At 38.7% G+C, this 1,153,433-nt stretch overlaps 2 protein-coding genes and 1 pseudogene across 3 annotated transcripts; 2 read left to right on the top strand and 1 right to left on the bottom strand.

The window, feature by feature from the left end:
* Positions 1 to 200,103: 200,103 nt before the first annotated feature.
* Positions 200,104 to 206,704, top strand: LOC148775933 (histone-lysine N-methyltransferase SETMAR pseudogene; annotated as a pseudogene).
* A 311,202-nt stretch (positions 206,705 to 517,906) lies between these two features.
* ZP4 (zona pellucida glycoprotein 4) lies at positions 517,907 to 525,239 on the top strand. 2 transcript variants are annotated; one of them, XM_055424268.2, is made up of 12 exons: positions 517,907 to 518,165; positions 518,443 to 518,564; positions 518,643 to 518,745; positions 519,843 to 519,989; positions 520,738 to 520,925; positions 521,405 to 521,502; positions 522,547 to 522,677; positions 522,858 to 523,047; positions 523,122 to 523,269; positions 523,578 to 523,653; positions 524,811 to 524,927; positions 525,136 to 525,239. In XM_055424268.2, exons 1-12 carry the CDS (start codon positions 517,910 to 517,912, stop codon positions 525,237 to 525,239), a joined length of 1,680 nt encoding a protein of 559 aa, XP_055280243.2. In that variant the 5' UTR covers positions 517,907 to 517,909. The 2 variants fall into 2 exon arrangements, with proteins under 2 accessions (XP_055280243.2, XP_088698588.1); XM_088842462.1 differs by having other exon boundaries at positions 517,982 to 518,165; positions 518,643 to 518,751.
* Positions 525,240 to 608,421: 83,182 nt separating this feature from the next.
* RYR2 (ryanodine receptor 2) lies at positions 608,422 to 1,145,425 on the bottom strand. The gene is made up of 103 exons (XM_088842508.1): positions 1,145,294 to 1,145,425; positions 1,142,966 to 1,143,067; positions 1,107,248 to 1,107,262; positions 1,094,162 to 1,094,236; positions 1,091,027 to 1,091,105; positions 1,088,023 to 1,088,135; positions 1,078,189 to 1,078,288; positions 1,077,389 to 1,077,485; positions 1,058,901 to 1,058,975; positions 1,053,294 to 1,053,450; positions 1,037,496 to 1,037,660; positions 1,034,525 to 1,034,646; positions 1,022,336 to 1,022,519; positions 1,018,806 to 1,018,941; positions 1,001,175 to 1,001,270; positions 987,440 to 987,558; positions 986,763 to 986,896; positions 985,306 to 985,547; positions 978,221 to 978,413; positions 976,919 to 977,135; positions 975,108 to 975,212; positions 966,796 to 966,899; positions 953,843 to 953,926; positions 940,514 to 940,673; positions 938,128 to 938,275; positions 919,725 to 919,933; positions 916,114 to 916,288; positions 898,952 to 899,160; positions 897,964 to 898,316; positions 896,213 to 896,327; positions 893,850 to 894,010; positions 891,381 to 891,540; positions 890,775 to 890,861; positions 887,153 to 887,379; positions 884,297 to 885,101; positions 880,978 to 881,178; positions 875,062 to 875,167; positions 873,231 to 873,374; positions 869,370 to 869,643; positions 864,358 to 864,472; positions 862,533 to 862,665; positions 862,225 to 862,328; positions 859,114 to 859,249; positions 858,400 to 858,586; positions 856,591 to 856,696; positions 853,110 to 853,230; positions 845,269 to 845,438; positions 843,568 to 843,788; positions 842,031 to 842,121; positions 839,509 to 839,649; positions 837,909 to 838,072; positions 835,613 to 835,691; positions 827,614 to 827,703; positions 826,723 to 826,860; positions 818,079 to 818,156; positions 816,314 to 816,389; positions 810,690 to 810,813; positions 810,046 to 810,161; positions 806,696 to 806,760; positions 804,172 to 804,293; positions 796,469 to 796,518; positions 784,152 to 784,212; positions 782,299 to 782,537; positions 780,728 to 780,809; positions 777,358 to 777,488; positions 773,034 to 773,354; positions 771,212 to 771,452; positions 770,079 to 770,166; positions 768,225 to 768,317; positions 747,249 to 747,419; positions 746,092 to 746,151; positions 743,486 to 743,620; positions 740,297 to 740,341; positions 739,455 to 739,567; positions 736,840 to 736,936; positions 734,853 to 734,956; positions 733,145 to 733,196; positions 719,863 to 719,916; positions 704,562 to 704,661; positions 703,232 to 703,311; positions 698,770 to 698,846; positions 697,194 to 697,267; positions 687,161 to 687,241; positions 685,858 to 685,946; positions 684,398 to 684,526; positions 672,539 to 672,643; positions 669,140 to 669,221; positions 665,359 to 666,656; positions 664,481 to 664,548; positions 661,355 to 661,502; positions 657,490 to 657,576; positions 656,502 to 656,720; positions 654,674 to 654,804; positions 653,365 to 653,407; positions 650,603 to 650,736; positions 646,745 to 646,805; positions 645,021 to 645,167; positions 641,861 to 641,995; positions 624,557 to 624,713; positions 623,071 to 623,135; positions 620,956 to 621,056; positions 619,972 to 620,023; positions 608,422 to 609,848 (listed from the first exon to the last, which is right to left on the bottom strand). Exons 1-103 carry the CDS (start codon positions 1,145,423 to 1,145,425, stop codon positions 609,753 to 609,755), a joined length of 14,853 nt encoding a protein of 4,950 aa, XP_088698634.1. The 3' UTR covers positions 608,422 to 609,752.
* Positions 1,145,426 to 1,153,433: the final 8,008 nt, after the last annotated feature.

Below are 1,153,433 nucleotides of genomic sequence, written 5' to 3'. Positions count from 1 at the left end.
TCCTTTTAAATTCCTGTACTACTGGAAATCAAGTCAATTTCCTCTTTACTTCTGATTCATTGTTTTTAGATTTCCCAATAGTAATATAATGCAAAGTATGTATATAATGATATATTTTCTACTGGTAACATGGAGTAAAGGAAAAAGGGAAATTAATTTTAATTGTATAATATTTAATTCAGTATATTTAAAATACAGTCTGAATATATAATCAATACAAAAAAAATTTTAAAGAGATATTTTATATTCCTGATATATCTTCTAACTTCATGGTCTATTTTATATTTATAGAATACTTCTATTTGGGCTGCTAGTGATATTTCAAGTTCTCAAGAGCCACATTTGGCTAGTGGTTGCCATAATTAACACTGCATTTTTTTAAGTTATAACAATGGTCCATTATAATAACATTCTATATACAAAATATTATATACATTTTTTAGTTTCATATTGTGCCTATGATTTGGTCATTTTCCCTCCAAGTAACTTAACAGTTCTATGAAAGTGAAAGTGTCACTCAGTTGTGTCTGACTTTGCCATCCCATGGACTGAAGCCAGCTGGGCTCCTCTGTCCATGGAATTCTCCAGGAGAATACTGAAGTGGGTTGCCGTACTCTCCTTCAGGGAATCTTCTTAACCCTGGGATCAAACCCAGCTCTCCTGCATTACAGGCAGGTTCTAAATGTTTACTTTGTACAGAATCTGTTATATTTCTCAAATTCAATAGCTTTCTCTCTACTTATTTTTTCCTTTGATACAGTTTTGAAAAGGGATTCTTGAGTTAAAGTTAGCTCATTTGGAAATATTTATTTAGTTCCTTTCATATACAATGTATACACTATTATCAAACGTTTCTTTTTTATATGCAAACACTTAAAAAGCACTAGCTTCTAAAACTCCACAAAAACCTTTAGGAGCTAGTGCATTTTGAGTGAGTGTATGCATATTAAAAATAAACAAAACGTGGTTAAAAAAATGATACAGTCAGGATGTAGTTATGAATTGTCAAAATATAATTGAAGAGGCCATCAGGAAAAGCTGCAGAGAAAGAAACCTTTCATATAGACCTAGCAGGAAGGTTTTAGCATGAGTAGAGGCAAAATAGTGAAAAGTTTATTTTAAGTAGTATAGCCCAATAATTTTAACACTGCCTGTTGTATGCTTACTTTCCACGTGGTAAAGAATCTACCTGCCAATGCAGGAGACATGGATTCAATCCCTGGGTAGGAAGGATCTGCTGGAGAAGGAAATGGCTACCCACTGGAGTATTCTGGCCAGGAAAAATCCCATGACAGAGGAGCTTGATGGGCCACAGTCCATGGGGTCACAAAGAGTTGGGCATGACTCAGGGACTGAGCAAACACATACACTTACCAAGGCTCTTCATTTTATTTTATTTATTTTTTTGATTTTTCATTTTTTTAAATTATTATTATTATTTTTTATTGGAGACTAATTATTTTACAATATTATATTGGTTGGTTTTGCCATATATTGACATGAATCCACCCCAGGTGTACGAGTTCCCCCTCCCGAACCCCCCTCCCACCTCCCTCCTCCCCTTATCCTCCCTCTGGGTCATCCCCGCATACCAGCCCTAAGCAACCTGTAACATGCATCAACCCTGAACTGGCGATTCGTTTCACATATGATAATATACATGTTTCAATGCCATTCTCCCAAACCATCCCACCCTCACCCTCTCCCACAGAGTCCCAAAGACTGTTCTATACATCTGTGTCTCTTTTGCTGTCTCATATACAGGGTTATCATTTGCATCTTTCTAAATTCCATATACATGTGTTAGTATATTGTATTGGTGTTTTTCTTTCTGGCTTACTTCACTCTGTATAATAGGCTCTAGTTTCATCCACCTCATTAGAACTGATTCAAGTGCATTCTTTTTAATGGCTGAGTAATACTCCATTGTGTATATGTACCAAAGCTTTCTTATCCATTCATCTGCAGATGGACATCTAGGTTGCTTCCATGTCCTGGCTATTATAAACAGTGCTGCAATGAACATTGGAGTACATGTGTCTCTTTCAATTCTGGTTTCCTCTGTGTGAATGCCCAGGAGTGCGATTGCTGGATCATATGGCAGTTCTTTTTCCAGTTTTTTGAGGAATCTCCACACTGTTCTCCATAGTGGCTGTACTAGTTTGCATTCCCACCAACAGTGTAAGAGGGTTCCCTTTTCTCCACACCCTCTCCAGCATTTATTGCATGTAGACTTTTGGATAGCAGCCATTCTGACTGGTGTGAAATGGTATCACATTGTGGTTTTGATTTGCATTTCTCTGATTATGAGGGATGTTGAGCATTTTTCCATGTGTTTGTTAGCCATATGTATGTCTTCTTTGGAGAAATGTCTGTTTAGTTCTTTGGTCCATTTTTTGATTGGGTCATTTATTTTTCTGGAATTGAGCTGCAGGAGCTGCTTGTATATTTTGAAGATTAATCTTTTATCAGTTGCTTCATTTGCTATTATTTTCCCCCATTCTGAAGGCTGTCTTTTCACCTTGCTTATAGTTTCCTTTGCTGTGCAGAAGTTTTTGATTTTAATTAGGTCCCATTTGTTTCTTTTTGCTTTTATTTCCAATATTCTGGGAGGTGGGTCTTGGAGGGTCCTGCTGTGATTTATGTTGGAGAGTGTTTTGCCTACGTTCTCCTCTAGGAGTTTTATAGTTTCTGGTCTTACATTTAGCTCTCTAATCCATTTTGAGTTTATTTTGGTGTATGGTGTTAGGAAGTGTTCTAGTTTCATTCTTTTACAAGTGGCTGACCAGTTTTCCCAGCACCACTTGTTAAAGAGACTGTCTTTTCTCCACTTTATATTCTTGCCTCCTTTGTCAAAGATAAGGTGTCCATAGGTGAGTGGATTTATCTCTGGGCTTTCTATTTTGTTCCATTCATCTATATTTCTGTCTTTATGCCAGTACCATACTGTCTTGATGACTGTGGCTTTGTAGTAGAGCCTGAAGTCCAGCAGGTTAATTCCCCCAGTTGCATTCTTCTTCCTCAAGATTGCTTTGGCTATTCGAGGTTTTTTGTATTTCCATACAAATTGTGACATTATTTGTTCTAGTTCTGTGAAAAATATCATTGGTAGCTTGATAGGGATTGCATTGAATGTATAAATTACTTTGGGTAGTATACTCATTTTTACAATATTTATTCTTCCAATCCATGAACACGGTATATTTCTCCACCTATTAGTGTCCTCTTTGATTACTTTCACTAGTGTTTTATAGTTTTCTATGTACAAGTTTTTTGTTTCCTTAGGTAGATATATTCCTAAGTATTTAATTATTTTCGTTGCAACAGTGAATGGAATAGTTTCCTTAATTTCTCTATTTTCTCATTATTAGTGTATAGGAATGCAAGGGATTTCTGTGTGTTGATTTTATATCCTGCAACTTTACTGTATTCATTGATTAGCTCTAGTAGTTTTCTGGTAGAGTCTTTAGGGTTTTCTGTGTAGAGGATCATGTCATCAGCGAACAGTGAAAGTTTTACTTCTTCTTTTCCAATTTGTATTCCTTTTATGTCTTTTTCTGTTCTGATTGCTGTAGCCAAAACTTCCAGAACTATGTTGAATAGTAGTGGTGAGAGTGGGCACCCTTGTCTTGTTCCTGACTTTAGGGGAAATGCTTTCCGTTTTTCACCGTTGAAGATAATGTTTGCTGTGGGTTTGTCATATATAGCTTTTATTATGTTGAGATATGTCACTTCTATTCCCACTTTCTGGAGCATTTTTATCATAAATGGATGTTGAATTTTGTCGAAGGCTTTCTCTACATCTATTGAGACAATCATATGATTTTTATTTTCAGTTTGTTAATGTGGTGAATAACGTTGATTGATTTGCGGATATTGAAGAATCCTATAAAGCCGACTTGGTCATGATGTATGATCTTCTTAATGTGTTGTTGGATTCTGATTGCTAGAATTTTGTTAAGGATTTTTGCATCTATGTTCATCAGTGATATTGGCCTGTGGTTTTCGTTTTTTGTGGGGTCTTTACCAGGTTTTGGGATTAGGGTGATGGTGGCCTCATAGAATGAGTTTGGAAGTTTCCCTTCCTCAGCAATTTTCTGGAAGAGTTTGAGTAGAATAGGTGTTAGCTCTTCTCTAAATTTTTGGTAGAATTCAGCTGTGAAGCCATCTGGACCTGGGCTTTTGTTTGTTGGAAGATTTCTGATTACAGCCTCTAGTTCCATGCTTGTGATGGGTCTGTTCAGATTTTCTATTTCTTCCTGGTTCAGTTTTGGAAAGGTGTATTTTTCTAGGAATTTGTCCATTTCTTCCAGGTTATTCACTTTATTGCCATATAATTGCTGATAATATTTTCTAATAATCCTTTGTATTTCTGTGTTGTCAGTTGTGATCTCTCCATTTTCATTTCTAATTGTATTGATTTGGTTCTTCTCCCTTTGTTTCTTGATGAGTCTAGCTAGTGGTTTGTCAATTTTATTTACCTTTTCAAAGAACCAGCTTTTGGCTTTGTTGATTTTTGCTATGGTCTCTTTTGTTTCTTTTGCATTTATCTCTGCCCTAAGTTTTACGATTTCTTTCCTTCTACTGACCCTGGGGTTCTTCATTTCTTCCTTTTCTAGTTGCTTTAGATGTAGAGTTAGGTTATTTAGTTGACTTTTTTCTTGTTTCTTGAGGTGTGCCTGTATTGCTATGAACTTCCCCCTTAGCACTGCTTTTACAGTGTCCCAGAGATTTTGGGTTGTTGTGTTTTCATTTTCATTAATTTCTATGCATATTTTGATTTCTCTTTTGATTTCTTCTATGATTTGTTCATTATTCAGCAGCCTGTTGTTCAGCCTCCATATGTTGGCATTTTTAGTAGTTTTTCTCCCGTAATTGAGATCTAATCTTACTGCATTGTGGTTAGAAAAGATGCTTGGAATGATTTCAATTTTTTTTGAATTTACCAAGGCTAGATTTATGGCCCAGGATGTGATCTATCCTGGAAAAGGTTCTGAGTGCGCTTGAGAAAAAGGTGAAATTCATTGTTTTGGGGTGAAATGTCCTATAGATATCTATTAAGTCTAACTGGTCTATTGTATCATTTAAAGTTTGTGTTTCCTTGTTAATTTTCTGTTTAGTTGATCTATCCATAGATGTAAGTGGGGTATTAAAATCTCCCACTATTATTGCATTGTTGTTAATATCCCCTTTCATACTTGTTAGTAATTATCTTACATATTGTGGTGCTCCTATGTTGGGTGCATAAATATTTATAATTGTTATATCTTCTTCTTGGATTGATCCTTTGATCATTATGTAGTTTCCTTCTTTGTCTCTTTTCACAGCCTTTGTTTTAAAGTCTATTTTATCTGATATGAGTATTGCTACTCCTGCTTTCTTTTGGTCTCTATTTGCATGGAATATCTTTATCCAGGCCTTCACTTTCAGTCTGTATGTGTCCCTCATTTTCAGGTGGGTCTCTTGTAGACAACATATATGGGGGTATTGTTTTTGTATCCATTCAGCCAGCCTTTGTCTTTGGTTGGAGCATTCAATCCATTTAAGTTTAAGGTAATTGTTGATAAGTATGATCCTGTTGCCATTGTCTTTGTTGCTTTGGGTTTGAGTTTATACACCCTTTCTGTGTTTTCTGTCTAGAGAAGATCCTTTCACATTTGTTGGAGAGCTGGTTTGGTGATGCTGAATTCTCTCAGCTTTTGCTTGTCTGTAAAGCTTTTGATTTCTCCTTCATGTTTGAATGAGATCCTTGCTGGGTACAGTAATCTGGGCTGTAGGTTATTTTCTTTCATCACTTTAAGTATGTCTTGCCATTCCCTCCTGGCCTGAAGAGTTTCTGTTGAAAGATCAGCTGTTATCTTTATGGGAATCCCCTTGTGTGTTGTTTGCTGCTTTTCCCTTGCTGCTTTTAATATTTGTTCTTTGTGTTTGATCTTTGTTAATTTGATTAATATGTTTCTTGGAGTATTTCACCTTGGGTTTATCCTGTTGGGGACTCTCTGGGTTTCTTGGACTTGGGTGATTATTTCTTTCCCCATTTTAGGGAAGTTTTCAACGATTATCTCCTCAAGTATTCTCTCATGGTCTTTCTTTTTGTCTTCTTCTTCTGGGACTCCTATGATTCGAATATTGGAGCGTTTAACATTGTCCCAGAGGTCTCTAATATTGTCCTCATTTCTTTTAATTCGTTTTTCTTTTTTCCTCTCTGTTTCATTTATTTCTACAATTCTATATTCTAGCTTGCTTATCCTGTCTTCTGCCTCTGTTATTCTACTGTTTGTTCCTTCCAGAGTGTTTCTGATCTCATCTATTGCATTATTCATTGTATATTGACTTTTTTTTTATTTCCTCTAAGTCCTTGTTAAACCTTTCTTCCATCTTCTCAATCCTTTTCTCCAGGTTATTTATCTGTAATTCCATTTTGCTTTCAAGATTTTGAATCATTTTCACCATCAAAATTCGAAATTCTTTATCAGGTAGATTCCCTATATCTTCCTCTTTTGTTTGTCTTGGTGGGAATTTATCTTGTTCCTTTACTTGCTGGGTGTTTCTCTGCCTCTTCATCTTGCTCATATTGTTTTACTTGGGGTGGCCTTTCCCTCTTTTGGCCATTTGTGGAGTTCTCTTTATTATGTAGTTTCCTCGCTGTGTGTGGGGTTGGACGGGTGACTTGTCAACGTTCCCTGGTTAGGGAAGCTTGTGTCGGTGTTCTGGTGGGTGGAGCTGGATTTCTTCTCTCTGGAGTGCAATGAAGTGTCCAGTAATGACTTATGTCAGTGGGTTTGGAGTGACTTTGGGGAGCCTGTATATTGAAGCTCAGGGCTATTTTCCTGTGTTGCTGGAAAATTTGCATGGTATGTCTTGCTCTGCAACTTGTTGACCCTTGGGTGGTGCTTGGTTTTAGTGTAGGTATGGAGGCATTTGATGAGCTCCTATTTCTTAATGTTCCCTGGAGTCAGGAGTTCTCTGGTGTTCTCAGGATTTGGGCTTAAGCCTCTTGCCTCTGGTTTTTGGTCTTATTCTTGGAGTAGTCTCTAGACTTCTCTGTCATTTCCAAGGTGGTTCCCTCTGTTTTAGCTTCTGTTTGCTGGTCTCTTCAGTGTCTGATTTCCGCCCTGACACTAGGGGGCAGGTGGACACTTTTTAAGGCTCAGTTGTTCAGTCCTGTTCTGGGAAGGGAGGGACGCTGCAGACAAATATCTCTGGCGTCTGTGGGGAGTGCTTGCAGCGTCTTGGTCACACTGGGCTTGCCCCCGCTCACAGCGCATGTGTTGTCCCAGTCTACACTGCACAGGCTCTAGGTTTCTCTGCCTGGAACTGTCTGAAGCCGGCGTTGGGTTTTATGCACTTCCCAGGTCTGAGCAGCTCAAGTTCAGTTTCTTGGGTACTCCACGAAGGCGCAGACTTGGTTGGGCCTGCGTTTTGTGCCTTCCCCGGTCTGAGCAGCTCAGGTGACCAGGTTTTTGGCGAGCACGGTCGCTGCGACTTATCGCCTCCCCAGTCCCTGCCACTCGGTTTTCTGGGTGTATGACCGATGCACCTTCTCAGGTGGATATTAACCAGCCTGAGCCCAAGAAGTGTTGATTAGCAACAAGCCTGCTTGCAGTTTGTATCGGATGCCTTTCTGGGGCCGCGGTTGCCCCCTCCAGCTCTGGCTTACCTCCCTGCCTGTTTCGGTGGGGGATGGGGGATGGGCCAACCACAGCCAGCTTGCTCTGCTCAGCCCTTTGTTCTGTGAGCGGGGCTGGTGGAGTCTTAGGTTAGAGCTTTCTGCCTTTTCATGGGGAAATTATCCCAGTCTGTTTTGCTATCCCCAGTTAGTTCTTTCAGATTGTTCTCACAGCATTCAAGCCCAGTCCTCTCTCTAAGCAGTTCAGCTGGCTCCTCCCTGCCCAGCCCCTGCTTGCTAATGGCATATGCAGGTATCTGCCCTGCTTCTCCTCTGGGAGTTACCGTTTGGCGGGTAATCTGTGGGTTTTAATTATTTCTTTCTTTTCCCTCCTGGTTATGTGGCCCTCTGAGGTTCCAAGGCTCGCCACAGACTCATCAGTGAGAGTGTTTCCTGGTGTTTGGAAACTTCTCTCTTTTTAAAGCCTCCCTTCCTGGGATGGAGCTCTGTCCTTACCTCTTTTGTCTCTCTTTTTATCTTTTATGTTTTTTCCAACCTCCTTTTGAAGACAATGGGCTGCTTTTCTGGGTGCCTGATGTCCTCCGCCACCATTCAGAAGTTGTTCTGTGGACTTTACTCCACGTTCAAATGTTCTTTTGATGAACTTGTGGGGGAGAGATTGGTCTCGCCATCCTATTCCTCCCTCATCTTGTTCCTTCCCTTCACCAAGGCTCTTCTATGTGATCTTACCACATTTAGTTCCTGGAAAAACTCTCCCAGGTGAAGTATGATTTTACCTTTATGTTTCCAATGATGGAACTTAGACAAAGTGAATAATCCCCTAGGACATACAACTAGTAAACTGAACCAGGTGTAAAGTTACAAATAATTCATTCAGAGACAATAGTCCTTGCATTACTGTGGGACTGTCGTGATGGCTCCCATAAATGACATGCAGACATGCTGTGATTCCCATCATTTCATTTTTCTAAGAGAATCTGATCCAGCTGTGTCTTTCAGTTGTTGATTGAGTTGATTGTTAATCAAGCAACAAAGACCTGCAGACTGACAACTACAGTCTGGAAGAGAGAGATAAATGTGTTTTTAAGTCCAGAAGTGACAAAGCCTTAGAGTGAAAGAAGTTTGCCAGTAGGGTAGGTTTAGATTGACAAAGGAAAGGGACAGCACGATCAAAAAGATAACAAAGAAGACTCAATGGCAAAACTGAAGTCATAATGATAATTAACAAAACTGATGAATGAAAATAATGATAGATGGGACTGCCCTGGTGATACAGTGGTTAAGAATCCATCTTCCAGTGCAGGGGACTCAGGTCCGATCCCAGGTCCAGGAAGATCCCACATGCTGCAGGACAACTAAGCCCCCATGCCACAACTACCTAGCCTGCACACCAATGGAGAACCCAAATGCCACAGCTACATGCCCACATGCTCTGGAGCCTGTGTGTCACAACTAAAGAAAAGCCCGCACACCACAGTGAAAGATCCCACGTGCCGCAACTAAGATCTGACACAGCCAAAACTAGCTAAACAAATTAATATTAAAAATAAAGAATCCTAAGCATTAAACTGTTTTCAGTAACCAGGTGTTTTAAAAAAGAGAGTAATAATAAAGGAAAAAATAAAACTGATAAATGAAAGTGAGGAGAATCACTAAGATAAGGGAAGAGTTTGTAAAGTTAAACAGTTCATGGAAATGCTACCATGGAAATGCTGTTTTATTTTTCTGTGTGAAGTTCTATGTAGAATCATCTACGGAATATAATAATAGAGGTGGCAGAGATGTATTTGACAATAATATGGGGGTTTAAAATAACTCGTTGAAATTTTGGAAAAATGGATAAGGTAATGTTAAGACTTTCAAGTCTTGTGAGATATTGATACAATCCCAGATTGCCAGATACAGTCTGTAAGCTGTCTGAATTCTCCTCAGATGTCTTCTTGCCAGGTGCTGGTGTCATTGGAATAATGAGGGAAGAAAGCTGATAATAGTAACATGGGAGTAGTTGAGGTTATAAATCATGAAATGTATAATTTACAAGAAGAAAATGAAATCAGATGGGGATTAATGAAGAAAAGATAGTAGGTGTCAATGAGGGTAAAAATCCACTTCACCCATTTGATGAGCCAGACCCCACCGGACCTTCCTTCCCTTGCAAGAAAAATCTGTGGAAAATGTATGCAGAAACAAGAAATTAAGAAAGAAAAGCGTAACTTAAAATCCCAAGATAAACTCCACATTAAAAAACAACGAAATTACAAATTTTCAAATTCAAACAGAAAATGATCTGAAATAAACTTTTCCCTATACTATCATGCTAATATTCATTTCAATAGAAAAATTATCTCTCTGTGGTTAGTAGAAAGTGATTTTAATTTTGAACATGTAAGAACTACTTGATGGACGTATATTTCAAGCTTTTTACCTTTTCAAAGAACTTGACTGATTTCATTAACAAAATCCAACATATGCTGAAAAGATCAATTCTTTTAATTCTTCTCTATTGGTACTATTTGTTTAGTAAAATATGTAAAATTAATAGCTCATAACTTTTCTCAAACCTTTTCTGTGTAAGTTATCAGCACTTCACTTCCAGTCCCTGGTGACTTGGTTTCTGTCAAGCTGATAGGGTTTCATAAGTTTTAATGGACAGTGACATTTATCTTTACAATCTTAAAACTAATTGCAGCCCAGTTTTGCACAAAATCATGAAAACCAGGAGTTTCACAAACATGTTCAACATTTTAATTACTGCTTCATAAAGTAAATTTCTCATTTTATATAGGGCAAATTCACATTAAAAAGTACTGACTTGAAGAGCCACTCACATGTGAATACAAAATAAATTCTCTTAAAATTTTTTTAAGAGAAAATTTTTCAAGAGTTTAAAATGCTGTTTGGAAGACTAGATCAGAAAATTTTAACTCTTATGAACACTTTTCGTATTTAGCATACATCTTATGACAATACCAAAAGAACTAATGAGAACAAACTGCATAGCACAAGGAACTCTACCCAATGCTCTGTGGTGACCTAAATGGAAAGGAAATCCAAGGAAGAGGGGTTACACGTGTACACGTGGTTGATTTACTTTGCTGTACAGAAGAAACTAACACAGCATTGTAAAGCAACTCTACCCCAATTAAAAAAATTTTTTTTGTTTTTTAACTTTCATGTAAATATACATACATTCAAGCAGCCATTCCCATATACATGCAGAAAGTCAAATTATATTACCTTATAACCGGAGAAGGGCAAGGCAATCCACTACAGTATTCTTCCCTGGAGAATCCCATAGACAGAGGAGCCTGATGAGCTACAATCCATGGGAGCACAAAGAGTCAGACAGGACTGAGTGACTATACTTTATAACTGAACAAAGCTATAGAGTAGGGAGGGCTTCCCTGGTGGCTCAGTGGTAAAGAATCCACATGAAATGTTGGAGACCCAGGTTCAGTCCCTGGGTAGGAAGATCCCCAAGAAAAGAGAATAGCAACTCACTCCAGTATTATCTGGAAAATTCTAAGGACAGAGGAGCCTGGCAGGCTACAGTCCATGGGTGGCAAAGAGTCAGACATGACTAAGCAGGACGATAGAGTGAGGAAGTAATTTGTGGCCCTTGTGGCCTTTTTGAACATAAAGTCAACCCTTGAAAGAGGAAAAACTGAAAAAATATTCATGTAAATATTTATGATTTTTATTCTTCTTGCAGCAGATTTGACCACACTATGGTGATTTTGGTCATTCTTGCACTGTCGCATTGAATTTCAAGTCTTCCATATTTTGATGTCACTGCTCTGCTTCATTGACTATGCCAAAGCCTTTGACTGTGTGGATCACAATAAACTGTGGAAAATTCTGAAAGAGATGGGAATACCAGACCACCTGACATGCCTCTTGAGGAACCTGTATGCAGGTCAGGAAGCAACAGTCAGAACTGTACATGGAACAACAGACTGGTTCCAAATAGGAAAAGGAGTATGTCAAGGCTGTATATTGTCACCTTGTTTATTTAACTTGTATGCAGAGTATATCATGAGGAATGCTGGGCTGGAAGAAGCACCAGCTGGAATCAAGATTGCTGGGAGAAATATCAATAACCTCATATATGCAGATGACACCACCCTTATGGCAGAAAGTGAAGAGGAAATCAAAAGCCTCTTGATGAAAGTGAAAGAGGAGAGTGAAAATGTTGGCTTGAAGCTCAACATTCAGAAAACAAAGATCATGGCATCTGGTCCCATGACTTCATGGGAAATAGATGGAAAAACGGTGGAAACAGTGTCAGACTTTATTTTTTGGGGCTCCAAAGTCACTGCAGATGCTGATTGCAGCCATGAAATTAAAAGACGCTTGCTCCTTGGAAGGGAAGTTATGACCAACCTTGATAGTATATTGAAAAGCAGAGACATTACTTTGCCAACAAAAGTCCATCTAGTCAAGGCTATGTTTTTTCCCGTGGTTATGTATGGATGTGAGAGTTGGACTGTGAAGAAAGCTGATCACCGAAGAATTGATGCTTTTGAACTGTGGTGTTGGAGAAGACTCTTGAGAGTCCCTTGTACTGCCAGGAGATCCAACCAGTCCATTCTAAAGGAGATCAGTCCTGGGTGTTCATTGGAAGGCCTGATGCTAAAGCTGAAACTGCAATACTTTGGCCACCTCATGCGAAGAGTTGACTCACTGGAAAAGACTCTGATGCTGGGAAAGGTTGGGGGCGGGAGGAGAAGGGGACGACAGAGAATGAGATGGCTGGATGGCATCACCGACTCTGTTGACATGAGTTTGAGTGAACTCCGGGAGTTGGTAATGGACAGGGAGGCCTGGCGTGCTGTGATTCATGGGGTCGCGGAGAGTCGGACATGACTGAGCGACTGAACTGAACTGAACTGAACTGGGGGAGTATTAGAAAAAGAATCTAGTAGGGAAAATCAGGATATAGGTGAATTACCCAGGTATGAAACAGAGTTATTTGTATACAATTTTAAATGGATGTTTATTCAAGTTATAAAGGATATATTGTTCCTAAGTGTGTGTCTTGGGTTAGATTCTCCAAGATATTGAGATGAGGAAATTGTTACAGTGGTTTATTTGGCAAGTAATCCCGAGAAGGAAAGGGAAGGTCAGTACCTGTCAAGCCAGGTAACACTCCGAGCAACTGGAGCTCAATACCACTGAGAATTCTGGAAAAAGGAGAGCTTATGTGTTGGAGGGATCTTTGGTGACTGATGAAGACACTGGAGTTTTAATCAACCAGTTCACCATCTTTTTTTAGTTGAGACCCAGTTCCAGAATTAGATCTTTGGCACTAACAGTTTTGCCTGTGCTCAAGGGCAGATTGTTCCTGAAAATTAGAAAAAAAAAAAAAAAAAAACTTCAGTCAGAGTTGTGCGCAGGTGTTTCTAGCCAAGCCTTTAGCTTTGAAGATGTGTGCTGAGGGGCCAGAAGCCAAGTACCTATGGTATCTGCTACAGCCCACACTTTGTACTACTCATATCTATTGATGTCCCGTGCTAAGTCCACTTGATTTCTCTCTGAGAGGTTTCCTATTAATGCCTTGTTAAAGTTCCAGAAAAATGGCTTGTAATATGAAAGATAGTGGATTCTAAGAATGAATTTTAATAGCCATGACCTCCATGTTCTATCAGCCAGTCTAAATTTCTTTTCCAACTTTCAGCACTGCTTGACATCATGGACTCCAATTGTGCCCTCCAAATGTTACACCATTTATAGGTACAATACATAAGTTTGAAGCTGGCTGAAGGTAGAGGTTGGATGAGCTTCTATACTCAAGTCATTCTATCCATGTGGTTGTTCAGTGGCTCCACTGTTGGGGACACATTTTGGTGAACATTAATAGGAAGTATAAAGATACACACATTTTCCACCCACTCCCATGGCTCCATGTACATGTCTATTCTCAGTCTCCCTTGTTTCCAATCTTACAATTTTTTTTTTTTAACCCTGGTCAATTGAGGCAAAACAATTTATCCCTGCCCGAGAGCCAGTGTATATTTTTCTTTTTCTCAAACCATTTTTCCATTTACATCATGTAAAGAGAATTTTCCTTTTACATCCTTCTCTAAGGGACACCTCTGAGTTGGGTTGTTTTATAGTAACAACCATTTTCTGCTCATATCATTCTACAGAACTTACCTTTCTGTAAACCAGGTTTACTTCTTCATCACCATCTGGTTGTAATCCTGTAAAAAGGACTTAAATGTGAACTGGGGAAGAAATGTTTGTGCAATAGGAGAGGTGACAACTGTTTGTGCTTTCATCAGTGCCTTTTAAGCCTGTTTGAACCAGTTCCTGATGTACTATTTCCATCACATGACGGATTGTTGCTGTGCATTGTTGTTTTTCAGTTGCTAAGTCTTGTCTGACCCTTTGTGACTCTTGGACTGAAGCATGCCAGGCTTCCCTGCCCTTCATCATCTCCCAGAGTTTGCCCAAACTCAAGCCCATTGGGCTGATGGTGTGATCCAACCGTCTCATCCTCTGTCATCCCGTTCTCCTCCTGCCTTCCATCTTTTGCAACATCAGGGTGTTTTCCAATGAGTTGGCTCTTCGCATCAGGTGGCCAAAGTATTGGAGCTTCAGCATCAGTTCTTCCAATGAGTATTGAGGGTTGACTTCCTTTAGGATTAACTGATTTGATCTCCTTCCAAGGGACTCTCAAAAGTCTTCTCCAGCACCAAAGTTCAAAAGCATCAGCTTTCTGCACTCAGCCTTCTTCATGGTCCAACTCTCATGTCTGTACATGACTACTGGGGCCCAAAGTCATGAATTTATGGATCTGACCCTACTATGCTCAAGATGACCAGTTCTAGTTGCATATTTATTTGAAGGTTCTTGATCAGTGATTGCTGTGTTTGATGCTACCAAATCTTGAAGCTGCTTTATAAATATATATATATATATATACATATATATATATCAAAGAAAATATACATATGGGAAATAAAGATATGAAAAAATGTTTCATATCAGGGAAATACAAATTAAAGCAACAATAAGATACCATTAGATACCAATTAGTGTTGCAACATGGATACAGAACAACAAGAACTTTCATACATTGCTGATGAGGATGCAAAATGGTACAGTCACATTGGAAGACAGTTTTGGAAGTTTCTTACAAAATTGTTTCTTTCCATACGATACAGCAATCACACTTCTTGGTATTTACCCAAAGGAGTTGAAAACTTATCCTCATAAAGTCTACAAATGTATGTTTATAGCAACTTTATTCACAATTTATAAAACTTGGAATCAGATGTTCTACAAGTAGATGAATGGGTTAAAAAAAAAGTGGGATATTCAAACAATGGAATATATTCAACACTAAAAAAAAAAAGGAAGCCATGAGAAGACATGGAGGAATCTTAAATGCTTATTACAAAATGAAGCCAATCTGAAAAGGCTATATACTTTGAATCCAAGTGTATGACATTTTGGAAATGGCAGAACTATGAAAACAATAATAAGATCAGTGGTTGCAGAGGGTAAGGAAGATAAATAAACAGAACACAGAGGATTTTAGGTCTGCCAAATACTCTGTATGCTATTATAATGATAGAGTACATCATTATATTTTTTTATCAAATCCATAGAATATTGCGAATCAAGAGTGAACCTTTAGACTATAGACTTTGACTGATAATTATGTCAGTGTCGGATCATTCTTGTTTAAAAAAATGGCTCTAATTTTGTCAAGGAGAGAGTCTTTGTCAGTATGTTTTATGAAAGTTATAAATGTTCAATATATATATATTTTGTTCTTATAATTAGTATCTCTTCAGAGTTATATACCTTTTAAAATACTTTTTATTATTTCTAAGACTTCTTTTAAAATATATAGATTGTCTGTTGTGTTTTGTGTTTTATTTTATGGATTTCTTTTTTTAATTTGTTTATTTATTTTAACTGGAAGCTAATTACTTTACAATATCGTGGTGGTTTTTGACATACATTGATATGAGTTAGCCAATGTGTGTACATGTGTCACCCATCCCAAAAACCCCCTCTCACCTCCCTCCCCATCCCATCCCTCTGATTTATCCCAGTGCACCCTGTTTCATGCATCAAACTTGGACTGGTCACCTATTTCACATATATATATTTCAATAATATTCTCTCAAATCATCCCCCCCCCCTTTCCTTCTCCCACAGAGTCCAAAAGTCTGTTCTTTATATCTGTGTCTCTTTTACTGTCTCACATATAGTGTCATCGTTGCTGCTGCTAAGTCACTTCAGTAGTGTCCGACTCTGTGTGACCCCATAGACGGAAGCCCACCAGGCTCTCCCGTCCCTGGGATTCTCCAGGCAAGAACACTGGAGTGGGTTGCCATTTCCTTCTCCAATGCCTGAAAGTGAAAAGTGAAAGTGAAGTCGCTCACTCCATCCATGGGATTTTCTAGGTAATAGTACTGGAGTCGGAGAAGGCAATGGCAAGCCACTCAAGTACTCTTGCCTAGAAAATCCCATGGATGGAGGAGCCTGGTAGGCTGCAGTCCATGGGGTCACTAAGGGTCGGACAGGACTGAGCGACTTCACTTTCACACATTGGAGAAGGAATGGCAACCCACTCCAGTGTTCTTGCCTGGTGAATCCCAGGGACGGGGGAGCCTGGTAGGCTTCCGTCTATGAGGTCACACAGAGTCAGACAAGACTGAAGTGACTTAGCAGCAGCAGCAGTACTGGAGTGGCTTGCCATTGCCTTCTCCAAGTGTCATCATTACTATCTTGCTAAATTCCATACGTGTGTGTTAATATACTGTATTGGTGCTTTTCTTTCTGACTTACTTTGCCCTGTATAATAGGATCCAGTTGCATCCACCTCATTAGAACCGATTCAAATGCATTCTTTTTAATAGCTGAGTAATATTCCATTGAGTATATGTACCAAATTTTCTTATCCATTTGTCTGCCACTGGACATCTAGGTTACTTTCACATCCTAGCTAGTGTAAACAGTGCTGCAACATTGGGGTACATGTGTCTCTTTCAATTCTGGTTTCCACAGTGTGTATGCCCAGCAGTGGGATTTCTGGGTCATATGGCAGTTCTATTTCCAGTTATTTAAGAAATTTCCACATTGTTCTCCACAGTGGCTGTACTAGTTTGCATTCCCACCCACAGTGTGAGAGGGTTCCCTTTTCTCCACACCCTCTCCAGCATTTATTGTTTGTAGACTTTTGGATAGCAGCCATTGAGGTATGTTCCTTTTATGCCTTCTTTCTGGAGGGTTTTTTTCATAAATGGGCGTTGAATTTGTCAAAGGCTTTCACTGCATCTATTCAGATAATCATATATGGTTTTTATATTTCAATTTGTTAATGTGGTGTATCACATTGATTGATTTGTGAATATCGAAGAAGCCTTGCATCCCTGGGATAAAGCTCACTTGGTCATGATGTATGATCTTTTTAATATGTTGTTGGATTCTGTCTGCTAGAATTTTGTTGGGGATTTTTGCATCTATGTTCATCAGTGATATGGGCCTGTAGTTTTATTTTTTTTATGGCATCTTTGGTTTTTGTATTAGGGTGATGGTGGCAGAATAGAATGAGTTTGGGAGTTTACCTTCCTCTGCAATTTTCTGGAAGAGTTTAAGTAGGAGGTGTTAGCTTTTCTCTAAATTTTGGTAGAATTCACCTGTGAAGCCATCTGATCCTCGACTTTTGTTTGTTGGAAGATTTTTTATTACACTTTGATTTCCGTGCTTGTGATGGGTCTGTTAAGATTTTCTATTTCTTCCTGGTTCAGTTTTAGAAGGTTATACTTTCCTAAGAATTCGTCCATTTCTTCCACTTTGTCCATTTTATTGTCATATAGTTACTGATAGTAGTCTCTTATGATCCTTTGTATTTCTGTGCTGTCTCTTGTGATTTCTCCATTTTCCTTTCTAATTTTGTTGATTTGATTCTTCTCCCTTTTTTCTTGATGACTCTGGCTATTGGTTTGTCTATTTTATTTACCTTCTCAAAGAACCAGCTTTTAGTTTTGATTATTTTTGCTATAGTCTCTTTTGTTTCTTTTTCATTTGTTTCTGCCCTATTTTTTTATGATTTCTTTCCTTCTACTAACCCTGGGGTCCTTCATTTCTTCTTTTTCTGGTTGCTTTAGGTTTAAAGTTAGGTTATTTTTTTTATTTTTCTCTTGTTTCTTGAGGTAAGCTTGAATTGCTATAAACCTTCCCCTTAGAAATGCTTTTACTGAGTCCCATAGGTTTTGGGTTGTCGTGTTTTCATTTTCACTTGTTTCCATGCATATTTTGATTTCTCTTTTGATTTCTTCTGTGATTTGTTGGTTGTTCAGAATCGTGTTGTTTAGCCTCCTTATGTTTGTATTTTTAATAGTTTTTTCCTGTAGTTGATAACTAATCTTACTGCATCGTGATCAGAAAAGATGCTTGAAATGATTTTAATTTTTTTTTAATTACCAAGGCTAGATTTATGGCTCAGGATGTGAACTATCCTGGAGAAGGTTCCGTGTGTGCTTGAGAAAAAGGTGAAATTCATTGTTTGGGGGTAAAATGTCCTATAGATATCAATTAGGTCTAACTGGTCCATTGTATCATTTAAAATTTGTGTTTTCCTTGCTAATTTTCTGTTTGGTTGACCTATCCATGGGTGTGAGTGGGGTATTAAAGTCTCCCACTATTATTGTGTTACTGTTAATTTCACTTTTCATACTTATTAGCATTGGCCTTCATATTGAGGTGCTCCTATGTTGGGTTCATATATATTTACAATTGTTATATCTTCTTCTTGGATTGATCCTTTGATCATTATGTAGTGTCCTTCTTTGTCTCTTTTCATGGCCTTTATTTCAAAGTCTATTTTATCTAATACGAGTATTGCTACTCCTGCTTTCTATTGGTCTCCATTTGTATGAAATATCTTTTTCCAGCCCTTCACCTTCAGATTTTATTTGTCCCTTGGTTTGATGTGGGTCTCTTGTAGACAGCATATATAGGGGTCTTGTTTTTGTATCCATTTAGCCAGTTTTTGTCTTTTGGTTAGGACATTCAACCCATTTACATTTAAGGTAATTATTGATAAGCATGATCCCATTGCCATTTACTTTGTTGTTTTGGATTCAAGTATATGAACCTTTTCTTTGTTTCCTGTCCAGAGAAGATCCTTTAACATTCGTTGAAGAGCTGGTTTGGTGGTGCTGAATCCTATCAGCTTTTGCTTGTCTGTAAATCTTTTGATTTCTCCTTCATATTTGAATGAGATACTTGCTGGGTATAGTAATCTTGATTGTAGATTTTTCTCATTCATCACTTTAAGTATGTCCTGGCATTCCTTTCTGGCTTGAAATGTTTCTATTGAAAGATCTGCTGTTACACTTATGATAATCCCCTTGTGTGTTATTTGTTGTTTTTCCCTTGCTGTTTTTAATATTTGCTCTTTGTGTTTGATCTTCATGAATTTGATTAATATGTGTCTTGCAGTATTTTGCCTTGGGTTTATTCTGTTTGGGACTGTTTGGGTTTCTTGGACTTGGGTGACTATTTCCTCACCTATTTTAAGGAAGTTTTCAACTATTATCTACTCAAGTATTTTCTCAAGCCCATTCTTTTTGTCTTCTTCTTCTGGATCCCTTATGATTCGAATGTTGGAGCATTTAACATTATCCCAGAGGTCTCTGAGGTTGTCCTCATTTCTTTTCTTTTTTCTTTTTCCCTCTCTACTTCATTTATTTCCACCATTCTATCTTCCACCTCAATTACCCTATCTTCTGCATCAGTTATTCTATGTTGGTTCCCTCCAGAGTGATTTTGATTTCAGTTATTGCATTATTCATTATTGATTGACTCTTCTTTATTTCTTCTAGGTCCTTGTTACACATTTCTTGCATCTTCCCAATCCTTGTCTTGAGTCTATTTTTCTGTAACTCCATTTTGTTCTCAAAATTTTGTATCATCTGTACTATCATTATTCTGAGTTCTTTTCCAGGTAGACACCTTGTCTCCTGCTCTTCTGTTTGGCTTGGTGGGCATTTATCATGTTCCTTTACCTGCTGAATATTTCTTTGCCTTTTTATTTTGTTAGGATTGCTGTGTTTGGGGTCCCCTTTCTGTAGGCTAGAAGTTCAAGGTTCCTCTTCACTGTGGAGAGTTCTCCCTGTGGGTGGGGTTGTATTAGTGGCTTGTCAAGGTTTCCTGGTTAAAGGAGCTTGTGTCTGTGTTCTGGTGGGTGGAACTGGATATATTCTCTCTGAAGTGCAATGAAGTGTCCAGTAGTGAGTTTTGGGGAGTCTATGGGTTTGGTATGGCTTTGGGCAGCCTGTCTTTTAATGCTCAGGGCTGTGTTCCTGCTTTGCTGGAGAGTTAGCATGTTATGTCTAGCTCTGGAACTTGTTGGCTCTTGGGTTGGTCCTGGTTTCAGTGTAGGTATGGAGGCTTTTGGGTGAGCTCTTGTCTATTAATGTTCCCTGGACTCAGGAGTTCCCTGATGTTCTCATGTTTTGGAGTTAAACCTCCTGCCTCTGGCTTTCAGTCTTATGCTTATAGTAGCCTCAAGACATCTTCATCCATACAGAACAGATGGTAAAACATCCAGGTTAATGGTGAAACAATTCTCCACAGCAAGAGCAGGTTCACAGAGTTACATGGAGAAGATAAGAGGGAAGAGGGAGATAAAGGTCACCAGGATGAGAAGAGGGGAATCAAAAGGGGAGAGACCAATCTAGCCAGTAATCAGTTCCCTAAGTGTTATCCACAGCCTGGAACACTCAGAGAGATTCACAGAATTAAATAGAGAAGAGAAGGGGAAGGAGGAGATAGAAGTGGTTGGAGGACAAAATGGAGAGTCAAAAGGGGAGAGAGAGCAATCAAACCAGTAATCACACCCCTAAGTTAAAATGGATACTGAAGATTAGATTCTTAAACGTACAAAATTGATAAAAATACCTATAAGCAATGATTAAAAATCTAGAGTAGAGGTTAGACTCTCAAAAATACAACATTAAATTAAAAAGACAAAATCAATCACAAAAATTATTTTAAAAATATATATGAAATTTGCTTTAAAATAGGGTTTTTATTTTGCAAGGTAATAGTAGGTTATAAAAATGAAAATTAAAGGAGCAATAAAGAACTTAAATTAAAAACATTAAAAAGTGATAGTGAAAATATATCTAGGAATTTCTCTGGAGCTGTTGTGGGAAGTGTGGGGTCAGTTCAGTTTCAGATAGTTCCTTGTTCTAGCTTGTGCTCTTTCTCAAGGTCTTAAGCCCCCTGAAATACTTAGTCAATGTTGACTACAGGGTTTTAATCTGTTGCTCCTGTCACTTCTAGAGCAGTTCCCTCTTCTTTATTTTGAGTTCCTCTGTTTGCAAGTCTCTTCAGTGTCTAATTTCTGCCCTGACACAAGGGTTCAAAGGTGTTCACTTCTTTATGCTCACTTTTTCAGTTGTGTTGTGGGGAGGTAGGGACACTGCAAACAAATATCACTGTTGTGTGTGGGGAGTGCTCAAAGTGTATGGACAACACTGGGTTTGCCCCAGTTCAGTGTGGTGTGTGCTTCCCAGGTCTGCACTGCTCAGGCTCCAGCGTGCTCTGCAGGGGCACTGTCCAAGGTGGGCCCTGCATTTCATGCACTTCCTAGATCCAAGCTGCTCAGGTTCTCAGGTACTCCGCAAGGGCTAAGACTTGGTTGGGCATGCATTTTGTGGACTTTCCAGCTCCTAGCAGCTCAGGAGACCAGGTGCTTTGGGAGCACACTGTCCCAACTGGGGCGAGTGTCTTAATCACCTCCCCCGTCCCAGGCTCTTGGTTTCCCATGTGTGCCGTGATAGCACCATCTCAGGTGTGCCGTGTGTCTCCTCTGGGGGCCTGATCTCAGACTGCAACCCTCTTGGCAGATGTCAACCATCCAGGATCCCAGGAAGACATGATTAGCAAGTGGGAGCCTGTTCACAGTTTTGTGGAGGATGCTGGTCTCTAGGGCCAAGATTGCAGGAGCCCCTTGCCTTCTGACTCTGGCTGTCGCATGCCTGCCTCGCTGCCTCCAATGGGTGGCAGTGGGGGAGGGGTAACAGGGAGAGACCTGTAAGCAGCTGGCTAGCTCTTAGTGGGCCAGGCTGCACATTAGAGCCTTTCATGGGAAAGTTCTCTTTTTTCTCTCTGGTGATCCCACTGTTTGGGTTGCTTTCTCACTTTAATTCCCTTAGCTTGCCCTCAGGGCATTCAGGCCCGGTCCTTACCCTAAGCACCGATTCTGCAGCCCGCGCATCCCTGTCTAGCCCACACTGGCTGGTGGTGATCACGAGAGTCTGGGCTGCTTCTCCACTGGCAGTTGCTGTTTGGCACGTATTCTGTGGGTTTTTTTTTTTTTTCTCTCCCAATTAGGTTGCCATTTGAGATTCCAAAACTCCCCGAAGACCTGCTTATGAGAGGGTTTCCTACTGTGTGCAAACTTCTCCTCCTTCAGAACTCCCTCCTCAGGACGGGTCTCTGTCCCTAACTCTTCTGTCTCTCTTTTTGTCTTTTCTATTTTGTCCTACCTCCTCTCAAAGAGAATGGGCTGCCTTTCTGGGTTCCTGATGTCCTCTGCCAGCATTCAGAAGTTGTTTTTTGGAAGTTGGTCAGCATTCAAATGGCTTTTTGATGAATTTGCTGGGAAAAAAGTGGTCTCCCCATCCTATTCCTCCGCCATCTTGGAACTGCCCCTCTACATGTGGATTTCTTTATACTTGTCCTATTTTAGATTTTGCTTGCTTCTTTTCATTGTTTGTTCTTTTGTTTTTCCTTTTTTAATCAACTGGAAAATTCATAATTATGTTCTATAAAATATTTACTTTTCCTTGGTATTTCCTTCTCATTTTATTATATTAGTATGTTTATAACTTCAACTCATGTCACTAAAACAAAAGAATTATATCTCAAAATTCCAATATGTGAAGTGTTTTGGTGCCTTCTATTATTTTTGCTGATTCTTGCTTAGTGTCTTTGGTGTTTTGAATCTCTGATTTTCATAAATTTTATCAGCTAGGAGGCTATTACATTTTTTTCAGAATGGTAAATTTTCCTTAGAATGTGTTGATTGATTCCTATAACTAAAAGTGTAAAGACTTTTACAAACATAAAATCTATGAATACATGATGTATATTTGTAGGTGTGTGTGTGTGTGTGTGTAAAACAGAGCAGAGTGTATTCTGTGAATTACAGAGCTGCTTCCAGAAATGAAAGTACAACTTAATCATTGAACTTCATTTATTTTATGAGTCAGAAACTCAAAAGGAAGCTCTATGACTTGGGAATGTTATGACTTGCAAACTCCTCTACTATGCTATTTAGATTATTAAAATATTTATCACCATATTATTGATGATAAAATTAAGGATTAAGGAGGTATAGAGTTTATCCATACACAGTAGTAATATGAAGAATCAGTCCTATTGTCTCTTAGCAAATCAGATTGTAAAAAGAGAACTGTTTTGATGATATTAATGAAGCAATGATCTCCTAATTAGGGCTTCCCAGGTGGCTCAGTGGGTAAGGAATCTGCCTTCAATGCAGGAGACAGCAGATTTGATCCCTGAGTCAGGAAGATCCCCTGGAGGAGGGCATGGCAATCCAATTCACTGTTCTTGCCTGGAGAATCCTATGGACAGAGGAACCAGGCAGGTACGTACTGTCCACAGAGTTACAAGTCAGACACAACTGAAGCAACTGAGCATGCACTCATGATCTCCTAATTATTCCAGAGATCTTCTAACCATCTGTGATACTTTTAAATTTCTATACAATATTTTCAGAGATATAAGAAATTTTATTATTCCAAATTTAATATTAAACTGTCTTGTGTATGTTGTTTTAACTGTGATTGTTAACAAGATCTGTGTCCCTATAACAGAGATCACGTCCACAAAGCTTCTCCTCCAGCTGCACTGCTCTGCTCTGATCATCCAGTCCATCGTCTCAAGTTTCTCTGTCTCCTTGGAATTGCACCTAAGTCATTTTCCCTACATAGTTTCTCACTGTAATTGTTTTCTAGCACTGGAATTGTCAAGAGTCATTGCAGGTGTCAGGGGAAGCACACAGAATGATAAATGTGTGAATTCTCCACTCTGTCACCCTGTCACCTGCAGCAGAATTATTACAAGTGAGATCTGCAAGCAGGTCAAATCCATTCAAACAAGCAAAACACAGTTAGCTTAGTCAAACAGAGGCTAAAAACCAAGTAATTCTGGCCAGGAGTAAATGAGAGATATTGTTTTTATAAAAATATTTAGTAATGCTTTGTGATGTAGTTTAGTTTTTATGAGAATTTTAATGTCAAAAACTCATTTTTTAAAAAACTCATTATTTGTTCATGGTAAAATGTATCATACTGTCCTTGATTTACAGCTTATTCACATTTCTTAGGACATTTTCTACCAAGGGCTTACAACTGTGAGTTCTCCCTTTGTCTCCTTGAATTGTACCTCCTGCAACTCGAGTGTCCTGTAGGATCTAAAAGTCATTTCTTTGGAATGTAATAATCAGGATGGATGGAGCCTCTGTTTCTCAGTCTCTGTAAAAGAGTATAGAATCCTAACTTTGGGGTTTTCCAGCTGGCAGACACAGGTGGCCTAACTGGCATTTGCACTGACCAACCTCCTTGTACAATTATTTTTGGGATATCTTTAAGACCGATGATAAATTATCTGTATTCTTCCAGACAGGATTTGTTTCTGACAAAACATCTAAGGCCATGAAAGATCTAGGTGATATGAAGTCACATAAAGGCAAACTGATTGGATTTTATTTCTGTGTGCAGTCCAATGACCAGGTAACTTTCTCTTTTATTGCCTAGATGAAATGAATAGGTAGATTAACTTAGGCTCTCTTTTTACCCTAAAGGTGTAGCTCTCGGATTAATAGATGGGGAGACAAGGGTCTCCTGACACACTGTCCATCATGGACAAGCAAGGGATTTGTCTTGAGGTGTACTTGTCTCCAGTGAGACCAGCAACTCCCAATGTTAGTTTGGCAAATTCAGTTCAGTGATGTTAGTCTTCAAGGATCTCTAGCCCTAACCTACATTGAGGAATGATGATTTCTCATCTAAACAGATTTGTCTGATTTTTGATGATTTAACAACATTTAGAAATATTTCATTGACCAGTTTTTATTGTTTTCAGTGAAAGAACTGGTGAATAATTTGATATACCATATTACCACTAGACATGAATTTTCTGAAAACCTGTGTGTATATATATATATAACTGAATCAGTTTGCTATACAGCAGAAGATAGCACAACATTGTAAATCAACTCTACTTCAATAAAATATATTTTTTTAATGTTTTTGAAAATACATTGTAATCACTGATGCTTTGGAAAATAATAAAACATTTGGGACTATTTTAAGTAGAAAAAATTCTACTATTTTAAGTAGAATTTGGAAAAAAGTGATGAAAAGGTACACACTTCCAAATATAGGATAACTAAGTCCTGAAATGTAATGTACAGAAAGGTGACTATAGTTAACTGCTGTTATACATGCTAAGGAAATAGATCTTAAAAGTTCTCACCACAAGAAAAAATTATTGTTATGTAAGGTGATGGATGTTAACGAAACTTGGTCTTGTGATCATTTTTCATTATATACATATATTAAATCATTAGGTTCAGTTCAGTTCAGTTCAGTTCAGTTCAGTCGCTCAGTCGTGTCCGACTCTCCGCGACCCCATGAATCACAGCACGCCAGGCCTCCCTGTCCATCACCAACTCCCGGAGTACACTCAAACTCATGTCCACAGAGTCGGTGATGCCATCCAGCCATCTTATTCTCCGTCGTCCCCTTCTCCTCCCGCCCCCAACCTTTCCCAGCATCAGAGTCTTTTCCAGTGAGTCAACTCGTCGCATGAGGTGGCCAAAGTATTGCAGCTTCAGCTTTAGCATCAGTCCCTCCAATGAACATCCAGGATTGATCTCCTTTAGAAGGTAGTACACCTAAAAACTAATATAGTGTTATATGTCAATTGTATGTTAATTTTAAAAAAGATTTTTAAAAGATAATTTAAGCTTTTTTGTTTTTGCTGCTGTTGTTAAGCAATAATTAATCAATAGCAGCAATCTTTAGAATATTTAGCTACTTCAGGATTTCAGACTATTTGTCCATACTAGAATAAGCCCCAAACTGATTTAGCCATGGCTCTAGCATTGACAGTTAACAAATATGAATCATTGACTTATTTGTTTGTTCCATGTCTGCCATTATTTTTGCTACATTAAAAGTCTAGAGAAGAGTGATGTAGCACCTAACAAATAGCAAAAATGCTGCTGTTAAGCCATCTGTTCAGATGTAGCCATTTTTCAACCAAAACTGTACAAGGTATTTATATTTCAATTGATATTTCTTTTTTGGTGGGTGAATACAATTGAAACAGATATTACTGAGGCATTGCCAAATTTAAACAAAGGTTCAAAATAGCACATAGTGTTGTGACAAAATATTACTTAATTGATATTAATATTCACTGTGTCATAGTGTAGACCTAGTGCATTTTACACCATACTTTTAATATACTAAGTGTATTTTCAATGCTTAGTATTCTAGGGATGACAATAGAATATTAAGAATTATTTCATATTCTAATAAATTAAAAAGTCAAGTAAAATTAGGATTTGGGGGTATTGCTGTCTCTTCATATTTCACACAGGAGTTTTAAGGGACTAAGGCACAAAGTGCTTTGAGAATTTTCAATAGATCTGGCTTAGATCTACAAGACCAATACAAGTACTACATTTTGAGAAAAAAAAAAAATAGTCTGAAGATTCATTAAGCAATTACTTGCAATACAAAAAGCCCTATACTTCGACTTCTGGAATAATTTATCCTGGTCTAAGTGACTGTATTTTACCTTTTATCTATTCTACAATTAAAACAGTAAATTTTTAGAAAATGTGTGTTCTACTTTACAATTTTGTATTCTTATTGCTTAGCATTAAGATTTTCCTCAAAGGGGAAAAAAAAAGATTTTCCTCTGAAATTAAATACATTATTGCCTTAGAGTAGACCCCTGTCAATATCACTGAGTCAAAGAATTCTTAAGATTCTTCGTATACAAGTAAAATGCAACCTCCCATCACCTTTCTCTGAGAATGCCATTCTCATCACACTTTTCAGAAGTTTTTAAAAAATTTTTTTAAATTATGTAGATTTTTTAAAAGTCTCATATATTTCCAATGATTCAGTTCAGTTCAGTTCAGTCGCTCAGTCGTGTCCGACTCTCCGCGACCCCATGAATCACAGCACGCCAGGCCTCCCTGTCCATCACCAACTCCCGGAGTACACTCAAACTCATGTCCACAGAGTCGGTGATGCCATCCAGCCATCTCATTCTCTGTCGTCCCCTTCTCCTCCCGCCCCCAACCTTTCCCAGCATCAGAGTCTTTTCCAGTGAGTCAACTCGTCGCATGAGGTGGCCAAAGTATTGCAGTTTCAGCTTTAGCATCAGTCCCTCCAATGAACATCCAGGATTGATCTCCTTTAGAATGGACTGGTTGGATCTCCTTGCAGTATAAGGGACTCTCAAGAGTCTTCTCCAACACCACAGTTCAAAAGCATCGATTCTTCGGCGATCAGCCTTCTTCACAGTCCAACTCTCACAACCATACATGACCACGGGAAAAACCATTGCCTTGACTAGACGGACCTTGGTTGGCAAAGTAATGTCTCTGCTTTTTAATATACCATCAAGGTTGGTCATAACTTTCCTTCCAAGGAGCAAGCGTCTTTTAATTTCATGGCTGCAATCAGCATCTGCAGTGATTTTGGAGCCCAAAAAAACAAAGTCTGACACTGTTTCCACTGTTTTTCCATCTATTTCCCATGAAGTGATGGGACCAGATGCCATGATCTTTGTTTTCTGAATGTTGAGCTTCAAACCAACCTTTTCACTCTCCTCTTTCACTTTCATCAAGAGGCTCTTGAGTTCCTCTTCACTTTCTGCCATAAGGGTAGTGTCATCTGCATATCTGAGGTTATTGATATTTCTCCCAGCAATCTTGACTCCAGCTTCTGCTTCTTCCAGCCCAGCGTTCCTCATGATGTACTCTGCATATAAGTTAAATAAGCAAGGTGACAATATACAACCTTGACGTACACCTTTTCCTATTTGGAACCAGTCTGTTGTTCCATGTCCAGTTCTAACTGTTGCTTCCTGACCTGCATACAGGTTTCTCAAGAGGCAGGTCAGGTGGTCTGGGATTCCCATCTCTTTCAGAATGTTCCACAGTTTATTGTGATCCACACAGTCAAAGGCTTTGGCATAGTCAATGAAGCAGAAATAGATGTTTTTCTGAAACTCTCTTGCTTTCTCCATGATCCAGCGGATGTTGGCAATTTGATCTCTGGTGCCTCTGCCTTTTTTAAAACCTGCTTGAACATCTGGGAGTTCACGGTTTACATATTGCTGAAGCCTGGCTTGGAGAATTTTGAGCATGACTTTGTTAGCGTGTGAGATGAGGGCAATTGTCCGGTAGTTTGAGCACTCTTTGGCATTGCCTTTCTTTGGGATTGGAATGAAGACTGACCTCTTCCAGTCCTGTGGCCACTGCTGAGTTTTCCAAATCTGCTGGCATATTGAGTGCAGCACTTTCACAGCATCATCTTTCAAGACTTGTAATAGCTCAACTGGAATTCCATCACCTCCACTAGCTTTGTTAGTAGTGATGCTTTCTAAGGCCCACTTGACTTCACATTCCAAGATGTCTGGCTCTAGGTCAGTGATCACGTTATCGTGACTATCTTGGTCGGGAAGATCTTTTTTGTACAGTTCTTCTGTGTATTCTTGCCACCTCTTCTTAATATCTTCTGCTTCTGTTAGGTCCATACCATTTCTGTCCTTTATCGAGCCCATCTTTGCATGAAATGTTCCCTTGGAATCTCTAATTTTCTTGAAGAGCTCTCTTGTTTTTCCTATTCTGTTGTGTTCCTCTATTTCTTTGCATTGATCACTGAGGAAGGCTTTCTTATCTCTCCTTGTTATTCTTTGGAACTCTGCATTCAGATGCTTATATCTTTCCTTTTCTCCTTTGCTTTTCGCTTCTCTTCTTTTCACAGCTATTTGTAAGGCCTCCTCAGACAGCCATTTCGCTCTTTTGCATTTCTTTTCCATGGGGATGGTCTTGTTCCCTGTCTCCTGTACAATGTCACGAACCTCCATCCAGAGTTCATCAGGCACTCTATCTATCAGATCTAGTCCCTTAAATCTATTTCTCACTTCCACTGTATAATCATAAGGGATTTGATTGAGGTCATATCTGAATGGTCTAGTGGTTTTCCCTACTTTCTTCAATTTAAGTCTTTCCAAATAAACTTTTATAATAATATTTCTATACTTATCTCCCTGGAAATAAACATTTTAGATGTTACTAAGTTTCTATTTTTTTCTATGAAGATTCGGCATTGTAAATCTTAGTAAGCTTCTGAAATCCTGCCTTCCAATCTTTTCTTTCTGTTTACCATCTCTTATCCTGACACATTCCACACTGTCAAAAAACCTTTCTTCATTGAGACATCCAGGGCGTTAAAGCCAGTAGCATGTTCTTATCTGTCACACCCCTTTACCCTCACATTCCAGCATGGATTCAAGGACAAATATTTTAAAGTCTTCATTTCCATTGTACTTGCACAACAACCCAATCCTGAAGAATGCCTCCACATAAAAAAAGCAGCTGAAGAGAAAGAACAAAAACACTGGTCTACTGACAAGGCTCACTCAAAATTCATGACTACAGTTTTCAGCTGCATACTCAACAGTATACCACAATGTGACCTATTGATTGAGTTTAGAGTTTTCAATTAGCAATAATCGCGCCTCAGATAAACCTCAGTTCAGTTCAGTTTAGTCGCTCAGTCGTGACCGACTCTTTGCGACCCCATGAATCACAGCACGCCAGGCCTCCCTGTCCATCACCAACTCGCAGAGTTCACTCAAACTCATGTCCATCGAGTCGGTGATGCCATCTGGCCATCTCATTCTCTGTTGTCCCCTTCTCCTCCCACCCTCAATCCCTCCTAGCATCAGACTCTTTTCCAGTGAGTCAACTCATCGCATGAGGTGGCCAAAGTATTGGAATTTCAGCTTTACGATACTGCCACTGCGCAAAGCTGATTGAGTTTAGAGATTCTGCTTTTACTTGAGCTACCTGAACAACTTTTATACCATATCTTCATCTCAAAATGGGGATGATAAAAGCAGAATTTGCCACAGAATCATTGTGAGTGGAAAAGCATTTATAAGTGTTCTGCATATAGACAGTGCTGTACACATTATAGTTGTTGTTTCTGTGTTCTCTGTACTTTATAAAAAATTAAGTTTCTTTTCTTCTTAGAGCTCCAACCCTACCTCTCACCCTCACTCTCAGCTGATAACCATGCCATGTCTCCTTGACAAGAGAAGCATTAGGGGGAACTCTTACTATTCCCACCACCAAACATATCTACCCAACTCCCACTTTTCCCACTCAAAACAACCTGATCCAGTTACACCAAGGCATGTGGCGTGTGAATGGATGAAAAAGTGCCTGTGGGGCTCCACACAATAAAGTGTCCATGGGCACACTCTGTACTTCAGCTCTTTCCACATCCATTTACTACAATCACCATAGACAAGCTATTATTATCAACAGAAATAGAATCTTTAGATAGAGAAAAGCGAGATTCTAAACAACATTGAGTACAATGAACACCGACGGAAGACTAGTTCCAGGAGCAGGAGGCAAAATACTCTCCTGCATTGCAGGCAGATTCTTTACCAGCTGAGCTCCCTATATACATACCCCATCCAAAAAACAAATAAAAGTTATTTTGAGATTTTCAAGTGAGAAGATGAACTACCAAACCAAAACATTCTCACAGAATACATCATTATATTTAATAATTATATCTAAAAAAGAGATAGCTTATATTTTAAGAAATATTTAAAGAAAATATTTTAAGAAATATTCTGAGTAGATTCAGACATTTAAATATCCATGTCAGAATGGTTTTGGAACAGAATAAAAAGTGACTAGAACAAACTAAAATAATAAAAATAATATAATAACTTTTTAGGCAGTTAAAAGACTGGCATTAACTTCTGATTGAATAGGTGGTAGAAAAGATTAGTGAGAACAATATGTTGAAATTTCAATCCATTTATTCTTTATCAGAGAATGATCTAGACCTCTCACGGTGTCTCTATTTCTCATTCAAAACACTTGCAGAGTTTCCCTGTGAAATATTTACAGAATACCTTCTTTTGCTTTGGTCACCATTCTACCATACTGTACATTGAACCCCTAGAACTTATCTTAGAATGTTTTTAACACAGGTTTCATTTTAGATGACAGCAATCAGAAGTTGAATTAAGACAAATCACCTGACCTTGGGAATTTGTTAATTGGCATGTCTATAATATCTTACTAGTGAGTCTGTAAAAACTATGACAAACCTAGATAGTGTATTAAAAAGCAGAGACATCACATTGATGACAATGATCCATATAGTCAAAGCTATAATTTTTCCAGTAGTCATGTATGGATGTGAGAGTTGGATCATAAAGAAGGCTGAATGCCACAGATGCTTTAAAACAGTGGTGTTGGAAAAGACTCTAGAGAGTCTCTTGGACTCTCAAGCAAGGAGATCAAATCCTAAAATCAACCCTGAAGGAAATCAACCCTGAATATTCATTGGAAAGACTCATGTAGAAGCTCCAATACTTTGGCCACCTGATGCCAGGAGCTTATTCATTGGAAAAGACCCTGAAGCTGGGAAAGGTCGAGGGCAGGAGGAGAAGGGGCTGACAGACGATGAGATAGTTGGATGGCATCACAGATACAATGTACATGAGTTTGAAAAAACTCCAGGAGATGGTGAAGGACAGGGAAGCCTGGTGTACTGTAGTCCATAGGGTCACAAACAATTGGATATGACTGAGCAACTGAACAACAACTCAGAAAGTGTTGCCAGTTCTTCTGCATTGCTATTTATCTCTACCTGCATCCTATCTCACCTGGATTGCTAAGACATCCCTGTCCACCATATAAGATGTAATTGCTACTTCCTGTCTTAGCATCTCTTGGTGCTAGCATGAGGATCTTACTAAAATGCAAATTGGGTGATATCCATTCTGTTTAAAACTTCGTTCAATAACTGCCCCATTTCTCTTAGGAATAACCCCAAAGTATTGAATATGGTTTGTAAGAACTTGAAAAATCTGGGCTCTGTTTATATCTCTAGTTTTACCACTGACATCTAACCCCCTTAAATAATGATCCAATAACAACCAATGTCTTTAGTTTCTACATGTACTGTTCTTTCTTATCTTGTGTAAATCAATGCACTGCTATTGGCCTGTAATTTTCTTTTTGTGTGTGATATCTTCTGGTTTTGGTGTCAGGGTGATGTTGACCATGTAGAATGAATTTGGAAGGATTTCTTCCTTTGCAATTTTTTGAAATAGTTTGAGAAAAATAGATGCTAATTCTTCTCTAATGTTTGGTATGGTTTACTTCTGAAGCTATCTGGTGTTTGAATTTTTTGTTGGGATTATTTGATGTTACTAATTCAATTTCATTACTGGTAATCAGTCTAATTATATTTTCTGTTTCTTCCTGGTTCAGTCTTAAGAGATTGTACTTTTCTAATAATTTTCTCATTTCTTCTAGCTTGTCCATTTTATGATGAATAATTGTAGTAATCTCTTATGATACTTTGTATTTCAATGATGACAGTTATAACTTCTCCTTTTTCATTTCTGATTTTATTGTTTTGAGCCCTCTTTTTTCTTGATAGTCTGGTTAAGGATTTAACAATTTTGCTTATCTTTTTCTTTTTTTTTTGATGTTTCTTTGTATGTTTGTGAATGTATATTTTTAATTTATATGTATTTTAATTATATATACACACAAATATATATAGCTTTATAAAAACTAATATACATAATTTAACATTAACAAATTTATTTTTTTCATATTCATATTTTTATTTTAATGCCATAGGAGTCTTCTGAGATTTCAAGTCATAATTTTGCTTATCTTTTCAAAGAAACTACTCATACCTTCATTCCTTTATTGATCTCTTTGATTACTTTTTTAAAATTTACTGTCTTTTTATTGAAGTACATTTGATTTATGCTGTTCTGCTTTATTCCTTTCATAGTCTCTATTTCATTTATTTCTTCTGGGATCTTTATGATTTCATTACTAACTTTGGGTTTTGTTTGTTCTTTTTCTAGTTCCTTTAGGTATAAGATAAGGCTTTTTATTTCAGATTTTTCTTGATTCTTAAGGTAGATAGGTATCATTACAAACGTCCATCCTAGTACTGCTTTGGCTGTGTCCCATAGATTTTGAATCATTGTGTTTTTATTTTCATTTGTCTCTAGGTATTGTCTGATTTCCTCTTTGACTTCTTCAGTAACCTGTTGACTGTTTGGTAGCATATTCTTTATCCTACACATGTTTGTGAGGGTGTTTTGTTTCTCGGGTTTTGTTTGCAGTTTTTTTTTTTTTTTCTTCTTCTTGTAGTTGATTTGGTCTCATATGTTACAATTGGAAAACATCCCTGATATGATCTCTTAAATTCACTGACACCGATTTTGTGGGTGAGCATGTGATATAGCCTGGAGAATGGTTACTGTGTATTAAAAAGAATGTATATTCTGTTACTTTCCATGAAATATTAGATTTCAAGAATATTTGCTTAAAATTAAAAAGTAATTATCTCACTGAGAAACTATTCTTAGATTAATTAATATTGAGTTAAAGAGGAAAATAAAATATTTATTGCATGCATTTTAGTTATTCAACTTTTTAAGTTTTCTTAAACAACATTAAAGAGTAATTTCCTCATATTATATTAATTATACCTAATTACTATGTTGTTGGAGAAGACTCTTGAGAGTCCCTTGGACTGCAAGGAGATCCAAACAGTCCATCCTAAAGGAAGTCAGTCCTGAATATTCATTGGAAAGACTGATGCTGAAGCTGAAACTCCAGTACTTTGGCCATGTGATGCGATGGACTGATTCATTGGAAAAGACCCTGATGCTGGAAAAGATTGAAGGCGAGAGGAGAAAGGAATGACAGGATGAGATGGTTGGATGGCATCACTGACTCGATGGACATGAGTTTGAGCAAGCTCCAGAAGTTGGTGATGGACAGGAAGCCTGGCATGCTGCAGTCCATGCGGTCACAAAGAGTCAGACACGACTGAGCAACTGAACAGACTGACATGGGGGAGACAGGGAAAAGAAGAGTTTTGTAAATAAACTATATATTTAAATAAAGAATCACATTAACAATTAGGAGAAAAAACATAATAGGGAAAACCATATTGTATTTGCTTGTCTAATCATTATTCAGTTTTATGTTAAGTGAAAAACAGTATATTGGTAGTAATTCATTCCTCAAACCTCATTTTACATAAACTCTTTTCAAGCATGTTTCAAAAGAGAAAAAGAAATCAAATACCAGTGTTTACAATTCAAGGAATAAGAGAGTCTTAGTGGCAAAAGCAATAAGTTTTTTAAAGTGAAACATTCTTTGAAGTGTTATTGTCAAAGATTAAAGCTTTCCATATGTTGAGAACTAGAATAAGAACTAGGATAAAAGAGTTTCTAATGTAAACTTTTTGTTAAGAAAAAGGAAATTAACAAGGTATTATGTTAGCTTAAAAAGTTAATAGCAAAAATTAAGTTAGAGCAAAACTATGTCACTTAGGAATTTAGTTAATGGCAACCCACTCCAGTGTTCTTGCCTGGAGAATCCCAGGGACGGGGGAGCCTGGTGGGCTTCTGTCTATGGGGTCACACAGAGTCGGACACGACTGAAGTGACTCAGCAGCAGCAGCAGCAATTTCATATTTAGAAAGTGTCATACTTGTAAATAATTTAGGGTTTTGCATTTGGCAGAACTAATCTCACTGTTAATTTAGTAGGCGATTTGTCTTTTGCTCAGGATGGTTTTCCTCTGACTGGAAAAGGATTTGATTTACTTTTCTAGTTCATGTGATTTAATCATCACTGAATTTAAGCTATCATAGAGAGAGTTGCTCAGCTTATTTTCTGTGAAATAAGTGGAGGGGAGATAAATAAGATTGCAGTGACTTCTGAGTGTTTCAAATCATAATATGCCACCCACCTTTCCACAGCATTATTTTCTTCCCTCAGGATATAATTTTGCATTGATAACAGTGTTCAGGGTGTGCATCTCAATTTAGTGGAAAAGAGTAAAGGGAGCTTCTGATTTTCAGAAGCCATATTCTATCTCCTTTCAGTGAACTAAACACTAAGAATTAACATTACCAGCACTATTTTGGCCAAAGTTATTTTCATTCCAGCTCAAGATAAGACAATAACTATTTTCTATCTACAAATTTGGAATCATTCTTGTATTCATTGTCACAAATGGATTTATCGAATACAAAGACATTCCAAAAAGCATAGTTTGACATAGAAGTAGACATAATTTGGATCTTTGTCCAAGAATATCTCCAAAGGACTTTCTCTATATTAGTCACTTGTATGCAGTTACATTTCTGTTAGTAGTCTTATGTTTCCCACACAAAGCCTAATACCAAAAGCAAATATGTTGTTTAACTTTCAGCAAACTTTGCTCTGATCATAATTCTTTGCATTTACAAAACAAATTCATTCTTTCATTCTGGATCATACATTGGTTAAATTCATCAAACAGATCTGAATCACCTCTGCACAGCCTCTCTTAACTTACCCAGTGCTTCTTTGTCCTAGATAATAGTCACTACTTTAATTTTTTTCTTTTTCTTGACTACTGTGTCAATATCATTTTGGAAGGATTAATGCTCACAAGATAGTGAAGGAAAATGGTGACAACCCTGAAGTGAGAATGCAGGATATCTACCCAGATTTTTTTTTAAGTTACTCTCTAAATGTCTCAATTTGACGTCCAATCACTTTGATTTAAATCTTGACTCAGAAAATTATAAGTTACTATGGTCATTTACCTTCTGGATTACTCAAAAATAATAAAACCCACAAATTTTCAACTTCCTTAAGTTTATGTAGCACATATATACTAGGGTGAAAATCACATCTAAAGTCATTATTGACTATCATGATTATGACATCACCTAAATGTACCTATTAGCACCATTCCTTGTAACCATATCCGTTTTCTCACTGACTCTTGATACCAACTGCTTGTAGTTGCCCAGAGCCTTCCAGGTTTTGGCCAGTTTACCTAAGAGGCACATCTAATCCAGAATTTTAATAACAAACTACAGCCAACAACTGAAAGTTTTTTCTCCACTCTTTGTGGTCTGAGATTTATAATGAATGGATTTATTTTATGATATTTATTATCATATCTTTTGGAGATAAGGATTTGTATATTCTATACAAGAAAACATATGCATATTTATTTATTTAGGCTGTACATGTGGCCTGTGTGATCTTAGTTACCAACCAGGGATCAAACCTGTGCCCCCTGTGTTAGAAGCACAAAACACTAACCACTAGACACCAGAGAAGTCCCAAGAAAACATACACATACATAGACTTATTCTTCAAATCAATTTAGTGTTTTGTTTTTAAGATAATTTCAGTAAAAGTAGAAAGCTCATGACATTAAAATTAGAAGTATCCTGGGATTCCACGCTCTCTAGTCACATCAGGGAGGCTTGTTCTGGTTACTTCTTCTAACACAGGTCAGCCATTTCTCAGGCCACGACTCCAAATGAAAGCTTTTCAAGCTCCAGAAATGTTTGAAGTAAAACTGCAAGATTATTTCTTACCTGTAAAACTGGAAATCTAGTGAACAGCTAAAGCATGTGACTAGAACCCTGTTACTTGATGCTCATTTCCATTATAAGCTGACTCTGGCCTATAGATACATTTCCTGATTTATAAGCCACTTAAGAGAGCCTGGTTTGACTTTGTCAACTCAGACAATTATCTAAGTTTTAGATACAGTTAAGAAATATCTTGGAATCCTGAAAAGTTTTTCTCTCCATTTTTTCAATCAACATTAATTTAGTTTCTTCTTTTGGAAAAATTATATAGCTTTGGCCAGTTTGCAGTAGTTTAAAAACATGCTTTTCCAAATTGTATGCGTGTGTATGTGTGTATATTTTCAACTGTAAAGTGAAATTTTTGGACTGACTGATCCCAAGGACCCTTCTCCCTATATGGTTACACTTTCTATTAATTTGTATACCACTCCAAGGGGAAGAAATGCTGCTATAAACTCAAATTAGCATCTAGTCTCACCATTATTCTAACATTGTTGAACAAAGAAGTCTTCAGGTATTTGATTAGTCGGTAGAAGGAAACATAAAGAAAAATGTGTGATATGGCGTAGAGACAGACTATTTGGTCTAGCATTCTAACTCCATATTTTAGTAACTATGTGGCTTTAAGTCACTTAAACACTTTGACCCACAGATTTAGATAACATTATCTATGTGGAGGCATCACAGTGTTAAGTAAAACAAGAGAGAAATGCCTATTCAAATGTTTGCAATTCAAATGATTATAGAGCAATATAGTCAGTCAGTCAATTCAGTCACTCAGTCGTGTCCAAATCTTTGTGACCCCATGGACTGCAGGACACCAGGTCTCCCTGTAAATTGCCACCTCCCAGAGTTTACTCAAACTCATGTCCATTGAGTCAGTGATGCCATCCAAACCACCTCATCCTGTGTCATCCCCTTCTCCTCCCACCTTAAATCTTTCCCAGCATCAGGGTCTTTTCAAATGAGTCAGCTCTCCGCATCAGGTGGCCAAAGTATTGGAGTTTCAACTTCAACATCAGTCCTTCCAATGAATATTCAGAACTGATTTCCTTTAGGATGGACTGGTTAGATCTCCTTGCAGTCCCAGGAACTCTCAACAGTCTTCTCCAACACCACAGTTCAAAAGCATTAATTCTCTGGCACTCAGCTTGATTTATAGTCTAACTCTTACATCTATACATGACAATTGGAAAAACCATAACCTTGACTAGACAGACTTTGTTGGCAAAGTAACGTCTCTGCTTTTTAATACGCTGTCTAGGTTGGTCATAACTTTTCTTCCAAGGAGCAAGCGTCTTTTAATTTCATGGCTGCAGTCATCATCTGCAGTGATTTTGGAGCCCCCCAACAACAACAAAAAAATGTCTGCCATTGTTTCCACTGTTTCCCCATCTATTTGCCACGAAGTGATGGGATCGGATGCCATGATCTTCGTTTTCTGAATGATGGGCGTTAAGCCAACTTTTTCACTCTCCTCTTTAGCTTTCATCAAGAGGCTCTTTAGTTCTTCTTCACTTTCTGCCATAAGGGTGATGTTATCTGCATATCTGAGGTGATTGAAATTTCTCCCAGCAATCTTGATTCCAGCTTGTGTTTCATCCAGTCCAGCATTTCTCATGATGTACTCTGCATGTAAGCTAAATAAGCAGGGTGACAAAATAGAGCCTTGACGTACTCCTTTTCCTATTTGGAACCAGTCTGTTGTTCCATGACCAGTTCTAACTGTTGCTTCCTGACCTGCATACAGGTTTCTCAAGAGGCAGGTCAGGTGGCCTGGTATTCCCATCTCTTTCAGAATTTTCCACAGTTTGTGGTGATCCATACAGTCAAAGGCTTTGGCATAGTCAATAAAGCAGAAATAGACATTTTTCTGGAAATCTCTTGCTCTTTTGATGATCCAGCAGACACTGGCAATTTGATCTCTGGTTCCTCTGACTTTTCTAATACTAGCTTGAACATCTGGAAGTTCATGGTTCATGTACCATTGAAACTTGGCTTGGAGAATTTTGATCATTACTTTGCTAGTGTATGAGATGAGTGGAATTGTGCAGTAGTTTGAACATTCTTTGGTGTTGCCATACAAATGCTAGTTAATTGTTTATTCATTCATTCAAGCATATTGCCTCATCTAAATTTCTCTCGTGAAAGTTCTGAGGGTGATTGGAGTGGATGATAAATAAATAAAGTTAATAAAAAGCAGGAAAGTGAGCTTACTGGGAAAGAGAAAGAATTCTTATAAGAAATAAAGCTAATATAACTGTTATTGTATATAAGAATTCCAAGATGTCAATGATGTCTATAAAAATAATTATGTGATAAATAAATGGGTAAAATGATGGCCACAGTGAAGGTATGAGGAAAATGAACCACACTATATCACTATACCCATATTAAAACTGAATATAAGCTTCCAGTATAAGTTACCAACATGATGGTATCAGGAAATTATCTAAACACATTAAGCAAATATATTGCTTCACAGAAAAATATTTTAGACAATATGAGGTTTTACATGAAAAATTAAGTGGGAAATATTTTTATTTCATATCCACATTTATGACTAGAGCCTTATGTATCTGTAATCCAAACATATTTTTCTAACACAAAAGTGAAATTATGCACAAATAAAAATTCAAAGAATGAAAAAGATAATTAAAATGATAAACGGAGAAGTTTCCATATAAAGTGAGTCAAAATAAAAATCAGAACTCTTCAGCTAAGAAGATTTTGTAAATGGCAAAGGATATGAGTCATGAGAGTAGGTAAGGTAAATATGGGTATTTTTAAAGCTAGTTCTAAGATAGAGTAATAAGAGGATCAGTTCAGTTCAGTTCAGTTCAGTCACTCAGTCGTGTCTGACTCTTTGCGACCCCATGAATCACAGCACTCCAGGCCCCACTGTCCATCACCAACTCCCAGAGTTCACTCAAACCCACCATCATCGAGTCAGTGATGCCATCCAGCCATCTCATTCTCTGTCGTCCCCGTCTCCTCCCACCCCCAATCCCTCCCAGCATCAGACTCTTTTCCAGTGAGTCAACTCGTCGCATGAGGTGGCCAAAGTATTGGAGTTTCAGCCTTGGCATCAGTCCTTCCAATGGACACCCAAGACTGATCTCCTTTAGAATGGACTGGTTGGATCTCCTTGCAGTACAAGGGACTCCCAAGAGTCTTCTCCAGCAACACAGTTCAAAAGCATCAATTCTTCGGTGATCAGCTTTCTTCACAGTCCAACTCTCACATCCATACATGACCACGGGAAAAACCATAGCCTTGACTAGACGGACCTTGGTTGACAAAGCAATGTCTCTGCTTTTTAATAAGATAGGAAGGCTTAATACTGCAGGTCTCACTGCTTCTTAGTTGGATATACTTAGTCATATTTTCTCATCTTTCTGTTCTTCAGGTTCCCTGCTGCTACTGCTAAGTCACTTCAGTCGTGTCCGACTCTGTGTGACGCCATAGACGGAAACCCACCAGGCTCCCCCGTCCCTGGGATTCTCCAGGCAAGAACACGGGAGTTGCCATTTCCTTCTCCAATGTGTGAAAGTGAAAAGTGAAGTCGCTCAGTCATGTCCGACCCTTAGCGACCCCATGGACTGCAGCCTACCAGGCTCCTCCATCCATGGGATTTTCTAGGCAATAGTACTGGAGTGGCTTGCCATTGCCTTCTCCGCTTCAGGATCCCTACTTGCAACAAAAAGATAAAACTTAAACCTCTTCTGGATTGTTTGTGACCATTAAGGGAGTAGTAAGCAGTTAGAACAGAACCAAGTACATAAAGGATGCCCATTTTTTTTTAAAGGAAGGGAAAACATAAAGTTTGAAATAGGTCAGTTCACAGAGAGAAAGAAGTGAAAAAAGGAACTTTTTGACACATTGAATGTTAACATTATATAAACTTTCCTCATAGCTCAGTCTTTAAGAATCTGACTGCAATGCGGGAGACCCAGTTTTGATTCCTGGGTTGGGAAGATTCCCTGGAGAAGGAAATGGCAACCTGCTCTAGTATTCTTGCCTGGAGAATCCCATGGACAGAGGAGACAACCAGGTTACATTCTATGGGGTCGCAAGAGTCAGACATGTCTGAGTGACTAAGCATACACACACACACACACACACACACACACACAAACAGTTATTTTGATGGCAGACTTGAAATAACTTGGGAACCCAAATGGAAACTAAATCCACATAAGATTTAAATAATTATTTAATATATATCTCTAGTTTTTGAGAATGTCATCAAAAAGTAAGTCATAAATATCTGTTTGTACCCATCAGAAACAAGATAATCATGTTGCTGGATTATAGGACTGACTCTGTAGAACATAACTAGGGTCATTACATCAGTTCAGTGAATAAAGCAGATGGTCCTGTCTTTTTCACAACCATAATATTGCTCTTGAGAAACCTGTATGCAGGTCAGGAAGCAACAGTCAGAACTATACATGGAACAACAGACTGGTTCCAAATAGGAAAAGGAGTACGTCAAGGCTGTATATTGTCACCTTGCTTATTTAACTTATATGCAGAGTACATCATGAGGAACGCTGAGCTGGAAGAAGCACAAGCTGGAATCAAGATTGCTTGGAGAAATATCAATAAACTCAGATATGCAGATGACACCACCCTTATGGCAGAAAGTGAAGAGGAACTCAAAAGCCTCTTGATGCAGGTGAAAGAGGAGAGTGAAAAGGTTGGCTTGAAGCTCAACATTCAGAAAACAAAGATCATGGCATCTGGTCCCATCACTACATGGGAAATAGATGGAAAAACAGTGGAGACAGTGTCACACTTTATTTTTTGGGCTCCAAAACCACTGCAGATGCTGATTGCAGCCATGAAATTAAAAGACGCTTGCTCCTTGGAAGGAAAGTTATGACCAACCTAGATAATATATTAAAAAGTAGAGACATTACTTTGCCAACAAAGGTCCGTCTAGTCAAGGCTATGGTTTTTCAAGTGGTCATGTATGGATGTGAGAGTTGGACTGTGAAGAAAGCTGATTGCCGAAGAATTGATGCTTTTGAACTGTGGTGCTGGAGAAGACTCTTGAGAGTCCCTTGGACTGCAAGGAGATCCAACCAGTCCATTCTAAAGGAGATCAATCCTGGGTGTTCATTGGAAGGACTGATGCTAAAGCTGAAACTCCAATACTTTGGCCACCTCATGCGACAAGTTGACTCACTGGAAAAGACTCTGATGCTGGGAAAGTTTGGGGGCGAGAGGAGAAGGGGACGACAGAGAATGAATTGTCTGGATGGCATCGCCAACCTTATGGACATGAGTTTGAGTGAACTCCGGGAGTTGGTGATGGACAGGGAGGCCTGGCGTGCTGTGATTCATGGGGTTGCAAAGAGTCGGACACGACTTAGCAACTGAACTGAACTGAACTGAATATTGCTTCATGAGCCTCCAAGGAGATCTAGTTTTACAAGTATAACATTTGCTATAATACCACCTAGAAAATTCAGCCTGTCTTTTCAGTTGACAGAACAGTTTATGTTCAAAATCGGACTCTGAATATGAAGGGCTTCCTGGTGGTAAGCAAGACAGAAATTTTAGTACCAGTCTTTGCAATAGTAATCTAAGGTAATTTGCATGGACAAAGAAAAATAAATGAGTAATGCTACTTTTTGTTACAAAGATACAGCTAAAATATAGGAATGTATCCAGTAAAATACATAAAATAGGACTTTTTAAGTTTCTAAGGGAAAGAAAAAAATCAAATCTTGTTAGAATTAGATTTTTTTTTCCTTTTACACTGGAAACTCTTATTTCCTGGTTCAAGGTATAATAATTTCTTTAAATTTAAATATTCAAGTTCCTCTTAAATTTAAGAACTTTAAAATGGCATTCCTTGTTTTTACTTGTAGTAGTGAAATGTATGGAAAGGCGGGACTTATAGGTGATTTTGTTGTTTAGTTGCTCAGTTGTGCCCAACTCTTTGCAACCTCGTGGACTACTGCACATCAGGATTCCCTGTGCTTCACCATCTGCCAGAGCTTGCACAAACTCATGTTCATTGAGTCGTGATGCCATCCAACCATCTCATCCTCCATTGTCCCATTCTCCTCCTGCCTTCAATCTTTTCCAGCATCAGGGTCTTTTCCAATGAGTCAGTTCTTCACATCATGTGCCCAAAGTATTGGAGTTTCAGCATCCATTCTCCCAGTGAATAGTCAGGACTGATTACCTTTAGGATTGACTGGTTTGATATCCCTGCAGTCCAAGGGACTCTCAAGAATCTTCTCCAACACCACAGTTCAAAACCATCAATTCTTTGGTATTCAGCTTTCTTTATGGTCCAACTCTCACATCCACAGATAACTATTGGAAAAATCATGGCTTTGACTATACGGACCTTTGTCAGCAAAGTACTATCTCTGCTTTTTAATATGATGTCTAGGTTTTTCACAGTTTTTCTTCCAAGGAGCAAGTGTCTTTTAATTTCATGACTGCAGTCACCATCTGCAGTGATTTTGGAGCCCAAGAAAAGAAAGTCTGCCACTGTTTCCATTGTTTCCCCATCTATTTGCCATGAAGTGATGGGACCTATAGACCAACAAGCCTATAGGTGATATACATGGTTATATACAAAATATAATTTTCCTTTTAAAATCTTATGGGAAATTCAGTTTCAAATAATAAATGCTTTGAGAGTTTTGACACGAGAGCTCAACAGAAATGTATTCACTAATGATAATACAAAACATCCTCCAATTCACTCTCATACTATCCCATTTTAAATTATCTACCACTTACTACTTGATCTTTTTTTTTCCCCTAAATATACTTTCAACAAATTTTTGTTGACCACTTACTGCATCTAATGTCCTAAGTATTTTGCATCTATCAGTGAGCAAAATAATCCCTGTCTTAAGAGATTTATAACAATTGATATTTTTCTTTTCTTAATTTATTTATTTTTAATTGAGGATAATTGCTGCATAATATTGTGTTGGTTTCTGGCATAGATCAACATGAATCAGCCATGGGTATACATATGTCCCCTTCTTCTTGAACCTCCATTCTACCTTCTCTCCCACACCAGAATTTTGATATGTAAGTGTAAATGTTCTTATTTTTTCTTACAATTACATAGAATTCAAGTTGTATGATGGCTGGTACTAATTTTGTCCTGATCACTACTTGATCCCTGTCCCCTAGAATAATCTTCCCAAAATAGCCACTTATGAAATATTTGCTGCAAAATTAAATGATTGTGTTCTCAAGATCATCCCCATAATTAATTTATTCATTCAAATAATTCATAAATACATTGAGTGCCTCCTATAGACATCCTATTTTTAGGCATCATACTAACTCTTAAAGATGCAAATGAATCCCAGGAAAAAATGAGAAAGTTTACCAACGAATGAAGAAAATTTTGTAAATAAACTATCATTGAACTACATTCAACTAAAATAACAAAGCCAAATAAAAGTTATCCCTAGAGAAAAAAAGTGATAATACATGTCACCAAAAGAGGAGGCCAGGGAAGACTTCGCAGAAGTGAAAACAGAGTTGGTATATAAGTTCACAAAACAAGGAGAGCTCTGTAATGGAAATCAATTATTGATACAGATACAACTGAGAAATTATTGCTGTGGATTTCCGGGGCCTTCTCTTCCCTAAAAAGTCATAGGAAACAGCTAAACAAATGAAAAATAGAGGCTAATTGCATCTTCAATGAAACAAAGCTGAAGGCACAACTTCAAACCATTAACTATGAAGCATTTCCCCAAAAAACTGTCATCTCTGAACCAAAATGAAGCAAGAGGCTGAGACACATCATAGGCCTCAGGTAAAAGCATATTTGACCAAGAAGAAAGGCATAATTCTTGAAAGCCTGTCAAGATCTTTTTGATTATTAACAGACAGATATCAACAGGCTCTGGAAGATGGGAAGTGGTATCTGTATAGTACTGAAACATTAAAACTGCATGCATTAAACTGCAACATTAAAAGAAGAAATCTTCTACAATCTAAAGAAATAGATTAAATGATGGATAATAAAGTAAAAAATGCCATACTTAGGGGATTCTGGAAACTACCCTATAATAACAAACCTGAAAGAAACTATGACTGGCAGTAAAAGAGCATCAAGCTAATGAGAGAGATTTCCGCAGTGGTGGGGATGGGGAATTGGAATCAGTGCTGGAGCCTGCCTCAGGTTATTCCTTGCTAACTCCTCAACCCAGAGTTTAGGAAAGACTTATCTCATTTCACAAAGATCCATATAGTCAAAGCTATGGTTTTTCTAGTAGTCATATATGGATTTGAGAGTTGGACCATATGTTGAGCACTGAAGAATTGATGCTTTTGAATTGTGGTGCTGGAGAAGACTCTTGAGAGTCCCTTGGACTGCAAGGAGACCAAGCAAGTCAATCCTAAAGGAAATCAATCCTGAATATTCATTGGAAGGACTGATGCTGAAGCTGAAGCTCCAATATTTTGGCTACCTGATGCAAAGAGCCTCATGACTGAAAAAGACCCTGATTCTGGGAAAGATTGAATGCAGGAAGAGAAGGGGCTGACAGAGTATAAGATAGTTGGATGGCATCATCCACACAATGGACATCAGTTTGAACACACTCTGGGGGATACTGAAGGACAGGGAAGCCTGGCATGCTGCAGTCCATGGGTTCACAAAGAGTGGGACACAATTTAGTGACTGAACAGCAGCATCCCATTCCACAGGGATTCCCCAGTGCCTTAAGAGGTGAAGAATCTCCCTTCCAATGAAGGAGACGCAGGAGACACAGGTTTGATCCCATTCCACAATAAATGTTACTAAGAAAAGAACGAGTGGAGAAGTTATACATAAATAACTCAGACAAAGTGGAGGGCATGGTTTTGACAAATATTTCTCCATAATTTCAAAAATTGTACAGACAGCAGACTGAATCTCCTAATAAAAGAAGGAAAAAAAGGTGAAGGAAGAAACATAAGGCTTCAGAGAAGAAATTATAAAGCAACTCAAGGAAATTTTTTAAAACCTTGGGAAATTTCAGGATAACACTGAAAGGCAAAATAGAAACATTGCAGAGATGAAACATATTTAAAGCAACAAAATAGAATTTTATAAATCTGCAATGACAGACTGGCTTCAGGAAGCTACACAGACACAATGGAAAAAAGATTAAAAAGTAACTAGAGGAAAATACATATGACAAATATACACACATTATTATTTTTGGAGAAGTAGAAGAATAGATTTGAAAAATATTAAAATATAAGTCAATCAATATGATTTAATGAGAAATCCTTATAAATAAGTTTGGCAAAATATGTAATGTCTGCTAACTGAACCCCAAGTGTTTCAAGATGTAGGAAATGTATCATATAGGCTGATTCTAAATAAGGGCAGGGGATAATAGTTATATTAGTGTTTAAACTAGCATTAAAAATCAAATGCTTTAATTATTTAAAGAAATATTACATTCATATAGCACCTGAGATTATTTAAAAAGCTAATTTAGCTTTAAATTAAAAGGCTGGAATTTTAAACAATATAATTTGAAAAATGCTATACCAATAAGAACAAACTCAATGAGGAAAAAACTTATAAACCGTAAAATGCTGTCCAAAAATCCATAACACCAAATAAAAATACTCAGAAGTATAGAATGCTCAATAGTGGTAAACATAGAATCAATTTAAATATAAAGTTTTAAAATACTGAAAATTTTGAAAACTAGAGAATGCATGATACAAACCCTAAAAAGTTTAAACCAACGATATATGCAATAACATAGAGAGTTGGGAGGATGGAAAAACAGGAATTAATAAATACTGTTTAACATTGTAGCTAAAAACACCTAAAGAGTTTATATTCTTAATGTTCTCATAATTTTGTCATTGTTGTTGTTTAGTCACTAAACCATGTCCAACTTTCTGTGACCACATGGACTGTAGCCTGCCAGGTTCCTCTGTCCATGTGATTTCTCAGGCAACAATACTTGAGTGGGTTGCCATTTTCTTCTTCAGGGATCTTCCCGACACAGAGATCCAACCTACATCTCTTCTTGGCAGGCAGATTCTTTACCTCCAGAATCCACCTGCCAATGCATATACGTGTGTGTATATACACTTAGAAATATACTAGTAATTATGTCAAATAAAAGTTTAAAATGTTTCTGCTAGGAGAATTTTGAGGATTGCGGAATAGAAGTTTGCCTTGTTTGTGCTTCTTACAATGCCTAGTTTTAAAATGTTTAGGTAATACATGTGGTTTTTATAATACTGATAATGTAATTTTATCTTTAAAGGAGAGATAGTTGAAACATGTATCAGTTCAGTTCAGTCGCTCAGTGGTGTCCGAATCATTGGAACCCCACGGACTACAGCAAGCCAGGCCTCCCTATACATCCCAAATCCCCGAGTTTACTCAAACTCATGTCCATTGAGACAGTGATGCCATCCAACCATCTCATCCTCTGTCATACCCTTCTCCTGCCTTCAATCTTTCCCAGCATCAGGTCAAATGAGTCAGTTCTTCGCATTAAGTGGCCAAAGCATTGGAGTTTCAGCTACAACATCAGTCCTTCCAATGAATATTCAGGACCGATTTCCTTTAGGATGGACTGGTTGGATCTCCTTGCAGTCCAAGGGACTCTCATGAGTCTTCTCCAACACCACAGTTCAAAACCTTCAATTCTTCAGCATTCAGCTTTCTTTATAGTCCAACTCTCACATCCATGCATGACTACTGGAAAAATCATAGCTTTGACTAGATGGAATTTTATTGGCAAAGTAATGTCTCTGCTTTTTAATATGCTGTCTAGGTTGGTCATAACTTTCCTTCCAAGGAGTAAGTGTCTTTTAATTTCATGGCTGTAGTCACCATTTGCAATGATTTTGAATCCCCGCAAAAATGAAGTCTGTAACTGTTTCCATTGTTTCCCCACCGATTGGCCATGAAGTGATGGGACTGGATGTCATGATCTTAGTTTTCTGAATGTTGAGTTTTAAGCCAGCTTTTTCACTCTCCTCTTTCACTTTCATCAAGAGGCTCTTTAGTTCTTTTCTTTCTGCTGTAAGGGTGGTGTCATCTACATATCTGAGGTTATTTATATTTCTTCCAGCAATCTTGAATCCAGTTTGGGCTTCATCCAGCCTGGCATTTCACATGATGTACTCTGCGTATAAGTTAAATAATCAGGGTGACAATATACAGCCTTGTGGTACTCCTTTTCCTATTTGGAACCAGTCTGTTGTTCCATATCCAGTTCTAACTGTTCCTTCTTGACCTGTATATAGATTTCTCAGGAAGTAAGTAAGGTGATCTGGTATTCCCATCTCTTTAAGAATTTTCCACAGTTTGTTGTGATCCAGACAGTCAAAGGCTTTGGCATAATCGATAAAGCAGAAGTAAGTGTTTCTCTGGAACTCTTGCTTTTTCAATGATCCAACGGATATTGACAATTTGATCTCTGGTTCCTCTGCCTTTTCTGTGACCAGCTTGAACATCTGGAAGTTTGCAATTCATGTACTATTGAAGCCTGACTTGGAGAATTTTGAGCATGACTTTGCTAGTGTGTGAGATGAGTGCAATTGTGCAGTAGTTTGAGCATTCTTTGGCATTGCCTTCCTTTGGGACTTGAATAAAAACACCTTTTCCTGCCCTGTGGCCACTGCTGAGTTTTCCAAATTTGCTGGCGTATTGAGTGCAGCAGTTTCACAGCATCATCTTTCGAGATTTGAAATAGCTCAACTGGAATTCCATCACCTCTACTATCTTTGTTTATAGTGATGCTTCCTAAAGCCCACTGACTTCGTATTCTAGGATGTTTGTACTAGATGTGTGATCACACTATCGTGGTTATCTGTGTCATGAAGATCTTTTTTGTACAGTTCTTCTGTGTATTCTTGCCACCTCTTTTTAATATCTTCCGTTCCGTTAGGTCCATATAATTTGTGTCCTTTATTTTAAGCACTTTTGCATGAAATGTTCCCTTGGTATCTCTAATTTTCTTGAAGAGATCTTTAGTGTTTCCCATTATATTGTTTTCCTCCATTTCTTTGCACTGATTACTGAGGAAGGCTTTCTTATTTCTCCGTGCTATTCTTTGGAACTCTGCTTTCAAATGGATATATCTTTCCTTTTCTCCCTTGCCAAGGCAAAGGAGAAAAATGGAATATATATATAATAAACATTCAAATGATTTCAGCCATGAAATTAAAAGACGCTTACTCCTTGGAAGGAACGTTATGACCAACCTAGATAGTATATTAAAAAGCAGAGACATTACTTTGCCAACAAAGGTCCATCTAGTCAAGGCTATGGTTTTTCAAGTGGTCATGTATGGATGTGAGTGTTGGCCTGTGAAGAAAGCTGATCACCGAAGAATTGATGCTTTTGAACTGTGGTATTGGAGAAGACTCTTGAGAGTCCCTTGTACTGCAAGGAGATCCAACCAGTCCATTCTAAAGGAGATCAATCCTTGGTGTTCATTGGAAGGACTGATGCTAAAGCTGAAACTCCAATACTTTGGCCATGTCATGCGACGAGTTGACTCACTGGAAAAGACTCTGATGCTGGGGGGAATTGGGGGTGGGAGGAGAATGGGACGATAGAGAATGAGATGGCTGGATGGCATCACTGACTCGATGGACCTGAGTTTGAGTGAATTCCAGGAGTTGGTGATGGACAGGGAGGCCTGGCGTGCTGTGATTCATGGGGTCGCAAAGAGTCAGACAGGACTGAGCGACTGAACTGAACTAAACTGAACTGAAACATTCATATATAAAATGTGTAGGGCATAATTTAATGACAGTAAGGATGGAGACATAGTGCTAGGTTCTGGAGATATTTTATGTATAGCACTTAAAATATTTCATGAACATTTAGGTATTTGGAAAGTTGAGAAGAATAGCAATAAGAAGCTGAACATACTGAGGAAGACACATCAGATTAGGATGACTGAATAGTGATAGTCTTTATAAGAAGAAAATTATTTGTGGTGTTGTTAAAATGTAGGTGTTTATGAAGCAGCTGGATATATTTTATTGCATGCCAGGAGAAATCTAGGCATGGTGTCGGTGTGTGTGTGTTAATCGTGTCAGACTCTTTGCAACCCATCAACTGTAGCCCACCAGGCTCCTCTGTCCATGGGATTCTCCAGGCAAAAATGCTGGAGTGGGTTGCCATGCCCTCCTCCAGGGGATTTTCCCAACCAATAAATTAAACTGGCATCTTAGTCTCCTACATTGGAAGGCAGTTTCTTTCCACTAAGGCATGTGGGAAGTCTCCAGGTGTTTATTCATAGAACATGTTAATTGCATGTGCTCATTCATCTTAAAATCAGAAATGCTTGGATTCTCTTTGTTTTATTATTGTTTATAAAGAATCTATCTTGGGCTTATTGATTATTTCTATTTCATTTTTAATTCTTGACTTCATTTATCTCTGCTATACTATTTTGATTTCATCAACTTCCTCTGGCTACTTGTTCTGGATGTTGTTTATATGGATAGCTCTATTTAGTGTTACCTGAGCACCAGACCATAAAAGCGGAAGTGAAGTGAAATCGCTCAGTCGTGTCCAACTCTGCAACCACATGGACTGTAGTCTACCAGACTCCTCTGTCCCTGGGATTTCCCAGGCAAGCATACTGGAGTAGATTGCCATTTCCTTCTCCAGGGGATCTTCTCAACCCAGGGATCAAACCCAGGTCTCCTTCATTGCAGGCAGGCTCTTTACCATCTGAGCTACCAGGGAAGCCCAAAAAACAGAGGGTGAATATTATTTATAATAGAATGGACAATGAAAATTAGAAAAGTCTTGCCAATGCAGATGGAAGGATGCTGAATAATTAAAACATAGTTAATGATCAATTAAAAAAGAATTTGCCTAATTTAACATTCTTAACCTTTATTTTATAAAACCAAAGCTTATGTTTTTGCTCGAGATACTCAGATACATCCCAAAATATTTTGCCAATTAATTGTCACTTTATTTCAAAGCCTGTTCTCAACATTAAGACTGTTGGAACACTAGTTTTTGGTGAACAAAAAGTTATTCAAAGTCATTTAAATAATCGCCTAGCACCTGAAGTCTTATTTTGAGCAATCCCCATTCTTTACTTTCATGAAAAACTACATTTTTCTCATGTATAGATCTCTCTTCAGTTGGAGCATAAGCAGTAGATTAGTGAATGACACATCTTTGTTGGTAGGAATATGTAGCAACTTTTTGACATAAATATTTATCATCTCACACTGAAGAAGAGTAAAATTAAAGGTAGCTAATGGGGGTTGGTGATGGACAGGAAGGCCTGGCATGCTGTGATTCATGGGGTCGCGGAGAGTCGGACACGACTGAGCGACTGAACTGAACTGAACTGAACTGAATATAGCAGAAATGTGCAAAGAAGGTTTGGACATTCATCCATTTTTTGTCACTCTTAAGAAAAGCTGGCTTTTCACTGATTACTTGTATATTTGGCACTGTATTTCAGATCAAGGTTAACACACATATTGTGAGTTTTTTTTTTTTTTTTTGGCAAGCTTTCCTCACCCACAGGCCACAGTGAACAAAGAAATGTGAGGGGTTTTTGAGGGATGGGGGGACATTGTGGCATTTTTTTTTTTTTTTTTTTTTTGCTTATTTTGGCAAGGACAAATGGATAAGGAAGGAAAGATTTTTTATTAATGCATTTATTAGAATATTTGCTTTACTTGCTATCTATTACTCATTTTATCATATTCTGATAACAGCACACATGCGTTTCTTTGCTTATATCTTCCTTCCCACAGTTTTTCCCATGGCATATGAATTTATTAATTCTACCCATAGATCTAGAGCTGGGCATTCATTAAAATTTCTAATCCCTTGGCAAAACTGATAGATTCAGAGATGTACATTATCCACATTGGTTCATTTATCTATCAGGAAAATATTATCCTTCTGCTGAATTAGAACCCCCATGTAGCTTGGCAATATAATTTTTCAGTTTTAAAATTTCCATAAAATCGTTATACCAGATGGTCTTGAATCAATGCAAAGTTAACTTTATGGTTAGTCAAAATTAATATATTTGTGTTCAACATAAATTTGTTAAAATTCATGTTTTGTCATTCATGAAGTGCAACAAAATTGCTTATAATTGAAGAACAGTACATGTAGGCCTATCTTCAGAAACAAGGGGAAAAGGGACAGTCACACTACAATTAATGATTTACTTTATGCTTTATAAAATTACCAATTTAACTCTTAAAATTAGGTTTTTAAATAAAATTTTCTAACTTTTGTAAAACAAACTCACTCTTTTTTTTTTTTTCAAGTCATTTAATTTTTTCTGAGCTGAAGTAAAGTTAAGTCACCAAGGCATAATCAACTATTTAAAATGCATAGCTAATTTCCAGGGAGACAATCCGAGACTTTCAAGGAAGTCAGTCTCTCATATTTTCTTTATCCTTGGGAAAACCAATCCTAAGAAGAAAGTGACAAAATGTTCTTTTCCTCTTTTCTAAATCCTATTTGCTCCCATGCACAATACAATACACTTGTGCATCCACATAGTTGTCCATAATACTTGCCGAAATTATTTCCTTGCAAGTTAATGGATGTAGAATATACTAATTGCTAGCTGAAAATTAGAAATGATCCCAGGTGAATACAATACTTCAAAACTAGATTTTTTAACATAAGGGAATTTGTTTTTTTTTTAATGAAATTTTCTTACCAATATTATTTCATCACAAGTTTTTAGTGTACTTAACAGTCACCATATTTTTTAATTTATAGAAATATAGTTGATTTACAATGTTGTATTAGTTTCAGATGTACAGCAAAATGATTCAGATATATGAGTATATATATATATTCTTTTTAGATTATTTTCCATTGCAGGTATTAAAAGATATTGAGTATAATTCCCTGTGCTATACAGTAGGTCTTTGTTGGTTTTCTATATTACATATAGTAATATATATATTTTAATATCAAACTCCTAATTTATTCCTCCTCCCTTTTCACCTTTGGTAACTGTAAATTTGATTTCTATGTCTGTGAGTCTACTTCTGTTTTGTAATTAAGTTCATTTGTATCATTTTTTTAGATTCCACATATAAGTGATATAATATGATATTTGTCTTTGTCTGAGTTACTTCACTTAGTATGATAATCTCTAGGCCCATTCATACTGCTGCAAATGGCATATCTACTTTATATGTTCATCTTTCAATGGACATTTAGGTTATTTCCATGTCCTGGCTATTGTAAATAGTGATACTATGAATATTTAGGTGTATGTATCTTTCTGAATTATAGTTTTCTTAGGATATACACCCAGGAATAGGATTGCTGGCTCATACAGTAACTCTGTTTTTAGTTTCTCAAGGAAAAATTTACCATATGTAGACATAGAGCCCTGAGACACTTTTTAAAATCTTAGCATCTGAATAATCATCAACAGGCCTTTCTGGACACCTAAGAAACAGCAACGATCAGTAGGGTTTTTCTCATCCTACTCGAGGCTTCACCTCAAGAGGATGTTCCTCTGATGGGCAAGTGCTAAAGGCCTTGAGTATTACCACTGACTAACAAATCTTCTGCTTCATCTCATCAAGCAACTCCAATTCTAGTTACTCTCTCTCTTTCTCATCATTCTGTCTTTTCCTCTAGTTCTGTCTGCCTCTGTTTCTCTCTTCCTTTTCCCTCCTCTTTCTTCCTTTCTCTGTTTCTCATCTTTATCTATACACCACAACAGTCTTCACAGTGTCTCTTCCAACCATATTAATAGATATGATCTTTGGAAGTTAGGCTTACAAGCCAATATACTGGAAAGAAAATTTCTCTTTGTTATTGCTGCATGCTCACAAATCTCTGTTGAAACATAAAAAATAAAAAAAAAGGATAACCATGCTTCACCTCAAGTTTTTATATTCTTAGACTTTCTGTCCATTGAACTCCACAGAACTTCACAAAGATTACTAACTGAGGGTACCTGAAGGATGACAGAATAATACTTGAAGACTTTCCTATTAAATCTTTTTATTAGGAGGCTTAGAAGGAGAAAGTTCATTTGCTTCCCAATCTTGGCTAAAATTAGCCCCAAATAAAATTCTAAGTGTATAACAGATATTCCAGAAAATACCAGCCTATACCTAGAAATACATATCTGCTGAGATCTCAAAGGAATAAATATTCCAGAAATATTTCTCACACAACATGAGAAAGGCACTTAATACTGCTTTCAATTAGAGAATCTTAAAAAAGATACCTAATTAAGCCCTCAGTCAATGCAGGAACCATGTGTTTCATAAGTGACATTTCAGCAAACACAAGGTATGCATCAACTTGTGATGTGTATCAGGGCTATGTATTGAAAGACATTTAAAATTATATTCTCAATATTCTCTCCTGTATCTATTTTTATCAGTATCAGTAAATGAGAATATTTCTACCAATTAAATTAATTCCCCAAAGGGATTACAGAGGGAAAAATCATGTATGGTCTACTTCCACAGAAATTCAAACTTTAGAAAGTATTTGCAAAGTAAGGAAGTTATGAAATGTTTGATGTGGAAATGGCTTAAACAACTCAGCATGAAATTGACTTTGAGATCTTTTGGTCATGTTAACTGTGAATTCGTTCACAAAATTATCCTTTTGAAGTGCCAAATCGTCCACTCCCTTTATACCCTGTCCTACGATAAAGAGAAACAAATGCTAAACAGCCAGCCATAGAGCTTAACAATATTTTATCCAAGTGACTTTGTTTATCCTGTTATGAGTGACCATTTCACACTTCAATATGTTTCATCCAGAGTTGAAAGTATTCAGCAATAAAGTATGGCGATGACCCTGTTGGAAATGGTTCTAGAACTAAATGCAGTGACAGGGTGGACATTGAATGGGCACTAATGCAGTTTCTTACTTGCACTCTGGTATAATTAGCAACATTTCCATCACATACACTTAGATCATTAAGGATTATACATTTTCTACACTCCTATACTACCAGACCAAAAAAACAAAAACAAATCGGTGTCCCACTTTCTCTTCTAAGTTACTCTTCTGCTCTATCAGTTCAGTTCAGTTAGGTGGCTCAGTTGTGTCCGACACTTTGCGACCCCATGAATCGCAGCATGCCAGGCCTCCCTGTCCATCACCAACTCCCGGAGTTCACTCAAACTCCTGTCCATCAAGTCGGTGATGCCATCCAGCCATCTCATCCTCTGTTGTCCCCTTCTCCTCCTGCCCCCAATTCCCCCCAGGATCAGGGTCGTTTCCAATGAGTCAACTTTTCGCATGAGGTAGCCAAGATATTGGAGTTTCAGCTTCAGCATAAGTCCTTCCAATGAGAACCCAGGACTGATCTCCTTTAGGATGGACTGGTTGGATCTCCTTGCAGTCCAAGGGACTCTCCAGAGTCTTCTCCAACACCACAGTTCAAACGCATCAATTCTTTGGTGCTCAGTTTTCTTCACAGTCAAACTCTCACATCCATACATGACCATTGGAAAAACCATAGCCTTGACTAGATGGACATTTGTTGACAAAGTAATGTCTCTGCTTTTCAATATGCTGCCTAGGTTGGTCATAACTTTCCTTCCAAGGAGTAAGCATCTTTTAATTTCATGGCTGTAGTCACCATCTGCAGTGATTTTGGAGCCCAAAAACATAAAGTCTGACACTGTTCTATACACCACCATAAATGTCTGGTCAGAGTGAATAGGGAAAACCTAAAGAAGTGTCTACTACCCCAGGAAAGAGATTTGCAGCAATCAACAACATCTTTCGAAGTTCAAGCCTAAGGGAGATCATCTCAGCCTTCAGATCACGGTCATAAATCAGGAGCTTTCCATGGCTTAGGATCAAAGTTGGAGAATGTTGTGATGGTTGCTGTGGGAAGGAAACAAGGTGTATATCTGGACTAGAAAAGAGGAAGAGCTACTGGAAAATGTAAAGGCAAGCATGAAAGAGGGAATTATAATCTATTCCTGAGTAAAACCTCCCCTTCCAAAACAAGAAAAGGACTCTGCACCTGAAGAAACTGTTAAGAGACTCTTTTAGTTAAAGAGCTATATTTAATTATTATGAAATAATTGAGATGCCAAAAATGTATACAGAGTTGTTTCAAACAAGAAAACCTGAGAAAAAGGGAGGTTTATTTTCACTAACTGGATAGAGAAGAGAGACTCTAAAATAAACTGCTTAAGAACAATTAGCAGGGGAAGAATTTTATAGGTTTTGAAGAGGCTGAACACACTCTGAGGATGAGTAACAGAGGTTCTGGGAATAGAAACATGTTTCAAGAACTTGTGACTGTTCAGCAAAAACAAGACGTTGGTTGTGTGAAGGTGAACAAAATGACACTTCCGCTGTTCCCTTGCAAAAGACACAGTCATGTATAGGATCCTTCATCCTTGTGTTGGCTGTATCAGGTTGGTTTACTTCTCTCCCTCGGTTCTTCTCTCATTGTTGCAAGGATTCAAAACAACAGACTAATTATAGTTCAGTTACAGCTCAAGCAGACAGATCTTTTATTAAACAAACAGCAGATAGTACACTTCCAAGACGTGGGAGCAAGCTGACCCAGAGGGAATGGTGATGATCCCTCTTGGGTTCCCTTTTTATGCTCCCTGTCTCCTCCTCTTGGTTCTGCCTTTTGCAAAAGGCAAATGGGTATATGCTTAAGGCCAATCACGGAACGGGGGATGTGTGTATGGGCATATGCAAAATAAGGCATATTCATCTGTGTGGGCGTGGACTGAGATTTTTGATTGACGGTTGCAAGTTACATAACAACAGGCTCTACTGTGCATGTCTTTTCATAATTCAGTTTGTTGCAATTAGACGTGTGTATGTATAGGATATTTATGAACCCTTAATGGGTGGCAACCCACTCCAGTATTCTTGTTTGGAGAATTCCATGGACAGAGGCTGCAGTCTATAGGGTTCCAAGAGTTGGACATGACTGAGCGACTAACACTAATGGGCTCCTAGCTGACTAAGGTTACTTGAGGACACAGCTTTGCATAGTTTGTATCCACTGTATTCCTAGGGCAAATGGGCAGGAGTTGAAAAGTCTCCGTGGAAGTCTCCATGGTAGTCTCCATGGTAATTTTGTAGTATATCTGTGAGCTCTCCTGGCATGTCTGGGGTGGACTTTAGAGATCGGCTTGCATATTTTTCCACTAAGCCACTTCCCTGGTGACTCAGATGGGAAAGAATCCGCCTGCAATGCGGGACACCTGGGTTCGATCCCTGGGTTGGGAAGATACCCTGGAGGAGGGCATGGCAGCCCACTCCAGTATTCTCGCCTAGAGAATCCCCATGGACAGAGCAGCCTGGCAGGCTGCAGTCCGAGGAGTCGCAAAGAGTCGGACACGACTGAGTGACTAAGCACAAGCACACACCGCTCATTGCTCATGCCTAACTTCCTACCTAACAAGTCTTTACCTGAAAAAAAAATACTTCTCTCTTCTGAGATTGATTAGCGTTTTTAATGTAATGGTGTAGAAAAAGGCATACCCACTACATCAGCTAGAGCTAAAAATTATCTTCCTAATATCTATCTCCCTTCCTCCCTCCGCTTCTCTCTGTCTCTCTCTCTTTCACTCACACACATACACAGGAAGGAGTTTGAATCTAGGATGCATATGACTAAAAAATCAGCTATTTTATTAAGTAGCAACCATCCACACTACTATTCTGGTTCCAAGGCAAACCATTCAATAGCATAGTAATTTAAATCTATGCCCCAAACAGTAACGCCGAAAAGCTGAAGTTGAACAGTTTTATGAAGATCTAGAAGACCTTTTAGAACTAACACCCAAAAAAAAGATGTCCTTTTCATTATAGGGGACTGGAATGCAAAAGTAGGAAGTCAAGAAACACCTGAGTAACAGGCAAATTTGGCCTTGGAGCACGGAATGAAGCAGGGCAAAGGCTAATAGAGTTTTGCCAAGAGAACACACTGGTCATAGCAAACACCCTCTTCCAAAAACACAAGAGAAGACTCTACACATGGACATCACCAGATGGCCAATACCGAAATCAGATTGATTATATTCTTTGCAGCCAAATATGGAAATGCTCTATATAGTGAGCAAAAACGAGACTGGGAGCTGACTGTGGTTCAGATCATGAATTCCTTATTGCCAAATTCAGACATAAATCGAAGAAAGTAGGGAAAACCACTCGGAGAAGGCAATGGCACCCCACTCCAGTACTCTCGCCTGGAAAATCCCATGGACGGAGGAGCCTGGTAGGCTGCAGTCCATGGGGTGGCTAGGAGTCGGACACAACTGAGCGACTTAACTTTCCCTTTTCCCTTTCATGCATTGGAGAAGGAAATGGCAACCCACTCCAGTGTTCTTGTCTGGAGAATCCCAGGGACGGGGGAGCCTGGTGGGCTGCTGTCTATGGGGTCGCACAGAGTCTGACACCACGGAAGTGACTTAGCAGCAGCAGCAGCAGGGAAAACCACTAGACCATTCAGGTATGACCTAAATCAAATCCCTTATGATTGTACAGTGTAAGTGACAAATAGATTTAAGGGACTAGATACTATAGATAGAGTGTCTGATGAACTATGGACAGAGATTCGTGACATTGTACAGGAGACCATCCCCAAGAAAAATAAATGCAAAAAAGCAAAATGGCTGTCTGAGGAGGCCTTACAAATAGCTGTGAAAAGAAGAGGAGCAAAAAGCAAAGGAAAAAAGGAAAGATATAATTACTTGAATGCAGGGTTCCAAAGTATAGCAAGGAGAAATAAGAAAGCCTTCCTCAGTGATCAGTGCAAAGATATAGAGGGGAAAAAATTGAATGGGAAAGACTAGAGTTCTCTTCAAGAAAATTAGGGATACCAAGGGAACATTTCATGCAAAGATGGGCTCAATAAAGGACAGAAATGATATGGACCTAACAGAAGCTGAAGATATTAAGAAGAGGTAGCAAGAATACACAAAAAAAACTTACAAAAAAGATCTTCATGACCCAGATAATCACGATGGTATGATCACTCGTCTAGAACCAGACATCCTAGAATATGAAGTCAAATGGGCCTTAGAAAGCATCACTATGAACAAATCTAGTCGAAGTGATGGAATTCCAGTTAAGCAATTTCAAATCATCAAAGATGATATTGTGAAAGTGCTGCACTCAATATGCCAACAAATGTGGCCACAGGACTGGACAAGGTCAGTTTTCATTCCAACCCCAAAGAAAGGCAATGCCAAAGAATGCTCAAACTACCACACAATTGCACTCATCTCACACGCTAGTAGTCATGCTCAAAATTCTCCAAGCCAGGCTTCAGCAATATGTGAACCGTGAACTTCCAGATGTTCAAGCTGGTTTTAGAAAAGACAGAGGAACCAGAGATCAAATTGCCAACATCCACTGGATCATCAAAAAAGCAACAGTTCCAGAAAAACATCTATTTCTGCTATTGACTATGCCAAAGCCTTTGACTGTGTGGATCACAATAAACTGTGGAAAATTCTGAAAGAGATGGGAATACCAGATCTGACCTGCCTCTTGAGAAATCTGTATGCAGGTCAGGAAGCAAAAGTTAGAACTGGACATGAAACAACAGACTGGTTCCAAATAGGAAAAGGAGTACATCAAGGCTGTGTATTGTCACCCTGCTTATTGAACTTATATGCAGAGTACATCATGAGAAACGCTGTCCTGGAAGAAGCACAAGCTGGAATCAAGATTGCTGGAAAAAATATCAGTAACCTCAGATATGCAGATGACACCACCCTTATGGCAGAATGTGAAAAAGAACTAAAGAGTCTCTTGATGAAAGTGAAAGAAGAGAGTGAAAATGTTGGCTTAAAACTCAACATTCAGAAAATTAAGATCATGGCATCTGGTCCCTTCACTTCATAGCAAATAGATGGGGAAACAGTGGCTGACTTTATTTTGAGGGGCTCCAAAATCACTGCAGATGGTGACTGAAGTGATGAAATTAAAACACACCTACTCCTTGGAAGGAAAGTTATGACCAACCTCGACAGCATATTAAAAAGCAGAGACATCACTTTGCCAACAAAGGTCCGTCTAGTCAAGGCTATGGTTTTTCCAGTACGGGTGTGAGAGTTGGACTGTAAAGAAAGCTGAGCACTGAAGAATTGATGCTTTTGAACTGTGGTGCTGGAGAAGACTCTTGAGAGTCCCTTGGACTGCAAGGAGATCCAACCAGTCCATCCTAAAGGAGATCAGTCCTGGGTGTTCGTTGGAAGGACTGTTGCTGAAGCTGAAACTCCAATACTTTGGCCATCTGATGCAAAGAGATGACTCATTTGAAAAGACCCTGATGCTGGGTAAGATGAAGGCATGAGAAGGGGATAACAGAGGATGAGATGGTTGGATGGCATCACCGACTCAATGGACATGAGTTTGGGTGGACTCCGGGAGTTGGTGATGGACAGGGAGGCCTGGTGTGTTTCAGTCCATAGGGTCACAAAGAGTCGGACACAACTGAGCAACTTAACTGAACTGAACTGATCCATACTATGGAGCTACAGCACAGATAATGAGATGGAATAAGAAAAAAATCCCAGGTACAAGGACAAATATATAATAAAGGAAGGAACTTCCCTGGCAACCAGTGGTTAAGAATTCACCTTCCAATCTCTGGTTGGGGAGCTAAGATCCCATAGTCTCACAGCCAAGAAACCAAGGCAAAACAGAAGCAATCTTGCACAAATCTAATAAAGACTTTAAAAATGGTCTACATCAAAAAATATATTTAAAATTATAATACAAGAAGATTTTATTATAGTGAAAGTCAACGTCTTATAAATAGTGTTGTAATAACAATTTGATTAATGATTATAATACTTTGGGAAAAATATTCTCTATCTAACATAAGTCAAATCATTTCCAAAGCATTATGAAAACTGAATGAATGATATAACTCAAAGAAAGTTATAATATTTAACAGCTACTTGAGTTGGAATGATTTTAAAGAATAAATTCAATGGTAGTATAAAATGATATGTTTAAATATATAAAAATTGAAAATGTGTATACAAAAAACACCATGAATTAATTAAACACCAATTAGAGCTGACAATTATTTGCAAAAATGTTAAAGCAAAGTATTTTATGTAGTATATATCATATAAAATTAATAATGCTCATAAACTATGAAACATATAATATAAACCTACTAATATATACATAATATATTATATATTTAGTATTACATTAAAATACAACATATAAGCTATATAACAACTATTTCATAAATATATTACTTTATATTATATAAATGCATTAAACTAAATTATATAAAAGCTATGTGTAATATCCACTTTTATTATAAAATATACTATCTTTAAGACATATAGAATTATAAAATATTACTTATTGCAATTTTACTTTTATCTTTAATATAAGTTATTTCTTCAAATTAGTGCAAAAGCAGTGAAAGATCTTTAAAGAGCATTTAGAAAAGCCCATGAATGAAATAATCATCCATGCTCTGTAAATCAAAGATTAAAAATACATATTTAAAAAATATGTACACATTTAAAATATTTTACCATACTGTTAGTCAAGTAAATGGAAAACAATATATTAATATTGTGGAGTTCAGATATTTAAACAAAATATGCAATGTTAAAGTGTCCATAGTTAAAAGGTAATGATATATTCTTGTGGTGGTACAATTTTATATGAACATTCTATAATATTTAATTAAGATCCATTTACTATATATATTTTATAAAGGAAATTATTTTAAAAAAATAACCAGATGGCCCTGAAGACATATGATTGGAAATCTTCATTAAAGTTACATAAAAATACTACATAAACAAGTTATATTGGAAATCAGCTAAATTTTGACAGAAATTAGAGAAAATAGTGATAGATAAAAGAATATCTGTGCATTATAAAACCATGAAATGAAAGCTATCCCTATTATTTAGGATAATACATGTATATAAAGTTTTACTTATCCTTTTCAGATAATTGCATGCGCAATTAGTTAATTTTTTTTTACACATGCACACTCTCAACAGAAAAGATTTTTCTTTTTCCTGGTCCACAGAAGACGTTTATTTGATGTAATAAAACTATACAGCTAGCATTAGACACAACCAATGATAAGGAACAAAATAAATGAAAAATTTGTACAGTGCATATAGAAAAATAGGATGTTTTCTGTGAAAACAATTATTTCTAAAACATAAAACATATTTAATATCTAAATATTATTTCTATTCAATATTGAAAACATATTTCTAAAGTTACTGAACTACTGAAATCGATATGAAAATAGCAGGATTTTAACAGTGACTAAGTACATAAAGCAATATGTGAACCGTGAACTTCCAGATGTTCAAGCAGGTTTTAAAAAAGGCAGAGGAACCAGAGATTAAATTGCCAACATCCGCTGGATCATGGAGAAAGCAAGAGGGTTCCAGAAAAACATCTATTTCTGCTTCATTGACTATGCCAAAGCCTTTGACTGTTTGGATCACAATAAACTGTGGAAAATTCTGAAAGATGGAAATACCAGGCCACCTAACCTGTCTCTTGAGAAACCTATATGCAGGTCAGGAAGCAACAGTTAGAACTGGACATGGAACAACAGACTGGTTCCAAATAGGAAAAGGAGTATGTCAAGGTTGTATATTGTCACCCTGCTTATTTAAATTATAGGCAGAATACATCATGAGGAACGCTGGGCTGGAAGAAGCACAAGCTGGAATCAAGAAATATCAATAACCTCAGATATGCAGATGACACCACCCTTATGGCAGAAATTGAAGAGGAACTCAAAAGCCTCTTGATGAAAGTGAAAGAAGAGAGTGAAAAGGTTGGCTTGAAGCTCAACATTCAGAAAACAAAGATCATGGCATCTGGTCCCATCACTTCATGGGAACTAGATGGGGAAAGAGTGGAAACAGTGTCAGACTTTATTTTTTTGGGCTCCAAAATCACTGTGGATGCTGATTGCAGCCATGAAATTAAAAGACGCTTACTGCTTGGAAGGAAAGTTATGACCAACCTAGATAGCATATTGAAAAGCAGAGACATTACTTTGCCAGCAAAGGTCCGTCTTGTCAGGGCTATGGTTTTTCCCATGGTCATGTATGGATGTGAAAGTTGGACTGTGAAGAAAGCTGATCGCGAAGAATTGATGCTTTTGAACTGTGGTGCTGGAGAAGACTCTTGAGAGTCCCTTGGACTGCAAGGAGATTCAACCAGTCCATTCTAAAGGAGATCAATCCTGGGTGTTCATTGGAAAGACTGATGCTAAAGCTGAAACTGCAATACTTTGGCCACCTCGTGCGACGAGTTGACTCACTGGAAAAGACTCTAATGCTGGGAAGGATTGGGGGCAGGAGGAGAAGGGGATGACAGAGAATGAGATGGCTGGATGGCATCACCGACTCGATGGACATGAGTTTGAGTGAACTCCAGGAGTTGGTGATGGACAGGGAGGCCTGGCGTGCTGTGATTCATGGGGTCGCAAAGAGTTGGACATGACTGAGTGACAGAACACCAAAAACAGCATAATAAACCATTTTGCTAGCAAAGCGTGATTTTGTCTCTTGTTCATAACTTGCTTAAAACATCTTCATACCAACAGGGTGGGCAGAACATTTAAGTTTAATATCTATTACACATATGAGCATAAACTTCCATGACTACAGATTTCTTCTGAACTGATAAAGTGACTATTAGATAGTTGTCTGAAATGCTTTACCCTTTGGAAATTTTAACCAAGGTGTTCACAAGCCAAACATTTCCGTACAATGTATTTTCCTAATTGACAGTCCTCCCATCTTTACCTTCTTTCTAAATCATTTTACTTTTAATAAGTGCTTATTGAGCACATACTATTTTTAAGTATCTATTATCGTATAGCAGGATCTGAGATAAACATCTAGAATGAGTATGTTTATTCAGAAATTGTATTTATTCAAGTTGTATTTATAACTAACATTGAATTAAGGAAACCAGGGTTTTCTTCAACTCTGACTTCTTCACCACATTAAATGCTTCACAACTGTAGCTAAATGAAAACTTTGTAGGGCTCTATTTTTTATTCCTAGTTTAAAATAGGCACTCAAAAATCTAGACTCAATATTTATTACTAAGTGTACACTTCATTGTATTTAAATGTCAACAGATGATGCATCTTGTTATAATTTAAACCTCAAGTAAGTTTTACTTTTGGAATTATTTTATTAAAAAATAGAAAATAGAATTTAAGAAAGTTTTCTCACACAAAGAAAATTGTTCAGTTACTATTAAATAATAAAAATCAATATTTGTTTCAATTTGAGATTGAAAGAGGCTTGGTGAGGATACTGATACTTTAATTATTGTCACTTTCCCCTGTAAATCATTGAATAAATAAATAGTGAAGATATCTTACAATTGATGGAGTAGAGAATAATCAGAAAAAATTATTTGAATGAATGTATTTTGAATGTTTACTTTCCTTTGAGAACAATGATACCAACATATTTTTTTATATATTATAATGAAAGCAAATTTAAATTTCATAGTTAGGCATTTTGAACATTTAGCATATAAATTTACATCTGATTTCTTCATCGATTTTTAGCCTGTCTATTTGGCAGATACTGACTTTTGCTTCCATCTCTCTGGACCTGTAATTAATCTGATTCCTTTGTCTGGGCACTCAGCGATATGGTTGAGTGGTTTAATCTCTATCCCCAGGAGTATAACCTAATTCATCTTCACTAAAATCTTGACTCCTCTGTGACTTGGCTTTGCATCTGTGTTTCCATCTGTCAGACATTTCACTGGGTTTTCATTCTTTTCTGGGAGGCTATTTGAAGACTGTAAGGAAAAAATCATCATGGACCCAGAGATTCTCGGCTACTACAATCATAGTAAGGCACCTCAAGATTGCAGTGATCCCCATCCATTAGATAAATAATAAATGGAACACAAGAAATGTTACAAGTTAATCAGTGAACTGATTTGTATTGAGTATTCTGGAAGGGTGTTTGCTTTTTTTCTCTCCACTAAGTAGAAGTTTAAATTTTAAGTTTAATGCATTTTTAAAATTCTCATTTGTGTCTGAAATCATTTAATTAAGAATCTATTAGCAAAACTTACTTCTCTCAAAACTTTAATATTAAGTTACTGCAGGCCTCTGATATTATCACAATCAATGCGAGGATTTTTTAATATCACTCAGGAGAACAGTGTGGTGATATATTCCTGACATAACGAGTACTTATTCCTTTGTTAAATTTTTATAGTAATAATAAGAGGAATAATGATAATCTGAGAGGAATTAGAATATCTATGCCGCTGTTTGGAGAAGGCAATGGAGACCCATTCCAGTACTCTTGCCTGGAGAATCCCATGGATGGAGGAGCCTGGTGGGCAGCAGTCCGTGGGGTCGCGAAGAGTCGGACACGACTGAGTGACTTCACTTTCCCTTTTCCCTTTCATGCATTGGAGAAGGAAATGGCAGCCCACTCCAGTGTTCTCGCCTGGAGAATCCCAGGTACGGCGGAGCCTGGTGGGCTGCCGTCTATGGGGTCGCACAGAGTTGGATACGACTGAAGCGACTTAGCTGCAGCAGCAGCAGCATGCTGCTGTTTATACTTTGAGATACTGAATTCAGTGTTACATTCACATCAATGCCCAAATGTTACATATGATTTAATATTCAGTTTATGTGATGCCAAAATGCTCTATTAAATATGCAAAAATCAATTTGCTGACTATGCCATAAAATTTGAAAAACTAGTCAGATCATCCCATATTTTTGCTCTGGATATAATCTTGAGTGGAATTTTAATTTAATCAGTGCCAAAGTGAACTGTTATATAATTTTGTCTATAATTTTGTCTACATAAAAGTTATAGCTTTTATGTATCAGCAATTTTTAATTTGCTAGTTCTATTGTGGATAACATATCTGCATTAATATCTACATGTGTCAGGAACTATACAAAGGAAATTCAAGGGAAATGAACAAGGTTAAAGGGACATAATCTCTCATAGCTGAATGAGGAATAGGAAGCATTCATACCTGCCAGGCTCTCTGGCAGTGTCAGAACTATCTCATTACGTTATGGAAGCTTTTAACTAACTCGCTCTCTGTCTCTCTCTCTCTCTTGCGCTCTCTTTATTGTTTTTATCTGTCTGCCTATCGTTTTTAAAGTGCTATCGATTTTTTTGGATTAGAAAACAGTTTGACTTTATGGCTTTTTGCCTAAAGTTTTTCTTTCTACACATATGCTAGAAATCTGGCAGATATAGAATTATCTGGACTACAGGCAAAACTAGAACCATCATGTAACTCCTGGCTGGTGCTCATTTCTGTAGCTTATCTGGGAGGAGATTTTTTCATTGTCTGTGGGGTGATCGGACAGCACATGTGTACATGCTAGAAAGGAACAAGGGACTACAGTTGACAACATAGAAAAATTTCCCCAGATAATTTTTTCTTTGCGAAATCCATATTAGTGTGGAGTCTGAGCTCTGAGCAACCTCATACAAAAGAAATCTCATATTCCACATAGTGTTAACCCTTTGCATATTGTAACTTAGAAATCCGTTTTGAAATATCAGTTCAGTAGTTCTGTTTCTAACTTTTCCATTAAAAAATAAAGGAATGCTTCCAGCTAGCCCTTGTTTATCCTCTCATGTGAAATGTGTTTTCTGGGTTTTTCCTTGCAAAATCTGATCTTCTTTTTTCTGTCAGCTACAAAGTGTTAGAATGTTAAATGGCTGTGTTTCTCAATATCACACTGAATTCTAGAAACATAGACTGCCAAAAGTTACAGAAGTGGCATGTTATCAAGTTTCTAGCATAGGAATGTTGGCACATCAAAGAATCTGATTCATTATTACAGTAACACAGAGCATGTTTTCAAACTTAACAACAAATTGACAATTTGAAATAAGTAAACTATGGAATACTGATCTGCTTTGACTCTGCAGTAAGGATTACAGGAAGATGTCCTATTCTGAGGAATGAGTGGAAACCAGCAAATGAAAAAGCATGACATACTCTTTCCCTCAAGTGTACTTGCTGGCCCTATTCCTCTGCATTGAGAACCTAAACTCATTAAACAACTGAATACAAAGCAGTGTATTCCACAGTTAATCATGCTGTTTTAATCATATTAAATTAACCCTGTTCAGAAAGGCATGATTTTCACTAAAAGTCCACAGCTGCAGAAAATCATACCTGGTAATTGGGAGTGTCTTATGGGTTGAAAATCAATCAGAAAGAAAATGAAAATGGAAAAGTCCGTCCATTTTTTTTAGTTAGAATATATAAAATCTTCAACATCAGCTTGATTTCTTGTTGGGTTAGATTAATTTTTATTGGCATTAATTTATTTGAATATCATGTAATCAGAGAATAAGTAGAATAACTATTATGCCACACACACCATACAATAATGACCATTATACAATGCTTAATGCTCTATATCTGTAAATATAGAATACAGAAACCAGTAAAGAATAATAAAACATTTCCAAAGTTGTAGCCTTTATAGATAGTACCTAGGTAAAGAGACATGAGATGGGAAGAGGATAAGTAGAGAAACCTGATTTGAAGTATATTTTGAAATGAGGAAACAAAGACAATTGGTATAAAAAAGAGAAATAAATTTCACATTAATTCATACTTATCAAGTACATAGTATGTGCCATGCATTGATCTAGATATTAGGGATACAGCTTAAGTTGTACTTTATCCGTCTAATAACAGACATAAAGGAAAAAGAAAAAACTTGTCATATTTAGAATAGTATAAGAATTTTTGCTTGAATGATGAATTAACATTGGCGGTAGAAAGAAATAAAACAGAAAAAATAGGAAACTTCATCTAGAACATGTACTTGACATTTTAAATAGCCATGTAATTACAGATGAGACCAAATCGATTGGCCTGGAAATACATTTGAACATTGTGTCATTAGAATGACGCTCAATTGGCAATGGCATGGTGGATTCTGTAATCAAGGCCCCATCAATGTTCAATGATCACTCAGTCTGTCACAATTACCATATGGCAATTCCAATCAATCCTTAAGGAAGCCAGGATAACACATGTTTCTAACGAGATGTATTCCAGCATGGCCTGGTGTACTTCCCTTCACGAAACGGGTCTGCCAACTCTGACTCTATTGGGCAGAAACCAATGTGAAGAGTCCAAAATTATAAGGAAAACATTTCTTCTCCATATTACTACTAGAAAGCAAGTAGCAGGCAGGCAGATACTAAATGTACACTTCATAACCGAATAAAAGAATGCTTTTCACAGATGGCTGAGCACTGCAGGGGTGTGAACTGTCATAAGCTAAGCTAACTTCTTCACCTTAGGTAGGAGGAATTTGCTTCAATTCTGTGCCTCAGTCCTTCTCCAGCAATACTGTATAATAGAATCAAGGCTAATGCCATTTGCAAGTTAGATGCTGCCACATCTTAGCACCATGGTCAACCTCTCAGGACAAGTTCCCTACACTAAAGAAGTAGCTTTGCATGATACAATGCAAATCCATACCCTAAGGGAATCACACCAGTGGTCCTGACATCTGAGCTATGCTGATGTGTTTAGGGAGCAATATTCAGACTTTCTGAAATATTTTAACACAAGTATATACTTTGAAAAAAAATTTAAGATAAACCAAATGTCATTATGCCAAAACATCATTATAATAAAAAATGGGTTAACTTATTTGGTGACTGAAACCTAAAAGGCATTTAACACAAAGTAGGCCAAGAATATTATAGTGCAGTTCTCAAAAGACTTTTTTGCATGTCAATATTTTATTTAACTTATTAATGAATGAACCAACAGGTCAATTAAGGATCTATTTTAAGAAGCACTTGAAAATGGAGATTTACATAGTTTTAAAGGGGTTGCCTTGGTATCTCTAATTTTCTTGAAAAGATCTCTAGTCTTTCCCATTCTGTTGTTTTCCTCTATTTTTTGCATTGATTGCTGAGGAAAGCTTTCTTATCTCTCCTTGCTATTCTTTGGAACTCTACCTTCAGATACTTATATCTTTCCTTTTCTCCTTTTCTTTTCACTTCTCTTCTCTTCACAGCTATTTGTTGAGCAACTGAACTGAACTGAAAGGGGTTGCCTAAATAAGATGCTAGTTAGAAGCCTGGCCCACTTCTTACAAGTCACGAAGTTACAGCATCTTATCAATTTTCGCAGATTAAATTCTAAATTTGGAGGATGTATTTGGCTGAGGAATTTTGGCCAAATTGACTGTCACAGTGGGTTTTTTAAAGGTTTAAGCAGACTTACTAGACCATGCATGAACTTGATAGAACATGCACCTTATAATCATCATTTCTCTCTTTCCTTGTGTGGGATAACATTTTGTTTTACATAAGAAAATCTCCTTGATTGTTTTCATTTTCTTGTTTCCACCATATATGTTCCTAACAATACAGACACAGCTTCAGGCTCAGAAGACTTTGCACACTAAACTACAAAAGTCACTGCAATCTTTGAAGAAACTTTGTCATCTCCTACATTTTTCTCATGTGAAAGTTTATGGCAAGAGTAATATGTTACCAAGTAATGTGTTACCAAGATGCACAGCTTTTCAAAAGCAGGAATGGAATTGAACTTGAGGGTTCTTGATTTGTCTTTAGGATTCTATCCAATGTACCATGCTGCTCATTTGTGTAAAAATTTTAAAAATTAATGAATATCATGTAGGATTAAGGATGAAAGAATCTTTATAGTAGAGTTCTGTGTGTGTGTGTTCAGTTGTGTCCGACTCTTTACAAACCAAATGTCATTATGCCAAAAATGTGCTGTAGTCCACCAGGCTCATCTGTAGTCCACCAGGCTCATCTGTTCATGGGATTCTCCAGGCACAAATACTGGAATGGGTTGCCATTTCCTCTCCCATGGGATCTTTCTGAACCCATGTCTCCTGTCTCCTGCACTGACAGGAGACTCCTGAATTACCACTGAACCACCTAGGAATCACAATAGAGTTCTACCATACTCTATTTTTCTCATGATGCTTCATTTCTGTACTTCTTCAGTACATTATAACTATGTTTTTGAAGCTGAAATAAAAGGGTTAAGCAGGTAAACAGATCGTTCTTATTGCAAACATGAATGGCTAGAAAGTAAACCATAGACAATGGTGTCCTATAAGGATTTAGTCCTCAAAATTCATATTTTGGACCCTAATAACTGTATTGGTGGAGAAGGCAATGGTAACCCACTCCAGTACTCTTGCCTGGAAAATCCCATGGATGGAGGAGCCTGGTAGGCTGCGGTCCATGGGGTCACAGAGTCAGACACGACTAAAGCGACTTAGCAGAAGCAGCAATAGCAGCAGCAACTATATTAGCTTCCCTGGTGGCTCAGCAGTAAAGAACCCATCTGCTAATGCAAGAGACATAAGAGATGAGGGTTGGATGCCTGGGTTGGGAAGATCCCCTGGAGGAGGAAATGGCAACCCACTCCAGTGTACTTGCCTGGAGAATTCCATGGACAGAGGAGTCTGGTGGGTTACAGTCCATGGTGTTGCAAAGAGTCATACATGACTGAGGCAACTTAGCATGCATGCAACTCTATATTCCAAGGAGAGTATAGCTAAAAACAAACACTAAAACACTGGGAGTCATAAAACTCCTAGTACATTTCAAGACATGTAGTTCTGAGAAAAATGGCTACAGTGGTGAATCATCTATTAGCATATCAATGCTCTAAACTATTGCCTTTAGAAAGAAAAAGAAACATCCTAATTTCTCAGTCTTAAATTTCAAGGGCTTCTTGCCCTGTATTTTAATATCATTTTCTCAGAAAAAATAATCAAGTGGTTTATTTCCTCTAGTTGTATCATGAGATAGAGTGTCAAAACCTTATATTAAATCAGTTCTAAACTAAATAAATGACTACTTTAATAAGGAGTAAAAGTCCATACATATTGAACAAGTAGTAATGAGGGTATAAATACAAAAGTATTTTGCAAACTTACTTACAGAAATTAACACTATAGGATCCCTAGGTTCTCTTCATATTTTGCTTTCTTTTGTTGGGGAGTAGATTTTTATTATAGTTAAAAAAAAACCTTTATCTATTGAATGATCCTTGTGACTATAAATGGTTACTAAAACTTATTTTATTTTATAATAATGTAATTGAAGGAAAATGAACTATTCTAGAATTCTGAAACGGAAAAAAGGAGAGGAGAAACTTCAAATGAAAGTCTAAATCTCACTTTATTCATCTACATTGTTAGTAATTATTTATCTATAATAATTCAACTTCCCTTGTCTATCTCTTTATCAGCTAATAAAATCAAATTTACATATCAAAATATATGTAAAAAGAATGCATATAATTAACCTTCCTATAAATGATACAATATAGAAAGTGAAAGTCACCCAGTTGTGTCTGACTCTTTGTCAGACACAGTCCATGGACTCTATACAGTCCATGGAACTCTCCAGGCCAGAATACTGGAGTGGTTAGCCTTTCCCTTCTCCAGGGGCTCTTCCCAACCCAGTGATCAAACCCAGGTCTCCCGCACTGCAGGTGAATTCTTTACCAGCTGAGCCCAAGGGAATCCCAAGAATACTGGAGAGGGTAGCCTATGCCTTCTCCAGCAGATCTTCCCAACCCAGAAATCTAACCAGGTCTCCTGCATTGCAGGCGGATTCTTTACCAACTGAGCTATCATGGAAGCCCAATACAATACAATACAATATAGAAGTCCATCTAATTATGTGTTTTTTTATTATATGTACCATTTTAAATAACTAACTTGACTATTAAGTGCCCACAACAAAAAACAAGGTATTAAACAACTCATAACAGATATTTAAAATTGTGTATAGACATCATCACCATTATCATCATAATTATCACTAGGAAATAAAATGCTTTTTGAAATAGCTCCCTATAACTTCAGCAGTTTTTCACTTCTTAGAATTTCTGCTGTCTATGGAGAGATCAACATAGGCTATTACTGATGGGTAAAGCAGTCAAGTATTGCTTGAAATGATCAAACAGATATACTTTTATTTCCGGTCTTATGACACCAGTGAGAAATATAACATTCACTGACTGTTAGTTATAACAACTGTTCACATCCAACACTTTTTATACAGTCTTGGGCCCAGCGCATAGACACCTTCATCTTATACAAATGTGTACCAGGCAACTGCATTTTGTCTTTTGTAGTGTTAATCACAGTAAGTCCTCCTTTCATTCATATCACTGGTCTAACAAAACACCAAAGTTGCAAGTCCTCTTGGACTATATTCCTTTTTATTTTTAGCTCTGAAATTCCTGATATCCCTTGATAATACTATATTTCACTTATCAATTCCACAGATATTTATTGACACACACTATATGCTAACACTGTGAATAAGAAAAAGAAAGATCCAGGGTTCCCTGAGTTGACATTCTAGCTGGAGAGATACAACTTAAGACACCGATTAGTGCTCGGAGGAAAAAAATAGATAAATCAACAAGAAGTAACCTACCAATGTGGAGAAAAAAGCTATTTTATATAGTGTCTTCATGGAATACCCCCTACACAGCAAGGGAACAATATGTACATAGAGACCCAATTGAAGTAAAAGAATAAACTAAATCTTGAGGAAGAGAGTTCAGAGGGTGAGAACAGCCAATGTGGGGCTGGGAAGAAGGGATCTCAGTGGGTGGGAGGCAGAAAGGGTACACACAGCATAAGATGTCTGAGATTTAGGAAAGGATAATTTCAAACAGAATTTAGAAGCTGTACAAAAAGTTTGGATTGTATTCCAAATGTGCTGGCAAATCATTGAGGATTTTGAAGCAGTGATGTAGTCTGATTTACATTTTTAAAAGATCACACTGCTGTTCTGTATAACATTGAATGTAGAAGGGAAGAGCAGAAGGATGAATACAAATTAAAATTTCAGTAGATGAGAATGATGATAGGTTAATCTAAAAATTTGGCAATGAAATACAGTTGATTGCTGGAAGCATTTTTGAGGTAAGCTCACAGGACTGACAGAAATTTAATATCAAGTGGTAAGCAGGAAAATGGAATTCAAAATAACACCTAGATTTTTGGCTTGGGTAACTGGGTCGGTGCCATTTATTGAGATAGAAAGACTGAGATTTGAAAATCAGGTGGAAGGAGGTATACATAATTCTGATTCTGATGTATTGGGTGTAGGAAACTTCATAGACAAAAGTGAATATTTTTGAGGAGATTATATTCAGAGAACTTTGTGTGATAACAGATAGAGTCCTATTACCACCTGTGGTTATTAAGCATTAGAAATGTGACTCACATGTGACTGAGGGAATTTGATCTTAATTATGTTTATTTTAATTAGTTGAGATCTAATTAGATATATATGCTACTGGACAGATCAAGTTTAGAAAAACAGAAGAGGAGGAAGAACCAGCAAAGGAAAATATGGAGGTTCAAGAAAGTAGCATGAAAATCACAAATATGTGACACATGCAAAAGCATGTTGCCAAAGGGAAGTAAAGAGAAACGTGGCGGAAATGAGGTCCTGTTGATCCCTGAACAACAGAATCTGTGGATGTGAAGGAACTCCAGTTAAGGAAGCCAGTTATAAGCTATAGGCAGATTAATTCCTGTATTGTTCAAGGGTCAGCTGTACATTTGTGGGGCCAAACGTAAAATATATAATATATATATTGACTTCACACGTGGTGCTAGTGGTAAAAATATACCTGCCAATGCAGGAGACATAAGAGAGGAAGGTTTGGGAAAAATCCCTAGGTTGGGAAAATCCCCTGCAGGAGGGAATGGCAATCTACTCTAGTAGTCTTGCCTGGAGAAGCCCACGAATAGAACAGCCTGGTGTGCTAGAGTCCATAGGGTCACACAGAGTCAGACACATCTGAAGCGATTTAGCATGCATGCATGCACATGTATTAGTTGAAATTGCAGTATTTGTTGGCATTTGGAGACAAGTCACTGGTGAATAAATAAAACTTTGACAATGTCAGTGGCAAAAAAATGACCTGGTTTTTTTTTCTCTTTTTATTGATTATAAATTCCTCAGGAAACTAAATCCTTTAGTTTAGGATTTGAGAGTGAAGCTCTGAATCTACAGTACACCTTTTGCAATCCTAACTCCACCTCAGCTACTTTTCAGAGAATCCAACATCACAGAGTATCAGGAGTGGGCCAAGAAAACAAGTGGTAAAATGGTGTTTGGGAAGCAGACTGTGTCCTGCAGAGCTGGTAGAGGGGACCCCGTCCTGTTGATAGTGGGTGATAACCTTCACTCTTCAACACCCCAACTCTTAGAAATTTTTTCCCTATAATCAATGCTTTTTATGTTGCAATTTTTTGTCATAAGATAATGTGACTTCAGCATAACATTCCAGAGATAATGTTGTATTTTTCTTCTTGAAATATTCTTGTGTTTTTGGGCATAGTGTCACTTTCTTTCCCTGTTCTTTCAGATTCTTCTTTATTCTCTTCTTCCACCCAACTGCTAATGATGTCACTCTTCAGGGATTGTTCTAAGTCTCTTCTTATTCAATCCTACAACTTCCATGATTGTGTCCTGTCCTTGTTTATCCAATATCAAGATTATCATTCTGAAAAAAACCTAAATAAGATGATAATGTTACACTAAGTAAAGTCCTCCAGTAGATTGAAATACATATCCAGTCAAGTTCCATCGCTCAGTCGTGTCCGACTCTTTGCTACCCCATGAACCACAGCACACCAGGCCTCCTGGTTCATCACCATCTCCCAGAGTTCACCCAAATACATACCCATTGAGTCGGTGGTGACATTCAACCGTCTTGTCCTCTGTCAGCCCCTTCTCTTCCTGCCTTCAATCTTTCCCAGCATCAGAGTCTTTTCAAATGAGTCAGCTCTTCACAACAGGTGGCCAAAATATTGGAGTTTCAGCTTCAACATCAGCTCTTCTAATGAACACCCAGGATTGATCTCCTTTAGGATGGAATGATTGGATCTACTTGCAGTCCAAGGGACTCTCAAGAGTCCAACACTACAGTTCAAAAGAATCAATTCTACGGCGCTCAGCTTTCTTTATAGTCCAACTCTCACATCCAGACATGACCACTGGAAAAACCACAGCCTTGACTAGACGGACCTTTGTTGACAAAGTAATGTCTCTGCTTTTCAATATACTGCCTAGGTTGGTCATAACTTTCCTTCCAAGGAGTAAGCATCTTTTAATTTCATGGCTGCAGTCACCATCTGCAGTGATTTTGGAGACCAGAAAAATAAAGTCAGTCACTGTTTCCACTGTTTTTCCATCTATTTCCCATGAAGTGATGGGACCAGATGCCATGATCTTAGTCTTCTGAATGCTGAGCTTTAAGCCAACTTTTCCCCTCTCCTCTTTCACTTTCATCAAGAAGCTCTTTAGTTTTTCTTCACTTTCTGCTATAAGGGTGGTGTCATCTGCATACCTGAAGTTATTGATATTTCTCCCAGCAATCTTGATTCCAGCTTGTGCTTCTTCCAGCCCAGCATTCCTCATGATGTACTCTCCATATAAGTTAAATAAGCAAGGTGACAATACACAGTCTTGACATACTCCTTTTCCTATTTGGAACCAGTCTGCTGTTCCATGTCCAGTTCTAACTGTTGCTTCCTGAATTGCATACAAGTTTATCAAGAGGCAGGTCAGGTGGTCTGGTATTCCCATCTCTTTCAGGATTTTCCACAGTTTATTGTGTTCCACATAGTCAAAGGCTTTGGCATAGTCAATAAAGCAGAAATAGATGTTTTTCTGGAACTCTCTTGCTTTTTCAATGATCCATCGGATGTTGGCAATTTGATCTCTGTCAAGAGGGCCCTGTTAAGCCTCATATTCGATGGTATCGCTGGTCCCTCATGATATGCCACAATCCCTCACCCACTTTGGGCTTCTTTCTGTTGCTTGAATGTGCCATGTTTTGTTCAGTTCAGGATCTTTGTTTAGGATCTTCATTCACACTATTAACACTGCCTTAAGTGATTTAAGTGAAAGTCACTCAGTTGTGTCCAACTCTTTGTAACCCCCTGGACCATACAATTCATGGAATTCTCCAGACCAGAATACCAGAGTCAGTAGCCTTTTCCTTCTCCAGGGGATCATCCTATAATATCCTTTTCGCCAAATTTCACATGAATCATCCTTTAGTTATCAGTGTACTAGTTCCTATAATGTGACCAATCCATGTAAATAAGTTCCTTTTCTCTATTCATTGACCTTCTGGTCAGATAGGGTTGGAAGGCACTCTTCATGGGTTGGGGCAGGACTGTGTGTGTGTGCTGTGACTCATCACCTTGCCTAGGTATGGGCAAACTAGGCTCTAGTGTCAGCAGAACTCCTGATTTGAGCATCTGGATTAGACAGATCTCTACCCTACTGAGCTCCCTGGTCAGAGTCCGCCTCCCAATGGTTCTGCAGGTGACCAAAGTTTCTGATTGGGATTACTACCTGGGCACTGCTGTTATGAACTCTATCTGTGAAGATCCATGTGCTGGTTGTTGTAAGCCTCTCTCCCCTGCTCCAATACATGGGATTCTCAGTGACTGATCCCCACATAGTGCTATATCCATAGTGAGAGCGGAGTAGGGGCTCCATAAAAGCAATCCACAATGCTGGTGGGGAACTGGTTTTCCCCTCTGGGTTCTCTTTTTCACAGGAAGAACAAGAGGCTAAGGAGAGACCTTTCCACATGGTTCCATGTTGGCCTGAGGAACAGTGAGGTTAAGGCGTAGCTCCTTCTCTTACCCTTCTAATACAGTTTGCCTTGATCTCTAGGTGCAAGGGGATGGTTCAGTCTCATTCCTGGGTTCTATGGTTCTCAGTGGTATATGCTCTTGAAATGTTGTTGGTTGCTCTTGTGAGAGGGAGGAAAGTCAGTAATGATCTGTCTTTGTGATGTCACCTCCTACTTCTATCTTCATTGGATAAATTCAGACCAGAGCCAAGGGAAGAATGTTTATTATCCATAAGTGATCAGGAATAAAACATTCTTAAAAAGGCAATCAAAAATCAAGCCAAGCCTGATTTTTCTCCTTTAATTTTCTTGAAATCATGGTTTGCAATACTGAAGACAGTAGTTCTTTAGGACCACTGTTCCTCTTTCTGATTTCTTTTCTTGTTTTTCTATTTTGGCTTTATTGGGTTTTTGTTGTGGTGCATGGGCTTTCTCTAGTTGTGGCATGTGGGCTTTCTAGTTGTGGAGAGCTGGCTTAGTTGGCCTGCAGCATGTGGGACCTTAGTTCTCTGACTAGGGATAAAACCTGTGTCCCCCACATTGGAAAGCAGATTCTTAATGACTAGACCACCAGGGACATCCCTGCTTTTCTGTTTGAACCCCAAAAAATTCACACATTCAATTCTTCTAATTCCTGGAGGCAGAGGTGTACCTCAGCCCTATCTTCAACCAAAGGACTAGGTATTTGGCATCTGTAGCAGGTAATCTGGAGGGACATCCACAGATGTCTGGGTCTTAGAAGCAATTCTCAATTGAGACTAAGACATATTGAATTGAAAAAAATAATCTAAATATATGGGGAAACAATGGAAACAGTAAGAGACTTTCTTTTTTATGGGCTCCAAAATCCCTGCAGATGGTGACTGAAGCCATGAAATTAAAAGCTGCTTGCTCCTTGGAAGAAAAGCTACGACCAACTGCCAGGAGCCAGCGAGGGAAATCCTACCCATGGCAAAGGTCAATTGGGGAAGAGGCCTGACGGGTAAAGGCTAATCAGGACTGAAGGAACCCCCTGGACTTACCCGAGCATCTACCCCAAAGAAAACCGGAGTCTGACTGCCTTACTATCTTACGCCTCTTACCAAGTCCTCTAATACTTACAGGGGCTTCCCCCCAGCCACCTTTCTCTGAAAACATTAATTCAGAGCTGTAGTTAAAAGGTTCTCCTCAGCTTAATAGGAGTGTTCCAATCCAAGCCCCTCTGATAGCTTTCTAACTTGCCTGACAAGTTTGTCCGGGCTCTTACAACTACGAATGTGACTGTTTACAGTCATGCAAGGACAGAAAGCCTAATATTCTAAAATACAGAAATCTGCTGAAGAAGTTAAAATCATTAGAATAGTACTAAAAAAGATTTCATTGTTGAATCAATGCTTGCTGCGAAGTTTCCATATTTTCTATCTATTGGATCCTTGGAAATATATTAATCACATATAGAGAAAATAAGTAGTAGCCTTTGATTTAACCACATCAGATCTTAAGTTAATAAATTCCTTTCTTGTAGCTCACTACACCCTTGCCTTATAGGAATGTAACCTTGTCATGTGTCTTTGGAGAATAGCACCTGACTTTAGGAAAATCACCTTGAAAGAATATAAGCCTTTTTCTAGCTGACTAGCCTTTGTTATTGGAGAAGGAAATGGCAACCCACTCCAGTATTCTTGCCTGGAGAATCCGAGGGATGGAGGAGCCTGGTGGGCTACCGTCTATGGGGTCACGCAGAGTCGGACACGACTGAAGCGACTTAACAGCAGCAGCAGCAGCAGCCTTTGTTAGGAGAGAGGACCATAAACTGTTAGCAGGCCTCCTGGCCAGAAGATGATGTAAACCACTTAAAACTTTTGTATATCATGAGACATACAAAAATAAGCCCTGATCCTGATAAGGGTCAAGATTGCTGACCCCGTGTGATTTTGGCATGACTCTATACTTCCCTTTCTCTATTTTTTTATGTGCACAACTTAGGGTATAAAAATAGCACTGGAAAATATAGTTTTGGGCCTTGCTCACTGAAGCTTGGTCTCCCCGTGTCGTTTTTTCTCCTTTTCTCTATTCTCCTTTTTCTGGTTGAGATCGTTGGAGTACTGGGCCCTCTGCGTTTACTTATCTGCCTGGGCTTCTAAGACCCACTCGAAGTGGTGCCCTGGTGGGGTGCCTCCAGTGATTCGAGAGGGCGCCTGCGGCCTACGTAAACAGAGCAAACCCCATGCTGGGGTTTTATTGGTTTCCTGAGTAAACCAAGGAATTATCAGCCCCTGTCTCTCTCTCTCTTTCTCTCTCTCTCGCTGACGCCGACGCCGTTCATCCCAAGGATACCCTGGGTCCATATCGAGGCAGGTCCCCGATAACCAACATAGACAGCATATTAAAAAACAGAAACATTACTTGGCCGACAAAGGTCTGTCTAGTCAAAGATATGGTTTTTCCAGTAGTCATATATGGATGTGAGAGTTGCACCACAAAGAAAGCTGAGCACCAAAGAATTGATGCTTTTGAATTGTGGTGTTGAAGAAGACTCTTGAAAGTGCCTTGGACTGCAAGAAGATCCAACCAGTCCATCCTAAAGGAAATCAGTCCTGAATATCCATTGGAAAGGCTGATGCTGCAGCTGAAACTCCAATACTCTGGCCACCTAATGTGAAGAACTGACTCATTGGAAAAGACCCTGATGCTGGGAAAGATTGAAGGCAGGAGGAGATGGGGATGTCAAAGGATGAGATGGTTGGATGACATCACCAACTCTATGGACATGAGTTTGCGCAAGCTCCGGGAGTTGGTGATGGACAGGCAAGAATGGTGTACTGTAGTCCATGAGGTCGCAAAGAGTGGACATGACTGAGCGACTGAACTGAACTGATGTATGGATGTGAGAGTTGGATTGTAAAGAAAGCTGAGTGCCAAAGAATTGATGTTTTTGAACTGTGGTGTTTTAGAAGACTCTTGAGAATCCCTTGGACTGCAAGGAGATCAAACCAGTCAATTGTAAAGGAAATCACTCCTGCATATTCATTGGAAGGACTGATGTTGAAGCTGAAGCTGAAATATTTTGGCCACCTGATGTGAAGAATTGACTCTTTGGAAAAGACCCTGATGCTGGGTAAGACTGGAGGCAGGAGGAGACGGGGATGACAAAGGATGAGATGGTTGGATGGCATCACTGACTAGATGGACATGAGTTTGAGCAATCTCTGGGAGCGGGTGATGGACAGGGAAGCCTGGCATGCTGCTGTCCAAGGGGTTGCAAAAGGTCAGACATGACTGAGCGACTGAACTGTACTGAACTGATGAGCTTTCGTTGGTGTTTTTTCTTCCCTTGCTATTTTCTCAGAGAAAAATGCCTAAAATTCAATAATGACTCTTCTTCAGTTCAGTCGCTCAGTCGTGTCTGACTCATTGGAACCCCATGAACCACAGCACACCAGGCCTCCCTGTCCGTCACCAACTGCCAGAGTTTACCCAAACTCATGTCCGTTGAGTCAGTGATGCCATCCAACCATCTCATCCTCTGTCATCCCTTTCTCCTCCTGTCCTCAATCTTTCCCAACATCAGGGTCCTTTCAAATGAGTCAGCTCTTCATATCAGGTGGCCAAAATATTGGAGTTTCAGCTTCAACATCAGTCCTTCCAATGAACACCAGGACTGATTTTCTTTAGGATGGACTGGTTTGATCTCCTTGCAGTCCAAGGGACTCTCAAGAGTCTTCTCCAACACCACAGTTCAAAAACATCAATTCTTCTGACTCTTCTAGATGTATAACAAATTTAACTAGGAACATATCTGTTTGTAGATACAGGTATTGATATGCCATTCTGATGCTCAAATGTGCTCTCTGTCATTGGTAGTAACAAGCATTTTCTAGTCTTTGAATTAATCACTTGGAAAAACAATCTCTGATCAACGTATGCAAGGCTACTTCTAGATGTTCAACTAACCGTAGAGTACTAGGCAATTTAATACTTGTTTTCTACAATAAGAAAACTGTTTCTTACTTGAGTGTAGCATTAGATAAGTTGCTTTCCTTGACCAGTAAATATGTCAGTGGCAGCTTTGTAGCATGGAAATGCTTTTCACTTACCATCATTTGATGAGGCTTTGTTCCCTGGGCAATCCTTCCTGTCACCAAGGAAGCACCCCATGCAGCCTGATTATTGCTAAGTTGAACCAAGCCCAACTGAATTTATTTCCTTTGTACCACTCACAATACTGTCACATTATCTCTTCCCTCCATACTCCTACTCCCATAGGATCCATAGAATAAAGAGTAGGCTGAACAGAAAGTAGTAAGATGTTCAGCTGTTAGGAAGTGTTTTCTTGCGTAAAACATCTTGATAGCATTGCTTGCTGAGAAACGTTGTTAATAATAATTCAGCAACTTCAGTATCTATTAACTTATTTTCCAGAAAATATTCATCTTTCTTGGCCTAATGGCAAATTATAGTTCTCAATTTTTAGTGGTTCTGGTAAAAGTGGCATTATTACCATGATAGAATATAAAAGGTGATTCCTTCAAGTCATACATTTATTTTATACTCAGCATCTGATTCCATTCACATTATTCCAGTAAACATGCTATTAACCTATAGTTGACTGATATGTAATAATAACATACAAGTATAGATAAAATATTCAAAGTATAAATTTATTTAGTGTATTTATTTAGAGGTTTTCATTTTATTTTTTAGCAAGTCAAAAATTTAGTAACATAAATATATTTTGGTCAATATTATTCCTGCTCCAGGCTATTTGAAGTATAATATTCAAACTCTTATTTTCCTAATTTTGAATTTGACCTGGAAGTCTCATTAACTTTCTATTTTTTAGCCAAATACATAAAAATACTAGCATAATTGAATATGGAAAATTAGTAAATATTTTCCATGTGGCAGAAAAAATCAGGGCCAGATAAAAGATAGAATGATTTTAAAGTCTATTTCTTTGTGTCTGAGTTTTGTGTGGAAAATGCTATTTCATCTCTTGAGTGTATATCAGGGATAACTTTGATTGTTTGTGTTCCCAGAGTCACTGCATCTTATTTTAGGAAGTGTTGATTTAACACTTATGAACTTCTAACAGTAACAAATTCCAAGCTTTCCTGTATTTCTTTAATTTGGCTGATGCTTTATTATTGGAAGATATACTTTGTATTATTTTTGATCTTTTTATTCATCAATTCTAGGATTTATCTAATTTTCTTGAGATAATAACATATTTGCTCTCTTAACTCATTTTTGTTTTTGTTGTTTCCTGAAAGAGATCTTGGTTCAAAGATGGAAATCAATACAGATAAGATCTAGTACATTTTCCTTTAACATTTGAAAGGCAAAGGAGAACAATGGGCACCAGCATGTTTTCAAACATACTATTATTTTTTAAAGTAAGCTATTCATGTCAATGTATGGCAAAACAAACCAATATAATATTGTAAAATGATTAGCCTCCAATAAAAAATAAACAAATTAAAAAATAAATAAATAAAATAAAAATAAATGAAAAAATAAAAATTAAAAAATTAAAAAAATAATAAAGTAAGCTATTTACTCAGGTTTTTTTTTCTTCTTAATTGTGTCCTCTTCCCAATCTACTGTATGAAAAGATATAGGACTTTTTTTTACTTTATTAAATAATATATACATTGTTATTATTGTTTAGTCACCAAGTCATGTCCATCCAACTCTTTTGTGTCCCCACGGACTGTAGGCCACCAGGCTCCTCTGTCCATGAGATTTCCCAGGCAAGAATACTGGAGTGGATTACCATTTCCATCTTCAAGGGATCCTCCTAACCCAGGGATCAAACTTGTGTCTCCTGTATTGGCAGGCAGATTCTTTACCACTGAGCCACCAGGGAAGCCCTACTATCTACAAATTTTCATGTAAATTGGATATCTTGAGCTAAACTTATTGCTTCTGTGATTATTAAAAGTACATATACTTAGTTTCGAAGAAGGCAATGGCAACCCACTCCTGTACTCTTGCCTGGAAAATTCCATGGACGGAGGAGCCTGGTAGGCTGCAGTCCACGGGGTTGCTAAGAGTCAGACGCGACTGAACGACTTCACTTTCACTTTTCACTTTCATGCATTGGAGAAGGAAATGGAAACCTACTCCAGTGTTCTTGCCTGGAGAATCCCAGGGACAGGGGAGACTGGTGGGCCGCCATCTCTGTGGTCACACAGAGTCGGACATGATTGAAGCAACTTAGCAGCAGCAGCATACTTAATTTAAAATTAAAATATGAAATTATGAAGCTAATGAGTATTTTTTGTTATTCAGTTGCTAAGTCGTGTCTGACTCATTGACCCCATGAACTGCAGCACAACAGGCTTTGCTGTTATTCACTATCTCCCTGAGTTTAGTGATGTTAGCTTTTGCTTCGGAGAAGGCAATGGCAAGCCACTCCAGTACTCTTGCCTAGAAAATCCCATGGATGGAGGAGCCTGGTAGGCTGAGTCCATGGGGTCACTCAGTCGGACACGACTGAGAGACCTCACTTTCACTTTTCACTTTCACGCATTGGAGAAGGAAATGGCTACCCACTCCAGTGTTCTTGCCTGGAGAATCCCAGGGACGAGGGAGCCTGGTGGGCTGCCGTCTATGGGGTCGCACAGAGTCGGACACGACTGAAGCGACTTAGCAGCAGCAGCAGCAGCAGCTTTTGCTTATGCTGAAATAACAAAAATTTTTCTAAAGTAACTTGAAAATAATGCATTCACTTATGAGATACAGTCTCTTAATTTATGATTTATATTTGTTTTATATTCCCTCTTTAGATGGTATATTAATAACTCTAATATCTCTGCTTTAGGGATTATAAGAATTCAATCAGTAAAGTCCAAATTTGTGGGATTTACATGTATATTGTCACCTTGCTTATTTAACTTATGCAGAGTACATCATGAGGAATGCTGGGCTGGAAGAAGCACAAGCTGGAATCAAGATTGCTGGGAGAAATATCAATAATCTCAGATATGGTGATGACACTACCCTTATGGCAGAAAGTGAAGAGGAGCTCAAAAGCCTCTTGATGAAAGTGAAAGAGGAGAGTGAAAAGGTTGGCTTGAAGCTCAACATTCAGAAAACAATGATCATGGCATCTGGTCCCATCACTTCATGGGAAATAGATGGGGAAACAGTGGAAACAGTGTTAGACTTTATTTTTGGGGGGTCCAAAATCACTGCAGATGCTGATTGCAGCCATGAAATTAAAAGACGCTTGCTCCTTGGAAGGAAAGTTATGACCAACCTTGACAATATATTAAAAAGCAGAGACATTACTTTGCCAACCAAGGTCCGTCTAGTCAAGGCTATGGTTTTCCCCGTGGTCATGTATGGATGTGAGAGCTGGACTGTGAAGAAAGCTGATCGCTGAAGAATTGATGCTTTTGAACTGTGGTGTTGGAGAAGACTCTTGAGAGTCCCTTGTACCGCAAGGAGATCCAACCATTCCACTCTAAGGGAGATCGATCCTGGGTGTTCATTGGAAGGACTGATGCTAAAGCTGAAACTGCAATATTTTGGCCACCTCATGCGACGAGTTGACTCACTGGAAAAGACTCTGATGCTGGGAAAGGTTGGGGGTGGGAGGAGAAGGGGACGACAGAGAATGAGATGGCTGGATGGCATCACTGACTCTGTGGACATGAGTTTGAGTGAACTCCAGGAGTTGGTGATGGACAGGGAGGCCTGGCGTGCTGTGATTCATGGGGTCGCGGAGAGTCGGACATGACTGAGCGACTGAACTAACTAACTAACTAACCATTTTCATAGATTTGCTTATCTCATATATTTGAGCTTGGATGAGAAAGGAAAGTAGCCTCTTTCCCGTTGAATTGTGAATTCTAATTTATTGAGATTGACATACATAGGTGTTGATTTTCCCTCTCTTGGTTACTTATTGTAGATATGTCAAAGCTCAAAATTTGGAAAGGAGTTAGTTTCTCTCTGAACATTAAGCTCCTTAAGCAAATACACAATTGGCTGCACTGACTGCCATCCATGTGAGAAAATGTGAAAACAAAACTTAGAACTGTATTTTTAATGCAGTCTATTACAGGTTTTTTAATGCTTTGTAATTATAAAGGAATAGTTGATATGCTGCTGCTGCTGCAAAGTCACTTCAGTCTTGTCCGACTCTGTGTGATCCCATAGACGGAAGCCCACCAGGCTCCCCTGTCCCTGGGATTCTCCAGGCAAAAACACTGGAGTGGGTTGCCATTTCCTTCTCCAATGCATGAAAGTGAAAAGTGAAAGTGAAGTTGCTCAGTCGTGTCCGACCCATAGCAACCCCACGGACTGCAGCATACCAGGCTCCTCCATCCATGGGATTTTCTAGGCAAGAGTACTGGAGTGGCTTGCCATTGCCTTCTCCGAGTTAATATGCTGCTGCTGCTGCTAAGTCACTTCAGTCGTGTCCGACTCTGTGTGACCCCATAGACGGAAGCCCACCAGGCTCCCCCATCCCTGGGATTCTCCAGGCAAGAACACCGGAGTGGGTTGGAGTTGATATGCTAGGTAGTTGGTATTTGAACACTTTCTGTTTGTCCAAGCGTTTTACGTATAACTATTTCTTTAAAGATTATGTTTCCACTTTTATTTCTTATGATTTTTGTATAATCTCAGTTTTACCTTGAGACAAAATTTTCGTTATTTTTAATAGAAATAACACAAAAGTTATGTCATAGTGTTAAATATTTTTTTTCAATGTTTTTTTTTCTACATAATTTTTTTTTTAATTTTTATTGGAGGCTAATTATTTTACAATAGTATATTGGTTGGTTTTGCCATACATTGACATGAATCTGCCCCGGGTATACATGAGTTCCTCCTCCCAAACCCCCCTCCCACCTCCCTCTTCCCGGAATCCTCCCTCTGGGTCATCCCCGCATACCAGCCTCCATAGTGTTAAATATTCTCGAACATTTTTCAAATTGAATTTTCATTTTAGTAATAAAGAAGAGCTGAGTAATAAAGTTTCAACAATGGAAGTAATTTCATCAAATACTTCCATTTTACACAGACATTAAAGTATATGTTAGAAGGTCACATGGTTCATTCAAGACAGAGGAAGTCTTGAGCTGATTAAACTTTTTTCTATTGTTCTTATATATGTTTTCCAAAATCTGAACCAAAATTCACCTCACATTACTTCCAATTCAATAAATATTTATTGAATTTTATATAGCAACAAAACAACAACACTTTACATACATAATGCTACTATTTTAAGACTTCAACATAAATTTTAAAACGTTGTGGTCTCTTTTTTTCAAATAAATCCTTCAAAGTGAAAATGCAAATAGATGCAAAGAAATAGAGATGAGTGGTAAACTGAGTTAAAGAGAGCAAACAGCAAGTCAACCTTAGTAAGTATTTTGGATTTTTATTTTTTGCTGTATGGTTCCATTTATGTGAAGTCCCTCGAATGGCCAGTTAGTAGGAACAGAAATTAAAACCATGGTGCCAAGGGGAGGGGGGGGGCAGTATGTGTTTAGTGGGGCAGAGTTTCAGTTTTGCAAAACAAAAACATTCCAGAAATTCATTGAACAATATTGTGAATAAAATTACTACTAATATTTGCACAAATAATGGTGTTTGAAAACTGCTTGCAAATCTGCTTTAGAATAAGAAGACCATAGTTAAGAAGCTTAAATTTAAATAAATCATAACTTTTAGAAATTCATCTCTTAAGAATTTCAAAGTATACCAACTATAAAGTATATCCTATATTTGACTTTAAATGTATTTTTGTGTACTTATATTTCCCATCTCTTACATTTTACATGACTTAACGTCTTCACTTTTTATGGTTGAAGCAACCAGCACTGGCATGATTACCAGTAATTTAGAAGCATATAGTGAATTAAAATAATTTTGCTAACTTTGAAATTATTTGGCCAAATTATCAAATGAACATAAAATTCATGGCTAACTAGTTCATGAAAACAGCTGCATTAAAGGTCATCCATGCATTTCCATATTCAAATATTCTTTCTCAAATTTTCAGCCTCTGAAAATCTTTTCCAATCAATTATTTTTAATTTTTAAGAAGCTTTAATAGAGGCAGCAATAGATACTGGGTGATGATTGTGATCTGGTTTAGCATTCTTCTGTTTTGCTTGTCATCAAATAACTGACATTTACACTAAGAATTCATATTATCAGTGACTTGAAATAAAAGAGTTTTTTGGAACTTTTTGTTAACTTAAAGTTTTATAAGCAATTAAATGGGGCTAGACGTTGCATTTGGAGAAGGAAATGGCAACCCACTCCAGTGTTCTTGCCTGGAGAATCCCAGGGACGGGGGAGCCTGATGGGCTGCCGTCTATGGGGTCACACAGAGTCGGACACGACTGAAGTGACGCAGCAGCAGCAGCAGCAGCAGACGTTGCATTACAAATGGAAATACAAGGGAGTCAGTCTTTAATCATGTTTTTTAATGAATTATATATCTCTTAGCAGTAATGAATCCAATAACATGAATAAAAATGGATATCAAAACCAAAAGATAGATAGCAAGAAGCAACGAATCTCTTATAATGTTTCATTTGGTTGCCAAGTGATGAGTATTTATTTTTTGCTTATTTTTTAATTTATTTTTTGTTAACTTAAAAAGAATTATATGTATAATATTTGGATGCAAAATATTTTCACTTTATATTTAAATATAAAAAGCATTTATTAATAAGCTGGGTAGCTATGATAGACTATTTTTATGCTACCAATATAAAAGCTACAGTCCGTTTTGACTTTGTAACTGCAGTGTTGTCTTGAGGCTCTAAAATCTTCTTAAAAGTACAACAGTAAATTATGTTTTACTGCCAATTTAAATGTTTTTTATGTAAAATTTTCTCCCTCTTAGTTTCACTTTATGTTGCCAAGATTATTAACAATCAGGACGAATTTTTATAAAATGCAAGTTTCTTATTCCAACTCTAAGAAAAAGAGGGTGAATTTCACATGTACAGAGCTTGCATTTGATTTACCACAAAACACACTAGATTCATTCATTTAATATACATGCATTGAGAATCTACTAAATGTCATTCATGGATTTAACCACTGAGAAAAACCACCATCACATTTTACTGACAAATCAGTTTATTCATAATGTGCTGATTTGGTTATGATGTGTCACCCCACTAGAATATAAGTAGGTAATAGGTCCCTGATATGTTTGCAGATTGAAGGAATGAAATATGTCAATATAACTGTAGTTTTTAGTACAATATTTATGTTCACATCTGTGTTAAGAGACACAGATTCAGCTAAAAACATACCATAAACTCAGTCTCCTTTAATGGTTATGTTTTTTCTTATAGTTCCATTATACTCTTTATTAACTACTACTATTTTCTATTTGAAACGTTTTCCAAGTCTGCACATTTTTAAAAGATTTTTAAAAATTAGTTTGGGTTGTGACAGAAGGATATTGAATCCAGCAATTCTTAATAAGGTTACATTCAACAACTTTTAAAATGTATGATTACAGCTGTGTAATGACACAAAGCCAAAACAGCAAGGCACTATTACTACACACACACACTTACGCACACTTAAATAGTGTTATTGATAGTCTCACAATTGTAAAGGTGGTTGAAATGTAGAGATCAACTATGTTTATAGTATAATTCTTTTGAACAAAATGTCAAGGTATCACTACTGCCCACAGGACTTATGGATTAGCCCCAATAAAAATGTGAAATATTATATAATTTTCATCAAATAAACAGAGAATGGTCAGATCACTATTTTAATCCATGAGCACAAAAGAATTCTACCCTATTTTACACCCTATTAATTTGTAGATTTCACCATAGTCAGTGCTCATCTCAGTAAGTGCAACAATTTAAAAATGCCAAAACAGGAAGGACTTAAAATATTTTATTCCTACATATGGTTTGTCATTCTATATAATATAGTAGATTAAATTTTCTGACCTCAGTGGTATATAATTGTAATGGAAAATGAATAAACTTTCCTTTACACTGATAGCACTGAAGTTAGAAAATGTTAACTATTAAATAAAATGACCTCAATAAAATGGTGACATGTTCCAGGCAATCCACTTAAAGGAATTTGTAAAATACTTAGAGGAATTACGTTGACACATTTACCTAAAGACTGAACCCTGCTCCCCCCCCACACACACACAAAGTTGTTATATCTTGGGATTACAGGTAAAATTTACCAAAAAATACGACTTAAAGGAGTGAAACAAACTTACTCAGAAGAAGTAATGGTGAATATAAATCAAAGATGAAATGACAGTTAAAAGTATCTTAATGAGTTGCTATGAGGAAAATCTATGATATATGTAAGAAAATCTAGGATCTGATACACTGTGTAATAGGAAGACATGATACCATCTTAAAGAGAAAGGCAAAAGTCAGTCTCATGATCAAGAAAGAAAGTGTAAGTAGAGAAACTAAAGGTCACTTGGGCACCTGGCAAAAAATATATTTTGGCCTTAGATATAACCTTAGATTGATGTTTTATTCAAAGAGAACAAGGCAACCAAGGAATAAAGTGAGATAGGAAGGAAGAAAATAATGAAGTAAAATTATCTGTCTTTTCAAGCAAGTTCATAATGAATGAGAATAGTCACTGAAAATTACATTTCAGCTACCTGATTGGAATGAGATTAATGATGTATATTTATATCATCTGCCAATTTGAAGACAAGGATATTTACAAAAATACAATACAAAAGAGTTGAGCAATTATATTTTTATGTTTATGATTAGAATTGTGGGTCGCATATTGAATTTCAGCTGTCCAGCAGACAGAGTCACTTTAGCTTGAAATTGTTTTAATAGACTATTTCATTAAAAGTCTATAGAGAATTTTATATTCTTGGCTTTCTTTTAATAACTAGTCTATAATTAAATATGGGGCTTTAATGATGAAGAACAAAGATTCAAGTTGATAAATAGAACAAAATTATTTATGTGCTAACCAAGAGTGTCAGAGCAATGAATTGAAAACAATCAGAATTGCTCTGATCTAATGGGAATAAGAACACTGAGTTATACTGGCATGTAGAGGTACACAGATCACATTATAATTGCAATTCTTGATTAGACTTGGGCAATGTGTCCCAGTATGCTTGCTTATCCCTCTATGAAATATATCAAAGATTTAGCTTTCTTCCTTTAGTTATGAACAAATCCATGTTGATATCTTGAAAATCCTCAAAGGACTTTCTTTAAAATGGAATTTAATTATTGAATGTGCAAATGAGAAATTTTTAGTTTTTTTCACCAAGAAAAGGCAACAAGGAAGAGAATAGCTGGAGAATTTAAAGAAATATTTTGATATTTAAACTTAGGTAAAACAAATGTAAAATGAACTGATTATGCCTTATTCATATTTGGCTCATTAAAAATGTGAAGGAAGAGCTGAAATACATGAGAAAAATATATGGGGAAAATGTAGCATGATACCATGAGTATATGAAATTTGACAGGTAAAATGAAAATAGATAAAAAGTTGGAAAGCAGATAAAAATCACAGGGAACACAAAATCAGTTGTTTCACATACATTTGGTGAAGAAAAGAAAATAAAAAATCAATACTGGGTACTCAAGCAAAGCAGAACAAAATGGAAATAAACATATTAGTTGAAGATAAATGGACCGTGGTCTTAATGATTGGAATAAACCTACCCTGTTACCTATTGTGTTATGCTGTTCATATTCACTGAAGCAAACTTGACAGCATATTAAAAAACAAAGACATTACTTTACCAACAAAGTTCCCTCTAGTCAAAGCTATGGTTTCCAGTAGTCATGTATGGATGTGAGAGTTGGACTATAAAGAAAGCTGAGGGCCAAAGAATTGATGCTTTTGAACTGTGGTGTTGGAGAAGACTCTTGAGATTCCCTTGGACTGCAAGGAGATCCAACCAGTCAATCCTAAAGAAAATCAGTCCTGAATATTCATTGGAAGGGCTGATGCTGAACCTGAAGCTGAAATACTTTGGCCACCTGAACCGACTCATTGGAAAAGAACCTAACGTTGGGAAAGATTGAAAGCAGGAGAAGAAGGGGACGACAGAGGATGAAATGGTTGTATAGCATCACTGACGCGATGGACATGAGTCTGAGTAGGCTCCGGGAGTTGGTGATGGACAGGGAAGCCTGACGTGCTGCAGTCCATGGGGTCGCAAAGAGGAGTCAGACATGACTGAGCAACTGAACTGACTGACTGAAGCAAAATGTCTATGCTTTTATGTTCTTGTGAATTCTCTTTCCCAGAAGTTAACTTTATAGTTTTGTAAACATTCAAATAACTCTCATCTCAATTTCCTTTCAATTGCCAATCCTTCTGCAATGCCATTAAATGATTTGCTATTTAAAATTTGCCATTCATTCTCTCTAGAATTATTCAATTATCTCAGAATTACTTGCCAATGGTTGAAGAGCATTCATTCTCTTAATTGAGTTTCTTTTATCATTCCCTTTTATGTTTATTAAATTATATAAAATTTCCTGTGTTTTAAATTGATGGACAAGGAGATTTACACAATACTTACTCTCTATTTTAATTGCACCAAATCAGTTTTGATGACAAGGTTATTAGAAAAAAAATTCTGTCAAAGTAAATTCCCAAAACCCGCAGGCTCCAATTTACTTTCTGGCCTACATCTTTTTAGTTTAGACAGACAGTTTCTTCCTTTTCTCTTGATGTGAGGAACACATGCCAGCTCCAATTGATTAAACACTCTCCCTCATATTCCATATGCTTCTGCCTACACACACACACACACACAATTTGTTCAGTAATTATAACTTTGAGTTTCAATATATATATTTAACATTAAACTGTAATGTGATATGTCAGGTATATCACAAAGCTGAAAAATTAAACATTATTTTTTTTCTTTTTTTTTTTTGTAGTTACTGAAAAAACATGTGTGTGTTTGCATATAATTTGGGCCTCCCTGGTGAGTCAGTGGTAAAGAATCCGCATGCAATGCAGGATCCACAGTGTTTGACCCTTGGGTTGGTAAGATCCCCTGGGGGAGGACATAGCAACCCACTCCAGTAGTCTTGCCTGGAGAATCCCATGGACAGAGGAGCCTGGTGGGCTACAGTGCATAGGGTCGCAAAGAGTAGGACACAATTGAAGGGAGAAGGCAATGTCAAGCCACTCCAGTACTCTTGCCTAGAAAATCACATGGACAGAGGAGCCTGGTGGGCTGCAGTCCATGGGGTTGCTACTAGTCGGACACGACTGAGTGGCTTCACTTTCACTTTTCACTTTCACACGTTGGAGAAGGACATGGCAACCCACTCCAGTGTTCTTGCCTGGAGAATCCCAGGGATGGCGGAGCCTGGTGGGCTGCCATCTATGGGGTCGCACAGAGTCGGACACGACTGAAGCGACTTAGCAGCCGCAGCAGCAGCACACACATACATGTCACTTATGGCAATGGTCCTATTGGACAATATGAGTTGTCAAGCATATGTTTACATTGATGAACATAAACTACAAGCAGGGATGTAATTTTACTGAGTTTCGTGATGTTTATGTTACTGGCTGAAAGGGGGAGATGCTGCCCTGCCCAAAGCCTGTCATCTCAGGCATAATACTCAGCTCAGAGAAGGGCAAACGTTCCCAAGAAATGGGATTTCTTTTTATCAGATTGTCCCTCAGCAGAATTCTATTATTTTTCCTAGATAATAGAATGAGTTACTTCAGCTCCAACTCATCTATACACCTAGTAGTAAACTCCACAATAAAACTTCACCCTAGCTTTGCTGAAGTAATGCCGAGTCCTTCTGTTCCCAGATGGGGAAAAAATGGTCTGTTTCTCAAGAGAGAAGCTCAGTTTTAAAGATAAATTTATGACAGGTAGCCTGTCTGTTAAATAAATAAATACATTTATTACATATATCAAATATTGCCTCTTTGCCCTTAGAGAGAAAATAAAAGAAAGTTCCAAAGTAAGAAAGCCAAAATAATTGACTTCACTTTTGTAGCCTCCCAGGGCAGTCAGATCACAGGCATTGCTTCAAGCAATTGCTACAAAGCATGGACACCTTTAATTGCTCCCCTCAGGTGCTAGAGATCTATAGCCTTCAAATTTCCCTTTCCTAGGAAAATAAAATCCTGGGTGTTTTCCTATCTTCTACAGAAATGACCAGTTTCAAGGTTGAAATGTATTTTCAATTTTTGAAGCACCAACAGATGGGCCCCGGCCTCCACTTTCTCACCCTTAATTTGGTGTTCTGGGTTTTACCAGTGTGCTTGTCTGAGTTGCTCCATGAAGTGAACAGACTATGACTACATTCAAAGCAGTTTGTGTGTTGCTTTCATTAGCATGAAATCAAGCTTAGATCAACAAATTATAATCCTGCAAAATATTTCAAGTAATCTTCTTTGCACATAATATAAAAAGTGTAAGAATTTGTCACAGTAAGTATAAATGACTCAAAAGGTAGGTAGGGTAACTACAAAACATGAGCGTAATCTCTTATTTCATTAGCTATCTCACAGTCTGAATAGAACAGCCCTCAATATTGATCTCAGAGAGACAGCAGTGAGAAGTCCTGAAAAGAGATTTCATTTCCCTGCCCAGGAATTGAACCTTGGTAGTCCAGAATGGCTACCCCATCCAGTATCCTTGCCTGGAGAATTCCAGGGACAGAGAAGCCTGGCAGGGTGCAGCTCACAGAGTTGCAAAGAGTCAGACACAACAGAGTGAGCATGCGTGCATGAGGACATTAAACCACCACATTTCTTGACAAATGATTCTGGGAACCAAACCAGGGTTTTAGAGACAATACTCTCTTTGAAGTGCAAGAGTATTATTATTCCTTTCCTCACTTTATAACATACCTGGACTGTCAAATCTGATGTAACAATAGTATATTACTCCTTGTTGCTTTTAACGATGATCTAACATGACAAAAAACTCAAGGGATTTTAACATTTTGAGATCTAAATATGGATTATACACATAAGCCCTTCATGAGAAAAAAAACAAAAATATCTCAAATCACTAAGATTATTTGGAAAATTTTTGCATTTTTTATTAAATTGGTGTGAAATTCCCATACAGAAATGTACAAGATTTGAAGAGCACAGCTGCCCTTGTGCAACCTTGCAGAGACCCACCAATGAAGTTATCCTTGTGACTAAAATGAAGAAGAACCAACTTGCTAAAGGACTACTGGATGAAGATGCTTTAAGAAGTTCAGTGATTGTGGGTACAAGTATTCTAGATTCCTGGTTTAGGGAATTACTCACTGAACATTTGCAGGAGTATTATGGACATTGCTAGCATTTCAGTTTCAAAATCTTCCATGTAAATGTCTTCTTTGCAAAGGGATCTCTTAGGGAATAGTTATGTGTTTTTCCCAGGGGGTTAAATTTCACAATTGAAAGGCTAGAGGATCGTCTCTGCAGAACATCAGCTCCTGCTTCTTACTTCTTTACTCTTACACTAAGTCTGTGGTGTTCTGATTCCCACTCTGCTATCTACAGGTGCCTGTGGTGCTTAGAAGACGATAACAAAAGAAACCATGTGAGAGACATTTGATTGACTCTCATCACCTTGTAATCTGATTCAGAAGGGATGTCTGCTCTGCAGAACAACTGGTAGGTTGCCAATAATATTCTACTGAGGAGACAATCTAAAATGGCTTATGGCGCATGCATGCAGCAACCTGGATAAAGACAGCACTGATTATAAGGCCTATAGAACCACAGATGATTCAAAGAGCCAACTACAACGTGTGAACTGACTCCTTCATTGTCAGTTTCATTGTTATTTCTGTTTCAATTGAGAAAATATAGCTAAATGCTTTGCTTTCCATTTCCAGCCCAAATGTGCCATTTTAATTCCCATACTCTTCTTTTCAATTAAAAAATTCAACTTTATTGAGGTATAATTACATGAATAACTGTAGTTGTATAAAATATGCAATTTAATATGATTTGACAAACGTGTACACCTGAGTTCTCTGCTTCCCCCAGTCAACTCTCCCCACCATCAAAGAAGAATAATTTAATTGTTACCACTTCCAGGCACGGAAGCTTCTAATTCTCACTCTATGACAGTCTGGAGCAAGGAATAGTGACTTAATTCAGAAAGTCAGCAGATCAAGAACATGGTGAACTCATGTATCCCAGAGAATCATCTTGCTCCCCTCAGGAGAGGATTGTGGTTGCAAACTTCTTGGTGTCAGAATCCTTTGCTCTTGTAGCTGTCTAAGTAGGTCAGGTCATGATGTTTCTGCAAACCACCAACGATTGTTACTCTCTGTTCTGAAACTTTTTATTTCTATGTGAATGGAAAAGTGCTATACCTTTCAAGGTCAGAGCCTTGAGAAGGAGCTATCCTATATCTCTCAGACTGTAGCCAATATTCTTAACTTGTAGGAAAAGTAATAGAATACAAAGATTAAAGTAAAAGAAACAGATCTAATATGGAGTCAGATTTTTTCTTCCCCATTACGTCATCACTCACTAAAATTTCCTAGAACTCCTTGAGAGTCTACTTCTATGTGCATGTTTGCAAAGTTGCTTCAGTTGTGTCCAACCCTGTGAACCTGTGGACTATAAACCACCAGGCTCCTCTGCCTATGGGATTCTCCAGGCAAGAATACCAGAGTGGGTTGTCATGCCCTCCTGCAGGGGATCTTCCTGATGCAGAAATCAGACCTGAGTCTTCTACGTCCACTGCATTGGCAGCGCCACCTGGGAAGCCTATACTTCTGTGAGTAACAGTCTTTATTATTTTGTCAAGGTTCAGTATCAGGCTATGTTGGGTTCTTAAAATGAGTTCAGCAGAGTTCTTTTTTCCTTTATGTTTTGAAAGAGTTTGTACTTGATTGGTGGTAATTTTGCTGTTTTCCTTGACTGATAAATATACTAATGATATTGTTGGAGTACGGCATTTTCTTTAGGGGAGGTTTGAGGTAACAAATTTGTTTTCTTTAATAGAGATAGAGCTCTTCAAATTTGTTGCATCTTATGTCAATTTTGGTAAACTGTGTTTTTCAGGCAATTTTTTTGTTTCACCAGGGTTTGCCAGTGTTGGCATAATTTTCATGATATTGTTTATTACTCTATCATGAAGGATATTAGGTGAGAACTCGCTTTTACCTAATATGAAGATTTATGCTCTCTTTCCTTTCTTGATCAGTGCATCTAGACATATATACATATTATTGCTTTTTTTAAAAATCAGCTTTTTGTTTAAATTCTCTGTTCCTTATTTTGCTGATTTCTGTTCTTATCTTTATATTCCCTTTCTTCAAATTACTTTGTATTTATTCTGTCCTTTTTTTCCCTCTCGCTGCTTCAAATATAACCTTATGCTACTGATTTTGGGTTTCTCTTCTTTTAAAGTAAAAATTTTTATTATAAATTTCTCTGAAGTTCTGCTTTTGCTGCATCCTCAAAATTTTAATATGTTTTATTTTCACTATCATTTAGTTCAAATTATTTTTATAGTTTTCCTTGCTATACTTTGTCTTTAATTCATTATTTACAAATTTGTTTGAAAATATTTGTTATTTTGACATGTCTTTTGTTTATCGACATTTTATTTGATTCAGTGATATTCTGAAAATATTCTCCATACAAACTTCAATTGCTATCAGTAAGACTTTTTTATAACCTAGAACATAATCCCCTTATTTCTATCTATCTTCCTCCCCATCCTGATCCCAGGCAGTGGTGATGTGATGATCTCTAGCAAGAATGCCTGTGCAGTGCACTTAGGGAGACTGCAACCTAACACACATGTCACCAGTCCCACCAAAGATTTATCTTCCCCAGTGGTGGCCTAGAAGCAGACGACCTCAAGGTTTTGGGTAAATTCAAGGCATGGGGAACTAGGTTTCCTCAGACCACACCAGGGTCCTCTCAAGTGTCCAGTGCTATAGATCATGACCTCAGTGAAAAACAAATATTGAAGAACAGAGTGAATTGACTAAGACTGAATTTCCTGACAGTATAAGTTCATCAGTGGAAGATGAAGCCTGGATATCTGAGATAAGTTGAACTTTAAAAAAAAAAAAAAAGGAAATCCCTATTTATCATACAACCCCAAAGAGATAGATTGAGATTCCTATCCACTCTGTCATCTGAAAAACTCAAAGAGAAATTCAAAACAAATTTTTTCTTGAAAAATTCAAGAATTTTACCTCTATTGTTTTGTTTCTAGTGAGTGTCCGATAAATATATTTTTATGCTTCTGAAGTAGATTGAATTTACTTACAGGTGAAGGAATCCACTGCCTTATTTCTGACTTAAGGTTGTGGGAATGTTATAGAAATATGCTCATGCCTCAGATTAATTTGTTTATATAGTGAGATATTCTGTGCATAATAGGTGCTCCTCAAAACTCATTACTTCAAATCTAACCAAAACTCTTTCACATTTTAATGACATGTAATTTAGTCATACAGTTTTCTGTAAATAATGTATTGAATTATTCTTCTCTTAATGAAGTGATAAAGTAAAATAGTGAGTGATTTTGGAGCAAAGAAACTTGAATATGGACTCATTAATAAGATTTTGGATAGCTGGAAAATGGCAAAAGAGAACAGGAGAATAGCAAGTATTCACTGACAAATGGAAAGGGAGAAAAGAGAAAGAAGACGGGAAATATGGCATAAATTGGGAAAACACAAGATTACTATTTCAATTTTGCTGAAGGCTAGTATTGCTGACTGCTAAAGTTAAGCTGCAAACAAGAGTGAGGTCTCCTCCAGACCCTACGCTGCCAGTTATCTAAAGTTTAGCAACATGGACATGAAATGTAAAATCAAATGATCTCGAATTAAAAAAAAAAAAAAAAGCATGAGAAGGATTCAAGGATAAATGAGAAAACAGTAAGCTTTGATAGAGCCCAAACTGGCTTCTGTTGAATTTAACAGCACCCTCTAGTGCCTGGGAACCGATGGTTCCTTTTATCTTCCCTTGTGCTTTGTCATGACTGCAGGCACCATCTGCAGTGATTCTGGAGCCCCCAAAAATAATATCTGTCACTGTTTCCACTGTTTCCCCATCTATTTACCATGAAGTGATGGGACTGGATGCTATGATCTTAGTTTATGAATGTTGAGGTTTAAGCCAACTTTTTCAATCTCCTCTTTCATTTTCATCAAGAGTCTCTTGTCCTTCTTCGCTTTCTGCCATAAGGGTGGTGTCATCTGCATATCTGAGGTTATTGATATTTCTCCCAGCACCCTTGATTCCAGCTTGTACTTCATCCAGCCCAGCATTTCTTATGATGTATTCTGCAAATAAGTTTAATAAGCAGGGTGGCAATATACAGCCTTGACGTACTCTTTTCCTGATTTGGAACCAGTCTGTTGTTCCATGTCCAGGTCTAACTGTTGCTTCTTGACCTGCATACAGATTTCTCAAGAAGCAGGTCAGGTGGTCTGGTATTCCCATCTTCATGGAATTCTACTTCATGGCAAATAGATGGGGAAACAATGGAAACAGTGACAGACTTTATTTTGGGGGGCTCCAAAATCACTGCAGACGGTGATTGCAGCCATGAAATTAAAAGAGGCTTGATCCTTGGAAGAAAGATTATGACACACCTAGACAGCATATTAAAAAACAGAGACATTACTTTGCCAACAAAGGTCCATCTAGTCAAAGCTATGGTTTGTCCAGTAGTCATGTATGGATGTGAGAGTTGGACTACAAAAAAAGCTGAGTGCCGAAGAATTAATGTTTTTGAACTGTGGTGTTGAAGAAGACTATAGAGAGTCCCTTGGACTGCAAGGAGATCCAACCAGTCCATCCTAAAGGAAATCGGTCCTGAATATCCATTGGAAGGACTGATGCTGAAGCTGAAACTCCAATGCTTTGGCTACCTTATGTGAAGAACTGACTCATTGGAAAAGACCCTGATGTTGGGAAAGATTGAAGGCAGGAGGAGAAGGGGATGACAGAGGATGAGATGGTTGGATGGCATCACCGACTCAATGGACATGATTTTGATTAAGCCCCAGGAGTTGGTGATGGACAGGGAAGCCTGACGTGCTGCAGTCCATGGGGTTGCAAACAGTCGGACACGACTGAGCGACTAAACTGAACTGTACTTTGTCAATTTTGAATGCCTAGTTGAGGTGTGCTTACTCTTCATCAGGTTTCTGAGTAGTGATTCAAAAGCCAATTCTTGGTCAAAATATTTGAAGCCTATTGTGAGACGTTTACATGCTTTGGACGATCTTTTCTCCTCCATAGGTAATTAGAAATGACAGTTGTTTTCCATTGTTGCTTACTTCTTTAGAAAGTAAAGGTTGAAAATAGAGAAAGAAAAATAAGAGGAAAGAAAAGGAAATGAAATGAAATAAAAATTATTATTAGAAAGTTTAATATGCATTTCTTCATTCTATGTCATATTCAGAGATCATTCTTCAACTGCATACCCTGCTCTAATTGTATAGCAAAAAAATTGAGTTCAAAAATTAGTAAGAATAATCAACATCAGTAGATTTAATAAAAGTTCCTCAGCCCACTCATGTTTTCCAAAACACTGTTAAACTGCTCAACGAAATTACACTTCCTCTTGTAAAGAAGAGGTTTAAGGAAACAAGTGCTTTTACTTGTAGATTTAACAAGTAGATTTTCCTTTGCCAATCCTTTCTTTGGGCTTCCCTTGTGACTCAGCTGGTGCAGACTCTGCCTGCAATGTGGGAGACCTGGGTTTGATCCCTGGGTTGGGAAGATCTCCTGGAGAAGGGAACGGCTACCCACTCCAGTATTCTGGCCTGGAGAATCCCATGGATTGTATAGTCCATGGGGTCGCAAAGAGTCGGACACGACTGAGTGACTTTCACTTTTCACTTCACTTTATGCATTCTTTAAAATTTACTTTTGAAAAGTTTCCTTGAAGAAAATAGCAATAGATATACATTCAACCTGTTAAAGTGCCATTACACCTCATTTAATTACTTCTTTTTTAAGTTTACTCTTTAAATGGAGGGAAATTGCTTTACAATATTGTGTTGGTTTCTGCCATACAGCAATGAAGTTCAGCCATAATTATACATATATCACCTCCCTCCTGAGCTTCCCTTCCCTCCCGCCGAGTCACCCCTCTAGGTCATCACAGAGTGCCAGGCTGAGCTCCTTGTGTTATATAGCAACTTATCACCAGTTATCTATTTTACGCAAGATAGTGTATGTACATCGATGCTACTTGCTCCATTAGTTGAATTACTTCTGGTGACTTAGAAAAGATAGAGGCCAAAAACAAAAAGAAATCAATGATACACATGACATTGAGTGTTGAAAAATAGTTCAATATAAAAGTGAACTTGTAAAAGTTCAATGAGATGTATTGAAGTTTAAAAATACAATGGTTTAGTGCAGTGCACATTCCAGCCCTTCAAACTCATTTCAATACTGATGGATAAAAGAGAGTTTTAAAAGATTTAAAATGTCAAATTAACAAACCTCCATATTTTAGAGATGATATATTTTCCTAATGGTAACCTTGATATTTTCTGTGCTCTGAAGTCCATATACCTTCCTTTGAGAATGAATTTTTGGATTAAATCTTAATGGATCTTCAGAGAAGATTGATGTGTAAGAGCATAAAACAAAATGAATTACTTAATGAGTTTCCTCATGACTGCAGATTGATGGCTTCCTTATTGCCTGTTTGACTGAGACTGGCTTCTTAAAGAGTTTGAAGGCATCAAGTGATTGAAATAATACACATTTTAAGAAATCTTTAAAGATTCATGTGTGTGTTCAGATAATCATTCATTTATCCTTCTTGGTGAATCACAGAAACTCATAAAATCTTCAGTGTTTTCTTATTGATAAAACAACTTAAGGAGCAATTAAACAGAGAAACACAGATCAGTAAAAATAGTTTCTTCCTTTCCTGGCACGTATCACTTCCTGACAGTAAATTTTGTACCTATTTGGTCAGTTATATTTTGTCATAGTGTTAGTCACTCAGTTGTGTCAGACTCTCTGCAATTCCCCAGACTATAGCCCTCCAGGCACCTCTGTCCATGGAATTCTCCAGGCAAGAATACTGGATTGAGTTGCCATTCTCTTCTCCAGGGGATCTTCCCTGACACAGGGGTCGAAGCCAGGTCTCCTGCATTGCAGGCAGATTCTTTACCATCTGAGCCAGTAGGGAAGCCCAGTAGTTTGTCAGTCTCACTAGAATTAAGTGTCAAGAGGGGAGATTTTGCTGTGCTTTGAGCTATATCTCCAATACCTGGAATACTGTTAGTCACACAGTAGATGCTCAGAAATTTATGAATAAATCAAACAATATTTTCTAAATTAAAACAAGGAAAGAAATCTAACTAGTTATTTATAATTTTTGCTTCTGTTACTGGTAAAGAGAAGATAATTGGTGTTTATAACTTTACTCCTCTGCTACCCAATCCATGTTCCCTTAGCTTTAGCCTACCTCTCAATTGGTTAAAGATCTTTACCTTGTGGGGTAACCCAGGTTTTTAATTGTTGAAGAGTCTGAGTCTGTAGTGGTTCTGCTACTAGATTGCTGTGGGCTACTGTTAAATTTTGGGCTTTCCTGGTGCCTCAGACGGTAAAGAATCTGCTGGCAATGTGGGAGACCTTGCTTCGATCCCTTGGTTTGGAAGACCCCCTGGAAGAGGGGATGGCAAGCCACTCCAGTATTCTTGCCTGAAGAATTCCCATGGACAGAGGAGTCTGGCAAGTTACAGTCCATGGGCTCATAAAGAGTCAGACATAACTGAACAACTAAGAACATACTCTGCCCACTGGACATAGAAATATCGGGAGGAATTCTAGAGGATAACTTCATTCTTTTCACTGTGCCCATTGTATAGTGGCAGTTTCCCCTTGATATTCAAAGGTAATAGTCCCTGCCAAAATAGTAAACACTGTTTATATCTATTGATTCAGTGACATAAGGCTTCAAAATGTCCAGGTAGTAGTCTTAATCTCCAATTCAGTGCAACTGTTGTATATCCTGCAGTGGAAGTTGTTTTGTTTTGCTCACATCCATAAGACTACTGATAAAATCCTAACTTTGACTATATGGAACTTTGTCCTCAAAGTAATATCTCTGCTTTTTAAAACGCCGATTAAGTTTGTCATAGCTTTACTTCCAGGGAGCAAGCTTCTTTTAATTTCATGGTTGCAGTCACCATCTGCAGTGATTTTGCAGCCCAAGAAAGTAAAGCCTGTCTCTGTTTCCATTCAGTTCAATTTAGTTCAGTCACTCAGTCGTGTCCGATTCTTTGCGACCCCATGAATCACAGCATGCCAGGCCTCCCTGTCCATCACCAACACCCGAAGTTCACTCAAACTCATGTCCATCGAGTTGGTGATGCCATCCAGCCATCTCATTCTCTGTCATCCCTGTCTCCTCCCACCCCCAATCCTTCCCAGCATCAGAGTCTTTTCCAGTGAGTCAACTTGTCCCATGAGGGGGCAAAAGTATTGGAGCTTCAGTTTTAACATCAGTCCTTCCAATGAATACCCAGGATTGATCTCCTTTAGAATGGACTGGTTAGATCTCCTTGCAGTACAAGGGACTCTCAAGAGTCTTCTCCAACACCACAGTTTAAAAGCATCAATTCTTAGGCAATCAACTTTCTTCACAGTCCAACACTCACATCCATACATGACAACGGGAAAAAACATAGCCTTGACTAGACAGACCTATATTGGCAAAGTAATGTCTCTGTTTTTTAATATACTATCTAGGTTGGTCATAACTTTCCTTCCAAGGTGTAAGCGTCTTTTAATTTCATGGCTGCAATCAGCATCTGCAGTGATTTTGGAGCCCCCTAAAATAAAGTCTGACACTGTTTCCACTGTTTCCCCATCTATTTCCCATGAAGTGATGGGACCAGATGCCATGATCTTCATTTTCTGAATGTTGAGCTTCAAGCCAAACTTTTCACTCTCCTCTTTCACTTTCATCAAGAGGCTTTTGAGTTCCTCTTCACTTTCTGCCATAAGGGTGGTGTCATCTGCATATCTGAGGTTATTGATATTTCTCCCGGCAATCTTGATTCTAGCTTGTGCTTCATCCAGCCCAGCGTTCCTGATGATGTACTCTGCATATAAGTTAAATAAGCAGGGTGACAATATACAGCCTTGTCGTACTCCTTTTCCTATTTGGAACCAGTCTGTTGTTCCATGTTCAGTTCTAACTGTTGCTTCCTGACCTGCATACAGGTTTCTCAAGAGGCAGGTCAGGTGGTCTAGTATTCCCATCTCTTTCAGAATTTTCCACAGTTTATTGTGATCCACACAGTCAAAGGCTTTGGCATAGTCCATAAAGCAGAAATAGATGTTTTTCTGGATCTCTCTTGCTTTATCCATGATCCAGCGGATGTTGGGAGTTTGATCTCTGGTGCCTTTGCCTTTTCTAAAACCAGCTTGAACATTGGAAGTTCATGCTTCACGTATTGCTGAAGCCTGGTTTGGAGAAATTTGAGCATGTCTTTACTAGCGTGTGAGATGAGTGCAATTGTGCAGTAGTTTTAGCATTTTTTGGCATTACCTTTCTTTGGGATTGGAATGAAGACTGACCTTTTCCAGTCCTGTGGCCACTGCTGAGTTTTCCATATTTGCTGGCATATTGAGTGCAGCACTTTCACAGCATCATCATTCAGGATTTGAAATAGCTCAATTGGAATTCCATCACCTCCACTAGCTTGCTCTCTAAGGCCCACTTTACTTCACATTCCGAGATGTCTGGCTCTAGGTCAGTGATCACACCATCGGATTATCTTGGTCATGAAGATCTTTTTTGTACAGTTCTTCTGTGTATTCTTGCCACCTCTTCTTAATATCTTCTGCTTCTGTTAGGTCCACACCATTTCTGTCCTTTATCGAGCCCATGTTTGCATGAAATGTTCCCTTGGTATCTCTAATTTTCTTGAAGTGATCTCTTGTCTTTCCTATTCTACTGTTTTTCCTCTATTTCTTTGCATTGATCGCTGAGGAAGGCTTTCTTATCTCTCCTTGCTATACTTGCCTTGAGAACCCCATGAATAGCATGAAAATGCAAAATGATAGGATACTGAATGAAGAACTCCCCAGGTCAGTAGGTGCCCAATATGCTACTGGAGATTAGTGGAGAAATAACTCCAGAACAACTGAAGGAATGGCGCCAAAGCAAAAATAATACCAGTTGTGGATGTGACATGATAGAAGCAAGGTCTGATGCTGTAAAGAGCAATATTGCATAGAAACCTGGAATTTAGGTCCATGAATCGAGGCAAATTGATAGTGGTCAAACAAGAGATGGAAAGAGTGAATGTAGACATTCTAGGAATCAGTGAACTAAAATGGACTGGAATGGGTGAGTTTAACTCAGATGACTATTATATCTACTACTGTGGGCAGGAATCCCTTAGAAGAAAAGGAGTAGCCATCGTGTTCAACAAAAGAGTCTGAAATGCAGTACTTGGATGCAATCTCAAAAACGACAGAATGATCTCTGTTTGTTTCCAAGGCAAACCATTCAATATTACAGTAATCCAAGCCTATGCCCCAACCAGTAATGCTGAGGAAGCCGAAGTTGAATGGTTCTATGAAGATCTACAAGATTTATTTCTACTTTTAGAAATAACACCCAAAAAAGATGTCCTTTTCATTATAGGGGACTGGAATGCAAAAGTAGGAAGTCAAGAAACACCTGGAGTAACAGACAAATTTGGCCTTGGAGCACGGAATGAAGCAGGGCAAAGGCTAATAGAGTTTTGTCAAGAGATCGCAGTGGTCATAGCAAACACCCTCTTCCAACAACACAACAGAAGACTCTACACATGCACATCACCAGATGTTCAACACTGAAATCAGATTGATTATATTCTTTACAGCCAAAGATGGAGAAGCTCTATACAGTTAGCAAAAACAAGACCAGGTGCTGACTGTGGCTCAGATTATGAACTCCTTTTTGCCAAATTCAGACTTAAATGAAGAAAGTAGGGAAAACCACTAGACAATTCAGATAATACCTAAATCAAATCCTTTATGATTATACAGTGGAAGTGAGAAATAGATTTAAAGGACTAGATCTAATAGAGTGCCTGATGAACTATGGACGGAGGTTCATGACATTGTACAGGAGACAGGGATCAAGACCATCCATATGGAAAAGAAATGCAAACGTTCCCTTAGTATCTCTAATTTTCTTGAAGAGATCTCTAGTCTTTCCCATTCTATTATTTTCCTTTATTGAAATTATATTGGCCTTTGAGTTTATGACCTGAGGGCCATGGGAGTGTAGATATCCTGTCCTATTTGGTATTACATATTGGAGAAAAGGGCTTCCCAGGTGGTGCCAGTGGTAAAGAATCACCTGCCAATGCAGGAGACTTAAGAGATATGTGTTCAATCCCTAGGTGGGGAACAGTCCCTGGAGGAGGGCATGACAACCCACTTCAGTATTCTTGCCTGTAGAATCCCATGCAGAGAAGAGCCAGTGGGCTACAGTCTCAGGGTTGCAAAGGCCTGGATACAACAGAAGTGACTTAGCACACACAAACACATTGGAGAAAAGCCCATTTATTTTTTATATTTTAGTTTAATTTTATTGAAATATGGTTGATTTACAATATTAGTTTCCGGTATACAGCATAGTGATTCAATATTTTATAGATTATACTCTATTTAAAATTATCATAAAATAATGGCTCTTTCCCCTTATGCTGTACAGTATATCCTTGCTGCACATTTATTTTGCACATAGTTGTTCATGTCTCTTAATCCCATACCCCTATCATGCCCCAAAGCCAATTTAAATAGAGGAAAGGAAATGAACCCCAATGGAGAGAGCCTGACACCTCAGCACTCCCATTGTCAACTTTAATTGCTATCACTCTTTCAGATAATTTCTGTGGTAAGGATTATAAGCCTTTAAGAGGATAAACCCTCAAGGTAAAGAAACAATAGCTGGAAGCAGTCTCAAAAGTTTTAAATTTGCTCAGAAAAGAATGTAGGAAGTGAATGCCCAAGGGCAGCCAGTCAGTTTCCATCAGTTCTTATCAACTCTTCATTTGAGCAGAGTTTTTGTGAGGCATTGATATTATAAGTAGGGCTTAAGTTCCAGTGATCTAGGTCATTCCTATCCATTTATTCAGTGAAAGGTGAAGCAATGACAAAAGTTCTGTTGGAGGAAAGGATGTCCCTGTATGCTATTTAAATTTTGATCCCAAATGAAGGGTTTTTAGAACATTTTGAGGAAATAAGCTGCATAGCTCGTTTTGTGGCATTTTACACAAGGATAATGTCTGTAAAGTTGTTATATAAAGTTTGTCTTCTTATAGTTTACCATGAGACATCAAAGTCACAGCTTCTAAAAGGGGTATTGAAGAACAGATAACAATCATGTTTTATGGAAGTTGATCTATCACAGTCTATTATATTGTTGCTGTTGTTTTATATGGAACCCCATATATACAATAGTTCAGTGGACATTTCTGAGTGCAAGCATAAATTCTGAAATGATTAATTTGTGTCTGCTCCATCGTTGCAGTCAATATCACACCTGAAATTTAGCGTCTAGTGTTTGAAAAGACTAATAAATGATTAAATAGATCTGTTATGGAACCAGGGTCTGGTTCTTCACCACTCAAAAATTATTAAAGAGGAAAGGTTGGTAAAAAGTTTGCTTTCATTTGGCTCCTGCAATAGTGGGAGGTGGTGGTGTGTGGGGCAGGGATAGACACCTGTTCAAAGACTGACATCCCCCCACTGAGAGTCAGCTGGCAAGAGCTTTTGAAGGCTAAGGGAGGGGGTTACATGCAGAAACAGCACAGTCTGCACCAACAGCCATCTTGAAATGGTCATCGGTGGTGGTCTGACCAGCATCATCTTGTTTTAGGTACAGTTAACGTTCAATTCCAGGTGTAAGGTCGGACCCTGGTGGCCTTCTTGGCTTCCCCTTCCCGGTGGCTATCTTGGCTCCTTCTTCCCCTCTCCATCCCCCGCCGGAGGGAAAAAGTCCCTCCAAACCGCTGAGGAATTTCTGATGTAATAATCCTCTGCCGAGATCTACCTCCCTTCCTGACCTCCAGAGTGACCAACCCGGTCTAGCTGACCACTCACAATCTCGCATTCCCGAGCTTAACCTTATTTTAGGCCTGTCCAGGTTATATGATGCCACTTCTTGCCCCGAAGGCATAAAAATCGCACCCTGCCTTTGTTCAGGGCAGAACTCCTCGTGGCCATTCTTGTGGTCAGTGGGTTCTGCCTGGGAGCGCACTGCCAATAAAGCCTATTACTTTCCCTTGGTGTCTGGGTTATTTCCTTATAGCTTGAGATGCCCGTTTCCGCGACCTTACATTTGGCGCCCAACATGGGGCTCGAGGTGAGAGCCCTCCCCCACTGGCCATGGGGCTTACGGCTCCCTCGGGCCCGGCCCACACCCTGGGTTGATCCACCACCTCGCTGAGACTGTTCAACCGTCCGACAGGATACGGGGTAAGTTCCCTAGGCTAAATCCTGGAGTAGCTCTCCCCCTTGGCGAGTAATCCGTGGGAGTCCAGTCCTTGCGGGCCAGGCCCATCACGAAAATCACAGTGCTGTGTCTGGCTCCCTCCTCTGGCACCAGTTGAGTCGGAGACATCTGCCTCAGCTGCGATAGCCCCCTCCACAGGCCAGGTCCTGCATCCTGGGCACCAGTCGATCTTGGAGACGTCCATTTCGGCTGCGGTTAGCCTCCTCCGCTGGGGTGATAGATCTCCTGGGGATACCTGGTTGATCTACCCCTAAGCCTATCCTCCGTCGCTCGCCAATGGGGACAACTGCCTCCAAGCCTGACTGGGGTTGGTCAACTCCTCTAGATTGTCTTTTGGCCAACCTTAAAACTCTGCATCTCTCAAATGACATACGACGCAAACAATTGATTTTTCTCTGTTCTGAGGCCTGGCCCCAATATTCTCTTGATAATGGCTCAAAATGGCCCTCAGTGGGAACTTTTGATATTAATATCCTCCGTGATTTAGATAATTACTGTCAAAGGACGGGAAAATGGTCTGAGGTACCTACCCTATGTACAGGCTTTTTGGCTGCTGCGCTCCCACCCCTCCCCCTATTCTTTCTTTCCCCTCCTCCCAAATCCTTCTTTCCTTTTCCCCTTCTGGCCCCTCACCGCCAGCTAAAACATCTGTCCAAACAGATCAAGAAAAACTCTGCCCCTCTCCCCCGCCCCCGGTAATTGTTTCCCGTCAACTCCAAGCTCTCTCTCTTCCGATAACACCCGAGCTCAAACGCGGCAACCCGCTGATGAGAGTTCTGCTTTCACAGTCCCTCCAGAAGACCTGGTGGCCCCTCCTCCTCCTCCATATGCTGCGGCCCCTGCCGCATCTCCTCCTCCCCTAACACCTCCTACCTCTCCAATTCCACCAGATCCTCCTGTAATTGCTACTCCCGCTCCTCGATCTCCCTCTCCAATAAAAACAGATCAAAGACCCCTGTCCGTTCCTTCTCTCTATCCACCCCTTCCAAAAATACCTCCTCCCGTGGATTCGCCTGTTAGTTCCTGCTGCTACTACTACTACTAAGTCACTTCAGTCATGTCTGACTCTGTGCGACCCCATAGATGGCAGCCCACCAGGCTCCGCCATCCCTGGGATTCTCCAGGCAAGAACACTGGAGTGGGTTGCCATTTCCTTCTCCAAGTTCCTGCTGGAGGAGATGAAAAATACCTCTCTCAAGGTTCTTCCCTCTTACGGGAGCACTCTGACTCCTTCCCAGATCTCAGTGATAGGTATAGATGGCAAGCCTTCACACCCCCTACAGACTGGACTACAGCCTTGTCAGCTCGACCATCACCTATTCACCCACTCCTTCCTAATACTTCTTTCATGTCCCACTCAGCTATTAGGACGAGACGTTCTAACTAAGCTCAAAGCCACCATACCTCTACCCTTCTCACACCCTTACTCCCCAACTCTATCTCTACTCCTCCTTTATGCCTCTGAATCTTCCTTTATAGACCCCACAATATGGGACACTGAGGTCCCCACTTAAGAGAAGTAAGATATATATGTTCAGTAAAGAAGGTTTAATGGAAAGTCAGAAGATTGTTTCTTACTTTAACAAATGTGTGACTGAGCCTGTGATATAATGCTGATATGCAATTCCATATGAGATCAATGATTGTAATAATGTAACTCTAGATATGGGAAGAAGCAACAAGAGGATATATTTTCCTGGACCAAGAGGCTAGTAAGACAGTGGTCCAGAGACTTTTGCTACTTGCAAGGCCTGGTCCAATTTTAGCACACTGAGTTGCCCATCCATGGAATCTTCCCTAGACCTGGGAATGAGCCTTCCCAGCACCGTGGGACACAATGGCCATGAAATGGCCCCCAAACATGGTCAAATATGTGGCTATGAAGGGACCCTGCTGACTAGAAGTTGGTACTTGCCAGATGCCTCTACAGAGACTACATCATGACCACTGCAAGCTGCTGACTTTCAACACCCCCTGAAGGGAATTCAGGGTGGAAATCAGAAATAAGGCACTCTGTGCTCTGGGAAAAACCCAGAAGAACCAGCCTTCAGATAGTCAGATGTCTTCAGGTAAAGTTTTTATGAGCCCAAATTCTTGCATCTTCTCATACCTAGAAAAACATTAGTGTCATAAACCAATGTGTGGTCCTGGTTCTCCTGATAGCCCCTGAGCAGCTTTTCTACTTCTGTTAATCTTTGGGCCACGTACCTTTAACTTTCTTGTTAAGTTTGTTTCTTCCAGGATGCAACAAATCTCCAAATGATAGTATGACAAGAATATTCCCTGACCAACCCCTAGACAATGCTGAAACAAGTCGCCTTCTGCCGGCAACACTCACACACATCTGAACGACTCCCCACTCCAAGACAGGCCTCATGCCATTCAAGCTGCTATACGGTAGGCCATATCTGCTTGCCAATCTCCCAGACCCCCACTACCACCTCTCAAAGCCTATCTGCCTTATCTCACACTCCTCCGATCCCTTCTATGGGAACACGTAGACCGCACCCTGCCCCAGTCCGCTAGCAACGCAGATTGGGAGCCTCCATTAACTACCTCGGCTCCGAGAGACCAGGTTCTCTTAAAGACGCTGACACCTAACCCCCTCCAACCGCAATGGACTGGCCCTTTCATGGTGATTCTCACCAATCCCACAGCAGCCAAACTCTTGGGACACAGACCATGGTATCACATCACCAGGCTTAAACAGGTCCCCTTGCACGGCTTGCCCCCTCCTCAGTCCACAAATACCCGTAGCTGCATTTCCAAAATTTCCAGGCCTGCCAGACTCACTATAACCAAAATACCCCTTCCACCCATAGGTGAGTTATGACTATTGAGCTCGACTGGTAAAACTTGCTTCTAGCCATCCTCCTGGCCATACTTTTTGCCATAAGCCTTGCTTCAATCGCCCCACCGGAATGGTCCTTTGCTCTCCGCCTCTTTCTGGCCCTCACCTACATCGCGTAGGTTGCGCTATACTTCTGGGGTGCTATCTATGTCTCTCACCTTAGCCAATCTTGAAAACTTTATGTCTGACCTGCAAGACCTCTGACTTGCCACTCCTATAACTGACTTCAATTCTCTCACCGAGGCTATCATTGAACTTTGGCTACAGAGAACCTTCCTTCTTTATACGGACACCCAGATCAACTTTTATACCTTGGTTTTCCTCTGCCTAATATCTTAATCAGCCATCAGAATTAAACCTGTTTTTATTCTTGCAGTCACTTTACTCACATTGCTCTTCAGCCCACATACCAACAGCTGCAAAAGATGACCTGAAATGTCAACAGACAGAAAATGATGATGACCACCAATTCCAGACTCCTGCCTAAAGACCCTGAGCCCCTGGGAACACCGGGGTCCGGCCATGACCCAAAATCCCCACGACGCCCCTTTTCAGCAGGAAGTAGCTGGAGACGACTACCTCACCCCTTATCCTATCAAAAGGGTCAGAATGTAAGGTTGGACCCTGGTGGCCTTCTTAGCTTCCCCTTCCCGGTGGCTATCTTGGCTCCTTCTTCCCCTCTCCATCCCCACCGGAGGGAAAAAGTCCCGCCAAACCGCTGAGAAATTTCTGATGTAATAATCCTCTGCCAAGATCTACCCCGCTTCCTGACCTCCAGAGTGACCAACCCGGTCTAGTTGACCACTCACAATCTCGCATTCCCGAGCTTTACCTTATTTTAGGCCTTTCCAGGTTATATGATGCCACTTCCTGCCCCGAAGGCATAAAAATCGCACCCTGCCTTTGTTCGGGGCAGAACTCCTCGTGGCCATTCTTGCGGTCAGTGGGTTCTGCCTGGGAGCGCACTGCCAATAAAGCCTGTTACTTTCCCTTGGTGTCTGGGTTATTTCCTTACAGCTTGAGACGCCTGTTTCCGCGAACTTACACCAGGGTCCATTTGTTTCCATTTCCTCAAGGCCAGTTCTTGGAATTGTGGCAGCTTGTCTCATGGCTACAGTCTGGTCACCATATAGTTAACTTCTTCACCAAGTGTTTCAGTATCTGTAAGACAGCTCACAGGATATGGCTCAGAATATTATGTCCCTTGAGAAGGAACTAAAGGTCCTTGACTACACTTAATGACTAAACTATTATTATTTGGTCTCCTTTGTTTTCCTTCATTTCTTCCTGTTCTCGTTTCTCTGATTAAACTTAATCTTTGGCTAAAAGTTTTCCACAGAAAAATGGCAGGCAGAGGAATGCGGTGGGGTCAGGGGAAGAACCACAGTATCTTTCTCCCTTTCAATTCCAAAGACCAAAAGGAATTGGAATAAAACAATGCACCTATCCTTAAATTGTGTGTTTTATATTGTATTGTAATTATTAAGGCAACAGTTGCAGAGTATGAATACATTAGTTTGTTTATCTTAGAATACTTACATCAAGATTTCCCTTAGCATGTACGTTGTGCTGTGCTGTGCTAAGTTACTCAGTTGTGTCCGACTTTTTGTGATCCCATGGACTGTAGCGGGTTGCCATGCCCACCTCCAGGAGATCTTCCCAACCCCGGCATTAAACCCACATTGCAGGTGGATTCTTTACTGCCTGAGCCACCAGGAAAGTCCAGTATCTATAATGATTAAGACTTAATTTAACATTATACATAGTAGATTGATTGCATCCGTGGCCCTAATTCTTTATCCTTCATCTATCCCTTCCCTCTGTCACATCTTTGTAGTGCCTTCTAAACTGGCTCTGTACCATTATGGGACTTGCTTTAGTTAGTGTGGCATTAACAAATAATGATTTAAGCAGAGTCTTGCAGATGGTTTTTCCTTGTGGGTCTTTCTTGCTCTTACACATTTGCCACCTATCATGGCAATAGGTAACCGACACAGTAAAGGACCTTTAGTCCAGTATAAATATCCAGAGAATATCAAGTATATCCAGAGAATACCAAATAGAGATCATTCCTGGTGAATACATGATAACCAGTCAGTGGAGAAAATAAACCTTCATATAATGACCAAAATTAACATCACTAATAAGGAACAAATGAACACATGTGCCTCTGGATATGATACCCTGAGAATATTTAATGTGTGGTGATGTTTTCCCTAGGGAGAGAGCACAGTTTACAAGATATTTTGTGAACATGTTTGCTGAGATTTGAGAAGTGTTGACATACAAGTCAAAGAAGATGATAGGAATATATCTTTAGGAATTTGTTTTCTTTTTAAAACTGTATTTTGTTATTACTTTTATTACTGGAGCATAACTGCTTTACAATATTGTGTTCACTTCTGCCATACAAAGTGAATCAGCTGTAAGTATACATACAAACCCTCCCTCTTGAGCCTCCCTCCGACCCCACTCCCATCCCACACCTCTAGATCATCACAGAGCACTGAGCTGAGCTCCCTGTGCTATACAGCAGCTTTCCACTAACTGTCCATTTTACACACGGAAGTGTATGTATGTTAATGCTACTCTCCCAATTTGTCCCACCCTCCCTTTCCCCCACTGTGTCCACATGTCCATTTTCTATGTCTGCATCTTGCAAAAGGAATTTGTACTCTCTGAGCTACCATAATGCTTTATGCCTCCTGTTGTAGTACACATTAGTCCTTGTGACTTGTTTCTCCATTGAAGTGTATTCTCCATTAAGGGAGAACCACTTGGAACCTGTTCATTCTCACTACTTCTTTGAACACCTCCAATAGAATCTGCAGCCTAATCCACTTAGTAAATACTTATGAAAATAATAACCTAGGGGACTTCCCTGATGGTCCAGTGGCTTAGACTTTCACGCTCACAATGCAGGAGATCCAGGTTCAATCCCTGTTCGGGGAGCTAGATCCTCCATGACACAAGCAAGACCCAGCACAGTCAAATAAACAAATATAAATATTAATATTAAAAAAGATAATAGCTTGATAAACATATATTAAGATAAAAAAATGAATTAAAGGAAAACTTAAGAAAACCATCACCTAATACAAGCACTTATTATGTGACATACAGTCATATAACCAATACATTTGCATGAATTCTATTTTTTAATCTACTCAACTACACTATGAATATATAATATCATCATTTTCATTTCCAAGATAAAGAAATTAAGGGCAAAATCAGTTATAGAAGTTGCTAAGGTCACACAGTTGACAAGTGGTGATCTGTGTTCCCAAGTGCTCTGCTACAAACTAATTTAAGGTGTGTCAGTTTTAAGAGAATGCACTGGTCATAGCAAACACCCTCTTCCAACAACACAACAGAAGACTCTACACATGCACATCACCAGATGGTCAACACCGAAATCAGATTGATTATATTCTTTGCAACCAAAGATGGAGAAGCTCTATACAGTTAGCAAAAACAAGACCAGGAGCTGACTGTGGCTCAGATCATGAACTCCTTATTGCCAAAATCAGACTGAAATTGAAGAAAGTAGGGAAAACTATTAGACCATTCAGATATGAGCTAAATCAAATCCCTTATGATTATACAGTGCAAGTAAGAAATAGATTTAAGGGACTAGATCTGATAGATACAGTGCTGATGAACTCTGGAAAGGTTCGTGACATTGTACAGGAGACAAGGACCAAGACCATCCCCATGGAAAAGAAATGCAAAAAAGCAAAATGGCTGTCTGAGGAGGCCTTACAAATAGCTGTGAAAAGAAAAGAAGTAAAAAGCAAAGGAGAAAAGGAAAGATATAAACGTCTGAATGCAGAGTCCAAAGAATAGCTAGGAGAGATAAGAAAGTCTTCCTAAGCAATCAGTGCAAAGAAATAGAGGAAAACAATACAATAGGAGAAACAAGAGATCTCTTCAAGAAGATTAGAGATATCAAGGGAACATTTCATGCAAAGATGGGCTCGATAAAGGACAGAAATGGTATGGACCTAAAAGAAGCAGAAGATATTAAGAAGAGGTGGCAAGAATACACAGAAGAACTGTACAAAAAAGATCTTCACAACCAAGATAATCACGATGGCGTGATCACTCACCTGGAGCCAGACATCGTGGAATGTGAAGTCAAGTGGGCCTTAGAGAGCATCACTACAAACAAAGCTAGTGGAGGTGATGAAATTCCAATTGAGCTATTTCAAATCCTGAATGATGATGCTGTGAAAGTGCTGCACTCAATATGCCAGCAAATTTGGAAAACTCAGCAGTGGCCACAGGACTGGAAAAGATCAGTCTTCATTCCAATCCCAAAGAAAGGCAATGCCAAAGAATGCTCAAACTACCACACAATTGCACTCATCTCACACACTAGTAAAGTCATGCTCAAAATTCTCCAAGCCAGGATTCAGCAATATGTGAACCGTGAACTTCCAGATGTTCAAGAAGCTTTTAGAAAAGGCAGAGGCACCAGAGATCAAATTGTCAACATCCACTGGATCATGGAGAAAGCAAGAGAGTTCCAGAACAACATCTATTTCTGCTTCATTGACTATGTCAAAGCCTTTGACTGTGTGGATCACAATAAACTGTGGAAAATTCTGAAAGAGATGGGAATACCAGACCACCTGACCTGCCTCTTGAGAAACCTGTATGCAGGTCAGGAAACAACAGATAGAACTGGACATGGAACAACAGACTTTTTCCAAATAGGAAAAGGAGTATGTCAAGGTTGTATATTGTCACCTTGCTTATTTAACTTATATGCAGAGTACATCATGAGGAACGCTGGGCTGGAAGAAGCACAAGCTGGAATCAAGATTGCCGGGAGAAATATCAATAACCTCAGATATGCAGATGACACCACCCTTATGGCAGAAAGTGAAGAGGAACTCAAAAGCCTCTTGATGAAAGTGAAAAAGGAGAGTGAAAAGGTTGGCTTGAAGCTCAACATTCAGAAAATGAAGATCATGGCATCTGGTCCCATCACTTTATGGGAAATAGATGGGGAAACAGTGGAAACAGTGTCAGACTTTATTTTTGGGGGGTCCAAAATCACTGCAGATGCTGATTGCAGCCATGAAATTAAAAGACGCTTACTCCTGGGAAGGAAAGTTATGACCAACCTAGATAGCATATTAAAAAGCAGAGACATTACTTTGCCAACAAAGGTCCGTCTAGTCAAGGCTATGGTTTTTCCCGTGGTCATGTATGAATGTGAGAGTTGGACTGTGAAAAAAGCTGATCACCGAAGAATTTATGCTTTTGAACTGTGGTTCTGGAGAAGACTCTTGAGAGTCCCTTGGACTGCAAGGAGATCCAACTAGTCCATTCTAAAGGAGATCAATCCTGGGTGTTTATTCTAGGGACTGATGCTAAACCCGAAACTCCAATACTTTGGCCACCTCATGCAACGAATTGACTAATTGGAAAAGACTCTGATGCTGGGCGGGATTGTGGGTGGGAGGATACGGGGACGACAGATAATGAGATGGCTGGATGGCATCACTGACTCGATGGACATGAGTTTGAGTGAACTCTGGGAGTTGGTGATGGACAGGGAGGCCTGGCGTGCTGTGATTTATGGGGTTGCAGAGTCGGACACGACTGTGCGACTGAACTGAACTGAACTGATAATAGTAACTGAAGGGAGGTGTTATACATAGAGCAAATATGGATGGAGGTTGATAGGGTAGGTCTGTCAGTGCATCTTCAAATTATGGAGAGATATATTGATGAACAGGTTTGGGGGCAGGATTTTGGGGTAACTGTCCCAACCTGGTTATTGGGAACATGCATTGTCACCTAGCAATAAATGGTTATTTGACATCCTACAAAGCTGTATTTGCAAACTTACTATAGTTCAGAAATGAATTGTTAACCAGTTGCAATGCATGAAAGTTGTATTTTTCCTGGCAACTGACACTGTTATCTTACAAGTTTTTTTAACAGACAGAAGTTCTTTACGTTGCTTAACTCTGCATCAGTTTAATAGAATTCTTAACATCAAAAACCTGAGAAATAGTTCCAACTATGATAAGGATGCCTGGTGTAAAACAGTATCTCACTTTATCTGCCACAAGTTATGTTAGTGCTATTTAGCATTTTGGATGAGCAACAATTGTGAACAAATGCTTTTAAGGATTCAGAATAAAATTATCAATTTCTTTCTTACTTTCTTCATTGCACCTGGAAAGCATGAGTTTTTTAAAGAGTAGGATTAGGAATGATTAAATAGAACAGACTACAACACTGCAGTAACAGTCTGCACACCTAACTACACATGTGTGTCCATCAGGGAGTCTCCAGTCCTGTTTACTTAGTTGAATGTGTATGTATGTGTTTGTACAGTTTTAACCTAAGTACTGCAGTAGAGGAAACATTGCACTTATAAAAAGGGAAATACTGATAGAAGAAAAAATTGAACTAGTTAACATTCTCTACTTATAATGAATTAAGGATTAAAGAGATGCAGTCCTCTGCTGCTGCTGCTGCTAAGTCACTTCAGTCGTGTCCGACTTTGTGTGATCCTATAGACGGAAGCCCACCAGGCTCCCCCGTCCCTGGGATTCTCCAGGCAAGAACACTGGAGTGGGTTGCCATTTCCTTCTCCAATGTGTGAAAGTGAAAAGTGAAAGTGAAGTCGCTCAGTCGTGTCCGACCCTTAGCGACCCCACAGACTGCAGCCTACCAGGCTCCTCCATCCATGGGATTTTCTAAGAGGGGAATAATCCTTATTAAATTGTTTTCTTCTCAGTAAATGAGTGAATACATTTTTTTTCCATTAAGTAAAGATAATTGACTAGAACACTTGAAAATTTGTGCAGATCACTTTGGGGCTCTTGACAACTTAAAATGGAAGCAGGGAAGGTGCCAACCAAAGCCCTTGAATCTAACATATCTCTTAGAGAAAATTGGTTGGTCACATTTTAAACACAGAAGCACATTTCTCTGATATGTTACTTTATAAGTTTCTCTGGGGTAGAACCTGTGTTTTATTCTTCTCCCCCTTCCCCACTGTCACTTGTAAAGTACTCTACACAGAATAGCTGTTCACTCTACATCTCTTGATTTGCCCATTTGCCGTGACTACAAGAAAATGATGGTAGTCTATACTACATAAATGATCTGGAGTCAATGATACCATGAATCTTATTCCTATCATTTCACAGCTAGCTTGCATCACATCATGAATTAATAAAAGCTTCTGAGTCTCTTAAAGAAATAGATGTTAAAGACTTTCTATTTAGAATAATATTTCTAGAGTTCCCTTGTAAGTATGGAGCGGCCAGAGACATAAAACAGAATTCACTGAAGAGATGCATAGTTGTTTGAGAAAAATATTTTAACACAACATGCTTTGATTTACCAAACAACAAAATCAAGATATTTCTGTAAATTATGCTTTAAGGATTCTCTATTACAGTTACAACAGTTACAAGTTCACTTTCAAAAATTCCTAAAAGAATGGCACATTTCTGCTTTATACTGGCTCTATGACCCCCTGTTTCCTGTATTCTGCTTAAATCAGTATTCTGGAGGTGGGATTCTGGACTCAGGGGAAGCACAAAACAGCAATGATTCTGACTGTCAATCAAAGGGCAACCTCAGACATTGAAATGAGTCACCACCTATGCAGTCTCTGAGTGGCTGCAGCATTCAGGGGGAGCAAGGTGCCTACCTCCTTCTTTTCAGGAGCCCTACTTCCTACTGGTTCTAGATTTTTCAATGTGACTCATGAGACAGTTGTGTTGTTGTTAACACTGGCATAACTTACTATGAGAGACTTCCATACCACTGGCACTGAATAAAGTTAATAAATGTCAATCAAATCAGTATTAATTGAATACTATTTAATAGTCAACATTGTGTGCTTCAAGAAAACCAGCATCACTTCTAAGTCATTCTATATTCCTCAGTAACCTGCAACCTCTAATCTTACCTGTGCCCTCTGTCACAGGTTACACATAGCATGTGGCTATTGTGTTTGGACTTGAAAGTTTCTTCTTTCGGCTACATTTTTTTTTTAAATTATTCAATAACATATGAGTCTTTCTTTTTAAAACTTAGGCTCCAAACTCTCCAGTCTCCCATCCAGTTTCTACTTTGAGAGCTTTGTAAACTGATTTCTGCACCTCATTTCATCCGCCTTCTTCTTTAAGGAATGCCTTTCTCTCTTTCCTTTCTCATCACCTTTGTTGGACTCCTGCCCATTTTGTAAAACACTGCAGCACATTTAACAAGGACATTGTTTTCTCTCTTTCTCTCCCCTACCAACCTGCACTCTCAACAGAAGATGCTCTTTCCTTTTTCCTTCTTTAGACATCCTCAAAGCACTGCAAACATCCTTAATCAAATTTTCCATCATCAGCCTTGTACTGGAGATTTGTTTGTGCTTGTCTAAGTTTTTTTCACCTTCATACGGAAAGAGACTGAGTCCTGATTATCTATAAGTTCCCTAGAGGAATTTGGTGTCCTACACAAATTTTCAAAACAGAATTTGTTGAATTGAATTCCCCTCTCCAACCTGAGCTTTGTATGCATCTTACCTAGCCTATGAAGCTCCCCAAGGACATCAACCTTAATGTACTATCTTTTGAAAAATTATGGCTTAGAGTGAAGAGGGAAAGGTTTTGATTGGGATATACCTAAGGATAAAATTCTACTGCATTTTTTTTTTATCACACTGGGTTATTTGGCAAGTTCTTTAGCCACTATAAACCTCTCTTCACATTATATTCAAAACTGAGCTGTCTTGAGGATTAAATGAAATAATGCATGTAAAGTAGCACCATGTGCTGTGCTTAAGTCACTCAGTGTGTTCAACTCTTTGTGATCCCATGGACTGTAGTCTGCCAAGCTCCTCTGCCAATTGGGATTCTCCAGGCAAGAATACTGGAGTGGGTTGCCATGCCCTTCTCCAGGGGATCTTTCCTACCCAGGGATCGAACCCAGGTCTCCCACTTTGCAGATGGATTCTTTACCATCTGAGCCACAAAGGAAGCGCAAAGTAGCACTACTGCCACCGAAAAAAAAATCATTATTTACTAGTTAGTTCGCAGTCAGTATCATTTAACTGCTTGTGATTAGCACTTTAAATATGTCTCAACAATTCTACACATACACACATACATGTTAGCTGCTCAGCCATGTCTGAGTCTTTATGACCCCATGGACTGAAGACCACCAGGTTCCTCTGTCCATGGAATTCTCTAGGGAAGAATACTGTAGTGTATTCTGTGAAAAGGTAACCATTCCTTTCTCCAGGGGCTCTTCCCAACCCAAGAATAGAATGCGGGTCTTTTGTGTTGCAGGCAGATTCTCTATCATCTGAACCACCAGGGAAGCCCTATATATATAATATGTATATATTATATATGTATATTGACTGCACCACATGGTATGCCAGATCTTACTTCCCAGACCACCTGCATTGAAAACATGGAGTCTTAACCACTGGACTGCCAGGGAATTTCATCCACTTTTCATATTCTTATCAATTTATATGTCATTAATTTGGTAATAGTATATTGAGAAGAGCTTATTGCTAAATGTTATAGGGCTAGGCTGCACTGGGCCAGTGAAAACTTGAAAGTGACATCTGAGAGGTGGTTAGACAAACTAACATCAAGAGGCCTCAGACTGTAATGTGCATTTTGTTCATTCTTTGATAAGGATTTTTAAATACCATTATGTAATTCACAGGAATTTACTCATGTAATCTTCTGGCACTCTGCTAGACCTATGCAGTTACCAAGACTGAATAAGATACAACGTCTGACCTTCGGAAGTACACAGTTCCTTTGTAGTTTGCAACCTGCTAGGTTTAAATTCTTTAGCTCACTTCTAGAGATAGCATTGAAAGACGGTGTGCATAACATGAAGTAGCTAGGTTGTGGAGCTAGAATTAGCAAACTTCAATAAAAGTTTTTGCTAAGTTTACGGATCACAATAATTTTAGTGAGTCAGGGGCGATAGAGGAAAGAAGTAAATTTTTTCTGAGACGAGAACATTCGTGAGGGTATCTGAATGAAAGCACAGTTGAAATTACTCAGAAACACACAATGCAACTCGTTTCTATTTACAGCTAGAAACAATTGGGTTCACAATTCTGCCTCTCTGAACACTTGCTGAATTATATAAATGAGACAGCTGCAGTGCACTGGCCAAGAAGACAATGGGTTCCGAGAAGGCAGGCAGGGATAGAGACAATCAGTGCAGTTAAAGGAAGGTCAAAGATTTGTATCCAAAAAAGAGAGCAACAAGCTTTTGCCTAAAAATAGTGGGAACCTCCTATTAGTATCTATGTCTACCATATAATTTTTAGAAAATATCCTATAATCAAAGTCAAGGAGTATTCAGAAGTGGGAAAAACTTGAATAATGGGAGGTTAGAAACATAAAAAAAATATGAAAAGAATGGAAATATAAATAGTGAAAGAACCAGGGACACATTGCATTGTTGTTCCAGAGCTGATAGATCTTTGTGTATTTAACACCTGCTCCCAAATCTCACTGGATTCACCCCAATCCTTTCTTCATCCTGACCTTAGTAGTTCTTGATTTCATTGCTTTTCACATTACCTGCTTTCCTGCATTTTTATGAAAATTTAATAGGTCATCCTTTATCTCTAGGAAAAGCATTCAAAAGACAGTTTTTAGTGGTTTAAAACTAAAGGATCTTGCAAACATAAAGATTTTAACATATAAGTAGTTATTTTGAACATGCTTATGAATGAAAATAATGTTAGACATAGGCCTTCCGTATGTCTAACAGAGATAGCAAAATTCTTAAGAATAAATCCCATGAATTTCATACTGTTCTATCTCCAGTGTTAACTCAGGGTAGCACTCAATAGTCTTTAATTAATCAATTTTAAATGCTGAGAAAAAAAAGGAAGAAAGAAACAGTATATGTAGAACTCTTTTTTTTATACCATTCAATAGGCAAAAGTTCAGATGGATTTTCTCCAAATTTCAAAAGTAAAAAGTTATTTATATTTTCATTGAATTATGCAACATAGATTTAGTAACATGGATTTAGACAGATAGGATTAAGGACTGTCTAACTATACACAAGTCAATTAACTCTTTATAGTAGATTATTTATACATGATTTAGATATGAATTTTTATAATGTAAGTTATAGTTTTGTTATGAGGTTAGAATAAGCTTATATTGTAAAAATGTTAACAAACTGGAAAGTACAACATTAGAAGATGTGGAAAAAAGAAACAAAAATTTTAGTCATTCTTTCAACAAATAATTTTGAGAACTATTCTGTTTTGGGGACCATCCATTTATAGAATGTTCTTTAAAGCAATAAGGCTAGATGAGACCACCAGAAGAATAACAGTCAGAAAAAGAAAGCCATCAGAAATACAAATGATGTGACATTTGAATATTTAGAATAAATGAGGAGAAATCTGCCGAAGCAGATCAACCGAAGAAAACTCCAGAGAGTAGGATGTTCTAGAAGCCAACTGAAGATAGTCTTTTAACGAGGGATAAGTGTTCTTGAACCCAAGTTCAGGTGCCTGGTGTACAGTGAGACCAAACAAACCTAAATATCAGAGTTTGGAGCAGAGAAGGGTTTATTGCAAGGGATGAGCAAGGAGAATGGGCCCCTCATGTTCAAAAGACTGAAACTTCTTGATGGTTTTCAGGGAAGCATTTTTAAAGGTCACACATTTGGGAATGAGAGTTGCAGGATGCATGACATTCTTCTCATTGGTTGGTGGTGAGGTAGCAGGCTGATGGCTCTGGAGACTCAATAATCAGACTTCTGTTTCCAATCAGTCTGGCATCCATGTGTTTGATGTCAGCATGTAGTCACAACCCTCCAGTTGTGTGGGGGCCTTAGTTCCTATGTGTGTGTTGAGTCATTCAGTCATGTATGACTCTTTGCGATCCTACAGGTCAGTAAAGGACTGTAGCCTGCCAGGGTCCTCTGTCCATGGGATCCTCCAAGCAAGAATACTGGAGTGGGTTTCTATGCCCTCTACCAGGGATCTTCCTAACCCAGGGATTGAACCCATGGCTCTTGTGTCTCCTGAATTGCAGGCAGATTCTTTACCACTAGTGCCAGCTGGGAGACCGTTAGTTCCTATACAAGAACTCAAAGATTTGTGTCAGATTATTTTGTACATCTCCTCAGGAGGAACTAGGACTGCTTTAAAGCTGAATTGTTGTTTCCTAATTTGACTGTAAGGATCACAATAAACTGTGGAAAATTCTGAAAGAGATGGGAATACCAGATCACCTGACCTGTCTCTTGAGAAACCTGTATGCAGGTCAAGAAGCAACAATTAGAACTGGACATGGAACAACAGACTGGTTCCAAATAGGAAAAGGAGTGCGTCAAGGTTGTATACTGTCACCCTGTTTATTTAACTTATATGCAGAGTACATCATGAGGAATGCTGGGTTGGAAGAAGCACAAGCTGGAATAAAGATTGCCGGGAGAAATATCAATAACCTCAGATATGCAGATGACACCACCCTTATGGCAGAAAGTGAAGAGGAACTCAAAAGCCTCTTGATGAAAGTGAAAGAGGAGAGTGAAAAGGTTGGCTTGAAGGTCAACATTCAGAAAACGAAGATCATGGCATCTGGTCCCATCACTTCATGGGAAATAGATGGGGAAACAGTGGAAACAGTGTCAGACTTTATTTTTTGGGGGTCCAAAATCACTGCAGATGCTGATTGCAGCCATGAAATTAAAAGACGCTTACTCCTGGGAAGGAAAGTTATGGCCAACCTAGATAGCAAAGTAAAAAGCAGAGACATTACTTTGCCTACCAGGGTCCATCTAGTCAAGGCTATGGTTTTTCCCGTGGTCATGTATGGATGTGAGTGTTGGACTGTGAAGAAAGCTGATCGCCAAAGAATTGATGCTTTTGAACTGTGGTTCTGGAGAAGACTTTTGAGAGTCCCTTGGACTGCAAGGAGATCCAACCAGTCCATTCTAAAGGAATTCAATCCTGGGTGTTCATTGGAAGGAGTGATGCTAAAGCTGAAACTCCAACACTTTGGCCACCTCATGAGACGAGTTGACTCTCTGGAAAAGATTCTGATGCTGGGAGGGATTGGGGGCGGGAGGAGACAGGGATGACAGAGAATGAGATGGCTGGATGGCATCACCAACTCGATGTACCTGAGTTTGAGTGAACTCCGGAAGTTGGTGTTGGACAGGAAGGGCTGGCGTGCTGTAATTCATGGGGTCTCAAAGAGTCGGACACGACTGAGCGACTGAACTGAACTGAATGGTCTTTCCTTTGCCTCTGCATTCCCTTACTTGCACAATCAGTAATTCTTTGAATCTGCCCTTTAGAACTCAAGGAACTTCTAGGAGGCTTCAATATTTTCCCTACAAACAAGAATCAGGGAACCCTGAAAGGCCTTTGTACTCAGGAGCACCCTTTAGGGTCTATCGGGTTTTGCAAGGTATACTGTTAAGACACATCATATGCTAGTAAATCAAGTATGATAGCAGAGGAAAACTGATTATTGGATTTCAATGTAAATATTATGGAAATCATGAAAAGATCAGTTTAGTGTAAAGGAGGAAAATCAATTGGAATTTAATCCAGAAAGGAGAGGAGTTGAAGAAACAAAATACGGTAACTCTGTAACCCTTTGATGAAGTTTTATTTCAGAGATGGGAGTGGATGGGAGACACAAACGGGTCGAAGGCTGAAGGGACTGTGGCATTTTGTTTTTAGATGAAAAATATTGCAGTGTTGATAGCAGTGACCCAGCAGTGTAAGAAAATGTGATGATGCATAGAGACAAAAGGATGAATAGGTAAAGTGATGACCTTGAGTGGTAGATGCATTGCAGTTTAAAATTGCAAAGATTGGCTCTAGATAGGAACAAAGATGTTTACAAGAGGACCAGCATCAGATACTGGCAGTAAGTGTCGTCCAACAATAGAGCATAAGGAAGCGTTCACCTGATTGAGTCTACAGTGAAATAAGAATCCCAGTCATCAATTTCCATAGTTCTTGCTATGCTTCCAGCATTATTCTAAGGGTTATATTTTTATTAGCTTTTATAAAAATGCTGTTAAACTCCCTTGGGGTGAATAGTATTATTATTCTTGTTTTATAGATGAGAAAACCAAAGACAGAGTGTGTGACTTGCCTGGAGTCACACAGCTAGTCAGTGACAGCCAACTAGGGAAAAGGGACATGACAGATATGAAAAGTATAAGAGGTTATAGTGAGGGTCTCTGCTAGTTTCGAGATTGTGAAATTAGAGGCATGGGTGTAATTTACTATGAAAAGTGAAAATGAAACTCGTTCAATCGTGTCCAACTCTTTGTGACCACATGGACTACAGTCCTTAGAATTCTCCAGGCCAGAATACTAAAGAGGGTAGGCTTTCCCTTCTCCAGGGGATCTTCCCAAGCAAGGTATTGAACCCAGGTCTCCTGCATCTTAGGCAGATTCTTTACAAGCTGAGCCACAAGGGGAGCCCATTTACTATGGGAAATTTACTAAGGGAAGCCATTTACTATGAAAAATGGAGTTTAATTGTGGACCAGCCACTTGCTATTAATACATGTTTCACACTGGGTATAAAACTTTATTTCAATTTAATCATTTGTAAAAACTTGTAAAAATGTAAAGATTAAAAGTAACAGCATATGTTAACTGAGTAGGTTCTCAATTTGTATGAGCTTTCCTGTTATTTTTATTATGAATGGCAGAGTTTCTGTATTTCAATTCAGACAAACTTGCCCTTGCCAGTTATGTTTTTGACTTTTTACTGACCAAAAGCCCAAAACTTGCTTTATTACTTAGGTTAAGTATTTTTCTTTTAGCATATATTTCAGAAGTGGCATTTTGTTTTCAAGACTTTTCCACAAATAATGGCAACTCACTCCAGTGTTCTTGCCTGGAGAATCCCAGGGATGGGGGAGCCTGGTGGGGTCACTCAGAGTCAGACACGATTGAAGCGACTTAGCGGCAGCAGCAGCAGCAGCTTTTCAGGGTAAATTAGTTCTCAGGTGCCCCAGTGGATTAGGAGGCACAAAATTGTGACTGGATCTAAGTTTAAGCCTGGGGAGTTTGCTGACAAAATTTTAAGGACTTTTGCCTCCGAGCTCCAGCACTGTGCAGAAGCACTGTGTTTGAGTGATGCTCTTCAGGTGTGCAGAACGTGGCTCTCTGCCTCTCTGCCTCACACGAGAAGCACTTGCTCTGAGCCGGCTTATTCACACTCTGATGGAGTTTCCAAATCTCCTTGAGAAATGAACATAATTCATTTATTAGTTTATCTACTGTTCTTAACAGCCTTGCAAGATTGAGGTGAGCATTGTTATTATTCTCAGTTTATGGACGCTTAGTAATCTAAAAATCCATAGTAATAGAGCTTATTATTATTCTCCTTTTGGGTTTAGAGTGGTATAGCAATTCTGGCTTCGTTAATTTCAGGAAACACAGAGCCAGCAGCCAAGTATGTTATAAAAATGATAACAGAAAAAGAAAAAAATCCCAACAACCATTAATTAACATTTTGGCAACTCTGAAAGTGATTCTGAGAAAAGAATATTTGTGTTACACTAGCAAAAAATAAAGATGAGCAAAAGCAAAAACATAAAATCTTAAACCTCTGTGGCTCATCTGGAATAGAGACAGCTCACTTATTCAACTTGACATTTAATTTGTCTTTATATAATTGAAGGTTAATTTCTCAAATAATTTATAGAATTATAGAGCCATTTATCATTTGACAGTGAAGTTACTAGAATTTGATTTTAGTCACCTCAATTCAAAATTCATCATTTATTATTAATTCTTTCACACATACTATCAAATCCCTCAAATACCTATTGATTTTAAAGAGACACTTAATGCGCAATGTTGATGAAAATTTAAAGTTCATGTATCACTTAATTTTCCAAACTGTACTAGAAATAGTACTGACACAGGTGTAGAAAGTAGATGCTATTTAAGCATCTATTAGTGTCATCTCTGACTTCTTTCACCAGTGTTTTATACTTTTCTATATATAGGTCTTTTGTTTCTTTAGGTAGATATATTCCTAAGTATTTTATTATTTTCTTTGCAACGGTGAATGGAATTGTTTCCTTAATTTCTCTTTCTATTTTCTCATTATTAGTGTATAGGAAAGCAAGGGATTTCAGTGTGTTGACTTTATATCCTGCAACTTTACTGTATTCATTGATTAGCTCTAGTCATTTTCTGGTAGAGTCTTTAGGGTTTTTTATGTAGAGGATCATGTCATCTGCAAACAGTGAGAGTTTTACTTCTTCTTTTCCTATTTGGATTCCTTTTATGTCTTTTTCTGCTCTGATTGCTGTGGCCAAAACTTCCAAAATATGTTGAATAGTAGTGGTGAGAGTGGGCACCCTTGTCTTGTTCCTGACTTTAGGGGAAACGCTTTCAATTTTTCACCATTGAGGATAATGTTTGCTGTGGGTTTGTCATATATAGCTTTTATGATGTTGAGAAACGTTCCTTCTATTCCCTCCTTCTGGAGGGTTTTGATCATAAATGGATGTTGAATTTTGTCAAAGGCTTTCTCTGCATCTATTGAAATAATCATATGGTTTTTATTTTTCATTTTGTTAATGTGGTGTATTACATTGATTGATTTGCAGATATTGAAGAATCCTTGCATCCCTGGGATAAAGTCCAGTTGGTCATGATGTATGATCTTTTTAATGTGTTGTTGGATTCTGATTGCTAGAATTTTGTTAAGGATTTTTGCATCTATGTTCATCAGTGATATTGGCCTTTAGTTCTCTTTGTTTGTGGCATCTTTGTCAGGTTTTGGTATTAGGGTGATTGTGGCCTCATAAAATGAGTTTGGAAATTTACCTTCCTCTGCAATTTTCTGGAAGAGTTTGAGTAGGATAGGTGTTAACTCATCGATTGGAAGTATAGTTATTGTGAAAATGAATATATTGCCCAAAGTAATTTATCAGTTCAGTGAAATCCCTATCAAGCTACCAATGGTGTTTTTCACAGAGCTAGAACAAATAATCTCACAATTTGTATGGAAATACAAAAAACCTCGAATAGCCAAAGCAATCTTGAGAAAGAAGAATGGAACTGGGGGAATCAAACTGCCAGACTTCAGGCTCTACTACAAAGCCACAGTCATCAAGACAGTATGGTACTGGCATAAAGACAGAAATATAGATCAATGGAACAAAGTAGAAAGCCCAGAGATAAATCCATGCACCAATGGACACCTTATCTTTGACAAGGGAGGCAAGAATATTCAACAGAGAAGAGACAATCTCTTTAACAAGTGGTGCTGGCAAAACTGGTCAACCACTTGTAAAAGAATGAAACTAGAACACTCCCTAACACCATACACAAAAATAAACTCAAAATGGATTAAAGATCTAAATGTAAGACCAGAAACTATAAAACTCCTAGAGGAAAAAATAGGCAAAACACTCTCCAATATAAATCACAGCAGGATCCTCCATGACCCACCTCCCAGAATATTGGAAATAAAAGCAAAAATAAACAAATAGGACCTAACTTAAATTAAAGTTCTGCACAGCAAAGGAAACTATAAGCAAGGTGAAAAGACAGCCTTCAGAATGGGAGAAAATAATAGCAAATGAAGCAACTGACAAAGGATTAATCTCAAAAATATACAAGCAACTCCTGCAGCTCAATTCCAGAAAAATAAACGACCCAATCAAAAAATGGGCCAAAGAACTAAACAGATATTTTTCCAAAGAAGACATACAGATGGCTAACAAACACATGAAAAGATGCTTAACATCACTCATTATCAGAGAAATGCAAATCAAAACCACAATAAGGTACCATTTCACGCCAGTCAGAATGGCTGCTATCCAGATATCTACAAGCAATAAATGCTGGAGAAGGTGTGGAGAAAAGGGAACCCTCTTACACTGTTGGTGGGAATGCAAACTAGTACAACCACTATGGAAAGCAGTGTGACGATTCCTTAAAACTCTGGAAACAGAACTTCCATACAACCCAGCAATCGCACTCCTGGGCACACACACCAAGGAAACCAGAATTGAAAGAGACACATGTACTCCAATGTTAACCGCAGCACTGGTTATAATAGCCAGGACCTGGAAACAACCTAGATGTCCATCTGCAGACGATGGGTAAGTAAACTGTGGTACACTTACACAATGGAGTATTACTCAGCAATTAAAAAGAATACATTTGAATCAGTTCTAATGAGGTGGATGAAACTGGAGCCTATTATACAGAGTGAAGTAAGCCAGAGACAAAAACACCAATACAGTATACTAACGCATACATATGGAATGTAGAAAGATGATAATGATAACCCTGTATAGGAGACAACAAAAGAGACACAGATGTATAGAACAGTCTTTTGGACTCTGTGGGAGAGGACGAGGGTGGGATGATTTGGGAGAATGGCATTGAAACAGGTATATTATCATATGTGAAATGAATCGCCAGTCCAAGTTCGACGCATGATACAGGATGTTCGGGGCTAGTGTACTGGGATGAGCCAGAGGGATGGGATGGGGAGGGAGGTGGGAGGGGGGTTCATATGGGGAACATATTGACACCCGGGGCAGATTCATGTCAATGTATGGCAAAACCAATAAAATAATGTAAAGTAATTAGCCTCCAATTAAAATAGTTTTTAAAAAAATAAAATGCTGAAATAAAAAACATCAAAAAAAAAAAACTAGAAGCTATTTAAGGACTTGTTTAAATACTATTTAAAACTTTTGAGGTGAGTATCATTATTATTCTTGCTTTGTGATGAGAAAATGAGAACTATAACAATAATATAATTAATATTATATTATTTATAAGTCATCATTATAATAAAATAATTATAGTAGCAAAAACAAGAATAGGAGCGGACTGTGCCTCAGATCATGGACTCCTTATTGACAAATTTAGACTTAAATTGAAGAAAGTAGGGAAAACCACTAGACCATTCAGATATGATCTAAATCAAATCCCTTATGATTAAACAGTGGAAGTAAGAAATAGATTTAAGGGACTAGATCTGATAGATAGAGTGCCTGATGAACTATGGACAGAGGAATGTAACATTGTACAGGAGACAGGGACCAAGACCATCCCCATGGAAAAGAAATGCAAAAGAGCGAAATGGCTGTCTGAGGAGGCCTTACAAATAGCTGTGAAAAAAAGAGAAGTGAAAAGCAAAGGAGCAAAGGAAAGATATAAGCATCTGAATGCAGAGTTCCAAAGAATAGCAAGGAGAGATAAGAAAGCCTTCCTCAGCAAGCAATGCAAAGAAATAGAGGAAAACAACAGAAAAGGAAAGACAAAAAATCTCTTCAAGAAAATTAGAGATACCGAGGGAACATTTCATGCAAAGATGGGCTCGATAAAGGACAGAAATGGTATGGACCTAACAGAAGCAGAAGATATTAAGAAGAGGTGGCAAGAATACACAGAAGAACTGAACAAAAAAGATCTTCACGACCAAGATAATCACGATGGCATGATCACTCACTTAGAACCTGACGTCTTGGAATATGAAGTCAAGTGGGCCTTAAAAGCATCACTACGAACAAAGCTAGTGGAGGTGATGGAATTCCAATTGAGCTATTTCAAATCCTGAAAGATGATGCTGTGAAAGTGCTACACTCAATATGCCAGCAAATTTGGAAAATGCAGCAGTGGCCACAGGACTGGAAAAGGTCAGTTTTCATTCCAACCCCTAAGAAAGGCAGTGCCAAAGAATGCTCAAACTACTGCACAGTTTCACTCATCTCACACGCTAGCAAAGTCATGCTCAAAATTCTCCAAGCCAGGCTTCAACAATACGTGTACCATGAACTTCCAGATGTTCCAGCAGGTTTTCAAAAAGGCAGAGGCACCAGAGATCAAATTGCCAACATCCACTGGATCATGGAGAAAGCAAGAGAGTTCCAGAAAAACATCTATTTCTGCTTCATTGACTATGCCAAAGCCTTTGACTGTGTGGATCACAATAAACTTTGGAAAATTCTCAAAGAGATGAGAATACCTGACCACCTGACCTGCCTCTTGAGAAACCTGTATGCAGGTCAGGAAGCCACAATTAGAACTGGACATGGAAAAACAGACTGGTTCCAAATAGGAAAAGGAGTATGTCAGTTGTATATTGTCACCCTGCTTATTTAACTTATATGCAGGGTACATCATAAGAAACACTGGGCTGGAAGAAGCACAGGCTGGAATAAAGATTGCCGGGAGAAATATCAATAACCTCAGATATGCAGATGACACCACCCTTATGGCAGAAAGTGAAGAGGAACTAAAAAGCCTCTTGATGAAAGTGAAAGAGGAGAGTGAAAAGGTTGGCTTGAAGGTCAACATTCAGAAGACAAAGATCATGGCATCTGGTCCCATCACTTCATGGGAAATAGATGGGGAAACAGTGGAAACAGTGTCAGACTTTATTTTTTGGGGCTCCAAAATACTAAGGATGCTGATTGCAGCCATGAAATTAAAAGACGCTCGCTCATTGGAAGGAAAGTTATGACCAACCTAGATAGTATATTAAAAAGCAGAGACATTACTTTGCCAACCAAGGTCCGCCTAGTCAAGGCTATGGTTTTTCCTGTGGTCATGTATGGATGTGAGAGTTGGGCTGTGAAGAAAGCTGATCACCGAAGAATTGATGCTTTTGAACTGTGGTGCAAAAAGAAGACTCTTGAGAGTCCCTTGGACTGCAAGGAGATCCAACCAGTCCATTCTAAACGAGTTTAATCCTGGGTTTTCATTGGAAGGACTGATGCTAAAGCTGAAACTCCAATACTTTGGCCACCTCATGTGACGAGTTGATTCACTGGCAAAGAATCTGATGCTGGGACGGATTGGGGGCAGGAGGTGACGGGGACGACAGAGAATGAGATGGCTGGATGTCATCACCGACTCTATGGACATGATTTTGAGTGAATTCCAGGAGTTGGTGATGGACAGGGAGGCCTGGCGTGCTGTGATTCATGGGGTCGCAGAGAGTCGGACAGGACTGAGCGACTGAACTAAACTGAACTGAATATTATAAAATTACTATTCTCAAAAGCATGGAAGTCAAGTGTGGAAGCAAACATCTGTATCTGAAATCCAGCTCTGACACTTACATGCTCTGTGACTTCAATTCCATGACTTGACTTGTCTGTGCCTCGATTTTCTAAACTGTAAAATAAGAAAAATAACTACTACAACTTCAGAGAATCGCTAAAAGGACTAAAAGAGGTCATACATCTAAAACACTTAAAACACCCCCAGCCCATAGTAAATACTTAATAAGAATTAGCTGATTTTAAAAAAAAATCATTATTTAATTATTACTACTTGGCTATGCACCCCAGTGACTTACCACATTCTTATACATTTGATATGAAAATGAAAGTGTTAGTCTCTCAGTCATGTCCAGCTCTTTGGAAACCTATAGATTGCAGCCTCCCAGGTCCCTCTCTCGATGGGATTCTCCAGGCAAGAATACAGAAGTGGGTTGCCGTTCCTTTCTCCAGGGGATCTTCCCAAACCAGGGATCGACCCAGGGTCTCCTGCATTGCAGATTCTTTACCATATAAGTCACCAGGCAAGTTGACTTTGAATCAAATGTGGAAAAGAATCATGACAGAAAGGTGCTGTCACGAGACAGATCACACGGACACCCAAAGTAAAAGGAGTACATCTTTCATGTTGGAGGGACACATCAGGATGTACAGACAAATTGTGCCTTTTTGGAGCAAACTCTCAATGAGGAGGCAGCAAGGTTGTCCTTGGGTACTCTTTCCTAGGTTACCCTCTCTGCCTCACAGCATCCTATGGAATAACTGTGTGTGTGTGTGTGTGCATGCGCACATGTGCATGTGTGTTTGTGTGTATGTGGTGGGGGCTGAAGTTGAGAAGGGTGGCGCAATATACCACTAGAGAGATTGTATAAAGTTAAAACTAAGCTTACCGACTCTGTGGACATGAGTTTGAGTGTACTCCGGGAGTTGGTGATGGACAGGGAGGCCTGGCGTGCTGTGATTCATGGGGTCGCGGAGAGTCGGACACGACTGAGCGACTGAACTGAACTGAACTGAAGCTTACCATCAAGAAAAGCACCATATTGTGCTAATGATAAGACATAGAATTATAGCATTATCAATAATATTGTATTATTTTTAAAAAGCATAATAGATTTCAAATAATAGTATAAATATGAAGAAGTGAATTATACATGTATTGGTACAGTTTAGTAAATAAAATGACCATGCATGTAAACACTGCCTGGGTCAAGAAAAAGAACACGACAAGCGCCCCCCCACCGCAGAAAAAGAAGTGGAAAAAGGCAAAATGGTTGTCTAATGAGGCCTTACAAATAATGGTGAGGGACCATTATCCTCCAGTTTGTATTGATCTTTTCATATTTGTTGTATTGTTTTAACAATTAGGTATGAACTGCTAGTCAATATAGATTAGCTTTACCTATTTTCGAACTATGAATGACTCATGCCATTTATTTTGTTTTGTTTCTTATTATTTTGTTTAACATTATGTTTACTTTCATCCAGTTTGGTTTGTTGGTTTGTTGATTATTGCATTTTTTTAGGGAAAAGGCCAGAGTGTACAAAGCTGATAGAAATTTTATTACATAAACAGTTTGGTGCATATAAGTGAGATTTTCTTCTAATGCATGCAAATAGAGACTGAGTTGTTATGCCATAGACTGTGACTCTATTTGATTTAATAGATAATGCCAAATAATTTTCCCCAAATGATTTTACCAAATACTAGCAATGTAAAATAATTTCATTGATCTACATATTCAATAGCATGATGTGTTATAGACTTTGTAATTTTACATGGTCTGTTGTGATGCCCATGATTTCTTGCTATGGTTTTAATGTATATTTCAAATGTTAATAAATAAAACTCCTGATTGCCAAATTCATACTTAAAGAAACACTTGACCATTCAGGTATGACCTAAATCAAATCCCTCATGATTATACAGTGGAAGTGACAAATAGATTCAAGGGATTCGATCTGATAGACAGAGTGCCAGAAAAACTATGGACAGAGGCTCGTGGCATTGTACAGGAGGCAGTGATCAAGACCATCCCCAAGAAAAAGAAATGGAAAAAGACAAAATGGTTGTCTGACGAGGCCTTACAAATAGCTGAGAAAAGAAGAGAAACTACAAGCAAAGGAGAAACTGAAAGATATACCCATTTGAACGCAGAGTTCCAAAGACTATCAAGGAGAGATTAGAAAGCCTTTGTCAGTGATCAATGCAAAGAAATAGAGGAAAACGATAGAATGGGAGAAACTAGAGATGTCTTCAAGAAAATTAGAGCTACCAAGGGAACATTCCATGCAAAGATGGGCTCAATAAAGGACAGAAATTGTATGGACCTAACAGAAGCAGAAGATATTAAGAGGTGGCAAGAATACACAGAAGAACTATACATAAAAGATCTTCATAACCCAGATAACCACAATGGTATGATCACTAACCTAAGGCCAGACATCCTGGAATGAGAAGTCAAGTGGGCCTTAGGAAGCATCACTACAAACAAAGCTAGTGGAGGTGATGGAATTCCAGCTGAGCTCTTTCAAATCCTGAGAGATGATGAAAATGCTCAATATGCCAGCAAATTTGCTGCCAGCACATTTGGAAAACTCAGCAGAGGCCACAGGACTGGACAAGGTCAGTTTTCTTTCCAATCCCAAAGAAAGGCAATGTCAAAGAATGTTCAAACTACCACACAATTGCACTCATCTCATATGCTAGCAAAGTAATGCTCAAAATTCTCCAAGCCATGCATCAAAGTACATGAACTATGAACTTGCAGATGTTCAAGCTAGATTTAGAAAAGGTAGAAGAACCAGAATTTTAACATCCATTGCATCATTGAAAAAGCAAGAAGGTTCCAGAAAAATATCTACTTTTGCTTTATTGACTAAGAGATGGGAATACCACACCACCCAACCTGACTCCTGAGAAATCTGTATGCAGGTCAAGAAGCAACAGTTAGAACTGGACATGGAATAACAGATTGGTTCCAAATTGGGAAAGGAGTAAGTCAAGGTTCTGTATTGTCACCCTGCTTATTTTATTTATATGCAGAGTACATCATGTGAAATGCTGGGCTGGATGAAGCACAGGCTGGAATCAAGATTGCTGGGAGAAATATCAATAACCTCAGATACACAGATGATACCACCCTTATGGTGGAGAGTAAAGATCTAAAGAGCCTCTTGATGAAAGTGAAAGAGGAGAGTGAAAATGTTGGCTTAAGATGCAACATTCAGAAAGCCAAGATCATGGAATCCAGTCCCATCCCTTTATGGCAAATAGATGGGGAAACAGAGGCACACTTTATTTTTTTGGTCTTCAAAATCACTGCAGATGGTGGCTGCAGCCATGAAATTAAGACACCTGCTCTTTGTAAGAAAAGCTATGACCAACCTAAACAGCATATTAAAAAAACAGAGACATTACTTTGCCAACAAAGGTCCATCTAGTCAAAGCTATGGTTTTCCAGTAGTCATGTATGAATGTGAGAGTTTGACTATAAAGAAAGCTGAGCACCGAAGAATTTATGCTTTTGAACTATGATGTTGGAGAAGACTCTTGAGAGTCCCTTGGACTGCAAGGAGATCCAACCAGTCCATTCAAAAAGAGATCAATCCTGGGTGTTCACTGAAAGGACTGATGCCAAAGCTGAAACTCCAGTACTCTGGCCACCTGATGTGAAGAAATGACTCATTGGAAAAGACCCTGATGCTGGGAAAGATTGAAGGCAGGAGGAGAAGGGGATGAGATGGTTGGAGGGCATCACAGATACCATGGACATAAGTTTGAGTAGTCTCCAGGAGTTGGTGATGGATAGGGAAGCCTGGCATGCAGCAGATCCATGGGGTCACAAAGAGTTAGACACAACTGAGTGACTGAGCTGAACTGGAAAATTATTTTAATTGAATTTTGTTGACATGTCCACTCAAATGTTTTGCTTAATTTTTCTTTTGTGTTGCTTGGTCATTTTTAAAAATTATTTTTTAAGAATTATTTCATTTGGAAGCAGTTTCTTTGTCAATTATATGTTTTGCAAATATCATATCGCACTCATTGGCTCATCCTTTTGCTGTATTAATGCTGTCTTCTGATGAATAGAAGTTATTGAATTTAAGCCACTACTTTATGGTTCATTTTCTTTATGTCCTGTTCTAGACAAGAAATCCACAGTGTCATAAAGGTATTTTTAATATTAAGTTTTAAAATATTTCTAATTTTTGTTATAACATTTTCCCCTTTGTACTGATTTTTTCCTAAGTTTATTATGAACAATTTCAACTATAGAGCAAAACAAATAATTTTACACTAAATACTTGTATATCTTCCACTTAGATCTTCTACATTAATGTAGTATTATACATTTTATCAAGTACCCATTCATCCAGCTATTTACCCCGTAATCTATTAATCATCCTCCTCCTTGATACATTTCAAATTAAATTTCAGACAGCCCAAGACCTCCACATAGTGCTAATTTGTGTTTAATACTTATTTAGTTTTGTCTAGAAGGGAAACTTGAGTGAAATGAATAAGTCTGATGTGTTCATTCACTGAATTTTGAAAAACATATACAGGTCTGAAAGTCAAACCTCTATCAAGATGCAAAATACTACCAGAAACATCATTTACCAAATATTACCAGAAATATCATTACCAAAATATTACTCAGGAAATATCATTTTCCTTTCCTGTCAATCCCCATGCCTAAAACAACTGAAAAAAAAATACATTTCTGATATTTTCATTGTAGATTAGTTTTGCTTGTTCTAGAACTTAATGTAAATGGAATTAAATACTATGAAGATGTATCATTCAGAAAATCAATTTTTAAGATTCACTTACATTGTTCTGTTGGAGAAGGAAAGGGCAACCAACTCCAGTATTCTTGCTTGGGAAATCCCAGGATAGAGGAGCCCGATGGGCTACATTCCATGGGTTCACGAAGAGCCAGACAAGACTGAGCAACTTTCACTCACACTCACACTACATTGTTCTGTACATCGGTAGTTGTTCCTACAATTGCTAAATAGCTTTTTGTTCTGTGAATATGCTACAGTCTACTATTTCTGTTAATACAGGTCTGCTGGCAATGGCTTTCATCTTCATGTTTGAAAGATATTTTTCCTGGGTATAGAATTGTAGGTTGATTTTTTTTTTTTTTTTTTGTACTGCAAAAACTCTGTGACAGTGTCTTCAGAATTTCATAATTTCTGACAAGAAGTCTTTTATAACTGTTATTATTATTCTTCCATATGTAATTTTTTGCTGCCTATTTTAAGATTTTTTTTCTTTATCATGTAACTTAAATGACAGATTATTATATGATTTAGTGCAGTTTTTTCATATTTCTCTTCCTGGGCTTTTCCAAGCATTTTGGTTTTATACAGCTAAAGGTTCATCAAATTTACAAAATTTTGGCCAATATTTCTTCAAATATCTTTCAGGCCTCCTCCTTTTTTCTGTAACTCCAATTATATGCATTTCTTCCTTGTCTTTTTACTATACTTTCATATTTTCCAATTTCTTTTGTTTCCATGTGTTACATTCTTTATCATTTTTCTGATCTACCTTTCACTTTACCACTTTTCTTGTCAGTGGATTCTATTCAGTTATTAATTCTTCCACTTACTGAATATTGAATTTCAGATTGTCTTAAATTTCCATTTTAATTTCTAGAAGCTCTACTTTTTCAAATACTAAAGTTTTTAGTTTTCTATCCTACAGATAGGACTTCCCAGGTGACTCAATGGTAAAGAATCTGCCTGCAGTGAAGGAGACATGGGTTCACTCCTGGGTTAGGAAGATCCACTGAAGAAGGAAATGGCAACCCACTCCAATATTCTTACCTGGGAAATCTTGTGGACAGAGGATCCTAGTGGGCTTTAATCTGTGGGGAGGCAAAAGAGTCAGACACAACTTAGTGACTAAAATAGCAACAAAAAATCCTACAGATATATTCAAGCTTTTATTTTTCCTCTATACATAATAAACTAGTTGTTGCATTATCTATTATAAGTTCAATATCTAGAGTCCTTATAAGTAAAAATGTTATTTTTATTGTTTCTACAGGTTTTCCTTCACTGTGACTTCTTAGTTCTTCTCATCTTGATTTTTTGTTTGTTTGTTTTTCTCTTTACTCTCCTTTAAAAATATATAGGTGGGGATTTATCAGGTGTAGGATAATAAACTCCCTTTTTGTAATATATTTAATTCCCTTCTACCAGGCTCTTGGAGACACTACTAGTCTAGAACTACTTAAAGCAAATTCACGTGAAAAATTCCTTGGACCACAGAGAGATACTGTGTATACAAGATATAAATTCACGTCAAAACTAGATCTTTATCACAAGGACTCAGGATCAAGTTTTCCCTTTCCTTTTTCACTTTGCTCACATAGAATGAAGGTATAGTAAATAGCATTGATGCCGTGATCACATCCAAAATTCATCATTCCCATTCATGACATTGCCCTATTACTCCAAGGAAGGAATTCCATCTCTAACCATGGAAAAGTGCTGTGTCTTTCAAATGATGTAGAGGGCATGACAATTGACAACTCTAAAAATAATCCTCAATCAATGATGTATAAAAGTGGGTGTGAAAACCCATTTCCTTGTCTCTCTGAGGAAATTCTGCATCATTTCACAGGGCTCCCCAGTCATGTTGAGCCACAGTTGCCCTAAGCAGTATTCAGCAGCTTAACAAAACCCATATTGACCCTCTTACCTACCCTGGCTCATATACATATGCTCTAGGACATATGACAGTACACTTCCTGTCAGTTTGTTCTCCCAGGAAACAAATTTTTTCTGAGACCCTGAGATTTTAAATAAAAAAGGCTTATTGGGGAGTACTTCTGGGAATTCCCCAATAGTCCAGTGGTTCATACTTGGCACTCTCACTCCTGGGGCCTGGATTTAAACCCTGGCTGGGGAACTATGATCCTGCAAGCCATGTAGTGCAGCCAAACAAAGAGAGAATACTTTTACCATATTTAAAGATTGATCAAGCAGGACTGGGCAGAGAGAAAAGTTGAACCTTAATGTAATTGCCCCAGAGACCCCAAATGACTCCTTGGAAGGCTCTGGAGTTATTGGGTTGGCCAAAAAGAGTTCGTTCTGGTTTTTCCATAAAGTGTTGCAGAAAAACTCAAATGAACTTTTTGGTCAACCCAATAGACCAGCCTTTAGAGATTTTCCACTTTGAGACAAAGATGACACAATCCAGCCATTAGATGTGGGCTACAGACAGGGAGGGGATGACCTTGCATGAGTAGCTCTCTTCAGCTGAGTGCAAATCCTGAAGAGAGACTCAGGAATCAAGAGTCTGTTCCATCCCACATTCATAGGTGTAGTAGAATGAGTGTGTCATTCTTGAATGGGGACATAGGCCACATAGTATAGCATCCACTACACCTGCCAGTAAACTGCATGCATGTGCCAGGTCACTTCAGTTGTGTACAACTCTTTGCAACCCTATGGACTGTAGCCCACCAGGCTTCTCTGTCCATGGGATTCTCCAGACAAGAACACTGGAGTGGATTGCCATGCCCTCCTCCAGGGGATCTTCCCAACCCAAGCATTATCAAACCTGCATCTCCTACATTGGCAGGCAGATTCTTTAATACTAACAGCACATGGGAAGCCCGTCAATAAACTACTTGCACTCAAATCTGACTCTCAAGCTAGCTCCTGTGGAAACCAGATCTAAGGCACAGAGCACCTCTTACCCTGATGCTCCCTGTGGTGGGTGGTGTTGGTATAGATCTAATTCATCTCTTCTCAGATCCATGTAGAGATTCTCTGTTGCTTGTGTTTGAGAAGCCATGGACCCATGATCCCTGAGATCCACCAGTAACCTCAAAGCTAAAGTGGCTGTGATCACCTGGTTTTTCTCTCCTTCATTTACTCTTAGGTGTTGGCCAAGGAGTTCCTTAATTTCTTGTCAGTTATTTGATATTTCTAAGTAGTTTTTAAGCATCATTGAAGGTTTGATTTGAATATCCCAATTTGACATTGCTGGAAATGAGAATCTCTGACAGAAATCCTAAATGAAAGATTTTTAGTAGTCAATCAATAGTAAAATGGGTCAGTTGGTATTGAAAAATGCTGCACATCATTCAGTGCTTTCTAACACAAATCTCTACCAGCTTAAAAAAGAAATTGCTCCATTTTCCTGACCCAGTGCCAAGAAAAGAAACTATTTTTACCCTTCCTATACCACCAAGAAACAATGATTAGATTTCTGAGGAAAGGACATATAAGACTCTGTAAAATCAAGTTATATTTTAGAGATGAGATAAACCTTTGTGGGGATTATTAAAAGGGTTTAGAATATATGACCTATGTATTTTCTGCAAGCAATATGTTGCAAGCAAAGCCCTGAGCTGGAACTGAACAAATATGACTCTGAATATAAAAGTATGCTAATGAATAATATTATATCTTTTAAGTATTGTGACATATTTTAAAAAATAATAGCAAGAAGTCACGTTATCAGTTGTAGTGTCATCTCTACTATAGTTCTGCATGCTTTGCAGGTTCTCCTTTATGATTTCTATTTTTTAAATTAATTATTGGTCTGGCTATGCCAGGTCTTCATTGCAGCATGCAGGATCTTTAGTTGTGGCATGAGGGCTCTAGTTCCCTGACGAGGGATTGAACCCAGGCCCCCTGCATTGGGAACATGGAGTCTAAGATACTGGCCCACCAGATAAGCCCTTATTTTATGATTTAGTGTAAGAATTGAACCGTTATTTTGCTGTCTGTATATCTTTCTCTCTCCTTACTCTCTCAGTGTAGCATAAGCAATTTACAAGCTCCAAGTACATGTCCACTGAGTTAAAATATAGAGAAAATCAATTAATAATTAAATAAATAGCATTCTATAAAGATATAACTTCAAAAATATTGGAAAGGATGGTATGAAAAAACAAAATGAATTAGGAAGAAATTTTTGATGGCAGATTAGTGATTTGCCTGTTCAGTGTTTCCTAGAGTAGAATGTTTTTTCTTTTGTCTTTTAGATTTTAATGCCAATAAATCAGAACCAAAAATCAAATGGTCTAATGTCCCATTTTTAACTTGTTCATCTCTGGTTTCCTTTGTTACTTTGATTCTAATAACTTATTTGCTTTACTAGAAAATATGGAAATATTTTTAAAGCAATAGAATTCTAGTTTCATTATTTTTGTCGGTAGCAAGAAGTGCATTTTCTATAGATGCATTTCATGATGAACTTTTCACAAATAAGCCTATTATAGTAACCGTAAAACTCACGTGATGACATATCACACATAAAACAAAGGCTCCTCTTTCCCTGAGTCATTGTAAGCATGCACATAAGAGCCTTTCCTCTGAGTGCTCGCTGTTTGCTGGGTGTGCACTCTGTACTGCCTCATGCAATCCTGACTCTCATCCCCTGAGTAACTGACTAGTGTGTATAGGCCTGAACTTGAGGGGTACTGTGCACAGGGAAGGCTGAGAATCAGAAGAAAATGGCAAAAGGTTGTTAATACTGACGCATTCAGCTGTCAATATCCTTGATTTCAAAGCTGTGTGTTAGAGAGGAGGTGAGTTTCTCCAAGAGGCACTCCTCACACATTACACACAGACAGCATTTTCTGCACTGCAGCTTCTCAAAAGGGGCAGTGGACTTTGTTTAACATCTCAAGGCCCTGTCACCTTTTCCAACTATACATCTAACTTGACTCTTGTGGCCATCTCCTTGTTAAGGGCTGATTTCATTTAATAGCATCCAGATTTCATTTAATAACACAAATGCACATGTGTTCTTGCCAAATGGTGAAAGTGTAGCCCTCATCAAGAGCCTTCTTTCCTTGCTTTGCATGCCTCTCAGAGGTGCTATATCCTCATATGGGCCTCACTTTTAAAGGCAAATTTCAAAGCCTTCCTGATCTTGCCCCATACCATCTCCACCCATGACATCTCTGTGAGGATGTTCTTGGGAACCTCACCTACCAATCAGAACCAGGGTAGGGAGTACACCTTCTATGCCTTGATAGAAAGAGACCAAATGTCTTCACATTCCTACTGCCTGACTCTCTTTACTCCTATGAAATTTCTCAAGTTCTCTAGTCTTCTCTCCTTAGAAGCCTGTGGGAATGGGAGGTTGAAGGTCACAGAAAACCCTGGAGAGGTTCCTAGGCTCAGCTTAATTTTTAGAATAAAAGAGGATTCATTAATCACCTATTGTTCTCAGATTTGAAAATTTTGATGAAATTCCAAGGTAATAGAAAAAGTGTCCTTTAATAATCAAATAAGGGAATAATTATTATCCCATTTTATTCCTAAGAAAACTGATGTCCAAATGATGAAAGAATATTTCAAGGTCAGTTGATTATCAGCATCTCATATGGTCTCCACTTCAACAAACTTCAGGCTTTCAGTCACATTAAATTTCAGAAAAAAATTAAAAAGCTGTATGAACAGCAAGCATTCACAAATAAATATTTGTTGAAGGCAGCCATTTACTGGGCTTCACTGTGGCTCAGATGGTAAAGAATCCTTCAGTGCAGGAGATCCAGATCCAATCCCTGGGTTAAGAAGATTTGCTGGAGAAGGGAAGAGCTACCCACTCTAGTATTCTTGCCTGGAGAATCCCATGAATGGAGGAGTCTGGCAGGCTACAGTCCATAGGGTCATAAATAGTCAGGCACGACTGAGTGACTAACACAGGCATGTACTACTTACAAACTTCTCTGTAGGTCTTTCCAACTTGGATTTGGATATGTGCCTTTAGATGGCTTTTTAAAACAGAAAGATCTTTATATAACCTATCTCAGAATTGAAAGATTTATTTGCTCGATAGGCTACCATTAGTATCCACCCACCCTCCTCTATGATTTCTATTGCTGGTATGGGATAGCACAGCTCTCCCCCTTTTCCTCACAAGCAGAGAACTAATTCAATTTCAGTGAGACTCCCCAGATTGAAATCCTGAGCTTGCCTGACCTATCTAATGATTGTTCTTTCCAGCAGCCTGTGAGCTCTGAAACTGCAGTGTCGGAGCCAGTCTGAACAACTTTCACCAGCATTTCCACTCGTTTCATTTAACAGAAAGTGTCAGGACAAAGCCCTCAGTAAATGAGGTTCTGAATTGTCATCAGTTCTAAGAATTAAAGGGCAAGTATATTGGTCTCTGGCTATACGACACTAAACATGTTTAGAAAAAATAAGGTGAAACCTTAACACAGAGACATCCATCTTGATGAATTGAATGAAGGCAATTGGACAAAAGTCAGGAAGGAGAAATGTGTAAAGAATATACCATAACACAGTTCAACAGGGTCACAGGAATATTCATCATCAAAAAATTGGAGCCACTCTACCCCCATTCATATAGCTGTCAGAGTGCTTTCCTTTTCCTCTGGGCCAGAGCTCTGAACTCCCTAGGGTTCTGGTTACAGCAGATTCCTCAGCAAGCCCAGAGAAAGCTGCTCAGAAAATAAGGAGCCATCAATAGTAAATTGTGAAACTATATCATAGTCCTGTACATATAGTCAAATTACTTCTCATGTGATGAGTTGACTCACTGGTAAAGACTCTGATGCTGGGAGGGATTGGGGACGGGAGGAGACGGGGACGACAGAGAATGAGATGGCTGGATGGCATCACTGACTCGATGGACATGAGTTTGGGTGAACTCTGGGAGTTGGTGATGGACAGGGAGGCCTGGCGTGCTGTGATTCATGGGGTCACAAAGAGTCGGACACGACTGAGTGACTGAACTGAACTGAAGACAAATTTAGCCATTCACTTCTTTATCTCAACAAATAAAAAATTTTTGTGGACTCTCTATGTCCAAGACTGTGAGCTCACACTTTGACAGAAACAAAGATAAAAATATGTTTCCTTCCCTTTAATGTTTAATTTGGGAGCAGTGACATAATGACACTATCATAATATGTGTAACTATTTTTAATGCTTTAAAGCAATTACTTCATCATCATATTGACTTGAAGGCAATATTTTCCTTTCTCAGAAGTCATGAAATTATCTGAAATCCAAGACTGCATATGGAGATATGGAGACCTTCTGGATGATTTGCACTTGTAAATTCTTTTCACCTTGACTAAACCCAGTAATGTTTTTCCACATTTCCAGTTCATGAAACCTAAAGTACCTTGATTCCCACTGACCTGGCACTGACACTACAATCAACAAAACTCTATAAGTTTGGTGAGGATAATTAGCATAATTCTCAGACTTAAGGTTGATATCGACATGATCCTGTTGGCTTTGTGGGCAATCTCCTTCCCCTTTCACAAAACAACTGCCGTATTTATATCAGTTTCCTAGGTCCATTTTTCACCAAGCAGGAAAACTTCTAGAGCAGGGAGAAATTCCTTGTTTTGACCAGATAACTTATTTTTCCAGAGTTCTTCCAGAGGATTCTCAGCTCACTAAGTTACCCAATACTAATACTTTGCATATTACTGTCTTATAATGGTAGAACAGAAATTTCAATGTTGTATATTTATATCAGCCATTTTTCTAACTTTTTATAACACAGAAGAGTTTCTGCCCTTTTTGACAAATGAGATAATAGGAATTCAGGGAGGTAAGGAATTGCGTATCCTCACAGAAATTAATAATTAGTAAAGTTAGCATGAAAACAATGTTCTCTGCTGTAAATCTTATCTTGCAATGCAGCAGAAGTTAGAATGTGATCCACTGTGTTGACTCAGTTGATGATGGAACTCTCAGGAGCAGTGCGTTAACCTTGAAGAAGGGAGTGAGGTTCTGATGGGAGGAGCTTGAGCACTAGATGGGGTGAAAGCAGAAAATGCAGCCCATATTCTCCTCCAAAGTCTCTTTGTGTCAGACTTCATGGGCTTCTTTCTAAATGCTAGTGAAAATGGGGCTGCAAACTCAAATCAAGAGCTGTGTTTCTTTTGGGAGTCATGGAATGCAGACCCATGTAACATATACATTGTGTGCTCAGTCATGTTTGACTCTTTGCATGGACTATAGTCCACCAGGCTTCTCTGTCCATGGGCTTTTTCAGGCAAGAGTACTGGAGTACATTGTCATTTCTTCCTCCAGGGGGGTCTTCCTGACTCAGGGATCGAGTCCACGTCTCCTATGTCTCCTGCATTGGCAGACAGATTCTTTGCCACTGCGTCACCTGTACATCCATGTAACAAGGTGTCAAACCAGTTCTTGGTAGAGGCTGCATTCTCCCCACACAGCACAGCTCCATCATTCTGTCGGTGATTCTGGAGACCAAGGATGTGCTTCTTTGACACTGTGAAGCATCTGCAGTGGTATTGGTAGTGGTGACAGCAGAAGCAGGAATTGAGCCAAAATGGGAGAGTCAACTTAGGATTACATTTGGAAGTTAATAAGACCATTTCATAAGCATCTTTGAAACATGAACTAGAGACTCACAAAAATAAATTCTGATACTACATGAAGATTGAAGCTTCTGAAACTGTTTGTGGGGGCACATGTCAAAGGAATAAGAGATGATTGCTAGCTTGGCCTCATTTTAACTCCAAGATTATATGATTTGAGGCCTAAAGTTTAAAAAGATTCAAAGAAACTGTAGAGATTCATAGTGTTTGAATGAAACCCTATCATCATCCTCATTATCACCGTAACTAGTGACAGAAAGACTTGTGTCTGAGAGGGTTATAGATATTTTTATAATTTAATACTTTAACTTTTAAATTAAAGAAGAAAAGTAAAGTGTATGTTAAGGGCAGTTAAAGTTTATCATCCTTAATTCTATTTTCTTTTTGTGCCTGTTCACCTCTACCCTGGATCCCCTCAGCACAGAGCATTCTCACATGACAAAGGTCTTAGATGCTTGCTGAATATGAGTCTTTGTAGTTTTGCTCTTGCTGTAGCCTCCACAAATCGATAAACTCAAAGCACAGTTCGGGAGAATCATGCCTATGTTGTTGGAAAGCAAAAACTTTCCCTTGAACAGACTTCAAAGGGAAATTTCAGTACACTCACAGCATACTAAGTGACCTTCCTTCATGTGGATTAGTCTGCAGATCCACACAATATTCTGACTTGTAATTCAGTCAGAAATAAGAGAATCAAAGGCACACTCCTCCAAGTGTAAGTGTGCCTGACAGCCTCCCTGAATAACGGAGGTGGGAATAAAATGCTCACTTATATAAACATCCAGGAGAATAACTCTCCTTGTGTAATTAATGAGAGTCTCTGTACAGCATGGATGGATTTGATTTCATGCTAATACCCACAGTTTATTAGAGAAGAATTCTTAATTTCTCTGTGATCTTTTTTTCAGTGATTTTCATAGTTTTACCATAGGTTTACCACAAATTTCCATAGGTTAGCCCCTGGTAAGGGGCTAAAATATAACATCCTGATTACTTGTTTTTAACAGATCCAATATATTGGGGGAAAAGTCTTGTTGATGATGAAAATATAGTTTCATTACTTATCTGAATTTCCCAGTCAGTTTTTTTTTTCAGCTTCCATTGCAACAGGAGCAAAATATGGAACAACATTTATATCACTAACTGACCAAATGTAGCATCCATAGAAGTATTTGCATCAAAAATAAATAAATAAATAAAGCATGTTTAATCACTAGTTCAGTTCAGTTCAGTTCAGTTGCTCAGTCGTGTCCGACTCTCCGCGACCCCATGAATCACAGCACGCCAGGCCTCCCTGTCCATCACCAACTCCCGGAGTTCACTCAAACTCATGTCCACAGAGTCGGTGATGCCATCCAGCCATCTCATTCTCCGTCGTCCCCTTCTCCTCCCGCCCCCAACCTTTCCCAGCATCAGAGTCTTTTCCAGTGAGTCAACTCGTCTCATGAGGTGGCCAAAGTATTGGAGTTTAATCACTAACAAGGCATTAAAGTTATTACAGAAAATGTGAGAATATATAAATGAAGAATGAACTTTATAATCATCTGTAGTTTCATTATCTAGAAAATGACTCTTGGTACATTTCTTCATAGATTTCTTACTCATGGTTTTTCAAATTGCTGCAATCTTGTCAAAAATTATAATGGTTAGGTGCCGACCTGGAGTAGTTGATACATGGTAAAAAAGACTCAAAAAGGTAATACACAGAAATGGGATTAGCATAGTTACTGCATTTGAATCAATGAATAAGATCTAATGAAGAAAACATTCTAAATGTTATGAATTTATTATTTCAGTAAATATTTATTGTGTCTACTACATCCCCTGGTATGGTACTGGGTGTGCATGCATGCTGAGTCATGTCCTAATCCTTGCAACCCCATGGACTGTAGCCTGCCAGGCTCCACTGTCCATGGAATTTTCCAAGCAAGGATACTGGAATGGATTGCCAGTTCCTATTCCAGGAGGTCCTGGGTGTATTTAATATTTAACTGAATGTTTTATGAATCATAAAAGAAAGTGTTGATTCTTATGAGCACTACGTCTGGAGCTTTCTGATAACATTACTCTTTATCACATAATAATAATACTTATATTGATTGTACTAATCCTCTTGTTTGGGAAGGGTTGAGTGGAGCATTTAACTTGCCCCATGTCTAACTCTTGCTGAGCCAAAGGATGCCTGTATAAATAGGTAGTTAACAGAGACTTCATGGAATACAAAAGTTTATGGAAACCTAAGACTCTGATGCTAGGAGGGATTGGGGGTGGGAGGAGATGGGGACAACAGAGAATGAGATGGCTGGATGGCATTACCGACTCGATGGATGTGAGTTTGAGTGAACTCCGGGAGTTGGTGATGGACAGGGAGGCCTGGCGTGCTGTGATTCATGGGGTCGCAAAGAGTCGGACACGACAGAGCAACTGAACTGAACTGAACTGAAAGGTTTTCTTTTCCCCTCTAATGAGGCAAGAATATTAGGATTCTAATATCTTAGACAAATGGAATATTTGAAGCATGATGTTCTAATTGCATAGTTCATAGTGACCAATACCAAAAGCACAAGTGGATTATACAAGTAGGCTATTGCTTATACTTTATGCCAAAAACCTCAAATTCAAACACCTCTATTGCCAGCCTAGTTTATATTCCTTCTGCTCTAAAAAGAAAATGTGAAGTGAAATTCCCATCAAAGAGGTACTTTTTGCATTACAAAACAAAACCCACCAAAGCTGAAACAATTTGAACAACAAAATATGTAAAATGGTGTTGGATTATAACCCAAAGTATAAAGTAAATATCCACGAGCCCATACTGGTATTTTTTAAATGATTCAATAAATAAATAAATGTAGGAAAAGAGACAAATATCCCTTCTAGAATTCCAAATATGTATGTAGATATTCTGCTCTCAAGGAAATTGTGCATTAACCTCCTACTAATTAAGTATATGGACTGGGCAGTGGCTTCCTTCCAGTGAGTGCAGTGTAGACCTGGGTGTGGGAGTATCTTTATCCTGGAGGAATCTGGCAAACACTACCCTGACCAAGTGATTGAGAGTAAAAACAGTGAGAAGTCATGTTGATAGTATGGACCCTTGACATGATGTGAAAAAAATAACTCTTTATATCTGTGATCTTCCTCTTCAAAACTAAACCTCAGTCTGGGACTCTTCTGGTCATCCAGTGGTTAAGACTTCACACTCCCAATGCAGGCAGCCCAGGTCTGATCCTTCATCAGGGAACTAGATCTGACATGCCACAACTAAGACCCATTGCAGCACCCCCTCTCCCCCAACACACACACAAAAAATTGAACAAACAAAAAACTCAACCTCAGTCTAATCATGAAAAAAAAAAAATCAGAAAATTCTTACTGAGGGACACTCTACAAAAGAGTTGACCATTACTCTTCAAAACTGTCAAGTTTACCCTAAGCAAGGAAACCCTGAAAAACTGTCATAGCCAAGAGAAGCCCACAGAGACATGACAATTAAATGAAATGTGTCACCCTTAACAGGATACTGGAACAGGAGTTTTTTAATTTAAAAGACCAAGGAGAAAATAAATTTAAAATATTATTTATTATTTTTTAAAATCTGGAGATTTTCCCAAAAAAGAGGGTGCCCCTCTGCTGAGCCCTAACAGAACAGTGGAGCTGTGCCTCTTAAGTTAACCCATCCACATGATACATGAACTGGCAGGAACTTTATCTTCCAATAACCAGACTCACTCTGACAAGTGAGAGCACCACAGAAGGAGTTAGGACCCGAGAAGATTTTTGTTGTTGTTGTTGCTGTTATTTTAACAAAGGAAAGAAAAGGAAAATTATTTGACTTATGAAAAATAGGACTATTACATCCTGTCCTGAGATGAATGACAAAGTTAGGGGAAATGCTGGCTAGCTAAAGGGATGCCAGTAGAATCGAGATGCATTATTTACTACAGAAATCAAAATCAGGCATAGATTGATGGGCGATGTGAAATTCTGACCCAGCAGAAGAGCTGTGGTGAGCACCGGAAAAATCATTCACCTCCTGTATGAGGTGCAGGAGACAAGGGATGAGACAACAGGTCAGGAGACAGGGCAACCAGGGCAAATAAAGAACCTGAGTACAAAGCTTGACAAGGGAAAATGGTTCAGAATACAAGGCATGGATAAAGCAGGACTCTTGACATCTCATCACTGTTTGGATTCTGCCAGCTTGGTGTCCAGGGTTTTCATATCGGCTGATTTCAAAGTCTGAGGTGCGAATGGAAAACAGCAGAAAACAGTATAACACCAGAATGTGAATTACAGACATCACACACTTCTTACGACTTAGTCTCATGATGAGTGGCTAGGGAAAGAAAGAGCCATTTTCTGGTGCTAATTTAGCAAATATTATTCAGTTACTGTGGTCTTGTACAAATGGCTTCAGTAAAATCTCATCATTCTCTCTTGTGTACACCTCCACCCTCCCCTCTAAGTGTGATTTGTGCAATTTGGACAAAACTGTTTGGAAGCAAAGATTGTTTTCAAGAAACAAGGGCTTTATGGTTTCTTTTCCCCTCTTCTCTTAAATTCTGTCAGGTTCATCTTCATGCATTCATCATTTCTACAGTGATTCAGTCTCTGTCTTCAATACCTAGTCTATTGATGAAGAAAAACATTGATAGAAAATACAGAAACATGAATTGAATAATTTTGTGTAGGTCTATCTAATGTAAAAAAAAAAAAAATACTGACAGTAAATTCAAAATGAAAACTAGTTTAGGTCCATTTTGTGGGTAGTGGCTGCTGGAGATCTCAGTGGAGAATTTGTAAAATGATGTTAGTCTTTGGTGAAGAAGGATTATACAGTCAAGCAGCCGAACCTGCTATGGATGTGAGGGGAGCAAGTGAAAGCACTTGGGTCACAATTTACAATAATTGTATTACAATACAGTTCTTTAGCAATTTACACTTGCTAAAATAAGGAAAATATTTTAAATTCATTCTTAAAACTTAGATTCTCATTTTTTATATTATTTTTTTCACAGTTTAGACCACTATTTAAAGATTGACTAAATTTATGGTCCTAAATATTCCTAATAAACCACACTGTTGATGTATGATAGTATCTATGTACAGAAGCATCATGATGGAGCCACATACAGTGACATGTTAGACCATGTCTTGGTAAAACAAATTATCTCTTCTTTTATTCCAAATGCATGTAGTGTAACACCCTAATGAGACTCCTCAGTGGTACAGTAGAGCATGTAATGGTAATTGCTTAGAGTGATGTCTGGTAGGGTATATTTGCAGAAAGAATTATTTTTTTCACTTTGCATTATAGCTGTTTGGGGTAAAAACATAAAACACACCCCTGGATCTGTTAGCTTTATACCCAATTTGTAAACTGGATTGGCTTGATTGCTACATTACAAATAATTCACATCAATATTTGTCTTCCTCTTCCCTCCCCCATCTGCCCTCAACTGTTAAAAATTTTAGATAACTATTAATTAGATAACTGATTAATTCAACTCAGATGAAGTATATTTGCTACCTAATGATAAAGAAGAAGCAATGAGGCTTCAAATCAAAAACACTCAGCCACAAATGAATCTATACAGCTCATTGGGTGTTCACCACTATGGAACAAATCCTGTGGTTTGTATTCATTCTCTGACCAAAATTCTGTAGATCTACGTTTGCTTTCTACCAATTCAGCAGGGATTTTCATCAGAATATCAGTGATTAATTAAGCTCATTTATAGATTATTTAAATAATGTGGCGTACTATAATTTTTTTAAACCCCATTAAGACAGGGCATTACAAATGAATAATATATACAGTATTGGAGTGGGTAGCCATTCCCTTCTCCAGGGGATCTTTCTCACCCGGGGATTGACCCTGAATCTCCTGTGGCTCTTGTATTGCAGGCATATTCTTTAACACTGTGCCATCCTGGGAAGCCCAAATACAATTCAGCTTGGGTATATCTCGAAGTCAGGCTTCAACAGTACATGAACCATGAAATTCCAGATGTTCAAGCTGGATTTAGAAAAGGCAGAAGAATCAGAGATCAAATTTCTAACATCTGTTGGATCATCAAAAAAACACGAGAGTTCCAGAAAAACATATACTTCTGCTTTCTTGACTACGCCACAGACTTTAAGTATGTGGGTCACAACAAACTGTGGAAAATTCTTAAAGAGATGGGAATACCAGACTACCTTACTTCCCTCCTAAGAAATCTGTATGCAGATCAAGAAGAAACAGTCAGAACTTACATGGAACTACAGACTGATTACAAATTGGGAAAGGAATAGGTCAAGGCTATATATTGTCACTCTGCATTGTTAACTTATATGCAGAGTACATCATGTGAAATCCCAGGCTGAATGAAGCACAAATTGGAATCAAGATTGCCAGGGGAAATATCAATAACCTCAGATATGCAGATGACACCACCCTTATGGCAGAAAGTGAAGAAGAACTAAAGAACATCTTGATGAAAGTTAAAGAGGAGAGTGATAAAGTTGGCTTAAAGCTCAACATTCAGAAAACTAAGATCATGGCATCCAGTCCCATCATTTCATGGCAAATAGATGGGGAAACAATGGAAACAGAGACAGACTTTATTTTTTGCTCTCAACAATCACTGCAGATGGTGACTGCAGCCATGAAATTAAAAGAAACTTGCTCCTTGGAAGAAAAGCTGTGACAAACCTAGACATATTAAAAAGCAAAGACATTACTTTGCCAACAAAAGTTTGTCTAGTCGAAGCTATGGTTTTTCCAGTAGTACATGTGACAGTTGTACTTTAAACAAAGCTGAGCGCTGAAGAATTGATCCTTTTGAACTGTTGTGTTTGAGAAGACTCTTAAGAGTCCCGTGGACTGCAAGGAGATCCAACCAGTCCATCCTAAAGGAAATTAGTCCTGAATATTCATTGGAAGGACTGATGCTGAAGCTGAAACTCGAATACGTTGGCCACCTAATTTGAAGAACTCACTCATTTGAAAAGTCCTGATGCTGAGAAAGATTGACAGTGGGAGAAGAAGGGGACAACAGAGGATGAGATGGTTGGATGGCATCACTGACTCGACGGACATGAGTTTGAGCAAGCTCCGAGAATTGGTGATGGACAGGGAAGCCTGGTGTGCTGCAGTCTGTGCGGTACAAAGAGTTGGACACGACTGAGTGACTGAACTGAACTGGTAGATTCCTGATGTGGGGATGTTTGTTACTTTGAATCTGTTTCCACTCTGCTGATTTCTTCTTCTATTGCTCACTCTTGAGTTTTGTTGGTCATCTTTCATATACCAGGATGACACATACATTTCCACTTGAACTGAGCATATTCTTGGGCTACTATCAATACACCAACAACAGGCAAATATCCAAAACCCTCACTTAAACACATTCTTCCAAGTCAAATTCTTCCAGTGTACATTCTGTTAGGTTGTATGTGGAGCATGTCTGCATGTGTGCTCAATCGTGTCCGACTCTTCGTGATCCTATGGTCTGCATATCTACAGGCTCCTCTGTCCATGGGATTCTCTCTGCAAGAACAATGAAGTGGGCCTCCTCCATTAGTAGTAGTAGGAAGACCTCCGGGGGTCTTTAATATTTTAAACTTTGTTCTATCCTTTTCTATTATGTCTACAAATGGTGGGCAGATTTTACACTAGCAGGAAAATATCTTCTAAATGAAATAAATGAAGTCATTTGATCTGTAGCAAATGATTATTGATTAGTGATCTGTAGCAATATCATGGAGAAGGCAATGGCACCCCGCTCCAATACTCTTGCCTGGAAAATCCCATGGACGGAGGAGCCTCGTAGGCTGCTGTCCATGGGGTCACTAAGAGTCAGACACGACTGAGCAACTTCACTTTCACTTTTCACTTTCCTGCATTGGAGAAGGAAATGGCAACCCACTCCAGTGTTCTTGCCTGGAGAATCCCAGGGACGGGGGACCCTAGTGGGCTGCCATCTATGGGGTCGCACGGAGTCAGACACCACTAAAGAGACTTAGCAGCAGCAGCAGCAGCAGCAATATCAAGTAACATGTTACCTCAAAATTCTCTAGGCTAATAATTGACCATCTGAAAGTTTCCTTCTGGTTTATAAACATCTTTGAAGGGAAGTCCAAGAGGGAAAGGATATATGTAAACATATGGCTGTTTCTCTTCATTGTACAGCAGAAACTGACACAACATTGTAAAGCAATTATGCTCCAATTAAAATATATATATATATATATATATATATATCTCCTTGCTAGACTCTGGAGATTTAAGACCTAAATGACATAGCCTCTTACGGCATTGAAAACCCATTAAAGGAAATAAGTACCAAATTATAAAGTTTTGCCAACCACAAGAAAGTTATCGAAAAAATTTGAATATTTCCCTCAAAATTTGGTTTAAAGAATAATCACTTTGTGTGCCTCTTAAAAACGCAGCTTCTACATGCCCCAGAATTGGAAGACTATAGATTTGGATTCTGTCATCTATCTGCCTAAAGCCTACTCAATCCAAATAATAATGGTATTTGATATCAAACATTGTTCTTATATAATATCTGTATAAACTGCCATTAGGAAAAATTGGTGTTTTTATTAATCTGTATCACACAATCCATGTACTAGTAATATCTATAGTATGTTGATGCTACATTAAGTCAGGTCCTTCAACCACTGTGACCCTCAAAAACATAAGAGAGTATCAAAGCCTTTGATTGTGTGGATCACAATAAACTGTGGAAAATTCTGAAAGAGATAGGAATCCCAGACCACCTGACCTGCCTCTTGAGAAACCTGTATGCAGGTCAGGAAGCAACAGTTAGAACTGGACATGGAACAACAGACTGGTTCCAGATAGGAAAAGGAGTACTTCAAGATTGTATATTGTCACCTTGCTTATTTAACTTATATGCAGAGCACATCATGAGGAACGCTGGGCTGGAAGAAGCACAGGCTGGAATTTAGATTGCTGGGAGAAATATCAGTAACCTCAGATAGGCAGATGACACTACCCTTATAGCAGAAAGTGAAGAGGAACTTAAAGGCCTCTTGATGAAAGTGAAAGAGGAGAGTGAAAAGTTTGGCTTAAAGCTCAACATTCAGAAAATGAAGATCATGGCATCTGGTCCCATCACTTCATGGGAAATAGAGGGGGAAACAGTGGAAACAGTGTCAGACTTTATTTTGGGGGGCTCCAAAATCACTGCAGATGCTGAAAAAATCACTGCAGCCAGGAAATTAAAAGACACTTACTCCTTGGAAGGAAAGTTATGACCAACCTAGATAGTATATTAAAAAGCAGAGACATTACTTTGCCAACAAAGGTCTGTCTAGTCAAGGCTATGGTTTTTCCCGTGGTCAATATATGGATGTGAGAGTTGGACTGTGAAGAAAGCTGATCACCGAAGAATTGATGCTTTTGAACTATGGTGCTGGAGAAGACTCTTGAGAGTCCCTTGGACTGCAAGGAGATCCAACCAGTCCATTCTAAAGGAGATCAATCCTGGGTGTTCATTGGAAGGACTGATGCTAAAGCTGAAACTCCAATACTTTGGCTACCTCATGCGACGAGTTGACTCACTGGAAAAGACTCTGACGCTGGGAGGGATTGGGGGTGGGAGGATACGGGGACGACAGAGAATGAGATGGCTGGATGGCATCACCGACTCGATGGACATGAGTTTGAGTGAACTCCGGGAGTTGGTGATGGACAGGGAGGCTTGGCGTGCTGTGATTCATGGAGTCTCAAAGAGTCAGACACGACTGAGCAAATGAAGTGAATTGAACTGATTTTCTATGAGTACTTTTTATCGGAGTTCTCAGTTGCCTCCAGAACATGAAGTCTGTATTTTTTTACTTAATTTATTTTTTATTGAAGGATAATTGCTTTACCGAATTTTGCTGTTTTCTGTCAAATCTCAACATGAATCAGCCATAGGTATACATACATCCCCTCTCTTTTAAACCTGCTTCCCATGTCCCTCCCCATCCCAACCCTCTGGGTTGATGCAGAGCCTCTGTATGATTTTCCTGAGCCATATAGCAAATTCTTGTTGGCTATTTAATTTTTATACAGTAAGCCAAGCCTATGCCCCAACCAGTAACACTAAAGAAGCCGAATTTGAATGGTTCTATGAAGACCTACAAGACCTTTTAGAACTAACACGCAAAAAAGGTGTTCTTTTCATTATAGGGGACTGGAATGCAAAAGTAGGAAGTCAAGAAACACCTGGAGTAACAGGCAAATTTGGCCTTGGAGCACGGAATGAAGCAGGGCAAAGGCTAATACAGTTTTGCCAAGAGAACGCAATGGTCATAGCAAACACCCTCTTCCAACAACACAAGAGAAGACTCTACACATGGACATCACCAGATGGTCAACACCAAAATCAGATTGATTATATTCTTTGCAGCCAAAGATGGAGAAGCTTGTCAAATTCAGACTTAAATTGAAGAAAGTAGGGAAAACCACTAGACCATTCAGATATGACCTAAATCAAATCATTTATGATTATACAGTGGAAGTAACAAATAGATTTAAGGGACTAGATATGATAAAGTGCCTAATGAACTATGCACAGAGGTTCATGACATTGTACAGGAGCCAGGGATTAAGACCATCCCCAAGAAAAAGAAATGCAAAAAAGCAAAATGGCTGTCTGAGGAGGCCTTACAACTATCTGTGAAAAGAAGAGGAGTGAAAAGCAAAGGAGCAAAGGAAAGATATAAGCATCTGAATGCAGAGTTCCAAAGAATAGCAAGGAGAGATAAGAAAGCCTTCCTCAGTGATCAATGCAAAGAAATAGAGGAAAAAAACAGAATAGGAAAGACTAGCGATTTCTTCAAGAAAATTAGAGATACCAAGGAAACATTTCATGCAAAGATGGGCTCGATAAAGGACAGAAATGGTATGGACCTAACAGAAGCAGAAGATATTAAGAAGAGGTGGCAAGAATACACAGAAGAACTGTACAAAAAAGATCTTCACGACCAAGATAATCATGACGGTGTGATCACTCACTTAGAACCTGACATCTTGGAATGTGAAGTCAAGTGGGCCTTAGAAAGCATCACTACGAACAAAGCTAGTGGAGGTGATGGAATTCCAATTGAGCTATTTCAAATACTGAAAGATGATACTTTGAAAGTGCTGCACTAAATATGCCAGCAAATTTGGAACACTCAGCAGTGGCCACAGGACTGGAAAAGGTCAGTCTTCATTCCAATCCCAAAGATAGGCAATGCCAAAGAATGCTCAAACTACCGCACAATTGCACTCATCTCACACACTAGTAAAGTCATGCTCAAAATTCTCCAAGTCAGGGCTCAGCAATACATGAACTGTGAACTTCCAATGTTCAAACTGGTTTTAGAAAAGGCAGAGGAACCAGAGATCAAATTGCCAACATCCACTGGATCATGGAAAAAATAAGAGCATTCCAGAAAAACATCTATTTCTGCTTCATTGACTATGCCAAAGCCTTTGACTGTGTGGATCACAATAAACTGTGGAAAATTCTTAAAGAGATGGGAATGCCAGACCACCTGACCTGCCTCTTGAGAAACCTGTATGCAGGTCAGAAAGCCACAGTTAGAACTGGACATGGAACAGACTGGTTCCAAATAGGAAAAGGAGTACGTCAAGGCTTTATATTGTCACCCTGCTTATTTATCTTATATGCAGAGTACATCATAAGAAATGCTGGACTGGAAGAAGCACAAGCTGGAATCAAGATTACTGGGAGAAATATCAATAATCTCAGATATGCAGATGACACCACCCTTATGGCAGAAAGTGGAGAATAATTAAAGAGCTTCTTGATGAAAGTGAAATAGGAGAGTGAAAAAGTTGGCTTAAAACTCAACATTCAGAAAAGTTAGATCATGGCATCTGGTCCCATCACTTCATGGGAAATAGATGGGGAAACAGTGGAAACAGTGTCAGACTTTATTTTTTGAGCTCCAAAATCACTGCGGATGCTGATTGCAGCCATGAAATTAAAAGACACTTACTTCTTGGGAGGAAAGTTATGACCAACCTAGATAGTATATTAAAAAGCAGAGACATTACTTTGCCAACAAATGTCCATCTAGTCAAGACTATGGTTTTTCCAGTGGTCATGTATGGATGTGAGAGTTGGACTGTGAAGAAAGCTGATTGCCAAAGAACTGATGCTTTTGAACTGAGGTGTTGGAGAAGACCCTTGAGAGTTCCTTGGACTGAAAGGAGATCCAACCAGTCCTTTCTAAAGGAGATCAGTCCTGGGTGTTCACTAGAAAGACTGATGCTAAAGCTGAAACTCCAATACTTTGGCTACCTCATGGGAAGAGCTGATTCACTGGGAAAGACTCTGATGCTGGGACGAATTGGGGGCAGGAGGAGAAGGGGATGATAGAGAATGAGATGGCTGGATGGCATCACCGAGTCGATGGACGTGAGTTTGAGTGAACTCCAGGAGTTGATGATGGACAGGGTGGCCTGGCGTGCTGCGATTCATGGGGTCGCAAAGAGTCAGACACGACTGAGCGACTGAACTGACTGAACTGAATGTAAATTTTCATGTTACTCATTCCATACAGCTCACCCTTTTCTCCCCTCTCCCCATGTCCTTAAGTCTATTCTTTATGTTTGTTTCTCCACTTTTGCCCTGTCAAGAAATTCTTCAGTACCATTTTTCTGGATTCTGTATATATGCATTAGAATATGATATTTATCTTTCTCTTTCTGACTTACTTCACTCTGTATAATAGGCTCTAGGTTCATCCACCTCATTAGAATTGATTCAAATGTGTTCCTTTTTATGTCTGAGTAATATTCCATTGTTTATATGTACCACAACTTCTTGTCCATTCATCTGTCAATGGACATCTAGGTTGCTTCCATGTTCCAGCTATTTTAAATAGTGCTGCATTGAACAATGGCATACATGTGAATTTTTCAAATTTGATATCCTCAGGGTATATACCTAGGAGTGGGATTGCTGGGTCATATGGTGGTTTTATTCCTAGTTTTTAAAGGAATCTCCATACCTTCTTCCACAGTGGCTGTATCTGTTTACATTCCCACCAACAGTGCAAGAGCATTCCCTTTTCTCAACACCCTCTCCAACATTTATTGTTTGTAGACATTTTGATGATGACCATTCTGACTGGTGTGAGATGATATCTCCTTGTGGTTTTGATTTGCATTTCTCTAATAATGAGCAATGATGAACAGCTTTTCATGTGTTTCTTAGCCATCTGTATGTCTTCTTTGGAGGAATGTCTGTTTAGCTCATTTTCCCACTTTTTTATTGGGTTGTTTGTTTTTCTGGTATTGAGTTGTATGAGCTACTTGTGTATTTTGGAAGTTTATCCTTTGTCAGTTGTTTCATTTGCTATTATTTTCTCCCATTCTAAGGGTTATCTTTTCACCTTGTTTCTAGTTTCCTTTGCTGTGCAAAAGATTTTAAGTTTAATCAGGTCCAAACTTTTTACTTTTGTTTTTATTTCCATTACTTTAGGAGGTGGGACATAGAGGATCTTGCTTTGATTTATGTAATCGAGTGTTCTACCTATGTTTTCCTCTAAGAGTTTTATAGTTTCTGGTCTTCCATTTAGGTCTTTAATCCATTTTGAGTTTATCTTTGTGCTAGGTGTTAGGAAGTGTTCTAATTTCATTCTTTTACATGTAGCTGTCCACTTTTCCCAGCACCACTTATTGAAGAAACTGTCTTTTCTCCAGTGTATATTCTTGCACCCTTCTCAAAAGTAAAGTACCCATAGGTGCATGGGTTTATTAGTGGGTTTTCTATCTTGTTCCGTTGGTCTATATTTCTGTTTTTGTGCCAGTACCATACTGTCTTGATGACTATAACTTTGCAGTATAATCTGAAGTCAGGAAGGTTGATTCCTCCAGCTCCATTCTTTTTCTCAAGACTGCTTTGGCTATTCAAGGTCTTTTGCTTTTCCATATGAATGGTGAAACTTTTTGTTCTAATTCTGTGAAAAATTTCATTGGTCATTTGATAGGGATCACATTGAATCTGTAGATTGCATTTGGTAGTATAGTCATTTTCAGAATATTGATTCTTCCTACCAAGAACATGGACTATCTCTTCATCTGTTTATGTCATCTTTGATTTCTTTCATTTAATGTCTTATAATTTTCTGTGTACAGTTGTTTTGTCTCCTTAGGTAAGTTTATTCCTAGATATATAATTCTTTTAGTTGCAGTGGTGAATGAAATTGATTCCTTAATTTCTCTGATTTTTCATTGTTAGTATATAGAAATGCAATTTCTGTGTATTGATTTTGTATCCTACAACTTTGCTAAATTCACTGATTAGTTCTAGCAATTTTCTGATACTATCTTTAGGGTTTTCTGTATACAGTATCATATTATTTGCAAAGAGTAAGAGCTTTACTTCTTTTCTGATCTGGATTGCTTTTTTTTTTCCTTCTCTGATTGCTGTAGCTAGGACTTCCAGAATTATGTTGAATAATAGTGGCAAAAGTGGACACTCTTGTCTTTGTCCTGATCTTAGGGTGAGTGCTTCTAGTTTTCACCATTGAGAATCATGTTTGCTGTAGACATCATATATGGCCTTTACTATGTTGTGATAGGTTGCTTCTGTACCCATTTTTTAAAGAGTTTTAATCATAAATGGGTGCTGAATTTTGTCAATGGCTTTTTCTGCATCTATTGAGATGATCTTATGGTTTTTATCTTTCAGTTTGTTAGTATGTCAGTATGTATCACATTGATTGATTTGCATATATTGAAGAATCCTTGCATTCCTGGAATGATCCCCATCAGTGATACTGGCCTGTAGTTTTCTTCCTTTGTGTTGTCTTTGTCTGGTTTTTGTATCAGGGTGACAGTGGCCTCATAGAATGAGTTTGGAAATGTTCCTTCCTCTACAATTTTTGAAAGAGTTTTAGAAGGATAGGCATTAGCTCTTCGCTAAATGTTTGATAGAATTCTCCTGTGTAGCCTTCTGGTCCTGGGCTTTTGTTTTTTGGGAGATTTTTGATCACAGCTTCAATTTCTGTGCTAGTAATTGGGCTGTTTATAATTTCTATTTCTTCTTGGTTCAGTCTTGGAAGATTGAACTTTTTTAAGAAGGTGTCCATTTCTTCTAGGTAATCTATTTTAGTGCCATATAGTCGTTCATAATAGTCTCATATAATTCTTTGTATTTCTGCAATGTCTGATGTAACCTCTCATTTTTCATTTCTAATTTTGTTGAATTGATTTTCTCTCTTTTTTTCTTGATGAATCTGGCTAAAGGTTTTTCAATATTGTTTATCTTTTCAAAGAACCAGCTTTTAGTTTTATTGTTTACTATTGTTTCTTTCATTTCTTTTTCATTTATTTCTGCTCAGATCTTTATGATTTTTTTCCTTCTACTAACGTTGGGTTGCTTTTTTTTTTTTTTTTTAGTTCTTTTTTCAATTGTTTTAGGTGTAAAGTTAGGTTGTCTATTTGATGTTTTTATTGTTTCTTGAAGTACGATTGTATTGCTATAAACTTCCTTCTTAGAACTGCTTTGGCTGCACCCCGTAGGTTTTGAGTTGTCATGTTTTCATTGTCATTTGTTTCTAGAAATTTTTTGATTTCCCTTTTGATTTCTTCAGTAAACTGTTGGTTACTTAGGAATGTGTTTTTTTAATCTTCACGTGTTTGTGTTTCTTACAGTTTTCTTCCTTGTAATTGATATCTAGTCTTACAGCATTGTGGTCAGAGAAGATGCTTTATACAATTTCAATTTTCTTAAATTTCCTGAGGTTTGATTTGTGACCCAAGATGTGATCTATCCTGGAGTATGTCCCATATGCACTTGAGAAGAAGGTATATTCTTCTGCATTTGGATGGAATGTCCTGAAGATATCAATGAGATCCATCTCATCTAATGTATCATCTAAGACTTGTGTTTCCTTATGAATTTTCTGTTTTGATGATCTGTCCATTGGTGTGAGTGGGGTGTTAAAGCCTCCTACTATTTTGTGTTACTGTAAATTTCTCCTTTTATGTCTGTTAGTGTTTGTCTTGTGTATTAGGGTGCTTCTAAGTTGGGTGCATAGATATTCACAATTGTTATGTCTTCCTCTTGGATTGATCCCTTGATCATTATGTAGTGTCCTTCCTTATCTCTTGCAATCTTTATTTTAAGGTCTATTTTGTCTGATATAAGGATTGCTACTACAGCTTTCTTTTGCTTCCCATTTGCATGGGATGTATTTTTCCATCCTCTCACTTTCAGTCTATATGTGTTTTTAGGTCTGAAGTGGGTTTCTTGTAGACAGCATATATATGGGTCTTGTTTTTGTATACATTCAACCAGTCTGTGTCTTTTAGTTGGAGGATTTAGTCCATTTATATTTAAAGTGATTATTGATATATATGTTCCTATTGCCATTTTCTTAATTGTTTGGGGTTGATTTTGTAGATCTTTTTTCTTCTCTTGTACTTATTGACTATAAAGTTCCCTTTAACATTTGTTGTAAAGCTGGCTTGGTGTTACTTAATTCTGTTAACTTTTGCTTGTCTGAAAACCTTTTTATTTCTCCATCAATTTTGAATGAGATCCTTGCCTGGTACAGTATCTTGGTTGTAGATTTTTCCCTTTCAGTACTTTAAATATACCCTGCCATTCCCTTCTAGCCTTCAGAGTTTCTGCTGAAAGATCAGCTGTTAATTGTATGGGGTTTCCCTTGTATGTTACTTGCTGCTTCTCCCTTGCTACTTTCATTATTCTTTCATTGTGTTTATTCTTTGTTAGTTTGATTAATATGTGTCTTGGTGTGTTTTTCCTTGAGTTAATCCTGTGTGAGACTCTTTGCTCCCTTGGACTTGATTGACTATTTCCTTTTCCATGTTGGGGACATTTTCAACTATAATCTCTTCAGAAATTTTCTCATACCCTTTCTTTTTCCCTTCTTCTTCTGGGACCCCTATAATTCAAATATTGGTGTATTTGATATTGTCCTAGAGGTCTCTGAGACTATTCTCAGTTCTTTTCATTCTTTTTTGTTTGTTTGTTTTAATTGGAGGCTAATTGCTTTACTATATTGTAGTGATTTTTGCCATACATTGACATGAATCAACTATGGGTATACATGTGTTCCCCATGTTGAACCAACTTCCCACCTCCCTTCCCATCCCATTACTTTATTCCGCTCTTCAGAAGTTATTTCCATCATTTTATCTTCCAGCTTACTGATTCGTTCTTCTGCTTCAGATATTCTGCTACTTATTCCTTCCACAGTATTTCTGATTTCAGTAATTGTGTGGTCTGTCTCTGTATGTTTCTTCTTTAATTCTTCTAAGTGTTTGTTAATTGATTTTTACATTTTCTCTATTTTGTTTTCAAGGTTTTTTTAATCATCTCTAGTATCATTATTCTGAATTCTTTTTCAGGTAGTTTGGCTATTTCCTCTTCATTTATGTGGACTTCTGTGTTTCTAGTTTATTCCTTCATTTGTGTAGGAAATTTCTCTGACTTTTCTTATTTGAGGTTTCCTTTTCCCAGGCTTCAAGGGAAGAGTCTGCCTAGCTGATCATGTGGATTGAATCTGCAGCTTGTACAGCTGGTGGAAAAGTTTTGGGTCTTCTTCCTTAGCCACACTGCCCCTGAGTTTCAAGTGTGGTTTTATTTCCACTTATGCATATGGGTTGTCCACTGGGGTTTGCTCCTGAGGCTGCCCTGGAGGACTTGGGTTTGCCCCTGTGAGGGCCAGGTGTTGAGGTGGTGCAGCTGTTTGGGTCACAGGGCTTCTAGCAGTGCCAAGTGCTCAGGGGAGTTGGCGGTTAGGGAAGCAGGAAATATAGTGCTCTAGAAAGGTATGGCAACAAGTATTGGCCAATATACTCCAGCATTCTTGCCTTGAGAACCCCACTCTTTGACAGAGAAGTCTGGCAGGCCGCAGTCTACAGGGCTAGAGTTGGGCACTACCAAAGTGACCTTGCACACATAGATGCAAGACTTTTTTTGCCTGTGGCAGCTCTGCCCCAGTGAGAGTTGAGCATGAAGGTGGTGCAGTTGCTTGGGTTGCAGGGATCCTGGTGATGCAACATGCACAGGGACACATACTGCCTCTGCTACAGGAGTTGTGGCCCTATCAGAGACTTTTTTCGATCCTCTTGCAGCTGGCTATCAGAAGGCCTCTTTGGTCAGTCTTTTTCCATTGCTCCACCCATTCAGGCACTTAGAAGGTTCCCTTGCCTGTGGTCCTTCTCTGTTGTTTGGTACATCAGGCACATAGAGGGAGCCCCCCTGGCTGGACGCCTATTCTGTAGATCAGTGCATCAGTCACTTAAAGGAGCACCCTGAATGCGGTCCTGATCTGTAGTTCAGTGCGTCAGGACTTGATGGGCCAGCATCTCTTGTTCAGCTGCTGATGCTGGTGTGTGGGAGGAGAGAGGCTATAGTGATTTCTCCACCCACTACATGTGAGTCAGCAGTATCACCTTGCTTCCATGGCTGCCTGGCTTTCCTCCACTGGCATTTCCCGCTATGATCTCCTCCCTCACATCCCCTCAATCTGTCTCTCTGCAGTTAACATCAATTCTTGCTTTGGGATTGCTCCACAATCCCTAAACTCCAGCTCCCAGCTGCTGTGCCTTCCAGGGGACCAGTTTTCCTGTCCAAGATATGTATGGTTGTGGCAAGGACTGTCTGATTCTCATTCCATTTAGGCTACCACAGATCAGCTGTTTCACTCTCAGCCTTGAATGTTCCTCCTCTGACCCAGACAATAGCCCCAATGTGGAGATCAGATCCCTGCTTCAGTTCCCCCACCCAGTCTTACTAACACTCCTGTTTTTCTCCCTATTTCCTTTGTCCTACCAAGTTTTGTGTGATTCTATATATTCTTTTCCACTGGTCAGGTACTCCTGTCCACTCTCAACTGATGTTCTACATGCAGTTCTGTGTCTGAAGGTGTTTCCTGTTGTATCCATGGAGACAGATATACTCCACATCCACCTACTCCTCTGCCATCTTGTTCTCACCAAGAAGTCTGTACTTTTAATATGCTTCTTCCTGCCTTGTTTCAGGTGAGCCTTGTGCCAACTGGAAAAAAAAATTGCATAACCTAGACTTTGAGAGTTTTGTTTTATTCCACAGAAAACACCGAGGACTTACGCCCAGGACACAGCATCTCAGATAACTCTGAGAGAATGCCTCAAAGAGCTAAGAAAGGAGCCTCTATATGTAGGAGTTTTTGCAACAAAGACCAGGTAGTCAGAACATCAAAGATGTTTAAAGAAACAGACACAAATTAGTGAATTTAGCACTTTTCTATGTGTGGGAAGATACAAGATTCTGGACTTACTGAGACCATTCCTTTGTGTGCACCTTAGCGATCTGGGGCTAATATCCTATGCATTCTCATCCTGAGTTTCCTCAGGGTTAACCATCAGGGTGACTGTAATATGATGGCTTGTTGACTGCAACATCCTTTGTTTACTGATATGGTAGGCAATGTTTTTCATTCATACTGGGAAAACCTAGGGTAGAGAGAGCAGCAAAATCTTCATAGACATGTAGAAAATTTGCACTTGAGGAATTTCATGGAAGTGAGACCATGCAATGTGTTCAGAAAAAGTAAATAGATTAATTTATCTAGAGTGTAATTCAAAGGCTCTATGGTGAAGTAGCCATGAAAAGGTAAATTGCAGACACAGGACAGATGATCTTGGGCACAAATCTACAGCTTGGTCCATGAGGAAACTGGAATTTTGAGCAGGTGAATGACACAATCAGCAGTATGCATTAGAAACTGCAGGTGGCTGGATTGGAATGGCAAGAAAACAGATGGAAATACTGGTTTCAGTGTCCATTGCCACTCTTACTTATGAGAGAGCAAAGGCATAGAGTCAGGGAGAAAGGAAAGTGGTAGGTGGTTATGAGACAAAGGTTCAGGTGAATCTGATCCCCATTATCCAAAAGAGGCCTCACAGCTGGGCAGACATTGGCTTCCCCAAATAGGAACCACTTCAAAAGTGTATTGTCTAAAGTATTGGTGCTTAACTGCTTTTCTCTTTGAGAAAATTGGTTTCTCTTTGCCTTAAGGTGGGCTCTTTGATCAGTGTGTCAAGGTCCCCATTGAGTTCAGTTCAGTCGCTCAGTCGTGTCTGACTCTTAGCGACCCCATGAACCACAGCACGCCAGGCCTCCCTGTCCATCACCAACTCCCGGAGTTCACTTAAACTCATGTCCATCGAGTCGGTGATGTCATCCAGCCACCTCATTCTCTGTCGTCCCCGTCTCCTCCCACCCGCAATCCCTCCCAGCATCAGAGTCTTTTCCAGTGAGTCAACTTGTCGCATGAGGTGGCCAAAGTATTGGAGTTTCAGCTTTAGCATCAGTCCTTTCAATGAATACCCAGGATTGATCTCCTCTAGAATGGACTGGTTGGATCTCCTTGCAGTCCAAGGGACTCTCAAGAGTCTTCTCCAGCACCACAGTTCAAAAGCATCAATTCTTCAGCGATCAGCTTTCTTCACAGTCCAACTCTCACATCCATACATGACCACGGGAAAAACCATAGTCTTGACTAGATGGACCTTGGTTGGCAAAGTAATGTCTCCGCTTTGAAGTCTTAATTGGAGAAACAGCAAGTATTTTCATTTCAGGACAGAAATGTTTCAAGAAGAACACTATATGTTTGTGTGTTTTTTTGCCAGTTTTTTTTTTTTAATTGACGGATAATTACTTTGCAGAATTTTGTGTTTTTCTGTCAAACGTCAACAAGCAGCAGTCATAGGTACACCCATTTTTATGGTCAGGCAAAGAGCAGTTTTTGCCTCCCAATTGTGGTTTGTGGACTGCTCAAGTAATACTTAACCTCAGAATAGAGACATTTTCTGAAATGTCAGGAAGGACAAATTGAAAATGCCTTAATCATGTTTGGTTACACTCCACCACTTGAATTCACTTTCCAGCATTCATTTTTAATGTCACAACCTCGCAACTGAAGAGCAACATGGGTAAGTTCTGGGCAGAAGTTTACACATGATATTCTAGGATCACAGAGATTATCTAAAAACTTTTTAAACTTTTTTAAAAATTGAAGTGCAGTTGATTGACAATGCTGTTAGGTTCAGATGTACAGTAAAGTCATACATATATCCATTCATTTTCAGATTCTTTTTTATAGGTTGTTATAAAATACTGAATATAGTTCCCTGTGCTATACAGCAGGATCTTGTTGTTTGTCTATTTAGATATAGTTGTGTGTGTATGTTAATCCCAAACTCCTAATTTATCCTTCCTCCCCACTTTCCCCACTTTGCTAACCATAGTTTTTTTTCTATGGCTGTGAATCTACTTCTGTTTTGTGAATAAGTTCATTTGTGTCAGTTTTTTAGATTCCACATATAAATCATAACGTGATATTTGTCTTTGTCTGACTTTCTTCACTTAGCATGACTATCTGTAGGTCCATCCATGTTGCTGCAAATGGCATTATTTCATCCCTTTTTATGGCTGAGTTATATTCCATTGTGTGTATATGTATATGTCACATCTGCTTTATCCTTTCATCTGTCAATGGACATTTAGGTTATTTCCACTTACAGCACTTCCATTTAGTGCTATAAATATTGGGATGCATGTATCTTTTAAAATTAGAGTTTTCTCCAGATATATATCCAGGAGTGGATCCGTGGATCATAAGGTAGTTCAGGAGCCTGTTGAATTTAGGTGAAGGCTTTAGGAGGAGACAGCTGAGCTGAGGCTAAAAGAAGGGACAGGAAAAGAGTTGTGAGATGGAGGATGTCCTTGTAGAGACAACAATGAGTAGAACTGACAAGCAGCATGTTATAAACAGAGGAAATGCAAGTGCTTTTGTCTGGATAAAGCACGATTTCTTTGCAAAGTGGCCTTAGATGAAACAAAATATAAGAAAGAGTAAGACCTTGAGGGATCTTGAGTGCCCTGCTTAAGACCTTTGACTTTATCCTAGAAACAAGGGGAGCCATTGAAGGATTTTAAGCAGAGAAGTAACTCTATGATCTGTCTTAAATACATCACTATGAGGGAAAAGTGACACTAAACGTATAAAAGGACAATGGATAAACCACATGCAAAAACTGAACTCTGACCCATAACTTGAAGTATCCTGCCAAGAAAACCAACCCCATATTCTGTCAGCTTTCAAATTCTGATGTTTTATGCCCCAAATATGTTACCACTATCATTTTCATCTCACATCTGACTTGACTACCTCTCCGTATAGCTGACAGGATATGGTTGGTGGCAGAGAGTTGGGTAAGGAATCTAAGGTAATTCCATGCCCTCAGTGGCTGGTTGGTCTCCAATTTACCATCCCCCACAGACGTCCCCCAGCTCACCTACAAGTTCAGAGAGAGGAACAGGGGCTTAAGGGGTATGTTTCACTGGGGCCTTGGCTAAGTCACTTTGTTTCTCTAAATATCAATTTCATCTATAAAATGGGAGGAATGATTGCATTGCCTATCTCTCCTAATTGTTTTCCATATAAAATAAAACAATGCCTATGAAAAGTTATATGCATATACATGTTTCAGATAACTTATGATAATTTCTTATAAAAAGTGTTTTATAATATATCTGATGATATATTCTTGAGAGTTCCTTGGACTGCAAGGAGATCCTACCAGTCCATCCTAAATGAGATCTGTCCTGGGTGTTCATTGGAGGGACTGATGTTGAAGCTGAAACTCCAATATTTTGGCCACCTGATGCAAAGAGATGAATCATTTGAAAAGACCCTGATGCTTGGAAAGATTAAGGGCAGGAAAATAAGGGACGACAGAGGATGAGATGGTTGGATGACATCAACGACTCAGTGGACACGGGTTTGGGTAGACTCCAGCAGTTGGTGATGGACAGGGAGGCCTGGAACACTGCGGTTCATGGGGTCACAAAGAATCAGACACAACTGAGTGACTGAACTGAACTAAACTGATTTTATATAATAAGGGTTACATTGTTGTTCAAAATTAAGATTGATTTTAAAAAAATTAATATATCTATTTCTCACAAGATTATGTAATTTAATGATTGCTTTTATTTTGCATGGTCACTTTTGTCTTTTGTTTACATACTAAGGATCTAAGAAATTCCCTGAAAATAGTTTTGCTTTCCTAGCAAGTAAATCCAGCTGTAAATTCTGATACAAGATTATATAAAATGACAAATCTCACTTACCCAATGATAGGAAAATAGAGCAATTTAAAAGATATAAGCACACAGAACCACCAAACATGTAAGGTTTTGCCTCAGTATTTGACCTTTCTCTTGCTTGACTATTTACCTTGCCTTCCTTGTCACAATACAGTCTCTATTTTCCACAGTAGTAAGTAGATAGTGATATGGATTTGTGTGTGTGTGTATATATGGGTATGTAGATACAGACATATAAATTATTTTCCAAACTAAGTAGAATATATAAAAATATACACATGTGAACACACACACACACACACATTCCTTTTTTCTAATTCAACATTCAGTTCAAAACTGCTTATAAAATCCAATCAAAACTGGGCACCCAGAATACAAACAGACAATATAATAAAATTTCCTTTAGGAACTACTTTTTAGGTAACCTCAGACCTATTGGTCTGAATCATGTGTTCTATGAATTCTTTCTCCTGTTTAGGCCAGATACCAGATGTCAGAAGCAAGGCTAAGTCACACAATGATTGGGTATCAAAGGATTATAATGCTGACAACAGCAACAACAACTATATTGTACAACAACTGCACCATTCCATTTAATTTTTTTCTTATCTCATTAGGTCTTAATAACCCTAAGAACTAGATGCTATATTTTCCACTATTGTGTAGTTAAAGAAAGAAAATAAGAGAAGTTGGGCAATTAGCTGAAGTTCACAGAGCTTGTAAATTGTGAAGCAGGTGTGTGAACCATTTGTAAGTCAGAAAGGGTAGGTTATTTTGCTTCACATCATAAAACCCAAAATTTCAGTGACTTAGAACAATAAAAGTTTGTTTCTCTTTCATGCTATATGCCCAATATGGGCTGATAGCAGTGTTTTTCTCATCACATTTTTTTTCAAGCATCTAGGCTAGTGGAGCAACTACCATCTCCAAGTTTACAATATCTTGTAATACAGGGACAGGAAATCTTAAAACAACAATTAAATGCTCCAGCACAGAATAAACTAAGTTAACTCACTGACTAGAGCTTATCACATGATCCCATATTTGACTCACAGAGAGGTCAGAAAGTACAATCCAGAAAGCTGGAAAAATTTGGGGAAAAACACTAACAGTTATCATAACTCAAATCTATCTAGAAACCATAGCAGTGCTCTTTCCACTATACCACGTCAGACAGAATAATCATTCCATAAAGCATCTGAGTCTTCTACAGCATGAAAAACATTCTCATTTGGAGTCCGACCTGAAATACATAGACTGCCAAATGGTTTACTTGGGGTCAGCAGAAAATTGGGCATCCCTGGTGGTTCAGATAGTAAAGAATCCGTCTGCAATGAGGGAGACCTGGGTTCAATCCCTGGGTTGGAAAGATGCCTTGGAGGAGGAAACTACAACCCACTCCAGTATTCTTGCCTGGAGAATCCCCATGGACAGAGCAGCCTGGAAGACTACAGTCAATGCGGTCGCAAGAGTCAGACATGACTGAGTGACTAAGCACAGTACAGCTCAGCACAGAAAATTGCAGTTCAGGGTCTGCAAACATGGTGAGCTATGAGCCAGTTTATACACAACAAGGAGAGAAGAAAGGCTATAGTAAATAAACTCCAAGATTTTCATTGACTGATTCCTTGCCAGGAAAGGAGTCTCTCCTTCCTTTTGGGCTCTGCTAGCTTCGCAGGCTTGAGAGTTTCCCAATCTGGTCTTCTGATTCTATTTAACTGAAAGTGAAAAGTTAAAGTGCAGTCTTGACTGATTCTTTGGGACCCCGTGGACTGTACCTGCCACTCTCTTCTGTCCATGGAACTCTACAGGCAAGAATACTGGAATGGGTAGCCGTTCCTTTCTCCAGAGGATCTTCCTGACCCAGGCATCGAACTCAGGTCTCCAGCACTGAAGGCAGATTCTTCATTATCTGAGTCATCAGGGAAACCCCTACTTAACTGAAGTTTCTGTTATTAGTTTTTATAATTTTAATACATATGACAATAATTTTCTGCCTTTATTTGCATATAAACAATAATTGTTCAACATAAAGATCTAATTGGATCAATTATTTTCCTTTTACTCCCCTTAAACTTAACTTTTTTTTTTCAGATAGATCATTCCAAAAATATTGTTTTCAACTGTATTTGATTTTTATTTCCATGTAACAGATGATCACAAACCTAGTGGTATAAAGATGCACATTATCTCACAGATTTCATGGGCCAGGAATCTGGGTTTGGCTTAGCTGGGCCTTCTTAATAGGGTCTCACAAGATTGCAGTCAAGATGATGTTCTCATCTGGAGGCTTCAATGGGGAAGATTCCTCTTCCAAGCTCAATCAGATTACTGGCAGAATTCACTTCATTGGCACTGTATGATGGAGGGCCCTGGCGTTTTGCAGACTGCTGCCTTAGGGGTGCCCTTAAGTTCTTCTGCCACGTTCCTCTATATATGTAGTTCAGAACTTGACAACTTGCTTCTTCAATTTTCAGCAAGAAAGTCCTCAACAGTCTGCTCAGACAGATTTTTATAATGTAATGAAATCATGGAAATTATATTCCATCACCTGTGTCATTTAATAGGTTAGAATCAAGTCACAGATTTCACTGTTTGGATTACACTAAATTGGGAGAGGGGCACCAGAAGGCAGGGATTACTGGGAATTATCTTATTTTCAAAAATGGTGATATACATGTGATTATAATAACAGAGGAGAGGAAATCTTAAAAGAAGTCTGGGGAGAAGGAAAGCTTAATTATAGACGGAAAAAAAGAATAATATATTAAGTGGCTATATTGTCAGCAATGATACAAACAAAAGAATAAATCAAATACAAAAGTTAAAAGAAAAAAAATCAGGAAAATTGTTAACAGTAGAAAGCAAAATAAAGACTTTCTCAGACAAACAAAAACTGATGGAATTCATCGTCATCAGACTTTCTTTCAGTAAATGTTAAATGGTTTTCCAGTGAAATGGAAATGATATAAGTAAGAGACTTGGTTTTACACAAAGAAAAGAAGTACAACCAAAAGGAATAAGTGAAGGTAAAATAAAATATATTTTTCTTTTCCCTAATTTTTCAAAAATACAATTTTTTAAAGTAATGCAAGTATCATGTGAATATAGCATATGGATAAGTGAAAGAAGCTTATTAAAATCAGACTCCTTGTTCTGGAGGCAGCTTTAGCACTTCTATAAAAAGTGCTCACAGAAGACACCCTCTTAAAATGCTTTTGGGAGTTACAGTGTTTGAAAGACATGACCTAATGTAGCATCAACATATTATAGACACTGCATGTACTGGATTGGATGATACAGATTAATAAAAATACCAAAGATTCCTAATGGCAGTTTATGCAGACCTTATATAAGAGCAGTGTTTGATATCAAATACTATTATTATTTGGATTGGGTGGGCTTTTAGGAGATAGATGACAGCATACAAATAAATGCAGAGAATTGTATACTCATTAGCACAATCCACTTTAGAACATTTCACAAACCATAAAAGAAATCTTATACACCTTGAACATCACCCTACTGTTATCAATTTTATTGAATTTTCAAAGAACAAGGCTTTGTTTTTCTTGAATTTCTTTATTGTTTTCCTGTTTTTAACTCATTAATATTGCTGTAACATTAAAAACAATATCTTTCAAATCCTCTACATCCATACTAATTTTCTGTCTGGTTTATTATTACTGACAGAGAGTATTGAAGTCTCAATTATAGTAATGAGAATTAGTTGCAGTATGGTATACCCTTACTTTTAAACTTCATATTTAAAGGGTGTTTTTTTTTTTTGTAGACAACATAAGATTGGGTCTTATTCTATATCCACTCTGATAATTTCTTTTAATTACTGTATGTTTGTCTGTATGTTTGTCTATATATTTAAAGATATCTTTGATGTTGTTCAGTTGGTATCTACTAATTTAACTAATTCTTAGCAATTAAATTTTTTGTTTAACATTTTTCCCAATTTTCCTCCCTTCTTAGGGCTTAATTGAATATTGTGTGTTTCAATTTTACCTATTTGCTTAATGTATCAATTATACTTTAAAATAATCTGCTCTTTAGAATGATCATAGATGGATAACCCTAAGCCCTCCTTCAAATAACACATACCGATTTCTGTGCAGTGCCAGTGTATTATAACAGAATTTTTTCCCAATTCTTCCATCACATTTGTCAGAATATGGTTATCAATCATTTCTCTTATCCATCAACAGATGAATGGATAAAGAAGATGTGTCAGAGTACATATATAGAATAAGATATTGTTGCTGTTCTGTCACTCAGTCATGTCTGATTCTTTGCTACCCCATGGACTGCAGCATGCCAGGCTTCCCTGTCCTTCAAAATCTCCCAGAGCTTGTTCAAACTCAAATCCATCTAGTCAGTGATGCCATCCAACCATTTCGTCCTCTGTTGTCCCCTTCTCCTGTCTTTAATCTTTGCCAGCATCAGGGTCTTGTACAATCAGTCAATTCTTCCCATCAGGTGGTCAGAATGTTGGAATTTTAACCTCAGCATCAGTCCTTCCAATGAATATTCTGGGTTGATTTCTTTTAGTATTGACTGATTTGATCTCCTTGCAGTCCAAGGAACTCTCAAGAGGTTTCTCCAACACCACAATTCAAAACCATCAATTTGTCAAGGCTCAGGCTTCTCATATCAATACATGACTACTGGAAAAAACATTGCTTTGACTAGACAGACCTTTGTACTCAAAATAATACCTATGCTTTTTTATATACTATGTCTAGGTTTCTAGTAGCTTTTCTTCCAAGAAGCAAGCATATTTAATTTCATGGCTGCAGTCCATCCGCAGTGATTTTTGGAGCCCAGAAATATAAAGTCTGTCACTGTTTCCATTGTTTCCCCATCTATTTGCCATGAAGTGATGGGACAAGAAGTCATGATCTTAGTTTTCTGAATGTTGAGTTTTAAACCAACATTTTCCACTCTCCTCTTTCACATTTATCAAGAAGACCTTCAGTTCCTATTTGCTTTCTGCCACAAGGGTAGTGTCATCTAAATATCTGAGGTTATTGATATTTCTCCCAGCAATCTTGACTTCAGTCTGTGCTTCATCCAGCCCAGCATCTCACAGGATGTACTCTGCATATAAGTTAAATAAGCAGGGTGACAATATACAGCCTTGATGTACTCCTTTCTCAGTTTGGAACCAGTCTATTGTTTATGTCTGGTTTTAACTGTTACTTCTTGACTGCAAACAATTTTCTCAGGAAGCAGGTAAGGTGGTCTGGTATTCCCATCTCTTGAAGAAATTTCCACAGTTTGTAGCGATCCACACAGTCAAAGGCTTCAGCATAGTCAATGAAGCAGACGTAGATGTTTTTCTGGAATTCTCTAGTTTTTTTCTAAGATACAACGGATGTTGGCAATTTAACCTCTGGCTCCCCTGCCTTTTCTAAGTCCAGCTTGAACATCTAGAAGTTCTTGCTTCACATACTATTGAAGCTTCACTTGCAGAATTTTGAGTATTGCTTTGGTAGAGTGTGACATGAGTGTAATTGTGTGGAAGTTTGCACATTCTTTGGCATTGCCTTTGTTTGGGATTCCCAGAGAAGGCAATGGCACCCCACTCCAGTACTCTTGCCTGGAAAATCCCATGGACAGAGAAGCCTGGTAGGCTGCAGTCTATGGGGTCACTAAGAGTCGGACACAACTGAGCAACTTCACTTCACTTCACTTTGTTTGGGATTAGAATGAAAACTGACATTTTTAAGTCCTGTGGCCACTACTGGGTTTTCCAAATTTGCTGGCATTTTGATTGAAACACTTTCACAGCATCATTTTTTAGGATTTGAAAGAGCTAAGCTGAAATTTCATCACCTCCACTAGCTTTGTTCATAGTGATGCTTCCTAAGGCCCACTTGACTTCACACTCCAGGATGTCTGGTTCTAGGTGAGTGATCACATCATTCTGGTTATCTGGGTCATGAAGATCATTTTAGGATAGTTCTTCTGTGTATTCTTGGCACCTCTCCTTATTATCTTCTGCTTCTGTTAGGCGCATAGCATTTATGTCCTTCATTGTGCCATCTTTGCATAAAATGTTCCCTTGGTATCCCTAATCTTCTTGAAGAGATCTCTAGTCTTTCCCATTGTATTGTTTTCCTCTATTTCTTTGCACTGATCACTGAGGAAGGCTTTCTTATCTCTCCTTGCTATTCTTTGGAACTCTTCATTCAAATGGGTATATCTTTCTTTTTCTCTTTTGTCTTTAGATTCTCTTCTTTTCTCAGCTATTTGTAAAGCCTCATCAGACAACTGGAGAAGGCAATGGCACTCCAGTACTCCTGCCTGGAAAATCCCATGGACAGAGGAGCCTAGTAGGCTGCAGTCCATAGGGTCGCAAAGAGTCGGACACAACTGAGCAACTTCACTTTCCTGCATTGGAGAAGGAAGTGGCAACCCACTCCAGTGTTCATGCCTGGAGAACCCCAGGGACAGGGGAGCCTGGTGGGCTGCCATCTATGGGGTCGCACAGAGTCAGACATGACTGAAGTGACTTTGCAGCAGCAGACAACCATTTTGCCTTTTTGTATTTCCTTTTCTTAGGGATGGTTTTGATCACAGCCTCCTATACAATGTTACAAAACTTTGTCCATAGTTCTTCAGGCACTCTGTCTATCAGATCTAATCCCTTGAATCTGTCACTTCCACTGTATGATCATAAGGGATTTGATTTAGGTCATACCTGAATGGTCTAGTGGTTTTCCCTACTTTCATCAGTTTCAGTCTGAATTTGGCAATAAGGAGTTCATGTCTGAGCCACTGTCAGCTCCTGGTCTTGTTTTTGCTGCCTGTACAGAGCTTCTCCACCTTCAACTGCAAAGAATGTAATCAATCTGATTTTGGTATTGACCATCTGGTGATGTCCATGGGTAGAGTCGTCTCATGTGTTATTGGAAGAGGGTGTTTACAATGACCAGTACGTTCTCTTGGCAAAACTCTGTTCACCCTGGTTCACTTTCTACTGTAAGGCCAAATTACCTGTTTTTCCACGTATCTCCTGACTTCCTACCTTTGTGTTCCAGTCCCCATGATGATAAGGACATCTTTTTTTGCTGCTAGTTCTAGAATTTCTTGTACTCTTTTGAAAGTGAAAGTTGCTCAGTCATGTCCAACTCTTCGCAACCCCATGGACTATAGTCCATGGAATTCTCCAAGCCAGAGTACTGAAGTGGGTAGCCTTTCCTTTCTCCAGGGAATCTTCCCAACCTAGGTATCAAACCCAGGATTCCCACATGGCAGGCAGATTCTTTACCAACTGTGCTATCAGGCAGTCTTTTAGAGCTATGAAAATTATGAAATATTTGCCAAATTGATTTTTTTTTTTTTACTACAGTCCTATGTAATGAGTCCTTATGCAATGATTTATGCTGGATATCATTGAAATGATATTGTCTAACTCTAATCTTATGGGTTTAAATTGTCTCATTTTAATGTGTGGATAAGTAGGAATTTAAATCTGAATTTCAAGTAACTACCTATCAAAGAAACTATTTAGATTGAGCTTGCAAATTGCAACATGTGTCTAAAATGACATTCCAATAATTTAATTCTTATTATGATGATACTGTGGATTCTGGAGATTGGAGTCCTAATGCATAATGATAAATACCTTAGAAGACAGAAGGGAATAAATGTGAAACTTCATGACTTTTCATGTGGTCTTTATCGAGAAAAAGAAGCTTTTTTGATGAAAAGAATTGAAATTGCTTCAGCTTTGAGGTGTCAAACTGAGGAAAGTTTTCTCATCTCTCTCTTTTTTTTCTAAAAGTGTGAGCTTATATTAATTACTTCACGGATTTCCTTAATTAAATCTCCAATGAGACATTCTGGTGTGTTTTTACAAATCCTGCTATTAACAGTCTTTATGTGGTCTACTGAGAAGGGGATGACAGAGAATGAGATGACTGGATGGCATCACCGACTCGATGGACATGAGTTTGAGTGAACTCTGGGAGTTGGTGATGGACAGGGAGGCCTGGCGTGCTGTGATTCATGGGGTCGCAGAGTCGGTCACGACTGAGTGACTGAACTGAACTGAACTGAACTAAACTGATGTGGTCTACTCTGATCTTACTGATTACTGGAAATCATAAAGTTATAATAAGCATTATTGCTTTCTTTATTATTATTCTTTTTTATTTCTTATTGCCTTAAAGCTGAAATCTAAGCACAGTAATAATTATGAAATAGGTAAACTTTAAGTTTGATCAGTGAATACTAAATGTCCCAATGAAGCAAAAACATTGATAAATAGAGCTGGAGTAACAGGCAAATTTGACATTGAAGTACAAAACAAAGCAGGTCAAAGGCTAACAGGGTTTTGCCAAGGGAATGCACTGGTCATAGCAAACAACCTCTTTCAACAACACAAGAGAAGACTCTACACATGGACATCACCAGATGGTCAATACCAAAATCAGATTGATAATATTCTTTGCAGCCAAAGATGGAGAAACTCTATTCAGTCAGCAAAAAAAGACCAGGAGCTGACTGTGACTCAGATCATGAACTCCTTATTGCCAAATTCAGACTTAAATTGAAGAAGGTAGGGAAAACCACTAGACCATTCAGTATGATGTAAATAAAATCTCTTATGATTATTTAGTGGAAGTGACAGATTCAAGGGATTAGATATGATAGAGTGCTTGAAGAACGATGGATGGAGGTTTGTGATAGGTTTGTGATGGAGGTTTGAAGGCAGTGATCAAGACCATCCCCAAGAAAAAAAAAATGCAAAAAGGCAAAATGGTTGTCTGACGAGGCCTTACAAATAGCTGAAAAAAGAAGAGAAGCTAAAGACAAAGGAGAAAAGGAAAGATATACCATTTGAATTCAGAGTTCCAAAGAACAGCAAGGACTGAAAAGAAAGCCTTCCTCAGTGATCAATGCAAAGAAATAGAGGAAAACAATAGAATGGGAAAGACTAAAGATCTCTTCAAGAAGATTAGAGATACCAAAGGAACATTTCATGCAAAGATGAGTACAATAAAGGACAGAAATGGTATGGACCTAACAGACGCAGAAGATGTGAAGAAGAGGTGCCAAGAATACATACACAGAATAACTATCCAAAAAAGATCTTCATGATCCACATAACCACGATGATGTGATCACTCATCTAGAGCCAGACATCCTGGAATGTGACGTCAAGTGGGCTATAGGAAGTATCACGACAAACATGATTAGTGGAGGTGATAGAATTCCGGTTGAGCTATTTCAAATCCCAAAAGTTGATGCAGTTAATACACCAAAAATTTTGGAAAACTCAGCAGTGGCCATGGGACTGGAAAAGGTCAGCATTCATTCTAGTCCCAAAGAAAGGCAATGCCAAAGAATGCTCAAACTACTGCACAATTGCATTCATCCCACATGCTAGTAAAGTAATGCTCAAAATTCTCCAAGGCAGGCTTCAACAGTACATGAACAGTGAACTTTCAGATGTTCAAGATGGATTTAGAAAAGGCACAGAAAACAGAGATCAAATTGCCAACATCCATTGGATCACTGAAAAAGCAACAGAGTGCCAGAAAAAACATCTACTTTTGCTTTATTGACCATACCAAAACTTTGACTGTGTGGATCACAACAAACTGGAAAATTCTTAAAGAGATGGGAGTACCAGATTACCTTACCTACCTCCTGAGAAATCTGTATGCACGTCAAGAAGAAACAGTTAGAACTGGATGTGGATCAGCAGACTGGTTCCAAATTGGGAAAGGAGTCTGTCAAGGCTCTGTATGCAGAGATATGCAGATGACACCCCCTTTTGAGCCCCTTGATGAAAGTGAAAGAGGAGAGTGAAAACGTTGGCTTAAAACTCAGCACTTATAAAACTAAGATCATGGCATCTGGTCCCATTATTTCGCGGCAAACAGTTGGGGAAACAAGGGAAACAGTGACAGCTACAGTCCATGGGGTTGCAAAGAGTTGGACACGACTGGGCGACTGAACTGAGCTGAAGAAAATAATTGTAAAATTATTAATCATGAAGGAAATTAACCAGAAAGTAACTATAAGGGAAATTAACTAGAAAGTCATTATAAGGGAAAACAATTCTCATCAGAAGAAACACTAACATGCAGAACTAAAGAATATGCTTCTAAACAGCAAATGGGTCAATGAAGAAATGAAAGAAAAAAATTTAAAAATACCTGGAGACAAATGAAAATGAAAATACAATGAATGAGATGCAACAAAAGCAGTACCAGGAAGGAAATTTACAGTGATAAAAACCTATTTCAGAAACAAACCAAAACCTTAAACAACCTTACCTTATGACTAAAGAAACTAGGAAAAGAACAAAAATACCCTAAGTTAGTAGAAGGAGATAACTCATAAAGATCAGAGCTGAAATAAATGAAATAGAGGCTAAAATACAATAAAAAATATCATTGAAACTCTATAAAGATAAACAAAATCGATAAAACTTTAACCAGACTTGTCAGGAAATAAGAAAGTGAAAGTTGAAGTTGCTCAGTCATGTCTGACTCTTTGTGACCCATGGGCTATAGCTTACCATGCTCCTCTGTCCCTGGGATTTTCCAGGTAAGAGTACTGGAGTGGTTTGCCATTTCCTTCTCCAGGATCTTCCCCACCCAAGGATCGAACCTGGGTCTCCCGCATTGCAGGCAGATGCTTTACTGTCTGAGCCACCAGGGAAATAAGAAAGGGGACCCAAATCAATAGAATCAGAAATGAAAAAGGTAAAGTTACAAACAAAAATGCTGAATTGCAAAGGATCACAAGAAACTACTACAAACAACTACAAATCGAATAGTTTGACAATCTAGAAGAAATGGACAGATTCCTAGAAAAGTACAGTCTCCAAGGTTTGTGGTATCAGATTGGGTGGGCTGAGGCTGGGTTGCAGGGAGGGAAGATTGGATGAAGGTGATCAAAATGTATAAACTTTCAGTTATAAGATAAATAAGTACTAGGAATGTAATCTACAACATAAATATAATTAACTGTTGTATATTATACATAAAAATTTTTAAGCAAGTAAATCCTAAGAGTTTTCATCAAGAGGTACTTTTTTTTTCCCATTTAATTCTGTATCCATATGAAATGATGGATGTTCACTAAACTTATTGTGGTAATCATTTCATGATGTATATAATTCGAATCACTATGTTGTACACCTCAAAATTATACAGTGCTGTATGTCAATTACATCTCAATAAAACTGGGGGGAAAAAGAAATATTTCTTTCAACAAATACAACATCACTGGGCTTCCCAGGTGACACCAGCAATAAAGCACCCGCCTGACAATGCAGTTTCGATCCCTGGGTTGGGAAGATCCCCTGGTGGCAGGCATGGCAACCTGCTATGGTATTATTCCCTGGAGAATCCCTTGGACAGAGGAGCCTGTCAGACTACAGTCCAGTTCAGTTCAGTTCAGTCATTCTGTTGCGTCCGACTCTTTGCAACCCCATGGACTGCAACACACCAGGTTTCCCTGTCCTTCACCATCTCCCAGAGTTTGCTCAAAGACATGTCCATTGAGGCAACGATGCCATCCAACCATCTCAGCCTCTGTCCTCCCCTTCTCCTCCTGCCCTCAATCTTTCCCAGCATCAGAGTCTTTTCCAGTGAGTCGATTCTTCTCATCAGGTGGCCAAAGTATTGGAGTTTCAGCTTCAGCAACAGTCCTTCCAATGAATATTCAGAACTGATTTCCTTTACCATTTACTGGTTGGATCTCCTTGCAGTCCAAGGGACTCTCAAGAGTCTTCTCCAACACCACAGTTCAAAAGCATCAATTATTCAGCACTCAGCTTTTTTTTTTTCTTTCACTTGCGTATTCTTACACAAATATCAACATTCCTTATACAAATGTAACTCTATAGAGCTCAATTTTCTCCCCAAGATTCAAATGTTGAGTTCCTAACCTCCCTCTTATGTGACTGTATTTAATGATAGGGTATTTAAGTGTGTGCATGTTCAGTCACTCTTTGCTGTCCCAAGGACTGCAGCTCATCAGGCTCCTCTGTCCATGGGATTTTTCCAGGCAAGAATACTGGAGTGGGTTGTCATTTCCTCCACCACAGGATCTTCCTGACCCAGAGATCAAACCCTCTTCTCCTGCGTCTCTTGCACTGGCAGACAGATTTTTACCACTGAGCCATATGAGAAGCCCCATTTAAAGAAATAATTAAGGCTGATTGAAGTTATTAAGAGGGCTTCCTAGGTGGTGCTAGTGGTAGAGAACCTGCCTGTCAATGCAGGAGACATAAGAGACATAGGTTTGATCCCTGGGTCAGAAAGATTTCCTGGACGAGGGCATGGCAACACACTTCAGTATTCTTGCCCAGGAAATCTCATGGACAGGGCAGCCTGGAAGGCTTAGCACGCAGGCAAAATTATTAAGGTCAGCCCTAATCCAGTATGGCTGGTTTCTTACAGAAGATGAGATTAGGACAGAGACACACACATGGAGGGAAGGCCATGTGAAGACACAGGGAGAAGACAGCCATCTACTTGTCAAAGAGGAAAGCCTCAGGAGAAACCAATCCTGCTGACTCCAAGCTTCCAGAATTGTGAGAAAATAATTTTCTGTTGTATAAATCATTCAGCCTGTGTTATTTATTATTGTAGCCATAGCAGACTAATACACTACCCATGTAAAGAATGATACTCTATTAGAAGAAAGTTTACATAGAATCTTAATCACTTGAAAAAATTAAACACGTTTATCCATGAAAAGTTTAAAATACAAAATGCACAAAGTTACCACAACAGAAGTACTATTACTCTTAGCAACAATATTCTTGGTATCCATCTTCTGTCTATGAAGACCAACTTGTACAGTATTATCCCTAGCTTTTCAGATCTTTCTCAGCCCTTTAGGCTATGCACTACTGTACATCTTAGAATCATCCTGGACTTTGGGAGAAAGTTATTTAAGATATTTCACAGAAAATAAATTCAGTTCTATTCACTTCATAACTTATAGATGTTTACTGAACTGTTAAATTTATACCATTTTGATAAGACTAACTTTCTCATAAACTTAAATCAAAACAGTGCAAATATCTATGCTTCTAATTATGCATAAAACTTGTAAAACAAATTTCAAATGGCAATATAGTATACTTAGGGAAAATTAAAAAGATATATATATTTGGCAATTTACCCCAGAATTAACCACAGGGCAATTGCAATATGATTTAATTGATAATATTAAACATACCCAGAACTTTTCAAGAATATGCCCTTTAGGGCTTCCCTAGTGGCTCAGTGGTAAAGAATCTGCCTGCCAATGTAGGAGACATTGGTTTGATTCCTGGTCCAGGAAGATCCCACATGCAGCAGAGCAACTAAGCCCGGTGTACAATTACTGAGCCTGTGCTCTAGAACATGAGAGCCACAACTCTTGAACCCATGTGCCACAACTCCTGAAGCCCACACACCCTAGAGCCTGTGCTCTGCAACAAAAGAAGCCACTTCAATGAGAAGCCTGTGCACCCCAACTAGAGAGTAGCCCCCACTCACTACAAAAAGAGAAAACCTGTGCAGCAGTGAAGACCCAGCATAACCAAAAATAAAATTAATTAATTAATTGAAAAAAAAAAAAAGAATATGTCCTCTAAAGTCAAGGTAGACCTCTCAGCCCAGAGGTTCATCTCAGATTTATAGATTGCTTAGCTTCTAGCCTCCAAACTTCAGTTCTTCCACTCTGATTTTGATAACCACATACTTCAGTTCAGTTCAGTTCAGTTCATTTCAGTCGCTTAGTCGTGTCCGACTCTTTGCGACCCCATGAACCACAGCACACCAGGCCTCCCTGTCCATCACCAACTCCCGGAGTTCACTCAAACCCATGTCCATCGAGTCGGTGATGCCATCCAGCCATCTCATTCTCTGTCGTCCCCATCTCCTCCCGCCCCCAATCCCTCCTAGCATCAGACTCTTTTCCAGTGAGTCAACTCGTCGCATGAGGTGGCCAAAGTATTGCAGTTTCAGCTTTAGCATCAGTCCTTCCAATGAACACCCAGGATTGATCTCTTTTAGAATGGACTGGTTGGATTCCTTGCAATCCAAGGGACTCTTAGGATACAATAAATTACACCTATTTAAAGGCTTAATATTTTGATGTTGCAAATGTTTATATGACATAGAAAACTGATTTGAAATTTATTTTTATAATTACTTTGTAATTATTTGTATTATCTTTAATCTACATAAGTCAGAAAGCTTCTATACTAGTTTACTCAGCTACTGGAACAAATTGCCACAGATTGGATGGTTTAAAACAACAGAAATGCATCCTCTCACCATTCGGAATAACTTAGGTTCAAAATCAAGATATTAGAAAGACCACACTCCTTTTGGAAGTTCCAGGAAAAAAACTATACTTTGCCTCTACCAGCTTCTGGTAACTGTCTGCATGCCTTGACTTTCAGCCTCATCACTTCAAATTCTGCCTTTATAGTCACATTGCCTCCTCCTCTTCTGTCTGCATTATCTCCTTTTGCTTCTCTCTTATGAGGACATGTGATTGCATTTATGGTCCACTTGAATAATCCAGGATAATCCATCCATCTCAAGATCTTAATCCTATTTGCATCTGCAAACACCCTTTTGCAATTAATGTCTCCATGTTCCACAATCATGACTTGATATCTTGACATGTCCATTATTCAGCCTTTTTTAGGGTCGCGAAGAGTTGGACACAACTGAGCAAATTCACTTTCACTTTTCACTTTCATGCATTGGAGAAGGAAATGGCAAACCACTCCAGTATTCTTGCCTGGAGAATCCTAGAAACAGAGGAGCCTGGTAGGCTGCCATCTATGGGCTCGCCCAGAGTCAGACACAGATGAAGTGACTTAGCAGCAGCAGCATAGCTTCTTCTTTCACTTCAGAAAAAGTAAAAATACTTCAATGCTGATTACATTATTTTTCAAATTATGTGTATTATTGTATTAGATAAAATGCAGTAATGTCAAAATCTTTACTGATTGAAAAGATTGATGAGCTAAATTTTCTAGCCTAATACATAATTCTCCTGCTCTACTGGGGCTCTGATATGTAATTTCCCACTTTTAATTTATTCCTGTTACATTTTCCCTAAACGTTGAAGTTTAATACATGAAGTTTAAATACACGAGAAGGTTGTAATCACTTTTATATTTTTTTGATTTCTTCTCCAAATTCCTTTGCAGATGCTAGAGAATTCTCTCACCTCATTTTCAAAACTTCCAACACCCTGATAAGGATTTGTTTTTATAGGAAATATCTTATAATTGATAACATTTAATACAGGTCAAATCTTGTTAAAAACAAACACTGTAACAGTCAGTTCAGTTCAGGTGCTCAGTCATGTCCGACTCTTTGCGACCCCATGAACAGCAGCATGCCAGGCCTCCCTGTCCATCACTAACTCCCAGAGTTTACCCAAACCCATGTCCATTGAGTCGGTGATGCCATCCAACCATATCATCCCCTTTTCCTCCTGCCTTCAATCTTTCCCAGCATCAGGGTCTTTTCAAATGAGTTAGCTCTTCACATCAGGTGGTCAAAGCATTGGAGTTTCAGCTACAACATCAGTCCTGCCAACGAACACCTAAGACTGATCTCCTTTAGGATGGACTGGTTGGATCTTCTTGCAGTCCAAAGGACTCTCAAGGGTCTTCTCCAACACCACAGTTCAAAAGCATCAATTCTTCAGTGCTCAGCTTTCTTTATAGTCCAACTCTCATATCCATATATGACTACTGGAAAAACCATAGCCTTGACTAGACAGACCTTTGTTGGCAAAGTAATGTCTATTAATATGCTATCTAGGTTGGTCATAACTTTCTTTCCAAGAAGTTTTAATTTCATGGCTGCAATCACCATCTGCAGTGATTTTGGAGTCCCAAAAATTAAAGTCAGTTACTGTTTCCACTGTTTCCCCATCTATTTGCCATGAAGTTATGGGACTGGATGCCATGATCTTTGTTTTTTGAATGTTGAGCTTTAAGCCAACTTTTTCACTTTCCTCTTTCACTTTCATCAAGAGGCTCTTTAGTTCTTCTTCACTTTCTGCCATAAGGGTGGTGTCATCTGCATATCTGAGGTTATTGATATTTCTCCCAGCAATCTTGATTCCAGCTTGTGCTTCATCCAGCCCAGCATTTCTCATGATGTACTCTGCATATAAGTTAAATAAGCAGGGTGACCATATACAGCCTTGAAGTACTCCTTTTCCTGTTTGGAACCAGTCTGTTGTTTGTTCAGTTCTAACTGTTGCTTCCTGATCTGCATACAGTTTGCTCAAGAGGCAAGTCAGGGGGTCTGGTATTCCCATCTCTTTCAGAATTTTCCACAGTTTATTGTGATCCACACAGTCAAAGACTTTGGCATAGTCAAACTACAACACTATACATCTCTATACTATACAAACTATAACACTAAACATCTCTAATTAGTGCAAGAATTACCAAAAATTTCTTACTGAAATATTTCAAATAGTTCCTGATATGACAAATACAGTGCAACACAGAAAGTTTGGAAATAAATCTATGCATATTATGATATAATTTTGTGATATTTCATGTAATTGATCTTTTCTTATCTCTTATCTCCAGTTCAGTTTAACTCCCAGTTTCTATTTCATTTCATAAATATTTTTCTCAGATTTTGCTGCATTTGCCTAAAAGGCAAAAGATTCATTTCTAAATTAAAAGGACTTTAAGCCTAAATTTTAAGGACAATGCTGCAAAGATGAATCATATTAGATAGCATTCCCACTTTCAAGGGGCCCACTATTTGGGAGTTGATACTGTCATCCACCTCCACAGTTACATTATAAAGCAATCAAGGATAATTGATACAATAAATCTGAGCAAAGTACAGAAGAATGGTAACAGATTTTGACTAAAGAGACTGGAGAAGGCTTAACAGAAGACATTCCATGTCTTCTTAATCTGTTAAATGCTTTTTATGCTTCAATGTCTGTATCAAATATAACATATCCCTATGAAACCTTCTCCAATGTCTTCAATGACAACTGATTGATAATATCGTGATACTCATTTTGCAAATAATTTTGCAAGTAACATATGCCAATTAGTATTAACATATAATCAGTTCAGTTCAGTCACTCAGTCGTGTCTGACTCTTTGCAACCCCATGGAATGCAGCATGCCAGGATTCCCTGTCCATCACCAACTCCTGGAGCTTACTCAAACTCATGTCCCTATAGTTAACATATAATGTATCTCATTAAACTTATTACGGTGTATACCTGTTTGCTTTGTTTGCCCTGAGATTTAAAATCCTTGAATAAGGAGATTATATATTATTTATATCCAAATCAACATATGCTGGCATAGTGCCACGTTTGGTGAGGAATTAAATGCACATTTAATTTGTTGAATAAATCACTAAAGAATACATGAGACTTTCACTTTTGCCCATAAAGTGTTCATAGCTGTAGGAATTTCTCACTCACTGCTCTGAACTACTAACTCAGAAAAAATTTATGCAACAACTACTTAGAAAGGAAGTAAAGGATGTGAGTTTTGCCGTCATCCCCTTACTGCCTGGAGGAAGTTTCCATACCACAGTGCAGAGAGTAAGAAACCATAGAGAACAGGGGTATGTGGTAGTGGACTCCTTGAAGTGCAAAGCTGGGGACCATTGTTTCAGAGGCAGAGGTGACCAGAGAAATGCTTGCAGGAATGAGCACATATTTAGCCAATAAGAAAGGTAAGTTTAGAGAAGCTCAGTGACTAAGCCCAAGTAAAACTATTTATATTAGGTTTAACAATTTCAAATACATTATTTCATCAACTCTTTGAGTTAAGAATCCTTTGGGTTGTCATTTCACAAACCAGGAAAAGAACATTCAGAGAGTACATAAGCTGCCCAAATATATGGTAATACTAGACCAGAACAAGCACTTAAACCCAGATATTCTGCTATCAAGTTTATCCTTTGATACTAAGGGCATTTTGACTTCTAATTTCTCTTCATATGACTAATCTTTAAATATTAGAATACAAATTTCTGTCTCAGCTTCTCAAGATGAATATCCTCAATTGATTTCATCGCATTAACTTTTTTGACAACTACATCAAAATTCTGAATTTTATTAGTTTTTTGGCAGACTAATACTCATAAGTGCATTTTACTTATTGACTCAAGGGAAGTCAATAAACTCAAATGTTCCACTGCATATGTATAGCATGAACTTGCTGAGTAGTGACAGTGTGAATTAGGCCTAATGGCAGTAATTGATTATTAAATATTAACTCAATCTGAGATAACTCTGTTGCCTAACTCCTGAAAATATCCACTGTAACCTTCAATAGCATTACAGGTGGACAACAAAGTCTTTAATATGGAAGTAATAATCCCATTTCCTCTGAGAAGAAACAACTAGTTTGTAATGTTCATCTTTTATTTAATTTATTTTATTGAAGTATAGTTGATTACAATGTTGTGTTAGTGTCTGATGTACAGCAAAGTGTTTCAGTTTTATTAATATATATTTATATATGCAACGTTGTTTATTCATTCTATATATAATAGTTTGCATCCACTAATCCCAAATCCCAATCCATCCTTCCCCCGTCAGTCCTCCCCTTGACAACATAAATCTGGTCTCTATAGGTATAAGTTTGCTTTTGTTTCTTAGGTAAGTTCATTTGTGTCATATTTTGGATTCCACATATAAGTGATATATGGTATTTGTCTTCCACTTTCTCACTTACTTAACTTAGTATAATCATCTCTAGGTCTACCCATGTTTCTTCAAATTAAATTATTTCAATCATTTTATGGTTAAGCAGTATTCTTTTGTTTAGATGTATGACAGTTTCTTTATCCATTCATCTGCTGATGGACATTTATGTTGCTTCCATGTTTTGGCTATTGTAAATAGTGCTGCAGGGAACATAGGGGTGTCTTCATTTTTTTTGAGTTATAGTTTTTTCCAGTGATGTTCAATTCCAGGTAACACACAGACTGAAATATGTGCAGAGAGTGTGTGCAAATATGAGGACAGGTTTCATTGTAGGGATTCTTGAAAAAGAATTGAGATGCTTAAACTGATAAAGGAAAAGTCTGAGGAGCACTAAGTGATGATATTAAATATTTTAAAGTGTTTCTATGAAAGAAGTATCAAGTTTATTTTATGTAATTCCCTCAGTTAAATGTACATTTAGAAGTGCCAAAAAGAGAATTTGGGATCAATATGAATGGTAGCTTCCTAACAAAGAAATAAAAAATTAGTTCCCATTTTGTTCCTGGAAACATCCAAACAGAGGCTGTGTGATTTTTCAGAAATGTAATGTAGTGAACCATTTCTTTTCTTCACTCTCACCAAAGCTTCCTTAAGCTAGTCTGAAACATCCAGAGATACCACTTGCCCACATGTGAGCCACAGCCACAGAGCTTTCTTTGTTTCAAATATGCCTAGTTTCTTACTCCTGGCTCCATCTCCTACTTAAAAAGGCTCCTGTCTTTCAGATTTGTTACTGATATTTGGATTCTCAGATCTGACATCTTGTTCAGAGTTAGTCCTACTCAATCTTTCCTCTCTGAAAACTCCTTAGTAAAATGTGATGCAGTCTAAGGAGCAAATATAAAAAATGGGATTGTATTAAAGAGTCCAGCATGACAGATTGCTTTCATAACCTGCAAAGTCCCCACTTAGTCTAGGTTTACATCATTGTACCGCAAGGAGATCCAACCAGTCCATTCTAAGGGAGATCGATCCTGGGTGTTCATTGGAAGGACTAATGCTAAAGCTGAAGAAACTGCAATACTTTGACCACCTCATGCGACGAGTTGACTCACTAGAAAAGACTCTGATGCTGGGAAAGGTTGGGGGCGGGAGGAGAAGGGGATGACCGAGAATGAGATGGCTGGATGGCATCACCGACTCTGTGGACATGAGTTTGAGTGAACTCTGGGAGTTGGTGAGGGACAGGGAGGCCTGGCATGCTGTGATTCATGGGGTCACGGAGAGTCGGACACGACTGAGCAACTGAACTGAACTGAACTGAACTGATGGTTAATATCCCCTACATTTTAATTAATGTGGCTTCCTTCTTAAAAAAGATTAATAATTTAATTGAAAAAACTATACTTATATACCTATACACCTTAAAATAATGACTTAGGTTATTGTTTTTACAATTAAAATTTCAACAAGGATATTTATAAATTCACTTTGTCTTTTCTCAACACAATACCTCCAATGAACATCATTGACTTGATTTCTGTTGTTAGTCAATTAAATATAAAGTGGTGTCTAGAATAGCTCTGGCTCCTGAAAAAGTAGTTTCCCTTAACTTGCTCTCCTTATCCTCTTCTCCCTTCTCCATTCCTTTCTTACCCTACATACTTGGATTTGTCTCTTTTCCACACTGATCCTTTATTGTATGTCATCTTCCTATAAATCATGGTCTCCAATCTCCAACCTCTGGGATCTAATGCTTGAAGATTTGACATATAACTGATGTAATAATAATAGAAATAAAGTGCACAATAGATGTAATGTACTTGAATCACTGCAAAACCATCCTCCCCACCATCCCCAGTCCATGGAAAAATTGTCTTCCGTGAAACTAGTCCCTGATGCCAAAAAGGTTGGGGATCATTGCTATAAATGACTGAAACTTTCATTCTCTCTGCGATTAATAAATAACACAGTCTTTATTATCTCTTTATAGTATAAGATTTTTCTGCAGATCTATTGACCTCAGCTAAGTTTTCCATAAGTTTTAGCAAATTTATTGGGAACTTCATTCTCCACTAATGTAATAAAGTAAATAGCATGCCATATTTTAATGGTGTTTTTAACACTTATGTAAGAATTTTCTTCTAAATTTTTCAAAAATATAATTCATAAAATTTTTCTTATATCATTTCTTTCAATATTTCCAGGACTTCTTGTTCTAGTTGGGTCAAAGGTTTTACACAGTGCTAAATTAATGAGTTTACTCAAGTTCTTTGTAACTAAAGAGGAAAGAAGAACTATCTATAAAGGCTTTCTCTAGGTTATTTTTTAAGTATTTAATACGACATTTCAATTCATGCAAACCTTTGAATGATCTAGAATCTTTGCATAAATATTTTTGTAAGGATGGCAAATTAGAAAAGATAAATCATAAAAAGTTTTCAAAATCCTAAGATTCATTGGTTTTTCTGATGAGGACAATAGTAAAAAAGAAAAATAAATAAAAAATATATATAATTAGTAAGCTCAGATTACAGGTATCACCTACAAGTTTAATTCTTAAAGTTGTTTTGATTCTGCTCTGACTTTTGTGTTATCATGTAGGGTAGAAGCAAACTTTATACTCTTTGATCCATATTTGAAGTTATTCTACAACTGAGATTAACCAACTATTTAACTTCTATTTTTGAGCTAAGGAGAGTCACTAATTTTGTTATCCCATTGGCAGTGGTGGTTTAGTTGCTAAGTTGTGTCCAACTCTTGAGACCCCATGGATTGTAGCCTGCCAGACTCCTCTGTCCATGGGATTCTCCAGGCAAGAATACCGAAGTGGGCTTGCCATTCCCTTCTTCCCATCACAGGGATTGAACGCAGGTCTCCTGCATTGCAGGCAGATTCTTTACCAATTGAGCTATGAGGGAAGCCCTTGTTATCCCATTATTACTCAATAAATGGATACTCTAGGATTTTTTCCCTATACCTATACCACCCATATTTTCATATAAAATATTTGTTCTGAAAATCTTCATTGGACGACCTAAGATGGCTCACTAACTTGTGTGTGTGTGTGTGTGTGTGTGTGTGTGTGTGTAAATTATGCCTATAATGCACTGTTTGTGATTTTTAAGCTTCAGTTTCTGGTGTATAGGATAGGAAGTTGGAGAAAATTGCAAAGGTATCTGGAATCCTAGGGTGGTTTTTTATTCTTTAATTTTTGTAGGATTTTCATACCTAATTCAACAACAGTATTTTAGATCCTTGATTTTATTGTTTTTTTATAGAATCACTATGACATTTTTGTTGTTGCACTCACATGTCCAAACTGATCACATGGATCACAGCCTTGTCTAACTCAATAAAACTATGAATCATGCCATATAGGGCCACCCAAGATGAACAGGTCATGGTGGAGAGATTTGACAAAATGTGGCCTACTGGAGAAGGGAATGGCAAACCACTTCAGTTTTCTTGGTTGTAAACCCCATGAACAGTATGAGAAGGCAAAAAGATATGAAACTGAAAGATGAACTCCCAAGGTTGGTAGGTGCCCAATATACTACTGGAGAAGAGAGGAGAAATACTACCAGAAAGAATGAAGAGACAGAGCCAAATCAAAAACAACACTCAGTTATGCATGTGGCTGGTGATGGAAGTAAAGACCAATGTTAAAAGCACAATATTGCATAGGAACCTGGAATGTTAACTCCATTAATCAAGGTAAATGGAAAGTGTTCAAACAAGAGATGGCAAGAGTGAACATTGACATTTTAAGAATCAGTGAACTAACATGGACCAGAATGGGTGAATTTAATTCAGATAATCATTATACCTACTAATGTGAGCAAGCATCCATTAGAAGAAATGGAGTAGCCCTCATAGTCAACAAGAGTCCGAAATGCAACACTTGGTTGCAATCTCAAAAATGACAGAATGATCTCTGTTTGTTTCCAAGGCAAGCCACTCAGTGTCACAGTAATCCAAGTCTATGTCCCAAAAACTAATGCTGAAGACTGAAGTTGAACGATTCTATGAAGACCTATAAGACCTTCTAGAACTAACACCAAAAAAAATATGTCCTTTCATCATAGGGGGGCTGGAATGCAAAAGTAGGAGGTCAAGAGATACCTGGAATGACAGGTAATTTGGCTTGGAGTACAAAATGAACACTAGTCATAGCAAATACCTACCTCCAGCATCATAAGAGACAACTTTACACATGGACATCACCAGATGCTCAATACTGAAATCAGACTGATTATATCCTCTGCACCCAAAGGTGGAAAAGCTCTGTACAGTCAGTAAAAATGAGACCAGAAGCTGATTGTGGCTCAGATCATGGAATCCTTAGTGCCAAATTCAGACTTAAATTGAAGAAAGTAGGGAAAAGCACTAGATGAAGAACTATGGACAGAGTTTTGTAACAATGTGTATGAGGCAAAAAGAAATGCAAAAAGGCAAAATGTTGTCTGAGGAGGCCTTACAAATAGCCAAGGAAAGAAGAGAAGTGAAAGGCAAAGGAGAAAAGGAAAGCTACATCCATCTGAATGTAGAGTCCCAAAGAATAGTAAGGAGAGAAAAGAAACCCTTCTTAAGTGAACAATGCAAAGAAATAGAGGAAAACAATAGAATGGGAAAGACTAGAGACCTCTTCAAGAAAATTAGAGATACCAAGTGAACTTTTCATGCAAAAATGAACACAATAAAGGCCAGAAATGGTATGGAATTAATAGAAGAGGAAGATATTAAAAGAGGTGGCAAGAACACAGAATAACTATACAAAAAAGATTTTCATGACCTAGATAACCACAATGGTGTGATCACTTGTCTAGAGCCATACGTCCTAGAGTGTGAAGTAAAGTGCACCTTAGGAAGCATCACTCAAACAAAGCTGGTGGAGGTGATGGAATTCCAGCTGAGCTATTTCAAATCCTAAAAGATGATGCTGTGAAAGTGCAGCACTCAATACGCCAGCAAATTTGGAAAACACAGCCATGGCCACAGGACTGGAAAAGGTCAGCTTTCATTCCAATCCCAAAGAAAGTCATTATCAAAGAATGTTCATACTACTGCACAATTGCACTCATCTCACGTGCTAGCAAAGTACTGCTCAAAATTCTCCAAGTTAGGCTTTAATGGTACATGAACCAAGAATTTCCAGATATTCAAGATGGATTTAGAACAGGCAGAGGTACAAGAGATCAAATGGCCAACATCTGTTGGATCATAGAAAAAGCAAGAGAGTTCCAGAAAAACATCTACTTCTGCTTCACTGACTACGCTAAAGTCTTTGACTGTGTGGATAACAACAAACTGTGTAAAATTCTGAACGAGGTTTGACTACCAGACCATGTTAACTGCCTCCTGAGAAATCTGTATGCAGGTCAAGAAGCAACAGTTAGAAGGGAACATGGGACAAACTGATTCCAAACTGGGAAAGGAGCATGTAAAGTCTGTATAATGTCCCCCAGCTTATTTAACTGATGTGCAGAGTATATCATGTGTGTGGATGAAACACACACTGGAATCAAGTTTGCTGGGAGAAATATCAATCACCTCAGATATGGATATGCAGATGACACAACCCTTATGGCAGAAAGCCAAGAGGAACTAAAAAGCCTCTTGATGAAAGTGAAAGAGGAAACTGAAAACGTTGGCTTAAAGCTCAACATTCCAAAAACTAGGATCATGGCATCCGGTCCCATCACTTCATGGCAAAATAGATGGGGAAACAATGCAAACTGTGACAGAGTTTATTTTCTTGGACTCCAAAATCACTGCAGATGGTGACTGCATCCATGAAATTAAAAGACGCTTGCTCTTTGGAAGAAAAGCTGTTACCAACCTAGACAGTTTCTTAAAAAGTAGAGACATTAGTTTGGCAAAAAAGGTTCATCTAGTCAAAGCTATGGTTTTTCCAGTAGTCATGTATGAGAGAGTTGGATCATAAAGAAGGCTGAGCACGGAAGAATTGATGCTTTTGAAGTGTGTTGGAGAAGACTCTTGAGAATCACTTGGAATGCAAGGAGATCCAACAACTCCATCCTAAAGGAAATCAGTCCTGAATATTCATTGGAAGGACTGATGCTGAAGCTGAAGCTCCAGTACTTTGGCCACATGATGTGAAGAACCGACTTATTGGAAAAGACCCTGATGCTGAGAAAGGCTGAAGGCTTGAGGAGAAGGGGACAACAGAGGATCAGATGGTTGGATGGCATCACCAACATGATGGACTTGAGTTTGAGCAAACTTTGGGATTTGATGATGAACAGGGAAGCTGGCATGGTGCAGTCCATGTGGTCGCAAAGGGTTGGATTCAACTGAGTAATTGAACTGAACTGAACTCACATGCCATCATTGTTTTTAAGTATATAATTAAATTGAATACTGACATAATAAAAGCAATCAACATTGAGGATTAGGAACAACAGCACTGCCTTTACATCTTATAAAGTAGAAATGTTCTAGAGCAGGAATTGAAAAACTTTCTGTTAAATTTGTTAATAAATAGTTTTTGCTTTGTGGCAAAGAAGGTCTCTGTCACAGCAATTCAACTCTGCTGTTTTTATGCAAGAGTCATAGACAAGCAAATGAATGGTGGTAGATATGTTCCAATAGCATTTTACTTATTTAAAATGGGCAGGGGGCTGTGTTTTGATCACAGGCCATATTTGCCAACCCTTGTCCTAGGGCATAGAGCTCTAATCACAGGTTTCATTGTGTCATTATCTTTTAGACAGGAAACACACAGAATCAATTAATCAGAAAGCAAATTAAGGGAAGTACAGTTCAGATTTTTCTACTGTATTTAGTATCAAGACACAGAGCTTCATTCACTCTGCCAGAAAAAAGTGACCTTGATGTTTAGTAGTGTCAGTGTAAGTAAGATGCTGATTCATAACTTGCTCATTTTCCAGTCTGAAATATTTGACCCTTATTTTTCCTTTGGCCCATGGCCTAATAAAATTAAACAAACGCTTCACAAAGTTGTTTTGTGTTTAAACTTTATTTTTTAAAACATAGGTTTTTAAAAAGTAAAACCAAAAGTTTAACTTTCTTTAGGCATATGGGGTGAAGTTTAAGAAATGACCCTTCAAAACATTTGCAAGAGGGAAGCTTGGCTGCCACGCAGCTTCAGTTTTATGATGCATCAGTCATCACTTCATTAGAGATGGTGCTTAATCTTTAGGATGTGAGTCATCTCATACTCATAGCCTCCAGAAATTTATCATAGAGACATATGATATAGGAAGCCATTAGCCGAGGAACAGCAACTTTAAAATGATGCATATGTGCTATTGCCAGCCCCTATATTGTGCTGCTTTGGCAGAGCCCTATCACATTTCCGGTGCCCTCTATATTGAAAAACATTTCTGTGCTGATGGAACCCTTATCTAACTGAAATGTTTCCTTGGATCTGTTAGCCTTCAACAACCCATTTTGTTGCTCAAGTTTTCTCTTTTTCAACATACAGTTTGAAACTCCCACCTTACCTTAGAGATCATGTTCCTACAAAAGTTGACCACATTAAGATCTGAATTTAAACTAAAAGGCTGTAATTTTCAGAACTCAGGGCTGCTTTTATAAGGGCAAAACTCTAGACTCATAGGCTATTTATTCAACAAATGTATGTATTCATTGCCAGCTATGTAGCACCATCTTTTCACATGCTGAGGGGTCAATACATTGCCCCTGACCTCACAATGCATAGTAACATATGTGTATCTGTGTGTGAGAAATAAACATGTCAATCAATGATGACAGTAACATTACAATATTATAGCATAACATTGTGTGGTAAACAGCTAAACAGTGAGAGTGCAGACATTAAATCATTATCATCCTGGCCTAGAGCAGTGCAGAGAGATATAAGTTTGAGAACTCACAAAGGAAATGAAATAGACTGAGATTTAAAGATAAGAAGGATCCAGGAACTTCCCTGGTGGTCTAGAGGTTGAAACACAGCCGTTCCACTGCAGGGGGCATGGGTCCGATCCCTGGTTGGAGAACTAGGATTCCACATGTCACAGGACCCAGCCCCCGGGCCAACCAAAAAAAGAAAGATGAGGAAGATGGAGCAACAAAATATAAAGAACTACATGGGACTAAAAATAATTGCATGCATCAGCAGTTAGGGCAAGTTCTGGACAAAATATACAAAGAGACCAAAAAACCCAACTGCCACTTCTAAAGAGTCTAGAACAAGTCTAGACTTGAGTCTAGCAGGTTTCTACACATGCCCCCTGCACACAACACCACCTAAGGGGTGGGCAAATCACCTAAGCCATCCCTCCAGCCCCATCCCTTGACAAACCGCTACCCTCACCCCATGCAAGGAACAAGCTCAATCCCTGCTAAGGAGCGGAAAAACAAGGGAACCTGTTGTTTGTTCTCCCTCCCTCCTGCTGCATCAGGAACCCCAATAAAGCCTTGACTGAAAAATAAATAAAGATGAAAAGGAATTCAAAGAGAAAAGAGTATTTCAGAAAGAGGAAGCAACATGCACAAAAGCTTAGAGGTGTGACATAGCATGGTGTGATTTCATATAGAAATGAAAAATAACTAGTATCAGTGAGCTCAGAGTAAAGGTAAAGAACAAACAAGAAATAAAGCTGGAAAAATGAACAGGGCTTAGAATTAATGGGTTAATAACTTTTCGGCTAAAAGTAATAGGGAACTCTGAAAACTTGAGGCAGGTTCATGTGGTTAGCTTGGCAATTTATACTGATTAGTAAATGATATCCAAATAAATGTGTTGGAGGTAGAACTCACCAAAGAGGATTCCAGATTGGAGATTTGGGGTTTGGGAGTCATCTGCATATAATGCTTATTTAACTTGTATGCAGAGTACATCATGAGAAACGCTGGGCTGAATGAAGCACAAGCTGGAATCAAGATTGCCAGGAGAAATATCAATAACCACAGATATGCAGATGATACCACCCTTAAGGCAGAAAGTGAAGAAGAACTAAAAAGCCTCTTGATGAAAGTGAAAGAGGAGAGTGAAAAAGTTGGCTTGAAGCTCAACATTCAGAAAACTAAGATCGTGGCATCTGGTCCCATCACTTCATGGGAAATAGATGGGGAAACAGTGTCAGGCTTTATTTTGGGGGGCTCCAAAATCACTGCAGATGGTGATTTCAGCCATGAAATTAAAAGACACTTACTCCTTGGAAGGAAAGTTATGACCAACCTAGGTAGAATATTAAAAAGAGACACTACTTTGTCAACAAAGGTCCATCTAGTCAAGGCTATGGTTTTTCCAGTGGTCATGTATGGATGTGAGAGTTGGACTGTGAAGAAAGCTGAGTGCTGAAGAATTAATGCTTTTGAACTGTGGTGTCGGAGAAGACTCTTGAGAGTCCCTTGGACTGCAAGGAGATCCAACCAGTCCATCCTAAAGAAGATCAATCCTGGGTGTTCATTGGAAGGACCGATGCTGAAGTTGAAACGCCAATACTTTGGCCACCTCATGCGAAGAACTGACTCATTGGAAAAGACCCTGATGCTTGAAGGGATTGGGAGGAGGAAGAGAAGGGGATGACAGAGGATGAGAGGCCTGGATGGCATCATCGACTCGATGGACATGAGTTTGAGTGAATTCCAGGAGTTGGTGATGGACAGGGAGGCCTGGCGTGCTGTGATTCATAGGGTCGCAAAGAGTCAGACATGACTGAGTGACTGAACTGAACTGAACTGAACTGAACTGCATATACATGATTTCTGAAAACATTGACTTAAAGAGTAAATACATAAATGAAAAATACACATAGAGCAAGAAATGAAATTTTAAGGAACACATTCCTCTAGACTGTACAAAAGAAACAGGTGAGCAGTGACTATAAGACAAAGAAAGAGAGAAAACCAGGGAAGAACATTTCTAGAATGTGGTCATAACTAACAGTTAACATAAAAGATGTTAATGTGAAAAGATGACACAAAATGAACCCTTACTTTGTCAAGACAGTTATATGAAATGAGAAGCATGAATGTTAATCTGTTGAGAGATGGGTTGGGGTAAGACAGTATAAACAACAATTTTAAGCTACCCTACTTAAACTTTCAAAAATCAATGTTATTCATCATATTAAACATGAATGAAGAAAAAAAATATGACCTTTTCAATAGATACAGAAAAATCATTTGACAAAAATTCAGCATTCTTTATAAAACAAACAAAACAACTGTAGCCATCAGGAATAGAAGTAAACTTTCTAACCTGATAAAAGGTATCTGCAAAATACTTTAGATTTAACAATATACTTAATGGAGAGACTAAAATTTTTCTATTGAGTTTGGGAGCAAGAGAAGGATGTCTTCTCTCAAAAGCCCTATCTTACATTGTATTGGAAGTTCTCGTCAATGTGCCAGTAAAAAGATTCAGCACTCATTGGCAAAAAGGTTGATTTCAGAACTGCAGCAGGAAAAAGATGTTTCTGGAATGTAGTGTATGTTGTAAAGTAAGGAAGTGTCCAAAAATCAGAGAGATAGAGACCAAGACTTGTAGAGGAACAGAGACAAAGAGAAACAAAAAGTCACCATTTATATACACCCCAGTAATAATGGCCACAGACAGGATCCACCAATGAACACTAAAGTCTAATTTTGAGCTACATCTGTACTAATGCAATAAAATCACTGTGGTGATGTTGCACCAAACAATAAGTTCAAATAATCCATTGAAAATACATTTCAAAATCTATTTAGAAATAGCTATTAGAACATCTGTTAGAAACAGAAGAACAATGGACAATTCAGAATTACTTAATACATATATGACAAATATTGGGTTTCAATTCAGTTCAGTTCAGTTCAGTCGCTCAGTCGTGTCCGACTCTCCGCGACCCCATGAATCACAGCACGCCAGGCCTCCCTGTCCATCACCAACTCCCGGAGTTCACTCAAACTCATGTCCACAGAGTCGGTGATGCCATCCAGCCATCTCATTCTCCGTCATCCACTTCTCCTCCCGCCCCCAACCTTTCCCAGCATCAGAGTCTTTTCCAGTGAGTCAACTCGTCTCAGGAGGTGGCCAAAGTATTGCAGTTTCAGCTTTAGCATCAGTCCCTCCAATGAACATCCAGGATTGATCTCCTTCAGAATGGACTGGTTGGATCTCCTTGCAGTATAAGGGACTCTCAAGAGTCTTCTCCAACATCACAGTTCAAAAGCATCGATTCTTCGGTGATCAGCCTTCTTCACAGTCCAACTCTCACATCCATACATGACCACGGGAAAAACCATTGCCTTGACTAGATGGACCTTGGTTGGAAAAGTAATGTCTCTGCTTTTTAATATACTATCAAGGTTGGTCATAACTTTCCTTCCAAGGAGCAAGCGTCTTTTAATTTCATGGCTGCAATCAGCATCTGCAGTGATTTTGGAGCCCAAAAAAACAAAGTCTGACACTGTTTCCACTGTTTTTCCATCTATTCCCCATGAAGTGATGGGACCAGATATTTGAAAATTGCATGGATTAAATGATTGACTAATTTCATGATCATTTAATTTCAAACTTGATTTTACATAAGTAAAGTCTATAAAGAGTCATATAAAATTATTTACTTCTAATACACTGAGGACGGAGAAGGCAATGGCAAGCCACTCCAGTACTCTTGCCTACAAAATCCCATGGCTGGAGGAGCCTGGTAGGCTGCAGTCCGTGGGGTCACTAAGGGTCAGACACGACTGAGTGACTTTACTTTCACTTTTCACTTTCACACATTGGAGAAGGAAATGGCAACCCACTCCAGTGTTCTTGCCTGGAGAATCCCAGGGAAGGGGGAGCCTGGTGGGCTTCCGTCTATGGGGTCACACAGAGTCGGACACGACTGAAGTGACTTAGCAGCAGCAGCAGCAATACACTGAGGAAGTCTATCTGGTTCATTCATTGACTAGAAATAATGATTCAGTTCAGTTCAGTTGCTCAGTCGTGTCTGACTCTTTGCAACCCCATGAATCACAGCACGCCAGGCCTCCCTGTCCATCACCAACTCCTGGAATTCCCTGAAACTCATGTCCATCGAGTCGGTGATGCCATCCAGCCATCTTATTCTCTATCTTCCCCGTCTCCTCCTGCCCCCAATCCCTCCCAGCATCAGAGTCTTTTCCAGTGTTAAACAAGTGAAATGACCTTAAATGACACCATCCTCTATTTCTGTGCCCACACTCCCTCCCCCTAAGTCTATGCTTCTTCCTGCATTCCTTATTTGGTGAACAATAATGCCACCTACTGAAACGTTCCAGCCAGAAATCTTGACTCATTTATGTCTTCCTGAGTTCATCCCCTATGTTTCCAAGTTTTGTGGATTCTCATTAAGCAAATCACAGATCTCTATCCATGGTCTAAAATTTCAGCTTGAGATTTTGTTTCTTTACTGGTTTATAGCAGCCACCTCATAACTTATCCTTCTGATTCCTCTCTCACTCCACTCAATTGTCAAAGTGATCCTTCAAAGATACTAATCTGAATGTTCCACTCTCTTGCTTGAAAACTTCCAGTTACTTCATGCATGACGACTCCTTAGAGGTCACCCTTCCATATCACTTCTATTCATACTGCCAGCCATTTTTGCAATTCCCTGAAGGTCACATTTTCCTAAAATGGCCTCTGTACCTGCTCTTCTCCAAGGAGACCTTTCAATACCCTCTCCCTACTGCCAGTGGCTGTCAAAATCCAGCATTCCTTTAAAGTTCTGCATGGCTATTAGCTCCCCTCAAGTCCTCTCTTGGGATCCATCAGTCACGAATTGGCACCCCATTTACAGAACCCATTCCACTCACACCTATCATATCAGCTTCTCACACTGTTTTATAACTGCTTGCTTATTTATCCACTCCCCCTCAAGACTGTGAAATCTAAAATAATCCATATTTGTTATTATGTTTAATCAACTGAGACTAGAACTGTGCCAGTCTTAATACACTTTTAACAATTTAAGAAAAGAGTTTAAAATTTATAAGGCATGTTGTGAGCAAATCTGTTACTACAGTTTGTCACCACTCCAAATCTGTTACTTTAATCTGCAATACTAGAATGATTTAAAATAACAATTTTATCATTAATATGGTTGCAATTATCTTTAATAATCAAGATTTTCTTATAGACCCCAAATTAAAATAGACAAGTTTTTTTAATACATGGATTATTTTCTCACCATTGGTCTCTAAGAAAGTTACTGTTGGACGTTATCCCAAATGAAGAGTGTTAGCTTGGTTCTACTAATTAAAGCACTTATGCAACACTTCCTTAAATTACATTAAACTTTATTCACCTTAATTACTAAGCTTACAACTTTTTAATTTAGCAATATGCTCCAAAGGTCTACTGGAATATTCTCTTTTTTAAAAGCTGGAGGATTGAAGAAAGGGATTTACATCCATAGACTAAAGACCTTGTAAAAGATGCACCATGAATCTTAAGTGCATTCTTCCATTGAAATCCCAAGCTTTTTATTCTCTTGAGCTCCCCACTCTGCTGTTCTAGTTCTGAGTAGGCTCTGTATTGCACAGATGCAGTCTATCAGGACCTCCCATCCTGCCTTCCTGGCCGATTTCTAGCCTGTCACACTTCTAACTTCCCTCTCAGTGATGCTTTGAGATTCTGTTTGATGCTCATGCTGGCTCATGCAGGCACAGCTTGGAAGTTCAGAGAGATTTGTGTCCTGGAGGATAAACATTTAACCAATAGAAAAGGGGGTTTGGTAGTTAAAGGGGGTTAGTAGATCAGTTCCCCTTTGTGTTCCCAAGCAATGGTCCTGAGCTGTGTTGTGCCTTAGAACCAGTAGTAAGTCACCCTAGAAGTGGCCAGTTCTGTGATTCACCTTTGTGTTGATTTTTCTCCTTCCCTGACTCCGTCCCCTCACCCTTTTCTTCTGCTTCCTGTATTGGGCTTTCCACTAGAGTTACTAAACCCTCTGCCTCCACATGTGCTTTCTGGGAATCCCAGACTTAGACAGCTTGTCTAGGAAATATTTTATCTCTCAATGTGTCTGTTCTTTGGGTTAACACAGGAGTCAAAAAAATGTTAAGTATCAGCAAAAATCTTCAACAAAGGGTCATTTCTTCCCTTGCCTGGCATTCCAAAATCTGGATTTACTTTCCATCCCTGATTCAAAAGAAGTAGACCATCACTTTGCACCCTATTTTCATTGGCATTTAACACTATTCTATGAAGCTCAGTTTCAAAGATCTGCTCAAGACCTATTCTTCCTTCTCTTTTTGATAGGACTTCTAGACATGGCCCACATCTCTAAAATTCTGCATTGACATGGAATTTAATTCCACATAAATGCAGTTCAGTTTGGCATTGTTGTTGTTAATACTGTTGATGTTATTGCTATTTCTAAATGCAAGATATTTGTCAGTTCGAGATGTGGATTGCAACACTGAATCAGGGACTCTTCCTCTGCCCTCAGCGAGTTCTCAATACAGAGCAGGGAGCGGTAGTATATACAACTCCACAAAGCAGGCAGACATGCTGTAACAGGTACCTGAAAAGGGAGCCTAAAGGAACGGAGAGGGTGTGGGGCTTCTTCACTCAAAGTGACTAGAGAAATCAGAGAGAATTTCAAGGGTGGGAGGGCCTGTTAAACAGTTTTCCTACATGTACACAGGAAGGCTATCAGTTCAGTTCCGTTCAGTTCAGTCGCTCAGTTGTGTCCGACTCTTTGCGACCCCATGAATCACAGCACGCCAGGCCTCCCTGTCCATCACCAACTCCCGAAGTTCACTCAATCTCATGTCCATCGAGTCAGTGATGCCATCCAGCCATCTCATTCTCTGTCATCCCCGTCTCCTCCCACCCCCAATTCCTCCTAGCATCAGACTCTTTTCCAGTGAGTCAACTCGTCGCATAATGTGGCCAAAATATTGGAATTTCAGCTTTAGCATCAGTCCTTCCAATGAATAGTTAGTAAATATTGAACAATGATCCGCATAATGCAAAAGTCAGCTGAACTGCTGACATGACCTTAACTCCCAAGTAGTCCCTATATAGCACAAATGAAATGTTTCTTGAAGTTCAAGACAATATCTTAGGTATCTTTGCAGTCTCCACAGAAAAAACAGCATGTGTTGTCCTCTGCATACTAACAGGACATTGATTGTTTATTGGATAGAATCATGTGTAAGCAGTAACAGAAACATACACAGTAGCCTCTCCCCTCAATGCCAATCTCCCCATGGCAACCTGCAGCCCAACACTCGTGCTTCTTGCCACCCTACCTGTCAGTCATAATCATCAGGTTTAGTCCTGCAAGGTTTGAATGATACCAGCTGTGCTTGGTGCAAAGCAAAAGAGAAAGCAAAAACTTTTCATGCTACTCAGAAAGACTCAAAGGAGATATTGAGTAAATGTTAGACACTCTCTCTGGATTTTTTTCCCCCTCTGTAAAAAAAAAACAAAAACAACAACTGGTATTTATTTGAAGATTAGAGCCATGTAATGCTGATTTCAAAAGCTAAGCTGGGAAGATTATTTGGATAACATATAACACAACTGAACTCTGATCCTTAATGTTTAAAATGTCTTTAATTTAAAGGGTTGTCAACATTTCCCCAGTCACATCTTGCCATTTTCTAATTTTGCTTCTGTGTAGAACTTTGGAAAATGTAAGCTCAATTTTTTTTTTTTTTTTGCTTTTCTTATTCACAATATGTTCATTGTTGTTGGCTAACTTAGTGTTCTTACTAAATTTGTTATTCTGTTGTGTTAATTCTTTTATCCTCCTAGGTACTAGGTAGCTATGAATACTCTGAATAGTCTATGGACAGTCTTGATATTGGGAATAAAATACCCTTATGATCCTTGGTATCCTCTCCTAAAGGATCAGTGTGGGTTGTTTGAGACCACTAGTCTTAAACAGAATATCAAACAATGATAAGAGACTTGTAAAACTTATCCTACATCATACTGTACTAAATATCCCATTTTCTTCTTTGAACTGACCTTCACTGGAAAGGGAGGAGTCATGGAGGTGGGGTTCCACGAAACATTTTGACTTGCTTCAGCCAATGACATGTGAGAGTAATGGTGTCATTTCTGGGCAGAAGTGTTTGATGACTCAGAATTTCCCTTTTTACTCTACCTTGATCACTGGTGATGTTCCAGATAAGGGATGCTTTGTCACTTTGGGTCACAGAGAAAAGATGATGCAGGGCAGCAGAAATCAAACGATGATGAAGCATGATTCAAAATCAAATCTTCGTTTTCATAAGCCATGGAGATTTTGAGGTCACTTACTATTACAAAACAATCAAACCAATTCTTAAATATATGCTGCTGCTGCTAAGTCACTTCAGTCGTGTCCGACTCTGTGTGACCCCATAGACGGAAGCCCACCAGGCTCCCCCGTCCCTGGGATTCTCCAGGCAAGAACACTGGAGTGGGTTGCCATTTCCTTCTCCAATGTGTGGAAGTGGAAAGTGAAAAGTGAAAGTGAAGTCGCTCAGTCGTGTCCGACCCTTAGCGACCCCACGGACTGCAGCCTACCAGGCTCCTCCATCCATGGGATTTTCTAGGCAATAGTACTGGAGTGGCTTGCCATTGCCTTCTCCGTCTTAAATATATACTTTTCTTCAAAGAATTTTCTAAGAAAGGTGTCCTACCAGGTGTCGTAGGTAGACAGAATGGTGCCAGGATGTCCATCCCAAAGATGTTCCCTAATTTCTAGAACCTGTGAATGTGTTACCTTACTCAGAAAAAGGGACTTTGTAGATGTAACTAAAGCAATGAAACTTAAAAGAATGAGGATTTCTAAATATTAAAGTTCAGTTCAGTTTAGTCGCTCAGTCTTGTCCAAGCCTTTGCGACCCCATGAACAGCAACACGCCAGGCCTCCCTGTCCATCACTAACTCCCGGAGTTTACCCAAACCCAAGTCCATTGAGTTGATGATGCCATCCAACCATCTCATCCTCCACCGTCCCCTTCTCCTCATGCCCTCAATCTTTCCCAGCATCAGGGTCTTTTCAAATGAGTCAGCTCTTCGCATCATGTGGCCAAAGTATTGGAGTTTCAGCTTCAACATCAATCCTTCCAATGAAAACCCAGGACTGACCTCCTTTAGGATGGACTGGTTGAATCTCCTTGCAGTCCAAGGGACTCTCAAGAGTCTTCTCCAACACCACAGTTCAAAAGCATCAATTCTTCTGTGCTCAACTTTCTTTATAGTCTAGCTCTCACATCCATACATGACTACTAGAAAAACCATAGCCTTGACTAAATGGACCATTCTTGATAGTAATGTCAAAAAAAAAGGTAAGTAATGCCTCTGCTTTTTAATATGCTGTCTAGGTTAGTCATAACTTTCCTTCCAAGGAGTAAGTGTCTTTTAATTTCATGACTGAAATCATCATCTGCAGTGATTTTGGAGCCCAGAAAAATAAAGTCAGCCACTGTTTCCACTGTTTCCCCATCTGTTTGCCATGAAGTGATGGGACCTGATGCCATGATCTCAGTTTTCTGAATGTTGAGTTTTAAGCCAACTTTTTTACTCTCCTCTTTCATCAAGAGGCTCTTTAGTTCTTATTCACTTTCTGCCATACGGATGGTGTCATCTGCATATCCGAGGTTACTGATACATCCAGCCCAGTGTTTCTCATGATGTACTCTGCATATAAGTGAAATAAGCAGGGTGATGCTATACAGCCTTGACATACTCCTTTTCCTTTTTGGAACCAGTCTGTTCTATGTCCAGTTCTAACTGTTGCTTCCTGACATGCATACAAGAGGCAGGTCAGGTGGTCTGGTATTCCCATCTCTTTGAGAATTTCCCACAGTTTATTGTGATCCACACAGTCAAAGGCTTTAAAAAAAAAATAAAGCAGAAATAGATGTTTTTCTGGAACTCTTGTTTTTCCCATGATCCAGCAGGTGTTGGCTATTTGATCTCTGGTTCCTCTGCCTTTTCTAAAACCTGCTTGAAAATCTGGAAGTTCACAGTTCACGTATTGCTGAAGCCTGGCTTGGAGAATTTTGAGCATTACTTTACTAGTGTGTGAGATGAGTGCAATTGTGTGGTAGTTTGAGCATTCTTTGGCATTGCCTTTCTTTGGGATTGGGATGAAGACTGACCTTTTCCAGTCCTGTGGCCACTGCTGAGTTTTCCAAATTTGCTGGCATATTGAGTGCAGACTTTCACAGCATCATCTTTTAGGATTTGAAAGAGTTCAACTGGAATTCCATCACCTCCACTAGCTTTGTTCGTAGTGATGCTTCCTAAGGCCCACTTGACTTCACACTCCAGGATATCTGGCTCTAGGTGAGTGATCACAACATCATGATTATCTGGGTCATGAAGATCTTTGTATAGTTCTTCTGTGTATTCTTGCCACCTTTTCTTAATATCTTCTGCTTCTGTTAGGTCCATATCATTTTTCTTCTTTATTGAGCCCATCTTTGCATGAAATGTTCCCTTGGTATCTCTAATTTTCTTGAAGAGATCTCTAGTTTTTCCCATTCTATTGTTTTCCTCTATTTCTTTTCATTGATCCCTGAGGAATGCTTTCTTATTTCTCCTTTCTAGTCTTTGGAACTCTTCATTCAGATGGGTATATGTTTCCTTTTCTCCTTTGCTTTTCACTTCTCTTCTTTTCATAGCTATTTGTAAGGCCTTCTCAGACAGACAGCCATTTTGCTTTTTTGCATTTCTTTTTCTTGGAGATGGACTTGATCTCTGTCTCCTGTAAAATGTCACGAATGTCCATCCATAGTTCATCAGGCTCTCTGTCTATCAGATCTAGTACCTTAAATCTATTTCTCACTTCCACTGTATAATCATAAGGGATTTGATTTAGGTCATAACTGAATGGTCTAATGGGCCTTTAATAACATGAGCCTTTAAAAACAGAAGTTTCTCTCACTTGAGTTAAGTGCAGCTGAAGATGAAGTCAGAGAGATGATTTAAGGAGTGAGATGGACTCCAATGGGGCTTCCCTGGTGGCTCGGCAGTAAAAAATTCATCTGCCAATGCAGGAAACATGGGTTCCATCCCTGGGTAGGAAAGATTCCCTGGAAGAGGAAATGGCAATCGATTCCAGTATTTTTGCTTGGAAAATTCCATGGACAGAGGAGTCTGGTAAGCTATAGTCCATGAAGTCACAAAGAGTTGGACTCGACTTAGTGACTAAACAACAAGGATTCCATGGAGCAGATGCTGATTTGAAGATAGAGATTGAGGGGGAGGGGAGTTGCAACTAGGATCTCAGGTGGTCTGAAGGAGCTGAGAGAACTTTCCAATGACAGCCAGCAAGGAAAAGGGACCCCTAGTTCCATGACCACAAATAACTAAGCTTAGCTAACAACCTGTATAAGTTTATGAATGGATTTATTCTTAGAGCCTCAAGAAAGAATGCATACATCATGAAAAGTTGAGATGTAGATCTTATGATATTCTAAGCAAAGAGACTAGCTGAGCCACATTGGACCCAGCATTCTAACCTACAGAATTATGAGATAATAAATTTGTGCTTTATTTTACAACTGCATTTGTGTTCATTTGTATGACAGTGATAGATAATGAATACACTAATTTTGTGATTCAGGTAGTAATATGCATTGACACATATTTTTCTAATATGATTAAATGATGTAATGGAATGGTTGTTGAACCTGGTAGGAAAAAACAAAGGCTAATAACAGGCTAAAAATTTCATCCCTCACTTTCTGGCCACTACACCTCTGGCAAATTGTGTATTTATAAGAATTTCCTAACCTACAAAAGAAAATTTGATTTGCTTACTTCACAAAGTTGATAGATTTTTTTTTAAAGTAAACATGCATAATCTAGTCCTTGATATATTAGGTTGATGAAAAAATAATTGTGGTTTTGCATTGTTGAATTTTGTCATTTGATATATGAATACATTCTTAAATAAATGTGGTTATGTTATACATCATTTTATTGTGCATTTCTTGCTTTGTTTTTTCTAATAAATGATTACTTACTGTTTATTTTATATGTATGTTAGACTAGGGAAATGACATTAGACAAAAACAAATTCGATCAATTTTCTTATTTGAGTTCAAAATGGGTCATAAAGCAGTGGAAACAGCTTGCAACATCAATAATACATTTGGCTCAGATGGTTCAAGGAGTTTTGCAAAGGAAATGAGAGCGTTGAAAATGAGAAGCATCGTGGCTGGCCATAGGAAGTTGACAAAGACCAGTTGAGAGACATCATGAAAGCTGATCCTCTTACAACTGCAGAAGTTGATGATGAACTCAACATTGACCATTCTATGGTCTTTGGGCATTTGAAGCAAATTGGAAAGGTGAAAAAGTTTGATAAATGGGTGCCTCATGAGCTAACAAAATTAAAAAAAATAAATACTATCATTTTGAAACATTGTCTTCTCTTACTCTCACTTCAGTTCAGTTCAGTCACTCAGTCGTGTCCGACTCTCCGTGACCCCGTGAATCACAGCATGCCAGGCCTCCCTGTCTAAGCAACATCAATGAACCATTTCTTGGTCAGATTGTGATACACGATGAAAAGTGGATTTTCTACAACAACCTGGAAAGACTGGCTCAGTGGCTAGATGGAAAAGAAACTCCGAAACACTTCCCAAAGCCAAACTTGCACTAAAAAAAAGGGTGATGGTCACTGTTTGGTGGCCTGCGGCCCATCTGATCCACTACACCTTTCTGAATCCCGGTGAAATCATTACATCTAAGAAGTATGTTCAGCAAATCAATGAGATGCACCAAAAACTGCAATGCTTGCAGCCAGCTTTGGTCAACAGAAAGGGCTCGATTCTTCTCCACAACAACACGCAACAGAATGTCACACAACCAACACTTCATTGAACAAACTGGGCTACAAAGTTGATCTCTTGCTAACCGACTATCACTTCTTCAAGCAACCCGACACCTTTTTGCAGGAAAAATGCTTCTACAACCAGCAGGAGGCAGAAAATGCTTTCCAAGAGTTTGTTGAAACCCAAATCACAGGTTTTTATGCTACAGAATAAACAAACATATTTCTCATTGGCAAAAAATGTGTTGATTGAAATGCTTTCTATTTTGATTAATAAAGATATGTTTGTAGCCAATGGGAATTTGCTGTATGACTCAGGGAACTCAAAACAGGGCTCTGTAACAACCTAGAGGTGTGTGAATGGGAGGGAGTAGGGAGGGAAGTTCAAGAGGAAGGGGGAATATGGCTGATTCATGTTGATGTTTGACAGAAACCAATACAGTATTATAAAACAATTATCTTTCAATTACAAATAAATAAATTTCTTTTTTAAAGATGTGTTTGAGCCTAGTTATAGTGATCAACAATCAGAAAAAAAAAAGATCATGGCATCTGGTCCCATTACTTCATGGGAAATAGATGGGGTAACACAGTGTCAGACTTTATTTTTGGGGGCTCCAAAATCACTGCAGATGCGATTGCAGCCAGGAAATTAAAAGACGCTTACTCCTTGGAAGGAAAGTTATGACCAACCTAGATAGTATATTAAAAAGCAGAGACATTACTTTGCCAACCAAGGTCCATCTAGTCAAGGCTATGGTTTTTCCCGTGGTCATGTATGGATGTGAGAGTTGGACTGTGAAGAAAGCTGATCGCCGAAGAATTGATGCTTTTGAACTGTGGTGCTGGAGAAGACTCTTGAGAGTCCCTTGGACTGCAAGGAGATCCAACCAGTCCATTCTAAAGGAGATCAGTCCTGGGTGTTCATTGAAAGGACTGATGCTAAAGATGAAACTCCAATACTTTGGCCATCTCATGAGACGAGTTGACTCACTGGAAAAGACTCTGATGCTGGGAAGGATTGGGGGCGGGAGGAGAAGGGGACGACAGAGAATGAGATGGCTGGATGGCGTCACCGACTTGATGGACATGAGTTTGAGTGTACTCCGGGAGTTGGTGATGGACAGGGAGGCCTGGTGAGCTGTGATTCATGGGGTCACAAAGAGTCGGACATGACTGAGTGACTGAACTGAAATGATAGTGATTTACAATTCAGGGTCTGAAACAGCTATTACTTTTGCACCAATCTAATACAATAAGTGATCAGTTATTGATAGTTAAATAAATGAAAAAATTAATCAGTAAATAAATGAAAAGTATCTATCTTGCCAAATGACCCAACTTATAGGAATATTCTGTTTGCTCTATCAAGACTGAGCAATTCTCTATCCCAATCAGTGTCTGTCTTTGATATTTATAAAAGACCTGCTCAGCAGAAAGAGAACACTGCAGTTTTTAAAGTAGACAAGAATTTCTTAAGAATATCACACAAATTAAAATCTGAATTTATCTATTAGCTTTATAAAATTCACCTTATCATGAAACTAATAGTGATGTCAACATTTGTCATGCCTTCAGGAAATGTTTACAAATGAGACTGTATCACCATTCTAACCATACCAGGTTAGCCTTTTAATTGCAAATATTTACCAAAATTCTGAAGGAATACAATGAATAGAAATGCTAAAGTTTACCTATCACTGAATTGCAGTTTCTTACTTAAAATTTATCCTTTCCCTCAACTAGCAATTATTTAGCACCTAGTATTTACTAGGTGCTATTGTAGGTATGGACAGGGAGGCCTGGCGTGCTGTGATTCATGGGGTCGTAGAGAGTCGGACACGACTAAGCGACTGAACTGAACTGAACTGATTGTACGTATTAGGGTCTGCAAAAAATAAAATATGCTCCTTGCCACAGTAAAGATTATGTTTTAATTAGGAAGCCAAACACTTAAACAACTATTAATGTTTCCATTGTTAGAAGAGTGCTCTATAGCACAAAGGAGAAGGAAATTTAACTTTGTTGAGAGAATAGGGAAAATCTTACAGAAGAGTAGAAATTAGATTTAATTCTTGAGTATTTGCACTGCTATTCATTTGCATTTGCCAACTCAAAAGTGTTGTCTTGTATAGTATATAAATGGTAGATGGCTAACAACATATAAGACTTTCTGTCATAATATCTCCTCCTTATATCTGGGCTGGGAAAACTTTTCTGTAGAAAATTTTAGATAGTAAATAGTAGATAGTAAATATTTTAGACTTTGCAATTGCATGGTCTCTGTCACAACTACTCAACTCTGCAGTCCCAGGGAAAGGGAAGCCACAATGTATAAACAAAAATATGTAAACAATTGGATGTGGCCATGTTCCAATAAAACTTTATTTATAAAAACTGGTAGCTAGTCACATTTTCTCTGCAAGCTGCAGATTACCAACCACTGTCTTAGATAAATAATATACACATAAAAATAATTGACAAGTACTATTCTTTGTGCCAGGGCACATAAGACACATAGAAAGAAAATGAATAGTTCAAACCTTCAGAAATTTACTATACAATATTCATGTTAAAAGAATTCTACAGAGATTTGAGTTTATAATTTTAGCCTCAGAATCTAAGTAACCAAATTGAAAAAGATTGAGGGCAGGAGGAGAAGGGGACAACAGAGGATGAGATGGTTGGAAGGCATCACTGACTCAATGGACATGGGTTTGGGTGGACTCCGGGAGTTGGTGATGGACAGGGAGGCCTGGCGTGCTGCAGTTCATGGGGTTGCACAGAGTTGGACACACCTGAGTATCTGAAATGAACTGAACCAAATTGAATTAAGAAACCATACTTAATCTGGTTTCATCTAATTTTGATATATTGCTTCAGATATTAACTAACATATTAGGGATTGTTGGCTCATTTGTCTAGTTCAATGAATCTACATCTGTTCTAGAAACTTCAGTTTCTCTTGGTTTCAGGAAAAAATTCATACCCTTTTATTGAGTCATTACACCCCAGATAATCAAGTCAGGCACAGTTTTAGATAAGATTGTGTTTCTAGATTAGAATCGAAGCAGAGATGAGAGAGAAGATTCAAAAGGAATTTCATTTTCATGGGTAGTCAGATTTGATAAAGGAAGGAAAGTTTGCCTTAGAGGGACAGAAGAAGGCTGGAGAGGCATGTCACCAGTCAGTAAGGTGTGGAGGCCTAGAGTGCCAGGATCTAGCAGACTCCAGGGTAAACTTTACATGCCAGGGAACATTTCAGTATATAATACTAACACTAACTTTTTTTTAAAATTGAAGTATAATTGCTTTACAGTGTTGTGTTAGTCTCTGCTGTACAATGAAGTGAATTAGCTATGTGTGTACATATATCTTCTCCCTCTTGGACCTCCCTCCCCGTCCCCCACCCCACCCCTCTAGGTCATCATAGAGCACAGAGTTGAGCTCCCTGTGCCATACAGCAGCTTCCCATAGCTATATGTTCTACACATGGTAGTGTATGTCAATCCCAATCTCCCAATTTGTCCCACCCTCCCTTTCCCCCCTCCACCCTGTGTCCACATCATGTTTTAACACATACATGTGGAATCCAGAAAAAATGGTATAGATAAACCTGCTTCCAAGACAGGAAGAGACGCTAACACTATCCTAAGGTTATGATTCCATGCCTACAATTCAATGCCTATCTTAGGGATGGGGTTATTAAAGGAGTTAATAGATGTGAAGAACTTGAAAAGCAGGGTAGTTGTCTAGGCTTCAAATTTGAGAATCAGGGCATTGAGGAATATAAAGAATTTAATGAAAAAGAAAGAACGCTAAATTTGAGGAGAACAAAGAGATTGGCCCTATCAGTGTAGAAGCTTCACATTGGAAAACACTGAGAAATAAGATGAAAAATAGGACACATTGAAGTTGTGAGACATTTGCAAGAAGGATCTTGACTTAAAAACATTACAGATGCACAATGAAGTACTTCAGCAGAAAAGTGACATGTTGCTTGAGAGATACTTATTTGGTGTCATAATTAGAGATGGGTTGTGGTGTAGCAACAATCTTCCTGAAATCCAGTCAGCTGGTTTGCTGAGTGGAAGGAAAATGAATCTGGATTTAGAAGATGTCAGTAGGAACAGCGAGAAATTTTTAATTTTTGACACAGTGAGGAAAGGAGAGAAAGGTGTCACAGAGAACTCCTAGGTTCTGAGTGAAAGTAATTGGAAAAATGGTAATATCTTTAGAAAAGACAAGGAAATTGAGGGGCAAATCTAATTTGGAGCATAGAAGGCAGATTCACCTAAAAAGATGTCTAGAGGAAGAACTTTTTATTAACTTTCAATCCGGTGCAAATGTGCAAGAGACTATTTTTAATAGAGAAGTAAACTTGGTGGTAGGCTGGGGGTCGGGGGGAAGCACTGACTTTCCAAGCAGCCTCTCTATCCAACATCAAGAGCATTTGGTTACAAAAGGTGATTTGGTAATACATGGCTAGCGCTCAGGCTTGACAAACCCACTTCACACAGACTGCTGTTAGCAGGACGTGGACCAAATACTGCTTCAGGGCACAGGAAATGCTAGTGTGGGGTGGCGGAGTGCTGTGCAGCCAAATGTCAGCTCTTCCAGTTGTCCAGATGCAACAAGCTGAATCATTTGTTATCTGAGTAAATATCTAAATAAATATCTGTGTCTCAGTGTTTTCATCATGATATACAATTCAAAACTGTTCAATGCCCACTATTAAAGGGAGCATGGTGATTAATTTTTTAACTTTATGTACATATATATATATATATATAGTTGGATGTGCTGGATCTTTGCTGCAGTGCACAAACCACTCTCTAGTTGTGGTGCCCAGGCTTCTCATTATGGTGGCTTCTCTTACTAAAGAGCAAGGACTCTAGGGACATGGGCTTCAGTAGTTGCAGCTTGTAGGCTGTAGAGCTCAGGCTCAGTACTTATGGAGCTCAGGTTTAGTTGCCCCATTGTTCAGTCACATCCAACTCTTTGCAACCCTGTGGATTGCAGCATGCTAGACTTCCCTGTCCTTTAGCATCTCCTGGAGTTTGCTCAAAGTCATGTCCATTGAGTTGGTGATGCCATCCAAACATTGCATCTTCTGCCTCTCCCTTCTCCTCCTGCCTTCAATCTTTCCCAGCATCGAGGTCATTTCCAATGAGTCAGCTCTTCGCATGAGGTGTCCACAGTACTGGAGCTTCAGCTTCGGCATCAGTCCTTCCAATGAATATTCAGGACTGATTTCCTTTAGGATGGACTGGTTGGATCTCCTTGCAGTCCAAGGGACTCTCAAAAGTCTTCTCCAACACCACAGTTCAAAAGCATCAATTCTTTGGCGCTCAGCTTTCTTTATGGTCCAACTCTCACATTCATACATGACTACTGGAAAAACCATAGCTTTGACTAGACGGACCTTTGTTAGCAAAGTAACATCTCTGCTTTTTAATATGCTGTCTAGGTTGGTCATAGTTTTTCTTCCAAGAAGCAAGCGTCTTTTAATTTCATGGCTGCAGTCACTGTCCACAGTGATTTTGGAGACCAAGAAAATAAAATCTGCCACTGTTTCCACTTTTTCCCCATCTATTAGCTATGAAATGATGGGACCAGTTGCCATGATCTTTTTTTTGAATGTTGAGGTTTCTTTATTTTTTAAGATTATCCATTTTTATTAGGAAATATATCAGTATATTTTATTGTCATATTTTTCTATGAATAGTTACTTTATATTTTTCAAAGTTATTCAGTGGATAAATATTGAAAATAAACATTTTTAATATTTATACCATGTTGTTGAACTGCTCAAATGTTTTCACCAAAATCAAGTTTTAAAAAGATATTTTTACCAAATAAGAAAAAAAAAAGCTGACAACCATTTCAAAATTAAGCAGAAGACTTGAACAGATGTTTCTCCAAAGAAGATATACAGAGGTACAATAAACAAGAACTCAACATCACTAGTTGTCAGGGAAATAGATATCAAAAACACAGTTATCACTTCATACTGTTAGTATAGTTATTATTAAATAAATGGAAGATAAGGATTGGTAAGGATGGAAAAATTAGAATCCTAATCCATTTATGGTAGGGATATAAAATGGTGCAGTCACTTTGAGAAACCACGTAGTGGTTCCTCAAAAAGCTAAATTTGGCATTACTATATGATCCAGAAATTCTGCTTCTTGGTATATACCCAGAAGAACTGAGAGTGGAGATTCAAACAGATATATGGACACAAGTATTCATAGCAGCATTATTCACATTAGCCAAAATGTGTAAACAAACCAAATGTCCATCAACCAGTGACTAAAAAAGTGTATACAATTAAGATGTATACATATAATGGAATATGATTCAACTTTAAAAAGGAATGAAATTCTACTACAAGATGTATGAACCTTGAAAACATTGTGTTAAGTGAAATATGCTAGACACAAAAAGTAAAGTACCTAGAATAAGCAAATTTATGGCAACAGAAAGTAGACAGGTTATCAGAGACTGGGGGAACTGGGGAATGGGAGAGTTATTGTTTAATGGATTCAGAATGTTGAGTTTTAAGACAGCTTTTTCACTCTCCTCTTTCACCTTCAAGATGCCCTTTAGTTCCTCTTTGCTTTCTGCCATTACAGTGGTATCATCTGCATGCAGAATTTTCGGAGACCAGGAAACAAACCCACATCCATTGCATTGTCAGGTGGATTCTTAACCACTGGACCATGAGAGAAATCCAGTTATTAATATTATGCATACTTATTAAGAAAAATTACATAAAAATGTAAAGGTCCCATGTATATATTAAGGCATAAGAACAGACATTATCTAAGGTGTGAAGGCTAGAATCATATATTTGGGTAACCATGGAATTTGAAACTACAGAAGTGGGTGAATTCTTTAAGTTGTAGAGAGAGGAGCAGAGAAGTGGGGACTGAACACTGGAAATGGTTTCACTGAAGTGTTCTCTAAATGAAATCTGTATACAAGGGAAATCATAAGAGGAAGTTCTGATACAAAGAGCAAACATTACCAGGAAAAAAAAAAGACAATTGAAATGTACTGAATGAAGTCTGTAAAGCTTAAATAAGATTACATGATTATTACCTATAAAAGTGAACTGTTTTTTCACTGAAAATTTTCTAACAATTTTAATTATTTGAGCAACATTTAGTGAAATAGAGTTAGAAATCAACTGTACACATCTTTAGGTGTCTTACTATCCTGGTATCATAAACTTTTTGAGGCAATAATGAATTTTCTGAATGATACTCTTAAAATCTTTATTAATAGGATTAAGTGAGTAAAAGGAATACTTTCTTAATGAGAGAGGAAGAGAAGATGGAGACAGCTAGAAAGTAGAGAGGTTGAGACTAAAAATCTCAGGGAATAAATCAGAAAGACATAGACTCATCCCAACCAATTTGGTGTTGCTTCTACACTTCTCTGCCATATTTATTTTGCTCAGATTTTTCCTGGATTTACATCCTGCCATAGAAGACACTTGAATTTACATTTGCCTCATTTAACAAACTATCAAACTGTGGTCCAAAAAGATGTATGTTTGTTCCATAGGCAGATTGGATATTAAAATATGTATTGGTGATGCTGCTTTGTCTAAAGAATAATCAGATATTATTTTTGGAACAAAATTGTCTGTTGAAAATACCTTTTGCTAAGAATAAATATATTTTTTCAAGTTGTACATTTTCCCCAACTGACTTAAAAGAGAATTGACTTTATCTTTCATAAAATCAGTATCCATGGTTGAGAGAACTAGCTCCTCAAGTGGTCCTAGTGAACATAAAATATGTGTGCTGTCAACCACCCATATGTTTCCTTTCTCTTGAACTTGAACAGAATCTATGTTGTCATATTTTATCATGACAATTCTCACTTCAGTCAGAAACCAAAGTTCCTCTGAAAACATTGAAAGAACAAATGGAAAAATATGAACAACTTTATTTACTAAAATAAAAAGAAAGTGCAGTTAAAAGCTGCAAAATGTTAGAAGGTGGAAATAGTTTTTATTAGACTGATTTGCTAAGGGAGTGGAGGGTGTGAAGAGAGAAAAGATGTTATGTTGCTGTAAGAAAGTGAGTGGTTAAAGAGAAAAAATTAAATTAAAAAGTGAAGTTGGAAAAGACAGGAAAATTTTTGTACATACCTGTGAAATAAAATAAAAATAAAGGGGAGGAAAAAGCTTGTTGATTTGATGAAGAGCTAGTAGTAAGGCAAATTTAAGGTGTAACAGAAAACGAAAAAGGAGAATGTTTGATGGATTTAGGTCCAGAGTAATGAAGAGAGTAGGCAGATGTCTAAACTTTAGAAAGGAAACTGTCTCTTTATGTTTTGAGATGAAGAAGGTAGAGTAATTAATGGCAATGACACTAGGGAATTTTGAACTGGAAGGGGAAACTTTTTTTTTTTTTTTTAATTTGACTGTGCCAGGTCTTAGCTGCAGCATGTGGGATCTAGCTCCCAGACCAGGGATCGAAACCAGGCCCCCTGAATTGGAAGTGCAGAGTTTTAACCACTAGCCCACCAGGGAAGTCTGGGGAATTTTCAAAAGTTCAAATCAAACTGTTTCTTTCTCTTCTTATAGGAGTAGGAAGCGAGGCCGTGATGGAAAATGGGATTGGCCCTTTGAGGAGAATGAAAAACAAACCAAGTAGACATTATAGAGTGTGGCATAGAAATACTATAGAACAACTTCAAAAATGGCTATTGAGAAGAAAGGTGGTTTGCCTGAGATTAGATATAGACATGGTAGCCAGTACACTACAGGAATAGAAGGGATCAGAGGAAACACAGACACAGACCACAGTTAGTGGGAGGGAAGCAGTGGCAAGTGGCAAAGAGGGGAGTCTTCGTGGAGAAAGGTCAAGGTCCCTCAGAGCACTGAGAGAGAAGGAAAATACACATTATTGAAATTGAAGAATTTGAGGAATTGTCAATTTACATAAACATTCTAACTGAAACAGTGGAGCCTGCATGTGAGTGCACATGCCCATCCACCTGTGCCCTTTACAACGACATGAAGGCCCCCACTTCTGATCTTAGTGCTTTCTCTGGGCTAAAGGTATACAAGTTCCTCAAAAGTTTATTCACTAGTGTGTATTACCTTGGTTTGATGCTTATCTGCACCTCTGTGCTGTAGACCTTGAATCTGCTCATTCATTCTGGATGATCTGGTCCTGATTCCAGTATCTCTTTCTGCTAAGTAGGTCTCTCCCCTCCCCAGCCTCTAGCTGACATGCAGAGAATAATAGCATCGGTGTGATGCTACAGTATCCTAGAATGATGACAGGAGATAGATGATAGAAACAGTGGATAAGAACCAAAAGTGTTCAAGAAATATGGAGGCTTTCTCTAGAGATGAGCAGAAGCTGGTTCTAAAGAATGACTAGCAAAAACAAATTAGCATGGACTTAAATGGAGAATGGTAAAGAGTATAGAAACTTAGATTGGGTTAAAATTATGTCGTCCTCTCCTAGTATCTGAAAATACATGCAAATTTCCACATACATCTTTTCTTATATACTCAAAACTTTAGTACATAGTCCTTCCACTTTAAACAAGAGTCAAATTTTCTCTCATCAAGAAAAACAGAATCTGGAAAACTATTTAAAGGTAAATGATACATAAAACTTATTTATAAAGTAATAATTTGGATGAAATTAAAAGGAACAAGCAGGGATTTCCCTGGCAGTCTATTGGTTAATACTCCACACTTCAAATGCATGTTGAGCAGGTTTGATCCCTGCTCCGGAAACTAATATCTCACAAGCCAAGAGGTGTGGACAAAAAAAAAAAAAAAAAGAGAGAGAAATAAATAGTTACAGGCTTTGTAAAGGTGTTAAAAAAGTTGTTTGTTTGTTTGTTTTTTTTCAAGAAACAAGCAAATTCTATATCCAACTCTACAGAGGCTCCACACCAACTGTTCTAAAATCTTTATCTGATTATTTCCCTGCCCTCCTTCAAAGATCTCCAATAACACTCCATGGCTTATAAGAGTCAACCCCCTTAGACAGTACAGAGTAACTCATATCCCAGTGTCTTAGGACAGTCCCATTGGTAACAACTGTATTGTCATAATTACCAATAGCTTCCTCTTCACTCTAAAAGGCATACCAGGCAAGAAAATAAATCACATGGACCACACATTTGAAGATTTTGATATCTTCTCCCAACCCAACTTTTCAGCCTCATATGCTGATATTCTTCAAAAGTCCTTCAGATACAGGGGCTATTTTGTGCCTACTGAACACACTTAGTCCTTCCACATTTGTATTCCTTTTAATGCACAATGTCCACTCTTTCTACTGCCCTAGTGCTTCTTTCCGACCCTTAACCCTATTTTTATTTATCTATCCAATGAATGACAACTTACTTTTCAAATCCTGGGTCAGCTGATACCTTCACTGGAAGGGCTTCTCAAAGCTTTAATTGAAAGGGTCAGAAACTAGATGTCATTCTTGACCTTTCTGTCTCACTCACCCTTCCCTTTTTCACTCCACCAAAACATCTTGCAAATTTTATCTTTATTTACGGGGTGCAAGTCCTGACACCCTTGCCTCAATCAAAACAGCTCTGAATAACTATGTTAGCTTGCTATAACTGCAGTAACAAAGTACCACGAACTAAATGGCACGAACAGGGGAAACATATTGTCTCACAAGTATGTGGTCAAGATGTGAAAGGTAGGTTCTTTCTGAAGATTTTGAGGAAGAATCTGTTCCATGATTTTAATGGTTTCCTGGCAATCTTTGGGGTCCTTTGATTTCTTCTGCATCATGTGACCTCCACCTTCATCTTCATACAACTTTCTCCTTCTGTGCATATTTGTATCCAGGTTTTCCCTTTTTATAGACATAAGTAATATGGGATTACAAACCTTCCCCAAGTCTTCCCCAATGGGTCAGCAGTAAAAAAATCCTCTTGCAATGCAGGAGATGCAGGTTCAATACTTGGGTTGGGAAGATCCCCTGGAGAAGGGCACGGCAACCCATTCCAGTATTCTTGCTAAAAAAATACCATGGACAGAAGAGCCTGGCAGTTTACAGTCTATAGGGTCACAAAGAATTGGATATGACTGAAGTGACTGAGCATGCACACCATTCCAGTATGACCTCATCTTTAACTAATTACAATTGCGGGGATGCTATTTTCGATTAGAGTCACACCCTGAGGTACTATTAGGGTTAGAAAATCAACATATACATATGGGGATACAATACAACCCATAATATAATATTAATTATTAACATTAATTACTAATTCAGTTCAGTTCAGTTCAGTCGCTCAGTCGTGTCTAAATCTTTGTGACCCCATGAATCACAGCATGCCAGGCCTCCCTGTCCATCACCAACTCCTGCAGTTCACTCAAACTTATGTCCATCGGGCTGGTGATGCCATGCAGCCATCTCATTCTCTGCCGTCCCCGTCTCCTCCCACCCCCAATCCCTCCAAGCATCAGAGTCTTTTCTAAAACACCCTCTTCCAACAACATAAGAAAAGACTCTACACACGGACATCACCAGATGGTCAACACCAAAATCAGATTGATTATATTCTTTGCAGCCAAAGATGGAGAAGCTCTATACATTTAGCAAAAACAAGACCAGGAGCTGACTGTGGCTGAGATCATGAACTCCTTATTGCCAAATTCAGACTTAAATTGAAGAAAGTGGGGAAAACCACTAAACCATTCAGGTATGACCTAAATCAAATCCTTTATGATTATACAGTGGAAGTGAGAAATAGATTTAAGGGACTAGATCTGATAGATAGAGTGCCTGATGAACTATGGACGGAGGTTCGTGACATTGTACAGGAGACACGGACCAGGACCATCCCCATGGAAAAGAAATGCAAAAGCAAAATGGCTGTCTGAGGAGGCCTTACAAATAGCTGTGAAAAGAAGAGAAGAGAAAAGCAAAGGAGCAAAAGAAAGATATAAGCATCTGAATGCAGGGTTCCAAAGAATAACAAGGAGAGATAAGAAAGCCTTCCTCAGCGATCAATGCAAAGAAATAGAGGAAAACAACAGAATAGGAAAAACAAGAGATCTCTTCAAGAAAATTAGAGTTACCAAGGGAACATTTCATGCAAAGATGGGCTCGATAAAGGACAGAAATGGTATGGACCTAATAGAAGCAGAAGATATTAAGAAGAGGTGGCAAGAATACACAGAAGAACTGTACAAAAAAGATCTTCATGACCAAGATAATCATGATGATGTGATCACTGACATAGAGCCAGACATCTTGGAATGTGAAGTTAAGTAGGCCTTAGAAAGCATCACTATGAACAAACCTAGTGGAGGCAATGGAATTCCAGTTGAGCTATTTCAAATCCTGAAAGATGATGCTATGAAAGTGCTGCACTAATATGCCAGCAAATTTGGAAAACTCAGCAGTGGCCACAGGAATGGAAAAGGTCAGTCTTCATTCCAATCCCAAAGAAAGGCAGTGCCAAAGAATGCTCAAACTACCGCACAATTGCACTAATCTCACATGCTAGTAAAGTCATGCTCAAAATTCTCCAAGCCAGGCTTCAGCCATATGTAAACCGTGAACTTCCAGATGTTTAAGCAGGTTTTAGAAAAGGCAGAGGCATCAGAGATCAAATTGCCAACATCCGCTGGATCATGGAGAAAGCAAGAGAGTTCCAGAAAAACATCTATTTCTGTTTCATTGACTATGCCAAAGCCTTTGACTGTGTGGATCACAATAAACTGTGGAACATTCTGAAAGAGATGGGAATACCAGACCTGACCTGCCTTTTGAGAAATCTGTATGCAGGTCAAGGAAGCAACAGATAGAACTGGACATGGAACAACAGACTGGTTCCAAATAGGAAAAGGAGTACGTCAAGGCTTTATATTGTCACCCTGCTTATTTAACTTATATGCAGAGTACATCATGAGGAACGCTGGGCTGGAAGAAGCACAAGCTGGAATCAAGATTGCTGGGAGAATATCAATAACCTCAGATATGCAGATGACACCACCCTTATGGCAGAAAGTGAAGAGGAACTAAAAAGCCTCTTGATGAAAGTGAAAGAGGAGAGTGAATAAGTTGGCTTGAAGCTCAACATTCAGGAAACAAAGATTATGGCATCTAGTCCCATCACTTCATGGGAAATAGATGGGGAAACAGTGGAAACAGTGTCAGACTTTATTTTTTTAGGCTCCAAAATCACTGCAGATGGTGATTGCAGCCATGAAATTAAAAGACTCTTACTTCTTGGAAGGAAAGTTATGACCAACCTAGATAGTATATTAAAAAGCAGAGACATTATTTTACCAACCAAGGTCCGTCTAGCCAAGGCTCTGGTTTTTCCCATGGTCATGTATGGATGTGAGAGTTGGACTGTGAAGAAAGCTGATCGCCGAAGAATTGATGCTTTTGAACTGTGGTGCTGGAGAAGACTCTTGAGAGTCCCTTGGACTGAAAGGAGATCCAACCAGTTCATTCTAAAGGAGATCAATCCTGGGTGTTCATTGGAAGGACTGATGTTAAAACTGAAACTCCAATACTTTTTCCACCCCATGCAACGAGTTGACTCACTGGAAAAAACTCTGATGCTGGGAGGAATTGGGGGCAGGAGGAGAAGGGGACGACAGAGAATGAGATGGCTGGATGGCATCACCGACTCGATGGACATGAGTTTGAGTGAACTCCGGGAGTTGGTGATGGACAGGGAGGCCTGGCATGCTGTGATTCATAGGGTTGCAAAGAGTCGGACATGACTGAGCGACTGAACTGAACTGAATATGACAAATCTAGTGTTCCCTGGTGGCTCAGTGGTAAAGAATCTGCCTTCAGTGCAAGAAAAGCAGGAGACATGGGTTCAATCCCTGGGTTGGGAAGATTGCCTGGAGGCGGAAATGGCACCCTTTTCCGTATTCTTGCCTGGAAAATCCCAAGGACAGAGGAGACTGGTAGGCTACAGCCCTTGTGGTTGCAAAGAGTCGGACATGACTGAAGTGACAGAGCATGCACATGCAATATGACAAATCTATATCTTAGTATTTGTTTCCCAAAAATTCAACATAAGACAAATCGCCACCAATGTAATAATGTTTGTGGAACATAAAGTGTTATATAGATCTGTATCAAATACAAACACAAATACTGTATCAAATAAAATGCAAATATTGATAAAAATATCAAATGAAAATACTGCATCAAATACATTATTTTATTTTTAGGCTTTCAATAAAATTTACCAGATATCTGCAATACTCTAGGAATTGTCTTAATATTTGGAGAAATCAATGGATAACAAATAGACTAGGCCTTTACTAACAGTTTACATTTTAGTAAGTAAGAGACAATAAACCAGTATACTAATTAATTACAATAAGTCTTGCACCAAATTGAAATAAAGTGATGTATTAGTAAATGATTGGATGGTTACATTATACTAAAGTAGTAATTAGCTTTTTCTAAGTAATATTAAATACATCATGAGAAAATAATAATTATTAGCAGTTAATATGAGTCAGTAATTAGTCATTGCTGGATTACTTTCTTCTAAGGTGATATTTAAACCTAGAATCTAAAGAGCAAGAAGGAGCCAGCCAGGCAAAAGGAGCTTTTATAGAGACAGCGGCTACAGTAAAGGCTTGCCAATAGAATGAGCTTATCACCTATAAGGAAGGAAAATAAAGCCAGTGTTTCTGGAGAGTGGTTGCGGGAGAGACAAAGTAGACAAGCTGAGGCTGGAGAGGAATGAAGGACTTGTCTCATGTGGGCATCAATTAGCAGGTTAAAGAAATCAGATACTAATATAAATATGATATTAGTAGCTGGAAGTATTGAAGTTTCAGCTTCAGCATCAATCCTTCCAATGAATATTCAGGACTGATTTTCTTTAGGATGGACTGGTTGGATCTCCTTGCTGTCCAAGGGACTCTCAAGAGTCTTCTCCAACACCACAGTTCAAAAGCATCAATTCTTTGGCTCTCAGCTTTCTTTAAAGTCCAACTTTCACATCCATACATGACTCCTGGAAAAACCATAGCTTTGACTAGACTGACCTTTGTTGGCAATCCTAAAGGTAATCAATCCTGAATATTCATTGGAAAGACTAATGCTAAAGCTGAAACTTCAATACTTTGGCCACCTGATGAAAAGAACTGACTCACTGGAAAAGACTCTGATGCTGGGAAAGATTGAAGGCAGAAGGAGAAGGGGATAACAGAGGATGAGATGGTTGGATGGCATCACCGACTTGATGCACATGAGTTTGAGTAAGCTCCAGGAGTTGGTGATAGACAGGGAAGCCTGGCATACTGCATTCCATGGAGTTGCAAAGAGTTGGACACAGCTGAGCAGCTGAACTCACTGAGCTGGGAGTAATACAGTCTGCCTTACTTTTATACATAATAATGGGTTAATGACAAGTGCTGCAAAAATGGAAACAGGAAGACCTGTGGAGGCCTTTTTGCAATAACCTAGCCTAGTAATCATGCTGTTCTTTCCTGGATGATATCAAGGATGGAGAGATGTAAGTGGATCCACTTACAAAAAGTGTCAAAGCTACACTTAACAGGAGTCAGCATGACTTGCTGATAGATTGAATGTAGGGGTGAGGAAATGAGATGAATTGAGATTAATTCATTAACTGGTCAATTTAGTGGATAGTGGTACCAATTACTGACTTGAAGACCAGTAGAAAAGCAGGATCTTTTGGAATGGATTAAGAATTCTTCATTGGTTATGATATGTTACAGATACAAATTGGATAGTAAAATAAATATATCAAGTGTGAGTGTTTGATATATGAGTCTAGAGTTCTGGGAAATGGTCTTGGCTGGAGATATAGCTTTGGGTGGTATTTGTATATTAAAAAAGTACTTAAAGCCTTGCGTTTGGAATGAGATCACCTACGAAGGGAATATAGTGAGAGAAGCCCTCAGGCACTCCAGGATTTAGAGGATAACTGTTCATAAAATTAAAACATCAAAAATGAATTTGCCAACATGTAAGGTCTTTGACAATGTCTGTAGAGTGCTGGAGATGGAAGTTCTATCAAATGGGATGGAAGACAGAAATTGAAAACAAGAAAGCAAAGAGGGTATAAACTCCAAGTTTTAAATGGCATAAGAGAATTGTGTGGTAGTTAAAAAGGAACGTAGGAGGGTCAAAGAAAAATTCTGTGCTGTTTTTTATTTTTTAAGATGGCATCACTGATGGCATTGATGTCTACTAGATTACTGGGGGTAGAATGCACAGATGTAGAAGAGGTAACAATTTCAGGATGAGCTTCTTTACAGTGTGAAAATAGGTTCTCTTTATCTGTCATAAGCTGATGCATTTATATTGAATTTCAGATTTTAGAATTTTTATTTCTGAAATTTACCCATTGACAGTTTTTAAATTTCTCTGTCACCATGGTGACAGTTATAAACACAAGACCTTAGTATCTAACTTGAGTTTCCACACCCAACTTCTCTCCTCATTAGAAGGCATGTACCAGTTAGCATCCTGCCAGGAAACAGAAGGCACACAGAAACAGGAGTCTCTCTGAAGAAGTTTGAATGCTGTTAGAAACCTGGGTGATAGAGAGGCAAAGGGGTGAAGCAAGTATTCTTTGATAGTTTTTGTTGTTGTTCTTTATGACAAGAGATGTAAAAGAATGGAAGTATGTTTATATACTAACAGTAATGATCTAATGAAAGAAGAGAAATTGTTAGGAGGGAGAAATAAAAATTTCAGAAGTAGAGTTCCTGATAAGTTGAGCAAGTACAGAGCACAAGTGAAGGGGTTTGTATTTTACAGGAACAAGAATACTTCATCCGTAATGTGGCCCATTGAGCACCAAGCCATTTCTTCTTTCTGAGCACACAACTGTATTTTCTGTTTGTCTTGGGTATAGATAGGAACATATGATTAGTTTCCACAAAAGGATCATAGTAATAAATAAAATGCTGCATCTGAACTAAAGCAGTTAAGTCTGTTCTATCACTTCTCTCTTGCCTCTGTGGTGATCACAGAGGCCATGTGTTGAAAATGGTCTCCAATGGGAATGTGACCTGAATCTCTAAAGGATTGCTGGAAGGAAAGGTGCCCAGGAAAGCCACACTGGAAGGGCACTGTTGGACTTACTTTGCATGATACCATGATACATAGCCTTTCACATGGGAAGTGATTGCAAGGCTGGATTCTTGCTCTTATTTGTCAAGCTACATTAGTTATATGCAAAGGATAAGATAGAAGGTATACCTAGGGATACACATGGCTTGGTAGCCCTCATAGACAGCAGATGGGGACAGTTACTAAATCTGTGTTATTGAAAAACATGAAGCAAGTTTAATAAGTCAAGAAAGCTGCAAAGGAGAGTTGGCATTGGACGTTTGAGGAGGAGGAGAGTAGCATAAATATGATGAATGAGAAAGTGAACATACTGGAGTTTAGTAGGATTACCAGGTAATGGAAAAGTTATATTTGAAATTTGAGTTCACAAATTGAAAGTCTCTAGCATTACTTGTAAGACAATCTACTTTGAAGCATTAAAATAAATAAACAAATAAACACAAGCTTGTCTTAGAATTCCTGGTGGCTCAGTTGTAAAGAATCCACTGGTGATGCAGGAGACCTGGGTTGGGAAGATCCCCTGGAGAAGGAAATGGCAACCTGTTCCAGTATTCTTGCCTGGGAAATCCCATGAACAGAGGAGACTGGCGGGCTATGACACATAGGGTTGCAAAGAGTTGAACACAACTTAACTACAAAGAATACAGGCTTCATTTAGTTACACGTTGATGAAAAAAGAAGATACTATAAGATAAAAGGATAGGATAACTCAGGTGGACCAAAGGAAAGGTCAAGAAAGGCAGATCAGGGGACACTGGCCTTTGCTGTTATAAATAGCCTTGGGGAATGCAAGGGACTCTCAAAGGAGAGAAAGTGGTGCAGCAAGTTTGAAATATCTGCTGAAGACCTTGTCTTCTCCAGGCACTATCTATGATCAGTTGCTTCCCTCATATTAAGCCTGCCGACAGCACTCTGCTCTTCATTGCTAATTAACTTTCTATATAACAAACCTTCCCAAGGTATTCTAATAACTCCTTGGTTGACAGAGATGATATAGAAAACTTCTTTGTGTTTTTCAGTACCAACAATTCTATCTTGAAGAAGTACTCAAAAACACTTTCTTGGGAGAACATTTCTTGGGGAATTATAGCATCTCCAGTTTGCTGAATAATGCCACATGCCAGTGGTTCCCTGAGTAGGTTACAAATATCACTCTATATAACCCTCCATGTAAACCTGTGAAGTTAGTATTGATTTTCATGTACTAATTTTAAACATGAGAAAATGAAGGCTTACTGGGGTTAAGAGATTTGTTCAACGATAAAGTATTAGAAATTAGTAGAATGAGATTCCACCCCCTACAACTGATGATAGAAACAGGTGATTTTTCCAAAGCATTAATATGGATGCACCAACCCATGTTCCACCAACTATTAAACAGCTCAAGCCCAGATCAACTCAACTCCCAACCCTGTGATTCCAGATTCTGCTTCATCTCTCACTTTAGCTCTCTTTGAGCAATCTGGGCATTTTTTAAAGTAGAGAAATGAGTGGGGGGAAAAAAAAAAAGCTCACTAACTCTTGATTGAGGGCTTTTTGGTAAGAGACTCAGCACTTAATTTTTCATTATGTCACTACTCTGAGGCCAGCAAGGGGGCTGAGGGCAGTGGGAAGCATGCAAGAAAAATTGTGCTTCCATTGGCATCTCCACAAAAAGAAATGAAACTTTAACCTTGAAAAAATCATTAAAAAGCACAGAAGATGCTGATACTATTCTTATCTCCCTATTTCATTCCCCTAGCAAGTTCCTCTAAAATTTAAAAAAGAAAAACTGCTTATGAAGGTTATTTTTTTAATAAGGAAGCTATATTTAATCTATGTGGGCTTACTTTTTAGTCAAAATACACTTAAGTCTCCTACTCAATCATCTTCTCACTGCTTAAAAGTAATTAACTTTGTTATGTCAATTTTAATGTAAAATAATTTGCTGTAGAATGATTTTGTTTCTTGAAAATTAGCTAGAAAATCAGGTGTTATGAGCCCAGCCGTGTGTCTTCTGTCAAGCATACATCAATAAAGTGAAAATTTCAAGAATTTTTGGTGAACAAAGTTTGCCAAGATTAAAATTGACATTATGACCTTAGTAACCACCTGTGTAAAGAATTCACAAAAAAAAACAATGGCACTATCAAATGTTTCCTCTACTTCTGGCACCCTCTCCTATCAAATATTTTAATCTTGAAGGAGCTAAGATTTCAGTATTACCTTTCCTCTTCTGTCCTCCATATCTATAATTCTTTTCCTCCATTCATGTCCTCTGATGTACATTTTTTAGAAGTTGAACTATAGCTGATTTATAATATCATATTAGTTTCAGGTATATAGCACAGTGATTCAGATGTATACATATGTGTATATACATATTCAGATATATATTTATATATGATACAGATTCTTTTCCTTTATAGGCTATTACAAAATATTAAGTATAGTTCCCTGTGCTATTACAGTTAAGTCCTTGGTGGTTATCTATTTTACATAGAAATATATGTTAATACTAACCTCTTAATTTATTTCTCCCCTGGTTGTTTTACATCTATCAAGTTAACTTTTGTGACTGGTATAAGGTAAGGATCCAGTTTTATTCTGCTGTGTATGGCTATCAGCGTTTCTCAGCACCATTTATTGAAGAGATTATCTTTTCCCAATTAAGTATTCTTGGCTCCTTTACCAAACATCCATTGAACATACATGTGTGGATTTATGAGTGGGGTCTTGCATCTGTTTCTTTGGTCTATGTGTCTGTTTTCATGCCAGCAACATGCTGTTTTGATTGCTATAGCTTTGTAATACAGTGTGAAATCAGGAAGTGAGATACCTCCTACTTTGCTCTTTCTCGAGATTGCTCTGGTAATTTGGAGTCTTTTTTGGTTCCAAATGCTTAGGTGGCTTAGCGGTAAAGAGTCCATCTGCAATGCAGGAGGCACAGGAGACGTGGGTTCAATCCCTGGGTTGGGAAAATCCTCTGAAGAAGGGCATGGTTATCCACTCCAGTACTCTTGCCTGGAGAATCCCATGGACAGAGGAGGCTGGCGGGCTATAGTCCATGGGATTGCAAAGATGACACAACTGAAGTGACTTAGCACACCTGCACAAAAATAGTTCAAGGTTGAAAAACTCTGGGGTATCAGTAATGGAACACCATAATCTCAGCTTCCCAAGGTGGATCTTCACTTGCTACCTTATCTCTCATCGTTCCTTTTCCAAGCATCCCTTGATTCTTTAAAAATAAACTGCTTCCTGACTCAATGTGTCTCTTATGATTTTCCTTCTGCTTGCATGCCATCTGAAGCATTTCAGATTTCCTTCAAAGCCTGTCGAATAATCCACCAGTTCCTTTCTTCCTTACCCAATTCCTCTCAATCAATAGGGAAGGAAGGCAATTAACTTGTAACTGGAAAAGTGAATGTTTGGTAAACAAATATTTGCTAGGTCATGCAGAGACAATGGAACACAGACAATGGAACACTCTGAGCTTCTCTCACCACACATAGCCCACATTTTTTATAGATATCTCTGGTAATATATCTGGTAGGCCCTCTTTCTAAATTCTTTTGAGGCAGTTAGGGGGAAAGGTAGAGTTTCTTCCTGAGTGTTTCGGGTCTTGATTGTTTTCATCACGAAAAACTCTGCTTTCCAAAGAGACAGTTTGTGGTGGCAAATTTTGCTCCACTATCAGTGGCATTAATTGCATTCATAATCCTATGTACCCATTACCACTGTCTATGTCCAAAACTTTTTCACTATTCTCAACACACATAAACTCAGCATTCATTAAATAATAATTAGTTTTTCTTTCCTTACAGACTTTGATAATCTTATTCTGCTCTGTTCTATGAATTTTCCTATTCTGCAGGCCTCGTGTAAGTGAAATTATTTAACATCTGTCAGTTTATGTCTGGCTTATTTCACTTGTTTAGTTGCTAGATTGCGTATGACTCTTTTTCAATCCCCATGGACTCTAGCCTGCCAGGCTCCTCTGTTCAGGGGATTTCCCAGGCAAGAATACTGGAGAGACTTGCCATTTCCTTCTCCAAGGGATCTTCCCAACCCAGGGATCGAACCAATGTCTCCTACATTGGCAGGCAGATTCTTAACCACTGACTCACCAGGGAAGTTCTTATTTCACTTAGTGTAATGTTTTCAGGGTTCATCTGCATTGTAGCATATGTCAAAGTTTTTTCCTTTTTATAACTTAATAGTAGTATATTGCATGTATTTGCTACAATTTGTTTATCCAGTCATCTGTTGATGAGCACACAGGGCCCACATTTGGCTACTGTGAACATTACTGCAGTGAACATGATTGTACAGATATCTGTTCTAGTTTGTGTTTCAGTTATTTTGGATATATACTTATATTGATGAAAAATTAGTGAATCAATCTAGGAAAGAAATGGAAACTTTTATTTGAGCCAAATTTGAGGATTGTAATGCCTCTCAGGATGCTATGAGAACTGTTCTACCCATTAGAAGTCAAGACATAGATACGTGAGTCTTTTGAGTAGGGGAGTTGTACGTTAAATGATGTGTTATTGACAGCTTACATAATCCAGATCTAAGCCCTGAGTGACCCCTTATGAAATCAAGAAGGAATGCTATTTTTTTTTTTTTTTAATTTTTAAAATGTTTGACTGTGCTGGGTCTTCACTGCTGCATGAGGGCTTCCTCTAGTCATGAGGATCCAGGGCTGCTCTTCAGTTGCAGAGTGTAGGCTTCTCACTGGGGTTGCTTCTCATATTGTAGATCATGGGCTCTAGGGCATGCGAACTTCAGTAGTTATGCATGGGCTCAATTGCCCTGTGGCATGTGGAATCTTCCTGGTGCAGGGATTGAGCCCGTGTCCCCTGCATTAGCAGGCAGATTCAGGAATGTTATTTTTAAGGAGCTATCTTATTGATTCTAGGAAAACGTTGGTCTTTATGATTGAGCAGGTATCTCTGCAGTGGAAATATTGGTCCACAAACAATGCAGATACACAATGCAGTCAGGGGAGAAAAGAGGCCAAAGGACAGAGATTTTTTTTGCTTAAATTTTTCTTGTTTTGCTAAAAAGTATGAATTTTATTTCACACCTAGGAGTATAGGAGTATATTGCTGAGTCAATATGGTAGTTTGATGTTTAACTTTTAAAGAAATTGCCAAACTGTTTTTCATAGTGGCTACACCATTTTACAAGGGAAAATAAAAACATTAAAACATTTTTTCTAATTGATATATGCATTTCAAACGAAGTTTGCTTTCTTTTACTGATTGTTTACAACATTCCTAGAATCATGAAAATATGTTATTTTTATTTAACCTCCTGTTCTTAAAGAGGATGGGTAACAAATATATCTTTTAAAGTGTTGATATGCTGATAGTCTATGGTTTTAATGATAATAACATGGAGATGATGCTGTGAAAGTGCTACACTCAATATGCCAGCAAATTTGGAAAACTCAGCAGTGGCCACAGGACTGAAAAAGGTCAGTCTTCATTCCAATCCCAAAGAAAGGCAGTGCCAAAGAATGCTCAAACTAACACAAAATTGCACTCATCTCACACGCTAATAAAGTCATGCTCAAAATTCTCCAAGGTAGGCTTCAGCAATATGTGAACCATGAACTTCCAGATGTTCAAGCTGGTTTTAGAAAAGGTAGAGGAACCAGAGATCAAATTGCCAATAAACTATGGAAAATTCTGATGAGATGGGAATACCAGACCACCTGACCTGCCTCTTGAGAAACCTGTATGCAGGTCAGGAAGCCACAGTTAGAACTGAACATGGAACAACAGACTGGTTCCAAATAGGAAAAGGAGTACGTCAAGGTTGTATATTGTCACCCTGCTTATTTAACTTATATGCAGAGTACATCATGAGGAACGCTGGGCTGGAAGAAGCACAAGCTGGAATCAAGATTGCCAGGAGAAATATCAATAACCTCAGATATGCAGATGACACCACCCTTATGGCAGAAAGTGAAGAGGAAGCCTCTTGATGAAAGTGAAAGAGGAGAGTGAAAAGGTTGGCTTGAAGCTCAACATTCAGAAAACAAAGATCATGGCATCTATCCCATCACTTCATGGGAAATAGATGGGGAAACAGTGGAAACAGTGTCGGACTTTATTTTGGGGGCTCCAAAATCACTGTGGATGCTGATTGCAGCCATGAAATTAAAAGACGCTTACTCCTTGGAAGGAAAGTTATGACCAACCTGGATAGCGTATTAAAAAGCAGAGACATTACTTTGCCAACCAAGGTCCATCTAGTCAAGGCTATGGTTTTTCCCGTGGTCATGTATGGATGTGAAAGTTGGACTGTGAAGAGGGCTGATCGCTGAAAATTGATGCTTTGAACTGTGGTGTTGGAGAAGACTCTTGAGAGTCCCTTGTACTGCAAGGAGATCCAACCAGTCCATTCTAAAGGAGATCAGTCCTGGGTGTTCATTGGAAGGACTGATGCTGAAGCTGAAACGTCAATACTTTGGCCACCTCATGCGAAGAGTTGACTCCCTGGAAAAGACTCTGATGCTGGGAAGGATTGGGGGCAGCAGAAGGGGATGACAGAGAATGAGATGGCTGGATGGCATCATCGACTCTATGGACATGAGTTTGAGTGAACTCTGGGAGTTGGTGATGGACAGGGAGGCCTGGCGTGCTGTGATTCATGGGGTCGCAAAGAGTCGGACACGACTGAGCGACTGAACTGAACTGAATATGGAGATAACTACAGCAATCCCAAAGTAGCTAAAGTAACTACATAAAATGCATCTTTAGTAAACTATATCATGTATGGGTAATGAACACATAAAAAGGCATAAAAATATCCAATGGCTCAAAACAAACAATCTGAATATTGGATGTGTCTTGAAAAAGGTATAGTTGAAAGCCACAAAACTCCATTTAACTTTTGTTATATATAGTTTAGCAAATTTTAATAAACTGAGAAATGCACAGTGTTAAACATTCTGTAATTTTCTTCCAGTTAGTTCAATTTATATCTTTTCTTATGCAAAATGAGTTATTATGTTCATTCTGATATAATAGAGAATAGGAAGACATTCAGTCTAATTAATTGTTGGTCTAATTAATTTTAGTTGCATTGTCATAGTTAAGTGAGAAGTCAAATATTTTAATTAAATGATAGTATCATGGACTTTTTTTATGCTGCACTTTCTGACTTTAAAAAATTCTAGCATATTATTGAATATAATTTTTAAAAATTAAGACATTAGTGTCTTGACTCTCCAAGAATAAATATTAAAATAATAGAAATGTACTGTCTAGATCAACAGTCCTATGCCACTGTCCTATGCCATTGAGGTATAATAACAAAATTATCTTTTATATTTTCTTCAGAGGTCAGTATAAGCAAATTACTCACATATGCTTAAGAAGTCTGAATATTTTGAATTCAGAATGTCACAAGGACTAATTTACTGTAAAGTCTCCTCCTTCAATAAGTAGAAAGCATTTACACTGCTTAAAAAAATGTTTCCAGCTGGTTAACCATTTCTGAAAACTGTAGATGGTTGTGCATTCAATCACTTATAGCTATAGCTACTGGTGACTTTTGCTTCCAGACTTGAACTTGCCCTGGTACTAAGCCAATCTTGGTCAGTAAGGAGGCTGCTTCGGTAATCCTGGACCGACCAACTAGAAGAGTCTGAATTAGTCTGCTATCAGCCTGGTATCTGAATCACTAAGGATGAGCCCTGGGTTTCCATGTACAGTCAAGGGGTTCCATCATTCCCTACTCCTGACAAACTAGATCCAGCAACTAACTGAATTTATCTGAAAGCACTTCTGTGTTCCATAACGAGCTGACACTTTGCCCAGCTTCCTTGTTGAAACCCTGTTTTGTTTGTGGTTGAAAAAAAATGGAAAGGTGGATAAACTGTTATAATAGCATATGTAATTGTTTCAACCACATGGATCTCGTTCTTCTCACCTGACCCTTTTCTTGACTTTATAAACTTCAAAGTGAAAGTAATACTTTGACATAAAGCCAAGGAGAAAGGCCTTAGCTGACAATAATTGTATCCTGACTGTCACTGAACCCAAGCTTGTACTGCTCACCACACAACAGGCCAGTAAGTTGAATGACATCAGGCTTCTTTTATGCTAGAAGCAGAGGGGCGTGGCTGGTTGGCACAAACTTATTGGTGCTAGAAGCCTTTTTCCTTGCATCTGTCCATGTACATGGTCACAATGTTTCTATAAATCTCCAACAAGGCAAATGTTATTCTCTGTTCTGCAACTTTTTATCTCTATTTGAATGGAAAAGTGTTATACTTTTAAAGCTTAGAACCTTGAGAAAGGGGTATCCTATATATTTCGGGCTATAGACAACATTCTTTTACAAAAGGTGCTGCTACTGCTGCTGCTAAGTCACTTCAGTTGTGTCCGACTCTGTGTGACCCCATAGACGGAAGCCCACCAGGCTCCCCCATCCCTGGGATTCTCCAGGCAAGAACACTGGAGTGGGTTGCCATTTCCTTCTCCAGTGTGTGAAAGTGAAGTCGCTCAGTTGTGTCCGACCCTTAGTGACCCCACGGACTGCAGCCTACCAGGCTCCTCCATCCATGGGATTTTCTAGGCAAGAGTACTGGAGTGGAAGGTGCAGAGCCAGCATAACCATGCACAGACAAGCAGAGCGTGAGGGTTAGAGCTAAAAGAATAGATTAAGTATGGAGTCAGGATTTTTTCTTCTCTGTGATATCGCCAGTAAGTTTATCTCTTCAGAACTTCGTTCAAAAGGGAGACTAATTATTTATGCCACTCTCTTCTGTCCAGCCTTATCCACTGAGCAGCCTTATCCTCATTTTGCACCTTTCCCTTTAGCATTCTCTGTACTTCTCTTCCCACTGCGTTCCTGATACTGCTTTGATTTCACCCCCAAGGCTATCTTGCCTTTTTACTTCTGATTTAGTTTGGCCAATGGGGTATATCTGCAAGAGACTTGGGGTAGGAGACAGAATTCTGGATACTTTTCCCCCGGAAATTTCCATGTTCTGGCATCATGTTTCTGGAGGTAGCTATATCCAAACAACCAGTACTTATGAGGGCAGCACCTCTCCATGCTTCCATCGTTTAACTCTTAAAGGCCTAAGAATTAAAAGTGTTCCCAGTTTTCACAGTCACTAATTCCTGGATGCCTTAGCATCCTCTGTTGATTTCCCAATCTCTGAACATGGCTTTGTAACTCATTCCTTTATTAATTTGTCTTCAGAATCTAATCCCCTGTGCCCTGTGCTTCCTGTCAGAACTCAAGTCAATCTCCCAGAAGATCTTCCTTGGAGGGAAGAACTTCGACTTGAAATTCAAGTTAGATCTCTAAGGTCTTTAATCTGTATTCAGGACACTTAGGATAGAAAACAAAAGGAATTGATGGGAAAGTTTCAAATGTAATATCGAGATAACATTCAACGCGAAGGCATCAGACTATGGTGGAGAGCACACAGAATACATATTTTCACACTGTGCAAAGCCCAACCAACTGACATGGAGAAAAAAACAAACAGCACATTCACTGAATACACTTCACCTCCCTTCAATCCCAGTATGTCATGCTCTGAATGTGTTAGCTCTGACAGGTCTCAAATGTACAACTGTGCCAACCTCACTTGTCAGCATTTTTGAACTACCTGTAACCATAACCCTTTCAAAAGCCCTTTTAATAAGAAACTCACAACTATTCACTGTGTTTAAAAATTTGCTATTAATCCTGGCTAAAGTAGGTCTTGCATTGTAAGTAACATTCAATTTTACACCCCCTCATGACTTTATAATTTAACACTTGACAGATATTTAATGAGGATTTTGCCTTTCTCTCCCTGTAAAGCTCTTCTCAGTAATATGTGGTTATCTTATTCACCAGGTGTCTGCCCAAGCAATAAAAAGGAATACAAATGATTTTCCATTATGCTAGTAATTTGAATCATAATTCTGTTTCCCTTCCATTTACAGAAGCAGCATGGTGAAATGAAATCAGTGTCCTCTAGACAAAATATCATTACAATTGGAACTTAAAACATCCTCTCATTTTTGCTGTGTTAATAAATTGCTTTATGGTTACCATTGCCTGATTCGTTTAAAGGAATTATTAAGTGATGGGGACTAGTTTTGGTGATGTCATCAATACCTTGCCTGTCACGGATACAGTATTGTGTAAACACTGTGCACAAGATCAATAAGGACCAAAAAGTGCACGTGCATTTACAAGGAATGCTCCCCAAGAAGGGGCCGGTGCATGTGTGTGACCGGCACAGCGTATTTCACTGCAAATACTGTTGAGATCCTAGTGCCATTCACTTCAGTCAGTTCAGAGGGTAGTGAATTTTTAAAAAAAAATAATAAAGAAAGCCTTCCAAGCTGAATCAGCCAGTGGACCTAAATGGAAAGATGCAAAGACAGCTTTATGTTCCTCAGGGAGTCTTTCCAGCTCTCATCCTCCGGACCCTGAATTGTCAGTCTGGTGACTACACAGCATTCCACTAGCCCAGACTCTCATAAACTGGAGTCAGAATCATGGGGGGACCCTTTACAAAGGAATGGGAATTTTATTCTCAGTGGATGAAGGGCTATATCTTTAACCATTTCATTCCTTTGGTTGTTCTGTGTTTCTCCCAATATGTGCAATTGAAGCAATACTCTGCCTATGCCAGTCTGCAGTCACTTCCGTGAAAGAATCCATGAAATCTTATGTGATTATGGCACAGAGTCTGGTTCATCAAAGACCACATAGGTCATCAAATTTCTTACCATCTTGAATGTTACCAAGATGAATTTGATAAACATTAATTTCAGATCAAATGAACTAAGTATTTCACTTAACAGTACTTTCTTAATACAGTCACATGAATAATGTCTATTAAGTCTTTGATGTACTGAAAATATCTAAAATAATGAGGATCCTTGAGTGACTAATTAACACAGACTAGAATTATACACTACTCCTTTTCTTAATAGATATAGTTTCTTGGTATTCCTGGATGATTTAGAGTCAGAAAAAGACCTGTTTGATCAAAACATACTTTAAAATGTGACTAATCATGAGCAATTTACCACACCACAGGGAACAGCCTGACAGCCTTCTGTGTATCTCCTCTGAACCCATTGCTCCCTTAACGTAGTGCACAGAGAGCAAGAGGGAGCTATCCCTGGTGCTGTCCTGTTCTGCGCCTCCTGGACATAGGATTTTCCATAGTGAACACAACCACTGTCAGGATTTGGGGCTGTCAGTTAATCTAAGGTGCACGTTTCAGTATTACATTTTTCCTATCAAGTTTCTTTCATCCAAAAGAAAGAGCAGACACCTCTTAAATAAATTAACTGAGGCATCAGAAATACAAAAAGAATAACAGGAAAGTCATTCTGATTTTAGAAGAAAGTATAAAACTATTGTACCTTCATCAGAGTTCCCCTAACTTACTTTAACCATCAAGCTTCTGTATGACTACTGATATTCCTTAATACCTAACATTCTAGGATATACTCTTCTCTGTCTTTAAGTGCCTGTAATGGACTTTGCAGGTTGTTCAGTGGTGAAGAATCTGCCTACCAGTGCAGGAGGTGTGGGTTCAATCCCTGGGTTGGGAAGATGCCCTGGAGAAGGAAATGGCAGTCCTTTCCAGTGTTCTGGCTGGAAAAATCCCATGGACAGAGGAGCTTGGTAGGTTACAGTCCATGAGGTCCCAAAGAGTCAAATACAGAGTCTGACATGACTGAGCATGCATAGAAATGCAACTACAGTTCATGCTTGCCTTGTCCTTTCTGCTCAAATTTTATTCCTGTATCACCTCTGATTTACTCATATGATTCTCCACTAGACTAGGTGTTCCCTCAGGAAAAGGACCGTGTCTTTTTTTTTTTTTTTTTTGACTGTGCTGGGTCTTCGTTGCTGCACACAGGCTTTTTCTAGTTGCAGTGTGCAGGGACTACTCTTCACTTCAGTTTGCAGGCTTCTCATTATGGTGGTTTCTCTTGCAGAGCACAGGCTCTAGACACAAGGGCTTCAGTAGTTGTAGCTCATGAGCTCAGGAGTTGCAGCTCTAGGGCACAGGCTTTTGTGGTTGTGGTACATGGGCTTTAGTTGCCTGTAGCATGTGGAATCTTCCTGGACCAGGGATCGAACCTGTGTCCCCTGCCTTGGCAGGCAGATTCTTATCCACTGTACCACCAGGGAACTCTAACAGGACTGTGTCTTATCACTAGTGACATTAAATAACAAAATGATGGATAAGATGGAATCTCAAGTAGTTGTCTTAGCAAAGTATATTTAAACAAATTAAAAATGGCATTTTTATTTCAAAAGAGAGTCTGGGTTGTAGCCTCCTCTGCCTGATTAACATCTGGAGTCAAGTTAAAACAAGGGTGCTTTTTATGCAACCTCCCCTCCAGATGCTGCCCAGTAATAGAAATGAACATTACACGAATAATGCAAAGAAACTTGGAAAGTCATGTAATTTAACAAATCAGAAAAGCACAGAGAATTATGATGTGATTGGTCAGGTCCACAATGGCCCTTCTCACTGAGTCAGGTAGGGACAGGTTACAGGCAGGTAATAGTATATGGTGAGCTGGGGAAGGAGGGTAGGGCAGTGGTAACACTAGCTCCTCTCCTACAGCAGCAACCCTTGAACTTGTTCCTCCTAGTTTCTTTCTTTCTTTGTCATGGAGCATGACTCTCTGACTTGCCAAGAGTATGATTATTTGCTACAAATTTTAAAATATAGAAAGACTTGAGTTACACATTATTTTTGTCTATTTGCCTGCCTCTGGTTTGTTTAGATAGTTGTTAGGGGTTACTGGTTTGGAAAACTAATTGTTTCACACTTGAATGTGCATCAGACTCAATAAGCTTGTTAAAACACAAATGGGCCTTAAAATCAGAGTTTCTGACTCAGCAGGTCTGATTTGGGACCTGACAAGTCCATTTCTAACCAGGTTCTGGGTAATGCTAATTCCATGGATGTGGGAACTATGCTTTGAGAACCACTTGTGAAGAGTTGACTCACTGGAAAAGACTCTGATGCTGGGAGGGATTGGGGGCAGGAGGAGAAGGGGATGACAGAGAATGAAATGGCTGGATGGCATCACCGGCTCTATGGACATGAGTTTGAGTGAACTCTGGGAGTTGGTGATGGACAGGGAGGCCTGGCGTGCTATGATTCATGGGGTTGCAAAGAGTCAGACATGACTGAGTGACTGAATTGACTGACTCACTGACTGTCTAAACCTCTCAGTATAATCTATTGCCATTGGTTTAGTCATGGATTTATGGAATAACTCTGATGCAGTCACTCATTAAATATTTACTGTGTGCATATTATGTATCAGATATTGCCCTGTGCACTGTGCCCATCAGTCAGTAAAGCAAAGATCCTTGCTCTGTGGATCTTATATTATGATAAGAGAAACAGACAATGAATAATAAACATAAAAAATAAATTTTTTAAATAATGGAAAAAAGAAAAAGTAGAACCAGGTCCTTTTACTTGGCTCAAGAAAAATGGAGAAGCAGGTGGTGCAGTTTGTGGAACTGAGTGTGGTGATAAGTATCCATCATACTGAGAGACTGAGACAGCTTGAAGGAGAGGAGGAAATTTGACAAGAGGTTATCTGGGGAGGAGCATGCCGGGCAGAGGGAATGGGTAAGAGCAAAGGCCTGCTATGGACTGAATGTTTGTGTGACCCCCTAAAATCCATATGTTGAAGCTCTCCCTCCCAATGTGATGGTCTTTGGAAGAAGAGCTTTTGGAAGGTCACTGGGCTTAGATGAAGTCAGGAGAGTGAAGCCCCCATGATGGGAGCTTATACTAAAAAGGTGAAGAGATTGGAACACTATCTCTCTCACCATGTGAAGACTCAGCAAGAAGGTGATGGCCTGCTGGTCAGGAAGAAAGCCCTCACCAGGGCTCAACCATACTGACACCTTGATCTTGGAATTTTCAGCCTCCAGAATTGGGAAAGTAAATGTTTGTTGTTTAAGCCACCCAGTTTATGATAACTTGTTATAACAGCCTGAAAAGACGAGGATAAACCCTTAGGCTGGAGTATGCTTGGTATGTCAGAGGAACAACAAAGAGGGGGTGTGGCAGAATTAAGGCAAGGAGCATACAATGCTAGGGCTCCATACTCTGCAGGACTGATAGACTGATCAGCAAAGGGAGTGTAAGTGTGCCCCACTGTATGCTTAGGGCTTCCTAGGTGGTCCAGTGGTAAAGACTCTGCTTGCCAATGCAGGAGACACAAGAGATGCAGGTTTGATCCCTGGGTCTGGAAGATCCCCTGGAGAAGGAAATGGCAACCCACTCCAGTATTTTTGCCTGGAGAATCCCATGGACAGAGGAGCCTGTTGGGCTACAGTCCATGGGGCCGCAAAGAGTCGGACACAACTGAGCAACTAAACACACACAATATATACTAACCATCCCATCAAATGTAGACAGCTGCATTTATGAGGCTCCATGAACCAAATGCAGGATTCCTACATAGCAGCTGTTGAGGAGCAGCGGCTGGGAGTCCAAAGTACACATAATGATTCTGCCATTAATTACACAGCTGATATTAGGAAAATTACTTCAGCTCTCTGGAATCCACTTTGCTCAATTATAAAATGAAAGAGTTGGACTGCATCATCTTACAAGTTCCCTTGTAGTTCCAGCATGCTCATTCACCCCTAACAATTCTGTCAGGGCTGTAGTATACTTAATACAGCAGTGAAATTGTAAATATACTGTTAAAGAGGACTTCCCTGGTGGTCCAGTGGCTAAGACTCCATGCTTCCAATCCTGGGGACCCAGGTTTGATTCTTGGTCAGGGAACTAGATCCTACATGATGCAACTAAAGATCCCGCAAGCCACAACTTAAAAAAAAAAATTCCTGCATGACAATGATGATCAAAGATTTTTGCATGCTGCAACTAAGACCCAGCTCAGCCAATTAAATAAAAAAATAAATATTGAAAAAAAATAGCAGCTAAACATTAAAAGCAAAAGTATATATAAAAAGAGTATACCATTACAGTTCCACAGAATCAACTGCACATGCTCTGGCCTGACTGTGTGTGTCCAGGATGGGAAAGGCCAGAGGCTGATGGATCATAACTCTGAGAGATATAGTCACATTGTCAAGAAGACTTCAGGTCAAATTTAAAAGCGAAGTCAGAAATAAGAAAAGGCATCCCAGTGAATATTGTCAGTGGTAACAAAATTACAAATTGTGCTGAAATGTGATAATGAATATTGATTCTGAGTTAGATTTTCAATTTCCAATTGCACCTACAGATCTTAGTCAATACCACCGTATTTTAAATAGGTTATACAAAGAATTCTCCAGCTATTAACTCTCAATTCCATATATAATATATATGTATTTATGTCCGTCATTAGCTGCCTTTTTCTGAGCCATATAACAAGTTATAGTTGGGATGCCCCATTACCCTTACTGTATAACCCTTCAAATTAGGAAATCATAATTGATATGACATCATCTTCTAATCCTTACATAGCATTCAAATTTCACTAACTATGCAAGTCAAATCTCCTGTCTTCTAAGTTCAGTATTCCATTCAGGAGTACTTATTTCATTAAATTGTTATTGTTTCTTTTGCTTTCTCCTAAGTGGAAGACTTCCTCTCTTGTCTGTGTTCTTGAGCCTCACAGCTTTAAAAAATGTAGATCAAAGACCTCCTTGATGGTCCAGTGGCTAAGACTCTGAGCTGCCAGTATAAGAGGCACAAGTTTGATTCTTGGTCAGAACACTAGATCCCACATGACACATGGCATGGTCAAGTAAAACAAATAATATATAAAAACAACAAACAAACAAAAAGCAAAATAAAAAATGTTGGTTTTAAATATTGTTGAATGACCCTGAATTTGTGTCCATGACTGAAGCAACTTAGCAGCAGCAGCAGGAGAGGTTTCCTCATTACTGGACTCAAGATGTGCTTTCACGGTAGAGAAACCACAGAAATCATGCACTTTTCTCCGTCCTTCACGTGAGAGGACCACAATGTTGATGCTGCCTACCAGTGGGGATGTTAACCTTTAACACCTGGTCATATTCTTTTAACCAGGTTTCCCCACATAATCACCTTCCTTCCCTACCTTTTGTAACTGATATATTCAATTTATGGAGACATAATCCAGGATTATATTAATATCCTATTTCCCACAAAAATCAACACCCATCAGCTCGGTTTCCATTGAACAATTCTCTTCTGAATCAATTACCACAATAATAGTAGGCCTGTAGTGTCTTTGTAGTCTATTGTTTTTTCTACATTTATTATTAGCATTCTACTATACAGAAAAGCTTTTCATTTTTCCCAATTATTTTCTGATTCATGCATTTTAATTCATTTAGTTATATCAGTATAAATATCAGTTCAGTTCAGTTGCTCAGTCATATCCAACTCTTTGCGATCCCATGGACTGCAGCACACCAGGCTTCCCTATCACTAACTCCCGGAGCTTGCTCAAACTTATGTCCATCGAGTCGGTGATGCCATCCAACCATCTCATCCTCTGTCGTCCCCTTCTCCTCCTGGTTCAATCTTTCCCAGCATCAGGGTCTTTTCCAATGAATCAGACATATTTATATAGTATACATATATATTTATATATTCATATAATAGTCATAAAAGTATAGACATTTTATATTTTTATTCAGTGGAGTATATTCCTTTCCTACCATTATCTATTTTGAGGCTCCAATTTTCCTAAATTTGGCGAGTGAGAATCCTGAAAGTGATATTGCAACACATTCCTATCATTCTTTGAATTTTTTTTTACTTTCTGTCACTGCAAGATGTTCTAAGAAAAGTTGGAATTTCAATGCCCTCGCCCAGAATCAACAGTTTCTCCAATCTTGGTTCTTTCAGTGTAGGTTTTGTATTTGGAAACCAAAGACTAGGTGTTTATTATGCTCATTGCTATCCAAGTCTCAATGCTCTTAGGCCTTCTTGGTGGACAGAGCCAGACAGTATATGTAAAAACATATACATGTACATGCGTACATACATATATAACCACACACACACACACACCTCTAGCTAATTCAGTATCTCTTGACAAAGATCTAGTTCCTTATATAGATATATTTTTAAGCCATGAGTTCACAGTGATATGTATATCCAATTTTAATCCATCACCTCATGATTCTTTTTAGCCTTAATTTACCTTTAACAGTGGTAAACTTAGCTCTCATCATTCTTAACATATTGACTTATGTGATCACTTTATGAATCTGCTTCATCTGAGCAGATTCCCTATGCAGATGATAATACTCTAATGGTAGAAAGTGAAGAGGAACTAAAGAGCCTGTTGGTGAAAAAGAGGGTGAAAGAAGAGAGTGAAAAAGCTGGTTTAAAACTCAACATCCAAAAAACTAAGCTAATAGCATCTGGTCCCATCACTTCATGGCAAATAGATGGGGAAAAAGTAGAAACAGTGATAGATTTTATTTTCTTGGGCTCCAAAATCACTGCAGATCGTGACTGTAGCGATGAAATTAAAAGACACTAGCTCTCTGGAAGAAACGCTATGACAAACCTAGACAACATATTAAAAATCAGAAACATAACTTTTCCATATAGTCAAAGTTATGGTTTTTCCAGTAGTCATGTATGGATGTGAGAGTTGGACCACAAAGAAGGTTGAGCACTGAAGAACGGATGCTTTTGAATTGTGGTGCTGGAGAAGACTCTTGAGAGTCCCTTGGACAGCAAGTAGATCAAACCAGTCAACCCTAAAGAAAATCAACTTGAAATATTCATTGATGAATATTTGATGACTGATGCTGAAGCTTCAATATTTTGGCCACCTGATGTGAAGAGCTGACAAAAAGACCCTGAAGCTGGGAAAGGTTGAGGGCAGGAGGAGAAAGGGTTGACAGGGGATCAGATAGTTGGACGGCATCACTGACTCAATGGACATGAGTCTGAACAAACTCTAATATATAGTAAAGGACAGGGAAGCCAGTGCTGCAGTGCATGGAATTGCAAAGAGTTGGACACTACTTAGTGACTGAACATCAACAGCAAACCAGATTCCCTACTTACCTCAGTAGTACATGAGACAGCTATCAGCTCTGAGGCTAATCTAGGTTACCTCTCCTGTTAGTCTAGGTCACCTCTATTATAACTGGTCACATCCACTATAACCTCTCTACTCCCACTGACCTTACCCCTCCTCCCTTTTCAGTCAGTTCAGTTCAGTTCAGTCGCTCAGTCATGTCCAACTCTCTGCGACCCCATGAATCACAGCATGCCAGGCCTCCCTGTCCATCACCAACTCCCGGAGTTCACTCAAACTCATGTCCATCGAGTCGGTGATGAGATCCAGCCATCTCATTCTCTGTCATCCCCTTCTCCTCCTGCCCCCAATCCCTCCTAGCATCAAAAACTATTATAACTAAACATCAATATCAACACAGGATTTTTGCCAAAGTTTATAAAAACACAAGGTAAATCTTAATACACTGACAACATTGCTATATCCTGTGTTGGATGGAAACCAACCCTCATCCCCCCCAATCAAATTATGACATTTTTGCCTTCTTTAGCCCATCAAACTCCTCTGTCCATGGAATTCTCCAAGTAAGAATACTGGAGTGGGTTGCCATGCCCTCCTCCAGGGGATCTTCCCAACCCAGGGATCAAACCCAAATCTTTTACATCTCCTTCTCTGGCAGGCAGATTCTTTACCTAATGAGCCACTGGGGAAGCCCCTAAAGTGACACTTCAGTTCAGTCGCTCAGTCGTGTCCGACTCTTTGCGACCCCATGAATCACAACACACCAGGCCTCCCTGTCTATCACCAACTCCCGGAGTTCACTCAAATTCATGTCCATCAAGTCAGTTATGCCATCCAGCCATCTCATTCTCTGTCGTCCCCTTCTCCTCCTGCCACCAATCCCTCCCAGCATCAGATTCTTTTCCAGTGAGTCAACTCTTCACATGAGGTGGCCAAAGTACTGGAGTTTCAGCTTTAGACACTAAGTAATCCTAAATGAGTTTTTCTGAATTTGTGCCAAATTTATCTAATAAGCATATAGATACAAATTATTCCTACCATCATTTATGTAAATGATTTGTTTTTACATTTTCCCTCCCCTTGTGTCATTACTAGTACATTAGGTATAGTAATTAGAAAGTAAATGTCTAGTATTATTTAAATAATAATATTTTCTCAAATTTTTCTTACCTATTATAAGCCAGAACCAATAAATTTATTTTTATATTATCCCCCAATGCTTAGATATTATTATAATCTAATATTTATAACAGAATTGAGGTTTATAAAAGTTAAAAATAATTTTCTCAAAATTATGCATGCATAAGACTTTGTTTTTCCCTCTGCTCTATCCTATGCATTAAATAATATTTGCACATGGTAAGATGACCATAAATATTTGTTTAATGAATAAATGAATGTTAGTGAATACAGGTTTGGCTATGTCTAGTCCCTTTACTTATCCTAGTCTCTGTTCGACTTCATCCTTTTGTGTCCAGTAAACATTTTAACAATCAAATGGTAAAATGGAAGCATAATTCTAAATAAAGAAACAAATGCACTAATATATGGGTTACTGATGTGAAAATATTCTAATTTACAGTATCACAATCAAAATGCATTCTGTGTTTGTCCATTCAGTATATTTTTCAAGGAAATTGCAAACTAGAATTTGAAACCATCAATGAACCATGACCAGCAGTCCACACTCCATCATAGATCAGCACCCTGGTCTATGATCTATAACTGAACCATGTTTCCATAGTTCAGGAGCCCTACCTGTTAGCCAATAGTAGCCGGTACTGCTAACATCAAGGTTTTTACAGATCAGTTATTTATGGCTCTCAAAGAGGAGATGGTGTGTAATTCAGCAGTCTAAGCCTTTTCTTGGCATCAGAAATTTTTGTTGCTCCTATGATCAAAGTTATTAGAGAAAGAACTTGACAGTAATGAAAAGAGTTACAAGTTTTCCACCTGTGTACATTAGTCAGACCAATCAAGAAAACAACATACAGGAACACAAGCAAAGAATGGTTTTCTAGCTTGACAGTGCTTTTTGGTAGAGTTGGAATCAAAACCTTAGCTCAGTCAGTAAAGAATCTGCCTGCAGTGCAGGAGACCCGGGTTTGAACCCTGGATTGGGAAGATCACCTGGAGAAGGAAAAGGGCAACACACTCCAGTATCCCTTGCCTGGAAAATCTCACGGACAGATGGAGCTTGGTGATCCCCAGTCCATGGGGTCGCAAAGAGTCGGGCACGACTGAGTGACTAACACTTACTTACACTACTGAAACTGACCTGCCCTACTTGAAGGATTCTATTATAGACAGTGTTGATTTCCTCTCCCTGGATGGATGGATGGGAAACTGGACACTTTATCATGTCCAGTTCTCTTCATGGGCATACTGCACCCCCAGAGGACCCACTCACTGACAGGTCTCCTGAGCTGCCCACAAGTCTGTTGACAAGAGAGAGAACACATCAATAAGCTGCAAAGGAAAAACAAGCTTGCCACCTCTTTTATATTTTGAAATGACAATTTTATGTTATAAGAAAATATTAGGCAGAGTTTTGTTCTTTATCAGCTATAAATAGGGCCATCCAGATTCTGACTACGACAAGATGATTATACATGGATTGGGATGGTAATTTTCTCTAATGTTCTGATTTTTTGTCATATAGAAAATGTATTTCCTCTAATTCATCCTAAAATATTACTTTTAAGGGGAGAGAAGTACAGACACTGTCTTCTTTAGTAAATAGTCACTATTATTACAGTTGCAAAAACACAGAAACCCACCATATTTTCACGAGAATTTCTCATTTTAGAAGTAATGTTGGTTTTTCTGTCACTCAAGGCATAAGTTCTACGAATTGGAAAGTTGAGAGTATACTGGTTATTTTCATTGCAAAGGTTCTATTAAGATGTCACAGGTGAAAAATATTGTTTTTATAGAATGCAGAAATATGAAACAAATCTATAATAAATCTGTATCAAACAAAGGTACAGATATTTTCAAAATGGATAAAAAAGGATTGAAAGTATTTTATTTCCCTTTTATATCTATATTTAAATTTCTATTTTGAAATTTAAAAAGTGGAATACATTGGCTATTTTGTACAGCAAAAAACCAGTCAACTTATTTTTTTTTTTACCTTTTAAAGTCTAAATGCTTTTCCATTTCATGTAAACAGCTACAAATATCTCTTGCTTTTTAGAGAAACTGGTTGTAGAAAACGATCTTAAACAAACACATGAGGAAATATTTGTTAGGACTCAAATTTAGTGTGTGTGTTCACACACACATACCTTTCTGGTTTGTGATATTATGCCCAATGAACCTAAGAATGATCTATTCTCCTCCTAGTTACCTTTTTTCCCCAGCAGAGTTCTTAATCAAGCTATGTAGGAAAAACAATAGGACCATAGACATGAAGTGACCACTGTATTCACTTCTGTGACAGTGCCTAAGAACCCAGTGGAGAGTCTAATAGGATGTGATTTGAAAACACATCATGTCTGAGGGGAAATTGCTGCCTCCTTCTCACCTCAAGTTGGGATGGGTACATCCTGACCTGACAATATTCAAAAGCAACACAGACTCAGTTTTGCCATGCTGACATGCTGATGCAAGAAAAACAGCCTAGTCATGTGGCTACCCATACGGATTTTAAAGGCAGTTTTTGAAAACTTCTTGTGCGATCTTGAGCAAGTAAGTTATTTATACCTGATTCAAATTACTGGAGGCATTTATGTAAAAGGGAACTACAAATATACACCCATACTACACACTTCTGCCTATACATAATGTATTATGTAAGATTGTTTTAAAATGTAGGTTTCACTACTATTCAGATGTGATGAGGCCAGCAGATTAGGAGACATCTGCTATTGAAAAGATAGCTTGTTTCAGTTCCCAAGGTGAGGGCAAGAGGGGTGGGGGTCGCACACATGAAGAAATATCAGACTCAATCAAGAGGCAGAGTGGAGCAGGAAGAAAACATGAGAAGCCTCTTCATTAAGTTATATGTGGGAAGAAATATGTGAGTAAGTGAAAACAGGCTTAGAATCATCTAGTTTGAATGAATTCAGTGGGCTCTCAGGTATTGGGGCTGTACTTTGTCTGATACTGACCCTCTGATACCAGACAGGACATGCAATGTATGAGCCTCCTGAGAAGCCAATAAAGAAAGTAATGGGGGACTTGGGCTTTGCATTCGTTGGTTTGCATATGGAAGTTGCACTCACAAGAAAGTAGTTTGCTATCTCTAGAAATTAGTTAACACTGGGAGATGAAAACTCCCAGGCCCTAGATGTCAAAGAATCAAAAAATACAAAATAATTAAAATCATGATTAATACAAAGACACTTTGTACTTTTTGTATTGCTGTATTAGAGCCACAGTTATACTACACTGGTTAGACACAATTTAGGGTCTATTTTTAAGGTGATATAATGAGTAATTTCACTCCAATATTACCTAATTTATAGCTTTTTCTGTCCACAAATGAGAAAAAAAAAAAAGCCATATTTGAGTTGGTATTGGAGTTGATTAATTTGGCAAGACCTACCAATGTCTGCTTTGATTATATTTTTTTAAAGTATAATTCTACAAAGTTAAGCTGAATATTTCAAATACACTACAGTTAAGCAGTAACACAACAAAATGAATCCCTCTGAAGATAACTGTTGAAAGTTTCCAAGTGACCAATTTTTTACTGAATTTCTGAATGATTTTGGAAATTGTGATGGGCAAATTTTATGTGTCAGGTTGAATGAGCCACAGGATACCCAGATATTTGGTCAAATATTATCCTGGGTATGTCTGTGAGGGTGTTTTTTGATGAGTTTAACATTTAAATAGATAGATTAAGTAAAGCAGACTGCTTTCCCTAATGTAGGTGTACCTCACCCAATCAGTGGAAGGCCTGCATAGAACAAATAGCCTGATCATCCCCCAAGTAAGAGAGAATTCTTCCTTCAGATGGCTATGAACTGAAACACTGGTTTCTTTGTTCTCCATCTTGCCTTACACATCTTGAGACTTGCAGGCCTCCATAGTCAAATGACTCAATTCCGTACAATAAATTTACTTTTATATTATATATGTAAATATAAAATATATGTATTAATTATAAATACATAATAATAAATGTAAACATATAATATATATATATATATATATATATACACATATATGCTATTGGTTCTGTTTCTTAAAAGAACCCTGAGTAATGCAGTGCTAATGATTCATGCCTAATAAAACCGATAATATCATAGTGAGCAGACAATCTGGCTTTTGACTTTGTGGACCCAAATTCTATTAAGATGCCTCTCAAGTTTGTGATTTGATGCCAATTAAATTCTTGCCTGGAGAATCTCATGAACAGAGGAGCTTGGTGGGCTACAGTTCATGGAGTCACAAAGGGTTGGACACAACTGAGCGACTAAGCACACACACACGCGCGCACACACACACACACACACACACACACACAATTCTAAAACTACCAAGGTAAAAGTGGCTCTTTTTTACGTCTGTTAACTATTCGTTGAGGAAGCAACATAAATATTCAGTTCAGGTCAGTTCAGTCGCTCAGTCATGTCTGACTCTGAGACCCCATGAATCGCAGCACGCCAGGCCTCTCTATCCATCACCAACTCCCGGAGTTTACCCAAACTCATGTCCATCGAGTCAGTGATGCCATCCAGCCATCTCATCCTCTGTCATCCCTTTCTCCTCCTGACCCCAGTCCCTCCCAGCATCAGGGTCTTTTCCAGTGAGTCAACTCATCGCATGAGGTGGCCCAAGTATTGGAGTTTCAGCTTTAGCATCAGTCCTTCCAATGAACACCCAGGATTGATCTCCTTTAGAATGGACTGGTTGGACCTCCTTGCAGTCCAAGGGACTCTCAAGAGTCTTCTCCAACACCACAGTTCAAAAGCATCAATTCTTCGGCACTCAACTTTCTTCACAGTCCAACTCTCACATCTATACATGACCATTGGAAAAAAACACAGCCTTGACTAGATGGACCTTTGTTGACAAAGTAATGTCTCTTCTTTTTAATATGCTATCTAGGTAGGTCATAACTTTCCTTCCAAGGAGTAAGCGTCTTTTAATTTCATGGCTGCAATCACTGTCTGTGGTGAAAAATATTTATAAGTAAGTAAAATTATCATAATCACCAATTTTGGAACAAGAATGTGCTAACTCACAGCTACAAATTTCATCAAGGAAACACTAGTCAAAGATCTTGATGACAATTGTAAGACTACTTATATATTATAGACACAAGTACAATACTTAAGACGTTTGATTAATAAAGATATCTGTTAAGCATAACAATAGATGGGCTTCCCAGGTTGTGCTAGTGGTAAAGAATCCACCTGCCAAAACAGGAGACACAAGAAACACAGTTCAACCCCAGGGTCAGGAAGATCCTCTGGAGTAGGACATGGCAACCCATTACAATATTCTTGCCTAGAAAATTCCATGGAATTAAGAACTTGGTGGGCTACAGTCCATGAGGCCGCAGAGACGGACATGACTGAATGCACACACACATAACAATAGATATGCTAAATAATTGTATTTCAGTTTCTCAGTAAGTCTTACTAAGTTTTTGGTGCTGTTGTTACTTTTCCCATATAACTGTTTTAAGTTGACATGTTGCATTTTCACTTTCATTTGGTTCAAAAAATTTTCTTTATTTTCTTTTGTTTTTTGATCTTGCAGCAGCAGGATCTTAGTTTTGCAACCAGGTATCAAACCTGTGCCCACTGCAGTGGAAGTACAGAGTCTTAACTAGTGAACCTGTAGGGTAGTCCCAGTAAGTTTTGCTTATAAGTCAGTCCTCACTTTCATAAGAACCTCTCATGATCGAATAAGTGAAAGAGAATAATCATCACTGAAATTGAAAGCCACAATTGGAAGCACAAAGAACAAACACCATTAGAATACGCACAGTAGAATTGAGAAGCAAGAGGCTTAATTTACAAATGAAATTTTGTAGTGTTAAAATAAAAATAGAGATCTGAAAGAAAGAAATGGAGAGTTCACATACACAAAACTGAAAGTGCAAAAAAATGGGTAAGACAAAAGAGAAAATATTCAAAGATGTACTAATCTACTCAGGTTTTTTATTGACATCCTAATTAAAGACTTTGTACTTTTTGATTACATGTCCCATCTAAACGTTAAGCTCCTCCATTGCAAACCCCAGCCTTGTATCCACCACAAGATCTGGCCAAGTCATACGCATGAGAGTCAATGTATTGAATTAATACAGTGACCAACCTTGATAGTATATTAAAAAGCAGAGACATTACTTTGCCGACCAAGGTCCGTCTAGTCAAGGCAATGGTTTTTCCCGTGGTCATGTATGGATGTGAGAGTTGGACTGTGAAGAAGGCTGATCGCCTAAGAATCGATGCTTTTGAACTGTGGTGTTGGAGAAGACTCTTGAGAGTCCCTTATACTGCAAGGAGATCCAACCAGTCCATTCTAAAGGAGATCAATCCTGGATGTTCATTGGAGGGACTGATGCTAAAGCTGAAACTGCAATACTTTGGCCACCTCATGCGATGAGTTGACTCACTGGAAAAGACTCTGATTCTGGGAAAGGTTGGGGGCGGGAGGAGAAGGGGACGACAGAGAGTGAGATGGCTGGATGGCATCACCGACTCTGTGGACTTGAGTTTGAGTGTACTCCGGGAGTTCGTGATGGACAGGGAGGCCTGGCGTGCTGTGATTCATGGGGTCGCGGAGAGTCGGACACGACTGAGCGACTGATCTGATCTGATCTGATCTGAGTCTGAAACTCAACTCATATTGTTTAGATTTTCTTTATTAAAAGTTAGAAGTTGGTATTAAGCACATCCAGTAATTTTTGAAATTAATATGTTAACAGGAAAGCTGCCAGGAAACATAACATGAATTTTATAATTTGAAATCTACTGAGATACAGAAGCATAATTTTATTTTATTGCAGACATTTTCAATTACACAGCATACTCACTTCCCAGTTTAATAATGGAAAGCAGGCTAATGTCCCATCTGTCATGTAGCATTCTGCCTCAATGTGTGATCTTGGTGATTTCTGAAAGAATTAGTTGCTGGATTGGAAGCAATTTCTTTTTTTGACATGTAAGATGCTCCTTGTGAATATTCATTTGTGTATTCTTCACAAATTCCAATCCTATCTGTAGATTCCTCTTGTACTTAAACTACTTTTTTTTCTAGTTTATCTCTCTCTCTTTTTTTTTTATTGGAGGCTAATTACAATATTGCATTGGTTTTGCCATACGTTGACATGAATCTGCCCTGGGTGTACATGTGTTCCCCTTCTTGAACCCCCCTCCCACCTCCCTCCTGTTCATCCCCGTGCACCAGCCCTGGGCATCCTGTATCATGCGTCGAACCTGGACTGGGAATCATTTCACATATGATAATATACATGTTTCAATGCCATTCTCCCAAATCATCCCACCCTCACCCTCTCCCACAGAGTCCAAAAGGCTGTTCTATACACCTGTGTCTCTTTTGCTGTCTCGTATACAGCAGCAGCAGCATACAGGGTTATCGTTACCATCTTTCTAAATTCCATATATATGCGTTAGTATACTGTATTGGTGTTTTTCTTTCTGGCTTACTTCACTCTGTACAATAGGCTCCAGTTTCATCCACCTCATTAGAAAACTGATTCAAATGTATTCTTTTAATGGCTGAGCAACTGATGCTTTTGAACTGCAGTGCTGGAGAAGACTCTTGAGAGTCCCTTGGACTGCAAGGAGATCCAACCAGTCCATTCTAAAGGAGATCAATCCTGGGTGTTCATTGGAAGGACTGATGCTAAAGCTGAAACTCCAATACTTTGGCCACCTCATGCGAAGAGTTGACTCACTGGAAAAGACTCTGATGCTGAGAAGGATTGGGGGCGGGAGGAAAAGGGGACGACAGAGAATGAGATGGCTGGATGTCATCACCGACTCTATGGACATGAGTTTGAGTGAACTCAGGGAGTTGGTGATGGACAGGGAGGCCTGATGTGCTGTGATTCATGGGGTCGCGGAGAGTCGGACACGACTGAGCGACTGAACTGAACTGAACTGAACTGAGCATTTTTTCATGTGTTTGTTAGCCATCTTTGGAGAAATGTCTGAAATGAGATCTGAGGTGACTTAATCAGCAGAACCTGTAGGATCTTATTTGCAATTGACATTCTCTATTGTGATTTTGTTCCTGTTTATTTTTAAGTTTTTCTTTTTGTTTCACTGGAAAGGAAAGATGATGCTCAGTTTTAAACATTAAAAGTGTACAAGCTGCTTTGTTACAATAAAACTAAATGTGTACAAAAAAAAAAAAAGAATCATATTTCTTTCACTGTTAGAGTTGTTAGATTTAACAAATAAAAAATAGCCTAGTCAGTTAAATTTGAATATTAACAACAACAAATATTTTTCAGGATAAGTATGCCCTGTGCAATATCTAGGGTAAGTGTTAGTCACCCAGTTGTGCCCAATTCTTTGTGACCCCATGGACTGCAGCCCACCAGGCTCTTCTGTCCATGAGATTTTCCAGGCAAGGATACTGGAGTGGGTTGCCATTTCCTTCTCCAATTTTTTTTTTTAAATTTACCTGAAATTCAAGTTCATCTGGGTAACCTGTATTTTCTTTAACAATTCTACCTGGGCTTCCCTGGTGGCTCAGAGGGAATAGTGTCTGCCCGTAATGAAGGAGACCTGGGTTCAATCCCTGGGTCAGGAAGATCCCCTGGAGAAAGAAATGGCAACCCACTCCAGTATTCTTGCCTGAAGAATCCCATGGACAGAGAAGCCTGGCAGGCTACAGTCAATGGGATAGCAAAGAGTCTTAAATGACTGAGCAACTTCATTTTAACTTAGAACAAAGTCTCTTCCTTATGTGTGCTGTGATACAATCTACTGCTTCCTTGAATACAAAAACATTATGTAGACCTTGTTTTTTTGGTCAAGGACAAACATGAAAGAATCACATGTACTGGTAAGTATAGAACGAAGAAAATAAGATGTGTAGCAACTGTCACAGGGTCTCAGCTATAACCACTGGAGGACATTCAGCTAGATGGCCAGGAAACAGTGTCCAAGAATATGAAGCAGTGGACAATGGAAGGAAGGATAACAAACTGGAATAAAAGATGAAACCATACTAGAGGCATCCATATAGAATGCAAAGTGCAATACTTGGGAATCGGGGCATTCCAGGTTGATTCTGATGGATATGTCTTCACCCAGAGGGGAACACAGAAATGCAGTGGGGAAAGAAAAAAAACAACCTATACTTGAGGGTCAAAACTCTCAGATTCATGCCTGTCTCATTTTAGGCTGTCTTTTGCCATCTCTGACCATTGATCATTTTATATGTAATAAAAGGATGATATTATCTGTGCTGTCAAGGGCTGGGAGGATCAAATAAAACAAAAACTGTAATCCATGTGATCCATTATACAAATATCATTTGTTATGCTTATTCGATGGCTGCTTCATATGAGTAAATTATTATGGTATTATCAAGACTAAATTATAAGCATGTAAGACAAAGGTAAAAGGGATTTATAATGTGATGTTTTCATTAGTCAGTGTAATTATATATTCAGGTTCATATTAGTTTATTTGGGTCCTATTAGAATTATTCGGGAAAAATTCTTCCTTTTGTCTTCTTAATATATTATGTGGGGAGAATTTTATTTTATAATCTTATTTCTTTCAGGCAGATTATCTAAAATACCTTATCTTTGGCTAATCTACCTGGCAACCCAAATATTTTACTTCTTTCAAATTTATATTCTTATATCTGAGGAATTTAATTTTCCTCTGCCACTATTTAAAAAAAAAAAAAGCTATTTTATAAAAGAAAATTTTATTTTCCATTACCCCAAGAAATCTCAAAAGTATAGGGAAAAAGATATATATAATCAAGCTGCCTCTATTGACATTAATCTTTTTTGAATTTGAACACTATTCATAAAGCTCATTTTCGTTCAGTTAAGACTGACACATCCTTTTAAAAAGAACTGCCATAAAACAAATAGCTACAATAAGCTCATTTCATGTAGAAAGCCAAGTTGCCATTTTTTCCTCTGTACTCATCTGCTGAACAAGGTCAGGAAGATGTTGAAAGTGATTTCACATACATTTGTACCAATAAAATGGTGAAACTAAATGTGACGTGACTGATAAAGCTAGAATAGAAAAATCAGACCAAGTGGGGTTATCAAATCTTGGCTATATTTTCTATCTCAGAATATAAAATAATTTTCCTTGACATTTAGCTCAGTAAATGTTTCTAATATTTCAAATGCAAATTTCCACTTTTTGAAATAATTTCTTCTCATTATATTGTTAACACTTAAGGTAAGATATTTTACATTCCATTTCACAAAAGATTTCCCTCCTTGGAAGAACTTATTTGCATTATTCAGAGCTGAGAGTTGTAAATGTCAGTGAAGGCTGACTCAGTAGGTTAAAAAAAATGCAGAGAGAACCGCACTCGTGAGTCTCAGCCCCATGTATCTTTTGAGCTCTCCTCTCTTGCATAACTATAGCCTGTACAACACGTCTGGGTCCACTATGTACGTAGCCATGGTCAAGGAGGACACACAATATAATAATGTGTAAAAGGTAACGCAATGAACTTGCTTAACAAACATGAATGAGTGTCTCCTCTGAGACAGGCACTTTGTTGAACATGTGCTAATGCATGAGACATATGGAAACTATATTCAAGTAGGAGAGAGAAGGGAGGGAAAGAAAAAAGGGAGAGAAGGAGGGAAGGTGGGAGAAGTCACAAACCAAGTGCTAAAGATTTATAAACAAAAAGGATTAGTAAGTGATATGAACTTTAATAAAAAACTGAAAACTCAAATTTGAAAATGAGCTAGCCATTACCACTATTTGACAGTTCAAGTTTTATACCTTATGAGTTCTTCTTTGTGTATTTCATAGCTAGTCTGTATTTAGAATGTCAAATTAAGCAAGATCTTGTTTGTCAGACAACACATATTTGGAATCTGAGCTGAGACAGGACTTGAAATGGAGTTTGTTGTTGCTATTCAGTTGCTAAGTCGTGTTCAACTCTTTGCGACCCCATGGACTGCAGCCCCCCGGGCTTCCCTGTCCTTCCCTACCTCCCTGAGTTTGCTCAAACTCTTGTCCATTGTGTCAGAGATACCATCCAACTATCTCATCCTCTGTTGCCCTCTTCTCCTCCTTTACCCGTAAAAGGGGGCATTAGGAAATGAATATGATAAACAAGATAAAAGATAAAACATGCAAATTGCTTTGGGGAACAGTGTTATTTAAAACGCTGATGAAAACTAAGCAAACATATCGAAGGCTAACTACAAACATTTTCCATGCAAAATTTGGGCTAGTTTGTTTGTACTGCCATAGGACCACTTATTGTATTATCTTTTTTAAAAATATTTATTTATTTATTTGACTGCAGTGGGTCTTAGTTGCAGCTCATGGACTTTTTCTTTTTTTCCTAGTTGAGGCATGCGGGATCTTCAGTTGAGACATGCAAAATCTTTTAGTGGTCCCATGTGCAATCCTTTGTTACAGCATGTGGCATCTACTTTCCCAACCAGGGATGGAACCTGGGCCCCCTGCATTGGGAGTGCAGAGTCTTAGCCAATGAACCAAGATAAGATGGTTATCTTGTATGGACCACTAGTTGCCTTATCTTATCTCTTGTATGGACCACTAGTTGCCTTCTCCCACCAATTCCCCCAGGCCATCTCTACACTCTAGGTTTCTATAGAGGATGTCATAATGTAAAGAGAAATCTAGATTTTCCTGATGGAATCCATGAGCTGCTGCTGCTGCTGCTGCTAAGTCACTTCAGTCGTGTCCGACTCTGTGTGACCCCATAGACGGAAGCCCACCAGGCTCCCACATCCCTGGGATTCTCCAGGCAAGAACACTGGAGTGGGTTGCCATTTCCTTCTCCAATGCGTGAAAGTGAAAAGTGAAAGTGAAGTCGCTCAGTTGTGTCCGACTCTTAGTGACCCCACGGACTGCAGCCTACCAGGCTCCTTCATCCATGGGATTTTCTAGGCAAGAGTACTGGAGTGGCTTGCCATTGCCTTCTCCGATCCATGAGCTAGGTGAGGCCAAATAGAACATTTTACTCTTCTTGACAAATAAAAAGTTTAGAGTTGAGACTATGACCTAGACTGATTCAAAAAGGGAATTTTGAGGTTTTATTTTTCTGAAAAACTGGGGACCCACATGCTCACTCTCCTTATGAATGGGGTAATACATGGTAGTGAAGACAGGAACTACTAAAACTATTTCATTACACAGGGAAAGGGTGACATAAGAACAAGAGAGGAGCTGAAGAAATCTGAAGTAAAAGTTGGAGCCTGAATCAGATCACACCTGACATTTGTACTAATTGTACCCTTTGCAGTTGCTGGCCTCTTCGCTGAGCCTATCATATCTATGAATCATTCAATCCAATTGAGTTCAATTTTCTAATAAAAATTTCTTCTGCCTATTCATGATGGAAATTTCTTAAAAAAAATTTTTTTAATTAAAAGAAACACAACTTTTGGCCACATCCCATGTCATGTGGGATCTTAGTTCCCTGGCCAGAAAGCAAACTCACAGCCTCTTGCAGTGGAGTCTTAACCACTGGACCACCAGGGAAATCCCCAAGATGGAATCCTCTTTGTTTGAAGTTTTATACATTTGAAAACTGTATGTCCCCCTTGTTGACTCTGCTGTCCTGGGCAGACAGTGGATTTCTTTTCTAGCCTCAAATGTTTCTGTCTCCCTGACCTCCTACCACAGAGGACTGCCTAGCTATGTCTCTTAATACTCTCCATGAATCAACAGCCCAGACCAATTTTCATGAAAACACTCTGGCTTCAGGAGTGCATATTCTCTGACACTGGTATAGGCTCTGAGGGAGGTAGCTATAAACTACTAAAAATGCTCTCTTGGAATACTACAGGATTGAAAAAAGAAAAGTGTCCTTGCCTTATCAGCATATATTCTGAGTTTTAATATGGTGTTTTTATAAGCAAGTTGTATTTCATAAACAAATTACTTTTTCTTTAAGTTTGAAGATTTTGGTTATTGAAATTAAATTACTGCCTAATGAACACAAATCTAGCTTAAATACTGTGTTTCCAGCTAAATGATAAATGAGACTCTCTTACCACATCCAGTTGTAGGAATACTTATGGATGAATTAAAAATATGTGCATATGATATGAATAATTATTCATGAAACACTTATTAATATTCCACTTTGTAGCACATGGGCTTCCCTGGTGGCTCAGACCTGCAATATGGGAGACAAGGGTTCGATCCCTGGATTGGGAAAATCCCCTGGAGGAGGGAATGGCTACCTACTCCAGTATTCTGGCCGGGAGAATTCCATGGACAGAGGAGCCTGATGGGTTACAGTCCACGGGGTCACAAACAGTTGGACACAACTGAGTGATTTTCACTTTGTGGCACACACTACTCTAGGTCCTATGAAGTTCATATTAGGAATAATAAAAACTCATGTCTACTTTAAAAGAACAACAAATAGTAGTGGGACAAGAGTGTCACCATCATAGAGATACAGTCATATAAATGAGCCAAAGACTGTTTCTATATATTGGCATTGAACTCTTTATTTCTTTTCATGTCTTTATTTATTTACTTATTTTTTTGGCCGTAAGACATGTGGGATCTTAGTCCCCCAACCAGGGATCAAAACTGTACCTCTTGCACTGAAAGCTAGGAGTCTTAACCGGACTTAACTGGACCACCAAGGAAGTGCCAATTGTTTATTTCATTAGATCAGTCTGAGATATTATTAGCTCAAAGTCCAACAGTGACTAGCTCAAAAAATTTTACACATCAAATTGTTAAACAGCACTCAGTTACACAGATATTTTTAGCCTTTTAAAGTCTCCATGCTTTGCATATCCCACAAAACTGCACCTAATACCTGCTAGCTAATGATAAGATAAAAACCACAGGACAACAGAAAACACGGAGTTGCTATTTCCCTTGGGAGCTGTCTGCCCAACAGAGTCCTCTCCAGACTGCTGAGCACATTCTTTAGAAACAGAAGGCCCTCTCTGAGCCCCTCTTTCTTGGGACTTACCCTCTCCCCTTCTAGAAGGTGGCTCCCACCCCTTAAGCCTCCAGATGACTGATGCTGTGAGGTACTCCCCTGTATGTCTATCCGTCAAAATAAAGCTTAGGAGTACAACTGCCAGGTCATATCTTTTTTCTTGCTTATCCCCCAAATCCTCAAACACTGCCTACAGCACATAAACCAGATTCAGTGACAGGAAAGGATATAGGACACTTGAGAGGACAAAGAAGGGGATAAAGGCAACCACAGTCATGGGGACAGAATGCACAAAGCTCTGAAATGTAGTACATTCTGGATACGACCTTTCAGGAATTCATTGTGACTGGAGTGTCAAAAGCAGAATGTGAGAAATGAGACCAGACAGGTAGACAGAAGATAGAACGTGTCATGCCAAGAGGTTTGTATTTATTCTGGCAGCAATGCAAGGCTGTTAAGAAATTTTAAGTGAGGAAGTAAGTGATCAGAATTGCATTTTAGAAAGATCCACCTGGCAGCAGTGCGGAGAAAGGTTCTTAAGAAAATCAGTATCTAAAAAAGTTTTCTCAAACAAAAAGCTATTATAGTGAGAAATTATGAGGCCTTGGACAAAGGTGTGATAGAGTTAAGGAAACAATGAGTGTTTTGTGGGGGATTTTTTGGTCTTTTTTTCTTTTAAGAACAAGAATTAAGAGAATTTTTCTGACTGACAACAAATGAGTGAGAGGATGTGAAGAGAAAACTATAACTTCCTGGAATCTGGTTTGGGCGAATGGATACATTGTGATGTATAAATTAAAGCTGAAATAGAAAACTTAGAAGAAGAAATGGATAGTTGTTTTTTTTTTTTTTTCGGTTGACCAGCATTAATTTCAATTTTGGACATGTTGAATTTGAGGTCTTGAAGAAGAAGAGTTATTTAGTCATCACTGTTAGAGAACTGAGTGGAGCTGGGGGTCCAAAATTCAGAAAAAAATATCTGGTTATAAGATGAAAATTTGGATCTAGCCAATGAGCAGTAGCTGAAAACAGAAGTGATGAGACTGCCCAAAAATACTGATGAAATACAGGATTACAAGATGGATTCCAAGATACAGTGATATATGATGAGCAACTAGAAAGAGAGGAATATACAGAGGAAAGGTATCCAGGAAAGAGACAGAAGAAATACACAGAAATAAAGAGAGAAATTAGAAGTTTTCACAACCTCCTTGTAAGATCAACTATTTAATAATATTAAATTTAAATAACTTTTGTTCTTTACTTTGAAATATCAAAATAGTGTGATCTCATTAGTATTTTTGGGCCATGCTCTTCAGATTGTGAAGATTGTGTGGTCCCTGTACGTCAAAATCAATTAATGGTTTGGTTTAAAATTCAGCAATATCTCCACAAATCTGAGTCAGTCATCTGGCATGTGGACCCAGGAATTTGACTTTACTAGCTTCCTAGGTTTAGTCCTCAGTTCAACCCAGTCACTCAATAGTGTCTGACTCTCTTAGAGTCAGTTTAGTAGGTTTAATACTACTGCCTTACGAAGAACTTGGGGTAAGAGCTCCATTGATGTGAAACTGAAAACGAGAATTTAAGATTCCAGGTTTGAAATTAAAGATCTTTAATCCTCTTTCTACAGTGCTCAAATCAAGACAGCAAAAAATAGTTAACTATGCAAGAAAGTTCAACCTAGTCATCAGTTTCTGAATCCAATTGAAAAGTTAATATACTTGTGAAACAAATAGGTTCCTTTCATAAACCATTAGGTATGTACTTTTAATGATCAATGTGAGAGCCATAAAATGCCAATCTGTGCTACACTTAATTAACAAAATTAAATGAGACAGGGAATTCCCTGGCTGTCCAATAGTTAGGATTCTGTGCTTTCACCGCCAAGGACGGGGTTCAATCCCTGGTCGGGGAACTAAGTTCCCACAAGCCACATGACAGGGCCAAAAATAAAACAAAATACAAAAAAAGAAGAAAAAAAAAAAAAGATCAATTTGAAAAAAAAGGAAATGAGAGTTTCAGTTATTCCAGCCAAGTCAGTAAACTTAAAATTCTCACTCATTTTTAAGTGAACAGGAACTTTTAAAATGTATCGCAAACTGAAGATTAATGAATAAATGAGAAGAATGACCTGCTCCTGTAATAGAAATAATCACACAAAAAGTTTCATAAGAATAGGACAGCTGTCAGTCTTGTCACAGCAGGCCAATGCTTAGCAGAGTGCCTAGCATATAAACTACTCAATAAATGTAATTTTAATAAATGGGTTTGATATTTAAGCAGAACTATGTTCAAATACACATCTATCACACACCACTCCTTTGACTTTGAAAAATAATTGTAACCTCTCTGTCAGGGTTCTCTAGAGAAACAAAAGTAATAGAATATAGTCAAGCATACAGAAAGAGATTTATGAAGAAGAATTGACTCAGCAATTATGGAAGCTGAGAAGCCCCACAATCTGACATCTGCAAGCTGGAGGCCCAGGAAAACTGGCAGTGCCGTTCCAGTCCAAACTCACAGGCCCAAGAACCAGGGGAGCCAATGGTGTAAGTCCCAGTCTGAGTCTTAAGGTTCAAAAGCCAGGAGCACTAATTTCCAAGGGCAGAAGCTGGATGTCCCAGTTCAAAGAGAGAGAACAAATTTGCCTTCTGCTTTTTTTGTTCTATTTAGCCCCCCAACAGATTGGATGATGACCACCTGCAAAGCTGAGAGCCATCTTCTTTGTTGTCTATCAATTCAAATGTTCATCTTTTCAGGAGACACCATTACAGACGCAACCACAAATCATGTTTTATCAACTACTTGGACATCTCTTAGCCCAGTCAAATTGAGACATGAAGTTAACCATCACATTCTCTCAACTAATTTCCCTGTAAGCCTTCTCCTGGCAGTACATGGTACGGTGTATGAAAACTGACTCACACAGCATAAGCAGTCAAAATATGCAGAGATAAATTGACCTGGAAGCTATCCAAGATTAAGTCAGGGCCTCTTACTTGCACAGGCCCCTTTCAAGGCCTTGCATGGGGCTCTACCAATAAGGTAACATGAACTGGTGTTTTTATAATATCTGCAAAAATAACATGTTTTTTATATTATTGTTAAAAGAAAGAGTCCCCGAATGAGCTTTAGGCCCTGGAAAACTTGGCTTTATCAATCAATATATTATTATTATAAAAATAAATTATACACAACCTATAGAAAATTCCTAGCACACAGCTGGCACTCAATAAATATATTATTTTCATGTATGTTTTAAATTATTTGTAATATAAATTGTTCCAGCAAGGTACACAGTAAAATATATAAAAATAAAAAATGGAAGAACATGTAAGAACAAGTTTTCTAACAGAACAGAGGTAAGATGAATCTATACACATTTTAGCAGTCAAAGAAAAAAAAATGAAATAAAACTGGGTACTTATTTTTCAATGTGCATAAGTCTAAAGCAGATGAACTGCTAAGGAGAAACTCAACTGTTCCCAGTATGAAGTAAGATATTTATTCTAAGAAATTCCTTTTTTTAATTAAAAGAAAACTGTAATGTAGTGGACAATTATATTCAGGGAAGCTAAAAGTAAAATCAGCAACTGGTATCATATACATATTAAAGCCCTCAATCTTAAAAATGACAGAATGATTTCTGTTCGTTTCCAAGGCAAACCATTCAATATTACAGTAATCCAGGCCTATGCCTGAACCAGTAACGCTAAAGAAGCCAAAGTTGAACAGTTCTATGAGGACCTACAAGACCTTTTAGAACGAACACTCAAAAAAGATGTCCTTTTCATTACAGGGGACTGGAATGCAAAAGTAGGAAGTCAAGAACACCTGGAGTAACAGGCAAATTTGTCCTTGGAGCACAGAATGAAGCAGGGCAAAGGCTAAAAGAGTTTTGTCAAGAGAATGCACTGGTCATAGCAAACACTCTCTTCCAACAACACAAGAGAAGACTCTACACATGGACATCACCAGATGGTCAACACCAAAATCAGATTGATTATATTCTTTGCAGCCAAACATGGAGAAGCTGTATACAGTTAGCAAAAACAAGACCAGGAGCTGACTGTGGCTCAGATCATGAACTCCTTATTGCCAAATTCAGACTTAAATTGAAGAAAGTGGGGAAAACCACTAGACCATTCAGATATGACCTAAATCAAATCCCTTATGATTATACAGTGGAAGTGAGAAATACATTTAAGGGACTAGATCTGATAGATAGAGTGCCTGATGAACTACGGATGGAGGTTCATGACATTGTACAGAAGACAGGGACCAAGACCATCCCCATGGAAAAGAAATGCAAAAAAGAAAAATGGCTGTCTGAAGAAGCCTTACAAATAGCTGTGAAAAGAAGAGAAGCGAAAAGCAAAGGAGAAAAGGAAAGATACAAGCATCTGAATGCAGAGTTCCAAAGAATAGCAAGGAGAGATAAGAAAGCCTTCCTCAGTGATCAATGCAAAGAAATAGAGGAACACAACAGAATAGGAAAAACAAGAGATCTCTTCAAGAAAATTACAGATTCCAAGGGAACATTTCATGCAAAGATGGGCTCGATAAAGGACAGAAATGGAATGGACCAAACAGAAGCAGAAGATATTAGGAAGAGGTGGCAAGAATACACAGAAGAACTGTACAAAAAAGATCTTCACGACCAAGATAGTCATGATAATGTGATCACTGAGCCAGACATCTTGGAATGTGAAGTCAAGTGGGCCTTAGAAAGCATCACTACGAACAAAGCTAGTGGAGGTGATGGAATTCCAGTTGAGCTATTTCAAATCTTGAAAGATGATGCTGTGAAAGAGCTGCACTCAATATGCCAGCAAATTTGGAAGACTCAGCAGTGGCCACAGGACTGGCAAATGTCAGTCTTCATTCCAATCCCAAAGAAAGGCAATGCCAAAGAATTCTCAAACTACCACACAATTGGACTCATCTCACACGCAAGTAAAGTCATGCTCAAAATTGTCCAAGCCAGGCTTCAGCAATATGTGAACCGTGAACTCCCAGATGTTCAAGCAGGTTTTAGAAAAGGCAGAGGCACCAGAGATCAAATTGCCAACATCCACTTGGTCATGGAGAAAGCGAGAGAGTTCCAGAAAAACATCTATTTCTGCTTCATTGACTAAGCCAAAGCCTTTGACTGTGTGGATCACAATAAACTGTGCAAAATTCTGAAAGAGATGGGTATACCAGACCACCTGACCTGCCTCTTGAGAAACCTGTATGCAGGTCAGGAAGCAACAGTTAGAACTGGACATGGAACAACAGACTGGTTCCAAATAGGAAAAGGAGTACGTCAAGGCTGTATATTGTCACCCTGCTTCTTTAACTTATATGCAGAGTACATCATGAGGAACGCTGGGCTGGAAGAAGCACAAGCTGGAATCACGATTGCTGGGAGGAATATCAATAACCTCAGATATGCAGATGACACCACCCTTATGGCAGAAAGTGAAGAGGAACTAAAAAGCCTCTTGATGAAAGTGAAAGAGGAGGGTGAAAAGGTTGGCTTAAAGCTCAACAGTCAGAAAACAAAGATCATGGCATCTGGTCCCATCACTTCATGGGAAATAGATGGAAAAACAGTGGAAACAGTGTCAGACTTTATTTTTTTGGGCTCCAACATCACTGCAGATGCTGATTGCAGCCATGAAATTAAAAGATGCTTACTCCTTGGAAGGAAAGTTATGACCAACCTAGATAATATATTAAAAAGCAGAGACACTACTTTGCCAATCAAGGTCTGTCTAGTCAAGGTTATGGTTTTTCCCGTGGTCATATATGGATATGAGAGTTGGACTGTGAAGAAAGCTGATTGCCAAAGAATTGATGCTTTTGGTGCTGGAGAAGACTCTTGAGAGTCCCTTGGACTGCAAGGAGATCCAACTAGTCCATTCTAGAGGAGATCAATCCTGGTTGTTCATTGGAAGGACTGATTCTAAAGCTGAAACTGCAATAGTTTGGCCATCTCATGTGATGAGTTGACTCACTGGGAAAGACTCTGATGCTGGGAAAGGTTGGGGGCGGGAGGAGAAGGGGACGACAGAGAATGAAATGACTGAATGGCATCACCGACTCCATGGACATGAGTTTTAGTTAACTCCGGGGGTTGGTGATGGACAGGGAGGCCTGACGTGCTGTGATTCATGGGGTCGCAGAGTCGGACACGACTGAGCAACTGAACTGAACTGAAGGAAAATGTGATCACATTGTAGCTTTAGTTTTTAGATTTTATAAATTTTTTTGTAAAAGGATGTGGAAAAAAAGGAAAACCTGTGTGTTTATGAATGTAGGTATGGATGCAATGGTTGAATAAAAACTCTGATAGAGGTGATAGGAAAAGCCAGTTAAGGACAGGTATACGCATTGCAAAACACGGTCACAACTGGATGGCAGTTTTACAGCCAAAAAAGTCAAATTTATATGTGCCGTGACGTTAGTGAAGAGGTAGTTAAGAACTGATACATACGTTTGGGATGAAGCAATTGACTCGGGAAGCCATTATACATAATGTTACATAGGAGTCTCGAGCCTGCCCTTTGCCTTCCTGCCTTCAGGCCGCCAGCTCCAGACACACCCCTAGCCCCTGCAGTCGAGACCTCACACCGCTGACGCTGTCGCGGCCCGGCGCCATCTTGACTTCACGCCCCTCACGTCCCTGCGCCTTTTGTGACCTCACGCCCCTCACGCCAACGTGCCCCTCTGGCCCTCGAGACCACACAATCCTCACTCTGGCGATTCGCCCACTGCCAAGCTCCGTGCAACGTGGAGACCTCACGCCCCTCACGACCCCACGACCTCATGCCCCTCATGCCTCTCACACCGCTCATGGCGCTTACGCTCCTTGAGCCACTCATGCCCACCTGCTGTCTAGCCCACCAGCCCCTTCCGACTGGCAGGGAGTAATGCGAGCAGGCCTATTACAAACGTTCGCTTCCGGGACGGCTCCGGAACTAGACCTGGCACCTCTGGGTTAGGCAGGAGGAGGCTCCAGTCTGGAGACCTTGTGGACACTGCCAACTCCGGCCCCGGAAGATTGAGGAAAGTGGCTACAAGTGGAACATGGCAGAGAAGACATGTGCTCTTAGAAATGTACGCTCAGACTTGTGATGTCCTAAGACTCAATTGACAGAACCGCTTACAAATTACTAATTTTGCAAAAACAATGCAGCCACCTTCTTGTTGACTCCTGGGACATGACAGAAAGCTTCCGAAATGGCGACCTGGATACACTGGACACAACCTGATATCAGTGAGTCCCGCCTTGAGACCGCCCCTCATCCATCTACTACCAGCTGAGTACGTGTCTTCCCTCACCTCACCAGTGGGCACGGACCGTCTTCTCAACTCCTCAGCTTCTTGATCGTGTCTGTGGCAGTGAGGCCCGAGGCAAGCTGACGGTATTTCCTGTTTTAGCAATGCAGTGTGTGTATTGTGGGAAAATGCTGGACAAATTGAGACGTGTTTTCTCCCAGATGTCAGATTCCAGTTGCCTGATGATGTTTAGTAAGTTAGACAGGTTTCTGAAGGAAGTTTTGAAGCTCCCAGCAGTTGTCTTAGAAGAGCCATCTATTGGTTACATGGAGCTCTCAGCCCAGATCTGTTTTCCACTGCAGAAAGGGTACTGAGTATGCTTTTACACAGCAATGGCCGATCCTCCTCCTTCTCCTCCTCGGGATTTGTGTGACTAACCCTCAGGCACAGGCTTGCCTGTGCAGAGAAGGTCTGCATCCTATGGAGGGTTCCTATTTCCGGTGTGGAATGGAGTGCTCCTCTTCCTGGTATGAAAGTGGTGTGGGTTTCTGGTTCCCATGCCTGCAGTGCCACAACCCACGGTTCTGCCACCATTGCTTTTGACTTGGCCGTGCCGGTGACGCGGCATGCTTAACTCTGAGTTTTCAGAAAGATTTAAAGTTCTTTTTCTCCCAGCCAATTTTCTTCATGCTTATAGGGTTTAAATAGTACAAAGCTGCATGAAATGAATGAGTTAACTTTTGCCTCTCTAAAGTTGGGGGAATATTGTATTTTACATTTGCCACATGGATGGCCTTACTTTTCAAAATAGTATTTTAAATAACATTTGGGTTGAGGTCGGCATCCGATTTTTCTGTGGTGTTCATAAATCATGTACTAAGTTCAGTGTCGCTCATTTTTCCTTCTTTTCTCAATTTATTTCCTCAGTTTTAAAAATGCTATACTTTTATTTCCAAACAGTTGCGAGAGCCTTGTTTTAGAACCTTTCCATCTAGACTTTGTTGGTTTGCTGAAAGGTAGAAAAAAGAAGTCATAATTCAGGATCTAAGTTCTTAGACTTGGTCCTCCTGCTGGACTTTTAAGTATTAGAAGGCTTCAAGAAGCAGAAGTTTTTCGCTTTTATATTTTTCCTAGTTAACCTTCTTAAAACTAAACCAAGAGAAATTAAATACATAAGTACATATTAGGGATTAAAGTTAAAAACAAAAACCAAACTGTAATCAAATGTTTACTTCCTACTTTTCTGATACCTTGGAGATAATTTTTTTTTTATTAGATAGCTTTTCAGTTAACCATATAAATTTTGTTAAACTGAACATCCTATCATGGGTCTTGTGTTGTAAATTCCAATTTTTTTTTGTTTGAGAAGTCAAAATTATTAAAAACATTTTAACTAGTAAAGGAAAAAAGAAGTAACACCTAGTAGTTTCTTCTCTATTTTATTGGTTAGAGAGAATTTATAGATTTTCAAATAGTTACTTTTTCCTTAAAGTACATTTCAGGAAAAATCAAGTATATCAGGATGCATAATTTTGATGGTGTATCATAATTGTATCAGTTCTGAATTTTGAAGAGTATATGCATTATGTATGGTAGATGCATACTGGTAAGGCCTTTTAACAGTATGACTGTGTGTGTGTGTACCTTGTTTTCAAGATTAGGTCTATGTGCGTTGCTTTAGTGCTTTGAGGAAGATAATCGTGAATTTTGAGGCTGATTGAGTAAAGAAGTTTCCATCTAATGAAAAGATGTGTAATTGGTTTAGTCGTAATTTCTTTGAAGATTGTCCACTGTCTCTGTACTGATATTTTGAGTGAATGTTTCTCTGTGTTCACAACAGATGAATTTAGTGTGTATTTAACAAGCTTATATATTAATTTGCATTGTAGGTTTGATATGTATAATGTTGGTGCTTGAATCTTTACTTTGATTTTTCCAAAAGTTTTTGTTTACTATTTTATCTAAGTAACTATGTGATATATTTCCTTATTCTTCTAGTCATTAGTGCATTCATTTGTCTTTATTATAGAAAAAAAAAACCATACAATACTGTTTTCTTTAAAAAAAAAAAAAAAGAATCCTTGGAATAAGCCATCATCATAGTTACAAAGCATGAAGCATGTTGATGGCTAAGAGGTCCTAACATAGAACATAAAAGCTCAGCAACTTAAGGAATAAGAGGGCATTCCACAAACAAATAATAGCATAATTGTATACTTTTCCATGGCAGCTTTTTTGTCCTAGAAAAGCTTGATTAAAAATTAACGTTTTCTCGGAATTCCCTGGTGGTCCAGTGATTAGGACTGCATGTTTTCACTGCTTGGGGCCCAGATTCATTCCCTGGTCTGGGAACTGAGATACCCACAAACCAAAAACATTAACTTTTTAATGTACAGTATCTAAAATATGAATCCCCTAGGTCAGAGATAAGCACACTTTTTCCTAAAGGGTCAATGAGTACAATTTTGGGCTTTACAGGCCCTGCTGTCTTTGTCACAGCTATTCCATAGTAGCAGAAAAGCCATCATAAAAACTTCATAAATGAATGGAGATGGGTATGAACTAATGAAAATTATTTAAACACTGAAATTTAAATTTCTTACATTGTCACAAAATATTTTTTTTCAATGATTTTAAAATGTAAAACCATTTTTAAACAGTGGACTGTACAAAAAGGTGGTAGACTGGATTTTACCACTGGGATATAGTTTGCCAAACCCTGGCCTACGTGTTTTTCAATAGGATTCCTCCCCTGCCCCCTAATAGTATAATACTTTGATTAGACGTAATTTATGATGAACCTCAAAATGGATGACTAGGAATAAAATTCTCTTAAATTAAGTCTAAAATGACATTTTATCGTTCTAAAGAAATTGCATGTTATAATTTTTCTATCATTTCTTAAGAAAATAATTTTTAGTAATTTTTAATAACATGAAGTAAATTTGTCACATTCTCCCTTGGAATTTTTGGAAATAAGCATAAAGATAGCTTATATGTAAATAAGTTTTTTCCTTCTTTCAATTCTTTTGAAAAAAATTTAATTCTCCCTCATTTCAATCTGCATGTCTGATTTAAATGCCTGATGATTCTGAAAATATTGATTGAGAGTAATTTAACTTTTTAAAACTTCTTAATTTTATACATAACAGTATCTCATTAATATATAAACATTTACGAAAGTTTGAAAGTAAAAATCACGTGGCCTGAGCTTTGCCATTCACTTTTCTATATAAAAAGGACTTCCAATATCTTATTTTTCCGTTCTTCAACTTATATAGTTTGAAGAGTAGTTTGTGTACTAGTTCATATTTAAAATTTTTTTTATTGAAATAGAGCTTATTTACAGTGTTGTGTTCATTTCAGGTTTACAGCAAAGTGATTTAGTTATATATATTTTTTTTTTTCAGGTTCTTTTCAATTATAGGTTATTACAAGATATTGAGTATGGTTTCCTGTGCTATACAGTAGGTCCTTGTTGGTTATCTATTTTACATGTATATTTTAGTCCCAAACTTCTAAGTGATCCCTCCTCCCATATTTGAAAATCTTAATTTAAATGATATTCTTTGCAATAAGCTAATTTAAATGATCCCTCCACCTAAAAGTTTAAGTTTATTCAAAATAAAATGTATTTGCACATATTTCTTAATTTTAAACCTTATTATCCCTTCAAATTTATTTTTGTGTGCCTATACACTGATGCTCCCCTTTTCAGTGGTTTGGCCCACACCAGCACAAACAAACTAAATGCACACAAACTCCAGTTCACCTCAGTGATGTGAGAATCGGGTTATTAGGTAGGGGACATCCTAAATTGCCAGGTATTGGAAATTTCCAACATTTCAACGTCTTCATATAACAAACAGGCAAACATGCCCAATTCTGAACATGTTTCCTTCCTTCTGCTACAGTAAAGCAGATCTCACTCCCTTCACTGAAGGCTAATCCTTCCACCTATACTTAACATCTAACTCTTTTGCCTTCTCAAGGATCTTCAGTCAGTTCAGTTCAGTCACTCAGTTGTGTCCAACTCAGACCCCATGGACTGCAGCATGCCAGGCTTCCCTGTCCATCACCAAATCCCAGAGCTTACTCAAACGCAGGTCTGTCGAGTCGGTGATGCCATCCAACCATCCCATCCTCTTTTGTCCCCTTCTCCTACCCTCTTCAATCTTTCCCAGCATCAGGTTCTTTTCAGATGAGTCAGTTCTTAGCATCAGGTGGCCAAAGTATTGGAGTTTCAGCTTCAGCATCAGTCCTTCCAATGAATATTCAGGACTGATTTCCTTTAGGATGGACTGGTTGGATCTCTTTGCTGTCCAAGGGACTCTCAAGAGTCTTCTCTAACACCACAGTTCAAAAGCATCATACTTCAGTGTTCAGCTTTCTCTATAGTCCAACTCTCACATCTATACATGACTAGTGGAAAAACCAGAGCATTGACTAGATGGACCTTTGTTGGCGAAGTCTTTGCTTTTTAACAGAAAGCTGTCTAGGTTGTCTAGGTTTTTGTTGTCTAGATTGGTCATAGCTTTTCTTTCAAGGAGCAAGCATCTTTACCTTAGAGCTTATCTCATCAATTTTCTACATGTTCACACTCAAAATTTCAATGAGTTCCCTCTAAACAGAGGTCATATTTTTCTTGTCATTGTTTTGGACCTTGATTAGGGCAAAATTAGATTCATTATAGTTCTGTTTCATGACACACTGTCATCATTAATCCATTTATGTACCTATTTTACTTAATTAGCTATTTAACAAATTATTGTAAATAATGTTACATGCTTCTAAACCCTCCAACCAAAACACAATGCCAGGATCTTGACCTACATCTAGATATTTAGTTTTCTTTACATCACGTACCATCATTCTGAATTTTATGTTTGTCACTTCATTGTTTTCCCAAATACATAGTTCGATCATATATATACATACATATGTATGGTATGTTTGTGTGTGTGTATATGTATGTATGTATGTATATTATGTTTTTACTTCATAAAAAGAGTATCACTTTTTATTCAGTCCTTTTGGAATCTATCTGCTGACTATAGTAACACTAGATTTTCTATATTTCACTGTAGCTTATTCATATTGACTATAATATTCCTTTGTGGGAATGTGGCATAGTTTATTCTTCTATTTGCCTATTTAAAAGAAGTGAGTTATTTTTGCTATTATGAAAGCAGTGTTTCTATGAATATTCTTACATGCATCTCTTAATATTCAAGAGTTTCTCTTAGTTATGTATCTAGATGTTGAATAGCTAAACCATAGCATATATGAGTGTTTGATTTCAGGAGGAAATGTTACAGTGTTTTCATAGTGGCTGTATAGTGGTTTTAAACTTTTATTTACTTTATTACTAACAATGTATAGTGGATTCTGTGGACCCAGATCTCTCTTATACTTTGTTTAAACAGAATTTCTCATTTTGCTGGTAGAATCATTATAAAATGCTATTTAATTGTGGTCTTGATTTGCATTTTCCTGAAGACCAATAATGTTGAACTTCTGTCTATTCCTTTGCCAGTTTTTCTTTTGGGCTATTTGTGCTCATATATTTTTCTTGATACTGATCTAATTGTGTGTATTGTAAATATCTTTTTCCAGTTTGTAAGTTAGGTTTGAAATTTCTTTATTTAAAAATTAATCTTTGGTGAATAAATGTGATTAATCTTAGTATTTTAAGTTTAGTAATTTCTTTTATATAAAATTGTTTTCATGCATTGTTTAAGACACCACACATATATTGAACTCTAAAAATATTTTCAGTGTTCAAATTTTTTTTTTAGATTTAGTTCTAAAACTTATAACTCCTAAAATGGAGTTTATTGTTTTAAAATTATGTGAGGAAGGAATCCAACATTCATATTTTTCCATATAAATTATTTTTCCAACTCAGTTTATCAAACTCTCTTGTCATTCCTACTCATTTATCATATCACCCCTGACCCATGTCTAACATCTGTACTTACATGGCTCAGTCAATTTCTGATTGGTTAACTACTTAATTTGTTTCTTGTACACAAAACTACATTGTCATATTTGCCATTTCATAAAGAATCATAGTAACTGCTCTACCTCTACTTTTATTCATGTATGCTCCCATGCATGTGTATGTGCACGCACACACACATGCACAACACACACACAATTCTTGGACATTTTTGTTTTTTGTATTCATATATCCTCCCCCTTTTGAAGATCCCTCCCGTCTCCCTCCCCATCCCACCCCTCTAGGTTGATACAGAGCCCCTGTTTGAGTTTCCTGAGCCATACAGCCAATTCCCCTTGGCTGTCTATTTTACACATGGTGATGCAAGTTTCCATGTTACTCTTTCCATACATCTTTCCATCCCTCTCCCCATGTCTGTAAGTCTATTCTCTGTGTCTGTTTCTCCATTGTTGCCCTGTAAGTAGCTTCTTCAGTACCATTTTTCTAGATTCTGTATATGTGTGTTAGAATATGGTATTTATCTTTCTCTTTCTGACTCACTTGGACATTTTAGAATTATCTCTTAAGTTTCCTAACATATCCTGTTGGAATTTGCATTGAGTCTAAAGAGTAAAGAGAAGTGAGATTTTTGTAGCATAATTCTTTTTATATGTGAACACAGTTTGGGTGTCCATTCAGTCTTCTTCCATATCACTCAATAAAGTTCTTATAATTTCCCCAGGAAAGTTATTTAATATATTTTTGTTAGATTTATTCCTGATTATTTCAATATTATCTGCTAGTCTCATAAATGGCATACTCGCTTTATGGCATTTTCTAGTTATTTACTTCTGATAAACAGAAATGTGTTACTATTTCTACATTAATTTTATGCCCAGCTTATAATGCAAGCTTTCTTATTGTCTTAAATAACTTACCCATGTATTCTTTGGGATTTTCACTGTAAACTTAAGTATAGACACAGTTCATTAATTTTGGCTGTCTTCATTAATTAGAGCTTTTACTTTTTAGGTTCATACCATTTTATAGCCCTCCCCAATTTTGATACATATGGATTTTCATAGTCTTTCAATTCCAAATATTATTTAAATTTTTATTTTGATTTCTTCTTAAACCCATGCATAGTTGGGAGGCTTTCTCTTGTTTCCAAATGTTCTGGAATGTCTTTTCTAGTTTACTTTTTATTATTTAATTCTAACATAATTATTTTGTTATCAAAGATCTTAATCTGTATTAAAATTTACTTTTTAATGTATTCATAGTTTTTAAAATTTCCTAATACCTAAACAATTCTATAAATGCTCTGTATGTGCTTAAAATAAAGTGTATATTCTTTCACTGTTGAACTCTTTTATGTTATTTTAGTTCAATTTTAAACACATGATCCATCTGCAGGATTCAAATATGTAATCCTGCAGGTTTAAAAAAAATAATAATTGTGCCCCTCCCATGTCTTTGTGTGCTTATTTTACCCCTGGAGAAGGAGTGTATCTGTGGGATAGAGAGTGATTTACTCTGCCTTTTGACAACCTGAATCCCTGCAGCAGAAGGACCAGCAATTTAAATGAACTTAAGCATATGAAAAGAGATAAGAGAATTTGAAAGGAGAATAGAGCAGCCTAATTACTCTCCTAAGCATTTTGCAAAGGGTAAAATTGGACAGAGAACAGATAAGCCCAACGATGACCCTGAACCTACGCACAGACCTAAGAATAGATGTCGTATCTACCTAAGAACTATAGTCAATTACTATCTTCCTAAAAACAACTCTTAGGTCTGATTTTCACCCTTCTTGTAGGACACCGTAATACAATTCAGATTTTTTAATTCAAGAGGACTGGGTGGGAGCCTAGATTCTGCATTACTAATAAAGTCCCAAATGATGACTATACTGCTGGTCCTAGACATCACTTCAAGTAGCTGGGCTAGATTAAAATTACCCCATTTAGAGGAGAGAATCAGAAAGCAACTGCCCAAAAACTATTATTGCCACTGGTTTCCTGCTTTGTTTTGTATTTTTTTCACTTTCTCTCAATAAGAAAAAGAGGAATTCAACCCTGTGTTGACTTTACATACTCTTATGAATATCTGGCCTCTTGATGAAAGTGAAAGAGGAGAGTGAAAAGTTTGGCTTGAAGCGCAACATTCAGAAAACGAAGATCATGGCATCTGATCCCATCACTTCATGGGAAATAGATGGGGAAACAGTGGAAACAATGTCAGAGTTTATTTTTGGGGGCTCCAAAATCACTGCAGATGCTGATTGCAGGAAATTAAAAGATGCTTACTCCTTGGAAGGAAAGTTATGACCAACCTAGATAATATATTAAAAAGCAGAGACATTACTTTGCCAACAAAGGTCCGTCTAGTCAAGGCGTTGGTTTTTCCCGTGGCCATGTATGGATGTGAGAGCTGGACTGTGAAGAAAGCTGATCGCCGAAGAATTGTTTTTGAACTGTGGTGCTGGAGAAGACTCTTGAGAGTCCCTTGGACTGCAAGGAGATCCAACCAGTCCATTCTAAAGGAGATCAATCCTGGTTGTTCATTGGAAGGACTGCTGCTAAAGCTGAAACTCCAATACTTCGGCCGCTTCATGCGTCAAGTTGACTCACTGGAAAAGAGTCTGATTCTGGGAGGGATTGTGGGTGGGAGGAGACAGGGACGACAGAGAATGAGATGGCTGGATGGCATCACCGACCCGATGGACATGAGTTTGAGTGAGCTCCGGGAGTTGGTGATGGACAGGAAGGCCTGGCGTGCTGTGATTCATGGGGTCGCAAAGAGTCGGACACGACTGAGTGACTGAACTGAACTGAACTGAATGAACATCTGGAGCAGAGTTCTTGCTCATGGCAAGTGTGGAGGCCAGCAAAGCAGGGTCAGAGGAAAAACTGCTGTGCTGGATCGACTCCTGCCACTAGTCTGCAAAGAAAATCTGCTCCCCTGCCCCCCATCCATTTTCTAGTTCCTCAGGGTAAATCTTGCAAGGAGGAAACAGCAGGCGCACAAATTCAGCACCTTGGTCAGGGCCCACTGGCTCAACAGACTTCTCAACTCAGTATAAAAACTGGCAAATGATTAAACTCCCTGCATCCCTCCAGCTATGACTTGCTTCTCTCAACCCTTTTACAGTCGCTCTTTACAAGAGGCTCTATATTACTTGGCTGTATTTTTTCCACAGTATACTGGAGTGGGTTGCCATTTCCTTCAGGAAATCTTCCCAACCCAGGAATCAAACCCAGGTCTCCTGCATTGCAGGCAGATTCTTTACTCTCTGAGCCACTGGGGAAACCCACCCCCCACCAAAAAAAGAAAGATGTGTGTGTGTGTACAGGTCAATGCAACCTTTTCACCTGGCTACTTAAGTTTAAAGATGTTTCATGTTATAAACTCTACATAGCTAAGCAAACACCGTTCATTTTATAAGAGAGCTGATTTTAAATTGAGGAGTCAGGGTAATGACCAAAAGCAGTTTCTGACTTCTGGAAGTATTAAATCAGCTAGCTAATGGCATACTTTTCAGCTGATTAATTTTTTTTTTCTAACTGGGACATCTGCTATCATTTGAGAACTGTCCAATATGAATATCTGAAGCAGATGGGAACAGCATGGAAGATGTCAGATTGGCTTGTGGTTGTAAGTAATATTTGCTTCTTTTCGATATGTCTTTATTTTGAACACTGTTGCTATTTACTCTGAGTTTTAGCCTTAGGCAGTGGTCACCAATCACAGGTAAAAGTAAGCTTGGCAGCCCACAAGAGGAACTAACTTCCACTGAGCAGGGTCTCCAGGACACTACTTAATATTGCTTTGATGCACCCATGTTGTGTGATTAAACATTTGGTGAGATCTCAGGGTTGCCAGCTGGACATGATTTGACACTCTTATTAATCTTGAGAAATGTTCCACGTTCATCCAATTAGAAAAGTTTTGGAAAAGCCCTTGTGCCATGTGTCTCTGATGCTTCCAGCAGATAATGCCAGCTGGCAGTTTTCTTTTCATTAACTGAACTAAATCTTTCAGGATAACTCCACAGTTTGTTGTAATTTCATGGGTAAAGATGGTAAATGGAAAGTGAATATTACCTCTTACAACACTTAAAAAATATTGGAAATCTTTAGAGATCTCCAGATTCCCTCAAGCTGCAATATGATCTCTCTTCTTCTGTGATTGCTTTCCCTATGAAGCCTGGCCATGAGTCTCAATTCCTTGCTTCTAGCTTGCTGGTAGAAGTACTTGACTTTGCCAATGTCATGGTCATCAGCTGGGCTCTATGGCAGGGGCATAAAAAAGCTTCAGTATTTTAGCAGTGGCACTATATTTTTTTTTGCCTGAAATACATGAAAAGAATCTGACCTTGCACAGATAGGTAACTGGAAGGAAGGGGAGGTTTTTTTATCTGTAAATAGCCTTTACAGATAATTGTGGTTGATCTTCTTTAATTCTACATAAAAATTCTACAAGTGGCAGGTTTAAAGGTTTGTTGCAATGACAAATCTGAAATTACACTAATAAACTTTTCGTGAAAGTCAAGTCGCTCAGTCGTGTCTGACTTTTTGCGACCCCATAGACTGTAGCCTACCAAGCTCCTCTGTCCATGGGATTTTCCAGACAATAGTACTGGAGTGGATTGCCATTTCCTTCTCCAGGGGATCTTCCCAACCCAGGGCTCGAACTCGGGTCTCCCGCATTGTAGACAGACGCTTTACCGTCTGAGCCACCAGGGAAGTCTCTTTAAATCATTGATCTGTCTTGTGATGTGAATAGACCACTTACCCATGAAAAATGTTGTAAAATTATATGCTGGCCATTTGGAAAATAATGGCTTACTTGTGTTATGCAAATCTTGTTTCCACATTTCCTTATTCAGCAAAAAAAACTACATTTGTTAATATCACCAATAATCTCATCAGAAAGTCTGATGATACTGCCTCAGTAGCATGTAGTCAATATTAAAGTATGACTCAAGGATCAAAATATAATAAAATTAGTAATTTTTGCTGCTTCATCAAGGACATTCTTACATGAAACCAGCTAACTAGTTGTGGTTTTTGTTTTGTTTTTTTTTTCTTTTTGTCCTGCAAGCGAATGGAAGAAAAAATACAATGGCTACTCTAGGGTCATTGTCCTAATTTGTGCTTAGGCATCAGCAGTCTTCACCACCACTGTTTTTGAACCATCAGTGTAAATTAAACACCATAAAAAGAACAAATAATGCCTAGTTTTGATCTTAAAGACCCCCTGAAAACAATTCCTATTTTTTGGAATTATTATTCTACATAAAATTATGAAAAACAGGAAACATAGAAGAAAAATTTATTGAGCAATCACTATAAATTAGGGACTAAAGAACAGTAGTCAGAATTCATTTGGTTAAAAATGATTCAAAAATGAAAACAATTAGCTACACAAAAATAAAACTAGCAAATTAACTGAGGCAAAAGAGACTATATTGGCTTACATAAACATGTTGAGGTCAGATGAAGGTATTTCCAGGAACTCATGAACATGAGTTTGAACAAACTCTGGAAGACACTGAAGGATGTGGAAACCTGGCATGCTACAGTCCATGGGATCATAAAGAGTCAGACATGACTTAGTGACTAAACAACAACAGGAACTCAAGAATAATTGAAAGTGGAGAAACATACAGCATCTCGAACTCTCATCTTAGACTTTGGAAAAGGCTTTATTTTCTGAGCAACTCTTGCCATGAAATTGGGCCCTTGGCTGCTGGCAACTATGGCTTCATCTTTCTAACTCTCTCATCAAATATGAAATGACTTTTTCCCATTATTAGTTCTAGTATGAAAAATAACATCAAAGATTGATTCATTGTTGGGAGTGTGCCATCTGTGGATAGGATGGCAGGGGAGAGGTAGAATGCAGAATGGCTTCTGTGATTGGTGGAGCACACTGGAATCATCTGTTTGGACCAAGGAGAGGAATAGTTGCCAAGAAATAATGTGGGGGTGGTTTTTGGGAGAAAGGAGATGTTCTTGGAAAATTAAATAAATCCCTGTTACAGAAGTAGATTGATTGATTGATTGATAGCTGTGGATTATAAGCCAGAGTGAGTCAGCTGAATTTTGAAAATGAGGAACCTAATTGTTAGAATTTTAAGTAACTCCCAGCATCACAAAACTGTTAACTAAGGGAGGTGCTTTTGAATACCTGCTTCCAAATATCCTCACTTTGTTGTGCTGCTTCTCAGTGAGGGTATGAATGATACAAACTATCCATAAAGCTAAGAAAAATATGACTCTTTTCAACAGATCTTACTTGCTACTGCTTTCTTAGCCTGATATTAATATTTTAAATGTATTAATGATTTGATGGTGGAAATGGTGAATTCATATTAAATGCATATTGGATGTATGGTGTAAACTTTCTGTGATAGCTTATCCATAAAGAGTTGCTGTAATATCATGTGCTGCCATACTAATAACCAAATAGTTACTGGATATTTACACTGTATTGAAGTCCAAATTTGCCACGTTGGACATATAATGATGATTTAATCTTTTCAACAGCCCCATGAACCAAATTACTATATTACCATCCTTTCATAGATGATGAAACTGACTTCTGTGAGGTTATATACTGCCCGCTACCACCACATCACATACCCACGCACGTTATTATTCTGGATAGGCTAGATTATTCTGAATGAACAAACAAACCAAAAAGCTTGGTAGCTTGAAAAAACACAGTTTTATTTCTTGTTCCCACTTCCAGGTTAGTTTTGGTGAGAGCTGTGGTGCACTGTTTATTATACCCCTCATGAACTAAATCTGAAGAGACAGCAAACACCTGAGAGGGAGAGAGCGCTTTCTGCAGAACTACGCTGGTAATTCAGTGCTCCAGCACTTAAATATATGACTGCAGCCAGAATTAGTTACATGACCCCCTCCCAGTCCCAATAGATTGGAAAAGCAAACCTAAGACATGTCTGGAAGAACAAACGTCAAAAGTATTAAATATCTCTTCCCATTGGCCTGAAATTATGGTGTCTGGAATCTCAGTGTTCATTTCTTCAACCGAAGGCTTTGCTTTTCCTTAAGTATAAATTGCCATGAGAGAATAACACACTCATCTGTAATCTAATTAACAACTAGGTTTAAATTACCTGAAAATCTATAATATGCTTTGCATATGTATGAGAATTATGTTCATGATATGAAATGATGACAGGTCTGGCATTCAGTGTTCCATGAGCCACATGCAAGGCCTTTGGGTTGGATAACAGAAAAGTGGAATGAAAATATAAACGGCATGTGGATTGTTACCAAGGACAGACTGTTTATTTTGCAGTTTTTTCTTGCAAAGTACTTACAAGTACTTTTACCACTGAAGTTCTTTTGAGCAGTCTTCCCAATTCTTCCCAAACTTAAGCCTTAAGGTAAATTCTCAGTCAGCAGATCTTTTGTGCTTCAGCATTTACCTGTCTGGTACCTCTAAGGACTTGGTCACCCTACTTCTGCCCCGAATAGTTGCTCCCTCTAAGGATTAGTGGCACATTTGATATTCTCTCTTTAGATCCTTTTATGTCTCTTTCTTCAGTTCAGTTCAGTCGCTCAGTCGTGTCCGACTCTCCGTGACCCCATGAATCACAGAACGCCAGGCCTCCCTGTCCATCACCAACTCCCGGAGTTCACTCAAACTCATGTCCACAGAGTCGGTGATGCCATCCAGCCATCTCATTCTCTGTTGTCCCCTTCTCCTCCCGCCCCCAACCTTTCCCAGCATCAGAGTCTTTTCCAGTGAGTCAACTCGTCGCATGAGGTGGCCAAAGTATTGCAGTTTCAGCTTTAGCATCAGTCCTTCCAATGAACACCCAGGATTGATCTCCTTAAAGAAACAAAAGTGTGAGACTGTGAAAGACCCAAAGCATGAGAAATCTTAGTAAGCTCTTCAAAGCCATTATGTTTAATCTTGAGTTTATGGCCCTCTTCATGAGATATGAATAGAAGTGCTTCAGCAATACCCATCCCAACCCAAACAGAAGGATATTTGAGAGTGAAATTATATATTCCAAGCAAAGCTTTTTGTAAATAAGAAAGCTGTTACACTCATGTTTATAGATGATTGCAGCTAAAGGGTACTGGTTAATATCAGCCAAGGGAAGAGGGATTTAGAGCAGAGTCCTGCTACTGCTAAGTTGCTTCAGTCGTGTCCGACTCTGTGCAACCCCACAGATGGCAGCCCACCAGGCTCCTCAGTCCCTGGGATTCTCCAGGCAAGAACACTGGAGTGGGTTGCCATTTCCTTCTCCAATGCATGAAAGTGAAAAGTGAAAGTGAAGTCGCTCAGTCATGTCCGACTCTTTGCGACCCCATGGACTGCAGCCTACCAAATTCCTCCATCCATGGGATTTTCCAGGCAAGAGTACTGGAGTGGGTTGCCATTGCCTTCTCTGAGAGAAGAGTCCTAGAAGATGCTGAATGTTTTAGTTGTCCTCTCAGAATAGAGTCAGGAGCAGTATCACTTTCCTGGCATTATTACATGACAATAAGTACTGAGTGATGGCAACTAAGGAAGCTCACACAAGCCCTGGTGTCCACACTTTAATGGGATTCCATCACTGAGGCATAGTTGACCACCCACATGGTCCATCTCAGAGTCCAGTCCCTTTAAAGATTCAGCTGTTACTGTGTGACCCAAAACCCCCACGCCAAATCACACTCTTAGAATATCTAGTGTGAGTGGCCAGCCCCTACCCTAAATCATATTGTTACATTCACATCAGAAATGATGTTCTGAGGGTTTAGAGTTTGCCTCCCAAAGGCCAAGACCAAATACCAAAGCTGTCCATGTGTGTGTGCTCAGTAGCTCAGTTGTGTCTGATTCTTTGTGGCCCTGTGAACTGTAGTCCACCAGGCTCCTCTGTCCATGGGATTTCCCAGGCAAGAGTACTGCAGTGGGGTGCCATTTCCTACTCCAGGATATCTTCCTGACCAAGGGATCGAACCTGCATCTTGAGTCTCCTGCATTGGCAAGCAGATTCTTTACCACTAGCATCTATACTACCCACACACACATACCTCCTGCATTGGCGAGCAGATTCTTTACCACTAGCACCTATACCACACACACACACACACACACACACACACACACACACCCAGAGCTATACCCAAATCTTTCACATTTGAATCACATTCATAAGTCATATTTTGTCCACTGAGGGAAAAATGGAGCAAAAGAAAAATGATATTTAACAACTTTTGTAAATATTCCTCTTTATCAGCAGAATTTTGCAAAGAAATATCAACAATTCCAACTTCTTCAATAGTATATCACACAATCATTCCTAGAAAGTAAAATCTAGGAAAAGCTCATAATTAACTTTAAAATAAGTGGGGTTAGTTATGGACTTTTCACTATTTTAAAGGAGCTGGCACACTGAACTTTATATACTCTCCTTTCCATTGACCTAATTAACTCAATCTCTAGAGGCCATTGGCTTTATTCTGAAGTTCAGGGCATGTCACTGCTGATGAATAAATTAATGGCATAGAGGAATCAAAGTCAAAATTAGCATAAAATTAGTATCCCACTGCTCACTATCTTGAGGGAAAACTAAATTTATTATGAAATCTGTTGATGAAAGAATACACTCTGACAAAAATTTTTATTTCATTTTAAGATACTTTTGGAATAATATTGTTATTAACCCTATGCTGTGTCAAAAGCGTAATACAGCCCTTACTAAATAATTGTTATTGTGTGATACCCCAGTATTTATGGTATTTAAAAAATAAGAGCTCAACATGAAGAACAGTTTTAGCTGTGAAATTGTATTGATGACCTTTTAAATTGATTTTATTCTGACCTGTGGAGACCCTTGACTTCCTACTTTTGCATTCCAGTCCCCTATAATGAAAAGGACATCTTTTTTGGGTGTCAGTTCTAAAAGGTCTTGTAGGTCGTCATAGAACCGTTCAGCTTCTTCAGGGTTACCAGTTGGGGCATAGGCTTGGATTACTGTAATATTGAATGGTTTGCCTTGGAAACGAACAGAGATCATTCTGTCTTTTTTGAGATTGCATCCAAGTACTGCATTTCAGACTTTTCTTGACCATGATAGCTACTCCATTTCTTCGAAGGGATTCCTGCCCACAGCAGTAGATATAATGGTCATCTGAGTTAAATTCATCCATTCCAGTCCATTTTAGTTCACTGATTCCTATAATGTCAATGTTCACTCTTGCCATCTCTTGGCCACTTCCAATTTGCTTTGATTCATGGACCTAACATTCCAGGTTCCTATGCAATATTGCTCTTTATAGCATTGAACCTTGCTTCTATCTCCAGTCACATCCACAACTGGGTAGTTTTTGCTTTGGCTCCATCCCTTCATTCTTTCTGGATTTATTTCTCTACTGATCTCCAGTAGCATATGGGGCACCTACCGACCTGGAGAATTCCTCATTCAGTATCCTATCATTTTGCCTTTTGATACTGTTCATGGGGTTCTCAAGGCAAGAATACTGAAGTGGTTTGCCATTCCCTTCTCCAGTAGACCACACCTGACCTGCCTCTTGAGAAACCTATATGCAGGTCAGGAAGCAACAGTTAGAACTGGACATGGAACAACAGACTGGTTCCAAATAAGAAAAGGAGTAAGTCAAGGCTGTATTTTGTCACCCTGCTTATTTAACTTATATGCAGCATACATCATGAGGAATGCTGGGCTGGAAGAAGCACAAGCTGGAATCAAGATTGCAGGGAGAAATATCAATAACCTCAGATATGCAGATGAACCACCCTTATGGAAGAAAGTGAAGAGGAACTATAAAGCCTCTTGATGAAAGTGAAAGAGGAGAGTGAAAAAGTTGGCTTAAAGCTCAACATTCAGAAAACTAAGATCATGGCATCTGATCCCAAAATTTCATGGGAAATAGATGGGAAACAGTGGAAACAGTGTCAAACTTTATTTTGGGGGGCTCCAAAATCACTGCAGTTGGTGACTGCAGCCATGAAATTAAAAGACACTTACTCCTTGGAAGGGAAGTTATGACAAACCTAGATAGCATATTAAAAAGCAGAGACATTACTTTGCCAACCAAGGTCCGTCTAGTCAAGGCTATGGTTTTTCCAGTGGTCATGTATGGATGTGAGAGTTGGACTGTGAAGAAAGCCGATCACTGAAGAATTGATGCTTTTGAACTATGGTGTTGGAGAAGACTCTTGAGAGTCCCTTGGACTGCAAGGAGATCCAACCAGTTCATTCTAAAGGAGATCAGTCCTGGGTGTTCATTGAAAGGACTGATGCTGAAGCTGAAGCTCCAATACTTTGGCCACCTTATATGAAGAGTTGACTCACTGGAAAAGACTCTGATTCTGGGAGGGATTGGGGGCAGGAGGAGAAGGGGACAACAGAGAATGAGTTGGCTGGATGGCGTCACCAACTCGATGGGCATGAGTCTGAGTGAACTCTGGGAGTTGGTGATGAACAGGGAGGCCTGGCGTGCTGCAATTCATAGGGTCGCTAAGAGTCAGACACGACTGAGTGACTGAACTGAACTGAACTGTGGAGACTCTAGATAAGAGGTGAAGGAGCTCTTACATTTTAATGCAGTTTCTAAGGATCCATCAAAACGTACGATTCTAAGGAATCAAAGGAAAGAATATACATCTAAATGGGCTTCAGATAATAGATATGCTAGGAACCAGTGTGGTAAGGAAATATGCACTCAGAAATAACCAGCATATCCAAAATGTATATTTTCTACACCTCTTTATAACTATTATTATTCTTTAGAGTGTGCTATACCAGAAAGATTTTTAAGAGAAAAATAGCAGACTTGGAGAAAGGAATATTGTACCACCAAAAAAAATTTAAGTGTAATTATTAGAACCTGCTTCCCATCTATTTCGCTCCTAGTTTCTCTTATATTTTTTATGTGTATTCATTTATAATTAAATTATGTTTATTTTCCCATTACTTTCTTTTACATCTTATAAACAGATTATCTCTTAAGTAAAGTAGAGCTAATTAATATTCAAGGAAGACTATTTAAAGTACCTGATAAACACATGCCTGGAAGAAAAAGTAATCTAAGATGTACCCAATAATCACAGATAAGAGGAGGTTAGAAAGTTATAATTTAATATTATGACTCTAAACTTCATTGTGTATAAAACAAAAATCAGACAATGTGTTTTCCTCTCTTGCACACCTGCCTTTGGAGATGCTCCCAATTTTGCTGTTTAGAATCCTTTTTATAATGTAAATAAAGTAGTAAATCCTTTTATAGGGTCGTGCCAAATAAAGGTTTGTGTCTTTTAAAGTGATGTCGTGCCGTGCATGGTATCGGGTTAAATAACTCTTTATCAAGTCATGTTTCTCTGTGTTGGTTGCCAGGAAATTAACTTTCTGTTACAAGTCTTGTTGTGGTAGTGTTTCTCCTGGGACAGCATGACCTTCAACAATATAAGGAAATTCAGACCCTCAGTTTTAAATCTGAAAATAGACCCTGGAGACAGGAAGAGAGAAATGACTAAATATTTCAGGTTTTATTCTGTCAACCCTGCTGTTCCCTTGGTTCATCATGCCTGAGCCTAGGCAAGAAGGATATTTCCATTAAAAGAGGTAACTAAACACTAGGAGATAGCAAAGAGAACATAAAGAATGGGTGTAAACAGTAGTAGCAGTTTGTCTTACAACCTGCCTGCTTCAGATTCTCCTACAGTCTATTGGCTACCAATGTCTCTGAACTCCCTGGGCCCATTCTGCATCCTCTTCCATGAGGGAAAAGGTGATCCCTCACCTATATTCCTCATTTCCTGGTGAAACTTTGGATGTTCTTGTATTTCTTTTATTACATTTTTTCCAGTATTTTCTTGACTTCAGTATATATATATATATATATATATATATATATATATATATATATATATAGGCTTCTCTGTGGGACTTGCAGCATCTCAGTTCCTGGACCAAGGATTGAAGGCAGCCATATCAGTGAAAGCCCAGTCTAGAGTCCTAACCACTGGACCACCAGGGGACTCCCTACTTTTTTTTTCATCCTTTTTCTCCAACCAAAGTATTGTTGATTTACATTATTGTGCTTATTTCTGCTGTATTGAAAAGTGACTGAGTTATACACAAATATACATAATATTCTTTTGCGCTATGGTTTAATCCCAGAAGATTAGATATAGTTTCCTGTCTGTACAGTAAGACCTTGTTGTGAATCCATTCAAAATGTAATAGTTTGCATATGAATTTTTATGCTGTGTGCTTAGCCACTGAGTCGTGTCCAACTCTCGCTACCCCATAGACTGTAGCCTGCCAGGCTCTTCTGTCGATGGGATTCTCCATGCAAGAATACTGGAGTGGGTTGCCATTTCCTTCTCCCGGGGATCTTCCTGACCCAAGAATTGAACCCGGGTCTCCTGCATTTCAGGCAGACTCTTTACCAACTGAGCTATGAGAGATAGCCAGTTTGCATCTACTAACTCCTAACTCCCAGTCCAGCCTTTTACCTCCATCTCTGCCCCTTGGCAACCACAAGTCTGATCTCTGTGAGCCTGTTCCTGTTTTATAGGTAAGTACATTTGTGTCATATTTTAGATTCCACATATAAGTGATATCATATAGCATTTGTCTTCCTCTTTCTGACTTGCTTCACTTAGTATGATAATATCTAGGTCCATCTCTGTTGCTTCAAATGGCATTACTTGGTTATCTTTTGGCTGAGAAGTATTCTATTGTGTATATATACCACATTTTCTTTATCCATTCATCTGTGAGTAGACATTTACTTTGTTTTCATGTCTTGGCTATTGTGACTAGTGCTGCTATGAACATAGGGGTGCATATATCTTTTTGAATTATAGTTTTGTCCAGGTGTAGAATTGCTAGATCATATGACAACTCTAGTTTTCTGAGGATACTCCATATTGTTTTCTATAGTGGCTACACCAGTTTACATTCCTACCAACAGTGTAGGAGTGTTCCCTTTTCTCCACACCCTGTCTAGTATTCATTATTCGTAAGCTTTTTGATGATGGCCATTCTGACCGGTGTGAGGTGGTACCACTGTGAGATGGTACTAGTTTTGATTTGCATTTATCTAATTATTAGTGATGTTGAGCATTTTTTCATATGCCCTTTCACTACCTATTTGTCTTCTTTGGCTAAGTGTCTATTAAGGTCTTCTGACCTTTTTTCAATTGGGTTGTTTCTTTTTTGTTATTGAGTTATATGAGCTTTTTATATATATTGGAGATAAAATTCTGTCACTCTCATCATTTGCAAATATTTTCTCACGTTCTATAGGTTGTCTTTTCATTTTTTTATGGTTTCCTTTGGTTGTACAAAAGTTTGTAAGTTTGATTTTGCCCTATTTGTTTATTTTTGTTTTTATTTCTATTGCTTTACAAGGCTGACCTAAGAAAACATTGATAACAATTTAATGTCAGAGAATGTTTTGAAGCCTGGCTACTTTATAATGCTAATGGATGCTTCCTGAGGGATCGAAGCCTTAGTTTCAGATTGGACTGGTAAAGCATGTAAATGCCTTATGGTTACAAAATTCCACAGGCCTTAGGAGATTGGTCTAAGAATGAACAGTTTACTGTCCATTTCCGTATTAAAGAACGTAAAATTATTTTGCATCTCTGTGAAATAGCAACTCAAAGTAAGGGTAAACTTGATGTGTTTTCAGTTTCAGTATTTCTTTCTTTACTTAATTATGATGCATATTTGCCCTGTCTCGTATCCTGTTTTATTGTTTTAGGTCATCTGTTTTGAAGCAGGCAAGAGGATATAGGACAGAACTCTCCAAAAAGTGAGGCATATACAAAAATCATTTTTCTAGGGGCAAAGGCTGAGATTTTGTGATATAAAAGAGCTGAGAAAAAAACTCTATATATTAACCATGTTCCAAAATGTAACAGTGCTTCTTCATTTAATAACCTTGTTGCATCCTATCTTCTCACTGGAAAGATCTAGGTGACAGCATGACATTGCTCAATGGAAGATTTTGTGCTTTTCATCGTATTAAGCAATCACTCCATTGTAAACTGAATGGTAAAATGGCAAAGGGGATAAACAAGTCTATGAGCCCAGCTACAGAATGGGGACTTTGCATTTGCTGTGACACAAAGCAACAACAATCTCTGGATGTTTATTATATCAAAACTGTGTTATCTCTCTGGACTATTAGTGTCATAATGGACTCTACACATTTGGTTTCAACTTCACTTACCTCTGTGATACATCATTATTTGATATGAATACTGCACTTTCCACAAGGATAGGGAAAATTGTGATTAATATTAATATATCAGCCCCATCCCTAGTCAAGAGCAAGTGAGAATGGAGGGACATAGAGCACTGTATTCTCAATTTCCAATGTCTTTAGTGTGGTTCTTTACATGTATCTAAAAGAGACTATCCAAAATGGAATAAACTGTTTTAAAGGTATGTATATATTTTCAGACTATGATCAAAATTAATTTTTTTTAAAATGTAACATTATTTATATATATTTTTATTACTTTTAATATTTAAGTTCTAAAAAATCTGATCTTCTTCAATGCATCTGACTTTAAAACTATATATGTCTATGTGTGCATGCATATGTGCATGCATATGTTAATACATAGAAATATGTGTGTGGATGTTTATGTATATACCAAACACATATGTGCATATGTATGCTATATGTAATGTATCAACATGCAATCATACTTATGCTTATAATGTCTTACTGCATTTGAGAATCATAAACACTGGCTGCTGATACAAAGTTCCAGCCTTCTTCAAATATGCTCAAACATTTACTCACACAACTCATTTACTCAACAAATATTTGTTAAGGTTTTTATGCAAGCCATTAAGCTCATTGATGGATTTTAAAGTGATTAAGGCTGCTGCTTGTCCTAAAAGAGGTGCCGCTGCTGCTGTTAAGTCGCTTCAGTCATGTCCAACTCTGTGCGACCCCATAGATGGCAGCCCACCAGGCTTCCCCGTCCCTGGGATTCTCCAGGCAAGAACACTGGAGTGGGTTGCCGTTTCCTTCTCGAATGTGTGAAAGTGAAGTTGCTCAGTCGTGTCCGACTCTTAGCGACCTCGTGGACTGCAGCCAACCAGGCTCCTCCATCCCTGGGATTTTCCAAGCAAGAGTACTAAAAGAGGTGATAATCCATTAAAGGAGATATGACAATTATACAAGCAGCTATTGCGGAAGCGAGAATAATTAAAAACCAATTGATGTCAACGGAGTACTATTCTTTTACATAAATAGAATTTGGAAAATTTTCATGGAGAATGTGACACCTAAAGTATGTCTTAAACAATGAAGACATTCCCAAAGGTTAAAGGAGAAGATTGGTATATTTACCCAGAGGAAGTGACTTAAGAAAGTGCAAAGAAATATGAAATAAATTTTGGTTGAACTCGAGTGTCATCAAACGTAGTACAGTGTCACCTATATTTTAGGAACTGTTATGAGAGGTGAAATTGGGAGAGGCAGTTGATGGTAGAGGATCTCAAATGTGTGACCAAAAGGTTTAACCTTCAGTTTATAAGCAGAAGAGCATCATTGGGGTCTTCAGATCACTAAGTGAAATGAACATAGCTGGCTTTATGGGCTTCAGCTAATGGTAGCATAAACTATAGTCTATTATGAGGAGAAGCCATCAAGCAGTGGCCTTGTGTCCAAGTTCACATAAAAGTGATAATAAAGGTTTGGATGATGATAGTGTTGAAATCTAAAGGAGAGGCAGCATGCATATTTCTGTGTGTGTGAGCACACAAGTGAGTGTTTTTGGCACAGGGTTGTTGTAATGGATATAAGGAGCAGATTCCTTTCTTTTAGATAGTAGAGATTTGGGAGAATTCAATAATAAATTATTTTTAAGCTTCATACGTGGACAACTGAGACCATATGCCACTAACAAGTACTGTAATACAGGGAAGTAAAAAGAACAGCAGTTATACAAAAAAGATGGAATTTCTGGTTTGAAGGATAGAAATACTGTTTACTTACAGGCCACTCTAGTTTTATTAAAAATTATTCAATTCAGTTCAGTCACTCAGTTGTATCCGACGCTTTGCAATGCCATGGACTGTAGCATGCCAGGCTGCCCTGTCCATCACCAACTCCCAGAGTTTACTTACTCATGTCTATTGAGTCGGTGATGTCATCCAACCATCTCGTCCTCTGTCATCCCCTTCTTCTCCCGCCTTCAATCTTTCCCAGTATCTGGAGCTTTTCAAATGAGTCAGCTCTTTGCATCAGCTGGCCAAAGTATTGGAGTTTCAGCTTCAGCATCAGTCCTTCCAATGAATATTCAGGACTCATTTCCTTTAGGGTGGGCTGGTTGGGTCTCCTTGCTCTCCAAGGGACTCTCAAGAGTCTTCTCCAACACTACAGTTCAAATGCATCAGTTCTTTGGTGCTCAGATTCCTTATAGTCCAACTCTCACATCCGTACATGATTACTGGAAAAACCATAACCTTGACTAGATGGACCACCATTGGCAAAATAATGTCCCTGCTTTTTAATATGCTGTTCAGGTTGGTCATAACTTTCCTCCCAAGGAGTAAGTGTCTTTTAATTTCATGGCTGTAGTCACCATCTGCAGTGATTTTGGAGCCTCAAAAAATAAAATATGTCACTGTTTCCACTGTTTCCCCTTCTGTTTGCCATGAAGTGATGGGACCACATGCTATGATCTTAGTTTTCTCAGTGTTGAGCTTTAAGCCAACATTTTCACTCTCCTCTTTCACTTTCATCAAGAGGCTCTTTAATTCTTTTTCACTTTCTGCCATAAAGGTGGTGTCATCTGCATATCTGAGGTTATTGATATTTCTCCCGGCAATTTTGATTCCAGCTTGTGCTTCATCCAGCCCAGCGTTTCTCATGATGTACTCTGCATAGAAGTTATTAAGCAGGGTTACAATATACAGCCTTGACATACTCCTTTTCCTATTTGGAACCAGTCTGTTGTTCCATGTCCAGTTCTAACTGTTGCTTCCTAACCTGCATACAGATTTCTCAAGAGGCAGGTCAGGTGGTCTGGTATTCCCATCTCTTTCAGAATGTTCCACAGTTTATTGTGATCCACACAGTCAAAGGCTTTAGAATAGTCAATAAAGGAGAAATAGATGTTTTTCTGGAACTCTCTTGCTTTTTCAGTAATCCAGTGGATGTTGGCAATTTCTTCTCTGGTTCCTCTGCCTTTTGTAAAACCAGCTTGAACATCTGAAGTTCACGGTTCACATATTGCTAAAGCCTGGCTTGGAGAATTTTGAGCATTACTTTACCAGCATGTATTCAGTTCAGTTCAGTCACTCAGTCGTGTCTGACTCTTTGCGTGTGAGATGAGTGCAATTGTGCGGTTGTTTGAGCATTCTTTGGCATTGCCTTTCTTTGGGATTGGAATGAAAACTGACCTTTTCTAGCCCTGTGGCCACTGCTGAGTTTTCTAAATGTACTGACATATTGAGTGCAGCACTTTCACAGCATCATCTTTTAGCATTTGAAATAGCTGAACTGGAATTCCATCACCTCCACTAGCTTGGTTCATAGTGATGCTTCCTAAGGCCCCCTTGACTTCACATTCCAGGACATTTGACTCTAGGTGAATGATCATACCACCATGATTATCTGGGTCGTGAAGATCTTTTTTGCTTAGTTTTTCTGTGTATTCTTGCCACCTTTTCTTATTATCTTCTGCTTCTGTTAGGTCCATATCATTTCTGTCCTTTATTGAGCCCATCTTTGCATTAAATATTCCCTTGGTATCTCTAATTTTCTTGAAGAGATCTCTAGTCTTCCCCATTCTGTTGTTTTCCTCTATTTCTTTGCATTGATCACTGAGGAAGGAATTCTTATCTCTCCTTGCTATTTTTGGAACTCTGCATTCAAATAGGTATATCTTTCCTTTTCTCCTTTGCTTTCTACTCTTCTTCTTTCCACAGCTATGTATGGATGTGAGAGTTGGACTATAAAGAAAGCTGAGCACCAAAGAATTGATGCATTTGAAATGTGGTGTTGGAGAAGACTCTAGAGAATCACTTGGACTGCAAGGAGATCCTACCAGTACATCCTAAAGGAAATCAGTCCTGAATGTTCAATGAAAGGACTGATGTTGAAGCTCAAACTCCAATACTTTGGCCACCTGATGCGAAGAGCTGACTCATTTGAAAAGGCCCTGATGCTGGGAAAGATCGAAGGCAAAAGGAGAAGGGGATGACAGAGGATGAGATGGATGGATGGCATCACCAACTCAATGGACATGAGTTTGAGTAAGCTCCACAAGTTGGTGATGGACAGGGAAGCCTGGCGTGCTGCAGTCCATGGGGTTGCAAAGATTTGGACATGACTGAGTGACTGAACTGAACTGAGCTGAGCTGAGGGATTTGGAAATGTTTGTGTATTATCTGTCTAACCTGATTGAATCACTTGAATCTTTATGTGTTCTATTAGTTTCTTATGCCTGCTGTAACAAATTGTTACAAACTTGGTGGCTTAAAACAATAGAAATGTATTATCTCACAGTTTTGCAGGCCAGAAGTTTTAATTATGTATCACTGGGCTGAAATCAAAGTGTTGACAGCACTGTAAACTCTCCAGAAGCTCTAAAAGAGAATCTTCCTTGTTTCTTCTAGTCTAGTGACTTCCAACATTTATTGTCTTTTGTCACATCATCCCAATTTTAAAATCTCTCTACTGTATCGTCACATCACCTAATTCTCTTTGTGCAGTGAAATTTCTATTCTGTTTTAAGGGCACTTAGTATTGCATTTAGGGCACACCAGTCTTATTTTAGTTATATCTGCAGAGACTTTCTCACAAACATGGTAACATTTAGAGATTCTGAAGATTAGGACCTGGTATTTTGAGGAGAGCTTTTTTTTTATCCTTCCACAGTTTATTATCTGGCTTCCAATGAGTCTTATGTATCCCTCTTGCAGAATGCTTTCATTCCATCCCAACATCACCCCAAATCTCAACCCATTAGAGTATCAACTCAAGTCTAAAAATCACATCACAATTTCATTAGCTCCACAGTCTCAAATATCTTCTAAATAATTCAATCTAGATGGGGGAGACTGGGTATGATTCATCATGAGATAACATTTTTCCCCATCTGCAGACCACTGAAGCTAGAAAACAAGTTATCTATTTCCACAATACAGTAGTGGGACATGTACAGTACAGCAGTTATAGCCATCCCCATTCCAAAAGGGAGAACATTTAAAAAAAAATATGTCATCGATTTCAAGCAATTTCAAAACTCAGTTGGGAAAATTTCACTAGGTTTCATGGCCTAGAAGTAAATCCTCTGTTGCTGTCAGTCTGCCCAGCAATTCAAGTCTCTCCTCTCCCAGTCATTCTTTTCTTGAAGTGTAGTGCATTTGCAGCAGAATGATTTAATAAACCTGTTTCATGCCAGCAGAGTTTTAGAATTTTGACCGTCTTTTTTTGCTTCATCTTGTCTCTGCTCTGATCAGGCCAGACTTGTAGTGTTTGTGCTGATATGACATTCACATGAAGGCCTCCTGTGTATGCTATGAGAATTAGCACCATTAGGAAAGAAGGTTCACAACAGATCTTTCCAAGATAATCACACCTCTATCCCTGGCTTTTGTTGAGATGTCTGAGTGGGTCCATGCCTGATTTCTTCACCACTAGTGAAAGCTTGCTCCTTCATGGATCACAGTCTGTCCTGTGGAAGGGACTTGCATGGTTTAGTGAAGCTATGAGCCATGCTGTGCAGGGCCACCCAAGACAGACAGGTCATAGTCAAGAGTTCTGACAAAACTTGGTCTACTGAAGGGGGAAATGGAAACCTACTCCAGTATTCTTTCATGGATAACCCCATGGACAGTATGAAAAGACAAAAAGATACGAAACTGGAAGATGAGTCTCCAGGTCTGAAGGTGTCCAGTGTGATACATGACAAGTGCGTGCTCAGGTGCTCATTCTTGTCCTTCTCTTAGCAACCCTATGGACTGTAGCCCACCAGACTGCTCTGTCAATGGGATTTTCCAGGTAAGAATACTGGAGTGGGTTGACATTTCCTCATCCAGGGGATCTTTATGACCCTGGGGTCGAACTGGAGTCTCCTGAATCTCCTGCATTTGCAAGCAGATTCATTACCACTGAGTTGGAGAGCAATTACTACTGGCTGTGGAAAGAATGAAGTGGCTAGGCCAAAGCAGAAATGACGCTCAGTTGTGGATGTATCTGGTGGTGATAGTAAAGTCTAGTGTTGTAAAGAACAATATTGTGTAGGAACCTGAATGTTAGGTCTATGAATCAGAGTAAGTTGGACATGGTCAAGCAGGAGATGGCAAGATTAAACATCAACATTGTAGAAATCAATGAACTAAAATGGACAGGAATAGATGATTTTAATTCACATGACCATTGTATCTACTACTATGGGCAAGAATCCTTTAGAAGAAATGGAATAGCCCTTATAATCACGCAAAGAGTCTGAAAAACAGTACTCGGGTGCAATCTTAAAAACGACAGAATGATCTCAGTTCATTTCCAAGGCAAACCATTCAACATCACAGTAATCCAAGTCTGTGCCCCGACCACTGATGCAGAAGAAGCTGAACTTGACTGGTTCTAGGAAGACCTACAACACCTTCTAGAACTGACACCAAAAAATGATGTCCATGGGGATGGAATGCAGAATAGGAAGTCAAGAGATAACTGGAAGAATAGGCAAGTTTGGGATTGGAGTACAAGATGAAACAGCGGGAAGGCTAACAGTTTTGTGAAAAGAATACTCTGATCATAGCAAACACCCTTTTCAAACAATCTAAGAGATGACTCTGTACATGAACATCACCAAATGGTCAATACCAAAATCAAATTGATTATGTTCTTTGCAGCTGAAGATGGAGAATCTTTATATAGGCAGCAAAAAGAGACCTAGAGCTGACTATGACTCAGATCATGACCTCCTTATTTAAAAATTCAGGCTTAAATTGAAGAAAGGAGAAACCACTCGGGTATTCAGGTATAACCTAAATCAATTACCTTATTATACAGTGGAGGTTATAAGTAAATTCAAGGAAGTAGATCTAATAGACAGACTGCCTGAAGAGATTCATAAGATTGTACAGGAGGCAGTGACCAAAACGATCCCAAAGAAAAAGAAATGCAAGAAGGCAAAGTGGTTGTCTGAGGAGACCTTATAAATATCCATGAAAAGAAGAGAAGTGAAAGGCAAGAGAGAAGGGAAAGGTATACCCAACTGAATACAGAGTGTGAGAGAATAGCAAGGAGAGTTAAGCAAGGCTTCTTGAATGAACAATGCAAAGAAATAGAAAGAAATTATGGAAATGGGAAAGAATAGAGATCTCATCAAGAAAGTTGGGAGTTATCAACAAGTATAGGCAAAATAAAGGACAAAAGCAATAAGATCCTAATAGAACCAGAAAAGATTAATAAGTGGCAGGAATACACAGAAGAACTATTTTAAAAAGGTCTTAATGAGCCATATAACCACAAGGGTGTGTTCACTCACCTAGAGCCAAACATCCTGGAGTGTCAAGTCAAGTGGGCCTTAAGAAACATTATTTTGCACAAAGCTAACAAAGGTCATGGACTCACAGCTGAGCTATTTAAAATCCTTAAAGATGATGCTGTTAAAGTATTGCGCTCAGTAATCAGCCAATTTGCAAAACTCAGCAGTAGCCACAGGACTGGAAAATCCATTTTTATTCTAATTCCAAAGAAGGGCAATGCCAAAGAATGTTCAGACTACTGTACAATTGTGCTCATTTCACACGCTAGTGAGGTTATGCTCAAATTCCTTTAAACCAGGCTTCAGCAGTACATGAACTGAAAACTTCCAGATCATTCGAAGAGGCAGAGGAACCAGAGTTCAAATTCCCAACATTCATTGGATCATGGAGAAAGCAAGGGAATTCCTTCAAAACATCTACTGCTTCATTGCCTGTACAAAAGCCTTTCATTGTGTGGATCACAACAAACTATAGAAAATTATTAAAGAGATGAGAGTACCAAACCACATTACCTGTCTCCTGAGAAACCTTTTTGCAGGTTAAAAAGCAACAGTTAGAACCTTACATGAAACAACTGACTGGTTCAAAATTGGGAAAGGAGTACCACAAAGCTGTATATTGTCACCTTTATATGTGAAATGCCATACTGGATGAAGCACAAGCTGGAATCAAGATTGCCGGGAGAAATATCAACAACTTCAGATATGCAGATGTTAGCACTCTTATGGTAGAAAATGAACTGAAGAGCCTCTTGATGAGGATGAAGAAGCTTGCTTGAAACTCAACATTCAAAAAAATAAGATCATGGCATCTGGTCCTATCACTTCATGGCAAATAGGTGGGGAAAAATTGTTAAGCAGTGACAGATTTTATTTTCTTGGGCTCCAGAATCACTGCAGATTGTGACTGTAGCCATGAAATTAAAAGGGGCTTGCTCCTTGGAAGGAAAACTATGACAAACTTAGCATACTAAAAATCAGAGCCATCACTTTGCCGACAGAGGTCCATGTAGTGGAAGCTATGGTTTTTCCAGTAGTCATATATGGATGTGAGAGGTCAGCCATGAAGAAAGCTGAGTGCCCAAGAATGGATGCTTTCAAACTGTGGTGCTAGAGACGACTCTTGAGTGTCTCTTGGACTGCAAGGGGATCAAATCAATGAATCCCGAAGGAAACCAACCCTGAATATTTGTTGAAAAAATTGATGCTGAAGCTGTAGCTTCAATACTTTGACCACCTATTGTGAAGAGCCAAATCACTGGAAAAGATTCTGATGATGGGAAAGATTGAAGGCAAAAGAGAAGGGAGTGGCAGAGGATAAAATCGTTAGATAGCATCACCGACCAAATGAATGTGAATTTGAGGAAACTCTGGAAGATAGTGGAGGACATAGGAGCCTGGCATGCTGCAGTCCATGGGGTCATCAAGCATTGGACCTGAATTATCAGGTGAACAGCAACAGCAGCAAAAGTTTGACCTTCCCTCTAGAACATGCTTTCCTAAAAGGGAATGTCCTAATTTTAACATCTTCTGCAGTCCTCATAGGTTCAGAACTTTCAGTATCAGGAAGTGATGGTTACTTTTTCCTCAACAGTTCTTTCTTCAACCTACTTTTTATGCTCATGTTTTCGCATGAGCAGCAAGAAGCAGCAAGGATGCATAATCAACACTTTGCTTGAAAATCTGTTCTCCTAAATATCCAAGTTTTCTCTTAAAAGTTCTGCTTTCCACACAACTGTAGGACTCAATTCAGTTAGATTTTTGACCTCTATATAACAAAGTTCTCCTCTGTTTCTCAAGTTTCCAGTAACATTTTCCCTATTTTTTTCTGGGCCCTCAGTAACAGTAACACCACCTTAACAACATTTTTCTTTCTGTGATGATATATGTATTCTCTAACCTGACACATTCTTTTTACTATTGTGTTTTTCACTTCCTCCTGAGCTCTCATTGGCAGAATCTTTAACATCCATATTTCTATCAATAATTTATTTAGAGCATGTGGATTTTTCAGTCAGGTCCACCGTTTTTGTTTTTTTCCTATCATTTCTATCATCTGCCCTCTACCCACTTCTGAAGCTTTGTTTGCATTTTTTGGGTATTTGATACAGTAGCATCTTACTTCCCAATACCAAATCTGTTTTAGTTTCCTGTGCTGCTGTAACAAATTACCACAAAGTTGGTGACTTAAAACAATAGAACTTTTTTTTTTCTTGCAGTTTTGTAGGCCAGAAGTCCAAAATAAGTATTACTGAGCTGAAATGAAGGTTTTGGCAAAATCACTCTGTGTCTGTAAGATTTAGGGGAAAATCTATTTCTTGCTTTTCCAGATTTTGGTGACTGTCAGCGTTGTTTGTCTCGTGTCACATTACTCCAATTTCTGCTTCTGTCTTCACATCACCTTCTCTTTTCCTGTGAAATTTAGACTACTTCTCTCTTACTACAAGGACACTTGTTATGGCATTTAGAGCCCATCCAGATAATCCAAGATGCTGTCCACATCTCAAGATATTTAACATAATCACATCTGAAAGACTCTTTTTATTTTCCCAAATAAGGTAACATGTACTGTTTCCAGAGATTAGGATCTTTTATCTTTGGGAGTGCCATTTTCAGTCTACTATATACGTACCCAATGTTTAATTATTATTTCCGAGAAGCTTGAACAACTTGGCTGGGAGTAGATCAGTGGGAATATTAGGTAGGTGCTTTGCTTGCCCCTACCTTTAACTTGGTAGTTAAAATGTCTCCTGTGTACTCACTTTAATCTTTCCCCAGAGACTGGATAAAGAGCAAGTGATCTGTCAAAAGAGAAAAATCTTTTTTGCTTATATGTTATAAAAATTAAAAATATATAAGAGTAAAAATTTCACACAGAACCAAGATATATGAATATTTAACTTAGTTTTATCACACATATACTCAAAAGAGTTGAGGACTTGATTAAGGACTGACTAACAGTAAAACATACCATACCATAATGAAATGGTATGGACCTAACAGAAGCAGAAGATATTAAGAAGAGGTGGCAAGAATACACAGAAAAACTATACAAAAAAGATCTTCATGACCAAGATAATCATGATGGCGTGATCACTCACCTAGAGCCAGACATCTTGGAATGTGAAGTCAAGTGGGCCTTAGAAAGCATCACTATGAACAAAGCTAGTGGAGGTGATGGAATTCCAGTTGAGCTATTTCAAATCCTGAAAGATGATGCTGTGAAAGTGCTGCACTCAATATGCCAGCAAATCTGGAAAACTCAGCAGTGGCCACAAGACTGGAAAAGGTCAGTCTTCATTCCAATCCCAAAGAAAGGGAATGCCAAAGAATGCTCAAACTACCACACAATTGCACTCATCTCACACGCTGGTAAAGTCATGCTCAAAATTCTCCAAGACAGGCTTCAGCAGTATGTGAACAATGAACTTCCAGATGTTCAAGCAGGTTTTAGAAAAGGCAGAGGCACCAGAGATCAAATTGCCAACATACACTGGGTCATGGAGAAAGCAAGAGAGTTCCAGAAAAACATCTATTTCTGCTTCACTGACTATGCCAAAGCCTTTGACTGTGTGGATCACAATAAACTGTGGAACATTCTGAAAGAGATGGAAATACCAGACCACCTGACCTGCCTCTTGAGAAACCTGTATGCAGGTCAGGAAGCAACAGTTAGAACTGGTCATGGAACAACAGACTGGTTCCAAATAGGAAAAGGAGTACGTCAAGGTTGTATATTTTCACCCTGCTTCTTTAACTTATATGCAGAGTACATCATGAGGAACGCTGGGCTAGAAGAAGCACAAGCTGGAATCAAGATTGCTGGGAGAAATATCAATAACCTCAGATATGCAGATAACACCACCCTTATGGCAGAAAGTGAAGAGGAACTCAAAAGCCTCTTGATGAAAGTGAAAGAGGAGAGTGAAAAGGTTGGCTTGAAGCTCAACATAAAGAAAACAAAGATCATGGCATCTGGTCCCATCACTTCATGGGAAATAGATGGGGAAACAGTGGAAACAGTGTCAGACTTTATGGTTTTTTTTTTTTTTTTTTGGCTCCAAAATCACTGTGGATGCTGATTGCAGCCATGAAATTAAAAGATGCTTACTCCTTGGAAGGAAAGTTATGACCAACCTAGACAGCATATTAAAAAGCAGAGACATTACTTTGCCAACCAAGGTCCATCTAGTCAAGGCTATGGTTTTTCCAGTGGTCATGTATGGATGTGAGAGTTGTACTGTGAAGAAAGCTGATCGCTGAAGAATTGATGCTTTTGATCTGTGGTGTTGGAGAAGACTCTTGAGGGTGCCTTGTACTGCCAGGAGATCCAACCAGTCCATTCTAAATAAATCAATCCTGGGTGTTCATTGGAAGGACTGATGCTAAAGCTCAAACTCCAATACTTTGGCCACCTCATGCGACAAGTTGACTCACTGGAAAAGACTGATGCTGGGAGGGATTGGGGGCGGGAGGAGAAGGGGACGGCGGAGAAGGGGACGGCAGATAATGAGATGGCTGGATGTCATCACCAAGTCGATGGACATGAGTTTGAGTGAACTCCGGGAGTTGGTGATGGACAGGGAGGCCTGGCGTGCTGTGATTCATGGAGTCACAAAGAGTCGGACATGATTGAGCGACTGAACTGAACTGAAACAGTAAATCATATGCTCTCTGCACTAATTCACCTGCTGTAACCTATCAATATGTAATCTAATGTTTTGATTTTTTTTTTCCAATGGAGAGTCATAGACTTTTAGAGCCAAAAGGGATCCCTGAAATTGTCAATTTTAATTCCTTTACTTTTCTTTTTGGGGAGTCCCTGGGGGCTCAATAAAGAATCCACAAAGAATCAAAAGCACGTTTGATTCCTGGGTCGGGAAATTCCCCTGGAGAAGGAAATGTCACCCTACTCCAGTATTCTTGCCTGGGAAGGTCTATGAACAGAGGCGCCTGGTGGTCTACAGTCCATGGAGGTGGAAGAGTTAGACATGACTTAGTGACTAAGCAACAACTTTTCTTTATGGATGAAAAAATAGATCCATATAGGATAACCTTCTTGCCATGGTCACAAAGTTAGCTTGCAGAAGTTCTCTGTTTTTGTTTTTTTTCTTTTGCCTCGTTTTTAGTGTTCTGATCATTTAGACCTGTTGCTATGACCTTCACTGTGTCACAGAGTTCTATGTAGCGTTTTACATGGTTGACCATTCCTAATATAGAAAATTCTAGATAACAACTTTCTCTAAGAATTCACTTCAGTTATATGGGGCACCGTTGACAGAGAAAATAAACACAGAGAAAGAAAAATAGAGGAGGTTCCTAGCTTAAGAAACATGTTTTATTACCAGCCACAATTAACGTCTGTGTTGTTAATTAGACAACTTTATCAGCATGTTAATTGGACAACATTTGTGACTCCATGGACTGCAGCATTCCAGGCTTTCCTGTCCTCCACTATCTCCTGGAGTTTACTCAAATTCATGTTCACTGAGTTGGTGATACTTTCTAACCATCTCATTCTCTTCTGCCCTTTTCACCTTTTGCCTTCAATCTTTCCAAGAATCAGGGTCTGGGATTACCTCTTTAATAAGCCCAAATTTTAAAATAACATTAAATAGTTAAAGTGCCAATTAATTTTAAATTTTTTAAAAGAATTTAAAATATTACCTGGATGGGTAATTTTATTTTACTGAAATAGCCTTTAAAATCTCTTAAGCTCATATGAAATAAAATGTTATTCTATGGTAATAATTTATTTGTACAGGGACTTGAAGAGAAGCATTAGCTGTGAGGACTTTGACAAGTATCAGAGAGAATAAAGTAGATATCAGATACAGAAATATAATAAACCATGACATACAATTTATCTTGTTACCTACTGTTTGCATGCTAGCAACCTATTGAAGCATCAGAAACACTAATCAATTCAATTTAGTAGTTAAAACAAACAAATTATCAGCATGATCTTGGGAAATAAGTGAATAATATGCCACTTTTTCTGTCTATGCAAGAATTATAAGAGAAAGCCATTTTAAACATGGTTTGTAGCATACCATTTATAAATTGGGCTGTGTAACTGTATATGACCTATATTTGCTTTGTCAATTCTGTGGAATTTATTTTATATTTTGGATGTATCTTCATTGAATATCTAACTATTTATGGTTTCAGGACACTCCAGTGAACTTGTATCTTCCCAAAGAAATAGATATCATAGAGTCTGAAATGGTGTTAAGTGATTTTAGTCTATCTTTCTACAGTAGAGAATAACTGAAGTGCCACCTTGGATAAGAAAGAATCAAAAAAAACGTGTGAGAAAGAGGAAGGGATGCATTTGTTGAGTATCTAATATGTTCTGTGTCAGTGACTATATTAGCTCTTTGTTTTATATACATATAATGTCATTATATATGTATCCGTGAGGGTGAGATGGTTAGATAGCGTCACCAAGTCAGTGGTCATGCATCTGAGAAAATTCCAGGAGATAACAGAGGACATAGTAGCCTGGCATGCTACAGCCCATAGGGTCACAAAGAGTCGAACATGACTTCGCCACTGAACAACAATGGCCCCAGTCTTCATTCCCTTATAACTTCATCAAGAGAACGAACATTGGGATACGTTTTTCTGTTTCTAGCTTTTGCACTATGGAAGTGAAATCTGAGCTATTCTCTTACCCTGTTGGAACTTCAGTTTCCTCATCTAGTAAACGAAGGCTTTGGGCTGAGCCATGACTCAGGTCTCTTTCAGCACGTATAACCTTCATGCTCTTGTATATTTTATATATAGTAATAGCATCTGTTGTTTCAGTATATTCCTGCTCCAGACTTGGAAATTACAGTGTAGTTGTTCTTGCCAAGGTGGAGTCTACTGTTGGAAACCTAAATAGGAGGATTATTTGACTTTTCCAGGGGTAGCTCCTAATGAGACATATTTTGAAAAAGTTACTTTCAGGGCCCTTTGTTAAACTATTCAGGGGACTGCAAACAGAACATAGCCTGCTGTGTGGTAGTGATACTGACAGTTGTTTAATCTGTTGCTATATGCTCTTTTTCACCATTCATTTTCCCCCTAAGGAAAATATCTCACCTTGTAGTTCAGAAGTTGAGTGTGGTTTCTCAAAGTGTGTGTGTGCTTAGTTGTTCAGTCGTGTCCAACTCTTTGTGACCCCATGAACTGTAGCCCACCAGGCTCCTCTAACCATAGGATTCTCCAATCAAAAATACTGGAGTGGGCAACCATTGCCTTCTCTAGGGTGTTTCTCAAAGTACTTCAATTCTAATCCTCTTTGCCCTGCATTAGCTTTTTAAACTTAGGGCAATATCCTTAACCTTGTTGTATTTCTATTTTTTCATGTGTAACATGGAGTTTTGAGCATTCAATTGAGTAAAAATTATAAAGCTCTTAGTATAATGTCAACATAAATAAATGCTCAAAACATGTCAGCTTTTACAAACTTTTACTAACTTACTTTTGTGCTCCACTGTATAAAGCAGGAGAATGATCCTCAGTAATTTATGTCAACTCTAAGTAAATAACCAGCAAGATTAGTGGCTAATAATGGTCTGAATTGAAGGAGCCAGATAGTGTAAATATTTGCAGTTCTGTGTGTCATATGGTCTTTGCCACATTACAACCCTGTCTTAAAAGCAATCATTGACAATATGTAAGCAAATGGATATGGCTAAGTTGCAGTAAGACTTTGTTTACAAAACATTGTTCAAACCAAACATCTCTGCATAATATTTCAGTAGACAGATACCATATTCCTTTCTACTGTCTCAGTGAAAGAATCCTAGATTGCTACCTACACCCCGTGTTTTTTACGGACACTTCCTTGTACCTGTCCCTTGTGGATAAATGTAAAATTTTCCCAAGCAGATTTGCTGAGTGCATACTTAATGAACACAGTAGTGCTCTGGGCTGAACTTTTCAAGAAGGAGTACCAGGTCACAATCAAAAGGCAGGCAGGCAGACTTCCTGTACCTTGTTTTTGCTGACTGTACAGAGCTTCTCTGTCTTTGGCTGCAAAGAATGTATTCAATCTGACTTCGTTGTTGACCATCTGGTAATGTCCATGTGTAGAGTCATCTCTTGTGTTGTTGGAAGAGGGTGTTTACAATGACCAGTGCAATCTCTTGGCAAAACTCTGTTAGCCTTTGCCCTGCTTCATTTTGTACTCCAAGGCCAAATTTGCCTGTTACTCCAGGTATCTCTTCAATTCCTACTTTTGCATTCCAGCTCCCTAAGATGAAAAGGACATTTTTCTTTAGTGTTAGTTCTAGAAAGTCTTATAGTTCATCATAGAATCATTCAACTTCAGAGCTGCAAATATAGAGCTTACTATTTTTTCAAGCCTAAAAGGTACATGATAGTTTATTTTACATTATTTTATTTTAATGTCTCTAATTACTAATGAATTAGAACATGTGCTTAACAACCTTGAATTTTTCTCCTATAAATTGCCTGTTCTATCCTATTGCTCTTTTTCTTGTGATTTTCAGAAGTGCCTTGAAAATTGTATACAGATGTCTTGTCTTGAAAAGTGTAGACGCAAATATCTTGTCTAATTTAGACATTGAAAATATTTCCTCCAGTTCTGAAAATTAACTTTGTTCATGGACTTTTGTTTAATATCAATCCTTAATTTTTGTGGTAGGGCTTTCCTCATAGCTCAGTCAGTAAAGAACCTGCTTGCAATTCAGGAGATGCAGGTTTGATTCCTGGGTTGGGAAGATCCTCTAGAGAAGAAAATGGCAACCCACTCCAGTATTCTCACCTGGAGAATCTTATGGACAGAGGAGTCTTGCAGTCTACAGTTCATGGGGTCACTAGAGTCGAACATGGCTTGCAACTAAACCACCACCAATTTTGTGGTAGTCACATAGATCAGCTTTTTATTTTTTTGGTTGAACTTTTGTTCATATGTGTATGTAAAATATTTACATGTAGGGAAAAATCTATCAGAAAATATGCTGGGATAATCATAGTGATTATATCTGAATAGTGCCATAAAATTTACTAGTGCCACTCATTTGCAGTTGGTGGCAATATTTTGAGGTTTTTTGTTTTTTTTTATGACCACTTTTAATAACAGGTTTAGGTCTAAGCAAAATCGAGGGGAAGGTTCAGAGATTACCCCAAATATCCCCTGGCCCCAAAGGCACAACCTCCCTGATTATCAACATCACTCACTAGAGTGGTGCATCAGTTACAACTGATGAACCTACACTGAAACATCATAGTTATCCTAAATCCATAATTTACATTACTGTTCATTGTTGGTGTTGTGTTTGTGGATTTGGACAAATATATCCAAATATATATATGTATCCATCATTATGTTATCATACTGAATATTTTCATTGCCCTAAAAATTCTTTATGATCCACATGTAGATATCACCCCCTTTTCCACTCCCCCTCCCCTGGGAGCTACTGATGTTTGTACTGTCTCAATAGTCTTGCCTCTTCCAGAATTTGAATTATGCAGTTTTTAACCTTTAGATTGGCTTCTCTCAGTTAATAATATGTTTTTAAGATTCTTCCATGTTTTTAATGGCTTGAGAGCTCATTTCCTTGTAGTGATGAATAATATTCCATTGTCCAGATGTACCACAGTTATTCCATTCACCTACTGCCCCACTTTTTTTTAATTGATTTGAGGAAGATAAAACATGTATTTACATTTAGTCCCAAATACAAATGACTCTATCTGTAAGTTATTAATTTCTTCCATTTTTTCCATTTGTCTGGTCTTACAGAGGCATCTGGCGGGCTACAGTCCATGGGGTTGCAAAAGTGTCGGATATGAGTTAGCGAATAAACAACAAGAATAACAATGCCAACTCTACACTGTTGTATTTTCTTTGCATTATAGAATTACTTAATATTTGGTAGGGCTGGTTCCCTTCTTCTTTTTTAAGATGCATTGTGTTGTTCCTTGAATTGTTCTTCAACAGAAGAATGATTTGAAGTAAATTTATGGGATTCTGCAAAAAATAAATAACTGAAATTTGATTTGGGATTGAATGACATTTGTACATTAATTTGAGAGAATTGGGCATTTTATATTATGCCATCTCATCCAAGAAAATAAACACTTTTTAATTTTTTTCTGATTATCCACTATGTGCCTTTTCAGCGGTTAGCATCTTGTTTGCAGAGGTCATATTCCCATGCAGTAAGTCAGTTCCTGTGGATGTATGTGTTTTCAGTTGCATTTGACTCTTTGCGAGCATATGGACTGTAGCCTGTCAGCCTCTTCTGTCCATGGGATTTTCCAGGTAGGAATACTAGAGCGAGTTGCCATTTCCTCCTTCAGGGGATCTTACAGACCCAGGGATTGAACCCATGTCTCCTGCATTGGCAGGTGGATTCTTTACCACTGAGCCATCTGGGAAGCCCCAGTTAGATCCTAGACACTGTTTATTGTTCGTTAATGCTGAGAAAAATGACTTTATTTTGTTAGTGTAGGGAATTATCGAGAGTGAAAAAGTTGGCTTAAAACTCAACATTCAGAAAACAAAAATCATGGCATCTGGTCCCATCACTTCATGGCAAATAGATGCGAAAACAATGGAAACAGTGACAGACTTTATTTTCCTGGACTCCAAAATCACTGCAGATGGTGACTGCAGCCATGAAATTAAAAGACACTTGCTCCTTGGAAGAAAAGCTATGAACAACCTAGACAGCATACTAAAAAGTGGAGACATTACTTTGCCAACAAAGATTCGTCTAGTCAAAGCTTTGATTTTTCCAGTGGTCATGTATGGACGTGAGAGTTGGACTATAAAGAAAGCTGAGCACTGAAAAATTGATGCCTTCAAACTGTGGTGTTGGAGAAGACTCTTGAGAGTCCCTTGGACTGCAAGGAGATCCAACCAATCCATCCTAAAGGAAATCAGTCCTAAATATTCATTGGAAGGACTGATGCTGAAACTCCAATACTTTGGCCACCTGATGCAAAGAACTAACGCATTGGAAAAGACCCTGATGCTGGGAGGGATTGGGGTCAGGAGGAGAAGGGGATGACAGAGGATGAGATGGTTGGATGGCAACACCAACTCCATGGATATGAGTTTGAGTAAGCTCCGCGAATTGGTGATGAACAGGGAAGCCTGGAGTGCTGCAGTCCTTGGGGGTCACAAAGAGTGGGACACAACTAAGCGACTGAACTGAACTGATAGGTTCAAATCTAGCAATCTCTGATGAACTCATTAATTGGTTCTGTTGCTTTGTTGGTTCAGTTATTTTCTTTTTTATTTAGATCAGTCAGTCAGTCAGTTCAGTTGCTCAGTCTTGTTTGTGGAGGGCACAAACAGAACCTAGTGCTCACCAGAACCCAGGAGAAAGGAGCAGTAACCCCACAAGAGACTGACCCATATTTGCCCATGAATGTCCAGGAGTCTCCTGCGGAGGCGTGGGTCAGCAGTGGCCTGCTGCACGGTTGGGGGCATTGACTGTAGAAGTATATACATGACACCTTTTGAAGGAGGTAGCCATTATCTTCATTACCTTCACCATAGTTTCAGTTCAGCTCAGTTGAGTCACTCAGTCCTGTCCGACTCTTTGCGACCCCACGGACTGCAGCACACCAGGCCTCCTCATCCATCACCAACTCCCGGAGTTTACTCAAACTCATGTCCATTGAGTTGGTGATGCCATCCAACCATCTCATCCTCTGTCATCCACTTCTCCTTTGGCCTTTGATCTTTCCCCGCATTAGGGTCTTTACAAATGAGTCAGTTTTTCACATCAGGTGGCCAAAGTATTGGAGTTTGAGTTTTAACATCAGTCCTTCCAATGAACATTCAGGACTGATTTTCTTTAGGATGGACTGGTTTGATCTCCTTGCTGTCCAAGGGACTCTCAAGAGTCTTCTCCAACACTACAGTTCAAATACATCAATTATTTGGCGCTCAGCTTTCTTTATAGTTCAACTCTCACATCCATACATGACTACTGGAAAAAACACAGCCTTGACTAGACTGACCTTTGTTGACAAAGTAACATCTCTGCTTTTTAATATGCTGTCTACGTTGGTCATAAATTTTCTTCCAAGGAGTAAGCATCTTTTTATTTTATGGCTGCAATCACCATCTGCAGTGATTTTGAAGCCCCCCAAAAAATAAAGTCTGCCACTGTTTCCTCTGTTTCTCCACCTATTTGCCAAAGCGTCTGCCTCCAATGCGGGAGACCAGGGTTCGATCCCTGGGTCGGGAAGATCCCCTGGAGAAGGAAACGGTAACCCACTCCAGTATTCTTGCCTGGAGAATCCCATGGACGGAGAAGCCTGGTAGGCTACAGTCCACGGGGTCGCATAGAGTCGGACACGACTGAGCGACGGAACGGAATGGAATGGATGGGACCAGATGCCATGATCTTTGTTTTCTGAATGTTGAGCTTTAAGCCAACTTTCTCACTCTTGTCTTTCACTTTCATCAAAAGGCTCTTTAGTTCTTCTTCACTTTCTGCCATAAGCGTGGTGTCATCTGCATATCTGAGGTTACTGATATTTCTCCTGGCAGTCTTGATTCCAGTTTGTGCTTCATCCAGCCCAGTGTTTCTCATGATGTACTCTGCATATAAGTTAAATAAGAAAGGTGACAAAATAGAGCCTTGACATACTCCTTTTCCTATTTGGAACCAGTCTGTTTTTTCATGTCCAGTTCTAACTGTTGCTTCCTGACCTGCATACAGATTTCTCAAGAGGCAGGTCAGGTGGTCTGATATTCCCTTCTCTTTCAGAATGTTCCACAGTTTATTGTGATCCACACAGTCAAAGGCTTTGGCATAGTCAATAAAGCAGAAATAGTTTGGCCCCAGGTAAATAACAGGGAGGGAACATGACCCCACCCATCAACAGAAAATTGGATTAAAGGTTTACTGAGCATGGCCCCACCCATCAGAACAAGACCCAGGTTCCCCCTAAGTTAGTCTTTCCCATCAGGAAGCTTCAGTAACCATCTTGCCTTCTCTGTCAGAGGGCAGACAGACTGAAAACCACAAACATAGAAAACTAACCCATCTGATTACATGGACCACAGGCTTGTCTAACTCAAGGAAACTATGAGCCATGCTGCTGTGTAAGGCCACCCAAGACAGACGGATCATGGTGGAGAGTTCTGACAAAACATGGTCCACTAGGGAAGGGAATGGCAAACCACTTCAGTATTCTTGCCTTGAGAACCCCATGAACAGTATGAAAAAGCAAAAAGATAGGACACTGAAAGATGAACTCCCTAGGTGGGTAGGTGCCCAATATGCTACTGGAGATCAGTGGAGAAATAACTCCAGAAAGAATGAAGAGACAGAGCCAAAGCAAAACAACACCCAATTGTGGATGTGACTGGTGATGGAAATAAATTCTGATTCTGTAGAGGGCAATATTGCATAGGAACCTGGAATGTTAGGTCCAGGAATCAAGGCAAATTGAAAGTGGTCAAACAGGAGATGGCAAGAGTGAACATCGGCATTTTAGGAATCAACTAACTAAAATGGACTCGAATGGGTGAATTTAACTCAGATGATCATTATATCTACTACTGTGGGCAAGAATCCCTTAGAAGAAATGGAGTAGCCATCATGGTCAACAAAAGAGTCCAAAATGCAGTACTTGGATACAATCTCGAAAACAACAGAATGATCTCTGTTCGTTTCCAAGGCAAACCATTCAATATCATGGTAGTCTAAGTCTATGCCCTGACCAGTTATGCTGAAGAAGCTGAAGTTGAACCATTCTGTGAAGACCTACAAGACCTTCTAGAACTAACAGCCAAAAAAGATGTCCTTTTTATAGGGGACTGGAATGCAAAAGTAGGAAGTCAAGATATACCTGAAGTAACAGGCAAATTTGACCTTGGAGTACAGAATGAATCAGGGCAAAGGCTAATAGAGTTTTGCCAAGAGAGTTCACTGGTCATAGCAAACACCCTTTTTCAACAACACAAGAGAAGACTCTACACATGGACATCACTATGGTCAATACCAAAGTCAGATTGATTATATTCTTTGCAGCCAAAGATGGACAAGCTCTATGCAGTCAGCAAAAACAAAACTGGGAGCTGACCGAGGCTCAGATCATGATAGTCCTATCAAATATAAATGCATTCATTTTTCTTCCTTCTACCAGTGTCTGAGATTATTTGGAGAATTTTTAATAGTGGGAAAAGTAATAATTATCCTAATATTATTCTCAATATGAAAGGGAGTTCAGTTCAGTCGCTCAGTCATGACCGACTCTTTGCGAACCCATGAATCACAGCACGCCAGGCCTCCCTGTCCATCACCAACTCCTGGAGTTCACTCAAACTCATGTCCATCGAGTTGGTGATATCATCCAGCCATCTCATTCTCTGTCATCCCCTTCTCCTCCTGCCCGCAATCCTTCCCAGCATCAGAGTCTTTTCCAGTGAGTCAACTCTTTTCATGAGGTGCCCAAAGTATTGGGATTTCAGCTTTAGCATCAGTCCTTCCAATGAACACCCAGGATCGATCTCCTTTAGAAGGGAGTAGATCTAGTTAAATGTTTTCCATTAAGATTTTAATTAATTTCCATTAATGTTTGAAGTAGGTTTTTGGTGCATAACATTAACCAGGTCAAGGAAGTTATTTTATCAACCAGGCTTTCTAAGAGGTTTTTATTTAATCAAAAGTATGTTTTGAAACTTTCTAATTTTGTCCCTACAGTAAAAGTTATCTGATTTATAAATAGAAATAAGAAACCAAGCAGAAAGTGATAACTAAGAGAATAGTATCCTGAGCTGAACTTTTAGCATCTTATGTGTCTGTGGAATCAACAAATTATAAATTTGTTAAAATTAGATCCCAGCAATATCAGAAGAGCATTGATATAAACCCAACAGTCCATGCTGCTTTTCTTCCTGGGGTAATTGTTGCTTAAGGTTGAGAATCTATGAAGCTGAGAAGATTTAATCTAAGAGGGCGGGAAATTGAGCTCAACATTTAGTAATTGCGACGCTAGAGACGCCGGCCCTGGCGGTGCAGATGCGACGCGAGAGACGCCGGCTTGGGCGCAACGAACGACGCAAAGAGGTGCGGCCGTGAGGAGCTACCCCACGCCTGAGGACAGGGCCGGCGGCCGAGAGGAGCTACCCCACGTCCAACAGGCGGTGGCTGCGTGGGCGCAGGAGGGCCGAGAGGAGCTACTCCGCGTTCAAGGTCAGGAGGGGCAGCCTTGAGGAGATACCCCTCACCCAAGGTAAGGTGCAGCGGCTGCACTTTGCTGGAGCGGCTGTGAAGAGATTTTCCACGACCAAGGTAAGAGAAACCCAAATAAGATGGTAGGTATTGCTAGGGGGCGCCAGAGGGCAGACACACTGAAATCATAATCACAGGAAACTAGCCGATCTGATCACATGGACCACAGCCGAATGTGGTCCACTGGAGAAGGGAATGGCAAACCACTTCAGTATACTTGCCTTGAGAACCCCATGAACAGTAACAAAGGGCAAAATGATAGGATACTGAATGAGGCATTCCCCAGGTCGGTAGGTGCCCAATATGCTACTGGAGATCAGTGGAGAAATAACTATAGAAGGAATAAAGGGATGAAGCAAAAGCAAAACCAATACCCAGTTGTGGATGTGACCAGTGATAGAAGCAAGGTCCGGTGCTGTAAAGAGCAATATTGCATAGGAACCTGGAATGTTAGGTACATGAATCAAGGCAAATTGGAAGTGGTCAAACAGGAGATGACAAAAGTGAACGTCGACATTCTAGGAATCAGTGAATTAAGATGGACTGGAATGGGTGAATTTAACTCAGATGACCATTATATCTACTACTGTGGGCAGGAATCCCTTAGAAGAAATGGAGTAGCCATCATGGTCAACAAAAGAGTCTGAAATGCAGTACTTGGATGCAATCTTAAAAATGACAGGATGATTTCTGTTCGTTTCCAAGGCAAACCATTCAATATTACAGTAATCCAGGCATATTCCCAACCAGTAATGCTGAAGAAGCCGAAGTTAATCGGTTCTATGAAGACCTACAAGACCTTTTAGAACAAACACCCAAAAAAGATGTCCTTTTCATTATAGGGGACTGGAATGCAAAAGTAGGAAGTCAAGAAACACCTGGAGTAACTGGCAAATTTGGCCTTGGAGCACGGAATGAAGCAGGGCAAAGGCTAATAGAGTTTTGTCAAGAGAATGCACTGGTCATAGCAAACACCCTCTTCCAACAACACAAGAGAAGACTCTACACATGGACATCACCAGATGGTCAACACTGAAATCAGATTGATTATATTCTTTGCAACCAAAGATGGAGAAGCTGTATACAGTTAGCGAAAACAAGACCAGGAGCTGACTGTGGCTCAGATCATGAACTCCTTATTGCGAAGTTCAGACTTAAATTGAAGAAAGTAGGGAAAACCACTAGACCATTCAGATATGACCTCAATCAAATTCCTTATGATTATACAGTGGAAGTGAGAAATAGATTTAAGGGACTAGATCTGACTGATAGAGTGCCTGATGAACTCTGGACGGAGGTTCGTGACATTGTACAGGAGACAGGGGCCAAGACCATCCCCATGGAAAAGAAATGCAAAAGAGCGAAATGGCTGTCTGAGGAGGCCTTACAAATAGCTGTGAAAAGAAGAGGCGAAAAGCAAGGGAGAAAAGGAAAGATATAAGCATCTGAATACAGAGTTCCAAAGAATAGCAAGGAGAGATAAGAAAGACTTCCTCAGTGATCAATGCAAAGAAATAGAGGAAAACAACAGAACAGGAAAAACAAGAGACCTCTTCAAGAAAATTAGAGATTCCAAGGGAACATTTCATGCAAAGATGGGCTCGATAAAGGACAGAAATGGTATGGACCTAACAGAAGCAGAGGATATTAAGAAGAGGTGGCAGGAATACAGAGAAGAACTGTACAAAAAAGATCTTCACGACCAAGATAGTCACGATAATGTGATCACTGACCTAGAGCCAGACATCTTGGAATGTGAAGTCAAGTGGGCCTTAGAAAGCATCACTACTAACAAAGCTAGTGGAGGTGATGGAATTCCAGTTGAGCTATTTCAAGTCTTGAAAGATGATGCTGTGAAAGTGCTGCACTCAATATGCCAGCAGATTTGGAAAACTCAGCAGTGGCCACAGGACTAGAAGAGGTCAATCTTCATTCCAATCCCAAAGAAAGGCAATGCCAAAGAATGCTCAAACTACCGGACAATTGTACTCATCTCACACGCTAGTAAAGTCATGCTCAAAATTCTCCAAGCCAGGCTTCAGCAGTATGTAAACCGTGAACTCCCAGATGTGCAAGCAGGTTTTAGAAAAGGCAGAGGCACCAGAGATCAAATTGCCAACATCCGCTGGATCATGGAGAAAGCAAGAGAGTTCCAGAAAACCATCTATTTCTGCTTCATTGACTATGCCAAAGCCTTTGACTGTGTGGATCACAATAAACTGTGGAACATTCTGAAAGAGATGGGAATCCCAGACCACCTGACCTGCCTCTTGAGAAACCTGTATGCAGGTCAGGAAGCAACAGTTAGAACTGGACATGGAACAACAGACTGGTTCCAAATAGGAAAAGGAGTACGTCAAGGCTGTATATTGTCACCTTGCTTATTTAACTTATATGCAGAGTACATCATGAGGAATGCTGAGCTGGAAGAAGCACCAGCTGGAATCAAGATTGCTGGGAGAAATATCAATAACCTCAGATATGCAGATGACACTACCCTTATGGCAGAAAGTGAAGAGGAACTCAAAAGCCTCTTGATGAAAGTGAAAGAGGAGAGTGAAAAGGTTGGCTTGAAGCTCAACATTCAGAAAATGAAGATCATGGCATCTGGTCCCATCACTTCATGGGAAATAGATGGAAAAACAGTGGAAACAGTGTCAGACTTTGTTTTTTTGGGCTCCAAAATCACTGTGGATGCTGATTGCAGCCATGAAATTAAAAGACGCTTGCTCCTTGGAAGGAAAGTTATGACCAACCTTGATAGTATATTAAAAAGCAGAGACATTACTTTGCCAACCAAGGTCCGTCTAGTCAAGGCAATGGTTTTTCCCGTGTTCATGTATGGGTGTGAGAGTTGGACTGTGAAGAAGGCTGATTGCCGAAGAATCGATGCTTTTGAACTGTGGTGTTGGAGAAGACTCTTGAGAGTCCCTTGTACTGCAAGGAGATCCAACCAGTCCATTCTAAAGGAGATCAATCCTGGATGTTCATTGGAGGGACTGATGCTAAAGCTGAAACTGCAATACTTTGGCCACCTCATGCGACGAGTTGACTCCCTGGAAAAGACTCTGATGCTGGGAAAGGTTGGGGGTGGGAGGAGAAGGGGACGACGGAGAATGAGATGGCTGGATGGCATCACCGACTCTGTGGACATGAGTTTGAGTGTACTCCGGGAGTTGGTGATGGACAGGGAGGCCTGGCGTCCTGGCGGAGAGTCGGACACGACTGAGCGACTGAACTGAACTGAACTGAACTGATGGCTCTTGAGAGAAGACACAAAAACAAAGATAAAATTCCAGTTATGAATTCTGATGGGACTATATTATAGTTGTATAATGAATTCAAAACAGATAAGCCTTCAAAAAAACTGATACCCAGAATCAAACAGCTCAGTCTCCACATTTGATAGTCTTCCCTTACTCTATCTGATGGCCAGAGGGTTTTTTAAAAAATCACCTAAAAGAATATAGTATCCAAAATCTCAAATTACTGGTTTAAATTTTGTATACAGTATCAGAAAAACATCAACAAATATACAAGAATGCCAGAAGATAGGATAAAATGAGTGAAGATAACAAAACCACAGATCTGTTAGGTTATACACATACTAGAGTTGTCATACACACCTTTTAAGATAAATGTAGTTAATTTCTTTTGCTTAAAAAAATAATTGCGAAGGTGGGAAAGTTCAGCACAAGACTAGAATCTTTAATAAAGTGAATTAAATAGTCATGTGAGTATTTCAGAACTAAAATACAGTAATTGACAGTTGGAATTTAATATAGGTTTACAGCAGATTAGAAGTAGCAAAAGAGAAAATTAGGGACTTTCCTGGTCGCTCAGTGGTAAACAATCCGCCTGACCATTGAGGAGACGCGGGTTCCATCCTTGATCCGGAAAGATCCCACATGCAGCAGAGCAACTAAGCCCTTGCACGACTATCGAGCCTGTTCTCTAGAACCCGGCAGCCGAGCTGCTGAGGCCCATGTGCCCTGGAGCCTGTGCTCTGCAACAAGAAATGACCTCACGGAAAATCCTGCAAACTGCAACTAAAAAGTAGCCCTTGCTCACTATAACTAGAGAAAAGCCTGCTTAGCGCCAAGACCCAGCACAGCTAAAAAATAAATTAATTAATTAAATTATTTTAAAATATAAACAGAATGTCAGTTAACAGGATGATTATTCATTGGAAGTATTCAAACTGAAGCATGGAAAAAAATGACAGAGCAAAAAGATAAAAATGTAAAGTATAAAATATGTAAATATATACCATGTTGTACCAAAAGACATGATATATTAATGTCAAAAAATCTGAACTTAAAAATAAGATTCAAAATAATGAAGGATATTTCATTATAATAAATAGGTCGAAGTACATGGAGTTATAATTACAAATGTGTATGTCTCTAACAATATAATGTTTAAGATATTTTTATTTATTTTTTAATTGAAGGATAATTGCTTTACAGAATTTTGTTGTTTTCTGTCAAACCTCAACATGAATATTTAAGATATTTTTTAAGAAATATCTTTTAATATTTTTTTAACCTTAAGATATTAAAAGCTTATATTGTCAAACATAAAAGGAGAAATAGATAAGCCTAAAGTCACACTTGGAGAATTTAATAAATGGCTTTCTAATAAAACTAATAAAAAAATCAGAAAAATATTTGTAATAATATCTAAGTTATTAGTAGCAGTTTTCACAAATCTAACCTATTTAACAAAAATTAACATCATGCCCAGGGATGAAAGAATACATACTACTTTCAAGTGCACATAAAACATTTACCACAGTTTATTATTTGCTGGACTGTAAATAATTTTCTATTATTTTAGTCATACAAAGTATGATTTCAGTTATATATAATTAAACTGGAAATAGACAACCATAGATTATGGGATACTCCTGAGGCTTGGTAATTAAGAATATACTTTTATATATCTCATGAATGAAAGATAAAAATTGAATGATTTATCATTAAAATTGATAAAATATTTTTAACTGAGTGATATTGGAACAACATGCAAAACTTGTATGATGCAGCTTAGCATTTCTATAAAGAGAACATTTATAATTTGAAATGTATATAATAGAAACATAAAAACTATTATAATTAATGATTTAAGTATGTATTTCAAGAAGCTAGAAAAAGAGCAGCAAGAATCTACTAGATGACAAAAAATAACAAAAGTGAGAGCAGATACAATGATGCAGAAAACCAGTTGAGAAAATCAATAAAATCTAAAGATGGTTTTTTGAAAACACCAAAAATTTAGATAAGACCTTGTCAAGAGAAAAATGAGAAAACAGAGATCACGAATATCAGAAATGAAAAACTAGGCATCACTATGTACCAAAGACACAATAAAAGAATACAGATTATTAAGATAGCACTTAACTTACAGAAGTTTAAACCTTGAAATAATAGACAAAACTTAAATCTGATACCAAGAGAATTAAAAATGTAAATATATATGTATCTGTCAATTAAATTGATATGTGATTAAAAACTGTCTCACAGAGAAATATTCAGACTTAGATGGCTTCATTATCAATCTTAAAAATTTTCTTCCAGACAATATAAAAAGAAATATTTACCCACTTGTTTTAGGGGAAAACACAGTCTGTATAACCAGATTATATTGGTATTTCAAGCCCAGTTTATAATTGGGTTATTTTCCTCATACTCAAATATCTGGGAGTAAGAACAAATCATACTCCTAAGCTTAATACAATTTTTAGTCAACAGTTAATATAGCACAACTAATAACTAATACTGTGGGCAGGAATCCCTTAGAAGAAATGGAGTAGCCATCATGGTCAACAAAAGAGTCCGAAATGCAGTACTTGGATGCAATCTTAAAAATGACAGGATGATTTCTGTTCGTTTCCAAGGCAAACCATTCAATATTACAGTAATCCAGGCCTATGCCCCAACCAGTAATGCTGAAGAAGCCGAAGTTAATCGGTTCTATGAAGACCTACAAGACCTTTTAGAACTAACACCCAAAAAAGATGTCCTTTTCATTCTAGGGGACTGGAATGCAAAAGTAGGAAGTCAAGAAACACCTGGAGTAACTGGCAAATTTGGCCTTGGAGCACGGAATGAAGCAGGGCAAAGGCTAATAGAGTTTTGTCAAGAGAATGCACTGGTCATAGCAAACACCCTCTTCCAACAACACAAGAGAAGACTCTACACATGGACATCACCAGATGGTCAACACCGAAATCAGATTGATTATATTCTTTGCAACCAAAGATGGAGAAGCTGTATACAGTTAGCGAAAACAAGACCAGGAGCTGACTGTGGCTCAGATCATGAACTCCTTATTGCGAAGTTCAGACTTAAATTGAAGAAAGTAGGGAAAACCACTAGACCATTCAGATATGACCTCAATCAAATCCCTTATGATTATGCAGTGGAAGTGAGAAATAGATTTAAGGGACTAGATCTGATTGATAGAGTGCCTGATGAACTCTGGACGGAGGTTCGTGACATTGTACAGGAGACAGGGACCAAGACCATCCCCATGGAAAAGAAATGCAAAAGAGCGAAATGGCTGTCTGAGGAGGCCTTACAAATAGCTGTAAAAAGAAGAGAGGCGAAAAGCAAAGGAGAAAAGGAAAGATATAAGCATCTGAATGCAGAGTTCCAAAGAATAGCAAGGAGAGATAAGAAAGCCTTCCTCAGTGATCAATGCAAAGAAATAGAGGAAAACAACAGAATAGGTAAAACAAGAGACCTCTTCAAGAAAATTAGAGATTCCAAGGGAACTTTTCATGCAAAGATGGGCTCGATAAAGGACAGAAATGGTATGGACCTAACAGAAGCAGAGGATATTAAGAAGAGGTGGCAGGAATACAGAGAAGAACTGTACAAAAAAGATCTTCACGACCAAGATAGTCACGATAATGTGATCACTGACCTAGAGCCAGACATCTTGGAATGTGAAGTCAAGTGGGCCTTAGAAAGCATCACTACGAACAAAGCTAGTGGTGGTGATGGAATTCCAGTTGAGCTATTTCAAGTCTTGAAAGATGATGCTGTGAAAGTGCTGCACTCAATATGCCAGCAGATTTGGAAAACTCAGCAGTGGCCACAGGACTGGAAGAGGTCAGTCTTCATTCCAATCCCAAAGAAAGGCAATGCCAAAGAATGCTCAAACTACCGCACAATTGCACTCATCTCACACGCTAGTAAAGTCATGCTCAAAATTCTCCAAGCCAGGCTTCAGCAGTATGTAAACCGTGAACTCCCAGATGTTCAAGCAGGTTTTAGAAAAGGCAGAGGCACCAGAGATCAAATTGCCAACATCCGCTGGATCATGGAGAAAGCAAGAGAGTTTCAGAAAAACATCTATTTCTGCTTCATTGACTATGCCAAAGCCTTTGACTGTGTGGATCACAATAAACTGTGGAACATTCTGAAAGAGATGGGAATCCCAGACCACCTGACCTGCCTCTTGAGAAACCTGTATGCAGGTCAGGAAGCAACAGTTAGAACCGGTCATGGAACAACAGACTGGTTCCAAATAGGAAAAGGAGTGCGTCAAGGTTGTATATTGTCACCTTGCTTATTTAACTTATATGCAGAGTACATCATGAGGAACGCTGGGCTGGAAGAAGCACCAGCTGGAATCAAGATTGCTGGGAGAAATATCAATAACCTCAGATATGCAGATGACACTACCCTTATGGCAGAAAGTGAAGAGGAACTCAAAAGCCTCTTGATGAAAGTGAAAGAGGAGAGTGAAAAGGTTGGCTTGAAGCTCAACATTCAGAAAACAAAGATCATGGCATCTGGTCCCATCACTTCATGGGAAATAGATGGAAAAACAGTGGAAACAGTGTCAGACTTTGTTATTTTGGGCTCCAAAATCACTGCAGATGCTGATTGCAGCCATGAAATTAAAAGACGCTTGCTCCTTGGAAGGAAAGTTATGACCAACCTTGATAGTATATTAAAAAGCAGAGACATTACTTTGCCGACCAAGGTCCGTCTAGTCAAGGCAATGGTTTTTCCCGTGTTCATGTATGGGTGTGAGAGTTGGACTGTGAAGAAAGCTGATCGCCGAAGAATCGATGCTTTTGAACTGTGGTGTTGGAGAAGACTCTTGAGAGTCCCTTATACTGCAAGGAGATCCAACCAGTCCATTCTAAAGGAGATCAATCCTGGATGTTCATTGGAGGGACTGATGCTAAAGCTGAAACTCCAATACTTTGGCCACCTCATGAGACGAGTTGACTCCCTGGAAAAGACTCTGATGCTGGGAAAGGTTGGGGGCGGGAGGAGAAGGGGACGACGGAGAATGAGATGGCTGGATGGCATCACCGACTCTGTGGACATGAGTTTGAGTGTACTCCGGGAGTTGGTGATGGACAGGGAGGCCTGGCGTGCTGTGATTCATGGGGTCGCGGAGAGTCGGACACGACTGAGCGACTGAACTGAACTGAACTGAACTGAATAACTAATATGAAACACAACATTTGAAAATCACTAGTTTCTCCTGAAGCAGAATACACATTGTTTTGATGTTATTTGTCTATTTCTCTGTTTTTGTTAGTTTCCCTTATTACTGGAAAGAGACGGAAGAAGTTTTGAAAAAAATACAGATAATGAATAGGAACAGAAAATACTACTAAGTAATTAGTTTCAAATGGTATAGACAAATAGGTAGCAACATTTAATATATTATTATCCATTAAAAGCACCATCTAATACCTCTCTCTCTGTATGTATATGTATACGTACATACACACACACACACACACACAATAGGAAACAAAATTACTATTGTTATTTTACTGATTATCCATGTCAATTTGATCCATGGAATGAGAAGACTATAGAAACATTTGCAATCAATAAATCTATACTTCTAAATGTGGCAAGCAATCTGAATAAGTACATCCTTTTATGAATTTTTCTAAACATACATTTTTGGTGGACCTGTTTAAAATATGAAAATGAACATGATGATTTTCCTTGATATTTAATTTTTTAGAGATGTCGGCTATTTTCCTCAGACTTCACTTTTTGAAGTATGAAACAAATTCACTGGAGTTTTACAATATTATTCAGAGATTAGAGCTTACCTGGAGTAAATTTTATTACAGAATGAAAGCATAACTAATAAATAGCAAAAACTCAAAAAGATGTTAACAAATAAGAACCAAGGCTGTATCAGTTGCATGTCAGTAAATTCAGTAGGCATTATTGTTAATTCACCTAGAAATAAAATTGATGTCTATTTTTAAATATTTGATTTCCCAAAAATGTCCATGGTTATATAAGATGTCAATGATTATATGAAATATTAATTTTTATATGAGTGTGTTTGAAGTTGCTAAATTCGAGGTCTTTTCTGATACAGCAGTAGACAATGAATACAAATTGTAATTGTATTAAGTTTTTATGTCACTTTTAGGAGCGTTGACATTTTCCTTTCATATATTTTCATTTGTTCTGATTCTGCTTTTTTTTTTTTGGAATCAGTCAAAAATATATTTTTTTTAATTTTTATTATTTTTTTTTATTGGAGGCTAATTACTTTACAATATTATATTTGTTGGTTTTGCCATACATTGACATGAATCCACCCCGGGTGTACATGTGTTCCCCATCTTGAACCCCCCTCCCACATCCCTCCCCATCCCATCCCTCTGGGTCATCCCAGTGCACCAGCCCCGAGCATCCTGTAACATGCATCGAACCTGGACTGGCAATTCATTTCACATATGACAATAAACATGTTTCAATGCCATTCTCCCAAATCATCCCACCCTCGCCCTCTCCCACAGAGTTCAAAAGACTGTTCTATACACCTGTGTCTCCTTTGCTGTCTCGTTATCATTATCATCTTTCTAAATTCCATATATATGCGTTAGTATACTGTATTGGTGTTTTACTTTCTGACTTACTTCACTCTGTATGATAGACTCCAGCTTCATCCACCTCATTAGAACTTATTCAAAAGTATTCTTTTTAATGGCTGAATAATACTCCATTGTGTATATGTACCAAAGCTTTCTTATCCATTCGTCTGCAGATGGACATCTAGGTTGCTTCCATACCCTCGCTATTATAAACAGTGCTGCAATGAACATTGGAGTGCATGTGTTTCTTTCAATTCTGGTTTCTTTGGTGTGTATGCCCAGGAGTGCGATTGCTGGGTTGTATGGCAGTTCAGACAGTTAGACCTAATAGATCTCTATAGGACATTTCACCCCAAAACAATGAATTTCACCTTTTTCTCAAGCACATACGGAACCTATTCCAGGATAGATCACATCCTGGGCCATAAATCTAGCCTTGGTAAATTCAAAAAAATTGAAATCCTTCCAAGCATCTTTTCTGACCACAATGCAGTAAGATTAGATCTCAATTACAGGAGAAAACCTATTAAAAATGCCAACATATGGAGGCTGAACAACACGCTGCTGAATAACGAACAAATCATAGAAGAAATCAAAATATACATAGAAATGAATGAAAATGAAAACACAACAACCCAAAACCTCTGGGACACTGTAAAAGCAGTGCTAAGGGGAAGATTCATAGCAATACAGGCACACCTCAAGAAACAAGAAAAAAGTCAACTAAATAACTTAACTCTACATCTAAAGAAACTAGAAAAGGAAGAAATGAAGAATCCCAGGGTAAGTAGAAGGAAAGAAATCTTAAAACTTAGGGCAGAAATAAATGATTCTGTTTTATATTACTCGATAAGAACGTGAAGTGAAGTGAAGTCACTTAGTCACGTCTGACTCTTTGCGACCCCATGGACTGTAGCCTACAAGGCTCCTCCATCCATGGAATTTTCCAGGCAAGAGTACAGGAGTGGGTTGCCATTTCCTTCTCCAGGGGAGTCTTCCAGACCCAGGGATCGAACCCTGGTCTCCCGCATTGCAGGCATATGCTTTACCATCTGAGCCACCAGGGAAGCCCCCAATAAGAACATAAACATCATTAAAAATTTTGTATTTTTGTTTGGTGTTTCTTCATTGAGGTTTTTATATTTTGCTTAAATTAATTTTAATTATTATTTTTATCACTACTATAGAAAATATTTTTACAATTCTATTTCTAGGTGAATTAATAATAATGTTCTAAAGACCAGAATTAATAGAGAAGAATTTTTTAATTTATACTTGTATTCAGACTTCTTGCCATTCTTTTACTAATCTAGTAGATTTTTAATAATGGCTCCTGGATTTTTAAAGATGCAACCATTTTATTAAGAAAGTGCTATCATTTTATTTTTTCTGTTACAATATTTCTTTTCCTTTTTTATTTGAATCCTTTCTGAAGAATACAGATGTTTATCCACTATCTTCTGGCAATGGTCTTACAGTGTGTACATGCATGCATGCTAAGTTGCTTCAGACTCCGTGGACTGTAGTATTTTCCTGGCAAAAATACTGGAATGGGTTGCCATTTCCTCCTCTAAAGGATCTTCCCAACCGAGGTGTTGAACCTGTGTCTCCTGCCTTGGCAGGCAGATTCTTTACCACTGCGGCACCTGGGAGGCCCTCATTCGGGTCCCTTTGTGTTACTGAAGCACAGGACACCTTGCTACACTTAAACTAGAGAAAGGCAGAGCTAATAGGAGTTAATGCGAAAACCTCTCCCCCCACACAACAACAAAACCTTAATCTTTCAAAATACCATCTTGTCGTATGAGCACATACTGTGACTGTCTTGAAATCATTTGTAGACCTTGATAAGACAGTTTTGCTGGAGAGGGGAGGCAAGAGAGAAGTGGATTGAAGACAGTATGGATGGGTATGAGAAAGTTAGAACAGTGTGCTCACACTGTTAGAAAAGAATTGATAATGAAAGGCAGTGAGAGGAGGTAAAAGAAATAGAGATTGTTGATTATTTAAATAAATGTTTAGTAAGTTGGTAGGTCTTTAAAAGATACAGTAATGGAAGTAAAAAAAAAAAAAAAAACCCATGCATGTAAATTGATCAGTTCATCATAATGGTAGTTACTGACAGGGTTCAGTTCAGTTCAGTTCAGTCGCTCAGTCGTGTCCAACTCTCCACGACCCCATGAATCACAGCACGCCAGGCCTCCCTGTTCATCACCAACTCCCGGAGTTCACTCAAACTCATGTCCACAGAGTCGGTCGGGTTATCAAGATTATAAAATTGTTCCAGAGTTGTTTAAACATTCATTCAGAATTTGATGTGATTTGCTATGTATACAAGTTGGAGTCAGGGGGAATTGAAGAAGTTATAAATCCTGTCTTCCTAGAAATTAAACTCAGAGGAAGAGAAAAGACATGAACATACATAGAACAGACAATATACATACAGAAATAGAAACAAAAGACTCAGAAAATATCCCAATCTGGGCAGTTCCACTAATGAACTCATCTCCATAATTTCTTTTAATAAGCTCATTTTCTTAATGCTGCTCATACTCTTAAGGGATAAAAATGCCATCTTTGCTTAATTGATTATTGTTTTGAAAAGGTAACATTAATATTTATTCTTGTTCTGGTTGTTTAAAAAAATGATATGTCAGCATCCAAGACTTCAGGCTTTTAGTAACCTACTCTCCTATGTTTGATAATATGTTTTACCACATTATGATACCAGATGCTGTTCACATCCCTACATATATCTAAGCCATTGATGACAACTTCAGAAGCTTCAAAGCAAAAGTGTCACTTGTTACTTTGAATGAATATTTGGTGAGAGTTGATATGACAAGTCTTAGCCAGTATTTTAGAATGCTTTGATTTAAAATGTTTAAAAATTCTGGCCCATATCTATACTAATTACAGTCCTGTAAAAGAAAGATATATATTATTTCAACCTGAAAATTTAAGTGCTGTTATAGACCACATGCCAAAAACCCACCACGTCACCTGTGGAAGCTGAGGAAGGCTTAATTGCAAAAGGCCACACTTGATGTGATTCTTGAAGAATGTTACATCAATCCCACACATCTATAGTACTTTGACACCAGACATCTAGAAAAATCAAGACTGTTCACTCAAAGCAGACATTCATCTGTGTATTGGTATTTGTACATCACTAAAACAGAAAAGTAATACTTCACTTATTTAACTGGCAAGATACTAAAATTATTCTAAATAAGATATTGTGTATATTTATTTTCTTTGCCATATTGTTATACCTTTTCTAAAATGGCATAAATTCAAATTATAAAAATAATATTAAAAAGTGGAAAATAGTGTTACAAGCCAGGTTAAGGCATACTGATTTTCAGTCATATTGTCCACCATTAAAATGTAAACTGTACATTAAAATTTATTAGAATTTATTTGAATAACCATCTATTCAAATTGGTCAGTACCAGACCTAAAGTTGTTGAGACCTCTATTGATAGGGAACTGTTGTTCAATTGCTAAGTCATGTCCGACTCTTTGTGAACCCCATGGACTGTAACACATCAGGCTTCCCTGTCTTTTACTATCTCCTGGAGTTTGCTCAAACTCGTATCTGTTGAGTCAGTGATGCCATCCAACCATTTCATTCTCTGTTGCCCTCTTCTCCTCCTGCCCTCAATCTTTCCCAGCACTAGGGTCTTTTCCAATGACTCAACTCTTCAGATCAGGTGGCCAGCATATAAGAGCTTCAACTTCAGCATCAGTCCTTCCAATGAATAGTCAGGGTTGATTTCCTTTAGGATTAACTAGTTGATATAGGGGAGAGGTTTTCATAAAGAAAAGATAGAAGCAGTCTACAACCATACCGCCCTGAATGTGCCCAGTCTCATTTATCTTGGAAGCTAAGCAAGGTCAGGCCTGGTTAGGCCTGGTTAGTGCTTGGATGGGAGAAAAGACATAAGCAAAGCAAGGAAATATATCTGATTGGCTATAACTTTATCAGTTGCCTTATTTAGAAAGCCTATTGTCTCTTTGTGGTTGGTCATTATTAAGTTTCATTTTCTCAGCTTTAAGTGCATTGATCTAGCATACATTAGTTTATATAGTCTGTGAAGCATTAGGGCCATCTCTGTCTAATGTCCTCCTTGTTTAATTACTTAACAACACTCAACTGTTACCCTGCATTTAAAACTAAATTGATAAAAACAGTGCATTGGTATTTTTAAGTATGGGTCTCTATCCTAAATCTAAATATTCTAAAGGCTCATTCCTAAAAGAGATACACACAATGCTCCTTTGTTTAGGTTAGGGGAGTGAAAACAGAAGTAAGCCATGCTTAATTACCCACCCTGCCTAATATACAATTAAAATCCACATAAAGCAAACTACGTAAGTCCATTTGTGAAATTTATACCATTTCTATTGGGAAACAAAGGTTACTGAAATAATCTGAATGGAATTCAGATTAGGAATGTGGTGGTAAAGCCTTCCTCACTGATCAGTGCAAAGAAATAGAGGAAAACAATAGAATGGGAAAGACTAGAGATCTCTTCAAGAAAACTTGAGATACCAAAGGAACATTTCCTACAAAGATGGACACAATAAAGGACAGAAATGGTATGGACCTAACAGAAGCAGAAGATATTAAGAAGAGGTGGCAGAATACACAGAAGAACTGTGCAAAAAAGATCTTCACAACCCAGATAATCACGATGGCGTGATCACTCACCTAGAGCCAGCCATCCTGGAATGCGAACTCAAGTGGGCCTCAGGAAGCATCACTACGAACAAAGCTAGTGGAGGTGATGGAATTTCAGTTGCACTTTTTCAAATGCTAAAAGATGATGCTGTGAAAGTGCTGCACTCAATGTGCCAGCAAATTTGGAAAATGCACCAGCAGTCATAGAACTGGAAAAGGTCAGTTTTCATTCCAGTCCCAAAGAAAGGCAATGCCAAGGAATGCTCAAACTACCACACAGTTGCACTCATCTCACACGCTAGCAAAATAATGCTCAAAATTCTCCAAAGCAGGCTTCAACAACACGTGAGCCATGAACTGCTAGATGTTCAAGTTGGTTTTAGAAAAGGCAGAGGAAAGAGATCAAATTGCCAACATCTGCTGGATGATGGAAAAAGCAGGATAGTTCCAGAAGAAAATCAATTTCTGCTTTATTTCCCATGCCAAAGCCTTTGACTGTGTGGATCACAAAGAACTGTGGAAAATTCTTTTTTTTTTTATATCTAAAAAAGAATTTTATTAAAAAAGCACAAATGCAAAGAAATGAACAGAGGAAAATTTATGCGTCGAACCTGGACTGGTCACTTAAGATAATATACATGCTACAATTCCATTGTCTCCAATCATTCCACCTTCACCCTCTCCCACAGAGTCCCAAAGACTGTTCTTAATGCCTATGTCTCTTTTGCAGTCTCTTATACAGGGTTCAGGTTACCATTTTTCTAAATTCCATATATATGCGTTAATATACGGTATTAATGTTCTTCTTTCTGGCTTACTTCACTCTGTATAATTGGCTCCAATTTCATCCACCTCATTAAAACTGATTCAAATGCATTCTTTTTGATGGCTGAGAAATACTCCATTGTGTATATGTACCAAAGCTTTCTTATCCATTCATCTGCAGATGGACATCTAGGTTGCTTCCATGTCCTGGCTATTATAAACAGTGCTGCAATGAACATTGGAGTACATGTGTCTCTTTCAATTCTGGTTTCCTCGGTGTGTATGCCCAGGAGTGCGATCGCTGGATCATATGGCAGTTCTATTTCCAGTTTTCTGAGGAATCTCCACACTGTTCTCCATAGTGGCTGTACTAGTTTGCATTCCCACCAACAGTGTAAGAGGGTTCCCTTCTCTCCACACCCTCTCCAGCACTTATTGCATGTAGACTTTTGGATAGCAGCCATTCTGACTGGTGTGAAATGGTATCTCATTGTGGTTTTGATTTGCATTTCTCTGATGATGAGGGGTGTTGAGCATTTTTTCATGTGTTTATTAGCCATCTTTATGTCTTCTTTGGAGAAATGTCTGTTTAGTTCTTTGGCCCATTTTTTGATTGGGTCACTTAGTTTTCTGGAATTAAGCTGCAGGTGCTGCTTGTATAATTTGGAGATTAATCCTTTATCAGTTGCTTCATTTGCTATTATTGTCTCCCATTCTGAAGGTTGTCTTCTCACCTTGCTTAGAGTTTCCTTTGCTGTGCAGAAGCTTTTGATTTTAATTAGGTCCCATTTGTTTATTTTTGCTTTTATTTCCAATATTCTGGGAGGTGGGTCTTGGAGGATCCTGCTGTGATTTATGTCGGTGAGTGTTTTGCCTACGTTCTCCTCTAGGAGTTTTATAGTTTCTGGTCTTACATTTAGATCTTTAATCCATTTTGAGTTTATTTTGGTGTATGGTGTTAGGAAGTGTTCTAGTTTCATTCTTTTACAAGTGGCTGACCAGTTTTCCCAGCAACACTTGTTAAAGAGACTGTCTTTTCTCCATTTTATATTCTTGCCTCCTTTGTCGAAGATAAGGTGTCCATAGGAGCGTGGGTTTATCTCTGGGCTTTCTATTTTGTTCCATTGATCTATATTTCTGTCTTTATGCCAGTACCATACTGTCTTGATGACTGTGGCTTTGTAATAGAGCCTGAAGTCCGGCAGGTTAATTCCCCTAGTTCCATTCTTCTTCCTCAAGATTGCTTTGGCTATTCGAGGTTTTTTGTATTTCCATACAAATTGTGAGATTATTTGTTCTAGTTCTGTGAAAAATATTGTTGGTAGCTTGATAGGGATTGCATTGAATGTATAAATTACTTTGGGTAGTATACTCATTTTTACAATATTTATTCTTCCAATCCACGAACACGGTATATTTCTCCATCTATTCATGTCCTCTTTGATTACTTTCACTAGTGTTTTATAGTTTTCTATGTACAAGTCTTTTGTTTCCTTAGGTAGATATATTCCTAAGTATTTAATTGTTTTCATTGCAACAGTGAATGGAATAGTTTCCTTAATTTCTCTTTCTATTTTCTCATTATTAGTGTATAGGAATGCAAGGGATTTCTGTGTGTTGATTTCATATCCTGCAACTTTGCTGTAATCATTGATTAGCTCTAGTAGTTTTCTGGTAGAGTCTTTAGGGTTTTCTGTGTAGAGGATCATGTCATCAGCGAACAGTGAAAGCTTTACTTCTTCTTTTCCAATTTGTATTCCTTTTATGTCTTTTTCTGCTCTGATTGCTGTGGCCAAAACTTCCAGAACTATGTTGAATAGTAGTGGTGAGAGTGGGCACCCTTGTCTTGTTCCTGACTTTAGGGGAAATGCTTTCAGGTTTTCACCATTGAGGATAATGTTTGCTGTGGGTTTGTCATATATAGCTTTTATTATGTTGAGGTATGTCCCTTCAATTCCCACTTTCTGGAGAGTTTTTATCAAAAATGGATGTTGAATTTTGTCGAAGGCTTTCTCTGCATCTATTGAGATAATCATATGATTTTCATTTTTCAGTTTGTTAATGTGGTGTATTACGTTGATTGATTTGCGTATATTGAAGAATCCTTGCATTCCTGGGATAAAGCCCACTTGGTCATGAGGTATGATCTTCTTAATGTGTTGTTGGATTCTGATTGCTAGAATTTTGTTAAGGATTTTTGCATCTATGTTCATCAGTGATATTGGCCTGTAGTTTTCTTTTTTTGTGGGGTCTTTACCAGGTTTTGGGATTAGGGTGATGGTGGCCTCATAGAATGAGTTTGGAAGTTTCCCTTCCTCAGCTATTTTCTGGAAGAGTTTGAGTAGAATAGGTGTTAGCTCTTCTCTAAACTTTTGGTGGAATTCAGCTGTGAAGCCGTCTGGACCTGGGCTTTTGTTTGCTGGGAGATTTTTGATTACAGTTTCAATTTCCGTGCTTGTGATGGGTTTGTTCAGATTTTCTATTTCTTCCTGGTTCAGTTTTGGAAAGTTGTACTTTTCTAGGAATTTGTCCATTTCTTCCAGGTTATTCATTTTATTGCCATATAATTGCTGATAGTATTCTCTAATAATCCTTTGTATTTCTGTGTTGTCAGTTGTGATCTCTCCATTTTCATTTCTAATTTTATTGATTTGGTTCTTCTCCCTTTGTTTCTTGATGAGTCTGGCTAGTGGTTTGTCAATTTTATTCACCTTCTCAAAGAACCAGCTTTTGGCTTTGTTGATTTTTGCTATGGTCTCTTTTTTTCTTTTGCATTTATCTCTGCCCTAATTTTTATGATTTCTTTCCTTCTACTGACCCTGGGGTTCTTCATTTCTTCCTTTTCTAGTTGCTTTAGATGTAGAGTTAGGTTATTTAGTTGACTTTTTTCTTGTTTCTTGAGGTATGCCTGTATTGTTATGAACTTCCCCCTTAGCACTGCTTTTACAGTGTCCCAGAGGTTTTGGGTTGTTGTGTTTTCATTTTCATTCATTTCTATGCATATTTTGATGTCTCTTTTGATTTCTTCTATGATTAGTTCATTATTCAGCAGCGTGTTGTTCAGTCTCCATATGTTGGCACTTTTAACAGTTATTCTCCTGTAATTGAGATCTAATCTTACTGCATTGTGGTCAGAAAAGATGCTTGGAATGATTTCAATTTTTTTGAATTTACCAAGGCTAGATTTATGGCCCAGGATGTGATCTATCCTGGACAAGGTTCCGTGTGCGCTTGAGAAAAAGGTGAAATTCATTGTTTTGGGGTGAAATGTCCTATAGATATCTATTAGGTCTAACTCTTCTATTATATCATTTAAAGATTGTGTTTCCTTGTTAATTTTCTGTTTAGTTGATCTATCCATAGATGTAAGTGGGGTGTTAAAATCTCCCACTATTATTGTGTTATTGTTAATTTCCCCTTTCATACTTGTTAGTAATTGTCTTACATATTGCGGTGCTCCTATGTTAGGTGCATAAATATTTATAATTGTTATATCTTCTTCTTGGATTGATCCTTTGATCATTATGTAGTTTCCTTCTTTGTCTCGTTTCACAGCCTTTGTTTTAAAGTCTATTTTATCTGATATGAGTATTGCTACTCCTGCTTTCTTATGGTCTCTATTTGCATGGACTATCTTTTTCCAGCCCTTCACTTTCAGTCTGTATGCGTCCCTCGTTTTGAGGTGGGTCTCTTGTAGACAACATATATGGGGGTTTTGTTTTTGTATCCATTCAGCCAGCCTTTGTCTTTTGGTTGGGGCATTCAACCCATTTACATTTAAGGTAATTATTGAAAAGTAGGATCCCGTAGCCATTTTCTTTATTGCTTTGGGTTCAAGTTTATACACTCTTTCTGTGATTCCTGTCTATAGAAGATCCTTTAGCATTTGTTGGAGAGCTGGTTTGGTGATGCTGAATTCCCTCAGCTTTTGCTTGTCTGTAAAGCTTTTGATTTCTCCTTCATATTTGAATGAGATCCTTGCTGGGTATAGTAATCTGGGCTGTAGGTTATTTTCTTTCATCACTTTAAGTATATCTTGCCACTCCCTTCTGGCCTGAAGAGTCTCTGTTGAAAGATCAGCTGTTATCCTTATGGGAATCCCCTTGAGTGTTATTTGCTGCTTTTCCCTTGCTGCTTTTAATATTTGTTCTTTGTGTTTGATCTTTGTTAATTTGATTAATATGTGTCTTGGAGTATTTCGCCTTGGGTTTATCCTGTTGGGGACTCTCTGAATTTCTTGGACTTGGGTGATTATTTCTTTCCCTATTTTAGGGAAGTTTTCAACTATTATCTCCTCAAGTATTCTCTCATGGTCTTTCTTTTTGTCTTCTTCTTCTGGGACTCCTATGATTCGAATGTTGGAGGGTTTAACATTGTCCCAGAGGTCTCTAATATTGTCCTCATTTCTTTTAATTCGTTTTTCTTTTTTCCTCTCTGTTTCATTTATTTCTACAATTCTATCTTCTAGTTCGCTTATCCTATCTTCTGCCTCTGTTATTCTACTGTTTGTTCCCTCCAGAGTGTTTCTGATCTCATCTATTGCATTATTCATTGTATATTGACTCTTTTTTATTTCCTCTAAGTCCTTATTAAATCTTTCTTCCATCTTCTCAATCCTTTTCTCCAGGTTATTTATCTGTAACTCCATTTTACTTTCAAGATTTTGAATCATTTTCACCATCAAAATTCGAAATTCTTTATCAGGTAGATTCCCTATATCTTCTTCTTTTGTTTGTGTTGGTGGGCAATTATCTTGTTCCTTTACTTGCTGGGTATTTCTCTGCCTCTTCATCTTGCTTATATTGCTTTGCTTGGGGTGTCCTTTCCCTCTTCTTGCAGTTTGTGGAGTTCTCTTTATTATGTAGTTTCTTCGCTGTGTGTGGGGTTGGACAGGTGACTTGTCCGGGTTCCCTGGTTAGGGAAGCATGTGTCAGTGTTCTGGTGGGTGGAGCTGGATTTCTTCTCTTTCCTTTAGAAGACAATGGGCTACTTTTCTGGGAGCCTGATGTCCTCTGCCAGTATTCAGAAGTTGTTTTGTGGACTTTACTCCACGTTCAAATGTTCTTCTGATGAATTTGTGGGGAAGAAAGTGGTCTCGCCGTCTTGTTCCTTCCTCCCCAGAACACTGGATTCTTATATTCCACTTGGTCGTGGAGTATCTCTTCCCAGCTGCTCCAGCAAGGCGCAGCCGCTGCAGCTTACCTTGGACGGGGCGTATCTCCTCAAGGCCGCCCCTCCTGCTTTGAATGTGGATCAGCTCCTCCCGGCCCTCCGGTGCCCAAGCAGCCACCGCCTCCTGGACGTGGTACAGCTCCTCTCGGCCACCGCCCTAACTCTGGGCGAGGGGCAGCTCCTCTCAGCCACGATTCTGCACGTGGTCGGTTGCGCCGGGAGCCAGGCGTCTCTCGCGTCTGCGCCGCCGGGAGCCGGGCGTCTCTCGCGTCTGCGCCGCCGGGAGCCGGGCGTCTCTCGCGTCTGCGCCGCCCGGAGCCCTGTGGAAAATTCTTGAAGAGATGGGACTACAAGACCACCTGACCTGCCTCTTGAGAAACCTGTATGCAGGTCAGGAACCAAAAGTTAGAACTGGACATAGAACAAAAGACTGGTTCCAAATAGGAAAAGGAGTATGTCAAGGTTGTATATTGTCACCCTGCTTATTTAACTTATATGCAGAGGACATAACCTCAGATATGCAGATAACACCACCCTTGTGGTAGAAAGTGAAGAAGAACTAAAGAGCCGTTTGAAGAAGGTGAAAGAGGAGAGTGAAAAAGTTGGCTTAAAGCTCAACATTCAGAAAACTAAAATCATGGCATCTGGTCCCATCACTTCATGGTAAATAGATAGAGAAACAGTGGAAATAGTGACAGATTTTATTTTTTGGGTTCCAAAATCACTGCAGATGGTGATTGCAGCCATGAAACTAAAAGATGCTTACTCCTTGGAAGGAAAGTTATGACTAACCTAGACAGCATATTAAAAAGCAGAGACATTACTTTGCCAAGAAAGGTGTGTCTAGTCAAGGCTATGGTTTTTTCAGTAGTCATGTATGGATGTGAGAGTTGGACTATAAAGAAAGCTGAGCACCGAAGTATTGATGCTTTTGAACTGTGGTGTTGAAGACTTGAGAGTCCCTTGGACTACAAGGAGGTCCAACCAGTCTGTCCTAAAGGAAATGAGTCCTGAATATTCATTTGAAGGACTGATGTGAATCTGAAACTCCAGTACTTTAGCCACCTGATGAGAATAGCTGACTCATTGAAAAGACCCTGATAACTGGGAGAGATTGAAGAGGGGAGGAGAAGGGGATGACAGAGGATGAGATGGTTGGATGGCATCACCGACTCAATGGACATGAGTTTGAGTAAACTCCAGGAGTTGGTGATGGACATGGAGGCCTGGCATGCTGCAGCCTGTGGGGTTGCACAGAGTCAGACACGTCTGAGCGACGGAACTGAATTGAACTGAACTGAGTATTTCAGTAGCATTGATTTAGCCATAATGTTCCTGACTCCACTGGAAAAAATATGCCTAAAATACAAGAACAAAAATGTAAAACTTATTGTGCACCTAGTTTGTATACTCTTTACAGGCAGGACTCTTGTCTAATTGATCTGTTTTGTGTCAGAGATCCTTTGCAGTCAATATTGGACCACATGAATATAGAATGTCTCAGAGACATTTTTTGAAAGTCTTTCTCTGTCAAGTCTTTAGATGTTAAAGAGAAAGCAAATCAAGTCACAGTGAGTGCCTTAAGGCAAGAATTGTATTATATTAACATTTGATTCTCTAGCACAGAGCTGTATGCAAGTTGTCATTAAATAATGGATAAGTGAATTAATTAAATGTGCAGATGTTGAGAGATCATACTCATAACTTTTACATTTTTGTTGTTGTTTTAGTATCTGGGCAACACTTTAGTTTCATTTAATTCCATATTTTTAAGATTTTATATTTTCTTTTTGTGATATGTGATCACTTCCTGAAACTAAACTCTTTCATGATGTATACAAAGAAAGCAGTCATGGTTCTGCCGTTAACTGGTAATACAGTTATAGACAAATGCTTAATTATTTTGTATCATCAGTTATGTAATTCTGATTCCTAAAAAATAAGAATAGGTGAAGTGGGGCAGAATATCAGTATGATGATTTCTTTGATAATTTCTCCTTGAGGATTTTGATGCATTGTCTTTTTTAGTTGATTTTAGTGTGTATAGAAATAATAAAATGTGTTTGTAGTAATGATAGTCTTAAATATTCAGAATGCTCTTGCATGCATATATATATATATATATATATATATATATATATATATATATATATATATATAATTTGATACTTTAAAAATAAAAGCCTGTGACATATTTAGTATTACACTATTGTTATGTCCATTTTATACTGAGGATGTTGAGGCCCAGAAAGGTCATGTGGCTTGTCAAGTATGAAGGGCACTCAAGCTTGGGCACCCCAATCCACATCTGTTTGCACATTTCTTTTAACTACACCATGTGATTCTTCAAAAATGAGCTTTGGCAAAATCAAAGTCGATATGAGTGTATCCTTTCCACTTAAAATTATATAGAAAGTGTTTATATTTTTGTCTTCCTCACTTTTTCATATCAATTATGAAGAAATAACACAGTGTATTATAATGAACAAGTAATCTCTAGGCCCATATGGATCTTTAATAAGATTTATTTCATTTTATTTATTTTTCTTCTTGCATTCTTTTTCCGTTTTAATATGCTTTTGCAGGAATGGTCAGGGCACCTTTTATTAAGGTGGTAATTTAAATAACAATATACTAGTAGATAGATCTTACATCAGAGATTGGAAAATAATATAGAAAAGTCTGGAGATAGATGATTACTTAGGTTTTTGTTTTGTTTTATTTTTCCCCAAATGCTTTTACAAACTTTCTAAGTCAGAGATTTGCCTTAGCTATTTGCCATTTTATAAATATTGATTTTTCATAGTACCTTTGCTAAATATTTTAAATATTGTCTATAGATTTTAATATAAACTGACAAAATAGCAATAAAAAATAATGTTTATGCTGAGTCCCATAGTATGAAACTGTGCTTACTAGCGAGGAGAAGGGGGTGACAGAGGATTAGATGGTTGGATAGCATCACTGACTCAATGGACTTGAGTCTGAGCAAACTCCAGGAGATAGTGGAGGATAGGGGAGCCTGGTGTGCTAAGGTTCATGGGGTCACAAAGAGAAGGACATGACATAGCAACTGAATAACAACACTCCTTAATGAGATATTTGTTACAACTTTTCTCTGATTAATTTTACTGATCTTGCATTCTTTCACCAAATTCACAAATACTTCTTTATCATATATAACATATACAATCTTCTTGGAAAGTAGAAATAATTCAGGTGGCTGGTAGCTGCTGAAAAAGGCAAAAAGAACCAACCACATCTATAAATAATCATATATCCCGAAAGCAAATCAAAAATGTTCTATCTAGGCACAGTTCAGAGAGCATTAATTTTTCAGGCTAAAGGTTGGTCTTGTGTACTGTTAAATGGTGGTTTACTTTCCACATTCCATTACACATTGGTGTACCTTCTGCACTCCCTGACCTCTGGTAACTTGTATTATCAGGCAAAGAGGAAATAAAGTGATTAATATTCATGAACACCATTGCAAAGTTAGAAAAGCTAAGGAATAGTGTTATTCATTGACCTGTAACATTTCTCAAAGTAAACCATGGAATAAAATGAATTTCTTTAAGTATGAAGTCAGATGTCTGCTTAAATAAATCTTTTTCCATGTTGGAATACCTTACCAGCAGATTTATCTGAACTAAATTTTTGCTTCATCACATCTTACTGCAGAAATTCTTAATTCATTCTACTTTACCTATTTCTATGAATAAGTGTTGCACAAAAACATTAATAGTTTCAAATTTGGGGATCATATTTCTAGCATTCTTTCTGTTCTAATAGTTATAAGTCATATTTCTAACATCTTTCTACTCTAAAATTCTAGGATCTTATTAATTATATATGCCAGACAGACATTGTTTAAAGATATTTATGGAATTATCTTTATAAAGAATCATGTTAAGTATACGATTCATCTCTATATGCCTCATACTATAATATTCTCGAATTAGATACAGATGTTCTCAAATTATTTTTACATTTAAACCTTGAGTATCTTATGACTTAATAAAGAGATTACAAATATCAGAATATACATCATGAGACTCATATGTTAATGAATATCTTCCAGAAGACTTTTTTAAATCATGTTCTGAAATAAAAGAGCAACAACTGAAAGGAAAACAAGTACTAGAGAACCAGCTTTGTACAAAACTTATTTTAAATTGCGTTACATGAAAAAAGAATTATTTCTGAAGAGCAGCAGATGAAAAAAACAATTAAAACTAGAAATCTGAAGACAAAAATGACTTCAAGAAAAACCCAACTTTTCTCTTATGATTTTTACATGACTAGAGGGGAAGTGGCTGTTAAGAAACAAAAGGCTAGTTATAATTTTAGTTAAGAGGAATGATTATCAGCAAAAGTAGAAATAGGGGAGGGTGGGAGGATTATAGCAATGTAAATTGAATCACACAGTGTAGGCATTCAACAGAATTCATTTTATCTTGCTCAGAGCAATCAAAGAGTAAACAGAAAAAAAAAATTCTTCAAGAGCTTTTAGACACACAGAATTAGAAAACAAAACAGTCAAAACTCAGCTGCCAGCTTGCATAAAGGTAGGACTCCAGTCAGTGAGGAAAAGACCACATGGGAGGAAAGCTTAGCTCTGCTCTTTTCTTGGTAGGTGTTCTTTTAGTTATGGGGAGGGGTAAGCCAGAACTTTGGGGAACTTTTTAAAAGACAAGAATAATCGCACTAACTACATTTTCATTGAACTACTTATTGTCTATATTGTTTTAGGGTTAATGATTGGAGGTATCATTTTACTTAGGATTTTAGATGGAAGGGCAAGATTGAATTTCCCTAAAACTTAAAATAATAGTTGCAGCCTGGTAAAAGTTGGGGAGGTCGAATTTCTACATCCTCTAAACTCCATTTATAAATAGGAAGAGGAAAGTCGCATGCATAAGGGGCATGTACTCTGTGCACACAGAGTACATTGGTTTATGCCTTGCCTTGGTAGTTGCTCAGTCCTGCCTGACTTTGCAACCCCATGGACTGTAGCCCACCAAGCTCCTCTGTCCATGGAATTCTCCAGGCAAGAATACTAGAGTGGGCAGCCATTCCCTTCTTCTGGGGATCTTCCCCACCCAGGGAAGATCCTGGGTCTCTTGCATGGCAGGCAGCTTCTTTACCATCTGAACCACTAGGGAAGCCCCACATTGGTTCATGTTGAGGCCCTAATTCCCTTAAATAGGAAAAGGAATCCCCATCACAGCCCTCCTTTCTACAGATTTGAAGACTTGAGAGTTTTTGATTCAAAGGAAACATAACATAAAGAAGTAGAAATAAACCTCTCCACCTTCCCATTTCTTCCACCTAAGTCTGATATTTTCTTTTTTCAGCTTCTTAGGTAAGCAATCACTCTTGCAAATCTTTTTATTTGTTTTTAAAAAGTAAAATTGATATACAGGCCCTAGAGATGCATCAGTTGCCACCTTGAATAACAATGTGAACTCCGGGTCTTTACAATAGTCATTCCCTTCTCCAGGGGATCTTCCTAATCCATAGATCAAACCCAGGTCTCCTGCATTGCAGGTGGAGTCTTTACCATCTGAGCCACCAGGACTCCCATAATTATTCCTACAGATATAGTCAAGTGACTATTCATCTACTTGGCCTGTGGCCCTTGATCACATAGAATCTTAGGGCAGATATGCTGCTCTTCATGGTGAGGAAATTAAACTATACCTGAGCATGCAGACCCACTAGAATCTCCTATTCCTAAAAGCCTAAAAAGAAGATTCTATTCTTTCTCTTCATTGGTCCAGAAATTAGCAGAATATGTCTGGGTTTTTTTTTAATGATTCTTTTATGTCTAAACAAATCATATATATTTGTGAAATAAAATTTGAAATCAAATTCATATTTTGGGGGAATACAAGAAAAATATTAACAAAAAAGTCTGTGGCCTTTGGCCTCCTCTCTTCCTGCACTGTGCATTGTGTATCTACATTATGCATGAACCAAACCTTCCCCATGGGCAGAAATACCCTCTCAACCATAAAGAGAAACATTCCTGTAGCATCAATGAGACAACTCTTTAAAGATCATATTCCTTCTTGATCTCGCAAAGGGCCACAATGATGCTTAAATCTGAATTATATAAACTGTCCATAATACATTATTTGATATACAACCATCTGTCTCAAAAAACTTACATAACTATGCCTTGATTTCTAAGGGGCAAAACAGTTTTCAGAGATTTCTGAGATGCTCTTCCCCAGGTTATAATCCTTAAATTTGGCTTGAATAAAATTTTCCATTTCTTTCTCAGACAAACTGATTAATTTTCATCAAGGTATTAAATTTTAGTCCAACTAACTGATTCCCATTTTTTGTCAAGCACTGAACTAACTGCTCTGTTGTATAAAAAGATTAACATTGCATCATCCTTAGTTTCAAGGATCTCATCATATGTGGAAAGCATAGAAATAATGGTAGCATACCATTGTTTCAACATCTGTGTGAGCCTAGCTCCAGTGGTCCCTGGACCCTGCAGTGTCAGTATCATTATCCCTTCATTAAAGATAAGGTCACTGAGGAACAGAAAATTTAAATAACTTTTGCAAAGTCACATAGCACATGGCTGAACAGTATTTCAAGTTTCAGTCTTTCTACTATGTCACACTTTGCATAACAGTCTCTGTCATTGCCTTGGTACTAAGTCATTGTTCAGCCCTTGTCCTTAAAATCAAACAATCCTAAGTCCTTTATCATTTCTACTTTGTTGTTATGGTGTCTGTACCTTCTTGTGCATCTGTGCAATCATCACTGATCATCTGTATGATTGAGTAATAAGTTTGAGTTATATTGAATGCCTGAGAGCTCTCAATGATTCCCTTTAGCGTTCTCCATTTTTTCAGCAAAGCAGAGAAAAACTTCCTGAATCCTAGTAAAATTTAAACCCTCCTCCAATCCTGGGATGACGGAGCCTGGTGGGCTTCCATCTATTGGGTAGCACAGAGTCGGACACGACTGAAGCGGCTTAGCAGCAGCAGCAGCAGCTAACCCTGGTACATACCACATATGCTCTCTGAAGCTGAAGTGTTCTGAAAAATATTTAGGAGGGACTGAGGCATGAGGAACAGAAAATGTAAAGATACTGAAATACTGCTAGAAAGCATTTTATTCAGAGAATCGTTGCTACTGCTATTGACATTTTCAGATGGAGCCTCAGGCATTGACAAAGACGAATGGCCTATATTGTTAGTTCAGGCTATAAAGTCAGCAGGAACACACTTAACATTAGTCAACTTTGACTTAACTGGAGTACTTTAATATCCTTACCAGGCATGGTTTGACATATACCACAGCATTAATTACCCTCTGGCTTTGCCTAAAATTTTATTTTCTACCCCATTCTTAATATCCTTTTGACATATGGATCATAACAATTGGGATAAAATTAGTCTTGACATTCTTGAGGAAGCGTATTCAGAGGAAGCACATTCATTAGCATTCCACTTCATTCCTTAATTATGCATGAAGAATTGGGAAAAGACAATTGGCAGGCAGTTTATGGTATGTACAAACATTCTGGGTTACTTTCAGTGATCTAAACAACTAGAAGTTGTTTTTAAGGAAATTCTCAAGGCATATCAAAGTTTATCATAAGGATCAAACTCAAAAATATTTATCTGTTTATCTCAGCATTTAGTACTGTGCTTGATACTGTTATGCCCTGAGTCCGGTCCCCGCATACTGGTAGAATAAGACACTCGCAGCAATGCAAAAACAAGAATGGGGTTTATTTCTAGCTCGAGCTAGGGCTCATGCCTCCTCCAGTGCAGTGGACTGCGGACAAGAGTCCTGAGCCCAGGTCACAGCGGTTTTTATAGTCTCAGATTACATAAGCACCTATTTTTGTTCAAAAGATCAAGCTGGCAGAAGCTCATTGGCCAGTTCATGTGTGCGCGGGGTTTTTCTGGGGGATTTCCCTTTTTCCTCTGATTGGCCTGATCTTTGGCGCAGGCGCGACTTTTCTAGGGAGGAGTTTCTCAATTTTGGCGCCGCGGGATCTTCTTAGGGAGGAGTTTCTGTGAACTTAGCCTCCACCCTGTCTCCAGGAAATCGAAACTTAGGCCTAAGCAAGGTCTTAGGCCTATCCTGGCTACTCAGATGTTAGGGCTCCTAACAATATTCCATAAGCTTTTGTTAAATAAATAAGCCTCCCAAACTATTGCTCTTTATGGTCTATAAAAAGACATTTTAATTTTTCAAGTTATGTACAATGAAACAGTATAAATTGAGAAATTTTACATCATCTTCATTGTGACCCTACAAAGTCCTGGCGTGTTTTCTTATTCTTTCAAGAAATACTATGCTTAGTGCTAAGTCGCTTCAGTCCTTTCCAACTCTTTGTGACCCCATGGACTATAGCCCACCAGGAATTCTGTCCGTGGATTCTCCATGCAAGAATACTGGAGTAGGTTGCCATTTTCTTCTCGAGGGGATCTTCCCCACCTAGGGATTGAACCCAAGTCTCTTATGTCTCCTGCACTGGCAGGCAGATTCTTTCCCACTAGTGCTACCTGGGAATATTTTACTCTGATTTTTAAAAAAAAAATTTTATAGTTGTTAACAGTGTTGTGTTAATTCTTCTGTACAGCAAAGTGATAATTACTATACTTTATATTTGTATATATTCATATGTTTACATGTAATATATGTATATATTCTTTTCCATTATGGTTTATCACAGGATAATGACTATAGTTCCCTTGATATACAGTAGGACCTTGTTGTTTATCTATCCTATATATAATAGTTTGCATCTGCTAATTCCAAACTCCCAATCCTTCCCTCCCCCATGCCTACCCCCTTTCCTTTGACAACCACAAGTCTGATGTTTATGTCTGTGAGTCTGTTTCTGTTTCGTACATAAGTTCATTTTGTCATATTTTAGACTCTACATATATGTGATATTGTGTAATATTTGCTTTATCTTTCTTATTTACTTTCCTTAGTATGATAATGCTAGGTCTATCCATATTGCTGCAAATGGCATTATTTCATTCTTTTTTGTGACTGAGTGGTATTCCATTTTGTGTACATGTGTTTATATGTGTATCCATTCACCTGTCAACAAATGTGTAGGTTACTTTCATGTCTTGGCTATCGTAAATAGTGTAACTATGAACATAGGGGTACAAATATTTTTTGAATTATAGTTTTGTCTGTGTATATGCCCAGGAGTGGGACTGCAGGATCATCACTTCAGTTCAGTTCAGTCTCTCAGTGGTGTCCGACTCTTTGCGACCCCATGAATCACAGCACGCCAGGCCTCCCTGTCCATCACCAACTCCCAGAGTTCACTCAAACTCATGTCCATCAAGTTGGTGATGCCATACATCCATCTCATTCTCTATCGTCCCCGTCTCCTCCCGCCCCCAAAACCTCCCAGCATCAGAGTCTTTTCCAGTGAGTCAACTCGTCGCATGAGGTGGCCAAAGCATTGGAGTATCACTTTTAGCATCAGTCCTTCCAATGAACACCCAGGATTGATCTCTAGAATGGACTGATTGGATCTCCTTGCAGTCCAAGGGACTCTCAAGAGTCTTCTCCAGCACCACAGTTCAAAACCTTCAGTTCTTCAGCAATCAGCTTTCTTCACAGTCCAACTCTCATATCCATACATGACCAGGGGAAAAACCATAGCCTTGACTAGACGGACCTTGGTTGGCAAAGCAATGTCTCTGCTTTTTAATATGCTATCTAGGTTGGTCATGACTTTCCTTCCAAGGAGTAAGCGTCTTTTAATTTCATGGCTGCAATCAGCATCTGCAGTGATTTTGGAGCCTAAAAAAATAAAGTCTGACACTGCTTCTGCTGTTTCCCCATCTATTTCCCATGAAGTGATGGGACCAGATGCCATCATCTTTGTTTTCTGAATGTTGAGCTTCAAGCAAACATTTTCACTCTCCTCTTTCACTTTCATCAAGAGGCTTTTGAGTTCCTCTTCACTTTCTGCCATAAGGGTGGTGTCATCTGCATATCTGAGGTTATTGACATTTCTCCCAGTAATCTTGATTTCAGCTTGTGCTTCTTCCAGCCCAGCGTTCCTCATGATGTACACTGCTGCTGCTGCTGCTGCTGCTGCTGCTAAGTCACTTCAGTCGTGTCCGACTCTGTGTGACCCCATAGACGGAAGCCCACCAGGCTCCCCCGTCCCTGGGATTCTCCGGGCAAGAACACTGGAGTGGGTTGCCATTTCCTTCTCCAATGTGTGAAAGTGAAAAGTGAAAGTGAAGTCGCTCAGTCGTGTCCGACCCTTAGCGACCCCACGGACTGCAGCCTACCAGGCTCCTCCATCCATGGGATTTTCTAAGCAAGAGTACTGGAGTGGCTTGCCATTGCCTTCTCTGATGTACACTGCATATAAGTTAAATATTATCAGGGTGACAATATACAAACTTGACGCACTCCTTTTCCTATGTGGAGCCAGTCTGTTGTTCCATGTACAGTTCTGACTGTTGCTTCCTGACCTGCATACAAGTTTCTCAAGAGGCAGGTCAGGTGGTCTGGTATTCCCATCTTTTTCACAATGTTCCAGTTTATTGTGATCCACACAGTCAAAAGCTTTGGTATAGTCAATGAAGAAGAAATAGATGTTTTTCTGGAACTCTCTTGCTTTCTCCATGATCGAGTGGATGTTGGCAATTTGATCTCTGGTGCCTCTGCCTTTTCTAAAACCTGTTTGAACATCTGGAAGTTCACGGTTCACATATTGCTGAAGCCTGGCTTGGAGAATTTTGAGCATGACTTTACTAGCGTGTGAGATGAGTGCAATCGTGTGGTAGTTTGAGCATTCTTTGGCATTGCCTTTCTTTGGGATTGGGATGAAGACTGACCTTTTCCAGTCCTATGGCCACTGGTGAGTTTTCCAAATTTGCTGACATATTGAGTGTAGCACTTTCACAGCATCATCTTTCAGGATTTGAAATAGTTCAATTGGAATTCCATCACCTCCACTAGCTTTGTTCGTAGGGATGATCTCTAAGGCCTATTTGACTTCACATTCCAAGATGTCTGGCTCCAGGTGAGTGATCACGCCATCGTGATTATCTTGGTCGTGAAGATCTTTTTTGTACAATTCTTCTGTGTATTCTTGCCACCTCTTCTTAATATCTTCTGCTTCTGCTAGGTACATACCCTTTCTGTCCTTAATTGAGCCTATCTTTGCATGAAATGTTCCCTTGATAGCTCTAATTTTCTTGAAGAGATCTCTTGTTTTTCCTATTCTGTTGTTTTCCTCTATTTCTTTGCATTGATCGCTGAGGAAGTCTTTCTTATCTCTCCTTACCTATTCTTTGGATCTCTGCATTCAGATGCTTATATCTTTCCTTTTCTCCTTTGCTTTCCACTTCTCTTCTTTTCACAGCTATTTGTAAGGCTTCTTCAGACAGCCATTTTGCTTTTTTGCATTTCTTTTCCATGGGGATGATCTTGGTCCCTGTCTCCTGTACAATGTCACGAACCTCCGTCCAGAGTTCATCAGGCACTCTATCTATCAGATCTAGTCCCTTAAATCTATTTCTCACTTCCACTGTATAATCATAAAGGATTTGATTTAGGCCATATCTGAATGGTCTAGTAGTTTTCCCTACTTTCTTCAATTTCAGTCTGAATTTGGCAATAAGGAGTTCATGATCTGAGCCACAGTCAGCTCCTGGTCTTGTTTTTGCTAACTGTATACTGCTTCTCCATCTTTGGCTGCAAAGAATATAATCAATCTGATTTCGGTGTTGACTATCTGGTGATGTCCATGTGTAGAGTCTTCGCTTGTGTTGTTGGAAGAGGGTGTTTGCTATCACCAGTGCGTTCTCTTGACAAAACTCTATTAGCCTTTGCCTTGCTTCATTCCGTGCTCCAAGGCCAAATTTGCCTGTTACTCCAGGTGTTTCTTGACTTCCTACTTTTGCATTCCAGTCCCCTATAATGAAAAGGACATCTTTTTTGGGTATTAGTTCTAAAAGGTCTTATAGGTCTTCATAGAACCGTTCAAATTTGGCTTCTTCAGCATTACTGGTTGGGGCATAGACTTGGATTACTGTAATATTGAATGGTTTGCTTTGGAAACGAACAGAAATCCTTCTGTCGTTTTTAAGATTGCATCCAAGTATACCATAAAGGAGATCAATCCTGGGTGTTCATTGGAAGGATTGATGCTAAAGCTGAAACTCCAATACTTTGGCCACCTCATGCGACGAGTTGACTCACTGGAAAAGAGTCTGATGCTAGGAAGGATTGGGGGTGGGAGGAGATGGGGACGACAGAGAATGAGATGGCTGGATGGCATCACCAACTCGATGGCATGAGTTTGAGTGAACTGTGGGAGTTGGTGATGGACAGGGAGGCCTGGCGTGCTGTGATTCATGGGGTCGCAAAGAGTCAGACACGACTGAGTGACTGAACTGAACTAAACTGAACTGCATTTCGGACTCTTTTGTTGACCATGATGGCTACTCCATTTCTTCTAAGGGATTCCTGCACACCCCACATCCAAGGTAAGGTACAACGGCTGCACGTTGCTGGAGCATCTGTGAAGAGATATCCCACAACAAAGGTAAGAGAAACCCAAATAAGACGGTAGTTATTGCGAGGGGGCATCAGAGGGCAGACACACTGAAATCATAATCACAGAAAACTAGTTGATCTGATCACATGGACCACAGCCCTGTCTAACTCAGTGAAACTAAGCCAGGCCGTGTGGGGCCAACCAAGGTGGACCGGTCAAGGTGGAGAGGTCTGACAGCATGTGGTCTGCTGGAGAAGGAAATGGGAAACCACTTCAGTATACTTGCCTTGAGAACCCTATGAACAGTATCAAAAGGCAAAATGATATGATACTGAATGAGGAATTCCCCATGTCGGTAGGTGCCCAGTATGCAACTGGAGATCAGTGGAGAAATAACTCCAGAAAGAATGAAGGGAGGGAGCCAAAGCAAAACAAATACCCAGTTGTGGATGTGACTGGTGATAGAAGTAAGGTCCGATGCTGTAAAGAGCAATATTGCATAGGAACCTGGAATGTTAGGTCCATGAATCAAGGCAAATTGGAAGTGGTCAAACAGGAGATGACAAGAATGAACGTAGACATTCTAGAAATCAGCGAACTAAAATGGACTGAAATGGGTGAATTTAACTCAGATGACCATTATATCTACTACTGTGGGCAGGAATCCCTTAGAAGAAATGGAGTAGCCATCATGGTCAACAAAAGCAGGATCATAAGGCAACTCTATTTTTAGTTTTTGATGAACCTCTATACTGTTTTCCATAGTGACTGTACCAATTTGCTTTCCCATCAAGAGTGTAGGAGGGTCCCCTTTTCTTCACATCCTCTCCAGCATACATTATTTGTAGACTTATTAATAATGATCATTCTGACAAGTGTGAGGCGATACCTCATTGTAGTTTTGATTTGCATTTATCTGATTTATTATATTTATAATAATTATAATTGATAATAGTGATGATGAGCATCTTTTCATGTGCTCTTTGACCATCTGTATGTCTTCTTTGGAGAAATATCTGTTTAGGTCTTCTTCCCAGTTTTCAGTTGGGCTGTTTGTATTTTTCCTAATGAATTATGTGAGCTGTTTATAAATCAAAATAGTTAATTTTGAATGTATTTTATCATGTTCTTTTTATTTTATTTTATCATATCATCAACCAAATGTTGTCACTCTCAGCCATAAGAATGAGTACCCCTGTGATCTCTTTCTAGGTATATTACTTTCCTAGGGAAACTGTAACAGATTATCAAAAATCTGGTGGCTTAAAAAACAAATTTATTTCTCACAATTCTGGATGCTCAGAGTTCAAAGTCAGGGTTTTCATAGGCCACGCTTCCTCTGGAAGTTCTGAAGGACAGTCTGTGCCATTGATTTAGATACCACTTTAGACCAGTAGGATCTCACCTTAAGTTGATTACATCTGCAAAGACCTTATTTTCAATGAGATCATATTTTCAGGCTCTTACTGGACATGGATTTTGGGGGGGCATCTACTTAATCCAGTGTACCAAGTCAAGATGAGATTAGTCCATTTAGGTATCCTCTTTTAATGTAAACAAAGCAGGATTGTTCATGAAATATTTTATTAACTTACTAGTAATGAATTTGTTGATTAATATAGAGAATTTATCTGAGGTGAAAGTACTAGGTAAGAAAGCGATTGGTCTATAGAATGGCCGATGATAGTCCAAAGAAATCTGTTCATAGGGTTGAATTATATACAATAGGCAGTCTTTATCCAAGCCTATCAGTTTAGTTCAGTTGCTCAGTCCTGTCTGACTCTTTGCAATCCCATGGAATGTGCAACACACCAGGATTCCCTGTCCATTACCAACTCCCAGAACTTGCTCAAACTCATGTCCATTGAGTCAGTGATGCCATCCAGCCATTTCATTCTTGGTTGTCTCCTTCTCTTCCTGGCTTTAATCTTTCCCAGCATCAGGGTTTTTTCCAGTTAGTCAGTTCTTTGCATCAGGTGGCCAAAATACTGGAGTTTCAGCATCAGCATCTGTCCTTCCAGTGATGGACCAATTTCTTTTAGGATTGATGGATTTGATCACCTTGCAGTCCAGGGGACTCTCAAGAGTCTTCTCCAACACCACAGTTCAAAAGCATCACTTCTTCAGCTCTCAGCTTTCTTTATGGTCCAACTCTCACATCCATACATAACTACTGGAAAAACCATAGCTTTGACTAGATAGGCCTTTGTTGGAAAAGTAATGCCTCTGCTTTTTAATATGCTATCTAGGTTGGTCATAACTTTCCTCCCAAGGAGTAAGCGTCTTTTAATTTCATGTCTGCAGTCACCATCTGCACTGATTTTGGAGCCCAAGAAAATAAAGTCTGTCAATGTTTCCATTGTTTCCCCATCTATTTCCCATGAAGTGACAGGAAGATGCCATGATCTTAATTTTTTGAATGTTGAGTTTTAAGCCAGCTTTTTCACTCTCCTCTTTCACTTTCATTAAGAGGCTCTTTAGTTCCTCTTCACTTTCTGCCATAAGGGTGGTGTCATCTGCATATCTGAGGTTATTGATATTTCTCCTGGCAATCTTGATTCCAGCTTGTGCTTCATCCAGCCCAGCGTTTCTCATGATGTACTCTGCATAGAAGTTAAATAAGCATGGTGACAATATACAGCCATGACGAACTCCTTTCCCAATTTTGAACCAGTCCATTGTTCCATGCCCAGTTCTAACCGTTGCTTCTTGACTTGCATACAGATTTCTCAGGAGGCATGTAAGGTGGTCTGGTATTGCATCACTTTCAGAATTTTCCACATTTTATTGGGATCCATACAGTTAAAGGCTTTGGCATCGTCCATAAAGAAGTATATGTTTTTCTTGAACTCTTGCTTTCTCTATGATCTGGGGGATGTTGGCAATTTGATCTCTGGTTTCTCTGCCTTTTCTAAATCCAGCTTGAACATCTGGAATTTCTCGGTTCACATACTGTTGAAGCCTTGCTTGGAGAATTTTGAGCATTACTTTCCTAGTGTGTGAGATGAGTGCAGTTGTGCAGTAGTTTGAACAATCTTTGGCATTGCCTTTCTTTGAGATTGGAATAAAAACTGACCTTTTCAAGTCCTGTGGCCACTGCTGTGTTTTCCAAATTCTCTGGCATTTGAGTGCGGCACTTTCACAGCATCATCTTTTAGCATTTGAAATAGCACAACTGAAATTCCATCACCTCCACTAGCTTGTTTGTAGTGATGCTTCCTAAGGCCCACTTGACATCGCATTCCAGGACTTCTGGCTCTAGGTGAGTGATCACACAATTGTGGTTATCTGGTTCATGAAGATCTTTTTTGTATAGTTCTTCTGTGTATTCTTGCCCTGTCTTCTTAATATCTTCTACTTTTGTTAGGTCCATATCATTTCTGTCCTTTATTGTGTCCATCTTTGCATGAGATGTTCCCTTAGTATCTCTAATTTTCTTGAAGAGATCTCTAGTCTTTCCCATTCTATTGTTTTCCTCTATTTCTTTGCACTGATCACTGAGGAAGGCTTTCTTATCTGTCTGTGCTATTCTTTGGAACTCTGCATTCAGATGGGTATATCTTTCTTTTTCTCCTTTGCTTTAACTTCTATTCTTTTCTCAACTATTTGTAGGGCCTCCTCAGACAACCATTTTGCTTTTTTCCGATCATATACAACAACTCAATCACAATTCCACTCCAATTAAAAGATGTTCTTTACCATGATTGCAAATAAACATGTCTATTAATAACCCTTTTCTTCTCTGATGATCTGATACACTCTTTTCTGAATGGGTACCCAGTTGTCCCTTCACAGTTTCACCTCCTGCTTCTCATGCTATGATTTTGCTTTTAACCTCTTTCACTCCTTTCAGAGAATCAGACACATATACCACGGTAGAAAAAATTTTAGGCTGTAAGAAGTAAACTCTCTCTGCATATGTTGTTTTCAAACTCATTACTCTCTTTACACATGCAATGCCCTCTGTCTGAGACATCTCTTCCAAATATTTATATGCCGCATCTTCTTACTTCAGTCTGGCATCTGCTTTATTTATGGGTTCCTCATAGAGGCCTTCCCTGACTACCCTTCTCCATTATACTCTCTCTTGTTACTCTGTTCATTTAATTGTTCATATCATTTATATCAACCTGATAATACAGTTTAATTATATTAATATATTGATTTGTTTATTGTCTGTATAGCCCACTAAAATATATATTCCATAAAGCCTTGACTTTGTCTAACAGTTGACCATTGTCTTTCACTGACAACAATAATGGTAGTCTGCCCCATAGCAGCTCCTTAATAAATGTTTGTTAATGATTGATTGAATAAATCTATGCTTTTGAGGTACATACTCTGAAAAGTCCCTTCATATTCTACCAGTTGGCCTAAAAAATAAACATTAACAATGTGTGACTCACCATATTTCTTATTCCCTGAAATGTGTCTGAGTCTTACAAATTGCCAGAAATACATACATAATAGGGAAGAGCTGCTTTTCCTTATGGTGAATTCACCAGCCTTTACAAACACACCACTGATAGTATATTATTCGGTCACTTATTCCTGAAGAATTTTGCTGCCTAGTGGCAAACTTTTTTTGTTTTATCATACAACTAGACTAGGTAAACACATTTTTGTAATGGTAACCAATTGAAATAACTTATGATAATTAAACTAGCTTTTTGGTGCAGCCATGTGAGTACTTTCTTCACTCTAGGTAAAATTCTTTTTCCACAACAGTATCTAGCTGGACATTAGTTTTAGGGCATCAATTTATCACACCATTTCTGCTATTCCTGAGTTTGTAGTCAGGTGAGAGAAGACACAGGAAATACATGACTGCAGACCAAAATTTCAGCCTCAATTCTGATATGTCAATTAGAAAGTATGGCTTTAGATCTACAGTCAGAATGCTGTCAGTCATATAGTACTGGACCAGGGCGTTTCTCCTCTAGAGGAGCAGAACATATTTTGCTATTTTACATTACAGCAGATTTTCCTATTTTACCCACATGAGTAAGGAAAAGAAAGAGAAAAAAAAAATAGATGTGTTACCATCACTGAAGCTATTCCACAAAATGCCTGATGCTAGGATAAAGGATGAGCTCCCTGACATATGTATCTACTTGACACCATCAACCTACCTAATTCAATTAGAAATAAAATGAAATCAAGGAGTAGAGGTAAAAATCTATATTTTGTATAGTAAAAAAGTACAGGGTTGACTGAAGAAAGTTTCAATCAAGTAAACACAGTCTTATTTACTTTTCTTAGATGACATACATTTGGCTTTTTCAACAAAAACAACTTCACATGAAAGATTTCACTTTGTATTTTAATTACTTTAGATCACAAAATAGACTATTGTACATCTAGAAATAGCATGACTTCTTCTTTTACTCTTCTACGCTGTGGCTGTTCAACTAGAGCACTAAGTTTGGAAAAAAACACCACGCAAACAATTCGCTTCTCGCCTAAGTTTCATAGTCATACTCATTACTTGATGAAATCATCTGAAGAATTTAATGTTTATGTATTTCCTTGAAGAAAGCAACTCTATAATTGTTCGTGTTGTTTAGTTGCTGAGTCGTATCCGACTCTTTTGCAACTCCACATACTGTAGCAGCCCAGGCTTCTCTGTCCATGGGATTTCCCAGGTAAGAATACTGGAGTGCATTCTCATTTCCTTCTCTGTGGGATCTTCTTGACCCAGGGATCAAACCCGTGCCTTCTGCTTGGCAGGCAGATTCTTTACCACTGAGTAACTATTGAAGCTCCCTCTATAAATAAGCATTTATATTACAATCATAAGGAAATATTCAGGAGAAAAAAGAGAAAAATGCTAGATTAAATAAAAATTAGCAGCATATACCCACTGCAGTATTCTTGCCTGGGAAATCCCATGGACAGTGTAGCCTGCCGGGGTTCATGGGATCACAAAAGAGTCAGACATGACTTAGCAACTAAACAACAGCAACAACATGTACCTTAATAGAATGCTATCACAGTGAAACTCCATCAGGTCCTTAAGACAGAAAAATAAACTATAATAAAAATATTAACATAGTTGTTTATATATTAAATATAAAATATTGTTTTATGTCATATTATTTTTCAATAAATAATTTGCCATGTTACAAAGTTTTTTATTGTTATGAATATCTTTGTTAATAGCTTTCCAGTGGTAGTTTTTTAGTAGCTTTCAAATTTAATAGATTTTAAGTCTTTCAGAACAGTTTTCTCAAATTTTTTGATCACATAGCTTTGATGTTAAAAAGTAATTAAATGCCTCTTTAATGAGTAAGGATTCATATCCTATACACATATGTAATATGTTATAACTCTAACAAAGTATGCAAAAAAATGAGCATTAGAAAGTTTTAGCTAAAATAAATGTGAATAGGCCATGTTTTAATACTTTTATTCCAAACCCCCATGATAATTCTGCTCACACCAAAATGGATAAAGCATTTTAAGGAAACAGAAAAAAGACTAGAGGAAGTAGTTGTTCAGAAAGCCATGAGAGTATCAAAACTTGTGAAAGCCGTCCCCTACACTCACTTTCCAAAAATGCACAGATCTTGAAATATAATAGAAAGGTTGTCTACATTCAGCCTCTCTCTCCAGCCCTTCTGTATATTAGGCTTTGAGGAATAGGTCTTCTGGCAGTTACTACTAATGTCTGCAGAGACACTGTTCCCAGCGCAAACTCTTATAATAGATCCTAATCCTCTGATCATAAGTGGTGAGCACTTGAGAGTCTCGGGACCAGTCAGCCTCTCTCTCCTGGCATTGAACACACAGGGACAGGAGGTAGTTGGAACTTCCCTCTTGGTGACAGGACCTTAGAAGTTGTTTGTTTGGTTTTTTTAATTTTTATTTAATAAATGGTACAAAGCACAATCCAAGGTAAGGTGCAGCGGCTGCACTTTGCTGGAGCGTCTGTGAAGAGATTTTCCACCACCAAGGTAAGAGGAACCCAAATAAGACAGTAGGTATTACGAGGGGGCATCAGAGGGCAGACACACTGAAATCATAATCACAGGAAACTAGTTGATCTGATCACATGGACCACAGCCAAACATGGTCCACTGGAGAAGGGAATGGCAAACCACTTCAGTATACTTGCCTTGAGAACCTCATGAACAATATCAAAGGGCAAAATGATAGGATACTGAATGAGGAATTCCCCAGGTCGGTAGGTGCCCAGTATGCTACTGGAGATCAGTGGAGAAGTAACTCTAGAAGGAATAAAGGGATGGAGCAAAAGCAAAACCAATACCCAGTTGTGGATGTGACCGATGATAGAAGCAAGGTCCAGTGCTGTAAAGAGCAGTATTGCATAGGAACCTGGAGTGTTAGGTCCATGAATCAAGGCGAATTGGAAGTGGTCAAACAGGAGATGGCAAGAGTGAACGTAGACATTCTAGGAATCAGTGAATTAAAATGGACTGGAATGGGTGACTTTAACTCAGATGACCATTATATCTACTACTGTGGGCAGGAATCCCTTAGAAGAAATGGAGTAGCCATCATGGTCAACAAAAGAGTCCGAAATGCAGTACTTGGATGCAATCTTAAAAACGACAGAAGGATTTCTGTTCGTTTCCAAGGCAAACCATTCAATATTACAGTAATCCAGGCCTATGCCCCAACCAGTAACGCTGAAGAAGCCGAAGTTGAACGGTTCTATGAAGACCTACAAGACCTTTTAGAACTAACACCCATAAAAGATGTCCTTTTCATTATAGGGGACTGGAATGCAAAAGTAGGAAGTCAAGAAACACCTGGAGTAACAGGCAAACTTGGCCTTGGAGCACGGAATGAAGCAGGGCAAAGGCTAATAGAGTTTTGTCAAGAGAGCGCACTGGTCATAGCAAACACCCTCTTCCAACAACACAAGAGAAGACTCTACACGTGGACATCACCAGATGGTCAACACCGAAATCAGATTGATTATATTCTCTGCAGCCAAAGATGGAGAAACTGTATGCAGTTAGCAAAAACAAGACCAGGAGCTGACTGTGGCTCAGATCATGAACTCCTTATTGCCAAATTCAGACTGAAATTGAAGAAAGTAGGGAAAACTACTAGACCATTCAGGTATGACCTAAATCAAATCCCTTATGACTATGCAGTGGAAGTGAGGAATAGATTTAAGGGACTAGATCTGATAGATAGAGTGCCTGATGAGCTCTAGACAGAGGTTCGTGACATTGTACAGGAGACAGGGGCCAAGACCATCCCCATGGAAAAGAAATGCAAAAAAGCAAAATGGCTGTCTGAAGAAGCCTTACAAATAGCTGTGAAAAGAAGAGAAGAGAAAAGCAAAGGAAAAAAAGGAAAGATATAAGCATCTGAATGCAGAGTTCCAAAGAATAGCAAGGAGAGATAAGAAAGCCTTCCTCAGCGATCAATGCAAAAAAATAGAGGAAAACAACAGAATAGGAAAAACAAGAGAGCTCTTCAAGAAAATTAGAGATACCAAGGGAACATTTCATGCAAAGATGGGCTCGATAAAGGACAGAGATGGTAGGGACCTAACAGAAGCAGAAGATATTAAGAAGAGGTTGCAAGAATACACAGAAGAATTGTACAAAAAAGATCTTCACGAGCAAGATAGTCACGATAATGTGATCACTGATCTAGAGCCAGACATCTTGGAATGTGAAGTCAAGTGGGCCTTAGAAAGCATCACTACGAACAAAGCTAGTGGTGGTGATGGAATTCCAGTTGAGCTATTTCAAATCTTGAAAGATGATGCTGTGAAAGAGCTGCACTCAATATGCCAGCAAATTTGGAAAGCTCAGCAGTGGCCACAGGACTGGAAAAGGTCAGTCTTCATTCCAATCCCAAAGAAAGGGAATGCCAAAGAATGCTCAAACCACCGCACAATTGCACTCATCTCACACACTAGTAAAATCATGCTCAAAATTCTCCAAGCCAGGCTTCAGCAATATGTGAACCGTGAACTTCCAGATGTTCAAACAGGTTTTAGAAAAGGCAGAGGCACCAGAGATCAAATTGCCAACATCTGCTGGATCACGGAGAAAGCAAGAGAGTTCCAGAAAAACATCTATTTCTGCTTCATTGACTATGCCAAAGCCTTTGACTGTGTGGATCACAATAAACTGTGGAACATTCTGAAAGAGATGGGAATACCAGACCACCTGACCTGCCTCTTGAGAAACCTGTATGCAGGGTCAGGAAGCAACAGTCAGAACTGTACATGGGTCAACCGAGTGGTTCCAAATAGGAAAAGGAGTGCGTCAAGGCTGTATATTGTCACCTTGCTTATTTAACTTATATGCAGAGTACATCATGAGGAACGCTGGGCTGGAAGAAGCACAGGTTGGAATCAAGATTGCTGGGAGAAATATCAATAATCTCACATATGCAGATGACACTACCCTTATGGCAGAAAGTGAAGAGGAACTCAAAAGCCTCTTGATGAAAGTGAAAGAGGAGAGTGAAAAGGTTGGCTTGAAGCTCAACATTCAGAAAACAAAGATCATGGCATCTGGTCCCATCACTTCATGGGAAATAGATGGAAAAACAGTGGAAACAGTGTCAGACTTTATTTTTGGGGCTCCAAAATCACTGCAGATGCTGATTGCAGCCATGAAATTAAAAGATGCTTACTCCTTGGAAGGAAAGTTATGACCAACCTTGATAATATATTAAAAAGTAGAGACATTACTTTGCCAACAAAGGTCCGTCTAGTCAAGGCTATGGTTTTTCCCCTCGTCATGTATGGATATGAGAGTTGGACTGTGAAGAAAGCTGATCGCCGAAGAATTGATACTTTTGAACTGTGGTGTTGGAGAAGACTCTTGAGAGTCCCTTGTACCGCAAAGAGATCCAACCAGTCCATTCTAAGGGAGATCCACCCTGGGTGTTCATTGGAAGGACTGTTGCTAAGGCAGAAACTGCAATACTTTGGCCACCTCATGCGACGAGTTGACTAACTGGAAAAGACTCTGATGCTGGGAAAAGTTGGGGGCGGAAGGAGAAGGGGACGACCGAAAATGAGATGGCTGGATGGCATCACCAGCTCTGTGGACATGAGTTTGAGTGAACTCCGGGAGTTGGTGATGGATAGGGAGGCCTGGCGTGCTATGATTCATGGGGTCGTAGAGAGTCGGACACGACTGAGCGACTGAACTGAACTGAACTGAACAAAGCACAATGCCAAAAACATTAAGTTAAAATTTCACCAAATGAAAAAATACTATAGAATATACAGTTGTAAAAAGCTACATTAAGTTGTTTTACAACTGCCTCAGGCTGCAAAAAGAAAAAAAACAATGCCATACCTAAGTTATCCCTCTCTCAAAATAATGCCATTTATGTTATAAACCATGAGCACCCCATCAAAAGACGGAAACTGCTTTTGTTAATTCATATATATATATATATATATGACTTTATCACTTTGCTGTAAACCTGAAACAAACACAACACTGTAAATGAATTATAGTACAATATAAAATAAAAATAAGTAACAGATCTTTGGGGCTTTACACAGAGTTAGAGTTCCTATCAGAGGGATAACAGCACCACAGCCGTACTGAATCCACATGAAGGAGGCACACGAATGACTGAATTACAAGAGTTACAGGAATGAGAGCTGCTCACTTCCAAGAAACTACAGCTTACAGAAAGCCAACAAAGGCACGAAATACAGACCATTTACTTATGAATGTGTAAAACTCAAGAAAGTTTTTCTTGAGTTTTTCTGGAAGTGTATAAATTAGCCTGGGATAGAACCTGCATGCTGAATTTACTAATTAAGAAATGAGAAACCAGAACTATAAAGGTGGCATAGAAATACAGGAAACCATTCTTAATCTTTTAAAACTTTGAACAGAGTTACAGATTTTAACATTTGTGATAAACTGGTGTATATAATTTAACCAGAACCAAAAGAAAATTAGTATTGTGTGAATTCTGAAGCACTTTCAACATGTTGTAGGAATAATGTGGACTTTCTTGAGCACCTTAGAAGTTTTATGAAGTTGCCTTGGTTGAATACTCAGAACTGTGCTAAGGCTGAGTACTGTCATCACAAAGCTGGATTGTTCATTATGTTTTCCTATTCTTGAGCTATCTTAGTAGCTTTCCAAATAGCCCCTCTTCCTGTTTAGGCTTCTCAGAGGCAGTTTTTATTTCAACCAAGGAAGCATAACTGATATTTTCCCTACCACCAACTGAATTTTCAGGAGCTCAAAGCTTCATTCATCCATTCAGCAAGTCATTCAGTCTTTCTTCTACATATTTGCTGAATACTTATCATGTGTTAGGTGCTAGACCATAATAATAAAAAAAAAATGAGTAAGGCATGTTTTGTTGTTGTTGTTCAGTCATCCAGTTGTGTCCGACTCTTTGCAACTGATGGAATGAATATGAACTCAGGCAACTCTGGGAGACAGTAAGAGACAGGGAGGCCTGGTGTGCTGCATTGGTGATGCCATCCACCCATTTCATCCTCCAACACTCTCTTCTCCTTCCACCCTTGATCTTTCCCAGCATCAGGGACTTTTCCAATGAGTTGTCTGTTCGCGTCAGATGACCAAAATACTGGAGTTTCCGCTTCAGCATAACTTCCAGTGAATATTCAGGGATGATCTCCTTTAAGATTGACTGCTTTGATCTACTTGTTGTCCAAGGGACTTTCAGGAGTCTTCCCCAGAACCACAGTTTGAAGGCATCAGTTCTTTGGTATTCTGCCTTCTTTATGTTCCACTTCTCACAACCAAACATGACCACTGCAAAGACCATAGCCTTGACTATACCTTTGTCTGCAGAGTACTATCTCTGCTTTTCAACACCCTGTCTAGGTTTGTCTTCGCTGTTCTGCCAAGAAGCAGTGGTCTTCTGATTTCATGCTGCAGTCACCGTCTGCAGTGATTTTGGAGCCCAAGAAGAGAAAATCTGTCACTACTACCACCCTTCCACCTTCTATTTGCCATATAGTAATGGAGTCAGATACCATAATCTTAGGGTTTTTTTTAAAATATTTAGTCTTAAGCCTGTTCTTTCATGCTCCTTCTTCACCCTCATCAAAAGGCTCTTTAGTTCCTCTTTGCTTTCTGCCATTAGAGTGGTATCATCTGCTTTTCTGAGGTTGTTGATGTTTCTCCCATCTATCTTGATTCTAGCTTTGACTCATCCTGCCTGGCATTTCTCATGATGTACTCAGAATATAGGTTAAACAAACAGGGTGACCGCAGACAGCCCTGTTGTACTCCTTTCTCGATCTTGAACCAATCAGTTGTTCCATATAGGGTTCTAACTGTTGCTTCTTGACCCCTGTACAGGTTTCTCAGGAGACAGGTAAGATGGTCTGGTATTCCCATCTCTCTAAGAGCTATCCACAGTTTGTTATGATCTACACTGTTAAAGGCTTTAGCATAGTCAAAGAGAGATAGACGTTTTTCTGAAATTCCCTTGCTTTCTCTATAATCCAGGGAATATTGGCAATTTGATCTCTAGTTCCTCTAGTTCAGTGATGTCCATGTGTAAAGTCATCTCTTAAGTTGTTGAGAAAGAGTATTTGCTATGACTAATGCATTCTTTTGGCATAATTCAGTTAGCCTTTGCCCTGCTTCATTTTGTTCTCCAAGGCCAAACTTGCCTGGTACTCCAGGTATATCTTGACTTCCTAATTTTGCATTCCAAACCCTGATGATGAATAGAATATCTTTTTTAGGTGTTATTTCTAGGAAGTCTTCTGGGTCTTCATAGAACTGATCAACTTCAGCTTCTTCGGCATCAGAGGCATAGACTTGTATTACTGTGATATTGAATGGCTTGCCTTGGAAGTGAACAGAGATTATTCTGTCATTTTTGAGGTTGCACTCAAGTACTGTATTTTGGACTCTTTTGTTGTTTATGAGGGCTACTCCGTTTCTTCTATGGAATTCTTGCCCACAGTAGTAGACACAATGGTCATCTTGTATCTATTAAATTAAATCTGCCCATTCCTGTCCATTTTAGTTCACTAATTCCTAGGATGTCGATGTTTATTCTTACCATCTCCTGCTTAACCACATCCAATTTTCCTTGATTCATGGACCTAGCATTCCAGGTTCCTATACAATTTTGTACTTTGAAGCATCGGGTTTTACTTTTGTCACCAGACACATCTACAACTGTGCATCATATTCTCTTTGGCCCAGCCATTTCATTCATTCTGGGACTATTGGTCATTCTCCTTCACTCATCCCCAATAGCATATTAGATACCTTCAGACCTGGGGGCTTCATCTTTTGGTATCAGATCTTTTTGTCCTATTATACAGTTCATGAGGTTCTCATGGCAAGTATACATTGGGTCATTTGCCATTCCCTCCTCCAGTGGATCACATTTTGTCAGAATTCCCTGGTATGACCCATCCATCTTGGGTGGCCCTGCCTGGCTCATGGTTTCATTAAGTTAGGCAAGCTCTTGCACCATCACAAGACAGTGATCCATGAAGGGTAAAGCATGTTTACTGTACTTCAAAACAACAAGTTTATAGTTGAGGAAATAGAGTGAAACAGATAACTGCCTTAGAGTTGTGATGAGATGGCTGGGTGGCATCACCGACTCGATGGGCATGAGTTTGAGTGAACTCCAGGAGTTGGTGATGGACAGGGAGGCCTGGCGTGCTGTGATTCATGGGGTCGCAAAGAGTCGGGCACGACTGAACGACTGAACTGAACTGAGAGACCGGAAAGAAGAATAAAGTCCAGGTGTGAAAAAAACAGAGGCTGCTTTTTGAAGAAGTTAATACAAATTCTAAGTCTTAAATGATTAATCTTGGAGAATATATATACTGCTTGGAATATATATTCTGAGCAAAGGGGAACAATACCAACAAATGCCCAAGAAGCGAATTTAATATGGTGCATGGAGAACCATTGTACTTTGGTGTTGAATATTAATTATGGCACCAGGGATGAAGCTAGGAGCTAAGGAGTTTGAACAGTGCTCCATGAGCATTTTTTTAAGATTTCATTACCAAATTAGAATGCTTAGCTCATCTGCAATAAACCTGTTAAGTGTTCTACAAATTCTTACACTATCCATGCAATTCACTCATAATTAAGTGCTTCACTAATAGGAAGAAATAACTCACAGAGAGGAAGGTCAATATCAGTACAGTTATTAATCTTCTTAAAGCAAAACCAGAAATGAACACTGATTCCATGATCAAGAATCTTATGCTCTTTGGACTTCCCTGGCAGTCCAGCGGTTAAGACTGTGTGCTTCAAATGCAAGAGCTGCAAGTTCAGTCCCTGGATGAAAGAACTAAGATCCTACATGCTGTGCAGTGTGTCCAAAAAAAAAAAGTCTTTTGATCTATATTTAATCAACACAAGGATGTATCAAGCCACTAAAAATAGCAATAAACATATTACTGAAAGTGTGCCTCGTGAGATTATATAAAATCAGAAAATTAAGCCCCATAGTAGCAAGGCTTTGCTAATCACATTGGTATCCTAAGTTATCTAACTGCCTTCAGTTTATCATATAGCATTGTATCCCAAATATTAAGGGCAGGTCTTTCTTTTTTTGCCCTTTTTGAACAAACAGACTTTAAACATATGCATTAAATTGATTATCCCTAATGTTACCCACCTCAGGGGTTATCCAGGCTGGCATTCTAACAAGTGAGCATTCTGAAGAAAGCAATTACAATATTTATTCCCTCTGGCAAGTGGCAGTTGATACTTTGCATTTTGATGCATATTTGCCAAAGTTTGGCTTTTACAAAGCAGTTGTCTTTTCAGAATTGCAAGCCTTTGATAACTTATTGAAGAAAAAAGAAGAGAGAGAAGACCACAAAAATCAAATCATGGATTTTCACCTCGCATAACCTTTTCATTTTGGACCTGGGAAATAATTTTATCAAATGGCTTTGTAGATATCCTTCTGAGATGAGATTAAGTGGTATAGGTGCCAGGTAATTATTTTCCCCACACCTGCTTTCACCCTGTCTGATTCAGACACCTGCACTTGTTTTTGGAAAATGAAAATTAATTCAAAGAAAGGCACATTTAAAGGCCTTGGTTTCTAATAAAAGACTTTCAACTGGGAGATGAAAAGCCATTTGATTTTTCTTGTGAGATGCCAGATTCCTGGTCCCCCGAAAGGGATATAATCCCTCACCAGGGAACTCCAGTCTCTAAAGAGACCACTGCTGCTGCTGCTGCTGCTAAGTCACTTCAGTCGTGTCCGACTCTGTGTGACCCCATAGATGGAAGCCCACCAGGCTCCCCCGTCCCTGGGATTCTCCAGGCAAGAACACTGGAGTGGGTTGCCATTTCCTTCTCCAATGTGTGAAAGTGGAAAGTGAAAAGTGAAAGTGAAGTCGCTCAGTCGTGTCCGACCCTTAGCGACCCCACGGACTGCAGCCTACCAGTCTCCTCCATCCATGGGATTTTCTAGGCAATAGTACTGGAGTGGCTTAAAGAGACCACTAGAGATATGAAAACCCACATAAAATTATACATGAAAAAGTGTTTCTGCATTAAATGTTGCTGTTTTCCTTCTTTAATTTCTTTACCCTTCCAAATATTTCTTCCTCTTATAAGGATACACCAAAAAGCACTTGACTCCGTTATTTCACAGCTTTTCATGAACAATAATCAGTCTTGTTCTCCCTTTGCAGCTGAGGAAATCATTACATGACTTCTCCAAAGGTTAGAGGGTACAATGTCTACATAATGTCTTCCTGTGACACATTTGCACACACACTATCTGGACATCTTCCCTAGGCTGCTGTTGGCTGTGACTTTACAGGTATCAGCAAACTTCATAAGACCAGGGATAAATAGCTACAGAACTGATGGAGAAATGATTCAGCTCCTCCAAAGAATCTTAAATTTGACCCTGAAACAACTTCAAGCTGTATATGGCACAGTGGGATGGGATGTTATACTGGGAATGAAGACACCCCAGAGAGCTTCTAATGAGGAGCATTGCCTGTTTAGGAAGACAGACCCAGCTGATCTGTAAGCACGAGTGGTGAGACTGTCATTTATCTGAGTCTTATTTTGAATTTTCAGTAATATGCATCCTATGTGTGATTTTTGTGAATGGAGATTGTTTGTAATTCAGTTTCCTGTTGCAAAGGGTGCAATGTGGCAATGTCCACCAAATCACCACATCAAAGAAGCCAATTCCAGAACAGACTGCTTTAGTATTTTCTGGCTAGGAGAGAATGTTGGAGACAGAATGGCAGATTGGCCCCTCTCCATAACCTTGGTCTTTATTTTTTCCTCTGCTAATATTTTCAGTAATTTACACAGAAATATTCTATTTTCTGAAAGGAATCTACTGAACTCCACTTGAAGGATAAAGAGAGAACACATGCAATACATGTCTTCAAGGAGCTTAGAGTCTAATAGGGATAACAGGTTGGCACAGGAGGTGTGGAGGACTGAGCCAGCCAAACTTAACTATCAGGTGAACTTTTTAAATATGAGTATAGGTTTTCATTATACAAGTACTTGTACTTTCTTAAAGAACAAGGCCAAAACTACGTCTCTTTGTTTTGCTCCCATCAGTTAACACAGTGGTTTGGATTTAGTGAATCATCTATACTTGTTTTGAAAAAAATAAAGGTATTGAATGGAGTTCTTAAATATTTAGGACAATACTTACCTGTTTCCTGTTCCAGTGCAAAGATTATATAAATTGAAGCAAATGTATACTCAGTAAACAAATCAATACCTATGAAAGTGTGTCCTAGAGTCCCAAGAGTCCCAAGACAGAATCTAATTATTAGTGCCATGTTTTTTGTCTAAAGCACTGGGAACAAGTGTTAATTTCTTCAACTCAATGGTTTAAAAGTCCTCAGAGTTTCAGTGTATGTGTAATATATGCATAAATATGTTGGAAAGATGCTAGAGATTGGAGTAGTCAGGACCTATTGACAGGAGACTATTAACAGCATTATCTGAGAAGTCCATGGCAGGGAATGGGGATATTTCTGAAAGTCAGGGCCACAGGATCTTGTCAAGCAAAGTACCCACGAAGACAACAAAAGGTGAATGATTTGGATAACATCCAGATGCTCTGCAACAAGACAGATGCTTCCATGAGGAAACTGAGAAGTGTAGTTAGGATGATGAAGTTCTCCAAGCGGCACATGCAGGAATGCAGGAGACTAGAGTTACTTATTTGCACCTGTGAAAAAAAGTCTCAGCTCCCTTTTCCAGGTGGTATCCTGAGAATATGAGAGGAGAAATGCTGCCACTTAAGCTTTCTCCCCATATCTTAGAAGACAAAGCCCTGAGATCAGAACAGGCACAGCTGCATCACTCTACCTGTGAGCTCAGAACACTGAAGCTCTTTTGAAATTGAAGTTCATTTGCCACTTTGTGTGAAACAGAGAAAAATCAGTTAAAATCTGAGCAAGGTGTTGATTTGTGATAAGGGAATGTGCTAAACGATGGAAGTGTAAGGGAGCAGTAGAGCAAGACAAAGAGGTAAAGAGGAGCCGGGGTGTGACGCTTTTGAGCCTGTGGCAAATCAAAGGAGGTGCCGGAAAACTCCAAGAGCACACTTAAAACAAGCTGCAGAGGAACAAGTTGGAAACAGAATTGGTGCTCATTCTTAGTCCTTCCTGCCCTGCTGTGAGGTGGAGTTCTGAAAAGCAAAAACTCTCCTGTGTTTCTCTTCTAGTCTGCTACACATACTACACTTCTGGTTACCAATTGTGTAAGGATTTTCCACACCAAGAAAGTCTCCCACTGTTCCGCAGACACAGACTAGATGTCCAACAAAGGTAACTTAATTTTAACACTACCTGCTTTAGTTAGCACAAAACCCATGGGTTAAAGTGCTCAGTCCCATAAGACTGCCCACCTTCAGACACTAATTACAAGGCCAAGTTGTCACCTGTTCTCCTAACAGACTTGCTGTAAATCTGAGGTTCCCACAATCCTGTCTCAGTTTCAATCACTTTCTGGAACAGCTCACAAAACTCAGTTTACTTACTATTCCAACTAATTACAAAAGGTTATAACTCAGGAATAGCCAGATGTAAAAGATGTATAAGACACGATGTGGAGAAGAGGTACAAAGTTGCCATGCCCTTTATGGCTGTGCCACCCTCCCAACACCTCCCAGTTCACCAACGTGGAAGCTCTGAATCCCATACTTCAGGGATTTTTATAAAGGTATTATTACATAGGCATAATTTGTTAAATCAGTGGCTATAGATGATTGAACTCAATATCCAACTCCTCTTCCCTCCCAGGAGTTTGGGGACTAAAAGTTTATCTAACCACTTGGTTGGTTCCCCTGGCAACCAGCTCCCATCTTTAGGGGGTTTCTAAAAGTCATCTCATTAACATAAATACAGTTGTGATTGGAAAGGATTTGTTATGAGTAGCAAAAGATACCTTTTACGTCTCATCATTTAGGAAATCACAGTATCACAGACTGTCAGATGTTCCCCTATAGCGCCACCTCCTGGTGTTCATGCCTTGCCTTATTTTCTGTCCTTGATTTTGGGTGGAACTTGTGATTTTCTTCTAACCAATGGAATATGGCAAAGGTAATGGATGTCACTTGCATGATTAGGTTACATAAGTTTATGTTTTCTTCCTCACTGCCAGACCCTGGTTTCTATTGCCTTCTCGGTTTTCATGGTTTAATAAAGCAGGTGGTCACGTTGGAGAGGCTGTGACCAAGAGATTATTGGTGACCTGTTGCCAACAAGCATCAAGAAACAGGCCCTCAGGGCAACAGCCTGCAAACAACTAATCTAGCCAATAACCAACAGAGGAGGCAATGGCAAGCCACTCCAGGATTATTGCCTAGAAAATCCCATGGATGGAGGAGCCTGGTTGGCTGTAGTCCGTGGGGTCGCTAAGGGTCGGACACGACTGAGCGACTTCACTTTCACTTTTCACTTTCACACATTGGAGAAGGAAATGGCAACCCACTCCAGTGTTCTTGCCTGGAGAATCCCAGGGACGGGGAACCCTGGTGGGCTTCTGTCTGTGGGGTCGCACAGAGTCGGACACGACTGAAGTGATGCAGCAGCAGCAGCAAACAACCAAGTGATTTTTGAAGCAGATCTTTCCTTAATAGACTCTTCAGTTGAGACCCAAGGTATGACATCTTGATTGCGGCCTGGTAAGAGACCCAGAAGCAGAGAATGCACTTAAGTCAGGCCTAGACTTCTGACCCAGAAAAACTATGAAATAATAAATGTGTGTTGCTTTTAGCCTCTTAAGTTTTTGATAATTTGTTACACAGCAATAGATAATAGAACCCTTGTGGAAAGTGGGTGCCCACAGTATGGAATCTATGAGTGATTCTAATCTAGAAGTGGTCAGACAATTGTCTGGCCTTGATTGTCTCTAGGAAGGGAATCTTTTGACACTCAGGAAATAGTGTGGTGATAATTTTGTGTGTCAGTTTGGCTGAGTCACAGGGTGCCCACATATTTGGTTAAATATTATTTCTGCGTTGTGCTTGTGAGGATGTTTCTAAATGAGGTTAATATTTGAATTATTAGACTAAATAAAATAGATGGTCCTCTGCAATGTGGATAGATCTCATTCAATCCATTGAATAACTGAATAGAATAAAAGACTGAGTCAGACAGAATTCTTTCTATTTCACTGTCTTTGAACTGGAACATCAATCTTCTGCTGATTTCAATTTCAGACTTGGACTAGAACTAACTCTGTTGTCTCTCCTGAGTGTTTGGCAACTGCGCATGTTGAAATTTTCAGCCTCCATAATCACATAAGCCAATTCCTTGCAATAAAAAATATATATGCAGTTTTTAATGCCTTCTTTCCTGGAAGGGAACCTGCCTTTCTCATTTTTCCTTCAACCAAAGCCACACCCTAAAGAGAACTCTGCTCATCTGGGAAGAGAGTAACCTTAGAGAGAAGACTTAAAGTTTGTTGCACTTCTAAGGAACACTTTGAGCTCATGAAACATCGTGAAAAGACCTGGTTCCTTTTGCAGAGGGCTGGAAGGGATGCAGTAAGCACAGCTTATAGCCTCACTTTACCTTCATCACTCCCATTCCCTGAGCCTCACTCTCAGAGGCTGCCCCATTTATTGTGGGTCCTCTCCTTATGTTTCAGTTTCTAAACATGCTTGTAAGTGATAAGCAAATGCAAATGTTTTATTTTTACTCTAAGCTTCAATCCTGGATGTTCATTGGAGGGACTGATGCTAAAGCTGAAACTGCAATACTTTGGCCACCTCATGCGACGAGTTGACTCACTGGAAAAGACTCTGATGCTGGGAAAGGTTGGGGGCGGGAGGAGAAGGGGACGACGGAGAATGAGATGGCTGGATGGCATCACCGACTCTGTGGACATGAGTTTGAGTGTACTCCGGGAGTTGGTGATGGACAGGGAGGCCTGGCGTGCTGTGATTCATGGGGTCGCGGAGAGTCGGACACGACTGAGCGACTGAACTGAACTGAACTGAACTGAAGCATAAATGTGACATTACATTTTTATTCTACTGGATAGTATTTCTTTTTTCTCTGAAAAAAATAATGGTAAGCATTTGAGACATGTACTCTAGATATTGAAAGAAGTCACCATTATAAAGCTGAGAGGCATCTAAAAATGCCAGTTTAAATAGCACATCCTCTGAAGTATATACCCTGATACCTATTTTTCCAGGGTCTTAAAAATGTTTTACTGTCATTAGCTTTACTCAGTCTGTCTGTATTAATATTATTATATCTCTATTGGAAAGGTGTAGAAAGTCAGACAGAAGGTGTAATGGAGAGTCCAAGGTCACAGGCTTCTGTGTCTGAAATATAAAACCTTTCAGAGTCAAGCATTTGGAAGGTTTTCTTTTCCCCAAGTGACAAGAACTAGTCATGCAAGTGACAGCTTAGAAACACTGTTATTTGCAAGTATCCCGTCCCTCTCTTTTACAAGTCTTTTGCATATCTATTTACACAGAGGTCAATGAATTATACATCAGTTGAATCTCTTTGTACCCTTCATGCACTTATACTTCTGTTAGTTGTGTAATCTTGAATTCATCATTTTGAATTTTCCCTCTATATTAACCCTAATTTCTGGTAAACACTGTTTTTGCTGTACAACCACCACCCCTTGCCACTGCCTTAAGAAATTAGAGGGAAAGAAAATCCAACCCTTTCCTGTTTAGGTTTTATCTTGCAAATGAGAGAACACTCTTTTGACTTCTGACTGTGGTTATGAAAAGGAGGTTGGGGGCAGTCCCAAGTTGCAGAGGAATAGGACAGGGAGACCACTTTCTCCCCCACAAATTCATCGAAATAACATTTGAACGCTGAGCAAATTCCACAAAACAATTTCTGAATGCTGGCAGAGGACATCAGGCACCCAGAAAGGCAGGCCATTGTCTTTGAAAGGAGGTAGGACAAAGTTTTTTTGGCTCCAAAATCACTGCAGATGCTGATTGCAGCCAGGAAACTAAAAGACGCTTACTCCTTGGAAGGAAAGTTATGACCAGCCTAGATAGCATATTAAAAAGCAGAGACATTACTTTGCCAACCAAGGTTCATCTAGTCAAGGCTATGGTTTTTCCCGTGGTCATGTATGGATGTGAGAGCTGGACTGTGAAGAAGGCTGATCGCTGAAGAATTGATGCTTTTGAACTGTGGTGCTGGAGAATACTCTTGAGAGTCCCTTGGACTGCAAGGAGATCCAACCAGTCCATTCTAAAGGAGATCAATCCTGGGTGTTCATTGGAAGGACTGATGCTAAAGCTGAAACTCCAATACTTTGGCCACCTCATGCAATGAGTTGACTCACTGGAAAAGAGTCTGATGCTGGGAGGGATTGGGGGCAGGAGGAGACGGGGATGACAGAGAATGAGATGGCTGGATGGCATCACCGACTCGATGGACATGAATTTGAGTGAACTCCGGGAGTTGGTGATGGACAGGGAGGCCTGGTGTGCTGTGATTCATGGGGTCGCAAAGAGTTGGACACGACTGAGCGACTGAACTGAACTGAGGACAAAATATAAAAGATAAGAGAGACAAAAGAGGTAGGGATGGAGATCCGTCCCAGGAAGGGAGTCTTAAAAAAGAGAAGTTTCCAAACACCTGAAAACACTCTCTCAGGCAGATCAGTGATGAGCCTTGGAATCTCAGAGGGCAAAATAACAGGGAGGAAAAAATAAATAAATAATTAAAACCCCCAGATTAGGTGCCTAACAGCAACTCCCAGCAGAGCAGTAGCGCAGACACTTGCATCCCCCACTAGCAAGAAGTGGCTGTACAGGGAGGCACAGGCTGCGTTGCTTAGGGTAAGGACCCAGCCTGAATGCCCAGAGGGCAATCTGAGGGAACTCGCTTGAGATAGCAACCCAGACTGTGGGATAACTATCCTGCGAAAAGCCCTAACCTAAGACACTGCCAGGCCCACTCGCAGAACAAACGACTGAGTAGAGCTAGCCGGCTGCGGACCGACCCATCCCCCACCAGAGACAGGCAGGTGAGGGCAGCCAGAGCTGGAAGGGGGCAATCGCAGCCCCAGAGAGGCATCCTATACCAAACTGCAAGCAGACTTCATTGCTAACCAAGACTTCTTGGGATTCTGGACAGTTGACATCCACTGGAGGGTCGCAGCCAGAGATCAGCTCCCCAGACGAGACACACAGCACACCTGAGAAGGTGCTCCCATTGTACACCCAGGAAACTGAGGGGCTGGGACAGGGGAGGCAATAAGTCACAGCCTTCAACTGGGAGCGACTGTGCTCGCCAAGCACCTGGTCACCTGAGCTGCTCGGACCTGGGACAGGCACAATATGCAGGCCCAACCAAGTCTATGCCTTTGTGGAGTACCCGAGAACCTGAACCTGAGCGGCTTAGACCTGGGGAGTGCATACAACCCAGGGCCAGCATCAGACAGTTCCCAGCAGAGCAACCTAGAGCCTGAGCAGTGTAGACTGGGAAAGCACACACGCTGTGAGCGGGGGCAAATCCAGTGTGGCTGAATCACTGTGAACACATGCCAGTGATATTTGTTTGCAGTGTTCCTCCCTCCCCAAAGCATGACTGAACAAGTGAACTTAAAAAATAGTGATCATCACCACCCTCCTTGTGTCAGGGTAGAAATTAGACACTGAAGAGACCAGCAAACAGAAGAAGCTAAAATAAACAGAGGGAACCACTTTGGAAGTGACAAGTGCAATAGATTAAAACCCTGTAGTTAGCACTGACTACATAGGAAGGGGCCTATAGACCTTGAGAAGTACAAGCTGGACCAAGGAACTATCTGAAAATGAACTGACCCCACACTGTCTGCAACAGCTCCAGAGAAAGCCCTAGATATATTTTTACTATTATCATTTTTTAAATTAAGAAAATTTATTTTTAAGTCCATTAATCCTTTAATTTTCATTTTTATAACCTACTATTACCTTGCAAAAACGAAAGACCCTATTCTTGAAGCAAACTTCATATATATATATTTTATAATCTTCATGACTTCTTTTTTTAATATTGTATTTTTGAGAATCTAATCTCTATAGATTTTTATTCTTTGCTTTTTGGTATTTGTTATCAACTTTGTACCTTTAAGAACCCAAACTTCAATACCCATTTTGACTTGGGAGCAAGATCACTGGCCTGATTGCTCTCTCCCTGTTTTCACTCTCCTTTTTCTCCACCAGGTCACCTCTATCTCCTCCCTCCCCCTTCTCTTCTCTACCCAACTCTGTGACTCTCTTTGTGTGTGCCAGGCTGTGGAGAACACTTAGGGAACTGATTACTGGCTGGATCTGTCTCTCTCCTTTTGATCCCCCCTTTTATCCTCCTGGTCACCTCTGTCTCCTTCCTCCTCTTCTCTTCTCTGTGTAACTCCATGAACATCTCTGAGGGATCCAGACTGTGGAGAGCACATAGGGAGGTGATCACTGGCTAGCTGGCTCTCTCCCCTTTTGATTCCCCCTCTTCTCCTCCTGGTCACCTATGTCTCCCTCCTCCCTCTTCTCTTCTCCATGTAACTCTTGTACCTCTCTGGGTGTCCCTCACTGTGGAAAAACTTTTCGTCGTTAACCTAGATGTTTTATCATTGGTGCTGTATAGATGGAGAAGTCTTGAGGCTACTGTAAAAATAAGACTGAAAACCAGAGGCAGGAGGCTTAAGTCCAAATGCTGAGAACACCTGAGAACTCCTTAATCCAGGGAACATTAATTGATAGGAGCTCATCAAATGCCTCCATACCTACATTGAAACCAAGCACCACCCAAGGGCCAACAAGTTCCAGAGCAAGACATACCATGCGAATTCTCCAGCAACACAGGAACATAGCCCTGAACTTCAATATACAGGTTGCCCAAAGTCACACCAAACCCATTGACATCTCAAAACTCACTGGAATCCCTTGCTCTCTAGAGAGAAGATATCCAGCTCCACCCTCCAGAATACCGACACAAGCTTCCCTAACCAGGAAACCTTGACAAGCCACCCGTCCAACCCCACCCACAGCGAGGAACCTCCACAATAGAGGAACCACAAACTGCCAGAATACAGAAAGGCCACCCCAAACACAGCAATATAAGCAAGATGACAAGGCAGAGAAATACCCAGCGGACAAAGGAATAGGATAAATGCCAACCAAACCAAACAAAAGAGGAAGAGATAGGGAATCTACCTGATAAAGAATTGCAAATAATGAGAATGAAAATGATCCAAAACCTTGAAAACAAATTGAATTTACAGATAAATAGCCTGGAGACAAGGATCGAGAAGATGCAAGAAAGGTTTAACAAGGACCTAGAAAAAATGAAGAGTCAATATATAATGAATAATGCAATAAATGATATTAAAAAACACTCTGAAGGGAACCAACAGTAGAATAATGGAGGCAGAAGATAGGATAAGTGAGATAGAATGGTAGAAATAAATGAAGCAGAGAGGAAAAAAGAAAAAGAAAGAAATGAGGACAACATCAGAGACCACTGGGACAATGTTAAATGCCCAACATTCGAATTGTAGGAGTCCCAGAAGAAGAAGACAAAAAGAAAGACCATGAGAAAATACTTGAGGAGATAATAGTTGAAAACTTCCCTAAAATGGGGAAGGAAATAGTCACCCAATTCCAAGAAACCCAAAGAGTCCCAAACAGGATAAACTGAAGGTGAAACACCCCAAGACACATATTAATCAAATTAACAAAGATCAAACACAAAGAACAAATAACCCACAAGGGGATTCCCATAAGGATAACAGCTGATCTTTCAATAGAAACTCTTCAGGCCAGAAGGGAAAGGCAGGACATACTTAAAGTGATGAAAGAAAATAACCTACAGCCCAGATTACTGTACCCAGCAAGGATCTCATTAAATATGAAGGAGAAATCAAAAGCTTTACAGACAAGCAAAAGCTGAGAGAATTCAGCACCACCAAACCAGCTCTCCAACAAATGCTAAAGGATCTTCTCTAGACAGAAAACACAGAAAGGGTGTATAAACTCGAACCTAAAACAATAAAGTAAATGGCAACGGGATCATACCTATCAATAATTACCTTAAATGTAAATGGGTTGAATGCCCCAACCAAAGACAAAGACTGGCTGAATGGATACAAAAATAAGACCCCTATATATGTTGTCTACAAGAGACCCACTTCGTAACAAGGAACACGCACAGATTGAAAGTGAAGGGCTGGAAAAAGATATTCCATGCAAATAGAGACCAAAAGAAAGCAGGAGTAGCACTACTCATGTCAGATAAAATAGACTTTAAAACAAAGGCTGTGAAAAGACACAAAGATGGACACTACATAATGATCAAAGGATCAATCCAAGAAGAAGATATAACAATTATAAATATATATGCACCCAACATAGGATCACCACAATATGTAAGAAAAATGCTAAGAAGTATGAAAGGGGAAATTGACAATAACACAATAATAGTGGGAGACTTTAATACCCCACTCATGCCTATGAATAGCTCAACGAACAGAAAATTAACAAGGAAACACAAACTTTAAATGATACAATAGACCAGTTAGACCTAATTGATATCTATAGGACATTTCACCCCAAAACAATGATTTCACCTTCTTCTCAAGCGCACCACAGAACTTTCTCCAGGATAGATCATATCGTGGACAATAAATCTAGCCTTGGTAAATTCAAACAAATTGGAATCATTCCAAGCATCTTTTCTGACTCAAAACCAGTAAGACTAGATGTCAATTACAGGAAAAAACCTATCTAAAATTCCAACATATGGAGGCTGAAAACATGCTACTGAATAACCAACAAATTAGAGAAGAAATCAAAAAAGAAATTAAAATATGAATAGAAACAAATGAAAATTAAAACACAGCAACCCAAAACCTATGGGACATTGTTTAGATCAGTTCAGTTCAGTTGCTCAGTCGTGTCCGACTCTTTCCCACCCCATGAATCACAGCACGCCAGGCCTCCCTACCCATCACCAACTCCCGGAGATCACTCAAACTCATGTCCATCGAGTCGGTGATGCCATCCAGCCATCTCATTCTCTGTCGTCCCCTTCTCTTCCCGCCCCCAACCTTTCCCAGCATCAGAGTCTTTTCCAGTGAGTCAACTCATCGCATGAGGTGGCCAAAGTATTGCAGTTTCAGCTTTAGCATCAGTCCTTCCAATGAACACCCAGGATTGATCTCCTTTAGAATGGACTGGTTGGATCTCCTTGCAGTCCAAGGGACTCTCAAGAGTCTTCTCCAGCACCACAGTTCAAAAGCATCAATTCTTCGGCGATCAGCTTTCTTCACAGTCCAGCTCTCACATCCATACATGACCACTGGAAAAACCATAGCCTTGACTAGACGAACCTTTGTTGGCAAAGCAATGTCTCTGCTTTTTAATATGCTATCTAGGATGGTCATAACTTTCCTTCCAAGGAGTAAGCGTCTTTTAATTTTATGGCTACAATCAGCATCTGCAGTGATTTTGGAGACCAAAAAATAAAGTCTGACACTGTTTTCACTGTTTCTGCATCTATTTCCCATTAAGTGATGGGAACAGAGGCCATGATCTTAGTTTTCTGAATGTTGAGCTTTAAACCAACTTTTTCACTCTCCTCTTTCACTTTCATCAAGAGGCTTTTGAGTTCCTCTTCACTTTCTACCGTAAGGGTGGTGTCATCTGCATATCTGAGGTTATTGATATTTCTCCCGGCTCTCGATTCCAGCTTGTGCTTCTTCCAGCCCAGCAATCCTCATGATGTACTCTGCATAGAAGTTTAATAAGCACAGTGACAATATACAGCCTTGATGTACTCCTTTTCCTATTTGGAACCAGTCTGTTGTTCCATGTCCAGTTCTAACTGTAGCTTCCTGACCTGCATACAGGTTTCTCAAGAGGCAGGTCAGGTGGTCTGGGATTCCCATCTCTTTCAGAATTTTCCACAGTTTGTTATGATCCACACAGTCAAAGGCTTTGGCATAGTCAATAAAGAAGAAATAGATGTTTTTCTGGAACTCTCTTGCTTTTTCCATGATCCAGTGGATGTTGGCAATTTGATCTCTGGTTCCTCTGCCTTTTCTAAAAACAGCTTGAATATCTGGAAGTTCATGGTTCACAAAACTAAAAGCAGTGCTAAGGGGAAGGTTCATAGCAATACAGGCTTACCTTAAGAAACAAGAAAAAAGTCAAATAAATAACCTAACTGTACACCTAAAGCAACTAGAAAAGGAAGAAATGAAGAACCCCAGGGTTAGTACAAGGAAAGAAATCTTAAAAATTTGGGCAGAAATAAATGCAAAAGAAATACACCATAGCAAAAATCAACAAAGCCAAAACCTGGCTCTTTGAGAAGATCAATAAAATTGACAAACCATTAGCAAGACTCATCAAGAAACAAAGGGAGAAAAATCAAATCAACAAAATTAGAATTGAAAATAGAGAGATCACAACAGACAACACAGAAATACAAAGGATCATAAGAGACTGTTATCAGCAACTATATGCCAATAAAATGGACAACTTGGAAGAAATGGACAAGTTCTTAGAACAGTACAACTTTCCAAAACAACTAGGAAGAAATATAAAATCTTAACAGACCCATCACAAGCACAGAAATTGAAAGTGTAATCAGAAATTTTCCAACAAGCAAAAACCCAAGACCAGATGACTTCACAGCTGAATTCTACCAAAAATTTAGAGAAGAGCTAACACCTGTCCTACTCAAACTCTTCCAGAAAATTGCAGAGGAAAGTAAATTTCCAAACTGATTCTATGAAGCTACCATCTCCGAATACCAAAACCTGACAAAGATGCCACAAAAAAAGAAAACTACAGGCCAATATCACTGATGAACATAGATGCAAAAATTCTTAACAAAATTCTAGCAAACAGAATCCAACAACATATTAAAAGGATCATATACCATCACCAAGTGGGCTTTATCCCAGAGATGCAAAGATTCTTCAATATCCACAAATCAATCAATCATGATACACCACGTTATCAAATTGAAAAATAAAAACCATATGATTATCCCAATAGATGAAGAGAAAGCCTTTGACAAAATTCAATATCCATTTATGATAAAAATCCTCCAGAAATCAGGAATAGAAGGAACATACCACAACATAATAAAATCTATATTTTACAAATTCACAGCAAACATTATGCTTAAAAAAATTTGAAAAATTGAAAGCATTTCCCTTAAAGTCAGGAACAAGACAAGGGTGCCCACTCTCACCACTACTATTGAACATAGTTTTGGAAGTTTCGGACACAGCAATCAGAGTAGAAAAAGAAATAAAAGGAATCCAGATTGGAAAAGAAGAAGTAAAACTCTCACTGTTTGCAGATGACATGATCCTCTACATAGAAAACCCTAAAGACTCCACCAGAAAATTACTAGAGCTAATCAATGAATATAGTAAAGTTGCAGGATATAAAATCAGCACACAGAAATCCCTTGCATTCCTATACACTAACAGTGAGAACACTGAAAGAGAAATTAAGGAAACAGTTCCATTCACCATTGCAATGAAAAGAATAAAATACTTAGGAATATATCTACCTATAGAAACAAAAGACCTTTATATATAAAACTATAAAACACTGGTGAAAGAAATCAAAAAGGACACAAATAGATGGAGACATATACCATGTTCATGGATCGCAAGAATCAATATAGTGAAAATGAGTATACTACCCAAAGCAATATGTAGATTCAATGAAATCCCTATCAAGCCACCAACACTATTTTTCAGAGAACTAGAACAAATAATTTCACAATTTGTATTGAAATACAAAAAACCTCGAATAGCCAAAGCAATCTTGAGAAAGAAGAATGGAACTGGAGGAATCAACCTGCTGGACTTCAGGCTCTACTACAAAGTCACAGTCATCAAGACAGTATGGTGCTGGAATAAAAACAGAAATATAGATCAATGGAGCAAAACAGAAAGCCAGGAGATAAATCCATGCTCCTATGGACACCTTATCTTTGACAAAGGAGGCAAGAATATTCAATGGAGAAAAGACAGTCTCTTTAACAAATGATGCTGGGAAAATTGATCAACCCTTTGTAAAAGAATGAAACTAGATCACTTTCTAACACCATACACAAAAATAAACAAAATGGATTAAAGATCTAAACATAAGACCAGAAACTATAAAACTCCTAGAGGAGAACATAGGCAAAACACTCTCCGACATAAACCACAGCAGGATCCTCTATGGCCCACCTCCCAGAATATTGGAAATAAAAGCAAAAATAAACACATAAGACCTAATTAAAATTAAAAGCTTCTGCACAACAAAGGAAACTATAAGCAAGGTGAAAAGACAACCTTCAGAATGGGAGAAAATAATAGCAAACGAAGAAATGGACAAAGAATTAATCTCAAAGGAAAAGCAACTCCTGAAGCTCAATTCCAGAAAAATAAACGACCCAATCAAAAAGTGGGCCAAAGAACTAAACAGACATTTCCCCAAAGAAGACATACAGATGGCTAACAAACACATGAAAAAATGCTCAACATCACTCATTATCAGGGAAATGCAAATCAAAACCACAATGAGATACCATTTCATGCCAGTCACAATGGCTGCTATCCAAAAGTCTACAAGCAATAAATGCTGGAGAGGGTGTGGAGAAAAGGGAACCCTCTTACACTGCTGGTGGGAATGCAAACTAGTACAGCCACTATGGAGAATAGTGTGGAGATTCCTTAAAAACCTGGAAATAGAGCTGCCATATGACACAGCAATCCCTCTGCTGGGCATACACATCAAGGAAACCAGAATTGAAAGAGACACGTGTACCCCAGTGTTCATCGCAGCACTGTTTATAATAGCCAGGACATGGAAGCAACTTAGATGTCCATCAGCAGACAAATGGATAAGAAAGCTGTGGTATATATATGCAATGGAGTATTACTCAGCCATTAAAAAGAATACATTTGAATCAGTTCTAATGAGGTGGATGAAACTGGAGCCTATTATACAGAGTGAAGTTAGCTAGAAAGAAAAACACCAGTACAGTATACTAATGTATATATATGGAATTCAGAAAGATGGTAATGATAGCCCTGTACGCGAGGCAGCAAAAGAGACACAGATGTATAGAACAGTCTTTGGGACTCTGTGGGAGAGGGTGAGGGTGGGATGATTTGGGAGAATGGCATTGAAATATGTAAATTATCACATGTGAAACAATTCGCCAGTCCAGGTTCGATGCATGACACAGGGTGCTCGCGGCTGGTGCACTGGGATGACCCAGAGGGATGGGATGGGGAGGGATGTGGGAGGGGGGTTCAGGATGGGCAACACAGTACACCCATGGCGGATTCATGTCAATGTATGGCAAAACCAATACAATATTGTAAAGTAAAAAAATAATTTAAAAAAAGGATGTTATCTAATCCTCTGCCCAAAGAGCAATGCTACAGCTGAGAAAAGTTAGTAAAATTAACCATTTCAGTGCTTTATTTATTGACCAGAAACATACAGCCATCTGAAAAGAGCTTATGCTTGAGGAGTTACTGAACTTCAGGTGAGACTAGGAGTCTGTGGATAGGGTTTGTACTGTCCACCTCCTCTCCCCTGTGGCTCAGTCAGCATGGAGGTTCTGCTAAGCACAGTAGGCCATTAAACCAGCACTTTTGCTGCCATGGTTGAAAACAGGTCACTCAGTTGACAGTGGTAGAAGATACCTATGAACATTGCTATTGTCAGTAAAAGTGATAATCTTGACAGTGAGTAAGCAAAAAGGGTTAATGGCTCTGTTATCCTGACATCTTAGGATATAGTTTGGGCGAACATTTTCCTGGATAAAGCTGCCTAACAACAGAGACCACAGAAGGACCAAGTTATCCACAGATGACTGCTTACCCTAAGAGCCTAAGGGAAAGTAAAAGCTGGGCGTGCTTGAAAACAGACTGAAGTTTGAAGGTGCTCCCTTGCCCACACATAGATCTATTTGTTAGTAAGTAAGAAGACTGGCTTAAGATCTTTGAGCACAACCTCTGAGAAATTATTGACTGACGTCCAACTTTCCAGGCATTGGGGCAGCCGCTAAGGAGTCAGACTTAAAAATAAGAACTTGACAGAAAATCAGCAAAAGATATGGACAAGCAGCCTAACTGACATACGTTGCTGTTGTTCAGTCACTAAGTGCTGTCCATTTCCACCACAGGGAGTGCAGCACGGCAGGCTTCTCTGTCCTCTGGATCTACCAAAATTTGCTCAGATTCATGTCTGTTGAGTCAGTGATGCTATCAAACCATCTCATTCTCTACCACCAACTTCTACATTTGCCTTCAATCTATCCCAGCATTAGGGTCTTTACCATTGAGTCGGCCCTTTGCATGAAGTGGCCAAAGTATTGGAGCTTAAGCTTTATGAACAGTACTTCCAATGAAAAGTCAGGGTTGATTTCCTTTAGGATTGACTGGTTTGATCTCCTTGCAGTCTAAGGACTCTGAAGTGTCTTCTCTAGCACCACAATTGGAAGGCATCAGTTCTTCAGTGCTCAGTGTTCTTTATGGTCCAACTCTCACATCAATACATGACTACTGGAAAAACCACAGCTTTGACTATATAGACCTTTGTCAGCAAAGTGATGGCTTTGCTTTTTAATATGCTGTCTAGGTTTGTCATAGCTTTTCTTCTAAGGAGCAGGCATCTTTTAATTTCGTGGTTGCAGTCACTGTCTGCAGTGATTTTGGAGCCCAGGAAAAGAAAATCTGTTATTACTTCCATTTCTTCCCCTTCTATTTGCCATGAAGTGATGGGACCAGATGTCATGATCTTGATTTTTTGAATGTTCAGTTTTTAAGCCAACTTTTGGACTCTCCTCTTTCACCCTTTAGTTAGTTTTTACTTTCTGCCATTAGAGCGGTATCATCTGCCTATCTGAAGTTGCTGATATTTCTCCTGGCAATCTAGATTTCAGCTTGTGATTCCTTCAGCCTGGCTTTTCTCGTGATGTACTCTCCATAAGTTAAGTAAGCAGAATGATAGTATACAACCGTGTCATACTTCTTTCCCAATTTTGAACCAGTCCATTGTTCCATGTCCCGTTATTACTGTTGCTTTTTGACCGGCACACAGATTTCTCAGGAGACAGTTAACATGGTCTGGTATTCCCATCTTTTTAAGAATTTTCAACAGTTTGTTGTGATCCACAGAGTCAAAGGCTTTAGCATAGTCAATGAAGCAGAAGCAGATGTTTTTCTGGAATTCTCTTGCTTTCTCTGGTATCCAGTGAATGTTGGTACTTTGATCTCTGGTTCCTCTGTCTTTTCTAAAACCAGCTTGTACATCTGGAAGTTCTCAATTCACATACTGTTGAAGCCTAACTTGAAGGATTTTGAGTATAACTTTACTAGGATGTGAAATGAGTACAACTATACAGTAGTTTGAACATTTTGGGCATTTCCCTTCTTTGGGATTGGAATGAAAACTGACCTTTTCCAATCCTGTGGCCACTGTTGAGTTTTTCAAATTGGCTACATATTAAGTACTTTAACAACATAATCTGAGAATTTGAAGTAGCTCAGCTGGAATTACATCACCTTCACCACCTTTATTCCTAGTAATGTTTCCTAAGACCCATGTGACTTCATAATCCAAGATGTCTGGCTCTAGGTGAGTGACTACCTCATAATGATTATTCAGGTCATTAAGACCTTTTTTCTGTAGTTTTTCTGTGCCACCTCTTCTTAACCTCTTATGCTTTTGTTAGATTGTTATTGTCTCTGTCCTTTATTGTGCCCATCCTTACATGTAACATTCCCTTGATATCTCCATTTTCTTGAAGAGATCTCTAGTCTTTCCCATTCTGTTTTTCTGTTTGGTTTTTTTTTTTTTTTTTCTTTATTTCTTTGCAATGTTCCTTTAAGAAGGGCTTCTTATCTATCTTTGCTATTCTTTGGAACTCTGCATTCACTTGGGTATATCTTTTCCTTTCTCCTTTTCCTTTCACTTCTCTTCTTTTCTTAGCTATTTGTAAAACCTCTGCAGACAATGTCTTCTTGCATTTGTTTTTCTTTGGGATGGATGGTTTTGATCACTGCCCCCTGTACAGTGTTATAAACCTCCATCCACAGTTCTTCAAACATTCTATCAGATCCAGTTCCTTGAATTTGTTTCTTGCCTCAACTGTATAATCACGAGGGAATTTATTTAGGTCATGTCTAAATTGCCTAGTGGTTTTCCCTAGTTTCTTCAATTCAATTCTGAATTTGGCAATAAGGAGTTCATGATCTGAGCCACAGTTGGCCCCAGGTCTTATTTTTGCTGACTGTATAGAGCTTCTCCATTTTCAGCTGCAAAAAAATTAATCAGCCTGATTTCAGTGTTGACCATCTGGTGATGTCCATGTGTAGAGTCATCCCTTGTGTTGTTGGAAAAGGGTGTTTCTCTTGACAAAACTCTGTTAGCCTTTGCCCTGCTTCAATTTGTACCCTAAAGCCAAACTTATCTGTTACTGCAGGTATCTCTGACTTCCTACTTTTGCTTTCCAATCCCCTATGATGACAAGAACATTTTTTTTGATGTTGATTCTAGAAGGTCTTATAGGTCTTCACAGAACCGGTCATCTTTAGCTGCTTCTGCATCTGTGCTTGGGGCATAGACATATTACTATGATGTTGAATGGTTTGCCTTGGAAACAAACCTAGATCATTCTGTCATTTTTGAAATTGCACCCAAGTACTCCATTTTGGAGTCTTTTGTTGACTGTGAGGACTACTCCATTTCTTCTAAGAGATTCTTGCCAACACTACTAGATATAATGGTCATCTGAATTAAATTTACCCATTCTTGTCCATTTTAATTCACTGATTCCTGTGATGTTGATGTTTACTCTTGGCCATCTCCTGCTTGACTGCATCCAATTTATCTTGATTCATGGACCTAACATTTCAGGTTCCTATGCAATATTGTTCTTTACCACATCTGATTTTACTTTCACCAGCAGACACATTCACAACTGAGCATTGTTTCTGCTTTGGCCTGGCTGCTTCATTCTTTCTGGAGCTATTTGTAATTGCCTTCCAGTCTACTTCTGCCCTGGTGATTCATTTTCTGGTGTCATATCTTTTTGTCTTTTCATACTGTTCGTATAACTGACATATATAGAATACTTAATTCAACATTTGCACAATAAAATTTTTTAAGTGCATACAGCACATTCTCTAGAATAGACCATATGCTAAGCTAGAAAACAAGTTTCAATAAATTTCAAAAAATTAAAATCATAAGAAATATGTTTTCCAGTGACAACAGAACTAAGTTAGAAATGAATAACAGGCATTCTTTCTTTTAGAATTTCTCACTGTGTTCAACTCTTCTCCTGAGTTTACTGCACATCTTTATGATCATTATTTGAACTCTTTATTGGACAGATAGCTTATGATCACTTAGCTTAGTTCTTTCTCTGGAGTTTATCTTATTCCTTCATTTGGAATATATTCCTCTGTTCTCTCATTTTTGCCTAATTCTCTGTGTTTCTTTCAATCTTTTAGATAAGTGAGCTACATTTCCCAATCTTGGAGATGTGGCCTTGTGTCAGAGATGCTTTTGTCCTTCAAATAGAAGTATTTACATTGTAAATCAACTGTACTTAAAAAAAAAAAAATTTAAAGCTTTCTTGGCTGCTAGGTCCTGCCCCATACAGAAGCTTCTAGCTCATTGGTGGACAGGGCTGGGTCCCTCAGCAGCTGGTTGCTCAGGCTGGAAGGTCTCAGGAGCTGTCCAGACCAACTGGTGGGAAGGTAAGCCTCTGGACCTAAACCCCTAGAAAGAGCACTCCAAAATGATGCTTGCCAACCTGATGGTAGGATTAGCTTTCAAAAATGACTGCTGCCAGGGTTAATATTTGCAGGGGCTTGTCATAGTTGCTTCCTGCCTTTCCAGGGGATTCTCCAAGATCAGCAAGTGTGTCTGACCCAGGCTTCCTGCAAATTCCTGCCTCCCTGTTGGGTCTCAGAGTGTGTGAAATTTTGCATGAGTTCTTTAAAGGCATAGTCTTTGTTTCCTATACTCCTCTGGCTCTTCCATATACAAGTTCCATTGGCCTTCAAAGCCAGACATTTTGACTGCTCGTCTTCACACTGCAGAAGCCTGGTGTGGGACTCAGATTCCTTGCTCCTGAGGGAAAACCTCTATAATTGTGATTACCTCCCTTTTGTGGGTTGAGTGAGTCATGGCTCTGCCCCTACTACTTGTCTCATTGTGGTTCCTTCTTTATATGTTTAGTTGTGAAAAATCATTTCTACTTCTCAGGTTGTTCTCAAGTATCTCAGGATACTTGCTTTATACATAGTTGTAATTTTGTGTGCCCATGGGAGGAGGTTCAGCTCAGGGTCTTCCTACTCTGCCATCTTGGCCACTGTGCCTTGAGTTGATTCTTTATAGGATAGCAGAGTTAAGTTAAACTGAAGAGAAAAACTATATTAAAAAATACAATTTTAGAGTGATTCACATCCTTGGAACAGTAATTTACACCTGTGTAAATCACTTTTCTATGAGTAACATCAGTTCTCCTTCAGGATTATGTCAGATAGACTTGTTTTCAATGAATCACAATTGAAAGCAAAATTATTCACATGGTTTAAGTTTGCAAAGTGTACTATTACAACATCAGTCAGGCCCTGAGAGTTTTACTGATAAAAGGTGTATTATTTAGAACATAATAGGTTTATAGGCAGGCACAAATAAATAAAACAATGTACAGCTTTATGAAGAAAGCTGGTATTTAGTTAATTTTAATGATAGTGGCTTGGCATGAGAAGTGCATAAAGTCTGTTAAAATGTAGTAGATAAGAGAAAATTTTCCACAGTGTGACTCTTGTTTAATGATGGAGGCTCTCCTTATAATAAATTGTTTCACATTAACTTTTATCAATTAATCATAGCAATCTAATTCACATTTGATTCAAGTCATGTCTTAAGTAATCTTATGGATTTGAACATAAGCTATTTTATTTATAAAGGATGTATGGATTATGGTGGCATATCCAAAATATGTTTCCTATACCACAAAATACACCATTTGAAAAGGATTTTGTGGTCAAATATGTTTGAAAAACATTATTTACTGTATCCATCTCTTAAGGATTGGAGTGTACATCAGTACATCAAAAGCTCTGAGAAGTTTTTGAAATAAGCCTCCTGTTCTGCTTTACTTCAGTGTATCTTAACCTTTCAGCAAGATTACACATTGTGTCCTCTCGTCATGCTAAAAGCTGACCTTGTTGGTGATGGCTTCACTTTTCTTTGGCTCTTTTCAGCTGATGCAAGGCCTGGTGATGTGAGTGATCATGATTGCCTCCCAGGATGTTTTAATGGTAGGAAGCTCATCTGCTGAGAGAGAGTGGAAGATGACTCAACTTCTACAGGTAGCACTGGGTCCAGAGGACAGGTAGGGGGCTTTGGTCTGCCTCTGTAGCATCTGGAACAGCTTACTTGTCCCTCCATTAGTTCTTATCTATGCAGGGCTTCCCTCATAGCTCAGTCAGTTAAGAATGTGCCTGCAATGCAGAAGACCTCGGTTTGATTCCTAGGTTGGGAAGATCCCCTGGAGAAGGAAATGGCATTCCACTCCAGTATTCTTGCCTGGAGAATCCCATGGACAGAGGAGCCTGGCAGGCTACAGTCCATGGGGTCTCATGAGTCAGACATGACTTAGTGACTAAATCACCACCATGCTGACAGCAGCCGCCTCCCTCCACCAGTCTCTGCTCCCCATTTGGGATGTCTGAGTGATTGAGTTCTGTTGCTTCTCTGATCTCCATTTCATTCAGAAGTTGTCATGATAAGGAGAAGACAGTCTAGAAGCTTTCTGGGGCCGTGGTTCTTGACTCAGTCACTAATTGAAGTGAAAGTTTCTCAGTTGAGTCCGACTCTTTGCAACTCCATGGACTGTACAGTCCATGGAATTCTTCAGGCCAGAATACTGGAGTGGTAGCCTTTTCCTTCTCCAGGGGATCTTCCCAACACAGGGATCGAACCCAGGTCTCTCGCATTGCAGGTGGACTCTTTACCAGCTGAGCCACAAGGGAAGCCCAAGAATACTGGAGTGGGTGGCCTATCCCTTCTCCAGCGAATCTTCCCAACCCAGGAATCCAACCGGGTCTCATGCATTGCAGGTGGATTCTTTACCAACTGAGCTATCAGGGGAGCCCCAGGCACTAACTGAGTTGACCTAATTAAAAAACACATGAGGTACTTACTGTGTGGCAGGTGCTGATCTTAATACTTCACAGATAGTAACTCATTTAGTCTTCATGTATCTGAAAAACACATGCCTTGTATTAACCCCATACTATGACTGGAAAATTTTGAGTAGAGAAGTTCAGTAACTTGCTCGTTACTGCTAGTAATAGTACACGGTTAAGCCGGGATTCACACTTAACCGGTAAGCTATAGTGCCTCTTACAGGTCACTTATGTGCTTCTCCGTGTCTGTTCTTGTTCGGTCACTAAGTCATGTCTGACTCTTTGTGACCCCATGAACTGCAACGTGCCAGGCTTCCATGTCTTTCACTATCTCCCAGAGTTTGTTCAGATTCATGTCTGTTGAGTCAGTGATGCTATCTAACCATCTCATCCTCTGCCTCCATCCCGGCACCAGGATCTTTTCTAGTGCTTTGGCTCTTTGCATCAAGTGGCCAAAATATAGGAGCTTCAGCTTCAGCATCACTCCTTCCAGTGAATATTCAGGGTTGATTTCCTTTAGGATTGACTGGTTTGATCTCCTTTCAGTCCAAGGAGCTCTGAAGAATCTTCTCCAGCACCACAGTTGAAGGCATCAATTCTTCGACATTCAGCCTTCTTTATGGTCCAATTCTCACATCCATACATGACTATTGGAAAAACCAAAGCTTTGACTATGTAGACCTTTGTCGGCAAAGTGATGTACTGTCTAGATTTGTCATGGCTTTTCTTCCAAGGAGCAAGGGTCTTTGTGGATGGTTGCAGTCACCGTCCACAGTGATTTTGGAGCCCAAGAAAATAAAGCCTGTCACAGTTTCCATTGTTTCCTTATCTATTTGACATGAAGTGATGGGACCAGATGCCACGATCTTAGTTTTTTTAATGTTGAGTTTTAAGCCAACTTTTTATTCTCTCTGTCTGTAATCATTAAATAAGATGCACTGCCAAGAATGCCTCCCAGCCCTAAGTTTACATTTCTGTCCTGCTTTATCTGTTCTTGTGTTTTTTCAAGAAATCTTTCCTAGATTCAGGAAAGTTTCCTCACTCTACTAACAGTCACACTTTGACAGGTCAGACAAAGCAGTTGCAAGTGAGGCTGACAGGTCATCACAGACAAATGCTTTACACCTAGCCATGATTATAAAGGGAGGCTGAGAGAGATGAAAGGCATGTTGTGGTATTATAAAATTTAGGCCAGTAATCAACTGGTACAGTGCTTGGCACAGAGTGGATACTCAATAAAAGTTTGAAGACCAAAAGGGTGCATCATGATGAAAGATGACTATCAGTGAATTTGAAACCCTAATCCATTAAAAAAGAGAGACAGCTAGTTCCAGAGTGCCATTTAAGATAAAATTTCTAAAAAAGAGAGTAAGATTTAACTATCAAGAGGATCTGCAAGTTTAAATGGATGGTGAAGTCAGAAGTCTTGAGTATAAATCATTTTCATAATGGAAGATTGGCCTGAATGCAAGAAAGTTCCAGAACAGTAACTGAGTCAGTCATTTCCCTAAAGTTTTTAAAGTTTTCAGTCAGCAGTTACTCATCATTAATGTTTCATATGTGTCAGCAAATACAAGAAAATAGTTGGGAAACATTAAAATGTCATTTGATATTTGCCTATAAATTGCAACTTAACTTATATTTAAACCGTGTAACTGTGCAAGGAAATCCATACAAGGAAAACATGCAAAAAATTTGTAAAGGTATATATGGTATTGTGAGAAATTTTTATTTTTCTGAATTGTGTTGTTACCTTCCAACCTTTGCAGTGGTTTTAAAATTACTCAGAATAAATAAAAAATAAATCTTTTATAGTTCCTTCATGCTGTGCCACTAGATGGACTGACCCCTGTCAGGAGCAAAACTGAACCACTGCACTTAGGACACCTGCACTGAGATAGAAATTAGTCAGCGTTCAGAATTTTAAACAACAAGCAACACTTTCTATTCCCTTTGTTCTAATAAAGATACTTACTTTTCTGTAAAGGCTACAAACAGATCTTTGTGTGAATTATTTAAGAGCAGTAGACAGCAGTAACAATTTACCAATGTTATTTGTTTTCTGCCTACAAAAAGGAGGTGGGAGGAATTAATTGTGTGAAAAATATTAAGATCATAAATAGGAACTGAACAAAAGTTCTCCAGGACACTGTGTCTAATGACTGGATTAGACTGTGACTGATAGACCATCCTGGGTTGCTTCTCATCCCCAAAAGATTAGATTTATGGGATGGAAATATGAAAGAACCACCTCAGTAGCTGCTGCTGCTAAGTCACTTCAGTCGTGTCCAACTCTGTGTGACCCCATAGATGTAAACCCACCAGGCTCTCCCATCCCTGGGATTCTCCAGGCAAGAACTCTGGAGTGGGTTGCCATTTCCTTCTCCAATGTGTGAAAGTGAAAAGTGAAAGTGAATTTTGCTAATCACAGGTATATATATCATTTAATGATATGATTTATCCCTGATTTAAGCCTTCTGATTAGTATTCTGTTTCCTACTTCAGACCTATTGGATGTATTTTTTTCCTTTGGGTTTTTACAAACACATGATCACTTTACACTAACAAAAGATACGTTGCTATGTAAAAATAGTACCAAAATGTTAACTGCATTGTTGTTTATATTTATTTTAAAATGATACACATTTAAACATTCAGAAAAAATTTTTCTGAAAGTTTAATTTCAAGAAACTTTTAGCAGAAAAGATAAAAGACAAACTCCTATTTCAGGGAAAGATCTATTATTATAGAAAGAGAAAACTAGAATAAGCAAGTGTTAGAAATAATGTCTGTTGATGAAAATAGTGCACATATGGAATGAATATAATAAAAACTTAGCTAATAAAAAAGTATCTGCTTAATGACAAATAATGCCAAGATGATAATTTACTTATCAGTCATTATCTAATAGTTTATTACTTGTTATTGGTGTTGCTTGTAGACAAAGCAATTAGAAAACTGAATTTTCATGTGGATATTCTAACATAGCGTGTCACTGATTAAGTGTCACTTTTAGGCCTTCAAATGTAAGCAATATTCTGATAAAATAATATCTTTCTTAATTTAGAATGAGTAATATTTATAGACATGATGAATTATTATTTTACCTTGAATATACCAGAAAATTTAGATATTCAAAGACTGTTTTAAACTAGGGCATATTTTAAAGAGATGTAGAATTTTTCAATACCAATCATCTATATATATTTTTTCAAGTATAAAGACATCTTCTAGAAGTTTTCATATCAACATAAGCACTTGAGGTTGATTCCATATTTATTTTTTTATTTTTTTAATTTTTTAATTTTTTTATTTTTATTGGAGGCTAATTATTTTACAATATTATATTGGTTGGTTTTGCCATACATTGACATGAATCCGCCCCAGGTGTACATGAGTTTCCCCTCCCGAACCCCCCTCCCACCTCCCTCCTCCCCTGATCCTCCCTCTGGGTCATCCCCGCATACCAGCCCCGAGCATCCTGTAACATACATCGACCCTGAACTGGTGATTCATTTCACATATGATAATATACATGTTTCAATGCCATTCTCCCAAACCATCCCACCATCACCCTCTCCCACAGAGTCCCAAAGACTGTTCTATACATCCGTGTCTCTTTAAATTTACACCTTGCACCTGGCCTCATTCCAGTTCCACTTCCTAATCACTTCTAGCAAAAAAATTACTAATTCACCCTTTTTTCTTTTTCATAATTTTTTAATGTGGACTTTTCTTATACCACCCAGGAAAATCAGATGTTTGTCAAAGCATTATTGACCTATGAGGGTAAAAATAACTAAGGAGAGTAAGGCACAGAAAAAAGAAACCACATAATAATTGAATTTAAGAACTGTGACTTTATATGGAAGCTTTTAACCAAACACGAATATTTAAACTGGAAAATTGGGCTTCTCAGTCTTTATTTCTGTGCAGTAACAAAAGACTTGCCAATGATGAAATTATGTGTACAATGAGCATGAATAACTTCCTTTAGTTGTCAAGGGTTAATATCTACCCTCCATTAACATGTGTAATTCCCTCAGGAAATAATGTTCAATTTTTGGCCCCAGATAATCCAGTCAATTCTATGAATGAATATCTAAGGACAACATTGAGCCCCTATTTAAACATTAATTGCAAAGATATATGGTGAAAAAAATGTAAAAATAGTTCTAAGAATGGTGTTAAAAAATAAAAAGCATCAGCCTTTGCTGAAATAATTTTTATTGTAGAGCTATTGAATTAATTACATTTACAGGATTATATGCTAACATATCAACTTGAAATGCTAAGATGTAAATTCATGAAGATAGAATAATTGCCTTCATTGAATCCTCCCTAAAGCACCATTACCAAAATATCACAGCATTTTCAATATCTTGAAAAGATATTGTTGCAGTGTAGAATAATGTGTTGAAATTTAAAATTGTTTTGTATCGAAATCCTTTGGGATTCCATTGAGACCTGGGTATTCTATATACAGCATAAAATCACAATACCTGTTTGCAGCCCAGAACTAGGGATTGTAAAGAATGTGATTTTTTTTAACACTATATATTTTAAACAGTTACAGATAATGCTAAGAAGGATAAAATGTGTTTAAGGGCAGAGAATCTATAGAGAAAAATTTAGTAACTAATAGTAAGAGTCAAAAATTTTAAGACCTATGGTTTATTTTATTCATTCACCCTTGATTTTAAGACTGAAATGCTTCAGTATCTGTGATTTGATTAGCAGTCTGAGTTCACATCACTTCTCAAATTCACATGCTGTCTCAAAAAATAAAGAGTTCCCTTCCCAAGGCACATCCTCCTGATGACAGGAGCAGAGCACCAAGCAGCATGACAAGGCACTCAAAACCAGCTGTGGGGCTCCCAGGAAGGGAGTGGGGGGTGAGTAATCTGCTCCGATTGATGGTACTTCACCCCTGTTGTTCATCAGCTGTTGCTAAGCTGAGCACATTCAGTATGTGTGGAAAAAGCTTTTATTAAACATTCTGTAATTGTTAAAAGGACTATCTTACTAGTAAAAAGTGAGTGTTATCAATAAACAGTCACCTTCATGAATACTGTAGTTGGTCATACTACTTCAATATCAGTAAGTAAATAAGATAAATAGCACAAGTTTTCTTTGCCTCATTTCACTTAAATCGATGTTATAACTGTTGAATTCTCCAAATGAAAGAAATCTACTGTGATAAATATTAGTTTGCTTTATCTTTTTTTTTTTTTTACAAGCAAACCTAGCACTGTTTGCATTTGTCATAATCTTAAACTGTTCAAGGAGCAAGGAAATCATAACTGAATGATAGTCCCTTTCTATTTCTTTCCTCCTTTTACACAGCCCAACTATGGGCTATTATGGTGGCACCCAACAGGAATGGTGAGAAACACACTTGGGAGCACTTATTTAGTTTTTAAAAATCAAGTCAATTTCAGTTTGAAGGAGAAACAAAGAGGCCCAACACAGTAATAGGAGGTCTAAGCTAGACTCAAGTAAATGTGTTTCCTTTCAGATTGAATAGAGGCTTCATATCTGTATACTGTGTGGTCTGAAATAGTAAAGCACCATCCATTAGCGTTCAAGGTACTAACTAGCTAAATTAACGGGACTATTTTAAAAAAGGAAAAATGTCTATGCTTGATAGGTTCATGCCCTCTTTGGTCATTTTTGTATTAATAGGCTCTGAGAGCCTTGTCTGACACAACCCACATGTGGAGCATCTGAGCAGTGTGGCCTCCAGGAAGTCTTCCATGACTGGGGGCATGCCTTTCAATGTAATGGTTAAGAGTAAAATGAGCTGAGTGTGGGAGCACTTTGGGAAGCATAAACCACTTTCTTCATAAAAAAGTGAAGCTTTTTAAAATCAGTATATTTATTGAAGTATATATTTACAATATTAATTTCTGCTCTACAAAAAAGTGACTCAGTTATTAATGTATGCATTTTTCATATATTCTTTTTCATTGTGGTTTATCATAGGATATTTAATGTAATTCTCCGTGCTATACAGTAGGATCTTGTTGTTTATCAATTCTTTATATAAAGCTGACATCTGCTAACACCAACCTCTCACTCCATCCCTCCTGCAAACCCTCTTCCTTGGCAACCCACCAGTCTGCATTCTATGTCTGTGATTCTGTTTCTGTTTCACAGGTTATATGTATAGGTGATATTATATTGTATTTGTCTTTTTTTTTAAAGAAAATTTTCAATGCAGCTTGGTATTTCCTTGCTTTAAGCATGTATCCAAAAGAGTCCAAAATGCAGTACTTGGATGCAATCTCAAAAATGAGAGAATGATCTCTGTTCATTTCCAAGGCAAACCATTCAATATCACAGTAATCCAAGTCTATGCCCTGACCAGTAATGCTGAAGAAGCTGAAGGTGAATGCCTCTATGAAGACCTTCTAGAACTAACACACAAAAATGATGTCCTTTTCAATATAGGGGACTGAAATAGAAAAGTAAGAAGTCAAGAAATACCTAGAGTAATAGGAAAATTTGGCCTTGGAGTACAGAATAAAGCAGGGCAAAAAAAAAGCTAATAGAGTTTTGACAAGAGAACTCACTGGTCATAGCAAACACCCTCTTCCAACAACACAAGAGAAGACTCTACACATGGACATCACCATGGTCAATACCAAAATCAGATTGATTATATTCTTTGCAGCCAAAGATGGAGAAGCTCTATACAGTCAGCAAAAACAAAACTGCAAGCTGACTGTGGATGAGATCATGAACTCCTTATTGCCAAATTCAAACTTACATTGAAGAAAGTAGGGAAAACCACTAGACCATTCAGTTCAGTTCAGTCGCTCAGTCGTGTCCGACTCTTTGCGACCCCATGAATCACAGCACGCCAGGCCTCCCTGTCCATCAACAACTCCCAGAGTTCACTCAAATCATGTCCATTGAGTCGGTGATGCCATCCAGCCATCTCATTCTCTATCATCCCCATCTCCTCCCATCCCCAATCCTTCCCAGCATCAGAGTCTTTTCCAGTGAGTCAACTCGTCGCATGAGGTGGCCAAAGTATTGGAGTTTCAGCTTTAGCATCAGTCCTTCCAATGAACACCCAGGACTGATCTCCTTTAGAATGGACTGGTTGGATTTCCTTGCAGTCCAAGGGACTCTCAAGAGTCTTCTCCAGCACCACAGTTCAAAAGCATCAATTCTTCAGCGATCAGCTTTCTTCACAGTCCAACTCTCACATCCATACATGACCACTGGAAAAACCATAGCCTTGACTAGATGGACCTTTGTTGGCAAAGTAATGTCTCTGCTTTTTAATATGCTATCTAGGTTGGTCATAACTTTCCTTCCAAGGAGTAAGCCTCTTTTAATTTCATGGCTGCAATCAGCATCTGCAGTGATTTTGGAGCCAAAAAAAATAAAGTCTGACACTGTTTCCACTGTTTCCCCATCTATTTCCCATGAAGTGATGGGACCAGATGCCATGATCTTTGTTTTCTGAATGTTAAGCTTCAAGCCAACCTTTTCACTCTCCTCTTTCACTTTCATCAAGAGGCTTTTTAGTTCCTCTTCCCATCTCACACGCTAGTAAAATCATGCTCAAAATTCTCCAAGCCAGGCTTCAGCAATATGTGAACCGTGAACTCCCAGATGTTCAAGCAGGTTTTAGAAAAGGCAGAGGCACCAGAGATCAAATTGACAACATCCGCTGGATCATGGAGAAAGCAAGAGAGTTCCAGAAAAACATCTATTTCTGCTTCATTGACTATGCCAAAACCTTTGACTGTGTGGATCATAATAAACTGTGGAAAATTCTGAAAGTGATGGGAATACCAGACCACCTGACCTGCCTCTTGAGAAACCTGTATGCAGGTCAGGAAGCAGCAGTCAGAACTCTACATGGACGACAGAGGATGAGGTGATTGGATGGCATCATCAACTCAATGGACATAAGTTTGAGCAAACTCAGGGAGATGGTGAAGGACAGGGAAGCCTGGCATGCTGCATGGTGTCACAAAGAGTTGGACACCACTGTGTGACTGTAGAGCAACAATGGGAAACTGGCACTGGAAAAAGAAATAGAAGAGCAGGTCTCTAAATACCAGCCAAAGTTGAGTCCATCTAGAGACCACATGTGAAGGAGTAAAACACTCTCCTGAGTAATATTTGAGGGAATCATGGAAAATAATTGGTGCTAGTGTTTCAGAAAGTCACTCTGAACTAAGGCAGTGAAAGTCTTGATACCTCATTGCGTTTATCAGAGGGTCAATCCTTGGCCAGAAATTGGCATTTCTTTTCCTGAAACACATTAATTTAAAATTTTGGTTTCAAAGAATCATCAGTTCCTCTATTTTCCCTTCTATGATCAGTCCAACACTGTGCCATGTCAGTTAAATGAGGACAAGTTGATACTGTTGATAAATTTTCTTCCAGGACCCTAATCTGTCATCTTTTGTCACCAGTATGTTAAGTGAACTTTAAAATCAAAACATAGATTTATTCACTTGCTTTCACATCCATCTTTAGGGATTTCTTTGCCAAAATACTACCTGAGAAGTTCTGGGTTAGCCTTCCTGCCCAGAAATAACTCCCTCAATTCTATGCTTGACCATCAGGAGACTTTTTTTTTAATAAAAACAATGCTAGCTCATTTTTTCCTTCTGTTAAAAGAAGCCCATAGCATAGGGGTTTTCTTCATGTGGTGACAGAATTTTAAAGAGTAAGGAAAAGAGAACAGCTTACAAAGTTCTTGAAATAACACCATTCATTTATTTTGCCTTGGGTTTGAAAGAACCTTGCTAAATTGAATTTTTCCATTTGTGCAAACTATTTCTACTAACTCTATTTAATAACTCTTCTAGAATTGTTTTTATCTAGGAAAGAATAAGATGTATAGAAGTGGAACACAGGAAAACTGGTCTTAGAAAGGCAGGGAGCTCAAAACATTTTTCAGAAGCGAAATAGAAAACTAACATAGACAGCGCACCAGCATTAAAAGCAACCTTCTTTATTGTTGTCCATAAAGCTGCTGGTGTGCAAGTTGGTCCCACACATGGAGGGTAAAGAGGGAAGAAAGAGATTGACCACTCCAGATGGGTAGGTGGAAGGTTTAATAAACAAGGGAGCTTACATATGTGGCTTGTCTTGTATAGCCACAGATGGATAAATGGTTTCACCCCATCTACCAGAATTTTTAAAGTTTATTTAAAAGTTTTATAACTGTCTGTAATTGAATTGAATTGCACATACCATCCACATGGCCATAACACCTCACTCTCTGAAAGCTGCGTCCTTGAAACAGCTCTGGCTATAAGAACAGTGGTCAGAACATTTATTCAAAGGATGGGGGCGGGGATGAGGAACCTCTGATCACCTGGGTCCAGCTCATGGGTCAGCTGGTTGTCAGGTCCTCTCCATCACCTCCTCCAAACAAGAGTAGATCTTAACGTTTATCTGCAACATCAGTTGGAATGGTGATTCAGTACATGCTTAGTGCATGATTGTCAACAATTAAGAGAATAGACATTGATTTTTAAATAATACCTCCCAGTGTTTTTAAAGTCATTAAGAAAAATGAAATTAGAACATTAAAACAGTGAGATGGCAACTGCTAGCACCTAGTCTTTAGGAGGGAACAACCAAAATTAGATAAAATGATCTTGTTCAGAAGAATAATTTAATTTGAAATGCTTAATGAGATCATTTCTACTATTCTTTATTCATGCCTGGATCTTTGTAGAAGAGAAGAACAAATAAAAGTTGGTTAAGTATAAATTCAGAATTATTTTCTGAAGGGGAGCAGAATATACCACCCCCAAATGTGCCTCTTTGGCATACTAATTCTTTTGAACTGACGTTACATGCGAAAGAGCCAGCTCAACAAGGAGACTTTACCCTCCTTTCTATGTTCTGAAAGCAGAAAATAAATACCCCATGAAATTTATTGAAAATAAAATATTTATTTAAATATTTAAATTTAATTATAAATATTTATTTTAAATATCCCTGTTCTACAGGGTTGGAAGGCATCCTTATAATCAGAGACAGGGAATTTAGGGCCATGAAGGGTACACAAACAAACCTTGTTACTTCTTACTAATTTATTAATCCAGGCCCAAACCCCTTTGTATTGCTAGTTCTTCACAAATTTATTGTTTCCTTGTCTAAAATCTAGACTGTCTAAAATATTTTGCCCTGGAATCTCATATTTTTATGGGGCTCCCATATGTACAGGGCTTCCCTTGTGGCTCAGCTGGTAAAGAATCTGCCTGCAATGCTGGAGGCCTGGGTTCGATCCCTGTGTTGGGAAGATCCCCTGGAGATGGAAAAGGCTACCACTCCAGTATTCTGGCCTGGAGAATTCCATGGACTGTGTAGTCCATGGGGTCACAAAGAGTCAGACAGGACTGAGTGACTTTCACTTTTACATGTATACAGTGGTTGACATCATCAGTGGTTAGATGGCATCACCAATGTAATGGATATGAACTTGGGCAAACTCTGGGAGATGGATGAGGGACAGGGAAGCCTGGTGTGCTGTAGTTCATGGGGTTGTGAAGAGTTGGACATGACTTGGTGACTGAACAATGAACATATGTACAAAATTAAATTTGTTTTTTCTCCTGTTAATCTGTCTTATGTCAGTATAACTATCAAACCAGTTAAAGATCCTAGAAAGGAAGGGGGAACATTTTTTCACCCCTCCTGCTGCTGCTGCTGATGTTTAGTTGCTAGGATGTATACAACTCTTTACGACTCCATGGACTGTAGCTCTCCAGGCTCTTCTGTCCATGGAATTCTCCAGGAAAGAATACTGGAGTGGGTTGCCATTTCCTTGTCCAGGGGGTCTTCACAATCCAGGGACTGAATTTGCATCTCCTGCTTGGCAGGTGGATTCTTTATCACTGAGCCTCTTGGAAAGCACCTTTTCATTCCTACATCCTATTTGATTTTGGTAAGTGATTTTAGAAAATCTTAAGAGATGTTTAATCTCTTAAGAGATTAAGAGAAATAACCTGATTTTTAAATGTAAAAAGGCATTGCTTAAATTCTTTAATACTCAATAGATTGTACTTTATTTTATAATATTTTTTGATATAATTTTAATAGATTAATATCTCTGCTAAAGCACATTTTGGTTATGGAGTAAAAGGTGAGGTTATATGGTTCATGTTCTCTTCAGGTCTTTTGCCCTATTTGCCTTCAGGACTTGGAAATTCCTCTCTGTCTCCATTTTCAATTTTCCAATATTTTCCTTTGTTATGCTCACATTTACCACATGCCCTTGAGCAGGAAACTAAACTAGATGGTTTGGTGCCCTCATTCACTTCAGGTCCCCAAACAGCTAAGCCAGGTGATAAAGCATTTGAAACTCCTGTTTTATCATTTATTGAGTGTGAAAATGCTTCTATTGGTTTGAAAAGGTCCCATTTCTATCTCTGCATTGAATCTGTTTTCAGACATATTCCTATATTTACTCAAAAGAACTGCTTTTCTTTCCTCTTTCATTCAACAACTGTGTATTTGAATCACTGATGTGTGCAAAGAATAGAAGGTGGTAAGAAAATCAGATATGGACCCCTACCATCTTGGAGTCAGATACACCATTTTATCAAAATGTGGCTTCTGATTCATCTCCTTACCTTCATTCTCCCTCTAGGATCCCCATGACCCAGGGAAACAGTCATACTTAGATGATTTTTAAGTTGGAACAACTCTCTTAGATGATGTGTTGCCTTTATTCTAGCCTTTCTGAATTTCAAAGAGTTATACAAATGAATTTAATTAACATGCTCACAAGTCACCACATTCTTATTATGACCAGAGATGATACGATTTCTCTAGGATCAGGAGTGCAGTGTAACATAATCTTTGATACCATGTGGCACTCACTTTGTTGCAGAAGGAAATCTCATTTCACAGTTACCTTAAGAGGCTTCCAGTTTTTGTTTCATGAGGAATTATTATTAAGTATCTTTCAGAGTTTTTCAAGATAAACTTCAGTTTTCAAATTAACAATTTCTCTTAGAACACTGTGGCTTTGTTAAAAATTTAGGTTGGTTGATTTAAAGTAGACTTACTCCTGTCAAAATTAGATAGTGAGAGGTGAGGAACAGCATTGAAGTGGGAAATTATCTACTTTATATGACATCTCCACAGTTCTTCAAAGTTTTAACTGAAATAATTAAACTGAGACTTGAGCCTACTCTAATATAAGCATATATTTTATATAACTTACTAAATTATTTCAGTCCCAAAAGCACTATTCCAGGGTAGTGAATGCTTCCTGTGGTACTTGGATGAGAAAACAAAACTTTGAACCACATTGCTAATAAATAAAAGACTTTTCTCTCTCTGTTACACCAAGGGGAAAATATTAGAAAATGGGTCTTATGAGATAAGTACATTTAAAAGTTAACATGATATGGTGGAAATAAAACTGGTCCAAGAGTCAAAACAATAGCTATCAATGTCAGCTGAGCCACTAATAAGTTTTTGATGTTGGATAATTGGCTCAATTCCTTTGAGCACAGTTCCTAGTCTATTTCTCTTCCATGGGGATGGTCTTGGTCCCTGTCTCCTGTACAATGTCACGAACCTCCGTCCAGAGTTCATCAGGCACTCTATCTATCAGATCTAGTCCCTTGAATCTATTTCTCACTTCCACTGTATAATCATAAGGGATTTGATTTAGGTCATATCTGAATGGTCTAGTGGTTTTCCCTACTTTCTTCAATTTCAGTCTGAATTTGGCAATAAGGAATTCATGCTCTGAGCCACAGTCAGCTCCTGGTCTTGTTTTTGCTAACTGTATAGAGCTTCTCCATCTTTGGCTGCAAAGAATATAATCAATCTGATTTCAGTGTTGACCATCTGGTGATGTCCATGTGTAGAATCTTCTCTTGTGTTGTTGGAAGAGGGTGTTTGCTATGACCAGTGCGTTCTCTTGGCAAAACTCTATTAGCCTTTGCCCTGCTTCATTCCGTGCTCCAAGGCCAAGTTTGCCTGTTACTCCAGGTGTTTCTTGACTTCCTACTTTTGCATTCCAGTCCTCTATAATGAAAAAGACATCTTTTCTGGGTGTTAGTTCTAAAAGGTCTTGTAGGTCTTCATAGAACCATTCAACTTCGGCTTCTTCAGCATTACTGGTTGGGGCATAGACTTGGATTACTGTAATATTGAATGGTTTGCCTTGGAAATGAACAGAAATCATTCTGTCGTTTTTAAGATTGCATCCAAGTACTGCATTTTGGACTCTTTTGTTGACCATGATGGCTACTCCATTTCTTCTAAGGGATTCCTGCCCACAGTAGTAGATATAATGGTCATCTGAGTTAAATTCACCCATTCCAGTCCATTTTAGTTCACTGATTCCTAGAATGTCTACGTTCACTCTTGTCATCTCCTGTTTGACCACTTCCAATTTGCCTTGATTCATGGACCCAACATTCCAGGTTCCTATGCAATATTGCTCTTTACAGCTTCGGACTTTGCTTCTATCACCAGTCACATCCACAACTGGGTATTTGTTTTGCTTTGGCTCCATCCCTTCATTCTTTCTGGAGTTATTTCTCCACTGATCTCCAGTAGCATACTGGGCACCTACCGACATGGGGAATTCCTCATTCAGTATCCTATCATTTTGCCTTTTGATACTGTTCATGGGGTTCTCAAGGCAAGTATAATGAAGTGGTTTGCCATTCCCTTCTCCAGTGGACCACATTCTGTCAGACCTCTCCACCTTGACCCGTCTGTCTTGGGTGGCCCCACACAGCATGGCTTAGTTTCATTGAGTTAGACAGGGCTGTGGTCCGTATGATCAGATCAACTAGTTTTCTGTGATTATGATTTCAGTGTGTCTGCCCTCTGATGCCCCCTCGCAATACCTACCATCTTATTTGGGTTTCTCTTACCTTGGTCATGGAATATCTCTTCACAGCTGCTCCAGCAAAGTGCAGCCGCTGTACCTTACCTTGGATGAGGGGTATCTCCTCAAGGCCACTCTCCTGACCTTGAATGTGGAGTAGCTCCTCTCGGCCCTCCTATGCCTGCGTAGCCACTGCCTCTTGGACGTGGGACAGCTCCTCTCGGCCACCGCCCTGACCTTGGGCGTGGGGTAGCTCCTCTCGGCCACACTTCTGCGTGTGGTCTAGATTAGTAGGTAGATGGGTACCTCCCTCATGGAATTGTAAAAGTGAAAATAAGAAAATATATATATAAGTACATAACACAATGCCTGGCAAGTGGTTCAGTTCAGTTCAGTTCAGCTCAGTCACTCAGTCGTGTCTGACTCTTTGCGACCCCATGAATCACAGCACACCAGGCTTCCCTGTCCATTAGTAGCCAATGGTAAATAAGTTTCTTCTCTCTTCTCTTTCCTTTGCTTGCTGGAGAATCCTGTGTGAGGCAGTGGAGAGCCTAGATTTCATTGATCACACCAGGAAGCTGCAATCTGTATATGAAATATACCACTGATACAGTAAGTAGGGAAGTTACTGCCTTTTTGGTGTGGTGTGGTGGCTGCCACAAAACCCACTGTGAGACCATGGCCTCTTCACTGCACAAGTATGCTGTAGTAACTGTGCAGTATTATGCCATGGTTATCACTATATTAGGTTGTCGTTGAATGCTTTGAACATTGTGAAACAGAGCAGGACCCTATGGGGCCCTCCCTGGTACAAGTCCTTTCTGTATCCCCCATTTCTTGTGTGTGTGAAGCCATACTTCTCAGGTAGGACTCAAACTCAGCTAAAATGCAGATTGGGACTTGAACCCACTGTCTTTTAATTGAAACTACTCACCTGGAAGAGAAGCGAAAAACAAAGGAGAAAAGGAAAGATATAAGCATCTGAATGCAGAGTTCCAAAGAATAGCAAGGAGAGATAAGAAAGCCTTCCTCAGTGATCAATGCAAAGAAATAGAGGAAAACAACAGAACAGGAAAAACAAGAGACCTCTTCAAGAAAATTAGAGATTCCAAGGGAACATTTCATGAAAAGATGGGTTCAATAAGGGACAGAAATGGTATGGACCTAACAGAAGCAGAAGATATTGAGAAGAGGTGGCAAGAATACACAGAAGAACTATACAAAAAAGATCTTCATGACCAAGATAGTCACGATAACATGATCACTGACCTAGAGCCAGACATCTTGGAATGTGAAGTCAAGTGGGCCTTAGAAAGCATCACCACGAACAAAGCTAGTGGAGGTGATGGAATTCCAATTGAGCTATTTCAAGTCTTGAAAGATGATGCTGTGAAAGTGCTGCACTCAATATGCCAGCAAATTTGGAAAACGCAGCAGTGGCCACAGGACTGGAAAAGGTCAGTCTTCATTCTATTCCCAAAGAAAGACAAATCCAAAGAATATTGAAACTACCGCACAATTGCACTAATCTCACACACTAGTAAAGTCATGCTCAAAATTCTCCAAGCCAGGCTTCAGCAATATGTGAACTGTGAACTCCCAGATGTTCAAGCAGGTTTTAGAAAAGGCAGAAGCACCAGAGATCAAATTGGCAACATCCGCTGAATCATGGAGAAAGCAAGAGAGTTCCAGAAAAACACCTATGCCAAAGCCTTTGACTGTGTGGATCACAATAAACTGTGGAAAATTCTGAAAGAGATGGGAATACCAGACCACCTGACCTGCCTCTTGAGAAACCTGTATGCAGGTCAGGAAGCAACAGTCAGAACTGTACATGGAACAACAGACTGGTTCCAAATAGGAAAAGAGTACGTCAAGGTTGTATATTGTCACCCTGCTTATTTAACTTATATGCAGAGGACATCATGAGAAATGCTGGGCAGGAAGAAGCACAAGCTGGAATCAAGATTGCTGGGAGAAATATCAATAACCTCAGATAAGCAGATGACACCACCCTTATGGCAGAAAGTGAAGAGGAACTCAAAAGCCTCTTGATGAAAGTGAAAGAGGAGAGTGAAAATGTTGGCTTGAAGCTCAACATTCAGAAAACAAAGACCATGGCATCTGGTCCCATCACCTCATGGGAAATGGATGGAAAAACAGTGGAGACAGTGTCCAAATTTATTTTTGGGGGGCTCCAAAATCACTGCAGATGCTGATTGCAGCCATGAAATTAAAAGACACTTGCTCCTTAGAAGGAAAGTTATGACCAACCTAGATAGTATATTAAAAAGCAGAGACATTACTTTGCCAACCAAAGTCCATCTAGTCAAGGCTATTGGTTTTTCCTGTGGTCATGTATGGATGTGAGAGTTGGACTGTGAAGAAAGCTGATCACCGAAGAATTGATGCTTTTGAACTGTGGTGCTGGAGAAGACTCTTGAGAGTCCCTTGGACTGCAAGGAGATCCAACCAGTCCATTCTAAAGGAGATCAATCCTGGGTGTTCATTGGAAGGACTGATGCTAAAGCTGAAACTCCAATACTTTGGCCACCTCATGCGACGAGTTGACTCACTGGAAAAGACTCTGATGCTGGGAAAGGTTGGGGGCGGGAGGAGAAGGGGACGACAGAGAATGAGATGGCTGGATGGCATCACTAACACTATGGACGTGAGTTTGAGTGAACTCCGGGAGTTGGTGATGGACAGGGAGGCCTGGCGCGCTGTGATTCATGCGGTCGCAGAGAGTCGGACATGACTGAGGAACTGAACTGTACTGAACTGAACCTGGTGGCAGTACTTTCCAAAGTTCAGGTTCTTTTGTCTCAATGCAGGAAGAAAACAGCAAGAGACAAAGTGGGAGGTGAAGAGTGAGTTTACTAGCATAGAGTGCTTACGAGAGGTACAAGAGGGCAGGCAGGAAGGCTCTGCCCTGAGAACTGAGAGGGCTTTATTTTTACAAGCAAAAGAAAAGTGGGGAGGGGAAGAACACCACCTTCTTCTTGGCCAGACATCAAGGCTTACATCAGTAGTTCTTCCTTTGACCGTGTGTGGTCTAACCAGGATTGTCATGGCACTACTTGAATCATAATTCCCAGGTGGCACAGGTGTAAAGAATCCGCCTGCGAATGCAGGAGATGTGGGTTCGATCCCTGACTTGGGAAGATCCCCTGAAGAAGAAATGGCAATCTACTCCAGTACTCTTGCCTAGAAAATCCCATGGATGGAGGAGCCTGGTAGGCTGCAGTCCATTGGGTCGCTAAGGGTCGGACACGACTGAGCGACTTCACTTTCGCTTTTCACTTTCACACATTGGAGAAGGAAATGGCAACCCACTCCAGTGTTCTTGCCTGGAGACTCCCAGGGACGGGGAACCCTGGTGGGCTTCTGTCTATGGGGTCACACAGAGTCGGACACGACTGAAGTGATGCAGCAGCAGCATCAAGAGGAGCCAAATTACATCAGTTCTTTGGTAATAGAATAGAGTGATCTTTACTCAGTCAGTTCAGTCACATCCTTTGCAGTCATGGACTGCAGATGCCAGGCCTCCCTGTCCACCCACTCCCAGAGCTTGCTCAAACTCATGTCCATCGAGTTTTTGATGCCATCCAACTATCTCATCCTCTGTCATCCCCTTCTCCTGCCTACAATCTTTCCCAGCATCAGGGTCTTTTCCAATGAGTCAGTTCTTTGCAATAGGTGGCCAAAGTATTGGAGTTTTAGCTTCAGCATCTGTCCTTCTAATGAATACTCATGACTGATTTCCTTTAGGATGGATTGGTTGGATCTCCTTGCACTCCAAGGGACTCTCAAGTGTATTCTCCAATACCACAATTCAAAAGCATCAATACTCCAGCTCTCAGCTTTATTTATAGTCCGAACTGTCACATCCATACATGATTACTGTAAAAACCATAGCTTTTACTAGAAGACATTTGTTAGCAAAGTAACGTCTCTGCTTTTTAATATGCTGTCTAGATTGGTCATAGCTTTTCTTCCAAGGAGCAAGTGTATTGTATTTTCATGGCTGCATTTACCATCTGCACTGATTTTGGAGCCCAAGAAAAAAAATGTCTCTCAGTGTTTCCATTGTTGCCCCATCTATTTGCCATGAAGTGATGGGACCGGATGCCATGGTCTTAGTTTTCTGAATGTTGAGCTTTAAGCCAACTTCTTCACTCTCCTCTTTCACTTTCATCAAGAGGCTCTTTAGTTCTTCTTCACTTTCTGCCATAAGGGTGGTGTCATCTGCATATCTGAGATTATTGATATTTCTCCTGGCAGTCTTGATTCCAGCTTGTGCTTCATCCCACCTGGCATTTCGCATGATGTACTCTGCATATAAGTTAAATAAGCAGGGTAACAATCTTAGTGTAAGAATTCTATATTTTGAAAAATGATCATTTGAATTCTGTTTATGTTTTCTATAGTTTTTGCTTATTTGCCCTTATTATTTACTAAAGATCTGTTTTGGAAATGTAAGCTTATGAGGATTATGATAAAAATAGAACCAGGAGAGGGGTTTAGAATGAGCAGTGTACCCCTGGAGCTAAGTGTGATAGAAGGAGGAAATATAATGAAAGAACCCTGGTTCTGGGGATAAATTTGGACTTCTTTAGAGCTTTGTTTTCACTCAAAAGATTATCCTTAGGAAAGTTATCTCTGCTAAAACTTTGAACTTTGTGAAATTCCTTTAAATAAGACATTATTTATACTTTCTGCCCCAAAGATTTCCCTATCACCTGTCTGTCCCTTGATAAGTTTTCAGAAATTCCAGTACTAATCACTTGTAGATAAAACCATAAAAGCCATGTTAGTACTAAAGTATGTTCATTGGGAGGAGACAGTCCTTAGGTGTCGTCACTACTAACCTCAGATCCTTATTGTCTTGTTAGATTTGCTGGAAGAAGGTGCTGTTTCTGGGGAAGAAAGAGAGAGCAAGATAGGTGGGACCAGGGTGTGGAGCATGAGACCCAGTGGAGGCTCCTTAACTGACAAAGTGCACACTGAGTACCACGAGAAAAAAGATCAAGTAATTTAAGAAGAAAAAGATAAATAAATAAAAAGTAAAGAATTGGAGATAGAGGGACACACCTCGGGCATTTACTTTAAATGTTTGTTTGAGAGCAATTCTGTAATAATAAAGTCCAAGTAACTCCCGGTTCTGTGAGGGCTACACCACTGCCTGGAACTGTGAATGGATGCTGCTGAGAGTTCATTCTTGTCTTCCCCAGAGGACCTGATCATCATTTAACATAGCTTCCCTGGTGGCTCAGAGGTTAAAGCGTCTGCCTCCAATGCGGGAGACCCGGGTTCGATCCCTGGGTCGGGAAGATCCCCTGGAGAAGGAAATGGTAACCCACTCCAGTATTCTTGCCTGGAGAATCCCATGGACGGAGAAGCCTGGTAGGCTACAGTCCACGAGGTCGCAAAGAGTCGGACACGACTGAGCGACTGAACAGAACAGAAGCAATGGATACCTGCCTCTCATAAGCTGCATTTTTTATTTTGTCAGCACTTTTTCCCTCAAAATTGTTGAGGAATTTGGAAAAGCAAAGTTTACTTAATAAGTTATATTAATGATTCAACATTTGTACATTGGCCAATTCCCAAGCAGAAAGGCATCTTTAGTGAGCACACATGCAACATACTAAATGAGGATACATGAGTTTTAGACTCAACTCAACATCTGGCATATAACTTTGAACCTTTATAGTCAAACCCTGGGGATATCACACTTTTTAAGTGATGAGAACAGGGCTGTTAATAACAGAAGCAGAATTAGCTTTTCAACTGTGGCCTGGCCTCAGAGAGCACTGGAGTTCAGTTTACTTGCCCTGCAAAGTTGTTATTCCTTTTAGGGTAAAGAGAACCATTCTGTGGGCTTCCTTGGTGGCTCAGTGGTAAAGAATCTGCCTGCCAATGCAGGAGACATGGATCAATCCCAGGGTTGGAAAGATCCCCTGAAAGAGATGGTGGCAACCTACTACAGTATTCTTGCCTGGGAAACCCCAAGGACAGAGGAGCCTGAAATGCTACAATCCTTAGGGTCACAAAAAAGAAATTTCTTAGCAACTAAACAGCAAATACGGACAAGAACCACTTTAGCCAATGTGAGCCTGAGCTACTAACAGGCAAGAGCGAGGGAGGGTCTCCCATGATGCCCTCATGATCTTCCCTTCCTAAGAAGTTTTCTATCTTTACTATTACTTAAAATGAGTAAAGAAAGATCTTGTGTCCTCCTTCAATATCAATATTGTAAATATTTGTTTTGTCTCGTTTGGAAAGTGAAAGTAGCTCAGTAGTGTCTGACTCTTTGTGACTCCATGGACTATAGAGTCCATGGAATTCTCCAGGCCAGAATACTGGAGTGCATAGCCTTTCCCTTCTCCAGGTGATCTTCCCAACCCAGGGATTTAATGCAGGTCTCCCGCACTGCAGGCAGATTCTTTACCAACTGAGCCACAAGGAAAGCCCAAGAATACTGGAGTGGGTAGCCTATACCTTCTCCAGTGGATCATCCTGACCCAGGAATCAAACTGGGATCTCCTGCATTGCAGACAGAATCGTTACCAAACTCATTCTATTTTCTGCATCAGAGAGTAAAAAGTAACATTTCTGATGCCCTCAAGGTTTGAATCACAGTTATATAGAGAGGACAGTGATTCAAAGCCCAGGTTCTAGAGTCAGATGCAGATATTCACGTCCCTGCTCTGCCACTTCCAGGTTGTTAAGACTCTTTACATGAACCTCCTTTATTTACCTCTGCTAACATTGACTTTTTAGGAATCAGTGAACTAAAATCAACTGGAATGGGTGAATTTAACACAGATGAGAAATATCAACAACCTCAGATATGCAGATGACACCACCCTTATGGCAGAAAGTGAAGAAGAACTAAAAAATCTCTTGATGAAAGTCAAAGAGGAGAGTGAAAAAGTTGGCTTAAAGCTCAACATTCAGAAAACTAAGATCATGACATCAGGTCCCATCACTTCATGGGAAATAGATGGGGAAACAGTGGAAACAGTGGATGACTTTATTTTTTTGGGCTCCAAAATCACTGCAGATGGTGATTGCAGCCATGAAATTAAAAGACACTTACTCCTTGATGGAAAGATATGACCAATCTAGACAGCATATTAAAAAGCAGAGACATTGCCTTACCAACAAAGGTCCATATAGTCAAGGCTATCATTTTTCCAGTAGTCATGTATGGAAGTGAGAGTTGGACTACAAAGAAAGCTGAGCACTGAAGAATCGATGCTTTTGAGCTATGGTGCTGGAGAAGACTCTTGAGAGTCCCTTGGACTGCAAGGAGATCCAACCAGTCTATCCTAAAGGAGATCAGTCCTGGGTGTTCATTGGAAGGACTGATGCTGAAGCTGAAACTCCAATACTTTGGCCAACTGATGCGAAGAGCTGACTTACTTGAAAAGACCCTGACGCTGGGAAAGATTGAAGGCGGGAGGAAAAGGGGACGACAGAGGATGAGACGGTTGGGTGGGATCACTGACTCAATGGCCATGGATTTGGGTGGACTCCAGGAGTTGGTGATGGTCAGGGAGGCCTGGCGTGCTGCAGTTCATGGGGTCACAAAGAGTCAAACACGACTGAGCGACTGAACTGAACTGAACTAAATGACAATTATATCTACTACTGTGGGCAAGAATCCCTTAGAAGAAATGGAGTAGCCATCATGATCAACAAAAGAGTCTGGAATGCAGTACTTGGATGCTATCTCTCTGTTCTGTTCCAAGGCAAATCACTCACTATCACAGTAATCCAAGTCTGTGTCCTGACCAGTAAAGCTGAAGAAGCTAATGTTGAATGGTTTATGAAGACCTACAAGACATTCTAGAACTAAAACCCCCAAAAAAGATGTCCTTTTCATTATAGGGGACTAAAATGAAAAAGTAGGAAGTCAAGATATACCTTGAGTAACAGGCAAGTTTGGCCTTGGAGTACAAAATGAAGCAGGGGAAAGGCTAACAGAGTTTAGCCAAGAGAACGCACTGGTCATAGCAAATATCCTCTTCCAACAACACAAGAGAAGACTCTACACATGGACATCACCATGGTCAATACCAAAATCAGATTGATTATATTCTTTCAGTCAGAGATGGAGAAGCTCTATACAGTCTATACAGTCAGCAAAAACAAGACTGAGAGCTGACCATGGCCCAGATCATGAATTCCTTATTGCAAAATTCAGAATTAAATTGAAGAGAGTAGGGGAAACCACTAGACGATTCAGGTATGTAATCAAATCCCTTACGATTATACAGTGGAAGTGAGAAATAGATTTAAGGGACTAGATCTGATAGACACAGTGCCTGAAGAACATGGACAGAGGTTTGTGTCATTGTACAGGAGGCAGGGATCAAGACCATCCCCAAGAAAAAGAAATGCAAAAAGGCAAAGTGGTTGTCTGAGGAAGCCTTACAAATAGCTGAGAAAAGAAGAGAAGGGAAATGCAAAGGAGAAAAGAGACATACCCATTTAAATGCAGAGTTCCAAAGAATAGGAAGGAGAGATAAGAAAGCCTTCCTCAGGGATCAATGCAAAGAAATAGAGGAAAACAATAGAATGGGAAAGCTGAGATGTCTTCAAGAAAATTAGAGATACCAAGGAAACGTTTTATGCAAAGATAGGCACAGTAAATGACAGAAATGGTATGGACCTAACAGAGTCCTAATAGCTAATAGCAGTAGCTATTAAGAAGACGTGGCAAGAATACACAGAAGAACTGTACTAAAAAGATCTTCACGACCAAGATAATCACGATGGTGTGATCACTCACCTAGAGCCAGACATCCTGGAATGCGAAGAAGATAAATGAGCCTTAGAAAGCATCACTACGAACAAAGCTAGTGGAGGTGATGGAATTCCAGTTGAGCTATTTCAAATCCTTAAAGATGATGTTGTGAAAGTCTGCACTCAATATGCCAGCAAATTTGGAAAACTTAGCAGTGGCCACAGGACTGGAAAAGGTCAGTTTTCATTCCAATCCCAAAGAAAGGCAATGCCAAAGAATGCTCAAACTACCACACAATTGCACTCATCTCACATGCTAGCAAAGTAATGCTCAAAATTCTCCAAGCCAGGCATCAACAGTACATGACCTGTGAACTTCCAGATGTTCATACTGGATTTAGAAAAGGCAGAGGAACCAGAGATCAAGTTGCCAACATCAGATGGATCATCAAAAAAGCAAGAGAGTTCCAGAAAAATATTTACTTCTGCTTTACTGACTACACCAAGGCCTTTAACTGTGTGAATCACCACAAACTGGAAAATTCTTCAAGAGATAGGAATACCAGAGCACCTGACCTTCCTCCTGAGAAATCTGTATGCAGGTTGAGAAGCAACAGTTAGAAATGGACGTGGAACTACAGACTGGTTCCAAATCGGGAAAGGAGTATGTCAAGGCGAAGAAGGAATTCATAGGGCCTGGACTCAATCTTAGGCCTGTTGATGCTGATTATGCTCAGCCACCCTTCCAATGGACTCTGAACTCTGTGTTTAGTGCCTATGAAAACGACAATAGAAGGATAAGACCCCCTCCAGACAGGGGAACCTTGAAGATCGTATCTAGGTTACTCATTGCCTAAGAGAAAACATTAATCACCCCTTCCTCCAGACAGGCTGTAAATTTTTCTGTATCTGTTGGAGTGTAACCTCGGGCTTACTGATTATTGGCTAGTTGTTTGACTGTTTGAGCACATAGCACATGAGCACATAGCACATGAATGATGGGGTTACTGGGGTTGTATTTTCCTTGGTTAATGTAAGTTTCAAGGAATTTGGAGTGGTGGGTTCAGACACATACACATGGGGTATAAAAGATTTTCACAGATGTTGGTCGGGGTCCTTGGCTAAGAGGAGACTCTACCTTGGGCCCACTGGTGTAATAAACTTCACTTCATGATCTACATTGTCATTCTGAGTTTGTTTCCCAGAACGCATGGCTACAACAAAGGCTGTATATTGTCACCCTGCTTATTTAACTCATATGCAGAGAACATCATGAGAAATGTTGGGCTGGATGAAGCACAAGCTGGAATCAAGATTGCTCAGAGAAATATCAATAACTTCAGATATGCAGATGACACCACCCTTATGGCAGAAAGCGAAGAAGAACTAAAGAGCCTTTTGATGAAAGTGAAAGAGGAGAGTGCAAAAGTTGGCTTAAAACTCAACATTCAGAAAACTAAGATCATGGCATCCGGTCCCATCACTTCATGGCAAATAGATGGGGAAACAATGGAAACAGTGAGAGACTTTATTTTCTTGGGCTCTAAAATCATTGCAGAAGGTGACTGCAGCCATGAAATTAAAGGACGCTTGCTCCTTGGAAGGAAAGCTATGACCAATCTAGACAGCATATTAAAAAGCAGAGACATTACTTTGCCAACAAAGGTCTGTCTAGTCAAGGCTATGCTTTTTTTCCAGTGGTCATGTATGGATGTGAGAGTTGGAATATAAAGAAAGCTGAGCACCAGAGAACTGACACTTTTGAACTATGGTATTGGAGAAGACTCTTGAGAGTCCCTTGGATTGCAAGGAGATCCAACCAGTCCATCCTAAAGGAGATCAGTCCTGGGTGTTCATTACAAGGAGTGATGTTGATGCTGAGATTGCATTACTCTGGCGACCTGATGCCATGAATTGACTCATTGGAAAAGACCCTGATCCTGGGGAAGATTGAGGGTGAGAGGAGAAGGGGATGACAGAGGATGAGATGGTTGGATGGCATCACCGACTCGGTGGATATGATTTTTAGTAAACTCCCAGAGTTGGTGATGAACAAGGAAGCCTGGCATGCTGCAATCCATGGGGTCGCAAAGAGTCGGACATGACTGAGCAATTGAACTGAACTTCTCTCATGAGCTGATATATGTACAGCATGCACTTATATCATGCCTAGCACAGCAGGAATCTCTTATTGTTGGCGTGTTTCACATACTACCTCATTTATTCTTCATAATAACCCACATTTAAGGATCACAGCCAACTTTCTGAAGTTGATACAATTAAAATCCCTATGTTATAACTAATGACATGAGACTAGGGAAGGTTATGCTATTCACCCAGGGTTGCAGAGCTAGGAAGTGATAGAGGGAGAATCAGTCCTCAGTCTGACTCCAGTTAGGACACAAGCCATACAATGTATCATCCATTACATCAAAGGTGTGCTAGCTATTTTTACGTGTTTCTGAGAGACTGGATTGTCAGCAGAAACAAGTGATCCATAAATAACAAAAGGTAACTCAGTGAACAAACTGTAAGTTTGAACCCGTGTTATACTTTATTAACTTGGGTGAAAATAACCCACCTGAAGTCGTGACATCTACCAGTATGCCAAACAAAGGTAAAGCTGAAGGAGCCAGAATATGTACTACTATCAGGATAAAAGACAGCGTTGCTGCTCTTGAGTGGATGATAATCTAGTTGGGCCGATTAAATGTTGTTCTTATACATGTAAAAAATAATCATTGCATGTTCACTGTATACTCATCATTGGGATGCATAATGCCTAATATAGGGTAACTAAGAAGAACTGCACAAAAAAGATCTTCAGGACAAAGATAATCACGATGGCATGATCATTCACCTAGAGCCAGATATCTTGGAATGTGAAGTCAAGTGGGACTTAGAAAGCATCACTACAAACAAAGCTAGTGAAGGTGATGGAATTCCAGTTGAGTTATTTCAAATCCTGAAAGATGATGCTGTGAAAGTGCTGCACTCAATATGCCAGCAAATTTGGAAAACTCAGCAGTGGCCACAGGACTGGAAAAGGTCAGTCTTCATTCCAATAACAAAGAAAGGCAATGCCAAAGAATGCTCAAACTACGGCACAATTGCACTCATCTCACACGCTAGTAAAGTCATGCTCAAAATTCTCCAAGCCAGGCTTCAGCAATATGTGAACCGTGAACTTCCAGATGTTCAAGCAGGTTTTAGAAAAGACAGAGGCACCAGGGATCAAATTGCCAACATCCGCTGAATCATGGAGAAAGCAAGAGAGTTCCAGAAAAACATCTACTTTGACTGTGTGAATCACAATAAACTGTGGGACATTCTGAAAGAGACGGGAATCCCAGACCACCTGACCTGCCTCTTGAGAACCCTGTATGCAGGTCAGGAAGCAACAGTTAGAACTGGAAGGAACAACAGACTGGTTCCAAATAGGAAAAGGAGTACATCAAGGTTGTATATTGTCACCCTGTTTATTTAACTTATATGCAGAGTACATTATGAGGAACGCTGGGCTGGAAGAAGCACAGGCTGGAATCAAGATTGCCAGGAGAAATATCAATAACCTCAGATATGCAGATGACACCACCCTTATGGCAGAAAGTGAAGAGGAACTCAAAAGCCTCTTGATGAAAGTGAAAGAGGAGAGTGAAAAGGTTGGCTTGAAGCTCAACATTCAGAAAACAAAGATCATGGCATCTGGTCCCATCACTTCGTGGGAAATAGATGGGGAAACAGTGGAAACAATGTCAGACTTTATTTTTTGGGGCTCCAAAATCACCGTGGATGCTGATTGCAGCCATGAAATTAAAAGACGCTTACTTCTTGGAAGAAAAGTTATGACCAACCTAGATAGCATATTAAAAAGCAGAGACATTACTTTGCCCACCAAGGTCCGTCTTGTCAAGGCTATGGTTTTTCAAGTGGTCATGTATGGATGTGAGAGTTGGGCTGTGAAGAAAGCTGATCGTCTAAGAATTGATGCTTTTGAACTGTGGTGTTGGGGAAGACTCTTGAGAGTCCCTTGGACTGCAAGGAGATTCTACCAGTCCATTCTAAAGGAGATCAATCCAGGGTGTTCATTGGAAGGACTGATGCTAAAGCTGAAACTCCAATACTTTGGCCACCTCGAGTTGACTCACTGGAAAAGACTCTGACGCTGGGAGGGATGGGGGCGGTAGAAGGGGATGACAGAGAATGAGATGACTGGATGGCATCACCGACTCGATGGACATGAGTTTGAGTGAACTCCGGGAGTTGGTGATCGACAAGGAGGCCTCACGTGCTGTGATTCATGGGGTCGCAAAGAGTCGGACACGACTGGGCAACTGAACTGAACTGAACTGAACTGAAGCAAGCATTTGCTCTCAAATGCTGAGCATGGGCTCCTGAAAAAAAAATTGAAGTAAATTTTATGGTTCAGGTATTACATGCTAAAGAATTCTTTTCTAAATTATGAAACTGTGATAACACTTTTACAGGAGACTTGAAAAATATAGAACGAAGTTGCATATAGTTCCGCTATGTATTACAATTATTTTTAAGTAGATAAATTAAGATATTTAGTTGGAGTTTGAATATCAATTCTCAAAAATTAATAGAAAAGATAGAGAGAAAAGTAGAAAGATATAGTAGACCTGAAAAGCACTGTGAACCAGTTCCACATAATTAAGATTTACACAATTTCCACACAACAGCAGGGTACAAATTCTATTCAAGTTCCATATACTACAAGCCATGAGACACTGGAACATATCCCGGGGCATAAAACAAGGTGCAAAAATTTCATGGTCTAAATGTATTGAAATCATACAGAGCCTGTTCTCTTATCACTGTGGAATTATATTAGAAATCAATATCAAAAGATATTTGAAAAGAATCCACATATTTTCAAATGCAGTGTGACATTTGCCAAAAGAGATCTTTGACTTAGCATTTGAAAGTCTCAGTAAGATTAAAACAACAGAGGATGATTCTGTGTGAAAAATCACAGAGGGTGATTGCAGAGAATAAAGCATTTAAATAAGAAATTAATATCAAGAATAAAAACCCCATGTATTTGGAAATTAAATGTCCACTTTTAAATGATTGATGTGTCTGAGAAACCATAACACGGAAGATTAGAAAATATTTGTAACAGAATAAAAATTAAAAGAGAATTTACCAGATTTTGTTGCATGCACTGAAGTTGCTCAATGCAACTAAATAAAGTGTGGAATCTTGAATTAGGTATGAAAACAAATAATGGACACTAACATAAAATTTTGTAAACTTGAGCAAAATTTGTGCTTTAGTTAATACTGTATCACATGTTATTTTCCTGGTGTTTTTTGCAGCATGGTATTTCTTTATATTTTCAGAATTGGATTAGAATTTCAAGCCTCATTCAAAAACTTTTTTAAAAATTGCTAAAATAATATTTCTAGACTTTTAGCAATAATACTAGATGCCAGAATAAATGGAACTGTATCAAAGTTTTGAGTAGATATAAATTAGAAATCTAGTATTCTATTCATACTTGGTCAAACAAGTGAAACCAAAATGTTATAAATTTTTTAGTTAAGGAAAAATTCATGTTTTCTAAACTACATATATTATACTTAATATATATGTGTATATATATACACACACAAAAGCCTTTTTACTGCACTTGATATAGGCTTGAGAAAGAGCCTAAAAAAAGAAGAGATGGAAAAATTGAAAAACCTAAATGAAATGGAAGCCTTGAATATGAAATTGAAAAAGTGAAACAAGCTAGATAAAAATACAAAATCATCATACAGTCTATTTTTGAAAATATGGCTACTCATTAGAATCATATCTGGAGTTTTTTAGTGAAAACAATATCTGGGCATTTGTATTTTTCAAAAAATTCCATGATAATGTGTATCTGAATTTTAAAAAGTGATTACAGGTTTTTCTATTAAATGGTAGTTTCAGTGATATAGAATTCTGTTATTTTCTGTTGACCAATCATGATACAGTGGTATTATAATGAAAAACAGTTACATAATCACAATAGTAAAAGATGTTTATCAGTTTTCACAATCAATCAGTTCAGTTCAGTTCAGTCACTCAGTCGTGTCCGACTGTTTGTGACCCCATGAAGCCAGGCTTCCCTATCCATCACCAACTCCCGGAGTTCACTCAAACTCATGTCCATCGAGTCGATGATGCCATCTAGCCATCTCATTCTCTGTCGTCCCCTTCTCCTCCCGCCCCCAATCCTTCCCAGCATCAGAGTTTTTCCAGTGAGTCAACTCGTCTCATGAGGTGGCCAAAGTATTGGAGTTTCAGCTTTAGCATCAGTCCTTCCAATGAACACCCAGGACTGATCTCCAAAAGATAATTACAATTGCAAGTCATAGTGGAAACATGACTAACTAAACAGTCATAATGGCTCAGCAGTAAAGAATCTGCCTGAAATGGAGGAGATGTGGGTTCAATCCCTGCATTGGGAAGATCTCCTGGAAGAGGAAATGGCAACCCACTCCTGTATTCTTTCCTGGAAAATCCCATGGACAGAGGAACCAAGTGGTCTACAGTCCAGAGGGTCACAAAGAGTTGGACACGACTGAGCATCAGATGGATGGAGGGACAAAATAATTACTTACAATTTAGGGGGTTAAGTAGAGTGATGTGGTAAATGAAAGTGCAAACAAGCACATGTTTTCTTCCACCCAGCCAATCTATGTCTTTTAGGTGGTGCATTTACTCCGTTTACAGTTAAGGTGATTATTGATATGTATGATCCTGTTACCATTCTCTTAATTGTTTGGGGTTTATTCTTTGTTGGTCTCTTCCTTCTCTTGTGTTCCATGCCTAGAGAAGTTCCTTTAGCCTTTGTTGTCAAGCTGGTTTGGTGGTGCTAAATTCTCTTAACTTTTGTCACTTGTCTGGAAAGCTTTTCATTTCTTCATCAAATCCGAATGAGAGTCTTGCTGGATAGAGTGTTTTCGGTTATAGTTTCTTCCCTTTCATCACTTGAAATACTTCATGCCATTCCCTTCTGGCTTGTTAAGTTTCTGTTGAGAAATCAGCTTATAACCTTATGGGAGTTCCCTTGTATGTTTTTTGTCTTTTTTCCCTTGTTCCGTTCCGTCTCTCAGTCGTGTCTGACTCTTTGTGACCCCGTGGACTGTAGCCTACCAGGCTTCTCCGTCCATGGGATTCTCCAGGCAAGAATACTGGAGTGGGTTACCATTTCCTTCTCTAGGGGATCTTCCCGACCCAGGGATCGAACCCAGGTCTCCCGCGTTGGAGGCAGATCCTTTAACCTCTGAGCCACCAGGGAATCTTTGTCTTTAATTTTGGTAAGTTTGATTACTATCTAATCTGTCTTGGTGTGTTTCTTCTTGGGTTTATCTTGCTTGGGACTGTGTGCTTCTTGGGCTTGGTTGACTATTGCTTTTCCTGTATTAGGGAAGATTTCAACTATTATCTCCTTAAATATTTTCTTGAATTCTTTTTCTCTCTCTTCTGCTAGGACCCCTGTTATGCAAATGTTGGTCTGTTTAATGTTGTCCCAGAGGACTCTTAGACTGTCTTCATTTTTTTCATCTTTCTTTCTATATTCTGTTTTACAGTAGTGGTTTCTACCATTTTGTCTTCCAGGTCACTTATCCATTCTTCTGCTTCAATTATTCTGCTATTAATTTCTTCCAGTTATCATTCATCTTTGTTTGTTCTTTAGTTCTTCTAGGTCTTTGGTAGACATTTCTTTCATCTTGCCCCTTCTTTTTCCAAGATCCTGGATCATCTGCACTATTCATTATTTTGAATTTTTTTTCTAGAAAGTTGTTATCTCCACTTCATTTAGTTGTTTTTCTGGGGTTTTATCATGTTCTTTCATCTGGGAGATATCTTCTGCTTTTCATTTTGATTAACTTTCTATGGTTGTGGTTTTCATTCTGGAGGCTGTGGGATTATAGTTCTTCTTGCTTCTTCTATCTGCCCTCTGGTGGATGAGGCTGATGAGGACTGGCAGTGGGAAACACAGGGTCTTGTTCTGGTGAGCAGGGTCGTGCTCAGTAAAACTTTAATCCAATTATCTGTTGATGGATGGGGCTGCACTATCTTCTTGTTAATTGTTTGGGCTGAGGCAACCCAGCCTTGGAGTCTACAGGTTCTATGGTAGGGTTAATGGCAGCCTGCAAGAGGACTCACTTGTCAAGGGTCACCTTCCAAGATCACTTCTGCCAGTGCCTGTTCCCACAGTGAACCACTGATGACTCACACCTCCACAGAAGACCCTCCAACACTAGCAGGTAGATCTGGTCCAGTCTTCTGTAGGGTCCTGGTGCATACAAGATTTTGTTTGTGCCTGCCAAGAATGGAGTTTCTGTTAACTCCAGTCCTGTGGAAGTCCTATAATCAAATCCTGATGACCTTCAAAGTCAAATTCCCTGGGGGTTCTTAATCCCTTTGCTGGATCCCCCAGGCTGGGAAGCCTGACATAGGGTTCAGAACCTTCACCACAGTGAGAAAAATTCTTACCTCCAGTTTGTGGGTCACCCACCCAACGGGTATGGGATTTGATTTTATTGTGATTGTGCCCCTCCTACCGACTTGTTGCAGCTTCTCCTTTGTCTTTAGACTTGGGGTGTCTTTTTTGGTGGGTTCCAGTATTCTGGGTTCCAGCGTTCTCCTATTGATGATTGTTCAACAGCTCACTGCAATTTTGGTGCTCTCAAAGGAGGAGATGATTGCACTTGTGTCCTTCTACTCCACCATCTTGATTTTATCTTTTGCTATAGGGTTTTTGAGTTGGAGAGATAATGGCATTACTGTAGAGCCAAGATCTGAACTGAGTCTTGAAAGAAGAGATTTGGATAAATGCACAGTAGACTGAAAGGCTTTCCAGAAAAAGGAAAAACATAACTGAAGACGTGGGGCAGGAAAAGTGTAACACGGCTGGGATAGAAAGGAAGAGAAATGATAACAAAGACTGATTCTAGAAGATAAAATTCATAGTTGTCCAAGTGATTCAGTTTATGAAGTGTTTTCATATATGATCAGTTACTAGCTAACTCTGCAAAGCAGAATATGTAGGTATTAGTACTTCCATTAAAAAAAATAGCTGAGAATTTATATACACAGGTATTAAGTTAGTGTTGTGATAGCAGTGAAAATAGAGTATTTTGCTTCTTTTATTTTCATTAATTATAATTATGTATTTCCTATAGTACAAAGGATAGGGAAGAATGTTTAAAGTCAGGAAAAATAATTAAATAAACATCATAGAGTCGAATGTAATAATAAATTGAATAGACTAGCATGTAATATACTTGGGATGTTACTATAGGGTTCTGTCTTAAAGGGCATCTATCTATCTATCCATCTATCTCCATGTATAAAGTACTTATCCTAAGAACCACATCTGAATATTTTTTCCTTGAGTTTTATTTTTGTGTAAAAAATAAGCTATGTTCAAAAAAATATTCAAAGAGCAGAACAGATGCTACTTTAAATCAGCATAGTCCACTTTCCATGTCTTTTCCTCCTTTTTCTTAAAATTTTAACTTGAGCTATATTCTAGTCTAGAATATTTGTAGATTTTTAAAAAAAAAAAAACCTTCTTTATAAACTGAGTTGATAGACTTTTGAAAACATACATATAAACCCACATAATAGAAGAGAATTAAATGTTATGACTTTCCTGGAAAGATTCTGACATAAGGTGGAAAGTTCATGCACATTTTTTAAAACCTTCCTCAGTGTTAGGATCCAAATGATTTGTACATTTAATGCTGAAAGTTGAATTTCAGCTTAACAGTCACCTTATCCTGAAAAGGGTCATGTGCAGGTCTAGCCTTTGTTATGTGTTTGCAATGAATTGAGGTGGTTGGAACCAGGAAATTGCTGCTTAAAAAAAGTAAATAAACTGGAGTAAAGCCAGAGTTCTATAATATTAATGATGATGGCATCTACAGTTTGTTGATGACTTATAATATGTGAGCTTCTGCCTCCTCCCAAAGTCCTGGAAAGAGAACCAAAAAGAAATCCCAAAGCCTAAAATTGGAAGAAAGCGTGGCCAGAATTTATGTACAAGGTGCAATAAGTGGAACAACAAACAGATGAGAGGCAAATGCATGGTACACTCAGGGAATGAGATTAAAAGTGATGGGGAGGCAAGGTAGCTACTGAAATCTGCTACCTGCTACTAGTCAGGGTCTTAGCTAATTAGCTTGAAAATAGTTTCACTACAGTTGTTTTGCTGATGTGGGAGACCATAGGAAACCACTGGATGCAGTGAAATAGATTAGAATGTGGAGCCATACAGGCAGTGTCACATCCCAGCTCTGCCTTTCATGGACTGTGTCACACTTAATCCAACATTTTTGTATCTATAGAAATCTCCAGGATAATACCATATAACAACAGTAAGGGTTCTCCATGCAGTAAATGACAAACTTAATGTCAGCAAAAACAAGACCTGGAGCTGACGGTGGCTCAGATCACGAGCTCTGTATTGCAAAATCCAAGCTTAAAGTGAAGAAAGTAGGGAAAACCACTAGGTCATTCAGGTATGACCTAAATGAAATCCCTTCTGGAGGTGATGAAAAGATTCAGAGGTTTAGATCTGATAGAGTTCCTGAAGAACTATGGACAGAGGTTCATAACATTGTACAAGAGACAGTGACCAAAATCATCCCAAAGAAAAAGAAAGGCGAGAAGGCAAAGTGGTTGTCTGAGGAGGCTTTACAACAGCTGTGGAAAGAAGAAAAGTGAAGGGCGAGGGAGGATGGGAAAGATATACCCAACTGAACACAGAAATCCAGAGAATAACAAGGAGAGATAAGAAGGCCTTCTTAAGTGAACAGTGCAGAGAAATAAAGGAAAGCAATAGAATAGGAAAGACTAGAGATTTCTTTGAGAAAATTGGGTATATCAAGGGAAGACATCATTCAAGGATAGGTACAGTGAAGGAGAGCAGCAGTAAGAACCTAACAGAAGCACAAGGGATTAAGAAGAGATGGCAAGAATACACAAAAGAACTATAAAAAAAAGTTCTTAAGTACCTGAATAACCATGATGGTGTGGTCACTCATCTAGAGCCAGACATCCTGTATCGTGAAGTCAAGTGGGCCTTAAGAAGCATTACTATGAAGAAAGTTAGTGGAGATGATGGAATTCCAGCTGAGTTATTTTCAAATCCGAAAAGATGTTACTGATAAAGTGTTTCACTCAATATGACAGAAAATTTGGAAAACTCAGCAATGGCCACAGGACTAGAAAAGGTCAGTTTTCATTCCAGTCCCAAAGAATGGCAATGCCAAAAAATGTTCAAACTACTGTACAATTGCATTCATTTCACATGCTAGTAAGATAATGCTCAAAATCCTTCAAGCCAGGCTTCAACAGTATATGAACCAAGAACTTCCAGATGTACAGACTGGATTTAGAAAATACAGAGGAACCAGAGGGCAACATTTGTTGGATCATAGAAAAATCAAGAGAGTTCCAGATAAACTTCTACTTCTCCTTCATTGATTGCACTAAATCCTTTGACTGTGTGGACCACAACAAACTGTGAAAAATTCTTAAAGATGTGAGAATACCAGACCACCTTACCTGCCTCCTGAGAAATTTGTATGCAGGTCAAGAAGCAACAGTTAGAACCAGAAATGAAACAACAGACTGGTTCACAATTGAGAATAGAGTTCCTCAAGGCTGTACATTGTCACCCTGCTTATTTGATTTATATGCAGAGTTCAGTTCAGTTCAGTTGCTCAGACATGTCCGACTCTTTGCGACCCCATGAACCGCGGCACACCAGGCCTTCCTGTCCATCACCAACTGCCAGAGCCTACCCAATCTCATGTTCATTGAGTCTGTGATGCCATCCAACCATCTCATCCTCTGTCGTTCCCCTCTCCTCCTGCCCTCAATCTTTCCCAGCATCAGGGTCTTTTCAAATGAGTCAGTTCTTCGCATGAGGTAGCCAAAGTATTGGAGTTTCAGCTTCAACATCAGTCCTTCCAGTGAACACCCAAGACTGATCTCCTTTAGGATGGACTGGTTGGATCTCCTTGCAATCCAAGGGACTCCCAAGAATCTTCTCCAACACCACAGTTCAAAAGCATCAATTCTTCAGCGCTCAGCTTTCTTTACCGTCCAACTCTCACATCCATGCATGACTACGGGAAAAACCATAGCCTTGACTAGACAGAACTTTGTTGGCAAAGTAATGTCTCTGCTTTTTAATATAATATCAAGGTTGGTCATAACTTTCCTTCCAAGGAGTAAGCGTCTTTTAATTTCATGGCTGCAATCCGCATCTGCAGTGATTTTGGAGCCCAAAAAAATAAAGTCTGACACTGTTTCCACTGTTTTTCCATCTATTTCCCATGAAGTGATGGGACCAGATGCCATGATCTTCATTTTCTGAATGTTGAGCTTCAAGCCAACCTTTTCACTCTCCTCTTTCACTTTCATCAAGAGGCTTTTGAGTTCCTCTTCACTTTCTGCCATAAGGGTAGTGTCATCTACATATCTGAGGTTATTGATATTTCTCCCAGCAATCTTGATTCCAGCTTGTGCTTCTTCCAGCCCAGCATTTCTCATGATGTACTCTCCTGAGTCGCTTCAGTTGTGTCCGACTCTGTGCGACCCCATAGACGGAAGCCCACTAGGCTCCCCCGTCCCTGGGATTCTCCAGGCAAGAACACTGGAGTGGGTTGCCATTTCCTTCTCCAATGTGTGAAAGTGAAAAGTGAAAGTGAAGTCGCTCAGTCGTGTCCGACCCTTAGCGACCCCACGGACTGCAGCCTACCAGGCTCCTCCATCCATGGGATTTTCTAGGCAAGAGTACTGGAGTGGCTTGCCATTGCCTTCTCCGATGATGTACTCTACATATAAGTTAAATAAGCAAGGTGACATACTACCTGGCAAATGCAGTCCTCTGGGAGGACAAGCCTAGGAAGCCTGGGAAGTAAAGAGTGGAAAAACCCTCACTGGTTTGTGTCTATCATATCATTCCTGGGGAGATCTAAACAACCACAATCCTATTACATTGTGTTGTGTCTATATTGAGATTTTTCTAATCATTCAATAAAATAAAAAGGAGTTTCCAGAAATAGCCTAGTTCAGATAATATTTACTTTTACTTTGTTACTTTTCAAAACTCCTTTATGTCCATTTATTCATTCACCTTTACAGTAAACCTGTACTTCTGAGAATGAAAGACAAGTCCACAGCCTCACAGCCAGTTGGATTCAGTTCTGTCTATTGACTGTTTGTTCTGTCTGCTTCCTCATGTTACCTAACACCTTCTCTTCACAAAGAGTTTTTTCGAATATGTACCCTGATAAAAGGTGTGTGTGTGTTTCAGGTCCCAACTGGGTCATGGCCATTGTTAGAAAACACAAAGCCAGATTACTTCCACTGGAGGTTTGGGTTTTCTGGGAGTCTGGTTTGTAACTCTGTGGCAGGGTCCCAAATACAAACACTGTTCATATTTTTATTTAAAGTTTGGAGGAAATAGAAAGTTCTTTCACTTTGTATGCAGCATGAATGACCCAGGAGACCAACTCTCTAGGATCCATAGCTGTCAGAAAACTAAACAAAATGCCTTTCTGTGCAGTGCAAGTACTTACTTTAGATGTTCTGAGGAGTAGATGCTGCAGTCAGCAGTGATATTGTTTCACAGGGTTCAGCCAAAGTCAATAGGCTTTTTATTCCCAGAATATCTTAGCCCAAAGACATGTCCTTTTAGAGACAGCCTCAGAAACTTGTCTGCTTGACTGCTTGCAGGCAGCTGCTCCTTCCTCACTATAAAGGAACTTTTCGCAAAAGCAAGAAGGAACTAGGCCAGTAAGCTTAAACTGTGGTCCCTTTAGCAAAATGTCATAGTGAATTTGTGATCCCTGATCATGAATTATATTTATGGAAAATCAAAAGTAAAGACCAAGTAAGTCTTATCAATCTATTCTGTATAATATACTTTTCCTTAGTATTTATAAATGATTTTGTAATCTGTATTTGTAAATCTACATTATAGGACGTAACTTCTGAGTAGGCAGACGTATTCTGTATTTTCTTCCTTGAGTATAAAAGAGTATTTATTTATGACTCTTCTTTTATAGTCTTCTCCTCAAAGTGTTAGAGGCACTAGGAACTCTAAATAAGTAGGAATGGCTCATTGACTAAAGATTCTGATCTTGAGTTTCTTAAAACCACAAATAAAGACCCCTGTTTCTTTCTGACCTGAGAATTTTGTTTCCTCTGTCTCTAACTCTTATCCCAATAGACTGTAAAATAGCTACGTTTTGCTCTGAGTAAGAATGAACTTAAGATCAGCTCCCCTGCCCCAACTCAACCTCCCATTCTTAGGTCTGTGAACACTAAATCTTCAGTCAGCCCTGAAATTGCAAGCAAATACTGTATGTATGTGTAAGTTTTTCAAGGTCCTCCTCTTTTTCAATTCTCAAAAGATTTTGAATAGAGAATTAAGAATACTCTGCTAGCCTTAGAACATTCTTTCTGAGATTTTTGTCAAGTTTTTACAGTGTTTCTTCTTCCCTCTGATTTATGATATCCTGTACTGCAGCAGCTTTATAACCCATGATCCATTTTTCAAATGTGTCTTGGAAATAGAGTGGTCATACAATAAACATTGCTCAGTGCCAGCCAAATAATCTTCAGTTTAGAACTTCTTATTCCATTTCAGAATGATTGGTCACCATTTTTTAAGAAATAGATGATCTAATATTGACCCACAGAAATTGGTCCCCAGTCACCTCTCTAAATTCATAGGGATGCTTTAAACATAACTCTACCTTTCCCCAACACTAGAATGCTTATCTAATGGCCATGACCTCCCTGAAGTCATCAAGGTAACAAAACCCAATCAGGTTTATTGAGTCGTGATACTTTACCAATGAAATTGCCTTTGGTCAGGACAGAAAAAGAAAGAAAGAAAACTTTGTACCATCATGCTTGTAATGCAGCCTTCCAGCAAAGGTATCTTGTGCATGCTCCCCACAGCCTGTTCAGACTCTTAAGAACACATGTAAAAAAGTCAGAAAAGGGAACGTACAAACAGGGATCCTTGTCCCCTGTTTGGAGGATTGTGTCATCAGAATTTTCATCCAGGGATTTCTAAAAGTTCACAGAACCATTTAAAATCCTCCTTCTGGATCAGGTCTCCAAAATTTTTGATGCTAGACATACTGATCTGAGCCAGAGTATTCTCCATGAGAATAAGCAGAATTATCTAGCTCTTTGTCATACAACATGGTAGCAGTTGGCTACATGTGGCTTTTGAGCACTTGAATATGGCTAGGTCTAATTAGGTGGTTTTGAGTGTAGAATACACAACAGATTTTGAAGATTTAATAGGGAAAAATTTATAAAATATTTTACATTCATTACTTGCTGAAATGGTTATTTTTAGATGTATAACTTAAATATATTATAAAATTAATTTATCTTGTTATATTGACTTTTTTAATACAGCTAGTAAAAAAATATAAAAATCCATGTATGACTTACATTTATATTTCTGTTGGTTTCTTCCAACTGCAGTGTTCTAGATCCTAAACGGCAAAATGATAAGGATTGTTTAAAGCTCTTTCTACAAACCAGGCCCATCCTCAGCACAAAATGGAAACTAAAAGCATGCCAGGGTAAAAGGGAGATGAAAAATAACATCTTACATTCACCAACAATGCAAAATGTTAGGAAGCAAAATGAGAGGGAAATGTAAACCAAACCAGTGAAACACAATAGAGAAAAAAGAAGTCTAAGTCCCAGTGACTCAGCAATCTAAATGTGATAAATGCAATTACTTAAGTGTTAGAAGAAAACATAGGTGAATTTCACTGCAACCTCAGAGTAAGGGAAAGTTTTCTAATTATAACAAAAAGAAGGTTCATACACACACACACATACACACAGAGAAAAGGTTGAGAAATTGACTATACAAAGTTTTTAAATATTTTGAATTGAAAAAAAATAAGCAAAGTATAAAGACAAATTGTAAGCAAATATTTGCAACATATATGACAGACTAATATTCCTACTACACAAATAAGAGCATTTAAAAATTAAGAAAACAAAACCCACAAATTCTAGAGAAAACTTAGGAAACAGACTGGAACAGAGAAAGAATCTGCCTGCCAGTGCAGAAGACATGGATTTGATCCCTGGGTCAGGAAGATCCCTTGGAGAAGGGAATGCAACCCACTTCAGTATTCTTGCCTGGGAAATCCCACGGACAGAGAAGCCTGGTAGGCTGCAGTCCATGGGGTCTTAAAGAGTTGGACACGACTTACTGATCGAACAACAATGGAAAAATAACACAAACATATGAAAAGCTGTTCCATTTCATTCATAGTAAGAGAAGACAAATTAAAACCATATGATATATCATTTCTCATTATCAGATTGACAAAAATTCAAGGTCTTGACCATTCCTCTCTGTTATTAGAATGAAGAATGAGGCACTCCATGTACTGCTGAAGGGGACTACCAAAAACATGACCTCTATAGAGGGGAATTTGTCAACAATTTGTCCCAAAACCTACATTGGCATTCACCCTAGAACACTCACTTATCTTGATGCTCAAGTTGTACCAGATTTGTCGAGAACTCATTCAAACTTGCCCTTGGGTCTTTTTGATTTGCCTCCATCACTTTCAGAGCACTATCTTACTTTCTGTCAGAAGATATTCAAATTATTTCACACCTTCCCTGTTCCAAGCCCAGAATCAGGTATTTTCCCAAGGAGCTCTGGCTCTTCCTCTAAGAATTCGCTCTGTGATTATACCTCCAACAATACAAAAATACCTCCATAGAAGGTCATTTCTTGCAGCATTATTTATAATTATAAAATACTGGAAGCTATCTAAATGGGCAAGCATAAGAGAAATGTTAGAAAACTGTGCCTCTGTAAAAAGGAATAAAAATCTCTCTATGAAATGATGAGTGGTTTCCAGGATATGATTGAAGTGACAAGAGCAAAGTGCTTTTTGCTAGGGATTCTTACTGGGTATGACTCACAGTCTGAAAATTTTAATATATATGTTAGGGGAAGCACACTGATTGAAACCACCCACCCTGCCCAGGCACCATAGTAACCATTTGCATGAGTTGTTTTATGACAGGAGGTCCTGGTAAGGCAGAACTAATAAGCCACTACCAACCAGAAGAGTTCAGGAAAGGTCAAAAGGAGACACCACATGTCCTACCACCTCCCAGAATCCTCTCTGGCATCCATCTTGTCTGAACAAGGCGTGCACCACCAGGAAGGACTCTGAGTCAGATGATTGGCTAAGGACAACCTGGAAACTAATCCCATCACCATAAAACCTGAGGCTGCAAGCCATGTGGCAGAGCTGTTCTCCTGGGTTCCCTTACCCTACTGCTCTCCACCCGGGTGCCCTTTTCCAATAAAATCTCTTGCTTTGTCAGCACATGTGTCTCCTTGGACAATTCATTTCCAAGTGTTAGACAAGAGCCCAGTTTCAGGCCCTGGAAGGGGTCCCCCTTTCTGCAACATATATATTAAAATCAGAGGGGAAGCAAGAAGGTATACATGTTCTTTTCAATTTTTCGAAAATAAATACAGGTGGAATCCACCAGAAAGTAATTTAAACTGGCTAATTATAAGGTATTTGAAAATAGAGTAAAGGAATTATGAAGCATGGAAAAGGGAAGGACCCTCATCTATATTTTTGTATAGTTTTGCTTTCCTCATATTAATGTTCAACGTATTAAAAAATAACAGTAAATCAACAAGAATAGGTGGAACCCTAGAACTGATGCATTATTTCAAATGAGTAAGTCCACTGAGATGAAAAAAATAAATCCAATCTAAGTAAAATTTCATATTGTATTTTGGTTGTATCTGCCCTCATTCAAAGAAAGATAAAGAGCTGCAAACCCGTCTTGATTTGTTTGTTTATATTGTGGAGTCAATACAGGAATGAAGGTTCTGAAACTATTTTGTATGTATTGTAAGACTGAGTAAATAAATATAAGGATGTGGTTGGCAGTCAAGATGTCACTGTAGAAGAAAAGGAGCTACAATTATGGAATGAGTTAGGCAGAAACACTATGGGATTCATAGTTCCGTGTGTGTTCCTAACTCTGTCCTTTGAAAGAGCTCAGAAGCAAAGAGTACATCTCGGGCCCAGAAATTGGTTCCCAGTGAGAAAGAATTATCATCCTTGGAAAAATGAATGATTGTGGTGTTGGTGCCACAAATGGATAAGATAAGCATTGAACATCTTGTGTCACAGCTAAGGTGCTCCCCAGTGGAAAAGAAACATGTCTGAAAGACATGTAGATGATAGGTAGACAGGTAGATAGTCAAGAGGTAGACGTAAAGGGAAAGAAGGGTCTTTTTTATCCTTATGTATCAACTTATAAAAGAATGATGAATCAGAAAATTGCTATTTATCCTGTCATGGTAAAAACCAAGCATCATCAATAGTTGAGAGGGGCCAGTTTTTATAAGAAACAGAATATCATATAATTTCAAAGCATTTCCTTACAATATACTTATTACTGACAAAAAATTATGTAGTAGAGAAATGGGACAAAACTTTAACCAAATGCTCAAAGATACCATCTCCAGTAAGGGCCACACAGAAGCCTGTGCAATATCTGAGGAGGACAAAATGTCACTTGTGCTGTGTTCTAATGAACACAGATCTTGAGGAAACTTTGAAGAATCTGAAATGGAAAGATGTTATTTTATGGAGTTCTTCACAAATACCCATAATATGAGAGAAAAAGAAAAACTGATGAATTGTTCTACATTAAATTATATTCAACAAAAATGACACCTAAATGCAATATAACTAGACTAGGAAAATGGGTGCAGAAAAGACATAATTGGAACAATTGATGAAACTGAAACACTGACAAGTTGAAATATGGACTGTAGATGACATTAAAATATTGTACCAGGATTAAATTTCCTGAGTTTACTAGCTGAACTATGGCTATGTAGGAGACTATACTTGTTCCGAGGAAATACACACTGAAATATTGTGGCGTAAAATGGAATGATTCATGCAACTTACCTCAAAGAGTTGAGAATTAAAATGTGTATTTATTTATTTATTTATTTTTAGGTAATTAATTTATTTATTATTGGAGGCAAATTATTTTACAATATTATATTGGTTGGTTTTGCCATACATTGATATGAATTTGCCCCGGGTTTACATAAGTTCCCCCTCCTGAACCCCCCCTCCCACCTCCCTCCTCCCTTTATCCTCCCTCTGGGTCATCCCCGCATGCCAGCCCCGAGCATCCTATAACATGCATTGACCCTGAACTAGTGATTCGTTTCACATATGACAACATACGTGTTTCAATGCCATTCTCCCAAATCATCCCACCCTCACCCTCTCCCACAGAGTCCCAAAGACTGTTCTATACATCTGTGTCTCTTTTGCTGTCTCGTATACAGGGTTATCATTTGCATCTTTCTAAATTCCATATATATGTGTTAGTATACTGTATTGGTGTTTTTCTTTCTGGCTTACTTCACTCTGTATAATAGGCTCCAGTTTCATCCACCTCATTAGAACTGATTCAAATGTATTCTTTTTAATGGCTGAATAATACTCCATTGTGTATATGTACCAAAGCTTTCTTATCCATTCGTCTGCAGATGGACATCTAGGTTGCTTCCATGTCCTGGCTATTATAAACAGTGCTGCAATGAACATTGGAGTACACGTGTCTCTTTCAATTCTGGTTTCCTCGGTGTGTATGCCCAGGAGTGCGATTGCTGGATCATATGGCAGTTCTATTTCCAATTTTTTGAGGAATCTCCATACTGTTCTCCATAGTGGCTGTACTAGTTTGCATTCCCACCAACAGTGTAAGAGGGTTCCTTTCTCTCCACATCCTCTCCAGCATTTATTGCATGTAGACTTTTGGATGGCAGCCATTCTGACTGGTGTGAAATGGTATCTCATTGTGGTTTTGATTTGCATTTCTCTGATTATGAGGGATGTTGAGCATTTTTTCATGTGTTTGTTAGCCATCTTTATGTCTTCTTTGGAGAAATGTCTGTTTAGTTCTTTGGCCCATTTTTTGATTGGGCCATTTATTTTTCTGGAATTGAGCTGCAGGAGCTGCTTGTATAATTTGGAGATTAATCCTTTATCAGTTGCTTCATTTGCTATTATTTTCTCCCATTCTGAAGGCTGTCTTTTCACCTTACTTAGAGCTTCCTTTGCTGTGCAGAAGCTTTTGATTTTAATTAGGTCCCATTTGTTTATGTTTGCTTTTATTTCCAATATTCTGGGAGGTGGGTCATGGAGGATCCTGCTGTGATTTATGTCGGAGAGTGTTTTGCCTACGTTCTCCTCTAGGAGTTTTATAGTTTCTGGTCTTACATTTAGCTCTCTAATCCATTTTGAGTTTATTTTGGTGTATGGTGTTAGGAAGTGTTCTAGTTTCATTCTTTTACAAGTGGCTGACCAGTTTTCCCAGCACCACTTGTTAAAGAGACTGTCTTTTCTCCATTTTATATTCTTGCCTCCTTTGTCAAAGATGAGGTGTCCATAGATGCGTGGATTTATCTCTGGGCTTTCTATTTTGTTCCATTGATCTATATTTCTGTCTTTATGCCAGTACCATACTGTCTTGATGACTGTGGCTTTGTAGTAGAGCCTGAAGTCCAGCAGGTTAATTCCCCCAGTTCCATTTTTCTTCCTCAAGATTGCTTTGGCTATTCGAGGTTTTTTGTATTTCCATACAAATTGTGAGATTATTTGTTCTAGTTCTGTGAAAAATATCTTTGGTAGCTTGATAGGGATTGCATTGAATGTATAAATTACTTTGGGTAGTATAATCATTTTTACAATATTTATTCTTCCAATCCACGAACACGGTATATTTCTCCATCTATTAGTGTCCTTTTTGATTGCTTTCAGTAGTGTTTTATAGTTTTCTATGTACAAGTCTTTTGTTTCTTTAGGTAGATATATTCCTAAGTATTTAATTCTTTTCGTTGCAACAGTGAATGGAATAGTTTCCTTAATTTCTCTTTCTATTTTCTCATTATTAGTGTATAGGAATGCAAGGGATTTCTGTGTGTTGATTTTATATCCTGCAACGTTACTGTAATCATTGATTAGCTCTAGTAGTTTTCTGGTAGAGTCTCTAGGGTTTTCTGTGCAGAGGATCATGTCATCAGCGAACAGTGAAAGTTTTACTTCTTCTTTTCCAATTTGGATTCCTTTTATGTCTTTTTCTGCTCTGATTGCTGTGGCCAAAACTTCCAGAACTATGTTGAATAGTAGTGGTGAGAGTGGGCACCCTTGTCTTGTTCCTGACTTTAGGGGAAATGCTTTCAGTTTTTCACCATTGAGGATAATGTTTGCTGTGGGTTTGTCATATATAGCTTTTATTATGTTGAGGTATGCCCCTTCTATTCCCTCTTTCTGGAGGGTTTTTATCATAAATGGATGTTGAATTTTGTCGAAGGCTTTCTCTGCATCTATTGAGATAATCATATGATTTTTATTTTTCAGTTTGTTAATGTGGTGTATTACATTGACTGATTTGTGGATATTGAAGAATCCTTGCATTCCTGGGATAAAACCCACTTGGTCATGAGGTATGATCTTCTTAATATGCTGTTGGATTCTGATTGCTAGAATTTTGTTAAGGATTTTTGCATCTATGTTCATCAGTGATATTGGCCTGTAGTTTTCTTTTTTCGTGGGGTCTTTACCAGGTTTTGGGATTAGGGTGACGGTGGCCTCATAGAATGAGTTTGGAAGTTTCCCTTCCTCAGCAATTTTCTGGAAGAGTTTGAGTAGAATAGGTGTTAGCTCTTCTCTACATTTTTGGTAGAATTCAGCTGTGAAGCCGTCTGGACCTGGGCTTTTGTTTGCTGGGAGATTTTTGATTACAGTTTCAATTTCCGTGCTTGTGATGGGTCTGTTCAGATTTTCTATTTCTTCCTGGTTCAGTTTTGGAAAGTTGTATTTTTCTAGGAATTTGTCCATTTCTTCCAGGTTATTCATTTTATTGCCATATAATTCCTGATAGTATTCTCTAATAATCCTTTGTATTTCTGTGTTTTCAGTTGTGATCTCTCCATTTTCATTTCTAATTTTATTGATTTGGTTCTTCTCCCTTTGTTTCTTGATAAGTCTGGCTAGTGGTTTGTCAATTTTATTTACCTTCTCAAAGAACCAGCTTTTGGCTTTGTTGATTTTTGCTATAGTCTCTTTTGTTTCTTTTGCATTTATCTCTGCCCTAATTTTTACAATTTCTTTCCTTCTACTGACCCTGGGGTTCTTCATTTCTTCCTTTTCTAGTTGCTTTAGATGTAGAGTTAGGTTATTTAGTTGACTTTTTTCTTGTTTCTTGAGGTGTGCCTGTATTGCTATGAACTTCCCCCTTAGCACTGCTTTTACAGTGTCCCAGAGGTTTTGGGTTGTTGTGTTTTCATTTTCATTCATTTCTATGCATATTTTGATTTCTCTTTTGATTTCTTCTATGATTTGTTCGTTGTTCAGCAGCGTGTTGTTCAGCCTCCATATGTTGGCATGTTTAATAGTTTTTCTCCCATAATTGAGATCTAATTTTACTGCATTGTGGTCAGAAAAGATGCATGGAATGATTTCAACTGTTTTGAATTTACCAAGGCTAGATTTATGGCCCAGGATGTGATCTATCCTGAAAAAGGTTCCATGTGCACTTGAGAAAAAGGTGAAATTCATTGTTTTGGGGTGAAATGTCCTATAGATATCTATTAGGTCTAACTGGTCTATTGTATCATTTAAAGATTGTGTTTCCTTGTTAATTTTCTGTTTAGTTGATCTATCCATAGATGTAAGTGGGGTATTAAAATCTCCCACTATTATTGCATTATTGTTAATTTCCCCTTTCATACTTGTTAGTAATTGTCTTACATATTGCGGTGCTCCTATGTTGGGTGCATAAATATTTATAATTGTTATATCTTCCTCTTGGATTGATCCTTTGATCATCATGTAGTTTCCTTCTTTGTCTCTTTTCACAGCCTTTGTTTTAAAGTCTATTTTATCTGATATAAGTATTGCTACTCCTGCTTTCTTTTGGTCTCTATTTGCGTGGAATATCTTTTTCCAGCCCTTCACTTTCAGTCTGTATGTGTCCCTCGTTTTGAGGTGGGTCTCTTGCAGACAACATATATGGGGGTCTTGTTTTTGTATCCATTCAGCCAGCCTTTGTCTTTTGGTTGGGGCATTCAACCCATTTACGTTTAAGGTAATTATTGATAAGTACGATCCCGTTGCCATTTTCTTTATTGCTTTGGGTTCGAGTTTATACACCCTTTCTGTGTTTGCTGTCTAGAAAAGATCCTTTAGCATTTGTTGGAGAACTGGTTTGGTAATGCTGAATTCTCTCAGCTTTTGCTTGTCTGTAAAGCTTTTGATTTCTCCTTCATATTTGAATGAGATCCTTGCTGGGTACAGTAGTCTGGGCTGTAGGTTATTTTCTTTCATCACTTTAAGTATGTCTTGCCATTCCCTCCTGGCCTGAAGAGTTTCTGTTGAAAGATCAGCTGTTATCCTTATGGGAATCCCCTTGTGTGTTATTTGCTGTTTTTCCCTTGCTGCTTTTAATATTTGTTCTTTGTGTTTGATCTTTGTTAATTTGATTAATATGTGTCTAGGAGTATTTCGCCTTGGGTTTATCCTGTTGGGGACTCTCTGGGTTTCTTGGACTTGGGTGATTATTTCTTTCCCTATTTTAGGGAAGTTTTCAACTATTATCTCCTCAAGTATTCTTTCATGGTCTTTCTTTTTGTCTTCTTCTTCTGGGATTCCTATGATTCGAATGTTGGAGCGTTTAACATTGTCCCAGAGGTCTCTAATATTGTTCTCATTTCTTTTAATTTGTTTTTCTTTTTTCCTCTCTGTTTCATTTATTTCTACAATTCTATCTTCTAGCTCGCTTATCCTGTCTTCTGCCTCTGTTATTCTACTGTTTGTTCCCTCCAGAGTGTTTCTGATCTCATCTATTATATTATTCATTGTATATTGACTCTTTTTTATTTCCTCTAAGTCCTTATTAAACCTTTCTTCCATCTTCTCAATCCTTTTCTCCAGGTTATTTATCTGTAACTCCATTTTGCTTTCAAGATTTTGAATCATTTTCACCACCAAAATTCGAAATTCTTTTTCATGTAGATTCCCTATATCTTCCTCTTTTGCTTGTGTTGGTGGGCATTTATCTTGTTCCTTTACTTGCTGGGTATTTCTCTGCTTTTTCATCTTGCTTATAATGCTTTGCTTGGGGTGGCCTTTCCCTCTTCTGGCCGTTTTTGGAGTTCTCTTTATTATGTAGTTTCCTTGCTGTGTGTGGGGTTGGACAGGTGACTTGTCAAGGTTCCCTGGTTATGGAAGCCTGTGTCGGTGTTCTGGTGGGAGGAGCTGGATTTCTTCTCTCTGGAGTGCAACGAAGTGTCCAGTAATGAGTTATGAGATGTCAGTGGGTTTGGAGTGACTTTGGGCAGCCTGTATAGTGAAGCTCAGGGCTAGTTTCCTGTGTTACTGTTGAATTTGCATGGTGTGTCTTGCTCTGGAACTTGTTGACCCTTGGGTTTAGCGTAGGTATGGAGACGTTTGATGAGCTCCTGTCGATTAATGTTCCCTGGAGTCAGGACTTCTCTGGTGTTCTCAGGATTCGGGCTTAAGCCTCTTGCCTCTGGTTTTTCGTCTTATTCTTGGAGTAGTCTCTAGACGTCTCTATCTGTCATTTCCAAGGTGGTTCCCTCTGTTTTAGCTTCTGTCTGCTGGTCTCTTCAGTGTCTAATTTCCGCCCTGGTACTAGGGGGTGGGTGGACACTTTTTAAGGCTCAGTTGTTCAGCCCTGTTCTGGGAAGGGAGGAACGCTGCAGTCGATTATCTCTGGCGTCTGTGGGGAGTGCTCGCAGCGTCTCGGCCACACTGGGTTTGCCCCCGCTCACAGCACGTATGCTGTCCCAGTCCATACTGCACAGGCTCTAGGTTGCTCTGCCGGGAATGGTCTGAGGCCGGCACCGGGTTGTCTTCACTTCCCAGGTCTGAGCGGCTCAAGTTCAGGTTCTCAGGTACTCCACAAAGGCGCAGACTTGGTTGGGCCTGCGTTTTGTGCCTTCCCCAGTCCGAGCAGCTCAGGGGACCAGGTGTTTGGTGAGCGCAGTCTCTGCGACTTATCGCCTCCCCAGTCCCCGCCACTCAGTTTTCTGGGTGTACAACCGGCGCACCTTCTCAGGGGGATATCGACCGGCCCGAGCCCAATAAGTCCTGATTAGCAACAAGCCTGTCTGCAGTTTGTATCAGATGCCTTTCTGGGGCCGCGGTTGCCCGCTCCGGCTCTGGCTGCGCTCCCTGCCTGTCTCCGCGGGGGATGGGGGATGGGCCAGCCGCAGCCAGCTCACTCTGCTCAGTCCTTTATTCTGTGAGCGGGGCTGGCCGAGTCATAGGTTAGAGCTTTCCGCCTTTTCGTGGGGAAGCTATCCCACAGTCTGCTTTGCTCTCCCCAGTTCTCTCAAATTGTTCTCGCGGCATTCAAGCCCAGTCCTCTCTCTAAGCAGTTCAGCCGGCTCCTCCCTGCCCAGCCCCCCGCTGCTAATGGCGTATGCAGGCATCTGCGCTGCTTCTCCGCTGGGAGTTACCGTTTGGCGGGTAATCTGTGGGTTTTAAAAAAATCTTAAAAAAAAAAGAGGGTTATGTGGCCCTCTGAGCTTCCAAGGCTCGCCACAGATTCGCCAGTGAGAATGTTTCCTGGTATTTGGAAACTTCTCTCTTTTTAAAGTCTCCCTTCCCAGGACGGAGCTCCGTCCTTACTTCTTTTGTCTCGCTTTTTATCTTTTATGTTTTTCCTACCTCCTTTCGAAGACAATGGGCTGCTTTTCTGGATGCCTGACGTCCTCTGCCAGCATTCAGAAGTTGTTTTGTGGACTTTACTCGCTTTCAAATGTTCTTTTGATGAATTTGTGGAGGAGAGAGTGGTCTCGCCGTCCTATTCCCCCCGCCATCTTGTTCCTCCTATATCTAAAATGTGTATTTAGATAGGGAGAATGATAAAGAAGTGCTTCTTGTTCAGTCGCTCAGTCATGTCTGACTCTTTATGACCCCATGGACTGCAGTGTGCGAGGCCTGCCTGTCCTTCACCATCTCCTGGAGCCTGCCCAAACTCATGCCCATTGAGTCGGTGATGCCATCCAACCATCTCATCCTCTGTCATCCCCATCTCCTCCTGCCTACAATTTTCCCCAATATTAGGGTCTTTTCTAATGAGTCAGCTCTTGGCATCAGGTGACCAAAGTATTAGAGCTTCAGCATCAGTCCTTCTAATTCAGGGTTGATTTCCTTTAGAATGGATTGGTTTGAGCTCCTTGCAGGCCAAGGGACCCTCAAGAAGTCCTCTCCTTTCCAACACAACAGATCAAAAGCATCAGTTCTTTGGCATGCAACCTTCTTTATCGTCCAACTCTCACCTCCATACATGACTAGTGAAAAAAACCATAGCTTTGACTATATGGACCTTTGTCAGCAAAGTATTATCTCTGCTTTTTAATACGCTGTTTAGGTTTGTCATAGCTTTGCTTCCAAGGAGCAAGAATCTTAATTTCATGGCTGCTGTCACTATCTGCAGTGATTTTGGAGCCCAAGAAAATAAAGTCTGTCACTGTTTCCATTGTTTCCCCATCTATTTGCCATGAAGTGATGGGACCAGATTCTATGATCTTAGTTTTTTGAATGTTGAGTTTTAATCCAGCTTTTTTACCTTCATCAGTTCATCAGTGTTGTTAATTTTAAATATGTATGTATAAAGAAGTGCAGCAACATATTAAAAATTAGCTAAATTGGATAAAGAATATACAGAATGTACTGTTCTTGATTTTTTTCTGGAAATTTTAAATTATTTCCAGGTAAAAAGGTTTTTAAAACAACTTTGAAATAGACTTGTCAGATCAAAGAATGGAGGCAAATTATGTCCATTTCCCTGATAGAACTCAGGAGCGGGCAAGATTGTAAAATTAAAGGCCATATGGACTCTCTAGGGAAGGAAAAGAGGCTAATTTGGGAGATATCTGTGATTTCTCTTGAAAATAGACTCAGTATACATTCCGAGTCCCTAGGAGTGGCTGAGAAGAAGAAGATTCTCAATGGAAAGAAACATAGATCTTAGACTAGAAGATAATCATCCCAGCGGATATGAAGGACCAAATCCACCTCCTCCCCTCACCCCACCTCTTCACTACCTCCAAAACTACCCTATCACTGTCAAAACACAAGCCCTCCAAATCTACTGAGATTACAGTCAGCCTTCTCCACAGGGGCATCAGTATAAAACCCAAGTTGAATGCTGAATGTGTCTGAAAGAATTCCTAAGTTTTTAAACTTGGTGAGATATATTTATACTTAACAAATAACATCCACCTCTTATCTTGACTCGGAAAACATGTATTTTAATAGCCTGAGTGATTTTATTAAGCTAGATATAAGCATCCTTAACTTCTTCCTTCAAAGGGAGAATGTCTGCTGAAATTAGATCTGATTTCAGATTCAGTCAGTTCAGTTCAGTTCAGTTCAGTTCACTCGCTCAGTCGTGTCTGACTCTTTGCGACCCCATGAATCACAGCACTCCAGGCCTCACTGTCTATAACCAACTCCCAGAGTTCACTCAAACTCATGCCATCAAGTTGGTGATGCCATCCATCCATCTCATTCTCTGTCGTCCCCGTCTCCTCCCACCCCCAATCCCTCCTAGAATCAGACTCTTTTCCAGTGAGTCAACTCGTCGCATGAGGTGGCCAAAGTATTGGAGTTTCAGCTTTAGCATCAGTCCTTCCAATGAACACCCTGGATTGATCTCCTTTAGAATGGACAGGTTGAACCTCCTTGCAGTACAAGGGACTCTCAAGAGCCTTCTCCAGCACCACAGTTCAAAAGCATCAATTCTTCGGCGATCAGCTTTCTTCACAGTCCAACTCTCACATCCATATATGACCACGGGAAAAACCATAGCCTTGACTATATGGACCTTGGTGGGCAAAGTAATGTCTCTGCTTTTTAATATGCTATCTAGGTTGGTCATAACTTTCCTTCCAAGGAGTAAGCGTCTTTTAATTTCATGGCTGCAATCAGCATCTGCAGTGATATTGGAGTCCAAAAATATAAAGTCTGACACTGTTTCCACTGTTTCCCCATCTATTTCCCATGAAGTGATGGGACCAGATGCCATGATTTTCATTTTCTGAATGGTGAGCTTCAAGCCAACATTTTCACTCTCCTCTTACACTTTCAACAAGAGGTTTTTGAGTTCCTCTTCACTTTCTGCCATAAGGGTGGTGTCATCTGCATATCTGAGGTTATTGATATTTTTCCTGGCAATCTTGATTCCAGCTTGTGCTTCTTCCAGCCCAGCGTTCCTCATGATGTATTCTGCATATAAGTTAAATAACCTGGGTGACAATATACAACCTTGACATACTCCTTTTCCTATTTGGAACCAGTCTGTTGTTCCATGTACAATTCTGACTGTTGCTTCCTGACCTGAATACAGGTTTCTCAAGAGGCAGGTCAGGTGGTCTGGGATTCCCATCTCTTTCAGAATGTTCCACAGTTTATTGTGATCCACACAGTCAAAGGCTTTGGCATAGTCAATGAAGCAGAAATAGATGTTTTTCTGGAACTCTCTTGCTTTCTCCATGATCCAGCGGATGTTGCCAATTTGATCTCTGGTGCCTCTGCCTTTTCTAAAACCTGCTTGAACATCTGGGAGTTCACGGTTCACATATTGCTGAAGCCTGGCCTGGAGAATTTTGAGCATGACTTTACTAGCGTGTGAGATGAGTGCAATTGTGCGGTAGTTTGAGCATTCTTTGGCATTGCCTTTCTTTGGGATTGGAATGAAGACTGACCTTTTCCAGTCCTGTGGCCACTGCTGAGTTTTCCAAATTTGCTGGCATATTGAGTGCATCACTTTCACAGCATCATCTTTTAGGATTTGAAATAGCTCAATTGGAATTCCATCACCTCCACTAGCTTTGTTCGTAGTGATGCTTTCTAAGTCCCACTTGACTTCACATTCTAAGATGTCTGCCTCCAGGTGAGTGATCACACCATCGTGATTATCTTCGTTGTGAAGATCTTTTTTTGTACAGTTCTTCTGTGTATTCTTGCCACCTCTTCTTAATATCTTCTGCGTCTGTTAGGTCCATACCATTTCTGTCCCTTATCGAGCCCATCTTTGCATGAAATGTTCCCTTGATATCTCTAATTTTCTTGAAAAGGTCTCTTGTTTTTCCTATTCTGTTGTTTTCCTCTATTCCTTTGCATTGATTGCTGAGGAAGGCTTTCTTTTCTCTCCTTGCTATTCTTTGGAACTCTGCATTCAGATGCTTATGCCTTTCCTTTTCTCCTTTGCTTTTCACTTCTCTTCTTTTCACAGCTATCTGTAAGGCCTCCTCAGACAGCTACCTTGCCTTTTTGAATTTCTTTTCTGTGGGGATGGTCTTGGTCCCTGTCTCCTGTACAATGTCATGAACCTCCGTCCTGAGTTCATCAGGCACTCTATCAGATCTAGTCCCTTAAATCTATTTCTCACTTCCACTGTGTAATCGTAAGGGATTTGATTTAGGTCGTATCTGAATGGGCTAGTAGTTTTCCCTACTTTCTTCAATTTCAGTCTGAATTTGGCAATAAGGAGTTCATGATCTGAGCCACAGTCAGCTCCTGGTCTTGTTTTTGCTAACTGTATAGAACTTCTCCATCTTTGGCTGCAAAGAGTATAATCAATCTGATTTCGGTGTTGACCATCTGGTGATGTCCATGTGTAGAGTCTTCTCTTGTGTTGTTGGAAGAGGGTATTTGCTATGACCAGTGCATTCTCTTGGCAAAACTCTATTAGCCTTTGCCTTGCTTCATTCCGTGCTCCAATGCCAAATTTGCCTGTTACTCCAGGTGTTTCTTGACTTCCTACTTTTGCATTCCAGTCCCCTATAATGAAAAGGACATCTTTTTGGGTTTTAGTTCTAGACCTAAAAAAATCAATACATCAAAATACGTCCATCCTGACAATAACCAAAAAGCAAGTATGTTCACATTTAACTTCAGCTTATTTGATACATTCAAGAACTACAAGAAAATTTTTCTGGCCAGCAAAGCCACTATTGGCTGGAGCGCTCATTTCTAAAATCCAACACTGCCACATAATGCCTCTTGTGAACAGAATTTCTATTTCCTCTGCCTCTTAAAATGATCTTGAGTCCAGGAAATTTCCTATGAGACAGTGTATAACAACTGCTTTGCCTGAGTCTCAGAGTAATGATGTCTTCTTATTCCCAGTTTCTGTGCCACCTCTGCTCATCACTCAAGAAGAAGTGGAAGACTTGACAGATGCAAAGCAGTTATTCTTCTCTGCTGTTCTTCCTTCAGTGATGCTCATGGGATGCCCTGAGGGGAGACCCTGAAAGTGATTTAATGTCCTTTGCAAGACAAGGGCTTCTTCAGCATCCACAGTGAGGTTGCTATCATAACCAGGGTTACAAATTACTAACCTTCCAGTCTCAATAAAAGTGAATGCTTCCAAACTACTAATATCCTGATTAAAATGCCAGAATCTTATTTTTGTTTACTGTTTTATAGCTTAGTAAATCACTTCTCTACATAATTACATTTTAAACTCATGCTGTAATTTCCTTATTAGAAAATTGTTTCTGTTTAGTTACTGTCGTATTTGTGTGTGTGTGTGTGGGTGTGATCCCATGGACTGTAGCCCACCAGGCTCCTTTGTCCATGGGGTTTCCCAGGCAAGAATACTGGAGTGGGTTGCCATTTCCTTCTCCAAGGGATCTTCCTGAACCAGGGATCGAATCTGTGTCTCCTGCATTGACAAATGGATTCTTTACCACTGACCCCAGTTAGAAAATATATTGGTCAAAATCCATGACTGGTAACCAGTGGAGAGAAACTGGAAGTATGACCTTCGTGTGCCCTGTCTAGTATTGCTTCTCCACAACCTAAATTTATATATACATATTTTTTTTAATTTTTATTGGAGTATAGTTGATTTACAATATTGTGTTACTTTCAGGTGTACAGCAAAGTGGATTTATGTACATATATCCAGTCATTTTTAGAATCTTTTCCCATGTAGATTATTATAGAGTATTGGGAAGAGTTCCTTATGCGTCCTTGTTAGTTGTCCATTTTACATATAGCAATGTGCCATATGTCAATCCCAGTCTCCCAATTTATCCCTCTCCGCTCCCATTCACCCCCAGAAACCATAACTTTGTTTTCTACACCTGGAACCCTGTTTCTGTTTTATAAAGGGGTTCCACATGTAAGTGATATCATATATTTGTCTTTCTCTGTCTGGCTTACTTCACTCAGTACAACAAGACAATCTCTAGGTCCATCCATGTTGCTACAGATGTCATTAACTTGTTATTTTTTATGGCTGAGTAATATTTCATGGTGTGTATGTACTACATCTTTATCCATTCTTCTGTGGATGGACATTTAGATTGCTTCCGTGTCCTGGCTGTTGCAAATAGTGCTCCAGTGAACATTGGGGTGAATCTCTACTTCTGAATTATGTTTTTCTCCAGATATATACCCAGGGGCAGGATAGCTGAATCACATGGTAGCTCTATTTTTAGCTTTTTAAGGAACCTCCATACTGTTCTCCATAGTAGCTGTACCAATTTGCGTTGCCACAAACCCTGCACATCCCTCCAGCATTTATTGTTTGTAGATTTTTTCATGATGGCCCTTCTGACCAGTGTGAAGTGGTACCTCATTTGTAGTTTTGGTTTGAATTTCTCTAATAATTAGTGGTATTGAGCATCTTTTCATGTGCTTTTGGGCCATCTGTATGTCTTCTTTGGATAAATGTCTGCTTAGATCTGCCTCCATTTTTTATTGTGTTGTTTGCTGTTATTGAGCTGAAGAGTCGTTTACATATTTTGGAGATTAATTCCTCGTCAGTCACTTCATTTGTAAATATTTTCAATGTAAATGGGTTAAATGCTCCAACCAAAGGACGTAAATTGGCTGAATGGATACAAAAGCAAGACCTGTATATATGCCATCAACAAGAGACTCACTTCATACCTACTGACACATATAGACTGAAAGTGAAGGACTAGAAAAAGATACTCCATGCCAATGGAAATCAAAAGAAAACAATTACAAGAGACTAGGAAGTATACCACATAATGATCAAGGGATTAATCCAATAAGATATAATAGTTGTAAATAGATATGCACCCAGCATAGGAACACCTCAATATATAAGGCAAATGCTCCGTTCCGTTCCGTTCTGTCGCTCAGTCATGTCCGACTCTTTGCGACCCCATGGACTGTAGCCTACCATGCTTCTCCGTCCATGGGATTCTCCAGGCAAGAATACTGGAGTGGGTTACTATTTCCTTCTCCAAAGCTACTAGCCATAAAAAGAGAAACTGACAGTAATACAATTCTCAACCCAAATTTAAATGCATGATGTGATCTTTAATTTTATGTATTGATTTAACTGGGATTTTGGGCACTCAGATAATTGGTCAGACATTGTCTTAAGTGTATCTTTGAGGGTGTTTTGTGATGGACTTAGTATTTAAATGACTAAAGTAAATTGCTCACCCTTATGTGGGCAGGCCCTATCCACTCCAGTATTCTTGCCAGGGAAATCCCGTGACAGAGGGGCCTGGTGGGCTGTAGTCTATGTCAAGATGTGAATACATCTCCCAAATAAGGGGAGATTCCTCCTACCTTATTGTTTTTGAGCTTGGTCGTTGTTTTTTTTCCCTGTCTTTGAACTCAACTTAAACTTCAGCCTTTCCTGGTCTCTTTTGCCAGCCTTTGGTCTTAAATTACACTATTGACTCCTGGTCCTCAAGCTTTTGGGATTGGAGTAGATTGTATACTATCAACTCTCCTGGGTCTCCAGCTTGCTATTTTGCACTGTAGCTCTTAGGACTTGTTAGCTTTCATAATCACATGAGCTAATTCCTTATTAAATCATAAGAAATATATATAAATCCATTGATCATTATGTGGTATCTTTCCTGTCTCCTGTAATTGTTTTCTTTTGATTTCCATTTGCATGGAGTATCTTTTTCTGTTCCTTCATTTTCAATCTATATGTGTCCCTAGGTATGAAGTGGGTCTCTTATAGATGGCATATATACAGGTCTTGCTTTTGTATCCATTCAGCCAATTTATGTTCTTTGGTTGGAGCATCTTTGGTTGGAGAAGACTCTTGAGTCCCTTGGACTGCAAGGAAATCAAACCAGTAAATTCTAAAGGAAATCAACTCTGAATATTCATTGGAAGAATTGATACTACAACTGAAGTCCGAATACTTTAGCCACCTGATGCAAAGAGCTGACTCATTAGAAAAGACCTTAATGTTGGGAAAGATTGAAAGGAGGAGAAGGGGACGACAGAGAAAGAGATGATTGTATGGCATCACCAACTCAATGGACATGAGTTTGAGCAAGCTCTGGGAGATGGTGAAGGATAGGAAAGCCTGGTGTGCTGCAGTCCATTGGGTCACAAAAAGAGTAGGACCTGACTGAGTGGCTGAACAACAATAATCGATATAGATATACATATCCTATGGGTTCTTTTTCCATGGAGAATCCTAATAGACATAGGGTTAGTTTGGAAAGTTTTAACAAGTTTGATAGAGTTCGCTGTTTGGAGGTTGCAGCCCATTATCTGTGGCCTTCTCTGTGGCCTTCTCTGTAACTTATGAGGAATTGCTGGTTTGCTGTCTCTACCCAATAAGACAGAGGTCACTGTGTTTTATGTCATGTTCTGGACACTGGGACTCCAACTCGAGCCAACTTCTTGGTTATCTTAGAGAAGGATGACCTCCAAAATGCTCTGGTTTGCTTCTGATTTCTTAGGTTATGCATTTGTAGTAACCTAACAGAATTCACATCTATTGGAAGTATTGAGAAGATGTAACTACCAGCTGACCCACAGGCTGGATGCCAGCAATCAGAGGCTCTTCATCCCCTCTCCTGTGCTTGAAATGTATGTTCTGCCCATGATACTCCTGGCTGGAGCTGTTTCAAGGATGTAACCTTGATAGAGTAATGTGTGTTGACACCTTCTGGACTGAATACGTGACTGAACCCAATTAATGCCCCTATAAACCTTTAAGATTCTGGTGGGAAAGTGTAGAGATCCCGTTTTGTGGCTGCCCAAGACAAACACCATACATGTAAGTTCCCTTGCTTGTTATACCTACCAGCTGCCAGTCTGGAGTTACATACCTCTCTCCTTGCCCTCTATGTACAGACGCCAATTTGCAAACCAACAAGGTCACCTTGTAATTTATTTACTTTTACCCATTAATGTTTCCTTCAGGATGGGAAACACCCAGACACCACATAGAGCTACAGAGCCTGAGAAACTGAAGTTCTGACACCCACCCCCTCCACTTATCAGCTATGTGAACTTGGTACATTTCTCTAATTGAGGTTTAGTTTCCTCATATGTTTTATAGTGATCAATAATTCACAGAATTATTGCAAAAACTGAGTGGAACAACTAGGGTAAAATGCCTGGCATATTAAGCAAACAATGAACATTAGTTTCTTTCCTTTCTCTATGGTACTTTTGGCCAAGTTTAAGGTAACTTTATTAATAAATGTTATTTTAAGTCACTAAGTTTTGGAAGGTCTTCCCTCATAGTTCAGTTGGTAGAGAATCCACCTGCAATGCAAGAGACCCTGGTTTGATTCCTGGGTCAGGAAGATCCCCTGGAGAAGGGATAGGCTACCCAGTCCAGTATGCTCAGGCTTCCCTTGTGGCTCAGCTGGTAAAGAATCTGCCTGCAATGCAGGAAACCTGGGTTCGATCCCTGGGTTGGGAAGATTCCCTGGAGAAGGGAAAGGCTACCTACTCCAGTATTCTGGCCTGGAGAATACCATGGACTGTGTAGTCCGTGGGATTGCAAAGAGTCGGACATGACTGAGCGACTTTGACTTTCAAGTTTTGAGATAGATTGTTATGCATCAAAAGACAATCATCTTTTCTGTTTTTTATTCTCTCTGATATAGTCATTTTAAAAAAAGCATTGTAAGTAATGATCAGTTTCCTACTTCCATCACTCTTTAGCTCCATGTGAAGAATTTCTTCCCCACACATCTGTAAGTAGAGCTTACCGAAGGCTGTAGGCCCAGTTTTGACCCTAAATGATAGCATAAGTCCTCGAAGAATTACACAAATGGCCAGCATTGATTCAGACTTAACACTTGTCTTCCGCTCATTCAAGACCTTTGCTTCTTCAAGCTCCTAGTTTATACCCTGAAATCGACCCTTGACTGAATCAGTTTAATTTCCTAAATACCTACCTATGCTAAGAACTGTGCCCAAGAGGTAGGGGCACAAAGGGGATTAGGACACAGACTTGCTCTTGAGAAGGAGCAGTGTCAGCAGAGTAAAGTAAACAAGAAAGTATCACCTAGTAGAAGGCAGTATCTAACTGGAAGCTCAATTCTTTACTAATGCATATTTGCCGGGTTGCCTGAGACTGCCCAGCATCTCAGCAAACAAAGCTCTACTTTTGGTGAATCTACAATTTGACTTGTTCAAGGTGCTGATCTGCCTGCTTGAGCTCCTTGTTCTTGCATCTTTGGAGTCACAAACCTCCTGCTTGTCCCTACTTCTATAGAGGCCCAAGTCCTTTGGCTAAAGATCATTAGCACATCTGCTCCCATCCTCAAGGTGTATCTGTTTATCCCAGACCTACCTCTGGATTCACATTCCTGTCAACAACCCCCAATCCCATCTCTGCCCCTGCTCTGTGGTATGACCCAACCCATATGTCTACCTGGGTATCTCATGATACAGTTCACTGACAACTGGGTCCTGTCCTATTATGTCTCCTCTTAGTGCTACTTGTCAGCATGGGTTTTGGACTTTCCACCACTAACCTATTCAGTGATCTTGACTAGTTACCCTCTTCTTACTATTTTCTGTGCTCTATTCCATTTATTTCCCTGATTTAAACACATTTGCATGTGTGTGTGCATGCTCAGTCACTTAGTTGTGTGATTCATTGTGACCCCCTGGACTGTAGCCCACCAGGCTCTTCTGACCATGGCATTTTTCCAGCAAGAATACTGAAGTGGGTTGCCATTTCTTCTTCCAGAGAATCTTCCTGACCCAGGGATTGAACCTGTGTCTCCCAAATTGGCAGGTGGAATTTTTACCACTGAACCACCTGGGAAACCATTAAACACCCTCTGTATCTGTGTACATGCTCAGTCGTGTCCAACTCTTTGAGACCCCATGGACTGTAATTTGCCAAGCTCCTCTGTCTGTGGGATTCTCCAGGCAAGAATACTGGAATAATGTGCCTTACCTATTTCATAACTAATTTGATTATTGTAAATGTCCAAACTAGAAATTTTAAACCCAACATGAATCAGAATAGAATAACTGAATCAGCTTATATTGGTCAAAATCACTCCTTAGGCTGTTATTTATAAGGGAACATAAGTAATTTTAATTAAGAAGAGAACATTTTAAAATATTACTAATAACAAGAAGTTTGATGCAGGAGAGTCATCAACATTTCAATGACACATTCCTTTGGAAACATTTTAAAGGATAACTAGTAGGTGGTCATGTATGGATGTGAGATTTGGACTGTGAAGAAAGCTGATCGCCAAAGAATTGATGCTTTTGAATTGCGGTGCTGGAAAAGACTCTTGAGAGTCCCTTGGACTTCAGGGAGATCCAACCAGTCCATTCTAGAGGAGATCAATCCTGGGTGTTCATTGGAAGGACTGATGCTAAAGCTGAAACTGCAATACTTTGGCCACCTCACACGATGAGTTGACTCAATGGAAAAGAGTCTGATGCTGGGAGGGATTGGGGGTGGGAGGAGACGGGGATGACAGAGAATGAGATAGCTGGATGGCATCACCAACTCGATGGACGTGAGTTTGAGTGAACTCCAGAGTTGGTGATGGACAGGGAGGCCTGGCATGCTGTGATTCATGGGGTCGCAAAGAGTCTGACACGACTGAGCGACTGAACTGAACTGAACTGAAATAGGTGGGGAGAGCTTAGAACCTGGTTCCATGTTCCTGCTACCTTTCACCCTTGTGGTGAATCTGGAATGAGTTGTTAACTCACTGCCTCAGAATCTCAGGCCTCATCCTTCCCCTCCTCTGGGCAGCCTGACTAAGGCGAAGGCAGGTAACAAAGCCCAGGCGACTAGCTGAGTGTCTCCTACTGGGGCAAGCAACCAACAAAAATAAAAAGATCCAACAACTGATGAAAACTGGGACACTGAAACCCTCTGCAGAACTTGGACTGTTCAGCTGGGGATCACTGTGCCCTGGAAACTCCACCATCAATTATCCTTACCCTGTGTAACCTCATTTTTCTCCTAGCAGCCTATGTAAATAAAGCAAAATCTTCCCTGAAGGCAAAACTAATGGCTACCCATTAACATGAAACTGTTTGTCCTACACAAATAGTGGACAGAGTATCTATAATTCCATGGGAAATGACCAATATTTTCTAAACAACTGAAGTGCTAGTAGGATCATTATGGGGCTGCGCTTAATAACTCTAAATGTTAAATGTAGCCCAGCCTCCCTTGAAACCAATTTGAATTGGCAAGGAAAATAATGTCAGGATTGGAAGTGATTGGTGCATATCATGCATAACGTATGTGCATAGATGAATAAAATATTTGCCAGGGCTTGGGCACTAGCTCGACATGAGGCACGAGAGGGAAAAAAATAATACTGTAGTGCTACTGGTCGAATGGGAGCCAGTATTGCTGGGAAGATGGCAAATTTTATTGTTGTTGTTCAGTTTCTCAGTCAGATCTGACTCTTTTCAACCCCATGGACTGTAGCACACCAGGCTTTCCTATCCTTCACCATCTCCCAGAGCTTGCTCAAACTCATGTCCATCAAGTCGGTGATGCCATCCAACCATCCCCTCCTCTGTCATCCCCTTCTCCTCCTGCCTTCAGTCTTTCTCAGCATCAGGGTCTTTTCCAGTCAGTCAGCTTTTCTCATCAGGAAGCCAAAGTACTGGAGCTTCAGCTTCAGCATCAGTCCTTCCAATGAATATTCAGGGTTGATTTCCTTTGGGATTGATGGATTTGCTATCCTTGCAGTCCAAGGGGCTCTCAAGAGTCTTCTCCAGCACCACAGTTTGAAAGCATCAATTCTTCAGTGCTCAGCCTTTTTTATAGTCCAACTCTCACATCCATATATGACTAGTGGAAAAACCATAGCTTTGAATATGTGGACCTTTGTCAACAAATTGATGTCTCTACCTTTTAATACACTGTCTAGGTTTGTCATAGCTTTGCTTCCAAGGAGCAAGTGTCTTTTAATTTCGTGGCTGCAGTCACCATCCACAGTGATTTTGGAGCCCAAGAAAATAAAGTCTGTCACTGTTTCCATTGTTTTCCCATCTATTTGCCATGAAGTGATGGGACTGGATGTCATGATCTTAGTTTTCTGAATGTTGAGTTTTAAGCCAGGTTTTCACTTTCCTCTTTCAACTTCATCAAGAGTCTCTTTAGTTCCTCTTTGCTTTCTGCCCTAAGGGTGGTGTCATCTGCATATCTGAGGTTATTGGTATTTCTCCTGGCAATCTTGATTCCAGCTTGTGCTTCATCCAGCCCAATATTTTGCATGATGTACTCTGCATAAAATTTAAATAAGCAGGGTGACAATATATTACCTTGATGTACTCCTTTTCCGATTTTGAACCAGTCTGTTGTTCCTTTGTTGATAAGAATGTAAATAAAACTTAAATAAAACACATAAAACTTCCTCAAAAAATTAGAAACAGACCTACCATATTATCCAGCAGTCTCATTTCAGGTTATATACTGAACAGAACTGAAATTAGAATCTTTAACTGGGAGATTATATATACTCCCATGTTTATTGCAGCTTTTTTCATAATACCCATGATATTGAAACAACTTAAATGTTCATGCACAGATAAGTGGACAAAGAAAATGTAATACATATGTATACAATAACATATTATTAAGCCTTAAAAGAGAAACAAATCCATTTACATTTGTACGAACATTTTGGTTTACAAAGTACTTTATAGTTTCCAAACACCTTTTACAACCTTTGTCTTATTTGCTCCTCACAAGATTTTGTGAAGGAGTCAAGAAGATTTAATTATTGGCTTCAAGTTATAAAGGAGGACTGAGGTTGTGTGACTTGCCCAAGTCAGGCTGTGTGACTTGCCCAAAATCCTAGCATTGGTTCGTGTTCAAACTGGACAGGATAGAATGGAGAACTTTTGATTCTTAAGCTTGGAATATTTCCTCTTGAAAAAATCATGCTGCATCAATAAGAACATTCTGTAAATGGCTCGATGACTTTTTCAACAGATGTGAGTTTTAAGATCTGACATTTCCAGAGGAAAAAAGGACAATGGGCTTTAATTTACGACGAGAAAATGTCAGCTGAGGGAAGAGAGCATAGGAAAGGGACAGAAGGTGAGCTGGTGGGAGAAACCAGAAGTAATAAATTTCTCGTGGTTTTTAAAACACATTCAGTAGAGATCATCCAGGGACCATAACTTCATTGACTTAGGTACTCACCTCAGGAAGGACCATGTATATACATAGTAAAGAACATGTCAGAGCTCTCGATCAGAGGCTCCTGGGTCTTTCTGTTCATGCTTCAGTACCTCATTCAAAGAATCTGATTGGAATCAGTGCCCACTTTAGTTGTCTATGGACAAATAGAGGAGTCTCATAGCACCAACATGCCAGTGACCTCCCTGTCCTCTAGAAAAGAGAAAATGTTAAATCTGGGAACACCCTAATTGTCTCTTGTAACATATTATACGAATTAGTTCTTAAAGAACTGACAAAATGTTGGCAAGATGATATGAAGAGAAACAGAAAAACCTTGCATCTTTTTTTTTTTTTTTTGGTAATAGTTCTCCAATTTGGATAGAAAACTGGGAATAGTGAAAGAGTAATGGAATGCGCTGAAACTGGACGGACAGAAAGTAGTTATGACAGGTTCTCAGGATAAACAGACAGTTTTAATTGGCTGTTGGAAGTTGACAAGAAGACACATACTTTGCTGCATTAGGTGTTTGTGTTGAAATATTGCATACATTTATGAAAATCTTTTAGTCTCATAGAGCACTTTCAGTTGGAGTTACTATTAGTCAGTAAGCTGTCTCATGGGGCCAAAATTCCTTAACACAAAATTGCTTTCTCTAGTGTGGCCCTTCAAATTTTACTGCATTGGTATTGGGTCTTTTTTGCTAAACAGGGAAGGTGAATCGTGACCAAAATAACTTTTATTCATAGATCAGTGGCAGTAATCACAGCTGCTGCTGCTGCTGCTGCGTCACTTCAGTCATGTCCGACTCTGTGTGACCCCATAGACAGAAGCCCACCAGGGTCCCCCGTCCCTGGGATTCTCCAGGCAAGAACACTGGAGTGGGTTGCCATTTCCTTCTCCAGTGTGTGAAAGTGAAGTCACTCATGGCGGAAGATATCTATTATGTTTACTCTAATGACAACTGTTTGCATTTAGTATAAATACCCTCCATTCAAATTGGCCTCATTGGAAAAAATTATCTTGGAATTTTATGTTGTCTTCTCTTGCCAAGTCTAGAAGTTCTGTCCTTTATCAAAAAAAAAAAAAAAAAAAGTTGTATTTTCCTAGATTGAAAAGCATTCTATTATCTGAAGGGGAAAGGATGTCCTGGAAAGGAGCAGAATGAGAACTCCATCATGGATTACTGAGAAAAGAATGGCCATAATTGAGATTTGAGGCTTCACCCTGAAAAAAACAGCCATTGAGGAAACAGCATATTCCAGTGGTGAAAAGTACTAAACTAGAAACTAGGAACTGGTAAACATTTTTTTTTCTAGAGCTCAGAAATGGTCACAAATTCTTAGACATCTAATTTTCTCTTATTGCTTCCCACATATATTTAATGACAAAAATAACTGATGATGCGTTACAGCCATGTTATGCTCAACAGGCACAGGTAGTATTGATGTTAGAAGCTTCTTCAAGATTAGAACATTTTAGAAAAAAAAAAGATTCTTGTACTCTATTTAAGAAAGTTTCAATGGAATTAGCAAAACTGTTTTCAACATTCACAATTTCTGAACTCCAAGATCTAGAGGGCTTTTTCTTTTTAATGTTTTTTAGGAGAGGGAAGGTAGATACCAAATGTTTTTGCTTTACCACAGTTAAAAATCAAACCATCTCGATTAATTTCCATTGACATTTTAAACCTCACGTTCTCTGGAGCAAGTCTTGAGGGTTTTTATAATTTTCTCATTTCAAATGCAAGCTATATGAATTGAGTTTAACATTTGAAAATATAAAAATGTTACTCATGAGTCTTTTTTTAAAAATATATGTGTATGTAGTGGCAACTAAAGTCTTTGAAAGTAATGTACTCTGTTCTCCCTGGAACATATATAACATATGTAACTCCTTTTAATTTAGATGCCTAAAGAAATTAACATACACTAAAAGGAAACCCTAAGGTCTAAATTAATGTTCTTCACTTGTATCTAAATACTTACCAGGGAGCCACTGAACATAAAAAGTATAATCTTTTCTTGGCCAACGGTCAGGGAGGATCTCAGTTCTGGAAAAGGGATTGAGCCTGTGCTCCCATGAGTGGAAGCATGGAGTCTTAATGGACCTCTAGGGAAGGTGCAGGAATGTCTTTTTAAACTGAAATAACTTTTGAGAACCAAAGTCATTAATGGTTACTACTTTAGTATTTCTCACCATATGTTTGCTTTTTTATGATATTGTCTTTAACACTGAACACAAAGTCCATTCAGCCATTATTTAGATCCATAAGTGATTAAGCTAAGCTAGTCTTTTGACTTTTTATTCATTACCTGGTGGTTTTATTGGTCAGATGTTTTGGCCTGATACAGCCATCTTCTCACCTCAAGCCTTACAATCCAGTCACTGGATTTGTGGCTGGATTTGTTGATGCCTTTTGCTTGGTAGGACTGAGATACAACTTGAAAGTTCCCTTCTTTCTTTTTTCTTAAACGCTGGCTACAAAAATGTACGAAGGACCTCCCACAAAGGAAAGACCATAGTAGATCCAACTAAGGAAACTATCACGCTCTGACTAGGGGTAGTTATGTGTAACCATGTTTGTTGTTTAGTTGCTAAGTCATGTCAGACTCTTTGTGAGTTTGTAGCCTGTCAGGCTTCTCTGTCCATGGCATTTCCCAGGCAAGAATACTGAAGTGGGTTTCCATTCCCTTCTCCACAGGATCTTTCTGGCCCAGGTATCGAACCCATATCTCCTGCATTGGCACGTGGATTCTTTATCATTGAGCTACTAGGGAAGCCTGTGTAATTATATCCTCAAGATACAGTTAAATCCTTTGAGAACAGAAACCATGACTTATTTGCTTCTGTTCAGCACCTAATGCATGTAAATATTCAACTATTTACAGAATTAAATAAATCAATGAATAAATAGATGACTGAATGAATCAATCAGTCATTTTCCCTTGACAGTGAATTACCCTAAACCTTCAAAGGGGATGGGATTAAGAAAGAATAGGAGAGCTGTTCTTGCTTAGTCTCTAAGTCATGTCAGACTTTTTGTAACCCCATGGACTGTAGCCCGCCAGGCTCATCTGTCTGTGGAATTTCCCAGGCAAGAATACTGGCATGGGTTGCCATTTCTTCCTCCAGGAGATCTTCCTGACCCAGGGGTTGAACATTGTCTCTTGCATCTCCTACATTGGCAGGTGAATTCTTTACCACTGAGACACCTGGGAAGCCCATGAGAAAACTGGGAAACAATCATATATTGGACTCCATATATAGTCATTCACTTGTAATAGTTCATAAAGTTCAGAGATGTTCCATAACATTGACCAAAGTCACACAACTAGTACATGGTGAGATTGGGATTTAAAACTAACTCTGGCATTAAAGCCTGTGATCTTTTTACTATCCAAATAGTTCTTATTCTACATCCTGTTTTCCAATATGTGGGAATTAGGAGAGAGTAGGAAGGGATAGTTTCTCTTTTCACCACCTAACAAAGGTTCTTCTCTCACCCTAAATTTGGGAGGTTACATTTCGGAGGACGTGAAATTAAAGCATCTTTAACACTGATTTAGAACTGGACATGGAACAACGAATTGGTTTGAAATTGAGAAGAGTTTGTCACGGCTGTATATTGTCACTCTGCTTATTTAACTTATGTGCAGAGTACATCAGGAGGAATGATGGGCTGGATAAATCACAAGCTGGAATCAGGATTGCCGGGAGAAATATCAACAACCTCAGATATGCATATGATATCACTCTAATGATAGAAAATGAAGAGAAACTAAAGAGCCTCTTGATGAGGGTGAAAGAGGAGAGTAAAAAAGCTGGCTTAAAACTCAACACAAAAAATCTAAGATCATGGCATCCAGTTCCATCCCTTCATGGCAAATAGAAGGGGGAAAAGAAGCAGTGGCAGGCTTTATTTTCTTGGGCTCCAAACTCACTGTGGATGGTGACTGCAGCCATGAAATTACAAGATTCTTTCTCCTTGGAAGGAAAGGAAAGACAAACCTAGACAGTGTATTGAAAAGCAGAGACATCACTTTGAAGACAGAGGTCTGTATAGACAGAGCTATGGTTTTTCCAGTAGTCACGTATGGATGTGAGAGTTGGACCATAAAGAAGGCTAAGGACCGAAGAATTGATGCTTTTGGACTGTGGTTGTAGAGAAGACTCTTGAGAGTCCCTTGGACTGCAAGGAGATCAAACCAGTCAATCCTAAAGGAAATCAATCCTGAATAGTCATTGAAAGGACTGATGCTGAAGTTGATGTTCCAATGCTTTGGCCACCTGATGTGAAGTGCCAACTCATTGGAAAAGACCCTGATGCTAGGAAGGATTGAGGGCAGGAGGAGAAGAGGGAGGTAGAGGATGAGATGGTTGGATGGCATTGTCAACACAATGGATATTCACTTGAGTAAACTCCAGGAAATAGTGAAGGACAAGGAAGCCTGGTGAACTGCAGTCTATGGGGTCACAGAGTTGAACACGACTTAGTAACTGAAAAACAACACTGATTTAGGGAAATCAGCAATCATGGAGAAAGAAAAGACTGAACCTGCAGTGTGTCATGGGACCAGGGGAGAAAAGTTTCAATATTCGTAAGTTTTCAATTGTTTACAGCCAACTGCCATCACCCGTATTGTGGTTCATCAGTGAAGCACCCTTGCCTCTATTCAGCAAATAAATCACCAAGGCCAATAGCTGTTTGACCCTAATCAGGAAATAGCATATATTCACCTTGGATAAGGATCTGAATCACTGCATGTATTTCTTAAAATGTAACTTCAGTCCTCTTTAGCACCAATAACCCCATGTTCTGAGGGATGTTCCTGCAGGATAAATACTTTCTGCAGCATCTGCTTATCTCAGCTAATATCCTGAAAAAAAAAATTTAAGCAAGGATTTTTTTTAAAATTATTAAAGTATGGCTGATTTACAAGGTTGTGTTACTTTCTGCTGTATAGCCCAGTGATTCTTTTTCTTATTATTTTCCATTCTAATTTATCACAAGATAATAAATATAGTTCTCTGTGCTATATAGTAGAATCTTGTTATGTACCCATCCTGTATGTACTAGTTCACATCTGGTAACCCCAGACTCCCAGTCTTCCCCTCCCCTACCCCCTCCCCCTCTTGGTAACCACATATGACCCCTATGTCTGTGAGTCTGTTTCTATGTTGTAGATAAGTGCATTTGTATCATATATTGGATTCTACATATAAATGATATGATATGCTATTTGTGTTTCTCTTTCTGACATATCACTTTGCATGATCAATTTTAGTTGCATCCATGTTGCTGTGAATGGCATTCTTTCATTCGTTTTATGGCTGAGTTGTATTCCATTGTATCTGTATATCAAATCTTCTATATTCATTCATCTCTCAATTAACATTTAGATTGTTTTCCTGTATTGACTTTTGTATGTATCTTTTTGAATTATAGTTTTACCTGTATATATATCCAGAAGTGGGATTGCTGGATCATATATCAACTTGGATTTTAGTTTTTTTTGAGGTACTTCTGTACTGTTTTCCATAGTAGCTGCACAAATTTATATTTCCATGAATTATGTAGGAGGTTCACTTTTTTCCACATACTCTCCAGCATTTATTATCTGTAGACTTTTTAATCATGGCCATTTTGACTGGTGTCAAGTGGTACTTCATCGTAGTTTTGAGTGAGCAAGGGTATTAATGTAGGTCCAGTGCTAAAGCTGAAACTCCAATACTTTGGCCACCTCATGCGAAGAGTTGACTCACTGGAAAAGACTCTGATGCTGGGAGGGATTGTGGGCAGGAGGAGAAGGGGACGATAGAGAATGAAATGGCTGGATGGCATCACCGACTCGATGGACATGAATTTGAGTAAACTCCTAGAGTTGGTGATGGACAGGGAGGCCTGGTGTGCTGTGATTCATGGGGTCGCAGAGAGTCGGACACGACTGAGCGACTGAACTGAACTGAACTGAGTGCACTTTTATTGGTCTGAACTTGGATTTCAGAGAATCCAAGATAACCTAAAATTGTTGAGAACAATTGTTCTGTGTGTTCCTTTTTTTTTTTTTTTTTTGCAAGAAGTTTTATAGCTATTATTAAATTCTAAAAGTGGTTAAAGAAAACCAAAATGGTTAAAGATTTGGGGAAAATAAAATACAGCTTATAGTTTTAAATTTCTACTTTGTCTTATTTTCTTGCTGATAATCTGTATTGTCATTTGTATTTTATGATCGGATAAAACCATGAAAATGTTCTTCATAGTTTAAAATTTCTACTTTATCTTATTTCTCTGATGATAATTTGTATTCTCATTTATATTTTATCATTTTTGCTGTATACTCCAAACGTGAGAATTTAAACACATAAATCAGTATGTGTTTAAGTCAAAGCATTAATGACACTACCAGTGGTAGAAAGGGAGCCTGCCAGTTCGTGCTGGCAAGAGCAATCAACTCAGAGCTCAGACTTTCTCCCCAGGGAAAGACCTTACACAGAGGACGAGAAGAAATGCCAACAGCTTCTTAATGGAAGTTCAAGTTTATGTAAGGCATGTTACCAGGCACTGCCTTAAAAACACCAAGGTCACTGCTGTTGAGGAAGCAGTTGCCATCTTAGTATAAACATGAGAAGAACGATACACAGTAGCTATACTAAATGGAGATGTATAGCACCTCAGTAACAGAGCTGCAAGATGCAGGCACCTTGTTGTCATAAGGCAGCTGGGGGAGAGATAAAGGTCATTTCAGTTTCACACACTGCCAGTTTGCCACAGTGCATCCTGTTCAAGTACTCACACTCAGTAAAGTCCCTGGTAATCATCAATACCTCTTTTTACTGTGTTCATTTGAGCCAGTATGTTTTGTGATTCCTATATACCAATTGACATAATAAACTCTAACTACACCCAAGGAACCAACATGGCGCATTACATCAAGAGCATAGCATGGAAGTAGTCCCTGGAGAGATTCTGTTAAGTCATAGTGTAATAGTTTCAGCAGAGGCATTTACTTGTTTTGTGTCAAACAGTTGTATGTTAAAGACTCTCTAAACAGATGGGGACATGACAAGAATATATTAGCAGCTGCTTGCCATGTCAGTCATCCAAAGCTAATGTTATATAGAAAAACTAGAAGCAAAATAGATTAGGTTTGTTAAAATTCAACTACACCTAGTTTGTGGATTATAATAACCTTTCAAAACCCTTGGTATTTTGAATTGAAATTATCCCACTGTACAACCTCCCCAGATTCTAACACTAAATAAGCAAGAATAAAGATCAGATATCTGTGCTAGTTTGTTCACAGAGCTATTACTACTAAGTCATGAATCAGAAGTGAGTACAAGATGCTAATGAGGTAAGTGTCAAGTTTTGACCCCAAAAGGGTCGCTTAGTTTTACCCAAGTCCATGACTAAAGATACAATGCCCAAATCCTGGACAGCTTTTTTGCTGGAGGGCACCAGGGGACCATATAGGAAAGGGCCAGTCTTTCACTACCAATAAGCAAGATTGGGAGCGGGGTGAGGCCCACGTTTTAAAGAATTCACAACTGGTCACATCTAAAAACAGGACTACCACTTAGTTCTCTTCACTATGCCTTGCTGCCATCTCCACTGATGGAGATGAACAGTGGTCCACACGGCTCTACTGACAGAACAGCAGCACCATTTAGACACTTTAGGTCTCTTTTGTATTCCTCAGAGAATGTCACAGGATGCAGGAGCTTGGGACTAGATTGTGCTGTTAGAACATATATAAATATCTGTTTTTAATAATAATAGTTTTTCTCAGGGAAAAAAAAGTAAACCAAGAATAAAATCTCAGACACATACATATATATGTACATACACAAAAATTCAAATCTGTTTTTCTATGTGTATATATGTCTATTTTCCACAAACAGGGTCATATTGCATATACTATTTTATTATGTAATTATCTATTTCCCTTAGTGATATGTCAGAGAAATCAGCTAATTTAAGAAATAGAATTTTCTTAATATACTTAATAGCATATAGTACAAAATGATTGGAAACAATTATCTTCAATGCAAGTTCCTCTTGACCCTTGGAAACCTAGAATCTGTAAACTGAGACTACAGATCTGAGACTTTGGATCAGGCAACATCCCTTTTCTTAACTCCCTCCTATGCCATGTCCAAATGATTTCCTCTAACGGTGGGAAGCCATGATGCTCCTTCACTGCCAAATAATGTAAATTTCAACTTTTAATCTAGGTTTCTGTGTCTAAGGCCTTCTCTGGTGACTTAGATGGTAAAGAATCTGCCTGCAATGCAGGAGACCTGGGTTTGATCACAGGGTCGGGAAGATCCCCTGGAAAAGGGAATGGCAACCCACTCCAGTATTCTTGCCTAGAGAATTCCATGGACAGAGGAGCCTGGTGGGCTACAGTCCAGGGGGTCTCAAATAGTCAGACATGACTGACGAGTGACACACACACTCTGCTATCTATGTACAGTAACTTTATGTCTTTCGAAAACCATTACACTGATGGGACCTGAGGGCTCATCTCGAGCAGCATCTTCAGACTCTAGGCCATAACCATTTAACATATTGTGAACTCAATTTCATTCTTTAAAAAGCCTGCTAGAAGAGAAAGGAGTAGAGAAATAGTGAGTATATGCATCACAGGAAGAAAATGCAGATATTGGACTATGAACTTTAGCTATATGGATATGTATTTGCTTGGGTCACAAAGTAAAATGAACACAAATTTTAAAACTTGAAAACAATAATGAATCTAGCTAGAGAAGCCTTTAGAACAGCCGAATTCCAGAGTTCCCCTAGAATCTCTCTGTACCTGAAAAAAAAAGAAAAATGCAACACCAAAATTCATTAAGTCTGGAATTCTTCTGACAGCTTCAGGGCTCACAGTAGCTGGCCTCCATATTTGTTAAAAGAAGCAAATTTTTGACATTTTGTTACTCCTGCTTCTGAGCCTTACAGGAAAAAATAAAATGTGTGCAACCTGACTTATTTTAATCATAAAACTAGGCATGTTTCTAGAATAACGAATCTTCTGATTAAAGACTGCCAAGTTCAAAGACTCGTTTTGGCTGCAGGAAAGAAATTAAATGATTCAGAATTAAAGATGAAGGAACTAAAGCAGGTGAAATGTTGAAATGGCTTAAACTACTACTCTGGTGCTAGTCTCACACCTTCAGTGGAATTTCAACAGGAGTAGCTTATCAGAGGAGACAATTTGTATTGAAACCATTAGCCCTTTTATATGTCTATAAATTTTAAAACATGGTAAAAAGTTTCAGTTTTGACTTTTAACAGTCAATGACTTTGAAACTAAACACAATGATATCCATAGCCAATTGTAAGATGTCATAATATCCTCATTAACTCATTAACATAAGCCACAACTCAAAAATGTGGTCATCGATTGGGGTTGAATTGATCAGCTGAAGAGTTCACTTTGGGAATTAATTTGAGAGTTCTAAGTCTCTGTCCTTTAAAGTGGTCTATTTCTTGTGAAAAGCATGAATAATTTTACTATCTGTTTAACTCAAGATCTACAACCTTTGCAAAACCTTCCCTGATTCCCTTGTCTTTCCTTTTTAACAGTAATAACACATATTCTGAACCATAAGGTGGCATGCAAATATGTATTACACTAGACTGTTTACTATATAATATTTGATTTTTTAAACCTAGCTTCTCACAGGTAAGGAGTATTTTCATATCATAATTTTCAAGTTTTATAGGACATTCAGTTCAGTTCAGTTCAGTCGCTCAGTCGTGTCCGACTCTCCACGACCCCATGAATCACAGCACGCCAGGCCTCCCTGTCCATCACCAACTCCCGGAGTACACTCAAACTCATGTCCACAGAGTCGGTGATGCCATCCAGCCATCTCATTCTCCATCGTCCCCTTCTCCTCCCGCCCCCAACCTTTCCCAGCATCAGAGTCTTTTCCAGTGAATCAACTCGTCGTATGAGGTGGCCAAAGTATTGCAGTTTTAGCTTCAGCATCAGTCCCTCCAATGAACATCCAGGATTGCTCTCCTTTAGAATGGACTGGTTGGATCTCCTTGCAGTATAAGGGACTCTCAAGAGTCTTCTCCAACCACAGTTATAGGACATTCAGTTCAGTTCAGTTCAGTTCAGTCGCTCAGTCGTGTCCGACTCTCCGCGACCCCATGAATCACAGCACGCCAGGCCTCCCTGTCCATCACCAACTCCCGGAGTACACTCAAACTCATGTCCACAGAGTCGGTGATGCCATCCAGCCATCTCATTCTCCGTCGTCCCCTCCTCCTCCCGCCCCCAACCTTTCCCAGCATCAGAGTCTTTTCCAGTGAGTCAACTCGTCGCATGAGGTGGCCAAAGTATTGGAGTTTCAGCTTTAGCATCAGTCCCTCCAATGAACATCCAGGATTGATCTCCTTTAGAATGGACTGGTTGGATCTCCTTGCAGTATAAGGGACTCTCAAGAGTCTTCTCCAACACCACAGTTCAAAAGCATCGATTCTTCGGCGATCAGCTTTCTTCACAGTCCAACTCTCACATCCATACATGACCACGGGAAAAACCATTGCCTTGACTAGACGGACCTTGGTCGGCAAAGTAATGTCTCTGCTTTTTAATATACTATCAAGGTTGGTCATAACTTTCCTTCCAAGGAGCAAGCGTCTTTTAATTTCATGGCTGCAATCAGCATCTGCAGTGATTTTGGAGCCCAAAAAAACAAAGTCTGACACTGTTTCCATTGTTTTTCCATCTATTTCCCATGAAGTGATGGGACCAGATGCCATGATCTTTGTTTTCTGAATGTTGAGCTTCAAGCCAACCTTTTCACTCTCCTCTTTCACTTTCATCAAGAGGCTTTTGAGTTCCTCTTCACTTTCTGCCATAAGGGTAGTGTCATCTGCATATCTGAGGTTATTGATATTTCTCCCAGCAATCTTGATTCCAGCTTGTGCTTCTTCCAGCCCAGCGTTCCTCATGATGTACTCTGCATATATATATACTGAGCACAAACCAGTCCCTCAACAAATGTTGATTACACAGTAAAGCAGAAAACAAGAAGGAAATCAGCATGTATTGAATAATGATGTACCAAGCCCTTGATGTGCATTATGTCATTATGAGCCCCAAGTTATCCTGAATAGCATGGACAGTTATCCATTCTACAAATGTGGAAACTGAGCTCAGTAATGTTTAACAATTTGCAATTCCCCGTAGGTCTCCAGAACCTGGAGATCTTGCTACAGCAAGGATGGCAAATATGCACCACATCCCTGGCAAGCAATCTTTCCTACTGAGCCAATATATAACTTCAGAATCTGACTCAATACAGTGTTCTGGGCAGCTCTGTCAATTGATCATAGTTCATTCAGAAGTTGAAAACAAATTGCAAATTTGAAATCAGACATATAGTCTCCAAGAAACTTTCCAACTCTGCTACCCTATTCCTCCTACCTACATCCTTTAAAGAGTTTTATTATAATAATACATTGTTAGAATGAAAACTTTAAATGAATAAAATAGTTTTTATTATAAAATTCATTGTAATAAATTATAAAAGGCAAAATCTTAGGTGAGTGAAACTTAAAACTGTCACCTTGTCAAGAGTTCAACTGTCATTCTGGACTACCTGTATACCTTCTCTCTGACTTACCTTTCCCCAACCATCTCTGCTTCCCTGTCTCTTTTCTGGTGTTACTTAGATCTGCCCTGACCTAGTAGTCCTATCCACACATGGTTTTCGAACACATGAAAATGTAAGCTAGTTTGAACTGAAATATGCCATCAGAATAAAATACTCTAGATTTTGAAGACTGGTATGAAAATGAGATCTCATTAATAATTTTTATGTTGATCACATATTGCCATTATAATAATATTAGAATATAATTGAGTTAGAGAACATATAGTGTTAAATTAGTTTTATCTGTTTCCTTTTACTTTCTTATAATATGGTAACTAGAAAATGCAAAGAAACATGTGGCTCATATATATGGCTTGCATTATGTTTTTGTTGGATAGCACTGTCATAAAGGCTTTCATCTTCCATCTTTGATTCTTCTGTTTTCCTTGCTTCTATGTGGTTTCCTGTTCCATTTCAAGGATAGATGGTCCTTCATCTTCCTTAGCTGTTGGTTCTTGGCTGCAGCCTTGTGTCTGGCTTTCATGTGGTAAGTTCTTCCATTTTTCCTCAGTCCACAATAGCCTCCCTAAGCTACAGCTCTCTGCTACCCACTGCTGTTGCCAGGAAATGTCTGAACTCAGAGCTGGATTTCAGTTCTTCTAGCCAGACCCCATCAATTCCAGCACTCTTAGTTTCCTGTGAGTTCTTTCAGATACAAGGCAAGTGATGGGATTTAAAATGGGGAAGTGAGAAGATAGTCAAGCTCTTCCCCCTTTGACTTGGAGTACACCTTCTTTTGCAGAGCATTCAGCCATCATACGGTAGTCTGCCAGTGGCTGATTGAATAAGCATGTGAAGTAGGTGATCCACGCTGATAATAACTTACTAATGGTCTGTGAAGTAGGATGGGAAGTGGTAAAAGAAGTAGAATAGCTGAGACCACAACTGAAAATGTCCAGAGCAAGTCAGATGGCTGTTAGGGTCTAAATGTGAGATTAAGAACAGGAACTGTTTCTTTGTAAGGCAGAAGGGGAATGATGGGAAGATTCAAAGCTGAGAAATTCACGTGTAAAGATAAAGAGAAAATCTCATAAATCAAAGATCCAAACACCAGGGGGCCATAGAAAAAATGTTAAAAGATCTGAATTTATGTCTCAGCCCTGTCCCACAATTACACTTCCAGTTGTTTATCGTTTAATTTTTACATCTAAAAACTATAGAGAATAATGCTTTTCTTACCTGAGCATTGTGTCAGTTATATAAAACATTCAGGGAAGAGGGAAGGTTGCACGAGGAGAGGGTAATAGTAGGGGTGGAAGTCTCTCCCCCAAATCCCAGATTGGGGGGAAATGTGTAGCTATAGGTAGGTAATATGATCTTGACCAGAAAAGCACACGAAAACACCTACGTATATTGTAAAATATAAATCACAGTCTACTTTCTTCAAAACAGTATATAAATACAATGTTTAAAATCGTGAATGAACATTTTTGAGAAGGAAAGAGAAAGTGACTCTGAGAACATTGCCTTTGAAAGGCACTCTCATGACCACGCCAATTTCTCCAGAAGTTTAGTCCCACAAATGAAAGTGTGGATATAAAAATTCTCCAAAACCTTTGCCAAGGCGACACTAGCCTTCTTGTTTTTCCTCAGTCATGTTATACTGGTTCCTGCTTCAGAACTTCCACACTTCCTTTTCTCCCTACCTGAAACGCTTTTTCTTTGGCTCACTGCCTCGTTTCTCTTCAACTCACCAGCACCAGCCCTTTGTTTAACCACCAAGGTTAAACAAAATATGTAGTCTCAGAAAATCACCTTGTGCCACATGTGTCACTGGTGTCCTGAGAAAGGCTCTCGACAAGAATGAAACTGAGCCTTATAAACCATGGCCCCAGGTGTCCCTCTTCAGCAGTGGGTGAACTTGCAGTGACCCAGGTGTGACCATCCACACCAGGGCAAGGAGTAAAGACCCTCATCAGGAGCTGCCCAGACTTAAAAAGTCTCCTGCCCCACAAAAGCCAATAAGTCTTGTAATTCATTCATGGGTATATCTTCCAGGGTCCCCAAAACCAACATGGCAGTTAGACTCATGGACTCAGAGAAGCCCAGAAAATTTAGACCTCCATCAGATACTTAGAGATTATTTGCAGTACCTCCATCCTATTTCAGATGCAAATTGCATCATTTTTATCATAAACAAGTTTGCTTAATTACATGGTTGGCACTTTTACTCAAATTGGATCACCAGAGAAATATATCTAGACAGTTGGACTGAAGCTCAGGTTCTCATGAAGCAGATTTGGTTAACCCACACCATCTAAAATAGCCGTGGATTCTGTCCCTTCAGACTTTCAACCCTCTTGCACTACTTTATTTCTATTTGTAGCCTATATGATTATTTATTTATCTATGTGCTTCTTTGTTGCCTGGTGTCCCCCGTATTAGCTCCATTAGAATGAATAAGTTGTCTGATATGTTCCCTGTTGTACCTAGCATTTAGAAGAATATGTAGCATAGATTAGGCATTCAATAAACATTTTTTAAATGAATAACATCAGTATCCAGGATTTGGTGCAAAGAATTCATGCTATGGACAGGGAGGCCTGACGTGCTGCAGTCCATGGGGTCACAAAGAGTCGAACACAACTGAGCGACTGATCTCAACTCAAATAGTAATTATAAGCAGATGTGTGTGGGCAAGCAATCTGTTAGCATGCCAAGTGACCTACCCCCCAACCCCCAGAAACCTGGTCCCAAGGGCACACAAGTTCCAGAGAAATAATTACATTCTTAAGAAAACTAGGGTATTGGTCAGGACTTTCGTTACAGAGCAGCACATAGTGACCTAGTCTGTAGGACCTAAAACACTGGAAAACACGACAAACAAAAAACAACCAAAGGAGGAATCTAGCTACTGGAACATGAATTCCGACATCAAAATGGATTCACCCCCAAGATGGCTTGGCTGGCAATTTCACTTCTGTAAAATGCTTCAGCATGATGGATCAAATTACCACCTTTTCCACCATCATTTCCCAAAGTGTTCTGTGAGATGTTAACATATTCTATTTAGAAAGGGGATCATGCTTGGGAAGTCCAGTTAAATATCTTTATTAAACGGCCTCTCTGAGAGTTTACTTTGTAATTTCAAAGACAGACCACAAAACACAAACTTTCCCAAATTTGGCAAACTGTAGAAACTCTTCTTTCTCAGTGCATCTCACTGTAGTCTGCAACAATTTTCATAAACGTGTTTTACACTGTTTGGCAGAGAATCATATAATATACACGTTATGACCAAAATTCCCCAAATGAGGAAACAGAAACTAAGAGCTGAAAGTAAAATTAATACAAGCATCCCTTGGAAATAATGCATCCCTCATGAGTTATTTCTCAGTGCATGCAAAAGTTATGTTTACACTGTAGTCTATTAAATGGACAATGCTAAAAATGCTAATCACTTGAGCCTTCAGTAAGCTGTAGTAACATCAATGATCACTGACCACAGATCATCATAGCAAATATAATGATAATGAAAAAGTTTGGTGTATTGTGAGAATTACAAAAATGTGGCACAGAGACATGTAGTGAGCAAATGCTCTTGGAAAAATGGCACCAATAGACTTGCTCAGCTCAAGGTTGACAAACTTTCAGATTTCAAAGTCAACAAACTTTAGGGCGGCGCAGACGCGAGAGACACCTGGCTCCCGGCGGCGCAGACGCGAGAGACGCCCGGCTCCCGGCGGCGCAGACGCGAGAGACGCCCAGCTCCCGGCGCAGCCGACCACGTGCAGAATCGTGGCTGAGAGGAGCTGCCCCGCGCCCAGGGTTGGGGCGGTGGCCGAGAGGAGCTGTGCCACGTCCAGGAGGCGGTGGCGGCTTGGGCACCGGAGGGCCGGGAGGAGCTGATCCACATTCAAAGCAGGGGGGGCGGCCTTGAGGAGATACCCCTCGTCCAAGGTAAGCTGCAGCGGCTGAGCCTTGCTGGAGCAGCTGGGAAGAGATACTCCACGACCAAGTGGAATATAAGAATCCAGTGTTCTGGGGAGGAAGGAACAAGATGGCGAGACCACTTTCTTCCCCACAAATTCATCAAAAGAACATTTGAACGTGGAGTAAAGTCCACAGAACAACTTCTGAATACTGGCAGAGGACATCAGGCTCCCAGAAAAGTAGCCCATTGTCTTCTAAAGGAAAGAGAAGAAATCCAGCTCCACCCACCAGAACACTGACACATGCTTCCCTAACCAGGGAACCCGGGCAAGTCACCTGTCCAACCCCACACACAGCGAAGAAACTACATAATAAAGAGAACTCCACAAACTGCAAGAAGAGGGAAAGGACACCCCAAGCAAAGCAATATAAGCAAGATGAAGAGGCAGAGAAATACCCAGCAAGTAAAGGAACAAGATAATTGCCCACCAACACAAACAAAAGAAGAAGATATAGGGAATCTACCTGATAAAGAATTTCGAATTTTGATGGTGAAAATGATTCAAAATCTTGAAAGTAAAATGGAGTTACAGATAAATAACCTGGAGAAAAGGATTGAGAAGATGGAAGAAAGATTTAATAAGGACTTAGAGGAAATAAAAAAGAGTCAATATACAATGAATAATGCAATAGATGAGATCAGAAACACTCTGGAGGGAACAAACAGTAGAATAACAGAGGCAGAAGACAGGATAAGCGAACTAGAAGATAGAATTGTAGAAATAAATGAAACAGAGAGGAAAAAAGAAAAATGAATTAAAAGAAATGAGGACAATATTAGAGACCTCTAGGACAATGTTAAACCCTCCAACATTCAAATCATAGGAGTCCCAGAAGAAGAAGACAAAAAGAAAGACCATGAGAGAATACTTGAGGAAATAATAGTTGAAAACTTCCCTAAAATAGGGAAAGAAATAATCACCCAAGTCCAAGAAATTCAGAGAGTCCCCAACAGGATAAACCCAAGGCGAAATACTCCAAGACACATATTAATCAAATTAACAAAGATCAAACACAAAGAACAAATATTAAAAGCAGCAAGGGAAAAGCAGCAAATAACACTCAAGGGGATTCCCATAAGGATAACAGCTGATCTTTCAACAGAGACTCTTCAGGCCAGAAGGGAGTGGCAAGATATACTTAAAGTGATGAAAGAAAATAACCTACAGCCCAGATTACTATACCCAGCAAGGATCTCATTCAAATATGAGAAGGAGAAATCAAAAGCTTTACAGACAAGCAAAAGCTGAGGGAATTCAGCATCACCAAACCAGCTCTCCAACAAATGCTAAAGGATCTTCTATAGACAGGAATCACAGAAAGAGTGTATAAACTTGAACCCAAAGCAATAAAGAAAATGGCTACGGGATCCTACTTTTCAATAATTACCTTAAATGTAAATGAGTTGAATGCCCCAACCAAAAGACAAAGGCTGGCTGAATGGATACAAAAACAAAACCCCCATATATGTTGTCTACAAGAGACCCACCTCAAAACGAGGGACGCATACAGACTGAAAGTGAAGGGCTGGAAAAAGATAGTCCATGCAAATAGAGACCATAAGAAAGCAGGAGTAGCAATACTCATATCAGATAAAATAGACTTTAAAACAAAGGCTGTGAAACGAGACAAAGAAGGAAGCTACATAATGATCAAAGGATCAATCCAAGAAGAAGATATAACAATTATAAATATTTATGCACCTAACATAGGAGCACCGCAATATGTAAGACAATTACTAACAAGTATGAAAGGGGAAATTAACAATAACACAATAATAGTGGGAGATTTTAACACCCCACTTACATCTATGGATAGATCAACTAAACAGAAAATTAACAAGGAAACACAATCTTTAAATGATATAATAGAAGAGTTAGACCTAATAGATATCTATAGGACATTTCACCCCAAAACAATGAATCTCACCTTTTTCTCAAGCGCACACGGAACCTTTTCCAGGATAGATCACATCCTGGGACATAAATCTAGCCTTGGTAAATTCAAAAAAATTGAAATCATTCCAAGCATCTTTTCTGACCACAATGCAGTAAGATTAGATCTCAATTACAGGAGAATAACTGTTAAAAGTGCCAACATATGGAGACTGAACAACACGCTGCTGAATAATGAACTAATCATAGAAGAAATCAAAAGAGACATCAAAATATGCATAGAAATGAATGAAAATGAAAACACAACAACCCAAAACCTCTGGGACACTGTAAAAGCAGTGCTAAGGGGGAAGTTCATAACAATACAGGCATACCTCAAGAAACAAGAAAAAAGTCAACTAAATAACCTAACTCTACATCTAAAGCAACTAGAAAAGGAAGAAATGAAGAACCCCAGGGTCAGTAGAAGGAAAGAAATCATAAAAATTAGGGCAGAGATAAATGCAAAAGAAACAAAAGAGACCATAGCAAAAATCAACAAAGCCAAAAGCTGGTTCTTTGAGAAGGTGAATAAAATTGACAAACCACTAGCCAGACTCATCAAGAAACAAAGGGAGAAGAACCAAATCAATAAAATTAGAAATGAAAATGGAGAGATCACAACTGACAACACAGAAATACAAAGGATTATTAGAGAATACTATCAGCAATTATATGGCAATAAAATGAATAACCTGGAAGAAATGGACAAATTCCTAGAAAAGTACAACTTTCCGAAACTGAACTAGGAAGAAATAGAAAATCTGAACAAACCAATCACAAGCACGGAAATTGAAACTGTAATCAAAAATCTCCCAGCAAACAAAAGCCCAGGTCCAGACGGCTTCACAGCTGAATTCTACCAAAAATTTAGAGAAGAGCTAACACCTATTCTACTCAAACTCTTCCAGAAAATTGCTGAGGAAGGGAAACTTCCAAACTCATTCTATGAGGCAACCATCACCCTAATCCCAAAACCTGGTAAAGACCCCACAAAAAAAGAAAACTACAGGCCAATATCACTGATGAACATAGATGCAAAAATCCTTAACAAAATTCTAGCAATCAGAATCCAACAACACATTAAGAAGATCATACATCATGACCAAGTGGGCTTTATCCCAGGAATGCAAGGATTCTTCAATATACGCAAATCAATCAACGTAATACACCACATTAACAAACTGAAAAATAAAAATCATATGATTATCTCAATAGATGCAGAGAAAGCCTTCGACAAAATTCAACATCCATTTTTGATAAAAACTCTCCAGAAAGTGGGAATTGAAGGGACATACCTCAACATAATAAAAGCTATATATGACAAACCCACAGCAAACATTATCCTCAATGGTGAAAAACTGAAAGCATTTCCCCTAAAGTCAGGAACAAGACAAGGGTGCCCACTCTCACCACTACTATTCAACATAGTTCTGGAAGTTTTGGCCACAGCAATCAGAGCAGAAAAAGACATAAAAGGAATACAAATTGGAAAAGAAGAAGTAAAGCTTTCACTGTTCGCTGATGACATGATCCTCTACACAGAAAACCCTAAAGACTCTACCAGAAAACTACTAGAGCTAATCAATGATTACAGCAAAGTTGCAGGATATAAAATCAACACACAGAAATCCCTTGCATTCCTATACACTAATAATGAGAAAATAGAAAGAGAAATTAAGGAAACTATTCCATTCACTGTTGCAATGAAAACAATTAAATACTTAGGAATATATCTACCTAAGGAAACAAAAGACTTGTACATAGAAAACTATAAAACACTAGTGAAAGTAATCAAAGAGGACATGAATAGATGGAGAAATATACCGTGTTCGTGGATTGGAAGAATAAATATTGTAAAAATGAGTATACTACCTAAAGCAATTTATACATTCAATGCAATCCCTATCAAGCTACCAACAATATTTTTCACAGAACTAGAACAAATAATCTCACAATTTGTATGGAAATACAAAAAACCTCGAATAGCCAAAGCAATCTTGAGGAAGAAGAATGGAACTGGGGGAATTAACCTGCCGGACTTCAGGCTCTATTACAAAGCCACAGTCATCAAGACAGTATGTTACTGGCATAAAGACAGAAATATAGATCAATGGAACAAAATAGAAAGCCCAGAGATAAACCCACGCTCCTATGGACACCTTATCTTCGACAAAGGAGGCAAGAATATAAAATGGAGAAAAGACAGTCTCTTTAACAAGTGTTGCTGGGAAAACTGGTCAGCCACTTGTAAAAGAATGAAACTAGAACACTTCCTAACACCATACACCAAAATAAACTCAAAATGGATTAAAGATCTAAATGTAAGACCAGAAACTATAAAACTCCTAGAGGAGAACGTAGGCAAAACACTCTCCGACATAAATCACAGCAGGATCCTCCAAGACCCACCTCCCAGAATATTGGAAATAAAAGCAAAAATAAACAAATGGGACCTAATTAAAATCAAAAGCTTCTGCACAGCAAAGGAAACTCTAAGCAAGGTGAGAAGACAACCTTCAGAATGGGAGACAATAATAGCAAATGAAGCAACTGATAAAGGATTAATCTCCAAATTATACAAGCAGCTCCTGCAGCTTAATTCAAGAAAACTAAGTGACCCAATCAAAAAATGGGCCAAAGAACTAAACAGACATTTCTCCAAAGAAGACATAAAGATGGCTAATAAACACATGAAAAAATGCTCAACATCCCTCATCATCAGAGAAATGCAAATCAAAACCACAATGAGATACCATTTCACACCAGTCAGAATGGCTGCTATCCAAAAGTCTACATGCAATAAGTGCTGGAGAGGGTGTGGAGAGAAGGGAACCCTCTTACACTGTTGGTGGGAATGCAAACTAGTACAGCCACTATGGAGAACAGTGTGGGGATTCCTCAGAAAACTGGAAATAGAACTGCCATATGATCCAGCGATCGCACTCCTGGGCATACACACCGAGGAAACCAGAATTGAAAGAGACACATGTACTCCAATGTTCATTGCAGCACTGTTTATAATAGCCAGGACATGGAAGCAACCTAGATGTCCATCTGCAGATGAATGGATAAGAAAGCTTTGGTACATATACACAATGGAGTATTTCTCAGCCATCAAAAAGAATGCATTTGAATCAGTTTTAATGAGGTGGATGAAATTGGAGCCAATTATACAGAGTGAAGTAAGCCAGAAAGAAGAACATCAATACCGTATATTAACGCATATATATGGAATTTAGAAAAATGGTAACCTGAACCCTGTATAAGAGACTGCAAAAGAGACATAGGCATTTAGAACAGTCTTTGGGACTCTGTGGGAGAAGGTGAAGGTGGAATGATTGGAGAGAATGGAATTGTAGCATGTATATTATCATAAGTGACCAGTCCAGGTTCGACGCATAAATTTTCCTCTGTTCATTTCTTTGCATTTGTGCTTTTTTAATAAAATTCTTTTTTAGATATAAAAAAAAAAATAAAAATAAAAAAACAAACTTTAAATCTGTAAAAGGAAATATCTGCAAAGCACCATAAAGCTAAGTGCAGTAAAAGGAGGTATGCCTGTAAGCAGTATGTTTTTGAATATATAACTTAACTATTAAAATTTTATTTTTAATTTAAAAGGTTATTTTTTTCAGATGAAACGTGAAAGTCATTCAGTTGTGTTCTACTTTGTGACCCCATGGACTGTAACCCACCAGCCTCCTCTAACCATGGAATTCTCCAGGCAAGGGTACTGGAGTAGGTAGCCATTCTGTTCTTTAGGAGATCTTCTCAACCCAAGGATCAAACCCAGGTGTTCTGCATTGCAGGCAGATTCTTCACTATCTGAGCCATCAGGGAACCAGTTTTTTTTTTCCGGATAGATACATGTGTTTAGTTCAGTTCAGTTGCTCAGTCATGTCTGATTATTTGCAACCCCATGAATCACAGCACACCAGGCCTCCCTGTCCATTACCAACTCCCGGAGTTTACCCAAACTCATGTCCATTGAGTTTGATGCCATCCAGCCATATCATCCTCTGTCATCCCCTTCTCTTCCTGCCCCCAATCCCTCCCAGCATCAGGGTCTTTTCCAATGAGTCAACTCTTCACATGAGGTGGCCAAAGTATTGCAGTTTCAGCTTTAGCATCAGTCCTTCCAATGAACACCCAGGACTGATCTCCTTTAGGATGGACTGGTTGGATCTCCTTGCAGTCCAAGGGACTCTCAAGAGTCTTCTCCAGCACCACAGTTTAAAAGCATCAATTCTTCAGCAATCAGCTTTCTTCACAGTCCAACTCTCACATCCATACATGACCACGGGAAAAACCAGAGCCTTGACTACCCAAAGAAAGGCAATGCCAAAGAATGCTCAAACTACCACACAATTGCACTCATCTCACACGCTAGTAAAGTCATGCTCAAAATTCTCCAAGCCAGGCTTCAGCAGTATGTAAACGGTGAACTCCCAGATGTTCAAGCAGGTTTTAGAAAAGGCAGAGGCACCAGAGATCAAATTGCCAACATCCGCTGGATCATGGAGAAAGCAAGAGAGTTTCAGAAAAACATCTATTTCTGCTTCATTGACTATGCCAAAGCCTTTGACTGTGTCGATCACAATAAACTGTGGAACATTCTGAAAGAGATGGGAATCCCAGACCACCTGACCTGCCTCTTGAGAAACCTGTATGCAGGTCAGGAAGCAAGAGTTAGAACTGGACATGGAACAACAGACTGGTTCCAAATAGGAAAAGGTGTACGTCAAGGTTGTATATTGTCACCTTGCTTATTTAACTTATATGCAGAGTACATCATGAGGAACGCTGGGCTGGAAGAAGCACAAGCTGGAATCAAGATTGCTGGGAGAAATATCAATAACCTCAGATATGCAGATGACACCACCCTTATGGCAGAAAGTGAAGAGGAACTCAAAAGCCACTTGATGAAAGTGAAAGAGGAGAGTGAAAAGGTTGGCTTGAAGCTCAACATTCAGAAAACAAAGATCATGGCATCTGGTCCCATCACTTCATGGGAAATAGATGGAAAAACAGTGGAAACAGTATCAGACTTTATATTTTTGGGCTCCAAAATCACTGCAGACGCTGATTGCAGCCATGAAATTAAAAGACGCTTGCTCCTTGGAAGGAAAGTTATGACCAACCTTGATAGTATATTAAAAAGCAGAGACATTACTTTGCCAACAAAGGTCCGTCTAGTCAAGGCTATGGTTTTTCCCGTGGTCATGTATGGATGTGAGAGTTGGACTGCGAAGAAAGCTGACCGCCGAAGAATCGATGCTTTTGAACTGTGGTGCTGGAGAAGACTCTTGAGAGTCCCTTATACTGCAAGGAGATCCAACCAGTCCATTCTAAAGGAGATCAATCCTGGATGTTCATTGGAGGGACTGATGCTAAAGCTGAAACTGCAATACTTTGGCCACCTCATGCGACGAGTTGACTCACTGGAAAAGACTCTGATGCTGGGAAAGGTTGGGGGCGGGAGGAGAAGGGGACGACGAAGAATGAGATGGCTGGATGGCATCACCGACTCTGTGGACATGAGTTTGAGTGTACTCCGGGTGTTGGTGATGGACAGGGAGGCCTAGCGTGCTGTGATTCATGGGGTCGCGGAGAGTCGGACACGACTGAGCGACTGAACTGAACTGAACTGACTGCATGGACCTTTGTTGGCAAAGTAATGTCTCTGCTTTTTAATATGCTGTCTAGGTTGGTCATAACTTTCCTTCCAAGGAGTAAGTGTCTTTTAATTTCATGGCTGTAATCAACATCTGCAGTGATTTTGGAGCCCCCCCAAAATAGAGGCTGACACTGTTTCCACTGTTTCCCCATCTATTTCCCATGAAGTGATGGGACCAGATGCCATGATCTTTGTTTTCTGAATGTTGAGCTTCAAGCCAACTTTTTCACTCTCCTCTTTCACTTTCATCAGGAGGCTTTTTAGTTCCTCTTCACTTTCTGCCATAAGGGTGGTGTCATCTGCATATCTGAGGCTATTGATATTTCTCCCAGCAATCTTGATTCCAGCTTGTGCTTCTTCCAGCCCAGCGTTCCTCATGATGTACTCTGCATATAAGTCAAATAAGCAAGGTGACAATATACAGCCTTGACGTACACCTTTTCCTATTTGGAACCAGTCTGTTGTTCTAGTTAGTCACTTTAAAAAATCTGTCTGTGAATAACTAATAGTTCCCTTATCCCAGTTCTGTTCCAGTTTCCACAAGAATGAACCCTTTATGTCTTCCAGTTTTAACAACCGTGATTATTCACTAAACTATGCTTTTGAACTGTGGTGTTGGAGAAGACTCTTGAGAGTCCCTTGTACTGCAAGGAGATCCAACCAGTCCATTCTAAAGGAGATCAATCCTGTGTGTTCATTGGAAGGACTGATGCTAAAGCTGAAACTGCAATACTTTGGCCACCTCATGTGACGAGTTGACTCATTGGAAAAGACTCTGATGCTGGGAAGGATTGGGGGCGGGAGGAGAAGGGGACGACAGAGAATGAGATAGCTGGATGGCATCACTGACTTTGTGGACATGAGTTTGAGTGAACTCCAGGAGTTCTTGATGGTCAGGGAGGCCTGGCGGGCTGTGATTCATGGGGTTGTGGAGGGTCTGACATGACTGAGGGTCTGACACGACTGAGTGACTGAACTGAACTGAACAGTGCTTAAACACCTGAATAGAATTTAGCAGTTGGCTTAATACATACCCTTGATAATAGGCAATCTAAGAAGACAGCAGTTTTATGTTTAATCAGGTACCAAATGGAACATACTTTTCCTCAAATGCACCAAAAGTGAGAAGAAAAACAAATTTGAAAATAAATCTTCCCACCCACTTTATAACCTAGACTTTCATTAGTTCTGTGAGGTGTCTAGGTTATCTAAAGTCCAATCCTTCCTCTATGTCCATGGTCTGCGAGGTGGCTGCCTCTCCTCACACTCTTTTTTCTAGCTCCAGCCAAATTTGCTTTGACTATTGACATATAGGAAATTCGCAAAATCTTTCTAAGGCAGAATAATGTGCTACCACACAGAAAGGGATCAGCATGCAACAAAGTCTAAATCAGCCACAAATTGTGCTGTTTTATCACTATGGCCCATGGCTGCCTCTATCAACAGCCAAATTAAGCCAAAAACCATTTATTTAAATAGAAAGAACCACTAATCACTTTTCGTATAAGTTAAGCTAATAACAAGTCAAGAATCTCACACTTGGACTAAACATCTAAACAAGGATTGTATCCAGCATTAATATTCATCTCTGAAATACTGACTTCTTTACATTCCCTGTAGTTCTTCACACTTCATGACAAGCATTTATTATACATAAAAGAATTGTAAATGTCTACTTCTGACAGAATAATCATCTATTTTTTTATAATGTGTGAACAAGGAAACATCTTAATTCCAATTTTCATTCCAATGTATTTCACTGTATGGGTCCTGGCTGCAAAGCCTCAAAATGTTTGCACAAATTCCTTCCCATCTCTTATCCCAGTTGGGTGAGGTGAGTGGGGGTGATAGCTTTAAAACTGCAGCTTTTTGGCAGCCAGCTTACTTTTTAAGCACAGCACAAACCATAAAACATTTAAAATTTTATCTGTTTCAAGGTTAAAAACATTGTTTTTGTTGATTGGTTTTTAGAAAGCAGAGAACAAAGTTGAAATCATTCTGGAAACAGTTTGCTTCTGTGTTCATATGCTGATATTTCATTCCCCAATTTGCCAAGGGAAAGCCTTCCATATCCAGAAGAAGGGTTTTCAATGTGTGTGAGAAACCAGCTGTACATATTTGGTCATAGCAGAAAACATAAAATGCCCAGGGAGTCTCTTGCTGATTAGTCAACGAGCATCAGAAGGCAGCACTGCATTCCTCTTGGGGAAGGCTCCATCATTCATTAAGCTGTTGCCTGGTTACCTGCTCATGACTGTTTTCTCCCACTTCCAATCTGGTAATTTGTCACAACCAAAATATGAGGTCATTACATTAAAAGCCTACCAATTTTGAATAGTTTATAGTGTCATAGCAGACGTGAAGTGCTGAGAAACACTTTCTGAAAGAATTTCCAGAAATTCCTCAAGCAGCTCTAATGAACTGTCACTTCAATTCAGTTCAGTCGCTCAGTTGTGTCCGACTCTTTGTGACCCCATGATCCGCAGCACTCCAGGCCTACTTGTCCATCACCAACTCCTGGAATTTACCCAAACTCATGTCCATTGAGTCAGAGATGCCATACAACCATCTCATCCTCTGTCATCCCCTTCTCCTCCTGCCCTCAATCTTTCCCAGCATCAGGGTCTTTTCAAATGAGTCAGCTCTTCGCATCAGGTGGCCAAAGTATTGGAGTTTCAGCTTCAGCATCAGTCCTTCCAGTGAACACCCAGGACTAATCTCCTTTAGGATGGACTGGTTGGATCTCCTTGAAGTCCAAGGAACTCTCAAGAGCCTTCTCCGATACCACAGTTCAAAAGCATCAATTCTTCTGCACTCAGCTTTCTTTAATGTACTGTAGGCTCACACAAACCTAGACTAGAAGTGTTTGTTGCCTGTTCACTGTGTCTTACTTTGTATGACTTTAACCTTTATTTAAGGTGTTATTCTGTTCTCTCCAGTATGCAAAGCACATGTTAACATCTATCCCTATATTTTTTCAGTATTTCTCATGTCAAAGCAAAAAATAAAGTCTCACTTGAAGCACATAATTTTTTATGGCTAGAATAATTATCAAAGTGTTCTCCTGAATCTTCTGGTGCCATTTAAACCTCCATTGTAATGTTTTGTCCAGAAATGACTCATGAAGCAAAAAGAGGGGAAATTACATTTAAAGTCAGCAGATCTATAAGATACTTCTGCAGAAGAGAGATTTCAAACTGATGCTTTTGGAAATACCAACTAATTAAATCAGAGCAAGGGGAACTAGAGAGAAGTTTAATTTGGATGCATCTATGTTTAAATCGTTCTGTTCCGTTCTGTTGCTCAGTCGTGTCCGACTCTTTGAGACCTCGTGGACTGTAGCCTACCAGGCTTCTCCGTCCATGGGATTCTCCAGGCAAGAATACTGGAGTGGGTTACCGTTTCCTTCTCCAGGGAGGGATCTTCCCGACCCAGGGATCGAACCCGGGTCTCCCGCATTGGAGGCGGACACTTTAACCTCTGAGCCACCAGGGAAGCCGTTTAAATAGTCACTTGAATGGATAATAATGGTTTCCTAGTTTGTGCTTATGCAATTCAGATCCACACTGTGTACTCTCCTAAACTCACTTCACTCAGCTCTCGAGCTGTAATATCCAAAATGAATCCTCTGGCACTTTTTGTACGAGTACAGATTATTTGTTTTGACCATCATTCCTTTGGAGGAATCACATTCCCTTAGCTTAAATTACCTGCCCCAAAATAATTGATCTTGGCACATTTCTTCCTGAGCGAGTGGAGAAAAAATTGTCAAGTGTTTCAGAGATATGGTCTTGGTTTTCAAAAAGCCCAGTATTGAGTGGCTTTTTTAATTTACCATTACATGACTCTGAAAATATTTTCCTGAATTAAGTACACTATGAAACTGATTTTCTAAATACCAGATTCTTCATTACTTCCTTTAAATAAGTAAATGCTAAAACATTTCAATGTATTGGCTTTATAAATATTAATATTACTGTCACAGTCATGATCCCACCTTACTGTGTAATCCTGGAGAAACCAATTTTTCTACCAACTGGAGCAAGAATATGAAGTAAGTCCAACTGATGTATTGAGAATAAGTATGTTAATAATTCCTAGGTGTCATATGTGGGTAATACTGTCATCTCCATCTACAGGTGAGCAAACCAAGGAGCAGAAAGCTTAAATGACTTGCTTGCAATTACATGACCAGTAGGGGCACAGCTGGGACTGGGCTTGGCTGTCTGGCATCATACTCCATGCTGGGAACCACGCTCCTGTTGTGTAATGAGGTAAGCAAGTGATTCTGCAGATGTCAGCAACACAGTTCACCTCAGCTGTCAGCTATCAACTTAACCTTCAATGGAACTCTTAGAAACATATCAGGCTGGGTATCTCCTTTCACATACAGGAAAATTAAAAGTTAGGTGTAGTAGGAATTTGGAAGACAAGTAATTACACTTTCCCAGTTTTCACAAACAACGTGTAAACAGTCTAACAACCTTCTGTATAACACTTTATAAACTGTAAATCTCTAGAAACCAATACTTCTGGTCCAACCAGTATAACATGAGGTCTAGGAACTGGCAGTAATGTACATGTAAGTTAGTCAAGCTGTAGTCTGTCAGGGCTGGTGGGGGTTTTCAGAGAGTTGTTATCTATGTTTCACTGCGTATTCTTTAACAGTGCTGATGTATTTCTCTATTCATCTCACAAAGGACAGCAATAGATGCCATAAAGAAGTAGTCTTCTGAGGCAATATTATTTCTTTGTAGACATAAAGGCAATTTTTAAATATAAAACATTGATGATTTTTTAAAAAATAGTGTGTCTATTGCATGTTTGTCAAGATACCCAAGTCACAGTGAAAGCACAGAGAATTACAAGTATATAATGACAAAATACAGATCTGGATGATGAAGAATGAAGTTAATTTCCAAAGTAGAGTTAACACTGAATTTTCACATTTTTCACATTTTTTAAAGAATACAAAGTGTGGTTACTCTGCTTCTCTAAGAAAATCCTTGTTGCTCCTTTAAAGAACAAAGATTTAGCATTGAGCTAGCTGTTTTATTAATATTAAAATCACCCAGCAAGTGTTGATCTTAACCAGAGGCTACACATCAACATTTCATCTTCCAAAGGATCCATCATTGGCAAGTACCACATGGATTCCAAAAAATTTACAAAAGTCTCAGTTTGATGAGCCTCTGAAGATAACTGATAAAAGAAGCTGTTCTAACAGCTTGAATTCCCTAAATGACTTGGGAAATGTCACAGAACATAACAGGGAAGTTTGGAATGAAGTAAATTGATGATCCCTGTCAGATTAGAGCACAGATTTTTATCAGTTTCAAAGGATTTGTTGAGAGTACTTGCAGAGCTCTAATCATTCTAAATAATAGATCTAATTGGTTCATATCTTATTAGGCAAAATTAAAGCTCTTGGAAAAGTTTAAAGTATTTTCTACATGAACAACCTTATTTTAGAGTTTTTAATTCATAAGAAAAAGTTGAAGAGGCCTTTCTTAGGAAAACATTCTGTTATTTAAAACACCCAGTGTTAACATTGAATAACCAATGTGAACATTAGAACTTTCAGGGTCAAGGCTTTGAACTCAGACTTGGTTAAATTTTTGACTTTTCTGATTAGTGACTGTGATCTTAGTGCATTACTCATTTTCTCTAAGTTTAATATTTCATCTGTTCAATGATCCTAATATTGCATATTTCACAAGATTGTCCTAAGCTTGAAATGAGATGTTTGAGAAGTGTTTAGCAAAGTGTGTGATGTACTGTAAAGATCTCAATATGCTGGACTTTATTTATTCAATATATAGGTATCCTTCACTGTCTCTCTCTTCTAGTAGAATAAAGGAGGCTTAGTGAGTACAGGGACATCTTTTTTGTTCACTGCTGTGCCTAAAGCAGTGTCTCATTAATATTATGAGGACTCAATAAATATTGTTGATTGGAAGACTAATACTTTATTACTTCATATGGAAGATCTTGTTACTCTAAAATTCATGCTTTTCATATCGTTTTATTATTTTTTTTGCTTTTATTTTATTTATTTTTTTTTAATTTATTTTATTGGAGGCAAATTACCTTACATTAATATATTGGTTGGTTTTGCCATACATTGACATGAATCTGCCGCGGGTGTACATGTGTTCCCTTTCTTGAACCCCCCTCCCACCTTCCTCTTCCCCATATCCTCCGTCCATGTCATCCCCGTGCACCAGCCCCAAGCATCCTGTATCATGCGTCAAACCGGGACTGGTCACTTATGATAATATACATGCTACAATGCCGTTCTCCCCAATCATCCCACCTTCACCCTCTCCCACAGAGTCCCAAAGACTGTTCTATATGCCTATGTCTCTTTTGCAGCCTCGTATACAGGGTTCAGGTTACCATCTTTCTAAATTCCATATATATGCATTAGTATACTGTATTGATGTTTTTCTTTCTGGCTTACTTCACTCTGTATAATTGGCTCCAATTTCATCCACCTTATTAAAACTGATTCAAATGCATTCTTTTTGATGGCTGAAAAATACTCCATTGTGTATATGTACCAAAGCTTTCTTATCCATTCATCTGCAGATGGACATCTAGGTTGCTTCCATGTCCTGGCTGTTATAAACAGTGCTGCAATGAACATTGGAGTACATGTGTCTCTTTCAATTCTGGTTTCCTCGGTGTGTATGCCCAGGAGCGCGATTGCTGGATCATATGGCGGTTCTATTTCCAGTTTTTTGAGGAATCTCCACACTGTTCTCCATAGTGGTTGTACTAGTTTGCATTCCCACCAACAGTGTAAGAGGGTTCCCTTTTCTCCACACCCTCTCCAGCATTTATTGCATGTAGACTTTTGGATAGCAGCCATCTCATTGTGGTTTTGATTTGCATTTCTCTGATTATGAGGGATGTTGAGCATTTTTTCATGTGCTTGTTAGCCATCTCTATGTCTTCTTTGGAGAAATGTCTGTTTAGTTCTTTGGCCCATTTTTTGATTGGGTCACTTAGTTTTCTGGAATTGAGCTGCAGGAGCTGCTTGTATATTTTGGAGATTAATCCTTTATCAGTTGCTTCATTTGCTATTATTTTCTCCCATTCTGAAGGCTGTCTTTTCATCTTGCTTAGAGTTTCCTTTGCTGTGCAGAAGCTTTTGATTTTAATTAGGTCCCATTTGTTTATTTTTGCTTTTATTTCCAATATTCTGGGAGGTGGGTCTTGGAGGATCCTGCTGTGATTTATGTCAGAGAGTGTTTTGCCTACGTTCTCCTCTAGGAGTTTTATAGTCTCTGGTCTTACATTTAGCTCTCTAATCCATTTTGAGTTTATTTTGGTGTATGGTGTTAGGAAGTGTTCTAGTTTCATTCTTTTACAAGTGGCTGACCAGTTTTCCCAGCACCACTTGTTAAAGAGACTGTCTTTTCTCCATTTTATATTCTTGCCTCCTTTGTCAAAGATAAGGTGTCCATAGGTGCGTGGATTTATCTCTGGGCTTTCTATTTTGTTCCATTGATCTATATTTCTGTCTTTATGCCAGTACCATACTATCTTGATGACTGTGGCTTTGTAGTAGAGCCTGAAGTCTGGCAGGTTAATTCCTCCAGTTCCATTTTTCTTCTTCAAGATTGCTTTGGCTATTCAAGGTTTTTTGTATTTCCATACAAATTGTGAGATTATTTGTTCTACTTCTGTGAAAAATATCATTGGTAGCTTGATAGGGATTGCATTGAATGTATAAATTACTTTGGGTAGTATACTCATTTTCACAATATTTATTCTTCCAATCCACGAACACGGTATATTTCTCCATCTATTAGTGTCCTCTTTGATTACTTTCACTAGTGTCTTATAGTTTTCTATGTACAAGTCTTTTGTTTCCTTAGGTAGATATATTCCTAAGTATTTAATTCTTTTCGTTGCAACAGTGAATGGAATAGTTTCCTTAATTTCTCTTTCTATTTTCTCATTATTAGTGTATAGGAATGCAAGGGATTTCTGTGTGTTGATTTTATATTCTGCAACTTTACTGTATTCATTGATTAGCTCTAGTAGTTTTCTGGTAGAGTCTTTAGGGTTTTCTGTGTAAAGGATCATGTCATCAGCAAACAGTGAAAGTTTTACTTCTTTTCCAATTTGTATTCCTTTTATGTCTTTTTCTGCTCTGATTGCTGTAGCCAAAACTTCCAGAACTATGTTGAATAGTAGTGGTGAGAGTGGACACCCTTGTCTTGTTCCTGACTTTAGGGGAAATGCTTTCAGTTTTTCACCATTGAGGATAATGTTTGCTGTGGGTTTGTCATATATAGCTTTTATTATGTTGAGATATGTCCCTTCTATTCCCACTTTCTGGAGAGTTTTTATCATAAATGGATGTTGTATTTTGTCAAAGGCTTTCTCTGCATCTATTGAGATAATCATATGATTTTTATTTTTCAGTTTGTTAATGTGGTGTATTACGTTGATTGATTTGCGGATATTGAAGAATCCTTGCATTCCTGGGATAAAGCCCACTTGGTCATGATGTATGATCTTCTTAATGTGTTGTTGGATTCTGATTGCTAGAATTTTGTTAAGGATTTTTGCATCTATGTTCGTCAGTGATATTGGCCTGTAGTTTTCTTTTTTTGTGGGATCTTTACCAGGTTTGGGATTAGGGTGATAGTGGCCTCATAGAATGAGTTTGGAAGTTTTCCTTCCTCAGCAATTTTCTGGAAGAGTTTGAGTAGAAGAGGTGTTAGCTCTTCACTAAATTTTTGGTTGAATTCAGCTGTGAAGCTATCTGGACCTGGGCTTTTGTTTGCTGGAAGCTTTCCGATTATTTCCTCTATTTCCGTGCTTGTGATGGGTCTGTTCAGATTTTCTATTTCTTCCTGGTTCAGTTTTGGCAAGGTGTACTTTTCTAGGAATTTGTCCATTTCTTCCAAGTTATTCATTTTATTGCCATATAATTGCTGATAGTATTCTCTAATAATCCTTTGTATTTCTGTGTTGTCAGTTGTGATCTCTCCATTTTCATTTCTAATTTTATTGATTTGGTTCTTCTCCCTTTGTTTCTTGATGAGTCTGGCTAGTGGTTTGTCAATTTTATTTACCTTTTCAAAGAACCAGCTTTTGGCTTTGTTGATTTTTGCTATTGTCTCTTTGTTTCTTTTGCATTTATCTCTGCCCTAATTTTTACGATTTCTTTCCTTCTGCTAACCCTGGGGTTCTTCATTTCTTCCTTTTCTAGTTTCTTTAGATGTAGAGTTAGGTTATTTAGTTGACTTTTTTCTTGTTTCTTGAAGTGTGCCTGTATTGCTATGAACTTCCCCCTTAGCACTGCTTTTACAGTGTCCCAGAGGTTTTGGGTTGTTGTGTTTTCATTTTCATTCATTTCTATGCATATTTTGATTTCTCTTTTGATTTCTTCTATGATTTGTTCATTATTCAGCAGCGTGGTGTTCAGCCTCCATATGTTGGCATTTTTAATAGTTTTTCTCCCGTAATTGAGATCTTATCTTACTGCATTGTGGTCAGAAAAGATGCTTGGAATGATTTCAATTTTTTTGAATTTACCAAGGCTAGATTTATGGCCCAGGATGTGATCTATCCTGGAAAAGGTTCCGTGTGCGCTTGAGAAAAAGGTGAAATTCATTGTTTTGGGGTGAAATGTCCTATAGATATCTATTAGGTCTAATTGGTCTATTGTATCATTTAAAGTTTGTGTTTCCATGTTAATTTTCTGTTTAGTTGATCTATCCATAGATGTAAGTGGGGTATTAAAGTCTCCCACTATTATTGTGTTATTGTTAATTTCCCCTTTCATACTTGTTAGTAATTGTCTTACATATTGCGGTGCTCCTATGTTGGGTGCATAAATATTTATAATTCTTATATCTTCTTCTTGGATTGATCCTTTGATCATTATGTAATTTCCTTCTTTGTCTCTTTTCACAGCCTTTGTTTTAAAATCTATTTTATCTGATATGAGTATTGCTACTCCTGCTTTCTTTTGGTCTCTATTTGCATGGAATATCTTTTTCCAGCCCTTCACTTTCAGTCTGTATGTGTCCCTCGATTTGAGGTGGGTCTCTTGTAGACAACATATATGGGGTTCTTGTTTTTGTATCCATTCAGCCAGCCTTTGTCTTTTGTTTGGGGCATTCAACCCATTTACGTTTAAGGTGATTATTGATAACTATGATCCCATTGCCATTTTCTTTATTGTTTTGTGTTCGAGTTTATACACCCTTTCTGTGTTTCCAGTCTAGAGAAGATCCTTTAGTATTTGTTGGAGAGCTGGTTTGGTGATGCTGAATTCTCTCAGCTTTTGCTTGTCTGTAAAGCTTTTGATTTCTCTTTCATATTTGAATGAGATCCTTGCTGGGTACAGTAATCTGGGCTGTAGGTTATTTTTTTTCGTCACTTTAAGTATGTCTTGCCATTCCCTCCTGGCCTGTAGAGTTTCTGCTGAAAGATCAGCTGTTATCCTTATGGGGATCCCCTTGTGTGTTATTTGTTGTTTTTCCCTTGCTGCTTTTAATATTTTTTCTTTGTGTTTGATCTTTGTTAATTTGATTAATATGTGCCTTGGGGTATTTCGCCTTGGATTTATCCTGTTAGGGACTCTGTGTTTCTTGGACTTGGGTGATTATTTCCTTCCCATTTTAGGGAAATTTTCAACTATTATCTCCTCAATTTTTCTCTCATGGTCTTTCTTTTTGTCTTCTTCTGGGACTCCTATGATTCGAATGTTGGGGCGTTTAATATTGTCCCATATGTCTCTAATACTGTCCTCATTTTTTTTAATTCTTTTTTCTTTTTCCGTCTCTGTTTCATTTATTTCTACAATTCTATCTTCTAGCTCTCTTATCCTGTCTTCTGCCTCTGTTATTCTACTGTTTGTGCCCTCGAGAGTGTTTCTGATCTCATCTATTGTATTATTCATTGTATATTGACTCTTTTTTATTTCCTCTAATTCCTTATTGAACATTTCTTCCATCTTCTCAATCCTTTTCTCCAGTTTATTTATCTGTAACTCCATTTTGCTTTCCAGATTTTGAATCATTTTCACAATTAAAATTCGAAATTCTTTATTGGGTAGGTTCCCTATATCTTCCTCTTTTGTTTGTGTTGGTGGCCATTTATCCTGTTCCTTTACTTATTAGGTATTTCTCTGCCTCTTCATCTTGCTTATATTGCTGTGTTCTGGGTGGCCTTTCCGTCTTCTGACAGTTTGTGGAGTTCTCTTTATTATGTAGTTACCTCGTTGTGTGTGGGGTTGGATGGGTGACTTGTCAAGGTTCCCTGGTTAGGGAAGCTTGAGTCGATGTTCTGGTGGGTGGAGCTAGATTTCTTCTCTCTGGAGTGCAATAGAGTGTCCAGTAATGAGTTTGAGATGTCAGTGGGTTTGGGGTGGCTTTGGGCAGGCTGTAGACTGAAGCTCAGTGCTATTCTTCTGTGTTGCTGGATAGCTTGTGTAGTATGTCTTTCACTGAAACTTGTTGACCCTTGGGTGGTGCCTGGTTTCAGTGTATGTATGGAGGCATTTGATGAGTACCTATCAATTAATGTTCTCTGGAACAGGAGATCTCTGCTGTTCTCAGGATTTGGCCTTAAGCCTCTGCTTCTGGTTTTCAGTCTTATTCTTGTGGGAGGCTCAAGAGTTCTCCCTCTGTTACTTCCAAGGCATTTCCTTCTGTTGAAAAAGCTCTTCTGTTTTCTGGTCTCCTCAGTGTCTAATTCCCGTCCTGACACCAGGATGTGGTGGTGGACACTTTTTTTTTTCCCCCGGCTCTCCTATTCAGTCCTGCTATAGGGAGGAAGGAACAGCTAACAAATATCCCTGGCGTCTGTGGGGAGTGCTCGCGGTGTCTCAGCTACACTGGGAATGCTCCTGCTCGAGGCATGTGTGCTTTCCCTGTTTATGCTGCTTAGGCTTTAGTTTGCTCTGCTGCGAGCTGTCCGCGGCTGGTGCTGGGTTGCCTGCACTTCCCAGGTCTGAGTGGCTCAGGTTCAGGTCCTCGGGTACTCGACAAATGCAGACTTGGCTGGGCCTGCGTTTTGTGCCTTCCCCAGTCCTAGCAGCTCAGGTGACCAGGCGTTTGGCGAGCGCGGTCGCTGCGACTTATCGCCTTCCCGGTCCCTGCCGCTCGGTTTTCTGGGAATACAACCGGCGCACTTTCTCAGGCGGATATCGACCGGCCCGAACCCAAAAAGTCCTGGCCAGCAAGGAAGCCTGCCTGCAGCTTGGCACGGGAAGCCTCTCTGGGGCCGCGGCTGCCCCCGCCCAGGTGCGGGCTGCCCTCCCCGCCGGCATTGGTGGGGGCTGGGGGCTGGGCTGCCTGCTGCCGGCTCGCTCTGCTCAGCTTCCGGTTCTGTGGGCGGGGCTGGCTTGGGGCTTTTCTCAGGCTTTTTCCAGCCCTCTCGCCCTTCAGCTGCAACCTCTGCTCTGGTATCTTAAGTTGGAGCCCTCAGTTTGCCCTGGGGCGTTCAAGCCCGGTTCTCCCTCTAAGCACAGCTGCCAGTTCTCCCTCTAAGCGCACAGTCGTTCTCCCTCTAAGCGCCGCTGCCGGCGCCTCCCTGCCCAGCCCCCGCTGCTAGTGAGGGGCGCGGAGGTCTGTGCCGCTTCTCCGCTGAGAGTTTCCTCTGGGCACTTAGTCTCTGAGTTTTAATTATTTATGTCTTTGCCTCCCAGTTACGTGGCCCTCTGAGGTTCCACTCGCCAGTGTTTCCAGGTGTTTGGAAACTTCTCTCTTTTTTTTTTTTTAAGCCTCCCTTCCCTGGACAGAGCTCCATCCCTCCCTCTTTTGTCTCTCTTTTTATCTATTTCCTACCTTCTTTCGTCGACTATGGGCTGCTTTTCTGAGTGCCTGATGTCCTCTGCTGGTATTCAGAAGTTTTTTTGTGGGATTTACTCAGCGTTCAAATGTTCTTTTGTTGATTTTATGGGGAGAAAGTGGCCGCCCCGTCCTTTTCCTCCGCCATCTTCCTGTGCTCCTTCATATCGTTTTATTATAAAATATGAGAGGGGCCATCACTACTGATCCTGTGGACATTAAAAGGGTAACCAAGAAATATTATAGACAATTCCATGCCCACAAGTTTGCTAACTTAAATGGAATGGATCAATTCCTTGAGAGAGATGATCTATCAGCTCTCACCCCAGGAGAAATAAATAATGTGAATTGACGTGTGACTATTAAATAAATTGAGTCAATAATTGACAATTTCCAAAACAGAAAGAACCAGGCCTAGATAATTTCCTTGGTAAATTCTACCAAATATTTTAGGAAGAAATAGGAACAATTCTTGACAATCTCTCCCAGAAAATAGAAGCAGAAGGAAACTTCTTTATTCATCCTGTGAGGCCAGCATTACCCTAATACCAAAACCAAACAAAGACATTACATGAAAGGAAGGCTACAGACCAACATATGTTATGAACATGTCATGTTCAGATTTTATGAACATGAACATTTTTTGAACATTTCTATATCATGAACAGATTTTATTGAACTCCTCCATAAGATAATAGCACATTGAATCCAACAGTGCTCAAAAGAATTACACACTGTGACCAAATGGTATCAATTAACCCATAACATCAACAACATAAAGAGGAAAATTTCTATTAGTTGAAGCAAAAGAAGCAAAACCAATACAATAATGTAAAGTAATTAGCCTCTAATTAAAATAAATAAATTTAAAAAAAGAAGCATTTGACAAAATCTGATATCAATGCATATTAAAGATTCAGAAAACTAGAGATCAAGGTGGGCTTCTTCAACTTGATAAAGCATAGAAACACCTTTGTCCATCAGTTTGTCCATTCATGAAGCCACAATTTCCAAGCCATATGAATTGATACGAATTGGTTGAACTCTAACCTTAGTTTTCTTTATTAAATGAGGGTATTAATCATACATATCTCATTGTTTTATATTGAGACTTAAATAAGATCATCAGTCTATAACTCTTAACTTAGTGCCTTGCATTTAGTAAACATCAGCTGTTCTTTATTTGTTTTCCTACCTGATCTTCAAAGTAGAAAAAGAAGGGGGGGAAAGAAAACAGATTGTTGCTCCATTTGTCCCAATCTGATGCTGTATCAAAATCTCTCACAAGACTACCTTTCTGCAGCTTGACTAGCACATATTTATGGTTCCTGAGGCCATCAGCTAAGATAAAGTCTAGAAAAACAAAACATTGAAGATGAATGTGAATAAGTATTATTAGAGACAAAGATGAATCTTGTCAAAATTATATCTGATTGGTTCTTGCCATGAAGATTAGACAAGAAGAAGAAACAGAAGACATCCAAATTGCTAAAGAAGAAGTAACACTCTTTCTATTTGCAGGTGACATGATCTTGAATATAGACAATTCTAAGGAATCCCATTTAAAAAAAATCATTAGCACTAATAAACTAGTTTAGCATGATTGCAGAATTAAGATTAATTTACAAAAATATATTCTATTTATATAATAGTGTTGAATGATCAAAAGAAATTAAGAGGACAATTTCCATTTACAATAGAATTCAAAAGAAGAAAACACTTATAAATAGATTTAACAAAAGAAATGCAAAATTTGTGTACTAAGAACTACAAAATATCATTGCTAGTTTAAAGTTGATCTAAATAAATGGAAAGGTATCCAATATTCATAGATGAGATTTCATATGGTCAAGATGCAATACTTTCCAGATTGATCTACAGATTCAGTATATGTGTCAAAATTTCAACTTCTTTTTTCTTAAATTGGCATTCTGATCCTAAACTTCATGTGGCAATGAAAGAAACTCAAGTAGCTAAAACAGTCTTACAGTCTTGAAAAAGAAGATCAAAATGTGAGGACTCACATTTCCTGAGCTCAAGCCTTACCACAAAGATCAGTAATCAAGACCACATGATATTGGCATGAGAAGGGTGTGGGTGTGTCTGTGTAAAAGAATAAAGAAACCAGAAATAAAACCTCCCGTTCATTTATGGTCAATTGGCTTTTGGCAAGGGTACCAAGAAAAGTTTTTTCAACAAGTGGTGCTGGGACAACCAGATATTCACATGCAAAGGAGACTGGACTCCTGCTTTATATCTTATAAAAAATCAACTCAAAAAATGTAGACCTAACTGTAAGAGCCAGAAGTATAAAACTCTTAGAAAAAAAGCATAAACGTATATCTTTATGACTCTGTGTTACGCAATGATTTTCTAGATATGACATCAAAAGTACAAGGGACCAAACAGATAAACTGACATCAACATTTTTTTAAAATTGTATTTTAAGTGACACCATTAAGAAAGTGAAAAAAACCCATAGAATTGGAGATGTTTTCAAATTATATACCAAATAAGGGACTTCCACAATGTATTAAAAAAAAAAAAACTTTGCAATACAACTGTAAAAAGACAAATGGCCCACTTTTTAAATGGGCAAATTTGAATAGACATTTCTCCAAAGGAGATATGCAAATAACCAATAAGCACATGAAGAGATGCTTAACATCACTGGCTATAAGGTAAATACAAATTAAAACCATGATGAGATACCACTTTAAACGATAGCTATAATCAAAAAGATAGGCAACTACTAATATGGTTGAAGATGCAGGGAAAGTAAAACCCTCAGACATGGCTAGTGGGGTTGTAAAATGGTGCAGCCCCTTTAGGAAGTAGACAGTTACTTAAAACATAGAAATATCATATACGCAACAATCTTACTCTGTACTGGCTACTTTGAAGCAAGTGAGTCAAGAGTCCATTTTTGATAAACCATTTCAAATCAAAGGAACAAGGACAAATTATACCATTAAAATGTCACAGGTCACTTTTACATGTATATGCAGATCATACCTGGCAAAGACATTTTTAATTATACAGAGGCGAACTCTCACTAAACCCTTATTAATATTAGCACTAAGATTAGTTCTATTCATTGTTGGTGTTACTTTACCTATTCAGTGTATCATAATATTTTATATCCTTTTATATAATTAATGGTATAGTTTTAGATAACATGGGTATAAATATTTACTTGGCACAGTATTTTAACATTATAAATAGTTTATAGGTTTATAGTTGTGTTATTTTTCCTTTGTCTAGCACAAAGATCTCCTTTCTTAAAGTTGGACAGGAAAGCAGCCTTAGTGTGTACTCTGAAGCACATCTGTGTTTTCTGACCCAGACTACCTCCTTTTCCTCCCATCAAATCCAGCTTCCCCACACATTTTCTGTTCCCTTACTAGGCAGGACACTCTCTTTTCTGGGAATCTTTCTGGGATTTCCTCTCATTCTCATCTCTTTTCTCTGTCTCTCACTTTCTCTCACTCCTTTGGTCTCTCTTCCTCTACTTATCAAAATCCCTATAGGCAGGGAGGGCAGGGCAGGAGCACCTGAAAAGCTGGTGGTTGGGGCAGGGGCGGGGAAAGAGGCGTGGAAGCAGATGACAGCAGCAGCTGAGTGGGGAGTGGCTCTCTGTAGTGTTTGCCAATATTGGAGTCATCTCCAAAGCATCCCTGGTGAGAAGTGTTTGGACCAAGTGAGGGATACAGCACTTTGATCAATATTGTTTTAACATGCTTCAGATAAATCAGAGATCAGCCCTGAGCCATTGGAATGGGAACACTGACTCCAAGACCCTGGAATACCAGAGAACTAACCCTCAGTTCCGGAGAAGGCAATGGCAAGCCACTCCAGTACTATTGCCTAGAAAATCCCATGGATGGAGGAGCCTGGTTGGCTGTAGTCTGTGGGGTCGCTAAGGGTCGGACACGACTGAGCGACTTCACTTTCACTTTTCACTTTCACACATTGGAGAAGGAAATGGCAACCCACTCCAGTGTTCTTGCCTGGAGAATCCCAGGGATGGGGGAGCCTGGTGGGCTTCCGTCTATGGGGTCACACAGAGTTGGACACGACTGAAGTGACTTAGCAGCAGCAACCCTCAGTTCAGTTCAGTTCAGCCGCTTAGTCGTGTACGACTCTTTGCGATCCCATGAACCACAGCACGCCAGGCCTCCCTGTCCATCACCAACTCCCGGAGTTCACTCAAACTCATGTCCACAGAATCGGTGATGCCATCCAGCCATCTCATTCTCTGCCGTTCCCGTCTCCTCCCACCCCCAATCTTTCCAACCATCAGACTCTTTTCCAGTGAGTCAACTCGTCGCATGAGGTGGCCAAAGTATTGCAGTTTCAGCTTTAGCATCAGTCCTTCCAATGAACACCCAGGACTGATCTCCTTTAGAATGGACTGGTTGGATCTCCTTGCAGTCCAAGGGACTCTCAAGAGTCTTCTCCAGCACCAGAGTTCAAAAGCATCAATTCTTCGGCGTTCAGCTTTCTTCACAGTCCAACTCTCACATCCATACATGACCAAGGGAAAATCCATAGCCTTGACTAGACGGACCTTTGTTGGCAAAGTAATGTCTCTGCTTTTTAATATGCTATCTAGGCTGGTCATTACTTTCCTTCCAAGGAGTAGGCGTCTTTGGGAGTATCAAATAGTGAACACTCAAACAAAGTAAACCACTTGAATATTTGACCCAGCATCACCCAAACACCAGTTGCACCCTGTGCAGGACCATTCATCTAAACAACAAACAAAACAAAAATACAAACCCAATCATTAGCAGACAGGATTACCACCTCAATCAAACTTGCCCATCAGAGGAAAAACAAATAAACAAACAAAAACTCAACACAAAACTCACCATACCAAGACCATACCCATGAAAAAGAAATGCAAAAAAGCAAAATGGCTGTGTGAGGAGGACTTACAAATAGCTGTGAAAAGAAGAGAGGCAAAAAGCAAAGGAGAAAAGGAAAGATATAAGCATCTGAATGCAGAGTTTCAAAGAATAGCAAGGAGAGATAAGAAAGCCTTCCTCAGCGATAAATGCAAAGAAATAGAGGAAAACAACAGAATAGGAAAAACAAGAGATCTTCTCAGGAAAATTAGAGATATCAAGGGAATATTTCATGCAAAGATGGGATCGATAAAAGACAGAAATGGTATGGACCTAGGAGTGGCAGAAGATATTAAGAAGAGGTGGCAGGAATACACAGAAGAACTGTACAAAAAAGATCTTCACGACCAAGATAATAACGATGGCATGATCACTCACCTGGAACCAGATATCTTGGAATGTGAAGTCAAGTGGGCCTTAGAGAGCATCACTACGAACAAAGCTAGTGGAAGTGATGGAATTCCAATTGAGCTACTTCAAATCCTGAATGATGATGCTGTGAAACTGCTGCACTCAATATGCCAGCAAATTTGGAAAACTCAGCAGTGGCCACAGGACTGGAAAAGGTCAGTCTTCATTCCAATCCCAAAGAAAGGGAATGCCAAAGAATGCTCAAACTACCGCACAATTGCACTCATCTCCCACGCTAGTAAATTCATGCTCAAAATTCTCCAAGCTAGGCTTCAGCAATATGTGAACCATGAACTTCCAGATGTTCAAGCAGGTTTTAGAAAATCCTGAGGCACCAGAGATCAAATTGCCAAAATCCATGGATCATGGAGAAAGCAAGAGAGTTCCAGAAAAACATCTATTTCTGCTTCATTGACTATGCCAAAGACTTTGACGGTGTGGATCACAATAAACTGTGGAAAATTCTGAAAGCGATGGGAATACCAGACCACCTAACCTGCCTCTTGAGAAACCTGTATGCAGGTCAGGAAGCAACAGTTAGAACTGGACATGGAACAACAGACTGGCTCCAAATAGGAAAAGGAGTATGTCAAGGTTGTATATTGTCACCCTGCTTATTTAACTTATATGCAGAGTACATCATGAGGAACACTGGGCTGGAAGAAGCACAGGCTGGAATCAAGATTGCCGGGAGAAATATCAATAACCTCAGATATGCAGATGACACAACCCTTATGGCAGAAAGTGAAGAGGAACTCAAAGACCCCTTGATGAAAGTGAAAGAGGAGAGTGAAAAGGTTGGCTTGAAGCTCAACATTCAGAAAACAAAGATCATGGCATCTGGTCCCACTTCATGGGAAATAGATGGGAAAACAGTGGAAACAGTGGCAGACTTTATTTTTGGGGGCTCCAAAATCACTGCAAATGCTGATTGCAGCCATGAAATTAAAAGACGCTTACTCCTTGGAAGGAAAGTTATGACCAACCTAGATAGCATATTAAAAAGCAGAGACATTACTTTGCCAACGAAGGTCCATGTAGTCAAGGCTATGGTTTTTCCTGTGGTCATGTATGGATGTGAGAGTTGGACTGTGAAGAAAGCTGATCACGGAAGTATTGATGCTTTTGAACTGTGGTGCGGAGAAGACTCTTGAAAGTCCCTTGGACTGCAAGGAGATCCAACCAGTCCATTCTAAAGATCAATCCTGGGTGTTCATTGGAAGGACTGATGCTAAAGCTGAAACTTCAGTACTTTTGCCACCTCACACAATGAGTTGACTCAATGGAAAAGAGTCTGATGCTGGGAGGGATTGGGGTGGGAGGAGAAGGGGACGACAGAGAATGAGATGGCTGGATGGCATCACCGACTCGATGGACAGGAGTTTGAGTGAACTCTGGGAGTTGGTGATGGACAGGGAGGCCTGGCATGCTGAACTGTACCAGTTCAGTTCGGTTCAGTTCAGTCACTCTGTCGTGTCCATCTCTTTGCGACCCCATGAATCACAGCACGCCAGACCTCCCTGTCCATCACCAGCTCCCGGAGTTCACTCAAACTCATGTCCATCGAGTCAGTGATGCCATCCAGCCACCTCATTCTCTGTCGTCCCCTTCTCTTCCCAACCCCAATCCCTACCAGCATCAGAGTCTTTTCCAGTGAGTCAACTCTTCGCATGATGTGGCCAAAGTATTGGAGTTTCAGCTATAGCATCAGTCCTTCCAATTAACACCCAGGACTGATCTCCTTTAGAATGGACTGGTTGGATTTCCTTGCAGTCCAAGGGACTCTCAAGAGTCTTCTCCAACACCACAGTTAGAACTGGACATGGAACAACAGACTGGTTCCAAATAGGAAAAGGAGTACATCAAGGTTGTATATTGTCCCTCTGCTTATTTAACTTATATGCAGAGTACATCATGAGGAACAATGGGCTGGAAGAAGCGCAAGGTAGAATCACGATTACTGGGAGCAATATCAAAAACCTCAGATATGCAGATGACACCACCCTTATGGCAGAAAGTGAAGAGGAACTAAAAAGGCTCTTGATTCAAGTGAAAGAGGAGAGTGAGAAAGTTGACTTGAAGCTCAACATTCAGAAAAGAAAGATCTTGGCATCTGGTCCCATCACTTCATGGGAAATAGATGGGGAAACAGTGGAAACAGTGTCAGACTTTATTTTTTGGGGCTCCAAAATCACTGCAGATGCTGATTGCAGCCACTCCTTGGAAGGAAATTTATGACCAACCTAGACAGCATATTAAAAAGCCGAGACATTACTTTGCCAACAGAGGTCCGTCCATTCACCCTATACAAAGCTTACACAAACCACTGGACCAACCTAAGGAGGGCAGAAACCAAAAGGAAGAAGGAATTCAACTTTGAAACCTGGGAAAAGGAGACATCAAGCACAATAAGCTAAAAACAAAAAATAATGAAAAGGCAGAGAAGTACTACACAAACGAAGGAACAAATTAGAAACACAGAAGTACAAATAAATGAACAAGAAATAGGCAAACTACCTGAAAAAGAATTCCAAATAATGTTAGGAAAGTTGATCAAAAACCTTAAAACAAAATGGAGAAAATGCAGGAATCAATCAACAAAGACCTAGAAGAATTAAAGTATAAACATACAGAGGAAAACAACACAATTACTGAAATTAGAAATGCTCTGGAAGGAATCAGTAGCAGAATATCTGAAGCAGAAGAACAAATCAGTGAACTGGAAGATAAAATGGTGGAAATAACTTCTGAAGAGCAGAAAAAAGTAAAAAGAATGGAAAGAACTGAGGATAGTCTCAGAGACCTCTGGGACCATATCAAATGCACCAGTATTCAAAATATAGCAGTCCAGGAAGAAGAAGAGGAAAAGAAAGGGTATGAGAAAATTTTTTCGAAGAGATTATAGTTGAAAATTTCCCCAACATGGAAAGGGAAATAATCAATCAAGTCCAAGAGGGACAAAGAGTCCCATACAGGATAAACCCAAGGAGAAATATGCCAAGACACATACTAATCAACTAACAAAGACTAAACACAAAGAAAGAATATTAAAAGCAGCAAGAGAGAAGCAACAAATAACATACAAGGGAAACCCTATACACTTAACAGCTGATCTTTCAGCAGAAACTCTGCAGGCCAGAAGGGAATGACAGTATATATTTAAAGTATTGAAAGGGAAAAATCTACAGCCAAGATTACTGTCCCCGGCAAGGATCTCATTCAAAATTGATGCAGAGATAAAAAGCTTTTCAGACAAGCAAAAGTTAAGAGAATTCAGTACCACCAAACCAGCTTTACAACAAATGTAAAAGGGATTTATATAATCAAGAAACACAGGAGAAGAAAAAAGATCTACAAAATCAACCCTAAACAATTAAGAAAATGGCAATATGAACATGTATGTCAATAATTACTTTAAATGTAAATGGACTAAATGCTCCAACCAAAAGACACAGCCTGGCTGAATGGATACAAAAACAAGGCCTATATATATGCTGTCTACAAGAAACCCGCTTCAAACCTAAAGACACATATAGACTGAAAGTGTCAACATGGAAAAACATCTTCCATCCAAATGGGAAGCAAAAGAAAGCTGGGGTAGCAATCCTCATATCAGACAAAATAGACCTTAAAATAAAGAAGATTATAAGAGATAAGGAAGGACACTACATAATGATCAAGGGATCAATCCAAAAGGAAGACCTAACAATTGTAAATATCTATGCACCCAACATAGTAGCACCTCAATACCTAAGACAAACACGAACAGACATAAAAGGATAAATTGACAGTAATACAATAATAGTAGGAGACTTAGTAACACCCAACTCACATCAATGGACAGATCATCAAATGCCGGGAGCCAGCGAGGGAAATCCTACCCGTGGCAAAGGTCAATTGGGGAAGAGGCCTGACGGGCAAAGGCTAATCAGGACTCAAGGAACCCCCTGGACTTACCTGAGCATCTACCCCAAAGAAAACCGGAGTCTGACTGCCTTACTATCTTACGCCTCTTACCAAGTCCTCTAATACTTACGGGGGCTTCCCCCAACCACCTTTCTCTGAAAACATTAATTCAGAGCTGTAGTTAAAAAGTTCTCCTCGGCTTAATAGGAGTGTTCCAATCCAAGCCCCTCTGATAGCTTTCTAACTAGTATGACAAGTTTGTCCGGGCTCTTACAACTATGAGTGTGACTGTTTATAGCCTCCCAGCCATGCAAGGACAGAAAGCCTAATACTCTAAAATACAGAAATCTGTTGAAGAAGTTAAAATCATTAGAATAGTACTAAAAAAGATTTCATTGTTGAATCAATGCTTGCTGCAAAGTTTATCTATTGTATCCTTGGAAATATATCAATCACATATAGAGAATATAAGTAGTAGCCTTTGATTTAACCACATCAGATCTTAAGTTAATAAATTCCTTTCTTGTAGCTCACTACACCTGTGCCTTATAGGAATGTAACTTTGTCATATGTCTAGCACCTGACTTTAGGAAAATCACCTTAAAAGAATATAAGACTTTTTCTAGCTAACTAACCTTTGTTAGGAGAGAGGGTCATAAACTGTTAGCAGGCCTCCTGGCCAGAAGATGATGTAAACCACCCAAAACTTTTGTATATCACGAGACATACAAAAATGAGCCCTGATCCTGATAAGGGTCAAGACTGCTGACCCCGCGTGATTTTGGTGTGACTCTATACCTCTCTTTCTCTATTTTTTATGTGCACAACTTAGGGTATAAAAGCAGCACTGGAAAATAAAATTTTGGACCTTGCTCACTGAAGCTTGGTCTCCCCATGTCGTTCTTTCTCTTTTTCCATCCTTTTCTCTATTCTCCTTTTTCTGGTTGAGATCCTTGGAGCGCTGGGCCCTTTGAGTTTACTTATCTGCCTGGGCTTCTAAGACCCACTCAAGGGGGTGCCCTGGTGGGGTACCTCCAGTGATTCGAGAGGGCGCCTGCGGCCTATGTAAACAGCAAACCCCGTGCTGGGGTTTTATTGGTTTCCAGCGTAAACCAAGGAATCATCAGCCCCTGTCTCTCTCTCTCTCTCTCTCTCTCTCTCTATCTATCTCTCTCTCTCTCTCTTGCTGACGCCAAAGCCGTTCATCCCGAGGATACCCTGGGCCATATCGAGGCTGGTCCCCGATAATCAAAACAGAAAATTAATAAGGAAACACGTCTTAAATGATACATTAAATAAGATGGATCTCTCATTGATATCTTCAGGACATTCCATCCAAATGCAGAAGACTACACCTTCTTCTCAACTGCACATGAAACATTCTCCAAGATAGACCACACCTGGGGTCACAGATCAAATTTCAGTAAATTTAAGAAAATTGAAATCGCATCAAGCATCTTCTCTGACCACAACACTATGAGACTACATCTCAATTACAAGAAAAAAAAACTTTAAGAAACACAAACACATGGAGATTAAGCAACGCATGTCTAAATAATCAACAGTTTACTGAAGAAATCAAAAAAGAAATCAAAAAATTTCTAGAAATAAATGACAATGAAAACACGGCAACTCAAAACCTACGGGATGCAGCCAAGGCAGTCCTAAGAGGGAAGTTTATAGCAATACAATCCTACCTCGAGAAACAGGAAGAACATTGAAGAGACAACCTAACTTTACACCTAAAACATATGGAAAAAGAAGAAAGAAAAAATCCAAAAATTAGTAGAAGGAAATAAATCATAAAGAAATGAGCATAAATAAATGAAAAAGAAATTAAAGAAAAAATAGTAAAGATTAATAAAACTAAAACCTGGTCCTTTGAGAAGATATACAAAATTGACAAGCCTTTAGCCAGACTCATCAAGAAAAAAAGAGAGGTGAATCAAGTCAATAAAATTAGAAATGAAAAAGGAGAGGTTACAAAATTACAAAAGATTATAATAGATTATTATGAACAATTATATGGCAATAAAATGGATAACCTGGAAGAAATGCACAGATTCTAAAGAAAGTTTAGTCTGCCAAGACTGAACCAGGAAGAAACAGAAATTATGAACAACCAAATTACAAGCACTGGAATTGAAGCTGTGATCAAAACTCTCCCAAAAAACAAAAGCCCAGGATCAGATGGCTTCACAGGAGAATTCTGTCAAACATTTGGTGAAGAGCTAAAGCCTATCCTCCTTGAAAGAGTGTCACCCTTTCAAAAAATTGCAGAGGAAGGCACACGTCCAAACTCATTCTATGAGGCCACCATCACCCTGACACCAAAACCAGATGAAGAGACACAACAAAGAAAACCACAGGCCAATATCACTGATGAACACAAATGCAAAAACCCTCAGCAAAATTTTAGCAAACAGAATTCAGCAACACATCAAAAAGCTCATACACCATGATCAAGTTGGGTTTATTCCAGGAATGCAAGGATTCTTCAATATATGCAAATCAATCGATGTGGTACACCATATTAACAAATTGAAAGATAAATACCATATGATCATCTCAATAGATAGAAAAAAGCCTTGACAGAATTCTGCAACCATTTATGATGGAAACTCTTCAAAAAATGTATATAGGTGAAACCTACCTCAACATAGTAAAGGCCATATATGATAAACCTACAGCAACATAATTCTCAATGAAAATTATGAAATAGGTGAATTATAAATAGGTGAAAAACTTAAAGCATTCCCCCTAAGATCAGGAACAAGACAAGGGTGTCTACTTTCACCACTATTATTCAACATAGTTCTGAAAATCCTAACTACAGCAATCAGAGAAGAAAAAGAAATAAAAGAAATCCAGATCAGAAAAGAAGTAAAGCTCTCACTGTTTGCAGATGACCTGATACTGTACATGGAAAACCCTAAGGATAGTATCAGAAAATTACTAGAGCAAAACAGTGAATTTAGAAAAGTTGCAGGATACAAAATCAATACACAGAAATCACTGCATTTCTATATACTAACAATGAAAGATCAGAAAGAGAAATTAAGGGATCAATCCCATTCACCATTGCAGCAAAAAGAATTAAATATCTGGGAATAAACTTACCTAAGAAGACAAAAGAACTGTACACAGAAAATTATAAGCCACTAGTGAAATAAATCAAAGATGACATAAACAGATGGAGAGATACTCCATGTTCCTGGGTAGGAAGAATCAATATTTTGAAAATAACTATACTACAAAATGCAATCTACAGATTCAGTGTGATCCCTATCAAATTACCAATGGCAGTTTTCACAGAACTAAAACAAAAATTTTGCAATTCATATGGAAACACAAAATACCCCAAATAGCCAAAACAGTCTTGAGAAAGAAGAATGGAGCTGGAGAAATCAACCTTCCCAACTTCAGATTATACCACAAAGCTATATTCATCAAGACAGTATGGTACTGGCACAAAAACAGAAATATAGACCAATGGAACAAGATAGAAAGCCCAGAAATAAGCTCAAACACCTATGGGTACCTTATTTTTGACAAAGGAGGCAAGAGTATACAATGGGGGCAATGACAGCCTCTTCAATAAATGGTGCTGGGAAAACTGGACAGCTCCATGTAAAAGAATGAAATTCGAACACTTCCTAACACCATACACAAAGATAAATTCAAAATGGATTAAAGACCTAAATGGAAGATCAGAAACTATAAAACTCTTAGAGGAAAACATAGGCAGAACATTCGATGACATAAATCAAAACAAGATCCTCTATGACCCACCTCCTAGAGCAACGGAAATAAAAACAAAAGTAAACAATTCGGACCCAATTAAACTTAAAAGCTTTTGCACAGCAAAGGAAGCTCTAAACAAGGTGAAAAGATGACCCTCAGAATGGAAGAAAATAATAGCAAATGAAACAACTGACAAAGGATTAATTTCCAAAATATACAAGTAACTGAAAGAACTCAATGCCAGAAAAACAAACAACCCGATCAAAAAGTGGGAAAAAGACCTAAACTGACATTTCTCCAAAGACATATGGATGACTAACAAACACATGAAAAGATGTTCAACATTCCTTTTATTAGAGAAATGCAAATCAAAACCACAATGGTATATCACCTCACACCGGTCAGAATGGCCTTAATCAAAAAGTATACAAACAATAAATGCTGGTGAGGGTGTGGAGGCTCTTGCACTGTTGGTAGGAATGTAAACTGAAACAGCCCCTATGGAAGATGGTATGGAGATTCCTTTAAAAACTAGGAATAAAACAACCATATGACCCAGCAATCCCACTCCTAGGCATATACCCTGCTGCTAAGTCATGTCAGTTGTGTCCGACTCTGTGCAACCCCATAGATGGCAACCCACCAGGCTCCCGTCCCTGGGGTTTTCCAGGCAAGAACACTGGAGTGGGTTGCCATTGCCTTCTCCGAGGCATATACCCTGAGGAAACCAAAATTGAAAAAACACCTGTATCCCACTGTTCACTGCAGCACTATTTACAATAGCTAGAAGATGGAAGCAACCTAGATGTCCATCAACAGGTGAATGGATGAAGAAGTTGTGGTCCATATACACAATGGAATATTACTCAGCCATTAAAAGGAACACATTTGAGTCAATTCTGATGAGGTGGATGAACTAGAACCTATTTTACAGAGTGAAGTGAGTCAGGAAGAGAAAGATGAATATCATACTCCAATGCATAATATACAGAATATAGACAAATGGTACTGAAGAATTTATTTACAGGGCAGCAACAGATAAAAGACATAGAGAATAGACTTATGGATGTGGGGAGAGGGGATGAGAGGGTGAGCTGTGTGGAGAGAGTAACATGGAAACTTATATTACCATATGTAAAATAGACAATGGGAATCTGCTGTATGGCTCAGGAAACTCAAATATGGTCTCTGTATCAATCTAGAAGGGTGGGATGGGGCAGGAGATGGGAGGGAGGTTCAAACAGGAGGTTCATATGTATCCCTATGGCTGATTCACGGAGAAGGCAATGGCAAGCCACTCCAGTACTATTGCCTAGAAAATCCCATGGATGGAGGAGCCTGGTAGGCTGCAGTCCGTGGGGTCGCTAAGGGTCGCACACGACTGAGCGACTTCACTTTCACTTTTCACTTTCACACATTGGAGAAGGAAATGGCAACCCACTCCAGTGTTCTTGCCTGGAGAATCCCAGGGACGGGGGAGCCTGGTGGGCTTCCGTGTATGGGGTCACACAGAGTCGGACACGACTGAAGTGACTCAGCAGCAGCAGCAGCAGCAGCATGGCTGATTCATGTTGAGGTTTGACAGAAAACAACAAAATTCTATAAAGCAATTATCTTTCAATAAAATAATAATAAAAAAGAAAATCCTACTATATCCATATTTAAAAACCTTCCCTCTCCCTTCCATCTTAATGGTATCTTCTCTGGTCCAACTGAATTGAAATGGTTAAGTCTAACATGTTGGGAGTTTGCTATGCTACAAGCCCTAATGATCAATCACCTCTTTTAATCCTTCCATTATCCTTCGTGATGAAGGTTTTACTAATCCCAGCTCTACTGAGGATATCAAGTTGCATAAATGTAGAAGATGCATATCTTAAGAAACAGAGCTGGTATCCAGACTCAGGCAGACTGACTAGAACCATCCATGGGCTTTTGATCCCAGTGACAAGAATCCTACTTATATAAAAGTTACTGTTTTCTGAGCCTGCACTTTTCATTGGATAGTGTACCAAGGAGCAGGGGTGTGAACTGGGGTAGAAAAACATCTTATTCCTCCTTGTACCTAGTCAGCCGTTGGCACAATGCCTGTGACATAATGGTACTCAATTCACATTCATGGAATTAAATTATAATAGTATTCCTATGGAAATTACAATCAGCTTTACGGTATTGCTTCATGATATTTGTCTAGACACTTGCAGCAAAAATACTAGACCGCAGTGATTTGCTATTCACACACTCATTATCTGGAATGAGCTGCCTTATTAATATTACCCACTCTTGTTCTTTGGCACTCACATGGAAAGTGGCTCTAGACAATCATCAGATGAAAAGATGAAATGATTACAGTATAACAATTCGTATCATATCATTATCAATAACAGTGTTCTGGGTGTTTAGGCATACATCCTTTCATACACACAACATATTAAGTGTGTACTGTTATCTCCAATTTAAAGACGAGAAAACTAAGACTCAGGTTAAGGAACTGTCCAAGGTAACAGAGTTTGTAAGGGGACCCAACCCTAGCTGTCTCACCGTAGAACTTGGGCACACGTGCATCTCATCACATCTCCCACCAGTTCTGCCATCGGAACAGGATTTGCCTGTATGGGGACAGATAGCCGTTCCCAACAAATGCACTCTCTGCTCCCTGAAATTACCTCAAGGTCTGAGAAGTCCCTCAATACTCCTCAGCCCCAACCAACTACCTTTTATGTAAATAACCATTACTTATTTGTTAACACAAATACTATTTTGCTTTCTTTGTATGTGTGAGCGGTTGCTTTTCTATTGCTAGCCTTGACATTGCCACAGAATTGCTAGCAGCATAATGATCAGATCAATTCCATTTCCAAGAACTGGGTCACCATTGCTTGGGGGTATGGTTAGCCTGGCATGTAGTCTCCCTGAAGTTCTCAAGTGGCTTCATGGATTCAGTATGCATTTTAGATTTAAGTATGTGCTCCACAATCGAAGAAGTAGTTATCTGTGTGTTGGTGTGTTATGCATAGTATTGTCTTATCTTTTCGTATGTTCAGTTGTGTGTTAGTGTGTTGTGCATAGTATTGTCTTATCTTTTCGTATGTTACTGACATAATAAAAATTAGACTTTTGGTGGGGAAAAACGTTTTCTGGGTAATTTCAACGTAGTCACTGGAAATTCACGTTCCAACACTGAGGGAGAATTGCAAGCTATTGACATCAGTAAAAAACACAGCACTTCACATGCCCATGTGAAGTGCCTTGTTCCTTTTTGCATTCTTTCTCTTTTTAATCCCACTTTTCTTCTTTGTTTGCCTGCTCAAAATGGCTTGGATTTATCCTCTGTTAACAGGATCACTTGCCAACATTCCCCAGCAAGCCGGAAAATAAGAAAATGGGCAGTCTTTCTGTAACTCTTGCTTCCCTGGGACCTTTCCACCAGATCTGAAACAACAGATTCCACAGATAGGAAAGGACAGCATTTCTCCAAAGGAAAACATTTTATGGATGTTTGTACAAAATCATCCCAGCAATGAGCTCTTAGAGAGGAGATATTGAAATGGATTAAATTTGCAATATAAATCCTCTGACATTTCCATTAATTTGTTTAATAATTAGCCTGGCATTTTTGCTGTTTAATTAAATGGAAAATAATTGTTTCTTCTAAGCCTTGCCTAATCAGTTTTAAGTAATGTTTATGTAAATTTGAAAATTGAATAGAAGGAATTACTATTATAACAAGGATGATTCTTAAATTAAGGCATGTTTATCTGAGAAAAAAGAGCCCATGGGAGTGGCCTTTGTTGCCAGTCTCTCTGTTTCCTTTAAGATTTTGCAAATGGGCATCATTTCTATTTTTGGCACATTTTCCATTTCCTTGGTAACAAGGATCCTGCAAATAGAGCACTGTGAGTCCTATAAGGTTCACAGACCACAAGCAGGGCTCGCTCAGGTCTCTCAAAGTGTGCTGAGAATCCACAGCACTGCTAAGGAAACAGAGGAAACAAGAAGTCACTGGCCAAGGATATTGTGTTCACTGTTTGTATCCTGTTGCCTTGGATTTTCAGTGTTTCACTTTACTTTCTATTCCAGATATTTTACACAGTCAATTTCTGACTAAAAGTCAGTGAAATTAAATAAACAGGCAAGTGTGGAATGAAACAGAAGCACTGAGAAGTTGGGCGAGGGTTGTCTACCGCCAGGGCTAAGCTAAGACAGGGTGGTGAAGCAGATGCTTTGGTCCATTTCTCTGAAAGTCTACAGATACATGCTCAGTGCCCTCTGGGTCCCTACATTCAAGGTCCAAAACTGCTTTCTTCCCCGCCTACCTCCACTGATGGCCAGTGGACTAGTGCCATCTGACAGAAACTTACAAAGGCTACTGAACAAGTGTATATGGGCTAAGGTTTTCTTAAGTTAACCTTTTGGAAATCAGTTTTTTACTCCTAAACCCAGAAAAGTTAATGTGAGATGTCAAATTTTCCCCAGTGAATTAATAATTAGTATCTGTTTTTTTAAAACCGTATCAACTCAGTTCATTCATGTCTGACTCTGTGACCTCATAGACTGCAGCATTCCAGGCTTCCCTCTCCATCACCAGCTCCCAGAGTGTGCTCAGGTTCAGAGGGTGCTCCATCTAGTCGGTGATGCCATCCAACCATCTCATCCTTTGTCGTCCCCTTCTCCTCCTGCCTTCAATCTTTCCCAGCGTCAGGGTCTTTTCTAATGATCAAGCTTTGCATCAGGTGGCCGACACAAAGTATTGGAGCTTCAGAACCATATCGATACAGGTAAATAATCATTTTGCTCTGCAAAATAAAACAAACCTGTGAGGTATTTTATAGTAAATACTTTATTAACTATCATCTGTGAAGTGGAGATAATTCCTTCATAGTGTTTTCAGAATAATTAAATGAGATCAAATATAAAAATCACTTAGCACATGGTCTAAAAACTAGTACACAGTTGCAAGTGGTAAGTCATTTTTAATATTCTGAGCCCTATTCTGAATGTGAACATAACAGTTTGAATGTTGTTCAGTAGCTAATGTTGTGTCTGACTCTCTGTGACCCCATAAACTGTAGCACACCTGGCTTCCCTGTCCTTCACTGTTTCCTGGAGTTTGTTCAAACTAATGTCCATTTACTTGGTGATGGTATCCAACCATCTCATCCTCTATCACCTCCCCCTTCTCCTGCCCTCAATTTTTCCCCAGCATCACATTCTTTTCCAAGAGTCAGCTCTTCACATCAGGCGGCTGAAGCTTCAGCCTCAGCACCAGTCCTTCCAGTGAATATTTAGGGTTGGTTTCCTTTAGGACTGATTGGGTTGATCTCTTTGTTGTTCAATGGACTGTCAAGAGTCTTCTCTAGCACCACTATATATACATTATACATATATGATATACATGAATATATATACATATTCTGCATGAAGGGCAAATTGTTAAATGAGGATGAAAAAAATGCTGATATAATTCCTGCTTTAATTCAGAGCTTGAGAAAAGCTAACATTGCTGAGATAGTTTTTTCTTATTCAGTGAAGAGCTTTTACTTTTCCCTTAAGCATGGTATTTATGATTACTTTTTCTTGTACTTTTAAAGGAAAGCATAATTTTAACAAAAAACTCAAAATGAGTTATCTTTTGTTCATTAAACATTGATCATTCATATTCTTAACATATGTCATTGTAAAGCTAATTCCAATTCAATGGTTTCAGAAAAGAGTTTTCATTGTTGATAATAAGTATTAATCATCTTTAAGCATAAAATGAAGCAAGTAGGTCTTTTTTTAGACTATCATAACATTGCATATTGGAAGTAATTTCAAATCTAATGTTTTAGCTCTGTGATAAAATTAATTACACTTGAAAGGAATTCTGGCTTTTTTGTATTAGATGAATTGCTTACAGAAATAAATTATTATAGGCTAAAAATTATTTGGAGCAATAAAACACTAATGGCGTCTATTAGGGTCAGAAAGATTTTCAAAAGAAGCATTTTATACTGTCTCTGTCCTAATCATCCAATAAAAGAGCTCTAGTTCAGAGTGGCTTCTGATTTACCATTCTGATTAGATGCATATGGTAAACCCTAGTGGCATCCACTTGGGAACCAGCATTGCCCAATCAACTCACTTAGAAAATAGTACTACCCAATTCCTCTTTCTCTCAAGTGAATACATAGCCTCCCCACCTATCTCCCAAGAATAGAGTTCAGCAGATCTCAACTTTGTGATATCAAACCTACAAGCTTTTTGGAAGGAAAACATGTCTGTTTCTTCTGGTTACCATGGAGGAAATGTTCTTCTTTTATTTAAGATCAGCCCCTCAACTTATGTAATGAGCCTGTTTTCTCCTGCCTTTACAGGATTTTTACACTACCAATGACCTCTTCTTTTCCTGATTTCTTCTTCTCTGTCTAGTTAATGATTTTACTTCTTCTCTGGCTAGTTAATGATTTCACTCCATTAGTTTTTAGACAGTCTGAAGTCTTCTTCATCATAAAATAAATTTCCTTCTGCCTTTACTATTTATTCTCCCAGCTACTGCTCTTTGTCCTCTCTTGAGACAAAAATGGCAAAATAATTGTATTGTCTCAGCTGACTCTTTCTGTTCTCATCTCCCCAGTCTCAACTCTCTTCAGTCTGGCTTTCATCACTTTATCAAATCAGTTCTATAGAGGTTTTCAGTGTCTGTGATGACAAAGAATCCAATGGGAATTTTTCAGACTTCATCTCACTTTAATCTTTCAAAAAACTCTGCTGACCTTCTTAAAATATTCTCTTCTATTGGTTCTCATGCATTACACACCACTGGTTTCCTGTGTCCACTCTCCAGTCTCCTTGGTTAATTCATCCTTCTCTGCCTACCATTTTAAATAAGGAGGCTTGACTCCTCAGAAATTAAACTATAGGTGCTTTCCTCTTGTTTTACTGTTCTCTTTGTTTAGGCAACTCATGGCATCAAACAGCATCCAGATGTTCCAATCTTAATATGTAACCCAGAGCTTTTCTTTGAGTTCCAATCCCTGTACATCCAACTGCCTACTGAGCATCAAAACAGCATCAGGACATGAAGCTCTGAAGGCAAATTAAATAGAGCATGTCCCAAACCAGGATCTCCCCTCACACCCTTAAACCTGGGTTTCCTCCAGTCTTCCCTATCTCAGTGAATGGCATCCACAGCATCAGACTGTGGACACCAGAAACCTAAGAGCCAATCCTGACACCATCAACCCCACCCCCTTCACGTCACCAATCTTGCCACTTACCGCTCACCTAATTTCATAGTGTCACTTCTCTTGTCTCGACCACTACCATCCTAAACCAAACTACCATCTCATCCTACCTGGGCTACTGCTAAAGTTTCTGATTGACCCTGCCATGTCCAATATTGATCTTTAATCTGTTCTTCACACTACAACCAAATTAAGTGCTTCAAAAGGCAAATTTGTATATTTCATTCTGTAGCAAAACCATGTAATGGGTTTCATTGCTCTCCTGATAAGAAACAAAGTACTTTGATGTATTTGTTGTAGGAGGCTCCATGTGATCTGGCCCAGACTCATGTTTGCAGCATCTTTCTCTTCTCTCTCCCCACTCCAGCCACACTACCCTTCTTTTAGTTATTTTTGGCCAATATCATAGCCCTCTCTATTTTTTATTCACTGCTCTTATTGTAATTTTTATCTATCATTTTTTGAGCACTTAATTACCTGTCTCCTCCAAAGACTGTTGTCAGAATCAGGGTCCAAATCATGTATACTTTGCTCAATAGTTTATCTCAAGCATTTTGCTCACACATAATAGGTTCTCCTCACATTTATTAGCTGAATGTCTGAATTGGAGATACCAGATTTGTGATTTATCAGTTAAAATCATGGGAGTGGGTGAGCTCTGCTAAAATGGGAAGGCAAGTAGATCAAAGAAATAAGCATGTGAGAGTCCATTCAGGGGACTTGAGGAAGATTGTGTAGGGTAGTCCAATTGTAGACAATTAAACCAATATGGACTATTTTAAGTAGCTCTGAAAAAGTAACTCCTTAACATAGGTTACTTTTTCTCCAGTTTAACTTATTTCTTCTGATCTGTTAACAGAACTAAATATGAAGTTTCTCATGGATATACTGTTATATCCTTTCCTTATGGATATACTGTTATATCCTTTCCTCATGGATATACTGTTATATCCTTTCCTTATGGAGTAGAGACTTGCTTTAAAGCCTAAGATGAAATAAGTACCAACTTGTTTTCACTAATGAGCAACTGTCACTGCATTCTCTCCTTAGGTTTCCAAGGCATCATTCCTTCAGAAATTGGCAGCACATGTGTGTCATACACATCTTCCAGGTGCAAAGGCTTCAATATCTGATAGGTGGTAGGAGTGCAGCTAAAGGACCCACTTGGGTGAAGTGGCTATGACAAACCTCCTGTGTGTTCTGAAAGTCACGTGTCAATCAAACACCTTCCTTCTCCTGGAAAGGGTAACTTAAATATCCCAATAGCAAGGAAGATAAAAATACAGCAAGAATATTGAACCTCATAAAAGCAATGGCAGATAAAATACAGGACTCCCAGTTAAATTTGAGTTTCAGATAAATAATAGTTCTTAATATATCTGTGCAGTGTTTAGACATATTATAAAATTATTCATTGTTTATTGAAAATTCATATTTATTAAGCATACTGTATATTTATTGCTAAATCTGATAGCTCTAACTAAAGACCACTCGTTCATTCATCACCTATTTGAACTTACAGTCCATAATAAAGAACAGACCCAGGTGCATGTGGAGTCTGGCCAGCTGCCTGCCTGAGGATGGTCCCAACCCATTACTGTGCACAGGGTGCCCTCAATCAAAAGTTATGCAGATAGTTGCCCTTCAAATATTTTGAACTCCTTGTCATTAAGTTTGAGAGTTCAATCTTTTTTTTTTTTTTACTTTTTTCATTTTTTTAATGAGGCTATATTACTTATTTTTATTGAAATATATTTGACATATGTATGGTATGACTTGAGTACTTAGTTCTGTCCGACACTTTGCGACTGAATGGACTGTAGCTCACCAGACTCCTCTGTCCATAGGATTTCCCAGGCAAGAATACGGGAGTGGGTTGTCATTTCCTTCTCTGCTGTTGCTGCTGCTAAGAGACATCAGTCGTGTCCGACTCTGTGCGACCCTGTAGATGGCAGCCCACCAGGCTCCGCCATCCCTGGGATTCTCCAGGCGAGAACACTGGAGTGGGTTGCCATTTCCTTCTCCAATGCATGAAAGTGAAAAGTTATCGGGGACCAGCCTCGATATGGCCCAGGGTATCCTCGGGATGAACGGCGTCGGCGTCAGAGAGAGAGAGAGAAAGAGAGAGAGACAGGGGCTGATGATTCCTTGGTTTACGCTGGAAACCAGTAAAACCCCAGCACGGGGTTTGCTCTGTTTACATAGGCCGCAGGCGCCCTCTCGAATCACTGGAGGCACCCCACCAGGGCACCCCCTTGAGTGGATCTTAGAAGCCCAGGCAGATAAGTAAACGCAGAGGGCCCAGCACTCCAAGGATCTCAACCAGAAAAAGGAGAATAGAGAAAAGGATGGAAAAAGAGAAAGAACGACATGGGGAGACCAAGCTTCAGTGAGCAAGGCCCAAAACTTTATTTTCCAGTGCTGCTTTTATACCCTAAGTTGTGTGCATAAGAAACAGAGAAAGGGAGGTATAGAGTCACCCCAAAATTACGTGGGGTCAGCAGTCTTGACCCTTATCAGGATCAGAGCTTATTTTTGTGTGTCTCGTGATAAAAGTTTTAGGTGGTTTACATCATCATCTGGCCAGGGGGGCTGCTAACAGTTTATGGCCCTCTCTCCTAACAATAGGTTAGTTAGCTAGTACATCATCTTCTGGCCAGGGGGCCTGCCAACAGTTTATGGCCCTCTCTCCTAACAATAGGTTAGTTAGCAAGTAAAAGGCTTATATTCTTTTAAGGTGACTTTCCTAAAGTTAGGTGCTAGACACATAACAAAGTTACATTCCTATAAGGCACCGGTGTAGTGAGCTGCAAGAAAGGAACTTATTAACTTAAGATCTGATGTGGTTAAATCAAAGGCTACTACTTATATTCTCTATATGTGATTAATATATTTCCAAGGATACAATAGATAGAGGAAACTTTGCAGCAAGCATTGATTCAACAATGAAATCTTTTTTAGTACTATTCTAATGATTTTAACTTCTTCAACAAATTCCTGTATTTTAGAATATTAGGCTTTCTGTCCTTGCATGTCTGGGAGGCTATAAACAGTCACACTCATAGTTGTAAGAGCCCGGACAAACTTGTCATGCAAGTTAGAAAGCTATCAGAGGGGCTTGGATTGGAACACTCCTATTAAGCCGAGGAGAACTTTTAAACTACAGCTCTGAATTAATGTTTTCAGAGAAAGGTGGTTGGGGGGAAGCCCCCATAAGTATTAGAGGACTTGGGAAGAGGCGTAAGATAGTAAAGCAGTCAGACTCCGGTTTTCTTTGGGGTAGATGCTCAGGTAAGTCCAGGGGGTTCCTCGAGTCCTGATTAGCCTTTGCCCATCAGGCCTCTTCCCCAGTTGACCTTTGCCACGGGTAGGATTTCCCTCGCTGGCTCCCGGCAAAAAGTGAAAGTGAAGTCACTCAGTCATGTCCGACTTTTAGGAGCCTACCAGGCTCCTCCGTCCATGGGATTTTCCAGGCAAGAGTACTGGAGTGGGCTACCATTGCTTTCTCCACATTTCCTTCTCTAGCACTGTATAAATTTAAGGTGTATGTAATTAATCTGATACATTTCTATATTGATGTGCTTACCATTGTGGCAATAATTAGCACTTTCATCACGTTATATAATTACCCTTTCTTTTCAGTGATTAGAACAATTTAATTTTAGTCTCTTGGAAAGTATGGTGATTATAATACAATATTTTGTCTATATTAACTATACTTTGCATGAAAGCTCTAAGGCTTAAGTATTACTTAACAATAATGGTATGAATTGTCCCATACTCTAAAGTTGCAATACAGTCACTGTTTAATTGTTTTTCAATTAATGATTTAAGCCCTGATCTCCTTCATTAGCAGGAAGTCCATTATCTACTTCTGGAATGGCTTTTATCCCCAGAATTGTCCAGATACTCTAGTAGTCCAAAAGAGAGGAGAGGATGGGATGGAAATCTCTTCACCCAAGCAGTGCTTCTGCCTCATGAAGCCTCCATCCCTGTGGATGGCCAGCCCCTGCCCACTCCAAAAGGGATCTGAGCCTCTACATGAATGGCTATCTGCCCAGGCCTACAGGGTGTCTACACTAGGGTCCATCCACCCACTCTTGTAATGTTAGAACATTCCAGTGTGCCCCCAGTCTGCAGAATTTAGGGTTTAGATCTTTCCACTGCCACACCCAGTCATTTCCTGGGAGACCAGCTGGCTTTCTCATACAGACTCAAGGCTGGTTCTGATGTGTCCACCCACCTCACCACTCACTAGACCACCTTGGTCTCCTCCCCCATGGCTGCCACTCCCCCCACCCACCCACAGGAACCTGTGCTTTAAAGATCCCCAGCCTTTCTTTGTAAATTCACAACACAAAGAATCTGAATATACTCCCTTTTTCTACATGAGCAGAGCTCATTGCTCAGATCTATCCATCTAAAAGAAAGTTCTTCAGTGATCCCAAAAGCTGTTACCCTTCTGAGGGGAGCCTGGTTAGGGATTCCAGAGCCAACATGCCTTCTTGAGCAATGGGTGGTTCCCTTCCCATGTTCCAAAGCACTTTTCTGGCTCTTCTTTTAATAGAAAAAAAAAAGGTACAAATGTAATCTCTGGAAGGCTCCCACAGCTTTTGTAGAGGATACATAAAAGCAAAATAAAATAAATTATACTGAGCCCATATCTCACCATTAACCAGCAGATCTAATTCAGCTTCTTAAGTCCTTATGTTAGGCAAAGCCATTCATTCCGTTTATCTTACTGGGCAACACTTAATAGCAAAAATCACCCATTTGGACCAATTCTTAAAAATACAAATAAAGCTGAAGAACCAAGTTAATATGTCTTGACTCATTTAGCTGAAAACTACTCATTTTTAAAAATAATATGTTATGTCATTGGTATTGGTATGGACTCTGATACCTAAATATTTCATAACCATCTATATATGAGTTTTTAATTGAAGTTGAAGTTACAGTGTTGTGTTAGTTTCAAGTGTGTGGCAAAGTGACTGCTATATATATTCTTTTTCAGATTGTTTATGAGCTATTGTAAGATATTGAGTATAGTCCCCCATGCTATACAGTAGGTGTCATTTACCTGGTTTATATATATTAGTGTGTATATGTTAATCCCAACATCCTAATTTATCTCTCCATACCACCGCCTGCCCAACCCAGCTATCCCCTTTGGTAACCACAAGTTTACTTTTCATATCTCTGAGTCTATTTCTATTTTGAAAATAAGTTCATTGTCTCATTTTTTAGATTTCACCAAAAAGTGATATCCTATGTTATGATTATCTTTTATATGTGATTTTTAAAACATTCACAATGCTTAAATCATAGAACTTTAGTGCAGTAAAAGTGACCAATAAGCATACTTTGATTTTCCAGCAGGAGAAACTGAGAGCCAGAGAGGCATATGCACAAAGTCCACAAATCACTTGTTATCCATTCAGTCACACATTAGTTGACGCATCTTATATGCCAGCCATATGGTGGGAAGTTCAAGGATGACTCATACATGGAAAACTCCATTGGAATTAGGACTCAGGACTCCTCACTTCAAGCACGAAGTTCTTTCCTTCCATTGAAGGCAGGCTGTTAGAATGACCTCTGCTCCCTTTGGATTTTAAAGTGGAAGACCGTTTAATACCTGGTTGCCTAACCAATATCCCACACTCTAAGAGCATCACTTACCATCAAAGGCTCACTTATACACTGACTAGACTAATAACCTCTGTTTGAAAATAAACATTTGGGAAATTAGTTGTTTCCAAAGTCACACATGCAACTTTGAAACAGTGGTAATATCAAACCCCCTCATGACTTTAAATTCTTTTTCATTTCAAGCCACTGCCACAGAGCACAAAGATACCACACAAAAATCAAAAATGAATAAGTTTCTTTCATTTCCTATATTATTGCAGAAATGTTTATTTGCCACATCATTTAACAGCAGAGAAGAAAGCTGTAGATAGGAGAAGGGAAGCAGGGGCACTGAGCCTGCTTACTTGGGAAAAAACTTGAAACATCTGACCAGAATGAATTTTAGAGAAGGGCTTTAGCGTGCAGATAAAATAGGAGACCTGAGGAACTGCCTCCACTTTCCAAATGTTCTGTTTTTATATCAATTATGTTAACTTCTGATTCTCTCCCCTTGAGCTATCCAGACCACCACCACTGCCAGTATCATCTTGGTGTTTTCCTTTTTTAATATATATATACATATATATGATGCTTTCTAAGGCCCACTTGACTTCACATTCCAAGATGTCTGGCTCTAGGTGAGTAATCACACCATCGTGATTATCTTGGTCGTGAAGATCTTTTTTGTACAGTTCTTCTGTGTATTCTTGCCACCTCTTCTTAATATCTTACGCTTCTGTTAGGTCCACACCATTTCTGTCCTTTATCGAGCCCATCTTTGCATGGAATGTTCCCTTGGTATCTCTAATTTTCTTGAAGAGATCTCTTGTCTTTCCTATTCTGTTATTTTCCTCTATTTCCTTGCATTGATCACTGAGGAAGGCTTTCTTATCTGTCCTTGCTATTCTTTGGAACGCTACATTCAGATGCTTATATCTTTCCTTTTCTCCTTTGCTTTTCCTCAGACAGCCATTTTGCTTTTTTGCATTTCTATTCCCTGGGAATGGTCTTGGTCTCCTGTACAATGTCACGAACCTCCGTCTATAGTTCGTCAGGCACTCTATCAGATCTAGTGCCTTAAATCTGTTTCTCATTTCCACTGTATAATCATAAGGGATTTGATTTAGGTCATGCATCACTACAAACAAAGCTAGTGGAGGTGATGGAATTCCAGTTGAGCTATTTCAAATCCTGAAAGATGATGCTGTGCAAGTGCTGCACACAATATGCCAGAGAATTTGGAAAACTCAGCAATGGCCACAGGACTGGAAAAGGTCAGTCTTCATCCCAATAACAAAGAAAGGCAATGCCAAAGAATGCTCAAACTACCACACAATTGCACTCATCTGACACGCTAGTAAAGTCATGCTCAAAATTCTCCAAGCCAGGCTTCAGCAATACGTGAACCGTGAACTTCCAAATGTTCAAGCTGGTTTTAGAAGAGGCAGAGAAATAAGAGATCAAATTGGCAACATCCGCTGGATCATGGAAAAAGCAAGAGAGTTCCAGAAAAACATCTATTTCTGCTTCATTGACTATGCCAAAGCCTTTGACTGGGTGGATCACAATAAACTGTGGAACATTCTGAAAGAGATGGGAATACCAGACCACCTGACCTGCCTCTTGAGAAACCTGTATGCATTTCAGGAAGCAACAGTTAGAACTGGACATGGAACAACGGACTGGTTCCAAATAGGAAAAGGAGTACGTCAAGGTTGTATATTGTCACCCTGCTTATTTAACTTCTATGCAGAGTACATCATGAGAAACGCTGAGCTGGAAGAAGCACAAGCTGGAATCAAGATTACCAGGAGACATATCAATAACCTCAGATATGCAGATACCACCACCCTTATGGCAGAAAGTGAGGAGGAACTACAAAGCCTCTTGATGAAAGTGAAAGAGGAGAGTGAAAAAGTTGGCTTGAAGCTCAACATTCAGAAAACAAAGATCATGGCATCTGGTCCCATCACTTCATGAAAAATCAATGGGGAAACAGTGGAAACAGTGTCAGACTTTATTTTTGGGGGCTCCAGAATCACTGCAGATGCTGATTGCAGCCATGAAATTAAAAGACAGTCCTTGGAAGGAAAGTTATGACCAACCTAGACAGCATATTAAAAAGCAGAGACATTACTTTGCCAACCAAGGTCTATCTAGTCAAGGCTATGGTTTTTCCCGTGGTCAGGTATGGATGTGAGAGTTGAACTGTGAAGAAAGCTGATCACTGAAGAATTAATGCTTTTGAACTGTAGTGCTGGAGAAGACTCTTGAGAGTCCCTTGGACTGTAAGGAGATCCAACCAGTCCATTCCAAAGGAGATCAGTCCTGGGAGTTCATTGGAAGACTAATGCTAAAGCTGAAACTCCAATACTCTGGTCACCTCAAGCAAAGAGTTGACTCATTGGAAAAAACTCTGATGCTGGGAGGGATTTGGGCAGGAGGAGAAGGGGACGACAAAGAATGAGATGGTTGCATGGATTCACCGACTCGATGGACATGAGTTTGAGTGAACTCCGGGAGTTGATGATAAACAGGGAGGCCTGGTGTGCTGTGATTCATGGGGTCGCAAAGAGTCAGACACGAATGAGCGACTGAACTAAACCGAACTGATACATATATATATATATAAATATATATTACAATTGATTGATGGTTTTCCATGCTAAGACATCCCTTATCTATCTCAGCAAGTATGAATCTATATTTTTAAACTACACAGAGGAAAATCCACACATGCACACCATCAAAGAGAAAAGCTGCGAGAAGCTCTTTGCTTCTATGGAAGAGTTCTTAGTCCGGGATTTAGGAGAGTTGGGTTCTGGTTCCAGTTCTGATATTCTAATATTAATGTCTCAGGAACTAAAATTCTCATCCCCGTATGTTTGTCTCCCAGGGCCTGACACAAGACGGGAGCAAAAGCTACATCATCTATCAAATTTTTCTCCCACCTGAGATTCCCTTCTCCACTGGGCATGATCCTTTCCTTGTCTCCCACCTTTATCCTGTTGATTCCTATTCTAAGTGCTTATTCGTGCCTTTGGTCATTTGATTTTCATTAGCCCTTCATCCTTCAAATCTAGAATCAAATCTAGCCTCCTTCCTCGGCATCTGTCTTATCCCATCCCAACCATCCTCAGCTGAAACTCAAATTCCACTTCAGTATAGCTTTTCAGTTTCAGTGCCATCAGGCTTGTCCTGCTCAGAAGTCCCAGCTCTTTTCTATTGTATCGCATAGTTTTCACTTGGTTATATAATGCCTCATATTACTGTTTTAGATTATTTTATTTATTAATGGCTTCATGATATTTGCATTGACTCCCATCTAAATCCCAAACCCCTTTCTCTAAATAATTAAAAGTCCTAGTTTCTTGTCTAGCCTCGACTACTCCATGCGACTCTGAACAAAACCAATGATGTTCCACTTTCTTATATAAAAAATAAGAGATCCTTAAAATTACTTTCAGCTCTACTAATCTGTAAGTCAGATTTTATTTAGTTTAACATTTCAGATTTGTTCTTTTGAGTGTTATTTGTATTACTCCTTTCGTTTCCTAGCACCATCCTTGTATGTAATAAATGCTTAATCAAGGAGGACGTTTAAGCAAGTCAGTGAGATCATGTCCCAGGCTATTCTGTGCAAGTACAGGAATTCCAAGGGTTAAATCGAGGTTTCTTTGAAAGTGTCCCTCAATTCCTAAGGCCTTTCCTATTATGCTGTATCAAAAGTGGTTTTCTCCTTCAAAGCATGGGAGAGGATGTGGAAACACAGCTCAGTGTTTGTTGGAACAAAAGCTTTCCTATAAATCCAACTTCAAACTTATAATTTTCAACCAATGACCAGCAATTCCTTTACCTCCAGAGGCCAGGAGTCTTCTGTCTTTTTAAATAAAGGGAAAGGCACGACCTGTCACACGACAAGCTGACAACATGACCCAATTTAAGAAGAAAGAAATAAAACGATCAACAGTTTCGTTTTGCAATTTGGAAGGAGAGAGTGAAATCTGATAATCCTAGGCTGTTCCTTATTTTCTGCTTGAAGAAAAAGTAAAGGGTATTTAGTGGAACTGTCCTCTGTTATTAAACTGAGATGATTGCTTCGACCCTTCTAAACTGTTTTGTATTATTAATTTTTCACTAATGACATTTTTAATATACTGTGTGATAAATCCCTGCCAATGACTCACTCTCACTAGTGTCGACATGTGGGGCTGTAATAAGCATGACCCCAGTCTCTTACACATATTGGAGCACTCATTACCCAATGCTGTGGCCAATTTGCGTCTCCAATTCACAAGCAGTCTTTCTCCAGCTGTTACCTCAATTTGTCCTTGCAACCATTTCCATCAGTTTTAGAGAATTTTATGCAGTAAAACTTTGCAAGTATCATAGGAGTGGAGGTAAAAGAATGAGGAGGGATTTGTGTTCTCCATCAGAGGAAATCAGATGAGTTCACAGTCAGCTTCCAGGGGACACTCACAGGGGCAAATCTGCTTAGCTTTTGAATCTGTGACTCCCTCAATGATAGGCACCAGCCTCAAAGCTGGTTGTTGTCAGGCTTCTGCTGAATTTGGAGGAAACTGACTTCAAATATTGTCAGCATCAAGTGAATCAGATGGTTCTATAAAACTAGAGCTTTGAAGTTTGAGAGGGGAAAAAAAGCAACCTTGATTAGGCTCTTTACTTCTGATTCTGACCTGTCACTTACCTGCCACACTAAGGAAAAAAGGAAAGGGAAGATAGTGGAAAATAAATAAGAATACTGAAGAGATTCTCCGGAACACTCAGCACCTAGTCAGAAAGGACAGCCCCTAAATCACATGCCCCAATAAAACACTTCAGAGCTGCTGGGTGCTTTGAAGTAAAGTGTACAGAAATATTTGAAAAGAGTTTACTCATGATTTTATACTTTCATTTATTTATTCATTCACTAACAAACATCCTCTGCCAGACTAGGCAGAGGGCTAGGCCTGAGGGATACAGGTGTGATTAATTATTGTTCAGCAAATTATTTATATCACCTGTACGTTCCGTGTGATTAATTATTGTTCAGCAAATTATTTATATCACCTGTACGTTCCGTGAGACCAAGTCTCTCTTTTTTTTTTAACATATATCTCTAAGCCTGGAGTAGTATGTGGCAGAAAATACATCCCTTGAGAGAGAGATTAGGATGCAAGGAGAAAGAGAACCAGAAAATTCGGCAGGAGAGACTGAGTTTCATTCCCAGGATTTTGGAAAATATCCTGCCTGTCTGGAGTAGATGCTCAGTGAATGTTAGCTATTGTTTACACATATAGAGGAATTAATTCCCAAAACATTGACTACACTGTATGACTCTAGTTATTTGTGTTCAGGCTGTATAAAAAGATCTTAATGCAGACATTTTATGCTTCTACTGATATTTGCTTAGAGGGAAATGAACGCAGCAGGCAGCTACTCTTCTTCGTAGTATGTTTTTACATACACACAAATTAAGTGTTAGTCACTCAGTTGTGTCCGACTGTTTGTGACCCCATGGATTGTAACCTGCCAGGCTCCTCTGTCCATGTGATTTCCCAGGCATGAATACTGGAGTGGGCTGCCGTTTCTTTCTCAAGGGGATCTTCCCAACCCAGGGATCAAACCTGAGTCTCCTGCATTGCCGGCAATTTCTTTACTGTCTGAACCACTAGGAAGGCCACAATACACATGAGTATATTTTGCCAAAATCATTTAACTAGACCTCTTCTGGGGAAGGTTGTAAAGAAGATAAAGAAAACTGTTTAACTGGATTCAAAAAGAACTGCTAGTTTTATATGAAATTCAGGGAAGAAAGATGCAAGGGGGAAGTTGGGGCCTTCAGTGGGATTTTTAAATTTTGTCGAAGCTGAATTCCCAGGTTATTTACTAAGGCTTTGCTGCATTGAATACATTGAGCTAAAAGGGACAGACCCTGCACTCAAACACCCCATTGTTGTAAAGGACCCATACAGAGGATAAGATGCACTGGGAAGTGTTATGAGAGCAGAAAGCACTAAACTGCTCAGGTCACAGCCCTCAACCCGGCTAGGTGGTTAGTGACCAGAGGAGGGTTTCCAGAAGAGGTGATGCCTCAACCAGATTTTTTAAAGAATAAGAGGTAGTGATACATGTGTATGTATAGCTGAGCCCCTTTGCTCTTCACCTAAAACTATCACAACCTTGTTAATCGACTTTACTCCAATACAAAATAAAAAGTTAAAAATAAGAGGCAATGAAATAAAAGTAAGCCAAACAGGAGCAAACAACCAGACAAAGCAGGAGAGGGTTGCTGAATGGGGAAAAAGAAAAACAAAACGAAAGTACAAACTAAAAGTTAACGATTATGTTTTGTTCTGCAGATTTGCTGAAAAGTTTGCATCAAAAGTTTGCTGTTAATTAAAGAAAACCCGACATCTCAAGTTAATGAATTTAGTGCTTTTCTATGTATGGGGAAGATTGCAAGTCTGGGCTCACTGAAATCATTTCTTCAATGTGCACCTTAACTGTCTAGGCCAGTACGCTGTGTTGTACATCTTGAATCCCCGCAGGGTAAGCAGGCAGGGGCAACTGCAGTGGCCAGTAGCCTGATGTCCACAACATCCTTTGTGGATGGAAATGTCACAGTCCACAGGGCATCCCAGAGGTGAAAAGCACATGGACCACAGAACAGAGGGGAGAGGTCAGAGCAGGTTTGAGAAACTTGAGGATCTTTATTTGACCAGCCACTGGGAAGAAGGGGGCCACCCTAGAAACATGGACAGAGACATGATTATGGAGGGGTGGCCATGCTAAGGAGCTTGGGTCTTCCCGTTTAGAAAACAGGACGTGTCAGTCACATGCTCAGTTAGCACAGAAACACAGACTGGTGACAAGCAGGAAGTAGGCCTTGCAAAACTAGCTTCCTCTAAGCAGCAATCCCCAACCTCATTGGCACCAGGGACCAGTTTTATGGAAGACAGTTTTTCTACAGACCAGGTTGGGGGGGTGGGGATTTGGATGATTTCAAAATGGTTTGAACACATTACATTTATTGTGCACTTTACTTCTATTCTTATTACATCCGCTCCACCTCAGATCATCAGGCATTAGATCCTGGAGGTTGGGGACCCCTGTGTCTAAAGCATGGATGCAAACCCCTGGACCAGTGGGCCAGAGTTCACTCATCTCAAAAATATGGTAAGTAATGTGGAGAACATAAAAATGAGTAAGATGTGTCCTTCAAAGACATTACAATCCAGAAAGGGAGAGTCCTGAATTGTTACTGTCCCAGGAGGAATACAGATAACGAATGTTGGTTTTTCAAACTAGGTAGGAATTCCCTCCAGCTGGGAGATCAGGAAACGTTTCATGGAGAAGTGGACTTGGGTGTTCTACCCTAAGGCAGTGGTTCTCAAGCCTGAGTGTCAGAATTACCTGGAAGACTTAACCATAGACCACTGGGCCCCACCCAGAGTTTCTAATCACTGGATCTGGAGTGAGGCCCCAAACTTGCAGCCCTAAGTCTCCAGGTGACGGTGATGCTGTTGGTCCAAGGGCAAGGCTTTGGAGAACCTTTATTCAATTGTGACAGGACTGGTCAAATAGAAATGAAGCTTTAGGTATCTCATGAAGAGGAAACCGTGTATGTAAGGCACATGGCTAGAAAAGCAAGGCTACATCCTGATTATAGTCAAGTTGAAGTAAAATATAAGACCTATGAGTATACAAGGTATTACCAGACACAATAAACTTCATAAATTAATTACCCAGTCTACTTCAGTTAGCTGAGAGCAGTTGTACTAGACTAGTTATCCAACATAAGGCAACAGCCATTGTGAGCTGCTGCTGCTGCTAAGTCACGTCAGTCGTGTCCGACTCTGTGCGACCCCATAAACGGCAGCCCAACAGGCTCCTCCAGGCCAATGTAAGCATTTCCTCCTAAACTGTCTACACTTCAGCTGTCCCAGCTCACTGCTCTGCCCTCCTCTCTGAACTGAAACAGCCATTGATTGGTACCAGTCAGTTCAGCCGTTGTATGCATTACTGACTTTTTCATCTAAACAGAAAGGAACTTAAAAATCCCTTTAGTTAGCTGAAGTTGGGAATGTTTAAAAGAGCTTTTAACAAGGAAAGAAAGATTATAAAAATAAAAAATGAAAGTACTCAAAGGAAAAGGAAAAAGAAACAGAAGTATTTGCTGTATACATAAAGTTCTCATGTCATTAAAAAAAAAAAAAGGCCCCAAGCAGAGACTAGTTTGACCAACGCAGTTGTACAATGGTTTGCAAGGTGTTTTGAGCTGAATTGTGCCTAAATATACATTGAAATCCTAGCCCAGAAAATGCGACTGGATTTACCTCTTGGTGAATATTGAACCAAAAGACACAACCAAGCCAAAGATTGGGAGAAGGAAGGACTTATTACTACTTGAAGCAAGTAAGAACACCAGGGATCTTTCCCAAAACAGTGTCCCCTGAGCAGCAAAACTGGAGAAGCTTTAAGCTAAGTTTTAACATGCATTTTCCTAAAGGGCTTGTGTTCATGCTCAGTCATATCCAACTCTTTGCAACCCCATGGTCTGTATCCCGCCAGTCTTCACTGTCCATGGGATTTTCCTGGCAAGAATACTGGAGTGGGTTGCCACTTCCTTCTCCAGGAAGGGCTTGAGCAGAGGAGAATTTAGCATGAAACTGAGACAGAGGTTGACAGAGTCCAATCTTTAGTTGATTGAAGTCAGGAGAGTCGACATCACAATTAGTCCTCCACCTGTTTGGGAAGTCTTGCTGCTGCTGCTGCTGCTAAGTCACTTCAGTCGTGTCTGACTCTGTGTGACCCCATAGATGGAAGCCCACCAGGCTGCCCTGTCCCTGGGATTCTCCAGGCAAGAACACTGGAGTGGGTTGCCATTTCCTTCTCCAATGTGTGAAAGTGAAAGTGAAGTCGCTCAGTCGTGTCCGACTCCTAGCGACCCCATGGACTGCAGCCTACCAGACTCCTCCATCCATGGGATTCTCCAGGCAAGAGTACTGGAGTGGCTTGCCATTGCCTTCTCCGTGGGAAGTCTTAGTTCCTGCAAAACTCAAAGACAAGTATCAGACTGTTACATACATCCCTTGAGGATGAGTTAGGCCTCTGCTTCAGTCACTGCACTCTTGTTTGCCTTTCCTCTGTTCCTGCATTCCTTTGTTCCCTTAAGATCATTGATTACTGAGATGTGTTCAAGGGCAAGCATCGTGCCCATCTTAGATCACAAAATGGCTTAGGCCAAAATGACTTTTCTTATGTCAAGAAGGCCATTTCCGATTCTCTTTCTCTGGGGACCCCCTAACCTATCATACAAAAATGTGACATTATTTGGAAATCAGGTGTTTATGGAGGTAATCAGGTTAAAATGGGATTAGTGTGGACCCTTATCAAATATGGCTGGTGTCCAGTTGAGCATAATTAAGGAAGGAGACAAGTATTATAATAGATACTGTATAGGCCAGAAAACTCACACCAGCTTTACCTGATATTCCCACCCCAAAGTCCCTAATTTTAGTTCTTTTTCTTTATCAACTTACTCTGTTATCTCTTTCTTAATTACTTGATGACTTTCTTAACTACTCTTTCACTTTGAGAGAGAGGTAGCCAGTACATTGCCATTCTTCTCAAAGTCCAAAAGGCTGTTCAGCTGGGCCCCCTCCTGCCTATGAGGAAAGGAAGGATAATTTCCCCTACTGGCAATGGTCTTGGTGACAGACGAACAGGTGGAGCAGAAGAGGCAAAGCAAAATCCGAGCAGAGTGGGGGCTGGGCAGCCAGAGCAGAGGGTTTCCTGACCAGGAAAGGAGGGAGGGAGTCAGAAGAAGACCTAGAGTTGAGTCTCGTCACCTCACAACTGACTCAGGCTGAAAATTTATTCCTGCTTGCTGAGATGGAAAACCGTGCAAATGCTTACAGTACATTGCCTAATGTCCTCCTTCGGAAGCCGCCGCCACCGCCGCCGCCAAGTCGCCTCAGTCGTGTCCGACTCTGTGCGACCCCATAGACGGCAGCCCACCAGGCTCCCCCGTCCCTGGGATTCTCCAGGCAAGAACACTGGAGTGGGTTGCCTTCGGAAGCAAAGTGTCCTAATTTCCACCACACACCGAGAACAGCTGGGTGCCCCCTACTGATTGGCACACACAATGGTCTAATTGGTCCTCCATATTTGAGGGGTAATTTTGATTATTGCTTTTCCACACTTGGCAAGGGCTTCCTGGGTCTTTGTTTATATGACACCCCACCCTCCAGCCAGGAGGGCACATTCCAGTCACAGCAAGGAAACCGCTGTCTGAAGCCAATCTGAAAAGAAATCATTGTGTGTGCCCATTTTTGATCAGGAACATATTAGTTAACTTGGCACAGCTTGTTCTTTAGTTTACATTGAAATATTCGTATGTAACTCAAAAAAGATATGCCCAGACTTGATGCTGAAAGCTCAGTTCTCGGTACACTGGTGCTAGGTCAATCCTCAGAGACAGAGTTTTGGGTGAACTAGAAGAGGATCGGAGAAGGCAATGGCAAGCCACTCCAGTACTCTTACCTAGAAAATCGCATGGACAGAGAAACCTGGTGAGCTGCAGTCCATGGGGTCTCTACTAGTCGGACACGACTGAGTGACTTCACTTTCACTTTTCACTTTCATGCATTGGAGAAGGAAATAGCAACCCACTCCAGTGTTCTTGCCTGGAGAATCCCAGGGACAGCAGAGCCTGGTCGGCTGCCGTCTATGGGGTCGCACAGAGTCGGACACGACTGAAGCGATGTAGCAGCAGCAGCAGCAGAAGAGGATAGGTTTGTTGTTTTTCTGGGCAAAGGGAGAGTGACATAACAGGCTTTTGCCCTCAAAACCATGTGTCCCCACTTGGGGAAAATATTAAGAGGTTTTATAGTAATTGTTTCACAATAAACTGTGGAACATTCTGAAAGAGATGGGAATCCCAGACCACCTGACCTGCCTCTTGAGAAACCTGTATGCAGGTCAGGAAGCAACAGTTAGAAATGGACATGGAACAACAGACTGGTTCCAAATAGGAAAAGGAGTACGTCAAGGCTGTATCTTGTCACCCTGCTTATTTAACTTATATGCAGAGTACATCATGAGGAACACTGGGCTGGAAGAAGCACAAGCTGGAATCAAGACTGCTGGGAGAAATAATCTCAGATAACCTCAGATATGCAGATGACACCACCCTTATGGCAGAAAGTGAAGAGGAACTAAAAAGCCTCTTGATGACAGTGAAAGAGGAGAGTGAAAAGTTTGGCTTGAAGCTCAACATTCAGAAAACAAAGATCATGGCATCTGGTCCCATCACTTCATGGGAAATAGATGGGGAAACAGTGGAAACAGTGTCAGACTTTATTTTGGGAGGCTCCAAAATCACTGCAGATGCTTATTGCAGCCAGGAAATTAAAAGACCCTTACTCCTTGGAAGGAAAGTTATGACCAACCTCGATAGCATATTAAAAAGCAGAGACATTACTTTCCCAACAAAGGTCCGTGTAGTCAAGGCTATGGTTTTTCCCGTGGTCATGTATGGACGTGAGAGTTGAACTGTGAAGAAAGCTGATCACCGAAGAATTGATGCTTTTGAACTGTGGTGTTGGAGAAGACTCTTGAGAGTCCCTTGGACTACAAGGAAATCCAACCAGTCCATTCTAAAGGAGATCATGCTGGGTGTTCATTAGAAGGACTGATGCTAAAGCTGAAACTGCAATACTTTGGCCACCTCATGCGTCGAGTTGACTCACTGGAAAAGAGTCTGATGCTAGGAAGGATTGGGGGTGGGAGGAGACGGGGACAACAGAGAATGAGATGGCTGATGGCATCACTGACTCGATGGACATGAGTTTGAGTGAACTCTGGGAGTTGGTGATGGACAGGGAGGCCTGGCGTGCTGTGATTCATGTGGTCGCAAACAGTCGGACACGAGTGAGCGACTGAACTGAACTGAAGTGATAGTAATTGTTCAAAGAAGACATGATCAGGCCATGGACATTCTTCTGATGGGTTGATGGTGAGGTAAGTGAGAGTCAGCATCATCAACCTTCAGATCCAACTGGTCTTGTCTACATGCTTGTGGGCAGCCTCCCATCCTCAGTCATTAACTTCCCCACCTGAAGCGGGCTTCAGTATCTGCAAAATAACTGAAAGATATTGTTGTGTGTATGCCTTGATGGGAAACAGGACCTTGTCTGAAGCCTACTCTTGACTGTTTCTCTTAGTCTCACATCCCCTCTCTCCCCTAATTAACAACTGCTTGAATCTGCCCATTGAAACTCAGAGAAGGTCATGGAGGCTGAATGAAGGCTGTTTCCTAAAGTCAAAGAAATGGGGGATACAGAAAGTCTCTGTGCCCAGGAACCCCGTCCCTGCATGGTATCATTCTTACCGAGATTTTTGGAAATCAGATGTTGCTTTTTCCCAGTGGTGAAGGTGCTGCCTAAAAACCCAGCCTCTGTTCACCAGAGCCAAGTAAAATGTGGAGATAGTGCTTTGGAGAAGTAGAAATGAGAGCTTTATTACTTTACTGGGGAAAGGGGGACACAGTGGGCTCCTGCCTTGAAAAACTGTGTCTCCACTTGAAGAGGATAGTAAGAAGTTTTATAGTAATGATTTGAAGAGGGTTATCAGCTTGTGGATATTGTTCTGTTTGGTTGCTGGTGAGGAGTGAGAATCATCAGTCTTCAGGTTCCAATTGGTCTAGGGTAGTCTTCATGCTTATAAGTAGCATGCCATCATTAATCGTTAATTTCTCCCACCTGGAGGCATTTTCAATATCTGTGAACATTGAAAGATACTGTTATGTATATCCATTGATAAGGAACTAGGACCTTGTCCCAAGGCTGCACTATTTCTCTTGACCATTTGTTTCTCCCTGGTCTCACATCTCTCCTTTCCCTAGTTAACAACTGTTTGAATCTGCCCACAGGGACTCAGGGAAGGTCCTGGACTCTGAACGGAGGCTGTAATCATAAAACGGGGGACACAGGAAGGCTTTGTGCCCAGGAGTCCCACAGGGCCCTGCTTGGTATCACAGGCTGTTCTTGTCCTTCCATCTCTTGGGAACTCTCTGTGGTGAGACCAGTGAATGAGGAATGAGCAGTGTTTGTGTTGGGGTTCTCCAGAGAAACAGAACAAGTAGGCAATAGATATATTTATTATGAGGAATTTGCTCACATGTTTATGGAGACTGAGAAATCCTGTGAACTGCTGTCTACAAGCTGAGGACCCTGGATAGCCAGGGGTGTAGTCCAGTCCTCTGGTGGGTGACACAAAGTGGGTCTACATGAGTGTACCTAGAATATGCAAGGTCTTGATGGGGCTTTCCATAAGTCTTCAGTTTATGGTGATTTGTGTTCTACTTATATGTGAGTGCTAAGTCACTTCAGTTGTGTCTCTGTGCGACCCTCTGGACTGTAGCCCGCCAGGCTCCTCTGCCCTTGGGATTCTCCAGATAAGAATACTGGAGTGGGTTGCCATGCCCCACTCCAGGGATCTTTCTGCCCCAGGGATTGAACCCAAGTCTCTTACATCTCCTGCATTGGCAGACAGCTTCTTCACCACTAGCGCCACCCAGGAAGACCATTCTACCTGTAGTCCTACTGAAATTATTTCTAAACTATTGCCTGATTCTAACAAAAGAAAAGACTAAGAACAGCATTTGCCCTTCCAGATCCCAAGGGCAGAGGGTTACTTTTGAAATGATAGGGACTTCTCAAAGTGGATCACACACTCTCAGGGCATTTTCTCTCAGGAAACCGAATCATGTCATTGAATAAAATGTCCTTAGAGGATTTAGCACAGAAGCAAGTGTGAAATCACCTCCTGTCAGCCCTGCTGGTGTATCTTAGGATTCACCATTCATCAGGGTAGATGATTTACAATTTTCAAAAGTTTCATACAGATGATTTCATACATTTTCATAATAACCCTTTTCCCCCTACCTGTATGTTGTCCCTCTCCTTCCTGTCCCCACTGGTAACCACTCATTTGTTCTCTGGATCTGTGAGTCTGCTGCTTCTTTGTTTTATTCACTAGTTTGTTGTATTCCTCTTTATTCTTATACTTAGAATCACATGTGTAATGACTTGAAGAAAGATGACCTAAAGATTGTTATGAGTTTGAGATCATCACGAAATGAATCTATAGCAGTAAGGTTGGGAAACCACATTTTCAAGGGAGTTAGCCTTAGGACGTGGCTACTAATGAAAGCGTGTTCATTGATCCATTCTTTCCTCAGAGAACCCTGAGTATACACTGTCTAATGCTTTCAGGATGCAGTGAAAAATAAAACATAGTCCCTGCCCTCAAGTGCTTCTAATAGGGACACTGAGTCAATAAGAGGCCATTAAAATCCAATGTGGTAAGTCCTGTGAGCAAGTAAATGGGATGTGATGGACTAGTGGCCAAACCCAACCCAGATGTTGGAAAGTCATGCCCCGTCCCTGAGGGCAGAGGCCAGCATTCCCTCAATGTTGTTTGTTACCCCGTGGTTAAATGAGTCATGCAGTTTCACTGGGAAGACACGTGCTTATATGTTCTCTTTTATTGCTGTTGTTGTTAAATTGCTCAGTTGTGTCCAACTCTTTGTAACCCATGGACTGCAGCACGCCAGGCTTCCCTGTCCTTCACCATCTCCCAGAATTTGCTCAAACTCATGCTGATTGAATTGGTGTTGCCATCCAATCATCTCATCTTCTGTCGTCCCCTTCTCCTGCCTTCAATCTTTCCTAGTATCAGGGTCTTTTCCAATAAGTTGAAGAGAATTAGAGATACCTGGTTATAAGTTCTCAATGCTTTGATTAAGATTCTTAGTCAATTTGGGAAAATTGTTCACATGGTAAATATTAGGCTGAATACAATCAGATGAACATGCCTGGCAGGTGTGTGAGCGCTCAGTCAGTTGTGTCTGGTTCTTTATGACCCCATGAACTGTAGCCCACCAGGCTCCCTTGTCTGTGGAGTTTTCCAGGCCAAAATACTGGAGTGGTTTGCTATTTCCTATTCCAGGGGATCTTCCTGACCCAGGGATCTAACCTGCATTTCCTGTGTCTCCTGCATTGGTAGGCAAATCCTTTATCACTGCAACACTGCCCTCTCCTGCTGGGAGATATTCCCAGTTTACAGATGAGAAGACTGAGTTTCTGAGAGGTAGTGACTTACCAGTTCATACAACTCGTAAGTGGCAGAGCTAGGATTTATATCCAAATATGCAAGATTCTAAAGGAAGGTCAATAAGCTAGTAAGATAAGTTCTACACTGAGCAACTGTGAGGAAACCTATTGTAGCTAAAAAGCACCACATTGTTCCTGGGCTCTGAAGACTGCCTGATTTCAGTATTAAAGTGGTACTGCTGCAAACTGTGGCCTGAAGTGAATGATGCTGGAGGACTCACCCTTTCCAAAGGAGTCCCACCTGCATACTACACAGACGTGCACCTGAAACCAGCTTTCTCTCTGTATTTAAGGGGCATGGGGAGCACAGGCTTCTGGGAAAGGAAGTGCAGGATCGGAAGAATAGTCAGTGAGACTCCTAGAAGCACCATGTGGCTGCTGCTGCTGCAATCTGTCTGGCTCTGTTTTCCATTGTCTCTTGGTCTGAATAGCCAGCATGAGTCTGAGGTACCTGAGTATCCAGATGAACTACGCTGTGGGATAAGGAGCTTTCAGTTCACCATAAACCTTCTCAGTCAGGAGATGGGGACTCCTCCTGCACTAGTAGCATGGGGTAGGTTTGAAGGCTGAGCTAGGCAATGGCATGTCTCCTCTACTGTGTAAAACTGGCCTCTGCTTTCTGTCCGAATGCCTCCCCACCTTTGCTAAACTCTGCTACTTCTCTATAGAAGTACTCTGAAGTATAACTTCACCTCTAAACCTGGTTGCCCTCTTGTTTCTCCTTTCTTGGCAGCTGCTCTTGAGTCTACGGCAAAGCTGGCTGTCCCTTCCCAGCACTGGTGGCAGGGATGACTGACCGTATGTGTTTTCTCCCCCATCCCCACTCCTAGATAACCGCGGGCTGCCACACAGCCTGCAGAATGACTCTGACTGTGGCACCTGGGTCGGTGAGGGCCCTGGCGGCTCCCTGGTGGTAGAAGCCTCCTACCGTGGCTGCTATGTCACTGAGTGGGTAAGTACGACCTGTCTGTCGGAAGGCTAAGGTGCCTGTGCCACCCTCCAGGCTGACTCCTTGGGCCTGTCTCTCCAGGACTCCCACTACATCATGCCTGTTGGAATTGACAGAGCAGGTGCGAGTGGATCTGGAACGGCTATAGAGACAAAGCTGTTCAAGTGTCCTGTGAATCTCCCAGGTAAGGGCTGGAAGCTTCCGGGTTCTGGGTGGTGTGGAGCTGCCTGAAATGTGTCCTTGGGTACCTTCTACCCATTCTGTGCAGTGACACTGGGCACCCATCGAGAACTGTGTTCCAGTTCTTCAGAGGCAGCCCTAGGATAAACACCACCTGAGCGATTACTCGGGGCTCAAGAACTGTGAGGGGTACTTCACGGGTTACCTGTAATCCCAACCCAGTGCTGTTGCTAGCCCCAGCAGGGAGCTTTCCAAGCACCCCTCACTGGTAGATGGCAGAGCTGAGATTCAACCAAGAGTTATACCAGGACCAGAGATCTCCCTCTTGAAGGGCTCGGAAGAAAGCTGAAGTTATCAAGGAGACCCAGCAAATGCCTTCAAGAAGCAGACTGCATTGAGAATAGGGCTCAATCCCTTCAGCTGGGGCTACTCAACTGCTCAACTTGGTATTTAACTGGGTGATTAACAGAAAGATAACAATGCCAGCTCAACTCCAGTGAATCTTTCCTTGCCCCCCAAGAGCCCTACCTCACTCATAAAGAGTCAAACTTCTGTTTTTAAACTTTTAACCATATTGTGGAACATGTGGGATCTTAAGTCCCAATCAGGGATCAAACCCAAAACCCCTGCAGTGGAAGCACAGAGTCTTAACCATTGGACTCCCAGAGAGGTCCCAAGAGTTGAACCTACAGTTCTTCACATCTGCATTGTTATGTGATAGCCCAGTGGAGTAATACTGATAAAATACATAATCATAGGCCCCACTCCCTGGTTACTGAACTGCATTTCAAAATGATGGTAATCTAGAGTACACTAAGATTTAAGTACTTTTTAAAGAACAGAAGGAATAATTATTAAAGTCTCACTGCTTCTACCAACCTTGTTCGTATTTTCTCTTCCAAAAGAGTACTCATTTCAGGGCACTCTTATAAGGTAACCAAATAGTGAACTTTATAATCCAGACTTAATTTCTAGTATGTAAATATCTCTTTCCAATCCCATGGATATCTATGGGAACTTAATGTTTTGTAATGAAAATATCTCTTCTCAAAGACTAGACTTTGTTACCTAGTTCAAGTTACTCTTCAATATCTATCCTAGATGTCCCAGATGCTGGCCTTTGTGACTCTGTCCCAGTGTGGGACAGACTGCCATGTGCTCCTTCACCCATCATTCAAGGAGACTGCGAACAGCTAGGCTGCTGCTACAACTCTGAAGAGGTCATTTCCTGTTACTACGGAAACACAGGTGAGTTGCTATATTTTTGAAATCAGCTGAAGAATGCCTACAATTACCATTAACGAAACCCAAAGGAGGGTTATCTCCTTCACCCCCCATCCAGAAGGCAAACACTGAAAGATGACCAAAGGTTAAGGTATAAGTAGTACCTCCTAGAACACTTGACCTTCAGTGACACAGCTTTCTATAGTCTTCCACTGTGTATTCTCCTAGAACCCAACAGAAAGCAAATAACATTCAATGAACTCAGGAAGCTAAGTCTACGTGCAGGATGTTAATTGATAGAAACTTAACCAGTTTAAAGAAATAGCCAATCTGGTGGCTGATTGTGTATAAAGAGCTTTATTTCAGAAGATGAGTCTTATTTCAAAAGAACACTGTCCCAAATCACGCTCCAAGTCTTTCTCATGTAAAAATGACCCTCATGAAATAAGATGCTACACAATTCTAAGCTCTTGATCCTGCTGATGAAACAGCAGGTAGAGCTATCTTCATTCTACAGGTGAAGATGATACAAGGAGGTTAAATACACAGTAAGTGGTGGAGGCAAGATTCAAACCCAAGTGCCCATCCAAAGCCCCAGTTAAACTCTGGATGGCTGAACCTGCCTCAAGGTCACTAGCTGGAATACCAGCTTTTCTAGGGGAGAAGAGGGTGGGGAATTTAAAATAATGAAACTATAACTTTTAGACTCTTGTCTGGCTGGATCAATCACTCGAGGTGACCTGCCTTCAGCACAGTTGCTCTGGTGTTTCAGTGACCTCACGCTGTACCCAAGATGGCCACTTCTCTATTGCTGTGTCCCGGAACGTGACCTCGCCCCCACTGCTCTTGAATTCTGTACACTTGGCCTTCAGGAATGACAGTGAATGTAAACCTGTGATGGCAACACACACTTTTGTTCTGTTCCAGTTTCCATTTACTACCTGTGGTACTACAAAACAGGTGAGAAGAGCTGACCTTGGGCTCTGTTTAAGTTGGTCAGGAATGCCCTAGTGATTGAGGGAGAACTGGACTAGCTTAGCCATGAAGAATATACCTGACTATTGCTTGTCAGGTAGGATGGTCTCTAGGACAGAGGGGCCTTCATTACTGAGAAAGCAGAAACCTTTTCTGGCACTTGGCTAAGTCCTCCCACCTGCCCTCTAGTGAGGGGCTAGGCCCCCTTACCAAGCTGTAGAAGAACAAATAACAGGTTCCTCCCACCACACTGCCCTGGGAAAGGACCAGGGAAATCAGCTGAGATCGGTGGTATTTCTGGCTTCCTCATTAGAGTACTCAAAGCCCCTTCCTGTTCCTTTGCCCTGAAAGTAATTTCCTTGCTAGTCAATGGGCATCCTTTCTGAGTGCTGCATCAAAGCAAAATTGAGTGAAGCAGCATCTGGCTTGCAGGAGTAACAGGAATTCTTTACTTTCCCTTACAGATCACTGGAAATCAGGCAGTATATGAAAACGAGCTGGTTGCAGCTCGGGATGTGAGAACTTGGAGCCGTGGTTCTATTACCCGAGACAGTATCTTCAGGTAAAGGACTGAGTTAACCTGACCTTGCTTGAGCCGAATGCCTGAATTTCCTTCCATAAACAGGAGTTCTAGAGAAAACATTCATAAGTGACCATAAACAACCGTCTTCCTCATGATATCAGAATCTCTATTGCCTTGACGATCCAGTCTCACAGACCGTTATTTGATCTAGTAGCCCTGCATTCTTACCACCAATTTGATCTAAGCCTCAGACTCAACCTGATTTCAGTTTCGTTTCACGGGGTCTTTGTTTCTCACTCTAGTCTCTTCCTTCTACCTCCAGTATCTAAGCTGTAGTAAAATGAATCTTTTTAAAAACCTTAGCTAGCATACTTAAAGTTTTCTCTTTGTCTTCTAGAGCTTAAACTTTATATTATGAACATAACTTGTCAGGGTCCTGCATGAAACTGCTGCTGCTTCTCCAGCCTAAACTTTCCCAATGTTCTCAATCCTTCCCTCACTGTCCCCTAACCTCAGATTGTGCTTCCATAGAGTATTCAATGGACCCCAGACTTCTTGCTTCCACACTTTACCCTTCTCTCCTCTACCTCTCAGTTACTGCTTTCGATTTTCCCTTATCAAGTTACCTGCAACATTTTCCCCGACTACCACCTCCAGAGAACACACCTATTTATCATAGAACCATATCTATCTTTTAAAATCTATTGAAGTATAGTTGACTTATAATGTGTTAATTTCTGCTGTACAAAGTGACTTCAGTTACACATCTTTTTCATATTTCCATTATGGTTTATGGTAGGATATTGAATAGACTCCTGTCCTATACAGTGGGACTTTGTTTATCGATTCAATATATGTCTGTGCTTCCCTGGTGGCTCAGTGTTATATCAAACTCTCTGTAACATGGATCTTGTTTATCTATTGGTCTCCCCAGTGATAGCTTTCACAAGGCCAGAACCAAACCCCACTTGTTTATAAACTTGTTCTAACACCTGATACTTAAAAAAATGATTCCTCAAACCTTAAAGAGGTGACATGGTCTACCCACTGAAGATAGTAGCTAATATCTTTATTTTTCTGCAGGCTCCAAGTCAGTTGTAGCTACTCTGCAAGTAGCAGTGCTCTCCCAGTTAATGTCCAGGTTCTTACTCTCCCACCACCCCTTCCTAAGACCCAGCCTGGAAACCTCACTCTGGAACTTAAGATTGCCAAAGGTAAGACCCTCTTGGGTAGATTATCTGGCCTCTAGTCTAAGTCGTCTTCTGAGCGGGAAGACCCTAACCTGGTAACAAGATACTATTCCTTCCAAAGGCGTTTATGTGGGTGATGGTTTACCCCAAGCCACCTAGAGGTTCCAAGCTCTTTACTACTTCAACTTTTTTGGCCTGTTCCAGATAAACGCTATCGCTCCTACTACACAGCTAGTGACTACCCAGTGGTGAAGTTGCTTCGGGATCCCATCTACGTGGAAGTCTCCATCCATCAGAGAACTGACCCCAGTCTCAAGCTGCACCTGGACCAGTGTTGGGCGACACCCAGCGCAGATGCCCTGCTCCAGCCCCAGTGGCCCTTGCTGGTGAATGGGTGAGGGTCTTTCCTGCACTTACGTTACAGTCCCTCCAAGAAGCCTATCTTGACTGCTGGATATCCTTGCTTAGGTGCCCCTACACAGGAGACAACTATCAGACAAAACTGATTCCTGTCTGGGAGGCCTCAGATCTGCTGTTTCCTTCTCACTACCAGCGCTTCAGCATTTCCACCTTCAGTTTTGTGGACTTGGTGGCAAAGCAGGCCCTCAAGGGACCGGTATGATGCTGCCTCCTTTGCTCTTCAGCTGGGCTCTAAACGCCCCCAACCCAAATGTTTCCACATGGTACCACTTTTCAGCTGAGGTGGCCCTGTAACATTGGCTTCATATTGCCTCAGAACAATCAAGGGATGCCTGTGGCATGTGTGACATGGGTCAACTAGAGTCTGGTATCTTAGTGCTTCTGTGATGTCAGTTTGGTTTATCAATTTTCTGATAATTCTTTTGACTACTTCCTGGGGGAGATAAAGCAGGTTTTAAGACTTAGGATGTGCTAGACCATGATCCCAGTTCTTTTGGCTCCCAGGTGTATCTGCACTGCAGTGCATCGGTCTGCCAGCCTGCTGGGACACCATCTTGTGTGACACCGTGTCCTGCCAGACGTGAGTATCCAACCTATCTATGCCAGAAGCCAGATTGAAGTGTTATTTGGAGTCCAGTGCTAACCTTTAGTCTGTGGCACATGAATCAAACTGAAGATTCCTCTTAATTAATGAGGCTTCTTAAGTACTTTCATGATGCAATAGAACAGAAATACAACTAGTCTCCTAGAATTCCAGGCCTTCTAAATATTTCAGGATTAATAGCTTATATTTATAACTTTCAGCCTTAGTTTTTCTCCATATAAATCTTTACTTAGCGGGGAGTCAAGTGGGTTCACAGTCTATAATCTAATAAAACACTTTGGTATCAGATATAAATGTAGACTTCTATACTTGATGGCAGGTCTGGCAACATGGCCTCAAGACTTATAGATGGCATAGGATTGCAGACTTAGTATGTGTTAATTGGTCAGGCCCAGTGCTCATACAGTCATATTCCACCTGATCCCACAACACTTACCTGGCTCCTGAATTAATTGGGAGTCATGACTGTTAATGATCCCTGGGTTGGGAAGATCCCCTGGAGGAGGTTTTGGCAAACCACTCCAGTATTCTAGCCTGGAGAATCCCCATGGACACAGGAGCCTGGTGGACTACAGTCCATGGGGGTCATAAAGAGCTGGACGCGACTGAGCAACTAAGCACAGCACAACATGATCCCTGAAGGTTTAAGCCTGTTCTGATAGAAAAGAAAGCCTTATACTACTATTCAGAACTATCATTTAGTAAACTGAACACTCAACATCTAACTGCAATGATATATATATATATATATACACACTTAGATATCTAAAATTTTGAGAAGTACAGAGACCCTACAATTAGCAATAGAAATAGGATTCAAACAGAACTTTGCTGTTACTGTTACCAGGTAGCTTTATATCATAGGGTCTCAGTATTAAGACATTACTATTCAAGTACCTGTACTTAGGAAGTATGATAGTTTGGGGATAGTCTAAAAGCATAATTTCTCTGAAACTGCTAGTGTTAATACAAATGAGCAAGTCTGAGACTTTGTGTCTAACTCATTAAGGTTTTTCTTAGAGAAAAACTTAATGGAGCAGAGCTGTCTGTGACAAGGGACCTAGCCCTGTTTTGGACTCCACAACCACTCACATGTACAAACCTAACAAACCCTTAACTCATCTCTCCAACAGGAAGAAGAAGCCCTGACACCCATTTTCAGAACAACATTGCTAGCATTTCTAGTAAGGGTCCCTTGATTCTACTCCAAGCCATTCAAGACTCTTCAGAAAAGCTCCACAAATACTCAAGTGAGTGGAAGGAGAATGATATCTGAACCACTAGTCAAACCAGAGCTACTTGCACATCCCTACTTCTTAATTCCTTACTGGTTTGGTCAATGTGAACCTCAAAAGGAATTACCTAGCTTTTTATCCCCTATAGCTCAAGATTAGCAGTCTTTATTAGGATGTAACATCACTTGGCTTCAGCATACTAACCTATGTTTCCATCCTGCAGGGTCTCCTGTAGACTCTCAAGCTCTGTGGGTGGCTGGCCTATCTGGAGTCTTAATCGTTGGTGCCATGTTCATGTCCTACCTGGCCATTAGGAAACAGAGATGAGTTGCTCAGACCAAATATGTTAATAAAACCAAATTGCACTGCTAGTCTCCTCAGCTCATTTGACAAATAATCTCTTTAGACTAGCTCATCTGCTGTTGGCCTCCCCTCCTTCCAACTTGTAATGTCTTCTTCAGCCCTTCTATCTTCTGAATAGAACATTTCAGTAGAATTTCCCAGTTGGTTAACAACTCAAGCAGAACCTACAAAAATAAATATCTCAGGCTTAGCAGACATATTTACAAGCTCATGAGGGTGTAAAACAGAACTCTTCTAGAAAATCAAACTAAGGAAGAACTAGTTTAGAGCCAGTCATGAGTCTCCTAGACCATCAGTATTCCAACTTCAGTGTGCATCAGGGTCAAAGGAGAGCTAGTATAAACAGATTACTATCCCCACTCCCAGACTTTGACATCTTCAAAGAAGTTTAAAGACTATTTGTCTTATCCGTTGTGCCTTAAAATCTCTCTAAATTGCAGTGACCTAATATTAATCATTAAGTTGGTCTGGGCTGAGGCTTATGAACTTGCATTTGTAACCATTCCTCAGGTGATACTTAGCTTTCTATTCAAGCATCACACTTCAAAAACTAATGTCTAGGACATTGCCTAAAAAGTGGCATCTGATCATGGACTGATCAACTAGAAGTAACTTGCTCAGAAGAAGCTTTGGTTTGAGCTGGAACCAACAAGTAATTTCCTATTTAGTTCTTAAGACTAATTCATTTCTCCCCTTTTTCTATTATTGTGACTTCTTTATGTAAACCTCCTACCCAAAGGATTCCTACAACTCAGCAGTCCCCAACCTTTATTTTTAATTGGAGGATAATTGCTTTACAATGTGTTGTTTTCTGCCATACATCAACATGAATCAGCCTTAGGTGTATATATATGTCCGCTTCCTTCCAGCCCCCATCCCATCCCACCTCTCTGGGTTTTCTCAGAGACCTGGTTTGAGCTCCCTGTCTGGTACAGCAAATTCCCTCTATATATTTTACATACAGTAATGTATGTTCCAATGCTACTCATTTTGCCCCACCCTCTCCTTACCCCATTGTGTCCCCAAGTTTCTATTCTGTCTCTATTGCTGCTCTGCAAACAGATGCATCAGTACCATTTTTCCAGATTCTGTATATAAAAATACAATATTTCTTTTCTTTTTGACTTCACTCTGTGTTTAGTTCAGTAACTCAGGTGTGTCCGATTCTTTGTGACCCCACGGACTGCAGCATGCCAGGTTCCCTCTCCATTACCAACTCCCAGAGCTTGCTCAAACTCATGCCCATCAAGTCAGTGATACCATCCAACCATCACATCCTCTGTCGTCCCCTTCTCCTCCTTCCTTCAATCTTTCCCAGTGTCAGGGTCTTTTCCACTGAGTCAGTTCTTCGCATAAGGTAGCCAAAGTACTGGAGTTTCAGCTTCAGCATCAATATTTCCAGTGAATATTCAGGGTTGATTTTCTTTAGAATTGACTGGTTTGATCTCCCTGCTGTCCAAGGGACTCTCAAGAATCTTCTCCAACACCACAGTTCAAAAGCATCAATTCATCGGCGCTCACCTTTCTTTATAGTCCAACTCTCACATCCATACATGACTACTGGAAAAACCATAGCTTTGACTAGACGGACCTTTGTTGGCAAAGTAATGTCTCTGCTTTTTAATATGCTGTCTAAGTTGGTCATAACTTTTCTTCCAAGGAGCAAGTGTCTTTTAATTTCATGGCTGCAATCACCATCTGCAGTGATTTGGGAGCCCACGCAGGCCCTATATCTTTAACCTTTTTGGCACCAGAGACCACTTCAATGAAAGGCAATTTTTCCACAGACTGGCGTCAGGGGTTGGTTTTGAGATGATTCAAGTGCGTTATGTTTATTGTGCACTTTATTCTGTTACATCAGTTCCAACTCACATCACCAGGTAATAGATCCTAGAGGTTGGGGATCCCTGCTGTAACTAAAACTGCTGGCCAAAGTCTGTGTATCTCCTCTCTTCCCAGAGGGAGGCTCTGAAAGTATGCCTGATTAAATAAGATGTCACCATTTATCTTCCTGGAGCAACTTCCAGGTCTTTTTGAAGTATGTTGTTGATGAGCATTGGAGTTGTTTCTAGCCTAGGGTGGTTAGTAATAAAGCTGCTATGAACATTGGGGAGTTCATCTTTCAGTGTCCTATCTTTTTGCCTTTTCATACTGTTCATGGGGTTCTCAAGGCAAGAATACTGAAGTGGTTTGCCATCAGAAGAGGTGGCAAGAATACACAGAAGAACTGTACAAAAAAGATCTTCATGACCCAGATAAATAGCAATTGTGTGATCATTCACCTAGAGCCAGACATCCTGGAATGTGAAGTCAAGTGAAAGCTTGGGGAGGTGATGGAATTCGCTGGGCTATTTCAAATCCTAAAAGATGATGCTGTGAAAGTGCTGCACTCAATATATCAGCAAATTTGGAAAACTCAGCACTGGCCACAGGACTGGAAAATGTCAGTCTTCATTCCAATCCCAAAGAAAGGCAATGCCAAAGAATGTTCAAACTACTGCACAATTGCAATCATCTCACACGCTAGTAAAGTAATGCTCAAAATTCTCCAAGCCAGACTTCAACAATACATGAACCATGAATTTCCAGATGTTCAAGCTGGTTTTAGAAAAGGCATACGGACCAGAGATCAAATTGCCAACATCTGCTGGATTATCAGAAAAGCAAGAAAGTTCTAGAAAAACATCTATTTCTGCTTTATTGACTAAGCCAAAGCCTTTGACTGTGTGAATCACAATAAACTGTGAAAATTCTGAAAGTGATGGGAATACCAGACCACCTGACCTGCCTCTTGAGAAATCTGTATGCAGGTCATGAAGCAACAGAACTGGACATGGAACAACAGACTGGTTCCAAATAGGAAAAGGAGCACATCAAGGCTTTATATTGTCACCCTGCTTGTTTATATGCAGAGTACATCATGAGAAATGCTGGGCTAGATGAAGTACAAGCTGAATCAAGATTGCTGGGAGAAATATCAATAACCTCAGATATGCAGATGACACCACCCTTATGGCAGAAAGTGAAGAGGAACTAAAATGCCTCTTGATGAAAGTGAAAGATGAGAGTGAAAAAGTTGGCTTAAAGCTCAACATTCAGAAGACTAAGATCACAGCATCCGGGCAAATAGATGGAGAAACAGTGGCAGACTTTATTTTGGGGGGGCTCCAAAATCACTGCAGATTTCATGGTGACTGCAGCCATGAAATTAAAAGACACTTGCTCCTTGGAAGGAAAGTTATGACCAACCTAGATAGCATATTAAAAAGACATTGCTTTCCCAACAAAGGTCTGTCTAGTCAAGGCTATGGTTTTTCCAGTAGTCATGAATGGATGTAAGAGTTGCACTATAAAGAAAGCTGAGTGCCAAAGAACTGATGCTTTTGAACTGTGGTGTTGGAGAAGATTCTTGAGAGTCCCTTGGAATGCAAGGAGATCCAACCAGTCCATCCTAAAGGAAATCAGTCCTGAATATTCATTGGAAGGACTGATGTTGTAGGTGAAACTCCAATACTTTGGCCATCTGATATGAAGAGCTGACTCATTTGAAAAGACCCTGATGCTGGGAAAGATTGAAGATGGGAGGAGAAGGGGACGACAGGGGATGAGATGGTTGGATGGCATCACCCACTGGATGGGCATGAGTTTGAGTAAACTGCGGGAGTTGGTGATGGACAGGGAGGCCTAGTATGCTGCAGCCCATGGGGTTACAAAGATTCGGACACAGCTGAGCAACTGAACTGAACTGATGAACATTGTTAGCCAGCCTCCTTGTGTACAACAACCTTGTGCCACTTCCTGCTTGGAATCAGAATGGCCTTGTGTGACAGTTACCATGGTAATCATGATGGTATTGCTGGCACTGGGTTATAAGAGATGTCACAGCTTCTGCCCTGGATCACTTGCTCTGGACAAGCTAGCTGTTATGCCACAGTAAGGATGCTGAAGCTGCCCTGCGGAGAGGGTCTGAGGCTCCCTGGCTAACAGCCATGTCAGTGAACCTCCAATGGTAGTCCACATCTAATCAAAACCTTAGGAAAGACTGCACCAGAACCACACAGCTGAACCATTTCTGAATACCTGCTCCACCACAGCTGATGAAAGATTAATGTTATTATGCCATCACAGTTTGGGATTTTAAGATAACTAAGACAAAGTCTTTAAACTTCATAGATGTTTGTAATCCTTGAATACCAAGGAGTAGAAGTGCTCAAAGCATGTTAACTTTATAAGCAACTGCCAAACTATTTTCAAAGTATTTCTAATGTCTTTACATTCTTACTAGGTTTGTAAAGAGTTCTATTAGTTCTAAATCCCTTAAGGATAGGCTTAAGATCCCCTCCCAACTTCATGTTGGGAGGGAAAACTTGCTAGAGTCGGGTATTGGCTCCTCCTTAGCTTTTACCTATTTCAACCTGTGGGGTCCAGAGCTGTCTCAGTTCCCCTCTGTCATCACTCTAGTTTCTGACGCTGCAAGTTTAACTGCATATTTTGTTAAGACTGTTTCCTCCTCTTCAGTGTTTGCCAGCTGAGGGGGCGGGGGGTTGCTGCTTGTGTCTAAATGGCCAACAAGCAAGGGAGCTTTTAAGCCAATGAGATATACTAGAATTCACAAATATTACAAGGCTGAGAGACAGAATTAATACTTTCAGTCATACGGATGAAGATCAACTGGTCACCAACCATTTAGAGACTAAAGAAGTATCAAGTGTCCTTCATTTTCCAAGGGGACAGTTTTCTTAGGGTGAGTCTAAGATAACCCAAAGCAGCTGGCAGCAGGCTGAAAACAGTATCTTGACATCAGTCCCATAAATTGAAACATGATTTTATGTTCATGTTCTTAATATTTAGTGAAATAAGCTCCCTTTCATACTAGGGATTGACAGTAGAGGACTCTATTTTAGCAAACAGGAAGCTTATGGATGTGGCCTGGGAACAGGAGAAGCAATAGGGAACCAGAAGTTGGATATCACAGTAGCCATTCAGGTGGAATCCTGTGATTTTTAATAGAGAATATCAGCCTTCTGCTACTTCCATCTTCACCCGAAATATTTAGAACAGGATACGGCATGACTGTTCACCAGACATTTAATCTCTACAGATTCAACCTTCTTACTTCTGAAATAAGGACTAAATTATTTATTTCTACTTTTAAATTCTTCATTCTTAGAATATTCTTAATCTCCAATCATTTTCCATTGGTCCTTATTCCTAGCTCTTCCTTGGAAATTCTACTTTCCTGATTCCTTGCTCAGAATTTTCATGCTGTGAGCTGATGATGTGCTTTTGTGTTTTAGACCATAGCATACTTCTGTCTTAGAAAGCTAAAAACTTAGCTTTTATTTAATATTAATAAAAGTCTCTGCATGCCTTACTGCAATAGCCATAGGCCAGAGGGAACAGAAATTTAGTAGTTCTGCCACTTACCAACTTCTCACTTTTCCCAAGAAGCATTGCTTTTTCATCCTAGCTAATATGAGACTGAGGACATTGCCACAGAAAAATAAATCACCTTCAAGCACACCGCAGTAGCCCAGTTCAGGTGTTGAGAAGTGGCCAAATCAAGTGAAGGCTCTCCTTTTAAGCAAAGTGGTTGGGAAGGGAGGGGGCAGAGAAGAAAGGACTGACTATATAAAGATTTATGACTGTAAAATAAATAGGTTTCAATGAAATTGGATAAAAAATGTTATACGTACAGAATTTTGTCTTTTCATCTCAGTAAAGGTTGGATCATAATAGCTGCTTCTTCAAGGGTACCAAGTGTTCTTATTATGTGCCTGGTCAGTTAACTTGTCCCCTCATAGCATAGAAATGCTGCTGTCTCAGAAGGCTGAATTTGTTTTACATGTGTCAGAAAAACCTATGAGGTTAGTTTCAAATAAGGCATCTGCTTTCTTACCCTGAAAATTATCCTTGGCCTTATTGTCCTCTGTGGGATAAATGGTAGGGATTAGGGTACAGGGAGTGGATGGAGACCAGGAAAATGGGAGAGGTGTCAACCTAGGGAGAGAGGCCCACAGGTCCACCAGGCACTGATTCCTTACTGTGGTGAAGGTGTACCTGAGAAGCAGTCCTGAGACTGAGGAGGTGGTGGTTGGGAGCTCTGGTTCCTGTTGCCCGTGACTTTCATGGCTGGTTGTGCTACCTAGAATTCATCAAATTCAGACTTTCATCCTAAAAATTCCCTTGTCCCTGTCCAGGACAAAAGGCCTGGCACAGACCAGGAGCTGAATGAATCACACCAAACTATGTCATAATTTAACCAGATTTAAAGGAGTCTTGAAAATTCCCAGAAATTGGATGGCCAGATTTTAATGAGAACACAGTGTTCTCCCAGCACAAACTCCTGACCTGGCAGGCCTTTTAGGGCATGCAGAATGTCTGCCTCTTCAGCAGCCCCTGGTGGTTCACAGGAATGACAAACGCTTCATGATAACTAAGGACTGTCCCTTTGCACATACTTAAATGTCTTTATCTTGTGATAATTAGGAAAGCCATGGACTTCAGATTTCTCATTAAAACACTCACAACGCTTTTTCCCCTTGAGGAAAAGTACTTAAGCAAGAAATAAAACTGCCACAACAAAACAAAAACACAAATCCAGTGGCAACTGTATCATGCTTTTCTCTTCGGAAACCTAGCCTTCAGTTCTCATAGTTTAACAGCTTTAGCGACATATAACTCACATTCAAGTCATCCATTTAAATTGTACAATTATTCAGTGGTTTTTTTTTTTTTTTTTTTTGGATATTCAGAGTTATGCAACTATCACTACACTCAATTTTAGGACATTTTCTTCATCCTCCTCAAAGAAACCCTATTAGAAGTCACTCCCAATTCCCACCTCTCCCCAGTCCCTGACATCCACTAATCTACTGTCTGTCTCTGTAGATCTGCCTGATTTGGAGCATCTCACATAAATGAAAGCATATGATATGTGGCCTTTGTGACTGACTTATTTCATTGCATGATGTTTTCAAGATTCATTTATGCTGCAAGGTGTGGCTGAACGTCAGTCTTCTTTAGGGTTGGATACTGTCCCATTGTTACTTTCTGCGTGTCCATTTATCACGGGCATTTGGGTTGTTTCTACATTTGACTATTAAGAAAATGCTGCTATAAAGTTGTATACAAGTCATTGTATGAACATATATTTCTCTCTAGGTTATAGACCCAAGATTAGAATTTCTGTGTCATGCAGTAACTCTATGTTTAAAATTTTGAGAAACATTGGAACCGCTATCGAATTGTTCCACCATTTTACATCCCCACCAACATTGTATAAGTGCCCCAATTTCTCCACATCTTCACCAATACTTACTATTTCTTTTTGTGTCACATTGCAAAGTAAGATGAAAATGATTTTTAAACATGAAAAAAGGGAAAATAAAGGGACCCATAATTCTACCAGTAAAAATACTAATATGTATGACCAAATTAGAAAAAATTCAAACTGTGTTCAGTTCAGTTCAGTTCAGTTCAGTTGCTCAGTCGTGTCCGACTCTCCGCGACCCCATGAATCACAGCACGCCAAGCCTCCCTGTCCATCACCAACTCCCGGAGTTCACCCAAACTCATGTCCACAGAGTCGGTAATGCCATCCAGCCATCTCACTCTCTGTCGTCCCCTTCTCCTCCCGCCCCCAACCTTTCCTAGCATCAGAGTCTTTTCCAGTGAGTCAACTCATCGCATGAGGTGGCCGAAGTATTGCAGTTTCAGCTTTAGCATCAGTCCTTCCAATGAACACCCAGGATTGATCTCCTTTAGAATGGACTGGTTGGATCTCCTTGCAGTCCAAGGGACTCTCAAGAGTCTTCTCCAGCACCACAGTTCAAAATCATCAATTCTTCAGCGATCAGCTTTCTTCATAGTCCAACTCTCACGTCCATACATGACCACGGGAAAAACCATAGCCTTGACTAGATGGACCTTGGTTGGCAAAGTAATGTCTCTGCTTTTTAATATACTATCAAGGTTGGTCATAACTTTCCTTCCAAGGAGTAAGCGTCTTTTAATTTCATGGCTGCAATCAGCATCTGCAGTGATTTTGGAGTAGAAAAGCACAAATAAAAGGTACTCCCATTCCCACTCCCAGTCACTCTTCCTGAAAGTCAGTATGTCAGGCCAGAAGAAACAAGGCCCATGTGTACATGTTATACTTTTTATTTGGTATCAGTTTGATTTTGTTGTTGTTGTTCAGTCACTTATTAATGCCTGACTCTTTGAAACCCCATGTAGTGCAACACACCAGGCCTCCCTGTCCTTCACCATCTCCCGGAGCTTGCTCAAACTCATGTCCATTGAGTTGGTGATGTCAGCCCCTTCTCCTCCTGCCTTCAATGTTTCCCAGCATCAGGGTCTTTTCTAATGAGTGGACTCTTCGCATCAGGTGGCCAAAGTATTGGACCTTCAGCTTCAGCATCAGTTCTTCAAATGAATATTCAGGAATGATTTCCTTTGGGATTTGGTTTGATCTCCTTGCAGTCCAAGGGACTCTCAGTAGTCTTCTCTAACACAACAGTTCAAAAGCATCAGTTCTCTGGTGCTCAGCTTTCTTTTTGGTCAAATTCTCAAATCCATACATGACTACTAGAAAAACCATAGCTTTGACTAGATGGACCTTTGTTGGCAAAATAATGTCTCTGCTTTCTAGTACACTGTCAAGCTTTTCTTCCAAGGAGGAAGCATCTTTGAATTTCACGGCTGCAGTCACCATATGCAGTGGTTTTGGAGCCCCCCAAAATAAAGTCTCTCTGTTTCCACTGTTTCCACATCTATTTCCCATGAAGTGATGGGACCAGATGCCATGACCTTAGTTTACTGAATGTTGAGATTTAAGCCAACTTTTTACCCTCCTCTTTCACTTTCATCAAGAAGCTCTTTAGTTCTTCTCTTTCTGCCATAAGGGGTGTGTCATCTGCATATTTGAGGTTACTGATATTTCTCCTGGCAATCTTGATTCTAGTGTGTGCTTCATCCATCCAGCATTTCACATGATGTACTCTGCAGGGTAACATATACAGCCTTGACATATTATTTCCTCCATTTTGAATCTGTCCACTGCTCCTTGTCTGGTTCTAACTTGCTTTTTGACCTGCATACATGTTTCACAGAAGGCAGATGAGGTGGTCTGGGATTCTCAGCTCTTTAAGAATTTTCCACAGTTTGTTGTGATCCACAGAGTCAAAAGCTTTAGCACAGTCAGTGAAGCTGAAGTAGATGTTTTTCTGGAATTCTGCTTCTTCTATGATCCAACGGAATCCATTGGCAATTTGATTGCTGGTTCCTCTGCCTTTTCTAAATCTAACTTGAACATCTTTAAGTTGTTGGTTCACATACTGTTGAAGCTTAGCTTGGAGAATTTTGAGCATTACTCTGCTAGCATGTGAAATGAGTGCAATCGTGTGGTAGTTTGAACAGTCTTTGGCATTGCTCTTCTTTGGGATTTGAGTGAAAACTGACCTTTTCCAGTCCTGTGGCCATGGCTGAGTTTTCCAAATTTTCTGGCATATTGAATGCCACACTTCCACAGCATCATCTTCTAGGATTTGAAATAGCTCATGTGGAATTCCATCACCTCCACTAGCTATACAGTTATACACCTGTATATGCTATCACTGTCATTTCTTGCTATATGTATGTGTCATCCGTCTCTTGTCCAGAAGGCCTGTAGCCTCCAAAGAATAGGACATGTCGGCTCAGGATAACCAGCCAGTCTTCAGGAGTCCTAGAGGGCAGAGCATTGCTTTTTTCCTTTGTGTCTTCCCATGGGCTTACCAAAGTACTCTGTATATAAGAAAAAACATTTTTATAAGCTGGCTTTTTATTTAACTGTGGCAGGAAGGAGACCCTAGTGTATATGTTGGCTTTCTTTTTTTGCTGAGCTTCCCAGAGTAAAGCCCAAGGGATGGGGAAGCTGAGTCCACGGTCAGTGGTCCTCTTATGTGCCTGCATTGTACTCTGCAATAGGCCATTAGATCAGACTCCAGGCTCTTAATAATGCCAGCATGCTCTCAACCGTATCTCCTTCAAATGGATTTTCCTGCAAGCATGCTGTTTCTGGCATTTACTGTTGCCCAGGAAGCTACAGGGACAGGTGATGTGAAAGCATTCATAATTAAGTTTATTCATAATGATGGCTAGGGAAGAAGCCTTCTGTCAAAGTCACATTTAAATTCAATGAGTCAACCCTTTTTGCAATTACCATGCAGAAAAGCTTAATATAATCTATTGAAGTGGCCTCTGTAAGATGACACAGAAACCCTTAGACACCTCTGGGATGACTCGATGCCCTTGGTTTGGGACAATCAACTTAATGTTCTGTGTCTCCTGGGAAGGAACTTTCCCTCATTTCACCCCATAGTCTACATTATAAGATTCCCTACACTGTCAAGAACCATCTTCTTTTGGCCGAAATATGGAAACAATTTAAATAGTACAGCACGATAAAAGTACTTGCCCAGCTCAGATATGATGAAAAAATTTAGTAGACTATATTAATGGAAAAGTGGACGGAGCACAAAAGCAGTGGTATTTAAATATTATGATTGTAATAAATATTTATTTCATGCTAATGATGCATTGGGTAAAATAAAAAACGAGATGCAGAATTAATCATGTGTCTACCCTGGTGAACCTAGCTAAGTGAAAGGTTATTCTACGAAACAGATGATGTGGAAAGGAAAAGATTAATTTGTGCATTTTAACCTCTGAAATAAGTATTTAGGAAGCATAAAATAATAATTAACATTTTTAGCATATATAACATTCCAGACACTGTGCAAGCGATTTCCACAGGTTACTTAATGCTTACAAGGCCAAAGAAGTATATGTTTAATAAATGATGATGACCATGGTAATAAAGGGGCTTCCAAGGTGGCACCACTGGTAAGGAATCTGCCTGCCAACGCAGGAGAAGCAAGAGATTGGGGTTTGACCCCTGAGTTGGGCAGATACCCTGGAGGAGGAGATGGCAATCCACTCCAGTATTCGTGCCTGGAAAATTCCATGCACAGAGGGGCCTGGCCAGCTACAATCCAGGGGTCACAAAGAGCCGGACACTACTGAGCAACCGAGCACATGGTAATAGTAATGATCATGTTAACATAGAGAATCTCTACCATTTTGTGTGTACCATGCTGAGCTCATTAAATATATCATCATATTTGGTTCTCATAACTCTTTTCTACATAGTGATGTAATTTGTGATATCACAGTTGTTAAATATATAGACACAGACAAAAATAGCAAAACTTACTATTTCTAGTATGCTATATCCCACAAAAGAGAAAAACTGTTACTTATCTACACAAAGGTCTCTTTTGAATTTATCATGGGAGGTTGACAAAGATTGTTTTGGTTTCTCATCCATCTGGTACTTTCCTTGACAAGAATGAGAGGCACACTCACTTGTGAAAGCAAAAGTAAAATTCATTGCTCACCTATATTTTCTTAAACACTCTGTGCTGGGCACTGTGTGAGGGAGATACTAAGGATCAGAACTCAGTGTCTAAAGAACAAAAACATATTAACTGTGATACAAAGGAGACAAGAAAGGGCATTGACTATGGCCACATACAGGTACCAAAGTATGAAGTGAAGGCTTAGGAAGTTGGGGGTTAGATTGGTGAAGAGTTGGAATGGGAAGGGCAGAGAGAGGGTCAGGTCTTCAAGAGAAAGCAGAACAAAAAAGCATGAACAGAACCAGAGAGACAGCAAATAGCCTGATGTATCCAGCAAATACTAAAGCATATGGTAAAGCTACTAATCCATAAATGCTGTGAAAATGGTCTGGAATGGGTGGATACATCAATATAATGAAGTAGAGAGTTGAAAGAAAACCATTTATATCGATGAACTTAATATATTAAAAAGGCAGCATTTCTAGTCATTGCAGAAATAGTGAGGAATTTCTCTTCTTACTCTGTATACCACTGTAGGTCAGGAGTTCAGACAAGAGCATGGCAGAATGGCAGGGATGGTTTATTTCTGTTTCACCACTGTCTGGAGTTTCCCCTGGAAGATTGGAAGGCAGGAGGTAGTAGTATTGCCCACTTCCCTCCCTCCCTCCCTCTTTTTCTCATGGGCCATGAGAACTCCTCATGGCTTCTGCACTTGAGTCCATAGGACCCATATTCTCCTCTTTGCCACATCCTGCTTTCTTTTGCTAACTCACAGCAGGATTCCAGTTTCCTCACAGCTTCAGTTTGTACATGGCTCTTAATGGCCACCTAGACCCTGAGTCACGTTCCTGAATTTTATGCTCCATTCCTTTAGACATGAAATTAAAAGATGCTTGCTCCTGAGGGAGGTGGGGGGAAAACTATGACAAACCTAGACAGCATATTAAAAAGCAGAGACATTACTTTTCTGACAAACGTCCATCTAGTCATAACTATGGTTTTTCCAGTAGTCATGTATGGATTTGATAGTTGGACTATAAAGAAAGCTGAGTGCTGAATCATTCATGCTTTTGAACTGTGGTGTTGGAGAAGACTCGAGAGTCCCTTGGACTGCAAGGAGATCAAACCAGTCAATCCTAAAGGAAGTCAGTCCTGAATATTCATCTGAAGGACTGTTGGTGAAGCTGAAGCTCCAGTACTTTGGCTGCCTTATGTGAAGAACTGACTCATTGGAAAAGACCCTGATGCTGGGAAACATTAAAGGCAGGAGGAGAAGGGGACAACAGAGGATAAGATGGTTGGATGGCATCACTGACTTGATGGACATGAGTTTGAGCAAGCTCCAGGAGTTGGTGATGGACAGGTAAGCCTGGCGTGCTGCAGTCCATGGGGTTGCAAAGATTCAGACATGACTGAGTGACTGAACTGAAGACAGCATATTAAAAAGCAGAGACATTACTTTGGCCACAAAAGTCCATATAGTTAAAGCTGTGGTTTTTCCAATAGTCATGTATGGATGTGAAAGCTGGACCACAAAGAAGGCTGAGCACCGAAGAACTGATGCTTTTGAAATGTGTTGGAGAAGACTCTTGAGAGTCCCTTGGACTGCGAAGAGATCTAACCAGTCATTCCTAAAGGAAATCAACACTATTCATTGGAAGGACTGATGCTGAAGCTCTAGTACTTTGGCCACCTGATGTGAAGAGTCCACTCATTAGAAAAGACTCTGATGCTGGGAAAGATTGAAGGCAGAAGGAGAAGGGGATGAAAGAGGATGAGATGATCGGATGGCATCACCAACTCAATGGACATGAGTTTGAGCAAGCTCCAGGAGATGGCGAAGGACACGGAAGATTGGAATGCTGCAGTCCATGGAATCATAAGAGTTGGACAGTACTGAGCGACTGAACAACAGTCCTTAGCCAGTCCCCTTTTTATTTCCAGTTCCAAACTCTAGGGCCAGAAATATGATTGGAGCAACTCATTTTTGAAATCAGGCCTCACAAATCTTGAGTTACTAGTAGCCCATGATTGGTTTTCCTTGGGGCACATAACCATAACTAGTCCAATCAGCTATTGAACAGGTAAGGTCATGTGATACAAACCAAGGCCACTTAACTGTAGGTGGGCAGATCCTGTCAGAATGGGTTAGCATGAAATTGTGTAAGCCTGGGCTGTCTCTTCCACCAGCCGTGAGGAGAGTTTAAATTCCAATTTATTTAAATAAAATTAAAAATACAGTTCCTCGTTTACACTTGTCACCTTTCCAGTGCACAAAGCACACCTCCCTCCTCACCACTGGGCTGGGTATATAGCCTAAGCTAAAAGAAATGATCTCATTCTTCTGGACAGGGACAGATTTGGGGTCATTGTTTGACTCAGGAAGGGTCACTTTTCCATGACTGATCTAGGTGCACACAGAGAGCTGTTTTGTCTTCGGAGAGCAGAAGCTCTGAGAATCATATTAGCCTAAATCTGCTACAGGCCATCACTACAACCAAGTGGAGAGAACGTGACAGAGAACTGCATCAGATCTAAAAACAGCAGAGAAAGGGAGGGAGGAGGCAGAAGAGAAGGAAGAAGTGAGAAGAAGCTTTAAAGTGATTTTTGCTTGTACTTCTGGGCTCACCTGTACATGAAGTGCCAGACTCATAAACAGTCAGTATGCTTCCACTTTGCTGGAAGGAGTCTAAGTTACTTTATTTCATTTTTATTTCATTTTCAGCCAAAGGACTTGGCTGAAATTCATTTTCTCCACATCCTGAAGCCAACTAAGTACAGGGAAGAAAATTAGCTGATAATGTAGTTTATACTAGGTTGTAAGATACTCATGACTCAGTGTTCCATCTGCTCACTAAAAGGTCAGATTTTGAAAGGACCCTGAAGAGTTGATACCCTCTTTCCATAGTACTCTGTGTTACTTGCTTTTTTTTCTTTTCTTCATACTCTCCTTTTAATTAGGAATTAGTTTTTTAGAGAAGTTTCAGTTCAGTTCAGTTCAGTCACTCAGTCGTGTCCGACTCTCTGCGACCCCACGAATCTCAGCACGCAAGGCCTCCCTGTCCATCACCAACTCCCGGAGTTCACCCAAACTCATGTCCATAGAGTCGGTGATGCCATCCAGCCATCTCATTCTCTGTCGTCCCCTTCTCCTCCCACCCCCAACCTTTCCCAGCATCAGAGTCTTTTCCAGTGAGTCAACTCGTCGCATGAGGTGACCAAAGTATTGCAGTTTCAGCTTTAGCATCAGTCCCTCCAATGAACACCCAGGATTGATCTCCTCTAGAATGGACTGGTTGGATCTCCTTGCAGTCCAAGGGACTCTCAAGAGTCTTCTCCAGCACCACAGTTCAAAAGCATCAATTCTATGGCGACCAGCCTTCTTCATAGTCCAACTCTCACATCCATACATGACCACGGGAAAAACCATAGCCTTGACTAGATGGACCTTGGTTGGCAAAGTAATGTCTCTGCTTTTTAATATACTATCTAGAGAAGTTTAGGTTTATAGAAAAATTGAGGAGAAAGTATCAAGAATACCCCTAAACTCCCTTCCTCCCCAACAATTTCCCCACTTATTAACATCTTGTATTAGTGTGGTGCATTCATTACAATTGATGAACACATATTGATACATTATTATTAACTTCATGACAAACAGATGGGGAAAAAGTGAAAACAGTGTCAGATTTCATTTTCTCAGGCTCCAAAATCACTGTGGACATTGACTGCAGCCACAAACTTAAAAGACACTTGCTCCTTGGAAGAAAAGTTATGACAAACATGGACACTGTATTAAAAAGTGGAGACATCACTCCGCCAACAAAAGTTACATCTAGTCAAAGCTATGGTTTTTCCAGTAGTTGTGTATGGATGTGAGAGTTGGACAGTAAAGGAGGCTGAGCACTGAAGAATTGATACCTTCAAACTGTGGAACTGTGGTCCTGGAGAAAACTTCTGAAAGTCCCTTGGACCGCAAGGAGCTCAAATCAGTCAATCCTAAAGGAAATCAACCCTGTATATTCATTGAAATGGTTGGTGCTGAAGCTGAAGCTCCAGTACTTTGGCCACCTGATGTGAAGAGCCAACTCCCTGGAAAAGACCCTGATGCTGGGAAAGATGGAGGGCAAGAGGAGAAGGGGTTACAGAGGATGAGATGCTTGGATGGCATCACTGACTCAATGGACATGAGTTCAAGCAAACTCAGGGAGATGGTGAAGGACAGGGAAGCCTGGCGTGCTGCAGTCCATGGGGTTGGAAAGAGCTGGACATGACTTAGCAACTGAACAACAACAATGATAATTTATATTAGGGCTTCCCAGGTGGCACAGTGGTAAAGAATTAACCTGCCAATGCAGGACACACAAAGGGCTCAGGTTTGATCCCTGGGTGGGGAGGATCCCCTGGAGGAGGTTCATGGGGTTGCAAAGAATCGGACATGACTGGGCGACTGAGCACACACACATAATTTGTATTATGGTTCACACTTATTCTACATCCTAAGGATTTTGACAAATGCATGATATTGTGTACCCACCATTACAACATCACACAGAATTAGTTTCACTGCCCTAAAAATCCCTTGCTTCACTTATTCATCCCTTTCTTCACTCAAACCCCTGGTAACCAGTGATCTTTTTACTGTCTCCATAGTTTTGCTTCTCCAGGATGTCATGTGGTTGAAGTCATGAAGTACAGAGTTTTCACGTTGGTTTCATTCACTTAGTAATATTCATTAAAGTTTCCCCATGTCTTCTCATGGCTTGGTAGCACCTGTTTTAATCACTGAATAATATTCCATTGTCTGGATGTACCACAGTTTCTTTACCATCCAGCTACTGAAGAACATCTTGTAAAGCTGCTGTAGCTATATGACCTCTTTCTGTTACAGCTGCCTATCTTATTTTGAAAGCTGCTTCTCTTCTTTCTTTCTTTTTTTAAATTTATTTGTTTTAATTGGAGGCTAATTACTTTACAATAAAGCAACTCAGATGTCACCCCATAGATGGCAGCCCACCAGGCTCCCCCATCCCTGGGATTCTCCAGGCAAGAACACTGGAGTGGGTTGCCATTTCCTTCTCCAACGTGTGAAAGTGAAAAGTGAAAGTGAAGTCGCTCAGTCATGTCCGACTCTTAGCAATCCCATGGACTGCAGCCTACCAGGTTCCTCTGTCCACGGGATTTTCCAGGCAATAGTACTGGAGTGGGTTGTCATTGCCTTCTCTGTCTATAATGACTCTATTATCATCATTGGATAGTTTCTTTGTCACTCTACCAAGTGATCACTTTCGTGATGTCTTACTCTCTACTGAATTACTTAGTCTTTACTTCAGTTTCCTTGTCTGTAAAATAAAAATTGTCAGAATTAAATACATAGATATAATATATATGTTATATATATACTTAGAATAATATCTGACACACAATGTACACTATATAGATCTTCCCTGTAGCTCAAATGGTAAAGAATCTGCCTGGTTTGATCAGACCTGGCAGACTTGGGTTTTATCAGACCCCAGTTTGATCCCTGGGTTGGGAAGATCCTCTGGAGAATGACATGACAACCCACTTCAGTATTCTTGCCTAGAGAATCCCATGGACAGAAGAGCCTGGCAGACTACAGTCCATGGGATCACAAAGAGGTGGACACTACTGAGCGACTAACACTACTACATACACTATGTAAATTTTATTTCATTTATTTTTCACTACACTTGGGGCATGTGGGATCTTGATTCCATGATCAGTATTGAGTCTGTGTCCACTGCAGTGGAAACACAGAATTTTAACCACTGGACCACAGGAAAATCCCTACAGTATATAAATTTTAACTGCTACTAGAGCAACCATCGGAGAAGGCAATGGCAACCCACTCCAGTACTCTTGCCTGGAAAATCCCATGGACAGAGGAACCTGGTAGGCTGCAGTCCATGGGGTTGCTGAATCAGACATGACTGAGTGACTTCACTTTCACTTTTCACTTTCATGCATTGGAGAAGGAAATGGCAGCCCACTCCAGTGTTCTTGCCTGGAGAATCCCAGGAACGGCAGAGCCTTGTAGACTGCCATCTATGGGGTTGCACAGAGTCGGACATGACTGACGTGACTTAACAGGAGCAGCAGAGCAACCATATCAGTTCACTTCAGTCACTCAGTCGTGTCTGACACTTTGGTACCCCGTGGACTGCAGCACACCAATCTCCCGTCCATCACCAACTCCTGGAGCGTGCTCAAACACATGTACCTCATGATGGCATGTCCATCATGCCATCCAACCATCTCATCCTCTGTTGTTCACCTCTCCTCCTGCCTTCAATTTTTCCCAGCATCAGGGTCTTTTCCAATGAGTCATCCTATTTTCTTTGCATCAGGTGGCCAAAGTATTGGAACTTCAGCTTTAGCATCAGTCCTTCCAATGAATATTCAGGACTGATTTCCTTTAGGATGGAGTGGTTGGATCTCCTTGCAGTCCAAGGGACCCTGAAGTATCCAACAACACAGTTCAAAAGTATCAATTCTTTGGTGCTCAGCTTTCTTTATAGTCCACATCTCACATGAATACATGACTACGGGAAAAACCATAGCTTTGACTAGACAGACCTTTCTCAGCAATGTAGTCTCTGCTTCTTAATATGCTGTCTAGGTTGGTCATAACTTTTCTTCCAAGGAGCAAGTGTCTTTTAATTTCGTGGCTGCAGTCACCATCTGCAGTGATTCTGGGGCCCAAGAAAATAAAGTCTCTCACTGTTTCCATTGTTTCCCCATCAATTTGCCATGAAATAATGACAGTTTTTTTTAATGTTGAGTTTTCAAACAGTTTTCACACTCCTCTTTCACTTTCATCAAGAGGCTCTTTAGTTCCTCTTCACTTTCTGCTATAAGGGTGGTGTCATCTGAATATCTGAGGTTATTGATATTTCTCCCGGCAATCTTGATTCCAGTGTGTGCTTCATCCAGTCTGGCATTTCATATTATGTACTCTGAATATAAGTTAAATAAGCAGGGTGACAATATACAGCCTTGACCTACTCCTTTCCCAATTTGGAACCAGTCTATTGTTCCTTGTCTCTTTCTAACCATTGCCTCTTGACCTGCTACAGATTTCTCAGGAGGCAGGTATGGTGGTATGATATTCCCATCTCTTTAAGAATTTTCCAGTTTGTTGTGATCCACACAGTCAAAGGATTTGGTGTAGTCCAAAAAGCAGAAGTACGTATTTTTCTGGAACTCTCTTGCTTTTTCACTGATCAACAGATGTTGGCAATTTGATCTCTGGTTCCTCTGCCTTTTCTAAATCCAACTTGAACATCTAAAGTTCACAGTTCACGTAATTTTGAAGCCTGGCTTGGAGAATTTTGACCATTATTTTGCTAGTGTGTGAGATGAGTGCAATTGTGTGGTAGTCTGAACATTCTTTGGCATTGCCTTTCTTTGGGATTGGAAGGAAAACTGACCTTTTCCAGTCCTGTGGCCACTGCTGAGTTTTCCAAATTTGCTAACATATTAGGTGCAGCACTTTCACAGCATCATCTTTTAGGACTTGAAATAGCTCAACTGGAATTTCATCACCTCCACTAGCTTTGTTCGTAATGATGTTTCCTAAGACCCACTTGACTTCACATTCCAGGATGTCTGGCTCCAGGTGAGTGATCATACCATCATGGTTATCGGGGTCATGAAGATCTTTTTTGTATAGTTCTTCTGTGTATTCTTGCCACCTCTTCATATCTTCTGCTTCTGTCAGGTCCTTACAATTTCTGTCCTTTATTGTGCCCATCTTTGCATGAAATGTTCTCTTGGTATCTCTGATTGTCTTGAAGAGATCTCTAGTCTTTCCCATTCTATTGTTTTCCTCTATTTCTTTGCACTGATCACTGAGGAAAGTTTTCTTATCTATCCCTGCTATTCTTTGGATCTCTGCTTTCAAATGGGTATATCTTTCCTTTTCTCTTTTATCTTTTATTCCTCTTCTTTCACAGCTATTTGTAAGGCCTCCTCAGACAATCATTTTGCCTTTTTGCATTTCTTTTATTGGGGATGGTCTTGATCACTGCCTCTCATGAACCTCTGTCCATAGTTCTTCAAGCACTCTATCAGATCTAATCCCTTGAATCTATTTGTCACTTCCACTGTATAATCATAAGGGATTTGATTTAGGTCATACCTGAATGGTCTAGTGGTTCGTTGTTGTTCAGTCACTAGCAAATGCTCTTGGCCAGTACCAATTTGTAGTTGACAGGCAAGTGCATATTTGTAGTTGACAGTGTTAACCCCAACCTCCTAGTTTATCCCCACCTGCTTTCCCCTTTGGTTACCATAATCTTGTTTTCTATGACTGTGCTTCTATTTCTGTTTTGTAAATAAGTTCATTTGTATCTCTTTATATTTTGAATCCTGCATATAAGTGTGAAGAAGGAATGGCAACCCACTCCAGTACTCTTGCCTGGAAACTCTCATGGATGGAGGAGCCTGGTAGGCTGAAGTCCATGGGATCGCTAAGGGTTGGACTTGACTGAGCGACTTCATGTTCACATTTCACTGTCATGCATTGGAGAAGGAAATGACAACCCACTCAGTACTCTTGCCTGGAAACTCCCATGGACAGAGGAGCCTGGTAGGCTATGGTCCATGGGGTCACTAATGGTCAGACACAACTGAGGGACTTCACTTTCACTTTTCACTTTCATGCATTGGAGAAGGAAATGGCAACCCACTCCAGTGTTCTTGCCTGGAAAATCCCAGGGATGGTGGAGCCTGGTGGGCTACCATATAGTCTATGGGTTCACACAGAGTCAGACATAACTGAAGCAACTTAGCAGCAGCAGCATATAAGTGATACTATATGATATTTATTTCTATGTCTGACTTACTTCACTTCATATAATAATCTTTAGGTCCATCTATGTTGCTGCAAATGGCATTGTTTAATTCTTTTTTATGACTGAGTAGTATTCCATTGTATGTACGTACCACATCTTTTTTATCCATTCATCTTTTTTTACCACATCATTTTTATGATGGACATTTAAATTGTTTCCATACATTGCCTTCTATTAATAGTGCTCCTGTGAACATTGGGGAGCATGTATCTTTTTGAATTAGAGGGTTTTTTCTGGATATATGCCCAGGAGTGGGATTGCTGGATATAGTGACTCTGTTTTTAGTTTTTTAAGGGATAGCTATTTCTAAGGGTTGTTGTGGAGTTAAAGGAGGAAGCACCAGGCAGAGAGCTGGACACAAGTTCCCTTTATTTTCCTTGTCTATCTGATTTGCCAGGAAAGGAAGATTCTGAGGATGCAAATACAGCTCTTGCTTCAAAGAACCCACTCACCAGTCCAGCTGGGTTTCCAAGTGTACCTCTGCCTCATTCACAGCTGACTTGCCTTAAGGCTTAGATATAACCAATTCTCAAAAGTTGAGTCAAAGATTAAAATTTTAGAAAGATTAAATTCCTTTGAGACAGAATAGCACTTGAAACTTACTTTATAAACGAGCTTTGATTCCTCAGTGGTGACATTCTCTCCATCCTCCTTCCCTCCAACAGTTCAGTAGATTATGTCTAACTATCTGATCTTGCGAAGTTATTAAATATGCATTTGCTAAAGTCATTCCCTTCTCCCCCAACTCCCCCTGGAGATTTATCCTAATTACCGACTTGCTTTCCTTCATTAGACTATGATTTGTTTGTGAATTTTTTGTTTTGCTAACATGTCTAAGTAGCTGGAGGGCTCTGGGAATTTTGTTCCTGGATGTGAGTTGTTTTTTCCCTCTTTCCCTCCAAAGGGATGAATTGCAAATGCCTGACACCTCTTCTCAGCCTCCATGGATTGGGCCCAATGGCAACCAGCAGTCTTATCAGTAACAAGGTTTGTGCCCTGCAGCAATGTTGGCTGCACCTAGCTAGGGGAGATGAAGGGGAACACCAGGTTTGCCAATCTGCAGCTCAGATCATGCTTTGTTCTTTCGTAGGAAGTACCTGTGAGCACTTGAGACTCGCCCCCTTAACTGCTCTTTCATGCTGGTTCTTGGGGATCAGCAGGCTGCTCTGGGAGTGGACATTTGGAGAGAGTGCACTCGAGCAAGCAGGGGAAGAGGGGTCACAGCTACAGTTGGTCTCGGTGAGCATTTTGGAGGTTCATAAGCAATTTGTGCCTTGGCCTGGGTTCTCCCGAAAGCAAAGACTGAGACAACATCCTCTGGGCAGGTGGTTTGCTTGTTGGCAGCTCAAGGGAAGAGGAGCAAGGGACCAAGAGGAGAGGAACAGAAAGAGCAAGAGGTGGTGCATGAGGGTGTTGCCATGTTAGCAGCTCTTCCAACAGAGGGACCCCATCTCCTGGAATTTTCTGAGGAGCTTTCTGACATGTGACTCCAAGCTTTCCCCAGGGTATAAGAAAAGGACATTATTTATCCATTGGTTCTGATTTCCCTGTCAGTCAAGGTAGGGTCCCTTAGGACAAAACTCCTTGAGTTGAACTTTTGGGCAGCACATGCATGAGTAACCTCAAAGGTGATGGGAAACCTCAGGCGTGTCCCACTGCAGCTCCAGAGAAACCGAGGAAGGAGACAAGGATGCACAGCACCAGCCAGACCCAGCACTGTCAGGGCAGCAGTCCAGAGCTGGCCAAACGCCTGCATGGAAGTACAAGAATCCCACTGGTCCTTTTAATTTTCTACTCTCAATCTCATTTCACAAATGGCACAATGCTTTCTCAAATCCTATATCTGATGCTACTCATTTCCAACTGAAGGTTAGAAGGCAAATTAAAGGTGATTCCCAGCACTATGATACTCTGGGTACTGTCAATTATTTTGAAGCACATTGTAAAACTCTCCAAAATAATTCAAACCTGCATATTAACATACCACAGAATATATTTCAGAGGAGTACTGAGGTGGGAAGGGCTGCCTATTATTAAGTCAAGCAGTGGTGAGATGTCCCTGCTCATGAAGCTTTAGAAGAGCTTGAAGTGCAACACTCATCTTGACAGTGGAGCTGAGTGACTTCAAGTCCTCAAAGGTGTAGGTGGTGATGATTCAGGATGTATTCAGGAAAATAATTTCCTCCAATAATAGAGGAAACCATTGTCTGATCCTGAAGTGTCTCAAATGTGATTCAAATGGAGCATCTTTATATCTTTTCAGTGTAACAAAAGTAAATTAGAGTCTAAATTTAAATGTGCAAAGTCCTAGAGGGCAGGGAGTTGATTTATATACTTATCACATTGTGACTAATCATGTATTTGAAGGGCATGGGGAAATTATGCTAAGACAGGCAGGATGTAAAGGCCAGGGTGTTTTCAGAAATCAATTACTTGACTCAGTTTCAAAATCACACCCTTGGTAACTGACAGCAGGAGGTTTCTATTCAGAGCTGTAGGGAAACCATGTCCTTCACCATTTAAGTTAAGGAAAGAACACTGTGCATTACCCTGAGGAGCAACACCAGTCCTCTAGTAAGGTGAGCTACTTGGCTCACATGACTGCAGTCTTTGACTGTGATTTCTCATTCTGAGGATGTTTTCAGGAAGAAAACATGACATTAGGACAACATGGCAGGATATTTGCCTGAAGAGTGGGTCTAAAGCCTTAAAAAATACATAGATTTCAAGTGTGTTACAATTTTTGGAGAATAGGCCTTATGGTATTTGTCTATGCTATTTCTAATCCAGAGCAATGGGAATTTGGGCAAAGTCACTATCCCAGACATCACTGTGGAGTATCAGTGGAGGCATGAGAAAGAGAAAGGGGGAAGGGAGATCCAATGGGAGAATGTTCCAGTGGAGTTGGTATGGGTTAAAGATAATGTTGGAGACAGGACAGAAACTAGGAAGGACCGTTTATAAGACCAGTCATCTTTAGACTGTGTGGGAAGTGAAGACAAAGTATTTTGAGAAGGATAGACAAGGTCAAGGTATTAAGAAACAATGGCAATTTATGAAGTTGATTTTAGAGACTGAAGCAATATATTGAGAAGGTTATGTTAAAGGCACATTGGTATGAGTGAGGGATTTAGCTGCAAGCCATGGATATATTTGGCTGCAACTCAATAAAAATAATTAAGGATAAGAAAAGAAAGCCATGATTTGACTCTTCTGTTCCAATAATGACTGAAAAGTTTAACCTTTGCAGTTCTGGAATTGAAGACACAGCAAAAGTTCAGGCTGAGCTTGACAATCACACAAAGAGATGGGGGAAGGAGAGAGAGGAAGAAAAAGAGCAATGCTCTGGAAGGCATCCACATGAAAGCAGCCTGCCAATGTGTTTATAAATGTGACCAACGTCCTTATCTAAATTCTCATCAAGGGAGATTAAAACATTTTTAATATAAGATACTTTATAATTGGCTTGGGAAAATTAGGTGGAAGGCAAATGCAAATCAGATAGGAGACAAATTCCAGTTAAAGAACACAAGAGAAACTTTTAGATGTGATCAGCTTCCAGTAAGCAAATGAAATGATAAATGAACAGAAAAAATCATAATCTTTCTCTTAAATGCCAAAGGAAAGTGTTATCTTGAGGCTTATCCAATTTACTACAATCCCATTGTGAAGATTGCTATAAAGCAGAAATCCTTGCCACAATTATATTCTGCAGTATTCTAAACTACTGAAATAACTGAAAACACTAAAGAGAATTCAATGTATTTGATTTACCACACCCCTAAAGCATGGATGCAGAATATTAACAAATGTGATAAAGACTAATAATATTTGCTGAGCATTGTTCAGATACACAGTAATGTTGGGTGCTTTATCTCATTTAATTCTCCTGACAATGCAGTACAGTATGAAACTGTTATCCTCATTCTACAAGGAGAAAAACTGAGATATAAAAGGGTTAGAAAATGTGCCATATTTGGTTTTGTTCAACCAGGAGGTTTGTACCTCCTAGCCTCAGTCAGTTCATTTCAGTCACTCAGTTGTGTCCAAATCTTTGGGACCATGAATAGCAGCACGCCAGGCCTCCCTGTCCATCACCAACTCCCGGAGTTTACCCAAACTCATGTCCATTGAGTCAGTGATGCCATCCAGCCATCTCATCCTCTGTCATCCCCTTCTCTCCTGCCCCTAGTCCCTCCCAACATCAGGGTCTTTTCCAATGAGTCAAGTCTTCGCATGAGGTGGCCAAAGTATTGCAGTTTCAGCTTTAGCATCAGGCCTTCCAATGAACACCCAGGATTGATCTCCTTTAGGATGGACTGGCTAGATCTCCTTGCAGTCCAAGGGACTCTCAGGAGGCTTCTGTAACACCACAGTTCAAAACCATCAATTCTTTGGCACTCAACTTTCTTCACAGTCCAACTCTCACTTCCATACATGACCATGGGAAAAACCATAGCCTTGACTAGACGGACCTTTGTTGGCAAAGTAATGTCTCTTTTTAATATGCTATCTAGGTTGGTCATAACTTTCCTTCCAAGGAGTAAGCGTCTTTTAATTTCATGGCTGCAATCAGCATCCGCAGTGATTTTGGAGCCCAAAAAAATAAAGTCTGACACTGTTTCCACTGTTTCCCCATCTATTTCCCATGAAGTGATGGGACCAGATGCCATGATCTTAGTTTTCTGAATGTTGAGCTTTAAGCCAACTTTTTCACTCTCTTCTTTCACTTTCATCAAGAGGCTCTGTAGTTCCTCTTCACTTTCTGCCATAAGGGTGGTGTCATCTACATATCTGAGGTTATTGATATTTCTCCTGACAATCTAGATTCCAGCTTGTGCTTCTTCCAGCTCAGCGTTCCTCATGATGTACTCTGCATATAAGTTAAATAAACAGGGTGAAAATATACAGCCTTGACGTACTCCTTTTCCTATTTGGAACCAGTCTGTTGTTCCATGTCCAGTTCTAACTGTTGCTTCCTGACCTCCTAGCCTAGTGACTGGCAAATAAAGAAAGGCACTTAGTAACTATGAGTGATGAGTGAATGGATGAAAAAATGAATTGGTGATGCCTAAACTCATATCCTGAGCTGCCTAAGGCCAAATCTTTAAGAGTTCTGCTCTATTGTTTATTACTAATATGACTATGAAATACAGTTTGAAATTAGTTTTATAATATTAACAACCTTCAGCAACCACCAAGACAAGTAAATCACATCCTTTCTTTGGCATTTTGATGGCTAATCTCATAGGATATCTACCAAAACAATTTGAACACCCCTGGAGAGAGTAGACAAAAGTTGCAATTTAGCCCTTTCTTCATTTTCCAAACCCAAAATTTGTCCCTAATTTCAGGGTAGGCTAAAACAAATTCCAAAAAATTAAAATGTGCATTAAGAAAAAAGTGAAGTAGCTGCCAAAAAATACCCATCCTTACAAGTAAACTCCAAAGTATTCAACAATCAGGTAGACATCACAGTGTTTTTTTTAAGATCCTAAACAGAGAGACAGAGAGTTAGAGGGAAAGAGGGAAGGAAGGAAAAGAGAGAGAAAGAGAGAAAGAATGCTTACAGGAGACAACAGTGAAGACCCTTCAGAGAAGTTTCAAAATAGTAACTGAGAAGAAACAAAATCAAAGTTGTGCAACATAGGTGATCCATGTCATGTTCACCACAGCAAAGAGAAACCTTGTCCCACGTTCACTTATGAATCTCCTTCAATTCGGTACTCAGGTTGTCTCAACCTGATGCAACATGATTGTACAATAATTATATTAGGAGCAGAACACGCTGTGCTGATTCAAACTAGCGGCAGCACCAAACACACCTAGCGAGAGTGTTTTGCTGATGCTCCTCACTTGTTTCCTGTTAGTGATCCCCAGGGAGACTTCCAGCCTGAAACTTGGTGCTAATATAAAAGCTGAGTATGTTTAGTTCGCTTCAATTGCCTTTTCCTGGCTCTGATTATATCTTGCTTTCTCCGGTGGCAAATTAATTAGGTTGCAAAGTTACACTGACACGGCTGAAACAATTTCAGTATGATGGAAAGTTCCACCAGAATCTTGATCCTGCATAAAATGTTGGGTCTGACATTGAAAAGCCCCCCAGATCCAAAGTGAGATTAAACCAAGGCCCATTCAGTTGGGTGCGATGCAAGAAAGTCAGAAGACTTAAGTCAGTCAAAAAGTATTTTTGTAAAGGTGGAGCATAAAATTCCTCCCCCAGCACCAACTCAAGTAGCAAACATTCATGTAACAAGCATTTACTGAAAAGCTGTAACTTACAGAAAATTGTTCCAGGCACTACTGAATAAGAGCAGAGTAAGGCAGCAATGCTGACCTTCAAGAGTTCACCATCTAATAAAACAAAAGAGATTTGCTTTTTTTAAAAAAAGCATTTCAGTAAAGTGATATTTAAAAATCCATACAAATTACAGTGAGGAGAGATTTTGTTTCTTGTGGGCTATCATGAGCATCCTCTCCACTGGAAAACAAATAAAAACACTAAGTGAGATTTGGATCTTCCCTTGTAGCTCAGTCCATAAAGAATCTGCCTGCAATGCAGGAGACCCAGGTTCAATTCCTGGGTCTGGAAGATCCCCTGGAGAAGGAAATATCAACTCACTCCAGTTTTCTTGACCGGAGAATCTCATGGATAGAGGAGCCTGGCAGGCTATGGTCCATGGGGTCACAAGAGTTGGACACGACTTAGTGACTAAACCACCAAACCACCACCAAGTGAGATATAAAAGCTGACTTTAGTTTTAAAAAAATTTTTATTAAAGCACAACATGCATAGAGAAAAATGTGCTAATAACTACATAGTTGAATAAACACAGAGTGACATAGTAACCTCCCAGATCGACAAATGTAATCCTGTGTACATTTCAGAAGCCAGCCTGTGCCCTTTCTTAGCCACAAACCCCCTCTTCTTCCCTCAAGTGGACTTTAACCATAGGTTCAGTTCAGTTCATTTCAGTCGCTCAGTCGTGTCCGACTCTGCGACCCCATGAATCACAGCACGCCAGGCCTCCCTGTCCATCACCAACTCCCGGAGTTCACTCAGACTCACGTCCATCGAGTTGGTGATGCCATCCAGCCATTTCATTCTCTGTTGTCCCCTTTACTTTTGTATATTTGTTATCATGCTGTATTTATTGCTTTTGGATCTGACTTCTTCATCCATATTTTTGCTTGTGTGGTAACTCATTCATTTTCATTGGTGTATGGTAGGTCACTGCATAAATACAGCATATCAGTATAGAGTTTGTTCACTGAATTATTGAGGGGTATTTTCCTACTGTATGGTCAGACCACTCAAGGTGGCTGTTCTCTTGATCTCTGCACATCCCCGGCAGACCAATGCCTGCTTCACCTATACCTTCTCACCTGACTGACCTTCCTAATCAGTAAATGCCTACCTACCTCCTTATCCCAGCTGTTGAGTGTTCTTATCAAAGGGGTGTTGAAGGGTGAGCGCCTCTGCTGGTTTCCCTGATAACCGATGAGCCAGCCTGATATCGATACCACCTGTAATTGGCAATCTCCCCTTCCCCCCAGAAGCAGAGGTTGCTGTAGTGTCCTGCCTGCTGTCTGCCACACACAGAGTGGGGTGTTGCTCCAAGACCCTGCTTCAGACTATTGAGCTCCCCTACTCATTAAAGCAATGACATCTCTGTCACTGACTCTGGGTTCTTCCTTCAGTCTCGCAGTCCTCCAGTTGAAGCCCAACAGCTGGTGGACCAGCCAGGAGAGGAAGAAACTCCCGTGAACGCCAAGATGTCAAGAAGTAAGGGCGGGGAATGAAAAGTTACAGGGGTCTCCACTAACATGTGGGGCCTGAAAGTTTGCAGGAGTTAGCCCAGAGTGACTGTCCACTAATATGTGGAACCCCCAAAGTTACAGGAGTAACTGCAGTGTGGCCGTCCACTAACGTGGTGCCAAAAAGTTCCAGTGAAAGTGAAAATTGCTCAGTCGTGTCTGACTCTTTGCAACCACATAGATTATACAGTCCATGGAATTCTCCAGGCCAGAATACTGGAGTGGGTAGCCTTTCCCTTCTCCAGGAGATCTTCCCAACCCAGGGATCGTACCCAGGTCTCCTACATGGCAGGCGGATTCTTTACCAGCTGAGCCACAAGGGAAGCCCAAAAGTTCAAGAGATGATCCCAAAAGTTGCTGGGGTAACCCCAGGGTGGGTGTCCATTAGTATGGGGGGCCCTGTGGTGGCTGTCCTTGATAAGTAGGGGCTGCCAAGAGATTTAAAGAGCAGCATTCCCCTTAATGTCTCTGCTGTTGAATCAAAGTGAGCTTTTTTATATTTGGTAAAGCTAGATTCTAGGGAGAATGGGTCTTTCTTTTCTTGTGCTTTTGAGATGTAAATGATCTACCTGGACTCTCAGAAACTTTAATCAAAATGTGATCTCTAAAAGTGGGGATAAAAGAACTTCTAGGTAAACCTCTACAGGAATGATTGCTTGGGGGACTGTGTATCTAAAATAATCTCTCCAGATTTTGGTAGCTTGAAATGAAACTAAGTGAAATGAAGAGAATTCATTGACTATCTGGATCATTTCAAGTAGAATAAAATATTGGAACATTAATTGCTGGGCAGTCTGTTCCTATCTTACCTTCTTGGGAGAGTTAGACTAAAGCGTAAGTTTTCCAATCAGGAAGTTCTGGTATGACAAACAGTTTACAATTACTTGCTTCTTGGTTTTTGCCTGAGACAACAGACTGGTTCCAAATAGGAAAAGGAGTACATCAAGGCTGTATATTGTCACTCTGCTTATTTAACTTTTATGCAGAGTACATCATGAGGAACGCTGGGCTGGAAGAAGCACAGGCTGGAATCAAGATTGCTGGGAGAATTATCAATAACCTCAGATACGCAGATGACACCACCCTTATGGCAGAGAGTGAAGAGGAACTCAAAAGCCTCTTGATGACAGTGAAAGAGGAGAGTGAAAAGGTTGGCTTGAAGCTCAACATTCAGAAAACAAAGATCATGGCATCTGGTCCCATCACTTCATGGGAAATAGATGGGGAAACAGTGGAAACAGTGTCAGACTTTATTTTTTGGGGCTCCTAAATCACTGCAGATGCTGATTGCAGCCATGAAATTAAAGGCGCTTACTCCTTGGAAGGAAAGTTATGACCAACCTAGATAGTATATTAAAAAGCAGAGACATTACTTTGCCAACCAAGGTCCGTCTAGTCAAGGCAATGGTTTTTCCCGTGGTCATGTATGGATGTGAGAGTTGGACTGTGAAGAAAGCTGATTGCCGAAGAATCGATGCTTTTGAACTGTGGTGCTGGAGAAGATTCTTGAGAGTCCCTTCGACTGCAAGGAGATCCAACCAGTCCATTCTAAAGGAGATCAATCCTGGGTGTTCATTGGAAGGACTGATGCTAAAGCTGAAACTCCAATACTTTGGCCACCTCATGCGATGAGTTGACTCACTGGAAAAGCCTATGATGCTGGGAGGGATTGGGGGCGGGAGGAGAAGGGGACGACAGAGAATGAGATGGCTGGATGGCATCACCGACTCTATGGACATGAGTTGAGTGAACTCCAGGAGTTGGTGATGGACAGGGAGGCCTGGCGTGCTGTGATTCATGGGATCACAAAGAGTCGGACATGACTGAGCATCTGAACTGAACTGAACTGAAGGTTTTTAAGGGTTATAAGATTATAAGCAGTCGTAATTCTGGTTATTATAACCAAGTTTCTTCATTAAGTAAATTGTAATCAGGTATTTAATTCTGATAGTTTTGCAAATGTGCTTCATATTCTAGAAGATTCATATGAAGGACCTTTGACCAGTATGGGTCTCTGATAAATTTCAGATTATGCCGCTGAACTGGGTAAAAAATTTTTAAGTCCTAATGGAAAACCTGATGCCTTCCTAAAAAGTTAACAAAAGGATTGTTTACCAAGTGAACTGGTGAGGATGGTTATAATCTGTATGGTTTTAGTCTGGAGTGTTACTAATTTTGATCTGTGTTTTCCCCTTCCCCTCAAGTTATTTGTGATTTACAGCAATTTGATAAACTGGCTTCCCTGGTAGCTCAGCTGGTAAAGAATCTGCCTGCAGTGTGGGAGACTTGGGTTCGATCCCTGGGTTGGGAAGATCCCCTGGAGAAGGGAAAGGCTTCCCACTCCAGTATTCTAGCCTGGAGAATCCCATGGACTATATAGTCCATGGGGTCACAAAGAGTCGGACACGACTGAGCGACTTTCACTTCACTTTCACACCTGTGGGTAGAATTGAAACTTTTTTTTCTCTCTCGCTCTTTGCCTGGTCCCTATATAGATTTGAGACTCTCGTGTTCTGAGCAGCCTTATCAGTTAAGTAGGAAAGAATGTTTCCTGACGTGTACAGGAATCTTGATATTTTGGAGAACTCTAGAAGAGAAAAATCCAGAGGCAGACCTGATGGCAGGCCTTTGGCATGGCTTTCCTGGCCTCCAGGGCCCTTTGGGGAATTCAGTCTGAGATTCTTTCTGAAGAATTCCTCCACAGCCAGTTTGGAGCCAATTGATCACGAATGTTTTAAAGACAAGTTAGTCTTGATTTGCTGTGTTTGGTAGAGAGTAAGGTAGTTTTAGAGAGGAAAGTATTGTTTCAGTAGATACTAAATTCTGGTTTCGCTAATTGAGATCTTTATTTATGAAAGTGTCTGCATTAACCATACTTTAACCCTGATGATCAGGAGGGAAAAGTAATTATCTAGTGAAATTGTCAGAGTATAACTACTCATGATGTGTGACACAGCTAGCTTTTGGTCTGCTGTTAAAAGCACATGTACAATGCTTGTGTGACAATTGGCTATAGATGATAAGCTACATGATCACCATATCTGATTAGTTTTCCCCAGTGTGGATGACTAGGAAAATACAAAGGAGGCCTAGTACTGAGGGACATGAGCTACACCCAGGGCAGGCAGCTGAACCACCCCAGCTTCTAGGGATAAATATTTTGATCATCAGTTGCTGCTGCTGCTGCTAAGTCACTTCAGTTGTGTCCGACTCTGTGCGATCCCATAGACGGCAGCCCACCAGGCTCCCCCGTCCCTGGGATTCTCCAGGCAAGAACACTGGAGTGGGTTGCCATTTCCTTCTCCAACATGTGAAAGTGAAAAATGAAAGTGAAGTTGCTCAGTCTTGTCCGACTAGTAGCGACCCCATGGACTGTAGCCCACCAGGCTCCTCTGTCCATGGGATTTTCTAGGCAAGAGTACTGGAGTGGCTTGCCATTGCCTTCTCCATGATCATCAGTGCTTTCTATTAAATATTTGGAAACAAAAGGGGAAAAGATGGGAAAATCTGCATATATTGTATGGGGAAATCAGAAGGCTTGTGCATTAAGTTAAATTTTAGTGATCAGAGCTGCCTGTTTAGATATGCACTGTACATATGCTTTGTCCACTAAGGAAGGGAATGCATTTGAAAGTCAAAATAGCTCTGGTTTCAGACATCCATAGTAAAACAAGATGGATGTTGCAGTTGTGACTTTTTGTTTGTTTGTTGACTTCATTCACTGTCTTTATTTTTTAATCAAAGTACAATTGATTGACAATGTTGTGCTAGTTTCAAGTATACTGCAAAGTGATTCAGTTATATAAATAAACTTTTGCAGACTTTTTTTCCTTGTAAGTTATTATAGTTCCCTGTGCTATACAGTAGGTGCTTGTTGGTAATCTATTTTATATATGGTAGTGTGTATATGTTAATCACAATCTCTTAATTTATCCCTCCCCGCTTTCTTATTTGGTAACCATATGTTTGCTTTCTATGTCTGTGGGTCTTTTTCTGTTTCGTATATTAAGTTCATTTGTATCTTTTATTTTTTAAGATTCCACAAAAATAGTGATTTCATGTGATATCAACTTTTCTCTCTCTGGCTTAGTACACTAATCTCTAGGTCTATTCATGTTGCTGAAAATGACATTATTTCATTCTTTCTTATGGCTGAGTAATATTTCATTGTTTACATATGTCACATCTCCTTTTGCCATTCCTCTGTCAATGAACATTTAGGTTACTTCTATGTCTTGGCTGTTGTAAATCTTGAAGCAATGAACACTGTGGTGCATGTATCTTTTCATTGGGATATAAGTACTTTACAGAATTGTGTTTGTTTCTGTTGTACAACATCGTGAATTGGCCATATGTGTACATATATCCTCTCCCTCTTAAGCCTCCCTCCCACTCTTTCATTCCATCTGTCTAGGTCATACAGAGCAACAAGCCAAGTTCCCTGTGGTATATACGGCAGCTTCCCGCAAGCTCTCTGTTTTACAGGTGGTAGTGTGTACTCTCTCAATTCATTGCCCCCATCCCCTCTGCATCCACAAGTCCATTCTCTACATCTCTGCCTCTATTCCTGCCCTGTAAAAGGTTCAGTACCATTTTTCTAGATTCTATATGTGTGCATTAATATACAATGTTTGTTTTATATGACATTTTTTCTTTTTGACTTCATTCAATATGATGGACTCTAGATTCATTCTTATCACTTTGACTCAATTTCATTCCTTCTTATGGCCGAGTAACATTCCATTGTATATGTGCACCACAACTTTTTATCCATTTTATCTGTCAGTGGACATCTATGTTGATTCCATGTTCTGGCTATTGAGATACATGTGTCTTTTTGAGTTATGGTTTTCTCATGTATATGCCTAGTAGTGGGATTGCTGTGTCATATGGTAGTTCTATGTTTAGTTTTTTAAGGAACATCCATATTGTTCTTCATAGTGGCAGCACCAAAGTACATTCTGATGAACAGTGTATTATGATTCCCTTTTCTCCACTACAAACAATACATATTGGAGATGGAGATCTTTTGATCATTGATGGCCATTCTGGCTGATGTGAGGTGATATCTCATTGTAGTTCTGATTTGCATTTCTCTACTATAGTGATGTTGAGCATCTTTTCATGTGCCTCTTGGCCATTTGTTTGTCTTCTTTGGAGAGATATCTGTTTAGGTCTTCCATTCATTTTTGGATTGGGTTGTTTGTTTTTTTGATATGGAGCTTCATGAACTGTTTCTGTATTTTGTAGATTAATCCTTTGTCTGTTGCTTCATTTGCAAATATTTTCTCTCATTCTGAGGGTTGTCTTTTTGTCTTCTTTATGGTTTCTTTTGCTGGGCAAAAGCTTGTAAGTTTAATTAGTTCATAATTATTTTTTTTTGTTTGTTTTGTTTTCATTATTTTAGGAGGTGGATTACTAAAGATCTTGCTGTGACTTATTTCAGAGAGTGTTTTTCCTATGTTTTCCTTTAAGAATTTTATACCACTTGGTCTTATATTAAGGTCTTTAATTCATTTTGAGTTTATTTTTGTGTATGGTGTTAGGTAGTATTCTAGTTTTATTCTTTTACATATAGCTGTCCATGTAGCTGTCCAGATTTCCCAGCACCACCTACTGAAGAGACTGTCTTTTTTTCCATTTTATAGTCTTGCTTCCTTCGTCATACATAGATTGTGACCATAGGTGTGTGGGTTTATCTCTGGGCTTTCATCCTGTACCATTGGTCTATATTTCTATTTTTGTGCCAGTACCATTCTGTTTTGATTAGTGTCGTTTTATAATATGGTTTGAAGTCAGGAAGCCTGATTCCTCCTTCTCCATTTTTCTTTCTCAAGATTGCTTTGTCTATTTGGGATCTTTTGTATTTTCATACAAAGTAAAAAACATTTTTTTTCTAGTTCTGTGAAAAATGCCATTGGGGATATAATAGGAATTGCATTGAATCTGTAGATTGCCTTGGATAGTATAGTCATTTCAACAATATTAATTTTTCCAATCCAAGGACATGGTATGTTTTTCCATCTGTTTGTATCATCTCCAATTTCTTTCATCAGTGTCTTACAGTTTTCAGAGTGCAGTTTTGTCTCCTTAGGTAGGTCTGTGCCTACGTATTTTATTCTTTTTGATGTGAAGGTAAACAGGATTATTTCCTTAACTTCTCTTCCTATTCTTTTATCATGAATGTATAGAAATGCAACAGATGTCTGCATATTAATTCTATATCCTGAAAACTTACTGAATTCATAAGCTTTGGAATTCATCCAAAACTCTAGACTCTTTGATTCTTTTATTTCTTCTCTTATTGCTGTGGCTCAGACATACAAAAGTATGTTTAATGGAAGTGGTAAGAGCAGGCATCCCTGTCTTTTTCCTGATCTTAGAGGAAATGCTTTCAGCTTTTCACCATTGAGTATGATGTTACCTGTGGATTTGTCATATGTTGCCTTTATTATGTTGAAGTAGGTTCCCTCTTTGCCCACTTTCTGAAGAGTTTTTATCATAAATGGGTGTTGAATTCTATCAAAAGATTTTTCTGCATCTATTGAGATGATCAAAATTTTTTAACTCAGTTTGTTGAAGTGGTATATCACACTGACTGATTTGTGGATGATAATACCATCCAACCATCTAATCCTCTGTTGTCCCCTTCACCTCCTGCCATCAGTCTTTCCCAGCATCAGGGTCTTTTCTTCACATCAGGTAGCCAAAGTATTGGAGCTTCAGCTTTAACATCAGTCCTTCTGATGAACATTCAGGATTGATTTCCTTTAGGATTGACTGATTTGATCTCTTTGCAATCCAAGGGACTCTCAAGAGTCTTCTCCAACACCAGAGTTCAAAAGCATCAATTCTTTGGCATTCAGCCTTCTTTTCAGTCCAACTCTCACATCCATACATGACTACTGGAAAAACCATAGCCTTGACTAGACAGACCTTTGTTGGCAAAGTAATGTCTCTGCTTTTTAATATGCTGTCTAGGTTGGTCATATCTTTTCTTCCAAGGAGCAAGCATCATTTAATTTCATGGCTTCAGTCACCATCTGCAGTAATTTTGAAGCCCAAGAAAACGAAGTCTGTCACTGTTTCTATTGTTTCCCCATCTTTTGCCATGAAGTGATGGGACCAGAAGACATGATCTTAGTTTTTTGAATGTTGAGTTTTAAGCCAACTTTTCCACTTTCCTCTTTCACCCTCATCAAGAGGCTCTTTAATTGGAAAGTGAAAGTGAAGTAGCTCAGTCATGTCCGACTCTTTGGGACCCTGTGGACTATAGCCTACCACACTCCTCCATCCTTGGGATTCTCCAGGCAAGAGTACTGGAATAGGTTGCCATTTCCTTCTCCAGAGGATCCTCCTGAAACAAAGATCAAACCCAGGTCTCCCGCATTGTATGCAGACACTTTACCGTCTGAGCCACCAGGGAAGCTGGACTTGATACTAATTACCCAAGGAAGAAATCTACCTCCAGTAAAAGTTAAAGTAGGTGAGCACGTCCTGATATTTCTGTCAATAGCTTTGATGACCCCAGAGAGAGCCACAGTCACTCCTCACCTCCCCAGGAGACCATCAAGAAGTTAGGTCTGACGCAGTGTCCTAGTAAGTCACTACTTTAGACCTGAGTCTTGTTATACTTGAGATCTTGTGTATGCCCTCCAAGTGTGGAGTCTCTGTTCTCAGTTCAGTGAAGCTCTTGCATTCAAGCCCTGATGGCCTTCAAAACCAAATGCTCTGAGAGTTCCTCCTTCCAATGCCTGACCCCAAAGCTGGGGGTCCTGACATGGGGTTTAGAACTCTCACTTTTGTGAGAGAACCTATGCAATATAATTATTCTCTACTTTGTAGGTCACCCACTTGGTGAAGGGAGGTGTGGGATTTGATTGTATTGTGAGTGCACCCCTTCTGCCATCTCATTGAGGTTTCTTGGTATTTGGATGCAGTATTGTTGGTTCCAGTCTTTTTTTAATCAGTATTGATCAGCAATTCATTGTAATTTTTTGATGTATTCCTGGGAGGAGGTGAGCTCAAGGTCCTTTTACTTTGCCACCATGTCTCCAATCTAGTAAATGTGATTTTTTAGGCACATTGCCTTGTATAAATGAAAAATGGGTTTTCTATACTATCTTGCCAAAGAAGGCAATGGCACCCCACTCCAGTACTCTTGCCTGGAAAATCCCATGGATGGAGGAGCCTGGTAGGCTGCAGTCCATGGGGTCACTAAGAGTTGGACACGACTGAGCGACTTCACTTTCACTTTTCACTTTCATGTATTGGAGAAGGAAATGGCAACCCACTCCAGTGTTCTTGCCTGGAGAATCCCAGGGACAGCGGAGCCTGGTGGGCTGTCTATGGGGTCGCACAGAGTCAGACACAACAAGTGACTTAGCAGCAGCAGCAGCATACTATTTTGCAGAACTCCTCAAAATCACAAGGAACTATGATACTATCTTGGAATGTGATTATTGCTTGTATTTTGCTTAATTGTCATGATCTCCCCTGTGTTGTGCCTGTTGGATGTCTTACATTTCGTCTCTAGCAGGAGGGAGGAAATCTATTTGGGGACTGAGTAGCAACACTGGTCTCACTGCGAAGTGAGTCTAATTGCTGGGTCTACAGCGAGATGCTGTAATCCTCTGGCTTTCCATGAAAAATTGACCTGGCTAATGACTATGTGAGGAAGCTGACCATGGGGAAAAATGACCCTCACCATCTTCCTGTCCCACATGCCAATACATCAGAGACTCCCATTGGTAGGGGTTTCTCTACAACTGACTACACATAAGCTCCCATGGGCTATGCTGCGTGGAATGGACTAGACTGACTTCTGGACACACCAGTCCAACTAGTGGCATTAACTGTTTTGTTGTTGTTTACAAAGACCTAATCATTCCACCCCTAAGGGCATGCAACATAACTTGGGGTGGCAGACCTGTACTGTGACTGCTGACTTGTGCCTAGGCCACCAGAATGTTTCTTTTGGAACGAGGGCCTTCTCCTCCCCATGGGGGTGGCTCTGCCCAACCAATGACTGCTTTACCTACACCCTACTCACATGAATGAATTTCCTGTGTACGTGCCCACAGCCCCAGCTAAAGATTGCCCTTATGAAAGGGGCAGTGAGGGGTGTGCCCTTCAGCTAATCTCCTTGGTAACTGATGAGCCAACCTGACACCAATTCGGTGCATAAAAGGCAATCTACCCTGCACCAGGAGCAAAGACTACCTCCATACCCTGCCTACCATGTGCCACACATGAAGGGGTATTGTTCCAGCGCCTTACTTCAGATGTGTAAAACTCCCCATCCATTAAACCATTGACGTTTCTCTTGCTGACTACAGACTCTTTGTTTGGTTTTGAAGTTGGGGATGCACGCACAGGGCTTAGTCCTTAGTCATGCGTGGTTCAGCCCAATACCCACAGTGCTTAGCTATTATGGAAAATTTTTCTATGAAAATTATTGTACTTACTTTTTGGTGTATATATGTCCCAGTTGGATGAATACCAAGCAGTGGGATTTCTGGTTCACATAGTATGTATCTGATTACCTTTAGTAGATATCACTGCACAGAAAATTATCTTATTAAGCACCCTTTATGAATTAGCAAGAATATAAAGAACACTCAAGGGACAAAGTTTCCTCCCTCCCATTCTTCTGTCCTCTTTCCTCCCTTCCTTAATAATTCAGCCTGAAAACCAGTAGGTGCAGCATCTGACAGGAAATGGCAATGGTGGCAACCTGGTCTGCGGTGTAGGAATCTCTGAGGAGTGAGGAGCGCAGCTTCATGGGAGAGTGAGAGGGAACATGGAGGGGAAGCCAGGAGAGGGCTGCTGAGGGGTGAGAAGGGTGTCCAGACTGGAGGCAAGTGACCGAGCTGCTGGCAGAAGTGACTGGGCGTAGGTGGCTGCACAGTAAGTGCAGCCCAGTGAAGATATCAAAGAAAGAGTGAGATAAGGAGAAGGGACCGGATGCAGAATGATGTGGGAAAGGCAGTTTAGTTACATAGATGGAGTAATGGTCCAATGAGTAAGCTTGTTTAAGATAAAGGGATCCAGGTTTCTAACTATTGGAGAAAGGAGTTACAAGTATGGAAGAGGAGAAACTAGAATGAACTCTATGGTATTGAATTGGACTTGGAGATATCAGTATATATGGTCTCCATACATAGAAATAGATATAAAATAGATATAGATGTAAGCATGTATATATGGAAGCATATATATTCTCCAGCTCAATGCACTGTGACTAGGGATAATTTTATGTCTTCTTTGTCTCTCTGGGTGCCTTTTATTTTTCTTGCCTAGTTTTCTTAGCCAAGACTTCTTGTATAAAGTTGAATAGAAATGGTGAGAGATTTATGTTGTTGTCCCTGATGTTAGAGGGGAAAACTTTGTCTTTCACCAATAATTATGATATTAGATGGATTTTGTTTGTTTGTTTGTCTTTTGGTAGATGCTATTATCAGGTTGAGGAAATTTCTCTCTTTCTTGTCTGTTGAAAGTCTTTTCATGAAAGGGTATTGGGTTTTGTTAAGTTTTTTTTTCTTTTTGCCTCTATTGAGATGATATTTTGTGCTTTAATCAGTTAAAAAATTAACTCTCTATTTTCAGTCTTTTTTCTCTCTTATTTTGGGTAGTTTTTTTTTTTTTGCTATTTCTTCAAGTTCACTTTTCTCATGCATTCCAAACTCCTGTTAAAGTGTTAATCCCATCTCACATACCTGTCATCTCAGATACTGTGCTGTTGTATTATTTTGTCTCTACTGGTATTTGTTTTCTATTATTATCATAACAAATTACCACAAATGTGGCATCTCAAACCAACAATCGCTTATTACGTCACAGTTCTATAGATCAGAAGTCTGTGTCCCAGGTGACTTGGTTAATTCTATGCTTTGTGTTGTATAAGGTTGAACTCAAGGTAGCAGCAAGGCCGTATTCCTTCCTGGAGGCTCTGAGGATGAACATATGTCCAGTCTCATTCAGGTCATTGGCAGGAAGTTCTGTGCTGCTGTAGATCAGAACTTCCTATCCCCTTGCTTGAGTGATTCTTGGCTTCTAGAGGCCACCCACATCCCCTGCCCCCTGTCTCCTTTCCTCCATATTTAAAGCTAGCAACAGTGGTTCAAGTTCCTATCACACTTTCAATCTCTCTCACATTGCCTTCTGACTCATGTCTTTTTTGCCTTCAGCCTGAGAATTTTTTTTTTTGGGTACTTCCTTCCCTAGCTTCAGAGTTCCCTCACATGCTTATGTTGATCTCCACTCAGCTGAATATAAGAAGGGTACCCTCCCCACACCTGTAGAGCTCTTCATTTCTCCCTCTCTCTCTGTATTTTTCTTTTTTTCTCCTTCTCCTTCCACAGAACACCAACCAACTTTGGCCTCCCCAAAGTCCTAGCAAACATCTTGTTAACTTGGACAAGGTGTGGTGGTGGTTGTTTCAGGTAAAAGAAATTAACCAGCATTACCTTAAATAGTGGATTGATATTTACTTTGAAATGAAATACAAAAAAACTTAAAGTTTTATCACATAATTTTTAAATTGAGGTATAATATACATATAGTAAAACGGCAAATCCTAAAAATATAAGTTGATGAATTTTTACATATGTATATACCTATATAACCACAACCCTGATAAGTTATAGAACAGTTTTAGTATCTTTTAATATGCCTGTTTTGCAACTCTGTTTGTTTCCTTTTGCTACCTATAAGATAACTGTCTGCCCAATTTTAAATTTTATTTTTATTTTATATTATTATATAGTATATTTATAATATTGCTTTAATTTCACATATACAACAAAGAGATTGTTATACATATGTCCATTATTTTTTCAGATTCTTTTCCCATATAGGCGATTACAGATTATTGAGTAGTTTCCTATGCTAAACAGTAGGTCCCTGTTGTTATCTTTTTTATATAGTTCTGTGTATATGCTAATCCTAAACTCTTTAATTTTCCCTCTCCCTACCATTCTCCTTTTCATATCATGTTTGTTTCTAAGTCTGTATATTTCTGTTTTGTAGATAAGTTCTACTGTAGCATTTTTTTTAGATTCCACATGTAAGTGATAAATATATTTGTCTTTTTCTGACTTACTACACTTAGTATGATTAAACTCTAGGTCCAACCATGTTGCTACAATGGAATTACTTCATTCATTTTTATGGCTGAGTAATGTTTCATTGTATATATGTAATACATCTTCTTTATTGATTCCTCTGCTGAATTTAAGCTGTTTCCATGTCTTGGATATTGTAAAGTGCAGCAGTGAACATTGAGGTGAATGTATCTTTTTGAATTATGGCTTTCTACAGATAATATGCCCAGGGGAACCTCCATACTGTTCTCCATAATAGTTGTACAAATTTACACTTCCACCAACAGTGTAGGAGGATTCTTTCTTCTCCACACCTTCTCCAGCATTTATGGGCGTTTGTGGGCGTTTTGACAATGGCCATTCTGACTGGTATGAGGTAATAGTACCTCATTGTAGTTTTGGTTTCCTTTTCTCTAATAATTAGTGATGTTGAACATCTTTTCATGTACTATTTGACCATCTGGATGCCTTCTTTTGACAAAGGTATATTTGTATTGGTTTTTTTAAAATATATATTGAGCTACATGAGTTGTTTACATATTTTGGAGATTAATCCCTTGTCAGTCACATGCTTTACAAATATTTTCTCCCATTCTGTGGGTTGTCACTTTTTGTTTATGCTTTTGCTATGTAAAAGCTTGTAAGTTTAACGAGGTCCTGTTTGGTTATTTTTATTTTTGTTTTCATTATTCTAGAAAGTGGATCCAAAAAGATATTTCTGTGACTTATGTTTCTCTAAAGGTTTCATAGTACCTGATCTTAAATTTAGGTATTTAAACTGTGGAACATTCTGAAAGAGATGGAAATACCAGACCACCTGACGTGCCTCTTGAGAAACCTGTATGCAGATCAGAAAGCAAAAGTTAGAATTGGACATGGAACAACAGACTGGTTCCAAATAGGAAAAGGAGTACATCAAGGCTGTATATTGTCACCCTGCTTATTTAACTTATATGCAGAGTACATCATGAGGAACACTGGGCTAGAAGAAGCACAAGCTGGAATCAAGATTGCTGGGAGAGATATCAATAACCTCAGATATGCAGATGACACCACCCTTATGGCAGAAAGTGAAGAGGAACTCAAAAGCCTCTTGATGAAAGTGAAAGAGGAGAGTGAAAAGGTTGGCTTGAAGCTCAACATTCAGAAAACAAAGATCATGGCATCTGGTCCCATCACTTCATGGAAAATAGATGGGGAAACAGTGGAAACAGTGTCAGACTTTATTTTAGGGGGCTCCAAAATCACTGCAGATGCTGACTGCAGCCATGAAATTAAAAGACGCTTACTCCTTGGAAGGAAAATTATGACCAACCTAGATAGCATGTTAAAAAGCAGAGACATTACTTTGCCAACAAAGGTCCGTCTAGTCAAGACTATGGTTTTACCTGTGGTCATGTATGGATGTGAGAGTTGGACTGTGAAGAAAGCTGATCACCGAAGAATTGATGCTTTTGAACTGTGGTGTTGGAGACGACTCTTGAGAGTCCCTTGGACTGCAAGGAGATCCAACCAGTCCATTCTAAAGGAAATCAGTCCTGGGTGTTCATTGGAAGGACTGATGCTAAAGCTGAAACTCCAATACTTTGGCCACCTCATGCAACAAGTTGACTCACTGGAAAAGACTCTGATGCTGGGAGATATTGGGGGCGGGAGGAAAAGGGGACGACAGAGAATGAGATGGCTGGATGGCATCACCGACTCAATGGACATGAGTTTGAGTGAACTCCGGGAGTTGGTGATGGACAGGGAGGCCTGGTGTGCTGTGATTCATGGGGTTGCAAAGAGTCAGACACGACTGAGCGACTGAACTGAACTGAACTGAATCCCTTTTGAATTTATTTTTGTGTATGGTGTTGGAGAATGTTCTGATTTCATTCTTTTACACGAAGCTTTCCATTTTCCCCAGCTCCACTTACTGAAGAGACTATCTTTTTCCATTGTGTATTATTGCCTCCTTGATTGTGGATTAGGTGACCAAAGGTGCGTGGGCTTATCTCTGGGCTTTCTATCTTGTTCCATATCCTATTACTCTATGTGTCTATTTTTGTGCTAGTGTCATATTGTTTTGTAGTGTAGTCTGAATTCAGGGAGCCTGATTCCTCCAGCTCCTTTTCTCTTTCCCTGGGTTGTTTTGGCTATTTGGGGGTTTTGTGTTTCCATATAAATTTTAAAATTTTTTGTTCTAGTGCTGTGAAAAATGCCATTGGTGATTTGATAGGAGTGGCACTGAATCTGTAGATTGCCTTGGGTAGTATAGTCATTTTGACAATATTAATTTTTGCAATCCAAGAGTGTGGTATATTTTTCCATCTGTTTGTGTCATCTTTGATTTCTCTCATCAGCATCTTACAGTTTTCAGAATACAAGATTTTGCCTCCCTAGGTACTTTTATGCCTAAGTATTTGATACTTTCCAATGTGATGATAAATGGGATTGTTTCCTTAATTTATCTTTCTGATCTTTTCTTGTGAATGTATAGAAATGGACTAGATTTCTGTATTAATTTTGTATCCTGCAACCTTGTTGAATTCATTGATGGGCTCTAGCGGTTTTCCGGTAGCCTCTTTAGAATCTTCTATGTATAGTATCACGTCATCTACAAATAGTGACAGTTTTGCTTCCTGTTTTCCAATTTAGATTTTTTAATTTCTGTTTCTTCTCTGTGTGGCTGTGGCTCAGACATACAAAACTATATTGAAAGTACCAAGAGTAGACATCCTTTTCTTTTTCCTGATCATAGAGGAAATGCTTTCAGCTTTTCACCATCCAGTATGATGTTAGCTCTGGATTTGTCATATGTTGCCTTTTTTATGTTAAGGTAGGTTCTCTCTATACACACTTTCTGAGGATATTTAAGAAATGGTGTTGATGTATATTTATGGCTGATTCATGTTGATGTATGGCAGAAATTAACACAATATTGTAAAGCAATTATCCTCTGATTAAAAATAAATTTATGTAAAAAACACTTTTCTGCACCTACTGAGATGATCCTATGGCTTTTATTCTTCAATTTATTGATTTGGTGTATCATACCGACTGATCTACTTGATCATGGTGTATGATCCTTTTAATGTATTATTGGATTCAGTTCACTCATATTTTGTTGAGGACTTTTGTGTCTGTATTCATCAGTGATATTGGGCTGTAATTTTCTTTTTTTGTGGTATTATTTTGGTACCGATACAAATACCAGACTTTAGTATCAAGGTGATGGTGATTTTGGTATCAGGGTGATTGATGGTGGGCTAATAGAATGTATTTGGAAGTAATATTCCTTCTTCAATTTTTTGGAATAGTTTCAGAAGGATAGGTGTGAACACTTGTCTAAATATTTGGTGGAATTCACCTGTGAAGCCATCTGGTCCTGGATTTAGCTTAGGAGTTTTAACATCACAGATTCATTTTCAGTGCATGCCACTGGTCTGTTCATATTTCCTGTTTCTTCCTGGTTTAGTCTTGGGAGATTGTATATTTCTAATAGGTTGTACATTTTATTGATGTATAGTTGCTTGTAGTAGTCTCTTATGATGCCTTGTATTGCTGTGATGCCAATTATAACTTCATTTCTAGTTTATTGATCTGAGTTCTCTCCCTCTTTCCTTGATGAATCTGAGTGAAGGTTTATCAATTTTGTTTATCTTTTCAGTGAACCAGCTTTTAGTTTCATTGATCTTTTCTATTGTGTTCTTCATCTCTGTTTCATTTATTTCTGCTTTGATTTTCATGATTTCTTTCCTTCCTCTAAGTTTAGGGGTTTTTTTGTTCTTCTCTCTAGTTAGTTTTAAGTGTAACTTTAGGGTGTTTAGGGCTTTTCTCATTTCCTGAGGTAAGATAGTATCGCTAGTAACATCCCTATTATAACTGCGTTTACTGTGTCCCATAGGTTTTAGATCGTTGTAGTTTTTTTCACCTATCTTTCAGTATTTTTAAATTCCCTCTTTGATTTCTTGATTGTTTAGTAGCATATTGTTTGGCCTTGCATGTTTGTCCCTTTTTGCAGTTTTTCTGGTACTTGATTTCTGATATCATACTGTGGTGTAAGAAGATGCTTGATTTGATTTCAATATTCTTAAATTTACCAAAACTTGCTTTGCGGCCCAGCAAACCACAAGTGATCTGTCTTGGAGAATATTCCATGTGCACTTGAATGTGAATTCTGCTGTTTTCGGATGGAATGTTCTATAAATATCAGTTAAGTTCATTGGTCTAATGTGTCATTTAAGTCCCGATATCCTGTCTGGATGATCTGTCCATTGATGTAAGTGGGATGTTAAAGTCCCCCATTATTATTGTGTTACTGTCAATTTCCCCTTTTATGGTGATTAGTAGTGCCTTATATATTGAGTTCCTCCTGTGTAGGATGCATATATTTATAATTGATATATCTTTTTCTGGTATTTATCTCTTGAATATTATGTACTGTTCTTCTCTGTCCCTGTAACAGTCTTTATTTTAAAGTCTATTTTGTCTATAATGAGTGATTCTGCCTCAGCTTTCTTTTGATTTGTATGGAATACATGGAATACCTTTTTTCATCCCATCAGTTTCAGTTTGTATGTGTTCCTAGATCTGAAGTGGGTCTCTTGTAGAGAGCCTATATTCAGGTCATGTTTTTGTATCCTTTCAGTTGGTCTGTGTCATTTGGTTGGAGCATTTACTTCATTTCTGTTCAAGGTAACTATCGATGTGTATGTTCTTATTTTTATCTTGTTACTTGTTTTACATTCATTTTTGTAAGTCTTTTTACTTCTCTTCCTCTTTTGATTCTTTCTCCTGTGATTTGGTGGTATCTTTATTGTTGTATTTGGATTGCATTTTATTTTCTTTATGTGTATCTATTATAGATTTTTGATCTGCAAGTGCATGAGGTTTTGATATAACAATCTATATATCTACAGCATTGTTCTAAGTTTCTGGTCTTTAGTTTCAAATTCATTTTCAGTATCCTAAATTTGTACTCTGTTCTCATGATTTCTGGTTAAGATATCGTATTTGTGCATGGATGATTTTCTACCATTATGTATGATATGCCTTTACTGGTGAGCTTTCCCATTTAATAGTTTTCTAGTTTCTAGTTGTGGCCTTTTCTTTTTTCCCAGGAGAAGTTCCTTTAGCATCTGTTGTAAAGCTGACATGGTACTAAATTCTCTTAGCTTTTGCCTGTCTGTAGGCTTTTGTTTTCACTATCAAATCTGAACAAGAGCCTTGCTGAGTATTCTTGGTTATAGGCTTTTCCCTTTTATGAATTTATATATATCTTGCCACTCCCTTCTTGCCTACAAACATAGCTGATAGTCTTGTGGGGAATCCTCTGTATGTTACTTGTTGCTTTTCCTTTGTGGTTTTAATATTTTTTCTGTCTTTAATTTTTGTCTATTTGAATAGTATGTGCCTTAGTGTGTTCCTTCTTGTGTTTATCCTTACTGGCACTCTGTGCTTCCTGTAATTTAGTTGAGTGTTTCCTTTTCCATGTTAGGGAATATTTTGGCTCTTATCTCTTTATTGCTTTTTATTTTGTAATTTTTTCCATGTTTATTTAAACTTCTCACATCCTGTTAAAATGGCACAAGGTTTTTATATCAATCTCAAATTTCATATTCACACATAATTAAAAATTGAAATTAGTTCACTAGTACTTATAACTTTGCCCAAAATGTAATTTTAAATTATTCTGCTGAATACCTGAACTGCCTAGAAAAATATTTATTCAACACAAATTTTGTTTGTTAAGCATTGCCTTGAAGTGTCCTTTCATATTGTCTGTTGTTTTTATGTAGATTATCTCATTTGGGAGAAGGAACTGTTTCTTTCAAATTAAGACAGCTAAGTCATGAATCTTCTGGAGGACTTACTATATTATGCCCTATGAATAGTTTTTCACATTTAAAGAAGTAATGTTTTAAGTATTCTAACCTAATGGTGTTTCTCTCCTCATATAAATTTTCTTGATTTTTAAGAATTTCACATGCTCAGAATTGACTCAATTATTGATTATACTCTTTATTAATGACACCAGTATCATTGGTCTAGAAAATCTATAGTTTTGTTCTGCTTCATTTTACCCTAATAGTTTTCTTCATCTGCTGCCTGCAATTCCATACTCTCCACTGTCTTCTGTCTTTAATGTTTGTCCTTCCAAGCCATCTTCTTAAATTTTTCACATATTTCTTTAAAAAACTGTATGATAACATTTATTTTGTGTAACTTTTCAATTTTATATAAGTGATATTATGGTATAAAACTCTTATCTCTTTAAATATTTTCTCAGGCCCTTTCTCTCTCTCCCCTCTTTTTAGGACTCCTATAATGTGAATGTTGGTGCATGTAATATTGTTCCAGAGGTCTCTTAGACCATCTTCATTTTTTTTCATTCTTCTTTCTTTATTCTGTTCCGTGGCAGTGTTTTCCACTACTCTTGTCTTTTGTCTCACTTATTCATTCTTCTACCTCATTTATTCCGCTATTGATTCTTTCTAGAGTACTTTTCATTTATTATACTGTTCATCTCTGTTTGTTCTTTAAAGCTTCTATCTCTATTAAACATTTCTTGTATCTTCTCAGTCTGTACCTCCATTCTTTTTCTGAGATCTTGGATCATCTTTTCTATTGTCTTTACCCTGAATTCTTTTTCAGGTAGATTGCCTATATCCACTTCACTTAGTTGTTCTTACAGGGTTTTACCCTGTTCCTTCTTCTGTAACATGTCTCTGCCACCTCGTTTTGTCTAATTTTCTGTGTTTGTGGTCTCTGTTCCTCAGGCTGCAGGATTGCAATTCTTCCTGGTTTTGGTATCTGCCTCCTGATGGGTTAAGTTGGTCCAGGGGCTTGTGCAGGCTTTCTCTTATGATGGACTGGTGCCTGCCCACTGTTGGATGAAGCTGGGTCTGGTTCTTCTGGTTGATAGAGATGTGTCAAAGGATGTGTCTATAGGCAACTGTGGGCTTACGATGACTTTAGGCATTGTGTCCACTGGTGGGTGGGACTGTGTTCCTGCTCTATTGATTGATTGGCCTGAGGCATCCCTGCAGTTGAGCCCGTAGGCTGTTGGGTGGGACCAGGTCTCTGTGTCAAAGCAACCACCTCCAGGAGAGCTGATGCCAGTGAGTTTCCCCTGGGGTGTCCAACAGCAGTGTCCTTGTACCCGCAGTGAACTGTAGAAGACCCCTGCCTACCCAGGAGACCCTGAAAGACCTGCAGGTAGTTCTGATCCATGCCCTTATGAAGTCATTGCTTTGCCCTGGGCCCCACTGGACATGAAACCTTGTGTGTGCCCTCCAAGTGTGGAGTCTCTGTTTCCCTCTATCCTGTGGATCTCCTGCTCTCAATACCTCTTGGCATTCAAAGCCAAATGCTCCGGGGGTTCCTCCTCCTGATGCCAGAACCCCAGGCTGGTGAGCCTGACATCAGGCTAGGAATTGTCACTCCTGCGGGAGAACCTCTGTGATAGAATTATTTTCCAGTCTGTGGGTTGCCAACCCACCAGGCATAGGATTTGATTGTATCCTGAATGCTCCCCTCCTAATATCTTTTCATGGCCTGACTTCTTGTTTGAGTGTACAATATCTTATTTGGTAGGTCCAAGTCTTTTTTGTTGACGATTGTTCAGCAGTTGTGAATTTTGATGCACTCCTGAGAGGAGGTGAGCTCAAGTCCTTCTACTTCACCATCTTGTCTCTTGTCTAAAATTTTAAATTCTTCTAGATAATTCCATGACACTAAAGATTATACCCTTGAACATTAGTTTGAGAAATGCTGATCTCTAGGAACAAATTCAAAGTCATTACCTCAGGACAGTTATGGATTGAATTGTATCTCTAGCTCCCCATCTCTAACCTCAGAATGTTGTCTTAGTTGAAGAAAGTCTTTACAGTGGTAATCAAGTTAAACTGAGGTCATTGGGGTGGGCCCTAATCTAATGTGACTGATTGCCTTATAAAAACAAGAAATATAGCCAAAGACATGCACCCAGGGAGAATGTCACAGAAAGGTTAGAGTTGCTTTGCCACAGTGAAGGATCTCCAAAGGTTGCCAGAAAACATCAGAATCTAGGAGAAAGGCATAGGACAGATCTTCCTTACAGCATCAAGGAGAGGTGTAACTTCATACCTCTGTCCTCTAGAACTGAGACAATAAATTTGTTTAAGCCACTCAATTTGTGGTGCTTTGTAACAAAACATGATATGAATAAACTAGGCATTCAACTGGACTTCACTTAAAGCTCAGTCAGTGAAGAAAATTCCTGCAATGCAGGAGAACCCTGGTTCAATTCCTGGGTTAAGAAGATTCCCTGGAGAAGGAAATGGCAACCCACTCTAGTATTCTTGCCTGGAGAATCCCATGGACAGAGGATACTTGCAGGCTACAGTCCATAAGGTCACAAGAGTTGGCCATGACTTAGTGACTAGCCCACAAGGCATTCAACATGTTTCTAAATCAACAAACTAGGGAACCCTATACACTGTTGGTGGGAGTGCAAACTGGTGCAGCCACTATGGAGAACAGTGTGGAGATTCCTTCAAAAACTGGAAACAGAACTGCCATACGACCCAGCAATTGCATTCCTGGGCATACATACCGAGGAAACCAGAATTGAAAGAGACACATGTTTTCCAATGTTTATAGCAGCACTGTTTATAATAGCCAGGACATGGAAGCAACCTAGATGTCCATCTGCAGACGAATGGATAAGAAAGCTGTGGTTCATATACACAATGAAGTATTACTCAGCCATTAAAAAGAATGCATTTGAATCAGTTCTAATGAGGTGGATGAAACTGGAGCCTATTATACAGAGTGAAGTAAGCCACTGCTTTTCCAGGCAAGAGTACTTGAGTGGGGTGCCATTGCCTTCTCCAAAAATACAGTATACTAATGCATATATATGGAATTTAGAAAGATGATAATGATAATCCTATATACGAGACAGCAACAGAGACACAGATGTATAGAACAGTCTTTTGGACTCTGTGGGAGAGAAGGAGGGTGGGATGATTTGGGAGAATGGCATTGAAACATGTATATTATCATATGTGAAACAAATCACCAGTCCAGGTTCAATGCATAAAAATAAACAAATAAATCAACAAACTATAAATATATCCATTTTCTACAAATTAATCAATAATTTAGCAAAATTATAACCAAAACCTCAAAGGAAATTTTTTGGAACTTACGAAAATGATTTAAAGTGGTATCTGAAAAGAATTAAAGCATTAGAAATATAGGGAGGTTAGAGAGGAAAAATAAATTATGATAGAGGGCTGACTTTATTAAAACATACTTTAAAGTTTTAGTAATTAAAATACGGTGCTAAGGTAGAATTTGTTCAAATACTTATTATTGCCAGTAACAGAAAGCTACTTCAAATTAGTTTAAACAATAATGTCATGTTTAATATAAATGAAAAGATGTATGGCAGGCTTCCTGTGATGGTTTAATTTAGAAGCTCATGATGACATCCAGGATTACAGCCCTGTTTCCTGGTTATTCTCTCTTCTGCCTTTCTCCTTCTGTCAATTTTATTTTCATACTGTCTTCTATACAGTAGTAAAATGAATATCTGACCTGCTAAAGATTAAGGCTTGTCATTCAAATCCAACAGGATAGATAGATAGATACATATATATAACTATCAAAACAGAAAGTCCCAAGATTACTGCCTTTAACCACCTACCCTGTAACAATCACAAGGTCAGTGATATAATTACTTCATTGCTGACTCTCTTTGAACTATATGAAAAAGTCTTAGTCAATGATAATTAGAATCAGAACAAAAGGACACTTGAAAATAATAGGGAAGAAACAAAGTTTGTTAGAATTCACTAGTGAAATCACCTTTGAAGGAATGTTTTTAATAACAAATTCAATTACTTTGGTAGATTAAGGGCTTACTGACATTTTCAATTCATCTTTCCAATGTGGTAAAGTGTTTTTCAGGAATCTGTCCATTTCATTTTAGAAAAAGGCTAAATTATCAAATTTATTGCTCTACAGTGTATGTTCATTATTAATATCTGTAGTATCTCTAATGATATCTTCTCTTTTATTCCTGAAATTAGTAAGTTATGCTTTTACTTTCATGCTCAAGTAATAATGCTATAGATTTGTCAACTTTTTTATTCTTTTCAAGAACCAATTTTGACTTCATTAATCTCTTCTATTTTTCTGTTTTCATTTTGTTGATTTTAGCTCTTATCTGTCTAATTTACTTTGGATTTAGTTCTCTTTTTTATATTTCTAGCTTCAAATATAGAAACCAGCACAACTGATTTTAAACCTTTCCTTTATATTAATAAAAGAATTTTAAGCTAACCATTTAGCTACATCCCATAAACTTTGTTCAACTTTAATTATTATCTTTTCTTGAAATACTCTGTAATTTCTTTTTTCCTTTTAAAAGTTTTAATTTCAGCCATTAAAAGGGGAGCAGGACTAAACAAGAGGGGGCAGCACCAACAACAAATAAGAGGAAGTGGTGAAGTCCTTATGTTAATAATGTTGGTCCCTGGCCACTAGTTCCTAACTGGCTTTTAGTCTTTGATTTTTATATTAGGGTTGGGAAGAAAGGGGTCATCAATCCCATCTCCTGGTCTTCCTCCCAACTTAGACCTTTAACCAAGACGTGCTGTTTCCTTTTTTCACAATGGTTCCTTATCCAGTACTACAGCCAAAGATAACATTCAAACCAAGTGATCACTGATTGACTTCCATTGGAACCTTAAACCTGAATGGATTCAGTCGCCCTCGGAAGCTAATACTCCTTACACTTTCTGGTTCTCCCTCAGAAGAGCAATGTGTGTGCATGCTGTTGCCTCAGTCATGACTGACTCTGCGTTTGTGATCTCTGTAACCTACCAGGCCTTTCTGTCCATGGGATTCTCCAGGGAGAAATACTGGAGTGGGTTCCCATTTCTTTCTAGGCAGAAGAACAATAGGAACCCTAGAAAAACCAAGCATGAAATTTACATGAAATAGTAAATATACAATCTAAATATTCTCTTTTACAACCACAGAGAATAAAGTAGAAACAAACTATCAGAATTACAGAAAAAATAGACTATTTTAGATTTGCTTAATCAGAAGTATAAAGCACTGAATTTTACAATTATGAATACACTGAATTGATTAAAATTTTTTCCTTGACCTTGGAAAATCTTTAGATTTAAGAGTGCTGATTATCTCCTGTGAAATCTCATTTCATTATTTCGGGAAAGTTTATTTTATTATTTTTTCTTCTTTTTGTAAAAAAATTATTTATTTATTTTTAAAATTTTAATTGGAGGCTAATTACTTTACAATATTGCACTGGTTTTGCCATACATTGTCATGACTCTGCCCCGGGTGTACATGTGTTCCCCATCTTGAACCCCCCTCCCACCTCCCTCCCCATATCATCCCTCTGGTTCATCCCAGTGCACCAGCCCCGAGCATCCTGTAACATGCATCGAACCTGGACTGGCAATTCATTTCACATATGATAATATACATGTTTCAATGCCATTCTCCCAAATCATCCCACCCTCGCCCTCTCCCTCAGAGTCCAAAAGACTGTTCTATACACCTGTGTCTCTTTTGCTGTCTCATATACAAGGTTATCATTATCATCTTTCTAAATTCCATATATAAGCATTAGTATACTGTACTGGTGTTTTTCTTTCTGGCTTACTTCACTCTGTATAATAGGCTCCAGTTTCATCCACCTCATTAAAACTGATTCAAATGCATTCTTTTTAATGGCTGAGTAATACTCCATTGTGAGTGATCATGCTTACTCCTTGGAAGGAAAGTTATGACCAGCCTAGATAGCATATTAAAAAGCAGAGACATTACTTTGCCAACCAAGTTCTGTCTAGTCAAGGCTATGGTTTTTCCCGTGGTCATGTATGGATGTGAGAGTTGGACTGTGAAGAAGGCTGATCGCCGAAGAATTGATGCTTTTGAATTGTGGTGCTGGAGAAGACTCTTGAGAGTCCCTTGGACTGCAAGGAGATCCAACCAGTCCATTCTAAAGGAGATCAATCCTGGGTGTTCATTGGAAGGACTGATGCTAAAGCTGAAACTCCAATACTTGGGCCACCTCATGCGACGAGTTGACTCACTGGAAAAGAGTCTGATGCTAGGAGAGATTGGGAGTAGGAGGAGACGGGGACGACAGAGAATGAGATGGCTGGATGGCATCACTGACTCGATGGACATGAGTTTGAGTGAACTCCGGTAGTTGGTGATGGACAGGGAGGCCTGGTGTGCTGTGATTCATGGGGTCGCAAAGAGTCAGACACGACTAAGTGACTAAACTGAACTGAACTGAATACTCCATTGTGTATATGTACCACAGCTTTCTTAGCCATTCGTCTGCAGATGGACATCTAGGTTGCTTCCAGGTCCTGGCTATTATAAACAGTGCTGCGATAAACATTGGAGAACATGTGTCTCTTTCAATTCTGGTTTCCTGGGTGTGTATGCCCAGGAGTGCAATTGTTGGGTCGTATGGCAGTTCTGTTTCCAGTTTTTGAAGGAATCTCCACACTCTTCTCCATAGTGGCTGTACTAGTTTGCATTCCCACCAACAGTGTAAGAGGGTTCCCTTTTCTCCACACACTCTCCAGCATTTATTGCTTGTAGACTTTTGGATAGCAGCAAAATCCCTTGCTTTGAATTGTATTTTTCAGTTCTTAGCATTTGCTTTAACTTTGAGTTTTAGAATTCTCAAAGTTAAGCATCAGGTAAAGTAATCTAATCTTAGCCAGTTTAAATGACTTCATCAATGCAGATTAAATAAATTTACTAAATGTGTATCACTAGTAAGTGCTAGAGCTGGGGCTGGAATCCAGGTCTCCTGACTCCTAGGCTAGTGCTTTTACACACTACGCTTGAAGACCAGTACATCATAACATCATCAAATAATCTTAGGTTCTAGTGGCTTCAAGATCATGTAAACTCCCTTAAATTATAATCCGTGAACCACTTGTATTAAAACACTGTGCATTGGCGGAGATTGGGTGCTGATTTTAAAACCTGATTCCCTGACCTTATCAGACCTTCCAAATCAGAATACTTTGGGGGTATGGCTGAGTAATTTGATAGATTTGTAAACTTATCAATTCTCAGATGATTGTTATGTACCTATATTGAGCATACTTTTCTAGGAATGCTGAAAAATTACAGTCTCTACTTAAAATCTTCTCATAGGGGCTTCCCTGGTGGCTCAGTGGTAAAGAATCCACCTGCCAATGCAGGAGATACAGGTTTGATCCCTGATCCAGAAAGATCCCACATGCCTCTGCACCAGAACTGTTGAACCTGTGCTCTAGACCCCGGGAGCCACAACTACTGAGCCCATGTGCTGCAACCACTGAAGACCACATGCCTTAGAGTCCATGGTCTGCAACAAGAGAGTAGCCCCCAATCACCACAAGTAGAGAAAAGCCCCTGCAGGACTGTGGACCCAGTACAGGCAAAAATAAATTAAATTTTTAAAAAAATTCTCACAGGAAACACTTAACTTCTAAAACCATCATAGCCCACTTTGGGGAAAAGCATTAAAAAGCCATTGGAAAGATGAACAAAATCCCTGTTTATATTACTTCTAACAGTTGGTTCTAGCTTCTTGAAACAAAACAGAATAGATTTTTCTTTTTTTTCCCCTGGAACTTAAAATTTTCAAATTCAGTAAACAGACTGTCTGTACTTTCATTCAAGTAATCGATCACACCATTCTCCTTGTTGGAGAAAATGGAAGTAAATTAAATGTTAAGAAAATTTTGTTCTCTTTCTGGACTTGCTAGCATTATGCCACATTTCCTTAAGATTTGAAGCTATATTTTCTCATTCATTTTTTGATTATTATATATTTCAAATGTATAACATTCCAACGGAAATGTTACAGGATGGACACTTGTATCAGACCCAGATCTCATTTGCTTCCTTGGATCTCTTCCATGCCACCTACTTCCTGGCCTTCAACCACTGGCTATCCCTCAGCCTCCCCCACCAGACAATTTTGTTCATGTCCTTGTGGTTCTACTGACTGGGGCTATAGCACCCTGGGAATGTTGGCTCCTTTTCCTACTTACAGACTTGGACTACCCACCCATTAAAAGTATGGATCTGTTACCCAGAGTGTCCTCTTAGAGGAACCCTGCTGATTCAGTGGAGCAGGTGTTAGGAGGAGTTGGTATGTCCCAAGGTGAACTCTGACCAAGGAGGACAGGGAACAGAATAGAAGTAACAGATTTACTGCCTGTTCTATCTTCTCTCGTCCACTGTAACAAGACACAATTTCCTTTACAGAATGTCTTGTGGAGTCCTGGTGGGCCAACTACACAGCGCCTGCCCAGCTGCTCTCTTGCTCTTTGTCGCTCATGGCAGAGTGAAGCCAGTGCAAGGATGGATTGATTTGCATTGCTGCGCAGCCTTCCTTGACTCACTCTTACTGCTGGACTGCCACAAGAAAGCATAATCACTTAATATCCTTGTCTCAAGCTACATTCTAAGACAATACCATGTTGGTGCAAGGCAAGATAAACAGGAAATAGTTCCTTTCATAATATTGTGCATCAGTGAATGATAGTGTGTGCAGCTTTTTGTCCCTGCTCATTTAAACTGAGCTTTCATGACAATTTCATATGCAGACAACCATTTCATGATTTATTCTTTTTAAGTAAAATGATAAAAAGTTTCTACCATTTACCTCACTGGTGAGAAAACTTCTTGAATAATTGTGTTTCTTCGGTGTATAATAAGAGATGAATAAGCTGTCAATCTATACATTTTTGTTAATTATATCTTGCCAAACCTTCTGCTCAATTCATCTTTTTAAAAAAATTTTACTGTAGTTGATTTACAATGTGTTAATTTCTACTGTACAGCAAACAATTCAGTTATATATATATATATATATATATATATATATATACACACACATATATATATGCATTCATTCTCATATTCTTTTCCATCATGGTTTATCAAAGGATATGGAATATGGTCTCCTGTGCTATACAGTAGAATTTTGTTATTGATTCAATATATAATATTTTGCACCTGCTAATCCCAAACTACCCACTTCAAGGATCACTGCCTCGTTGTGGCAAAGGGGCTTGTATAACTCAATGAAGCTTTGAGAACAGAGGGATAGGACACTTAGAGTGCTGCAGTCCATTGGTTGCAAAGAGTCAGATCAGCAACAACAACAATCCCAAACACCAAATCCATCCCTGCCCTACCCATCCTCCTCCAACCACCTGTATGTTCTCTGTGAATCTGTTTATGTTTCACAGATAAGTTTATTTGTGCCATGTTTTAAATTTTACCTGTAAATGATATCATACGACATTTGTCTTTCTAACTTACTTGGTACATTAATCTCTAGGTCCATCCATGTTGCTGCAAATGGCATTATTTTATCTTTTTTATGGCTGAGTACTATTCCATTTTATATATGTACCACATCTTCATCTTCTTTATCTATTCATCTGTTAATGGACATATATGTTACTTCTAACTCTTGGCTATTATAAATTGTGCTGCAGTGAACATTGGGGTACATATAACTTTGTGAATTATGGTTTTCTCTGGATATATGCCCAGAAGTGGGATTGCTAGATTCTAGATGGCAACTCTATATTTAGTTTTTTGAGGAATCTCCATGCTGTTTTCCACAGCAGGGTCACCAATTTACATTCCCACCAACAGTGTAGGAGGATTCCTTTTTCTCCACACCTCAAGCGTTTCTTATTTACAGACATTTAAATGTTGGCCATTTTAACCAGTGCAAAATGGTACCTCATTTTAGGTTTGATTTTCATTTATCTAATAACTAGTAATGTTGAGCATCTTTTCATATGCCTGTTGGCCATGTATATGTTTTCTTTGGAGAAATGTCTATTTCAGTCTTCTGCCCATTTTTTTAATTGGGTTGTTTGTTTTTCTGTTGTGTCATATGAGCTGTTTATTTATTTTGAAAATTAAGCCCTTATTGGTTGCATCATTTGCAAATATTTTCCCCCATTCTATAGGTTGTGTTTTCGCTTTGTTTATGGTTTCCTTTGCTATGCAAAAGCTTATAAGTTTGATTGTTTCTCATTTGTTTATTTTTGCTTTTATTTTTATTGACTTGGTAGAATGACCTCAGAAAATATTGGTACGATTGTCAGAGAATGTTTTGCCTATGATGTCCTCTAGGAGTTATATGGTATCATATTTTATGTTTAAGTCTTTAAGCCATTTTGAGTTTATTCTTGTACATGGTGTAATGGTATTTTCTAGCTTCATTGATTTACATGCAACTGACCAACTTTCCCAGCACCACTTGCTGAACAGACTCTTTTTCTCATATTGAACTGTTTTGGTTACTGTAGATTTGCAGTATTATCTGAAGTCGAGGAAAGCTATTCCTTCTGCCTGGTTCCCCCCTACCCCTCAGGACTACTTTGGCAATTCTAGATATTTGTTCTAGTTCTTTGAAAAATGTCATGGGGTAATTTAATACGGATTGCATTAAATCTGTAGATTGCTTTATGTAGTGTTGCCATTTTAGTAATATTAATGTACTTTCTATTTCTTTGAATCAACTTTAGTTTCCTTTATTAATGTTTCATATTTCTAAGCATATGTCTTTCACCTCCTTGGTGAGGTTTATTCCTAAGTATTTTTTGATGAAATTTTAAAAGGGATTGTTTACATTCTTTTTTTTGATAGTGTCTTTGATTTTGGTATCAGGGAAACGGTGGCTTCATAGAATGTCTCTGGGAGTGTTCCTTCCTCTTTAGTCTTTTGGAACAGTTTGAGAAGGATGGGTATGGGTTCTTCATTGTATGCTAGGTGTAATCTGTGTACCAAACATTGTATGTGAAGCCATCTGGCCATGGACTTTTGTTTCAAGAGAGTTTTTTTTTTTTAATAACAGATTCTATTTCACTGCTAGTGACCAGTCTATTCAAATTATCTGTTTCTTCTTGATTCAGTGTTGGTGGGTTGTGTTTCTAGAAACTTGTCCATTTCTTCTAGCTTGTCCAATTAGTTAGCATATAATTATTGATAACATTCTCTTTTTTTTTATTTCTGTAATATTGGTTGTTACGTTTCCTTTTTCATTTCTTATTTTGTTTATTGGGGCCCTCTCTTTTCTTCTTGGTGAGTCTGGCCAGAGGCTTGTCAATTTTGTTTGTTTACCCTTTCATCGAACCACCTCTTAGTTTTACCATTTTTTTCTATTTTTTAATCTCTTATTTATTTCTTCTCTGATCTTTATTATTTTCTTCCTTCTGCTGACTTCTGATCTTTTTAAATTCTTTTAGGTGGTATGTTAGGTTGTTTATTTGAGAGTTTTGTTTGTTATTAAAGAAAGTCTGTATTGCTATGAACTTTCTTCTATGAACTCCTTTTGTTGCATCCCATAGATTTTTGTATGGTTGTGTTTTTATTGTCACTTGTATCAAAATACTTTTAAATTTCCTCTTTGATTCCACTGTTGACCCATTATTTTTTTCATAGCATGTTGCTCATGGTCCTTGTGGTCATGTTGTTCTCATTTCTTTTTCTGTGACTGATTTCTAGTTTTATGCCATTGTGGTCAGAAAAGATGCTTGAAATAATTTCTATACTCTTAAATTTGTTGAGTCTTGTTTCTGTGCCCTTATATATGGTCAGTCCTAGAGAATGTTCAACCTGCAATTGAATGTTTATTCTAGTTTTGGGGGCCATGTAAGACCCTGAAAGTAACAATTACGTCTAACTATCCTATTGTATCATTTAGGATCTCCATTGCCTTACTGACTCACTGTCTTGAAAAATCTGTCCATTGATGTCAGTGGGGTGTTAAAATATCCTACTATTTTGTGTTCCCGTCAGTTTCTTCCTTTATGTCTGTTAGTATGTGTTTCATATATGTGGATGTTACTATATTGGGTATATATTTTGTTGACAAGTGTAATATCCTCTTCTTGTATTGATCCTTTTAACACATTATTGACCAGAGACATATTAATATGTCTTTTGCTATCCAAATGCTATTGACTAGAGTATTTCAATATTCACTTACACAGCAAATGGCTGGCCACAGACATTAGTTTCTGCAAAAATCCCCCAGTCAATAATATGTTAACATTATATAGTATCTTGTTTTATGTTTCTTTATGGCCTATGTTTTAAAGTCTATTTTGTCTGAGTACTGTGACCCCCTACTTTCTTGTCATTTCCATTTACATGAAATATCTGTTCTGAACCCTCACCTTCATTCTGTGTGTCCTCTGCCCTAAGTCGGCCTCTTATACACAGCATATGGTAGGCTTTGTTGTTGTTGTTAACCAACCTGTCACTCTGTCTTTTAATTGGAGCATTTTGTCCACTGACATTTAAGGTAATTATTGATAGATTTGTATTTATTGCCATTTAAATCTTTTTTTTTCCCCATTGACTTTGTATTTCTTCTTTGTTCCTTCCTTTTTGTTTTTCCTTTTATGGTTTTCTTTTCTTTCATACTTTGCTTGCATTCTCTTCTTTTGTTTTTTTTTATGAATCTGTTGTATGTTGTTGATTTGTGATTACCCTATTTTTCAAGTTTGTTAACCTGTTGCTGTCCTTACTTGCTTTAAGCTGATAGTCATATAGGTTCAAACACATACTAAAAAAAGTCTACATTTCTTACTCTCCTGCACAACATTTTATACTTTTGATGTCCTTCTTTGCATTTTCATGCTTTTCTTTTTGTTGTTCATTTTGGTTATCATCAATTCTACAATTTTTTATTTTAATTTTTTAATCTGTGTACTGTTTTATTTAAGTGATTTACTTTTTCATTCTAAAACATTCTTGCTTATTTTCAATTTTTTTCATTTCTTTTAGGATATCTTTAGTATATCTGTAGTCTTTTATTTTTTGCTTGTCAGAGAAATTCTTTCTCCGTCTGTTGTAAATGACAAGCTTGTTGAGTAGAGTATTCTAGGTGGCACATTTTTCCCTTTCAGGATTTTGAATATATCTTGCCAATCCCTTCTGGCATGCAATGTCTCTGTAGAGAAACGGACTGATAACCTTATGGTGGTTACCTTGTAGTTAACTCTGATTTTTATTGTTGGACTTATAAAACTATGTTGGAAAAAAGTGGACAGTGGACATCCTTGTCTTCTTTCTGATCTTAGAGGAAATACTTTTAGTTTATCACCACTGAGAATGGATTTGTCATGTATAATCTTCATTATGTTGAATTAGTTTCCTTCTGTGCCCACTTTCTAGAGAATATTTATCATAAATAGGCATTGAATTTTGTATAAATTGTTTTACATATTTTTTTGAGATGATCATATGATTTCTAGTCTTTAGATTATTAATGTGGTGTATCATCGATTGACTTGTGAATGGTGAAAAGCCCTGTCATTGCTGGCTAACTCACTTTGGACCATGGTGTATGATACTTTTAATGTATTTTTGCATTTGGTTTGCTAGTATTTTGTTTCAGATTTTTGCATCTATGCTCAACAGCAATCAGTTCAGTCGCTTAGTTGTGTCCGACTCTTTGCAATCCCATGAATCGCAGCACGCCAGGACTCCCTGTCCATCGCCAACTCCCAGGGATTACCCAAACACATGTCCATCGAGTCAGTGATGCTATCCAGCCATCTCATCCTCTGTTGTCCCCTTCTCCTCCTGTCCTTAATCCCTCCCAGCATCAGGGTCTTTCCAATGAGTCAACTGTTCACATGACGTGGCCAAAGTATTGGAATTTCAGCCTGAGCACCAGTCCTTCCAATGAACACCCAGGACTGGTCTCCTTTAGGATGGACTGGCTGGATCTCCTTGCAGTCTGAGGGACTCTCAAGAGTCTTCTCCAACACCACAGTTCAAAAGCATCAATTCTTCGGCACTCAGCTTTCTTCACAGTCCAACTCTCACATCCATACATGACCACTGGAAAAACCATAGCCTTGACTAGACAGACTTTGTGGTAAAGTAATGTCTCTGCTTTTTAATATGCTATATAGGTTGGTCATAACTATCCTTCCAAGGAGTAAGCGTCTTTTTTCATGTCTGCAATCAGCATCTGCAGTGATTTTAGAGCCCCCGAAAATAAAGTCTGACACTGTTTCCCCATCTATTTGCCGTGAAGTGATGTGACCAGATGCCATGATCTTAGTTTTCTGAATGTTGAGCTTCAAGCCAACTTTTTCACTCTCCTCTTTCACTTTCATCAAGAGGCTTTTGAGTTCCTCTTCACTTTCTGCCATAAGGGTGGTGTCATCTGCATATCTGAGGCTATTGATATTTCTCCCGGCAATCTTGATTCCAGCTTGTGCTTCTTCCAGCCTAGCGTTCCTCATGATGTACTCTGCATATAAGTTAAATAAGCAGGGTGACAATATACAGCTTTGACATACTCCTTTTCCTATTTGGAAGCAGTCTGTTTTTCTATGTCCAGTTCTAAATGTTGCTTCCTGACCTGCATATAGGTTTCTCAAGAGGCAGGTAAGGTGGTCTGGTATTCTCATCTTTCAGAATTTTCCAAAATTTGTTGTGATCCACACAGTCAAAGGCTTTGGCACAGTCAATGAAGCAGAAAAAGATGTTTTTCTGGAACTCTTTTGCTTTTTCCATGATCCAGCGGATGTTGACAATTGGATCTTTGGTGCCTCTGCCTTTTCTAAAACCAGCTTGAACATCTGGAAATTCACGGTTCACGTATTGCTGAAGCCTGGCTTGGAGAATTTTGAGCATGACTTTACTAGCATGTGTGATGAGTGCAACTGTGCAGTAGTCTGAGCATTCTTTGGCATTTCTTATCTTTGGGATTGGAATGAAAACTGACTTTTCCAGTCCTGTGGCCACTACTGAATTTTCCAAATTTGCTGGCATATTGAGTGCAGCACTTGCACAACATCATATTTCAGGATTTGAAATAGATCAACTGGAATTCCATCACCTCTACTAGCTTTGTTCGTCATGATGCTTTCTCAGGCCCATTTGACTTCATATTCCAGGATGTCTGGCTCTAGGTGAGTGATCACACCATCGTGATTACCTGGGTCATGAAGATCTTTTTTGTACAGTTCTTCTGTGTATTCTTGCCACCTCTTCTTAATATCTTCTGCTTCTGTCAGGTCCCTACCATTTCTGTCCTTTATCGAGCCCATCTTTGCATGAAATGTTACCTTGGTATCTCTAATTTTCTTGATGAGATCTCTAGTCTTTTCCATTTTGTTGTTTTCCTCTATTTCTTTGCATTGATCACTGAGGAAGGCTTTCTTATCTCTCCTTGCTATTCTTTGCAACTCTTCATTCAGATGGGAATATCTTTCCTTTTCTCCTTTACTTTTTGCTTCTCTTCTTTTCACAGCTATTTTAAGGCCTCCTCAGACAGCCATTTTGCTCTTTTGCATTTCTTTTCCATGGGGATGGTCTTGATCCTGTCTCCTGTACAATGTCATGAACCTCCATCCATAGTTCATCAGGCACTCTATCTATCAGATCTAGTCCCTTATCTATTTCTCACTTCCACTATATAAACATAAGGGATTTGATTTAGGTCATACCTGAATGGTCTAGTGGATTTCCCTACTTTCTTCAATTTAAGTCTGAATTTGGCAATAAGGAGTTCATGATCTGAGCCACAGTCAACTCCTGGTCTTGTTTTTGCTAACTGTTTAGAGCTCTCCATCTTTGGCTGCAAAGAATATAATCAATCTCATTTTGCTGTTGACCATCTGGTGATGTCCATGTGTAGAGACTTCTTTTGTGTTGTTGGAAAAGGGTGTTTGCTATGGTCAGTGCGTTCTCTTGGAAAAACTCTATTATCCTTTGCCCTGCTTCATTCTGTACTCCAAGGCCAAATTTGCCTGTTGCCCATGTGTTTCTTGACTTCCTTCTATTGCATTCCAGTTCCCTCTAATGAAAAGGACATCTTTTTGGTGTGTTAGTTCTAAAAGGTCTGGTGGGTCTTCATAGAACCATTCAACTTCAGCTTCTTCAGCATTACTGTTTGGGGCATAGGCTTGGATTACCGTGATATTGAATGGTTTGCCTTGGAAATGAACAGAGATCATTCTGTCATTTTTGAGATTGCATCCAAGTACTGCATTTTGGACTCTTTTGTTGACCATGATGGCTACTCCATTTCTTCTAAGGTATTCCTGCCCACAGTAGTAGATATAATGGTCATCTGAGTTAAATTCACCCATTCCAGTCCATTTTAGTTTGCTGATTGATTCCTAGAATATCTACGTTCACTCTTGCCATATCCTGCTTGACCACTTCCAATTTGCCTTGATTCATGGACCTAACATTCTAGGTTTCTATGCAATATTGCTCTTTACAGCATCAGACCTTGCTTCTATCACCAGTCACATCCACAACTGGGTATTGATTTTGCTTTGGCTCCATCCCTTCATTCTTTCTGGAGTTATTTCTCCACTGATATCCTGTAACATATTGGGCACCTACCAACCTGGGGAGTTCCTCTTTCAGTATTCTTTTCATACTGATTTTGCCTTTTCATACTGTTCATGGGGCTCTCAAGGCAAGAATACTGATGTGGTTTGCATTCCCTTCTCAGTGGTCCACATTGTGTCAGAGGTCAGGGGCGGCGGCCGAGACAAGGTACCCCACACCTGAGGTCAGGGGCAGTGGCCAAGAGCAGCAACCCCACGTCTGAAGAGCGGAGGCTGCATAGGCGCAGGAGGGCCGAGAGGAGCTATTCCACGCTCAAGGTCAGGAGGGGTGACCTTGTCCAAGGTAAGGAGCAGCAGCTGCACTTTGCTGGAGCAGCTGTGAACCCCACATCCAAGTAAGAGAAACCCAAGTAAGATGGTAGGTGTTGCGAGAGGGCATCAGAGGGCAGACACACTGAAACCATAATCACAGAAAACTAGCCAATCTGATCACACGGACCACAGCCTTGTCTAACTCAATGATACTAGGCCATGCCATGTGGGGCCACCCAAGACAGACGGGCTATAGTGGAGAGGTCATCAGCGATATTAGCCTGCACTTTTTGTGTGTGTGTGTGATATCTTTGGTTTTGGCATCAGGTTGTTGGTGGCTTCATAGAATGAGCTTTGGGGTGTTCCTTCCTCTGTAGGTTTTTGAAATAGTTTGAGAATAGTAGGAGTTAACTCTCCTCTAACTGTTTAGTATAATAGAATTTGCCTATGAAGACATCTGGTCCTGGACTTTGTTTGTTGGAAGTTTTTTCAATCACAATTTTAATTTTAGTACTTGTGATATATCTGTTCATATGTTCTATTTCTTCCTGGTTTAGTCTTGAAAGTTTATACCTTTCTAAGAATTTGTCTATTTCTTCTTGTTTGTCCATTTTATTGGCATATAATTGCTTGCAGTAGTCTCTTATGATCCTTTGTATTTCTGTGATGTCAGTTGTATTTTCTCCTTTTCCATTTTTAATTTTATTGATTTAAGTTCTCTCACTTTTTTTCTTAATGACTCTGGATAAACATTTATCAATTTTGTTTATTGGGGTGGCCTTTCCGTCTTCTGGCAGTTTGTGGGGTTCTCTTTATTGTGGAGTTTCCTCGCTATGGGTGAGGTTGGATGGGTGGCTTATCAAGGTTCCCTGGTTAGGGAAGCTTATGTTGGTGTTCTGGTGGGTGGAGCTGGATTTCTTCTCTCTGGAGTGCAATGAAGTGTCCAGTAATGAGTTATGAGATGTCAATGGGTTTGGAGTGACTTTGGGCAGCCTGTATATTGAAACTCAGGGCTATTTTCCTGTGTTGCTGGAGAATTTGCCTGGTATGTCTTGTTCTGGAACTTGTTGACCCTCGGGTAGCACTTGGTTTCAGTGTGGGTATGGAGGCGTTTGATGAGGTCCTATCAATTAATGTTCCCTGGAGTCAGGAGTTCTCTGGTGTTCTCAGGAATCAGACTTAAGCCTCCTGCCTCTAGTTTTCAGTCTTATTCTTGGAGTAGCCTCTAGACTTCTCTGTCACTTCCAAGGAGGTTCCCTCTGTTTTAGCTTCTGTTTGCTGGTCTCTTCAGTGTCTAATTTCCACCCTGACACTAGGGGGCGGTGGTGGACACTTTTCAAGGCTCAGTTGTTCAGTCCTGTTCTGGGAAGGGAGGAACGCTGCAGACAAATATCTCTGGCATCTGTGGGGAGTGTTTGTAGTGTCCCAGCCACACTGGGTTTGCCCCCGCTCACGGCGTGTGTGTTGTCCCAGTCTACCCTGCACAGGCTCTAAGCTGCTCAGGTTCAGGTACTCAGGTACTCCACAAAGGCGCAGACTTGGTTGGGCCTGCATTTTGTGCCCTTCCCCCGCCCGAGCAGCTCAGGTGACCAGGTGTTTGGCGAGCGCAGTCGCTGTGACTTATCAACTCCCCGGTCCCTGCCACTTGGTTTTCTGTGTGTACAACCGGTGCACCTTCTCAGGCGGATGTCCACCGTCCAGATTCCCAAGAAGTCTTGGTTAGCAATGAAGCCTGCCTGCGGTTTGGTATCGGATGCCTCTCTGGGGCCGCGATTGCCCCCTTCCTGCTCCGGCTTCCCTCCCCTGCCTGTCTCGGTTGAGGATGGGCCGTCCGCAGCCGGCTAGCTCTGCTCAGTCCTTTGTTCTGTGAGCAGGACTGGCAGAGTCTTAGGTTAGGGCTTTTCGCCTTTTCACGGGGAAGCTACCCCACAGTCTGCTTTGCTGTCTCCAGTCAGCTCCTCCAGACTGCCCTCACGGCACCCAGGCCTGGTGCTCACTCCAAGCAGTTCAGCCGGCTCCTCCCTGCCCAGCCCCCACTTGCTAATGGATGCAGGCGTCTGCACTGCTTCTCGGCTGGGAGGTAAGCTGTGAGTTTTCATTATTTCTTTTTCCTCCCGGTTGTGTTGCCCTCTGAGGTTCCAAGGCTCGCCACAGACTCGCCTGTGAGAGTGTTTCCTGGTGTTTGGAAACTTCTCTTTTTTAGCCTCCCTTCCCAGGATGGAGGTCCGTCCTTACCTCTTTTGTCTCTCTTTTTATCTTTTATGTTTTTTCCTACCTCCTTTCAAAGACAATGGCCTGCTTTTCTGGGTGCCTGATGTCCTCTGCTGGCATTCAGAAGTTGTTTTGTGGAATTTACTCAGCGTTCAAATGTTCTTTAGATGAATTTGTGGGGGAGAAAGTGGTCTTGCCGTCCTATTCCTCCGCCATCTTGTTCCCTCCTCTCCAGTTTTGTTTATCTTCTCAGAGAAGCAGCTTTTAGTTTCATTGATCTTTTCTATTGTTTTTCTTCATATCTATTTCATTTATTTCTGCTCTGATCTTTATGATTTCTTTCCTTTTACTAACTTTGGGTTGTGTTTGTTCTTCTTTCTCTAATCACTTTAGGTATAAGGTATTTACTTGATATTTTTCTGGTTTCTTGAGGTAAGATTGTATTGCTATAAACTTCCCCCTCAGAACTATTTTTGCTGTGTCCCATAGGTTTTAGATTCTTGTGTTTTTGTTAATTTGTCTCAAGGTATTTTTTATTTCCTCTTTGAGTTCTTCAGTGATCCATTGGTTGTTTAGTAACATTGTTTATACTTCATGGGTTTGTGGTTTTTACCACTTTTTTCCCTATAATTTATTTCTAATGTCATAGAGTTGTGGTTGGAAAAGATACTTGATATTACTTCAGTTTTCCTAAATTTACTGAGACTTGATTTGTCATTCAAGATGTGATCTAACCTGAAGAATGTTCCATATGTTCTTTAGTAGAAAAGTGTATTTTGTCACTTTTGGATGAATTGTCCTATAAATACCAATTAAGAACACAACCCTGTTAAGTAATTATCATCCAATTAATAATAAAAATATCAATTAAGTCTGTCTGGTCTAATGTGTCTTTTTCAGCTTTCATTTCCTTATTGACTTTCTGTTTGGATATCTGTCCATTGGTGTAAGTGGTTGTTAAAGGTCCCCACTTTTTTCCCATTTTATGGCTCTTAGCATCTGCCTTATATGTTGAGGTGCTTCTGTGTTGAATGCATGTATATTTATAATTAATATGTCTCCTTGGATTGATCCCTTGGTCATTAGGTAGTGTCCTTTCTTGTCTCTTCCTAAAATCTTTACAGTCTATTTTGTGTGATATGAGCATTGCTACTCAAGCTTTATCTTGATTTCCATTTGTATGGAATATGTTTTTCCATCCCGTTGCTTTCAGTCAGTATGTGTCTCTAGGTTTCGAGTAGATCTCTTACTAGAAACAGCATATACACAGGTCTTTTGTATCCATTCAGCTAGTCACTGTCTTTTGGTGGAGCATTTAATTCATTTACATTTAAGGTAACTATCAATATGTGTGTTCCTGTTGCATTGTTTTCAGTGTTTTGGGTTTGTTTTTGTAGCTGTTTTTCATCTCTTTCTCTTTTTGTTCTCTTCTTATATTTTGATATCCATCTTTAGTGTTATGTTTGGGTTGCTTTTTCTTTTGTGTGCGTGTGTCTCTTGTAGTCTTTGGTTTGCATTTCCCATGCAGTTTTGGTAAAGCAGTCTATCGCCGAAGAATTGATGCTTTTGAACTGTGGTGTTGGAGAAGACTCTTGAGAGTCCCTTGGACTGCAAGGAGATCCAACCAGTCCATTCTAAGGGAGATCGATCCTGGGTGTTCATTGGAAGGACTGATGCTAAAGCTGAAACTGCAATACTTTGGCCACCTCATGCGACGAGTTGACTCACTGGAAAAGACTCTGATGCTGGGAAGGGTTGGGGGCGGGAGGAGAAGGGGACGTCAGAGAATGAGATGGCTGGATGGCATCACCGACTCTGTGGACATGAGTTTGGGTGAATTCCGGGAGTTGGTGATGGACAGGGAGGCCTGGCGTGCTGTGATTCATGGGGTCGCGGAGAGTCGGACACGACTGAGTGACTGAACTGAACATATGCAAGGTTGTTTCAAGTTGCTGGTCTCTTAATTTCAAATGCAATTCCCATTTCCTGCATTTGTACTCTCCCCATGGTTGCTGGTTTGGATATCATATTTACGCGTGGATGATTTCCTGCTTTTATTGTATGTTTACATTTAACAATGAGCTTTCCCATTTGTTTGTTTTTTTTTTTATTTCTAGTTATGGCCTCTTTTTACCCCCCCCACCCCACCCCCCGCTTCCTAGAGAAGTTTCTTTAACATTTCCTGTAAAGCTGGTTTGATGGTGCTGAATTTTCTTAGGTTTGGGTTTTCTGTAAAACTTTTGATTTCTCCATTGAAGCTGAATGAAAGCCTTGCTGGGTAGAATATTCTTGTCTGTAGATTTTTCTGTTTCATCACTTTAAAGTTATCCTGCCACTTTCTTCGGCCTGCAGAATTTCTGCTGAAAAATCAACTGATAACATTATAGAGATTCCCTTGTATGTTATTTGTTGCTTTAAAAAAATGTATTTATTGTTGCTGCATAAAGGCTTTCTCTAGTTGTGGCGAGTAGAGGCCACTCTGTGTTGCACAGGCTTCTCATTGAGGTGGCTTCTCTTGTGGAACACAGACACTAGGCACATGAACTTCAGTAGTTGCAGTACTGGGGTTCCGTAATTGTGTCTGGTGGGCCCTAGAGCCCGAGGGCTTCAGTCGTGCTGCAAAGGCTCAGTTATTTCAGCTTGTGGGCTCTAGAGCCTGGGCTCAGTTGTGGTGCGTGGGTTTAGTTGCCCCACTGCCCCATACACACACTACTATATTTAAAATAGATAACCAAGTAGGACCTACTGGATAGCTCAGGGAACTATGATCAATACTTTTTAATAATAATTAAAAAGATTCATGTGGAATCTTCCTGGACTGGGAATCAAATCCGTGTGCCTTGAACCCACGTCCCCTGTGTTACAGGCAGATTCTTATTCAGTGTATGACCAGGAAAGTTCTCTTATTGGTTTCAATCTTTTTCTTTGTATTTAATTTTTGTTAGTTTGATTAATTTGTGTCTCGGCATGTTCCTCTTTGGCTCAGATGATAAAGAATTGCTTGCAATGCAGCAAACCTGGGTTTGGTCCCTGGGTTGGGAAGATCCTCTGGAGAAGATAATGGCAACCCATTCCATTCCAGTATTCTTGCCTGAGAAATCCCGTGGACAGGAGCCTGGTGGGCTACAGTCCATGGGGTTGCAAAATAGTTGGACACAACTAAGTCAGTTGGACACAACTAAGCCACATACACATATAATTATTATTAAAAAGTATTGATTATAGTTCCCTGAACTATCCAGTAGGTCCTACTTGGTTATCTATTTTAAATATAGTAGTGTGTTTATGTTAATCCCAAACTTCTAACTAATTGCTCCTGCCCTCTTTCCCTTTTGGTAGTCATAAGTATGTTTTCTATGTCTATGGATCTATTTCTCTTTGGATAGTAAGTACATTTGTATCCTAAAAAAATAAAAGGTTCTACATATAAGTGATAACCTATAATACCTGTCTTTCTCTCTGGCTTACTTAATATGGTAATTTCTAGGCCCATCCATGTTGCTGCAAATGGCATTATTTCATTCTTTTTTATTGTTGAGTAATATTCCCTTGTATATATGTACCACATCTTTAACTATTCACCTGTTGATGGATACATTTTGGGTTGTTTTCATGTTTGGCTAATGTAAATAGTGCTGCAATAAACACTGGAGTATGTATCTTTTTGTATGGTTTTCTCCAGGTATACGTCCAGGAATGGGATTGCAGGATCATATGGTAGTTGTATTTTTAGTTTATCTAGGAACCTCCATTGTGTTCTCCAGTTGCTGTACCAATTTGCATTCCCACCATGATTGTAGATGGGTTCATTTTTCTCCATACCCTCTCTAGTATTTGTTATTTGTAGCCTTTCTGTAATAGCCATTCTGACCAGTGTAAGGTGATAACTCATTGTAGGTTTGATTTGCATTACTCTAATAATTAGCAATGTTGAGCATCTTTTCATGTGCCTTTTCACTATCTTTATGTCTTCTTTGGAGCAAGGTCTATCTAGGTCTTCTGCCCATTTTTTCATTGGATTTTTTTAAATTGAGCTGAATATTTTGGAGATTAATCCCTTGTCAGTCACATCATTTGCAAATATTTTATTCCATTGTATATGTTGTCTTTTTGTTTTGTTTATGGCTTCCTTTGCTGTGCAAACCTTATAAGTTTAATTAGGTCCTACTTAACAAGAGACTGGTTCCAAATAGGAAAAGGTGTACGTCAAGGTTGTATATTGTCACCTTGCTTATTTAACTTATATGCAGAGTACATCATGAGGAATGCTGGGCTGGAAGAAGCACAGGTTGGAATCAAGATTGCTGGGAGAAATATCAATAACCTCAGATATGCAGATGACACTACCCTTATGGCAGAAAGTGAAGAGGAACTCAAAAGCCTCTTGATGAAAGTGAAAGAGGAGAGTGAAAAGGTTGGCTTGAAGCTCAACATTCAGAAAACAAAGATCATGGCATCTGGTCCCATCACTTCATGGGAAATAGATGGAAAAACAGTGGAAACAGTATCAGACTTTATTTTTTTGGGCTCCAAAATCACTGCAAATGCTGATTGCAGCCATGAAATTAAAAGACGCTTCCTCCTTGGAAGGAAAGTTATGACCAACCTTGATAGTATATTAAAAAGCAGAGACATTACTTTGCCAACCAAGGTCCGTCTAGTCAAGGCAATGGTTTTTCCCGTGGTCATGTATGGATGTGAGACTTGGACTGTGAAGAAAGCTGATTGCCGAAGAATCAATGCTTTTGAACTGTGGTGTTGGAGAAGACTCTTGAGAGTCCCTTATATTGCAAGGAGATCCAACCAGTCCATTCTAAAGGAGATCAATCCTGGATGTTCATTGGAGGGACTGATGCTAAAGCTGAAACTGCAATACTTTGGCCACTTCATGCGACGAATTGACTCACTGGAAAAGACTCTGATGCTGGGAAAGGTTGGGGGCGGGAGGAGAAGGGGACGACAGAGAATGAGATGGCTGGATGGCATCACCGACTCTGTGGACATGAGTTTGAGTGTACTCTGGGAGTTGGTGATGGACAGGGAGGCCTGGCGTGCTGTGATTCATGGGGTCGCGGAGAGTTGGACACGACTGAGCGACTGAACTGAACTGAACTGAACTTATTTTTTGAAAGAAATCAAAAAATGACACAAACATATGGAAAGATATAGTGTTCTTATGTTAGAAGAATCTATATTGTCAAACTGACTAAAGTGCCCATGGCAATCTACAGATTTGATGCAATCCTTATTAAATCATCAATGCCATTTCTCACAGAATGAGGACAAAAGAAAAATTTATGGAAACACAAAAAGACCCCAAACAGCCAAAGCAATCATGAGAAAGAAAAATGGAGCTGGAAGAATCAGGATACCTAAATTCAGACTATGCTACAAAGCTACATTAATCAAAACATTATCAAACTGGCAAAAAAAAAAACAAATATAGGTCAGTGGAACAGGATAGAAAGCCAGAAATAAGCCCACATATCTATGATCAATTAATATACAACAAAGGAGGCAAGAATATACAGTGGAGGAAAGAGTCTTTAATAAGTGGTGCTCAGAAAACTGGACAGCTACATGTAAAAGAATGAAAATAGAGCATTCTCAATCACCATACACAAAAATAAACTCAAGATGGATTAAAGACGTAAATTTAAGACCAGATACTACAAAACTCCTAGAGGAAAACTTAGACTTAGGATTCTTTTTAAAGTAGATTTGTCCTTTCTCCTTTTCCCACTGATTAAGGGCTCCAGCTAGCATGGAGGTGGTAGCAAATGCCTAGGGTAGTATACGTGACCTTAGCCACAAAAGAGGGGCAATTATCACTTTGTAAAAACTGTAAGGTCTGAACTGAGGAATTATATTCTTTCATAATGCCATTATTATTTCCTGAGCTCTCTGGGTCCATCATGTTGAAAGGCTTCACCAACCTATTAACACTTTAACAACCAGGAAGTATTTATATCTCTGAGAATGGAATCTGTGAAAAGTCTATTTGTCAGTTTTCTACCAGATAAATTCCTCTTCTGTGGATGGACTGGAGGAGGGGTGGAGACCTAAGTTTTCCCCCTGGGTTGTTATGATAGTATATAGTACAGGTCTTTGTGATTTCTGAGACAGTCTGAGGAAAGCCTATGCTGGAAAAACTTCTTCCACTAGGTTAGTCAAATCATCCCTCCGCAGATGAGAGGAGTCATGGAGTGCCTTTAAAATTGTCCATTGTAATGTTCTGAGCAGCATTATTGTTTGTTCCTCAGTCCACCATTCACTGGGGCCGTTTTGATATCCCCTAGTTCTGGCCTACTTTATTTCCTCGTTTGTATGCTGGGGTGGTGAAAGCAGGTGAGTACATGAAGGAGTAAGGTGGCCCCAGTTGAAGGGATTTTAAGAGCTGTGCTCTACTGTCTTGTTGGCCAGGTTATTTCCTGATACTGTAAATTTCCCTTCTGGCGTCTCTTACAGTGGATAACTGCCACTTTCTTAGGGTCTTGTTCTGCCTCTAGGAGTTCTAAGAGAACTCCTGGTAGTGCCGGATGGGAGAGCCCCGTGCAGTCAGAGTCGCCTATGTTTTCAGATGGCAGCATGAGTGTGTAACACAAAAAATGCAGACTTAGAATTTGTCTAATGTTGATCCTCTTGTCTTTTCCTAGGTTTGGAGCTAGAACTAGAGCTATAAGCTTGGGGTTTTGTGTGTGTGTGTGTGTGTGTGTACCAAGGTTTGAGGTGGCAGGGCATCAGTCTCTGTGAGCTTGTAGAAATCTACTCTGGCATACCTGGATTTCTGGATGCCATCATGTATGTAGTTGCTGCTGCTGCTGCTGCTAAGTCACTTCAGTCGTGTCCGACTCTGTGTGACCCCATAGACGGAAGCCCACCAGGCTCCCCCATCCCTGGGATTCTCCAGGCAAGAACACTGGAGTGGGTTGCCATTTCCTTCTCCAATGTGTGAAAGTGAAAAGTGAAAGTGAAGTCGCTCAGTTGTGTCCGACCCTTAGCGACCCCACGGACTGCAGCCTACCAGGCTCCTCCATCCATGAGATTTTCTAGGCAATAGTACTGGAGTGGCTTGCCATTGCCTTCTCCGCATGTATGTAGTTAACTTCCATCAATAAACTAGAGAGCATCAGGGTCCTCCAGGGGCTGGTCCCTAAGATCAGGTCTGCTGGAATATTGTTTGATGGTGTCAGTACAAGAATGAGACAGCTCCTCTGGGCTTTCTACTTGCATAAATATAGCTGAATTTAAGGCATGTCATATTGTAAGGGTCACCTCACAAGAGTCAAGAAGGAGGGCTTGATATTTTGTAAGGCATCCTCCAGTCAGCTCTTGTTGTCCTTCAGTTTCTAATATTCCCTGTACCTGCATGGGGTGGAAACCTCAGGGCTTGACCCTCTTATGTCCTCTTCAACTAGCACAGCTGTGATTGCTATGACTCTCAGACAGCCTGGCCATCCGGGGGCCACTGGGTCCAATTGCGTGGAGAGATACTACTGGCCATGGAATTGGCCCTACTTTTCGGGTGAGAAATCTCAGTGTTATTCTGCTTTGAGGTCAATAGAGGGCTTGTTAAGATCTGGGATCCCTAGGGCTGGGGCACTAGTCAGGGATGTCTTAATCTAATCAAATATTCTTTTTTTTTTAATTTATTTATTTTAATTGGAGGCTAATTGCTTTACATTATTGTATTGGTTTTGCCATACATTGACATGAATCTGCCCCGGGTGTACATGTGTTCCCCATCTTGAACCCCCCTCCCACCTCCCTCCCCATCCCATCCCTCTGGTTCATCCCATTGCACCAGCCTCGAGCATCCTGTATCATGCATCGAACATGGACTGGTGATTCATTTCACATATGATAATATACATGTTTCAATGCCATTCTCCAAAATGATCCCACCCTCGCCCTCTCCCACAGAGTCCAAAAGACTGTTTTATACATCTGTGTCTCTTTTGCTGTCTCGTATACAGGTTTATCGTTACCATCTTTCTAAATTCCATATATATGTCTTAGTATACTGTATTGGTGTTTATAATAGCCAGGACATGGAAGCAACCTAGATGTCCATCTGCAGACGAATGGATAAGAAAGCTGTGGTACATATACACAATGGAGTATTACTTAGGAATTAAAAAGAATATATTTGAATCAGTTCTAATGAGGTGGCTGAAACTAGCCTATTATACAGAGTGAAGTAAGCCAGAAAGAAAAACACCAATACAGTATAATCAAATGTTCTTTTATAAATTCCTTGTCCAATCTAGAGGTTCTGTGTCTGGTCCCTTCAAGGACCTTCAAGGCCTTATGGTGGATTTTTTTTTTATTTTTTTTTAGTGTGCTGGGTCTTCATTGTGGGATGCAGGCTTCTCTAGTTGCAAAGCACAGCAGTATGTGAGCTCTTAGTTCCCTGACCAGGGATTGAACCCATGTCCTCTGCATTGGGAGTAAGGAGTGTTGTCCACTGGACCACCAGGAAAATACCCTCATGCAATGGTTTTTTTCCTTGAGACCAAATCCAGGGATCCAAATCTCATAAAACCCAGCCACTCCTAAGAAGGGTCTAAGCTGTTTCTTTGTGGTGATTGTAAATGGAAGATTGCTGCCTTATGCTGGGTTGTAAGAGTGCACTACCATGGGCTTAGAATATGTCCCAGTGAAGTGACTGTCTGGGGGGAAGTTTAGGCTTTTAGTGGGGATACATATGCCCCTTGGAGGCCAGAAAATTGAGGAACTGTTTAGTGTTTTGGCTCAGAGGATAAAGCATCTACCTGCAATGCAGGAGACGTGGGTTCGATCCCTGGGTTGGGAAGATCCCCTGGAGAAGGAAATGGCAACCCACTCCAGTATTCTTGCCTGGAGAATCCTATGGATGGAGGAGCCTGGTAGGCTATTGTACACGGGGTCACAAAGACTGGGACATGACTGAGCACCTTCACTTCACACAGTGTTTTAGTCCGAAGTTTTCTTTGAAGGGTTACAGATAAGGAGGTTATCTACATATGGTGATAACAGCCCTTTATCTAACTTTCAGTTCAGTTCAGTTCAGTCGCTCAGTCCTGTCGACTCTTTGAGACCCCATGAATCACAGCATACCAGGCCTCCCTGTCCATCACCAACTCACAGAGTTCACTCAAACTCCATAGCTTTGACTAGCTGGACCTTTGTCAGCAGAATGATGTCTCTACTTTTTAATATGCTGTCTAGGTTTATCACAGCTTTCTGTCCAAGGAGCAAGTGTCTTTTAATTTCATGGCTGCAATCACTATCTGCAGTGATTTTGGAGCCTAAGAAAATGTCACTGTTTCATATTTTCCCCCATCTATTTGCCATGAAGTGATGGAACTGGATGCCATGATCTTAGGTTTTTGAATGTTGAGTTTTAAGCCGGCGTTTTCAATCTTCTCTTTCTCCTTCATCACATTCTTCAATTCCTCTTCCCTTTCTTCCATTAGAGTGGTATTATCTGCATATCTGAGGTTGTTGATATTTCTCTCGGCAATCTTAATTCCAGTTTGTGATTTATCAGTCCCAGCATTTTGCATGATGTATTCTGCATATAAGTTAAATAAATAAGCAGGGTGACAATATACACCCTTGTTGTACTCCTCTTCCAATTTTGAACCAGTCTGTTGTTCCATGTTTGGTTCTGACTGGTGCTTCTTGACTTACATACAGGTTTCTCAGGAGATGGGTAAAGTGGTCTGATATTCCCATCTCTTAAATAATTTTCCACAGTTTGTTGTGATCCACATAGTCAAAGGCTTTCGCATAGTCACTGAAGCAGCAGTAGATGTTTTCCTAGAATTCCCTTGCCTTCTCAAATGTTGGTAATTTGATCTCTGGTTCCTCTGCCATTTTTAAACCTAGCTTGTACATCTGGAAGTTCTCAGTTCATGTGCTGCTTAAGGTGAGGGATTTTGAGCTAGCATGTGAAATGAGTGCAGTTGTACAGTAGTTTGAACATTCTTTGGTATTGTCCCTCTTTGGGACTGAAATGAAAACTGACCTCCAGTACTGTGGCCACTGCTGAGTTTTCCAAATTTGCTGGCAGCAAATTTACTGAGTGCAGCACTTTAACAGCATCATCTTTTAGGATTTTAAATAGCCATTTCAGTGGTATCCTGTAGTTGTTCCTGTGTGAGAATGACTGTCTACTCAGGAGCACTGAGAGGTCCTGGGTCCTATCAATCAACCATGACTAGCTTGGGGTAATTTCCTTCCTTCAGAGCTGGGGGCATTCCCTCCTCCAGTGGCCCACCTTCTTACAGTGTGGATGATGTCTGGGTGTATGCTGTGACCTGTTTCCTGGGCTCTAGGGTTAGGGATCCCACAGTTATGAAAGGCTTCCTTTCCTGGCAACAGTCTTCTGGAAGTACGTTTAGGGTTTCCAGGGAGATGGGTTAGGTTTTGTTATGATGGCTGTAGTCGTTCCTTTCATACGTCACACTGTACCTTCCTTTCCTCCTCAACCTGGTCGCTATTGTTAGAGATGGTGAAGGCTGTATCAGTAAGAAGGTTGCAAGGCATTTGGGGCCCCATAGCAAACTTTTGAAGCTCCCTATTGATGTTAGGGGCTGATTTGCTAATGAAGTGAGTTATACAGGGTATCCCTCAAAAGTGTCTGGGTCTACATCTGTATAGCTTATGATGTCATCTCCCAGTGAGGCCTGAAATATGGCTGGATTTTCATCTTAACCTTGGGTGGTCTCTTTAACCTTAGCATGGTTAACAGGTTTAGTTACGCATCGTTTCTTCCCTTACATGAAGCAAAGGATTATGTGGTCCCTTCTCGTGGTTCCAGGCTGGTCTGGCTGATAGTCCTATTGGGATCCATCAGAGGCACTGCTGTCATGCCCACAGGGCATTGGTGAGGTTGGGTGACATGTCATCCGTAAGCCTATGTTTGAACCTGTGCCCAAATATAGGTCTTTCCTCTGGCACAGCAGTGGGAAGGTACAATATCTAGGTCCTCCAGGTATGGTCAAAAGATAGAGTTAGTCCCAGAATTTGCCAGTGAGCCGACTGGGGTCCTCTGAGAATCAGCCTAAAAGAGTGCTGCACTGGTTGAGGTTGGACAGAGAAAAAGGGGTGTCATCCTTGGGATTCCCTGAGGCCCACCTGCTACTTCCTGAAAGGGGCAGGGAAGTTCTGGCTGCACTTTTGGTTCCAAAGAGTAAACAGGCTTACAGGACAGGGAGGGTATGAAAATGGTGAACGAGTGCTGAGGTCTTCTGTCTGGGGCTCGTGTTCCTCTGGAGATGCCTCTAGAGAGGGCTTTTTCGTAGCATGTATGGGTCCCATGTGGCAGGGGGGCCATCTAACGTAGGACTTGCAGAGCTCTGGGTTCTCTCTTAGGGCTGTAAAAGCCTGAATATAGAAAGTTCCGTCCATTTCCCCTGCCTTTTACAAGAGATGTCTAACTGTAGGGTGATATTATAATTGAGGCTTTCATTTTCTGGCCAGGCTTCATCATCTTCAAGATTATACTCAGCCAAGCTGTGTTACAAAAGAAAGTGAGCTTTGCTTCTTTTAAAGAATCTAGATAAAACTTGCCCCAGTGACTCAGAACCACCAGAGGCATGAGTCCTTGGGGATGGAGGAAGCGTTTCCCGTTGTTCCTTCAGGGGGAGGGTGCTCCCGTAACAGGGAGGAGCACTAACACTAGGAGATCCGAGGGCATTTCTGAAGACAGGACTGGTTCCAGACACCCCCGGCCACTTAGTCCTGTTGACACTGGCCACAGCAGGGGCTACCTCCCCCCCTACCTGGTGGTCCTAGTGGCCCTAGCATCCTGGGGACTCTGTCCTATCCTGGCACCTTCAGTACCCAAGATGAGTGACCTTCCTGAAGATTTCTCTATACTAGATTCTATGGCCGTTTATTAACCTGTGTGTTCTGGGTTATGTTCTTCTAGAATTGTTGCTGTTCCATTGCCCAGTCGTGTCCAACTCTTTGAAACCCTACGGACTGCTGCACACCAGGCTTCCTTGTCCCTCACTATCTCCTGAAGTTTGCCCAAGTTCACTTCCATTGCACTGGTGATGCCATCCAGCTATCTCAGCCTCTGACGCTCTCTTCTCCTTCTGTCCTCAATCTTTCCCAGCATCAGGGACTTTTCCAGTGAGTTGGCTATTCAAAAAGATGACCAAAATGTTGAAACTTTAGCTTCAGCATCAGTCCTTCCAACGAGTATTCAGGGTTGATTTCCTTTAAGATTGACTGGTTTGATCTCCTTGCTGTCCAAGGGACTTTCAGGAGTTTTCTCCAGCACCACAGTTTGAAGGCATCAATTCTTTGGTGCTCTGCCTTCTTAATGGTCCAGGTTTCCCAACCATACATGACCACTGGGAAGACCATAGCCTGGACCATGTGTACCTTTGTCGGCAGAGTAGCGTCTCTGCTTTTCAGCTCCCCGTTTAGGTTTGTCACAGCTTTCCTACCGAGATGCAATCGTCTTCTGATTTCATGGCTGCGGTCACCATCCACTGTGATTGTAGAGCCCAAGAAGAGGAAATCTGTCACTATCTCCACCTTTTACCCTTCTATTCGCCATGAAGTAATGGAGCCAGATGCTATGATCTTGCTTTTTTTTAACATTTAGTTTTAAGTGGGCTCCTTCACCCTCCTGCTTCACCCTTATCAAGAGGTTCTTTAGTTTCTCTTTGCTTTCTGCCATTAGAGTGGTTTCATCCACGTATCTGAGGTTGTTGATGTTTCTACCTCCTATCTTGATTCCAGATCAAGATAGGAGCTCATCCAGCCCGGCATTTTTCATGATGTGCTCAGCATATAGTTTAAACAAACAGGGTGACAGGAGACCACCGTGCTGTGCTTCTTTCTCGATCTTGAACCAATCAGTTGTTATATACAGGATTCTAACTGTTGCTTTTTGATCTGCATACAGGTTTCTCAGGAGACAGATAAGATGGTCTGGTATTCCCATCTCTTTAAGAGCTTTTCACAGTTTGTCATGATCCACACAGCCAAAGGCTTCAGCATAGTCAATGAAACAGAGGTAGATGTTTTTCTGGAATTCCCTAGCTTTTTCTATGATTCAGCAATGTTGGCAATTTGATCTCTGGTTCCTCTTCTTTTTCAAAACCCAGCTTGGACATCTGAAAGTTCTTGGTTCACATAATGCTGAAGTCTAGCATGCAAGATTTTGTGCATGATCTTACTAGCATGGGAGATGAGTGCAATTGTCTGATGGTTAGCACATTATTTAATACTACCCTTCTTGGGAATTGACCTTTTCCAGTCCTGTGGCCACTGCTGGGTCTTCCAGATTTGCTGACATATTGACTGCAACACCTTGATGGCATCATCCTTTAGCACTTGAATAGTTCTACTTGGAAGTCCATCACATCCACTAGCTTTATTAACAGCAGCGCTTCCTAAGGCCTACTTGACTTCACTCTCCAGAATGTCTGGCTCTGATGGTTGACCTCACCATTGTAGCAATTGGTTCATTTGGATCTTTTTTATACAGTCCTTCCGTGTATCCTTTCCATCTTTTTTTGACCTCTTAAGTGTCTACTAGGTCTCTACTGTTGCTGTCCTTTATTGTGCCCATCTTTGGCAGAAATGTTCCCTTGATAGCTCCAATTTTTCTGAAGAGATCTCTAGTCTTTCCCCTTCTGTTGTTTCCCCTTCTTCTAGACTAGACATCCTCATAGTTCTAGGGCCTATTTAGATCTCAGATTTTTTTCCTAAAAGAGCGGTACATTTCTGGAAACTGGCCATTAGGCAGATGGTTTATGAAAAAGCCTCTTTTCCCTTCCCTTTTGTGGGAGGCACCCCTGTACTTCAGTGTCACCCTTTCACCACCCCGTCCCACAAGCACTTTTATCTAGCTGGTGGTGGGGCTGGACACAGGCGATATCATGGTCCAAGGTGGAGGTACTATGTCTGCACCTAGGGGTATGGAGAGCCCAACAGCCCTGCAAAAACACTTCCCAAAACACTCCCAATTATATGATCCTGGGGAGCCCAGCATGGCAAATGTCACTGCCCAGGCATGTATCCCTGGGGTGTAGCCATGTAACCCTACCCTGGCACGAACTGCCCTGTCCCAACAGTGTGAGGTGGATGGCAGTGAGGGCAGGGACAGACCCCCATCACCTGGTGGACCATGGAGAAGGCTGGCTGAATACAGGATGGCTTGCAGAAGCCAGTGGCAAAGGATGGTGGCCCAGATGCAGTCCCACCACCATTAGTTCCGACCACATGGGGCAGGACTGCACCCCTTCCTAGCACCAGGTGTTATGCACACAGACCACCCACTGGACAAAAGATCTGAAGTGCTGCAGTATGAACTCTCTGACACTCTAAGGTTGCATTTATACTTCCACACAATTGAACCTGATGACAGTTAAATGGTAGATAAGGCAAATCCAGAGGGCCAGGCTCCTATGTTTTAGGTCCTTCACTGCTGGTGGGAATGGTTGGAAACCTTTCCTGACATGCCTTGCACAGAATGAGAGGTGTAAGACCTACTGGCAAGGCTGGAAAATGCCTGGTAGATTTTTCCCTCATTTCCAGTGCAGTAAGGCATGAAATAAAAGTGGGAAGTAAGAGTGAGATGGGGACACAGAGAGAAGACAAGGTTGTTCAGGCATAGGTGAACCAGGAATAAGCTGCAGGGAGGAGGCAGTGTTGTGCTTTTTACTGTGTTCCTAAAACCGTTGCGTGGAAATTGCCTTGGGGTGGGTGGACAGACCCATCGTCTCTCTAGTCTGTCCCATGACCCAGTCATCTGAATCAGAGTGTTCCATTGATGAGTGCCCTGATGGTTTTTAAATGCTTGACTCATGCCCGCATCTTTGCAGCAACAGGTCCGAAAATGGGAAATTAGAAAGTGAGGGGCTGGGAGGGGAGTGGGGTGGTAAGAGGTAGGGAGGAGAAATGAATGAATGGCAGGAAGTGAGACAGCACCTGTCAAGTGCAAGAGAAGCAAGAGGCTAGCTAGTTTCTTGTCTCGAAGAAAAAATTCAGAGACAAAACAGGCAGGTCAAGGAAGTAAAGCAAGGATTAATTTACGTATGTATATTACGTATAGTATGCCCTCAAGGGGCTTACCAGGTGGATCAGTGGCCAATGCAGGAACCACAGGAGACTTGAATTCAATCCCTGGGTCAGGAATTTCCCCTGGAGGAGGAAATGGCAACCCATTCCACTCTTCTTGCCAAGAGAATCCCATGGACAGAGGAGCTTGGCAGGCTGCAGTCCATAGCGTTGCAGAGAGTCAGACGTGACTGAGCATGCACGCACATTTCTCAAGGGGAGAGCAGGCTGGCTCAGCCGAGTGGCTGCCATGTTTCTCTGGCAAACTAGTTATGTAGGGCATAGAAATGAAGAAGTGGACTATTCATTTGGGAGGGAGGGTTTTTGGGTTTGTTTTTACTGATTTTCATCCCAGGTCCACCTGCCTGAGGGGAGGAAGGATTTTTGTTTTATTTAAGCTTGATTGGAAGTGGCATGGCATTGGTGCATGATGGGAGCTTTTTATCTCCAAGGCTAATTTTATTGTAAATAAGGGCATAGTGAACAAAATGTTGTATTTGGACACCAGAAATTCCTGCCTTTTCCTACCTTTGTCTGCCTTCAGAACATTCAGGACAGGTCACACACCCCAAAATGTATGGTTTCCTTTCATTCTGGAAGTACCTGCTCTTCATCTACCTAAGGATACCTGTTGTTTACAAGATGTGTGGTTTCCTGCCATTTGGCCCATGGTCCCCATTCTCTGCTCATTAGCTAAGTGCTTGCTTTAGCACTATGACCTGTTTATTTTATGGAATAGGATCAAGAGATGTTTCCCAGAGAAAAAGAGTGGGGGAAGGAACAGATAGGAAAGGAAGAAAAATGTTGTGAGAGTGGAAGTGGAGATGTGAAGATATGATATTACAGCGCTCTTTGCGATTTTTTGAATATTTGAAAATTTCTAAAGGGATTACATTTCTTGAGTTTGAGTCAGGCAGCCCTGAGTTTAATCAGAGAAATAGAGAGTCCCAGTGTGTTTGTAATTCATGCAACATTTCCTGGGAGAATTAATAACAATGCGGGCTTCCCTGGTGGCTCAGAGGTTAACGTGTCTGCCTCCAATGCGGGAGACCCGGGTTCAATCCCTGGGTCAGGAAGATCCCCTGGAGAAGGAAATGGTAACTCACTCCAGTATTCTTGCCTGGAGAATCCCATGGATGGAGAAGCCTGGTAGGCTACAGTCCACGGGGTCGCAAAGAGTCGGACACGACTGAGTGACTGAACAGAACAGAAGGAAGAAAAGCCACCCTCCCTCCCTTTGAGGCCTTGAGAATAGAACAGAGAGATGCCCTCCTCTAAAGGAAGGTCACTGACAACACCAATGACAGTTTCTAAAGTGAACGACTCAACCACTCTCCCCTTCCTCCAACACTGATGCTGAGAGTCCACTAGTGGGAGGGAGCTTCGTTTCCTGAATTCGGCCTCTTTCTCTGCTTCTCCCTGAGTACTTGTCTGTCACCTGCTAGGGTTCTAAAGCCAGGAGCAGTCAACCAGGGGAGTCTACAAGAATCTGCAGAATCCAGGTAACAGCTAGGAACTTGTTTGCTCCCCTCTCACCCGTACTGTTGTTTCATGTAAACGCTGACTTTGGCATTATAAACAAAAGATCTGAATCTATCAGATTTTATATCCCAGAAAATCATTTATTCCTCTCCACTGTGCACTTCCTCTGAAGTGTTTTGTGGCAAAGGAAATGTGGTCTTGGATGTTTTGCAGAGCTGATGTCATTTATTTTATCCAAATTCCTCAATACATGGGATCACCTCCCTGAGCAGGATTGGGGATGGAGACCGCACAAACTGACTCCTCTTTAATGAAAATGTTACTGAGAGGTTTGGTATGTGTCACTTTGGTGTGTGAATTACATTGAGCTGAAGTCAACCAAGCCTCAAAATACACAGAAAGAACTTTTCACCTTCCCCTTAAGTGTCTAAAAGAATTCAGATTGAAGACCTGGTATAGGAAGAGAACTGACACCAGACCCTACTGTAAAGGGTGTGTGCTGGCGTGGGAAGCTGGGGGAAGCCCAGCAGGACCCTTTGGTTCAGTCCCCTTTGTGTCCCACTGCTTATACCTAGTGTGACAATCCATATACCAAATATTTACTCACCAAATATTTGCTTTTCCCACTTTCCTTTATTTTCTTTCCCTTTGAGGGCCCAGACCCCTCCACACCCCTTGTGAGCTCAGGAAGGTATATAAGCCTCAATTGCCTTTCATGTCTTTTGTGGGGCTCATATACATACAAAGTTTGTTTTTCTCCTGTGAATCTATCTTATGTCAATTTAACAGCCAAAGAACCTAGAAAGGAAGAAGGGCGAAGTTTTCCTCCCTTACAATATCAGAAAAGAATTGCAAAATCTAAGTACTACAGCTCTGATGTTATGAGAGCTCCAATGAGCTGAAAAATGACAGTTGATACCCAGCACCATGCTTCATACATGGCAAATGTTCAAATGAACAATTGAATGTTGAATACATCACTAACTTGTGGGCCAATCCTCTTTCAGACAGAAATGAATCCCTGGTTACAATGTGGAAACAAATTTGCCATGAACTAACTTGTGGGCCAATCCTCTTTCAGACAGAAAATGAATCCCTGGTTACAATGTGGAAACAAATTTGCCATGAACAAGGAAGAGCTTTCTAAAATGAAAGAAAGCTGGATAAAAATTAAAATGATTTGGGACACGATGATTTTTCTGTCATTGGTGGTTTCTAAGAAATCTGGATGACCCCAAGATAAAGAAATGACGGGGTTGGGGCTAGGTGATTCAAAATGCTAGATAGCTTTAAGGTTCCATAATCGTACGTGATGAAAACCTGCTTAGTTACAGGGAAGTATAATGGGCTTTAAGGTAGTGTTTGGATTGCCCTAGACACACTCCACTGAAAGTTCAAAGTTTTTATGATGAATCCCAGTTTATAAGTGAAATGGAAAAAGAAGGTGAGAAAGTTAGTTAAATAGTTTAATCAGAGCAGTTTTACAATTCTAAAATTAACAAGCAGACTTGTAATAAAAGAGCGCCAATATTTGCAAAATGATCTTGCTTCCATTCTGAATCTTTTTATTTGTAAAGATTCACATCACATTTAAAAGGACTCAAAATGGAGTGATTGATATTATCATCCATGTTTTTTGATGCAACTGGTGAAATCCCTGAATGGATATTGCTTCAGCTTTGATATTTAAAAAATGGCCTGAAAAGAAGTCCTTAATCCACAACTGATCACAGGTGGCTGAAAGAAAGAGAAAAACCCAAAACTACTGTCAAGTTCATAATGTATCATATTGTTAGTGGATGACACTGGCTCCAAATACACAATTAAGCCCACAACACTTTATTACTATGAATATAATTATCATGAAAATTCTCTCACGTGGATCAATTTGCTTCTGAAAGTTTTCGTGGTTTGTTTAAACTTGCATAATAAACATGCAATAAATTATTTCTTTTGAAAGTGTATTTTTTGCAGTCTTTTTGTTTTCATACAAAGATTTCATAAAGTTGCAATATTGCATCAGAGCATTACCAAAATAAGAGCAGGAGCACGGGGGGAGGGGAAGTGGGAATCTGGATGAATGAGAAGAACCTCCTCTCGTCCTGAGACAGGCCACCCGTCTTTTTCAAAAGGTGCACACAAACTGCTTTTCTTACCCTCCCCCACCGAAGAAAAGCATGAAAGAAAAAAAAAATCTCACAAAAGTCAATCTAACTAAGAAAAAAAGTCGACATAAAGAAAATAAAGATTTTTTTTTTTCATGCACATATCTTCTGCATAGCTCAACCCACATATAGTAAGGCACTATTTCCCTTCGTAACTGGTGTCCACAGCAATCTGGTAAGTGCTACAGTGCTCTGTGACCATTAGAGTTCCTTTCCAGATGGTGAAATAAAGAGGCTGAATGAGTGTGGCTGCCACGCTTCCCTGTGAATGTCCAGAGTGCAAGCAGATTTCCAGGAGTCTCAGAAGGAAATCTGTCTGTATAATAATGATTGAGAATCTCCAGAATGTTTTTTTCAAAATTCCTACTTTTTCTGTGTATGAATTTAGATTATTCTTCAGTCATTATTCTTAAAGAAAATACCCTAGGTGGGGGGAAAAGCAGAGTCAGGTCTTCAGAAATACGGCTTCACTACTCCAAGAAAGCATATAACACTGGCAGTTCACAACATCAGCAAGATGTTTCCAAGAGAACAGAGAGAGACAGAGCCTAGAAACAGAAGGACAGAGACAAGGAGAGAGTGTGTGTGTGTGTGTGTGTGTGTGCGCGCGCGCGTGTGTTTTGGTTTTTGGAGGTGATCTGGGACTGAAATTAATTTAGCTGGTCTTCATACTGTTTCCGGAAACAGTCTCCAGCTGGGAAAAATTCCCAGCACCTTTCTTGATACATCTTCCAAACATAAGATTCCTACAAAAGTAAAGGCAACGTGTTAACAACATGTCTTTCCTTAGGATCTGTGTGTTACCACAAAATACTAGATAGACACTCAAATTTGTTATATATATCACAAAGTATCATGGTGTATTACATATAGTTATATAACTAGAGAATCCCCAATTCATTTAGATGGCTCCTAAATATTCCAGGTTGTATTTATTTCTACTAATAATGGATCTTCATCCTGACCATAATAATGATAAAAAACTATTTGTGATATATAATTTTGTGAATTCCTTAAAATTATTATTAACTTCACCATTCAAGTTCAAACTATTGACAACAGGAGGTGAATATCTGAGGAGGGAGAATTTCAAATAGCTTGAGCAGAACCTTAAACATTATTTCTTTTTATTTCTTTACTTGAAATATAGTCGATTTACAGTGTTGAGATAGTTTCAGGTGAATAGCAAAGTGATTCAGTTACACACACACATCTATGTGTGTGTATATATGTCTGTGTATTATTTCCAGATTCATTTCCCTTATAGGTTATTAGAAAATATTGAGTATAGTTCCCTGTGCTGTACAGTAGGTCCCTTTTGATTATGTTTTACATATGGTAGTGTGTATATGTTAATCCCAAACTCCTAATTTATCCTTCACCCCTCTCCCCTTTGGTAACTATACATATGTTTTCTATGTATGTGGGTCAATTTCTGCTTTATATATAAATTTATATCATTTTTGTAGATTCCACATATAAGAGATATCATATATTTGTTCTTCTCTTCACTCGGTATGATAATCTCTAGGTCCATCCTATTGCTGCAGATGGCATTATTTCATTGTTTTTTTATGGCTGAGTAATATTCCATTGTGTTTGTATGTGTGTGATATATATACAAAGGTTGTTTTCATTCTTGGCTATTGTAAGTAGCGCTGTAATGAACACCAGGGTGCATGTATTTTTTCAAATTAATGGTCCTCTCCAGATAATACCCAGCAGTAGAACTGCTGGGTCACAGAGTAGCTCTAGTTTTAGTATTTTAAGAAACCCCCATACTGTTCTCCATCGTGTCTGGACCCATTTACAAATCCAACAGCAGAGAAGGAGGGTTCCTTTGTCTCCACACCCTCCTAGCATTTATTATTTGTAGACTTTCTGATGATAGTCATTCTGACCGGTATGAGGTGATACCTCATTGGAGGTATCACCTCCACTGAATGCATTTATCTAATAATTAGCAATGTTGGGCATTTTTCATGTGCTTTTTGGCTATCTTTATATCCTCTCTGGAGAAATGTCTATTTAGGTCTTCTGCCCATTCTTTGATTGGGTTGTTTGTTTTTACAATATTGAGGTATATGAGCTGTTTGTATTTTTTGGAAATTAATCCCTTGCTGGTTGCATCATTTGCAAATATTTTCTCCCAGTCCATAAGTCATTTATTCATTTTGTTTATGGATCCTCTGATGTCCAAAAATTTAATTAGGTTCAACTTGTTTATTTTTGTTTTTACTTTCATTACACTAGGAAGCTGATCCAAAAAGACATTGCTGCAATTTATATCAAAGAGGGTTCAGCCCATTCCCCCCCGCCCTGGAGATTTATAGTATCAGGTCTTACATTTAGGTCTTTAATCCATTTTAGGTTTATTTTTGTGTGTAGTGTTAATGTTCTAATTTCATTCTTTGACATGGGGCTCTCCAGTTTTCCCAGAACCACTTATTGAAGAGAATGTCTTTCTCCATTATGTACTGTACCTTTCTGTAGATTAATTGACAATAGGTATGTGGGTTTATCTCTGTGTTTTCTATCTTGTTCCATTGATCTATATTTCTATTCTTGTACCAGTATCACTCTGTTTTATTGTAGCTTTGCAGTATAATCTGAAGTCAGGGAGTCTGATTCCTCTAATTCCATCTTTCTGTCTCCAGATTGCTTTGACAATGCGCGGTCTTTTGTGTTTTCACACAAATTAAAAATTTTATTGTTCTAGTTCTTTGAAAAATGCCACTGATACTTTCATAGGGATAACATTGAATCTGTAGATTGCCTTGGATGGTGTAGTCATTTTGACAATACTGATTCTTTCAATCCAAGAATATGATACATCTTTCCATCTGTTTGTGTCATCTTTGATTTCTTTCATCAGCATCTCATAGGTTTTAGAATAAAGGTCTTTGCCTCCTTACATAGGTTTATTCCTAGCTACTTTTATTCTTTTTGATGCCATGGTAAGTGGAGTTGTTGCCTTTTATTTTTTTTCTTTATGAAATTTTAATTTTTCTTTATTATAGCTGATTTACAGTATTGTGTTAGGTTCTGCTGTCCAGCAAAGTGAGTCAGTTTCACATGTGCTCCGTGTGCTCAGTAGCATCTGACTCTCTTGCTGCCCCATGAATGCCTGCCAGGCTCCTGTCCATGGGATTATCCCAGCAAGAATACTGGAGTGGGTTGCCATTTCCTCCTCTAGGGGATCTTCCCAATCCAGGTATCGAAGTTGCATCTCTTACATCTGCTGCTTTGGCAGTCAGATTCTTTACCACTGAGCCACTGAAGAAGCCCTCATTTTACATATACATATATTCATTCTTTTCAGATTCTTTTCCCATATATTAGAGAGTTTCAGGTAGACTGCCCTGTGCTATACAGTAGGTATTTGTTGATTATCTATTTTATTTATAGTAATGTATATATGTCAATCCCAATCTCCCAATTTATCCCGCACCCCTTAGGGAGACTGTTCTCTACATTTGTGACACTATTTCTATTTTGTAAATACTTTCATTTGTACCATTCTTTAGATTCCATATATAAGTGATATCATATATTTGTCTTTCTCTGTCTGGCATACTTCACTCAGTATGACAATCTTTAGGTCCATCCATGTTGCTGCGAATGTCAGTATTTCATTATTTTTTTAATAGCTGAGTAATATTCCACTGTATGTATGTACCACATCTCCTTTATCAATTCCTCTGTAGATGGACATTTAGGTTACTTCCATGTCCTGATGATTGAGACAGTGCTGCAATGAACACTGGGGTACATGAATGTTTTCGAATTGTTTTCTCTGCATATGTGCCGAGGCAATGGATTGCTGGATTATACGGTAGATGTATTTTTAGTTTTTGAAAGAAACATCCATACTGTTCTGTACAACAGCTATACTAACTTACATTCTCATCAGTGTAGGAGGGTTCTATTTCTGCATTTGCTCTCCCACATTTGTTATTTGAAGATTTTTTGATGGCTGTTCTGAATGTGAGGTAATACCTTGTTGTAATTTTGATTCGCATTTCTCTATTAATTAGTGACGTTGATCATGTTTTCAAGAACCTCTTGGCCATCTTATATGTCTTCTTTGGAGAAATGTCTATTTAGATCTGCCACCCATTTTTTGATTGGGCTTTTTTTTTCCTTTAGATTGAACTTCATCAGCTGAATCCCAGGGATGGGGGAGCCTGGTGTGCTGCTGTCTACTGGGTCGCACAGAGTCGGACGTGACTGAAGCGACTTAGCAGCAGCAGCAGCAGCATGAGCTGTTTGTGTATTTACGAAATTACTCCCTTGTCTGTTGCTTCGTTTGCAAACAATTTTTCCCATTCTGTGGGTTACCTTTACATTTTTATTATGGTTTCCTTTGCTGTGCAAAAGCTTTTAAGATTAATCAGGTCCTGTTTATTTTTGTTACTCTAGGAGGAGGACCAAAAAATACTTTCTGTGATTTTTGTCAGAGTGTTGTTCCTGTGTTTCCCTCTAAGGGTTTTACACTATCTGGCCTTACATGTAGACTTTTAACCCACTTTGAGTTTATTTTTATGTGTGGTGATAGAGAATGTTTTAATTTCATTCTTTTGCATGGAGCTGTTCAGTTTTCCCATCACCACTTATTGAAGAGACTGTCTTTTCTCCACCGTATATTTTTGCCTCCTTTGTCATAGATTAGGTGACCATAGGTGCATGGTGTTTTGCTTTGTTTTTTAATTGGAATATAGCTGCTTTACAATGTTGCGTTAGTTTCTACTTTACAGCAAAGTGAGTCAGCTATATATAGCTCTTTTTTGGATTTCCCTCCCATTTAATTTGCCACAGAGCACTGAGTGGAGTTCCCTCTGCTACACAGTAGCGTCTCATTAGATATAACTAATATAACTAATTTTATACATAGTATGGGTGGAATATATATGTCAATCCCAAGCTCCCAATTCATCTTACCCCCCTTTCACCTTTGGTATCCATAAATTTATTCTCTGTATCTGTGTCTCTATTTCTACTTTGTAAATAAGATCACTGATACCATTTTTTTTCAGATTCCATATATGTGCATTAATATACAGTATTTCTTCTCTTTCTGACTTACCTTACTCTGCATGACAGTCTCTAGGTTCATCTGTGTCTCTACAAATGACCCAGTTTCATTCTTTCTCTGGCTAAGTAATATTCCATTGTATATACATACCACATCTTCTTTAGCCCTTCCTCTGCTGATGGACAGTGTCCTGTCTATTATAAATAGTGCTGCAGTGAACATTGGGGCACATGTATCTTTTCAAATTATGGTTTTCTGGGTATATGCCCAGTAGTGAGATTACTGGCTCACATGGCAGTTCTACTTTTAATCTTTAAGGAATCTCCACACTGTTCTCCATAGTGGCTGTATCAATTTACATTTCCACCAACAGTGCAAGAGGGTTCTCTTTTTTCCACACCCTCTCCAGCATTTATTGTTTATAGATTTTTTGATGATGGCCATTGTGATTGGACTATAAAGAAAGCTGAGCACAGAAGAATTGATGCTTTTGAACTGTGGTGCTGGAAAAGACTCTTGAGAGTCCCTTGGACTGCAAGGAGATCCAACCTGTCCAATCTAAAGGAGATCAGTCCTCGGTGTTCATTGGAAGGACTGATGTTGAAGTTGAAACCTCCAATATTTTGGCCACCTGATGCGAAGAGCTGACTCATTTCAAAAGACCCTGATGTTGGGAAAGATTGAAGACAAGAGAAGAAGGGGACGACAGAGAATGAGATGGTTAGATGGCATCACGGACTCAGTGGACATGAGTTTGAGTGAACTCTGGGAGTTGGTGATGGACAGGGAGGCCTGGTGTGCTGCGGTTCATGGGGTCGCAAAGAGTCAGACATGACTGAGCAACTGAACTGAACTGATTCTGATTGGTATGAGGTTAAGCCTCATTGTAGTTTTGATTTGCATTTGTCTAATAATTAGTGATGTTTAGCATCCTTTCGTGTGTTTGCTGGCCATCTGTATGTCTTTGAGAAATGTCTAGTTAGGTCTTATGTCCATTTTTTGACTGGGTGTTTTTTAAAAAATATATTGAGCTGCATGAGCTACTTGTATATTTTAGAGATTACTCCTTTGTCAGTTGCTTTGTTTCCAAATGTTTTCTCCCATTCTGAGAGTTATCTTTCCATCTTGTTTATAGTTTTGTTTGCTGTGCAAAAGGCTTTGTGTTTAATTAGGTCTCGCTTGTTTATTTTTGTTTTTATTTTCATTACTCTAGGAGGTGGATCAGAAAGGATGTTATGTCAAAGTGTTCTGTTTATGTTTTCCTCTAAGAGTTTTATAGTTTCCGATCTTACATTCTTTAACTTTATTATAGCTGATTTACAATATTGTGTTAGGTTCTGCTGTACAGCAAAGTGAGTCAGTTTTATATATGCTGTGTGCTCAGTAGCATCTGAATCTTTTGCTATCCCATGAACGCCTGCCAGGCTCCCCTGTCCATGAAATCTCCCAGGTAAGAATACTGGCATGGGTTGCCATTTCCTTCTCCAGGGGATCTTCCTGACCCAGGGATTGAACCCATCTCTTCTGCATTGCAAGCAGATTCTTTACCCCTGAGCCAGCAGGGAAGCCCTTTGTACCAGCAGCACACTGTTTACTGTAGCTCTGTGGTACAATCTGAAGTCAGGGAGCCTGATTCTCCCAGTTCCATTTTTCTTTCTCAGGACTGCTTTGGCTATTTGGGGTCTTTGGTGTTTCCATACAAATTGTAACATTTTTTTCTAGTTCTGTGAAAGATGCTATTGGTAATTTAATAGGAATTGCATTGAATCTGAAGATTGGTTTGGGTAGTATAGTCAGTTGCACAATATTGCTTCTTCCAATCCAAGAAAAAGGTATACCTCTCTGTGTCATCTTTAATGTCTTTTATCAACATCTTACAGGTTTCTGCATGCAGCTCTTTTGCCTTCTTAAGTAGGTTTATTCCTAGGTATTTTATTCTTTTTGATGCAATGGTAAATGTGATTTTTTCCCTTAATTTCTATTTCTTACCTTTCTTTGTTAGTGTATAAGACTGCAAGAGAGTTCTGTGCGCTAATTTTGCACCCTGCAAGTTTACCAAATTCATTGATGAGCTCTAGTAGTTTTCTGGTAGCAACTTTGGAATTTTCTATGCATAGTATATCATGTAATCTGCAAACAGTAACAGTTTTATGTCTTTTCCAATTTGGATTCTTTTTTTTTTTTCTTCACTGATTGCCATGGCTAGGACTTCCAAATCTATGTTGAATAAAAGTGGAGAGAGTGGACATCCTTCTCTTCTTCATGATGTTAGAAGAAATACTTAGTTTTTCACCACAGAGAATGATGTTTGCAATGTTTGTTGTATATGGCCTTTATTATGTTGAGGTACATTTCCCCTATGCCCACTTTCTGGGGAGTTTTTTTTTATCATAAATGAGTGTAGAATTTTGTCAAAAGATTTTTCTCCAACTATTCAGATGATTACCTGGTTTCTATTCTTAAATTTGTTAATGTAGTGTATCACACTGACTGACTTGTGGATACTGAAAACCCTCTGGCGTCACTGGGATAAATCCTTTTCAATCATGGTGTATGACACTTTTAATGTATTGTTAGATTCAGTTTGCTAGTGTTTTGCTGAGAATTTTTGCATCTATGTTCATCAGTGATACTGGCCTGTAATTTCCTTTTTTTGTTCTGTCTTTGAATGGTTTTGGTATCAGGGTGATTGTGTCCTTATAGAAAGAGCTTGGGACTGTTCCTTCTGATGTAGTTGTTTTTTTTTTTTTTTTGAATAGTTTGAGAAGAATAGGTGTTAACTCTTCTGTAACCGTTAGATAGAATTTGCCTGTGAAGCCATCTTGTCTTGGACTTTTGTTTATTAGAAGTTTTTTAATCATAGTTTTAATTTCAGTACTTGTGATCTGTCTGTTCATATTTTCTATGTCTTCCTAGTCCAGGTTGGAAGGTTGTACTTTTCTAAGAATTTGTCCATTTCTTCTAACTTGTCCATTTTATTGGTGTAAAGTTGCTTGTAGTAGTCTCTTGTGATCCTTTGTATTTCTATGGTATAAGTTTTCCTTTTTTCATTTCTAATTTTATTGATTTGATTTCTCTCCCTTCTCTTCTTTACAAATCTCCCTAAAGGTATATCAGTTTTGTTTATTTTCTCAAAGAAGCAGCTTTTGGTTTCACTGATTTTTGCTATTGTTTTCATCATCTGTTTTTCATTAAATTCTGTTCTGGTCATTATTATTTCTTTCCTTCCTCTAACTTTAGGTTTGTTTGTTCTTCTTTCTTGGGTTGCTTTAGGTGTAACGTTAGGTACTTTATTCCACATTTTTGTTTCCTGAGGTAAGATTTTATTGCTATAAACCTCCCTCTTAGAATTGTTTATTCTCTATCCCATAGGTTTTGGATTGTCTATTTTCATTTGTCTCTAGTATGTTTTTATTTCCTCTTTGATCCACTGGTTATTGAGTAAGGTATTGGTTAGTTTTCATGTGTTTTTGTCTTTTACAGTTATATTAATATAATTTATTTTTAATCTCATAACCTTGTTGTCAGAAAAGTTGCTTGATATGATTTCAGTTTTCTTAAATTTACCAAGGCTTTCTTTGTGGCACAGAATGTGATCTCTCCTGGGGAATATTCCTCGTGCATATGAAAAGAATGTGTGTTCTGCGCTTTTGGATGAAATACTCATATTATCAATGAACTACATTTGGTCTAATGTGTCATTTAAGGCCTATGTTTCCTTGTTGATTTTTTGAATGGATGATCTGTCAGTTGATGTAAGTGGGGTTTATATCATAATTTTTGTGTTACTGTCAATTTCTGTCTGTTAACATTTACCTTCTATATTGAGATGATCCCGTGTTGGGTGCATAAATATTTATAATTGATCATAGGTAGTGTCATTCTTTGCCTCTTGTAATGATCTCTATTTTAAAGTCTATTTTGCCTGATGTAAGTATCGCTACTCCAGCTTTCTTTTGATTGTCATTTGCATGGAATTTTCCATCCCCTCATTTTCAGTCTATATGTGTCCCAATTTCTCAAGTAGGTCTCCTATAGACAACCTATATAGGCATCTTGTTTTTGTATCCATTCAGCTAGTCTGTCTTGGCTGGAGCAATTAACCCATTTATAGTCATGTCAGACTCTTTGCAACGCTACAGATTGTATCCTGCCAGGCTCCTCTGTTGGTGGGATCCTCCAGGCAAGAATACTGGAGTAGGTTGCCATTACCTTCTCTAAGGGATCTTCCCATCCCAGGGATTGAACCCGAGTCTCTCATGTCTCCTGCATTGGTAGGCAGGTTCTTTACCATTAGTGCCACCTGGGAAGCCCCATTAATATGGTATTCTTATTACCATTTTGTTAATTGTTTTGAGTTTATTTTTATACGTCTTTTTCTTCCTTTCCTCTTTTGTTCTCTTTGATTTGATGATCATCTTTAGTGTTGTGTTTGGATTCCACTTTCTGTGTGTGTGTATCAATTAAAGATTTGATTTGCAGCTGGCATGGTATTTTGATATAGCAGTCTGTGTATATACTTGATTAAATTGGTGATCTCTTAATTTTAAATATCCTGCATTTGTACTCTCCTCCTCCCACAATTACTGACTTAGATATCATATATGTGTGAGAAGTATTTCCTACCTTTATTAGATGTTTGCCTTATTTGTGAGCTTTCCCATTTTGTAATTTTCTTTTTTCTAGTTTTGGCCTTTTCTTTTCCACCTAGAAAAGTTCCTTTAGCATCTACTGTAAAGCTGGTTTGGTTGTGCTGAATTCTTTTAGCTTTTGCTTGTCTGGAAGGCTTTTGTTTCTCCATCAAATCTGGATGAGAGCCTTTCTGGGTAAAGTATTCTTGATTGTAGGGTTTAACTTTTCATCACTTTAAGTATATCACACCACTCCCTTCTGGCCTGCAGAGTTTCTGCTGAGAAATCAGCTGTTAGTACTATTATATAGAAGCCCTATTATGTAATTTGTTGGTTTCCCATTGTTGCTTTTAATATTTTCCCGCCTCCTGAGGAGACCCTCCAAAACTAACAGGTAGGTCTGGCCCAGGCTCCTATGACATCACTGCTTTTGCCTTGGGTCTGATGCACATGAGACCCTGTGTGCACCCACCAGTAATGGTGTCTTTGCTTCTTCCAGTTCTTTGGATCTCCTGCACTCAATCACTGCTGACCTTCAAAGTCAAATGCTCTGGGGGCTCTTCTTTCTGATGCCAGACCCTCAGGCTGGGAAACCTGACATCAGCTGAGAAGTCCCCCTCCTGTGGGAGCACTTCTGTGACATAATTGTTCCAGTTTGTGGGTTGCCCACCTAGGGGTTATGGTATTTAATTATATTGCAAGTGCCCCCTTTCTACCATCTCACTGTGGTTTCTTCTTTGACTTTGGATATAGAAAATCTTTTTGGTAGGTTCCAGGCTCTTTCATCAGCGGTTGCTTGGCAGTTAGTTGTGGTTTTGGTGTGCTCCCGAGAAGATATGAGCTCAGGGTCCTTCTGCTCTGCCATCTTGTCCCAGGATATGCAATTATTTTCAAATGACAGTAATACTGTTGGATGAAGTTCACTTGAAATAATCTGCTATCTTACTAAGCAATCAAGTACATTATAATTATCAAAACCCAAGCTCGGCATTTTCAGCTAATAAATGTTCAATTCTAATTTTACTTTTTTCTACTATGGCAATCTTTGTATACTCATCCAGAACAAAAGGAATTTTATCCTAAGATACCATGACCAATATCTGAGAGTAATTCTGATATTAATGTTTAATGTACACGTTTATTCCAGCAAGCAGAGATTCTTTTATCAATGTTTTCAGATGATGTAGGTCAGTGTTTACGTACCTGTCCTGTGTGCTCCGTTTCATCTTTGTTTATGAGATACATCAGAAAAAACCTACAGACACAGAGAGTAATCAGAAATGGATTGTATGGAAATAGCATAAACAGATACCTCTGACCTTGCTATGGGCTAACTCTTTATGGCAGAGCATAGAAATGTGTCAAACATGTAGGGCAGAAAAAAGAAACAAGAAATGCCATGGGGACCAAAAGCTTATCTTCTTTTAAAATATTTTTTCAAAAGAGCTAAAATGTATGCACTGGTCAAGTTATACTTCTTGGGAGCTGCTTTATGCCAGGTTTTGTGCCAGACCCTGCCTGCAACTATATCCTATTTATTCACTTATGGGGCAGGAACTGCGATCTTCATTTGGAAAATCAAGGATTAAAAAGGTTAAATAAATTGTCTAATATCACATAGTTTTGAATTCCAAAGTCCACTTCAATGCTATTCTGTATCTCTTCTTTTAGATATTAAAATCCGTTTAGAAACAGATTAAGAATTAATATTGTACCAAAGTACAGTTTCTGGCTAGTCTTGAGTAATAGCTAGATTTCTATGTATTAAAAAAAATGTAACTTTTATCTGTGTTTTCCAGTAGTGCCTACAGCGCTCTGTATTTTCTCAGGAAAGAAAAATGAGGATTCACATATCTTTAGGGAGCTGATGGCACATTCCTGTTCAAAGTAAGAAACACAGACAAAGCTCTCTGAGAGGCTTGGTACACATTCTGCTCATCCTTTTCACCTTTTCATCTCATGTTCTAGAAGGTATCATTCACATGGAGCATTGCAACTTCATTTCCTAAGTTAACCTACTCTTGAGGATCAAGAACCACTAGGCGTGGGTGTTTCCCTCCAGGAGGCTTATAAGAAGCCTGAGGCCAGTGGTAATGAGAGGGGTTCTCTCTCCGGTTTTTCCAGAATGCTGAGTTGAGGGATGCCTGGGTTCCAGGAGAGGCAGGGGAGTAAGTCAGGCATACTCACAGATAATTGGCCAAGTTGTGTTCCTGTAAAGTGTGGGTTTCAAAGCCATGTGGCACAGTGTCAAAGTAATCATTGCCTATCCCACAGATGAAGCACTTGGTCTAGAAGACAAAGGCAAATATTCAAAGGTCAGAGTTGAATAACTCACCACTCAGGGGCAGCTACTTGATTTACTCAGTCTACATAAAAGATCATCCAGGAAGTTTGCACCAAGTACTTGAATACCAGTTTAACCACTGCCACAACTATGTCTTATTGTGGAGTTTCAGTGAAATAGGAACCAGTAGCAAGAAGTAACAGAGGCAGAAAGAGCACAGGGTGATGATGGCTGAAAAGCTATGTCTTCTTTTCTTCTCCAGCCTGCGTGAGCACACCCAGGCTTGGTGATCACTCTTGTTTATGACATTGGCTCAAGTTTATGACACTGGCTCTAGCTAGGCATGACTAAACCTCAGTCAGTTGAAACCACAAACTTGGTTACGTATCCTAGCCATGTCTGATGACCAGGTTGGGTGGGTGGGGGACACCAAACCAAATATGAAACTAAGAGGTATAGAATCAACAATTCAGAGAAGATCCACCATGTGCCAGGTACACAATCAACCAGTGGTCATGTATTGATGTATTGGGATGACAATCTACTCTAGAAATAGGATGACTTCTCTCTCTGCTGCCCTCCCATCCCATCCATCTCTCTCTTCACTTGCTAGGTCTGCCATCTGCAGGCCCAAAACCCAGGGAGAAGCAGGCTTTGCATTTTACCATTAGCACTGCCTATGTATCAACTCAATGAATTCAATAACTATTGTCCTCATGCAGCTCCAGATGCTCATCATCCCTGCAAATTAGAAGCTATTTTGTACCACTAGAGGCATGTTTATGATGCCCTAGGTGCTGGAGCCTAGAATCAAGATTATAAGATATTTTATAATTCTCTTTGCCTTACTGATCAACAGCTGCTGAGGACAGAAAGGCTCCATTCAGTGGTCCAGTCTTGGACACCATTCAGTGTCTCTTATATAAATAGGTTCACACTTAACAGCTTTCCCTGGGAACCTGCCCTTCCTCTGTTACCTCCTTTGGCCACTCTGGGTTTAACTGAGCCACCATGCTTCTTTCCAGAGGCTCATGCTGGAACCTCGGTGTCATTTTTGCTTGTTCCAAACTTCATACTCTGCATATGGCCAATCACCAAGTTCTTTTCGTGCCAGCTCCAAAGTACTCCTTGAGTCCATCTGGTTCCTGCCTCCTCAATGTCACTTCTTTATCAAGAGCCTCATCATCTCCTATCTAGAAAATGCTGACAGCTGCTTCCCTGTCCCTGGTCATGCCTTCATTCCCCCTATTTTAATCTATACTTATTCTTTTTAGTGTAAATCTGATCACGTCACTGCCCTGCTTAAAACCCTTTTCTTGTTTCCTAGCTTGTAAGTTACACTGTAAATTTCTCAAGTGTATTTTTAAGCTTTTAATTAGTTGGCCTTCCTTGCCTGTCCCATTATTAGAATGTAATATTTCATCCTGCACCAATTATGCTTCCAAGGGAAAAATCTGCATATCAAATTCCTGAAAACCAGAGTCCTGGTATATAGAACCTCAGACAGTGACATTCTCACAGAATCCAGTGGGCATAGTGGGGAACATAGTGGGGGTGAGAAGGTTTCCTAAACTGTCCTGCATGCTCTCTCTCACATCCACACACACCTCTGCAATCTTCAGGCCTCAGTTTGTGCATCTCTTCTTTTAAGAACTTCCCTAATCATCCAAGATGAAACGAGACACAAGCCCCAAGGACCCAGGACTCAGGGTTTCCTCCTGCAAGTGCTCATCACACTGCTCTGAGGTTGCCTGTTTATTCATCTGTCAGGGAATCCATCATGTAGAATGGATGGTCTTCCCACTCCTGCAGGGGTGGATGGTGCCATACTACTGTCTGTATGTACCTGGAGCCCACCACCTTGCTCAACTCTACGTATTGCCTGAACCAAAAACGGGCCAATGAAGCTACACGTTGTTCATGTTCTTCCCCCTCCTCCCACTGCCATAATTCCTTGATAAAGGCAGTGAGGACAGAGAGTGTCCACAACAAAAACGTGGAGTGAGAAACAGACTTACCTCCATGTCTTCTTTGACCTGTTCCTGTTGGTCTCTTAGTTCCCCAAAAGCATCGATGATTAAACCTTGTGTTAAATAAAGACAGGATTCAATCTTTACAACAGAAAATGATAATGAAATTCACAGCCCCTTGGCTAATCCTCCTAAGGAAAGGGACCATGTACAGCTACACTGGGAAATGCACACACTGGATACTCCTACGAAGGCAGTGGTGTTATCTCCTTCCAGGGGCCGGGGCGCAGAAATACATGCGGTTCCAGGCCACACACTATCCAAAAAAGGGTTAAAAAATGAAGCAACAGAGCAGGGAAACCTTTGGTTACCTTGGCATCAATAAATGGTATGTTCATGCTAAGAAAGAGCAATTGAGATTTATGGTCATAAAGTACAGAAAATGCCACCAATACAAGTGTTAATTTGCAAGGCAAATATGCTTATATTCATTGTGAGGAATTTGCCCCAAATCTTTTTTTTTTCCCACAAATTCCTTATCGATAAACTTCCCGTAACTTTATTAACTGTGGCAATCAGCCAACTAATGGCTTCCTTCTGCTCTGTCCCCTTTTCTCCTCTGACTTGCCTGACTGTACACTGTCTTCCAAGTGTTTTATGACTTTGCCTTCTTATAAAACACATTATTGTTACACTCACAAAAGACATAAAGGAAAGAAAGACGTAAAGGGGAAGATCGTGAATCCTTTAAATGTGTTCTTGTGCTTTACTGGAAAAAAGGTACCATTTTTGCCTGTGGAATTTAAAGGATAATGTGTCATTTATAGACATTTAATTCAAGCTAGGAAATATGTAAGCAGAAAAAGACAACATGAATGATTTTTCTAAGGGGAAAAAAAGGTTACCTTGGAATGAAAGGAGGGGAGAAAACCACCCACTCCAAGTTACCTTGGGGTGAAAGAAGGAACGAGTGGGTCAACATGGTGCTGTGATGGCAAGTGAGGGGTTGGTTTCCAGCCCTGTGGGTTTGGATTCCAGCCCTGACACTTTGCAGCTGTGCATTTCAGCTGAGTTACTTATTATGGCTCAGTTTCTTCAAAGGGAAGAACAATACTCTGCTTACGGGGCACATGGAACAGACATCATTTTTAAAGAAATATTTTCTACAATCCATGGCTTAAAGCTTTATATAATTTCCATGTGATAGACCCAAAGAGGTTAAATGGCTCCCCCACCGTTAATTGTAAAGGATGTCAGTGGCAGGGCTGGAAATCAGACCCAGGAAAGTGCTCTTTCCATTATGTTATTTGAAAGGACTTCAAAGAAACCTGTATTCATCTCTTCCCCCACCCCCAGACTAAGGTCTGCTACTTCTTTGTTTTTCCCTCTACAGATTTCCAATGAAGAAACAATGAAAGGAAAAATTCTATTTGGCTTTTCTAGGAAACACTTGACAGTCTTACCCTATCTGTAATGTTAGCTTCAACAATAAGTAGGTCAGATTCTAGGTCTTCTTGACCTTCAGTGAGCTCACCTTGTATTATGGCCAAGAGAATGACAATTACAAAAAAGAAGAAGGTGATGTCAAAGATGATTCGATATATCTCATATTCATCACCAGCTGGATCTTCGATTTCATCACCGATACCCCCTCCGGCACGTACTCCAACATACATGTGGAACATATAGCACTAGAAAAGAAAGGAATGGCATCACCTCTTGGAGGAGCATTGCCCATTTTTGCACGCAAGACACCTAAGGTTCTCTCAAGCTCCTAATCTTCACTCTGGAAAGAGTGAGAGGCAAAGATGAGAATCTTTGCCTTCTATATCATCTCTTTTTGTTTCAATATTTGTAATTGTGATGCAAACACTTGACTCTGCTGTGTTTTAAACAAAACCCTGTACTGCATACTCTGCTTAGCACCTGCTGACACACTTTGCAGGAAAAGGATCTGGCATTAAGATCATAATGAGATGGCTGGATGGCATCACCGACTTGATGGACATGAGTTTGAGTGAACTCCGGGATTTGGTGATGGACAGGGAGGCCTGGCGTGCTGTGATTCATGGGGTCGCAAAGAGTCGGACACGACTGAGCGACTGAACTGAACTGAACTGAAGGGAGCACAAAACTATATTTAATTGCATTGTTCAATTTTTTTTAGCATAACAGACAAAGGAATGGGGAAGTAAAAGTCCAATGTATAACTGGATAGAATGTTAGAAATAAAGCAAGGAAAAAAATCAGACTTAACACTTATCATCCCCTCATCTATCATATGTAGAATATAATGCAAAAAAGGTTTTTAACTTTAATTTCTAGAATAAAGAAAAATGAGAGAGGCAGGGAAGAAATAGAAGCTCATCATTAACATGCTGAAATTTTAAAGTAACCAACAATATGTACTGCTGCAAATGTCCACTGCAGAAAAAGGTGCAGTAAAATGCTTTGGGGTGGGGTTTCTCAGCCTCATTACTATTAACATTTCAGACCAGATAATTCTTGGTTGTGGGGTTCCCCCCCCCCATATTTCTGTTCATTCCTTCTTAGCCCTGTCAGTCACTTCTTCCTCATCCTCCCTATCTCTTCATAAACTAATCCCAAGGATTGGGTTCTCTGACTTCTTTTTTTTTTTTTCTTTTAGGACATTCCCTTAGGAAACTTCTCTAGTTTCATACTTAAGCATCATCTGCAGTAATTACAAAATATTTCTGTTTACACCTCAGGTCTCTTTCCTGAATCTCAGACTTGTATCTCCAACTTATTTTTCATTTGATGTTTTATGATCTCATTTCATTATAATTAGTCCCATTATAAGAAGAATTACTTGGGTTACTTTGTTATCTTGCATCTTTGTATCTTGCCTGAGTGCTCAGTCGTGTCCAACTCTTTGTGACCACGGGGACTGTGGCCTACCAGGCTCCTCTGTCCATGGGATTCCCCAGGCAAGAATACTGGGGTAGGTTGTCATTTGCTTCTCCAGGGGATCTTCCTGATCCAAGGATCAAACGCGCGTTTCTTGCGTTTCCTGCACTGGCAGGCAGATTCTTTACCACTGGTGCCCTGGGAAGCCCTCTACCATCAGTGCCTAAATAACGTTCAGCACATGACAGGCCCTTAAAACTCATGTGGGATGACTGAAGAGTGAAAAATTATGACTAGTCAGGTGTTTCCTGGAGAACAGCTCAGATACACCTCAAATTCTCAAGTAGTATTAAAGAGCACCAAATTCAAGCAAAGAATACAAAATAACACCAAAATGCTCATACAGATAGCCTGATGAGACCGGTGGTGTCTAAACTTAATTCTGCATCCACATCTCCCAGAGGCTTAAACATTCCGAATTCCTGGTATCACCTACTGAATTAATCTCTGGAAGTAAGATTTGAAGACACTTTAAAAAGCTTTTAGGGAGATGCTCCAAGAGGCTCCTCAGTGTGGGCGAGTGAAAATGCCCTGCATGTGAGAAACAGGTCCAGGTCATCTTGGCCGTGTTTTCAGATGTACATATATTTCTTCTAAGTTGATTAAAGTTGTTTTGAAGCTATCAAGTACCTCAAAGAAATGTACTGCATTGAATAACTGTCAATCATGCATAAAAAGAAAGAAATGTTTTTGGTGCAGGCTTGCAAAAAAATTTGTTTTCCAAATTCTGAGTGTCCTGTCAGTTGTTCATTTTGGTTAAACTGTCAAGAGATCTCCTGTTGTTCAATCGCTAAGTCGTGTCCGACTCTTTGCGACCTCATGGACTGCAGCACACGAGGCTTCCCTGTTGTTCACCAACTCCCGGAGCTTGCTCAAACTCAGAACTCAAGTCTATATTGATGGAAGACTACACACAATTTACATTCTTGATGGTAGTGGTCCTGTATATAATGAAGAGATAACTGTAAAGCTGGATCATCCAGAGAGAGAAGAAGGAAGCTTCTTCAATGATTTTTGAAATCTACATGACAAATTTTAACCTCCTTTGAAAATGATGTTCAATGCCTTTTTGGAATAAGGCAGTATTTTCCACAGTCAAGTTGCTGCCTGGCCAAATCTACCAACAGGGATGTTATTAAAGAACATCTTCACTGGACTGTAGGTTTTAGAACATAAAGTAACTGACCCCTTGTCAGTTAGTACAAGAGCACTGATATGGTTGTCAAGACAAGGAACTGTAGTTAAGGGGGGCAGAGGAGGAGGTGGACGTGGAGTACATCTTTCTCCACAGATACATCAGGAATACACCTTCAGACACAGAAGTGCATGCAGAACACCAGCTGAGAGCAGAGAGGAAGACCTGACCAGTGGAAAAGAATATACAGAACCACACAAAACTCAGTAGGGCGAAGGATCTAGGGGGGAAAATAGGAGTGTTAGTAGGATTGGACCTGCCCTCAGCGAGTAGGGGAACTGAAGCAGGGGTCCAATCCCCACATTGGATCAATTCTCTGAGTCAAAGGAGAAACATTTAAGGCTGGGAGTGAAACAGCTGATCTGTGGCAGCCTAAATGGAATGAAAATCAGACAGTCCTTGCTGCAGCCATACATACCCTGGTCCCCTGGAAGGCGCAGCGGCTGGGAGCTGCAGTTTAGGGATTGTGGAGCAATCCCAGTGTTAGGGCTGCTGTTGACTGCGGAGAGATGGATTGAGGGGACATGAGGGAGGAGATCATGGTAGGAAATGCCGGTGGAGGCAAGCCAAGCAGCCATGGAAGCAAGGTGATACTGCTGAGTCACGCATAGGGGGTGGAACCATCACCATAGCCTCTCTCCCCACAGGGCAGTACCAGCAGCTGAACAATAGAGAGGCTGGCCCATCAAATGCCTAACGCACTGAACTACAGAGTAGGACCCCATCCAGGGTGCTCCTTTAAGTGCCTGACACACCGATCTACAAAGTAGGACCCCAGCCATGGGGGCCCCTCTATGTGCCTGACGTGCCGAACAACAGAGAAGGACCCCAGGCAAGGGAGCCCTCTAAGTGCCTGAATGGGCAGAGCTATAAAGACTGACCAAAGAGGCCTTCTGATCGCCAGCTACAAGAGGCTCGAAAAAAGACTGATAGGGCCATAACTCCTGCAGGGGAGGCAGTCCATGTCCCTGCACACTTGGTGCCCCCAGAGTCCCCACAAGCCAAGCAGCTGCATCACCTTCACACTCAACTCTCATTGGGGCAGAGCTGCCACAGGCAAAAAAGTCTTGTCATGTCTGACTCTTTGCAACCCTGTAGACTGCGACCTGCCAGGATTCTCTGTCAGGGGGATTCTCCAGGCAAGAATACTGGAGCGTATTGGCTAATACTGGTTGCCATACCCTTCTAGAGTGCTATATTTCCTGCTGCCCTAGCTGCCAATCCCCCTGAGTACCTGGTGCTGCCAGAACCTGTGTGACCCAAGCAGCTGCACCACCTCCACACCTGGCCCTCACAGGGGCAAACCCAAGTCCTCCAGGACAGCCTCAGGAGCAAACCCCAGTGGATGACCCACATGCAGAGCTGGAAATAGAATCACAATTGAAACCCAGGGGCAGTGTGGCTGAAGAAGAAGACCCAAAACCTTCCCACCAGCTGTACAAGCTGCAGATTAAATCCTCATGATCAACTAGACAGATTCTGTGTCCATGGAATATATAAAAGGCCATTGAGAGCTCCAACAAAAGAAAACACACTAGTTCTGATAGCGGTGGACATTCAAGGCAAGAACACAGATGAGTAGGACCAGATTAGAATCTGAGCTGCCACCACATCAGATCCAAAGATCAGCACAGTGTGGGACGGCATCCTAGGGAGGTAAGGTGGACTGTGACTCCCAGAGAGGGAAAGGTCTCTGACAGCAGTGACTCAAGAAAAACATTATTCTAATTTTTTGACTCGTTCTGTGGATTCTTTTGGATTTTTTTCTTTATTTCTTATTTTCTTTTTTTCCTTCCTATGTTGTAGTTGTCAATTTTATTGGCACTAAGAAATCCAATTAAGCTTTTTGAGCTTTTTTTTTTTCTCAGCCACATTTTTTTATTGCTGTTATAAACCTCTACCTCTATGTTGGGCTTTTGTAGTTCTGTGGAGTTTTCCTTTTTTCTTTTTTTTAAGTTTTTAAACCTATTATTTTTTCTACATTTATTTCTTTGTTTGCTTTTCCTACTGTTCTTTTCCCCTTGTAGTTCATCTTTAACATATATTAATCTTCTTTATCTACCTCTGTTTAACTTTGCATATCTATTCTTTCTTTCTTTTCTTTCTCTCCTTTCCTCTCAACGTATTTCTTAGGTTTATTTTCATTGCTTTATACCCCAATTGGTACCTAGCTTTAGTTTTGTTTTCCAGTTTGTGCTTTAGTTTTGTTCTGGTAGATATAATTTTTGGTTTCCTTTGTTTGCTGGGTCAATCTATGGTACTTTATTTTTGTTGAACTGTTTTGATTTTGCTTACGGGTGTATATATGTGTGTGTGCATTCACTCACACTTTTTATTGTTGTTATAAACTTCTGCCTGTGTGTTGGGCTTTTGCAGTTCTGTGGAATTTTCCTCTTTTTTTCCTTTTTCTTTCTTCTGGTGTTTTTATTTTTTTCTTTTATCAATTTAAATTTCAATTTTTTAAAACCTATTGAATTTCTTCTACATTTATTCCTTTGTTTGCCTTTCCTGCTGTTCTTTTCCCCTTGCATTTAATCTTTAATGTATATGAATCTTCTTCATCTACCTCTATTTAACTTTGCATATCTATTCTTTCTTTCCTATCCTCTCAACAAATTTGTTAGTTTTCTTTTTATTGCTTTATTTCCCTCTTAGCACCATGCTTTAGTTTTGTTTTCCAGTTTTTGCTTTAGTTCTTAACTGGTAAATATAATTTTTTATTTCCTTTATTTGCTGGGTCAATCTACTGTATTTTATTTTTGTTGGATTGTTAAGACTTTGTTCATGGGTGTATATGTATATGTGTATATTCCATTATTTTAATTATTATTTGCCTGATTTTGTAACTGCCATTTGCCTGAGGTTCATCTTTGGTTTTTCGAATTGGATATTTGTTTTAATCTCACTAAATGCCATAGCAAATCACTTGTGGAATCTTTGTTCCTGACCAGAGATCAAGCCCTGAGCATCTGCAGTGGGAGTACTGACTCTAGACCCTAGATTGCCAGAGAACTAACCCTCAGTTCAGTTCAGTTCAGTTCAGTCGCTCAGTCGTTTCCGACTCCCTACGACCCCATGAATCACAGCACGCCAGGCCTCCCTGTCCATCACCAACTCCCAGAGTTCACTCAAACTCATGTCCATAGAGTCGGTGATGCCATCCAGCCATCTCATTCTCTGTTGTCCCCGTCTCCTCCCACCCCCAATCCCTCCCAGCATCAGACTCATTTCCTAGGGAGCATCAAATAATGAGAACTCACACAAAGGAAACCACGTGAATACAAGATCCAGTATCACCCAACCACCAGTAGTACCCTGTGCAGGACGCCTCATCTAAAAAACAAACAAAACAAAATACAAACCGAATCATCAGCAGACAGGATTACCACCTCACTCAGCCTTTCCCATCAGAGGAAAAACAAATACACAAAAATCACCACAAATCTCACCCTATATGAAGCTTACACAAATCACTGGATCAATCTTAGGGGGGCAGAAACCAAAAGGAAAAAAAAATCAACCTTCTTCAAGGAAACAACTTTCCTTGAAGTCTGGGAAAAGAAGACCACAAACAAAATAAGTTTAAAAAAAGGAAAAGGCACAGAAATACTAAACAAATGAAGGAACAAATTAGAAACACAGAAGTCCAAATAAATGAACAGGAAATAGGCAAACTACCTGAAAAAGAATTCAGAATAATGATAGTAAAGATGATCAAAAACCTTGGAAACAAAATTGAGAAAATGCAAGACTTAATCAACAAAGACCTAGAAGAATTAGAGAATAAACATAAAGAGAAAAACAACACAATTACTGAAATTAAAAATACTCTAGAAGGAATAAGTAGCAGAATATCTGAAGCAGAAGAATGAATCAGTGAGCTTGAAGATAACATGGTGGAAATAACTTTTGAAGAGCAGAATAAAGTAAAAAGAATGAAAAGAACTGAGGACAGTCTCAGGGACCTCTGGGACCGTATCAAATGTACCAACATTCAAATTATAGGGGTCCCAGAAGAAGAATAGAAAAAGAAAGGGTATGAGAAAATTTTTGAAGAGATTATAGTTGAAATTTCCCCAACATGGAAAAGGAAAAAGTCAATCAAGTCCAAGAGGCACAAAGAGTCCCATACAGGATAAACCCAAGGAGAAACATGCCAAGACACATACGAATCAAACTAACAAAGACTAAAAACAAAGAAAGAATATTAAAAGCAGCAAGGGAGAAACAACAAGGGAAACCCTATAGGCTCAACAGCTGATCTTTCAGCAGAAACGCTGCAGGCCAGAGGGGAATGGCAGGATATATTTAAAGTATTGAAAGGGAAAAAACTACAGCCAAGATTACTGTCCCCAGCAAGGATCTCATTCAAAATTGATGCAGAGATAAAAAGCTTTTCAGACAAGCAAAAGTTAAGAGAATTTAATACCACCAAACAAGCTTTCCAACAAATATTAAAGGGACTCATATAGTCAAGAAACACAAGAGAAGAAAAAGATCTACAAAATCAACCCCAAACAATTAAAAAAATGGCAATAGGAACACGTATATCAATAATTACTTTAAATGTAAATGGACTACATGCTCCAACCAAAAGACACAGCCTGGCTGAATACAAAAGCAAGGCCCATATATATGCTGTCTACAAGAAACCCACTTCAGACCTAAAGACACATATATACTGAAAGTGAGAGAATGGAAAAATACATCCCATGCAATGGGAAGCAAAAGAAAGCTGGAGTAGCAATCCTCATATCAGACAAAACAGATCTTAAAGAAGAGATAAGGAAGGACACCACATAATGATCAAGGGATCAATCCAAGAGGAAGACCTAACAATTATAAATATCTATGCACCCAACATAGGAGCACCTCAATACATAAGACAAATATTAACAGGCATAAAAGGATAAACTGACAGTAACACAATAATAGTAGGAGACATTAACACCCAACTTACATCAATGGACACATCATCAAAACAAAATTAATAAGGAACACAAGTCTTAAATGATACATTAGATGAGATGGACCTCATTGATCTCTTCAGGCCATTCCATCCAAATGCAGAAAAATATACCTTCTTCTCAAGTGCACATGGAACATTCTCCAGGATAGACCACATCCTGGGTCACAAATCAAACCTCAGTAAACTTAAGAAAACTGAAATCTTATCAAGTATCTTCAACCACAATGCTATGAGATGATATCAATTACAAGAAAAAAAAAACTGTAAGAAACACAAACACATGGAGATTAAACAACACGATTCTAAATAACTAAGAGGTTACTGAAGAAATCAAAAGGAAAATCAAAAAACTTCTAGAAACAAATGACAATGAAAACATGACAACTCAAAACCTATGGGGTACAGCAAAAGCAGTTTTAAGAGAGAAGTTCATAGCAACACAATCCTACCTTAAGAAACAAGAAAAATATCAAATAGACAACCTAACTTTACACCTAAAACAACTGGAAAAAGAAGAACAAAAAAACCCCGAAAGTTAGAGAAGGAAATAAATCATAAAGATCTGAGCAGACATAAATGAAAAAGAAATGAAAGAAACAATAGTAAAGATTAATAAAACTAAAAGCTGGTTCTTTGAGAAGATAAACAAAATTGACAAACCTTTAGCCAGACTCATCAAGAAAAGAGAGAGAGAAGAATCAAATCAACAAAGTTAGACATGAAAGAGGAGAGGTTACAACAGACAATGCAGAAATACAAAGGATTACAAGAAATTATTATGGACAACTATCTGACAATAAAATCAATAACCTGGAAGAAATGGAGAGATTCTTAGAAAAGTTCAATCTTCCAAGACTGAACCAGGAAGAAATAGAAATTATGCACAACCCAATTACAAGCACTGAAATTGAAGCTGTGCTCAAAAATCTCACAAAAAACAAAAGCCCAGGACCAGAGGGCTTCACAGGAGAATTCTATCAAACATTTAGAGAAGAGCTAATGCCTATCCTTCTAAAACTCTCAAAAATTTCAGAGGAAGGGATACTTCCAAACTCATTCTACGAGGGCACCATCACCCTGATGTCAAAACCAGACAAGACAACACAAAAAAGAAAACTTCAGGCCAGTATCACTGATGAACATAGATGCAAAAATCCTCAACAAAATTTTAGCAAACAGAATTCAGCAACACATCAAAAAGCTCATACACCATGATCAAGGTGGGTTTATTCCAGGGATGCAAGGATTCTTCAGTGTACACAAATCAATCAATGTGATACAGCATATTAACAAATTGAAAAATAAAAACCATATGATAATCACAATAGATGCAGAAAAAGCCTTTGACAAAATTCAGCACCCATTTATGATTAAAACTCTTCAAAAAATGGGCATAGAAGGAACCTACCTCAGAATAGTAATGGCCGTATATGATAAGCCTACAGTAAACATTATTCTCAATGGTGAAAAACTGAAAGCATTCCCCCTAAGATTAGCAACAAGACAACAGTGTCCACTTTCACCACTATTATTCAACATAGTTCTGGAAATCCTAGCTACAGCAATCAGAGAAGATAAAGAAATAAAACTAATCCAGATCAGAAAAGAAGCAAAATTCTCACTGTTTGCAGATAACATGATACTGTACATAGAAAACCCTAAAGATAGTATCAGAAAATTACTACAGGTAATCAGTTTATTTTGCAAAGTTGCAGGATACAAAATCAATACACAAATCACTTGCATTTCTGTATACTAACAATGAAAAATCAGAAAGAAAAATCAAGGAATCAATCCCATTCACCATTGCAACAAAACAAATTAAATATTTAGGAATAAATTTACCTAAGGAGACAAAAGAACTGTACACAGAAAAATAAGACACTGTTGAAAGAAATCAAAGATGACATAAACAGATAGAGAGATATTCCATGTTCCTGGGTAGGAAGAATAAATATTGTGAAAATGACTATACTACCATACTCAATCTACAGATTCAGTGCAATCCCTTTCGGATTACCAATGGCATTTTTCATAGAACTAAAACAAAAAATTTCACAATTCATATGGAAACACAGAAGACCCTAAACAGCCAAAGTAGTCCTGAGAAAGAAGAATGGAGCTGGAGAAATCAAGCTTCCTGACTTCAGATTATACTAAAAACTACAGTCATCAAGACAGTATGGTACTGGCACAAAAACAGAAATATAGACCAATGGAACAAGATAGAAAGTCCAGGAATAAACCCATACACCTATGGGTACCTTATTTTTGACAAAGCAGGCAAGAATATACAATGGGGCAAAGACAGCCTCTTCAATAAATGGTGCTGGGAAAACTGGACTGCTACATGTAAAAGAATGAGATTAGAACACTTCTTAACACCATACACAAAGATAAACTCAAAATGGATTAAAGACCTAAATGGAAGACCAGAAACTATAAAACTCTTAGAGGAAAACACAGGCAGAACACTCGAAGACATAAATCAAAGCAAGATCCTCTATGGTCCACCTCCTAGGGTAATGGAAATAAAAACAAAAGTAAACAAGTGGGAGCTGATTAAATTCAAAAGCTTTTGCACAGCAAAGGAAGCTCTAAGCAAGGTGAAAAGACAACCCTCAGAATGGGAGAAAATAGTAACGAAACAACTGTCAAAGGATTAATTTCCAAAATATACAAGCAGCTCATACAACTCAATACCAGAAAAGGAGACAACCCAATCAAGAAGTGGGAAAAAGACCTAAACAGACATTTCTCCAAAGAAGACACACAGATGGCTAATAAACACATGAAAAGATGCTCAACATCGCTCACTGTTAGAGAAATGCAAATCAAAACCACAATGAGATATCACCTCACACCTGTCAGAATGACCATCATCAAAAAGTCTATGAACAACAAATGCTGGAGAGGGTGTGGAGAAAAAGGAACACTCTTGCACTGTTGGTGAGAATGTAAACTGATACAGCCACTATGGAAGATGGTATGGAGATTCCTTAAAAAACTAGGAATAAAACCACCATATGACCCAGCAATCCCACTCCTAGGTATATACCCTGAGGAAAACAAAACTGAAAGAGACACATGTATCCCATTGTTCATTGCAGCACTATTTACAACAGCTAGAACATGGAAGCAACCTGATGTCCATTGACATGGATAAAGAAGCTGTGGTACATATACACAGTGGAATATTACTCAGCCATAAAAAGGGGTGCATTTGAGTCAGTTCTAATGAGGTGGATGAACACAGAACCTATTATACAGAGTGAAGTAAGTCAGAAAGAAAAAGGTAAATATTGTGTTCTAATGTGTATATATGGAATCTAGAACAATGGTTCTGAAGAATTTATTTACAGGGCAGCAATGGAGAAACAGACATAGAGAACAGACTTATGGACACGGGGAGAGGGAAGGAGAGGGTGAGCTGTGTGGAGAGAGTAATATGGAAACTCACATTACCATACGTAAAATAGATGGCCAATGGGAATTTGCTGTATGGCTCAGGAAACCCAAACAGGGGCTCTGTATCAACCTAGAGGGGTGGGATGGGGAGGGAGATGGGAGGAAGGTTCAAAAGGGAGGGGATATATATATATATCTGTGGCTGAATCATGTTGAGGTTTGACAGAAAACAGCAAAATTCTGTAAAGCAATTATCCTTCAATAAAAAATTAATTAAAAAAAAACCTTTGGCTACTACATTAATTTCTTATAACTATTTGTCTAAAACAGTGCTTGAAACTGTTAACAGTGGATATGTGGAAAGAGAAAGTTTTATTTTCCCTTGTATACTCTTACATAATATTGGAATTATTTTTACCATATGAATTTCTTGCTTAATTTATTAAGAAAAACTGGGGGCTATATGTTTTTCTCCAACTCTATCTTCACATTTGCTTAACTGTGACCACATGAAACAGAATTATTAATACAGCTTCTCACTGTTTACTTAATGAAGTAGCATAGTCGATCCGTTTCTGGCTCTTCAATCCTTAGCTTTGTAATCCGTCCCTCCTCCTTGGGCTGGGGACTCAATTTGGACAATCTACCTGCCTATGGTCTGGCACTTCTCCATGTCCAATTCTGGCCCTTTAACTCCTCACACTAATACCTATTGTGAGAAAACAGTGGATCAACTGCAGTTCGTCATTCAGCTCCTAGAATCCTAGCTCTCCAAGTCCTTCCTGTTTGACATGTATGTGACTAAAATCATCCAGCTAATTACTGCTGATGAAGACTTTGGATTGCAATTTGGCTCCCCACATAGAGTTTTTCTATGGGAAAAAGACTATCAGCTTGTTATTTGAACTCTTAATGAGTGGAATGTGAGTACTCTTGACTTATATGTCTGACTCAGGAGTCTGGTTAATGTGAGTCTGTCTTCGGGCAAATGATCCACTTTTACTTTCGAGATATTAAAGTTGAAAAACAAGACCATGGGATGAGGCTAAATTACTGAGGTAAATATCTTCTTCTTTTTAGATTTCTATTCAGCCACCTAGCCTCTCCTGGCAGTATCCTTATTTCACTGCTCACCTTCATTCTATAATAGCTCCTGTGAAGGAGAGGATTTAAATGAAATATGGCCATTCTGTGAAAAGACAGAGTTTTGTGGATGTGATCACTTAGAATTAATAAGATACCAAAGTTCTTAATAAGAAAATGAGTAAAATGCACAATTCACCAATGGAATTTTGATACAGATTTTCCCAGCGTTATCCTTCATTATCAGAAGTTATCACCAGAAAAATCAGAGAGATGGCTGCCGTGGTAGAATAGAAGGAAATGTGGTGATCACCCACTCACATGGGGAGACAGGCTTTCAGCTATCAGATCATCATTCTGCTCCTGAAAAGGGAAATTCTTTCATCTACCTTCCTTTTCAGAGAATCAGCTTCAACCTGATAATAGCAGCTGGAGGGGCAATGTTGGGCAGCAAAAAGATTTACTACTTCAGAAAATTTGAGTAATGAGGAAGGAAGATGTCTGGTGCTACACAAACCCGGCCAGGGCAGTTGTTAATTCTCAAGATTTAATGTTCAGTGACTTTCCCCCTTGATCTACTTCCTAAACTGATACATTCTGGAGTTAATCATTGTTTATGTTGCCTTTAGGGAACACTGGAAGAGTAGCAGTTTCTAGTGAACTGGTGGTTTGATCCCTGGATGGGGAAGATCCCCTGGAGGAGGGCATGGCAACCCACTCCAGTATTCTTGCCTGGAGGATCCCAAGGAGAGAGGAGCCTGGCGGGCTACAGTCCATAGTGTTGCAGAGTCAGACACGACTAAAATGATTTAGCGTGCGCGCGCGCACACACACACACACACACACACACACACATGAAGATCCTTACAAGATCTTTATCTTGGAAAAAGAAAAAAAAGCAGGGCTAGGGACAAGTAAAAGACACAGGGAGAGGAAAAGAGAGACTGACTCTAGAGAAAAATTATTCCTTGAGAAGATAAGGTAAAATAAGTAATTCAGAACAATTACCTAAGCAGGCTACTTCCCTAGGAGTATACTTTTTATCTCAACCACCTAGAAAGCTTTTTCCAAAATACATGGATCTTTATATCTTCCCTACAGTTTCTTACTCAAGGGATCTGGGGTTGATCTTAAAGATCTGTAGATTTACAAAGATTTTTCCTGGTGATTTCTCTGGGCATTTGAGGCTGAAAACCACTCCTTTTGTGATGAATGCCCTCATATATGACATGTCAGTCTCCCTATCTACAATGTGCTTTTTGCTCTGAACTTTAAAACTTGAGATTACTTTTCACTTTCTCCTCCTACATTCATGGTGAAGAGGTTCAAATTCTATCAGGTTACTCCTGGTTTAATTAGATTCTCTGGCTCAAAACACCATGATCCTAAATAAATAAATAAGTAAAGAAAGAAGAAAAGAAATTTAAGTATGAATCATAACTAAGTCTGCAAAACTGCAGCCACAGTGCCACCTGCTGTAACTTATGAAACACTGAATTAAATCCTTGGGAAAACCTGCAGTGTTCCTTGAGACCCAAAGAAGGGACCTGAAACAACAAAGAAGATGAAAACTCAGAGTGACAGCAATAAAACAGGATGTGAGAGAGGAAAACCTATCTCAGATGAGAATGCTAGATTTTACTCGTTGAAAAAGAAATGCGAAGGAGACTGGCATAAAGAAAGGATTCTCTAGGGGAATTACAATAATTAAATCCAACCATTCCCTACTTTGTAATTTTGTCTTGGTAGATATTTGGTTTTACTAAGCCTCCACTTTTAATAAACTCTACAGCTGTTGGCTTCTTCAAAATGTACCTGCACAAGCATTTGTACGAGGCAAATTAAAAGGGGTTTTCAGATCTAAAGAGTTTCCCTCATATCTCAGCTGGTAAAGAATCCATCTGTAACGCAGGAGACCCTGGTGTGCTTCCTGGGTTAGGAAGATCCTCTAGAGAAGCGAATGGCCCTGGAGAATGGAATGGCTCTGGAGAAGGGAATGGCTACCCACTCCAGTATTCTTGCCTGGAGAAGTCCATGGACAGCTGAACCTGGCAGGTTACAGTCCATGGGGTTGCAAAGAGTCAGACACAACTGAGCGGCTTTCACTTTTCAGATCTAAAACTGAAAGGTTACTCTAAATAATGTGGCCTCTGATACAATAGTTATTAAGACCAATCAGCTGGATTTGAACGTGTGTGAAACTACTCAGACTCTTGTCTGGTTCAACTGATTGACAGCAGTACCTAGTTATAAGACAAGGAACTAAGGTATGGTTTGTATCTTGGAACTGAGTTTTCTTCTGTAAGAAAGAAACACCCAAGATGAAAACTATGATGCCTCCAACCTCGCCTCCGTCAAAGGCAAGGTACATTTATTGTTAGGTGTCGAGAGAGAAACACCTACAACAGAGTTGGTCAGAGGTAGTCTATATGGACAGAAATTCTTCAAAATGAACAAAATCCTGGTTGGAGCTCAGTTCCAAGCCCACAGGTGAAAAGATCAACAAGCCTATTTCCTCATCTGCAGGTGAGGCAAACTCCTCTACCTTCTTTATACGTATGTCATGTCATTCGGTAAAATCAGTCAGGTAAAGGCAGTGGTCTTCCTAACCCACCTCCTGTTCAAATAATGCATGGATTTTTCTCATAATAAGTCCATTGACAAAATTTACAAAAGCAATGGAAATTCATTCCGAGAGCAAAATTCAAAATGTAGTCATCTAAGGATACCATTAGCACAACTTGAATAGGGTCAAATATGACTTATGATGTGACACGGAGAGTCCAGGATATTTGGCAGCGGGGGTGGGAGGTGGTCTTGCTGTGTTGGTAGAGGGGAATCTAAGCCACATATTGTTCCCACTCTGTGACACAGGCCACTGCATATCCCCGTCTGAAACCATTCCTCCTTTCCATCAATCTTGAGGGGTTCACTGAGCATCACACCCGCTGGGACTGAATGACTCCAGAAAAACTTTATGACCCAAGGCTTGTGAATTTTGAGATTTAGAACCACTGTGGCATTCTCTTGGAATATTAATGACTCTCCCCTGGGTCCGTGTAGGCACAAATGCCTGCCCTTGATGCTTATCCTTTGTGTCTTGCTGCCTCCTTTAGTCCCCCACTCCCCTGCCTGCCTCTGGCCAGCCACTACCCTAAGTTTCCAGGGTCATGGGATACAGACCACACTGTGGTTTGAAAGGCAGCACAGAGAAGAGGAGCTGAAGGATGTCTAAAGTACTTTCCTCCCAGGGCCTGAAATGGCAGGGTAGGGATGTGGAGAAGCAGGAAGGAGGTGTTAGCAACTCCGGTGAAGGTTATTACTAGTGACCAGGCAGTCTGCCAGCACCTAAGCGTTCTCTCTCCTTTATCTGTGTCCCTAATTCCTGTAAGAACCCTTGTTAACAGTTTCTTATGTATCCCTCCAGGAAAATCATATATATAGTCCAACTATCTAATATATACATTTGTGTGAGTATGTGATCTTGTATGTTAGGATTCTATCACAATACTCTTTAGGATCTTGCCTCCCCCCACCCCACTTAAATATAATTTGTATGTCTTTGCATATTAGCATATTCAAACTTATCTATTATTTGAAAAAAACTACATACTTTTCCATTATATGGATCTACCATAATTTATTTAATTAGGATCCTATAGATGATAATTTATATTATTTTCAATTTGTGATAGCAACTAATATCCTTGAATATACAGAGACATATTTATGAATGAAATTAGATCAGTTAATAGCAGTGGGACATAAGCATAAGTCAAAGATTAATACACTTAAAAATCTGATAGTCATTATAAAATTTCTCTAATATTGTTGTTAATTTAACTTCTACTAGTGTTCATGAAGACGCCAGTTGTTCAATCAATTCAATAACTCTAGGTGTTAGCAGTCTTTAGGTGACAACTGATTGCTTTGATTTGCATTCTTAAACTTTTGATAGAGCTGAGCATCTTTCCATATTTACAACCTCAGTTTATTTTACGGTGAATTATCTAGTCATATAATTTGCTTGTTTTTCTTCTTCTGGATGTGATTTAGACTTTAAGGAAACTGGTTCTTTGTTACACTGTTGAGTGTGTTTTTGTTAGCTTGTCATCTGCCTTTGAAAAGAAACAACTATAAGGAAAATCTTAAAGTAATTTTTTGTGCTTGGATGAGTCCTAGGTTTTATGTCATACAAACTCCTTTCCCCATTAAAACATTGTTATTATTTCAAAAGTCAAATTCTGTTTTAACTTTCATTCATTTTTTCTTTCTTTTGCACTGAAGTTTATTTATTGATATTTCATTTGGGATTTATTTTGATGTAAAGAATTTGGTTGGCATTCATTTTTATCAATTTCCCCCCAAAAGCATGTCCATGGTACTTCTTTCTACCATTTATTGAATTATTTTTCATTTTATCATTTCCAAAGCCACTTTTATTATTCTTTTAATTTCCATGTGTATCTATTTCTAGACTATTCCATTGTTCTGTCATTCTCTAGTATGAAAACTGTCTTCATTACTAGTCTTTTATAATGTTAGTAGTTCTTTCTCATTATTCCTTTGAGATGTTTATTTTTTCCTACAGTAATTTTAACATCATTATATCTATCTCTTTAACTTATACCAACCTCAGTGGTATAGGTGTCTCAACTTGGAGCTCATTGAAGAATTCATCTATTTCCAGGTAAAGGTTAATATTTTGTCTAATTTTTACTTCCTAATCTAGGATCCCATGTATGGTAATTTCTGATTTGCCAGTATCTGAGATGCAGGTTACAAAAGAGTGATAAAACAATATAAAAGCTTTAACATTTATTGATTTTAGAGTCAAGTGTAAGAGTAATTTAAGCCAGGATACTCAATATAAAAAGTATTTTTGGACATCAGTAATTTCAGCTAACATCATTAAGGTAAACAAATACCTAAGCCTTCAAATGTTCTACAAGGAAATAACTTTACCTGCTGTCCTAGAATATATGAACAACAGGTTAAAGGGTTTACATTAATCCTTCCAGTTCTAAGGACTTTACTTGGTATTCTATTAATTATCAGGCTGATGCAGCAGATGTACAAAACTGGCAGAAATGCTCCATGTTCCACAAAACATGAAAATCTTTAAAAAGCCACACAGCTTTTTGCTGTATACACTACTTTATATTTTGCACTCTTAAAGAATAAGTATACAATTCTTTGAATTGAATAAGCAGGAGAATTTTTTTCATTCATATGAGATCAGAGTGTGAACTTACTGTTAGCATGTCATCACATTTCATGTCTGGTGTATCGCCATCTTCACTTTTATTGTAGAATTTTCGGAAAAAATTGAATGCCACGACAGTATATAGGTATACAACAACAGCCAATAAGCCAACAGTTAATACAAGCTGGAAAGCAATGTGACATTGAACATATATTAGACATACAAATCAGTGGATTTACTGACTAAAAGCTAATGGAATCCACACCTTATAATCATCCTTTACTTTTACCCTCAATGGGGAAATCTATTTTCATCATCTGTTTATTTTATCAAGTTGTCAGATAACTTTATGGCAAGCCACTCCAGTACTCTTGCCTAGAAAATCCCATGGATGGAGGAGCCTGGTAGGCTGCAGACCGTGGGGTCGCTAAGGGTCGGACACGACTGAGCGACTTCACTTTTACTTTTCACTTTCACACATTGGAGAAGGAAATGGCAACCCACTCCAGTGTTCTTGCCTGGAGAATCCCAGGGACAGGGGAGCCTGGTGGGCTTCAGTCTATGGGGTCACACAGAGTTGGACACGACTGAAGTGACTTAGCAGCAGCAGCATTACTTTATGTAAAACTTAACTATTTGATTGACTAATAAATGCATACTATAACTGGAATATGAATAATTGCTGATTTAGTTTCCTATCCAAATTCAATTTGGGTAATCATTAATTAATATTTTAATAAAATTTAATTATTTAGAATAATTATTTTAATAATATTAATAAGCAGCTTGATATGTTCATTTTTCTATTATATAAATATTTGGTGGTAGATACTATACTAAATACTTTCTTTTCATAAGGTCTATTCCCTTTAAATAATTTACATTTCTAATAAAAACTATCTCATTTTTGTTATGATAGTAAGAGGGGTTGTAAATCATGTTTTACTTCAATAACATCCTAAATTAAAATAGGAATTTCTTCTAACACCTAGAAATGCATAACTGTTAATAGTAATATAAATATTAAAAAAATAAAACAAAGAGGTCTGGCTTTGTTACTATAAAGCAGTGATCAAAGGGAAAGACTCCTTTAATTATATATTTATTTTTTTGATTGTGCCACATAGCATGTAGGATCTTAGTTTCCCAGCCAGGGATTGAACCCACGACTCCTGCACTGGAAGATCAGAGTCTTCACCACTGGCCTGCCAAGGAAGTACTGGGAAAAACACTTCAAAATAGTGTTAGTTATTTAAAGGCTACTTTTCTCAATGTATAAATGAAATTCACAGTTTGAAAGGTCTTCTTTCAGCTGTATGTAATTTTTAATTCCAAACTATACACTATATATATATGCATGTATATATAAACACATTTTATAGAATATGTATATATATGAATATACACATAATTTGTATATGAATATTTTGGGGGCTATCCTGGTTTGTTGGATGGTAAAGAGTCTGCCTGTAATGCAGGAGACTTGGGTTCAATCCCTGGTTTGGGAAGATGTCCTGGAGAATGGAAAGGCTACCCACTCCAGTATTCTTGCCTGGCGAATTCCATAGACAGAGGAGCCTGGCGGGGTTGCAAAGAGTCAGACACGACTGAGCAACTAACACTTTCACTTTCATGTATATTTTTTAAATGTGCTTTCCACTAAGTTGGTGAAAATACTTTTCTGATTCCATCACAGAAATTCTAAACACACTAAAATACACTATATTTTATGTCAACTTCCTCTGATTACAACATACCCCTTATGTTATGGTGGCATATATTCCTTTTAAAAATCACTTTATAATTATCAGGAAAAAAACATGTCTTAATAGAGTACTTAATTCACTCCTATAAATTAAGTACAAAGCCATTGTAAATTTTACATGTTTACTATACGACTAAAAGCTCTGTATATCTCTGCAAATGGAAATCTGATACCTCAAAAAGAGAGGAAACAGAATTTAGAAACAAGCAAAAGTTTAGCAATTGAGAATAGTGCTAGATTTTCTGTGTGAAAATACTCCACAGATTCAGCATCTCCAATTCTTTGAATATGCTTGGAGCTCAAAATTAACCTACTAACTGACCAACGAATAAGCAGAGTATGGTTTTTGTCACTGTATTTATGCTGTGCCATGAGATGGCTGGAGGGCATCACCAACTCGATGGACATGAGTCTGAGTGAACTCCGGGAGTTGGTGATGGACAGGGAGGCCTGGTGTGCTGTGATTCATGGGGTCGCAAAGAGTCGGACACGACTGAGCGACTGAACTGAACTGAACTGAACTGATGCATACCATACCCATATTCAGAAACTAGAGTGACATATATAAGAACAGTATGCTGAAATTTAGAAAACTAAAGGTCATGATAATGTGAATTTAACTTTGGACATATTTCAAGGTTTTAGGAAGGGCACCAATTCAAAAATATGCTGGATTATAAAATTCTGGAAAAAGAAGGACTCTTTTATTCCAACATAGAATGTGTTACCTCCCAGCGGACACTTGATAAATAGAGAATGAATTGATAAGTTTATTAATAATGAAAGTATTAACATTACAAGCGTGTTGCATTAGGACATAAGCTGATTATCTGAAATTAAGCCAACTTTTTTCCAAGTAAGTATTACCTTGTCAAATGTGAAACATTATTATTCCTTTTGCCAATATAAAAGTGGAGAAAAGAGCCCAAGAATATCCAGTTTAAAATACTGTATTAAATTACAGATGCATCTGTTTTATTACTAATGCAACTAATGTGTTAGGATGTTGCAGCATACTTTGGGTTCCCCACAGTATCAAATACAGCAAATATCATATTAGGAATAAAATAATAACTATTTACCTGAGAATTTACTGTGCCAGGGACTGTGCTAAGAACACCACATTTATGTTTTTATTTTAAATTCTCACAAAACCCCAGTAAGGTAGGTACTTTTGTTGTTTTTCATTCAAAATGAGGGAGTTGAGATTTAGGAATGGTAAATAATTTATCCAGGGTCACAAAGCTAAATCAGTCAAACCAAGACTTGAACGTAAGTCTAAGGGACTCTCAAACTACAAATCCTTATGGTTTCTAGGAGAAAACCCCCTATCCACAAAAGCTTTAAAAATGTACACTGTCATTTGAGGTTTGGTTTGGCTTCTGTTGGAATATTTGTTAGTTTTTTTCAGTTTTTCCAGGGGAAAGAAAAGATAAACTTTTACCTGTTTGCCATTGTGAGTTACTGATGACAAGATGGTTCTTAATGTCTTGAATCCCATAGCAATGTCCAGAAGATGAGCAGCAAAAAAAAAGTTGTTGTAGTGTCCAAGAATTGACATGGTCATATACCAGGCAAGGTAGAGGAAGGACTATTAAGATGAAATAAGAGAAAAGAATGTCAGAAAATGGAATATATATTATTGTCAAAAGCTACTCTGATCTCATTCTAACTGCTCCACTGACTTCACCTTTTCATTATATATTCATATAGTTCCAATTAGTTATATGAGTTTGTGTATTTTATTTTTATTTAGTTCATTCTGCAGGGTTCAATGCCATCCATTCTCTCCTTTACACCAGAGTGGTTGTTTTTATTTATCCTCCCACAGAGTAAAATGAATTGACTTACTATTCAACAGCAGCTTATATCAGCCTCAGCACTACTGAGAGTCTGGGCCAGTTAATTCTTTGTCATGGGTTCCATCGTGTGCACTGTAGGATGGTTTGCAAGCAGCATCCCTGGTCTCCACACACCAGTTGCCACTAGCATTCCCTTTTCCCAGCCATGACAACCCAAAATATCTTTATATGTTGCCATGTGTGGCTGTTGAGGTGACCTTTGTATTCAGGGAAGTTACTTCCACTGTTAGATGAGAAGCCTGCTGAAAGACACCTTATACGCAGTTGACAAAAGATATTTCAAGACTTGAGTTTGAGCTCTTTGGGGGGTTCTCTAAGATACCCGGGATTCTGGGCCATGGCTGGATGAGGCAGGAGTGGAGACAGAGGTAAGAGTATGCGGGAGAGAGGTGTCACAGTTCTTCAGGAGAATGGAAGTAAGGTTCACTATAAAAGTCAGTGCTAAAATTAGAGTGAGACTTTTTGAGACTAAATGAGATGTCCAAGGAAGAAAGCACAGAAAAGAGAACAGCAGAAGGCCTTAGGGGATGTTCTTACGTTCTTTTCTGAGTGGATATGAGAAGATGGTAAAAAAAATTAAGGAGGAAGAATGAGGGGATGAACCGAGATCTACAGAAAAAATTGTAGTCAATGTATTCAGCCATGTTTCACAATTCTCTCTCGCAACTCCCTAGCAGCAAATAGTAGCATTAAAAACAATTGACAGTAACAGTTATTTAAACTGAAAATTCTAAGAGTCAAAAATGTCAAGCTATTGAACCAATGAAGTACTGTAATGTGATTCTCTGCCTTGACAGCTGGTGGCTTTTAGTCATGGGTGATTTTTTTCATAATATTGTACATATATGTGGGTCCTATGGTTTAACTCATAGGCTGTTTGATAAAAGGAAGATCCATCAAGAAAAAGAACACAATAATGTACTTAAGTTGGCAGAAACAAATGGATTGCAATCAATGTTAAGAAAAACTTTAAAAAACTTATTTAGCAGTTTCTAACATCTGAAGAAATCTTGAAGAATGCCATTGTTCAACTAAAACCTGAATGAAAATACACATGGATTTTCATCTCAGTTTCATTTCCTTGTATAAATATATTTTCATTTTAATCTTTCAGCTATTGAAAGAAATGGGATGAGAGATGGGCTGATGAATCATGTATTTCTGTGGGTCTTTCTCAGATACGGTCAGTATTAAATGAACCGATATTTGAATAACTTTCTTAAGTAGCCATCTTTCCACCTGCTGAAACCCAGCAAACTTATCTAATCAGAGTGCATTTTATTTTGTGGTATTGAAGGTAGCTTACGTTGTCAGTGAAAACGACTCCTAGTTTCCACATCTGATACTTCACATCAATAGAGTTCAGTCTGGAAAAACAAAAGAATTTGTAGATATGTACATTAAGCAAAGGCTCACAGGCTTGCAAGAGCCTGCTGGCATTCACTCCCCATGGGCTGGGGTAGGGCTGGCAACCATCTTAGAAGATTAGTTCTAGTTCAGGTGCCCAGGGAAGAGCTTGAGAGCTCCGTTGGACAATGTATTCCAGAGTTTTGTGATTTTTTTAGAGGAATCTTAGAAAACAAACCAAAGCATCATTATATCTTCTATTATTTAAAAATAGGGTTTTTTTTTGACCTTTTCTTTTCTCTACATTAAATGTAAAATAAACACTTTACATCTAACAATTATTCCTGAAAACTGTACAAATTAACCAACATAGGTATTACAAGACTTTCCTACCTAACTTTCAAATACATTTGTAATTGCATACCAACAGAATTATTTTTAGTTCAACTAATAAAAACCTGCATAAATGTCCACATTTACTTTATAACTATACTGATTTTGCCATGAAAGGGTTTATTGGTTCTTTTTTTGTTTCCTTTTGATTTCAGAAATGCCCCTCCTCACAGCCTTCTCTATCCAAAAAGGAATTTGACCCTTCCCCTTGGTTCCCGCAGCACTTTGTAGTCACCTCTCTTTATAATCATTTCCCACATTTCTGTAGCTGTAGGTGTGTATGTATGTACATGTATTTATACCTCTCTCACTAGTCTCTAAAATCCCCATCACCAAGCACATTATATGATACACTGAATGTATCATATAATATTGAATAATGTTGAATGAATGAATTGCAACATAAATATTTTTGATCTTTGCAGAATAAAATAGACATGTATTAAAATATACTTTTCAGCTTTCTTTTTTCAGAACTTGCACTGGTTTATAGGGCTAGAAATTATAATTTTGTTAGCCTTCCCAACATTCTAGGAATTGATATAATAATACGATGTAATTTTTAGTGCTATTTTCAAAAGGGCTTCTCTAGAGAAACTGTTTTAGTTTTTAATTACTTTTTCAAAACATTTCTTTAATTAGGCCAATCTTAAATTATAAGTGCAGTGATAAATAGTTTATCATCTAAAGTTGACTTCATAGGAGGTTTTTCCACTTAGAGTTAAGGTTTAATTTACTTTAGCCTAGGGTCTTTTACTTTTAAGGAAATAAAACTGTCTTTGAGTTGTAATTTTGTTATTTTAAATAATCATTTTTAAAGTTTCATGAATATTTACAATAGGTCTCAATATAATAATACTTTTTCTTAAAAAGATAAAAAAACAAACTGGGACTGTTTGCACAAGAGCATTATTATTTCCCATGAAAGCAATATAAAATAAAATAAGGGTTTTATCAGGATGTCTGAATTTCCCATGGTAGTTTCATGCTTTATTTAAAAAATTATTCTTATGATTAGCTCTTTTCTATCCCTGTCATTCATTAGGGTAGCAAGTCATTACCAACTGTATGGAAAGCATTTTGTAGTACAGAGTACTCTCTTCTCACCAATGGTGGCAGTGATGGTCTTTGGGCAGAGCTGACTCCACCCTCAGGGTTGGAGCACAGCTGATCTAGACCAGTCACAGCCTCCCCAGCCACAGGGCTTGGTTCAGAGGTAAACTAGAAGCCAGAGAGCTCTGAGATATAAGCTCCCCTCTCACTCCATGAAGACACATAGTGAAGAAGTATGCAGGCTTTCTGGCTGTTGGAGGCCATTCTACCCCAGGAGGTAAGCTGGCCACCTATTTAAATGTGCACATTTGCTGCTGCTGTTGTTCAGTCGCTAAGTCATTTCCAACTCTTTTGCTACCTCATGGACTAGCCCGCCAGGCTCCTCTATCCATGGAATTTCCCAGGCAAGAACTCTGGAGCAGGTAGCCACTTCCTTCTTCAGGGGATCTTCTTGACCCAGGGACTAAATCCATGTGTCCTGCATTATCAAGTGGATTCTTTACCACTGAGCCACCAGGGAAGCCTAAATGTGCACATACCAAGCCCTATATATTTGATTGATAAATACATGCACACATAGATACATGAATCATCCTTGTATGCAAATGTTCACATTAAGATAATATTCATATAGAAACCAAATAATCTTTTAAAACTCCATCTTTTTAAACACTTTAATAAAGGAACACTACATGTAAATTTTTTCCTAGTAATGTGTGTTATTTACTAGCTACTATAATTTGATTATCCCTATTTAATGGTATTAATAAAGTTCACATTAATTTCTTGGTACTTTCCTAGGGGTCAAACCTGCAAATATTTACTATGTAAAACAGTGGAAAATTCCACTAATTTACAACCGTTGGGAGGAGAAGGGGACGACGGAGAATGAGATGGCTGGATGGCATCACCGACTCAATGGACATGAGTTTGAGTGAACTCCGGGAGTTGGTGATGGACAGGGAGGCCTGGCGTGCTGTGATTCATGGGGTCGTGGAGAGTCGGACACGACTGAGCGACTGAACTGAACTGCACTGAATAGCAAAACAGCAATCTAAACTTTTCTGTTTTTTCAGACTTGTTTTCCAGAGTCACAAATATGACCACGTAAAATGCATAATTCAAAAAAACTATTTAATTCTACCTTGCTTATCAGGGATCTGAAAATGTTAGTGGGAAACTCAGCATATTTTTCACCAGTGTCCTTGTTTTACACGACATTCTAACATAAAGGTCTTAATGCCTAAGGATTATCAACTGTGTTTCTTCTCCTATATAGTGATTTGGTCTTTAAGAACCATATTTGTTTTCTTAAAGTACCAGATAATACTTTAAACTTAAGTTCATAATGTCTGTTACATATTTGCTTATTGAACTTCTTTTCAACTGGGTTCATATTATTTTTAAAGATTCAACTAGCTCTAACCAAGGTTTCAGAGAGAAAAAAAAAAAAACACATGACCAAAAAGATAGGTCAGCCAAAGTGTCTTTTTTAATGCTAACTAAAATATTTATCTAAGACAATCTAAGAGAATCTAACACTGCTCTAAAGAACCTTAAATATTTATGTTTTCAAAGAAATCATCACATACCTAGTTGACTGACACCTTAAATAAGGGACAGTAAGCACTGTTTTTTCTAAAATTGTTGTGGCTACAATAAGAAATTACTTTTAAAAGCATTTGGGCTTTACATTTGTTTTCAGATTACAGTTTATTAAATTCATAAAATAGAAATAGATGTATATATACATATACTCACACTACACGTGTGTGTGAAAGTCAGTCTCTGGTGAAGTCAACGAGTTTACATTCTCCTAGTTATATCATAACATTCCATACAAATACTATATAAGGGTGCCTCATTTTAATGTAAACTTTCTAAGTAATAGTATGATAACATGGTACCAAGTCTTTGCTATTTAAATAAAATATAACAATTATAATAAAAGGATATGAACTTTTAACATTTCTAATAAAAGACCTACATGACTCCCTTTTCCAAAATAAGAAGATTAACTTCTTTTCAAATAGGAAGCTTTAAGAAAACATAGTCAAATATTATGTTTTTGTACCTCTGACTTCGACTTAAGTGTCATTTAGGGGTAAAAAGGCAAATCAAGTTAAGAACACAAATCCCTTTTTTTCTTGCTTTATATAAATAACAAAAAAGACATGCTCAAAAGTCATAGATTAAATCTAATGATTCCAGAGTTCAGAAGTACAAAAGCAGATTTTGTATATATACTGTTTTTCTCATCTCTCTGTTCTGACACTGAAGGAAAGGAAATCAATGCACTAGCAAATTCAGAAGTGTATTCATTTTTCCTCCTTTCTACCTACATCTTGAGTAGAGCAGAATTAACACTCACACAGCTGACAGGGAGCTGTCTTTCTTTGGCTTCTTCTTTTCCCGGGCATCACTGAAGTCCAAGGCAGCTTTGTCCATGCCAAGTAACTCACTGATTCTGTCTCGGCCATAGAACTCTCCATATTTATCCATAACCTGGGGCAAGAATAAAAGCATTTTACAGACCTCCACCATTAAGTAATCTCTTCTATGTACGCACACACAAACATGAGAGTATTTTAATACATAATAAATGTCTTACTTTCAAGTTCCCTTAGAAATCTAACTTACAGCTCACGTTCTATGATCATACTATTAAGGCCTAAGTGAATTTAACAGCATTTATTTATTTAGGGCATGCTGGACAGCATGTGGGATCTTAGTGCCTTGACCAGGGAACGGACCTGCACCCCCTGCATTGGAAATGTGGGGTCTAAGCACTGGACTGCCAGGCAAGTCTACTTAAAGCATTTTAAATAATACCTAGCTGAAAAACATGATTTCTTAGGCAAGAGAGGAAGGCATGCAAATAGAAGGGCTGAAGGAAATGGGTAAACGGGTGGTGCGAGGTAAAGGAATAAGGTAACTTCTGTAACTTCTACCAAATTCATACTTTATGCCGGGAATTATGCTAAGAATTTTGACTTGTTTTCCATCATGGGGCTCTTACAATATGGAAGTTTCCTCTTATTAGCATCCTGCTCTACAGACAAAGAAATTGTATCTTAGAGAATGTAACATGCCCAGGGTTGGTGGCTTGGCAAAAGAGTGGGTGACAAAGCATCCAGGCAAGGCTGACTCTCAGCAAAGGTCTCCTGCATGGAGCACAGCATGCCGCTGGGATGGTCACAACATGCTGGTATTCCCTCTGTGGTCTCCACCTGAACCTGAAACCTTGTCACCATCCTCAGGTCCTCAGTTAATTCTAGTATAGATGCTTTATCCATCACTAGAATCACATCTTAGCAACCCCCCTTGATTTCCTTGCCCCTCTGTCCCATCACATTTGCCCGGCTTTGCCCAAGTATTGGGCTTTTAAATCAATGCTCGGTACCTCTGTCTTTTATATAGCAACTCTTGGCCTTTTATATACCATGAGGATACTGCACATCAGTGAAAATGGAGGCAACAGGAACAGTAATGAAAGAAATCCAGAGAGAACTGGCAGCAAAAGAGGGATAAGAAAGCAAGGAAAAGGGATGTAGGAGAAACAAAGGCACTGAGAACCAGAGTGAAAGGAGGGGGAACATAAAAGTAAAAGAGAGTAGGTGATGGAAAAATACAAAAATAGAAAGGATGAGCAGAAATTAAAATGAGCATTTTTGGAATGTGTATAATCAGGTAAACTGAAAGAAAACATAAAAGAGCAATGGTACTTTAAAATCCTATGAATGTATACTATTTAGGTTCATTAAAACAATTTGTTTTGCATTATTCTCACAGTACTAAAAAGGGGCTGGGCTGATCTGAGTGGGAGTTCTTTAGGGGTTATATTCTCACCCAGGAGGACAAATTAGACCCCAGAGCAGGAACACCATGAAGAGTCTTAGCTGCAATTACAATCTGTCTACTTATTTGACTCTAGATATATCATTTCCTTTAGAGATAACTTAAAGTTGCTTCTTTATACTATTAAATGATTAATATGAATAAAATATTCAAATCATCTATTTTAAATTATTTAAAAATTACTCTTTCAAAGCGCTGGCCTAATTTGGGTGCACTTATCTGCATTAGTGCAATGCTACTACTTTGTGGTCACAAGGAGACAAAAACTTGCACCAAAATGAAAATCAGCAAACCTTCTGTCCCTTCCAACTAGAAAGTCTCAAGGGTTTTCTGTGTTGTTCTGTTGCTTTAATGTGCATCATTTTAAATGATGTACTTGATTTAAATTCTTGGCAAACTCACTTTCTCCCCTCAGACTGGTAACAAAAAACTTGCAGCTGCTAGTCACCAACCACCCTCTGAGACGCACTAAACTGGTGGAATCAAAGGGGGAAAAGATCACTTCATTCAGCAGATATTTGTGGCCATTCTACCTCAGACCATATATATACACTGGAGCTGCAACTCATTATGGGACACGGCATGAACTGATTCAACTTGGCAACTAGAGGGTTCAAGGAATAAGGAGGAGCTGCAAAATAATGGTTACTGTCCTTAACAATGTGCAAGTACTGTGTATGCATTATTATATATTTTTTAAAGTGATCTACATTAAATAATGTGTGGTAGGAAAAGCTTAGATAATCCTTAACTCTCAAAATCTGAGCTGACAGTCTTAACTGTCTGTCTTCTTCCTACCATCTTATGATGCAATGTGTATCAGAAGGAAAAACTATCAAAATAAAAAGGTCTTTGAAGTTTATACAAAGTAAATAAAATTTAGTCATCTGCTGTTATACAACAACTTTACTTCTTTACTGTAAGGGAGGATCCCAGCCCTGGTAACTTAGCTGTCTTATCAGAAAAGAACCTTCAGTCAGTTACCCAATCTCAGAGAAAATTCTTACCAGTTCTTTTTAATGTACAGGCTGAGCACTGTTTAATCACGAGTCAGAGGATGGGTGGATGGGCAATGCTTATTTAATTTTTAGTTGCAGAGTATGGATTTCTTAGGAAATTTTGAAATTCACATTCAATCCTATTTCCATTTTGAAATGACATTGACAGATAAAGCATACCTCCATATCTCATTCTACATATGAGCCACAGCAAATTCAAATTTGAATTGCACTTTAGGGAAAAATAGAAAATTTAAAGTGCTGTAAGTATTATTACCTTTCTTTTAACAAATTTGTCCCAGTAGTTGTTGGGAAATGACCTAAAAGATATAAAAGCACAGAAGTAAAATATAGTATCATTTAAAAAATGATAAATAACAATATATTGTTTGGAATAAACAAAATACTAAAAATAATATGTAAACGTGTTCTTTCACAGAGATTACAATGAATTTTTCCCATCTTATTCCATAATTTTCTATAAGAATATTAAATATCATTTTAAATGTTAATACATCCTTGTAAATCAGAAAAAATATGGACTAATATTGTTATAGATAAAAATAAAAACATATTTATTAATAAGGAGTTATATTTTTATTTATGTATGTCAATATATATATTTATCAATTGTTTTTAAAAATTAAAGTATCTAAAAATCTGTCATTGTTCTCCTATGAAGTTTAAAAAAAAAAAAACTCATTCCCACCAATTTTTCTCAAGGAAACTGAGCATATTATCATCACATGATCCTGGCATCTTAAGAATTCACCTAGTGGGACAGACTTGATTGGATTTAGTATTAGTAAATAGAGTTGCTAAACAAAATATTGAGCATTTAGAGTAAATGTTTATAACAGAGATATAAATCATCCCCATTTGAACTTACTAGAAATCATAATTTTTAAGAATAAAATAAACTAATTACAAAGAATTTATTTCACTCAAGTAGTACAAACTACTAGAAAATATTGTATCATTAATACCTCTAATAGTGTAAATTAGACTTCAATGATGGATTTATATTGGAAGCAACAGCTAGTCCTTTGGATCTTGATCTCTTAAGGCTAAATAATTAGTACACAGCAAATGTTTTTCTGTCATATTTTACATGTCATAATGCTTAGCTAGGTATATGACAGACTCCTGGATGATACCAACTAAAAATTTCCAACTTAGATTAAATGTGTGAAATTCAGTATTTTTGCCTTTAATGCTACAATCCTTTCCTTAATGAATAGTTTTGGCTTCCTCTGTGCTTTTCTGTGAGATAACCCTGCACTGCAGGTTGTGTACCTTGAGCTAAACACTTTCCTGAACACTGAGTAATGGATGTTAAGTTCCACTACTACCATGGAAATGGACTTAAAGCCATTTTTGATGGAGGAAATCAGAACACGGAGGGCAAAAATTGATGGCATCCATTAAGAGGCTGATGGAGCTCAGTCATTTGATTTTCTTGGCTGAATATATAACTATTATTCACTTCTGCTAAACTTTTGACAAATCTGCAGGAACTCTGGCAAAGTATTTTATGTCCTGAAATTTTCTGAGCACAGAAATGTCTCATCTAATTCTTTACTCACTGTGTGTTGATTACGAGTCTATCCCACTGGCCTTTAATATCATCTTCTGAAGGCTGTTCTGTAATATAAAGCCCATCAAATTCCAATTTTCGAGCTACTTCCTTTTCTCGCTTAAAAATAACCAGTGGGACCTACATTTGAAAAATAAACATGTTAAAATTAGTTTACATTAACCGGCATCTCTTGTGGTCACTATCTATACAAAACAGCTTTTGGAAAGAAATATTTCCCATGTTACCTCCAGGAAAGTAAAAAATGAGTGAAAATGAACCAGCCATATTTAGGCAGAAAGAGGCATCTAGAGGTTTTAGAAAAACAGAAGATAGTGTAGATATATGTATGCATATGCTTTTAAACACAGAGAGGTTCATAGATAATTTGTATTAATGAAATAAATTTTAAATATTGAGAAAAAGATTATGCAAAATTTCTTTTCTTTTGCATATAATATATAGATATATATATATGGAGGCAATAAAACATAGCACTGTTATAATGTCCCAAAATGCATACTTTAAAAAAATTTCAGAGCTTTGAAAAATCTCTTTAATAACTGCATGCTCAGCATGCCTATATGTGCTATTTTGAAATAAATTTTAATTTCAACATCAGCAAAAATGTTTGTCAATTTGCCAAAATGTCTCCAGAATTTACTGACACTCTTTTCATATGCACAGAGTTCACACAAGATGCAGATGCAAAAAAGATGCAAACATTGTGTAAATATCTAAGAATATCCCCCCGCCTCTCATAAAACAAGGGAAGGAAAGGGAGGTAGAGGTGTTTCTGAAGAAAACTTTACATTCTGATCATTTATTCTGGACCCTAGTTTTTCACAAGTCTTGTATAAGCTTCCCAATTAGAAGCAGGGAACAGTGGAACAAAAGCCCTGCAGCATAACAGTGCCATGTTAGGAAAAGATAAAAGAGGTTTGCAAAGGTAGTGTGAGGCTCTGTGCACTTGGAGAGACAACCTTGAGTTCTATTCACCAAACTATCCGTTCCGTTCAGTCGCTCAGTCGTGTCCGACTCTTTACGACCCCATGGACTGTAGCCTACCAGGCTTCTCCGTCCATGGGCTTCTCCAGGCAAGAATACTGGAGTGGGTTACCATTTCCTTCTCCAGGGGATCTTCCCGACCCAGGGATAGAACCCGGGTCTCCCGCATTGGAGGCAGACGCTTTAACCTCTGAGCCACCAGGGAAACCAAACTATACTACTCCCTTATAGTGTCTAGGAATGAAGCTACACTGTTTTCTTGGTGATGTGTGACAAACTGTGAAGCATTTCTGCCAAGGATGGTGAGAAATATATGCCTAAGAGCAGAATGACTGAAATGACTTGGAGGTCGAATATGATATATTTATAGAATTTTTACTACACTGAACATTGATAGTACATAGTGGGTTGGTCACTGCTGAGCTGTCAAGTTATAGCTGAAATTTTCCATATGTGAATAATTACTGTGGGGGGAAAAAAACAAAACAAAACTACAATGTGACAGCCACATCCCCTTCCCAGGGCAGCCTGCAGCCAGTGACTGGTCAACACAGAGCTCTAAAGGCCAGGCTCCAAAGCCCCCAGCCCAGGACCACCCTGAAGGGGTGTGTCAACTTCAGAACAGAGGCTGTGACATGTCCTGTTGGGTCTGTATTGTAGCCCCACTGTTCTCTCTTCCCCATGCTGCTTCTTCCCTTTGCCCCACAGGTGCTGATGGAACAGTCCCTAATAAACTATGTGTCTGAAGTTTCCCTCTCAGAATCTGCTGCCCCAGCACAACAGGGATGCGTGTGGACACACACAAGTTCCTTGGTGCCTTACTATCTTACTTTCAAGCAGTAGTATCCAATGATGCAGAAGAAAGAGATGACCGTGTGCAGAATGGCTAATATCCGCAGTGTGGGCTCCATGTAGCCACTGCTCTCCTCCAACACATAGTGCACTGCGATGATTCTAGGCGAGCTGCTGTCCAAGCTGCTAACTTTGGCATTTTCACTTGAACTGCGAGTGGGTAGTTCCTTTCCTTCAACCACAGAAGAAGTGGAGACCTGATTCAAACCATTTAGAGAACAGTCAGCTCATTTTCTCTAAGAGATCAGGGTAAACAAGAAACAATGGAAATTCAGCCTTATCAGCAAATAGCTGGATGTGAAGCCACTGCAAGATGAAAAGACTAAAAGCATAGGCTGAAAAGATAGCTTTTCAAAAACCCAGCACAGGGAACTATATTCAATATCTTATAATAATCTACAATGAAAAATAATCTAAGAAAAAAAAATATATGTATACACACACACACATAAATGAATCACTTTACCGTACAACTGAAACTTACACAACATTGTAAATCAACTATACTTCAATAGAAAAAAAATGGCAAATAATTACCATATTTAAAAAATTCCCTCTAGTCTAACCAGTTATGAGGGTTAATATGTATGCAGGGGAAAATTAGATGGCTAAGCTGTCGTCTCAATGATCAAAAGAATTTAATGGAATATAGGTATTCTATACCAAGATACATGTGACATATTCATACATGTGACATATTCGGCCAAATCAGGCTATAAGTACTGTGGGCAAACCCTCTAAAATCACACATTCTTCACTGGGGGCATTTCTCAGTGCGAAGGAGCTAATCTATTCTTGCTGTCCTAGACAGTCAGCGTTGTGCCTGAGATTCAGGTTTTCTCTTTTATCAAAATACATTTCAGAAAAGGTGTTCGTGTGCTTACTAGTGGATCTGTCAAATCATTACATTCAATTCAGTCTATTTGTAGTTTCATATTGGTTATTAAAAGACTAAGATGTACGTACCTTATAAAAGAGCAAGATGAAATTGATTGCAAATGCGACAAATAAGGCTAACATTCTCATGTTGTAGAAGTTGCGAGCAAAATAGTTCTGAAGGAGAAAAATATTATTAAAGGGTCATTGAATCAAGAGATTTGAACTCTGAAGGCAATTGAAATAAAGCATTCATGCATTTACCAAAAACTGTTTCTTGAGGGCCTACCATTTATTAAGCCCCATGTTTGGTGCTGTCCACATAATAGTGAATAAGAAAATTTAAACCATCATGGAGTAGACAGATAGTAAAGAAGCACACTCACAAATAAAAACTAGCCTAATTTCAGGGAACTGGTAAATGCTATGAAGAAAATTCCATCAGACTAAGGACTTGGGGAAGGGGGTACGATCTGGATAGGTGGTCAGGGAAGGTTCTGAGGAGGTGACATTTGAGCTGAGGCCTGGACGCCACAGGACAGTAATCAAGTGAACAAATGTGGGAAGGGAAGATCACAGAAAGAGCGTGGAGGGCAGAGGGCCTCAATTCCGAGGGACGCTGGTGTGTGTGCAGGGCAGTGAGGAGGCAGCAGAGTAAGAGGGCCGAGTGGGAAGGAATGAGGCCACAGAGGGGAGCGGGGAACAGCGCTCTGTGGGCCTTCGATAAAAACTCTGTGCTTTGTGCCGTGGATGGTGGTCGCCACACAGATGTTATGTGTGTAAACATTTATCCAGCTGAGTCTGCAGACTCAACTGCTGCTTGTAAGGTCTATCTCAAGAAACACAAAAGGAATGGTAACAAAGAAAAAGTGTTGCCCCTGGCAGTGCAGGGGTTCAGTGTCTGATTGCTGGGGCCATACTGCCTGGGTATGAAGCCTGACCCCACCACTTCCTCACTGCAGGATGTGGACAAGAGACTTAATCACTCTTGGAGCATCACTTTTCTTATCTGTCAAGTGGGGATGACAACAAAACCTGTCTCATAAGTTTGTTATGAGGACTAGATAAGTTACCATAGAGGAAGGTAATCATTAATCTTATTATTAAAACTGGAATTACTATTTTACTGTAAATGACATGGCAAGCTCTTGAAGGAGCCGAAGAGCGCTTGATGCGACCAGATAATGGTTTGGAAAGATGATTCCAGCTACTGTGCATAAAGTAGACTGGAGGCATGGAAGTCAGGGGACCAGCAAGAAAGTTACTGCAGGATGCAGAAAGAGGACGTTGATGGTGGTGGTTTGAACCAGTGGTGGCTGTGGAAATGCTGGTAAGAGCCGGGAAGACTGGATATATTTGAAAGAGAGAGCTGAAAATTATTGTTGGATTTATCTGAGGTAGGAAAAAGGAAAGGATTCAAGAGGTGGTAACTTCTGGGGTCTGAACAAGTAAGTAAATGCTTGGTGTCATTTATTGAGCTATGGGAGAAAAGTAGAAAACACTTATTGGAGCAGAAGTGGGTTTAAGTGACAAGATTTGGGGACATACCAAGAATTTGTTTTAATATTAAGTGGGAGATGACTAGAAAGTATCTATCTGGATATATCAGGGGCTTTAGCATGATATCACTCTCCACGGACACACCCAACTTGGGTGGTGTCATCTCCCCACATATGATCCCGACTGTTCTGCCACCAAAGTTGGCCACCACATCCAAACTGGGTCAGTCACACTGGTTCTCCTTAGAAGGTGCGACTGGGGCATAGGGGCTGGGTTAGTGACTTTGGTTATCTGAGCTGGGAGGTCACGAAGACTGGCATCACGAGAGGCACTGTGGCACCTGATGTGGCCATGATTAGGCTAATGCATGCAAACAGGTGAGCAAAGAAAGTGATGGTGTAAAGAGAAACAGGAAAGAAGGCACCTCTGGGACAGAAGGATGGGAGAAAAACCTCAATTACTTGCTTTGTTCAACTATGGTTACACAAACTCTTCAGGAAGCCACTGGGGCTGCTATAGTTTATCACAGCGCCCGTACAACCTTACACCCTAGGCAGACCACACCTGCAGTCATGTCCACCGTGACACAAACCAAACCATGGACTATCCAGAGTTGCCTCAAAAACATTTGCATTCTGTCTACTCTGTATTAAATAATACAGGAAACATACAATGTAGTTTAAGAAAGCATAGTTCTAACTATTAATAAAATATATATCTAAATTATTTAAAATGTCATATATATACATTTATGTACAAGCAGTTAGCATATAATGGCAACCCACTCCAGTGTTCTTGCCTGGAAAATCCCAGGGATGGGGGAGCCTGGTGGGCTTCCGTCTATGGGGTCAACACAGAGTCGACACGACTGAAGTGACTTAGCTTAGTTAGCATATATCATGACTGAGAACAATCCATTTTCCTTATAGGTGAAGTTCTATACTATGTGAGTTTTTGGTCTTTTTTTCCTCAAAGGTTAAATATGATTTTGCCTTTCAAATGGCTTTATTATGGAGTGTTGTTCTTAATTTCTAGGTCTGACATTTTTGGTCAGTACCTCATGTAGGTTTATTTGAGACATTCATCTCCCAATCCTTTCCTATTTATATGATACAAATATATAATATTTATACACATATACATACATACTCATAAGGGATTTGATTTAGGTCATATTTGAATGGTCTAGTGGTTTTCCCTACTTTCTTCTTGGAAGGAAAGTTATGACCAACCTAGATAGCATATTAAAAAGCAGAGACATTACTTTGCCAACAAAGGTCCGTCTAGTCAAGGCTATGATTTTTCCAGTGGTCATGTATGGATGTGAGAGTTGGACTGTGAAGAAGGCTGATCGCCGAAGAATTGATACTTTTGAACTGTGGTGTTGGAGAAGACTCTTGAGAGTCCCTTGGACTGCAAGGAGATCCAAACAGTCCATTCTAAAGGAGATCAGTCCTGGGTGTTCATTGGAAGGACTGATGCTAAAGCTGAAACTGCAATACTTTGGCCACCTCATGCGACGAGTTGACTCACTGGAAAAGACTCTGATGCTGGGAGGGATTGGGGGCAGGAGGAGAAGGGGACAACAGAGAATGAGATGGCTGGATGGCATCACCCACTCGATGGACATGAGTTTGAGTGAACTCCGGGAGTTGGTGATGGACAGGGAGGCCCGGCTTGCTGTGATTCACGGGGTCGCAAAGAGTTGGACACAACTGAGTGACTCAACTGAATTGAACATACATACTCATATTAAAGGTCTTTCAGACAAAATTTTTAACAATTCTATCCTGTATGAATAGGAACAGAGAACTACATCTTCTTTGTTTTCCACATATAAGCAGGTATTTTATTAACTAAAGGAACATTTCTGAAAATGTTTAGGATACTATATAAAGAACTATCTTCTCCCTCTTCTTTCAGTTTTTTACTTATTTCCATTTAAAGAAAAATTTTGAATAGATCATATGATCATTGGAGAGTTGGCTCACTATATTAATATTTTTATAATTGGATTTTTAATAAAAGGGCAATTCAAGAAAGATTGACTAACCCCACTCTGAAACATCAAGATGAATTACTTGTCCCCTAGAAGGTTTGTTTTGCTATCATGTATTGCAGAGCCTTACACAGCATCCTGCAAAGAGCGAGCCTTGGGGTATGTTAATTAACTTACCCTTAAAATATCCTTTTGGGAAGATGCTGGCAGTCACTAAATCACGTGGTCTCAGGTCATGTGAATGTGTGCAGAGATTATGGGTTTGACAATAAGGAGCCATGGACCAAGACACTGATTTTAACATATAAACACTAAGATGGGCAAATACAATATACATTCAGGGCTCACTTGGTTCCCTGATTATCACCCGAGGGAAGGTCAGTGGATATTTACTGCACCCGAATGATTATGGTCTTACAATATATCAAAACCAATATTCATTCTAAAACATCTTACTAGAAGTTTCTGTTGATAGGCTATGATTTTCTTCCAGAATGCTGACTCAGGAACTTCTGGTTCTCCATATCTGTGTGTGTGGAGCTGCCTCAGTTTTTGTTTACCCTTGTCTTCTTTGGCTTTTTCTTCTTTTTCTCCATCTTCTCCTCTATGAACGCAAATGAGTGAAATATAAACCATCCAGACAACAAAGAACTGAACAAGTTTTATGCCAAAATGTATACAAACATACAAGTATTTAAATCATAGTATCAGTTTTAATAACTGATGCCTATTCTAATTTTAGAATTAGGGGTAGAATTTCTGGCTTATCATAGCCTCCTGTATATGGATAATTCTGTGAAGTTCAGCTCTATAGGGCATCTTACAGGCTTCAATCTTTGTATCTCTACCCAGCATATTCCTTTCCAAGTGTACAATGAAACAGTTAACTGAAAAGGGAATAGTGGAGACTTTCTTTTGGTTATGACTTTCAACGTACCTTATTTTTCAATTCTGATTTTAACGTTCAGTCTGTAACACTGACTAGCTATTTAGGATTTAAAATCAGAGGCATATGCATTTGGTTGTTGACGGAGAGAATGTCAATATGTTAATTCTTCAGACAATAATGAAATTGGGAGCACTGAAATTTGATACCTAAACCTCTCCAGGTACAAAATACCAAGCCTTCATGGAGATGTATTTATGTAATATGTAATCATATATACATAAACCACATAATATAACTCATACTTAACCCATATGAGGTTTTTCCAACATTAGTTTTAACATTTAAGAGTTCCCACTGAAATGACTGTCAAGCTCTGTTAGGTTTGTCTGTGTTTCATTGTTATAGTCATTTATGGCCATTTTTACAACTGATCCAACAGTGCAAGATCTATGACAATGAATGGCTCTGACTGTGAAGAATAGACAATGGTGACCCTCATATGAGGCCTAATTCAAATGAACCAACGGTAAAAATACACCTTTGAGACAATAAAGGAAGCTTGAAGCTTAACTATTTAACAACTATTAGACAGTATTTAAAGAATTGCAAATTTTGTTTAGTGTAAATAGTAGCATGATAAATATGGTTCTTTAAACAGTCTTTAGCAATTAGTAATGTATACAAGGTACTTACGGGTGAAATGACATGGTGACTAGTATTCTCCTTAAAACAACTTGTCCCACAGAAGGCCCCAAAATATATGTGTGTGTCTGTGTGTGTGTGTGTGTGTGGTGGGGATGGTTGGCAGGAGAAAACCTACATGAAACAAGGTTGAGTTCAGTTCAGTTTAGTCGCTCAGTCGTGACCGACTCTTTGCAACCCCATGAATCATAGCACGTCAGGCCTCCCTGTCCATTACCAACTCCCGGAGTTCACTCAAACTCATGTCCACAGAATTGGTGTTGCCATCCAGCCATCTCATTCTCAGTCATCCCCTTCTCCTCCCGCCCCCAACCTTTCCCAGCATCAGAGTCTTTTCCAGTGAGTCAACTCGTCGCATGAGGTGGCCAAAGTATTGCAGTTTCAGCTTTAGCATCAGTCCCTCCAATGAACACCCAGTATCGATCTCCCTTAGAATGGACTGGTTGAATCTCCTTGCGGTACAAGGTTAGCAAAATGTTAATAATTACTAGAACTAAAGTGAAAGTGAAAGTCGCTCAGCTGTGTTTGACGCTTTGCGATGCAATGGAATTATACAGTCCATGGAATTCTCCAGGCCAGAATACTGGAATGGGTAGCCATTTTCTTTTCCAGAGGATCTTCCCAACCCAGCAATTGAACCAGGGTCTCCTACATTGCAGGCAGACTCTTTACCAGCTGAGTTACCAGGGAAGCCCTTATTAAAACTAGGTGATGGGTTTAAAGGTGTACATTATAACCTTCTCTCTTTTGTATGTGTTTGAAAATTTTACAGGCTTCAAGTATCTTTGTGTCTATATATTGCATATTCCTTTCAAAGTGTATGATAAAACATTTAACTGAAAAGAGAATAATAATGATGACTTTTTTTGGCTGTGACTTTTCAATATACCTTGTTTTTAAATTCTAATTTTAATGTTCAATCCTTAACAATGACTAGCTCTTAGGGCTTAAAATGCTTTTAAATTTTCTCAATATCTTAGAAATTAAAATTTTTGAGTTTCCCTGCAAAAGTATTAAACTATTCAATAGGTAACTCTAGTAATGTCAAGCATGCATGTGAAAAAGTTGAATAAAACTGTTTCCCCATGAAAATATCAGAAATAAGAATTATTTCTGAATTATTCATTTTAATATTATTTTAATTTTATAGGTATAACTAAATTAACACAATTCTAAACCAACATTTGTCTAATCTAGGGGGGAAAAAACAGACAATGAAAACAGGCCAAAGAAAATAACAGAACAGAGGACAAAAATAAAGGGCTATGTGAGAATAGTGGCACTATATGCAGTTAAAAATTTGATTTCCCCAATTTTTAAAAATATGCATATAAATCTGCAAACCTGGGGAATGATGTAGGTTTCCATTGTTAACAGGAAGCCAGTTTTATAGGAAATTACACATGTTCATTGTTTCATATCCAGCTCCTCATGTCTTAGTAATGCATTTATAACTGTGCTCTCCATAGCACCAAGACTGTTGGTGAAAATGAAGCTTCCTGGGCCCCACACCAGCCCTGCTGACTCAGAACCCATGTGGGGCCCCAGGAAACTATGTCTTTAACAGACTCTCCAGGTGGTTTTTCAGCAGGTGACCCTGGGACAGTGTGTTGAGGACCACCACTCCCCAAGAGTCTATGTGATGGCATTCAGAATGCATGTCCCCTCCCTTCTTTACAAGGACAGAACAGATGCTCAATTAAAAAAAAATACAACAGTCATCTTGCAGAGCACATCACATGGAATCATAAAGTTGTTTCTGATGAGAAACACACAAACAAAATCCTCATGGAACCAGAAAGAGATAGGAGTGCCCCCCACACCCACCTCAGGTAGGTGTTTACACTGATCCCCACCCACTGAGGATGAGGCCTTCCACTGAGATGACAGGTGTCACCTTGCAACCTGAGATTCTCCCCACTGCATCCCCGAAAGGAAAGGATGAGTGAAAGACACTGAAACAAAGGAAAGGACACAGAAACGACACGTACTCAGCTTTCTCGGGTTCGGATTTGCTTTCTTCTTTTTCTTCCTTTTCTTCTTCTTTTGCCTTCTGTTCCTTGGATGAGTCCATGGGAAAAGAGAAGCGGGATAACATGTCATCTTTGAATGAGTTCAGGAAGCTCTGTGACCCTGCGTCAAATTGTAACCTATAAATGATACCCTCCTGCCTCAATCGAGGGGATAAAACCACCATGTGTGCCCTTCCTTCTGCTGGTTTATGCACTTCCCCCTTCTCCATATTCACCTGCCAGGCCAGCAGGGGACAGCAACTTTCTAAGCTCCTTCCCACTTACTTCACAACCACCTTCTTTCCCTCATTCTCCTACTCAAATCTTATTCATCTTCCAAACCAATGTAAGTCCCACTTCTTCAGTCTCAACCAGCTACACCAAGCCATACTGAGCTTTCCATTTTCTCACATAAGCTCCACAGTCTGCGGTCTATAAACTTACCACTTAATGATTTTCTAATTTTTTTCATGAGTGGTTTATCCTTTCTAATAAACTCTTTCAGGCAACTTGAGAGCAGTGATTACATCTTACATTTCTTTTAATTCCATATGATACCCAGGGGGACCAGACGCATGGTCAATCCTCATAAAATATTTGTGGATGGGATGATTATTGATCAACTGCCCAATGTCGTGAGGATGAGTACCAGAGTTTGTACCTTCATAGTTTAATGAAATAATTTGTAAAGGACCTTCGAAAGGTCAGCCGGCTCTGCCTACTAAAAAGCCATTACTCTTTGGCAAGTCAAGTCATCTACTGAACACCACTCTGCCACAAGCAAGACAGCTGATGTCAAGTTCATTTATCATGCCCACCTGAAGTCCAGAGAGCTGTTATGACTGGAGGTAAGTTACCTGGAACTTTTCTTGCACCTCTGGAATGGGGACGGGGTTGCTCATGAGGTCACTCAGGCCAGCATTGGGATTGTGAGGAATCAGTTTGTACTGCCCTCCTTCTCGCTTCAGGTCCAAGCCAAAGATATCAGACAGCAGGTCACTCTCTTCTGTCAGTTCCTTCAAGTCCGTCAGATCTTCAGAGGGCAGGGCCCCTTCCAGGGTTTTCCTCTCTCCCTCCTCCCCGTCTCCTCGAACCTCATCCTGTGTGGGGTCTGGCATGTTGGCCAAGAGCTCCGCCACTTTGATCTTCTTCGCACCTTCGACCAGGCTTCCTCCCAGCAGGAGGCTGCCAATGATGCGAGAGAAGCCTCTGAAAACGCTGGCTACAAAGTGCAGGAGGCTCATCAGAACACCCCAGTAGGATGTAAAGAAGGCTGTGATCATGTCCTTCACTGTCATCTTCTTCACCTTCTTCATCTGCTTCTTCAAGCTTTTCAGGCTGAGCATCCGCATAAGGGTCAAGATATTATACCTGAGGGCAAACAGGGCAGACTTGACCGTCACGATGGAAAAGAAACCCATCCTCGGACCCTGCTCCTCAGGCTTCTCCTTCTCACTCTCCTCTTTATTCGCTGACCTCTCGTTCAGATCTGACTCTGATATCTGAGCTGCCAGCTGCATCTCAAAGATGGTGTCCTCGCAGAAGTTCACGAAGAGCTCCATCTTCTCTTTCTCCCCGCCTTCATTGACCACGTCAAATATAAATTGTCTTTTGGACTCCTTGACCTGGGGTTTCTCCCACTGGGTTCGGCTGGACTCACTGATTTCAAAATACACCCTCTCGATGCGCTTGGCACTGCCCATGATCTCGATGCGGCCCAGGAAGGGCTGGAAGTAATTGAGCACGCTCTCGGCCAATTCCAGAAAAGTCTGCAGCCGGGTGTCATTGGGCATGTGTTCGGAGAGGTTTGTCAGAAGCACTGCCACGTTGAAGCCAATGTCCTTGGCAGGCTCATGGAACCGTTTGACAAATTCTTCATAGTCCAGGGTTTCATTTTCATCTGTCTCTGCACAGGATAGGAGAAACTCAGTCTCGGACTGGGTGTAGTGTTTATGGCTCTCCATGGCTTTGTGAAAGTCCCTCTTGGAAATAACTCCCTTACCATCGGGGTCATACTCTTTGAAAGTATCAGACGATGTCAAGTCCTTGAGTTTTAAGAACATGTCAAAAAACTTGAGAATCATCTCCACGTTGTTGGAAGATTCCACGAGCATATCAACCATCTGTTTGCCAATGGTGCCATTAACAACATTGCCTGGGGATAAAAAATTGCATTGGCTCAAAATGAACATTCCCAATAAAACCAGTATTGATGGCAGATAGAAGCCAATGTACGTTGAGTGTGTGTGCTCAGTCATTGTACCCTGATTCAACTGTGTAAGTTGCTGCTAACTTGGGCAGGTAAATAATAAACATCTTAAAATGTCTTTAAAAGCAGTGTCTATAGAGAAAATAACAATATAAATCTTATATGACATCTGAATCAAAGATAGCTCTTTTCTCTTCCAATGTGTGAAGGAAAAGATGGATAATTATTTGTAAACACTAATTTAAGAAAGTGATTACATGAACACATGCAAAAGCATATAGTAATTAGACTAATGCATGTAAAACAATATGTGATGAAAGGCTGACATTTTTTCCCTCTAATTGATCCCAGACGCAACATGATTTAGGATTTTTTTAAAAAAAGAAAAAAAGGCAGACATTTATATTATCCTAAGCCTGAAACGGAAATCCAGTCTCATATTAATAAAAAAAATGAGTGTTTGCATAGACCTTTGGGGATAAAAAAATCACTGCTCAAATACACATACATTACCTGATTTCATGTTCATACCTGAAAGTACCTGTGAGGCAGGTATTTTTATTATTAATTATGATTTTACCATTGAGGAAACTGTGTTTAGCAAGGTTAAATTAAAGTGCATGCTGTAACATGATTATTGAGAGCTAGGGCCGGGACTTCAAATGGAACCACTGAGAGCAAATTAGATGCTCTTTCTGATGTAAAATGGAAAAGACCTCCTTATATTTCTTCATGGTTCAGAATGTTTATAGCTAGAAAATGGCATATTATGAATAAGCCTGAGGAAATGAGATATTACCCTAAATTACAGAGTCATCATTCCTTGAACAGAATGTGATATGTAACACAAAGACAGGCATCAGAAGAAAGACATGATGATGGGTTTGTGGAGTTCATCTGTGAGGCAGTAAACACCAGAGTTAAGAGCATGGGCCCAAGGTGGTCCAGTGGTTAAGATTCTGCCTCCTAATGCAGGGAACACGGGTTTGATCCCTGGCCCAGGAAGATCCCACACGCCTCGGGGCAGCTAAGCCCATAGGCCACAACTACTGAAGTGGTACTCAGAAAGCCCATCTCGGCAATGAGAGAAGCCCCCACAATGAGAAGCCTGAGCCCTTCAACTCGAGAGTAACCCCCACTCACCCCAATTAGAGAAAGGTCACATGCAGCAATGAAGACCTAGCACAGCCAAAGAAAAAAGGGCACTGGCTCAGGAGCCATGCTGTCAGGGTTTGAATGCAGATCCCACCATCTGCTGGCACAGCAACCTTGGCAGATTTCTTAGCCTCTCTGCACTAGTTGCAACCGAGTGATAATGACACTATCCAGTTCACAAACCTGGTATTCAGGTGAAAAAGTCCTTAAACGGGGTTCATTTTAACTCGCTATTCCTTAAGTTATTATGGCTGTGTTGCTGCTATTTAGAATAAAACTTGAATTGAGGTCTTGGGAAAAGGATCTTGTGCTTGGAGGATATAGAGTGGCTGCCAACTAAGGGTTTCAAGCAAACACTGCATCTTTAAAGTCCTAAAGCAAGGTGTGTCTACTACCTCAATTAGTTAATGCAGGGTAGACTAAGTGAGAGAGAGAAATTAGGAAGACTTAAGAAAAAAAGGATAGGGAACATAATAGTAAACATTCTGTAGTGGCCCTGGTCGCATTCATATGATTTCACGGAATGCTCGCAGAAGCAGTCCTGAGCTCCGTCTCATAGAGGAGGGGAGTGAGAAACGGAGATGTTACTCACATCAGGGTCATGCTGCCTGTGTCAGAAAGTGAGATGTGGGTGCTGGTGGCGGATCTCAGAACCCAGTCTCTTACCCACTATATTTACTGCCTGAGATAGAAAGAAAACACAGTAGCACACGAAAATAAGGTGGAAAGAGAGAGAATGAAAATCCAAGAAAGAGGCATGTAGCGGGGAGAACTTAGGCTGCCACCAGCCTTGGTGGGTGGGGTGCTCTCTACTGCCTTCTCCACCTGCAGAAATTTAAGGACCCACAGGAGCTATAAGGCAGTCAGCTCAAAGCAGCAATTTACGCACTTGGATTGTCCCCAAACATCTGTAATCCCTACTGCTTACAAACAAACAAAATGACTAACAAACAAAACCATCTTCACGGTACTCTCTGAAGAGCATACCCTTTAAGGTATCACTATGAAATGAAAAATGCCACTATTAAATGAAGTACTACTGGTTTCACTCCATAGATTTGTGACCTGAGATTGGCAGGATTTCTTTTTTTTTTTAAAAAAAAAAAAAAAAAAACTAAGTTGAGAAAAGAGTAGTCAAGCCAGCAATAAGTCTGAGGTACCTGTCCCATTTGAGCACTGATACTTTATCCTTTGCAGCAGGCTGACTCCCAGAGCAAGCATATATGGAATCCTTCAAAGAATAAAGGGGATTTGAAGATATAAATCATAACTACCTTCCAACATGGACAGCAACATGACCACCATGTCCTTCTGAAGATCCATCAATTCTTTTAGTAGCTCAATTTGACTGGAGTCCTGAAAGTATTAACACAGTGCATTTGAGATACCATGAGAAAATTACGCAGCAAGAATGTCATTCTTACAAAAATAATACCTTTCTACCAAGAGTAGACTTTACAGCATTATACAGCTAAAAAGAAGCCAAATTAAAGTATGCAGCTTTTTAAAAGTACACACTTCAGAATGAAAGAGTATTTACTATTGAGTTGGAACTCGTATTTTTTAAAGTATTCGTAAGGACCTAACAAGAGTATGGAAGAACTAAAGCAATGGTGGAGACCCTCAGGTCAGGCAGGCAAGACTCAGGTACTTTTGAACACTGGGCATCTTTCTTCTCCTTGAAAACACTAGACTTGTCTTTTCTTCTTTCTAACTTTCTACATTGAGATGCTATACACGTTGTAAGAATTAACTTATTCTGGAAAACACAGGCATAACAGTGATATGAGATAAACTAACCCTACATAAATCTAGCCCCAAAATGTATACAAGTATCTTATTTACCAACTTGACTAAGCTCTTGGATATTTCTCTGTTTAAAATTTTCTGGGTTTTTGTCTTTGATTTTTCACCATGAAAAAAAAAATTATATAGATATGTTATGTACAAACATCACTATGCTTGGATTCAGTGCCTGAAAACATGGCATACTGATATCTACATTATAATCCCATGCATCACCAGAGTTTTTTCTTATTTTAAAACTATACTTTTTTTCAAAAATAAAACATACATACATATATACATATACCCACAAGGTACTGTTTTATTCACATGAATTTTTCTACACAGGAAGCCAAATTTCAACATTGCATAAAGGATGAGATTTATTTCTTTCTAAATAGTTGATACCTCGACTAGGTCTACAAACTATGAACAACTGCTAGGTAGCACTGCAAGACGTTAATAAAACAATGGAAATACATCCAAATAAGAACTCTCGTGATAAATTTGGTTCATGTTGATTTTCTTTACTTACTAAAATGTCACTAGCAATTAGATGAAAGCAATCATGATATTTCCTTATTTGGTAGAAGTTACTGAAACTCCAATACTTTGGCCACCTCATGCGAAGAGTTGACTCACTGGAAAAGACTCTGATGTTAGGAGGGATTGGGGGCGGTAGGAGAAGGGGACGACAGAGAATGAGATGGCTGGATGGCATCACCAACTCGATGGACTTGAGTTTGAGTGAACTCCGGGAGTTGGTGATGGACAGGGAGGCCTGGCGTGCTGAGATTCATGGGGTTGAGAAGAGTCGGACACGACTGAGCGACTGAACTGAGAAACTGAACCAATAACTAGATACTGACAAAGATTCTCTCCTTGACCAAACTAGCCAATTCCTCTGGGTCCTCTTCCCAAGTAGGCTTTAATCTTGGTTTATAAAGCCTTGAACAACTGAGAGATGGGCTTAGCAGATGCAAACTATAGGATGGATAAACAAGATTCTACTGTGTAGCACAGGGAACTATATTCAATCTCCTGTGATAAACCGTAATGAAAAAGAACATTAAAAAAAAGAATATCCCTATGTATATAACCGAGTCATTTTACTGTATAGCAGAGACTGACACAACACTGAAAATCAACTATTTGTTGTTGTTCAATCACTACATTGTGTCCAACTCTTTGTGACCCCATGGACTGTAGCATGCCAGATTCCCCATCCTTCACTATCTCCAGGAGTTTGTTCAAATTCAGGTCCACTGAGTCAGTGATGCTATCTAACCATCTCATCAGAAAATCAACTACACTTCAGTTTAGGCTAGAACAAAACACGACCATGGTTTCTAACAGCTCAAAGCTACTTCACTAGGAGGACCTCAGGCCTTCTTAGGGTGCTTGCCTGAGAAAACCCAAGGCTGCCAAAAAAATTTACTATTTGTTCCAGCCAACACCTGAGGATGCTAGAATCTGTCTCCCAGGCTCTGTAGGAGGTAGAATCCTATTGTCAGTACTTGCCTGCTAGCAGACACAGCTGGCCCACCATGTTTACACTGACCAACCTTTAATAATTTTTCTCCTCCCTGAGCCCTGATCATCCCCTCCTCCTCCCATCATCTCTGTACAAGTCCAAGTTGAGTTCAACTCACACTAGATTTTTCTCCCTACAGTGACAGTTGCTGCTGCTTCTGCTGTCGCTTCAGTCGTGTCCGACTCTGTGCGACCCCATGGCAGCCCACCAGGCTCCCCCATCCCTGGGATTCTCCAGGCAAGAACACTGGAGTGGGTTACCATTTCCTTCTCCAATGAATGAAAGTGAAAAGTGAAAGTGAAGTCGCTCAGTCGTGTCCGACTTAGTGACCCCACGGATTGCAGCCCACCAGGCTCCTCCATCCATGGGATTTTCTAGGCAAGAGTACTGGAGTGACAGTGACAGTTATTACTGATTAAATCTGTTTTTGCCACTTTAACCTGTGCCTGGCTCTATCTGACAATATTTTCCAGCTTGGAGGGCAGGGTGGAGGTGTGAGTTTCCTCACTTTGCTGGAGGCAAGGAGACTCAAGAAAGAAATGGACACATGAATGAAATTGTGGGGGCTGGACTGGTGGTCCTTTGACTATTAATCTAGCATTCTCTCCTCTCTTGACACCTGACAGATGTCCATAATCAACAGATATGTCAGATCTCAGGACATCCCAGTAAAATTCCTCGTATCAAAGGGACATATTTACTCAAGATTTATATTTAGAGTTTTTCTATTCATGTACCTCTGACTCCACATGCAATACAGGGGTGAGAAAACAGCATGCTCATGTTTCCAAGGTGTGCTCCCAGATTAACATTAAGCATGGTGAAAAATCTGCTTCTTTGTCATTTGCCTAACTGTACTGATATTTTTTTTCTCTTTGACGTTCATGAAGTTAAATGTCCGGTTAATTGGTGAATGTCATCTTTTGAGAACAACTGCTTGTTTATGACCCTATAAGAAAACTGTCTCTCCTTAACGAGGGATTTGGAGCAGATTACAAATCCTCTTCCAATTATGTGTATGGATGAGGAAAATTCCAGTGAGTAATCATTGAGATGTGGGTCTATGAAGGATTGTAAAATGTACAGTGTTTGGCGACTATACTGTTTCATTTCTCCATTATAGTCAATTCCTTTATCTTTTATTCTCAAATTTGAATAATGGCTCCCACCTATTGTCAGTTTGCATAGACTTCTTTTATATTTTAAAAAATGATTTTTTTTAAATGTCATGTAAAAGATGTATAAAGAAGTCATCTAAGAAAGATGATATTCTGACACAGGACAGTGTGTTTAATTTGCCAGTGATCACGGTGTACAGTGTCTCACGTAGGCTGACGGAAGACAGCGACTTTACCTGCGACAGCTTCATCTGCATGTGGGCAAATACGTGCAGAAAACCCACCACAGCATCCCAGAGCCTGCTGTGAGCCAGACTCTGCTGGTTGCCAGTGCAGGGACCCTGGGCCAGAAACACAAACAACAGTCATTCCTGATAAATTAACCACTAAATTAAACTTGCCAATAAGGCAGAGAGGAATGCATTGAACATACTGATAAGATGTCAACATGGAAGCTTCACTTAAGGACCTAGAGCTGAGGATAAAAGATATAACTGAGCAGGACCCTATGAGGCCCTCCCCAAACAGACCTCCACTCATGTCCTCAGCCTTCCTTTTGTCTGTGGAAAAACTTTAATCAAAGAATAAATTTAATCAAAGAAGGGGAAACATGTAGAAAGAAAGGAAAACAGGCAAGACAAAATAATAATACTTTAACCATTAAACAAAGTCAAGGACCTTTAGTTCCTTCTCAAGGACAACAGATCATATTCTGAGTCATGTCCTCTGAGCTGTTTGGTAGAGACTGAAACCCCTACCAGGTGGCTGAAGTTAACTGTATACTGCCCACCAACAGGTCGATGATGTTGACTCCCAATGATCTCACCACTAGGCAATCAGAAGAACATCCATGAGCTGATCACACACCCCACAAGCCCCCTCTCACAACCTGTCGACAAGCTGATCACACACCCCACAAGTCCCCTCTCTCAACCTGTCCATGAGCTGATCACACACCCCACAAGCCCCTTCTCACAACCTGTCGACAAGCTGATCACACACCCCACAAGTCCCTTCTCTCAACCTGTCCATAAGCTGATCACACACCCCTCAAGTCCCCTCTCTCAAGCTGTCCATGAGTTGACCACACACCCCACAAGACCCCTCCCTCATCCTGTCCTCCTAAACCTTTACCAGAAAGCCTTCAGGGACTTCGGGCCTTTTAAGTTCCTGCTGTCCTGGCCTCCTTACTTGGTGCCTGCAATGAATGCTGCACTCTGCTTCATCAGCACCAGGGGTCAGCAGAGTGGCTTTACTGCACACGGACAACCAGACCCTAATCTGGTTCAGTGACAAAGATGGTAAGTGCCAAGTATCTCCATATTCCAAAAGTAAGGTGCTAGCTTCAGTACCTGTGAAAGGAAACTAAATAGATCTTTCTAGCCTTAAGACATGAAGGTGTTGAAGTTGAAAAGGGACAGACTTTTCAAAGTGCTCTCCAACCTCCACCCCTGTAGCAGTGGGTGAGGACAGGGCTACCCTTGCTTCTTTTACACCAAGAGAGAGAGGAGGCCTCAAGAGAGCCATCAGGAGTGCTTGACTTCTGTCTTCTGAAGTTGGGCAGCAATATGGTTTTGTAATCACATAATTAGGGGGTTCCCAGAGAAAGAGAATCAGGAATATATTTTTTGACATAAGAGAAGCCATTTTGGCCTGAGCCATTTTTGTGATCTCAGCCTGGTCACAACACTTGCCCTTGGAGAGATCTCAGTAATCAATGATCTTAAGGAAACAAAGGAACACAGGAATAGAGAAAAGGCAGTCAAATAACAGTGCAGTGAAAACAGAGTTTTAGTTCCTCCTCAAAGGAGGTACATAATCTGATACAGTCCTTGAGTTTTGCAGGAGCTAAGGCCCTCACCCAGGTGTGGGACAGAATGATGACATCCCTCCTGACTTCAGTCAACTAAAGCTTGGACTCTGTCAACCTCTGTCTGAATTCTTCACTGCTGAAGCCTCTTCATGAATATGCATGTACCCTTAGCTTAAAACTTTCCCAATTTTGCTGTTTGGAGAGACACTGCTTTGGGAAAGAACCCTAGTGTTCTCCTTACTTGCTGCAAGTAATAATAAATCTTTCCTTCCCCCAATCTTTGGTTGTATCTATTGGCTCAACATCCATCAAGAGAAGAACCTAGTTTTTGGGTAACAGCCTGGTATTAGAAAGTGTAAAAGATGGAAAGTAACAAAAAATTGATTTCTTAAGTGGGAGCTATTCTGTCCAAAAGGACTTTGAACTGTTGCCAAGCAAACTGTCTAAAAGGGTAATGTGATTTTTGGAGGTGGATGGGGGCTACCAGATGCACAGAGATTGTGGAATAATTTGAAACTGGAAGGGCAAAGACACCTTTCCAGGCACTGGAAGCAGTGGGAGAGCCAAGCCCCCTCATCAGAGGAAGAATATAATACGCCGCCAGGGTGGCCAGGCAACAGTGCAGTCCTGAATTCCATATGCTTGGAGGAAAATCTCCCTCCCCTTACTCTTCCTCTTCTCAGTTCCAACCTTGAGGACGCCTGGGGCTGGCTCATGGGGGAAGGAGGAAGAACAGACGCCCCTTGGAGGGAAGGTAGAGAAGCCCAGATCCTACTTCTTGCCCTCTACCCTCAGTCCATAAGGCCTTTCCAGCATAAAATCAGGCACGAGGGGAAGTTGTTTGTTTCTTTGAGAGGGAGTCTTAAATTGGGTAAGAGTTAAGTGATGGTGTCACCATACAATGACTGAAGCGAGACAATTCTTGTGACAAAGTGACTGAAGGAACTTTATTTATCTGAGAGTGGATGGTGCATAAGATCCATTCAAAGAGGGGTAACGAAATGGGTTACAGAGCAAGTCTGAAGAGACAGTGGGGAGAAGGAATCACTTAACTTAGAGGTTAACACGTTCAGTGTACCTGGCCTAACTGATTTTACAGTGTACATCGATCCTGTCTGGCCTCTGGGTCAAAGCAACAGATTCTCAGGATTTCACTGTGGTCCATTGTTGGCAATGTGCCCTGTGCGCTTGTAGAGAAGAAGCCAATTCTGACTCCATGTTGGAACTGTTTCTTTGACTTGCTTTTTGTTGCTTTTGTTATTACTATCATGCATAATGGCCTGCCTAAAAGGACCCTGACCCTCTGCCTGACTGTAAGGTAAAATGCCTTTGTTTAATTCAAAAAGAGATAGTGTGACACTGCCTACCTGTGAATGGAAGAGATTAATACATCCGTTTCAAAGGCTGACCCTTCGTGGAGATATTTTCCAAGACTGAAGACCCTTTTACTTTATTTCCTTACTGCCTCTCCCTCTCTATTCTGCCTTTTGACTTTAGTTCCTCATTGTTTCTTTCTCTCTCTCTGATTCTATAAAAGAACCTGTCATCCAGACCACAATAAGATCCAGTCTGACATCTTCTCAGTTAGCAGGCTTTCCTTAAGGAGGAAACAGAACAGGCTGTATCTTGAAAATAGGACTCCATCTTGGGCCGGACTGTGGACTTTGAGCTACATGCCCAGTATCTATGGAAACAACATACCGATGGAAAACCAGACCCCCTCATTTACTCAGTGCCTGTAACATAAAAGCCTTGCTACTATTATATAGAGAATGGATCAAAAACAAGGTCCTACTATATATAGTACAGGGCACCATGTTCAATATACTGTGATAAATCATAATGGAAAAGAATATGAAAGAGTATATATATATATATATGTGCTACTGCTACTGCTGCTAAGTCACTTCAGTCGTGTCCGACTCTGTGTGACCCCATGATGGAAGCCCACCAGGCTCCCCCGTCCCTGGGATTCTCCAGGCAAGAACACTGGAGTGGGTTGCCATTTCCTTCTCCAATATATATGTGCATATATACATAAATACGTATGTACATATATACATAAATACACATATTATATATGTACACACAATGCTGAGGAGCTGAAGTTGAAGTTGAATGGTTCTATGAAGACCTACAAAAGCTTCTAGAACTAACACCCAAAAAAGATGTCCTTTTCATTAGAGGAAACTAGAATGAAAAACTAGGAACTCAGTAAATACCTGGAGTAACAGCAAATTCGGAGAAGGCACTGGCAAGCCACTCCAGTACTCTTGCCTAGAAAATCCCATGGATGGAGGAGCCTGGTAGGCTGAGTCCATGGGGTCACTCAGTCGGACACAACTGAGAGACCTCACTTTCACTTTTCACTTTCACACATTGGAGAAGAAAATGGCAACCCACTCCAGTGTTCTTGCCTGGAGAATCCCAGGGACAGGGGAACCTGGTGGGCTGCCGTCTTTGGGGTCGCACAGAGTCGGACACGACTGAAGCGACTTAGCAGCAGCAGCAGCAACAGGCAAATTTGGCCTTGGAGTACAGAATGAAGTATGGCAAAACATAACAGAGTTTTGCCAAAAGAACGCACTGGTCATAGCAAACACACTCTTCTAACAACACAAGAGAAGACTCTACACGTGGACATCACCAGATGGTCAATACCAAAGTCAGACTTATCTTATTCTTTGCAGCCAAAGATGGAGAAGCTCTACATAGTCAGCAAAAACCAGACCGGGAGCTGACTGTGGCTCAGATCATGAACTCATTATTGCCGAATTCAGACTTAAATTGAAGAAAGTATGGAAAATCACTAGACTATTCAGGTATGACCTAAATCAAATCCCTTAGGACTATACATTGGACGTGACAAATAGATTCAAGGGATTAGACCTGATAGAGTGCCTGAAAAATTATGGATGGAGATTCATAACATTGTACCAGGAGGCAGTGATCAAAACCATACCCAAGAAAAAGATATGCAAAAAGGCAAAATGGTTGTCTGACAAGGCCTTAAAAATAGCTGAGAAAAGAAGAGAAGCTAAAGGCAAAGGAAAAAAAGAAAGACATACCCATTTGAATTCAGAGTTCCAAAGAACAGTAAGGAGAGATAAGAAAGACTTCCTCAGTGACCAGTGCAAAGAAATAGAGGAAAACAACAGAATGGGAAGACTAGAGATCTCTTCAAGAAAATTAGAGATACCAGGGGAACATTTCATGCAAAGATGGACACAATAAAGGACAGAAATGGTATGGACATAACAGAAGCAGAAGGTATTAAGACACGTGGCAAGAATACACAGAAGAACTGTACAAAAAAGATCTTAATGACCCTGATGACCACAGTGGTGTGATCCCTCACCTAAAGCCAGACACCCTGGAATGTGAAGTCAAGTGGGCCTTAGGAAGTATCACTTCGAACAAAGATAGTGGAGGTGATGGAATTCCAGCTGAGCTAAATCCTGAAAAATGATGCTGTGAAAGTGCTGCACTCAATATGCCAGCAAATTTGGAAAATTCAGCAGTGACCGCAGGACTGGAAAAGGCCAGTTTGCATTAGAATCCCAAAGAAAGGAAATGTTAAAGAATGCTCAATTGCACTCATTTCACATGCTAGCAAAGCAGCCAGGCTTCAACAGTACATGAACTGTGAATTTCCAGATGCTCATGCTGGATTCAGAAAAGGCAAAGGAACCAGAGATCAAATTGCCAACATCTGTTGGATTACTGAAAAAGAGAGAGTTCCAGAAAAAAATACCTACTTCTGCTTTACTGACTTGAACTTCCAGATGTTCAAGCTGGTTATAGAAAAGGCAGAGGAACCAGAGATCAAATTCCCAATATCCGCTGGATCATCGAAAAAGCAAGAGAGTTCCAGAAAAACATCTATTTCTGCTTTATTGACTATGACAAAGCCTTTGACTGTGTGGATCACAATAAACTATGGAAAATTCTGAAAGAGATGGGAATACCAGACCACCTGACCTGACTCTTGAGAAACCTGTATGCAGGTCAGGAAGCAACAGTTAGAACTGGACACAGAACAACAAACGGGTTCCAAATAGGAAAAGGAGTACATCAAGGCTGTATATTGTCACCCTGCTTATTTAACTTATATGCAGAGACATCATAAGAAATGCGGGGCTGGGAGAAGCACAAGCTGGAATCAAGATTGCCGGGAGAAATATAAATAACCTCAGATATGCAGATGACACCACCCTTATGGCAGAAAGCAAAGAACTAAAGAGCCTCTTGATAAAAGTGAAAGAGGAGAGTGAAAAGGTTGGCTTGAGCTCAACATTCAGAAAACAAAGATCATGGCATCTGGTCCCATCACTTCATGGGAAATAGACAGAGAAACAGTGGAAACAGTGGCTGACTTTATTTTTTTGGGCTCCAAAATCACTGCGGATGCTGATTGCAGCCATGAAATTAAAAGACGCTTGCTCCTTGGAAGGAAAGTTATGACCAACCTAGATAGCATATTAAAAAGCAGAGACATTACTTTGCCAACTAAGGTCCGTCTAAAGGCTATGGTTTTTCCAGTGGTCATATATGGATGTGAGAGTTGGACTGTGAAGAAAGCTGATCGCTGAAGAATTGATGCTTTTGAACTGTGGTGTTGGAGAAGACTCTTGAGAGTCCCTTGTACTGCAAGGAGATCCAACCAGTCCATTCTAAAGGAGATCAATCCTGGGTGTTCATTGGAAGGACTGATGCTAAAGCTGAAACTGCAATACTTTGGCCACCTCATGCGAAGGGGTTGACTCACTGGAAAAGACTCTGATGCTGGGAAGGATTGGGGGCGGGAGGAGACGGGGATGACAGAGAATGAGATGGATGGATGGCATCACCAACTCGATGGACATGAGTTTGAGTGAACTCTGGGAGTTGGTGATGGACAGGGAGGCCTGGCGTGCTGTGATTCATGGGGTCGCGAAGAGTCAGACACGACTGAGCGACTGAACTGAACTGAACTGAGACACCATATTAAAAAGCAGAAATATTACTTTGCCAACAAAGGTCCATCTAGTCAAGGCTATGGTTTTTCCAGTAGTCATGCACGGATGTGAGAGTTGGACTATAAAGAAAGCTGAGCACCGAAGAATTGATGCTTTTGAACTGTGGTGCTGGAGAAGACTCTGGAGAGTCCCTTGGACTGCAAGGAGATACAACCAGTCCATCCTAAAGGATATTAGTCCTGGGTGTTCATTGGAAGGACTGATGCAAAAGCTGAAACTCCAATACTTTGGCCACCTGATGCGAAGAACCGACTCATTTGAAAAGACCCTGATGCTGGGAAAGATTGGCAGTCGGAAGAGAAGGGGACAACAGAGGATGAGATGGTTGGATGGCATCACCAACACAATGGACATGAGTTTGAGTGAGCTCCAGGAGTTGGTGACGCACAGGGAGACCTGACGTGCTGCAGTCCATGGGGTTGCCAAGAGTACAGCATGACTGAGTGACTGAACTGAACTGAGCTAATAAATATGTATGTATGTATGTATACAATGAATAAATGAAATCAAAAACCAACAAAAACACCTGGATGATTGTCAGACTGCAGTTACTTTCAAGCTGACCATCATGTGGAACAACAAATACAACTATCTCTTTTCTCACCAGTCATCCTGTTGTCTTACTCTAGGAATTTTGACAATAAAATGTCCTCGTACTCAAGTTCTTTTTTTTCCTTTGTTTAACTGGAAGTGAAATCTTAGAGAAGATTACTTTTATTTTGATGATTTTGGATTTCCCGTCTTATATAATTTTCTAGTTAGTTAAAATTGAAGTTAAAAACCAATATGCAAAGCTGTCAACTGAAAGCCAGATCAAAATAAGCATGAAGGAAATTGTGAGGTTTTATTCATCCGTTCCGTTCCATTCCGTTGCTCAGTCTCGTCCGACTCTTTGCGACCCCGTGGACTGTAGCCTACCAGGCTTCTCCGTCCATGGGATTCTCTAGGCAAGAATACTGGAGTTGGTTACCATTTCCTTCTCCAGGGGATCTTCCCAACCCAGGAATCGAACCTGGGTCTCCCGCATTGGAGGCAGACACTTTAACCTCTGAGCCACCAGGGAAGCCTGGTTTTATTCATAGTATCATCAAAAATCAATAAATATGATGATAAGGCAAAACTATAATCAAAATTTCTTCACTGATATGTGTGTATGTGTATACATACATACATACCAAGAGAGAGAAGTTAAAAAATGAACTGGCCGTAATAAACCTTGCTCTTTTACCTGCTAACCCATGAATGTTCATTTAGAATGTTCTCTGTTATATAAATCAGTTCAGCTGCTCAGTCTTGTCCAACTCTTTGCGACCCCATGAACTGCAGCACACCGGGCTTCCCTGTCCATCAGCAATTCCTGGAGCTTGCTCAAACTCATGTCCACTGAGTCGATGATGCCATTCAAACATTTCATCCTCTGTCAGCCCCTTCTCCTCTCACCTTCAATCTTTCCCAGCATCAGGGTCCTTTCTAAAGAGTCAGATCTTTGCATCAGGTGGCCAAAGTATTGGAGTTTTCACCTTTAGCATCAGTCCTTCCAATGAATATTCAGGACTGATTTCCTTTAGGATGGACTGGTTGGATCTCCTTGCAGTCTAAGGGACTCTCAAGAGTCTTCTCCAACACCACAGTTCAAAAGCATCAATTCTTCAGCGCTCAGCCTTTTTTATGGTCAAACTTTCACATCCACATGTGACTACTGGAAAAACCATAGCTTTTACTAGATTGACCTTTGTTCAGTTCAGTTCAGTCACTCAGTCGTGTCCAACTCTTTGCGACCCCATGAATCACGGCATGCCAGGCCTCCCTGTCCATCACCAACTCCCAGAGTTCACTCAGACTCAAGTCCATCGAGTCGGTGATGCCATCCAGTGTTGGCAAAGTAATATCTCTGCTTGATAATATGTTGTCTGGGTTTGTCATTGCTTTTCTTCCAAGAAGAAAGGGTTTTTAATTTAGGGGCTACAGTCACCATCTGCAGTGATTTTGGAGCCCCTCCAAAAAAAGCCTGTCACTGTTTCCATTGTTTCCCCATCTATTTGCCATGAAGTGGTGGGACTGGATGCCATGACATTCATTTTTTGAATGCTGAGTTCAAGCCAGCTTTTCACTCTCCTCTTTCCCTTTCATCAAGAGGCTTTTTAGTTCCTCTTCACTTTCTGCCATTAGGGTGGTGTCACCTGCATATCTGAGGTTATTGATATTTCTCCCAGCAATCCATATTTCAGTTTGTTCTTCATCCATCCCAGCATTTCGCATGATGCACTCTGTATACAAGCTAAATAAGCAGGGTGACAATATACAGCCTTGACATGCTTCTTTCCCAGTTTGGAACCATCCATTATTCCATGTCTGGTTCTAACTGTTGCTTCTTGACCTGCATACAGGTTTATCAGAGGCAGGTAAGGTGGTTTGGTATTCCCATCTCTTGAAGAATGCCCCACAGTTTGTTGTGATCTACACAAGCAAAGGCTTTGCTGTAATCAATAAAGCAGAAATAAATGTTTTTCTGAAACTCTCTTGCTTTTTCAATGATCCAATGGATGTTGGAAATTTGATCTCTGGTTCTCTGCCATTTGAAATCCAGCTTGAACAACTAGAAGTTGTCAGTTCACGTACTTTTCACAGAACTTATTTCTGCTGGTTGGCAGTGAACAGTGATTAGTTAGTACTGTCCTGGTCCTGGTTCCTCTGCCTTTTCTAAACCCAGCTTGAACATCTGGAAGTTCATGGTTCATGTACTGTTGATGCCTGATTGGGAGAATTTTGAGCATTACCTTGCTAGTGCATGCGATGAGTACACTTGCGCGGCAATTTGAGCATTCTTTGGCATTGCCTTTCTTTGGGACTGGAATGAAAATGGACCTTTTCCAGTCCTGTGGCCACTGCTGAGCTTTCTGAATTTGCTGGCATATTGAGTGCAGCACTTTCACACCTTCATTTTTTAGGATTTACCTCAGCTGGAATTCCATCACCTCCATTAGCTTTGTTTGTATTGATGCTTCCTAAGGCCCACTTGACTTCACATTCCAGGATGTCTGCCTCTAGGTGAGGGATCACACCGCTGTGGTCATCAGGGTCATTAAGATCTTTTTTGTACAGTTCTTCTGTGTATTCTTGCCACCTCTTCTTAATACCTTCTGCTTCTGTTAGGTCCGTACCATTTCTGTCCTTTACTGTGTCCATCTTTGGATGAAATGTTCCCTTGGTATCTCTAATTTTCTTGAAGAGATCTCTAGTCTTTCCCATTCTATTGTTTTCCTTAGCTTTTTGAATTGATCACTTAGGAAGGCTTTCTTATGTCTCCTTGATGAATACATCTTTTCATCTTACATAAATAAGTTAGAATAGATAATTTTGCATATTGAGAGGTCAAAGAATACTTCTAATTTTATATAAATTTAGGACTCTCACTTACTTTTGGAACCAAGAAATGCCTAATCTTGGTTCAAAAGGCATTTGTGTTTTAGTTGTTTTAAGAAGCCATTTGCTGTTTCTATAAAATTCACTTGCTTGTGAATGTCAATCAATAAGATCAATCAATCTTATTATTTAATCAGGACAGTTCACACCAAACGTGGTATTGCTTTCTTTCCAGACAGTGATTAGAACATTAATGTAATAATGAAAGCCAAGGAAGATAAGGAAATAGGAACATGAGTGGTCTGGACTGTATTTAAAACTTCACTTGGGTTTGAATAAAGAAAAGTTATAAGAATTATCAAGTGTGGCTTTTCCATTTTGAAATGCTAAAATAAGAATCCTCTTCCCTACCCAAGGAGAAAAGAGAAAAAGTGAGATCCTTCCAAGGTATGAATACAGAGGAGATAGTGAACCTAGGTGGGGTAAGGAGTAGCCATGCTTCCATCTTTCCTCTGCACCACTCAGCCCTGGTGGCTTCACTTGGCCATGAAGAGTTCTCTCATTCAGTTATTCTACAGATACCTGCAAGTATGCCAGGATTTGGAGACACAATCTGTTATTTTTACTTAACCCTTTCCCCCTTAAGACTATGTTTTGTCTAACAAAACAAACTGTAAGTTTCTTACTCCTATTTTATTTTTGTACTTGACACTTCAATCACAGTGATGGAGTCAGAGTAATATTAGCCATGGACACAAGTCTTCTAGAAAATGGCAAAGTTTTGCTTGCTGAAGAAAGAAGAATATTAAAAACTCTTTTAAGAATCTTCAGGTCAAAACTAGAAGTCTATACCCCAAGAATAATATAAAGCAAATCAATGTAAAAAATGTATATTATTCATGGGACTTGAAAATTTTACCTATATTATAATTATCAGGTTGTATTGCTACACAATATATTTATATATACACACATATATGTATACACACACACATACTGCATGGACCAAGAATGCTGCCTGCCATTTAAGTAAACAAAGGATGCTGCTGCCACCAAACCAGCGGCCACTGCAGCCATCCCAAATGGTGTGCCTGAGGGCAATCAGTACAGAGAGAAGCAGGATCCAGGCCCTGAGAGTTAAGGTGCATATCAAAGGAATGACTTCAGGGAGCCCAGGCTCTTGTATCTTCCCATACATAGAAAAGCACAAAATTCACTAACTTCAGATGTCTGGTTTTCTTTAATTGTAATTTTTTGATGTTCTGACTACTTTATTTATTTATTGCAAAAAAGTACATATCCTGGCTCCTCCCTTACGTTTTAGAACAGTCTCCCAGAGCTGAGAGGCTGCTCCTGGGTTTAAGTCCTAAGCAAGTTCTCCAAATAAAACACAATTTCCAACTTTTAGGTTGTGCAGTAATTTTCTTTTTCACGTTGACAACACACACACACATTAAAGTGAAGTTTTTAAATGCTTTTTTCCTTTTTATAAAGTTTCTATAAAACTCCCTCCTCATTTTCACAAGAATACTATAAAGTGGTTTAAAGTTCTGCCCTTTCTCCTTCACTTCTTCTCTTTCCTTCTTCGTTAATATTTGTTGAGTGTTTAATATATATACTAGGTGTTGAAGATACGACACATTCAACCTCATGGTTCATGCCTTGGTATCTCACGATATCTCAATCCACCAAGTGGTAAAGCAAGTTCATTCCATACAACTTCACATCTCATTTTAAATGACCCATTGACTAAGATTCTACAGAAGGGGTCATTAGGAAATGTGGATGAGATCAGGAAAATACTTTAGGCATGCTGCATTTTTTCGAAGGAATTTAATGCTAACCAGTTGACTCTTTTTTTCTCGTTCTTTTTCAAATAACAGAAATGTTTAAAAGTTTACCTGAATATACTCTGTAAGAGTGTTAAAGACTTGTTTTGCCACTTGAATAGCTTTGGAGAAATTCCTTTGTCCTTGTTCATCAATGACATCTTTCCCAGAATAATACCAATAGAAATCACTAATTGATTCCTGAAAAAAAGAGATGATAGGATTAAGGCACATTCTGAAGTTATCAAAGATCTGTCCAGTTTTGGACCTTTTAAAGGAAATCATTTTAAATAACAGATTGGAAGCAGACAAAAATATCTGTGAAATAAATGCTATTCTCAATGATTTTCCTAAACATAAAACATGGCAAATTCTCCCTAGATATAAATAATATCTGGAGAGAAGATAAGCAGAAAACTTAGCTTTAAAAATGACTGTTTGTCTCTGATGACCTTTAAATTCACAAACATAAGGATTCATAACACTAATGCACATTTATCCATAAAGCAGTTAAATATTACTATGTGTATGTAACACAGAAATTAGACAAATTATATAATATAAACATCCAGTCTACTTTTTCTCCAGTAAAGCCAGTAACATTTCTTTAATGAGAATTTCAGAATGTTCCTGACTTGTGTAAAGGCCCTGGAAGAAACCGGTTGGACTCCTTATAAATACTGACAACAAATGTAAGTAAACATCTAAATATGATCCATCTGTCCAAAGAATTTTAGCTGCCTAAATGAACAATATAATTTGGGCTACCTGAATGTAAACTACATTCAGGTTTTGAGATATGATTTTGAAAGTTACAGATATATTTTCAGCAAAGCTTCTTGATATATTTGCTTCAGAACTAGCCTTTTTCTCCGAGTGTTGTGCTTTTACATATTCAAAGAATAAGCAAGAAACAGAGAGTCTGTGATGTTAAAAGTACTACACCTGATTTCCTTCTAAATAAAATGAGAAATAAAAGTATAAAATTTCAATAAGAGACCTACACCTTCAGATTCAGTTCTAGTAACATGGAGAACATTACCACAGTATCGAAGATACTTTTAAGTGATGGAGTGTTAGGCTGAATTTTTTCATCAGACATTTGGAGAGCCAAAAAAGAATTGATCTTAGGCTCTTATATTTAAGTGTATGTTAGATAGTTTGAAAGCCTTTCTTTCCCATTTTTAGTAATGGTTCAAATATTCTTCTCCCATTTATTGATCAACCACAGAGGAAGGAAAAGAGCACATTCATGCTTTACAAATTGAGAAGGAATTTAAAATGCCATCAAGCTAAAAACTGCAGGAAAATAAATATTCCCACTTATAGAAAGAAAAGAAAGGAAGAGCCAGAATCAGAGGCAAAGACAATATTGGCATTTTCAGTCTAATATTTGGGGAAAGACTGTGATCAAAGATAAAATATCTTTTGACCTCATAAGTCAAAACACATTATACCATGTCAGTTTCACAACTGCCGTATCATGCCAACTAGCCAACGTTTTAATTTGCTACTAATATAAAGCAACATACCTGAACTCTCAGAAGGTAGTCTACAGTAGAGATGATTATGTTGACAGTTGTATTATTGCCAGTCTGAGTTCTCAGATAATTTTGAAAATCTACATAAGATCAAAAGATGCTATTAAAGTGCATTCAAAAATTTAAAATGAATTCTTTGAATAATTCTAAGAGCAAATGATGTCTACACCAAAATCACTGCAGCTTCTGTAGTGTTATCTCTGATAGTTTGAACACTGAATAATTTATATTTTTCATAAAAAGTCAGCACCTCAAAAACAAACCTAGGTGCTTCACAGAATATCAATATTTAAATTTTGCCTAAGAGGTTTGTTAACACCTGTTTCCTCCAGAACTTGTTCTAGAGCTCTGGGCATGTGAATGACTGAAAAGGACTTCCATCCTGTAGGATGGAGTAATTAAATGATTTATTCCATAATCTCTTGTTCTTCAGTACTGTGTTAAGTGTTGCGGAAAGAAAGAAAAATCAAGATAAAGCTCCTGCCTTCACAGATGCACAAGCCTGATGGAGAGCTCGGTACATACAATACATAAATGACGAATGGAAATACATCACGGCAAGTTATATAGTGAAGGAGATCCCCCAGTTAAAGAGAAGAGGTAAAAAGGAAATAAACCTACATATGTCTCCATAGCTATTTATGGTATTTAATCTACATCTTTCTTCACAATCTGAATCTTTCTATCAGCTGTCTTCTCCAGCATGAGAACTAATAAGAATTATGAAATTCATGTTTTGAAAGTCTATATTGTGAACAAAATTTCTTGAGATTTTCTTTATATCAAATACGCACACTACATTTTTAAAACCTAAAAATTGTCTTCAAGCAAGTCAATTTTAATTTAAAAATAGCATGTATGTGTAAAATGTACAAACCAATGCTATTCTAGAGCTGTGCTTTTCAAATTATTGATTGTACCCATATGCCATTCAAATGGGCTTTCCTGGTGACTCAGATGGTAAAGAATCTGCCTGCAATACTATTCAAGCAATAGTGTATTAATTATTCCTTTAAAAAATTCAGCATTACTTTAATTAAAAAATCTCTTTAGAATATCAATACCTTAAAAGGATTTATGTAGAGGGGAAAAAAAAGAATTAAGCAAAATCGCTAGCAAAGGACATTGAAAAACTCAAAGTGACACAGAAAATACCCCAGGGCCAACGCTCAAGGTTCAAGAACTGTTTCTTGACCTAGGAGAAGCAGAATAATTAGATCTAAGAGGCTCCTGTTATTATTGGCTTCAAAACGCTTATTGCAGGGAACCATCAACAGTCTGGGGTCTCACAAACCTGAGTTGTGTCCCTCACAAAGCAGTTGCAAGAAGCGGAAGAGGTCACAGGTGAATTCGTCATCTTGCAGAACCTTTTCTCCTGCAGGAAGTCCGGAGGGACTCAATGTTATCAACCACTTTAGCCTGAACCTCCCTTTGTATCCCCACCTCCATCAAACTTGCATGTTCATCTAGCATCATCTGAACCAAAAACAGTCACAAATCATAGCCACTTTTCTATCTGAAGCTCTTAAGATCATGCGCTTGACAGATAGATGCACTTTTTCTTAGTAAGAAAAGAACATTTGACTCTTAAAAACTCAGATTTCTCTCTGTTAAAAGTAGCAGCATGGGTTTGGCAACATTTTAGAAACAACCTGAAGAGGTTTAGAGATTTGAACTTTTCCCCCCTTTCTATCTTTCTTTTTGTGTAGGATCTCTGCATCTCTTACAAATATGGAAGTTAAATCTGCTTTGTTCCTAGAGTCTGACCAAATGTTTCAATACAAAGGTGTTCGGTATATATATAAAACTGGGCTAAGAGTTTCTTGTATTCACATATTAATTAAAGGATTTCTGTGAAAATTCTAAATGACTAGAAAATGTTTCTTAACTCATTTAAATGAATTCTCTCATGAGCTTGTCCAAATAGAGCACTCATTGGTTGTAGCATTCCTTCCAGAGAAGGAAGAACTGGCAAGCAGACCTAACTCCAAATATCAAACCAAAAGAAATACTTTGCTGACTCCTGCTAAGAGAGCTAAACCTAACAAAGCAATGTGCAAAGGAGGACATCTCAGTGCCACTGGAGGTGTTCCGCATCACTCAACACTAACTATACGTGTGGGGGGCCAGGAGGAAGCCTCAGGAAAGGGTTCAGATATTTCACTTCTATTTCTATATAAATGTACTTTGAAAGCAAAAACACAAAGAAGGAAACAAACAAAAAACCAGCACCACACAAATGAAAGTTGAGTTTAAAAGCATAGAGTGTTTGTGAGAAAAACACTGTCAACATTATGAGTGTATGCTCTGTAATCTCAATTTGTTTAGAAAGCAAAATGACAAAAAACATAAAAATGTTGTTTGGCAAGTGAATGAATATACTCATGTATTTAAAAAAATAATAATAACTTTTCAGACTGGAAATAATTTGGGCTAGGAAAAAAAACTATGCAATGATCATGTGTTTACTGGAACTGAAATTATGAATGATCATGACAGAGAGGTGATGGACTTACCAGTCTGCAGTCTGTGACTTTCAAAGTGAGAGGCTTCATATAATGGGAGGGTTAGGAAGCAAAACCATTTTGAAAACTAATATAAACATTAAAAAAAGTACATAAAATCACTGTACTTGTTTCCCTATGAGCCTGCAAGATATGATATTTGGTGACCAAACTAAGATCATCATGTCTATAAAAGTGACATGGCAAATCTAAATGTTTAAATGTGCGTTGTTTTGAATCTCAATACATGGCTGATAAGCCCATTTCTCAGTGTTTACATTCATGACAGGATAGGAAAAAAGGAACAGTTTAGACTAATAAACTAAACTCTTCACTGATGACACTTTGTATCATTTCATGAAGATATTTGAAAATGATATTTAAACCAAAATAATATTAGTTACATAGACTTATTGACTTTTTCCTTGTTGAACCCATCTAAAATGTTGTGTTTTTTCAATTTTCAGAAAACTGAATCAATAAAACCAAGGACATACTATCAATCTTCATAACTTCAATGTGGAATAAGTAACCTCTGGTAGAAAGTATTCAGAAAAGTTAACACTGAAATAAATTAACATGTTGTCTACCGGTGTACCTAGAAATGCCCTGTACAATGCACATTAATTGATAACATAACATTTTATTTTTTGTTGGCATGCACAGTATCTTTTAGACTGTACACCAAAACACACACAAGTGACTTCACTTACACTGGACACGCTTCACACAGCAGAACAAGAGAGAGAAGGGAGGGGAAAGGGGGCAGGTCAAGCCTTCATTTACTGTCAGGCAGTACCAGGTTATTGACTAGGGTGCTACTGCTTAATGAATACATTCCTGATTAAAATGCTGCCATTGCCCATGCTGCCTGTAGGTTGTGCAGGAACAAAGATGGAGGATGGCTTTATGTCTGCAGAAGGTACATGAGCACCAGTCTATTTTGGGATGTGCGCAAAAGAAATTCCACTGTAAGATGGAAACTAAGGTTAATAAGAAATAACGAAATGGAGTAAAATGTAGTTGAAAGTGCTCTTACATTTTAAATATCTTATTTGCAATAGCTGCACAATGGCCAAATGTAGCTATTGTAGAAGGGCATTCCTTTGGTTTTGTTTTCGATTATAAAGGGCTTATCATTTCTAACACTGTAATAAAGGGGAAACTTATTTCAATACTGTTGTAATGATGAATTTGTTCCTTGTGCTTTAGATTTCTCATCTATAAAATGAATGGAAAATGTATACTGTAACCCTCACTGGCTCTACATAATCTATCTGACCCTTTTTCATCAGTTGTGGAAAGTTTAGTATTATCAGGAGCAGTGGCAATGACACTAAATAAAGATGGGAACAACATGCCTACGTGATAAATACAGTTACGTGAACTTAGGTGTTAAGTGTGTTTATATTTTCAAAAAGTTGCCTTAATTTTAATGGACCAAATATTATAAAAAATATAAATTTTCACCTGGAAATAATATTAGGTAGACCTTATTTATTCAAGCTACCAATAAAAAGTAATTCCTCTTTTAGAGATTTAATAAAATTAAAATACTTTAAAAGGCTTTTCTATTCCCAAATGGTTTATCTAATTAATAAAAAGTTTTGCTTAAGTTCAAATAAAACAAAGTTGTTTTTACTTAGACTGTCCATAGATATAGCTCAAAATTTGCAGACCTATCTCCAGAAAAGTTTTAATTGTTAATAATTATCAATAGTTGTTACTAAAATTAGTGAAATAAATAAAAAGACTACTAAATATATAAACAACTGCATAAGCATCAATAGACTCCAGAAGACTAAGATCTCCAGTGTGGTAGGGTCTTGCTATGTCAATATCTCTAATAATGTGGAGATAAAAGTGAGTAGTATGAAGCATGAGACTGGTTGCATTAAACAATTCCCTAAAATCTACTGTTAAGTGGATCTCAAGAGCCCCCATCGCCATGGAGGAAATAATTCTGATCACAGATCTTTAGAGAACTTATATATTTACTTCATATATGGAAAAACTGAAGGATAAAGGCAAAAAATACTTTTAAATAGTGAAAAGTTAGGTATTTAATTCCATGTATGTAGTTTTAGTATCACTGCTTAGATGACCTAAATATGGCTGCTTAAATAATATTACAACTCATCTAACAAAGAATAAAAAATTTATTATTTATTCATTTGGCCATGTTTTGTGGCTTTGGGGAATCTTAATTCCCCGACCAGGGATCAAACTCCTGCTCCCTGTAGTGGGAGCACAGAGTCCTAACTACTGGGTCACCAGGGAATTCCCCAAGAATGAAAAACCTGAAAATGGATTTACAGCTAGCATTTAGTTAGTGACTACAGTGTGCTAGGCATTGTGCTAGACATATTATCTCATCATTTCATGTTTTCAATAATCCTAAAGTGAGGTGACATGATACCATTTTGTGGTTTGGGAAACAACTGAGAAATTAAGTAACTTGACTACTGTCGTAGAACTATTAACTGGTAAAGGACTTGAATTCAGTAAACTTCAATAAACACTCATTATGTGTCCCCTATGTGCTAGGCACTTTGTGAGATGCTGGGGATAAAAAAGACTAATGGACACAATTACTAACCTCAAGAAGGTCACAGTCAGGCAACAAACAGGTAATTTCTATACTGTATGGTCTCTCTAAATGCAGGGTGCCATAGTTCCTCCACTTCATAAAGTTCACATCAGTAATCAATCTTTGACTAAATCATTTTGCTTATTGTTTATCTTAAATTGTGGACCCTTAACTTGTTTTCCTGCAATAATTTGGCCACCTCATGCGACGAGTTGACTCACTGGAAAAGACTCTGATGCTGGGAAGGGTTGGGGGCAGGAGGAGAAGGGGACGACCGAGAATGAGATGGCTGGATGGCATCACCGACTCTGTAGACATGAGTTTGAGTGAACTCCGGTAGTTGGTGATGGACAGGGAGGCCTGGTGTGCTGTGATTCATGGGGTCGCGGAGAGTCTGACACGACTGAGCAACTGAACTGAACTGAACTGAACTGAACTTGTTTTCAATTTTAGAACCTGGGGAAAACCATATTTTAAACATGGTGCTTTGGAAAAATCAATTCACCTTTCTGACTCTTTTTTAATCATTTTGATATGGGACTTAGCAATCTCCTGACTTCCATAATTCATAGGGCTGCTGAGAGAATCATATTGGTTCAAACAAGGACAACTGCTTTGAAATATGCAGAAACAATAGGAATCAATGTGAAGTTTTAATGGCATGAGGTAATTTTAAAAGTCCTAGATTTCTAAAATACGGAATTCCAGTGGGTTGTGAATATAATAAATCAGTCATAATTTTATTAAATGCATATATTTAAGCTAAGGTAACAACCTAATACCATGTATAAAATGCATTCCTAGATAATAAAAATGACCACAGTATGAAATAAATTAGATAATATGGATAATAGAATTAAAGGCTAGCAATGGAGAAAAAATTCTTTTGCTTTCAAACATGATTTCAGATTGTTTTTCTTGTAGCCTTCTCTCTTCATTTTTTTCCTTTTTTTTTTTTTTTAACTTATATATATATAGCCTATTTGGTATGCTAACACTACTGAGAATGAGAAACCTGTGAATTTTAATGTTAGCAGATTCTCCTGGAAGCATTTTGAAGAGTGAATGTGGGAATTTAGATTCCAAGAGAATCAACACACAAAACATAATATCACAGAAGTGTTACTTATATAATGGCTCTCCAAGGTCTCAGAAAGAAAGCACAAGTTCCCTGTCAGGGTAAAGAAGGTCCTATAGGGTCTCCCACAAACTACCTTTCCATCCTCTAGTGGGTTCACTTCTTTTCAATCACACCAGGTTAGTTACTGTTCTCCCATGTGTTTTGTACCTTAAACTTGGCATACGGGGATCTCTTTCACTGGAATGCTTTTCTTTGCCTTCCTTCACTGGAATGCTTTTCTTTGCCTTCCTTATCTACCAGATAAACTTCTACTTCAGGCTGTGTGTTCCATCTATGATGATATACTTCCCCCAGCCCTGGCAGCTAAGTATCAGCTCAGTTTTATTTTACACAGAGGGCATTGCTCTGAAGTTGCTTATTTGCAAGTCTCTCTACAGAATACTCTGGATTTCCTATATAAATCCAATGTCTAGGACAGTGTCTAGCACATAATAGCTACTCAAATTTAAATGAGTGCTTCAAAGTTTAAAAACTGTGCAAGGATGTTTAAAAAAATCTATTTAGTGCCATGAACCATAGACTTTCCTTGAAGAGAATATTTACACAGGAATGGCACAGTAATATAGTTAGGATCCAAATGGATACCAGGATCTACTGGATTCCATGTGGGAAAGTACCCTTGGGACAATCTGGGGTGGAAGATAGCCAATAAATAATTAAGTACTAAAAACACTAAAAAAAAATTAGGGTTGTCAATATTCAAAGACTGCTACAATTATCCTTTTGATTAATTAATTAAAAGGAAACCTTTTCACTCAACTTCACATAAACTTCATGAGGTCACTATAAATATATTAGCAAGAACCTCACTGCAACACATTACCAAATACAGGTGGAAATGGAAGAAGCTTAACTTGTATTAATGTTTTATATAACATTTTAGAAAATCAAACAATTTCTGAGGAATCAGATCAGCTTCCAAATTTTAACTTGTTTATGAAGTCAAGGATCCCTGCAAAATGATTAAAAATATAATGCAGTATCTTTGACGATATTCCAAGAAGATGTTTGAAAGAAGAAAAATTGCACTTTCAAGCTCATCATGAATTTGTAATGAGGATAAATGGTACTGAGGAGAAACAAATAAAAAATCCAAGGATGGAATGAAATTTCAAAAATTCATAGAAGTTTTTGGTTTTGAACTTCATTTCATATAGGGAAATAAAACACACAGGACTAAAAAATATACAGAGTGGACAACACTGAGCACATCACAAAATCTAAACACATCTGAAGATTTTTTTTTTTTTTAACAAGGGGAAAGTCAAGACTTTTGTATTGAGTGGGCCAAAAAGTTCCTTCAGGTTTTTCTATAAGATGTTATGGAAAAAACCAGGTAGGACTTTTGGCAAACCCAGTAGAAACGAGGAAAATTTAATAGGGTGGGATAAGGATACATGGCAAACTTACATGACAATGACAGTATAGAAAAAGGAATACCAACAATTAGTCCAATAGCCTTATACAGCTGTCCTTGTGTATTTGTGGATACAGGGGTATGACCATGCTATGCCATTTTATACAAGGGACTTGAGCATCTGTGGACAGGAAGAGGGTCCTGGAACCAATCCCTCATGGATATCGAGGGACAGCTGTATACAAACCTTAAAGGAGCATATATTTCCTAATGGTATCTCAATCCAGATGGGGAATATCATGTGTAATCATAAAAAGCTTAAAAGTGGTATTAAAACTTTAACAGTGGATTCAAAAATTGGCAATAGATGGGTGCCTTTGAAGGGAGACATTAGGGGGCCAATAATTCTAACCTAAGCCAATGTGCTAGACACAAAATAAGTCCCCCAAAGACTACTAGAGACTGGAAGGAAAGGGAATTGGCTTGTGGAACTTAGAGAGAGAAAGAATGCCTGCATTTTAGCCTGATCCTGCCACATTGCTGTGTGACCCTGGAAAAGCCATGGAATCTTACTTTGTTTCACTCTATTTATAAAACAGAAAGAACACCATGGGAAAGTCATGGGCATGAAAAGTTCATGTATTTAAGTTACACATTTTCCATAGTGATATAATTTATGGTCATTTCATCATCAGGAATAGATTTAGCTTAATAAAGACAATTGGTTAGGATGAAGATTTAGATCTATCAGATTATTTTCTCAGTCCTGAGCTTATACTGTGTAAACCTCAAGCTCTGAAGCAATGAGATCACTAAAGGATTGAGATTTTTCCGTCTTTTCTATATTTTCCTAGAGGGATGAACCTAGGTTCTTTCTCCTAAAAGGGTACATACTTTTCTTAACAGTTGCAGAATCTTAAAAGAATGGCCACGAACAAAAATTTTAAAAATATGCCAAAGATAGAGTCAGTATAGGTGTTCTCAATCTGGGAAATAGTAATCATTAGAGCCAATGAGTTGTCATTGCACAGTCTCCTTAGAGGTCTCTTGATGAAGGCAGCAGTGTGTACTGAGAAAGCACAACTTAATCTCTGAAGCCGTGCTGACACACAAAATACTGTTCCAGAAAATGTCATCCCTTATCACCATCATATGTCATGCCTTTTGGAGACTACCTTGCACTATCAATGCCATCTTTGTTATTATGCTAGCCTGAAGAGTAAACGCTTGCTAATGTTTCTAGTGTTCTTTAAATTTGATCTCAAGAATGAAAGGTCTATTTATGTTAGAAGGATTTTAATACATGATGTTTTCAAAGGCACAGAGAAAAACTCTGTAGATCTCTTAATACTTGGAAGTGAATTGGCAGAGTTCAATGGCTAAAAGGAGACTCAACCATTCACCACCCACCCTGGATCAGCATTGATTTTCCCATGCACCACTTGGTGCAGCCATAAAGCCACAGTATGTCCAAAACAGAAACGCCACAGGGAAACTATTGCACACATTCACTCATTTACACAATAGTTGCAAACACTGGGTCCACCAGAACTTCTTTTAAATGAAAGAACAGAACCAAACAAATCCAAGACCATCATTTAAATGCTTGTTGCCCCTTCATGTCTACTATGTTAATAACTACACATCCTCATAGGAAGAAAGAAAAAAGAAGGAAAGCTTGATACATAAGTTTTAAAAGTAAAAGGATGCATAATGATGAAAAGTAAATAATCTACTTGCTAAAATGGTCTAGAAAAGGAAAAATGCACAAAAACTGTCACTATCAAGACTGTACATCAAGCTAACAACAAATAAAGGAGCAAATAAAGAAAAGGCAGTTTATTTTTAATAATTACCACGCTCATGAGTGATGACTGAGGAAGGGAGAATATACATGGACAGTAGTTGAAAGGAAAGGAAATGGGGAAAAAGAAAAGAAGTTGAGACATTGTTTTTGTTTTGCTGTTTGTAAGGAAATAAAATATAAACGTGTTAATCAATTTGGGCAATAACTTTTGTGTGCATCTTTAAAAATAAGAAACTAACCAAACCAATCTCATATTGAGAGACAGAACTAATTCTCACATCAGGATGGCTGCTCTTATCAAGTTATTTCTGAATTGGGACTCACAAGTATTATTCCAATCCATATCTGGTTGACAAAAGTCTAGGAGGCCAGGAAAATAAACTTGTGTGGTCACTATTTCTTTGTGGGAGCTGATGTAAAGAGTGACACAGAACAATGAATGGAATTATGTTCAGAGCCTCTGGTACATTAGGTAAAAACTGCAGGGGAAAATAGAATTGATTTCTAATTCCAAAACAGGGAAGTCAGACTTTAGATAGAGAACCGACTCATTTTTAGGCACTTTACAGCTGGGAAAACCCTAGGACTTCTGTGAGACCTTAAAGGCTATGCAGTTAATGCGATGTGGACTTTGTAGTGGCTCTGAATTCCCCAGACAGGTCCATTAGGCCAGGAGTCGTAACTGGTAACACAAATGTTAGTAATGAAGATATTTGGCTTGATGTTCCTTTTCAGAATATCTAAGTAAGTTCAGAATTCTGCTGGTGATTTTTCTCAAAGGTAACCCAATTAAATAACCAATAATAATCAAGTATTAACTTGATGTCTGAACTTCTACATTCAAATGCCAAGCAGAAAATAAAATTACACAGGTGATATAGAAGCAGCAGCATTAGAATATGTATAAATGATCATCTTTAAAATACAGGAAGAAAAATGCAACTAAATTCTTTTTCCTATTGTGAGAACAAAAATATACAGAGATAATTAGACAGATTTGTTAATTCTAAAATATTTCAGAAAGGCAAGCGGACTACCAACGGCAGAGGGGAGAAAATTTATTTTTTTGCAATAAGCGTAGTTTTTTAGAAGACCCAATGTTCTAAAACTAATAATACATTGATAAGATGACAACTCCAAACCAGACAAAACAAACAAAAACAGATAAACACACGGGGTCTTACTCAAACTAAAATAATTTAAAAATCAACACAAAAGAATAAAAACAAATTAAAACCAAAAATAGAGAAGATACTTTTTCTTAATAGATACCAAAATGAATGTGCAGCAAGTTATTTCTGCTTTAAATGCACAGTGTGCTAAATTTTCTAGTTTAAACATCTATTTAAAGAGAGAAAAACTGTATTATGTGGGTTATTTTTATGCACATGTACATTAAACGATCAAAGTTATTTAAACAGAAAAATTACTCTTTATTTTCTTAAACAATTTGTACTTGCAAAGACATACAGATTTATCAAATAAAAGGATAACTGAGCTAAAAGGGAGAAAAGTAAGAATACTGATGGACTGAAGGCTCTGAAAGCATTACTATCCTAAGGAGACAGAATCTGGAAACCTGACAGTTTGCTAAAATGGCCAAAGAAAGTCAAACATTTTCTAATTTGGCTCACCCATGCACTTTATAATTTTAGATATAATCTCTGATAAGGGTTTTTTTTATCTAATACCCAGCTAGGGGAAAGGTCACAGACAGTGGGTCTGGAATAAAAAGGAGTCAATTACCAAGATGGAAAGTTAGGTTTGGGGTCTTGGATGTGACCTACGTGGGTGTCTAACTATGAACTTTTAAATGAGTCACACAAGCACGGTGTCCATTTAAATAACCTCGCATCTCTCTGTACTGGAAAGGTAATTTCAGGGAAGAAGTGGGGACAGGTGATCTTTTTAATTTAAGTGAGCAGTACCTGATCCTTCCTCAGTCACCATCCCAAGTCCTTCAGCTTTGTTTTGTCGCTCAAATGCATTTAGGTCGAGGACACTGCAATAACAGGGAGAAAAACATTTAGAGGACTAACAGAACCTTTCCTTTCTTCAGAAGGGCAAACGTATATCATGAAGTGTGAACTGAATGCTATTATGCATTAAAAACATGCCCTGACTCAATGTCTACCAATAGTGCTTTTTTCGTAGAAGACTACTTCCCCAGGGACCACACTGAACTGATCCACGTGAAAGTCAAGTATATGACATTAATGGGTTTCAACTTGGGAGAACATTACAAAGTCAGCAGGCATACTGAAATATAATTATAATAATCATGTTTTTCCAGTTGGAATAGCTTATCACATTAAGTATGTGTCAGGTTCTTTAGTCAAATGCTATCTGAATGATTTTAAGTACTGTAAAACCTACAAAATGATCATAAATTAGTTGGTTAAGGACCATTGTAGGGAAGATAATACGTGATTTCAAAGCTCATAGATGAAATGGAATTTTCTGGTTTTCAAAAATCATATAGTATTCATTTTCAAAGATGGAGAATATACATTAATTCTCCAAGGTCCCTATTTAAGCACAAGGAAGACTATTTTAAGACATTATTAACATGGAACAAGTTAGTAATGAAGACATTACTAACAACTAACAGCAAGATAGAATATAAGACGCTTGCACATTTTTGCCCCACTTGAAAGTGTGTTTAACCATTAAAAAATCTTCTGTGAACACAATATTCTAAAACAACTATATACTCCAATAAAAATTAATTTAAAAAATTGTTTCAATAAAATATTTTTCTGTTTATAAATGGCATCTGGTCCCATCACTTCATAGGAAATAGATGTGGAAACAGTGTCAGACTTCATTTTTTGGGGCTCCAAAATCACTGCAGATAGTGATTGCAGTCATGAAATTAAAAGATGCTTACTCCTTGGAAGGAAAGTTATGACCAACCTAGACAGCATATTGAAAAGCAGAGACATTACTTTGCCAACAAAGGTCCATCTAATCAAGGCTATGGTTTTTCCCGTGGTCATGTATGGATGTGAGAGTTGGACTGTGAAGAAAGCTAAGTGCCGAAGAATTGATGCTTTTGAACTGTGGTGTTGGAGAAGACTCTTGAGAGTCCCTTGGACTGCAAGGAGATCCAACCAGTCCATTCTAAAAGAGATCAATTCTGGGTGTTCATTGGAAGGACTGATGCTGAAGTTGAAACTCCAATACTTTGGCCACCTCATGTGAAGAGTTGACTCACTGGAAAAGACCCTGATGCTGGGAGGGATTGGGGGCAGGAGGAGAAGGGGACGACAGAGGATGAGATGGCTGGATGGCATCACCGACTTGATGGACATGAGTTTGAGTGAACTCGAGTTGGTGATGGACAGGGAGGCCCGGCGTGCTGTGATTCATGGGGTCGCAAAGAGTCGGACACGACTGAGCAACTGACCTGACCTGAACTGAAGTATTGTCAGTAATGTAAAAAAAGTACTTTTAAAGATACAACCACTGAGAGGAACTAGAGCACGGAAAGCAGGTGCTTACCTGCATGACTGCATCAGGCCAGCCAGGCTCTGAAAGAAGCCCACATCCTTTTTCTCCTTGAGGTAGTCAAGCATTTTCTGCAGTAAATAGATAAACCACATGATCACTGAACATAAATCTTATTTTCTGTTAAATAAGAAATAACAAAACATTCTTTCTATGCTAAAATAAAGATAAAAAAATATCAGTGCATACAAACATGACTATGAAATAGTGACACGCATGTCACATAAAGAGACTTGCACGTTTCTGTGCACGTGCAGCAGGACATACCCATGGCTTGGAACTAGGGAGCTGCTTTACAAAACACCAGGAGCAGCATAAATATGGGGGAAAATAGTACTCTCAGTTCTCTTCAAGTCACTCTGTAAGTATTGGAGATTCATATACTTTAGTTCAAGTTTACTGGGAAGAAGGCCCACCTGAACGCTATTCACAGATTTCACTACAAAAGTGAGCTCCAATGCAAGTTTGATGCATGACGCCAGGGCACTCAAAGCTGGTGCTCTGGGACAACCCAGAGGGATGGGGTGGGGAGGGAGGTGGGAGCAGGGTTCAGGATGGTGGGACACATATACACCCATGGCTGATTCATGTCGATGTATGGCAAAAACCACCACAATATTGTAAAGTAATTAGCCTCCAATTAAAATAAACAGATTATTAAAAAAAAAAATGTGAGCTCCTTAAAAAGCAGTCATCCAAGAGTTCTGACTACCATATGCTGCTAAGACAGAAATTCAATTTCCATTACCATGGTCTCTAAACTCAAGAAAAGGTGGGATCATTTGATTATTAATTTTTCTCCTCTGTTCTCAGAATGATGTCCAGCTTCTGTGGCCAACATATTGGTTAAACAAAAATGTAAAAACTACTACCACGATGCATAGCTGTGAGTATATGTTGCATGCCATAGGGAAACAGCTACTTCAAATGTGAATAGAATGTGCTGGAGGTTTCAAATAAGAAGTACATTCAAGATGATAAGAGAAACACTGAGAAAATAAAGACACTGCTCTTCTCTGAATCTTAAATAGAAGGGAACAATTCCTATTATCAGTGCTATTTAGACAGGGCTCAGCTTAGCAGTCAAAATGGTGGTAAGTAATCTTTTTCCAAAAATTAGAGTTAAAGGTAATATAAAACTAAATATGTGAAGGCTGCATACACACACACACAAAGTGTAGGGTTTGTGTGTTTGCACACTATGGATACACCTACACATGCATAGATACAGACACATAACAACATAGCTGTTTTGGGGCTGTATGTGTGTGTGTGATAACTTACTGGTATAATAAACATGAAGCAGTTATTAAGCATTGGTCTTTTAAAACAAAATGAACATGACTTACATGGCAAAGGAAGGTATATCTGAAGGTTTAGAGAGAAAAAGAAAAGATCTGTACATACAGTGAGTATATTTATTACACAATCTCTCAAGGTTCCTTTTCACTACAAGGATTCTGGATATGTGTGTACACACACACACACACACACGTATATATAAATAATTAAGATCTTTTGAAGTAATACATAAGCTAAGGGAAACTATTTTTTGATCAGTGTTGTGGAGAGATTAGGTAGGTTTTCTTTATTTTTCATTACATATAGTCTTTTACTATGGAAATCAAAAAAGAAAATCTGTAAATTGGACAGGAGAAAAAATTCACTTTCATTGTTATTAAATTCTAACTGAAATTTAGCATTCCTTTCAACAATTAATCTAAGCAACAAACACAAGTAGGATTAATAATGGCTACTATTTTGTTACCAATAAAGATTTTGGATATTTTCCAATCACATTACAGTTGTTATAGCTACTTAAAAGTATTTAATCTTTTCTTCTCAATAATTATTAGACTAAGCACTAGATCTTTTACTTAATGAATTCATAAGGAAATACACAACTTTATGAAAAACCTGTTATATAACATTTTGATAATCACCTTTCAATATATTTTATTCCTTTTGTCAATCTGTGTAATTTTACTTTGTGCATTTATAAACATTACACCAAGAAGAGGCCAGAGATTTCAATCCACTTATAATAGGCAATGATTATATTTACAGCAAAAAAGCACATAATTTGAGAACAAGGCAAAGATGAATTTTTCAGTTCTTCTACTACTAGTTTGGCCAAAAATATTGTTCATATTTTCCTATAAGATATTACAGAAAATGCCAATGAGTTTTTGGCCAACTCAATACTTCACCTAGTTCAAAACTTAGCCAATCCAAAAGAGGCCTTCAAACTTTTCTGTTTTTCTTTTCTTAGACTCAAAGGCCTTCTAGGAGCATATTCATGGCTTTGTCCCACTGCAGTGATTCCCACCCTAGTGATTCTGAGGTTCACACCAACTTGAAGTCAAACATGCTAAGGTTCTCACTAGCCTTCCTTTCCTTCAATGAGAGAAGCCCTTTACCTGCCTCAGTAATACTTAGCCAAGAAAGAATAGTTATTAGTTCCCTGTTCATCAACTGTTCTTTCTCAAATAGAAGCCAAGATATAAAAATAAGAGATGTTAGTTTTAGAATAGCACAATCTGAAGTTTATATTTTACTGTTTTTCAGTGAGCATAAGAATGTTTTCTGTTCTCAGAGCCACACTGTCAGGTGTGTCCCCAGAGGCATGCAGTACATGCTTGTCAGGCTGTTCCTGTTTTTTCTCTAAGTCACTCAAATATATATATATATGTGTGTATATATTTAGTGAAGTAAGCTTGATTTACAGAGTTGTATTTATTTTTGCTGTATAGCAGTGACTCAGTTATACATACATATACCTTTGTTTTATATTCTTTTCCATCATGGTTTATTGCAGGATAGTGAATACAGTTCCCTGTGCTATACAGTAGGATGTTGTTGGTTATCCACTCTGTATATAATAGTTTGCATCTTCTAATCCCAACTTCTATTCCCTCCCCTACTCTCCTCCCCCTTGGTAACCACAAGCCTCTACATCTGTGAGTCTGTTTTCATTTTGTAGATAGGTTCAATTGTGGAATATTTTATATTTCACATATAAATGAAATATGGTGTTTATCTTTCTCTTTCTGAGGTACTTCACTTCTTATGAAAACCTCTAGTTGTATCCATGCTGATATGAGTATCATGGCATTATTTCATGCTTTTTAATGGCTGAGTAGTATTCCATTCTGTATATGTACCACCTCTTATTTATCCATTCATATGTCAGTGAGCATTTAAGTTGTTCCCATGTTTTAGCTATTGTAAATTGTGCTGCTATGAACATAGTAATACATGTTTCTTTTTCAATTATAGTTTTTTCTGAATATATGTCCAGGAGTAGGATTGCTGGATTATATCTTAATCCTATTTTTAGTTCTCTGAAGAACCTCCATACTGTTTTCATAGTGGCTGTACCAATTTACATTCCCACCAACAGTGTAGGAGAGTTCCTTTCTCTCCACACACTCTCTAGTGTTTATTATTTATAGTAAGTCACTCAGATACTCCTATTTTAACAAACTTACAGATCTTTGCATTCAGTTGTATAGAGACATTGTATTATCAAATCCCCAGTCCTGATAACATCTAAGTTTCAAACTAAATATAGTTATAAAACTTGGTTGGGAAGTGATTCTATCTTATTTTAGGAGAATAGAAAGATTTATAACTAGAAAAAATTCTGAACAGTGCATCCTATTTACATGTTAACCCAGGAGCCAGCTTCATACTATTAACAAAATCTCAAAAGTCAATTTATAGGAGGTATAAAGACTCTTGAGAGTCCCTTGTACCGCAAGGAGATCCAACCAGTCCATTCTAAGGGAGATCAATCCTGAGTGTTCATTGGAAGGACTGATGCTAAAGCTGAAACTCCAATACTTTGGCCACCTCATGCGATGAGTTGACTCACTGGAAAAGACTCTGATGCTGGGAAAGGTTGGGGGTGGGAGGAGAAGGGGACGACAGAGAATGAGATGGCTGGATGGCATCACCGACTCTGTGGACATGAGTTTGAGTGAACTCCGGGAGTTGGTGATGGACAGGGAGGCCTGGCGTGATGTGATTCATGGGGTCGCAGAGAGTCGGACACGACTGAGCGACTGAACTGAACTGAACTGAACCCTATAAAACATGTTCCCAAACTAGGCTGCCTAGGTAAGGATATTTATATTTCACTACTGAAACAAAACAGCTGCTTTATGCTGACTTAGTCACATGAAATGCAGCATTGCAAATCACAACACCATATGACATGACTTCAGACTTCTAAAGAGAGATATTATCTATTGTCATGGCTAGAAGCTGTGTTTATTGTGCTAACTAGAAGATATCTGGATACTAGGACAAGACCATAAAATAAAGACGTATTTTACATAGAAAGTGAAAAAAAATGTACAACTAATTGTTCTTTTAGGATGATTGTTCAACAGGATGACTATATGGTCCATCTATTTGAAAAGCACATTATGTGAAAGGCTTAATGAAATACCTGCTGTACCGTAGAGTTGCCTCCATTTAAGATAGCAATTCCAAGTTTCAAAGTAGCAGCCACCATGGGTCCAGTTTCACCTTAAAAATACAAAATATAGCGTTCCTTGTATCTCTTCACTTGCTACATTAACCAATTATATCTCAAAATGTGCACTTTTAAAGTCCTTATTAGCTTCCTACAAATATGTGCCATGGTGGAGGAGTACTGACTGACTTATATACCAAAAAAATAAAAATTAAGAGTCATAACGCATATTTTGCCATCAATCATTTTTACTAAATTCTGTGTAATAAATATGTCCACGAATTGAAATTACATGAGACAACAGGAAAAAAAAAAACAGGCAGAAACAAATGATTTTGAAATACTGATACCTAAAATTATTAAAATTTAAAACTAATCATGTGTAATAAAATAATATTGAAATGAACCTAAGTCACTTAAAATTTTCTCCCTCCTCCGTCACATATGTTTGAACAACTTTTATGATTTCCATTTCATCACTTTTATCTTCATGTGTTTGTAGTATTGCTTTATTAAGATGACTAGCCATAATTTTCAGTTATTTAAGCAATAACGACAAAATTTTAAATCCAACTTGTTGTCTATAATTTAGCATATTATGTTTTATTTTTAATGTAATTCACCCCCACTTATCTTAGAAATGAAACAATCCTTATATTTGGAGAGGAGCGTTTAGTATCCACTATTACTTTTCCATTCCATTCAAATTACAGTAAAAAGTTTTCATAAGGAAGATGTTACTAATGGAAGAAAAAGCAGCTTGAATTGACTGGCTATTGAAAAATGCAATAGCACTTGAATTGCTAAAAATGATGCACTTTAAAAATCTAAACATTTATATCAAGGGTCCTGAGGGCCACATCCAGCTTGGCACCTATTTTTGTAAATAAAGTTTTATTGAAACAAGGCCACACAGTTTATGTATTGTCTCTAGATGGCAGACACTATGGCAGAGTTGAAGAGTTGCCCCTGAGACTCCAATGGCTTGAAAAACTGAAAATATTTACTACCTGGCCTCTCACAGAAAGTGTTTGCCCAACCCTGATTTACCTGATCAGTTTGTTAGCATTGTGTCCCAATATAATTTCCAAAACTTAATGAACAGAAACAAAACAGATCTTTCAGTAAGACTCTGATTGAAAATAATTAACTTGGATCTGGCCTTTATGAATTAACCTGACTTCATCATAAACATGAAATCCAGGGACTAAATAAATCAGTATAATACAAATAAGGGAGCTCCCAGGGAGTAAAGGGGAAATCTGAAGAATCAACCCTTCCAAGGTAGGGTAATGAGCCTCACCTTTGCTGGCACTGATGGTTTGCAGCACCATCTCAGCAGCACCGCGGTCGTGGAGCCTGGCTTGTTGGTAAAGAAGCTTTTGCTTTTCCATTTCTTTTTCCTGAACACAAATCCCAACCATTTATGTTGCGACTATCATTAAGCAGAGTAGCTTTCTATAAACCATATTTTCATCATCTCTTCATGTATGGGCTCTATGACAACATTATGGACCATTTCAACACCAACAATGTTATTCAACAGATGTTAACATAGTCAGCTCTTGATTTTTCCCTTTATATTTCTTGTGATAGACTTTTGGTACTTGTTTATCAGGATGAATTTTCTTAATTTTAATGACTGTATAAGTCCAAAGCCTGTATCATACTTTTGAAGTACTATACTTCATCATTGAAACTTGCACTTTCTGAATGATACATTTGTGCATCAGTTTGTCATGTTTTTAATCATCTCCCAAGTCATGGCCATAACTTGATACTGCTCAGCAAATGGCTTGAGTTGCAAGTTATCACTGAGTGACAGAAAAACATCAACTGAGGACGTGTTGGAGTTTAAGCAAAATTGAAAGCTGATGTGGATAAAAAGGTAGGCTTCAACTAAGTAGTGGACTTATGATAACAGATCTCCCCAGTCCCCCCCAAAGAATAAAAGAAGCAATGTGCCTTTATATTTTGTATTCTCAGGTGGTAACAAACGATACTGCATGGTACTGCTAGAGCAATGGCTGGAGATTGTTCTTTCCCACTTAAACTACCACTGAAAACATACAGAAGGAAATCCAAATAAAATATAAAGGCACAGCAAGTTCAAGACTGGTAGGATCATTCACTTGAGCTATTCAGTTCGCTGGAGAATTGAGACGGAACCAAGCAGTATAAGTTGCAGAATGAAAGTTGCATAGAGCCCTATGACAGCGCGTCCATCAAATGGCGTGGTAGAGAAGCTTAGTCAATGGGACATGAAACAGTCAATTAGTATCATGTCCATAAACACAACGGCCAAAACATATATGACCTAAGAGCAGGAAGAGCTGCAGCAGAAGTAGCCAGAGTGACAGCTTTGCTGCCATAAACTTTCCATCCAAAGTACGGAAAATAGACACTGGAAGATGGAAGAGGTTTAAAAAATGAAGGCTTGCTAGTTACAGAATATGAAAAAGAAAGTAAACTAAAAGGAGGGGGGGAAGAAATGGGCTCAAACAAATGAAAAAAGAAACCTTTAAATCAAAAGCAACCAACACAGACATTTATGCTGTTACCAGAGAGTTCTCGCCGAGGCTGGCAAATTTGTCTCTTAAATCTTTGATAATATCGTGCTGCGAAAACAAAATTGATCAGGGTTTTTTTCACACTATATAAGAGCTCCTGTGATTAAATTTTATTTTTTCTTAAATTATGTGATAGGCCTAAATGGAAGCAGAGAAAAGAAAAAAAAAGGCAGCTTTGCTTTATATGTAGCCATGCTAACATCTAAAAGGTTTGCCTTCATGTTTAAACCTCTTCCTGTGAAGTCAAAAACAAAACAAAAACAAAACCACACAGACACACAAAACCATACTGTCATTACAACACAGTTTGAGAAAAACTGAAAGAAGACCCTTTTGTCTGCTCTTCAGGTGTTTTATAAAATTAGTGAGCAACATCTGATTCTTCCTTTTAGACCCAACAATCTTTGACTTTCCTCCCATTGCCAGAGCTATTTATGGAACTTTTACTTCCCAGTTTAACCAACTCCCTTTGTGAAAGACTTTGCCAGTAAAACAATGATAAGAAATTATTGGCTTAAGGAACTGCACTATAATTTTTATCAACTATAAGACACAAGGGAGCTAGAAAGAGTGATTCTTCTACTGATTCAGTAGAACATACAAAGATAGTCATCAAGACATCCAAAGAAGATGGAAGATGCCAGCATGCTGTATATTCTTGAGGAAAAACAATAACAAAAAACAATGGCCACTGGGGCTTCAAAAGTAGGTAGACCAACTCAAAGACCTGCCAGGGCAACTTGCACAATAGATTCTAAAGTCACAACATCCTTTTCAGTGACTGAAATCACTCATGATGGATAGACCTTACAAGCACCAAGAAAGACAAGGTATCAAATTGCCTTCTTTACAAAGTTAACTCCCTGAGCAAAGATTACTCATTTTTCTCACATAATATATAAATTCCAATAATAATACTTTGGGGGAGATGATGAGACTCATTTGAAAAAAAAATGTTGAGCAAAAAAGATATGCTGATCTAGAAACAGGAAAACTGTTTCATAAAGAGGGATCAACCACTCTTTTGAATTTCTCCTGTTAGATTGAATTGGAAACTCTCTCTTCAGAACATCTTTAATATTATTAATTTTTGTACTTTGTTTACCTTTGAGGGCTGCTTCTGGGTATATAAAGCGCCAGGAGTTGGTGATGGACAGGGAAGCCTGGAGTGCTACAGTCCATGGGGTCGCAAAGAGTTGGACATAACTGAGCGACTGAACTGAACTCTGGATGTATAATTTAATTTCCTCATTAGAAATTTGATCATGACATAAAAAAATAAAACTCTGAAAGTGAAACTAGAAAGTTTTCATGCAATAAAATAATGGACTATGTGGGAAAAAATCTTTCATTTTATATCTACTGCAGATTAGTTTTTCTAAGCATATTGGAGACAGATCTTCTAAAAGTATCTTACTTGGGGAAAACAGCAAGTATTTGCTGTACCATTTCCCCAAGTAAGATACTTTTAAAAGATCTATCTCCAAGGAACCCTACTTTTTAAAAGTATTTTTAATACTTTTAAGTCCCTTTAATACTTTGAAGTCCCTTTCCACTTCAAATTCCATTTGAACTGCCTAAGGGTGTTAACATGCACTATACCTTCAACTTGTAGTTTCAGTCTTTAAATTATTCCAAGGTCACAAAGGAAGGTTAAGGGAAAACAAAATAAACAGGAACAGCTCCACAATTTGAATTTTTCCTTAGGCAAAAGTTCTGATCACCAAAAGCAACCAAGCATTATCAGCTGTTTTCTAAATAAGATTGTTATGAGTCTTTCAAGGTCAAGGGTGATCATATCTCAGACCGATGTTAAAATCACAGTCATTGAATGGAAGTATTCAACATCATGATTTGCTTCTAGTATAACTGAAGTCTGTAATAAAATTGCTAATAATCCTCAACTTTGTCTGAGTGGCTTAAGTCTTTAGCACTTGATGAAGGGGAGGGAGGAAGGAAGAAGAAAGACCTGAAGGAAAAAAAAGTCATTTGATTCTTCAGAAATTTGCCTTAGATGAGAAAAAATATTGAGATAAAAATAAGTTATACCGTCCCTTGCTTCTTGATGGAGAAAACAGTTTATCCCCACAATAGAGATGAACATATGATGACAGCAAAGAAATCCACACTGTTTCTGAAGAACCCTCCTGATTTCATGGATGTTTGGGACACCACAGGTTGAGGGCAACAATTCTATAGCCTACGCATGCTACTGGCTTGCATTTTGTTGCATTTTCAAGTCTTCAGCAACTGGTGAAAAGGTTTTCATATGTTTTCCTATTAAACTGAATGTGAAAGCTGATTATAAGTGAAGAGAAATTTCCAGGAGGTGAACCCTCTCTAAAAAAATCATAATGAATAATGTTACAAGTCAATATTAAATCATCTTATTTGGCATCTTAAATGTAGTCATAATCTACAAGGTGATGTTGAGACCTAATATTTCAAGAAGAAAAGCTCAAAATACAGAAGAACTTAATTAAATAACTATGAGGACAAAACTGAAAGGCAGTGGAATAGTACTAATAGTTTAGTTTACAACATAAACAGGCCAACTCAGACTAACGGAAAAACAAGTGATAGATAACAGTCACATTTCCAGAGATTCACCTAATTCTGTTCTGTATTCCAGCTTCCAAAACTATAGACTAGCCATATTCATATATGGATGACTCCAAGTGCTAGGGAAACACTTATAAGATTATAATTTTACTCAACAATGGATGGTTCCCCAAATTTTTAAATTTTAACTTTTTAAAAAACTAAATGTACATGGAGGTTTCTAGAAGTAAAGCTTCATGAGGAAAAGGATCACTGCTTGTTTGTTTATATTAAACACGACACCAGTATACATACACTGGATACCCAGTAGCTCCCTGCACATAAAGGATGTTCAAGAATGTATCAATGAATGATGGAACTGAATAATGTGGTATCATTTAGTATGCAAAATTAACCTGAAACTTTATAAACATAATCTTTTATCTGAAGAGCTACTAAGTTAGTAACATATGAAAAGTTTAGTTTCCTTTTAATACATGGTCTATGAAGTTAAATTATACACATACACACAAAGAATAATTCTCAAATTGTAGTTTTTAATTCATTGAACAGCTTAATTTTTTCCCTGTACCTTTCATTACTACATATCCTCTTTTTGCTGAATTATCGAATGGTACAATAATATTCCAGAGTTGTTCTCAATAGGATGGTCACAGTTTCTAATGTTCCTTTACCCAAAATAAACTTTGTTTAAATGCCAAAAATTTACTAATACATGATCAGAGATAACAAAATCACTAAACCAGAAAAATTTAGTTCAGATAATGTGTTGGAAGCTCTGAAAGTCAGACTTTATGGTTTAGTTCTTCCTGTATCAGATATACTTGCATTTGTTAGAATATCATTTTCCCTAGATTCAGCATATTTAGAACTAATTAATATTACCACAAACTTCCAGATGTTCAAGCTGGTTTTAGAAATGGCAGAGGAACCAGAGATCAAATTGCCAACATCCTCTGGATCATCAAAAAAGCAAGAGAGTTTCAGAAAAACATCTATTTCTGCTTTATTAACTATGACAAAGCCTTTGACTGTGTGAATCACAATAAACTGTGGAAAATTCTGAAAGAGATGGGAATACCAGACCACCTGACCTCCCTCTTGAGAAATCTGTATGCAGGTCAGGAAGCAACAGTTAGAACTGGACATGGAACAACAGATTGGTTCCAAGTAGGAAAAGGAGTACGTCAAGGCTGCATATTGTCACCGTGCTTATTTAGCTTATATGCAGAGTATATCATGAGAAATGCTTGGCTGGATGAAGCACAAGCTAGAATCAAGATTGCCAGGAGAAATATCAATAACCTCAGATATGCAGATGACACCACCCTTATGGCAGAAAGCAAAGAAGAACTAAAGAGCCTCTTGATGAAAGTGAAAGAGGAGAGTGAAAAAGTTGGCTTAAAGCTCAACATTCAGAAAACAAAGATCATGGCATCTGGTCCCATCACTTCATGGCAAAAAGAGAAACAGTGGAAACAGTGGCAGCCTTTATCTTTTTTGGCTCCAAAATCACTGTAGATGGTGACTGCAGCCATGAAATTAAAAGACACTTGCTCCTTGGAAGAAAAGTTATGACCAACCTATGACAGCATATTAAAAAGCAGAGAGATTATTTTGCCAACAAAGATCCATCTAGTTAAGGCCATGGTTTTTCATGTATTCATGTATGGATGTGAGAGTCGTACTATAAAGAAAAATGAGTGCCAAAGAATTGATGTTTTGAACTGTGGTGTTGGAGAGGACTCCTGAGAGTCCCTTGGACTGCAAGGAGATCCAACAAGTCCATCCTAAAGGAAATCCGTCCTGAATGTTCACTGGAAGGACTGATGTTGAAGCTGAAACTCCAATACTTTGTCCACCTGATGTGAAGAGTTGATTCATTTGCAAAGACCCTGATGCTGGGAAAGACTGAAGGCAAAAGGAGAAGGGGATGACAGGATGAGATAGTTGGATGGTATCACCGACTCAATGGACTTGAGTTTGAGTAAACTCCAAGAGTTAGTGATGGAAAGGGAGGCCTGGCGTGCTGCAGTCCATGGGATCACGTGACTAAGAGTCGGACACGACTGAGCAACTGAGCTGAACTGAATACTACGCTGGGTTTAGTTGGTAAAGAACCTGCCTGCAATGCAGAAGACCTCGGTTGGATTCCTTGGTTGGGAAGATCCAGCTGGTGAAGGGATAGGCTACCCACTCCAGTATTCTTGGGCTTCCCTGGTGGCTCAGCTGGTAAAGAATCTGCCTACAATGCAGGAGGCCTGCGTTCCACCCCTTGGTGGAAGGGAAAGGCTACCCATTCCAGTATTCTGGCCTAGAGAATTCCATGGACTGTCTAATCTATCAGGTCACAAAGAGTTGGACATGACTAGGTGACTTTCACTACTATGCTAAAGCAATTAACCCAGCTGAGTTAAAATGATTTTCTAATTCAAGATCCTATTGACAAAATTTATACTATGCCACAAAAAGCTCCAGTAACCAAGTAAAAAATGAAAGGAATGAGTAACTCTAATATCAGAGGTTATAAAATTAGCAACGTTATGCTGATTTATCATTATAGAGGGCATGTAGTTTGTCCTGAGTTCAATGTTGACTTAAAACAGCCTTCATCTACCTGTTTGTTTGTTTAAGCCTTAAAAGCACTGGATACTGCCTTGAATACAGAGAAGAAGTGCCTATGCAGTCTACTAAGATAGCCTGACAAAGGAGAGAACAAGGACAATAAGGTGATTTATGACCTCCCATAACTGCAAACAGCTGACTCATTGGAAAAGACCCTGATGCTGGGAAAGACTGAAGGCAGAAGGAAAAGAAGGTGACAGAGAACAAGATAGTTGGATGGCATCACTGACTCAATGGACATGAACTTGAGCAAATTTGGGGAGATGGTGAGGGACAGGGAAGCCTGGTGTGCTGCTTCCATGGGGTTGCAAAGAGTTGGACACAACTTGGCAACTGAACAACAACATGACCTCCAATCACAGGAAGGAATGGTTAGATGAGAAGGTGCCAGAATGTTGGAATAATTAGAAGAAGCAGTTAGAAGAAATTGTATCATAGAATGATCACAGCAACTCATTATTTGGATTTTGAGCTCTCCCGATTCTAGTAGTTCAAGTATTAATATTTACAATTCTAAGTTTTCACTAATGGTTATTAATCCTATCCCAGACTAACTCTTAGCTGCACTTTAAGTACTTGCTGCTGCTGCTGCTGCTAAGTCACTTCAGTCGTGTCCGACTCTGTGAGACCCCATAGACGGCAGCCCACCAGGCTTCCCCATCCCTGGGATTCTCCAGGCAAGAATACTGGAGTGGGTTGCCATTTCCTTCTCCAATGCATGAAAGTGTAAGTGAAGTTGCTCAGTCGTGTCCGACTCTGTGCGACCCCATAAATGGCAACCCAACAGGTTTCCCCATCCCTGGGATTCTCCAGGCAAGAACACTGGAGTGGGTTGCCATTTCCTTCTCCAGTGCATGAAAGTGAAAGTGAAGTTGCTCAGTCGTGTCCGACTCTTCGGGACCCCATGGACTGCAGCCTACCAGGCTCCTCCACCCATGCGATTTTCCAGGCAAGAGTACTGGAGTAAGGTGCCATCGCCCTTTAAGTCCTTGACACAGTCTCAAATTCCCTGCCAGGTGTTCCCTGTTTAGCTGAGAGAGGGATTTTTCTTGAGACTGTCTTGAGGATTCACAGACCTTCCATTCTTCAAGACACCTGGTGCTTATTCTACATCAAACTATCCCATGATGGCACCTATACACCTGGACTTTATTGTATTAATTCTCAAATAATTACACTTACTGAATTATCAAGGACCTTTCTCATTATATCACACATTGTTATTCCCACAAAGATCCTCAGGAAGAAAAATGCTCCAGGTATTCCTTTTTTTTCTGAAACAAGAAGATTGTCTTTATATTTTATTGATATAGCAACTTTTTACATTTATATGGTTTTATGTTGATTCCTAAGAGAAGGCAATGGCAAGCCACTCCAGTACTCTTGCCTAGAAAATCCCATGGATGGAGCAGCCTGTTGGGCTGCAGTCCGTGGGGTCGCTAAGGGTCAGACATGACTGAGCGACTTCACTTTCACTTTTCACTTTCACACACTGGAGAAGGAAATGGCAACCCACTCCAGTGTTCTTGCCTAGAGAATCCCAGGGACGGGGGAGCCTGGTGGGCTTCCGTCTATGGGGTCGCACAGAGTCGGACACGACTGAAGTGACTTAGCATGTTGATTCCTAGAAACCTTGGAATCAGCAGTACTAACAACCTGCAGCAAATTAGCAACACTGTGGCATGAACTTCTGGATTACTCATATTCTTGGAAGACCCCTAAAGGCTTTCCATCTCCCAATACATTTTTTTTTCCTTTAACTGTATTATGTATAATTGTGTGGTATTTTAAATAATAGGTGAGGAAGTGATCAGTTCAGTTCAGATAGAGATATATATACATGTACAGAACCAAGACATTTTCTATAAATCCTTTTTACTGTGAAATCCCTACACCAAAAAAAAAAATGGAGTTTTTCTTTTTCATTCCTCCAGAAAAGATCAGAAGAAAAATAATTAAAATTTGCATGAAGAGTTGACTCACTGGAAAAGACTCTGATGCTGGGAGGGATTGGGGGCTGGAGGAGAAGGGGACGACAGAGAATGAGATGGCTGGATGGCATCACCGACTCGATGGACATGAGTTTGAGTGAACTCCGGGAGTTGGTGATGCACAGGGAGGTCTGGTGTGCTGTGATTCATGGGGTCGCAAAGAGTCGGACACAACTGAGCGACTGAACTGAACTGAATTGGTATTTATGCACCTAGAAATCTATAAGAGTTTTGAAATTGTCCTGAAAAATGAAAAGAACTGCAAAACCAGCAAATCAGACAGTCTTAAAGGTGGATTTTACCCCTGAGAAAACAGCTCAAAGCTTTCAGTCCAAAGATGAAAACGCTGAGGTACAGGGCAATTAAATACGACCTGTTGAAGGTCATCTGGTTAGCACCCAGATGAAAACCCAGATCTCCTACCTTGTGAGGCTCTATGCTCACTATGCTGAAAAATTTCTTCTGTGGGCTTCTCCGACTTGATTTTAGTAAAGAAGGGAAATTGATTAAATATAATGATAATAGCAAATACTTAGAGCTTGCTATGTGATATGCAATGTTCTGAGTGGAACATATATACATACACACACACATATATATGTATATACACACACATATATATGTATATAAATTAATTTAATCCTCATCACAAACCTATGAAGTAGTGACCTTAATTAGTTGCATTTTATAGATAGGCAAATTGAGACTTAAGATTACACATCCATATGGTGGAGCTGGGATTCAAACACAGGTGGTCCATTCAACTGTCTATGCTCTTAATGATTCTGCTGTATCTCATTTCCTGTACATAATGTGGTCAAGTATAAGCTTCAACTGAGATTACTATTATTATTATTTCATTTTTATTTTATATTAGAGTATAGTTGATTAATGATGTTGTGTTAGTTTCAGGTATACAACAAAGTGATTCAGTTATACATTATCTATTCTTTTTAAAATACTTTTTTTTTTAAATACTTTTTTTCATTCAGGTTATTACAGAATATTGAGCAGAGCTCCCTGTGCTGTATAGTAGGTCCTTGTTGGTTATCTATTTTAAATATAGCACATGTCAATCTCAACTGGGATTATTTCTAAAAACAACAGCACATGAGGTCAAATTATTGTGCATATCAAATGCACAATTAGATGCTTAAATGTGTGTTGTCTACATATCATATGCTATTTAGGCCTACACATTCGTATGTATAAATTACCACATACAATATAGAGGACTGTGCTTTTGGGGAATTTTCCCTGTATCAGGACCAGTACTCCAGCCTACCCTAAACCTCCTTCTCTCTAAGTCTTAGCAACTTGTCTTGCTTCTGAAGTACACTGGCCCTAGAAACGGTTTGCAACAGTTATTTGGTTATGAAAGCTAACTCTTAGCACCATGACCACTGTCTAAGGAGACACATACTGATGGAAATGGAGAGACAGCAGTGCCTGGACATTCAAGAGGCTGAACCCAAGCTGGTTCTGGTTTCCCCAAGGGTCTGCCTTCTGGAAGAACTGATTAATATCAGCAGATAGATGAACAAATTAACAACCTGTGACCGGAAGTGCCCCTTTTTTCCCAGGAAGTAGCATTCCATGATGTATATGGCTTCTTTGAGGCCGTCTAACACAACCAAGCAGCTAGCTTCACTGCTGGTTTGCCGTGGATAGCTAGTCAGCTCAAGAATGCATTGCTGTGTTCCCTCTGCCTCCCTCTATCAGTCCTCTCCTTCCTCACTCTTACTTCCCTAAGACTGTAACAACTCCAGCAAAGTGCTAGCAAATAACCTCTTTGCTCTGTTTTCTTCAGAACCTAGGCTAAGATGGGAGGGTATTACTTGAGATCAACAATTTCAGTATATAAAATGGAGTTGGCAGATTGCAACAATATGCACGAGTATTACAGAACACTGGCCATGAAAATTCCTTCCCCATTCCCTTCAATCATTCAACAGCATGACAGCAACTAAACACTCTAGGGTCCATATGGTGATACCACAGGGCTTCTGAGGAAGAAACTAAAGAAGTATAAGTTTTCTTAATAAAAGAGATAATTATTTCCATGTTTTATAACCCTACATGTATCTCAATTTTTTAAATATTTAATGGTTCTCTTAGGTTAAGATTAATGAAATTATTATAATTTAAATTATTGTGCTCTTATAAACAGAAGTAAATGAGCCCTTCAGAGATCAAATTATGGGTAATTCAAAATTAGAATCATTGGAGGGGCCAAATAAAAGTGTTTTTCTTATGGTGTTTAGCTATATAACATTGGTCCTTAAGACATTTTAGACCTAAATTGATTCCTCCACATGTAATCATACATTCTTTGGAATGTGAGCTGGGTATTGTTCTAAGTATTGGGTGGGTATGATGGCTCTTTAGTTATGTCTAAGGCCCATCTGGGAGAAAACACAGATTAATCTAAATTTTTATTACAGAATATCAACTCTGCCACAGCCATATTTGGCACTGAAGACACAAGGAATTCTCCTTAATCAATAGTACAGAATAATAGGACCTCAGGGACTCACCAGAGAATTCATCAGTGAAGTAGAAACTTGGCATTTGCCGAAGGATGGACGCAACTTGCTTAATATTGTACTTGAGAAAGATGGTCTAGAAGGAGAGTTAATGGTCCATTCCTCCAGATTACTTAAGCTTCACTGTCATTAATTTAGGTTTTTCCCTAAGTAATAAATCTATATTATAGCACTTAACATTCCACAGAAATGCTTTCATTGAATTATCACTGAACGCTGTACCCTCAGATTTGAAAGAATGGTAACAGGAGAAGCAACCATTGGAATGATGTTGCTGTATGTTTTGAAAAATCTTAATTTAAAAATGTGGTCTGCTCCGGTATTAAAGTTTCTTGTTCTAAGTGAGAAAAACCCATCATGCTCAGAAAAGTTACTTGACTTGAAACATTATGATTTATTTCTTATTATTATGTGTTTTGCTTATGAAAAATTCAAAGGCCGGAAAAGCACTGGATGTAGTAATTAACACTCTAGGTCATTGCTAAAACATTTCTTCCCTTTCAGTTAATACTGGCTTCTTTATAAGATTTAACTGTCCTTTTTTATAGTTTTAATACTAAAGTAGCCTGAAGTCAAAGAAATATATAACTACTAATTATGCAATAAAAATTTTAATAAGTAGTTCTAGATAAATATACCTATATTACAGATAAAGCTGGGAATTAAATTATCAATTTTAACAGGCAGTTTTAACAGGATCTCATCAGTAAAACACACATGTGACAGAAGAAAAGGGCTGGTTAATACCAGGCACTTTAGCCTCCACTCCTTGTTGTCCATGTTTCTTGGGCTTTATTTAGTTTACTTTATTTCTCATGGAAATTTTCCTTATAATGCGACCTTTTTAATATACTTCTTTCTTTTTCTCAGTATCTTTATAGACAGAGAATTTAAGTAGAAAGTACAGCAAATATTAATAATCAGCCAGTTATTGGAATAAAATTCAATAATCACACACAGTATGTTATTCCCAAATTTATTTAATATAATTTGTTTAAATAATTACTGAAACTACCAAATGACCTTTCAAATTCATTATAACTTAGATGAAAAATTCCACTATCAGACTATAGCTAAATGATGTTAGCCAACCAGACATCTCAATGTAAAAAGTCTAGTATGTTACTAAATTTATAAAGAGAAAGTAGTAATTGAGAAAGTAGTAAAGAGAAAGTAGTTGTCTGGCCAAATTTTTTCAGTCGTTTTATTGGTATCAAAGAGTCAATTTCAGACAAAATTATCTTCATAGGTTGTTGACTCTGTCAACTCCCTGAAAATCATGATTCTCTTTTTTCAACTTGGGAAGAGTTCAAGTTGTTTACTTACATAGTATATATTTTGCAAATAGATTGTTACACAGATTAGGCATAAATGATTAGTTACAGTACAAAATTACATGAAGTATGAGTAAAGCACTGGTTAAGAAGTGAAAATTTCCAAATCTTGTCTATTGTGTTATGCATATGAATATATGGCAACCACTAGTAACTTTAAAATCCTCTCTTCTGCTGGGACAGTCATATCTGGTGGCCTCTAGCTCCTTTGGGGGGATTAATTATCAGCTTTCACCATTATGTGAGCTTCTCTCCCAACATCCTAAATCCATGGCATGTAGCCCATTCTCCCAGGTGGGGTTGCACAGTCTCCTGATTTCTTGTTCTCAGTATGTCCCGAATCCTACACTGAGCATTTAGGCTAAGATTCCTCTACTAGTTATTTCCAGACCTTTTTTTCGATTAGGGAACCTTTCTAATGTCACCAAATTTGATCCTATTTACCAAATTGTATTTGCCTTTAGTTCTTTCTGAAATTACATTCCTCTTCAGAGTAAAATGGTTTTCTTAACCAGCAACACTTTCTTATCCCAGCCTTCCTTATTCAACTCCATTCCATGGATGTCAATATATACTCTGGAGCATGAACTTCAATGGTGTCTAATGAAATCAAATCTTTGGTGAATGTTAGGAGGTCCCTTCATATTTTCAACCCTCAACAAGTCACAGGAATTCTATCTGAGATCATCAGTGATAAAACTATAAAAATCCACCAAATCAGGATTATACCCATTATACCCAATGATAATTGTAATTTATAAATTTTATGCATATTATATGCCATTAAATTATAGCCATCTGATTGGAGCTAAATCTAGTAGCATCTGCATGAAGTCAAATTTTAAAATGATATAAGAACAATATATTTCTCCAAATATAACAGTGAGTAAAAAACATTATAATTTGTTCCTTAGAAGTAGATTCTTTATGACATTCTAAATTCACTTTAACAGCAAATAGTTCACTTTATAAAATAGAAGGCAAAAAAGGACACTCTATACTCTTAAAAGAAAAGTTTTTCTTTTCTTTAACTAAAGTCATTAGAGGAATTTTCTTTTGGGGATGTTTATGAAATTTTCTGACTAAACAGTCTCATGAAAATAAAATGTAAGCTTAACAGGGTTCAAATGAAAGGCAAATTTTTGTGATTCTAAAATATTTTCTCTTAGCAAACTTGCCACACATTTAGCTCTTCAGAATATTCAGAGACAGAAAAGGTCATCTAGCTCTTCCCTATAAGGAAATATTAAATCAACACTGAAATCATGGAATATCCTCTCTAATTACCAGTCCAAGGTATTACTAGAACAAAGGAAAAGAAAATTATTTCTAATCCCACCAGCAATATCATATATTATATCTCTTTTCTAGAAATGAGACCAGTATAAAAACTCTCAAGAGGGGTAAGGCATGAAATGTTACAATGAAAAGTCACCAGCTAAAATTTAATCGCCTAAAGGGTGGACTTTTTCATTTCAGCACAGTACTCAGTTCAAATTCAACATGGAGGATAAAATTTCAAATTATGAGTCATTTAAATTGCAAGAAGAATAAACTTATGTCAAGGAAGCGACACTGAAGAGACCAATTGCATTGGAGCTACAAACTTGGTACAAAGATTGCAAGATCTTTTTTTTTTTTTTAAACAAAAGAATCCAAGATGTTGGGTCTAACAAAGGTAAATGTCACAAGAAACTGAAACTCAGACCCAGACAAATACACACATATATATAGTTTTACCTTGCTGCGTTGGGATCCTGTGACCTTAAGGAAGGATGAGGACAAGAAGCAAAATTGCAATAAACAATTGCTCGGAAGACAACCGATAGAGTATATATGGTATGCACTTCAGAAAAATAGTATGACTTGCTGCTCACAGCTCATTCTAATTTAGCTCAGTTTCTTATCTTATTGAGACTAGAACACACATACATTAGAAAAGAGTATAGTGCTATCCAGGAAATGAATCTTAAGGCATTTTTTTCTCAGCCAGCAATAGTCATGGGTTATTCTCAAATTAGCTTGTTCCAGCATTCTTTTTTTTACACGGTGACGCTCTCTTCCAGTTGTTCCAGAAAGGGGTCCTACTCAGTATCTACTCCTCACCTACACTCCTTTGGGGTCCACTTTAATTAAAGACTTACAGCTGGCTACTAATATATTTCCAAACTTTTAGCTCAAAGCAGACACGTAAATTAAAAGCAGGAAAAAGAAAAGTCTAATCTATTCCATTTAATTTCTTTTTGAAAATTAAAAAAAAAATAAATAAATAAGGAGAGTGGTAATTAGCAACAGCTAGTCTTTCTTAGATATACATATATACTGAAAAAAAGTGCAGCCTAAGCCAAGGGGGGAAATTATATTTGCTTTCTTTTTGGCTAAAGAATATTGAGCAATATTTCAAATTATAAGGAAATTTAAAAGCTGAGAAGGTTTGAGGGAATAATCATATAATAGAACATAATCCTAGAATATATGCAGTCCTGCCTCATGCAAGCAAACTGTGCCACCATTTACATATGTACAGGGAATGAGTGACCTAATTGGGCAGAAGTCGAAAGAGGCCAAATCTTTCTGACTTCTTTGATTCAGAAAAAATTCAAACCAAGGCTTTAGTTAGAAACTTGACGTTGGGTTGCTCTTCCATAAATATTTTTCTCCCATGTCTGCTGGAAATTTCAGATCCCATCCTTCACCGAGATGAGAACAATGTGAAGGAATCTCATCTCCAAGGGCTCTCAGGAACACTCATCCTGAACATATGGGCTTTATTTAATTCTTTAACTATTCTACATTCCTTGACCTTAACTTCAGCAAATGTTAGGACTCAAATTTGTCCATCCAGCTTCTGACATGCAGTTCCTTGACACAATAAGCTGCAATAAGCCATGAAGCAAGAAACATAAATGTCAGTTATAAGCTATGAAACAATGTTTCAACATAGATAAAGGACAAATAGTGAAAGATCCATCTTACTTCAAAACTCTTCACTTCCTCTTCCCCATCATCATCTTCCTCATCATGACAACTCTGATACATATAAAAAAAAATTGAGAAAAGGTCAACAGGATAAGAATATGCTGAGACAGAAAATATAAATGAATTAGCGCAGAATAATAAATCACTTGTGCTAATTTATCAATATTATTTGAATACATTCATTATATGTAATAAGCTTACATGACATGATCAATGAATTTGTGAACTAAAAGAAAACTCTACTGTGCAAATAGTAAATTACCAATTTTATATGTATCACAGAGATATTTATGAGGTCTGTATTATACTGTACACACTACCTATTCAAGCATTTTCCTTGTTGAAATCAAGTTACAAACCTTAGACAAGATCACTGTTTTCTCCTCTTTTATGCTTCCATTACAATGTGTTAATACAAACATATTTAATAGCTATAAATTAAAATTAACAGAAAGCAGTGTCTATTAATTAAAGTGAATCTTACAATTTTTTTTGATAAGTTCATTTTTTGTTATATTTGGTCTATAGGAGGAAAGTAAAATTCCAACTGCTACCAAAATCCTTCTTTTACAGAAAAATTATAAAACTGGCCATTGAATTATTTTATATTTCCAGAAATAATAAAGGAGCTGTGCATGTATTCTTATTTAATTCCCACAGCTCAGAGTTTTGTTTACTAAGATAGAAGAGCTGTGCAGTGGTTAGGAACATGGCCTGAGGATGCAGAGTGCCCAATTCAAATTTTGATGCTGCCATTTAAGAGCTGTTTGAAAGTGAAAGTGCAAGCAAAGTCGCTCAGCCCTGTCCGACTCTTTGCAACCCCATGGACTAGAGCAGAGGAGCCGAGTAGGCTACAGTCCATGGGGTTGCAAAGAGTCGGCCACGACTGATTGACTTCACTTTCACTTTCAAACAGCTCTTAAATGGCAGCATCAAAATTTGAATTGGGCACTCTTCATCCTCAGGCCATGTTCCTAACCACCTCACAGCTCTTCTTCCTTAGTAACCAAAACTCTGAGCTGTGGGAATTAAATAAAAGAGCTATTTAGTCTAGGGCAAATTCCTTTACCTTTCGGAGTCTCTGTTTTCTCATATTTAAAGTGGAAATAATAAAAACAGTACAAGGTTCCTAACAGAATCACATGATTTAACATATGGACAGAAGTTCCTAATAGAGGCAGTGATCAAGACAATCCTCAAGAAAAAGAAATGCAAAAAGGCAAAGTAGTTGTCTGGGGAGGACTTACAAATAGGTATGAAAAGAGAAGCTAAAAGCAAAGGAATAAAAGAAAGACATATCCATTTGAATGCAGAGTTCCAAAGAATAGCAAGGAGAGATAAGAAACTTTCCTCAGTGATCAGTGCAAAGGAATAGAGGAAAACAACAGAATGGGAAGGACTAGAGATCTCTTCAAGAAAATTAGAGATACCATGGGAAATTTTAGTGCAAAGATGGGCACAATAAAGGACAGAAATGCTATGCACCTAACAGAAGCAAAAGATATTAAGAAGTGGCAAGAATACACAGAAGAACTGTACAAAAAAGATCTTCACAACCAAGATAATCATGATGGTGTGATCACTCACCTAGAGCCAGACATCCTGGAATGCAAAGTCAAGTGGGCCTTAGGAAGCATCACCAAGAACAAATTTAGTGGAGGAAATAGAATCCCAGTTGAACTATTTCAAATCCTAAAAGATGATGCTGTGAAAGTGCTGCATTCAATATGCCAGAAAGTTTGGAAAACTCAGCAGTGGCCACAGGACTGGAAAAGGTCAGTTTTCATTCCAATCCCAAAGAAAGGCAATGCGAAAGAATGCTCAAACTACTGCACAATTGCACTCGTTTCACACACTAGCAAAGTAATGCTCAAAATTCTCCAAGCCAGACATTAAACAGAATGTGAACAGTGAACTTCCAAATAATCAAGCTGGATTTAGAAAAGGCAGAGGAACCAGAGATCAAATTGCCAACATCTGTTGGATCATCGAAAAAACAAAAGAGTTCCAGAAAAACATTTACCCCTGCTTTATTGACCATGCCAAAGCCTTTGACTATGTGGATCACAACAAACTGTGGAAAATTCTTCAAGAGATGGGAATACCAGACCACCTGACCTGCCTCTTAAGAAATCTGTATGCAGGTCAGGAAGCAACAGTTAGAACTGGATATGGAACAACAGACTGGTTCCATATAGGAAAAGAAGTATGTCAAGGCTGTATACTGTCACCCTGCTTATTGAACTTATATGCAGAGTACATCATGAGAAATGCTGGGCTGGATGAAGCACAAGCTGGAATCAAGATTGCCAGGAGAAATACCAATAACCTCAGATATGCAGATGACACCACCCTTATGGCAGAAAGTGAAGGAGAATGCAAGAGCCTCTTGATGAAAGTGAAAAAGTTGGCTTAAAGCTCAACATTCAGAAAACAAAGATCATGGCATCTGGACCCATCACTTCATGGCAAATAGATGGGGAAACGGTGGAAACAGTGGCTGACTTTCTTTTTTAGGTCTCCAAAATCACTGCAGATGGTGACTGCAGCCATGAAATTAAAAGACACTTGCTCCTTGAAAGAAAAGTTATGACCAACCTAGACAGCATATTAAAAAGTAGAGACATTACTTTGCCAACAAACATCTGTCTACTGAAAGTTATGGTTTTTCCAGTAGTCATGTATGGATGTGAGAGTTGGACTACAAAGAAAGCTGAGCACCGAAGAATTGATTCTTTTGAACCATGGTGTTGGAGAAGACTCTTGATAGTCCCTTGGATTGCAAGGAGATCCAACCAGTCCATCCTAAAGGAGATCAGTCCTGAATATTCATTGCAAAGACTGATGCTGAAGGTGAAACTCCAATACTTTGGCCACCTCGTGGAAGAACTTACTCTTTGGAAAAGACCCTGATGCTGGGAAAGATTGAAGATGGGAGGAGAAGGGGACAACAGAGATGAGATGGCTGGATGGCATCACTGACTCGATGGACATGAGTTTGGGTGAACTCTGGGAATTGGTGACGGACAGGGAGGCCTAGCGTGCTGCAGTCCATGGGGCACAAAGAGTCAGACATGACTGAGTGACCGAACTGAACTGAACTGAGCAAACATGAATACTATTTAAGCAAATGAGAAGATGAATACAAAATGTCTCTTAAGGATATAAAGTTGTACCTTCTCTCAAACATGTCATCTCCTATATGTATTTCGTTACCTTCAGAAATACTGGGTATGAACAAGGAATGAGTTGAAGAATACATTTAGAGAAGTTGGCATTTACAGTAAAAGATGTGTTTGATCTTATACACAGGAATTTGGGACTCTTATCTGACTGGTATTTCAAAACAATCCTTTGTAAGTAGTATCTTAAACCATTTTTTTTCCTTAAGAAAATGTAATGAGATTTGCTTCTAAAAAGGTTAAAATTTGTAATTAAAAAAAAATCTATTAAGCATGAACTACTTGGAGAGCTATCTGACAGAATTCAACAAACCCATAAACTAAACTTGTACTGATTGTCATGAATGAAAACTATAGCAGATGTCTAGCACTTTTTAATGTACTTAAGGGAAACTGAAAGATTTATAGGCATAGGAGATAAGTTTTTCAACAGCAAACTGCATCCACATAATATGATAATGCTAGATAAACAGTAGGTTGTATTAGATGCTCCTAAAATACAAAACTCAATTTTCTGGATCAAACTGATCATTTCTAGGAAAGGAAGAGTGATACTGTATGCCAGAAAGGAAAAAAAAAGTGAATAAAATCCATACATAATGAGGCAGAAGTATGACATAGAGAATTTGAAGAAAAAAATTAGAACCAGAATAGAGGATACTTCTTCAGACCATTCAGATATCTAGAGCAAAACTCAAAACTAGCAATGAGAATTCATAAGCATAAAGTTTACATGGGGTACTTCTCACCACCACCATCTGCTGGAAATTTCATTCTGCAAAACAAGTACATTTCATATCTTTTTCACTTGCCTTGATGATTATGTCACTCCTCAGAAGACAGAGGATGCAAAAAGAAATTTTCAGGATGAATTTCAAACTGAAATCCATTTTGGATGGATTTGGATGAGGTAGAAGAGAGAAATTTCATAACAAAGCGACCCTTGCATTTTATAATTTTAACTAATGAAGAATGAAACACTGGGTATAACTTAATGTGTATCTTTCAATATATTAGTAAGAGCAAGAAGAGAAAAAGTTTTCATTAGCCAGAAACTAAAAAGAGTGTTTACTTTATGATGGTATTATTCTTGATACTTCTACATGGTTATCTTGTTTAAACTGGTAAAACCAGTCCACTTGGACAGAACGGCTTCAGACAGTTTAGAAGGGATGCTGGGATATAAAGAGACATTCTGAGAATCAAGCATGAGTTATCACAATGAGGAGAAAAGGAAAGGGTAACACCAAACCGACATGGATGAACCGGAAATTTTCTAATGTTCACAAGAAGAGATATACATGATAGAAGGAGGGTGGTGGGAAGATTAAAAAAAAAACACACATTTATTAACCTAAGGTTTAAAATAAAGTGTGACTTGAAAAATACAAAGATTTGAAATGAATTTTAAACATACAGCCAAAGCACGGAGAACAAGGAATGCTAAGTATATGATTTAGCACAGAAACTGTAGTAATAATAAGAGAAAGTACAGAACTACTCATCAGTTGTTTGCTTCAGACCTAACCGCCAAAGAGAAGTGATTTTTAAATGTGAAAATTACCCTCCCAAGAGAAATGAAAACTAAGACAATGAAATGTCATACCACATCTACCTGGTTGACAAAAATTAGTAAAATATAAAATATTGGAGAAGATATGTATCACCAGAATCTCTCTTAAACGTAGCAAGGAGAAATGTAATTTGGGGAAGTAACTTTGGAAAACGGTTGGGCATCTTCTCAAATTTAACATTCATACATCCTATGACCCACGGCTTTTGGACGTGAATAAGAATAGGCATTTCAAGCCCTTTTTCACATCAGCAAAAACAGAGATTCAACACAAAAGGTTACAAACAAAAAGGCAAATGGATAAGCTATGGTGTAGTTGCACAAGGGAATATAAGTCAAATCAAATGATCTCCAGCAGACACAAGAGTATAGATATATCTTAGAAAACAATAGTAAAACTATTAAGTACCAAAACTTTACATATAGCATCGTGCCCTTTTAAAAGTTAAAACAACTAAAATCTTAATAAGTACATAATGATATATATACACACACACACACACACATATATAAAACGCATGTTTATATGTAATAGGGTGTCGGGAGCCAGCATGAGAGACCCCGCCCATGACAAGGTCTTGGCTTGAGGAGCTGGCACGCAAGGCCGTCCAGACCTCCAGGGATTTCTCGGGGCCACCCCATTATCTACTCCCGGGCCTCCGTCTTTTCTTCTTCTGATGCTTGGTAGTCCTCTGTGCTTTCTAAGAATTCTTCTGACTCCTGCTCAAATATCCCCCTTGAAGCCTTTGCATGGCAACAATACAGTCCCTGAGGGTGTATGGGCCCTATAAACAGGCCAGGAATGAAGAAAATATTTTTACACAGAACATCCTACCCCTTCTGGCCCTATTGGGGTTATAAATATCAATTTAGAATTTGGAACGCTCAGGACTGCACAGAGTCCCTGGCATAAAACTAAGTCTGCTAACAATAGGCCTAAACACTCCACAATCAAAACAGATACAGAGCCTTTCAGGAGTTTAGAAGGGCCCCTCAGGGTGAAATCTGGAGGGAGCTCATGAGACTCTTGGCCCTCAAGGTCACATACCAGTGCTTGTTGATATGTCTCCCTGCCCCCCGTCTATGGTGTGCCTGGGAGTACACTAAAAGTAAACATAGAGATAAAGGTTGATAACAAAATGAATAAGCATATAATATTAGTGCAGAAAATTGTCTTGCAGATGTATGGGGGTAGAGCCCAAAAACAGATACCATGCTACCTAGGGAGTCACAAAGTCTGCCCAGAACTGAGGCTCCCAAGATGAGACTTGTTAATAGTTTTTACAGTTGACTAACTGCTACACAAATAAAGCCATTTTTTCATGCCTTGTGGCCTTGATGTCTTAAGAGCCCATTGTTTAAGAGTTATGCATGAAGGTACTGACTGTTCTGGAAGATGGTTTATGACTGCATTCCTGGCACAATTTTATCAAGACCATCCCTCCTCCCTTTTTAGAATTGTTGGTTTTAGGCTATATAAGCACTGATGTAAAAAAATAAAGCAGTCTTGATTCTGCACTCAACCAAGACTCGATCCGCATTCTTTTCCTTGCTGACGCCACTCATCCATGGACTCTGCCTGGACCCCGGCAATAGGGCTTCTCAGGTGGCTCAAGGATAAAGAATCTACTTGCCAATGCCAAAGACACAGGAGATGTGGGTTCAGTCCCTGGGTTGGGAAGATCCCCTGGAGGAGGAAATGTCTACCCACTCCAGTATTCTTGCCTAGAGGAGCCCATGGACAGAGCACTCTGCTGGGCTACAGCACATAGGGTCCCAAAGAGTCAGACACAACTGAGTGACTGACAATGTACACATATATAATATATATAAATAAATTCATATAACTCATGAAAACTATGTAAAGTTCCTCTGTCCATGGAATTCTCCAGGCAAGAATACGGGAATGGGTAGTCATTTCCTTTCCAGGGAATCTTCCCAAGCCAAGGATCAAACCTGGATCTCCCACATTGCAGGTAGATTCTTTACTGTCTGAGTCACCATGGAAGCCCCCAAAGGAAAGCAAGGTTATCCTGAACAAGGGATACAAGATGATGATTTCCTCATATGGGGAGGCAGGGTATGGGTTAAAGAGAGAACCATTTTAATTAAGGTAGGTAATTATCAAGGTCTTAGCTTTTCTTGTGAGTAGGGAGTTCATGGGTAGTTACTACATTATTAGAAATTGCTAAGTAACTACCTTCAATAAAAGTAGTCAATAATGGGAACTTCCCTGGTATTACAGTGTTTCCAATGCAGGGGGCGTGGGTTCAACCCCTATTCAGGGAACTAAGATCTCACATACCATGCAGTGCTGAGGGGTGGGGAGGGACAAAAAAAAAAGGAGTTAATAATGGGAGTGTATCATGGATCCAGAGTTCTGATTAACCCAATTCTGGGCTCCAATGATTTAAAAAAAAATGAAAACTGAAATTTTAGAAAAACCAATTAAGATGTGAATGTTGCCTTCATAAAGTCCTACAATACTGAAGAAAGACAGGATGACATAAGTCTTTTGAATAGAGTTCAAGTATCAAGATTCAAGTCAAAAATCATCATTTAGTCCAGTTCAGTTCAGTCACTCAGTCGTGTCTGACTCTTTGTGACCCTATGAATGACAGCACGCCAGGCCTCCCTGTCCATCACCAACTCCCGGAGTTCACTCAAACTCATGTCCATCGAGTTGATGATATCATCCAGCCATCTCATTCTCTGTCATCCCCTTCTCCTCCTGCCCCCAATCCCTCCCAGCATCAGAGTCTTTTCCAGTGAGTCAACTCTTCCCATGAGGTGGCCAAAAATCATCATACATTAATGTAAAATGGTTGGCTTGAAGCTCAATATTCAGAAAACAAAGATCATGGCATCTGGTCCCATCACTTCATGGGAAATAGATGGAAAAACAGTGGAAACAGTGCCAGACTGCCAGGAGCCAGCGAGGGAAATCCTACCCATGGCAAAGGTCAACTGGGGAAGAGGCCTGACGGGCAAAGGCTAATCAGGGCTCGAGGAACCCCCTGGACTTACCTGAGCATCTACCCCAAAGAAAACTGGAGTCTGACTGCTTTACTATCTTACGCCTCTTACCAAGTCCTCTAATACTTACAGGGGCTTTCCCCCAACCACCTTTCTCTGAAAACATTAATTCAGGGCTGTAGTTTAAAAGTTCTCCTCGGCTTAATAGGAGTGTTCCAATTCAAGCCCCTCTGATAGCTTTCTAACTTGCATGACAAGTATGTCCGGGCTCTTACAACTATGAGTGTGACTGTTTATAGCCTCCCAGCCATGCAAGGACAGAAAGCCTAATATTCTAAAATACAGGAATCTGTTGAAGAAGTTAAAATCATTAGAATAGTACTAGAAAAGATTTCATTGTTGAATCAATGCTTGCTGCAGTTTCCTCTATCTATTGTATCCTTGGAAATATATTAATCCTTTGATTTAACCACATCAGATCTTAAGTTAATAAATTCCTTTCTTGCAGCTCACTACACCGGTGCCTTATAGGAATGTAACTTTGTTATGTGTCTAGCACCTAACTTTAGGAAAGTCACCTTAAAAGAAAAGTCTTTTACTTGCTAACTAACCTATTGTTAGGAGAGAGGGCCATAAACTGTTAGCAGGCCCCCTGGCCAGAAGAGGATGTAAACCACCTAAAACTTTTATCACGAGATACACAAAAATAAGCCCTGATCCTGATAAGGGTCAAGACTGCTGACCCCACATGATTTTGGTGTGAATCTATACCTCCCTTTCTCTGTTTCTTATGCGCATAACTTAGGGTATAAAAGCAACACTGGAAAATAAAGTTTTGGGCCTTGCTCACTGAAGCTTGGTCTCCCCGTGTCCTTCTTTCTCTTTTTCCATCCTTTTCTCTATTCTCCTTTTTCTGGTTAAGATTCTTGGAGCGCTGGGCCCTCTGAGTTTACTTATCTGCCTGGGCTTCTAAGACCCACTCGAGGGGGTGCCCTGGTGGGGTGCCTCCAGTGATTCGAGAGGGCGCCTGCGGCCTACGTAAACAGAGCAAGCCCCGTGCTGGGGTTTTATTGGTTTCCAGCGTAAACCAAGGAATCATCAGCCCCTGTCTCTCTTTCTCTCTCTCTCTCTCTGACGCCGATGCCGTTCATCCCGAGGATACCCTGGGTCATATCGAGGCTGGTCCCCGATACCAGACTTTATTTTTTTGGGCTCCAAAATCACTGCGGATGCTGATTGCAGCCATGAAATTAAAAGACGCTTACTCCTTGGAAAGAAAGTTATGACCAACCTAGATAGCATATTAAAAAGCAGACATTATTTTGCCAACCAAGGTCCGTCTAGTCAAGGCCATGGTTTTTCCCGTGGTCGTGTATGGATGTGAGAGTTGGACTGTGAAGAAGGCTGATCGTCGAAGAATTGATGCTTTTGAACTGTGGTGCTGGAGAAGACTCTTGAGAGTCCCTTGGACTGCAAGGAGATCCAACCAGTCCATTCTAAAGGAGATCAATCCTGGGTGTTCATTGGAAGGACTGATGCTAAAGCTGAAACTTCAATACTTTGGCTACCTCACGTGATGAGTTGACTCAATGGAAAAGACTCTGATGCTGGGAAGGATTGGGGGCAGGAGGAGAAGGGGACGACAGAGAATGAGATGGCTGGATGGCATCACCGACTCTATGGATATGAGTTTGAGTGAACTCCGGGAGTTGGTGATGGACAGGAAGGCCTGGCGTGCTGTGATTCATGGGGTCGCAAAGAGTCGGACACAACTGAGCGACTGACCTGAACTGAACTGAACTGACCACTAGTAAATTCTGAGAAACCATGAAGTCCAAGAGAAGTTTTCAGACTCCTGGGATGCTGACTGTCAAAGTAAAGAAAGGCAGCCTCCTGAAACTACTTACTAAATAGTTTGACGTGAATCACCAAAACTAGCAACTTAAGGAGACACTGGGATAGCACACTTACCAAGTCTGTGGGTAACATAAATGTAAAGAGATATTTAACACTGGATGAAAGAACTGAACTTTAAAACTATTCTGGCCTTGGACAATGGTTCAACTCCAATTAGAGAACTGATGATTTAACTAAAGCCTGCATCAACTGTCAAAATAGAGATATGAATGATAAACCTCAAAAGAAATTCATAAATGACCCAGAATTGAGGTGAAAAGGCAAGCTCACAATGAGAGAAAAAATGCAACCTGGCTGTCAAAAAACTAGTGACTTCTTACAATTTCTTGTAAATGTACAGAATCCCAGGGCAGAATAAGCCAGGATGAAGTCCCACTGTGCTCTCCACAGGTAAACTCAGAGCCAGCTCACTGTATGCAAATAATTTCGAGGGGCACACACCTTGATAACTGATTGAGAGGAGAATGAAGAAGTGATGAAAGCTTGGCATTCCTGGGATATATTACACAATAAATGGAAAGAGATTAGTTGACTTTGATGGGAAAATCTTGAAGAAAATTGAGCATCAACAAATATTTGATCATTTCTCAAAAGAGATTAAACTGTAGGAGGCAACCAGGACAAGTGTGGGGGCTGACTCGTCTCCCATCACAAGGAAGAATTTGAACTATCAGGAATCTCTTACTCTCAAAACAGGAGCTTTTCCCTTTTCAGACCACTTGCTCATTGCTTCTTCTACTGAAAGGAAAACAGTCCACGGACTACTTTACAATCTCCCTACTTATCAGCTCCCTCTTGTCTCATTCCCTTGTCTTACTCAGAATCCAAGATCCAATGCCTCAGCCACTCTCACAATGACAGAAAAAACCCCTGTGATCCTCTATCCTTCAACAACAGTCTGGTAAAAATTGCCATCCTTGATGAACCTATCTTCCTGCCTTCTCTGACTCTGCATTTGGTTCTGGGAACTGCTAGGGAAAAGCCACACAACCAGGAAGACTGGTACAGCCCAAATTCATAAAAACCAGTATCAATCATGCTTTCCACACTGTCTGGGGGTTCCATTTTAGTTTCTAGTCAATACTCAGTACCAATTTCCATAGAAGGAAATATCTTTCCTCTTTTATCTTTTAATCAAGTGTTTTTTGAAAAATTTATCTTATTGAAGAATAGTTGATTTACAATGTTGTGTTAGTTTCTGGTGTATGGCAAAGTGATTCAATTATGCATACATGGCTTCCCAGGTGGCGCTAGTGGTAAAGAACTTGCCTGCCAATGCAGGAGACATGAGACAAGGATTCGATCCCTGGGTGGGGAAGATCCCCTACTGAAGGGCATGGCAGCCCACTCCAGTATTCTTGCCTGGAGCATCCCATGGACAGAGGAGCCTGGCATGCTACAGTCCACAGGGTCTCAAAGAGTTGGACACGACTCAAGCGACTTAATACAAGTATCCCAAACTCCTAGTCCATCCTTCTCCTACTTTCCTGAAAACCACAAGTCTGTTTACTATGTCTGTGAATCTGTTTCTGCTTTACAGATAAGTTCCCTGTGTCATATTTTAGATTCCATATAAAAGCAATATCACACAGTATTTGCGTTTCTCTTTCTGACTTAGTACGATAATCTCTAGTTCTATCCGTCTTGCTACAAATGACATTATTTCATTCTTTCTATGGCTGAGTAGGATTCTATTGTATACACATACTCACATACATATACATATGGAATTCATCTTTTTTATCCATTAATCTGATGATGGACATTTAGATTGTTTTCGTGTTTTATACACTATGGCTTTCAAACTGGACATGAAATCTATTGAGAGTCATGATCTCAGAGATCTTTTTATTTAAATAGAATAGAAAATATCAGATTATATACTGCTCATAATATAATTTCATGATGATTTTCTTTAAAGGTATCTGCTTTTATGTCTTCAAAAATATACTGGTAAATGTATTACTGACTATGAGGGAAGCCATGACTTTTCCCTTATGCTCTCTAACCTGTCCTGTCACCATGCTCCTACCTGTTCAAAGCCTCATTCCACAAATTATTCCCTGTCTATTCTTTTTGATCCTTCCCACCAGAACAGAAGCATGTTAACATCTGTTTTTTAAAAAGGAAAAAAAAAAAGCAAACAGGCAAAAATAATCCCCCTTCAACCTTATAATTCCATCTAGATGTTTATCACCTTGTATCTTTCTCCTCCTTCTCAGTCTTCTCAGTAAAGAGACTTATGCCACATCTGTTCTGTTCTGTTCTGTCGCTCAGTCGTGTCCGACTCTTTGCGACCCCGTGGACTGTAGCCTACCAGGCTTCTCCGTCCATGGGATTCTCTAGGCAAGAATACTGGAGTGGGTTACCGTTTCCTTCTCCAGGGGATCTTCCCGACCCAGGGATCGAACCTGGGTCTCCCGCATCGGAGGCAGACACTTTAACCTCTGAGCCACCAGGGAAGCCCTCACATGGAAATCTCTACTTCCCCACAATACACACTTGGACCATCAATGTTCCCTCAAAATTCTCTGCAGTTATTCTCATCGTGGTCACATGATGTCCATGGAATAAATCCTGGGGAATCTTCAGTCCTTATGTTTAGTCCCTCAGCAGAGTAAGACCTTGTTGACCACACATTCCAACAGTTACTATGTATCTTCACACTTAAGATTCTCTCCTATTTTTCTGGGGAGAAGTCATTTTTTTCTAGCTATCTCTTAAGCATTCATGTCTTTAAAGGCTTGGTCCTATGCTGACTGTTCTTCTCATGCTTCCTTTTCTGCCTGAGAAAGATTATCTAATACTATGGCTTCAGTTTCCTTCTAATGCTGACAAATAACAAAGCTATATTTATAAGCCTTCCATGAGATACAGAATGTAAGAAATGACTATCTTACCACGCACTGGACATCTCCGCTTAGATGTCTCACAGGCATCTTTAATGAACGTGTTGAAAATTTAATTTGCCATCTTGCCTCTTCACTCTAGGCCTGCGTTGATTCTGGTGCTTCCCCCCTCAGCATATGGTACTGCTGTCAACTCAGATGCTTAAGTCAGAAGCCTCAGAGAAACCTGACTCCTTTTTTATACTCATCGCCTCATTCATCTCCTTGCTCTAAGATTAAATGAAATAAGCGCCCGGTAACTACTTAGCTATTACTATTTTTGCATGGTCAACTCATCATTCAACAGTCAAGGACTTCCTTAAAACTCAGTGCTATGCAACCTACTCCATATACTTCTAATTGCTCCTCTACCATTTGAACCTGTCAGCATCTTTTGGGTAATCATTTGTTCAAAGTTTGCCTTTTCCATCAGATGATAAACTCTAAGAAGATAGGATGTGTGTATTTCTCTCTGATTCACCATGTTATCTCTAGTATCTTGATGCCCAGTGAATATTTGTTGAATGAATGAATGTTTGGAAAATTAGTGAGATTTCCACAAATAAAATGTTAAATGAAGAAACAATGATAATCTGTCAAAAAAGTTAGAACAGATATTCAAGCAACAAGTGAAAAGTTGAGATTAATGCCCTTAAGTTTTCTAAAATTTAACAATATTTTATTTTAATTGAGAAATACGTAGATTTTTATGTTTTATCATTAAAATCAAGACATTTATTTACCTTTGCCATAATATCTGCATAAGCCATATATAAAAAATCTTCCTCCAGTTTGCTATGAAAAACAAGAAAAAAACAACAGTTTTTAGGGAGGTTAGTTACACGAAAAATTACCATCACTATATAAAATAACCATCTTTCAACAAATGCGTCTTTTTTTAAATGAAACAAACACAAAACTTAGAGCAATCATTCAAAAATATTGTAGAATCTGAAAGCAAAGATATTAGACTTCCTCAAGAGTTGGCCCCATCTTACCTCACAGTCTAAAATAATAAATGTTTGTGTGTAAATAAACAGTCTACTGATTTACACACAATTGTAGTAACATTAATCTTTTCTTAAAAATACAAACACTGAAACAAGAAAATTTACGTGATGTCAGGGATCTTGACAGCAGAAGTGATATCTGACATTTGTTGGAAAGACTCCCCAAATTATTCTATGACTACATAGTGAAAAAATATTATGGTCATAAAGATTCTTAAAAATTAAGACAGGTAAAAATCTATTTATTGTCTTCTTTTGAAAAATCATGAAAATCACTAATTCACTGAAGAAAGACTTCCATCAAAAAATTCCTGATGTTTGAAAAATTATCTTAGCAGTTTTAAACTTACAGCCATCAGAAAAGTCCACTTATGAGAAATACCTCATTACCTGACAATGCCAGACAGGGAGCTGCTCTATGCTTAGGGATGAGATGATTTTGTTAGTTAGGAAATAATAAGAGAGAGAGAGAGAAATAGTGAGAGAAAGATGGATCACATTAGCTAAGAGGGAAAAATGCACATTATTATGACATGCACAGAGGTCAGATGAACTCATCAAGACTCATGTGAATAGGGATTGATAATTAAATTATTTTCCTGCATTGCCTGGGGCAAAGTTGGCTTTCTTTCCCAAGACAGGGAAGCTGATGAAGGTTCTGAAACCTCTGCAAGATCTCATCTACAGAATGAATCTACGCCGTGCCCCTGTAATGGGCAGGTGCTATCCATTACATAGTTTAATTATCAAGCCTATGAATGCATTTCTTATTTAATTCCATAGAGGTTTTGCCCTCTGTGGTTTCAATGAATTCAGAAGAACAAGAACTAAGAAAAATGGAGAAGGCCTTTAAAACAGATCTCAAAGAAACTTCGCATTGAGGGGATGGCTTACCCATCTCCTCAAGTTTCCTAACACTCACTGCACAATGGAGATAATCTATCCAGGAAATCTGGGGTCACCAGTGGTCTCCAACACTTTTGGTATTGAAATTCACTTTGAGCTCTTTTGTTTTAATTTCTAAAGGACATTTGTGATAAAGAGAAGATTATAAGAAGATTCAGAATCAACCAGCTAATTATAATGTTGTTAAAAGAATTAGAGCTAGGCAAAATTAATATTTGATAGGCAAATATTAAAGTCTGAAGCTGAACGAGTGTTGGTTCATACATGTATATCAGACTGGTCCTGTGAAGTGAAGTTGAAATGTTCCAACTCTTTGCAACCCCATGGACTAGACAGTCCATGGAATTCTGCAGGTCAGAATACTGGAGTGGGTAGCCGTTCCCTTCTCCAGGGGATCTTCCCAACTAACTTTGAACAATTTTCTCTCCTCTCAAGAAGAAGATGAAATTGAAACATGAACATGTGACAGACAGAACACTCAGACATGGGTTTCTGTTTGTTCCTCCTATGTCTCCTGTGAGCTCCCCAACCATACCATTTCTCCGTTAAAGCTGTTCGACTAAACAGAAGGATCAGCTGATGAAGAGGATCAACCCTCTTAGTTCCTTCATCATCTTCTGGAGGTTCTGCTCCAGGTTTCTATAAAAAAAGTCAAATCCATAAAATTTCACATTAAGGTGAAATGTTCACTCAAACCCAGGAGCACTATGAAGGCTTGGAACAGCAAATAGAAAGCCTTTTTCTTCCTGTTGTGGTGCATATCTGTGTCTATGTTATATGCATTGTACTTGCATGCGTGTACTATATTATTGATGCAAAAGTATACAGTATTAAAGAAGAAAGTTGGGACTTCTATGGTAGTCTTGTAGTTAAGGCTCTGCACTCCCAATACAGGGGACATGGGTTTGATCCCCGGTTAGGGAACTAAAATCTCACATGCCACAGAGCACAGCCAAATAAAATAAAAATAAAATAAATTTTTAATTTAAAAAGTTGTTGAATAATGGGACAAAAAGATACTGTGGGCAAGGATGATAACTCATATACACCTGGGGCAAATTCATGTCAATGTATGGCAAAACCAATCAATATAATATTGTAAAATAAAAAAAAATAAATTAAATTAAAAAAATAAAAAAAATAAAAATTCTGAATACTATTCTTATAAGCAGCATCATAACTAACTGAAAAGTGAACTGCTACATGGATTTTAGCAGCTCTAGGGAGATCTCAAATACAAAAAACTGCAATAAAATGCTGTCACTCCATGTATAAAAATGTAGCGCACCTAGCAAGGCAAACTGTTTTATCAAATGAAACATTTTTGGTGCCTGCGTAGACAGAAATAGGTAAAGAATGCTGAATGAGTTAATGTTTGAACCACTTACATGTTATTCTCACTTTTACTTTTAAAACTTAAAAAAGCAATTTCCTTTATTGAACATTTACCATAAAGAAAATTATTAAGCATTTTTTACTGACTTGAGAATGAATTAATCCTGTTTGTTGAATGACTAATGAATTTTATATCTCTCTTAGACTTACGCATTCAAACTGATATTCTTTCTATGTAAATGACGTTCTTTCTTGGACTTAAGGCTTAATGTTGCAGCTAGTATGGTAAATCTGCAAGGTTAAAATATTCTAATATTCTAAAGGTTTGATTCTAAAGAAAAATGAAACTCACTTAAAATATATGGGATCATTGTACACCAAAAACTAACACAACAGTGTAAATCAACTATATCCCAATAAAAATAACAACTAAATAAAATATATGGGAATAATCAGGGTTAAGGTTTTATGAATTAATTTGTTCATCACATTCCCTGATTATTTGTGTGTTTTTTCAAAAAAACTTCAGACCAAAGTTTTAACTTTGGAATTATGAAGACTCTCAGTCTACAAAATGGGGCAGAACTACATGCTTGTAAATTTTCCTGAGAAGGTGGTTCTTGCTCAAATTTTTAAATAGATCCACAGCTTATAAAAATTGAGACAATGGCTCCCTTGAGTGAAGCATTCTCAGTAACACAAGCCTCCTTATCAGCATGGTTGGATGAAAAATTCTACTTCTCCGTTTATTCTATATCTACTGTGACTTCCTGCTCTTCCAATGTATCCAATCTATCATTCTCTGCCCTGCATATGTTTAACAACCAGCCGCTTTTCATTAGCTTTTATTAAGCTTCAACTTATTTTTGGTGAATTACTCTTTATGGTTCAGCTTTTATAGTTCTATCCTGGTTCTGAGGTGTTTGAAGTTCCTTTGAGGAATAATTTAAAAGAATAGAGTCAAAATTTACTTAAATTCTGAATTACTGGCTGTTGATGAGATCTCTTTGAAATAAGAGTGAATTTTCCCTAAACATTGCATGCAGTAACAATCCAGAATAAAGTTTCCTAAGCCCCATAGGTTGCAATAATGTTTCCTCTTCAATGTTATAAAATAAATGGCTCACACCAATGTTGTTCCACCAAGCCCAGAACTTCTTTCATCTTCTAACCGAGTAAAAACATACCGCTAAGTCTTCTATCAATTTATCTTCAAAGTAATGTTCTTCTGTCTCAATCCAAGACTTTTCATATCCCTGAAGAAAGAGATTGACAGCCCGATGCCTAAAAGGTAAGCACAATTTCAAAGAGCTTTTTAAAAAATAAATTGAAAAGGCATTCAGTAGCACTTAATCACTGGATTATCTGTGCACTAAAAGAATAAATAAAAATAAACTTTCCAATCTCAACTGGAGAGGCAAGACATTGCAGTAGATAGAGAAAGCTTTCTCAGATCACACACTGACCTGGATTCAGTTATTTCTAAGTTTTGTAACATTGGTCAAGTTATCCAACTTTGTCAACTTCTCTCATTTATAAAACCAGGATAATCCCATCTATGCTTCAGTTTTGTGAGACTCAAACTGAGATAAAGAACATAAAACATGTTGGATAGATGCTCACTACATGGTAGCTTTTATGACATAAAGTGGCTCTGGATAAATAGTTGTGAGCATCAAGAGAGGAATTATTCAGTCTTCCTGTCAACATCAGATACAGCCTCTGAGGATTACAAAACTAAATGTATTAAGGGAACTTTATGGGAGTATATATCCAAAGATTAAATCCTAGAATACTAACGAAAATAGTTGCCTATGAATTAAAGAAGACCAGTAAAGACTAAAAGAATAAGTAAACTCATCTTGAAATTGATGCTATATATGGCTGTTTCCACTCGAAGAAAGTCACGTCAATAAGGGAACATGAGAGCTTACCAGATGTGTTAAAATGAGACGGTGCCATTGCAGAGTGGAATGCTACAACATTAACAGTATCCAAGGTAGACTAAGGAATCATGAGACACGAAGTTAGATAGGTTTATGAAGGGCCTTGAAATCCAGGGAGAAGAACTGACCAGGCACCTGGAATGGCCAGAACTCTCCATCAATTCTCGTACAAGAGAGAAGCTCAACTCTACTGGTACATCAGAATCCCCTGGGGAGTTTTTACACAGTACACATGCTAAGCCCTCAGATATTCTGATTCAACAGGTTGAGGCTTGGATATTCCTCAAGTGAATCTGAGTGTTATTTACTAAAAGCACCAGGTCTGAGAACCACTGGAATAAGGAATACAATTTTGAATATGTTATATCAGAGAAAGTAGAAGAGAAGACTGTTATATTGTAGAAACTAACTTGTAATCTGCTAGTTGATGGAACTGGATGTTAAGTCAATAAAGTGAGTTGAAGAGGTACCATGAAGGGTAATGTATTTGAATTATTCCCATAAGCTAAGTCACTTCAGTCGTGTCCGATTCTGTGTGACCCCACTGAGGGCAACCCACCAGGCTCCCCCGTCCCTGGGATTCTCCAGGCAAGAACACTGGAGTGGGTTGCCATTTCCTTCTCCAGTGTGTGAAAGTGAAAAGTGAAAGTGAAGTCGCTCAGTCGTGTCTGACCCTTAGCGACCCCACGGACTGCAGCCTACCAGGCTCCTCCATCCATGGGATTTTCTAGGCAAGAGTACTGGGGTGGCTTGCCATTGCATAGTTCCCTATAAATTCTTTTCCTCAAAGATGAAATAATCACAAAAGTAACAAACAACGATTAACATTGTGTCATGTTCAGTTCTAAGCATTCTGTCTACCTGGACCCATTAAATAACCTAAACAACTCTATGAGGCTAACCTTAAGGTACAGTTGAGAAAACTAAAACAAAGTCAGGAAAAAATCTTGACCAAAATCATGCACTCATAAGCTGCGAGGTCAGGATTCAAATCAAGGCAGTCTGACCCCAAAGACTGGTTCCTGATTACTCTGAAAGTGAAAGTCGCTTAGTTGTGTCCAACTCCTTGCGACCCGATAGACTAGACACTCCATGGAATTCTCCAGGCCAGAATACTGGAGTGCGTAGCCTTTCTCTTCTCCAGGGGATCTTCTCAACCCAGGGATGGAACCCAGGTCTCCTGCCTTGCAGGTGGATTCTTTACCAGCTGAGCCACAAGGGAAGCCCAGGAATACTGGAGTGGATAGCCTATCCCTTCTCCAGAGGAACTTCGCAACCCAGGAATCGAACCAGGGTCTCCTGTATTGCAGGGAGCTTCTTTACCAACTGAGCTATTAGGGAAGCTGATTTCTCTATCCTGTCTCAAATATGTGAGCAGATCCTCCTAAGTATTTAAAAGTAACAGATAGCAAACTTCTAGTTACCAAAGGGGAAAGAGTGGGGAGGGATAAGTTAAGAGTCTGAAATTAACATATGTATGCTATTATATAGAAAACTGATAACCAGCAAGGACCTACTGGATAGCACAGTATCTGTCTACTCAATAATCTCATAACCTACACAGGAAAAAAATCTGAAAAAGAAAGAAAGATGTATACATCATTTTACTGTACATCCAAGGCACAACTATACTTCAATAAAAAAAATAAAATAAAATCTATTCAATTATGACATTACAGGCCAATGAGAATAACCAACAAGGAAAAATGAAGTTAAGCATTACACAGAAAAGGCAACAGATCTCCTTCACCCTTCTCTTGGACTACTAGATCCATGTCAAGGTGTATGCTAGCCTCCTGTCATTTCTTAGAGGAAGAGTAACTTTAATCTATTACCAACATTAAAGAAATTCTGACCTCGGCAGATTATATAAAGGAGCCATCCGGAAGCAAGCAACCACGGCACGTTTCCTCTGCTTAGAGAGCAGTTTGTGCCATACGGCCTTTTTTGATCTCTGAGGATGCTCAACCTGAGGTAGAAAGACAGAGACACACATATTTGTAACCCCCCAAACAGCTTCAGGAACATGGTATTAAACAGCTGTACCTTTTAGCTAGAAAATTTTAGATTTTCAATTTTCCAAAAGTATCTTACAATTATTATGAAAATATCTTCAAGTTACCCAATGCTACATTTGAAATAGTTTCAGATGCATTTTCCTTAGAAAAAACATCATTATTTCCCAACAATGTGTACTTTAGAAGCTATATCATTTATAAAAACCAAAGAAATATGAAACCATCCTATCTGAAATAATTTTGCATCCTTTTTAAAATTCAGTTATGGTGCCAAAACATAAGTAGAGAAAAATTAACCTATCCTTGCTTATGCATTTTCACTGATTTTATCCTAAACGCTACAACAATAAATATAAATAGAGGCAGTTAAAGAAAATTCTAACGAAGTCTACCGTTTCTTAACATATTTAATAGGATGGAGAGAAGATGACAAGTCTTCGTGAACACATTAGTAGGAGTAAGTAAAAGAATTTAATTTTGCAAAAATGTTAAACTATATAATTATTTTGTTAGATAGGGACAAATGAGAATTTATAAGTTGCAGTAAATGATGCAAGCAAGCTATGTGTTTAGCTAATGGCATTTGGAATTTCAAGGAAGAGATTAATCATAAGTATTAGAGAGAAAAAATCCCAACATGGAATTCTACATTCATTAGTAATTTCTAGGCAATTGAACACTGTACTTCCCAGATTGTAATATCTCCGGCGCATACATGTAGATTTCTGGAAAAAATAAAAATGTTATGTTAGCTAAAAAAAAAGTAAAACTAAAGGTATTATCCTTTGCAGTAAAGAGTCAAAATATGAATGTAATACTAATGCCTGAAGAAAACATTTAGAATGTTTGGATTACAGTGGTTTGGAAATTTTAACAAAGCAATTTGTGTAATTTGAAAGCACTTATTTCTGTGATCCTCTTTCCTCTATAAGATCAAGAAACACTTTCTGATAATTATCCAGTTAGTTCAGTTTTCTTCTCAGTTATGTTATGCAAAACAAAGCATTGTTGAGACAGTGTAGGTGAAAACAGAATCAAGGATAATACTATTCACCGAGAATAAGGCATTGTGATCAACATGGGTAACACTCAACAAACATAATTAAGTACCTAAGCACTGATGAACGTGTTAGAAAAGGTCTCTGTTGTCATGAAGGCTACCATTTGGCAGAGCATTTTATTACCCAAAGGAAAGACCTTAAATAGTGAATTTTCCTATAAATGAAGTAAATAGATGTTGGGAAGATGTGTGATCCAAAAGTGAACATGAAGATGTGTCTTGCAACTGTTTGAATGTCTGTCTGTGCTGATGTGTTAGCTTGTCTGGTAAGTTTGCGTATTATAAAATCCCAAGGAGACAGCTCACTCTTCTGAGAACGAAGACCAGACGTACAGTACAAAAAGTCACTTGCATAGGTCACTGACATTTGAGATTAAGTCTTTCCTGTGCATCCCACTGCTTTTGCAAGTGAAAATATTGTTTAGCAAGTGAAAATATTCTTAGCAAACTCTTCTATGACTCACAAATTAACATATGAATAGAGAGACGAAAGGAATGAATTCTGCACACAGGTATTTCCCACTCTTTTCTGTTCTTTGATAATTCATGAGTTCTTTTACTCATATTCTTAACATTTTGAAGAATACTTGGACATTAAAATCTGACCTGCTTACCTTTTCCTAGATATTCACACATCTTAAAGATTTACACAGGGATCACCCTCATCACAGCTAGAGAAAGTCTGGGTTCTTTTTATTCTCTCTTCAGTACATTCTTATCCTAGCACATCTAAATCATTGCATAGTTATCTGTGTGTCTGTATCCTCGACTGGAGCACCAGCCACTTGAGTTGAGGACAGAATTCAACCCCCAGGACCTGCAGAGTACATCGCTGTCACAGGGCAGGGCACACAATAAATATTCATGGGATAAATAGTTGCTCAGTAAAATTAATCTCATTACTGTGCAAATGATATTCATTACGTCACATGTATTTATGATCATATAAAATATGACTATAATAAAACATTATTAGAGTTCAATAAACTTCATATAATGTATCTACAAGTCATTCAAGCAAACTTAGATATGTGCAAGAAAACCAGGAAGAATTAAAAACTCATGATAGAGTAATGCCATTTAATTGGTGACGCTAGTGGTAAAGAACCCGCCTGCCAATGCAGGAGAGATAAGAGATGCAGGTTCGATCCCTGGCTCAGGAAGATCCCCTGGTGAAGGGAATGGCTACCCACTCCAGTACTCTTCCCTGGAGAATCCCAAGGACAGAGAAGCCTGGCAGGCTACAGTCCATAGGGTCACAAAGAGTCAGACACAACTGAAGCGACTTAGCATGCACAAGCATACGTAGCACAATCTTCTTTAATATGTATATCATTTCAGACATACAATTCTATGACTTTCTTTTAACTTCTCTATTTTTAAAAATTTTTGATCAAGCTGCGTGGCATGTTGGATCCTGGTTCCCCAACCAGGAATAGAATCTGTGCCTCCTCAAATGGAAGCACAGTGTCTCAAGCACTGGAACACCAGGGATTCCTCTATGACCTTATATATCACTTAACATTTCATTACCTCAAATCTTGTCATCTGCTGATATATGATTATATTTATTTAATATTTCATGACAAAATTTAGGGAAACATTAAGTTGTCTAAATAATATTCTATTATCATATTATATTATTATTACAGTGTTACACAGTGTGAATATATATTGATAATCATATGGCATAAGAGTATCCTAGTTTAATTTCATCAGTTATAGTGATAAATTGCATGGCTTTTCAGAAGTTATTTCCATTTGAGTAAACAAGAAGGAAATTAACAGATACTGCATTAGATGATATCTTTAGTTATTTAACTGGCTAGGGCAGAGATAGGAGATCATGAGATAAAATAGTAATCAAAGAAATATATTTATTATTGCTATTCTAGTGTGTTCTACAAAACATTCAGATAACACTATCCTGAGATGATACAGGGCATTTTATTATTTTATGTTTAATGTAAAATAACTGCCCCGTCATGTCAGACAGGTATTGTCATGGAGACCCAGTGACAGCACACTTTTGAGTTTGCACTGAGCACCTTCAGTCTGGTGTTAGTTGGTTGAATGGGTCTCATGAGAAACAGAGAAAGTCTCTGTGTTGCAGATATTTTATGTAAGCTAGAAGATTCCTTATACAAAAACACAATCCACCAATTGATAACATTTCAGATATTTTTGGTTTGGGAATTCTTGAGCAAAGGTAATAAATAATAAAATAAGACACACAGTAAGCTTTATAGTTTAAAATAGAAAACAACTGAAAAATGATATAAAACATTATTCTCACATGGTTTTAATATCAATGCATTGCTCTTCTCTAAATGTAATGTATTGCTGATCCTGAGAAAACTCAGCTCAAAAATATTAAAATGAAGGGTTAAACAAATGACCTTAAATTCAAATATAAGTCCAGGGAAAGACAGTATCTCAAACATGGTGCTATGAACAGTAATGAAAAATACAGGTATAAACATTTGAAGTCAGGTGTAACTCCTGAAATTTTTGTTAGAATGGTTTAAAATTAAGTATATAATCCTAATTATCTGTTTAATTTTAGAAATATTTTGGAAAAGAAAATAAAATAGAGGACTTGATCTCCCTCAATACATTATCTATCAATAGCTGCAAAAATTATAAGCTTGTAAATAATATTGATTAGATAATAAGCACTCCCGGGTCACAGATTATTTTTAATGAACATGCTGAACACGTATGTTTTTTGGCTCACAAGTTAGCACACGTCATTTAAAAAAACATTCTTACAAGGTTAACGCAAATGTGAACCAACGCAAGAGCTAACCTGTTCAAGATGAAAAAGCACATTTGCTATATCCAAGACCCTTTCCACTGTCTTCTCAGGATCTGAAGTGTCTTCTGTCCTGTTGGGTAAGTCTTTGTAAAGAGCCATTTGCCATCTAATAGCAGGATCCTCCAACTGCAGAAAAAAGAAAACCGTTCAAAAAATACAGAGGAAAGAAAGGAACACCCACTTATGAAGAGTCAATCTATAGCTGCGTATTGAGCACAGACACAGGGTGAAAGCATGATGCAGAGATCAAGACAGAAGTACCTTGTACTAATGAAACTTGTCATCTGGTGAGACAGACAGACATCAAATAAATGCTTACAATTGTACAGTGCTGCTAGGAAGAAATATAAGGTACCTTGGGGACTTAACCTAATTTGTTGTGGTTGGGAAGATTTCTCTAAACAAGTAAAATTTCAACTAGGATTTAAGGATGAACTGAAGATCATCAGGGAAAGAAAACAGGCAAAAGCTATTTTAATTTTTTTCTTTTCCTTTCACTCAAATCAGTGAAAGATTTACTTTAGAGGCAATGATATAGGATCTCACTGAAACTAAGATACTAATGAAAATAAACCAATGAAGGCATACAAAATCATATTCTGATAAAGTAATCTATGGACCCTACTTTTTAATACTGTCAAATTTCTTGAGTTAAAGATATAACGGAATTCTGAAGGTTTTTAAGAAAGATTATTTTAAACCATATAAACTGACAAATACAAGCATCTTTCCAGGGATAGATCACTTCAAAAAAATAATTTAGACAGGCAAAGCAATACTTTTACATTTCCCTTCCCATTAAATATTTCCTTTCAACATGGGAGATGGAGAATAATGAAGCAGAATTAGATCAACAACATCCAAAGCTTTACAACTCTTAGCCAGAGAAAGCAGAGCCTGAATGTTTCAAAAAAATAACTTTTATCTAGTCAGAGACAGAACTTCATACACTGAATGACTTGTCAACACCTATTTGTCCTTTGATAAAACAAAATGCTTTTTCTTCATATTCTTTTTTCATTTGAGGACTATTGGACTTACAGATTTTATTCTTTTAATATGAAATTACTCCCTCTTGACCCCAGGATTACCAGTCCTACAATTTTAAGACAATGTGTTCAAGAAGGAGCAGAGAACAAAAGAACTCATTGTTTGTAAGTCCATATATATCCCATACCCTTAGTATAAAAAGTATATAATGAAATGTCACAAAGAATAGTATTCATTATGTCTTTACTTTCAGGTTTCATTCATTAAGAGATGAAATACTGATTATACATGTTCATCCTTCTCAGCTCTTCTCTTTCTTCCTGATACCACAATATACAGCATACACTGTCCAAAGTATTCCTATAAGTAACCTCTAGAATATAATGGAAGGATTTCCTCCTGCTTATCCAAGACATAACTTTTTATTTGCTGTTTCCTGAGAGTGGTATAAACACCTACTTAAGAGGTATTGAATACTTCCTGTCTCTATTTGGGACCATGGTTGTCAAAGCATGAGCCCAAATTCCCTAGAAATCTTGAGATCCTTTCAGGGACACATGATCTCCTCAAACAACCATGTATAAACTTGAGGTTAAGCTGGAAGCTTTATGAATATTTTGAATAATGTTCAAAATCTTTTTACTTTTATCTGCTAAGACATCATGCTCGTATGGGAATTAACCTCCTACTCTTAAAGTTAAAATTAAATGAATGATGGACTTCATGAACAAGTCCACATGAAATCTGTCCTAAATAATTTCTGTGCATTGCAAATATTGCAAAAGCATGTCACACCTTTATCACATTATATTCTGAAGTGTTAAAAAATATGAATATGGTTTGGATCTTTGGAAAGAAGCATTTTAATACCCAGAAGGGGATACATTATACTATAATCAATACTTTTTGACACTTGGACATTTTCATAATTTAAAAAATCCTCAGGCGGGACATCTGAATAGAAGCAAATAGCTGAGTCAAAATAATTAACTGCAAGACTTTTTATATTAAATAACTGGTCCAGTAAACAAATGAGTAGTTTATCCACTACTATGAAAGCATTTCCAAATAATGGTAAATATTGTGACTACAAAAACTACTTACAGCAAATGTTTTACCCACAGTTAAAAAATAGATGTTATAACAGTTTCCATTCATGTTTCTCTTCTAAATGTACACTGGCTTTCCTATTACAGTAATTCTTACTATCTCCTATGTGCTAATGACTCTTAAACAAACTTATTTCATTTCTGAGAACTAGGTGTAAAATATCAAATTTTCATAGACAACTGTCTCCACATCACAAAAGTCCTCAAATTCAGCTGTATGAAGGAAATCCCCAACCTTTATTTCAAATGGTACCATCTTTTTTTTTTTTTTTAACAAAATTTGACAGTCTCTGGTGATCTACTTTAGAAATACGTCACTTGTTATCTTGAGAGTCATTAATTCATAAGGATTTGCCAGCAGAATAATGAATGATTAAGATGATATATTTTCACTACCTTACTTGTTAAAGCAACATTATTTGTAGTATTTCTTGTAAAGAGAGATTAACTATATAGTTTATAGGTGCTAAGTATCCTTTTGAATAGTATTGGGCTTACCTTGCCTTGTAAGTGAATATTACTGCGGATTATATCTCGAACTTCATCCTCAGTGTCTTTCTGTCAAGAAATAAATGTTACCTAAAAGAAGTCTTATAATGCATCCGCGGTCAAGAGTCAAAAGAAATAACTCCAACTTCTTATGAAATAGTCTATGTCTGAACAATCATCTTTATAGGATTTAATACATGCCATAAATCTGGGGGATTATTGCTCAGGTAATTCTTTGATATTGCTGGGACTTGAAACAAGACAACCTCCTAACTGAATTTCACTGAAAGTTCACTAGATTTAATGCAACTGAATTTCCAGGTCACAAGAAGTAGAACAGAGGCATCTTCCCTTAGGATCAAACATAAGGAGGTCTCTAATATTCTCTAAAATCTCCATGAAGTCATTTTAGTCAATAACATCTACAAATATCCAGTAATCATTAGGAGCATACCCTGAGAAACAAATATTAAACAACAGCCAATGGGCCTGCATCCCTGTAGCCCCCTTGGCCACAACCTCACCTCAACTTGCTCACAGTAGGGTCTCAAACTGTGGATATAGGGAGAGGTTCTTCAGTGTGGGAGGGAGAATATACCTTTTATTTTACATGTATATAACATAGCATGCCTATTTTCAAAAAACTGCATTCTCTCTGTGTAGCCATAGAGGAAAGCTGAAGGCCATCAAGAAATCTTGAGAACGTCAATCTTGATGCTCACAAAGGAGAAAAACTGATTTAAAAGTCAACATCTTATCCACCCACGATCAGCATAACACATTAGGCATCTAACCTAACACATTATGCATTTATGAAAAAATACCCATCATAAATCTGCAGACACCTCTCATCACAAATTTGATACAGGAGTTCATATGAAATCCATCCCCACCACCCCCCACCGACTAGTGACTTGTTGCCATCTTTCCATTTGGTGTGTGAATATAACTTTGAGGTAATTAACATAATTTAGAAATAAAAACAGCCTCCAAAAAAAAAATATTAGGCCATCTCTATGTCTGAGTCCTAGGGCCTGTATAGAAAAACTGGTTAATAAAGCCTTCAATGAAAAGAAACTGACACAGAACAGTGAAGCAAAGGAATCCAAACACTCGAGGAGCTGGAGGTCAAATGATCTTCCCAACAGGAGGAAGAGGAGCCTTACCAGACTAAAGCGATTTTTGGCCAGAGCAATGAGCTCCTGGTCCCCAGGGGCACAGATGTTCAACCCAATAGGCAGTAACCGCTTCAGAGCAGCCACAATAAGAGAGGTCTGCATGGAATATCGGTCCCCTTTGCGCTTCATTTTCTTCCTTTCCTGATCAGAAACAGCTGCCTATGGAACAAAGATAAACATTGGAATCTGCAACAATTTCTTGTCTCAGGATTCTTGAGCCTTTTCTAACTGACTGTGGTTTTCATCTTCCTCATTTTCTGCTGGTCCCTGTTTTTGAAAATCCTACTGAGGATAACTCTTTTCTTTCCTTTTCAGCATCTCTTGCTGATTTTAAGTCCTACTTCTCAGATCCCCAAATCACTATAATTCCCCAGTAGGCATTTCTATATTTTTTAAGAAAAAAAAAAAGGCTATTATTTTGTTGGTTTGTTTTTGTTTTTAGCCTGGCCACACCATGTGACTTGAAGAATATTAGTTCCCTGGCCAGAGACTGAACCTAAGCCCCTGCCAGTGGAAGCGCAGAGTCCTACGGACAACAGGGAATTCCTTCTACATAATTTCAGAAGGAAATTGCACATTGTAATTTTAGAGGCATGTGGATGTATGAAAAATTCATGGTAATTTCAGATACTGTGTGTTATATGATTATTAATGCTTAAGAGGAAAAAAAATGTAAGAATAAATGGTTTTTGCTTTGACAAATGCTTGCTTTGTCTCACACACACACACACACACACACACAGCATATATTTGCCTTTTACATAGGCTGAACACTTGTCTCCCCAAGGCCTTGATCCCCATCTAACAGAAAGAGACATATTAATAATATACTAATCAGTGTTACATAAATATTTAGGATTATCTCTGGATGAATTGCTTACAACTGAGCACAGCCATGATATTTAAGTTCCCTTGTAATTCTGTTGAAAACCATGCCTGTGCCAGGGTTACCTCAAATTATAGAGTCTAATTTTCACTGGGTAGTGAAGATAATTTTTTCTATTTAGAGGGCACATTCGAAGACTAAAATTAAAACAACTGTCCCATATACCCTTGTTTGTATATGTTAAATTTCTTTGTACCAACAAATCAAACATTAAAGATACTTTTATGATAATGATATGGTATAATAGTTTTGAGCTGAGAAAAAACAGAAGAGAATTTAATATACAAATGATTTGTCTTCCCCAAAAGAAGGCAAAATATATCAAAACACAATACTGAAATAAGTTTTTTGCATAGTGAAAGTTTTGAAACAATTGAAACCATGTAGTGACAGTAGCTGATATGTTAATAATATCATATATATTATAATAATGTACTATATCATTACATATATAGCATATATTGATATATATATCAAATCAATAAAATCTGAACCATAGTAATAAGAATCGCACTCACTTTCCAAAGAAATGTACTTATAACTTCAGTTGTGTCCAACTTTTTGTGACCCTACAGACTATAACCCGCCAGGCTCCTCTGTCCATGGGAATTCTCCAGACAAGAATACTAGAGTGGGTTGCCATTCCCTACTCCAGGGATCTTTCTGGTCCAGGGATCAAACCTGTGTCTCTTATGTCTTTTGCATTGGCAGGCAGATTCTTTATCACTAACGCCACTTGGGAAGCCCACTTATTGCATAGATCCCACTTTTATCTGTACCAATTTGTAACAGATTATTCTTATTAAGTTTCATTTAAAAAAGTAAAATGATAATTATTTGTACTCTTAAATTCATTAATCTATAAAAATAATGAATTAGTGGTTTTGAATGAGCTCTTTACTAAAAGGAAACATAGCCACAGTGATTAAAATAATGAACCCATATGAGGAACCACCATCCTAAAAATTAAACAAATTATGCAAACATATTTCTATCCAACACTGGCAATTCGGTCTTCAGTTCAGTTCAGTCACTCAGTCGTGTCCGACTCTTTGTGACCCCATGAATCACAGCACGCCAGACCTCCCTGTCCATCACCAACTCCCGGAGTTCACTCAAACTCATGTCCATCGAGTTGGTGATACCATCCAGCCATCTCATTCTCTGTCGTCCCCGTCTCCTCCCACCCCCAATCCCTCCTAGCATCAGACTCTTTTCCAGTGAGTCAGCTTGTCGCATGAGGTGGCCAAAATATTGCAGTTTCAGCTTTAGCATCAGTCCTTCCAATGAATACCCAGGATTGATCTCCTTTAGGATGGACTGGTTGGATCTCCTTGCAGTCCAAGGGACTCTCAAGAGTCTTCTCCAGCACCACAGTTCAAAAGCATCCATTCTTCAGCGATCAGCTTTCTTCACAGTCCAACTCTCATATCCATACATGACCATGGGAAAAACCATAGCCTTGACTAGATGGACCTTGGTTGGCAAAGTAGTGTCTCTGCTTTTTAATATGCTATCTAGGTTGGTCATAACTTTCCTTCCAAGGAGTAAGCGTCTTTTAATTTCATGGCTGCAATCAGCATCCACAGTGATTTTGGAGCCAAAAAAAATAAAGTCTGACACTGTTTCCACTGTTTCCCCATCTATTTCCCATGAAGTGATGGGACCAGATGCCATGATCTTCATTTTCTGAATGTTGAGCTTCAAGCCAAACTTTTCACTCTCCTCTTTCACTTTCATCAAGAGCCTTTTTAGTTCCTCTTCACTTTCTGCCATAAGGGTGGTGTTATCTGCATATCTGAGGTTATTGATAATTCTCCCAGCAATCTTGATTCCAGCTGGTGCTTCTTCCAGCCCAGCGTTCCTCATGATGTACTCTGCATATAAGTTAAATAAGCAGGGTGACAATATACAGCCTTGACGTACTCCTTTTCCTATTTGGAACCAGTCTGTTGTCCCATGACCAGTTCTAACTGTTGCTTCCTGACCTGCACACAGGTTTCTCAAGAGGCAGGTCAGGTGGTCTGGTATTCCCATGTCTTTCAGAATGTTCCACAGTTTATTGTGATCAATATTACTAAATATTAATATATTAAACTCTACATTTTATTGGTGTTGAAGTTTTCTTTGATTTTAACTTCTAAAGCTCTTTCAGCTTTATGGTTGCATAAGTAAATGGAACTTAAACTTAGTTTGATATTTATATTTAGGTGACCTTATAATAAAAATAATTTAAATCAACACTAAAGGCAACTCTACATTGTTTAATTTGAGAAATATTAGAAAAATTAATTCCACGTATACTCAAAATATTATGTATTTTGTTTTCTATACCACAGGAAATTTGTAAACCGAAAAGAATAGTTAATATATCTTTGAACATTTATGGCTGATAATAGTCCACTGTTGGTATGAAGAAATTAAATATACGTGAAACCAAATACCCTCATGGACATCTGTATGTGCTGGTTTTGTTTGTTCAGTGCCTGTTTCCTCCCCAGACTTTGGAGTTCCATTAGGGAACTGGTCAAACCTATTTTGTTCTTTTCTGTATATGGAACCAAGCACTGTGCCTGACTCATAGGAGCTGTTCAATAATTTGAACAGAACTGCAATAGTTACTGAATGTGCATATTTTATTTTCAATCCATTACCTAACATTTGAATCAGACATGAATACACAATAACGTGATCAATATGTAGGCACTGATGGAAGAAAATTTCAGATATTGAGATCTGGGGAAGTCATTCTTAGGTCATACATAATTTAACTGAAATTTTACACTAACCAGAACAGCTTGTTTTGTGACCTGCCAAATACTCATTGCACATCTGCTTTAACCATTAAAGAAAATAATACATTTTAAAAATTAAAATAGAGTAATAATTGTTTAGGCATCCAAAATAGAGCTCAGTGGCCACTGTGAATGTGGTTGGAGACATGATCCTGCATTACTGAATTTTCTGAACTGAGAACCTGAATTTTCTGAACTGTACCAGACTCAAGGACACCACCAGCCACCCTCAAAACAAGATCTGCTAGCAGCTTCCAGCTATAACCTTATAGTCTCAAGACCTCCTCTGGTATCTATGCAACTATTTCAGATCCCAATCAATCCTTACTTAACAAGCACGCTTACTTCTGGCCAGCTCCAATCATAATTCTTGACAAACAACATAAGTAATTTTCTGGTGTTTGCCTTAATTAGTCTCCTGCATTTTGCAGTATGACAGAACACAACTCTTGACGAGTGCTTCTTGAATCTGTGTCTCCGAGTTTACAGTTCTGTTTGGCTCTGATAAAACTCTTGTTTATTCCTATTATTGGACTTTTATTGACTATTTCTGTTGAAAGCATAGTTAAGGAGGAAAGTAGGACAAACAAACTCTATCTTAAATAAATCTCTGTGTGTGTATTTCTATCTTTCTGTCACACACACCACAAATATAGCTCCAACAATTTCACCTAAAATGATCTAAAATTTAATAGAGGACCAAGAAAAAGGGAAGAATTTTCTAGTATTCAACCAATGAAATGGCCTACAACTCTCCCAAAGTAGACACAAACAAAATCATAGATGACTTAAACACTTTTAGACATATGAAGTATAAAAATGAGACTACACATCAAAAAGACAAAAGATACAAGTTTTGGTGACAAAGTGGAAGAATGGGAACCCTTGTGCACTATTAGGGGGAATGCAAATTGGCTCAACCACTGTGGAACTGCATGGAGGTTCCTCAAAAAATAAGAAAACTAGAACTACCCAAGTATTATGGCCAATTATCTATACACTGGACTCTCTCTAGGCTACAGACATTTTGCTTTAGGTCATACTGAACCTCGCTTTCCCAGACTACCTTACTCCACATTGGTCTGCTGCCCAACTTACAGTCTTCTTCTAATTTTAGAAATGGTACTCCATACACACGGTGATTCTCCCTGCTTGAGGGACTACCTGAAGACTTGATATGTGATAATTTGTCTCTTGGCTGGTGTTTGTATTTGGTCTCAATCTCTGTTCAGAGGAGTTCCTGGCGATCTATTTCACATATGATAAAATACATGTTTCAATGCTATTCTCTCAAATCATACCACCCTCGCCTTCTCCCACAGAGTCCAAAAGTCTGTTCTATATACATCTGTGTCTCTTTCGCTGTCTCGCATATAGGGTCATCATTACCATCTTTCTAAATTCCATATATACGCGTTAGTACACTGTATTGGTGTTTTCCTTTCTGATGTACTTCGCTCTGTATAATAGGCTCCAGTTTCATCCACCTCATTAGAACTGATTCAAATGCAGTCTTTTTAATAGCCAAGTAATAAGAAGGCTGATCCCCGAAGAATCGATGCTTTTGAACTGTGGTGTTGGAGAAGACTCTTGAGAGTCCCTTATACTGCAAGGAGATCCAACCAGTCCATTCTAAAGGAGATCAACCCTGGATGTTCATTGGAGGGACTGATGCTAAAGCTGAAACTGCAATACTCTGGCCACCTCATGCGACAAGTTGACTCACTGGAAAAAAAAGTGATGCTGGGAAAGGTTGGGGGCGGGAGGAGAAGGGGACGATGGAGAAAGAGATGGCTGGATGGCATCACCGACTCTGTGGACATGAATTTGAGTGTACTCCGGGGGTTGGTGATGGACAGGGAGGCCTGGCGTGCTGTGATTCATGGGGTCGCGGAGAGTCGGACACGACTGAGCAACTGAACTGAACTGAATATTCCATTATGTATATGTACCATAGCTTTCTTATCCATTCATCTGCCGATGGACATCTAGGTTACCTCCATGTCCTGGCTATTGTAAACAGTGCTGCGATGAACATTGGGGTACACGTGTCTCTTTCAATTCTGGTTTCCTCGATCTGTATGCCCATCAGTGGGATTGCTGGGTCGTATGGCAGTTCTATTTCGTTTTTTAAGGAATCTCCACTCTGTTCTCCATAGTGACTGTACTAGTTTTGCATTCCCATCAACAATGTTAGAGGGTTCCTTTATTCTGCACCCTCTCCAGCATTTATTGTTTCTAGACTTTTTGATAGTAGCCATTCTGACCATCATGAGTGGTACCTCATTGTGGTTTTGATTGGATTTCTCTGATACCAAGTGATGTTGAGCATCTTTTCATGTGTTTGTTAGCCATCTGTATGTCTTCATTGGAGAAATGTCTGTTTAGTTCTTTGGCCCATTTTATTGATTGGGTCATATATTTTTCTGGAATTGAGCTGCATGAGCCACTTCTATATTTTTGAGATTAATTATTTGTCATTTGTTTCATTTGCTATTACTTTCTCCCATTCTGAAGGCTGTATTTTCACCTAGCTTATAGTTTCCTTTGTTATGCAAAAGCTTTTAATTAGGTTCCATTTGTTTATTTTTGCTTTTATCTCCATTACTCTGGGAGGTGGGTCATAGAGGATCCTGTTATGATTTATGTCAGAGAGTGTTTTGTCTATGTTTTCCTCTAGGAGTTTTATAGTTTCTGGTCTTACATCTAGATCTTTAATCTATTTTGAGTTTATTTTTGTGTATGGTGTTAGAAAGTGATCTAGTTTCATTCTTTTACAAATGGTTGACCTGTTTTCCCAGCACCACTTGTTAAAGAGACTGTTTTTTCTCCATTGTATATTCTTGCCTCCTTTGTCAAAGATAAGGTGTCTATAGGTGCATAGACTTATCTCTGGGCTTCCTATTTTGTTCCATTGATCTTTGTTTCTGTCTTTGTGTGAGTACCATACTGTCTTGATGAATGTTGCTTTTCAGTATAACCTGAAGTCAGGCAGGTTGATTCCTCCAGTTCCATTCTTCTTTCTCAAGATTGCTTTGGCTATGCGAGGTTTTTTGTATTTCCATACAAACTGTGAAATTATATGTTCCAGTTCTCTGAAAAATACCATTGGTAGCTTGAGAGGGATTGCACTGAATCCATAGATCGCATTGGGTAGTATACTCATTTTTACTATATTGATTCTTCCAATCCATGAACACGGTATATTTCGCCATCTATTTGTGTCATCTTTGATTTCTTTCATCAGTGTTTTATCAGTTCAGTTCAGTTGTTCAGTCGTGTCCGACTCTTTGCGACCCCATGAATCACAACATGCCAGGCCTCCCTGTCCATCACCAACTCCCGGAGTTCACTCAAACTCACATCCATCGAGTCAGTGATGCCATCCAGCCATCTCATTCTCTGTTGTCCCCTTCTCCTCCCACCCCCAATACTTCCCAGCATCAGAGTCTTTTCCAGTGAGTCAACTCATCGCATGAGGTGGCCAAAGTATTGCAGTTTCAGCTTTAGCATCAGTTCTTCCAATGAACACCCAGAACTGATCTCCTTTAGAATGGACTGGTTGGATCTCCTTGCAGTCCAAGGGACTCTCAAGAGTCTTCTCCAACACCACAGTTCAAAAGCATCAGTTCTTCAGCGGTCAGCTTTCTTCACAGTCCAACTCTCACATCCATACATGACCACTGGAAAAACCATAGCCTTGACCAGACGGACCTTGGTTGGCAAAGTAATGTCTCTGCTTTTTAATATGCTATCTAGGTTGGTCATAACTTTCCTTCCAAGGAATAAGCGTCTTTTAATTTCATGGCTGCAATCAGCATCCGCAGTGATTTTGGAGCCAAAAAAAATAAAGTCTGACACTGTTTCCACTGTTTCCCCATCTATTTCCCATGAAGTGATGGGACCAGATGCCATGATCTTTGCTTTCTGAATGTTGAGCTTCAAGCCAACCTTTTCACTCTCCTCTTTCACTTTCATCAAGAGCCTTTTTAGTTCCTCTTCACTTTCTGCCATAAGGGTGGTGTCATCTGCATATCTGAGGCTATTGATATTTCTCCCAGCAATCTTGATTCCAGCTTGTGCTTCTTCCAGCCCAGCGTTCCTCATGATGTACTCTGCATAGAAGTTAAAGAAGCAGGGTGACAATATACAGCCTTGACATACTCCTTTTCCTATTTGGAACCAGTCTGTTGTTCCATGTCCAGTTCTAATTGTTGCTTCCTGACCTGCATACAGGTTTCTCAAGAGGCAGGTCAGGTGGTCTGGTATTCCCATCTCTTTCAGAATTTTCCACAGTTTATTGTGATCCACACAGTCAAAGGCTTTGGCATAGTCAATGAAGCAGAAATAGATGTTTTTCTAGAACTCTCTTGCTTTCCCCATGATCCAGTGGATGTTGGCAATTTGATCTCTGGTGCCTCTGCCTTTTCTAAAACCTGCTTGAATATCTGGAAATTCACGGTTCACATATAGCTGAAGCCTGGCTTGGAGAATTTTGAGCATGACTTTACTAGCGTGTGAGATGAGAGCAATTGTGCAGTAGTTTGAGCATTCTTTGACATTGCCTTTCTTTGAGATTGGAATGAAGACTGACGTTTTCCAGTCCTGTGGCCACTGCTGAGTTTTCCAAATTTGCTGGCATATTGAGTGCAGCACTTTCACAGCATCATCTTTCAAGATTTGAAATAGCTCAACTGGAATTCTATCACCTCCACTAGCTTTATTCGTAGTGATGCTTTCTAAGGCCCACTTGACTTCACATTCCAAGATGTCTGGCTCTAGGTGAGTGATCACGGCATCGTGATTATCTTGGTCGTGAAGATGTTTTCATAATTTTCTATATATAGGTCTTTTGTTTCTTTTTTTTTAATTAATTAATTTACTTTTTATTGGAGGCAAATTATTTTACAATATTATATTGGTTGGTTTTTCCATACATTGACATGAATTCACCCCGGGTGTACATAAGTTCCCCCCCCGAACCCCCCTCTCACCTCCCTCCTCCCTTTATCCTCCCTCTGGGTCATCACCGCACGTAGATTTATTCTTAAGTATTTTTTTCTTTTCATTGCAATGGTGAACGGAATTGTCCACTTAATTTCTGTTTCTGTTTTCTCATTGTTAGTGTATAGGAAAGCAAGAAATTTCTGTGTGTTAATTTTATATCCTGCAACTTTATTATATTCATTGATTAGCTCTAGTAATTTTCTGGTGGGGTCTTTAGGGTTTTCTATGTAGAGGATCATGTCGTTTGCAAACAGTGAGAGTTTTACTTCTTTTCTAATTTAGATTCCTTTTATTTCTTTTTCTTCTCTGACTGCTGTGACCAAAACTTCCAAAACTATGTTGAATAGTAGTGGTGAGAGTGGGCACCCTTGTCTTGTTCCTGACTTTAGGGGAAATGTTTTCAATTTTTCACCATTGAGGATAATGTTTGCTGTGGGTTTATCATATATGGCTTTTATTATGTTGAGGTATCTTCCTTCTATGCCTGCTTCCTGGAGGGTTATTATCATAAATGGATGTTGAATTTTTTTCAAATGATTTCTCTGCATCTATTGAGATAATCATATGGTTTTTATGTTTCAATTTGTTAATGTGGTGTATCACATTGATTGATTTGTGAATATTGAAGAATCCCTGACCTCTTATGGCCTCTCATATGCCTCTGTTAACACTGGTCTAAACTGACAACATAATGACCAAGCAAAGTGATTCACTAACAGTTTTCAGTTCAAAATACCCCTGTGAAATGTATACTCTTAGTATACCATCTTCCAAAGGAGCAACTCCTCACTCTTCAGGCTTATTGTCTTCCCAGAGAAAAGAAATTCTCATCTTATTTTGAGAGTTTCAATAACATGCTGTTGCTGCTGCTAAGTCACTTCAGTCGTGTCCGACTCTGTGTGACCCCATAGACGGAAGCCCACCAGGCTCCCCCGTCCCTGGGATTCTCCAGGCAAGAACACTGGAGTGGGTTGCCATTTCCTTCTCCAATGTGTGAAAGTGAAAAGTGAAAGTGAAGTCGCTCAGTCGTGTCCGACCCTTAGCGACCCCACGGACTGCAGCCTTCCAGGCTCCTCCATCCATGGGATTTTGACACACAAAATAATAGCCCACAGCAGTCAGACAACTAGGGACACAAAGCTTCAGCTAGCATTAGTTTCAAGTTCACTAATACTGTCAAATACATGGCATTTACAACTCTAAATAAGACTAGAGCATTGGATGATGCTGTTTTATTTTCCCAGTGATCATCAATGAAACAAATCAGATGAAATTTTGGGGCTCAGTGGGGTACCATCTCTCTTCTCCCAAGGCATCTCTCTTCAGTAATCTGTTGAGTTGGTAGAGACTGATTTCCTTGGCTAGAGTGCTATACTATTTGCATCTTTGACCATTCACTAGCATACCTTGTGTGCTATCCCATGTAATATATTCATCTTCTTATTTAGTGGTAATGCAAACGATAAAAGCACATATTTTTCAGTGTTTTGAAAGGTCCTCTGAAGAGTTGGACATGACTGAGCAAATATGCACACATGCCAGTCCCCAACTTGAGTGATAGAGAAAACAAAATTCCCATTTCATGTGTGAGAATTTGGAATTTATCCATGTGGCTCTTTATTAAACATTGCAGCTAATTATTTTGAGGTGTATATATGTACATATATTTACTCTTGATCAATGCATATCATTGACTAATTATATGTACATCATGCTGCTGCTGCTGCTGCTGCTGTTAAGTCGCTTTAGTCGTGTCTGACTCTGTGTAACCCCACAGACAGCAGCCCACCAGGCTTCCCTGTCCCTGGGATTCTCCAGGCAAGAACACTGGAGTGGGTTGCCATTTCCTTCTCCAATGCACGAAAGTGAAAAGTGAAAGTGAAGTTGCTCAGTCGTGTCCGACTCTTTGCAACCCCATGGACTGCAGCCTACCAGGCTCCTTCATCCATGGGATTTTCCAGGCAAGAGTACTGGAGTGGGGTGCCATCGCCTTCTCCGATGTACATCATGACTGATTGGCAATTTTGTGAATGTGTATGTCTATTAAGCATTATTATTCTGATGCTTTGACATCTTGGGCTGCCGGGAGCCAGCGAGGGGAATCCTGCCCGTGGCAAAGGTCAACTGGGGAAGAGGCCTGACGGGCAAAGGCTAATCAGGACTCGAGGAGCCCCCTGGACTTACCTGAGCATCTACCCCAAAGAAAACCGGAATCTGACTGCTTTACTATCTTACGCCTCTTACCAAGTCCTCTAATACTTACGGGGGCTTCCCCCAACCACCTTTCTCTGAAAACATTAATTCAGAACTGTAGTTTAAAAGTTCTCCTCGGCTTAATAGGAGTGTTCCGACCCAAGCCCCTCTGATAGCTTTCTAACTTGCATGACAAGTTTGTCCGGGCTCTTACAACTATGAGTGTGACTGTTTATAGCCTCCCAGCCATGCAAGGACAGAAAGCCTAATATTCTAATATACAGAAATCTGTTGAAAAAGTTAAAATCATTAGAGTAGTACTAAAAAAGATTTCATTGTTGAATCAATGCTTGCTGCAAAGTTTCCTCTATCTATTGTATCCTTGGAAATATATTAATCACATATAGAGAATATAAGTAGTAACCTTTGATTTAATCACATCAGATCTTAAGTTAATAAGTTCCTTTCTTGCAGCTCACTACACCGGTGCCTTATAGGAATGTAACTTTGTTATGCACCTAACTTTAGGAAAGTCACCTTAAAAAAAGGGTCTTTTACTTGCTAACTAACCTATTGTCAGGAGAAGAGGGCCATAAACTGTTAGCAGGCCCCCTGGCCAGAAGATGATGTAAATCACCTAAAACTTTTATCACACAAAAATAAGCCCTGATCCTGATAAGGGTCAAGACTGCTGACCCCACGTGATTTTGGTGTGAATCTATACCTCCCTTTCTCTGTTTCTTATGCGCATAACTTAGGGTATAAAAGCAGCACTGGAAAATAAAGTTTTGGGCCTTGCTCACTGAAGTTTGGTCTCCCCGTGTCGTTCTTTCTCTCTTTCCATCCTTTTCTCTATTCTCCTTTTTCTGGTTGAGATCCTTGGAGCGCTGGGCCCTCTGAGTTTACTTATCTGCCTGGGCTTCTAAGACTCACTCGAGGGGGTGCCCTGGTGGGGTGCCTCCGGCGATTCGAGAGGGCGCCTGTGGCCTACGTAAACAGAGCAAACCCCATGCTGGGGTTTTATTGGTTTCCAGCGTAAACCAAGGAATCATCAGCCCCTGTCTCTCTCTCTCTCTCTAACGCCGACGCCGTTCATCCCGAGGATACCCTGGGTCATATCGGGGCTGGACCCCGATAAGTGGCGCCCGAACCAGGCTTCCGAGGGTAAGTCTCCCCCATTGTCCAGTTTTCGGGACGGCTAGGACCCCACTTAGGGTTTCCGGAACCCCCCTGCATAAGATAGGTAGGGTGAGTAAAAGTGGAAGGGTTTATACTTTCTTTAAGAGACTAAAACTTCAGACATGGGTAACAGTAAGTCAAAATGATGACAACTCTTTATGGGAGTCATTTTACAACTATTAAACAAAAGAGGAATTAAGGTCAAAAAAGCTAATCTTCAATCCTTTTTTACTTTTGTTCAGGAGCAGTGTCCTTGGTTTCTGAAAGAGGGCACTGTTAATTTAGATACCTGGGAAAAGGTGGGAAAACAGCTAAAAATTTACTATACTCAGCAGGGTCCAAAAAAAGTGCCCACCAATACCTTTTATTTATGGAATATAATCAGAGATGCTCTAGATCCTGCCCATGAATCTAAACGACCACCCATTAAAGAAAGTAGTGGAAATAAAGAGACTATACCTAGTTATCAAGACTTAAAGATTATGGTAGCCACCAAGAACACCAATAGTCATTCAGAAAGCGGGGATGAAAAAGAACAGGTTTCACCCTCTGCTCCTCCTCAAGATGAGGAAGATTTAGATGAGATAATAGATCAATACCATTCTGATGAGGATGAATACCTTTTAGCTATTGATACTCCTAAAAGCTTGAAAAAAAAAATCCTCAAATAAACTGTCCTCAAAATCTAAACCTCAGAAAGGCTCTCCCAAACTAGAGACCAAACATGTGGGACATTCTCGTCCCCCTTTGCCTCCCCCCCCTTATAGGGGCAAGAGACCATCGCTGGAAGTTCCCCAGAGAAGAGTTCTCTCTAGCACCGGAGATGAGTTTGATCCGCGCCTTGAGAGGCTTTTACAAGATCTTAGGGCTATTAATGCCACTATGGAAGACATGGGGGCCTTACAGCCGGGGCTCCTCTCCCCAGTAGCTGTTCCAGAGGGATATAATACAATTGTAATTGATTTACAAGACTGCTTTTTCACTATTCCCTTAAACGCCATGGATAAAAAGCGATTTGCTTTTAGCCTGCCGTCAGAAAATTTTAAACAGCCCTATTTGAGGTTTCAATGGAAAGTGTTACCTCAGGGAATGAAAAATAGCCCCACCTTATGTCAAAAATTCGTTAATACCGCTATACAAGATATTAGGGCTAAATATGAGCAGGTATATATGATTCATTATATAGATTATATTTTAATAGCTCATCCAGATAGAGCTCATTTACAAACTGTCCTCCAAGAGTTAACTCAGGCGTTATCAGCTAGAGGCTTAAAAATTGCCCCGAAAAAAAATTCAAACCAACCCACCCATAACTTATTTAGGAAGGATTATACATTCAGAAACAGTGACTCATGCCCCACTACAATTAAGAAAAGATCATCTTGTTACTCTTAATGACTTTCAAAGACTTTTAGGTGATATTAACTGGATTCGGCCTTACTTAAAATTAACCACTACTGAGCTAAAACCTCTCTTTAACATTTTGCGCGGGGATCCCGACCCAGCTTCAAAAAGGCAATTAACTACTGAGGCTCAAAAAGCCTTGCTTACAGTGAAAAACGCCCTATCTAATAGTTATGTAAAACAAATAGATTTAGCAGCCACTTGGCAATTCTTTTGCTTAGCTACCCCCATTGCACCTAGGGGAGTCTTATGGCAAAACGGCCCCTTACAATGGGTCCATCTTCCTGCTCAAGCAAAAAAGATAGTGGCTTCTAATCCGGGGCTGATAGCTACTTTGATATTAAAAGGAAGAAGGCGGAGCATTAAACTATTTGGTAAAGAGCCATCAGAGATTGCAATTCCATATAACAAAGAACAGATTGATGCTCTTTTAATGTTTGATAAAGATTGGCAAATTGCTATAGGAAATTATTTCGGTCAAATTTTACATCATTTACCCTCACATGTTTTGTTAAATTTTATATCTAGACACCCGGTTATCTTCCCTGTTAGGTGCAGACAACTCCCCATTCCAGGCGCTCAGCTAGCCTTTACTGACGGGTCAGCTAATGGCAGAGCCTCTATAGTTACAAAAATCAACATAAGGTTCTGCAAACACAGGAGACTTCAGCTCAAAGAGCTAAACTCACAGCTGTTATAGAAGCCTTTGTCATGTTTGCAAAAGAAGATTTCAACCTTTTTTCTGACTCTCATTATGTAGTCAGATTATTCCCACATATTGAGACTGCAGTTCTGCCTGAAAATAAAACCACAATATTTCATTTACTAACTAAATTACAGCAACAAATTTGGAAGCGAAACCAACCATTTTTTATTGGCCACATTCGAGCTCATTCTGGGCTGCCTGGCCCTTTAAATGCTTTCAATGATTTGGCAGATGCATTGACCAAGATTACAGTGGCCTCTGCTTTTGAAGAGGCCCAAACTTCTCACTCACTGCACCATCAAAATGCTGTGGCTTTAAGATATCATTTTAAGATTCCTCGAGAATCTGCTTGGGAGATTCTTCGTTCTTGTTCACATTGTCCCACTACTACAAATAGTTTGCATATGAGAGTTAACCCTCGCGGTCTCAAACCTAATATACTTTGGCAGACATGGCCCAGAACATATTACGCAGGGAATGTTGGCAAAAATTGATAAATTTGGGGCCGATGAAGACCGAATGCAGTTAAAATTGGGTTTTTAAAAAAAGTACTCGAGGTACTCAGGGGCCAGCTTGCCTGCCAATGGACCAGACCCAGCGGCCGCAACTGGGACACTTTTGTCCCTGGTCTCCTCCTGATGCAGACAACTGGCCAGAGTGCCCCGACCTGTAAGAAACAAGAGACTTTAAAGTCTGTCTGGATTTATGTATGTGTCAGTGTGTGTCTTTTGTTTTTTGTTTCTTGTTTATTTTACAATATTGCTGAAGCTGTGAGCTCTAATTTAATTGGCCTAAAAAATAAATAAATAAGCGCTTACAAATCAGACAATTCTAAGTACAAGAAAAATTAACCTGAGTTTCAGAGTCACGTGAACTGGTAAATATTAAATATTAAATATCTAGTATTAATGTTTGTTTGCTAATCCAATATAGACATGTCTAAGAGTCATTAACATTAAGCATATTTTCATTGTACCTAGGTTTATTATAAGTTAAATATTGTTATATTATTATATCTGTCATAAGTTTGTTGGCAAAAAAGGTACCTCTAAAAAAATAAATAAATAAAAAATAAAAAAGTAAATGAGATATGAGCTTTTAGATAAATTCTATTAAGATTAAAAATGTCTGTCTAAAACAGTTTCTCTAGATTTTGGTAACTTAAATTTCTAAGGTTGTGCTAAATTAAATAACAAAAATTTATTGAATAGCTAGGTCATTTCCAAATAAAATAAGATTCTGAAACATTCACTACTGAATACTAACTTACAAAAAAAAAACTAAAGGTTTTAGACTATTAATAAATAATGTTTGATGCCATCCTGAGATGTTCGCTAAAATTTTTTTAAGTTATCACTGGTATTTATGTTCACCAATCTATAAAATGCTAATATAAAGGTCAATTCTTGGTTGCTCAAGGGAAGTAAGATGGGTGTGTTCAGTAAAGAAGGTATGAAGAATGAAGTTACATTTTATGAAAGAAAAAGGTAGTAGGTCTGACTTAGTTGGCTGTTCCAAGATGGGAGAAAAAATGGGTACAGAAAGTTATAAAAAGGTTTTGTGAAAAGTGGACCCCAAGAAAAGAGTTTTGTGTATAAATAAACGTTTTCTTGAGATTTTAAACTGCATTTGACAATAGATTTAAGTTTTATGGTCTGTTCCATATTTTCCTCTGAAATCCTATATTGTTACTATGGCTGAGTGAATAGCTACTATTTCATAGTGACCTATAATCCCATCTGACTAAATGCTCTAAACCTTTCTGATATTTGTTGACAAAACTTTCTAAATCAATCTGATAAAGCACTTTTGGCTTCTAGCTAACTTTGGGATGCTTCAGAGGGCCCCTGAAACATCCCAAAGCGAGATATTAGAGTAATTGGGTTCAACTTCCATGATTAAATTACATAAAAAGTATTGTCAAGTAAATAATAAATCTCGGCTATATTGTATGGTAGATGTTACTAATACAGATATCCTAAAAACAATTTATACATAAATTCTGATATATTCAGGTAAAATGTTGCCATAATTCTGATTACTATCTTAAAGTGTTATCACAGCACTAACAAAGTTTCTTGTAAAAATTCTTCCTCTTCCAGAAGATTTATGGAAAGGACTTTAGGATAAATATAAGTTTCTGAACTGGGTAAAAAATTAAAAGATTCTAGTGGAAAACCTAATGACTGTAAAAAGGTTATCAAAAGGACCAAATGAACTGGCAAATATGCTTATAACTTTTATGGTTTCTGAAAAATTACTGGTTTGAATCTGTGTTTTCCAGATCTTAGGAAACCTTCCCCTCAAACTAATTATGATTTAACAGTAATTTGGTAAAATGGTATTTATTAAACAAATTAAAGCATTTAACATTTTTATCTGACCCCTTCAGAGACTGGAAACTCTTAGGCTTCCAATAACTTTATCACATAAATTAGAAAGGTTATCTCACTAAAAAATAAGGGAGGAATTCACTTAGATCTGTTAGGCAAAATCTGTGATAAGCCTTTGGGATGACTTTCCTAGCCCTGAAAGGTTTTTATTTTAAAGTTAAGTTTGAGACTCCATAAAAGTTTCAGCAAAGCAAAAAAAAAAAATAAAAAAAAATAAAAAAAAAAAATTCTATGGTTATATATATAATCAGGTCAAGTTTATTGAGAACAGATCTATTTTGTAAACAAGTCTTAATTTGGTTATATTTGATAAAAATGAGAGTAAAAAAAAAAAAAAAAGATGTTTCAATGAATGTTGAATTCAAGTTTGTTAATGGAAGTCTGTATCTACTAAGACTCATCTCCTGAATGGATCTTTGCTGTTATGTGATATTAATATAAAATTTAATTGAATTCTTAAAGAACACCCTAAGTTTGTTTCTGAAGCTTATCTCAGTAGATTACTTCATCTTTGGATGAAGATCAGATGTCTCATGACCTGCAACCAGGACAAAAAAAAAAAAAAAAGACATAATTTAAGGGACTGTCTCCAACCTGGATAGAAAGACTTTTTTCAGAAGAAATTACACTACACCAGGATGAGAAGATGATGACATCAGAGGTAGACAGCTTGCCCAAGATGCTGGACCTGATTCGTATGATCATTTTTCCTGACTTCTTAGACCTCTAATATTAAGTTTTGTAAATTGATAAATTAAGTTTCTAGTTTTGTTAATTAAAGTCTAGTGTTTACTAAGACTCACTGCTGAGACAGTTCGATAAAGGTCAGATGCTCCATAATGTACAACCAGGAGATTAACACCAGGCTATAGTCATTTAACAAATGAAGTCAGGTGACTTGGGGTATACCAAGCTTTATCTAATAAAAGTTCTTGACTGATAATTCTTATTTTACTAATAACTGCTAGCTATGGCTATATTATTTTCTATGTCACTTGTTTCACTGAGCCTGTGATATAATGCTGATATGCAGTTCCATATGAGATCAATAATTGTAATAGTGTGACTCTGGGTATGAGAAAAAGCAACAAGAGGGAATATTTTCCTGGATCAGGAGGCTAGTAAGACAGTGGTCCAGAGTATGACTTCCAATTCTTGCATCTTCTCATACCTAGAAAAACACTGACGTCATTAATAGTGACATCTGCTTTGGTTATAAAAAAAAAAATAAAAATAAAAAAATTTTATTAAAAGTCAAAATAAAGTAGCTATGGTTCAAACATCCTGGGAAATAACTATTTCCCAGATATCCTAAAAAATGATATTATGGGTGTGATTTCAGATTAGACGCTGTAACCTAATGTAGAACTTAATTCTCCTGTAATGCATTTTTGCTTCTGTACTTTGCTTGCCGCTACTGCCCCCATTACTCTAATTTGACCAAAGAATATTTTTGCTTACCCATCTCCCTATGTTTTTCTCTTTACTAACCACTCTGAAAAAATTAATATATGTATGAATTATTCAGGCGGGCCTAATGTAGTGTCTTGTAAACAATGTATGCTCTCATCTTGTCTGACTCCCCAATATAATGTCTGCTCTTTTGTGGTATTACAACGTCCACCCTATCTAATGGTGCCTGTAACTATAACTACTCATTGGTATGATAATTATGGTCTTGCTGTGCTACAACAACTACAAGATTTAATGAAACCACGACGATTTGTGGGCTTGCTTATCCTAGGAATTTCAGCTTTAGTAGCAGCAATCACTTCTGTTACTGCAGCAGCAGTGTCATTGACTCAACAAGTACATACTGCTCAATATGTTGACAATATGTCCAAAAATGTTTCTTTAATGCTAGCTACACAGGAAGTTATAGATAGGAAGCTAGAAATAAGGGTAAATGCTGAGCGACTTTACTTTCACTTTTCACTTTCACACATTGGAGAAGGAAATGGCAACCCACTCCAGTGTTCTTGCCTGGAGAATCCCAGGGAATGGGGAGCCTGGTGGGCTTCCGTCTATGGGATCACACAGAGTCGGACACGACTGAAGTGACTTAGCAGCAGCAGCAGCAGCAGCAGCCCTAGAAGAGGCGATGATGTATATTGGGACTGAATTACAGGCTTTAAAAGTAAAATTGGCATTGTCCTGTCACGCAGACTATCGGTGGATATGTGTTACACCCCTCAGAGTAAACGAAACAGATTATGACTGGGAGAAAATTAAAAACCACATTTTGGGGGTTTGGAACAGTTCCAGCATTAGTTTAGATTTAGGAAAACTTCATAATCAGATAAAGACCTTGGAACACTCCCGACTAGATTTTACTGCTGCAGGAGTAGCAAATGACTTTTTTCATACTTTCTCTAACTTCATTTCTGGAAAAAACATTCTATCTACTGTTTTCAGCTATATTGCTGTGGCTGCTGTAATTTTGCTTCTCATTATAATTCTTCCTTGTGTCGTCAGAACTCTCCGGCAGAGCACTCAGAAGCTCGCAGCTGAACTACATCTGGCTGTTTTAAGAAATAAAAAAGGGGGAGATGCCGGGAGCCAGCGAGGGGAATCCTGCCCGTGGCAAAGGTCAACTGGGGAAGAGGCCTGACGGGCAAAGGCTAATCAGGACTCGAGGAGCCCCCTGGACTTACCTGAGCATCTACCCCAAAGAAAACCGGAATCTGACTGCTTTACTATCTTACGCCTCTTACCAAGTCCTCTAATACTTACGGGGGCTTCCCCCAACCACCTTTCTCTGAAAACATTAATTCAGAACTGTAGTTTAAAAGTTCTCCTCGGCTTAATAGGAGTGTTCCGACCCAAGCCCCTCTGATAGCTTTCTAACTTGCATGACAAGTTTGTCCGGGCTCTTACAACTATGAGTGTGACTGTTTATAGCCTCCCAGCCATGCAAGGACAGAAAGCCTAATATTCTAATATACAGAAATCTGTTGAAAAAGTTAAAATCATTAGAGTAGTACTAAAAAAGATTTCATTGTTGAATCAATGCTTGCTGCAAAGTTTCCTCTATCTATTGTATCCTTGGAAATATATTAATCACATATAGAGAATATAAGTAGTAACCTTTGATTTAATCACATCAGATCTTAAGTTAATAAGTTCCTTTCTTGCAGCTCACTACACCGGTGCCTTATAGGAATGTAACTTTGTTATGCACCTAACTTTAGGAAAGTCACCTTAAAAAAAGGGTCTTTTACTTGCTAACTAACCTATTGTCAGGAGAAGAGGGCCATAAACTGTTAGCAGGCCCCCTGGCCAGAAGATGATGTAAATCACCTAAAACTTTTATCACACAAAAATAAGCCCTGATCCTGATAAGGGTCAAGACTGCTGACCCCACGTGATTTTGGTGTGAATCTATACCTCCCTTTCTCTGTTTCTTATGCGCATAACTTAGGGTATAAAAGCAGCACTGGAAAATAAAGTTTTGGGCCTTGCTCACTGAAGTTTGGTCTCCCCGTGTCGTTCTTTCTCTCTTTCCATCCTTTTCTCTATTCTCCTTTTTCTGGTTGAGATCCTTGGAGCGCTGGGCCCTCTGAGTTTACTTATCTGCCTGGGCTTCTAAGACTCACTCGAGGGGGTGCCCTGGTGGGGTGCCTCCGGCGATTCGAGAGGGCGCCTGCGGCCTACGTAAACAGAGCAAACCCCATGCTGGGGTTTTATTGGTTTCCAGCGTAAACCAAGGAATCATCAGCCCCTGTCTCTCTCTCTCTCTCTAACGCCGACGCCGTTCATCCCGAGGATACCCTGGGTCATATCGGGGCTGGACCCCGATATTGGGCCTTGCTGATTTTTGATTGCTACTCCCAGAGCTAGTCAATTCCTAGAGATAAAAAATTACTTGCCTGTAAGCACATCTTTCACAGACAAACCAGTCAATCCAGAGTCCTTGTCCTCCAATCTGCTCCTTTACCTGAACCTCAGTCCACCTGCCCTCATCACCAAGGACCAGGCACCAGACAACTAGAAACAGTCCCTACACCCCAGAGCCCACTGAAATTATTCAAACTGTCCAATTCTAAACCTTCTTACCCTGCCTTGCCTGGTCCTTCCCACAGAAACCGTAATAAAGGTTCTTGTTCACATTTTACCCTTCCTCCCTCTGCCTCATGACTGACCCTTCTGCTTCCAGGAAACTGTGAATAATACCTTCCTCTGTGATAGTCATTTTCATGTCTATATATCTTACCACACCTGATTACAAGTCTAGGTATCCGTATACCTGTGTGGGTATGTTTTTAGTCAGTAAACAATATTATCAAATCTATCAAATTCCAGGTATAAACCTTCAAAAGATCTAAAAAATATCAACCTAGTCAATGAATGAACATTATATTCAAACATTTTCTAGAACATAAAACAGGTAATAGGTCATACCTTGGACATCTTTGACTTGGTGTCCATAATAAGGAAAGACATATTGTTGATTTCATTCTGCACCACAAAGTTCTGCTCCTCCCTTTTGAAATTCTGAGAAGTTCCAAAGGAAGTTTCAATTAAAATCACAGGATAAGAAGTTCAAATAATTAGAGATTACCCAGGACCCCAAAGTTTCTACCAAGATAAGTAGTAATTTAATATATAAGACATAAAGAAAGGAAACAAATAGTTGTTGAATATCCAGTGAGGATGCTTGGCTGGGAAAAACAATTCTGGGAACTAAGATAGAAATATGAATGCTTTAAAGATGGGAAAACTAAGATTTAGGAAATTTAAGTAACCAAGTCACACAGCTACCAGGGGATAAAATGAATACTCGAACTCCAACTACTTGATGAAAAGCATATGTACTGTTTTTGGAATAAACACAGATTTACTAAGGGCATGCACAACTATAACACGACTTTCTGTCAGATATTTTAACTATTTTTTCATGTACCCTAACATTATTTTATTCACTTTAAATTTAGGAACATAAAAACACCAGCAAAATCAAGTGTTTAAGGAGTGGTAGTAGTTAAAGCAAATATAGAATAAAAGCGGAAACCACAGAGTTTTAAAAGAGAGGCTAACAATATAACAGTATGTCCTTCTTTTTTAAAGAAGCATAACCCGAACAAAACAGCTTCATAGTAAGTATCTACATATATTAATAATTGATAAGTAATAAAAGATTTTATTGAGGACAGAGAATAGACTAAGCCTCAATTTACATCCAGCTCATATTAACATTCTAATTTTACTATTAATCTTATGGATACCTATATAGTTTCACTTTTAGAAATTTGGATTAGAATATATATGGGGAAACAAACAATGAGACTTTATTTTGGGGACTCCAAAATCACTGCAGGTGGTGACTGCAGCCATGAAATTAAAAGACACTTGTTCCTTGGAAAAAACAAACAAACAAACAAACAATGACCAACCTAGACAGCATATTAAAAAGCAGAGACATTACTTTGCTAACAAAGGTCCATCTAGTCCAAGCTATGGTTTTTCCAGTAGTCATGTATGGATGTGAGTTGGACTACAAAAAAAAGCTGAGTGCCAAAGAAATAAGGCATTTGAACTGTGGAGTTAGAGAAGACTCTTGAGAGTCCCTCGGACTACAAGGAGATCCAACCAGTCCATCCTAAAGGAAATCAGTCCTGAATATTCATTGGAAGGACTGATGCTGAAACTGAAACTCCAATATTTTGGCCACCTGATGCAAAGAACTGACTCATTGGAAAAGACCCTGCTGCTGGGAAAAGATTGAAGGCAGGAGGAGAAGGGGACGACAGAGGATGAGATGGTTGGATGCTAACACTGACTCAATGGACATGAGTTTGAGTAAGCTCTGGGAGTCGGTGATGGACAGGGAAGGTTGGTGTGCTGCAGTCCATGGGGTCACAGAGTCGGACACGACCGAGCGACTGAATTGAACTGAACTGAAAAGATTTGTGTTTTAAATATATTCATGAAATTCAAAAGCACATATTCAGATTTTTTCTTATTCTTAAAAGTATCATTGGACATTCATCTAAAAATCTACTGCTTATGATAAATACTCAGGGCAATTAAAAATCTCTGTGACTGAAGATAAATTACAAAACTCAACAGAAGGCTTATAGTGCCTCAAACTCCCCAGGGAAACCTTGTCTCTCTCCTCACCAGTTTAATGATACTTATGAGACAAGCTGGAGAAACTGTGATAGGTATTAACTAAGGGGATTGAAAAACTGATCAAATTTTATAAGTCCTTAACATATATGAAACAGTAAGCATTGTCAATATTTTCCTACTTACATGGGATTTTGACCAGTAGATAAACACCTCAGCAACCATGCGGAAAAGATCTTCTGCTTCTTGGTTAGGCTCTTTCAGCCACTTTGCCCTGGATCATATAATAAAGTGGTGCCTCAGTTACTTCTTAAAGTTAATTAAAAAAAAAAACACCTCCCAAAATTCAAAACCAAGTAAACCGAGGGTAATCGTGCTTGCCCACAGAGCTCATAAATGGTTCAGTGTACAGCTGTAACCTTTAAAATAATTTAAACATTGTAACTGACAAACTGCTAGCTTTCACATATGAGAGGTGGACTGCTCCAGAATGGGATCTCCAACTGTAATTTTTGCTTGGCAAAATTCACTTATCTACAAACATCTTGTAATGTCATCCTCATGCAAAATCTCATTGCTAAGTAGTGAATGAAGCAATTCCACTGGGACATATGAACCCAGGAGAGTTATGACTGAATTAGAGACATTAAATCACTTTTGAACATTCTACCTCAGGGATCCCCAAACCATGGACTATTACCAGTCCATGGCCTGTTAGGAACGAGGCTGCAAAGAAGGAGGTGACCTGCAGGCAAATGAGCAAAGATTCATCTGTATTTACAGCTGTTCCCCATCACTCTCATTATTGCCTGAGCTCTGCCTCCTGTCACAGCATCAGCGGCATTAGACCTCTACTGTAAACTGCACATACAAGAGATCTTATGTTGTGTACTCCTTTTATATTGTTGCTGTTTAGTCACTAGGTTGTGTCTGACTCTTTTGCGACCCCATGGACTGTAGCCCACCAGGCTCCTCTGTCCATGGGATTTCCCAGGCAAGAATACCAGAGTAAATTGCCATTTCCTTTTCTAGGGGATCTTCCCGACTAATGGATCAAATCCATGTCTCCTGAATTAGCAGGCAGATTCTTCACCATGGGAACTATTTGCAGAAAAACAAACTCAAGGCTCCCAGTGATTGTGCATCATGGTGAGTTTCACAGTTATTTCATTATATATCACAAAGCAATAATAATAGAAATAAAGTGCACAATAAATGTAATGTGCTTGAATCATCTGGAAACCATCACCCTCAACCCAAAAAATTATTTCCTACGAAACCAGTCCCTGGTGCCAAAAAGGTTGGGGACCACTGTCTACCTGTTATAGTCCACAAATCTAATCAGGAGTGGATAGAAGGCATAGAGATCTCTGGCCAGTGTGGTGAACTCATCTAGAATGAGAAGTTCGGCTTCAGACATATCTCCCCTGGCCTCAGATTTCAGATGGTCCTCTTCTGATACCACCATCGCTGCCTTTTTCTTGAGCTTCTCCATTAATGGCAAGAAATGAGTTTTCAATAGCTGAGGTTTCACTTTATTGATAATAGGCTGGGAAAACACTGTTTGAAGACAGACATTAATATTCCATTCTGCATAAACATTCATTAAATGAGGATTAGATGGTCATTACAACTGTAGCATGATTAAGCCTCCCTCTCCTCCAGCACATGGCTTTGTTCAGAATTCAGTCCAGGCCTCAGCCCCTTCTCTAGTCCCAAACCTAATTACATAGCTGCTGCTCAAAAATGATTACTGAATTGAATTTGATGTGCTTCCTTGTTTTCAAAAAAGAAATTGGTAGCTAATTGAGAATTAAAAAAAAAAAAAAAGACATTCATTCACTTTGGAAATCAATTACTTTCACACAAAGAAGAAAAGTCCCCAAATGGAAAAAGTCCCCCGGGCCCCTCTTTTTTTTTTTTTTAAAGAAGAGATACACACTGAATAATCCTATGAGACCACATACCTACTACTACATAACCACTATGCCATTACCCTTTAACTGTCTTCATCTTTGTTCCAAAGGAAGTTAGATTACATATAATACTGCCTTTTTATTTAATAATTGTTGAAGCTGTTAAAAAAGTTGTAAGCTTGATTAGGCCATTTTTTAAATTTAATTTTTATCTTATATTGGAATATAGTTGATTTACAATGTTGTGTTAGTTTCAGGTGTACAGCAAAGTGATTCAGCTATATATATACATATATCCATTCTTTATCAGATTCCTTTCCCATATAGGTTATTACAGAATATTGTAGAGTTCCCTCTGCTATATAGTAGGTACTTATTGACTGTCTATTTTATGTATAGTAGTGTGTACACGTTAATCCCAAACTCCTAATTTATTCTTCCCCCCAACCCCGGCAACCTTTCCCATTTGGTAACCATAAGTTTGTTTTTAAGCCTTTTTTAAAATGAATTTTTTTCCTGTAAGTGTAATATAGATGCACTGGGAAAATATATAAAAGAGAAATGTAAGAATGAACCAAAAAATCACCCTATCCAAATTAATAAGACATTGGTGTATTTTGGGGGGGAATTCTGTCAATAAACAACTTCATACGCACACTTCTGAATTCAAGTTTTTAAAACTCTTCTTTTAATCCTCCATGATATTCTGAATATTCTCTGAGTCATAAAATATTGAAATCTTAACACTTAAAGAAAGCATAATATTCTGGAATATGGATATATTTAACCATTCTCTAGTGCCTGGTCACTCAAATTGCTTCCAATTACTCAACATAAATAGTGTAATCCTCCCTGACTCCTGAAAAGACAGATTACTAAAAGTGGGTGAGTTCAAAATCCAGTTTTATTTTTGTCTCTGTCGACAGAATCATTAATTTTAATTGCTGTGTTATAATTAATCTTAGCAAGATTAATCTTCGTGAGATTGGTCAAATTAAGAAAATGTTTACTCACTTAAATGTAAAAACTATATGTAAAGTTACACAATGTCTGATTAAATCTATTTTTTTTTTAAAGAACAGTGAACAGCATGAAAGAAATAAGAATATTTTTTTGAGTACAGAAGCAAATATTAATAAAGACTGAGGGAGGAAGATTCTAGTCTTCTGTACTTCAAACCTTTCTGAAAACAAAACATAAATGGCACATTCCTTCTCAGTCTTACCTGCTAACCTCTTCATCCAGGCTCCCTCATCAATACCCAAGTTATTATATATGATTTTCAGGATATTGCCCAGCAGTGTGTTCATGTGCTCTGAGTTCAGAGCCGTACAGCACATCTCAGCCCTTCCTGGATTATTCTCAGGTCCATGTTCCCACCAGCGAGACATGTAGCTACAAAGCATGGGCAGGATAACTTCCATCACATGTGGCATCTGTGTGTAGCGAATACCGGACTCAGCCAAGTCCACAATTTCTTCCATGAGCTTCTCCAAAGATGGTATATTTGGACAAACATCTTCCACGTTAGTAGGCAAATTAAGAGCTAGAGAAACACACATACAAATGACACGTTCGGTCAAAGAAGTGACCTGCCAGCCACACGGCCATGGTTAACAACATGCATGAGCAACCATTGCATGCTGAGCTTCAAAACTCAGCCAGACCTGCCACGTCTGCAGCTGCATCCCACTCCCTCTTCTCATGGTAGCTATTTCAAACTTTCTTTGCCCCCAAGTCCCGACTCCACCACCTGAAGATCAGCAAATGACCATCCTTTGTATTTCAGGGCAAACAGGAATATCAGATGTCTCTCCCTCCAACTGCCTGCTCTCATGTGGCCAGGATTTGTGTGTCTGGTTGCACATTCACCTCTATTCCCCCTTTCAGAGGAAGGAGTTCTGAGGTTCACTGTTCCACCTGTGACCTGATGTCAAGCCTATGCTCCAGCAGACGCCTTGCTCAGGACTGCATTTTCAGCTCCTTCTCCACTGTCTCCTCCCCAGCAGCCTATACATATGCTTAAGTCTCTCCCAGACTGGTCACTTTTCAGATGCTCTCCTAGCCACAGATGTGAATGCTCTGCTTTCTACCACTAAACAATTTAAAAAAAATCCTTACCTAAAGTAAAATTGCACATCATTGATCAAAACTCCCTTTTCCTAAAATCCCCCTTTCCTTAACTTCAGTGCATTCAGTTTTTCTTGACTCTTTTCTAAATTTTGTCAGTCTCTTTTTACTAAATCTTTTCACCTTGCTGAACTTTTATATGTGGGTTTTCTTTAGGGATTTGTGTTGAACTCACTTCTCTTAGCTTGCACGTTTGCCTAGGCAATTCTGGCCATTCCTATGAGATTCTGTTCAGGCAAATTAACTCTCAATGCCATATTTCCTAAAGCTTTGTGTGAGTGTGTGCTTCCTAAGGAATGTGTCAAAAAGTAAATAAACTGCAAATGGGTCTCAATTTAAACTTGACCTTTCCTCTCCAATCTACCTCTTGAGCCTGTACTAGTAGTATCTTAGTGAGGTCAATGTTGTCTGGTGAGTCACCCAGGCTAGAGACCTGGGAGAAATTCCAGGCTGGGAGGCTCCTCCATCTCCTACAAGAGACACTTCTATTTTGAGGATTTCTCATAACCTCTGGACTACAAACTTCATCCAAGGGGCCTTATCTAATCAGATATCTTCTGAATTGCCACAATCATTTTCTAATTGGTGACACACACTACTTCATCTCTCTGATTTCTATCATGATGGATTTCTAAAATGCAAATCTACTGATGTTACTCCACTTTTCAAAGCCAGTGAAAGGGTCCTATTGCACTGGTACAGTCCCCATTCCTTACCTGACCGGAAAGCCTACCTCACCTCTTCGTGGTTTTCCAATACTTGCCTCATCTTTTCTCTTTCTTCCCTGAAAGCTATCGCCACCTCAGAGTACTTGAAGTTTCCCCTAAGCACCAGTGTTGCAGTGTCCCTAATTTCAAGCCTCATATGATACCATCTTTGCTAAGGCTTCCCAGGTGCCCTTAGCTCAAACTGCTTTTTCACATCCCCAGTGTTATTTATTGTGAATTCTATCACATATAGTCATCAGTTTCTCTCCCTCAATGCCTCTAGAACATCCCAGAGGAAAAGAACCAAATCATATTCATCTTTGTATCCTGTCTCCTCCACCTACCAACAATTGTATGTCAAATGACTTGAGTAAAAAGTGAATGAAGGAGAATCATTAAATGCAATTCCTTTGCTTTGTTATGAAAATGATGTATTATAAAAAATAAGCAGGTAAATTATTGGCTCTGTGTAATTTGCTTATTTGTAATGAAATAACAATTTGCTTCATTCTTGATTCATTGCAAAAATATTAAAGGATCAAAAATCCTTAATAAGACAACTTAATAAGACATGCTTACACAGATAATAATCTAAATTCAACTGTATTTTACTGTTTACAAATATAACTTGCAACTATCTAGAAAAATATTGCTAAGTTATAGTCAACATATTTTCCTTTAGCTTCCTCTCTGTGATATGAAATTAAAATCATAAACTAGGTAAAGTAAATGATAATTATTCAGCTTTTAAAAAGCATTCTTACTTGAAAAATTCACTATAAAATTAGTGTAACCAGTAACTCCCATACAAACATGGATTTCACAAAATGAACTCATTAACAGAGACATATGCATTTGTGAGCACCAAATATTCTCGTCCAAGTTTGGGGAACTCAACATCTACTTCTGTTTTATTGACTATGCCAAAGCCTTTGACTATGTGGATCACAAAAAACTGTGGAAAATTCTGAAAGATGGGAATACCAGACCACATGACCTGCCTCTTGAGAAATCTGTATGCAGGTCAGGATGCAACAGTTAGAACTGGACGTAGAACAACAGACTGGTTCCAAATAGGGAAAGGAGTACGTCAAGGCTGTTTATTGCCACCCTGCTTATTTATCTTATATGCAGAGTACATCATGAAAAACGTTGGCTGGATGAAGCACAAGCTGGAATCAAGATTGCTGGGAGAAATATCAATAACCTCAGATATGCAGATGATACCACCCTTATGGCAGAAAGCAAAGAAGAACAAAAGAGCCTCTTGAGGAAAGTGAAAGAGGATAGTGAAAAAGTTGGCTTAAAACTCAACATTCAGAAAACTAAGATCATGGCATCTCGTCCCATCACTTCAGGGCAAATAGATGGGAAAACAGTGGAAAAATTGACAGACTTTCTTTTTTTGGGCTCCAAAATCACTGCAGGTGGTGACTGCAGCCATGAAATTAAATGATGCTTGCTCCTATGACCAACCTAGACAGCATATTAAAAAGCAGAGATATTACTTCACCAACAAAGGTCTGTCTAGTCAAAGCTATGGTTTCCCCAGTAGTCATGTATGGATATGAGAGTTGGACTATAAAGAAAGCTGAGTGCCAAAGAACTAACTGATGCTTTTGAACCGCGGTATTGGAGAAGACTCTTGAGAGTCCCTTGGACTGCAAGGAGATCCAACCAATCCATCCTAAAGGAAATCAGTCCTGAACATTCATTGGAAGGACTGATGCTGACGCTGAAACTCCAATACTTTGGCCACATGATGCAAAGAACTGACTCATTTGAAAAGAGCCTGATGCTGGGAAAGATTGAAGGCGGGAGGAGAAGGGGATGGTTGGACGGCATCACCGACTCAATGGACATGAGTTTGAGTATGCTCTGGGAGTTGATGATGGAGAGGGAGGCCTGGCATGCTGTAGCCCATGGGGTTGCAGAGACGGACACGACTGAGCAACTGAACTGACCGATTCCAAGACTTTTGGAAAACAAATAATATACAATATAGTTTATCAGACTTAGAGGACGATACTATTAGAAAAAATCACATGGAATAAAACTTTCCCAATAAGATGGATATACCAAGAGAACTGAGTAAAATGCAAAGGATGAAACCCTGCTGCTGCTACTGCTAAGTCACTTCAGTTGTGTCCGACTTGGTTTGACCCCATAGACGGCAGCCCACCAGGCTCCTCCATCCCTGGGGTTCTCCAGGCAAGAACACTGGAGTGGGTTGCTATTTCCTTCTCCAATGTATGCATGCATCCTAAGTTGCTTCAGTCGTGTCTGACTCTGTACGACCCCATGGACAGCAGCCCATCAGGCTCCTCTGTCCACAGGATACTCCAGGAAAGAACACTGGAGTGGGTTGCCATTTCCTTCTCCAATGAATCCATAATCAGAACAAATAAGAATACTGTACCCGTGCTGACTGCCTATAAGTGATAACTGAATTAGTGTGACCTATTTTTTCCATACTGCTGATTATTCTGTCTTATTATTAAGAGGGTTAACTTGTCTGTGGATCATTAATTTAAAAGAAACTAATTTTCTTTCAGAAAAACAATGGAGATAGTATACAACACTTCAAATTCCAATAATTAGACAAGAACAAATAGCATTGGAGATAAAAAATTAAAATAGCTCATTAAAAATCATGGTTGTAAAATACTACAAATGTCATTCATTTTTATCTTCAAATATCAAGTACCACACCTGCTCTCTCTCTCGAAGACTTTGTATTGTAGATGGAGTAAATATTGTGCTTGTCCAGGTGAGTTTCCAAAAATGCTACAGGAAAGGCACCAGCAAAAGCAGCCAGACATTCTCCCAATGCAGAACGCTGCCTGTAAATGGAAACTTTACATTTTTAAAGTCTTCTACATGAACAACTGAAGAAGTTATATTAAAATTGGCAAAGTAAACCTAAAAGAAGGACAATCACAGAGCTACTGATAAAAACTACCCCTCAGATCCAACCTCTGTATTGCAAAATACCATATGCTTTCCATAGCAAGTTCCCTACCGTTATTTCTAATGCTAAACTACCTGTCAGCTAAAGAGAAGTTAAAAACAGTACAGACAAAAATAACAACAACAACAAACACACTTGTAAATGCCTCCAATAGTTTGGACATTTCATTCGATTTCCTTTTCTTTCTTTTTTAACACAGTGCTCTAAGAAACAATTCTTGCCATATGAATAAGTGAATTTTGATAAAAAATTTAAAAAAATAAAGTACTAATACTAACATACATACAATTTTCTGAAAATTTGCCATATATAATTAATTTCAGGTTTATATAAGTAATTTCAGGTTATTACTCAGTTCTGAAATAGTAAGATACACTAGATGCTAAAGACTATTGATAACACTTAAAACTGATTTATCATTTTCAAGAGAAGGAGGTGCCTTGGGAATCAAACTGTGATCAATTTATTCAAAAATTGATATATTTAAATTCTCTGATATATTCCACTGATATATTTAAATTCTCTCTCCCTCAGTTTTCTACTTAATCCAAGGTTTTACTGGCACCTTAAATGTTTATTAAATATAGAATAATATGAGAGTTCAGCATATTATGAACTCTTAAAATGACTTTGTATATATATTTAATTTAAAAGTCAATAAAATGGATTGAGTTAAGACAAGATAACATAATTCTCTCGGGTGATTTTAAATTTCTTACTAAAAAATAATAAATAATGCTTGATTATTTAATATTTTAATTAAAATGACTAGATATGTACTCTGCTAGGAGAAAATATCCCTTCACGGAAAGAAACTGAATAAGGTAAAGATCAATTTAAACATTTAATAACATTGCATTACTAAAAATAAGACATCAATAAATTACAAAGTGCACAGGCTTTTATTCATACAGATCCAAGTCCTGATCTTACTCCTAACGCTGTGTCACTCACTGTAGGAAAATTACTTATACTTTTCAAGTTTTTCTTTCCTTACCTAAAAATGAAGACAGAATTGCAAAGTATCTGGTACGTGACATGGGTTCAATAAATGTTTTAAAATAATGAGACATATTTTAAGAATTTAATAGCCTAAAATGTTTCATGTATGACCCCAAGGTAGGTAATCTATTTCCTGACATCTGATTCAAAGCGTGAAAGCAGTAGTTGTTCAGTTGTCTGACTCTTTGCGATCCCATGGACTGTAGTCCACCAGGCTCCTATGTCCATGGGATTCTCCAGGCAAGAATACTGGAGTGAGTTGCCATTCCCTTCTCCAGGGATCTTCCCAACCCAGGGATTGAAGACTGGTCTCCCACATTGCAGGCAGATATTTTTACCATCTGAGCCACCAGGATATTGAGCTAGTCCTTTTATTTCATTAATAATTCTTCTGAATTATTTAATGATTCACTTTAAAATACCAATTCAAATAGTAATTCTCAGATTAATTTTTATTATTTGTGTTGTTTTCTGGAAATAGCAATGTTTCTTTTAAATGACTTGTATAAAAATAACTACATTTTTTAGTATACCATCACTTTTTCCAAATACCTTTTATTCACCTTCAAATTTTTAGTTTTATATTTTCCCAGAATCACTTTATAATTGTGAAGTTAACTGAATAAAATGCACATATACCTTTTTTTTAGACTCTAAGAGAATGATCCAAATTTTATCAAGAAAATTATCCAGGCACGAACAGCAAAAAACAATAACAGTAAGTGCTGAGGTGTAAGAGGATTTTGACCACGAAGTAGTAAAATAAATTACAAAATACTAATAATTTAGGCTAAATAGTACTGCTCTTACCATTCAAAAAATCAAATAATAGAACAGAATTCTAGAAATATATATTCTAGAACACATTCTAGAAATATAACCTATCATTCAGTGTATGATTGAGTTTATTTTAAATCAGTGAACAAAAGAAACATTTAATAAAAATTATGTTAGACATGATGGATGATTTAAAAATTGAATTTAAATTCTACATAACAAACACCAAACAGAAACATGAAATTCAGATGAATTTCTAGTAAATTCTCTTCTTAGCCCTGAGATAATCATTTCAGAAGAGGGTAACAGAGGATTAGATGGTTAGACATCATCACCAACTCAATGGACATGAATTTGAGCAAACTCCAGGAGGTAGCGAAGGACAGGGAAGCCTGGTGCGCTGCAGTCCATGGGGTCGCAAAGAGACAGAACTTAGCAACTGAAGAACAACAAACAGTTTCGGACATTCTCAGTCTTCCTCAAGCTTCTCACACTTGTTTTTTCAATCATGATTTGGCTAAAGACTCAAATCATATTTCACTGAGACAACAAAAGTTATTAGACACAAACCTAGACTTACCTTCTACTTGTTTCCTATTGAGTAAAGAAAGTTTTGAGTCCAAAGAACCATGTTTTAAAAAATACATTCCTGACGACCCCATGTCATTCTCTGTATTGTGTGCTCCTCACACACAGTAACTTGCCACTGTTAACATTTATCGGGGCTTCCCTGGTGGCTCAGAGGTTAAAGCATCTGCCTGCAGTGCAGGAGACCTGAGTTCGATCCCTGGGTCAGGAAGATTCCCTGGAGAAGGAAATGGCAACCCACTCCAGTATTCTTGCCTGGAGAATCCCATGGACAGAGGATCCTGGTGGGCTACAGTCCACGGGGTCGCAAAGAGTTGGACACGACTGAGCAACTTCACTTCACTCACTTTATAACATTTATCAGTTTAATTCTGTTTTGTTTCTTCCACTTGACATAAGCTCTTTGAGAGCAGGGATCTATGTGTTCACTGTTGTATCCCAGAATCTGACATTTAATAAATATTTACTGAATGAACAAAAGAAAAAGTAAATCTAGACAAATGAGAACATGAAAAACCTAGGAGAGCAAATATTTTAATTTATAGTTGTTAAGGTATAGTATAAACTTTTTAAAATCATGAAACTAAGAGGAAGACACACATGACATAATTGGTAGATTTGATTATACAAAAGTTCAAAACTTTCATGACATAAAAACATAAAAACAGACATAAAACCCTTGAAATGAATAATTATAACATCTAAAAAAACTATTAGTAAGACATGAAACTCTTAAAATCTTACCTTTCCACATAAATACTCTTGCTGGTTCCCAAAGCATACAAGCTAGTCAGAATTCTATAACATGACACCTGTACATCTTCCACTAAGGAAAAAGAGAATTTCATTTAAAACACTTGTATTCAATACACTGTCCTGAGAACGTTTAGGCTAAAAACAAAATTCCACATCAATGACATACTAATATTTTAATATTTGACAAAATATAAAAACATATAAAATTATATTTAAATTCAAAATTTTAAAATACAAAATTTAAAAATTATATTTAAATTAAATTTAAAACTTTTTTCTCAAATACAAGTCTTTTCTTGAAGGAGCTGAAAGCATTCTAAAGACTCATGCTCTGATTATACAGACAGAATATTATCAGGAACAATTTATCATTTTTCTTTAGGCATAAGAATAAGGATTTCTTCAAGAATAAAACTAAGCACAAGAATATCTGGGAGGACACGTCCATTTTGACTCCAGTTTCAAAGGTATATAAAGACAGTATCTTTTATTTTAACTCTCAAATGAACAAGAATGAGAATGCTGGAGAATGGGGTGTATCATTTATTTCTGAAACAACCTGGAATTCAAAGCATAAGAAAGTTACTCTTGTAGTTTCTAAAGCTAGAAAATAAAAATTCTAACATGATCTCCGACTCGTTAAACACGTTCAACAGCCAAAGAAATATAAGAACCTTGGATTTCTAATGCCAACTCTGTTACCACTTTCTGGAGGACACACCATATCATGAATGAAGAAATCATTCTCCTCTTCCATACTTGTTTCTATGTCAATATGGGATGGGAAGTAATGTTCCCACTGGTTCAGGTTTCATTTTGAAACTAGTCTTTGTGTCATTCTCTGATTACCACATGGTTTTTACAGAACTTTACTTTACCTGGGAGACCTACACCATTTGAGAGTCTGAGTGGGTGGGTCTGTGGGCAAGACCCACTTGACTGCTAGATACGGGCTTTATCTTCTTTCATGTTCATATAGGCAGAAGGGAAGGAACTTAGGTCATGTGGTTCTCTTTCCACTCAAGCTTGGGCATTCTGTGGATATTTTTAATAACTACAGAATTCCAGACAAAAACAGCAGATGAAATCCCCTATGAAAACAGACTGAAATCTATAAACCAAAGACATTTGAGCCACCCTAGTAGATCAATTATTTAGACACAGACTTTGTCTCAGCAGTCTTCACATTTTGGTAGGATAGCTTGCAGAAACAATTTGCATCAACTCGGAAATAATTTGCAAACACTTAATGCTGCATGTCCTATGGTGAAACTGCATTAGAAAATTTCCATGGAAAGAGACAACAGAGAAAGAGTAAAATTTGGAACTTGTATGTCAACAGTGTGGGAGTGACTATCTATAACCACTACCTTACAGGTCCCTCCTGTGAATTCATGATCTATCTCTATAATAATGGTTTTGTAACTCAAATGTCAACCTAAAGTGTTCTGCCAAAAAAATAAAATTTAATGTAAGCAGTGTTTGAGGTTTCTATGATGTGGCTGTTACAATTTCTGATTGTACTATTTAGATAATGAAACTCTAATAGATTTACATACATATTAGATCTTCTCCGAATTGATGCTGGCCAATATGCTCAAATAATGATGACAGCATTGGCAACAGTGCCACCGTGGTATAATTGATAATCTGAGTAACACCTTTGGGTTGGTTTCGGGTGTGGGTGAACTGGCCCTGCTTAAGATTCTCCATCGTCTTCTCCAGATCCTCTGCGGCATTGTCCAGAAAGGCTCTGAGTGCACTTTTAACACTCTCCAGGCCAGTCTTCATCACAGTCCTAGGGAGGAAAGAAGGGACAACTTATACCTTGTGGTAGGAGCACATGAAATACAAATAAAACATGCTTTTACACTATGTTTAGTTGTTCATGACGATATTCAGTCAACTTAATTTTTTAATCCACTTTCAAATAATTTTTTTCCTATATACTTGAAGTTACAGTAATATCACTCCATAAATGCATAACCTTTCCTAAATGCCTTTAGAGTCAACTTAATTAGGATCGTGAAGCAAAGTGTAGTTGTTGTTTTTTTTAACATCCTCCTTCCTATTCTCCCAACCCTTGGTTGGGAGAATGAGGAACCTTAATCCCCCAACTAGGGATCAAACCCCAAACCTGCCCTCTATATTGGGAGCTCTGAGTCAACCACTGGATTGTCAGAGAAATCCCAAATGGCTCCCAAAGTTCTAATGATTTATGCTTTTCAACTGTGGTCTCAAATTTTGAGAATACTTATTTCATGACTAACAAAACAGGTCCTGAGCCAGTTTAGTTCATCTCAAATTCAAAAAAACTAGACTATTTTGTGAGGTAATGGGTGTAAAAGAAACATTTAATGCTGGTTAAATCAACTTACCAACTGATACAGACTTTTTTTTTTTTACTTTTAATGGTAGAAAATCAATTTTTTCTAAATAAGTCTCTGAAGACTGAACTCTGTATGAAAGTGACAAGCTAAAAGCCACTATTTCGCGTAGAAAATCAAGGTGTATAATTGTATCTTCTTTCTTTATTATACAAAGCATCTCAAATAAAATTTTAAACATAAAATGAATAATTCAAGGTATCACTGAATATTCTCTGTGGAAGACTTTTAGGAACTTTTATTTAGATATATCCTGGATAATTAATGAATTAAATGAATGGCTTAAAGGCTGAATCAAGCTAACCAAATTGGTTTTGTATTTGGATTTCTGGTCATGGTGATATTAGGGCAGGGTAGAAAGTGCACAGACTTGGAAATTGGCCTACTTCCACACTTATTATGGAATCTTGAGCTTCACTTTACTCAACTGTAAAATAAGAATAAAACCCTCATGTTTCCTATAAAATTAAATATTATAACAAAATGGAGTACATCTACCATGCTTTGAAGTTAATAAGCTGTCTAGAGTTGTAGCTCATTATTTTTACCTCACATGATACAGTCCCAATGCAACTCTCAATTATATTCCTAGCCACCACGGCAATTACTTGAAATTTAAACAACAATCTGTATCTGATTATATATAAAAATAATATAATGCTCTTGTATTATTGGGCTTCCCTTGTAGCTCAACTGGTAAAGAATCTGCCAGGAGTGCAGGAGACCGGGGTTCAATCCCTGGGTTGGCAAGATCCTCTGGAGAAGAAAATGGCGACCCACTCCAGTATCCTTGCCTGGAAAATTTCATGGACAGAGGAGCCTGGTGGGCTGCAGTCTATGGGGTCACAAAGAGTTGGGCACGATTGAGCAACTAACACTTACTTACTTGTATTATTAATTTATAAAATATTTTCTTTTTCACCTAAAGTCTTCATTACAATTCCAAAGAAGACACTAGCTTTTTCTTCAGATTTCTATATATCATTTTTACACTCATTGACTGAGATAAAAACATATCCATTTACCTTGCATCCAAAGTCTGACCCAAAATATGAAGACAGTTGACAATTGATGTTGCATCATTCCCTAAAGAGGAAACAAATAGCTGTATAAACTGCTCTGAGAAATTCTCAATGTTCCTCTTTCTATTAACGCTTGTGTTCCAAAAATTAGTCAAGGCACAACTCAATAAGGATAACTCAAATCAAGGGGCTTTTTCATAATCAAGTTTAAAATCATGCAGTTTTTCTGCTTAAAAGTGGTTATGCAAATGTAAGTAGAAAAGCAATAAAGCATGTCTCATCAAATAGCTGACATACTCAAGAAGCATTCAAAGCACTGCACCATTCTAAGAATTTTAACTGGATTCTTCAAACATATCCCCCATACCAGCTCACATTATTTTTAAATCATATTGTATGTCAACTTTTTAAGTCAGGTGATATCCTCTGTGAAATGAGGTGAGTTAAAGTCTAATAAATTTAATTCCCTTTTAATTACCCCAAGTATGTCTGCTTTCTTATTGCATTCAACTGCATTAAGATGAATTATTTTCCCTGAATTTAACTGCATTCACAAGAACTAACATGCCTGAATGTTGTTGGTCTTTGGTGAAAAAGACCAAACCATCATGTAAGAAAGTATCAGAGGCTGAAGAAGTAAAAACATCACTTATGAAATGTCTAAAATGGGGCAACTCCTCTTGAAAAATAAGATGAAACTCAGCCATTTTGATAGGAATATTTAACCACTAAGTACAGAAATATGAATCATATAATACATATATTTTACTTTATGATGAGGATACAATAAAGGAAATATGAATACAAAGTAACAAAGTGACCACTCACAATACAGTCTGACACTCATCACTTCTTCATTTCACGCTTTCCTACATGTATTATATACAATAATTTCCTGGTCCTTAGGTTAACAACTCTTATTTGAATGTGAGTTTTTAAGACATTTAAGTATACTATATTCTTTATTCACAAAAGTACCCTAAAATGAATGAATTAAACATACATGGAAATTAACAATTTCCTTAGTATGTGGGCATTCCAGTTTAGTGGTATAACACAAATACGAAAAATAAATTAGGTGTTCATTGCTGAGAGTCTTGAGTTCTTTCAGTAAATGTTCCACTAATTTCACGCTTTGAATCTCAGAACTTCCAGTGATAATGATGACAAAATCAGTAGAAAGGCAGAATTTGTCATGCCCCTGTCTACTGACTGGTGGCAGTGCTAGGGCTTCTAGGGCTTCTACTATCGTCCTTAGAAGTATTATTCAATTATTCATTCAGTCAATAAATACACGATAAATACCAGGTACTCTTAAACTTCCAGTAATAAGCTAGAGTTATGGTACTTGCATTTTAATGAGGGACACATAATGAACTATTAAGCCAAAAAAAAAAAAATCAATAAGTTACATAATATCCAGGCACGGTAAAAGTATATACAGCAGGGAATGGGGATTAGAGCAGCTGGATAGAGTAACAGGGGGAGTGGTCATTGGATCCTCCCCAAGAAGGTGGCATTTGAGCAGAGGTTTGAATGAAGTTAAAGGACAAACCATGCATATATCTGGGAGAAGAGCCCAAGCGGTACAAACAGATGTGCAAAGGCTCTGGGGCAGAAAATGAATCTAGTGATCCTTGCAAGGAAGTAGAGATGGCTGCTGTGGACAAATTCAGGAGACAGAAGGAGAATATATGGTGGAGACAAGGGAAGCAGGTTCTAGAGTGTCACAACCAGAGCAAGCACTTTGGACTTCTTTTTTTTTAATGCAATAGGAAGACATTTTTAACAGAATATGAGCCAATTTATATGTTAAGAGGATTAATTCCAGTGTGCCAAATTCTGGGAGGGCAAGAGTAAAAGTGAGTTAGGAAGCCCTTGCAATAGTCTAGAACCAGTAGACTGAAGATGGCAAATTATTGGTGAGGCAATTAAGAACGTATGTTCAGTTTTTGCTTATGTGTTGCGTGTTGGTGAGAGGGAAAGGAGACAAGGATAACTCCACAACTGTTTTGGTGAGCAACTGTCTGAGCAGCTGGGTGAATGGTGGTAGGATTCAATGATATGCAGAGAGCACACGGTGGGGGTCGGAGAATGCAAGGGGAGGGGAAGGGTGGGGGTTGTATATTCTGCTTTCATCGGGTGAAGTGCAATGGGCCTATTCATCTCAGGGTGAGAAATGGAATAGGCAACTGATATGAAAATCCCGAGTGCAGTGATAAGATCTAAATTGGAGCTGCAAATCTGGGTCTCCTGAGCATATGGACATTTCTTTGAATCATGGGGTTGAATGAAATTAGTTAGCATGAACATAAATACAGAAGCAGAAAGGTCCAATAACCTCTAATGTTTGGAGGTAAAAACAATAAGGAGGATGCAGCATAGAAAATGACAGAGGGAAGGCCCGGAAGGGAGAGGGGATACAAAGCGATGCCTGTGAATCTCAGGCAACCAAAGTCAGCACCAATTCAGAGAGGCTGGCCTCTTAACTCTTTCCCTAAAACTCACAGTTATACTGTCCCTTTATACAGATGATCAGAATCTGTACTTCGTACTGAGCCTGGCAATGCTTTTTTCCAAAAGGAGGCTCAGGGCATTTTAAACTTCTATTTATATAAGCGCGTGAAATGTGATTTTTGTTTGCTTTGTGCCCTGATGTAGGCCAGCACCTAGAATAGTGCCTGACATACAGCAGGAGCTCAATTAGTATCTGTGGATGACAATGGGATGTGAGTAAGAATAATAAAGGGCACGAGTGGCTAGACAAGTTCTGTGGGTCAAGTGAACATTTGTATGGTGAATATGAGGTTTCTGTGATTATCAAAGTCACAAAACTATAAGTTCATGCAGAATACACATTTTTGGACACTCCAGATCAGATAGAGTACAACTTTAAATGGAAACAGCCCTCTGTTAAAAATGGTGGGGAAAAGACTCTAAAGAATGAAAGAAAGTATTAACTGAACTTCAGTGCTATAATGTATGGACCAAGAAAAAGAATCCGTTTCATTGGCATGTATAGATGCCTAAACTAATGGTTAATCGTGAAGAGATAAAGTATGTAGTAAGACTTTTAAATAAAACAGCAACCTGGATATTGTCCTTCTGAAGGAGATCTAGACCACCATCATCAGGAATGTCAATCACACTATTAGTAAGAACCAGAAGGGCTAGTTTAGAGCATAGTAAGATGTTAAAAGTTTAAGGTGATGACTGTATTTTCATGTACTTAACTGTATGCAATTTCTTAACTGCTCTAAGTAGTATAAAAACCAAAAGTTTGATACTTTCAACTCGTGTTTTTTCTGTCTTCAAACATAACTCTCATACTTCTAAACACTTAGGACAACACTTACGGATTACCTATTATCTTTAAGATTGTGTGTTTGCGTGTGTGTGTGTGTGACATCAAAGATACAAAGGTACAAAATTAAAATTACAGCTCATAGAATATAATGGCAACATACAGCAAGCATAGGGTTTTTAAAAACATTGTTAGCAACTCATAAAATAAAACAACTCCCTAAATAATAATAACAACAAAGCTAAAGCTGTTAAGAGTCAAAATACCCTTTTTGCATTTTAATCTCAAACTGTTTTGTGGTTTTAAATATAAGGTTTCTACAGTTCGGAGTTTTCAATGGTATCCAAAATTTGATACATGTAACTGCTGTTGTTTTATAAACTGATACAGTGAGAATTCTCAGAATGCTGAATTTCTCCTAGGAAAACAGTCAACAGTTATTCTAATATTTTATTCTTCTTTACTTTCCTAACATGGCTCCTGATACAATATCTTATTATACTATCTTCTCTGAGGAGATGATTAACCTTAGAAAAATCTTTATTAATAAGATGAAATAAAATTATGCTAAAAGGTAAAAATTTCTCTCCAAATTATGAGTAGGTAGAAACTGAAGCATGCTGAAGATTTCATTAATTCTGAAGTCTGTGATATTGAAAAGAATAAAATTACTAAGTCCCTAACTTGGTGAAGAGTTTCAGTTCAACTGAGAATATATATTGCACATGCTATTCTTTTGCTCCAAGTCAGGAAATCCTCTCAGAGTGGCATATTGAAATGAAAGAAGTATCCATCTATCTTCTGATATTATGTTCATTGAAATGTCTGAGTCTGATATTTACCCTCTATAAGAATTAGGCTATTTTTAACAGAGCAAGTTTCCTTCATACATTGAAACTCGTGCTTTTCTCATACATACTGTCCTAAAACTATAGAATCTTTCAGTCACGGGAGTTGGACGTGACCTAGTGACTAAACCACCATTCATCATTAAGAGGACTCTTAAGGTCTTAATGTGACAGATTCTGTAGTTTTAGGACAGTATGTATAATAAAAGCAAGAGTTTCCTAATGTATAAAGGAAACTTGCTATATATTCAAAAATAGATAACCAACAAGGACCTACTGTATAACACAGGGAACTCTGCTTAATATTCTCTAACAACCTAAATGAGAAAATAATTTTAAAAATAATAGATGTATATGTATGACTGAATCACTTTGCTGTAGACATGAAACTAGTACAACATTGTTAACCAATTATACTCCAATAGAAAACAGAACTTTTAAAAAAGTAGCAAGTTGTGCAACTTCTAAAATTTAATTTAAACCATTAAATTCTTAGCATAATGACATACTCAGTTCTCCCAGAGGCACTATCCTCAGGGATTCTTAGTGCTTCAAATGACTTTCATTTCATTATATGTATCCTATTAAACAAACACATACACAATCTGAACCTTTTTAGGGACAATACAAACATTAACAGTCATTCCTCAGTATCCTCAGGGGACTGGCCCCAAGATCCTTCCCCAACACCAAAATCCAAGGATACTTGAGTCCCTTGTATAAAATAGCATAGTATTTGCATATAACCTACATATATCCTCCTTTATACATTAAATCATCTCTAGATTACTAATAATACAGAATACAATGTAAAAGTTATGCACAAATTTGTTGAGGTATGGTGAATTCAAGTGCTACTTTTTGGACCTTATGGAATTATTTTTTTCGAGTATTTTTGATCCCTGATTGGTTGAATTCATGGATGCAGAGCCTGCAGATATGGAGGGATGACAGTAATATTTCCTAATATCTCCTGATACAAGAAAACTCTTCATTTAAATATATGAACAGGGTTTGGGGTGGTGGTGGGGTCACAGAGGAATCAACATAAACTTACTCCACTAATTTTTTAATCAGAAAGAGATACCAATGGATAGAATTCACAATATTACTCTATTTATTATTTAAAACTCTTTTGAAAACAATATTAAGATTTTGGCACCAGTTTAAACCAGTCATACTCACCTAGGGGGAGAAAGCAAGTGTTTTAACAAGACCTGTTGTTTCATTTAAACGTGATAATACTTGTTCAATATTCCTGAAGCTAATATTGGAGCTGTATTAATGATGTGAAAATGCTGAGTTCTAGGGTTATTGAGGTCAACCAGAAGAAATATTGCTGATAAGAAATATGCTGATCATGCTGCAAAATGCTTGTTTTACTCTAGGCATTCCTAGAAACCTGTTTGTCATCAAAGCTGAAAATTCTCCAGTAAATCCTAGGACTCTCTGGACTGTCTTGCTAATTAACTGTCTTGCTAACACGTTAAAAACTCAGAAGAAAAAAGGAAAGTAGACAAAGCCTCTAAATGATAACTATTTTGTGCCAGCCTTCTGGAATAGTTACTTGAACGGAATAGATCATTGTTAGTAGAGTTTAATGATCTTCTTGTTTTAAGAGTCATTAGTTATAGTGTTACTTCCTTTTCAATGTAAGTGCTCTAAGTGGAAGGCTTTAAGAATTTTTTAAAAACGCGATTCTCACCAATTGTGAGATTAAGTGGATACTATAGTTTTCCTAATCTCAAGAGGAAAAATATGTAGTTTGGGCTATTTGTGAATGTAAGAAAATTCCAAACTGATAGCACTTATCTCATTGCTAAAAGCATCTCCTTACTTATCTACTCTTTAGACTGTAGTCTTCTTAAAGGTAAGACCTGGTTGGTTGATTCATTCCATCATAAGATATTCATAAAACAGCCACTATGTGCCAGACTTCCTCCTGGACTCTGAGGATACAAAAATAAGCCTTCAAAGAGCTGAGTTTTGCATCAGAGAGAGAAGTTAATCTAGCAACTCACCAGTGAGATGAAGGAAAAGTACATAGAGCTAAGAGAATGTTATAATTGCAGAGAGAGTATAATCAGAGAGGTCAGCTATGATCATCTTCCAGAGAGACTACTACTTAGTTTGAAATATGAAAGGTGGGTAGTTCATCCCATTATAGGTGTGAGGGACTGGAGAGGGGCATATATAGGATCCCATTACACTCAGTAATCATGGATGGTGCAAACGGCCTGAGCAGATATGAAAATGACACTTTCAGGAAACAGAGAGAAGACCACTTAAGCTGAGGCATCGTGAAGAAGCAAGAATTCTCTGGGAAACAGGGATGGAGGGGGACAAGGGGGGCAGACTATGAAACACTAACCAGATTAAATGTCCGTATTAAGAATTCTGATCGTAATTCTAGAGAAATGGGAAGCCACTGGCTACGCAAGAGTATATTCAGTTTTGAGATCACTTTTTGCTTTGTCTTGTTTTTTGGAGGGGAGGCAAGAGATATGATGGTTTTGGAACACAGTTTAGAAAGGCAGGAGGGAGATCTGAGAGCAGGGTTAGTATGTTCTTAGAGGCATACAGGTGAAAGATACCTGTAGATTGGCTTAGGTTGGTAGTAGTAAAGAGGTAAAGGAATCTTCATTTGTCAAATCCTCAGAGCCTAAGAGAATGCCTCACACACAGCAAATATTTACTGAATGAATGCACAAAATGAATGTCATTAAGGCATTTGATTTATTTCCACATGGAAAAACAAAGCCGTTAATAATTCCTGTGTCACCATTCCTATTCCTGTTGGAGTTATGGTTACCAGATTCCACTTCATCTAAAAATAACTGAAAGCCTTAAATAGGCTATAATAGTAGAAGTTGAGTATTCTCTAATTGCCTTAAAATTAGGCAGTTAGACAGTCAGAATTTCCACTTAGCATAAGTGAGGGAAAATGGAGGCATTAAAAGCAGTATTTCGTTAGTCAACAATGTGTCCCTGAAAATGGCACATGGGGTCCTTATATCTTGTCAACCTGCCTGGGTGTTAGCCAGTCCTAACTGATTTTCCAAAACACAAGAACTTATTTGTTCCAAAATACACCAACTTATAATTGCTAGCAAGCATTTCAGAAGTCAAAAGGGAAGACTACGTATAAAACTGTTGCTGTTTAGTTGCTAATTTGTGTCCAACTCTTTGCCATCCTATGGACTGCAGCCCACCAGGCTCCTCTGTCCATGGATTTCCCAGAAAAGAATACAGGAGTGGATTGCCATTCTCTTCTCCAGGAGATTGTCCCTACCCAGGGATTGAAACCACGTCTCCTGCACTGGCAGGTGGATTCTTTACCACTGAGCCACCAGGGAAGCCCTATATATAAAACAGATGCTATTTACTTATTATTTTTTCCATAAAGTATTTTACAGGTATACCAGAACTAATGTTATGCTGGGAATATGGCTTATTGCCCTTTTTAAAAATCCTATCTTTTTCTAAGATAAAATGAAGTGGTTTAAACACCTTCAAAAGCATATATGAGGCATAAAAACACGACTCATCTCTTTAATTCTTAGTGTGCTTCAATGTATAGAAAATATTTTAAAGTAGGTAAAAGATAAAGTAAATATAGAAGTTTAAATTTGGGGAATCCTCATTTTATACATCAGAAAAATTTCTGAGCAAGAGATGAAGTTTTGGAAATATAATTACAATCTGGCAGCCACCTTGGAATAAATATTCCATTGCTGATCAAATTCAGTTCAGTTCAGTTCAGTTCAGTCGCTCAGTCGTGTCCGACTCTCCGCGACCCCATGAATCACAGCACGCCAGGCCTCCCTGTCCATCACCAACTCCCGGAGTTCACTCAAACTCATGTCCACAGAGGCAGTGATGCCATCCAGCCATCTCATTCTCCGTCGTCCCCTTCTCCTCCAGCCCCCAACCTTTCCCAGCATCAGAGTCTTTTCCAGTGAGTCAACTCGTCGCATGAGGTGGCCAAAGTATTGCAGTTTCAGCTTTAGCATCAGTCCCTCCAATGAACATCCAGGATTGATCTCCTCTAGAATGGACTGGTTGGATCTCCTTGCAGTATAAGGGACTCTCAAGAGTCTTCTCCAACACCACAGTTCAAAAGCATCGATTCTTCGGCGGTCAGCCTTCTTCACAGTCCAACTCTCACATCCATACATGACCACTGGAAAAACCACAGCCTTGACTAGACGGACCTTGGTTGGCAAAGTAATGTCTCTGCTTTTTAATATACTATCAAGGTTGGTCATAACTTTCCTTCCAAGGAGCAAGCGTCTTTTAATTTCATGGCTGCAATCAGCATCTGCAGTGATTTTGGAGCCCAAAAAAATAAAGTCTGACACTGTTTCCACTGTTTTTCCATCTACTTCCCATGAAGTGATGGGACCAGATGCCATGATCTTTGTTTTCTGAATGTTGAGCTTCAAGCCAACCTTTTCACTCTCCTCTTTCACTTTCATCAAGAGCCTTTTGAGTTCCTCTTCACTTTCTGCCATAAGGGTGGTGTCATCTGCATATCTGAGGTTATTGATATTTCTCCCGGCAATCTTGATTCCAGCTTGTGCTTCTTCCAGCCCAGCGTTCCTCATGATGTACTCTGCATATAAGTTAAATAAGCAAGGTGACAATATACAACCTTGACGTACACCTTTTCCTATTTGGAACCAGTCTGTTGTTCCATGTCCAGTTCTAACAGTTGCTTCCTGACCTGCATACAGGTTTCTCAAGAGGCAGGTCAGGTGGTCTGGGATTCCCATCTCTTTCAGAATGTTCCACAGTTTATTGTGATCGACACAGTCAAAGGCTTTGGCATAGTCAATAAAGCAGAAATAGATGTTTTTCTGAAACTCTCTTGATTTCTCCATGATCCAGCGGATGTTGGCAATTTGATCTCTGGTGCCTCTGCCTTTTCTAAAACCTGCTTGAACATCTGGGAGTTCACGGTTTACATACTGCTGAAGCCTGGCTTGGAGAATTTTGAGCATGACTTTACTAGCGTGTGAGATGAGTGCAATTGTGCAGTAGTTGGAGCATTCTTTGGCATTGCCTTTCTTTGGGATTGGAATGAAGACTGACCTCTTCCAGTCCTGTCAGCTCCCCACAATTACCACCATCAGGACAAGAATTTTGTCTCTTGGTGTTTTTTCATGCTTCCTTCTTATCACTAATCCCACCTTCCTGACATGTTTCAGGTTAATGTATTTCTTTCTATATTTTTTGCTACTTGACACAAGCCCAAGTATTTCTTTGTTAAACTCAACTTTCACTTCTGTCTCACTTTATTCTTGTTAGGCCATGAACAATTTTTTGAACTAAGTACAGGAAAAACATTTTGATAATCAGTTGGTATCTCCCAGAACACAGAAAAAAATAATATAAAGATAAACATAAAAATAACATAAAGATAAACATAAAAATAACATAAAGATAGGGTGAAAGAAAAAAATTAGAGATTAACATGTCCATATACAAAAGACCACTGTATATATGCTGTTAGACCTCTTTTTCTTTAGGAAAATTCACAATGATATAAATGATACATCAAATGGTCAATACTTGGGACTTCCCACAGAGTTCAGTGGTTAAGACTCCATGCCATCACTGCAGGGGGCACAGGTTAATCCCTGGTTGGGTAACAAAGATCCCACATGCCCCATGATATGGCCAAAAGATAATAAAATTATTTTTTTTTAAAGTAAATACTTCAATTATACCACTTCTGCTTTGATGTGAAAATGCCTAGATTTTAAAGGATTCATGGCGCATGTACTTTAAATAGCTAACTGCCCTAGTTAGTCTGTATGTAATTGGATTCATCTAAATATAAGCTGTACAAATAAGACTAAGGATACCTTAGACTTGAAAGTGGTACAATTACAGGTTACAAAACACTTTAACATTCATCTCATATGAGATTTTATATATACAATAGATCTCTAAAGTTAGTAGTTATTTTATTCTAGTTTCAAAATGAAAAAAATAAAATAAATAATGCTCAACAGAAGTTAAGTCCCTTGTCCAGATCATTCAACTGGTTCAGTTACAAAGAGGGGACTTACATACAGGTTTTCTGATCAAAGTCCATTATTTTCTTCAGGACATCATATTAAAACCATCATCTAAAACCAAGCTACAGCTATAATATGTAAAGTTTACAAGTCTAAGACCTAACATGCTAACGTGTTGACAAGGCTATATTAGAGTATTGTTGAATAATAAAGACTTTTTGATGTTTGTATTGTTTTACAAGCAAATGCCAAAGCAAATTTGAAAAAATAATATAACATACAATGCACGTTAAAATATGCTTTCCAGATAAAGACACACAGTAGTTCTCCACTAAATTCCTGTTAAAAATAAAAATAGTTGTATTTAAAGGCAAAGGGATATAATATACAATGCCTAGATGAAACATTAGAATCACAGATGAAATGAATGTTAAAATTCAGTTCTTCTCCTCTGATTGTTACAAGTTACAGTATGCATTTATCTTCCATTACTGAGCCCTTAATATATTCAAAGGGAAAAAAGGAGATTAAACAACAGGCAAAATTAATACATGGTAATGAAAGTCTACATTAGTAGACCAATAGATTAGTTTAAATATAGTTCCTTTGCAGAGGGTTATAAATTGCAAAATGGCATGAGGTAGGCTTCTGGGATGCTGAAAATGTTCTATGCCTTGAAGTGAGAAAATGGACAAATACACGTAAAATTCCATCAAGCTATGTCATCATGCTGCTCTTAAGATTTATGTACTTCACTGTATATAGGAAATACCTCAAAAAATTTAAAAAGTTATAGCAAAATGTAACCTTGGAAACCAAGAGGTTAAAATATGTAAGAAGCTAAACAACAGAAAGTATTATGGGGTCCCCACCAGAGGTAGATATAATTAGACAGTATTCTCTGAAGACAGATGGAGAATTTTTGAATACATAATCATTATGAGAAGGTTAAAGAGTACATGAAAGTTCTATCTGAATAATTTACATAGAAGTTTTTCTAAGTTGAAGAGAAGTCCGAACAAAAGGCAGTCAACTGGAAATCATTCTGAAGGCAATTTCCCCATTAATTTTGAATAACTGAAACATTAATGCAAAAACCTTGGCAATTTATGGGATTCCATATCTTAAGACTACCCAAATGTTGGATATAATAATATTAAAAACCAAATGCACCATTAAGTCGTCATATCCAGAAGCTATCATTTCTCAAAAAATGGAAAGAATGTAAAAATTATTTGCATATATATATATATACACACACATATACATGTGTACATGTACCTATTTCTCAGTTTATCCATTGTGAATTTTATAGAAATAACATAATCCTTAGGTTTTTTTGTGAATGGACTAGGACTTATGAATCTCTATAAATACACCCAATGTTTTCTTACTGAAGTCACCACAACACTGTCTCAAAATCTAGAGAGCCTTGGGCTAAAATGTGCCTTGACAGTTTATGAAAGCAGATGCAGGAAAGTGTAAAAAATAAACTCTGCCAACTGCTATAGAGTCTTAAAGCCCCACTACAAGGAGAGTCTGTGAAAAGTGAGTGACTGCCCTGCACGGCTATTGGAAAGCAGTGTTTGGGAACATGAACTTCAGCTACATGAATTCTCAGAAATGAACAAAAACTGACTACTGTGGGGTTCAAAGGTACCAGAGAAGTTGCTTTTGGCAAATCCAGGCCTGCCTCTATTATGAAGTTCCAATGTCTGGAATACAGTCAACATGCAAATTTGTAGTCAAGAGCACTGAAAAAGTAAATGCAATTAAAAACTGTGGATAGGTATTTAATCCATCAGAGATAACCAAACACAAGTTCAGAGGCCCAGTTTTGCTTCACCCCTCTGAAATAAAATAAGGTAGAAACTGCCATTTTCATTCAACTGATCTTTAATAATATAAAGTTTGTGATTTTCAAGTGTGCTTTGGACTTGTAGACAAAGTTACAGTCTTCAATTTTACTGTAGGTAATGCTACTTACAAACAACCTTGAGGACCTTACCTTGGCCTATGACGACCATGCATGCAGCCATGCAAACATGCATTCATGCAACATAGCAGCACACAACACAGTGCAAAAATGGCAAAGAAAACCAAGTGATGGCCATGCTAGTATTTGTTTAAGGGTCTCCTTACCAAATAGTGAAATCCTATGCCTGACAAGAACTCCAAGTTTGCAGAATAGGCTGAAGACAAAAGAAAAACAAAAGAGAAAAGGGAAAGGGGGAAGGGAAGGTAGAAAAAACAGGGAGAAATTAAATTCAAATGAAATAAAAAAAAAAAAGAAGAAGAAAAAAAGAAAAATAAACAGCTGATATATGAGCCGGAAAAAAGCAACATGATGTCACGCAGAAAGAATCGATTCTCTGAGCAGAATGTGGAGTAAAGGTATTAAATAAAGAGTCTTTGAGTGCATATCTTTAACAAACACGGTTAAAAAAGCACATATTATAAGTAAAGGAACCAAAAAAAATTGAAAGCAAAGCTAATTAATATAAAAGCAATCTATACAAACCCCACAAAAATATAACTACAGAAAACCATAAGGAAAAATATTTAATTTTATCTGTACCAAAGTACTACTGAAATTCTAGAATTTCTGTTGTTGTTGTTATGGACATTATTTAACAATGGAAGTATGGTGCTTTGTGCACAAAATGCTACTTTTAGTATGTTTTCTCATTTGAACTTTCCTTTTCCTAGACCTTGACCATTATCCCATACACGTATACCAAAGCATTAAGTGAATTTCAGACAATGAACTAGAAAGAGAATTTTAAAAATTTATAATCACTCAAAGAAAAACATTACAGCTGTTATAACTTAAAGGACTTTGAATGCTAATGCATGAATCAAAAATATCTCCCCTCTAGAGTGAGTTCCCAGGTCTTTGTGCCCTTCCTGGCGCTCACCAACAGAAGACTCAAATTAGGGTGCCCAGCACTCAGCATGATGGCATGGCTGTGCACTAATGCTCACATCAGAACCCAGAATCTGGGCAGTACCTGGTCCTGTCCTGTTTTGTCTGTCACCAGGCAGTCTGGTGACTTTCTTGTTGGGTCCTATTTTCAAGAACATCTCACTTCCATGTTACAACCCCTTCTAAACATCCCTCAGGATTCAGCTCAGGACATGTTTACTCCAAAAAGCCTTTTCAATACCTGGTGCTCCTTTACCACTCCCAACCCAAGCTCACAGAAGTCCCCTCCCAGCCAGGGGCCATTTGCAAATATCTATCATGACACTTAACCTCCCATCTTATACTTGATATTATTTTCACTATCCACACTCTTCTGAACTCTCAGACAGCACAGGTGTTCCATAGCTAGAACTTACCAAAGCTCTAATTTTAAAAATCCACTTGTACAGCACCACCTCCACTCAGGCTGATTTTTCCCATCATGGTAACAGCTATGTCCTGACAGCCCTGTCCCTCTTGCCTTCTTTGCCATCACTACCAGGGTACAGATACACATGCTCGGTCCTGGGGATATAGATTATGCCATGGAATATGGCGCTGGCAGCTGCTCATGGCAGAATGGGAAAAAGGAGACAGAATCACCTTTTTGATGTTGACCACTTTCACAGTAAGTTTTGCCCATTATTTCTCACTTTAGTAACAATGTGATATAATTTATTGGTAAAAAGTAATTATATAGGGCATAGGGTAGCTTTTCCAAGAAAATATTCATCCACAAGTGCTTAAACAACTTTGAAGTCTTAGGAAATCTCTATCAGTGCTCTTTTTTTTTTTTTTTTCAAACAATGATCTTGTCAAGTAGACATTAGACACAAAATTCAGCCTTAGGCCACTGAGCTGCTTTATCTATCTTTAGGCTTGAACTGAAACAAACAAAGACCATAAAACAAAAGCACCTTTCTCCAGGCATCCTCACTCACTGAGCTTTCTCTGTGTTAAGTCAATAAGGATCTGTCTCTGGGACTTCCCTTGTGGTCCAGTGGTTAAGACTCCAAGCTTCCACTGTAGGAGGCATGGGTCTGATCCCTAGCTGCGGACCTAAGGTCCCATATGCCAAGTCACACGACCAAAAAAAAAAAAAACCCCACAAGGATATGTCTCCATCTGAGGAAAATGTTTACATCTTAGAATTGTATACATTTTGGATTACTGGAAACTACTCTATCTTAAGTGGTATCTTTTACCTCTGACTCTCTAGTATTAGGGTGAAACATTCAGAGATGATGTTGAATTCGTAATACGCAGATCATGTTATAACCCGATTAATCTAAACTTGGGATGTTTTGTGATGATGGGAAACAGAATGGTTCTGTATCCCATCCCATTGGATCACACTTATGTCTGATAATCTGTCACAGAAAAATGACTTCTTATGATATCAGCTGTTTCCTAACCCTGCTGTTAGTCGCTCAGTCACGTCCAACTCTTTGCGACCCTGTGGACTGGAGTCTGCCAGGCTTCTCTGTCCATGGGGATAATCCAGGCAAGAACACTGGAGTGGGTTGCCACACCCTCCTCCATTCCTAACCCTAGTGATTCCCAATTAGTAACAGATGTGTCACCAGAGAGACATACAGATATATGTTGCGTTGGTCAAAAAGTTCATTCCAATTTTTCAGGACACATCTTATACACATCAGATGGGAAAATCTGAATGAACTTTTTGGTAAAGCCAATGGAAAGCTAGGTCCTCAAGAAAGACAAATCATATCTCTCCCCTTCTGTGCTATCCCCTTTCAGGGTGTAGTTCCCGTGCAAACTCTAGGTCTGACTATTATCAGTGCTAACCTATAGTTTCTTTAAAGCACTTTTCACAATCCTGTTCCTCCCTTTCCCTGTACCGTTCACTACTTAAGAATTCAAAATGCATCTGCAGCTTCCTCCCTGACTCTCTGCCTTGTGAATGTCCTTTCCACCCCTCATGGCTTCTCCTTGAAGTTCTCAATACCCTCCAAATAGTTCATCTAATAACCTCTTTTCACTCTCCGTCCTGCAGAGCTCTCCACAGTACTCGGCATCATTAACTAACTACTCACCATTGTGAAATTCTGATTTCTGTTTTATAGTATTATAGTATAATATTTTCCACTTCTTTGCTAATGAATTGTTCTCTCTCTGTTCTTCATATATCCACTTCTGAAAACCCTCCAAGTGTAACAATTCTCCAAGTTTTGGTGTTCAGCCCTTTCAGCTTCTTTCTTTGGTTTCCTCTTGCTTTCCAAGCTTCAAGCATTAGATGGGTATAGATGGTCCCCAAATATGTCATTTCTTGCCCTGATCTCTCCAATACCAAACACCTATTTATCACTTCCTGCTGTACACTTCCAGCTAAAATGACCTGTTAGCACTTCTAGAAACACTGGTTTAACCAAACTCAACCTCTCGTCAAAACTGTGTTCTGCTGTGCTAAGTTGCTTCATTCACGTCTGACTCTTTGGAACCCCATCGACTGAAGCCCACCAGGCTCCTCGGTCCATGAGATTCTCCAGGCAAGAATACTGGAGTGGGTTGCCATTTCCTCCTCCAGGGGATCTTCCCCACCCAGGGATTGAACCCATCCCTCTCAAGTCTCCTTCTTTGGCAGGCAGGTTCCTTACCACTAGCACCACCTCAGTTCAGTCGCTCAGTCGTGTGCAACTCTTTGCGACCCATGGACTGCAGCACGCCAGGTCTCCCTGTCCATCACCAACTCCTGGAGCTTACTCAAATTCACGTCCATAGAATCGGTGCCATCCAACCATCTCATGCTCTATCATCCCTGTCTCCTCCTGCCTTCAATCTTTCTCAGCACCAGGTTCTTTTCAAATGAGTCAGCTTTTTGCATCAGGTGGCCAAAGTATTGGAGTTTGAGTTTCAGCATCAGTCCTTCCAATGAACACCCAGGACTGATCTCCTTTAGGATGGACTGGTTGGATCTCCTTGCAGTCCAAGAGATTCTCAAGAGTCTTCTCTAACAGCACAGTTCAAAAACATCAATTCTTCAGCACTCAGCTTTCTTTATAGTCCAACTCTCACATCCATACATGACCACTGGAAAAACGATAGCTTTGACAAGACAGACCTTTGTTGGCAAAGTAATGTCTCTGCTTTTTAATATGTTGTCTAGGTTGGTTATAGTTTGAATTTCATGGCTGCCATCACCATCTGCAGTGATTTTGGAGCCCCCCAAAATAGTCTGTCACTGTTTCCATTATTTCCTCAAAACTAGTTCTCCTGAGGTATCTTGCTCTCATTAGTGACACCAGCCTTGTTCCAACCACTCAGCACAGAAACTTCAGCCTCACGTTGGCCTTCTCCTGTTTCCCTGCCACAAGACTCACTACTGAGGCACGCTGGTTTTCTCCACCTGTGTTTCTCACACCAGCCTCCTTCTGCATTAATGTCTCCTGCACATTCCCAGCACTTTATATATGGCTCCACTGACACTCATCACAACATAGAATATGGACTAGCTCTATATGTATGTATTTACTCAGCTGTACTTCTAAGTCCATTAAAGCTAGGAACAGTGCCCTCGTGCCTGTGTGTTTATCCTCAGACCTAGGATAGCATCTTGTACCCAGCGGGCATTCAGAACACTTGCTGAACAAACCCAAGGGTAGCATCACCTACCGGAGGTATCACTTCTGTGACAACAGCCTGCATCCCTGTCACAGCTCTGAACGGCTGTTGTGGTCTCCCAGCCACGTTACTCTTATCAATCCCACTTTCGCTGCCAGGCTGTTCTCAATTCTTCTATTTAAAAAGCATTAATGGCTTCCTAGTGCTCATGAATTATTTTAAGAAAAATATTTTTTTTCAAAAAGCAAAATGAAATTTTATTCTGGCAGGTACTATCAGTTACAGTGTTCCATAAGGAATCTATATAACCAATATTTCGCCTAAATGACCCAGCTTCTACTCTTTATGTTGTTTTCTAGAAAATATCCCCCTTTCTTAATCTCTGATCTGAATGTTTCTAAGATCTTTGACTGTCATGACTTCCATTCATCTCTAAGCCCATCCATACCCATCCAAAGGAGTCTTACTTTATTTGGAATCCCATAGCACTGCTTGGCTTTCTGCTATTGGAACTATATGTATTTCCATATACTTAGCCACTGCCATGTACACTCCTGAAGTACAAAGACTCTCGTCTAACACATCTTTGTGGATAGCACAGCAAGAAATGCTTGATACATAATTTATAGTGCCAGAAAGTATTCAAACAACTAATGGGAACAACTTGGTTTTAACTGTGGAAAAGTTAACTTAGACTCACTCAACTACAGCTACACAAGCTATTAAATCATGGTTATGCTCATTGTGTGTATGAAGCTATGCTTATATGTTCACAGCATCAGGGTCAGTTTTTTTTTAATCTATTTTATTCTTTTTTTTTAAATTTATTTTAGTCACTAAAGTAACAGCTGAAGTGGTACAAAATCAGATTTATAAATTTCAGTGATTCCACTCCAACATGACAAACAAATTGCTTGTTTTCATTAATGTGGTAGTGATGTTGGTTATTTTAAAACATAGCATTATGATTAAGGTAAGATTTTTTTCATTTTAAAAACTTAGAAAACACATAAAAATAGTAATACAAAATCTACATTTACTACATAAAGAAAACTACCATTTACATTAAATTTATCCCTTACCACTACTTTTCTATAGCTAAAAATTTAGTTTTAAAAAAAATCCAGATCAATACTATTTGAACATGTATTTAATTTTTTAAATAATTTCCCTAAGTTGTCACATATTTATATCCATCATAATTTTAATGACTGGACAACATGTACCATAATTTGCTTATCATCACCTTATTCATTTTTCAACTCTGATTTTTTTTCTCTCTGAGCTTTAGTTTAACTTATGTTTGGCACAAAAGTACTGTAAAGAAATCAGTTACTTTCCGTATTACGTCTCTCATTTCTGTGTGTTGGAATTTTAATGGCATATATTCCTTTTGGAAGTGCTCATTGGAGAAGTAAAACTTATCAACCTCTTTCCAAGAGGTGAAGAAAAATTTGAAGATGAAATCATTAAAAACAGGGGAAGTATTACTATAAGGGCCCCAAACTATATCAGTGGAGGCTAGCATAGACTCATGATGTTCTTCTGATTTATTCTATGAGGGATATATTTGGTAAAGGAAAATTAATTATTACCATAGTTAGGAATTATTCTCAGAATAAGACTAAAACTGAAATGGTGGTAACAAAACACAAAAGGGGAGGGGAAAGAGCAGAATTCACACATCTTTTAAAAATTTCCCCCCATATTCTCTAATTATATTGTCTTGATTTATGTAATTGAATCTCATTAAATTAATACCACCTGTAAGAACTAAGTTTCTATGACAATAGGCTAACTGGCCAGAGAAAACTAGCTGACTGTGCAGTTGCCTTGGTTTCAGCGTTTAAGGGTAACTTGGTGCGCTGGCGTTTTCCCAGCTATTGGGTGCACTCAACTGTCCACAGAGGGACAGGCGATGTGGATGAGTGCGTGTACGAAATGAGGCAGGAAGGGTCCCTCTCTCTCCCAGAGAAGAAGGAAAGAAGGCCAGGCCCAAGTGGGCAAGCGATGAAATTTGCATCTTGGAAAATAGTTCTTCCTTCCCTTTTCTTCTAGTAACACAGTTGGTGGAAACAAAGCTAAGACACCGGGATGGATTCTCTATTACCTTTATCAGCTTCACAAGAACCTTATTATTTGAAGAAGTTTGGAAACATTTTTAATGCTGTTGCAATCCTACATCACATAACTGGCTACTTATTGGTTGGTAAAACAGACAATAAACAAACTCAAGAGATTAGCTTAAAATCCCACCCCCAGTGTTATGTAACAAAGGAATCTTACTTATCCTTTACCCTCTGGTGACAGGCTATATTCAATCTCATCTCATTCTGTTCAATAGGCTGATACTGCACTGCCATTTAGCATATTATTAAAGTCAAGTCCATGCTATGACTCTAAAATCTGCTCTAAAAAGTCTTAAAAAAAAAAGAAAAACAGGTTTGTTTTCCAAGCAAGCTACTGCTGACAGATACATAGACACTGTGAGATAATAAATGCATATTCTTTTAAAACATTAAACCTGTGATAATTTTGCTAAACAGCAATAGATAGATAAAAAGAAAATGCAGTCCAATGAAAACCTGTATTCTGCTTTATACAGGGTACTAATTTTCACAGAAAATTTTTTTTTCAATACAATCTAAAAGCTTGGTATAGTCTCCTGAGCAATGTAATACAGAAGCAGACTTTCTCAGGAATTGATTCTCATGCATCCTAACTTCTGGAAGAATTTTGAGGATTCAGACTTGAAATTGCCAGTGGAATCACAAATCTAAAGAATACTTAGGTTTAAACAATGAGAAATCACTGTCAGGGTGTGGCTTGAGTGGTGTGAGTGGAAAACCTCAGAAAGTATATATGTTTACATCATTTTATTCCAGGATTGGTCAAAATTTTTTTGATTTAAAATTATAGTTACTATAAATGAGATTTTGCCCTCCTGAAAAATACAGGCTGGCAAAAATACTAGATTTGAAAAAATTTTAATGAAACCAATGTTAGCATCTTTTATCAAAAATACTATACTGATATATCTCCAGCCTCTACTTGTAGTTCTGAACTGTGTATTTTATTCCCTCAACTCAGTATTATATTTAGCAGTAAAATATAAGAAAATTCAATACCTAGAACACATGTATTAACTTGCCCAAACCATCATCCTTGTAGTATTTGATTCCCAGGGGCCAAGGAAGATGGGTGTACATTCTGCATGCTCCTACTTCAAGATCCTGAGATACTCTTTCTCAAATGCAAATACTCTTAAACAATAGTCTTTATTTTTATAGCTGTTTACCTAGTCACCATTTCTTTCTCTTTGTTTGATGCATGTCCTCCAGAACAGAGAGGTCTGCTTGCTGCAGATAAGAAGTATAAACGGTGGTTTTTGAAATACTGATCAATTAAAGGAAGAACGACCTGAAAGAAAGGAAAAGAAAACAGATCTACACAGTGGAATCTTGTGGGGGACCAATGCGTGCTGACTCTTTGATGCAGCCAGAGCTTTGTTCACATGCAGTGAGTCCCCAGCATTCACAGCCATGCCAGTCAGCACCATTTCAGAGTATCCCTCTCTGCTGTCTCCAGTCTGTGTGTGGGGGTGGCGGGGGGGAATGGGAGTAGGGGGGGCGCAGGGATAAGGTGGGTTGGGGTGTCATTATGAAAAACACACTGAATTTTCAGTGTTTGAAATGAGTCTCAATACTTTCTCAAAATGAAATAGTCTTTAATATTTTCACACACTGCAGTTCACTGCCCAAAAGATTCAGACAATCAAGGATGACCTTCTATGGAGTCTCTACTATGACTGAGGACTGTAACTGACAGGCTATAATTTCATGTATCCCAGTGACCACTTTGTATGGTAGGTGTGATCAACCCTCTTTTTGAGGTTGAAGGTGGAGATGAAGACAGTGAATGATTTACTCAGTCACATCGCCACTTACCAACTTACAAAGTTCTTCATCCCTGGCCTTGATCAAGGCCTACCTCTTAATTCTGTATTCTAATCCTGCTGGCCTTTGTCCAATCCCCACCTCCCCCATCCACAGGCTGTGTACATGCCACGCCCTCTGTCTGAAATGTCCTCCCCACACCCCATAACCGAGTTACTCCACGCCTCCTGCAGGCCTCAGCACAGTAGCACTTCATCAGGTAAGCCTTTGCTGGCCTATCGATGACATAAACTCCCTATATCCTCTGGTCTTCTAACATCATTTGCAATTTCATATTTTATTTGTGTGATTTTGGATTAGTCTGTCTCCCTAAGAGTCTATAAGGTGCATGAGAGATAAAAACATTTTGGGGTTTGTTTAAACCCCTCTCTTGGCCTCTATAACTCCTGCTTGCTCTGTTTCATTTATCACTGACTCACTTGTGCCTAGGACTTTGCTGCAAGCCAGTAGCAAGCACTAGATATATATTCATTGAATATATAAATGAAAAAGGTGATAATAATAGGCATTATCAGTATTTAGACTCTAGTCTAAATCCAGTTTTTTCCTACATGATATATTTTAAATAATATATTTATTATTTTTTAATAATAGGAATACACAAGTTTCCAGATCTGTCTAGAAAGCTGTGACACCTGAACTTAGTGACTGACATATAATAGGTACTCAGTAAATGTGTGAATGAATGAATCACAAAGTGAGTAGAAATTAAGCCTCATTAAGCATCTGCAAACAAAATCACTAGGAGTGCTGAGCACACTGGCAATGGTATACAAGAATGTATTCTAAATTCATGATTAGAGGTCATGAACAGCATTTCTGATCACTGGTTATCAAGGAGGATTACACCCTAGTAGAATAGATACCTAGCAACGTGCAGCCTAAGACAAACTTCAGATGATTGATATAGACTTTGGGTGCTATACTGAATGGAAAGAAAAGACAGGAGAAATTTCCCATATAATAAAGAATACAATTCTGAAAACATAATAGAAGCCAAATATTAATCAATCAATAAACATGCCATTTTACAAATGACCTATAATTGCCACATGCAAGTACTTTGAAAGGAACCTGACAGAAATAATCAGGTCTTCAGGTTAACCGAAACATGTTGTAAATAGGAAAGCTTCCCAAGGGAATTCTGTCTTTGTGACACTGAAATCTACATCCTTGTAGGCTAATGCATGACACAGACCAGAAACACAGTCAACACTGAGTAAGTGAATGGACCCAACGTGGAGACTCTGCAACTCTTCATCTCTTTCCCGTACTGGCTGAAAGGAAGTCAGGAATGTTTCAGACGTAGAGCAAAGTTTTGCTGAATTCATATTAAGTGGAATAAACAAAAATGATTGGCTATACTCTAACTGTAAACAACTGATCCTGTCTGAGCTTCAGTTTTCCTTTTCTGAGTAGGACTCAGGCTCCACAATAACGATTCTATAGTATAGGTTATAACATAATCATTGACAAATTAACTCAGGCATTTCCTCTTTAACGAAGAAATATGCATCTGAAATTTTAAAATCAGAATAATATTCAAATGTTAGGAAGTAGCTGTTTCTCTTTTATGTCATATGATGAAGCCAAAAAAGAGAACTTTGAGTCAGACTTCATAGAGAACAAAGTCATTTGAGGAATACCGTGTGGAGAGCAGAACAAGTTATTTTAAGTATGACCAAGGATACTGGGAGCAAATTTATCCCGCATGATTCATGCAGTTATTTTCGTGCCACAGACTATTTACTTAGAAGAGTATTCATATTTCTAGACAAGTGCATTCTGCAAAGAGGCAACCATCTAAAGAGTATATTTGGTAAACAAACATATTGAAGGAAAAACAAGACAGATCGTATACTGTACTTTAGCAAAGAACTTGATTTCTTGTTCATAAGGGAAATGTTCTCCTTTGCTTCTGCTGCCACCATCTGTAGACATGAAGAGTTTTTTTAGGTACATGTTGCACTTCAAACACTGCAAAATATTCACCCCAAATGCAGTTTAGAACACACTGCTAAATGTGTTACCCTCCTAAACTGAACACAAAGAGAGAAAGGTTAACCTCAGCAGTGTCATTAATGGAAAAAAAAAAGATGAAAAATATACCCACATCAAAATAAAAAAGCTTTTGAGACAGCCCACACATGTGGTTACAATCACAAACTTCTGATGTAACTCTGAGATCTTATTAACATGTACTGAGAAAACTGGAATAAAGTAAAAAGTTCACATTTTTAGCAGTAAAATCCCACATTTTCTTTCAGTGAGAAAGAAGCTCACAGGGGTAAGAAAACTGAGTAGAAAACAAGTAAACAAAATTCATTAGATTTTAACACTAGTCTCCAATAAACATAGTTACTTCTTGGTGTGACAAAGCTAAAGCTATTAATATTAATATACCAATGGAAAAATTGCAGGAAGCCAGTGCCTGTGATGAGGGGGAGGACTACAATTATAATACTAGGTTGGAAAATTAACATTCTGCTAAAGAACAAAGAAGTTCACCAATGTCAAAAGATAATCTCCATAAGCAAAGCAAAAATCCCCAAAGTTTCCCCATGGTACAGAAAACGAGTTCAAGGTGAAGAACTGATTGACCTAATGCATTTAGCTTAAAAGGTGGCCTTTCCTGATTCCCTCAGGCATACAGATGAGATTTTATGCATACTGAAGAGGTAGTAATAACTATAATAATCATGATGATATGCAGAACAGATTGGAGAGCTAAGAATTTCAGAACTGGATATAAGGTTTTAGTAAAATTTATAAGCAGAGTTTCCATATTTTATAAGAATCAAACTGACTTTTCCTTGAAAAAGTTCTTTTGCAAACAGAAATAAAAACAATCGGAAATAGGCTTTTAAATTTTTAAAGGCACAAATTTGGCATAAGTTTTAGATAATCTAGGTAATATTTTGTAAAATTAGACAATTATCTTCCCATGAATAAGTAAAAGAAAATTATGTTTTTTTTAATATTTACGAATTTCATTTATTAAATCAACTTGACACTAAATCTCTCTCAAACATTTGCACAATAACTGGATCTACCTAAGGGGCTTCTCAAATAAATGTTAATCAGACAGAATTTTGTACCTATCTAAATCTTACCATATTTCATAGCATTAAATAGGAAATATTTTTCCATTAATTATACATTTTAACAAAAATGCTTATGTAGAAACTGTGAAAAGATCTGGAGAGAGTATGACCTACGATCTAACACAAAAATTAGAAAAGGCACATGCACATTCTTACTGGCACCATGAGTCTATGTTTAAGAACGACTATATTAAAGACGTGCTACAAAGGCAATAAAGTGAAAAATAAAAGAAGGTATCACAAAAATTTGGGGTTTTAGTAACAGTGGAAAATGGAAATAAATGACTGTACAGACAATCTCAACTTTGTCTGATCCTAACAGAGTTCTTATACATAACATGCTTTTCAGTCACCTGAAAAAGGAACAGCTAACATCAGCAACTGTAAAAAAACAAACAAACAAAAAACTAATTTTGTTGGGCTCTATACTAATCTAACCTTACTTTTCCCCAGAATTCTATTTATAAGACCTTCTCCTATGGAAAAAAGAAACGTGTGAAGGAGGTGAACTTACCCTGTAGTAAGCCTCTCACCACTTCTTATACAGAAACACTTTCCTAGGAGGTTTAGTCAGAAACTTGAATACAGTATGACTAAAGCCTAAACAAATTTCATCCTTCAAAGTTCTGTTTCTGTTAACCATAGGGAGGCAAAAGAAAAGTTTGTTTTTCTCGTTCCCTTCTCCAAATGATCACTCTTTTTTCCCCTCTTTTCCTTTCTCTGGTCAAAAAGAAGGCTGGATGCCAGAGTTGCTGTTCATTCATATACTCTTAAATGTGGATTAGAAATGTCAACATTTAAGTTTGTGCATAAAAACTTCAAAAATTCACCATGGCCTCATACTTGTTCTTTGGTGAAATATCATTAGAGTAATTTGGCTATTAGCCAGGATGACTACCATATTTTAAAAAAATACTGATGGATGACATACAAACAGACTGTATATTATGGATTAGTTTATATAATTGGTCTTTATGAAAAAGTTGGTTAAGAGATAAAAAAAAATATAGCATTTGTACTGTAGATAAGGAGGCATGTTGAGAGGAAGGTTCTCTAAGAGACGGATGCTCAAACTGAATATCTCTAATCACATCTGGGATCCAGGGACCCATGAACAAGAAAATATCAGAGCTCAAATTTCTATAAACTTTAATCTGATGCTGTGCTGAAAATTTAAGCATAAATCCTAAGATAACAGCAGCAAAAAGAGCCCCTGGTTAGCAGGGATCTTTTGCTGATGTATTGCTATGAGACCTAGAACTATGGACCCCAAGGAAAGGGGCTGAAAACCGAAAGAATGTGGGTTAAAAAAAACAAAATAAAAACAGAAATACAACCTTAAAAGTGGGAAAGAAAATAAGATCACCACCAGCAGAGCACACAGTTTTTCAAAAAGGACAAAACTCTACTCTTTATATCTAATACCAACCAGTGGCTAGAAGGGGATCTGACACGAAGGTAAGTCACTAACAACTTGAATTTTAATTCAACAGTGCTGAGGACAAACACAAAATAAGAGAATTGTGAGGAGGCTGTCTTGATGATCTGTTCCAAATCTACAGTTTAAATTAAGGAGTTCTTTTTGTACTTAAATGTCACTGAGCCAGATGGGGAAAAGGTCCTTCCTTTCACCCTAAGAGGATCATAAAATATCCTGCATTACTGATACACTAGTATAAATATGTGTTCCTGCAAAGGCTAAACTTGAGGGCTTTCCATTGTCTAGAAATTTGGAGAATCCATAGAGTTTTATTTCCTTTTTTTAAAAGAGCAGAGCAATTAATTTCATAAGGAAAGATTTAACTGTACCTTAAAATTTGATTTCCATCCAATGTATCTTTCAAAATGAAAAATCAATGTCAATATACATTTTAAGGAGAAAAGAATTGCATGTTAGAATTTTTTAAAGTTCTCAAAATTTACCCATCCTTAAAAATGAGTTTTCCTATTGACTGTTAGATTCAGGTTAGTACTAGGATGGATATAAAAGTGTTTACACCATCAGGGAACAACCATAAGCATCCCAGTGGTTTATGCTGTTCTATATCCTGATGTTGTAAATAACAAACATAACAAAAACTGGGCTGTTAGTAACAGGACCATGGTACCTACCAAACTCCAGGATATACTGATGGGCCTCGTCCACATAGCGAATGAGTTGCTGAAGGAAACTATAGGCAAATCGTTTCTCAATAGAAGGTGTGTCCAGTTCTAGGTCTTTGAACCCTCTAGAATGGCAAAAAGAAAAAATGGAAACCAACATCTAACAAAGACTATTAGAAGGCAAGGTAAAAACAAAATATATTTTGTTAAATATCTACATACAGAGAGGTATCTTAACATTTTACATACAACAATATATACATTTATACACAGATACAGATACATTTGCAAGGTTAGCCAAGATTTTATAGCTAAAAATAAATTATAAAAAATACTTTGCATCTGATAAGAAGCTGTACTTAATAAATATTACTACACAATAAGATCTTGCATTTAGAAATACAGAGTGTCATTTCTGCCTAGAGATTTTGCCTAAATGATGAATGGGGACTTAACATAAAAGGTGTAGGCAACTCAATTATATGGCAGCTAAGGGCATTAATGTTTCCAACATGTATATTTTGAACACACTAAATAGTAGCTTTGACATTTAAAGAGGCCACGGAGCTCATTTTCAGCATTAAATCTGACAGGGCTGTTTGAATATTCAGTCTTATAACAAGAATGTGTAACTGGAGAAGGTGCGCTTTTACCTGGATACAGCATAGCCATTGATCTGCAGGAACTTGAGGATGTCCTGTGCTTTTTCCCTATCTTTGGCTTTCTCTTTGGCCGTCAGTGTATCATAAGGTACCAGTAGGGGATGGTTTCCACCTCCTAAGAGGATGTCAAGATGAGAATACAGCATAGTATTTAGAAAATAATCTGAAATGAGATATGGCTGCATTTGGGCTTCCCTAGTAGCTGAGGTGTAAAGAATCCGCCTGCAATTCAGGAGACCCGGGTTCAATCCCTGGGTTGGGAAGAATCCCCTAGAGAAGGGAATGGCAACCCACTCCAGTTCTCTTGCCTGAAGCAGGACAAGAGGAGCCTGGCAGGATACAGTCCATGGGGTTGCAAAGAGTCAGACACAACTGAGCGACTAACACTTTCACTACTTTCACAATAGAATTTTCACTTTACTACAGAATTCCTGGTATCCTCTAATTATACACAGGATACATAGGACTCATCCAAGACTCTTTCCTCTCTAGAGTCTTTAATGCTTCAATTAATTTAGGAAACCTGTTCAAAAAAGACTATGCATACGCCTTCTAAGATGCAACTAAAACATGAACATAAACACAATTGTAGTATCAAGTATCAAAGACATCTACAGTCACACGAGAAAGAAAAAGAGGCCATGTTTTCCTTCTCACTCAAATGAACTCTGAATGCAGAGTGTACTATGCACTAAATTTGCACAACTGGATCCAGTAAAATTACAAGGCAGGATTCAAGCAAAATGCTTCATTTTCTAATGCACAGAGAAAAGATAAAAAATTGTCTTAAATACGTAATTTTCACTATGCCTCCCAGATCAGAAAATGCTTTATTGTCTTCACTGTTGTTGTTTAGTCACTAAGTCTGACTCTTTTGTGCCCCATGGACTGTAGCCCTCCAGGCTCCACTGTCCATGGAATTTTCCAGGCAAGAATACTGGAGTGGGTTGCCATTTCCTTCTTCAGGGGATCTTCCTGGTCCAGGGATCAAACCTGGGTCTTCTTCATTGCAGGCAGAGTCTGCCACTGAGCCACAGGGAGCCTACTTTGCAGTCACATATTTCTAAATCCACAAAACTCAGATTGTTAAGGTACAAGTTGATCGCTGTTAATTATCTAATAGAAGTAGCATATGTAATTGATTGACTTAGAATTCTGGCAAGAATCTAAGTTTCTAGCATACCTCTTCTGATAAGAAATACTAAAAGCATTCTTTTAAATTTAAAAATTCTGGGAAGCATTTAAATTTTAAAAACCTGACCAAAAGAAAACCATTTATAAAATTGTAAATTTTGTAAAAACATATACAAAAATTATAAAAATCTCAAAAGATCGTATCCAGATGTAAACATCTGGTACAAGGAGCACTATTAAAGTAGCAGCAAAAAGAACAGCTTGGTAGGTCCCAGATTAAAAGTTTATAAAACACATAAAGGAATATATTTTATGTGGGATGCTAAAATTCCTTGAAATATAACTGCTAAGGAAACTCCAGAATAAAAATAACTGAAATGGCTATTTTGTTTGAATGACAATGAAACACAAAGCCTATGAAATGTGTCCAATGGGCTTAAGTCAGGACTTCCAGAGCAATCATAAATGTTGAATTGGCCCTCAAAAAAGAAATAAGCAAGCAAAAGGACAAAGGAGAATATGCCATGCTCTCCTAGTGCTTGCTTGGACGGAGAGTGCCATCTACAGAAATATAATCACGCAACGAACCTTCTGACCATTAGGTGACACTACGTGATTGCAAATGCAAGGGGCAGTCAGGCCCCTACACTGACACGAAGCATATTAAGAAGCCGTCAGTTATTTGACAGTCTGATACAATTATAACTGTCAATAGACTACAACTGTCATATTATGATAATACTAATAAACATTTTGGGACCAGAAAGAAGGATATGGAATAAATTACTAAGCCCGCTGAGAACAAATCTGACTTCTAGCATATTTTATGAAAAAGTTTATAAAGCAAATATTTAATTTAATCACACTGCAGTTATGACCTATTTCTGCATGCAGTTCTTTATTCCTAGACAACTCAATCTGTAATCCCCAATGATTTGGGATCAGACAGTAACTATCATTTTGGGAAACGTAGAAAGGCAAGGGAGGTGGGGGGAGGGGGAAAGAGAAAGAGAGAGACAGGGAGAAAGAGAAAAAAGCTTAAACTTTAAAAATCCTAAGGACACAAAGGGCTTCCCTTGCAGTGCAATTGGTAAAGAATCCACCTGCGGTGCAGGAGACTGGGAGTCAATCCCTGGGTCGGAAAGATCCCCTGGAGAGGGAAATGGCAACCCACTCCAGTATTCTTGCCTGGAGAATCCCATGGACAGAGGAGCCTGGTGGGCCACAGTCCACGGGGTCCCAAGACGCCGACACAACTTAGCAACTAAACCACCACCAAGGACACAAAGAATCTTTGGCCCTAGATAGGACAGATACTTTAAAGTCAGCCAGCAGACCTGAAATTATGTCCTTTGCTGTGCCACTTAGCTAAAGGCAGTGGACTACCTTGATCTGGCCCATTTATAAAAGACATTGTATGGAGGGAGGTAAAGAAACTAGCTACACTTGAGAGGTGAATAAATGTGCAGTAATTTCTAGGACTCTGCCTCAAACATATAGCACCAGCCGAGGGCATTCATTCATGCTAAAGGGTCAAAACTGCTTGATACTTCTGCTTTTCTGGCTTCACGATAGATCATCAGAGCCCAAAACATGTGGTAGTAGGAATCAAAGAATAAAAAGGAATGCTAGCTGTTTCCATTTTTCACTAATTGGGGAGCACAGATAAAATTTCTTGGACTTTCACTCCTTTATTCATGATATACTCCTTAAACTGCCTGATTTCCCCAAACTCTGCTAGATTCTTGAAGCAGGTTGGGAAGGCACTAAGGAACAGACAACCTGGGAGAGCAAAAGAGGAAACTTTCTCCAGATTTCTCTAAAGTGGATTTGTCTTCCGTACATAGATGTAGGGGTGATTAAAAGGGCCCTGGATGGGGCTGAAACAAAACTGGGCGGCTTCAACACTGATTTTCTTAATTGCCCAGGTGTCTAAAGGACTAAAGGGGTATTTCAAGTTGTTTCCTTATTATCTCTCTCTCAAACATACATACACACACACACACCCCACCACCATCCCCTCCCCAAGAGCTACATGCAGTAGGTGATACGCCCCTCGGACACTTCCACCCAGATCTTCTTAAAAACAGAAGCAGAGGTGTCAAGACATGAGCTGGCTTTCTCCAGGAGAGAGACAAAGTGGAGAAAAGACACCTGGAGTTTCTGTCCTAAAACTGTCCACAGTCTCAAGCTTCTCTGGTTCCAAGACTCATTTCTCCCTCCCATCAGCCTCAGTACTTAAAAGCCAAGATCCAGTGCTCTGCATCTCAACACCTGTCCTACCAGTCTGCTGTTTTAGTGCCAAACAACTCACCGTCTCCTTTGAAAGCAGTAAGAATACTAATTTTGCCAACTCATCTTTTAGCCTTTGCTGTAACTACGTTTGTCTTTCCACACACTATGAATTTGAATCAAGACACGCCAGATGCAGAGGTACAGATGCCTCATTTACAAGTGATGTCCTTCAAAGAAAACACTGATGGTAGGGCACTTAATGAGTGGCTCAGAAATTAAAGGATAATGATGACTTTGTAGCGCACGTACTTAGAAGAGAGTACTAAGATAGCTGCTTATTACTTTTTTTTTAAATTGGCGTATAGTTGCTTTACATGTTACGTTCGTTTCTGCTGTATAATGAAGTGAATCGTGTGTGTGTGTGTGTACACATACATATACCCTCCCTCTTGGACCTGCCTCTTACCCTCCTACCCCACCACGCTAGATAATCACAGAACACCAAGCTCAGCTCGTAGCAGTATACAGCAGCTTCTCACTAGCTAGCTATGTTGAAATGAAGTGAAGTGAAAGTTGCTCAGTCGTGTCCGACTCTTTGTGACCTCATGGACTATATTGTCCATGGAATTCTCCAGGACAGAATACTGGAGTGGGTAGCCTTTCCCTTCTCCAGGTAATCTTCCAAATGCAGGGACTGAACCCAGGTCTTCCGCAAAGAATCTGAAGGCATATTCTTTACCAGCTGAGCCACAGGGGAAGCCCAGCTATCTATTTTATATATGGTCTGATTAATTACTTTTAATCATAACCAAACCATAGTGACTGAAACATACTTAGAAAAGAATAACTCAATTTGTCATGTAATTTGCTCATGGAACAAACAGTAACTGTGTTAAATAGTTATGTGGACAATGCCCCTACAAGAACATTCAGTTCAGTTCAGTCACTCAGTCGTGTCCGACTCTTTGCGACCCCATGAATCACAGCACTCCAGGCCTCCATGTCCATCACCAACTCCCAGAGTTCACTCAAACTCATGTCCATCGAGTCGGTGATGCCATCCGGCCATCTCATTCTCTGTCGTCCCCGTCTCCCACTTTACTAAGTGAAAATAGTGTGACTCTGTGACTCTGCTCTCCATCCCTACTTCTAGCTATTCATATATCTATCAGTCAACCAAAGAGCTGATCATTCACTTTACAAACACTTACAGGATGTTTCTAGAAAAAAAGGCCGAGCTCAAAGCCAAATTCTGGAAGTGGCAATTTCGGTATATGAAATTCTCTCTGTTCATTCCTATGACCAATTCTAATTTGTGTGATTCTGTTTCCCAGTGCTTAGTACCTAGTACTATCCTGTAAGGAAACCTATTCCTTTCATTATGAAATATTCTCACCCTTCAAAATGATCTTCCTCCATACTTCTACCTATATCAATAAGTAAGAAATAGAGCTTCCTGGTATCCAGAGCTATACAATAAGGATGACAAAAATCATAAAAGTTACATCCCTGAGCTTGAATTATATTTTCACTGGGGAAAAGAAACCCACATAGAAGATAATAAGAGAACACACACAAACATAAACAATATATGTATAATCTAATGCTGAATAAGTAACAATGAAAGAGATGATCAGTACAAGATGCATGTAACTGAACAAATTATTTATGCAAATATTACATACTTATTTTCAGAAATATAAATTAAGAAAAGATTTGAGAAATGACTAAGAAAATATTAGGTCATTTTAGTATTCAACAAAAACAGTGGCAAGGGCAAGCAAAAGAATATAAGAGACAGAACACAACTGGACTGAACAAAACAACGAGGCTGAGGATAGGAGATACAATGAAATAAAAGAAATACTTAGGCTGGGGGTGGAAGTCATTGAAGGAGGTCTAATTAATTAAAAGGATGAGAAATGGAGACCTGGCGTGCTGTGATTCATGGGGTCGCGGAGAGTCGGACACAACTGAACGACTGAACTGAACTGAACGTGCTAAAATGGTCAAGAGAGACCATTTGATAGGCCATCAAAATTCTGAGACATGAGGAACTATATACTAGCAATAAGGAAATCAGGAAATAGCATTTCCACCTTGAAACTATTATAACCATATTTGAACCATTCTAATAAACTAAAGACATAATGAGCTCTTGTGCCAAAAAGACTACTTTATCCTTACCATACGTTCATGGACTCAACCTCTGGTCATTTTTTAATAAGGATTTTTTAAAATATTACCTTTGGCCTCCAGTTCCAGTTTCTTTTTCTTTGCCCATATATTATGGTAGTTTTCAGCCATCATTTCTGCCATTGCCTTAAACAAACAAAATATTTTGCAACTAAGTTATACTTTAAAAGGATACTAGAAAAAGATAATTTTGGATTTCAATATGTAATATCAAACATACTTTAAATGAATAAATTATAGTGTGTTAGTGCTAAACTACATCTAAAAGAAAATTATTTAGAATTTCTTGTTTATAATCTGAAATTTCAAAGGTTTCTAATGATCTGTGAAATTATAAAGTAGTAAATAGCCAAAGATAATTAGATGGGAAAGGTCATTGTTCTTTGAAATTTTAAAGACAAGTGTTTTATTAATTTAATAATGAAACTTCAAACTAGCTATGGACTTTAAAAATATGTCTTTTTACAAGTTCTTATTTCAATTTTTAAAGCTTTACAAGATGATTAAACATTACTGAATATTAACACTGAACACAGGGAACATCCAATGAACAGACTGAATACATGTCCCAATCTAGGTGAGAGACCTTGGAGCTTCATTAACTTTTTCTGTGGCCTTTGGACTTTGACAAGATTACCTCTAAGATTCCTTTCACTTAAGACAAGTTTACTAAGTCATTTTAACACATTTATACCAGAAAATGACAAAAGGAAAGCCCAAGATTTAATAATCTTAGATTTTTATCTTTGTATACATACTTCTCTTAGAATGATACTAACAATGCCAATATCATTGTGTGATCATTATATTGACCTGTCAACTTATGTCCTGTGGTAACAAATTTTATCTTTTCACTCAAATCAGTCATTTCACAGTATGCTCCTTATTGACAAAAGAGAACTATGGCAGGAGCAAGCAAAATGTTGTCAGTTTCGTTAAATAAACAACTTATAGAGAAGACTCTTGAGAGTCCCTTGGACTGCAAGGAGATCCAACCAGTCCATTCTAAAGGAGATCAGTCCTGGGTGTTCATTGGAAGGACTGATGCTAAAGCTGAAACTCCAATACTTTGGCCACCTGATGCACAAAGCTGACTCATTTGAAAAGACCTTGATGCTGGGAAAGATTGAGGGCAGGAGGAGAAGGGGACGACAGAGGATGAGATGGTTGGATGGCATCACTGACGCGATGGACATGAGTTTGGGTAAACTCCGGGAGTTGGTGATGGACAGGGAGGCCTGGCGTGCTGCGGTTCATGGGGTCGCAAAGAGTCAGACATGACTGAGCGACTGAACTGAACAGCAGTCTCCAACCTTTTTGGCACCAAAGACTGGTTTCATGGAAGAAATTTTTCTATAGACTCGGGGGTTCAGGATGATTTAAGCTCAATACATTTACTGTGTACTTTATTTCTATTATTATTATATCAGCTCTGCCTCAGATCATCAGGCATTAGATCCCACAGGATGGAGACCCCCGACTTATAACACTTATTCTTTCATGAGTAATTAAAGTGATCTCTGAGTAGAGCATTATAAATTACTGATTTAGTTTCTTCTTCTATATAAGTATATAATTATATTAGGGTTTTAAAAAAGATATGATCTTTAAAGAAAATATATCATTTGGAGGAAACACCCTGAAAAAGTTCTAGCAACTTTCACAGCATTAAAAGCTTAGGGTACATAATCAATAAATTCCACGGACCCTCTCTATGATTAGTACATTCAATAATTCATGCTGTAAAATACATGCAGGAAACACATGTATACTGTTTAAAAATGAAATTAGCAGAGTATTTCTAAAAGTACTTACGTGCAGATCTCTGGATAGTGTAACATTGCTCATGTCAATGGCTCGTGGGCTGTACCCATGGGCGGCATCTACAGAAACCTAGATAATTTACAAAAAAATAACATCTCATGAGAAAACCCAGTGGAGAGAGATTTAAGAGGCACTTTGAAAATTATAAGGCAAGTAAATTCTCAAATGTACCATCTCCTCAGATAAAACGGGCTAGTAGCCAAACAAGCTGATTTTGCAAATGTTATCTAGCAGATTAAATTATATTTGGGTGTCTGACAATTATTTCTGGTTGAATAATACATCTCAATATCTTAGGGTCTGCCAATGCAGAGAGTTAATGCTCAGGATGTACACGATTCTGAAATATTACACAAGTCAAAGGAAAATTGATTTCTTGAGTTTCTTACAAATACTTATCAGCGGTAGTGAAATTTACTTCTCCTCACACAAATACTAGCTAATCAGAGGTCAGTATTTATAAATGTCTTTATAGGCCAAATAGCAAAGCCCCAGCAAAGCAACCATTCCAAAGAGGCCGATGACTGGGAATCATCTTTGGAAACCAAAATTGTGCCTAACACAAAATCTAAAATCAAAAGCATTATCTGCTCCTTGCTACCACCCTGCCCAGTACTAACCTCATTTTGCATACTGTACCCAACCTGGTAGCCCAGTCCAGACCCATGGCAACCACTGTGATTATTCCTCCTCAATTGCTCTTATGGATCAGTCACAAAATTCTATCTCTTCTACCACAAAAACATCTCTGGTATACCACTGCTTCCCTCCATATCCATTGTCTTTGCTTTAACTGAGATATTTAATGTTTTTGTTTTGTTTTGTGGGATGTATACAACCTCTTTCTAAGGAGTTTCTTTCAGCCTTCTATCTCCCCGTTCTCTGATTGCTTCTCTACTCTGTCATCAGAAATATACTTCGAACATATATATTGTGTTATTCCCTGAGTTATAAGCCTTTCCACAGCACAGTAAAAATCTGCAGGCCTGGGCTAAGTCGTATTCGTCTTAGTATTACCAGAGTCTGGCACAGGCCATCTTTCATCAAATTTAGGATTATAAAATGATTGCCAATCTCACAGATATTGAGATATAGGAATCACATGTCTTACAACTAATAAAAAAGTATTAGACTCTCTGCAACTTTTGTTGAATAAATGAATAAAATAGAGCTGATGCTGATAACTTTATTTGTTCCTAAAATAAAATTCTCAGTATTTAATATCCGCCTAGAAAATCCCATGGATGCAGGAGTCTAGTAGGCTGCAGTCTATGGGGTCGCGAAGAGTCGGACACGACTGAGCGACTTCACTTTCATTTTTCACTTTCATGCATTGGAGAAGGAAATGGCAACCCACTCCAGTATTATTGTCTGGAGAATCCCAGAGACAGGGAGCCTGGTGGGCTGCCGTCTATGGGGTCACACAGAGTCGGACACGACTGAAGCGACTTAGAAGCAGCAGCAGTAGAACATGTTGCTTATATAACTGAAATGTATATCCATTTGGTTTTACATTGAATTATTGAGACTGACTTAAAGAATGCAAGTAGACATCTCTTTATTCAAAGAGAGATTCTTTTAAAAGTTTTCATCACCTGCTTCTCTTATATATATATGCAGAAAGCAGAAGACTGGCCAATTTCTCCTATAATCTCAAGTTACCTGGAATACGTACCCATTCAGAATTTAATTAACTCTAGTCTTCTTAGCTATAATAATAACAACATATAATAATATAATAATAACCATGTGAATGGTTATATATAAAGCATATAGATTATTTCAACTTTGAAAAGGAGATATTGCTACTTGCCATTTTAAAATGAGAAAGAAAGTGATTCAAAATAAAGAACTTTAACCACCATCATGTAAATAGTAAACAGCAGAATCAAGGTTTTAAATTAATTATATCTAATTCCAAAGCACTTCTCAAATATCTTAAAATGGCCCCCAATGTCCTACCTGATTTGGTTCCTGAGACCTCTCCTCCCATGTCGCTGTTAGTCCCTAGCTCCAACCTTACTGTATTCCTTGTTTTTCCTCACAAACATCAGGCTACTCCCACATCTAAGAACATGTGCACGACTTGTCACATTCCTCCCCTGGATATGTCTAACTCCCTCAGTTCAGTTCAGTCGCTCAGTCGTGTCCAACTCTCTGAGACCCCATGAATCACAGCACGCCAGGCCTCCCTGTCCATCACCAACTCCCGGAGTACACTCAAACTCATGTCCACAGAGGCGGTGATGCCATCCAGCCATCTCATTCTCCGTCGTCCCCTTCTCCTCCCGCCCCCAACCTTTCCCAGCATCAGAGTCTTTTCCAGTGAGTCAACTCGTCGCATGAGGTGGCCAAAGTATTGGAGTTTCAGCTTTAGCATCAGTCCCTCCAATGAACATCCAGGATTGATCTCCTTTAGAATGGACTGGTTGGATCTCCTTGCAGTATAAGGGACTCTCAAGAGTCTTCTCCAACACCACAGTTCAAAAGCATCGATTCTTCGGCGATCAGCTTTCTTCACAGTCCAACTCTCACATCCATACATGACCACGGGAAAAACCATTGCCTTGACTAGACGGACCTTGGTTGGCAAAGTAATGTCTCTGCTTTTTAATATACTATCAAGGTTGGTCATAACTTTCCTTCCAAGGAGCAACTCCCTCAGCTCTATTCAATTTATCTTCTCTGTGAAATCTATTCTGGTAACACCATATAAAATTGCAACTCATCCACACAGGTTATTCAGCTCCCTCCTCTGCACTCACAATCTGCCTTTCCATGCTGGTTTCTCTTTCCATAATATTGATCATATTGTGATATATGTAATTTACTTAAATCTATTGTTTACTTTCCCCATAAGCAGGAAACTCCATGAGAGCAGAGGTGTTTGTCTATTTTGTTCAGGGAACTATCTGAAAAGCTTAGGACAGTGCATGGAACATAGAAGGTGCTCAGGAAATATCTACTGAAAGAATGAATGAATCATTCCTCTATCCTAGCCTGCATTTTAGTTCAAGATAGGTAACAAAGCACAAGCTGGAATGAAGACTGCCAGGAGAAATATCAATAACCTCAGATATGCAGATGACACCACCCTTATGGCAGAAAGCGAAGAACTAAACAGCCTCTTGAAAAGTGAAAGAAAAGAGTGAAAATGTTGGCTTAAAACTCAACATTCAGAAAACTAAGATCATGGTATCCAGTCCCATCACTTCAGGGCAAATAGATGGGGAAACAATGGAAATAGTGACAGACTTTATTTTTCGGGGCTCCAAAAACACTGCAGATGGTGACTGCAGCCATGAAATTAAAAGATGCTTGCTCCTTGGAAGAAAAGTTATGACCAACCTAAACAGAATATTAAAAAGCAGAGACATTACTTTGCCAACAAAGGTCTGTCTAGTCAAAGCTATGGTTTTTCCAATAGTCATGAATGGATGTCAGAGTTGGACTCTAAAGAGATCTGAGCATTGAAGAATTGATGCTTTTGAACTGCAGTGTTGGAGAAGACTCTCGAGAGTCCCTTGGACAGCAAGGAGATCCAACCAGTCCATCCTAGAGGAAATCAGTCTTGAATGTTCATTGTAAGGACTGATGCTGAAGCTGAAAATTCAATACTTTGGCCACCTGATGCGAAGAAGTGACTCACTTGAAAAGACCGTGATGCTGGGAAAGATTGAGAGCAGGAGGAGAAGGGGACGACAGAGGATGAGATGGTTGGATGGCATCACCGACTCAATGGACGCGAGTTTGAGTAAACTCCAGGGGTTGGTGATGGACAGGGAGGCATGGCATGCTGCAGTCCATGGGGTCACAAAGAGTTGGATATGACTGAGCAACTGAACTGAAATGAGGTAACAAATTCCACCCATTCTCTTCTCCTTCTTAGGTTAGAAGCTTATTTTTAAAATTTGTTTAAATATTGTATATTCTACATGCGGAATAAAAACTAGATACAAGAAAATAAAATTGGGGGTAAAAAAAGTAACTATTAAGAACCTGTGGAACACACCTTAAATGGCCAGAAATGTCCTCCTTTTCTGCTGACGTGATATCAAGTCAAAATTCACCAGTTTAGCACCTCAAATCAGATCTCCCCTCTTCTAATTCTGTCAGCATTTTTACACTCATTCTTTTTTTTTTATTATAGTTCATTTACAATGTTGTACTAATTTTTGCTGTACAGCAGTGATTCAGTTACACATACATTTATATATATTCTTTGTTCACATTCTTTTCCATTACGGCTTACCCAGGATACTGAGTCTAGTTCCCCGTGCTGTACAGTAGGACTGTGCTGTTTATCCATCCTGTCTATATATAACAGCTTGCATCTGTTAATGCAAACTCACAGTCCGTCCCTTTCCCACTCCTTTCCCTTGGCAACCACAAGTCTATTCTCTATGTCTGCACATCTGTTTCTGTTTCATAGATAAGTTGATTTGTGTCATATTTTATTGATAGATTCTACATCTAGGTATATGTTCTATATTCTATCAAGTTATTGGCTTTGTCTATGCCCATATATTAACAGGCAAATTCTAAAACTCTAATTGAGTAGTAAATTTCCTGAAATCATGTTTACAATGACCATAATAAGGTCCAATGTTGACTGCAATATATGCTCAGCACACTCTTAAGTGATTTGTAAGCATTACAATGCAATCCTCAAATAATCTTGTAAATTAGATGCTCTTTGCTGTTTTATTTTTAAAAGGAGAAAACTGCAGCATAGAAAGATTAAGCAGTGTGCCCAAGCTCATAAAAAAGCTATCTACTCCATGGCGAGGCCAGGATTTCAAACCCAGATCTTGCTGAGTTAAATACAGGCCACTTCTGTCTTGCAGAGAGAGTGCTGAGTCCCTGCAGAAGGAAATGAAGAGTACTAGCTGAGAATCATGTCAACAAGTGATCTCAATTCATCCAGGTATAGTCCTTAATATAAAGTGATGCCATCAAAAGTGTTCCTTAATTTATTCAAGAGTGTACCTGTTACATAATAGAAAATATCTTTATAATCACATGGGAAATCAATACTGGAGAGAAGAATGACATTAAGAAGTTTGGCAAGATGATAACTGAAAAAGATGATAATACTCTAAGGTTAGTAATTAAGAATTGATAATCCACTTTAACATTTCAAATTATACTGGATTATGTTTAAATAATGTTGGGGTGAAAATAATGACAAGAATTATAAATATATTTGCAGCATCTGCTGCTTTCTGTTTCTGCCACTGACAGAAATATTCTTTCTTTAAACTACTAAAAGTCAAAGTACCAAAAACACAAAGAAGCTTTTTTATTTACCTTTGAAAAAATGCTTCCTGGCATTAAAAATATATAAATAATAATGGTAATCATGAGTTACCGTCTACTGAGGTAAACAGATTAAGTAATGTGCCCAGCAGTTTATTTCTATAGAGTGGAGGTCCCAGGATTGAAGTCTACCTCTAGGGCTGTCCCTCTTAATCCATACATCTAGCATAGGCACCTGCTAATATTTTTGAATGACACAGGGGGTTTAACGGTATATATCATATATCACACATGTCACTGAAAATCAGTAAGACTTAAGTGATGGTTATTTGGTATCATATAAAATCATATTTATTGAGGGCTTAAAGGGCACTGAAAACTACATTACTAAAGGGGAAGTAAGGAAGAAAGGAAATAAACACAACATAACATTTTTTAACACTCTCGAGAAAAGTTTACTTTAATTCAGCAAAACAATTAATTTTCCTGGGTTTAAAGAAAATGGTAATCCTTTTCTGATGATGGACTGGTAATAGTTTATACCTTATAATTTACAGAGTCTCTAATGACTTTCAATGTTTTACAATCAGTTTCTTAAATCTGGAGTAAGATTTTATATCTGACATGATAAAGAAACATTTTGGAGCTTGTTGTTTCATCGTCAGTTACTGGGTTTTTTTTTTTGTTTGTTTGTTTTTCAGGGGTGCTTGCAAAAGTATGCAACCCATCAGTTACTTTAATCTTCAGGTTAGCATGGCTAAAACCATAAAACGACCCTTTGCTTCTCTTCCATTGCTGGTATTCTTGAAATATTCTAGAGACAGGACAGGGAGAGGCTACTTAGCAGTCAGCCCTACCCACTCTGACAGCAGGGGTGAGGATACATCTGGCAAAGGCAGCAACAAGAGAATGGAGTGCCCCTCATTCTGCTGCAGCCCCTTCCTTGCTTTCTCTGGGCTGTGCTCCAGCATGCTATATAGGCCCAGTTTTTTTTTGGCTAAGAGACAGGTCCTTTTTCTTATCTGCCTTCTACCATTTCTACTCTTTAGTACTGGCTCACAGAATTGGGACCATTATTATTTTAAAGGGCATGCTCTCATTCAACACATGCAGCTTTAAATTAGAGCCCATAATTTTTGCTATCAAGACTTGGGGAGAATCTGTTTCCTGGCAAAGCTTCACATCACTTCCATTATGTAATAAGTTCCTTATTTCCTATACAATTTAGAGGAAAAAAAAAACAACAGATAATTCCATTCTCTGCACTCTGAGTACCTTGTATGTACCACTGCCTAAATCTTATCATTGGAGAAGGTTTAACCTGATTGTCTCTAACACCAAATTCTGAGTCTTTTGGAACAGAATCAGATCTTATTATCTTTATATTGCTATGGCCCAGGTCTCAGTTTGTGCTCAATATTTGTTTAAACAGATTAAAACAAAATGGAATTTAGTTTGAAATATGTGCAATCATGATAACAAGAAAAGTATGCTTTTACAAACTTCTGTGTTCATGATACTTAAGAGAATTTGATGCAAAATATGCACCTGGGTGACCAGATGGTGCCAGTTGTGAAGAATCTGCCTGCCAATGCAGGAGACACAAGACACCTAGGTTCGATCCCTGGGTCAGGAAGATCACCTAGAGCTGGAAATGGCACCCCACTCCAGTATTCTTGCCTGGAAAATTGAATGGGCGGAGGAGTCTGTTGGGCTACATTCCACAGAGCCACAAAGAGTCAAACATAACTGAATGACTAAGCAGAGCAGGCCCAAATCAGAACTTAAATCTATTTAACAGTATATTTCAAATGTGAAGAATGAGAAACACATGCATTGAGTGTCTTTATTTTCTTTTTTCAAAAATGTTATCAATATAAATGGCAACAAAAAACACAATATTTTGGCTAAACCAAATATAGTGACCCAAGCAGTTTGAAAGGGACAATGTCAGGTTTAGCTCCTAGGAGAAATCAAAGAGCCAGCTGGTATCTGGTCAAGGCTAGGTTCTCTTCCAACAACAAAGAGACAACTCTACACATGGACATCACCAGATGGTCAATACTAAAATAAGATTGATTAAATTCTTTGCAGAGGATGGCAAAGCTCTTATATAGTCAACAAAAACAAGACCTGGAGCTGACTGTGGCTCACAGCATGAGATCTTTATTTAAAAATTCAGACTTAAATTGAAGAAAGTAGGGAAAATCGCTCAGGCCATTCAGGTATCATCTAAATCAAATCCCTTATGATTATACAGTAGAAGTGACAAATAAATTCAAAGGATTCAATCTGATAGACATAGCGCCAGAAGAACTATGGATGGAGGTTCAGAGCACTGTACAGGAGGCAGTGAATAAAACCATTCCAAAGAAAAAGAAATGCAAGAAGGCAAAGTGTTTGGTACTTTGCCAACAAAGGTCCATATAATCAAAGCTATGGTTTTTTCCAGTAGTCATGTATGGATGTGAGAGTTGGACCATAAAGAAGGTTGAGTGCCGAAGAACTGATGCTCTCAAATTGTGGTGCTAGAGGAGACTCTTGAGAGTCCCCTGGACAGCAAGAAAATCAACCCAGAATATCCACTGGAAGGACTGATGCTGAAGCTGAAGCTCCAATACTCTGGCCACCTGATGCAAAGAGCTGACTCACTGGAAAAGACCCTGATGTTGGGAAAGATTAAGGGCAGGAGGAGAAGCGGGAGACACCGGATAAGATGGTTGAATGATATCACTGACTCAATGGACATGACTTTGAGCAAACTCTGGGATATAGTGAAGGACAAGGAAGCCTGGTGTGCTGCAGTCCATGGGATTGCAAAGAGTCGGACACAACCTAGCAACTGAACAACAACAAAGGTTCTCAAGGTCAAGGCTGTCCTTACTGTGCCCTCTTAAGCACAGAAGCCCCACAGCCATGCTCTCCTCGGTTGACTGACTTCCTTGACTTGGCCTACTAACTGTGTGCCCTTTCATTCCTGCTCTGCCTGTCCAGGTGTATATCTTCCCTTTGCAAGTACATCCATGGAAGTTTTAGATCCAGATCACTACTGTCTGACCACTCCACTAGCCCCTGAGAACCAACCTGCAGTTATTATTGGCAAGGAGACAAACCTCTATAAACAACCTAATTGTAGGTAAGGAACATATTTATTAATATACCTTCAAGACTCTATCATCAGGTACTCCTTTATATACAGTCAGAAGTACAACCTGATGGATAATCTCCAAGGCCTAAGCTTACTTAAAGAAAAAGCAGACTTTCTAAACCTTGTATCAGTCTTCAGAATTTTCAAATTAGTTGTTGTGGAAAACAAAATAATTAAATGAAACACTCAATTATTTTAAAATGACACAAACATCACTGTGATATTTACCTGACTTGTCTGAGAAATACGACGAGTACGGTTATAAAGGGCCATGCTGTCTCCCTCTCGTGTCCTTTCAATTCTCCATCCCCAAGCCAGCATGGTTTTTAAAGATTCTTTGATTGGCCAGCGATAAATTTCTTTTTCCTAGAAAGAAAAAAAGAAGAGAAAAAGATGGTGTATTATGAACCTAAATAAAAGTTAAAAATATTTAATGCTTTGTTCTGAAATACTCTACCTTCACCTAAACATTTTTGATTAGCACTATTTAAAAATAAAAGAGGAAAGTAAAATTTCTGAAGAGCAGAGTGTGAGCTGAAAGCTAGTTTGACTAATGCTGCTAAGAGGGATCCTGGCTTATTATAGCATGAGGTTAATTTTCTTTAGTTTCCCTAGAAAGCAGGAACACCGTTAAGAAAAAGTTCCAGATTATATGGCATGTGCTTGACGGCTTCTCTACAATCTGAATAAACAGAGAAGTAACTTAGTCTATATAAGCAGAGAACCAGAATATCCTTTACAGTTCATTTGTCAAGATACTGCTTTTCTCCCAAAAGAAGTAAAATACATGAAAACATAAATAATATTAAAATAGATTACTTCATTATAACTTAACAAAACACTCTTAGATTGATAAGAATATTTTCTAAAGTTCTTAAAATATAAGAAAGGAATAAAATTTTTTTAAAAAACAGAAAAATACAACATAGAAAGGAGAATAAACAGTTAAATACTGACAGAAAATGGGATTATGAAGAAAAAGAAGACAAAAAAATGTAAAAAGGAGAACTCTGAGAAAGGGTAAAAATAGTATTTATAAATAAGACATTTTAATAAGAAATTTACATAGCAAAAACTTCCACCCCCAAATTAAAACTATGTAAACTTTTAAAAAGTCACCTTTTCAGATAGCAGTTTATATGGCTTCATTAATGGTTGAACTTTAGATGAGTCTGAATATATTTCTCCATAAATCCATCCATTTGCCAACTAAAAAAAAACCAAAATTGTTTTACATGCATTAATTTTACAGTGTAGGTGTGCATGTGTTTAAGTTATGTACTTGATAAATCTAAAATCAACCAAGATAAGCATTAAGGTTTGAACATTTATCCAGTATAAGTCAATATAAAGATTTTCATCCTAGTCAATATTATTTTGAGTAATCACCTGGAACAATTTTTATTTGTTTCTCAGACCAATTTTGTTTGTTTGTTCCCCTGCAGCCTCCACAGGGAAAGTGGTGAGTCCTAACAACTGGACCATCAGGGAATTTCCTGGAATACATTTTTTTTTATGCAGAGATGAATAGCATCCAGCCTTCCTTAGACAGATCTGTGATTACGTCAATTGCCCTCCCCTAGGAGGAAGCTCGGAGAAGGCAATGGCAAGCCACTCCAGTACTATTGCCTAGAAAATCCACGAATGGAGGAGCCTGGTAGGCTGCAGTCCGTGGGGTCGCTAAGGGTCGGACACGACTGAACGACTTCACTTTCACTTTTCACTTTCACACATTGAAGAAGGAAATGGCAACCCACTCCAGTGTTCTTGCCTGGAGAATCCCAGGGACGGGGGAGCCTGGTGGGCTCACAGAGTCGGACACGACTGAAGTGACTTAGCAGCAGCAGCAGCAGCAGGAGGAAGCTACAGACTGCACAGCCAATGTGATATTCATTTTAGCTCATCATGGTTAACTAAGGACCTCAACCTGTGATACATGTATGTGAGACACTCATTTTAATCTGACGTAGCTGTTTAATTTGGAAGCATCCCTAAATAGTGCTATTTGTTTTGCTACTCCTATTCAATGACCTCTCAACACATTTGTCCCACATGCTTCTGCCCATATAATTTGGCACACTTCACTGTTTCCCTGTATGTCTATGGAATCTGAGTAACTAGGCTGAAACTTCCTCTCAATCACCACCCCCAACAGCTTAGTACCTAACAGAGTCTTTAAATAGGGCAGAAACTTTACTCTTACTGACTTACCTACTAACATGGTTAAATTACTGAACAAAGAAAAAGTCATGTGCTTAACAAAACAAAAATGGGGTTTCTTAGAGGGAGGAAGGGACTGGTTGGCCAAGGGAAGGATTGAAACTGGGTAATACTGAATTGTCACATAACACAAGCATCTTTTGGAACCTTTGCTGTTTGATTTTCCCTTCAGCAAACCAGTATATCCTCATTTTAGATTCCTGCATCATTTTAATTTCTCTGACAAACCTATTTTAACCATCTTCTCTCAAGTTTTACTAGACTCAACTGAAATGTGACAACTGTGCACGATATTTCCTCTAGAAAAATCTTATAAAAGTATGTAGGACTTATGTCACACATTGGGACTACTCAGTTATCTCATTCGAGTCACTCCTCTTTTATTGACAATGCAAATAAAACATGCCATCTTGCCCTGTAAGGGAACTGAAGATCTAATTAGTGATAAGAGATACAACTGAAGACTAGAAGATGTAAACAATTACTAAATTCTGATTAAAAATTTTCAAGATCTTTTTGTAAAGTAAAATTACACATAAAAGGTAAAATTTTCTTAAACGCTTTCTGGAGACAGAGTCACCATGTCTTACTGAATTTGTCTTACTGAGTTTATTTTTGTGTATGATGTTAGGAAGTGTTCCAATTTCATTATTTCACATGTAGCTGCCCAGTTTTCCCAGCACCATTTATTGAAGAGGCTGTCTTTGACCCATTGTATATTCTTGCCTCCTTTGCCAAAAATAAGGTACCCATAGGTGCATGGGTTTATTTCTCGGCTTTCTATCTTGTTCAATTGGTCTATATTTCTGGTTTTGTGCCAGTACCATATTGTCTTGATGACTGTAGCTTTGTAGTATAATCGGAAATCAGGAAGGTTGATTCTTCCAGCTCCATTCTTCTTTCTCAAGACTGCTTTGGCCATTGTGGTCTTTTGTGTTTCCATATGAACTGTGAAATTTTTTGTTCTAGTTCTGTGAAAACTGCCATTGGTAATTTGACAGCGATTGCATTGGATCTGTACAGTGCATTTGATAGTATAGTCATTTTCACAGTAATTATTCTTCCTACCCAGGAACATGGAATATCTCTTCATCTGTTTATGTCATCTTTGATATCTTTCATTAGTGTCTTATAATCGTCTGTGTACAGTTCTTTTGTCTCCTTACATAAGTTTATTTCTAGATGTTTAATTCTTTTTGTTGCAATGGTAAACAGGATTAACTCCTTAATTTTTCCTTCTGATTTTTCATTGTTAGTATATCGAAATGCAAATCATTTCTGTGTATTCATTTTGCAACTTTGCTAAATTCACTGATTAGCTCTAGTAATTTTTTGATACTATCTTTAGAGTTTTCTATATACAGTACCATGTCATCTGCAAACAGTGAGAGCTTTACTTCTTCTTTTCTGATCTAGATTCCTTTCATTTTTCTTCTCTGATTGCTGTAGCTAGGACTTCCAGACCTGTGTTGCATAATAGTGGTGAAAGTGGACACCCTTTTCTTGTTCCTGATCTTAGGGGGAAAGCTTTGTTTTTCACCACTGAGAATAATGTTTGTTGTAGGCTTATCATACATGGCCTTTACTATGTTGAGGTAGGTTCCTTCTATGCCCATTTTGTGAAGTTTTCATTATAAATGAGTGCTGAATTTTTCAAAGGCTTTTTTCTGCATCTGTTGAGAGTATCATATGGTTTTTATCTTTCAATTTGTTAATATGGTATATCACACTGACTGATTTGCATATATTGAAGAATCTTTGTATCCTGGAATAAACCCAACTTGATCATGGTGTATGAGCTTTTTGATGTGTTGCTGAATTCTGTGCAAAATTTTGTTGAGGATTTTTGCATCTATGTTCATCAGTGATACTGGCCTGTAGTTTCCTTTTGTGTGTTGTCTTTGTCTGGTTTTAGTTATCAGAGCAATGGTGACCTTGTAGAATGAGTTTGGAAGTGTTCCTTCCCCTGTAATTTTTTGAAAGAGTTTTAGAAGAATAAGCATTAGCTATTCTCTACATGTTTGATAGAATTCTCCTGTGAAGCCATCTGGACGAGATGGCTTTTGTTTTTGGGGAGATTTTTGATCACAGCTTCCATTTTAGTGCTTATAATTGGGTTTTTCATAATTTCTATTTCTTCCTGGTTCAGTCCTGGAAGTCTGACCATTCCTAAGAATCTATCAGTTTCCTCCAGGTTATCCATTTTATTGACATATAGTTGTTCATATTAGTATCTTAAAATCCTTTGTATTTCTGCATTGTCTGTTATAACCTCTCCTTTTTCATTTCTAATTTTGTTGATTTGATTTCTTCTCTCTTCTTTTCTTGACGAGTCTGGATAAGGCTTCTTCTTTGGTTCTTCTCAAAGAACCAGCTTTTAGTTTTATTAATCTTTAGTATACTTTCATTTCTTTTTCATTTATTTCTGCCCTGATCTTTATGATTTCTTTCCTTCTACTAATTTTGGGGGCTTTTTTGTTCTTTTTCCAGTTGTTTTAGGTGTAGTTAGGTTGCCTATTTGATGCTTGTTTCTTGACGTAGGATTGTATTGCTAGAAACCTCACTCTTAGAACTGCTTTTGCAGAATCCCATAGGTTTTGAGTTGTGTTTTCATTGTCATTTGTTTCCCTTTCGATTTCTTCAGTAACCTGTTAGTTATTTAGAAACATGCTTTTTATGTTTCTTACAATTTTTTTTTCTTGTAATTGATATCTAGTCTCACAGTGCTGTGATTGGAGAAGATGCATGATACAACTTCAATTTTCTTAAATTTACTGAGGTTTGATTTGTGACCCAAGATGTGGTTAATCCTGGAAAATGTTCTATGTGCACTTTAAAAGAAGGTATATTCTTCTGCATTTGGATGGAATGTCCTGAAGATATCACTGAGATCCATCTCATCTAATGTATCATTTAAGACTTGTGTTTCCTTATGAATTTTCTGTTTTGATGCTCTGTCCATTGGTGTGAGTGGGGTGTTAATGTCTCCTACTATCATTGTGGTAAAAAATTAGAGATTCCAAGGGAACATTTCATGCAAAGATGGGCTCAATAAAGGACAGAAATGGTATGGACCTAACAGAAGCAGAAGATATTAAGAAGAGGTGGCAAGAATACACAGAAGAACTGTACAAAAAAGATCTTCACAACCATGATAGTCACGATAACGTGATCAGTGACCTGAGCCAGACATCTTGGAATGTGAAGTCAAGCGGGCCTTAGAAAGCATCACTACAAACAAAGCTAGTGGAGGTGATGGAATTCCAGTTGAGCTATTTCAAGTCTTGAAAGATGATGCTGTCAAAGTGCTGCACTCAATATGCCAGCAAATTTGGAAAACTCAGCAGTGGCCACAGGACTGGAAAAGGTCAGTCTTCATTCCAATCCCAAAGAAAGGCAATGCCAAAGAATGCTCAAACTACTGCATAATTGCACTCATCTCACACGCTAGTAAAGTCATGCTCAAAATTCTCCAAGCCAGGCTTCAGCAATATGTGAACCGTGAACTCCCAGATGTTCAAGCAGGTTTTAGAAAAGGCAGAGGCACCAGAGATCAAATTACCAACATCCACTGGATCATGGAGAAAGCAAGAGAGTTCCAGAAAAACATCTATTTCTGCTTCATTGACTATGCCAAAGCCTTTGACTGTGTGGATCATAATAAACTGTGGAACATTCTGAAAGAGATGGGAATCCCAGACCAACTGACCCGCCTCTTGAGAAACCTGTATGCAGGTCAGGAAGCAACAGTCAGAACTGTACATGGAACAACAGACTGGTTCCAAATAGGAAAAGGAGTACGTCAAGGCTGTATATTGTCACCCTGCTTCTTTAACTTCTATGCAGAGTACATCATGAGGAACGCTGGGCTGGAAGAAGCACAAGCTGGAATCAAGATTGTTGGGAGAAATATCAATAACCTCAGATATGCAGATGACACTACCCTTATGGCAGAAAGTGAAGAGCAACTCAAAAGCCTCTTGATGAAAGTGAAAGAGGAGAGTGAAAAGGTTGGCTTGAAGCTCAACATTCAGAAAACAAAGATCATGGCATCTGGTCCCATCACTTCATGGGAAATAGATGGAAAAACAGTGGAGACACTGTCAGACTTTATTTTTTGGGCCTCCAAAATCACTGTGGATGCTGATTGCAGCCATGAAATTAAAAGACACTTGCTCCTTGGAAGGAAAGTTATGACCAACCTAGATAGCATATTAAAAAGCAGAGACATAACTTTGCCAGCAAAGGTCCGTCTAGTCAAGGCTATGGATTTTCCCGTGGTCATGTATAGATGTGAGAGTTGGACTGTGAAGATAGTTGATCGCTGAAGAATTGATGCTTTTGAACTGTGGTGCTGGAGAAGACTCTTGAGAGTCCCTTGGACTGCAAGGAGATCCAACCAGTCCATTCTAAAGGAGATCAATCCTGGGTGTTCATTGGAAGGACTGATGCTAAAGCTGAAACTACAATACTTTGGCCACCTCATGCAACGAGTTGACTCACTGGAAAAGACTCTGATGCTGGGAGGGATTGGGGGCGGGAGGAGATGGGGACGACAGAGAATGAGATGGCTGGATGGCATCACCGACTCAATGGGCATGAGTTTGAGTGAACTCCGGGAGTTGGTGATGGACAAGGAGGCCTGGCGTGCTGTGATTCATGGGGTCGCAAAGAGTCGGACACGACTGAGCGACTGAACTGAACTGAACTGATCATTTTGTTACTGTCAGTTTATCCTTTTATGTCTGTTAGTATTCGCTTTATGTAGTGAGGTGATCCTATGCTGGATTCATAGATATTTACAATTATTATGTCTTCCTCTTGGATTGATCCTTTGATCATTATGTAGTGTCCTTCATTATTTCTTGTAATCTTCTTTATTTTAAGGTCTATTTTATTTGATATGAGGATTGATACTCAAGCTTTCTTTTGCTTCCCATTTGCAGTTAATATGTTTTCCCATCCTCTATCTTTTGGTCTATATGTTTGTTTAGGTCTGAAGTGGGTTTCTTGTAGACAGCATATATTTATATAGGTCTTGATTATGTATCCATTCAGCCAGAATGTGTCTTTTGGTTGGAGCATTTAGTCCATTTACATTTAAAGTAATTATTGATATACATGTTCCTATTGCCATTTTCTTAATTGTTTGGGGTTGATTTTGTAGATCTTTTTATTCTCTTGTGTTTCTTGACTATATAAGTCCCTTTAACATTTGTTGGAAAGCTGGTTTGGTGGTACTGAATTCTCTTAACTTTTGTTTGTCTGAAAAGCTTTTTATTTCTCCATCAATTTTGAATGAGATCCTTGCCAGGTACACTGATCTTGGCTGTAGATTTTTCCCTTTCAATACTTTAAATACATCCTGCCATTCCCTTCTGGCCTGCAGAGTTTCTGCTGAAAGATCAGCTGATAAGAGTGTGGGGTTTCCCTTGTATGTTACTTGTTGCTTCTCCCTTGCTGCTTTTAATATTCTTTCTTTGCATTTAGTCTTTGTTAGTTTGATTAGATTGTATGTCTCTTGGCACGTTTCTCCTTGTGTTTATCCTGTATGAGACTCTTTGTGCCTCTTGGACTTGATTTGACTACTTCCTTTTTCATGTTAGGGAAATTTTCAACTATAATCTCTTCAAAAATTTTCTTATACCCTTGCTTTTTCTCTTCTTCTTCTGGGACCCCTATAATTCAAATGTTGGTGCATTTGATATGGTCTCAGAAGTCTCTGAAACTGCCCTCAGTTCTTTTCATTCTTTTTACTTTATTCTGCTTTTCAGCAGTTATTTCCATCATTTTATCTTCCAGCTCACTGATTTGTTCTTCTGCTTCAGATATTCTGCTACTGATTCCTTCCAGAGTATTTTTAATTTCAGCAACTGTGCTTTTTGTCTCTGTATGTTTATTTTTTAATTCTTCCAGGTCTTTGTTAACTGATTCCTACATTTTCTCCATTTTGTTTTCAAGGTTTTTGATCATCTTTACTATCATTATTCTGAGTTCTTTTTTAGGTAGTTTGCCTATTTCCTCTTCATTTATTTGGACTTCTGTGTTTCTAGTTTGTGCCTTCATTTGTGTAGTAATTCTCTGCCTTTTCATTATTTTTTTTTTAACTTATTGTGTTTGAGGTCTCCTTTTCCCAGGCTTCAAGTTTGAAGTCTTTCTTCCTTTTCACTTCTGCCCTGCTAAGGTTGGTCCAGTGGTTTGTGTAAGCCACTTAGGGTAAGATTTGTGCTGATTTTTTGTTTGTTTTTCCTCTGATTGACAAGGGGGTAATCTGAGTGAGGGGGTAATCCTGTCTGCTGATGATTGGATTTGTGGGGTTTTTTTGTTTGTTGTTTAGATGAGGGGTCCTGCACAAGGTGCTCCTGGTGGTTGGGTGATGCCAGGTCTTGTATTCAAGTGGTTTCCTTTGTGTGAGTACTCACTATTTGATACTCCCTAGGGCTACTTCTCTGGTAGTCTAGGGTCTTGGAGTCAGTGCTCCCACTCCAAAGGCTCAGGGCTTGATCTTGAGTTTTACACGGTTCTATATATTCTTTTCCTCTGGTCAGGTACTCCTGTCTGCTCTCAGCTGGTGTTCTGCACACACTTCTGTGTTTGAAGGTGTATTCCTGATGTATCCGTGGAGAGAGATATACTCTACATCCAACTACTCCTTCGTCTTTTTATTCTCTATAACACTGTGCTTTTTATGAACACATATATTCTTATTCATAGGTGTATCCTATGTACATCAGTGGCAGAGCTAAATATTATGTTAGCAAATCATAACTAAATGTTCTTTCCTAATCTAATGCTCTCACTTGAAAGTAGAAAATTGGCATGGTCAGAAATATGCGAGCCAGAATCAGTCATTAGGCACATTCATTAATGATTTAGAATGTGATGTTCTGACTTTTACCTTATCCATTGACCACTTGTCATGGGCATGTTCTGCATATTTGTTAATGAAGTATTCCAACTTCTCAGGAATTGTAATACTATGAGAAAAACAAAGAAAAGAGGCTTGATTTTCATAGGATTTTCGGGGAATCATTCATAATTTATTCCACAGCTTACTTATGACTGTTTATATTTCATTGAATGCAAAACTGTTAAAAAATTGGTTTAATAAGGTATTACTTTTCCATATGGTAGAAACAGTATGAGAAAAGTCAAGCAAATAAGGTTCTATCTGCTCATCTTATATTTATTCATACTTTATATCTTAATATAAATTATGCACAATAAAAATTTTATATAGTATGAGAAAAATAATTTAAATGTATGCAAGAAAAGGACAATAGATTGCACCAATTATTTTTTAAAATCTGAATAGAGATACAGTTAGACAACAAGCTTAAAGACATACTTTACTCTCACATTGGTTCTTTGAAGTTATTCTTTTTTGATTTTAATCTCTTCTGCAACAACTATAAATGGGTAAAAGGCTGCTGAAATCTGATCTGTTACATTTTTTAAATGTACTAAAATTAATTTTAAGTTAACTGAATACAACCAGTGATGTGTTAATGATTTTAAACAATAATGGTCTATATATAAATTCTAAATGATATTAATATGAACTATAGGAAAAAGCATTTAATCAATTCATGCTTTATGATTTTGATAACATTTCTTCTTGAGTTCTTTCATGTTTAAATAAATATTTGATCTCTCAAACAGACATAAAGTCCACGGAACTGGTGACCAAGTCTGATGGTAAATGTAAGACTTGGTACTATCATATATCTATTAATGAAAAACTAAGTATGTATATAATTCCATTCACTGATGAAAATTAATTATTAATTCAGTTAACTTTGAGGATAGAATTATAAGTAAAACCTGATATAATGAAGTTTACTGTTCTTTTCTCGCATGTTATTAGTTAGTAATTGAACTTTATGACACACACATAAATCATAGAGATGTAGACACTATTGATATCACTATGCAAACCTAATCTGTGAAGAGGTCCCCAAAGGGGTAAACTGAGGTAAATTAATACACATGCCCAGCATTTACTCATTAATTGGATTCAATTAATCAACATCAAAGCCATGACATAGTTCTGATGTTATTTGAAAATTCTGGATTACATTGTATGTGAGCAAACCACAAACTTACCCACGTAGGAATGTGAACATGTGACATTTTGGTTTACTTACTTTAGAAGAGATACAAAGGATCAATCAATCACATAAGCCAAATACTGAGGGGCAGAGTCTTTTCTCACAGGACTGTCATCAAATACCAAACATGCAAATTTAAGGCATTATCAAACTAACGGCATACCACTTGGGTCAAAATTTTGATCTGGTTATAGAAGCTAAACCAGCTGGGGGGACCAAAGAGGCCTGAAAGTTGAACACCCAAGCGAATTCAGATGCTGTGGATGATAACTACCAAGTGACTGCCTTGCTAATACTGATCTTGCTGAGTGACTACAGAATGGATAAGACAATGTGACATGAAGAGCAGCCTCTTTGCAAGTAGAAAACCATGATTCTACTTAAAGATGGTAACAAAAACAAAAGTGCTGAGACCCCCAAACACCTAACATACCCAAATATCTGATCTGCAGGACAATTTAGCAACCAGGTCCATGGAAGAACTTTCATAATGTTAGGTAACATTGTATCTGTAGTTGAGATTGTCACACTGCACACTCACTGCACACTAAATTTTCCAGAGATCTTCTCATTTGATATTCCCTTCACTCTCATGCTGTGCTTTGTGAGGTTGAACACTGACTGCTAACCCCAGGCCTGGCTGAGATATAGGGATGATGAAGGGATGCCCCATTGCTCATAGAAATAGCGTTGCACTGCTTGCTGGAAGCATCCCAGTCAAAGACTCTACACAGAGGTTGACTGCAATTACTAATCTAACATTTAGGGTAGAACTTCAACTAAAAAGATAACTGATATGCTTTCTTGATTCTCACGATTACAGATATAACCATGTGGTTACATACAGAGAATCCTCGTGATGTTAAGAGTATATCTCTTAGGAGGTACATCTTTTCTATTTCTGGTATTCATGGAACCATTATTATTGCTACTATCATTTAATCAAGTAAAGGGACCCCTATTAAAAGGATACCAATTCAAAGGGGGCATGGATGAGAGAAAGTTCACTTTAGTACCTTATTCAATTTCAGACTTCACACATCATTTACAATAAAAATCTGCTGCAATAGAAAGAGTCCATACTTTGAGGTATCAACAGGTTGTGGATTAAAGTTCCCTTCAGAATCCATTGATGACTGTTTTTCCATCATACTGACATAATTTGACTCCATGTAGTCTGGAGGCAAAGCTCCCGCAACTGCACTCAGGCAAGGCAGTGCCAGTTTGAAAAGTTCTTGTTCATATTTCTGGGAAGAAATGGAGGACCAAAAAAAAATAAATATCCCATTATAATTTAGCAAAAGTTGTCAACATGAGCACTGCAACTGATAGGATGTTGTAGGAGAAAATCTGAATTACCTTCAGCTAACTCAGTTCCCCCAAAGATTCTTTTTCTAGAAAATGAAAAATATGGCCTTAAACCCCACCAAACATAAGAGAAACTGAAGCTTTTTACTGAAGTTGTAGCATAAAAAAAATAAAAATCTTTGTTTCTCTAAAAGTTTGTTTTCCAATATGTGAAGTGAGGTGAACTTGAATATTCAAAGTGTACAATATGCTTTTACAACATAAACATGTTTAGCTATAGTTGATTACAGCTAGTTACAGATTACTGCTATACCACACTACAAAGACTACATATGAAAAATACCTAAAGGATAACAACCAGAGAATAAGAAATTTTAATTTTATACCTTGCATTTCAAGGTATTAAAAAAAATTCTGAACAGGGAAAGAACTTTTGCAGGAAAAACACAAAACCAAAACTTCCAGGGAAAAGTATATTAGTTACATAGTTAAACTGTATTTACAGATTTTTTAAAAAATCAAAAATAATAGTTATTTTAAAGTTATCTCACTTTTAGTGCTAACTTTTCAAGTTGCAAATTCTTCTAAAAACACGTTCTACATATTGTTTTAAAAGGACTCTCAGTTTCCCAAACACAATTCAACAAGAAAAAGCATTCAGATGTAGCTACCACATGTTATCACAGATAAACTTCCTTTATTATGTAGCAAACTTCTGTTATACTATTCCAGTCATCTGATAATGTCTGTCTGGGAATTCAAACTGATTTTGATTAATTATTTAAGCATAAGCATAGCAAGCATGTTCCGAGTTTCACTGAAATACTATGCTTCAGTTTCCTGAAAAGTGTACAAAACCATTCACTGCAAACATGGCAACTATTAGAGGATGTCACGCACATAAAGCAAGAGTGAATGCAGACACTTAAATCACCATAGCAGCAAAGTGTGAACAGTCAATAAAGCTACTGGAATATTATAATTTTATGAGCTTTAATATTTAACATTTTTACATTTGACAAGATTTCTTCAGGCTTTATAAGATTGGGGAGGGGACTGATGAGGGAGGGTTTGAGTCCAAATAAGTCCAAATACACCAGAAACTGATCAATCCATGTGAATAATTTGCTAAAATGCTCAGCCATTTTCAAGTCAAAAAGTGTTGCAATTACAAGAAACATGTTACCACCATGATTATGAAAAGTCAATATAAATTGCATTCTCAACATTTGTTATAAAGAGGAAAAAAAACTATGTCAAGTCTTGATAAGTAAAGGTAGCATTTCACTATTCTACTAGGAACATTTTCTTATCAAGAACCTATGGTTTTTCAATTATTTTACCATACAAATAAATCCACAAAAGATTAAATTACCTTTTGAGACAGGGCATCAAAGATGCCCCAGAACAGCTTTCTTGATAAATGAAGTTCTTCTTCTGAGGCAGCTCCAAAGTTGCCCCACCCTCCAGGCAGGCAGTAATATTTCCAGCATCTTTCATAATGATTTGTCAGCAGCTAGTAGGAAAACAATTATAAGAGCACTGAACTAAAGATTCTTCAAGGTTTTTTTTTTTTTTCCATTTCCTCCCAATGGCATTCTAATTCCATGTAACAAGGCCAAGTGAAAGGAAACTACTCAATTCCATATGATTTCTTTTGGAAAATACTATTACCTTATATAGGATATCTCTTTAAGATTTAACACTGATAACAAGATAAAGACCAAACACCCAATTTCACAAATTATCTCGAAAAGAATTCTTTAGGAGGTTGTTTAGCTATCTGTGTACTGAGATCTACTTTAGGTGCTATCTCCTGGAATCCATGCATTTAACAAAATGATTGATATCAGGGTGACCCAGAGGATACAGCCGGAGAAGGCAATGGCAAGCCACTCCAGTACTCTTGCCTAGAAAATCCCACAGATGGAGGAGCCTGGTAGGCTGCAGTCCATGGGGTCGCTACAAGTCAGACATGACTGAGCGACTTCACTTTCACTTTTCACTTTCACACATTGGAGAAGGAAATGGCAACCCACTCCAGTGTTCTTGCCTGGAGAATCCCAGGGACAGGGGAGCCTGGTGGGCTTCCATTTATGGGGTCACACAGAGTCGGACACGACTGAAGTGACTTAGCAGCAGAGGATACAGCACCTAAAATGTGCATTCTCAGGGGACAGTACCTCTGGATATCTTTGCTTCCTCTATGGACTGCAAGGAGATCCAACCAGTCCATTCTAAAGGAGATCAGTCCTGGGTGTTCATTAGAAGGACTGATGCTAAAACTGAACAATACTTGGCCACCTCATGCGATGAGTTGACTCACTGGAAAAGACTCTGATGCTGGGAGGGATTGGGGGCAGGAGGAGAAGGGGACGACAGAGAATGAAATGGCTAGATGGCATCACCGACTTGATGGACATGAGTTTGAGTGAACTCCAGGAGTTGGTGATGGACAGGGAGGCCTGGCATGCTGTGACTCATGGGGTCGCAAAGAGTCGGACACGACTGAGTGACTGGACTGAACTGAACTGATGCCTATCCTTAATCATTACACTTCATGATTCCATTATTTAGTAACTCTTTGGATAATGCATTCATGATTAATACACTAAGAAATAGTCAAAATTGATTGCTAAATTCATAAAATGATCTTTAAAAAGCAACTATACATTTTGGACTCTTACCTATATCTACAAGGAAAATAAACTGATAAGAGTTACTCTTATTAAAACTAACTACGTATCTTACTGAGGACATATTTTTTCTCACTTAGTATCCTTCTCAGTTAGAAAACACACAAACACATAATTTAGGAATCTCAAATGATGAAATACTAAGATCTAATTTGCTTGGAATAACATAGAACTATCTATAACGCAAAAGAGTTTTATCACATAAAGTGATCCTGTATCTTTTTTCAGGTATCTTCTAGCTCATTTGCATCAAGAAAATTCTATGTGACAAACACGATCCCAGGTAAAAATGGGATTTTCAGCAAGGACAGAATTTACGAAATTCATTAATTTCCCTAGGTTTATTAAACCAAAATAAATTAAGCAGAGAAAGACTGCTTTTGATAAATACCTAGGTGTGTTTAGTGTAATGGCAGCTCAAAAAATAGCAGCTTATTTTTATCTCAAAACCTCTTTGTATAACACTTTTACTGTGTGGCCATGAGAAAAAAATACAGTGCTTACCAGGTGGCAGAGCAGAGTCGTCAACCTATAAAAAGTCCATTACAGGACAATGACCTCCATTCACAGACCATGCCACTAGATCATTTATTAGTATACACCTAACATCTTAATCCTCAGTCTGGACTGGGATATTCAACAACAATAAAATCTTCCAAGTCAGTAAGACAGAATGAGACATTTCCTGTACAGAATAATAAAGCTGGGAAGCAAATATGTCAGGGAATTTTCTATACTCTATGGTAAACCGTAACTACATATATATAAGGATTATTTTGAACCTTATGAGATGATATTTGGAAACTGTCATTTGATTACAGACTTAGAAAATGTTGTTTTTAAAGTCTATTCTTAATGCCTTGACGTTGTTAATACTTTAGGCCGGGCCTATTACCATGTTTTCCATGGTATCTAAGAATATATTGGCTCATGTTTTTCTTGTGGCCTGTTTTCTTTCCACTGCTTTCTATTTCCACTGACATACAGTAAATCAATCTTAGGATTTCTCTGGCCTTTTATTACTTGTTTATTTAGGCTGATGTACACACAAATACAACTTATATGTCCATTTCAATAACTGGAAGAAATTTTCCAGCATCCAATATTAAACATGATGAATTTAAGAAATGTACATATTGTAATAGGAAACAAAGTCAGAGTACCCAGTAATCAAATAACTACAAACATTTCCTGTACTTACCTTAAGAGGCATCTTTGCATGTTCATTTAATAATGGGACATCAAATACTAATCTTCTGAGTAAGTGTTGCATCATAGACGGTCTCAATTGGCTGGTGGAACAAAGTTAATTTTCATAATGAATATCTAATAATGTTTAAACTAAGTAGATAATTCATTAAACCAGGTTATATACCCCAAGAACCTATACCTACACTTCTCTTCAGATGATGTTAATTTTAGGTGTTCCTAATTCAAAGATTAACTGAGAGTTACGTAATTTCATAAAAGGTTATATTTCAAACTCATCTCTAGCTCCCTCATCTGAAAATCAACCTTCATTTGCTACAGCAGATGTTCCTCTTCAGCCCCTTCTCTTCTAACCAGTCATAACCACAGAGCCCACTGTTCCTATTAATTTAGTAAATGCTATGGGAGGGATTGGGGGCAGGAGGAGAAGGGGACAACAGAGGATGAGATGGCTGGATGGCATCACAGACTCTATGGACACGAGTTTGAGTGAACTCCAGGAGTTGGTGATGGACAGGGAGGCCTGGCGTGCTGTGATTCATGGGGTCGCAAAGAGTCGGACAAGACTGAGTGACTGAACTGAACTGATTCTCTCTTTTCAATGGGTGGGAAGGGTCTCAGTGACTAGATAGAAGCAGAAAGAGGAGGGAATGTAGGAGCAAGAGGAAGAGAAAAAGAGTAAGAAATTTCACCAGAGGAGGAAGGGAAAGAAAACTAACACCCTGTGATCATTTATTATTCTGATAATCCCAAGTGTTTCACCTCATTTAATATTTTGAAAAAATCAGTGAGACAGGTTTTGATTCCATTTCACAGAATTGTAGGGTTGGGGACCTAAGATTATGAACTAATCTCTAACCTCTCTCAGTCCCATCTGACTCCTACACCCATACACTCATTCCATTGTAAGTGAAAACCCTTCCTTCACCAATGTTCTGGACAGACTGCAAGTTTTCACTTCCAAGAGCTCCTGTCCATTGAAAAGAAACCATTAACCTAGTTAGAGGTCTGAGAAATTGTCACTTGCACTTGTCAGAACTTCAAAAGAAGATACATGTTTCTGGTTTTCATAGTAAGACCCTTGATTTTCATCACTGTCAAACATAGGTCATACTTTACTATTATTACTATATTACTAGATATTTTTTTTTTACCTTTAGTAAGTCTCATTTTTTTCTTTTCTAGTCTAGAAGAGCAGTTAAAACCATTACATACAGTTGAAAGGTTAATCCTACACTAACACACCCAGGGATTCCCCACACAACCTCACCTGCCAATATCCAGAACAGCATCATCGGTCCAAAACCATATTCAATGGCTAGATACCTATAGAGTCTTGGAGGAACACTCCTGAATTTGATCAGGAGCAAGAGTGCTCTGTAAGACTCATAACTCGGTACATGACAATGACTAACATGAAATAATTTTTTGGTCCGGAAATTGTTGCTAACATTCATAACAATTTGTCAAGGACCACAGAGTAAACTCTCACTTAAAGAAACATGAAATAGATTTCACTGTCCACTTACCCACAAATAGAGAGTAAACACACTTCTATGGAATCCCGTTGCGCTTTGGTGAGTGAGCAGCCCTTAGAAAGCCTGTACACAGTGTGCAGTAATGAGTCAATGAGAGAAGCATGGTGCTCAGTGCCAGCAAACAGAGGAGCGCACCTTGTTAACAAGGGCAACACGGCTGTGCACAGGTACCGATTGAGGGCCAGGGCCATGTCTGTAGCACTCAAAGCAGCCTGGAAGGGAATCGGAGAGGAGGCTGTCATTGGTGTTGGTCAGGAGACAATTTTCAAAGGGATCACACACGTTGACATGCTACTTCACTATCCAGAAACTGACAAAAGTATGTAATTTGGAAATGGATTCCTCTGTTACATCTTTAACTGTGGTTCATATGCTTTTTTTTTTTTTTTTTTACTTTACAATATTGTATTGGTTTTGCCATACATTGACATGAATCTGCCCCAGGTGTACATGCGTTCCCCATCTTGAACCCCCCACCCACCTCCTTCCCCATTCCATCCCTCTGGTTCATCCCAGTACACCAGCCCCAAGTATCCTGTATCATGCATCGAACCTGAAAGAAAAACACCAATACAGTATACTAATGCCTATATATAGAATTTAGAAATATGATAACGATAACCCTGTATACGAGACAGCAAAAGAGACATATGCTTTTTTTTAACCACTAAAAACAACAGATTTTCAATTGCTCATCAATAAATAAAAATGAATGAAATAATATCTATCTCTTCAAAAAGCCACAGAAGTTCATGTTCTATAATAAAATGTCAAGGGTAGGATGGATGAAAGATGAAGATGCTAATGATATCAAAGAATGGGAGAGTATCCCTTTACTAGGAGAGGCAAAAGAAAGGAGTTTATAATTTCAAACACTATATACTCATGTCATATATATACTCATCGTATTTATACTCATGTCAATCAGAATCAACAGTCAAAGGTTGATTGTCTTACTGTTTTATTATCTATACTACTTAGGTTCAGAAATTCACATGAACATAACCAAAAAAAGAAAAAAGAATTCAGTTTCATTTTTCTGATTCTCCTCTCACAGTTTTCATGTGGGAGCTACTGCCAACTCAAGATCTGATTTCCTCTGATATCAACAAGACATATAATTGAGAATAAAACAAGTTATTATTACAACTACTAGAATAACATTTAGCATTCCAGCTTATTTTAAAAATGTTTCAAATAGTAGAACATTTACACTGATGGTGGCAGGTTCTTGACATGGGCTACTGATCTCACAAAACAGATTTTAATCTATATGTACATTAAAAAATGAATACACCAGGGTGATACTGTAGTTGGAAAGGCTCAACAATGTTTACTAGACCTTTATAATACTTTAATTGCTTTTCCTGAGACGCACAATTATTTTTGTCGACTTAGACGTTGAACAGGAACCACTGTGACCTCCCCAATTAGGGCTATATAAACTTCTTACTGTCTTCCACTGCACTGATCAGAATTCTTACTGTACCCTTCGGGTTGTCCATTTTCTCCACTATCAGTAAATTCCTTAAGGATACAGTCTATCTTATTTTCTGTTTACTCTCTGCTACCCTAAAAAATTGGCACTCGATAAACATGTGGGGGCAATGAATGAATCTATCTGTGAAGGAATATCAGAGAGCAGAGACGGAAGAGTTAAAAGTTGCAGAAGTCATTTTTTCAAATCATTACCGTGTCTAAGGAAGCAGCAGCCCGGAGATCTGGCAGAAAGCCAACCTCGAGAAGATGGAGGAGGAAATCTTGAACCTCAATTCCATAGACCCTGTCAAGGAACAAAACCATGGCTGCCTTGTGATCTGGACAAAACCCTGCAGACATGTCAGGCTCCACCACATTCCCATCTAAAAGAGAGAAGGTGATACACTGTTGTTAATGGCCATGCCATCCATGAAGATTGATTACACATGGCTACTTTCCAGCCTGCTCATGTTGTAAATAAAGTTATCAGTTGAATGCTTTTCTTCTAATACATTCAAGTAAGGGCTGGGAATCGGCTGAGCAAATATGGCAGTGCACTGTAAATCCAAGGCCACTTAAATGCCATTTTAGCATCCATTTATATTGTACATGTGATTAGGACAGAGTATTATGCCAGAATCTGAGAAGGAAACAAAATGGCGTCCATAATCCAAATTATAAAACTAGGGGTAAACATCCTAAAAGCTAATATGTAAAGCAAGGTTTGCAGTCTTTTCAAAATGAGAGCCCCTTTAAAACAATAGTAAGATTCATGTACTCTATGTGATAATCATGGTACATTTACATTATTTACATATAAATGACTTAAATAATTATAAAATAATGAATAAAACTCTATGAACCGGTTTGACTTTCAAATGAAATACGTTCATTAATCATAACAACATTTAATAACATGTAAAACATATTTGAGAGCCATATTATTTTCTCTATCGACAGTCAACACTTGATGCCTATACAGTGCAATGAATTCCTTAGTATAACTCCATAGATTCATACACGGGATCACTGAAATGAAGAATTAGGGAATTGCAAACTTTAGATTTAACATAAGTAAAATTTCACTTAAAATCCATCCCAGGTAATTTAATCCCTACATTAAATCAGCAAGCTCTAATGAGACTGAACTGGAGTAAGAAATGCCAGCTGGCTGAGTAATACTCCATTATGAATGCATTTCAATCAGTTCTAATGAGGTGGATGAAATGAGAGCCTATTATACAGAGTGAAGAAAGCCAGAAAGAAAAACACCAATACAATATTCTAACGCATATATATGGAATTTAGAAAGATGCAAATGATAATCCTGTATAGGAGACAGCAAAAGAGACACAGATGCATAGAACAGTCTTTGGGACTCTGTGGGAGAGGGTGAGGGTGGGACGGTTTGGGAGAATGGCATTGAAACATGTGTATTATCATATGTGAAACGAATCGCCAGTTCTGGGTTGATGCATGTTACAGGATGCTCGGGGCTGGTATGCGGGGATGACCCAGAGGGAGGATAAGGGGAGGAGGGAGGTGGGAGGGTGGTTCGGGAGGGAGAACTCACGTGCACCCGGGGCGGATTCATGTCAATGGATGGCAAAACCAACCAATATAATATTGTAAAATAAAAAAATTTTAAAAAAAGAAATGCCAGCTGCACTGGCTTTATTCTGTGGTCCCTTCATTATTCATCCACCTGAAATTACTGGCTCAGACAATCTGTGGAAATCTGCTCCGACCAAGAGCTGCAGGAAAAGAACATCTATTTTTGAGATTAGATACCTGACCTTTACGTTTTCTAAAATCCTCCTTCTTTCAGTATCATTTTGGGCTAGGATAAGTATAATAAAAATTTTTAAGATTGCTAAAAACTGGTCCATCAAAAAGTCAAGGTGTGGAGAAAAGGGAACTTTCCTACATTACTGGTAAGAATGTATATTGGAGTACCCACTATGGAGAACAGTGTAGAGGTTTCTTAAATAACTAAAAATAGAACTACCATATGATCCAGAAATCTCACTCCTGGGCATATAACTGGACAAAACCATAATTCAAAAATATAACACACCTCAATGTCTGGAGAAGCACTATTTATGATAGCCAGGATCTGGAAGCAACCTAAGTGTTCACTGACAAATGAAAAGATAAAGAGGATATAGTACATACAAACAATGGAATATTAGCCACAAAAAGAATGAAATAATGCATTGGAACAACATGGATGGACCTGGAGACTACCATACTAAGTAAAGTAAGTCAAAGACAAATGTCACTCACATGCGGAATCTAAAAAATGATACAAACTAACTTATTTACAAAACAGAAACCAACTTACAGACTTAGTAAACAAACTTAGGGATCAGTTCAGTTCAGTCGTTCAGTCGTGTCCGACTCTTTGTGACCCCATGAATCACAGCACGCCAGGCCTCCCTGTCCATCACCAACTCTCGGAGTTCATTCAAACTCATGTTCATCAAGTCGGTGATGCCATCCAGCCATCTCATTCTCTGTCGTCCCTGTCTCCTCCCACCCCCAATCCTTCCTAGCACCAGACTCTTTTCCAGTGAGTCAACTCGTCGCAAGAAGTGGCCAAAGTACTGCAGTTTCAGCTTCAGCATCAGTCCTTCCAATGAACACCCAGGATTGATCTTCTTTAGAATGGACTGGTTGGACCTCCTTGCAGTATAAGGGACTCTCAAGAGTCTTCTCCAGCACCACAGTTCAAAAGCATCAATTCTTCGGCAATCAGCTTTCTTCACAGCCCAACTCTCACATCCATACCTGACCACGGGAAAAACCATAGCCTTGACTAGATGGACCTTGGTTGGCAAAGCAATGTCTCTGCTTTTTAATATGCTATCTAGGTTGGTCATAACTTTCCTTCCAAGGAGTAAGCCTCTTTTAATTTCATGGCTGCAATCAGCATCTGCAGTGATTTTGGAGCCCAAAAAGAGTCTGACACTGTTTCCACTCTTTCCCCATCTATTTCCCATGAAGTGATGGGACCAGATAGGGGAAAGGTGGGGAAATGGAGGCATAAATTATCAGGTTGGGATCAATATATACACACTAGTATATACTGGCTTCCCTGATGATTCAGTGATAAAGAATCGGCCTCCTATGCAGGAGATGCGAGTTAGATCATTGGGTTGGGAAGATCCCTTAGAGAAGGAAACGGTAACCTGTTCCAGTATTCTTGCCTGGAGAATCCCTTGGATAGAGGAGCCTGGCAGGCTACAGTCCATAGGGGTCACAAAGAATCAGACATGACTTAGTGACTAAACAAACAACTATATATAAAATAGATAATCAATAAGGACCTACTGTATAGCACAGGGAACTCTACTCAATACTCTGTAATAACCTAAATGGGGAAAGAACCCTAAAAGAATATATAAATATATGTGTGTGTATGTATAACAAAGATCATGGCATCTGGTCCCATCACTTCATGGGAAATAGATGGAAAAACAGTGGAAACAGTGTCAGACTTTGTGTTTTTGGGCTCCAAAATCACTGCAGATGCTGATTGCAGCCATGAAATTAAAAGACGCTTGCTCCTTGGAAGGAAAGTTATGACCAACCTTGATAGTATATTAAAAAGCAGAGACATTACTTTGCCAATCAAGGTCCGTCTAGTCAAGGCTATGGTTTTTCCCGTGGTCATGTATGGATGTGAGAGTTGGACTGTGAAGAAAGCTGATCGCCGAAGAATCGATGCTTTTGAACTGTGGTGTTGGAGAAGACTCTTGAGAGTCCCTTATACTGCAAGGAGATCCAACCAGTCCATTCTAAAGGAGATCAATCCTGGATGTTCATTGGAGGGACTGATGCTAAAGCTGAAACTCCAATACTTTGGCCACCTCATGCGACGAGTTGACTCACTGGAAAAGACTCTGATGCTGGGAAAGGTTGGGGGCGGGAGGAGAAGGGGACGACGGAGAATGAGATGGCTGGATGGCATCACTGACTCTGTGGACATGAGTTTGAGTGTACTCCGGGAGTTGGTGATGGACAGGGAGGCCTGGCGTGCTGTGATTCATGGGGTCACGGAGAGTCGGACACGACTGAGCGACTGAACTGAACTGAACTGAACTGATGTATAACTGAATAAATTTTCTGTACTCTTGAAACTAACATAACATTGTAAAGCAATTATACTCTAATATAAAATAAAAATGTAAAAAAACCTCAGACTTAGGTAAACAATGTATAAAAAAGGTTTTAGCTTTATATACTAAATACAAAACAGAAATTATCACTGGTAACTGGTGATGTTTAAAGAACCAACTGATTTGCCATTGACACATAAGAATATTGATGGTTTGAGTTTTAAAATTGATTTAAGGCATTCGTCTAGTCAAGGCTATGGTTTTTCCAGTGGTCATGTATGGATGTGAGAGTTGGACTGTCAAGAAAGCTGATCGCTGAAGAATTGATGCTTTTGAACGGTGGTGCTGTAGAAGACTCTTGAGAGTCCCTTGGACTGCAAGGAGGTCCAACCAGTCCATTCTAAAGGAGATCAATCCTGGGTGTTCATTGGAAGGACTGATGCTGAAGCTGAAACTGCAATACTTTGGCCACCTCATGCATCAAGTTGACTCACTGGAAAAGACTCTGATGCTAGGAGGGATTGGGGGCAGGAGGAGAAGGGGACGACAGAGAATGAGATGGCTGGATGGCATCACCGACTTGATGAACATGAATTTGAGTGAACTCCGGGAGTTGGTGATGGACAAGGAGGCCTGGCGTGCTGTGATTCATGGGGTCGCAAAGAGTCGGACACGACTGAGCGACTGAACTGAACTGAACTGAAGGCGTAACACAGCAAAACAAAGACATAAAAGTTTCTCTCTACGTTCTCCATTTGTTGTTATTTGGTCGCTAAGTCACGATCAACTCTTTATGATCCCATAGATTGTAGCCCTCCAAGCTCCTCTAGAATCAGCATTGCCAGGAGAAATGTCAATAACCTCAGATACTCAGATGACACCACCCTTATGTAAGAAGGCGAAGAAGAACTAAAGAGCCTCTTGTTGAAAGTGATAGAGGAGAGTAAAAAAGTTGGCTTAAAACTCAACATTGAGAAAACTAAGATCATGGCATCTGGTCTTTTCACTTCATGGCAAATAGATGGGGAAACAATGGGAACAGTAAGAGACTTTATTTTGGGGGGCTCTAAAATCACTGCAGATAGTGATTGCAGCCATGAAATTAAAAGATGCTTGCTCCTTGGGAGGAATATGACCAACCTAGAGAGCATATTAAAAAGCAGACATTACTTCACCAACAAAGGTCTGTCTAGTTAAAGCTTTGGTTTTTCCAGTAGTCATGTATGGATGTGAGAATTGGACTATAAAGAAAGCTGAGTGCCAAAGATTTGATGCTTTTGAACTGTGGTGCTGGAGAAGACTCTTGAGAGTCTCTTCGACTGCAAGGAGATCCAATCAGTCCATCCTAAAGGAAATCAGTTCTGAATATTCATTGGAAAGACTGATGCTGAAGATGAAACTCCAATACTTTGGCCACCTGATGAAAAGAACTGACTCATTTAAAAAGACCCTGATGCTGGGAAAGATTGAGGGCAGGAGGAGAAGGGGACGACAGAGGATGAGATGGTTGGATGGCATCACCAACTCAATGTACATGAGTTTGAGAAACTCCGGGATTTGGTGATGGACAGGGAAGCCTGGCGTTCTGCAGTCTGTGGGGTCTCAAAGAGTAGGACACAGCTGAGTGACTGAACTGAAAGTGGAGAAGACAGAAAGCTAGGGACCAATTTTTAAGGTCCAGCTTTCCTTAAAATTAGAATGAGTATTCGGTTAGGATGACTTTTCTGTCACCTGGAGATGTGATTGAGTAAGGTTAACACACATGAAACTTCACTTCCTAACAGTAATACAGCTGGTATGTAGGATAAGCATCTTCCATTACACAGCAGTCCCCTCATTCTGGATTTGAGTTATTAACAGCCTATTTTCCCTGGGCATAATTCATGAAAGAAAAGGGTCATCACGTGTACTTCCTATTTAATCAAATTTTCTAAGTACATCAGTTCTGTTCAGTTCAGTCACTTAGTCATGTCCAACTCTTTGTGATCCCATGGACTGCAGCACGCCAGGCCTCCCTGTCCTTTGCCAAATCATGGAGTTTACTCAAACTCATGTCCATTGAGTCGGTGATGCCATCCAACCATCTCATCCTCTGTTGTCCCCTTCTCCTCCTGCCCTCAATCTCTCCCAGCATCAGGGTCTTTTCCAATGAGTCTGTTCCTCCCAACAGAAGGCCAAAGTATTGGAGTTTCATCTTCAGCATTAGTCCTTCCAATGAATATTCAGGACTGATTTCCTTTAGGATGGACTGGTTGGCTATAAAAGCAATATATAAATGGGACTTCTCTGGTGGTCTAGTAGTTATGAATCTGTCTTGCAACACAGTGGACGCGGGTTCAATCCCTGGTCCAGGAACTAGGATCCCACATGCAGTGGAGCAGCTAAGCCTGCGCATCACAACTATTGAGCCCATGTGCCACAACTAGACAGTCATGCACCGCAACGAAAGGTCCCACATGATGCAACAACGATCATGCACCCTGCAACTAAGACTTGACCAGTCAAATAAATGAATAAACACTTTTTTAAATGACATATGTAACAATATCCAATAGGGTCTTTAAAACTGAACAAAACTCCAATTGGAATAAGGGAAAATAAAGTATAATTTGGATCTAACATATCTTTTAGGTGCCTTCAGTAACTACTTGTATCTTTTTATATGAGGCGGTGTGAATTATAATACCAAAAGGGAATTAGGCCTTGGGCCCAGACCATGTGCCATTTGTGCTGTAGCCTGGGCCATGACAGAGGCTCAGCGTGAGAGAGGACTGGGACCCCCTCACTCCATTCCTCCCGGACTGCCCCCTCCGATCTTCTCCTTAGACCCGGGCAAGGGCATGAGGAGCCACAGCTTCTGGGTATTTATATGCAGAGTCTGTTGATTTTATTTTGTATGCTTTTGAATTAGTACCGTAAACTAATAATAGACAGCTTCTAAACCAAAAATGGCATGTTGTAAAAAAAATAATAAATGTTGGGTCAAAGTAGGGAAAATAAAATCTTTTAAAAATATGTTCTCCTTAGTCTTAAAAAGACTACTTCTTTGAACACACTGGGGATTTTTAAATCCCTAAGTCAAAAGCTATGACCATCATTTTACGGGGAAAAAAAAAAGCATTATGAGAAAGTGACCATGAATGGGACTTCCCTGGTGGTCCATTCGTTAAGACTTCACCTTCCAATGCAGAGGGTGCAGGTTCGATCCCTGGTCAGAGAGCTAAGGTCCCGTATGCCTCATGGCCAAAAATCCAAAACATAAACAACAGAAGCAATATTGTAACAAGTTTAATAAAGACTTTAAAAATGGTCCACATCAAAGGAAAAAAATCTTTAAAAAAAAACAGAAAGAAAATGTCCATGAAAACTATCAAAAAGAATGAATTAAAGTATTGCTGTCAAGAAAGACAGTAAAGAATGGAGGACCAAAGAACTCTAGGAGAGAGATTAGACAGACAGTTGAGGTGTCTATTTCTTCTTCTCTGGAAACTGCAACGTCACATGAAAAAGAATAAAATCCCATTGGAAACATAGCTGTTTAAAAACAAGGACTACAGAAAATATTTTATAGAATAATGTACTTTGTGGTTCATTTTTTAAAAGAAACTTATGTAATTGTATTATGCTGCAAGGAAAGAAACTGTGAGTACTAATGACATTATTGAAAACAACACATCATCCAATGTCCTGTGCTCAGTCAGTCATGTTCGACTCTTCCTGATGCCATGGACTGTAGCCCTCCAGGCTCCTCTGTCCATGGGGATTCTCCAGGGAAAAATATGGGAGTGCGTTGCCATGCTCTCCTCCAGGGATCTTCCCAACCCAGGGATCGGACCCAGGTATCCTGCACTGCAGACAGATTCTTTATCATCTGAGCCACCATCATATCATCCAATGTCCTACTGAATTACAAAGAATGGACGATTGCCTTACCTTTGGCTATTGTGGGCATCTGAAAAGCGATGCTGATTACTCCCACCAAATCTCCCAATGGAATCAGAGATCTCAAAATAGACCTGATTCTGATGGCTTCTCCCTTGGCAGCATGAATCAACTATAGGCAGAAAAACAAAGGAATGAAGAATATTGTGTAAAATCAATGTTCTAATTCTATCTGGAAAAGTTAAAGAATGGGAATCTAAGTCTGAAATAATTTTCTGTTAATTACACACAAAATTAGATCTCTTCCATAATAGAACCACTCTATGATCCAGCAGTTTCACTCCTGGGTATATATCCAAAGAAAAAAACACTAATTTGAAAAGATATATGTACCCAAATGTTTACAGCAGCATTATTTATAACTGCATAGATACAGAAGCAACCTAAGTGTCCATCCACAGATGAATGGATAAAGCTGTAGTGTATATATAAAATATATATATATATATGATATATAGCAGCTGTAGCAGCAGCATGATATATTATTGTATTATTATATATATACCCTGGATACTCTAGAGTGTATTATCCTTAGTGAAATGAGTCAGACAGAGAAATACAAATACTGTATGCTATCATTGTATGTGGAATCTAAAAACAAACCACAAATGAACAAATGTAACAGAAACAGAAAGAGACAACAATTATAGAGAAAAAACCAGTGTATACCAATGGGAAGAGAGAAGGGTGGAGGGGCAAGAGAGCATGAGGGAATTAAGAGATAAAATTGTTACATATAAAATAAATGAGATACAAGGATATATTATATAGCACAGAGAATATAGCCAGTATTTTCTAATAACTTTAGAGTGTAACCTGTAACAATCTTGAATTACTATGTTGCACATGTGAAACTAATATAGTAAAGTAATTATACTTTAATTTTAAAAATTTAATTAAAAATAAATAATGAAGTTGACCCTCTCACAGAAATTGCCACTTCAGGCTTACAGATAGATATTTACTTGCCCACACCAGTTTCACTGACTTCAGCACACACGGGTCATATATTGCAGTCTAGGCCAACAGGTACATCCATTAGAACAATAGCTTTTATCCTCTTTAGGGTATTAAAATACTGGATTAGCCCAAAAGTTCACTTGGATTTTTCCACACCATCTTACAGAAAAACCCAAATGAACTTTTTGGCCAACCCAATATTTTAAGCCTGATAAGTCTGTGAATGCTTACCCCTCAATTTTACACATACATATCTATCCATAAAATGAGCAATCACACAAAGGGAAAAATTGTTATCTCTAGGTTCTGAACACATACTAATATTTATGACTTCTTTAGTCTCTTGCTTGTTTTGTGATGAAAATGTAACTGTATCTGTACCTATCTACACTGATTTCTCCCAGGAATGGGTTTATAATGGGGGGAAATGATGAACATGGATGCTAGGTCTGTTAGACCTGGGGTCTCCAATCTTCTTCTGGTCCTTTAGGAACTGAGCTGCATGGCTGGAGGTGAGAGGAGGGGCAAGCCAGCAAAGTTTCATCTGCATTTACACTTGCTCCTCATTACTCACTTTAGGTGTCACTGTCTCCCACGATCCCAGGATGGGACTGTCTAGCTGCAGAACAAGATCAAGCCTCCCACTGATTCTGCATTATAGTGAGCTGTATAATTATTTCCTTATATATCACAATGTAATAATAATAAAGTGTACAATAACTGCAAGGAACTTGAATCATTCCCAAACCAGCTCTCTCTCCCCAGTCCATGGAGAAACTGTCTTCCACGAAACCTGACCCTGGGGTCAATAATGGTTGGGGACCACTCTGTTAGACCTTCACTGGCTAATAAAATACCTATGAAGAATGTGGATCTGTCATGGTTACAGGTCGCAGTCAGTCTCGGAAACAGACTGGACGCTTCCAGAGCCAGGGAGTCATTTGTTCCTTCACTGTAGGGTTAGAAACACAAGCACAATTTCTAACACCTAGGAGACCTTTCAATTGCTGAAGATGAATAGATCTCAGAAATGCCAAGATTAGCCCCTTATTAAGTCAGTTTTTTTCCCCTTTAATATAGTAGAATAAGAATCTTCTGTTTACTAGCACTATTTCTCTTGTGATTCCTTTGATCATCTACTTTAATAGGGAAAGAACACATATTGTCAGCATAAAGGATTTTGTCTGAAATCACTCCCAACACACAATTTTTTAACAATCAAGTCCGACCCCATGAACTGTAGCCTACCAGGCTCCTCTGTCCATGGGATTTTCCAGGCAATAGTGCTGGAGTGGATTGCCATTTCCTTCTCCAGGGGATCTTCCAACCCAGGGATCAAACCCAGGTCTCCCACACTGTAGACAGACACTTTACTGTCTGAGCCATGGGAGGGGCTCTAAGTCATTTAGTGTTTTTTTCCCTTTAACATAGTAGAATAAGAATCTTCTATTTACTAGCATTATTTCTCTTGTGATTCCTTTGATCAACTACTTTAATAGGGAAAGAACACATATTGTCAGCATAAAGGTTGTTGTCTGAAATCACTCCCAACACACAATTTTTTAACAAGCAAGTCCTATTTACCATAATGAAAAACTCACTGGCGGCAAGTTCGTACAAAAAATCAGACTCCAGGTTTTCTAACATTCTAATATTTCTTAACCCTGAGATTCCTCTCTATTCACAACAAAAGATTACATCCAGAAAGCAAGAAAGTTTTAACCTATGGGTGTGAGAGAGAAACAAACAAAGTGCCCCTGAAACCAAACATTTGAAGGGTAGGGAGAAAGGTGACTGAACAGGCACTCTGGCTTCATGCTCAGAGCAGTCAGAAGTATGTCTGCCTTCCTCCATGGCACTGGTCCAAATCTGCTACAAACTCTGGCTGTTTCCACCCATCAACAGATAATGAAGCTGATTTCACAGACCCTGGCTAGCATTCTTTAAATTAATACAATGGGGAAAAACAGAAGAAAGTATAAAATATCAGAATGTATCACAGAGAATCATTCCACAAACTTCAACTACATTTTGGTCAGAAAGTTTATGAAAACACTAATCAATAGCTTTCCTTTCCCCTAACCTGCTCCTATTCACACATTCCCTTAAAAAAGTGGTCAGCTCATAGCAGCTCCTTCAAAAAGACTAAATACTGTATAGCAAGGAAATAATTCTTGAGAGGAGTGGTGCTTTAGGTACACACTAAAACAGGAAAGGACATTATATAGGAAAAAATATGCTCTTTCCCTCTTAGAGTGTGGCAAGTCTTATATGAGTTTTAGAAATACATTAGAAACTGATTATTCTATTAATGAATCATACTGAAATCTCATTACTAATTTTTATAACCAAGGTATTTCCAACTAAACACACACTTGTTCAGCAATTATGCTGCAGTTATTATTTTTAATGGAGCATGAAGATTACTGGTTTTGTGCTCTTTGTCAGTGATGGATCTCTTAACAGAGAGAGATAAGCCAGGATTTTTACTCCTGGACTCCAAGACACTTACATGCATTTCAGGAGCACAGCGTCCTAACAGGTCAATCAAAGCTGCATAAAAGGTCATGATGGCATTTCCCATGTGGATGGTATCATCCTCTTCCTCTTCTGTATCACTTTCATGGATTTTTCAAAAGAAACAAAGAAAAGCAAACAGGATAATAAAGGAACATTTCAGATTTATTACATACTTCTCAAAGAAAAGGTACCAGCATGGTAATTAGTTCTGCCTCTGACACTTTTCACATATGTGTTTAATATAAGCTTGTCATTTCTAAGAGAAAAAAATGGATTAAAGATATGATTTGAGATTCTATCACCAAGAACACATGTGTGGGAAATTTAATACCAAACATCCTTTGAAAGGAAAAAGACTTGTTAATTTGATGGTGTCTGCTTATTTCTACTGGCAAATTGATGGATGGAATTGGTAAATTTGATTTTCTATACAATACACAATTAGAGAAAAGGTGATAAAGATCTGTCCTACAAGACTCCTAGAACAGTGATTTTCCCAGAGTACTTCATAAACGTGATTTCACTTACTTGTCTTTCTGTTTACTGTGCCCAACCACCCGCTCCCAAGTAATATGACATGAAAAACATAAATATTTCATTATTTCATTGATGAGAGATAAATCTGGATGGCCCTGGAAGATCACCTCATTCTTCCCTTTGGAGGCCTGGCAGACAGCTGCCTCAGCTGGACTTAACTGTTTGCAGAGTGACAGGAAGACTTGTTGACAATATTGTTCCTGGCCTGCAAGGCTGTCTTCCAAGCTCTCAAGTGCACAACCACTCATGTGATACTTGACCAGCAAGCTCTTGATGTATATTCTACTACTTAGAAAAACTAAGGGATCCCTAGTTTGTCAACAACTAACTGATAAATATATAACATGCTTTTGGAGTGCTACTGTCCTGGAACCCTTGCCTTAAAGTAAATAGAACATTTATCCCAGATCTCTAAGTGGGAGAACCAGGATTTGCAGGACAACTTCTCTGCTTGGAAGTTTTTTTCCACTAAGCCTTATGTTATACTACACCAACAGTACTAGCAGTGTGGTTACATGTCCCCCAAGCAGGACACTCAGCTCCACAGATTAAAAGAATAGGAAGCTGGAACTTCCCTGGTGGTCCAGTCATGAAGACTCCACACTTCAACTGCAAGAGAGACAGGTTCCATCTCTAGTTGGGGAACTAAGAACCCAAATGTCACGTGATGTGGCAAAAAAAGGGCAGGGGGCAATGTGCCTGGGTGAACTTATTGCTGGAACTGAGTTAACAACAAATACACTGGTGAAATGTAAGTCAGTCACTGCCTCCCTTTATCATCACCAAGTCCTAAACAAAGCATTTTATTTCTCAAAATGACAACATCCCCTTTTCTTTACTTTGCCAATATACCATTTTACTTAAGTCCCCATCCTCTTGCTAAAGGCCTCTTTCTCACTTACAATTATCATGAAAACTCATTCCAGCTATCCTCCCAGTAAACTCTAACTTCAAAGGCTCATCTGTCATCTTTTATAATAACTCACTATGCCATAGAGCCTTAGGAAAATTCACAAAATACATCTCCTTCTACAATCTCAGTTTCTTTTTACTAAATCCACACAATATTCCTGATGTCTCTTTGTTCATTCACCCTATTCCAGCAGCAAATTTCATCCTTTCTCCCAAAACACGTTTGATTTTCAGGGGAAGAAATCCTGAGTACTGGCGTATTACACTACAATTAAGAGAACAAAAATTTATTTTGTAAAATTAAAAGTCAAGTAGTATCGGTGAATTTTAAGAGTGTGTATATTTGACCTACGGGGTTTTGCTGGATCCCATAGTTGGTGAGGGACCATCTCGAGAGGGATCCTCGGCTATTTTTATGGCTTCTTCCATGGCTGCGAGCAGGCCATTCCCACCTTCCCCCCTCAAGGCAGGACCGAAACACTCAGGCCTCCGGATGAGCAATCTCACCACGACATTTGCATTCTCCTCCACGCTTTCCCCTAGGATCAAAGGGGAAACAGGAAGAAACAAGCATTGACTACTTGGAAGTTCAGATGAAACAACGTTATACTAATTCATTTACATCTGAAGAAAAATAACTAAAATCAAATAAGGCAGTAGCAGAGCCAAAGTTCAAACCAAATGACTAGGGTTCTGTACATAAGACACAGGAAAGCACTTTTCTTTCAATTTACATATCAAAGTAAAGAAAAGCATGATGGAGACAGAAACTATTTATTTTGTTAATTTGTTACACAGAGTGAAGATCCTAGCTATTATTAGAGTCTAATGATATAAAGAGCAAGAATCTAAGTGCCTAAAAATTTTAATTTAATAATGAAAGCCTAGCATGTATCAAAATAAATATTTTAAAATAAATGATTACTGTGAAAAAACTTAATGATTACAAAATAGTCAATTTCTTTACTACTATTTACTTCCTTCATGAAAAGGCTGGGATGCCTCATTATTTTACGCCTTTTTTTTTAAATAATGTTTTAAAAAAACCCTACGAGATCCACCCTACCATTACAGAAGACAGCAAATCTGAGAAAGTCAAGATATCTCTCTCCTTCAACTGGATTCCACCCAATGTCTGGATAACCCTTTGACACTAGCATCTGGCAACTCTGCAATCCACAACCAGCCAAATACCGAACCACCTACAACAGAGAAGATAAGCATAAGCATCACCCGTGGGGTGAGAACCCGTTTAGATGCTTGCACTAGACATGGTAAATCATATCCTCAAAGGACGGTTTAAAAATCACTTGCAGAAACACATTCATTTTAATCTCATAACCATCTACATGAACTCCCTGTAATAAAACCATAGAAATCAAGAAATACTGACAAATCATAACAAGGTGCTGTCACAGTAAGAATGTTTACAAAGCAACTTCATGAAAGAAAAATACCCCTAAATTTCATGCCATATGAGACTTTTACCCACAGGAGTTGTAATACTGATAAACTTCAAAAATGCCTAATGATTTCTGGCCCAATATAAAACCTGAATCCATCTGAGATATTGAAAGTTCCACCTGAGATATAAAGATGTTTTAAAGAAGTTAATTACTCCCAAACTAAAGTATCAGTTTAATGGGGGGATAGGTGTGTTGACAGAACACCCTAGAGAGATAGAGAAATCTAAGCTCAGAGAAGCTTAGAGTCAAATATCCTTAGGCTCAAACCTGACCTGCATTAGGGCTTAGTCTATCATGAACCATGTATCATGTCTTAGTGTCCTGAACCATGGGTTTACTATCTGTAAAGTTTGGGGTAACACTCCCTACCTTTCTGTATTGTTAAATTTAACACATTAAAATTTCTAGTTAGCTTGGTATTTTAAAATATTCCATCTTATGTGAATATTGATCCTCTACAAGATTTCATCACAGAACCAGTTTTAAAAAGAAATGCCTAAAGCAGATGGTAAGAGAAGCAACTTATTAAAAAAAAAAAAATTACATCTAGCTCAGTCACAAGTGAAGTCATTCTTAAAAATAAACACATAATACAGCTAAAAATATTTTACATCATCCTCATTGAGGTATAATTTATGTACAATAAACTCATCTATTTAAAGTATAAATTCAATGAGCTTTGAGAGATTTATCCACCTGTAGAACACCCACAATGAAGATGCAGAGTGTTTCCACTGCTTCTCAGATCCCATGCTTTTTGCAGTCCATCCCTCCCTACAAGCCGAGGTCTTGATCACCTGTTTTCTGCCACTACAGACTAGTCTGCATGTTCTAGGACACTGATACCTGCAGTCACACACTGTGGGTCTTTCTGAGTCTGGCTTCTTTCATTCAGAATAATGACTGAAATTCATTCATGTTAGAGTACATGTCAGCAATCCATTCCTTTTAAAGCCTAATCATGGCATTTTGCTACTTATGGAAATATCCCAGTTTTTTTTTTTTTTTTTTTTTTGACCAGCTGATGGATGTTTGAGTTGTCTCCAGTTTTGGGCTCAAGTGAGTAAAATTGTTAACAATATTCATGTACACATCTTTGTAGAGACATACATTTATATTTCTATTGAGTAAATACCTAGTACCAGAAAGGTTAGGCATGTATTTATGATAAGTGAATATTTAACTTATTAAAAATAATGCCAAACTGCTTTTCAACTGACTAACCATTTTTCATCCCAACAGCAATAGATGAATGTTCCAGTTGCTCCAAAGCCTACTCAGCATTCAGCATTGTCTACTTTAAAAAATAAATACTAGCCATTTTATCAGTGTGTAGATAAAAATATTTTGGATTATATATGGAAAAAATTTTCCAGAGGTTATTCAGAGATGCAAAGCTGCATGATGCTTGACTAGCACATCAGAAGGATTTGAGGAAGAATACACTTTTTAATGCCTTCAACAGCTATGCACTGACTGGAAAAAAGCGGAGAGTGACAGAGAAAAAGAAAGCCCTGTGTTCACTGGCCTTATATTATACAAAGAAGTAGATTTTGAAAAATACATATAGATTTTAAATATAAGTTTAAACCATAAATATTTAAACTACAGCACAGATAAGGAAGAGTAGAAAGGTAGCTTTGGAGCAATGACTGGAAGGATGTCTGGAAAAGACCCATGAGGACATCCGGCGAAAGAATACTCCAGATGGAGAGAACAGCAAGTACCAAGGTCCCAGGGCAAGGGCAGACCTGGCAAGTTCCCGTCACAGCAAGGGGACCAGTGTGGCTGGAGTAACAAGAACTGGAGAGTGGCAAGAAATGAAGTAAGACAATATGTGATAGTCAGATAGGGTAGGAACTATTCAAATGCCTTTTACTGTTGCTCAAAGTGAGAAAGAAAGTCTAGAAGGTTCTGGGCAGAAGATTAACATGAAACTTTCAAGAGACTCACTCTGGCTGCAGGGGGGGCTCAGGTAGACTATTTAGAATGTAACTGCAAGTAAAATATGGGTTAAATTTATCCATATTTTGGTAAACATAGATATGGCTTACTATGATTAGAATGCACAGCCTTTAGTATAACTAGATATACCTTGCACTGTAATATGCAAACTTTTGTGATATAAATTATATACATGAGATGTTAAAACAACCTTTTAAGAAAGTAAATATGCATAACGTAAAAGTGACAGCAGATTATTGTAAAAGGACAGAAACATCCAAGAATATAAAGATTCTCTTTCCAAAGAAAAATGCATGTGACTGGAGAAAATATCTTAAATTTCTTGTTCTTTATAACTTAAAATTATATTACATATAATAGTATGTATACTATTACATAATAACACATAGTGTATTAGTCACTCAATCGTGTCTGACTCTTTGCAACCCCATGGACTCTAGCCCACCAGGTTACTCTGTCCATGGAATTTTCCAGGCAAGAACACTGGAGTGGGGAGCTACTTCCTTCTCTAGGGAATCTTCCCAACCCAGGAATCAAACCCATGTCTCCTGCAGCACACAGAGATTCTTTACTGTCTGAGCCACCAGGGAAGTCTATTACATATAATAAGTATAACATATTTATAATACATAGTATATTATAGTTATAACAACCTATAATTATAACTATTTATAGCTAAATATCTTGAGAAACAACTATAAACAACTGTAACTCACACAAGCACAGCGGGCAGAGATTGTGCCTACCTTTTCCAGATCTGGCTCCCGCAAAGCTAAAGCTAGTTCATTATTATCCATCACCGAGGCTGCTGCCACATCCAGTGGTGTTGAACCTCTCATAGCTGGTGAGGCTGTCGATTAAATCAAAGATGGAATAAAACCTGAATTGTAAGATAACTCTGAATCCCATATAAAGACATACTTTCACACAGAATTTCATTTCTAAATACAATGCACATTGTACCGATCCAAAATAATTTAAAGTTTAGTTTTAAAATCCAGTTTGTATATCACTTTTATCTTAAAGATTCAATGAAAGTCATACATTTACTTACCAAGACCAACACTGCTGTTTTCCAGTAAATAACTGAGATGATCAAACATAGCTTTCTGATTCTGCCTACTTATACGACAGAAGTAACAGAGAAAACGGCAACAGTTGGCCACCATCTTCGGAAAAGTGATTTCCTACATAAAGAGCATTTAGTTAGCTGGGAAAGCAAAGAATCTTTGTTAATAGTGAGTTCTGAAGCTGAGGTCTCAGTCAGATTGCCCATCCATGTGTGCCCATGTCTACCAAGCCTCGGGTACTGAAGACCTCTGAATGTCCAGATGAGGGCTCACCTAGTCCTAGAGCCACCAAAAATCAAGCCTGGCACTAACAGGAAACCTCACTATTGTCAATGGTTTGATATGGAATTAATCTACAGCCCTATACTTAAAGGTAGCATGAGCCTACTTTGGGATTCAGGCAGGCTCAACTGTGATTCTTGACGCCCACTATTAGCTGTGCTTCTGTGGAAAATTAAACTATCTCACTGATTCTATTCTGCAAAATTGGAATAAGATGGATAAAATTTACTTTAGGCAAAGGAAGGATAGTTCAATGAGGCACTTTGTGAAAAATACCCAGTTTAATATTTGGAACCACATAATAGCGACTGAACTGAACTGAATAGGATGTTCTTATCATCAACGTTGTTGTTGTATTATTATTAAGATTCCACGAATTCAGACCTTCCCTGACTGGCACATGACTTGTCTCCTGTGATGAACACTCTTCCTGGAAGGTCTTATCTGCTAGGCCCCAGCAAACATATCTCCCTTGACATCTAGATCTTATTCTAGTATACCATAGATCATCCCCAAAGATTCCAAGTTCTTATTAAACAGAATATTTTATAAATATCTTCATAAGTTTGTCTAACCAAGAGTCTGAACATGAGAAATATGGACTCAGGAGTTCAGTGGAACCAACTGTTGTCTGAATCAAGGGAACAGTTGGGTCTGGAGAGCATGTTTTTGTTATGGACTTTGAATGTGATGGAAATGTATTTAATTTTATAAAAATTAGCATACCATTAACTGTTATAGTTTCCAAATATCTTCTAAATAAGAATAATATAGAAAATAGCAAGTTACATGACAAATTATCAGGTTTCCCTGGTGACTCAGATGGTGAAGAATCTGCCTGCAACACAGGAGACCTGGGTTCTATCCTTGGGTCTGATCCCTGAGTCAGGAGATCCCCTGGAAAAGGGAATGGCAACCACTCCAGTATTCTTGCCTGGAAAATTCCATGGACAGAGAAGCCTGGTGGGTATAATCCATGGGATCACAAAGAGTTGGATACAACTGAGTGACTAACACGTTCACTTTTACAAGCAAATTATCAATATCAAAGAAAAAAACTTCAGTCAGGCCTCTTTATCTGCAGGTCACACATCTGCAGATCAAACAAAAAGCAAAAACTACAGAATGTTCTAAAAAGCAAAACTACAGAATGTTCTAAAAAGCAAAACCTGAGTTTGCTATGTGCCAGTAACTATTTATATAGCATCTATATTAGGTTTTATAAGTGATCTAGACATGATTCAGAGTATATGAGAGAATGTGCATAGGCTTTACACAAATACTATGCATTTAACCTAAGGGACCAGAGAATCTGTGGATTTTGGTATCTGCAGTAAGGTCCTGGAACCAATCACCTGTGGATCCTGTAGAGGTGACTGTAGAAGCACACCCACCTCTCAATCTGTAAGGGATTGTTTAAAAAACAGTCCTAAGAGGATTTACAAAATTCACATCAAGAACACACAATGAATGTACTCTAGGAAGCTGTAGTAAATGGCATGCCAAGAATTTAAGGGTTTCCTTTACCTTGGACTCTCCACCTCCAAGGACATTCACCATGACCTCCATCACTGTCTCATGCATCCCAAGTGCCCTCATGAGATTAGGATGCTGGTAAAACACTTTATTGTTCATGATATCCCTAGAAAGGACAACAAAAGTATAAGCGAAGCAAAGTGTTGTAGCAAAATTTAAACAAAAATTTATCTGAGATCATGATAAGTATTTTGGAAATAATTACTGGCATGTATGGACAAGTAAGAGAAATCATCACCAAGCCTTAAAAGTAAACAAGGATAATTGGGCTTTTCTCAAAAATACAGAAAGTTTTCCAAAGATATTATACAAATCATTTACTCTTTGTAAGAAATGCACTAAATAAGTAAATATTCATTTATATGGCATAGAGTTTGGGACACTTATCATTCCTAATTCCATGGATATCCAAATTCAACCTTATTTTGTACAGAAATATGAAGCAGTGTTATTCTTACATTCATATGAAAGTTCCTATACAAATAATTGCTGTATAAGTATCTCTTCTTTTCATATACACTGTTTTTAGAACTATATTCATGATTTGTATGTTTAAGAACAGTAGTGTCACTTCCTGCTACATTTATGTTATTATTCTGGTGAAATTCTTTTAAAGGCGATGTATTCTCCAAGAGACACCGAACTAAACTGAAGTCCAGGTTCAAGTAATCCTACTCATTAAAAGGGACATTTAAAGAAATGGCAGGAAATGATACCTAAAATGTTTCATTATTATTGCATTACATATTATTATAATATGCAAAGAACTGATGCTTTTGAACTGTGGTGTTGGAGAAGACTCTTGAGAGTCCCTTGGATTACAAGGAGATCCAACCAGTCCATTCTAAAGGAGATCAGTACTGGGTATTCATTGGAAGGACTGATGCTAAAGCTGAAACTGCAATACTTTGGCCACCTCATGCGATGAGTTGACTCACTGGAAAAGAGTCTGATGCTGGGAGGGATTGGGGGTGGGAGGAGACGGGGACGACAGAGAATGAGATGGCTGGATGGCATCACTGACTCGATGGACATGAGTTTGAGTGAACTCCTGGAGTTGGTGATGGACAGGGAGGACTGGGGTGCTGTGATTCATGTAGTTGCAAAGAGTAGGACACGACTGAGCATCTGACCTGAATTGAACTGAAAGGCATTTTTAAAGATCTTAATGTTTTAACAATCATCGCAAAAGAGAACTCGGTTAATTTTTATTTTTACATATATCAAATCATGCAAGAGTCTTTTCCATAAAACATTTTTCTGTCAGAATCAGAGCAAGAAAATAACATACAACTGATAGGAAACTTGAAGCTTTACTTTTGAATCTGATTACTTTAACTGAGTTACTCATCTTTTCTTTAGTCCTATTCTAGCTATATCAACAAAGTGGAATAGTATGATTATTTTCTTTTAGTTTTAGTTCTTCACTTTTAATTTATTAATCAGTTTGTTCAGGTTGTGCTTATGAAGACAGCTTTTAGGTAGCACTACTCAGAAAAATGACTTGGGGGCCCAGGGCTAATCGTGTGTGTGTTCAGCTGCTCAGTTGTGTCCAACTCCAGCCCCACAGACTGTAGCCCGCCAGGTTCCTCTGGACACGGAATTTTCCAGCCAAGAATACTGGAGTGGGTTGCTATTTCCTACTCCAAATCTTCCTGACCCAGGGATTGAACCAGCGTCTCTTGTGTCTCCTGCATTGGTAGGCAGATTCTTTACCACTGTGTCACTTGGAAAGCAACCCAGGGATAATATTAGGTCTGATCTAGTTCACGCAAAGACAAATAAGGTAAAGGCCTCCTTTCCTTCACAAATGATAGCAGCATATTTGCCAAGAGAACCTCAACTCTCAAACCACAGATGTAATCATGAGATTTGCCCTCCTGTTAATTCAAATCCTTTTACATGACCGAACTTTGGAAGGTATCTAATTGAAAAATCTCGTTTGCTTTTAGTTCAAGGTAAATTAAACGGATCTTTAATTCTACCACCAGCAGGCAGGTTGTCACTCATTAAATGTGTCACTTGGGATCTTTCTAATCCCACAAAAAAAGTAGCATTTTATCTTGTTTCATAATCATTTTGAGTTTTATCCCTATTGAGTGATGTTTATGTTAATAGTACCTCTTACTGTTACATGGTCATTTAGAAAGAAGTACTCTCCATTTCCTGGAAGACTTCCTTTCTCATTTAATTAAGATCACTTCTCACCAGAGGCTCCCTCAGGTTAGATTTAAGCACTAATATTCCAAAAAAAGGCTCATGCACAGACAGTCATAAATAAAGAACATAAAATTAGCTTATGTTGTTTCAATCTCTTTGTTTTCTTTCTTTGTCCCAAAAGTACACTGATTTTTAGTATGCAATCATTATAAGGATTTCTGGAATATAACCTCTCCAATTTGGGATTTCAAACATTTAATAGTCCCACAGGAAATACAAAGCATAATGTTCTGAATTTAAAATGTACATAAATATCACATAATTTGTGTCTTTCCATACCTCGTTTTTTTTTTTTTTTTTCCCCTCAGAATGAATTTTTTAGCCAGAGAAAACATCGGTTATTCTGTTTCCTTAGTTGTTTTTCAAAGAGCCAACTCCACGGTTTTTTAATCCTATTTATGGATTACTTGTGGATGGTAAAGACTCCGCCTTCAATGCAGGCGATTCCTGGAGAAGGGAATGCCTACCCACTCCAGTATCCTTCCCTGGGGGATTCCATGGACAGAGGAGCGTGGCAGGCTACAGTCCACAGAGTCACACAACACAACGGAGTGACTAACATACACACACTATTAGTGTTTAATTTTACCTGTCACTAGATATCATTATCTCCTCTTTTATCTGTTATTCAAAGAACCAAATTAGCTTCTTTGGTAGTGAGGGGCCTACGTATTTGTCTTTTGCATCACTTTTCAGCATTCTACATTCCAGAGTTTTACATCTTTACATTTAGGTATTTCTTTCTTATGAATATTATATAGCTTAATATAAGCTTTTATTTTTCTCTGGTTATTTTAATTCTCTTATATTTTCTTTTTTAAAGATTTTTTTTTATGTGGACCATTTTTAAGTCTTTATTGAACTTACTACAATATTGTTTCTGTTTCATGTTTTAGATTTTGGCCATGAGGTATGTGGGATTAGCTCCCCAACCAGGGATTGAATCCACACTCTCTGCACTAGAAGGTGAAGTCTTAATCACTGGACCACAGGGAAGTCCCTCTCTCATATTTTCTGATTCCCAAACCATGCAAGCTTGTTAATGACTGCTTACATATATGCATATATGTGCCAGTAACATACTCACTGAAACAGATTACCTCCCACTCTTCTGAATTCCATTTTCTTTTCCATTATATACACACAGCCTTTAGAAGGCCTTTCAATGAGAACTATGTGACCTTTTGTTGAATTATGATCACTAGTTTTGTAGTTGAGAATTCTAAACATTGTTTCTTTCTAAGTGTCTGGGCTTTTCTATTTGCTTTCAAAATATTCTATTTATCACTGGCTTTATGGAGTTTCACTACAATCTACCCAGCTGTGGGTGTGGAAATATTTGTACTCTGCTGCTGCTGCTGCTAAGTCGCTTCAGTCATGTCCAACTCTGTGCGACCCCATAGGAATAGGTAAATTCATGTTTGTCATCAGTTCTAGAAAACCTCAAGCCAACAGCTCTCCCAAGTTCTCCTCTATAGTTCATCTATTCTGTCTTTTTCATAAATCCTATTCAGCATATTAAGGATCTTCTTATACTGTTCCCCAGGTTTCTTAACTTCTCCATCAGTGCTGCATTACTAATCTCCTCAGATCTATGATTCCATTTATTAATTCTCTTCAGTTTTATTTATCTTTACTCTTGATACTTTTATTTATCACTGTTCTTAATGCCAATTATTATATTTTTCACTTCTAGAACTTCTCTGTGGATATTTTTCAATTTTTCATGAGACTTTTTGTGTGTCTCATTTTGAGGATTTCATTTGTTTATTAGCATTTTTAAACATTTTAGATATAGTAACTTTGTGTTCTCTTTGTGGCTTTCTGTGACTTGAAGTTCTTGGGGGAGGTGTTCTAACTCCACTCTTCACTGTACCTGCAGACCAGCCTGTGGTGCACTATTTTCTTAGGTGCTCTGAACTTTCGGACTGGGGGCTAATCTTTGGCAGCATGGAGGCTTTTCCTGTTCACAGTGAACTGAGTTGAGAAAGCACAGCTTCAGGCCAAATTTTATGTTTTGTATTTCCTCAGCTAGTGGATCCTTAGACTATGCATGAGGCATAAATGTTAACCCTGTCTAAGGCAAGCAGATGTCAATTGCTACATATAGGATGGATAAACAACATGGTCCAATTGTATAGCAAAGGGAACTACATTCAATATCTTGTGATAAAACATAAAGGAAAAGAACATGAAAAAGAAAACAAAAACATATATATATATATATATATATATATATATATATATATATATATATATCCGAATCACTTTGTTGTATATCAGAAACTGAGACAACTTGTAAATCAACTATAATTCAATAAAGAAAATGTTAACCCTGAAATTTACATAAAGTACAACCTATGATGTTGAATTTTCAGAATAGTTGTTTTATCCCCCATTATTTTCTCAGGAGACATGGAGAAACTTCTTTATTATCTCCTGCTGGTAATATCTGTACCCCTACAGATTTTAATGTGTTTTTATTAATCTGTATTTTTATATATGATTGGATATCACTGAGAAACTAATAAAAAAACAAATCTAAGATATTTGTCATGTACCACAGCCACCTTGGCATCTATTTGTAAAATTAGTCATGCTTTATTATTAAGCAATTTTCCTATTTAGCTTTAAAACATAATCTCTATAAAACTGACAATCTAATGATCATAAAATCTAGATGGTGTATTTATGCTAAAGTGCCTGCTGTGCTACTACTGGGATAAACAGAAAGAAGACGTTTATAAGTCAAAGGTTATGATATCAATAGTTAAATAACTTACCCTAATCCACGAATCATAAGTTTCTCTTCCTCTTTGCCCATTCTCACACTTAGCAGAGAACGAATCTGACCAAGAGATGCCAGCAGACTGATGGTATCCTCCACAGAGACACCATTTATAGTGTAGGTCTTTGGCAGAGCCCGTACCAGACCCCCAATGCCATCATACTGTCGATGGAGCAATACAAACATGGCCCTCACCAACTCAGGGTCTTCAATAACAGACTCTTGAGCCCATCGGACCATGGTCTCAGAAATCAACTGCTGAAGAGTGGCTGCAAAGTAATCATGGATACTTAAGAAAGGAAAATAATAAGGCAGATTAGATGGGCATTTCAAATGCATATTTTAGATAACCCAAAAGTGAAAGTGAAGTCACTTAGTCATGTCTGACTCTTTGCTACCCCATGAACTGTAGCCTACCATGCTCCTCTGTCCATGGGATTTTCCAGGCAAGAGTACTGGAGTGGGTTGCCATTTCCTTCTCCAGGGGATCTTCCAACCCAGAGATCGAACCCGGGTCTCCTGCATTGTAGGCAGATGCTTTACCATCTGAGCCACCAGGATATAACCCAAACTGGCAACTATATTTCTACAAAAATTGAAAAGGAACAATTTTTTGAAAAAATATATTCTTTAAACAATTATCAGTGTCAGTGTGTCAATAAAGATGAGTTAACAGGCATGCAAGGATAAAAATACACAAACTATCTTTAAAAACTATTCTTATAACTAAGGCATTTCAGTTCAGTTCAGTTCAGTCGCTCAGTTGTGTCCGACTCTTTGCGACCCCATGAATCGCAGCATGCCAGGCCTCCCAACTCCCGGAGTTCACTCAAACTCATGTCCATCGAGTCGGTGATGCCATCCAGCCATCTCATCCTCTGTTGTCCCCTTCTCCTCCAGCCCCCAATCCGTCCCAGCATCAGGGTCTTTTCCAATGAGTCAACTCTTCGCATGAGGTGGCCAAAGTATTGGAGTTTCAGCCTCAGCATCAGTCCTTCCAATGAACACCCAGGACTGGTCTCCTTTAGAATGGACTGGTTGGATCTCCTTGCAGACCAAGGGACTCTCAAGAGTCTTCTCCAGCACCACAGTTCAAAAGCATCAATTTTTCTGTGCTCAGCTTTCTTCACAGTCCAACTCTCACATCCACACATGACCACTGGAAAAACCATAGCCTTGACTAGACGGACCTTTGTTGGCAAAGTAATGTCTCTGCTTTTTAATATACTGTCTAGGTTGGTCATAACTTTCCTTTTAATTTCATGGCTGCAATAAGCATCTGTAGTGATTTTGGAGCCCAGAAAAATAAAGTCTGATAACACTGTTTCCACTGTTTTCCCATCTATTTCCCATGAAGTGATGGGACTGGATGCCATGATCTTAGTTTTCTGAATGTTGAGCTTTAAGCCAACCTTTTCACTCTCCTCTTTCATTTTCATCAGGAGGCTTTTGAGTTCCTCTTCACTTTATGCCATAAGGGTGGTGTCATCTGCATATCTGAGGTTATTGATATTTCTCCCAGCAATCTTGATTCCAGCTTGTGCTTCTTACAGCCCAGCGTTCCTCATGATGTACTCTGCATATAAGTTAAATAAGCAGGATGACAACATACAGCCTTGATGTACTCCTTTTCCTATTTGGAATCAGTCTGTTGTTCCATGTCCAGGTCTAACTGTTGCTTCTTGACATGCATATAGGTTTCTCAAGAGGCAGGTCAGGTAAGCTATTTCAAAATTATAGCACCTTTTCCAGAACTACTATTAGCAATCCATAGGGAAATCAATGGGTTATCCTATTACTTTTTTTTTTCTTTGTTTCGTTCATTTCCTCCCAAAAGATTTGACATCATATATCCTTATAAAGGTCAGTCATGGTCATTCAAGGAGCTTGTTTTTTAATCCAACTGTCTCCTCATTTAAGTACTTAGTATTAGTGAGTAATCATGAAATTACATTTATCCTTCATTTAAGTACTTAGTATTAGTGACCTCATGAAATTACATTTCTACTTCAATTTGTATCCCTAAGTGTCACTTACAGTGTCTTCAAAGGATTTGACTGTGAAGCTGTATTAAGTTGAAAAGTTATCCCATGCACAGACGATTACTTGCAGTGAGATCAGCAATAACAGCACGTTCAGACCTCTTAAAACGCACAGTAAAATCATCAAAGCCAAGTAGGCCTGATGAGACTGACTCATGTTATTGTTGTTCAGTCGCCAAGACGCATCTGGCTCTTCGTAAGCTCACAGGCTGCAGCATTCCAGGTGTCTCTGTCCCTCAACATCCCCGGAGTGTGCCCAAGATCATGTCCAGTGAATTGGTGATGCCATCGAGCCAGCTCATCCTCTGTTGCCCTTTTCTCTTTCTGCCTTTAATCTTTCCCAAATCAGGGTCTTTTTCAGTGAGTCATCTGTTCACATCATGGGGCCAGAGTATTGAAGCTTCTGATTCAGCATCAGACCTTCCAATGAATATTCAGGGTTGATTTCCTTCAAGACTGGCTGGTTTGATCTCCTTACTGTCCAAGGGACTCTCAAGAGTCTTAATTCATACATAGGTACTAAATTCCTATCATCAATACACTGGCTGATTTCCAAAAGAAAATGCTAATCTGTTTTAATCTATTCCTTATTAAAGAAAAAAAAAAAAAAAAACCACAGCTCAGATTACCATCTGAGAACCTGCCCACAATGCAGGAGACCCGGATTTGATCCCTGGGTCAGGAAGATCCTCTGGAGAAGGAAATGGCTACCCGCTCTAGTATTCTTGCCTGAAGAATTTCATGAACAGAGAAGCCTGGCAGGCTACAGTCCAAACAGGGTTGCAAAGAGTCAGACACACTTTACTTTTCACCAATTTTAACCAAATATAAAATTTAGATAAAATGCCAATATACTTCTACATATCTCAAAACCATGTAGTCATTGTTAATAGGTCAAAATCATAAACCTGATAATAACAAAATATGCTTCATAAGATACTCTGAACTCTGATTTTGAAGACCTGACTCAAATGTGTGATACCAAAAAATAAATTTAGAAGTAAATATATGGATAAAAGATTTCCAATGTAAGTTAGTGGGAAAAAACACAAAATTTGCATGAGTTTGTTTTTTTTTCTTTCCATAAAAGCTGTTAATAAACTGACACTGCCTTTTAAATGAATGGAGTCTCAGAAGTGAGACAGTAAACAAGCTGATCTTACAGACCTACTTCATGAACCCTTTCTGGATAAGTGTGCAGGTCTGAGAGACCCACTGCCTCAGTGTGCTTTATTTGGTTTCACAGAGTATCAGTTATGATATCAGCTATGACTTTTCAGTTAAATAGGAGGTGGATGAATCAGAAATGCATAAGGCTCTAGGAAATATTTCCAAACCAAAATATAGTTACAGACAATATCTCTTTAACTTTAAGAAAAGGTTTATTTAACTTGATGCAAGAATATTTGAAGGTCAACAGCAAATATTTAGATATGAAGGCTAAATTATTCATTTTATACCTTCTCTTGATAGACTCTGATACAATTCCTGTCTTATTTATTTTAATTGGAGGCTAATTACTTTACAATATTGTAGTGGTTTTTGCCATACATTGACATGAATCAGCCATGAAATCTTTACTTCTCTAGGGATAGCCCATCCACCCTTACAAAACTGATATCTCTCAATCTGTTCCTGCAAATATAGTCTGATGCTGCTGTCTTCTTCTAGTGGCTATGGGGATCTACTTAACAATCTGATTCTTGCAAGTTGCAAATTCAATTTTCTCACTGGTTCACCTAGTATGATATTTGTTCAAACGATGAATAAATGTCATGGTGGAGTCATTTTGGCAGTGCCCTTTCATAGCTTACATGACTTCTTGGAGTCACTCTCAACTGGCTTTTCAGCTTGCTTCTTCTTCAGGTATGTCACCTTTTCTACCAAGGACAGCAGGCGTCCTCTAATAGTTAAATCATTGTTTCCATCCAGAGACCTATCTTCATCCAGCTCAATTCCTAGTAGGAAGAAGACAAAGAGAAATAAGAAAAGAACAAATAATGTTTAAAAAATACATTGGGGGGAAACAATTCTCAGGTTTTGCAATTTTTTCCACTTATAGCTTAAAGCAATGCTACCATGCCTAAAACATCTGAGGAAACCAAGTTAAGTGATCTTTTCCACTAGCATTCACAGGTAAGATTCATTCATTGCTCTCTTTTTCTGCTTTCTCTTTTTCCCCTGTTTTTGTGAGACTGGAGCTATCAGCAGCTAGCACAAAATACAAAGCCAAGCAGAGAGCAAAAAGACTCTTTTAGGAGTTAAAATCTATTCTACTACTTAAGCTAACCTTAGGCATCTCTTGACCTTGGGCACTGTCTAGACCTATGGTTCTGCCCTCCCTAAACACCCTGCTGACTTTTTATCCTCCTTACTTGCCTCCAGAAATATCAATGATATTTTAATAATTTGAGAGACAGTGCATATATAGTTAGATATCTAAAACTAAGGAATATTTTATGTCTGAAGCATTTTAGAGTATCCCTTTACTTATAGCATATGTGTGCATATTTATTTATAGTATAACCTTCTGGCAGTCATTTAGTGGTTCCTCATTCGTAAGCTGAATTAATATACTTTTACTGTCTTCATTAAAATAAAATACCACTTAAGATATGGCTAATTTGTCTTCTTTCATCAAGACACAGACTTATTCACATCACTGCATAAAGAGAGGGAAAAACCAACTGACTGGATTCAGAACATCCAATCAATTCCATTTTTAAAGTTCTAAGAATAAAAAGACGGGCATGTGTACTCAGTCGGGTCCAACTCTTTGCAACCCCATGGACTGTACAGCCTGCCAGGCTCCTCTGTCCATAAGATTATCCTGGCAAGAATACTGGAGAGGGTTGCCATTTCCTCCTCTACGGGATCTTCCTGACCCAGCGACTAAACCTGTGTCTCTCATATTGCAGGCAGATTCTTTACCACTGAGTCATCTGCTGCTGCTGCTGCTGCTAAGTCGCTTCAGTCGTGTCTGACTCTGTGTGACTCCATAGATGGCAGCCCACCAGGCTCCCCCATCCCTGGGATTCTCAAGGCAAGAACACTGGAGTGGGCTGCCATTTCCTTCTCCAATGCATGAAAGTGAAAAGTGAAAGTGAAGTTGCTCAGCCATGTCCGACTCTTAGCGACCAAAAGGACTTTAGCCCACCAGGCTCCTCCACCCATGGGATTTTCCAGGCAAGAGTACTGGAGTGGGGTGCCATTTCCTTCTGACTGAGTCATCTGAGAAGTCCCCAAAAGAGGGAAGAATTACCTTAACAGATTTGGGCTACTGACCTACAACTTACTGAAGTTCTTTAGGCATTAATTAATTTCAAACATGCCAGATTTCCTAGGTCAGTCCTTAAAAGGGGCCCCTCAACCAGTTGAAATATAACAGTCTATGAACAAACTTCTTTAGACTAAATCAACTTAAAACTTCCCTCTTTGACTAAAGTACCTGGTTACATGTCCCCATTGCCCGGGTCACTGAAGGAAGAAGAGGGAAAAAGAAAACAATGTTGGTCATGTTCTGCTTGTTCTTAATGCCTTTCTGATCTCTATACCCCTCAAGACTTTCCACATCAGAACTTTTGTACCAATATATGTGTACTAAAATATATATTCAGTAAGAGTTATAGGTCAAGAAGACCCTACCACAATGTGTCATCAAATCTTCATGAAAATCCAAGAGTTGGTCTCGGATTTCTTCAGGACATGGACATTCACTTTTGTCATCCTTAAAATTGAGAAGCATATTGATCTGAAAGTTTAGAAAAAACAAGAGGAAGAACTAGAGTAAAAGAAAAGTGAATCTAGGAATAGCACAATAAAGAAAATTGTAAAAATCAAAAATGTTCAAACTCTGCTTTTGAGTATTCATGGACTGGTGCCCAACAGATGAAAAATCATTATCTATTATTCAATCCAACAAATAACACAATCAAGTAATTCAAAGCTTAGCATCCTAAAACAGTCATATTATTTGAGTCTCTTTTCTCAGTTTCACAAAATGTTAGACCTGTGTATACTTAGTGTTCTTAAACCAATTAAGACCTAAATTTACTTTTTAAAGTTTTATTATCCTTCTAGATTTTTTTCTAGCTAATTTCCATGCACGATTGACTATTTTAAAGAACTATCTGTTAGAAGGATACAGCAAAGAAGGAAAACCAAACATAATTGAAGAGCTATATAATGGATCACTATGCCTTTTCTAATATTAATGGTTCAACTGAACAAACTGCAAGAAACTTTCTTCCATTTAAGTTTTAGATACAATAGTATTAAATTCATGAATGAAGAAAAGTCTGTTCCATAATTTTCCTTTATGAAACAATTATTAAGTTTTCCTTTTAGAGTTTTACATACGTAAATTTTTTGTTACACTATTATTTTGAGAAAATGATAGATTCATATGCTATTATAAGAAATAATACAAAGAGATCCTGTGTACTCTTTACTCTGTTACCCCACTATAGTGACATCTTGCAAAACAGTAGTACAGAATCACAACCAGGATACTGGCTCTGATACAGTCAAAGGAGAGAACAAGTCCATCACTTCAGCATCCCTCCTGTTAACCCTTTTATAACCATACCCTCTTTACTCTTCTTGCTCTTCATCCCTAATTCCTATCAACCACTAATCTGTTCTCCATTTCTATATTATTGGCATTTCAAGAACATTATACAAACAGAATCATACAGTATGTATACACACTACATGCATACTACATACATGTATTCCCATAGTGTCCTTTTGCCATCTGTAGTCTGTAGCGATATCTCATTTCATTTCTGATTTGGTAATTTCTGTCTTCTTTCTTACTTTGTTAATTCCTTTAGAATTTTATTGGTTTCACTAATTTTTAAAAATAACTAGCTTTTGGATTCCTTGATTTTTTAATTGTATTCTTTGCAGTTTCATTCATTTCTCCTCTGTTCTATATCATTGCCTTCTTTTCGCTTGTTTTGGGCTTATGTTGTTCTTTTTCTAAATTCTTGTGATGGCAGTTTAGATTTACTTTGAGTCTTTTGCTCTTTTATATATAAGTATTTAACGCAATAAATTTCTTTCTCACAGTTTCAGCTGTTTCCACAAAGTTTGATATGTCATATTCTTTCAGTTCAATGTATTTTTTATTTTGTTCTGAGATGTGTTCCTTGAACTAAGTGTGTTGTTTAGTTTCCAAGTGTTCAGAGATTTGCCTGTTATATTTCTGTTACTAATTTCTAATTTGATTCATGGTCAAACACCATTCTGTATGAAAAAAAAAATCAATTATTCTACATTTGTTGAGGTTGTTTCACGGCTCAGGCTATAATCTATCTTTGCAAATGTTTCAGACACTTGAAAATAAAACGGTATTCTATTATTGGGTGGAGTGTCCCACAAATATACAAAGATCCTGCTAGCAATAACACTAGTATATTCTCTTCCATCCCTACTGATTTTCTATCTATCTTGTCCTTCAAATATTTAGAGAGGGGTGTTAAAGTCCCCAACTACAACCCTGTATCTGTCTATTTCTCCTTTCAATTCTATGCTGACTTCACATATTTAGCAGCTCTGTTGTCTAGTGCATACACATTCGTCTTCTTGGTGGACTGATCTCTTATTCTTATATAATGTTTCTATCTATGACAAATTTCTTTGCGCTGATATAGTCATCTTACTGTCAATTAATTTTTCATAACAAATCTTTTTTCATCCTTTTTACTTTCAACATATCATTACATTTTAAGTGAATTTCTCAAAGACAGCGTATAGTTAAGCCAAGCATTTAAAATTCACTGTCAATCTCTCTTACTTTGTGTATTTAAATTATTTATACTCATGAATTTATTGATATGTCTGTCATTTTACTTTTTTTCTGTTTGTTTTCTCTCATTTATTTTTCCCAAAGTGCTGTGGGTTCCCTGAACTATTTTTAGGATCCTATTTTGAACTATCCATGGTATTTTTTAGTGTATCTCTTTGCATAGCTATTTTAGTGGTTACACAGGATATATTAATATATACATAATTTATCTCAGGCTACTGGTATTAACACTCTATCAGTTTAAATGAAACACAGAAACTTTATCTTCCTTTATGTCCCTTATTCACCACCACTGAAAATACAATTGCCTTAAATATTTAGTAAGCATACATTTAGAACATATCAGTGTCACCATTTTCACTTTGCTCATCAAACATAATTTAGAAGGCTCAAGAGGAGAAAAAAATTGTATTTACCCTTATTTTAATTCTGTAGTTAGAGAAGGCAAGGTTCAGAAAAAGAACAAGACCAGCACTTTACAGGAACAGATCACCTTTAATGAGGCGCGAAGGGGCAGCAGTCAAATTGGTGAGCTGCTGCACTAACCCAAGAAAAAGGTAAATATATATAGGCATATATGTGGAAATCTACTGTCTTAAAGGGGCCCATTCTTCTCCAAGGTTGTTCAGAGTACTTATCTCTTAAACAGCTGGGGCAAGGAATTCTGGAGATAGGCCAGAAGCTGGGACCTGCTGGGAGCTGGGCTTAATCAACCCTAATGTCTGTTTTTTCCTTCTGGTGACAGAGTTCTTTGTTTTGCATAGAATGGTGGAGAGGACCTGGAGGGGAGTTTTAACTCCAGGCTATTTTGTGCCTTGTAACTTTCCTTCACTGTCTGTTGTTTTTTCTTCTTTCCTGATTTTTCAAATTTTCTTCTTTTATCATTTCCTTTCTGTTTAAAGAACTTCCGTTAGGCATTCTTACAGGATAATCCAATTCTGGTAGTTTTCCTTCATTTGAGAAAATCTTGATTTCCCCTCAGTTCTGAAGGATATTTTCATTGCATATAGAATTATGGTTGACAGGTCTTTTCTTTCAGCACATGAAAAATGCTGTGCCACTTCCTTCTGTCCTCTGTATTTTCTGATGAGAAATTCGTTGTCACTTGACTTGTCTTTCCCTTCCAAGTGTCATTTGTTTCTTGGTGCTATCAAGATTTTTCTCTTTCATGTTCAGAAGTTTGACTACAACATGCTTTGGCTTAGACTTTGGGTGTATCCCATTTGGAGTTTACTCAGTTTCTTGAATCTCTATACCTTTTGCCAAATTTGAAAAGTTTACAACCATTATTTTTTCAAGAACGTTTTCATTTCACTCTCTCCTCTCTCTCTGGAAATCTAATGCCAAAAATGTTAGATCTTTTGCTATATTTGCACTGGTGCCCCAGGCTCTATTTTTTCACTGTTATTTTCTATTTTGGGGGCTAAATAATGTCTATTCTCTCTTCAATAATTTTTTTTTCTTTTTCCCCTCCAATGTGCCGTTAAATCCATCTATTGATGATTTTTAATTCGGACATTGCATTTTTCAGTTGTAGAATTTCCATTTGGTTCTTCTTTGTAGCTCCTATTGTTTTTTGCTGTAACTTTTTTATTTTTTTCATCATAGAGTTCGTAGCTATTGATTGCCATTTTTCATTCAAGTTTCTGCTGGATCTTGGTGTGATGAGTGATTTTTCATTGAAATCTGAACATTTTTGGTAGTACACTATGAGACTCTGGAGAGGGAAATGGCAACCCACTCCAGTATTCCTGCCTGGAAAATCCCATGGACAGAGGAGCCTAGCAGGCCACAGTCCATGGGGTCACAGGAGCTGAACACAGACTTAGCAACTAAACCAGGAGACTTTGTTTCTTACTTAAACTTCTGACTTCTTCTGATACCATTACTGCTAGGTGGCGTACAAGTCCATTTCTCCACTTGATCTCCTTGAAGGAGAGAGGAGACCTCATTTCTGCTGGGTGAGGCTGCGAACAGTGGACCTGAAGTCACACAACCCTGGCTGGAAAGGGTAAGAGCGCCTTGATACACCTCTCTCTGTGGCCTTATTGACCCTTTGGAAGGGCTATGTCTCATTACCACTCAACCAGGATAAAGTCTCAGCTTCTCAGGACCCCAGCTGGAGCACCTGTATACAACCTGGTGAGAGCAGAAGTCTAAGCTCTCCACTCGGTGCCTGCCGGTTTGGGTCGGGGGTGAGGACAAGGTTTACTGCGGTACTCGGCTGGAGTACCATTGTCATTACCTAAAAGTTTTCTCTCTTGCCAGAAAAACAGTTTTTCAGGTTCTTTGGCTAGACAGAGAAGGTACTTGTTGAGGCTTTTCTTGTGTATGCCCATTGGTGTTTCTGAGTTGTTGGCTTCTTTAGCTCCAAGTTTGTTAAAAATGAGGCAAAAAAATAATAATAATAACCCAGGGAACTCACCACCATGTCATTCCTCAGCTCCCAAGTTCCATAGCCAGCCTTTCTTCTGTCTTTCATAGTCTTCTCATGTTGCCTTTTGTGTAGTGTCCAGGGTTATAGTTGTACTTAGAAGGAAGACTAGGCAGAGGTATTCCATCTTTTCAGAAGCAGAAGTTTCCCAATAGTATTTTAACAAATGGAATTACTCTGGGAGAAGCTGGATTTGTTCTCTGCTCAATAAATGTTATTATAGCAATAAACAGAATTCCATGCCCTTCCCTCAAAGATTTTACATTCTGATGAGAAAAAGATAAATTTTACAATTACTCCCTAAGTACCTCCATTCAGAGCTATCTTGGATACAGATAGAAAGAGCAAGGTAAAATATTGAAGATGAGATCTGTATAAGTTATACCTTTTGACCATCATAGCTACTGGCTGGGCCAAAAAGTTCATTGGGGTTTTTCTGTATCATCCTATGGAAAAACCCAAATGAACATTTTGACCAACTCAATACATTTTGGTAATTTGTCACAGTAAGAGACCCATCCTGAGGCAGATGCCAGAAAGCTCACAGTCCTAGAATAGCTCACTCTTGGATTTAGGCATAGGCTTCCGACTTGGCTGCGCCCTAGGGAGACCTCGGTTTGGAGGTGAGCAACCAGAGGAAGACCGCAAGACTGATGGACGTGACATGGGGTTCTTCTGCTGCTGCTGCTAAGTCACTTCAGTCGTGTCCGACTCTGTGCAACCCCATGGACGGCAGCCCACCAGGCTCGCCCGTCCCTGGAATTCTCCAGGCAAGAACACTGGAGTGGGTTGCCATTTCCTTCTCCAATGTGTGAAAGTGAAAAGTGAAAGTGAAGTCGGTCAGTCGTGTCCGACCCTTAGCGACTCCACGGACTGCAGCCCACCGGGCTCCTCCATCCATGGGATTTTCTAGGCAAGAATACTGGGGTTCTTCTAGGAGACACAAAATGAAGAGTATTAAGTGTTAGAAGTCAAGAGTTCCTATTAGCTGGGGTGGTGCTGTGACAGCCAACGAAGACCTCCCTGTGCTTAGATACTTTTCCTACTTGAAGAACTTCAGAATCTGGCACACTGGCTTTCTCCAACAGTCTATAATATGTGCGATGCCTTTTAATAAGTCTCTCATTTGTTTAAACTAACCAAGTAGATTCTTTTGGTGAGACCTATGAATACTGACAAAATGAACTTAGGCAGTGTAAAGAAAACAGGAAAAAAAAATACACTTGCAACTTCTGGCAAAATTCTGCAACGTGTCGAACATGAATGAACTAAAACCCAAAGTAAGGAAGGAAGACTTTTTCGTTCATTCTTATACCTGTTCTTGAGGCGGGGATCTGAATTCCTTTGTTTTCCTGGCTGTGAGTGCAGCCGACATGTTTAAGGCTTGCATAACTTCATTATATCGGAATCGTTGATTGTCTTGGAGCTTGGCTACAAAGTCATCTGAAAAGGCCACAATGGCTTCTATCCGGTGCCGGACCTGGCAGTCACAGAGGTATTGAAGTAGCAGGCACATCTAAAGAGATGATTAAAAAGACACCAAGTTTAATTTCTGAATTTTTCAATAGTTAATGTTTATCAAATCAAAATTTGTGACAGACACACTTAGTTGTCAACTCTTCTCCTTTATTAACAGAATCCTGATTTTATGTAGACAGCAATGTGCTCAGTCCAGAGGATGAAATGCAATTTGTCTAAGCTCAAATGACAAATACCCTTTTATGTCCCTTTGATGAACACTTACTGGCCAGGCTCCTCTGCAGCTAGAGGGGCTACAGCAAATGAGATAGATAAGGAAAAGTTTGCAAGGGGTCTTCTGGGAAAGCATTTTCACCATGAACAAAAGACTAGAATATCCTATTTTCAAAAACTGGCTAATGGCACGATCACTGATGGAAGGAGGAGATAACACACTTCAAGATAAAAACCATAAACTACGGATCACAGAAAGATATTACAGTCTGGGTTTCTGATGACACCATTAAACTATTACATTCATTCTAGAACTGGCGACCTCCAGACTCTGCATGTACATTAACTAAGTGGTTCATTGCTTATTCATTAAATAGTCAGTTGGGTATTTTCTTACCAGAAGCCAAAAGGATTTTTAACTGATACAATACATCACAGAAACATGCCTTCCAGAGAATGTTCGGCCCGAGTTTTGAGAAATATTTAAATATACTTTGTACCAACTGTGATATAAATGCACAGCAGTATTAGAGGACTTTAAATCCTTGTATTCCACCATCCTAAATATAGCCATTTCTGTCAATGCTACCTCTAAGCTAGCCCCAGTGTCCATGCCCCTCTCTCCACCTGTTTTGTCCCACTAAAGTGGAAACACTGTCTTCTCAGCCTTGACCCTGCATGTCAGCCTCCCGACTAGGTGGGCTCTGGACTACCCTCTCTTACTCCCCTTAGCTATCTTCCTCATAGCAGCTTTGTTGAGATTTTTTAGAATAGACTTATCCTGCTAAAATTCTTCAATGGTTTTAATTGAAATTAGAATAAAATTCAAAACCCACCATATGGCTGGCTTTAGCAAAGAGCTAGACTCTGTATCAACTGCCTTCTGCTTAGCTCACCCTCCCTCCTCAGCTCATCAAGCTGCAGCCACACTGGTCTCTTCTCAGCTCAGCGCCTGTATGACAAGCTTCTAAAGCACTTTTCCCCTCCTTCTTCACAAGTGTTGAACTTCTGCTCATCAACCTGACCTCAGCTTAAACGGCCTCAGAAAGGTTGCCTCTCACCGTTCTCACAGTATTCCCGTTGAAATTTTCATTCTTCTAGAAATCCACTCTTTTCCTTCCAAGCATTTAATGTGATTAATTATATTCTAACAGAAATACATAAATAAGTATGTATTTCCCCCAGGGACAGTGATCCTTGACCCAGCACCCAGTGCCTGGATCAGAGGAAGATGTCAATCAATGCTCACTGAAGAAGGAAGAGCAGAAAAGGGAGTCAAGGATGTAAGCATCAAACTGATATTAATGGAAGCATCTGAACTGAACCAAAGAAGCATTAGGAACAAGTCTTTTGGACACCTGGATGCGCACAAAGGCAGGCACGGTCTTTGTTTCCTTAGAAACATAGATAGGAAGTAAAATCTTGCCGTTTGAGAATAGACACACCCACTGGTGAACAAGTATCCTAAGGTTGGAAGGGTGGAGGCGGGGTAGAAAGGGGTACGAAAGCCTTGCGTTTCAGGCGTTCCAACAGAACGTCAGTGAATCTGCAGAAACAAGGAGAAACACAAGGAAATTGCTAATGAACAAGAAGAAGAGGGGTAATAGGGAAAAACAAATCTGACTCCATATTGGATCCATTTCTTTAACCTTTACACTCTACTGTTTTCCCTACAAGTTAACTGCAAAAGGTGCCAACCATTTTGGCACCAGGGACCAGTTTTGTGGAAGACAATTTTTCCATGGCTAGGGATAGGGGTGGTGGTTTTGGGATGATTCAAGCGCTCATATGAGAATCTAATGTCGCCACTGATCTGGCAAGAGACAAAGCTCAGGCAGTAATGCGAGTGAGTGATTCAGAGCAGCTGTAAATACAGATGAAACTTGCTGGCCTCTCACCTCTGGCTGTGTGACCCAGTTTCTCACAGAGGGTTAGGGATACCAGGCTTACAGTGTACAGACTAGCCCATCTCCGGGGGCCCTACCTCCCAAGCCTGAACATTAAGCTAAAATATCTTTGTTTATGCTCACAGGAAACATCCCGACCAGGCCCATCTGTGAACGGCTGCCGGAAAGAAGAAATTAACATATCCCCTGCCAAATACGGGGCTTCCCTGGTGGCTCATACAGTAAAGAGTCTGCCCACAGTGCAGGAGATTCTATCCCTGGGTCAGGAAGATGCCCTGGAAAAGGGAAAGGCAACCCACTCCAGTACTCTTGTCTGGAAAATCCCATGGACAGAGGAGCTTGTCGAGCTACAGTCCATGGGGTTGCAAAGAGTCGTACATAACTGAGCGACTAACACACCCACCTGTCTCCCAAGTGTGGCCAGAAGCAGGAAATACTTGCTATAATTTAACACCATTTTTACTTAACCTCCCTATTCGTTCTAAAAATGAAACTGGCATCCCAACCTGGGCAAGATTCTTTGGGACACAAGTACACCATCTTCTCAGCCTGCAAGCTTTCTGAATACAGTCACTATTCCTCATTCCAACACCTCAACTCCCAATTTATTGGACTGTCATACAGGGAGATAAGCTGGGGCTCTGTAACACTGGCAAGACAAAATCTCCTATGCTCCTTTCAGACAGATACACACATGTACACACCCACACACAAATATGCATACACACATTCAGAGACAGTGACATGCCACGTGTATGACAGGCAGACCCGTACTTGACCAAGAAAATTTTGCCCTGATAAAAATTTGAAATGTATCTTTTACTAATTATGGTTAATTGACCTGATTACAAAATTAATGGATTTCATTCCAAATGCCAGAAAATTAGATGAGCATGTTCCCAAGTACAACAAGAAGCTGGTTAAGTCTATGAAGAACTAGAGAATTACCCAGGAACACAAATAAATACAGAGAGAAAGAGACCAAGGTCAATGTTAATAGGTTGTGAATTCACTGTGATCTTTTTCTCTGTTTACCTGCAATTTTACTGGCTCCGGCAGTTTCATTTGGAGCAGGCCCTCCTTGGGCCTCGAACCCGCTTTGTTTTCTTCCTCTGCGGCTCCTTCCAGCTTGGAGTCTTCCACGCAGGGCTCCTTCTCTGCCACCTCACTCTCCTCCTCGGGGCTGGCGGCTTCCTTGAACACACTAGGCTCAATCAACTGCAAGACGTGTTTCAAGTCCTCGTTGTGGAAGACACCCATGATGAGCAGGGTGTAGAAGAGCTTGATGAGAGGGACGAAGAGGAACTCAGTGGTGCCCCCAACGGGGTCTCGGGCGTGCAGGCTGCCCTCTTTCACGGCTTCCGTCAGCATCTGTATGGTCTTGGCCTTCAGGATGTCCAGCGGGAACTCCGGGCTGTACTGGTAACCCTCGGTATTAATGCTGACGAAACTCGGGGAGGAAAACTGCATCCGCGGCCTGAGGGAGGTGCTGAGGCCGATGCCCGGGAGCCCGTGCTTTTTGTTCTCATCCGGGAAGAGGGTGATGCTCTTCGTCTCCTCGGTCATGGGCACGATGAACTCGCTGTTCATCATGAGCCTGGCGGTGGCGTAGGAGCTGAGGTGGATGTCAATCAGCAGGTCGTAGTAGCCGGCGCGCAGCAAGCCGGGCATGTACTTGTTCTCGATGGCGTAGAGCAGCTGCGGTTCGTCCACGTGGCTGCACAAGGCGTGGGCCACCCGGTGGTTCCCGAGCGCGCAGACGGCCGAGTAGAGCCGGAGCGTGTGGTAGTGGAACTTCAGCAGTTCCTCCTGCTCGGTCAGTTCCAGTATGTCCACGGATCTGGAGACGGTACAATTTAAGCATGGATATTGAAAAGGGTTCTCCATCAGGGGAGAAGCCTGCCTATCTCCTAGGTTTCACAAGTTATAGAAACAGACACTTAAATAAGCATATATAAGTGTTTAGTTAAACATCTACTTGTATTTTCCGATCCACTCCCTTTTTATGGCTTTTTTTTTCTTTTTTTGGTTGTTGTTGTTTTATTTTTGTTTATTTATTTTTAGGCTGCACCATCTGTCATGCAGGATCTTAGCTCCCCGACCAGGGATGTATAGATAACCTGTGACCCCTTCACTGTCCCCCCATGAAGTGGCCCCTTCACTTCACTGGACCACCAAAGAAGTCCCTACAGTAATTTTTTTAAATTAGTTTTTTATGGCATGTTTGATGACAGCAGTTTTTTTTTTTAATCAATTCTAGATATTTAAAATTTTTTCTTCCAGATATAATTTTATGTTGACAATAGTGCTTGGAGCTTTCTTCATGCCCCATCACCCCAAGATTCTGGGCATCACTTTTATTAATAGATCTCTGGGTCTCAAGTTGAGCCTAGGGACTCCCCTCCTCTCAAAATTTAAGCACTCTTTGGAAAATGCGGAGTCTCCTTTTCCAGTTTGGCTAACCAGCTTCAAGAAGCCAGAAAACTCTGCCTTAGGCTGACTTGTCTCTGACTTTAGGATCAGCTGTTAGCCTAATAATAGTCACAAGTCAGTCAATTTCACCAGTCAGTAGGTGAAAGGGAGGGAATATTCTTTTGACATAATTGCCTACTTATGTGTCCCTCACAGACCCAAACATACGCCAGTGCTATCCTATTTCCACCAGATATGTCCTGCTCATGAAACAAACACCATTAGGGCCATTTTCACTTAGGAAAGTTTCTATTGGGAATCTTGAGTTTACATCAGATCATTTTGCTCCTGCCATACATCATCACCTTCCAGCGCAATTAAACTTTTAACATATGGCCAGAATATGCCTAAAGTCAAGTCATTCCTTTTAGAAGAGAGTCTATTTTAAAAGCACATAATTTCTTTAGAGGTACTAAGTTTTCAAAATTATTTAAATTACACAGATTGTTCATGGACAACACTATAGCATTAAAGGTAGAAATCTGATGCATTCATAATCAAGGAACTACTCATTCATCTCCATGCCCTTGGTGAAACTGTAATATAATCTCATCAGGACAGGGGCTGTTGTACCCTTTGCTTATTAGTATTCCCCCAGCACCCAGCCTAGCACACAATAGATAATGAGCAATTATCTGTGATTCTGTATCATTAGGCTTTGTCACTATCTTTAGATGCCCTGTCATCCTGTCCATACTTATCCACTGTACGTGTCCTTTTCAGGTCATAGGCATTCTGTCAAAAGCCACTGTGATGTGATGCTGCTGACTTATTCCAGACCCCACATTCTGACTCACAGAGTAATTACCTACCTGTGTACCATCTAGGCTTCCAGGAGACCACACATCTGCTGGGTCAAGCTACTAGCACCTCGCTCTTGGAAAGGTATGATTGAGTATGTCTTACCTCAAAGTGTAGTAGAGGATTCCCATATCTTAGCTGGGCTCTTCAGTCTCCCAGGAAGACTGTTACCTCACCCCTCAGCCTAGCTGATGATTAAAATATATAAATCCATTCATTGTAGCAACACAGAGTACCTACACTCTAGGTTATTACTGAAATCACTTAGAAATGATTTCTCTTGTTCCCTCTCTGCTGCTGCTGCTGCCTTAACTCAGATGGTGACTCTTCCTGTCTGAATTTTCACTTGCTGTTTTCTCATCAGCAAAACAAGAATGAGGAAAGAAATCACAGACTATTAAATCACACCTTTAGCTGTAATACAGTCATTTTCTTTCAGTAAGCAAGGAGTTGAGATATAGACTGAAACTTGGAATGTGCAAAATAATGTCTGCCTTGCCACATGATATTAGCATTTTATAAAGCCCATTTTGTTTCCCCAGCAGCACCCCTGAACCCCTGGGTCAGGGTCTAATTTGATAGGTCCCCATTAGACAGTAAGGGATGTTTGGGCCTGACCTGTTCTCCTCTGGGATATGAAGTGACATGAACTGCAGAGGCTCCACGCACTGCACCAGCCAGCCCTGGCGTTCACTTATTCGAGAGACATCTACCTTCAAGAACTGGTTGGGCATTCTGCTCCACAGGACGTGTGAGAGAAATTGCACATGGAGACGTGGGGGACACTGTGGCGCAGGATTTTTGTGCTCACTCTTGAATAATCCCGCTGAGAGAGGCATCACATTCTAAGAAATGGGAAAGCAGAAAAAAAAGAATGGATAACAAACTCCTTGGGGGTCAAAAAAGTTATGACTAGAGTTCTGTGCAGGAAAGAGATAATGAAAGATACCCTGTGTGTAGAGCAGATTCAATACAAAAACTAACAAATTGGGTTGAGTTGTTCCTGAAAGGACCAGCAGAGAAAATTTGAGGATCTTTTCTCCCCCATACTAAGTGATACACTGAGCACACAAGAGCAGCAAGTATAACCATGTATCTGTTCCACATCTTTACAAAGCTAGGTGCTTGGGACACCTGACAAGGCTTTAGCTGCTTTCATCCAAAGGTCCTGAAAGATTGGCCACGTTCACTTGGCTTTCTTCCTCTCTGCTTGTCTGTCCTTTGTCAGCCACCTCATTCATCCTTAAACTACTACAGGCTTGCCAGGTTTTGAGTAGCCAGCAGTATACCAGACAGCTCAACATAAACATGACTACTAAATAAGAAAAGAGAATTAACCAGGTATGAACCAACACTTCTTTCTCCACCTTCCTCCACCTCCAATACATACCATCAGCCATCCCAATTCCTGCAGTTTGGTCTCAGGGAAAGGAAAGTCTCTACTTTGCCAAAGCTTATTCATTCATTTTTGACCATGATAACCACCCTGCCTGCCTCTTCGGGACCAATAAAACAATGAACTCATCTTTCTGCATTACCTTTGGTTTCTCCCTCTCCTCTAGAACCTTCTCTACTGCATTATGTACAATTCCTCATCCTCAAGCTGCTTTCCTGTTCTCTTCTGCTAATGGGGAAGAGAAACGAGGCACTTGTATCAGACACTGATAATGTATCAGTGAACAAAACAAACTTCCTACCCTCATACAGCTTCTAATTTTTTTATTAGAGCTATAAAACAAACAAAATAAGCAATTAAATAGTTTATTAGGAAAAAAGTCATGGAGAGGAAAAAAGAATGAGGATGAGAGAATCAGAATGCAGGACAGCAATAATAAACAGAATTATCAGAATAGGTGTCACTGAGAAGACATTTAAAGAAAAATCCAAAGAAGAACCATGTGGATATGCAGAAAAAGAAACTTCTGTGCAAAGGAATCTGTGAATGCAAAGGACCCAAGGAGGGAATTTGCCTGGCAAATCTGAGGAAGAGTCGAAGGACAGTGTGGCTGCAGTGAAGTGAAAGAGGAGAGATTAGGAGAAAATGAAGTCAGTGGGCAACAGGATGTCAGGTGGTTTAGAACTTGTGAACCCTCATGAGACCTCTGGATTTTACTCAGGGAAACAGGGTTTTGAGCAGTGAAGTGACAGGATCTGATTTTCATTTTAAAATAATGACAGTCACTCAGGTGGTTCTATGATAAACAGATGGGTGATGATGAATTAGAGGCTACTGAAGAAATCCAGATGGGAAATGATGGTGATGGAAAACAATGTGGTGACTGGCAGGACTGATGGTGGTCAGCAGGTGGAGGATTTGCTGGGGGATAGAACTAGGATGCAGAATGCAAAGGAGGGAAGCCAAGGATGATTCTGAGGTTTGGGGTCTGAGTTATTAACTGACAGAACAGGAGGACTTAGGCAGGTCAGGAGGAGGGGGGTAGTGATGGTCAACAGTCCAGTTTTGGACATATCCATCCAGTATGTGATATCTATAGCGAAAAACAGAAAATGTCAAATAAACAATATTAGAGTCTGGGTTCTGAGAAACTACCACTTTTCTGTCAAATTTTAACTTTCTTTCAATTGTCCAAACTTGTTGCCTTTCCTTCACGTTCAAACTTGAATACTACGAATTGAATAATCTCGAACCGAATAACATATATTCTTCCATCATTTTATTGAAATTTTTTGAAAGGTCACTAAAGCCCTCCTACTTAACCAAAGTCACAGATTCCTTCAGTCCATATTATTGACTTTTCTGTGGCAGCTGGAATCTCATTTTACAAAAGCAGAAACTGAGTTCACACAGTTTAAGGAATATGTCCAAGGTAACCAAGCCAGCATGGTAAAGTTGCCTATTAATTTCATTGTAAGGTGTGCCCAGCATCTCAATGTGTACAATTGCAAATTTCAACTAAATTCCTTTTCCCAAATTTCAACAGGTTTGTTGTTGTATTAGTATCCATTGTCTGGCCCAACTAAAATTATTTAATCTTTTTGGGATTAACATATACCCAATACTATATGTAAAATAAATAACTAATAATGATGTACTGCATAGCAAGGGAACTGTACCCAATATTTTGTGATAACCTATAAAGAACGAGAATCTCAAAAAGAATATGTATATGTATAACTGAATCACTGTGCTATGCTATACACTTGAAACTAACACCACATTGTAAATCAACTATAATTAAAAAAAAAAAGAAACTTCACCCCCTCCACAAAAATAAATAAAAAATTCTTCATTTCTCCTTGGGTGCTGAATCCAGTTCATCAACAAACTCTATTAATCCAGTTTATTGACAAATTCAATTAATTTCTCCCCTAAAACATCTTCTCATGTATCATTCTCTATGATGACTTTCATGAATCTTATCATTCTCCCACATGGATAGAATCAAATTTTGATATCTAATTATTACTGCCTGCTCTCATTTTTATGAGAGCAGATGTTTTCCATATTACTACCAGCATATTTTTCCAAAACAGGCTTGATTATACTCAGTCCCTTCTTTCAAACTTCCACTGAATTGCCACTGTCTATGGAATAGGTGTCAACTTCTTAGTGTGGCAGTTAAAGCTGTTTCAACTTCAACTTGGTCTACCTTCCATCCATACTAATCTCTGGCCACATCCCAGAAGCATCCTTTGATACACTGAATTCCTTAACCTGCAGCATTTTCAGGCCTTCAATTTTTTATTCTTTCACCTTCTGTATAAAATGCCTTCTCCAAGCAAGTGTACCTTAAGATCTGCTGTTCAGCTGTTAAAAATCAACCTAAATGACACCTACTCTTTCAGCTGCACCTGATCCACACCATCCTACTTAGCTGTTTAATCAGTTATGTTTCCAGAGTAATCAATACCTACCACTCTTCTAGCACTTACCGGTATGTAGCACATTTCCAGCCTTTCAATCCCATTTACTAACTCACCTGTGAGTTCAGTGATTACTGACTTGTATATAATGTGGCATATTTGTTCTGTGTAAGCCTAGTTTTATTGAATAATTTATTTATGATGACCAAAGAAAACCCTTTCTAATTAATGATGTTACCCTAGTGGCCTGAACAAGAATTACAGAATTTTCAAACATGGCAACATTTTTCTTAGAGAGTGATTTACATGATTAATATCAGTACTAATACAGAAGTGAATTCATTTAAGGAGAAGTAAATGCTATTTCCTAATGGAAAATAACCCAAATATAATAACAGGAATGGGTCTTTCTTACCTTTATTCTTCCCAACTCAAACTGAAAAACATTGGGACTTGTAGCTTGTGCAAAAACTGCAGGAAATAATTTTGTGCTTGGTTCCACCTTAAATAAGCAAATTTCATAATATTAGTAAAGGAAGAAACACACAAAAATATACTTTCTTCATAACACTTAAAGGACACTTTTACAGAAAAAGACTTTTCCTTCTTCTCATATGGATATTCTCTTTCAATAATTGTTTGGAGTATTTCATTTCAGGACTGTGTGAACATTTTTAGAGAAATATACTGCTTACTCTGAAGGACTTGTGGCACAGTTATTATTCAAAGAGAAATAAAAATACAGAATCAAGTCATTTGTGTCTTCATGTCTTTCTAATTTCTAATTTGCATTTTTAAAAAAAATCTTTTTGGCCACACCACACAGCATGTGGGAACCTAGTTTCCCAACTAGAGATCAATCCTGTGCCCCTGTATTGGCAGCATGGAGTCTCAACCGGTGGACGACCATTAAGACCCTATGACTTCCAATTTACTTTTTGGTATTGCAAAATGTGTTTTCCTCTCTAATGAGGACTAAGGCTTCTTCTCTGGAGGCACAAGGTCATCCCCGACAACACACCTGATAATAGGTGCTCAGCTCCTTGCCGTTGGCCGTGAAGGTGAGCAGCCCACTGGCGGCGTCCACCACGCAGCCAATCTCCAAGCCGTTGTTGTTGCGTCCTTGCCCCGGGCTCAGGCTCTCACCCGCACACACCATATAGCAATTGCTGCGTTTGATGCTGAATTGCAAAAAGACATATTTATCTTTGTACAAGCAAAGACAGTGTGGAGAGCATGGATGTCTGGCAGACTAAACCTAAGTTATGCTGTGCAAGCAACAAGCTCATGCTGAAATGGGACAGGTGCACAATGGGTCCGATTCTGTGATTCTGAGCCAAATTCCACTGACTTAAGTGGACATTCTTAGTCAGGTCTTCCAGTCTCTCAATTTCACACCTAATGAAGACAGATCAACTGGTAGGAACCAAGGTTAAGAACTGACCTGCACCTTCCCTCCAAAAACTCAAACCAAACTGGACCTTCTTCTGAGGTTCAAAAAAGTTTAAGTATGTAATAATCATCCAAATTGGTAATTTTCATTCTCATAGTTTTTATTTTAAACCACTTGTTCTGAGATGAGAAGTATCCATTTCCAGACACTATAGGGTCCTAGACCAATTCTACATGAGCCATCAATGACTCAACAGATGTAAACTTTGGCTAAAATTAAGCCCGTTTCTGGATAATTCCTGTTATGAGAGATAGACTTAAGCTGGGATGTGCACCAGATTCGTGATGTTAACAGTAAACCCCACCTGAGTTTCAAGCTCACGAAAACCTTTATCAGAGATGGTAGCAAATTTAAATTCTTTGAGTTTTATTTTGTTTTCTTTCTCTGCCACTACACAGTGCCTGTGTGAATGAGGCTAGAAAAAAGGCCAAATGCAGACAAACAGGAAGAAGAGAGTAAACAGGCTGAGATAAAGTCAGTTTCTGAATAATCAAAATTGGCTGTGTCTCTATGCCCTTTTTACATAAGTTTCAACAACCTTCCTTAGCCTGTATTTCCTGCACCGAAATCATCAATCAGATAACAGGGGTCCCCAACCGCTGGAATCTAATGCCTGGTGATCTGAGGTGGATCTGATGCAATAATAACAGAAATAAAATGCACAAATAAACATAATGTGTTTGAATCATTCCCAAACCATCCCCTACCCCTGGCCCGTGGTAAAATTATCTTCCATGAAACTGGTCTTTAGTGGCAAAAAGGTCTGGGGACCGCTGATGTTACCACAGCCCTATTCTGAGTTATCTCCTTTCACTGTCCCCATCTACGAAAATCAATATATCCATCAGAACACGCCTGGAAACAGGTAGTTTGGGGCCCCCTACTGGATGTTCATTGGAGGGACTGATGCTAAAGCTGAAACTGCAATACTTTGGCCACCTCATGCGACGAGTTGACTCACTGGAAAAGACTCTGATGCTGGGAAAGGTTGGGGGCGGGAGGAGAGGGGGACGACGGAGAATGAGATGGCTGGATGGCATCACCGACTCGATGGACATGAGTTTGGGTGAACTCCGGGAGTTGGTGATGGACAGGGAGGCCTGGCGTGCTGTGATTCATGGGGTCGCGGAGAGTCGGACACGACTGAGCGACTGAACTGAACTGACTGACTGATGTATAGCACTCTTCATTGGAGGATATTTTGCTAAGTCCACTGTCTCCAGTGCTAAGTTCACTGCAGTTCAAGTGTTACAACCTGAAGGCAGGAGAGGGAGCTTCCGGTCACCAAAAATAATGACACAGGTAGAAAAGAAAAGTAATATTCTAGGGGAAGAGAGGCTCTTTCTATGAGAGCCATCACAGCAGATCAGAGAGGATGCATAGGCACAAAGGGCAGACGCAACCAGCCAGGTCTTCTCTTGTCTTATTCTGCAAGGAAGATAGCCTTCTTCACTTTTTTGAAGGTTTGGTTTGAGTTTCGTTTGTTTTACAAATGAGAAAGGATGGCACAGAAAGTGTAACTGACTTACCCAAAGTCACACAGCAAGTCAATGGCAAAGCTGAGGAAAGAATCCACTGCTCCTCAGTTGGAGTTCAAATGCGTCCATCTGGTCTAACCCACTAGCCCACGCCATCTTCACGTTTTTCTCCCCACTACCTAACCAGTTCCCAAGATACAGACCATACTACAGGCTAAATGCCTCACATTCACCTGTCCCTTAACTCCTGGAATGAAGCCTAAGTAATGGCAACCCAAGTCGTAAGTCATGTGCAATGTCACCTGAAGGCACATATGATTAGTATCCACAAAAGATGCAATGCTCTTACTTTATATGATTTTGCACTTGTAATTTACTCAGAATCCTTACTGGCTTGTTTGAATAACAAAAAGGATACTGACATTAATAGTTTGGTTATACTGTTCCTATAAATAGAATATTATTTAAGGTATAAAAATCCAAGAGAAAACGATGTCTAGGTTTATCAACATTTTTATTAGATATCGTTTATGTAACAAAAAATGGAGGAAAAACCAACCTTTCGTGCACCTTTCCTTTTTCATCTCCCAGAGTCACGGTCACTGTACGAACTCTGTCCAAGTCAAAGCCTGTATCATACTGATGGAAATCAGATGTGATCCAGCCCACCCAGACATTGGCAGGTTCTTGTCCAGGAAAGATTCTCACTGAGTAATAGTACTGTTGGGATAGCAACACCAAGTATTGGCAAAGCAAAAAGAAACAAAACTTTGACTTTCAATGTCTTTAAGTTGCCTAAGAAGATATGTCTTTATTTAAAATCCTTTGACCTATTTAGAGCAACATCAATGAAACTAGAGATTATCATATTAAGTGAAATAAGTCATAAAGAAAAAGAAAAATACTTTATGATATCACTTATATGTGGAATGTAAAATATGACACAAATGAACCTATCCATGAAACAAAAACAGAAACTCAGACAGAGAGAACAGACTGGTGCTTACTACGGGGGAGGAGGTTGGGAGAGGGATGGGCTGGGAGGTTGAGGTTAACAGACAGAAGCTTCCATACATAGAATGCATAAAAAACAAGGTCCTACTGTATAGCACAGGAAATTATATTATAATAACCTATAATGGAAAGGAATCTGAAAAATATATATATGTATAACGGAATCACTTTGCTGTACATCTGAAATTAATACAACACTGTAAATCAACTATACTTCAACAAAAAATAATAGTATATTCAATTAGGCTATAACAATAGCAACAAAACTCAAAGCTTAAAGCAGTAAAAAAAAAAAAATAACTTGACCTAATTAAAACAATATAGGCACAAAGGACTGATGTGGCAAAATAAGAAAAGTCTTAAAACAGAGATCCGAAATTATTTCAGAAATAATGGTTAAAAGAGAAAAGATTATCTTGAGCAAAGATGATCTGAACCTTTTTATTAAATATACTTTCAAATATGAATACATGGTGATGTGTATGTATGTTTGTGTGTATATATCTATATATATGTATGTATGTGTGTGTGTGTGTGTATATATATACACATAATGTTTACATAATAAAATCATCAGTCTATTAGGCAGGTAAGATTTTAATTCTTCAAGCTTATTCAAGAACACTAATCTATTCTAGAGTTTTCATACCTATTTTAGACTTGTTTCATATCGTTTTACACCCTAAGTATGCTTTGCTTTAGCTATCACTAACATATGATGCTTAAAATCACCCCTTAAAATCACTTTGAAATAGTTCAGATCTAATATGTGAAGGTTAAGTTCAAACACAGGGAACTTTACAAGGGACACGGCTACGTTTTTTTTTTTTTTTTCCCCATTTGGAGTTTTATGAGGAGTGTTTTAAAATTTTTAAATGGCACACAGCACAACTTGACGTCTAACAAAGTATGATAAATGGTCTTATAGATACATCACTGAGATGAAGGAAACTACACAAGGTGCTTGGAAAACTTAGGTGGCAAATTAAAATGTTGCCAAGAAAGAGGATAGCAAAATCAGGACTGAGGGTGCCATTCCCATCATTTCAGGCAAACAGAAAGGGAAAAGGTGGAAATGGTGGAAGATTGTATTTTTTTGGGCTCCAAAATCAGTGCAGACAGGGACTGCAGCCAAGAAATTAAAAGATGCTTGCTCCTTGGAAGGAAAGCTTTGACCAACTTAGACAGCATATTAAAAAGCAGAGACATCAGTTTGCCAACAGAGTTCCATATAGTCAAAGTTATGGTTTTTCCAGTACTCATGTACAGATGTGAGAGCAGGGCCATAAGTTCAATTATGACTGAACTTTGGCGCAGCATCAAAGAACTGACGCCTTCAAATTGTGGTGTTGGAGAAGACTCTGAGAGTCCCATGGACTGCAAGGAGATCAAACCAGTCAACCATATAGGTAATCAACTCTGAATATTCATTGGAAGGACTGGTGGTGAAGCTGAAGCTACAAAACTTTGGCCACCTGATGTGAAGAGCTGCCTCAGTGGAAAAGACCATGATGCTGGGAGAGATTGAAGGTAAAAGGAGAAGAGGGTGGATGAGATGGTTAGAAAGTATCCCCAACACAATGAACATGAGTCTGAGCAAACTCGGGGAGATAGTGAAGGACTCCATGGGGTCACAAAGAGTGGGACAGGACCTAGTGACTGAACAACAAAAACAACAATCACCTCAGAAATACATGTCTTTCAACTTTTTGGTCCCTAAAATATAAGGGAATAATTATTTTAAAAATACACTTGCAAAATAGTGGGCTACCCTGGTGGCTCAGATAGTAAAGAATCAGCCTACAATGCAGGAGACCAGAGTTTGATCTGAATCAAAGTTAATCGTTTGAAATGCAAAGCATGATCATTCGCAAAAAGAAATAAATGACGAAAGCGGGAACCTCATACCGTGGACGTCTGCATCAAGTAATCGTAGTCATCCCTCTCATCTGCAAGGACATCTTCAGTGAGTCTTGCAGAATGGCTGGTGCTATAATCTGGCTTTGTTCTTCGAAGCAAAAACCTGAAATATATTAGAGGATTAGGAATAAGCAACTTTATATTCTGCCTATCTCAAACATAAACATATCATTAACTTAGTAGACTGGTTGGCAAACAGTATGATTAATCCCCAAGAGGGCATCAGACAATATCTGGAGATATTTTGGGTTGTAACAACTGGTGGAGTGTGCCACTGGCATCTAGTGGTGGAGGCCAGGGATACTGCTAACCACCCATCGATGCACAAGGCAGACTCTAACAATAAATAATTATATGACCCAGAGCACTGGCAATAGTATTGAGGTAGAGAAATTTGCGTTTATTGTAAGAAAGGATGCTAAAACAATTTGCCTTCTTCTCCATTAAAAAATACTATTTAAAATAAAATACTAAAAATGCTATTTAGAGTATAAAGATAGAATACTTCAACCAATGCTGTAAAGGGAAACATCTTAAAAACTCACTCTCAGGAGAAAGTACTTACAAATTATATATCTGAAGATAACTTAGTATCTAGAATATATAAAGAACTCCTACAAATCAGTAACAAAAAAGGAAATCACCCAATCAATGAAAAAAAAATGGCCAAGAAGTTGAATAGACATTTCTCTAAATATGACATACAAATGACCAATAAGCATATAAAAAGATGTTCAACATCACTAATCATCAGGGACGTGGAAATGAAATCCACAATGAGATATCAGTTCACACCGTTTAGGATGGCTATTAGCAAAAAAAAAAAAAAGTAACAATGGTTGACAAGGATATGGAGAAACCGAGACCCTTGTGCAGTGGTGACGGAATGTGAGATGGTACAATAAATTTTTTTCCTTAAGAATTTAAATACACTAAGAATTTAGTGGTTCTAAGAATTTAGAACCACTGGGCATCCCACTTTTGAGTTTATATCCAAAGGAACTGAAAGTGAGGTCGTGAAAAGCTATTTGCACATCCATGTCCATCAACGGCATGAATCACAATAGCCAAGAGCTGGAATCCCTCTAAATGGCCATCAGTGCATGAATGGATAAACAAAATGTGGTGCATATACACACACTGGAGTATTGTTCAGCCTTAAAAAGGAAGTGAATTCTGACATATGCTGCGACACATGTGACCCTTGAGGACAACATACTACACAAGTCAGTCACAGAAAGACAAATACTGTCTGACTTCATTTACATGAGGTATCTAAAGCAGTCAAATTCATAGAAACAAAAAGTGGAGATGAGCAGGGGTTGGCATAGGTTGGAGAGGGAACGCTGTTACATGGGTGCAGAGTTTCAGTTTTGCCAACTAAAAATGTTCCAGAGATCACAACAATGCCAATACACTTAGCACTACTGAACTGTACACTTAAAAATGGTTATGATGGCAAATTTCAGTTTTGCCACAATAAAAAAAAATTCATAGGAAAAGTAACTCTTGAGATAGATTGTTAGTGTTAACAAATCAGAGGGCAAACAGGCTGCTTTATTCTTCTGTGGAATCCTTGGTACATAAAGAAGGAAGAAGAGGTAGAACAAACTGACTTTGGACATCCCTTACCCTCTACTGCCCTCTCCTATGACCCCACATAATAACTATATATTTTAAATCATTTAAAAAATTAAAATTACAAAAACTTTAAAAATCGTTTTGCATATATCAATGACCTCTGTTTCAGACGAGAGGGTTTTTCCTGAGCATAATCTTTGTGGTTATTAAACTCTGGTTTTGTAGCTTCTTTGTCTTTGTCTCCTCGATCTGGCACCAGATGGCCATGAGCTGTCTTCATGAGAACCTCAAAGTCCGAATCCACATCATAATCCTCCAGATCATTCTTGGGTCCAAAGAGGCCGGTGCCAGGGATCCCTCCAGCTGCAGTCTTGGAGAAGACCTCTGCACACTCGATGGGCATGCTCAGACGATAAAACATGATATCCGTGCTGCTGTTCTGAGAGCCAAAAGACTTCTGAGTGACCTTTAAACATGGGGAACTGTCTATGGTGCCATCTATTCTGGTCACCTAGCAAATGAAGAAGCAATCATTCAGATGCTCAGCACTGTTGACTTTCTGATTCCAAAACCCCTCTAAAGGTGCATCACACTTTTAAAACCCCAGACGTGGCATAATTTTATAAATGAAATTATTAAACATAGGGATGGCTGTGTAAGGATATGCTCACAGTTCTGCTTCTAACTCAGAAGACAAACTGGGAAATTCATGTTACATCTGTATATACTCAGATTGAGCCTGCCATTGCATATATATATATATATATATATATATATAAGAATTACATACAGTTGACCCTGGACAATGAAGGTTTGAACTGCTTGGATCCACTAAGATGTGGATATTTTCAAGGGGAAACACTACCATGGGCACTACATAATCCATGGTTGGTTGAATCCGCAGAAGCAGAGGGCCAACTATAAATTATATGTAAATTAACCACAAAGTTGTTCCAGGCTCAACCATAGTTAATCAGTCTAATCAGCCTGTCACACAGTACCTAAAGTCAGAGGGTAATTCTATCTTTAGATTCCCCTATAATGGAACACATTAGAACTATCATTTTAAGTAAATGACAGTAATTTAAGCAGGAACTCCCACTCCTGGTTTTGGCCAATGGTCCAGGTTTAAAAGAAAAAGCAAACCTCAATATGTTCATGGTTTGATGGAACTTGGAGAAACTGAGGAAGCCTCTTGCTCAGCCACATGGTAATATCCCTATTTGTGTTAACGGCAAATGGCTCATAGCCCTCTTGTAAGCCACAGATGGTGAAATATTTCAAGGTGCTGACATCCTTTCCAAAGTTCAGCCTGCCCACTTGAGCCACTCCCAGGCTACACACAGGTATGAATCCTAGGAAGAAAAAATGCATATCAAAAATTTTAGGATCATTCATATAAAATCCTTTTAGTATGGAATTACCAAAAGTATAACTTCAGAACTCTTACCTTTGTGAGAGCTGTCAGCCCAACGCAAAACAACAGTGGAGTAAAGAAACCACGGACACTAAGTCTATTTTTTTCCCTTTTAATTGGAGGCTAATTACTCTACAATATTGTGGTAGTTTTTGCCATACATTGACATGAATCAGCCATGGGTGTGCATGAGTTCCCCATCCTGAAACCCCCTCCCACCTCCCTCCCCATCCCATCCCTCTGGGTCATCCCAGTGCACCAGCCCTGAATGCCCTGTCTCATGCATCGAACCTGGACTGAAGATCTATCTCACATATGATAAAATACATGTTTCAATGCTGTTTTCTCAAATCATCCCACCCTCACCCTCTCCCACAGAGTCCACAAGTCTGTTCTTTACATCTGTGTCTCTTTTGCTGTCTCGCATATAGGGTCTTAAATGTGAGGATCAGAAGACCAGTATTTGCCCTTGGCATTGTAATTCAGTAAATGTGGGCTCTAGGTAAGTGCCTTCTTTCACCTTAAACTTCTGTAAAATGAGATAATGGCTAAGCATCCCCCGAGTCCTCCAGGGATCATAGTGAGCACAGTCCCCACCCCATAGTCTCCTAGTTCTGAGGTACAGGTGGCTCTTTTGCACAGGGAAAATGAGAAAGAAGTGTCAAACTGTGCTGCTACAGAGCCTGAAATGTGTAAACACAAAACACAACTGAGCTATAGATTTCTTTACATGTAATGCAAAGGAAAAAAAAAAAGGTTGGAGACAACATTTTTAAAGATTTTCATTCACTGATAGCTGCTTTTGATCTGTGAAGAGAATTTTGTCTGTTTTTCTTCCTAGAGTTCCCTAGATCTAAGCATCAAAAATACACATATAAATGAAAATTTTGAAGTAGTGGCTAAAATCCTGCTGAAACTCCTTCATCTGTCCCATTCCCTTCAATATCACTGTCAGTATAGCTTAAGAAGTGTAATGCACAATTAAATAAGATATGAAATCAAAAAGTAAGTTAACAAGAAAACAAAAAAAATTAACAAGAAACTAAATCAAAAGCAACAGCAATGAGAAATGAAGAAGCAAACATTTTAATGTGTGGCAGGGTTCATCTTTCCACTATAAAATAAAGAAGGGAAACCACATTAATTATGTTAATATTTTAAATTCTTTGGAATTAACTGCCTGGTAAGGGGATAAGATCATGTATTTCAGCAGATGCAGCATTTATGTACTTTTAAAAACCTCAGATATGCAGATGACACCACCCTTATGGCAGAAAGTGAAGAACTACTAAAGAGCCTCTTGATGAAAGTGAAAGAGGAGAGTGAAAAAGTTGGCTTAAAACTCAATATTCAGAAAACTAAGATCATGGCATCCGGTCCCATCATGGCAAATAGATGGGGAAACAGTGGAAACAGTGGCTGACTTTATTTTTTGGGCTTCAAAATCACTGCAGATGGTGACTGCAGTGAATTAAAAGACGTTTACTCCTTGGAAGGAAAGTTATGACCAACCTGGACAGCATATTAAAAAGCAGAGACATTACTTTGCCAACAAAGGTCCGTCTAGTCAAGGCTATGGTTTTTCCAGTGGTCATGTATGGATGTGAGAGTTGGACTATAAAGAAAGCTGAGCACTGAAGAATTGATGGTTTTGAACTGTGGTGTTGGAGAAGACTCTTGAGAGTCCCTTGGACTGCAAGGAGATCCAACCAGTTCAGCCGAAAGGAGATCAGTCCTGGGTGTTCATTGGAAGGACTGATGTTGAAGCTGAAACTCCAATACTTTGGCTACCTTATGCGAAGAGCTGACTCATCTGAAAAGACCCTGATGCTGGGAAAGATTGAGGGCGTGAGGAGAAGGGGACGAGAGAGGATGAGATGGTTGGATGGCATCACCAACTCAATGGACATGGGTTTGAGTCAAGTCCGGGAGTTGGTGATGGACAGGGAGGCCTGGCGTGCTGTGGTTCGTGGGGTCGCAAAGAGTTGGACATGACTGAGTGACTGAACTGAACTAAATTTCTTTCAGTTATACTTTACATGAAATTTCAAATAGCCAGCACAATAAACAAGGTCAGTATTGGGATGCAGACTACAAATGAGAGGCTCTAACTTGTACATCAAAGAAGCAGAGGATCCGAAGAATAAAATACCAAATTTATAACACTATGATGTCCACTCCTTTTTGTTGAAAAAGGATGTCCACTCCTAATTGCTGAAATTAGTGGCAGTGAAAGCATTATATTGGGTTTCCCAGGTTGCTTAGTAGTAAAGAATCTTGGAGATGCAAGTTTGATCCCTGGGTCAGGAAGATCCCCTGGAGGAGGAAATGGCAACCGACTCCAGTATTCTTGCCTGGATAATCCCATGCACAGAGGAGCCTGGCAGGCTACAGTCTAAGGGGTCACAATGAGTTGGACATGACTGAGCAAGCACAAAAGCAATGTATATCTCTCGAAACAGCACAAGACAATAGAAATAACATCTGATAATTCATAAGGATTTCACCCAGTGTGTATCATCAGTATATACTTAAATAAACAGTTGTATCACAGTGCCACCAACCAGGAAGCATGAACACATCCAGCTGGGTTCAAGGAAGTGTGAATAATGAGTTTCTAGTTAAAACTAAAAAAGCCACAGCTGTGTCTGTAGGTGTGCCAGTTCTTGATGATGTGGTCAAGGAAATAAGCGTCCCCAGAGGAATTAAAAAAAAAGAATTGAATAAATACAATAGATCTGAGAGAGTTTAAACTACATGGGCAAACGTAACATCCATATGACATAAACTAGGGGATATCAAGATAGAAATATCTCCTCTGAAGCTAAACATTTCTTTCTTTCTAATCATTTTATGTGTAGATGGAGTTACTACCCTAAAAGTGAAGTTATTGAATACCTAAAAATATCTATATAGATATCGGGTGTTCATTATAGTAATATCTGAACTTTTCTGTATGTCTGATATATATGTAAACATTTGTATATCTGATGTTTTCATCTGAAAAATCAAGTACTTATTGCTGTGTCCAAAGATTTATGTCCTAGACTGGTCACTATGACTATATTTAGAATCCTAGAATATTATTTGGACAATAAGTATGTTTTCTTCTTTTCCTTAAGATGGTATACTACTTAATTTTTGAAAATCTGTTTTACAAAGGTTCATTAATATTTAGGAAATAGTCATAGTAAATATTATTTCAATAAAGAAAGATGTAACACATAGCTTACTTTTAAAGATGCAAAAACACCAGAAGGTTTTGTTAATCAAAATTGTTTCAGAATTTTGGAAGTTTTAATATTTTTTTCTCTTTTTATGTCTCTCAATTTCACAATTTTTAAATGAATACATATTTTATTATGAAAAGAAGTTACAGTGTATGTAAAAATATTCATTTAAGAAAATGGGATACAGAAATGTGGAAGAATGATGGGGATATAAGATGGTTCAAAAACATTCTCTTCAGATTGTTGACGTTCAAGTCCTCAATGCTAGTGAGTGTGCACTGAGCTCAGTACCAGAAATCCTGCTAACAAAATTATACTAGTACAAGAGTGATGAAGAGTGATTTAGTAATATGCATCACTAACTCTACCCAATATTCTGTAATAACCTATATGGGAGGAGAATCTGAAAAAGAATGAATATATGTATAACTGAATCATTTTGCTGTATACCTGAAACTATCACAAAGTGTAAATCTACTCCAGTAACTTTTTTAAAAAAAGACACTTTCAACTATTCATTTCTTTATCCAAGTTTTTTGAGCAGCTACTGTGTGCCAGAAACCAGAAATGTTAAGTGACTAACATAGACCCAGCTAAAAGGTTCTCACAGTCTAATAATGATGGGGAGACAAGTGAAGAAGTGAAGTCAAGAGAGCCTACTGACCCACTGAAAAAGAGGGAGTGACAAGAGACCAGGAAGAGTAGAGACATGAAGTCAGGAAGATTTTGCAGAAGACCTACCATCTAGTAGAGGGCAGACAGGCAGTACTAGGACATGACTAAAAACAGACTTTGGAATCCAACAGACCTGGATTCAAATTTCAGCTCCACTGCTTCTTGGCAAGTTACTTAAACTCTCCAAGCTTTAATCTTTGCTTCTGTACTATCTATGCAATACAGTTATGGTTTTAAAAATAAGAACCTGCATGTATAGTACTTGACATGTATGTTCATTAAGCTAATTTTAAATGGGAAAAAAAGGTAAAAGAAACTAAATAGCCATAATAAGAGAATGGCTAATTACGATACACACACAAGATCAAATAGGTACAGTCACTAAAAAGCATATTTAGGACTCACAAAAAGAAAACTGTAGAGGGAGATAAAACTAACCTGGCAACACTTAAAAACGGGTTATTCCAGGTGAAGCAAATACATTCACCGCACTATTTCTGAACTTCTCGAAAAGTTAAAATACAAAATTAGTAAAAATATCAAAAGTTATGCATAAAATGCTTTTTATGCCTTAGGACAATATTTATCAAATTAAGGTACAAAAGAAAATTAATTTTACACCTCCAACTTTTAAATGGTAGAAAACATTAAAAATCAAATTTCTCTCTGGATAGTGGAAACAGAATTTTTAACCACTTTTCTTATAATCCTTTATAGTTTACAAATATCCAAAAGTGTATTAATCTTATGAACGATAAATGAATATAATTTTTCATCAGCTTATAGCAGCAGGGTTTTTTTTGCTTTAGCATTTTGGTCTCCTTTAGGAGAATATATTTGTGAAAGTACATCCATAAGTAGAAATTATGCTATTTCTTTCTTTTTTTAATTTAAATGAAGTAGAACCTAATAAAAATTAAATTGTTTTCTGACCTCTGAAGATGCAGTTTCAGTAGCAACTATGAAGACCCCCTGGAGAAGGAAATGACAACCCACCCCGGTATTCTTGCCTGGGAAATCCCATGGACGAAGGAGCCTGGCGGCTACAGTCCATGGGGTCACAAAGAGTCGAACATGACTTAGCCACTATACAGCACAGCATGATAATAAAACAATGGTTATTTCTAAAAACCATGTTTTTAAAATGAGCATCTTACAGCAGGAACCACTAGATGACAATAGTATCAGAGCAAACAGTGGAGAAAAACTCCAAGTACTTTTCAGTTGCCAGGCCTTGGTCACTTCCATTTGGGCAATGTCCTGCAAACAAATGTTTATCGCACAGGGCTCCCTAACAGCAGCTAATTCCCTGAGTATTTATTTAACCCTTCATCTCAGTGACCATTAACAATCATTCATCGAGACAAGAATCATTATTATCTTTTCCCAGTGACTGAATTCCAATCTCAGTTTAAATCACAGCTAAGTGGTCAGAAAAGAACCCCAGTTGTGCCAGATCTCAGAGTCCACACTTTATGTCAGGCCTATAAATTCCCAAAGAGTAGAGATTTTAGGTTTCATGGATCATACAGTCTCTGTCAAAATTACTCAAGCCTGAGTTGCAGTGCAACTACAGATAGTCTGTGAACAAAGGGGCATGGCTATATTTAAATAAAACTTTACTCACAAAAATTGGTGGCAGGGTGGATGTGGCTCTGAGCCCTTAGCCTGCCAACTCCTGCTCTAAGTTTTCACCATTCAAACACTGTATCCAGTCCCTCCATTTGGCAAATATGTAATGTATACTGACCACATGCCAACCACTGTTCTGTGCACTGGAGATATAGTTATGAACAGAACAAAAAGGAGCCCCTGCCTTACCAAATCTTACCTTTATGCAGAGAAGGAAGATAATAAGTAAATAAAGAGTTATACATAATGTCAGGAAGTCATAAAAGTTATCAAGACTGATGTTTTACCATAAATTACACAAGTTGATAAATGACCTCACTCTTAATAATCGTTCACAGTAAAACATGATGGTTGAAGTTCAATTCTTTAATAATGTGAGGTGAGCTGAACTCAAAAATATTCCAACCCAATGAAACAGATTTCCACAAATTCACACACATACCTCCCTCAGAATAGGTAAAATATCAGTCCTACCTTCCTGTCCTCTGTGTTCTCCATCTTCTATTCCAGTTACCTTAACTGACATCCCGCAAATAACAAAGTCTGAGGTATCTAAAGGAAGTTTTCTTCCTGGCAGTGGGTCTTAAATTAGTACACATGAGTCCAGTTGGTTACTTGGGCCTGTGCCAGACCCACCCTAACTATTTGTAAATCTGTTAACACAGTAGCTACAACTTATGGCTAAATTGCTTCCTCCAACAAAAGACAGATGGCTTCAGCAAATTTTAACTTTCTCCCTCGATGAGCCACCTCACTCCTGAGCAGAGCGGTGTGTTGGGAGCATGCAAGTCCAGCAAAGAAACTGGCAGTCACGAGGGTGTGGGGGCAAGATGTGGGTGTACAATCTGTAGTGGGAGCCGGAATAAAAAGAATATCAAGGAGATCACAAGCCCACCAGCTTTTCCCAAGAATACACAACTTCAGAATTTTGAATTTCTGAAATGCAGGTAGAAATCCACATTTATAACCTAAACTAAAGGGACAAAAGCAGATAAAAATGGCTCATATTATACCATTGTGTAAATCTGAATTATTTGATCAGAAGGAAGGGCAACATTTACAGGTGGTCTACTATGTGCCCAATTATACATAGCACCTTTCCATATATTATTAAATATCAACCCCATTCTTCACAGTGAGGAAACAACTAAGATATTAAATTATTCTAAGGTCCTATAGTTAGTTAAATGGAATGCTAAAATTTGAATCAGAATGCTGATGGGGAATGTAAAACAAAAATTATTCGCCTTAGATTTCTGAGATTTTTAGAACTTTGAAAGAGGTATGAAAAGACCATTTCCAATTAGTGTTTTTTTTTATTTTAAGGAAATGAAAACAGAGGGCTATACATCCAAGACCATATATCATGTATTATTTTTCAGAACTGGATCTAGTATTAGTTTTCAGAACAGGACCTCAGACATGATATTTGTTGCCTCTATTCCATTTTGGCTTTGAAAATGAATTAAAAACTCATTCCACGTGAGGTCTTTGGGAATTTCCCATGATGCAACGCATCTTCAGTGCAGGACACTGTAATACCAATGCTGACACCAAAGGGGCTTTCCCGTATACCTTCTTCCTGGCTCTTGATTCAGCAGGATTTTTATTTTTGACCTTGAATGCCATTTCAAAGCCATCACAGGGCTTCCCCGGTGGCTCAGTGGTAACAAATCCACCTGACAATGCGGAGACACCAGTTTGATCCCTGATCTGGGGAGATCCCGCATGACGCAGAAAAACTTAGTCTGTGTGCTACAACTACTGAGCCTGTGCTCCAGAGCCTGGGAATCACAACTACTAAGCCCACATGCCCTAACTTCTGAAGCCCATGCTCCCTAAAGCCTGTGCTCTGCAGCAAAAGAAGCCACCACAATGAGAAGCCAGCCCACTGCAACTAAAGAGTAGACCCTGCCTGCCGCAGCTGGAGAAAAGCCCGCACAGGAACGAAGACCCAGCATAGACAAAAATAAATAAATAATAAAATTATATACAAAAAAGTTCAGGTTTTTTTTTTTTGCATCATCTTACAGAAAAATTGGAATGAACTTAAAAAATAAATAAAACCATCCCATTCTCTTCATCAGCTCAAATCCAGAGAAAAAGAATGTTTAATATACACAAGGTCTGACATCCTTTATCCTGACTCCTTGACCTTTTCTGTATAATTTAAACCCTAAATCTTGCTGTTTGGCTCTACTGTATTTACGAATAATAAGCTCCTGCTGTTGTACATCCATATAACTCTTTCCAGTACCTCCAAGTTGTATTCACAATATGCAAAACTGCCAATTTGCACAGAGGTTAGTATGTATACAAGTTATTTTATTAGCCATCTACCAACTTTATTCATTCTCAAAATACTCTGTAAGGTAGAAATTTCCTGTGTTTAACAACACATAAAATTTAACTGTCAATTAACTGGTCAGCTTAGGTTAAACAGTTTGATTTTCACTGAATTAATCAATCATTTCACAATGAATTTCCCCAAATGACATGCTGTTTAGATCACATACACACAAGCTCAAAATACATATTAAATAATAATCTGAAAATTAACTGTAAAGATTAAAAATATTACATTTAAAAAATTTTATTTTTTGGCCACAAGGCATATGAGATCTTCCCTGACCAGGGATTGAACTCATGTCCCCTGTGTTGGAAGTACAGAGTCTTAACCACTGAACCAGCAGGGAAGTCCCAGAATCTTCTCTGTTCTTAAAGTATTCCATGAATGTACAACATATTTTAAGAGTTATTCCTGGAAAAATCCAGAGAGTTTCTAGGATAGCTTCCCTTTCTGATTCTAGACAAAACTATGAGACTGTTTATGCTGGTTTCCAACATCTTCATATTCCTTAGAGTTTGTCTACCACTTTATAACTAAATGTCTTTATCTACAGTTAAAATATCTAGTGTCCCAATCTATTTCCTTAGCTATTTGGATTGCCCCACTGTAGGGATTCATAGTCCTAACTTCTTCCTTCTTTCAACAAGCACTTATTTTTAAGTGGAAAGTGAAAAAAAAAAAAAGTGAAAGTGAAAGTTACTCAGTCGTGTCCCACTCTTTGTGGCCCCATGGATATACAGCCCATGGAATCCTCCAGGCCAGAATACTAGACTTGGTAGCCATTCCCTTCTCCAATGGATCTTCCCAACCCAGGGGTTGAACCCAGGTCTCCCACACTGCAGGCAGATTCTTTACCAGCTGAGCCACCAGGTAAGTCCAAGAATACTGGAGTGGGTAGCCTATCCTTTCTCTAGGGGATCTTTGCGACCCAGGAATAGAACCAGGTGGATTCTTTAGTGGTGAGCTACAAGCAAAGCCCTATTTTTAAGTGAGGAGATTTCCAAAAATGTTACTTGCCTGGGTCTGTTGCAAACCTGGGTCCCTGTTCTGTATCAAGAACAGGTTGTACAGGGTGGTACTAGCTACAGAAACATCAGATGTTATGATGGAGTCAGAAAGGCAGTAGGTATTTGGGACAGTACAGACCCAACCTTAATTTACACCATGTTGATAGCTACACTGGATGAATCATACACATCCACCAAACAGTTTGTGCTTCAAATGAGGGTAAAATAATATTGTAAGATAGACTGCTAACTTTCTATATTCTTTTTCTTTCTTTTTTTAAGGCAGCATAACAAAATCAATAATGGAAAGCTATTCCTCCCTTTTCCTTTAGTGGTCCTTTCTGCCTAAAGCTATGCAGATATTTTAATTATTAAAAATTTTCTTTCTGTTTTCTCCCCAGGAAAGGAATTCCATGAAGTCTCAGCACCAGGAATTTAGTTTTGCTCACTGTCCTTTCAAGTGTTAGATACAGAATCAAAAGCACCCTTTCTGGATTTGATTATAATCATTACAGGTGTAAAACCTGAGGACCCAGAGGTGATTAACAGAAGAGCTGACAAGCTTGAAAAAGCTCCAGTGTAATGAGACACTTACACAAGATACGTACTCATAACCTACTTTGTAAAATGCAGGTAATCTCTAGACAAGATAACTATTCTTTCACCATCTGGCAAGATGTTAAATAATTCTCTTCCTCCTTGCTTTAAATTAAGGATATGATTAGCTCTTCAAACTACTGGTAACATGAAGCTCTTGCACATTAACTGTTAATTAAGAATGGTACTAGGGATGTAAGTATAGAGGGGGGTCATGTATTAGTTTCCTAGAATTGCCATAGCAAAATACCACAGACTTTTTCTTTATTCATTCATCCATCCACAGGCATTTAGGTTGTTTTCATAATGTGGCTATTGTGAGTAATCGTGCATTGAACATGAGAGTGCAGAGATCTCTTTGAGATCCTAATTTCTATTCCTTCAAGTCTATAACCCATAGTGGACTGCTAGATCACATGGCATCATATTTTAAATTTTTTGAGGAACCTCTATACTGTTTTCCATAGCGGTTGCACCAATTTTCATTCCCACAAATAGTGTACCAGGGACTCCTTTTTCCCATACTCTCACCAACATTTGTTATCTTTAGTTTTTTTTTTTTTAAACATATTCTTACAGGTGTAAGGTGATATCTCATTGTGCTTTTGATTTGCACTTCCCTGGTGATTAGTAACATAGAGTACCTCTTCCTATTTATTCAGTTTCTTTGCTTATTCTTAAAATGGGTTATTTGGTTTTTGTTGGTTTGGGGTTTTACTAATGAGCTGCAGGAATACTTTGATTACCCTTTATTCATATATGTGAGTTGCAAATATTTTCTCCCATTTCATAGGCTGTTTTTTCATTGTGTTGATAGTTCCCTTTGTTGTACAAAAAGTTTTTAGTTTAATTCCACTTCTTCATTTTTCCTTTTGTTGACTGATCCTGTTGTTGAAAAAAATCATTGCCAAGACCACTATCAAAAAGCTTCTCCTTTATGTTTTCCTCTTAAGAGTGTTAAAGTTTCAAGTCTTATGGTGAAGTCTTTAATCCATTTTGGGTTGATTTTTGTGTATAGTTCAAAATCATGTTGTGCACAGTCACAGAAACATTTTCTGTATGGTTCAGAATTACGTTAAGGGTCCAATTTCACTCTTTGCATATGAATATCCTATTATCCCAATACCAGTTATGGAAAAGATGAATCTTTTCTGACTCTGTGTTTTTGGCATCCTTGTCAAAAATCAGCTGACTATATATGATCAATCTCACAATAAATTTTATCTCTCAATAAAGTCTAATGATTTTCTCTATAAAAGTATGGTATACATTATTAGAGTGATAACCAATGACTACTGAAAACTCCTAATATTACTGTAAATAGAGTTTTCTATTTAGTTTTGCAGGTTTTCTGTTAGTATAGAAATGATACCTTGCTACATCTTCCAATTATTCCTAGTAATATCTGTCGCTTCTTTAGGGCAGCGGTCCCCCAACCTTTTTGCCACCAGGGACCAGTTTTGTGGACAACAATTTTTCCACAAAAAATTGTGGAAAAGGGAGAGGGTGGTTCAGGCAGTAATGAGAACCATGAGGAATGACAGATGAAGCTTTGCTTGCTCGCCCCATCACTCACTTCCTGCTGTGTGGCCTGGTTCCTACCAGGTGGTGGACTGGTACCAGTCAGGTCCTGGGGGCTGGGGACCCCTGCTTTAGGGTTTTCCCTGCAAATGATTACCTTATCTGCAAATACAGATTGTTGTTCCTCTTATTCCAGTTCTTAACATTGCCAATTTCTTTTCCTTGTCATAATAAAAGTTTGAAAATCAGTTCAGGAAAAGACAGTTTTTAGCACAAGAATATACTAAAGTACTAAAAAAGTTTATAAATACTCTGTATTTAAATTTTTCTTACATCTACCTGTCTTTATATCTGTGCCATACTTGACTTAGGAGATTTTTCCATCTTCATAACTTCTTCTCATTGCTATAGAGAATGTCAGCTCAGACATAAATATATTGGCTAGTAAAGCATCAAAAGAACAATGGTGTTAAGATATATAAAAATATATTTATTCTCCACTAGCCCTGTTCTTGTCTGTTATGGTAAGAATTACTTCCACTGCTCTCAGAGGAAGTGTATTAAGAAACGCTCCATATAAAACTTATCACTTAAAAAAATAAAAACAAAAAAATACTTTAATCCCAAATTTGATATGGAATAAACTCCGGCTATGGTAAGATGAAACAGACTCTGGATGAGTCAGGAGAACTCCTTTCAGGTTCCTGCTACAGAGCAGGCATCATAGTTTGATTGGCTACCAGACCTCTGTGGGTAAAAGTTAAGCTATCTTCTATATGATGAGAAAGACTATTTGTGATAAAAATAACTCCTGATTAGTTAACTGCATATGGATTGGGGGAATATATATAAAGATTCCTGATGAAGAAACCTGCTTGAGGTGGAGCAGTGAGCAAGCATAAATTCCTATTCTATTCCAAATAGACAGGCACCAAGGATGCCTTTTGACAGGAGCTTCAGCTGAAACTAAAAATGTATTGGTCAGTGAATTTGTTTTCCATTGCTGTGAAACAAATCACCACCAACAGCAGTTTAAAATAATGTCCATTTATTATTTCCTAGTTCTATAGGTCTTCCCTGGTGGCTCAGATGGTAAAGAGACTGCCTGCAATGCAGGAGACCTGGCAAGATCCCTGGGTTCGAAAGACCCCCTAGAGGAGGGCATGGCAACCTGCTGGACAGAGGAGCCTGGCGGACTACAGCCCATAGGGTCGCAAAGAGTTGTACATGACTGAGTGATTAAGCACAGCACAGTTCTATAGGTCAGCAAGTCTAGGTATGGCATAATTGGGGGTTCTCTTGTCAGTGTCTTAAGAATGTAATCAAGATACTGACTAGACTGTGTTCTCATATGAAGCTCAGAGTCCTCTTCCAAGCTCCTTGGTTGTTAAAGTAATTCAATTCTCTGTAGTTGTATGATAAAGATCTCCTTTTTCTTGTGAGTTAGCAACAATGGGCTGTTCTCAGATTTGCACCATGTGGCCTTCTCATACCAGAGCAGTTTGTTCCTTCAAGTCTGTGAGATTTTATCTCAAATTTTGAATCTCTCCAACTTCAAGAAGCACCCAGTCTCTTTTAAGGGCTCACTTGATTAGGTCGGGCTCATATGGTTAATCTCTGCTTGGTTAGCTTAAAGTCAACTGATTACTAACCCAATCAGAAAGCTATACCTCATCACATTCAGATTTTGCCCACACTCAAGAAAAAAGGGTTATACAAGGCATGTCTACCAGGGAGCAGTACTCTAAGAGGTCCTCTTAGAATTCTGTCTGCAAAGGAGGGTATTGCTACCTCTTTTCCTGGTCTCTTCCCAATCTTGATCTTGAATGTTTGTCAGTCTAACAGTGCGAAGAGACAAGGAAGAACTCACAGAAAACCTTACCAGGGACAGCAACTGCACTTGCCAGCACTATTCCTTAGTTGACATTATAGCCGGAGGACTCTTTGAAAAATGAAGATTCAATTAATCTCTTAGTTTTATCTACAGATGCTCTGAAGTGATTTTTTTTTTAATCCAAATAGAAGGAAGAATCCTAAAAGAGGATCTGCCACCAAGATGAAATAGCTTTTAAGGTTTGAAAACTCCACTCCAGGACTACAGCTCTGTAACACTTTTGATCTTGACCATGTAAGTCCTGGTCCTTTGAGGGGAGTTAAAAGACTAATAGATCTTGTTCTTCTACCAGAGGCCAGCATATCTCAGCAATTTGTTCTTTGTTCAGATCACATATAAGCTTTAAGGTCAAGTCTGTTGTCACTGAGGGATAGTGCAGTCCCTCTCTGGGAAAGAGATCTGTAGCCTTTTAGAAAAGCCTCAATTGTATCTTTATGAAATAACCAGATCCTCACCTCGAACTAACTGGATGGCTATATCTCCACCTGGATTTAACTGGATAACCCCATCAGTCTTTCAAAGGTTTTTGTAATTTTCCTTTTGATGTTATCTAGAAACATTTTATACTGGTCAAGACATCATTTCAGTTATGTAACTGTACAAAAGGCAGAGACAACAAAATATATTTAGCCGCGTTGTCTACTGAGCTGATCAGATAGGGATCTGCAGAGTGTGCATATACATGTGTGTGTGTACATATATGTTCGATATGGAGAAAACTTTCTGTCCATTTTATTACACAGTCCTTTTGATTGCTTTACATATGACTAAGCTATTTTTTCAGAAACGAAAAGAAATTACGGGATCTTTAAGAACACCATATCAAGCACAGGACAGACACAAAGACAAGCTAGGTATAAGAACAATCTGAAAAAGAGCACTTATGGACCTTTTTAATACTTTAGCAACCACAGCATATTCCGGTTGACCTAAATTAAAGGTTTTTTTAATATTTTCCTTTGAGCTGTAGACATCCCGAGGGCTCACTCTCAATGGTGATGGGTAAGTTAGAGAGCTCCACTCAGGGCCTCATAATATACTTTTACCCAGAGCAGTTCCATTGTAGTTTTTTAAGAAGCTATGGACTGAGTAGAGTACACTCTGTAAAGGCCCATATGGGAAAAGAATTTTTAAAAAGGGTGGATCTATGATTCATTTTGCAGTACACCAGGAACTAACACAACACTGTAAATCAACTATACTCAACTAACAATTTTAAAGAAGCAGCTATGTAAAGTAAATTGGAAGGGAAAGGGAAAATTCCACTTCCAAAAAAACCATTTGAAAGTCACAGACATGGATAAGCTTTGTAGTCCTTTTAATGGCAGAAAGTTTAAAATTATGACTAGCCCTTACAAAGTTAATAGTTAACAGTCATGGCTAAATACAACTTATCACCTGCTTTGGAGACCAAAATGATACTTTCTAACACATCCAATAATAATCCAATGAATGGACCACAGAATTTTAAGATAATTCATCAGAAAGCTCTTTATAATTCTAACATCATTCTATGAATCTATTTGGTATAAATTAAACATGCAAAACTTACAAAGTCATTTTAAAAATTTAACTTCAAAATAATAAAAGCATAATATGCAAGCATTTTAAAATAACAATTATAGAAATAAAACCTCAGATTATATCCACAGTACTGGACAGTATGGACATTACACAGAAAAAACACCCTCTCTCACTTTCCCTGTGATATGCTGACACTCATATCCCAAAAGCAAAACTAGAGGAGGGGAGATAGGTGATGGAAGGTTACAGGGAAGAATGGGAGCACCCTGTGGGGCTCCTGAGCCAGCATCCTTTCCTTGTCCCCTGTTTCTTGTTTGTAGGAAATAGACCGTGGCCTCCTTGAACTACCCCAAGTTCCAAAGGGCAGATTTGAACAGTTGCTAATCAGGAAAGGGAGGGGACACAGAGACAAGAGAGGAACAGCCAAGAAACAATAGTGCATCCTTGGGACAGGGTCCAGGTTCTACCTCAAAAGATACACACAAAAATATCTTTAAACTCTTCACAGAACCAAACCCCCCAGCAAATGGAGGATGCCAGCATTCTCCACTCCAGATTAAAGGAACCAGAGATACCCGTCAGATTACCTGAGATCAGACTGAAGAAATGCAGGCCCTACACACACACACCCTGATCTCAGTAACCCCATCCTTGAAACAATCACTATTAAACTCCTTACCAAATCCTCCTGATGGCAGGAACCCACTGTGCCCCCCTTTGCCTGCAAAGCAATAATGCTATTTTCTACTTCACCCCAAACTGTGTCTCTGAGGTTCAATTTGGCACCAGTACAGAGGCCAAACTTTCAACACCAGTTTCACCCACTACCCAGAGATACAGGTATTCAAAACAAGTTATAAAAAGGCAAAATTCCTACTATTTTCACAAATATGTGTTTGAAAACTATGGTCACCCATGCTCAAATCCCGGGGTCATACCTGCTTGAAAAATATGGCCAAACCTGTTCAATTCCTGGGCCAAAAACACTCCCTGGAGGAGGAAATGGCAATAAGCTCCATTATTCTTGCCTGGGAAATCCCATGGACAGAGGAGCCTGGTGGGCTTCAATCCTTGGGGTCACAAAGAGTCTGACATGACTGAGCACACCTACTCAAAAGCTCAGTTAATGAATAACTATAGAATTAGCCTCCAATTAAAATAAATAATTAAAAAATTTAAAAATAATAAAAAAAGAACAATGCAAATAATGAACTGGCTAAGGATTTTTTGGGGTTGGTGAGAAATTTATAGACTGTTCAAAGTATTGATTGAGGTACATCTTAAAATCCAAGACTATATATACATATATTAATATATTCAAGTAACAGTTACTCAGTTATATCCAACTCTTTTTGACTGCATGGACTGTAGCCCACCAGGCTACTCTGTCCATGGGATTCTCCAGGCAAGAATATTGGAGTGGGTTGTCATGCCCTCCCCTCCAGGGGATCTTCCAGACCCAGGGACCAAATCTGTATCTCTAACATCTCCTGCATTGGCAGGTGAGTTCTTTACCACTAATGTCACCTGAAAAGCCCCAATAGGATGTATTCAGTCATTTTGAAAAAAAAAAAAAGTGTTAGGTTATTTTGTTTATATGCTCTATATTAACACTATTCAATAGAATTTTTGTTGATGTAAATGTTCTGTATCTCTCCTGTTCAATTGGGCACCACTAACCATAGGCTCCTGTTGAGCATCTGAAATATAGCAAGTGCCATTAAGAAACTCAATTTTTAACTTCATTTCATTGAAATTAATATAAATTCAAAGAACTTCATGTTATGACAGAGGCCACCCCATTGGAAGTACTGTCTCGAAAAATACCTACCCTCTCATTTCCTTTACAAACAGCTTTGTCTTTCTCTTACAACCCTTTTCAAGGTCATCTCAGAGCCCCACAGGCTGAGGTATTTTTACCCTGCATTATGCTTCCGTGAAATTTTCTGCATTTCTTTATTCTAGAACTTATCCATGGAATAGAAATTGTGCAGATGCAAACTTGCCCACTAAACTATCGTCTGCATAACTGTAGGACAATGTTTCATTCTTGTCATCCCAGAATCCAGCAGAGGGCCTGATACGCAGTAGGCTTTTGATATATTTTTTGAAATGAATGAATGAAAAGAAGCTATAAGCAGCTGGTTGAACAGAGAAGTTCTAAATGAACATTTAATACGTGTGGAAAACTATCCTTTGCCTGCCATTTTATTTTCTTACTTGCATTCATAAAAACCATGTATGCCTTAGCAGACTCCTAGCTCCAAAGTACAGAGAGAGTTTCTGCTTAAGTCATTTCAAGACTATTGGATCCAATAAGTCTTATGGGCACCACTGTGGTTTACAACTGCAACTCATTTGCTCGCTCACCCTCAAACTGAGATGGTTGGTAAAGAGGCATCAGAACAAAGAGCTTCACTGTATCCCAACCTAAAAACAACACAAGATGCAGTACACTTACCATCACCAACATCAAAGTCCTTGAAAGCCAGTTCTGAACCTGAATCATCAAGAAGGATTTCGCCATTCAGTGTGAACATCATGGTGTGTTCTGTCATGTCAACCATACACCCCACAACATCTCCAGCTTGCCAAGAGCGCCCATAGTGCTCATTGCCCTGGTGCCACCGCTGGGCCTGGAGACAGAAGAGTCATTGTCACAGAAAAAGCCAGAATGGCACCCGCCCACTGCTACTGGCACGATTCACAGTAGCACTTGCATTAACGTAGCGGGGGGAAGAAATGTAGTCAGCCCATCTGCTACAGCAACAGCAACTCACTAAGTGATGTGGAGGCACCCAGGGATTCTGAATCCTTGACATTAACATCATATGTTACTGAGTGTTGAGAAAAACTCAAATGCTACTTCATGATTTAAGAGTCTATTATTTTAAAAAATGAACCCTATAACCTTTCTGTTAAAAGAAAAACTGTGTCCTTAGAAATTTATTTTTCTCACTACAATGAACATTTCCCAGGATATGAGTTGTTTTTCTCCATTCCCCCAAATACAGAGAATTATGAACATAGAATCAGCTGGGAACTGATCGTTGAAAATGACATTCTAATTTTCATCTCTTTCAAAATAAAATTCCATTTCTTGGAACCAGTGGCACTCACATTTTAGCAAAATAGAAAATTAGAAGCATTTTAGTATATACTAAAATAAGAAATGGTTTGAATCAAACTTAAAAATATTCTTAAGATATTTATTGAAATAATAAGCCAAAAATTGTATATATATGTCAATACGGCTTTATATATAACACTGGCGAAATCTCATAAATACATTTGAAACAGTCTTGATAAATGTGACCTTTGAATCTGTAAGTATATTCCAATGATTTACAGATACAAAATTATAATATTTTATCAGATAAATCGTTTTATTTTCCCCTAATGTATCATCTTCATTGTAAACTGATATATAACAGAATATACTCCGGAGAAGGCAATGGCAAGCCACTCCAGTACTCTTGCCTAGAAAATCCCATGGATGGAGGAGCCTGGTTGGCTGCAGTCTGTGGGGTCGCTAAAGGTCGGACACGACTGAGCGACTTCACTTTCACATATTGGAGAAGGAAATGGCAACCCACTCCAGTGTTCTTGCCTGGAGAATCCCAGGGACGGGGGAGCCTGGTGGGCTTCTGTCTATGGGGTCACACAGAGTCGGACACGACTGAAGTGACTTAGCAGCAGCAGCAACAGAATATACTCACCAATGTAAAACAATGATTCTTCTAAAATATAATACACTATAGTTTTAAAAAATTTATTTAACGAAATTAGGTACCAAAAGGTGTTAAATTTTTCTATCTGAAATAGAAAATAGGACTCAAGAAATGTAACATTTCAGAACAAAGTGGGTCAGTTGCCCTAGAAGACACAATACTTATTTCTAGTCCAAAAATGTTTTCCTAGACACACACCTGGCTACCCAAATGTCAAATATCTTCAAAACTGCTGATTTAATTTTCTTTTCTCTAGTTAGGAAAAAAGCTCCCTCCAAAGGAATACAAATTTACTGAAGAAAATTAGCAAATTAAAATGATAAAATAATAAAAAATCAATAACTTTATCAACCAAAACTATTACTATTCTAGTGTAGTTAAGTCCATATGTACATATTATTAATTTTAAAATATTTTATACAGAAAAAGTAAACATTCAATATTTATATAATATACAAATAAATAATGTACCAAAAAGAAGAAACTTACCACCTTTCATCAAACTGAAAAAATTTAAATTACTCATAACATTGAAAATGGAAACTTTTGGTGATTATAAACAACAAACAGCATTACTATGGCTATTAAATGTTTCTATCTATCATTAATTATCATGAGGAACGCTGGGCTGGAAGAAGCACAAGCTGGAATCAAGACTGCCGGGAGAAACATCAATAACCTCAGATATGCAGATGACACCACCCTTATGGCAGAACGTGAAGAGGAACTAAAGAGCCTCTTGATGAAAATGAAAGAGGAGAGTGAAAAGGTTGGCTTGAAGCTCAACATTCAGAAAACTAAGATCATGGCATCTGGTCCCATCACTTCATGGGAAATAGATGGGGAAACAGTAGAAACAGTGTCAGACTTTATTTTTTGGGGCTCCAAAATCACTGCAGATGCTGATTGTAGCCATGAAATTAAAAGACGCTTACTCCTTGGGGGGAAAGTTAGGACCAACCTAGACAGCATATTAAAAAGCAGGGACATTACTTTGCCAACCAAGGTCCGTCTAGTCAAGGCTATGGTTTTTCCCGTGGTCATGTATGGATGTGAGAGTTGGACTGTGAAGAAAGCTGAGTGCCAAAGAATTGATGCTTTTGAACTGTGGTGTTGGAGAAGACTCTTGAGAGTCCCTTGGACTGCAAGGAGATCCAACCAGTCCATTCTAAAGGAGATCAGTCCTGGGTGTTCATTGGAAGGACTGATGCTGAAGCTGAAACTCCAACACTTTGGCTACCTCATGCGAAGTGTTGACTCACTGGAAAAGACCCTGATGCTGGGAGGGATTGGGGCAGGAGGAGAAGGGGACGACAGAGGATGAAATGGCTGGATGGCATCACCGACTCAAAGGACATGAGTTTGAGTAAACTCCAGGAGTTGGTGATGGACAGGGAGGCCTGGCGTGCTGCGATTCATGGGACTGCAAAGTCGGACACGACTGAGCAACTGAACTGAACTGAACTGAATTATTGCTTGAGGATAAATTCCTTCTATGGAATTGCTATGTCAAATGGATATATTTTGCTTTAGCATATATAGTTTTAACGCTTTTGATAGATGAGGATGATTCATCTCTTTGTTACGATAGAGAATATTTTACTTCTTAAATTTTGAATAGTCTTGAATTTTCACAGGGTGAAGGGTCTCAAAATGTCTCAAAATGTTTGAGACTACCAAGACAGAAGTTCTCCTAGAAACTATTTTCTGAGTTTGGGTTCAGAAAAGCAGAATACGCTAAAGCTGAAACTCCAATACTTTGGCCACCTCATGTGACGAGTTGACTCACTGGAAAAGACTCTGATGCTGGGAAGGACTGGGGGCAGGAGGAGAAGGGGATGACAGAGAATGAGATGGCTGGATGGCATCACCAACTTGATGGAGATGAGTTTGCGTGAACTCCGGGAGTTGGTGATGGACAGGGAGGCCTGGGGTGCTGTGATTCATGGGGTCGCAAAGAGTCGGACACGACTGAGCGACCGAACTGAACTGAACTGAATATTATGTGTGTGTGTACTCAGTTGTGTTCAACACTCTGTGACCCCAAGTACTGTAGTCTGCCAGGCTCCTCTGTCCATGGGATTTCCCAGCCAATAATACAGGAGTGGGTCCCCATTCCCTTCTCCAGGGGATCTTCCTGACCCAGGGATTGAACCCACATCTCCTGCATTGGCAGGCAGATTCTTTACCACAGAGCCACCTGGGAAGCTGGACCATCAGAAGGAAAACCAGTGGAAATGCAGTGAGGCAGTGTGGAGCTCACAGCATGCGGATGCGTAGTGCACAGTAGCCTACAAAGGCAGGAGCCTACAAACTCCAGGGTCCGGCAAAGCGCACTCACCTTGAAGCCATCAAAAGCAAAGGCACGTTCATCCGAGCCAAGCTCCTGATCAGGTTGACACCCTGGCCTGCTCCAGCCAACTCGCATGTCTCCAGCAGTGACCGCCTCGAATTCAAAATACCACCGTCCAGCCTTCACAGCATACGTCTTCTCAGCACGGAAGATGCGGAACCGCTCTCCTGTGCCGCTGCACACTTCGGCTCTGGCAGCTGTGAATGTAAAGGGGTTCTGGTGATCACTGGACGGGACATTGAAAGAGAAGGGCAGATGCCATGCAACCGACAGGAACAGAGCTAATGACACCTTCTCTCTTATCTTGACTCACATGTAACAAAGTGTTTTCACATCAGATGGAAGCAGCTTGGGGAAGTGCAAAGGATACAAAATGCCTGCCTTTGGAGGCACTGGTGGTTAAACGTCACTAATTCTGTAAGAGCAGATGATGCTAAGAATTTATTTTTTTCCTTTGGATAAAAGTTTACCAGATACTTGGTGGTTTGGTAATGGAAACCAAAATGGTAGAGGAAAATGAGATGCACTTGGGGGCAGGAATGGGAAGCAGACAATAAAGGAGGTGGACGTGGTAGGGGAAGTGGAGGGTGGAAGGAATCAGGAGAGTGGCACTGACATATATACACATTACTATGTGTGAAACTGAGAGCTAGTGGGGAGCTGCTGTATAGCACAGGGAGGCCAGCCTGATGCTCTGCGATGACCTGGAGGTGTGGGATGCGGGTGTCATATGTAAACACATAGCTCATTGACTCCATTTTCAGCAAAACTAACATTGCAAAGCAATTATACTCCAATTAAAAAAAAGAGAGAAAGAAATAGACATTTATGGGTTGGAGAAAAGAGGGAAGAATCAGCGAGGAAGTGAGGCGGAAAGAGAGAAAACAACAAGAAAGAGAAAAACATTCACAGAGAACAGTAACCATTGATAAATTTCACAGACAGGATGGCTAAGCACATTACGTCTTCCTCTAATCCACATCTTCACTGCAATGTGCTTTACATACCAATGCTGTGTTTAAGAGATTTGAGGAAACAACAAAAGGGTCAAGTCCAACATCAGGATTAGTGCTGTGTGAAGGGAAAAAACATCTGTGGGAAATGAGATGTCCATGAGATGGATGTGCCAGAGAAAGCGTCAAACCAGGGAAACTGGAGCCAGGATAACTTTAAGAACGTCACCTCCTAGTAATTCACAGTGCATGGCGACATCAGTCCCCTGAACAGATATCAAAGGGTATGGTCAGCTCTGTGAAGATCAGGGTTAAATACAGAGAAGGAAATTTAAGTGACTTGACCTACGTCTCACAACTAACAAATGGCAGAATCTGGGAGCTGCCAAACACTGCAGACTGTGTTCTTTCCACTCTGCCTCCAGTAGCTGACACGGAATTAGTAGATAGCAGCTACATTTTAGTTCTCATCTGTTCTCAAGTTAGGAAAGACCTTATAACTAATAAAATTAATAAGAACTTAACTATTGATATGGCTAAATAAATAAAAAGTCAAGATAAGCTCTAAAGGTTGCCAATTAACACGCAGTTAGATCATCTTTAACAATTTAAGATTAGATTGAAGAAAAGAAAAATGGACTAAAGAGATTCTAGCCCACAATAGGGGCTGGTTTAACGAAAGGATCAGTTATTGCTTTATGATGATTATAGGGCATATAGATGAACTATATCTGATAAACCTTTCAAAAGCTGTGTTAAATTTCTGAATAAACAATATTTTGTTTTTTCCCCTCACCTACATACACACACCTAACAGCCTAGTCTGCTCCAGGAAAACCTCCTGTGTCCAACAGTGTAGCCTCAAAAGTCACACACTCGTATCATGCAAGACACTCAAACATCTTTCTGAAAAAACAGATGCATTCAGGTCAGTCGCTCAGTCATGCCCAACTCTTTGAGACCGCATGGACTGCAGCATGTCAGGCCTCCCTGTCCATCACCAACTCCTGGAGTCCACCCAAACCCATGCCCATTGAGTCGGTGATGCCATCCAACCATCTCATCCTCTGTCATCCCCTTCTCCTCCTGCCCTCAATCTTTCCCAGCATCAGGGTCTTTTCAAATGAGTCAGCTCTTTGCATCAGGTGGCCAAAGGACTGGAGTTTCAGCTTCAAAGAAACTGAATATTCAGGACTGATTTCCTTTAGGATGGACTGGTTGGATCTCCTTGAAGTCCAAGGGACTCTCAGGAGTCTTCTCCAAAACCACAGTTCAAAAGCATCAATTCTTCGGCACTCAGCTTTCTTTATAGACCAACTCTCACATCCATACATGACTACTGGGAAAACCATAGCTTTGAGTTAAAAAATGAGACATTTATACTACTCTATAGAGCAGACAGCATGTACAACATTCTCTGAAGAGAAAATGTTTGCTTTTGATACATTCAAGTTAGGAGTGGAAAGGGACTTGAATGAGAAAAACCTTCACCGTTTCCTTCTTGGTGAAGGGTAAAAGTTTCTCACATCTATTAAATAAAAACTGAATGATTTTTGAAAGATTGAATAGTAAACTACTTTTCAGGGACAAGAAAATTTTGTATCAAGAAGATAATTCTAAATGTCATGGTACTAAAAAAAAAAAATAGGAAACAACACTTTTCTAGTCAGTGTCTCCCCCAAAACAGAACACCAATCCATTGTTTCTTTAAGTCATGATTATAATCTTCCTGAAATGCATCATAGAGGTACAGAATATGATCAAGGAACTACACGAACCTTGGGAGATTACGTGTCAGGAAAATAAAATACCCTCACATATTTATCCTTATTTTTAGTGATGCTGACATTTGTAAATACAATCATACTGATTACATTCTCATGTGGACTAACAGATTAAATTCCCAATTTCCTAAGTATGGAATATTCCGTTTTTTAGAAATCTAAATTACTGAAAAGTTAATGGATTCTTTTTCCTATTTTAAGTTTCCAGGATATCAGACTCCGCAAAATGCAAAGTGTGCTCAAAGAGCCAAGTAAATTTTAATCTTAGTTTAAGTCATAATACATTGGGAAATCTGATATAGAAATATAACCACTACATAATATCCTTAAAATCCTACTACAAATTTCTCTTGATATTAAGATTCATCATTAATCTTTTCTACTAATAAAGGTAATAAAAATAGGGGGACTATAAAGAAAATCTGGGTCAATAAGAGGCAATGGTGAAGAATTTGTTTGTCCTGGCATTTTTCTCCTTGACCTCAAGCAGCTGTACTGTTCTTTTTCTTACTGAAGTATAGTTGATGTACAACACTGTATATATGTACAACACTGACTCACAATTTCAAAGGTTACTCCATTTATAATTATAAAAAATGGGCTATATTCCCTGGTGTACAATACATCCTTGTACCTTATTTGTTGCACAGCAGTTTGTACCTCTTAATCACCTTCCCCGACACCTTGCTCCTCCTGCCTTCTCTCTCTCCACTATTAACTTCTACCTTGCTCTCTGCTTCTGTGAGTATATTTCTTTTTTTAAATATATTCACTACTTTGTTTTATTTTTCCAGATTCCACACATTTGTTGTTGTTCAGTTGCTAAATTATGTTCAACTCTCTATGACCCCGTGGACTGTGTGCAGTACACCGGGCTCCTCTGTCCTCTGTATCTCCGGAGTTTGCTCAGAATCATGTCTATTGAGTTTGTGATGCATCTAAGCATTTCATCCTCTGCTGCCCCTTTGCCTTTTTGCCTTCAATCTCTTCCAGCATCAGAGTCTTTTCCAGTGACCTGACTGTTCCCATCAGGTGACCAAAAGTATTGGAACTTCAGCTTTAGCAACAGTCCTTCCAATGAACATTTAGGGCTGATTTCCTTAAGGATGGACTGGTTGGATCTCCCTGCAGTCCAAGGGACTCTCAAGAGTCTTCTCCAGCAACACAGTCTGAAAACATCAATTCTTCCGCATTCATCTTTCTTTATGGTACAACTCTCACATTCGTACATGATTACTGGAAAAATCATAGCTTTGACTTTCTGAACTTCTGTTGGCAAAGTGACATCTCTGCTTTTTAATATGTTGTCCAGGTTTGTCACACACAACAAAGAAGCAAGTGTCTTTTAACTTCAAGGCTGTAGTCACTGTCCACAGAGATTCTGCAGCCCAACAAAATAAAATCTGTCACCGCTTCCACTTTTCCCCCTTCTATTTGCCATAAACTGATGGGACCAGATGTCATTATCTTAGTTTTTTGAATGCTGAGTTTTAAGCCAGTTTTTCCACCCTCCTATTCCACCCTCATCAAGAGGCTCTTTAGTTCTTCTTCTCTTTCTGCCATTGAAGTGGTATCATCATAACTGAGGCTGATGCTGTTTCTCCAGCAGTCTTGATTCCAGCTTGTGCTTCATCCAGCCCGGCATTTTGCATGATGTGCTCTGCATAGAAGTTAAATAAGCAGGGTGACAATATACACCCTTGTTGTACTCCTTCCCCAATTTGGAACCAGTCTGTCATTCCGTGTCCAGTTCTAACTGTTGCTTCTTGACCCACAGACAGGTTTCTCAGGAAACAGGTAAGGTAGTCTGTTACTCTCATCTCTTTAAGAATTTTCCACAATTCATTGTGATCCACACATATGTGATACCACACAGTATATGGCTTTCGGACTTATTTCACTTAGTATAATGCCCTTCAAGTGCATCCATGTTGCTGTAGATAGCAAACTTTTCTTCTTTTTATGAGTAATACACCATTGTACGTCTATACCACATCTTCTTTATCCATTCATGTGTTGATGGACACTTAGTTGTTCAGCCGCGTCAGACTCTTTGTGCTCCCACGGACTATAGCCCACCAAGCTCTTCTATCCATGGAATTCTCTACCAAGAATACGGGAGTGGGTAGCCAATCCCTTCTCCAGGGTATCTTCCCAACCTAGGGATTGAACCTGGGTCTCCTGCATTGCAGGCAGATTCTTTACCATCTGAATCAACAGGGACACTTAAGTTGCTTCCACACTGCAGGCAGAGTCTTTACCAGCTGAGCCACAAGGGAAGCCCCTAAGTTGCTTCCATATCTGGCCTACTGTAAATAATGCTGTTATGAACACTAAGGTGCTTATCTCTTTTTGAATTAGTACTTTTTATTATTTCAGATGTATATGCCACAGTGGAATTTCTGGGTCATAATTGCTGCACTATTCTTACACTCATTGATGGCATCCAACTGACCTTGAAGTGAACATGCTGTTCATAGATATCATCATGCAAAGGACTTGCACGCTTCATGGATTTTCCTCCAAATGTCCACGTGGCTCAGTTTATATTCTAATTTTCTTACATTAGTTTAGCATAGTTGCAATCATGGTTTAAAGAAGAAACAGAGCAGTACTCTGTTTCTTGATAAAATTACTAAGTGGAAATCTGAATTCACCGACATTAAAAAAAATACAAAGGCAATCTGCAACAAATTTCTGTTGCATATCCCATAAACATTAAGCAGTTGAACACAAAAGGAGGCCCTATAAGTACCTGCTGAATTGAATCTAAGAACAAAGACTCTCTTGAGCCCTAGACACAGGAGCGCTGGCAAATAGCTTGCCAGCAGCATCACTGTCAAAATACAGAACTTTTCTCCAAACATGCAATTGTTATTCTTTGCTTGAATTTAAACACTCTATATTCATATATTTCTAGCTCATGTAAGTATGTTATATAAATGATTTTTATACAGCTATAATAAGTGCAATAGTAATTGACATTTTAAAAAATGAACAGCAGATAAATTCCCATCACACTCTATCAAGGCTACTCAAATAAAAAAATCAGGATTTAGGCCTTTAAAAACCAGTTTAAGATTAGGGGCAACGTCTGATAATATACTGTGTTCCTCAGTTCAGTTCAGTTCAGTTCGGTTGCTCAGTCGTGTCCGACTCTTTGCGACCCCATGAATCACAGCACGCCAGGCCTCCCTGTCCATCACCAACTCCCGGAGTTCACCCAAACTCATGTCCATCGAGTCGGTGATGCCATCCAGCCATCTCATTCTCTGTCATCCCCTTCTCCTCCCACCCCCAATCCTTCCTAGCATCAGACTCTCTTCCAGTGAGTCAGCTCTTCACATGAGGTGGCCAAAGTATTAAGAGTTTCAGCTTTAGCATCAGTCCTTCCAATGAACACCCAGGATTGATCTTCTTTAGAATGGACTGGTTGGATCTTCTTGCAGTCCAAGGGACTCTCAAGGGTCTTCTCCAGCACCACAGTTCAGGACCCCAGAAATCCTACCACTGAGAAGGCAAACACCAATGACCATTCAAATAGGACCTACATTAGCTACACTCCCTGCATCTAAACCATACACTAAGAGACACTTACCACTAGAGGGCAGTGAGGATCTAACTATAGATTAAAAGTATACGTTATTTATAATTAGCTGGAAGGCAGGCTAGTCTCTTGAAATTTTTACACTTATCTAGAATACTTTAGGAGAAGGCACTGGTAACCCATTCCACTGTTCTTGCCTGGAGAATCCCAGGGATGGGGGAGCCTGGTGGTTGCCGTCTATGGGGTCACACAGAGTTGGACACGACTGAGCAGCAGAATCCTTTAGGCGTACCTACTAACTAATTTTTAAAAATCATTGATATTAATCAGTCATTCTTTTAACTTCCTGGTACAGTCTCTAAGTAAGCAATTCAAATCTTGATAAAACCTTGTAATGAATAAGCATAAATGACTTTTCCAAATATCTTAAAATATTATTTAGGACAATTCTCCAAAGATAGTACAATTTCAACACTGAGTTCATATTCATCCTGGAATACATAAATCAGCATTCTGCTGACTAACAGAAAATAAATTATAACCCTGATGAATTACATAAGGTCCAGTATTCTGGTCATCTGATGCCAACAGCCAACTCACTGAACAAGTCCCTGGTGCTGAGAAAGACTGAAGGCAGAAGGAGAAGAGGGTGTCAGAGAATGAGATGGGTGGATGGCATCACCGATGCAATGGACATAATAAACTTGGGCAAACTTTGGGAGATGGTGAGGGACAGGGCGGCCTGGTCCCTGGGGTCACAAAGAGTTGAACACGGCTGGGCGCCTGAACAACAACAGATTCAATTTTAACAAAAATATCATGCCCTAAGGTACATACTCTATTTTCAAAATGGTAACCAACAAGGACCTACTGTACAGCACATGGAACTCTACTCAATGTTATGTGGCAGCCTGGATGGGAGGGGAGTTTGAAGAATGGATACATGAATATGTATGGCTGAGTCCCTTTGCTGTTCATCAGAAACTACTTCAACATTGTTAACTGGCTATAACCCAATACAATTTAAAAAGTTGAAAGTTAAAAAAAATGTTCATGCTGTTAATTTTTCTGATGTCAGCAAAACAGTATAGCCAGTTACAAACTAAAGTTTTAAATCTTATCTTAGTGATCACCAGACATCTTGCTTCATTCCATAAACCACCTCACATCTATCTTTTCAATTCCATTTTTCACCATCCTTGTTCTGAAGATCACAGTTTTCCAAAAGCCTCGCAACTGGTCTCTCTATCCAAGCACTCTCCCCTCCAATTGGTTCCTTTCCACTGTTGGCATAGTTGTACTGCTATTGAACACTTCTAACCACAGATCAAACGTTTGCTTTAAAACTTTCTGAGGCTAGAATTTCTCATACAAATTTACCATATTTCTTAGCTGGGGTTTTCAAAATATTCCATAGTTTAGCCTAATCCTTCTATTTCTAACTATTGCTATTCTCTATCCACTTACACTCTACATCTTAGCCTAACTTGACAATCATTTTCCCTCATCTCTTTCTATATTCAATGACATCAGGCACAATTCCCCTCTGGCAAGAACGCTATTTCTACCACCAATCCCTATTTAGTATTTTGATCTCTCTAACAGCGAACTCAGACACCATTCCCTAATTGGAAAATGAATCTTTCTTATGTATGTTCCACAGATTTCAGTAGTCACACATGATAAACTGAATAAACTCTACAGAACAAGTTAAGAACATTCATTAAACAAATAAGTAACAACAACTGTAGCAACAATTTCAGCAAACATAAAAACAAATCCTGGAGGAAGGGAGAATCCAGAGCTGCCTCATTTTATTGTTCAAAACATTCAATTTTCAACAAAAACAGCGAGACATGCAGATAAGAAAGTATGTTTTTTATATATGGGGGGAGGTCAATAGAAACAGTCACTGAGGAATCCCAGATACTGGACTTTTAGACAAAAATGTTAAACGAGCTATTTCAAATATATTCAAAGAATTAAAAGAAACCTTGTCTAAAGAACGAAAGGCAAGTATGAAAAAAATGTCTTACAAAATAGAGATTATAAATAGTGACTGAAATTACTTTAAAAATAGACATTCTGGACTTAAAAATTATAACGATTGAAATTAAAAATTCTCTGGAGGGGCGAAACAACAGGTTTGAGCGGGAAGAAGAAAGAATCAATGAATCTGGATAAAGATCCACTGAGATTATTAAGTATGTAAAGCAGGAGAAAAAAAAAGAAGAAAAATAAGCAGAGTCTTATAGACCTGCCAGATGCAGCAAGCCTAACAATGTATACATAATGAAAATCTCAGGAGAGGAGAGAAAGAGGCAGAAAGAATACTTAAATACTGACAAAACATCTTCCAAATTTGGTGAATAAAATTAATTTACAGATACAAGAAGCTCAACAAAATCCAAGTAAGATAAACTCAAAGAAACACACAATGCACATCATAGTCAAACTACTGAAAGGCAAAGAGCAAATCTTGGAAGCACCAAGAAAGAAGCAGCACATCACATACAAAGATCCTTCACACGAGTAACAGCTGATGTCTCATTTGAAAACATGGAGCCCAGAAGGCAATGGGATGAATGAACACGGTGCTGAAGGGAAACTCAACTAGAATTCTATATTCAATAAATCTTTATGGTTCTCTCCAAGGCTTCTAACATACAGCATCACTCTTTCACTTTGCCCTCTTAGCAAATAACCTCACTTAATATTTCAACAGAAAATTCTAACAAAATAGTAACAATTCCCCCAGCTTCTTCTTGATTTTCCATAACATATTTTACTGCATTTTTTAAATCCTTACTGCTCCCCCATCAAGCTTAGTGGTACATGTGTTCTTCTTATGTAAGGCCAAACCTTTTACCTGTGTTGTAAATTTGATTTCCCCACCCCTAATCATCCTCAGATCATGCTTCATCAAGTTCCTCTCCTTTATTTTCAACCTCTCCTTTCCCCTGGTTCTTCTTCTTAGAACCAGAAACCATTTCTTTAAAATGTCCAAATTTCTCCTATTTAAAAAAAGGAAAAATGTGTGTGTCTGTGTGTGTCTGTGTGTGTGTAAACTGAGTCTTGGTTTCTGTGTATAGTTGTCTCAAACACAACTCAAACTGAAATTCAACGTGTTTAAAACCAAACTCAGAATCTCCCAATTTCCCATCTCTGACTGTTCCAAAACCATTCCAGACACCTCCTTCATCTTTCTACTGATTCTATTTCTAAAAGTCAAACGAGCCTGTCCTCTTCTTTCTATGCACAGTACTGGTTAAGTTCAGGCCAAAGAAAGTTCAGGAGTGTCAAAACACTCCTCATCAACACCAAACTGCTGTCCCCACCTTTCAGTGTGTTCACATTCAGCCCATTCTCTAGAGAGAAAATGGAGTGATTCTTTCAGCAGAAAAGCCTTCTGTTTCAGTCTCTGCCTTCTCTCCTTCATTTCCTTCTACTTCTCAAACTCCACTTGACATTCAGCCATGCAAAGCCAGCTGAAAATTCTCAGGTGCAGTCTTTCCTTGACTGCCAAGCCTTCACACACTACTCCCTCTGTCTGAACAAATGAGCCTGACTGATTCCGACTGACTCCTCTAGGTATATGGTTTTAGAACACACCTCCAAATATTTCGTCACACTTCTCTTCAAAAACTGTGGGCTTAAGTGTGAGGTGCATTCAGTGACTCACCTCAAACAAACCGACTAGCGTAGAAGTCATTGCAATCTGCACTGAGGCTTCTTTCCTGCACTATCTCTTAGATTACTCTCTCTGGGGGAAGCCAGATGCTACATGAAGACACTGAAGTATCTCTGTGAGGAGGTCTTCATGACAAGGAACTTAGACCTCTTGCCAATATACAGAGAAAATCTGAGTCCTTTAACCAACAACTATGCAATTGGACTGTCTTAGCAGCAAAATCCCCAGCCCCACTGAAGTCTTCAGATGACTGCAGCCCTGGTGGACTTGACACAAACCTCAAAAGAAGCCGTGATCCAGACCCACCTAACTAATCCACTTGTGTGTGGGGGCTAAGTGGCTTCAGTCATGTCTGACTCTTTGTGACCCTATGGACCATAGCCCACCAGGATCCTGTCCATGGGATTCTCCAGGCAAGAATACTGGAGTGAGTTGCCATGCCCACCTCCAGGGTACCTTCCTAACCCAGGTATCAAACCCACATCTCTTATGTCTCCTGCATTGGCAGGAGAGTTCTTTACCACTAGCGCCATCTGGGAAGCCCAATGAATCCATTCACAAATCCCTAAAAGATAGAAATGGGGCTTCCCTGGTGGCTCAGAGGTTAAAGCGTCTGCCTCCAATGCGGGAGACCCGGGTTTGATCCCTGGGTCGGGAAGATCCCCTGGAGAAGGAAATGGTAACCCATTCCAGTATTCTTGCCTGGAGAATCCCATGGACAGAGAAGCCTGCTAGGCTACAGTCCATGGGGTTGCAAAGAGTCGGACCCGACTGAGTGACTTCACTTGAGACAAATGTTTGTGGGTTTAAGTCATTAAATTTTAGGGAGGGATTTGTTACACAGCAGTAGACAACTAATACATCTCTTTAAGAAGATTTCTCTGACAGCTCAGTTAAACCACTGCTGTGGTACTTGGGCATTAATGCTTATATCAAAGAAAAGTGTGAAAAATTTAGTCTACCTTCCCTGCCTATAATGAAATCTATCTGTGGGCAAAACTTTTTCATTCATTGTTGAATCTAAGGACGGTAGATGTTAAATAACTACATATTAAAATCAAATGCAAATGAGGATGATCTGAAATATGAAAATAATATGAAACCCAAAGATGGCATCACTGATTTGATGGACAACAGATTGAGCAAGCTCTGGGAGTTGGTGATGGACAAGGAAGCCTGGCGTGCTGCAGTCCATGGAGTCACAGATTTGGACACAACTGAGTGACTGAACTGAAGCTGCTTGTCTTCCTTCTTGAAATTCATGTAAGTCACAAGAAAGGAGGGAAGCATAACATACTAATACATTGCTTCACTGATGTGTTAAGCAAAATTATACTACACTTGTAAATAATATGTATGTAAATATGTATGTCATCAGAATAACATCTTATCCAGCATCCTCCTGAATAGTTCTCACTAAACATGAATGTATCAGATGTATCTGACACAATTTATGCCCATAATTGACAACGTCTTTAAATATAATCATCATTATTTTTCTCTAGCATATACTGCATGTTTCTTTACATAGAGTAAAATGTATTCTTCTCCTTGAATACTGACTGCAATTAAGTAATTCCTTGAAAACTCAAGGTTATTGTTAGAGCCATCATTAATCATTTCTTTGAGCTGTAGCGGGTTTGTTTCTTTATGGTTTTCTCTTTAATTAGCTGGCTGTCATCTGTAACTTAAGAACTGAGTCAGCTTGACATTGGCAGCGCTCTACATAAATTTCAATGAATATCAGAAAAGTAATGGTATAGGAAATACATATAAATGTAGGGTAAATAACTTCCAAAATGTTTAAAATAAAGCAGAGTTGGGGAAGAAAGTGAAGAACACATTACTAAGAGTCTAGATAGCCAAAATATAAATATTCATGTGGAAAGGAATAAAAATAAAATTGGAGGATATCAAGTGGTTGCTATGTCAGGCTTTAAAACCATGGATGATTTTTTCACTGAACCTTTATTATCATCATTATAACATTTTTCCAGCAGAAAAGATATAGACTGTCATCTCTCCTATCTAATACTATCTAGGGAGACACAAAGGTAAGAAAATATTAAAATATTAAAAATATTTAAAAAGTTAGAAAGAGGCTCAAAAACATCTATGACTATGTACACTTGCTAGATATTTGTTGTATGCATATTAGGTATATACCTAATTATGGAAAATACTAGAAAATGGTATACTATCACAGGCATTCTTTTTTTAACTTTATTTTTATTCTATTTTTTTAGCATTTATTTTTTATTTATGTATTTAATTTTTTACATTACTGTATTGGTTTTGCCATACATTGACATGAATCTGCCCCGGGTGTACATGTGTTCCCCATCTTGAACCCCGCTTCCACCTCCATCCCCATCCCATCCCTCTGGTTCATCCCAGTACACCAGCCTCGAGCATCCTGTATCATGCATTGAACCTAGACTGGGGATTCGTTTCACATATGATAATATACATGTTTCAATGCCATTCTCCCAAATCATCCCACCCTTGCCCTATCCCACAGAGTCCAAAAGACTGTTCTATACATCTGTGTCTCTTTTGCTGTCTCGTATACAGGGTTATTGTTATCATCTTTCTAAATTCCATATAGATGCATTAGTATACAGTATTGGTGTTTTTCTTTCTGGTTTACTTCACTCTGTATAATAGGCTCCAGTTTCATCCACCTCATTAGAACTGATTCAAATGTATTCTTTTTAATTGCTGAGTAATACTCCATTGTGTATATGTACCATGGCTTTCTTATTCATTTATCTGCAGATGGACATATAGGTTGCTTCCATGTCCTGGCTATTATAAACAGTGCTGCGATGAACACTGGAGTACATGTGTCTCTTTCAATTCTGTATTCCTCGGTGTGTATGCCCAGGAGTGCGATTGCTGGGTCGTATGGCAGCTCTATTTCCAGTTTTTCAAGGAATCTCCACACTGTTCTCCATAGTGGCTGTACTAGTTTGTATTCCCACCAACAGTGTAAGAGGGTTCCCTTTTCTCCACACCCTCTCCAGCATTTATTGCTTGTAGACTTTTGGATAGCAGCCATTCTGACTGGCGTGAAATGGGACCTCATTGTGGTTTTGATTTGCATTTCTCTGATTATGAGGGATGCTGAGCATCTTTTCATGTGTTTGTTAGTCATCTGTATGTCTTCTTTGGAGAAATGTCTGTTTAGTTCTTTGGCCCATTTTTTGATTGGGTCGTTTATTTTTCTGGAATTGAGCTGCAGGAGTTGCTTGTATATTTTTGACATTAATTCTTTGCCAGTTGCTTCATTTGATATTATTTTCTCCCATTCTGAAGGCGGTCTTTTCACCTTGCTTATAGTTTCCTTTGTTGTGCAGAAGCTTTAAATTTAATTAGTTTATTTGTTTATTTTTGCTTTTATTTCCAATATTCTGGGAGGTGGGTCATGGAGGATCCTGCTGTGATTTATGTCGGAGAGTGTTTTGCCTATGTTCTCCTCTAGGAGTTTTATAGTTTCCCGTCTTACATTTAGATCTTTAATCCATTTTGAGTTTATTTTTGTGTATGGTGTTCAAGAGTTTTCTAGTTTCATTCTTTTACAAGTGGTTGACCAGTTTTCCCAGCACCATTTGTTAAAGAGATTGTCATTTCTCCATTGAATATTCTTACCTCCCTTGTCAAAGATAAGGTGTCCATAGGTGCATGGATTTATCTCTGGGCTTTCTATTTTGTTCCATTGATCTATATTTCTGTCTTTGTGCCAGTACCATACTGTCTTGATGACTGTGGCTTTGTAGTAGAGCCTGAAGTCTGGCAGGTTGATTCCCCCAGTTCCATTCTTCTTTCTCAAGATTGCTTTGGCTATTCAAGGTTTTTTGTATTTCCATACAAATGTGAAATTATTTGTTCTAGCTCTGTGAAAAACACGGTTGGTAACTTGATAGGGATTGCATTGAACTTATAAATCACTTTGGGTCATATATTCATTTTCACAGTATTTATTCTTCCAATCCATGAACAGGATATATTTCTCCATCTATTAGTGTCCTCTCTGATTTCTTTCACCAGTGTTTTACAGTTTTCTGTATATAGGTCTTTTGTTTCTTTAGGTAGATATATTCCTAAGTATTTTATTCTTTTCATTGCAACGGTGAATGGAACTGTTTCCTTAATTTCTCTTTCTATTTTCTCATTGACAGTGTATAGGAATGCAAGGGATTTCCGTGTGTTGATTTCATATCCCTCAACTTTACTATATACATTGATTAGCTCTAGTAATTTTCTGGTAGAGTCTTTAGGGTTTTCTGTGTAGAGGATCATGTCATCTGCAAACAGTGAGAGTTTTTATCACAGGCATTCTTAATGAATATTTATGTGCTCGATATATCCAACTGTTCATTAAAGAGTGAGTTTAACAGGTCGTTACAAATAAAGGTTTGTAGAGCTCTTAACACTATTACTAATGAAAGTTCTCCATAGGATACCACAGTCACTAAGAAGATGCAAGACAAAGACACTTGCACTTATGAGAGTTTACTCATAATAATTCATGAGTGGATGTTTGTAAGTCTTCCTCAGACAACCACTTTGCCTTATTGCATTTCCTTTTCTTGGGGATGGTTTTGGTCACCACCTCCTGTACAGTGTTACAAACTTCCATCCATAGTTCTTAACACTCTGTAATCCCTTGAATCGATTACTGGGAATAGATTGAGATTCCCTTGAATAGAATCCCTTGAATCTATTGGGAATATACATAAATGTCTGAAAATGTAGCCAAAAAATGATGATAATTTATCTTTTTGCCAAGAGAACATGCTGGTCATAGCAAATATCCTCTTCCAACAACAAAAGAGATAACTCTATACATGGAGATCACCAGATGGTCAATACTGATCAGATTAACTACATTCTTTGCAACTGAAGATGGAGAAGTTCCATTTATAGTCAGCCAAAACTGTTCTATACTGGAGCTGACTGGCTTGGATTATCAGCTCCTTACTGAAAAATTCAGGCTTAAATTGAAGAAAGTAGGGGAAAGCAGTAGGCCATTCAGGTATGACCTAAATCAAATCCCTTATGATTATACAGTGGAGGTGATGAATAGATTCAAGGGGTTATGGAGTACCTGAAGAACTATGGATGGAAGTTTGTAACACTGTAGAGGAGAAGGTGACCAAAACTATCCCCAAGAAAAAGAAATGCAATAAGGCAAAGTGGTTGTCTGAGAAAGCCTTAAAATAGCTGAGGAAAGAAGAGAAGAAAAAGGCAGAGAAGAAAGGGAAAGATAGATCCAACTGAATGTAGAGTTTCAGAGAATAGCAAGGACAGATAAGAAAGCCTTCCTAAATGAACAGTGCAAAGAAATAGAGAAAAAACAATACAATGGGAAAGACCAGAGATCTCTTCAAGAAAACTGGAGATACCAAGGGAACATTGGTATTGGGCAAAAACAGCAAGGACCTAACGGAAGGGCAGAAACAGCAAGGACCTAATGGAAGCAGAAGAAATTAAGAAGAGGTGGCAAGAATACACAGAAGAACTGTAAAAAGAAAAAAAAAAAAAAAAGGTCTTAATGATCTAGATAACCACAATGGTGTGGCCACTCACCTAGAGCCAGACATCCTGGACTGTGAAGTCAAGTGGGCCCTAAGAGAAGCATTACTACAACTAAAGCTAGTGGAGGATGGAATTCCAGTTGAGCTATTTCAAATCCTAAAAGATGATGCTATTAATGTGCTGCATTCAACACACCAGCAAATTTGGAAAACTCAGCAGTGGCCACAGGACTGGGAAAGGTCAGTTTTCATTCCAATCGCAAAGAAAGGCAATGACAAAGAATGTTCAAACTACCACACAATTGAACTTATTTCACATGCGAGCAAGGAAATGCTCATAATCCTTCAAGCTAGGATTCAGAAGCACATGAACTGAGAACTTCCAGATGTAACAAGCTGGATTGAGAGAAAGAAGAGGAACCAGAGATCAAATTGCCAACATCCACTGAACCATAAAATAACCAAGGGAATTCCAAAAAAAAAAATCTACTTCTGCTTCATTAACTACACTAAAGCCTTCGTGTGGATCACAACAAACTCTGGAAAATTCTTAAAAGAATGGGAATACCAGACCACATTACCTGTCTCCTGAGAAGCCTGTATATGAGACAAGAAGCAACAGTCAGAACTGGACATAGAACAACAGATTGGTTCCAAATTTCAAAAGGAGTACATCAAGGTATATCATCACCCTGCTTATTTAACTTATATGCAGAGTACATCATGTGAAACACCAAGCTGGATGAATCACAAGCTGGAATCAAGATTGCTAGGAGAAATATCAACAACCTCAGACATGAAGATGCTACCACTTTAATGGCAGAAAGAAAAGAGGAACTAAAGAGCCTCTAGATGAGGGTGAAGGAGGAGAGTGAAAGAGATGGCTTAAAACTAAATATTAAGAAAACCAAGAAGTTGGTATCCAGCCCCATTACTTCATGGCAAATAGAAGGGGAAAGGGGGAAAGGTGGAAGTAGTGACAGATTTCCTCTTCTTGGGCTCTAAAACCACTGCAGATGGGACTGCAGCCATGAAATCAGAAGACGATTACTTCTCGGCAGAAAAGCTATGACAAACCTAGACAGTATGCTGAAAAGCAGAGACATTACTCTGCCAACAAAAGTCCACAGAGTCAAGGCTATGATCTTCCCAGTGGTCACATACAGTTCTGAGAGCTGGACTATAAAAAAGGCAGAGCGCCAAAGAACTGACACTTTCAAACTACGGTGCTAGAGAAGACTCCTGAGAATCCACTGGACAGCAAGGAGATCAAACCAGTCAAACTTAAGGGAGATCAACCCTGAATACTCATTGGAAGGACTGATGCTGAAACTGATGCTCCAGTAGTTTGGTCACCTGATGCGAACAGCCGACTCTTTGGAAAAGTCCCTGATTCTGGGAAAGATTGAGGGCAGAAGGAGAAGAGGCATCAGAGGATGAGATGGCTGGATGGCATCACCATTGAACTTGGACAAACACTGGGAGATGGTGAGTGACAGGGAGGCCTGGTGTACTGCAGTCCATGCAGTCAGAGAGTCGGACATGACTGGGCGACTGAAGAACAACGACACACGGTGACCATATATAAATATTCACCTGTTACACATAATAACATTATATAAATATTAGAAATCATTACTATTTAAGGTTGAATTTCTATGCAGAGGCACTACACTAAAAATATTAGTCATTAGAGAATATCTGGCATAGATCTTATGAATTTTCTACCAATAAATATAGGCACTGCAATGAAACACACAACTCATGTCATTTTGGCAATTTTAAAATATGGACGTTCAGTTCAGTCACTCAGTCGTGTCCGACTCTTTGACATCTCAAACCACAGGAGCAAATGATTAAGGAGTTGACTATCTTAAGCCATATTCTTAAAAAGTATTATTCAAAGGAAATGTGTTATTCATAAACCCTTTAAAAATCCATATATTTAACACATTTATTGTCTGCTCTAGAGTGTTTTCTTTAAAGCAAAATATTGCACTAATTAATTACTATGGCCTATATGTGAGAGTCTAAATAATGAAGATTTAGAAAACACTAGCTCATCATCCTAGATTAACAGTAAGTTCCCCACATGTGAATGAGTTCCATTCTGAGAACATGTTGACAAGTTTAATTTGTTCATAAGTTCAACAAAATTAGCCTAGGTATTTAAGTAACACAGCCAGCTATATAGTATTGTAATAGGTTTAGAATACTTTTCACACAAATAATACATAAAAATAAACACAAAAAATAAAAGATTTTTACCCTTACGTTACAGAACTTTGAAAAGTACAGTAGTACAGTACCACAGCTGGATCCAGGGGTTGGCATCAAGTGAACAGGCAAGAAGAGTTACTGCTGGAGGAGGGAGAGGAGGTAGAAATGGTGGGGCTGAAGGATCGTCAGTAATAGGAGATGGAGGGCAAGCTGCAGTGTCACTCATGCCTGACGTGATTGGACATTGAACCCACATTCGCAACTTTGAAAGTTCGCAACTTGAGGATTCATATGCAGAGGACTTAACTGTTCTCCCATAAATAACTAAAACCAGCTCTTCTCAGAGAGCTGCTGAGGTGAGTGGGATTGAGGGGCAATATCAGAATCACAGAATTAACTGTGTCCTCAGACTCTTCGAGAAGGTAAACTCATTTCTTCCCCTCTGCAGAATCACTGAGATCCTGAGTCACTCTGCTGAGACATGATCTAGTCCTTTAGGGGTCCTTCAGGACAAAAGTTCCCTAAACTCCTGGCCTAAGTCACATACTTCAAATAAAGGACTCTTATCTCACCCTCCCTTTTATTCAAGCATTTGGCTTTAAAGAATTTACAATGTGATTTTGCAATGAGAGGAGAAGAAAGTGAAATGGAAATACCGTGATCTTGATCGGGTGCCTCCAGGTTGTAGCCATACCCCAGCAGTGTGCGCACAGCCTCGCGGAGGCTATCCTTATTGGATTTCTTAGTTCGGTCATCTAGAAGGGCATAGGGAACAAGCCGAGGGTTTCTTCTGTTCTTTACATCCTACAGGAAGGAGGAAAAAAAAAAAGGTGTGTGATCATCAAAAGACAACCAACAGCATTTGGAAATGACACAGCCACCAAATACATCAAAATATAAAGTGTCTGAAGGTAGATACTGTGCCTTCTACCTTCCCTTTGTCTTTCCAGGTTGTAGGAGTTAGTGAAATACTACCAGTACGGAGAATCTATCAAGTCACTGATCAATGTAAATCAGGCTCTCTCCATGAAAAGAAAGTGTAAAAATAACAGCAATAACAAAAGCCAACTTTAATGATCTCAACAACCATCATCCATCTGTCAAGATCACAAGGCAATGGGCTAACTTTAGAGAACCTACCATTTCCTTGCCAAATTGATTGACAGGTCTTTGTTACAAAAAGAGCCTAATTAGTAACCATCATCTCTCTGACTTTTGAGTCAATGTACAACACAAGGCAGCTGTCCATTCCTCAGAGAAAAGTCAGTGTGTGGATGGCCACCTCATGACCTCAAATAGCTTAAAAAAATAATAAACTGACTCCATCAACTGGTGAACCTGGTAATAGCAGGAGTATTAAAAGAACTGCAAACATCACAATTTGTCTTTTATAAAAGAGGCTCCAAGTTTAAAGCATGATTAAAATGGCAATGACCATGCAAGAAGACAGGCTATCTTACCATCTTAACAAAACGAGTATTTAAGAGTAAATACAGAATCTGAGCAGTGGAGATGCCCCAAGACTGCAAGGCTTTCTAACACTTAAGAAATTACTTCTTTGCATTCATTCACTGCTGCAGATTTTATCAAACTTTCCATATTCCAGGAGGCATGCTGCTGCTAAGTCACTTCAGTCGTGTCCAACTCTGTGCGACCCCATAGATGGCAGCCCACCAGGCTCCCCCGTTCCTGGGATTCTCAGGCAAGAACACAGACAAGAAAGAGGAGAATTTGAGCTCTAGAGACAAAAGGCTTGATTCCCAGCCTGGTTTTGTCACCTGGGCAGCATTGGATAAACTGCTTTCAAGTTATATGTGAATTGTGAATAAAAATTGTTCATCCTTCATGGAACTGTTGTAAGAAAACACACACAGAATTCTAGGCATAGTGACTGCCATTTAATAATAATAGCGGTTTTCTGTACTACTTGTTAGGTGCTAAGCCTTTCTCATATATGTTATATATTGAAATTCAATAATTTAGTGAGGAGGAAACAGTGGCACTGAGAGAATTTAAGTAGCCACTCCAAGGTCACACAGTCACTAAGAGACAGGGATAAAATTTGCTCTGTTTTGCTGTCCCCATACAGACCCAATGACTGTTTGTTATTCTCACGAGTGCAACCATTAATAGAGATCCATGGACTTGCCTGGTGGGCCGGAGGTTAAGAATCTGCATCCCATTGAAGGGAACATGGGTTTGATCCCTAGTCTGGGAAGATCCCACATGCCACAAGACAACTACGCCTGCATGTCACAACTGCTGAAGTTTGTGCCTCTAGAGCCAGGAGTCCACAACAAGAGAAATCACTTCAGTGAGAAGCTTGAACACTGCAACTGGAGAACAGCACCCACTTACCATAACTAGAGAAAGCCCCGGCACAGCGACAAAGACCCAGAGCAGCCAAAAGTAACAGTCAAAAAAAATTTTAAAAATAGAGGTCCATGATTCTGAAATCTAGAAAAAGCATTTTTTTAAACTAAGTTTAATAAACACTCGGTGGCAAAAATGACCTGCATTGATGCAAGGCTGTTGATAATCTTTTCTTATCTCTCTTGGTTTCATCAGTCTACACTGCTGAACAAAGAATAATTTATACATAGTCCGCTGCTCTGCTGAGGGCACTATGGAACAACCTCATTTTACCACCATTCGAAAAATCTGGATTATGAAATTCATCTGGCCCAAGGGGCATTAAATGTGAAATTATGGACCTCTTTTATTATTAATTGATCTTGATATTATCATATTTTACATACTTGTCCTAAAAAACAATCTCAGAGAAATGTCACAAAACCACATTATAAATCATTGGTCTGGAAACAATCACTGGGTGCCTCATGATAAAAACCAAACTTGAGGAGGTCTGACTTCCTGAGTCCAGCAATAAACAAGTGTTTCAATGCAAATGTACATTAAAGATATCTATATGATGTGAGTTTCAATATAGTCATTATTTAATCTCTTCTGTTATAAATTATACTCTAGTCCCCACTTAAGTCAATCTCAGAGCATGTGCTGTAGAGCTAAGGTCCCACATACCTGTTGGATGCCGTAGGTCCAGCCCTGTCGAATTCGATCCCGAGCCCACACATTATGAGCATTTTCCGCCAACTTGTCCACCATAGCCTCCTGAGATGGGGTGAGTTTGATAAAGCTCAGGTCCATTGGGGCAGGCTTGTATCCACTTGTCAGTTGGTAACTACAAAGCAAAGCCAAAGACATATACAAAAGGCCTGTCCAAAAAAAATCAAGGTTGATAAATTCCTCTATTAATCTTTTAACTCCAATTGTTTCTAATTTTTATTGTTCCATAGACCACAGTGGGCTTCCCTGCTGGCTCAGCTGGTAAAGAATCCACCTGCAATGCAGGAGACCCCGGTTCAATTCCTGGGTTGGAAGATCCCCTGGAGAAGGGATAGGCTACCCACTCCAGTATTCTTGGGCTTCCCTGGTGGCTCATATGGTAAAGAATCCACCTGCAATGTGGGAGATCTAGGTTCGATCCCTGTGTTGGCATGATCCCCTGGAGAAGAGCATGGCAATCCACTCCAGTATTCTTGCCTGGAGAATCCCCATGAACAGTGGAACCAGGAGGGCTACAGTCCATGGGGTTGCAAAGAGTCGGACATGACTAAGCGACTAAGCACAGCACAGCACAGCCCACAATGGTGACCCGTGGATGTGCTTGGTCAGCAAGTATAGACCCCTTTCACGTAAACTAAAAACTTATCAGGTGGGAAAGCCACGTGATCTTTATGGTTTTATTTTTACATCACTAAAACAGAAATGAAGCAACACCTCCTTCTCAAATTTGAGAAGTATTTATCATTGGTTGTGTCCTAAACAGTTGATGCTTTGGTACAGCATAAATCAAAGTATCAGTAATTAAAATATTTAATGAATTTCTCTTTAAGTTCTCAGGCTTCAACATTTATATCTTATATTCATGTAATATTTATTTCAGAAATCTTTGTATCCTTTCAGACACAAGCTGTCCATTATTCTACTACAGGGGAACTTTAACACATCCATACATTATTTTTCTATTGCCGTTCCAAGTTACATGATTTAGGAAGCCTCTAGATAAGACAGAGACTAGAAAACACCAGGCACGTAATCATCTAAAATACGATTAAGACCTGGATTTTAGGGAATGCTTCAGTCAGTCAGTCATGCTTACCAGAGGCTATTTCCACACTTTGAGACAGAGAAGAAAGGTATCAAGACAAGTATAATTTTTAATTGGGGGGGAGAAATAGAAAATTGAAAATATAAAAATTTTCAGACTTCCCTCATGGTCCAGTGGTTAAGAATCCGCCTGCCAATGCAAGATACAGGTTCCATCCCTGTTCTGGGAGGACCCCACACGTTGCAGGGCACCTAAGCCCATTTGTCACAGCTACTAACCCTATGCTTCAGAGCCTGCAAGCCCCAACTACTGAAGTCCATGTGCCCTTGAGCCCATGCCACCAAAAATAAACAAATAAAATTTTTGAAAGAAAGAAAATATAAAATTTTGCACATACATCTATTACGGCAATACGACTGCTACACTACACACACACACAGAGACATCTGTCTCATCTATTAGAGAAATTGGCACAAAGCCTATTGTACAGCTGGTTCTCTTTCCTTCTTTGTCACTGTTCTGTCCCCTACCATCAACTAGGCCTTGGGGTCAGGATCTGCTTCTGATCCATTTTTCTAATTATCATTGTACTTAGAAGAGTGCCTGGCAGAGAACAGCCTTTCAATCTATAGTTTTCAAAAGGACTCACTTCATGTACAAAATGAATATAAAGAGATACGCATCTTCATCTCAAAGATTCTCCTTTGGTGCAAACAAAGTAAAGAAAATTTGCCAGTTAATTATGCTAACTTAAAGAAAAAAATCCCCAGAACATAAGAAAATGGTCTAACATAAAACTATAAATAATCTTTATTCTTCCAATTATTCTGGCTTATGGCTAGCGAAATTAAAAGGTAAGCTCCTTAATATCAGGGAGAAAACCTAAGATAGTCCCTGATATGTGGTAGATATTGAATAAAAATCTGCTGATTGAATCTGTGTATGACAGAAATAAATAATTTACGGTTGTCTTTACCTTAAATAACTTCTACTTCATTATAAGGCATCTTGCATTTTATAAATGATTTATCTATAGGCAGAACTCTTAAAGAATATTTTGTTTTGTTTAAGCAGATCAGATTGGTCTGGCAATTGCAAAAACTGTGGCTAATTACTACCTTATGTCATTTCACTTACATCCACAGTTGAATTTATTGACATGAAATTTTGTTCTGTTTTAAATCAGAACTCTGCATGTTTAGGTAATTAACAATACATTTTATTTTTCTATAAAGAAGCCATGTGGGACTTTTTAATCACTCATACAAATCACTACCTTTTATAGAATCTGTACGTTTAAATGGACACATCTGTCAACTGTAAGCACAGTCTATATTCAAGTTCTCACTTGGAAAATATTTTCTTCAAGAAAGCACTCAATACATTTCAAACATACCAAGAGGTGATCAAGCCCAGCATCATCTAATTTCCAAGTTTAACATTATTTGCTGGAAGAAGAGTTGGGTACAATGATAAAGAACTTGGTCTTTTGTACTCAACCCCTTCCCACTTCAGTTGCTCACCCCTTTCTCCTGAATTTCCCCAATATCACCCTGCACATAATTCTCTTTCTTCTCTAATTTTCCCGTGGTCCTGATCCCTCCTAGCTGTGACAGACATGGTCAAGTTTTGAAGGTACTCAATAAAGAATTCACCTTAGTGAGTGAAATATGTTTTCTAAAAAGAGGAAAGATACTTCTCTTGTGATCAATTCTAATAGTGGACTTGTCAGCAATGTCAAAGGGAGAGGAATATTTGAAGGGTATTTTCTATAAAAATTTACAGATAATTCTACTAGTCTATAGCAGAACTACACATTCTACTGTGTGTCTGTAGAGCAGTATGATATATACTATATGTACATGCCATAGTTCTGGCATCAGCATTTCTCTTTACTTTCTAAACTTTTCTCTCACTATATACAGTATCTGTTAGAGTTGCTTTAGTTTGCAATCACAATGAAAGCCTATGGAGATTCATTTGCATATATTGATTTGAAATGACCCAATAATTAGTTCACAATCATTTTCAGATGCAGACTATGATTCATTCTACCAGCTTTCCTTCATAGTCTTGTGTAAGAAAGAATTTGAAGTTTCAAGTAGTTCTTTTAAGTGGCAAATAATCCCATTCAAATTAAAGTTATGAATTCCCATTTCACCTGAACCTTATTTCCACACTGTTGTACTTTGTCTTTTACAGTAAACAATAAGTACAAATATCTTTGAAATTAAGACTTCAACCTCAGTATGTTAAAAATTGTGACATCATGAATGCTTTTATTAGTAGCATCAATAATGACTTACAAAATCATTCACAGGACATGACAAAGTAAGAATCAAAATCACTGTACCACTGAGATTTTTTAAAGTACATAAGTGTACTTTAGCAAATCATGCCCATTTCATCTTATTAATACAATCTAATTAGGTACATAAATATCACCCAACTACTAATAGAACGGAGAAGGCAATGGCAAGCCACTCCAGTACTCTTGCCTAGAAAATCCCATGGACGGAGGAGCCTGGTAGGCTGCAGTCCATGGGGTCGCTACGAGTCAGACATGACTGAGCGACTTCACTTTCACTTTTCACTTTCACACATTGGAGAAGGAAGTGGCAGCCCACTCCAGTGTTCTTGCCTGGAGAATCCCAGGGGCGGGGGAGCCTGGTGGGCTGCCGTCTATGGGGTCGCACAGAGTCGGACACGACTGAAGTGACTTAGCAGCAGCAGCAGCACTAATAGAAACTATTTTCTTTTTGTGATTTGAAAAGGACAAAGAATGAAGCTTTTGAATAAAATGCAATCGAAGTGAATCTTGGAAGCTAAATGATTCCAAGTATAGTTTCAGATTGATTTCCAGAAATTTAAAAGAAATAAAGGAAAGATTGCTACAATTCTTGAGAAATGGAATTTTGTAGCCCAAATACTAGGGAAAAGGCATGTCATTAATAATTACACTAATATAAAACATACTTAGCTCATACTAAAGACATCTATGTAATATATCCTACCTTTTCAAGCATTCAGGGAAAACTCTGCCAGAATCAGACAATAGATCTCTTTCTTCTGTCATGTATCTGTCTAGTAGGTGTAGTTTTTAACTTCCTTTACTTTCATACTCTAAGATCAAGTACCATCAATCATTTTGCAAATTTAGTTTATGAGGAATATATATGGTACTAAACAAATACATTCAATGTTTATTTTCAAAGTATCAAATTTATTTCGTAGTTACTAGCTGTTAGTTTTATTTGATGTAATATATAATAAATATTTTTTTTAAGTGAGATTAACAAATCACGTAAACTCTCTGAGAATCAGTTTCCTTACAGCAAAATTTCCTTTTAAAAACTTCTTTGCCTGGTGAGGGGGACTGGGGTGTGGGGGTGGGGACTGACAAACTGCCAGTTTCATTTGCATCCAATTATCAAAGATGTGAACAAACAACTGATAATACTTGGCCCCAGGGGTGAATGGTCATATGAAGCAGCGGTTCAATTCGGTGCTTCATTCCCACCTGATCCACATTTTTCCCCAAGCAGGAATTCTAAATAAGTTTTTTTTTTTTTTAAGTGCTCAGTATAATATCACTCAAGGGCCAATTAAAGTAGTGCAACAAAAACGTGGCAGAATACCAAAAACACTAAGGATAAGCCTTTTCTGTTTTTCCAGCCTCTCCCACCTCTCAAGCTTACTTGTTTAGTATGAATCAGAGTAAATGAAGCTTGGAAGTCATTACATTGTGAAAGATGCACAGTAAACATGAAAAGATTATGTCCAAGTTCAGTGGATGTTAGCTGTAAATTTCAAAACCAAATCAGTCCTCCAAGTACCTTGGAACAAATGGGAAAATCTCAGATGACTGCACACCAGAGATATTCAGAAAAAGTTTTGCTAGAAGCACAGCTACTAAAAATGGTGCTGGGCTGACATTCTCAAAGGAAGGAGACAAAGAATATTAAAAAAAAAAACCTTCTCCAGAACACAAATACAGATGAATAATGTCAGTTGGGAAATTAGAAGGAATCTTTTTCTTCCGCTACTTCGCTTCTTTTCTTTACATATATCTTTAAAAATAATTTATTTACTTATTTATTTGGTTGTCACTAAATGAAAACAGTGACAGACTTTATTTTCCTGGGTTCCAAAATCAATACAGATGGTGACTGCAGTCATGAAATTAAAAGAAGCTTGATCCTTTGAAGAAAAGCTGTGACAAACCTAGATAGCATATTAAAAAGCAGAGACATTACTTTGACATTACAAAGGTCCATCTAGTCAAAGCTATGGTTTTTCCAGTTGTCATGTATGGATATGAGATTTGGACTATAAAGAAGGCTGTGTGCTGAAGAATTGATTCTTTTGAACTGTGGTGTTAGAGAAGACTCTTGAGAGTCCCTTGGAGATCAAACCAGCCAATCTTTAGGAAATCAACCCTGACTATTCATTGGAAGGACTGATTCTGAAGCTAAAACTCCAATACCTTGGTCACATGATGCAAAGAACTGACTGATTGGAAAAGACCCTGATGCAGGGAACGACTGAAGAAAGAAGAAGGGGACGACAGAGGATGAGATGGTTGGATGGCATCACCGACTCGAGGGACCTGAGTTTGAGCAAATTCTGGAAGTTAGTGATAGACAGAGAAGTCTGGTGTGCTGCAGTTCATGGGGTTGCAAAGAGTCGGACACAACTGAGCAACTGAACTGAACTGATTTGGCTTCATTGGGCCTCAGTTGCAGCATGTGGGATCTATTTCCCTGACCAGGGATTGAACCCAGGCTCCCTGAATTGGGAGCTAAGAGCTTAGCCATTGAACCACCAGGGAAATCCCCATTTTGCTTTTAAATAAACATGTAATACGACATGCCCTGTGCCTCCACCATCTCTATCCTGTTTTTAACTCCAAGTTCTTCTTTTACTCCATATCCCCTTTGAAACAAACCACGAGAGGAAAATTTCAAGAAACCAAAAAGTCATTCTTGGCTTCTGGGTTTTTAGAATAGGCTTTGAAAAGTCATAGCAGAGACAACAGTATTTAGAGAAAGGCCTTCTGATATGAATAGCTCTACTTTTCAATATTAAAAGAGCAAGCACCTGATGTGTTGGATGAAGGTTTCAGAGCCTAGAGGAGGAGAGAATTAGAGGAATTCAGTGTTCTCCACCCGCTTGCCCAGATGGAGACCAGACAGATCCCACAGTCAAGGGAGTTTCTGGCTTACTTACCAGATTAGACTCAGGAGAATGGCCAGTTTCCAGAATCTCCCACACCCAACCCCTTGGGCAGCACAGATTCAGAACAATTTGGCACCAAACCAAGACAAGCCTGCCAGATAACTTTCCCTCCTCCCTCTGCCAAGAGACTAAAGTCCTCAAGTTGTCGAAGACAGTATTCCTAGGTTTCCAACCTCCGAAAGAGGCCTGAGTGGAGGTGAAACCAGAGCAAGGATCTGGAGGACTCAGAGATGAGGAAGAAAGATCCAGTGTGTGGTCCAAAGATCAGTCAGGAAAACATGCATCTCAAAATGAGGCAGGAGATACAGACCCCAAGCTGAGTAGCTGGAGTTTGTTCCCTGTGGACAGATACTCCAAGATGAGGACAACAGCAGGAGAATATTTAGAGGTGCTGAGCCCTGTCCAGATAAAAGATAAAGAGACTACAGTTTCCCCATTCTCAAAGTCAAGGAGACATTCCCAACTATATATGCACAGAGGGCTCCTTGGAGATCAGAAAGGAAGGGATATCACTCCATAGTCAGTGATGTTAACCTACCCACTAGAATCCATCTTGGCTGAGATGAACATACACACACATACACACACACGGGAGGGTCCTGAGAAATACTACAGATGGACCCAGACCTAGGCAAAGCAAGAGGACTGTCTAGAGGAAACCCAGAAGAAATGCTCCATAAAAGTGATTCAAACTACCCAGAGGGCGTGCCTCTCTCTCAATCTGTCCTGTGAGTATATCCACATGTACCTTTTTTATCCCAATAAACACTTTGTTTCACTACTTTCTCTTTGTGGTGATTCATTTCAACAAAGCCAATGGGGTCAGGGACCCCCACACTGGTCACTGGTCTGGTGGCTACAATTCAGTGCTCTCACCACTGAGGCCTGACTTTAACCTCTGGCTGGGAAACCAAAATACTGCTTCAAGCAGCTGCAGGTGAAGGCCTCTCAAAATCAGTAAGATGTCAGAAGAAGTCAATGCAGACAGTTAATAAAGAATCTCCTTTGACCATACCTGACTCAAGCTCCTCTGAATCCTCTTTGTGACCTGGCTTCTGACCACAGACTTTGACCTTGTTTTGCTTAGCCCAGCTTTAGCGAGACTCTTGCTTAGGTGAGCTTGGTGGAACTCCCCCACTCACAATACCCGATCACATTTCCCACCCCCCACCTTTGACATCCGAGCACTCTGATCTGCCATTAGCAACAACGCTACAAAGTTTGTTTTACCAGAATCCCCATTTTCCTTGATGTTTCCTCTTAGTGATTTTCCATTCCCTGACCCCTAACTCTGGTCCTATCTACAAATCGCCACTTGGCCTTGTTGCATTGGGTTTGCCAAAAATTCATTTGAGTTTTTCCATAAAATCTCATGGAAAAACCCGAGTTTTTTGGCCAACCCAGTGTATGACTACAGAGGTTTCTCTTCCCCTATTGTAATTGCTAGAATAAGATTTGTCTTTATGCCTTTAACGTCTGCCTGGCTCTGGTTTTCTTTGATGTAATTCAGTTCCTGACAGCAAACTCAAATGAGAATGTCCAAGGACCCAGTGTTTCCTCCCCATCAGGTGAGTGTCCCAAAGATACATAGCCCTGGGAGTAAGAAGGGGGTAAACTTTGAATTCGAACTTAACAACAAATATTTATCCTGTGCTCGAATGTTTCAGGTCCTATGGAACTAATGATACATCATTGAATAACATGGATAAACATCTATGTTTATAGATAATTATGTTTAGATGAGGACTAAAGGCAGTAAGCAAAATAAACATAATATAATAGTATGTCAGATGATATTTAAATACTATCAGAAAAAAATCAAGTAGAAAAGGGGACAGGAGAGAAAGTACAATTTTAAATAGGATGCAATTTTAAGGAGGTAGAGAAAGACTGCTTTCGGAAGCTGACCTTTGAAATCGAAACATAAAGGTGAGAATGAACACAGAAAACTGTGATTTCAATTGAGTTTGCGCTGAACAGACTAGGGCTAGGTTTTCACTAACAAGCTGCATCCTGGCTGCAAGGCCCATTGGGTTTAAATAGGAAATTAAGTCCAATGAGAGCAAATGAAGAACACTTCATGTTGGCACATTTTAAAATCTGTGGTCTGTGAAATTTACTCACTACAAATAAAAAGAGTATATAAATATTTCTTTCTTCACAATCACAGTGCCTCATACTTACAGAAAGAAAATCCAGCTGCATTTGTAACACTATTTTTCATTTAGGTAAATATTTATAGACACTGAATTGTGTGTGTGGGCTTGTGTCTATATGCACTGTATAAATATGGGTCTGCATATTCTGGATCCATCTAAGCATTCATTTCTGAAAGTCATTTAAAATTTATACACATATATGAACACTGAGAATATAATTTTTAACCTTGTATCTGCCCCAATATGCCTGAGAGATACCATTTGCACCTCAACTTGACATCACTGTAGTGGTTTTACAGCATCAGGGTAAGACTGTGGGGCAGGAGGGAGGGAATTTAGCACTAGTCTTAAATACTTCTCAAATAATTCTAATATGCTTTTTCATAACTCAGCACTACTCTTACTTCCCAGTGATAAATAAAGCAACCAGGTTCTGACCTACTACATTTGGGGTTGACTTAACAGCAGATAAGTGCTAACAAAAAGTGTAAATAACAGGCGTTGGTATTCAGATAAGAACTGCATTTTCATTTAAACTTTTAGGTTTAAAAAAATTCTCAATTACTCAGGGATATAAGATATTGTGAACCACAATATCTGGGAATGGGTTCATTGTCAGTTGTATTTTACTTTATTCCTTCAGCAATTGGACTCTGCTCATCAAACTGCAGTGGGTCAAGAGTTTAATTTTATAACAAATGTGGCAAGATTTACAAAATTAGGAATAGACAATAATGTGCTATACTATTCAGTTGCCTGCTGGTTTGTTTAGAGAGGAGAATGAGGAGAAAGAGGGAGAAGAAGGAAAACAGAACTACAATGAATCACATATTCTATAAAAGTCCTCACAGATTTTTAGAGAGATGATCTGTATTATCAGGGAAAAAAACTAACACTCAGATTGCCTATTTTCAAAAAGGGAATGAAGCACATCATTCTAACTATAGTTTGAATCTACATGTGTTCTTAAATCTGAAATGGATCTCCTGTAGGCAGTGTACAGTTAGACCTTTTTATCTCATCCATCCAACTGCTCTATACTTTTTGAATGGTGAATTTCATTCGTTTACATTTAGAGTAATTATTGACATGCAAAGGCATACTAAAGCCATCTTATTAATTGCTCTCCGGTTACTTTTTATTTCCATTGTTTCTTTTTCCTTCTGTCTATGTCAACATCCATAAATTATTTTCTATATTGGCATGCTTTGTTTTCTCTTTCTTGGTCTTTGTGAATCCATTCTAGGTTTTTCTTTTGTGGTAACCTTGCAAATTACATAAAATATCATACAAATAAAACAGTCCATTTTAGGCAAATAGCAACTCATCTTTGCAAACCTATAAAGGATCCAACTTTTTCTCCTCTCTTTTATATTACTGATGATACAATTTACTTCTTTTTATGTCCTACACTCATTAATAATTTATATTTATAGTATCTATAATTCCTTTTACAGGCTTCCCTTGTAGCTCAGTCGGTAAAGAGACTGACTGCAATGCAGGAGACCTGGGTTCGATTCCTGGGTTGGGAAGATCCCCTGGGGAAGGAAATGGCAACCCACTCCAGTATTCTGGTCTGGAGAAGCCCATGGACAGAGAAGCCTGGCAGGCTACAGTCTATGGGGTCGCAGGAGTTGTACAAGACTGAGAGACTAAGCATACATAATTCTTTTACTATTTTCTTTCTTTAACTTCTGTACTACAGTGAAGTGATTGATACACCACCCTAATACTTCTCTGCGTCAGACTGTCTTTGTTTCTCTAACACCAGTGTAGTTGTATTTTTGTATGTTGTCTTGTTGCTGATCAGCATCTTTTCATTCCAGCTTGAAGAATTCCTTTCAACATTTCCTACAAGGCAGGTCTATTGGTGGTAAATCCCTCAGCTTTTGTCTGCTGCTGCTGCTGCTGTGTCACTTCAGTTGTGTCCGACTCTGTGTGACCCCATAGACAGAAGCCCACCAGGGTCCCCAGTCCCTGGGATTCTCCAGGCAAGAACACTGGAGTGGGTTGCCATTTCCTTCTCCAATGTGTGAAAGTGAAAAGTGAAAGTGAAGTCGCTCAGTCGTGTCCGACCCTTAGCGACCCCACGGACTGCAGCCCACCAGGCTCCTCCATCCATGGGATTTTCTAGGCAAGAGTACTGGAGTGGCTTGCCATTGCCTTCTCCGCAGCTTTTGTCTGGGAAAGGCTTTATGTCTCCTTGATATCTGTAAGGCAACTTTGTTGCATAAAGTATTCTTGTCTGGCAATTTTATCTCTTAACACTTTGAATATGTCATTCCATCCTCTCTTGCCCCATAGAGATTTCTGTTGAGAAATCAACTAGTAGCTTAATGGGATCCCTTTGTAGGTTATTTTCTTTCCCCCTAGTTTTATGTAGGATGATTTCTTTCTCATTGATTTTTGACAGTTTCACTGTAATGCATCTTGTAGAAGGTCTTTTTACATTGAGATAATAGGGCATTCTTTTAGCTTTATGGACTTGTATGTCCAAGTCTTTCCCCAAAGCCTGAGATGCCATAAAATATAGTTTCTTTAAATTCTCCTTCTCCCTCTCCTGTCCTGAAACCCAAGTATTCAGATATTTGTGTTTCTGATAGAATATGTTAGTTTTTATAGGCCTTCGTCACTCTTTTAATCTTAAATGTCCCCTCCTCTGGTAACTGCATTATTTCTTTATTCTTATCCTCCAGGTCATTGACTCTTTCTTCCTGGTCTGCTCTGCGACAGATGCTGTCTTCACTTGATCCATTGAATACTTTAGTTACACTGTTCCTGTTTCCTTTTATACAAAAGGCCTCCTACATACAAATGAGTTCTATTACCAGTGACTTTGTAAGTCAAGAAAAGTTAGCCCAGGTAGCGGAGAGGGCAATGGCACCCCACTGCAGTACTCTTGCCTGGGAAATCCCATGGACAGAGGAGTCTAGTAGGCTGCAGTTCATGGGGTCGCTAAGGGTCTGACATGACTGAGCGGCTTCACTTTCACTTTTCACTTTCATGCATTGGAGAAGGAAATGGCAACCCACTCCAGTGTTCTTGCCTGGAGAATCCCAGGGACGGGGGAGCCTGGTGGGCTGCTGTCTCTGGGGTTACACAGAGTCGGACACGACTGAAGTGACTTAGCAGCAGCAGCAGCAGGTATCTAACTAACACAATCGCTATATGGTACTGTAATAATATTTTCACACAAATAATACATGAAAAACAAACACAAAAAATAAAGAAAAGATTTTTAATCTTATAGTACAGTACCTTGAGGGCTTCCCAGGTGGTGCTAGTGGTAAAGAACCTGCCTACCAATGCAGGAGACATTAAACACAGGTTTGATCCCTGGGTCAGGAAGATCCCCTAGAGAAGTGCTCGGCAACCCACTCCAGTATTGTTGCCTAAAGAAGCCCATAGACAGAGGAGCCTGGCAGGCCCTGATTCACAGAGTCACAAAGAGTTGGACACGCCTGAAGTGACTCAGCAATCAAGCATGCACAGTACCTTGAAAAGCACAGTGGTACAATAGTGTGCATACAGGGGCTGGCATCGAGTGAACAGGCAAGAAGAATTACTGACTCGGGGAGGGAGGGGGGTAGGAGACAGTAGAGCTGAAGGACTGTTACAGCAGAAGACAGAGGGGAGGGCATGCTGCAGTTTCACTAATGCCTGACATTTGGTGGCACAGGTTCTGGTTCCTTGCTCAAACTAGATGCACGTCTGCATCTTTGAAAGTTTGCAACTTGAAGGTTTATATATGCGGGACTTAACTGTTATATGGCTTTAGTCTCAAAAATTAGTCCTACATGTTCTACAAGTTTGTACAATGTGTTTTTAATACTTTTTTAAAATGGAGGACCCAGTAAAAATGTTTGTTGGCCTAATAGATCTGCTAGAATTAGCATTTGTATAGCAACCACACTATTTGTACTTTAGTTTTATATTTATCTGGGGGGACGGAAGAAAATTATGGAATAGCTACGTGTACGTTGGTTTTCCCTTGTGGCTCAGCTGGTAAAGAACCCGCCTGCATTGCAGGAGACCTGGGTTCAATTCCTGGGTTGGGAATATCCCCTGAAGGGAAAGGCTACCCACTTCAGTATTCGGGCCTGGAGAAGTCCATGGACTGTACAGACTATGGGGCTGCAAAGAGTCAGACACGACTGAGGGACTTGCACTCACTCTTAGGTACTTTGTTTTCATCTCCATGATAGTACTTGGCAAACTTCCAAGGCATGCTATTTGCAATATACAAACCCCAAAAGAGTGGTTTGAATACTTAACAAAAAAGTAACAAAATAGAACACCTATAATTCATTAAGCATTTAACTGATTTAATCCCTAAAACTTCCCTATTAATACCTGTGAGGGGGTAAGAAAGCTGAAGTTTTAAGAAGTTAAAACAAGGTCACAGAGGTTGCAGTACAGTAGGCAAAATAACTCCCAGAGCATCCCACGGCTCAGTTTTCTAAACTTAAAGTGAGAGTGGTAACGCTGACTGCATAATTCCTCCTAAAATAGATTTTCTTTGTGAAAATGAATAAAACGATACATTTTCTGATGAAAAGGGGGAAACCACATACCATAAGGATGTGGACACATGTGCTCACACACACACAAGGAAATATTTTGTGAGCATGTTTCCCCTTTGGGCTCTGTGATGGAAACTCTCACCCCACCACCATAAACTTGATGTAGCCCCGACATTAAAGCAGCATGTTTAAATTCTGAATCTGAATTTTATAGCTTATGTGTAAGCACGGAATCTAGGATTCCATTGAGAGTTATGCGGGTAGAGTAACACTAAAGTAATGCATGGACCATTTAACATTGCTTAGACATGCAACTTACTTCTTTGGCAGCTTCATTTTCTTCACCTTTTCTTCAGCGTGTTCATCTGATATGCCCACATGACATCCTAAAGCCAACAATGTCCTGGAAAACAAAACCAAACATAAATTTCAATAATCCCTTCTCTATGTCCACAGTAATCCAATATAAAAGCAGCTGGGAATGAAGTACAACAGTTCACCTTAAATGCAGAGAGGTCTTTTGCTTTCAAGCAAAAGGAAAGCTTACTTACTTGTAAATTATTTACTACTGAGTAATGAGGAGGACCCCGGGAGTTGGTGATGGACAGGGAGGCCTGGCGTGCTGTGATTCATGGGGTCGCAAAGAGTCGGACATGACTGAGCGACTGAACTGAACTGAACTGAATGAGTAGGACATTTGAAAACTGAATGTTTCAAACACAAAAAGGAAAATATTGAAAAGTCTCTCTCCAATCCCATCTCTCCAATTTCTGGTCCCTTCTCTAAAGGAATTGGTTGCTAATAATTATTGGCTGTCCTGCTAGAATCTATGCATGTTCTAAAGCAGATTTTTATGTGTGTGTTTGTGAATGTTGTTGCTTTCCTTCTACTCAGTTGTAAGAGACAGTTTTCCACAATTTTCTGTCTTGACATCACAATATAACTTTGATACACAATATGACTTTGATCATTATCCTTCATATACAGCTGGTTTATTTTTCAACAGTTCTGAAGTGTTCCAATCACTGGATATGTCACACTGTTTAATCCAATTTTCTGTCCACAATTTTTGTTATTACAAACAATGCTGCAGTGAATAACCTCATACATTGAACACATGCACTGTAACCTACAGAATGAAATACAGAATGAAGCAGGCAAAGGCTAACAGAGTTTTGCCAGGAGAACGCACTGTTCATAGCAAACACCTCTTCCAACAACACAAGAGAAGACTCTACACGTGGACATCACCAGATGGTCAACACCAAAGTCAGATTGATTATATTCTTTGCATCCAAAGATAGAGAAGCTCTATACAATCAGCAAAAATAAGAATGGCAACTGACTGTGGCTCGGATTATGAACTTCTTATTGGAAAATTCAGACTTAAATTGAAGAAAGTAAGGAAAACCACTAGACCATTCAGGTATGACCTAAATCAAATCCCTTACGATTATACAGTGGAAGTGAGAAATACATTCAAGGGATTAGATCTGACAGACAGAGTACCTGAAGAACTATGGACGGAGGTTCATGCATATTGTACAGGAGGGAGGGATCGGGAACATCCCCAAGAAAAAGAAATGCAAAAAAGCAAAATGGTTGTCTGAGGAGGCCTTACAAATAGCTGTGAAAAGAGAGATGCAAAAGGCAAAGGAGAAGAGGAAAGACATACCCATTTGAAACGCAGAGTTCCAAAGAAGAGCAAGGAGGAAGAACAAGGAAGAAAGTCTTCCTCAGTGATCAATGCAAAGAAATAGAGGGAAACAATAGAACGGGAAAGACTAGAGATCTCTTCAAGAAAATTAGAGATACCAAGGGAACATTTCATGCAAAGATGGGCTCGATAAAGGACAGAAATGCTATGCACCTAACAGAAGCAGAGATATTAAGAGGTGGCAAGAATACACAGAAGAACTGTACAAAAAAGATCTTCATGACCCAGATAATCACGATGGTGTGATCACTCACTCACCTAGAGCCAGCCATCCTGGAATGCAAAGTCAAGTGGGGCTTAGGAAGCATCACTACGAACAAAGCTAGTGGAGGTGATGGAATTCAAGTTGAGCTATTTCAAATCCTAAAAGATGATGCTATGAAAGTGCTGCACTCAATATGCCAACAAATTTGGAAGACTCAGCAGTGGCCACAGGACTGCAAAAGTTCAGTTTTCATTCCAATTCCAAAGAAAGACAATGCCAAAGAATGCTCAAACTACTGGACAATTGCACTCATTTCACACACTAGTAAAGTCATGGTCAAAATTCTCCAAGCCAGGCTTCAACGGTACATGAACTGTGAACTTCCAGATGTTCAAGATGGATTTAGAAAAGGCAGAGGAACCAGAGATCAAATTGCCAACATCCATTTGATCATCGTAAAAGCAAGAGGGTTCCAGAAAAACATCTATTTCTGCTTCACTGACTATGCCAAAGACTTTGACTGTGTCAATCACAAACAAACTGTGGAAAATTCTTCAAGAGATGGGAATACCAGACCACCTGACCTGCCTCTTGAGAAACCTGTATGCAGGTCAGGAAGCAAGTAAGAACTGGACATGGAACAAAAGGCTAGTTCCAAATCGGGAAAGGAGTACAACAAGGCTGTATATTGTCACCCTGCTTATTTAATTTATATGCAGACTACATCATGAGAAACACTGGGCTGGATGAAACACAAGCTAGAATCAAGATTTCCGGGAGAAATATCAATAACCTCAGATATGCAGATGACACCACCTTTATGGCAGAAAGTGAAGAAGAACTAAAGAGCCTCTTCATGAAAGTGAAAGAGGAGAATGAAAAAGTTGACTTAAAACTCAATATTCAGAAAACTAAGATCACAGCATCTGGTCCCATCACTTCATGGCAAATAGATGGGTAAACAATGGAAATAGTGACAGAATTTATTTTTTTGGTCTCCAAAATCACTGCAGATGGTGACTGTAGCCATGAAATTAGAAGATGCTTGCTCCTGGGAAGAAAACTTATGACCAACCTAGACAGCATGTTAAAAAGCAGAGACGTTACTTTGCCAACAAAGGTCCATCTAGTCAAAGCTATGGTTTTTCCAGTTTATGTATGGATGTGAGAGTTGGACTATAAAGAAAAATGAATGTCAAAGAATTGATGCTTTTGAACTGTGGGGTTGAAAAACACTCTTGAGTCCCTTGGATTGTAAGGAGATCCAACCTGTCCATCCTAAAGGAAATCAGTCCTGAATATTCATTGGAAGGACTGATGCTGAAGGTGAAACTCCAATACTTTGGCCACCTCATGCGAAGAACTGACTCATTTGAAAAGACCCTGATGCTGGGAAAGATTGAAGTTGGGAGGAGAAGGGGACCACAGAGGATGAGATGGTTGGACAGTACCACCGACTCAACGGACATGAGCCTGAGTAAACTCCAGGAGTTGGTGATGGACAGGGAGACTTGGCGTGCTGTAGTCCACGGGATCACAAAGAGTCAGACACGACTGAGCGACTTAACTGAACTGAAATGTAACCTTCATCTGTAGGATAAATTCCCAGACACGCAATTACTTGGTCACAGGGGATATACATTTCAGAGTTTGACAAATATTGCCAAATGTCTTTAAAGCTGGTGATCATTTATATTCCCATAAGCAATGGATGACACTTCCTATTTCCCATGCCTGTTCCAGCAGAGTTGTCCATTAATATGCTAATGAGATCTCATTTATAGTTTTAATTTGCATTTTTCTTAATACAGTTGCATTTGAGCACCTTTTTCCTCTGCTTCACCGATATCTGTACTTCCTTTCTTATGAAAATATTCCTTGTTCACTTTTCTGTTAGATTTGGGCTTTATTGTTGCAGTTTATAATCTCTTCAAATACACAAGATATGTTACAAATATTATATAATACTTAGAGATTGGGCTTCCCTGGTAGATCAGTTAGTAAAGAAACCACCTGCAATGCAAGAATCTGCCTGCATTGCAGGAGACCTGGGTTCGATTCCTGGGTCAGAAATATCTCCTGGAGAAGAAAATGGCAACCCACTCCAGTATTCTCGCCTGGGAAATCTCATGGACAGAGAAGCCTGGCAGGCTACAGTCCATGGGGTCACAAAGAGTCTGACAGGACTGAGCACCTGCAGCACCACCAGAAAAAGATTACCCATTTGTTAAACTGTTTCAAGGAAATACCCGTGCTTTTTATACAACAGGGTCAGGGAGGCCATGTATATTAAGATTAGGCCTTTAACGTTATTTCCCAGATGGATACTCAGTTATCCATAAAATATTTACTGAATAATCCATTTAAAAAATTTATTGGAGTATAGTTTCTTTACATGTTAGCTCCTGCCATACAGCAAAATGAATCAGCTATATGTATATGCATAACCCCTCTTTATTGGATTTCCTTCTCATTTTGGCCACTATGGAGAACACTATGGAGGTTTCTTTAATAAAGTAAAACAGAACTTCCATATGACCCAGCAATCCCACTCCTGGGCATATACCCAAAGAATACCTTAATTCCAAAAGATACATGCTCCCCAAAGTTCACTGCAGCACTATTTACAACAGCCAGGACATAAAAGCAACCTAAAGGTCCATCAACAGAGGAATGGAAAAAGAAGATGTGATATATACAGGGAAATTACTCAGCCATAAAAAAGGAATGAAATTGTGCCATTTGCAGAGACATGGATGGACCAAGAGACTATCATACAGAGTGACATAAGTCAGAAAGAGAAAAACAAATATCATGTATTAATGCATATATATGGAATCTAGAAAAATGGTACAGATGAACAATTCCTTTTTACCACTGATTTGAAATGCTACTTTTCTGATATACTTAAGTCCCCTTATGCTTTTAAATCCTTTTCTGGACTTTCCAGTCTAAAAAAATCTCCTTTTTACATAATACATTGGGATTCCAATTTGCCAATAACAGTTTTTCCATTGTTGAGACACTCTGTATTGTTTTTTTACTTCTTTTAATGAATTACCTTTTGTTGATTTTCCCAAGAAAGACCATCATCATTCACATTTAGAATTCAACCTTAAAAGTCCCCAGACTTAGGCAGAACAACATCCTTTAGTATTCCTGATAATAAGTGGTTCTACCTACTTCAATAGAATAAGATGCAATGGCATAAACTTTTTGGACGACAATTTCTAATGTCTGGTCAGTTCCAAAAGGAAAGGTCAAGTATCTAAAATCCATTTACACTTACCCCCCTTAACATTTTAAAAAGTGACAATCTGGAGATAGAAATAGATATGCACACTTAAACATCCTATTAGTAAGTTGAATTTTAGATTATATACAGCAAAAGTGAGATGGACTGTTAAACTGCAAGAGCAGGAACTAACTGAAGCTGTACAGTTATTTAAAACATGTGCCAAATAAGGGGCTTCCCTGGTGGCTCAGTGGTAAAGAATCTACCTGCTAATGCAGGAGACACGGGTTTGATCGCTGATCCAGGGAGATCCCACATGCTGCAGGGCAACTAAGCCTGTGGACCACAACTACTAAGCCTGTGCTCCAGAGCCCAGGAACCGTGACTGCTGAAGCCTGTCTGCCTAGACACTGTGCTCCACAAGAGAAGCAGCCTCAATGAGAAGCCCGCACACCATGATTAGAGAAAGCCCATGCAACAACGAAGACCCAGCACAGCCAAAACGAAATAAATGAAAATATTTAAAAAAAAAAAAAGAATGTGCCAATTAAAATGAGATAGATCAGCAATAGAAAAATAGAAAACTGACTCAGAACAAACACAGGTCATTCTTGTTCAAACACTGCCCAGGGAATAGAAACTTCCCTGCCATCATCTTCCATTCACTTTATCTATTCGGTAAGTATCTTTTGAATTCCACTGTGTGCCAGGTCCCATGCTAAGTTCGGGGATAAGCTAACAGGCCAGTGAGGACTACGACAAAAGTTAATTATAAGGCAGTGTCTTGCTTGTGGTGACAAATATATAGGGCTATGAAAGGGTCAAGCAGGATGCCAAACCAGCTCTTAGGAACTCAAGGATGACAATAATGAGATTTATCTCAAATCCAGGTTACTAAACTTCCAAGTGCATGCCTACTAAGAAATCTGATTAGAACATAGAGAACCCTGCCTAATATATTAAGTATGGGTAATGACTATCATTGAATGACCATCACTACAATCCAGTTTTAGAATACTTCCATTATTCCATCAGATTCTCCAAGCCTGTTTGCAGTCATTCATCATTCCCACTCCAAGCAATCATTAATCTGTTTTCTGTCTCTATAGAATTTCCTTTTCTGAATATTTCATACAGATAGAATAATATTAAATCTTTCACGTCAGGCTCCTTTGACTTAGCATAATGTCTTTCAGGTTTATCCATGCTGTAGTATATATTAACAGGATATTTCCTTTTATTACTCAATAGTATTACATTGTATGACTGTATAACATTTTGTTTATCCATTCATCAGTTTATTGAAATTTGCAGTTTCCAGTTTGGGGCTGTTACGTATGATGATTCTATGAACACACTTTGATGAACGAAGGTACAAGTCTTTGTGTCAACATAGGTTTTTATTTCTCTTGTGTAGCTATCAGTTCAGTTCACTTCAGTCGCTCAGTCATGTCCGACTCTTTGCGACCCCATGAATCACAGCACGCCAGGCCTCCCTGTCCATCACCAACTCCCGGAGTTCACTCAAACTCATGTCCATCGAGTCGGTGATGCCATCCAGCCATCTCATTCTCTGTCGTCCCCTTCTCTTCCCGCCCCCAATCCCTCCCAGCATCAGGGTCTTTTCCAGTGAGTCACCTCTTTGCATGAGGTGGCCAAAGTACTGGAGTTTCAGTTTTAGCATCAGTCCTTCCAATGAACACCCAGGACTGATCTCTTTTAGAATGGACTGGTTGGATCTCCTTGCAGTACAAGGGACTCTCAAGAGTCGCCTCCAGCACCACAGTTCAAAAGCAGCAATTCTCCGGCGATCAGCTTTCTTCACAGTCCAACTCTCACATCCATACATGACCACGGGAAAAACCATAGCCTTGACTAGACGGACCTTGGTTGGCAAAGTAATGTCTCTGCTTTTTAATATACTATCTAGGTTGGTCATAACTTTCCTTACAAGGAGTAAGCGTCTTTTAATTTCATGGCTGCAATCAGCATCCACAGTGATTTTGGAGCCCAAAAAAATAAAGTCTGACACTGTTTCCACTGTTTCCCCATCTATTTCCTATGAAGTGATGGGACCAGATGCCATGATCTTTGTTTTCTGAATGTTGAGCTTCAAGCCAACCTTTTCACTCTGCTCTTTCACTTTCATCAAGAGGCTTTTTAGTTCCTCTGTGTAGGTATGGAGGAGGGGAATTATTTTGTAGTTGTTCAGTCACTCAGTCATGTCCCGAGTCTTTGCGACCCCGTGGACTGAAGCACACCAGACCTCCCTGTCCGTCACCATCTCCCAGAGCTTGCTCAAAATCATGTCCACTGAGTCAGTGATGCCATCCAGCCCTCTCGTCCCCTGTTGTCCCCTAGTCTGACACTGTTTCCCCGTCTACTTGCCATGAACTGATGGGACCAGATGCCATGATCTTAGTTTTCTGAAAGTTGAGTTTTAAGCCAGCTTTTTCACTCTCCTCTTTCACCCTCATCAAGAGGCTCTTTAGTTCCTCTTCACTCTCTGCCATAAGGGTGGTGTCATCTGCATATCTGAGGTTATTGATATTTCTCCCATTAGGCTGTATCATAAATTTATGTTTAACCTTCTAAGAAACCACCAAGTGGCAGGGCCATTTTACATACCCACTTGTAATACATGTAGATTTCAGTGTTTTTCTGTATTTACAACAATACTGAGTGTATCTGTCATTTTGACTATGAACATTCTAGTATGTGTGGTTTTATCTCATTATGATTTAATTTGCATTTTCATAATGACTAATGATGTTGATCCTCTTTTCATGTGTGTATTAGGCATTTACATATCTTTATTAAAACATGTTCTCAAATGTTTTGCCCATTTTTAACTGGGCTGTATGTATTCTTATTATGTAGTTGTAAGAATTACCTATATATTCTGTGTACAAGTTCTTTATTGGCACATGTATGATTTACCACAAATCCAACAAATATAAACTTACATGATCTATAAATATTTCCTCCCACTCTGTGCCCTATGTCTTCATTTTGTACACGGTTTCTTTTGTAATACAAGGGATTCTGCTTTCAATGAGATCCAAAGTATTGATTTTGTTTCTTTTAAAGATATTTTTAATACTATATCTAAGCACTTTATGTCTAAGTCAAGGAGATTTTTGAGTGAGAACAACGAATCTTTTAAGAAATCTATTTAATACTATTAACCACACCAAGTTCTTTGAGTAAGAACTGTTTTGTCTTTATATGATCTTTTTTAAAAATTGGGGTATAGTTGCTTTACAATGTTGTGCTAATTTCTGCTGTACAACAAACAGAATCAGCTATATGTATACATGTTTCTCCTCCCTCTTGGCTCTCCCTCCCACATAACCCCCATTCATTCGATCCATCTGAGTCACCACACCACAGAGCATTAAAGTTAAAAGCTTTTGCACAGCAAAGAAAACCATAAATGAACTGAAAAGACAACCTTCAGAATTTGAGCAAATATTTGCAAATGAAGCAACTAACAGGGATCAATCTTTAAAATGCACAAACAGCTCATAGAGTTCAATATCAAAGAAACAAACAACTCAATCAAAAAATGGGTGGAAGACCTAAATAGACATTTCTCCAAAGAAGACATATAGATGGTCTTTATGTAATCTTAATATTAAGACAATTTTATTTGACTTAATACTGTTCAATTCACCCTTTTAAATGGTTTTAAGGTCTGCAGAAGATTGGGAGAGAGCAGTGTGAGCCGTAAAGCTTGTGCAGAGGTTAACAGACAAGAACAGAGTAGGAGAAGTGGAAAAGAACGTGCTAGGGGTCAGCTCGCCATCTGATTCCTCTGTTTCCCACAGTAACTTACATATGCATTCAGTACATCTTGACTATGAGATTAAGTGGCAATAATGGTTCATGTGGCATTTTATTACTTCAAGTATAAGGCCACCGACAAGAAGAGGAGACAGAATGGCACAAAGCCACAGAGAGAACAGAAGGCACCCTGTTTCTATGGTAAGCATTTGCTATGTAAAAGCCTGCCTAGCGACTGAGTTTTATTGCTTATTTGTTGCTTCATTCATTTGACAAATATTACCGAGCTCTGTGTAAAGTTCAAATGACGACTAAAATCAAGTGAGATGCCTGCCCTCAAGAAACTTAGGTCTGGGACTTCCCTGATGATCCAGTGGTTAAAAATCTGCCTTGCAATGCAAGGGGACATGGGTTTGAGCCCTGAGATAGGGAACTAAGATTCCACATGCCTCAGAGGAAGTAAGCCCTTATGCTGTAACTACAGAGCCCTCACACCACAATGAAAGATCTGCAGGATGCAACAAAGATTCTGCATGCTGCAACTACTAAGACCCGACTCAGCCAAATAAATAAATGAATGAATAAAAAAAAAATTAAGAAACAAAGAAACTTACATAATAGGTCTGGTGGAGTACAGCAGCCATCCTGTGATTATACATAGAAAGATTCTCTGCTGAGAGATACAAAAGGGCTGATTGCCTATCAAAGGGGGCTTTATTGAGTCAAGCAACTCAGCAAATGCTGCCTGAAGTGACTTGAGATCTAAAGGATAAGAATAGGGCTTGGAGGAGAACATTACAGAAAGTGGACACAAAGGGGAAAGGAACATGCAAAGAGGCAAAACAAAGGCTAGTGTGATATCAAGCAAGGGAAAATAAAAGCAGCCTCTTATAAGATGACGCTGGCTAGAAGGGAAGGAACTTGAAGGACCATTAAGCAAATTAGGGTATTGTCTTTATCTCAGGAGCAATGAGAAGGAATTCAAATACCACCTAAATATTTGGGAAAAGTTCAGCAGGCTACAGAGAGCAGAATGTGTAAGAGAAGAGCTAGGTTACTATTTCAACTGTATCTGTCAGGATAGTTTTATAGTTTCAGGTGGGGCGTAGCGGTAGCTTAGGCTAAAGACATGCTGCTGCTGCTGCTGTTGCTAAGTCGCTTCAGTCGTGTCCGACTCTGTGCAACCCCATAGACGGCAGCCCACCAGGCTCCCCTGTCCCTGGGATTCTCCAGGCAAGAACACTGGAGTGGATTGCCATTTCCTTCTCCAATGCATGAAAGTGAAAGTGAAGTCGCTCAGTCGTGTCCGACTCTTTGAGACCCCATGGACTGCAGCCTACCAGGCTCCTCCGCCCATGGGATTTTCCAGGCAAGAGTACTGGATTGGGGTGCCATCGCCTTTTCCACTAAAGACATGGAAGCAACCTAAATGTCCATTAACAGATGAATGGATAGAGAAGATGTGATATATATACAAACACACAATGGAACAATTACTCAGCAATAAAAAAAGAATGAAATAAGCTATTTGCAGCATCACGGATGGACCTAGAGATTATCATACTAGGTGAGACAAGTCAGAAAGAGAAGACAACTACTTTATGATACCACTTATATGTGGAATCTAAAGTATGACACAGAGAAACAGACCCACAGACATGGAAAACAAACTTATGGTTAGCAAAGGGGAAAGCGGGGAAGGGATAAATTAGGAGGTTTGGATTCATGTATCACACTAATACATACAAAATGATAACCAATAAGGACCTACTGTATAGCAGAGGGAACTATACTTAATATTTTACAGTAACCTATAAGGGAAAAAAATCTGAAAAGAGTGTGTGAGTGTGTGTGTGTGTGTGTGTTTAGATACCTGAATCACTGTGCTATACTCCTGAAATTAATACAACATTGTACATCAATTATACCTCAATTTAAAAAAAAAAAGGCAGCTTAGGCCAGGGTGGTCCAGTGATGCTTTGAAAGAGGATGTCAGAATTTCTGCAGTGCTGTACAACGTACAGATGACCATTCAAATCTGGAAGTTAGCTGTCTTTGTCAACAATTTACAAGACAAAAATCACATGAAGTGCAACAACAAAATAATCATATTCACATGAAATCACCACAAATCCAAAATAAGGAATATTCTGAAATAATCATTTGCTTATTTGTTACTTGGCACTCCTTGGGATTTAATTAGTAAAGTTGCTAATCTCCCCCACAGTATATATATAAAAGAAAAAACACCTAAACTTGATAGAGTGCTTCTTCTTTTAGACATGATGGTGCTAGAGGCTTTATCAGTTGTGTGTCATTTAATCTTTACTACAATTTCATGAGGTAGATATACTATGATCCTCATTTTAAACTGATGCTATTAATAGAAAGTCTAAGGTTCAGAGATACTAAGATTCCCTCTGGGAAGCAAGTCCTTAAATCTGAACCATCCAATCATCTAGATTCCTTGTTCTTATCCCGTCTGTTCTAGTGCCTGTAACTAATCAAGGGAATAAAAGAAACACAGAAAGTACTATACTTTCTTTAAACTACTGAAATTGGGCATAGTTTGAATTTTGGAGAATAGGAGCTCTATTTTAAATTTTAAAGAAACAAGTGAAATGAGTTCATCATAACACCATGTAAATATTAAGAATGAGTTCTTGAAAAGGTTTATTAGCATTCACCATAGGCAACAGCACCATGGTACGGGCAGTCTTATGATTAATCAAACCAGCCACCAGGAACTGAAAGGAATGAGACTAGATTACGAGTAGCAGTCAAAGGCTCGACATGCCAAATGTGAACATGCAGACTTCTACATCACAAGTTACCCAGGATTTGCCTAGCTGGCTTAGCTGTCAATTGTTAAATTGTTAAAATTACAGGGAACGTACCACAAATTTAATGAAATTATCTTAGGCCATGAACTCTCAATAAAAGCATTTTGTTTTAAGAGATGGATAAATAATGGGCTGTCATGAATTACCAAGCTAAATGTGCAAGCTTCACATCAAGATCACGGAGGAGGACAGGAGATGTGAAGAGGAGGCACACGGGTCACAGGGATGTGTTCTGTGGCCCTTATTTCAGAGAAGCGTCAGTAGTTCACCCGTAGTGACTTCTCCATTTACTCGGTTTGCATTCTTACATTCCTGTCCCTTTTAAGCTACTGCTGCTGCTAAGTCACTTCAGTCGTGTCCGACTCTGTGTGACCCCATAGATGGAAGCCCACCAGGCTCCCCCGTCCCTGGGATTCTCCAGGCAAGAACACTGGAGTGGGTTGCCATTTCCTTCTCTAGTAGAGCCTAAACTCAAGGCCCTATTTACTTACTTAGTTTCATAATGAAAATCACTACATCATCTTTGCAGATATATACCTGGGCTGAAATCAAAGAACTTGAAACTGTTTATGTTTTAGATCTTTGGTAAAACAATTTCAATAGAAATAGCTCTTTACACTTAACAAAACTGAAACAAAAAATTGGAAAAAAAAGTATTGTTTCATTCCTAACACAAGCAGGTATTAGGATCAGTGATCTACTGGAACATTCAGTTCTTCAAGTCCAACAAGGATGGAAATGCACAAAACTATATACTTAGTAAGTACTTCATAAGTACTTGCTATTTGACAACTGTCTAACCATTACTGAGTTAGTGAAAGGATCCCGTTTTCTTATCATGGATCAGTAAGTTTTATAGTAAAAAACAGTTCTAGATGAGAAGCTAGAGAAACTGGATCCCTGTTCTAGCACAGCTACTAACTAACTGTCAAGGTATTTGACAACTCCATGAGAATCCTCAGCTGTGACATCACTGGTAAATCTGAAATAATAACACACAGTCCAGGGTGCTATTAGGAAGATTAACCCAATATCTGTAAGTGAAAAGCAAAAGCTCTAAATAAATAAATATAATAATTAGTACAACGCAGCACATGGTATTAGTACTAACACTAATAATGCATGTGATTATTCAAAGCTCAATGCAATACCTTAACTGGTACAGAAGTTCTGAAACACTCGTTTTAGTATTGTCACTTATCTTGTCACCCACCAGTAACGATTTATGACTGATAATCTCAGAAGTACTGAATACAATGGTAAAATCCTTATATTCCCAAACACCCATAAACATCCATAGAGTACCCTTCAGGAAACACATAAAGTCATGACATGCTCAACGCCTGGTCCAAACAAATACTGATTCAATTCACCAATGCATTATAAAAAAAGTCTAACTGGAGCTAAAATAAATTTAATTGTAATATCAACACCTTGTTTCCTTCAGGGAATACAGAGAAGAAAATGAGAAATTTAAGAAACTCACTTCAGGGTCTCCAGCGACATCTGTAAATTATAATTGCGTTCCTGTTCAGGCAGCTTGGAGAACTCCACCAGACACGGGTGCTGTCTCTTATTGTCATCTCTAACCTGAAACAGAACAGGAAATTGGCATAAAACAGTTTCTAAGATCATATACTCGTGACGGTTATCCAATTGCATGGAGGAAAGTGAAGTGGGAAGCAAGAAGGGAAACAGACCTTCATCCCACCAAGGCTGCCTCTGTCATCCCTCAGGCATGGCTACTGCTCAAGGTCAGTGGTAAACCTGGCATTGTCTGGGCTACCTTACATCTTCTCCTTGCCAACATTCCCAGTCAGTCCCAGCTTTCATGTCTGCTCTGCCCTGAAGCCTCCATGCCCACTCTCACAGCAACTTACAGCCTTTGCTTCAACCTTACTTTCTCAATGTGGCTTGTCCTGCCCACCTTCCTAATCTGCCAATCTGCTACTTATCTGATTTTTTCTTTCTGTAACTGTTACCACTGGCTAACAAACTAGGGTCTTATTTATGGGGTTGTCTATCTCCCTGCAACTGCAAGAATGTAAGACCAAAGGAATAGGGACTGGCCTCTTCTGTTCTTTGATAATGTATTCTCAGCACCGAGAACACGCCTGGCACACAGCAGGCATGCAACAAATGCTTTGTAAACTGAAATGAACTCTAGGTAAGAAGGTGTAGCAATAACTCAGTTGTTATTGTTGCATGTTTAGACACAGATTAGAGACATCAGTTAACATCATGACTGATTGATACAAACTCGTGGCAGTGGCTCCTTCCAGCTGTTCATTTCATCCCATGTGAGTTACTTCTGCTCTTACAAGTCACTCCAGTGGCTTACCAAAGCCAGGTAATACCCCACAGATACTTTTCATATTCATCCTTGAAAGTGCTAGCAATCAGAATAAACTAAATTCAAGATTTTAGGACTGAATTAATTAGAAAGATGGTCTATATCCTTGCATTAGTAATTAGATTTTTGTCTTCTTAGAGGCCTAAATTACACAAGCTTACAGCCGCGGTGTCACCTGAATCACAGTCATATGCTCTTGGGGAACAAATTACTCCCTGGGAATAATTACCAAGTTTTATAAATGTCACATAAAATAGTAGTAAAACACGAGCAAGAATTTTTTTAAAGTATTCAGGAGCTGACAAGTTAAAAACAAAATAGCTTTTCTTTTCTTTCTTGATCATTGCAAATGAATAGGACTTAAAAGAGTACACAGCTTATTTATTAAGGGTGTAAGTGAGGAAAGGAAGCCGTGAGTTATAAAACCAAATACCGAATGCTAAACACAAAGGTGAAAGTGAATGTGCCCAACTTCAGAGACAATTTACTCCGTATCTATGTAATTTCCACTTGCCCTCTACTCTCTACACCACAGAGTAACTGTCCGCATCATCCTCTCGGTTATCCAAGCTGAAACAAGAAATCTATCGAGATTTCCTTCCTTCTCCTAAACACTTTCCATACTTGAACTTCTTCAAAACATCTGCAGTCATATCTCTCCATTGCTTCTGCCAGTACACAATCAGGAACTTCACACCTCTCACCTGAGTCCTCTTCTTGACCTTTTTCTTGCCACCAGGGTCACAGCTCCTCCACGGGAATAGTAGAGCTCAGATCAAGTATTTATCACCCTCTGGAAGCCTTCCCTGATTTCACCAGGAGAGCTGTAAATATCCCTTGCTTACAATGAGCATATCCATCATAGTTCTTAGTTTCTAATTGTGTGTCTATTACCCAGCTAAACCAGAAGCTCTTTAAAAAGGTAAACTCACTAAAACAAGGTCTTTTCAATTTGAGGACCACAGTACCAAACACAAGGTTAGGCAAAGAAATAGAAGAAAATAACAGAACAGGAAAAACAAGAGATTTCTTCAAGAAAATTAGAGACACGAAAGGAACATTTCATGCAAAGATGGGCTCAATAAAGGACAGAAATGGTGTAGACCTAACAGAAGCAGAAGATATTAAGAAGAGGTGGCAAGAATACACAGAAGAACTGTCCAAAAAAGATATTCATGACCAAGATATTCACGATGGCGTGATCACTCACCTAGAGCCAGACATCTTGGAATGTGAAGTCAAGTGGGCCTTAGAAAGCATCACTACGAACAAAGCTAGTGGAGTGATGGAATTCCAGTTGAGCTATTTCAAATCCTGAAAGATGATGCTTTGAAAGTGCTGCACTCTATATGCCAGCAAATTTGGAAAACTCAGCAGTGGCCACAGGACTGGAAAAGGTCAGTTTTCATTCCAATCCCAAAGAAAGGGAATGCCAAAGAATGCTCAAACTACCGCACAATTGCACTCATCTCACATACTAGTAAAGTCATGCTCAAAAATCTCCAAGACAGGCTTCAGCAATATGTGAACCGTGAACTTCCAGATGTTCAAGCAGGTTTTAGAAAAGGCAGAGGCACCAGAGATCAAATTGCCAACATCTGCTGGATCATTGAGAAAGCAACAGAGTTCCAGAAAAACATCTATTTCTGCTTCATTGACTATGCCAAAGCCTTTGACTGTGTCGATCACAAGAAACTGTGGAAAATTCTGAAAGAGATGGGAATACCAGACCACCTGACCTGCCTCTTGAGAAACCTATATGCAGGTCAGGAAGCAACAGTTAGACCTGGACATGGAACAACAGACTGGTTCCAAATAGGAAAAGGAGTACGTCAAGGCTGTATATTGTCACCCTGCTTGTTTAACTTCTATGCAGAGTACATCAAGAGGAACGTGGGGCTGGAAGAAGCACAAGCTGGAATCAAGATTGCGAGGAGAAATATCAATAACCTCAGATATGCAGATGACACAACCCTTATGGCAGAAAGTGAAGAGGAAATCAAAAGCCTCTTGATGAAAGTGAAAGAGGGAAGTGAAAAGGTTGGTTTGAAGCTCAACATTCAGAAAACAAAGATCATGGAATCTGGTCCCATCACTTCATGGGAAATAGATGGGGAAACAGTGGCTGACTTTATTTTTTGGGCTCCAAAATCACTGACTGCAGCTATGAAATTAAGAAGCTTACTTTTTGGGAGGAAAATTGTGACCAACCTAGATAGCAAATTAAAAGGCAGAGACATTACTTTGCCAACAAAGGTCCGTCTAGTCAAGCCTATGGTTTTTCCTGTGGTCATGTATGGATGTGACAGTTGGACTGTGAAGAAAGCTGATCGCCGAAGAATTGATGCTTTTGAACTGTGGTGCTGGAGACAACTCTTGAGAGTCCCTTGGACTTCAAGGAGATCCAACCAGACCATTCTAAAGGAGATCAATCCTGAGTGTTCATTGGAAGGACTGATATTGAAGCTGAAATTCCAATACTTTGGCCACCTAATGCAAAGAGTTGACTCACTGGAAAAGACTCTGATGCTGGGAAGGATTGGGGGCGGGAGGAGAAGGGGACGACAGAGAATGAGATGCCTGGATGGCATCACCGACTCGATGGACGTGAGTTTGAGTGAACTCTGGGAGTTGGTGATGGACAGGGAGGCCTGGCATGCTGTGATTCATGGGGTTGCAAAGAGTCGGACACGACTGAGCAACTGAACTGAACTGATGCAAAGGGGACAGATGAAGGCTTGAATGGATCTGCCTTATGTTTTTCCATAAAATAGAGCTCCCAATCAAAAAGCAAGAAAAAGACCTAAACAGACACTTCTCAAAGGAAGATATACAGACGGCTAACAAACACATGACTGTGAAGAAAGCTGATCACCAAAGAATTGATGCTTTTGAACTGTGGTGCTGGAGAAGACTCTTGGGAGTCCCTTGTACTGCAAGGAGCTCCAACCAGTCCATTTTAAAGGAGATCAATCCTGGGTGTTCATTGGAAGGACTGATGCTAAAGATGACAATACTTTGGCCACCTAATGCGACGAGTTGACTCACTGGAAAAGACTCTGATGCTGGGAAAGGTTGGGGGCAGTAGGAGAAGGGGACGACAGAGAATGGGATGGCTGGATGGCATCACCGACTCTGTGGACATGAGTTTGAGTGAAATCCGGGAGTTGGTGATAGACAGGGAGGCCTGGTGTGCTGTGATTCATGGGGTCGCGGAGAGTCGGACATGACTGAGCGACTGAACTGAACTGAACTGAACTGAACAAACACATGAAAAGAAGTTCAACATCACTCATTATTAGAGAAATACAAATCAAAACTACAATGAGATATCACCTCACACAGGTCAGAATGGCCATCATCAAAAAGTCTACAAAAAGTAAATGCTGGGGAGGGTGTGGAGAAAAGGGAATGCTCTTGCACTGTTGGTGGGAACGTAAATAAATAATAGCCACTATGGAAGACGGTATGGAGATTCCCTAAAAAACTAGGAATAAAACCACTTATGACCCAGCAATCGCACTCCTAAGCATATACCCTGGGAAATCAAAACTGAAAAAGACACATTCATCCTATTGTTCATTGCAGAACTATTTACAATAACTAGAACATGGCAGCAACCTAGATGTCCATCAACAGATGAATGGATAAAGAAGTTGTGGTCCATATACACAATGGAATTTACTCAGGCAGAGAAAGAAACACATCTGAGTCACTTCTGATGAGGTAGATGAACCTAGAACCTATCGTACAGAGTGAGGTAAGTGAGAAAGATAAATATTGTATCCTAACACACATATCAGAGAAGGGAATGGCACCCCACTCCAGTACTCTTGCCTAGAAAATCCCATGGATGAAGGAGCCTGGTGGGCTACAGTCCATAGGGTCACGAAGAGTCAGACACGACTGAGTGACTTCAGTTTCACTTTTCACTTGCATGCACTGGAGAAGGAAATGGCATCCCACTCCAGTATTTTTGCCTGGAGAATCCCAGGGACGGGAGTCTGGTGGGCTGCTGTCTATGGGGTCACACAGAGTTGGACACAAATGACGTGACTTAGCAGCAGCAGCAACACACATATATGGAATCTAGAAAAATGGTCTGAAGAATTTATTTTCAGGGCAGCAGTGGAGACACAGACATAGAGAAGAGACTTATGGACATGGGGAAAGGGGAGGAGAGGGTGAGATGTGTGGAGAGAGTAACATGGAAACTTACATCACCATGTGTAAAATAGATTACCAATGGGAATTTGCTGCATGGCTCAGGGAACTCAAACAGGGATCTGGATCAACCTAGAGGGGTGGGATGGGGAGGGAGGTTCAAAAGGGAGGGGATATATGTATACTTATGGCTGGTTCATATTGAGGTTTGACAGAAAACAACAAAATTCTTTAAAGCAATTATCCTTCAATAAAAAAATTAATTAATTAAAAAAATAGAGCTCTTGCATGATGCTCCAGTGAAATACACCCCAAAGACATTTAAAGAAATTAATTTCTTTGCAAAAAAATAAAAACAAAAAACACAATTTATTAAAGAGTTCAAACTACTTCAAAGAAAAAACACAGTTGCTATACAATGGAATATTACTCAGCCATAAAAAGGAACCCATCTGAGTCAGTTATAATGAGGTAGATGAATCTATAGTCTATTATACAGAGTGAAGTAAGTCAGAAAGACAAATATTGTATATTAATGTATATGTATGGAATCTAGAAAGACGGTACTGATGAACTGATTTGCAGGGCAGCAATGCAGACGAATGAAGATGCAGACATAGAGAACAGACCTGTGGACACGGGGTAGCGGGGAATGCGAGCATGGGACGGACGGAGAGGGCAGCATGGAAACACACATACTCCCACATGCAAAACAGCAATGGGAATTCACTGTATGACTGAGAGAGCTCAAACCAGTGCTTTGTGACAACCTAGAGGGGTGGGATGGGGTAGGAAGGAGGGTCAGGAGGGAGGGGACATATGTATACCTATGGCTGATTCATGTTGCTATACGGCAGAAAGCAATATAATATTGTAAATCAATTATCCTTCAATTAAAAATTACTAAATTAAAAAATAAAACGTAACTGACAAACAGCAAAAACAACAAAGAACCTGGACCTGCACTCCTTAAATGGATGAATTGCATAGAATGTGAATTATATCTCAATAAAGCTTCTAAAATATTAACTCAGAGAAAAACTGGAACATACCATTTAAAATGTTAAAGAATTTATGGAACTGGTCTCAGTAAGAGGTGTCCCTAAGTCTAGAATAACAGAGATGATAAAGTCAGGGATCAAAGACACTGATCTGAAAAGAGTTTTAGGAGAGCCCGAGTCAAAGAGGACACAAGGTCAATTATGAGATGGAAGGACAACGTGAAACCTCTTCACGTGTCAGCCTGAGACTCTCCCAAGTTACTGATCTGATAGGATACTTGTGGCTGTGCTTGCCCAGAGTGAGACCTAAGGAAAAAAACGTTTCATTCTTTCAGCAAGTATTTGGTCTATTCCCTGTCCCAGGAAAGGTGCCAGGTGCCAGCACCACAGCAACAGACTAAGAGCTTAATCTCCCCGCTGGAGGCACGTAAAACCTGATGCTGCTGTCATCAGACTCAGACCAGGTAAAGCGTAACTGGCCAGTCAGTTTGGCTCAGAAGCACTGTGCTCCCTTTCAGCACCTGCAAACTAGTAGCAATAAAGGTATGGTGTTGAAATGAACTTAATTTAATTGCAAGAATAGATAATAATGAGATCTTATATTTCCTCTTTTTTTAGAAGAAACATAAAGAAGTTCACTGTAGAATGTAATTATTTAGGCAACCTATAGAAGCTTGCAATAGAAATCATCTTTTTTGAGTGTAAACCTATTAAACAATTCCTGTTACTATGCTTGTTTGTTTGTTTTTTGGGGGGGGGAGTTATTTGTTTGTATGAGATCTTTTTAAATCCTAGCTTGTAATTATCTTTCTCTGAATTTTGTCTGTAATTCAAATCTTTCCGTATCTCGAATCTTGTGGTAAATTTTGTCTGTAATTCCTCTGCCAATTGACTAGGAATACTTTTACAATATCTCACCTCTTACTGACTTTAATTAATGATAAACACCTTATTTAACAGTCATTCATTTCTTCAATTTTTAAAAATCAAAGAATATTGCATAAAACCACATACTAAATAAGGTACTTTAAGTTCTTGCTGATTTGACAACTGTCTATCACTGAATTAATGAAAGGATCCTATCTTCTGATCATGCATCAGCAAGTCTTATAGTGAAAAACAGTTCTAGACTAGAAGCTAGAGAAGTTGGATCCTAGTTCCAGCACAGTAACTAGCTGTCAAGGCATTTGAATCATCGGCAGTGGCACCACTGGTAAATTTGAAATAATAACACACAGCCCAGGGTGCTATTAGGAAGATTACCCCAGTACCTGTAAGAGAAAAGACAGAGCTCTAAATAAATAAACATACAAAAGTAGCATAAAGTATAAAGTAGCATGGTATTCAAAAAATTTGCTGTCAATGCAGGAAACAGGAGTTTGATCCCTGGGTCAGGAAGATCCCCTGGAGAAGGAAATGGCATTCCACTCCAGTATTCTTGCCTGGAAAATCCTATGGACAAAGGAGCCTGGCTGGCTACAAGTCCAAGGGGTCGTAAAGAGTCAGACGTGACTTAGCAACTAATCAACAACAAGCATGGTATTACTACTAACACTAATAATAAATGTCATTATTCAAAGCTTAATGCAATAAATTATGACTGGGCTGAATACACTCATTTCTATATTCAGTCAAATATAAGTGTTATAAACTTTGGGATCGTTGGACTATTAATATCATAAAACTGAAAGCACTGCCACAGTCCTGCTAAAAAAAAGATGTATAATACACTGGTATTACATGAGAAGTCTTTTTGGTTTTACCTAAATTTTATTGATAAACTATAAACTAAGTTCTCTAAACAATAATCATTTGGAAACATATGCAATGATTCCTTCTCAGCCTCTCTTCCACTTATGATACCAACTGTGAACCTCTGCCCTGAGAACTTATACTAGTAAATACAACTGGGACTAAAGGAAACATCAGAGGAAGAGTAAATTAACTTCTTTCTTTCCAGCTTCAGTTTCAGTGACATTTCTTCCTAAGGTCCCTAGAAATCAATGCCTATTGTCTGTATATGTTAACTTTGATTTAAAAAATGTAACTTTCAACCTGAATATTAATAACTTTTCAGTTGTCTAGGCAACTAAGCCATCCTTCAATGACCCTACCACTAAAGTCATTCCCTCTCATAAAGAAAAACTGCACACAAAATAAAGCTTAGGGTGAAAAAACTCAATCAGATCAATCCACCATACAGCAGGATGAATGAGAAGAAGTAATATTTTCAGAAAGATATATTAACAGAATATGAGAATAAATTTCAAAATTATGTACCGGACCATACTGCCAGCCAAGTTCAATTTTATTCATCACCCAGAGCTCATGGATATTCTCTGCTAATTTTTCTCGTATCCTCTCCAGGTGGGGAGGCAACACAATCTAAAATTTAAAAAAGAGAAAAACAAAACACACATCAGAAACAAATGCAAGAAAATGCAATATTAACTGTTCTTACTGTGAATTGAACTAAATAAAATCGTCTCATCAACCATTAAAATGTAATCATATAACTAGGTTCCAGATAATTCATTCTAAATTTATAACACTAGGTATCTAAATAATTATTAGGTAAACTTGGGGAATTTAGGAACAAAACTTCGAAAGAAAGAAAACAGAGTACTACCAAGGACAGCCATCATAAAAAAAAAAACAAACAAGGTTTTAATGGATATGGGATAATCACTGGAATATGCATTATTTCAAAAAAGAAATCACTCCAGACTTCTTAAACCAATCTGGCCAGCATTCACAGGCCAGGATGAAGGCAATTCAGTGTCCAAAATATAATCTGCTGAGTTTAGAAATATCTAATGGCAATGATTTATATCGCCCCTTAATTCTTACTTTGAGTTGTTTCTAAATATAAGCCTCAGGGGGGAAAATCTGAATATGTTTCCATTAAAAAGGGAAAGTTTAATAGCCTCTTCAAAAAGAACACAAAATGACTTTCAGGGTGAGGAGTTGGCTGTGCATGGCTGATGATGCAGACATTGCCCCACCATCAGTCCCGCAACACAGATAGCAGGCAACTGCCTACAGTGTCCATGGCGGGGAGGCCAGCACTGGCTCCTTCCCCTCCAAACCAGAGATTATCCAGGTCTCAGGAAATCCTAAATGCTAGTGACACCATGGAATCCCACTGACTGTTCCAGTCCATTTCCATCCTCCAATCATGTTTACTGCTTAACTCTGAAAGCACCATACACACCCTGCCTTGTTCCAGCAATGGCAACCCAAACTCAATGTGAGCCATGAGCAAAGCATGCTTATGTTATGTATGCATCATATAAAAAGCTGGCAGGGAGAGATAGGAAAAACGCTTCAAGTCGCTAAACCACAGAGGCGTCTGAAGCCTTCTCTTAATTCTGTATCAGGCTTCAGAAGCAATGCCTCTGATCTTTGAAAGCTAATGAAAAAACTATGAATATCTAACCAACTGGACTGAAGTTACTTCACCATCAAAATAAAACAATATTTAATTCAGAGTCAGTGTCAGGATAATTTCACGTCTGTGAAAGAGAAGAGCATGAATAATGGCTAACATTGCTTGAGTGCCTATTTGCAAAGTATGGTGCCAATATGTTCTTTATTATACATTGAACATACTCTTAGCATTCCAATCAATGAGATGAGTAATTTTTTCAAGTCTCTGAGCATGCACTGGATCCAGGACATTTTGACTCTAGAGTTTATGATCTCAATCTCTACCTGAGATAAAAGTCATTTAAATCACTTTAAAATGCCAACTGTATGTAGACAAGGAGAAGAAATTTAAAATTCCACTACTACGTTATATAAAAAACACTTTAAAATTAGTAAGCAATGACTTAGGTTGTGGTCCAATTGTACATTATAAAATCAATTTAGTGACTTAAAAACACTTTTAAAAAACAGAACAGACTGAAAATGAGTAAGTGGACACGGGAAAGGTAAGCATTATTTTATGAAACTTGCTTCACTTATACATATAAATTGTATTACTGTGAAACGCATTCCTATAGGTTACAGTCCAAGGAGTCTGAAACCCACTGCATGTAGGAATGGCTGCAATTCAAACGCTGCCATCACAGCTGATGATCCGGTACCTGGCTGGTGTCCACTGGGATTGGTGTGAAGGCAGCTTGTGTCAGGGAAACCGTGGGGCCCAGGAGGTCCCGCGTGTAAGTCCTCTCTTGCTTGTACTCTCGGCTGTGCTCCACTTTCAACTTCTCTTTTGGCAGAACAGCTTCATAACAAGGAGCATACCCAGGCGGAGGGAGGAATTTAAATTCTCCATGTCGCCCCCCAAGCAGAAAGCGTACTCTAAAAAGGATGCATGTCAGGGTAACTCATATCTCTGGCATACAGAAAAGCTTCCTAATCAACAAAATTCAAGGAATAAATTCTTGTTATAAAATTAACTTTGTCAGAAGTCACATCTTTTCCCCTAAGAACCATCACGAAGTCAGTAACTGAGAGTTTAAGAGCCTCTAATCATAAAAGTAAAACCTGATTAAATTATGTCAATTGCTCAGCAAAAATGTATCACTCTCTGGAGAAATAATAAAAGCACATGCACCATATTCCTATGTGAATGAAATACCTGTCTGTAGTATTTGGTCATTTAATACCTCAAGCTGCCTGTATAACCAACAGAGAAAGACAGTCTTGATCTAAATACCTATATATCAATACTTAAAATTACAGGGCTGGGTGAGATCTGATAAAAAGAAAAAACAGCCACTTTCTAGCATTCAGTTTCCCTGTGAAGTTCCTTAAGGGAAATCAAATGACACTTCTTGATACTGAATTATCATTTTAATTACTCTTTCCATCTGGTAGTAGCAAAAAAGCAAAGGGTTAGAGAAAACCACCTTGACCCAGCTGATCATAAGCAAGTTATTTACAAGTATAACAGGTAGAGTGTGACATGGAAAGGCGTCATCTTGACCTGATCACCCAAAAACGTGTCATTTCTGTAGAAATGAGGGGATTTGGAGTTCAGAATATAATGAAAATAAAAATTAATGAAAATAAATATGAAAAAATTAGTGACATTTTTTATCCAACATGGTGTATTTACTCTTAGTAAAGAAAAAAGTGAACTTAAGTGGACTAGAAATATTTCTGGATACTGAACAGAGGAAGAGAGATTAGAGTGAGTTATCTAAATGGCTGAATATATGGACAAAGCACTCAGCTTCCTGAGATTCCCCACTTGAATTAATCTTATCTCCAGCCTTCAAGGAACAGGTTGCTTGTTGCTTCAAGGAACATTTTGCTACAGGGCAAAATGACCTGTAGACGGATGCCCAGGAGAGCAGGTTAGTGAAGCAAGTGTGATGGCAGTGCAGAGTCTTCTGTGAAAGAATGAGAAGGCAAACAGACCAAAAAACAGCGATACTAACTTGATTCCTGCAGAGAAACTGACAACTGGAAAGAAGAGGCCATCAATGTTGAAATTCTCAAACATGCCTTGAACAGGTTGTCCATTAATTCGGAAGGAGATGCTTGGGGCACTTAGATCTAAACAGCAACTGATGACATCATCAGTTCTTAAGAGATGCTGGTTTGGTGAGCTGACAGTCCGGGCAATACAACCTGTGGGGAAACACATTTAAGGAGGATGATGTCCTTTTATCTCAGAGAATCATCGTCAGAGACCAAGTCAAAGATCTGAATAGGCAGTGACAATGAATAGTACTGGACTAGAATAAATCTTGAATATATATTCATGATATATGTCAGATCTTTAATTAAAAAAAAAAACAAACTGTTGCTTTTTTTAGGAGCCATGCTATTTTTATTGTAAAATGGACCTTCTGATATGAAAAAATTTTGCATGCAGATGGATGGTATTTGATACAGATATCATCTTAGAGTTGATACATAATGATGTCAGGGGAAAACCTCTAGGGAAAGTCTTGAAGTCAAATATTTATTTTACCATCAGCAAATTACTTAACCTCTATAAGCCTCGGCTTCTTGTAAACCAAATGCCACTGCCTTGCAGAGTCGTTATGATGATTAAATTAATGTTATACAAGAACAGAGTCTCAGACATGGAAGGTATTCACTTCAGTCACCATCTCAAAGATTAAATTCCCTTTATTTTATAAAATAAAAACGTAAAAGGATACTGAAGAAAACAGAAAATGTGGTCATTTGCACAGTTTTTTGAGAGACAATACACATCAACTGGTTTGTTTCTGTTCTATAATTTATTTCATACAAGACCTTGGTTGGCTTCTTAAGTAGGAAACAGCAGGACACAAGTTGAGGCATGAAAATAATACTGGATAAATGTCATTTCTTGCCCTGGTCAACATATGATCTACACTCATTCTTGACTATGTCAGAATTTCTTGGCCTATGAGTCCCATGGGCAAACCGGAAAACAAGAAGGTAAGATTCTCCCAAACACACATGCTCACAAATGTGAACATAGAGTATTTTTCAATTTGAGCAAAGACAAAAATAGATTTCATGATGCCAGCTTTGAATTTTTTATAACACCTATGTAAAATTTCTAGCATGTCAAGATTTTTACCAACAATATGTTGAAATGCCAATACACTAGACCATTCAGCTATGACCTAAATCAAATCCCTTATGATTATACAGTAGGAAGTAAGAAATAGATTTAAGGGACTAGATCTGATAGATAGAGTGCCTGATGAACTCTGGACGGAGGTTCGTGACATTGTACAGGAGACAGGGACCAAGACCATCCCCATGGAAAAGAAATGCAAAAGAGTGAAATGGCTGTCTGAGGAGGCCTTATAAATAGCTGTGAAAAGAAGAGAAGCTAAAAGCAAAGGAGAAAAGGAAAGATATAAGCATCTGAATGCAGAGTTCCAAAGAATAGCAAGGAGAGATAAGAAAGACTTCCTCAGCGATCAATGCAGGGAAATAGAGAAAAACAACAGAATAGGAAAAACAAGAGATCTCTTCAAGAAAATTACAGATATCAAGGGAACATTTCATGCAAACATGGGTTCGATAAAGGACAGAAATGGTATGGACCTAACAGAAGCAGAAGATATTAAGAAGAGGTGGCAAGAATACACAGAAGAACTGTACAAAAAAGATCTTCACGATGAAGATAATCATGATGGCGTGATCACTCACCTGGAGCCGGACATCTTGGAATGTGAAGTCAAGTGGGCCTTAGAAAGCATCACTACAAACAAAGCTAGTGGAAGTGATGAAATTCCAACTGAGGTATTTCAAATCCTGAAAGATGACGCTTTGAAAGTGCTGCATTCAATATGCCAGCAAATTTGGAAAACTCAGCAGTGGCCAAGGGATTGGAAAAGGTCAGTCTTCATTTCAATTCCAAAGAAAGGCAATGCCAAAGAAAGCTCAAACTACCGCACAATTGCACTCATCTCACACGCTAGTAAAGTCATGCTCAAAATTCTCCAAGCCAGGCTTCAGCAATATGTGAACCGTGAACTCCCAGATGTTCAAGCAGGTTTTAGAAAAGGCAGAGGCACCAGTGATCAAATTGCCAACATCTGCTGGATCATGGAGAAAGCAAGAGAGTTCCAGAAAAACATCTATTTCTGCTTCATTGACTATGCCAAAGCCTTTGACTGTGCGGATCACAATATACCGTGGAATATTCTGAAAGAGATAGGAATCCCAGACCACCTGACCTGCCTCTTGAGAAACCTGTATGCAGGTCAGGAAGCAACAGTTAGAACTGGACATGGAACAACAGACTGGTTCCAAATAGGAAAAGGAGTACGTCAAGGTTGTATATTGTCACCCTGCTTATTTAACTTATATGCAGAGTCCATCATGAGGAAACCTGGGCTGGAAGAAGCACAAGCTGGAATCAAGATTGTCAGGAAAAATACCAATAACCTCAGATATGCAGATGACACCACCCTTATGGCAGAAAGTGAAGAGGAACTCAAAAGCCTCTTGATGAAAGTGAAAGAGGAGAGTGAAAAGGTTGGCTTGAAGCTCAACATTCAGAAAACAAAGATCATGGCTTCTGGTCCCATCACTTCATGGGAAATAGATGGGGAAACAGTGGAAGCAGTGTCAGACTTTATTTCTTTGGGCTCCAAAATCACTGCGGATGCTGACTGCAGCCAGGAAATTAAAAGACGCTTACTCCTTGGAAGGAAAGTTATGACCAACCTAGATAGCATATTAAAAAGCAGAGACATTACTTTGCCAACAAAGGTCCGTCTAGTCAAGGCAATGTTTTTTCCCGAGGTCATGTATGGATGTGAGAGTTGGACTGTGAAGAAAGCTGATCGCCGAAGAATTGATGCTTTTGAACTGTGGTGCTGGAGAAGACTCTTGAGAGTCCCTTGGACTGCAAGGAGATCCAACCAGTCCATTCTAAAGGAGATCAATCCTGGGTGTTCATTGGAAGGACTGATGCTAAAGCTGAAACTGCAATACTTTGGCCACCTCATGCGACGAGTTGACTCACTGGAAAAGACTCTGATGCTGGGAGGAATTGGGGACAGGAGGAGAAGGGGACGACAGAGAATGAGATGGCTGGATGGCATCACCGACTCGATGGACATGAGTTTGAGTGAACTCCGGAAGTTAGTGATGGACAGGGAAGCCTGGCGTGCTGTGATTCATGGGGGTCACAAAGAGTCGGACACGACTGAGCGACTGAACTGAACCGAAGGGAGTTGAGGGCATATCTACATTATAAAATAAGTAGATTTTTAATTTTACCAATATTCAAATTTGCAAGTAGTAAATTCATTATGAAGTGGTCCCTCTAGAATTTCCTGGATATAATAAAGGGAATTATTTAAGAAAATCATGCAAAAAGCAACAGAACTCACATACAAAGGTCTGTATTCCTGTCTGTATCAAGATCTGTACCTGATAATGTGGTTATACAGATATTTGTTGCTGTTTAGTCATTAAGTCATCTCCTACTCATTTGCAAGCCCATGGACTGTAGTCACCAAGCTCCTGTGTCCATGGGATTTCACAGGCAAGAATATTAGAGTGAATAGACATTTTCTTCTCCAGGTAATCTTGGAAAGATTACCTGGTAGATTCTTTACCACTGAGCCACCTGGGAAGCAGTCAACAGATATATACTATAATCCAAGTATGGATGTGAGAGTTGGACTATAAAGAAACCTGAGCACAGAAGAATTGATGCTTTTGAACTGTGGTGTTGGAGAAGACTCTTGAGAGTCCCTTGGACTACAAGGAGATCCAACCAGTGCATCCTAAAGGAGATCAGCTCTGGCTGTTCATTGGAAGGACTGATGTTGAAGCTGAAACTCCAATACTTTGGCCACCTGATGTGAAGAGCCGACTCATTTGAAAAGACCCTGATGCTGGGAAAGATTGAGGGCAGGAGGAGAAGGGGCGACAGAGAATGAGATGGCTGGATGGCATCACCGACTCAATGGACATGAGTTTGAGTGAACTCCGGGAGTTGGTGATGGACAGGGAGGCCTGGCATGCTGCGGTTCATGGGGTCGCAAAGAGTCGGACACAACTGAGCAACTAAACTGAACTGAACTGAAGTATATATTGTTCAGTCTGAGGAATGAGTATGCTAAAACTAATGACTATCTAAAAGTCCCCATGGTAAACTGTTTTGTAATGTCTGAAACAATTAGCTTAGAGAGAAAAGATCACTAGCAACGAACCTAAGTCCATGGTTTCAGTGGCACTGACACTGCTGAATCTGCTAGGATCCATTCTCACGTTGCATTTATGACTAATGGGTACATCAAATCAATATGAGAACTGTTTTCCAAAAATATTCCTGTTTTCTACATTAAGGAAGATAGCAGTGGACTTTTCATAGGTCCTGTAAGAGAATCCTTACCTTTCTTTCCTGTACTATTCTCTGACATTCCTTCATTCTGTTATACCTAAATTCTTCAAAAGCACCAAGATTTTTTCCACAATATTGACCCTGATATACAGAAGATGTGGATGCTAGAAACAGAATCATTATTCCCTGGAGAGGAACACAGCAATGCCGTGCAAAGTTTAAGATGGGAAGAAGAAACGAAACTCTGGTACCAAGGAACAACTCTACTCTCCAATCACAAAAAGCCAGTGTTTTTTTTTTTCCCCCCAGAAATCACAATCCTTAATACTTTAAATTCTACCTCAACTATTAGAAAGAATAGGAATAGGAGAGTGAACCTAAGAAGATTAGGTGATTAAAGTGAATTTAACCATGGTAACTCTGTCAGAAGCCAATTAATTTAGATCTGCCTTTATTGATCATGAATCTAAAATTAGGAAGCAATTCCAGTGGCTTAAGAGAACACAGGTATCAACTACAGGCATGGTAGAGCACATATTTTCTTTCCATTTGGAAAAACAGTCAAGTATTTTCTCTTGATATAAATTAAAGTTTCAAGATGATTTTCTCCTGAAATTCCACATCCTCCTTTCTGTGATAGACTCACTGAATATTTTTGTTATTCTTATCATTCTATTTAACAGATACTTAGTCATAAAAGGCATATTGGACACAGTTCAATTCCAGAAGCTCTGGGTTCTTCCCATGTGTTGATAGAAAAAGCTTCAAACTAAATGCAAACTTCGACATTTAGTGAAGTGACGTTATATGGCTGAAATTACATGCAATGTAGAATTTAAAAAAAAACAAAAACGAGTAGTGTTTTGTTTTCCCTAAATTCTATGTAATGGGAAAACAAGTGAACCTGCTTCATTCATCCACCTGAGGACCCGTTTTGTGTGCAGTGATGTGTGAAGGTACAGAGAGGATGACCTCTAAAGGATAATAGTTGAAACATATTATAAAACAGACATTAATTCTACTTTATGTTTGTCAGGTTTTTTGAAGTTAGGTTCTTTGCCTTTTTGGTCAGTGGAAAAACTTTGGAACAAGCATTGTGACTCTTTTTGATCAGCACAGTACACAGTGTATAAGATGTAGCACACTGCAGCCTGGGCCCCAACCAGTGCCCCACAGGTTAGACAAAATACCCAAATACAGCCTCGTCTCTTCCAGGCTACTGAGCTGCTGGCACTGAATAAAGGGAAGATTTAGTAAACATTACTGTTCAATACAAATATAGAGTGCTTTCATTTATAAACCCCCTTACCACAGACACTTGCTGCTGCTGCTAAGTCACTTCAGTCGTGTCCGACTCTGTGCGACCCCATAGACGGAAGCCCACCAGGCTCCCCCATCCCTGGGATTCTCCAGGCAAAAACACTGGAGTGGGTTGCCATTTCCTTCTCCAATGTATGAAAGTGAAAAGTGAAAGTGAAGTCGCTCAGTCGCGTCCTACCCTTAGCGACCCCACGGACTGCAGCCTACCAGGCTGCTCCATCCATGGGATTTTCTAGGCAAGAGTACTGGAGTGGCTTGCCATTGCCTTCTCCGACCACAGACACTTAGGCTTTAATTAAATTGAAATTAAAATATCTTTTCATAATTTATGATTTATACAGCATTCATAAATGAATATCATTTGATCTGCCCATAAGAGGTAAAGTTTAACTTTTTGTAATATAAGAAACCTCTGCATATTTTCTGTAGGTTGTGTGTGCTCAGTCATGTCCAATTCTGTGATCCCATGGACTGTAGTCCACCAGCTCCTCTGTCCACAGAGTTTTCCAGGCAAGAAAACTAGAGTGGGTTGCCATTTCCTACTCAAGTCATCTTCCTAACCAAGGGATCGAACTTGCGTCTCTCGAGTCTCCTGTGTTGGTAATAGTCTTTACCACTAGCGCCACCCGGGAACCCGTCTATAGGTTAAATGTGTTTTAAAATCAGTTTGGATTCATTCTAAATGCAGCTTTATGAATACAAGCATAAGTCTGCAGAATCCAGATGAAATCTAGTATCTATATAATTAAAAGCTAAACTTTTAAACAGAGCCAATCAAAATAAATCTTTTTAATAAATCAGAAAAGAGTATATTTTTATATATTACTAATTTTTAATATATGTTCAATCATTAAAGCTTAGGGTTGTTGGCTAGTGAAGTGAGCTATACATTTATTTTTTAACAGCTCCACACTTCTGAAACAACACATCATTTGATTTTGGACTGTTTCCTCACAATACATTTAATAAATTACCCATTCCTGACACTAAATTATCAACCAAGAGATGAAACTTAAGTCTTTTTATTATGATTATTTTCCAGGATTTTTTCTTGGTTCCTGTTTACACTGGAAGTTAAAACTTTGCACATACCAACTAAAGCAAGTAGGAAACATTTAAGTTTTTGCATTCAATTCATGAGTCAGAATGCCACTTCTGGTATTTATTGTTCATACACAATGAAGTCTTTTGGAGATGTACTATAATTGTAAGAGTTTTCTTTTTCCTCTAGCGAAATTTTGCTTCTGACTTACCACTTTCATCATTTTAGTGCTGCATTTTTGAAATCAAGGTATCTGACATGAGCAACACAAACAGGTTATGGAAATGTACAGGAAGGGCAAAAGATCTCCTTCGAGAACGCTGTGAAAGAAAATGGATGGTACTTACCTGACCAGAGGTGAAGGCCATCAAATCCATAGGAGAAGAGGTCATCTCCAACACCATTTCCACCCCACTCTTCACCCCCTCCAGGGTAGGGTGAGTACCCCTCTGTGGAAGCCCAGCCCACTCGCAGGTGAGTGGCTTCAGCAGTCACGAACGGCTCGGTGTGGTCCACCATCAACTCATAATACCACTTCTTATACTGTGCAGATCCTTCGCTGACACCCAGAAAAATATTGGGTCTCATGCTTTGAAGAGACGGGAACAGCACTTAAGAAAATCCAACTAAACCTTTCATTGTCTCAATTTATTACATCATGCTATCCTGAATTAGTCCTGCTTATCAAAGACACATCACATTGACCAGGAAGTTTGTTTGGGTTTCCAAAACATTGTACAGAAAAACCTTATTGACTTTTTTGGGGCAAACCAATGTTTCCTTAAGTGCAACAAATTACTGAAACAATCACTAAAGTCTACAGTAACAGCCAATCTTACAGTTAATGTTCAGTGACTTGTGTTTGCTTTTGGGAAAATTTGGCTACCTCACTCAACGGTCTACTACATTTTTTCTTAACTGCTCTTCAATCTATTTTTATATCATAAATCATTTTTAAGGGGAGACACTCAGGATAGCATCAGGCCCCAGAATTAATGGAGTTATTATTAATCCAGGACATAGAGACATTTTCTTAAGTTAAGCTTTGTGTCATACAGGGTTTGAGGCTGATGCAAGTCATAGCCTTAGTGAAGGAACCAAAGTGATTATCATCTTTGTTGTTCTCTATGTCTCTCTGTGAAGAGTCTATAGTTAGTTCTATTTTAATTGCATTTTATGAAGGAATCCTAACCCTACATTAACATTAGGGATTAGAGAAAGTCTCAGGAATACCACTCGTTAACAACAGGTCTAGTATAGAAAGAACAATAAAGGAAGTCTCAAATCAATCTTTAAAAAATATATATATATATTTGTGTTTAAAACAAAAAAACACAGAGGAGAAATATATACTAAACCCCACATTGTTGTTTGAAACATGGTGTAGTAGCAAGTATTTCCTGGATAGCTGCTAAACACTGTGTTATGTGTATCAAAGTCATTACTAACACACATAACACCTTCTTAATTATATTCAGTATTATCATTGTTACATATGGAAGGCATTATAACATGGTGGTTAAGAGCTCAAACTCTGGAATTAGACTCGAGTCTCATTTTCAGTTCAAAAATTTTAATTTATAAAACACGGATAACAGTAATACTTCATGCACACACACAGTGTAGAATGCTTGTAAAGAACCTGGCACTGTAGCTGGCACAGAGTACCCAATGAATGTCTGACACCTAGCAAAGTAGATCTAACTGGAAATGTAGATTCACTGATTTGTGGAATTTATTGTATTTTGGATATCTGAATTCTTGTTATACAACCAATTTGGTGACATGGTCTACCTGAACCTACCTGCTCACATGGTTCACAAGGCGTGTCTGCAATAACAGGTCTCTTCCTGGCAGAAGATTGTCACAGATGAGATGCTGGTTAGAACGGACTGCTACTCCATGGCAAACACAGAGAGAGCATAAGACATCCAGAACCTGAAAAGTGAAATTCCTTTCAGCTGGCTCTCATTCCCTTTTCAGATTCAAGCGTGAGCAGTAATTTCCGCAAACAGAAACACATTCCCTCCAGGTACCTCTGACCCAGTCACTTTAAACATGATAGCAATGTGTCCACTTATTTTCCACAAACTGAGAACTGCTCCATTCTCCCACTGGTGTGGGAGAGGGCGAGGGTGGGATGATTTGGGAGAATGGCATTGAAACATGTATATTATCATATGTGAGACGAACCGCCAGCCCAGGTTCGATGCATGATACAGGATGCTCGGGGCTGGTGTACTGGGATGACCCAGAGGGATGGGATGGGGAGGGAGGTGGGAGGGGGTTTCAAGATAGGGAACACATGTACACCCGGGGTGGATTCATGTCAATGTGTGGCAAAGCCAATACAATAATGTAAAGTAAAAAAAAAGGTGAAAAACATGAAAAATGTGACACGCCTCTTAAAAATTATCTTTTTAAAGAGTATGTTTAAAAATATTCCAGAATTCATTTCAGGCAATAAAATGGTCCACTTACCTTGTGATTTCTTCCATGCTTGTCTAAAAGTGAGATAATGGATTTTATATGGCCTTCTTTAATAATATTTAGAGCTTCTGGACTTTCTACTAACACACAGTGTAAAACTTCAAGAATACCTAAACAGAAAATGGAGAAAGGGGGAAAATATGATTAGTCTACAGTGATCAGTGACTCTCCTCTTCTCTGTGTGTTTATTGAGGTGTTGACGGAATGTAGCACAATTATATGCTCAATGCTTTTGTCACCGAGCATCTGTGATAAGGGACAGCTGGTGTCTGGGAGGCAGCGCTGATAACCAAATATGACAACAAGTGAGGACAAGGCAAATATATAGCGCTCAGCTAAGTAAGCAGGTAACTCTGCCTATAGAGAAACGAAGGAAAGTAACATTTAAGTGGGGCCACAGAGAACTCATACATGACCATTTTCCAGACGGGAAACACGGGCTAACTGAAGTCTTGAATGCTGGGCAAAGCTGATGTGCCTGAGGTACAAAGCCAGCAGGAAATGGAACAGGTAGATTATGGCTAGTTTAGGAAGATTTCAGATGCTAAGAGCATAATTCTGCAGCAATGCATCAAATCCATGGAGATCATTACATTCTTACGGAGATTTAAAGTCAAAAATGTTTCTTGGTTTACAGAACAAGAGAAATATACAAGATTACACAAAAAGAAAAATACAGTATACAAAACGTGAATAAGAATGGTGATATTTTGGGGCATTAGTCATCAGAGAGGACAAAATAGAACATATATTTTCTTACAGTTTAAAACAGAAATTAGAAATAAATCTCATTATCAGAAATTTTAGTGTGAAATTGCAAAGCTAAATGGATACATGTGTATTTATATTTTCAAAGCAAGGTTGCCTTGTCAACAGTGAGGATGTAGTTCGTTTGCAGCAATTAAACATAACATTTAGAACACATGATCACTGTCTGAGAGCTACATAGTATTAAGAAGGATCTCAAAGGAACCTTGTAGAAAGGTTTATTTGTTTAAAATAAAGATCACTTTCTAGAACAGAAACGGAAAGTACTCAGGTGTACAAATTGTATAGAAGTAATTCACTATAATTGTCACAAATGACACTTGATCTGAACCCCAATCCATTACAAGGGCTGTTAATGCTAATTTCTTCACCAATGACTTAATTCTTCAAAATATATAAATATAAATTTGGTGAAAAAAAATACCCAAAAAGGTTAAATTAATTTTGGTGTGGTTCAATATCTTGTTGTTGTATTCCAAAAATCCATGCCAGTTGAAAATCAAAGAGAGTAGAAAATAATCGTACAATAGACTAATGGATAAATTAAGGAAGATTTTTATATAAAATTATGGAAATTATTTCTGCTATTAAAACAGTAACCTATAAAATAAACTCCTTTATTCCAAGCACAAAGAAACTAAAATAACAGAAAGGGGAAAGCATTTTTAACTGATTAGTCATCCTGATGTCATATGTCATTCTGATGTTTTTTGTTTTCTTCCTATTTCATATTACTATAGAGCTGTCTATATTTATAAATAAAGTTGTACTGTGTATACACATCCATTTATTGACACATCTTGGCACTAAAAGTATGACTCTGCAGCAGTGCATCATAACCAATGGAGCTCATTCACTCTCCTGGATATTTACAGTAGAAAATGTTTCTTAGTCTCCAAAGCATGAGAAACATAAAATAATACAAAGGGTGCCTTTGCACTAAAAACGCAGAGCTGAGTGGCTACAGCAACAAAGCCCTGTGATTCCAGGGCCTAAAATATTTACCATCTGGCCTTTTACAGAAAAAGTTTGCCAATCTCTGATATAAAATGAAATTATTAAGAAAAAACAGGTAGAAGATTTTAAAAAATCAATTATTTCTGTAAATAAACATTCATGAAAACCAACAGCATTTACACACCTAAATATATTAGAAAAGATTAAACACTAAATTTTTTGAAAGAACAGCACATATCAAAAATGCAAGAATACCAATGTGAAAATAAATCTCTGATTTTTCTCATGTTCAGCCTATTTTAATGGGTTTTCAGAGTTTTGAGTTTTTATCAAATTTTTTTTTCCAATGGAGCCATATCAGATCCAACAAATAAGCAAACAGTTGAAAAGAACTAACTGCCACTGAGAAATGAAATTTTTCCTGCCATACCAATAAATAAGGATATCACTGCTGCTGCTGCTGCTGCTAAGTCACTTCAGTCATGTCCAACTCTGTGCAACCCCATAGACGGCAGCCCACCAGGCTCCTCTCTCCATGGGATTCTCCAGGCAAGAACACTGGAGTGGGTTGCCATGTCCTTCTCCCATGCAGGAAAGTGAAAAGTGAAAGTGAAGCCACTCAGTCAGGTCTGACTCTTCCCGACCCCATGGACTGCAGCCTACCAGGTTCCTCTGTCCATGGGATTTTTCCAGGCAAGAGGACTGGAGTGGGTTGCCATTGCCTTCTCCAAGGATGTCACAATCATCAGCAACTCCAGCCCTCCAAGATGAGCTGGTGAGCCCTAAGGGCACTCAGGAAGGAGAAAAATATCTGCGATACAACAGCCATCAGGCTGCAGCCACTCCCTAAGGTGAGCCCCAAGGGAGCTCAGGATGTGAAAAACACAGGATAATGGCCCCCAATAGGTGAGGTTATATATCAAAGGAATGATTTCATTAGCCCAGACTCTTGCATCTTCCTATATATAGAAAAGCAGTAAATTCCTTAAGTTGGTATATCTGGTTTTCTTTAATTAACAATAATCTTTTAATGTTCAGACTGCCTGTCCTATGTTGTAAAACTTTTATATAACCTGGCTTCCCCTCTTGCCTCCTAGGAGCAGTTCTCTCAGGGTTACTTGAGATGCTGTCTCCCAGGCCTGAAGTCCTACAAGTTCCCACAGAACAGAACTCAACTTCTAGGTTGTCATTATTTTTTAAGTCAAAAGCTCTGATTCTGAAAATAAAAAGTTGAAAAAAACAATTTTCAATTTCAACTGTTGGAATAAAATGCAGGTAAACTCTTTTGTGTTTTTTGTTTTTTTTTACAGTAAGAAATTCCTAAAGGAAAACAAATTGGAAACACCAAAAGAATAATTTTCAAAAAGTCAAGACTAGCAAGACTGACTACATTCTGTGTCTATATGAATCATGCTGATATACGCCTCAAAAGCCTGTATGAAAAATGAGAGAAACAATGGTTAACACTATAATGGCAATAGGTGACTAAAGATGATTTAACATTTAAATTTTAAATTCATTGAATAAGACCCAGGAATGTCAATACCACATAAAACTTAACAGTGAGCTTCTCAAAGAAAAACTTGAAACCTTAGTAGATTATAACAAGATTATCAAAATTAAAGAATTATGAGTATGCTACACAGTTATAAAAAAACACACCCAAATAAGACAAAATTTTTATTTTATAAATTTAATTGAAGAGGAAAAGTTAAAATTTTACCTCCTTTTGCCTCTGTAACTCACCTTGCCCCTTGCAAAGTCTGGATCACGTAGGTCACATAGTCTCAGAAAGTGGGGACTTGCAATACTAGGAACTGGAGTTTATCTCACTCACCCTTGTCCTGCTCTTTGCAATAGCCCAGCCCCTGCAAACCTGCTTAATCATGCCTGTCCAGGTCAGGCATCCCCCTCCCCATCTTGACCACAGTTTAAATCAGGCTATTAACAGCTAGTGTTGCCCACTACAGACTGTCTATAAAAACTCTGTAACAATTTTCTTCCGGGCTCAGAGCTTGGAGTGTTAACTCCTCTGGGCCTGCTGGGGTAATAAACCTGAGTTCTCCAACTCTCTGAGTGTGGTGCTTGGTTACCTGAGTACTGGTTGCTGCAACATAATAACTTTCATAGAAATGATTTGTGAAGTTTCTAATAATGACACAGAAATGTAAAATATAAACTTTCAAGAGTAGATACAAAACTGGATATATATTAGGATTGCAACTACGTAAAAAAAAACATTTATTGGTATAATACTCAATACATATATTTCAAAAAACATCAGAAGTTATCATATCAGGATGTTAGCGTGAGTTATTGCTGGAGTATGCACAACTCAGTTTGAACTGGCAAGTCCACTTCTATGTGGACTTTTTTCACTAAATAGATACTGCAGTGATACATGATCCAAGGCTGATTTAATCTGCAGAAGTGGAACTGCACATACAGAAACAACTGTAAAGTTACACATGGATTTTCAATAGCACAGACAGTCGGCAACCGTGAGCCCCATGATATTCAAGGGCCAACTGTTCTCTTCCAAAATTTTGCCACTCAATGAAAGGAGCACGCAAAACTTTTAAAGTAGAAAATATGTCTAGGTTCTGGTTCAAGGTAGTGACATTGGCGTGCCTGATATGCTGCAGGCCATGGGGTCGGAAAGAGTCAGACATATCTGAGTGACTGAACTGACTTGACTGTCACTGAAAGTGACAATGGAAGATCCTGAATTCACCTCCTCCCAAGAACACACGACATCTACAGGCACACATGGGACAGTCTCACCGGAAAGAAACAAAAAAACTGAGTGAATCCTACATATCAGGCAAACACACACATACACAAAAACCCACCTTGAATCAGGTGTGAAAGGCTTTTACACGATCTTGCTATAAACCCTACTCCTAGAGCCATTTGCCGTAAAATGTTTATGGCTGTAACCTCCTGAATCGTTTATATTCTTATGAGCAAGAAAAATCTTGGAGGATTTAACAAAGTGTCTGGAAAGAACTTAATGATACTGGAAGCATCCAAGGGCCGGGATGGTAGAGTATGCTCCTCAGTGTTTCCTGTAGTTGAAGTATAATGACCCAGTTTGCTTTTTATCAATAGATTTACACACTTGTTACTTGGCTTCTAAACCTATGAGAGCTCCATCTGGGATCAAACTTAACTGTCCTACTTTCTGATCACGGCTCATGCCAAGGGCTTTCCAGGGTTGAACCAAATTTGTTGAGGGTTTGTCTGTATGGAAAAACTGGAAACAAGCCACAGAGTAGAAGTCTTGTATTTGGTCTAACTTTACCTACTAGCAGGAATCTAATCCAGAGATTTTACCTTGTTCCAAGTAGGTGAACCTTGTCCTTTTCAGAGAAGGAGTGAAAAGAATCAGACTGCTAGCCACCCCAACATAGAAGACCCTGGGGGTCGGTTGTGAGAAATAATTCATGCAAAGTTTTTACAACAGGACTTGAATCCAAGTATTGTTATATAAACACCTGCTGTTATTTTATGGTTTTAACAAAACAACATAAAAGAAAAATAAAGTGAAGTGAAAAGGACCAGTAAGGAAACATTATAAACTATGTTTCCTTTTAAACAGAGGATAAAAATTTTAAAATAGGAAAAGGCAGAGAAATGCTAAATGTACAACTCTGATTAGAAGAAAATTTCAGAGAAAATAAAAACCCACTGATCAACAGCAACACAGAAAAGCTCATGTGTAAATCAACTATACTTCAATAAAATTAAAAATAAAAGGTGAAACTTCAGTTCTGTCCACGGCTAATGGGACAGAAGTTCAGTACCCAAGAGGACTAGAAACCAACCCTGTAAAAGGTAGAGATCACTGTGATTTTGTTTTTAATAAGCAATTTTTCTTAAGTGAATCCTTTCTGGATTATACAGCTATTCTAAGAAAAGATTTCCACTTTTATCTCTCTAGTTAACCAGGATTCTGTAGAGTACATGGATGTTCAGTCGTTCAGTTGTGTCCAGCTCTTTGTGGTCCCACAGACTGTAGCCCACCAGGCTCCTCCATCCATGGGATTCTCCGGGCAAGAATACTGCCATTTCCTCCTCCAAGGGGTCTTCTAGATCCAGGGATTGAACCCATGTCACCTATGTCTCCTCCATTGGCAGGTAGATTCTTATCACTGTGTCACCTGGGAAGCCCGGATTTTGTGGAATACCACCCTAAAAGACTACATGCAGGTAGAAACAAAAACAGCAAAAGGAGTGAACACTCCCATCTTCAAACCAACATGGAGAATCTAAGGAGGCAGGATGGAAACCTGAATTCTAGGAACCACCCAAGAAAATACCTGGGAGACAAAGGCTTTCTTGAATTGGTGGACATAATGGCTTCATCCTGGATGGAGACCAGGCACCCAGGAAGGTGGGACAAATATCAATATAAGGCTACTGTAAGACAACCTCTTGCCCTTGGATGCAAAATGGGTAGCAGCAGCCCAGGTCGCTGGAGCCAGTATAATTTTAGGAGAGTACTAGAATCCTCCAAGGACAGGGAAGTGACCATAACAGGTGCCAACTGACCACCCATCCTTGGGAATTCGCCCTTTCACATACTCCTCATCTAAATCTTTAGGTGGCTGGTTAGTTAGAGCCTAGAGAGACCACTTCTGTATATGTGCTCCTTTCTGAGGTGTAAAGAACTGGTACACAAAAGCCATCTTTCCATAAAAGCCCCTAAAGTCAGGAACAAGACAAGGGTGCCCATTTTCGCCACTACTATTCAGCACAGTTTTGGAAGTTTTAGCCATAGCAATCAGAGAAGAAAAATAAATAAAAAGAATCCAGATTGAAAAAGAAGTAAAACACTCACTGCAGAAGACATGATCCTCTAAACAGAAAACCCTAAAGACACCACCAGAAAACTACTAGAGCTAATCAATGAATATAGTAAAGTTGCAGGAAATAAAATTAACACAGAGAAATCCCTCACATTCCTAAACTAACAATGAGAAAACAGAAAGAGAAATTAAGGAAACAATTCCATTCACCACTGTAACAAAAAGAATAAAATAATTAAGAATAAATCTACCTAAAGAAATAAAAGACCTATATATAGAAAACTATAAAACACTGATGAAAGAAATCAAAGAGGACACAAATAGATGGAGACATATACCGTGTTCATGGATTGAAAGAATCAATATAGTGAATATGAGTATACTACTCAAAGCAATCTACAGATTCAATGCAATCACTATCAAGCCACCAACGGTATTTTTCAGAGAACTAGAACAAATAATTCCACAATTTCTATGGAAATAGAAAAAGCCTAAAATAGCCAAAGCAATCCTGAGAAAGAAGAACGGAATTGGAGGAATCAACCTGCCTGACTTCAGACTATACTACAAAGCTACAGTCATCAAGACAGTACGGTATTGGCACAAAGACAGAAATATAGATCAATGGAACAAAATAAAAAGCCCAGAAATAAATCCACGCACCTATGGACACCTTATCTTTGACAAAGGAGGCAAGAATACACAATGGAGAAAAGAAAAGCTCTTTAACAAGTGGTACTGGGAAAACTGGTCAACTAGAACACTTTCTCACACCTTACACAAAAGAGTGAAACTAGAACACTTTCTCACACCTTACACAAAAATAAACTCAACATGCATTAAAGATCTAAATGTAAGACCAGAAACTGTAAAACTCCTAGAGGAAAGCATAGGCAAAACACTCTCTGACATAAATCACAGCAAGATCCTCTATGACCCACCTCCCAGAGTAATGGAAATAAAAGCAAAAATAAACAAATGGAAACTAATTAAACTTAAAAGCTTTTGCACAATGAAGGAAACTATAAGCCAGGTGAAAAGACAGCCTTCAGAATGCGAGAAAATAATAGCAAATGAAGCAACGGACAAAGAATTAATCTCAAAAATATACAAGCAATTTCTGCAGGTCAATTCCAGAAAAATAAGTGACCCAATCAAAAAATGGGCCAAAGAACTAAACAGTTCAGTTTTTTCTCCAAAAAACACATACAGATGGCTAACAAACACATGAAAAGATGCTCAACATCACTCATTATTAGAGAAATACAAATCAAAACCACAATGAGGTACCATCTCACTATGGTCAGAATGGCTGCTATCCAAAAGTCTGCTGCTGCTGCTGCTGCTAAGTCGCTTCAGTCATGTCCAACTCTGTGTGACCCCATAGATGGCAGCCCACCAGGCTCCCCCATCCCTGGGATTCTCCAGACAAGAACACTGGAGTGGGTTGCCATTTCTTTCTCCAATATCCAAAAGTCTACAAACAATAAATGCTGGAGAGGGTGTGGAGAAAAGGGAACCCTCTTACACTGTTGGTGGGAATGCAAAACTAGTACAGCCACTATGGAGAACAGTGTGGAGATTCCCTAAAAAACTGGAACTAGAACTGCCATACAACCCAGAAATCCCACTGCTGGGCAAACACACCGAGGAAACCAGAATTGAAAGAGACACATGTACCCCAATGTTCATCGCAGCATTGTTTACAATAGCTAGAACATGGAAGCACCTAGATGTCCATAGGCAGACAAATGGATAAGAAAGCCATGGTACATATACACAATGTAATATTACTCAGCTATTAAAAAGAATGCATTTGAATCAGTTCTAATGAGGTGGATGAAACTGGAGCCTATTATACAGAGTGAAGTAAGTCAGAAAGAAAAACAACAATACAGTATATTAACGCATATATATGGAATTTAGAATGATGATAACAATGACCCTATATGTGAGACAGCAAAACAGATGCAGATATAAAGAACAGACTTTTGGACTGGGAGAAAGCGAGGGTAGGATGATTTGAGAAAATAGCATTGAAACATGTATATTACCATATGTGAAATGGATCGCCAGTCCAAGATTGATGCATGAAACAGGGCACTCAAACCCAGTGCACTGGGATGACCCTGAGGGATGGGATGAGGAGGGAGGTGGGAAGGGGGTTCAGGATGGGGGACACATGTACACCCATGGCTGATTCATGTCAATGTATGGCAAAAACCACCACAATATTGTAAAGTAATTAGCTTCCAATTAAAATAAATGAATTAATTGGAAAAAAAAGTCAGGCATGCTCTCAGCCTAGTCACTTCCAGTTTTCCTTCACATTTTAATGCCTATTGTTAGAAATAAGTTATCCAGTTAAATAGTAAGTATGGAAAATCATTATAAAATTAATTCTATGTTGCAAAGTGGTAATTTTTCTCTAATATGAGACAGTTGAAGATTTATGTTTCAAGAACTATTTTCTAGAAAAGTATTTTGCCATCAATCTCATACATGGACTTGTAGAAAGGCATTCTGAAAAGGATAAAGATTGTGGATAACCCAGAGACTTGAATCATGTTTGCATTCAGGAAAGAATGTTCTTGTTCATTTGGACTTAACACTGGGAGAATTCTTTTTTCATTTTTCACATTCAAAATATAGGAAGCCCTCCAAATCCAGATTCCCCATTCTCTCCCCTCTTTTTCCTTTCCAGTTACAACTTAAGGCTTTACTACATACTGTATGGCTGTATACTATTTTAGTGTCATTCAAAAAAGACTAATTTTTGACAAGTCTTAGCTAATCAAACATTTACAGTGAATATCTTTGAAAAATGTAGCTTCTGTTCCCCTACACTTAGTGACCCATCAGCATTAAACATGATCTACATAGCCTGATGACCCACGATCATTATTAAAAACACCAATCACTCTAATGTGCGCTAGGTGAATCTCTGGATGCAAATAGATGATTACTGTGTGGTGTTACAGAGTCAAACATGCATTGATCCCAGTAACTATCATAGAAGATTTCTTTAAAAGGTCTCCAATATCACCATGATTCTGATTCAGTGTTTCTTACATGGTTCAGGTACATGATCTCCTGGGTTTAACATAGCTGACTTTCTGCAAAATCAAAAGCTTTCAATCAAGAGCTAAAGAAACCTTTTCTATGGCTATCTCCTAGAAAATGGTCTTTCTCTGGTATCACTGGTGTTGTTTGGATTGCTAGTATCACTTTATAAGGTTAGCTATATCTACATCCCTAATACTGGATTTCATACAATATCCTGTGAGCCCATATTCTTTCTAACTCAACTGATTATATTATATTAAGGTGGAGGAGTTTCCTAAACACAATCTTCTGTGACAAATTATTCCAGTAGCTACAAAGCTTTTCCTTTGAAAAAATGATTGGTTTATGCTCTGTAAGAAATAGCTGTGACATCTTTGGAAGCTTTACACTGTCATGTTTCCAGGTAGCAAAAGCTGGACTGTATGTTAGTGCAAAGTCCTGGCAATTCAGGACCAATCTCAGCCGCTTATTCTGCTTAAACCCAGAAGGAGCACCATTCATGGCACTTGCTGAGTATAGGAGGAATTAGCAGGAATCGAGAAGAAGCCCACTTTGATCCCTGCAAAACTATCTGGGGGGACAGACTATACAAAAAATAAGAAAAAAATAGTCAATCTCTTGACCAGCTGATTGTTCTTAACCACCTTCTGAAAAAGTATCTTCAGGGCTGAAAAAAAATTCTAAAGAAACACCCAACCTGAGTAGATTACATCAACTCAATCAACAGTATTTTTTATACAAATATTTTGTCTTTTCAATTAAATTTGGCCCAGACACAGAATCACATATGAAGTTTGGGACATTGTCTAATTTATCCCCACCCCAGGGATGACTCAAGAGTTAATGAGGAGTCAAATAGTATTTTTCTGTACCTAGATGTGAGAGTTGGACTGTGAAGAAAGCTGATCGCTGAAGAATTAATGCTTTTGAACTGTGGTGTTAGAGAAGACTCTTGAGAGTCTATTGGACTGCAAGAAGATCCAACCAGACCATTCTAAAGGATATCAGTCCTGAGTGTTCATTGGAAGGACTGACGCTAAAGCTGAAACTCCAATACTTTGGCCACCTCATGTGACGAGTTGACTCACTGGAAAAGACTCTGATGCTGGGAAGGATTGGGGGCAGGAGGAGAAGGGGACGACAGAGAATGAGATGGCTGGATGGCATCACCGACTCTGTGGACATGAGTTTGAGTGAACTCCGGGAGTTGGTGATGGACAGGGAGGCCTGGCATGCTGTGGTTCATGGGGTCGCAAAGAGTCAGAAACGACTGAACTGAACTGAACTGAATGTATACTAGAATGCATTTTTAAGGTTAACTTAATATATGTCCTAAAAAGAGATTGCATTCCCCCCTCTGCTATACACTTCACATGTAGTAGTGTATACAGGTCAATCCCAATCTCCAATCCATCCCCATCACAGCTACTTGGTATCCACACATTTGTTCTGTGTCTGTATTTCTGCTTTACATAATAGATTCACAAGCAAGAGTCAAATTCATAAAAGCACTTTGGTAAATGTCAGGACCAGAGGCTAGGGGTGAGGTGGAAAGGGGAGATGGCGAGCTAAGTGTTTAATGGGGCAGAATTTCAGTTTCGGAAGGTGACAAATTCGGGAGATGGATGATGGTGAGAGTTACACCATTTGTATGAACTTAATGCCACTGAATTGTACAGTAAAATATGGTTAAAATTGTATATTATGTGACTTTTATCACAGTAAATATAACATTAAAAGAAGGGTTAATGATTCAGAAATGTGAAGATGTAAAAAAAAAAAAAAAGAATAGCATTGAATTGGGAAACTAGTAACAATTTAGACTATAAATCCTTCACATGGTTGAATCACCAAACTCCCAGGTCCCAAAAGATAAATACCTGACACACACTTTCCTTCAACACAACCCAGTGTCAGTAGACTGGCTTTACTGTGTGAGGACAAGTGGACTCAAGTTTGGTTTGGTAACAAGGTCAAAGGATGCCCTGCTCTGTTTTTTCCTTCTCTTTCTCCACTTCTCCTCTGAATTTTTTTCTTTTTGCTGTGCATATTTTAAAAACTTATAGAACCCATACTTCATCCTGAAGGTTGCTCTGTTCCTTTCTCTTTCTAGCTACTCCCTGGGCCAGGGAAAGAGACCAGCATACTCTTTTTTTGTATACACTGGAACTTGCCAACAACTCTAGATGCTTTGAATCAAGAATTTATCCATTTTTGCAATCCCTGCCATCATCTTACTACTATCTGATCACTTCCTCATAGTAGCTATTCAGTTTTTCCTTAATGAATATATTCTATATTGATACATAGTCATCTCACTCACACTGCGGTACCCTGAAAATCTTTGTCTCATAATTATTAAACCTTTTTTTTCTCTCAACAATCTGCTTTTTTATTTTTGTCACCCCATGATCCAGCAATGCCTTAGAACTCAGTGTTACTCAAATTTCTCTTACATCAGATTTCTAAGTTATTCAATCTTAAACTCTGAAATTCTGCTGACTTAAAACCAACCTCCCTTGACCACAACCATCTGTACTTCTCTCTAGTCATTCAACTTCAACAAGCATGTCCCTGAATGGGTCTCTATCATGCACAGTCATGGAATTATTTCTGAACTGACAAGTATTTTCTTAAGTGAATTTAAACACTCATCATTCATTCAACAAATGCTATAAAGTACCTACTAGGTGCCAGACAGTATGGTAAATGCAGAGAACACAAAGATGAATAAAACTGAGTCCCTGACTTGACCGAGTTCACCACTAGTATAGGCAATGGAGAGGAAATATAAGTAACAGAAATAAGCATTAGTACTATAGAAGAGCAACTAATAGACTCAGCTTGGGATGTCCTTGAGGTAAACTGCTGTGCCACAGAATGCATGGGTACATCTCCACAACATCAATACAAAAATAACATTCTTGTTAGACACAGACATATCAGATTTTATTGTCTTTAACTATTTTACAAGGATGCAGACGTTTATTTGTATTTACTAAATTGCTTTAAAATAAATTACTGTGACTGAATCTCACAAATATACTGAATGAAAGAAACCAGACACACAAAAATTTACTCTGCATGATCCCAGTTACACAGAGTTCAAAAATTGGCAGAATAAATCTGTGATGTTAATACTCAGGTGCTGGGGCAGAGAAGTGGATGAGTGGAAGAAGGTTCCAGGGTATGTCTCTGACAGGTGATAATATTCTGTTTGTTAACCGGTTGTTACACAAATACATCCTATTTGTGGAAAAATAAAACCGATCTGTATATTTATAATTTACAAATTTTTCTATAGAAATATAATATTTCAATAAAAAGTAAAGGGAATGAAGACTTGGAATAGCACAGGTTAAAATGCTAACAGTAAATATCTCTGGTTGATGAGAACATGATTAACTTTTGAAAAAATATTTCTATGCTTTTGTATCTTCCAACTTAGTAACAAGAATCACATCTTATGATTTGACTCTGAATAAAAATACTATTGTTTAAAAATTTTTAAAATAAACTATTGTCCTATATGATTTGGAAAACCAATTTTTTTCCCCAAATCTGTCCACATAATTTTTTAAAGAAAAATTAAAAATGGGAATTCCAAACCAATCTATTTTTCTCAAATTAAATTCACTTAAACTAAAAAACAAAAACAATTCACCCAAACAAATCTTTTTATCTGCAGAGTATTTTAAGGTGCTAATGTATTAGTTGGAAAAGGAAATGGGAACCCACGCCAATATTCCTGCCTGGAGAATTCCATGGACAGAGGAGCCTGGCAGGCTAGAGTCCATGGGGTCACAAGAGTTGGACACCACTTAATGACTAAACCACCAATGTATTAGTACATTAGGAAGACTGATTTAAAAAATAACGGGAATTCTGGTTCTTCAGGGGCTTTCTGAACTTCATTCTTTTATAAATGTAAATGAAGAAGATATTCTTACATTGTTTTTCAGAAATAATTAATGAAAATACCAACAATTTCAGCCATCAGTAAAAATTTTAACCTAGTAACAGGAAATGTTTATATTGAACTGAATCTGTTTTTATGTCTTAAAGGACATAAAATAGAAAAAAAGGAATACTGTATCATAAAAATTAGATATTGGAATACATACCAGAAGAAGCTTCCAGTCTTTCCAGTCGACTGATTAACCAATCAAGGGAGCCAGAAAATTGAGCACAGTTTTTACGATTTCCTCTAATTAGTGCCGCTGGGAAAGAAAAAGCAGATTTTACAGCTATGTTATTTTCTAGTTTGAAACCAAAGCAAGCCTGTAGTAGGCACAAAATATTGGATCAAAAACAAAATACATTAATTTTATACCAAAAACACATACAAATACACACACACATATATACACACAAAATTGAACTGATATTTATTAATGGGGACTGTAAAAACACTGCTTATTAGAAGAAATATATTTTCGAGAAAACTAACATTTTATATTGGAAGTAATAATGAAGAGTAACAGAAAAACTAGTGTCCTGGGATTTTCCTCACTTGGGTTCTAATACTCATTGCTTTGAATTAGCTGTAAGACTAAATCATTTAATTTTCCTAGAGTTGTTTTCTCACCTGTATAATGAAGAAATTAAGAGAACATCAGTTTTTCTGACAATGTAGCACAAGTTACTAGGAGATAGAGCAGGTAAGTGTAACAAACACACGAAGATGCATCATCAAACTGTTATAGGAAAAAACAGGGTATATGGGCAGGTGGCTAATGAGTTTTCCCCCCGTATCTCTTCTTTCCATTTAGAGATTCACAGTGCATATGAAAAACTCTAGAAACTCATTTCTGCAGTAAAGTTAACTATGTCAACTTTTTTTGAACCTAGTAGTGTTTCCTACACCTCTTGAACCAAAGAATCCATTTTATCTGAAATTTCTATGTGACCTTTATGATATCTTTCAACCTAATTGATATATTCAATTTAAAACTTATGTTTCTAAATCATTCAGTTATTTCAAAGCAAATATGGTAAATATTTTATGTAAATTCTACTCTTATGACCATAAGATTCTTCAGAAACTGTATAACTGCTTAAAAATGGCAAATGATGTTTTTACGTAATATACTTAATGAGAAAAATAGGTTCCTATAAGAAAAAAATATTTTAAAATCTGGTAGTGCCAGGAGGTAGTTTAAAGAACTCAAGTTTGAGAATGCCACCTGTTCCTCTCCTTGTTAAGACAACAGGGTTCAATGAAACTAAAATACTTCCTTCATATTTCCTTTTTCTTCCTTCCAAAAGCTGTTACCTGGCCTGAGAGGAAGAAAAGAAATAATGACACAAAAGACAAAAAGGCTTCGGTTTGTTCAACTACATAAGAAAAGCTCTTTTGTGAGTGGAGCCCCCATGACATTTGTACAAATATTACAGGTGATGCGTTCAATTACTTAGGCTCTCCTCCAGATCTGGAACCAATAAGACACAGCAACCAGGTACACACACACACACATAAACAAACCATGTGTATGTGATGAGGATGAGGTGTGGTGGAGGAGTCCGACAGGCTCAGTGGGACTTCTACTTTTAACCTGTAAGAATATCTTTTCCTGAACAAGAACAATAGCAACTGACAGAAAGTATATGTTGAAGAGTTTGAATCTTTATACACTGTGCTGCTGCTTCTAAGTCGCTTCAGTGGTCTCCGACTCTGTGCGACCCCATAGACGGCAGCCCACCATGCTCCCCCGGCCCTGGGATTCTCCAGGCAAGAACACTGGAGTGGGTTGCCATTTCCTTCTTCAATGCATGAAAGTGAAAAGTGAAAGTGAAGTCGCTCAGTCGTGTCTGACTGGTAGCGACCCCATGGACTGCACTTACCAGGCTCCTCCATCCATGGGATTTTCCAGGCAAGAGTACTGGAGTGGGGTGCCATTGCCTTCTCCGTTATACAGTGTAATTTGCATAAAATTTAACCCCCTCCTTTAATTTTGCCTCAGGCTTTTTAAATTAAAGATATCAACTATTTTCTAGAGGTCCAAAGTGAGAGATAAGGTAATTCTTGAAGAAACTAGGACTTCTCTAGTGGTCCAGAGGTGAAACGCTGTGCTCCCAACACTAGGGTCATGTGTTCCGTCCCTGGACAGGGAAGATTCCACATGCCACGGCAAAAAACAAAAAAAAATTAATAATGCACAAATAAACCCTTTTAATAACCCATGGAATATTTAAGAAAATCATACAGGAAGCCACTGAGAAAAAAAATCATTAAAATTACTGCAACATATACATTATGCCCTCGGACAACAATGTTAATGAAATTAGTAAGAAGAGCAAAAACAAAAATAAAACCTACATAAAAACTTAAAATTTTTCCAAAATAATACTTTTAATGAGGGAATCAATACCACAATTTTAGAATATCTAGCAAATATCAAAAATAGGAACTACCTTACATAACCAACAGTAGATGGTCAAAACTATACTCAAGGAAAAATAAACATTCTAATTGTAAGAAAAAGAAATGCAAAAGAGCAAAATGATTCTCTGAAGAGGCCTTACAAACAGCTGAGAAACAAAGAGGAAAAGGAAAGATATACGCATCTGAAAGCAGAGTTCCAAAGAATAGCAAAGAGAGATAAGAAAGCCTTCCTCAGTGATCAATGCAAAGAAATAGAGGAAAATAAAAGAATGGGAAAGACTAGAGATCTCTTCAAAGAAATTAGAGATACCAAGGGAAATTTTTATGCAAAGATGGACAGAATAAAGTACAGAAATGGTATGGACAAACAAAAGCAGAAGATATTAAGAACAGGTGTCAAGAATACACAAAAGAACTGTCCAAAAAAGATCTTCATAACCCAGATAACCACGATAGTATGATCACTAACCTAGAGCCAGATATCCTGGAATGTGAAGTCAAGTGGGCCTTAGGAAGCATCACTACAAACAAAGCTAGTGAAGGTGATGGAATTCCAGTGGAGCTATTTCAGATCCTGAAAGATGATGCTGTGAAAGTGTTGCATTCAATATGCCAGGAAATTTGGAAAATTCAGCAGTGGCCACAGGACAGGAAAAGGTCACTTTTCATTCCAATCCCAAAGAAAGGCAATGCAAAAGAATGTTCAAGCTACAGCACAATTGCACTCATCTCAAACACTAGCAAAGAAATGCTCAAAATTCTCCAAGCCAGGCTTCAACAGTACACAAACTGTGAACTTCCCGATGTTCAAGGTGGATTTAGAAAAGGCAGAGGAAACAGACGGCAAATTACCAACATAGGTTGGATCATCAAAAAAGCAAGAGAGTTCCATAAAAACATCTACTTCTGCATCACTGACTATACCAAAGCCTTAGGCTGTGTGGATCACAATAAACTGTGGAAAATTCTTCAAGAGATGGGAATACCAGACCACTTGACCTGCCTCTTGAGAAATCTGTATGCAGGTAAAGAAGCAATGCATAGAACTCAATATGGAACTGGATCCAAATCAGGAAATGAGTGTGTCAAGCTTGTATATTTTCACCCTGCTTATTTAACTTATATGCAGAGTACATCATGAGAAATGCTGGGCTGGATTGAGCACAAGTTGGAATCAAGATTGCCGGGAGAAATATCAATAACTTCAGATATGCAAATGACACTACACTTATGGCAGAAAGCAAAGAAGAACTAAAGAGCCTCTTGATGAAATCAAAAGAGGAGAGTGAAAAAGTTGGCTTAAAATCAAAGATTCAAAAAACTAAGATCATGGCATCTAGTTCCGTCACTTCATGGGAAACAGATGTGGAAACAATGGCAGACTTTATTTTGGGGGGCTCCAAAATCACTGCAGATGCTGACTGCAGCCATGAAATTCAAAGATGCTTGCTCTTGGAAGAAAACTTATGAACAACCTAGACAGTATATTAAAAAGCAGAGACACTACTGTGCCAACAAAGGTCCATCTAGTGAAAGCTATGGCTTTTCCAGTAGTCATGTATGGATGTGAGTGTTGGACTATAGAAAGCTGAATGCCAAAGAACTGATGCTTTTGAACTGTGGTGTTGGAGAAGACTCTTGAGAGTCCTTTGGACTGCAATTAGATCAAACCACTCAATTCTAAAGGAAATCAGTCCTGAATATTCATTGGAAGGACTGATGCTGAAAGCTGAAGCTCGAATACTTTGGCCACCTGATGTGAAAAACTGACTCACTTGAAAAGACCCTGATGCTGGGAAAGATTGAAGGCGGGAGAAGGGGACGACAGATGATTAGATGGTTGGATGCCATCACCAACTCGATGGACATGAGTTTGAGTAAGCTCCAGGAGTTGATGATGGACAGGGAAGTCTGGCGTGCTGCAGTACATGGGGTCACAAATATTCTCACATGACTGAGTGGCTGAACTGAATTGCTATTAACAGAGTGAAAAATGTTAACTAAACACTCCTTCCAAAACATTCAAAGAGAATATAAAAATTAAGTAGGACAGAAAAAAAAATATAGCAATAAAAGTAGACATTAATAAGTTAGAAATAGGAGAAGTGATCTACATAATAAATTGAAATAACAGGACTGATCAACACTGTGAAGGACTCCCTCCCTTTAAATATAAGCTAAATGCCAACAATTTTAATTAGAAAAAGGACATAATTAAGAAGAAAAGGAATCATACACAGCCACTTATTGCTGTACTGAAATTTTTAAACATTTAGGAAAAAGGATGACTTCCAAATATTTTTTTCATGAAAATTGACCCAAAGAAGAAAATCTAAATAGAATAACAAACAATGAGTAATACTGAGAAGTATCTCAAAGTCAAAAAGAATTTTTCTAAATTCAGGAAACAAGTCATTGCTATGTTAAACTGTTCCGAAGTAAAGAAACTAAGAACACCCTTCTGATATATTTTATCAAGACAGTATAACATTGCTGCTGCTGCTGCTGCTGCTAAGTCACTTCAGTCGTGTCCAAATCTGTGCGACCCCATAGACAGCAGCCCACCAGGCTCCCCTGTCCTTGGGATTCTCCAGGCAAGAACACTGGAGTGGGTTGCCATTTCCTTCTCCAATGCATGAAAGTGAAAAGTCAAAGTGAAGTCGCTCAGTCATGTCCGACCCTTAGCGACTCCATGGACTGCAGCCTACCAGGCTCCTCCGTCCATGGGATTTTCCAGGAAAGAGTACTAGAGTGGGGTGCCATCACCTTCTCCAATAACTTTGCTATCTACACCTAATAAAGAGGGCATGCATATAAGAAAACTAAAGAAAAATCTTAGCTATGAATAGAGATCCCCAAATCTTATACAAGGAGGCAATTTATAAATCACTATCAGCATTGGATTCAGTTAACTTCAGTCGCTCTTTGCTACCCCGTGGACTGCAGCACGCCAGGACTTCCTGTCCATCACCAATTCCCGGACTTTACTCAATCTCATGTCCATCGAGACAGTGATGCCATTTAATCATCTCATCCTCTGTCGTCCCCTTCTCCTCCTACCCTCAATCTATCCCAGCATCAGGGTCTTTTCAAATGAGTGAGTTCTTCGCATCAGGTGGCCAAAGTATTGGAACTTCAGCTTCAGCATCAGTCCTTCCAATTAATATTCAGGACTGATTTCCTTTACCAATGACAGGTTTGATCTCTTTGCAGTCCAAGGGACTCTCAAGAGTCTTCTCCAACACCACAGTTCAAAAGCATCAATTCTTCAGTGCTCAGCTTTCTTTATGGTCCAACTCTCACATCCATACACAACTACTGGAAAAACCATAGCCTTGACTAAATGTACTTTTGTTGGCAAAGTAATGTCTCTGCTTTGTAATATGCTGTTTAGGTTGCTCACAAGTTTTCCTCCAAGGAGCAAGCATCTTTGAATTTCACAGTTGCAGTCACCACCTGCAGTGATTTTGGAGGCCCCCAAAATAAAGTCTGACACTGTTTCCACTGTTTTTCCATCTATTTCCCATGAAGTGATGGGACCAGATACCATGATCTTAGTTTTCTGAATGTTGAGTTTTAAGCCAATTTTTTCACTCTCCTCTTTCAATTTCATTAAGAGGCTCTTTTGTTCTTCTTCACTTTCTGCCATAAGGGTGGTGTCATCTGCATATCTGAGGTTATTGATATTTCTCCCGGCAATCTTGATTCCAGCTTGTGCTTCTTCCACCCTTGCATTTCTCATGATGTACTCTGCATAGAAGTTAAATAAGCAGGGTGACAATATACAGGCTTGGCATACTCCTTTTCCTATTTGGAACCAGTCTGTGGTTCCATGTCCAGTTCATACTCTTGCTCCCTGACCTGCATACAGATTTATTAGGAGGCAGGTCAAGTGGTCTGGTATTCCCACCTCTTTAAGAATTTTCCACAGTTTGTTGTGGGTTCATTACTCCAATGAGAGAGAAATGTGCTAGAGTAAGTCAAAGGTGAAACAGATGATTATCACCATAGACTCTGAAAACATATATACTTCTAAAAAAAAACAACAACTTATCTCAAATATAATGCCTCTGGAACAATATCCAAGCCAGTGTACATGTGTGTGCACGTGCAGAGTATGTTTTACAGATAAAGTATGATCTACTATAATTCAGAAAGTTAGTCCTGAAGAAATCAGTTAAGGGAGTTTTTAAAGTAATGAAGAAGTATACAGAGAAATGCAAGAACACTCATCCTAACACTGTTTATAATAGCAAAGCTTTTCAAACAGCTTGAATGTGGGCTAAATAAACGATGACACATCCCATCAGTAGGGTAGAATACATCCACTAAAGCCTGATGACAGCTTATAGTTACTGCCAGGAAAGATGCCCACGATACAGAAGTCAGTGGAAACAAATGCTATATAAGGATATGGAGAATATGAGCCCATTTTGATGTAAGTATGTACACAGAATGAAGAAATAGTATTTTTTAGAATAGTCCTTAGACAGTAAGAGCTGGTTTTTTGAGAAAAAGATTCCGGCAGGTACCTGGGATAGAAACAGACCTTGAGGAACACTGATAAGTGTGGGACTCCCTGGGTCAAAGGGGGAAATTTTCTTATTCTAAAACAGGGGAAAGTATAGACCTGGGGGTCCAGTGGTTAAGACTCTACTTCCATGGCAGGGAACAGGGTTTCAATTCCTGGTTGAGGAACCAAGATCTCACATGCCACATGTGTGGCCAAAAAATAAAGTTGGGGGGAGGGGAGATGAATGAAGTTAGGAGGAAAAAGTTATGCCCTGTGATACGATCCTGCACAAGGACTTTCTGAAGGCGCAATAAATTCTGTAAATAAAAAAATTAATAAATGACTCACAATTGTTCAACAGAATAGAAGTTTATATGAGTAAAGGGCTGATAGTCTGCAACTAAGATACTATGTAACCTCAGAGAAACATTAGATAATAAGGAAGAAGCATGAACGTGGGAGACAGTGTAACTAAATAACCCCCACAAAGTGTACACATATCAAAGGCAAGTCTTAAGCCCATCTCAGCTCATGAATCTGGAACTTGGACCAAGCCAACTAAACCTCAGGGATCAGGCCACAGCTGAAGACCAAGAGCAGGGATTTGCTACTGTTTACGTGTGCATGTGGATGTGTAAGGCAGTTTACATGTGTTTAATGCTATAGTGAAAGTGAAAGTCGCTCAGTCATGTCTGACTGTTTGCGACCCCATGGACTATACATTCCATGGAATTCTCCAGGCCAGAATACTGGAGTGGAGCGGGTAGCCTTTCCCTTTCCCAGGGGATCTACCCAACCCAGAGATCAAACCCAGGTCTCCGACACTGCAGGAGGATTCTTTACCAGTTGAGCCAAAAGGGAAGCTCAGAGAGCCACTCTCATGGTCAAAGAACACTGGCAGCTTTACAAGGTGCTTCAGGGTACAGAAACAAACAAACTCAAGATATATGTTGTTTTTTCAAACCAAGACATGCATGCTATACTATAAAATACTCAGCCATTGTTGACTAATTGGCCTGAAGGAAAGTTAAAACCTTTCACCCATCAGACTACTTTTCCTCAGTTATTTAAGAAATATTAACGTAAGTGCATCAGGTGCTACAGTTGGCGCTGCAAATATAAGTTTAAATAAAGTGTGACTGTAATACAATTATCTGCAGGTCTTCTTCCAGCACATTTTAAACTCCTTTAGATGAGACACTCTGTCTGATTATAACCTTGCGCATTCTCTGAAACTTGCAATGTATGTTATCTTTTAAGGAATAAATAGTATTTCAGTTCAGTTCAGTCGCTCAGTCATGTCTGACTCTTTGCGACCCCATGAATCACAGCATGCCAGGCCTCCCTGTCCATCACCAACTCCTGGAGTTCACTCAAACTCACGTCCATCGAGTCGGTGATGCCATCCAGCCATCTCATTCTCTGTCGTCCCCTTCTCCTCCCGCCCCCAATCCATCCCAGCAATAGAGTCTTTTCCAGTGAGTCAACTCTTTGCATGAGGTGGCCAAAGTATTGGAGTTTCAGCTTCAGCATCAGTCCTTCCAATGAACACCCAGGACTGATCTCCTTTAGAATGGACTGGTTGGATCTCCTTTCAGTCCAAGGGACTCTCAAGAGTCTTCTCCAGCACCACAGTTCAAAAGCATCAATTCTTTGGCGATCAGCTTTCTTCACAGTCCAACTCTCACATACATACATGACCACTGGAAAAACCATAGCCTTGACTAGACGGACCTTTGCTGGCAAAGTAATGTCTCTGCTTTTTAATATGCTATCTAGGTTGGTCATAACTTTCCTTCTAAGGAGCAAGCGTCTTTTAATTTCATGGCTGCAGTCAGCATCCGCAGTGATTTTGGAACCCAAAAAAACAAAGTCTGACACTGTTTCCACTGTTTCCCCATCTATTTCCCATGAAGTGATGGGACCAGAAGCCATGATCTTGGTTTTCTGAATGTTGAGCTTCAAGTCAACCTTTTCACTCTCCTCTTTCACTTTCATCAAGAGGCTTTTGAGTTCCTCTTCACCTTCTGCCAAAAGGGTGGTGTCATAGTCTCACAGAATAAGATCAGTGGTTAAGTACAGTAAAACTTAAATACTATAAGCACACTTAGAACTAAGTTTCATAAAAGACATGCATGTTCACTAAATTTTTTCTGATGTTGACTAAATCACAAAAACTATATGGGGAAACAACAGAAACAGTGACAGAATTTATTTTGGGGGGCTCCAAAATCACTGCAGATAGTGACCGCAGCCATGAAATTAAAAGACGCTTGCTCCTTGGAAGAAAACTTATGAACAACCTAGACAGCATATTAAAAAGTAGAGGCATTACGTTGCCAAAAAAGGTCCATCTAGTGAAAGCTATGGTTTTTTTCAGTAGTCATGTACGGTTTTAGGAGCTGGACTATGAAGAGGGCTGAGCACTGAAGAATTGATGCTTTTGAACTGTGGTGTTGGAGAAGACTCTTGAGAGTCCCGTGGACTACGAGGAGATCAAACCAGTCAATGATAAAGGAAATCAGTCCTGAATATTCATTGGAAGGACTGATGCTGAAGCTGAAGTTCCAATAGTTTGGCCACCTGATATAAAGAGACAACTCATTAGATAAGACCCTGATGATGGAAAAGATTAAAGGCAGGAGGAAAAGGGGACGACGGAGGAGGAGATGGTTGGATGGCATTGCTGACTCAATGGACACGAGTTTGAGCAAGCTCTGGGAGGTGGTGAAGGCCAGGGAAGCCTGATGTGTTGCAGTCCATGGGGCCACAAAGAGTTGGACATGACTGAACAACAAAAATCATTAAGTCTTTAAACTGCTATCCAATCAGAATATGAAATACAAGTAATACTTGCAGTTATTGAAAGACCAATATTAACAATTTCTGCATTGCTTATTAGTATCCTAACATCTCCATGTCCTCATGCTTTTGTATTTTAAACTCTAATTCAGAATTTCTCAAAATATAAAATCAGAAAATTACAGACGGATTAAGATTTACAGAATTCCAAGAAAACTCTCATTTTAAACAACAAAATTCTATAAAGCAATTATCCTTCAATAAAATATAATAAGTTTTTAAAAATTATTCAATAAATACTATCTGCTTTGTATCAAGGACTATTATAGGTGCTGGGGACACAACAAAAAAACAAACTATATTCCTTCTTGGAATTTACATTCAAAACCTAGAAATACTATGAGAACCTTAAACAGCACTGACCTATGGGGAGACAATAGAACTAGAATCCACAAGGATATTTAAAATGTTCAGTTGCTCCTAAGTCTTGTCAACCATAAACAAACAAACAAAAAACCCATCAGAATGTTGTTGGAGAATTTAAGATAGTAGTCTGTGAGGGCCAAGGGTGCTGCTGCTGCTGCTAAGTCACTTCAGTCGTGTTCGACTCTGTGTGACCCCATAGACGGAAGCCCACCAGGCTCCCCGTCCCTGGGATTCTCCAGGCAAGAACACTGGAGTGGGTTGCCATTTCCTTCTCCAATGTGTGAAAGTGAAAACTGAAAGTGAAAAGTGAAAGTGAAGTCACTCAGTCATGTCCGACCCATAGCGACCCCACGGACTGCGGCTGCCCCAAAATGTGCCTCCATGGCAGATTGAGTATTTTGAATTAAAGTTAATTAAGAAATGGCCAAAGCAAAATGGACACTCTGATTCTCCCATCTGTCTCCCTAAAAGCAGGAAACAAATCTCTCACATGAAAGATTCACCTCCATTCCCTGCATCTGGAGGTAGACGGGCACCCTTATTGACAGAGGTGAGGAATTTGCTGTCTTCTCCTTTCTCTCTACCCTGAGGGGTGAGAACAGCAACTTTCTTATATAATTTTTTAAAATATTAATTTATTTGGCTGCGCTGGATCTTTGTTGCGGCACATGGGCCCTTCAATCTTCACTGTGGCATGTGAGATCTTTAGTTGCAGGATGTAGGATCTACTTCCCTGACCAAGGATAGACCTCCTGCATTGGAAACATGGAGGCTTAATCACTGGACCACCAGGGAAGTCCCCAGTTTTCCTACAAAGGAGAACGGAAAGCTCTTCGTGCACACACAGCTCACAGTGGAGCCAAGACTTAAAGCCAGACAATTTTGATCCCTGAGTCTGTGCTCAGGTCCTGAGCTATGCAGCTCCCCTCCCCCACAATCTTTTCCTGCTGGAATTCTGTCTAGAAAGTTTAGAAGGGCAGGGTCATGGTAGTATATATGCAAATTAAGAATATAGGTATCTCACAAGCTTGATTAGATAATTGATTCCCATAAAAATTAATGACTTTCATTTCATAGCCATGAGATCAATACCAAGTTGGAAAAAAAGTAATGTATCTTGCTAATGAAATGCCTTTTCAGGATTTCCTGAAGAACAAGATGAGAAAAAACTGTAAGTACGCTTGCCAGAGTAATAGTTGGTATGAACGTGTTTGAAGCCAGTGCCCTTCTTTTCTACCCCTTGACTGCCTTCCCACAGTGTTTTATGGCATTTAGGAAAATCTGGGTCCCTAAGATACTGGGAAAATAATCTGGATTTGCAAAAATCTTTCCTTGCTCTATCCTTTCTCAGTCTTTAAAGATTCAGAAACTGGTAACTTATGCCTTCCTAAAAGAGAAGATGTCTACCCTGTTTGTTTTATACTTTGAATTTTCATACAATGAGTATTCACAGAGTTTGCCAAAGAGGATTTTTTAGACATCTTTAGAAAATTATCCTGGCTTGCAAGCCTCCTGCAGATTAATTGTGCGGATGTCAGAAAAGATGTATGAACGCATGTCCCAGTGATGCTTTTCAAACTATGAATATAGGTGTCTGTAAGATTCCCAGGTCTTCCAGATGGCAAGCTCATAAATCTACTTTTGTCATTCTGTACCTAAAATACATATTAAATATATTCACATCAAATTTTTAAATTGTTATAGATTATCATTCCCTCCATCTCCCTTTTCTCTCCATGCTAAATAAAACTGCTGAAGTAAAAGAAGGAAAAGCTGTATTTTACACATAACTACATGAGAGACTCTACTGTCCACCTTTCTGCAAGAACGAGGAGGTGGCTTAATTAAGCAGAAGTTACTGATGGTTGAACCAAACTTTCTGATAATAGGGTAAAGAGGGACAATGACATAAATATATTGTTGAACTAAAAGTATTGTTGACAATCAGAATTCTCCAGCCAAGGTAAAATAAACACTTACATATACATGTCTACCTATTACATGATTACATCAACTTCAGTAAAAACTATTGGTGTCAAATGGTTCTTATGTCAAATAAGATTTTATTCACTGTTTTTTTGCTGATCATGAAATCAGTGTTCACTATAATAAAAACAGAAAATGAAGAGTAGTCAAAGGAACAAAAAGTAGTCAAACAAAGTGACAAATCTCATAATTCTATTCACCTGAAACAACCATTATTTAAACCATGTGTATACTGAGAAATATTCTATTTATATGCACTGACATAAATATTCTTTTAACTCAACTAAAAAGAATAAATTAGCTTTCCTTTCATTATCAATTATCTAGCATTACATATTTCTGTTAATCTCTTTTTTTCAATAATAAAAGTAATACATAGAGCATTTCCCTGAGTGGTAAAGAGTCTGCCTGCCACTGAAGGAGACATGGGCTCAATTTCTGATCCAGAAAGATCCCACATGCCATGAAGCAACTGAGTCCGTGCATCGCAACTATTGAGCCTGTGTCCTAGAGCCTGTGTCCCACAAAGGGAGAGGCTGCCACAATGAGAAGGCCTCTCACAGCAACTAGAGAGTAGCTCCCATTCGCTGCCATCAGATAAAGTTCACGCAGCAAGAGAAACAGCACAGCCAAAAACAAATGAATAACACAAGCAGACAGATTAAGAACATGTTTATTATTACACAGAGACAAGTAAAAGATCTCTCTCCCAAGAAGCAGCTACTGAACAGTTTTCTGGGCATCCTTTCAGAAATATCCACTGTTTACACATGAATGTATCTTATTCTACATATTTTTAATTGTATGAAATTGGACTCTATATATACAGTAAGCATCTTGCTTTTTTTTCACTTAATATCATATCCTACACTGCCATACTAAATAGATCAGCAGTCTAGCTTGTTTCATACAAATTTTCAAATGGTATACTTATCTCAATTTTCAATGATAACACAGTTTTATACTCTATAGGTATATTATTACTGATATAACCAATTCCCTGTTGATAGAAAAATTGTTTTCAATTTTATGTATTTATAAATAATTTTTTAGTAGATATCCTTTCCACACTTGTAGAAATATGTCTCTAGACTGTATTTCTTAAAGTGGAAATTCTGAGAGTAAAAGGATATACATATTTAAAGTTTTGTATATACTGTTGACTAAGGCTTGCTTGGTTTTCAAAATTTTCATCAATTTACACTCCCACTAAGAAGATCCTACTCAACATTTTCCCCAGTGATGGATATTACCATTTTGTCTATGCCAATCTAATAAATGAAATATGATCTCTGCTTATTTTAATTTCCATTTCCTTATTTGTCATGTTGAGAATCTGTTATTATTTTATTCAGTGTTCTGTAAACTATCCATTGCTATTAGTTGTCTGTTTTTCTGTTACATGATATTTTCTTATAGATTTATGAAAATTATATTACAGAAACTAAGATTTTGTCTTTCATATAGACTGCATATTGTATAAAATTCCCACCTGTTTATTTTTAATGATATTATTTATCCTATAAGTTTTCATTCTTATGTAGTCAAATTTATCAGTCTCTTACTAATCACTAAAAAAGATTAATAGTAACATGTATAGAGATGGTCAAGGCATTAAATGCAGTAACTACACAGCACTGTGGCTAGCTTTGCTATTTACACCACCTGTCTCTCTCTTACTCAACCATAAGATTCATGAGAGCAGAGAATACATGCTGCTCACAACTGTACCTCACTTCCCAGATTAGAATATTTCCCATAGCAGGCATCCAATTAATCTCTGATGAATGAATGAAGCTTCCATTGAAACCCACATCCACTGGATTCCATGTTCCTCCAACATGAAACAGTCTCTGTTACCAAGGATGCCCCTTCAGGATATTGTATAAGGAATTAAGAGGCAAGACACTTGGGAAAATATGCAAAAGGGAAAAGGAATATATATATGTGTGTGTGTGTATGTACATATTCAGAAGATCCTTCTTAATTATATATATATAGATAGATATATACACACACATGCACACATATATATCTTCAGAAAAGCTTCCTTAATAATACACACATACCCACACACATATACACACACAGGAGTAGCAGATTAACAAAAACCCTCTCAGGAATAGCAGTGTGAAAATATAAGTTATAGTTAAGAGTGAGAGTGAGTGTGTGTGTGTGCGTGTGTGTGTACAACTAGAAAGTATATTGAGAATCTATGTCTCTTGTTGCATGAAAAAATTAATTTGAAAGCCACAAAACATGCACTGCCTGAAATCATTGTATGCTATCTTAGTTACATAAGTTGTTATTATGCTATTATTTTCCATTACGATGTGAATTTTAGGGGGTTCTAGTTATGTCAGTTTAAAGTCACTTAAATGGATTTAATGTAGCTCCCTTAATTCTTCCCTTAATCAAAAAGGATACAAAGAATTAAGGAAATAAATGCATATATTTAAGAAATGCACACTATATATATGCACATGTAATGTACAATATATATTACACATAAATATACATTTCACTTCCGTTCAGTCACTCAATCGTGTCCGACTCTTTGAGACCTCATGAATCGCAGCACACCAGGCCTCCCTGTCCATCACCAACACCCGGAGTTTAACCAAACTCATATCCATCGAGTCAGTGATGCCATCCAGCCATCTCATCCTCTGTCGTCCCCTTCTCCTCCTGTCCCCAATCCCTCCCAGCATCATGGTCTTTTCCAATGAGTCAACTCTTTGCATGAGGTGGCCAAAGTATTGGAGTTTCAGCCTCAGCATCAGTCCTTCCAATGAACACCCAGGATTGATTTCCTTTAGGATGGACTGGTTGGATCTCCTTGCAGTCCAAGGGACTCTCAAGAGTCTTCTCCAACACCACAATTCAAAAGCATCAATTCTTCGGCAATCAGCTTTCTTCACAGACCAACTCTCACATCCATACATGACCACGGGAAAAACTATAGCCTTGACTAGACGGACCTTTGTTGGCAAAGTAATGTCTCTGCTTTTTAATATGCTATCTAGGTTGATCATAACTTTCCTTCCAAGTAGCAAGCGTCTTTAATTTCATGGCTGCAATCACCATCTGCAGTGATTTTGCAGCCTAAAAAAATAAAGTCTGACACTGTTTCCCCATCTATTTCCCATGAAGTGATGGAACCAGATTCCATGATCTTAGTTTTCTGAATGTTGAGCTTTAAGCCAACTTTTTCACTCTCCTCTTTCACTTTCATCAAGAGGCTTTTGAGTTCCTCTTCACTTTCTGCCATAAGGGTGGTATCATCTGCATATCTGAGGTTATTGATATTTCTCCCGGCAATCTTGATTCCAGCTTGTGCTTATTCCAGCCCAGCGTTCCTCATGATGTACCCTGCATATAAGTTAAATAAGCAGGGTGACAATATACAACCTTGACGTACTCCTTTTCCTATTTCAAACAAGTCTGTTGTTCCATGTCCAGTTCTAACTGTGGCTTCCTGACCTGCATACAGGTTTCTCAAGAGGCAGGTCAGGTGGTCTGGGATTCCCATCTCTTTCAGAATGTTCCACAGTTTCTTGTGATCGACACAGTCAAAGGCTTTGGCATAGTCAATGAAGCAGAAATAGATGTTTTTCTGGAACTCTCTTGCTTTTTCGATGATCCAGCGGATGCTCGCAATTTGATCTCTGATGCCTCTGCCTTTTCTAAAACCAGCTTGAACATTTGGAAGTTCACTGTTTACATATTGCTGAAGCCTGGCTTGGAGAATTTTGAGCATGACTTTACTAGCGTGTGAGATCAGTGCAATTGTGCGGTAGTTTGAACACTCTTTGGCATTGCCTTTCTTTGGGATTGGCATGAAAACTGACCTTTTCCAGTCCTGTGGCCACTGCTGAGTTTTCCAAATTTGCCGGCATATTGAGTGCAGCACTTTCACAGCATCATCTTTCAGGATTTGAAATAGCTCAACTGGAATTCCATCACCTCCACTAGCTTTGTTCGTAGTGATGCTTTCTAAGGCCCACCTGACTTCACATTTCAGGATGTCTGGCTCTAGGTGAGTGATCATACCATCGTGATTATCTGGGTTGTGAAGATCTTTTTTGTACATTTACTGCATATCAAATCTCTGATATAAAATAATTCTAGACAGTCTGAATGGACAGTGCTGGATTAGAGATAAAGACCTAGGTAGGACTGAAAGTGGAGAAGGCAATGGCAAGCCACTCCAGTACTCCTGCCTAGAAAATCCCATGGATGGAGGAGCCTGGTAGGCTGCAGTCCGTGGGGTCGCTAAGGGTCAGACACGACTGAGTGACTTCACTTTCACTTTTCACTTTCACACATTGGAGAAGGAAATGGCAACCTACTCCAGTGTTCTTGCCTGGAGAATCCCAGGGACGGGGGAGCCTGGTGGGCTTCCATCTATGGGGTCACACAGAGTCGGACACGACTAAAGTGACTTAGCAGCAGCAATAGCAGCAGGACTGAAAGACTAGAGATAAAATGACTGAGGTCACAGGGGAACAGTAAGGGACAGACCAGCCATGGGGCTTGAGGATTTCAAGAATACTCACGTATTCTTCTTATTCTAGAATAAGAAGTTGTATTTCAAGTATCAGAGAGTCAATAAAAATGCTGATTGTGTGTGTGAGGGCTTCCTGGAGTCTGAAATAAATATCGGCGGAGAGAAGGGGAAGAACTGAGAAACTAACCAGAAACCTATAATACCAGGTTCTCAACATGATCGTGAGGTTTGCATCTCAAATATCTGCTGAACACCAACTATTCACCAGACGTATAGGCTACCAGTGTTTAAGATGTGTGATGCTGTGTTCAGAGAATGAGTAAAATAATAGTATATAGCATTTCAACCTGGAGGGAACTACAAAGAAAACTTTGTTTCCTCCCTCTTTGATAAAGAAACCAAAAGGAAGGTATATCTGCAATAATCATGATGCTATGACCTTCTATCAGCTGGTCTGGAACTTTCTTGCTATACCCAACAGTAACAAGTAAAGTTTATTTTCTAAGACACATTTAAAAGGCAAAAACAACATAAAAAATAAAAAAGTGGAAGAATAGAGCATTACTATGAGGGAGAAGATGACAACAAAAGTATCCAAAAGAAGTGAAAGTATATGATAAGAATAATGTCATGCTAAGCCTGTGACATAAATCACCATGTTACCGCCATCCAACCACAAGATGAATGTCTGTAAAGAGCAAAGAGGAACACAGCATAAACTACAGGAATTTTTGCTGAGTGTATGCCAAGCGACCTAGAAGGTGCAGATACAGATCTCCACAAGCTTAAAGGAGATCCCTGACAAGACGGAATGGTGAGAAGATGAGTTCATGTGGGACTAACTTCAGAATCAAAAAGGAAGTGCTTAATGTGCATCCCTAGAGTCCCCTCGCTCACAAAACTGTACCCTAGATGACCCTCCTCTGTTAATCAAAGGTAAATCTACAGCTGTGGCCATCTTTCATGCTCAGAAATAGATTTAAATATTAATACTAAACCTCATTTACTTTAGTGCAATGATAAAACATGAAAAGCCTCAATTAAGAAGCAAGGTATAAAGCTGCTATAACTGTTACATGATCATGCTGAATAGACAAACTCAGCTACCCTGAAAAGCCAATCACACTTCTTACCCAGCAACTCATACAGAGAATTCAGAATCGATTTCCAAGATTCCCCTGCTTCTCTCCCAGCAGCATCAGCGAAGTGGGCAGCACTGCTGTACACATGCAGCCTATCTATACACTCGAGCACAAGGTTGATCATTCCCTGGAAAGGCAGAAAGATAACCATCAGAAACTGTGATTCTGCTCACAGGCAAAAAAAAAAAAAAAAAGAAATTGCTACGTTGATTTTCTTTTTTTTAAAGTCTGGCTTAAAGTAAGTCTGTTAATTATACAGAACACTGAGATCATTTATTCAAAGTACAGGAAGAAACACATTTGCACGTGAAATAAAATGTTCTTGAAATAATTCAAGTGTTTTTTAAATCCTGAGTGCTATTCTCAAATAGAAACAGAACAATATAAAATATGTATTTCTTACTTATTGTAATAATTTGCAAGTTTTAATAGTAGGTTGATTAACCCCATCAAAAAAACATTCTACTATGAGTGAAGAGGTTCAGAGAGTGCCACCCCAAAATAAGCCACTTCAGCATAAGGAATATTGGGGCTGAAGGCAATTGAGAAAAATCAGACACAAATAATTCCTACCCTTCTCCACTCCACCAGGAAGGGCAGGAGGATGTCTGAGACAATGCCAGTCTATTATCAGTCCAGAGGCTGCACAGGATAATCTACACATCAAACTAGTCATTATTATCTATTAGTTTCCACCTTATATTTACCTTCTAACAATTTGCTGCTCCCAGAAGCTCAAAATTCCTTTCCTTTGTCTTATCACTTTTCTACAAATTAATTGCTTGTTGTTTTTTTTTTTTTAATTACCATGCTACATAAACCTGAGTTCTAACCACTTCTTGTGAGACAGGCTGGGACCTGGGACCCTTTGCCGCAATGCTTGCTTGCACCTGGACACACCTCTTCTAGACAACAAAATACAAAGAAACTGTATGGGATTAAAAATAACTGTGTACATGCACAGACAGGACAAATTCTGGACAAAAGATACAAAGAGACCGAAAAACTCAACTGCCACTTTTGAAGAGCCTAAAGCAAAATTAAGGTACTTACTGCACATGTCCCCTACACACAACATCACTTAAGAGGTGAGCAAACCATCTAAGCCAACCCTCCCACCTGACTCCTGGACACAATGCTACCTCGCCCCATGTAAGGAATCAGGTTGTTCCCCTCCTTGATGGAGTGAGCAGTCAAAGGAATCTGTTGTGTGTTCTCCCTTCCCCTGTGTTACAGCAGGGACCCCAATAAAGCCTTGCCTGAATTCCTCGTTTGGCCTCTGATCAATTTCTACTGACTGGGGAAGGCCAAGAACTCTGGTTGGTGATATTTGGAGTTACTCATCACTGAGTACTCCCGTGAACACACACAGTGAATACAATCAGTTCAGTTCAGTTCAGTCGCTCAGTCGCATCCGACTCTTTGCAACCCCATGAATCACAGCACGCCAGGCCTCCCTGTCCATCACCAACTCCCGGAGTTCACTCAAACTCATGTCCATCGAGTCGGTGATGCCATCCAGCCATCTCATTCTCTGTCGTCCCCTTCTCCTCCTGCCCCCAATCCCTCCAAGCATCAGAGTCTTTAGTAATCTTCTATTTGTTCTTCACTTGTACATCTATCTTTGGTTGGTATAACCTGCAGGGCCCCAACCAATGAAGCTGAGCAAAAGAAAATGATTTTTCTCCTCCCCTATATAAGCATGAGAAGAGATCCTTACTCTTAGGGAAGATATAATCACAACCACCACCACCACCACCACCACCATCACCATCACCAACATCACTTTTTAATAGTAAACTGAAGATGAACTAAATACAGGAAAGCTCATGGAAAGATATTTAAGGCAAATCAAAAATTCATTATAGAAACTTTGTAAGAAGCTATTTACATTTGAAATTATACTTTTATTATTATTTCTAGATCAAGATTGTCAAAATGAGGCAAAGCACATGAATGGAAAAGCTATAAGGAGTTGACAAATTAACTTACTTCACACAAAGAATTTGAGAGGCTCTATGGGAGGAGAAGGCAATGACAAGCCACTCCAGTACTCTTGCCTAGAAAATCCCATGGATGGGGGAGCCTGGTGGGCTTCCGTCTATGGGGTCACACAGAGTCGGATACGACTGAAGTGACTTAGCAGCAGCATGGGAGGAGAAGGAGAAAACAGAGAATGAGATGGCTGGATGGCATCACCAACTCGATGGACATGAGTTTGAGTGCACTCCGGGAGTTGGTGATGGACAGGGAGGCCTGGCGTGCTGTGATTCATGGGGTCGCAAAGAGTCGGTCACGACTGCGTGACTGAACTGAACTGAACTGACTGATGGCCCTAAGAACACTTCTAGGTTCCCATCCAGAGTGTGTTATATGAGAAACTGAAAAAAAATACACTAATCCAAATCAATATTTAAAATTTTCACAGCTCAGTATTTCATTCCAGTTCTTCTAGATATAAAGTAAGTGTGGTATGCCCAGCAGTTCAGCATGTGCAAAAATAAATAATCCCAGGCAACTATTCCATGTTGCTATTATAGGTTTATGTTGACATTTCCTGTGCTTTCTTGCCATTAAGGTCTCTAAATGGGTTATTTCTTTTGTACACAGTGAAAAAAAGTCTCAAAAATTAGCTATCAGTTTCAATGGCTTTTGATGGAAAATTAGGAAACAGCTTTAAAACTAGAATAATATAGACCAGGGGAGTATGGGAACTCAGTAATGTCCACTAATCTATTTGTTTTTCTTAGTTACATTTATTCAGAAAAATGCACTAATCCACATAGTCCATTAGTACAGGGAGTACTGAGAAGAAAGGGAACAGAGGCTGATCTGGCCTGATCTGCCAGCTCAACTCTGACACCCTCCCACTGAAATTCTTGAATACTAGTTCTAACGTTAGCATTAGGACCATTAGATACATCACACAGTCCTTTTGTTCCTCTGTCTATAAATTATGGCTTAGCAGTGGAACTTCTGTAAAATATAATCATATATAGAATCTTAACACATACAAAAAAGAAAAAGAGGGATTGCTCTGTCTGAGTAGGGAGCCTTGAGCTGGCCTGCCCAGGTGGCCCTCTCCCAGACAGCTTCTATCCCCAAAACAAAGCTCCAGTGAGCCTGAGGCATTTCCGAGGAGCCCCAATGAACCCGGGGAACAGTGTGAAAACCCCTATACTTTCCAAAGTCTGTTTTCATTTAGACGCTTTATATATGATGACCATAAAGCAAGCTATAGCACAACAATGATCAGAGTGAAGGCTGAGCAGACAATGAAATAAAAATGTCTTTTGCCAGAGGAGTGAAGAGTGTCATCTTTTAAAATTAATACTTATTGGGAGAGTAATGGAGACCATTGCAGGATGCCTCCAAGGCCTGGTTCTCTTCTTCCCTTGTACAGTAGTACACCTGCTCATATGTATCTCAATATGCAGATAGTCAAACAGATAGAGAATGTCCCCCACCAAGAAGCTGTTTCCCCAAGACGATGACAGAAATGAGTGTTGGCAGAAACTCACCTCTTCCTGGAAGAGATTCTGCCTGTTCTTCAGAGCCCGTAATCTGTTCTGTTTATCTTCATGCTCTAAATGCTCATCTGGTGGGTGGAAGTAGCCAATAAGGTCCTGCAGACTCAGACTTACAGACTCTATAGGTAAGTCTACTGTGGAAGCCTTCACCTTTTTGCTGAGAGCATCAAGGCCCCTAAAATAAATAATAAATATTTCTCCATATCAGTGAACCACAATTTTATTACTTTTTAATCCATAGATGATTGAAAACTTTACTTTCTCTCCCTATACGCCTTCAAAAGGAACAGTAAGAAAGGCCCTGGGCTCTGCTTAGTTGCTGTCATGTCTGATTCTTTTGCAACCCCGTGAACTGTAGCCCGCCAGGCTCCTCTGTCCATGGAATTCTTCAGGCAAGAATACTGGAATGGGTTGCCATGCCCACCTCCATGGGATCTTCCCAACCCAGGAATCAAAACCAAGTCTCCCACATTGCAAGTGGATTCTTTACCATATGAGCTACCAGGAAAGCCCTAGAAAGACCCTAGTTTTCTCAAACAAAAATAATGAATATTTTTAAATTAGAAATGTTATGTTCTATCAAGTATATACAATGCTATGTTAAAGGCACAGTATCGAGAAAAACTCATCTAGAAGAAAATCTAAAGGATCTGGAGAACTGATACCTACAAAACCATAGTCTAAATAATCAGAAACCAGTTGATTTTCATTTTAAAGCACTACATACTTTAAGGATTGACATGCAATTTCCCAGGTTTCTAATTCTGAAGTTTACTTGTTTTTGGCGTAGGAACTGTTTACTGCTATCCCATCACTAATACTCACTGTCATCCTGCCCAATTTCTGCCAATTTAAAATTTATCCCCATAATAAAAAATTAGAAAATTCACTCGTTAATCAGAAAACAAAATATTATGATGCTTTTCCATTGTCTAAAAGAGATGCATTTAAAAAGTAAGATAAGAAACAGCATCAAGTTGTACTTTCTAGACTTTGAAAAAAATATGAATACAATTTACATGTGATAATTTGCTGTGCTTTGAGACTCTGAATTTAAAACTCATAGCTGTGTTTGTATCTTAAAAGAAGAATGCTCAAACTACCGCACAATTGCACTCATCTCACACGCTAGTAACACTGTATACGAGATAGCAAAAGAGACACAGATGTATAGAACAGTCTTTTGGACTCTGTGGAAGAGGATGAGGGTGGGATGATTTGGGAGAATGACACTGAAACATGTATATTATCATATGTGAAATGAATCGCCAGGCCAAGTTCGATGTATGATACAAGATGCTCGGGGCTGGTGTACTGGGATGAACCAGGGGGATGGGATGGGGAGGGAGGTGGGAGGGGGGTTCAAGATGGGGAACACATGTACACCCGGGGCAAATTCATGTCAATGTATGGCAAAACCAATACAATAATGTAAAGAAACAAAAACTTTTTAATTTAAAAAAAGAATTTTAAACAATAGTGTTTGTAAATAAAAAGTATTTCAAAATAAAATGCTTAGTAAAAGAATACCCAACAGATAGAATAAAGAATGGGAGAAAGCCTATAGTATAGTTGATACAGCAATATTCATACTGGTCATGACAAAACCATGATGCACAAAAGTATTACACTTCCTTTCCTGCCCTCTGCATTAGCAAAACTGTAAGACAATAGTTTATTCCAAGGAAATATGTCTTTTGAGTTATCTGACTGTACTGCAATTTATATTAAAAAAAAATTGTTGTTCAGTCACTAAGTCATGTCTAACTCCTAGTGACCTCATGGACTATAGCACGCCCAGCTCCTCTGTCCTCCACTATCTCCCAAAGTGAAAGTGTTAGCCACTAAGTCATGTCCAATTGTTTGCAACCCCATGGACTAGAGCCTACCAGGCTCCTCTGTCCATAGGAGTCTATAGGCAAGAACACTGTGGTGGGTAGCCATTTCCATCTCCATGGGATCTTCTGACCCAGGATTTCAACCTGGGTCTCTAACACTGGCAGGCAGATTCTTATCCCTCTGAGCCACAGAGAATTACCACTATCTTCCATGGTTTGCTCAAATTCATGTCCATTTAGTCAGTGATAGTATACAACCATCTTATCCTCTGCCTCCCCTTTTTCCTTTTTTCCTTCAATCTTTCAATCATTAGGGTCTTTGTGAGTCAGCTCTTCACATCAGGCGGTCTAAGTATTAAAGCTTCAGCTTTACCATCAATCTTTCCAATAAATATTCAGGGTTAATTTCCTTCTGCAATGACTAGTTTGATCTCCAAGGAGTGAAAGGGACTCTCAAGAGTCTTCAGCATCACAGTTCGAAAGCATCAATTCTTTGGCACTCAGCCTTCTTCACAATCCAACTCACATCCTTACACGACCACTGGAAAAACCATAGCTATGACTATACGGACGTTTGTGGACAAAGTGATGTCTCTGCTTTTTAATAAACTGTCCAAGTTTGTCATTGCTTTCCTTCCAAGAAGCAAATGTCTTTTACTTTCACAGCTACAGTCACCGTCCAGTGATTTTGGAGCCCCCCCCCCAAATAAAGTATGTCACTGCTACAACTTTTTTCCCTTCAATTTGCCATGAAGTGATGAGACCAGATGTCTGATCTTAAGTTTTCTGAATGCTGAGTTTCAAGCCAGTTTTTTCACTGTTCTCTTTCACCCTCATCAAGGGGCTCTTTGTCCCTCTTCACCTTCTGCCATTAGAGTGGTACCATCTGCATATCTGAGGCTGCTGATATTTCTCCCATCAATCTTGAGTCCTGCTTGTGATCCATCCTGTCCAGCATTTCGCATGATGTACTCTGCATATAAATTAAATAAGCAAGGTAACAATATACTGCTTTGTTTTACTGTTTTCTCAGTTTTGAACCAGTTAGTAGTTCATGTCCGGTTTTAACTGTTGTATCTTGACCCATATATAGGTTTCTCAGAAGACAGGTAAAGTGGGGTCTGATACTCCCATCTTTAAGAATTTTCCACAGTTTGTTGTGATTCACACAGTCAAAGGCCTCAGTGAAGTCAATGAAGCCAAAGTAGATGTTTTTCTGGAATTCCCTTGTTTTCTCTGTGATACAGCAAATGTTGGCAATTTGATCTCTGGTTCCTCTGCCTATTCGAAACTCAGTTTGTATATCTGGAAGTTCTCAGTTCACGTACTGCTGAAGACTTGCTTGAAGGATTTTGAGTATAATCTTGCTAGCATGTGAAATGAGTGCAATTGTATGGTAGTTTGAACATTCTTTTGGCATTACCTTTCTTTGGGAATGGAATTAAAAGTGACCTTTTCCAATCCTGTGGCCACTACTGTTTTCCAAATTTGCTGACATGTTGAATGCAGCACTTTAATAGCATCATCCTTTAGGATTTTAAATAGCTCATCTAGAATTTCATCACCTGCACTAGCTTTGGTTGTAGTAATGCTTCCTAAGGCCCACTTGACTTCACAGTTCAGGTTGTCTGGCTCTAACTGAGTGAACACACCATCGTGGTTTTCTGGGTAATTAAGATCTTTTTTGTATAGTTCTTCTGTATATTTTTGCCAATTCTTCTTAAACTCTTTTGCTTCTGTTAGCTCCTTACCATTACTGTCCATTATTGTGCCCATCCTTACATGAAATATGCCCTTGATATCTCCAATTTTCTTGAAGAGGTCTCTAGTCTTTCCCGTTGTATTGTTTTCCTCTATTTCTTTGCATTGATCACTGAGGAAGCCTTTCTTATCTCTCTTTGCTATCCTCAGGAACTCTGCATTCAAATGTGTATATCTTTCCTTTTCTTACTTGTCTTTTGCTTCTCTTCATTGCTCAGCTATTTGTGAAGCCTCCTCAGACAACCACTTTGCCTTCTTGGGTTTCTTTTTCTTTGAGATGATTTTGGTCTCTGCCTCCTGCACAAGGTTAAGAACCCCTGTTCACAGTTCTTCAGACACTCTGTCTACCAGATCTAATCCCTTGAATCTGTTCATCACGTCCACTGTGCATGAGGGATTTGATTTAGGTCATACCTGAATGGTCCAGTAGTTTTCCCTACCTTTCTTCAATTTAAGCCTGAATTTTGTAATAAGGAGCATCTTTGTAACCAAAGATGGCGAAGCTCTATATACTCAGTAAAAAAAAAGATCTGGAACTGACTATGACTCAGATCATGAGCTCCTTAAAAAAAGAAAAAGAAAAAAGAAAAAAAAATGTTTTAAATGAAAAATTTGAACTTCTGATGCTCAAAAACATGATTTTAAATATATCATCATTTACCCTAAATATTACTAATAATTTTGGAATATTTGACTTCAACCTTATAAACAGCTGAAAGAGTTAAACTTCATGACTATCCTAAAGTTTCTATCTGAACTTCCAAACCAGATACATCAATGAAATTCATCTATTACCTTGTCTTGTTATCTCTGTAAGTTCTTTCTATGCTAAAAAAGCAACAGAAATGACTTGGCAGGAGAAAATTTTGTCTCCCTTTTTAAAATGAACACTTATATGCAATGAAATATTGCTGTTTTAAACATTTTAACCCATTAATTCTAGTTGAATGATAAATATAAACAAAGTCAAATCTCACCTACAAATGTAAATAAAATTCAAAAATAACGCAAATATCTACATTTTCAAACTTATAGGGAAATAATAGTAAATGTCAGTTTTTAGATTATTAGGTTGAATATATATCCTACAAAAAATGTAATCATTTAATTGTTTTCTAGGAGAAACTTGTCAGAAAATGCTGTCCAAGACTCTTAAAATTGTTAATGATGCAAAGTTGTAGAACTTCTTTCCAATATAAGGTCATTTTTCATCTTAAATTTATCAAGGACAAAAGAATGGAAAAAAAAAAAAACACTTAGGGGAAACCAAAGGTGGTGGAACCACATTATGTCAAAACAAAAATCAAAGTTATGAATTCCGTCCCTACATTTCATAACTTAAAGATTAAACCATATTACAAACAGATTTATCCCTTGTCCCATTGACTTCAAGAATACATTTATTAGCATATACCTACAGGGAATTAATACACTTTAAAAAAAAATAGTCCAGAAGATTAGAATACATTCCCCTATACACAGAAACAAATGCAAACACATACACCCTCATACACACTCCATGACCACTAACTTAACCTTGGTGATAGAGACCAGAATGGTCACAGAAAATAAACTACATAAGAAAAATACCAATGCATAAACACAAAACAGATTTTGACTTTCACTCTACAAAATAAAAAAGGTCTGAGTTTACATATTTTAAATAAGGCTTTTAATACTATATGAATCTATATTAATAAAATGAATATCTAAAAAATTAGCTTGAAAAATATCTGAATATTGTAGAGATATTGAGGTTTTAAATACTTTTAGTGATTTTATGAATGTGATAGAAGGGTCAAATTATGCTACTTAACATACCCTTTACAATTTTATAATCATGTAAAATTTTTCAGTTTCTAAGGGATATTAAAGAAGCTATATTAAATTATATCAGGTTACAGTAAAGCTATATAAATTCAGGAATTCAAATAATTCAGTAATATTAACAAGCACATAAATAAATCTATATATACAGATACACATATATAGACATGATGAACAATATAACCAGCAGGTAGGTATTCCAGAAAGAAGAGGGGAAAAAAAAAGCTAAAATAAACTTTAAATTTTTAAAAAATGAATACACAATTAAGGTTAGGTAAGTGTAAAAGAAAAGGAAAAGAGACTCATTATGTTCATCCATGGTAACTGTTACATGATCACAGTAGAGAAAGAGATTTTAAAAGGAGAGGCTGGGTAACTCAGGAAAAGACAGTACCTTAGTGATAGGCTTGTGGTGAGAAATCGAAAAGAGAATAAATATAAAGAAAGAAGTAGAAAAGATTAGACTACATTTGCCAGAGGAAACATGGAATCTCATCCTGAAGTAAGAATTACACGTGTCAACTTTTGAATTACTTTTGGACAAGATAAAGTGAACAGGGACAGCATTTACTCTCTTCTGAAACAATTCCTCCCTCGCTGCTGCTGCTGCTGCTGCTAAGTCGCTTCAGTCGTGTCCGACTCTGTGCGACCCCATAGACGGCAGCCCACCAGGCTCCCCCGTCCCTGGGATTCTCCAGGCAAGAACACTGGAGTGGGTTGCCATTTCCTTCTCCCCTCCCTCGCTACAGCCCCCAAAATATACCAGACTAAATATTTGGGGAAGAACACATTTCAAGACACTGAACATCAAGATACAAAGGACAGATGGGGTAACAGCCAAGGTGAGCTGTACAGCTGTTCCAGTTTGCCTTAGAAGAATTTCTAAGCTATGATGCAGTAGGTAAGGGAACCCAAGTGAGGCACAGAAGACTCACCGAGTTGAGGAGACATCGCTGAGTCTGGAATACCAAGCGTGCTAGAGTTTGCAGGACACAGTACCAGAGAGGAGACAGCTCTGCAAGAGTGGACTCTAGAGGACTAAAGAGGATCCCTTTCAAATATTCAGCCAACTACTGATCAACATGTACACATGAGAAAACTGCCTTCAGCAGGGAACAGAACCCCCCGAAATGATTAGAGGGGACAGTAGTCAACCCTTACACAGGTTCTGAAGTCAACCTCCTTCCATCAGCCAGACTAGAAGTCCTCATAATTTATGGGGCACCAAGTTGAGGAAACAGATAGGCTTGCTTCAATAGCAGAGAATAACTAGCCCTAGATTCAACCCTGCTCTGCTCCCAACCCAAAAATTCGAAAAGAAAATTCCAGAAGAATCAAACTTGACTGAGTAACTTAACTGCCTTCCAGAAAAATCTTAAAAACATTGATAGGAAGACAAAAATATACAGTACCCAATAAATTTACAATGTCTGACAACCAAACAAAAATGACCAAGAATAAAAGATAATCATCAGTAAAAAGAAAAATCAATGAACCAAAAAATACTCGGCTGAGAATATTATACCCAGGGGAAAAAAATCACTTAAAATTAAGGTAAAATAAGAACATTTCAGAAATAAGTACAGTGGCCAAAAGTGCTCATCTCCAACTGACCTGCACCATAAGAAATGTAAAAAGAAGAACTTTGGGAATAAAGATAAACTACCTAAAGGAAATGCAAATTCTCAGTAAAATAATGAAGACAAAAACAACTACAATGGTAACTCTGGGCGCAAAATGTTAAATGTTTTTGTGTGTATTTAAATCTCTTGTAAAAAAATCTAACCTGAAATAAAAATTATAAAAATGTAGTTTGGGGTTTATAATATCAATAAAACCCAAATGTATGACAAAAACATGACAAAGTTTGGGAGAGAAGTATTCTATTGAAATGTTCTTGTATTATTCATAGAGATAAAATGACTTGAAATTACAAGTTAATGACATACACTAAAAATCTTAAGCAACCATGAAAATGACAAAAAATTATAACTAATAAGCCAAGAAAAACAAGATTAAGATAGAATTTCAGAAAATATTCAAACAACACAAAAGAAGGCAGAAAACGAAGGGAAGGGTACAAAGACCACATAAGACAAACACAAAAGGAATAATAAGATGGCAGACAAAACTCTATATCAATAATCATAGAAATATAAATGGACTAAATTTTACAGTTAAAAGGAAGCGATTGTCAAAGTGGATAATAATTCAAGACCTAACTACATACTACATAAAAGAAATGCCCTTAAAAGATGCAAATAAGTTAAAAGTAAAATTTCTTTAAAAAATATACAATGCTAACACCGAGAAAAGCAAGAAAGCAGGAGTTCAATATTAACATTGATGTCATAGCAAATATCAGGGATTTTTAAAAGGTGATTTCATAATAAAGGGGCCAGTTTATTATACCCTAAATTTTTATGAATCTAACAACAGAGCTTCAAAATACATGAAGAAAAAAAAAAAAAACAGAACTGCCACGGAGAAGTAGAAAGATCCAATTATAGTCAGAAAGTTCAATACCCTTCTCTCAATAATGAATAGAACATACAGACTGAAAATCAGTAAGGAAACAATCTAAACAACATTATCAGCCAACTAGATCAAATGGACACTTGTTAGTACTCTACTCAATAAGAGGAGAATGGGCACATGGAACATTTATTTCCCAGTGTACACAGAATACTTAATAAGATCGAACATTTCCTCAAAGAGCAACTAACAGCATACATTATAAAAATGTCTGAAAGGACTTGTGACTGAGTTGATTCGTATGATCTTGGTTATAAAGCTAACAAAAGAGGAATCCATTCTTAGACTGAGTTATAACACTGTTCCTGGTTCAGTGACAGTGAGGGATATAATTTTTTCAGGTTGAATTGAAGTAGTCATGCCTGCCTCTGCATCAACCTATGCACATCCTCCAATGTACCTAAGACATCTCTAGATTACTTAGGGTAGACATTACAATGTAAATACTATGTAAATAGTTTCCAGCAGGCAGCAAATTCAAGTTTTGCTTTATGGTACTTCCTGGGCCATAAGTCACATCTGGATAAATTTAAAAGCACTCAATCTTTTAAGTATGTTTTCTGACCTCAAAGATATTAAGTTAGAAATCAGTAAGAGAAGGATCTTTGGAAAATCCCAAATATGTGGAAGAGGAGGGCATGGCAACCCACTTCAGTATTCTTGCCTGGAGAATCCCCATGGACAGAGGAGGCTGGCGGGCTACAGTCCATGGGGTCACAAAGAGTCGGATATGACTGAAAAACTAAGCACAACACAAATATTTGAATACTAAACAACCTATTGGTCAAAGAAGCAATTAAAAGAAAATTTAAACACAGCACAACAAAAAGTGACAGGGGACACTAAGGACAGATATTTTAGCACTAAAGGACATAGGAAAGGTCTCAAATTAATGATATCAGCCTTCATCTTCTAAAATCAAAAGAAGAGCAAATTAAACCCAAGGGAAGCAGAAAAAAGAAAGATTACAGATCAGACCGGGAATCAGATCTTTTTAACTAATTATCCCTCCCTCAGTTCCAGGACCTCCCTCAGATATCAAAATTTATGCTCAAGTCCCTTATATAATAATGGTATAGTATGGGTTTCCTGGTGGCTCAGAAGGTAAGAATCTGTCTGCAATGCAGGAGGCCCAGGTTCAATCCCTGCATTGGGAAGATCCCCTAAAGAAGGAAATGGCTACACGCTTCAGTATTCTTGACTGGAGAATCCAATGGACAGAAGAGCCTAGTAGGCTACAGTCCATGGGGTCACAAAGAGTTGGGAATGACTGAGCAACTGAGCATGTGTGCGCACATGCACGTGCACATGCACGCACACACACACATAAATATTACTAAAACATATTGAGTATAGTCCCCTGAACTATCCCGTAGGTCCTACTTCTTTAACTACTTTAAATACAGTAGTGTGATTTTGTTAATCCCAAACTCCTAATTAATTGCTCCTGTCCTCTTTCACTTTTGGTAGTTGTAAGTTTGTTTCTAAGTCTATGGATCTATTTTTGTTTGGACATTAGGTATATTTGTATCTTTAAAAAAAAAGATTCCACATACAAGTGAAATTTCACTTTCATAGAACCTACTAATATTCTTCTGTATACTTTAAATCATCTCCTACATAGTACTAGTTTTAAATACAATATAAATGCTATGCAAATAGTTGCCATCATGCTTTAAATTCAAGTTTTGCTTTTTGAAACACTCTGGAATTTTTTTCTAATATTATTGATCCACGGTTGGTTGAATCTATAGATGCAAAATCCTTGGATATAGAGAGCTATCCAAAGTTAAATATGGGTTATATAACTAACCTATTTTATCAAGAGAAGTATAATGAATGAATTTCATTCAAATAACCCAAATAAAAATTGAATTTTATTAGGAAGGAAAATAGTAAGTACTTTTGCCTCAGAACCCAAATTTTGCATGTTTGGTTCTCTAATTAATTAAGCAAGAATTAAGATACTAAAATTAATCTTCCAAATCACAGGTTTAAAAAAAATATATGAGTACTCTTGAGCAAAGAGCAAATGTGTTAAAGTCAATCACATCCAAGATGAATTATCGTATCTTGATCAACATAGAAAATGTCACTTAAGGCACAGCATCACTACATTAAGTCTAAACACTGATACAGTATCTTTCTGAACAAATATACTTTAAAACAAATAATTTTTTTCTGTTATTAAGCTAGCTCTTTCTTGCCAAATGGAATCTCAACAGTGCCTCTGAAAACACCACACAAGTCACACTGTAATAAAACTTCTGTAGTTGAAGAAGTCAGTACTGATGGATAGACTACACAAAGAACAGGCTATTTTAAAGATGTATGGTTATTTTCCTCAATAGAACTGATTGAGCAGTATTAAAGAAGAACTATGAGCAACTTCACTTTCACTTTTCACTTTCACACTTTGGAGAAGGAAATGGAAACCCACTCCAGTGTTCTTGCCTGGAGAATCCCAGGGACAGGAGAGCCTGGTGGGCTTCCGTCTATGGGGTCACACAGAGTCGGACACAACTGAAGTGACTTAGCAGCAGCAGCAACAGCAACAGCATGAAAAGGACAAGATGGAAAATTTCTAGGTTGAATTGATCCTAAATAAGGTACAATTTCACAGTTAAAATATTATTATAAAAAATAAGAATCTGATGATGCCTACTCCAGCAAGCATTACTCCATCTGAAAAGGGTTAGGATTTATATGAGACAGAGAATTGAGATAAATACTAAGGATATGATGAAGCTGAATGCTGTGCACATGCTTTGATTTCATGAAAGTATGCACAGAAATGCACACACAGAGCAATGGTTTATAAAAGAAGCAAAGAATAATTAACATTCATATAATCTTAGGTGGTAAAAGTCTTTTATATGCTGTAAAACCAAGACATGATTTATTGAACAAACCATGATGGAAAAAACACTTTAAGATCTTTTCCAAACCAAAAACATGGGGAAATATTTACAATTTATATAGGAAATATCTCTAACTTAGAAAAAGCTCATAATGGCCTAATATAAATATTATCAAATAATAGGGCAAATCACAAAGAAAAAATAAATGAAGAAACCTGGCCAATAATTACGAGATATACTTATTGGTTTTTTAACAATTTGCATATCAGTGCAAATTGTTAAAAAACTAAGTATCATTATAAATAAATATGTGGAGAAGGAAATGGCAACCCACTCCAGTATTCTTGCCTGGGAAATCCCATGGACAGAGGAGCCTGGTGGGCTATAGTCCATGGGGTCTTAAAGAGTTGGACATGACTGAGTGACTAAACAGTAACAAATGAATATGTATATACTATAAATACATACATGCATGCATGCATATTCAGTTGCTTCAGTCATGTCTGACTCTGTGATCCTATGAAATGTAGCCCTCCAGGCTCCTCTATCCATGGGGATTCTCCACATAAGAACTGGAATGACTTGCCATTTCCTCCTCCAGGGATCTTTCTGATCCAGGAAACGAAGTTGAATCTCTTAAGTCTCCTGCATCGGCAGGTGGTTTCTTTACCACCTGAGCCACTTGGGAAGAGCATGTACCCATATGTATCAGTTTTCCCCATCTTTAAATTGGCAATTGTAAAAACAGATATAATACCTATCACCAACCAGAGTATATATTGGTATAAGGTTCCTAGAAAACACTATGGACACAAGTTAGACTTAGTTTTGTAGATATGCAATTGTTTCCATTATTACATGGGAAAACTTACTAATTACAAGAATCACTTTAAAAAAGTTCAAAATCCACAAAGTATCTAGGCAGTACCACCCTCAGTGTGAAAGAGCTAGCACAAGGGTATGTTATAGAATAATTCTCACATACAGCTAACAATTATAAGTTACACATACAATTCCTAAAACCACAGTCATTTCTTTAAAAATCATTTAAAGGAAATATACTCAATACTCTATAATAATCTATAAGGGAACAGAATTTGAAAAAGCACAGATATATGAATATGTACAACTAAGCCACTTTGCTATATACCTGAAACTAACACATTGTAAATCAACTATATTCCAGTTTAGAAAAGAAAAACACAAAATCATCTAACTAGCATTTCTAAAGTGTTCAGCAGAATTGACAAACTGTATGAGATTTACCAACATATTATGTTTTAGAATTGTTTGTTTGTGATCTGAAAATGAAATTGAACTAAAATATCAAGCAACCACAATAAAGAAGGAAAATGTACCTAATAAATCTATTAAAAAGGAAGACTGTGCTCCGGATGACACGTGCTGTCCGTGATTCTTCATGCTGAGATCTGGATAAATTTAGGCCATCATCCATGTGTCCTTCATGATGCATAATAGCCTAAATGAAAGCAAAAATAACTCCATTACTCCCAACATCTTTTCTTCAAATGGGTGTTAGGAAGATGTGCACTTAAAATGGTGAGCCATGACAATAAACGGAGTCTAAAGACAGGTGAAACAGGCTGTACGCAGTCATGGTCAGGCAAAGTGATATGCACACGTCCCTGTACAAATTCATCCTTCAATTTATTTATTCAGCTGTTGCTTTAAAGATGAATCAGCTGTTGTTAAAAGCACAAATCAATAAATGTATTGATTTGAAAAACAAATATTAGAGTGCTTTCACATATCTATATTCAATAATTCATCCACAGTCTAAACAAACTTTGAACAAAGAAGCAAAGGAAAACATTGCATGGGATATCAGTTATACAATAATTCTGAACATAGCAGGGTTAATTTACAAGCACTGAACAATGCTTCTAAGGTATCTCAGTTCTTTTAAAAAATGTATTTTATTGTATCATTTCTTTTGTTACTCTTTATATTTCGGAATATACAACATAAAGAGATAATTGTACAGCTGAATGAATTTTACAAAGTGAAACAACTGTGTAACACCCAATCAAGAAAGAGAATGTTACAGCACCTTAAAACCTCCCCTAGTGCTCACTTCCTGTCCCTGTTCTCCAAGGTATTTCCCATCTTCAGGACTTTCAACAGCAAAGATCACTTGTGCACTGTATGTAAATGAAACCATATGTGCCTAACTCCCTTCACTCAACACCAACAGCAACATGTCTTCAGAACATTTAACCAGATAAACTGAACGAAACTAGCAACCAGAACTAATATCACAAACACTCTAAAAAAGCAATGTAAAGAGGATTTTCCCTATACTAAAATCCATGAGGCAGAGATACAAAGTCTTTGTTTCTATTCAAATTTTTTTTTCTTTTTGCCACTCCACAGAACACCTGGCATCTCAGACTAAACCAAACTGGGTTTAGTCTATGAATATAAGGATTCTTAAATATCGTGATGTCTTCTACCAGAGATTGAACCTTTGCCCCCTACAGTGGAAATTGGGAGTCTTAACCACTGGACCATCAGGGAAGTCCCAAAGTCAATCCCAAAGCCTTAACTGCATTCACTGACAAAGAAAAAAAAAGACCATAATGAAGCAATGTATTACTCATTTTAAGACTCTAAAAAACAAAAACAAAATTGAAAAGAGGAATTAATTAAGATAAAAAGATAATTTAATGAACTAGAAAGAAAATGATATAGTAGGTAAGGATGAATAAACCCCAAATGTTTATTTTTTGAGAAGATAAATGAAAGAGATTAACCTCTCACAAAGCAGGCCAAAGATAAAATTGAAAGAAAGAAACACAGGAAATATGATATAAGAAACAAAAGACATTAAAATTATAAAATATAATAAATCAATGCTGTATGAAACTTAACAACCCCCTCCATTTTTTTTTTTAAGAACATAACTAACTACCCCAGAGGACATGGATGACTTTCTAGCAAATTAAAAAAAATCATCAAAAGGAATCTCCTTAACATAGAAAATTTGATGAAATCAACTTATTTAACAAGTTTGGAAAGGAAATTTAAAATCCAATATTTAAAAGATCATCAGTTCAGTTCAGTTCAGTTCAGTCGCTCAGTCGTGTCCGACTCTTCGTGACCCCATGAATCACAGCACACCAGGCCTCCCTGTCCATCACCAACTCCCGGAGTTCACTCAAACTCATGTTAAAAGATCAAAGGACTAGACAATTTCACAAGTGAGCTCTAATGAACCTTCAAAGAAAACATACTCTTTTAATAGTAGACTAGTAAGTGAACAATGACTGCTGCCTATCTTTACATAGTCTGTCACCTACATTTTCTAATGGTTGAAAAAAGACAAAGGAAAGAATACTTCACGAAATTTGAAAATTGTATGAATTTCAAATTTAAATATCCATAAACAAAGAAAAATTAATGCATAAATTTATCAAATGAATATATGTGGCAATTCTAGGTAAGTTCTAAAATAAAATATAAGTAGAAACCAATAAGATTTAAGAATAATAATAAACTAGGCCAAACTGGGTATAGTCTATGAATATAAGGATTGTTAAATATTGTGATGTCTAGTAACGTATCAACAAAGTAAAAAACACTAAAACATGATTTTTATCTCCCTTCAACTGATAAAATTTATCAATCATATCTAATTTTATTAAAGCCAGATAAAATGAAATAGCAGAATATTGTTTAAGTATATAAACTAGTTTAATTGTCTATAGGATGCAAGAAGGCATGACTTCAGTGAAAGAGGAGTGAAAATTCACAATAAGAAGTCATCCTGAGATGAACAGCCAGAACAGATGAAACGACAGCAAGCTGAGATACACGTGACTTGGGTGTGATAATGAAAAGCACAAGAAAACTAAACTTTCAACCCTTTCATGGTTCACAGCCTTGTGGTGGTGAAGGGGCTTATGTAACTCAATGAAGCGATGAGCCACGCCCCATGCAGGGACACCCAAAAGCTATGGATCAAAGTGGAGAGCGCTGATAAAACGTGGTCTACTGGAGGAGAAGATGGCAAACCACTTCAGTATTCCCTCCATAGGAGAATCCTGTGGACAGAGGAGCCTGGCAGGCCATACAGTTCATGGAGTCAAAAAAAGTCAGAGGACTGAGCAACTAAACAACAACAACAAAACAACATCAAATACTGCTCACCATGCAAAAACCAGAGAGCTCATCAGGGCAGGACTGGACCTCTAGCATGCAAATAACACAGGAAGTGGCTGAGAGTGTTAGCTACTTGTTTTGGTCTTGCATTTGTGTTTTTCAGTCATTAAGAATGACTGTCATAGACAGTGTTTTGTACATTCTTACCTTACGTTGTATGGATCCCATTCTCACTGATTTCACATCCACAGACTGGTAAGTTAGCCACAAGCCTGTATTGATATGCTGTATGTAACATACTGAATCTCCATATTTTATTTCAGAGGTTCCCATGCCATCAACTTCTTTTCTCACTCCCACATCCAATTTTTCCTGGAAGAGGCAAAAAAAAAAAGATAAGCAAAAGCTTTAAAAAATACTGGTTTAATATCAAAAGAACTTTGCCTTGTTGTAAATCATGTTCCTTGAAAAATGTAGCCCTCTGAAATAATAATGGTCAAATGTTCTATTGTAGCAGTTCAACCTCTACTGGAAACTGAGTAGGAGATTACAAAGATAAATAACATACTCCTGAATTATTCATACGGGTAGAAAATTATTTTGGCCATAACACAAAATTTCATATTGCTTCATGGCAAACTCCAAGCTAGAAACCTTAAAATCAGTAATTTAGGCTTCATATTCTTTACAGATTATTATTTTTATGATTGATGACTAAGAGTATAGGTTGGGGGGACAGAAAATCCAATTTTGAGCCTAATCTCTGCCACTTAGTAGCTCTGAGGCCTTAGGATAAGTTAATCAAAGCTTTTAAGCCTCTGTTTTCTCATCTGTAAATAAAGCTAACAAGAGAACCTCCCCCACAGGATCAGAAAAAATGAGATAATGAATGCAACACTTTCAGCACAGTACCTGGGATAAAATAAACACTTTAAAAAACTTTCATGATTTTGACCATGAAGCTGTCATTTATAATGGTAATAATAAATTTTGTTTTAATGAGGATGTTAGGAATAATGATAACACTAATCAAGGGTATAATTCAGTTTCAATATAGTTTTTGGACTACAGAGCTCCCAATGCTAGGAAGAAACAATCTATCCTCTGATACCAACTAAATATTTCCTTTCAATCCTTATTTGTTTTAATGCTTCTTCCTTTAATTTGCCCTTCCATGTTTCATTCTGGTCTTCAAAAACTCATTATATCTTGAAGTTCTGTATAATTCTTAAAATAACAGGAAAAAAAATCTAATACTCTTTTGGTTACAATATCTTCTTTTGTGGTTTCTTATTGTCCTTGTTCTAATTTTCTTGTTAAATTTACTTTAAGTTTTGTCTCTCTCTTTGGCTGTTTGAGCATTGTTTGAAATCAGTACTAGTTATATAAATGTTTCTGAAAATTAGGTTGGAGTCAATTTTATGTCTGTTAAACCACCAAAAGGAACAATTCAAGTAAAACAGAAATTTTGATTTCTTATGGCACTATTATACCACACTAATAATTAACAACTCCAAAATAATTATGGATATTCCGTCAACAATTGAAAATTAAAACTTAAATGAGTTTCGATTCTTAATGCAAAAAGGGTCAAGATCACATAAAAAAGTTAATGCAATTATAAGTTAAGTTGATTTAACCATTATGCAAATAACCTGAAACACTATTCTAAGAATCTGCAATAAAAGAGATAATAAACCATTCCAATTTCATTCTATCAAACCAGATAAACTACAAGTCTACTTAAACCAACCCTTTAAATAGAAAAATTAAATTCTAGGGAAAATATATAACAATGCAATTATCTCCTCAAAATAAAACAAGGAGCTTCTAACACGCTTTTTGTTTTTCCTTTATCCCAGGAAATTGGCTTGTAGTCTATTTATAGGCTTGTGGATTGGGCTCTGAGAAAGCGTAGCTACCAAATGCAAAGGTATGCTGTGCTTGCTTTTTACGGAAGTGGTTCACATCACTCTTTGAATTAGAACTTTTAATTCCAAAACTTCATGATGGCCATGTTTTTGTAATTAATCTGATCCTCAAGTCAAGTAAGAACTGCTAAAGTTACATTAGAAGAAGAAAAAAAAAAAAACTTGATTATTTGCTGTTTAAAAGAACAAAATCCAGTCATGTCCTTTCCTTTTTTTATTTCCTATCATTTTCTGTAGCTCAAGTTTAGGAGACATTCAGGTGAAAATAATCTAGATGATCTGACCAATCACCATGTTAAGAACATGACAGCTGGTAAAAGCTTCTAACAGAAAACTAGTCTGTATTACCAGAAATAAAGTGTCCAAGTTAGGTGAGAAGTCAGATTCCTAAAACCCTATATTAGCTAACCTATATCAAAATTAGTGACCTTTAGTTTTAGCATTACCTTGATATATTTTATAAATCATCTAGATTTAGTTTTCTTCTTAGTTACTCTGGCTTTGTGAAATGATTGTAGTTTAGTTAGGCTAATCATCCCATAGACAACAGTTAGAAAATTGGAAAAAAATATTTTTTAGAATCTGTTGTTAGGCATTTCAGAGAGACCAAAAGCAGAAAGTGAACAGCAGACTTCTCTTTAAAGACAAAGAGTACCCAAGTGATTTGTAAGATGGAGCCTTTGCCTAGGGGCATGCCCTGTCCAATCTGCTTGGAGCTCAAGCAGAAGAATGGTTCTGTCTTATTTGATACTTGAGGTATCAAAGGACACAGTTTGGGGCTCACAAGCAGACAAAAAAATTAGACGAGCTAAATCCTGGATGAGAAAAGTAGCCACAAAATCTGTTTATGCAATCTGCCAATTCTTGTTAACCACTACACTATGCACACCCAGGGGAGGCCTAGTAGACAGCAGCAGCTAGACTCCAAAATAACTGAGCACAAACAGTACAAGCAACAGCCCACTGCCAAAGAAAGACAGAAACTGGAGCTTCAGTTCAGCAAGATTCACTGCCTGAAAAAAACAAAGTCACTCTTCAGAAAAAATAAAATAACCCCAATCCCAGCATTCAAATAATCCTACTCATGAATGCTTGGAAAATCTAATTTCCAAATAAATATTAATATGGTTCCAGAAGTATAAAAGATCAGCCTGAAAAAAAAAAAGTGATGTTTTGGCATTGGGTATGTCAATCTGGCTCATGACTAAGTCAAAACTATGTCTGAACAACTGTTCTCCTTAAATTATATATACTGGACATAACATTGTAGATTAGACTCATTAAGAAATTTAAACTAGTCCTAATAGCATTATGTTTTAATTATATGGACCAGGTAGTTCAAAGAGATTGTTCTAGCATTAACTGAAATTTTCCTTGAATGTCCCCAGATATTCTGTCAAGTGGCTGAGAGAAAGAAGACAAAGGCCTACATCCTTAGATGATGCAGTATTTTGGTACTAGCCAGTTCTCCTTAAGACAAACAGTGGCTAAAGTTATGAGAGCTAAAAGGTCAAAAATTAATGTATTTGTTTCTATACAGGGGCCCATTTTGGCAAAGAATAGCTGGTCACTGTGAAATATGAGTCTAACAATGCTGCAGGTTAAGAGAAGTTGCTGGGACGGACAGGCCAGGACAAGCTTAGCCCATCCAGGGCAGAACTGCAAAAAAAAACATTACAGCTAGCTTTAGCCCCGATGTTCAGAAGTTTCATGAGAAAAAACTCCAGTGGGTGAGTTTGTGGAGAGAAGGGCTTTAAATCTTCTCCTGTATTGGGAGATTTAAGCAGCTTGTAGAAGGCCCCTCTTTTGTCTCTTCACTAACCTTAAACCAGGCACCCCCATGCTCTATTCATTTTCAGCCCTAGCTCACCTTTCAAATCTTTTCATCACACAATAGTTTGCAACTTTCCCTAAATCAAAGAAGCAGAAATGAATAAGTAATTAACAGGTGACCAGATCAGTTCCCTAGCTTCCCGAGTGAACAAGGCAGTATCTAAAGAAAGATCACGAGAAGCTGGTGAGCCTGCACACTGTGGGGGATGGCCATGACTCTGACCCCGATCTCAGTGTTTCACTAGATTACTTCCTGGTCTCCCTTTAAAAGCTTTCTGCCATGCAGAATCTTCAGAGGTGGTTTTGGGGGTTGCTGAGTCCACCATCTCCCCAGACGACTAGTTATTCTGATTCAAGGCAACCTTCCTTTCTATCAACAATTGTGACTATTGATTTTGTGAGCAGCGAGCAGCAGACCTGACTCAATAACAGAGGGTCTTTGAGGCTCTTCCATGGGGACAGTGAAACAAGGACACAGAGGCTTAGGAGAAGCCCCTAAAATCTTGTACCATATTTTCCCTCCCCTGGAGTGTGGGCAGAACCAATGAACATGATGGGGTATCACTTCTGCAATTAGACTGTCTTACACCGCAAAGGTGAAAAGACCCAGCAGATGTAGTCAGGGTCTCTATTCAGTTGACTTGGAGCAAATAAAATGGGAGGCTTCCCAGGGTGAGTCATACTTAATCGGGTGTGGTCTTTCTTTTTTTTTTTTATTTTTTTATTGGAGGCTAATTATTTTACAATATTATATTGGTTGGTTTTGCCATACATTGACATGAATCTGCCCCGGGTGTACATGAGTTCCCCTTCCTGAACCCCCCTCCCTCCTCCCTTTATCCTCCCTCTGGGTCATCCCTACACACCAGCCCCGAGCATCCTGTAACATGCATCGACCCTGAACTGGTGAAACAGAGGATTTAGGCTTTCCTTGATGAAAGTGAAAGAGGAGAGTGAAAAGGTTGGCTTGAAGCTCAACATTCAGAAAACAAAGATCATGGCATCTGGTCCCATCACTTCATGGGAAATAGATGGAAAAACAGTGGAAACAGTGTCAGACTTTATTTTTTTGGGCTCCAAAATCACTGCAGATGCTGATTGCAGCCATGAAATTAAAAGACACTTACTCCTTGGAAGGAAAGTTATGACCAACCTTGACAGTATATTAAAAAGCAGAGACATTACTTTGCCACCAAAGGTCTGTCTAGTCAAGGCTATGGTTTTTCCAGTGGTCATGTATGGATGTGAGAGTTGGACTGTGAAGAAAGCTGATCGCCGAAGAATTGATGCTTTTGAACTGTGGTGCTGGAGAAGACTCTTGAGAGTCCCTTGGACTACAAGGAGATCCAACCAGTCCATTCTAAAGGAGATCAATCCTGGGTGTTCATTGGAAGGACTGATGCTAAAGCTGAAACTGCAATACTTTGGCCACCTCATGTGAAGAGTTGACTCACTGGAAAAGACTCTGATGCTGGGAGGGATTGGGGGCGGGAGGAGAAGGGGACGACAGAGAATGAGATGGCTGGATGGCATCACCGACTCTGTGGACATGAGTTTGAGTGAACTCCGGGAGTTGGTGATGGACAGGGAGGCCTGGCGTGCTGTGATTCATGGGGTCGCAGAGAGTTGGACACGACTGAGCGACTGAACTGAACTGAACTGAACTAAGCACAGAGACTACAGTGAGTCCCATGGATTCCATTCTGCTTACAATCTTCCTCTTCAGGCCTTTGCACTACAGACTCCTCGGCAGGCTTTCCAATCTCAGAAAGCAAGTCCATATAAAACATCCCTTCATATAAGTCTCTCATGCTGGCACTATCTCTCTGGTTAAACTCTGACTGATATACCTCATCTTTTTTTTCTTTTCTTTTTTTTTGTTGTTGCTATTGTTGTGTTTTCTTACTTCATTTTTAAGGGTGTTGTTGTCTTTCTAATTTTACAAGCAAAATCTGTTCATTGCAGACAAATACATAAAGGTATCAAAAATTAATGATCACCTATAGTCCTCATCTCTCCCAGACATAACCATCATTAACATCTTGATGCATTTCTTTCCAGCATGTCCATTTTTAAAACTTGAAGTATAACTGGCCTACAACATTATGTTAGCTCCAGGTGTACAACACAGTGATTCAATCATAATGCTATACATTACAGAAGCATCACTATGTTGTCTAATTACCATGTGTCATCTAAGATACTACAATATTATTAATTATATTCCCCATGCTGAACATTTCATTCCTATGACGTATTGATTTGTAACTGGAAGTTTGTACCTTTTAGTCTCTCTCCCTCCTGGCACCCAATAGTGTTTGTTCTCTGTATCTATGAGTCTGTTCTGTTATGCATGTTCATTGGTTTTGTTTTTTAAATTCTGCATATATATATATATATATATATATATAAGTGAAATCATACAGTATTTGTCTTTCTCTGACTCCAGCAGCATACCCTCTATGTCCATCCAAATTGTTGTAAATGGCAAGATTTCTTTTTTCAGATGAGTAAAATTCCATCATATATATTTGTATGTATACCATATCTTCTTTATCCATTCACCTATCGATGGGCACTGATCAATCATAGTTAATGTAAATAATGCTGCAACGAACACAAAAATGCATATATCCTTTTAAATTAGTGAAACATCTCATCTTAACCACAGATGGTTTCACCAAGCTCACTGTCAGACTTAATACTATTTAAAATTACCATAAAAACTAAAACAGAATTTCTCTTATCTTCTGTAAAAACATAGTTTCTATTTTGCTATTAAAACCCTTTGAGAAACACCACTTGAATGCAAGAATTTATTCAGAATTTAATCCTGATAAAAGCAAAATTCCATCTGCATTGATAAACATCATATAACTATTTCGATAACAAAAAAAGCCCAAATTATCCATTTTGATTTTAATTTTTAGATATTTAATCAATCACTAAGCAACCATAATATGCAGGTGATCACAGATGAGCAACATTTCTTTTTATCTGCTAATTATTACTATTAAACCATAAGTTTTATCATTAAAGGGGGCTTTAGATTTACTATTAATACTTAGGTTCAGAGTCTAGATCTGCCACTTAAGTAACCTAAGCCTAAATATAGTCATCTACATAATGAAGATTAAAAACACTATCTAAGCTTCATGGGTTTGAACTAGGATTAAATACAGAGAAGGCAATGGCCATCACTCCAGTACTCTTGCCTGGAAAATCCCATGGATGGAGGAGCCTGATAGGCTGCAGTCCATAGGGTCACTAAGAGTCCAGCACGACTGAGCGACTTCACTTTCACTTTTCACTTTTATGCATTGGAGAAGGAAATGGCAACCCACTCCAGTGTTCTTGCCTGGAAAATCCCAGGGACGGGGGAGCCTGGTGGGCTGCCGTCTATGGGGTCGCACAGAGTTGGTCATGACTGAAGTGCCTTAGCAGCAACAGCAGCAGGATTAAATAAGAAAACACATAAAAAGGACTTAGCATATTACTTGGCACATTATAAACTGATAGCTTGACTCTTATTTTTATTCTATGGGTCTATACATTTTAAAATATCTTAAACATTTTTTGAGCCAAGAATAAAAATCTCAAATAAAAAACATGCTTAAACTATGTCCTAAAAATATTTTGTTCTATTTTTACAGTTTGCTCCATAATCCTTGTAATTTCATTGGAAGTCTTATTTGAGGTTGGTATTCCATCATTTCAATAGCCAAAGGTTTCTATTCACAGTTCATGAGAGGAAAAAGACTGGGTAAAATCACCCACAGAGGAATATTTTAATGGCATTTTAAGCTAAAAAAAAAAAAAAATGACATCGTGGGGGCAGTGTAATACACGGGTGATTGTCAACCTACCTTATGCTTAAAACTGACATTTCAATACACTAATGTAATGGTTTAAAATTCTAGGAGTAGAGAAAGTAAACCTGCATGAATCAAACTGAATTTTTCATGATATAAAATGCTTTCTTTAAAAAAAAAGACCAAGACTTTTGCAATATATATATGCATAAAAACATCACATTGTACATCTTATTTTCACACATTATTAAATGTCAGTTATATCTCCCTAAAGCTGAGGGGGAAAGGGGGACAACATTGGTGATATTATAAATTGTCTTTCACTTTATTGTGTTTATTCTGAATATACCCAATCATAAAAAATTGTTGATTATTCTGCAAATCCTGAACTTGAGAATGGCTAGTGAGTATTAACATTAATACAAAGATATCCCAATGACAATTTAAAAAAATCTCTCCTTATATTAACTAGTAGAACAGGTTTTTAAAACTGTTCTCAAATTTTTAACTAAGAACGATCTTGAAGTGAAGTGAAGTGAAAGTCACTCAGTCATGTCCAACTCTTTGGGACCCCATGGACTATACTGTCCATGGAATTCTCCAGGCCAGTATACTGGAGTAGGTAGCCTTTCCCTTCTCCAGGGGATCTTCCCAACCTAGGGATCGAACCCAGGTCTCCCACATTGCAAGTGGATTCTTTACCAGTTTTACCAGCTGAGCCACAAGGGAAGTCCAAGAATACTGGAGTGGGTAGCCTATCCCTTTCCCAGCAGATCTTCCTGACCGGTGAATTGAACTGGGGTCTCCTGCATCGCAGGTGGATTCTTTACCAACTGAGCTATGAGGGAAGCCCAGAATGATCTTAATGTTTTCTTTTAAAAAAATGTATATATATATTTTAAGAATATACTTTCAAAGCAGTTTCACACAATCATAGGTAAGAGAACACTAATGTAAAATAAGGGTCCTTAAGAGGTGATTTTCACTTCAAAATTTCTAAAACCATACCCTTGATTCTAAGATAAAAGTTGATATTTTCAACTGTTCTAAAAAAAGTTTAATTTTTCACCAGTAATAAAAACTTGGTTTACAACATAGTAATTATGTCAACCAATAGTCATTTATTAATTGTATACTCAAAGTACACCAAGAATCAAAGAAATATCTTACACACATATCTTTGCCTTTCAGAAATATAAGTACTCATTATTTTCATTGGATATAGTATAGCAAAAATATGTAAAAATATACCAAGCATTTTCAGCTTGTCAGTGACATTAAGGGAAAACAAGAATCAGATACACCTTTAAGAAAACGTGATTATTTATTCAAAGACCAGGGACCATGACCAAGTATGATGCTTAACAAAAGGATGAAAGAAACTGTTTACCTACATCATCTTCTCTAAAATGTTAACAGTATAAAAACAGTATTTTATTTTAAAAACATATTATGTCATCTATAATTTAAGAACTGTACTTTTACTTTAGTTAAAGTTCAATGTGTTTTTATTATGTAATTACACCTTTTGTCATGAATAATTTTTAATTTTAATAATTAGCCCTATCAGTATAAAAATATGTATATAGTTGTTAAAGACTGAAATACATACACTTAATAGTTGTTTCTGAGTGATGGATAGTACACAATTTTAATTTACCCCTTACCATATTTTTGCATTATTTCTTTCTAAAATCTTCTATAATGATTTACATTATATATAATAAAACAAAATAATTTAGAAATAATAGAGTTATTGTCTTGACTTCATAGGAAACAGTTATTACCTAATCTATCAGTGACTAAAATGAAAATTCTGTGATTTTAAAAATAAGATTTCCCCAAAAAATTAAAAATAGAGTTTTCATGTGCTCAATTGCTTCAGACATAACCGATTCTTTGAGACCCTGTGGACTATAGCCTGCTAGGCTACTCTGTCCATGGGATTCTCCAGGCAAGAATACTGGAGTGGGTTGCTGTGCCCTCCTCCAAGGGATCTTCCCGATCCAGGGATCAAACCCACATCTCCTGCATTGCAGATGGATTCTTCACTGCTGAGCCACCAGGGAAGCCCCCAGAGTTACCATACCATCCAACAATCCCACTTCTGGGTATTTATCCAGAAAAACTCTAATTCAAAAAGATACAGGGACTCCTATTTTCATAGCAGCACTGTTCACAATAGCCAAGATACGGAAACAACCTAAATGTCCCTCAACAGTTGAATGGATAAAGAAGATGTGGTATACACACACCACACACACACACATATACACACACATACACAATGGAATACTACTCAGCCATAAAAACAATAAACGCCATTTGCAGCAACATGGATGGCCCTAGAGATTATCATACTAAGAGAAGTAAGTCAGAAAGAGAAAGTCAAATACCATATGATATTACTTATCTGTGGAATCTAAAATATGATACAAATGAACTTATTTATGGGACAGAAACAGACTCAAGACATAGAGACAAACTTGTGGTTGCCAAGGGGGAGGGGGTGGGGAAGGGATGAATTGGTACTTTGGGATTAGCGAGTGCAAACTATTATATATAGGATGGACAAACAATAAAGTCCTACTGTGTACCACAAGGAATTGTATTTGATATCCTGTGATAAATCACAATGGAAAAGAATATGAAAAATAATGTTTATGACATGTACAACTGAATCATTTTGCTGTACAGCACAAAACAACGTAACACTAAGTCAACTATTCTTCAATAAAATAAATCAAATAAAAAAATTAAATGTTTTCCTTGATTTCACCTCTGTTTTCATGACTCTCAACCCTGTTATACACAAATTGATAGTGCGTTATTACCAACCTGTGTATTAGAGTGGTTCCATGAATGTGAGCTCCATACAGGAGACCAGCTTTAGAGAAATCAAACAGATCATTGGGTTTCCCAGGTGGTGCTAAGGGTAAAGAACCCACATGCCAGTGCAGGAGACTTAAGAGACCTGGGTGTGATCCCTGGGTTGGGAAGATCCCCTGGAGGAGGGCTTGGAAACTCACTGTAGTATTCTTGCCTGGAGAATCCATGGACAGAGGAGTCTCGCAGGCTACAGTCTATGGGGTTGCAGAGAGTCAAACATGACTGAAGCAACTCAGCGTGCACATATGCATGCATACAGTTCATTAAAAGGCAATACTGAAATTCCAGTTCTCTGTGCTTTCAATGTCAACTATGACAGTATCAGTTCAGTTCAGTTCAGTCGCTCAGTCGTGTCTGACTCTTTGTGACCCCATGAATCACAGCATGCCAGGCCTCCCTGTCCATCACCAACTCCCGGAGTTCACTCAAACTCATGTCCATCAAGTCGGTGATGCCATCCAGCCATCTCATTCTCCATCATCCCCTTCTCCTCCTGCCCCCAATTCCTCCCAGCATCAGAGTCTTTTCCAGTAAGTTAACTCTTCGCATGAGGTAGCCAAAGTATTGGAGTATACAATCACCAAAAGCCCGAAACAGAACCTCTAAACAGCGACCACAGAAGAATCTGGTCAGTAAAAATTCTTCATATGCAAACTATAACACTGACAGAACAAAAGCAGAGATATTTATGGGGAAATGTTTCAAAAGCTATTGCTCTGGGTAAGAACTGTTTCGAGATTTTGAAAATATTCACAGCTTTTGACTCAGTATTTCTGCTTTGAGGTCTCCCCACGAAGAAACAAATTTAAAATGTGCACAAAACTTATGTCCAAGTATGTCAGTGCAACGGTTGAATATTTTAATTGATTTTTTTGTTACAAAGGAAAAATGGCTATCATGACAGGCAAAACAACCAGAGATTTTTTAAAAGTTAAATAAAAATGTTCCCCTTGCACTCATATTCTCATATATCTTCCATTTTGATCTGTTTTTTAGGTTTATTTTTTATATTTTATTGAAGTATAGTTGATTTACAATGTTGTATTAATTCCCACTGTATAGCAGAATGATTCAGTTGCACATATATGCACATTCTTTCTCAAATTCTTTTCCATTATGGTTTATCACAAGATATTAAATATAGTTCCCTGTTGAACAGTAAGACCTTGTTGTTTATCCATTCTCTACATAATAGTTTGCATTTGCTAATTCTAAAGGAGATCAATCCTGGATGTTCATTGGAGGGACTGATGCTAAAGCTGAAACTGCAATACTTTGGCCACCTCATGCGACGAGTTGACTCACTGGAAAAGACTCTAATGCTGGGAAAGGTTGGGGGCGGGAGGAGAAGGGGACGACGGAGAATGAGATGGCTGGATGGCGTCACCGACTCTGTGGACATGAGTTTGAGTGAACTCCGGGAGTTGGTGATGGACAGGGAGGCCTGGCGTGCTGTGATTCATGGGGTCGCGGAGAGTCGGACACGACTGAGCGACTGAACTGAACTGAACTGAACTGAACCTCAACCTCCCAATCCTTTCTTCTCTCTCCTGCCTCCTCCATTGTGATCTTTCTAAGCAGTCAAAGGTAAAAGATTAGTGCATATTTTTCACATCTAACGTATAATCATATACAAACACACACTCGGGTCTTTTTTTTTTTTTTCAGTTAAAAAGAAAGTAAGATTTTAAAATTGCTTTATAATTTGCTTTTTTTTACTCAACAATATTATGATGGATATCTTTCCAAATCAATATATTCTCATAGCTAATACCACTAAGTTACCAACTCTGTTAATATTTGTTAAATATTTGAGTCTTTACCAGGGTTTTGTCTTTTTTTTTTTTTGCCATGGCAAGGAATGATAAAGCTAATGTGCACAGTTTTATTTTATTTCTATAAGAAAACCCCTCTCATTTAAAATGCACATATATAGAATGTTGCTAGATCAACGGAGGCATGTATGCAAGACATTTTGAAATGTTAATATACGTGTCTGTTTTGTATTTGCATTTCCATTTGAATAACCCAGTGCCTGTTTTGCTCAGTTCAGTTCAGTTCAGTTGCTCAATCATATCCAACTCTTTGCCATCCCATGGACTGCAGCACAACAGGCCTCCATGTCCATCACCAGCTCCCGGAGTTTACCCAAACTCATGTCCATTGAGTTGGTGATGCCATCCAACCATCTCATCCTCTGTTGTCCCATTCTTCTCTCGCCTTCAATCTTTCCAAGCATCAGGGTCTTTCAGATGAGTCAGCTCTTCACATCAGGTGCCCAAAGTATTGGAGTTTCAGCTTCAACATGAATCCTTCCAATAAACACTCAGGACTGATCTCCTTTAGGATGGTTGGATCTCCATGCAGTCCAAAGGACTCTCAAGAGTCTTCTCCAACACCACAGTTCAAAAGCATCAATTCTTCAGCATTCAAAATTCTTTATAGTCCAACTCTCACATCCATACATGACCACTGGAAAAACCATAGCTTTGACTAGACGGACCTTTGTTGGCAAAGTAACGTCTCTGCTTTTTAATATTCTGTCTAGGTTGGTCATAACTTTCCTGCCAAGGAGTAAGCGTCTTTTAATTTTATGGCTGCATTCACTACCTGCAGTGATTTTGGAGCCTAGAAAAGCTAGAGGCATCCACTTACTTCCTGGAGAAGTAGGACTGTTATAGTAGAAAGAATGAAAAGAGAAAGATTGCAGAGGTATTCAGCTTTCTATAGTAAAGCAGGATTTCTGAAGACTATAGGAATGTGATTGTTACAGAAATAATGAAAAGAGAAAGATGAATTTCAGATTTCTCCAGCAATAACAGGAAATGCTGCTGCTGCTGCTAATTCACTTCAGTCATGTCCGAATCTGTGTGACCCCATAGACGGAAGCCCACCAGGCTCCCCCATCCCTGGGATTCTCCAGGCAAGAACACTGGAGTGGGTTGCCATTTCCTTCTCCAATGTGTGAAAGTGAAAAGTGAAAGTGAAGTCGTTCAGTTGTGTCCAACCCTGAGACCACAATTAGACAACAGTGTCAGGCAGCTGCCTGGGAGCCTGTAGAGTAGGTAGGAGAGTGCTTCACTACGGAGGTCCCGGGGAGCTCTGACAGCCTTGGGGGTGAATGAGTGAGTAGCCAACCCAGGGTTCCAGACCTGGAGATCAGGCCTGGTTATTGAAATCCACCCTGGGCAGTGGTTTGGAGCAGAGATAACCTCATGTTTACCAGCTTTTCTATACACCCAGCTAAGTGACTATCCATAGAAGATGGACAGGTGACTCATCTCTCCTGTCTTTAATTCTTCCATTTGTAAAATAGGGATCTTGTTTCTCAGAGACATCACTTACGGAAAATACTCAGCTCAAACTGTAGACTTACTGAGAATCACAGAATGGTAGCAATTATCATCTTTAAAAGGTGAAGGATTTAGGGAAGAAGGGGTCCCTGCTTCTCAGTGCCCTCAACAAGATTTAGGAAGGCATGGCCTATCAGCATGTTCCCTACCCTCAGTTGAGATCAAATCAGCCCTCATATGTTCTGGGTGAATAAATGTTCACTTCCCTTCTTTTACAGATTTCCCTTTCTTCCACTACCTTAGTTCAGTAAATTGTATTACAGTTGAATGTTTGGCTTTTTACTCAGAAATATCTTATTTGTTACTTGATTTTGAAATTTTTAGAAAATATTATTTGACTTATCATTGTTTTACTGGAAGAAATCAAAGCACCTTTTACTTTTCCTCTTTTGCCTCCAGTTTTTGTCAGATATATGTTTACCTTTTAAAATGCCATGTCTTGAAAAATTTTCTAATGTTATTTCAATGTGATATGCCTGTTCATATTTTTCCCCTTCTCTGGGATTTTATTTCAGTAGATATATTTTGCTGGGATGTCATGCATTTCTTTGTACTGTTTCAATTTTCTGCCATCTTTTTTTCTTGAAAAGGGCTTTCATCATCAGATAACTGATCATCTTTGGCAGGTTGAATTTTTTGTCTTTCTGGACTGAGGGATTATCAGTGGACAAACTAGTAAATTCCCACCTCTGCGGTTAAAGTCTTGAGGAAGAAGCCCACTGGCACCAAGTCTGTTCACAATGTGATCAACTGTGTTTTCCAACTATAGAGACAAGGAGCAACCAACTGCCCACCTGAAGTCCACCCAAGTACTCCCCCCTTCAGAGCTCCCCCGTGGGTCCCTACAACAACTACAAATGCTGATCCTGTCTCAGATTATCCACTGGAACTGACCAGCCTTGTCTGTTTTCACCAGAATGAATAGGGACGTATACTGGCTGTTATTCCTGGAAAACTTGGGAGAACACATCAAATCAGAAGCATCTTCCACCATTCTGTGTTGCCCAAAGCAAGAGAACTGAGAGCATGGCATTAGGGATGTAAACTCAGGCTACTATCCTGTACTTCTGGTCTTGCTCAAACATACCTTTATCTGTAACATGGGCATAAAGTTATGCATCTCTGAGACAAAGCTACCCAGTAATTCAATACCATTTCTAACACAATGCCCAAATTTCACAATAATCATTAACTTAAGCACAGAAATATACAATTATCTTAAAAAGGCACACAACAGACACTTGGCATGTATCAAATTAACAAGCGATTTTCAGCTATTCCTGAGACACTTCACTATTCAGGACATGTGCTGTTTTGCTGAGGCAAGGTTAACAATCCACTGCATGGTGGGGTTGGTGAGCTGGGAATCTCTTATCAGGTACTGAGGCTTTCCAGGTGGCACTAGTGGTAAAGAACCCATCTGCCAATGTTGGAGATGTAAGAGACCCGGATAAGAGCCACAGGTTGGATCCCTGGGTTAAAAAGATTTTTTGAAGCAGGAAATGGCAATCCACTCCATTATTCTTGCCTGGAGATTTCCACGGACAAAGGAGCCTGGTGGACTAGAGTCTATGGGGCCACAAAAAGTCAGACACGACTCCGCTACGGTCTGTAGGACCACAAAGAGTCAGACACGACTCATCTCACACACACATACACACATATCAGGTACTGAGAGAGTCTAACTGCACCAGCATTTCATCCTGACTTTGACGTGCACTTATTTTGTCTATTCTACTCAACATCTACTTCAGAGGAATTCTCATGAAAGATCTAAGGACAGTCTTAGATGTTTTGTCCTTATACAAGATTCAATAGACATAAGAAGAAAGGTCTGTATGTAAGAGCAGATGTGTAACCGAGCCTGTGAGGAAAAGGTTCTGCTGATGTGCCCCTCACACTGTTATGCCACAGCAGCACAAGGTCTGCGCTTACTGCATTGTCAATGTCTAAGAAAACTAAAAGGAGCTGGATGGATATGCTACATGAAAATAACCAAAGAACGATAAACCAAGTGAAACACCTGGGCAGGTTTTACTGGTTAAGGAAATGGGTTTGACTGAAGAGGAATGAATAGAAGAGAAACTGAGAATTTAGAAATTTGTGTAAAACATACATCTTTCTTCTTTGTATTTCTAACATCAAAGGAAATGCAGTGGGAAATCCAAAATTATATCTCTGTCTTACCTTGGAAGACCGGAAGGTAAACGCAGTTGATTTGACATCAGCTTTTTCTTTGTCCATGAGTAGAAGGCTTTTGTCTTCCATGAGACTCAAGTATTTTCCTGTTGTGACATGGCGTAGTCGAAAAGGTTGTCCCCACCTTATGTGGCTTCCACTCCACCTAACAAAAAATGTTAAGACTTGATCCAACAGCAAACAAAATGACAGGAGAAATAGCAATTAAAATGTATGTGTCAGACAATGAACAAGAAGGTTTCACATATACTGTCTTCTTGAGTGTTTCCAAAAACTTTATGATGGTGGTAGCATTTTTATTTCACAAATAACAAAATGGTTATTTGGAACAGTTATAGGTAATATTTAATGTCACCCAGATAATAATAAGTAGAAGCAAAATTTATCTCAAGGTCTTCTGACATTAAATGTAATACTATCCACACCAAACACTACTAAGATGACTAAGAATTTGTGTTCTGAGTTAATTTCTAATCACCAGTCACAGATAAAGACATTATGAGATTAAAATGACACTTTAAACTCATAAAACTCATAAACTAGGATTGACTAGTTTTTTGTTGGATTTGAACAGATTTGAAGGCAAGTGGTATTAGAGTCAATGCCTAAATATGTTAACTGGAATTCATATATACAAACTGAATTAGACATCTGAAAAAAAGAAATCTCATTCTATGTTTTAAATTTTAATAATATGGAACAATGATGTCAATAAAAACCAAGAAACAAAAGAGACAAATGAAGAAACTAAATTTGAATAGGGTCAAAAGAAAAAAAGGCAAGAAAAATTACATGCAAAACACAGAAAATGCAAACTAAAGTTGCATAAAAAAGATAAAAAGCAGAGTTGTAATCATCAAAATCTGCTTTTAAAAATAGTGAATTTCAGATAGAGAAGAAAAGAAAAATGAAGATACAGACCATTCTCGCATTGTGTTAACTGAAAGCTATACATAACAGAACCTTGCCCTCACTATAGTAAAGAGTGGAAAGAAGGTTCCAGTAATGGAGACTTTCAGTTATCATGCTAGTGTACAAAGCAAGGACAGCCTCTTATCAATGATAAGAAACGTGCTAAGAATCAAATATTTTTTTCAAAAAAGTAAAAATAAAAAAGACTCACCATGCCCATAAAACTAAGAAAAAATAATGATGGTAAAATTGCTATCGGACAAATTAAAATTCAAGGCAAAAAATATAAAGGAAATATTATTGTTATTGTGGAGTTATTAAGTCATGTCCAACTCAATTGCGACCCCATGGACAATAACCCTCCAGGCTCCTCTGTCCATAGCATTTCCCAGGCAAGATTACAGGAGTGGGTTGTCACTTCCTTCTCTAGGGAATCTTCCTGAACCAGGGATCAAATTCGCATCTCCTGCTTGGCAGGCAGGTTCTTTACTACTGAGCCACCTGGGAAGCCCATAAAGCGAACACAGTTGATTACTTTATAATGAGAAAGACACACTCTAAAAAAATGTACTATTTCATGAAGCTTCACATGCCAATGGCAAACAGAAAATAAAACAGAAGACACACAAGCATAAATTTTTAAAAGGTAATTACGGTAGAAGCTCTTACCACTTCAAAATGAATCAAACAGATAAAGAGTAAATATGTAGAGGATTCCAATATGATTTATTAATTAATAAACTTATTTTCATACAGAATCATTAAACAATTTTAGATTCTATAAGTTACGAGCGCTACTTTTTTTTTTTTTAGATTTGCAGTAGATTTATTAATGCCAATTTTGTTTCAACAAATTATCTTTAAGTCAATTTTATGCTGTTGTTGGACTATAAACAAAGCTGAGTGCCAAAGAATTGACGCTTTTGAACTGTGGTGTTGGGGAAGACTCTTGACAGTCCCTTGGACTTCAAGGAGATCCAACCAGTCCATCCTAAAGGAAATCAGTACTGGGTGTTCATTGGAAGGACTGATGTTGAAGGGAAAACGCCAATATTTTAGGCACCTGATGCAAAGAGCTGACTCATCTGAAAAGACCCTAATGCTGGGAAAGATTGAGAGCAGGAGGAGAAGGGGACGACAGAGGATGAGATGGTTGGATGGCATCACCGACTCAATGTACATGAGTTTGGGTAAACTCCAAGAGTTGGAGATGGACAGGGAGGCCGGGCGTCCTGCGGTTCATGGGGTTGCAAAGAGTCGGACACAACTGAACTGAACTGAATGCTGTTTCCCTAACTTGGATTTTTTCTTAACCTGAAGTATTAGCCTGGAAAATTAATACTAGAATGATATTGTAATAAGTTCAAGTTTTACATGGAAATGTTTATAAAGATAATTACTTTGGATAAGTCCTCCTAAGAAAATAATAACCATGTACCAATAAATCCTGATAATAACACAGTAGTGCCTTAAAAATGAAATTTAAGTTTGTTTACCAACAATAGCATGTTAAAGCAATTCTACTCTGGTAATAGAAAAGCTTTGTGTATTCCCCTCATAAAATTAAGTATACTGTTTGCAGAGGCTATAAAAAAGCAATTATTTTTAATACCATTCCATTATTTCAAGGAGCATTTGAATATTTTATCAAATAATGACTCATCCTAACTAGAGAAAACAACTTCATTTTCAAATAGTCCATAGGTATGTCCAAACACATACTTTTCACCAGAACTTCTAGACAGTATTCTGGATCCCATGTTCAAATCTATTCGGCTCAAATCTAATAGAGTTCATATACATAAACACTCTTCTCAATCCACCAAGGGAATTCTGTTAGAAATGGAATGAACTTGCCCAATTCTCAGTCAAACGTTGTGAAGTCTAAGCACATTTTCTTTAGCTCACAAGCGCTCAAATTAGCTCATCTCATGTGTCCATGGTCCAAAAGAAAAGAGGACAAGGCCAGGAAAATCAAGGGCAAGAAACTAATATTTCAGTAAAAACTGAAAACATTTGAAACAAAGTAGCTACATAAATCAGTTTCCTATGTTAAAATATTAGACAACTGTTCCTCATGTATTATCTACATTTACTTGTAAATATCTCAAAGGAATGAGGATGTTAATTATTTAAAAAATTTGTAACATAAGAAAGTAGAATTGCAAGTATACATAATGTGCATTTATAATTGAAGTAATCATTTCTCATATAATAGTCTTAAACTTTGCATTGGGGTATAATACAGGAATGTGTTTTCTATTACATTTGACTCCCCAAATTAAAGCTTACTCCATTAAAAAGTTCATGATACTGAAAAACTTTTGACACAATTAATGTTGTTTGTATGAGACTGCAATATAAAATATATAATTACTGGACTACATAAATTATAACAAATATATAGTTTGGCACCTCACTGGAGAAAAAAAAACATATGGTAGCCCAAAGATTACAACATAAATATTGATCTTTGGAATATAGTTCTGTCATACACATAAGCAGTAATTTGAATATCACTTTCAAAGTAAAAGAAAAGTAAGTAATAACGTGACCACTGAATATAAAAAGAACACATGCAAATTAAATGCAATCTAATTTATATATTTACAGTGATGCCAAAGGAGGTCAAAGATGCAACCAAATCTTTAAAATAAAAAACTTCAATGAAGAAATCCATTTGGATACTTTCAAGAGTATTTCTGTAATTACAGCTCATCAATTACATTGCTGACAACGAAAAGCAAGTCTCATCAGGCTTTCAGGAGCTCTTATCCTTTTATTTATTTATTTTATAAATAAGCAATAGACAGATTTAGGACCTGGCTTCCTCAAAAAAAAAAAAAAACAATAATTTAAGTATACAATCGTGAAGGGTAGGTAAATCTATAAATGTGAAAAAACATCTGAAATCTGTTTTATAAAAGCACTATTTTATCTCTAATTAAGCTGTCATTTTTAACAATACACAAGGCAAATAACAGAAATATATGTATATATTTGGAATTTTTTTTCCCTAGATTCTCTATAATTTAGGAAGCACATAAAGGCTACGAGCTTTCTTCCTTTTGCTCCATTAGTCATCTCTTCTACTTCCATCCCATTAATAGATTCACTGTCCATAAAATTTTACTTTTAAGTTCAGGATTTATCAGTTTTAATATTTCAGTGGGTTTGACCAACCGTGAATTTATATAGAAAGAAACTTAGTATTATTAATTAATTGATAACTAATGGATTAATACAGAACACTTTTTAAAAGTTGCATACTTAAAATTAGAGGAAATATAGAAATTAATTTACATGCATATTTTTGTTGAGTAGGAGTAGATAGAGTGAGCAGAAAATCAATCATAAAAAATCTGACTGGGGTAAAATTCTGTCATGGGAGAGTAAACTAATATGATTTCAATGAGAAAGATGAATAACATATTTCTTCACTGTTAAAGAGACCATGTTCAAGCATTTTTAAATAAATTAAATGGGTAATAAATTGCAGCAGTACACAAGGTCAATGGGATAGTTTTATGAGAGTAGTTTACCCATGCTATCTTAAAATATCACTACTTACAATACACTGTAAGTTATATTCTTTGCATCTATTTAAACTGATAATGAAAAATATTCTATGTTTAGCCTAGCAATGTTGAAGGAAATACAAAGTTTTTGAAATTATTGCACAGAGTACATAAGGAAAAAAAAACAAAACACAAAAAACCCTGAAGACCACTGAACTATTTTAATCATTAATCTCAAAATATCAAGTTAATAAAATACAGCAATTCATAATAAGACAGTTCCCTACACACATCCATGAAAGTCTATTACCCTAAATCAATAAAATTTTAAAGTGTAATATAACAGGGAACAAATGCACTGAAAACCCTGTTTTTGGACAAAGGAATGACCTTCTAATCTTTTCTTTTAATTTGATTGATTTTTAAATTCTATTTAAAATAGTTCAAAATGACACTTTTATCATCAGTATTGCATTTACTTAGAGTAACTAAAAGTCAATCTCTGTACAGCTTTTTGAAGTCACCAGAAAAAAAAAGATAATCATTATTTGTATAATGAATACACAGTGAGTCTGTTTTCAATTCACATTTCTCACTCAGCTATCAAGCTATTTTTAAGTAAAGGTAGTGACTGCTAGTGATGACCCTCACACCTCATTCGGGTTTCCACTAGTTTACATATGCCTTTGTAATCTGAAATGTGAAATGTAATCTGAAATGTGATTCAGATCAAGCCCTGATCTGAAATGTGCGACAGGCCTGCAAACAATTTGTCCTGACTCCAAACCTTACATCGCTCTGCACTAGGGGCTCTTCCTGCCAGGAGAGGCACACACTGGGATGAATCGATAACGCAAAACCAAATGAGGCTAAAAAAAAAAAAAAAGCAGATGGTATAAAACCATTGCTTACTACCTGGTGAATGTAGGCTAGTGAAAGGTAAATAAATGCAGGGGGAAGGTAAAAAAAGAGCGTGTTTCATTTATGTGTTGTTTGTTAGCATGACCATTTTGCAGAAAAGTTCAAGAGCACTAGATATATGGGGTTGGCCAAAAAGTTCACTGAGGTGTTTCTATAAGATGTTACAGAAAACCCAAATGAACATTTTGGCCAGCCCAATCTTTCATACCCAAAGCATCGGGATGTATTCAGAAGTTCTACTTACGCAACTCTTAGTGTCTCTAGTCGCCACAGGGAACGTGCGTGAACCGATACAGCACCACCTTCGTAATGAACAGTTCTGTTAAAAAAAAAAAAAGAACATAAAAAGTCCAATTTTAATGTTGTATTCTTAGACTCTATTTTTAAAGTCAATTAAGAAAGAAAGTAAATGGGAAAGCTTTGGATAAAAAGCAAAAGCTATACTTTTTGGTTGGAGAGAATATATCTGGAAATATAAATAACAGTGGTAACAGTGATTTGAATAAACAATTGATTTAAACAATTTCTTTGTCATTTACTCCCTGTAATCCCATTCATCCTCTCTCCCTCACCCTGGCCACTGTTATCTCTCTCAGTGAATACTTTCACTATTAAACTTAAGTCTATAAAAGTACTCTGTTCTGAGTTTAAGTGCTGCTGAAGTGTAATGTATTATAGCTTCCCAGGTGGCTTGGTGGTAAAGAATCCAGCTGCCAAGCAGAAGATGCAAGTTCGATCTCTGTTGGGAAGATCCCCTGAAGAAGGGAATGGCTACCCACTCTATTATTCATGACTGGGAAACGCCATAGACAGAGGAGCCAGGTGGATTACAGTCCATGGGGTCACCAAAGAGTCAGACACGATGTAGCAACTAAACAACAACAAAGAACAGTTCTCCTATTTTTTTTCCTTCTATTTGTTGGAAAAAAAAAAACTGTATCATTTGTCCTGGAGTACCTTCTACCTTCTGACTTTGCTGATGACATCCTCACAGTGATTTTTTAACATCTGCCTCTAAATTGGTAGTTAGATTAAAAAATCTAGAAACATCCTCATGTTCAAGATTGAGATATTTTGGCAAGAACACTTCAGAAAATGGTGTTTGCCTTCCTATTATATCCCATCAGGAGGTAATAATGACTACTTTTTAACTTTTTTATAGTAAAATTAATTAAAGATCACCCTGATCCATCCATTAGAACTTAAGAATTTTAGGTACCTCAATGACCAGGGTCCTCAGCAGGAATTTTCAATTGTGGTTGTGAATATAATCATGGGGATAGCTTTTAAAATCCTGACATATTGCCCTTAATACTGGCCAAATTAAACTAATTTTGGAATCCCCAGGTGGTCATAATAGGGAGCCAAAGTTGGGAAACCATAGTCTACATCGGTTTCTAAACAGCAGTGCCACTGACACTTTGGTCCGGGTAATCCTCTGCGGTGAGGGGCTATCCCATGCACTGTAGGATATCTGACACATCCCTGGCCTCTATCAACTACACACAAATACAAGCCATCCAAGTCATGACCCACAACTTGAGTCACAACTTGTATGTGATCAGCCAAGTTGTGACAATCTGAAATGCTTCCAGATAGGATGAAATGTCTTCTGGGGACAAGATTACGGACAATGTCAAAACACTGTTATGCATCAGTAGTTCTCAATCTTTAGTGAATACTGGAATCATCTTTCAAGTTTTTTAAAATACAGATTGCTGGAGGGAAGCAACCTAAATGTCCATCAAAAGATGAATGGATAAGGAAGTTGTGGTACATATATACAAAGGAATATTACTCAGCCATATAAAAGAACAAAACTGAGTCATTTTTTAGTGATGGAGAGGGACCTAGAATCTGTCACACAGAGTGAACTGAGTCAGAAAAACAAATATGTATATTAAGGCAGGTATACAGACTCTAGAAGAATATTACCAATAAATCAATTTGCAGGGCAGGAATTTGACACAGACATAGAAAACAGACATGTGGACACAAGGGAAAGGGGAGGGTGGGGCAAACTGAGAGAATTAGCACTGACATATGTACACTATGGGCTTCCCTGGTGGCTCAGACAATAGAGCATTCACCTGCAATGCAGGAGAAGAGGGTTCGATCCCTGGGTTGGGAAGATCCCCTGGAGAAGGGAATGGCAACACATTCTAGCATTCCTGCCTGGAGAATTCCATTCGCAGAGGAGGCTGCTGGGCTACAATCCATGGGGTCCCAAAGAATTGGACATGGCTGAGCAACTAACACTTTCACTGTTTTATCTACACTATCATGTGTAAAACAGATGTGGGAAACTGCACAGGAAGCTCAGCTTGGTGCTCTGTAATGACCTGGAGGGGTAGGATGGGGTAGGTGGGTGGGATGCTTAAGAGGGAAGGGATTATGTGTATACAGATTGCTGATTCACGTCACTGTACTGAAGAAACTAACACAACAGTGTAAAGCAATTACAACCTAATAAAAATATAAAAGCATACAGACTACTGGGCCCCCAGAGTTCACAGTTTAGTAAGATCAATAATTTGTACTTTTAACACGTTCCCAGGCGATGTTGGTGCAGGCAGTCCACACTCTGAGAATCACGGGACTAAAACCATTATTTCCTTGGGATAGTGATTCTCAGTGTTGGTTGTATGTTATAATCACGGGGAAAGCTTTAAAAACTCCAGACAATTTTCAGGCCATTAAATTAGCATCTCTGAGTATGTACTTGAAAGGTAATGTAGTGACAAAATATAGATGTGTATTCACGTGCATTTGTGTACAATATATATTGTACATAGTGATAGACACACACAAATGTACATTTTTTAAAATTTGTTTCTATTTGGAGGACAATAGCTTTACAATATTGTGTTTGTTTCTCCAAGACTTTTAATAAAGATCTCATACTTGGCCATAAAGAAAATTTTATAAGATTTTTTTAAGTGTAGCTATTTACTCACATATTTTCTGATCATAACAAATAAAATTTGGGAATAAATACTAAAATGATGAATAAAACCATAATTCAGAAAAGTAAGAAACTCTCCTAAATTACTTATAGGTAAAAGAGGAAATAGAAATTATACCCTAACTAGAATACAATTAATAAAAGAAAACTTCATAACATTTATAATGCACAGGTAAACTTTTAGAGATTGTAGCCAACAATCTTTAATATTGAAGAAATAATAAAATCCAACAAACCAAAGAACTGTCTGAAGAGATTAGAGAATGCAAAAGCATGTATGCAGCTTTCTGTTCACTAACTCTATTGAACTAATGAACCACAACAATGTTACAGCTAAAGAGAAAAAAGTGTGTTAAAACTACAGGACAATGACATTATTTGTAATGAAATTTTTTAGAGTCTTGTACTTCATAAATCAGAAATCACTGAAATTTCACTGAAAAGGAATTTTAAAAATATGCACACCTGTTAACCAATAATTGCCTTGTTCAACAATACTTTAAAAAATCCCAGGATTCAGGCTGTAAATTATGGCCTATATAAAACATCATCCTCCAATATAACACACATCATTAATGAACTCATATTTTAGGCTGATCACATAAAACTGCCTAAAGAAGTCCTTTAAAGTTATTCTTTTAATAAGGACAAATTATTCCTATCATCAATTCCACTTCTCCTAAGTGTTATAATATTGTTCACTGAATGAAAGTAGCAAGCTAGTTTTGTATTTTCAGCTATGGAAAACTCTTTAAGCCTTATTTCAGACGTCAAACCACTTATTTCTCAGCAAAAAGCAGGCACTTTGACAGTCAGGACAGCTCATCTTCAGAGTCTGAGCCCCAGAAAAATCTAACATTAGCATACAGATAAAAGCACAAGTCCTTACAAAGACCCCACAGCCTGACAGTTCGGCATTTATCAGCGACTGAACTGAACTGAACTGATTTGTACCAAAATTTTACAGGATACACAATTCCAATTAGTGGGCTTCAGCACAGAATAATAAAACACACTGTTAATAAAAGATTCAAGGCTGTAAAGAGACCCTTCCCTTCTGAAGAGAAACTAGAAACACCCGGAATAATTTGATTAAATAGTTTTATCAAATATTTGCGTACTTGGTGACCCACGCAAGTTGACACATAAAATTAAACATCACAGTAACTAATTCAGAGAAAATTCAATTTATCTATCTATATTTCTCAATCTGTAAATAATATCCACATTGCAAGAGATTCCTATTTTCCTCTCCAAGATAATAACAGATAAATTCACAGTGTTTCAGAGCAGGTCTATGGGCAGGTCTATGTCCCAATAAAACTTTATTTAGAAAAACAAGTAGTGGGCTAGATTTAAGCCAGAAGTTAGAGTTTGCTGACTCCAATTAAAAAGATCATACCCGTATTATTGTTAATTTTAATCTCAGAGAGAGGCAGCTAGAAGAAATTCAAGGTCTAAAGCTTTTCATAATTGTTTTAGTCAGGATTCTTCAAAGAAATAGAATTATTCATATATATATATGCCCATATGTATATACGTATGCATATATGTATGTATGTGTGTATATATATATGTACCTATATATACATATAATATTATATAAAGAGTTTACTATAGGAAGACTGTTCATGCAATTATGGAGGCTGACAAGTTTTAAGATATGTTGGAGACCCAGGAGAGCTGATGATTTAAGTTCCAGTCCATGTCTGAGAACCAGCAAAGCCAATGGCGTAGTCCTAAAGCAAAGATCACAGGTTCAGTTATCAGTTCAGTTCAAAGGGAGGATAATATTGATGTCTCAGCTCAAAGACAGTAAGCAGAGAGAGTTCCCTCTGATTCATGAGGATTCAGCCCTTCTGTTCTATTCAGGTCTTTATCTGATTAGATTAGGACTCCCCACGTAAGGGAAGGCAATTTTACTCTTCTGTAAATTTTAATGTTAAATTCATCAAAAAACACTCACATGAAACACCCAGAATAATTTGATCAAATACTTTAATCAAATATTTAGGTACTTGGTGACCCACTCAAGTTGACACATAAAATTCAGTTCAGTTGCTCAGTCGTGTCCGACTCTTTGCAATGCCATGGACTGCAGCATGCCAGGCCTCCATGTCCATCACCAACTCCCGGAGTTTACTCAAACTCACGTCCACTGAGTCACTGATGCCATCCAACCATCTCATCTTGTGTCATCCCCTTCTCCTCCTGACTTCAATCTTTCCCAACATCAGAGTCTTTTCAAATAAGTCAGCTCTTCACATCAGGTGGCCAAAGTATTGGAGGTTCAGCTTCAACATCAGTCCTTCCAATGACACCCAGGACTGATTTCTTTTAGGATGGACTAGTTGAATCTTCCGGAGAAGACAATGGCAAGCCACTCCAGTACTCTTGCCTGGAAAATCCCATGGACAGAGGAGACTGGTGGGCTAGAGTCCATGGGGTCGCTACTAGTCGGACAAGACTGAGCAACTTCACTTTCACTTTTCACTTTCACACATTGGAGAAGGAAATGGCAACCCACTCCAGTGTTCTTGCCTGGAGAATCCCAGGGATGGCGGAGCCTGGTGGGCTGCCATCTAAGGGGTCACACAGAGTCGGACACGACTGAAGTGACTTAGCAGCAGCAGCAGCAGTTGAATCTTCTTGCAGTCCAAGGGACTCTCAAGAGTCTTCGCCAACATCACAGTTCAAAAGCATCAATTCTTCGGTGCTCAGCTTTCTTTATAATCCAACTCTTACATCCATACATGACTACTGGAAAAACAACAGCCTCGACTAGATGGACTTTTGTTGACAAAGTAATGTCTCTACTTTTTAATATGCTGTCTACGTTGGTCATAACTTTTCTTCCAAGTAGTAATTATCTTTTAATTTCATGGCTACAGTCATCATCTGCAGTGATTTTGGAGTCCCCCCAAAATAAAGTCTGCCACTGTTTCCACTGTTTCTCCATTTCCCATGAAGTGATAGGATCAGGTGCCATGATCTTTGTTTTCTGAATGTTGAGCTTTAAGCCAACTTTTTCACTCTCCTTTTTCACTTTCATCAAGAGGCTCTTTAGTTCTTCTTTACTTTCTGCCATAAGAGGTGTGTCATTTGCATATCTGAGGTTATTGATATTTATCCCGGCAATCTTAATTCCAGCTTGGGCTTCATCCAGCTCAGCATTTCTCATGATGTAGTCTGCATATAATTTAAATAAGCAGGGTGACAATATACAGCCCTGACATAATCCTTTTCCTATTTGGAACCAGTCTGTAATTCCATGTCCAGTTTTAACTGTTGCTTCCTGACCTGCAAATAGATTTCTCAAGAGCCAGGTCAGGTGATCTGATTTTCCCATCTCTTTCAGAATTTTCCACATAAAATTAAACAGCACAATAACTGAAAGAAAATGCAATTAATCTATTTCTAAATCTGGAAATAATATCCACATTGCAAGGGATTCCTTCTTTCCTCTCCATGATAATGATGGATAAATTCATAGTGTTTCAGAGCACTTGAATTATCCCCCTAAAAATTTGTTTGATCAGTAAAGCATGAGCAACAGTACTATCTTCAGCCTGAATTACAAAAAAAGCAGTTAGGTTGTTTTCAATTTACTTTTGTTTCTTCAACACAGGGAAGCCCTAAATTTAGTATATTATTTTAACACTGAACAGCTTATAGTCAATTATTACTGCAATACCACAGACATCACCTTTTTTCTTCCAACTGAACTTTTTTCTTAACGTTTACCATATGACCTTAAAGCATGGGGATAAGAAATGTTGCTATTAGAGTTCTATTTTTGAACACATTTTGGTTTTATTTTTGTCTTAATAGAGGCTGGAGTGTATAACAAATCCTGAACAACAAAAGAAGAACAAAAAAATAATAAAAGGAAATTTACTCAGTCACATTCAATTTTGATACTGAATCAGTTACACAAATTAAAAATAGAGAAGAGCAGTTTACTGACTTCTGAAGATTGCCTTGCCATTTCAACTGTTTATGATATGTTTACGTAGAATTTAGTACAGATAAAAAAAGTCATTTTCATTGCATTTTAGTTACCACAATGCAGGACATTAAGAACAAATAGCAGAATTCTTTATTTTTCCAAACTTAATGTTCAGTGATCCCCTGGAGAAGGAAATGGCAACCCACTCCAATACTCTTGCCTGGAGAATCCCATGGATGGCTGGTAGGCTACAGTCCACAGGGTCGCAAAGAGTCGGACACGACTGAGCGACTTCACTCACTTCACTCACTCACTCAATGTTCAGTAAATGAATGACAGACCACAGAATTAACTTGTTTTTAAAAAATTATTTTTTTAATGCTAACAAAATAGATTTTAAAAGACACAGTTGGTATCCACAGGAACTACCACTATGTTTTATCTCAAAGAAATGTACTGCTTTAATATAAGTATGTAGCAAAAATGATTGCTTTTCTCCCTTTTTACACACAAGTTTATAAATTTAAAATATCATTGAATATTCATACAATCCATCACAGCCACAGACTAAAGAATAAAAAACAATATAGTTACATGAGCAAACGCAAAAGGAATTTGAAAGAATCCAACATCCATTCACAATGAAATCTCTGTCAACTAGGAATAGAAGGGAACTTCCTCAACTTGATAAAGATTACCTACAATTAACATCTTACTTAATGGCAAGAAACTAGATGCTTTCCCTCCTAAGATCAAGAGCAAGGTAAGAATTTCCCCTCTTATCATTCCTTTTCTGCACTGTACTAGAAGTTCCAGTTAATGCAATAAGAGAAGAAAAGGAAAGAAAAGGTATGTGGATTGAAAAAGAAAATTTTAAACTGTTTTTGTTATTAGATGTCATGATTGTCTACGTAGAAAATTCTAGAGAATCAACAACAAAAAATAAAACTCCTGGAACTAAGCAGCAATTATAGGAAAGCTGCAGGATACAAAATTAAGGCACAAACTGGACTTCTTACACACCAGTGATGAACAACAGGAATTTAAAATTAAAACACAAGACATTTATATATCAACCAAAAAGAAAATGTACATTACTTAGGTATATATCTAACAAAACATGTACAAGATTTTTTCCTAAATGGTCTATGTTTTACATTTATGCCCATGATCCATTTTAATTAGATTTACTATAAAGTGTGAGGTTTAGACTGTGGTTCATTTTGGGTGTGGGCATATGGGTATCCATTTGCTTCATCTGAGTGTCTTAAGTCTAGGGAAAAATCCCTTCTTCCATTCTTTTTCTGTTCTCCCTCTTGGGTAAGACACTAAGCATAATGACTTCTTTGGATTTAGTCTTTAGGGAATAAAAGTAAGGAAGGGTACTACCTTGTAGAAAACTTAAGCTTTCGGCCAACTCTCAAATCTTCCCTGAGAAGAAAAGTGCACTGGGACTGCTAGTTGCTTCAGTGAGGAAAAATAATAGAGAAAGTACCAGGAGAAAACAGAAATTAACATCACAAAAATTACCTCACAGCCAAAACTTCTCCATGTTGGCAAGTATATGAATTTTCTCTAAAGAAGCTCTTATAAGATACATAAGATTGTCAAAATACCCACAAACAAACCCACTATTTTCTTTTTTTAATCACTGTCTTTAAGGCTCAGATTCATGCTACAGGAACAGGGATTCTTCCCTGCAGAGTGATGTGAAGTTAAGATGCTTCCCCTGAGCCAAGGATGTGGGACTCACTGTCCTAAAAATAGTGTTCTATTCACTCAGGTTGGTACGTTAGTTCAGTTATGATGGCGTTTCTTCCCCTCCTGGAACTGCAAGTGGATAATAAACTGCCGGGAAAAATATCAATAACCTCAGATATGCAGATAACACCACCTTTATGGAAAAAAGTGAAGAGGAACTAAAAAGCCTCTTGATGAAAGTGAAAGAGGAGAGTGAGATGGTTGGTTTGAAGCTCAACATTCAGAAAACAAAGATCATGGCATCTGGTCCCATCACTTCATGGGAAATAGATGGGGAAACAGTGGAAACAGTGTCAGACTTTATTTTTGGGGGCTCCAAAATCACTGTGGATGCTGATTGAAATTAAAAGACACTTACTCCTTGGAAGGAAAGTTATGACCAACCTAGATAGCATATTAAAAAGCAGAGATATTATTTTGCCAACAAAGGTCCGTCTAGTCAAGGATATGGTTTTTCCAGTGGTCATGTATAGATGTGAGAGTTGGACTGTGAAGAAAGCTGATCACTGAAAAACTGATGCTTTTGAACTGTGGTGTTGGAGAAGACCCTTGAGAGTCCCTTGGACTGCAAGGAGATCCAATCAGTCCATTCTAAAGGAGATTAGTCCTGGGTGTTCATTGGAAGGACTGATGCTGAAACTGAAACTCCAATACTTTGGCCACCTCATGAAGAGCTGACTCACTGGAAAAGACTCTGATGCTGGGAAGGATTGGGGGTAGGAGGAGAAGGGGACGACAGAGAATGAGATGGCTGGATGGCATCACCGACTCGATGGACATGAGTTTGAGTGAACTCCGGGAGTTGGTGATGGACAGGGAGGCCTGGCATGCTGTGATTCATGGGGTCGCAAAGAGTCAGACATGACTGAGCGACTGGACTGAACTGAATCATCTTTTAGGCGTCACCAAAATCATACAAATGAGGGCGTCAAACCCTCCTGAGTTAATCAGAGTGGTTCTCAATGCAGGTATTCGTCTGCTCTTCTTAAACAACCTACAAGAAAGTGCGTGACTTTTTTTCTCCAATTTTACTTTCACAAATACAAGATCATCAGCACTTGTGTGCAGACTCCCATATACACATAACTATATAAAAGGGTAAAGAATGAATAATCCAATCCTGGATGAAAACTAAACAGAAGAGATGAACACACACACCAGTAAGGATAATAAAAGGCAGTATGTGACTCAGAGCACTTATTTGGGGCAGTTAAAGACAACACAACTCTACTACCAATACAACTTCAACCAAATTTAGTTCTGTGTAGTAATGTACTACCAGACCCTAGATACTGAGGATTCACCTATGAATCCTTGAAAAACAGACAAATCACTCACACAAAATTTCCACTGAGAGCTGACACTATTTGAATGGCAGTTTCAAAGTAATTATTGGGAAGAAAAGCTTGCTTTATTAACTCACAGGCTAACAAAAGTATCACCTTAAAATCAAGGGCAACAAAGATTCCTCCTTGTCTGAGCTTCCTCAGTGGGTAAAATAGTAAGATATATTTTCCAACTTCAGCCACCCTCTTTTGATCTGAGCCCTGGACATACATCTACCCTCACCCCCTGTAAGGAATAAGCCCGACCCCCTCTCCCCCAGTGAAGCAAACAAGGGAAATTGTTACTTCTTCTTCCCTCCTGCTACAGCAGAGGCACCAAAAGCCAAAATCTAGAAAACTCGTCTATTCAAAAAATTTTGTTTTCTAAGAAATCTGTTTGTCAGAGTCTTATAGTCAATAAGAAATAAAAGTATAGAGCACAGATATGTACATAACTTCTAATGTTAAACATAATTGGCTGTATGGACACTACTAATTCAATAAAATGATATTAGAAAGTTAAAAAAAAAAGGCCTTGCCTGAAAAAATTTTAAAAAGACATATTTTCTACAATCTTCTACAACCTCATTTTTATAGTCAGCACACACACACCAAATGCCTAGAACCTACAAAGCCTCAATAAACATTAAATGAGTTGAGTTAAGGTGACTGAAAGACAGAGCTATTATTAAAAGATTATTACATATTTCCTCAATAGAATTTCTGCTTGGACTCCATCTACTATGTATGTGCACATGAGAGTGTTTGGCTGATCAGCTCAGCCCCAGGCAGGTGCTAAGCCAAGCTGTCAAGAATCTCTTCATCTAACAGAGAAATCAAGAAGTATATGCCTACACAGCACTTAAAGAATTATTGCATATTTACTCAGGGCTGAGTTTGTGAGATTTCTATTGAAGTTGTTTCACAAGCAGAAAGGTCATGTTTTGAGATAACACATCTATATAAAATGTAAATGAATTATTGTGGATTAAAAATGATAACATCCTTACACTCTGATTCCATATTAAAAGGATCATATAAATACAACTGGAGCAGGAAAACAACAAAATACATGCCACCGCTTTTACTTTTCAGTCTATACAGAATAAAATACAACCACAAAGTCGTGGAAACTAAAAAGAAGAGGAAGCTTATCTTTTCTTTTCTTCCTGGAAGATATTGCTTACACCTGAATTAAGTTAAAAAACTAAATTTGATCCAGTGAAAATGGTCTTAAATTTTCACTGAGAAAATAACTGGGAGATTTCTCTTTTTTTCTCAATGTTGATGTTTAATCTATTGTCTCTTGCAATTCACTTTCAGTGAAAACACCTCAATTGCCTTTTAATTTTTACTGAAACTGAATGGCTCCAGTTTTTATATTTTCAATCCTTTGCCTTCAAAGTCTGTATTTTTAATTATTTTAAAGAATTTTTAAAAAAAATTCTTTTTTTGGTGCTCTGCAGCCTGTGGGATCTTAGCCCCTGACAAGGGATAGAACCCATGACCCCTGCATTTGAAGCCAAGTCTTAACCACTGGTCTACCAGGGAAATACCAAAACCCATCTTTTTGTAAATACTGTCTTCTAGCCCAGTCATTTCTCTGAGAGTTTGACTCTAGAACAAGTCAGGCTCTTAAAGGATGACAGGCCAAAGCAAGATCAGGTTGCTTTCTGCAATCATCAGAGAGTAAGTTTAGTTGAAAGACTGAAGTTCTTTCCAGGGAGAAGAGACAAGGAATCAAGAATAGCTCTCCTTCATGTGCTTACTCTTCTAGTAAAACTGTTTGACAAACCTTATTCCCAGACCCAGGCTAAAGAGGTATGCACAGGACATGAAGGAGAAGAGAAGAAGGGAAAGTTCTTGTGTGATAACCTGACCATTTTGGAGCAAAACAGAGCAGCTTTGGAAGTTTGCTCCAAGGTAGTGACTGAGGGCATACACACCTGCAGGATATTAATCATCCAATTGTGTACTCAGATATAAACCATGCATCTTCTGCTAAGCCAGAGAGACATTTAATTCATTAGATCACACCCATCTCATGCCTTATCAATTATTTACCAAGTAATGCTCATTAGGTCATAATATTAAAAGGGGCATGAATGTAAAAATATTCTCATGTATACATACAGCAAGGCTTTTGCCTGCTGAGTCACTTCTGGAAAGCTAATATAGCATTTATCTCTAGACACTGTCAGAAACAATGACTTAACAGTTCTGCATTTGAAAGCAAGAAACAGGACAGAGCAAGTATTACATGCCAACAGTGACACCTGGTAAGATGGAAACAGGACAACCTCTCTTTCTCCCTCCCTCTCTCTCCCCTCAACCCCAAGACACACACACATCACTGGGTGTACTTTATCTATGCATGCATGTACATGTGTGTGCATTTATAGGCAAACATTTCAAGCTTTGACTGTCAAATATCCCCACTAGGATGTAAACTCCTTGAAAAAAGAGACTTGGTATCTTTTTAGATACTATTATAACCCCAGCACCTAGAACATGGCAGTGTTTCCACAAATTTTTATTGAGTGAATAAAACTACTTATGAGTTATGTGGTAAAACATGTTTTAACATATCAATAATACTTTTCAAAAAAAATGTTCCCCTAACAATGGTTTGCACATTAGAAATACAGAACAATAATTCTGAATAATATTCTAACTGATCCCTTTTAAAATTTATTCATTTAAAAGTATGACATAATTCAGAGAGTGCAGATTTAATCCATTAGTAAAAGTGTGTGCATGTAAAAGAAATGGTTTTGTTGATATTTTATTATATTCACATAAAAAATGGACAGAAGTAAATAAGGTACAATCCAGAAACAGAATCTAGAATAGAAAATATCCTCATGTAAAAGATTTCATGCTTGAAATAAAAACTGGCAATCAAATTTCAGTCCTCAAGAATGAAATCTTATTTTAAAAGCAATAATTAAAAACTGTGTTGCATCTGACAAATCTCTTGCCAAGCACCAGAACTTGTTCATCCTTAATTTATTCTATTTCACTATTTGAAGAGTTTGAAGAACTAAGAAATTACAGTTAATCTTCATTGCATTTCTCCCTTTTACCTGACTGCTCACAACTCTCATTGATGATACTTTTATGACTTTTATGACTCTTACTGTTGTTCAGACAAGTTGGATACTGGTAGTTTTAAAGCCATATATCTTTCTGAAAAATTCTCAAGAAATTTTAATTTCATGGCTGCAGCAACCATCTGCAGTGATTTTGGACCTCAAAAAAACAGTCTGTCACTGATTCCACTGTTTCCCCATTTAGTTGCCATGAGTGATGGGACTAGGTGAAAATGATCTTAGTTTCTTGAATGTTTAGTTTTAAGCCAGCTTTTCACTCTCCTCTTTCACTTTCATCAAGAGGCTCTTTAGTTCTTCTTCACTTTCAGCCATAACAGCGGTGTCATTTGCATATCTGAGGTGATTGATATTTATCCCGGCAATCTTGATTCCAGCTTGTGTTTCATCCAGGGCAGCATTTCCCATGATGTAGTCTGCATAGAAGTTAAACAAGCAGGGTAACAATATACAACCTTCCTATACTCCTTTCCCAACTTGGAACCAGTCCACTGTTCCATGTCCACTTCTAACTATTCCTGCTTGATTTGCATACAGATTTCTCATGAGGCAGGTAAGGTGATCTGGTATTCCCATCTCTTGAATTTTCCACAGTTTGTTGTGATATACACAAAGGTTTTAGTGTAATCAATAAAGCAGAAATAGATGTTTTTCTGGAACTCTCTTGCTTTTTCGATGATAGAGCAGATGTTGCCAATTTGATCTCTGGTTCCTCTGCCCTTTCTAGATCCAGCTTGAACACCTGGATGTTCAAGAATCATGTGCTGGTAAAGCCTGGCTTGGAGAATTTTGAGCATGACTTTGCTAGTGTGTGACATGAGTGCAATTGTGCGGTAATTTGAGCACTCTTTGGCATGGCCTTTCTTTGGAATTGGAATGAAAACTGACCTTTTCCAGTCCTGTGGCCACTGCTGAGTTTTCCAAATTTGCTGGCATATTGAGTGCAGCACTTTCACAGCATCATCTTTCAGGATTTGAAATAGCTCAATTGGAATTCCATCACCTCCACTAGCTTTGTTCGTAGTGATGCTCTCTACAGCCCACTTGACTTCACATTCCAAAAGGTCTGGCTCCAGGTGAGTGATCACACCATCATGATTATCTTGATCGTGAAGATCTTTTTTGTACAGTTCTTCTGTGTATTCTTGCCACCTCTTCTTAATGTCTTCAGCTTCTGTTAGGTCCATACCATTTCTGTCCTTTACTGAGCCCATCTTTGCATGAAATGTTCCCTTGGTATCTCTAAATTTCTTGAAGAGATCTCTAGTCTTTCCCATTCTATTTTTCCCTCTATTTCTTTGCATTAATCGCTGAGGAAGGTTTTCTTATCTCTCCTTGCTATTCTTTGGAACTGTGCAGTCAAGTGGGTATATCTTTCCTTGTCTCTGTTGCCTTTAGTGTCTCTTTTTTCCTCAGCTATTTGTAAGTCCTCCTCAGACAGCCATTTTGTCTTTTTTGCATTTTTCTTGGGGATGGTCTTGATCACTGCCTCCTGAACAATGTCACGAACTTCCAACCATAGTTCTTCAGTGACTCTGTCCATCAGATCTAATCTTTTGAATCTACTTATCATTTCCACTGTATAATCATAAGGGATTTGATTTAGGTCATACTTGAGTGGTCTAGTGGAATTCCCCACTTTCTTCAATTTAATTCTGAGTTTGGCAATAAGGAGTTCATGTCAGCTCCCAGTCTTGTTTTTGCTGACTCTATAGAGCTTCTCCATCTTTGGATGCAAAGAATATAACTAATCTGATTTCGGAATTGACCATCTGGTGATGTCCATGTGTAGAGTCTTCTCTTGTGCTGTTGGAAAAGGTGTTTGCTATGACCAGTGCATTCTCTTGGCAAAACTCTGTTAGCCTTTGCCCTGCTTCATTTTGTACTCCAAGGCTAAATTTGCCTGTTACTCCAGGTACCTCTTAACTTCCTTTTTCATTCCAGTCCCCTATAATGAAAAGGACTCTTTTTTTGGTGTTAGTTCTAGAAGGTCTTGTAAGTCTTCATAGAACCTTCATAGAAAAGTTCAATTTCAGCTTCTTCAGCATTACTGGTTTCAGGATAGATTTGGACTACTGTGATACTGAATGGTTTGCCTTGGAAATGAACAGAGATCGTTCTGTCATTTTTGAGACTGCACCCAAGTACCACATTTTAGACTCTTTTGTTGACTACGAGGGCTACTCCATTTCTTCTAAGGAATTCCTGCCCACAGTAGTATATTTAACGGTCAACTGAGTTAAATTCACCCATTCCAGTCCATTTTAGTTCAGTGATTCCTAAAATGTTGATGTTTACTCTTGCCATCTCTTGTTTGACCACTTCCTATTTACCTTGATCCATGGACCTAACATTCCAGGTTCCTATGCAGTATTGTTCTTTACAGCATCAGACTTTACTTCCATCACCAGTCACATCCACAACTGCGTGTTGTTTTCGTTTTGGTTTTGTCTCTTCATTCTTTCTGGAGTTATTTCTCTACTCTTCTCCAGTTGCATATTGAGCACCTACCGACTTGGAGAGTTCATCTCTCAGTGTCATATCTTTTTGCCTTTTCATACTGTGTATACATATAGTTTCATACACATAATTGTGTATAGCCTGGCTATAAGAGTTATGAGTTAAAAGAAAGGTCTACATATTTCCCTGGAACTTCTCCAACTCTCACATTGCTGTCCAAAAGTCAATATTTACTTCTTTTTAAAAAATGAATCAAAATATATTTTTAGGTTGTCACTATGTGTTTCTCATACAGAGTCCTACCAATTAAAGAAAAGTTGTCTCCTGGCTGTGCTTTCCTTTGTCGTCCCCTCATTCTGTAAGACATTGAAATTGACTTACGGTAAGGATAGAGGGAGAGAAAGACATTTCTAAACAATGATATTAAGATGGGAATGAAAACAGTGCTCTGTAAACATAAAATTAAAGGACTTCTTTTATAATTATTTGCAACTAATTGCTCAATTTCACTGTGTAATCAAGATATAGGTAACCCTCCTTCGTAAGCAAGATCCCTCATGCTCCTGCTGCCTATTTCTGACTTATTTTCTCCCTCAATTCATGACTTGATATCCATTTTCATTTAATTTTACCCATGTAAACACACTGTACAAGGGGCATTAGAAATGTGTTCTTACTGACATCACTACCTAAAGAGAGCAATATGTTGATCTGAATGCATGTTGAGATTAATTCAAAACAGAAATAATCAACATTAAATCAAGAATAATACTGGAAGTACATTTAGAATGGATAAACAACAAGGTCCTACTGTATACACCACAGGAAACTATATTGAATATCGTATGATAAAATATAATGGAAAAGAATATAGAAAAGAATATGCATTTATGTATACAAAAAGTTATATGTATATTACCAAGTCACATTCTTACAGAAAGATCGGCACAACACTGTACATCAACTATACTTAAATAAGAAATTTAAAAAAGAATAATATCAGGATGGGGGAGTAGTCTTCAATAAGGATGCAATGGAAAATTGGACCCAGAACACCATCAAAATATCTCTGACATTTCCCCAAGTTTTCTCAGAAATGATTAATAACCAACAATTTAAAGAATTAGCAGGAGACATTATCATGCTAAGTGAACTAAGTCAGACAGAGAAAGACAAATTTAATATGATATCCCTTATATATGGAATCTAAAAAAATGATACAATTGAAGTTATTTACAAAACAAAAACAGACTCACAAAATAAACTTATGGTTACCAAAGGGAAAAGGTGGAGGGGGGACAGACAAATTAAAAGGTTGAGATGAACACATACACGATATAAAATAATCAACAAGGACCTACTGTGTAGCATAGGCAACTCTACTCAATACTCTGCAATAACCTACATGGGAAAAGAATCTGAAAAAGGATAGATAGATACATATGCACAACTGAATCACTTTGGTCCAAACCTGAAAACTAACATGACACTGTAAATCAACTATATTCCAATATAAAATAATAATTTTTAAAAAAAGGACTCCCTCCTCCCAAAAAATGAGTTAGCAGGAAATCTGCTCTATAAGTATCATGTTTCATAGAACACCTCTTTAACATACAGATTCTCTGAAATTCCTGGTGGTCCAGGAGCTAGGACTCTGTGCTTTCACTGCAGGGGGCATGGGTTTGACCTAACTGTGAAATGCTATTAAAAAAAAAAAATTCTCTAATATCCAGGAGAGGTGAAAAACTGAAGTCACTGCCAGTGAGCTTAGTCCGGGAAATCTGGGATGTTTCTGATGCTGAATATTCTCATTTGAAAATGAGAATTAAAACAGAAACTACACTCATCCATTCCTGGGTTCTAAAGTTGATCAAGAAAGAGGGGTCCTTCTCCACCACAAACCTACCACATTCAGTTCAAAACAATAGAGGATTTTCTTTGATATAGTTTAGCTTCTCTTTCTCTAAAATCTACGCTCTACCATTCTTTTATCGGCATACCCAGGGTCCCTCAAATGCTTCCATATCTGACTAAATGCTGTTCTTCCAAAGAATAGTGATAACAGTAACAACAAAAGCAATAATACATTTGTTGATCTCTTAATATGCATCAAGATTTTATGTGCATCTTCCTATTGAACCTTCACAACCATCCCATGAAGTAGCAGTTAATATTTAAACTGAGTTTTATAGAGAAGAAAAATAATGTTTAAAGAAATTTAGTCATGTTCATGAGTCACACAACTCGTAAGGGGCAGAGGAGAGGCCCATACCTAGGTCTGTCTAATTCCACATCCCAAATCTCTAGAGTAACTGTACAAACAGTAGAAGGGCTCAAAAAAGCACTTGGCTTAAGTGTTTGATTTAACAAATCAGAAATTAAGACTCCAAAGACTACGGCACAGTGTCTCTTTGATCCCAAGTCTCTATGATTATATTATAGCATCGAACACATCCACACCAACAAGCCTCTTTGGACTCCATAACTTCCCTGGTTCTCCACTTAACTACCATTCTGGCTTTCTAGAAACTCTCCTTTGCCTGTCCATGTTCTAAGTGTCAGCCTTCTCTAAGACTCCATCCTCAGCCTCCTCCCTAGTTTGTCTATGCCAAGGTTTTGCAAACTGCAAAAACATTTATTTTTTAAATTGCAGTATAATTGCCTTAGAATGTTGGGTTGGTTTCTGCTCTACAGCAACGTGAATCAGCTATGCTGCTGCTGCTGCTGCTAAGTCACTTCAGTCGTGTCCGACTCTGTGTGACCCCATAGACGGAAGCCCACCAGGCTCCCCCATCCCTGGGATTCTCCAGGCAAGAACACTGGAGTGGGTTGCCATTTCCTTCTCCAATGTGTGAAAGTGAAAAGTGAAGTCGCTCAAGTCGTGTCTGACCCTTAGCGACCCCATGGACCGCAGCCTACCAGGCTCCTCCATCCATGGGATTCACTAGGCAAGAGTACTGGAGTGGCTTGCCATTGCCTTCTCCGGAATCAGCTATAAATATACATATATTCCCTCCTTTTTGAGCCTCCCTCCCCCTCCTCATTTCACTAGTCTAGGTCATCACAGAGCACCAAGCTGAAAAGACATATCCTTAATTTATAAAAATTATATCAAAACATGAGAATGCAAGGCTTAAAGTGTTGGGCCCAGGTACCAACCTCCGCTGCTCTTCACCGTGTTCTCCTGAAGGGACAGTGAGGCATTCATCCATGTGTCCATGAAGCAACCTGAGGACGTCACCACCAATCAGATACCCTAGAAGGATCAAAACACAGTCACTTTTGAACTGTCATTATCAGATATAAAAAACTAAACAGATCATCTGATCTGATCTCCTAGTTTCATAGACAGAGACACACAAGTCTGGTAAGGAGTAAGTACTGGACTGAAATCGCAGAGATGGGTGGGGTCACCTGCCTTCCACCCTGAGCCCTGGGTTTCCAAGTCCCACAGTCAGGGATATTCCCACTACTATACGTGACCTCAGCCTCATAAAAAGCCTCCACTAAACACACAAGCCTGAATAGGCTCAGATTTGAACTTAAGTGAGAATAATCAGAACAAACTGATACATCCCGAGAAAACCCTGATGCCCAAACATTGTGGTGATCTAGCACTAAGTCACACACCCTGGAAGATGAGAAATCTTGATGTTAACCTAACCAAGCAACACCCTGAGGCCAAAAACTGGAGAAAATAATCCCTGGAAAGCTAGTACTTAAAGCACACACAAGAACAAGCTAAAGTTGAAAATAGCGTAAAAATAAGGAAAGCTAAATCTTAATACAAACTTCACTTTTAAGTAGCAATTGAAATAAGTTTCTTAAATGTCATGTATCTTCATTACAGAATATTTTGACACAAACAGCTCTAATTTATTTGCTCATTATCACAATTCCAAAGATGACTCTCAACTCTGTAACAGGGACCAGCCTCCTAATGTAAGTGGAGTCTTTACCTTGGGCTGCTTCACTTCCTGAGCTGATTGGGGCCACGCTCCAGAGGGTCTGCTGGAAAGCAGCATCCACGTGCAAGCTGCCGTTACCGTAAGACAAGTGCTGCAGTAGAGGCAAAACGAGGCATCACTACAGGCTCTGGTTGAATCTTAACATGCAAGTACTTCTCGCCACTCTAACTGCACACTGCAGATTTGGAAATGTCCACAGAGAACCTCTGTTTCAATCCTGTCACTCAAAAATGAATAGACTAGTAGAATGAAAGTTAAGAGTTTATATCTGACTTTGGGTATTTTTCAGCTTCCTTCTAAGCATTACTACTCAAGTCACTAATCGGAAAACATACAAATTAAAGTAATAAAATAAATTTGTGAAAATGGACTATTCTGTTGTAAAGGATTACTGTACAGCCAGAGGGCACTTATTATTAAAACGACAATTAAGGTTTTACATATCACACCATGACAGTGTTTTAGGTGAAACACTTTGACAGTGAAGTAGGTGAAACCTATAGAACCGATATGTCTTGGTTTTATGGGGTCCTTTAGGAACCTTTATCTACAATTTGACATAATAGCCATTAGATGGCAATACTTCCTAATAGATATCAAAAATCAGGACAGTGAATGTCCTTCAAAATTCATTCATTTCAAATTTCAGATGTCCCTGCTTAAAATCAAATGTATTAAAAGATGGTCATATTTTACATCTTTAAGAGCCATAATTGATGAACTCTGAAATGATAAGTAAAGAAAAACAAAATTATGAGTACAACCAAATGCCTTGCTTATTTCATTAACCATTAACTGGCTGCTGCTGGAACAACCACCTGTTCTCTCAGAGTAATCTCAGTAAACACCACCAACATTCCTATAATATTCCTGCAAAATTTTCCAATTTTGACAACAGCTTAAGCTTTTAAAGATTTTAATTGCACTAGAACTTTTCCAGAAATCTGACTCTCCTAGTTAAATAAAGAGCAGCCACAGCATGAAAAGTCACACTGGTACATGTCACAGGTTCTTTTAATACCCAAAGGTCTCTCCTGCCTAAATATACAAATATTTATTATGTTTACACAAAAAACACTAAGTCACCAGCACACATAGGTACTTCTTTCTCTTAAAAACAAAACCAAAGAAATTTGTGACATTTGGCATATATGTGATTATCTAGAAAATAATTTTTTCAGTCAGTAAGATTAAGAGTGAATGCATCAGATTCAGCAATAACATGCTCTTACCTCTCACCCCACACCCTCCTATTCACCTGAACCTGTCACTCTAAGCAAAATTTCAGCTGAAATGCCTTTATTGAATTAATTTCTTCTCTGATATGTTAAAATTCTTTAACTGTTTACAAAGAAATCACATGTCAGTTGCTTCCACAAACAAGAAAAATATATTTTCCTTCATAGCCTTCATCATACAACATTATCTTTTAGAGTATTTTTCTTTCTCCCTCTTGTAAGCTATCTGTCACAGGCTCACAACTGTATTCCTCACATCCAGAAGGGTTATCAATAAAGAAGTAAGTGCAGAAGCCAACCAGACCTTTCAGATCAAAGTAGCATAAACTTTAAAGATTATATTTTAAATTATTTCATAAACATTCTTATTTCAATGACCAAATCTAGAATTACAGCAAAATAATAGAAAAATACTTACAAAAAAAACCTCCATAAAACTGTATGGAATTTATCAAACCACCAGAAGATGATTCAAAATATCAATGCTTATATTTTCACTTTTGAATTCAAGTGAAAGTTCATGCCATATTATAATAGATTTGTTCATTCATCCAGGTTCACTTAATATACTATGCATAAAGCATTGTGCTAAATAATAATAGAACAAATTCCCCACCCTGAGGGTGATTGCAATCTAGAAAGAAAGGTAAAATATATATACAAAATACTGTGAGTCGGTATTTTGAACACATTAGCTGAACTGTAATACAGTGCTACAGGAACTGAGAGATGAGACCACTTGGACCTGCCTAATCAGAACTGAGTCTATTGTCCTGGGCCTTGAGGACAGGTGGCGTTTCCACAGGACAGACTGGGTTCCACGTGGGATGAAGCACTTCAGGAGCCAGGATGATCATTTGGCCTGAACCTCATATTGAAACACTTAGAGATGCGTCTCCAAAAGTTTGCACATACATTGAATCTGGATATCTGTATTCATAATGTTAATGTGCTAAGGGTAAATATACTAAAAAATACCAAAACTTTTCTAACCTAGTTCAGAGATTTTCATTCCTAATATTTCAGAAACCTCATAGTTGGAAGTTGCCTGGGCTTTTTTAGGCGGGGCGGCGGGGGGGGCGCTCTTGGCTCTAATAAGGGAATAGGATGCAAAGAGGCAGAGAAAAAGGAATGTTAAGCATAGTAAAGAGTTTCAGCTTTGGGGCATACAGCATATACTTATAAACGGAGTGACACAAAGGCCTGCAGACAAGGCAGCTGCCAGATCACGGACCTTATTGAGAATAAGGAGCCACTGCAATGAAAAAATAATGGAGGAAGGAGTACTACAATGTAATTTTCAAATCATATCTAAGCGTGAAAGTATTAGTTGCTTAGTTGTGTCTGACTCTTTTTGTTACTCGATGGTCTGTCCATGGAATTCTCTAGGCAAGAATACTGGAGTGGGGAGACACTCCCTTCTCCAAGAGATCTTCCCAACCCAGGGATCAAACTAGGGTCTCCTCCATTGCAGGCATGTTCTTTACCGTCTGAGCTACTAGGGAAGCCCAAGATACACAATAAATATAAGCATAAAAATAAGGAAAATGTCAGCCTGTTGGAAAAAAGTTTAAAAAAAAATGTCCTTAAGAGCATATCGCACCATGTAAAGTTATCTAAATAATGTCCACTCTTCTCAAAGAAATATTCTCTAGGCATAAATCTTTTGGATGCCTCTATTTAATTTGGCCAGTTCACCAAGAAAGGGAAATCTGCACGAGAACCACACTGTTTGTGAATTCACAGGTCTGTGATGTTAAATATTCAGAAGGCAGTAACAGTTTCAGTAACTAACACTAAGATGAGTGTTAGTGTTTTGCTAGGATTAGCAAAAACAGATGTCCAAGGGGGAAAGCACAGTTGGCCTCAGGCTGAAACATGCAACTGCTCTCAAACGTACACACGTGCCCTGGAGGGACTTGGGAGAGTCATCTGCTCCCTTCTGTCACCTTGATTCGCAGGTTAGTGACTCTAGAGTTCTCACAGACACATGAATCATCTGAGGAACTTGCCCAAAAAAGGAAGAATTTCCCAGGCAATTCAGTGGTTAAAACTTCACCTTCCAATGCAGGGGAGTGCAGGTTCGATTCCTGGTCTGGGAGCTACGATCCCACATGTCTCATGACGAAACAAAACAGAAGCAATACGGTAACAAAATCAATAAAGACTTTGAAAATGGTCTATATTAAAAATCTTTTTAAAAAGACAAATTTGAATTCATGAGGTGGGGCCAGCTGGAGTGGGAGAGGGGGTGGGCAACCAAGGTCACTAATCCAAGAAGCATGCTTTGAGTAACAAGACTTTATATGATAGAAGCACACAATCTCAGGCTTAGAGAAGATGCTATAAATCACCTCCCAGGAGTTCTCAACCTGGACTCCACTTTGATACTTTACATTTCCTTTGTAATCCAGTGTATATATTGTATGCATTTTAAAAGCTAATGAGACAAGGAATATCTGACTGCCCAAAAGGTCCAAAGCACAAAAATTTTTAAGAATATCCAAATTCAACTTTTATCTGAGGCTTTCATTCACTCATTTATCTCTCGCTCATTAAGGGCCAGGCCCTTGGGCCCTAGTGATGTGACACTCTGGAAAAATGATCCTCCAGCGACAAGGAACACAAGTAAACAAGATATATGACCCTTCAGGCTTCATGTTTTTAATTCTGAGAAAAAAAAATGAGAGACACAGATAGAGGTTCTTTAACAGTCTATGTTTTCATTACCTGAGCCACAGAGGAAAAAAAAAAAAGGTGATTGCTGTCTTTCTAGCTATCAATATTTTTATGCAACTTGAGACAGCTTAGGTACTTTTTATACAATCAAACCACCTAGCATTTCTTATCAGAAATAAAGAGTGTGGTATGAGAGAAGGAAATTTTTATGAGCCTTAGAATAGCTTTCTTTTAAGCATTTTTCATCACTCTTTCAATTGTGAGGTTCTGCTTTTCCCAATTTACTTTTAGACAGTTGTTAGGTAATATTTTCATGGATTTTTTTAAAAAAATCTGTTTCTAAAAAGACCCAATCAAAAAATGGGCCAAAGAACTAAACAGACATTTCTCCAAAGAAGACATAAGGATGGCTAACAAACAGATGAAAAAATGCTCAACATCCCTCATAATCAGAGAAATGCAAATCAAAACCACAATGAGATACCATTTCACACCAGTCAGAATGGCTGCTATCCAAAAGTCTACATGCAATAAATGCTGGAGAGGATGTGGAGAGAAGGGAACCCTCTTACACTGTTGGTGGGAATGCAAACTAGTACAGCCACGATGGAGACCAGTGTGGAGATTCCTCAAAAAACTGGAAATAGAACTTCCATATGATCCAGCAATCGCACTCCTGGGCATACACACCGAGGAAACCAGAATTGAAAGAGACACATGTACTCCAATGTTCATCGCAGCACTGTTTATAATAGCCAGGACATGGAAGCAACCTAGATGTCCATCTGCAGACGAATGGATAAGAAAGCTTTGGTACATATACACAATGGAGTATTATTCAGCCATTAAAAAGAAGGCATTTGAATCAGTACTAATGAGGTGGATGAAACTGGAGCCTATTATACAGAGTGAAGTAAGCCAGAAAGAAAAACACCAATACAGTATACTAACGCATATATATGGAATTTAGAAAGATGCAAATGATAACCCTGTATACACGAGACAGCAATAGAGACACAGATGTATAGAACAGTCTTTGGGACTCTGTGGGAGAGGGTGAGGGTGGGATGATTTGGGAGAATGGCATTGAAACATGTATGTTGTTATATGTGAAATGAATCACCAGTTCAGGGTCAATGCATGTTATAGGATGCTCAGAGCTGGCGTGCGGGAATGACCCAGAGGGAGGATAAAGGGAGGAGGGAGGTGGGAGGGGGGTTCAGGAGGGGGAACTTATGTACACCCGGGGCGAATTCATGTCAATGTATGGCAAAACCAACCAATATAATATTGTAAAATAATTTGCCTCCAATAAAAAATAAATTAATTAATTTAAAAAATCTGTTTCTATAGGTGACAGAGAAAATTATTCAAAAATCAATGTTTCAAATGAGAGCAATCCAATCCTTGGGTTGAAAATTCATGTGCATACCAGGGTGATTTTATATCTTTCTAACACAAGTAAGAGTTGTTTTACATGCTTTATTTTGTTCAGTTTGAAATAGATTCACAGTTGGAGAAGACTCTTGAGAGTCCCTTGGACTGCAAGGAGATCCAACCAGTCCATTCTAAAGGAGATCAATCCTGGGTGTTCATTGGAAGGACTGATGCTAAAGCTGAAACTGCAATACTTTGGCCACCTCATGAGATGAGTTGACTCACTGGAAAAGACTCTGATGCTGGGACAGATTGGGGGCAGGAGGAGAAGGGGACGACAGAGAATGAGATGGCTGGATGGCATCACCGACTCTGTGGACATGAGTTTGAGTGAACTCCGGGAGTTAGTGATGGACAGGGAGGCCTGGCGTGCTGTGATTCACGGGGTCGCAGAGTCGGACACGACTGAGCAACTGAACTGAACTGAATAGCTATTTGATCATGTTTCCTCTCTTTTAAATTGCATTGTTCTCTTATAATTTAAGCTGCTTTGCTAAAGCCTTCTTTTTTTAAAAAATAAATCATTCCAATGGGAAAAAAGAATCCCCCCCCCTTGGATATTCCTGAAAAGAGGAAGAAGGTATCATTTTTTATATTAAAATATGAAACAGCAAGCTTGGAAAACCATTATTTTGGATAATGGGTTTACTATCTTTTCTAGAGATAAGATCCTTTATTCCTAGGAAATCCTGTAAAGAGGTTCAACAGTTAAAGCAGAAGGCAGATCACCCCAGGAGAAGCCTAGGGCTCCAGGAGTCCAGCACAGTGCCCTCTTCTGTCCAAAGACAGAGGAGAGAGAAAAATCAGTCCTTATCAATCAATTTACCATCCCAACAGATGTAACCTTGATTAGATCAGCAAGTGAATAATTGGATAGTTTAACCTTAGCTTAACAATCACTGTTAGTGAAGGGAAATTAGATCAAAGGCCAACTGACAGCAATGACTTAAAAAAAAAATCAATGACTGACAATGTTTATTTTCAGTAGTTAGTTATAACTGTTGTGTTTTCATTCAAATTTCTCAACTAATTTTTAACCATATCAGAACCTTCTCAGCATATGACTCTTGCTTACACACGATAGACCTTTCTTTAAAATCAACTGTTACATCATATCTGTTTACTACTCACCTTCCCTCTTTCTCTTCTTCTGGTTAAATATCTAAAGTTCCTTTAACTATTCTTAATAGGTACAAATCCCCCAGGTAAATATTGATAACAATTTTTAGATGTGTCGTAGAGCTAGAAGTCTTGTCTGGATTAAGCATTCAATTCTCTTAATATCCCTGTGAATGGAGCTATTACCCGGATCCAGAAGATGAAGAAAGAGAGAGTTTGAAGAGGTTATGTGATTGGCCCAAGCTCATGCTTATCGGGCTCTGTACTAACAAACAAGTGTGTGTATGTGAGAATATATGCAATCCATTTTCAGTTATTCAGGTTCAGTATGTGGATTATTCCACATACTGTTTATTCCAATCTCTTTTATTGCCTCACTTTTCACCCTTTCACTTGCTCCAGATCATTCTAACTAAGCACCATGTGGTCCTTGAATCCATAAGACTATATCGTTACTATAATCACCCATGTGGAAATGGAAGGTAATAATTAATTATGCCTAAATCCATTCAAACATCCCTCAGCATCTCTACCCCAAACACTAAGCTACTGTCTTAAGGATATTCTCCTATAGTTCCATGGGCTTGGTCTGTTTTTTCACTACTTTTTCAAGGGCAGAAACCATGTGTAATATGTGGTTGTTCCTGTGGTTTCTATTATTATATGTGAGGTCCACAGAGATAATCACTAAAATCACTGACTTCATCACCAAATGAAAGTAATTGAAATTTTAACAATCTGTTTGGTCAACTATCTGTAGTTTTTTGTTTTTTAATTTACCTAATTTTTAATTGAAGGATAATTGCTTTACAGAATTTTGTTGTTTTTTGTCAAACCTCAACATGAATCAGCCATAGGTATACATACATCCCCTCCCTCTTGAACCTCCCTCCCGTCTCCCTCCCCATTCCGCCCCTCTAGGTTGATACAGAGCCCCTGTTTGAGTTTCCTGAGCCATACAGCAAATTCCACTTGGCTGTCCATTTTACTGATGGTAATATAAGTTTCCCGGAGAAGGCAATGGCAAGCCACTCCAGTACTCTTGCCTAGAAAATCGCATGGACAGAGGAGACTGGTGGGCTGCAGTCCATGGGGTCGCTACTAGTCGGACACGACTGAGCGACTTCATTTTCACACATTGGAGAAGGAAATGGCAACCCACTCCAGTGTTCTTGCCTGGGGAATCCCAGGGACAGCGGAGCCTGGTCAGCTGCTGTCTATGGGGTCTCACGGAGTCGGACATGACTGAAGTGACTTAGCAGCAGCAATGTAAGTTTCCATGTTACTCTCTCCATACATCTCACCCTCTCCTCCCCTCTCCCCATGTCCATAAGTCTGTTTTCTATGTCTGTTTCTCCACTGCAACCCTGCAAATAAATTCTTTAGTACCATCTTTCTAGATTCCGTATATATGTATTAATATACGATATGTATCTTTCTCTTTCTGAATATAAAAGTTTATCAGAGGGACAATCCTGGCAGTGCAGTGGTTGAGACTCCACCCTTGTATGCAGGGAGTGCAGATTTAATTCCCGATTGGGGAACTAAGATCCTGCATGAAGGGCAGTGTGGCAAAAAAAAAAAAATTTAAGGGTTATCAGAAAAGGAATTTAAATAAACTGGCTAAAATGTAGCTTGATCTGTAAATGTAATTAGTAATGAATTCATTTCTTTTCCAAGGTAACAGAAGGGGAACCTCATGCATTACAATTACTACCATTGTTTGTATAGTGGTCTTTAATTCCAAGACTGTTCAAATTTATCCTCTCATTGCTTCATCGCAGTAACTGTGGTGTTAGGGATAACTGTCACCATTTTGCAATGAGGAAGCCGGAATTCATGGAACTATGTGATTCAGGGATTAGTGGTAGAATTGACACTTAAAAGCCCTGGCCTCAGTGAGATTCTGAATTTTCTACTCCTGTGCATACTGATGCCATCCTGTCAAACTGCTCTGTAGCGGGAAGAACAAGTCACACAGCAAAAACATGCATAGTTATGCACAAATAGAAATAAGATATGTGTAGAATTTATATACTGAGAAGCAGGCATGAATTATTTTTACTACTGCTATTGGATTCCAAGTAAAACGACAATTCGAAATGTCTACCTCCTGATCAAACTACATCACCATCACATACACAGCACAGGCACACAGCAAGGCCTTAACAGAAGTTTATTTGACAAGCTGGCACACTTGCATTGTCCTAGGAATGTGCGTGGTGACTGTTTCCACCTATACTGGTTAAGAGAAAAAATGAGAGCGATGCTCCAGGCCTCCCTTTAGCTCTGCATTATTAGCTGCTTCATTTAATAGTTCCTCCCAGTTACATGAGGCCTTGTTTCACCACTTCCCTGACTTCCTCATTACTTCTTCCCTCAAAGCAAGTAAAACTACACCCTTCCTCCTAGCAATGTTTCAAAAATTGGAATTAATTGTGTTGGTTAGCAAAAACTTACTTGACCCACAAGACCCACTCTACTTAAAGCCTCAAAGAGCCAAGGGGTACCAATTACTTTATTAATTCAAAATCACATGCAAATATTTTGATTTAAGGAAGTGGTAATAAACTCATGCTAACTGATAGAAAGTGTAATTGCAACAATGCTCTATTTTTTATTTTTGTTTCAGTCATCATCCACTATGATGTCTGGGATTATTTTTATGTGGATATTCATGTAGAGTTTATAATACTCCATTTCATATTTGTTTACTTTCTCAACTTTAAAATAAAAAATATTTTGCCCTGATATCTTATACACTTCCATTGATTGCAATCTTTTGTGAACTTGTGCATATAATTATTTTTACCAAAAATACAATTTACTAAGTAAGTTAAATTAAACAGATATTGGCCTTACCACAAAAATAAAAAGCACCTCCTCTGATTAAACATAAACTTTTTTCTTTACTCTTTCATTTCCAGCTCTTTTCCTCTGGAACAATGCAATGTCAGTGAGAGAATTAAACTACATTTTGTTTATTTCTCCTTTCTTAGCATGACAAGTGTTTCTCCTATAATAATTTGCTTTCATAAATATCAAAATAGGTAATCACAGCCTCATTAATACAGCCTTCTCTTTGGGCACAAAATGACAATTTCAAATTCCTGATTGGATTGCGTTTACATGCTATTGATAAAAATCCAAGAACAGGCTCTATCAATGTTGTGAACACATGTCACATTATTCCCTCTACCTATGGAATTATTTATAACTCATCGAATAGAGATACAGGTTTGTTTCTAAGCAATTTTCCTAGATAACTGGCAATCTCAGCTTTAAAGGGATCATTTTATTGACCTGTCACTTATTTTATTCCCAAGTACATGATCTCACTTTCCACACTTACCAGGTACCTTTCAGAGGACACGCTCACTAAGATGAGGTCATCTCCAACCCGCACTTTTTCTCCTTCTGAACGCTGCTTAGAGGCAGGATGGATGGTCCACCAACAAGCTTCACCTACACGATGATTGACAAGTGAAACACAAAGAAGTGCCTCTTAGTTGAAAACTTAGTGTTCTTAGCCAGTGACTCCAAAATAAAAGAGGGAAATGAAGTAGATCTTCACAATTAGTCTCCTGAAAATAAAACGATCCTGTTTACACAAACTTTAGAAATTTGAAATAGAATGCAAATTTACCTCATAGACCGTGAAAATCAAAAGAATTGGGAAAAATTAGCTTTAGAATCTAAAAAACAGTGAATATATGTTTAAATGATTCACACCTGAAACACAACATTGCAAATCAACTGTACGTCAGTAAAAATTTAAAAGGAAGGAGGGAAGAAAGGAAGGGAGGGAAAAAGGGAGGGAGACATAGTGACATGCAAAGATTCTTCTCACAGAAAGTGACTGTGATGTTTGGGGAAGTGTGGAGTCTCTTTCCCCTACTAAGGACTGCTTTGAAAGGATATTTATTTATGCCAACATAAGACCAAATTCACCAGCCACACTGATCCAACTTCATTCCTTACACAATCACACGTCATTAAGCAGCTCACATGGCTCCTCCCAATTATATCCAATTTTTTACCACTTGATTTTCAAAAGGATTTGGGGTTGTGTTATGTGATAGTTATATTGTGATAATTAAAAAGCTTCTAATTTGGGTGGATATTGATTTAAAATGAGTACAAATATTGTCACTTAGGTTTTACTAACTACCCTGTGCCTTATTTTAAAATGTAGTAGTTTCTATTAATTTAGGAATAAAATAGAAGAGAATCCTACAGAATTGTCTGGGATACATCTAAAAAGATAGATTATAAAGCTATCTGAGTAAACATAAAATTAAATAATTTCTTCTAGAAAAAGTCAAGCATAAGCCTCATGAACCATATAACCATATAACCGTTCTCCATTCTTCGGTCCCATCACCAAGGATATAAGTGTGGGCACGCAATTCTTCACTCTGTTCATGGTTCCTTTTATACCTAAATATAAGCTCTATTGCAAAATGAGAATCGTTTTAGTGATGCATTTGTGCTTGCGTGCGAAATCGCTTCAGTTGTGTCCGACTCTTTGAGACCCTATAAACTGTAATCCATCAGGCGCCTCTGTCCATGAGATTCTCCAGGCAAGAATATTGGAGTAGGCAAGTCAAGCCCTCATCCTGGGGATCTTCCTGACCTAGGGATCAAACCCATGTCTCTGAGGTCCCCTGCATTGGGAGGTGGGTTTTTTACCACCAGTGCTACCTGGGAAGCCCCATTTAATAATTACCACTTTCTTTCTCTGTGCCTCCCATTTTACTATTTCTCCATAACACTTATGTTTAGCTCTTTTTTTTTTTTTAACTAATTACCAAATGCCAGAACATAAATTCTACAATAGCAGGGCATTTGTATGTTTTATTTACTAGGGTTTTGTCAGCTCCTACTAGCATTTTAGAGGCATTTGCTCAATATTTTCTTACACAAACCAGTCTTACTTGACTGACACCTTGCAGAATTCTTTATCTTCATTCACTCAATTCACATTTTTAGAGTTGTAGGAAGTTTTTCATCTGTTCACTCAAACATTGATAAAGCACATGCTATTTGTCAACCACTGCTTTAGTAGCTGGAGATATATCAACAAATAAGGGAAAAAATGTATCTGCCTTATGAATTTCATTCTGATTGAGGCAGGCACACAACAAACAATAAATAAATAGTTTGGTAATTCAGAATTAGTATGGCATTATGGGGAAAATAAAGTAGAATAAGGGAATTAGGGCATAGAGATGAAGATGGCCTTGTTTGGTGAGTTTCACTATTATATAATAGTACCAATGAATGAAAACAACTTATAGATCATGCATGTGGTTTTATTTGTTTTGAGAGAGAGAACTGAAGACCTTTTTCACCTATGTGCTGAAGTAAATTATGGTGAAAAAACTTAAAAAAAAAAAACTAGCCAAAACATAGAAGAATGGCTGAGAATATATAGAACTGAATAAAAACGAGAGGAATATATTTATCTTTTTGGTGCCTGGGATTCTCAGAATTCTCTGTATAAGGTAATATGTTTATTAAAAAGTAAGTTAGGTTGGTAAATAGAACTTTATTTTATCCATTTGTTATTTGTCAAATTTTTAGAGTATGGGAAAGTATTTCAAAAAGGAGGGCAGGTGTGAGTTTCATGTCACCTATAAAAGCAACAACTTGATACAAGTTGATCTATTTCCTTCCATTCCTTTTTCTGCTGGGTCCTTAATCTTTAATTCCAAAGGTAGACATGTTTATTATAAAAAATTAAAGAATCAAATCGTACAGAGGTGGATATAGTGTAAAGTCTTCAGAGCATTGAGAATAGAAGAACAAATATAATCTATACTCTATTTTGAGTCTTCAGAAGGATAAAAATATTGATATATGTAAATAAATATATATATGTAGCATGATGACCCATGGACAAGGAAATGAAGAAAATTTTCTTTTTCTGTCTTTTTGGTTGAATGTTGACACTGATTATGTTATATTTGCACATTAAAAATGTTTTTAAGATGAAATATAAAAGAAAGAAATATGCAGTAATACTTTACAAACTAATCAGTGCACATTAATATGGTTATCAGACAGTAGAGCATGTTGCAAGTACTGTTTTCCTACCCAACTCCATCAAAAGAATAAAGTTTAAAGTCTAGTTTGCACATCAAGCTAATTATGTCCAGATGACCTACCAACAGAAACAGTGTACATTTCCTCCTTCTAATGAAACCTTTCCATAGTTAGTCACTGGTTTTATCCTGAAACCGTTTCTAAGAATATTCAGTCAATATATCTTCCATCGGGTCTCATGACGTCTCCCAGTCCAGTTCCTGCCATGCTCTTGTGAACACAGCTTCATCTCAGACCAAGGTGCTCACCTGTTGTATCCTCTTGCAAGCCAACATCAAAAGCCAGCTTATCAGTTGAAGACCGAGAGGTGGACAGGCAGCACAGGTACTAGAAGACACAGAATCAGTTCAGTTCAGTCGCTCAGTCATGTCCGACTCTTTGCGACCCCATGAATCACAGCACGCCAGGCCTCCCTGTCCATCACCAACTCCCAGAGTTCACTCAAACTCATGTCCATCGAGTCGGTGATGCCATCCAGCCATCTCATTCTCTGTCGTCCCCTTCTCATCCTGTCCCCAATCCTTCCTAGCATAGACGTCACTAAACATTTCCCGTTCTCACCAAGTCTAATTCTAAGCACTTAGCTTTCACTGGGAGCAATGTTCTGGAGGAAATGTGGGTTTTTTTCCCACTCAGAAATATGTTCTGTAGACAAAACAAGACGAGTGACTGGGGATATGTCTCTATATCTCTCACTTTATGTGATATTCATGATCATAAGCGAAAGAACAACCTGATCTGTCATCTTTCAAGCAGAAATTTGAACACTATTCACTTTTATCTTCTAGTTTGATTTTCAAATTTTTAAACTCTTTAAAATTCACCTAGAATTGATTGTGGTGTGTAGCATATTGCTTCACTGCAATGAGGCTTTGTCACGTGTATACCTATGTGTGTTTACCTAGGAAGAATACAACTCTGCCCAACACCATTATCTTTGACTCTTCTCTCTGCCTCAAGTTTTCCTAACTGTATATTCTTGGACATGAAGTTTAGGATCATTTTTCTGGCCAACTCCCCTACTCCCATGCTAACCTCAAACTCTACACTAAATGCTACAAGACTGAGAACACAGAGATGAATCTAGTATGAGCTCAAGATACACTGTCATCTACCCCAACCAAGCGCAGCGCCTGAAAGAACAGGAACCCTTCCAGCAGGACTCAGGAACAGCTCTGGGGATTAAGCCAGCCCAGACTTCCCAGAATCACTGGACAAATAATCAAGACCCAGACAATCCCTACAATGGAAAAGGGCCCACCCAGCTCAGTGGCTGTCTGTGAGTGTAAGGAGGCAGGTGATAAATGGACTGGGGATAGAAGTCAAGTGGAATTTGGTGCCATGAGGGTGTAAATTCAATGAATCAGGAGAATCTGTTCCCTGACTGTAAACCACTGACTCCCAAAGATATAGAAAAGATGTTTCAAAGGTCCTCAAGCATATTCCTAGCTAGTTAGAAGTATGAGTCTAATCTCAAGACAATCTCTAAACCTCAAGTCTCTGAGGTTTACAGACTTTAGATCCAGGCATATTAAATATCAATGTTAATTTGAGAAAAAATACCAATGTTGTAACACTGACTTCCCAGAAAAAATTGTAGAGTGGTCCCTATTAAAGTTATCTGTGATAGTTTTCAATAATATCACAGTACCAGGCACTGGAGTTGTTAATGGACATTCTCTCCTCCTTTAATGTTCACTGCAACTGCTAGGTAGAGACTATAATTATTCAACTAGATGTTAATTAAATTTTATATGGCAAAGACTAGTCTTTCTTACTACTATATCTAGCACCCAGAACAGTATCTAGCACACAGAGGTGCTGAATAATATTTACTGACTGAATGAGTAAAATTTTCAGATGCATTTACAGGCTTAGAGAGGTTCCACAAGGTACCCAAAGCAGTATAGCATATAGGAAAGTAAGCCTGAACCCAGATCTACCAACCAAGTTTAGGCTCTTTCCGATCTACCATGTATACAGAGGGTAGTTATTTAAAAACAGACTCTCATATTTATTATTTCATGTGTTCTGATGGCTCCTGAAAGTGAAATTCTTTCCATGAAGTTTTAATGTATGAGTGCTATATGCAAAAAGGCTATTTTTATACATTTGTCTTGTATACAGTCACTTAAAGTATTTTCCTTTATTTTACTTCATATCTTAGTAAGTCAGTCAAGATTTCCAGAACAATGTTAGACAGCATATTCTTGGGGTTTGTTTTTGTTTTGTCAAGAATGGACTTAGTGTTTGACAATTAACTGTGAGGTTGGCCATTGATTTAACATAAATATTTTCCTCATCATTGAGGAAATAATCACCAATAATCAATTTTTATGAGGAATTGGTACTTTTATTAAAAACCTGTTTCAGTACCTGTTAAGATGATCACATTTTTCTCATCTGACGTACTAATGTGATGTAGGCCATTAATAGCAATGATATTATTAAGTCATCATTAAAATCATATCTGTACTTTTCCTATACTTCTCTTCCTACACTTTTCAATTCCATTAGCCAGATTTTTCACATCAGTATTCATGATGATGAAGACTGATGATTTTTTTTCTGTTTTGAGGGGTATTGCTATAGAGACTATGCTTAAGTTTTTGCTCAGAAACAGTCTACATATTTAGGGAATTATCGCCTTCTTAAAAGTGATGATTATTTTATATTTCCAAGTACTAGACTATCATGTAGTCACTAAAATAAATCTGATAAAAATTTAAATAACATAGATAATACTTGTACTGTGATAATATGTTTAAAAAAACTGTATATAAATGTGGTTATGTAACAGGATATCAATTGTACAAAAAAATTAAGAAAATATTGAAATTTTTTAAAAAGTTCCCAAGAATTGTCTGTCATTGATGTGATCATAAAGATTTCGTTCTGTAATTTTCAAATCTTACAGAATGAATATGTATTGTTTGTATAACTTAATAAAACTTCCAAAATAAGAGAATGTTTGTATATTTCATAATACTTTATACCTATAAGAATATATATACACACATATATAAATGATAATGAGTAAACTGTGTCTGAGAGGAACCCCATAGATAAATAGATAATTGGGTGTAAGAAGGAGTTGATATGGGGAAAAAAAAAAAAACTCTCCTCCTAAACCTAGTCTTTCAAAACTAAGATACAAAGACAGAAGTCATACAATAACAGAACTGAAGGAACTTAAAGGTCCTCTAAGCTAACCATCATATTATAAATGAGAAAATAAACAGTGTTTAAAGATATTAAAAAACACATACAATTCAAGCTTATTAAAGCCATCAGTGGAATGGATCACCAAATAGTTCCTTGCCCTGGATGCACAAATAGCTCAGCCTGACCACAGGGGCAAGGAAGTCTAAGCATGTACTCACCATGCCACTGTAGGAATGCCGCAGCAGTATTGCATGACCATAGAGGAGCGTCCGGTGGCCACCACCCTGAGCAGTCTGCATGGAGCACAGAAAGAGTCGACAGAGAAAAAAAAAAAAGAGTAAATCTAACTAAGGGTATAAAATGTTCTTTTATTCTCATGAAAAGTTTAATGGAAACAAAATAAGAGCTAGTGCAGATGTAGTAGAGAATCCTCTTCCCAATGCAGGAGAGATTTAAAGGAAATGGGTTTGATCTCTGGGTCAGGAAGATTCCCTGGAGGAGGAAATGGCAATCCACTCCAGTATTCTTGCCTGGAAAACTCCACAGGAAGAGTAGTCTGGTGGGCTACAGTCCATGGGGCTGCAAAGAGACAGATATGACTGAGCATGCATGCATGCAGCTGCGCAAAGTGCTATGGAAAGAATCCTTAAATTGGGACAAAGATACCAAGGGGGTAGCTGCGGGGGGGGGGAGCTAGCAGTTTAATTAGTTCTTAAAGAATGAACTTGAGTTCAAAAATATCATGATTTGTAATTACTGATTCCCAGTCGTTTATTGTCTGCATTTCCCATTACACTGTGGTCCATGTTGAATAGGGACTATGGTACTTTGGGCACCATGGTATCTCAGGTACCTTGGAAAATGCCTCGTACACAGTAAGGACTAAATAAGCATTTCTTCAATGACTAAGTCTGATTAAAACACAGAGATCATCGACTGAATCTTCAGGCTTAAAGACCTTTCATACCTTCCAAATATTTCTAGGAAAAGCATCCAAATCCCTTTACATGAGACAGAAGTGGGTGTTCACTCCCTCAGTCGTGTCTCACTCTTTGTGACCCCCATGGACTGCAGTCTGCCAGGCTCCTCTGTCCATGGAATTCTCCAGGCAAGACTATTGGAATGAGTAGCCATTCCCTTCTTCAGGGGATCTTCCCAACCCAGGGATCGAACCAAGGTCACCTGCATTGCAGGCAGATTCTTTACCGTCTGAACCACCAGGGAAGCCCACATGAAACAGAAGTGTGCTTCTCAAATTCTAGCATGCTTAAAAATCAGCTGGAGAGCTTGTGAAAACACAGAACCCTTGGCATGTCCCTGAGATTCTGATTCAGCAGGTCTGGGATAAATACAGAGACACTGCATTTTAAAAATTTCACAGTGGTGCAGGCACTATAGTCTGGGGGCCAACACTGAGTAGCACAAGCATCAAGGACATTTAGTCTCAGCCCTTTCTAGCCTTGCCCCCAAATCCCTTTGTGCTCCAAAGAGACATGCTTTCCCTGCCCTAAAATCTCTTGCTGCTCTTAACACAATACCCCTTTCCTCTGTAGTCTTTTCAGCCTCATATGCATGCATGCTCAGTTGTGTCCAACTCTCTGCAACCCCATGGACTGCAGCCCACCAGCCTCCTTCTTTCTGTCCATGGGATTTCCCAGGCAAGAATTCTGGAGTGGGTTGCCATTTCCTCCTCCAGGAATCTTCCTAACCCAGGGATCGAACCCCCGTCTCTCCTGTCTCCTGCATTAACAGGCAGATTCTTTACCACTGAGCCACCTGGGAAGCGCCTCTCAGCCTCATAGATCGTTTCGAAACTCAGGTTAAGGGCTCCCTCCTCTATGAATCTACTTCCTTAGCTAACTTTGAGGAAACTAGAGGAAGAGCCACTTCCAGGTGGAGTACAGGCAGCATGTGAGGATAGGCGCCATAAAAAACAACCGCAGGGTATTAAGAAAGAGGAAGAGACCACGTGACTGAAGGACTGGGTCACAGATCAGGTTAAGATCATGGGAAGTACAAAACATTATACTAGGGAGTTTTTACCTGTTTCTATAGGAAAAAGAGGCCTTTAAGGATGAGTATGAAGATACTGACTTAAAGACACTTCAAGAAGTACAGAAGAAAGCACTTTAATAGACAATATCATTACACTTTTTTTAATAAAAATATATCCCCTTCCTAATATTACAATTTCTTTTTTTATTTTTTATTGAAGGATAATTGCTTTACAGAATTTTTTTTTCTGTCAAACCTCAACATGAATCAGCCATAGGTAGACACATATGCCCTCCCTCCCGAACCTGCCTCCCGTCTCCCTCCCCATCCCACCCCTCTAGGTTGATACAGAGCCCCTGTTTGAGTTTCCTGAGCCATACAGCAAATTTCCCTTGGTTATCTATTTTACATATGGTAATGTAAGTTTCCTTGTTACTCTTTCCATACATCTCACCCTCTCCTCCCCTCTCCCCATGTCCATAAGTCTATTCTCTATGTCTGTTTCTCCAAGTTCTAGGTGCATTCACCTCATCAAACTGACTCAAATGTGTTCCTTTCTCTGGCTGGAGTAATATTCCATTGTGTATATGTACCACAACTTCTTTATGTATTCATCTATTGATGGACATAGGTTGCTTCCATGTTCTAGCTACTGAAATAATGATGCAGTGAACAATGGGATACATGTGATTTTTCAACAATGGTTTCCTCAGGGTATATGCCTAGTAGTGGGATTGCTGGGTCATATGGTGGTTTTATTCCTAGTTTTCTAAGGAATCTCCATACCATCTTCCACAGTGGCTGTTATCAATTTATATTCCCACCAACAATGCAAGAGCGTTCCCTTTCCTCCACACCCTCTCCAGCAATTATTGTTTGTAGACTTTTTGATGAGGGCCATTCTGACTGGCGTGAGGTGATATCTCATTGTGGTTTTGATTTGCATTTCTCTAAAAATGAGCAAGGGCTTCCCTAGTGGCTCAGACAGTAAAGTGTCTGTCTGCAATGCAGGAGACACGGGTTCTATCCCTGGGTTGGGAAGATCCCCTGGAGAAGGAAATGGCAGCCCATTCCAGTATCCTCACCTGGAAAATTGTAACATCCATGGGGTCGCAAAGAGTCGGACATGACAATGTTGAACATCTTTTCATGTGTTTGTTAGCCATCTGTATGTCTTCTTTGGAGAAATGTCTGTTTAGGTCTTTTACCCATTTTTGATTGGGTTGTTTGCTTTCGTGCTATTGAGTTGTATGAGCTGCTTGTATATTTTGGAAATTAATCCTTTGTCAGTAGTTTCATTTGCTATTATTCTCTCCCATTCTTAGGGCTGTCTTTTCACCTTGCTTACAGTTCCCTTTACTGTGCAAAAGCTTTTAAGTTTAATCAGGTCTCACCTGTTTACTTTTGTTTTTATTTCCATTACTCTAGGAGGTAGGTCATAAAGGATCTCACTTTGATCTACGTCATCGAGTGTTCTACCTATGTTTTCCTCTATAGTTTCTGGTCTTACATTTAGGTCTTTAATCCATCTTGAGTTTATCTTTGTGTATGGTGTTAGGAAGGGTTCTAATTTCATTCGTTTACATGTTGCTGTCCAGTTTGCCCAGCACCATTTATTGAAGAGGCTGTCTTCACCCCATTGTGTATTCCTGCCTCCTTTGTCAAAAATAAGGAACCCATAGGTGTGTGGGTTTATTTATGGGCTTTCTATCTTGTTCCATTGGTCTATATTTCTGTTTTTGTGCCAGTACCATACTGTCTTGATGACTATAGCTTTGTAGTATAATCTGAAATCAGGAAGGTTGATTCCTCCAGCTCCATTCTTCTTTCTCAAGACTGCTTTGGCTATCCAGGGTCTTCTGTGTTTCCGTATGAATTATGAAATTTTTGTTCCAGTTCTGTGAAAAATGCCATTGGTAATTTGATACGGATCGCACTGAATCTGTAGATTGCATGTGGTAGTATAGTCATTTTCACAATATTGATTCTGCCTACCCCGGAACATGATGGAATAACTCTCCATCTGTTTATGTCGTCTTTGATTTCTTTCATCAGTGTCTTATAATTTTCTCTGTATGGTTCTTTTCTCTCCTTAGGTAAGTTTATTCCGAGATATTTAACAATTTGTGTTAAAATGGTGAATGGGATTGATTTCTTAATTTCTCTGATTATTTTTGTTAGTATATAGAAAAGGAAGTGATTTCTGTGTATTGATTTTGTATCCTACAACTTTGCTAGATTCACTGATTAGTAATTTTCTGATACTATCTTTAAGGTTTTCTATGTACAGTATTATGTCATCTGTGAACAGTGAGAGCTTTACTTGTTTTCTGATCTGGATTCCTCTTATTTCTTTTTCTTCTCAGATTGCTGCACTTAATTTCTTAAAATAACTTTATAGATTATGCTTAAAAAATTTCCAAACCATTTATAAACTGATACTAACAGGCATTAAAATTATAATAAAAACTGTTTTATCAAAAAATGAAAATAACTTCACGTGCTGAGTAAGAAAGGGAAAAATCGACCTTCCAAAATTATATTCCTCCTAAGAATGAGAACCTGTTTAGAGAGTACTTTCATTTTCTATAATACATTTGATTTATTGTGGCCAAGAAAAATTTACCTTGTCTGATCTTTACTACTTGATAGTACCTTACCTTTTCCTACCATATTTCAGATCCAGAGCTACAGATCCAGTTGAAGTTTAATGACATGACAGAGTCAAGATACTTTTGACTTCTCTTCTTGATCAAAACAAGCTATGTCTAAATGAAGAACAACCTTCAGATTTAATTAGAACAGTACTGAGTGCGCTTTTTTCTATAAAGCTGTGCAGTGTGCTTCGTATGTTCATATGCACGTATAAACTGTGCTGCGCTTACTCACTCAGTCACATCCATCCAAGTCTTTGTGACCCTTGGAAATGTCTCCTGCCAGGATCCTCTGTCCATGGAGATTCTCCAGGCAAGTATAACTGCAGTGGGTTGCCATGCCCTCCTCCAGGGGATCCACCAAACCCAGGGATCAAACCCAGGTCTCCCTCATTGAAAGCGGATTCTTTACCATCTGAGCCACCAAGGAGCCCAAGAATACTGGCGTGGGTAGCCTATCCCTTTCCTAGTGGATCTTCCTGACCCTGGGATCGAACCGGAGTCTCCTACATTGCAAGTGGATTCGTTACCAACGGAAGGAATAGGTTATCCACTCCATATTTTGAAACTATATTTCTATCATATAATTGCTTATTAACACATCTAATGTCATTGCTGCTTTAAAATAATTTAACTTCAGTTCAGTTCAGTTCAGTCACAGAGTGGTGTCCGACTCTTTGCGACCCCATGAATCACAGAATGCCAGGCCTCCCTGTCCATCACCAACTCCCGGAGTTCACTCAGACTCATGTCAATCAAGTTGGTGATGCCATCCAGCCATCTCATTCTCTGTTGTCCCCGTCTCCTCCTGCCCCCAACACCTACCAGCATCAGAGTCTTTTCCAACAAGTCAACTCGTCGCATGAGGTGGCCAAAGTATTGGAGTTTCAGCTCTAGCATCAGTCCTTTCAATGAACACCCAGGATTGATCTCCTCTAGAATGGACTGGTTGGATCTCCTTGCAGTCCAAGGGACTCTCAAGAGTCTTCTCCAGCACCACAGTTCAAAAGCATCAATTCTTCGGCACTCAGTTTTCTTCACAGTCCAACTCTCACATCCATACATGACCACGGGAAAATCCATAGCCTTGACTAGACGGACCTTGTTTGGCAAAGTAATGTCTCTGCTTTTTAATATGCTATCTAGGTTGGTCATAACTTTCCTTCCAAGGAGCAAGCGTCTTTTAATTTCATGGCTGCAATCAGCATCTGCAGTGATTTTGGAGCCCAAAAAAATAAAGTCTGACACTGTTTCCCCATCTATTTCCCATGAAGTGATGGGACCAGATGCCATGATCTTCGTTTTCTGAATGCTGAGCTTCAAGCCAACCTTTTCACCCTCCTCTTTCACTTTCATCAAGAGGCTTCTTAGTTCCTCTTCACTTTCTGCCATAAAGGTGGTGTCATCTGCATATCTGAGGTTATTGATATTTTTCTCGGCAATCTTGATTCCAGCTTGTGCTTCTTTCAGCCCAGCGTTCCTCATGACAGACTCTGCACAGAAGTTAAATAAGCAGGGTGACAAGACACAACTTTGACGTACTCCTTTTCCTATTTGGAACCAGTCGGTTGTTCCATGTCCGGTTCTAACTGTTGCTTCCTGACCTGCATACAGGGTTCTAAAGAGGCAGGTCAGGTGGTCTGGTATTCCCATCTCTTTCAGAATGTTCCACAGTTTATTGTGATCCACACAGTCAAAGGCTTTGGCATAGTCAATGAAGCAGAAATGGATGTTTTTCTGGAACTCTCTTGCTTTTTCCGTGATCCAGCGGATGTTGGCAATTTGATATCTGGTGCCTCTGCCTTTTCTAAAATCTGCTTGAACATCTAGAAGTTCACTGTTCACATATTGCTAAAGCCTGGCTTGGAGAATTTTGAGCATGACTTTACTAGCATGTGAGATGAGTGCAATTGTGCGGTAGTTTGAGCATTCTTTGGCATTCCCTTTCTTTGGGATTTGAATGAAGACTGACCTTTTCCAGTCCTGTAGCCACTGTTGAGTTTTCCAAGTTTGCTGGCATATTGAGTGCAGCACTTTCACAGCATCATCTTTCAGGATTTGAAATAGCTCAATTGGAATTCCATCACCTCCACTAGCTTTATTCGTAGTGATGCTCTCTAAGGTCCACTTGACTTCACATTCCAAGAGGTCTGGCTCCAGGTAAGTGATCACACCATCATGATTATCTTGATCGTGAAGATCTTTTTTGTACAGTTCTTCTGTGTATTCTTGCCACCTCTTTTTAATATCTTCTGCTTCTGTTAGGTCCACACCATTTCTGTTCTTTATAGAGCCCATCTTTGCATGAAATGTTCCCTTGGAATCTCTAATTTTCTTGAAGAGATCTCTTGTTTTTCCTATTCGGTTGTTTTCCTCTATCTCTTTGCATTGATCACTGAGGAAGGCTTTCTTATCTCTCCTTGCTATTCTTTGGAACTCTGCATTCAGATGCTTATATCTTTCCTTTTCTCCTTTGCTTTTCACTTCTCTTCTTTTCACAGCTATTTGTAAGGCCTCCTCAGACAGCCATTTTGCTTTTTTGCATTTCTTTTCCATGGGGATGGTCCTGGTCCCTGTCTCCTGTACAATGTCACGAACCTCCATCCAGAGTTCATCAGGCACTCTATCAATCAGATCTAGTCCCTTAAATCTATTTCTCCCTTATAATCCTTATGTATAATCATAAGGGATTTGATTTAGGTCATATCTGAATGGTCTAGTGGTTTTCCCTACTTTCCTCAATTTAAGTCTGAATTTGCCAATAAGGGTTCATGATCTGAGCCACAGTCAGCTCCTGGTCTTGTTTTTGCTAACTGTATGGAGCTTCTCCATCTTTGGCTGCAAAGAACATAATCAGTCTGATTTCGGTGTTGACCATCTGGTGATGCCATGTGTAGTCTTCTCTTGTGTTGTTGGAAGAGGGTGTTTGCCTTGACCAGTGCGTTCTCTTGGCTAAACTCTATTATCCTTTGCCCTGCTTCATTTCTTGCTCCAAGACCAAATTTCCCTGTTACTCCAGGTGTTTCTTGACTTCCTACTTTTGCATTCCAGTCCCCTATAATGAAAAGGACATCTTTTCTGGGTGTTAGTTCTAAAAGGTCTTGTCGGTCTTCATAGAACCATTCAGCTTGGGCTTCCTCAGCGTTACTGGTTGGGGCATAGGCCTGGATTACTGTAATATTGAATGGTTTGCCTTGGAAACGAACAGAGATCATTCTGTCGTTTTTGAGATTGCATCCAAGTACTGCATTTCAGACTCTTTTGTTGACCATGATGGCTACTCCATTTCTTCTAAGGGATTCCTGCCCACAGTAGTAGATATAATGGTCATCTGAGTTAAATTCACCCATTCCAGTCCATTTTAGTTCACTGATTCCTAGAATATCTATGTTGACTCTTGTCATCTCCTGTTTGACCACTTCCAATTTGCCTTGATTCATGGACCTAACATTCCAGGTTCCTATGCAATATTGCTCTTTACAGCATCGGACCTTGCTTCTATCACCAGTCACATCCACAACTGGATATGTGTTTTGCTTTGGCTCCATCCCTTCATTCTTTCTGGAGTTATTTCTCCAATACTAAGTATATAACATCTATATATTTTGAGGTTTCTTATTTTAATAATATTTTCTGGACAAAAATGCTATGCTAATCAATTTAGGTCATTTCTTGCAATTCCAGGCTTTTGTTATTCAAGAGCTCTTTTTTTTAAAAAATAAAGCAGACCCAGAACTTTTCTATATCCTTTGAGTGTTATAAAACACAAATTAAGAAGAAACACAAGGCGATCTTAAAAAGACCTTACTGCTTAGGTGATACTAAGCTATGCAACCAAGGTTTAAAACAATAGATAACAACAAAAAGAAATCTGCCTTAGAGCACTTTCACAACGCTCAGATATTTAAGCAGAGAAGCTTTTAAGTTTTGGCTTCAAACACAAAGAATAATAGCTGGGCAAAGAGTGGTTTCAGGGAGAAAAACAAGTATCTCTATGTGTAAGCCTATACATCACCTGAAAATAAGGTTCATGCAAACGTGAACAGTACTAACTGGACAGGCGCAGCACAGAATATACTGAGCTTGGCATCTGGTCCACCTGCAGGTCTCTAGCAGCAGAAACTATGCAAACATGCCTGCTATCTTCAATAATGAATCATATAACAGATTCACAGGATGATTATAATAATTAATGAGAAATCTGGCTTCACTGCAAAATCAATATGCCTGACAAAGCCAGTTGACCATTGTCAAAAGACAGCCACTTGGCAGCAGATGGCCAGCTTGTGATGGCGTTTTAAAGAAAAGCCTCCAGAGGGAAGAGACCAGGACCAGGACAATTCAGTTCAGTTCAGTTCAGTGGCTCAGGCGTGTCTGACTCTTTGCGACTCCATGAACTGCAGCATGCCAGCCTACCCTGTCTGTCAGCAACTCCGGAGTTTACTCAAACTCATGTCCATCGAGACAGTGATGCCATTCAACCATCTCATCCTCTGTCGTCCCTTTCTCCTCCGACCTTCACTCCTTCCCAGCATCAGGGTCTTTTCAAATGAGTCAGTTCTTCACATCAGATGACCAAAGTATTGGAGTTTCAGCTTCAATAACAGGCCTTCCAATGAACATTCATTGGAATTCCTGATTTCCTTTAGGATGGACTGGTTGGATCCCTTTGCTGTCCAAGGGACTCTCAAGAGTCTTCTCCAAACACCACAGTTCAAAAGCATCAATTCTTCGGCACTCAGCTTCCTTTATACTCCAACTCTCACATCCATCCGTGACTACTGGAAAAACCATAGCCTTGACTAGAGGAACCCTTGTTGGCAAGGTAATATCTCTGCTCTTTAATATGCTGTCTAAGTTGGTCATAACTTTCCTTCCTGTGACCAAGCATCTTTGAATTTCAGGGCTGCAGTCACCATCTGCAGGGATTTTGGAGCCCCCCAAAAAAGAAAGTCTGTCACTGTTTCCATCGTTTCCCCATCTATTTGCCATAAAGTAATGGGACCAGATGCCATGATCTTAGTTTTCTAAATGTTGAGCTTTAAGCCAACTTTTTCGATCTCCTCTTTCATGTTCATCAAGAGACTCTTTTGTTCTTCTTCTCTCTCTGCCATAGGGTAGTGTCATCTGCATATCTGAGGTTATTAATATTTCTCCCAGCAACCTTGACTCCAGCTTGAGCTTCATCCAATCCAGCATTTCTCATGATGTAGTCTGCATATAAGTTAAATAAGCAGGGTGGCAATATACAGCCTTGACGTACTCCTTTCCCAAAGTGCAACCAGTCTGTTGTTCCATGTCCAGTTCTAACTATTGCTTCTTGACCTGTGTACAGATTTCTCAGGAGGCAGATCAGGTGGTCTGGTATTCCCATCTCTTGAACAACTTTCCACAGTTTCTTATGCTCTACACAGTCAAAGGCTTTGGCATAAAGTCCATAAAGCAGAAGTAGATTCTTTTCTGGAACTCTCTTGCTTTTATAATGATCCAACAGATGCCGGCAATTTGATCTCTGGTTCCTCTTTGCAGCCAAAGATGGAGAAGCTCTATACAGTCAGCAAAAACAAGACCAAGAACTGACTGTCGCTCAGATCATGAACTCCTTATTGCCAAATTCAGACTTAAATTGAAGAAAGCATGGAAAACCACTAGCCCATTCACGTATGACCTAAATCAGATCCCTTACAATTATACAGTGGAAGTGAGAAATAGATACAAGGGATTAAATATGATAGACAGAGTGCCTGAAGAACTATGGACAGAGGTTCGTGACATTGTACAGGAGACAGAGATCAAGACCATCCCCAAGAAAAAGAAATGCAAAAAGGCAAAATGTTTGTCTGAGGAGGCCTTAAAAACACCTATGCAAAGAAGAAAAGCTAAAGGCAAAGGAGAAAAGAAAAGAATAGCAAGGAGAGAGATGATAAAGCCTTCCTCAGTGATCAATGGCAAAGAAATAGAGGAAAACAATAGAATTGAAAACACTAGAGATCTCTTCAGGAATATTACAGATACCAAGGGAACATTTCATGCAGAGATGGGCACAATAAAGGATAGAAATGGTATGGACCTAATAGAAGCAGAAGATATTAAGAAGAGGTGGCAAGAATACACAGAAGAACTACACAAAAAAGATCTTCATGAGCCAGATAACCATGATGGTGTGATCACTTACCTAGAGCCAGACAACCTGGAGTTCGAAGTGGGCCTTCGGAAGCATCACTGTGAACAAAACTAGTGGAGGTGAAGGAATTCAAGCTGACCTATTTCAAATTCTAAAACATGATGCTGTGAAAGTGCTCCACTCAATATGTCAGCAAATTTGGAAAACTTACCAGTGGCCACAGGACTGGAAAAGGTCAGTTCTCATTCCAATCCCACAGGCAATGCCTAAGAATGCTCAAACTACTGCACAATTGCACTCATCTCACGTGCTAGCAAAGTAATGCTCAAAATTCTCCAAGTCATGCTTCAACAGTACATGAACCGTGAACTTCCAGATGTTCAAGCTGGATTTAGAAAAGGCAGAGGAACCAGGACCAGGAAAGTACTAACTAATCACTGTTCAGTGCCAACCAGCAGAAATAGCTGCTGTGACAAGGAAGCATCTGGCTGGTTCTAAGAAGTTATTAACAGTGTGTGTCCAGGTCTGAAGCCCAAAGCCAAGTCATGATTGAAACGTGAAAGCTGAATAAAATTTAGCATCTTTTTCCTTGCAATGGCTTAAATTACTATAGTTTAACAAATATGCCTTCACTCATAAAGTTAAGTCATAAAGGTTAAATTCTAACCTTTCTAGATTATTCAATGTAGGTATAAAAATAAGTCATTGGGTTTCTGACCTTGCAATTAAAGGAAATCACAGCCTAACTAAATTATTTTAGGTATGCCACCTGGTTTAAACTAAATGGACATCATTTTTCTATTTGCATTGATTTTTGTATGAATCTGCTCATGAAAGAACTTGAGGTACATGATTCAGGGAACTATCCCATTCTCCAAGGAAGCATAGATACAATACTGACAAGAGATACGTATAGGGGTGAGATGGTATTAATAAAATGAATACAATAAATGCAGATTTAGTGAGCAAAACTGCTAATTAAAAAAAAATAAAACACAAATTTATTATTTATTAATATTTGCAAATAAAGAACATATCCATATTTCCCACTATTGATAATATTTTCCAACCAAATCCTTCATTTCATGATATGTTTCATTGAGCAGTTCATGTCTTCTCTTCACAAGGCAATGATATTTTTTACTGAAAAATAATAGCTGGAATTATTTGAAATTCTGGAAAATGCTTTGGGTCCTTGTTGACAGGGACTTCAAATAAATACTCTTCTCTGTTATTCTATCAAAACTGTCAAATTCTTGAGGCTAATGTAGATCCATGAGTTAGTACAATGCTCCTTTTCAGAGTTTTGTTAAATAAGAATGTAACTCCAAAGACAGACAGACATGGATACTTTGCTTCCTTTTTTTCTAAGCGACCATTTAAATCTACATTCAGAATTTTAATTTCATACTTTTCAGAGTTTCTATCTTTTGAAGTGATATTCTTTTAACATCTCAAAATATATGAAGCCTTCATTACCTAAACACAACTTCTCTATACATTGTTTCTCAGCTTTTAGGATAAAAAATAAATTTTGTTAAAGTTATATGGGAAATGTGGTAGGTATATAAAAATGAAAACATTTCTACTTTTTTGTCTCAACAACAACATTCTGCTGTTCCACTTTTTCCCCTACATGTGTCCTTCAATGACATGACCATGGATTTTACCCTGCAATTTTAGTTTGTCTCTTTTTAAAATGTTTTCATTTTTCTAATTTGATAGAGGAATAAAAAGAAGTTGAGGGGCTCTCCTGGTGGCTCAGTGGTAAAGAATCGGCCTGCCAGTCCAGGAGATATGGGGTCCATTCTTGATCTGTGAAGAGGCCACATGCCATGGAGCAACTTAACCAGTGCACCACAATTACTGAGCCTGTGCTCAAGAGCCTGTACTATAGAGCCCAGCGGTCATAGAAACTGAGCCCACATGCCACAACTGCTGAAACCCGTGGGCCCAAGAGCCTGTGCTCTACAACAAGAGAAGCCACTGCAATGAGAAGTCCATGCACTGCAACTAGAGAGTAGCCCCACTCGCTGCAACTAGAGAAAGCTCGGGAAGCAACGAAGACCCAGCACAGCCATACATAAATAAATAAGAGGCTGAATTATTTTCACTTCTCCTGGAGTAAGTAATTCACTAGGGGTTTCTTGGTGTCTCTTCTAATTTTCCAGTGTATGAATTTCCTATTACATTCATGCAAAAGTGCATAAACATGTAACAGTCTATATAGCCCCAACAGTAAAAATTCTAAATGGAGAGCTGTAGAAAAAAAACTGCTTCAATGGAAGAAATTCCTGACATTAGCTAAGTAAGACCTAATATGTCACAATGTGACCCAAAGAAATAAAATGTAATTTTTGACAAATCTAAATGTGGGACGCACATACTTAGGTTTTAAAGTTCTAAAGATTGGTTTAATTTTTTAAAACTTGAAAAAGTGAAGAAAAAAGCCACAAATTTAAAAATTAAACAAATGTGACTAACCAAACATACAGAGTAATACACATACAGTAGATGATCCAATATCTTACCTTCATCATGAATTTCTGTAGGGGCATAAGGAAAAAAGAGAAAATATTAAATACACATTATTTCAAAGACATTTTAAAACCTCCTATTTATAAAGACTACATTGTTGTAAGTGGAGTAACATGAATAATAAACAAAAAATATTCACTGTGTTGTCACAACAAAACTCAATGTCAACTACATGCTAGAGAAAAGCTGTAGCAAGCAAAACTCTCTTTTAATATGTTTTTAGATTAGTTCATTCTTTTTCCGTGAAAACATGCTGCTTGACTTTAATGCGTGATTCAATTTACAACACTTCTAAGCATCTCAAAAAAAGGTATACTTTTAAAATTATACTCTGAAAATAGTCTAGATTTTTTTTCATCTCATCTGTTATATAAAAACGCAGTAACATAAACAGCAACCCAGCTAACTTGAATAAAACAGTGGATTAGAAACAGGTACAGTAGACAATTAATATGCTGTGATGGGCTGCCCATATTTCATGCAAAAAATGACCAAAAGCAATTCCTTAGGCACTACATATTGTTATATGCGAACGTCAAAGAAAACAGTCACACAGTTTTTCTTCTTCTCTTGACTCATCCACCTCTAATGATTTATAACAGCCCTTCTTCTTCTACAAAATATAACATGTACATATATCCCTTTCTTTTTCTTAAGACTCATTAAGTTTCTTTGACTTCTTATTCCTGGGAGAGATACACAGATGAAAAAGAGTGAAGAAGGAAAAATATTATATTTGACAACTTAGGGCAAGATCTAGTTGCCAGGAGCACGTAAGTCCTATAGAGAAAAACACACACACATCCACATTAGTTTTAAAGAAAACAAGGGAAAGTCTTATAACACAGATGTTAAATACCACACTTGCTTCCCTGAAACATACAGGCATAGTAATATGTACATGACTAAATGGCAATTCTATCATGATTGATTCATTTTCAGTACTATAATTTTAAGGAAAAATTGTAAAGAACCATTTCATTCTCATCTCAGAAAACACAGCCTGTGTAGTTACATTTTTGCAGTTAATATCCATGGTAACTAATATCCTGAAACTTATTTTCCATGTTGAAACTGACTAATCACATGCCTACAAATGATCAACAGTGATACAGATCTCACTGAGGAATTACAAAAAATCATTTTAAGTCCTAATTCAAAGAAAAACTTCAAAATCATTTTACAGAACACGGTTTGTAATAGATACTTTCTTCATGAGATTTTTGGTTTTTTAATTTATCTAAGTTTTGGAGATTATTTCTTTCAAAAATGGTCTCAGCTTGATTTTGTCAGTTATTTAGGTTGAACTACTTCAGAATTGTAGTAAATAGAAAAAAGTGGTCAATTCAGTTATTGAAGTCTGCTCATCATACTTTTTAGTTGTGTGTGAAGGCAGCATGAGCAAGCCAAAGAAAGTAATACGTATAAATGATAAAATAGAGCCCTGTAAATAAGCAAAAGCTAAAATAGCCATCATTCAAAGAGAAAGAACAGATGTAACAGACACACATTATTTTCAAAAGATAAGAACATGAAAGGTTATTTCTGGCATTACTGACATTAACTTTTTGTACAAATCATCTATTGGTTCATTTGGCTTATTTCTTTATGAGATATGCAAAAGGGATCATTCAGGGCAAGAGAGAAAGTAAAACCCATTAAAATATAAAGGATAAATACATTATTTTAATCTCAATGTCAATGGCATAAGTATGATAACAAGCAACAGAAAAAGAATAAAAATAAAAATTCCTTACAAGTTGATAATGATAGGAGAAAAAACAGAAAACTCATGAATGATAATACTGAAATAAATAGCTTTGATTTAGGTGAAAAGAATTATCATTGTTATGCATGCAATAAGTGTAATAAGGAGATTATTTAAGAAATAAAGTGTCATTAGACAACATATGGAGATGGGCAACTATAAAGACAGAGGCCAGGCAAGGTGCTTTCTGTCTTAGAAGAAATTTGAAGATGAAAATCAATTCACACAGAAACACAAAGAGGGAAATTTTAATTCTTTAGAGTAAAACCGCAAGTGGCAGCAATTCAGTGCCCCAGGTTTAGTTTAACTTTTCCAGAATGAACAAGGCAGATGAAGTGTCAACTGTGAACAAGAGATGGGGACATATTCCCTCTCCTCATTATGCTACATTAACATGAAAACCAGGAAGAGACATAGCAATTCTTACATTTTAACTCAAGCAAACATGGCCCTGGGAGTCTAATGGATGATAAAAAGAAGCAGGACCCTTTGACCTATAAGCTTATGTTACTTGATCTAGTAGATCTAAAAGCACTAAGGGATTTTCTTAGCATATGCAGATGATTACGAGTAGAAAAACAAATCAAACAGCAACACTTTATTCTAAAAATTGCAATCAAATATCAGAGTTCAAGAGAATGCATAATTATATTCAATCTGTTACTGATACAAAAAGAAATAGTGATGTACAAAGCTTTTCTACCATAATTATGCCTTTCACCTCAACACTGGATGATTTTTAACTCTTAATTTAGTTTTGTGAGATGACAAATGATTACAAAAATTAATACTTCTATAAATGGACTTGTCTTAGAAGGTTTAAAAGAACCTTTACTGAGAAGTCTTCTTAAAAGTTACACAGATAAGGGATTAGCAACAAAATTAACATAGGAATATAAAGTAGAAGTGACAGATTCAAGGGATTAGATCTGATAGAGGAGTGCCTGAAGGATGGAGGTTCAGACAGTGTAGAGGAAGCAGTGATCAAGATCATTCCCAAGAAAAAGAAAAGCAAAAAGGCAAAATGGTTGTCTGAGGAGGGCTTACTAATAACTGAGAAAAGAAGAGAAGCGAAAGGCAAAGGAGAAAAGGAAAGATACACCCATCTGAATGCAGACTTCCAAAGAATAGCAAGGAGAGATAAGAAAGCCTTCCTCAGTGATCAGTGCAAAGAAACAGAGGAAAACAATAGAATGGGAAAGACCAGAGATCTCTTCAAGAAAATTAGAGATACCAAGGGATCATTTCATGCAAAGATGGGCACAAAAAAGGACAAAAACGGTATGGACCTAACAGAAGCACAAGATATTAAGAAAAGGTGGCAAGAATATACAGAAGAACTGTACAAAAAAGATCATCAAGAACTATACAAAAATATCATCATCATGATGATCTTTTTGAAGTGAAAGTGATCACAATGGTGTGATCACTCACCTAGAGCCAGACATCCTGGAATGCTAAGTCAAGTGAGCCTTCAGAAGCATTACTATAAACAAAGCTAGTGGAGGTGATGGAATTGAGTTGAGCTATTTCAAATCCTTAAGGATGATGCTGCAGAAGTGCTGCACTCAATATGCCAGCAAATTTGGAAAACTAAGCAGTGGTCATAGGACTGGAAAAGGTCAGTTTTCATTTCAATCTCAAAGAAAGTTAATTACCAAGGAAAGTTCAAACTGTCACACAATTGCAGTCATGTCACACACTAGCAAAGTAATGCTCAAAATTCTCCAAGGCAGGTTTCAACAGTACATGAACTATGAACTTCCAGATGTTCAAGCTGGATTTAGAAAAGGCAGAAGAACCAGAAATCAAATTTCCAACATCTGTTGACTGATCAAAAAGCAAGAGAGTTCCAGAAAAACATGTATTTCTGCTTCACTGACTATACCTTCGACTGTGTAGATCACAACAAACTGTGGAAAATTCTTCAAGAAATGGGAATACCAGATCACCTGACCTGCCTCATGAGAAATCTGTATGCAGGTCAAGAAGCAACAGTTAGACTGGACATGGAACTGGTTCCAAGTTGGGAAAGGAGTACATCAAGGCTGTAAATTGTCACCCGGCTTATTTAACTTCTATGCAGAGTACATCATGAGAAACGTTGGCTGGATGAGGCACAAGCTGGAATCAAGATTGTCGAGAGAAATATCAATAACCTCAGATATGCAGATGACACCCCCCTTATGGCAGAAAACAAAGAACTAAAGAGCCTCTTGATGAAAGTGAAAGAGGAGACTGAAAAAGTTGGCTTAAAACTCAGCATTCAGAAAACAAAGATCATGGCATCTGGTCCCATCACTTCATGGCAAATAGATGGGGAAACAACAGAAACAGTGAAAGACTTTATTTTCTTGGGCTCCAAAATCACTGCAGATGGTGACTGCAGCCATGAAATTAAAAGATACTGCTCCTTTGAAGAAAAGCTATGTCCAAACTAGACTGCATATTAAAAAGTAGAGACATTACTTTACTGACAAAAGTCCATCTAGTCAAAGCTATGGTTTTTCCAGTAGTCATGTACGGTTTTAAGAGCTGGACTATAAAGAGGGCTGATTGCTGAAGAATTGATGTTTTTGAACTGTGGTGCTGGAGAAGACTCTTGAGAGTCCCTTGGACTGCAAGGAGATCCAACCAGTCCATTCTAAAGGATATCAGTACTGAATATTCACTGGAAGGACTGATGCTGAAGCTGAAACTCCAATACTTTAGCCACATGATGCAAAGAAATTGACTCACTGGAAAAGACCCCGATGCTGTCAAAGACTGTAGGTAGGAGGAGACGGGGATGACACAGAAGGAGATGGTTGGATGGCATTACCAACTCGACAGACATGAGTTTGAGCAAGCTCTGGTAGTTGGTGATGGACAGGGAAGCCTGGGGTGCTGCAGTCCATGGGGTCACAAAGCATCAAACAAGATTGAGTGACTGAACTGAAATGAATTTTCTAGTAATAGAGAATATTTGAACAGATCCCATTTTCGAAGAAACAAAACTAGAAACTTAGAAAGTTCCAACTGAACACTGGTAAAATACATGTTGATTACAATGTAGCAGTTACTTTGAACACTAATAGTACCAGCCACACCAGGAAGCCAAACAAAAAGGTTAGAGGCGATGGCAAACATGCAGCCATTCAGATCACAATCTCTTAGAAAACACATACCCATTTTTCCACATCAACCTTCTGTGGAAAGAAAAAACCAAGATAAATAATAAGCAAACAAATAAATAGCTAGCAAGGTTTTAATTAGTGTCACTTAAAATAACTGAAATGTAGTCCTTGCACCAAAACCTATCTCCAATTCTGAAGGACAGGTAATAGTACTCAAACTTTTAATTTACAGCATTTAATCTCAAGCAAACAAACAAACAAAAAAATTCAATTAATTTAGTTATCAGAACTTCAAAAGGCATTGGGCTGAATATATACCAGGTACATGAAGCAAAAGTAACCTAATATATTCAAAAGCAAACATTCTCAAACCTACAGACCTTTGATTCAGGAAATACTATTCTCCTCTAACTAAAAGAATCTATTTAATAAAAAAGACCCATTTAGAAATACAGCATCTAAGTATACATCTCTGATAAAACTGCTCTTAGCCAAATCTTTACACTCTTATATAAAGTTCACAATATAACAAATGGCATAGGCTTCCAAATAATTCTGAAACTGCATCAAAATATTATTTAAAACATATTTATTAATGAATGTATGTTAGTCTCATAACCATTATGTGACTCCTTAAAAAATAAGTGAATATAATTATATCCAAAGTGTGAAACAGAACAAATCACAAAGCCATATGTTAACAAAAACATCCTTCTTCTGCTCAATCCATCAGAATTTAAAAATCTAAACACTCTCACCTTAAAGGTTAAGTTTCCATAACCAACCTCCCTTCTTTAGCACATATGACTGGTAATCAGTGAAACCTGAGGTGTGCTTCAAATTCCTCATTCATTTATTTGCAATTTTTTTCCTTAGAAAATTCATTAATTGAGTCAAAAACTCAAACTACTTTGGCAGGAATATTTGCCATAACTAAGAACTTCCATTCCTTAGTAAACAAGCTTCAAGAAGGAATTGTGCATAATATTCACATACGTACTAAATAGTTTTAAATGTTATAAAGTGATATAAAAATATCAACCTAAGTATACAGGTAGGATTGTTTTGAAGTCCCAGTGAAATTCAATAGATTCAACAGATTACTCGTAACAGAGCATTTTGGCTTCTTCAATAATTTACTTCATCTTCAGAAAAAGCTCTTCTAAGCCTACTCCCAACGTTTGAACTTAAGAATACATTGTTATTTAAAAAGAACACTTTACTGACTGGAAAGTCCTGGTTTTCACTATATACCTTCAAGATATTTAGCTGTTCTCTAAAGTTCAAGTCCTTATTTTAAGCATGAAACCTATTAGAATGATGAATATATTTCTTTAGATCCTTAGTCACAGGAAAGCAATCTAATCACGGCAAGTATAATGTAATTATTACTCACTTTTCTACCTTTAAAAAAACAAATTCTTATATTTATTCCTTTCATGAAAAATAAGGAAACATGAAATGATTTCCCTTTCATGTTTACCAGGAAAATAGGATATGTCATATTTTTCAATGATTAACAAAGACATTGCGTTATCCCATCATTATTTTCACATCTCAGTTTTAACATACACACACACACACATTTGCATCAGCACAAAGATAAAGTGCTGTGGGATTTTTCTAGAAGAAAGAGAACCTGTAATCAAGAGTCATAGTTACTAGTTATTAGTAATAAACGGTCTTTAAAGATCTATGTTATAAAGTAGAAAATGTCTCTTAAGAAGCAGGAATTAGTTAGCAATAATACAACAGACTCGTATCCAAATAGCCAAAGAAAGAGATAGCAACAACATGTGCAGGGGGTGAAATTTCAGCTAAACATAAAAGACAAGACAAATGGTCCACAGAGTTAAAAGGCTGATAAAGTGCAAAAGTTGTAACTATGCATAAGTGATGCAGAGAGATTTCATGACACTTATGAATGTTAACAAGAACTATTTAAGTAAATGCCTATTAACAGTGAAAAATAGAATGATTTATATGTAGCTCATCAAGGAAGGAAAATATAAAGCGCACAATGAACTGGACAGATTTTATAGTTTAAAGAATTACCAAATCCATAAAGCATATAAGATAAATGAATATTCCAATAATTTTTTATCCAAGTATGTGGGATTTTTAAAAAATATATCAACTCCATTAATTTAGAGAAAATAGTTTACCATCTATAGAAAGTTGCCTTACATATTTTAAGACCAAAAATGAGCAATCTTATTTTCAAATAAAAACAAAACTTCCATTAAAGAAAATAAACAGTCATTTAAGGAACAGCTTGATTTAGCAAAATAGACATAAGTTAAGAATGTAATACATAAGTATTTAAATCTAAACTTTATTACAGCATCATACAAAAGCTGAAACCTCCACGTGACATCATTTTTGTATTCATATTTTAGTCAATATGTACAATTAGCATGTTTCAATAATTTATATATGTTTAATTAACATACAAATTATAAATTTGGGTACATAAATATGAACTATTCAATAACCTACAAAAACAAATTTGGTTGTTTCTTGGTTGTTTCTTCCAAGTTGCTTAACTTATTTTACTGTTTAAGGTAAAAATGTTACTATTATTAAACCTATAGGTCATATAGTTAGAAGTTACTATGTGCCAGGCTTTAGGCTAAACACTTCACATGTAATCTTACTGCCTGCATTTTATATATGAGGAAACAAATGACATGCAAATGTGTTACAAATTTTCCTCAACAACAACAAAGTTGTTGGAAAAAACGATTGGACTTGATCTTGAAATCAGGTTTTTAACTTCAAAGTCGCATTCTCCTAAGCACTTCTTTGTATGCCAATACCAAGTTACATCATCTTTTTGCTTATCTTTTACTTCAAACTTTTAGTCTCTATTTAATTTGGAATTTTTCACCAGGTATTTCTTATGGTTAAATGTCACCTAATACAATGTGTTAACATCAAGATAAAAGAATGTAAAATGAACCTAGAGATTCTTATGATATCAGATATTTTACTTAATTTCAGTTATTCAAACATCAGGTCTGCTTTTTCACCTAGATAAGGTTCACCCAGATAATTACAACACAACAATAAAATATCCATCATGAATATAACATTTTTAATATCAAGAAATAACATAAGAAAAAGTATTTGAAATATGTAATACACGCCTGCAATCCATTACCCTTTTTAAAAATAGACAAATGTGAAATACAAAAAACTACCCTACAAATAATTCTCCACTGCACATGTTTATTATTAAGACTGAGAAGAAGAACATGAGAATTTTGCACAGTGTGTTCAAAGGTTCAAAAGACAATAAAGTCATTTCAATTTTTTAAAGTAAAATTACAGTTTGGAGGGCCCACATTTTTAATAAATATAACAAATTCAGAAAAATATGTAAATTCTGAATATATAACTTCATAAAACTTTACTTCATAAAATAAATAACTTCATAAAACTTCAAATAAATAAACCCCTGTAATCATCACCCTAATAATAGGACAGAACCTTCAACCTAGAGGCTGCCTTCATGCCCTCTCCAAAGTAACTACTATTCCATCACCACTGATTATTTTTCTAATTTGGAAATACAGCCTATGTTCTCTTTTTATCTAGCTTCTTTAGCTGTCATTAGGTCTCTAAGATTCATCATGGTGGTAAGTAATTCATTTTCCCTGCTTATAATATTCCACCATATGAATATGTCACAATTTATTTACCATTCAACAGTTGAATGGGCTTCCCTTGTGGCTCAGCTGGTAAAGAAACTGCCTGCAATGCAGGAAACCTGGGTTCGATCCCTGGGTTGGGAAGATCCCCTGGAGAAGGGAATGGCAGCCCACTCCAGTATTCTGGCCTGGAGAAATCCATACACTGTATAGTTCATGGGATCGCAAAGAGTCAGACATGACTGAGTGACTTTCACTCACTGAACAGTTGAACATTTGAGTTGTTTCCTGCTTGGGGCTATTACAAAAAATTTTGTGGTGAACAGTCTTGTACATATCTTTTGGTGAATATAGGAATATATAAATATATATATATAACCACTGGTATATACCAAGAGTAGAATTTCTTGATCATGGATTTATAATGTTTAGCTATAGTTGATACAGCCAAAGAGATTTCCAAAATGGTGGCATGCATTTAATTCTCATCAGAAGTATACTAATTTCACTTGCTCCCCATCTTGCCAATACTTGGTATTACAAGTCTTTTCAATATTAGCTCTTCTGGGGAACATGATACCTCATCACAGTTTTCAGCTGCATTTCCCTGACATTTGATGAAGCACTTTTTCATATGCTTTGGGAATTTGGAATATCTCCATTGTAAAATATTTGTTCAAGTCTTTTACCCATTTTTTGCTATTAGTTGATTGTTTTTGTTCTTACTGATTTGTCAGAACTGTTCATACTTTCCAAATATCCTCTCCCAGTCTGTGCCCTGTCTTTTCCATTTTTTAATGGTAACTCTGAGGACAAACATTCTTAGTTTGAGCATAATTTCTGAATCTTTTCCTTCATTGCTGGTGCTTTTTGTCCTGAAAAGACCCTTCTACATTATTTTTGAGACAATTTATTATCTTAACTCTTACCTGAGACCTACAATCTGTTTGGCATTGACTTGGGGAGTATATGGTACTATGGAGAGAATTTAGATTAATTTCCCTTCATCTAGCTATTCAACTGACCTGATTATCTTTAACAAAAAGATAATTCTTGAACCCACTGCACTGCACTGCCACCTCCATCATAAGTCAAGTTACTAATCTGTAGAGGTACTGATGAACTCTATTCTATTCTGGCCTATTTTTCTATTCCTGTTATCCTAACCGCTATTCCATCAAAATAATTTTTGATATCTGGTAAACAAAGGCTCCAATTTTGTTCTTCAACATCATATTTGTTAATATTGACCCTCTTTACTTCCTGTAATGTTGAGAACAGACTTACAAATTTTCAAGCACACAAAAAGAAAAACTGTTGGGATTTTTATTTTGATTGCAGTGGTTAACTGATAAACTTAGAGAGAATTGCCATCTTTATAATATACTGCCTTCCAACATCATATATTCCTCTTTATTTTAGGTCATCTTTAGTTTCTGTCAAAATGTTTTTCAATTTTCTATAGAAAGGTTTGCACATCTTTCATTATAATTATTCTGAGGTATATGTTGTGGAATTACACTAAGATAAGTGAACTCATTTTGAAATTTTTATTTTTGCTAATATTTAAAAGGTAGCTGAAAATTTATACTGAGTTCTAACTTTGCTAAATACACTTTTAATTTCAAAAGTGCCTACCATCACCCCTTTATTTTACTAAAATAATTCAATATTTCACTGGTCTTCCATTTTATAGTTTCTATCAGATTAAAGAGTTCCTTACCTTACAAATTTACTAAGTTTGCAATAAATTATTTATGTTTTAAATGTTTTGAAGGTATCAATTAAAATACACAATCTTTCCCTTTTAGTCTTTTAATATGGTCAAAGACATTAATTGGTTTTGTGGATACATTAACTACTTTTGAATCCCATGTTAGCTATAATATGCTATAGATTTTATATATCCATAAATTTGATTTACTAGTATCTTATAGAGGATGTCTGAGTCTATTACTTTGATGAATATTTACATATGACACAGAGAAGGCAATGGCAAGCCACTCCAGTACTGCTGCCTAGAAAATCCCATGGATGGAGGAGCCTGGTAGGCTGCAGTCCGTGGGGTCGCTAAGGGTCGGACACGACTGAGCGAATTCACTTTCACTTTTCACTTTCATGCATTGGAGAAGGAAATGGCAACCCACTCCAGTGCTCTTGCCTGGAGAATCCCAGGGACGGGGGAGCCTGGTGGGCTGCCGTCTATGGGGTCACACAGAGTCAGACACAACTGAAATGACTTAGCAGCAGTAGCAGAAACATATGACAACTTTTTTCTGGTAAGATCTTTCTCATGGTTTAGGACCGTGGCTATGTTGCCCTCATATAATTAGTTGAGAGGGATTCTGAAACAGGTTAAGATTAAGATTATTGCTCTCTCAAATGTTTTTTAGAATTGACAGAGAAGCCATCTGGATCTGGACTTCTTCATGGTAATAAGAATTTTAAGAGTACTTATTTTTTTAACATTTTAAATCTGAGATATAACTGACATGCTACTACTGCTGCTGCTAAGTCGCTTCAGTCATGTCCAACTCTGTGCGACCCCATAAATGGCAGCCCACCAGGCTCCGCCATCCCTGGGATTCTCAAGGCAAGAACACTGGAGTGGGTTGCCATTTCCTTCTCCAATAACTTTATATTAAATGAATGATTTTATATTTGCATATATTGTGAAATGATCATTACAATAAATCTAGCTAATTTCCATGGCCACACATACTTACAATTTTTTTCTTGTAATGAGAACTTTTTAGATCTACTACCTTAACTTTTAAATATAGCATACAGTGTCATTAACTATAGCAAACACGTTGTACATTATATTTCCAGGGATTACTTACTTTATAACTGAAGGTTGTATATTTTGACCACCTTCACCCATTGTGCCTCTTCCAATACCCTGCCCCTGCAATCACCAATCTGTTCTCTAGAACTACAGGTTCAGTTTTTCTGTATGTTTTTCTGATTCCAAACGAAAGTGAAATTATATCGTTTTTGTATTTCTCCATTTCACTTGTTTCACCATAATCCCTTCAAGGTCCATCCATGTTGTCAAAAATTATTTCTTTTTGTGGCTGTATAATATTCCACTGTGTGCATATACCACATTTTCTTTATGAATAAATCCACTGGTGTTCACTTAGGTTGTTTCCATGTCCTGGCTAATGAAAATAATGCTGTAATAAATATGGGGAACACATATCTTTCCAAGTTAGTATTTTCCTGTCCTATGGATAAATCCCAGAAGTGGAATTGCTGGGTCATACGATAGTTCAATTTTAGCTTTTCGAGGCTCCTCCATTATGTTTTCTGTAGTAGATGCATGAATGTACATTCCCACCAACAGTGCACAAGGATTCTCTTCTCTCCACATGTCAACACTTGGATTTTTTTCTTATCCAACAGTCAAAAAATTAGAGTTCACCGAAGTTCTGATTTGCATTTCTCTGATGATTAGAGATCTTGAGCATCTTTTTATGTACACTTTGGCCTTTATACGTCTTTAGGAAAATATCTATTCAGATTCTCTGCCCATGCTTTAATCAGATTGTTTCATTTTGTTATTGAGTTGTATGTGTTCTTTATATATTTTGGATATTAACACCTTATCAGAGATGTAATTTGCAAATATTTCCTCCTATTTCATAGGTTACTTTTTCATTTTGTTCATGATGTCCTTTTCTGTCTGAAAGCTTTTAGGTTTGATGCAGTCCCAATTGTTGATTTTTGCTTTTGTGGTCTTTGCGTTTGGTATCAAATCCAGAAATCCTTCACCAACACTAATGTCAAGAAGCTTAATGCCTATGTTTTCTTGCAAAAGTTTTATGGTTTCAGGTCATAAAACTTCAAGTCTTTAACCATTATCAATTGATTTTGTGCATGGTATAAAATAGTGGTCCCTTTTCATTCTTTCGCGAGACTCCATCCAGTTTTCTCAGTACCATATTTTGAAGAGACTGTCCTTTTCCCATTGTTTATACTGGCACCTTTGTCATAAGTCAATTGACCATCTATGCATGGGTATATTTCTGGGCTCTCTGCTATGTTCCACTGATCTATCTGTTTTGTTTTTGTTGTTTTGCTAATACCATACTGTTTTCATTACTATAAGCACAGAATATCTTTCCATTTATTGCTTCTTATTCAATTTCTTTCACCAGTGTCATAGTTTTCAGTGTAAAGGCTCTTTACCACTGTGGTTAAATTTATTCCTATTCTTTCTGATCCAGTTGTAAATGGCACTGTTTCTTTAATTTCCCTTTCTGATAGTTTCTATTAGTGTAGAGAAAGGCAACAAATTTTTGTATATTGATTTTTTTTAACCTGCAGCCTTACTGAAATTTATTTCTCTATATAACATCATATCACCTGTGAAGTATGACAGTTTTAATTCCTCCTTTGCAATCTCATACCTTTTCTTTTTCTCTGGTTAAGACTTTCAGTACTGTGTTGAATAGACATGGGAAGAGTGGATATCCTAGTCTTGTTCCTGATCTTAGAGGAAAAGCTTTCAGCTTTTCACTGTTGAGTATGTTAGCTGTGGACTTGTTAGATACGACCTTTAGTAAGTTGAGGTATGCTCCCTCTACACCCACTTTATGGAGAGTTCTTCAATCAAAAATTGATATTGAACTTTGTTAAATGCTCTTTCTGCCTCTAAGATGATCATGATTTTTACCCTTTGTTTTGTTAATGAGGTGTATCACATTGACTGATTTTGTGGATGATAAACCATCCTCCCATCACTGGAAAAAGACCCCAGTTGGTCATGGCATTGATCTTTTTAATGTATTGTTGAATTCAGTTTTGTACAGAATTTTCTCCTCTATATTCATCAGAGGATACGGACGTGTAATTTTCTTTTCTTGTGGTGTTCTTGTCTGGTTTTGGTTTCAGGTAATGCTGGCCTCAGTGAATATGTTTAGAAGTATTTCTCCTCTTCTATCGTTTCAGTTCAGTTGTGTCCAACTCTTTGCGAACCCAGGGACTGCAGCACGGCAGGCCTCCCTGTCCATTGCCAGCTCCTGGAGTTTACTCAAACTCATGTCCATTGAGTCGGTGATGCCATCCAACCATCTTATCTTCTTTCCTCCCACCTTCAATCTTACCTAGCATCAGATTGAAACAGACTTATACATCTTTTCAAATGAGTCAGTTCTTCACATTAGGTGGCCAGAGTATTGGAGTTTCAGCTTCAGCATCAGTCCTTCCAATGAATATTGAGGACTGATTTCCTTTAGAATGGACTGGTTGGATCTCCTTGCAGTCCAAGGGACTCTCAAGAGTCTTCTCCAACACCACAGTTCAAAAGCATCAACTCTTCTGCACTTAGCCCTCTTCATAGTCCAACTCTCACATCCATACATGACTACTGGAAAAACCATAGTTTTGACTAGACGAACCCTTGGTGCCAAGGTAATGTCTCTGCTTTTTAGTATGCTGTCTAGGTTGCTCATAACTTTTCTTCCAAGGAGCAAGTGTCTTTGAATTTCATGACTGCAGTCACCATCTGCCGTGATTTTGGAGCCCAAGAAAATAAAGTCTGTCACTGTTTCCACTATTTCCCCATCTATTTGCCATGAAGTGATGGGACCAGGTGCCATGATATTAATTTTTTGAATGTTGAGTTTTAAGCCAACTTTTTCACTCTCCTCTTTCATTTTCATCAAGATGTTCTTTAGTTCTTCTTCGCCTTCTATTGTTTGGAAGAGTTTAAGAAGAATTGGTATTAATTCTCCTTTAAATGTTTAGTAGAATTTATTACTGATGCCATCTCATTCTTAAACAACATAAGACCACAAAGTTCTTTCTGCCATCAATTTGTGAGAAAAACTCACCATAAATTTAATTAAACAAATGAAGTCACCAAGTAGGTCCAATAATGCACTGAATTTTACTTTAGCCCAATTTCCTGTCTTTATTCTGATTTTTGTATTAGACAGAATGTTATTTTAATTTGTCAAATAATGTCAAACAATGAAACAGACTTATACAATACAATAAAATTGGCCATCTCCCACAATATTATATTCAACTTAATCAAGGAAAAGATTTAGAATTTTCACTTGGAAGTTTAATTTTTTTTCTTTTAAAATTTAAGCTGAGTAATAGAAGACTAAGATCTACTGCTTCCTAAGTTATTCCTCTTTTAGAATAGGAAAAATTCCTGTAACACTCTTTATATTGCTTTCTGAATTTGTCCAAATTCTGAAGAATGGTATATACACTCTCTAACTCAAAACTACCAATATCTCCATTTTCAAGCATAGAATATATTAAAATGGGGCTTGTACAAAAAGTTTAATGTTAATGAATTCAAACTGATGGGTGCTAAGCAAATATAGTAATTCTCTTCTGCATAAGCTCTTGCCAGAATTACCAAGTCTGATTAAATACCACAAGTAAACCCATCTGGGAAAATAAATATTTAAGAAGAGTATGAACAATTAGTGAGGGGAAAGAGGGAAGAAACAGGTAGAACTAGCCTTATTAAATATTAAAATGTTCCTAAAATACAGTGATTAAGTCAATACTGTTTTGGTGTAATAATAGACAGACATGCGTGACAGAATATTCAGCTTAGAATAACCCATCTGGGAATGTATGAACTTAATGTATGACTAAGAAACACATCACAATAAATAAGGAAAGGAATCAGCAGTCATGAAAAACAATGGGCATTCTTCTTAGCCACTAGGAGAAATGAAATCAAGTTAAACAGTAATCTTAAATGAACTCTGGATGGAACTACTATGAATAATAATAAACTCTTAAATAAATTCTACATCCATTTACTATCTAAAAAAAGGGATGGGTATAACAAAGGGTATACAACGATTTAAACAAAACAATTCAGTGCAATCTCAATCAAAATATCACCAAGTTATTTTGAGGATACTGAGAGAAACTTACTCTAAAGTTTCTATGGGAAAACAAAAGACCCAGAAAAGCCAAAACCACATTGAAGGAGAAGAATAAAGTAAGAGAACTGATACCACCCAACGTTAAGACTTAACTATAAAGTTACAGTAGTCAAGACAGTGTGGTACTCATGAAAGAACAGACAAATGTACCAACAGAAAAGAACAGACAGCACAGAAACAGACCCACACAAATAGAACCAATTTATCTTTCACAAAGGTAATTCAATGAAAAGAGGACAGTCTTTTCACCAAGTGCTGCTGAAACGACATCTGTATACAATACAAAAAAAGAAAGAAAAGTAAAAGATTCTAGATACGGATTTTAAAACTTTCACAAAAATGAGCTCTAAACAGGTCACAGCCTTCAAATAATATATGACCTGTAAAACTCCTAGAAGATAACATGGGAGACTATCTGGGTGACCTTGGGTTTGGTAATGACTTTTATAGATATAATGACAAAAGCATGATCCACGAAAGGAAAATTGTTAAGCTGGACTTCATTAAAGTTAAATCTTCTTCTCAGTGAAAGACACTGGCAGCCAAATGAAAAGTCAACTCACAAGTGGGAGAAAAACTTTACAAAACATATATATTATAAAATTCTGGTATTCAAAATACACAAAAAACTCTTAAAATGCAAAAATATGATATACAATAGAAAACTATTCACCCCCAAAATGAATGAAATAATGCCATTTGCAACAACATGGATGGACCTATAGAATATCACACTAACTGAAGTCAGAAACAGAAAGATAAATGTAATATCCCTTATATGTGAAATCCAAAATATGACACTAATGAATCTATCTACAAAACAGACTCACAGACACAGAGAACATACTTGTGGTTGCCAAGGGGAAGAGGGGATGGGGAGGGATGAATGAGAAGTTTGGGATTAGCAGATGCAAACGATTATATAGAGAATCGATAAACAACAAGGTCCTACTTTATAGCACAGGAAACTATATTCATATCCTGTGATAAGACATAATGGAAAAAAATATGGAAAAGGAAACATATGTAGACGTGCATATATGTATATGCACATAAAAGGAAACATATGTATATGTGTGTGTATATAGGCATCCCTGGTGGCTCAGTGGCAAAGAATCAGCCATCTAAGCAGGAGATGTGGGTTTGATCTCTGGGTTGGGAAGATCCCCTGGAGAAGGAAACTACAACCCTCTTCAGTATTCTTGTCTGGAAAGTCTCATGGACAGAAGAACCTGGTGGGCTACAGTTCACGGGGACACAAAACAGCTGGACATGACATAGTGACTACAGAACAACTAAATATATATACACACACACACACATACGTACATATATGTATAACTGAATCACTTTGCTAGCACAGTAGAAATTAATACAACATTGTAAATCAACTATATTTCAATTTAGAAAATTAACAATATGAAAATAAACAACCCAATTAAAAATTTGCAAAAGGTATCATCAACAAATACTTCACAAAAAAGATATCAGATGGCATGTAAGTATATGAAAAGATGGTTTACATCATATGTCATCAGGAGCTTTCAAATTAAAACAACAACAAGATACAACTACACAACTATGAGAAAAGCCAAAATCCAAAACTGGCACCACCAAATGCTGATGATGAGGTGCAGCATAGGAACTTTCAATCATTATTAGCTGGAATGCCACAAGGTACACACTCTAGAAAAGTCAGTTTGGCAGTCTCACAAAAATAAACACAATTTTAACATATGATCCAGCAATCTCTTTCCTTCATATTTACCCAAAGGAGCTGGAAGCTTATGTCTGCCTCAAAGTCTACCCATGAGTTTATAGCAGCTTTATTCATAATTGCCAAAACTTAGAAGCAATCAAAATGTTCTTCAATAGATAAATAGACAAACTACTGTATATCCAGGTGATGGAATATTGTTGTTGTTCAGTTACTCAGTTGTATCCAGCTGTTTGCAACCCAACGGACTGCAGCAAGCCAGATTTCCCTGTCCTTCACCATCTCCCAGAACTTGCTCAAACTTATGTCCATTAAGTCAGTGATGCCAACTCAGTAATAAAAAGAAATGAGCTCTCGAGCTAAGGAAAGATATAGAGAAACCGTAAATGCATCTCACTATGTGAAAGAAGCCAGAATGAAAAGGCAGCATACTGAATGATTCTAAGTATATGACATTATGGAAAATGCAAAACTATGGAAGCAATAAAAAGATCAGTAGTTAGAAGAGAGGAAGGCATGAAAAGGTGAAGTTCAGGGAACTTTTAGAGTAGTGAAACTATTCTGTCTCATACCAGGAATAGTGGATACAAAACATAATATATTAACTTAAAAAAACATTTTGGCCATGCTGCATGCATGGCATGTGGGATCTTAGTTCCCTCACCAGGGATCACACTCTCACCCCATGCATTGTTAGCACAGAGTCTTAACCATTGGACCATTAGTGAAGTCCATGTCAGAATTTTTAGATTGTACAGTACAAACAGTGAACTGTAATGTAAACTGTGAAGTTTAAATAATGATTTGCCAATATTGACCCTAATGTAAACTATGAACTTGGGGTGGTAATATTTGTGAGTTATAACAAATGTACTACATTAATTCAAAATAATAATAAGGCATGTGGGGGAGGGAAAAGGCTATGGGACATTTTCAAACAATTTTCTGTAAATTTTAAATTGCTTTCAAAAATTAAGTGAAATAAAAACATTTCCAGAAATTAAAAACATATTCTAATGTAAAGAAATTATATTTAATATATACCAAATTATTATGAGAGAAATGAAGAAAAATTTTAAAATCGAGTGATATGGATCTCTGAGTAAAATATTACTTCTGGCTGGGAGGATTATGAAAATATTCAAGCAAGACTCTTTCTTGGACATAAGCATAGAAGGACAGGGTAAAATTCTGAAAGATGCAGAACTGCAAGCTGAGGGATTAAGTGGGATAAGAATATGAGAAATGTATCAGGGGAAAATTGAGCTTATTCAGGCAGTGAATCCAATCTAGATATAGAGTGGACAGTATGAAAAACTAACTAATGGATAAAGAAGATGTGGTACATATATTCAGTGGAATATTACTCAGCTATCAAAAGGAATGACATAATGCCATTTGCAGCAATATGGATGGACCTAGAAATTGTTACACTGAGTGAAGTCAGTCATACAGAAAAAGATAAATATCATGTTATATCCTTTATATGTAAAATCTAAAAGAAATTATACAAATGAACTTATTTACAAAACAGGAACAGACTTACAGACTTATGGTTACGGGGCAGGGGAGGAAGGATGAGGAAAAGGGATAGTTAGGGAGTTTGGGATTGTACAAATTGTATGTACAATCTGTGTACATATAATTGGGATTGTATGTACACACTGCTACATTTAAAATGGATAACTGACAAGGGCCTATTGTACAGCTCAATGTTATGTGGCAGCCTGGATGGGAGGGGAATTTCTGGGAGAGTGGATACATATGTATGTATGGCTGAGTCCCTTTGCTGGCTACCTGAAACTATCACAACACTGTTAATCTGCTACACTTCAATATAAAATTAAAAGTTTAAGAAAAAAAGAAAAACTAACTAAAGCTAGACAGAGAAACTAAAACCTCAAGTTCCTTCATGAAACTGACTGTTCACTTGGCAACAATTATATCGATGAAATTAGGAACAGTCTGCTCAGGGAACAGTTTATTCAACAGTTAGAGGCAAGTTAAATACCTAGAAAGAAGCCATAATCAAAACACTCCTTGACAAAACACAACCAGAGTCATCTAATAATTGGCTGAATCCCCTGTTCACAGGTTTCTTCCTAAGCAATTCTTGAATAATTTTCAAAGGAACTAAAAACTCTTTATGGTGAAGCGAACTACAAATTTACTGAATTTAAATATCTATGTAGCATTCACCTCAAATCCATACTGGAGGCATAGAGATTATATCTCATGAATAAATAACACAATATCATTCATGTCTCTACTCATAATTGTTAGACACACTAATACCATTAGAAATAAAACAGTCTCCAGGCCATGGGTGTGTAAAGAAAATCTCAGTTTTTATCTTTTTCCTGGCATCTTGTTTTTATTTCACCCTCCTCACTCAAATATTTATAGTTTATAAGGCACAGATTCCACTTATGTCCTGTTCTGGAAAAAACATTTCTAGCTCTTTAGACTCGACCTCACCATTTACTGTTGACAGAACATGGAACGTAGTTCCTTATCAAAAGTCTACAGAACAAACAACTGCAAGTAACTCCAGCTAATGAAGTATTAAATTTTGTGGCTGACAATTGCTTCTTCTGTTGTCTCTGCTGTGATTTCTCTCTCACTTCTCACTTCCTTTGCACTGTCTGATCTCACTGGGACACTCCTCTCTCATGTCAGGTCATGCAGTGGTTTCAGCAGGTTCTTCTTATCTCACACCAGGCTCACTGCCTCCAAAACTGTGGACAGCAGTTGCCTACAATGCAGAGCCCATTCTGCGTGCCTTTCCTGTGCTGCTCTCTGTACTCTGTCAATGGTCTAATGACAGTTTCAAGGCTTCCTATTCCAATGAAGAACTCGACCCCAGCTCTGTTGGGGTCTTAAGAGATAATTGCTTCACTGTTATCTCAGGAGTCACATCCGGTCATATTGCCCATATTGGCCTTTCCTTGTCCAGATGGTCCATCTAGTCTCTAAGTTACACAGAGCCCCCTGGATTCTGTTTTTCTCTCACAGCTCTGAGGTTAGTTGCAAAAAAAGTATAGATTCTGCCGCTATGACGAGCTGACTCACTGGAAAAGAGTCTGATGCTGGGAAGGATTGGGGGTGGGAGGAGACGGGGACGACAGAGAATGAGATGGCTGGATGGCATCACTGACTCGATGGACATGAGTTTGAGTGAACTCCGGGAGGTGGTAATGGACAGGGAGGCCTGGTGTGCTGTGATTCATGAGGTCACAGAGAGTCGGACACGACTGAGCGACTGGACTGAAATGAACTATGTGGCTAAAAGTCAAAAGAGTTGCTTGATTTCCACGTAAGTCCTTAAATCTGAAATTATATGAAAGATTCTGTATGTTTAGAAATTATCCTTCCCCCACCCTCCCTGGGGAACGGGTTTGTAATTTTTATCTGATTCATCAAGATACCACAACAGGGGATGGCCAAATAATTTCTCACCTGGACTGGAGCACTGTGGACAGGAAAGGAGGGATAACAGGAACTAAGTTGTGACACATGTTAACCTAAACTGAGCAGGCAAACAAGGATGTACGCCGTTCTAACCCCCAAAGTTTACTTTCTCACTTCCTCTTCTGAATAGATTTCTTTTCTCTCAGAGTAGAGCAGGGCAAGGAGAAAAATAGCTGTGCTTAACGGTCAGTGTTATACTTAGGTTCAAAATTGCTATGATAGTAGTAGGCACAGAATTGTTGGCACTTTTCAGTCCCTTAATTCTTAGGTTTATAAAATCTATTTTTCAATGCCTCAAGTCAGCAAATATTTACTGACTATCTGATTCATCACATGCTTTGTTCTACATGTTCATGCTAAAGCCAGTGAACACAACAGATCAAAAGCTCTGCATTCATGGGATTTACACTCTAACAGAGATAGTCTATTTAAAAATAAAAATAACCCAGAGAAAATCGTAAATCAAAAAGACATATGCACCCCAGTGTTCACTGCAGCACTACATACAATAGGCAGGATATGGGAACAACTTAAATGTCCATCAACAAATGCATGAATAAAGAAGATGTGGTACGTATGGAATATTATCGACCGTGAAAGGGAACAAAATCCAGTCTGTAGAGACACAGATGGACCTAGAGACTATCATATAGAGTGAAGTAAGTCAGAAAGAGAAAAACAAATACTGTACATTAACACATATATATAGAATCTAAAAAAAAATTGGTGTAAATGATCTTATCACAAAGTAGAAATAGAGACAAATGTATGAATACCAAGGGTGAATGGGGGTGGGATGAACTGGGAGATCGGGATTGACACATACACACTATAGAAACTATATAAACTATCAATAGATAACTGGTAAGAGCCTACTGTAGAGGACAGGGAACTATACGCAATGCTTTGTGATGACCGAAATATTCACCAAAAGAGAGGGGGTGTGTGTGTTTGTGTGTGTGTGTATATATATATATATATATACACACAGCTAAGTGAATTCAGCTATATCCATATACAGTCTCTGTATATAGTCTCATATCATAGACACTAACATTGTAAAGTAACTATACTCCAATGATAATTAATAAAGACAAAAGATAAAAACACAAATGCACAATATTAATACATCAGAAGGAAAAGAAATGCTTTGGAGAAAACTCAAGTGAGGTAAGAAACGGGGCTAGTGGGGGTATGGGGGAAGTAAGGATAAGTAGCATTTGATACAAAATAGTTTAAAAGGATATATTCTGTCAAATCAGACTGCAGTGTTTTAAGAAAATAAAGTTTACTTTAAGAGAATAAAAATTAGAAGTTGTTTAGTTCAATAGGCCATGAATATCTTTAAATTACTGGTAAATTCAGAATCGTCTATCACAAATACTTGCTTGATTCACTTGCCATCAAATACTTACACATGAAAAATGTTTTACTTTAAATACAAAAAATCTGAGGAATATGTTCAAATTGAATGACATTAAAATAATCTACACATTCAAGAGTCATAATGTAAAACAGTGCATAACTCTGGCATGGTGATTCATTTACATGCTGATGAAACTGACCTCCTTATTGAGTTTGGTGCTGGTATCTCTGGAAACCACATCATTCAAACACATAGAAATATGTAGTATGCTTTGCTTCAGAGTAGGAAGTTGTCTTTTTAGAGACAAAAAGACAATAAAACAAAGCGTCTACAAATACAGGGTATATATTTCAAACATAGGCAAATGTCCACATTCTTATAAGTGGTAGACAGTTGCTGCTCAGTGAATATTTTTAGCTATAAGCCTTTTAAGAAGTTATAATTATGTTTACCTTCTAAATCACTGCACTAATTTAACAAATGTAAGACAGGTAAATGGTTACATACGAGGCTTTAGACAAGATGCTGCCTAACGAAGACATTAGTAATGTGCTGGTTTATTTATTAGCATCACAGAACCATTCCCAAAGCAGTATTTTATCAGGGATGCTCCTGAACAGCAAGGTATATAGTACCCAGCTTCTTGAAGTAAAATGTTATTAGTAGTTAATTGGGAATTTCAGTTTCAATATAAATATCTAGTAACATCATTTTGTCTATAAACAGACTAATCTGTTAAATTTTTCGCTGTTTTTAACCTGTAGAAGACCTCAGCCATTTATGTAGGGATGTGTGTCTTTATACAAGGGAGGTAGTGCTGGGTCAGTAATTAAGACTTCCCTCCTCTGAACTCTCATTGGACTTCACCATCAAAGCATATTTCACCCATGTTCAATCATTATTTACTTTTACTTTTCACTGTTAGATCACTAAATTCCTCAAGAACAAGGTGCATTCTTATTTATTCCTACATTCAGTTCAGTTCAGTTCAGTCGCTCAGTCATGTCTGCCTCTTTGCGACCCCATGAATCACAGCACGCCCAGCTTGGAATTCACAATAGCATCTCAATGTACTTTTGTGGAACAAATACTACATGAATCAGTAGGGTGAAGAAGTAAACCAGGGTTTAACATTCCCCAGGTATAGAAACAACTGAGCACAGACTGATTTTTCTTTCTGGATAAGGATTTATTGATAACTTGCTACACCTAGTTTGGCCAAAGAATCTGGAGGATCTCAAATATAAATAACTTTTTCAAAATAAGGTTTAAGGAGGATAACGCCATGTCTGCTCAACATTCATTTCCATATATAACCCTCCTTTTTCTTCCAAAAAAATCCTTAATTTTGTAAAGGCATCCTCTCTCCCCTCTAAGCCAGTTGTGCTGGCCACATTTCCCCTTGCTAGTTAATCATCCGGGCAACGACTATGTGACAACGGATATAAAGGGAAGTCCACCAGGGGGCTTCTGGGAAAATCTCATTAGTCTCATAAACAAAAAGCAGAGAAAGTCAGCTGCTCTGTGTGTCTACGGATGATGCTTAATTTGGGTATCATCCCTGGAATTGCTGTGGCAGTGCTGTTACTAGAGAAACTAATCTAAGAACCAAAGAACAGAGTCAAGAAAACTAAAGAAAATCTATGCCAGAGCCCTAATCAATTAAACTTGGATTCTCTTGCTTTTTTAGTGTCTTAATATTTTTAAGTGGAATATAATAGCTTTACAATGTTCTGTTAGTTTCTGCTGTACAGCAAAGTGAATCAGCGATACTTATACATATATTTCCTGTTTTTTGGGTTTCCTTCCAATTCAGGTCACCACAAAGGGCTGAGGTCCATTGTGCTATACAGTAGGTTCTCACTAGCTATCTATTTTATACATATTAGTGTATACATGTCAATTCCAATCTCCAAATGCCCAATTCCACCTGCCACCCACCTTCCACCCTTGGTATCCATACATTTGTTCTCTATGTCTGTGTCTCTATTTCTGCTTTGCAAACAACTTTCATCTACACCATTTTTCTAGATTCCACATAAATGTATCAATATTTCTCCTGACGTCACTCTGTATGGCAGTGTCTAGGTCCATCCACATCTCTGCAAATGGAATAATTACATTCCTTTTTATGGCTGAATAATATTCCATTGTATATTTATATACCACATCTTCTTTATCCAGTCCTCTGTTGGTGGACATTTAGGTTGCTTCCATAATTTGGCTACTGTAAATAGTGCTGCAATAAACCCTGAGGTGCATGTATCTTTTTGATTTATGGTTTTTCTCCTGATATATGCCCAGGCATGGGACACATGGTAGCTCTATTTTTCATTTTTTAAGGAACCTCCATACTGTTCTCCGTATTGGCTATACCAATCTACATTCCTACCAACAGTAAGAGGGTTCCCTTTTCTCCATATGATTTCTAGCATTTATTGTTTCTAGATTTTTTTGACTGGTTTTAGGAGAAATTCACTGTAATTTTGATTAGCATTTCTCTGATACTTTTAACCATATATGATTAAATTATAAAAGGTGATGCAACAGTCCATGGAAAAAAAATTTTAGACATGATGTTCTAGACGGATGTAAACCAATATTAGCTGTGATTATCTTCAGCGAAGAAATGGACTATGAAGAAACTATCTTCAGTTTATACTCTTCTATATCACTGTTACGAGACCAGAAGATGGAAATGGCTCTGGAATTTAAACTTAAGCTGAAATTTAAGTGTATTTTTATATTGCATGCATGGAAGGCACCACTTTTTCCTAGTTTTATTGAGATATAATTGATAAATATCATAGTATAAGTTTAAGGTGTATAGCTAAGAGTCAGACACAACTGAGTGACTCCACTTGCACTTTTCACTTTCAGGCATTAGAAAAGAAAATGACAACCCACACCAGAATTCTTGCCTGGAGAATCCCAGGGATGCAGGAGACTGGTGGGCTGCCGTCTATGGGGTCGCACAGAGTGGGACACGACTGACGCGACTTAGCAGCAGCAGCAGCATAATGATTTGACTTACAAACAATGTACAATGATCACCCAATACTTTTAGATAGCATTCATCATCTTATGTAGATAAAACGAAAAGAGAATGCAAAAAACAGAAAAAATACATTTTCCTTTGAGATGAAAACTCTTACAATTTAATCTCTTAACATTTTCCCTGTATATCATATAGCAGTGTTAACTATAGTCTCTATGATGTACATTACATCCCGAGTACTTATTTAGAACTGGAAGCTTGTAATTTTGACCTCCTCCAATTTCCCTCTTCTCCACCTCTGATAAACACAAAGCTGATCTCTTTTCCTGAGTTTCTTTTTGTTGTTTCAGATTCCACAAACAAGTGAGATAATACAGTATTTGTCTTTCTATGTTGGACTTAGCTAATACCCTGAAGGTCCATCCATGTTGTCCCCAATGGCAGAATCTCCTCGTTTTTATAGCTGAACATTATTCCATTGTAAATAGGTAACACAATTTCTTTATCCGTTCATCCATCAATGGTTGTTTCCATTGTCGTGGTTATATAATGCTGCTCTGAAAATAGGGGGTGCAGATATCTTTTCTCATTAATGTTTTCATTTCCTTTGGATATATGCTCCAAATTGCTGCATCACATGGTAGTCCTGGATCATCTCCAGCAATCATATGGGATTGCAGGATCATATGGTAGTTCTTTGCATGAAATGTTCCCTTGATATCTTTAATTTTCTTGAAAAAAATCTCTTGTTTTTCCCATTCTGTTGTTTTCCTCTATTTCTTTGCATTGATTGCTGAGGAAGGCTTTCTTATCTCTCCTTCCTATTCTTTGGAACTCTGCATTCAGATGCTTATATCTTTCCTTTTCTCCTTTGCTTTTCGCTTCTCTTCTTTTCATAGCTATTTGTAAGGCCTCCTCAGACAGCCATTTTGCTTTTTTGCATTTCTTTTCCATGGGGATGGTCTTGGTCCCTGTCTCCTGTACAATGTCACGAACCTCCATCCAGAGTTCATCAGGCACTCTATCTATCAGATCTAGTCCCTTAAATCTATTTCTTACTTCCACTGTATAATCATAAGGGATTTTATTTAGGTCATATCTGAAAGGTCTAGTGGTTTTCCCTACTTTCTTCAATTTAAGTCTGAATTTGGCAATAAGGAGTTCATGATCGGAGCCACAGTCAGCTCCTAGTCTTGAAGATATTAAGAAGAGGTGGCAAGAATACACAGAAGAACTGTACAAAAAAGATCTTCACGATGAAGATAATCACGATGGCGTGATCACTCACCTGGAGCCAGACATCTTGGAATGTGAAGTCAAGTGGGCCTTAGAGAGCATCACTACGAACAAAGCTAGTGGAGGTGATGGAATTCCAATTGAGCTATTTCAAATCCTGAAAGATGATGCTGTGAAAGTGCTGCACTCAATATGCCAGCAAATTTGGAAAACTCAGCAGTGGCCACAGGACTGGAAAAGGTCAGTCTTCATTCCCATCCCAAAGAAAGGCAATACCAAAGAATGCTCAAACTACCGCACAATGCACTCATCTCACACGCTAGTAAAGTCATGCTCAAAATTCTCCAAGCCAGGCTTCAGCAATATGTGAACCATGAACTTCCAGATGTTCAGGCAGGTTTTAGAAAAGGCAGAGGAACCAGAGATCAAATTGCCAACATCTGCTGGATCACGGAGAAAGCAAGAGAGTTCCAGAAAAACATCTATTTCTGCTTCATTGACTATGCCAAAGCCTTTGACTGTGTCGATCACAATAAACTGTGGAACATTCTGAAAGAGATGGGAATACCAGACCACCTGACCTGCCTCTTGAGAAACCTGTATGCAGATCAGGAAGCAGTAGTTAGAACTGGACATGGAACAACAGACTGGTTCAAAATAGGAAAAGGAGTACGTCAAGGTTGTATATTGTCACCCTGCTTATTTAACTTCTATGCAGAATCCATCACGAGGAACCCTGGGCTGGAAGAAGCACCAGCTGGAATCAAGTTTGCCGGAAGAAATATCAATAACCTCAGATATGCAGATGACACCACCCTTATGGCAGAAAGTGAAGAGGAACTCAAAAGCTTCTTGATGAAAGTGAAAGAGGAGAGTGAAAAGTTTGGCTTGAAGCTCAACTTTCAGAAAACGAAGATCATGGCATCTGGTTCCATCACTTCATGGGAAATAGATGGGGAAACAGTGGAAACAGTGTCAGACTTTATTTTTTGGGGCTCCAAAATCACTGCAGATGCTGATTGCAGCCATGAAATTAAAAGACACTTACTCCTTGGAAGGAAAGTTATGACCAACCTAGATAGCATATTCAAAAGCAGAGACATTACTTTGCCAACCAAGGTCCGTCTAGTCAAGGCTATGGTTTTTCCCGTGGTCATGTATGGATGTGATAGTTGGACTGTGAAGAAAGCTCATTGCTGAAGAATTGATGCTTTTGAGCTGTGGTGCTGGAGAAGACTCTTGAGATCCCTTGGACTGCAAGGAGATCCAACCAGTCCATTCTAGAGGAGATCAATCCTGGGTGTTCATTGGAAGGACTGATGCTAAAGCTGAAACTGCAATACTTTGGCCACCTCATGCGACGAGTTGACTCACTGGAAAAGAGTCTGATGCTAGGAGGGATTGGGGGTGGGAGGAGACGGGGACGACAGAGAATGAGATGGCTGGATGGCATCACCAACTCGATGGACATGAGTTTGAGTGAACTCCGGGAGTTGGTGATGGACCGGGAGGCCTGGCGTGCTGTGATTCCTGGGATCGCAAATAGTCGGACACGACTGAGCGACTAAACTGAACTGAACTGAACTAATGGTAGTTCTGGATCATCTCCAGCAATCATATGGGATTGCTGGATCATATTGTAGTTCTGGATCATATCCAGCAATCATATGGGATTGCTGGATCATATGGTAGTTCTATTTTTCATTTTTGAGAATCCTCTATACTGTTTCCACAGTGGCTCTACTAGTTTACAATCCCACCAAGAGGACAGGATTCCCTTTGCTTTGCAACCTCATCAGCATATGTTATCTTTTATCTTTTTGATGACCATTTTAAAAGGTATGAGATGATATCTCAGTGTGGGTGTGACTTGCATTTCACTAATGACTAGTGGTGATGAGCATCTTTTCAAGTACCTGTTTGCTCTTCATACATCTTTGGGAAAATGTCTATTCAGTTCTTTTGTTTTTTGATTGGATTATTTGGGGTTTTGCTATTGCTATTTGTTATTTTGGAACTGAATGAGCTTTTTATATATTTTGGACATTAACCCCTTATCACATACTATGACTTGCATAATATGGTTTCCTGTCCCATAGTCTGCCTTTTCATTTTGTTAACTGTTTCTTTTGCAGTGCAGAAGCTTTTTAGTTGTTGGAGTCCCACTTGGTTATTTTTCATTTTGCTGCTTGTGCCTTATGTGTCATTAATGACTTGTAGCAATACCAATATACAAAATTTACTGATTCCTTACCATAGTTCAGAAAGCATCTTCCTGACACAAAAACAAAAATTCTGAGTATGGTATTACTTTTCTTTATCAAAAAGGAGCCCTGTTCCATCTTTTGTCTCTTCAGAGGCAGATTTTATTGCCCTGAGAATACTTAAAAGTATAATCACAGTTTCATTTCCTAATTGTTTGATTCTGTGTTTTAAGGAGACTTAGAATATGTAGAGCAGTAACATATTTGAAATGATGAACAATATCAAGTTTTAAGTAAACTTCATTTTTCTCCCCAGTGATTCATTAGCCCAATCATCTGAGTAACTTATTTTTAATAATGTGCAGAACACAATCTATCTTACATGAACCACAAGCAAGGTGTGCCAACCGTTCCTTTTTCCTTCACACTACTCCAATTCACTTTAATGAAGAGAAAGCAAATTGAAAAATAATCAATATGAAAATAAAACTCAACCAGGGTAGATACAACATTAATTATTAATTTTTGATCCTTGGCCTACCTGCCCAAGAGCATGAACACATAAGTCTTTTAGATATATAGTGAACATGTACCAAAATCTACTTAAATAGCAAAGAAATATTGAGCACCACTTTGAGAATGACAAATAAAATACTAAAAACTCTTTAGAGAATAAAGTCTTTAATTTAAAATATGTGTGAACCTATTAATTCATATGTGTGTGTGTATGTATATATATATATATACACATAGCATAGACTGACATTAATATTGATTGTTTTGCAGGAAAGCCAGGCTCCTATGAAACCAAATCACACTTTTCAGTCCTTATTCTACTAGATATCTCTGATTCTCATCCCGTCAACAACATCTTACCCAAACTGTATTTCCACGATGGAGAAGGGCAAACAGTGGCACCTCAGGGCCATCTGTGTCCTCATACACAGAAACTATGAACACGGAACGTTGCTGGCTTTGAACATGAAAGAGGGGCCACCACCCAAGAATAGAAGCCAGAAAAGGCAACGGAGTATAATAGATTCCTCCTCAGAGCTAGCATAATTAATGCAGTCCTGCTGACACCTTGATTTCAGCCCACTGAGACTAATTTTCAGACTTCTTATCTGAAGAACCTGAAGATAATTAGTTCATGGTGTTTTAATCCATCAGGCTTAGAGCATAATTTGTTAACAACAACCAGAGAAACTAATATATGTAGCTTCTATAGCTATTTTCTCCTGGTTTTCCCCTTATCATCCCAGCTATTTCTTGCCAGCACCTTCCATGGGGTGCTCCTCCTCTTTTCCCACTGGTTTAGTATTGATATCGCCTTAGGCTCTCCCGCTGCTCCCCTCTTATTACGTGAATACTCCACAGTAAAGAGCTAAAAAGCATAGACTGCAGACTCCAATTGAGATTAATTTGTATCCTAGTTCACTTACTAAATAAGTAAACTTTTCAGATAATGCAGTTTTCTATTTTATAGAAATTCTATTTTGTTACTTGAATCATTTTTATATGTTGATTTTTGAATTCTTTTGTTGACAGTAAATGTATTTTCCTTGATTTCACTGAATATAGCCATAATAGCTGCTTTAAAACTTCATCTGCTAAGACTGTCCCTCTGTTGTTCTTGGTAGTCATTTATCTTGAGATTGGGTCACATTTGATTGTTTCCTAAGCAACTGTGAATTGTGTCCTGTCCTTTTATATTGTTGAGGTTCTACTATATACTGCTGAAAAACACTGATATATTTGTTTTAACGAGCAATCCACTTGGTAGGGCTCAAGCCGGCAAACTGCAAAATGCTTGGTGGCAGTGCAGATCTCAGAGCAGTAATAACGTTAGCAGTGGTAACTGAACTGACATCTGTCCCCCATACAGATGGTTAAGCATCAGCCAGCCAAAGACCCGGGCAGAGTTTATACACAAAATTTGGGTCTCCCTCTCTCTGGATTTCTCTTTTCTAGAACTACTCCTTTACTTTCAAAAGGCCCTGAATTTTGTCTTCGGAGAGACTGTGCTTGTTCTTTCAAAGTTTTAGCGACCACAATCTTCACGCTAAAAACCTTAAAAATGTAAAACCAATCTGCCCCAATTCTGTTTTCCAAGGCTGGCTTCTCTCCAGAATCTTCCTGCTTTTGTTCAGCTCTCTGGAGCCCTCAGATAATTGCTGTTTGCTTTGCTTTTATTATTTGGACCAAATATTTGATCTGGAGAAGACATTTGCATTCCCAAAGCAAATACAATAAGATATGGGCTATAATAAGATATGGGCTACCCAGGTGACGCTACTGGTAAAGAACTAGCCTCCCCATGCAGGAGACATAAGAGAGGCGGGTTCAATACCTGGTTCTTGAAGATCCCCTGGAGGAGGGCATGGCAACCCACTTCAGTATTCTTGCCCGGAGAATCCCATGGACAGAGGAGCCTGGTGGGCTACAGTACATGGGCTCACAGAAAGTCAGGCATAACTGAAGTGACTTAGCATGCATGCAACAGCACAGCTATAGTGTGCTTCCTATATGCTATGAATGTTCTATACACTTCATATTGACTTATTAGATCTTCACAACAGTACAGTGGGAGGACACTATTATTTGCCCCTACTTTACAGACAAGAAAACAGAGGTACAGACAGTTTAAGCAGTTTTCCAAAGATTACCAGAAATTTAACTCATGGAGTTTCTCTATAATCTATATGCCTAATCACTATGGAATATAACATACATCTTGAACTTCAACTTCTGCTCTTGCATTTATATTAAATGATCTTAAACACAATTACTTGCCTTAAATTAGTACTTCATTGTTTGATAAATGTATTTTTAAAAAACTAATTTATGGTGCTTTAATGTTTATAAAATGTATTTTAAAAAAATGACACCTCATTTACCACTTAATTTAAATGGCTACTTCATGATGCATTTTGAATACTTTCAGAATATATGCTTCTAAAAAAGCAGAGGTTTTATTAAGAGAGTGGCACAATTGTATTAATAATATTCCCTATTCTATAACTTCATTTTTCATAAAAACTGAAAGTGTCGGAGTCTATCTATTGATAACTGTCTATTGACAACGGTGGCATTTTGTAACTTTAATTACAAGATTATATAATTTAGAAATATGAAACACTCAGGATTTCATATAAAATAATAAACTATTTCAGTAAATTGAAACATAAAAATCATATTAAGAATATCCCTGAACATATTATGTATAGTCCTCTTGGCATTACCAGTTTCTAATAGAATTCTAAAGAACAGCATAATGAGATCAAATTGTTCCCTGGAGAAAAAATTTAGGTGACTTTTATATTAATAGCTTTAATATTATTTCCATTTGTCTTAGAAATGATGTAGTAATAGAAAGTCCAAAGAAAATTCAAAAGAATGCCAAGTTCCACAAACTGAATCCCTTCCTTCTGCTAATACAATAATTATACCTACTCTTCTATAAAACACATCATATGGCACTATAACTGTCCTTCTATTCTTGCATTAGACTGTGAATCCATTGATGGCAAAACTCACTTATTATTCATCTTTCTATCCACAGAGGTTTATAAAGCATATCTTCTAAATATTCAAAGTTTGCATTAAATATATGAATGATTAGAACTGACTTATTCATACTAAGCAATATTTATAATTACATTGTAATTTTATAGATATTTAAAGCATTATTTGTAATTCAAATTATAGGAAACTACCAGAAAAACCCTACCAATTACCTATAGTAATGAGGAAAATATGACATGAATGAATGATACTAATCAGAACCATTGAAATTAAAAAAATTAAAATTTTAATCTCCTTCCCCACCAAAAAGCAGGATATAAGGGAAAAATACTGGTTTAATTTTAGTTTTTCTTTCTTCATTCAAGCTACTAATAGTCTAACAATAAGGCACCAATAGTAAAGTGGCTACAAGCAAAAGTCAAAAGGGACAGGACCCTACAATTCTCCTGCTGCTGCCGCTTCATCATGTCCAATTCTGTGTGACCCCATAGACGGCAGCCCACCAGGCTCCCCCATCCCTGGGATTCTCCAGACAAGAGTACTGGAGTGGGTTGCCAATGCCTTCTCCTACAATTCTCCTAGAAACAGCTAAACCAAAAGACAGAAAGGACAGTCAATGTTATTTTTTTATATACCCTCCTAAACAGTAATACAAGTAAGTCACTTAATATATTCATGGTGTTAAAACAAAAGTAATGCATTGTCAACAAGTGATAACTATTAAAAATAGTATTTGAAAAAATTTATCAATAAATTCCACAGATTGCAAAACAAAAGCCCTTTCCACTATACTGTCTCACTTCTCAATTCATATCTGTGCTTCTATGAAATGGAATCCTATGTTAAACTAGATATTACAAAAATAAGCTTGAATGGAGACAGTTCATTGAAAATGCTTCTGAATTAAAGTATAATGAAACAAATGGCCAAAAGCATAAGATCATCTATATTATTAAACTTCATTAACTAGAACACACACAGAAATAAGCAAATATTATCACTGACTTATATAATTTCAAAATCATAAAAATCATCAGATTTAGTGATTATTATATGACTGTATATAAGGAATATTTAGCATCCATTTAACAGTGGCTGTTTTTATTGTTTTACTTATTCCTTTTCTCATACCTGTATATGCCTTTGATTGAACTGCTACTAATTCCTGACTGCCTTTTTCCTGGCCTTGGCAGTTTGCTTCTCTGCAACTGAGGCTAGTTCAGGAACTGCCTTCCCCTCCCTCCAGTATCCCAGCCAGCTAGTTCTTCCATGTGATCCTGCCAGTTTGATGATGCGACAGTTAGGTTAAAATATAGTCAGTGATATTGTTTGCTTATTTATGTGTCTGATCTAGTTAATAAGATTTAATAATTTAGGTGGTCCTATGCTTTCGGCCATTTGTTTCATTATACCTGAATTAATTCAGAAGCATTTTCAATGAACGTTTTCTCCATTCAATTTAATTTTGTAATGTCCTACTTAATTTAGGACTCCATTTCACAGAAGCACAGATATAAAGTGAGAAATGACACGGCACAATAGAAAGGGCTTTGGTTTTGCAATCTGTGAAATTTATTGATAATTCTTTTCTCAAATACTATTTTTCACTAAACTTGATGACCGGCGCTTCCCAGGTGGCATGAGTGGTAAAGAACCTGCCTGCCAATGCAGGAGATATAAGAGATGCAGGTTCCATCCATGGGTGGGGAAGATCCCCTGGAGAAGGGCATGGCAACCCACTCCAGTATTCTTGACTGGAGAATGCCATGGACAGAGGAGCCTGGCAGGCTACAGTCCATGGGGTCACACACAGTCGGACACAACTGAAGCGACTCAGCACGCACAAACCTGATGATAAAGACTGACCTTCCTTAAAGCCACAGAGTGACTATGTGGCACAACTGGTATTCTTAACCAGTTCTCAAATTCTAGAAAACCTAGCTTTTAGCCCTATGCCGTATCAACTATATGCAAAATAAATCTGAAGAATGAGAGCAGACAGACAGAAGTGGATACAGAAGCAGACTAGTCATCCAGAGCCACCTAAAACCTGGGGGGTAGGGAACAAAAATTTAACAGAAGCAAGGAAGTGCATATACAGAGGATACAAGAAAACTTGGCCAAAGGGATGGGCATTGATTCTGCAGTCATTTTCTCCTTGTTTTATTTGCATTGTCTCCACTCTCAGGATTTTAATGGCCCTTCGAGCAGCTATTTATTTAAAGCTAAAAAGCTCTTGGCCTTTTTACGACTGGTATGTTTTGAAGAAGAATAAAAGCTGAATTATGTTCAATGGAATTACATACTGATCTGGAATTACATATAATTAAACTGATCTGGATCAGTTTAATCATATTTTTTAAAAAAGCAGATATTTTAGAAAACCTCTTTTAACAAAATATTTCAGAAGGCTTCTCATGCCACTTATACTGCTAGTTCCCTCTTCCTCGGTGGCTGAGCTGGTCAAGAATCTGCCTACAATGCGGGACACTCCAAGTTGGGAAGATCACCTGGAGAAGGGAACATCTACCCACTCCAGTATTCTGGCCTGGAGAACTCCACGGACTGTATAAAATCCATGGGGTCACAAAGAGTCGGACACAACTGAGCAACTTTCACTTTTGTTTTGTATTCTAGTTATTTTACTAATAAGCCACAATAAGCAATGCTGTGGAATCAAAACTTCATTAAATTAAGTAATATTTTTCCTGTTTCATCTTACATATCTGTTTTTATCAATAATCTTCATGATCTGTTTGACACAAATGATGTTGGGGATTTCCCACTAAAGTTCCTGCAACTTTATAAAAACCATGCATTAATTTGGTGGGACCTAAGAATACAAGGGGACGACAGAGAATGAGATGGCTGGATGGCATCACCGACTCGATGGACATGAGTTTGAGTGAACTCTGGGAGTTGGTGATGGACAGGGAGGCCTGGTGTGCTGTGATTCATGGGGTCACAAAGAGTCAGACACGACTGAGTGACTGAACTGAAGAATACAAGGCAAATGGTGCTTAACCACAAAAAGAAAAGGCATGGTTCTAGATGTTTTTTTTTTTTTTTTCATTATCATCAAGTGTGTTTGTATTGCTATGTGCTTATGACAACACTTTGGATAATAAATAGTATCAGTATTATTAACAGCATTGAATTACATAAGGAAGTTTAGAATTATTTTTTAAAAAACAAGGCTTCTTAAAGAAAGTTGATCATAAGAGAGTGGGGGAATTAGGTAATACACAGATTCTTTTCGATACATTCTTTAATGTGTAAGGAGAAGAGCAGTTTCTAGCACTGATATATATACACTAGGATGTGTAAAACAGGTAGCTGCTGTATAGGACAGGGAGTTCTATGAGACCTAGAGGGGTAGGATGAGGGTGGGGCGGGTGCGGGGAAGTGTGAGGGAGGCTCAAGGAGAGGACATATGTATACTTAGAGCTGATTCACGTTGTTGTACAGCAGAAATTCGCACAACACTGGAAAGCAATCACACTCCAATTAAAAAATAAAGCAGATGCTCAAGAATTTTAAAAATAAAATTATATCATAAAAAAGAAATGATTTCATGAAAATTAGCATCTCCTTGCTGACATACTTCATCCAAGTCAAAGTGGATCTTTCTTTATAAGCAGATCTACTGCATATAACTTATTGTTAGAGATGACAGTTTGCTTGACAAAAGTATTTGCTACTGATTCCCATAATGAGTTTAAAGAAGATACGTGAGGGGATACTAAACTATGGAGTCCAAAGACTTGACTCCTACGGGTGCCAGCAGCGTCCACTGATGACTTGTAATCAGATATGCTCTTTCGCTGTTTCCACTATTACGATGAAGATGGTCGTTAGGTGGCAAACTAGCTCTCCTAGTAAATAACCTCAGCCTCAAGTCCCTAATGTTCCCTATTCTGACCAGCCCATGACTCCTCCAGAAGACCCCCAAATTGCTCAGACTAACCCCCAAATCTTGCCAGACCCTTGACTCAAGCATTCTGGCTGAGTTCCACTCTGAATAATTGATGCCTGTGCCAAACTAGTTACGAAATACTTTGAATATCACTCTTAGATCTCCTGCATTGGGAGGCAGGTTCTTTACCACTTGCGCCATCTGGGTAGCCCGAACATCACTCCCAGGTACAATCAAAACTCCCCTGTAGCCTAAGAGAGCATTTTCTTTCCCCCAAATAGAATATCCTCTGAGTTACTGGACAGTGCTTCTTCCTACTCTGTAAGTGAGATTTGGCTCAATGAAATATTTTCCTTTTCTGAAGCTGTTTTTTCTCAATTTTTCATTTAAGAATTCATGTCTAATGGTAGCTACACTGGGCTTTATAAATGATGTTCCACGTATCACATAAATTATCACTTTATCTCTGACAGATGCTTTCTAGATGGAGCACAACTCAAAATTAAGCTAAATAAATATATTTTGGGGGGGCAGAAATTCTAACTAATAAGTATCTTTAATAAGTCCAAAGATCATATTTTCAACACTTTCTATATACACAGATAATTTAAGAGCTTGCCTAATCCATTGCCCAAATTCTGGGGAGATAAAAGCTCTTATCAAGAGTTTAAATTTAGAAAAAGCAGCTTAGCAATATAAAAAATTTATGGTGATTTAATCATAAGTTGGTATCTACAAAGATAAGTGAAATGACAATACACACTTTTCTAGATGGTCATGAAAAAGAAAAAGAATTTTCCTTAGTCAAGACAGATTGGAATTTCAAAGCAGATATGCCTCAGTGATGTTTAAAACTCAAGAGGGGTTGGTTATTCCAGGTAGAAAGGAAACTAGTTGAATTGAGAAAGGCTTTATTCCTCTTTAATTCAACCTTACTCCAAAAGCACTGCATTAACATACAGAAAAACAATTTTTTAAACTTCATGCAGTTTAATACTGTAAATTTCAAACTGTTGTAACCAAAAATGTACTTGAAAAATTAAAATATGCATAACACAGTTGGATCTTTTAAAAAATAAGCTGTTATTCTAATATCAAATAAAAATCACTAAAGTATCTCTTCCATATATACATACATGTGATATAGTATTAAAATTTTTAATTAATGTAAAATTAATGCACAAAGCAATTAAAGTCCTAACCTGTGTGACACTAAAACTTAAAAAACTACAAGCCTAATGAAAATATATTATATCAGAATTGATCATTCATTTTCTGGTAAATGGCATATTATCATTTTTTAATCTCTGTACTTATCCAAACCACAGCAATGATCAACAACAAAAACAGCAATGCATGGACCAATAATGGCAAATAAAAATGTTCAGTTTCATTCCTGGAAATGGTATAGTTTACTAAAATATATACTGCAGTAATTATAGCAACAAGCAAATGAATAAACAGGAAACAAAAATTTGACCAATCACCCTCCTGCTTAACTCTAAAATTTAATGAATTAGCTAAGAATGGGTAGTAGCCCAGAAATCACTCAACATAGAATGGAACATAATTTAAATTACCAAATAAGCTTTCAAAGAAAAATGTCTGCATTTGGTGACAGAATAAAAATCTCAATTTTCAGAAGAAAATGATTAGCTATTTGCAAAATTACAACTGATTAAAGCTGTAACACCATAATTTCGTTACTTCAAATATATGAGTGCCATGAAATTTTACTTGCCATAAAGAAGCATAGAACATAGTCACATGGTTAGAGGCATTTCAGAATGAAATAAAGATTAGTGACAGCCATGCATAAAGCAATTAATTGAAAGAGTCAAAATAACAGCTCTGAAAATGTAAGAAAGCACAGAAATGCTCAAAGAAAGAGATTCTGCTTTAACTACTGAAATAAGCATGAGGTTTAAGGACACAGATTACCCCGAGGATGGGTTTTTTTTTTGTTATTTAAGACATCAACAGATCTCCTGGATAAAGAAGAAAGGCAAACTTAAGAAAATCAGAACTAAATGGCATTGACTTATTTCAGTCAAAAGAACATCTCCAAAACCTGTGAAGAAATCATTTATATAATAGCTGAGTTATTTAAAATACTGCCAGCCTACATAAATTAAGTACTTGCCCCTTCAGACTTTTCCACAGTGTTAGCCAGCATCTCCTGCAGGGCCCGGACAGACAGGGACTGCTCCAGCACGAAGGTGCAGATGGAGAGGTCTGGAGGGACATTCTGTGCAGAAAGAGCGAAAGCCACCATCACCATCAGCAGCAGCATCACCTTCAGTCATCCAGACCCAGACTTACCTTATGGTACTTCAGCTTCTTTCACAGAAAGAAAGAATACTTGTCAGTTCTCTGACATGAGCTCCCAAATCATCCAAATATACTTTTATTTTTTTATTTTATTGGAGGCAAATTACCTTACATTAATATATTGGTTGGTTTTGCCATACATTGACACGAATCCGCCCCGGGTGTACATGTGTTCCCTTTCTTGAACCCCCCTCCCATCTCCCTCTTTCCCATATCCTCCCTCCAGGTCATCCCCGTGCACCAGCCCCAAGCATCCTGTATCATGCGTCGAACCTGGACTGGTCACATATGATAATATACATGCTACAATGCCGTTCTCCCCAATCATCCCACCTTCACCCTCTCCCACAGAGTCCCAAAGACTGTTCTATATGCCTATGTCTCTTTTGCAGTCTCATATACAGGGTTCAGGTTACCATCTTTCTAAATTCCATATATGTGCGTTAGTATATTGTATTGATATTTTTCTTTCTGGCTTACTTCACTCTGTATAATTGGCTCCAATTTCATCCACCTCATTAAAACTGATTCAAATGCATTCTTTTTGATGGCTGAAAAATACTCCATTGTGTATATGTACCAAAGCTTTCTTATCCATTCGTTTGCAGATGGGACATCTAGGTTGCTTCCATATCCTCGCTATTATAAACACTGCTGCAATGAACATTGGAGTACATGTGTCTCTTTCAATTCTGGTTTCCTCGGTGTGTATGCCCAGGAGTGCGATTGCTGGATCGTATGGCAGTTCTATTTCCAGTTTTTTGAGGAATCTCCACACTGTTCTCCATAATGGCTGTACTAGTTTGCATTCCCACCAACAGTGTAAGAGGGTTCCCTTTTCTCCACACCCTCTCCAGCATTTATTGCATGTAGACTTTTGGATAGCAGCCATTCTGACTGGTGTGAAATGGTATCTCATTGTGGCTTTGATTTGCATTTCTCTGATTATGAGGGATGTTGAGCATTTTTTCATGTGTTTGTTAGCCATCTGTATGTCTTCTTTGGAGAAATGTTTGTTTAGTTCTTTGGCTCATTTTTCGATTGGGTCATTTATTTTTCTGGAATTGAGCTGCAGGAGCTGCTTGTATATTTTGGAGATTAATCCTTTATCAGTTGCTTCATTTGCTATTATTTTCTCCCATTCTGAAGGCTGTCTTTTCAAATATACTCTTTATACCTCTCACACTTAAACTGTGTTTTAACTCGTAGATAACTATAGCTACCATTTACTGAGCGCCTACCCTGATTAGGCACTGCACTCAAAGCTTTATCAGTAATGCTCATGGTCATCTACGATAATGCTGCTGTGTGGATAAGAAACTAGAGAAGCTACGCTACTTTTCAAGCCTCAATTACTAGATGTTTCAAGCTGGGACCAAAAAGCCAGACTTCTCTGACTCTCAAGCATTCATTTCTAATTTACCAAGTAGTTTGTTGATAAAAACTAAAAGGACAGAAAAACACTTCACTCAGTAGTGAAGTTAAGCAAATATAAAATTGAATTGGTGTGAAATATTCATTTACATAGGCTTGTTCTTATCCACAAAGATAACAATTACCCTGTCTTACTCAAGTGGGTATCATATCTAGCTTCTAACTTTGTATGCAATAGTTTGATTTTTATTTGGTGTGTATGTATTGCTTTATTTGGTCAATCATTCTTTTTTTCTATTTCCTTCCATATACTTCCACTTCAATCAAGTAATAACCCCATAAATTCTGAAAATCCCAAAAAGTAACTACCAAGGAGACAAGCGAAACAGGGTGGGAAGTGACTGCCAAATTAGACAGTACTATCCTAATCAGGAACAAATATGTTATCACCCAAGCACGCTTTTGTTTTAGATAAGCAGGTTCCAGTAGGCGATGCAGCTATTCAATTAAGACGTTCAACCTAGCATTTTCTTAACAGAAGAACATTACAAATACATTAAACACAAAACACAAGCAAGAATATGCCTTCCAGAAAAGAATATTAGGAGGATAAACTGATAACCTGATTCAGTGCCTCAAAATTACAATTTACGGTGTTGAAGTATTTATTAAATTGAATCACTACCAATAAAAATATCCTTATCAGCAGAGAAGGATGCTTTAAGGTTTCAAGGAAAGATTAAGTTCTAGGGTTCTGGGAGTTTAAATTATTTTATGGAAAACTGAAACATAATCACTAGGTTTACTCACACCCCACAAGCCTTCTTGGCACCCATGTTTTGTTTTTGAATGAACTTTTCTGAATTCCTCTATCCCTTTATCACATATTTCTGTGCGCCTCCCTTCCAGCCCAACTTCCTTTCATTTCTCCTCAGACTATCTCGGCTGGTAGTCAAAAGAATCTCTCAAATCTGGGTGCAGCCACTGCTTTGACACTCCACAGTAACTGAAAGAAGTATTCCTTACTGAGGCATGGGGAAGTCATTCTGGTTTATACAACATTTCACTTGACCTTTATTTTAACCAGAACAGCTTGTCTTATGGTCTACCAAACAGGCATTTTACATCTGCTTTAACCATTTTTAAAAATTACATTTACCAGGTTGCTTAGATAAGGATAAAAGTCCATTGTGAAGACAGAGATAAACGTCCCCACTTCCTACATTCCTAATGCTAGTACTCCCTCAGTGATGAGCTCTGTGGCCCAGACACCAAGTTTCATGCTGACTTGCTGTGTCTGAGCTAATCATTCTCTTTAGAAACCTAGAAGGGTTGTATCCCCTGTCATATTTGGTGTTTGTCTTTTGTTTTGACAAGATATAAAACTGTGGTTCAGGCATTCAAAATGGGGCTAGTTGGTCACTGTGGATGTGGATTCAGACACATTCCTGTATTACTGAGGACCTGAAGTTTCTGAACTGTATCAGATTCAGGATGCCACCAGTCATGGTCAAAACACTATCAGTAGCTGCCAGCTGCACCTTTATGGTCTCATGGTCTCCTCAGGTAACTATTCAACCATTTCAGCCCTTAACCAATACTGGTTTAACATGCATTCTTCAGTTCAGTTCAGTTCAGTCACTCAGTCGTGTCCGACTCTTTGCAACCCCATGAATCACAGCACGCCAGGCCTCCCTGTCCATCACCAACTCCAAGAGTTCACTCAAACTCATGTCCATCGAGTCGGTGATGCCATCCAGCCATCTCATTCTCTGGCGTCCCCTTCTCCTCCCGCCCGCAATCCCTCCCAGCATCAGAGTCTTTTCCAGTGAGTCAACTCGTCGCATGAGGTGGCCAAAGTATTGGAGTTCCAGCTTCAGCATCAGTCCTTCCAATGAACACCCAGGATTGATCTCCTTTAGGACGGACTGGTTGGATCTCCTTGCAGTCCAAGGGACTCTCAAGAGTCTTCTCCAGCACCACAGTTCAAAAGCATTAATTCTTCGGCGATCAGCTTTCTTCACAGTCCAACTCTCACATCCATACATGACCATGGGAAAAACCATAGCCTTGACTAGACGGACCTTGGTTGGAAATGTAATGTCTCTGCTTTTTAATATGCTGTCTAGGTTGGTCATAACTTTCCTTCCCCAAGGAGTAAGCGTACTTTAATTTCCTGGCTGCAATCAGCATCCTTACTTTTTGCCAATCCAATTATAACTGTCAAACAACTTATGTAACTTTGTGGGTTTTGCCTATATAAGCCTCCCCTACTTTGTAGTCTAGCAGAAGACAGTTAAGATGCTTCTTGAATCTATGGCTTCCATATAGTCCTCAGTGTGACTCAACTAAAACTCTTATCTACTTCTAGTGTGTACTGTTTACTGATTATTTCCAATGACAGCAGTCAGCTAGATAAGGGCTTTCTTTCCAAAAATCCTCAGATGAAAGGCTGGAAGCTGGGAAACAGACTCTCTTCCACCCTGAAATTCAGGATAAGGTCTTTTAAATTTAATATTCTTAGTTATATTAATAACAATTTCTCACACTAAAACAAATGCTACTAGAAAAAACTGATTGTTTATTCCATTCATATCCACTTAAACTCTGAGAGTTTGGAAGCTACATTTTGACAAATAGCACTGATAGAGAACTATGTTAAGAAATGGTGTGCTGGTGAACTAATGTCTCAAAAAAAAAAAAGAAGAAAGTCTTGATTTGCCTATTTCTGTGGTGTAAATATTCCAATGATGGCTGATTTCAAAGTATCAAAGTTTACTAATCAGCTCACAAACTTGCTAAATATGTAATAATCAGCTCTCAGAAATCTGTAAGAGCCATTGACAACATACCACTGAACTGATTTCAGACACATATTCATGAATTTCTTTAGAATCAGTATATTATAATAGTTAAAAGACTGGATTCTATAAACAGACAACCAAAGCTAAAATCTAGGCCTTACTACTTAAGAGCTCTTAACTTTTATAATCTTTACTTTCCTTCCCTTGAGAAATGGGATAGTAATTACATCATTCTCATAGGGATGCTGTGAAAAAAATCAATGAGATAATCTAAGCAAAGAGCCTATCATAGTGTCATAACGAGAACACAAAATAAGTGAGCTACTGTCATTAGTTTTGCATTTGTCATTTCTCCCCATTTGTGGCATTTATGAGGCACCACTCATTTCTTAAAACTGGTTCTTAAGTGAATTCTACTTTAGAGAAATAGTGTTTGAAAACACAAAGTATTAACTATGCACCTGTTCATAACACCTAAAGTGTTCCGGTATTTTCAAGACAAGGTACTTTCTGGTCATACTGAAAAGTTTACCCCTTGGGTATATTTAAATTGTTTCCTGTTTCATTTTAATCAAAATGTTAAAGTATGAGTCACTGAAATACCTTACATTTATTTTAAAGATACGTGAAAATCACATGAATTTGAAATGAAATAATCCTGCCAACAAATTCATATTTTCAGACTGGCACGCTCGTAACAGACAGCGAGAACTAACAGGAATAAATGAACAGACCGTCAGCAGAGGACGTGTCCGGCACAAACTCTAGCCTTTTCTTGCTTTGGAGCCATGTTTACCTCTCTCTCTCTGTGTCACCCCCCATAACTCCCACCAAAACACACAAGTGTAACAGAAGGGCTGGGCAGTGTAGAAACAGAAAATGCTCACCCCTTACAGGAAAATTTTCAATCAGACAAATCAGAGCTTTGCACTGTTATCTGTTTCTTTTGCTCTGAAGAAAAACGGCCTGGTTGTTTCAGGCAAAGGAATAATTACCAAAACTTGTATACTTTTTAAAGTAAACTTCTAAAAATATTCCTTTATTGAGATGTATATTTCTTCAAATAACCCTGAAATTTTTAAATCATACTAAACAGTGTCAGATTTTATTTTTGGGGGCTCCAAAATGACTGCAGATGGTGACGCATCCATGAAATTAAAAGACACTTACTCCTTAGGAGGAAAGTTATGACCAACCTTGATAGCATATTAAAAAGCAGAGACATTATGTTGCCAACCAAGGTTTGTCTAGTCAAGGCTATGGTTTTTCCAGTGGTCATGTATGGATGTGAGAGTTGGACTGTGAAGAAAGCTGATCGCCGAAGAATCGATGCTTTTGAACTGTGGTATTGGAGAAGACTCTTGAGAGTCCCTTGGACTACAAGGAGATCCAACCAGTCCATTCTAAAGGAGATCAATCCTGGGTGTTCATTGGAAGGACTGATGCTAAAACTGAAACTCCAATACTTTGGCCACCTCATGCGAAGAGTTGACTCACTGGAAAAGACTCTGATGCTGGGAGGGATTGGGGGCAGGAGGAGAAGGGGACAACAGGGATGAGATGGCTGGATGGCATCACTGACTCGATGGACATGAGTTTGAGTGAACTCAGGGAGTTGGTGATGGACAGAGAGGCCTGGTGTGCTGCGATTCATGGGGTTGCAAAGAGTCAGACACGACTGAGCAACTGAACTGAACTGATAGCATTTATGTTAATACCTTTTCCCACTTCCCCAAAATGAAGTTGTCAGAGGAAAATAAACGGTCTCATCCATGAATTAAAGACCAACTAAATGGCCCCAAATCAAAATGACTCCTTACATCAAGCACAAGAGATAAAGTATAACAGTCAATATATCTGTACTGGGAACTTCAATTCATAAGCATTTGCAAGTCACCATCTTTTCCTTAGTCTTCTTTTTTAACTCAAGTCTAATTACTGAGAAAATTATTTTTTAGATCTTCAATTTTAAACAACTTTACTAGCCTTTTCAATGAGTGTGCTCCCAAATCATAAAAGAAATCCTTATGCAACATATGCTTTAGTTTCTAGGTGCTTCAAAACAGACCACATGGGAACATGAAACAGAACTACCACTCAGTCTGTACATTATCTGCCTCTTAAGCATTACACTTCTTGGTCATACAAAATTAAACCAGAGAAAAGTATATACTTCAGTCTATCTTAATGTCTATCTAGGCTGCCCAGAACCCAAAGTAGGCAGACGGTAGGTTCATAATGCTTTTCATATAGAGACAAGACCAATTTATAATCAGGATAGGTGTTCTTTGGCAAAAGTAACAAACCTAAAGCAAACAGAGTGGCTGTGAACCTTTTATTCTTTTTAAAACCCAAACTGGTCCCCATTCTCCTCCATCTGACACATATTACAGGATCTTACGGGAGAAAAACAATTTCCAAGAATAGCCACAACAGAGCATCTGGCTTTGTTGGCACTGGAGAGTGAATGTAAAATCAATTAGGTTTTCAACTGGGGTATACATCAAACCATTTGGCATCCACGGATGTATCTGCCTAACTCACTTACAAGCCTGTTGAAACATGTCACTGCCTTGACTGAACTGTAACCAATAATTTGGGACTAAATAAGCCACTGTAGGGGGCTTCCCAGGTAGCTCAGCAGATAAAAAATCTGCCTGCAATGCAGCAGACACAGGAAACACAGGTTCCATCCCTGGGTCAGGAAGATCTCCTGGAGAAGAGAATGGGAACCCACTCCAGTATTCTTGCTTGGAGAACCCCATGGTCCAAGGAGCCTGGCAGGCTTCAGTTCACAGAGTCTCAGAGAGTTGGACACGACCAAAGCAACTGAGCACAGGCTACTATAGGCTATACCTCTCTTTTTATCACCGTGTACAAATTGCATACTAACAAACCACTCAATTTAAAGACCTTGATTCCTTTGCTTATATTTTCTTCCTTAGTGTGAAATATCCAGCTCCAGGTATCCATCAGTGGAAAACAATAAAATCAAATGTAAAAACATTTTTGGTGAAAATTCAAATAGTGAATTTTTTTTTTAATTCTCTCTTTCCAAACTTAATAGTTTAATTCCTCCTACATAGGAATTGGATGAGCTTTTGGATGTTTACCTTTCCAAGTCTTCTTCTACACATTTACATACAAATGTAGGTTCACACAGAAGTATATAGATTGGGGACTTTCTCAGGGCCCAGTTGTTGAGAATCTGCCTTGCAGTACAGGAGGTGCAGGTTCGATTCCTAGTTGGGGATCGAAGATCCCACATGTTGTGGAGCAACTGAGCCAACACCACAAGTGCTGAGACCACATGCCACAACTAGAGTTCATGTACCACAGTGAAAGATCCCTCATAATGCAACAAAGATCCCATAGGGTGTAATAAGAAACTAACACCTGATGCACCCAAATACGCACTGTTTTTTAAAAAATAAAATTCTTAAAGAGATGAGACTACCAGACCACCTTCGTGATTCCTGTGAAACCTAAATGCAGGTCAAGAAGCAACAGTCGGAACCGGACATGGAACAATGGACTGGTTCCAAGTTGGAAAAGAGTACATCAAGGCTCTATATTGTCATCCTGCTTATTTAACTTATATGCAGAGGACATCATGTGAAATGCCAAGCTGGAGGAAGCACAGGTGGAATCAAGAAAGGCAGATGACACCACACTTATGGCAGAAAGCAAAGAGGAATTAGAGAGTCTCACGATGAAGATGAAAGAGGAGATTGAAAAAAGTTGGCTTAAAATGCAGCATTTAAAAAATGAAGA

The sequence above is a fragment of the Moschus berezovskii genome, chromosome 12 (assembly GCF_049115385.1).
Source record: "Moschus berezovskii isolate FMDL1 chromosome 12, NW_MosBer_1.0, whole genome shotgun sequence".
Taxonomy (NCBI): Eukaryota; Metazoa; Chordata; class Mammalia; order Artiodactyla; family Moschidae; genus Moschus; species Moschus berezovskii.
Note: the sequence above shows the minus strand (reverse complement) of the source record. Positions and strands in the feature narration are given on the sequence as shown.

Excerpts from the sequence above, each read along its gene's own strand:
- RYR2 (XM_088842508.1), bottom strand. The coding sequence starts at position 1,145,425 with ATGGTGGCTTTCGCTCTTTCTGCACAGAATGTCCCTCCAGACCTCTCC. Across the intron at positions 1,022,520-1,034,524 it reads CTTTTTAATAGATTTATTAG|GGGCCTTGATGCTCTCAGCA; the intron begins GTACATTTTCCT and ends TATTTATTTTAG. Across the intron at positions 645,168-646,744 it reads GAGTCGTTTTCACTGACAAC|TCCTTCCTCTACCTTGCCTG; the intron begins GTAAGCTACCTT and ends TCATCTTAATAG.
- ZP4 (XM_055424268.2), top strand. The coding sequence starts at position 517,910 with ATGGGGAGCACAGGCTTCTGGGAAAGGAAGTGCAGGATCGGAAGAATA. Across the intron at positions 519,990-520,737 it reads CTGTTACTACGGAAACACAG|TGACCTCACGCTGTACCCAA; the intron begins GTGAGTTGCTAT and ends CTGGTGTTTCAG. Across the intron at positions 520,926-521,404 it reads CCTGTGGTACTACAAAACAG|ATCACTGGAAATCAGGCAGT; the intron begins GTGAGAAGAGCT and ends TTTCCCTTACAG.